Below are 1153433 nucleotides of genomic sequence, written 5' to 3' on the forward strand. Positions count from 1 at the left end.
TGAAATGAGATAAGTGTGTTTCTTCATTTTAAGATGATAGCAAATCACCCAGCAGGCATTTGGACAGATAGTACATTTTAATATGTAAAGGGAATACATCAAAAAATGAGAATCCTCATATTAATATCATGACACAAAAGTCATCTTATATTAACCAACACTAGAATGTTAGGATGTTTTTGAATTAGAAACTGCAAGGCTATCCACGAGTTAGTCATATTTCTTCAGAATGTATCATATTACACATGTTGAATATTGAATGGCCAAAAGATTACTATAGTGGATGGAAGCATCAACAAGTTGACAAACATATGTAAATCTGCTTTAAATTAAATATGATAAACACAAATCAAAAATATTTTGAATTTGATCTCAACAAACTGTTCTTGATACGAAGAGTTAAAACTGTATCAATTTAGAAATATAAAAACCTAAAGAATTTTTCCTAATTTTTTAATACAAGTATAATTACAATAACAAGATAATTCTGTTACTAGTTTTACCAAAATATTAATATTAAAATATTACTGTGTTAGTAAATGTATAAGCCCTGAATCTAGACATGTTCTATGGCACAAAGTTAGGTTCTTATTATATAAAATAGTGATGAAATGTATTGCTTTAAACGAACAGAAGATCTGGAGTTCCCATCATGGCTCAGAGGTAACGAACCCAATTAATTTCTATGAGGATACAGGGTTCAACCCCTGGCCTTGCTCAGCAGGTTAAGGATCTGGCATTGCGGTGAGCTGTGGTGGTATAAGCGGCTTAGATCTGGTGTTGCTGTGGAGTAAGCCAGCAGCTACAGCTCTGACTGGACTCCTAGCCTGGGAACCTCCATATGCTGTGGGTACAGCCCTGAAAAGACAAAAAAAAAAAAAAAAAACGAAACCTCAGAAAGTCCTCTTGCCATTTACTCTATTAAATCATAAGATTGGGAAAGTGGAACAAATCTTATAAATGCCTTTATTTGTGTATCCAATCTCCTGAAGGTAATCCTCAGAAATATTAAAAGTATATTAAAAATAAGTTTATTTGTTTTCGAAAGGATCCTTGAAATATATATGAGGTCAGGTTAATTTTCAATATTTGTCTTAAATTCTTTGTATCTTCTGTCATCACATTTATGAGATAATTTTCCATTTTCCCAAAGATCATAATCTGAGTCCACAAAATAGGAGTGAGAGTACAGGAAAACTTTATATTCTAATCTTTATACAGTGGGGATGAAGAGGTAGGGAATGAGGGATTGTAAGGGAAACAGTAGAGCAAATAGAATGATTAGTTTTGAATTACAATTTGGTACACCCCTTCTCTCAGTCCTATTTTTCAAATCATGTGTTATATGTGACAGTATAATTGCATTTCCTACTTAAAGTATTCCTTTCTGAAATTCATTACCTCTAAGGGATATTAATATCAACTTGAAATTAGTATTGAATTATGTACTTTTAATTTAATTAAGGCATCATTTAAAAATGCTAATGATTTGTGAGTTGAAAATGATTTCCTGGAAAAAAAGTTTTCATTTTTACTCCCAATTTTTATTAACTGGAGGTAAAATTTACTTGAATTGAATGTAAGCATATTGACCAGCTTCTCTTCATTTTTACTTATAGGGAATAAATAAGTCTTTTTCAACTTACCGTTTAGTCACTAATAATTCAAGAACAAGAGGATTAATGTACTTGTGTTGAGTTTGAAAATTAAAAATTGCAGCATGGGTAAGAATACATAGTACAATGAAATATTTGTAGCATATTTCCATTGGCATGTAAAATTAGCAGAGCAAAGAGAGTGATGCACAGATACCTGTTGGTAAAAATGGAACACTTTAGGTATTACAGCAATAATTTTAGAGGGACACTAAGGAAAATATGTCAACTATAACAATAACAAAATTCTGGGTATCAAAACTATGGAATGAGTATTATTAAAATTTTTACCCAAGAGTAAAAAAAGTCAAAGAACTGTAAAGTCACTGTAAAGAGCTAATTATCTAAGAAGACAGATAATTTAGTTAGAGTAAAGTTTGATTAAAATTGAAATTATAAAGTCAGTGATCTGACCAAGGCAGTGAGCAGATGAGAAAGGCTAACGTATAAAATATTGAATAGATGGTTCTCTCTTCTTCCAAACTCCTCAACCCTTTCTCTTGTTAATTTCTACTTATCCTACCAGAAATACATCATCATTTCTCACAAATTAAGCAAAAATATCCACTTCTATCTTTCCTGGTTCAGTCTCAAAACTTTTATTCATCATCCATATTTCTTCCATAGCGATATGTATACTTCAAGGAATTGTTCCATTTAATTTCTGTTTTCACATTTGTAGGGACAGAATTATTCATAGCATATCTTTAATATCCTTTTAATGTTCAGGGGATCAGTAGTAATGGCCATTCTTTCATTTTTTTATATTGGTATTTTTGTCTTCTCTCTACATTTCTGTGTTGGCTTCTAGTTTGGGTTCTACACCCAAATTCCAACATGTATGGTTTGGGAATGCTTCCCCACACCAACAAGCAACACTTGCGACACCAGCTGACTGTCCTACAATTCAGCTAAATTCTGTTACTATCTACTCAGAGATGGAACCAGATTCACACTTTCCTACAAGGATGCTTAAATCACAACCCCCAATCCCCGCTCCCCTCTACACACAGACACACAACTTTAAATGCCAGTTGCAAGCCAAGATTAACATTTTTCCCTCCAATACAATCATTCCACCTAGGATTGATGGATCAATCTTTTTTTTAGCTAATGATTTTTATTTTTTCCATTATACATGGTTTACAGTGTTCTGTCAATATTCTCCTGTAAAGAAAAGTGACCCAGTCACACATACATAGATACATTTTTTTCTACTTTATCATGTTCCATCATAAATAACTAGATATAGATCCCAGTGCTATACAGCAGGAACTCATTGCTTATCCATGCTAAAGGCAAAAGTTTGCATCTATTAACCCCAAATTTCTAGTCTACCCCACTCCCTCTCCCTCCTGGTAAAGTCTGTTGTCCATGTCCATGATTTTCTTTTCTGTTCAAAGGTTCATTGGTGCTTTATATTAGATTTCAGATATAAGTGATATTACATGGTATTTGTCTTTCTTTTTCTGATTTATTTCACTTAGTATGAGAGTTTCTAGTTCCACCCATGTTGCTGCAAATGGTATTTTTTTTTTTTTTTTATGGCTGAGTAGTATCCCATTGTGTATATATACCACCTCTTCCTAATCCAATCATCTGTTGATGGACATTTAAGTTGTTTTATTTAGGTTGTTATCTTAGCTATTGTGAATGGTGCTGCAATGAACATGTGGGAACATGCGTTTTTTCAAGGAACCTTTTGTCCATGTATACACCCAAGAGTGGGATTGCTGAGTCATATGGTTGTTCTATATTTAGTTATCTGAGGTACCTCCATACTGTTCTCCATAGTGGTTGTACCAATTTATATTCCTACCAACAGTGCAGGAGGGTTCCCTTTTCTCCACACCCTCTCTAGCAATTGTTATTTGTGGACATATTAATGATGGCCATTCTAACTGGTGTAAGGTGGTACCTCATAGTAGTTTTGATTTGCATTTCTCTAATAATCAGTGATGTTGAGCATTTTTTCATGTGCTTGTTGGCCATCTGTATATCTTCCTTGGAGAACAGTCTATTCAGGTCTTTTGCCCATTTTTACACTGGGTTGTTGGCTTTTTTGCTGTTGAATTGTATAAGTTGTTTGTATATTCTAGAGATTAAGCCCTTGTCATTTGCGTCACTGGAAACAATTTTCTCCCATTCTGTAAGTTTTTTTTTTTTATGGTTCCTTTGCTATGCAAAATCTTGTAAATTTGATTAATTCCCATTGGTTTATTTTTGCTTTTATTTCTGTTGCCTTGGGATACTAACCTGAGCGAACATTTGTAAGGTTAATGTCATAGAATGTTTTGCCTATGTTCTCTTCCAGGAGTTGGATGGTGTTTATTTTACATTTAAGGTTTTAAGCTATTTTGAGTTTATTTTTGTGCATGGTGTGAGGGTGTGTTCCAGTTTCATTGATTTATATGCAGCTGTCCAGGTTTCCCAGCACCTCTTGCTGAAAAAACTGTCTTTTTCCCATTTTATATTCTTGCCTCTTTGGCAAAGATTAATTGACAGTAGGTGTCTGAGTTTATTTCTGGGCTCTATATTCTGTTCCATTGGTTTGTACCTCTGTTTTAGTACCAGTACCACACTGTCTGGATGACTGTGGCTTTGTAATATTGCCTGAAGTCTGGGAGAGTTTTGCCTCCTGCTTGGTTTTTGTTCCATAGGATTGCTTTTGTGATTCCATATAAATTTTTGGGTTGTTTTTTCTAGTTCTGTGAAAAATGTCATGGGTAATTTGACAGGGATAGTATTGAATCTGTAGCTTGCTTGATTAATATTTTATAGTTCTCAGCATATAAGTCTTTCATCTTCTTTGTCATGTTTATTCCTTGGGATTTGATTTTTTGGGTGCAATTTTACAAGGAATTGCATTTTTGTATTCCTTTACTAATATTTCTAGGTAGTGTACAGAAGTGTGACTAATTTCTGAATATTAATCTTATATCCTGCTAATATGCTGAATTTGTTGATCAGTTCAAGTTGGTTTTGGGTTGAGTCCTTAGGGTTTTCTATATATAGTATCGTGTCATCTACATACAGTGACAATTTTACCTCTTCTCTTCCAGTTTGGGTACCATTTCTTCATCTGATTGCTGTGGACAGGACTTCCAATGCTATGTTGAATGAAAGTGGTGAGAGTGCTCATCCTTGTCTTATTCCAGATTTTAGTGGGAAGGTTTTCAGCTTGTCTCCATTGATTATTATACTTGCTGTGGATTGTTGTAAATGGCTTTTGTTATGTTCTGTTCCTTCTATATCCACTTTGATAAGGGTTTTTATCACAAATGAATGTTGGACTTTGTCAAATGCTTTTCCTGCATCTGTTGAGATGATCATGTAGTTTTTGACTTTTCTTTGGTTAATGTGGTGTATAACGTTGATTGGTTCGTGTATGTTGAACCAATCTTATGAACCTGGGGCGAATCCCACCTGGTCGTTGTGTATGATATTTTTTATATGTTGTTGGATTCAGTTGGCTAAAATTTTGATGAGAATTTTTACATCTATATTCATCAAAGATATTGGCCTATAGTTTTCTTTTTTGGTGGTATCTTTGTCAGGTTTTGATTTTAGGATGTTAGGATGATGGTGGCATCACAGAATGTCTGTGGCAGTATTCCTTCTTCAACTTTTTGAAAAAGTTTAAGCAGGAAGAGTATAAGTTCTTCTTTGTATGTTTGGTTGAATTTGCCTATGAAGATATATGGTCCTGGACTTCTATTTGTAGGGAGTGTTTTTATGACATATTCAATTTCATTACTAGTGATTGATCTGTTCAGTTGATCTATTTCTTTCTCATACTGTTTTGGCAGGCTGTAAGTCTCTGGAAGTTGTCCATTTCTTCTAGGTTGTCAGATTTGTTGGTATACAGTTGTTCATAGTATTCTCTTTTTTTTTTTTTTAATTTCTACAGTTTCATTGTGATTTCTCCTTTTTCATTTATGATTTTGTTTATTTGGTTTTTTCCTCTCCTTTTCTTGGCCAGACATTTGACAATTTTGTTTACCTTTTCAAAGAACCAGCTCTTGGTTTCATCATTTTTTTTCTATTTTTTGAATCTCTCTTTTATTGATTTCCTCTCTGATCTTTATGATTTCCTTCCTTCTGCTGACCTTAGATTTTGTTTGTTCTTCTTTTTCTAATTCATTTAGTTGGTGGGTTAAGTTGTCAATTTGAGATTTTTCTTTTTTTTGAGGAGGGCCTATATCACTGAATTTCCCTTTAAGCACTGCTTTTGTGACATCCCACAGATTTTGAGTGGTTGTGTCTTCATTATCATTTGTCTAGAGGTATTTTTTAATTTCCTTCTTGATTTCCTCATTGACCCATTGGTTTTTTAGCAGCATGTTGTTTAGTCTCCATGTAATCAGTTTTTTCTCATTTCTTTTCCTGTGGCTGATTTCTAGTTTCATGCCATTGTGGTCAAAGAAGATACTTGAAATAATTTCTATACTCCTAAATTTGTTAAGGTTAGCTTTGTGCCCCAATATGTGCTCAATCCTTGAGAATGTTCCATGTGCACTTGAGAAATATGTATATTCTGATTTTTTTGGATGTAATATCCTGAAAATGTAAATGAAGTCTAACTTTTCTTTTGTGTCATTAAGGATCTCTGTTGCCTTATTGATTTTCTGTCTAGAGGACCTGTCCATTGATGTGAGTGGGGTGTTAAAAATCTCCTGCTATTATTATTGTATTCTCATCAATTTCACCTTTTACAACTGTGAATATTTATTGTAGGTATCTGTGTGCTCCTATATTAGGGCCATATATATTGCTGTTTATAATATCCTCTTCTTGAATGGATCCTTTTACCATTAAACAGTGTCCTTTGCTGTCTTTTTTATGGCCTTAAATTTCAAGTCTATTTTGTCTGATATGAGTATTGCAACTCCTGCTTTCCTGTCCTGTCCATTGGAATGAAATAGCTTTTCCCATCCCCTCACTTTCAATCTGTACATGTCCTTTGCCCTAAGGTGAGTCCCTAGTCAACAGCAGATTGTAGATTTTTGCTTTTTTTAATCCAATCTGCCACTCTGTGTCTTTTGATTGGAGCATTCAGTCCAATGACATTCAAGGTGATTGTTTATAGATATGTATTTATTGCCATTTTAAACCTTGTTCTTCAGTTGATACTATGTTTCTCCTTTCTTCCTTTCTTCTTTTGGTTGGATGGTTTCCATTTATTTTATGCTTGAGTACTTTTCTTTTTAGTTTTATGAATGTAATGTTTGGTTTTGATTTGTGGTTGCCCTGTTTTTTAAATATTTTAACAACTTCATGTATCTGCTTGCTTTAGCTGATAGGCATATAGGCCCAAACACATAATTTAAAAAAAAAGAATCTATATTTTCTTACTTTCCTTTCCCACATTCTATGATTTTGAAGTCTTTTTTAAACATCTCCATGTTTTTACTTTTGCTGTCCCTTGTGTTTATCATTGCTTTTACAGTAGTTTTTTTGTCTGTTTGTTTTGTTTTGTTTTCTCTCTTTTAGATCTGTATACTTGCTTTTTTAAGTGATTGCTGTCCAGTTGTGGTTTCCTCCACCCTATTTCTTCTTACCTTTTTTTTATTTAGAGAAGCCCTTTCAGTATTTCTTTTAGAATGAGTTTAGTATTTCTGTACTCTTTTAGCTTTTGTTTGTTGGAGAAACCTTTTATTTCCCCTTCTATTTCAAATAATATTCTTGCTGGATAGAGTATTCTAGGTTACAAATTTTTTCCTTTAAGAATTTTGAATATATCTTGCCACTCTTTTCTGGCCTGTAGTGTTTCTGTAGAGAAATCAACTGATATCCTTATGGGGGTTCCCTTATAATGAAAGCTTTGTTTTTCTCTTGCTGCCTTTAGAATCCTCTCTAAATCTTTAACTTTTGCCATTTTTATTATAACATGCTTGGTGTGGGCCTATTGGGTTCAACATTTTTGGGGCTCTCTCTTCTTCCTGTATCTTGATATCAGTTTCCTTTAGATTTGGATGTTTTCAGCCATAATTTCTTCAAATATATTTTCAATCCTCTTTTCTTTTTCTTTTCCTTCTAGAATTCCTATTATGCATAGATTGGCCAGCTTTATATTATCCCATAGATCTCTTATCTTGTTTTTTTTTTTTATTTGGTTTTCTGTGTGCTGTCCTGATTGGGTGATTTCCATTATTCTATCTTCCAAGTCACTAAGTTTTTCCTCTGCACTATTCATTCTGCTCTTTAATGACTTTAGCTCAGTTTGTATCTCTGCAAATGTAATTTTCTGATTTTTCTATGTTCCTCCTTATGTTTCCTGGTTCCTTTCTAAAGGAATCTGCATAACTCTTCATATCCACTCTTAATTCCTTGATATTCAGCCTTAATTACTTCAGTATTTTCCCTTTTGAACATAGTGTCTATCAGAATGCAGAGGTCTGTTGCATTGTTTTCTGCTTCAGGTGAATTCTCCTATTCCTTTAACTGGGAGTGTTTTCTGAGCTTCTTTGTCTTGCTTATATTTTTCTTTTTCTATGAGTTTAGGGAAGCTAAAATGTAGTCTTGGAGGGCTACTTCTATGTAAGAGCACTCTTTTGTATTTTGTGGAGTGTTACTATTTATTTTTGGCATGTGAGTTTGGATATTTGCTATCTCTTTCTTTAGGGTGAGCAGGCTGTTATCTCCAGGGTATCATGTGTGTATCCAGAGAAAAGGAGGCAATGGGTAGGGCTAGTAGTCAGTGCCTGGTTGATGGGCTCTTAACAGCAGCAAGGGCCTGAAGGAAGATGGCATAGGCTACTCTTAGTTGCAGGGCCCTGGGAAGTAGTAATGAGCCTTAGGTAGATTTACAAGGTGCCCATGGCATTTGGGAGTGGCAACATGATGTGTGAGTTCCCAGGCTAGTGAGAGCAACAATAGTTAGTGTTTGATTGCATTGCCAACCTCTGAGGTGATTGGAGTCACAAGTGGTGCCTGTTCAGGGAGCCCTAGTGGTAGCAGGTGATGCCCACCACTGGAGTCAGTGATAACTGCAGCAGTTTGCCCCTGCCACCTGCAGACCACACATGAAGCACCATGTTCCATTTAGCCCACACAAGGGAAACTGTCCTGGGAAGTGACAGTGATCAAGCTTGGGTGTGCTGCTCAGAGCATTTGGCAGTGGTAGCAGCAGAGTGGGTGTGCTCCCAGCAGCAGAGTGGGTGTGCTCCCAGGTGGTGTTCAATCACAATGTGGCCTCTGTGGTGGTCTTGAGGTTTTTGGGGCTGTAAGTGGTGCCTGTTCACAGACCCCTAGTGGTGGTGGGCCATGCCCACTTCTAGAGTCAGAGATAACTGGCGTGGTTTGCCCCTGCCACCTCTAGACCATGCAAGAAGCACCCTGTCCCACTTAGCCCATACAGGAGGTGCTTCACCAGCTGTTCCTAGTTGCACGGTTTTGGAAGAGACAGTGGTAAAGTGTCTGAGTGCTGCCCAGAGCATTTGGCAGTGGCAGCAACAGGATGGGTGTGTTTCCATGGGATTGAGAGCAACAATGTGTGGTGCTCAGTTGCAGTGCGCTCTTTTTTTTTTTTTTTGCTGACCCCTGAGGTGACTTGGGCTGCAGGTGGCGCCCACTCACAGGCCCCCAGTTGTGGCAGGGCACACCTCCCTCTATCCTCCTAGATGGCCACAGTGATCCATCCCTACTGCCTGTATATCATGCAAGAAGCACCATGTAGCCTCCCACTGCCATTAGTCTGCACAAGAGGTGCCTAGTCTCCCGTAGCCTGAGCAATGGCTTCTTGCCACCCTTAGCCTGCATCAAAGGTGCTCCATCCTCTGAGACTATGTGCACTTGTATGCAGGAAATTCCTATTGTTGTCCGCCCCTCCTCCTCTTGCCCTCCCCAACAATGGTACCTTGTTTCTCCTGTGGGCCCAGACCTTCTTCCAGGTTCCCTCTGCTGTGGCATTCTACTCCCCCACCTGTGGCACACCACTCCTCAGCCTCTCAGGCTGTCCCCACACAGCAGAATCTAGGCCTCTCCCCAGGACTGACCTCCAGAGTCTGAGTCTCAGTACCCAGCTACCACCTTAGTGTCTCTGGCTATAGTGTCTGGGGCAGTGGTACAGATGGTCTGTGTGGCTCTCACTCAGCTTTGCCCTGCTCAGGTCAGCTGTTGTGCTTTTCTTGTAGACTTTGAGGTCCGTCCATCTCAGCTGATCTCCCCTTCAGTTAGGTGGCTTCCCAGGATATGGTTTTCTCTTTTTTTTTTTGTCTTTTTGCCATTTCTTGGGCTGCTCCTGTGGCATATGGAGGTTCACAGGCTAGGAGTCGAATCGTAGCTGTAGCCACCAGCCTACTCCAGAGCAACAGCAGTGTGGGATCCCAGCCTACACCATAGCTCATGGCCACGCTGGACCCTTAAGCCACTGAAAGGCCAGGGATCAAACCCGCAACCTCATGGTTCCTAGTTAGATTCATTAACCACTGAGCCATGCCAGGAACTCCTGGGTTTCTTTTCTTTTTTACAGCTCCCTCTCAGGAATGCTAGTCCAGTCCTTATTCCTTCTCTCTCTTTTTCTTTTGTTCTACTCAGTTACGTCAAGAGTTTCTTGCCCTTTTTGGAGGTTTAAGTTCTTCTGCCAGTGTTCAGTAGATGTTCTCTGTGAGTTGTTTTACATGTAGATGTGTTTTTGTTTGATGTGTTTGTAGAAGTTGAGTGCCATGTCTTACTCCTCCACCATCTTTATCCTTCCCCCATGATGGATCAATCTTAACTTCCAGTTTCAATACTTGGCCTTTATCTAGGAAGTTCTTTAGTATCATTTTTTAATTCAGTAAGAGTGGTTTCTAAAGGAGATGCAATGGTAACTATGTAAGGTACTTCTCCACAGTGTGCACTCACCATGGTAAAAATGGCAGAAATGACTCCAAGGGTATTGTTCAAGTGACCATATTCAGCAAGAAAATTCATCCAGTTGGATATGAGGGGAAGAAACGTCTTTTGCTGTCATGTCACCTTGTTTGTCAACTGGCTAAGGTTAGAGGATATCAGATGCTAGTGGCACAAATGAGTTTTGACCTGTGCTTCTGACAAACTGGATATAAGTTAGAGGTTCCCATGATCTCCTCTTCAGGCTTGATTCATTTGTTAGAGCTCAGAGAACTCAAGAACATTTTACTTATTGGATTACTAGCTTATTATAGAAAGGTATAACTAGGAACAGCCAGATGGAAGAGATGCATAGGGCAAGGTGTGGAGAGAGGGTACTGGAATCCCAAGCTCTCTACTAGTACCACTCTCCCCAAATCTCCTCATGTTCACACCACCCTGATGCTCTCCAAACCCATCCTTTTGGAGTTTCTTGGAGGCTTTGTTACACAGGCAGAATTGATTAATTCAGTGGCAGCTGGCAGTGCTTTTGGCCAGACTTCTAGCCCCTCCCTCCTCTCCCCTCCCCAGAAGTTAAGAGTGGGGCTGAAAGTTATAGCCTTCTACCCCTGTGGTTTGTTCTTCTGGCAGCCAAACCCCATCCTCAGTATTCAAAAGTACTCCATTAACATAACAAAAGAGAACTTTATCACCCTCAATACTTAGGAAATTCCAAGGGTTTGGGGAACTATGTGCCAGAAATAGGGATGAAGACCAAATATATATTTCTTACTCTTAATCACAATACCAGAGCCTAGCTAGAGATTTATCAATTTTATTGATTTTTCAAAAACTAATTTTTTTCCTTCACTGATTTTGGCTATCATTTCATGTTTTCAATCCCATACTTTGTGCAAAAATTTTATTCATTTTCTTCTGCTTTCTTTAGGTTTAATTTACTTTCCTTTCTCCAGTTTCTGCATTAGAAACTTAGGTTATTGATTTTAGATCTTCTTTTCTAATATATGCATTTATAAATGTCTCTAAGCACTACTTTCACTGTATCCCAGAAATTATAGTTAACTATATTTTTATTTTTATTTAGATCAAAGTATTTTAAAACCTATTTTGAGACTTTTCTTTTACATATGTGTTATATAAAGTGTGTTGCTTAATCTTCAAATATTTGGGGATTTTCAAATATCTTCCTGTGATAGGTTCCTGTGTTACTTTAATTGTGGCCTGAGAACACAACTTTTATGATTTCTATTTTTTTTAAATATGTGAAGGCATTTTTTATGATGCAAAATGTATTCTGTCCTGATGGATATTCTTTGTGAACGTGAGAATAATGTTTATTCTCCTGTTGTTAGCTGGAGTATCCTGTAACATCAGTTAGATCAAGTTGATTGACCTATGCAGATCAAATGTATTTTGTAGGAGACTCTATTATTGGAATTTGTCTGATATTTTTCTTATGATAAAACTAGACCTATAGGTCATTGGAAGGAAGACCACAGAAGAAAAGTGCTATTTTCATCACATCAAATCAAGGGTATATTCAATCAACATAAATTTGACAGCTAATATGCTTTTCCAATGGTCGAGATGGTTTTTGTGAGCTTTCTCTAATGTAATTTACTCTCCACTCCAGCACTTTCTATATCGTACTCTTTGGAGGGAAGTCACTATTTTTAGCCCATACATAAGGAGTCAGGGTTTTTGTCCTTCCTTGAGTGTAGAATATCTATACAAATTATTCAGCATTCTCTGAGTGGGAGATTTTTCTCTTGTTTTTTACTAACACAGTGATCGTTGGCCATCACAATTACTATTTAAATCATTGGTATCTATATTATAATTTCAGTTTGAAATACTACTTTATTTTGTTGTCAAATCGTCTCAGCTTTGGCTTTCAGCTTTCAAATTGTTTTCAGTTTTTAGCTGGCTTCTGTTATTCTTTGACATACTCCATTCCCATTCCTCGTCAAGGCAGGGTTTTTTACTAGATTTTTTTTTTTTCGAGTACTTCCTACAAGATGCTTCAGGCTCATCTTACGTATTTCCTGTCCCAGTCTTAGAATTATCCTTTGCTCCAAGGAGCCCTTCCTTTTCCTAGGGAATAGTTTTGGATACAAAAATCTTAGAGCTGCATGTGTTCATTGCTAAGAAAGTGATTTTCTTTGTAGGTCCTTTCAATGACAGAAAATAAAATATATATGTATTTATACTAAATCGTGGATATATTATATCTAGAAATATTTCTATATGTAACCATTTGTATTTACTTTAAAATAAACATATGTTCATACCGATATTTCCAACTCAAATCCATGGATCACTCCAGCTACCTTACCCTGGTTGGTAACACAGCTCAGCTGTGAGAAACCTGGCTTCTACCACCCACCAACCATCTGTATAATTGTTCGGTTCCAGTATATATGTATAGTTTATCATGTATGTTGTCCAGTAAACTTGTGAGAAATTGTTTTGATAACTAGATCGCAGTACTTATGTGTAGTACTTCTCTGTACCACCCCTTTCAGTGAAGTTATTTTATATATTTAAAATACTGTTAGATTGTTTTGTCAAGTGAGCATTACTTCCAGGTTTTCTCCCAGCCTCTTAAATGATTTTATGAAAATTTCATATATTAAGGTTTATTCTTTGTGCTATAAATTTCTATGGATTTTGACAAAAGCCACATGCCTTTCATTCACTATTATAGAAATATGTAGTGATGTTTTACTAACTTATCAATACTGTGTGCTTCACCTTTCACCCAGTTGTTGCTTACTGTTTAGTTTAAAAGGTCTTTGTATATTTCAACTACAAGTCAATTATCAGACATATTGCAAATATATTCTCCCAGTCTATAGTTTAGCCTTGATTCTCTTAACATTGATTTTTGCAAAACACATTTTAATTATAATAAAGTCTAATTTACCACAAATTTCTATCATGGATTGTGTTTTTGGCATTGCATTTGCAAACTCACTATCAAACTCAAGGTCACAAGATTTTCTTCTTTGTTATCTTCTAGGAGTTTACCACATTTGTGTTTCATATTTAGATCTATGATCTATTTAAATTTTTTTATAGTATTAGCATATGGTATTATATTTGTTTAATCTAATAAAATATTGGAACCTGTCTCTTTTAATCTGTTTTTTTCTTGCAATCAACTTTTATTATATTTTTATAAAAGTACCAATTTATAAGTTTAGGGAAAGAAAGATAAGACTTTCTTAGAGACAGTTTGAGAATTACTGTGTTCAACAGCTGTATGAGAACAGGATAAGATCCATGGTTGAAGGAAAAACCCAGAGATTGTGACCTGGGATCTTCCACAACTTTCTTAGGAAACTTCATGGAGTTGTAGACAATGGGAAACCTCTGTCTAGGGACAGGAAATTATGGTTATCTCAGCAAGGGCAAGAGTGAGTCATCCCTGTAGATGGGAATTGAGTCCTTATCTGAGCACATCTCTGGTACCAATACACATTTCTATAGCCAGAGATGACTGTTTCGTTAAAACAAAATGACAAAAGACTTTTGCTTATTTTTTGATATGGCTTCATTCCATTTTGAGTTTCAGGTGGCATGTAAAGTCAAAGACAATGAATTCCTAATCAGGAGATCAGTCAGAGAATAGACATGTAGTGAAACAATCATCTCCAGAAATGATGAGCTAAATTATCTGGATCAACCTCCACAAGGAAGAAAACTAAAAATGAGGGACAAAATAATTTAAAAAAATCTTAAAAGTATTGAAGAGCTGACCAAATAATAAAGAAATGCCAGGTCAAAAAAAAAAAAATTCCCAGTTTAAAATTTCAGGGATGTGGGAATCTGGAAAAGTAAGAGAAACAAAATATTTTTGCCAATCAGGGCAATTTTAACTTTGTTTTCATGTCTTCCTAATCTTTGGAATTGTTATCTTTTTTCCTCCTTTTTAGTGATTGTCAAAGATTTTGATTATATCTATGATACATTAATATCTTTTGATATGTATTTTAAAATTTAGATTATGTACATATATTTGAATTATATATGTGTGTATGTGTGTGTGTATATATATGTGTGTGTGTATGTATATGTGTGTGTGTATATATATATATATGTGTGTTTGTTTGAAGTGGTATGCTATTAACTGAAAATGCCTTTATTTTAGATCAAGTAATAATAAGAAAAATATTTTAGCCTAACTTTATCAGTTTCATCTCTGGTAATCTTCTTTTCTTTGTGCACATCCAGATTTCTGAATCATATTATTTTCCTTTGTTCAAAATACTTCGGAGTTCCTGTCATGGCGCAGTGGTTAACGAATCTGACTAGGAACCATGAGGTTGCGGGTTCCACCCCTGGCCTCGCTCAGTGGGTTAAGGATCCGGCATTACCATGAGCTGTGGTGTAGGTCTCAGACACTGCTCAGATCCCCCGTTGCTGTGGCTGTGATTTACGCCAGTGGCTACAGCTCTGATTAGACCCCTAGCCTGGGAACCTCCACATGCCACAGGAAACGGCCCTAGAAAAAACAAAAAGACAAAAAAAAAAAAAATACTTCAAAAAAATTTTAAGGCAGATTTGCTGGTGATAAATTCAGTTTTTGTTTGTTGGAAGAAATTTTTATCTCTCTCTCAAAGTATAATTTCACTGAATATAAAATTCTAGTTTGATAATTTTTTCTTTCAATATTAAATATTTTATGCTCTCTTTTTACTAACATAGTTAGGACAAGAATTCCACTGTGATTGTTATCCAATTATTACTATTATAGGTAAAATGTTTCTGTTTTGTCTTCTGACTACCATCTAGATTTTCTTTTTGTGTTTTGTTTACTGCAATTTAACTCTGATATTCCTAGATATAGATTTCTGGGTATTTATCCTGTTAAGTTTCCTCTAAGCTTATTGAAACTGGGGCTTGGGATCTGCAACTAATTTTAGAATATTCTCACTATTACTAATTCACATATTTCTTCTCTTCCATTTGCTTTTTCTTTTCCTTCTGACATTGCAATTATGCATATGTTTCACCTATTGAAATTTCCCACAGTTCTTTTTTTTTTTTTCTCTTTGCATATCAGTTCAGTAAGTTTCTATTTACTTATCTTGGAGCTCATTGATTCTTTCCTCCCTTATGTCTAGTCTACTAATATACCCATCAAATGATTCTTTTCTATTATAGTTTTTTTTTAAAAAAATGTGTAGTATAGCATTATCTTTTGATTATTTATTATTTATTATCTCTTATCTGACATTATTCATTATTTTGAATGCTTTCTACTTTTTCTATTAGAATATTAACATATTAACCATAGTTATTTAAAATTCTCTGTACAATAATTCTAAAATATCATTCATTTCTGAGTTGGTTCTGATGCTTAATTTGTCTCTTAAGACAATATTTTTTTCTTTTCCTTTAATATGCTTTGTGATTTTTGCTGTTGCTGTTGTTGTTGTTGAAACTCAGAAATGATGCATTGGGTGACAGAAACTGAGGTAAAAGGAATTTAGCATGAAGTTTAATATTAATCTTGTCAGAGTTGGGCTGCATTCAGTCTTTGCTATAACTGTAGGTATCAGTGGCTTCAATTTCCTCTAGCATCCCTCCTTTGTTTCCCTCTTTTTTTCCTTTTTGCAGCTCATTCATCTATAATCCCCTTATTGTATTGAATCATCAATGTTGTGGTGGTAATGTGCTAAGGGGTGGCAGCACTCTGTTATCTTCTGATTAAATTACAGTCTTTTTGTGGTCATATGTTCTGGGGCTGTAACATCTCAAGTAGCTCAAGGTTCCCCCGCCCCTGAAGGTGAGAAAGAAAGACCAGATAGTACTAGAGTTGGAAAATTTCCCTCATACCTAGAAGAAATACATTTTAACCTTGAATAATATGGGCTTGAATTGTGCTGTACCACTATATATGGGTTTTTTTCAATGAATATATTGGAAAATTATTTTGAGATTTATGACAATTTGTAAAACTCTTTGAACCATATAGCCTAGAAAAATGAAAAAATTAAGAAAAAGTCATGTTATGAATACATGAAGTATATATAGTTACTAGTTTACCATTTAATACCATAAAATATACCCAAATATTATAAAAAGTTAAATTTTTAAACAATTTGCACACTAACACCACACTTGGCACTATCTGCAGTTGACAGAAACATAAACAAATGTAAAGATGCAGTTTTAAATCATAACTGCCTAAGGATAACTGTAATTTATACTATTCTACTGTAATAATTTTGTAGTCATCTTCTTCTTTTGCTGCAAACTCAGATATTGCATGTATCCACTTAAAGTACCATGCAAAATTAATCTTTTCCACATGAGAAGTTCATCTCACCAGAAAATTGTATATAGTAGTAAAGAGTGCTCTCTCATGATTCCTGCATATTTTTCATTGCATTTAGTACAATAACTACTGTAAACTTTACAGAACACCAGGGGACCTATACAAAGTGCCACTAGTAGTGCTGGAGGTGCTCCCAAGAAGCAAAGTCATGAAGTCTTACACATATAAGAAAAAGTTGAATTGCTTGATATCTACCATTGACTGAGAGCTTCAGTTGCACTTACCCACGATTTCAAGATAAATGAATCTGGCATAAGGACCATGTAGCAAAGCAAAAGGAAATTCATGGAGCCATTACTACAGCTATGTCAGCAGGCATGAAAACCATGTATTATTTTTGTTTTGGAAAACCTTGTACTTTTAAAGAATTACCTTGTACTTTTTAAAAGTTACCTTTTTATCTGGGATTGCAAATACAACTTTTGTGTGGGTGCAGGATTGCTTTTAAGAAAGGCATAACTGTAGACTCTAATATGATTCAGGAAAACAGCAAATTCACTATATATAATGAGTTAAAAGAAATGTAAGGGGAAGGATAAAGCTGGACAATTTAATGCCAGCAAAGGATGGTTTGATAGTTTTAGAAAGAGGTTTGGTGTAAAAATGTCAGGATAACAGGAGAAGTAGCTTCTACTAACCAAGAGGCAGAAAACAAATTCCCAAATGCCATTAAAAAAAATCTTTAAGGAGAAAGAATATCTGCATGAACAACTTTTAGTGCAGACAAAAATTACCTATTCTGGAAAAAAATAGCACAAAGGATATATATTAGTAAGGAAGAGAAGCAAGCTCCAGGATTTAAGGCAGGAAGGGATAAGCTAAATCTACTCTTTTGTGCAAATGTAGTTGGGTTTATGATCAGGATTGCACTATCTATAAGACTTCTGACTCCTAAGCTTTAAAGGGAAAAAATAAAAACCAGCTGCCAGTCTTTTGGATGTTCAGCAAGAAGGCCTGGAAACAAGAAACACTTTTCCTGCATTCGTTCCACTGATGCTTTGTCCCTAAAGTCAGGAAATATCTTGCCGGTAGGGGACTGCCTTTAAAAATTCCTTTGATATTGGACCATGCCCCTGGCCACAAAGAACCCCATGAATGTACACTAAAGACATTGAAGTGATCTACTTGCCCCCAAATGCAACATCTATAATTCAGTCTCTGGATCAGGGGAGCATAAGGATCTTTAAGGCTCTTTAGGATACACCATGGAAAAGATTGTCAAGGCTGTGGAAGAGAACCCTGACAGAGGGAACACCATGAATGTCTGGAAGGATTATATCACTAAAATTGTCATCATTGTTTTATATAAAAAAATGAAAGCTGTCAAGACCAAAACATAAATTCCAGCTGAAGAAAACTGTCTAGATGTGGTGCATGACTTAACAGGATTTACAACAGAGTCAATCAAATGAATTATGAAAGAGTTTGGAGGTATGGCAAAAAAAAAAAAAAAAAAAAAAGTAGAAAAGGTAGGTGAGTGAAAGGCTTCGAGAAATGTATCCTAGAGAAATTCATAGCAAATCGATACCACACCAGTGGAATTAACAGAAGATAATTTTATGGATTGAGTGCTTCCAAACTAGTGTCAGATGTTACAGAAGAAGATGTAGAAATAGTGCCAGAAAACATACTGACATCAAACAATCTGGCAGAAGGATTCTAGTTGTTCAAGATTGCTTTTGATTTCTTTTACAACCTGAATCCTTCTGTAATAGTAACACTGAGAGTGAAGTAAATGGTAGAGGAAGGATTCATTTCTTAGATGAGATTGGGCACATTCAGGGTGGTATGACCATAGACAAAGAATTCATTTTTAGGGAACTTAAAATGCAAAAAAAAGATCAGACAGAAATTATGATGTTTCCATGAAGTTAGACTGAGTATTCCTGCCTCTCCTGCCTCCCCTTCCACCCCCTCTACATCTTCTACCTCTGACACCCCTGAAAGTAAGAGCAGTCAGCCCCTCTTCATTTTCCTCCTCCTCAGTCTATACAATGTGAACATGACAAGGATAAAGACTTTATGATAACCCACTTCTACTTGGTCACTAGTAAGTAATCATGATGCCATAGAGTTAATAAACTTCTGTGTTGTGTATCTTTGTGAGCATCTTCATGTGAAAATCTAATTACTATAACAAGAATAGTATGAGATGCTTTTGTGTCATCATCAGCACCTAAGTATTCATTGGGTAGAAAATTGTGTGCAAGGGTTGTATTGAAGTGGAGAGGCGATCAGTCACATGGTGAGTGATATTTAACATAAAATTAATAAGGCATCAGTTTTATTGTTATTTAATGACTTAAAAATTACATTTCTATACAGCCTGTCTATCTTGTTAGAGAAATTGTATATCAACATGTCATTATACGAAAGTGGTTTTCTTTTAAAGAATATAAAACAAATATTTCAATATTGTAGTTTGAATATGACTATAATACTGCAAGCCAAAAAATTTTATAACAATTCATTCATTTAGTGTATGGGCTAGGCTACCTTGAATCAATTGTATGGACTATACTAGGCTTCCAAAAGCCATCATAATGTTACTCAAAAAGGTTCATTTGCCCTGCTAATGCTAAATGCTGACACACTGAAGTTTGCAGCGGAGAAAGAGTTTAATAGTAAGATAGCCAAAAGGGGAGAATGAAGAACAAAGCTCAAATCACCTCCCCAAAGGTGAGGAACACAAGCTATTTATGGGATAAAGCAGAAAAGGCATGTTCAGAAAATGACAGTGTTAGCATGATGTTCTGAGGGTGGAGTTTTTGGCATTCTGACATCAAAAGGACAGCAGTCAGAAATTCATTCACGCTTAATTGGAGGATTGGTAGTCCCAATCAATCTTAACCAGCCAGAGCTTGAACTGGACACAGCTGACTTCAGGTTCCTAAAAAACAACTCAGGCAGACATTTTATTGTTTAGGCTACAAGGATGCCTAGAGGTTATTCATGTTTCATAAAAACAATTAAAAATGAGCTTGATCAGTGAAGGCATGTTACAGTTCATTATTTATTAAGCAAGTTACATTTTAATAGATCTGATGATTGCCCTCCATTTCAATAATTCTATTCCTTCGTTATCAGTGCATTGATTGTTATACCTGTGAATAAATATGAAGTTTTTACATTATCTTTTAATCTTTGGCATCTAGTGTTAGTCATACATATAGCATCTACAGTTTTTTTGCATAAGACAATGTTGATGTATCTGACAAATGATTCATCTTGCAGATGATGTGAACTTACTGTATCAATAAATACAGTGCAGGTCTATAAACGTATTTTCTTTTCTTATGATTTTCTTAATAACATTCTCTCTAGTGTACTTTATCATAAGAATTCAGCATAAAATACATATAACATATGAAATTGGTGTTAATTGACTGTTTATGTTATCGATAAGGCTTCCAGTCTATAGTAAGTTATTTAGTAGTTAAGTTTTGGGGGAGTCAAAAGTTTTATGTGAATTATCAACTATGTGGAGGTCAGCTTACAGCTTTGACAAAGTCCTTTATCCTAAAGAGTAGTCCTTTATCATGGAGAAAGCTTTTGCCTATTTCAAAACTATTCCTTTGCTTCCATTTTCCTTATAAGGGTGAGAGAATTTTTCTTGGCAGATCTCTGTGAAATTCTGGTGGAATTACTGAAGGTGAAACCTAAGTAAGTTTTCGAGCACATTAAGACTGTGGCACTTAGGAGTTTCTCAAATCTGCAATAGTATGAATTCAGATTCCAGAAATTCTCAAAATTACCATGTAAGTTTTTGGGCAGTTTATGGGCCCCAGTGGCTTTTGCTTCTGGTAAGGATATTTCAATGATATGTTTTGTTTTCTCCTGTCTCTCCAGTTTTTAGGGTGCCACTTTGCAATCTTGATTCTCTGATATGCACAAGAAAGTCATTGATTTTCAGTTTGCTGAGTTTAGTTTTGGTGTTTTAAAGATAAAAGTGAAGACTTCTCAGCTTTTTATATGCCAGAGTTGAAACTAGAATTGTAGTAAATATGTCTAAATACAAATTCCATGATTTTAATGCATCCATTTAAAATTATGCAATGACTCCCTATTATATCATATACATACAAAATTCCCTTATATAGAATATAAACCTCTTTGAGATTTGAGCCTTGTTTACCTCTTCAGCTAACGTTTTCACCCTTTACAGATCCTCAAACCCTAATCTAATATACAATTTGCAGTTTCTTGAATGGGCCATACTATCTTGTGCCTATATAACTGGAATATATACTGTTGGTTTTTCTTCCCATAATCTTTCCGTTTGTCTGCTTTTTATGCATCTTTCAACTCCAACATATTTCAGAGCCTCTAAATTTCCTTGACCTTTAGGGTTTTTTTCTATTATTTATTCCCAGAGTAATGTATGTGTATTTGTATTAGAGCATTTATTTTGCTATTGCAATTGATTAGTGATTTTTTTTTTTCTTTTCTCAGTGTCAAAATAAGAATCTTGAGGAGAGGCACTCAACTTTTAACCTCTCTACCAGAGCAGTGCCTGAATAACAACAAGTTTATTCAAGAATCTATTTTGAATGAGTCAAATGAAGAACTACATTTAATTTGGTTATGGAATTGGGGGGAATGAGTAAGTAAAGAACAGAGATTTTGGCTTTCATTCCTAAATCCAGAAAAATGTAAAGTACATAACTGGCCCTTTATCCAAAAATATACATTGACTTACATAAAAATATTCTTTGATTCTACTTGAGAAAGTATGTTTCAATTTGAAAAATGAATGAAAATTTCAGACTTCCATCTTGACACATCAAACTTAGTGAAGATATTTATATAATTTTTTTCATACCCTGGTTTTGCAGGACTTGCAAAATAGGTCTTTAAACTCAAAGAAACTTGTTTATACTTTTCTCATTACTTTTCCTAATTATCCTTTTATACGTTGATTTTAAAGTCATTTCAGAAAATAATTTCCTATGTACATATTTGTATTATTTATTATGGAAAGATTACTCATATCTTATCTATCAAAGTAGAACAAATGACTCTACACGGTCTCCTGTAATCCATGTTGTTTATTCCATGGTATTTAACTTGAAGTCCTTCAGGGAGTATAGTGAAAGCCCCAGCTTTTCCTAAATTGGGATTTTTGCATTTGAATTACTGAGTCAGCTGGAAATTGTGTTGAATCAAATTGAACACAATTACTTTCCATTGACTATGTATCAACATATACTCTTATAGGCCATTTATTCTCCCAAGGTCTGTAATAAATTATGTATGAAGAAAAGTCCCTCATACATTTATTCGAAATGTTTTGGATACGGGTCATGGAATAGTTTAGCTATTTTATTGGAATGATGGAAGCAATGACCTCACTGTCATTGCTGTAAAGAATGCCCATTTTTGGGAGGCTGCATGTACTGTCATTTCACAGATGGTTTAAGTTCACTTACAACCAGGAGTAATTTAAAAAATACATCTGTATAGTTGATATATTACTAGATTTTATATCTTATCACATAATTAGTAGATAGCAGTCTTTTATTTTTTATAAAATCACCACCAGTAAGGCAGTGTATTATGTCCACCACTATACCCACTTTTAATCCCAAACCCAATCTCCACTGGATACCTCATATATCTATTTGCACATTTCCTTCTTTGCTAAGCTTCAGATTTATCCTTCTTCCTTCTCTTTTCATATCTCTTCATAAAATGACAGCTGTTGGGTCAGGCACCCATTTTGCTACCTCAGGACTCAGGTCTTTTGATAGAGTATTTGCCAAAATGGGGAACCACACAAAAAGTTTTTTTTTTTTTTTTTTCATCAATACACTAATTATTTACAATTACATGTCCTTTTTTTCCACCTTCCCCTTAAAGACACTCTAAGGCAGTGCTTCAAAAGTTATTTTTTGGATTGCTAAACTAATTTACACACTTCATCTATAAGAGTGGTTCTCAACATTATGTAAACATTAAAATTAACTGGAGAGATTTAAAAATTAATTATATTTAAGTCCTACTTTATAAGTAGATTTTAATTAGTCTAAGTTATTCTCTAGGCATCCGGTTTTTAAAAACTAATCTGGTGTGCTATGGACAGAATATTTGTGTGCTCCCGCTCATTCATATGTTGAAATCCAATCCACAATGTGATGGTATTTGGAGATGGGAACATTTGGGAGGTACTTAGATCATGAGGCTAGAGCCCTCATGAATGGATTTTTGATCTTATAAAGAGATCCCGTTTAAAGTTCCCTCACCTTTTCTGCCATGTGAGGACACAGCAAGAAGACAGCCATCTATGAAACAGAAAATAGACCATCGCCAGACACTGAATCTGCCGATTCTTTGATCCTGGTCTTCTCAGCCTCCAAAAACATGGGAAATAAATTTCTGTTCTTTATAAGCCAATCTATGGTACACTGATAGAGCTTCACGAATGAATTAAGACAAGGCCATGCGAATGTACAGCTAAAGTTGAGAATCAGCTGATGTAAAATGTCAGAAAAAGTCATCCAAATTGGCCTTTTTTTAAAATTAATAATTAAAAAAATTAAATGTAAAAAATTCCTTAAAATAACATGCAAAAGAGTTACTTTTATTAAGTTTCATTTTATGAAAACTCCTGGACATGACAGAATAACTGTTATTATACTTAGTTTGCTGTGGTAAATAACCTTAAGATCTAAACAAAATACATGAAACAAGTGTTTTGGGGCATGACCAGTATATTTATCCTGGGTTTCTCTTCAGGTATTTTTTCAAACATACCGGAAGGAAAATAAAGCCCAAAAAGAGAATGATAATTTTGTTGAAGAATGTAAACAGAGTAGAGTTAGGAATTCCTAAAGCAACTAGAATTTGAGGAACAGGATTACGGAGAAGATGCACAAAGATTGCATTAAAATATTCTTTGGCTCCTTGGAAAATTCCTAAGCTGTACATATATAGGGCAAGAACAGCTTCTGGAAAGCTAAGAATGAAATGGAGATTTTCAAGATCACACAGTGTTGAGGAAACATTAGAGTTCTGACTTAGGCGGAGGTTTGGTAATTATTCTAGATTGTAGTGGATATCTCAGAAGTGTCAAACCCTTCAAGAAAGGATCACATGCTCCTTATGTAGAACTAAATTAGATCTACCTGAATTAGGTCTGAAACTGCCTCCATATGATGAAAGTGATATTGAGGAAATTACGTATTGCCAGAACAACATTCATACAAGAATATAACTAAATTTGAGACTCAAAAAAAGATCATGTAGGAGTTTCCATCGTGGCGCAGTGGTTAACGAATCCGCCTAGGAACCATGAGGTTGCGGGTTCGGTCCCTGCCCTTGCTCAGTGGATTTAGGATCCGGCGTTGCCGTGAGCTGTGGTGTAGGTTGCAGACGCGGCTTGGATCCCGTGTTGCTGTGGCTCTGGCATAGGCCAGTGGCTGCAGCTCCGATTCGACCCCTAGCCTGGGAACCTCCATATGCCGTGGGAGCAGCCCAAAGAAAAAGCAAAAAGACCAAAAAAAAAAAAAAAAAAAAAAAAAAATCATGTAGTTCCCGTTGTGGCTCAACTGTTAACGAGCCTGACTAGCATCCATGAGGTTGCAGGTTCGATACCTGGCCATTGACAGATAAATGAATCAAGAAGGTGTAGGGGAGTTCCCGTCGTGGCACAGCAAAAATGAATCTGACTAGGAACCATGAGGTTGTGGGTTCGATTCCTGGCCTCGCTCAGTGGGTTAAGGATCTGGCATTGCTATGAGCTATGGTGCAGACACGGCTTAGATCTGGTGTTGTTTTGGCTGTGGCATAGGCTGGCAGCTACAGCTCTGATTGGACTTGCCTGGGAACCTCCATATGCTGTAAGTGCAGCCCTAAAAAGACAAAAAAATTCTACTCAACCCTAAAAAAGGACAAAATAATGCCATTTTCAGCAACATGAATGCAACTAGAGATTCTCATACTAAGTGAAGTCAGAAAGAGAAAGACAAATACCACTTGATATCACTAAATATAAATCTAGTATCTAAAATATGGCACATACGATCCTATCCTCAAAAGAAACAGATCATAGCAATGAAGAGCATACTTGTGGTTGCTGGGGGGCAGAGAGGAGGAAGTGGGATGTATGGGGAGTTTGGGATTTGTAGATGCCAACTGCTACATTTAGAATGAATGAGCAATAGGGTACTACTGTACAGCACAGGGAACTATGTCCAATCTCTTGGGTTGGAGCATGATGGAAGATAGCATGAAAAAAAAAAAGGATGTGTATGTATATATATATATGACTGGGTCAATTTGCTGTATGACATAAATTGAAGAAATGTTTTAAATCAACTTTAATTTAATTTTAAAAAGATATTTTTAAACATAAAAATAAATATATATTTAGATATGTCATTATGCATGAAGACAATATATGCTTAAAACACAAATATACATATCCTTAAATAAGCCATACTTTGTTGATAGTTTTCCAATTGATTATATATATCTGTATATCTTTTATACATACACACACACATATACTTCTTCATGCTTTTCTATGTTTCCTGATTTCCTGACATCAACATTATTGCATTTATATGCAGAGCCGATAATGTTTTATTTTATGACTTACTAGAACAATTTTTCCCTTAAAATTTGTATAAGTCTAGTAGTAAGTATAATAGAATAACAATAATTGAGCATTACTACTTGGTAAGCTGAAGTGGAGATATTTTTAAGCCGGAAAAACCTAGCTATTTACAATCATCAGGTCACCCAAGTTAGTGCAAGACTACCATGTAGTATTAGTTCTAATCTGTCTACAGTCACCTAAATTGTCATTAGCTGTGTGTGCATGATTAGTATAAATTTCTCTCCAGCTTTATTATAGAATTCTGCTTCATTTACCTATAAATTTGCATAAAAGTTATGAGGAAAAATAGTTGAATTCTTTGAATAGTACGTTGAATAGTACTAATTAGTCACATACTATAATTCCATATTGCCTTATGAAATTATAAGGAAATAAACATATAATCAGGGGGAAAAAGGTAAATATTTAAGTACAGGGCAGGGACTCAAGATTGTTCCTATAGTGGTTCACCTGAAACAAATATTTACATAAATTTAGTTGAATTCTTTCCCTAAGTATTACATGCTGACTTTTGCTATCAATCTCTTTAAGCTGTGAAGCTTACCTTTATATTTGTGCTGTCAATAGGATGAGTACTGAATATACTACATTAAAACTAGCCAGAGCTTAGGTTATTTTAAAATAATGGTATGCCCAATAAGTGTAGGATATAAAGAAAACTACCTCAATAATTTATATTTAAAAAAATGAGAATAGTTATTATCAACATTCTCCACACACTCGAGTCTACATTGTTAAATTGGAGTGGGCTAACCACCTTTCCACTTGTGTCCCTCGCAAGCAGAATTTAAGAATCATGTATACTACTATTTCTTTCTTTTTTTTCTTTTTAGGGCCACACTAAACATGCATATGGATGTTCCCAGGCTAGTAGTCAAATCAAAGCTGTAGCTGCTGGCCTCCAGCACAACCACAGCAAAGCAGGATCTGAGTCATGTCTGAGACCTATACCACAGCTCAGAGCAACACTGGATCCTTAACCCATGGAGTGAGGCCAGGGATTGAATCTGTATCCTCTTGAATGCTAGTCAGATTCATTTCTACTGAGCTATGATGAGAACTCCCATGCATACTTTGTTTACCTCTATATTCACAATTGATTTCTTAGTGCATAGCATTGAGTAAAAGGTTCGATAAATATTTTTGAATGGATGAATGAGTCCAATATTCAAATTACTAGGCACTTTGGTTTCTGTCCACATTTCAAGAAATAAAGGATTATCTGAATCCCAGAGATGCAAGTTTTATGTCTTGAGCAGAACTAGGCCAAGAGATGGGAAATAGACCCAGAATATATCAATCTGCTGAAGAATGAAAGAGTTGCAGAAAGGAATGTGTTACATCTAGAAGCTTCAGGTCAATCATTGGAACACATTTTTTTATATTATTAAAAAATGATGAATAAAGAGCCAGAAATAAAGCTATTAGTTATAACCACAATGATCACTTTTGAAACTGATTGACAATAATATGGTATTTTCATTTGTTCCTATTTCTTACCCTTAGACTTTTAAGTTGATAGTAAGTTTGGCTTTAACCATATATACAGATTGGTATAGGAATATATTACATTTCTATTCAAAATATGTATAGTGAGTAGCATATTTGTAAACAATTTCCAAAATTCCAAATGACCAATGAAGTTATGTCAGATTCTGAACTTCTGAAAATTAAGTACAGATCATTTGAGCATATTTATATTTTTTTCTTTTCTTTCTCCCTTGCTTCCTTCCTCCCTCCCTCCCACCATTCGTCCCTTCCTTCCCTTCTTTTTTTACAGCTGCACCTGTGGCATACGGCAGTTCCCATGTGCTAGGGGTCAAATTGGAGCTTCAGGTCTTCAACTAAGGCCTATGCCACAGCCACAGAAACACAGGATCTGAGCCTCACCTCTGATCTATGTCGCATCTTATTTACAGCAATGCCAGATCCTTAACCTGCATCCTCATGGAGACATTGGGTCTTTAACCTGCTAAGCCACAGTGGGAACTCTGAGCATATTTCTATTTATAATATCAATACCAAGGATAAGTTTCAAAACTTAAAATGTCATGGACTTCCTTTAGAACCAGTTGATAATTTTCAATCATCTCATATTCAACTCCCCAAAACTTTCTAAATGAACTGCTTGTGAAACTTTTGTTTGGTAAAAATCTGAAAGTTATATAAGATGCATATTTATCTAATTATATTTTAACATATCTCCTGGTGATTTATTTGAAAGATGAAGTTTTGAAGATTAGTTATGATTCCAGATAAACTTAAAATTATATATGTGATGCCCCTATGATAGCTATTTTCTTCCTTCTTATTTTTGATAAACTTAAAACATAAAATGTTCCTATGTAGAGGCAGCTCATTAGTATGTAATCTGATAGTTGAATATACTTTCTTAATTTTTCAGTTACTTCATGAGGACTTGTTGGTAAACTGAATTCACTGAATATTTTTTGCAGGAATCATTCCTGGATAAATGTAACATCTTTTAGTCTTTCATCACACATAAGAATTGTAATTAAAATCTATACATCAGATTTTCAGTGTTAGTTTTGTCTGATCAGATTCTATCATAAGAAGTAGATGCAAGATAAGTATATACGTGAATTTTATATGTATAATTGTGTCTATATAGATAGATGGATAAATAGGTAGATAGAAAATTATATGGCCTTTCTAATTATGTACCCTTTGGTAAATTATATAATTTACCTTCTTAAATTATTTTAGCTTCTTAATCTATAGAAGCAGATGGAATGTTACCTAAGAGTTGAGTTATCATTCAGGATTAGAAGAAGTAATAAACAATGAATACAGTGCCTGGCACAGAAGTCCTTGGTAATTGTTGGCTATTTCTAAATATGACATACACAGATAATTAATTAATACTTACAATGATCTAGATTAAAAAATAAATGCTTTAATATAAACTATAAATTCAATCCTCAAATTTTTCAGCTTATCTGAAAATCTGCATGTACACTGTGATACAAATTGTACAAACAATATCTGAAATCATTTATTTTGCTGATTATCTTACTGTTTCCATAGAAAAGTATGTGATTATTATATCTATGTATAACAGGCTTCTCCTCTGCCCTGAAACTACATGGTTTAAATTTTATAATCTAAAAATACTTTTTTCAAAAAGAAATTTGGGCCTATTAATCAAATAAAATTTAAACCTGTAATACATTTAAAATAAACTTGTTCCACCATACCCTGCCTCCTCTTTCTTAGTTTTAGTTATGCATGTTAACTTAGTTTATTGCTTATAATGCCTAGTTACGGATCTTAACAAAACATTAAAGTATCTTCTTGTACCCTTCACTTGCTAGTTGTCTTTGGGTAGGTTGCTTAACATTTTTTGTCAAATGGTGAAATTGGATAAGAGAGATGGAATTCCTTCCAGTTTTAGAATTAATTTGTTCTGTTCCCTTCTCACTTTTCACCAGGTTACACTCAGTTTGTTTGTTTTTGCTTTATTATGCTGTTTCTTCATGAGAATATATCTGTCTCCTTAACCATTCAAATTGCTCTTCTCTGTATGTGCTCCATTATTTTTGCATCATTTGGCCTACTGAGGTGTTTGAGGTTGGCTGCAGAATTCATATGCTTGCTGATTTCTAGCAGAGTGAACTCCTAAATCAGATCAAAGACAACACAAAATATTTTGAAGAAAATTGTCACTATAAATTTTAGGTTTTCTCATTACTTAAATTATGACTTTATCATTTTCTATGTTTTGATTTTTTTTTTGTCTACCACTTAGATTTAAGGTCCATGAAATCTAAATAAAGATAAGATCTTCCCATCATTTCTATCTATATATACGTCCTCTCGAGATACTGATTCCACTTTTAAAATTCATCATTAGTAAAAAAATTTTCTTCTAGTACAAAGATATTTGCCCTTGCATTATGTTTGTTAATCATTGTTCAATTATATTTTACCATGAAAAATGAATCATATTCGGCTTGTTTAAAGTCAATTTAAAATTAATTACATGCAGTTTATTGGCTACATAGAATTAACTTGTGCAGGAAATATCCAAAGTTTTTGCATTCCCTTTTCAATAATTAAAAATAAAATCTATGTGAAAAAAAAGATGATTCAAAGGGATCAACTACTTATTAGAAAGAGGAAATAGATACATATGAATATATAACATTAAAGATTGAGATTAAATTCGGGCCTAAGGAAAGTAATGAAAGAGGGTGTTTTAAGTTTAAGGCCGCAGTCTAGGGTTAGTGATGTCTACGTGTTTTCCAGATGATATCACCAGGGCCCTTCACTGGATTTTGTAATCAGCGGGCTTGCCAATGTTCTAGAGAGATTTTGATTTAGGTATCTACTGTTTAAATATTTTTCAGAAAGCTTTAACTGCTACATATAAAAGAGTTAAATTAGAACATTTTCTCACATTATATACAAAACTAAACTCAAAGTATTTTAAATACCTAAATATAAGACCTGAAATCTTATATATCTCATTATGATATCTCATTATGGTTGTGATTTGCATTTCTCTAGCGATTAATGAAAAGACATCTGTATGTCTTCTTTGGAAAATGTCTATTCAGGTCCTCTGCACATTTTTTTAATCTGTTAATTTTAATATTGCTAGTTGTTATTTATTTAATATTGAGTTATATGAGCTATTTATATATTTTAGATATTAATCCCTTATTGGTCATATCATTTGCGAGTATTTTCTCCCATTCAGTATTTTGTCTTTTCATTTCGTCGAAAAAACCCACAAATAATCACTGATGGCAAGGATGTGGAGAAAAGGAAACCCTTTTAGATTATTTGTGGAAATTTAAATTGATGCAGCCCCTGGGAAAATAATATTGAGTTTTATCAAAAAATTAAAAATAGAGCTGCCATATGATCCAGCAATCCTGCCTCTGGGTATATATTGGAAAAAAAGAAAACCCTGAAAACAGTAATTTAAAAAAAAAGATACATGCCTCCAAATGTTCATAGAAACGTTATTTACAATAGCCAAGGTATGGAAGCCACCCAACTGACCATGGGTTGCTTTCCAAAGAATGAAATTCTGCCGCTTGCAATAATGAGGGCAGACCTAGAGTGTTTTATGCTCTGTGAAATAAGTCAGACAGAGAAGGACAAATATTGTATGTTATTACTTGCATGTGGAATCTAAAATATATGATAAATGAATGTACATAACAACAGAAACAGAATCACAGGAATAGAAAACAAACTAATGGTTACCAGTGGGGAGGGGAAAGGAAGTGGGGAAATATAGGGGTATGAGACTAAGAGATACAAACTTCTGTATAAAATAAATAAACAAGGATGTGTTGTACAGCACAGGGAAATATAGCCATTATTTTATAATTTTAAATGGAGTATAATCTATAAAAATATTAAACTACTATGCTATACACCTGAAAATACTATTGTAAATTAACTATACTTCATAAAAATATATATTATAGAGACAAGGCAAGAAAAATCAATCCTTCTGGACTTCATTGAAATTCTGTTTATAATTCTGTACAACATTTCCCTTAGAATATCTCTATGGACTCATAATGCTAACATTAAACCACAGAAAGTCTAAATTTAACAATACTATTCTTTATGGTTTACCCTCTCCCCTAAAAAAAATTCTGGTCCTAGAGATATTCCTGTACTGCTAGGTAACAAGATGAATGGCAAAAATATATCTTAAATATAACATGCTAACACTAAACCCCTAATACTCTGCCAACACATCCATATGTCCCCCCCCACCTATACTGTTACAGTCTTTTTCACTTCAGTAAATGAAAATTCTGTTTTCCAGATGCTCTGGCCAAAACCTAGGTGTCATCTTTATTCTTACATTTGTATCATATCCCCTCATTTGATCCTTTAGAAAATCTTGGGTCTACCTTCAAAATATAGCCTGTGTTCACAACTATCATTAATATTCCCACTTATAATCATTACCTATCTAATCTAATTACAGTAATCTATTCTAACTAGTCTCTAAACTTATAATTTTTACCTCTTATTTCCTCAGAGGATGGAGATATATATATATATATATATATATATATATATATACACACATAAATACATATATACATAAATTTGTTCTAGTATGTTTAACAACCCTACCTGGTAAATAGTATTATTAGGGTTATTCCAAGTTAGCATGTGATAAATTGAAACACAGAGAATTTAAAAGCAAATCAAGTAGTTTAAATGCAGAGTCTGAACTCTTAATCATTACTGTGTATAATTCTACAAAAAGATAAATAAATCAATTCAGTTGATTCAATACACTCTAATGTAGGAAGTGCTATATATATTTGGCAGAGTGTGATTGGATATTTAAGCTTTATGAGGCAGGTGGGAAGAATCGGGGGCCTAATTTTAGACCAGATTAATGATTTGGAAAATATAAGAATGTTAAATGAAGCGTTCTGGTTGCTGAACATTATATGATTTCTGATCATACTTAATTTAAATTGACTACTTGGATCATATAAAGCCATCAGTATATCAGATCTGTTAGGAACAGACAAAGAGAATTGATAGAAAATTTTGTCCACAAGTAGAAATTGCGAACTCTGAAGAGTATTAGGATATTAAAGGAGTTGAGGCAATGTAATCAAAAACTTATCACAGATTTTGAAAACTTATTGAAGAATTGTGTTGCGAATTTCTTGGCACAGACAAGGAGGATGAGGGCTGTAGGAAGGAGATACTGTGATGCGTGATAAGTAGCTAGAGCAGGCCAGACATAATCCATGTAGACAGCTGGTTTTGGTGTTAGTCAAGGTCAGACTGGAATCTGAGAAGGTGGTTCATGTCATGCCACAAAGGCCAGAGGTCAGATTTCAAGGTAGTCAAAGCGTGGTAGTCAAGCAAGGCACATAATTAAAGAGCTAACTAAGGAGTTCCCATTGTGGCACAGTGGAAACAAATCCAATTAGAAACCGTGAGGTTGTAGGTTCCATCCCTGGCCCTGCTCAGTGGGTTAGGATCTGGCGTTCCTGTGAGCTGTGGTGTAGGCCACAGACAAGGTTCAGATCTGGTGTTGCTGTGGCTGTGGTGTAGGCTGGCAGCCGTATCTCTGATTATACCCCTAGCCTGGGAACCTCCATATGTTGTGGGTGCAGCCCTAAAAAGCCAAAAAAAAAAAAAAAAGAGTTATCTAAAATAAAAGATCCTCTAAATTATTCAGAATCTTTATTCTACAAGAAATAAGGTGGTTTTTCCTCCCCCTTTAGGAAAATTTTACTAAGTAGCTGCTCAGAGGCCATGTGATTTTCTAGCAATAAAGAATTGTATGTAAAAAATATAAAAATTGTGATATAACCTTTGCATTAAAGGTTTCAGTTAACTGATATACACAGAATCCAAAATAATTAATCAAAATCAAACTTGATAGAAGGCAAAAATTTTAGACTTAGAAAAAACTACAAAATAAAAAAAATTAGTGAAATCAGGATAATCACAATTTTATAGGATAAATAGACATCTAATAAGGGTTGTTTTGGAAAAGAACTATCCAAAAAAAGGGATGAAATAGTACATCAGAGATAAAATGTAGTGTATATTTGGCAAGAGTTGAGAGACTACTGTCAAATTTTAAGCATGTGAGGCAAAAGTTTATTTCACAAGTTTTGTTTATATCTGTACAGAGTCCATTTGGAATCCAATTTGCTTTCAAAGTCACTGCAAACTCAGAACTCGTACTGGACTTAGAGGAGAAATATTTGTGATGACAACCTAATGGGTCCTAAGGAATCCACACCACTAGCCAAGAAGGGAGAACTTGGAACGCTTCAGTGCAGACCCAGAGTGCTTGTGTCCTATATAAATTCTAATATCAAGCAGCAGATAAAAGAGAATTGAGGCTTTGAGAGTGAAAATATAAAACTAGATATAACATATATGTTCCATTTCTGTAGAGTGAACTAATTATATTCTAAAGATATCTGCTTTTGAGATGCTTATTTGATTTTTGCCAGATATTGAAACAATGAGATTTCTTTCATCCGGTAAAAGCTTTAACTTTCCCACCCATGTTTGAACCCTGCCTGACCTTCAACGTCTTCAACTTCATTAGCTTCTGTTCTGGACTACTCAACTATATTCACTTGTCAGAAATCACCAATTTTTTATAATGCTATGGTGGTATCTTGGCCGTCAATAGTGCATTAGTTCCTTGAGTGGTCTTGGAACCATACTATTTCTTGCCAAAGACACACTGAAGATGGTTGATAGGGTCAGGTTTTGAACAAATGAGTCTGTTACAGAACTAGGGAAAAGCGAACTTTTGGTTTGCAAACCCTGGGAAAAGTTATTTGCTCTTCTTTTTCCAGCATTCTTTATTTTTTACACCTGTGCATGATTTTAAACTATTTGGTAATTGGAGTAGTTGTAAAAAGAAATACCATTAATTTTGTATATGCTATGTGATTGGCTAATTTACTTGTGTTTGCTCATGTCCTTGGAATTGGAAATTATTTCTTTTCTTTTCTTTTTTTTTTTTTTTTTTTTTTTTTTTGTATTTTTAGGGGCATGCCCATGGCATATGGAGGTTCCTAGTCTAGGGGTTGAATCAGAGCAGTAGCCACCAGCCTACACCAGAGTCATGGCCACGCAGGATCCAAGATGCATCTATGACCTACACCACAGCTCAGAGGGTAACACTGGATCCTTAACCCACTGAGCAAGGCCAGGGATCAAACCCACATCCTCATGGATACTAGTTGGGTTCGTTAACCACTGAGCCACCAAGAGAACTCTGGAAATTACTTCTAAGCCAGAATTTTTATTATTCAGAGTAATTCCAGAAGATTTCACAAAATTAATCTCAATATTTGCTCAGAGGAAAAAATACAGTTTGGTTGTTACCTCCCTTATGGACATTAATTTTGAACTTTTACAAATAAATAATGGTATCCCTCAGATATAAGAATAAATACATTTCTTTCCCTGAAATAATCATCTTACTGCTAAAATGAGTAAAGGATTTTGCTTCAAAACAAAATTAATAGGAATTAAGTAAATATATATGAAAATTCATCTTCTAATTAGGTCTCCGCCCCTCCTCTTTCAGTAACTTTTTTTAGAATAACTCACATATTGACCTATACATTGGTTTTATTGTTTTATTGATTCTGGCATTTGTACATTCCACTTGCAAACAGTGTAACATGCCTTATTACATCCTATTTTAAAGTGTTTTATTCATGCTATTTTAGGCTTTCCCCTTTATTTTCATGTTTCCTGCTCATTTTGAAAGGCCTTTATCTTTCATGCCAACTCAATGTGCAATACAGTTTCTGGACTTTGACTCAGATTTCTTAATCAGTGGTGTCAATAACTCAGCCATTCTTTCAACACTCTTACTTTCCTAAAATAAATGGAGAGAAGTTATTTTTAATCCATATTTTTCTACCTTTCATTGCATTGATGGTAGATTTTTCTCTACCCGAAAGTCTTGATTGAATGTGTGCTACAAGAAGAGTATAATTCACAGTCAGTATAAAAAACTATCTTTTGTTTTCTATTCCACCCTCTATTCTTCTCTTAAAACCCAACCTATTTCAAATTTCAAATACTTCCATATACCTTTTGCTAAACAGTGGTAAGAAATTTTTCATGCTTCAAATTCTTTTCAGGTCTCACTTAAAATTTCTTAGAAAGAATCAAGTTAAAATTCAAGAAGAAAGTGCCATTCAAAGATTGTAAGAAAACCATCCTGTCATTTTATTAAATATATGATGACATTCTAATCATTGGAGATTATAAAATATGTGCCATTTTACTGCAAAGTCAACTGCTATTCCTATATATTTAAACACAGATCTAGTATATATAATTGCCTAGGTAAATATGAATTCATATCCACATTCTATAGGAAATGGCTTATTTATTTGATAAGAAGACCAAAAACTATGACCCATAACAGTGAATAGCTCATATGGAAACTCAGACACATCCTTTAAAACATATGAATAGGGAAAAATTGCAAATCAATATAAAAATATGATATAACATTAGGTAAATAAATACCTACATATATATTTGTATAAATATACATATATTTGGAAAGATGAATGCTGAATCCTTTTGAGTAAACTTGAGATACAAAATAGAAATCAATCATAATTATCTTAGGGTGAAACACAGGTGTATCTGTGTTGCTTAAACCTATTGTCATAAACATGTTTCTTTTGAATTTAAAAAAAATAAAGATATGCTGTAAATGAACTATACTTCAATAAAAATGTTAGAAAGCACTCTTCATGATTATTTATTCATTTCACATTTATTATATTTGTCATGCTATTCTGGTTTTATTCTGTATTAACAAAGGGTCCTAAAGTTGCAGTGGCCTTCAAAACCAAAAGAATGTCATTTGTCTGCTCTACATTGCCCAGAATAATAGAATAGCTTGAAGCTGAAGAATACACAGTTTTCTAAGCAGAGAGAAAGAGAATAATAGCAAACTACATTTGGCTCTTAAAACTTCAGACAAAGAGTGACACACACACTTTTGTTCATATTTCATTAGTTAAAGCACGCTATTTTTCCACAGGAGTTAAAGCAGGATGAATAATTGTCCCTCTGGGGTAGGACCTGTGGGAATGGACTTGGACCTGGTCCCTTTTCATTCTATATAGTTTCCTCCTTCTCTCAAATTAAATCTCTGCTCCTCCAAAGCAGCAAACATATATTATGCAGTTTAGCTCCCACCAGTCTGATACTTGGTTTCTAATGAGTGAAAAACAAGATTTACTGATTGATTAGATGGGTTCAGAGAGATTGAATTGACATTGCATGTGTTATTTAATTTAGACATTGCATATGTTTACAATAGTATATATTTCCACACTATAAGTTTACCATAAATATCTACAAATTTCCATTTGCCTACAGTTCATTTGACCATTTAAGAAGTGTCTGTTTTAACACTATGATATTTTGATATTGGTTAAAATATTTACTTAATCCTAAATTATAACCATTGTTATATCAGAATATACCTTTAGTTCAGCTAAAGTCAGAATATGGTGGGAGCAGATCTATCACTCTTAATCCTGTTCTGAATATTGTGCAATGTGGGCAAATCAAGAGGTATATTCTTACCTTGAGTAAAGCATATGCAAATCATGGATAATTTCGATATTATTCCCTCATTTAACATATCTCCTTCATGGATAATTTTTATTCCTTTTAATATATTATACAACATGGTGAGTTTTGAAATGTAATGCTTCAGTGTTTCCAAGGGTCATTTTATAACCTATCCTAGTACTTATTAAGCAGTGAGGCATAAAAAAGCCTCCGAATTTTTCTATCATACAGCTGCCGTAATATTAAGGAGCACTGTAGGCATAATAAAAACAATTGCTAGGAAACTGGTTTTGTAGCTGAAAAAGTTTTAAATGAGTTTAACAAGTTAAGTTAGTCTGTGCTGATTGAGATTTCTATTTATTAACACCTTAAGTATTATTTTTAAAATTTTGCTATATGAAAACCTTTTATTGAAGTTTTGCATGATTGTTTTCTTTTATTTTCACTGTACAATAAAGTGATTGTCATAGCCAAGGAAATGTTAAAATGCCTAAAGACATGTTGACATGGAGGGACATTTAAAACTGATGGTAAATTGGTAACATATGATACAATGTACAGTTAAATAGGGAAAATTGTACTACTCCATGAAAAAGCATGCATGCAAAAGCACATCAAAACATATTATTATAAGAATGAAACAAACTTTACCAACACTTTTCTGAAAAGTGACCATTAGAATGGAAATTGTAGAGAAAAGTTAACATGCTATTTTACATGTATTGTCAAATGGTGGTAAGCTGGGAACACTGGTGGCTCATACTTAAGTTCATCTCTCACTCCATAAAACTATGCGTTTAACTGACGAGTGCAGAGGAAATATATGCTGCAGGTAAACTCCAGTACTAAGCTAATGTGAAGAGGAATAAAATGCTTAAATAAAATAAGTTCTGTCATTTTTAGTCCACAACTGTCTCTTGAGTACTTCATGTACTTTGACTTTGGCTTAAGTATGCAACAATGATCAGATAAGTGACCTGTCCTCAGGGAATGTACATTCTAGTGAGTTAACACTACATGGAAAAACCATCATTTCGTAAAGTTAGTGTTTGAAATAAAAAGTAAACCTTCCTAGTTTCCAAGTATAACACCAGATAATGGAATAATGGAAGGACATTTTTGTAATGGTGGTGGTTGTTATTCACAGATTGCAGAGATGGAGAATCAACTGGGCCAATCAGACTTTTTTAATACTTATTACATTGATGAGAGGAATATAAAAAGATACAGATACTTGGGAAAACAGCTTGGCACTTCCTTATTAAACTGAATATCAATTTAATATATCATCTAGCAAATCTACTCTTTGGTATCTACCTACCCTAGAGGAATGAAAACTTATATATCTAAACAAAGACTTTCAAAGGAATGTTCATAGTAATATTATTCATAATACCCTCAAATTGGAAACAATCCAAATGCCAATCATTTGGAGAATGAAACAATAAAATATGCAATATTCATACAATGATACACATATAACAATAAGAAGGAAGAAGTTACTGATAATTGTTACAACAAGGATGAACCTCAAGGCGTTATGTTAAGTGAAAGAAGTCAGGCACAAAAACTTCATATTACTAAAAAAAATTTAAAAAAGGGAGTTCCCATCATGGGCAGCAGAAACAAATCTGACTAGGAACTATGAGGTTGTGGGTTCGATCCCTGGCCTCGCTCAGTGGGTTAAGGATCTGGCGTTACCATTAGCTGTGGTGTAGTTCCCAGATGCTGCTCAGATCTGGTATTGCTGTGACTCTGGCGTAGGCTGGTAGCAACAGCTCCAATTAGACCCCTAGCCTGGGAACCTCCATGTGCTGTGGGTGCAGCCCTAAAAAGACAAAAGATGAAAGACAAAAAAAAAAAAAAAAAGACTTCATATTATATGATTGTATTTATTTGAAATGTCAAAAAAGCGTAAATCTATTAAAGAATCTATAAAGAAAAGTAGATTAAGGAGTACCAGTATTGAGAGTGGGAATGGACATTGATTGCAAAAGGTCATGAGGGATATTTTAGGGTGATAGAAAGATTTTAGACTGTATCATGAAGCTGTCATAACTCTTTACATTTACTAAAAAGTCATTGATTTTCCCACTTAAAATAGGTGAATTTTATGGTATAAAGATTATATTTTGCATCTTAATATGTTTTAAAAAAGCTGAAAAAATAAGTCTACTTTTTAACTATAGAATGTAATTAGCATACTATATTTTCAGGTGTTTTCAAGTATAAAAACAATCTTTTAACTGACTGTATCATTGATATAAAATACAAATAATACAGCAAGTAGCAAATGGAAAATTCTGATGGCCATGTTATTTGATGATAATTGTTTAAATATTTATCTGAACATTAAATACTATATATTGCATTTAATTTATAGGATTTAATACTGTTTTAAAAGAAATGGGAGCCAGGCACAGATTCATTACAGCACTTGATTTTCTCTACTTCCTAGCTCTGATATATGCTTAGCTATAAAAAGTTAATAATACTAAACAAGAATAAATGCCAAGAAGTACCAAATGCCAAGTTCATGCTTACAACACATTGACTTATATTATAGTTGAAGATAGGTTCCTGCCTTAATTTATGCAAAGGATGTTAAAATGATATCAGATTTGTTCTCATAATTTTGCACACCTGGAAAATATCATAAACTCTGAGTGTTCTTCAGAGTTCCCAAATTTAACTCGCTTCTATAGTTTGTATTCATACTGTAAAGTCCCAATTTTGTGGTCGTTCAGGGTAGTAATGACAATGCCTGCGATACTGATCATAAAGGATGCTTATTATTCAGTGCCTATTATGTGTTGAATGCTTTATATGGCGTTATTCACTTATCTCTCCAGACATCTTTTGGAGGTAGATGAGGAAATCAGGAAAATGAGGACCAAATAGTTTTAAGTATTTTGCACTTATCCCACAGTTAGGGAGTCTTAATTTAAGTATTCAAACCCAAGTGTATTTGACTCCAAAAATTAAATTTCTAGAAAACATATTTAATAACAGGAAACTTACTTTGACTTCCTGTCAAAATCAGTGTTACACTGAATTATTTAAGGTTTAAAATGATCAATTTCTCAGTTTTAGAAAAAAAACTAAAGTGGATGAGCACTAGAGTGTTTGTGTCTTATCTGTCTTATATCTAGCCTAAAAACCTAGCTGTGATTTTTGTCTTTGATTTTAAATACTTTTTAGTGATAGCTAGTTTAATTAAGTTGGTTTATATTTACTCACAGTCTCCCTGCCATAACACTTTGAAAATAAACACCAGTCTACAAAGTGTGTAAATGCTAAATTCTTGTGTTTTATGGCCTCTTCAAAGTACTCACTAAGTTTAGTTAAGATAGAGATCTTAAAACAGGATGCATAGCTGCTATACCATGTAATAGTTAACCAATGTACTTTTAACACTGTAATGTAATCTATAGCAAAAAACTGTCTATGTAATCAACCACTGTTGCCAATAAAGTTTGAGCAGTCCAACGCCCTGAAAAAAGGGACAAAGAGGCTGTCTCCGTAATTGTACATTCGCCAACGCTGTATCCCTCTCCGATCGGGAAAAAGCATACGCTCCCTGGCCGCCGGAGCAGGCCTCCGGCACTTCTTTAGTTCCTTTTGTGATTGAACTTTATCAAAATTTTAAAATACAGTATGTATTTTATTGCAACTTCCTTTTTAAATTGAACTGCTTCAATTTCATCCAAGTTGTTAGATATAACTCTATTTTTTAACCATTTAACATATTTCATTGTTATAAACCACAATTTATGTGCGCATTTTCCCATCATTGTATATTTGGGTTGTTTTCAGTTTTTGCTATTATAAAAATGCTGTTTAGAATATATTTTCTTGTTCACATATTCAGGAATATCTCTAACTTCCTAGAAGTTAGATACAAGTTGAAGGTATAACCTGTTCATTTCACAAGATAATATCAAATTTTTTCTATAGTGGTCGCATCTTATATTCTGCGTAAGAAAACTATTTGCTTGGTCTCTTTACAAAAGTTTCTAATCTTCACACTGACTTCTCTCTTCCTACTAATTTAGTTCATATAAAGTGTTTTTATTTATGATTTTAATCTGCATTATAATGAGTTTGAACTTATTTTTGCAGATTTATACTCTATTTCTTCTCTCTCCTGTTAAATAATCAATCATATTTTATCTGTTTTTCTTTTTGGGTATTTTCTTCATATTGATGTTTGAGTTATTTATAAATTCTAGATAACTATTATCTTAAAATATTTTCTTGTTTTTGACTTGAGGTTTTACTTTCCTTACCAATATTTTCTCACCAAAGAAGATTTTTAAATGAAATTGAATTTATCAATATTTCCTTCTATGATTTCCACTATTATGGACTGTTGAGAAAATTTCTCATTATTATAGAAATATATCTTAGAGTTTCCTCTTAAGAGTTTTAAGTTTAATCATATGATTTTGGTTCAAACCAGGATGCATTTTTGGCAACATTTTATTATGAAAATTTTTTAACAAGAATTTTTTTAAAATTCACATAAATACTATCATCATTGTTTTCTTTGCATTATCATTTATCTGTCCACTAAATATTTATTTATTCATCCATCAAACCATCTTATTTTTTAATACACTTAAATATATTTCAGGTGTCAGTACATTTTTCCTTAAATTACTTCAGACTTTTTCTTTTGAATTAAAATTGGCATACAATAAAATTAGTATATTAGGGATATATTAATATAGTAAATAATCTGATGAGGTTTGACAAATGCATATTCCCATATAATAAATACTTTTAAGATATGCAATGTTAACATCGGTCCCCAAAATTCCCTTTTATCTTCGCCTTGTCTATCTTCACTCCCAATACCCAGAAACAACCACCACTATGATTTTTTTCTACTATATATTAGTATTTTCTATTCTCTAAGTTGACATAAATGGAATCATACAATATGAAGTCTTTTATATCTAGCTTTTTTTCATTCAACACAGGACTAGTGAAGCTCATCATGTTGCATAAATCAATATTCCATTTTTTATTGTGAATAAAATTTCATTGTATGACTACATCACAGTTTGTTTATCCATTAACTTATTAATGTCTGTGGTGGGCTGATTCCAGTTTTTCAATATTGTGATTTGACCTCCTAAAAACATTCTTATATGAGTCTTTTTGCAGAAAACATTTTATTTCCTTTGAGTAGATATCCAGGTGTAGAATTTCTGTGCTTCAAAGTAGCTGAATTTTTAGTTTCATATGAGACACTTAAGGAGTTCTCATCATGACACAATAGAAATGAATGCAGCTAGGAACCATGAGGTTGCAGGTTCAATCCCTGGCCTCGCTCAGTGGATTGAGGATCCGGCATTGCTGTGAGCTGTGATGTAGGTCACAGCTGTGGCTCAGATGTGGCATTGCTTTGGCTATGGCATAGCCGGCAGCTGTAGCTCCAGTTGGATCCCTAACCTGGGAACTTCCTTATACCATGGGTGCGGCCCTAAAAAAAAAAAGCATATGAAACACTTAAATATTTCTCCATAGAGGTTGTATCATTTTATATCTGTCCCCCCATACCAATGTATGAGAGTTCTAGTTCAATTTGGGTCTTCACATTTTTTCAGTAATATTTTGATGGTTTTAATACGCAGGACTTTATTTCTGAATATTTTGGTTTTTGATACTATTATAAATGAAATTATTTCAACTTTTATTTTCCAATTTTTACTACTGGTGTATACAATTTCGATTGATGTTTGCATTCATCAACCCTCTTAACATATTTTGTAGTGTCTAAATATTTTATATAAGTAGAATCTTAAAAGTGGGATCTTGCAGTATTTGTCCTTCTATGACTGCCTTATTTCATGTAACATAATGTCCTTTAAGATCACCCATGTTGTCACAAATGGCAAGATTTCCACTTTGTTAAGGCTGAATAGTATCACATTGTGTTTATATACCACATTTCTTTATTTGTTCATCCTTTGATGGAAATTTAAGTTTTTTCCAGATCATAGTTATTGTGAATCATGTTGCAATGAACATGAAAGTAAAGGTATCTCTTTGAGGTCTTGGTTTTAACTCTTTCAATATATGTCCAGAAGTAGAATTTCTAGATCAAATGGCCATTTTATTTTTACTTTTTTGAGGACCCTTCATTCAGCTTTTCAGAGGTATTGCACCATTTTGCATCCCCACCAAGAATGTGAGGGTTCCAATTCTCTCTTTTTTTTTTTTATTACTCAAATTAATTTATCACATCTGTAGTTGTATAATGATAATTCACATGATTTCCATCCCATAACCCAAGCACATCCCCCCACCCCCAAGAATTGCAATTCTCAACATCCTAGCCAGCATTTTTTTTCTTCAATAATTAGTTACCCTACTAGGTGTGAGGTGATACCTCACAGTGGTTTTGATTTGCTGTTCCCCATTGATGAGTGATGTTGAGCATTTCTTCATGTAACCATTGGTCAAGTGTAGGTCTTCTTTGCAGAAATGTCTATTCAATTCTTTGTCCAATTTTAAATTGGGTTATTTGTTGAATTATTTTGTTACTTATTTATTTTGCTATTGAGTTATAGCATTTCCTTATATTGTTTGCATATTAACCCCTTATCAGATATATGGTATACAGATATTTTTTACCAAGGAGATGAAAACCTATGAACTAAACACTAAAAATCACTGATGAAAGAAATTTTAGAAAACACAAACAAGTGAAAAGTCATTCCATGTTTATGGATTAGAAGATTAATATTGTTAGATGTTCTTACTATCTAAAACAATCTATAGATTCAATGCAAATACTATCTAAACCCAAGGGATATATTGTACAGAAATGTAAAAAAAAACCTAAAATTTATATAGAGCAACAGAAGACTTCAACTAGCCAAAACAATCTTGAGAAATAATAACAAAGCTGGAGATATCATACTTCCTGATTTCAAAATACATTACAAAGCTATAATAAGAAAAACAGTATGACACTGGTATAAATATAGAAATATAGAACAATTGAACAGAATTGAGAACCCAGAAATCTATCCAACCTGTATGGTCAACTTATTTTTGAAAAAGGTGCTGAGAATACAAAATATGGAAAATACAGTCTCTTCAACAAATGGTATTGGGAAAACTGGATATCCACACACAAAAGAATGAAATCCAACCTATATCTACACATATAAAAATTGACTCAAAATGCATTAACAATTTAAACTTAAATCTAAATCTCTATATATTATATGTTTAGATATTCTGCCCATTTTTTGATAGGCTTGTTTGTTTTTTTGGTATGGAGCTGCAGAAGGTGTTTATAAATTTTGGAGATTAATCCCTTGTCAATTGATTCACTTGCAAAGACTTTCTCCCATTCTGTGGTTTGTCTTTTTGTGTTGTTTAGGGTTTCCTTTGCTGTGAAGAAACTTTTAAGTTTGATTAGATCCCATTTGTTTATTTTTCTTTTCATTGTCAATACTCTGAGAGGTGGATCTGAGAAGATGTTGCTGTCACTTATGTCAGAGAGTGTTTGGCCTATGTTTTCCTCTAGGAGTTTTATAGTGTCTGGCCTTATGTTTAGGTCTTTAATCCATTTGGAGTTTATTTTTGTGTATGGTGTTAGGAAGTGTTCTAATTTCATTCTTTTCCATGTGGCTGTCCAGTTTTCCCAGCACCACTTATTGAACACGCTGTCCTTTCTCCATTGTATAGTCTTGCCTCCTTTGTCATAGATGAGTTGGCTGTAGGTGCGTGGGTTGAATTCTGGGCATTCTATCCTGTTCCACTGATCAATATTTCTGTCTTTGTGCCAGTACCATGTAGTTTTGATGACTGTTGCTTTGTAGTATAGTCTTAAGTCCGGGAGCCTGATTCCTCCAGCTCCATTGTTCTTTTTCAGGATGTCTTTGGGTATTCTGGGTCTTTTGTGCTTCTAAACAAATTTTAAAATATTTTGTTCAAGTTCTGTGAAGAATGTCCTTGGTCATTTGATAGGGATTGCATTGACTCTGTTTATGGCCTTAGGTAGTATAGTCATTTTGAAAATATTAACTCTTCCAATCCAAGAGCATGGTATATCTTTCCATCTATTTGTGTCATCTTTGATTTCTTTCATCAGTGGCTTGTAGTTTTCAGAGTATAGGTCTGTTGTTTCTTTAGGTAGGTTTACTCCTAGGTATTTTATTCTTTTGGATGTGATGGTAAACGGGATTGCTTCCCTAATTTCCTTTTCTGCTTTTTCATTGTTAGTATATAGAAATGCTGTCGATTTCTGTGCATTAATTTTGTATCCTGCGACTTTGCCAAATTTGTGGATGAGCTCTAACAGTTTTCTGGTACAGTCTTTAGGATTCTCTAGGTATATTATCATGTCATCTGCAAATAGCGATAGTTTTACTTCTTCCTTTCCAATTTAGATTCCTTTTATTTCTTTTACTTCTCTGATTGTTGTGGCTAGGACCTCCAGAACTATGTTGAGGAGTAGTGGTGAGAGCGGACATCCTTGTCTTTCCCTGATCTCAGTGGGAATTCTTTCAGCTTTTCACCATTGAGAATGATATTCGCTGTGGGTTTGTCGTATATGGCCTTTATCAAAGAAGACATACAGATGGCCAAGAAACACATGAAAAGATGTTCAACATCGCTCATTATTAGAGAAATGCAAATCAAAACCACTCTGAGGTACCACCTTACACCAGCCAGAATGGCCATCATCCAAAAGTCTACAAACAATAAATGCTGGAGAGGGTGTGGACAAAAAGGAACCCTAGTACACTGTTGGTGGGATTGTCAATTGGTACAACCACTGTGGAAAGAAGTATGGAGATTCCTCAGAAAACTAAACATAGAACTACCATTTGATCCAGCAATCCCACTCCTGGGCATCGATCCAGAGAAAACCATGACTCACAAAGACACATGTACTCCAATGTTCACTGCAGCACTATTCACAATAGCCAAGACATGGAAACAACCTAAATGTCCATCAACAGAGGAGTGGATCCAGAAGAAGTGGTACATATACACAATGGAATATTACTCAGCCATCAAAAAGAATGAAATATCAGCATTTTTAGCAACATGGATGGACCTAGAAACTATCATGCTCAGTGAAGTCAGCCATACAACGAGACACCAACATCAAATGCTTTCACTGACATGTGGAATCTGAAAAAAGGACAGACTAAACTTCTTTGCAGAACAGATGCTGACTCACAGACATTGAAAAACTTATGGTCTCCGGAGGAGAAAGTTTTGGGGGGTGGGGGATGTGCCTGGGCTGTGGGATGGAAATCCTGTGAAATCAGATTGTTATGATCATTATACAACTACAGATGTGATAAATTCATTTGGGTAATAAAAAAATTGAAAAAAATAAATATTAATGAAGAAAACATTAGGAAAAACTTCATGACATTGATATTCACAACAATTTCATAGATATTATTCCAAAGTTACAGTCAATGAAAACATGAATAAACAACAAAGACTCCATTCAACTAACAAGGTTCTGCACAGCAAAAGAAACAACCAACAGAGAGAAAAACAATCTATGAAATAACAGTGTACCTCATTTTGCTAATTATAAAAGAAAAATAAACACACATAAGAAGAATTGGACCAGTACATATTGTTGCCATAAGTGAACTTTACCAGACATAAAGTGAAGAACCTTAAGGACTAAACCACGTCTTTCCTCTAAAGAGGTAAATTTCTCCTAAAAATCTATACTGGCCATATGGGATTACATAGATGTAAACGTATCAGCACAATAAAAAAATACCTTTTGAAAAATTTTCTAAAGGCCAAAATTTTCTTTAAAATTAACTTTAAATGCATTCCAGTATGCCTTTTCAAAACACTTCCACCATCACAGAAATTGAAAATCATTAAAATTCCTCTGTCTTTGGTCAGTTTTCTTTACCTTCATTGCTATTGTCTAAACATTTTGAAAACCCAATCAGATATGGAAAACCTAATGGCAGAGGTGACACAAAGTAAATTCCACATATCTGACTCTTGCCTTAAGAGAAGTAACTCAGAGGTGAAGACATGTTTGTATTTCTGCGGCTCTCCGTAAGTGGATCTTGCCACTCAGACTACAGGAAGAAAGAAAGAAGAGGGTGGACAAGGTAGGAGGAGACATGACAGGGACATAGGAAGGAGTCATGGGGAGCAGAAAAAAACAGAAGCAAGTAAGTAAGTCTTGTTAAGCAGACACTAGTCTTTGGAGTTAGATACTCATCAGAGAATAGCATAGGTAGGCCTCTGAGAGGGCAGAAAGTAATAGGTTAAGAGAAAAGGAAACTGGCTCTGAAAGGAAAACAGCTCCTGAGAGCCAAACTCAAGAAAAGACACAAAGGAGGTGGTAGGAATTTGGCTTTGGTCCCAGACCTGTAGCTATTCATCAGCTTCTGGCCTACTAGAGGATTATGGAAAATAGAGAAGCAGGCAGCAAACAGAGGGGAGTCATGTGAAAATTCCCCAGGTTAAATTAGATTAAAGTCATCACTTTAATCTAATTTGCTTGGTCAAGATGACACAAATGTAAACAGAAAAGAAAATAATTCATTATTTTGATGTTGATGAAGGAAGTCTATACATATGGACTAGTTTATCATCTACCTCAGCTTTATTGGTCAAATGCTATGTTACATATATTTCTAAGTTTCTTCATTAAAACATAATCTTATCCATATTTTTATTTAAGTAACATAAAAAAATTAGATTTAGGCCAATAAATTACCATTTGCCTCACCAAAACACAATTATTTATATAATGCATCTGCAACTAGCTAGAGAACAATGGCATAGTGCAGTAAAATTTGTTGAACACAAAAATTAAAAGCAACTGTAACTTATTCTATATAATCTCAAAAACCATATGTAGTTTTGAAAAGTATATAATAAAAAGTGTTTTACAAAATAATACTGTATGAAAAGAAATAATTTATAGGTTAAAGAATAGTAGAGATGGAAAATAAATTTAATAGATAAAAGAAATAGCAGCTTTTTTAAAAAGTAAAAGGCTGTGAAATATAGATAATAAAAAACAGTAGATCTGTGTTTCCTAATCTGTTTTTTTAGGTATAACTGACTTTAGAAAGTCCGAAGACTTTCATGATCACATGAGTGTAGTAACTTTTGAGTTTAAAGCAAGTTCATAATCTTTACTTGAGGATTTTTTTCAGAGGCTTTAATAAACAAAATAATGTATATGACTCCAAATAGACCCTATAGTACAGGAATGCCTCATCCTTATTTAGCTACATAATGCTACACATTCATTCATTCATTAAACAAAATGCCAATTAACATCTTTGTTAATAATTTTTCCTGGAATCGCAGGTTGAAATGGACTGCTGGGAAAAGTATGAATCATCACAGATAAAAAACACTAATCCGAAATCAAGTCATGTAGCCATGTATGATGACCCATTTCTTTCTTGAATAAAAATAAAAATTCAAATACATCAATACATTTGATCTAAAATAACTAGTATATGGTTTATTTCCTTCAATGATATTTAAATGTTGTTTTCTAAGATTCAACTGTTTATTTAAATAAATAGTTTAAATTATAATTTTTTATAATCAACGTGTTTGGGCAACATATAGTTCAAAAAGGCAGGTCCTAAAAAGAAAATAATCATCACAATAAAGAAACCAGGATGAACCTGACAGTTCTGTGCTTTCAGTTCCAGCTTCCTGAAAGGCTTATTGTGGACTTGCTGTCCATCATTTCTGCCTACAGCTGAACTGGCAGTGTTCCCCAGGCTGTCGTGGAACCCAGGTAAGCTGATCCAGGCTGAGGACCAGATGCGCCACATTGGACGGTCAACCTCCGTGGCCATTAGCCACCTTGAGGTGAGAGGCACTGCTTACTACCTTTGAGTTCTGATTCAAGCAAATAATTTTCTGTTTTCATTAAAAATTTCCAATCTTGAACTTGATTCATAGGTTATCCTTTATTCTCTACTGTAGCACAGGTCATCTTTGCTTAGAGTAAGAAGGTGTTGTGGTCTGGCCTTGAGATGCGTCGCACCCCTAACTAAGAGCTAGGATCTGCACTGGTGGGGCTCTGAAGTGGGATTAGAGAGACAGAGGGCTCCCATGATGACCAGCCACAGGTCAGTGGTGGGGAAGTATTCCAGGACTCACGGTTCTGTCTGCTTGGGTAGTAACCTCAGCTGAAGTAATTATTTCCTCATTGATGTTAGATGGGCTTTCTCAGAGAAATGTTCAGTTTTAACTCCACCCCTGAAAACTGTTCGGCTCTGCCAGTAGTAACTATCCCAACCTCTCTCCTGGACTGGAGTGTCCTATTGACTTGGAGATGTCTCTGACTCTTGTACTTCAGTAACTTTTGTGTTCTGTCACATAGATCATGGAAGCTATTAGACTTTTCTTCCACTACCTCTAAGGTATGTTGCTTTTGGAATGGATTAGCAAAGAGATCCTGCTGTGTAGCACTGAGAACTATGTCTAGTCACTTATGATGGAGCATGATAATGAGAGAAAAAAGAATGTATACATGTATGTATAACTGGGTCACCATGCTGTACAGTAGAAAAAAAAATGTGTTGGGGAAATAACAATGAAAAAAAATTTTAAAAAAACCAAAACTGAAAACAAAAAACAAAAAAACTTAGGTTCATTTCCTATTGCAGATTATGTTCTCCAAAAAGCAAGCACTGACAAAGGTACTTGCATGCAGGAAATCTATTGGTTAGTGTCTCAGAATCAACAACCAAGATCAGAGAGCTAATAGATTCTGCAACTAGTTTTTAGAATTATCTGACAGGAATATCTATGTTCTTTCTTTTCTAGTATGCCACATTTTTTTCAGCTAACTGCTTTTTGCATCAAACTGAGCACTTCCATGTTGTTATGAAATCTGCAATATGTGGCCTGCAAGGTGTCTTTTGAAGGGAAAGAGGCACTCCTTCATAATATTTACATATATCATAGAATCATATGATAGTAAAGCCTAAGACATTACAAGAAAATTAAAGACCAATTTCCTTCAGAAGTATAGGTCTCAAAAAAATCCTTTGCGAAATATTGGCAAGTAAAATCCAGCAAAATATATAAAGGAAAATATGTAAAACCACTGGAGTTTACCCCAAGAGATCAAGATTGTTTTAACATCAAAACTCAATCAATGTGCTTTTCTATTTATTTACTTATTTTTGCTCTTTGTGGCCGTATCCATGGCATATGAAATTTCTCAGGTTAAGGGTCAAATCAGGGATACAGCTGCTGGCCTAGGCCACAAGCACAGCAATGTGGGATCCAAGCTGCATCTGCAACCTACACTGTGGCTCATGGCAATGCTGAATCCCTGACTCACTGAACAAAGCCTGGGATCGAACCCACATCCTCATGGATACTAGTTGGATTGATTTTCCCTGTGCCACAATGGGAACTCCCAATGTACTTTTCACATTAACAAAATGAAGGAGAAAAACCAATTGATCATCTCAACAATTGAACAAAAATCATTTAAAATAATAAACAAAAATCATAGTAAAATTCAATATTTATTCATAAACAATTTCAGCAAAGGAGGAGTTGAATTTCCACAAGCTAAAAAAGCATATCTCTAAAAACCAACAAAAAGCAGCTAATATTTTATTTGATCATAGATTACTGAATACTTTCCCTTTATGCTTAAGGGGTGGGATGCCTAATGTTGTCAGTTCTATTAAATATTGCTGTGAGGTATATTAGCTAGTGGACTAAGGCAAGGATAAAAAGCACAGAAATTAAAATGGAAGAATTAAAACCACTTTTATCAGAGGATATGTTATTTTTTGCATTGAAAAGCTTTAACACATTTACAAAACTACTACTACATTTCACATAAGGGGCATTAGTAAGAATGTAGAATACAAAATTAATATACAGAAATAAATTTCATTTCTGTATAGTAGTAACAAATAACTAGAATATGCAATGAAAATTTATTTGCATAATCAAAAAGCATTATATAAATAGGAATAACTAAACATACAGAAAACCTTTATGGTAAAAACTATAAAATGCTATTGAGAGAAAACAAAGACCTACATAGAGAAGGAATAACCATGTTTATAGATCTAAATTTTTAATATTGTTGTTAGCTCTGCTCTATCGATCAATGAAATCAGGACATCTCTATTAAAATTTCAACAGTTTTTTTTTAAAATAGAGATTAAGTTGATTCTAAAGCTTATATGAAGGAGTTCCTGTTGTAGCTCAGCAGGTTAAGAACCTGGCATAGTGTCCATGAGGATCCAGGTTCGATCCCTGGCCTCACTCAGTGGGTTAGGGATCCAATGTTGCTGGAAGCTGGGTGTAGGTCACAGATGCAACTTGAATTCTGTGTTGCTGTGGTGGTGGCCAGCAGCTCCAGCTCTGATTCAACCCATAGCCTGTGAAGTTCCACATGCTGCAGGCACAGCCCTAAAAATAAATAAATAGATAAATAAAATAAAATAATAAAATTTACATGGAAATACAAGCATTGTGTAATATAGAATCAATCTTCAAAAAAAGAACAAAGCTGGAAAACCTTTACAAATTTATATGGAGACTTAAAGCAATGTTAATCAATATGGCAGGGAATTGGTATAATCATAAATAAGTGGATCAATAGAACTGAATGGGTAGGCATGTACTAAGTTCTGTGTTTATGGGATCAGGAAGGAACACATCTATTCCTCTTTCCTTCCAATCACTTTCTGGTGAATTTTTTTGACAAAATCTAATAAAGATACACCTAGTAAAAGAGGAGTGTATTTTATAGAACTAACGTAAATTTCGTGGGAAAAAAACCAGATACATTATCATTTTTACATATTACTGAATTTTGGCATGCTAATACTTCATCTTATTTTTATACCTACATTCATTGCATCTAAAAGATTGAAACGAATCTGTAATTTTCCTTATGATGTCTTCGTTGATTTTGTCAGTATCAAGTTTGTATTTACTTGAGAGATTTCCCCTGGAAAATTTCTATAAGTTTTGAATTATTTTGTATTTTAATATTCTGCTAAACTTGCCCTCCAAATCCACCTTATACTAAAGCTTTCTTTGGAGAAAACTTTTGATTATCTAACTTTTCAAATAATTATAGTGTTACTCATGTTTCCTATTTCTTACTGTCATTTTTATAAATAATATTTCTTCTAAATGTAAAAGTTGTAGCCTATATGTTTTTATAATATAGAGGAATGATATTTAAAATATTTTGAGTATGAAAACATAATGTAAATATATTTAAAATAAATGGCACAATGAATATTCAGTTTTACATTACCATAAATTAGTATATTAGCCCTAAAATTTAGTACTATAAAGCAACTTATATGGAACTGCTTATATAATTCATATAAGTTGTAGTATAAATTATTCCTTAAGTCTAGCTAATATATTCAATTTGTTGATTTTTTGGAAATTTTTGTGCAATCTTTTACATAATGTCACTTTTCCTAAATTATGCTCCCCATTAAACTGATATTCATTAGATTGTTTGCAACCTCCATACTGTTTTTCCTATCATTAATCAAGTAAGAGTAATTCAATAACAACAAAATCTCATAACAGAGCTATTGCATATCTCTATAATTGACTAATTTACGGCATTAGTTTTCTAGGGCAGCTGTAATAAAGTATTGTCAAAAGGTTGCCTTAAAACAACAGAAATGTATTGTCTCAGTTCCTGAAACTAGTATTCCAAAGTCATGGGGTCAGCATGGATATGCTCACTCAGAAACCTATAGGAAAATCCTTCTTTACTTTTCCTGGTTTCTGGTGGTTTGCTGCCAATCTTTGGCATTTCCTGGCTTGCAGCTGTTTTAGCTCTAATCTCTCTTTGTTGTAACGTGGTGTTCTCCTATCTTTGTATTTACACATAGTCATTTTATAAGAACACCAGTCACATTGGTGTCTGCTCTACTTAAGTATGACCTCATCTTAACTAACTACGTCTGCAACAACTCTGTTTTAGGATGTTAGCCTATCTTTTATAAGTGAGACACAAATTCATAACCAAATTCTTAATAGTTGCCAAAATAGGTTTCTTGGATGTGTTTTGTAGTTTTTAAAAATCTAATACTTCATCTAGTTGAGATGCACTATGCTATGGTTAAAATGTATTTCAACTGGCTTCTGGCCTCTGGCTTCCCTTCTGACAACTCAACTGCTGCTCTTTTGAAAGACAGTCTTTTTTCCCTTCCATATACTTTTAAAGATTTTTCTTTTTATCTTATCTTTTTGCAATTTCATTCTGTGCTTTTAGTGGTAGAATTTCTTTTTCTTGCCTGAGATTCAGTGGGGTTTCATGAACATGTGATTAGGTGTCTTTCCACAGATTCTCTTCTGTTCTTGCCTCTTTTCTGGAATTCCTATTAGGTATATGTCAAATCTCCAACTCTTTCTCTGTATTTTTCACTTCTCAAAATATTTCCCATTTCTTTGTCCCTTTGTGCTGCATTTTTGATTATTTTGATCAACCCTCCAGTTTCTTAATTCTCTCTTCAGCATTTTCTGGTCTTCATATATAAAATAGAGGTATTTAATTTTAATTTCAGTTCATAATTTCATACTTTTGCTACATTTTCATTTCTAGAAGTTAGATTAGATTCTCTTTAAAATCTGATTATTTTTTGAGTTCCTGTCATGGCTCAGGAGGAATGAATCTGACTAATATCCATGAGGACTGCATGTTTGATCCCTGGCCTCACCCAGTGGGTTAAGGATCTGACTTTGCTGTGAGCTGTGGTGTAGGTTGCAGATGCCGGGTCCAGCTCTGGCATTGCTGTGGCTGTGGCATAGGCTGGTGACAACTGCTCCAATTCGATCCCTAGCCTGGGAACATCCATATATTGTGGGCTAAAAGCCAAATAAAAAAAAAATCTGATTATTTTCACTACTTCCATCTTACTTTAAATTTTTATAAATGTGCATTTTATTTTTTTAATATGGTAGACATGGTTATGTTATAGTTATGATATTTATTTCCAAAAACACCTAAAAATTTTACTAAGCTATTTGTCATATCTCTTGTTTGGCCAGATTTCGCCCATAATTATTTTAAAAAACAATAATTTTTATTTTGAACTCATTTCCCTTGTAGCAGTATATGTTGAAAAGAATTTAGGTATACAAGAAAAAATTCCTTTAGCTTAGACATGGACTCCTTCAGGGCAGAGCAACAAGATCACCTCTCTATAAAAATTTAAATTTATGCTTAAGGTTTTAGAAAGCTTAGGTAAATGTAATTTAGTAGCAAATCCTTGCGAGGGGTGACAAGGGTCACTACTGCACACCATTTTCCTTCTGATTTTTTTAGCACCTAGGTAACTTTCCTGACAACCACTTGGGTTGTGGGTATATGGCATGTTTGCTGCCAGATCACTCTTAATCTGAATATGCAGCCTTTTGTGCTCCTTGCATAAGCATCTTTGGGTTGCCTATTTTAATATAGCCACATGGTTTTTAGGTTCTGAAAACGGTCTCAGGTTAAAGGAATTCAGTACTCTTCTTTCTTTCTTTCTTTTCTTTTCTCCTTCTTCTTCTTTTTTTTTTTTTTTTTTTTTTTTTTTAAGGGCCTTGTCTGTGGCACATGGAAGTTCCCAGGCTAGGGGTCAAATCAAAGCTTAGCTGCAGGCCTATGGCACAGCCACAGCAATGCCAGATTGAAGCTGCATCTGCAACCAACATTGCAGGTCGGGGCAACCCTGGATCCTTAACCCACTGAGTATGACCAGGGATTGAACCTACATTCTCATGGATACTAGTCAGGTTCTTAACCTGAGCCACAATGGGAATTCCCTCTCCTAAAATCCTAGTTTACCTCAGATATTGGCACAATTAATTTTTGCTGTCTTACCTATCCTTAGATGCTTTAAGAAGCTCTTAAGATATATGTCATTCTTTGTTTTTCCCTGTTTTCAGAAGGCTTAGTCAAATATTGTTCCAGTCTTATTACTAAATATAATTCTTATTTATTTATTTTTATTAGATAACTAATAAGTTCATCTGAAATAAAGAAGAAAATGCATATATACCAAGGCATAAAGTCATCTACATGAGACATATTTATTCATTTAGCTTTAACTTATCATTCAAAACACTAAACATAACAAGGTCATGGCTAGACCATATATTTTAATGAGTTATACTACTTTATAATAAACAATTTACATTAAACTACCGAAAAGTTGTAAGGAAGATTAATATAATTAATATATTAACTTGGCAACAGATCTGAAACAAAAGATACCCTGATTTTTATTTAGATATCTCTTAACTGTATACTTTAAAGAATACTTGATCCACGTTAATCATTTATTAAATTGTAGAGCATTATTATTGCCAGAGAATGAGAAAGATGTTTAAATGGAAAAGAACTGGGATGTGAAAGAGAGAAACAATGAACATAGTTACCTTTGAAATATTATCATCATAGACTTTAAACACACAATAAAAATAGAGTTGTAAATTTTTTTCTATGAATTTATTCAACCAATCATGCACCTGTTTCAACTTGCATTTTTTAGACATTCACAAGACATTTTTTGGTATATTTTTTAGGATATTTTTGCTCACTAATACTTCTCTGCTTTTTCTCTGTTAGCCTTATCTTTTTGGTGCTCCTGTTTTCTTTCCTAAAATACCATCAATGGCCATAAAAAAATAGCTATTATTACTTTTTATATTACATAAATGTAATAAGCATTTCATATCCATTATTTTATTTAAAATTGACAGGAGGTCTGAGGGTTTCTCTCATTAATCCATTGCAAGGTGAGGAAAATGAGTAAAACATGCCCAATGTCAGAGTTAATGAACTTAGATATCATTTGAGTACTATCTGACTTTAAAGACAGACAGTCTCCTTCCACAGTTAACAGATGTGTGGTATCATAAAATAGAATTAATGAGTAAAATAATTCTAAGAGTGCTGTTTCAATAAGTTCTCCACACACACATTCACACATTCACAAAAACCTGTTTTTGACTTCTGTCATCCCTTTGAAGCCAGGATTCAGTTTTAAGCTCATCATCTTTAGAGAGAGTGCAAGAGCCATAAAGTTAATTTAAAAAGAACTTCAATCTTTATTCCCATTTTCCAAAAGCATTGTTGGAACTCTTGTTATAACTCCAATAAGTACTTCTAATATGCCATTTTATTTTCGTCCAAATTCTCTTTGACCTGTCCAGAGTATGTCTCCCTTCTTACCCTTCATTATATAGATTTATGTAATTTCACTTGACATTTCCTTGTGAACCTCCTACCACCTCTATGGTCTTGACTTTCACTATTTGTTTTTGAATTATAAATTGTAATTCTTAGACTGTGAGAAAGGCACTCTCCTCTGGAAGATGAAAGAGGCTGGAAATACATGCACATTTATATATATATATGTGTGTGTGAGAGAGAGAGAGAAAGAAAGAGAGTGAGTATGAAACTGAATTTAGATGCCATAATGTCTAAAATGGAAAAAAAAAAAAACCTGTAGGGAAGCTGTATGAATAAATGGGATAACTTATTCCAAAATACACTTTTTTTCTCTGCAAAAAGATGACCGTAACAATGAAAGCCAATGGGACCTAATGCAACTGACAAGCTTTTGCACAGCAAAGGAAACCATAAAAAAAACAAAAAGACAATTTACAGAATGAGAGAAAATAGTTTCCAATGATACAACTGACAAGGGCTTAATCTTTAGAATATGCAAACAACTTATACAACAGCAGAAAAGCCAACAACCCAATGGAAAAATGGGCAAAAGACCTGAATAGACATTTTTCCAAGGAAGGTGTACAGATGGCCAACAAGCACATGAAAACATGCTCAACATCCCTGATTATTAGAGCAACGCAAATCAAAACTACCATGAGATACCACCTCACACCAGTCAGTATGGCCGTCATTAATAAGTCCTCAAAGAGCAAATGCTGGAGGGGTATGGAGAAAAGGGAACCCTCCTGAGCTGTTAGTTGGAATATAAGCTGGTACAACCACTATGGAGATCAGTATAGAGATACCTTAGAAATCTATATATAGAACTACCATATGACTCAGCAATCCAACTCTTGGGCATATATCCGGACAAAATTTTCCTTTAAAAAGACAGGTGCACCCGCATGTTCATTGCAGCTCTATTCACAATAGCCAAGACATAGAAACAACAGAAATGTCCATCGACAGATGATTTGATTAGGAAGATGTGGTATATAAAAACAATGGAATACTACTTAGCCATAGAAAAGAACAAATAATGCTATTTCCAGCAACATGAGTGGAACTAGAGACTCTCATCCTGAGTGAAGTTAAAAGAGAAAGACGAATACCATATGATATACCTTATATCTGGAATCTAATATATGGCACAAATGAACTTTCCACAGAAAAGAAAATCAGAGACTTGGAAAATAGACTTGTGTTTGGCAAGGGGGAGGGGTAGAGAGTGGGGTGGTTGGGGAGCTTGGGGTTAATAGATACAAACTATTGCCTTTGGAATGGATTAGCAATGATAGCCTACTGTGTAGCCCTGGGAACTACGTCTACTCACTTATGATGGAGCATGATAATGTGCAAAAATAGAATGTGTACATGTATATGTAACTGGGTCACCATGCTATACAGTAGAAAAAAAAATTGTATTGGGGAAATAACTTTTAAAAATAATAATAAAATGAAAAAAAAAAAACAATTAAAGCTATGTTCTTTGAGCCATTCTCTTATGCTTACAACCTAAAAGTAATTCTTCCTTCTATATTTAACTAAGCAGTTCCAAAGTATAGGTCATTCATGGAGATTAAAAATGTATATTTTGATTTTCCATTTATGTATAAAGAAATGTTGAACCATCTTAAAATACATTTTGAATATCATATCTAGATACATTTTAAAACACTTGAGGACTTAACTATCAATAGCCCCCAAATCTTCCAAATACTCATCTATTCTCTTGGATTAACATTCAATTTAGGAGGCTGCATTCATTTTCTGGCCACTTGGGTTTATTTTAGTATATTATTGCCTCAGTGCCTTACTTCTGTGAAACTGTTTCAAATAGAACCTTTTCTTTCCTAAATTTTCACAATAGTAACTCCAATAGGCTTTGTGGTGCCTAAATGGAAGAATCCTTTTGCAACTCAGGGCATATATAGAGGAAGAGTGTTCCAGGCAGAGGGAATAACAGGAATCAAAGTCCAAAGGCAGGAGTCTAGCTGACATGCCCTCATTTTGCCCCAGTAACACTACTCCTTACTTGAGTTTTCTACCCAGGCTCTTGTTTCAGGGTCTTCATCCCTGTTATTCCTTCATCCTTGAATGCAGGATATTTGCAAGACTCAAGTATGAAATTTTTCCATATCTTAGCTCAAATTTAACATCAGAGAGGCCTTCTTTCACCACATTATTTAAAATTGTATCTCTTCTCCCCAGCATGACCCATTTCTCTTCCCTCAGGGCAACTAAGGTATGGGGAAGCCATACTACCATCAAGGTAGGATTATTCTCCATACTTTATGTATGAACCCCTATTGTCAGCTATGTGGATAATAGCAACATGTATCTGACTAATAAGCTTCCAAAGATTATGGTATTTATGTTTCCAAAATAAAAGGAAAATTAAAATTAACATTTTTAGAAACTTTATTCTAATCTTAATGACTATGCCTTTATTCTACTAACACATTATGACCTAGGATAGTTAGAAGACATGACTAAAGACTAAAGACATATTGTAAAGATAGCAGCATATGCACCTTAACCTCCTTCTCAGAATGACAGTGGCAAGAATGGTGGGTAATATTTTGCCTTTGATATTACATTCATTAATTTCTTACAACGTATATCAAAATATGTTGGTTTCTTGTCAAACCAGAATTAAATTATTTCTGGTAATTTTCCAAATGTTAAAAAAATGACATTCTGTGTAGAATCTTGTCACAGTATTGATTAACATTTTTTAAGAGATTGAAAATTAAAAAGAAATACAATAGATTTTAATAGATAGTTCTTCATAAACTTAAACTGGGAAAGAAATTTGTCACACTAATAATAATCTTGTACAAACACAGTGCATTTATATAATTATGTAAAAGCACAAAGGAGAAAATAATGATTGCTGCAGTTGGAAAATAAGATGTCCATCCTCTAGGGAAGACTGTCCTGTTTAAAACTGTCACTTTGCAACCATTTTACGGTGTAGATTAATAACTGGCATGTAATAGTTGCAAAAGTACTATTTGTTGAATAAGCTAATAACTAGCAGTTTATTGGTGAGAAAAACAAAAATTTGAAAGGTCTGTGACTGTTAATGTCTATCAACTGGACTGTCATAAGAAGGGAATCTTAGGAGTTCTCTGTTTGACTCAGTGGTTAAGGAACCCAACTATCATCCATGAGGATGTGGGTTTGATCCCTGGCCCCGCTCAGTGGGTTAAGGATCTGGAGTTGCCATGAGCTGTGGTGTAGATTGCAAATGTGGCTTGGATCCTGCAAGTTGCTGTGGTTGTGGTAGGCCAGCATCTGTAGCTTCAACTTGACCCCTAGCCTGGGAACCTCCATATGCTGCAAGTGCAGCCTTAAAAAAAAAAAAAAAAAAAAAAAAAAAAAAAAAGCATCTTATTTCCTGCTGTCTCTTTAAGCAGTGGACACTCCTCTCTGAAGTATGGTGCAGGGCAGCATGGGATATTCATACCATCATTGGCATGACTTTGGGAAACAGAAGTGATTTTTATGAAGACCATCATGAGTTTCTGTCAATTACTATGCAGTAAATAATTTTTAAAAATATCAGCTAAGATGATATTCAATAATATATGTTAGGTTAAAATATATGGGTTTTTCCTAAAAATTAATTTTAAAGAATACATTGTAAATTGATATCATGTACATACTAGATTAATCATTATGTTCTACAAGTACTAGATCACTATGTCTATTGATCTGTGTGCAATGACAGGTTTTTCACAATAGGCTCCTGGGTCACCTCTTATCTTCGATGTCATCAATTAAGATATTTTAATAGGAGAAATTAGTTTAAATGTCCAGAATTTTTTGACCTGAGGATTGAATGGTGTAGTTTCACACATCAATCAATCAATATTTGCTCTCTGCCTGACTTCCAATGTACTGCCATCATGGACACAAGCAGTGTGCCACCCATCAAGATTGCCTGGGACACCAAGGTGCTAGACAGGACTGATTTGCAAAGACAGTGCACACAGGTGTTTGTAGAATTCATAGATGACAACAGCTGCTCCATCATCTGAAATGTGAGAGTCCCCATACATGACAGTGACATGCTCACCTTTGTGGAGTCAGAATAAGAGGCTCAGAGGCTGTGCTTAACCGGTGGCTGTATTGTTATTCCAGGAAAAGTCAAGGTGCCATAACCCACAAGACCACCATCAGGATAGCTCTGAGATCTCCTGACATCAGCTTCCAAGAATAAGATTCCCAAAAGATAGAAAAGTGCACATTTGCCCCAACCCTGATTCTTATCTGAAGTTCTGTTTTTCTCCTTTTAGATTATAAAACTCCCTGCAAATCTTCCCCAAAGGAGGGTGCAGCCTTTATGGCATTAGCCTGCTGTGACCTCCTTTGCCTGGCAAGGTAATAAAAACTATTTTTTTTTCCACTTCACCCCCACCCCCCAAAAAAACACAAAACCAGATATTTGAGACCTCGTGGAGACAGAGATATCACACTATGAGCTATCAGCTGAACAAGTAGTTCATTTCTTTTTCAAGTTTCTGCACATTGAGGGCCCATTCATTTAATGTTAGAAAAGGATCACAGAAGCCAAGGGAAGCCATAAAATATGTAGTAAAGATTATTCGAATAATCCTGAATTTGGTGATTTTTAAAACATTTTGTATGATTTCTCCTCTCCCTTATAAAGAGTCAATACCCAGAAATAACTCTTTTAATGTCTCTAAAATTAATAAAAACTGAGGCAGATACTTAAATAATTTTAAATCAATGTTTTCAACAAAACTGTATAAATATAAAATATTAATTTAATTGATATAACCATTTAAAGCTATATCATACATGAAGGTAAATTATCATTGGTTATCCATATTCTAATACATTTTTCTATTTCTCAAAATAATTTAAGTTGATTTTATTGAGATAATAAATATATATTGATAAAATGGGTGGCCCATCATACATAGTGACATAAAATTTAGACTCTTTACAAATGTGTTATTGCTCTAAATCTTCACAATGATATTTGAATGTCATTGCCATTTCATTAACATTGCACACTATTCTATACTTCAATTAGGAAACTGCAGCTCTTAATGAGATTTTTAGTAGTAACAATATGCACTATCATAAAATTTGTGAGCTCTCATGGTGAAATTAAGCTCCAATGCTTATATTGAGTTGTAAACTTCCTGTGACAGCTCACGTAAATGGGGATTGGTGCCCATGGCTGACTAAAGGCAAAATTTATCTGATGCATTTTCATGTGCTCTTTCTGGATTCTCTGTTCCAATTTTTGCACAATCCACTCTCACATTAGTACTTGAGCCACAGGACACTTGATGTCCAGGGATTTCTTTTCAGGTTTAGAAGGAGTGGAAATTTCTAAATAATTTAATCTATCCCCCTTTTTTGGGTGTAAAGAGACACTAAAGCCCAGGTGTTGCAGAAATAGGCAAGGAAATGGGCCTTTCTAATTGACATTGCTAGTGTATTTGTGCTGTTGCTTTTGTTTAAAATCAAAAGTAAGCCATTTTCCCATATTCTGGAAATTCATAAGCCAGAGCTCAAATGAATGAAAGTTAAAAATGATCAATCCAATGCCTTTTAATAGGGAGGGAAGTAAATGTTTACAAAACCACTATCAGCAGTGATTGTTGTGTGCCAGGAGAGAAATTGAATGATATGTGTTGGAAGAGATGTGTATGTTTGTGTATAAGTGAACTAAGGTGTCTCATGCTTTGTCAAACTTACCAGTAACTCTGTATTGCTCTGTAAATATTAAATTCATTGAATACCTCATATTATTTAATCTAACAATAACAATCAACAAAACTGATCACTCCCACAGTGAATTTCCAGGACATTACTAGATTTCTTCTCACCTGAATTGTTACCTCTACTTAATCTCTGTTGGTCCCTTCTCTTCCCCCTAATTCTGGATGTTGGAGTGCCCAGGGCTTAATCCAAGTGCATATATAGAGGAAGAGTGTTCCAGGCAGAGGGAATAACAGGAATCAAAGTCCAAAGGCAGGAGTCTAGCTGACATGCCCTCATTTTGCCCCAGTAACACTACTCCTTACTTGAGTTTTCTACCCAGGCTCTTGTTTCAGGGTCTTCATCCCTGTTATTCCTTCATCCTTGAATGCAGGATATTTGCAAGACTCAAGTATGAAATTTTTCCATATCTTAGCTCAAATTTAACATCAGAGAGGCCTTCTTTCACCACATTATTTAAAATTGTATCTCTTCTCCCCAGCATGACCCATTTCTCTTCCCTGGTTTAATTTTGCCAACACTACTCAGCACAATCCATTATACTGTATAATTTGTCTTATCTATTGTTTGTCTTCCAGTCTAAAGGGTTATCTCCACGAGTGCAGGGATTTTTGTCTGTTGTGTTTATTGTGCTATTTCCAGCACCTAGGAGAGGGCCTGGCAATCTCTTTGGGCTACTCTCTATTTTAATCTAGTGAATGGGATTACCAAAGCATTGAATAATTAGTCATTGAATGAAAGAATGGATGCTTATTTTAGAAACTCTAAATTCTCTACTAACATTTGTCCATCAAAATAAAACTCTCAGGTAAAAGGTCATGACTGTAAGATAGCAACATTAGAGGAAGCTAGGGAAGAGTAACCCAGAACACCATCTTTGCAACTCTTCTAAAAATCTAAAATTATTTACAAATAGAGGGTAAGGAAAAAGTAGAACCAGATTTTCATCAGTCCTGGTCCTTCCTCAAAGGGGCTTTGATCTCAATTGTATAATTTCTTCTAGCACATAAGCAGAATAAAAATAGCTACTCTTGGCTCAGTTCATTTTACTTAAATGAACTAGTAAGTAAATCAGGATCCTTATATCCTAAGACCTGGTGGAAACCAGGAAGCCTCTTCTGCAAGATATAAGGCATTCCTTGAGAGATATAAGGCCCTGGACTGCTTGTAAAGAAAGTCTCCCAAGTTCATTTCCAATACCATAGTGGCAAGAATAGAGAGCTGACAGACTCACTGAGATAGCTGGGTCAAATAAAGTGAGAGTGTGAAATTAAGATATCCGTATAGAGAAGGATAATTGAACAATCCCAGGATCCACAAAATTCCACAGCTATAAAAGGTAAAATTAATGATTATTGGCCTAAAAACATAAGGATAAAATATTTTAAAGTATTTAAAATATGTAGGATAGAAGAACATTCATTTCAACAGAAGTTACTATAGTTCATTTCTTAAAACCTGTTCTCTATTCTAGATCACTATGCCACTTATTCGTTCTTTACTAGAACATCAGATATGTAATGAAATATAATCCTATACTTTATTTATTAGTCTTTAAACTTTTAATAGATCATTATTTTTAAAAAAATTATTATTGAGAACATACTTAAAATACATAAAAACAGATTGAGTTGAAAAGTAAAACTTTACCCTTGTGTATATATATGTCCTATTAGTAGTGTTGTCTAAAGTGAGTGGAAATAGATGACTTTTAAAACATAAAAATCTTACTGTAGTAAAGACATCACTTCAATTTATTGGAACAAAAAATATTCACATATTATTTTGTTTAAAAATAAATTTTGAAAAATTAATTATCATACAATGTGATAAATATTTTCAAGTGGGCAAAAATAAAAGGTATCATGAAAAAAGCAAAAACAAGAGCAACCACTCCAGCCTTGAGGGTTTGCCAGAATATATGTTGTGGCCTGAAGAATAAGAAATAATTTGTATTTTTGTAGAGAAAAGCTATGCTTTCTTTGGGTAGTCAATGATCACTTCCACAAACGTATCCTTTTAACATCACTGCTTTGCGAAATTATTCTATTTCTTCCAAAGAATTGGAATTGGTATTGGATGATATATAGAGAGTGAGTAGCTATATTCTCCTTAATGAGCTGTACCCAGAGCTGCACCATCTCAGTCCAATCCCCTCTTCCTTCACTCTACTCAGTAAGATTCTGGAGCTGTTCTGGGGATAACTTTACATATTCAGGAAACTGGAAGTGATTAACTTTAGAACAGAGAGACTGAAGAGCCAGCTATCATAATACATGGCTTGATGGCTAAGACAGGACTGAAACAGAAAAGGGTCTATAATTCATATTAAGATTTTGAACATTTCTTGAGAGGCAAGAGTAAGGTTTTGAATGGTTCAAGCCAGGAAATGGCATGATCCTGTTTGTGTCCTACAAAGATACTCAGAATGTAGTAAAGTCATTTAAGAGATTGTGGCAATGAGTTATGTAGTTTGCTATGGGAGAACAAAGGGTTCATTTTGAGAACTGCAGATCAAGTGAAAGCATGGATATGAATAAAAAGGAGTACAATGGGCTATCCAGTTCCCTAAAAGACCCAAGAGCAGTCTCTAGACACATAGTCTGGTCTGGAATTCTATAAACATTAGTTATATGAAATTACATAAAACATTAATGATGATTAAATGAATACTATTTTCCCTTTCAAGAATTTTTAAGTTATTTTATATTTTTGCATATTTTATATTAATCCCCATACCTTAGATAATTCTGTTGGAGGTTTTGGAGATTTTTGATTTTTATTCTTTGATTTATTGTTTTAGTCGATGGACTGTCATTTCTCAAGGACTACATCAAATTCCAATCACAAGTCCTGGGGAATAGACTTAACTACCAATATGTTGTTTTAAATGATAGACATAGATATTTTCTTCATAAGCAATGAAGGCAGTTACAGGATTCTATAATTTAAAAATGAAAAGATAGTGCTAAATTAAAAATTTGCCATGATTTCCAAGAAAGAAACACGAATATCAAAATATTGCTTTAACTAATAGTTCCTCTTCTTTGATTATGAATAAATTAGAAGGAAATACACTAAATTTAATATTTTATTTTTAATTTAGCATTCCAGAAATTATTTAAAATGTATCTTTAAACACTTTTTTGCATGCCACTGGGAACTATATGCTATCATGAACTATAATAGTTTGTCTAGATAGATATTTTAGAAAAACCTTTCTTCATATGCAAAGTTGATCTCTTTGGTTTCATGGAAATCATTGTTCAAAGACAATTCCAGCATTCGTTTTTACATTTCTAAAATAACTCCTTTTCATGCACATAGATCAGCTATGGATAGACATAGAGAGATACAGTTAATGATGTGGAAATAAATTGTGATCTGTCAGAGTTTAGTCATATTCAAAGTGTTAGAGAAAATAACACTATTTACAGATACCCTAGTAGTTGAACAGAAGAGGATTATAACACAGAAAATTAGGTGTGCTTAGAGGACTACATAAGGGCTTAGAGAGCAAGGGTCAAAGAAATACATCCTGGTGGAGATGAGGAGGCTGCAGAAATTACACAAAGCTGGTTTTAATGAGCTCCTCTTTCCTCAGTGCTGAAGTGAGTGATTCACTCACATAAGGACATGGGAGTGTATGAGTCTTTTGTGTCTGCTGACTGCTGCTGGAGGAAGTTAATGGCTCCCCCTTCTCTTTAGTCTTCCAAATCTTATGTGAATGCTCTTCATTGACTCTAACCCAAATCCTGCTGACAAGATATTCTGGGAAGTACATTTTCAATGTTTCTCCCATGCAGTGTAGGAGATAAACATGCTGATTTGGAGTTCCCGTTGTAGTGCAGTGGAAATGAACCCAACTAATATCCATGAGGATATGGGTTCGATTCCTGACCTCACTCAGCAGATCAAGGATCTGGCATCGCCATGAGGTGTGGTATAGGTTGCATATGTGGCTCAAATCCTGTGCTGCTCTGGCTGTGGCATAGGCTGGCAGCTGTAGCACTGATTTGATCCCTAGCCTGGGTGGGAACTTCCACATGCCGTGAGAGTGGCCCTAAAAAGCAATAAATAAATAAACAAATAAAAGATGCTGATTTGACAAGTTCCAATATGGCACAAAGATGGCGGAAGATATAATATGTCTATCTATATAGATAGAGAAAAAGTTAAATTACCAAGGCTTATGTATTTGAAAGCGATTACATCCAAAAATGGAATTTATTTATTCAACCAAAGAACAAGGAATTTCTCAATTCATGGATATTTATTTTAAAAATACTAGGCATTAATATTAGGAAATCTGCCAAAATAATGGGCAATTAAAGAATTTAAAATAATATGAAAGAATAAAGTTGTGGAAAGATCCAAGATTTTGTTTTCTCTTTACTGTTGGCAAAAAAATTAATTAGGAGTTCCTCTTGTGGCTCAGTGGGTTAAGGACCTGATGTTGTCTCTGAGAGGATGCAGGTACAATCCCTGGCCTTGCTCATGGATTAAGGATCCAGCATTGCTATAAACTGTGGCATAGTTCATGGATGTGGCTTGGATCCTGTGTTGTTCTAGATGTGGTGTAGTCCTCAGCTACAGCTGCAATTGGACCCCTGGCCTGGAAATTTCCATATGCCACAGGTGCAGCCATAAAGAAAAAATGAAAAGATTAATCAATAGTCAATCTAGAAGAAATGAAAGATTTTTATTTGCACCAACCTGAGGATTAAACCCAGGATACAGGGTCTCAGAAAACTTTGAAAATTGTTCTGAAGAGGGAAGAGGGACAGATTAGTACATATATGATTTTGACAAAGGGGTGTATGTAATCAAACACCGATTTTTGTAGGTTAGCTGCTATTCACAAAGAAGAGATATCTTAATGATTTTAATGTTTTTCTAAGGATGGGAAGATTCATAAAACTAGACTTAAAAAATTTTCTCCTGAAAATATATATCTGAGGGCCACTTCTGCAAATTTTCCCAGAGCACAAAATGTCTCATCTTGTTCTTTGACCCAATTTTGTTTTTTTCTTTTTTTTTCTTTCCTTTTTTTTTTTTTAAACCACACAACTGTGGCAAGTGGAAGTTCCTGGGCCAAGGACCAAACCTGTGCCACAGCAGAGACAATACTGGATCCTTAACCCCCTGAGCCACCAAGGAACTCCTGCTCCAGTTTTCTTTTGGGGTGTATTATAGGTCAACAATTGCAGTGGCTAATGACTTGATGCTTACAGAACTGGATGCTGGGCAGCATTCTTTATTTTACAAGGCTGTCTCATTCACTTTTATTTTTGACCAAGGTTTGGGAGATATTTGTGGCCAATTTATTCCAAGGCTCTAGGAATGTTCATTCCCAGAACAAGGAGTTTGTTGCTAGGTCACCTAATGTGCTATTGCTGGACTAGGCCCTGCTAACAGTAGCCAGAATCTCTGAACCCCGTGTCTTACTAGTCTGTTATGGTCCAGGAAATGGTTTCCTTTTGTTGTTTCTTCTCATATAGAAATTACACTAGTACAATCATTCATCTTATAGAACTATATATTTGGTCATATATTTTATCTTGTCATTACTAAAGGGGGAGAATAAAATGACATATTCAGTTGGATAACAGAGGAGTTAGAGGCATCACCTCAGGGTGGGTCTGAAATGAGTAAGGCTGCATCAATCCCAACCAATACCCCTCTGGACAATGAGACTCCAAAGGCCTCCTTTAAGGAGTGTGTAGCTCGGAGGGATAATTCTAATATAAACACAGAAGACACCTTAACTGACCCAGCTTATGAGGCCATCTGAACGACATTCCCTCCTCAAGGAGGTGCTATACCCAGGCAGAAGTATCCATGTCAGCAGAAGCCATGGGAACCCCTCCTCCAGCTGAAGCTATGGTCCGAGGGGAGGACAGAGCTAGGGATGGAAAGAGGCTTCCTTCATAATCAGGAACCTCTTCTTTGTATGCTGAGTTACCTAAGCGGTCCATCCTTGGCCCAGCTAGCACTCATAGTGGTTTGAATTACCAACTGACTGCCCCTATGGTTTTGCCTCTGAGAGAAGTTCCTAATGGAAATCAGGGAACAATTAAAATTCATGTGCCTTTTTCAATGTCTGATATAAGTGTGGCAGAGAACAAGTTGGGAAGTTTTTCTGAGGATCCTGAATGCTTTACAAAGGGGATTACCTGACTAGTGAGATCTTTTGATTTTAGCTGGGGGGATTTACAGATCTTACTCTCCCACTGGTGCACCCCTGAGGAAAACCAGCATATAATTCTGGTGGTCAGAGCCCATGCAGACCAACTGGCAGCCTGGGTCTCTCTTTCTCTTGGAGCGAGGGAAGCACCCTCATCACCAAATGGTTCTAATAGAAAACAGAGAGGAACTGATTGAATCTGAAGGTGAGGTAGAGGTCTTAATGGGTTCTGGAGTGTGAAATTTCAAGGTTTCAGGCTTGGCCAAAATATCCAGTTGAGACTGCATTGGGTGGGAAATGATGCTGTTCCTGAGGCAGATACACAATGGAACTACCAGGCGAATTCTATTGATAGAGATAGATGGGATCATAGGATTAACTGTTTAATAGGGGGTATGAAGAAACTTACAGTAAAACCTGTAAATTATGACAGGGTGAGAGAGGTCCAACAGAGACAGGATGAAAATTCTGCAGTCTTCCAAGGGAGATTAGTGGAGGCTTTGGAAGTATACAAACATGGATCCCTCCTACCCCAAGAGACAGGCCCTTTTGGCTATTCATTTCATAGCTCAGTCTGCCCTAGACCTCAGGCACAAACTTCAGAAAGCCACTGCTGGTCCTCAGACTCCAAAGAATGATTTGCTCCAATTGACTTATTCGGTTTTCAACAATAGGAATGTGGCTGAAAAGGATGAATGCACTCAAAGAAATATGCGAAAAGCTATACTGGTGCAATGTTCTTGGTCTTAACCCAAAGGATTGGAAAACTTAGTAATCATAAGGAATATGTAATGGCGCTGTTACAGAAGAGGCAATGGCATGCTTTCCTGGAGCCCCTCTTGAAATATTAATGGCCAGCTGATTTTATATTCCTTTTTGTTTGTGACTGATTGTCCCATCCCTTTAATAGGAAGACATTTTTATTAACTAAGTTAGGGGTCACTCTGTTTCTCTTGGAGCAAGGGAACCACTTTCATCACCAAATGGTTCTAACAGAAAACAGAGAGGAACTGATTGAATCTGAAGGTGAGGTAGAAGCTTTAGTGGACTCTGGAGTTTGGAATCTCAAGGTTCCAGGCTTGGCCAAAAATATCTAGTTGAGACTTAGGCAGGAATATCCCTGCAAAAAGCAGTACCCTTAAAATCAGAGGCAGAGGAGAATACTGTTAACCCCCTAACTTATGGAGAGGGGGTTCCCCAAAGGTGAGGTGTAACCCATGGACCAGGAAACCATGGGAGTTGAGGGACCCAAAGGAGACAATGATGCACCTAGCTCTCAAGGTTTCCAAGAGCTCCCCAGTGAGCCTGGAGCCTCAGATCCCATGGGTCCCCATGGTTCCTCTGACCCTCTTGGCAAGAATGGTAAAGTTGGAAAGCTTGGTAGTCCTGGTGAAAATCAAGCTCCTGGTCAGATGAACCCCCATGGTGAGAGAGATCACACTGGACCCCCTGGCCCCACTGGTGCTCAAGGAAATGATGATACTACTGGTGCTGCTAGATCCCCTAGTCCCATGGGACCTAGTGGTCCTTCTGGCTTCCCTGGTTCCATTGGTGCTAAAGGTGAGGTTGATCCCTGAGGAGCCCTCTGGACTTCAGGCACCAGTGGGGTCCCCCTGGTCCCAGGGGCAACAGCAATTAACCTGGTGCTCCTGGCAGAAAAGAGAGCCTGGCCCCACTGGTATTCAAGGCTCCCCTGCCCTGCTGGAGAAGAAGACAAGTTAGGAACCCAAGGTGAAACCAGACCAGACCTTCTGGCCTGCTTGGACTCCCTGGTGAACATTGTGGAATGGGTGCTGCTGGAGAGCCTGACAAAGCTGGTGAGTGAGGTGTTCCCTGACCCCTTGGCACTGTTGGTCCTCCTGGAAAAGATGTAGAAGCTGGAGTTCAGGGACCCCCTAGACTTACTAGCCCCACTGTAGGCAAACTCAGTGAATAGGGTGTTACTGGAGACCTTGATATTCCTGTCCCCTCTGGAGAAAGAGGTGAGAGAGGTTGAACGGTCATCAACATCTCCTTTAAGCATAAAGGAGTAAAACATTGGAAAGTGGAATGATAGGGATGGAGTATGCACAAGTAGTTGTAGAAGTTCCAATAAAGGACTATAGTTAAAGAGGGAAACTTAGGGGATATTGGGAGATCACTGTGAGTTAATAACTGCTCAAGAACGCCATCAGCAGAAGCCAGACTTGCTTGACTAGTGGAAGTGTGAGAATAACCTCAGGTCATTGGGTGGGGGATGGTATTTGGCCTGCATTCAGATTCCGACCAAGGGCAAGAGTTTGAGGACCACCCTTCTGCTGATTTGAATACACAGCTTACTGGATACTAAGGAGGTGCTACTACTCCCAGAAAGGAAAAGGTCCAACCCCCACTCCCCTTGGACAATAAAACTGTAGCCCACTGGATCCTCAGGGCAGAGCTTCCATACCTTCCTGCTTGCATCTCTCACAAACATCCTATCTTAATAAATCTATTTCTTGCCTAAAATAAAGTAAAATAAAATAAAATAAAACATAAAACAACATTCAGGTAATGAAAATAACTATATCAGGTTGTACATGTAAAAATGATAACAATGTCTAGTGTTTTCCATTAGTTCCTTGCTATAATATCTTTTTGAGGTCTTTTCTCCTTGTTTCTTAATTCTAAACTGATTTCATCATGATTTAGGAAAATTAAAGTCATTTTGTTACTATAGTTTTAAAAACTATCCTTTCAAGGTACATTATATCTTATTGAGTTGAATTATACGCATTAATTTTTCTGCTTTTGTTCAAAATTTAGGTTCATCTCACAATTTTAAAGAATAACAATTTAAGACATGTAACATATAGCATTTTTTAATTGCTTGGATTGATGTGTTAGGTAAATTTCCTAGGAATGGACAACACAAACATTTTAATGTCTCAATACACATGGTATTATTTTACTTTATATTCTCTCTAGTGTTAGAATATGTTATCTGACATTATTTAATTGAATTTTATCTTTATCTTGTCATTAGTAAGGTAAATTATATTGATTTTATCATATATTAATATCATATACATATGATAAATATATATGAATACTATTATTCCCTCACCATAGCTCCACATAAACATTTCTTGGTTCCTACTGAATCTCAAGGTTCTCGTTCAAGAGATCTTGTCTAGGATCTCTTGTTCATTTTTTTGTCACACAGAGTGACTAAATCATAAATGTTCAGTAAATTTATATTAAAATTTATTTAAATTATATGACCATTGGAGTTCCCATCGTGGCGCAGTGGTTAACGAATCCGACTAGGAACCATGAGGTTGCGGGTTTGATCCCTGGCCTCACTCAGTGGGTTAAGGATCCGGCATTGCCCTAAGGTGTGGTGTAGGTCGCAGACGTGGCTCAGACCCCGCGTTGCTGTGGCTCTGGTGTAGGCCGGTGGCTACAGCTCCATTTAGACCCCTACCCTGGGAACCTCCATGTGCCACGGGAAGTGGCCCTAGAAAAGGCAAAAAAAAAGACAAAAAAAAAATTATATGACCATACAATATGGAAAGCTAAAAGAAAATTCAGATTATTATGACAGAAATATCTGTGAAAACTTTCCTAATCATTATGTATTTTTACATTATCTATTCTTCTAGCTTCTTAATGGTTAATTTTATAATATGTTTTCTTCCATTTTATTATATTAAAATTGAGAAAAATAACTACAAACCTCACCTTGAGGTACTCAAATGTGCAGAGATGAATAAGCATCTTGAAATGTTAAAAAAGAATATTCTAGATAGATTGAATTTGGATGCAATACGTTAAAGTACAGAAAGCTTGCATGTAGCTCCCCCAGAATCAGATTGAAGTGGCTCGAAGAAAACTCTAATGTGGTCCTAACCTTTAAGAGATTTGTTCAGGGTTATAATAAAAGTAAATAAACATAATTTGAATTGATATCTATGAGTATTAATGGATCTGCCAGTCAGATATGAAGGCTGAGGTTCAAAACATTACAACTTTCACCTTGCAAGTTAATCTATATGCCTTTTCTGTCTTCTGCTACAGCAATGCACTACATTTCAAACCGACTTCTCGATAACCTTATAAACATTAAACTTCTACCAAAGAAAAAACAAAGAAACTTTTTCTTAACTATAAAAAATGCAATATTTTTTCCTTCTGAGTTATTATCTATGACTTCTTTCTGTTAATTTTCAGAGATAATTTAAAATCTGTACACTCACTGCTTAAAAGTCTGATAACCTTAATGCATCTATTTTGTTAGTAAATCATCCTTCCCTCCAAAGCCTGTATTCATTTTATTCCATTTCAGTTTTTCTGACAGATAAAGAGAAGGTTAAACTTTAAGGTCATCACTTCCTCTGACTATATGGTCTTGAATGGTTTCTGCCTTTCATAGCCACATAGCAGACCTGGGGTGTGGGGGTCTCTTCTGTTTCTTTTAAGGAAATCTCAAGGATTGGGGCATTTCTGGGCTAACTATTGAAATCCAAGACAGTTGTTGAGCCTTTTTTTTTTTTTTTTCTTTTCATGGCCACACCTGTAGCATATAGAAGTTCCCAGGCTAGGGATCAAATTGGGACTGTAGCTGCTGGCCTAAACCACTGTCATGCCAACACGGGATCCCAGCCACTTCTGTGACCTAAGCATCTGTGACCTATGCCACAGCTTATGGCAAGGCCAGATCCTTAACCCACTGAGTGAGGCCAGGGATCGAACTTGCACCCTCACAGACACTATATCAGGGTCTTAACCCTCTGAATCATGATAGGAACTCCTGTTGTGCCATTTTTAAATGTTTAGATGAAGTCCAGGAATTATAGCAGGTGTAAATGAGAGCCCAGAAAACCCAGCAGGTAATTCCCAAGACTGAAGACACAGAAGGAAAAGAGTTGAAGAGTAGAAAAAATGGTTAGACAGAAAAACACCATAGAAAAAGTGAAGTCCGTATGGATGACAGTTATTTCAGGCACAAAGTCTGTGACTATACTTAGGTTACTATAGCCTCATTTGTTTTTTGGTTTTTTTGTTTGTTTGTTTGTTTTTGCTTTTTAGGTCTGCACCTGGGGCATATGGAAATTCCCAGGCTAAAGGTCGAATCAGAGCTACAGCTGCCAGCCTAAGCCATAGCCACAGCAATGTGGAATCCGAGCCACATCTGTGACCTACACCACAGATCACAGCAACACTAAATGCCTGACCCACTGAGCAAGGCCAGGGATCAAACTCACATCTTCACAGATACTAGTCAGAGTTGTTTCCGTTGCACCACAATGGGAACTCCTAGCTTCATACTTTTGTGTAGCTTGACTGCCATCACTAATCTGTATAATGTTAAGAAAGGGACAAAACACTTTTTTCTAAATATATAAAAAGGAAAACAGCATTTTAAATATTGTCCTTATATAGCATTTTAAGAAAAACATGTTTGTTCATCTAAATTAACCAGAAACACCTCCTGCAGCTCAATAACAAAAAACAAACAGCCCCATCAAAAAATGGGCAGAAAACTAAACAGATAGTTCTCCAAAGAAGACTTACAGATGGCCAAAAAACACCTGAAAATATATTCAACTTCACTAATTATTAGAGAAATGCAAAGCAAAACTACTATGAGGTACTATTTAATAATAGCTAGAATGTCCACTATCAAAATGTTTACAAACAATAAATGCTGGAGAGGATGTGGAGAAAAGAGAACCCTATTAAACTGTTGGTAGAAATGTAAATTGGTGCAACCACTATGGAAAACATTATGGAGATTCGTCAAAAAACTAAAAATAGAATTACCGTTTGATCCAGAAATCCCACTTCTAGGCATCTATCTAGAGAAAACCATGACTCAAAAGACACTTGTATTTCAGTGTTCATTGCAACACTCTATACAATAGCCAAGACATGGATGCAACCTAAACGTCCATCAACAGAGGAGTGGATAAAACAGAAGTGGTACATATACATAATGGAATATCACTCAGCCATAAAAAGGAATGAAATAATGGCACTTGAAGAGACATGGATGGACCTATAAATTATCATGCTAGACAGCAAAACACCAACGTCATGTGCTATCACTTATATGTGGAATCTGAAAAAAGGATACAGTGAACTCCTTTGCAGAAGAGATAGCCTCACAGACTTTGAAAAACTTACGGTTTCTAAAGGAAACAGGATCAGGGGGTGGAATGGGCTGGGGTTTTGGGATTGGAATGCTGTAAAACTGGGTTGTGATGATCGTTGTACAACTATAAAATTCATTGAGCTAAAAATATTAAAATTAAAAATAAGATGTAAAATAAATAAATAAATTCAACCAGAAGATATCCATAGAATAGTTAATACCTCTCCTTGCTTATTTTCTGGAATATGCTATTGGAATTTAATTTATTGACTATCAGGCTCCATCTCATCACCTTTATCTGAAAGCAATTTCTTCATTTCCAGACTTATCCTTATCTTGTCTACTGTGAACTTCCTCTTAAGCCACAGAGCTGTATTCTATTAATTTTTCAGAGAAGGTACAAAGTTTAGCTAGGTGGGGAAAAAGTTTTTTGACAACAAATTTATGTCAATAAGCACAGAGATCATAGGAAAATGAAAAATGAAGAAAAAAGAGGTATATAAGATCTGTAAAGAGCTAAATACCTGCTATTAATTTTCAAAAGTTAGGTTGATTTTCCTGGTAAGAAAATCAAAAAGAAAGTAAGAAATATCAAACTCTTTCTAATACTTTAAATCTAGTGTTCATTAAGTGTTTCTCTATTATGGTGAAATACTATAAAACCGCATGACCTCACATTTGTAACTTGGGCAAGTAACATGGGCAAAATTGCAACATATTTTAAAGGAGACATTTATAGTCTGGTATTTACACACTTCTGTATACTACTACCTGGGAATTGTCAGAGACTAAAAGAGAAAATTTTTCTAATATTTTTATATATTTTAGAATATATTTCCACTTTCCCTTGTTCTCCGTGAAAGAATAATTATCGAATTGGTCTCAATAACAATCTAAAGTAAGATTATTACTTATTATATTTCTATACTGTAACTGGAGCAAAAGGCTGCCCAGTGCCTACACAGGTTACATGAGTCATTACAAAAAAAATGCCTTCTCAAAATAAACTTCATTAATCAGTCAGGATTGGATCCTTATAAGGTGGAGGCTGATACTATTCTGTTTAGTAGATTATCAATTCAACAGATTCTTGAGAAATAATATTTACTGAAGTCTTAAAAGCAAATCAAACCAAGTCCTTTGCATATAGATAATTGAGAATTCTCTAAGTCTTTAAGTCTCAGACAAATCTAATATTGAGAATGTTTAGGTGGAATCATAATTATGAAATAATTTAAAACTTCTTTCAAAAGATGAGTATTCTTATTTTCAGATTATTCAGGAACTATGTGTTGGGAGATAATTCTCCAAGGGCCTTTCATATTTCTGCGCATCTTCCAAACAGAAGTATTAAGACTTTTTGTTCTACACTATCTTTTTTTTTTTTTTTTTTTTTTTTTTTTCACAGATGTTTGTATAGCACAGAGCATTGGAAGATAGAGCTAGTGCCTCCTCTGGGGTAAAGTTCAAGATTCTTTGCTCCCCAAGGTAATAAAGATAATATCTTCCTCTGAGGTGAAGTTGGAGCAGATTTGCTGGCAGGTCCTTTTAAAATACTGGGGCTTCCTAAGCTCAGGGTTCTTCAGCTATAGTGCAAACTCACTGTGTGTGCAGCACCTACCTGAGCCTGCCTCCATATAACCTTCATGAGATTTGGGGGCAGGGAGAAACAACATGAACATGGTGCTCAAACTGCTTGTTGTGCCATGAGTAGTAAAGTCCTTTATTTCAAACCCAGGAATTTTGTGACCCCTGCCAATATCCATGAAACCATGGCAGGCCAACTTGTAGCACGGAAGCATGGTACAATTTCAGGCCCTTCACAGTTATTGACAGTGGACAAAATTCAACTCTCTGAGTATGGATTTCTGACTCTAATATATTATACTTTTTGTGGCTTTTCTCCATGATATTTACTCACACATTTCCTATGTACATACCCATAAGTTTATGCTTTCAGTATAAGACTTCTATAGTAAACAGTCTTCTCAAGCAGGGGGCAGTTATTTCCAGCTGATCTGCCTTTACACAGCACCTATCTCAAGCCCACAGCTTTACCTGGTGCCTTGCATGCAGCTCATACTCAATCTGTAAATAAATAAATTCACCTAATATATCTCTTCACTTTAAGTTCTCATATTGTTTCTATCAACATACTGTGTCTATAATATGTATGTTTCTGTAAACATGCATATATATGCATTTCAGTGAGTTTCTAGAAATCATTTAAACATTAAATTTCTGTTCAATATTGTAAACAAATAATTTCTTAAATTATTTTTATTGATATATAAATGATCTATGACATATTAGTTGCAGGTGTACAACATAATGATTTGATATATGTACACATATTAAAAATATACAGAATGGTGACTATAGTTAATAATACTTTATTGTATATTTGAAAGTTGATAAGAGAACCTTTTAATTCTTGTTTGATGGCTTTTTTAAAAGCAGAATTACATTCAAGTTTACATTGAGAAATCTGCTTAGGAGAGACTAAAACATACAAATTGATTAAAATAAATATTGTCTTCATAAAATGTTTTATTTTAAAAACTCAGTTGTCTATTGCTACTTTAACATTTTATCATGACCGTTGTTGTTGTTATTATTTTGGTCCTACCTATGGCATGCAGAGGATGCCAGACTGGGGATCAAACCCACATCATGGCAGTGACCTGAATCATATCAGTGACCAAGCTGGAACCTTAACCCACTGAGCCACTAGAGAATTCCCTTAACATCTTTTTAAAATTTACACATTATTAACAATAAACATTAAAATTTTACTTCCAACTTCCCACTATTAATGATCTCTTTTATATTCCTACATTCCAACAAGAAATGAACTAGCTCTCTATACCTTTACTGTGGTAATTGCTGCAACCTGGAATGGAAACTCTCTTGTAGAGTGTGACTGCTAGCTTACCAAGTGACCCTCAAAACTGCTTACTCAGACCCTCAAAGGATTCTAAAATTTTATACAGATATCACAAATAGCAATATATAGTACCAACTATTACACATATTGTTTTCCCCCTTAGTAATATATATTGGATGTATTTATTGACTACATAATAATTTTGTGTATAAATATGTTACAATCTAGCTTGTACATACATAGCTATGTATGTACAAACATACATAGCTTTACATAACCAGCTTGATTATTTTGCCAGTTTTGATTTTTCTGTCTATTGCTTTAAAAACAATGCTATAAAGTTTTCTTTATTGTTATGAATATATATTTACGTATATATCCTTTTCTCTTTCTCCATGTGCACACACACACAAGCAAACATAAACTTGTTTTTTATACGACATTATTTCTTTTTGATAAAGCATACACTCTGATTTTAGACATGGGGCTTTAGAATATATATGCAAAAGCAAGACTTTACCATATATATCTAGGTAAAAAAATTTGTCAACCTTGAAATAAGTGATGAGTGTGCACTTTATTTTTGTTTTGTGTATGCTGCACTGAAGTTCACCCTAGTCTGAGTTTACTTCCCTGAACAACTATCTGCTCTTAATAGTATCATTCACATTACTAATAAAAGAGCTTACTATGCTTTTTCTTTTAATTAGAAAAGCAAAACTTTGGCATTGTGGTTCTCTGGAAATGTTCTTAATTAAAGTGCAATATGGTGCCAAAAGTAAACAAAATTAGCTATGCAGTACACCAAGTAATAATGTACATTTTATAGTATGTATGGCAAACTTCAGTTGCTTTAAAAATAAAAGGTAAAAAATTTAAATAAATGTCTCACATTTAAATTCTCATATCTTGTTTTAAACATGATGGCCATCATCTTTTCATGCTTTTCTTTAAATGCGATATATGCCATGACACATTCAACTCTACTTATGTAAATAATAATATCTAATTTATGGAGCTAGTATGAATATAATGAAAATAAATTTATTATAAAATATATCATTTAAAAACATTACTCATAATTAAAATACATTTCAAATTTACCAGAGGAGCTGTTTCGAGAAATACAATCTTGTTTTGTTTTCAGAGCATTTAAAAAATATCCAGAAGAAATGTAGATAAACTGATAAAATATAAACTATAGTAAGAGACTCTAATATAACATTTTTTTCTTACAGTTTTTATTAATATATAATTGACATACACCATTGCATAATTTTAAGATACATAGCATAATGATTCGACTTACATACACTATGAAATTATTGCCACAATCAGTTTAGTGAACATCCATCATCTCATACATATACAATATAAAAGGAAAAAAAAATATCTTTTTCCTTGCAGTAATTATATTTATCATTTGTACATTACATTCCTAATATTGTTGATCTTATAACTGGAAGTTTGTGGTTTTGTACCACTTTCATCCAATTCCCCTCCCCTGTGCCTACCTGGGGTAACCACAAATCTGATCTCTTTTTCCATGAGTTTGTTTTTGAAGTATAATTGACCTACACCAGTATGTTAGTTCCTGTTACACAACATAGTGATTTGATATTTCTATACATTATAAATTATCCCCATGATAAGTTCAGTTACCATCTGTCACCATACAAAGATATTATATTGTTATCGACTATATTCCCACACTGTACATTTCATCCCTGTGACTTATTTATTTTGTAACTGGAAGTGTGTACCTCTTAATCTTCCTCACCTATTTCTCTCATCTGCCACCCCACTCCCCGCTGGCAACCACCTGTTTGTTCTCTGTATCTATAAATAGAATTTTGTTATTTTTCTCCTTTTTTTTTTTTTTGGATTCCACATATAAGTTAAGTTGTATGGTATTTCTCTTTCTATCTGACTTACTGCACTTAACAAATACCCTATAGATTCATCCAAGTTACCAAAATTGGCAATATTTCATTATTTTTTATGGCTGAGTAATATTCTATTGTGTGCATATGTTATAGATGTATATATTCTTCACTGCATATATGTATGTGTACGTATATATTTATGTGTATGTGTGCATATATGTATTATATATGTATATGCATGTATATATAGTAAATATCTAAATATTAATACGTGGATATATATATATATATATATATATATGTATGTATCCTCTTTATCCACTCATGTATTGATGGACCACTTAGGCTGCTTTTGTATCTTGGCTATTAAAAATAATGCTGTAATGAATATATCTTTTTGAATTAGTGTTTTATTTTTTTTCATATAAATACTCAGAAATAGAATTGCTGGATTGTATTCTAGTTCTATTTTTAATTTTTTTTAAGGAAAATCCATACTGTTTTCCATAGTGGCTACACCAATTTACATTTCCACCAACAGTACATGAGACTTCCCTCTTTTCCGCATCCATACCAACACTTGCAGTTTGTTCTTTTTAATAATAGCCATTCTGACAGTGGTGAGGTGACATTTCACTGTGATTTTTATTTGCATTTCCCTGATGATTACTGATGTTGAGCATCTTTCCACGTGTCTATTGGCCATTTGTATGTTTCTTTGGAAAAATATGTATTCCAATTAGATTTTTTGGGGGGAGTTGTTTTATTCGTTATTATTATTATTATTATTACTTTGGATATGGAGTGGCTTTTCTTTATATATTTTTGGATATTAACCCCTTTTTAGATTTATCTTTTGCAATTATCTTCTCCCATTCAGTAGGCAGTCTTTTCTTTTATTGATACATTCCTTTTCTGTGCAAAAAACTTCTGATTTGATGTAATCCTATTTGTTTACTTTTACTTTGTTTCCTTGCCTGAGGAGATAAATCAAAAACATATTGCTAAGATCTATGTCAAAGACCATACTGTCTATATTCACTATGTTCACTTATAGGAATTTTATGCTTTCAGGTCTTCCATTTAATTCTTTAATTCATTTTGAGTTTACTTTTGTGTATGTTGTGAGAAGGTCATCCAGTTTGATTCTTTTTCATGCAGCTGTTCATTTTCCCAGCACCATATATCGAAGAGGCCATTTCTCCATTGTATATTCTTGCCTCCTTTGTCATAGGTTAATTGGCCATGCAAGTGCGAGTTCATTTCTGGGCTCTCTATTCTATCCCATTGATCTATTGTCTGGCAGATATTTTTAATATAGCATTTTAATAAAATAGAAAATAAAATAAATAAAATAAAAAAGAAGCAAATTGAGGATTTAAAATATGTATAGCAACTTTTATCCTTAAAAATTATTTTAAACATTCATAGGGACATTGTAATATCATATATTAGGGAAAAAAACTTGTCCAATATTAGAGGAAAATTTATAGATATTATAGAGTAACATGTTAGAGTAATAACTTCCTGGAAAACTAACAACTGGGAAACAATTCTCATTTTATTTTAAGAAGAAGTATCAGGTTACCATTTGATATTCCATTCTGTATTAATGGCCTATTAATATTTTGTAGAAAGATTAAATTCTCTGGGTAATTTTAGAGTTATTTTTTTCTCTATACTTCTTCATAGTTTCCAAATGACCTATAATACACTGCTTTGGTAATCAGATACAAGACAAAAATTCAATATTGAAAATAAACTGTATTTTTCTAATAAAATATCAGTTTCATAATTTGACATATGATTTAGAGTGTGTTTTATAAGAGTCATCTCCTTAGATTTTTTCATTGAAATTTTAATTATATAGAAATGGGACACAAAGAATTTAACAAAGTTTTACTTTTTTCATCTTGGTCAATGGTCTCTAAAACACAGAAAAATTCATTCAAGTAAGACATCACCTCCTTGCTCTGCTCCCCTTTTCTAGGCACAAACACACACACCCCACTGTGAATTTCACATTTGGGTCTGGTAATTTTGCTTTGAGCTCCCTATTCAAACTAAACATTTTTTCTTGTTCCATTGGTTGGTTTGAAAGAACCCTTAAAATGGATATTTCTAAACACTGTTTGACTTGCTTAAGGAGCTATTATTTTGAGAATGAGACTCCTATTGCTGCCAGTTTGAGTTTCTGTAAAGATCAAGAATGAGAGGTAAAATTGCAGCACTTAAATATTTTTGAAAAGAAAGTGTCAACTTTCTGACATTAGAGTGTAATCAATCCTTCTCATCTTTCCCTTCCCATGAATAAGTGGGGAAAAAGACCATTTCAAAGCTAACCATCATGTAATTTAAAAGCCCTTTGCAGATCAGATTTTTGTTTTTCATATATCTTGGACTTTGAAAAAGGAGTTGATATAAAATTGTTTGTTTTGGTAGATGGCCTGGATTTAGTCTCCATTAGTTTTTAGAACATCTTTACCAGAGATTTCCCCCCCCCGCCCCCGCCCATCTTTTTAGGGACACACCCATGGCATATGGAAGTTCCCAGGCTAGAGGTCTAATCTGAGCTATAGCTGCTGGTTTACACCACAGCCACAGAAAAGGGCAGATCCAAGTCACATCTGCAACCTACACGCAGCTCAGGGCAATGCCAGATCCTTAACGCACTGAGTGGGGCGAGATATTGAACCCATGTCTTCATGGATACTAATTGGGTTCCTTTCCATGAGCCACAATGGGAACTCCCTAAAGATTCTTGATTAGCTCTCTTTTTTTTCGTTTCAACACCCCAAAATAACCATTTCTGTCTTATATGACTATGTTAATGGTCTCCCAGAGAACCATACACTAGTACGTGAGTGATATGGTACTAAATAATCATAGTGAACAAAGGAAAATTTTTTTTTGCTATCATTAAAGCAGATATTTTTCTTAAGATAGTTGTCACAATAAAGTATTTTAAAAATGATATGTATATGCACTGTAATGAGTTATATCACAAATTAATGAAAACTTATTAATCTAGATATACTGTTCACTGACTCAGTAAACAAGTTGTCTAATTTGAAAAACAAATGCTAAGAGCAAGAAATATTTTAATATTCATCAAAATTCATCCTCACCATTGAGTTTCTAGAATGTTTAAGCATTATCATGCAAGTGGATCAAGGCAGTGGTGGGGGTGACTTTAATGAGATGGCTAATTTGTGCTTGATGGTAAAATATGTAGTAAAGACATTTTGAGAAATACTTTTGCATTTTTATAAGCACAGCATCTCCTGGAAAAAATATACAGATGTAATAGAGTCAAATGTGTAGCAGACAAAATTCAGGGAAATGGCAGGCTGCCGCAAAGTAATTTTGCACATTGTATCACCCACAGAGCAAACTTTGTTTAACATTTTGCATCTTCATTTTCTATATATATTCTTTGGGTGGTAAGAAAAAAATTACATCAAAAATGGGTGCTATATATACTTTTTAAAAAGCAAATTAGTAAAAAATGTGGAAAATGCTTTTAAAGTTTGGTTTACCTGTAGAAAATTTGTCAGGAAATATTGGCCAGAGTTTTATTTTTCTTCATGGGGAGAAAAAAAAAAAAAAATATTACAAAGAAAAAAACTTGGATAAAGTGAAAGATTTTGCTTTTCAATAATAGTCATAAATTGGGCATATTTAACAGATTTTTTTTTTTTTTTCAAAGCTGGGAAGTCTAAATCAACAGGAACACATCAAATACTTAATGAATGTTTTTAGTATGCATGTCAAGTTTACCTCAATTAAAATGAAATGTGAAAGTTAGATTGAGTGAATTCAATGTAAGTAGACTTAAAATACTTTTATTTACTACTTACTTTTACTATCATTGTTAAATTAGTAATATTAAAAAATTGTCATCTTTCATCTCTTAGGTTATTTCTGTTTCCTTACGGGGACTGATAAAGAGCTCCTACAAAGGAATGATAAATATTACAACAAATCGATAGGAAAAAATAAGCTAAAGTACATGCCTAGGAACTCACAATAAAATAGGAAAGGTCAAATAAAGGAAAATATTAAATGATAGAAATGAAAACTAGAACATAATGGGACATCACACTCAATTAAGTGGGATTTTAAAATGTTATTAAAAAGCAAACATGTCTTCCATAACTTTCCTTATCCAAAAACACATTATACTGTCCTTTACTATTTTTCATAGAGTTGTTTTCTTTCACCCCAATTATTTCTACATAATTTTAATTGATTAGGATTTTTACATTTAAAATTATTAATTACTAGTGAAAACTTAAAAGTAACAATTGATGACTATCTTGCACACTAAATTTGGATTGACAAATTTCTAAATACACTTTATAGTTTCTCAAAGTATAGATTCTTCCTTCCAGTAGATTTTTAATGTGGCACTAAGCATATTACTAATAAACGCAAATGTCTTTTGTTCCTCCGTAAAATGAAGCCCAAAGTGGTTAAAAATGTTGGTCAGTAATTAATGTTGCAGGATTTTATCTTATTTGGAAATGACCAAGATATTCAATAAATATGTATCATTTAATCTGTCTCAGTATAACTGAAACTGAGCTCCTCTGCCAAGTTTAACCTCTCTATCCAAAAACCTCTCTATCTCTTTCTTGTCTAACATATGTTAGACATGGTTGAAGAGGATCAAAGTAAAGGGGGGCTTGAAACCAAGCTCTGTTACCAAACCAAACTTTGGGTCCACTAGCCTCTCAATTAAGTCAATCTACTAACACCAGATGGTGGTGAAGGAAAGTGTGGTGTTTATTATAAGGTGCCAGATATTGAGTCCTAGGGGAGCTAATGCTCAAAAAGCCCAGACTCCCTTTTGGTTTCAGAAAAGGCTTTTTAAAGGTAAGGCGAAGGAGTGGGAGACCCAGGGAATGTGATCTGTTTGTACACAATTCTCTGATTGAATGATGATGAGATAACAAGGTGGTGCCACAGAGGTTAACTTAATCAATCCTTAGGCTCCAGTAGGTCTGGGGGCTATGTGCTCATTGTCATCAAGTAGTTAATATCTTCCATATGGTGACGGTTTTAGCATCTGTAAAACATCTCAGGGAATGTTGTATCAAGTACTTCGGAAAGGAGCTTCAGCAGATGTGGAGTAGGTGTCTTTCCCCTGAGGGCCTGTAGGGTCTTGCTGGGTTTCAGTAGGACTCAGTGGGCATCTCCTGAGTACAAAAACCTTTCCATGTCTCCTGTTTCTTGTTTGTAGGAAAAAGGCTTCAGTCTCTTAGACATTTCCTGAATTCTGAAGGCCTGATTCAAACAGATAGTAATCAGGGAAGTGAGGAAATGCAGAAACAAAGAGCGAGCAGTCAAACAATAGAGCAGCAATAAGCGGAGTCCTGGTTCCTCCTAAAGGAATATACATAACAATATATCTTTCAGTTCTTCTGCAGAACTAAGGTCCCTACCCAGGTGGAGGATGGTGACCATATGCTAAACCCCCCACACTGATCAGAACCTAAGAAAAGGTGAGGATGACCTTTTCAGATCCTCAGGACTACCACAAACCTTACCTCAATTTTATGTTGATTTCTCCTCTGCTCAAGACCCTTCATAAATAGCTAGTACCCTTAGCTTAAAACTTACCTGATTTTGCTGTTCAGAGAGACTTTGCTTTTGGAAAAACCCCCATCTTTTGGTTCAACACCCACCAAGAGGCAAACTCAGTTTTCAGGTAGCACAGGGAAGAACTTGTTATAGAACATAAGTCCATGTGCCCAAAGCACAGTGAGGCCAAAAACTGAAATGTCAGAGTTCGGAGCAGAGAACATTTATTGAAGGGCCATGCAAGGGGAACAGATAGCTCACTGTCTAAAATACCCCAAACTCCCCAATGGTTTGGGCCAGAACTTTTTATAGGCAAAATTTGACTTGAGGGCTCCAGGGTATATGACTTTCTTTAGATTTGTAGGTGGTAAGGTAAAAGGGCAGTGCTCCTGAACTCTTGTCCTCAACCTGAAGCTACTATCCTCCACTTGGGTGGGGCCTTTGTTTATGAAAAGCTGAAAGATATAGTTATGTATATTCCTTAAGGAGGAACCAGAACCTGTCCCAAGGCTGCATTTTCTTGATTGATCCTACCTTGTTTCTGCATTCACTCCTTCCCTTCCCTGATAAGCAGCTATTTGAATCTGCCCTTTGGAAATCAGAGAAGGTCAAAGAGGCTGAATGAAGCCTGTTTCCTACAAACAAAAAATGGGGGCCCAGGAAGGCCCCACATAATCCTGCTCTAGGTTTGAAAATGACTGGTTCTTAATGGAACAGATGGATCCAAATTGTGTTTCTGGCAGAAGTTAAGTTTACCTGTTTGGATGTCTTAAAATTTTGCTAGTATTTGTGGAAAAAAGATTTTTCCTTCACATAGTTACCAAATTGCCTTTCTCTCTCTTTTTTTCCACTACTGATAAGAATTCCCTCCCTGACTTTTTCTTTCCAAAGAGGTAACATTCAGTTTTTGGAGAAGACAGGGTAGACCATTTATATCTCAAAGTCACAAAGAAAGAATGCAAGTCTCTCCAAGAAGGACTTTCGTTTCCTAAACCAGAATTTTTATAATACTATGAGCACTTGGAGATGGATAGGGCAAGTTTGGGAAATGGTAAAAGGATATGTGGGCTTTTGCTGGTTTTATAAAGGCTCGGTTATGTAACAAGCTGACCTCAATTTATTTGTAGGACTATTGTTTTTAACTCATCAAAGAATTGGGTTGTAACCTGAATGCTATCAAGGGTCTGAGCTAACCATCCTGCTATATTATCTTTAGTTTGCTTGTTTATATTAGGGAGAAAAAAAGATATTCAACTAAGAAATCAAATATTCCTATTTTGAGCTGTTTGCCTTTGGAATTTTTTCTTTCCTTCTGAGTACATAGTTTCATTTAGCTGAGTTAAAAAAAAATTATCAGGCTCTGAATATCAGCTTCCATTTTTTGCTGATTCTGACCATAAGGTACTCATTAAAAACAAACGAACTTTCAAATACCTGTCAGAATTCAGCTAGGACAAGAGAGTAAATGTCCCTAGAAGAAGTGAATGACCTCTTGGGCACAAAATTTGCCCCCACAGAGGGAACCAAAGATAACACCTTCACAAAATCCAGGGCTACTATCAAAATTACTCAAAGGAAAAATAGACTTGGAAAATTTCTCTGATAGCTGGCAACAGTCAGTAGAACCTGATAAAGTTAATTTGTATATTAGGACCCATCAAATTGAGGCCACCCCAGAATCCCAGCACACATTACAACTCTAAACCTAAGCCAGCCTGCACTTATGAGAAACACCTGTCAAGGAATGCAAACATAATACCAGTTATAATGCTGTAACTCAGCTTTAGCTAGTTTACCTTACCTAGCTGACCTGAAAGAAAATCCCCAACCTCCTAGCCAATCATGTCCTGTTTCCCTGTTGCTCTCTTAATCTCAGTCTTGCCGCAAAGCCCTGTAGGAACAGGGTACCACTGCTTATGAGTCATGGCATCCACCCAAACCATGGGAGGTTTTCCTTAGAACAAAAGACATCAAACTCATTACTAAAGTGTTTCAGTTTCATCTTGACAGATCATCGCTACAGATGGACTGCAACAAATGTTTCTATCTGGCGGCATTTGGGGTTCCCCGACCTGACAGCTGAGCTGTCTGCATGTGAAGGAACCAACAACTGACATGCTGCAGACATACAGAAATCAAAGCCAAGGACACAAAAGGAGACAAACAAGAAGTCAGTGGCTATCCTTGGGAGAGAAAAGCAAAGAAAAGCAATAAGACATGATGGAAAATTTTTCCTTCCTTTCTTAATTGGACTCTATAGAACTATCCAGGATACCTGACTCTGGTAAGAGTTCTGCCCCTTCACCTACTTCTGCCTGTTTTCTCAGGACCCAAATCGTAGGCTCCAGAGTGAGTGAGGTTTAAAGCAGAGTGTGTAGGTCCAGGAGCTACCAGAATTTGTCAAGTTTTTCTACTAACTTTTAGTTTCATGTGGGCTTTTTAAGGGAATAAAAATCAGTTTACCAGAAAATCTCTTAGAGTGTCAGCAACACTATATGGTGGCCATACTTTGAGGTTAGTTATGAGGTTGTTTCAAGTTGGTGTGGAAGAATTTGCACAACATTCAAGGACATTTTTTCCCCCAGTGTTCCAGTTGACTACAAATGAGACACCCAATCCCAGGGCAGTGTTTTTATGTTGGCCCCCTAAGTAGGTTAATGGGTAAAGCCCATGTGTTTTAGGTTTCTGGCTTTGTTGTGATAAGGTCACTGACTTGGTAGACTTTTGTTTATGGTCTTGTAGACTTTTGAGAGTGAAAAGGCAATTCAGAAAGAGGATTAGTAGATTAGGAGGGCTAAGGTAAATGAGGACAGATGGGAGTAAGAGCAGTAACTTCAGTCTCACAGTCTTGTTTTGGGCACATCTTGTGTCTTCAATTTTTCAGTAGCCTTTTCCAATGACTCTTTCAATGAATCTATTTTTGAATCTTCAAGTTTTTTAGAGTCTACTGAATGACACTTAAAATAGGTATCCCATTCTCTTGTTTGATTTGGGAATTCTGGCTTCTCAAGGCACTTCTCAAATGAATAATCTTGTCTCCTCGGAGCAATGCCTGTATAGGCTATTGTAATTTGAGATTGTCCTAAGATTTTTACCATTTTTGTAGGTATCTATAGCTTCTGACACCACAGTTGTTAGACATAAAATAAGCAGGTGTGCTGGAAAGCAGTGTGCTCAAATTCTTTGAAACTTGAGGATTCCATTTGTATTGCTAAGCCTTGGGTACCTTGGAGATAAATTAATAATTAAAAGGGATGTGAAATTGGGTTGGGAATTTTTTGTTTTACTCTGTAACTCTTTGCAAAAAAATTTTCTTGAGGTTAGCTGGTCAGTCTAACCTGTTCTATTACCAACTTACCCTAGCACAAGAGTCAAGAGGTGGTGAGCTTGTAAGTGCTCCCGCTATGCCTACCAGTTTTGCAGCTTTGGCTCTTGAGATTCTCATTAGTAACAGAGCTATTCCTTTCCCAGGAAGATTTCTTTATTGTGGTGTATAGCCTGACAACTTCGAATAATTTGACTTGTGTTTATCTAGTTTTTGATGTGCTATTGGTCAAAATATTCCCAGTTTATTTCTCTGAGGCCCCCTGTGGGCTTACCTCTAGGTGATGTGAGTCACTTTAAGGCTGACGTCTGTTGCAAACTCCCAATATAACTCCTATATAACTCTCTGGAACTTTTCCAGGATCCCAGAACCTGGGATTTATAATAAACCCTGGAACATTTCCAAGGCCCCAGAATGTTTCTTATATCTGTATATGGTTATGTAATATATGGTGTGTGTGTGTGTGTGTGTATACATATATATGGGTAAAATTAATATCTGTAACTTATAATCAGACAGCAGCTGGATATATATATAGTTTTTATAATTAAGCTCTCCTTTTTGTAAATAAAAAAAGTACAAGTTTAATACAGCCAATCACTGGTTATGTTTTTAGAAAACATGAATAGATTAATTTATTAATGGCTTCAAGCTTTTACTTATTAGCTCCAGAAAATTCACTCAATTTTTGTCCCTATATAAAAAAAAACTGGAAGACTGTCATGCATTTGACTTCATATTATGAAACATCTAAAATACATATATATATAATAAATATATATATGTATAAATTATATATGTAAAGATATATCTTTTGGATCAGAGAGGGGCATTCAAGAGAGCAGAGCTCAAATTTGAGCATGACTTTCCTACTGCCTTTGATAACATCAGAACAACAGTGGACTCAAAAACTGCAATGCACACTTCAACTGTGCATTTCTTTGTACCACAGGTTTTTAGCTTCCAATCTCATTACTAGTTGCCAAAAACTGTTAAAATAATTAAATAAAACAATTTAGGTGATATAAGTTTTATTTAACACTTCATGAAACAGAGAGTCTCCATTTAGAAAACTACTGATAAAGTTCATCTTTTCCCAAAAAAGTAAACTAATAAATATAGGAAGATGATGTAATTAACAAGTCACTAATTTGCAGACACAAATGTGAAAATTGATTTAAGAAAGTATCCCTAAACCAATGCTAAACTACTCTGTGAATAGGTACTGAGAAGTAGATAGATCCTTATAGTCTGAAAGCATCAAGCCAGATAAACTAACTAGCATCCCCATTAACCAGGAAAAAAATAACATTATGTCTCCTGATACCTGATATAATGTTCAGAATTGTGTATATCACCTTGTAATATGTTTTAAATAGTTTACAAATAGTTTATTCTAAGTATGATCATAAGCTAACAAAAGGATAAATTTAGATGACAGAGAATTTTATGAAACAACAGCTTGGACTCCATAAAATGTTGAAGTTATAAAAGACAAGAAAGTCCAGAGGGAGAAAAAGACTAAAGATAAGTGCAAACAAATACAGTGTTTAATTCTTGGTAGAATTTTGTATTAAAATTAAATAAGATTGGCAGATAATTTTGTGAACTATCAGGTAATATAAATATGGGTTTTATTTTTAATTGGAGTATAGTTGATTTAAAATATTACTTTCAAGGATAAAACATAGGGATTCAGTGTTTTTATATATTGTACTCTATTTTAAATTACTATAAAACATTGGTTATATTCCCTGTGTTGTGCACTATATCTTTGTATCCCGCTTATTTTATAAATGATAGTTAGTACCTTGCTTACCCCTATCTTGCCCCTTCCCCTTCTCTCTCCCCCCACAACTCCTAGTTTGTAATCTATAGCTGTGAATCTGTTTCTGTTTTGTTATATCTAATCATTTGTTTTATTTTTCGGATTCCACATATAAGTGATAACATACAGTATTTGTCCTTCTCTGTCTAACTTTTTCACTAAACATAATATCCTACAGGTCCGTCTACATTGTCAAAAATGGCAAGGTTTCATTCTCTTATATGGCTGATTAATACTCTATTGTATGTGTATATACATATGAAAATAATATATACACATACATATACCACATCTTTATTCATCTGTTGATGACATTTAGGTTGTTTCCATATCTTGGCTATTTTAAGTAATGCTGCTGTAAACATTGGGGTGTATGTACCTTTTCAAAAATGTTTTTATTTTCTTTGGATATATACCTAGGAGTGGAATTGCTGTATCATATGATAATTCTATTTTTATTTTGGATTTTTTTTTTTTAGAATGCTTCATAATCTTTTCTATAGTGACAACACTAATTTACATTTCCACCAACAGTGCATTAAAGTTTTCTTTTTTCCACATCCTTGCTAACATTTGTTATTTGTAGACTTTTTTGATGATATCCATTTGACAGGTGTGTGTTGGTATCTTATCATGGATTTAAATTTCTCCAATGATTAGCAATGTTGAATATCTTTCTATGTGTCTATTGGACATTTGCATGTTTCTTTGTAAAAATGTCTATTCAGGTATTCTACTCATTTTTAATTTGGGATTTTTTTATTGATATTGGATTGTCTAAGCTGTGTATATTTATTTGTATATTAACCCCTTATTGGCCATATCATTTGCAAGTATATTCTCCTATTAAGTGTATTTTCTTTCATTTGCTGATGGTTTTCTTTGTTGTACAATAGCTTGTAAAGTTTAATTAGGTCCCATTTGTTTATATTTGCTTTTGTTTCCTTTTCTTATGTTTTCTTCTAAGGGTTTTATGGCTTCTGAGTTTATAGTGAGGTCTTCAATCCATTTTTTGTATATAGTGTGAGGCAATGACCTAATTTCATTCTTTTAATGTAGCACTCCAGTTTTGCCAGCATCACTTACTGAAAAGGCTGTCTTTCTCCCCTTATATATTGTTTCCTCCTTTGTCAAGGGAATATAATGGACCACAAGTGATAGGTTTATTTCTGGGCTCTCTATTTTTCTCTTGATGTATGTGTCTGTTTTTGTTCCTGTATCATACTGTTTTGATTTCTATAGCTTTGTGGCATAGTTTGAAGAAAGTCTGACACCTCTAACTTTGTTCTTTTTTCTCAAGATTTCTTTGGCAATTTGGAATCTTTTTTGGTACCATATAATTTTTTTTAGGATTATTTGTTCTAGTTCTGTGAAAAATGTCATGGGTAGTTGGGTAGAGCTTGCATGATATTTCATGAATGCTTTCAGTTGTCTGGACTTTTTAACAATATTAATTCTTCTCATCCATGAACACAGGATATCATTCTATTTCTTTGTATCATCTTCTATTTCCTTCATCAGTGTTTTATAGTTTGCAGAATATGGATCTTCCATCTCCTTGGTTGAGTTTATTTCTAGGCATTTTATTCTCTTTGATGGAATTGTAAATGGGATTATTTTATTGAATTCTCTTACTGATAGTTAATTATTAGTGAAAGGATAAGCAGTAGATTTTTCTGTGTATTAATCTTGTATGCTGCAGGTTTACTGAATCCATTTATTAGTTACAACAGTTTTTTTGGTGGAGATTTACGGTTTTCTGTATATGTATCATGTTGTCTATGGATAATGACATTTTTTTACTTTTTCCTTAGATGCTTTTTATTTCTTATTTGCTTTGGCTAGGACTTCCAATAATATGCTAAATAAAAGTGCCTAGAATGGATATCCTAATTCTGAGCAAGAGCTTTTAGCTTTTCATCCTTGAGTATGATGAAAGCTGTGGGTTTTTCATAAATAATCTGTATTATGTTGAGATATGTTCCCTCTATACCAACTTTAATGAGAGTTTTTATCATGAATGGATGTTAAGTTTTAAGCAAGAGCAGCTGGAGAGATTGCTTGGCTTAGGATAGGATGTGTGCCAGGTCAGTTGCAGGAAATCAGCTCGACTGACTATCAATTTCAATTTGCTTCCTCCACTTTTTTTAGGAGTAATCATGTAAGTGCATGGTTTTCATGAGTGGAGTCTGCATTTCTTATAGCCTCACTATCAGTTCTACTGTTTTTTTTTTTTTTAAATCAGATAATGGGATTTGTCCTCCCAGCTTTGACCCCCAGGCCTGGGGTGCCCAATATGTAGACTTAACTGCTCACTCACTGCCCTCCCCCCACATAATCACCTCCTCTTCTGCTGCCTCTCCTAGAAGCACAGCTCCTGACTTCAATGCTTTTCTTCCCTCCCTACATGAATCCATGTGGATCATTCTTATAGTCTTGGTTGTATAAAAGTCTTTCTTCCAGTCTCTCTTTTGCTTTCACTGAGAGAGTTGCTCCACATGTAGATGTACTTTTGATGTGTCTGTGGGGAGGTGTGAGCTCCATGTCCTCCTACTCTGCCTTCTTGATCTCCTCCTCTCTAGATTGAACTTTATATAACATTACAGTATCAAAGTTAAACTCTTTGTTGTGAAAATGGAATTGTGGTTACATAGGGGGTTGTCCTTGATCTTAGAAGTATCATGTCAGTAATTTACTTTTGAATATTAAGAAAAAGAGAAGACAAATGTGCCAAAAATTAACATTTGGTGAATCCTAGTAAGGGATAAGCATGTGTTGTAAAAATATGACTTTTACTACAACTTTTCTGTAGATGATATTTTTTAATGAAAAAAGTAGATCAAATATTAAACAAATAATTTATAGAATTTTATACATTCCAAAGAGTTATATCTTCACTGAACTTATATATTTGTTACCAAAGCCTTTTATGAGCACATTAATACAAGTGAAGACATTTATTGTAATTAAAAATTTCCCAAGATGTTTTGAGCCATATTTCACAAAATCATGAGATAAGAATAAATCCTTACAAATTTAATACCCCCTTTCCTCACAATGGCCTTTACAGTGTACCTTTCCCTTTTTCATCCTAATATGAAAAGGTTATGGCTTCATGCATAATTCCATTTAACTTTTAAGCTGGAATTAGGAGTATGGCCACTATTTTTCTAATGTTACTAAACCAAGTTATTCAATAATAAATTAATATTTTCATAGTAGTTTTGATAATATAAGGTTGAAATTAGATTTTAGCTGAGAATAGAGAACAACAGTTCCCAAACTCTATTTAGAATAAACACTACTTCTTGGAATAACAGAAAGAAGAAAATTACAAAAAGGTATTGCTGAAACTTTGAACCATGACACCTTCGAAAATGACATAATAGAATTGAAAGTATAAGAATAATGTTAATGTTCATATGTATAATAAGAAGGCATTACTTAAACTTTTTGAAGAAAGAAAGTAGAAGGTTTTCACCATGTGGTTTTGGAACTGAAAAGATGTTTCACACTATCCTTTTACTTACAATCCAGAGTAGATGAGACACTTTTACTTATAATTGAGAAATTACACTGTGAAAATCCCTGATAGGATTCTGCAGAAGTTTTACATGTTTATGATTTGGACTATTAACATGGTAAAAATATTATCATCGCTTCCTACATACTTGAAGCTACAACTTTTTTCTTTTCTCTTTGGAATGAAATAAGTTTTTAAAATTTTATCTCTTTCAAAAAGGTAAGTAGTGCATGTAATTTTTAGAAAGTACTCATTATATCAGAGAAATGTAATCAAAGTCAACAATTATATACTGATTGGCAAAAAAGGTTGGGTGCTAAAATGATGCTTACTTCTGATGGAATCTTTTGATCACAGCTGCATTTTGCTATATTAAGCTTTCAAATTGGATGGCCATAAATAATAATATCCTTATGGTATCACAACATTTGTGTTAATCTATTTAGACTATATGTAAGCTCATTTGGCACCTGCAAGAGCAGTGCTTTAAAAACTCTGGGTGACAGTCTAATAGCATCAACTTAGTGCCTGGTCTCTTCATTTTAATAAAATAGTAAAGGATAGGACAGCCAAGTATTTCTACACGCATCGCAAATAGTAGGCAAAAATATTGTTTAGCAAATGATGGAGTTCCCATCACGGTGCAGCAGAAACATATCTGATTAGGAACCATGAGGTTGTGGGTTCAATCCTGGCCTCACTCAGTGGGTTGAGGATCCAGCATTCCCCTGAGCTGTGTGTTGCTCTGCTTGGATCTAGCATTTCTGTGGCTGTGGCGTAGGCCAGCAGCTAATGCTCTGATTAAGCCACTAGCCTGGGAACCTCCTTATGCCACACAGGTATGGCCCTAAAAGGACAAAAGACATACATATATAGTTTAGCAAATGAGCATGTTTACTTACATGTACAGTGTTTCAGTATAAAATGGCTTGTTGTAATTTAAAAAGTTGAAAGCCATGACTTTTTCTTGTGTTTTCATAGGGTAAAATAGAGACTACCACCTTTAGGAATTGTTTAACATAATAGTAAATTCTTTTTTATGGCTGAGTAATATTCCATTATACATGTATACATACATACCACATCTTCTTTATCCTCTCCTCTGTCAGCTCTGTCCAGCAGACATTTAGGTTGCTTTCACATCTTTGCTATTGTAAACAGTGCAGCACTGAACATTGGGGTGCAAATATCTTTTTGAATTATGGTTTTCTCCAGATAGATGCCTAGGAGTGGGATTGCTGGATCATATGTTAACTCTATGTTTAGTTTTCTGAGGAACCTCCATACTGTCCCCCATAGTGGTTGTACCAATTTACATTCCTACAGTGTAGAAATGTTCCCTTTCTCCACACTTTCTCCAGTATTTATTTTTTGTAGATACTTTGATGATGGCCATTCTGACTGGTGTGAGATGATATCTCATTGTTGTTTTGATTTGCATTTCTCTAATAATTAGTGCTGCTGAGTATCTTTTCATGTGCTTTTTGTCCATCTGTCTTCCTTCTTTGGATAAATGCCTGTTTACATCTTCTGCCTACTTTTTGCTTGTTTTTTGTTTTGTTTTGTTCTTTTGATATAAAGCTCCATGAGGTATTCATATACTTTGGAGATTAATCCCTTGTTGGGTACCACATTTGAAAACTCTCTCCTATTCTGTGGTTTGTCTTTTTTTGGGGGGTCGGGGTTTGCTGTGCAAAAGATTTTAAGTTTAATTTGTTTATTTCTGATTTATTTTCATTATTCTAGGAGGTTGATTAAATAATATATTGCTGTGATTTATGTTAGAGTTTTTCCTATATTTTCCTCTGATAGTTTTACAGTATCTGGCCTTACATGTAGATCCTTAATCCATTTTGAATTCATTTTTATGTATGGTTTAGAGAATTTCTTCATTCTTTTATATGTAGCTGTCCAGTTTTCCCAGTACCACTTATTGAGGAGACTGTCTTTCTTCCACTGGATGTTCTTGCCTCCTCTGTCATACATTACTTGACCATAGGTACTTGGGTTTATTTCTGGGCTTTCTATCCTGTTTCACTGATCTGCATTTCTGTTTTTGTGCTAGTACCATACTGTTTTGATGATTGTAGGTTTGTAGTATAGATTTCCCTCTGGGAACAAGATTCTTCCTGTTCTGTGTTTTTTTTCAACTTTGCTTTAGCTATTCAGGATTATCTATAGTATTTTAAATTTGATTTTTTCAGACATTTTCAAAGTATATATAATGAAATTTATCATTATTTAAGTTGCCTCTGGGTTTGTCTATTTCTTATAGAGAACTTTACTGTGTTCATATTAAATATATTTTATCTTCCTTATCTACTAATACACTTACAATTCTTATTTTGTATCTATATTCTGAATTTTCTTAAGTTTCATACTGGTATAACACTATTAAATCATGGTAGTTTATGTAAAATTTAATAACTCATAAGGCTAGTCTCCATATACTACTATTTTTAATGTACTTCTACTTATTTGATTGTTCTTGATTTTATATTAATTTCAAAATAAAATGTTTTTAGAAGATTAACATAAAAGGTAGACAAAATTAAAACTTGACAGCTTAAAGAATGTTTGCAGGCTAAAAAGACTCAAGTAATATCCCAATAAAGCAGAAAAAAATAAAGATTTAAGTAATCAAGCTGATATCACACACACTGCACCTAATATATAATACTGTTTCTCCTCTAGCTAGGATTAACAGGTCTAGGAATCAAGGGGTGGAAATATGTGTGGCACCACACATTATCACCCCTAGTGACTCATAGCAACATTTTTACTTCTTCCTTCCATAACATTATGCTCCACTGGCCCAGTAATAAAAGGATGAATGCTTCCAACAGAAGATACAACAATGATCCCCTTGAACTGGAAGTTAAGATTGTCATTTGGTCACCTTGAACCCCTTATGCCACTGAATTAACAGGAAAAAAGGAAATTACTGTACTATCTAGGATGATTCGTTCTGACTACTAAGGGGAAATTAGAGTACTACTCCACAGTGGAGGTTAGGAAGAATGTATCTAGAATACAGGCGATATCTTCAAGGGTCTTTTTAGTATTACCATGCCCTGTGATAAAAATCAACAACAAAAAAACTACAACAGCCTATCCCAGTCAGGGCTAATAATGGCCCACATTCTCCAGGAATGAAGGTTAAGGTTATTCAATATTTAAAGAATCAAGCTCAGCTGAGATACTTGCTGAAGGCAAAGGCAATACAGAATGAGTGATGAAAAATCATAGTATATAAATATCAGCTCTGTCCAAATGATAAATTACAGAGCAAAGACTGTAATTGTCATGAGTATTTCCTTATTTTATTATGAATATATTTGAGTATCAAATATGTTTCTTTTCTTCCCTCTCTTATTCCCTTATAAGATGTATTAACTTTATATCACAGTAGTAAATATTGTTAATTTGACATCATAGCATTTTTTAAAATGGATTGTCTTTTTGTGGAAGTTTAAGATAATTCATCTAAGAGGATGAGTTATCTTCTTTTGGGAAAGGGGTTAATGCATTTTTGGCTGTACATAGAATAGTATCATGTTAGTGTCATGTTAGTGATGGATTGTGATAGTTAAATTTCTAACCTTGATTGAGCCATGGGGTGCACAGATATTTGGTCAAGCAACATTTTGGGTTTGTCTGTGAGGGTATTTCTTGATGAGATTAACATTTGAATTGGTAAACTGAGAAAGAAAGGATCACCCTCCCTAATGTGGCTGGTCATATAGTGAGTTGAGGGTCTTAATAGAACAAAAAGGCTAAGCCTCCTCTGAGTAAGGAGGCATTCACTCCTTCTGCCTGAACTGCCAAAAACGGGGACTTTACATTTGAACTGAAATGACAGCTCTTCCAGCCCTCAGACTCAAACGGATAAATCAGCTCTTTCTGATTGTGTCAGAGAATACAAACCTGCTGGCACACAGACTGGAACTATATCATTGACTTTCCTATTTTGGACATTCCAACTAATATGTTTTAGAAACCATATATGATTGTATGACCTGCCAATGATTATTTTTAAAATTTTATTTCCAAAGAAATATAACTGGTCTGAATTAAAACTATGAAACTCAATTTCCCCTTTTAGCCATAGCAGGGCTATTGGAGTTTTTCCCATGTATGATTAGTTCGGAAGTTAGCCAGGGATCTGGCCAGAGATTATACAAAGAATTTAAGAATCTCCTATCCTTTTCTTTCTGGAATTTTCTACCTTACATTAAGTGGCTGTAGTCATCCTACAATCTGTCTCATGGTTCCTCATGCCAGTAGGACTGCAGGGATTTTGTTAAATTTTATCCACATTGCATAGTGAATGCCTAAGGCATCTCTCAGAATGAGTTATAGAAAACTTTTTCCCATGTCATTCCTTTCTTCCATGTATCAACAACCTTGGAATATCTGCTTGCTTCTGGCCCTCTCTGATGCATTAAGGAAACTGTTTATGTTTTGCCTAGGGTTCACAATTGTTATCTGCAGCACTGTTGGTCCGACAGGAGATTATTTGGCTATGCCAGGCACAGAACTCTATAGGGAGTGACAATTTATAGGAAACTGGAGGTTGTTCAGAACATAGTGTAATATGATTAGAGCAATAAAACAAAGCTCATCATATTGTTTTTGTTCACAGTGTCTAAGTCCACATCTGAGAGAAATTTTTCTATTCTTTTGAACATATTTTAAAAATATACTACTACTTTTTACATTTCCCTAAATTAAAATTTGGTCTATATGATAGGAAGAATTTCAGAGCAGGACAAAGGTCTTTTATGAAACAGGCAAAAGCTGTCAAGGATTGCGGTATTAGTGGAAGGCATAATACATAGTACACAACTTTGAGCTTATCTTAAAAAGAGGTTTGCATTTTGCATTACTAATCAAAGGCAGTTAATTGTAAAATCCCTCTGTTCATTGTAAGTTCACTTTATTGATACCAGTTAAAAAAGAAAGAGATGTACACTATACACACTGTCTTTCTACAAGGGATGATATACTTTTAAAAATATATATATATAGTTGATTTACAATGTCGTGCCAATTCCTGCTGTACAGCAAAATGACCCAGTCATACAGACATACATATACATTCTTTTCCTCATATTATCTTCCATCATGTTCTATCCCAAGAGATTGGACATAGTTCCCTGTGCTATACAGTAGGACCTTATTGCTTATACATTCTGAATGTAACAGTTTACATCTACAAACCCCAAGCTCCTAGTCTATCCCACTCCCACCTCTCTTTGTAACCACAAGTTTGTGCTTTACTTTTAAGCCATATTATTCACTTTGCTTCATTTATGTTCTTGTCTCCCTGGGAACCAACAATCAAACAGTCAAAATCAAGTTATGATTTTTATAATGAATGACTATAGAAAAAATAGAATATGCTACAGTAATATTAAAATAACTTTATTAATGATACATATTGTATATGTACCAAGTGTACTCTATTATGATGTTTATTTTATGTGTATTATTTTTAACCATCCTAAAAATTTGAAAGTACAGTTGTATAAATTGGTCAACTTTTCAGACACATTCAAAACAAGCAAAAACGAAAAACTAACAGTCACAAGAATTAAGTAGCCTGCCAAAACCATGGAGCTAATAATTTTTGAAATTTTGTTCATACTGAGGCTATGGGATCCCAATGTCAATTTTCCATATTCCATTTCCAGTATATTTTTTTTTCTTTTGGTGGCACAAGATTGAAATAGGGGCAAGACCAAAAAAAAGATAAAAATTCAAAAATTTACTTTATAGTAAGTTGACAATTATTTTGTTCCTAAACTTCACATTTTAAATTGCTAATGTCAAATCAACAAAATCCATGTCTACGCAATCAATAATAACAGTTTTAATATTCAGTTGCCTTGAGAGTATATGCTCTTATACTTTTTGATTTTACACAGCATATACAGATCTACGGTTGACAACTTGAGGACTGACTTTAAAATGAAATTTTAAGGCTTAGCAGATTGAAAATATAATCTTTCAGTTCAGCAAGTTACTACTCATTGTTTTATGATAAAGTGGTATGGTATTGACTCTTTCTACAGTGGATTAAATTCAGCTTTTTCAATTTAATAATTCATCCCTAAAATTGAAGTTTTCTTCTTACTTTTGCTCTATGGTCATTTATATATTTCATAAGTTTTATAAAGAATTTTTAAAAATTTAAGCAAAAGAAAAAAAATCCTAAGCATACAGTCACATGAATTAGGCTCATTTAACACTGAATTGATTTTATCCATTCATGTTACTGAAAAAAAAGATACTATTAAAAAATTGATATGAAAGAAACTTAGAAATTAGGGGACCTGGGCAAATAAATGGAGCATCTTATTGAAAGTAAATAAACTATGATAAACTATTAAATTGCCTTGTAGATTTATTAATTTTTACTTATACTGATACCACAAAATCCAATGTGCAATGGTTATTTTATCATTAGTCCTCTGAATTACATTTTCAAAAAAGCATGTATTGATTCCCTATTACGTACATGGCAAAGAAGTAATGATGGAAGGGAGTAGTTGAAGGGTTTGAAAGAGGGTGAATTTGATCACCATAGGAAGAGATGAGACTCCAGGTAATTTACATATCGGTATGACATTTCTTCAAAATTGTATTATTTCAATATTATTCAAATAGAAATTAAGCCACTTTACTATTCTAAAAATAGTAGTATTTGGATAACTTTTGTAAGGAAATGATATAAAAGATGTCAGATTTTGAATGAAGATAAAACAGATTTTAATAGTTGAGCTTAAAATTGAATACTTAGAAAATGTATTCAGTATTTTATTGCAATCTTTACATTATAGCATCTTTATATTATAGCATCCCTTCATTATACAATCTTATTAATTATCCATAATTCTCACTTTATTAAACTTAACCAGTAAGAAAAAGTAAAGCAATTAAAAAATAAATAATTATGAATTATATATCATTAAGGTAAAATGAAAGCTAATTCCTAAGGTCAGATAAAGAAAACTAATACTATTACTATAATAACATTGTTTCATCTTAATAATTTCCAAAACATTATTATAGTTCTGCTACTTTTCTGTTGCTTCATTATTGATTGAAAACCAAACTAAATTCTGCATAATCAAACTCTTAATAGATTAAAAATATCTGTTCAATCAGAATACTTTATCAAACTTTATCATTATTTTTTTCTGTCCCAAAAAGTGTTTGGCTATTGTGAATAAATGCTTTGATAATATTTTAATTCTATATTTCATTTAATAAGCATTTTCATTATAGAATGAGATCTTTTTTATTTTTTTTTTATTTTTTTTTTTTTTGTCTTTTTGTTGTTGTTGTTGTTGCTATTTCTTGGGCCGCTCCCGCGGCATATGGAGGTTCCCAGGCTAGGGGTCCAATCGGAGCTGTAGCCACCGGCCTACGCCAGAGCCACAGCAACGCGGGATCCGAGCCGAGTCTGCAACCTACACCACAGCTCACGGCAACGCCGGATCGTTAACCCACTGAGCAAGGGCAGGGATCGAACCCGCAACCTCATGGTTCCTAGTCGGATTCGTTAACCACTGCGCCACGACGGGAACTCCAGATCTTTTTTAAAGAAAGCTCTAAATATACAGATCACATTTAATTCATTATAAGGAAGAATGATAGGAAAAAACAAGAGAAAACAATTTTCTTTTTATGATCTTATGTTCTGTGTAGAATGTAAGAAATAAATTGAATATAGAATATAGTGAGAAAACATGCAATAATTCTCCTTACAGGTTCAAGGAGGCTCTGGAAAAATATAGGAATTCATCAAGAAAGAAATATGTTATAAACACCACATACTGAAGCCTTTTTTCTTTCTGAATTATGCTAGTAATGAAAAAAATAAATGCTTTGTTTAAAAGAATATCTGGATAGTTGATTTGCAAAATAAATTTTTATATTTCAGTTGTCTCCAAGAAAATATGTTTGCATTACTGTGTATGTGCACACAAACACAAATTAGAGAAAGAGACTGAAAATAAAAACTGATAATCTGTCCATAAAGCAGTTTTTTAAGCTGAAAGAAAATCTGTGCTCAGGGACAAATTTCCTAATTAAGAGCTTTTATTAGGCTTCTTTTTCATGCTTTTGTTTACTGAATTTCAGGAGATCAGTCAGTTAAAGGAAAGTACTGTCAATTATTTATTATAAAGTTATTTTGCAACCAAGACTGAAATAGTGAAAGCAATATATGTTAGGACATCTTAATGTTTATTTGTGAGAAGGCAGTATTGAAATAGCCTAGAGAAAATAAATACTTTTTATTTCTGGGTTCTCTAGTAATGTCTTGCATGTAATTTAGGATCTCTATGCCTCCAGGTACTTCTAAAATCTTTTATTTTAGCTGTTGGCATAAGGAATAAAATGCCTCATAAACATTTTCTTGGATTCTTCTAAGAGACTACAAAATAGGAAACACTGAGTATTGCTTATCCTGGTCATTAAAGTGCATTCATAATGATAAAATAATTAAAAACATTAATAAAATTATTTTAAAAATAAATGCCTTCTTACTTGTGCCACAAGAGGAAGCCTCTGTATTACTTAGTAATGCAACTATTTAAGGACAATAAACTAGAGTCTCTACACCCTTGCCTTAGGAAATTTTTAAAAAGCTAACTAATTAGAGATAGTTCTGCAGTTTTCAATTTAAAGACATGATGCCCATGTTTACACAAACAACAAATAGTGGTTTTCTTTAAGTTAGGGAGACTATCCCTAGTTGATATGAATATGTTGCTGCATTCTTCAAAATCATTATCTTTGTGTAGGAAACTTTGTCGTCATAAATGTAACAGAAACATTAATTACATAGAGGATAAAAATGAAAATCACCATGAAACGACTCTTTCCTTTATATTTTATAGACATGGTCAAAAAGTTCTGTTACACTTCTCTGTGTTACTCTATCACCTCATTTTTCTAGAATATTGGCATAAATCATTTGGTAGCAAATAAATATTTTTCTATGAATTAGAACAATTTGGACTTCTTTTTGTCTCCTGAAATTCAAACTTTTTAAAATTATTACCTAAAACACTTAGAGAAAATTCAGTATGTTTCAAAGAAAAGCCATAGTGAAAACTTAAACAGTTTATAACAAAGTTTTTGAGCTAACAACTAAATTCAACATAGCTCGCTAACTTGGTTAAAAAAAATGACAATCTTGTAGGTCACTATTTACTCTAATGCCTGTGATCTGAAGAGCCTGCAGTTTCAATATAATACCTGAGTGAAAATGTAGTTGGTGATGGGCCACTGGAAAGTGAGGGATAGTGCCAGTATCTCTCTGTCTCTTTCCTTTGTAGGATTATATCAGCGGCTCTTGTCACCCCAAACACTGTCCTCTGGTCTTCAAGCCAATAAGATTGGGAAGTTTTATATTTTTACAGGTACATCTGTGGCATATGGAAGTCCCAGGTTAGGGGGCAAATGAGAGATGTAGCTGCTGGCCTACGCCATCATTACAGTAATACTGGGTTCAAGCTGCATCTGTGACCTACACCACAACTTGTGGCAATGCAGGATCCTTAACCCATTGAACAAGGCCAGGAATTGAACTTGCATCCTCACAGAGACTATGTGGTGTTCTTAATCCAGTTAGCCACAATGGTTATTTTTTAAGTTTCTTCTTTGATTTCTTCAGTGATCCATTGGTTGTTTCGCAGCATATTGTTTATTTAGTCTCCCCGTATTTCTGGCATTTTGCACTTTTTTTCTTATGGTTGATTTCTAGCCTCAACACCATATGTTGTGGTCAGAAAAAATGCTTGATATGATTTCAGTTTTCTTAAATTTACTGAGGCTGAATTTGTGGCCCAAGTTATGATCTATCTTGTAGAATGTTCCATGTGCACTTGAGAACAAAGTGCATTCTTTTGCTTTTGGATGGAATGTTCGATAAATATTGTCTATCTGGTCTAATGTGTCATTTAAGGCAGGCCTGTGTTGCTTTATTGATTTTCTGTCTGGATGATCTCTGTATTACTCTAAGTGTGCTATTAAAGTCCCACATAATTATTGTGTTATAGTTGATTTCTCCTTTAATGACTGTTAGCAGTTGTCTTATATATTGAGGTGCTCCTGTGTTGGGTGCATATATATTCACAATTTTTATATCTTCTTTTGGATCGATCCCTTGATCATTATATAGTGTCCTTCTTTGTCTCTTGAAAGTCTTTATTGTAACGTCTGTTTTGTCTGATATGAGTATTATAACTCCAGCTTTCATTTGATTTCCATTTGAATGAAATACCTTCTATCCTTCACTTTCAGATACTGAAAGTATCTACAAGTATCTCTTGTAGACAGAACATATATGCATTTTGTTTTTGTATCCATTCAGCCAGTCTATGTCTTTCAGTTGGAGCATTTAATCCATTCGCATTCAAGGTGAATTATTGATATGTGTGTATTTATTGCCATTTTCTTAATTGTTTTGGATTTGTTATTCTTGGACTTTTTTCTTCACTTCCTCTTTTTCTCTTCTCTTGGGATTTGATGACTATATTTAATATTGTATTTAGATTGCTTTTGCTTTTGTTTTTGCTTTTTAGGGCCGAACCTGTGGCTTATGGAAGTTCCCAGGCTAGGGGTCAAATGGAAGCTGCAGCTGCCAGCCTACACCATGCAATGTTGGATCAGAACCCTGTCTGTGACCTACACCACAGCTCACAGCTACACTGGATCCTTAACCCACTGAGCAAGGCTGGGAATTGAACCTGCATCCTCATGGATACTAGTCAGGCTCATTTCTGATGAGCCACAATAGGAACTAACTCCCTGCTTTTTCTTTTTTTTAATGTGTGTGTCAATTGTAATTTTTTGGATTTGCAGTTCCCATTAGATTTTGATATAGGAGTCTCTATATGTACAGATTTGTTTTTGGTTGCTGGTATCTTAATTTTAACTGTATCTTCAATATTTTGCCTTCGTATTAGCCTCTTCTCATGATTGCCACTTTTGATGTCATATATGTCTGTGGATGATTTCCTAGAGGTTATCATATTAAGTAAAATAAATCAGGTGGAGAATGAGGGATATCATATGAGATCTATGAGATCACTAATATGTGAAATCTAATAAAATGATTCAAAATAACTTATTCACAGAACAGAAACAGATTCAAAGATGTTGAAAGCAAACTTATGGTTACCGAAGGGGAAACATGTGGGGGTTAAATTAAGAGGTTGGGATTAACATATAGCCACTACTGATATAAAATAGATAGTGGTAACAGGGGCCTAAAGTATAGCACAGGGTGCTCTACTCAGTATCTCTAATAGTCTGTATGGGAAAAGAATATGAAAAAGACTATGAAAGAATATCTGATTCATTTTGCTGTACACCTGAAACTAATACAACATTGTAAGTCAACTATACTCCAGTAAAATTTATAAATAAAAAATTAATAACATTTCTCTGCATATTTCTCTTGAGGCATTTAGGGCAGAATAAGCCAAATGTGGTATAGGCAAACATGTAATCATCACTTGTGATAATTTTCCTGCTATACTTTCAGCTCTTGCTCCTAATTTCAGACACTGCTCATGCTGCTTGGGTTCAGCAGTACTGATAAGAAAATAATAGCAAACTTAGTATAGATACCTCTCCCTCCCCTGTGCTACCCTCAAGAGATATATTTTAGGACTCAGACCTACAACAGGGTGATGCTTTCTAAAAAGGAATGAATTTCTAGTGGATAAATGGTGCATGTAATTGAAAGATATTTGGGTGAGTGGGTCACACATCACCCTTGATTGATAACAAGTATTGATTGTTCATAATGCTAACCTCATGAAACTCTCATGGTTTCATTTACTGATTTTTAATATTTAAGGATAGCTTTGGAAATTACATAAAATGGAATATTTTAAAAGTTACACATGAACAGAAAGTGGCAAAACCTCAAATGAGACTATGCCTGTTTTATTTATATTCTTGTTAAAAATATATCTTGACAAAATTCATGAAAAATTATACAGAGACCTAATTAGTGTAGCAGAAGTGTGTGGTGTAGTTTTGTTAGAGTACAATGTCATAACCTTTTTGGGAATATTAGAAATCTCAGGAAAAGATAAAACATGGAATTAATATACATTCAAAAAAGTTGTATTTTGACTGCATCACTTAGACATGCTATTTTCCAAGTCTTATATCTTTCTCAGACTAAAGCCTTATGAGTTTTCCTGGAGGTATTAGTCCGTTTTACTCTCTGGAAAAGGTGTGACCAAATTTGCAGTTAATGAAGGTTGATGGCACCAAGTTCCTTGTTGCTATTATTTTAAGTGTTCACCTTTTTATTAGCATTGGTGAAATAGTGTTTAAAGTCTAAACTTAGATGTAGGTCATGGAAAGTTCTTAATAAAAATTAGTTTATAGAAAAACAAATTCATTCTTAACAACATGTTCTTTTTTCTTTTACCTTTTAGTTTTCCTTTTATTCTTTAATGCCAAGATGTTAGTATACTGTTACCCATTTAACTGACTTGGAGATCAGCCATCAAATAATTACCAAACTCCTCATTTTTATTTTTGTTAATTATTTAATTCTCATTTTCAGATAAAACATATAAACAACCTCAATGTATGAACTAGAAAAATATTCTAAATTTAATGTATAAATTCAAATTTTGATTATTTATTTACTAAAAAAAAGAATTAGGAGGCAGTTTTGGATTAGAACCAAATTTTTAATGGCAGTTTCATATGAGAGTAGCAGTACTGTCTGCCTCATTATCTAATTTATTGCTATATGGTTTTGTTGTTGCAAGGCAGAGGATCTTTATATGAATAAGTGCTAAATAAAATAAATAGAAGTTTTTAACTTTATTCATTATATCTGGTGAATACTCTTCTAATAAACTGATCTGAATTTCAAAGATGAATGCTATGAAATTTTTAAGGCTGAATTAGTAATACTATTTAATAATGGTTTTCATATCATAATGAATATTCAATTATTATAAAGATAATGCTTGATTTTAATAAATAGTTGAAGGGTTAAATATTCACAGAAAATATTTATAAATATCTCACAGTATTTTGAGAAGTTCAAAAATGTTATTAAAGGAGTTCCCTTGTGGCACAGTGGAAATAAATCCGACTAGCATCCATGAGAATGCAGATTCCATCTCTGACCTTTCTCAGTAGGTCATGGATCTGCCGTTGCCATGAGCTGTGGTGTAGGTCACAGATGCGGCTCAGATCCTGTGTTGCCGTGGCTGTGGTTCAGGCCGGCAAATGTAGCTCTGATTCGACCCCTAGCTTGGGAACTTCCATATGCCATGGATGAGGCCCTAAAAAAAGAAAAAATAGAAAAGTTATTAAAATAATCTTAGCTATATTTTATCAGAGATAAATTCAAAATTTCTAAATTTCAAGTTTTCAAATTATGGCTAAGTTTATTTTAATGCATCACTACCTTTTATCTACATTTTTAGAGAAGTAACAGAGTAACTTTGGGTTGCCAGATTCAGGTCTGAAATAATCATCAAAAACAATACCAAGTTTATACCAGTGTGACAGATTTAGAGGTCTACTTTACATCTGTGAAATCATCCTGATTTCAGCCAACAAACACTGATGTGAAAATGAAAATCCTGGAATTCACTACCCACATCTTTGTGAATTAGCTGATCAAGTCTAAAATTAAAAATGTCTCAATAAAATGACAATATATATGGTATTACTTATTCAACATTTTTAAAATGATTGTGGCATTTTTCATTAATATTTCTCAGTGATACCTATACTATTACAGTAGGAACTCTTGTGACAGTAGCTTTGATATGAACAGCAGATTCCATTATTGCCTTTCTGTAAATTGTTTCTCTTCTTTTAAATAAATATTTAATACAATTTTTAAAGCTTACTTTCCTTCCACAGTTATTACAAAATATTGACTATATTCCCTGTGTGGCATAATATATTCTGGAGCTATCTCTTATGCCATCACTACAGACCTACTCTGTGTACTAACAACCACAATACACCTGTAGCATTTGAGTACTTGAATGTGGCTAGTCTGAATTGAGGTATTCTGTAAGTGCTAAATGTACTATTTTTATAACTTGGTATAAAAAAGAGTAAACTCTCTTACTGTTAATTTTTGTAATAATCATATTCTAAAATAAAGTTTACATAATTTTAGTTAAAACATATTATTACATTTTATTTTATCTACTTATTTTTATAGGACTACAAGAGAATTTTGAAAACTTAGGCAAATGTTCTCAAAAAAGATGAAAAACAGTGGCAAATAATTTCCATTTCAATTATCTTCATGTATGAGGTATTTTAATTTTATATATTGATTGAATTGTTACATTATTGAACCCGTTGAAACTGTTCAAATCAGTTTATTATTACTGAAAATTTTTTTATCACAACTTTCCAGCTTAATCAGAGTTTCATATCTTTCTTTCTGATGTTAAGATATTTCTTTATCATTAGTTTTCAGAATTTTGCATGATTTTCTTTGGGTTTACCCTGTTTTGAATTTATTTAGTTCTTGAATTTATAGGTTTCGGTCTTTTGCCAAAATTAAGGAATTTATAGCCACTATTTCTTCTGGTACTTTATTAGCCCTGCCTCTCCCCCCTCTCTTCCTGGGTTCCAATGTGTAGAATAGTAGGTCTTTATTACACTCCTTGAGCATTCTTATTCAGTCTACTTTGTTGTTCAGATTAGGTTATTTCTATAGTTCTGTCATCATGACTGTGGATTTTTTTTACCCTGTTCTTTTCATTCTCCTATTGAGCCCAACATTTAGTTGTTGGTTTGTTTTGTTTTATATTTTTCAGTTGTAAAATTTCATTTTGATTTTTCTCTATATCTTATATTTCTTTGTTGGGACTTGCCAGGTTTTAATTTGTTTGAAGTGTTTGGCTGAGTACATTTATGATAGCTGCTTTAAAATCCTTGTCAGCTAATTCTATCATCTGGGTCTTTGTCAATGTTTATTGTCTTTTCTCATTGCAATGATATATCCCTAGTTTTTTGTATGATGATTGTTTATTGAGGGCTGGAAATTTGGGGTGTTATGTTAGGAGATTCGAGATGTTATTTACATCTTCTTTTTTCAGTAGGCCTCTTCTGATACTGCGTTGTCAATGGAAGGGTAGTCTTAGCTTATTACTGCCAAATTGTGTTAGAAGTCCTAGTTATTCACTAGACCTCTTACTGACATTGTGTAGGGGCACTTATTACTGTCTTGAGGCAATAAACAAACACCCCAGCTCCTCATTCTTTCTTGTGACTCCACCCTAGCAGGGATGGGGTCTTGTTACCACAGGTGGGACTAAATAGCTAGTCTTCCCACTAGGTCTTTTTGGAAGAGAGTGGAGGAGATTAATTTTTTTCTGTGGTGTTTGGCTGGACCATTATTGTCCTGACATTTCTGTCTTGCTAGACAGCCCCTTTTCTGGTCATTTGGTTAAGGAGAGCAAGTTTTTCTGGAAGCTTTTATTTTTATTTTTTATATAGACTTTATATGAGTAAAAAAGAGACAGTAAATTCAACTGAAAATTTAAATCCCTTATCAAAAACTAGGCTGCCATTAGAGGGGTATTTTCTCTTTTCTTTCACTTACAATCAATAGCTAGTTAAAAAATGATTTCCAAAACCCTATCTATTTCTTTGAAATGTTTCTATATCATCCTTTCTTTGTCACAGATGGTACTCAAGTTTACTGTTTTTTTCTATTCTTTTTGATTTTTGTTTGAAAAAAAAATTTGACTACGTCACCCGTTTGCCAATAATAGCAACAAGAATAAATCAACCACTTGCAGTTACAACCTTATTCTTATGTAACAATGCCCAATTTCTGGTTTTCCAAGCCCTTCTGTTTTCCTCTATTCTTAGTTTTCCCATAAAAGCCCTTCATTCAGTGGGACCCTCTACACAGCTCTAAAAATGTTTCAGTGTCCATACCCCCCATTTTCCTGGGAAAATTATCAGCAGGCTTTACATAATTAATAGGCATGAAATGTCTCTGACAGTAATAATCATTATGTAGTACCTGTTGTGAAAATTTGATATCTTACCATTTAGATTTTGCTGACTTGGTATAGTTCTGGGGTCTGCACACCTCTCAAATCTTTCTGCAAAAATCAGAAAGCAAATAAAGGCAACCATTGTAGTCATTGTAGGAACTATTCCACTCTACTGTTGTGGCATGAGAACAACCATAGAAAATATGTAAAATAATGAATGTCATTGTTTCCAATAAACCATTATTTGTGGACACTAAAGTTGGAGTTTTATATAATTATTGTGTTTTAAAAATCATACTTTTTCTTTTCTCAAATATTTAAATTGTAAAAAATCTTTAACTCATGGGTCACACAAATCAGACAATGGGCCAAATTTGGCAAACAGAGGAGTTTAAAACTGGTTTGGGCTGAGTCAATAGTATTAGAAGGAATATGTAAGGCTTTGTAAAAAAAAATGTTCTGGAATTTTTAATTTTTTATTATTAATAAGGAAATAAAATAAGACTCAAAAATTTCAGTTCATTAGCCTCTTGATTTCCAGTGAACTTTACACTTATTTTACCCCAAGTGTCCTCTTCAGTGGCTGCACTTTAAATCTGGTCATCATTGAAAACTATTCTGCTTCAGAAAAGAGAACTTTCCACATCATATTCTCTGATCATTATTAGCAGTCATATTTCATTCTCTTCTCTTACTTCATAGGGTATTTTGATCCCTTCACAGTTTAATTATCAGATCCATGTCTCTACTTGTTTTAGTAACATAAATCCCAGGCTCCATTATTTCAAATCCTTGCCCTTGCTGCATCAACCTTTTTCTAAAATTGTGTAGAAAATAAAATCCTAAGTCCTTACTGAGAGTTTCTTCCTTAATTTGTCCATCAGCTGGGATACTGAGGGTACTTGGAAATCATACATTGCAACCATAATAAAAATAAAAAACAGAGGAGTTCCTGTTGTGGCTCAGCAGAAACCTATCCAACTAGTATCCATGAGGTTTGTTCTTTGGCCTCTCTCAGTGGCTTAAGGATCTGACATTGCCATGAGCTATGGTGTAGGTTACAGATGTGATGCAGGCCCTCGTTGCTGTGTCTATGGTGTGGGCTGGCAGCTGCAGCTCCAATTTAACCCCTAGCCTGGGAACTTCCACATGCTGTGGGTGTGGCCCTAAAAAGACCAAAAAAAAAAAACTAACATAGGAATAAAACAACCATAATAGTAATTAAAAAAATAATGCCATATACAATAAAATAATGTATAATAAAAATAAAGAACAACCATGAAGATGAAAATCACTGCCAAACATGCTTTGTAACCACAAGTGGTCTGTCAATATGCCTAACCATCTTTATCAATTTAAAAATTAAGTACTCAGAGCTCCTGTCATGGTGCAGCGGAAACAAATCTGACTAGGAACCATGAGGTTGCAGGTTCGATCCCTGATCCCTGCAACCTGCAAGCGGGTTAAGGATCCAGCATTGCCATGAGCTGTGGCGAAGGTCGCAGATGCAGCTCAGATCTGGCATTGCTGTGGCTATGGCATAGGCCGGCAGCTACAGCTCCAATTAGACCCCTAGCCCAGAAACTTCCATATGCCGCAGGCGTGGCCCTCAAAAAGACAAAAAGACAAAAAAATTAAAAAAATAATAAAAATAAAAAAATAAAAATAGAAATTACATACTGAGCTCTTAAGGTAAGATGGATTCTTCTCCAAATACCAAGTGTATAGAAATAAGCACTTTATTATTAATGTTGTCACAAAATCAGAATGTTGTGCTATGGGAAACATAAGAAAATTAAACTTGATATAGAAAATTATACTAGTGGTAAGATCTTAACAACAAAAAAATGAATGTTATGTGGAGAGAAAGAGAATTCCAGGACAAAATAACCATCCTTTAAAGCAAGGAACAAAATTGCTATTGGGCAATGAGAAGAAAATCTATGCATTTGTAATCAACAGTTCTTGGGGGAAAAGTAAATTACTTGAGGATAGGAAAGAAGTTTTTAATGTGAGAGATTTCACAATCCTTTTAAGGACTGCATATCTTTCCTACGGATAACGGACTTCCATTAGAATATTTTAATTGTGGAGGTCATATGATTATGTCTCTACATTTGAAAGATAATTTTAAATTGGTATAGAGAGAATTGGAAGTGGCAAACCTGGAGGCAGTGAGACTTGTGGGAATATTATTGTTGTTAATCAGCTGAAAGGTAAAGATGTTCTGGGTTTTGGTGTAACCACTGGAGATGAATGACACCAGCATTGGGCTTGAGCCAACTAGGAAGGTTGTAATGTCATTTACTGAAGTGTGGAACTAGAAGAAGGGTGTGTTTGAAGGAAAAACAAAGAGTTTAGTTTGCCATTGAGGTACATTAGGAAAATTCAAGAGGAATTCCCAAGTAACCAGTTGTTTATTTGGATGTAGCATTTGGAGAGGGGGCCAGGCAGAGATATTTGAAACTTGTTGGGTATTCTTGGTAATTGAATTTAGGGATTGGAAGAGACTCCCCAACATCAATAAATTCAAGATTGTATGAGAGCAATGCCTGTAACCATACGTTCCAGGAGGACATCTAGTATGGTTCAGGTACTTACTATAATTAATGATTTTTCTAAGAGTAAATAGGAAGCAATGATGCATTGGCCATATAGGAATAAAAATAAAACAAACAAGAAGGTAGCTATGAGAAAGCCTCCAAAATAAGACCTTTTCTCTATACATTCTTTATAGTGAAGCCAAAATGATGATGCCAAAATCCACATTGCATTTTGCTCTTCTTCTACTTCCAACCTGTAATTTATTTCATTGGTCACTCTGAAATGTAAATGGCCCCTTGATTGTCTTCCTGCTCATCTCCCTCTGTGTCTGTTTCACTCATCTCCCATATTACTTGTGTAAGATTGACTCCAGCTTCCAGAATGGACCTGTCTTAAGAAGACACTACTTTTTCTTAACCAACAAGTACAACCTCACTTCTTTCTACCACGTGGTTGAACACAGGTTCTAATCAGCCCAGTTGGAATGATTCTCCATATTTATATTTAATGGGTCCTTTTTTTGTAGCTCCTATTAAAGGTGCATTGTGCCTATTGCATCTGTCTTTTAGCCCTCCAAATTATAATCTTTAGAATGATGCCAACTCACAGAAAAAATGAGAATCACCAGACATAAATCATCCTCCTCCTCTATATTTGACTGATGCTTACACTCAGCAGTATCTCTGTATTTTTCAGCTAATAGTTACTGAAGTGTGGAAATAATTCCATAGCATGACATTTAAGGCAGACCTCTCATCATCTCTCATGTTTTACATCTGAACTTTACCTCTCCCTTTCCAATTTCTACTTTTTTTGTATCACACAAAGCATTTTTTTTTAATCACCACTATCTCCTGAGACATAAGAAAAATTAAAGAGCTATTTGTCAAAACTTTTTTGGAAGAAGCATAAAAAAAAGATTATCTTTAAAAGTTATTTTTCTGGAGTTCCCGTCGTGGCGCAGTGGTTAACGAATCTGACTAGGAACCATGAGGTTGCGGGTTCGGTCCCTGCCCTTGCTCAGTGGATTAACGATCCGGCGTTGCCGTGAGCTGTGGTGTAGGTTGCAGATGCGGCTCGGATCCCGCGTTGCTGTGGCTCTGGCGTAGGCCAGTGGCTACAGCTCCGATTAGACCCCTAGCCTGGGAATCTCCATATGCCGCGGGAGCGGCCCAAGACCAAGAAATAGCAAAAAGACCAAAAAAAAAAAAAAAAAAAAAGTTATTTTTCTAAAATATCCCACATAATGACTATACATAAGAAAGGACTTCTTCCTTTGTTGAGGTCGGCAGAAAGAACGCAGTCAGTGCTTTTCTTTCAATTCTCTTGCTATAGATAGATATACTGATGAGAGAATATATGAATTCTTAAATTCACCTGTCAGTTTATAATTCACCTCCAAAAATGGGCTCTCTTACACACATGGCTTCTAGTTTCCTTACTTCAATGACAAGAAATATAGATTATGTGACATTTCTCACAAAACATAAATATACATTAATGATTGGTAGGAAATATAATGGTATTATTACACTGCTAATATCTATAATCAGTAGATCACTTCCTAGGTTCTTGATATAGTTGTCAGTTAAGAGATTGCATATTACTATCAAAAGCTCCTCATTTCTCTTTTTATAAAGATATAAAGAACCATTTAAGTTTTTAAAAATCACCTCACTTGGTTCAATTTATTGGGCCTTCATACTCCCATTTCTTTCTGAGATCTGTTCTGAGCCTGCATAGCCTGTTTTATGTGACCATCAGAACCTTTACTCTGAGCTAAAAATGAATGTCAAAGATTTAGCCTAAGGCTATCTTGAATCATTTTCAAAGGATAGTTATTATTTCCGAAGTTCTATTCCTATTTTTTCTAGTTCCCCTAAACATAACTTGCTGAACAGAAAAATGTCGGTATAAGACCAGCAACCCCTGTATCTATGTGCCATGTATTTACTCTCTGGAATATAGTAGATTGCTTATTTATAAGAACTCATTTTTTTCTTTCATTTTCAATGAGAGTTCTGAACTTTTTATTTGGCCACTTATGAAAAACCACTACACAAATCTTTGAATAAACAAAGTTGATATTTGAATAAGATGTGATGAATCTATGCGGTGATCTAAAAGTTCTTAAATGCATGAACATATGAATTCTAAGTTGAATCATTTAATTAGTACATAGGAAAGATCTAAAAGGAGAAGTTTAGGACAGAAAAAAGGAATAACCAATTCTATTTAACATATTTTGGAATAAGCCCATAGATTTTGGTCATAGGTGAAATCAAATAATAAACTAATAAAAACTCTAGTGTAAGTTTGTTAAATAATATTATCATTAGCTCCATCATCAACATCATTAGTATTAAAAGTACTTGAATGCTTGGTTGTGCAATAATTAAGACAATATGGCTAGGTAGTAAAGAGCATGGTACCTGGAACTAGAGTGTTTAGGTACGGATTCCAATTATTTATTTTACTACCCATGTGATCTTGGATAAGTTATAAAGCCTCCTGGGGTCTCGTTTTCTCCAGCAGAAAATAGGGAGTAATAAATAGTATCTATCAATTATATTTTCATGAGGAAAAAAGAATTAATATAAGTGAATTATATAGTACAGTTTGTGGCATATAACTGCACTCTATAAATATTTATTACTGTTATTGTCATTGTTATTTTATATTATTTTTAAGCTCAACTGAATCTTTAAACTTCATGTCTTACTATCTAGAAACTTCTAGAATCTGAGATACTGCCCTACTTAAAACTAACTTATTAGTCTGTTCTCATTTCATGTACTTTGACAAAAGATGTGAAATTCCTGTATTAGGTACAAATAATTTTTATTAATTAGGAAAAAGCAGATTCCAGAGTCTGATGTCCATTTACATTGGTCACCATGATCCCCGAGTCCCACTGGTAGGCAATACAAAAGGCCCCTGATAGATGTGCCTCAGTGGGTTGCATAATTATAGTGGTAAATGAATTTGAGGCTTCACTCATTTTATGGGGAGTAGAAGCAAGCCTCCTCTTTATCTAAGATAAATGTTACCTCATTTTTTAAGGTTACTTGCTGCAAACAACCATGAGAAATAGCCTGGGTAAACAGTGATCAGAGTCCTGAATTCTTGTCAGACTCAGCAATGACATATATAGATATTCAGGGGCTGTGGTGGATTTCCTCCCCAAAACTCACAGTATTTTTTCCATAATTAGCATCTTTGGGACTATGACATCCATTGAACACTTCTTCTACAGATAAAGATACAATGCTTATTTAAGATTTCCTTATGTCTGTATATTGAAATCCCAGTTAAATCTTAATGGGTTGATTTTCACTTTATTGTATCTCGTATTTACTCTTAATTTTTATCCCCATTACATTTTCTTTCTTTTAATTGTGACTTATCATGGAAGAGTGCATGGAAATTTTTATTATTCTTAGATTCCTTTTTTTTTTTTTAATTTTTGTTTGCTTTTTAGGGCTGCAATCATGGCATGTGGAATTTCCCAGGTTAGGGGTCGAATCATAGCTATAGCTGCTGGCCTATGCCACAGTCACCAGCAACACCAGATCTGAGCTGCATCTGTGACCTACATCACAGCTCATGGCAAAGCTGGATCCCCAACCCACTGAGTGAGGCCAGGGATTGAATCCGTATCCTCATGGTTACTAGTTGGATTCATTTCCGCTGTGCCACAATAAGAACACAATAAGAAACTTTGGTTATTTTAATTAGAGCTAAACAGGTTAATCTTAGCATAGGATATAAAATGTCCTTAGGTTTTATTCCTTTATTATGAATTCTAATGTTGTATTTATTGAATTTTGGGAGTGATTTGGACCATTCGTACATCTTTAGTTAGCATCTTAGGTCACCCTAGAAATGTGGATGACTGAAATGACTGCTTTCTTGAAATGCTTCTAACTACTCCTCTAAGCCTCTCCTATCTATCTTTAAAAATATAATTTGAAGTCTGTCTTTATCCATGAGGCTTTCCTTATAAGCTTTCTGAGGTACATGTGTTTCTTCTATACCTTACTTCCCAGCTTTATATTATATACAGCTATATTTTTGTTGTTTTCCTCGAACATAAGAAAACTATAAGAGAATATAACACAGGTTGCAATCTTATCCAGAAGTAATTTGTGTCTGTGTATAGAAGCGGTGTACTTACTAAAATGGAAGATAAAAGTAAAAACCAGTTCAAGTAACCAAAATGAATTAAACATCAAAATAAATCTGCCAAATTATTATTTGAGGCTCTACTTTTATTTTATTTTTCTATTTTGCAGTAGCTGGACAAAGATTTTTGTGAATAACACTAACATACTTTCAATTAACATTGAAACTTCTTTTTCTGGAAATGATTTCAATTGCTTGATAAAAAATGCCCATAGTCTTTTTACCCTGAGGAATAATTTCTAGAACCAACAGACACACTGTATGTTTTTCTTTCTTTAGTTATGATTACATGGCTATCTTGGACACTAAATCAAGAAATGTTCTTGGTTCTCACATTTTAACACATAAAAGTGTCACAATCTAGATGTCATAATATCTGATCATGGGTTGGAATAAATTCTCTCACCTTGCTATGAATATAATTCAAAGTAGTGTGGAAAATGGTGTTAATTACTTTGTAAATAAGGTTTAAAATCTTTGCTCTTGAAATTAACCATTGGTAACCAAATTGGCATTCTAAGATTTATTTTGATCTGTGATGATCTGATTCACTTGGCTAATTCTTTATTTAAATTACAAATGTAGATTAGCCATTGTGACGTGATCTGTTCTGCTTTTTGTCACAAGAATATACCCAGGTCTGTTAAATTACCCAAACCTTGAGTCCAACTATCTATATTATTTAAGGGTCTAATAAACTGACCACTCCTTCACACAGCTTTCCTTACTCATGAACTTCATTTATCTTTCTCTTGCCTAAAAATTTAGTACTTAATCATATGCTGGAAGTGTCTTGTGTCAAAGTAATTTTGTTTTTGTTTTTGTTTTTTAGGGCCATACCTGCAGCGTATGGAAGTTCCCGGGCCAGGAGTTCAATGAGAGCTACAGCTGCAGGCCTACGCCACAGTCTCAGCAACATGGGATTGAGCTGCATCTGCTATCTACACCACAGCTCATGGCAATGCTGGATCTTTAATTCACTGAGCAAGGCCAGAGATTGAACCCACATCCTCATGGATTCTAGTCAGTTTCGTTAACTGCTGAGCCACCAAGGAAACTCCCTTGTATGAAAGTAATTATGGTAGACTTTGCTTTTAGTAAAATTTTAGCCTAACTGGATGGACAGTGTTTCTTAGTTCATCTTCTTTCCCCACTTCAACAAATGTGGTAGTAAACATAGGTAGAATAATTGATATTTATCTTTATAGAGAAATTTGACTTGTGATTTTGAATAAGTAATTTTTAAAACTTTGTGTTTACTTTTGCTTTAAAAATCCAAGATATGGAAGTATTACAATCGAGATGGTCAAATTGGAGAGGAGAAAGAAAAATGTTGAATTTACACTCTGTGTTGGCAGAAACTGCACGTTGTTGATAAATTTAATGACTGGTAGGTGACGTGATTCTAATTGTATGATATTTTCTTAAAAATCATGATTTTGGAAAAAAATGCTAAGCAAAAACATTATTGGAATAATTGAAAATTGAGCACAAAATCCTTTGTGCTAACTGGCTGTTCTCTTTCCTTGACACTGCAAACTTGGGGGCCATGTATTGAGATGAGAACAGAAGATGGAAGATACTTAGATCCCAGAGTCACCAGATTGAGGAGAACCTGCCACATTTCCTCCTGCCAGCCCATATAAAATTAAGCATGGGTGCATAATAGATTCTTTTGTGTAAAGCTACTGCGCATTTAAGATTTGTATGTAATGCAACTAGTAATTACCCACCCACTTGGCAAGTCGTAGCAGTAATCTAAATACCTCTTGACTTTAGGTTTGTAAAAATAAATGTTCCATGATGATTCTCATAAAATAAAATCTCCCAATGTTTAAAATGGTTATATGAAAGAACATCAACATTCATCTTATTATTTTTACTAGTTAATGCTCTTTTATTGGATGATTATTTAAAAATTCAGAATTTATGAAAATTTTACTAAGATGGCTAACCTGAAGCTAAATTCCATTAACTGTAACTAAATATACTTTTATACTTTACCACCCATATCACTATTTATTAAACAAAATGTTTAATTGTAAAGAAAATTGAAGTTTCTGATGTTTCATAAATTCTTTTAAATACTTACTCTTATGAGTATAAGCTTTAAGAATACATCCTTTTTAGCATTTCTCCAGCCAAGACTAACCTAAAGGAATTAATAATGAGATTTAGCCAACAACTACACAGATTCTCTATATAGACACAGGTATCATATGTGTATATTATGGATTATATTATGCATTGCTATATAATACATATTATACATATATTAAATTATATGTTGGAGAATAATCCATTTTTTTCTTCCTGAAGTCACTTTTGCCAAGTCATCAGACCTCTTCCTAATTCCATATGACACTGGCATTGTTGATTATATTTTCCTTTCTTCCACAAGATAGTTGACAATCCTCTCTTGCTCTCTTTCTGTATAACACTCAACCCTTTCTTCAAAACCTAACTTAGGAGTTCCCATTGTGGCTCAGCAGGTTAAGAACATGACATAGTATCCATGAGGGTGCAGGTACAATCCCAGGCTTCACTCAGTGGGTTAAGGATCTGGCATCATCCCATGCCAAGGTATAGGTTGCAAAGACTGCTCTGATTCTACCCCTAGCCTGGGAACTTCCATATCCTAAGAGTTGACGATAGAAAGAAAGAAAGAAAAAACTAAAATACCAGCTCCTCTGTAAATACTTCTTGTTATCTCAGTCCTTGTTTATGGCTCTTTTCTTCACTCAGCATTAATTTAACAAATAGTCAATGGAACTCCAACCAAGCACCAGGTAGGATGGTGAAGATGTAGAAGTTTACCAAAAGTGCAGTGACATGGAGGGGTGTAGGAAATATATATAGATTACTGAATAAATATTTCAGATGGTGGTAAGCATTTTGAAGAAAGAGAAACCAGAGTAAGCTACAGAGCCTGCCAGGGTGGAGGGAACTACTTTTGTAGGATGAAGGCGAGGGAGGGCTAACTTCTAGTTGAATTTGATTGTGGAACTAAATGACATATTTGAGATTTATATATTTGAGAAAAAGAACTGCTGACAGAGATAAAGACCAAAGACTATGGTATGCATGGTGTGTTCAAGAGCATCAGAAAGGCTGTTCAATTTTTAATATTAATATTTATTAATGTTATCTTGGATTCACATGTATGGTTTCCAGGAGAAAGTGGGTTATTATTATTTATTATTTTGAGGAAATAATAACTCTGCAGTTTTCTTACATCCCAGTTTTTACCCTTGGAGTGAAACAATGAAAGCCAAATATCATCCTTCACATATGCCTCTAGATTTAAGTGAAGAATAGCAAATTTTTGGAGTTCACACTGTAAAACAGAGGGTTAAGGATCCAGCATTGCTGTGCTTGTGGCATAGATCATAGCTGTGGCTCAAATTTAATCCCTGGCATGGGTACTTCCATATGTCAGTGGTGCAGTAAAAAAAAAAAAAAAAAAAAAAAAAAAAAAAAAAAAAAAAAAAAAAAAAAAACAGAATACCAAATTAAAAATAATAAAAAGTCTGGATTATGGTAAAACAGGAGAAAGAAGATGTTCCTTCCATCCTTTTCTTGGGATTTTTATTTTTTATTTTTTCGAGAATTTCCTTGTAAATGTAATCTTTCGTCAAGAACATAGCTCCCTATTCTAAACCTTTGGCATATAAATTAATCTCTCCAGGAGAAGGATATCTTCATGGTCCTGGGTCTTACTTCTTGAAATTAAACAAAGACTTCAGAGAAGTAAATCTGTCTGTCATTCTTACTAGATGATCCATGGTCATTGAAAAAAATAACCTTACTAGACATATTTTACATACCATAGAATACAGTCATTTGAAAATAGCACTTCAGTAATTTTTGGTTATCTTTTTTTTAAGGGCTGCATTTGCAGGATATGGAGGTTCCCAGGCTAATTGGATGTAATTGGAGCTATAGCTGCTGGCCTACACCATAGTCACAGCAATGCCAGATCCAAGCTGCATCTGCAACCTACACAACAGCTCACGGCAATGCCGGATCCTTGACCCACTAAGCAAGGCCAGGGATTGAACCTGCAACTTATGGTTCCCAGATAGATTCGTTTCCACTGCACCACAATGGGAACTCCCACTTCACTAATTTCTATACAAGTTTACCAAGTTGATTAACCGTCAACATAAATCAGGTTTAGACCATTTTCATTGCCCTGAGAAGACCCTTTGTGAACATTTACTATTAATTTCCTCCCCCTATCTCCCTGTTTCAACCATTAATTTACTTTCTGTCTCTATAGATTCGCCTTTTCTGGCCTTCACAGAAATGGGGCCATGCAGTCTGTGGTCTTTTCTGTTTGGATTGCTTCACTGAGAAGAATGTTTTTGAAGTTCATCGGTGTCACAGCATGTATCTTCAGTTCATTCCTTTTTTTGCTAAAAATGTTCTATTGCTCTTTTGTCTATCTACTTACCAATTGATGAACATTTAAGATGTTTCTGGTTTGAGGCTGTTATGAATAATGAAAGTAAGAACATTTTGTGCAAGGTTTTTTGTGGATGTACCATTTCATTTCTTTTGGATAGATAATTAAAGATGACTTGCTAAGTTATAATGTAATCCAGTTTATTTAACTTTTAATAACTGTTAGGCTGTTTTCCAAAGTGGCTGCATCATGTTACATCTCTCTCAGCAATTTAAGAAGGTTCCTCTTACTCCACATCATCACCAGTCATCACCATTTCCATTTGTTATTTTCTGTCATTTTTTAGTATAGCCATTTTAGTGAGTATAAAATGGTAAATTAGAGCAGTTTTCATTTGCATTATCCCAATTTCTAATGATATTGAGATACTTTTCATGAGCTTATTAGCCATTAATACATCTTCTGTAGTTAAATCTTTATTCAAATATTTTGTCAGTTGTTTGTCTTCATCTTCTTAAGGTTTAAATACCTATTTTTTTTTTTGCATATTCTAAATACAGCCCTTTATCACTATTTTATGAATTTTCAGCTCTTAGGCTCATCTTCATTTTCTCCTGGTGCCTTTTGAAGAACAAATGTTTTGAATTTTGATGAGGTTCAATTTATTTTATTTTTCACAGACCATGCTTCTCATGTCCTATCTATGAATTTTTTGCCTAATCCAAAAATACATCTTCTTCGAAAGTGTTATTGCTTTAACTCTTAAACTTAAGTCTATGAACAATTTTGAGTTAATTTTTATGCATGCTGTGAGCTAAGGGTCTTTGATTTAGCTATGTGAGGTCTTGTGCCTTTCCACAAAAATTTTAGGATCAACTTGTCAATTTCTATACTTAAAAAATAGACTTCTGGAATTTTGATAAGGATTGCATTGATTCTATGAGGTAATTTTTTTTTTTTTTTTTTTTTTTTTTTTGTCTGTTTAGGGCTGCACCTGCAGCATAGGGTATTTCCCAGGCTGGGAATCTAATCAGAGTTGCAGCTGCTGTCCTACACCACAGCCAGAGCACTGTGGGATCTGAGCCATGTCTTTGACATCCACCACAGCTCACGGAAATGCCAGATCTTTTAACCCACTGAGTGAAGCCAGAGATCGAACCCAAATCCTCATGTGTCTTAATAGGGTTCATTATCACTGAGCCACAATGGGAACTCCCTCTATGAGGCAATTTTGGTGGAGTGGCCATCTTAACAATATTGAATCTTCAAATATATGAAAATGGAATGTCTCCCCATGTGTTTTAGATCTTTAGTTCTCTCACTAGTATTTTGTTATTTTCTGTGTGCCTCTTAATGATTCTTTAAACCTATTCTTAGGTATTTTATTCTTTTTGATTCTACTGTAAAAGGAATTGTATTCTTAATTTCCTTTATGAATCATTCACTTGTTACATGTAGAAAACAATTGATTTTTTTATATTGATCTTATTTCAGGCAATCTTACTGTAATTATTATTCTAATAATTGTTTTATGTAACTTTCTTAGGATCTTCTATTCTGGATCATATTGTCTGTAAGTAAAGACCATACTTACAGACAATATGATGACATTTTTTCTCTTGTGAGATTGCACTGGCTGTTCTTCATTACAGTGTTGAAAATAACGGCAAAAGCAAGCAACCTTGCCTTATTCTCAGTTTTAGAGGGAAGGCCTTCAGGCTTTCATCAGGGTAATATTGTCTCAAGGTTTTCCATAAATGTCTTTATGAGGGTGAAAAATTCCCATCCATTTGCAGTTTGTTAGTTTTTAAAGTCATCCCTGGATGTTGTATTTGGGCGCATGCTTTGTTTGTGTTCATCAAGATCATCATGTGATTTTTTTTCCTTGTCCCAATAAAATGGTTTATTATGTTAATTGATTTTTGAAAGTTAAGTTAACCTGGCATTCTTGGGATACATCTCAGGTTGTCATAGTTTATAACTCTCTTCATATGGTGTTAGATTCAATTTGCAACATTTTGTGGAGGATTTTCGTATTTGGATTCATGAGGTATATTGCTCTGTATTGTGTGTGTGTGTGTAATGTCTTTTTAAGGCTGACTTTGGTATTAGGGTGAACCTGGCTTCACAGAATGGGTATGAAATGTTTCTTTCCTTCTCTATTTTCTTAAAGAGTTTGTGAGACACTGGCCATCTTTACTTTTTAAATACTTAATGGATGTATGAGGCAGTATACTTGGGCCTGTACTTTACTTTCTTGGAAGATATTTAACTGAAAATTCAATTTCTTTCCTTTTTGTAGGTATATTATGATTGACTATATTGTATTTTTACTGCCAGGTTGGTCACTTAGTCCAGTTCCTAACGTCCAGGCAAATTTGCTCCAAGAGCCTTCCGAGTACAGGACATACTTATAGTCACACAGATATCACAGTAGCCATGTGGAAGTAGTAAAGGGAAACTGTTAAGAGGTGATTTCATAGGAGGTTAGCAATGAAACTGGAAGCCATTTTATGGACATTGGCTTTTACTCTCAATGGAATAGAAAAACATGGAAGGGTTCAAAACAGAGATACGATGTGATCAGATTTAGTCCATAAAGTTTTATATAGTTCACACATATATTTTAAAAATATATATTCATTTATCTCTTGCTAAAAATATAAACAATTGCTTTATTTAACATTGAATTTTTAAACAATGATTAGAATAAAACACTTAGATTGCCAAAAGTTTTACCAGGTCCCTTGCTTACTATCCATATTGCATTCCTCTGCTGTCCCTCCAGGTTCTTTTTCCTTCTTGAAGAAGTATACCTTCAGAAGTTTATCTTCTAAAATCTCTAAGTGATAAAACTGTCAGTCTTTATGATTAAGTCCTAAGCCTGGTTCAGGCTCTGTCTGCCCTCTAGATGAGCAAGAGAAGAGTAGGATTTCCACAAATGCTGTCCAGGAAATTCTTTCGATTTAACATTTAACCTTGCATTAGTGATTAATAAATAGAAGTTTGTCATTATTGCTCTTCAATGAATCAATGACACACTGCAATCCTCACTAAACTCTAGCCCTTTTAGTTACCATTTCCCTCCTATCTCTCAATTGCTTAAGATACTACACAAGCTAGGATATACCCTTCTACCACTGTCACATGCTGGTCTCCTAGCAGTGGAAGTTTTAACAATTGTACTGACTGTTTTGCTCAGGGCTATTCATCCTCCATGTTCTAAGTGTGTGAGCCTTTCATTGACAGCCAGCTGGTATGTGATCATTGTCCAAAATCCCACCTAAGAATCTGGTTTAAAGCTCCCTTCTCAGTGTCAGCTCTCTTAAATTTGGTTATGTGGTAATAGATTCTATATAAAAGAATTGTGTGCAGAGGTTTCACTTGTGGATACTTTTAGGTTATAGCCTGTAAAGAAGGCAAGATTACCAGAGAGGGAAGCAGGATGTTCAGTGCCTGATTTTTAACTGAAAATAAATCAAGTACAAATAATCAGGACAGCCACCTCCATAAAAAAGTCATGTTCCTTTGTTCAGTTTCTGGGCTTTGATCCTCTTTGGGTCTTAAGCATCCAGCCTACAACACTGATCATATTAGATTCAAAGGGATTACATTATCACCATCCACTAGAAATTGCTCTGTCCATAGAGAATTAGCTCACTCAAGTTTCTACCTCTTCCCAGGGCTGGCTGAAGGTTAATGAGTGACTGATTAAAGAATATAAAGACATATTCTTTGCTTCAATTTGGGGCCACTCACTCATCCCAGCTTCAACTCTCTACTTAATTGGGTGAAGCCTCAGTACAATTATGTTGCATGTCAGTCTTTTCTGCTGCCCACTCTTGCTTCTTCCATTTTTTTTTTTTTTTACAGATGCATCTACAAAGAGCATTTCACAATAATCTGTCTCCAATTCTCCATTTCAGAATCTGTACTGAGTGAACATGATCTAAAATAAGTGACATGCTACAAAAGTACCCAGGCAGAATCTCCCTGAACAACCTAAAGGCAAAAGACAGAACAACAGTCCTCATCTTCTAGTTCTGAAAAAACTCTAGCATTGAGTTTCTTTAGAACACTGTATGCCCTCACTCAGTTTACTAGTTGTGTTTACACTCATCTCTCTCTTTTCTACTTTAACATGCTTAATTTCCTTCTTGCCTCTTGGGCCACTCTTTATTTCTTTTTGTTGCTTTAGAACTTTAAAATCTCATTTTTAAATTAGTGTAAATTTCCAGTTACAAAATAAATGAATCATGAGAGTAAATTTTATAGTATGGGGTATGTAATCAAGAGTAATCTAATATCTTTGTATGGTGACAAATATTAACTAGACTGATTGTTGGGATATTTTGTAACGTATAGAAATATTGAATCATTCTATTGTGTACCAGAAATTAACAGTGTTGTAGATTAATTAAATTTCTTAATAAATATATAATAAACTCATAGAAAAAGAGATATGTGGTTTCCAGAGATAGGGGTGGTAGGAGGAGGAATTGGATGAAGAGGGTCAAACTTCCCATTATGAGATAAATAAGTCCTTAGGGATATAGTGTTTAACATGATTAATATAATTAACATTGCTGTTTTTTATTTATGAAGGTGGTTGAAAGAGTAAATCCTAGGTGTTCTCATGTTAAGGAGAAACTTTTTTTCCCCTTTCTTTCTTTTTCTTTCTTTTTTTTTTTTCTTCTTCTTTTTTCTTTTTTAGCTGTTATGTGGTACATACTACTTCTGGGCCAAGGATCAGATTTGAGCTGAAGTTGTGACTGTGTCACTGCTGCATCCACTGCACTGGGTTGGGGATTGAACCTTTGTTCAAAGTTCAATCTGCACTGCAGATATATCACTGATCTTATTGTGCCCCAGTGGGACCTCCTTTTTTCCTTTCTTATTTTTTGAATCTATGTGAGGTGATTAGTATTTACTCAACTTATTGTGGTCATCATTTTATGATGTATGTAAGTCAGATTCTTATGACTTAAACTACACCTTAAACTCACATAGGGCTGTATATTGATTATATCAACAGCAGTGGGAGGAAAACATAGACTGAAAAAAATAAATTTAGTGAATTGTCAGAAAATCAAGGAAAGACATTTTCAATTTTTCTATTATTTTTGTTGTAGCATTTTATACTCTGAGAGTAATTCAATTCAATGCTTTTGATCCTGAATATTAAGCAGAGCAATTATGGTTGTAATTGTGATCTGTGTCTAATAATTTTGTGATACTAAGTCTTCCTGAGAACTAGTTATCACGTAACATATGTTATGATGTGTACTTAGAAACTCTTGCAAAGATGATGTGAACATGGGCTGGAATACTGTTAAGAAACATTGACTATTTCTTCTTATGCCTCTCTTGACAATGATTCCACTTATTAATTATTTTAAATCCTTTGGTGGTGAGACAAAGGTTAATTAGAAAGGGATTAGAAAATATATTGTAATGTTGTCAAGGGAATAGCTTCTGGGAATATTCAAACCTCTGAGGTAGGCTTGAGGTTTTGCAGCAGGCTCACACAATTCTGCAGGCATATTGAGGTCAATAAAGTCTTTTAATTTTCTATGCTGAATTGATTTTGGTCTCCTGTAAGTTGTCTCAGAACCCAAAGGAGGTGGCAGGAAGGTGACAGTTATTAAGGTGTGTGGTAGCAGAGAGGATTGGAGGTGGGGGTTGGGGCAAGGAAAGGCCTTACAACCTGAACACACAGCCTTGGCTGCATTTAACAACTATGAACTACCCACAAGATGTCATGGGCAAATCAATTCAAAATAAGAGGAAAAAAATAAAAACCATGAATTCACAAAGCTGTTATTTTTTGAGTTTTGCAAATAAATATCCTTTTTTCTTTTCTAGGCCAAGGGTGATTTTTTTTGATGATGATGATAGTGGTGTTTTGTTTTTATAAAGAAAAAAATGCAGATAACCACAAATAGTTAAACAAGTTAAATCAATATAATTTTCTACATGCTTGGCAGAAATTCTCACTAACCTTAAGAAAGTTAACTATTTAAAAGGTTAATTTAAGGTCTTGTACTATTTTAGAAAGTCATCACAGTAAAGTGGGAAAGGTCAACTGAGAATCAGGTATCCTGTGTTTTAGTTTCTACTATGTCACTAACTAGCTGTGTGACCTTGGGCAAATCATTTAACCTCGAAGGTCTATGTTTTCTCATGTGTAAAATGAGGAGGTTGAAGTACGTGATCTCTGACAGTGTTCAACTAAATTTGCAACTAAATCAAAATATAGAGAACTTGGTTGAAATAACTCCTAGAGAACTGCAGTACAGAGAAACTAGTGCTAAAGAACAAATAGGGAGTTAGAATGGATACTTTACATTTATAGGTTCTCTTCCAACCTTGAAAGTTCATGACAGGCTGGCCCTAATGATTTCTCCATAGGAGAAGTTTCTGTAAAAATAAATGAAGCACTATTCATTTGCATGTTTTTAGTAGAGAATACAGCAATATTCTACAAATAGTTCTTATATGTACATCTCTCTGACAAAGAGTGTATTCCTCCCATGTTAGTCTTTTATTTACTTCTGATATCTCATTGATAAAGTATGTATTCTAGTAGAGTGAAAAAATGCCAATCTGTGGCTATCAATACTTGACAACAGGTAACCAAATAGCAATGTCTTTATCTACTAGAATCAAGAAGTGAAATTTCTACTGTTTAATCTACCTCTGAGGATATGTGTTGAAAATCCCCTTTGCTCTCACTGTTAATAAGCAGAGAAACTAAGAGAAAGCCAATGGAGATAATTCATTAGCTTTTCTACTCAAGTAAATGTCACTCAGAACGGTCAAAACATCCCCAGTGTGTGATTACAAATGATACCTGATTTTTCCAAGTTGCCACAGGAATGTCTATGTTTAGGATAATAAAGGGATATTATAAGAACAGTCTGAGATTTCAGGACTCTCATTTTGCTGCTTCATATAACGGCTTAATTCAGATGTATGTATCCTCTTGTTGTATGGTTACTAACAAAGTGTTTGCTTATAGAAAATGCCCTTTCCAGTTGAGTTACTTAACAGAGGCGCATATGTCTTGTCTTAATCAGCAGCATTACCACATCTGCTCTAAGTATATATTTTGGCTGTTCCACTCTGTGGAATGGTGTCTATTCTACACTTGCTTGATCCCTCATTTTTTCCTCTAAGAAATTCATCAGGAAGTTGAATTTCTTAAAAGATACTCTTCTTCATTATGATGTAAAATGAATTGTCCTCAATTCTGTCAGGGTTTTATGTTTTTCCCCAAAACTTAACTTTGCCAATTAAATGGCAAAGCAATTCAATCACAAAATGTTGCCCTTGAGCTAAACTTCAACCTAGTCATTAGAATAAAGACACAGAGAAATGAAGAGGAAAAATGATTAATATAATCTAAAGCTTTAGTGCAATGATTTGTAGAGGAGCAGAAAAAATAAAATAATAACATTCTCTTATGAAACACTTTTTGTTGTATGATGACATATTTAAATTAAATAAATATTAATAAAGTTTTTACAGGAAGACCCCAGTAGAAAAATATAAAAGGACATGAATGAATAGTACATAAAAAAGGAAATTTAAATAGTTAACAAATGTTTGTAGACATTTTGAAGCTCACTGATAAAGCAAGAAATAAAAATTAAGATGTTAATGAGCCACCACTCTTTAATGATCAAATCATCAAGAATTTTATAAGTGATAACACTCACTGTTGGCAATGGTAGAAGAAAATGAAAAATCACATATACTGTAGATTGGAGAATAAAGCACTGTCAGCTTTCTCTAACAGAGTTAAACAAACAACAAAAGATTTGAAATGGCTCCATGCACCAATTCTCCTCGAAATTAACCTAATGGATTACTATAGAAGGAAGCAAAGATTTAGTTTCAAGGATGTTTATTATAAATAAAATCAATGCAGGAAATAAGCTTTGTGTGCCAAAATGAGGATGACTGCTCTATTAATGCCCATTTTTATATCTTGTTTATTACATGTATTCATATTGCACACATGTATTCATGATTCATAAAAACTACTAAAACCATAGTGATGTGCTTATAAACATGGGAAGATACATATGATATAGTCAATGAAACAAGTATCAGATTTTACAAAATTCAGACTGATTTTTGTTTGTTTGTTTATATATTACAGGATCTGAAAGAGTACTTTCCCTAGAGTATGCAATATGTTTGTTGAATTATTGGGTAAATGTACTTTTTTGTAACTTTTAAATAGATTCTCAGCTGTTTATGTAGTGTGCTACTCATACAGTAGTACAGGTCATCCTATGAAAATTTATTTTGCTAGTTATGTTTTTGTTAACGTCTTGTAATTATGTCTGAAATCTGTATAAAAAGTGTTATTTTCAGTGACTTTAATCTATTTTACTAGTATATTCTCTCTAGTTTTATTCGTGGAATATCGTATGGTTTTATCTCCAAGTATTATTCTTCACACTTTGGAAAAATATGTTTAAGTTGAATATTATTGTAGAAATCAACATAGGATGAGTAAATTATTAAACTAAAAAGGAACCATTTTTTAATAGTGCTCTGGAATTTACCTTTAGCCATCATAAAATGAAGATTTAAATTTGAAGTAGCTCTAGAAATTGGCAAAAGGCCTCTTTATTTTAAGAAAATTAAGTACCTCCCCTCTCTCCTCATTAATAGTTTCTCTGCTTGGCTATCCTCAGAAAACCAAAACAACTGTAAGCGATAATTCCCCAGGCCAAGCGATCTCAATCTGGCATTCCCAGATCTCTGCAGTATAACTTGGTCACTAACTCCTACGGCTGTAATTAGCTGCTGCTCTTACTGTTTCATGCAGCTGTTTGTGTGTGTCTGTAAAGATACTATACAGGACCTTATTGATTTGGGGAGAACTGTATCTTCCTGAATCTTTAATGATGCTGCTCTCTCAGTTCCCTTGACAAAATGGGTTGGCGAGAGGGACAGAAATAAAATCTATCATGGGTAAATCAGTGAGCCATGCTTTCTCTCTTCTAGGAATACAGACTTTCAGTTTCCTTCAACTCAGTACAATATCAGCCTTCTGTGTAGCTGGTTGCTGTTGGCGCTAGATGAGGTTGGAGTGAGATCCAAGCCTGTGAAAGTAAGTCACTGTGTGTGGGCAGCTAAGGGAAAGAGCAAAAGAAAGCATGCACATTGAGCCCTCAAAGAAACTGTGCAGAACCGTAAAGTAATGCCAGGGAATAATCAGTTTATTTTGATTATTCCTTTGTCTTCCTTTGTCTGGTCTCATATGTCTTCTTTGGCCTGTGGTTTAGGCTTCTGGTCAGCCTGGTCACCTGGTCACCTAGTTGGTCTGCGTGATTCCTAGAGAACTGTCACCCCTTTGTGACTTGCCATTCTCCCTTGCAGCTTTTGTTTTGCTCATGGTTAGAGTTCTTTTTGATTAATTTCAAGCTATTGCATGTTGCTGGTGAGTGTCACAACAGAGTGGCATGTAGGTTTTCTGAAAACTTTGTTATCCAACATCTAATAGGATTTTTCATTAATTAATTCTTTGACAACTCCATCCCATTCATTATATTATTCATTCATCAAGTAATCCATCTGACATTCATAGTGTGCACCTATAACATACCAGGCACAAACTGCCCATTTACAAAGTCAAAGATTTATGTCAATTAGCATCTTAATTATCTTATGTTTCTTGTCCTTTACCATCTCACATTGTCACTTGTCAAAAATTTCCCCACTTCCTCCCTTTGTTGTCTCTTCCACTCCTTCTTTCTTGATGACCTGTGCTCTTTTGGCTTCTCTGGCCCCAGCTGGCTGTCCTACCTCCGTGATTGTTCTGCATCATTTGTTGGCTCCTTTACCCCCTTTCACATCATCAGTGTGGATATTCTACATGGTTGGGTCTTCACTTTCTTCCTTATTCCTTTTTTCTCTAGACTCCTTCCTTCAGGACATTATTCACTCTTACACATTAATTATTATTTTTATATGGATAACCACACAATTTTATCTCAAATCTCTACTTCTTTCCATATATTCTATTCCATATTTCCACTTGAAATTCCATTGGTATCTGAACTCTATTTATGTAAATGTGATCATCTATTTTTCTCCACCCTTACATGCCCAGTATACTGTTCTACACTTCAGCAACTCTTAAAATAATGAACCTCTGTTTTGAGGAATGACTCCCTACTCTAGGTAAATAACTGAAATGAGTATTGGGAAAGAGAAACTTAACACTGTTTTCTTCTCACCCTCAACTTCAGTACAATATTTATTCAAGAACTAAATCTTCAGTGTCCCATTTTGCATGTTATGCTTTAAGATCAAGGAGAAAATTCATCTACCCTCCTAAAATAGAACAGAACTTATTACCATTGATATTTATCTGTTTATAATCCTGAATTAAAACTGTAAATATACAGATTTTCTTGAAGATAAACTGTCTGAATAGATTCAAGTCAAAGTAAGCAGAATAATACCAAATATAAGAACAATTTGTTCCAGGAACTACTGAATACTTTATCAGTACTTTTTGAAGGGTGGAAGATACCAATGGACACAAAAGGTGATACCAAAGGAATGCTGATATTTAAACTTCATATCTCAACTCTTCCAAGTGCTGGTCCTCAATATTTCTCAAGTGTATGGATGGAGAAAAATTGTATTCAGAGGGATTTAACATCCTCTGTGGCTACTACCACATGTACTTTGGCAGAAACTCTGATGAAATCCCCAAATACACATTCATTAGGTCTGAAAAGAGTTTTGCATGACCAGGTAACATAGACTGTTTATGAAAGACTTACTGGGTACAGAGGCCAGTTTAGGTCTTCATAATTATGAAAGATTTTGTAGAAAGTGGAGGTACTCACAACGGCCGTGAACATTATACAAAGTGATGTAAAGTGGTAGTTCTGTTTTTCATGGAAGTCACATCCTTCCCCAGTTTTATTACTCTTGTGGGCTCTCCAGTTTCATGTACTCCAGTCTCTTTATTCAGCATCAATCTGAAGTCTATCCTAATTCAGTCTCAACTCATGTCTTAGGTACCTCTCACTCCAGGTGACAAACCATCTGTTTAAACCATGCGGCAGCTCACACACTGCGATGCTATTATGTTGATTTTTGTTGTTTTTGTGTTTTAGAGGTATTGGATAACTATATACTTTTCATTCATAATGAAAACATTACAACACCAGTGATGTTAGTACATGTTATCATCTCCATAATCACAGTTTCCTTCTGATTTTCTTAGTTCTAATTTCAGCTATAACACTGGGTACAAGAAAGTAATGGAGAAATAAATTTTAAATTCCAAGGGAAAATAATTTCAAACCTAAAATTCTACATTTGTCCTGTCATTAAAGTGAAAGCATAGGAAACCTGCTTGGGATTCATCACAATCTTTAGAGTGTTGCTCCTCTACTTGGTGTTTACCAATATGGAGCAACAATCGGTGTCATTTTCATACTTGAAAAATAGCAATTCTGAGCTCTCATTTGCTCCAGATAATAGGTAGTTAGTATTTTCCTGTTTTCTGCCCAATCTCTTAATAATTGATTCTTTCAGGGAACCCAATAGATATCTGGAGTCAGTTTCTGGTCTTCTATCCCATGAGCTAATGGAACAAATCTTATTTGTATCCACAGAAGGCAGAGAATCTTTTGCCATTGACCATATTGGTGATATAAAGGGATTGTCCATATGCAGCATTAGTAGAGGGAGTTGAATCACATTTTTCTATATCAGATTTGCTTGACAGTCTTCAGGGATGGAGTTAAAGACTAAGGAGGACAAGTCTTCAGGGATGGGGTTAAGGACTAAGTAGCAAACTTAGGCTCCAATTTAAGTTTCTTGCAGTAAGCCTCTGACATAGGTCATCCCCATGGTGAAATAATTCTTGCTTTCCAAATTATTCCTAACCAGGTCCCCAAAACCTGTTATACAATGGATATAACATTCTGTTATATTTACTCATGCTGACAACATTGTTGCGTCAGCTGTTGAATCAAGAGTCTCAAAATCAACCCTACTGGACAGCCCCACAGTTTGTATAGGTGTGACACCAACTCTGCTCTTTTTCCCAATGGATCCTGATACCTCTTGTCAGGAATCAGTTCTTTGAAGTGTGAGGGAGATGCTGTTCCTTCTTTGGCTTCATCACCTGAAATCCTCTGCACTAGGAATGGCTTGGAACTGCAGTATAGGGTGATCATGTTGGAACCTGTTCCCAGAGCCCCTTCTTTGGGAATTGGTGTTCATGATGTTAGGGGTAAGCAGGTACAGAACTGGCACCAGTTCTCCTCTGAGACCTTATTTCAGAGTCCAGTCCCGGCTCCATTTTCTACCACCTCACTGTAATTTATTTTTCAGGGGCCCAGTTGCCCTTTCAGTAATCTGCTTTTGGCTGGGTTCCCTTAGTCCCCTTCTGTGATTATGATTGCTTCCCAAATCTGTCCCTGTTCCTGGCTTTGCTGTAGAACCACACAGCTGGCATTAGAGCTTGCCACAGTAAGGTTCTCTCTTAATTTTAACTAACTAAATGTTTGATTTTCCTCTAAATGTTATCAGCATTCTTTGAATCCACATACAATTTGAGTTAGTACTAATAAGAACAAAAAGAAAGGACAATTTAAAGTTAAATTTTCATCTTTTCCTTTTAACTTCTTTACTGGGAAAGAGAATTGGCCAGAAGCTGGTAATATGGACTTCTTTGCAATTAACTCTTTCCATCATCTGGCATGCAGACTTTTTAATTCTAATAAAAGAAGTGGGAGGTCATTATTGACTATTCTGCCTTCTAAAGCTATCAGTCTTGTTTTTACATTCTTTACAAATTCACATAAAAAACAGAATTTTCATTGTAAAAGGAATCTTAGAAACCAGTTGGTAGAGTCAACTAGTTTAAAAGTGAGAAGAGGAAGTGCATGTCCAGTTATGGATTACTGAAAGTCATGTTAGCTTATGAAATTCAAACTTGAATATGTCTCTGCATTCTATGACAAAACATCTATACTTTTTCATTAACTTGGAAAATATTTAAGCGTATTTTAATAATTACACTTAACATATGTCGTATTTCATGTAGACTATTTCTGTTGTGGCCAAGAACCCTGCTGACTTTTAGGTCATAGTGTCATCTCATTTCAGTGGAAACCAGAAAAATTTTGCTATAATACTTGGCACTAAATTTTCCTTTTTAAGAGGAAGGCTATTATTTTCAAATCTGAATGGAACCACTCCACTAATAATGGAGTCACTATAGTGACTTTGCTGCTAATCAGAGACAAGTAAGCCATATAGTTAATATTAGAATCAAATGTTTATGTAACCACTATCTTACATATATATATACATATATATATATACATATATTTAAGATATATAAATACATATTTTTTAATTTTTTTAAAAAAGTGGAAACGTACTTATAAATGATTTTAGCATTTGGAGGGAAAACAGCATACAGTAGAATGGGTGTACAATAGGAGGCATCTAGATGTTAAGATTTAAACAGAATAAAAAGGCTTCTTTCCTGAATACAAATATCTCCTATTCTGATCAGCCATCTGTCATTAGTCACAACTTAAGCTACTGCCCTCAGAAAGCCCTTGTTAAATAAATCTTATTGCCTAGGGAGTATGCAATATGTTCTGTTATTCAATTCTTATTACCACCCAAAGTCACATTAGCAGCAAAATATCACCAAGAGATGGGGACACAAAAGTTCTATTTTATTGTTGAAATATAAAAGTTACAATACACTGTCAATGTGGGATAGCTACAAGTGAGAGAGACCAATTAGAACGGTGCCTTAAGGAGTCTAAACATGGAAATGGATTGTGGCTGAAGCTGACAAAAAGGACTCAAAATCCAACTGCTACACAGATGGGCCAACGGCAAAACCATTGAAAACAACCTGGCAGGGACTTGAAAATAGTCAGTTGAAAGGCACTATTTAACTTTCACAAAATTATACAAAACATTCTTGAAGAAAATGTGTGACAACAATCATTAAAACTTATTTTTAATGTCAGAGTGAAGTGTTCTCTTATCAGAATCTTGAGTTCCACAATGATTGTTAACAAAACACAAAAACAGATGTTTCACAGAGCTACTCTGCTTCTTAAGTACTAACAATTATGTGGTAGTCAGACTTAGCAGAATGTAAATCTCAGTCACATGTGGGCCTTTCAGGGGTGAGTGAACAGGATAAATGGCTGGTGAGATAAATTTACTTCAAGGAGCACCACCCTAAAATATTTGTATTCTAAAAACCCTCACAAAATTATCCCATTGTTTCTCAAAAATTAGAAGTAGTATGATTATCCAAGAAATTTGGGGAAAAAATGTCTATTAATATAAACATGTTTCAATATAGTGACTTCGCTGCTAATCAGAGATAAGTAAGCCATATAAATAATGTTGGAATCAAATGTTTATGTAATGATAAGATAAAAATTGTGGTTGGTCATTTATGGTCTAACAAACAATAATACTGAACTTCACATTTTTCTAACAAGCAAATACATCTTTGGGAGACTTTATTTCCTGAATGATTCAATGGGAGTGATATTTTTGTCCTTACCAATGAGGAAGATTTCTGGTATTCTGTATTAGGATGTCAGTGTATATGTAATGCATTAAAAATGCATTTAGAGGAGTTCCCGTCTTGGCGCAGTGGTTAATGAATCCGACTAGGAACCATGAGGTTTCAGGTTCGATCCCTGCCCTTGCTCAGTGGGTTGATGATCCAGCGTTGCCATGAGCTGTGGTGTAGGTCGCAGATGCGGCTCGGATCCTTCATTGCTCTGGCTCTGGCATAGGCTGGCAGCTACAGCTCTGATTGGACCCCTAGCCTGGAAACCTCCATATGCCACGGGAGCAGCCCAAGACATGGTAAAAAGACAAAAAAAAAAAAAAAAAAATGCATTTAGAGTCATAGAGATAAGAAAAGGGGTGGGAAATGGGTGGAAGTATGTCAAGTCTCTCTTGAGATCAGACATTATGCTTTTCCTTAGGTTTAGCTTAATTGAGCTCAGCTTGGACTAATGGCTCCAAAGGAGGGTGTGTATGTGCTTGGAGAGAGCAGAGACACTCAGAAGCAAGTTCACAACCTTGCAAGTCTGGTAATTATTCTCTCTTCTAATGAAGGTCAAAATATAGCTATTTACCAAGTAAAAAGTAAAAGCCCCTTTATTCTAGACCAATAAACAATTTCCCCACATGTCAGTTTCCTCTTTATTATTTCTTTACTGATGGCTCCAACTTCCCAAAAGAAAAGTTTACAAATCATAGAACTCAACTGAGTGATTTCCCCTTAGGATGGCACTTCTTCAGGTCTCTGAATCCTCTGAGAAGAGCAAACTAGCTTTGCTATTCTCCAAAGTAATTTATTTTTATATACTGTAAATTATTCATTTATTTTAATGTAGATTTATTTTCCTAAAATTTAAGACATCTGGAGCTGCAAATTCTCTTATTATTTTTTCACTGAAGAGATCAGTTATTTATTGAGATACTGCAATCTCTCATATTCTGCAGAGGGATTAGCAGAATTGTGCAGAGTGGTGTGTTGTGGCATTATCAAATCAAATTGATCTAAACCTAAGAATAGAGAAAGAATTTTATGTAGCATGCAATTTGGAGCCTACAGTCAAATAGCAGTCTCATCAGGATGGTCTTCCTGGAGCCATTGTGCTGATCAGCCACAATGGAAAATCCTATCTGAGCAGTATTCAAAGGATTAGCATATTCCAATATTAGCACATTCCAACTCTTCCTCAGTTCATTACCAGTTGAAGGGCACAGGCACTTTTCTATTTCCATTTATTTTTTGCCTCAACTCTCTTCAATCAAGTTAATACTGAAGTTTAAAGCTTTTACTGATAATTGCAATGAGAAATAAGGTTATACAAACTTACTAAGAAAATACCAAGTGCATTTGAAAAGAAAGTAAAATTATATTACATTAGTCAATTATTTGATTATTCATAATACTCATTTTTCTTTTTTTCAACTTCAAGGTCTTCTTGACCACCACATATAATCAGTTAAAAATGGAGCTCAAATTACAAGGTTACTTGAATTGTTAGATTTATTTATTTATTATATTCTATCACAAATATGTAGGAACAAATTCAATTTGTTTGTATTCCTTAATTTGAAGGATGTAAATGTAATTATGTTGATACAAATAAGAGTATATCATCTCATAATACAGTTTTCTGTATTTATAACATAATATTTTTGATTGGAAAGGTCAAGAGAATTTTTTTAAAAAGCAAAAGAACTACCACATCTTGACTGAAAATAATTGGAAAATATGTGCCATTACACAAGCCATGAGGTAAATGAAATGGTATATAACTCAATTAATTCATCCTGATGAGAAGTAATCATTGGACAGACGGCAGGAAGGAAAAAGGGTACAACTGAAGAAGAAAGGGAGAAAAGAAGACAGGAAGAAAAGAATAAAAGGAGGAAGGAAGCAAGAAAAAAACGAAGAAGATGGAACTAGAAAGGGAAATGTAACGAGGCATTAATATAATAATTGGAGTGGGGATAACTAGACCTCACAAGGAGTTGATCAAGATACTTACTGAGAAACTGAGAAGGAAAATATGCAGTTAATTATTTTAAATTATTAAAAATTTCAATTAATTATTAATTGACTATAATAATTTTAAATTTCTAGGGATCAACTTCCATGTCCTATTTTTCTTTAAATCTTTAGGGTCTGGTTCATGTGCACGATAAGTATTTGTTAGAATGAAAAAATTACAAAGTAGTATAAAATTGCTTTAGGAAATGTTTAATACCTAATGTATTTATGTGGAAAGGCCTTAACCCAATGGCTATGACTATCAGTAAACTGATTTTAGCTCAATTTAAAGAATAACTTTCATCCCAATCCAAAGGTAGAAGACTCTACCTTAAGAGTAATATTTCTCAGAATTCCCTTGTGGCTCAGCAGTAACAAACCCAGCTAGTATCCATGAGGATGTAGGTTCAGTTCCTGGCCTCCATCATTGGATTAAGAACCCTTGTTGCTGTGAGCTGTGGTGTAGGGGCTCTGATTCAACCCCTAGCCTGAGAACTTCCATATGACTGGACTATAGCCTTTGGGAAAAAAAAAAAGGAGTAATTTTTCTTATTATAAGTTGAGCAATAGATATGAATAATATACTGGGTTAGTAACAAATATCTAGGTTTATTCAAACTTTGAAATTAAAATTCTCTAATTGAAAGTTATGCAAAAAGAAGTAAAAAATAAATTTTACAAATAGTGTAGCAATACATATCTTTACTTTTAAATGAAACGTCGTACAATGTGGGTTTAAATAAATATTTCCCTAGAATCAGTATTTTTAATTAATGTTTACAAATTCAAATCACAATTTTAATATAACAATCATTTTTGATGATTCAAATGCATGTAATATATTTTATCTTTAAAAATCCCCAGAAATATATTTTAAGGAGAAATGATAAATATATGTAAGAATGTGTAAGTTCGGAGTTAGAAATATTAACAGCTGTATGGGTGAAATGAACTTTAAAAGTCATTAGTTTCTGCTGATTAGTTTCTATATTTCGGAGAGCACTAAATTCCTCAAGTAGAAATTCTTTCTTCATCATGCCAACATTGTATACAATATTACATTGTTCATACTTTGGGTTCTTGCATCATAAACAGTGAAAATAAGTTTTCTGATATCTAGTAGAAGAGAAAATTCCATTTGTCACCCAAGGCATCATATTTTCAGAAATATCTTTTTTCATTACTAGACTTCATAAAGGTCATCCTCAGGCTAAACTACAATTTTTGGACTTAATATCCTCTGCCATTATAGGTTTTGTAAAATTTCCATAATATGGATTCTCAGAGAATCTTGCAATACTTCTTGGGTCATATCTCTAACTAAAATTTAATGTAAGATAAATAATTTGTTCATTTGCACCCAATTCATTTTGTAACTGCAAATATTTGTAAAGTATAAGGATTCATTAGAAGTTAATCAATTTTCATTCTTGAGTCCAAGAGGTCAGATATTTTACACAGTTAAAGCCACTGTAGAAAACAAATGTGAAAACAAAATTCAAATACATTAGGCTCCATCTAAGAATTATTAAAAAGGCATAAACATGAGATGTGAAAAATCAAAAGCACAGACATACATAGTGACAAGTCATTGCCTCTAAAAATCAGTAAATATGCCTTTCACAATGTCTTGATTATTCCAATTTGATGTTCAAAAGTGCTTTGTACTCATGCCGTTGCCTTCAGTTTCTCATATTCAATGTTTCATAAAAGTTCAAAAAATTTACTTTTGGCAGCAAAATGATTGCAGCAAGGAGAGGCAGGACACCAAAGGCTTTTCTTTTCATGGGTAGACCACAATAATTGCTCCACTACTTCAAGAAAAGTACCTAAATGTTACAAAAGAAAGTTTAATTGTTCTGTTCCTAAATTCTCATTTCATCCCTGTTGCTTCCATTAGAAGAGGCTGTAATAGAAGCCTTTGTTATTAAACAAGTTTATCCAGAATTGTGCCCCTAAAAGCAAAGTAGGAATCTTTTTTATAGTTTATTTGAATAAGAGGGGGAAGAAAAGGCTTTAAAAGGATCAGACCTTTACCTCCCAAGGAAACCATAAAAACAACCTAGTAATACATTATTAGAACAAAGTAAGGCCATTGTTACTTTATAAATCAAATCCTTTTGAGCTATACTTTCTCGCCAAAATTTCTAGATGGGCTGCTTATTTAAACCATTCTTTTTTTATTTTTCTTACTATGGTTGATTTACAGTGTTCTGTCAATTTCTGCTGTACAGCAAAGTGATAGTTATACACATGCATGCATTCTTTTACTCACATAAACCATTCAAAATACCCACTTACAAAATGTATATTTTTGATATCTTGATATTCAGAACTATGCAAATATTCTAAAGGGAAACATACATTTTTAAAAATAGTCATTTAATAGTTCATATATATGATTTGCTTAAATAATACTTGTATTATTTAAACAAAATTAAATATACCCAGGTGTACATATTTAAAATTTAGTTTTTAACATGACATTATAAAGTAATAAAATAACAAATGCTGAAGAGGGTGTGGAGAAAAGGGAATCCTCCTGCACTGTTGTTGGGAATGTAAATTTGTACAACCACTATGGAAAACAATATGGAAATACCTTAGAAATCTATAAATAGAACTACCAATGACATAGCAATCCCACTCTTGGGCATGTATCTAGACAAAACTTTCCCTGAAAAAGACACATGCACCCACATGTTCATTGCATTGCAGCACTATTCACAATAGACAAGACATGGAAACAACCTAAATGTCCATTGGCAGATGATGGCATTAAGAAGATGTGGTATATATACATAATGGAATACTACACAGCCATAAAAAGAAACAAAATAGTGCCATTTGCAGCAACATGGATGGAACTAAAGACTCATACGGAGGGAAGTCATAAAGAGAGAGACAAATACCATATGATTTCACTTATATCTGGAATCTAATATACAGCACAAATGAACCTTTCCACAGAAAATAAAATCATGGACATGGAGAACAGACTTGGGGTTGACAAGAGAGAGGGGGAGGGAGAGGGAGGGACAGTGAATTTGGGGTTAATATATCCAAACCATTGCCTTTGGAATGGATAAGCAATGGGATCCTGCCATATAGCACTGGGAACAATGTCTGGTCACTTGTGATGGAGCATGATAATGTGAGAAAAAAGAATGTATACATGTATATGTGACTGTGCAGTAGAAAATTGACAGAACAGTGAAAATCAGCTATAATGGAAAAAATAAAATTCATTACTAAAAACAAAAAAAATAATGTAATAATATAAAACTATATATTTTATATTTAATAGGATATTTTTAAAATAACAAATTTTTTTACCCACTGTTAACATGTTAACACACTAAATTAGTACTAAAGCAGCGCTGTTCAAAACTGCAATGATGGGAAAGTCTTATATTTGCTTTTTCTAAAATGTAGCCACCAGCAACATGTGTTATTATTTGATGTATAGCTAATATGACTAAGGAAATGAGATTTATATCTTATTTAAGTTTAGTTACTCTACATTTAAATAACCACAATAGCTAGTGGCTATTATATTGGACAACAAAGCTCTAACATATTTTAAAGTAATTCCAGAACTACTACTTCTCTTTATTGTAAATCTTCCATTTTGATTTTCACTTGCCATTATAACAAGTTTCTTCACAATAATTATACACTGAGATATTTAGTGACTTTTTGTCTTGCTTCTTCAGTAAATGTTAACCCAAAGTATATCCATTTCTTTTAAAAGGAATTAACAGTTGTGCTTTCTGAGAGCCAAAAGAATCATAATTATTAGCTATGCAATTACAATGGCAGAATGTCTTAGGATTCCAGCAACGTTCCTCCTCTCCTTAGAATTCACCTTGTTTACATGATTTTTCATCATAAGAAATCAGTAAATCTTAGACTTGTCCCACTTATTATACTTTAATAGATTAAGAGCCCAAATAAGCAATGAAATTTCTGCCTTCACTTCATCTCCAGAGGCCTCATTTCAGAATTACCTCATTTACATAAAAGATGAAATTAAAATTTCTAAGTTTAAGTCCTAATTTCTAAAATTTATTACCTTTCTTCTGTTCTTTACTTGATCAAAACAAATCTCTGTTTCTCATGGAGGTGTCATTCATTTTCCTGTGTTTTTCTCACTCATCCTATTGTGTTTACTTGGAATTGAAATCTACTTATTTTACAATGTAAAAACCAGTACAACTGTTGTCTTCATCATAGATCCTTCCCAAATATCTCAACAAATGGTAAGAGCCTTTTTCTCAGGATTCTGAAGCTGTATATGTATAAATTATTTATTCCAAGTATAGCATTCTACCTTGTAGAATTATACCCTATATGCACATGCTGTTTCCTCCCCTAGAAAATAAATTTTTTAAGAATATTATCCAGAAACACATATCTTTTGTGTATTTCATCCCAGGTTAATATGAACTGAGTTAATCAAGGGTGTAAGACAGCATCCTCAAGCCAAGGATAAAAAGGTGACTGTAGGAGTTGCCATTGTGGCTCAGCATGTTAAGAACCTGACACAGTGTCTGTGGGATGTAGGATCCTGGGCCTCATTCAGTGTGTTAAGGATTCCTTGCTGCCACGCATTGTGGCATAGATCACAGATGCAGCTCTGATCTGGCATTTCAGTGGCTGTGTGTGACATAGGCCTCAGTTGCAACTCTGATTTAACCCCTAGCCTGGAAATTTCCATATGCCACAAATGTGGCCCTTAAAAAAAAAAAAAAAAAAAAAAAGAGAGAGAGAGAGAGAGAGAGAGAGGGGAGAAAATAAAATAGGAGTTAATATGTACTCATTACAAGTTTGTCCTCAAAAAGTTAACATAGATTTTTTTAATAGGATGGGCAGAGATAGACTCTGAGGCATTAACAAGCACATAGGAGATCCTGCAATTGCCATCAGTTCTTATTATCCATACAAAACTTGTAAAGTTTGTAAAGCATATTTTGGTTGTCTTTATAATCTCCATTTTCCCAAATATTATTTTTATATTTCCCATGATTTTGTAATTTCTCTCAACATCCTTTAGACATTAAAAAACCCTACATGCCATTTGATGATTTAACATTTCCCTTTCTTAATGTTCAGGAAAAGGATATTTATGAAAAACAGCTACCTATTTTGATAAATAACAGATTGTTCCCTTAATGTAATCATGTCAGGTATCATTTAAAATATTTAGTCTGCTCATTGTGGAAAGTTTTCACAGAAGGTATTGCTCATTATGGTAGAATTGGATGTAATTATAGTAAGTCGTTAGTTTTAGAAGCCTTTAAAGAGGTATTTGATGCCTTCACTTAATTTTTCATCTCAGACCATTTTTGACATCTGTGCATTTACTAATTTAAGGGAAGAAAGATTTGCCACATAATCAGCTTCTTGAGTTGTGGATTCTTTTAACATATAGGAAACACAAATCATCTATGGTAGATAGGACTGAACAACAGTGGAGGAAGTGTAGCTATTATGGGCTGAATTTTGCTCCCTTTCCATTTCAGATGTTGAAATCCTAGGACCTCTGAAGGTGATCCTATTTGGAGATAGGATCTTTAAAGAGGTAATTAGTGTTAAATAAAATAATTGCAATGGGCCTTAATCCAAAATGACTGGTGTCCTTATAAAAGGGAGATTAAGATACTGACATGGGAGAAGAGCATGTGAAGACACAGGGGCAAAGACCACCATCTCTAAATTTCTGTTAAGATGCATAGTCTGTGATACTTTGTTATAGAAGCCCTAGTAAGTTAATCTAGTAGGCTTTTGGAGCTAAATATTATAATGCAATTAGAATTATTCCTTTTGAAAAACACAGTTTACAATTCAAGTAAACTGTGCATATCTACACAAAACACGCAGTTGGAAAACCTAGGTTTGAGAAAAAATAAAATGAATGGCCATGTTGGAAATTAAGATAACTCTGGCTCAGGTCATCAGTGTTGGAAAGTGAGACACGTGGACAAGGGGAGATCTTGACAAGGCTCTCCCTTTGATGTGTGAATCTTGTCCCTTAATGATCATAAATTATAAGCATGGGGGGAAGTCCACCCCTTGTATTGGGTGGTCCACCAAACATCATTCCAACTTGAACATGGGTACTTTTAGTCCCATTTTCCCCCTTGTCTATGTAGTTCTTATGGGCTGAGTTCTGGACAAAGATATTTATCTATAGATGAAAGTTGTCTTTGACTTTCTAGAGTTCCACAATCTAGGTAGGACCTGGCAAGCATCAAATTTTATGACTATTGGGTTAGGAGTCTGGGTTAAGTTAATAGCTAATTTGGGTGGATAACCTGCCCATAATCCCAGGCCCTGATAATATCTTGGAATTAGAGGGTCCCATGATTCACCCTGACTACCAAATACTAATGATCCCCAAATAGTCACCCATATCAGGGATAATTTTAAGCCCTTTTTAAGACCAACCAGGTTTCAGTGGTCCCTAGAGAAGCCACCCATTTTTCTTTATCTATTATGGCCCCCCCTTTTTTCACCCGGGTGTGGTGAGTCCATCCTCGCTTGGCTGTTCGAATTGCAGTTTCAGTGGTCAGCAACATAAGGAAAGGTCCCTCCCAGGTTGGCTGAAGTTTGTCTTCTTTCCATGATTTGATTAACACATAGTCTCCAGGCTGATGTGAATGGCCTGGGAAATCAAGAGGTGGAACCTGGGCTAGTAATCCCTTCTGTCTAAGAAGATGAAGAGAAGTGGATAAACCAAATACATAACTCCTTAAAAATTGATCTTTGGTTTCAAAAGTAGGCAGGTCAGATGATCTACACAGGTAAGTAAGTCCATATAACATTTCATATGGAGATAGACTGACATCCTTTTGGGAAGCAGTTCTAATTCTGAGTAAAGCAATAGGGAGACATTTGGTCCAGGGTAGCCGAGTTTCTAGTATTAATCTAGTTAAGTGAGTTTTGAGAGTTTAGTTCATTCTTTCAATTTGACCAGAAGAGGGAGGATGCCACAGGGTATGGTATTCCCATTTAATATCTAATTCTTTGGAGAGTCCCTTCATTATCTGAGCTGTAAAATGAATTCCATTATCCAAATCTGGGAATAATTTGCTCTAATAGGGCCTTTGTCACATAATTTGCAGTGGCACCGGGTAATGGAGTGGCCTCCACCCAATGAGTTAGATGGTCTACTATGACTAAGAGATATTTAAGTCACTCTACTTTGGGCATTTCAATGTGATCAATTTGGATACTCTGGAAAGGCCTTAAACCAGGAGACCTTCCTCCAGTAGCTGTTTTTCATAAAGTCCTTTTATTGGTCTTTTTGCATGTTAAGTAACCTTCTATTACCTGTTTGGCTGTTGTGTAAATACTGGCACACCCATAGACCCTTAAGACTGTGTCATACATGGCTTGAGGCCCCCAGTGGCTTCCTTGGTATAGGTATGTCATACTTTCCCTAATAAGGGGTTTGGATAGCATTTCTCTCCTGTCGGGGAGGAACCATCTTCCCTGAGCATCAGATTGGGCCCCCAGCTGATGTAGCTGTTCCTTCTCTTTTTCTGAAAAGAAGGGAGAGATCATTATTTTGGGAAGGGAGGGAGTAAAGTGGAAGATAGGAACCTCCAACACTAATGCCACCTTCTTGGCTTCCTCATCTGCCAAGGAATTTCCTTGGGCTTCAAATGAGTCTCCCTTCTGGTGACCTGGCACATATATCACTGCTATTTCTTCTGGAAGTTGGAGATTATTAAGTACTTGTTTAATTAATTCTTCATGTATTAGTCCCTGTCCTTTACTGTCAATAAGTCCCTTCTCCATCAAAATTTTTTCAAAGGTATGGACCACTCCAAAGTCATATTTAGAGTTAGTATAGATTGTGTCCTCCTTTTTTAAAAAATATTTTACAGATTGGTTAAGGGCAAAGAGTTCACAAGTTTGAGCCGACCATTAATTTGGGAGTCTTCCTGACTCAATTATTGATTGAGTCTCTCCATCAATGACTGAGTAACCATTGTGTCATTTTCCCTGGATGACCTGAGACGATCCATCAATGAATAAATGCCTCTCTGAATGGAAGGGAGCCTACCAAAGATTGGGTCAAGTTTTGGTCTAATAGTCTATTAAATTTAAACAATGATGTTCAATGGGAGTTGAGGGCTCCCTTTGAGTGAGGAAAAAAGCAGGGTTTAAGTCCTCATCAGTCATTAAAGTTAATTCATCCCTTTCCAATAAGATTGTCTCATTTAAAATTTGGAAGTCAGTGAGCCATCTCCCTACCATTTGGTTTAGGATGGCTTGTTCCTGGTGTGGGGTACTCATGGTTAGCCTGCCTCCAAAGGTAACTTTCCTGCTCCCTTCAGTTAAGAGGGTGGTGGCAGCTACTGACTGTATGTACTCAGGCCATCCTCTGGTGACATGGTCAAGGAGGAGGGAAAGAAAGGCCACTAGCTGGCAACTTCTCCGATGTTCCTGTGTGAGAACCCCTAGAGCCTTTCCCGTCAATACTTAGAAATAAATGAAAAGGTTTTTCAGAGATGGTAGAGCCAGATCCCAGGGCATCCGTCAGTGCCTCCCTCAGATCCCTGAATTGTTTTATTTCCTCCTGGCTCCATAGTCAGAGATCAGGGCCTTCCTCCATAAGGTTAGAATACACATTTTTAGTTTTTAATGCATAAGAATTGACCCAAAGGTGACAATATCCAATCAGGCCCAGAAACTTTCTAAGTTTGTGTTTGGTAGTTGGTAGAGGCAGGCCTATGATCCCCTTTATTCTTTCTGGGCTGTTTTCTTTTACCCCCACTTATTAGATGTCCTAAATATTTTACCTCCTTTTCAACAATTTGTAACATCTTCTTGGAGACCCTCAGGCCTTTTTCCCCAAGAAAATTGAGAAGGGAAACTGTAACTGCTGTAAGTTTCTTTTGATCAGTGTTTGAGAGTAACAAGTCATCTACATACTGGAGTAAACAGGTCCCATGAGGGGGTGTAAAGTCTCCCAACACCTGTTCTAAAATTTTCCCAAAAAGATGTGGGGAGTCTGCAAACCCCTGGGGGAGGACTGTCCATCTATATTGTTGTCTTCTTCCAGTTACTGGGTCCTCCCATTTGAAGGCAAATAGGTCCCCACTGTTCAAGTCCAGGGGTCATGCCCAAAAGGCATCCTTTAAGTCAATTACACTGAACTATTGGTGGTCAAATAGAATTTTACTCAGGGGGGGTATAAGGGTTTGGGACACTGGATGTTTAGTCTTAACAATCTGGTTAACTGCCCGCAAATCCTGGACTAAGTGATAGGACCCATCCATCTTATACACAGGGAGAATAAGGGTGTTATAGGAATACATACAGGGTTCTAAGAGACCCTCTTGAAGTAGTCCTTCTATAATTGGTTTAAGTCCCATCCTTCCTTGTAGAGGGATAGGATATTTTTTTCTCCAGACTACTTCTCTAGGGATCTTTAACTGTATTTTAATTGGGGTCACTTTAAGTCCCCCATGATTTCCCTCTGATGCCCAAACTTGTGGTTGAATTTGTCCCTCCACTGTTGGGGTTAAAAGATTCAATTTTATTTGTAAAGATTTTTTTTGTTTTGTTTTGTTTTTTTTTTTTTTTTTGGTAACCTGTAAACCCAGTCCCAATTTGGCCATTAGGTCTCTTCTGCACAGATTTGTGCCAGCCTCTGGAACAAAAAATAAGCATGTTTTGGCACATCTATTTTGGGAATTTACTTTGGTTTGTTTTAAAATTTTTCTGAAAATCCCTCCCTTTTCACTCCTGATACTAGTATCTGTTCATGAGAAGGAGAAACCTCTTTGGGCAAATAACAAAGTGAGGAGTGAGACACCACTGAATCAATAAGAAAAATCATAGTTTCATGGTATGGCCCTACCTCTAAATTTATCAAGGGCTCTGGGTAGGGCGCCTATGGATTTTTAAGTTGGTCAATAACTATTAAGAGCCCCTGACCCCCCTAATCCTCATCCTCCTTGAATAACATGAGAGGAATTATTTACTCCTTTTTTCATTCAGGGCATTCCCTCTTGAAAAGTCCCAATTTGCCACACCTAAAGCACTTGTTTTCACCTTGCCATCAATTCCTCTTTCCCTTATGCCCTGTTTCTGGGTATCAGTGAGGCTGATCTTGTGACCCTCTCTTACTTTTGTCCTTAGGACCCCTTGGATCTGATCTGTCTTGTTTTTGTTGATATGAAAACATGACCTTAGTCCTTTGTTTTTGCTTTTCCTCATTCCTTCTCACATAAAACTTTTGTGTCTCTTTTAATAGATCCTCTAATGGTTTATTTTTCCAATCCTCTATCTGGCCAACTATTAGTTACAAAGTGAAATTTGAGCATGCTCTGTCCCAGAGGGTCAGTGGAATTTATTCCATCATATCTTCTCATCTGAATTCTGTCTTTCCAAAAATTTAGTTGGTCCCTCCTCTTTACTTTGCCATACTTTAAATGCCTTAGATATATTTTGAGTCTGAGGTATTATTAGATTTCTAATTCCCTGAATTATTAGATTTATCAAGTCCATTATATGCCCCTGGTGGACTGCATTGTTATTGTCCCATCTGGGGTCCTCATTTGGAAATTTTGTTTCTGCCCTGACTTCCCCCAGCTGGGGAGTGTGGGTTTGCTCTCATGAGGCCATGGCTTCCCTTTGAATCATCCCCCTTTCTTCCCCAGAGAACAGAATGCTCAAAATAGACATTAATTCAGACTATGTATAGACTTGTGGTTCAAGGAGTTGATCTAGTTGATCCGCTACCCCATATGGGTCTCCCAGCAATGGTTGCAATTCTCTCCTAAAATTTCAGACCTCAGTGCTGGTTAAAGGGGCACTTACATATTCTATTCCTCCCCCACCTAATGGAACCTCCCATACTGGGAAGAGCATTTGTGGCCCTTCTTGTCTATCCCCAGAGGTAGCAGCAGGTAAAGGAAAAGTTTGAATATCCTCCTGACATTGTTTTAACTCTCTCTTAAGTCTGGGATAAGGCCCTGCCATGTCCTCTGGTTTTGTTGAGGCAGTGGGCTTTGATCCCGTGGGCCACAGCAGTATGCCTGTGTCTGTGGCACCCCCCTCCTGTTCTGCTTCTGTGAACAGTGGCAGTGCACTTGCGCCTGCACGGTGGGCTCTAGGCCCCTCCCCTTCCTACTCTGGCTCTGCTAGTGTGGGCAGTGCACTTGCGCCTACATGATGGGCTCTGTGCCCCTCCCCCTCCTGTGTTAACTCCATGACCAGAGGAAGTGCCCTTGTGCCTGGGCAGTGGCCTCTGCACCCCTCCCCCTGTTATGCTCCCCTGGCAGTGACAGTGGTGGCAGCTGTGGCTGGAGGGGAGCCAGAGCCATTTTGGGGATTTTAAGGTGGCAGCAGTAAGCCAAGGGGGTCCCATGGAGGGAAGGAGGTCCCAGAATGCTCTTGGGTTTCCTCCTCTTTTCCCTTCTTATCCTGTGCTCTGAGGGGAAATGAGACCACCAGTCCCTGCCACCAACAGAGGGCATAATGTTTCCTTCTGAGATGCTGATGTCTTCTTCTGGACAATCTGAATAAGCAGCTGACAGACCCAATCCTTGTCCAACCCAAACTCTGGCCAGAAGATGGATGGGGCAAGAACAGGTGTCTGTGTCAAGATAAAACAGCAATGCTTAATCATTTTTCTGTTCTTTTTGTCCTTCATCCATGGATTGTCACCCCAATACTTTAACATTAATCCCAGAGTACTATCTAATGGAATTTGGTACCTCCCACAATTCAATCCTCCAAGTGGAGGTACAGGTTGGGAAGACTTACTTCCCATCTCCCAGAATCATGTTCTGATCCTCTGATTTCACCTTAAATCACCGGTCTCACCTGAGACCACTGGTCTCACCTGAGACCCTTTGAGGCTTATCAACCTTCTTCCCTAACCACCAAGGAGATACTTGATCGTCCCTATGATCTTTCTTACCTTGGTTTGTTAAAGGAAGTTGCCTTGTTGTCATGTGATTTCCCACATTGTCGAGAACTCTCCATGGGTTTTAAGTTCACAGGCACAGACTTCTCAATTCAGGGCCACCACAACAGGGCCATGGGACATGCCTCCCCTCCTCAAGAGTCCATAGTCCAGTGGACCCAGAATCCTGGATGAGCCCCCAAATCTGTTGGGAATTAAGGTAACTCTGGCTCTGGTCATCAGTGTCAGAAAGTGAGACATGGACAAGAGATCTCGACAAGGCTCTTTACTTCTGCAGAAGGGTATGGGTACTCCAAAAATTGGGTGTGCTGAACAAATGACCCTTCCCTATTTATCCCTAATGAAGGTGACTTACCTGTCTCCTTCCCATTGGTCAGGTCAGGGTGCACATTCTTCCTGGTTGGCTAATTGAAACAAATTGTTTCTGGGAGAAGAGGTAAAGAGGAAGCGGATCACAGCGGGTGTTTCAGCCAAAACTGGAGCAAAATGGAGTAACCAAGATTTCCTTTGCTAGAAAAGACATTATGTTATTTTCCACAGCCAGAAAAGGGAACATTTAGGCAAGCAGGTGTCTATACAGGAAATTTTCTAAATGGGAGTCAATGTTTTCCTTCAGCCTGACATTGTATCTGCTCTTCCATTTACTAGGCTTTGAAGAAGAAAAAAAATGCTAAGACTCACCAATAAAAGTCTTGGAGAAGTATCACTGTCCTTGTTGATACCAAGTGCACACGAAATCCAAACACTAATATTATTAAGGATCATTCAATCTCTTGGTTCATTCCTAATCTCCTATCATAAATCTGCATTCAGTAAACATTGAGCCTTTGCTGCTTGCACAACAGGCATTCAATGAAACACTATATAGATTGAATCATATACTAATAAGAAATTAATTTAATCGTAGACTTATTTTTTGTAATTCCTTAGGTACATGTTTTATACTGTCCAAATTTACTGGGATCTCATTTACTCTTTAGACTCAAAAAACACTAAAAATGGCACCAAGAAAATGAAAATTGCATTTCATCTCAAGGCTTTTGGAGACAATGATTAAAGGTTAAATTGACATAGAAATGCTTTGTAACCATAACATCTTTGTATCTATCATCTAAAGTGATATTGAGTGTTATTAATTTTTAATTACCAGGAAAATAGTCTCTAGTACTATATGAAATATATGACTTAACAGGAGATCTACCCTCTTAATTGCCAGGACTAGCCCAGAAGGTGAGGGCTGAAGAATGTGTGCTGTGGAACTTAAGAAAAATTTAACATAAAATAAGATAAGAGATGTTTATTTTAATTAAAGGTGGGAATGAAGGGACTCAGGGTCTCAGGGACCAAGAGCACTGCCTCAAGAAACCACATTGCATTTTCAGGCTCTTTAGGATTACATCAAGTGAGGAGGGGGTTGTAGGTACAGGATATAGTTCTTTTATTATTTTAAAATCACAGCTGGTAAATGGTTAAGCTTTTATTCTGACCTTTAGGCATTTAACAATCATTAGCTTTGAGGAAGCTTGGCATTAGCTATCTATGCATAGCATCCAGAGAATCATCATTGTGCTTCAGCAAATGGCATACCTATCTGTGGCAACCCTGTGTGCCTCGGTTTGCGCCTCATTCTCCTTGCTGATGCGTAGTCTGCTAAGGACTGCTCATAAACCCCCTGGGCCATGAGGTTCCTCTTTCTCTCATTTTAACAGGACATATCATGCTGTGCAAAGGGCATTCTAATCTGCACAAGTCTAGCATGCCTAGACCAATGCATTATGTCCTAATTCAGCTGACCACATGAATAACTTATGCCTTTTGGTCTTTGTTCTTAAGTTATTTACCAGCAAGTCAACTGCTTTGTTAGCAGGAATTTAGGGTAAAGTAAAGCAGGACAAAGTAGAGTTTTCAGCATAGAAAATAGAAGCAAAGAGGCTAAGAAAAATTGTAGAAACATGTCTCTTGACACGCTCTTAATGAATTTTAAGTGGCCAACAGAGTTGTAAACAATAGACACAATATGGTACAGCAGATTTCTAGAACTTACCCATCTTTCGTGACTAAAACTTTCTAGATATTGAATAGCAACTCCCCATTTCCCTTTCCCCCAGGCCTTGGAACCACTATCCTATTTCTTGTTCTGATGAGTCTAGTTTATATCTAATATAAGTGTAATCATGCAATATCTGCCCTTCTGTGACTGGTTTATTTCACTTAGCACAATGTCCTCAAGGTTCATCCGTATTGTTGCATATGGCAGGATCATCTTTACTTTATGCATTCATTCACTGATGGACATTGGACATTTATGTGGTTTCCATATCTTTGCTATTGTGATTTATTGAATTATCAAAAATCAGTACTGGTCCTTTGTAATAGTTTCATTCATTTTTGGGAGAGCAATATTTTTTGTTTTAAATAATAACATTTTAGTATATTTTCATGGCATAGTATACATTGCTTACTAGAAGCAGGCCACCTGTGTTCAGATCCTGACTCTGACAGAATTGGGCAGGATACTCAACACTTTCTGTGTTTCAAATGTCTACCTATAAATGTGGCTAATAAAATCATTCCTATCATAGGAGTGTTGTAAGTATTGTCATCAAAAAGCATTTAGAAAAGTGCTGTATATATTTACTATTATTACTTCACTGATATTATTATTAGTTCAGATTCAATTCCTATTTTCCTAGACTGAAAAATGTATCACGTAAAAAGTAAAGATATAAAACCTAAAGTCAAAATGTAGATTAATTTACCAATCTTACCAACAAATTTTGTGAAATACAAGTGCTGACAAGGGGTGTTACTGTAAACATTTTAGTAGAGATAATTTTTTGGAAAAAGTTATTTTTTATTTATTTATTACTCAAATGAATTTATCACATCTGTAGTTATATAATGATCATAACAATCCAATTTCACAGGATTTCTATCACGTAACCCAAGTACATCCCCCCACCCCCAAACTGTCTCCTTTGGAGACCTTAAGTTTTTCAATGTCTGTGAGTCAGCATCTGTTTGGCAAAGAAGTTCAGTCTGTCCTTTTTTCAGATTTCACATGTCAGTGAAAGCATTTGATGTTGGTGTCTCATTTTATGGCTGACATCACTCAGCATGATAGTTTCTAGGTCCATCCATGTTGCTAAAAATGCTGCTATTTCGTTTTAGTGGCTGAGTAATATTCCATTGTGTATATGTACCACATCTTCTGGATCCACTCCTCTGTCAATGGACATTTAGTTTATTTCTATGTCTTGGCTATTGCAAATAGTGCTGCAATGAACATCGGAGTACATGTGTCTTTGCGAGTCATGGTTTTCTCTGGATAGATGCCCAGGCGTGGGATTGCTGAATCAAGTGATAATTCTGTGTTTAGTTTTCTGAGGAATCTCCATTCCATTTTCCACAGTGGTTGCACCAATTGACAATCCCACCAACAGTGTACTAGGGTTCCTTTTTCTCCACACCCTCTCCAGCACTTATTGTTTGTAGACTTTTGGAGGATGGGCATTCTGGCTGGTGTAAGGTGGTACGTCAGAGTGGTTTTGATTTGCATCTCTGTAATAATGAGTGACGTTGAACATCTTTTCATGTGTTTCTTGGCCATCTGTATGTCTTCTTTGGAGAATTGTATGTTTAGATCTCTGCCAATTTTTTAATGGGGTTGTTTGTTTTTTTGGTATGGAGCTGTAGAAATTGTTTATAAATTTTGGAGATTAATCCCTTGTCAATCGATTCATTTGCAAAGATTTTCTCCCATTCTGTGGGTTGTCTTTTTGTGTTGTTTAGGGTTTCCTTTGCTGTGCAGAAACTTTGAAGTTTGATTAGGTCCCATTTGCTTATTTTTCTTTTTATTGTCAATACTCTGATAGGTGGATCTGAGAATATGTTTCTGTCGTTTTTGTCAGAGAGTGTTTGGCCTATGTTTTCCTCTAGGAGTTTGATAGTGTCTGGTCTTATATCTAGGTCTTGAATCCATTTGGAGTTTATTTTTGTGTATGGTGTTAGGGAGTGTTCTCATTTCATTCTTTTCCATGTGGCTGTCCAGTTTTCCCAGCACCACTTATTGAACAAGCTGTCCTTTCTCCATTGTATATTCTTGCCTCCTTTGTCATAGATTAGTTGGCTGTAGGTGCATGGGTTTAATTCTGGGCTTTCTATCCTGTTCCAATGATCAATATTTCTGTCTTTGTGCCAGTACCATGCAGTTTTGACGACTGTTGCTTTGTAGTATAGTCTTAAGTCCAGGAGCCTGATTCCTCCAGCTCCATTGTTCTTTTTCAGGATGTCTTTGGCTATTCTTTTCTTTTGTGCTTCCAAACAAATTTTAAAATATTTTGTTCAAGTTCTGTGAAGAATGTCCTTGGTCATTTGATAGGGATTGCATTGAATCTGTTTATTGCCTTAGGTAGTATAGTCATTTTGATAATATTAAGTCTTCCAATCCATGAGAATGGTATGTCTTTCCATCTATTTGTGTCTGGCTAAGGATTTATCAAATTTGTTGATCTTTTCAAAGAACCAGCTTTTCATTTCATGGATCTTTTCTGTGGTTTTCTTTGTTTCTATTTCATTGATTTCTGCTCCGATCTTTATGATTTCGTTCCTTCTACTCACTTTAGGTCTTGGCTGTTCTTCTCTCTCGAGCTGCTTTAGATGTAAATTTAGTATGTTTATTTGAGCTATTTCTCATTTCCTGAGGTGGGCTTGTATTGCCGAAAACTTTCCCCTTAGTACGGCTTTTGCTGCATCCCATAGGTTTTGGAGTGTCCTATCTTTGTTGTCATTTTTTCAGGGTATTTATTAATTTCATCTTTGATTTCCTCAGTGATCCATTGGTTGTTTAGTAAGATGTTTAGTCTCCATGTGTTTGTGTTTTTTGCAGATTTTTTCATTTTGTTGATTTCCAGTCATATAGCATTGTGCTAGAAAAAGATGCTTGATGTGATTTCAATTTTCTTAAAGTTAGTGAGGTTGGATATGCAGCCCAGGATGTGATCAATCTTAGAGAGTGTTTCATGTGCATTTGAGAAGAATGTGTATTCCGTTGCTTTTGGGTGGAAGGTCCATCTCGTCTAATGCTTCATTCAGGGCCTGTGTTTCCTTGTTGATTTTATGTCTGGATGATCTGTCCATTGCTGCAAGTGGGGTGTTAAAGTTTCCCACTATGATTGTGTTATTGTCTATTTGTCCTTTTAAGGTTGTTAGCAGTTGCCTTATATATTGTGGTGAACCTAGGTTAGTTGTGTAGATATTTAAAATTGTTACATCTTCTTTCGTATTGATCCTTTGCTCATTATGTAATGACCTTCTTTGTCCCTTAAAATATTCATCCTTTTAAAGTCTGTTTTGTCTGATGTGGATATTGCTACTCCAGCTTTCTTTTGATCCCCATTTGCATGGACTATTTTCTTTCATCCTCTCACTTTCAATTTGTATGTGTCCCTAGAAATGAAGTGGGCCTCTTGAAGACAGCATATATATGGGCCTTGTTTTTGTATCCATTCAGCCAGTCTATGTCTTTTGGTTGGGGTGTTTAGTCCATTCACATTTAAGGTAATTTTTGATATGTGTGTTCTTATTGCCATTTTATTAATTATGTTGGATTTGTTTTTGCTGCTCTTTTTTCTTCCCTTTTGCTCTTGTTCTCTCCTCTTGTGGTTTGATGACTCTCTTTAGCGTTGTGTTTGAGTTGATTTTTCTTTGTTGGTGTATCAATTGTAGTTTTTTGGTGTGCAGTTATTCTGAAGTTTTGACGTAAGAGTCTATATATATATATGAGATTTTTTTAAGTTGTTGGTCTCTTAATTGTAGGTTCATCTCCAGTGTCCTGCATTTGTACCCACCTCTTCTCGTGATTTCTGATTTTGGTGGTATAATTGTGCATGGATGGTTTTGTATCTTTACTGTATATATACCTTTACTGGTGAGCCTTGTCATTTGTGGTATTTTTGTTTCCTGTTGCTGTCTTTTGTTTTCTGCCTAGAGAGGTTCCTTTAGTATTAGTTGTAAGGCTGTTCTAGTGTTGCTGAATTCTCTCAGCTTTTGCTTGTCTGTGAAGGTTTTGATTTCTCCTTCAAATCTGAATGAGAACCTTGCTGGGTAAAATAATCTTGGTTGGAGGTTTTTTCCTTTCATCACGTGAAGTATATCATGCCACTCCCTTCTGTCCTGCAGAGTTTCTGCTGAAAAATCTGCTGATAACCTTATTGAGGTTCCCTTGTATGTTATTTGTTTCTTTTCCCTAGCTGCTTTCAAGATTTTCTCTTTGTCCTTAATTTCAGTCAGTTTGATTAACATGTGTCTTGGTGTATTCCTCCTTGGGTTAATTTTATATGGTACTCATTGAACTTCCTGGATTTGAGGGAGTGGTTCCTTTCCCATGTTAGGGAAGCTTTTGGCTATTATCTCTTGGAATATTTTTTCTGTCCCCTTCTCTCTTTCTTCTCCTTCTGCTACCCCTATAGTACAGATGTTGGTGTGTTTAACATTGTCCCAGAGTTTTCTGAGACTCTCTTCATTTGTTTTCAATCTTTTTTCTCTTTTCTGTTCTACATTTGTAATTTCCACTAATCTGTCCTCTTCCTCACTTATTCATTCTTCTTCCTCCTGTTGGCTGCTTCTAATGAATATTTATTTCAGTTATTGTATTTTGCATCTCTTCTTGTTTAAGTTTTATATCTCGTTTCTCTTTGCTCACTGTTTCCTGTAAGTCATACATCTTTGCATCCAGTTTTTTCCAATGTCTTGCATCATCTTCAGCATCAACAATCTAAAGTCTTTCCTGGAGGCTGAGAATCTCCTCCTCACTTAGTTGTTTTTCTGGGTTTTTTTCTTTCTCCCTCATCTGAGCTATAGTTCTCTGTCTTTTCATTTTTATAGGTTTTTGGTGTGGCGACCTTTTTACAGATAATAGAGTTGTAGCCTCTCTTACTTCTGGTGTCTGCTGCCCTTGTGGCTGAAGTTGGTACAGGGGCTTGCTGTAGGCTTCCTGATGGGAGGGGCTGATGCCTGCCCACTGGTAGGTGGGGCTGATTCCTATCCCTCTGGTGGTTGGGACTTTGTCTCTGGATGGGATTAGAGGCATCTGTGTGCCTGAAGGTTCTTTTGGTAGCCTGTTTAGTGAGGGGTGGTGCTGTGATCCCACCTGGGTTGTTGTTTGCCCTTGGGCTTCTCAGCACTGACTGGTGGGTAGGGCCAGTTTTTCCCAACATAGCCACCTCCAGAGAAAAGCACCCTGCTGAATATTCCCAAGCTTTTTCCTTTCAACGTCCTTCCCTCACAACATGCCACATTCACCTCTGTTTTCTCAGGATGTCCTCCAAGAACTTCAGTCAGGTTTGACCCAGATTCCTATGGAGACTTTGCTTTGCCCTGGGACCCAGTGCACATGAAAGTCTGTGTGTGCTTTTTGAGAATGGAGGTCTCCATTTTCTCCAGTCCTGTGGAGCTCCTGTGTCCAAGCCCCACTGGCCTTCAATGCCAGATGCTCCTAGGCTTCTTTCTCCCAGTGCCAGATCCCCACATGTGAGAGTTTGATGTGGGGTTCAGAATTCTCACTCCTGTTGGTGCGTCTGTGTGAACCAGTTAGTTTCCAGTCTGTGGAGCTTCCTACCTGGGAGGTATGGGGTTGTTTATAACATGAAATCACCCCTCCTACCTCTTGATGTGTCCTCCTCTTTTTCTTCTGGAGTAGGATATCATTTTTAAGGTTTCTGGTCCATTTGCATGAAGAATGCTCAGTCTTTGGCTGTGAATTTTGTTGTTTTTAGGAGAGAAGTTGAGCTCCAGTCCTTCTATTCCACCATCTTAATCCCATCCCTAGTAGAGATAATTAAAAGCATAGTTAAATTCAGATTGACCTGAGTTAAAGACTCATTCTACCTTTTTATTGTCCGTGTGACTTTCAACAAGTTAATAAATTTTCTGAACCTACACTTCCTTATTTATTAAAGATAAAATTATGAGGTACGTGTCATAGGATTGTTGGGGAATTAAATAACTTAATGTTTGTAATAATTTACTGTCATGTCTTGCCTGGAATGTAGTAAGTTCTTGGAGCATTGTAGTTTTCACTGTTGTTTTACTATTATCATTTTATGATTATCTATTATCAAAACACCACAAAACTTGACCAACGTAATGATTTTTTTTCTCTCTCTCCCTTCATGATTCTATGTGTTGACTGAGCTCATCAGGGTAATTCCCAGTTGGAGTCCCTCACGTAGCTCCAATCAGTTGGCAGCTGGGCTGGGATTACCTGATGGCTTTACCTTGATGGACATCTGAGATAATTTGTTCTAGATTCACACATGTTTTAGACTTCATCTACAGTATCAAGAACAACTTTTAGTAGCCAGGCATCTCTTTCTCCATTTGACCTTTCCTGTTGACATTTTGAACTTTTTGCAACATGGTAGTCTCAGGATAGGTGAACTTCTCAAACAAAGCCTAGCTTCCCATGGGATATGAAGCCTGAGGCCAAGATATAAGTGATAACAATATTTTAACCAGCTGTTGAACCAATTTAGCATCATCTAGACCATGTTCTTTTGATATAAATGAGGAATAGAATCATTCTCGATTCAAGGGGAGGACACTATACCAAAGTGTGAAAACTCAGAGGTGAGATTTAGGATGGCTAGGTAATCTTGGAGGTAGAGCTATATCATTATTATCTTTATGGTCACTATTATCATCATCCACATGGTTGTCATTATCATCATCTCTTCTCAATTTAACTATAGCTTGTTTCACTCTTTTTGAGGAAAACATAAGAGAAATTGTTAGTATTCCTAAACTATCAATTACCTGTAGCCAAAAAATTATACTTCTGAGACCTATTCTAAGGGAATAATCCAAAGGAATGAAAAATAACTTGTTTGTAGAGATAATTGTCTTTCAGATAAATAATGTTGAAAAAAAATGAGAATGGCCTGATAAAAAGAATTAAGTAAATTAAGATATTTGTTCAAGAAAAATGTTTACCAACAGTTAGAAATGATATTTAAAAGGTATTTTAAATAAAACCTGCTTTATTATCACACCAGACTCTCATCTGTGTGTGTATGCATAAATGTATACATATATACATTTGATCCTTATAAAGAAACAAACTAACTTATATGAGGAAACCTATATATCAATATTAGTAAATTAGTGGAATTTTCAAGCCCTAGTTCTATCTTATCTGAGGGCCAAATTATCTCCCCTTTCATATCTTACTAGACTGCCACTCAGAACTTTCTTCCTACACTATCCCCATCTCATTCTCATACTTTAGCTCTATAAAATTACTTACAGATATCTGGATGCACCTTATTGGCTCAATCTCAGTATCAGAGATCTCTGGTTCCCCCCCTCATGTCCTTTGGCCCAGTTCTAATTTCACCTGCATGTGCCATGGTCAGTTTTTTGAGAATTTATCTCACACTGCCAATATCTCAGGCATAAACGGCTTATCTATCCTAGACCCCAGGAACTTTTTCTAGTGCCATAGTACCATCTTAGGCTACAAGCAATCACAGCCAGAAAGTGAGGGAGGCTAAACTTCTCTGAAGCAACTCTCAATCACTAGGGTCACAGGGAGACAGTCTGTTCTTTCCTAAGTAAGTCCTGGAAGAATTGAACTACTATTTCTTATAGCAGTTATTTAATTTAATCACTGCATTCTAATATCATCACTCTCATTTTAGTACCTTGCTCCTGCAAGTCAGACCACTTTCTAAGTAATTTACCTCCTCAAAATCATTTATCTTCAGTCTCTTTCTTGAAGATCCCACTGTATGACTTGTTCCCATTCTTTTGGCCTCCTATTCCCTCTGCTGAGTTTGAAGAGTTGTCACTGCAATAAAGCCTTCTCTCTAACTTCCATAGAATGCTGATTTATCCTTAAGAACCCAGCCTCAAATATACTTTTCTAATGAGACTTTTCTTGATACCAACGAGGCTCTGTATTCTTCTCATTTGTGCCAGCACAAAAATACCTGTGTTTGGAGTTCCTATCATGGCTCAGTGGAAATGAATCTGACTAACATCCATAAGGATGCAGGTTTGATCCCTGGCCTCACTCAGTGGGTTAAGGATCCAGCATTGTCATGAGCTGTGGCGTAGGTCAAAGACATGGCTCAGATCTGGCATTGCTATGGCTTAGGTCAGCAGCTACAGCTCCAAATCAGCCCCTAGCATGGACACCTCCATATGCTTCCCATTAAAAGATTTATTACATGGTATTATAATTATGTCTCTACATATTTGAATATTTTAGAAGACCATGGATTTTTGAGGGCAATGACTTTTTTTTTGTACTCATGTTTGTGTTTTAGCATTTGGATAGTAATTAAATACTCAATAGCATCATCTGAATAGATGACTGAATTGATAACAAAAGAATGAAACCATCAAGAACTGTCTACTTCAATGACAGATTGATGAAGATGGCTAATAACCATATTACTTTAAACTCAATATCCCATGTCTTTAACTATAATGTCAATTATTCTCTCTATATGTCTTCTGATTTTTATGTGATATCATCAACTATAAAATTTCTTACATCTTATCAACATTATATGTTTTTAAAAGAAGTATACCTCTGTGTGGCAGATATACTCTAAAGTGACCCATAAATGAATATCATTCTTTCATAATCTCTTTTCCTTGAATGTTAGCAGAATCCATGAATTATTTTTAAGAATAACAACAAAAAAAGGCAAAGGTGATGTGATGCCATTCCTTTGATTAGGTTGATTATATAGCAAAGATGATTGGATGTAATGAACATGGCCGTATTACATTAGGTAGGACTACTTAGGAGTTAGAGAATAGCAAATAGATATTTTGTGAACTACATATGGAGAAAGCCTCATGGCAGGGAATTATGAATGACCTCTAGGATCTAAGGGTACTTCTCAACAAACAGCCAAGAAGAATTAGGGAATCTTGGACATAGAGCCACAAGGAAATATATTTTTCCAATAATCTGAATGAGCATGGAAATGAGTTCTTTCCCAGTGAAGCTACCAGATAAGAATATAATCCAGAGGACACTTTACAGCCTTATGAAAACCTGAGCAGAGGATCATACTAACTTCTCCAAGATGTTTGACTCATGGAAATTGTTATATGATAAAAAAAGTCATTAAGTAATTGTTATACCTCAATAGAATACTAATGAAGTAGAGTTTTAGAAATTAGAATGAAAACATTACATTAATAATCTATTATCTTTGCTGTATTTGTGATTCAAATATTGGCTTATCAAAGCATTATAGACAGAAGATCCCAAACTTAGTGAAGTTACAGCAATGGAGTTTTGTCAGGAAGAGATGCACTTAAATTCTACCTAGTAGAACAAATAATATCAAAATTTACAGTTTATGGTTCTATTTGACATAACAGTAGCATTTATTCTAGCTGTCTTATCCAAATTTCTTTATTAAATTGTATGTCTATACCTTTACTTCTATCTCTACTTCTTAGCTTACTTGCTTTCCATCTATCTATCTATGTATGACTTACCAATTGCTCATTGGACCATGGACCAGTTTTAATATTGTCTTGTTCCATCTTTAATTTAGAAAGTTAAATAGGTAAAACATTCTCATGTTGTATTTACATAGGAGTCATTTTATTGAACCTTTTAAAAATTAGAGATTAGTAGTTTTGTAGGTCATCCACTGAAATACACAAGTGACCTCACCTGATGAGCTCAAGTTAACTGCCTTTTTGGAGAAGTGTGTGTACTGAAGGTGTATTTTAAGCTTAAGCTCATCTTTTGGGGGTGGTACTTATGGAGCAAATCCTGAGTATAATTGTGCTCTAATTTTTGACTCTGGGAATCTCAAGATTTCTTTGTTTTTTAACTGGATTTTATGAATGTTTTGGTTTGTTTCTGACTCATGGAGATGGAAAAGTTACTTTCTACTGGTGAGAACTAAGGATGGACACTGAGTAATGTGGTCACCAAATGGTGACCTCTGACATATAAGGGAGATCAATCTTCTTTCATGTGAAATATGATGGGGAATCAAGTCTATGTTTGTTTTTCATTGTGTATTTATTCATCTATTTGTGAGTTCAAAGAATTAAGGATTTTGTGCCCGCTGGAAGGAGAGTAGTTGTTTGAGGTCATGACTAGGTTTATCTTTAATCTGTGGCTGAGGTTGCAGTTCTAAAGCCATAAACTCTTTCAACACCTCAGATTTAGCATTAAGGAAAGCCTTTACCATTTCTTTGATGAGTGTGAAGTATTTTGCAGTATCTGGAGTGTATTAATAGATTAGTCCTTTTATTTTCTGAGGCCTGCATGTGCAACAAATCAAATTGGAGCTACAGCTGCCAGCCTATACCACAGCCACAACAACACAGGATCTAAGCCACATCTGCAACCTACACTACAGCTCACAGAAAGGCTGGATCCCTCCCCAACCCACTGAGCAGGGTCAGGGATTGAACCCATGTCCTCATTGATACTAGTCAGGTCTGTTTCTGCTGCACCACAGTGGGAACTCCCAGATTAGTACATATGTTAAATTAAATGAGTGCTATTCATATTGATGTATAAAGAGTATTTCCACAATTCACAGAAATTAAAGAAACAGAATTTTTAATATAAAATGCTTGACTTAAAACAAAATCCTTCTTACCAAAACTGTTTCCTCAGAAACACTTAATGAATCCATATTAAGATAATTATGAAGTATCTTTGGACAAACTGGAATGGTTTAATAATTTTGGTCTAAGAAAGTAAAAAAGAAATAATATTATGTTTTTCTCAGCTTCGTAATTAAGTATAGCACAAGAATACATTTTATTTTTATAAGATTTAAGTTTGTTTTATTGTAAAGTATCTTCTTTAGTCTGAATTTCCTAAATGTTTTATATAAAGTTACTTATCAAATGAATTTACATTACTCATTTAATATTTAAGAATTTCAAAAGGTGAATTAGGGTTCAACAAATTTGAATGACAATTCTAAACATTTTTATAGCAATAATCATATTTGTTGTGCGTCATTATTTCTAAGATTTAAGTAAACTGAAATGTGATTAGATATTAAATAAATATATTAATACTATTTGGAAAGCTGTTTATTTTCTTAATAATAGTGAATACTAAATCACTGATTACTAAACATAGTTTAAAACTTACATATTTTGCTTATTTTTATGTGTTTCAAAAGGCTATTCCTTTAGCTCATATTATTAGTAAAGATGTTTGTTGCACCATTTAAAAAAAGATATAAAAGAAATATATGTGGCAGTAGAAAATTGTATTATATGTCTTTATGAATTTTGATAATCTGCTAATGTGCTTGAATATGATAGACATTTCTCAATAATGGGGATTTTATTTTAAATTGATATTATTTATTTTGGTTAAAAGGTATAATTGATACGAATAATTGCGTTTATCCTGAGGAAAATAGTGCTTGAGAAACATAAATATGTAAAGTAATATAATTCGTGTTTTTATAGTCAATATATAAAAAGAGTAGTCTTAAAGTCTCTAGTTATTCCATAATTTGAAAGAGAATAATTGAAAATGAAAATGTGCATGATTATGAAAATGTTTACAATGCATGTAGAAAGGGGATTTTTACTTGTTTTGATTTCTAATATCTGCAAATGCTAGATCTGTAAAGACACAAAGGGTGGCATAAATGTTTTTGCCAAAGTTGGCTCAGCTTGAGGTGTTTATTTTAAAAATGCTATGAAGCATTAACTGCCAAATATTAGTGCCAAACTGGAATTTGGTTTTCTCACTGTTAAATGATAAATGATCATCTTTTACCTTCTGTGCAATCTGCCTGGATAGCAGAGATTCATGGCCCACCAAAATGGTTTTATCTTCTTTGAGATGACTTTATCATGTCCTTCATTATTAAAAATAGAACAAAGTTTCCTCTCATGAGAAAGAGCTAAGCTTCCTTAAAATTGTATTGCCTAGGCACCCATATTTCTACCTTAATCTGGTGGCCAAAATGTCTTTTTATAAATCTTTTGATTTTGCTATTTCAAGATCAGGCTCTCCATTTATTAAAAAAATAAATAAAAATTACAAGGAAAATATTTACACCTAAAACTGTCATTCATGTTTCCAGAAGGGCCCTGGAAAATTACATAGATCTGTTCTTTCTCTTTGTAAAAAGAGAAACTAGATATAGGTTTATTTGTTATGAACTGTATTTGTTAATTAGCTCAATACATTTGAAAGACCTGAACAGAAATCTCAATCAGAAAGGATGCTTATATTCCCCATAATTAAGAGTGTAGAGCTCAAATTTATTGATAGGAATATTTCAGGGATTGTATACTCTATAAAAATACCTGGGATATTTGTCAATATCTTTGTATCCCATTGTTCGTACTGAATCTCATGGGAAGCATTGATCAAATTCTTATACTCTCCCTTGTACGACAATAAAGAATTTTACTCTTCTATGTTCTGATACTATTGGTGACTATAATAAATTGACTACAGTCGTCTAGGATCATTATCAAACAGGTTTTTGGTTCCCTCTGATGGTTGCCTGAAGGCTCTGCTGCAAGCTGCATCTGGAATTTGTGTATTAAACTGTAAAAATACAATCACCATGCCTCATGGAAAGAGCTGTGCAGATACTTTAAACTACTGATACTTCAAAAATAGACTGTTCGGTACAGGCTTCCAAGCTGGTGTAACTCAGGCCACTTTCAGATCATACTAGTTGATGAGTCACTATACCCAGATTTCTTTATAGTTTGGAAACACATATACTCCATGAAAGCACACTGTTGACCCACAACCCAGCAGAAAATAATTGATTACCCAAGACCAAGCAACAGATGAATGGAATTTTAACTGTGGTTCTTTGTGTGGAAAACTGTGGATAATATTCTAAAAATTCTATTTTTTTTTTTTGTATATGTGAAGAAGTCATCTCTAGCACTCAATTTAGTAGACTCTGTTTTTTCAATTGAAATGAAACATTTTTAATGATATCTGGTTTTCACTGACTTCCTTGCCCTTCTTGCTCTTACTCCAAATTCAGAAACAAATACCTTTTTTGAGCCTTTTTACATTTTAAAGAAATACAGTAATTTGCATCTATTCAATAAAAACCTGTCTTCTTATTCACCAGGATATAATTGAATAAATTGTGCAGCCAAGGGCATACCATAAGCACTGTATTTTAGAGTGAGTCTCATTTAATCAGGCACAGCAAACCCACTATTAGGAAACAAGGGTTGACCTTCTGTATGGAGCTGGTGCTTTCGGCCCATACTTATCAGAGTTTTTGTGAAATGCTTTGCCATGTGGCCTATAGGAATGTCATCATGTTGGCTCACACAGCCCTGATTGGATGCCTGGTTTGCTGAGTCTCATTTTCACACATGGCAAAAAGAAGTCATTTCCTGGGAAGTAAAAGATATTAGCATATATGGGGGACCTCAAGAAAAGGGGAAATTACCTAAATTGAGTACTGTGCATGAAATCTAGTAGAAAAAGTTTCTTGAGACTGGTTTTCTAGCTTTGGAATAGAAGAGAAAACAACAAAAGCTTTTCCAAACCCAATCTGAGGTTCAGTATCCAAATTTCCAGACAGAAATTAATTTTATGTCATTTGAACTTGCTCAATATGAATGGTTCTAGATTTACAGAGCAAACCCAGATATCATTAACCCAGTTAATGAGGATTCTTGAAACACCTATGTAAATAATCAGGCCAGATCAAAATATATAAATGTTTTTGTGAACAAGAATAATCTTTGGAGATTACTTATGATCATAAGGTGATAAAAAATAAAAAAAAAATCTTAAACATAAATATAAGGGACAAAAGTATCTTTTTCAATGTTCTATATTGAGAGACAATTCAGGGATTATCTTGGAGAATGGTTTAGTATGACAAAGTTTACTACTGATTTACAGTCCCAGACTTAGTAATGTTACATGCTAACTTAAAAAAATTTCCCTGGGAAAGATTCAGTGAATTGCCATCAGGTAGAACAGTTGATCCTAATGGTTATAGATTATGGCCTTGTTGGACTTGAACCAGTTTCATACCTAATAGAGCAATTATATTCTAAAAGTTCATTTATTTCTTAAATTGCCTATCTCACATTTTTTCTCATTATTTAATAAGTTAAATAAATTATAAGATGAGTCCATTTGTATGAGAGATATGTGTCTTAGTCTTCTTAAAATTATGGTTTTAATACAGTGATAATACTATACATATATGGAACTAAAAAAGTAGAAGACCAGCATTAAAGCATGCCCATATTAAGCCAACCTCCAACATAAGCTAAGAGTGAAATATGATTTTAGACATTTATCCAGCTGTATGTTTCTTCTGGATATATAACAAAGGTATTCAAGGAAAAGATAAATATATCTGGAAATATCCTATTAAAACCTTTTAGGGAGAATAATATTTGTGGGAATCAATTTTTCTAGTAGATGTTCTAGTTCATAATTTTAAGGATTGATGCATTTCTAAGTGATATATATTTAATTTAAATACTTCTTTATAGTTGAGAAGATTGTTTATTCTCTAGAATTTTATGTTTTTGGAGTTACTTGGGTAAGTATTTGAAGCTTGAAAACCAGCATGAAAATGTAAATTAATATGATTATTTTATCTTATTAAGTTTGGAACTTAAAGCTTTTCCCAAGTAACATGCTCTATTTTTCATTACCTTGCCAGTGTATTGGTGTTATAGTATTCAGCTATTATGAAAGTCTGTCATTACTTCCAAGTCTATCTTCACATATCCAGGGAAAAAAGTGTTCCAACAATCTCAAAAGACTTTTAAGAATGAAATGGAACTCATACTTTCCTTAGTCTTTGAGCCTTTCTAAGAATTGCTATAAAAAAATCATTTCCTATTTTATCAATTTCATCTTTCGTCCTTGTCCTTTTTAATCTTGCATTATAAATTTTAACTGTCTACAATGATATAGTTTCAAATGTCAGAGAAATATGCATATGAGGATAGTCATCTTCATTTTAATAATAAAGTATAAAAGTAATGTATTAATATTAACACTTGGCAAAGGCAAAAACATTATTATTTGTTCAAACATTCAATGCTAACTTTGTAATTCTATACTTGTTTAATAAGAAAATTAAAGAACATCTTTTAAGATCACAAGAACCCAATTTCTCATAATCTATTTAGCATAATCTTCGAGTTCATTTTCCATTCATAGAAATGAGTCCCCTGAATGTCAATAATTCTAGGATATTTCTTTTCTTCTCTTTGTGAGAAAACAGAATATTTATTTTTAACAGTTATTACAATATAATTATCAAGATTTCAAATTAAGTCTTTCATAAAATAAAAAATAAGTCAGAACTTGTCGATAATGTTAAAAATGGCATTCCCTGAGAAATATAAAACTATACCTATAAGAATACTCTACCACATTAATGTAATCTTATAATAGTGTTTTATTAGAATGAAAAGTGTTATTAGAAAAACTGTAGGATTTTTTTTTTTGGAAATTTTGGGGAAATTTTTTGAAATTTTTGCAAGTTTCCTCTAGCAAGGCTGTAGTTTTTACTGATGATAAGTAACTTCGTCATTACAAGCAGGCAACAATACTTCCTTTACATTTTACAAAGGAATTGACTTACTGAATGAGGGGTTATACTTAATTTCAAGGACAATTAAACAAGTTATTGTGAATATTTTTTTCATAACAACATAAAGAATCTCAGCACTGTATTTCAATAAAATGTAGTGTTTGAACCAATCTGTTGATAATCATAGAAGACAGAATACCTGCTGGCACCTGTGATTGCTCTAATTTAAGGGGTTGGCAACCTTTAACACTTATGCCAGATGGTGACACACTAGGACATTTGGACTGGCAACCAGCCTCTGGCAGTGGCTCAACCCTCTCTGTCTTTACTACTGTTTGGAGTTACATCTAGTATTCCTGGCCACAAGCATGGGCAAGATCAATACCAATCTTGGATCTCACAAAGTAATCATGGCCTCCAGGTCACTCTACTCATCTGTTCTAAACTCTATAGTAAGAAAATAAAAGAGAGGAAAAGATGGTATGGATTCTGAGACAGTTGGCTCTTAAGATATTAAGATATTATTCTGGGGAGTTCCTGTCGTGGCTCAGTGGTTAAAGAATCCAACTAGGAACCATGAAGTTGTGGGTTCTATCCCTGGCCTCTCTCAGTGGATTAAGGATCTGGCATTGCCATGAGCTGTGGTGTAGGTCACAGATGCAGCTCAGATCCCATTTTGCTGTGGCTCTGGCATAGGTTGGTGGCTACAGCTCCAATTAGACCCCTAGCCTGGGAACTTCCATATGCCGTGGTGTGGCCCTAGAAAAGACAAAAAAAAAAAAAAAAAAAATTATTCCGCTGGAGATTATTCTATGAGGAATAGAACACCAATGTTTTATTGATCAATATCCTCATCATGGCCTGCCTGCCTAGTGTGACAGCCACAATAATGGGACACTCACTGTGTTTTGAGGCTGATTTTTTTAATAGCCAAAGGCAAGATCATGTAAAGAATTCAAGTTGAGCCTTAGAATTACTGAGGTTCTTAGGTGTGCTTATGTATACAAAAACTTTTGCAAATATAAAATTTTTTAAACTTATTGTAAAAATTAAATAGAATAAAAAGAGAAGAATGACTTCTACATTATTTCAGGCTAATTTCTAATATTCCTTGCATTCATTAATCTATAAAAATAGACAAAACATACAATAGAATTAATGATTCATTATGTACCCTTTAATGTCTGGCACACTACATTCAATTCTTTCCATAACCACTTCTCCAAACTAGTCCATACCACCAGGGGTGGACTTTGGCTTTACCTTTATTGCAAAAACCTATTTGTTGTACCATTTCTCTTTATATTGTTAGACAATAAAAATTTCTCATAAATAAATTTGGAACAATGAGGGAAAAAATCATTTATTTCACATGGAGGGACTATACTTGAAACAAACAAACAAACAAACAAACAAAAAAACCAAAGCAAAACAGAGTCTCCAAAGCAGAAAGAACTAATGGAACCAATAGGTAACTTTGCTATTTCTTTAAAAATTTATTTTATTATTCAATGAATTTTATTACATTTATAGTTATACAATCATCATCACTACCCAATTTTATAGCTTTTCCTTCCCAGGGCATCCCTCCATCCCCCAACCTGTCTCATATGGAAACCATAAGTTTTTCAAAGTCTGTGAGTCAGTATATGTTCTGCAAAGAAATTCATTGTGTCCTTTTAAATTCCACGTGTAAGTGAGAGCATATGATGTTGGTGTCTCACTGTCTAACTTCTCTTAGCATGGTAATTTCTAGGTCTATCCATGTTCCTCCAAATGCAGTTATTTCATTCCTTTTTATGGCTGAATAATATTCCATTGCATATATGTACCACATCTTCTTTTTTCACTCCTCCGTCTATGGACATTTAGGTTATTTACATGTCTTTGCTATTGTATATAGTGCTGCAATGAACAGTGGAGTACATATATCTTTTTGAGTCATAATTTTCTTTGGATAGATGCCCAGGATTGGGATTGCTGGATCAAATAGTAAATATATTTTCAGTTTTATGAGGAATCTCCATACTCTTTTCCACAGTGGTTTCACCAATTTACATTCCTACCAACAGTGGAGTAGGGTTCCCTTTTCTCCACACCCTCCCCAGCATTTATTGCTTGTATACTTTTTGATGATGGCCATTTTGGCCTGTACCTCTTGTTATTTCAAGGCAGTCAGCAATTCTCAATAAACGCATTTTGGGTCAGTTTTTGATTTCCAAGGAAAAGATTCCATGTTGACTTGCAAAATTCAGAAGCATTCTTATTTTATTTTGGTCTCAGGCTTTAAAAACGCTTCTTGAAAACTCCTGGTTCCTTTTACTTATGAATCATTTTAGACTTCTTTGTAATTCAATAATGCTTTTTGGAAGATTCTGCCACTCTGATGTATGTTATCTTGAACTGTAGCCTTCTTAGAAATACAAACTTTTTTTCTTTTTTAGGAATATGAAATTCTTATCGGTTGAGAGACGATGTGTTCAAATGAGGACAGAACTAGACTAAAGGCAAAATGTCACATTTGTTTTCTTTTTCACTCTCTGATCCATTTTCTACCCAAAAGCTAGAATTATATTTATAGAATGTAAACAGGATCATTAGTCTCCTTAAAACATAGCAATACGTGTCTGTTTTTATGCACTGGACATGTATTCATCACATGTTTTGCAGGATATTATATAGAAGCTGGCCCTTTTACTTTTCCAACCTTAAGGTGAGAATGGAAACCATATAGACTAAAGGCATACAGCTTAAAAAGATTTAAAAAAATTGAAGACTGGCTCCATAAACATGATGTTATTATCCAGGGAGTTCTTGCCCAGAAAGAAAAATAACTTTTTGTTTCAAAAACTTCTAGAACTTCTAAAACTTTCTAAAAACAGGTTATTCTACTTGCCTTTGTTAGGGTAAAGGATTCCTCTATCAGAATGATAGTCACTTGGGTAGGTTTTCCATAGCTGTTTGTCCTTTGAGGTTTGTCTCAAACCCTCAACTCTGTTTTCATTAAACCTAAATTTTTATATAAAGAAATTTGTCCATGGTAATAAGCCCCTGTGTCGAAAATTCTGCCTTAAATCAGACCATAAAAATGTCAAAAATATCTTGTCCTTGGCATCTACCTACAGATAAGCTATCAAAGTCAGTGTCTCTCTTTATACAGTAATTGATCAACAAGGCTCAGCTTAATCAGTGGGTTATTTTGGTGATCTTTTTGGAGGTGGCTCTGTAATCTGCAGTCAGCATCCTTCTTCATTTCTGGCTTCTCTCGCTGGCTCTTCATTTGTCTGAATTATTCCCTTTCTTCAGAAGTCTATTTAAAAGTTCTTTCTTCAGAGGGGTTGTCCCTCCACTCCATCTACTAAGGACCTGCATTTTCCTTCTTTTTCTATATTATAGTCCTGTGTCCATTATCATTATAATTATTCATAATTCGAAGTGATGACTTGATTACCCCATTGTTCATTGCTTGTTATCTTCCACTAGAGGTAATCATGAGGAACTCAGGGAATACCAGGCTATTCTCAATAAATATATCCTGAATGAATGTGAGAATATGTAGGTAGGTAGATAGACAGGCAGATAAAACTGGTTGTAGACACTGAGGATACAAAATCAATTGAGATACAGTTCCAATTCAAAGACTACTTGAGGGATCAAATTAAAAAAACGCAGAATTTAATATCTGTTTAGTCTACGTACATAGGTACCTCAAAATACTGCAGACTAAAACAATAATTGCTGGCATATAAGGAAATAAATTTGACATATTGCCTTGAGGTAGGAAAAAATTATATAAGTGTATTGAATGAGAAAGCATGAATATTAACCAGAAAAAAATCAAATAACCCAGCATGCTAAAGGAGTCTGATTAAACTATTAATGATAAAAATAAAGGCTAGTATTTATTAGAGATTGAGTCCTAAATTGTAAAAGTTTTACTGTCAAGCACGATACCTGACCCAGCACAGTACCTGCCTAGGCACTCAGGGATGAGGTTCAAAAGATGGAAATACAGAAATTTCAAAGCTACAAGTCCTTAAACTATCTCTATCCCTTGAAGGATTTTTGGTCCTGTCCAAAATGTCCATAAGACATTTGGCCCTATATAAAAACATTTGCTGTAGACCAAAAATGCTCATGGCTATTTTGGCATGGACCAAACATTTTATGAACCTTTTGGATAGGACCATGTCTCAAGTCCCTTATGATGTGGACCAGTTGTCTTTTGGACCACTTGGACGGGGTCAAATGTCTGCTGACCAACTTCATCCTGTATTACAAAAGCAAAGTTTCCAATTAATGTTGATTGGTGAGATATGGGTGAGTTGGCACTGAGCTGTTATCAGCTAATATAACAAATTATTCTAAAATTTAGTGACAAATATTTATTAACTCAAACAATATCTGGAAGATAGGATTTAGAGAGTGATTCAACTGGGTGGTTCTGTCTTAGAGGGTCTCTCATGATGTTTGCCAGGACTACACGAAGGTTTGACTAGAACTGGAAAATCTACTTCCAATATATATTGTGAGTATGTATGCATGTAAATTTACACACACACACATATATATTTGCATATAAAATAAGCGAGTCAACTAGCATTTGCTTGATTGGCTGTTTGATAGAAATATCTTAGATGATATGAAGCTCCCATAAATCTTATCAATTGTAAAGATTTAGGAAGAGTTAGTTAAACCAGTAAATTTTCTGTGAAAATGTATGCTAATCTATCAGTTTGCTAGAGTAAAGTGGAAGGAAATATGCTACGGAAAGCCACAAGGGACAGTAGTTCTGGTACTGAGATATTTAGATCCTAAAAGAAATACTTTTGATAAAATGCAGGGGGCCCTGCTGTTAATGTCTTCCTATTCACGGTACTCACCAATTATGTGTGATCTCAATGCAAACTTGTCTGCCTGCTTGTTCTGTGGGAATGAATGAAGAAAAAATTATATTCTCTGGCCTATTACAGAGGATAAAGATAAAAAAAAATTCTAGAAAAAAGCGATAGTGGGGAAACAGAGACAATTAAATCAAATATGAATAGTCAGTAATGAAAGGACATGCACACAGAAGAAATCAGAGATCAAGAAGGCAGAAAGCAATAGTTCTTTTTCTGGAAAAGGCATTATCATATCATAAACAAATAACAACAACAAAAAAACTCTATTAAAGATATTAGTCCATAAAAGAAAAACTAACCATAGTTCTGAGTTTTGGGGAATAGTAAATGGTCATGACTAACATTCTGCTTAGGAAAAGATAGGATTTGAGAGCAAGATGGCACTGCAGCCCATTCTTCCAGGTGAATTTTATTGTTGCAAAGCTACTAAGTTTGGTTTCTGGAAAAATAGTTGATAATATTAGAAGGATGAGAGGATGAGCTTTTAAAATTTTTCTTTTCTCTCTTTCTTTCTTTCATCTTTCTTTCTTTCTTTTTTTTGTTTAATAATGGCTGCATCCATAGCATATGGAAGCTGAAGCTGTGACCTAAACCACAGTGTGGCAATCTCAGATTCTTTAACTCACTCTGCCAGGCTGAGGATCAAACCTGTGTCTCCATGCTGACCTGAGCCACTGCAATGAGATTCTTATTCCACTCTACCACAGCAGCAACTCCAAAGATGAGCTTTTTGTAAGAATTAACATACATGTTGTCGTCATTTGGAATATTATCTTGCCAGAAAACACATCAGTATGAGTTAGGAAGTGTTTCAAACTGAAATAAGGGCATTAAAAAAAAAAATCAAAAAAACCCATAAACTGCACAATATTTGAAAACATAGAAAAATTGAGAACACAATAAAAGAGAAGCTCAATAATTCTTAAAGAAAAAAAATCAAGAAGAGATAGTAATTATCTATATAGTAATAGAGGCTGATTAATAAAAATGGATCTTAAATTTTTTAAACAAGAATATAATTGTGAGTTCACAATTTGAGGAAAAATTATGAATATACGCCTGCTATTAAAAAATGTTTCAGAAAAAAATGTTTAAGAAAATATATTGCCTCTTATTTGAAAAGGCAGGTATTATATTTTGGATTAAATATGAATTTTTAACAACCCCCTCCTTTAAATATGCAGCACAATTACACATAAATAAAAGTGTTCATCAAGCTTTTTCTCATTACTAAGAATAGTGAAAATTCAGGATATATTTGAGCAGTTTGTTATTTCCCTACATGCTTTTTACAAATTTTGAATATTCAGATAATGACAGGGAAAGATGCTGTCTTCATCATTATCATGCATTTGTTATCTGACATAATTTCCTGACTTCTGCAGCTTTATTGCACTTAGTGGAGGCTCCTAGGAGACTCTTTGCTTTGTCTTATAGGAGCAATGCATCATTTTACCACAGAGGATAGAACAGAGAAGTTCATTAACATTAAAAAAGATCTTTTACCTCTCATGGCCACAGAGAATAGAAGAGTGTTTATAAAATAAAATGGATTTATGTTGATTTTCACGTAAAACCCTTTTCATTTTATGTCTTACTGTCATATTGTACCCAGGGAAGCATTTGTATAAAATAGAGTAGATTGAATTCATGTCAAGAACTGTGGATGGTACACACTTCTCAAAGCCAAAGACTAAAGGAAAAAAAAAATGTCATTGAGTATGTTTTTCATCAGAGATTAAATGGGTATTTTTCAATGTACTTAATCTCGGGAAAATCACTAGACAAATTTCTCTTTTGTTTTAGTGCTAGGATTTGCTGCCAGTTTCTAGATTAGACCAGTAAATTCTTATCTCTAGAATATAACAGTTTTAATATTTTAATCATTCTATATAACTGAGAAAGCAATTTAATTCAGAAATTACAGAAAGAATGCTTTCTGTTTTGATCTATGAATTTTCCCTTCTGTTTACATGTGCTGCTCTTTTTGTAATTGAACAAATATACTTCAATTCTATAGTCTTTTAATCTTGAGAATGGACTTTGGAAACGTAGCAAGCTGAAATAAAGTAAGGGGGAAGGGCTTCATTGTGTAGCCTCATGCATTATCACAGAACCTATTGGCAGAGAGATTAAAGTGGAGTTGAAATAGGATTTTGTAGGGTTTGGCTTCTGGTAAATGCTGAAAATTATAATTAGGTTTTTTTATGACTATTTGAAGAATACAATTGTATGTGATTGAACAATCACAATGCAAATACCTTAGTATACTAATAAAAGAAATGATCATATCTTCTTATTTGAATAAATGATATTATTTCTCCAGATTCATTAATGGAATTTGAGTGGTCTGTACAAATCACTCAGTATTAATGCACTCAGCTGCATGTCCAAGGGTCAGAGTAAAGTTATTTCCATTTTTTCCTTTTCCCTTTACTTTATTTCTCTGTTTCTCACTCTGTTTCTCTCTCTTCCTCTGTCTCCATCTGCCTTCATGATTTTCTATGATTTACAGCATAGTATATTTGAAAAATACATGATGATATATAAAAATTCAAAAAAATATGAAAAATGTGTATGTTTAAGAATGTCTCCCCATCCCAGACCCCAAATTTGGGCCTTGGCTTATCCTTTTCCCTCCCTTAGGAAGTAACTGTTGATAAATTCCTGCCACACAAAATTCTAAAACATTTATCTGAAAACACCAGTATACCTATGTATGTATTTATTGATAGCTTTTAGTATATGTGACTAGCTAAAAATTCTGTATTATGAATATATCACAGCTACCATTATATTGATGGACATTTAGAATATTTTTCAGTGTTATACTGTTATAGAAAATGATGAGAAGTTTGTGTGTGTTTGCATATGCATCTTGGCACTTATATAAAAATAACCACAGTTTTAAAAGCATTCTAGAATTTCTGATAAATGAGTATGTTTTCCATTATTTTTATTCTATAAATTTATATTTCTTCAAAAATATTTTTATTTCAATTTTTGAACTTTATTGAAGGGAATTTTGATATACTCTGAGTTTGGTAATTACCCTAATTTTGTTCCCCTGAATCATATGCCTGCCCTGATTCATTCATGGCAATGAATTAGTAAATGACAAAGTCATGTATAATGTTTATACCTCACTGCATTTATCAGTCAAGCATCTAAAAATAGATCTGATCTCTGACTCAGATGTTCTAACATTATATGGAAAATTGTAACAAGTAGAAATACCTATTTTGTTTTTACTACATATTGATAACTATTAACTTGGGGTGAATATCTGCCCGGAGCTTTTGCAAAGAACATGTTTATTGGTATGTAATAGGAACTCATTGAAGGCAACATAAGCCGACGTGAGGGATTTATTGTATAAACACAAGATTTTTACTCTGTTAAACTCAAAACTGTAGCTAGGGCTCAGACATGGCCTGATTCAGACTGGAATTTTACAAGTTCTTTTGTTCCACCTTTGTTCTTTGCTCATCTTGAATGTTGGCTTTGTTGATCTCCTTCCCTGTGAAACGTCTTTCTCTGTTTTCTAGACCACATAGTAGATATTACTTCTTACATCTTACAAGTTCACATATTACAGATGTAATTATAGAATAAATTTCTCTGTCTCAGAAGACATTTGGGGAAAGGTGTAATTGGTTCAGACTGGCAAGATGCTTATGGCTTCCTGGATTAGTAAATTGTGATTGGGTTTAGAGGGAGGTTCTATGATCTATAAACAGGGCATCCCTGAAATGAAGCCTGAGGGTTTGGGTAGAGTGGTATCTCACTCAAAAGGGCAATTCATTTTCAGCTAGGACATAATTCGATATATGTCAACTGTAATTATTTAATTTTCAATAACCATCTCAGATATGTGGAAATAAATATTGTACCTTTCTGATTAACATGTTCTTAACATATTTTTAAATTTCTACATTTTATGTCATTTTATTAACCAAATAGTTTTTACTGTATGACTATATCACATTATTAACCAGTTCTACATTTGGTATTTAGGGTACTTAAAATTTATATTCTTGTATGTAATGTTTTGTACAAAGTCACGATTATTTTCTTATGATATATGCGCAGAAGGGTAAAATTTTTCGAAGTGTACACGTATTTTACAAATTTATATATTATAAAGTATCTCCCCTCCAACAGAAATGTGAAAGTGTGTTTTCTCACCAATATTTAGTCAAGTATCTCCTCCTATTCCCTACTCATACACTGACAATATTATATGAAATCCCTTGGTCTTAATGTAATATATCTTTGGCAAATATGTTTCTGAATAAGGCATTTTCCTTACTATTTGGCCTAGAAAAAAATTGTTTTCTCAGAATCTAGAAAAGAGGTATTTTTTCTTGGTTTTATGTTTTATTCCTGCAGTTCAGTATGGAACTATTTGGATAAAATGTTTTCACATTCAAATAATTGGAATTTTCTCTTATAATATTTCCCAAGGTGATGAAATGATGAAAATATAGAAATAAACATTATTCCTGCTTTACTATCTAAGTGCTAGAGGCAAAATGACTTCTACAAGCTTTTTGAATTATTAAACCTCTTTGTTTAAATACACAAAAGCAATTAGTCATTTGTGTATCCCTTACTGGTCTCAGAGATAACTTTTGTAGCAAGGACAAAATCAGATTTATTTACTCTCCTCATCATTTGCATTGTTTTTTCTAGAGATATGCTCTTTCATACTATTGATTTAACAACTTGGTACATTTTATTGTGGAACTGGTTTAAAAAATAGTGGGACAAAAAAATACAACAATTGTAATTTAATATTGGTAGATTGATTCAGTGCTATGATGATATTATCCCTATTTTTAAAAATATTATTTCAAATTTATCAGTAAAAGTAGCAATATAATAATTCATTTATACCTGCAATATGTTTGAAAAATTCATTTAACATAAATGTTTACGAGAGATAATAAATTTCATCTGAATAAAATTATTAATATTTTAAAAATCTATATTATGATTACTCCTTAATAGCAAAAGTATACATAGTATGCTTAGTAATGATTATTACTACATTAAAATCACTATTTTAAGATTTAAAATCTAATGTCATAGAATTATGAATATTAAGATTCACTCTGTGTTAACAAACCCAACTAGGATCCATGAGGATGTGGGTTCAATCCCTGGCTGTGTTCAGTAGGCTGAGGAGCTCTGGTGTAGGTTGCAGACATGGCTCGGATCCCACATTCCTGTGTCTGTGGTGTAGGCCAGCAGCTGTAGTTACAATTTGGCCCCTAGCCTGGGAGATTCCATATGCCACAGGTGCGGCCCTAAAAAGCAAAAAAAAAAAAAAAAAAAAAAAAAGCAAAGATTTGCGGTGTGGTAGTAGATGTACTAGTACACAGCCACAGCAACATGAGATCCAAGCTGCATCTGCAATCTACATCACAGCTTCCAGAAAGGCCTGATCCTTACCCCACTGAGCAAGTCCAGGGAGACTAAACCCAGGTCCTCATGGACACTAGTCGGATTCGTTACTACTGAGTCACAAAGGGAACTTCCTGTGTAGTATTTTAAGTGCATTCCATGAAGCACTTGTTTTGTCATAGTCAGAATTTTGATTTTGTGTATATTTGAAAAAATGACTTTCATTTCTGAAGTATCTAAACACCAAACCTGGGGAGTTCCCATCATGGCGCAGCTGAAGCAAATCCGACTAGGAACCATGAGGTTGTGGGTTTGGTCCCTGGCCTTGCTCAGTGGGTTAAGGATCTAGCGTTGCTGTGAGCTGTGGTGTAGGTTGCAGACTTGGCTCAGATTCCGTGTTGCTGTGGCTCTGGTGTAGGCTGGCAGCTATAGTTCTGATTGGACCCCTAACCGGGGAACCTCCATATGCTGTGGGTGAGGCCCTAAAAAGCAAAATAAAAATAAATAAAATAACAATAAATAAAATAAAAAAAGATTAAAAATTATAAATGCCAAACCTCAGTGAACTCTTCTTTTAGAACATCTTGTGTCTGGCCTTGTTTTAGTGAAGTAGGTAGCTTATTAAATGAATTCAGAAAAAAATTCTAACTTTAGGGTTTGCTTGGGTTTGGCAAAAAAGCTGACTACTTGAGATTTCCTTTCCTTCTCCCCCCATTAAAAATATATAGCATGTTATTTGTCTTCCTTCTGTGTCTTCCTGAGTGTGTTTCACATTGGTGTATGTGTAGGTGTGCCTGGATGTGTGTGAAGGGGCACTAGCAGTGAAACTAGCCATGCTATAGGAAGAAATTTAGATTTCATCACTCATGCTTCTCTGGAAGACTACGATGTTAATATTTACTCCAGATTTTTGGTTGCTTTTCCAGGCTTCAAAATTAACTGATAATATGTTGGCTAATTTATATAATCTTCATGCATCATGTGATTCATCCCTAGTGAGACTAGTAAATCCATTATAAACAGGGCTGGGCTCACCTCCAGACAGTTATTATATCCCTTTGACAAACAGCAAGTAAGGGAAACTGGGGAGTAGGAGTAAATCAAAAGTTGTTTTACTGATGCATTTTATTTTTGTGCATGAACAAATCCGGAAATAGACATCAGGAAGAAGAGGACTTGACATACCACGGTTCGTTAATGATAATAATTTTGTGGTTCTGAATCATAGTGCCTGTCCTGTTTCACTCATGGCAAAAAAATTAGTAAATAAGGAAATAGTGTATAATGCTTTTACTTCACTGCACTATTAGGCAAGCATCTAAAATGAATCTGGTCCATCACTCAGATGTTATAAAATTGGATGGCAAGAAATTAATGTTTATTTGATCATCTATTATTTGTGAGTTAAAATGCTAAATAATAGGAAAGCCACCACCCTGACATCTTATAGAAGACATGCATACATTTTTATATAAAACATATTTAAAGAAATTATATCTCACTGTATAATTTCCTGATACTTTTTACAAGTACAACATTTTAATCAGAGAAACATCATTTTCCTATTTGATATACAGGCTGGTTTCAGTGTACCATGGGAGCAAATGAGAAAGAAAAGTCATTTTAAGATCCCTTTGGATAACCAACATAGACAGTGAAGGGAGTTAATCAAAAGTGCTCCTGGCCTTGAAATAAGTGAATCAAAAGTATTCCTAGCCCTGAAATAAGTAAAATTTTAAAGTAAAATTATGCTAATATCATATTCAAGCCTTCTATATCTGTATTTGTACATGATTTAATCATTTGAAAAGTGTGTATTCCAGCCAAATATTTATTTTAATCATATTCTTTTATTTAGGTTTTGTGTTTTATCAAAGAAAATTTTATCAAAGAAAATTTTCCCATGACAGTTTTTTTCCTTTGGGTTTTGAACTTCAAAACTTTATATTGTACAAATTGTAAGGCATCTTTTAATTGGAAAACTGTATTTATATTAATACATGTGTTTCACCTACTAATTTATTTTTTATAATTCTTCAGGTGATGCTGAAATCAATAATGCAGAGTCTGGGAGCAACCACTAATTTGTTTTCTGTTTTATAGATTAGTTTGATTTTTATACGTTTTTCTAATTTTGATACAGCATATTTTTATTTTCATTAAGTGCAACATATGATTTTTATACATTTTTTAAAGTGAAATTTTATAGTCTATACTGTTTAACACTTGGTTTCTTTTACTTAGAATAATTGTTTTGAAATTCCTTTATGTTGCATATATCAGTAGTTCATTGCTATATAGTAGTCCACACTCCAGGTTGTTTATCCATTTGCTTATTGATAGGAATTAGAATGTTTACAGTTTTGGAGCATTTCAGAGGAAGATTCTGTGAATACTCTTGTGTAAGCCTTTGTAAGGACATACACTTTCTTCCTCTTAAAAGAACATAATGGCTGAAATATAAAAATCTTCCATTCCCAATGCTCTATGAGGAAGTGTATAGATCCATTTTTCTTTCTGGCATCAGATTTCTTCTGCCTGACAATCTATTCTTAAATTTTTTAGAGTGAGGTTATGCTTTTAATTAATTCTTTTAGTTTTTGTATGTCTTAAAATATCTTTTGTGACTTAATTTTTAAAAGATGTTGCAAAGGGTTTTAATTTCACATTGCCAAGTTTTTCTTTTTCAGTACTTAAAAGATGTTGCTCTATTGTTTTCTCACTTCCATTGTCATGGCAAAAATCTTATCATCCCTGTCTTCGTCCTATATGGAATATGTCTTTTTATCTGGCTGCTTTTAAGATTTTCTCTTTATACTCATTTTGAAAAATTTAAATTTGGTGTGCCTTGATGTGGTTTTTATATGTTTTGTACACTGAGTGGGGTTTTGTTTCAGTCCATTGAAACCTAATTTCTGCCTTTCTGTACTAAATTTCTTCTCACCAATATCATCAATGTGATATTTCCTTTCATTTCTATGGCTACTGCAGAGTTATCACTTTTCCTATATCCTGCCCATGAAGTGGCTTGAAAAATGTAGCAGTTGTTTTCTTTGATATCCCATGCTCCTGATATATTTTTCTCTTTCTCTGGCTAATCATTACCCACAACCTCCTTTTGTGGATAATTTTTCCACCCTCTTCTCTCATTACACCTAGCTATGCTTTCCTTCTCATTCTTACATTCTTTCTGATCTCCATCATCTTCTCTTTTAGATACGTCTTCACTTAGATATGGATGACCATCTCAGATATCTCTGCTAAACACCAAATATTCATATTCAGTTGTTTCCTGTATGTTTCCGTTGGATGTTTTGCAACATCCTCCTCAACCTGTCCTCAAATTCTATCACTTCTTCCTCAAACTCTGCCAGTATCACACTGAGCACACTATCATCCTACTAATCGTATTATTTCTCCAATGTTTCCTGTTTCTGAATAAACATGTGTAATTACTTTTGCCCTTAATTATCCTTTCTGTGTTTTCCCACTGAACTACTTTATTTAATATACCTGCAAAACCCTGGCCTAACTCCCAGCTCCAGTTTCTGTTGGATGATAATATTGTATGTGGCCATTCATGGTTGGTGAGTAACCATGAATACCTTGTGTGTTACTTTGTAAATCTATTATTATTACATAAAATAAAAGTAATTTAATATACTATTTTCAGGAGTTCCCATTGTGGCTCAGCGTTAACGAGCCCAACTAGTATCCATGAAGATACACGTTCAATTCATGGCCTCTTTCAGTGGGTTAAGGATCCGTCATTGCAGTATAGGTCACAGACACAGCTTGGATCTGGTGTTGCTGTGGCCGTGGCTTAGGTCAGCAGCTGCAGCTCTGATTCAACCCCTAAACTGGGAACTTCCATATGCTGTGGGTGTGGCCCTATAAGGACCAAAAAACAAAAAACTGTTTTCAAAGTTATCATGTTTAGCATAGTGAAAGTTTATTACAAATTATAATCTCAGTGTTGGAAGGCATGATAAGATTTCAGTAATTAGTTCTGGATAGCATCATTACAAGCACACAGAATTACACATGGTTTAAAGTTTTTCAACAAACTAGCAAAATGTTGTATAATTCTTCAAAATTCCTATCATTTCCATCATTCAGCATTTTCTTGCCTTTTTCCTGGAGTTTGCTATTTTAAGTAAAAAGTTATTGTTCCTTTTAGTGTCATTACATCTACCCTAAAGTAAATGGCATTTCTTGACTTTCAAATGTGATTAATTTAATCATACTCAATAGAACATTTTATGACATTTATAGAATACTGAATTTTGCATAAATTTTATCTACATAATTATATTTATATTGCAACAAATAGGTTTGAATTAACGATTATTCCAAATTTAGTACTAGTGGATTCCAACATGTTTATATTGCTGTTCAAACGTGTGTCATATTTTTGATGGTCCATGAAAATTTTGTCTCTTCCAGTTAAACAACTGTCAGGAACAAGTTAGTCTTTATTATTTTTACTTAGTCATTTTTAAAAATAAATTCTCATATAATCTGTAATAATAGAATAATAGTTATAAGAAATGATGAATTTCTTCACTATATTTCTACCATTCAAACACCTAATTAGCCTTGAAAAAATGTATTTTAGCAATTTATTGACAGACTCTGTCAGCAATAGAAACAAGTTTTAATACCACTTTTCGGAAAGGAACTCAATGTGAACGTTAAAAACTCATTTATTTTCATTGATTTGGCTAGTGTATCTAAGACTTGAAAGAGGAGTTCCTGTGGCTCAGTGGTTAACAAATCCGACTAGGAACCATGAGATTGCAGGTTCGATCCCTGGCCTTCCTCAGTGGGTTAAGGATTCAGCATTGCTGTGAGCTGTGGTGTAGGTTGCAGATGTGGCTAGGATCTCGTTTTGCTGTGGCTCTGGCGTAGGCCGGTGTCTACAGCTCCGATTAGACCTCTAGCCTGGGAACCTCCATATGCCGTGGGAAGCAGTTCTAGAAAAGGCAAAAAGACAAAAAAAAAAAAAAAAAAAAAAAAAAAAAGACTTGAAAGAGTCTTCATGGCAAGAAAAAATTAAACTAAAACTAATATAAATGTCTTCAAATAACTTACAATCTAGAAGTCAAGTTGAATGAGAGAGGAAACAGACTGATGTCTATAACACATGATACATTGTTGTTAACTTGAACTCATAGATTTGATATAGCACAAGCAAATTTAAATTCACATAAAACAAAAAATCTTTAATAGGCCATCGATATAGTGTGGCTTAAACACTATACTCTGTGATAAGGGCTACATGGATAGTTAAAGATTCTGGGTGACAAAACAAAAACAAGAATGAATCATCTCCAGTTTATTCATCACAGAAGAAATCTATGAAATAACATTTAAGATAAATATTGGATTTTGTTAAATAAAGGCTTGGGAGTAGAGGTAATAATATATGATATAAACAGGGTTGGGAGCACAGGCAAGTACTATTTAAGAGAGACAGATATTACAAATAGATTTGAATCACAGAATAAATGGAAATAAAGCAAGAAGAACAATTTTGAGGGATACAGTGATGGACAACTCAAATGATATTTAAAATTTTTGGAAATTTAGATTATCAATCTTTGATTATGAATGTGGAGTAAACACAAAGTGGAGATTTTGAAGAATCTAACAGGATAACATTGCACTAAGTTAACTAACAAAGCATATGAGAGTAGAAAATAAGAGAATCTAAATGAAAGTATCATAACAGTATATACATCAGTTATATACTTGGCCCTCATGATTGGATGTCCACCAACAAAAAGTTTATTTGAGTGCCACTAAATCAAATTACAGGTACTGAATGAGTTTTCCTTGTTGATGTCTGAGCTAATCCTAGATACACCTCCTTTAGATATATATGAACATGACTGGTCTAATTTTTATTTGTTGAAAGGGTAAATGATATGTATAGTCCCATAAAATGAATTAATAACATATTTAGTCAAAATATGTCATATTGCAGAAAACAAAAAGTCCTTGCTAATTTTTTTCTCTGTAAAATATTTGTAAGTTTTTTTTTAATGATAAAGAGATAATAATTAGGCGAGCTAACTGAGATATATGCTGCCTAATTAGTCATCTCAAGCCTTCATCCTTGAGGAAGCTGAGCTCTGATTGCCTTGCCCTTGTCAGTTGTGGTGACAATACTGTCTCATTCATGTTAGTACACCTATGGAAGCAACAAAAGACCCCCCAGTGATTTCTCCTGGTTTCAAATTTTTACTTTTCTCTTCCCCGACTATGTAGTCACAACTCTACTTCTTCATAATAATGAGAATCCATTACTCTCACCACTACAGTAACTCCTTCCTTGCCCCTTTGGTCTCAAAGACTTATTCAGAACATTCAAACCTTCAGGTTTAGACTTGTGTTCTCTGAAGATAATGTTGCTCTGATAGGAACCAGGACTCCTCATCAATAGAGCTCAGTTTGTAGCGTACTAGAGCACAATTTCTACAAGCGAGTCACCAAGAGCAGTAAAGAAGCCAATCATAATTCTTATCCTTCGGTTCCCATGCCCATCCCCAGGGGAAGTCCCTAAGTTGATGCTTTATTTGAATGTCAGTCTTGGTCCATATATTTCTCAGTGTTTTGATATGTGGTAGAAAGAGTGGGTCATTTAGACCTGTGTCCATTATTGCACACACTTCATCATAAAACAGCTACTTTGTTCTGAGGCTGAATTATGTGAGATGCCATGTCAGTCTCTTAGTCACTATTAGATACTTTCTAAGCCTTTGAATGGTGGTGACTACAGAAACACTTGGAGTAGGGAAGGAAATTCATATTGGGAATGAGGTATTAGTTCCAACAAGGAAAATCACTTTCCTTGCCAGAGTGGAAGGGATCTATGTAAACAACCTTCCCCCCAATGGCTAATGGTTCTCATTGAAGACTCACTGCTGATGAAGCATTCAATACAGCAGTAGTTAAATCACCATTGATGAGAGGAAGCACATGCTGTTGGTTGCATATTTAGTCTTCATCTCTACAAACCTGACCACTTAATTCATGAGTTCACTTCACAAGCAGTGGTGTAGCTGGACAGAGAGACTGGCTAGCATCCACTGGGAATATTGTCAATCCACCATACTGTCAAGCATCCTTCTACATTGAATCATTCCTACCAGGCCATCTATAAGCTTTTACTCCAGAATTTCTTTTCTATGATCTTCTAGTTTCACTCCTTTGGGTCCTGACCAACCAGGAATTTGTACTACCTAGTAGTCCATGTATATATTTGTATCAGCCAACATCCCTGTGAATCAGGCCTGGGCTTCATTACCTCTGATGCAATGATCCCTCTTAACTAAATTATCCCATAATTTAAGTTAGGGAAGAGCAATCATTGCAGCAGAACTAATGGAGCTCTGAACCAATTGTTCATGTAATTTGGGGGCCCTCTGTAAGTGACTGGGTCTGATTCTGACAGTACGATTTTCATCATATGATGGATTATTGATGCTCTTGCACCAAACACTGATTTGGTGAATCTAATAATATGTATTTCATGATGAGCTGTCATACATGGTCACTTGATATCATTTGACGTCTAATGGTCAGGATTTCAGTCTCAATTAGTGCTCAATAGCATGCCATGAAGTGGTTTTCAAATAGTGACTAGAAACCAAAAGCCCTGGCCTTTTTCTAGAACCTAGAAAGTCTATGTTGTGACTATCCAACTGGGTTTTGCCAGAGACCCCACAAATATTCCTTATTAAACAGATATTTCTTGTAATATTGAATATGATCTCATACCACATCTCAGACCTAACTGCATTAAACCTTCCTCTATTGGAGTCTCACTCAAAATTGTGAAGTTTCCAATTCACCTGATAATTTGAAGGGAACAATATCCCCATGTGTAGTACATGCTTTTCAAAAACTCTACAGGCTCACATACTGCTATGTCTTTTAAAAGTCAGTAGTGCAAAACACAATTTGACCTTAATTTTAATGCAGATATTTTTGCATGAACTTCCTGTACATTTCAAATAAGAGCCTTTATTGTAGAAAGGATCAAGTGGAAGTCCCTGAAAATGCCCTTTGCAGCCATGATATTAAATCAGATGCTAGATAAATACTGCAAAAAATATTTTCCAAAGAGCTATCTTTGTCTCTACATTTTAAGGGATCATACCAGAATTATTAGTACCAGGTCTAGGCTTCTTGCTAGGAGATTGCATTCTTAACTCTTATGTAAATAATCTTATCATTGTTTAATATTAACCATAATTCCACTTATAGTATTATATCAGAAAGCATATAAGCTAAGATAGAAATAAGAAGAAAATTTGACAGAGGCAAAAACAAATAGTTATGCTGTAAATGTATTCATTAATCCATCACAATACTTTAGGTGATACAAAATATACAAATTGTGATTCAAGAAAATATATTTGTTTTAATTAATTAATTTTATGTATTTATTTATTTTAGGGCTCAGCTGCAGCTTATGGAAGTTCCCAGGCTAAGGGTCAAATCAGAGCTTTAGCCGCTGGCCTACACCACAGACACAGAAATGAGGTATCCAAGCCCTGTCTGCAACCTACACCACAGCAACACCAGATCCCTGACCAGTGAGGCCAGGGATCAAACTTGTGTCCTCATGGATACTAGTCAGATTCATTTCCACTCTGCCACATTGGGAACACCCTGTTTTAATTTATATAAAATATTAATCATGTAGGGGAATTTTAAAAGTAGAACATATAATTACATATACCATCTAATATAATATATAGAAAATTCATGTGTATAGAATAATGCCTCAAAAGACAAGCGTGAAAATGTGAACAGGGTTATTTTTAGGTATTTTAGGTTATAATTTCTACCATTGGCTTTTATCAATTCTGGTCATAAAATATTTCTAGAAAAATATTAAGATACTAGGATGAAAATTGCAAATTCTTACACATATGTAATGCATCAATGCTTTGAGGAGTCAACCTAAAATATTTTTGTTAAAAATATGTCATATGCAAAAATTGTGCCAAGAGTATCTTGAACCAATTTATCTTTAATAAGATGTATTAGTATATAATTAAATGCAATAGCTCTAAAAATATTTGAAAAATACCCAAAGATTTGTTTTCTTATTGTGATTGAAAAAAGGATTCAACATTTGATTTCAGTATAACTTGATATATATCCAGTTATCATTCATTTATTTTCTTTGGGCTTACTAAACTTAATCTGTTCTTTTTTTAATACTATTTGAGAGGAAATGTGAGCTATTATTAGATGACCTCAGGTAGCTTGCCTGAAGAAATACAACTCAACCACAAGAAAGTGGAGTATAGTTCTATTTATTAAAAAAAAATTAAATAAAAATTCAGTAGAGCATCAAGTTTATCAGTGATTGGATTAAATGCTCCAGAACTTTAAGATAATATTCTCATTATCTCTAGAAGGGTCCAGCATAGAGTGTCATTAGATTATCCACCCTGCAAAGAGACAATCCAGCTCCCAGCACTCTTCTAGTAATGGAGAGAAGCAATTATTCCCAAGTGTTAATGAGGGTTAGACTTTACTGCTTTCAATATGTTTGCAGAAGGAGTTTACTCTCTTGACTATTATCTCAGTTATATTAGGTATGTGACAGTAATTTGAAAAGACAAAGTGAATATCTTACTAAATTTAACACAGTGCTATAACTGTTAAATTGGCTTTATAAAGTGGCCAGATGGCAGGATTTTCTTGAAGTGGGAGGCAAGTGACTGAAATGATCAGAAAAGTGAATGGAAGTGAAATCACACATGATAAAAGGAGTCAGATTGGTTATGAAGATAACATGGTCATGTGTGCTATTATATGCCTTAAGATAGAGGTACTTTGCATGAAGGCCATCAGGAGATGAGTAAAAGTTTAGAAAGACAACTTAAAAGGGGCTAGACTCAACAGGCTTCAGTAAACTCAGATCAAGATGGAACAATGGTTTTTAGTAAGGTTGCTAAAGAAAATTTTCCCAGGTCACTCTGAATACTAAAAGGATTACAAATGATAAAAGAGAGGTAGGATCTTGAAGTGAGGGAAATAATCTCCATTTACCCAGGAAATGTCCCCTGAGAGTTAGGAATTGTCAAAGGTTGTTTATGCTTGGAAAATGCTAAAATTTGTTTATACAGAGCATGGGACTCTGAGATGATTTTCTCTCCCAAGGTAGTAGCTGAAAGCCAAGGCCAAAATTAGGACCTTGACAGTAATAAAGAAGCAGGGAAGAGATAAGAAATGTTAAACTGACAAAATTCATAATTTTACTCCAAAAAGGGTACAGAACTTTCTTTCTGTCCTGCTCTTGCCCTCTCTCTCTCTTTCACTTTCCTTTTCTGACAGAAATCCTTTTTGAAAAGAAGATAGACTGTCATGACTCAGGGAAATAGCTATTTTAGCCATCATGTCTATTCTTTCCCATCAGTTTACATTGCTTAGAGTTTAGATCAGGGTGGGCAAACTTTTCCTGTAAAGCATTAGATAGTAAATATTTTTAGATTTAACAGGACAATACTATTAGAACTACTCAACGCCTCATGTGTTAACATAAAAGCAGCCATGACAGTACCTAAATGAATGGGTGTGGCTGTCTTCCCAGATAACTCTCTTTACAGAAACAGGTTACAGGATTTAGCCCAGAAATCATATAGCAGTCCCTTAACTTAGAACATGGAGACTGTATCAGTTAGGCATGAACTAAACTGCTAGGATAAAGAGATCCCCCAATGCAGTAACTTATTTAAGAAACAACCACTTACCTTCAATATAAATTTCCAGAGTTAAGCAGTTTGAGGCTAATCCAGGGGCCATAACATCCTCAAATCTGAGCCAGTCACAGCTGCCTTTTCTCTCACATCTGGATTTGGCTCCTTCCAGTCCAGTGATTTATAAATTATTGATTTGGGCACCTTCCTGAAACGTGATAGTGGAGAAGAAAAAGGATATCTACCGAAACAGAGAAGCAAAGCATAATTTCAAAAATAAACAAAATCCCCCCAAATTTTTCCTTTTAGAAAAAAAGGTTTCAAATAATTTCCATTGGCTGATAACATATTGCGGAGACCTTTGAGGCTCTTATGCCGTGAACATAGGGTTAAGTTCCAGTATGGGGCCTGAGTGCTGCTCAGTGGGAGGAAATTTCTAGTTCATTGTCCTTTGTAATCTCTTTCCATCTGGATTAGTCTTCCTTTTCTATCCTTTCACAAATGAGTTGGACATCATACTGTATGACTTTGCTGTATTACACATTGCACTCTTCTGTGGACTTGGGGCCTGAAATTATTTTAGAAGTGGAATCAGTGAATTTTACATGCCACATTTCTGATATGATTGGCAATGTGATGCTTTTGAAAATTCATAAACTTTCCAGTCTGTTTGTTTTCAATTTATTCTTTATGAATGTAAACATAGCTCAAGATTTGTTTAGGAGTTCCTGCTATGACTCATCAAGTTAAGGACCTGACATAGTCTCTGTGAGGATTTGGGTTCAATCCTTGGTCTGGCCCAGTGGGTTAAGGATCCAGCATTGCCACAAGCTAGGACGTAGGTCACAGATGCAGCTTAGATCTGGTGTTGCTGTAGCTGTGTCATAGGCCAGCAGCTGCAGCTCCGATTCAACACCTAGCCTGAGAACTTCCATATGCTGCTGGTGTGGCCATAAAAAAATAAAAAAGACTTATTTGAACATAGGTTTTAAGCCAACATTTGCACCATCTCTGTCTTCAATGTTAACACTGCTAAGTACCCAGTTAAAGACAATGTTGTATGGTTACATGTGCCTAAGAACATCTGTGAACTAATATGTGCCAAATGGGAGAATTACTCTCAAAAGAACTGAGTGTGTTCTGCCATGGTTCTTTCTTCCTTTTGTGGGTTAGGAGATGAGAATTAGACCTGCCTCCATGGGTTCAGATATAAAGGCTCTGCTTAAAGATGATCAAGCCACGGCCCCCCACCACTGGGCTGGCATGTTTACTTCTCAATATTTATAAGAGAAAGCATTAAATGGCTCTTTGGTTTAAACCACTAAATTTTTAGGCCTATTTTTACAGCCACCTAGCCTCTGCCTTAACAACAGACATAAGTTAAGCAGTTTCCACTGTGCCACAAAGGGAATTCCTGCCTTCATAGTTTGCATTACTGTTTTAAGATTTCTCAGCCAGCCAGTTGGTTCATAATATGTTCATTTAATATAAATCCAACTGAAAACTGTACTAGCAATAACTCAGGACTAGAGATACAAAGAGTATAATGTCAAAAATAGAGACAAAAAAACTAGTTGCTCTAGTTGGTTATAATGTTTATAGCACCAGCAATATGTTTCTTTTCCAAGTGGCCTTTTTATACATAATATTCTGAATTTTAAACAAAATTCTTCTAAAAGCACTATAATGATTCTGGAATTCACACAAAATATGAGTAACTTACTCTCCACTTTATAACAATAGATAGACTTGTATCCATCTACCTCGAACATTTTCCAAAAGTTGGTTGGAGCCATGAACTATGTACATGGCACAACATGGAAGAAAGCTATACTTAGGTTGTATGCATGTGAATATGAATATTGATTTTGATTAAAATTCTATCTTATTGATGCTGACCATCCTAATATTTACAGCTAATGCTCTTGAGCATTTTCTACATGTTGCATACTATAGTAAACATTTAGAAGGTAATTTAGAAGGAAGTGAGACTAAGTTCAAACTGACATAGCTAGCAAAAGATAGAGCTGAGATTTAAACTTTTATACTGTGAGATGTGGAAAAAAATCCAGTTCACTCCATCAAGGTAGTGACAACCACAATTCATAGGAGAGTTTTCATCTTAAAACAATTTATCAAAATTAGTTATTTCTTCATTTGTATCTAATGATCAAAAATTTATTAATATAGTTGATCTAGTTTGAAGGATTTTTATCCTCACCAAATTGAGTTTTGGAGATTATCTGAGTACTCAATTTTAGTTAATAAAAAGTTCCTAGTAAGATTTTTCTATATTAAAGATAGTATCCTTTTTTTTCTGATTTTCCTCTTATGATCTTTAGATTTAAATGTTCTATGTGAGATCCTCTGTGAATGAAGGAAGCAGTCAATGGCGTCACTTCTCTGTATACTGAATCCTATTCCCCCACAGAGACTAGTGAGTTGCATTATGTCTTAGTCAAAGACTGTGCTTTAAGAACACCAAGCAATGAATGTGGTGGCAGCATGACCTGCAAGTACACAGGGGTTCAGACTGTGTAATAGTAGCATGAGAGAAACCAAATCCACTTCTGAAATTTATCAAGTAAAATCCAGGGTAAGTCAATGGGTGAGCTGATATTCCAAGGCAGGTTTCAGACCAAGTACATTGATCTAGTCGCCAGGAGAATTGGAAATGAAATTATATACCTAGAAAGAATTGGAAATGAAATTATATACCTAGAAAGCTGAAAGAAGCCATCACTTACCTCTGAATTTAAGACTTTTATAAAAGGAATTTTTACCATTTCTCAGTGAAAAATCTGTGTCTCATTCATATTCTTCTTTCTTTCTGGATTTTTAACTTAGGGAAAGAATTTTGGAGCAGTTTTGAGAAACTGGGGAATCAAAAATATACTCTGTGGCTTAAAGCTAATGTAGTGAGTTCTCTTCCAAATGTGCCCCCAGCTGAGTGCAAGGAATGGCTGGCTTTTTTCTTGAATTAACTGTTGAGGGTATACATTTGATTTTTTTTTTCTTTTCAAATAACTATCTTCAGCTCTATTCTGATGAATCTTCTTTTCACACTGGGAAGGTGTCAAGATGTCGTGGCTCTATGCAGAATTTCTGTCACCTTGTGTTAATAGATGAGCCTCATTTCAGTAGTTATATGGTTATTTTCATATAATGACTATCCTATAAATATTCAGTTATTTTCATTTTTAAAAGTTTATTCTTGACTCAGTTCAAAGTTTGATCTTTCCCCCTGGCTCTGGTCTGGCTTTAGGACACTTCCTGCCTCTATCTTTTCTATGCATGAGTTCCAATGTGAGGCAAAAGGAGCAGGAAGAGGGGTGGGGCTAGACCAAACCAAGGTCATTTCTCATGCCAGTAAAGGCTTCACTCTGATTTAGTCTGTTCTTATTGATCTTTTTTTTCTTTTTTTCTTTTTAGGGCTGCACTCACAGCATGCGGAGGTTCCCAGACTAGAGGTCAAATTGGAGCTGTAGCAACTGGCCCACACCACAGCCACAGCAATGCAGGATCCAAGCCGTGTCTGCCAACTACACCACAGCTCACGGCAACTTCAGATCCTTAACCCACTGAGTGAGGCCAGGGATCAAACCCGCACCCTCCTAGTTCCTAGTCAGATTTGTTTCCACTGCGCCACAACGGAAACTCCTGTTCTTATTGATCTTTAGTCCTCTGCTTATGTGGTGGTCTCCGTGTGGGTATGACCTTCGATTAGGCCACCGAGTTGGATATACCTTTACTTAGCTCAAAGCTGCCTTCAGCTCCTTCCCTCCTCCCCCTCTGCTAAGCCCACTACTCTTCGTTGTGAAGTCATAGATACAGGTGAAGATTATGTTTGCCCAACCTTGGGCCCCAGGTAGAAGGTGAATGACCCACTCTTTTCACCCCAGCCGTACAAAACCCACTTTCCCTTCTAGCACTCTGGCACAGTCTGCTTCAACAGTCTTTCCTTGTTCAGAATTCACTACACCAGAGGCAGAAAACTAATCTTTCATTCGAATATGTATTGTGTTTTTCTTCACAGTAGGGGAAAATAAATATGTATCAAAACCATAATGAAAACCTACTGGAATATTCCCAGGAACAATTTATACACCCTCTACTCTTTTCTGAATATCAGGGTGGATGGGTCAGTAGATTCTGAACAGTCATCAGGCTGGAGAAAAAGATGATGAGGTCACTTTTTTCAAATGCACGTAGTCTCTTGAAGTGATTTTGGGGACCTGGCTTTAAGCCTGTAGTCTCTAAGAGGTCATTTAACTTTCTCAGTCATATTCTTGTGTTAGCTTAAGTGTAGAGGCAAGGAGCTGAGTTATTAATCCTCTCAATTAATTTGAGGAAAATCCACTGATTTTACCTACTCATGGTGTTTTCACCTCAGACTGTGGAGTACTTAGTATTTTGTCCTCAGCTTTGGGCTATGGCATCAATTCTAGAACAACAGAAAAAAATCCCGTTTAATATTCCCAAAGAACTCATTAGCCACTTTGAGATCGAATCCTGATATGACTGACTCATTCCTGTAGCTGCTATAGATGGCCATGGGAAATAGATATTTATTCTCTCATATTAACATCATGAAAGTAAAATCCTCTTGTTCTACAGAGATTGCAGAGCTCATTTGGATTAGGAGGGAGTACAGACCTCTGCTTTTCAAATGTAACTAATGGAAGAGGAGGATAGCAGTACAATTTGCTTTAATGAGTACAAAAGGAAAGTGTCATTCTTTTGCAGCTGAGAGAGACTAAGTTCTTAAAATCAAGTTATCACATATCAATGCTGGAAGGGACTTCCGAGGTCATGTAAAGTCAAGTCTGATTTTATACTGGGGAAAATGAAGGTCCAGAGTGAAAGGAGAATGTGCTGAAGTTTCCTCTGTTATTTTCAAAAGATAAGCTCTCAAAACCAGATTGTCTGATGACAAATGATTTCTTCAGAAATTCTAAATTGTTTTTTCAAACAGTTGGAACACAGAAAGATAGGGCTTTGCCTGTTTCAATGGAATAACATACTCATAGTTACAATAAGAAAACTACTAATGCATTTGTTGGCATCAATATTGAATACCATGCAGTTAGAAGAATTCCTTTTAGTACCTCTGCCAGCCTATCATCTACCTGACCTTTGAGCCTTACCAATGGGGCCTCATCAAATCATTTGAAAGTATGAATACTATGTATTTCAGCTGGAAAAATATGAAAATTTCCCTTTCTGAGTATGCATGCTAAATACGACACATCCCCATTAATACCAATAGTCAGAGACATTAGAAGAATGGCCATGAGAGAAAACAGTTGCCTAATTGGAAATACTACCCAGAATCAGAAAACCTTCAAATGATATAGATCAGGGTAAAAGCGAACCTATGGTCTTTGTAAAATTAAGGCATATGTTAATTTGTCTTAAAATATGAAGTTGAAATCATCCTTTTAAACCCTTTGGCATAACTTATATTTACTTTCTCTTCTTATCCTTCATAGTGTTCCTGTAAGGAATAAACCTCACCCAGAATTAGTATCAATGTATATTTAAGGATTTGGAAATAATAATTGAGTCATATGCTCTCATGAAAAATGGCTAACTTTAAGGTGGCACCTTTTATACAGGTTGTAGTCTGCTTCAAATAATAAAAACTGTGTGCTAATGAGCTGACATTTCCATTGCCCTGAAGAGGTTCTGTAATTAGGCATCTAAAAACAGTCATGCACTTATGCAATTGTAGTTATTTTTAATTGGTTTATTCCTAATGAGGAAGCTTTTTGGATGAACATCTATATGTGCAGTCGGTGAAGAAAACATCTTAATAAAAATAATGTTCTCAAATATTTGCCTCTATTCCCAAATAAGTAAGAGAACTTTTTTTTCTTTCTGTCCTATTAACCAAAAGTAGTCTGCATCCTTGAACTGGCGCTTTAGTAAAATTACCTGAAAATGGAAATTTCTCAATCTTTTCCACATTGTGGATAAGATCACTGGGAGGTTTTTGTATGACTGAATCGTCTATAGAGAAAGGGCAGAAGTCCACACATATTTTGGGTAAAATAGGATAGGTTGTTTTGTCACCTCAGTTCAAGAATATTGTGCTTAACCATTATGTCCAAAATGGTGCAGTCAAGTACAATTTACATTTATACTCAAATTATAAAAATTTTCTAAATTTTTTAGATTCATGTGGCCTTATCAGCGACTTCAGGTTATTATTGAGAGTCCTTGAATTCATACTTCAATAACAAATTCAAATTCTTCTCACCAGCCCTCCTCTTCAAGCTATTAGATTTCTGATGCTTCCTCCAATGTCCCCAGTGAGAACGTTTGCTTGAATGTCAAGGGTGAAGTCTCCTAGTTACCCTAAGATTGTCACTGCCATGAATGACTGGGTGAGGGGTGGTAACTTTTGCCCAAATACAGAACAGGTCTTTTACCAATTTTGTCACTTTTACTATAATTTTACTTTTGCTACTACCTTTAGTTTCTTCATTTTATAACTCAGGTCTAGAAGGATCACTCCTGTGCAAAGTGTTCTGCATTAGGATTCTTTGTATAAATAGAATCAGTAGAGACTTATATATACCTATATCTATATTTCAAATGTATATATTGTGTGTGTGTGTATGTTTCCTATAAGTAATTGGCTCACTATCATGGAACTTGAAAAGTGCCAAGGTCTATAGTCCAAGTCCTGAAAACCAGGAGAGATGATGGTGTTAGTTACAGTCTGAGCCCACAAAAGGGAAAGACCGATGTCCCAGACTTAAGACCTTTAAACAGAGAGAATTCTCCCTTGCTCAGCCCTTTTTTTTTTTTTCAGGCTTTCTGTGCTTTGGCCACCCATACCAGGAAGGGCAGTCTGCATTATTCAGCTTATAAATTTAAATGTTAAAATTATCCAGAAAAATTCTCACAGACCCATCCAGAATAACCTTTAACCAAATTATCTGGGCACTGTATGGCACAGTCAAGTTGACACATAAAATCAACTAATATTCTTTCTTTGAGTTACTGGCCTGCTTCTTAGGTTAGCCACATCTTGGACCTCAACCTTCTACGCCTCTGTAATAATAAGAATTTTTTTTTTTCTAGGCCCAAAGAAATCTTCATGCTTTTATTAGGTGGAAACGTACTTTCTTTCCTTAAGAAGCTCTCATTAAAAGGACACAGCTCTGCTTATAACTGTGTGACCGCATCCTACAGAGGCACTTCAGTTCTAGAAGTATCCCCAAACTTAGTTTTATCTCTAAAAGACCCAAGGCTGCTTTTCTTTCTTTTTTTTTTTTTTTTTTTGTCTTTTTGCCTTTTTCTAGGGCCGCTTCCCACGGCATATGGAGGTTCCCAGGCTAGGGGTAGAATCGGAGATGTAGCCTCTGGCCTACACCAGAGCCACAGCAAAGCTGGGATCTGAGCTGCATCTGCAACCTACACCACAGCTCATGGCAAGCCGGATCCTTAACCCACTGAGCAAGGCCAGGGATCGAACCGGCGACCTCATGGGTCCTAGTCGGATTTGTTTCCACTGCGCCACAACAGGAACTCCAAGGCTGCTTTTTTAAGAAGAAAAAAGAACAACTGTAGCTAACAGTATAATGATGCCTTATCTTCTTGATGCAGCTTTGAAATGGCAGTCTTTACGTCTTAGAGATTACATACTCTTGGACACAGAATTTGGATACTAAAACAAGAACTTCCCCTAAATACATTTCATTTCTTTTTCATATTTTTTATGTTCCATTTACTTTTATCAAAGTAAAATTCACATAGCGTAAAATTAACTTTTTTTTTTGTCTTTTCTCCAGGTCTCATGTTTTGTCTCTCATAACCAATTTATTTATTTTAATTTTATTGGGGTATAGTTAATTTACAATGTTTTATTAGCTTTAGGTTTAAAGCAAGATGAATCAGTTATACATACATATATGTATATACATATATGTGTGTGCATATATATTTTTTCCATATAGGTTATTACAGAGCATTACGTAGACCTCTCTGTGCTAGTTATCTATCTCTCTTGTTAGTAATCTAGCCTAAATATAGTGGTGTTCATCTGCCAACCTCATTATTCCAATTTATCCCCCCAATTTCCCCTTTTGTAACCCTAAATTTGACCTTGAAATCTTTGAGTATGTTTCTGTTTTACAAACAAATTCTTTTGTATCATTTTTATTAGAGTCCACGTATAAGTGATACCATATGATATATTTCTCTACCTGGCTTACTTCACTTAATATAATAACCTCTAAGTCCATCCATATTGCTGCAAATGGCATTATTTGCTTCTATTTTATGGCTGAATAATTTTGCATCATTTATATATACTGCATCTTCTTAGCCATTGATCTGCCAATTTAGGTTATTTCTATGTCTTGGCTATTATAAATAATGCTGCTGTGAATGGGGTCTTAAGAGATTTTGATTAATCAATCAATGCCAATAAAATGGACAACCTAGAAGAAATGGATAAGTAGAGTTTCCTAAGGAATAAAGTCCTTCTCCCACTCCCACAGAATGTCCTTGGAGTGGAAACTCAGCCTTGGAAGAAGAGTAGGGGAAGTTCATTTCCCTCCTAAAAAAAATGATTTAGAGGTTCATGATATTCTCCTACTAAAATGTTTTCAGATGATGGCATCCATGTATATAACATTTTAATTTTGAGTTGCATGGTGTCCTGAAATACCAACACACATTTTAAAAAATAGAACAAAATAATTATGAACATGAAACATAATAGGTTTTTCCTTCCCCTGGTAATATCTCCTGTCTTTGCTAATCAAGTCCAGATGTAAATCTAGAATGTAGTCTTTATCTCTAAGCAGTCCATTTCTTAGATTAATTTTTAATATCTTTTTGCCTTCTCCCTGTGTTTCTGTTTTAAATTAAGGTATCCTCCCCTACATGGCTTTTCTTGCAGAATTTTCTTTTCATAATCACAGATATTCATGAAACCAATCTAATACTGATTAAACCACACTAAATTTGTTCAAAATCTTATTCTGAAAAATCATCATTTGCCAAACCACTTCATCAAGTGTTGGAAGAATGAACACAAGAAAAGGACCTAGCATGATGAACTATATCTAGTCACTTGTGATGGAGCATGGTGAAGGATAATGTGAGAAAAAGAAGGTATATATATATATGTGGGTGTGTGTGTGTGATTGGGTTACTTTGCTGTATAGTAAAAATTGACAGAATACTGTAAACCAACTATAATGGAAAAAATAAAAATCATTAAAAAAGTAAAATGTTTTGGAGTTCCTGTCATGGCTCAGTTGTTAACTAATCGGACTAAGAACCATGAGGTTGCGGGTTCAAGCCCTGGCCTCACTCAGTGGGTTAAGGATCCGGTGTTCCCGTAAGCTGTGGTGTAGGTAGAAGACATGGCTCGGATTCTGCGTTGCTGAGGCTGTGGCGTAGGCTGGCGGCTACAGCTCCGATTAGACCCCTAGCCTGGGAACCTCCATATGCTACGGGTGCAGCCCTGGAAAAAGACAAAAAGAAAAAAAAAATAGCATACATACATACATACATACATACATACATACATACATAAAATGTTTTAACAAGCAGCTCAGTGGTTAAATAACCCAACTAGTATCCAGGAAAACACAGGTTCGATCCCTGGCCTTGCTCAATGGGTTAAGGATCCAGCATTGCCACGAGCTGCGGTGTAGGTTGCAGATGTGGCTTGGATCTGGTGTTGCTGTGGCTTAGGCCAGCAGGTACTGCTCTAATTGGACTTCTAGCCTGGGAACCTCCACATGATGCAGGTGTGGTCCTAAAAAGACAAAAAAGAAAAAGAAAAAAGAAAAGAAAAGGAAAGGACCTGAAAATTAATTTACTTGAGGCGCTCCATTTTATAAACTGGGAAAATTTATAATATAGGGATGCTAAGAGATGTGCCCAAGCAACCCAGAAATTGGAGAACTACAAATTCAACCCCAAAAGTTCCTTTTTCCAGTGCCATAGTTTTCCCCATAAAATATCATATTTGAGTATCCAGATATTATGAAACTTCTCAAGGTTAAAGTGCTGTAGATAAGTAAGTGTGATGTGCAGATAGGATTACAAGAGATGAAATCAGTCCTTTCACTATTCTTTTAAATATATTAAAAGAATAAGCCCTTCCTTGTAAAATACAGAAATAATTTGATTTCAAATATTTCCTAAGCATATTTTTTTTTTTTTTTGCTTTTTAGGGCCACACTGATTGCATATTGAGGTTCCCAGGCTGGGGGTGAAATCGAAGCTACAGCTGCCGGCCTACACCACAGCCACAGCATCGAAGGATCTGAAGCCATGTCTGTGATCCACACCACAGCTCATTGTAATGCCGGATCTTTAACTCACTGAAGGAAGACGGGAATTGAATATGCAAACTTATCGTTCCTAGTTGGATCCATTTCCACTGTGCCATGTTGGGAACTCCTAAGATATTTTTAAATCATGATTTTCATCATCATGGCATGCACAACAAGAGAGTTAACTCAAAAAATTACTATACATATGATCATATAAATTCATTCTTACTTTTAAAATAATTGATAAATTGAAAAAAATAAATAAAATAATTATTCAATTTTATTTATTTATTTTATTTTTTTGATTGTTATTTCCCAAATACATTTTGTTTTCTACTGTGCAGCATGGTGACCCAGTTACACATACATGTATACATTCTTTATTTTCATATTATCATGCTCCATCATAAATGACTAGATAGAGTTCCCAATGCTGCCAACAGGATCTCATTGCTTATCCATTCTAAAGGCAATAGTCTGCATCTATTAACCCAGGCTCCCAATCGATCCCACTGCCTCTCCTTTCCCCTTGGCAACCACAAGTCTATTCTGCAAGTCCATGATTTTCTTTTCTTTGGAAAGTATGATTTGTGCTATACATTAGATTCCAGATATAAGTGATGTCATATGGTATTTGTCTTTCTTTTTCTGACATAGTTCACTCAGTATGAGAGTCTCTAGTTCCATCCATGGTGCTGCAAATGGCATGGTTTCGTTCCTTTTTATGGCTGAGTTGTATTCCATTGTGTATATATATACCACATTTTCCTAATCCAATCATTTGTAGATGGACATTTGGGTTGTTTCCATGTCTTGGCTATTGTGAATAGTGCTGCAATGAACATGAGGGTGCATGTGTCTTTTGCAAGAAAAGTTTTGTCTGGATATATGCCCAAGCATGTGATTGCTGTGTTATATGGTAGTTCTATGTATAGTTTTCCAAGGTACTTCCAAACTGTTCTCCATAGTGGTTGTACCAGCTTACATTCCCACCAAAAGTACAGAAGGGTTACCTTTTATCCACATTCTCTCCAGTATTTGTTATCTGTGGATTTATTAATGATGATAATTCTGACTGGTGTGAGGTGGTATCTTGTGGTAGTTTTGATTTTCATTTCCCTAATAATCGGGGATGTTGAGGATTTTTTCATGTGCTTGTTGGCCATCTGTATATCTTCCTTGGAGAAATATCTATTCAGGTCTTTTGCGCATTTTTCAATCAGGCTTTTTTGCTGTTGAGTTATATAAGTTTCTTGTATATTTTAGAGATTAGGCCTTTGTCAATTGCATCATTTGAAACTATTTTCTCCAATTGTGTATGTTGTCTTTTTATTTTCTTTTTGGTTTCCTTTGCTGTAAAAAATCTTGTCCATTTGATTAGGTCCCATTGGTTTATTTTTGCTTTTATTTCTTTTGCTTTGAGGGACTGACCTGAGAAAACATTTGTAAGGTTGATGTCACAGAATGTTTTGCCTATGGTCTCTTCCTGGAGTTTGATGGTGTCTTGTCTTATATTTAAGTCTTTCAGCCATTTTGAGTTTATTTTGGGGAATGGTATGAGGGTGTGTTCTAGTTTCATTGATTTGCATGCAGCTGTCCAGGTTTCCCAGCAATACTTTCTGAATAAACTGTCTTTTTCCATTGTATGTTCTTGCCTCCTTTGTCAAAGATTAATTGACTGTAAGTGTCCGGGTTTGTTTCTGGGTTTTCTCTTGTGTTCCATTGGTCTCTATGTTGGTTTTGGTACCAGAACCACACAGTCTTGATTACTGTGGCTTTGTAAATATTGCCTGATGTCAGGGAGAGTGATGCCTCCTGCTTGGTTTTTGTTCTTCAGAATGGCTTTGGCAATTATGGGTCTTTTGTGGTTCCGTGTACATTTTTGGATTGTTTTTTCTAGTTCTGTGAAAAATGTCATGGGTAATTTGATAGGGATTGCATTGACTCTGTAGATTGCTTTGGGTAGTATGGCCGTTTTTACAATATTAATTTTTCCAACCCAGGAGCATGGTATATCATTCCATTTCTTTGTATCCTCTTTAATTTCCTGATTAATGTTTTATAGTTCTCAGCATATAAGTCCTTTATCTCTTTGGTCAGGTATATTCCCAAGTATTTGATTTTTTGTGGTGCAATTTTAAAAGCTATTGTATTTTTATATTCCTTTTCTAATATTTCATTGTTAGTATACAGAAATGTGACTGTTTTTCAAATATTAATCTTATATCCTGCTACTTTGCTGAATTTGTTGATCAGTTCGAGTAGTTTTTGGGTTGTCTATATATAGTATCATGTCATCTGCAACAGTGACAGTTTTACCTCTTCTCTTCCTATTTGGATGCCTTTTATTTCTTTTGTTTGTCTGACTGCTGTGGCTAGGACTTCCAGTACTCTGTTGAATAACAGTAGTGAGAGTGGGCATCCTTGTCTTGTTCCAGATTTTAGTGAGAAGGCTTTCAGCTTTTCTCCACTGAGTATTATATTGGCTGTGGGTTTGTCAAAAATGGCTTTTATTATGTTAAGGTAAGTTGCCTCTATACCCAGGTTGGTAAGAGTTTTTTCATGAATGTATTTGGACTTTGTCAAATGTTTTTTCTGCATCTATTGAGATGATCATGTGGTTTTTGACTTTTCTTTTGTTAATGTGATGTATGACGTTGATTGATTTGCATATGTTGAACCATCCTTGTGTTCCTGGGATGTATCCCACCTGGTTGTGTTATACAATCTTTTTAATATATTTTTGGATTTGGTTGGCTAAAATTTTGTTGAGAATTTTTGCATCTATATTCATCAAATATATTAGCCTATAGTTGTCTTTTTTTGGTTGTATCTTTGTCTGGTTTTGGAATTAGGATGATGGTGGCAGTCATAGAATGTGTTTGGGAGTGTTCCTTCTTCTCTGACCTTTTGAAAAAGTTTGAGGATGGGTATAATTTCCTCTTTGTATGTTTGGTAGAATTCACCTGTGAAGCCATATGGTCCTAGACTTTTATTTGTATGGAGTTTTTTTATGACATATTCATTTCCTTTCTAGGGATTGGTCTGCTCAATTGATATATTTCTTCTTGATCCCATTTTGGCAGGCTGTCAGTCTCTAGAAAGTTGTCCATTTCTTCCAGGTCATCAAATTTGTTGGCATACAATTGTTCATAGTATTCTCTCATGGTTTTTTGTATTCCTGTAGTTACTTCTCCTTTTTCATTTCTGATTTTGTTTATTTGGGTTTTTTCTCTCCTCTTCTTGGTGGGCTAGCTAGATTTTTGTCAAGTTTGTTTACCTTTTGAAAGAACTAGCTCTTGGTTTTATTGATTTTTTTTTCTATTTTTTTCAATCTCTTTTATTGATTTCGTCCCTGATCTTTATGACTTCCTTCCTTCTGCTGACTTTAGGTTTTGTGTGTTCTTCTTTTTCTAATTCATTTAGGTGGTGGGTTAAGTTGTTGATTTGAGATTTTTCTTCTTTTTTCATGAAGGCCTGCTTTGCTATGAATTTCCCTCAGAGCACTGCTTGTGAAGCATCCCATAGATTTTGTGTGCTTGTGTCTTCATTATCATTTGTCTTGAGGTATTTTTTAATTTCCTTCTTTATTTCCTCATTGACCCATTGGTTTTTTAGTAGCATGTTGTTTAGTCTCCATGTAATCAGTTTTTTTCTCATTCCTTTTCCTGTGGTTGATTTCTAGTTTCATGCCATTGTGGTCATAGAAGATACTTGAAATAATTTCTATACTCTAAAATTTGTTGAGGTTAGCCTTGTGCCCCAGTATGTGATCCATTCTCGAGAATGTTCCATGTGTAATTGAGAAACATGTATATTCTGATTTTTTTGGATGTAATGTCCTGAACATGATTAAGTCTAAATTTTCTATTGTGTCCTTTAGGATCTCTGTTACCTTATTGATTTTCTATCTATAGGATCTCTCCATTGATGTGAGTGCAATGTTAAAATCTCCTACTATGATTGTATTCCCATCAATTTCTCCTTTTATGCCTGTTAGTATTTGTTGGATGTATCTGGGTGCTCCTATGTTAGGGGCAAATATATTGACAATTGTAATATCCTCTTCTTGAATGGATCCTTTAACCATTAAATAGTGTCCTTCTTTGTCTTTCTTTATGGCCTTTGTTTTATAGTCTATTTTGTCTGATATGAGTATGGCAACTCTTGCTTTCATGTCTTGTCCATTGGCGTGAAATATTTTCTCCCATCCACTCACTTTCAATCTATATGTGTCCTTTGCCCTAAGGTGAATTTCCTGTAGACAGCAGACTGAAGGTTTTTGCTTTTTAATCCAATCTGCCACTCTGTCTTTTGGTTGGAGCATTCAGTCCATTGATATTTAAGGTGATTATTTTATTTTATTTGTCTTTTTTATTCTTTTAGGACCTCACCCATGGCACAGGGAGATTCCCAGGCTAGGAGTACAATCAGAGCTGTTGCTGCCAGCCTAAGCCAGAGCCATGGCAATGCCAGATCTGAGCCATGTCTGCAATGTACACCACAGCTCACAGCAACACTGGATCCTTAACCCACTAAGCAATGCCAGGGATCAAACCCGAAACCTCATAGTTCCCAGTCAGATTCATTTCCACTGTGCCACGATGGGAACTCCAAGGTGATTATTGATAGATATGTATTTATTTTTGGTGTGGGAGTTTGAATATTTGCTGTTTCTTCACTGTGAACAGGGTGTCATTCCCAAGATGCTCTGCAATGAGTAGGGTAGCAGTCAGTGCCTGGTCTTTGGGCTCTCAACAACTGCAAGAACCTGTAGGAAGGTGGCACAGGCTACTCTTAGTTGCAGGGCCCTGAGAAGTGGTAATGATCTCTAGGCAGATCTTCAAGGTGACCAGAGAATTTGGTAGAAGGAGCAGCAGGGTGTGTGAGCTCCCGGGGGAGTGAGACCAAGAACAGCTTGTGTTTGATTGCAATGCCCTCCTCTGAAGTGATTGGAAATGCAGGTGGTGCCTATTCAGGGACCCCTAGTAGGAGTGGGCCAAGATCATCTCTAGAGTCAGTTCTGACTGTGGTGGTTTGTCCCTGCCACCTGTTGCATGAAGCAACCTGTCTCATTTAGTTCACATCAGAGGTGCTGTGCAGGCTGCTTCTAGTTGCAGGATCCTGGGAGGTGACAGAGATCGGGCATGTGGGTACTGCCGGGAATGTTTGGCAGTGGCAGCAGCAGGGCTAGTGTGCTCCCAGGGGTTCGAGTGCACCAATAGGTTGTGTGGTCACAGCTCCCTCCTCTGTGGTGCACTTGGGGTGAATGGGACTGCAAGTGGTGTCTGTTCACAGACCCCTATTGGTGGTGAGCCACTCCTACTTCTGGAGCCAGAGATAACAGTGGTAATTTGCTCCCACCTCCTGTAGACCATGCCAGAAGCATGTCGTCCTGCTTAGCCCCCACAGGAGGTGCTGCACAAACTACTCCTAGTTGCAGGTTCCTGGGAAGGGGTAGTGATCAAGGGTCTGGGCACTGCAGGGCATGTGTGCTCCCCGGGGAGCAAGAGCAACAACAGGTGGTATTCTGTTGCAATGTCCTTCTTTGTGGTGCCCTCTGAGGTGGTTGGGGCTGCAAGTGATTTTTGTTCAGGTAGACCCAGTGGTGGTGGGCCATGCCCACCTCTGGAATCAGGGATAACTGTGGCAGTTTGCCCCCAGCACCTGAAGACCACATAAAAAGCACCCTGTCCCACTTAGCCTGTGAAGGAGGTGCTGCACCAGCTGCTCCTAGTTGCAGGGTCTTGGAAAGGGACAGTGACCGAGTGTCTGGGTGCCGCCGAGCATTTGGTGGTGGCAGCTGCAGGGTGGGTGTGTTCCCAGGGGAGTGAGAGCAACAGCATATGGTGCTTGGTTGCAGTGCCCTCTATTTTTCTTTTTTGCCAACCCTGGGGTTGCAGGTGGAGCCCACTCACAGGCCCCCAGTGGTGGCAAGTCACACCTCCCTCTGGCCTCTGAGATGACTGCCTCAGTCTGTCCCTGCTGCCTGTAGACTGTGCAAGAGGCACCATGTCACACTTATCCCCCTGATGCCCTTAGCCCACACAAGAGGTGCTTGGCCACTGGTAGCCTGCATAAGAAGTGCCCAGTCTCCCCTAAACAAGCAAGAGGCTTCCCACCACTCCCTGTAGCCTGCCCCAGAGCCACCCTGCCCTCTGAGAATCCCCAGGCAAGCTCACACTCTAGTTCAGGGAGTTTCCTATGGCATCTCTCCTCCTCTTCTCCCCTCCCTAAAATGGTGCCTTGCCACTCCTGTGGGTCTGGGCCTTCTCATGGGTTCCCTTTGCTGTGTGTTCCCCTCCTCAGCCCATGGCATACTGCTCCCCCACCCGTGGTGCACTGCTCCTTGGCCCCTCGGGCTGTCCCCACACAGCCAGCCCCAATCCCCTCCCCAGGACTGACCTCCAGAGCCTGAGTCTCCGCACCCATCCCCTGCCCAAGTGTCTCAGGATGTGGTGTCCTAGTTGCTTGTTCAGATGATCTGTGCGACTCTCACTCTGCTTTGCTATTCTCAGTCCAGGGGTTGCACTTTTCTCAGCAACTTCGAGGTCCCGCCAACTGGGCTGATCTTTCAATCAGTTAGGTGGCTTCCCAGGATATGGGTTCCTTTTCTCCTTCACAGCTCCCTCTCTGGAATGCTAGTGTGGTCCTGATTCCTTTTTTTCTACCCAGCTTTTTTTTTTTTTTTTGTCTTTTTGCCTTTTCTAGGGCTGCTCCCATAGTATATGGATGTTCCTAGGCTAGGGGTCTAATCAGAGCTGTAGCCACTGGCCTACACCACAGCCACAGCAACACAGGATCCGAGCCACATCTGCGACCTACACCACAGCTCAAGGCAACACCAGATTCTTAACCCAATAAGTGAGGTCAGGGATCAAAACCGCAACTTCATGGTTCCCAGTTGGATTCGTTAACAACTGAGCCACGATGGGAACTCCTTGCTCTACCCAGCTTCGTCAACAGTTTCTTGCCCTTTTTGGAGGTTTAAGTTTTGCCAGCATTCAGTTGATGTTCTGTGAGAGTCATTTTACATGTAGATGTGTTTTTTTGATGTGTTTGTGGGAGAAGGTGAGCATGAACTCTTACTCTTCTGCCATCTTGCTCCCAGTTATTCAATTTTAAATGCTTAGATTTCTATTAAAAACTTCAATACTTCCCATACATATACAAACATATCAGTTTCATATGCTGTAATTCACTGTAAATTCATACATATAAAGAAAGGTGATGCATGTGCTCTAGGGAATAAAGAATAGGACCCTTGTTTACTTATAATAAACAAGGTGGCAAGTTGACAAGTGGAATTGCTTTCCATTCATAGACTCTCTCTGGAACAAAAGTGAATAAACAAAAGGCAAAAAATCTGTTGTGCTAAAGAGAATGAGAAGGTGTTGAAGTAATGGACTAAAATTTTCAACAAATCCGTAGTAAACAGTGAATTGGTAGGAATTAGTTAATAGGCAAAGTGAAGGAGAAATGACTCTAGGCTGATTATGGTAGAGAAAAACTACAGAGGAAGTTGGGACCAGTTTGCCAGATAGAATTCAAAGGATTTATTATGCACATATACTTACACAATCACATATAATCAAACACAGGTGCACACAAACACACACACCATGGTCTAAAGAATATCATTCATCTAAAACTGTAACCCAATTCATTTTTTCTATATTTTATATTTTCATTCTTTGTGCCTAGTCTCTTTTAGTTATTACTTTCAGATACTGAACTTCCTATTTTGATCCATCTTTCTGAAATCTAATAATATACAAGGATTCAAATATTTTATTCAGAAAAAAATCATGATTCATTTTCTGAATACTTGCATATCTGCAAATATTCTTTTGTTTGTTCACACATGAACTACCTGGTTGTTTCCTCACCAGTCCAAGCTTTCTAATACTGACAATTATTCCATTTTATTTCAGCATTTAATGTTATAAATCAGTCTTCAGTCAGTTTGACTTTCATTATTTTCTATTTTTTGAATTTTATTATATTCTGTGTAAGATTTTTTGTACCTTTTTATGTTCATTTTTATTTGCATGCTTGAAGGATTATTGGATTACTTCTTTGTTTTTGAAAGTTAAATATGTGTATAAGCACAGATCTCTTTTTATAAAATTTGCTTGTAACATCATATACTGGTTTCATATATATATATTTCACATATATACATATTTCACATATATATATTTTTCACATATATACATATTTCACACATATATATATTTCACATATATATTTCATATATATATATTTCACATATATATATATTTCACATCTATATATATTTCATATATATATGCTTGTATGCCCATCATGGCATTTTTGTCCTATCATGTCCTAAAATATTTCATTGATTTGATTATCTCTTCTAGAGACATTAAATATTCTAAGTTTTAAAATATACAGTATGCCTTCATATACTACCTTTTTTCTCTCTTTTCTGGGAACATTTATTTTTTAAGCTTTTTCTTTATTTTCTCTCTTTTCTGGGAGTATTTATCAATTTTGTCCTCTGCTTACCCATTTTTATTTTTTCCTATGTCAAGTATTTTATCACAAAAGTGGCTATATTAATCTTGATATTTTATACACGCATAACATGTTTCCACTTTTGGTAAAAACACTGCTTTCATTTATCATATTCAGAACCAAAGGTTATGGTTTTTCAGTGTCATTGTCTCTTAGACCACCTGGTATCACTACAAATGAAAGATCAAGGAAAGCTCGTTTTTTCAAAAAATTCTTTGAAAATTATCTGATGAAAAAGTGAAAATATTCTTATAAAAAAACCCATCATTTAAAATCCCTAATCAAGAGGTAAGAAGTTGGGTAGAGAAAAGAAAGAGGACACAGTAGATGAAAAAGTGGTAGATAGAAAGCTCCAGATCTCTGTGGCAACAGTCCCCAAGATAGTCAATTTCCATATACAGAATGAAAAGGGATATAGGTTATAGACTTTTTAATAGACCCAAAAGAGGGAAGGACCCCCTCCATTCCTTTTCTACCACACACCTCCCTTCCAGGTCATGGAACTTTATCATCTTTGGTTTAAAAGATTTAAGTTAGAGTTTAGGGTCTCTCCCAAATCTTGCAGTTTTCTTTCCTAGCATAAAAAATTCATCTAAATCATGATAAATTAGAAGATGTCTTAAGTACTTTTCTTGTGTTACCATCTTATATAGAATTTACTTGTTTTAAAAAATAAGAATAGACTTTTATTGGGGGGGGCAGTGTCACACAAAAACCGTGTCAGCAGTTCAAATTTAGGTGTCTCAAAACACTGTAGTGCAATTTACATGAGTACAGCAAAGTTTGAGTTAATATTTCTTTATATATGGTCTATTTATTATCATCATTGTGTGAATACAATGAGCAATCAGCTTCTGTGATGGTGAGCAGCTATGAGATGACTCATTTGTAAATATTGCAAGCAATTGTTAGAACACTGGCAAAGTCACATGGTCCTTCTTGCCAGTCAAATCTATAAATATCTCTGGCATTCTGGAGAATGAGTCTCTTGAATGTATCATTGTGGAATGTTGACAGAAAATCCAGATTGCTATGCAAACTGTACAGAATACAAATGAAGGAGAGCCTAGCTGGTTGTACTGGAAAGGACAGGAGCATGTAGTATAATGAATATCAATGAATCAAAAGACTGAAAACATAAAACACTTTGCACTAGTTTAGTGCTGATTCAAATTGTAGCAACACAAAATGCGGTGAGACAAGCATGTTTAATTAGAAAATTAATGTCATGAATTTGAGGCTGGAGGCAACAAACATATTACTTGAGAATTCTTGGATTCCATTGCTGATATGTGGGTGGTCTGGCAATACATATTCACATGGGCATCCAAATTTATATACTATTTACTACTGTCACTAATTATTTCCTACTTAATTTCTCTTAAAACATGTATTTGTCTGAAATAAGTCCTATTTCACTTGTAAAGATGTCCTACAAATATACTCATTTCAATATATGATTTATTTATACATAAAAATGCAGTAGTATAGCTGAGCATTTTTCACTATTTCTGGCTTACTCAGTGTTCAGGGGTTATACTTGGTAACTATTAGTCATGGTTTTCTAGAGAAGCAGAACCAATAGGCTATACATAGATTATATAAATATTTATTATGAGGGATTGGCCTACCTGATTATGGAGGATGTGAACCACCACCATATGCTGTCTGCAGGCTGGAGGCCTAGGAAAGATGATGATGTAGTTCAAGTCCAAACCAAAGATCTGAGAACTAGGGGGCTTATGGTATTAAGGCCCAGTCTGAGCCCAAAGAACTGACCAATGGAAGCACCATTGTCCAAGAGCAGGAGAAGGTAATGTCTCAGCCAAAACAGAGAAAACAAATTCACCCTTCCTCTCCCTTCTCTTGTATTCAGGTATCTCAAGGATTAGATGGCACCCACCCAGACTGGTGAGAGTGATCTTTACACAGTCTAGCAATTCAAATGCTAATCTCTTCCAAAAACACCCTCTTACACACACCCAGAAATAAGGTTTTAGCAGATCTCTGGGCATCCCTTGGCTCAGTCAACTTGACATATAAAATCAACATCACAAGAACTGAGTAGTTAAGAAAGTATGTCTTTTTGTTATTACTCACAGTGAAACACATTGTTTCTTCTTTTTTTAAAATTTTTTTTGGTTTTTGCTTTTTAAGTTTGCACCCATGGCATATGGAAGTTCCCAGGCTAGGGGTTGAATGGGAGCTATTGTTGCCGGCCTACACCACAGCCACAGCAATGCAGAATCTGAGCTGCATCTGTGACCTACGCCACAGATCATGGCAATGATGGATTCCTGACCTACTGAGCAAGGCCAGGGATCAAACCCTCATCCTCATGGATACTAGTCAGATTTGTCTCCGCTGTGCCACAGTGGGAACTCCACACATTGTTTCCTCTTTATCCTCATTTTAAAGTGTCTAATTCTCTTATCTGGCATTGCAGGTCAAAGGAGGAGGGAGAGGAAAAAAGAAGGAATGATAGTAGAAATAATATTGGTAATTCATTAATTAACCACTTATTGGAGGTCAGAGCATATGCTGGATCCTGTATATTGACTTCCTTCTTTAATCATCAAAAATCTTACTATTTTAGAAAACTTGGGTTAATTTTTAGAGATATTGATCAGCCCTGAATCCAGAGTTTTGTGTTTAGCCACTTTCATATCCTAATGGGTAAACACTCCATACTGAGAGAATCACTTGAACTGCATAATCAAATTTTTGTATTGTCTAATGTTAAATTAGTTTGTCCATTCATTTAACATATATTAAATTTAATCCATGCCAGACCTGTGCTAGAGCCAATGGATACAGTGAAGCAGATCACATGTTATTTATCTTCATGGAGTTTAAAGGCTTATATTTAATTTCAAATTATTCATTTATTTGTTTATCTTTCTTTGCCATATTTACTAGTTTTTTCAAGAAATAGAAATATATTATTGAACATTGTATCATGTTTAAAGTACTATGCCAGAGAAACAAAATATAAGGCAAAGTCCCTTTTGCTCAAGAAAAATTTTGAAATCCCGTGATTCAAATAGACAAACTGTCAATTATTTTTTCAAAAGCAATACATGCCATGGTGGAGGATGCAAGATTATTAGGAGTCCTTACAGAACTCAGAGAAGGTTGCTAAAAAAAAATAAATAAGAGAATTGAGGCTTAAATGGTGATTAAAAATTAGTCACACAAATCTGGGAGAAGTGAAAATTGATAGGATGTTTCAGGCAGAATAATATGTGCAGATATATAGAGACAGGGGAGAGACAGGTTATTAGAAAGATATGGCTTGAAGTAGGACTTGTGAGAGAAAAGGGTTCAAGTCGTAAAGAGGTTTTGTACTCAAATAAGGAATTTGTCCTTGGAATGACAGAGACAATTAATTTATATTGCTAAAGGGACAGATATGATCAGCTCTGCATCACTGAAGTGACTGAAGAGATTGGATTATATTCAAGGAATGAGGTTTGTGTTGGGGGCAGACTGGAGTTCTGGAGATAAGGAAGGGATCTGTTGCAATTGGACTAAGTGAAAGAGGACAAGGTTTGAAAGATACTTTAATTATTGTTTGTGTCATTTCACTAGTCCTAGAACAGACATGGATAAACCATCTGATGTGGAAATAAATCAAGCAAATGTTTAAACTACATCTGGAAATGCTGATTACATTTATCTAGTTGCATATATATATGTGTGTGCATAAAGCTGCCCTATTGTTGTTGGCTTTAAAAAACTAAATCATTAGACCAGCCATTCATTCTATTAGGACATCTTTAATGCAATAAATGGTATCTGCTGACTTCTTTGGGAATTTGGGGAAGACAAAACAAAACTCTTCAAAACAATATTCTAAAATATATGTTGGTACATTTAGAATAGCCGAAGTGTCGAGTTAAACTAGCAGGAAACGATTTGTAAACTAGTTTGAAATATGTTGAAATATCACATCTTATTTGAAAAGATTTATGGAAAATCTCATATTTACCATAGCTTGATGAAGTCATTCCACTATTCTGATGTATTTAACAATCTTATTTCTATGACTTTATACAAAAATAAGAAATTCTTATTAGGACCTAAGTGTTCTAACAAATATCAGATGTGTATGTGATCAAACCTCAACCTCATCCTTAATTGAGAATTCAATCTTTGGCAGCCCTATGGTAGAAAAATAAGCAGAACCTTTTCCTCATGGACTCACATGTGGAGCTGAAGTCAGAAAATAAAAGCAAAACAAAACAAAATCTCTCCGACAGGGACTAATGCTATTTGGAAAATCAAACGAGTTTAAATGTAGTGAGTAGACAGTTTTTGAGGAATTTGAGATAAAACATGCAGAAAGACTTCCTGGAGGAAATGTTATTGAAGCTAGGAAGTGAATGACAGAGGCAGTCATGCCTCCATCTGAAGAATATTCCAGATGAGAGGATGGCCATAGCCCTTTTGAAGAAAGAAAAGTGAACATGGCTGTAGCAGAGAAAGCAAGAGAGACCCCAAGTAGGAAAGTGTGAGGTGGGAGAGAGAGGAACATGTAGAGACTGGAGAGAGAACAAGACCATGTAAGACATGCTGGGCTGATTTTTTTTTTTTTTTTGTCTTTTTAGGGCTGTACCCACAGCATATGTCAGTTGCCAGGCTAGGGGGTTCAAACTGGAGCTGGAGCTGCCTGCCTACACCACCCACAGCAATGCTAGATCCAAGTGGTGTCTGAAACTATACCACAGCTCATGGCCACACCAGATCCTTAACCCACTGAGCAAGGCCAGGAATTGAACCTGCCTCCTCACAGGATATTAGCTAAATTCATTACCTCTGGGCCACAACAGGTACTCCCTTCTGGGCTGATTTTATTCTGATTGCAATGGAAAACCATTCGCATGGGATACATGATTCAATGTAGTTTGTATCTGTTTCTCTGGATCTGTGCCTGCCTTCAAATCTAACTGGTGGGATGTAGTGAACAAATCCCAGAAGAGCTAAATCACTCTCATGACCAAAGGGTATTTACCCTCATCTTTAGTTTAGGCAGCTCAGAGATTAGATGAATAGAAAATGAGTTCTGCCAAATTTATTTTGCTCCCAATAATTTCAAATTATATATAAATAATTTTAATATATATTTGAGTATATATGTGAGTGCATTGTGTTTGTGTATAAACATATATACATATACATTTTTACAAATTATGTTTAACATGGTGATTTTTATCCTTATTTAGTTTGTAAGTAAAACAACTCTCTAATTCATACACATTTTAATGGAGTTTCATCATAATCTCAGGAAAATACAGAAGATTTCCTTAGGTGGAAAAGGAAAGAAAATTCATTTTACTTCCCTTTCACATTCTCACTTGCTTGTCACCTGCCAAAGGACAATGTTGTTTTACTTTTTAAATCCAGAGGTGCTCAAATGAGAAGCAGGCCTCACAATCCCATCCAGGTTCTTTCCATCCCAAGGGTAGTTCTCAGTCCTACTTATGTTGCACCCTCCTACACATGCAATTTAAGACTTGACCCACATAACTGTGGGGCAGCAAACCCTTAGAAACCACAGATGGACACCAGAACACTTTTTTGTACTAGCAAAAGTGCAGCTGGTCACTTATGTTGCTCTTTATGACATCAACTACTCAGCCCTGACAGTTTTTGTCTTGCTACCCATGATTATAGTTCTCACTGACGTAGGAGCAGAAGCCTGGGGAAAGGAGTAGTCCATATCTGTTTTCTGTTTGCATTAGTGGTACTCATTTTCTTAGTTTTTCTAAGGTAAAAAAATTGTAGAGTGTATGCTAGCCGGAGTTTAATGGATCTCCCTGTCAAAAACAGGTTAGAAGTTCTTGATAACCTTCTGAGGGATAAAAGTTGAATTCTTCCACTTCATGCTCAATCAGAAAATGGCAATAGTCATCAAATTAAACATGTCCTAATTACTTTTCCTATTATAAGATGACAATTTAACATTTGTCCTTGTGACTTTAAGCTGAATGGTAATTAGTCCACTTTCTATAGTTTTTTTTTTTTTCTTTTTATAGGCTCACATGAAGCATATGAAAATTCCCAGGCGAGGGGTCAAATTGGAGCTACAGCTCCTGGCCTGCAGCACACCCACAGCAGTGCAGGATCTGAGCCACATCTGTGACCTATATCACAGCTCATGGCAACACTGGTTACTTAACCCACTGATTGAGGCCAGGAATCAAACCCACATCTTCATGGATACTAGTCGGGTTCCTTATTGCTAAGCCATAGTGGGGACGCCTATTTTCTATAGTCTTAATTAAGCAACTCAAAATATGCTAAAGAAACTGTTTTAAAGAGTTGTAGAAATATGTTTTGCCTATTATTTCCTCCATCTTTGCAAATAATAGAAAATTCATGTAGCTTATTATTATCATTGCTATTGTTAATCCGTTAAGGTATATATTTTTGTTTAATGATAATTTTAAATATGAAATCTTTTTATTTTATAAAATATATTTATTTGCTGTCTTGCTAATTAGTTTTAATGTGATGAATAGTTATTATACATATTGAGGTTTGTTAACAATTTTTTTTCCAGTTAAATGAACTATGTGGTTATTTCCTTTATTAGAATTTATGAGTAGATATTTGCCAAAACAGTAATAAGAAAAGGAAAGTGCAACACTCTTTTTCACTCCCTACTTAAAATCCTTAGTTTTAGAAGTGAATCTTAGGGGAGGCAATGAGTTTGAGGATGTGGCTCGTATGGTATTAGTCTAGGTCAAAAAAATCATAACTTACTCTTTCCTTTGAAAGAAGGTGATGGAATCTATGGAAGTAAAAGAGAATTTTGTTTTTGTATTGTGTATTTAATTGATTGACATAAGAACAATACAATTAAGGAGCACATGACAGTATAATTTTTATTTATTATATATTGCTTTTGTTCAAAAGTCTTTTTCAATTTAAAGAGATTGAGATTATTTTCACTTCTGTAGTAATATAATGAAAATAAAATGAACTAATCTAGAAATGTTGGATGAATGTGGCCTAGACCAAAAGAAAGCCATGATTATCAACTCTAGTGAGTGAGTGAGCTTGGTCAAGAATGACCAAGTGAGCTTGGATATAAGAGGCTCTAAAAAGTTACCAGAATGTTTCTGCGCCAGAGTTCTCATTATGGCTCAGCAGCAATGAATCAGACTTGGATCCATGAAATGCAGGTTCAGTCCCTGGCCTTGCTCAGTGGGTTAAGGATCCAGCATTGCCATGATAGGTTGCAGACGTGGCTTGGATCCCATGTTGCTCTGGCATAGGCTGGTGGCTACAGCTCAGATTGGACCCCTAGCCTGGGAACTTCCATATGCCATGGGTGCGGCCCTAAAAAGACAAAAAGAAAAAAATTGTTTCTGCATACATTCAATTGTAAGTGGTAGGATGAACTAAGAACATAATACCTCATCAGTAGAGGCAGCAGTGCCTTGGCAAGCACTGCGCTTTACACAGCTACTCTCAATTATCTGGATAGTGTAAACCTCCCCAAATGTCAATGAAATTATAATGAGAAAAATCCTCATATGAATGTAAGTTGAAGAGTTGAAAGCAGGGCAGCTTCATCTGAAAAAAAGATGTAGATGGGAGTTTGTGCAGCAAATGGAAGTTGGGATAATAAACAGGTTTAGGTTACAGGTGAAATTGGTAACTGATGGCACTTGGTTGTAATTTTGCTTTTTTGTTTGTTTGTATTATTGGATTAGTCATTCATAGTGCCAGTAAATGAATTATTCCAAAACTTTCCTTTACCCCCCTATTGTCAATATGTCCCTTTGAAGGATCTTAAAATGGAAAAAATAGATTGATGTGTGTGAGTGGGCTGGAAATTCTAGTAATTATAGTAGCTTGCTTCTTTTGTTTTTAAAGCAAAAACCTTCAGCTTTTATGTATTTTAAAATTTTTTGGAAGTATATTTGATTTACAACATTGTTTTAATTTCTGCTGTACAGCAAAGTGACTCAATTATACCCATACATACATTATTTTTTATATTCTTTTCCATAATGGTTTATCTCAGGATGCTGAATATAGTTCTCTGCGTTATAGAGAAGGACTTTGTCATTTATCCTCTGACCATAGTAAAAGGCAAGGAGTTACATTTAAAGTGCAAGCTACCTCTGAACAAAACCATAGCTTGCACTTCAAATGCAACTCGCTACCTCTTACTATGGTCAGAGAAGACTGGGCCCAACCAAAAGGAGTAGATTTAGGGATCAAATGGCTGGATCTCAGAGTTGTCATCATAAGAAATCAAAGTACATCCTGGCATTCATAATTAAAAACTGTTGAACAATGAAGAGCATTTACAAAATAAAAACTGAAATCTTCATGTATTGCAAGATTTTTCTGTTCATAGATTATTTGGAAATACCTGTTTTTAGATTTAAGAAAACAATGATACCTCACCATTAGTCTCTGAAAGGAAACTCACCATTAAGCCTTATACTCAAGGTGAGATATCTTACTGATGATCAAACACATTGTTTTAAATAGTCATGATGTATCTTGCTGCTGATGGGATATTAAAGGAAAAATCAAGAAAATGATTTGCCTAGGAAAGCACACATATCAGTAGAAATTATGGGGGAAATCCCATTTTGGTGCTCAGTATTAATTGGAACTACGAAAGCATTTTCTCTCTCAAATCATTTTTACTAGGAAGTAATAAATATATTCCTTACTTCACCCACAAGCTAAATTCTTGATGAGATTAATTTTCTTCATTACATTAAATCCTTTGTAAATGATCTGAAGTCACTGCTCTCTGACAGTAGTTCAGTAGTTTACGTCAGTGATCACAATCCAGTTCCTAGTATTAATGTGTCCATGTCATGAAAGATGTCAGGAAAATTGATATTAATGAGAGCCCTTGCTGGAAAACTCAGGACAGAGGCCAAGTAGAAACTTCTGTGGACAATGAACTCTGTCTTAACTTCCATGGGTTATGCTTTCCTATCACAATTGAAAGCACCAAAAGATTTCACTGTGAAGAAATGCATTTGGAAACCTAGAAGATTTAAATCTGTTGTACTGGAGGCTGTCATCTGTCATGGCGCATACTTCATTCAATATAGGCCTTAATCAGTATCCACTTGCTCAGACTGCTTAAAAGTCACAGACTGTAGGAATGAAGAATAATAAAGAACATTTTGAAACATGGTAGTTTGTGATATAAACATGCAACATCTTACATCCACCACTCAGACATGTGCAGTATGAAATTCCAAGGAGTGAATGGAAACTTGCCTCTCGTTACACAAATGTTAAGGAAATAAGTTACCAGGCACAGAAATATACATACTACACACACACACACACACACACACACACACACACACACACACACACCACAGCCACAGCAACGCCAGATCGGAGCCACACCTGTAACGTATACCACAGCTCACGGCAATGCCAGATCCTTAACCCACTGAGCGAGGTCAGGGATTGAACCCACAACCTCATGGTTCCTAGTCAGGTTTGTTTCTGCTGTGCCTCGATGGAAACTCCAAGAGTCCTCAAATTCTTATTTGCATAACACATTGTCATTAGGAAAAAATTAATATATATAACACAGGATTTCTTTGCTGTTTTCCAAATATAATTTAGGTTCATTCAGTAAAATCTACAGAACAATGTTCAAGTTGTTAGCAATGCTTTATTGTAATTGGATTGTCTAATAATGAAGCTATTTTAATGAAAGATCTATAAAATATTTTAAGGTTATCTATGTTTTAAGACATTTTGGAAATTCCTACATTATATTATTCCAAACTATGCCTTCTAAATTAAGCTCCAGGCTCTGCAATAATCTGGTATTCCATACAAATAATATACGTATGATTGATTTCAGTAACCTGGCTTTGGGGTTACTGTAATATATACTGACTTTTTTCTAATCTGATTTTAAAGTATTCTATTTGTTTAGGGTAAGAATTCATTATCCCAACTCCTCTTTTAAAAAGCATTTACCCTTAGGAATATCCATATAAGATCCTTAACATCAGTGCATTTAACAGTTTCCTTTCTTCCCAGACATTAATAGTTAAACTATGATAATAAGACAGGCCATAAAATGAAGAGAAACCATACCAAATGGAGAGAATAGATAGTATTCTCAATACTCTAGAGGTCCCCCAAGTAAAGATGGGACCTCTAAAATATTGAGAATACTATCTATTTCAAAAAAATTTTTTTTGTCCTTTTAGGGCCGCAGCCATGGCATATGGAGGTTCCCAGGCTAGGGATGGAAATGTAGCTTCTGAAGCTGCCAGCCTATGCCACAGCCACAGCAACATCAGATTTGAGCCACATCTGCCACCTACACCACAGCTCACAGCAACGCCAGATCCTTAACCCACTGAATGAGGCCAGGGATCAAACCAGCATCCTCATGATGCTAGTCAGATTCATTTCTGCCAAGATATGGTGTAAACTCCTGAAATAATTTTTTAAAATCTCTACCAACAAACAATACTGAATTCACCCACAACTTTTTTAGAGTCGTTGAAAAATGACTGAAATTTTCATTTTTGATTCTCCCAGTCTTTTTAATTCCTTGACTATTAGATGGAATATACACTTTCCCTAATCTTTACCTTCCAGTCTAAACATAACAAGAAAATATTCGGTATAAAAATATTCTAGCTTTTCAATATACAATAGAATTTGGTTATTATAAATCTTAATGAGTGATGCTGATGAATAAAAAAACACATTTCTGAAGTGATGAATTGCTTCCTAAGGACAAGTACAAATGATAAGTGTCTTTAAATTTGGAAGTAAGTAAGTCAGCTTTCTCTCTTTTATTTGGTGTACTCAATCTGTGTCAATGTGACTCTAGTTTCTACTTAAATAACATTTTAGGAAACAAGTCACATTAACTTGATGAGATTTCTTTTTACTTCATACTACTGTTTTTCAAAATTACGAATTGCCTGTCTTGACACTAAGGCATCCATGATGATTAACTTGGCTGTTGACTCAATTATTTCCTTCTAAAATTAGAAACTGCAAAGTGCTGTAATATTTAAATGACTAGCACTCCAGTAATACTGCAGATTAATCATTTCAAGCTAATGATGAAAAACAGTAAATGTTCCTCTACTCTCCATAGCTATTCTAAATAGTGTGTCAAACAGAGTAGGCTCTATCTATTGTCACTGCATTTAAACATGGGCTATGAAGGGAGCATGTATGAAACACTGTTCAGGGCTTTGATAGTCTTCACTTAATATCTGCTTGGAAATGGTTTTAGAAAATGCCTGTTTCTCAGTTAAGATATTTAGTAAGATATGTACTTTCAAGACTTGTTATCCCTGAGAAAAAGTTTTGTGCTTTGATTACTGTAGCCTTGTCATATTGTGTCATATTATCTGAAATCTGGGAGGGTCATGCCTCTTGTTTTCTTGTTTTTTTTTTTTTTTTTGGCTCAGGATTGCTTTTGCAATTCTGGGTCTCATGGACTTGAAGAACAGACTTGTGGTTGCAGAGGGAGGGTGGCAAGGAGTAGGATGGACTGGGAGTCTGAGGTTAGAAGATGCAAACTATTGCATTTGGAGGGGATAAGCAATGAGGTCCTACTGCATAGCACAGGGAACTATATTTAGTTACTTATGATGGAATGTGATGGAAGATAATGTTAGAAAAAGAATATATATGTATATATACGAATGACTGGTTCACTGCTATACAGCAGAATTTGATAGAATATTGTAAATCAACCATACTATAAAAAATAAAAATAATAATTTTTAAAGTTTTGTGCTTTGAAAAGTTGTATTTTCCTGGTGTTCTACAGCAGAGGGAAGATAATTTCTTAAATGTTTCCAGAAGGCATGTAATTATTGACAGAGAATAATGGGTGTAGAATAGAGTGAGGAGGCAATACATCTCACTGTATAAGCTGTCATTTAGGTATATACGAATTAATTTACTTTAATTAAAATTTGAAATTATTAATTCAGCCCCCAAATAATAATGATTGTTTGTGGAAATGATACAAAATAACCATGAACTACCTGGCTTGAACAATAAATTTCTCGATAGATTGTTATATTAGCAGCCTCTTAGGTCTTTTTTATTTAATAGGACTCATCTGAGCCATTTCTTGATATTAAGAAAGAAAAAGAAACAAGACGTTATTATTTATTCATCAACTACCTGCTTTTTCTCAATTCCAGTTCCGGATTACTTTTCCTCTCCCCACCATGTTTACACTTGAATACTCCAGGGCTTAGTCATCCTGGGTCTCCTCTCTTCTGTCTACACCCTATCCAAAGATGATCTCATTCCATCTCAGAGTTTTATATATCAAACAGCTCTCACTTTACAACCCCTATGTTCAATTTACAACTCAATATGACTTTTTTTTTTTTGCACTTTGTCCTTCAACTTTTAAGAGTTCTTTATATAGTAAAGCTGTTTATATAGTAAAGCTATTAGCCCTCTGTCTGTGGTATAGGCTCTGGAGATGATCTACTGCTAGTTTGTCAGTTGTCTTTTAACTTTGTTTATGATTAATTTTGCCATACATTTTAGAGTGTTATCAAATTTATCACTTTTATTGACCCTGGATATTGGGTCAGTGTTAGACAGTCTGTCCCTATTCCAAGGTTGAAGAGTAACTCACCCAGGTTTTTCTAAAACTTGTATAGCTTTATTTTTACTTTGAGATACCTAATTTATTTAGAGTTTTTCTCATATATGGTGTGAGATATAGGTCAATTGTATCTATATGGCTGCACAGTTTTCCAGCATTATTTATTAAAAAGTTGATCTCTATTCAGGTGGTTTAAGATATCTCCTTTATCATATGCTAAATATCTGTATGTTCTGAGATGCACATCTAGACTTTCTATTCCAAAGATGTGTTTGTGAGCCAATACCTCATGACTTTAATTTTAGAGGTAGTATAGTATGTTTTAATATAGGGCAGAATAGTCCCATTCAGATATTTCTTTTTCAAATACATTTGACTAGTTCTTCTTTTTCATAATGTTTAGTGTTACTTTACATTTTATTCAAGTTGAGAAATATGATTTTATTTTTCTCCTAGGTTTATTGAGTCATAACTGACATATAACATTGCGTAAGTTTAAGGGGATCTTTTGATATATACATATGTATCATGAAAAAATGATTGCAATACAGCTAGTTAACATACCTGTCACCTCACATAGTTGCATTTCTGGATGGGGAGCTGAGAAATTTTAAGATATATTCTCTCAGCAACTTTCAAGTATACAATACAATATCGTTAACTCTAGTTAGTATGATATACATTAGTTCACCAGAACTATTCATTTATAACTGGAAGTTTGTGCTCTTCAACTGCATTTATCCATTTCTCCACCCCTACACCTACTCTACTCCTGACGACCACCAATCTATTATATATCTATGAATTCCTTTTTTTTTTTAAGATTCCACATATTAGATAAAAGAGCAGGTTTTTCTTTATCTGACTTTTATCAATCAGTATAACACCTTCAAGTTTCATCCATGTTATTGCAAATGGCAAGATTTCCTTCTCATTTATGGCTGAATAACATTCCATTGTATACACATTCCATATCTTCTTTATTCATTTAAAGATGGACACTTAGGTTACTTTCATACTTTGCTATCATGAATTTTGCTGCAATGAACATAGGAGTGTACATATCTCTTTGATATTCTATTTTCATTTCTTTCATGTATTTACCCAGAAGTGGGATTGTGGGATCATACAGTAGTTTTATTTTTAATTTTTTGATAAAACTACATACTGTTTTCCACAGTAGCTGTACCAGTTTACATTCCCACTAAAAGTGTACCATTGGTTTCCTTCACCAATGTCTTCTAGTTTTCAGTGTACAGATCTTTCATCTCCTTGGTTAAATTAATTCCTAGGTATTATATTGTTTTAATGCTATTGTGAATGACCTTGTTCTCTTTATTTTTTCAGAATTTGTTGATAGTGTATAAAAATATAAATGATTTTTTAATTGTAGTATAGTTGATTTACAGTGTTGTTTTTCCTTATAGGTTATTACAGGCTACTGAGTATAATTCCCTGTGATTTACAGTAGGTTCTTGTTGGTTATTTATTTTATATATAGTAGTGTGTATGAAACATACCTGATTTTATGTGTCAATTTTGTCTTCTGCAATTTTACTGAATTCGTTTACTAGTTCTAAGAGTTTTTTGGTGGAGACTTTAAGGTTTTTTGTATACATAATCATGTTTTCTGCAAACAGATACGATTTTATTTCTTCCTTTACAATTTGATTTCTTTTTTTTTCTTTCATGATCACTCTGGTTATGATGTCAGTACTATGTTGAATAAGAGTGTTAAGAAGTGGCACCCTTGTCTTGTTCTCAGACTGAGAGGTAAAGCTTCCAGCCTTTAAAGTAGCATATTAGTTGTGGGTTGTTATATATTTAATACTTGCCTTTGTATTTTTGAGGTGTATTCCTTCTTCACTCAACTTTTTGGGGGTTTGTGTGTGTCTTTTTATGGTGGCACCCATGGCATAATGGGATTTCCCAGGCTAGGGGTTGAATCAGCTGCTGGCCTATACCACAGCCACAGCAATGCAGGATCTGAGCCACATCTGTGACATCCATATTCATGATGAATATTGACCTGTTGTTTTCTTTTCTGTAGTGTCCTTATCTGTTTTGATAAGAATAATGCTGGCCTCATAAAATTAGTTTAGGAGAATTCCCTCCTTTTTATTATTTTTGAAGAGTTTGAGAAAAATTAGCATTATTTCTTTTTTAAAAAATTAGTGGAATTTACCATTGAGCATCCTGTCCCACACTTTTCTTTGTTGGGAGGTTTTCATTACTTATTCTGTCTTCTTACTTATTATTAGTGTGTTCCAATTTTCTATTTCTTTGTAATTCAGTCTGGATAGGCTGTTCATTCCTAGGAACTTATCGGTTCATTCTAGGTTGTCCACTTTGTTGGCATATCATTATTTATGTTAGTCTCTTATGATCCTTCGTATTTCTTATGATCCTTTGTATTTCTTTTTGTATCAGTTGTAATGTCTCCTCTTTTATTTATAATTTTATTTATATGAGTTCATCCTTTCTTTTTCTTCTTGGTCAGTATAACTAGAAGTGTGCCAATTATGTTTTTCAAAAAACAATTTCTTAGTTTTGTTAATCTGTTTATTCTTCTACTCTCAATTTTATTTACTTCTCCTTTAATATTTTTTTCTTCCCTTCTAGTAACTTTAGTCTTAATTATTCGTATATACATATGTATGTATGTATTTTTAGTTTCTTGATGGGTAAAGTTAGTTTGTGTATTTGAGGTTTTCCTTTTTTTCAATCTTTCTAACTGTCAAACAGGACTGTGAGGCTGTGCTCTGAGGTGAGGCCAGGCTGCAGCTTTGCCTCTAAGTTGGGCAGTACTGCAGGGCTTCAGGATCAGGTGAGTAACTCCCTGTGTTCTACCGTTGGGTGAGATTACTGGCCAGACTTTTTGGTCAGGCAAGGCCTCCATGTGTATTCTGTAGTTGAGTGGGGCTGGAGACTGTGTTCTATGGCTGAGAAGTGCCACTGTTTCTAGTTCCTGATCAGTTTCAGCTACAGACTCTGCTACACAATTCAGTTGTATGGCTATGCTTTCTGCCTGGATGAGGCTGAAGGTTGAATTTCCCAATGAGAGCAAGCTCATAGGCTGGGCTCCAAGGCTTCCTGGTTCATTGACCAAGTTTTCTGGTTATATGGGGCCAGAGGCTATGCTCAAGGTTTGAGCAGATTTACTGGCATGGCTTCCTATCCAAGTGAAGCTGTAGAATTGACTCCAAAGCTGTCTGGGCTGCCTGACAAAGTTTCCTGGTTGGATGAATTTGGAGGCTGTGCTCAGCAGTTGGGGAATGTACTCTGACTTTGCTTGCCTGCCCAGGCAGGCCCTAGAATGTGCTTTTGATTGCCAGGTATTTGTGTTCAGGCTGGGATCACTTCTTGGTCACTGGTATAACCAAGAATGCAATTAGCCAAAATTTGAGAGATGGTTGTTATAAGTTTCACCTTCCTCTCCATCCCTTTCTGATTCCAAGTTGTCTAGGCTTGCAGATTCCCTTAGTGATCTCTATTAGGTAAGAACCAACTGGGCCTCCTGAGAAGCCTCCCTCAAGAGTAGGCAAGTTAGATATTCACCTTGGGCTTTTTTTTTCTTTTCTTTTCTTTTTTTTTTTTTTTTTTTTTTTTTTCTGCTACTGGAGAAAGCATAGATGCAGAGAGATCCTCTAGATTCAGGTCTGTTCTGGTCTGAGGGAGGGGTGATGCAGTCAAATTGAAACCACTCCTTTTACTCTTCTAATGTCATCCTTTTCTACGTCTGTGGTCCAGGTGGGTACTTCATCCACAACCTCCACTGCTGGGATTTTCACAGGTATGTTTTGTCTATGGACACTTCTTAGTTGGTCTTCTTGTGAGGGAGACTGAAATTGGGAATGATATATGTCCCCTTTTCTTGCCTATTCTTGCATGTTTATATTTCTGTATGAATTTTACTATTACCTTGATCCACTCACTGGGATAATTTGGCAGCATTTTAATCGGTATTGTATTAACTTTACATATTAGTACACAGCTAATTTTCATTTTTTAAATGTGTTGTTTTTATTCAATTCTATTTTTGCATCTTTCAGGTGTAGTCTAAAATTTTTCTGATAAACTGTCCCTGTTTCTTAATAAATTCTTAAATACTTAATTTTTTGTTGCTAGTGTAAATTGATTTTTTTTCTTACCATTATGTCCTCTGTTTATTATTTGTAAAAGAACAACCATTGATTTTTTTAAACATTAATTTTATATTTTGCTGTTTGATTGAATTATTTTATCATTTGACTTATTTTTATAATTGATTGCAGTTTTATGGTATCTATCATATCTTTATCTTGTTTCTGATCTTAGCAGTCATGCTTCCATTGTTTTTCCATTAAAGAAGATAGTGGAGGCTCTTAGTAAGACAAAATAACCAAATTTGCCTTGTTGCTCCCACTGAAAGAAACCATAAAGACTGGACAGAATGCAAGTTATTTGATGACACCCATATACAAATAACTGAATCTCAACCTAAACTCTATACCTTATACAAAAATATTAACTTGAAACACATCAGAAATCTGAAAGAATTATAAAACATTTAAAAGTAAACATAGGAGAAAATATTTGTAGTCTAGGGTTAATCAAAGAGTTCTTATCCATAGTACCAGAGCACGAACCATAAATATCTCTTACCTTTAGTCAATATAGCACAATCCAGGACTTTTGTTTTTGGCTGGTTGGTAGAAGCATGATGATGTTTCCTAGTTATATGGGTTTTCTTTACCCTATAGAACCCTGAAATTGTCTTACTTTTCTTTGTCTCTAAACAATCCTATTGCCAAAGGGTGTTTCTACCTTAATTTTGGCCTTTTTTCTCCCCCAGAAGATAGGAGATTTTTACAGTCACCCTTTAAATGTACCCTGTCCCTTTAGATATCATCTCCCCTTTTAAATCATACCTGCCACTTTAAATAGTGACACCCTCTTTAAACCATATCTATATAAAAAAAAATCTCTTTTCTATAGATTACGCCTTGATGTGCCCAGACACTTTTCCAGAAGTTTCAGATTTTGGATGCGTTTAGTATTTTTGGTGCTTATTGCAGGTCATCCTTAGGCTCCTCTGACTAGTCTCCGTCTATTCTTTCCCACAGTTTTTCTCATTCTGTCTTTGCCTGCCTCAAAGTCTTATGCCTGGGCAAGAGTAGTATAGTAACCTGAGATATTTTTCCCTGGAACTTGGTGTTTTATTTTTCCTCTTTTCATTTATAGTTATTTAGTTTCAGCATTATTTGTCTTCAAATGATGATATAGTTATAATTTTACATTACTTAATTTTCACTTTTGATTCTTTTAGGAATAAAAGAGAGATTATACCATTTTCTCTTGGTTTGGAGAGGAAAATTTTGGAAGTGGTAGCTATATTGCAATCATTGTCCTTAATTACCAAGGAATATTGCTGAAAATATAATTTTCTAAAATATTGCTAAGGATTTTTTTCATGTTTATTCATAGCAGAGATTGACTTCTAATTTTACTTTCTAATAATGTACTTATCAGATTATTATTATGGTATATTTGCTCTGGTTTCATAAAAAATGTTTTGACTCTAAAGCTGGCGAGGATAGGCACAACATGAGTTTGGAAATTTTGTTATACCAGTAAGTAAGAAAAGAATAAAATAATAATAATAAATAAAATAAATATATAAGGACATATCATAAGGATTCAGGAGGAAGTTTTGTGACACCTGCTGGCTAAATCTTGGACAATTTGATCAACAAAGTCAAAATCCATGTGTATAGAGCAAACATAATTATACAAACAGACAAATAAATAGACAAAAGGAGAAGCTGAAGGGCTTTTTCTCATAGTAGAATGTCAGTTGACAGCCTCTAAATGTGAAGAGATTATAGGAGGTGGAAAAATATCGTTTTATAACCATCATAGTGAAGATTTGTTCAGACAAGAATCATTAATGGTTGCTAAACCTAGGAGAATTTTTTAAAATGAAATACAGGATATTTATATGGTCTGAATGTATCTTCCCACAAATTCTTTATTAGTTTCAAGCAAGAAAATAGTAGCTATAAAGTGGAGAAACAGGAAAATACCTTGTCTGGGTGAAAATATTAATATCCACAATGAGAAGCAGATGGACTTTGTAAGCTTCCTGATGTGTATTCCTTGAGGGACCTGATATGGGACATGTGACAATCTGGAATTAAACTTGTGGATCTAATCATGATAAACCTTAGGCAAATTTGAAATGGGGATAATTCTCTTTACACAAAGAAAAGTTGATGACCCCAGGTCTGGAGCAGGAAATGCACAGCATGATTATGAAGTATCTTGTCATGACAGAGCACAAGAAAGCTATGCAAGAGCACTTGAATCTTGTCAGAAGTTTTCATGGGTCAAATGTAGCTCACATGAGTAAAGATAGAGTGATTTCTACAATTACATTTATATAAGGAAAATAACTCTAAGAGATTGAAGCTTGGTCAAGTATGTTTAGATCCAAGAGTTGTTGACAATTAAAAAGTAGCTGTTTATAACTTGAAGTTGTTAGTAAAACAATATATTATTTTTAAATAGCCAATTTGAGAGAAAAAAATCAAGTATGTATCTTTTCCTCCTAAAAATGCTACTAGTGTAAAACTTAATAGTAAATTTAAAGAAATATTTCTCCTTAAAGAAGTACTCCAATGAAAAAGAATACTAAAATTAGAATATTTCACAACTTCTGATAACAATGACTCCAAGAATTGGGTATCAAAGGCTGTTAACCAAAATATGAGACCAGCAGATATTATGTGCTTGCAAATGGCAGAACACACTTAAACCACTTATAAAACTGTCTCCCCAAGACATTTCTATATCTTACCAAGTCTTTAAGTCAAACAGAAGGCAGATAAGTGTTTGAAATTCATCATGGGATGCAAGCACCAAAATTTATACAATGAGAAAACACTATGGAACAAATAACCTTTTTTTTTTTTTTTTAACAAACTGAAAGAAGAGGAGAAACATGATGAAAGTAGAACATATAGATTTAAAGAAACTTAAGAGCCATATCACACATGGGCAATGTGTGGACTTTATTGGGTCATATTCAAAGTCCTTTTAAGCTTGATTTTATGACATTTAAAAGAGAAGTGAGGGGAGTTCCCATCATGGCGTAGTGGAAACAAATCTGAGTATGAACCATGAGGTTGTGGGTACAACCCTGGCCTTGCTAGTGGGTTAAGGGTCCAGCTCTGCTGTGAGCTGTGGTCTAGGCCAGGTGTTCGACCCCTAGCCCGGGAGCCTCCATATGCTGCAGGTGTGTCCCTAAAAAGCCAAAAAATTAAAAAATAAAAGAGAAGCGAAAATTTGAATATTAAATACGTATATGATGATATAGAGTTGAGTGACAAAATTTTTAGGTGTGATAATGATAGAGTGATTTTGCAAATAAAAAAAAAAAACTATTAAAGAAAACTTATACTGGAGATCTCATCGTGGCTCAGTGGTTAACGAATCCGACTAGGAACCATGAGGTTGAGGGTTCGAAACCTGGTCTTGCTCAGTGAGTTAAGGATCCGGCGTTGCTGTGAGCTGTGGTGTAGGTTGCAGACTCGGCTTGGATCCTGCGTTGCTGTGGCTCTGGTGTAGGCCGGCAGCTACAGTTCCAATTCGACCCCTGGCCTGGGAACCTCCATATGCTGCAGGAGCAGCCCAAGAAATGGCAAAAAAAAAAAAAAAAAAAAAAAAAAAAAAAAGAAAACTTGTACTTTTATAGATAATTACAGAATTCATTGAATAAATGATAAGATATGTGAGATTTGATTCAAAATACAATGGGGACTGCAGAAGTAAGAGAATGAACATATGAAGGAAGATAGGCAATGGGTTCTTATTTCCTGAAGCTTAGTTTTGTGTACATGGAAATTCTTTATGTACTTTGGCACATGTTTACAATATTTCATGATTAAAAAAACTCTTCACGGTCTTTATCAATAAACTGCTTTGATAGACTTAAAGAAATAGTATCTTATCATCCAGGTAAGCACCTAGCTCACAGTGGATCATCAATTAATATACATTAAATGAAAGATTAAATTCATATTAAAACCAGAGAAAAAGTAAAACAAAGTATCAGTGTTTAAATTTTCTTCCTGCGTCTCATTTCTTATCCAAATCTACAAATATGATTAAAAATGAGATTTTGTAATATGTCATGATTGTCTTGGGTTTGTTTAAATTGACATACTCAAAGAATTTAATATTAATTCTGTTTTACTTTAAGGTAGCTTATTCTTCAGTAATCACAATCCTTTCAGCACAATATATAATTATTAGCAAAGTCATGAGTCATATGTTCTTGTCTTTTCTAGTCTTCCACAAATATTTTTTTTTTTTTTTGCAGTGAAAGAACTTTGCAGAGAAAGGAAACCTATGAGGCCATGTTAAAGACAGTTATTCAAAGTTCTGAACTGCTTTCCTCTCCCTATAAAGTGCTTTAACTAAGATCCATTTTTTATCTCAAATGTTTCCCATCTCTCAAAGAATTGTTTCATACCAATAATAGCAGTCATGTTACAGTAAGGTATCCAGTTAGGTGTGGAGCATTTCAAGAAAGCTTAAAGAAAGTATTTTTAATTAAATGAAACCATAATTTCCCAGCAGTGAGTTATTTTATATCCCTCAAACTGAGAGATACACTCCAGCACAAAAGAATAGTGGTTAGAATTTCCAAGACTCAATTTGGAAAGATGTTACATCTGAATAGGGAAGGAGCAGTGTAATTACTGGAGGTTCCATAGACAGTTTCATTAATAATGAAGTTCCATAACATGTTCAGACAGCAACCTTAACAGCTCTTCCATTTGTTAGGAAACAATGTTCCTGCATTGTTTTGTATTTTGCGTTTAATTTTTGCTTTATTTTTTTAAAGTATCACTTTGGAAATCTGTGTTTGTTTTTTTGGCTTTTTGGTTTGTTTGTTTGTTTGCTTTTTTCCTTGACAAGGGTAAAAATATTTTACCCTTACTGGCACTTTAGTTCACTTCAAGTTCAATTTTATTCCCCAGTGTTACTGTTATTTGTAGTAGGTTGATTTAATTGCTCCATTATTTGCCCACGGAAGCAATCAAAAGGAGCAGTTTGAACCAGACCTTTTTTTTTTTTTTTTTTTTTTTTTAGTGTCAGTTTGTAGAAATTGCTTTAAGGTCTGCAAAAGTCTTTGTTTGTCTATTCAACAAGATTGGTAGGTCAGCCAGCCATGGTAGTTCGATCCAGCTGTGCCTGCATGTTTTAAGAAAGGATATATGCTTTAAGCCTCCTAATCAAGACAGTAAAAAAAAATCAGTTCATTTCCTAAAATTTGGATAAGGCTATTTCCCTTGGTGATGATGGAGTCTAATTTCTCAGTGCCCAATCTTTCTCCCCACCTTTTTACTGACTATAATAAAAATCCCTCAAAACAAAACACCAATGGATGAGCTTGCATTAATTCAACTACTTTCTCATAGCTTCAAACCATATATTTATGTGTTCCATTTTTTTTCTTCATTTGCTGGTACTCCACCCAACTGGGCAGCATATCTTAGAAGCTTAGAAAATTCAGCAGTCAAATACCAAAAAGAGGGAAATAAAGTTTCACGTGACATTTCAGATGTCAGATTTAGCCTGATTTATTTTGAAGGAAATAAAATAGGAAACTATTTTAAAAATATATTTATCACATTTTCCTTGGCCTATGAGTTTGATAACTGTTTTTCAGTATGTTATTTTTGAGCTTCAAAAACAAATGAATTTTGCCATTAATTATCCAGCAATGAAGGCTTCAATAAAATATGAAAAAAAATGTGATGAAATATTCAGCTTCTAAAATAACCATGAGGATTAGAAACAAATATGGGATAATGTTTTGTATAATGTATATTTATTTTTGTTCACAATTATTATTTTTTATTTTAATGATTTTTATTGTTTCCATCATAGCTGGTTTACAGTGTTCCATCAATTTTCTACTGCACAGCAAGGTGACCTAGTCACACATACATATATACATTCATTTTTCTCACATTGTCATGTTCCATCACAAGTGACCAGACATAGTTACCAATGCTACGCAACAGGATCCCATTGCTTATCCAATCCAAAGGCAATAGTTTGCTTATATTAACCCCAATTTCCCTATCCATCCCAGTCCCTCCCCCTCCCGCTTGGCAACCAAAGTCTGTTCTGCATGTCCATGATTTACTTTTCTGTGGAAAGGTTCATTTGTGTCATATATTAGGTTCCAGATATAAGTGATATGGTATTTGTCTTTCTCTTTCTGACATACTTCACTTAGTATGAAAGTATCTAATTCCATCCATATTGCTGCAAATAGCATTATTTTGTTCTTTTTTTATGGCTGAGTAGTATTCAATTGTGAATATATACAACTTCATCTTAATCCAATCAACTGTCGATGGACATTTAAGTCGTTTCCATATCTTGCCTATTGCGAATGGTGCTGCAATGAATGCAAGAGTGCATGTGTCTTTTTTTTTTTTCTTTGCCATTTCTTGGGCTGTTCCCATGGCATATGGAGGTTCCCAGGCTGGGGGTTGAATCAGAGCTGTAGCCACCGGCCTACACTAGAACCACAGCAACATGGGATCTGAGCCGCGTCTGCAACCTACACCACAGCTCATGGCAAAGCCGGATCCTTAACCCACTGAGCAAGGCCAGGAATCAAACCCACAACCTCATGGTTCCTAGTAGGATTCGTTAACCACTGAGCCATGGCAGGAACTCCTGCATGTGTCTTTTTTAAGGAAAGTTTTGTCTGGATATTTGCCCAAGCGTGGGGTTGCTGAGTCATATGGTAGTTCTATGTATAGTTTTCTAAGGTACCTCCATACTGTTCTCCATAGTAGTTGTAACAACTTACACTCCCACAAACAGTGCAGGAGGGTTCCCTTTTCTCCACACCCTCTCCAGCACTGGTTATTTGTGGACTTATTAATGATAGCCATTCTGACTGGTGTGAGGTGGTACCTCATAGTAGTGTTCATTTGCATTTATCTAATAATCAGTGATGTTGAGCATTTTTTCATGTGCTTATTGGCCATCTGTATATCTTCCTTGGAGTAATGTCTATTCATGTCTTTTGCCCATTTTTCAATTGGGTCATTGGCTTTTTTGCTGTTGAATTGTATAAGTTGTTTGTATATTTTAGAGATTAAGCCCTTGTCAGTTGCATCATTGGAAACTATTTTCTCCCATTCTGTAAGTTGTCTTTTTGGTTTTTTATGGTTTCCTTTGCTGTACAAAAGCTTGCCATTTTGATTAGGTCTCATTGGTTATTAATTTTTGCATTTATTTCTGTTGCTTTGGGTGACCTACATGAGAAAACATTTGTAGGGTTGATATCAGAGATTGCTTTGCCTACATTCTCTTCTAGGAGTTTGATATGGCATATGGAGGTGTCTTATCTTACATTTAAGTCTTTAAGCCATTTTGTGTTTATTTGTGTGCATGGTGTGCGAGTGCATTCTAGTTTCATTGATGTACATGTGGCAGTCCAGTTTTTCCAGCAACAATTGCTGAAAAGAGTGTCTTTTTTTTCCCATTTCATATTCTTGCTTACTTTGTCGAAGATTAATTGACCATAGGTGTCTGGGTTTATTTCTGGGTTCTCTATTCTGTTCCATTAGACTGTCTGTGTTTTGGTACTAGTACCACACTGTCTTGAATACTGTGGCTTTATAATATTGCCTAAATTCTGGGAGAGTTATGCCTCCTATTTGTTTTTGTTTCATAGGATTGCTGTGGCAATTCTGGGTCTTTTGTGGTTCCATATAAATTTTGGGGTAGTTTGTTGTAGATCTGTGAAATATGTCATGGGTAATTTGATAGGGATTGCATTGAATCTGTAGATCACTTTGGGTAGTATGGCCATTTTTACAATACTAATTTTTCCAACCCAGGAGCTTGGAATATCTTTCCATTTCTTTGTATTCTCTTTAATTTCCTTGATTAATGTTTTGTAGTTCTCAGCATCTAAGTCTTTCTCCTCTTTGGTCAGATTTATTTCCAGGTACTTGACTTTTTGGGGTGCAATTTAAAAAGGTATTTTTGTATACTTTTTCTAATATTTCATTGTTAGTATACAGAAATGTGACTGATTTCTGAATGTTAGTCTTGTATCCTGCTGATTTGCTGAGTTTGTGGATCAGTTCAAGTAGTTTTTGTATTGAGTCCTTTTGTTGTCTCTATATAGTATCATGTCGTCTGCATACAGTGACAGTTTTACCTCTTCTCTTCCTATTTGGATGCCTTTCATTTCTTTTGTTTGTCTGACTGCTGTGGCTAGGACTTCCAGTACTCTGTTGAATAACAGGGGTGAGAGTGGGCATCCTTGTCTTGTTCCAGATTTTAGTGAGAAGGCTTTCAGCTTTTCTCCACTGAGTATTATATTGGCTGTGGGTTTGTCAAAAATGGCTTTTATTATGTTAAGGTAAGTTGCCTCTATACCCAGGTTGGTAAGAGTTTTTTCATGAATGGATTTGGACTTTGTCAAATACTTTTTCTGCATCTGCTGAGATCATCATTTGGTTTTTACTTTGCTTTTGTTAATATGGGGCATGATGTTGATTGATTTGTGTATGTTGGACCTTCCTTGTGAACATGGGATGAATCAACTTGGTTGTGGTGTATGATCTTTTTGATATGTTTTTGGATTTGGTTGGCTAAAATTTGTTGAGAATTTTTTTGCATCTATATTCATCAAAGATATTGGCCTATAGTTTTCTTTTTTGGTGGTATCTTTTTCTGGTTTTGGTATTAGGGTGATGGTGGCATCATAGAATGTCTTTGGGAGTGTTCCTTCTTCTTCAACCTTTTGGAAATATTTAAGGAGGATGGGTATAATTTCCTCTTTGTATGTTTGGTAGAATTCATCTATGAAGCCATCTGGACTTTTATTTGTAGGGAGTGTTTTTTTATGACATCTTCAATTTCATTTCTAGTGATCGGTCTGTTCAGTTGATCTATTTCTTCTTGATTCCGTTTTGGCAGGTTGTAAGTCTCTAGAAAGTTGTCCATTTCTTCTAGGTTGTCAAATTTGCTAGCATACAATTATTCATAGTATTCTTTGGTGGTTTTATGTATTTATGCAATATCCATTGTGATTTCTCCTTTTTCATTTGTGATTTTGTTTAATTGGGTTTTTTTCTCCTCTTCTTAGTGAGTCTGGCTAGAGGTTTGTCAATTTTGTTTAATTTTTCAAAGAGGAGCTCTTGGTTTAATTGATTTTTTCTATTGTTTTTTTGAATCACTATTTTATTGATTTCCTCTCTGATCTTTATGACTTCCTTCCTTCTGCTGATGTTTAGGTTTTGTGTATTCTTTTTATAATTCATTCATTTGTCAATTTGAGGTTTTTCTTCTTTTTAGAGGAAGGCCTGAATTTTTATGAATTTCCCTCTAAGCACTGCTTTTGTGGCATACCATAGATTTGAGTTGTTCTGTCTTCATTATCATTTGGCTCGAGGAGGTATTTTTTAGTTTCTTTCTTGATTTCATCATTGGCCCATTGGATTTTTAGTATCATGTTGTTTAGTCTCCATATAGTTAGTTTTTTTTTTAATTTATTTTCCTGTGGTTGCTTTCAAAGTTTCAAGATACTTAAAATAGTTTCTACACTCTTAAATATGTTGAGGTTAGCTTTATACCTCAGTATGTGATCGATCCATGTACATTTGACAAGAATGTATATGTCTGATATTTTTAAATGTAATGTCCTGAAATATGTCAATTAAGTCTAACTTTTCTATTGCATCATTTAGGATCTCTGTTGCTTTACTGGTTTTCTTTGTAGAGGATCTGTCCATTGATTTGAGTGGGGTGTTAAAGTCTCCTACTATGATTGTCTTCCCATCAATTTCTCTTTTTATGTCTGTTAGTATTTGTTGTAGGTATCCGGGTACTCCTATCTTAGGGGCATGTATAATGGCAATTGTAATATCTTATTCTTGAATGGATCCTTTTACCATTAAATAGTATCCTCCTTTGTCTTTTTTAAGACCTTCATATTAATGTCTATTTTTTCTGATATGAGTTTTGCAACTCCTGCTTTCTTGTCTCTGACACTGGCATGAAATATCTTTTCCCATCCCTTCACTTTCAATCAATATGTGTCCTTTGCCCTAAGGTAAGTCTCTTGCAGACAGCAGATTGTAAATTTTTGTTTGTTTATCCAATCTTCCACTCTTTCTCTTTTGATTGAGCATTCAGTACATTGACGTTTAAGGTGATTATTGATAGATATGTATTTATTGCCTTTTTAAACCTTGTTTTCCAGTTGATTCTGTTTCTCCTTTGTTTCTTTCTTTTCTTTTCTTTTTTTTTTTTTTTGGTTGGAATATTTCCATTTATTTTATGCTTGAGTGCTTTTCTTTTTAGTTTTTGTGAATGTAATGTTTGGTTTTGATTTGTGGTTGCCCTATTTTTTAAGTATGTTAACCCTTTCCTGTATCTGCTTGATTTAGTCTGATAGTTATATAGGCTCAAACATTTTATTAAAAAAAAAAAAGAGTCTATGTTTTCTTACTTTCCTTGAAGTCATTTTTTTAACATCTTAATGTTTGTCCTTTTGCTCCTCCTTGTGTTTATCATCACTTTTACATTAGTTTTTTTTTTTTCCCTCTTTTAAATCTGTATGCTGGCTTATTTAAGTGATTGCTTTCCAATTGTGGTTTCCTCCATCCTATTTTTTCTTACTTCTTTTTTTTATCTAGAGGTACCCTTTCAGTATTTCTTTTAGAATGGGTTTAGTATTGCTGTATGCTTTCAGCTTTTGTTTGTTGGAGAAACTCTTTATTTTCCCCTCCTATTTTAAATGATATTCTTGCTGGATAGAGTATTATAGGCTTGACATTTTTTCCTTTCAGAACCTTAAATATATCTTGCCGCTGCCTTCTGGCTTATAGTATTTCCAAAGAGAAATCAGCTGATAGCCTTATGGGAGTTCCCTTATAATCACTGCTTTTTTTTTTTTTTTTTTTTTTTCCTCTTGCTACCTTTAGAATCCTCTCTTTATCTTAACTTTTGCTATTTTTATTATAATATGTCTTGGTGTGGGCTATTTGGGTTTAAGTTGTTTGGGGCCCTCTGTGCTTCCCGTGTCTTGATATCAGTTTTCTTTAGATTTGGAAGTTTTCAGACATTGTTTCTTCAAATATATTTTCAATCCCCTTTTCTTTTTCTTCTCTTTCTGGAATTCCTATTATGCATAGATTGGCCTGATTTATATTATCCCATATTATCTTATATGTTTTTTTAATTGGTTTCTGTCTGCTGTCCTGATTGGGTGATTTCAATTATTCTTTCAAGCAACTAATTTTTTCATATGCATTATTCATTGTGCTTTTTAGTGCCTTTAGCTGAGTTTGCATCTCTGCAAATGAATTTTCTATGTCCTTATATTTTCTAGGTCATTTCTAAAGGAATCTGCATTGCTATTCCTATCTGCTCTTAATTCATTGATATTCAGCCTTAAGTCTTTCAGCATTTTCATTATCTCCCTTTTGAACTCTTTGTCTATCAGACTGCAGAGGTCTGCTTTATTGTTTGCTGCTTCAGGTGAATTCTCCTGTTGCTTTAAGTGGGAATGGTTTCTGAGCTTCTTCATCTTACTTATGTTTTTGTTTTTCTGTGAGTTTAGGGAAGCCAAACTGTAGTCTTGTAAGGCTACTTCTATGCAAGAGAACCCCTTTGTATATTGTAGGGGTGTTACTATTTATTTTTGGTGTGAGAGTTTGAATATTTGCTGTCTATTTCTTCAGTGTGAGCAGGCTATCATCCCCAGGGTGCTGAGTGTGTTTCCAGGGAGAAGGAGGCAATGCATAGAGCTAGTAGTCAGTGCCTGGCTGCTTGGCTCTTAACAGCAGCAAGGACCTGCAGGAATGTGGCACAGGCTACTCCTAGTTGCAGGGCCTTATGAAGTGGTAATGGGCCTTAGGCAGATTTACAAGGTTCCCAGAGCATTTGACCATGGTAGCAGCAAGTTGTGTGAGTTTCCAAGTGTGTTAGAACAACAGCAGGTAATGTTTGATTGCAGTGTCCTCCTCTGAGGTGACTGGAGCTTCTAGTGGTGCCTGTTTAGGGATTCCTAGTGATAGCAGTGCATGCCCACCTCTGGAGTCAGTGATTACTGCAGTGGTTTCCCCCACCACCTGCAGACCACACAAGAAGCATCCGTCTTACTTAGCCCCCATAGGGGGTGATGCACTGGCTGATCCTTGTTGCAGGATCCTGGGAAGAGACAGAAATCAAGCATGTGGGCACTGTCTGTAGCATTCTGCAGTGGCAATAGCAGGGCTGGTGTTCACCCAGGGGTGCAAGAGCAACAACAGTTGGTGTTCAGTCACAGTGCCCACCTCTGTGGTGCTCTTGAGATGATTGGGGCTGCAAGGTGCTTGTTCATAGGCCCCTAGTGGTGGTGGGCCATGCCCACATTTGGAGTCAGAGACAATGCAGTGGTTTTCCCCCCACCACCTGTAGACCATGCAAGAAGCATCTCTTCCTGCTTAGCCCACACAGGAGGTGCTCCACCAGCTGCTCCTAGTAGTAGGTTCCTAGAAAGGGACAGTGATCAAGCGTGTGGGACTGCCCAGAGCATTTGGCAGTGGCAGAAGCAGAGCAGGTGTGCTCCCAGGGGAGTGAAAGTAACAAAAGCTGGTGTTCTGTTGCAATGTCTTCCTCTGTCGTGCTCTCTAAGGTGCTTGGGGCTGCAAGAGGTTCTTGTTAAGAGATTGCCAGTGGCAGTAGTCCACACCCACCTCTGGACTCAGAGATAGCTATGGTGGTTTGCCCTGCCACCTGCAGACCACTAAAGAAGCACCCCATCCCATTTAGCCCAAGCAGGAGGTGCTGTACCAGCTGCTCCTAGTTGTAGGGTTTTGGGAAGGGACAGTGATGAAGCACCTGGGTTCTGCCCAGAGTGTTTGGCAGTGGCAGCTGCAGGGTGGGTGTGTTCCCAGGGGAGTGAGAGCAACAATGTGTGGTCCTTTGTTGCAGTTCCCTCTTTCTTTCTTTTTTTTTTTTTTGGTGACCCCTGAGGTGACTGGGACCATAGGTGGAGCCCACTCACAGGCCCCTGGTGGTGGTAGGCCACACTTCCCTTTGGCCTCCAAGATGACTGCTGAAGTCTGTCTCTGCCACCTGTAGATCACAGAAGAGGCACCACATCACACTTAGCCCCCTGCTGTCCTTAGCCCACACAAGAGATGCCAGACCACCTGTAGCCTGCACAAGAAGTGCCCCACTCTCTGAGAGCCCATGGGTGTGTGAGCAGGGAGATTCCTATTGTGGTACACCCCTCCTCCTCTCGCCCTACCCAACAATGGCACCTTACTCCTCCTGCAGGCACAGACCATCTCCCCAGCATGGTGTTCCACTCCCCAGCCTGTAGCACACCACTCCCTGACTCATGGCAGCCCACTCCTTAGCCTCTCAGGCTGTCCCCACACAGCCAACCCTAGTCCTCTCCCCAGAACTGACTTCCAGAGCCTGTCTCAGTGTCCAGCCCCTGCCCTGCTGTGATGTCTGGGATAGTGGTACAGATGATCTGCGCAGCTCTCATTCTACTTTGCCCTCCTCAGTACAGCTGTTGTGCTTTTTGCACCAACTTTGAGGTCCCTCTATCTCAGCTGGTCACCCTGTCAGTTAGGCAGCTTCCCAGGATGTGGGTTCCTTTTCTGTTTCACAGCTCCCTCTCAAGAATGCTAGTCCAGTCCTGATTCCTTTTCTCTCTCTAACGCTCTCATTTTTCTTTTGTTCTACACGGTTATATCAAGAGTTTCTTGCCATTTTTGGATTGTAAGTTCTTCTGCCAGCATTTCTTAGATGTTCTGTGAGAGTTATTTTACATGTAGATGTGGTTTTTTTTTTAATTTTTTTGTGGGAGAAGGTGAGTGCAATGTCTTATTCCTTCGCCATCTTGATCCATCCCTCTACAATTATTTTTGTTTATGTATGCCTGTCTATCTATATAAATTTTTTCATAAAAATAATATTTAAGTGTAACAAATTTAAGTGTAGCTAGCTGAAATGTTAGTTCTTCAACTCTTTATCCCAGTATAGATTAGACTAGGAAATATGTTGGGGGAATATATAACTAGGGAAGTTGGGAGTATATATAACTTTATAATTCACTCAGATAATCTCAGATAGAGAGATGTAGGTATTTTATTTTATTTTTTTAAATGAATTTTATTTTTTCCATTATATTTTGTTTACAGTGTTCTTTCAGTTTTCTACTATACAGCAAATTAACCCAGTCACACATACATATATACATTCTTTTTGTCACATTGTGACTAGATATAGCTCACAGTGCTATATAGCAGGATTTCATTGGTTATCCCTTCCAAATGCAATAGTTTGCATCCATTAACCCCAGATTCCCAGCCTATCCCACTCCCTCCCCCTCCTTGGCAACCACAAGTCTGTTCTCCAAGTCCAAGAGTTTCTTTTCCATGGAAAGATTTATTTGTTCCATATATTAGATTCCAGATATAAGTGATATATGGTCTTTTTTTTTCTCTTACTGACTTCACTTAGTATGAGAGTCTCTAGTTCCACCCATGTTGCTGCAAATGGCATTATTTTGTTCTTTTTTATGGCTGAGTAGTATTCCATTGTATATATATACCACATCTTCTTAAACCATTCATCTGTTGATGGACATTTAGGTTGTTTCCATGTCTTGGCTATTGTGAATAGTGCTTCAATGAACATACGGGTGCATGCATCTTTTTCATAGAAAATTTTGTCTGGATATATGCCCAAGAGTGGGATTGCTGGGTCATATAGTAGTTCTATATTTAGTTTCTGAGGTAACTCCATACTGTTTTCCATAGTGGTTGTAACAATTTACATTCCTACCAACAGTGTAGGAGGGTATCCTTTTCTCCACACCCTCTCCAGCAGTTGTTATTTGTGGACTTATTAATGATGGCCATTCTGCCCGGTGTGGTACCTCATAGTAGTTTTGACTTTCATTTCTCCAATATTCAGTGATGTTGAGAGTATGCTTGTTTGCCATCTTTATATCTTCTTTGGAGAAATGTCTCTTCAGGTCTTCTTCCCATTTTTCAATTGAGGTGTTGGATTTTTGCCATTGAGTTACATGAGTTCTTTATATATTTTAGAGATTAAAGCCTTTGTCAGTTGCATTATTTTAAACTATTTTCTCCCATTCCATAGCTTGTCTTTTTTTATGAGAAGTAGGTATTTTAATGAGAATAAATATAAATTTAAGAATGCATATGAGTATATATTAATACAAGGCTGGAGCCAGCTATAGTTTGTAAACTTGGTAATCCTTTTGTGGGCAGTCCTAAGGCACATTTAACCTCATCTTACCCATTAGCACCTCACATACTGCTAATCAAAAGGGGAAATGGGGTATGTAGCTGATTAAAAAAAAAATCCATAGGAATCTGGGGGACAAGCTTGCAATTTGAAGTCTTTTCCTGGTTAAGCATATAGATTTCAGACAAGAGTAGCTGAGTTCAAAGTCCGGCTTCAACACATCACAGCAATTTTGATCTTTCTATGATTTGGTTTCTTCATATTCAAATAAATAGGAAACTACAAACTCAGTATCATAATGAGGGAAAAAAAGATGTGTCAGTACTTCTAAAGGAGTGAGAACAGTTTCTATCACAGAGGCAGGCCTTAAATTGACTATTAGCATTGTGCCAATCAATCACCTTCCCTTTGTTACCTTTCAGAAGCCTCTATTCTACTTTATTAAGTTTGATCTTTGTTTTTGCTAAGTTTCACATTCATAATAGGGCTGTTTTGATTAGTAAAAAACAACATGTTAGGAGCTTCCACTGTAGTGCAGTGGGTCATGGATCTGGTGTTGCCACAGCTGTAGCATAGGTAGCAGTTGCAGTTTGGATTCTATCCCTGGCTTGGAAACTTCCATATGCCATGGGTGTGGCCAAAATTTTTTTTAAAGTTAAAGCTTAAATATTACCCCTCCTCCCAAATATATGCTTAAGTATCAATTCTTGGCACCTGTGAATTTGACCTTATTTGTATGTAGGGCCTTTGCATATATGATTAAGCTATAAATTTAGATGAGGTTATACTAGAGTATGGAATGCCTTTCCTTACAAGAGGAGTGGAAGAAACACAGAGACAAACACAGAGAAATGAGAGTCATGTGATGAGGAAGACAGAGATTGAAGTGTTGCAGCTGCAAGTCAAGCAATAAAGGCTTGCAGTCAACTACCAGAATCTAGGTAGGAGAAAGAAAGGATTCTCTCCTACAGGGTTCAGAGGGGATATGGTCCTGCTATATAATTTTGGACCTTTATTACAAGAACTATAAGACAATAAGTTTCTATTGTTTTCAAACTATTCAGTTTGTGGTTCTTCATCACAGCAACTCTGGGAAACTAATAGACAAGGCATCATAGTCATATCTAAATAATCCAGCAAAGAGCATCACTTTTGTCAGCCTTTGGAATATGTGTCTTCTCCTTAAGATTTGTAGAAATGAGAGCTGTGTGTATTTAAAAGAAGTTCTACTATGACCTATCAGCATTTTACCTGAACCACCTGTAGGAGATTTTTAGTTTTTCCTACTTTGATTCTTATTTGGCTTTGTATCAACTTCCCCTTCTGTTTCTTGTGTCACAGTCAGAATTGTGACCTCTCCTTATAATCAAGTTTTTTGTTTTAACTTAGACACCTCAATTTAACTTTGAACCTGTCCTATCTAAGCTTTGGTAACCAACTTTATACCCCACCCCTTGCCCCCATTGTATGGCCTCTATTTAACCAGTGCCCTCTCTCCTGAAATTCCTCTATTCTCCATAGTGTATGACCCATATGCTTCCAAACACTTCCTGATGTATAATTCATCCCACATACAACTTCGATCTTTGTTTTTGCTGTCACTGGCATTTTAGAGTGATTGCTGCTCATTGTGGGAAGCATAAATTATAAAAAAGGTATTCACCTAAATTTTCTAGCTAATTAAGTTTCAAATGTTTGGTGGACTGATGTTTTTGTATGATTTTTAAAAATTTCATCTTATCGTACATGTAGAAAATATTAAACTTATTCAAGTATTCCCTACCTTATAATTTAAAAGCACTTTAAACTATACCTTTCATTCAATTTAATTAAAATTACCTCTACGCATAATTATGTATGTAGAAGCACCTCTACAAACAATTAGAATATTTGGATACAAGAGACTGTGTGTTCTTTTTTCCTTCTTTGTTCATTATTTTCAAGATTGGTACTATGTTCCTATGATGGCGCAGACACTGCACTAGATAATATAAATTTCTATCCTTAAAAATGCAGCCCACAGGGATTCTATATTCAGCAAACACTCAACAATTTCTCAGTTACTTTAATATCTCAATTAGTTAATATCTCAATATAATATCAGATTAATTAATTATAAAGAGGTTTCTCTGAAAGCTTTGGATTGAGAATAATGTCATTGATTAAATTGGAATTTTTAATAACAGTTTGATACCATATGATATCACTTATAACTGGAATCTAATATCCAGCACAAGTGAACATCTCAGAAAAGAAAATCCTGGACTTGGAGAAAAGACTTGTGGCTGCCTGATGGGAGGGGGAGGGAGTGGGAGGGATCGGGAGCTTGGGCTTATCAGACACAACTTAGAATAGATTTACAAGGAGATCCTGCTAAGTAGCATTGAGAACTTTGTCTAGATACTCATGTTGCAACAGAACAAAGGGTGGGGAAAAAAATGTAATTGTAATGTATACACGTAAGGATAATTTGATCCCCTTGCTGTACAGTGGGGAAAGAAAAAAAAAATAAAATAAAATTGCTTTCATAAAAAAAAAAAAGTTCTCTGTTTGTGGACTCTTGAAAATTTTCTCTACACGCATTTGAAAAAACATTAAATCCACAATTCAAAATCCAGTTTATACTTCTTTTTCTCTCTTATAATATCCTTAAATCATGTGTAAATATTACAAATAAAAACACAGTTATTCTAAAATTTGCTGATTGAATAGACATGACAGAAGATTAAGTTGTTCCGTGACATACTATACTGTATATTTCAAAGTATAGGCAACATTCGGTTACAAAAAGTGTAGAGCATGACTAAGTACAGGCAACGGAGTACAAAGGCTAAAGTAACATTAACAAAAAATGAACAGATCTAATATGGAGTCAGAGTTGTTCTTCTCTATTATAAAATGACTATTAACACTGATATATGAAATAAGCCAAATTTTAAAATAAGGTTCCCATTACATAATAAGTATATATTTTACACAGTATTAGGGAGCAAAGAATGAAGACAACCATAAAATAAATAATCATGAGTTCATTTTTCTGTATCTGAAAATATATTAAAATATGTTTTAGTAAATAATACTCTTTTTGGCATAAAATGGATTGTGGTTATTTCAATTGTTGGATAATTATCTCCCACATGAATGCCATTTTATTAATGAGCAGGGACTACCATGAAAACCCCACAATCCTATAAAGTTTTGCTGTGATTCAGAATCAAAGAACCTGGCAGATGAAATTTCCAGTTACTAATGGAAAACAACACCAATGGAAAATATGCATGTTCTGCAGACAGGATTTCATAGACATCATCATGTGTAATAAGCATTTTATGTAAACATTGTTCTCCATTTTATTCATATACTTTAAAAATTCAACAGGATCATATCTATGAATATTATTCTGAGGGAGTGTCTTTGTTACTATTAAAAGACAAATCTAAAATGGGGACAGGAGTTTCCTGGTGACCAAGTGGGTTAAGGATCTGGTATTGTCACTTTCATGGCACAAGTTTGATCCCTGGCTCAGGAATTTCTGCATGCTGCAGATGCAGCCAAAAAAAAAAAAAAAAGATAAATTTTAGACTAAGAAGTACATAAGAGTTAAAACCCAGAGTATTTGTGATTATTAAAAAAATTTGTATTATTAACATTTTACATATAAATGTGGAATGTAAATAAATACATAATATATTCACATTATATGTATTTTGTGTCATATATATTTATAAAGTCATTTTTTATCTCACTTATTTTGCTTTATTTCAGGAAAAAATTTATACCTGATTTATTTATTTTCCTTTTTAGAGCCATACCTGTGGCATATGGAGGTGCCCAGGCTAGGGATCGAATCAGAGCTGCAACTGCTGTTCTATACCACAGCCACAGCAGCATGAGATCCAAGCCATGTGTGTGACATACACCACAGATCATGGCAACACTGGATACTTAACCCACTGAATGAGGCCAGGGCTTAAACCCACATCTTCATGGATACTAGTCAGGTTCGTTACTACTGAGCCACAACAGAACTCTTATACCTGATATTTTTAAATGAACAAAACCAAATATCTATTTAAGACCATGTTGTACCTAGTTCCAGACCAGCCACAAAATACTAGCTCTAGAAGTCTTCTACTCTGTTAAGTCTACTTGTTATCATGTGAAAACTGAGCCTTTAATTCTAAGAGATGGCTGTCTGGTTTAAAATTAGAACTTTTTAACAAGTGCTAAAGTAGTTCAGTTTACTTTCTGTTTAAATATATTTCCAAATTGCCATTGACAAAATTTTTTTTGGAATTTTTTTCCCAATTTTTTTTTTTTTGGAGAACAAAATCAGTTTATTTGACCTATCAGGGCTCTCAACACATTAATGGCCTGAAGATTTTGAGTATGCATTATTCATCAGTAAACATCTACATTTTCATCATTAGAGTTAATGCCAAAAACTATTCTAAAGATATTCAGGTTAAACTTACGATAGTCTGGGAATTAAAAGGCATGCCGTGTTCTTGGTGTGAGGTAAATAAGTAATGACTTTACAGAAGTGTCAGCATGGAACTTGCCATGGCAGTAAATTAAAGGTGACATACAATAAGCCCTTTGCATGCAGAGTTTCCTTCTACCAATTAAAAGCTTACTTGTAAGTGGCACTAAATGCTAATTTTAAATGATTTTTTTAGGGTCTTGTACATTTTTATTGATGAATGTGTCAAAATGTTGTAAGTACTGAATAATTGTGCAAACTTCACTGCATTACAGATAAAAGCTAATAAAGAGAACTTATAAAGCAGAGAGATTAAATGTCAGCTTCACCTTAATGTCCCATCAGGAATGGATCTCTGATTTCAACATGTCTGATATCTAAATGTCCTGACCCCTACCACACTCTTTGCTCTAATTTACTTATTATGTTTGTGGCTTATAAATGTTTCAAATTAAAAAAATATATATGAGGAAAAAACCCGCATTTCCCCTGTTTGCCACTGAAGAATTTTATTGTTTTGTTGTTGTTGTAGTGTTTAGTGTTTTACTTTCTTGCTTTAGGTAAAAAGAACTGCAATTTTTTTTTTTTTTTTTGCATTCCACTGTCATTACCCAGGAATTTTTCACAGATGAAAATAAATGCAAAAATTTGTCATAATATGATAGATAGCTTTATTTTTATTTATTCAAATTTTAATTTAATTAATTTAAATATATATTTTATTGAGGTAACATTGGTTTATAATATCATACATTTCATGTGTACAACATTATATTTCTAATTCTGTATACCCTATGGTGTGCTTACCACCAAAATTTAGTTTCCATCTGTCACCATATAGTTTAATTCCTTTAACTATTTTGTATTCCCATCAACCCCTTTGATAACCAGAACTCTCTATATGTGTTTGTTTGTTTTTTGGTTTGGATGGTTCATTTATTTTGTGGGTATGTTTAATTCACCTATGAGTGAAATCATATAGGTTTTTTTTTTTTTTTGTCTATCTCCATTTGACTTAAATCACTTAGCATAAGAGCTACAAGGTCCATCCATGTTGCTGCAAAAAGATTTCATCTTTTTTTATGATATAATAGTATCCCATGGTATTTATACACACACCACATCTCTTATTCACTCATCTTTCATTGGGCAATTAGGTTGTTCACATATATTTGCTATTATACATATTGCTATGATGTCTACAGCAATACATATATCTTTTCAAATTACTCTTTTTGTGTTTTTTTTTTTGGAAAAATACACAGAAATAGGATAGCTGGATCATATGGTAGTTCTTAATTTTTTGAGGAGTCTCCATATTGTTTACAATAGTAGCTGCACTATTTTACATTCCCACCAACAGTGCACAAGTGTTCCTCATTCTGTACATCCTGGTCAACACTTGTTATTTCTTGTCTTTTTGATAATAGCAATTCTAACAGGTGTGAGATGATATTGCACTGTGGTTTTAATTTGCATTTCCCTGATACTTAGTGATATTGAACATTCTTTAATGTGCCTGTTGACCATCTGTATGTCTTTGGAAAAATTTCTATTCACTCCTCTACCCATTTTTTTTTATGGACATTGTTTTTTTTTTTAATGATTTTTATTTTTTCCATTATAGCTGGTTTATAGTGTTCTGTCAATTTTCTACTGTATAGCAAAATGACCCAGTCACAAATATATATATATATATATACATTATTTTTTTCACATTATCCTCCATCATGCTCCATGATAAGTGACTAAATATAGTTCCCAGTGCTATACAGCAGGAACTCATTGCTTATCCATTCCAAAGGCAATAGTTTGCATCTATTAACACCAGATTCCCAGTCCATCCCACCCCCATTTTTTAATTGGGTTGTTTTTCTTGTTGAGTTTTATGAGTCTTCATTTTATATATTAACCCCTCATCAGAGTTATAATTTGCCAATATCTTCTGCAATTTAATATGTTGTATTTTCATTTTATTGTTTATTTCCTTTGCTGTGCAAAAGTTTAAGGTAGTCCCATTTTTTAAATTTTATTTATTTATTTACTTTTATTTTTATTTATTTATTTATTCATTTATTTTTTGTCTTTTTGCTTTTTCTAGGGCTGCTTCCCGTGGCATATGGAGGTTCCCAGGCTAGGGGTCTAATCAGAGCTGTAGCCACTGGCCTATGCCAGAGCCACAGCAATGTGGCATACAAGCTGTGTCTACAAACTAAATCACAGCTCACAGCAATGCTGGATCCTTAACCCACTGAGCAAGGCCAGGGATCGAACCCACAACCTCATGGTTCCTAGTCAGATTTGTTAACCACTGAGCCATGATGGGAACTCCCCATTTTTTTAAATTTTTGCTTTTGTTTCCTTTGCCTGAGGAGAACCATTTAGAAAAATATTGCTAAGACTGGTATGAAAGACTGCATTGCCTATGTTTATTTCTATAAGTATTATGACTTCAGGTTTTACATTCATGTCTGTAGTCCATTTTGATTTGATTTTTATATATGCTGTGAAATAATCTTTTTGCATGTGGCTGTCCGTTTTCCCAACAGTATTTATTGAGGAGACTACCCTTTCTCCATTGTATGTTCTTTGCTCCTTTGTCATAAATTAATTTTTCATATATGTGTGGGTTTATTTCTGGGCTCTCAATTCTGTTCCATTGACTGGTCTCTGTTTTTCTGCAAGTACCATGCTGTTCTGATTACACGGCTTTATGATATAGTTTAAATCAGGAAGTGATATATAAAACAGAGAAAAAAAAGAAATGTTACCCCATAATGTAACATTAACTTTAGTACATTGCATATTAAGTATATTTATTTAATGTGTAATGTATATATGCTGATAATTCTCAAATTGAAATAGGAGCTGCCTTTTGAAACCTGTGCCCTGTTCAGCCTAAGTTAAGTTTACTTACTGATGAAAATCACTATTACTATGGTAATAATACCTCTGTTACCTCTGCTGCTATAGCTGCTGCCTATACTATTGTACTGAAATTTTCTAATCATATGTAGCTACTGATAATTAGAATGAACTATTTAGGAAAGTAAGCACTTGAGGTCTTCTTCCTACTGAGCCTATAAATCAAAAGAGCAGGACAATATATAATTTCAAAATAAATCAGTCAGCTGTCAGAAATATTTTATGTCAAAAGACATACTCAGTGATTTTTACATTTGCAGGTATTACCACAGTACTTTCCCCCAAATAGGAAGACTATCTTGAAGCTATTTTGATTTTCTACAAAAAGCCATTTTCTCTGTGATATGACAATTATTTCTTAACACTGGTGTATATAATTTAGATGATCATGCTTTAATAAGGTTTCTTTCCCTTTATACAACCCATTTTTGCTAATATCCTTGGCACAAAAGATTTTTAGAGTTTTCACCAAGCTCTCATCCATTAGTGATACATGATGAGATTTATGTGCGAAAATTCCATTAATATTAATGAGATTAGCTCTCATAAATCTGATGTTATTGCTGATAGATTCTAGAAACAGTAAAATTCTATACATTAATTAGAGAACAAATAGAATTACTATGTCAGGTATATAAATACATAAAGTTACAAAATTAATATGTAAGTAATGAGTCAAAGTCATGAACTTTCAAATAATTATAATAGGAATTTCAAAAAGCTACCATTTCATTCTGGCAAAGTGGCTTTTCTTTCAAGCCAACTGCTGTGAGCAATACATGTGAATAATACCCAATGATATGGCCTGGATGGATGTTGTATGGAGGCCTGGCTATCGCTAAAACATCTTGATTTGCATGTTATTGGTCTAAATGGAATGCAGAGGCCACTGTATCTAATCATGCCTCCTGTTTCATCTTCATGTGAAATCTTCCTTGGCTACTTGGCATCCTTAATTCTGAACTTACAAATATTATTTGATTATGGCTTTTTTTTACCCTCCATGCACAATTTAAATGATTTTCTGAGAAAAATGGATATGGAAATGGCCGCTATAACAGTTGTAATTCATTTATAATTTATTTATCATATTCTCAATAAACACTCTTTGAGCATTTATCATTTACTAGTAAATACCAGAGATCTGAATATAAAGAAATTTATCTCTGTTCTAAAAGAATCATAGTATACCAATGAACTAAACATGTAAATATAGAGTAGTGATTATGCACAAGGAATTGAAACACAAAGAGGAGTAACTCCTTGTACTTTGGGAGCAGACAATGTAAATGATCTGGAGAGGGTAGCAGTAGTTGAAACAGGAATCCTTGTATAATTCTGCATTTTAATTAGCTGGGTTTGGGAGCAGAGGAAGCAATAGGATTTCAATATCCAGATTTGGGATTAATCAGGTAAAAAACAAAAAGTTGATATTGTTCTTTTAAATATATCATACAACATTTTAATTATTAACTCTTCATATGGATAAGAGAAGTTGAACTGATTAAAAACAGCAAAGAGGGTCTCCCAGGGCCAGGTTAGGGAGACTAGAGGATGGATCTAGTGATCAGGTTGAGGTCACTGTTTCTTAGCCTTCTTACTGGCCTTTATACTGTTAGGATTATCGCATTGCAAATCCCCACTTCTTGTCTCTCATACTGTCTTTCCATTAGTCTTCTGTTAAATGAATCTCCAAGTATGACACCTCTGTCTAAAACCTCCTACTCACTCCTCACAACAAAACTCAAGTGACTTTCAAGGCCTACCAGATCTTTAAATTCCATACCCTGCCAATATTTTCAGGCTTTGTTACCCTCTGCTTCCAGCTCACCCCTTGCATTACATCAAATTGAATCACTTGCAGTTACCTGAACCTGCCATTCTTTTCATGCAGATGTCTGCAGAATAACTGCTTTCTCTAGCTCAGTTTCTGTTTTCCTTGGGAATGTTCATTCTACAGCTCAAAGGTCGCTGTATTAGTGTTCCATTGCTGATGTAAAACACTTGCCACAAACCCAGTGCCTTAAAAAACACAAATTTAGGGCTTTACGGTTGTGGCTCAGTGGGTTAGGGACCCAGTATTGACACAAGCTGCAGTATAGGTCACAGATGCAGCTCATATCTTGTGCTTCCGTGGCTGCAGTGTAAGCCTCAACTGCAGTGACGATGCAGCCCCTAGCCTAGGAACTTCCGTATGGAGTGGGTCCATAAAAACAAACAAACAAAACATGCAAATTTATTATCTTGAAGTTCTGGAGGTCAGAAGTCTGAGAGGTCTAATGGAGCTAAAAAGTTTTCAGCATGGAGTTCCCATTGTGGCTCAGTGGTTAACGAATCTGACTAGGGACCATGAGGTTGCGGGTTAGATTCCTGGCCTTGCTCAGTGGGTTAAGGATCCGGCATTGCCATGAGCTATGGTGTAGGTTGCAGACGCAGCTTGGATCCCACATTGCTGTGGCTCTGGCGTAGGCCGGCGGCTACAGCTCCAATTAGACCCCTAGCCTGGGAACCTCCATATGTCGTGGGAGCGGCCCTAAAAAAGGTAAAAAGACAAAAAGACAAAAAAAAAAAAAAAAAAAGTTTTCAGCAAGGCTGTATTCCATCTAGAGACTTTAGGAGACAATATGTCCCCTGTGTCTTTTCTGTTTTCTCAGGGCCACCCCTATTCCTTGGCACATGACCCCTTCTTCCATCTTCAAAGCAAACAGTATTGTATCTTCAAATTGAGCCAATTAGGATAATCCACATTAATCTTCCCATCATTAGATCTCTAACTTAATCACATCTGCAAGGTCCCTTTTGCCATGTAAGGTAACATAGTTATACATTTCCAGGATTAAGATACAGATATTGTGGGCTATTATTTTACCTATTACAATACCTTTTTCTGTATGGATTCATGTCATCCCCTTTCCCCCCACCAGGGTTAATTTTTCCCATTCCGCCTGTATTTGTCAGCCCAAGCTCCCATAACATAATACCATAGACTAAATGGCTTGAACAACAGCCATTTATTTTTCACAGTTCTGGATGCTGGAAGTTTTCATGATCAGATCCAAAGAGAACTCTCTTCCTGGTTTGCAGATGATCACCTACCTGCTGTGTCCTCACGTGGTGAAGAGGGATTGCTAGTGTCACTTCCTCTCCTTATAAGGGCACCAGTTCTGCTAGATCAGAGCTCTATCCTTAGGACTTTATTACTTTAATCATCACCTTAAAGTCTCCATTCAATAAGATACATGGGGGATAGGGCTCCCAGACACATGTGAATATTAATTGTTCCTATACCATAATTAACTGTTTTCAGAGTTCCCTTAGCTAGATTCTGAGATTGTTAAAGATAGGGAACCTGCCTTTTCAGTACTATAAGACTGGTACTTCAAAAACAACAAATGTTTGTTGAACCAAAGAACTTTGATTTGGGTAGAAAAATAATCTCAGCTATTCTTTGAGAAGAAAACGTTAACTTCATGTAAGATTAACAGTAAATAGGAGAAATTGCCAACATGGGCCATGGGGCAGGCTAGGGTCTGTGACAGCCATAGCAGTGTGAAGACCATCAGTTGTGCAAATTCTTAATTAAAATGTACCTATGACCATTGCCCAAAAGTATCTTTGCTATTTCTATAGATCTATTCCATTTGTCAAAACAACAAATGGCAAAATAATAGCAAACACTGTCATAAAAGAGCAAAAGAAAAAGTCTTGTGATACAAAATGAATAACTTCTTAACTCACCTTCCAGATTATGATAACTGTATTTATCTGAAATCTATTTGGAATTGCTATGTTTTCCCCTACAAATTCACTTTAGAATTTTGGAATGTATGATATTGGGATCTTGTTTTCTGTCATTTTAGGATGACCTTTCATTGCAGTCCTGTTTAAAAGCCTGTTAATTTCCTGAGTGTCATGGTCTTTCTTTTTCTTATTTTACTACAGCTTTTGTAGGGAGAACATCCTATACAGGCTTTTTGGGAAATGGTATATAAGACAAGCTTTTTGAATACTTTCAGGTCTGAAAATACAATAAACTCAGTCTCATAACTTGGTGGACAGATATTAAGTTTGAAATATTTTTTTTTTGCTTTCAATCTGAAGACATCTGTACATTTCCTTCCAGCTATTTTTGCTGATGCTAAGAAATCTGATGCCACTCCACTTCCTGATTTTTGTTTTCTTATATCCAAGCTTTAAGCATCTGTTCATTGTTCTTTCTGTTCTTCATTTTCAGTATCATGGGCCTGTGTGTGTGTGTGTGTGTGTGTGTGTGTGTGTATTGGGAGAATCTTTCAATTTGGAAACTCATGGCCTTTGGTCCTATAAAAATGTTTAAATGATTTCTTTGATAATAGGAAAATGCTATTTTTCATTTTCTCTCTTTTCATAAACTATATGGGATCTTTTAGACCAATCTTAATGGACTTATATTTTTCCTATTTTTAATCTTTGCTAATTTATTTCATTTTTGTGAAATTTTTATCAATTTTATTTTCAACATTTCTGTTTTTTTAAATAAAGACCCACTCTCACTACGCTTTTATTTCCAAGAGTTCTTCTTTGTTTTATGATTGTTTTATGGCCTTCTGTTCTTATTTTATGAACGCAATATCTTCTTTCATTCCTCTGGAATATTAAATTCCATCATGTCTAAATTTACTTCTTTTCTTGCAATTTCTGCCTCCGTTTTCTCAGAATCCACTTTTATGATTGTATATTTTGATTTCCTTCTGCAAGTTTAAGTACTTTTCTCAAATATCTGTCAGTATTTGGCACAAGCATATTAGAACCTCTGTGTGTCAGAGTGGCTTGAAAACAACAGACTTTACTGTAAGACCCTCAGATATAGGTATCACTACATTTTTTTTTTTCTGTTTGGTCTGTAAAATAAACTTCTCAGTCTCTTCCTTGAGCATATAAATCTAAATCTAGTCTACCCTCCTGAAGGGGTATAGTGAAAAAAAGGGTCAGGTAGGTTTTCACTTGAACCTCTGTTTTTAGTACATAGTTCCTTCCCTTCTTCTCAGTGTCCTTTGAAGCAGAACTTGGTTCAGAGTATCCAGTTATATCTCTGAAATTGGATGAAATGTATCTAGAAGTCCAACTTTTCTTCGTAAAAACTTAGCCAAAAGTTATTTTCAGCTTCTTATCTCCATTTCCTGATCAACTGGGGAGATTTTTAGCTTGGATCACCTTAAGTCTAATTGACTTCTTACTCAGTAGCTTTAAATTTTAATGATTCCCAGCATCCTAAGTCTGATATGAGTTTTCAATCTACTTTCTTCTTATTATTATTCAATGAACTTATCACATCTGTAATTGTATAATGATCATAACAATCTAATTTCACAGGATTTCCATCCCACAACCCAAACACATCAACACACCCCCCAAACTGTCTCCTCCAGAGACCAAAATTTTCCAATGTCTCTAAGTCAGCATTTGTTCTGCAAAGTTCAATCTGTCAATTTTTTAAGATTCCACATGTCAGTGAAAGCATTTGATATTGGTGTCTCATTGTATGGCTGACTTCACTTAGCATGATAGTTTCTAGGTCCATCTATATTGCTAAAAATGCTGGTATTTCATTCCTTTGAATGGCTGAGTAATATTCTATTGTGTATATATACCACTTCTTTTTGATCCACTCCTCTGTCGATGGACATTTAGGTTGTTTCCATGTCTTTGCTATTGCAAATAGTGCTGCAATGAACATTGGAGTACATGTGTCTTTGCAAGTCATGGTTTTCTTTGGATAGATGCCCAGGAGTGAGTGAGATTGCTGGATCAAATGGTAGTTCTATGTTTAGTTTTCTGAGGAATCTCCATACTGCTTTACACAGTGGTTGCACCAATTTACAATCCCACCAACAGTGTAATAGGGGTCCTTTTTCTCCACACCCTCTCCAGCACTTATGGTCTGTAGATATTTTTGATGATGGCCATTCTGGACAGTGTAAGGTGGTACCTCATTGTTTTGCATTTCTCTACTAATGAGTGATGTTGAACATCTTTTCATGTGTTTTTTGGCCATCTGTATGTATTCTTTGGAGAACTGTCTGTTTAGATCTTCTGCCCATTTTTTGATGGGGTGGTTTGTTTTTTTGGTATGGAGCTGCAGAAGGTGTTTATAAATTTTGGAGATGAATCCCTTATCAGTTGATTCATTTGCAAAAATTTTCTCCCATTCTGTGGGTTATCTTTTTGTTTTATTTAGGGTTTCCTTTGCTGTGTAGAAAATTTTAAGTTTGATTAGGTCCCATTTTTTTTACTTTCGTTTTTACTGTCATTAGTCTAAGGGGTGGATCTGAGAAGATGTTGCTGTCATTTATGTCAGAGAATGTTTGGCCTATGTTTTCCTCTAAGATTTTTATAGTGTCTGGTCTTATATCTAGGTCTTTAATCCATTTGGAGTTCATTTTTGTGTATGGTGTTAGGGAGTGTTCTAATTTCATTGTTTTCCATGTGGCTGTCCAGTTTTCCCAGTACCACTTATTGAACAAGCTGTCTTTTCTCCATTGTATATTCTTGCCTCCTTTGTCATAGATGAGTAGGCTGTAGGTACGTGGTTTTAATTCTGGGTTTTCTATCCTATTCCACTGGTCTATATTTCTGTCTTTGTGCCAGTACCATATGGTTTTGATGACTGTTGCCTTGTAGTATAGTCTGAAGTCTGGGAGCCTGATTCCTCGATCTCCTTTTTTTTTTTTTTTTTTTTTTTTTTTTCAGGATGTCTTTGGCTATTCTTTTCTTTTGTGCTTCCAAACAAATTTAAAAATATTTTGTTCAAGTTCTATGAAAAATGTCCTTGGTAATTTGATAGGAATTTAAAAATGTCCTTGGTAATTTGATAGGCATTGCATTGACTCTGTTTATTGCCTTAGGTAGTATAGTCATTTTGATAATATTAACTCTTCCAATCCAAGAGCATAGTATGTCTTTCCATCTATTTGTGTCATCTTTGATTTCTTTCATCAGTGGCTTATAGTTTTAGGAGTATGGGCCCTTTGTCTCTTTATGTAGGTTTACTCCTAGGTATTTTATTCTTTTGGATGTGATGGTAAATGGGATTGCTTCCCTAATTTCTCTTTCTGATCTTTCATTGTTAGCGCATAGCAATGCCATCGATTTCTGTGTATTAATTTTGTATCCTGTGACTTTGCCAAATTCCTGGATGAGCTCCAACAGTTTTCTGGTAGAGTCTTTAGGGTTCTCTAGGTATAGTATAATGTCATCTGCAAATGGTGATAGTTTTACTTCTTCCTTTCCAATTTGGATTCCTTTTATGTCTTTTACTTCTCTTATTGCTGTGGCTAGGACTTCCAAAACTGTGTTGAATAGTAGTAGTGAGAGTGGACATCCTTGTCTTGTTCCTGATCTCAGTGGGAATTATTTCAGCTTTTCACCATTGAGAATGATGTTCACTGTGGGTTTGTCATATATGGCCTTTATTATGTTGATGTAGGTTCCCACTATGCCCACTTTCTGAAGGGTTTTTATCATAAATGGGTGTTGGATTTTGTCAAAGGCTTTTTCCACATCTATTGAGAAGATCTTATGATTTTTTTTCTTCCATTTGTTAATGTGGTGTATCACACCGATGGATTTGCAGATACTGAAGAACACTTGCATCCCTGGGATAAATCCCACTTGATCATGAAGTACAATCCTTTTAATGTATTGTTGGATGCAGTTTGCTAGTATTTTGTTGAGGAATTTTGCATCTGTATTCATCAGTGAAATTGGCCTGTAGTTTTCTTTTTTTGTGGTATCTTTGTGTGGTTTTGGTATCAGGTTGATGGTGGGCTCATAGAATGAGTTTGGGAGTATCCCTTCCACTGCAATTTTTTGGAATAGTTTCAGAAGGAGAGGTGTTAGCTCTTCTCTAAATGCCTGATAGAATTCACCTGCAAAGCCATCTCGTCCTGGACTTTTGTTTGTTGGAAGTGTGTTAATCACAGTTTCAATTTCAGTTCTTGTGATTGGTCCATTCATCTATTCTATTCCATCTTGGTTTAATCTTGGAAGATTGTACTTTTCTAAGAATTTGTCCATTTCTTCTAGGTTTTCCGTTTTATTGGCATATAGTTGCATCTAGTAGTCTCTTATGATCCTTTGAATTTCTGTGATGTCCGTTGTTACTTCTCCTTCTTCATTTATAATTTTATTGATTTGAGTACTCTCTCTTTTTTGCTTGAGAAGTGTGACTAAGGGTTTATCAATTTTGTTGATCTTTTCAAAGATCCAGCTTTTCGTTGCATTGATCTTTTCTATGGTTTTCTTTGTTTCTATTTCATTGATTTCTGCTCTGATCTTTATGATTTCGTTCCTTCTGCTAACTTTAGTTCTTGTCTGTTCTTCTCTCTCGAGCTGCTATAGATGTAAAGTTAGCTTGTTTATTTGAGCTTTTTCTTGTATCCTGAGGTGGGCTTGTATTGCTATAAACGTTCCTCCTAGAACGGCAATTGCTCCATCCCATAGGTTTTGGAGTGTCCTATCTCTGTTGTCATTTGCTTCTAGGTATTTTTTAATTTCCTCTTTGATTTCCTCAGTGATCCATTGGTTGTTTAGTAGCATGTTGTTTAGTCTCCACGTGTTTGTGTTTTTTACAGTTTTTTTCTTGTTGTTGGTTTGCAGTTGTATAGTGTTGTGGTCAGAAAAGATGCTTCATATGATTTCAATTTTCTTAAAGTTACTCAGGTTGTATTTGTAGCCCAGGATGTGATCAATCTTAGAAAGTGTTCCATGTGCACTTGAGAACAATGTGTATTCTGTTGCTTTGGGATGGAATGTCCTATAAATATCTATTAAGTCCATCTGGTCTAACGCTTCATTCAGGGCCTGTGTTTCCTTGTTGATTTTCTGTCTGGATGATCTGTCCATTGCTGTAAGTGGGGTGTTCCCCACTATGATTGTGTTATTGTCTATCTGTCCTTTTAAGGTTGTTAGCAGTTGCCTTATATATTGTGGTGAACCTGTGTTGGGTATATAGATTTTTTTTTTTTGTCTTTTTGTCTTTTTGTTGTTGTTGTTGTTGTTGTTGTTGTTATTGTTGTTGTTGTTGTTATTGTTGCTATTTCTTGGGCCGCTCCCGCAGCATATGGAGGTTCCCAGGCTAGGAGTTGAATCGGAGCTGTAGCCACCGGCCTACGCCAGAGCCACAGCAACACGGGATCCGAGCCGCGTCTGCAACCTACATCACAGCTCACAGCAACGCCGGATCCTTAACCCACTGAGCAAGGGCAGGGACCGAACCCGCAACCTCATGGTTCCTAGTCGGATTCGTTAACCACTGCGCCACGACGGGAACTCCCTATAGATATTTAAAATTGTTATATCTTCTTCTTGGATTGATCCTTTGATCATTACGTAATGACCTTCTTTGTCCCTTAAAATATTCATCCTTTTAAAGTCTGTTTTGTCTGTTTTGTCCGATGTGAGTATTGCTACTCCAGCTTTCTTTTGATCCCTGTTTGCATGGACTATTTTCTTTCATCCTCTCACATTCAATTTGTATGTGTCCCTAGAAATGAAGTGGGTCTCTTGAAGACAGCATATATATGGGCCTTGTTTTTGTATCCATTCAGCCAGTCTATGTCTTTTGGTTGGGGTGTTTAGTCCATTCACATTTAAGGTAATTATTGATATGTGTGTTCTTATTGCCATTTCATTAATTGCTTTGGATTTGTTTTTGTTGCTCTTTTTTCTTCCCTTCTTCTCTTGTTCTCTCCTCTTGTGGTTTGATGACTCTCTTTAGCATTGTGTTTGAGTTGATTTTTCTTTGTTGATGTATCAATTGTAGTTTTTTGGTGTGCAGTTATTCTGAAGTTTTGACGTAAGAGTCTCCATATATATGAGATTGTTTTAAGTTGTTGGTCTCTTAATTGCGGGTTCATCTCCAGTGTCCTGCATTTGTACCCACCTCTTCTCGTGATTTCTGACTTTGGTGGTATAATTGTGCATGGATGGTTTTGTATCTTTACTGTATATATACCTTTACTGGTGAGCCTTGTCATTTGCGGAATTTTTGTTTCCTGTTGCTGTCTTTTCTTTTCTGCCTAGAGAAGTTCCTTTAGTATTAGTTGTAAGGCTGTTCTAGTGTTGCTGAATTCTCTCAGCTTTTGCTTATCTGTGAAGGTTTTGATTTCTTCTTCAAATCTGAATGAGAGCCTTGTTGGGTAAAATAATCTTGGTTGGAGGTTTTTTCTTTTCATCACGTGAAGTATATCATGCCACTCCCTTCTGTCCTGTAGAGTTTCTGCTGAAAAATCTGCTGATAACCTTATTGAGGTTCCCTTGTATGTTATTTGTTTCTTTTCCCTAGCTGCTTTCAAGATTTTCTCTTTGTCCTTAATTTCAGTCAGTTTGATTAACATGTGTCTTGGTGTATCCCTCCTTGGTTTTATTTTATATGGTACTCATTGCACTTCCTGGATTTGAGTGAGTGGTTCCTTTCCCATGTTAAGGAAGTTTTTTGCTATTATCTCTTGGAATATTTTTTCTGTCCCCTTCTCTCTCTCTTCTCCTTCTGGCACCCCTATAATACAGATGGTGTGTTTAACATTGTCCCAGAGTTTTCTGAGACTCTCTTCATTTGTTTTCAATCTTTTTTCTCTTTTCTGTTCTTCCACCTTGCTTATTCATTCTTCTTCCTCCTGTATTCTGCTGTTGGCTGCTTCTAATGAATATTTATTTCAGTTATTGTATTTTGAATCTCTTCTTGTTTAAGATTTATATCTTGTTTCTCTTTGCTCAGTGTTTCCTGTAAGTTATCCATTTTGCCTCCAGTTTTTTCCAATGTCTTGCACCATCTTCAGCAACAACAGTCTAAAGTCTTTTTCCTGGAAGCTAAGGATCTCCTCATAATTTAGCTGATTTTCTGGGTTTTTTTCTTTCTCCCTCATCTGAGTTATAGTTCTCTGTCTTTTCATTTTTATAGGTTTTTGGTGTGGCGACCTTTTTACACATAATAGGGTTGTAGCCTCTCTTACTTCTGGTGTCTGCTGCCCTTGTGGCTGAAGTTGGTACTGGGGCTTGCTGTAGGCTTCCTGATGGGAGGGGCTGATGCCTGCCCACTGGTAGGTTGAGCTGATTCTAATCCTTCTGGTGGTTGGAGCTTTGTCTCTGGATGAGATTAGAGGCATCTGTGTGCCTGAGGGTTCTTTAGGCAGCAGTTTTACTGAGGGGTGGGGCTGTGATCCCCCGTGGTTTGCTGTTTGCCCTGGGGCTTCTCAGTGCTGATGGGTGGGGCTAACTTTTCCCAAAATGGCCACCTCCAGAGAAAGAAATATTCACCCTGCTGGATATTCCTGAGAGCTTTGCTTCCAATGACCTTCCCTCACAACAAGCCACATTCACCTCTGTTTTCTCAGGATGTCCTCCAAGAACTTCAGTCAGGTTTGACCCAGACTTCTGTGGAGATTTTGCTTTGCCCTGGGACCCAGTGCATGTGAAATTCTGTGGGCACCTTTTAAGAATGGGGTCTCCATTTACCCAGTCCTGTGGAGCTCCTGTGTACAAGCCCCACTGGCCTTCAATGCCAGGTACTCCAGGGACTCTTTCTCCCAGTGCCAGATCGCCACACATGGGAGTTTGATGTGGGGCTCTGAACTCTCACTCCCGTAGGTGGGTCTCTGTGAACCAGTTAGTTTCCAGTCTATGGGGCTTCCCACCTGGGAGGTATGGGGTTGTTTATATCATGAAATCACCCCTCCTACCTCTTGATGTGTCCTCCTCTTTGTCTTTTGGAGTAGGATATCTTTTTTATGGTTTCTGGCCCATTTGGGTGAAGATTGCTCAGCCTTTAGTTGTGAATTTTGTTTTTTTTAGGAGAGAAGTTGAGCGCCAATCCTTCTATTCTGCCATCTTAATCCCATCTGTTCCATCTACTTTCAATTCTTCAAAAGTTTGTTGTCATGTCTAGTCTTCTTCATCTGCTGTTGGCCCTTCTCTCTCCATTTTTTGTCCTATTATAATTAGCCCCTTTTTGTGTTTACCCTTGTTTGATGTGTTTTCTGGGGAGTGAGATGAAAGCACATTACCATTGTGCATCTTTAACTATCATCCACTTGAATATTTAAACCATGTTCAAGTATTAGTTTGATAAAATAAATTGAAATAAAATTCTTCCTTAACTAATGACTTTAGTGTAGTGAGTAGTAAGTTATTCTGATAATAAATATTCCTTTGAAACTAAGAACTAACTTTCTAAAAAAATTTGTCTTTGGAATTCCCATATTCATTCTTCAAATCTTTTTTCCTCATAATATAAAAAAGTCTCAATCATCTTACTTGTATGGTAATTGACATTAAAGACACAAACCACCAAATTTAACCCTTGGTTTATACAATTAAAAAAATAACTTTCAAAAAAAATAAGTTTCTCCCTTAGGCCATAAATGAGTATATTTATTGCTTATTACAGGGTCCATCTCTTTGCCTCGTCTGCTGTTTATTAGCATTGTGTTCCTCTTTCACCCATCTCTCTGAAATCATATACAAGCATACACACCCACATACACACACACACACACACACACACACGATCCTATGCAGAAAAGCACCAACACATCTCTGCCACACACACACACACACACACACACACAAATATTCATTTTCAAACTTTCTAAAAGAACTCTTTTTTCTAAAACTCTCCTTTTTCAAAATACTTTTACAATTTTGCTTTCATTATTATGAATTCACTGGCCAGTGTAAGAAAAATAATGCTGTTACCAAATAACCATATTGTACTAACCCTTGGTGTGTTATCTGTTCTATTTTGATTGCAGCAACACCTTTTCATTAGGTTGAATGGTGACCCTTTAAAAGCTATATCCACATTCTAATCATTAGAACCTGTGAATGTTCCCTTGAGAGGAAGAGATCATGTTACATCATATACATGGCTCCTAAATTCAGTGACACTTGCCCTTATTATAGACAGGCAAAGGAAGATTTCAGGTAGAAGAGGATAAGATATGGACACATAGAAGAGAAGGCAGCTAGAAGACTAGGTGGTGATTGAAGTCATGTGGCTTTAAGGCATTGATGCCAAGGATTGCCAGAGGGCACAGAAGCCAGTAGAGGGACATAGAATAGATTTTCCATTATAGAAGGAACTGACTCTGTTTGTACCTTGATATCAGACTTCTGGCTTCTGGCTTTCAGAACTGTGAGAGAATAAAATTCTCTTATATCAAGCCACCCAGTTGTTATGATAGCCCTAGGAAATTGACTCTATCATTTTTCTGCTATTTGAGTAAACAAACTGAAATTTCCCAAACCCAAGTCCTATTCACCTGCTTGCCTGAACTCACAGCTCCCAGGACAGCAGATCCAAGGTGAAGTGGAATGGTCATTAGGATCACTCCCTGAAGCCCTCTCATTCATTGAAATGATGAGAAATTCATTTCTCAGAGGAAATCTGTTTTCCAGCTTTGTGTGAAAAAATAGATAATAATAGATAGGCAGAAACTGCTACCTATTGTCTCTGGAGACAGTATCACCAATTGAGGTTGTCACACAGGAGTACATTGTTGGATGTAACATTATTTTTTCATTAGTATTTTTGAGAGACTACTCTGTGCCAAATTTAAAGGCTGATGCAAATAAGTTAAAAATAGTTCTGATCTGACTTAACACTTTAGTAGAGAAAATCACGGTTAAAAACTATGACAAAATAAAACTTGTTAAAACTTTGAGGACAGTGTGAGTGTAAAGGGAGAACAAACTTCAGGGACATGGATGAAAAGTTTACAGTGTAAGTGTAGCAGATGCTTCATTTCATGCCAACATCCCTTCAGTGAGCTGCAGCTTACTTCTAGTTCCAGCATCTACATCTCTTGGACAGATTTGCTTTTTTCCCCTGAAGATGTTGAAAGGGCACAAAACCTTCCTTGGTAGCAAGCCAAGAAAATCATCATCAACCAGTGGTGGGGAGAAGTAGGTAAGATCCTAGGCCCCTTGCGTCTTGGGCGGGTTAATGCTGAGATGTGTGTTTTACTGTTTCCCCAATTTCCCATATGTTAAGCTCTAATCACCCCTTGATAGTAAACCAGCTTTCTTACAAGTTTTTCCTCTATTTCTCAAATGAACTCCTATACTGAAATCCTGTCACAGGTCAGCTTCTGGTGGATATTTGATTAAACAAGTGGCTTTAGGAAGCAAACTCTGTGCCTAGGACACTAAAATTGGAACACTTGTCAGACAAATGGAAAACCAAGCCCCTCTGAAGATAGTACTTAGAGGGATGCTACCCCATGGCATGCTAGAGAATCACATCAACAAGATGCTCATATGTGATGACCTAGGATGAGATGTATGTATACGGAGGAAGAAGCACTAGTTTATACAATGTCTCTTACATTTGGGAGACGTGATGGCAATGGAAATCCTAAGAATCTGAAGTTGGGTAGGTAAGGTACTGAAGGAGAGGAGGACCTCCTTAAGTCTGCCAGTTATTAATCCAAGGCATAGTATGAAGGCCAAAAGGTCTTTATTACAAATTTTAAGGAGATCTTTATTTCCTGCAGCTAGAGAACAGATTTGTTGAAAATCTGGCCCAGGAACTCACTGTAAAACTAGAATTACCAAGAAAATCAGGTTGAAAAACCTGAGATTATTCCCCCTACAAACATCCCAGTCAAGGAAGAAATGCCACACACTAGATGGATTAATGCTATAGTCAATATTTTAAAAGTTTTATAAACCTAAATTGATTATGAGAGAGAACAGTGGCTATGATAAATGTTTTTCACACAGCAGCCACAATTACATGATAGGTTTTATAAAAATAAGTTGTACAACATAACTTTTTGAGTACTCTATCATATTGAAGAGTGCCCTCCTGGCCAAAAAAAAAAAAAAAAAAAGATATGTCTAAATATGAATCCCTGGCAACTGTGAATGTAATTAATTTGCAGATGTAATTAAGGTACATATTTGGATGCCATTATACTGGGTTAGAGCGGATCTAAATCTGGTGAGAATAGCCTTATAAGTAACGGAAAAGGACACACAGAAATGCAGCAGGAAAGCCATGTGAACACAGACGCAGGGGTTGGAGTTAGGCTAGTACAAACAAAGGACCAGGAGCTGGAGTAGTTAAGGAAGGATTCTTTGCTGGAGTCTTCGGATGGAGTCTGACCCTACTAACACCTTGACTTTGGGCTTCTGGACTCTAGATATGAGAGTAGCTTTTAAATTTCTAGAATATAAGTGCTGCCTCTGACTTCACTAATCACAGTTGGCTCTTGTGATAGACCTAAAGAAACTGAAAATTATCAGTGCAACAGTGCCTTTGAAAGGCTTGAACAGGAATGTGCATGATACAAGGCAGGGTTGTGGCACATACCCTATGGCACAATTGAAGGAGAATTGTGTCTTTTATACATTTCTTGAAATAGAAGCCTCAACATTCATATACATTTTTAATTTACTTTTAGAACTTAACTGTAGTACCTCCATCACAAACTATTTATCAAAAGGTAAATTAACTCACCTTCCTTGAACCTTAGTTTCTTCATACCCAAAATGAGGGATTTTAAATTGGGGAAAAAATGTTTTTTCTAAAGTAATCTTATTATAATTTCCTGATAAATTTAAAATATAAAAATCAATGAACTTTACCATTAAATTACTTCTTGTATTAAACTGGTCAATAAAATACATATAGAGAGTTGATCTATTTTGTTTAATTACTGCCATCAGGATTCATTAGTTAGTCGCCTGCATTTTAATTGCCCACATTCAATCTATTTATCTCTTTTCATTTATGAGGTAGGACAATGATTCAAACACATGGATCTTGTTAGCACTGAAAAAATCAAGTGTTGATTTAACTCTTCCTACTAGGTGATGCAACTGGATTATGTTCAATACCATTGATTATGTGATCTATTTTACACATTCGCTAACTACGTTAATAACTGATCATTACTATGCAGCCTTAATGTTGAGATGAGAAACTTGCCTGTAGTAATTAAAGTTTTATTGAGGACCATTAAAATCTCATTGTTTTTTTTCTTATTATCAATGAAGTAAAACAAGTTTTTATTTGTATTTGAATACAAAAGCTGACATATGCTAAGTAAATTGAAGATATCTCAGTTGAGGACCCAGTTGCTGGAAAGTATACAAATTCACATAATACTGGGAGTATTTTTTGAAATTTGCTGTCAATTTCCTGTCCAAAAAAAAAAAAAAAAAGAAATAGACATGTATTTCTATCTCTCATAGAAAATGATAGAAAATAGACATATTTCTATCTTCAAATATTTACTCTTCCTTTTTTGCCTCTTTTACTTATAAAGAGCATTTTGTTTCTCTATTGTATATGTAATCAGAAAAGTTATTTAATTTGACTGTTTTAGATATTGGCTTATAAATATTCAATATATCAGAAAAAAAAATTAGTCATTAGCATCAGTCTTTTTTTGCTTCAAGTAAGAAGCATAGATTTTGTTGTCAATATAGTAGTCATTAGCCATATGTAACTATTGAAACTCAAAGTGTAGCTAGTCTAAATTGAGACAGGTTGTATGTGTAAAATAAATAGCAATTTTGAAAATTTAGTACATAAAAAAGGAATGAAAAATATCTCAATGATTTTATATTTTGTATTGAAGTGGTAACATTTAAAAATTTGACCTGAGGCTCAGAGAAGTTAGAATGATTTGCTTAAGTTTATACAACTGACAGTGCTTAACAGAGTTTTCCCTGAATATAAGTGACAAACAGTCTATAACAGCAGGGCAATATAACAGCTCAATGCATCTTCACAGCCTGCATGACATCCTGGAACAAAAAGGGGACATTAATGGGAAAACTAGTGAAGTCAAAATCAAGTCGGGAGGTTGGTTTTAAAAAATATATAATTTATTGAGACATAGTTAATTTACAAAGTTGTATTAGTTTCAGATAAATAGCAAAGTGATTCATCTTTGAATATATATATATATACTTTTCAGATTCTTTTTCATTATAGGTTATTACAAGATACTGAATATAGTTCCTTGTGCTAAACAGTAGGTCCTTGTTGTTTACCTAATTTATGTATAGTAATGTGTATATGTTAATCCCAAACTCCTAATTTATCTCCACCTAGACCAATCACCTGCTTTCCCCTCTGGTAACCATAAATTTCTTTTCTATATCTGTCAGTATATTTCTGTTTTGTAAATAAGTTCATTTGTATCATTTTTTTTGATTCCATATATACAATATCCAGTCTTCTTTTTCTGACTTCACTTAATATAATAATCTCTAGGCCCATCCATGTTGCTGCAAAAGGTATTATTTCATTCTTTTTTATGTCTGAGAAATATTTCACCATGTATATATACCACATCTTCTTTATCCATTCATCTGTCAATGCACACTTAGGGTGCTTACATGTCTTGGCTATAGTAAATTGTGCTGCCATGAACATCGAGGTATATGCATCTTTTTGAATTAGAGTTTTCTCTGGATATATGCTCAGGAGTGGGCATGATAACATTTTAACTATGTAAGTTTAAATAAAATATGGTGTTTAATTTATCTCATTCCTTTTTAGTTTTTAAATATGGATACAAAGACATATATTGAAATACATTCACATTTGTGGCTCATTTGATTTTTCTGCTGGACAGTGATAGTCAATTTAAAATAACTATTAAAGCTTCCATATGATTTGCAAGCTAGCTTACAAGGAAAAAAATGTAAGAGAGGAAGGATAACACTAAGTGCAGATTGTATTCAGGACTTTGTCTTATTCCTTTTACACATGATAAATGATGTCATTCTTTTTTTTTCCATTTTATTGTTAAGAATTCTACAGCTTAGATTGGTTAGTTAACTTGCCTGTTTTAAGGGCTAGTTAAAAGTAAAGTCAGAAGCCAAATCTTTTCTGTATTATCTTTACTACTTATGCATTATCTACTACTTGCAAGGTTCTTATATTTAACAAATTTAATTTCTAGTAGAAAATGTCAGATATTGCTATTGTCTTCAATATTTTCCCCCACTTATCATAGTAACAGAATTTCTAATTTTTGTTGGGCCCTGATTTCTCAACCCACTTGCAGTTATATATACCATATGAGTAAGGTGTGACCAATGGGATGCAAGCAGATGGAAATCTTCCTCAGGGAATTTACTTCAGAAAGATGACGTGTTATCTTTGCCCCTTCTTTTTTACCTCTTTATCCTTGAATATGTGATGTCTGGAGACAAAGCAATCATTTTGGACTATAAACCTTTAAGGATAAAACACACTCCTAGGAGAACAAGATAACCTGAGTTTCTGTAAGTGCCACACAGAAGAATTTGCATAAAAACAATTGGATTGTTTACTTCAATACATCTACATGTGAGAAAAATAAAAGTGGATATTGATTAAAAGGCATTGCCATACTTATTATTTATGATTTTTAAATAAGCCTTGCAATTATAACTGAAGAGCCTTTAAAATGAAATGAAAAATATTTCTTCAGGAGGATTCAAATTTTGGATAAACAGTAATTGAAAAATGTGAAAAATAATGATAGTTTGACAGCAAAAAATAGAGATATTTTAACCAAGGGCCTTATAAGGTTTTCTGGCCATAGCAAGAAGCAGAGGGAGTAAAAAAGGGGGATAAAAAACTTAATGAAATATAAATGAGAAGCAAAAGATACACCTGACATACGTACCCTATTTTTGTGCCTAAAACCCCTTAGTATCTCAGGGATACCTTTCATTCTTAACTAATGCCATTTAGTGTTCCGATCTCCTTCCCATACCATCTTGAGCTCAAAGATGTTATAAATGTGCCTTTATGTAGTAGCTATATACTATAAGCAGGAACAGGTTCACTACTTTTTCTATTAACCTAAATTCATCAGAATGATAACATAAGCAGAGAAAACATATAGATCAAGGAGACTAAAAACATACATGAGAGAAGACTCCTCATATAGACAATGGCTATACAAAGTATGGAGCTGGAAATGAATACAAAAACGCTCAACAGTAGAAAAAAATTGTATTGGGGAAATAACAATTAAAAAAAATTTTTTTTTTAAATGCCAGCAATAACTGATGCCTCCAAATGCAAAGTGGACCACTAGAACCAAATGGGAAAACTATTCATTTCATTTTGCTACTTGCTCAAGACTTGATTTTCATTTTTTCCCACTTTCAGGTCATCACTTTGCCCATGAAGTTTGCATTAAACTTTCAGCTGACAGGCAGGTGATAGTCTTCAAACCTGGGATTAGTTCAGTAATAGGAATCCTTACTGAAGGCTCTATCTGCATTTCTGGAGGAGAATGTTGGCCAGGAACTCCACTGGAGGGAATCTGTATATGTAGGTCCAGATTCTAGACTAAGGACTCTCTTCTAGTCCTTTTGCTCCATCCAGACCCTTCAGATCAGCCTTACTGAATTTATTAAGCAGTCCTGACCTCCTAAAATTCAAGCTGAGGAAAAACAGGAAAGCCTGGAAATTGATCACCAGAGATGGTATTGCCTATCTTGTCTTCCTTGAAATACAAAGCAGTGTTGAGATCAAATAGCCAGACTTTAAGGAAGTTTACCAGATCTATTAACTGAGTTAAATTTATAAGTTACTACCCTTCAGTGGCCTGCTGAAATTGTTTTCCATTTAATTTTTTTATTAATTATTCTAATTACATTGTTATTTAATTTTTATATGTTATGCCCTAAAATAAAATTTTCTCTCTAAAAAATTGGAAACTGAAAGCAAAAAATGCACATTTATTTGGATTATTTTTTTCTATATGAAATAAGGATTAACAAATTTAAGAAATGGGAATTTTGCTTCAAAAATGTAGAGATTCAAGCAAAGTGTAAATTCCTAACTTATAAAAACTGGGTTAAGGCTTTAAAACTAAAGAGCAAATCAAATAAATACAATAATTTAGATACTATCCTTGTTTTTCCTCAATTATCTTAATGTTTTAAAGCCATTGGGCCTACGCATAAGGTGCTACAGAAACAATCTGCTCTGCTTAAGGATTTAAAATAATTGTCAAATTTAGCATTCCTGGAATGTCGCTAAATTTCTCAGAAAATCTATAAATATTTCTCGGATGACTTGGAATATATGAAGTGACTCCAAGCTAATGAAAATTGAATGGGGGCTGGAGTTTTTCCCCAAAGCCTAATGTTTAGAATTTTAATCTACTGAATTCAGTCAGCCCTAATTAGAGGACTTCAGCACTATGCAGACATCTATCACCATGATATGACTCTGGGGAGGCATGTGTGTGTAATTAATCACTGTGAATACCTGCCGGTCTTTCTCTTCCCTTGTGAAGATTAGAAGGGAGAGAGATGAGTAGAGTCATCACATTGTGTAAACAGCTCCACATCCTACCAGGTCAATTATTTTACTTTCTTAGAAGAGCCTTGTTTGAAAAAGTTACTAATGTTCATTTTTTTCATTCTTTATGTACTTTCTTAGGCATTTTCTTCCAAAAATTAGAGGGCTATTTCACTAAGTAGGGGCAGGAGGCAGGAAGTTTACCAACTGTCTTATAAAAGAATGTTCTATTCTGTCTCAAAGGACAGAGTTCCTTCATGCGAATCCCCAGTGCTTATCCATGAAACACCTGTCTTTCTTGTGGAGATTTCCATCCAAGTACTATGAGAATCTGACCTTTCTTAACTCATGAGATAATGACAAGACTGCCAAACATGTGTTGTCTCATAATTGCTTTGACAGATCTGTGCCATAAGCTATGATTAAATACCAGGAGAAAGGTCATTAAAAGATAAAAGAAAGAAAATGGCTTATTTATGGAAATTACTGAATTTAGAATTCAGTAGCACCTATGATAAACTACAAATATAGTGAGGCAATAGGTGTTAATGAAATTTGAATGCTGAAGAACACTTTTCTGTTGGGCCATAAACATTTTCAGGACAATTGGCAGCTTGTCAAATGCTGGTATTTGTGCTCTGCAGGACAATAATGAGAAAAGGGGTTGTCTTGCAGTGTAAAATAGTAAAGAATAAAGGAGTCTTGTGTCTATAGTTTCCCAAGGGAATTTTATACTTTAAGTTACTCAGCTTGAATCTGAATGTCTCATCCAAAATATCAAATTCAAAAAATTTCTCATCAAGAAAATCAGAGTTGGTAGAAATAGCATACATCACTGGGTCCAAGGTTCAAAAACCATTGGAAGTATCAGAATGAACCACAAAGATGGTCAGAGTAAAGCAACTACCAGATTTCAAACAAAATTTGCTGTTGTCCAACTCTTCACTATAGATAAAGAAGCATATCTCAAGGATATAACATTTAACATGGGTGGGGTTCCTTTGAGCTGAAGACAAGTCAAGAGGTTCCTAGAGCTCTGAGAAAGCTTATATCTGAAAAAAGGAACAAAAAGACCTACAGTTAAAAAGCCCCAAAATGAATGAAGCAAGAGAAAATGCAAATCAGAAATTGTTCAAAGATAAAAGTGATGATAGCAGAAGAGTACTAGGAACTTGAGCTGTGTGTTAGAATATGGACTCAAATAAACAAAGACAGTTAAATGAGCCTTCCCCATGCAAAGAAAGGCAAGAACAAAATTTTATAAAAGGACTTAAAGTCAATTCATGATTAGTTAATCTACTTCTGCTTATTGAAGCTAAGGTAATTCCTGAATTCCTTTTTTAGAAGGAAGCATATCTATGTTACCAAGACCCTTGACATTGCATTTTCAACAATTGAGGATCCAAAGGAAAAGTCAAGAAAAAAATCCTAAAAACATTGCAAAAAAAAACAGTTAGAGCTCATCAATGAATTTGGCAAAGTTGCAGGATGCAAAATTAATACATAGAAAAAAAATCTATTCTATTTCTATACACCAACAATGAAAGATAAGAATGGTAAGTTAGAGAAACAATCCTATTTACCATTGCATCAAAAAGAATAAAATACCAGAGTTCCCACTGTGATGCAGTGGGTTAATGATCTGGCTTTTCTCTGTGGAGGTGCCAATTCTACCTCTGGCCCAGTGTGGTGGATTGAGGATCTGGCATTGCTGCAGCTGTGCCATGCTCTGGATTGGGTTTGATCTCTGCCCTTGAAACCTCCATATACTGTGGGTGTGGCCATAAAAAAAAAAAAAACCCAGGAATAAACTTACTTAAAGAGGCAAAAGACATGTGCTTTGAAAACTATAAGAAATTAATGAAAGACATCAAAAATGACATAAACAATTGGAAAGGAATACCAAGATCTTTAGATTGGAAGAATCAATATTATCAAAATGACTATAATACCCAAGGCAATCTACAGATTCAATGCAATCCCCATCAAATTACCAATGACATTCTTCACAGAACTAGAGTATTTTAAAATTTCTATGAAAACATAAAATACCCCAAATAACTAAATCAATATTGATAAAGAAAAATAGAACTGGAGGAATCAGGCTTCCTGAAAACTGACTATACTACAAATCTACAATAATAAAAACAGTGTAGTACTGGCACAAAAACAGAAACATGGATCATTGGAACAGATTAGAAAGACCTGACATAAACTCAAGAATTTATGGTCAACTAATCTATGACAAAGAAGGCAAGCATAGTGGAGAAAGACAGTCTCTTTAATAAGTGGTGCTGGGAAATCTGGACAGGTCCATGTAAAAGAATGAAAATTAAACATTTTATAACAATATACACAAAACAAACTCAAAATTTATTAAAGACTTAAGCATAAGTTTAGATTGTATAAAACTCCTAGAGGAAAACATAGGCAGAACACTCTTTAACATAAATCACAGCAGTGTCTTGTATGTTTCACCTCCTAGAATAATGACAGTAAAAACAAAAATAAATCAATGGGAACTAATTAAACTCAAAAGCTTTTGCACAGCAAAGAAAACCATAAAAAGAAAATGAAAAGACAACACACAGAATGGGAGAAAATCTTTGCAAAACAGTACAATCAACAAAGGCCTAATCTCCAAAATATACAAACAACAACAATAGCAACAACAACAACAACAACAACAACAACAAATCCAATTAAACATGGGCAGAAAACCTAAGTAGATATTTCACCAAAGAAGACATATAGATGGCCAGTAGGCACATAAAAAGATGTTCAACTTCACTAATTATTAGCAAAATGCAAATCAAAACTTCAGTGAGGTACCATCTCACACCAGTCAGAATAGCTATCATTAATAAGTCTACAAATAAAAAATGACAGAGAGGGTGTGGATAAAAGGGAACCCACCTACATTGTTTCTGTGAATATGAATTGGTAAAATCTCTATGGAAAACAGTATGGAGGTTCCTCAGAAAGTAAATATAGAACTAACAAATGAGAAATCCCACTCCTGGGCATATATCTGGACAAAACTATAACTCAAAAAGATAATGCACCTGTATGTTCATTATAGCACCATAAAACATAGCCAAGACATGGAAGAAACCTAAATATCCAGTAACTTATGATTGGATGAAGAAGATGTGGTACATATACACAATGGAATACTACTCAGCCACAAAAAATAAAATAATGCCAATGTGGATGCAAATAGAGATTCTCACACTAAGTGAAGTATGTCAAAAATAGAGACAAATACCATATGATATCACATATATGAATCTAAATTATGGCACAAATGAACCTCTCTGCAAAACAGAAACAGATTCAGAGACATGGAGAGCAACTTGTAGGTTGCCAAGCAGGAGGGGGGAGGAAGTTGGATGGACTGGGAGTTTGGGGTTAGTAGATGTAAACTATTACATTTAGAATGGTTAAACGACAAGGTCATACTCTATAGCACAGAGAACTAATTCAGTATCTTAGGATAGGCCATGATGGAAGACAAACATGATAAAAATAATGTATATTTATGTACAACTAGATCACTTTGCTGTACAGCAGAAATTGGCACAGCATTGTAAATCAATTATGTTTTAATTTTAAAAAAAGATGACATAGATATAAAGTCCATTGCATTACCTTCCTTAACTCATAACCTCAAAAACATTACTTTTCCCAAGTCACACTGCCAGTGAGCAATGAAATTAGAACTCTTAACCTTTAAAATTGCAGATTTACCTAAAAAAGAAGAAAATGCCAGCCATGCAATCTTAGCAAATTTTATTTTTCTTGGCTCCAACCCTTTTCAGGAAAGCAGATTTTGAGGAATACAAAGTCTGTCTCAGGCAAGAAAATATTTGGGATTAAATCAGCTAGAGAAGATAGCAATTGAAGAGTTCCCATCATGGCTTAGTGGTTAACTAATCCGACTAGGAACCATGAGGTTGGAGGTTCGATCCCTAGCCTTGCTCAGTGGGTTAAGGATCTGGCGTTGCCATGAGCTGTGGTATAGTTTGCAGATGCGGCTCAGATCCCGCGTTGCTGTGGTTCTGGTGTAGGCCGGTGGCGGCTATAACTCCGATTCGACCCCTAGCCTGGGAACCTCTATATGCCGTGGGAGCAGCCCAAGAAGCAAAAAGACAAAAAAAAAAAAAAAAGATCACAATTGATATCAGAAGTTTATTTTTTTTAAATATAATTAATATGAATTCAGGTATATGTTAAGTATCTAGAAGAAAGAGGGATGATGAAGTTTCCGTAAAACATTAAAATAAACACATGAGCTAATATTTTGTGATCTAACTTTTAAAGAAATTTCCCACTTGAATTTCTGGAAACGATTTAGAAAGGATTTATTCCAAAAATGTTTTTATACAAATATTGTAATATTATCAGTTTTTCCTTTGAAATAATAGGAGGATAGAATCAGCCTGTTTCTTTGTAGAAAAATAAAAATCAAATAGCAAGAATGGGAGCATTTTATGAAGTGAGGCAAACTAAAGAAAATGCCTGATTGCCTGCACCCTAAAAACAAAAGCATTGAAAAAGGGAATGATGAATTATCTTGATTTAAAGATTTTTCTTTTTGTAGAGTACTCATCTTTTAGTACTTATGTTTTAAAAGGATGTTTTAGTTCATCCTTTCACCCAACAGTGCTGATTCATCAGTTTGAAGAAATGAATAAATTCAATGCCAGGTATAATGTCACATTCTTTGTATGAGCTCAGTAAACATTAATCAAGAGAGCTGATGAGAATACAAAGCAGAAAAGGATTTGTGACATACAATAACAATAGTAGTAGACCTGATATTTAAAATATGGACCACATGGACCTGCCTTTCTTATTTTTGTGCAAGTTGATGCATTTGACAGGTGGATAATTCTATCTTGAATTTCCTTTGCACATTGCCCTCCAATTTCCTTTTTTAAAAAGTAAGAAACTAAAGTGCCGATAGTTCTGTCTAGTCAAAATGTCAAAGAAGTTCAACATCTTTCTAAATAATAAAAATGATATTGGTAACTCTCCAGTACTAAAGTTGCAAGTATTGGATCTGAAGATTTAATATGTTCACAGTTACACACTTTGGTAATTCAATAGAGAAATATTTAGGAAACTTACTATGAACCAGGCTATCAAAAAATGAATAGCACTTCTTTCAATTATTAAAATTATCATTTTTACTTAATTGGTAAGTTACATACCCATGAGGTAGTGGGAAATGGGAGAGAAGTGGGGGGTGTGTACAGTTCTTATGAAAAGAAAGATAGGAGAGGAAAATAGCATTCAGGCATCCTGTAGGTATTTCCCTATGCCTCATTTCACATAGTCTTTAACCTTAACATCACCCCACTGAGATAGGAATAATTACCTGTCTTCTCTTTATTTTTAATGTTATAAATTAAATAATTAAATTATATTTGATTCATATTTGTGGCAATTTCTGCTGTACAGAAAAGTGAATCAGTCATTCATATATATATATATATATACCTACCCATTCTTTTTTACATTGTTTTCCATAGTGGTCTGTCCTAGAAGATTGGATATAGTTCCCTGGGCTATAATGCTATAAAGTAGGACCTTGTTGTTCATCCAATTTTTTTTTTTTTTATTTTTGCTTTATAGGGCTGCACCCACGGCACATGGAGGTTCCCAGGCTAGGGACTGAATCAGAGCTACAGCTGCTGACCTACACCACAGCCACAGCAACTTGCAGGATCTGAGCTTCATCTGCTACCTATACCACAGCTAATGGCAATTCCAGATCCCTAACCTACTGAGTGAGGCCAGGGATTGAACCTGCAACCTCATGTTTACTAGTTGGATTTCTGCTGTGCCACAATGGAAACTCCCTGTTTATTCATTCTAAATGTAATATTTTTAATTTACTAACCCAAAATTCCCAGTCTATCCCACTCCCTTCCCCCTTCCCCTTAGCAACCACAAGTCTGTTCTCTATGTCTGTGAGTCTGTTTTGTAGAGAGATTCATTTGTGTCATATTTTAGATGCCACACATAAGTGATATCATACAGTATTTGTCTATATTTTATGTTTTTTCTTAAAAAATGAAAAATCCTTGACATAAAGTGGTATGTATGATGAAATTTTGTAGCTAGTGTATGAAGATTTATATTTTACTTCTGATAGAGTATATCAATATGACTATAGTGGTTATAATTTTAACCACATGGTCTCTGGATCTCGTTGGAACACTTCTGCTATCACATCCCTACTCAACAATTATCCTATTCCTAACTATAAAATAGATTAATGGCCAGGAACCTATAACAAGTTTCAACTAGTGGCCCACTTTGTTCAATGACATAGTTATTTCATATCCCATAGTTTACCATTGTTTATTGTGGGAAATATTTACAATTTCCAGAAACCAAGCATTCCAGTCAATGCATTATCACCTGAATTTTAATTTTCTCCTAATCTGTTCTCATCTTTGTCACCTTTGTGAGGGCCAAGATTAAAGCACTGTGCCCTTGGAAGCTCTAAATCAGTAATTAACAACCATAAATCTTCAGTCTTTTCCTAATGCTCACCTCTGGCCTTCCTGAAATTTAACTATCTGCTAAGCATACAGCTTTGCCTGCATCCCTCAGATCTAGGAGATAGATAGGATGTTCTCCACTTTTATAAGCTTTGTTTTAAGATATTCATTTTTCTACCATCACTTCTTATTTGTTCATGTATTTATTCTTCCATATTCTTTTCTTCTTTCATCAGCACCATCTTTCCTGGACTTCTATATCCACTCAGTTTGTATATACTGAGCCATCATGAAAATGACTGCATTGCAAACACAATTCCCTTTCCTACTCAACCTCCATCATTCTTGTATGCAAGATCTTCCATCTCTGCATATGCCACCAAACTGCTGGGTGGAGCTGGGGGAAATATCACAAGCATGGTGATCTGTTTCCCTGCTATTTCACAACTGCAAACACAAATACTGACACTGCTAAGTAAATCGACTACTTTTTGTTGATATATATTTCCCTTTACCTTCCAAGTTCTCACCACCTCCCTTTCTCATCACCTTTCACTCTCGGGTAATGATTTCACTTCATATTTCATTGAGAAAATAGAATCTAACATAACACTGAAAAATAACTAATTTTCTACTAATATATCTATAATCTAAGGCAAATGCATACCTTTCATTTGGCTTTTATCCTACTACTTTTATCAAAATCCCTTATTTTACCTTGGTTATGGATAATATTCATTTGATGTTGGTCAAAATTTTAGTTTATTCACTATTGGGCACTTTCTTCTAAATCATCAAATTATCCTGCTACACTGAATTATTATTAGCTGATCTGGTGTCTCCTACTAATGAATTATAACTCTACTGTACAACAACAAAAAAAAAAAACAAATTCATCCTTGATTACACAACCCCTTCAATGACAGGGTTTTTCTGTTCTTCTTTAGAAAAAAGTATTTGAAGCATCTTCTACAATTTGCATCTGATTTTCTCATCTTCTATTTACTTGTCAATTTGAGTTGGGTTTCTGTCTTTACAACTACTGAAACTATACTAACATAGATGATAAAAAAAAAAAGCAACACACTGCCAAACATCAATATTTCTTTAGTTTCATTTTACTTGAAATCTTATCAAACCCCCTCTTTCTGGGATGGTTCTTCTCTTGATTCCTCTCTCATCTCTCTCTTGGATTCTTTGATCACACATCCCTGACTGTCCTCTCCCCTCTTCCTCTCCCTTCTTCCTAGTCTTTCTCTTCAGGATATACCTACTTAAATGTGCCACACAGGTTAAGCTTGAATACTTTTGTTCTTTTCTACTATCCTCCACCCCACGGATTGCATCCAAAACCATAGCTATAAATAATATTTTTATGTGATGATTCCTCAGTTTATACGTTCCGATGGTTAGCCCAATGTTTTAATATATATCTTTAGTTGGTTATGTAATAGGCATCTTAAATTTAGCATGAACAGTATGCATTACACCTTATATCCCTTCCCAGGATTCCCTTTCTCACTAAATAACATTGCAGAGCCCACAACTTGTAAAATACCCTTTATTTTGCTCACTCATGTTTTCCTCATCCAACCCATCATCAAGTGCTTTCAGGAACAACTCAAATATTTCTAAATATACCAATTTCCCTGCCTTGATTTCTGGGCCCCATTCAATAAATTTTTCATGTGCATTTGCAAAGTGCTTATGTTAAAAAAGACTTGGCAATATTTAAAAAAATTACTTTGCATTTTTAAAAACATAAAATCCAGGAGTTCCCATTGTGGCTCAGCAGTCAAGAACACAATTAGTCTCCATGAGGATGCAGGTCCAATACTTGGCCTCACTCATTGGGTTGAAGATCTGACATTGCTACAAACTGTGGCATAGGTCACAGAGGCAACTCAGATCTACTGTTGCTATGGCTGTGAAATAGGCCAGCAGCTTCTGCTCCAATTTGACCCCTAGCCCAGGAACTTCCATATGCCATAGGTATGGCCATAAAAAAAAAGAAAGAAAAAAAAAACATAAAATCCAAACTTATTACTACAGACATTAGGCCTACTAGCTATCTCACTTGATTCTGAACTCTTCTCATTCACTGTCCTACATTCAGAAGACATTCTTTGTGTTCCTCTTCCTTGATTCAAGGCCCTAGTTCTTATCCTTTCCATTATTTGCCTGAACTGCTTTTGTCAAGGTCCTTGCAGTCCTGATTCCTTTGTGTTTCCTGTCTCTTAGCTCAGTTCTCATCTGTAGAGAAGCTCTTCACTTTCACATACTGCAAAATCCTTCTTCATTATTCCATCACCTTGTTGATGATGGAAATCATCTTGTTGATTCATTTTATTTCAAAATATATTGTAGTGTTATTTTTCTTTTCCATTTAAATTTGAATTCAGTCAGAATGAGAGTTTTGTTTCCTGACAAGATGAGACCTAAAACTCTCTTGCCTACCACAGTTTCTCATGTATAATAGGTGCTCAAAAATGATTTGTTAAGGAATGAGTCTGTGGATATGTCATTTTCCAGGATCATCAGTAAGGGAAATATAAATGCTAGAAAGGAGAGACTATAATACCTCAAATTCAAAAGCTTATTATAATTTTCATAAGAATATTGTATAAGTATGATAATGAAGATGTTGCTATTTTGAGCATATGAAGAAAGAAATTTAATAATGCAGCATGTGGGCAAGAAGAGTCTCAGAATTGAGACTTGGAAGGTCCAAAAGAAATATATTTTTTTACTTCAGAAATTCTAATTTTTAAAATTCTATTTCCTTACCACTTTGGGGAACAGCTCATGTTTCTTAAAATAGTAACTGGAGCCACATTTTGTACTCTAAATCTATTTTGATTTATTACATAGCACATGTGATGGTGCTGGGTATAGTTACATTAATGGACTTTCTGTTTTATTTTAGGATTTCCTATAGGTAAGTCTGTTTCAGAGATGCTACTACTATCCTTTTAACCCTACATTAATCAATCCCCCCTTTAACCCTTTTGCAGATTTACTCTTTCTTGGTGTCCAAAACCTTTAAACTCTTTCTCTTTTGAAAATAATAAATCATTCTAGAGAATGGGAGGAGGATTTTTTAAGATAGTGTTTGGTGAGTATGTCTCAGTCACCCTTTATTATCCCAAAGTTTAAGTGAAGGAATATTGTTTAATTCAGAATCCAAATTTATTATTAAGATGCCCAATTATTTTAAATAGTCTATTTTTGGATGACAATTCTTCGTGGATCTCTCATGTTTCTGCATATCTTGCTAATATGGCCCTAATGGCCCTTTTTTCCAGACTCTTTGCGAGGATGTCTGTATAATAAACAGTCTTGGGAAAGAGAGATACTGTCTTCCTCTGAGGCACTGAAATAGATTTAAGTGATCTATGCTCAGAGTTCCTCTTTTGTAGTGAAACATATTACTTGGGCAGTTATCATCAGACCCTCTTTCTATTACCATGTGAGAACTGGGTCTTGGCAGCTGATGCAAAGTGATGCCATTTTTTGCTGTTATCAACTTTCCTTTATCTCTAGGTATTGTGTGCCTTCTACTAGCATCTATATAGTGATGGCAAGCTAAATTTTTGTTCTTGAGTAGGTAAAATTTCAGATTCCTCATGGTACTTGATAGTCATTTGTATTCATCTATTAGTCTATGGACTAATCACTGTCTTTTGTTTCCTATGTGACAATATCTATTTATCTCTTTTTGCATAACATTTGTATCATGTTTTTGCATTGTAGAGACCAAATTCCATTAAAGTGAAATCCCATAGAGTATATAAATATCTACCATTTTCTACTGTCTTTCTGTCTTTTAAAAATTAACCTTGACATTTTGTTTCCTCTGCGCTATTCTTAGAAATACATAAAAATAAAGAGTTGTGTTTTAAATTATTTAGTAATTACTGTTTGGGGGATGTGATCCCACAAGAACATTAAAGTGTTGGCTCTGATAAAAATCACATTGAGGAAATTTGAGCATCTATTATACAAAATATTATAATTTGAGCATTGCTGTGCATTTAAATCTGGATAAACCTCAGAATGAGTTAGTTCAGTGAAAAGAATTCAGTCTCTGTTAAATAGCAACCAGACTTAGAAACACATAAAGTGGAATAAACTACAAACTAAATTGTCATGGGAGTTCCCATCATGGTCAGTGGTTAACGAATCTGACTAGGAATCATGAGATTGCGGGTTTGATCTCTGGCCTTGCTTAACCTCCCTTGGGTTAAGGGTTGGCATTGCCATGAGCTGTGGTGTAGTTCGCAGACATGGCTCAGATTCTGCATTGCTGTGGCTCTGGGCGTAGGCCGGCGGCTACAGCTCCGATTGGACCCCTAGCCTGGAAACCTCCATATGCTGCAGGAGAGGTCCTAGAAAAGGCAAAAGGACAACAAAACAAAACAAAACAAAACAAACAAAAAACTGCATTGTCATGACATAAACATTTCTTCAAATTTCATTAAATATGGCCGTTTATTTATTTATTTATTTTTTTGCTTTTTAGGGCCACACCTGTGGCATATGAAGTTTCCCAAGCTAGTGGTTGAGTCGGAGCTACAGCTGCCAGCCTACACCACAGCCACAGCAATGCCAGATTCGAGCTGCATCTGGAACCTACACCACAGCTCAGTGCAATGCTGGATCCTTAACCCACGGAGGCCAGGGATGGAACCTGCAACTTCATGGTTCCTAGTCGGATTCGTTAACCAGTGCACCATGACAGGAACTCCCATAAGGTATGGCCTTTTTACTAACAGCATTGACTGTAACACCTCTCTCTGGTTTGTTTGTTTGTATATTTATCTATTTATTCATTCATTTGGAGAGCTCTGCCTGAGTGAGATATATGAACTTGTGCTATTAGTCCTCTTTAGATAGAAAAATAGAGTCTAATTTGCCCATAAATGCCTATATATCCTTTACATATAATCTCCTATGTGGACTCACCAGATGTTTTGACATTCAAAGTTAATTGAATAAAAATATATTCCAGCAACTTACCATTTTAAATAATAAAAAATGAACTTATGTTAAGTGTGTACATTCAAACAAAATGTGTTCTGTCCTAAAATGTTGGTCTTTAGAGGAAATTAGATTAGAATAACAGGCGTGGCCATCCAAGAACTTCAAAATATATGATTGTCTTGATGGTTTACTGGGAAATTCACCTTCCATAAATTTTGGCCATATATGAGAGTAGACAACTAGATCATAAATTCTGGGTAAATGACCCCAATTCAAATCATAGTAATCTTAAGAGAATGATATGAGGGATGCCTAGTTTGAATTCAATAAATCAAAATTCAGTCAAGCATATTATCAAAATACCACAGAGTGAATAGCTTGTAAACAACAGAATTTTATTTCTCACAGTTCTGGAGGCTGGAGTGTGTGACATCAAGGTGCTAATAGGTGGTGAAGGCCCACTTCCTGGTTCATAGCCGGTGCCTTCTCTCTGATCTCTATAGGATCTACTTAAAAAAAATAGTTTTATTGGAGAATAGTTGACTTAAAATGTTGTATTACTTTCAGGTATACAGCAAAGTGAATCAGTCAGATATATAAATATGTCCATTTTTCACTATATAGGTTATTACAAACTATTGAGTAGATTTCCCTGTGCTATGCAGTAGGTGCTTATCAGTCAGTTTTTGTTTACAGTACTGTGTATATGTTATTCTCACCCTCCCAATTCTTCCTGCCCCCAGATGTTTTCACTTTATAAGAACACTAGTTCTTTTTGTTTGTTTGTTTTTACTTTTAAGGGCTTCATGTACAACATGTGGAAGTTCCCAGGCTAGGGGACAAATTGGAGGTGCAGCAGCTGGCCTATACCACAGCCACAGCAACGCGGAACCCAAGCCATGTCTGTGAGACATACACCCACAGTTCACGGCAAGGCCAGATCCTTAACCCACTGAGCGAGGCCAGAGATTGAACCCTCATCTTCATGGATACTATTTTGGCTCATTACCACTAAGATGCAATGGGAACTCCAAGAACACTAGTTCTTATAAAACTGGCTGGATGACTCCACCTTCATGACCTAATCACCTTTCAAAAGATCTACCTCCTAATACCATCATAATACACATTGGGATTTCAACATATGAATTTGGGGGGATATATTAAGACCATAGTGCAAGCCAAGCTTAGGAATTAAAGCCTCTTTGTTATTCATAACATGCAAAAATATTTACCAAATGCTTACTATGTCTCAGATATTGTGTATAAAATAATGATTAAAAGAAGTAAGAGCCCTGACTTTCTTGAATTGAATATTTGCAATTCAAGAGACATTGACTAGGAGTTTCCGTCATGGCACATCGGAAATTAATCCAACTACGAACCGTGAGGTTGCAGGTTCAATCCCTAGCCTCGTTCAGTGGGTTAAGGATCTGGCATTGCTGTAAGCTGTGGTGTAGGTCACAGATGCAGCTCAGATCTGGTATTGTTGTGGCTGTGGTATAGGCCAGCAGCAATAGCTCCAATTAGACCCCTAACCTGGGAACCTCCATATGCCGTGGGTTCGGCCCTAAAAAGACAAAAGACAAAAAATAAAAAGAGAGACATTGACTAAATAATGATTTAATTTCATCCAATTCAAAATTTTGCTAGATGCTATGAAGTCATTACTCTAGTGTTATAAACAAGAGGTAAGGAATACCTCCTGAGGATATACAGGACACGTGAGGTGAGATACAAGTAGAAGTAAGCCCAGCAGTGTCCCTCAGGTTGGTCATTGGAAAGGGGTTTTGTAAAACATAACATTTTGTAAAACATGTTCCTCTATGGGGCTTCACAAAGTGGGGGAGAGTATTTGTTGCTAGCCAAAAGAGACTCTTAATGTCTACCAGTTCCCTTGTTCTGCTTCTATGTTGGCCAAGCAAACTTTTCACAATGCAGTGTTTGATATAACTCACCTTCAGTGAGGGAGGATATGCATCATATTTCACATTATCATACATTTTGTAAAATATTTTGAGATTATAATTTGCCTTTACATGTTACTAGGCTATGGGAATGAAAAATACTAACTTGTGCCTTCATGATACATTTGCAATTTTATTGTAAATTAGCATTGGGGCTTTTTTCCGTCTGTTTGAGCTTAGTTAATATGTGACCAGCTCAGAGATATAAGTTTAGTGTGTGCCCCCCAAATTAGTCTGTGTATATATGTCATTACCAGCTTTCAGAAAATGGTGAATTCATTGAGAAAATAGTGAATTCATTGAGAAAATGCTGTGTTCTAGGGTACAGGGGCCATGTTGGGTGACCGGAAATCTCTAAGTTTACACACTTTTTTCTTTGTTAAATAAGCACTATTTTTTCCTTCAGAACTGATTTATACTTTTTTTTTGTCTTTTTTTTTTTTTTTTTTGTCTTTTCTAGGGCTGCACCCACAGCGTATGGAGGTTCCCAGAATAGGGGTCTAATCAGAGCTGTAGACACCGGCCTATGCCAGAGCCACAGCAATGTGGGATCCAAGCCACATCTGTGACCTACACCACAGTTCACGGCAATGCTAGATCCTTAACCCACTGAGTGAGACCAGAGATCAAACCTGAAACTTCATGGTTCCTAGTCTGATTCATTAACCATTGAGCCATGACAGGAACTCCCAGAACTGATTTATAAATAGGAAGGAAACATCTGTTTATTCATGCCTGTTCTATGACTGTGAGTAGGAAAATAACTGAATAGAAGTTATACTGGATAATAAAGGAAGTCAGTATTTGATAACCAATATTATTTGTTACTTGTAGGCCTTAGCCTATTAACTCTTGGGAGGCTATTTAGACTGAACTTTCCTTGCTATTGTAATAGTACATGCATGTGTGTGTGTATGTTTGTGTGTTTTCTTAATTAGTATACCTTTTACCACATAGACTATATATCCCATAATGTAAATTATATTGTTTCGTATTAACATATTTATCTTGCATAATTCATAGTGTTATACTCTTCTTTCAAACTGACATCTTTCAATGACAAAAGAAAGTTATTGATAATGGAAATTGGCTTCACCACAAAAATATCTAAAGATCTTTAGGTCATTAAAGGTGGAGAGTTTTTCTGACAAAGCTAAATGTGGTTAGTTGATATTCTTCCTTACTAGGATAAATGCTAGTAAGGTTATTAATTGGAAAATTAAATCATAATTATTTAGTATTGATATTCTCCATATAATGTGTAAAAATTACATGAGCTTAAATATTATTTCATATTAAATGCACAAACATTTTACCTTTAATATTCTATAAAAGACTTTAAATGTAACATGTTATAATGCACATTTTTAAGTGTTAACAGACATTACAGATATTAGGGAAAGACATAGAGGAATATGACCAAAAAATACTTAAGTATAGAAATACAAATTCCAATAAACTGTATGAAAAATGCTTCTCTTAAATTTTTACATTAAATAAACAGAATTAAAATTTCCAAAATTCTATATATATTTTTAAGGCACCTCTATACTGTTTTCCATGGTGGTTGTACAAATTTATATTCCCACCAGCAGTGCAGGAGGGTTCCCTTTTCTCCACACTCTCTCCAGCATTTGTTATTTGTGGACTTATCAATGATAGCTATTCCGACTGGTGTGAGGTGGTACCTCATTGTAGTGTTCCTTTGCATTTTTCTTATCATCAGTGATGTTGATCATTTTTTCACATGCTCGTTAGCCATCTGTATATCTTTGGAAAAATGTCTACTCAGGTCTTTTGCCCATTTTTCAATTGGGTTGTTGGCTTTTTTGCTGTTGAGTTGTGTAAGTTGTTTGTATATTTTAGAGATTAAGCCCTTGTCATTTGCATCATTGGAAACTATTTTCTCCCATTCTGTAAGTTATTTTTTATTTTATTTTTTTATGGTTTCCTTTGCTGTGCAAAAGCATGTCAATTTGATTAGGTCTCATTGGTCTATTTTTTCTTTTATTTCTGTTTCCTTGGGAGACTGACCTGAGAAAACATTTGTAAGGTTAATGTCAGAGATTGTTTTGCCTAGGTTCTCTTCCAGGAGTTTGATGGTGTCTTGTCTTATATTTAAGTCTTTCAACCATTTTGAGTTTATTTTTCTGCATGGTGTGAAGTGTGTTCCAGTTTCATTGATTTACATGCGACCGTACAGTTTTCCCAGAACCACTTACTGAAAAGACTGTCTTTTTCCCATTTTATATTCTTGCCTCCTTTGTTGAAGATTAATTGACAATAAATGTCTGGGTTTATTTCTGTCTGTTCTTTATGTCTGTTTTGGTACCAGTACCACACTGCCTTGATTACTGTGGCTTTGTAATATTGCCTGAGTCTGAGAGAGTTATGCCTCCTGCTTGGTTTTTATTCCATAGGATTGCTTTGGCAATTCTGGGACTTTTGTGGTTCCATGTAAATTTTTCAATTGTTTGTTCTAGTTCTGTGAAAAATACCATATGACCCAGCAATCCTACTCTTGGGCATATATCCAGACAAAATTTGCCTTAAAAAAGACACATGCACCTGTATGTTCACTGCAGCACTATTCACAATAGCCAAGACCTAGAAACAACCTAAATGTCCATTGACAGATGAATGGATTAAGAAGATATGGTGTATATATACATAAAAAAGAACAAAATAATGCCATTCACAGCAACATGGGTGGAACTAAAGACTCTCATACTAAGTGAAGTAAGTTAGAAAGAGAAAGAACATACCATATGATATCACTTTTATCTGGAAACTAATAATCTAATATATGGAATAAATGAACTTTTTCACAGAAAAGAAAATCATAGATGTGGAGAACAGACTTGTGGTTGTCAAGTGGGGAGAGCAAGGGAGTGGGATGGACTGGGAATCTGTGATTAATAGATGCAAACTATTGCCTTTGAAATTGATAAGCATTGAAATCCTCCTGTATAACACTGGGAACTATATCTAGTCACTTATGATGGAGCACGATAATGTGACAAAAAGAATGTATATGTGTATGTGTGACTGGGTCATCTTGCTGTACAGTAGAAAATTGACAGAACGCTGTAAACCAGCTATAATGGGGGAAAATCATTAAATTTAAGAAAAATCCAAAATTGATTATTTCCATCAAATTATGTTTTAGATTTGTGTGGCTGCATAGAAAAATTAGTGATCATCCTGATGAATAAAAACTAACATAATTTCCTCAAATTTCTATTTATAGTTTTTTGCCTACTTTTCCCTGAGTTCATGATTTCTATGTTCATACTTTCAATCCATTTGTTACATATTCTCTTGGATACATCTCATGCACCATAATGTGAAAAAGCTGAGATTCTGTCTGTTAGACAACTTGCACTGTGTTTGAAACTGTGTAAAAATTATCTCTGACAAGAAACCATTGTTGAAGTAGAAGCCTGTTTAATGTTTTTGTGGAGTAAAAGCAAATATAGAGTTTTTCCCCTTTGGGAGTTCCCATCGTGTCGCGCAGCGGAAATGAATCTGACTAGGAACCATGAGGTTACGAATTCCATCCCTGGCCTCACTCAGTGGGTTAAGCATACAGTGCTGCTGTGAGCTGTGGTGTAGCTCACAGATGCAGCTCAGATCTGGCGTTGCTGTGGCTGTGGTGTGGCAGGCAGCTACGGCTCCGATTTGACCCCTAGCCTGGGAACCTCCATATGCTACAGCGTAGCCCTAAAACAAAACAAAACAAAACAAAAACAAACAAACAAAAAAAAATTTCCCTTGAATTTAGATACTAACCTTAATAAAGACAAAAAATACACTTGGTCCCTTTTTTCAGTCATAGTTATTTTGGTTACAAATGGCAATACAACTCAATCTATCTCTAGCACAAAGAGATCTTAGTGACTCAAAGAATGGCACTGTCTTCAGCCATGGCTAGCTTTAGAAATTCACAGCCTCATGAGATCTCTTTATCTATCTCTCCCTTTCTCAGGTCTGTTTGACTTTTTTCTTGCATAGACATTGCTCAAGTAAAGCAACAAGTTGTCTCAGGCAACTACCAATTTTTTCTGTTCCTTGGAGGATGGCATGCCAGAGAGAAAAGTAAAAAGCATGTGATTTTCCAGATATCTCCAGTGAAATCCAAACAAATATTCTTATTAGCCCAGCTGGGGCCATACACTGACTTTTGGACTAATTACTTATACATGGAATGGAGAACTGTGCATGTGCCTACCATTGGGGTTTGGAAGGTATGTTCAATCCCACCAAAAAAACAGTCATTTTTATTGATCCAGATAACAGTAAAATAGATCTTTAAAGATGGGGATCCTGAGTAGACCATAAATAAATGTGTCTTGCTCTTCCTGAGCCTAAATCTATACATTAAACATTTTGAGGAAATATAGAAAATGCATATTTTAATCTTGTGTTAAAATATATATCTAAATAAAACTTGGAAGTTTCCTATGCATTTAGTCACTACCAGTAAGGTAAAACATATTTCTCAAAATATTTACTATATTTTAATAAAATAAATAAATGCATAATATTCTCATGCCAAGTAGTGCTGCATCCCAAGTAGATAGAAATAGCTATATGTATGAATAGTGGAATAATTATTCACTGGTGTTAAAGCAATCAACTTACATTATTTGAAGAAACAATCTTTTTGTTTCTTCTTTAGTCTTCTCTTATCCACCCTAGATTCTACATCCCTACTAATTTTTCTATTGAATGACAGATGCATGATGATGTAGCTGAGAATATGAACTTAAGATCAGAATGAATGGGGTTTATGAGTGTAAGACTGGCCATTCCTACTAGTTGTGTTTTCTTGGGAAAGTGTGTCAACTTCTCTGAGCAGCACTTTAGAGCAGATAGATTTGGAACACATGCACAATCCTTTTAACTCCATTCTTGCCAATAGTATTACTTCCTCTTCCCACCTAAAAAGCAACCCCTACCTCTGGTTTTTCTGTATATGAACTTATGAGCAATTACAAATAAAATCACATTGCTAAGCAGACAGGTACTTATATTTATGTGTAGACTACCATTTTTGTAAGTCCTCTAATACTTCCTGGAAATTCTTTATATTTTCCAAGGCTTCTTTCTAACCCAATCTCCAGTTGCTTCAAACCTTTATTTCTCTTCTCAAACCTTCCATGACATCTTCTTTCTTCCTTTCACATTCCAGTGACTTCATCTAGCCTCCTTAACCACAGGCTTTCAGGCACCCTTACTCTCTGGTTCCGTTTCTCCTATCCAGGCTCAGCTTTCCTCAACAACTTCAGATTCCATCTTCAACTGCTTCTTAGAACTACCCCACTATTGATTGTCCATCTTTTACTATATCTTACATTTTTTGTACTAACACCTTCTATATTATTTTCTTGTTGCTAATGTAACAAATTACCACAACTTGAGCCATTTGAAACAAGATAAATTTATTCTACAGTTCTCCAGGTTAGAAATTGGTCATTGAAAGCTAGTCATGCTGTTGGCAGGGCCTTTTTCCTCATGGAGACTTTAGGAAAGAATCTGTTTCCTTCCCTTTTCTAAATTATAGAGGCTACCTAGATCTTTCCACTTATGGACCCCAGAAAGAAACTATATGATTTCAATCTCTGTTCCCATCCTCACATTTTTTTCTCCGATTTTGACATTTCTGTCTTCCTCTTGGAAGAATCCTTATGATACATTGTGCCCACGCAGAATGTCCAGGAATATCTTTTCAATTGAAGATACTAAACTTAATCACATCTGCAAAGTCACTTTTACTAAATAAGGTAACATAGTCACAGTTTCAGGATTAGGGCATAAACATCTTTGGAGAAACATTATTCTGTTTACCACACTGTCATATCACCACTATTCAATGCTCATTCCTTTTCCTTTCTTATTTCTTAACACTACTTTGTGATCACATCCTTTCTGACCTCTTTAGAGCCAATCTTCTTGAATTGTTTGCAAAATTTTTTTTCCTCACACCCCTGCCCCCCACATACAAGCTCACATATATATTCTCGGGAGACAAATTCTATCAAAGTCATTTATGAATTTTTAATCACAAAATTCTTTTCAGTTTATAATTGACCTTTCAGCAATGTTTATAACATTGACAACACGTTGATTTTTTTTTTTTTTTTTTTTTTTTTTGGTTTTTAGGGCTGTACTTACGGCATATGGAGATTACCAGGCTAGGGGTCAAATTAGAGCTACAGCTGCCTGCCTACACCACAGCCACAGTAATGCAGGATTCGAGCCGTGTCTGCGACCTACACCACAGCTTACTGCAACACCAGATCCTTAACCCACTGACTGAGGCCAGGGATTGAACCTGTAACCTAATGGTTCCTAGTCAGATTCAGTTCTGCTGCGCCATGATGGGAGCTCCAGACAACACATTGATTTTTGAAAGCCATTTCTGTAGGCTTTCTACAACACCTCCTTTTCTGGTTTTCCAACAATGCCTCTTATTCTTTTTTTTTTTTTTTTTTTTTTTTGTCTTTTTGCCATTTCTGGGCCACTCCCAAGACATATGGAGGTTCCCAGACTAGGGGTCTAATCGGATCTGTAGCTGGCAGCCTACGCAGAGCCACAGCAACGCGGGATCTGAGCCCCGTCTGCGACCTACACCACAGCTAATGGCAACGCCGGACCCTTAACCCACTGAGCAAGGCCAGGGATCGAATCTGCAACCTCATGGTTCATAGTTGGATTCATTAACCACTGTGCCACAACGGGAACTCCATAATTTTGTTGTTTTTATGGGAGAAGTTGAGCTCTATTTCCTCTATCTGCCATCTTAATCCTGTCCTATTGTGGCTTCTTTTCTTTAAAAAATTTTGTATTTGCTTTGTTTCTCCAGATTTATTGAGTTAACCCACTAAGCAATGGCAGGGATTGAACCCACAACCTCATGGTTCCTAGTCGGATTCGTTAACCACTGCACCACGACGGGAACTCCAGCCTCTTATTCTTTTTGTTTGTTTGTTTGTTTACCTCCAGGATTATTTTCCTGCTTATTATTTATGTGTTAATTTTTTTCTGGGTTCTATTCTTAGCTTTATTCTCTACTTACTATAAACTGTTTCTCCAAGTTGTCTCAAAAGTTCCATTTCAAATTCTATTAAGAATACCAATGATTTTCTAGCTTCTATTTTTAGCTATAGATTTCTATTTCATAGCAGACAACCAATTACTGTAATTTTCAATTAGATGATGAAAGTACTTTATGCCTTAATCTTTTTCCATTTCTTGTATTCCTTATCCTCCAACAAAAGACTTGAAATTCATTCTTGAATTTGCCTTTCTATTTCAGCCATCAACTTGTCATAATTCTTATGTTCTTTCTTCTAAATACATACTGGAATTTTGTAATTCACTCCATTTTTTATGCCCATTACCATAGTTCATGCCAAGATTATCTATTATCTGAGTTATTTTTATAGCATTCAGACAAGTCTCCCTGCTTTAAATATGGCTTACCTTCCAAGCTATGCTCTATGGTGAAGGCAGAGGAATATTTCTAAAACTCAAGCAACCTTTTAGCCTTTTAATTTAAGAGGCTTGAAGTTTCCTCTTAATTTTAGATGGGCATGTGTCATGAACAGTTGCACAGAGTCACCTCTTAGAAGGGCCCCATACTTAGTTTAGTGCTTACTCTACCCTCTTGAAATTCTTTAATATTTTTGAATAAGAAGCCATATAGTCTTGTTTTGCACTGATCCCTACTAATTATGGAGCTAGTCCTGCTCTTAGATAAAATTTTTATATCTTGCTATATAGCTCATAAGACTTTCATAACTAGGTCCCTTTCGTCAGCTTGATCAACCCCTCATATTTTCCTTTCTGTCTGAAAACACACATAGGCAAACACATGCACATACATTCACAGACACACAAACAAACATACTCACATACAACCCAGATATTCATACTCCATCCCCAACTTTATTAAAATACTGTTCAATCTGTAGATCTCTGTTTCACAATTATGTTCCCTGCCTTGCCAAACTTCATTCCATCACTCATTGCAATCACAGGATATCTCTGCTGCTCTAACATAGCTCTCATCTCCCTCTGTGGTAAGTATTACTTGATTTTCCATATCTTTGGAGAATGTCAAGATCTGTACTACTGTTTACAACTTTATCCTTAGTGTATTATATAGTTCCCTATAGTATTATGAATATATAATTATGAATATCTATTACTTATTTGTGAATGGTTAACATAATAATTGCCTTTCTTTTTTTCACATTTTTTCAATAGAAATAAACATTCAAATGTTAAAACTGTACTTAATATGGACAGGAGCCAGAAAATAATATATAGGTATTATATTTCTACTGATAAAATTTGCAAATCTACCAAAATTCAGAGACACTAGCATCTTGCGTTTTACTTCTGCAGGTATTGCAAAAAAAAGGGAATATTTCTCAAGTCAGAGTACAAGTCTTTAAAATTATAGCATTCATAATTGACGACTTTCTTTTTGACTTCTAGTAAAATGGTCTTTTATAGTTATACAAATATAATTATTATTATGAAAAAGCAAGTCAATTGCTAGCTAAACCCTATGATGAAAACCAAAAGAAGTGGAAAATTGGAGGTTTATTTTGCTATGGTCAAATCAACCTTTATTTGTTACATGTGACAAAAGACAATAGTGGAAATAGTATTAGCATAGAAGACTAGGGTTAAGAGAAACACTGAGGTGCATTTTTTTTTTTTTTTTTTTTTTTGGTAAACGAAATAGCAGAATGGTACACTATGCTATAAAGACATTGAAAAATGAGCTTCTGCAGATGTCTGAAGAAGACCAGAGTAGGAGATAATTTTCCTCCATATAATTTTTGTCCAAATGCCTATTTTCATCAAGTTCTTTAGAAATATTGGATAGTAGGAGGGGCCTATACTGACTACAGCATTGTCCAATTATCTGGTCTTTATTATCATGATTCACTGAGTGATTATCATTATTCTCATGAGGCAAAATTTATTGAGTCTATTATGCTCAAGGTGCTAAGTTGAGCCAACTGCAGAGATAAATATCCTCATTTGATTAATTTAAAAAATTTTAAATTTTATTTTAAATGTTACTAAAAAGAGCTCAGGACTCTCTTCCTTGTTGATACAAAATAAAACAGGATTTTGCTTTCGAATACACCTCATTTATCCTTCAGAAAAGCAATTCTGCCATATGTCCATCTAGCTCCATGAACTAAGAGCATGTCCCATATACTTAAAGAAGTAAATGGTAAGTTGAAGGTAGAAAAAAACTTACAGATGCTATGATCTTTAGGAAATTTATGAAAAATAAAACATAAAATCAATTGCAAAGCAATGTAGTTGAAAGTTCAAGAAAATCATGTGATCACATGACCCAGGAAGAAAGGACCCAGGAAGAAAGGATCTGTATGCTGGGCACAGATATGGCACCAGCACAAAAGATAGATGTTTTCCCTAGCACTAGGGTATCACCTTATTTGGGTACAGCTGGAAGGACATTGCCAGTCAGATTCAGACAGTGTTCATTAGAGAAGCAGTGACAAGTGATAACAGAAACTCATTTTTCCCTTCCAAGAACTATCTGCTAAAGCAGAGTTGTTAGTCAGCCTTTGGGAATCTTTACCCATGTGCAGATGTTACTATTCTCTTGGTGCATAATCAGATCTGTCATTAACTCCTCCACAGTCTTCTATATTTGGGCAGGGAAGAGAGTGTTTTCCTCTTAGGGGGAATCTCTAAGTGTTTTGCCATGCCCTAGTCAAAAATAAAATGGAAATTATTTCTGGGATCTCATTTATGCTTTATATGATCTTGTGTGAAAGTTTAGATTCCTTCTCAATGTTACAATAAGCTTTTCAATTTGTCTGAATATTTCCCTGCTTTTAAAAATGGAATGCTAATTAAGCAGGCGATAGACCTTTCCTTACCCTGTGCTCACTTTTGCCGCTTATTTTTAATGGCATTTTACTCATGACTATAAGAACTCACTATTTGCTGAATGCTTCCCTTCAAAGTTTCAAAAAAAAAAAAAATAAGAAAGGGAAAGAAATCGTTTCAAAAGCCTACTAATTCTTCAAGCATGTTCTGGTTTTCCAAGTTAGAGATAGAATGATTGATTAACTTATGGTTGAATGTTGATTTCCTGTTCTTGAGAGCAAGGATAATGTGTTGTACTTATTAATAATAAATAACTTATAAATTGTTAGAATTCAATGGGCACTCATGATATACAGAATCCAAAAGATAAAAAACTAAGGCATACTGTGATAAGTGTGATGCAATTTTTATTCTCTCTCTCTCTTTTTTTTTTGTCTTTTTGCCATTTCTGGGCCGCTCCCACGGCATATGGAGGTTCCCAGGCTAGGGGCTTAATCCGAGCTGTAGCTGCCAGCCTACACCAGAGCCACAGAAACGCGGGATCCGAGCCCCGTCTGCGATCTACACCACAGCTCATGGCAACGCCAGATGGTTAACCCACTGAGTAAGGGCAGGGATCGAGCCCTCAACCTCATGGTTCCTAGTCGGATTCGTTAACCACTGCGCCACGACGGGGAACTCCAATTTTTATTCTCTTAATGATAATAGTGATGGTCACAGATTCTAGAAATTATCTCTGTTATACTTTGTGATTGAACTCCTAATACCCCCATTTGAGTTAGGTATATTCAATGACTTGCTTCAGTTTGTGAAATGTAGGCAGTGGCATTTCACCCTTTGAGTGGAAGCTTGAAGAACCAGTGCATAGTGTGTTGGCATTTACTTCCCCATTAATTGTCATAGTAATCTTGAAAGGATGAGAAGGGATGAGATAGGGCCTCTAACAAGTTTAAGGACCTGCAATTAATGAACCTCCTGCCAACACCCATAAAACATCTGGTAGGGATGAAAAATAAACACTGAATGTTTTTTACCATGAGATTTGGGGATTATTTGATACTGTAGTGAACCTAGCTATCTCAACTTAGATAAAATGAGATCAAAATTGAATGTAAAGAATGAATTGGAGTTAAATAATGGAAAGTATGAGTATTCTAAACAAAGGGGGATATGGAAAGTAAAGGAATAGACATATTTCAAAGTCCATCATTGGGGGATAAAACTCCAAATTAGTGACTCAGTTTTGATCAAATCAAAAGAGAAATCACCTCAAAAATACGGTGTCTTTTTGTTTGTTTGTTTGTTTGTTTGTTGTTTTTGTTTTGTTTTGTTTTTAGACCGCGTATTGAACACATTAGTAGAATCAGTGGAGTTGTTGAGGGAATATGGGACGGAGGAAATGTCAAGCATATGTTGGAAAGAATCAGATTCTACTTTTCCTAGAGGGTATATGGTCCATAGGAATCTCTGTATTACCCTTCCATACACTTTCCATTACCTGGTGGCAATTGCAATCTGTGAATACTCCTCAAATCCAGCTTTTGACCTCTTTGAGACTGTGCAGATTTTATATCTTGGTGCCTTTTCTGGTCTACATGTATTTTAAATAGTGGACAGGAAAATTAAGCTAGATAAAATTTACAGGTGTTTGGAACATTAGCAAAATTAAGGGTCTTCTTCCAATTGCAAAGCAGTGCAAGTAAGGAGTAAGGTTGAAACTCAAGGGGATAGAGGTTGCATCATATTATATTTATTTAATATTAATGTATACACTTTTGAAGTATATTTTATTAGTAAATATTGCATTTTCGAGCTGGTTTTACTTAAAATGTAAATGAAATAGTTATTGAAATTGCTGATGAATAAAGTGGAAAGATAACAGTACTCTGTTCCTGTTAGTCATTTGTTCAACCTAAGTCCTGGGTAACACAAGTAATTTAGCACTGGTAAGATTTTACAATAGTTAAGCATTAGATGACCTGCATCTAGATTGTGTAGAGATTCTTAGTGTGTGATCTGGGTTCTGGCTTTACACCATTACTGAGCATGAACAAGGGCTCTCTCTCAAATCCCTCATGCCCAAAGTTCTTTGCATAGCATCTGCTACAAGAGATTTTACTACTTCCGCTAGTCAGAATCAATTCAAAACTCTTCCCTTACTTGGCACTTCAGAAACAGTTTTTGTGCCTGGGCAGTTCAGCTCCTGTTACCTTCTGGGCAGCATATATGAAATTCCCATATCTGGAATACTTCTCATCATCTCCATATTATACGCATTTTTAGTAGTGCTTGGATTTGCTGTAGGCCTGAAAGGTTTGACACCACCGCCCAACTGTAATATGCCAGCACCCCTGCCGTACCTTAGCCTTTGGGCCCATTCTTCTTTCCATAACAGAATTTGCAGTAGATCTTTTCACCAGGAATTGCCACAGTCATGCTATCTGAATTTTTCCTGCCAATCATGTGCAGAAAAGCAGTGGTAGAATCTCCTCACAACACACTAAAGCTCTTCTGCGTGGTTCACGATGCTCCCACAAGCCCTCAGATCTTCATTTCAATTTGGAGGGATGACCACCCAACTCCTGGGGACCAAGGAGGCTGGGCGGAGGTAGCTCATGCGAGTCGGGAAGCCAGGAGGGTTTTTATAAGTTTGGATGTATGGATGCATATTTCATGCAAATTTAAGAATTTCTATCAAAACATTTGTGACAGAGCATTTGTATTTTTTTCTTAATAATCTTATCTTAATAATGAATTTATACATTTAAGTGCTAAATATTAGTCTCTAAAAAGGAGTGATAATTTCAAATTCACTAATGTTATTTGAAATTGTTCTTCATTAAACATATTATTTATTTCTTAATACTCTTCATGTTCAGTTATTTTTTCTTTAGATCCTCAAAAAATAACTCTATGCGGGAAAAAAGTAGCCCAAACAAAATGTGCAAGCTAATTTTTTACCAGCCCTCAAAATAACAGTGAAATTTCATTCACTCTCTGGTTGTTCTATAGTTAGTATGGAACTAAATGGACTATATAATCAGGCTTGTGATGCATAAATCTAAACTTGTCAGGCTTAGCTAGTTAGAAACTGCCTTTTGTGTTTGTGTGTTTTCATTAGTCATGAAATATATACAGAATTGCTTCCATGTCACTTTTAAGTAGCTGAAGAGTTCTATATATGGATATTCCCCTGGGGATACAAGAAATAGAAATCCCCCCCAAAATTAAGTACCAGATTGTCTAGAAGCATAAACACAAGAAGTAAAATTTTACCTTTAGCTATGTTAATACAAATCTGGTCACAGTCATAAATATATCATTTTTATTCTTCTGGATCTGAGATTGCTGTATCAAAAATGGAATTTGAGCCCATCTATCCTATGGATGTCATATGTATGTACCAGACAGCTCATCTTTTTTTATTTCTTTTTTTCTGATATTACAAAATATAACCAGTAACTAATTTTCTTAGAGAATATGGGAACTCTCTCCAACATGGAAATAGTTAGACTATCATTCCAGTGTAAACCAGGGCAATGTTTGACTGTACTGACCCTGGCAGGCTCCCTCATCAGAGTTATCAGATCAAACAAGCTGATTGAATTGATCAGTGAACTATTGACCAGTTCTATGAACAATCCTACCTGCCATGAAGTCAGTGAGTAGTTTTTCAGTCTTGATCAAATTGAAGAGCCATGTTAATATTGTATAGACAAAGTTCAGTTTTAATGGCCATATTTCCCATAAATAATGTAGTTGGATGTGTGGTGGTGTGTATTGTGTGTGTATGTGTGTGTGTAGGGAGAGTGAGATTTTGTCCTTAGTCATCACGTATTATATTGTACTAACTATTATGTTTATCCACTCAAAATGCAGAAGCTATAGATATCAATAAACATGATGTCAGACAAGAAAATGTAATTTTTTTTGGTCTTTTGTCCTTTTTTGGGCCGTACCCATGGCATATGGAGGTTCCCAGGCTAGGGGTCTAGTCAGAACTGTAGCCACCAGCCTATGCCACAGCCACAGCAACACCAGATCTGAGATGCGTCTGCAAACTATGCCACAGCTCACGGCAACTCCGGATTCTTAACCCACTGAGCGAGCACAGGGATTGAACCTGTGACCTCATGGTTCCTAGTTGGATTCATTTCCACTGCACCATGACGAGAACTCCAAGAAAATGTAATGTTTTAAGAGTTTCTGTTTAAAGTGGAAACCCACCAAAAGAATTTAAAACTGTCTTCATTAATACCTTAGCTTATATTCACTTTGATGATTTACATATCATTGAGGTATTATTTTTCATATCATTTATTTTACGTGTTTTCATGGACTCCACAGAACAATTGCAGATAGACCTGTTAGGATAATGAGATGTCCTATGTATACACACTGGACAGTATCTAAATGACAATGTGTTTAACTTGTCTAGGAGTTCATCTTGAAGAAGAAAGTTTATGGACATAATAATCAAAGTGTTAGATCCCAATACATAAAGATACATGTTTACTGCGTAGTTACATAGGCCAAGCACTATCCAGGTTTTATGCAAATTAATCTTGTTTAATCCACTGAATAGCACTATGAGATATGTGCTGTTACTGCCCATTATTTATTTGCACGTGAAGAAAGAAAGTCTTAGGAAGCTTAAGTCATTGCTTTTAACTGGCTAAGTTGTGTTCTTTTTTTCCCAATTTTATTGAGAAATAATTGACGTATTATTATACAATTTTAAGGTTTGATTTACATATGTTAGGAAATGATTACCGTAATAGATTTAGTTAAGTTTCATCTCATTTAGACCCAATAAAAGAAAAAAATTCTATTTGTGACGTCTAACTTGAGTTCTTAAACTGCTATAACAATTTCAGTTGAGTTCCCTGAATTGAAAAATTGTAGTAATGTAGTTACCAATGTGAAAATCCAACCAAGCCTTTATTCTCTTTATAACAATAACCACTCATAAAACTGAACACTGGACATCTCAATGTTGTCAACAGAGCATCTTTGATTTCAGTGCTCATAGGATGAATATGATGCCACAACCAAAGGTAGAAGGGGGGAACACTGTGGAGAGATACTGAATGAGAACCATGGCAATATTTCCTAGATTCATCACATGACTGCACTTGAGACATCAGGTAATAGAGTGTTTAAGGAATTAGAGCTAATAGGTCAGTTCATTTCTTTACATAAGGTGCTCTTATTCTTTTCAGATATAAATTAGCCCAATCATATGAAATATCACGCACTGTGTATAGAGTTGGGTAATGATTTCCACCAAATAATGAGTGTAGAGGGTACACTTCACTCTGAGTGCCTTCTGTTCCAGCTGTTTGTACTTATCTTAATTTTCCTAATTGGGTTACAATTAGGCTGTGAATGAGATGTTAACATAGGAATCGGAGCTTTTCAACAAAAGGGTTTACTTCTTATATTGTTCTGTGGTTCTTAACTTTCAGAAGCCTAGTTCTTGACAAAAGTTAATTAAAAAAAATCACGGAGTGTTTAAGACAAGTTTATGGCATACAAAGAATAACCTATTTACATCTCCACAGATCTCACCATTTTCCTGCAAGAGAAACACTGTTGGGGGCATTTTTTTTTTTTTTTCAATTTGTTCAGGGCCTGAGATATTTATTTAATAACTATTATGTCATATTTATTTCTAACATTATACTCAGGCCTAACCTCACTTATTAATAAGAGAGCTGTCATCTGGACCAAGTCTGAATTGGAATGATAAAAGTGAAGTCTAAATCCTTGCTATTGAAAATCTGATCAACAACGTCAACCTCACTTGGGAGCTTGTAGGAAATGCAGAATCTCAAACCCAGTTTGGTTTTAATCCTGTTGAAACAAAGTCTGCATTTTAACAAGATCCTCAAGTAATTTATATGCATATTAAAGTTTGAGAAACCCTGTTGGAGTCTGATTATAGCAACAAATCAAAGGCAATTCCAAATTTAAAAAAATATTTATCTCATCATGCATTCTGAGCATATATAAGGAAATCTCAACTAAGTAGTCTAGTGACAATTAGACTTAACTTTTTAATAACATTGCTACTTTAGATTAAAAAAAATAGGTTAAAAGACTTAAAATCCTAGTGTAGGAAAAGCACAGAACCAGAGTTGAATTGAAGAGTGTTGTGTTGGTTCTTTAGGCTGTTCTCTAAGGAATCTAAACAATCTAATTTTCTTGTCCTCTGTGGGTCATTGGGGCTGAAGTTTGAAGACTGATATAAGACTCTAGAATCAATGGGAAGTGTTTCATTAGATTCATAAATTTCTCCACTATGTTTTCTTAATTCATTTTGGTAATATTAGACCTCTTATTTATTATTTAACTTCATTTTACCTAATGAAATGTACTTCAAAGTTAAATATTTAATTAATAATGTATTTTCAAAACTTCTGTTCTAGATGAGCAGAGGAATTCTGCTTAAGTATATTTGTCATCTTTTGCCTGCCATTGATGTCAAAGTTGCTTAGCTGAGATTTTTATGGCTGCCCTATGAGAAGCAGTACACAGTTGTGAAGATTTTCATTCTGTCAGTGATCACTGTGTTGTCTTTCTTCAGCTCTTTCTTTGCTTTCCTGAGATTTGAAAATGTGATCCACAGGTTTTATCTTTAATCATTGTACTTTAATTATTGGACTACCCATTTCCTGGTTGAGGAGTGGTTTTATCATTTCTGTAACTGGTTTGATCACCAGGATTAGTGTACTATTTGGAACCAGTCATTGGAGGGACAGTTTTACCCAGGCTTAAATGATTATCTATGCTGCAATTTACCATGTACTTCATCTTGTCCACATTATATAAAATTAGCATTCAGAATGTCCATATGTCCCTGGACTCTCTTTTCTCTTCCTTCATCATCATCATCAAGTATTAGGCTCTCTAAAGAGCATAAGAAAGGGGGCTGGGTCTCCTTGTTGCTTCCATAATGCCTATAGAACTGACCTGTGGTGGTAGTCTGAGGTAGTTGAAGGGATTGCTATCTTTTGCATTCTTCTCACATTCCACCTATTGATTAAGGCAACAAACACCACTTTCATGTATCTCTAGCCAGGTATATCCTTCTTTATTCTACATGGTCTCTTCACTGGAAGAAATTTATATATTCTTGAACAGCTCAATCACTTTCCATGTACACACATAGGTGTTCATAGGACATTTCTCCCAGTGAATCTCCAGGGCTTTTGTTGCTGTTTACTGCCTGAGCACTGTTTTGGGGATGAGGTACTCCTTTGTGTATTTGCATCTTATTCAGTCATCAGGGAACATGGCAACCTTTGTAGTCTTTGCTTCTTGCTAGATCTATGCCCTTATGGATCACTTGTGTAGCAAGTGGAATCCCTAGCAATTCAAAACTTTCTTCTAGAGTATCCCCTCCTAAGTAGTTTTAACCTTTTCTCTTTGGGACTTCTCTTCATACTGTACCTAGATGGTGTGTTTCTACTCACGGATGGATCTTTTCCATGCTAAGAACCACATCCACATCCTTGCTGCTAACATCAGCCACCAATCTGGTCCTTGTACTATTTTATGTTACTTGCAACAATAAACCTTAAATAATAGGTACAAGAATGTCATCATTTTCTCTCTGATGCTTTACTTTCTTAAGAGAACTTTGGAAATTGGCAAAAAATTTCTGATTACATTTAAACCTAGGTGGTGAATTTATGGAGCTTATTCTGTTTACTTTTTTAAGATTTTAATTGTTTCATAATAATAAGTTTTAAAATATAATATTGCTCTTTTTCAAATAGTTGTAAAGAGTAAAAATAAAGAAATATGCAAAACTCCAATGAATAACTTTGTCAAGCTTTTATATAGCCATGCTATTGCTGACTTAGGCAAAGCAACAATGCCAGGAAAGTTTAAGCTCTGAGCCAAGGCAAGTTGTTCTGTGGCTACCTCTATATGAATTCTCTTCTCCCCTCAAAACACAAATCTTGGTCTCTCCTGACCATCTATTTTATTAATTGTGATCTTTCCAAAAATGCCTTTCCTGCTCAATAATGAATAATCCTCCAACTCAATCCTTTCTAATTATCTCCTCTACTTTACTTTCCTCTACAATAATTATAGGCATTTATACAATATAAATAGTTATACAGTAATATTATAATTTATATTTTTATTGATCCTCTCCTACCACTAGAATATAAACTCCCTGAATACACATTATATATTCAGTACCTATAACAGCACCTGCCACAGAGTGGGCACTAAATAAATATTGGTTGAATGGATAAATTAACATGAGAACTGATATCAGGAAATATGCTCTTCCCTCTTAAGATGTCTTGATGTGTGAGGGATGGGCCCTTGTCAGGGGAAGGGGTAGTCTCTTTTCCTGACATTTTTCACTTCTAATGCTCTGCAGCTATTTGACATCTGGATTCAGACATAGGAACTGTGGATGGCTGAAAAACATAGGATTATCTGTTAAGATGAACTACCAACAGGAATAGAAATTGAGAATTACCAGAGTGATCCAAAATAATCTAATCCTATATGTAGTAAACCCTGGGTCAGTGTAAGAGACCTTATTCTTAGGATTCTTTATTCCTCATAGCTAATTCACTGTGAGTTAGCAGAAAGAAATTGGGGTTCTTTCCTCAAGATCTATAATACCCGGGAGAAGATAGATAAATTTGATGTTCTTTACCTACCTCGGTGGTGAGAACTGATAACAGAAGGAAGGGAAACACGTGGTAACTGTGCAAAACATTTACAGAAGTAGTAAACAGGACTTCAGAGAGCCAGAGAAAGAAGAATAACGTTGTGACAAGTATCTGCTTTAGAATGCCACATTTCCGACTCCTTTTCATATTTTAACTGCGTCCCTTAAATAAAGATTTAAAGAAGCTGTCTTTACTGAATAAGTGATGAGAAAACTACCTCTCCTCAGTAATGAAGTTCTTTCAATTAAGAGTGATACTTCACGCCAGTTATTTTAACTTGTGGTAAAATTATAAGATGAGAAGCATGTCAGGCCAGACCATTTTCCACAGCAAATGTCAACAGCTACACCACTGCAGTACCATCATGTGGATGATGTATATGACTTAAAATAATAAGAAGGATATTTTAATTGAACTAACAAAACAAGTGTAGAGTAAAAGTAATTTACAAAAGTAAAAGACAACTTTTTATATTGCTGATTACTTTTTCTCAATCTTAGTGTAAAATATATATTTTCTTTTCAGTTTTTGCTCAGGGAATACTGTGGATGTTCGATGACCCAGAAGGCCTGCTGCAGTAAGTGCATTTCTTTGTCTGTGAGGTTGAGATCAAGAAAAAATAAGGCCTAGAAAGTTTAAAAACAACGAGCAAATGGCTTTATGTTGGAAGCACATAGTGTTATTTGAGTAAGGCAATGAAAAATGAAGAAGTGAAAAGCTATGGACAGGATCAGGAAAGACTTTTTCTACTTGGCTTGAACAATTGCTGCAGATATTATTTACTATTAGCACATGGTTCGATTAATACCATGCTTTTGCCTAGTTTTCTTTGTCTTTGGTAAGATTAAGAATCCAATTAGATCAACGAGTTCTAAATACACACAGCTGTCTATTTGCTAAGTACCTATATGGACACTATACTCTCTACACAGGCAAAGTTGTGTGTGATTATTAACTGAGATTTCTGCTACTGTTTTTGTCCCATTGAAAACTATCCATGTGTTTTTTGATAATTCATATTCTCTCATGAGTAAACCATTCTTGGAATGTATAAGCTTGTCTCCCATTTTGACATGAATGCACTTGGGTGGATTGCCAGAAGACAAAAACTTGTATTGGGCATTTACAATTTTGCATAAATGAGATTGTTCTTCTTCCCCATCCTCTCCCTCCTCTGTTCTTCACTCTAATCTCTCTTTAGGCTTATTCTTTCTTCTTTCTTTGTGTAGTGCTCCCAGAATAGAAAAAGCACTAAGGCCCTCAATCTTTTTGCAAGTATTTATCACTCTGGACAAAAGCACCTTGAATGCATAGGCTATTTGCTTTTAGCCAAATGAAAAATATGACATTTTTTTTTTCCCCTAAGAGATTGTGTGTTCCATTAGAAGATTTCGAGCTAGGTATCAATTGATGGCTTCCAACTCTGACTCTCTCAACAGTAAACTTGAGAGAGCTGATTATTGGTTCTGCCTCTGTTTTCTCTTCAATGAAATGAAGATACTCCAAGTCCTGTGTAAAATAGTTATCTTTCAGCTGCAGTGAGTCGGCTCTGTGCTTATCTGCAGGAATGCCTGAAGTCTGGTACTGACATTTGATAAGAACAAAGATGTGTTAGTTATTGATAAAGTGCAGTTTACAGTTTGAAACTCCACTACTGATGCCCAGTACCAAATTACCTACATTGTTTGGAAATGATTGATGGTTTATACTTGATTCAACCTATAGAGCCTGGCCTTAGCTATGTAACCAGTAGGATGTAAAAACAAATAAACAAACAAAAAATGAAAAAAGCTTTTTTTTTGAATGAGCAACCCTGAACAAGATGCCTTATACATGTGTTTATTGTTGGTTTATAAGCTAAAGACCAAGAACATCTGCAATTGAGAAACGTACATAGACCGCCCCTGGAACCGTTAAACCCTCTGTGATGGTATTTTCTCACTTTTTCCTGCTGTTCTGTGCTCTTTACTTTTATTAAAGCTTTTAGTTAGTACTTCCTATGGAGGCTTATGAGTCCTTTCAATTATCAGGCCCTTTGTAACAGGTATGTTTGAACTTTTTTCAGGTACAGTTGAGGTGTCAATTTAGATAATATATTATTTTTCATCTTCCTTGTACTAAGTCTGACTAGAGTAAACAAACGCATTTGCAAAAATGGAACACAGGGAATAGTGAGAAAGGATTTGTTCCTATCTCAAAAGCTTTTCAGCATGTAAGTCATTTTAGAGAAATGTCAGATTACAAAATATGCAGGTGTATAATTTCTCAAGGAATTTTGCGGGGAGGTCACTGGGAAGTGATGTTTGACATCTGTTTTGACTCAGCATAGTGGATTTTTTTGGCCGTGAGAATTTGGGTATCTTGATACTTACTTAGCATCATATTGTTACCTTTCCTAAAAATCTATAGATAAGCCCTTAGGAAATGAATTAGCCAGTAGCTGTTCCAAGTTTCTAGATGTCAATATCACATTTTAGACATAGTGAGTTGCAGAGTCTGTAAGTGTCTACTTGGCATTGCTTCACTAAAAATTTAACAATCAATTTAAGGAAAAATACCACTTAAAGCAAGCCTACTTCATGTATGATTATTTTATAATCATTGTCATTAAAGCATTTTAAAATAATGCTTTATTTTATATTTTATTCTTCATGGTGTCCAAAAGAAGTATTGTCTGATGTACCTACCACATTTTAATAAAAGCCATAATAATCCCTGAAGGAAGCATGTTAGCCTCTGAGAACCTCAAAACTATAGGATGAATATTAAAAGATGCTTTTTGTACTTATGATTACCCTGAATAAAAGGGAACATTATGACTTTCATGCCAATTGTAAAAAATAATTTATATACATATGCGTGTGTATGAAATATATTATCCTAATCGTATACACAAACACAAATTAGTTTTTAAATGCCATATTTTCAAACTGGACAACAAATCGAGAGATACTATGTGATACTTTAGACTCTTCTATATGTTTTTTACTACAATCATGAATTTCTTTTAAAAAACCTGTATTATATCCACATTAAAACTGAAATATTGGAGTTCCCGTTGTGGTGCAGTGGTTGACGAATCCGACGAGGAACCATGAGGTTGCGGGTTCGATCCCTGGCCTTGCTCAGTGGGTTAACCATCCGGCATTGCTGTGAGCTGTGGTGTAGGTCACAGATGAGGCTCGGATCCCCCATTGCTGTGGCTCTGGTGTAGGCTGGCAGCTACAGCTCCGATTAGACCCCTAGCCTGGGAACCCCCATATGCCGTGGGAGCAGCCCAAGAAATGGCAAAAAGACAAAAAAAAAAAAAAAAAAAAAAAAACTGAAATATCATTTCATTTAGGAGATAGGTGTCTCTAGCTCCCAGATTTCAGGACACATCTTTTTCAGGTTACACTGCCTTCTTATTCTGTCTCCAATTTTCTATTCCTAAAATTGCCAGAATAGAAATATTTGTCTTTTTTCTTTTGAAAGAAACTTTCCATATCCTATTTTCAGAGATTTATACTGCAGAATTTTCAAAGTGATATTCAGCTTGGCTTCCTTGATCTCTTCAACTCAAGGATATTTAAAGAGCATTGAACTTTCTTTCTTTGCCTTTAAAATCAACTTTACTAGTTGTACACCTACAAATGTAATAAAATTCATTAAGTAATGTTAAAAAATCAACTTTACTATGAAACCTATCCCAAAGAAATTCAGGAACAGAGACATTCATCTATGAAAACTCAGTTTCTGATAATAAACAGATTTTACCCCTTCTACAAATGAATATTTCAGTTGTATTTGACTAGATTTCTCAATCTAAAGAGAACAGAAAATATTATTTTTCTCATCTTCATTAGATCATTGTTTTTACTAGGCTTGCATGTTAAGTGTCAAGTGCATTCAGTGAGAACAATATTGACTTATATTCATTGTAAAGTGGTACTCTCTAATGAGAATATAAACAGATGTTTTGCCTTTAAAATCAATTAAGGAAACTGTAGCCAATATAATCTTTAGAAACTTGGAGTAAACTTAAAGACTGTGATGGGAAAGACCAGATATCAGACATTGTAACCTAAGGAACAAAGAATAAATGTATTGCTCTTATCTAATTAAAAAAGACCAGAGGAGTTCCCATCATGGCTCAGTGGTTAACAAACCTGACTAGTATCTACGAGGATGTGGGTTGGATCCATGACCTTGCTTAGTGAGTTGCAGTGAGTTGTAGATGTAGCCTGGATCCCTCATTGCTGTGTGTGGTGTAGGCCAGCAGCTACAACTCCAATTCAACCCTTAGCCTGGGAACCTCCATATGCCATGGTTGTGGCCCTAAAAAATAAAAAGAGACCCCCCCCAAAAAAAAGACAAAAATGAAAAAGAACAGAGAAAGGTAAGCTTTAAAATAGTCTATGAAATTTTATTTTGAAAAACAGCAGACCAATCTACTATTTTTCACTTCAACTGTAAATAGACAAACTAAAAGGGTTTATGTCACAGTACAAATATATGAGTTCTCTAATATCTTGAACATGAAATGTGATATACATTTTAATGGTTTATTCAGTTTATTGTCAAATTTTAGCTGATTGTGTATAGATTTGATGACTTTCAAAATCTTCCCAACTCCATGAGTTGCCGAGTCTTTCAAAGTATCACCTTTCACTGTTTGACATGATTGTAACTACAAAACATCCTTCCATCATATACAATAAAAAAAAAGCTTCAAAAAAACAAGATGAAGCTAGGATGTTTAATCTAATTTTGTTTTACAGAAATGGAGAAGAAAAAAACACTAAGATTTGCAGTGCTTGGGTTTCTTTTTTTCTCCATAAAACAGTAATTTCATTTTTAAAATAAAAACTGTCATTAGATAACTTTTTACATCTCAATGGTTTTGTGTAGCTTTGAGCAATGTACAATATGTTCTCCTTTCCTTGAGGTTGTCTGATATAAGTGAGTTTGTGGTGGCATAAATATATTAAGGGGAACAATGTTTTACTGTTAAAAAATCGCTAACATCAACACTTCCCTAAAAGGAGAGGATAAATAAAAGAGAAGTTTATCTCATGTGTTCATTGTCCTCTTTACAGAAAACACTGCATGGAAAAATAAAGTTTAATTTTCCCAATAGCACTATTTAAGAAAAATGTAACACAAGCATGGCAAATAATTGACAAATTTAAATTGTTCAGTAAATGCATACATATAGAAATATATAAAATCAATATATATTTGCAAAGAAAGGAAAATATCCTTGAGATAAGCTAGTTTCCTTTAAAATACCCACCACCAAGTGTTTTAGAAATAATCATTTCCCATATTTATTTCTGAAGAATTATTTCTGAATCTATTATAAATATTGTAAATTATTTCATGAATTTATACAAAATTCATATTGAAGATACTCATGTTAATAAGTCAGACCATGTATATGGCTGGTCATATAAAAGAAGAATGCTTGGGTTAGTCTGTACTTCACCTATGATAATGAGATTGTTACAAACTATCCCTTTAAAAATCTCCCTCAATAGATGTGTAAAAGCAAGGGAGGGCTAACGCTTTATATCAGTTCTTTCAGGTATAATGCTGAAACCAAAAGAATTACAATTATATAAGATATAATACAAAAACAAAACTGGATTTTATAGTGCCAGATCTAAAATAATAATAGCACAAATAGCAAATGTTAAATATAGTAAAAATAATAGGAAAGATATGTAGGGCTCACTCTGTGCCAAGTGCTGCTGATTGCAATATCAAAGGTATTTATTTAGTATAATTTTTCAGGTATAATTGTTATTTTGTCCACCTTAAATATGAGAACATAGAACCACAGATATTAAGCAGTTTGCTAAGGTTACCCACCTAAAATTTGACACAACTAGGGCTTAAAATGAAGTAGGTTATTTCTAGAGACTTTCAGGACAATTTTGCTATACTGTGTCTCTACAGAAATAACGTTTTGATTTTTTTGCAATTTCTTTGCCCTTATTAATGTATTTCTAGTCTTTGAACATTTTACTTCATTATATAAGTTTTCTGTAATTGGGCTGTAATAAATTACTACAAATTTAGCGGCTTAAAAAAATCTCAAATATATTATTGTACTTCTGGAACTTAGAAGTTTGAAATGGTCTCATTGGGCCAAAATCAAACTGGCAGGGCTTTGTTTCTGGAGGCGCTAGGAGAGAATTCACTTTCTTCTGTCTTTCAGCTTCTAGAGGCTGCCTGCATTTGGTCCTTGACTGTAGCTCCTTTTCATCCTCAAAACCAGCAATGGCCAGTTGGGTCTTTCTCATGATGTCATCTCTCAATTTCTAAGGTTTCTGTTCCACTCTTCCCCATTTGTGGGCCTTTGTGATTACATCTGTGTCCATCAGATAATCCAAGATAATCGCTTTAAGATCAGTTCATTAGCAACCCCATTTTCATCTATACAGATTTAGGGGATTAGAACATATGCATCTTTGGCAGACCATTTATTCTGCCTACCACACTCTATGCATTGATATTAGGTACATAAAATACCCAATATTTTATATTTGTATGTGCATGCATGTGTGCAAAATATCATCACAATATAATGGGAAGCTTAATTATCTACCTAACTGACTGCACCTTAGACATTTTCATTAGTCTAATATTTAGAAAATGTTACTTATATTAACATTGATCAGTTGGTTTTTGTTGGAAAATGTCATCTGGTCAGCAAACTGTAGCAAGGCTGTGTGAGGGCTGCAGTTGTCTCCCTGCAAAATGAGAGAAATGGTGGTTGGCATGAACCATCTACTTAGTATCTGCACATTGTAGTTTGCAGCCAGTAGAGGCTTACCCACTTTCTCAGGCTCTTGGGAACCACAATGGTAATAATTTTGTAAGCCTTTGTGAAAACTGATTACCTGTTGGTGACAAGTCTGTTATTATCCTGGGTGCTTGCTTGCATTTACTTTGCTTTTTTAAAAAACTTATGAAAAGCAGAGGCAAATTAAAAAAAAAAATCTGTGCTAAATTTTTTTAAACAAATGCATATGCTTATTTTGTCTCCAACATGTTAGATTTAAACATAAGAAGGAGAGCTCATTGTATTGGTATACTTTGCATTTAATATTTAAAAGTGGAAGAAACTATTCTATTTATGGAGTAACTTGAATCATGCTCAACTTTCTGCTTGATTTTTAACATGATTTATAATTCAGAATGAAGATAATTCAACAATTCTCAGCATAAAGAAAATATTTATTATCAAGCTAAAAATTTTTCTCTTCACTGTATAAACATATTCCTGAGCAGAATTTTCTTTGGGATTCAAGTCGTTTCTTGGAAATAATGGCCTAAAACTATAGGCCTGAAAGATTGAAAGATATAAGCAATGTCTACATGCAGACAAATACTGGACAGAAAAATAATCGCTATGAACACCTCTATGCATGACCCACACAATGATTGTATATTTCTAATGGAAAAGGACTAAAAGGAATTGTAAGAATGATTTAGTCTGAACCCATGTTTTGAGATTCATAAATGCAATAAGAGTGTTTTTTCAACTCTTTTTTTTTAAACTATTACCCCCTAAGGAACCTTTTTAGATGTGTTGTTCTGGATCACTCCTTTCCTTCTATTTTAATACCATTGATTTTCTATATGTCTGTTTATATATGATGGCCCTTTGTAGAACAGCAAACTATTATAATATCTAAGATGCCACCTCTCAAAGAAACAATTTTCATCCCTTGGCGATAAAATAATCTCCATTGAGACGGCATAATACACAATAGACAGTGACAGCAATGGAAGGAAGCATTTCTTCAAAACGCTTCACTTTATTGACGGGAAGCTGGGACAAAGAAAAGGAAATTTAATTGCCTAAAAGGATTCATAAAAATAGCTATTATGGATAAAATGAAAGTGTAAAGCATATAATTTGATCACTTTGCTCTTTTTAAATTTAATTTTATTGGAGATTATTTGACTTACAATGTCAAATATTATCAGTTTCAGGTGTATGGCAAAGTGAATCAGTCATACATAAAAATATATCCATTCTTTTTTTTTTTTGTCTTTTTAGGGCTTCACCTATGGCATATGGAGGTTCCCAGGCTAGGGGTAAAGTTGGAGCTGTAACCACTGACCTATACCACAGCCACAGAAATGCAGGATCTGAGCCTTGTCTCCAACCTACACCACGGCTCACGGCTTAACCCACTGAGTGAGGCCAGGGATCAAACCTGTGTCTTCATAGATGCTATTCAGATTTGTTTCTTCTGATCTACAATGGGTACTCCTCATTCTTTTTCCCATATGGGTTATTAAAAAATATTGAATAGATTTTCCTGTGCTATACAGTATGTTCTCATTAACCATCTATTTTATGTAGTAGTGTGTGTATGTTATTCTCACCCTCTCAACACCTCCCTCCCCACAGTGGTTTGACCTATGGTAAACAAAAGATTGGTTTCTAAATCTGTGAGTTTGTTCCCGTTTTATAAATAAGTTATTTTATGTCATTTTTATTAGATTCCACATATAAGTGATATCATATTGTATTTGCCTTTTTCTTTATGACTTACTTCACTCAGTATGATAATCTCTAGCTCCATCCATGTGCTGCAAATGGCATTATTTCTTTTATTTTTAATTTCTTAGTTTCTGTGTGTATGTATATATGTGTTTTTGTCATTTTATTTCTTTTTTTTTCATTATAGCTGGTTTAAAGTGTTCTGTCAATTTTCTACTGCACAGCATGGTGACCCAGTTACACATACAAGTATGCAATCTTTTTTCTCACATTATCATGCTCCGTCATAAGTGACTAGACATAGTTCCCAGTGCTACGCAGCAGGATCTCATTGCTTATCCACTCCAAAGGCAATAGTCTGCATCTATTAACCCCAAATTCCCAATCCATTCCTCTCCCTCCCCCTCCTCCTTGGCAACCACAAGCCATGGCATTATTTCATTCTTTTTTATTGCTGAATAATATCCCATTGTATATATGTACCACATCTTCTTTATCCATTCCTCTGTCAATGGACATTTAGGTTGCTTCCATGTCTTGGCTATTGTAAATAGTACTGTGATGCTGCAGAGGTACAGGTTTGATCCCTGGCCTGGTGTTGTAGGTTAAAGGATTCAGCATTGCTACAGCTATGGCAGAAATTGCAGCTGTGGCTTGGATTCAGTTTCTGGCCCAGGAACTTCCATATGCCACAGGTGCAGCCATTAAAAAAATCAATTTGCTTTTATATACATCTAATATTGACCAAAACAAGAGATGCCACTAGAAATAAAATAACCCATATTATGTACATGATAACTAAGCAATGATGTAACTGTCAGGCCATTCAAAGTATATAACATCTTAGTCTGATATATTGATGTAAACAGATGTAGCATTATTTGGAAATGCAAAAACTAAGTATTACTGGTACAATCATTTACAACAGGAAAAAAACCTTTGAGAGGAGCTCAGCAACAGAGACTTAAAAATTCCAATACAAGGCAAAGCTTGTTTAAAGGTCAATCACTGGTATACTCTTGCTATTTTCCCTGTGTTAGAGCTTGTTCAACAAAGTAAGAAGTTCACAACTGTCAGATACTGGCATTTCAAAGGGTAAAAGACATCTTTATGAAATAAGACAAAAATCTCTTCATGTATAATAATGTATTAAACATCACCTAGAAAAGAATATTAAAATTTCCATTCTCCCTATTTATGAAAAGTTTCTCCTTTCTTAGAATAATAGAAAAAAAGTAATAGCCACAATCAGAAAGTAAAATTTCCCCTTGAAGTTAGTCTTCATATATCTGATCTAAATGATTACAGAATATGTAGCAGAAGATTACTGTTAAGATCAGAGCAATAAACAACATATTATGATTAAATTCCAGCAGGTAGAAGGAGAAAAAAAATAAGCCACATTTTTTAGTCATAGGGAGAGTTTTTGGCAAGTAACTGCATATATTCCTAGTTGGGAACCCTAGAACATTAATTAAAATTAGCAGGATTCTCTTCATTCAATAAAGTATTATAAATTGCTTCACTCGACATGCTTTTATTACATTTCTAGAAGTATTAGGAATACCAGTTGTAAAGTAACACAAAGTGAAACTCCTAGGGAAAATGTAATGGTCACAGTAGGGGGTGAACATGTAACTAATATAACTCAAAGCAGGTATTTAAAATCTGAAGAAAAAAACAAGTAGTTATGTTCTTGTCTTGGCCCATGAGTGTAATCATCTTAACATTTTTTCCCCTTGAAACCACATGCTATTCAAGTCAGCTATCCAAACTGTGTCTCAAAGCCAGTAAACTTAAGGAAACTCCTCTTCAATTTCATTCATACAGGTTTGCTGGGACCTTGTCACTTTTTTATTAGCCCTACTCCTAAATAAATTTTGAGTTTTACCTGGTCCCTGACTTCTGGTTTATTGTGATTCTCCTCCTCCCTTCGCTGGCTGCATCCTTAAACCTACTAGATTTTGGCTTAATATTTTATTCCTATATATTATTTAGAGTATAATACCCAAACCTCAGATACAGTCACCATAGCTCCTAAATGGATATCATTGGCTGGTGCCCTAGGTGAGATTGCTCAACAAAAATCAGACAATTAATTTATTCCTTCATTTTTTCTTTTATTATCAGAACACTATTTATTTAATATTAAATAGAGAACTATTCTAAACTTGGAGACACAGTGGTCGATAGGAGTGCATACTTTTTTGTTCATGGATCTCACATTCTATTTTAGGGGACAGTTATGAAATAAATAATTGCATAATTATACAATGATTCCATTATAATTTTGATAAATACTACAAATAAGCTCATAGAGTATTCATGTCTATTTAAATAGAAGCTTGTCCTATGCTGGTAAGTCAGGGGAAATTACATTGAATAAATGATATTTAATCTGAGACTCAAAATCTATAGTTTACTTGCAAAAGAATAAAGAGAAAAACAAAACAGAATAAAAATCACAAAGGATGTGCAACAAGGAGTCTGTATCATTAGAAGATGTATGATAAAGCCAGTGTGGTAGAAAGGGGGAGGATAGAGGTGTATAAATATATTGCTGAGGTAGAACAATGCATGATTATATAGGACCATTTTAAGCATTTGTCTTTGAAGTCTGTGAGTCCAACTTATATTCTTTTATTTATATATAATGATTTTTATTTTTTTCCATTATAGCTGGTTTGAATTTTAACCCAAGAGCTTTGGGAAAACATGAATGACTATAAAGTTGAGAAATGACATGATCATATTCAGGCTTTATAACTATTTTTCAAGAAAGATTATGGATATTGAATCGGGATTATCAAATAAACTGCTAAAAGTCAGTTGGGTCAAAGGACACAATGGTGAAAAGAAAATCTAAGGAAGAGGATAAAATATTTGCAAATATATATCCATAAGGGGTTAATATCTAGAACTTCTATAATAACAACCAAAATGAAACAACCCTGTTGATATGTAATATCCAAAGGTAATGTACAAATGACCAACAAGAGTATGAAAATATGATTACCAGAATTCCCGTTGTAGCTCAGCGGTAATGAACTCGATTAGTATCTATGAGGACATGGGTTCAATCGCTGACCCTGCTCAGTGGGTTCAGGTGTTGCCATGAGTTGCAGTGTAGGTCAACAGTTGTAGCTCAGTTGTAGCTCTGGTGTTGCTGTGGTTTGGTGTAGGCCAGTAGCTGTGGCTCAAATTCGACTCCTAGCCGGGGAACTTCCACATGTTGCAGGTGTGGTCTGAAAAAGAAAAAAAAATAGAAAAAGATTTGAAAAGAGAAAAAAAAAGATTACCATCACTAATTATCAAATAATAAATATAAATCAATAGCACTATGAGATATCACCTCACACCAATTAGGATGGCTACAATTAAAAGAAAATGAAAATAACAAGTGCTAATAAAGATGTGGATAAATTGAAACACTTATACATTGTTAGTGGAAGTGTAAAATTGTCCAACTGCTATGGAACAACAATATAGAGGTTCCAGTGTGATCCAGCGATCCCACTGCTGGGTATATATACAAAATAATCTAAAGCAGGTCTTGAAGAAATATTTTATACCCATGTTCATAGCAGCACTATTCTTAATAACTAAGATGTAGAAGCAACACAAATTCCCATCAAGCAATGAATGAATAAATGAAATATAGGATATACATACAGTAGATTGTTCAGTTTTAGGAAGGAAGGAAATCCTATTATATGCTTCAACATGGATGAACCTTGGGGACATTAAGCTAAGTGGAATAGGCCAGTCACAAAAGACAAATTTGCTATGATTCTACTTATATGAGGTATTCAAAGTAGTCAAATTTGTAGAACCAGAAAGTAGAATGGTAACTACTAGGGGCTCAGGGGAAGGAGGGTTGGGGACATGTGGTTTAAAGGGTACGGAGTTTCAGATTTGCAAGATGAAAAAGTTCTGGAGATCTGTTTCATAACGATGTAAATATACTTAACACTACTGAACTGTACACTTACCAGTGATTAAGATGATAAATTTGGAGTTCCTGTTGTGGCTCATGTTAAGAAGGTGGCATAGTGTTCATGAGGATGTGGTTAGATCCCTGTCCTCCCTCAGTGGGTTAAGGATCCAGCCTTGGGGCAAGCTGCTGTGTGGGTCACAGATGTGGCTTGGATCAGGCATTGCTGTGGCTGTGGTGTAGGCTGGCAGGTACACCTCTGATTTGATCCCTGGAACGGGAACTTCCATGTGCCCAGGTGTGGCTGTAAAAAGAAAAAAAGAAAGAAAGAAAGAAATTGTATGTGTTCTTTAACCATTATTAAAAGTCATTTAGGAGCTTTTGCTACAGTTAAGAAAAAGGTGAATGGTAGTTTGGATTAGAATTAGAGCAGTGAAGATCAAGGGAAAAGGAGAAATGTAAGAGAGATTTAGAAAACAGAGGTAACAGCCATATTAGATTAAATATGTGGAGAAGGAAGAGGAAATAGCCAAATAATTATTGAGATATTTTGCATTATAAAACTTTATTTGTGCAATATAATTCCTGAGATACAAACAGTAAGGAAAGTCATGGATGAGATCATGAAGGGTGTGAGAGGCTGCACGTGGAGAAAGAAGAAAGTGAGATATAAAGAAAATCTTGGAGCTCTCACTGTGGTGCAACTGGAACTGCAGCACATCTGGAGTGCTGGGATGCAGGTTTGATCCCCAGCCCAGAAGAGTGGGTTAAAGGATCCCTCATTGTCACAGCTGCAGCATAGGTCACAGCTGCAGCATAGGTCACAGATGTAGCTTCGATATGATCCCTGGCCAGGGATTCCATATGCCTCAGCGCAGCCAAAAAAGAGAAAAAAAGAAAAAAAAAAATCTAAAACTTAACCTGAACATCTCTAGTGTTTATAGGTCAAGTCGAGGAAAATGAATTAACCAAAAAGGCCAAGAAGAGGAATTTTAATAGGTGTATTCTAATTCAATGAACCATTCAAACTCATATTTACCAACTCTTTGTTAATTACCTATTACTATTAACAAAAAGAGATTATCGTAAGGAAAGAATTCCACAAATAGTCTAATCTTATACTCTATAATGATCAAATAAGAGACTGCATGGTTTCAGTTAATTCTTTCTTTGCTTGATTTATGTAAAATATGATAATACATAGTTGAAGTTCTAAAATAAGCAACTTATTTTTAACTTTACAATCATATGCAAATCTCTACATATTTTTAATTTTTAAAAATTTGATGAAACAAAAACCCTTTTGCACACTTAAATTAGAAGCTTAAGCCATGTTGTATATAAAAAAATAACAAATTTATAGTGACACAAAATGAAATTTTGATGTCTAATCAAAAAGGGCTCATCTTCATTCTTTTTTCAACAAAGAGAAAAATTAGATATTTTATTTGTGCTTATTTTAGCATATTTAATATGCTTGGGTTTCAAATTTTTGCAGTTTATTTTGGGGCAAAAAAAGTAGTAATATGTAAAGGTTACTGGAGGAGGATAAATCTATAATACTTTTAAAAGATGGGTTAAGTCAATCAATTGTGCACATTCACCATAAATCAACATAGTGAGTAGACTGACCACTGGGTTTAGAACATTTTGCAACACAATAACAAATTAAGTGTCTGGGAATATTGGCCCTTATGTTCACAGTTCATGGACAACTTTCAAAACCTGATCATTTCTTACCATCTGAACACACTGAAACACTCAAGACAGCCCCTAAATTTTCAAAAGAATTATCAAATTATACATTTGTTGAATTAATGTCCAACTCTTTCTTGTAGGGAAATAGAATAGGATGTACTTAAATATATTTCCACTGTACTACTAATCATGTTAGAGATGATATATTTTTGAGCAGAGATATCTTATTAATAAAGACATTTAAGTCTATCCTTGAATTTCTGCCTTATGAAATATTGAGCAGTTTAGTCAGTGTAAATCACTTAAATCTTTATTATTTAGTGTTCCTCTGATAAGATGAACCTAATACCACTTTCTCTGAATTTCAGTTTACAATCACAAATTAGTATAAACCACACATTTATAAATCTATACTACAAGAAATTTGGGGTGTAGGACAAATGCCTACTTGACTAATTTTGTTCTTTAAGATTTCAGACACTACTTAAGTAAAATGCTTCTTAAGATTTGTTTCTGTCTCTATTTCATACTGAGGTTTATTTTGTTGTTGTTGGGAGATATAATTAAAATCAGGACCTATTTAAATTTACAATATAATTTAATTACAAAAACATTTAAGAAATACTTTTTTAGAAACTAATAAAAATAACCTTTCTTGTTCTAATCAACTTGCTATTTTGAAATGGAATTTTCAGTATGTTAGTCATTCAAATATTGATGCTTATTCTGACTCTTGTTTTTTGTAGACCTTTTTAACACTGGGGTAATTTACAGACATTGGAATTAACTTTTTTTCTAAAAAGATTCTATCAGGTATTTTGAGGAAATTACAAATATATTCAGAGCTAATGATGACATATTATTTCCATTTTATTCCAAAAAGTAAATCTTCCTTTGGGGATAATTGCAAATATATAAATAATGACCTTAATATTTTATAGACTATAAATGCAGCACTGTAGAATAGGAAATATAATTTGAAAATAAAGCTCAATTATAAGCATAAAGCAGAAGATTGTTAAAGCATTTTAAAAATAATCTACCTTTTATTTCAATGCAAAGTAGATCTTGCAGAAAATTGTTATGTAATTTAAGTGGATTCTGAGGGAAAATATTACCATGAGAAAATAATTTTTATTAAAAAGTTATAAGACCAAGAAAATAAAAATACATTGATGGAATCATATACATATAAATATATGCATGCATGTCAGATATATGTACACATGTATAATTACTGTAAAAATAGAACCAGTAATATTTTAACTATATGAATGTACAATAATTATATTGAAAGATGATAGAAAGTAAATACTCATGACATATGTTTTATAGGCTATAATGTTTAAAGTATTATTTTCAAATCCTTCTTTGAAAATTAAGCTTAAATGTGAAATACATATATATATATATATATAATATACACTTTTAATATATATTGTTAAGTTCAAATGTTATGTTAATATTCTAGAATTTCACACTATGACACAAAATGTTATATATAAGATCCTGAAATTTTCTATTTAAAAGACTTATTTTGTATAGAGTCTTGAAAAACTTTTGTTTGGAATTCTTATTCCTGTTAAACTGGGGCACCCTTCCTTTCTTGGAATAAGTCAATATTAATATTTAATTAAAGTCAGCACTTCAGTAAATGTACCATTGCCCTTGAAAAGATAAATCACTTACTCAAGAGAGGAAAACAGAAGGGAAACGAACCTAACCTTCTATTTAGAGAAATGCTGGAGTGAGCAGGTTGTGGCATACAACTCTATCTGCTGACCCCAGAAGGCACTGGTGGGGTTTTGACAAAGAAAAAAATCAAACCAAGTTGTCATATGTGTTCAATAAAGAAAGCAAGTAGAAGAAAAAATAAGGTATTTCAAGCTAGCCTAGATATTGAAAAGATTAATAAAAACTACTTAATTATTACTATATTGTTTCAAAACCTGTTTGCATGAAAATATTTTTCATCAATTTTTGTCCATATCACTAAAGAGATTAAGTTGTACCATTACTTTACATCATAAAGATCTATTGGACTATTTAAGTGAGTTTTTCTCCTGTGGTGGTTCCATATCAGAACTAAATTTTAGAGATGTTTATTTTATTCCAATGACAATAAAATAAACATTGTACTGAATTCATGATGAAATCTGTGATTAATGAATGAAAATGGAAACTTGGTCAAATATGAAGTCTTGTAGGAGGAGTCAGAGATTCTAAAATTTTACTGAATTCTGAAAACCCAGCGTGGACTATATGCTACTTAGTGATGAGTACTTACCTAAAGGTTAACAACTCCCATCACTTTCTACCACAAGGAATTGCAAATTGGGTCATATGACAATCATGTCTGATGGCTCATTACTTCTAGCCTCTACAACTCTTAGAGATCCTTTTGAAAGTTTTCCTGACTTCTACCTAGAGTACCTGTCTCTATTCCTACCTCTTAATAGACAGAAGTGCCCACTGATATTTTATATTTAACATCTCAAAGGGAAAAAGGGTAAATCATGGTGTTATATAAATTTCTTCCCCCTATTATTCCATTTCATTTTATTTCCTCTTTCCTCAAATGATTTCCAAATCTTGATAGCCTATTTAGTTATAAATGACAGATGATTCACTATTCCCATAAACAAAGCTGGAAATGAACATAGAAAGAAAAAGAGGGCAATTTATTTATCACTGACTTTTCTTCTGAGAATACAGGACTTCAATTTTATTAAAAAAAAGGAGTTCCCGTCGTGGCGCAGTGGTTAACGAATCCGACTAGGAACCATGAGGTTGCGGGTTCGGTCCCTGCCCTTGCTCAGTGGGTTAAGGATCTGGCGTTGCCGTGAGCTGTGGTGTAGGTTGCAGACGCGGCTCGGTCCCATGTTGCTGTGGCTCTGGCGTAGGCCGGTGGCTGCAGCTCCGATTCGACCCCTAGCCTGGGAACCTCCATATGCCGCGGGAGCAGCCCAAGAAGTAGCAGCAGCAACAACAACAACAACAACAACAAAAGACAAAAAAAAAAAAAAAAAAAAAAAAAGATAGGCTTCTGCTTTCCAGTCTGGAGCATAAGTAACTTAGAAATCAACTCTCCATTCTAACAAGTAAAAAACCTAAAAAGCTTGGAGTTCCCGCAGCAGAAATGAATCCAACTAGGAACCACGAGGTTGAAGGTTCAATCCCTGGCCTCGCTCAATGGGTTAAGGATCCGGCATTGCTATGAGCTGTGGTGTAGGTTGCAGATGCAGCTTGGATCTGGTGTTGCCGGCTGTGGCTGAGGCTGGCAGCTGTAGCTCCTATTAGACCCCTAGCCTGGGAACCTCCACATGCTGTCGGTGTGATCCTAAAAAGCAAAAAACAAACAAAAAAACTAACAAGCTTAAAAACCAGTGAAATCAGTGTATGTACTTAGTTACATAAGAGAAGTGAGGTCACAGAGCTAACTTCTGCCCCCCAAAAACAGACAGATGGGTAAATAGAATAGTAACTCACTGGAGCAGAAACCGATAAGCAGAAACATCCATGGGGAACCAGTACTGGGGTAGGAAAACCTAAGTTGTAACTGATAAATTCTTGGAGACTCAGTGTGGACAAATCTAAAAGTTAAAAACTCTAAGGGTGTCCAGTCATAGGGGGGTCCCAACACTTTTAACTTTTATTTCTAGGAATGCTACCAGGTTCCTCATAGTGAAATTCTAAGAAAATATCCTGGTGCTTCCCATGATGGGAAGAGGAGAAGAGCTATTTTGATATATGCCAGAGCATTCTGTTCTTAAGTCCTGCCTTCAAAACAAATGATTTTATTAGAATCTTACCTGTTAGGGCTTCATTAGAGCCTAATTGTTGTATTGGAATGGAAATACCTCCGGCCCCACTAACCATCCTGTATTACCAAAAGGGAAGGAAAAAGCACTGTGATGGTCACAGACCCACTAATCTTATGATTACAGCATGCTTGTCCTCTCCTCACACCTTACCACCACACCACTAAAGGTCTATTTACTAGAATTCATTTCACTCAGTACATCATGTTCAACTTTAACCAAAAAAAATTAAAGATATAATAAAAAGGAAAAAACACAGTCTAAAGACACCCAGCAAGCATCAGAACCAGATACAGATATGACAGGGGTGTTGGAATAATCAGACCAGGAATTTAAAACAACAGTAATTTACCTACTAAGGGCTCTTTTATGGAATAAGTAAACGACATGTAGGAGCATATGGGTAATGGATGGAAAATGCTAAGAAATAAATGCTAGAAATCAAAAACCCTATAATAGAAACGTAGACTGTTTTTGATGGGTGCAGTCATCAGTTTGATACAACTAAAGAAATAATCTCTGAGCTGGAGGGTTTGTCAATACAAGATTCTAAACCTGAAAAGCAAAGAGGAAAAAAAAAAAAGATTGAAAAGTAATGAAACAGAATACCAAAGAACTGTGGGACATCGTCAAAGGTGTAACATACACATAATGTGAGTTCCATAAGAAGAAAGAGGAAAGGAGTAGAAGCAATACTTGAAACAGTAAGAGATTTCCCCAAAATTAATGACAGATCTGAGAACTCAGAGAACAAAAAAGAGGACAAATGCCAAAAAAAAGCTCCCAACACCTGGGCATATCATATTCAAACTTCAGAAAATTAAAAAGACCAAAGATACCTTGAAAGAAACCAGAGAAAATGAAAAAAATTTCTTATATAGAAGCAAATATAATCATTAGATCTGACTCCTCAGAATATATGCAAGTAAGAAAAGATGAGTAAAATATTTAAAGTGTTGAGAGAAAAAAAAATTAACCTAGAATTCTGTACCTTGCAAAATTATCCTCCCCCAAATTAAGGTGAAATAAAGATCTTCACAGACACATTAAAAACTGAAGGAATTTTATAGCCATAGACTTGCCTTACGATAAACATATTTTTTAGTTCTTTAGAAAAAGGAAAATGATGTAGATCTGAAACGCAAAGCTATTGAAGGAAGCACATCAGAAAAGGAATAAGTGAAAGTAAAATAAAACTTTCATTTTTCTTATTCTTCGTTGTTGTAATACATCAGTTTATTTAAAATAATAATATTGTATACAAATGCTTATATAATCTGATGTATGAGTGAAATGAATAACAACAATGATACAAGGGACAAGTGGAAGGAATTAGTAATTTTTTTTAATTATAAGTGTCAGGAGAATGAGAAGCTGTGAGTAAATATTTGCAAAGGACAAATCTGGTCAAGAACTGTTATCTTAAATCTACGAAGAATTCTTAAAACAATATGAGAACAAATAACTTGATTAGAAAATAGGCAAAAGATCTGAAGACATGTCTCACTGGAGAATATATATATATTTATATAAATATATATAAAATGAAGTGATTGAAATGTTCCAAAACTGAGTTACTTTTAACTTAAAATTTTATCTTTAATTACTTTATGTATTTATTTATATTAAAGTGTAGTTGATTTAGTGTTGTGACAAATAAGTATATGTAAAGATGATCAATGTCTTACATTATTTGTGAATTGTAAATTGCAACAATCATGAGATACCAGCAAGCCTTTATTAGATTGGCTGAAATCCAAAGCACTGACAACGCCAAATGCTGGTATAGAGGTGAAGCAATAAGACTCTTATTTATTGCTGGTGGGAATGCAAAATAGTACAGTCACTTTTGAATATGGCTTGTTAGTTTCATACAAGACGTAACATATTCTTAACATACAACCCAGCTACCATGTTCTTTGGCATTTACCCAAGTAAATTTTCCCCAGATGGTTTTATGTCTACTCAAAGATCTGCATCTGGATATTTATAGCTGCTTCATTTATAATTGCCAAAACTTGAAAGGAAGCAAAACATCCTTCAGTAGGTGAATGGAGAAATAAATTGTGATACTAGAAATATTATTTAACACTAGAAAGAAATTCTATCACATGAAAGGTATAGGGGAAACTTAAATGCGTACTACTCACTAAAAGAAGCCAATCTGAAAAGGCTGCATGCTGTAGGATTACAACAATATGATATTCTAGATTAAGTAAAACTATGGAGACACCTATGCGTAATAAGATCAGTGATTGCCAAGAACTGAGGGATGAATAGAGCAGAGAGGATTTTTAGGGCAGCAAGCTATTCTGTATAATACTACAGTAGTAGATTCATGTCATATACTCATCAAAAACCATGTAACTTGAAGCATCAAGCATGAACCTTGATGTAAAGTATAGATTTTAGGTGATAATGATGAGTCAGTATATGTTCATCAATTGTAGCAAATGTACCTGATGAAAGGTTATTGATAATAAGAGGCTATACTTATCTGGGGACAGGAGAATATATGAGAAAAGTCTATACATTCTCAGTTTTGCTTTGAATCTATACAGTACTCTAAGAATAATCTATTTTGGGAGTTCCCGTTGTGGCTCAGTGGTTGACAAATCTGACTAGGAACCATGAGTTTGCGGGTTCAATTCCTGACCTTGCTCAATGGGTTAAGGATCTGGCGTTGCTGTGAGCTCTGGTGTAGGTCACAGATGTGGCTCAGATCTGGCGTTGCTGTGGCTGTGGCATGGGACGGCCAGCTCTGATTAGACCCCTAGCCTGGGAACCTCCATATGCTGTGGGAGTGGCCCTAGAAAAGGCAAAAAAGACAAAAAAAAATAATCTATTTTGATAAATAAATGTCACCATCTGAATCATTATTTGAGGCTTTTAAAAACTAGTTGAATGAGGTATAATTGACATGTAAAAACTGTACATATTTAATGAGTTGGGGCAAGTATATACCTGTGAAACCATCACCACCACTGAAGCCATTAGCATAGCCTCTCAGTTTTCTCCTGATCCCTTATTATAATTATAATTTTTTGTGGTAAGAACATGTAACATAAGATTTGCCCTTTTAGCAACTTCTAGAGTATAAAGTATTGTTAGCTACAGGTACTGTACTGTATCCTAGATCTTCCAAATTTATTTGTCTTACACAACTTATATTTTATACACTTTGGCCTTTATTCTCCATTTCTCCCTCCCTTTAGTACCTGGCAACACTGCTGAACTCTGTTTTACGAGTTTAATTTAGATTCCGTATATGAAATTGTTCAGTATTTGTATTCTGATATTTTTATTTGTTTGTTTTTTGTTTAAGTAGCTTAAGAATACTTAAGTGATTCATGCAAAGTTTGGATCTATATATTTCAATATTTCTATATATATATATAATATTCACTTAATTTCAGTTTTCTGGGACTCAACCTGCAGTATCTCTGTGGTGTACCTATATTTACAACTGTTTACAGAGTATTTACATTGTATCAGGTGTTGTAAGTAATCTAGAGATGATTTAAGGTATACAGGAGGATATGTGCAGTTTATATGCAAATAATACAGCATTTTATATAAGGGACTTGGGAATCTATGAATTTTGATATCCACAGGAGTCCTGAAACCAGTCTCCCACAGATACAGAGGGGTGACTGTATATAAATAAGATTATGCCTGTGTATAAAACCATATGTAAATATATATAAAATGAAGTGATTGAAATGTTCCAAAACTGAGTTACTTTTAACTTAAAATTTTACCTTTAATTGCTTTTATATGTATTTATTTATATTAAAGTGTAGTTGATTTAGTGTTGTGACAATTTCTGCTGTACAGCATAGTGACCCAGTCATTCATATATGCATAAGTATATTGTTATACTATTTTCCATCATGTTCTAACCTAGGAGATTGGTAATAGCTATAGTGCTGTGTAGTAGGAACTAATTGCTTATCCATTCTACATGTAATAGTTTGTATCTATCAACTCCGAACTTCCAGTCCCTCCCATTCCCTCCCCTTCCCCCTTAGCAACCATAGGTCTGTTCTCCATGTCCATGAGTTTGTTTCTTTTTTGTAGATAGGTTCATTTGTGCCATGTATGAGATTCCAGATATAAGTGATAGCATGTGGTATTTGTCTCTTTCTGACTTACTTCACTTAGTATGAGAGTCTCTAGTTCCATCCATGTTGCTGCAAATGACATTGTTTTGTTCTTTTTTATAACTGGGTAGTATTTCATTGTATGTATGACCATATCTTCTTACTCCACTCATCAGTTAATGGACATTTGGGTTGTTTCCTTGTCTCAGCTATTGTGAATAGTGCTGTAATGAACATAGGCATGCATGAATCCCTTTGAATTATATTTTTGTCTGGATATATGCCTAGGAGTGAGATTGCTGGATTGTATGGTAATTGTGTATTTAATTTTCTGAGGAATCTCCATGCCGTTTTCCATAGTGGTTGTACCAATTTTTATTCCCATCAACAATGAAGGAGGGTTTTCTTTTTTCCACACCCTCTCTAGCATTTTTTATTTGCTGTCTTGTTGATGATGTCCATTCTGACTGGTGTGACCCTTCTCTGCCACCATCACACCCTTCATCAACAGTAGAATTGGTGATGGTCTCACAGCTCTGTACATTTAGAAAAAGTAATTGAATTATATACTTAAACTTTATGATGCATGAGTTTTGCCTCAATCAACCTTTATCTTTTCTTAAAGTATCTGTTTTATTCAAGTTGACAAGAGTCTGTTTTATTTTTCTCTGATAGTTTGTTTCAGTAGGCTGACACTCTGGATTTAATCCAACATCCAAATTCCCCAGCAGGATGCTTTTCCCTGCCATCAGCAGGCCTTCCACATTCTCTATTCCAAAATTTGTATCTGATTTACATATGGGTATTGGTGAAAGGTCCCATGGACTGCAGGCTGTGCTCTGATCCTTTGCTGGTCTCTAGTTCAGTGTGGCACTTCTAGTCCTGTCCTGTGATGGTGCATGCCAAAAGGGGGCTTCAGCCCCCTGCAATATTTTGTCTTATACACAGACACTTGAAGCTGAAGTCTACATCCATGCCATGGTCTGTAACTATAAGATTTCTGCTTTCAGTGGCTTATTTTCATCAACCCAAGGCCAATTTTAATTCATTAGTTTACCTGACCACTAGCACCCAAGAAACATTGGCTACTTTCTCACTTTAGGATGTGTGGGGGTTTTGGTTGTTTGAGTCTGTGGTTAAATTCAGATCTAGGACATCTTCCTCAGGAACAGATAACCTTACACGAATGAGCACCTCGAGGCTAGAATGACACTGATTTATGGACACCTTGAAGATGCTTTTAATTACCCAGGATTTTCTCTGACCTGCCCTGTGGTGGGAAATTTTCCCACACTATTTCTCCTGTGTAGTATGTCCATACAGAGGGAGAAGTTAAGATGCCCACATATGACCATGGTGCACTGTTTTGAGAATCCACATCTGAAAACTGACTCTTTATTATGCTCAATCATAAGTGACTAGACATAGGTCCCAGTATTACACAGCAGGATCTCACTGCTTATCCATTCCAAAGGAAATAGTCTGCATCTATTAACCCCAAGTTCCAAATCTATCCCACTCCCCCTCCCTTGGCAGCCACAATCTATTCTCCAAGTCCATGATTTTCCTTTCTGTGGAAAGGTTCATTTGTGCCATATATTAGATTCCATATATAATTGATAAAATGACCATGAGCCACTCACTTTTTGGTGGTGCATTAACTCTGGGGTATTGTATATATTCCTTTTATTAGCTTTAAAGCCATTAATTAATATATATTGAAAGCCAGAAAGGTGTACTCAATTTGGCACAATGTAAAAAAAAAGAAAATTCTTTGTTTCTAAAAAAAATTGAATCTTGGCTTTCTTATTATGATAATCTTTATAACCAATTTTTAATTAAAGTATAATTGATTTAAAATGTGTTAATTTCTGTTGCACAGTGATTAAATTATATACATACTTTTTAAAATATTCTTTTCCATTATGGTTTATTATTGGATATTGAATATACTTCCCTGTGCTGTATAGTAGGACCTTGTTTATCCATGCCTTGTCTATTGTGAGTAGTGATGCAGTGAGCATGGGAGTGCATGTATCTTTTTGAATTACAATTTTGTCTGAACATATGCCCAGAATATTATTATTATTCATATTATTATTATGTTCTGATATATTTTGATAATGTTTTATAATATTCATTGTATTCTTATTATTCACAAATTGCTTATCTAATTTCTACTCTGGTGGCTGCCAGACATTTTTCTAGGCCCTAGAGATACATCACCAAACAAAACAAATAAAAACCCCTCACCTTAAAAGTTTACAATCTAGTCAGGTAAGCCAAACAAGAAATAAATTAGTAAAAAATAAGCCATATTATAGGGTGAAAAGTTATAGGTGTTATGGGAACCCCCGTACAAATAACATCAAGTAGAGTATCAGGAGTGCTGGAGGGATGCACTGCAATTCAAATAGTGTGTGTATGTCTCCCCATGAGTGTGAGACATTTGAACAAAGATTTGAAGGAGGGTGAGGGTGAGTGAGAGAGCCAGGTGAGTATCTGGAGGAAAGAATCAAATTAAGGGAATGGGAGTACTATAAATTCTGAGGCAGGAATGGTAAATTTAAGAAAACAAAAGGAGAGGTTTGTGGCTGGAGCCAAGTGATAATGGTGAAAGTAAAAGATGAGAAACTGGGAGTGGTGGGAGAGGTCTTATATTTTACTCATTTTTTCTCACACTGATTATGTGGGGAGCAACTCCAGAAACACATGAAGACTTTCTTGTCATGGGGAGTTTTGGTGGTATGATTAACTGGAGACAGCTTGATGTCTATACACGTAGAAGCCTCCTGGGCCTCCTGTGACCTTGATGAATAGAGGACCATCTAAAGCCTTATTTGGTCCTGTAGACTCAGAAAACTGAGAACATTAGCATAAGTATAACATATGTTCCAAGTAGTACCCTCAAATTAGTGTTCATTTCTGAGATTAATTTATAAAACCAAATATCAGTATATTAGACTCAGATGAAGCAGCTATGCTTGATGGATAGGGAACTTTCAGGCCAGACAGGTGCACCCAGAAAATAAACTTGTCTAACTTGTCTCACACACACACACACACACACACACACACACACACACACACACACCTGGTATTTCTGTCAGAAGTAAAATCATAATCAAATTTGTTGGTAAACAAATTCATAAAAAAGGAAAAATATATCAAAGGCTTAATGATATGAAACAGGGTTAAGCTTTACATCTTCATCATAGCAGCAGGGTGAAGTACTATCTATACTAGAGTCCATTACCTTAGATCCTGAAGGCTCTTCTAAGGCCATCCCTGCCAGCACAGTGAACGTTAAGGTATGATTCTCTCTTGCTGTTCTGCTATTTGTGGCTGTCCACAATCCAGTGCTGTAGTTACCTGGTATCATTATGTCTAAGGCGATCTTGCACAGATCCTTGCCTTTCCATTAATTAAATGTCTATTTTTTAAGATAAAATCTATGTGTTTAGGTTTAATATGCATGTATGAAAGTACACAAATCATAAATTTATAGCCCTTAGGTTTTCATGAAATAGACAAACTGGTGTAACCACTCTAGGTCAAGAGATTGAAGAGTTCCTTCTCCTTAGAAGTCTTCGTCATGCTCCCACTCTGTACTGCTTCAATATAATCCCCAAAGAAACAACTACCAATTTCTACTTCAGCGAATTAATTTTGTTGTTGGAGTCTATTTTGGCCCAAATTATTTTTGTGAGATTTATTTATGTGTGGGGGGCAGTATTTAGTTCCTAAAAATGCAGTTTTGTATGCCATCGTATAAATTTAGCAAAATGTATTTATTATTTTTCATTGTTGAAGGGCAGTTGGTTATTTTCATTTATTCAATATTATTAATAACTTTGTAATAAGCATTATTTCACCATTTTTGTTCACATACATATTTCTATTGAAGATATATATGTATATCTAGTGTTGGAATTGTTAGTCATAATGTATATGTATTATAAGCTTTAGTAAATATCATCAGTTATCTTCTTTTCTGCTCAGGGAACCACACCAGTATTTCCTGGCTATAGTATGAAAGTCAAAATTTCAATATTGCCCTCTACATTTATATGACCATGCGACATTTAAGTGATCTAATCATGAAAGGCAATTACAGAAATAAAGTCTCCCTTTCAACAATATGCACATAATTTTATTTTAATCTTCTTCCCTGAAAGTGTATAGCTTTGTCCTGTATCTAAACTGTTGAATCCTTGTCTTTATGTGTAAAAACTTACAGAATGGATTAGGAGCCAAATTCTAGTGACATACATACACACTGACACACAGATATACACATTTATATGCCATAAAATATATTCCTAGCCAGTCTAAAAATTTAGTTTCCCACCACCACTGCCACAGTAAAATGTTTATGGTGCACCGTCATGGGTCTGTGACTCAGAAGTAAGCTAAGAAATATGCAATATTCTCTTTCATTACTGAGTTCCAGTATCTATTATCACTTACCTTCAGATTGTAAAAACAAGTGACAAAATCAAAATAATTAAGAGATTACAAAAGAAAAGTCATTCAATATATGGGGACAATTTAATTTTATGCAAAACTTTCATAGAAAATAATCCCTTGTACTAGGTGTAGCATTCTGTTTTATGTGGAAAAGACTTTGAAAGCTAAAGTATGAGGAAAAAGCAAAACTGATTATGCAATATACCTTTTGGTCTTTATATTTTTGAACATTTAAAAACTTTCCTATAGGTGTTTTTAAAAGGAATATTATTTTATCTTCTCTTTGTAGTAAATAGAATGCAAATTATATATCTCTCTTCCATTTTCAAAATATAAAGACAACCATATCTTCATTTCAAATAATCTCTAAAAGTGTATGCGGTGACTATAGCAGGACCTCAAATTTGACTTCATAAGCATGATATATTTATTGTGTGTATGTAATTAATGTAAACCCATCAATTCAATAAAATTTAAAAATGGACAGAAATGATAACAAACATTTTTTTTTGATAGTAGTCCTCTTTTGCTCTGAATCATTTGGAAAATTTTCTTTTAACTTCCTCTTAAATTGATATAGGTTTTCATCTTTTTCATATTTACTGAAATTAAATTATCTTAGTTTGTTTTTGATATTTTGAAGAAACATCTCCTGTCAATTGTGTCTCCTGTCAGAAAGAACCAAACTGGAATATCTGAAGAAATGTGGTAACAAAAATGTTTAAAATAAATGTTCATTAAAACAAGCTGAACATAAGAAGTGAAAAGCACTTCAATAAATGAAAGCTCTAAATTTATATAATTGCATGAAATAATGGTTAAATGCAGAAGACTTTTTGAGCACCTGTGAGTGTTTCAGTAAACAAAGATTTGCAATCAAAATGCAGTATCATTCAGCCATATAATACTAGGTATTAACAAAAGGGGCACTGCTAGCATCTTGATAAAGTCCACTGTCACATAATTATTTGTTTTTATTTCTGATTCTTTCTGTGATTGGTTATTATACTAACAACATTTTCACCTTTAAGATTTCTACTCCAAGAGTTCCCCTTGTGGCTCAGCAGGTTAAGGACCAGACATTGTGTGAGGATGCAGGTTCAATCCCTTGCCTCACTCATTGTTTTAAGGATCCAGTGTTGCTGTGGCTGTGGCATAGGCCACAGCTTCAGCTCCAATTCAACCCCTCATCCAAGAACTTCCATAGGCTGCAGATGTGACCACAAAAAGAAAGAAAAAAAAAAGAGTAAAGATTTCTAATCCATAATTATCTTTTTTATGGAAGCTATTCTCATTTTAAATAAAAAAAAACATAAAATTATGCTCCAGTTGGGTTGGAAGAAACACTGTACTATAGTACACCCCTATTGAAGTTCATTTTCTTCTTTATACCAGGTCTTTATATTTTTATATTAGAAAATATATCTGGGAGTTCCCATAATTGCTCAGTGGTTAATGAATCTGACTAGGAACCATGAGGTTGCAGGTTTGATCCCTGGCCTTGCTCAGTGGGTTAAGGATCCAGCATTGCTGTGAGCTGTGGTATAGGTTGCAGACACGGCTTGGATCCCGCATTGCTGTGGATCTGACATAGGCAGGCAGCAACAGCTCCGATTAGACCCCTTGCCTGGGAACCTCCATATGCTGTGGGTGTGTCCCTAGAAAAGACAAAAAGACAAAAAAAAAAAAAAGAAAATATATCTGTGCATATTAATCATCATACATAGGCTGAACTTACTTAGCATTCCTAATGAAACAATTTACTATTAAGTAGAATTTAGAGGATGATGAACAAAGTCTTATTTTAAATATTTGAAAAAGCAGGTTAGATAATCAGTTCTCAATGAAGTCACTAATTCTCACAGTACTATTAAAGTACTTATTAAACTATTTTGATTACATTTTTATATACTTGCTTATTTAAATGATTTCTAATTACAAAATGATGGGAAAATCACTCTAGTCATATTTTTCCCTCTCCAGTGACCTGGTTGATTAAGTTCTCTCACCACCTAAGTACTATAATTAATATTAGCACATTTTTAATTCTAAAGGATCTTTGATCATTTTGTTCTCTTATTTTTATGATTTTTGTATATATACATATACATATAAATTTGTATAAAGGAAATTGTCATTAAAAGTTATTACCAATGGAAACTTAATTGTGTCTGTAGTTTAGCTTGATATATACTTGTGGGCCTAGATAAAACTATAGCTACCGAGAATACCTTCATAACTTGAAAAGCACAGGAAATAGGATGCATTTAGATCAAAATGTTTACTGAGAGTGGAAAATGTGGAAGGACATCTAACAGGTGCCTAGCTCTCTAAGCAAATAGAGCTAATGAGGCAACTTTTCCATTTTGCAGAGAATAAAAGGAAAGAGTAAAATGCATAGCATTGAATGAGGAATATATGATAAGCCATCTGGTTTGATGATGTAAATAGATGATAAGTTCCATATGCAGTTCTCAATATTGGTACAAATGGAGGAGTACTAAATGACTATTTTACCCACTTATACATCTTCCAGCAGCCACAACAAACTTACCTTGCTAATACGTGATTAATCTTGTTGAACAGAGTATCCACAAGGCAAATGACAAGGGAATCTGATAAATTGGACCATACTGTGAACAGAACAACTATTAGTCTGAATGCAACTAATGGGGTGAGTGTTTTGGAGTAAGTGACTGTGATACTGAAAAGGACAAAACTATGCAGGAAAGAGTATACCCAAGTGTTTAAAAGTATTTTGCTTTATTCAGAGAAGCAATGTGTCTTTCATTAAAATATTACATAAATAAATATGCATAAAAGTTTTCACAAAAAGTTTTCAGGGATAAATATCTAAAAGGGGAAATAGAATTGAAGAATTTGGAAGTCTATAAATATGTAATTTTGACTTGTCAATCACATATTGTATAATTTGTCACTTTAATTTAACAAATACATGTTTTATGAGGGGAAGTTTTTAAAAAATGCTTAAAGAAACCAGGATAGTTTTACAGAAAATGCTCTAATCAGTTCAGAATTTTACTTAATAAGTATAAAAATAGGGGAAAAGTTAAGGAACTCTAAGAAAATGTATAGATTTATAAGAAAAATCCTAAGAAGAGCTGAATTGCCCATTTTTTATATTTGAAGCAAAAAAATATATTGGAAAAGAGAGTGGTTAATTCTGTTTAACCTAATAAAAAAACAATCCTAGAGAAAAATATGGGAAAATGTGATTTCATAACAGCAGTTACCCAATTTGATGTACTCACCAGTGATAATTAAGAATATTTTTAAGCAATAAGGAAATACTTGAATTCATAACCATAATTACTGGCTGATGTTTCCAATATTTTCTTATCAAACTATAAAATGGTGGTTAATATTATTATAATATTTTTGTTACTTCTTATAAGTCAAAAAAATTCTTGAATACTTGGTATTGCTCTTTATTTTACATACAATTGCTTATTAGGTATGTGAACTGAGAATTATATATGGATAATAATGTCTTTATTTTCATCCACATATTCCTTCATTCAACAAATATTGAGCAACTAATATATCCAGACACTGGTATAGCACTTGTAAAGTTCAGAGAATAAACTAGAGTTATTGGCTTGTGGATATATTTGCAGTAGAGCCATCAGAATTCTCTGACAGATTGAATTCAGGTTGTGAGAGAAAAAAGAGTCAGTAATGACTCTAACATACTTTTTCCTGAGCAAAATTATCCTATGGATTCTTAAGAACAAATTTAGGGGTAAAAAAAAACAAACTGATTCGAGTGGGAACAATGTACTAAAAATCAAATTGAATGAGAATCCTAAAACGGAGTCATTCTCCAGAGGAGTTAATTAAAACTTTGGACAGTGTCAGATGATTTTCATAGGAACCAAAATAAGTAAATAAAAAAATGAAAATGAGGAATAAAAATTATATTTAAAAACTAATAAGTAAGAAGAATGTAAGAGTCAAAATAGAAGAATATTAAGCTAAGAGAGAAACTCATGAGTGGGAAAAGAAAAAATAAGTAAAATAATTCCTCTGATCAATGTAAAAAAGGAGTTAAAGTGTGGGCTTATATATATAGCAGTCCACATGCATTAATAATGTTGGATTGGAAGCAAAGAGTGTTCTACAATTGGGTGGTTCAGTTGTATTTAAAGCTAGAGGAATAGGATCAGTGAGAATGAGAGACAGAGGAGTTCCATTTAAAGGCGAGCCTTAGGAATGAAGTGTCATTGAAATAGAAGAAAGTGCAGAGAGAGGAAATGGACTTTATGACCCTATAATAGAAGACATGACCTAAGGCACAGTAATATCTGGAGGTAATATCCTGTGTGTACAATGAGGAGAATGGTATCAGTGAGGAAAATTATGTTGACTTCCTACTTCCTTCCAAGAAAAAAATATATATATATATTTATATATACTTAATGGCCACACCCATGGCATGTGAATATTCCCTAACCAGGGACTGAATCTGAGCCACAGCTGTGACCTATGCCACAGCTGCAGGAATGCCTGATCCTTTAACCTACTGTGCCTCTGCAGTGACCCAAGCCACTGAAGTCGAAATCTTAACCCACTGAACCTCAGCAAGTACTCCTTCCACGAATATTTTAAAGACCATTTATTTTCCCATTAATACAGAAGACTGAATTTGGAAAGATAGCAGATACGTGTGACAGAGCAATATTTTTGAAGTATTAGTTGATGTTTCATTCCTGAAATTCGCCCCCCCCCCAAACACACACACATCATTGCATTCAATTAAGCAGATTTGGAATCATTATCTTGGGGAAAGGGATACAGGTTAGGTGAAAAAAAAACCTCTAATTTCTTAACTTTTTGTTTCCAAAACACTAAAGCCCTTTAAAAATTTCAGAGCACCTCTGGCATACTGAAATGTTTTAGAGAGTGAGTTTTGAGGATTCGTCTTTTCTCTGTAGCAGTGTTTTTTACCTGGGAGCAATTTTGCACCCCCAAGTAACATCTGGATAAATTGGAGATATTTTTGAATGTAGCCACAAAGCAAGGATAGGGTGGAACTCGTGGCATCAAGTGGGTAGAGACAAGGGGTGCTGTTGAACATCCTGCAATGCACAAGACAGTCCTTCCATCCCTACTGAAGAGTTATTGAGCCTCCAAATGCCAAGAGTGCTGAGGTTGAGAAACTTTGCTCTAGGAAGGCTGGAAAATATTCTGCTCATTTCATAGGAAGACAAGAGAATATGGGTGAGTAAGGAGAATAGAGGCAGTAGCTGATTATGAAGGAAAGCATCATTTCCTTGGTGGAGCCCTGGATGTTTTGGGGACATCATGTCTCACATGGTGACACCTAAAGGAAAGGCAGGACCACAATAAAGAAGGCTATGCATTGTGTTCAGGAAAGTCTGGTCTGAGCTTGGCATAATGATGCTTCCATATGTTAGGGAAGTTACACGATGATTCTCTATCTCAGGGCACAGACAGGTAGAGAGAGGTAACTGGAATGAAAATACTAAGCAAAGGACAGAAAGGGGACACCTTGTGCAGAGTCTGATGAAGAACCAGAGACAGAGGGCAGGGAATTCCTTTGGGTTGGGATTTACAACAAAGCTGTGGCTTAAAGTGGATACAGAAAGCTAAGCCCTGGAAGAGAACAAACTCTTGTTAGTCTAAAGAGGGTGTTGTCCAGCACCAGAGGAAAATGTTTCCTAGGAAGCCAATTAAATTTAGGAAACCATTTTGCATAAGGAAAACTTTTCATAGAAATAAACTTAAAATAATACCATTTCAGATAATTATGGGACTTCACTGTGAATGCAAAACATTAAAATTTCTAAAGCTAGAGAGAAGGATCAAGACAGCAGAGGAGTAAGACATCACACTCACCTTCTCCCACAAACACATCAAAAAAACACATCTACATGTAAAACAGTTAGCACAGAACATCTACTGAATGCTGGCAGACGCACTTAAACCTCCAAAAAGGGCAATAAACTCTCCACATAATTGGATAGAACAAAAGAAAAAAAGAGAAAGAGAGAGAGAAAAGGAATCAGGACCAGATTGGCAATTCTAAGAGGGAGCTATGAAAGAGGAAAGGAACCCACACCCAGGGAAGCCACCTAGAGATCAGCCAAGAGAGAGGGACCTCAAAGTCACTGAGAAAAGCGCAGCAGCTTGACTGAAGAGGGCAAAGCAGCATGAGAGCCACACAGACCATCTGCATCACTATCCCAGACACCAAAGCCTGAGATGCTTGGGTGAGCACTAGGTGCAGAGACTAGGGGTCTAGAGTTCAGTTCCAAGGAGAGGACTAGGGTTGGTTGTGTGTAGGCAGCCTGAGGGGCTAGGGAACTGTATTCCATGGGCAGGGGAGCAGAACGCCACATCTGATGGAACCCGGGACAAAGTCTGGGCCCACAGGAGAAGCATGGTGCCATTGCTGGGAAGGGTGAGAGGAGGAGGGTTGGACCACCATAGGAATATTTTTTCCTGCACACACATGGAATCTCAGAAGAAAGGATGCCTCTAGTACAGGCTGTAGCTGGTGAGAGGCCACTTGCTTGGGCTACAGGACACTGGGCACCTCTTCTACAGGCTTTGTGTGGCAAGGCACCTCTTTTGTAGGTTAAGGGCAGCATGGCACTAAGCAAGATGCAGAGTCACCTAAGAGGCTGGCAAAAAAAGAGGGCAGAGCACCACCCATTGATGCTCTCACTCATCTGGGAACATACCTGCTCTGCTGCTGCCACTACCAAACACTCAGGGCAGCACCCACACATGCCTGATCACTGTCACTTCCCTACCCTCCAACTAGGAGCAGCCTGTGCAGCACCTCCTGCATGAGCTAAGTGGGTCAGTGTGCTTATTGTGTGGTCTACAGGTGTCAGCAGCAAATCACTGCAGTTAATTCTGACTCCAGAGTTGGGAGCGTCCCACCACCACTAGAGATCCATAAGCAGTCAACACTTGAGGCCCCAATCACCTCATAGGGCACCAGAGAGGAGGGCATTGTGACAGAACACCACCATTTGTTGCTCTTATACCCATGGGAAATTACACACCCTGCCACTACCACTGCCAACTACTCTAGGCACTGCCTAAATCTACCTGAGTTTCACTACCACTTCCCAGGGCCCTGCAATGAGGAGTAGCCTGTGTCAACTTCCTGCAGGTTCTTGCTACTGTCAAGAGGCCAGCAACCAGGCACTGACTACTACCCTGCCCATTGCCTCCTTCTCCCTGGATACACACTCAGCACCCTAGTAAGGGGATAACAGCTGTTCACACTGAAAAGAAACAGCAAACATCCAAACTCCCATGCCAAAAATAAACAGTTACCACCACATACAAAATGCAAAGGGACACTCTTGCATAGAAATAGCCCTGAAAGACTACGGTAGTTGGTTTCCCTAAACTCACAGAAAAAGAAAAATATAAGTGAAATGAAGAAGGTCAAGAACCAGTCCTAATTAAAAGAACAGGAGAATTCACCTGAAGCAGCAAAAAATGAAATAGACCTCTCCAGTCTAATGGACACTGAGTTCACAAAGGAGATAGTGAAAATACTGAAGGAATTTAGGGTGAATATGAAGGGATTAAGAGTGGATATAGGAGTTTCCATCATGGCACAGTGGAAATGAATCTGACTAGTAACCATGGGGTTGCAGGCTTGATCCCTGGCCTTGCTCAGTGGGTTAAGGATCTGGCATTGCTGTGAGCTATGGTGTAGGTCACAGATGTGGCTTGGATGTGGCGTTGCTGTGGCTCTGGCATAGGCCAGCAGCTGAAGCTCCAATTCAACTCCTAGCCTGGGAACCTCCATATGTCATGTGTGTGGCCCTAAAGAAGGACAAAAGACAAAAAAAAATAAAAAGAAAGTAAAAGAAGAGTGGCTATAAACAGGAATGGAACTAGAAAGTAAAGCCAGAAAATATAAGGAGGAGCAAAGAAAAATTAGGAGGTAGAAAATATGAGGAGCCAAGAAAAATTAGAAAATTCATTTGCAGAGATGCAAATTGAGTTAAAGGCACTAAAGAGCAGAACGAATAATGAAGAGGAATGAATTATTGACTGGGAAGATAGAAAAATGGAGATCACCCAATCAGAACAGCAGGCAGAAAACCAAATTAAAAACTATGAAAACAATATAAGAGATCTATGGGATATTATAAAGCAGGCCAATCTATGCATACCAGGGATTCCAGAAGGAAAAGGAAAAGAAAAGGGGATTGAAAATATATTTGAAGAAATTAAGGTTGAAAACTTTTCAAATCTAAAGGAAACAGATATCAAGATACAGGAAGCACAAAGGGTCCCAAACAAGTTGAACCCAAACAGGCCCACACCAAGACATAATAAAAATGGCAAAAGTTAAAGAGAGGATTCTAAAGGCAGCAAGACAAAAACAAAGCATTAATTATAAGGGAAACTACCCCCCCCACCATGAAGCTATCAGCTAATTTTTCTACAGAAACACTACAGGCCAGAAGAGAGTGGCAAGATATATTCAAATTTATAAAAGGGAAAAATTTTCAGCCTAAAATACTCTACTCAGCAAGAATATCATATAAAATAGAAGTAGAAACAAAAAATTTCTCCAACAAACAAAAAGAGTACAGTAATACTAAACCCATTCTAAAAGAAATATTGAAAGACCTTCATTAAATAAAAAAGAACTAAGAAGAAATAGGATGGAGGACCTCACAAGTGGAAAGCAGTCACTTAAATAAGCCAGTAGACAGATCTAAAAGGAAAAGGAAAAAAAACCCTATTGTAAAAGTGATGATAAATAGAAAGAAGAAAAAAAGACAGACATGAAGATTTTAAAAAAGGACTTCAAAATCATAAAATGTGGGGAAGGAAAGGAAGAAAAATCTAAACACTTTTTTTTTAAGAATGTGTTTGGGGGAGGACAAGATGGCGGAGGAGTAGGGGGACATGCTCGCCCTCTCCCACAAACACAACAAAAAAAGCACATCTACAGAATAAATGACTCGCACAGAACAGCAACCAATCGCTGGCAGAGGAACCTAAACTCCAATAACGGCAAGAAGTTCGTGACATTATTGGGCAGAACGGGAGAAAAGAGGAGAGTGAGAGAAGGTGAATCCAAGCGGGACGGGCGCTCCCGAAAGGGAACTGCGGAGGAGAAAGGGATCCCGCACCCTGGAAAGTCACCTACCGGGGGAAAGATCAAACGAACCGGAGGAATCCCCAGATGCAGAGAAGAGTGTAGCAGTAAGTCGGAGTACGGAAAAACCGATCAAGAACCCAATGGACCATCTGAACTACGGGCACAGTCACCAAAAATTGAGACGCCTGGGTGGGGGCTGGGCACCGAGACCTCGGCTCCAGAGATTAGTCCCCGGGCTAGGGGGGCGGGGCAGAGCGGAAACTGCTTGGGAGGTCTCTAAACCATTTGACGGGGCAGAGACTGCCTGGGAGACTAGAAAACAAAGCTGTCGCAGAGGAAGGGAACAATACTCTAGGGACGGGGAAGTGGAAAGCCGCCTCAGAGGGAACCTGGGAGAAGAGCCTGGTCTGCGCTCGTGCTGGGGAGGGGAGAAAAGAAGGGGTGGGTCCCCATAGAATACCCCCCACGCCACAGCAAGCTTACAGGCCCGCTAGCTAGCAGAAAGCTGTGCTTCTCAGTGCATTCCCTCCCCCCCACCCCCGCCACCACCTACGCGCTTGCCGAACCTGGGGCTGCCTGCCATCCAGGAGGGCTGGCCTCAACAATTGCCTGAAGCCTACCACCACAGGGGCTGTCCCTACACAGGCCTGCTTGCCCTTTGGAGGGGCTACACTTCCGCAGAGCAGCACCAAACACCACCAGCCCCCGAGAAAAGGCCTGCAGCCCAGAAAACTAGAACAAGCCTAGCCAGGCCGTGAATAGATCGGCCTAATTCTCCGACGGTTTTTCTGAGACGGGCTGCCCTGGAGAGGAGCCTCTTGGATCTCCAACGGCCCTGCTACCCGCCCAAGCCCCCAGGGGGTGCTGAGACCTAGTGGACCAGCTGCATAGCACTGCCAGCTCCAGGCAGGACCCCCTGAAGCCCAGAAAAGCTGCAACAAGCCTGGCCGAGTCGGGAAAAGATCTCAGACGGTTTTTCTGAGTTGGGCTGCCCTGGGGAGGAGACTCTTGGGTCTCCAAGGGCCCTGCTACCCGCCCAAGCTCCCAGGGGGTGCCCCACTCCCGTGAAATAACTGCTCAGCACCACCAGCCCCCTGGAAAAGCGTCTGCAGCCCAGAAAAGCTGCAACAAGCTCGGCCAGACTGTGAAAAGATCTGCCTACATTCTCAGGCTGTCCTTCTGAGTTGGGCTGCCCTAGGGAAGAGCCTCTTAGGTTCTCAGTGACCCAGATAGCTGCTCCAGCCCCCAGGGGGTGATGCACCCCCTGAAGAGCAGCTGCCCAACACCGCCAACTCCCTGCAAGAACCCCACAGCCTAAAAATACCAGAGCAAGCTCTGCATGACCAAGTGAAATCTGCTACCATCGTGGGGTGGACCTTCCAGTCCTGTCTGCCCTCAGGAAGTCCTCCTTTGCTTCAAAGTGACCCCGTCAGCCCCACCAACACTCCAGAAAAGCCACACTGCCTCAAAAAAGATCGACCAATAATGCCAGCCCTCAGGAAATATTCCACGGCAGTGACAAGGCAAACACTGCCCGATCACGGAGAGTACAACTCCCTCAGGAGAAAGAAAACAACAAGCAAGATGAAGAAGCTGAGAAACCACCCCCAGTCAAACCAACAGGAGAACTCACCTAAAACAGTCAACAATGGAACAGATCTCTACAGTCAGACAGACCTGGAGTTCAAAAGAGAAATACTGAAAATACTGAAGGAATTAAGAGAAGATATGAACAGTAATGCAGATACCCTCAGAAAGGAGCTAGAAAATATAAGGAGGAGCCAAGAAAAACTAGAACATTCATTTGCAGAGATGCAAACTGAACTAGGGGCAGTAAAAACCAGAATGAATAATGCAGAAGAATGAATCAGTGATATGGAAGATAGAATAATGGAAATCACTCAATCTGGTCAACAGACAGAAAACCGAATCAAAAAAACTGGAAAGCAATATAAGAGACCTATGGGATAATATAAAGCGGGCCAATCTACGCATAATAGGAATTCCAGAAGGAGTAGAAAAAGATAAGGGGATGGAAAATATATTTGAAGAAATTATCGATGGAAACTTCCCAAGTCTAAAGGATACTGGATTCAAGATACAAGAAGCACAGAGGGCCCCAAACAAACTGAACCCAAACAGACCCACACCAAGACACATCATAATAAAAATGGCAAAAGTAAGTGATAAAGAGAGGATCCTAAAGGCAGCAAGAGAAAAGCAGAATGTTACCTACAAGGGAACCCCCATAAGAATATCAGCTGATTTCTCTACAGAAACACTACAGGCCAGGAGGGAATGGCAAGAGATATTTAAAGTGCTAAAAGGAAAAAATATGCAACCTAGAATACTTTATCCAGCAAGAATATCATTTAAAATAGAAGGGGAAGTAAAAATTTTTCCCAACAAACAAAAACTTAAAGAACACAGCAACACAAAACCCAGGTTAAAGGAAATATTGAAAGGGCTTCTCTAAACCAAAAAGAAAGGAAGGAAAGGGAAGAAAAAAGAAAAGAAAAAAAAAAGAAGAAGAAGAAGAAGAGGAAGAACTAGGACTGAGGAAATCGCAATCAGAGAGCAGTCACTCAAATAAGCCAGCATACAGATTTAATCATGAACATGCTTCAAACAAAATAAAATTAAAAAGAAAAAAATAAAAGAGTCATCAAAAACATAAAATGTGGGCAAGGGATGTTAGGAGGTAAATAACCCTATTTGTTTGTATGTATGTCTCTCTTCTTAATTTTAATATAGTAATGAAGTGTTTGAACTTACAGGACCATCAGGCTAAAACACACAATTATGGGAAGGGGTTAGCATACTTAAAAAACAGGGCAACCACAAGCCAAAACCAAATATTGCATTGGAAAAAAATGAAAAAAAAAATACACTCAAGCAGATAATAACAGGAGACCATCCAACCAAAAAAAAAAAAAAAAAAAAAAAAAAAAAAAGGAAGAATGGAGAACCGTAGAATCAACTGGAACACGAGGTTCAAATGGCAATAAATAATCATCTATCAATTATCAGCTTAAATGTAAATGGACTGAATGCCCCAATCAAAAGACACAGGGTGGCTGAGTGGATAAAAAGGCAAAAACCTTCAATATGCTGCTTACAAGAAACTCACCTTAGGACAAAAGATACATATAGATTGAAAGTGAAAGGGTGGGGAAAAGTATTTCACGCCAATAGACATGACAGAAAAGCAGGAGTCGCAACGCTCATATCAGACAAAATAGACTTTAAAACAAAAGACATAAGGAAAGACAAAGAAGGGAGTTCCCGTCGTGGCGCAGTGGTTAACGAATCCGACTAGGAACCATGAGGTTGCAGGTTCGGTCCCTGCCCTTGCTCAGTGGGTTAAGGATCCGGCGTTGCCCTGAGCTGTGGTGTAGGTTGCAGACGCGGCTTGGATCCCGTGTTGCTGTGGCTCTGGTGTAGGCCGGTGGCTACAGCTCCGATTCAACCCCTAGCCTGGGAACCTCCATATGCCGCGGGAGCGGCCCAAGAAATAGCAAACAACAGCAACAACAAAAGACAAAAGACAAAAGACAAAAAAAAAAAAAAAAAGAAAGAAAGACAAAGAAGGACACTATTTAATGATTAAGGGATCCATCCAAGGAGAGGATGTTACTATCATCAACATATATGCCCCAAACATAGGAGCACCCAGATACATACAACAAATATTAACAGACATAAAGGGAGATATTGATGAGAATACAATCATAGTAGGAGACCTAAATACCCCCCTCACATCAATGGACAGATCCTCTAGACAGACAACCAATAAAGCAACAGAGATCCTAAAGGAAACAATAGAAAAGTTAGACTTCATTGATCTCTTCAGGACACTACATCCAAAAAAAGCAGAATACACATTCTTCTCAAATGCTCATGGAACATTCTCAAGAATCGACCACATATTGGGACACAAAGCGAATCTCAATAAATTTAGGAGCGTAGAAATTATCTCAATTATCTTCTCTGACCACAATGCCATGAAATTAGAAATCAACCATGGGAAAAGCAAAGAGAAAAAACCTACTCCATGGAGACTAAACAACATGCTACTCAAAAACCAATGGGTCAATGAGGAAATCAAGAAGGAAATTAAAAACTACCTTGAAACAAATGATAATGAAGACACAACCTCTCAAAATCTATGGGATGCTGCGAAAGCAGTGCTCAGAGGGAAATTTATAGCAATCCAGGCCTTTCTCAAAAAAGAAGAAAGATCCCAAATGGACAACTTAACCCTCCACCTAAATGAATTAGAAAAAGAAGAACAAAAAAGTCTTAAAGTCAGCAGAAGGAAGGAAATTATAAAGATCAAAGAAGAAATCAATAAAATAGAGATTCAAAAAACAATAGAGAAAATTAATAAAACCAAGAGCTGGTTCTTTGAAAAGGTGAACAAAATTGATAAACCCCTGGCCAGACTCACTAAAAAGAGGAGAGAAAGAACCCAAATAACCAAAATTATAAATGAAAAGGGAGAAATCACAACGGATACAGCAGAAATACAAAAAACCATAAGAGAATACTATGAACAACTATATGGCAACAAGTTTGACAATCTGGAAGAAATGGACAATTTTCTAGAATCTTACAGCCTGCCAAAACTGAATCAAGCAGAAACAGACCAACTGAACAGACCGATCACTAGAAATGAAATTGAAGAGGTCATAAAATTACTCCCTACAAATAAAAGTCCAGGACCAGATGGCTTCACAGGTGAATTTTATCAAACATATAAAGAGGAATTGGTGCCCATCCTCCTTAAACTCTTTCAAAAGGTTGAAGAAGAAGGAATACTCCCAAAGACATTCTATGAGGCCACCATCACCCTCATTCCAAAACCAGGCAGAGATTCCACCAAAAAAGAAAACTATCGCCCAATATCATTGATGAATATAGATGCAAAAATTCTCAACAAAATCTTAGCCAACCGAATCCAACAACATACCAAAAAAATTATACACCATGACCAGGTTGGGTTCATCCCAGGTTCACAAGGATGGTTCAACATACGCAAATCAATCAGCATCATACACCACATTAACAAAAAAAAAGTCAAAAATCATATGATCATCTCAATAGACGCAGAAAAAGCATTTGACAAAGTTCAACATCCATTCATGATCAAGACCCTCGCCAAAGTGGGTATAGAGGGAACATTCCTGAATATAATCAAAGCCATTTATGATAAACCCACAGCAAATATAATCCTCAATGGGGAAAAACTGAAAGCCTTCTCACTCAAATCTGGAACAAGACAGGGATGCCCACTCTCACCACTGCTCTTCAACGTAGTTTTGGAAGTCTTAGCCACAGCAATTAGACAAACAAAAGAAATAAAAAGCATCCATATATGAAGAGAAGAGATCAAACTGTCACTGTATGCAGATGACATGATTCTATACCTAGAAAACCCTAAGGACTCAACCCCAAAACTCCTTGAACTGATTAATAAATTCAGCAAAGTGGCAGGATATAAGATTAACATTCAGAAGTCAGTTGCATTTCTGTATACCAGCAATGAAACATTAGAAAAGGAATACAAAAATATGATACCTTTTAAAATTGTACCACACAAAATCAAATACCTCGGAATACACCTGACCAAAGAGGTAAAGGACCTATATGCCGAGAACTATAAAACCTTAATCAAAGAAATCAAAGAAGATGTAAAGAAATGGAAAGATATTCCATGTTCCTGGATTGGAAAAATCAATATTGTGAAAATGGCCATCCTACCCAAAGCAATCTACAGATTCAATGCAATCCCTATCAAATTACACCCATGACATTTTTCACAGAACTAGAACAAACAATCCAAACATTTAGATGGAACAACAAAAGACCCAGAATCGCCAAAGCAATCCTGAGAAACAAAAACCAAGCAGGAGGCATAACTCTCCCAGACTTCAAGAAATACTACAAAGCCACAGTCATCAAAACAGTGTGGTACTGGTATCAAAACAGACAGACAGACCAATGGAACAGAATAGAGAATCCGGAAATAAACCCTGACACCTATGGTCAATTAATCTTTGACAAGGGAGGCAAGAACAGAAAATGGGAAAAGGAAAGTCTATTCAGCAAGCATTGCTGGAAAACCTGGACAGCTGCATGCAAAGCAATGAAACTAGAACACACCCTCACACCATGCACCAAAATAAACTCAAAATGGCTGAAAGACTTAAATATACGACAGGACACCATCAAACTCCTAGAAGAAAACATAGGCAAAACACTCTCTGACGTCAACATCATGAATATTTTCTCAGGTCAGTCTCCCAAAGCAATAGAAATTAGAGCAAAAATAAACCCATGGGACCTCATCAAACTGAAAAGCTTTTGCACAGCAAAGGAAACCAAAAAGAAAACAAAAAGACAACTTTCAGAATGGGAGAAAATAGTTTCAAATGATGCAACCGACAAGGGCTTAATCTCTAGAATATACAAGCAACTTATACAACACAACAGCAAAAAAACCAATCAATCAATGGAAAAATGGGCAAAAGACCTGAATAGACATTTCTCCAAAGAAGATATACAGATGGCCAACAAACACATGAAAAAATGCTCAACATCGCTGATTATAAGAGCAATGCAAATCAAAACTACCATGAGATACCACCTCACACCAGTCAGAATGGCCATCATTAATAAATCCACAAATAACAAGTGCTGGAGGGGCTGTGGAGAAAAGGGAACCCTCCTGCACTGCTGGTGGGAATGTAAACTGGTAGAGCCACTATGGAGAACAGTTTGGAGATACCTTAGAAATCTATACATAGAACTTCCATATGACCCTGCAATCCCACTTTTGGGCATCTATCTGGACAAAGCTCTACTTAAAAGAGACACATGCACCCTCATGTTCATTGCAGCACTATTCACAATAGCCAGGACATGGAAACAACCCAAATGTCCATCGACAGATGATTGGATTCGGAAGAAGTGGTATATATACACAATGGAATACTACTCAGCCATAAAAAAGAATGACATCATGCCATTTGCAGCAACATGGATGGAACTAGAGAATCTCATCCTGAGTGAAATGAGCCAGAAAGACAAAGACAAATACCATATGATCTCACTTATAACTGGAATCTAATATCCAGCACAAATGAACATCTCCTCAGAAAAGAAAATCATGGACTTGGAGAAGAGACTTGTGGTTGCTTGATGGGAGGGGGAGAGAGTGGGAGGGATTGGGAGCTTGGGCTTATCAGACACAACCTAGAATAGATTTACAAGGAGATCCTGCTGAATAGCATTGAGAACTTTGTCTAGATACTCATGTTGCAACAGAAGAAAGGGTGGGGGGAAAAATGTAATTGTAATGTATACATGTAAGGATAACCTGACCCCCTTGCTGTACAGTGGGAAAATTAAATAAATAAATAAATAAATTAAAAAAAAAAAAAAAGAATGTGTTTGACCATATATGACTACCAGGCTAAGGCAAGCAGATATAATAAGGGGTTAACATACTTGAAAAATGGTGAAACCACAAATCAAAACCAAACCTTACCTTCACAAAAACTAAAAAGTACACAAGCATAAAATGAAAGAAGTCATCCAACCAAAAAAAGAAAGGAGCAAAGGAGAACATAGTATCAACCAGAAAATAAGGTTTAGGATGGCAATAAATTCATATTTATCAATAATTACCTTAAATGTCAATGGACTGAATGCTCTATTCTAAAGACACAAAGTGGCAGAATGCACAAAAAAGCAAGAGCCTACAATCTGCTGTCTACAAGAAATTCACCTTATGGCAAAGGATACATATAGATTGAAAGTGATGGGATGGGAAAACATACTTCATGCCAATGGAAGAGACAGGAAAGCAGGAGTTGCAATACTCATATCAGACAAAATAGACTTTAAAATGAAGGACATAAATACAAATGAGGACATTATTTAATGGTAAAAAGATTAATTCAAGAAGAGGATATTACAATTGTCAATATATATATGCCTCTAATATAGGAGCACCCAGATACATATGACAAATACTGAGTCATAAAAGCAGAAATTGATGGAGATACAATAATATTAGGAGAATTCAACATCACACTCACATCAGTGGACAGATCTTCTAGACAGAAAATCAATAAAGAAACAGAGATCCTAAAGGACTCAATAGAAAGATAAGAATTAATTGACATTTTCAGGACATTATATCCAAAAAAATCAAAACATGCATCTTTTTTTCAAGTGCACATGGAATCTTCTCAAGGGTTGACCACATATTGGGGCACAAAACTAAGCTCAGTAAACTTAGGAGTATAGAAATTATTTCAGGTATCTTCTCTGAGCACAATGGCACAAAACTAGAAATCAGCCACAGGAAAGGAAGTGAGAAAAATTTACATGGAGACTAAACAACATACTCTAAAAAACCAATTGGTCAATGAGGAAATGAAAAAGAAAATTAAAAATGCCTCAAGAAAAATGATAATTAAAATACAACCATTCAAAATCTATGGAATGCTACAAAAGCAGTGCTTAGAGGGAAGTTCATAGTGATACATGCCTTCCTCAGAAAATAAGAAAAATCTCAAATCAACAACTTACCTACCACCTAAATGAATTAGGAAAAGCTTAATAAACAAAACCTAAAGTCAGCTTAAGAAAAGAAATCATAAAGATCAGAGAGGAAATTAGTAAAATAGAGATTGAAAAAACAACAGAAACAAATCAATAAAACCAAAAGCTGGTTCTTTGATTGGGTAAACAAAATGGACAAACCTCTGGCCAGACTCACCAAGAGGAGAGAAAGAACTCAAATAAAATAAGAAATAAAAAAGGATAAATCTCAAGGGATACTGCAAAAATACAAAAAAAATATAAATAAATAGTAAGGGAATACTATGAACAATTATATACCAACAAATTTGACAACCTAGAAAAAATGGAGAATTTTCTAGAGACATACAGCCCACCAAAACTTAATCAAGAAGAATAGATCAATTGAACATACCAATCATTAGAAATGAAATTGAATATGTAATAAAAATACTTCCTACAAACAAAAGTCCAGGACCTGACATCTTCACGGGCAAATTCAATCAAACACAAAGAGGAACTTATACCCATCCTTAAAATTTTCCAAAAGGGTGAAGAAGAAATATTCCCAAAGATATTCTCTGAAGGCACCATCACCTTAATACCCAAACCAGAAAAAGATAATACGACAAAAAGAAAATTGTAGGCCAATATCTTTGATGAATATAGACAAAAATTTTTCAACAAAACTTTAGTGAACCAAATCCAACAACATATAAAAAAAGATCATACACCACGACCAAGTGGGATTCATCCCAAGTTCAGAAGGATGGTTCAACATATGCGAATCAATCAACATCATGCCCCATATTAACAAAAGAAAAGTAAAAACCAAATGATGATCTCAGCAGATGCAGAAAAAGTATTTGACAAAGTCCAAATCCATTCATGAAAAAACTCTTACCAACCTGGATATAGAGGCAACTTACCTTAACATAATAAAAGCCATTTTTGACAAACCCACAGCCAATATAATACTCAGTGGAGAAAAGCTGAAAGCCTTCCCACTAAAATCTGGAACAAGACAAGGATGGCCACTCTCACCACTGTTATTCAACATAGTATTGGAAGTCCTAGCCACAGCAGTTAGACAAACAAACAAACAAACAAAAAAGTATCCAAATTGGAAGAGAAGAGGTAAAATTGTCACTGTATGCATATGACATGATACTATATATATATATAAAACCCTAAGGACTCCACAGATAATCTACTTGAACTGATCAAGAAATTCAGCAAAGTAGCAGGATACAAGACTAACATGCAGAAACTGGTTGCATTTCTGTATACTAAAAATGAAATATTAGAAAAGGAATATAAAAACACAATACAATTTTTTTCTGTCTTTTTAGGGCTTCACTTGCAGCATATGGAGGTTCCCAAGCTAGGGGTTGAATCAGAGCTGTAGCTGACAGCCTTTGCTACAGCAACAGCAATGTCAGGTCCGAGCCTTGTCTGTGACCTACACCACAGCTCACAGCGATGCCTGATCCTTAACCCACTGAGTGAGGCCAGTGATCAAACCTGAGTCTTCATGATGGTAGTCAGATTCATTTCTGCTGAGCCACGATGGGAACTCCAAAATATAATACATTTTAAAATCATACCCCCCAAAATTAAATACCTAGGAATAAACCTGACCAAGGGGGTGAAAGACTTATATTCTGAGAACTATAAAACAGTCATCATGGAAATTAAAAAGCATTCAAAGAGTTGGAATGATATTCCATGCTCCTGCTTTGGAAAAAATAATATCATAAAAATGGCCATACTACCCAAAACAATCTACAGATTCAATGCAATCCCTATCAAATTACATATCACATTTTCACAGAACTATGACAAACAACCCCAAAATTTATATGGAACTATATAAGACCTAGAATTGCTAAAGCAATCATAAAGAAAAAATAATCAAGAGGCATAACTCTCCCAGACTTCAGGCAATCTTATAAAGCTACAGTAATCAAGGCAGTGTTGTACTGGTACCAAAACAAATACATAGACCAATGGAACAGAATAGAAAACAGAGAAATTAACCCAGACACCTACAGTCAATTAATCTTTGACAAAGGAGGCAAGAATATAAAAAGGGAAAAAGAGTCTTTTCAGCAAGTATTGCTGGGAAACCTGGACAACTTCATATAAATCAATGAAATTGGAACACACTCTCCCACCATGCACAAAATTAAACTCAAAATGGCTGAAAGACTTAAACATAAGACATGACACCATCAGACTCCTAGAAGAGAACATAGGCAAAACATTCTCTAACATCAACCTTACAAATGTTTTCTTTGGTCAATCTCCCAAAGCAACAGAAATAAAAGCAAAAATAAAGCAATGCTACCTAATCAAACTGATAAGCTTTTGCACAGCAAAGGAAACCATAAAAAAAGATAATTTATGGAATGGGAGAAAGTAGTTTTAAATGATACAAGGGCCTAATCTCTAAAATATATGAACAACTTATAGAACTCAATAGCAACAAAAACCAAAAACTCAATTGAAAAATGGTCAAAAGATCTGAATAGACATTATTCCAAAGAATACGTACAGATGGCCCACAAGTACATGAAAAAATTCTCAACATCACTAATTATTAGAGAAATGCAAATCAAAACTCCTATGAGGTACCACCTCACACTTTTCAGAATGGCCACCATTAACAAGTCAACAAGTAACAAATGTTGGAGAGGTTGTGGAGAAAAGGGAACCCTCCTAAACTGCTGGTTGGAATATATATTGGTATGACCACTATGGAAAACAGTATGGAAGTACCTTAGATAACTAAATATAGATCTACCATATGATTCAGTAATCCCACTCTTGAGCATATATCCAGACAACACTTTCATTGAAAAAGATACATGCACGCATATGTTCATTGCAGCACTTTTCATAATAGCCAAGACATGGAAACACCCTGATCAACAGATGAATGGATTAAAATGTGCTATATAGACATAATGGAATACTACTCAGCCATAAAAAAAGAGTAAAGGAATGACATTTGCAGCAACATGGATGAAACTGGTGACTCTCATACTAAGAGAAAGACAAATACCACATGATATCACATATCTGGACTCTAATATATAGCACAAATGAACCTTTCCACAAAAAAGAAACTCATGGAATTGGAGAACAGACTTGTGGTTGCCAACGGGGAGGGGAAGGGAGCAGTATGGACTGGGAGTTTGTGGTTAATAGATGCAAATTATGGCATTTGGAATGGGTAAGCAAGGAGATCCTGCTGTATAGCACAGGGAACTATATCTAATCACTTGTGATGGAACATGATAGAGGATAATGTAAGAAAAATTATATATATTTATGACTGGGTCATTTTGCTGTAAAGTAGAAATTGATAAAACACTATAAATTAACCCTAATAGAAAAAATAAAAACATAAAAAATTTTATAAAGCTAAATTTAAAAACATAAGATTAGAAAATAAATAAATTCTTCACTTTTCCCAAGTACATGGTTTTTAGTTCTAAGCTATGGATGTGGATTTTTGCTGTTGTTTTACTTTTTTTTTCAAACCTAGTCATTCTAACTCACATTGCTGGGATTGAAAACACTGAAGGAATGCCATTTTGCACACTTGTATTGGTTTTTTAACCATTCTGCCCTGAAAATTTATAGCAGAGCTTGGAGAGATGGCAGCAGACTATTAGAGATTTTTGGTCTGAATAACCAGACCTCTTTATATCATGGTTCTGTAAGAATATTAAGGTTTTAACTCTTTTAAAGGCTGTACTATTTCAACATTTTAAAAATACATCAAATTGGTCAAAAGTGAGAAATCATGGGTTTACAGTGTAGCAACAAAAATTACTAGGCACTAATTATGTGCCAGCCATTATAATACGGCTCCGAATGTGTGACTGCATTTACTTCACAAACTCAATGAGGAAGTTCATATTACTATTCCCATTTAAACATAAAGGAACTAATATATAAAGATGTGAAGTAATAAAAAAGATCACAAATTTAGGAGTGGAGAAATTATGGTTTAAATCTAAGGAGTATGGTTTTATTTTATTTTATTTTATATTTTATTTTATGTTTTTGCCATGCCCAAGGTATGTGAAAGTCCCCAGGCCAGGCATCGAACCTGCACCAAAGCAGTGACTCAAGCCACAGCAATGACAACTCCATATCCTTAACCGCTAGGCCACTAGGGAATTCCTAAGCAGTTTGGTTTTTGAGTGTGTGTCAGTGGCTTAGACTTACCCTTTGTTCCAGCTTCTGGAAGTTTCCCAGAATTTGCCAAATAGTGCATCTATATTACATCATTGACTATGACTTAATACTAGCTGCAAAGAGATTGGGAAATGAAATCTTTTTTTTTTTTTTTTTTTTTTTTTTGGAAAGCCTATAGCCAGCCTAATATCTAATGCTATGGAAGAGAAGAAATCAGATTTAGGAGATAGCTAGAAGTCTGCTGTGCCCTTAGCTAATTAGAATACATAGTTATCGTATCTCCTGTATATAGTATTTTCAAATTAAGTTGAATTTTCTCATCATAAAGTTCTCTATGTCTGTTTTTAAGAGATTCTGCCTCTATTGAAATTCCTGATGATAATTCTAATATAAGCCTACAGCCTACATTGGTAAAATTAACAACTAAAATACTGTGTAAAATGTGTGAATTAGTTTCTTTGTCACATGAAACCTAAAATATTTTTTGATTTTCAAAGAATGCAAAGGCTCTCTGTTGTTGCATCTCTTGGTTCAAACACAGGACTGATCGATACCAGATATCACAATCTTTACCATGAAGCTTCACGGTCTTCATTTCTGGTCACTGGTATTATGTGGGAAAGCCTTAAAGCTGCTTTTACAAACTTCCAAGTCTTTCCTATAATTTTTCAGAAGCTGAATTATTGTAGGTAGACAGCCAAGGTATAATACTGAAGACCGGGGACCTCTTTTCTAACAGATATGATATGTAATCCCTTTTTCTTTTCTCATTGCATTTTTTAAAAGAGCATTTAAATGAACATTAAATTAAAGAAATGCTTATGTTCTTGCCTGTTTGTAATTTTAGCAAGACTGAGTCAAGGGTTTAACTCTTTAGTTTAAAACTGACTGTGAACAATGTATCTCTTAAATTATGTTTGAAATCTGAAGATTAGGAAGCAGAGCCCTGGAGCTCTCTGGAGTTAGCATATTGATATTAACATCAGGAAGCAGGTGTCCAAGATCAAGAAATAGAAAATATTTGTCAGAGGCAGGTGCAAGATTCACTAAGTCAATGTGAAGGAGGAGAGGCTTGAGGTTCCACTGGAAAAGAACCAGACGAACACCTGGGCCAATGAAGACATGATGGGTTACCCTTAAGTCATAATTAATATTAACACAAACTATACACTAGTTAGCATAAATTATAATTTGACATTTTGTCTCAGTATGTTTATATTTAAACAACACATAACAATACAATTCTTTGTCCTTATCCTATATTGTTGTATTATAAATAATCAAATTTAATAACAAGTAAATGAATTTTTAAGAGAGAAATGTTAGATCAATATACCAATATAGCATTGTAATTTTTCCAGAAGTCCTGTTATGATTACTATTATAAATAGGCCTATAAGTACACTAGGATATAGAGTTTATTTTCTTGTAGCCGTTTCTGAAAATTGTACATCATCTTATTACTGTGTTTGCTTGTGAAATATTTACAATGTTATGCTCGTGGGAACATTGAATATTGTGTACTTTAACATGATTTGCAAGCAATCTCAGTATTGTTGATCCCTCATTTGCAAACATAATTTACATATTTATAAATTCACTGAACGTAATTTTGTATTTCCATTTTTAGAGATGATCATGGACAGTTAGAATAAACAGATTTTTTCCCCTCTCAATAACTTGGTTGTTGACATATTTGAAAATATGTCTTCCAATGCACTATTTTCTTCAGTATAGACTTTCAGCAAATTATCAACCGAAATTTTATATTTCAGTTCTGAGTACTATTTTAATTTTGTATTAAAAGATTGCATTTGGCTTTCTGTGTAACCCTGAGTAAATGTCTGTCTTAGATAACAGACTGGACTATGATCATGTGTGTTTACAGCTTGTCCTAGTGATTTTCTCAGAGTTTTCTGGAAAACCTATATCACTGCTCAACACAGATGTTATGAGAAAGTTGATACTTCTATAACTTTTATAAGTTTTCTATAAACTCATTTATTGTTCCTGTAAAAATAGTCCCATGTCTTTTCCTTTTCAACATCCTCCTCAAGCTTATTCAAGGTATTTTGTATTTAGCCTTCATTTTTATATATTTGTGTATCTATTTTAATATTAGTCTACTTTTACAACTGCACATATGTATTCTTTTGAATAATTTTAAAAGTGTAGACAAAAAGCATCCTTAAAAAAATCTTTAATTCAAACAACACTGAGGGTGCAAGCAGAATTTGAGTCTGCTCCAGGACTTCTCTCATATCTCTACAATGGCTTTGAGTAGCAGACAATTCCTTAGTAGCTTTCATGGTGTTCCTTTTTATTCTCTATTGCTATAATTGATGTTTTAGATAACTGTATTTCCCTTTACATCTCTGATAAGATTTAACCTCACTAATTTATAAATATGAAAAAAATGAAATTATTGTGAATATGTGCAAATTCTTAACATATTAGTAGAGTTGAACACTGAAAAATATGTAAAATGCCATAGATAAAATGGGTTGAGGAATTGCTTTATTTACCATTTTTTATGAGTTACCACATTAATGACCATTGATCACTAATGGAAAGGAATAAACATTCATTATAATATTTCAGCATAAAAGTTCCTGTCAGATTTTATTCTTCACTGTGCCTATGATGTATTAAGCATATGTTCTCTTAGATTCTGACTTAAGATCAGTAACAAGTGACCTTTCTATCCTAGGTTCATAAAATGGTTAGATGACCTTCATGTGAACTTCCTTAAGCAATTATACTTGCACCAACCTGATAATAACTCCATTTAGTGAGTTTATTCCCAATAAACTTTCCATTTATTCCCAATGCTTGAACTAAGTTAATTCCATAGAAGTTCTTCTTTCAAAATAGCTAAGAAAATGTACATATGGCAAACAAGCATATGAAAAGATTATCAACATCACATGTCATCAGGGAACTGCAAATTAAAGTAAGAGACACCACTAAATACTTATTAGATTGGCTAAAATCCAAAACACTGATGATACCAAATGCTGTTGAGAATACAGAACAATATTCAAGTTATTTGGTATTCATTCACTGCCTTGCAAATTCAAAATGGTACAGCCACTTTGGAAAATAGTGTGGCAGTTTCTACTGAATATACTCTTATGCTGTGGTTCAGTAATCATACTCTTTGGTATTTACTCAAAAGAGTTGAAAACATGCACACGGATTTTACAACAGCTTAATTCATATTTGCCAAAAACTTGAAAGCAAGCAAGTTGTCCTTAGATCAATTAATGGGTAAATAGGCTGTAGTACAACCATACAATTAAATGTTCAGCACTAAAAAGACATGAGCTGTTAAGCCATAGAAAGACATGGAGAAAACTTAAATGCATGTTACTAAGTAAAAGAAGCCAATCTGAAAATGCTGGACTTCATACTGTAGGATTCATGTGTGATATTCTGGAAAAGGAAAAATCAGAGACAGTAGCATGATCAGTGTTTTCCAAGAGTTTGAGCGAGAGAAAAATAAGTGATTGGAGCATAGAGGATTTTCAGGGCAGTGAAACTATTCTGTCTGATAGTATAATGATGGATACATATTATTCTTTTCTCCAAATAATGTCCAACACCAAGAGTGACTCCTAGTGTGAACTATGGATTTTTGTTAATTGTATTGATATTGGCTCATCAGTGGTAAAAAAGGCACCACACTACTGTAAGATACTAATAATCAAGGAAACTGTGTGTGTGTGTGTGTGTGTGTGTGTGTGTGTGTGTGTGTGTGTGTGTGTGTGTGTGTGTGGTGGCAGAGATGGGGTATGTAAGAACCTTTTGCCCTTTATATTCAATTTATATATATGCCCAACAGTTCTTGGCAAGGTGAAGTCTAATGCTTTTTTTCACAGTTATTGAATAAATATGTTTTGTAAAACCTGGTTATATCTTCAGTCTTTCCAAGGCATTTTAAAATTTTAATAATTCAAAGTTAATTTTGGTTAAATTAATGCTTTCACCTGTAACATCCACTTGGTAAATCTGACTGCTTGACAGTGCCCAGCTTTAGGTTTAATTTACAAACAGATTTTCTCCAAACTGCTGAATGCAAGGCCTGTGATCCTTTCATGCTAGCATGCAATCTCACCAGGGTTCAAAAAGAATATGAGAAGTTACACTATTTCTGTGATGCCAAGACAATAATGAGCAGTGTCCCAGGGTGCTGGTGCTTATTCACAGTGGCTCACAATAGCTAATTTGTTGCTTTTCTTTCTAGTTCAGTGATACCATGTTTTTGTTTTTGTTTTTCTTGAATTTCGTTGTGGTGGAGTATTTGTAACATGAACATCAGCAAAGGCTGTAAATTAATTCATTCTCTTTTTCTAAGAATTTAAAAAAATTTTCTATTATAGTTGATTTCATGTTCTCTCAGTTTCTACTGTACAGCAAAGTGTCCCAGCCATATATATATCTCGCATACCCTCCAATATGTTCCATCCCAAGTGACTGGATATAGTTCCCTGTGCTCACGGCCGGATCTCATTGCTCATCCAAAAGGTTTTTTTGGGTTTTTTTGCTTTTTTGTTTGTTTATTTTTTTGTGGGAAAATAGCTCATGGGATAGGGTAGAATAAGAAGATAACCAAAAAATTACCCCCAAATGATCATAGTTACAAGGAAGACTCAAGAACTTGTGTAAAACCAATCCAGGAATTACAAGATGACATCAGACTGGCACGCTAAATAGAAGTGTGATGGATGTGGGAAAAAATGAGAGGGCTGTTGCCCATAACTTTCTTTCCTGTGGATAAACCTTAATTCAAGTGGGTATATTCTTGAAAAGTAATGATAATAAGTTTCATTAAAATATTTCTTGTTTTAATTTTAACCAGAGAGATCCAATGAAGATTCTTTTAAAAATAGTGATGTTTCAAGCCATGTAAAGAGTGAAGTTATAGTTTATCTCTGTTTTGTACATAAAGGACAGAATACCAGGAGAGCAAAACATATGAATAGAAGAGGTAAACAGTTACAAGATGGGTTTTTTGATATTTCAATTATAAAATGAGATTTCAAATTCTATTTATTCATGAAATAGGTATTTGTTGAATATTATTACATGCTGTCTGGCACTGTGCAAAAGACCAATTAAATGCTAAATGATTGCAAAATATCAAAAAAGCATTATAACATATCATATCACAATTCCACTGCCAATGACATGTCATTTTTTTTTAAAGTAAGAATCTTGTTTGGGGGAGAGTCAATCCTTTTCCTGCATTTACCATAGTGACAGAATATTTTTCCATAAACAAGCTAGAAAAAATGTATATATGATAATTTGATAGCATCAATCTTTATACTTATTTCATTTCTGGTTCCAAAATATAAACTTTGATAAAAATGTTATAAGCAGTTAAAAATGCCTTTTTAGAGCCTTCCAACTCTAAATAAGGATATTTCTCTTCATTAGAATCAATAGTACCAAAGGATAAACACCTCTATAAGAATGTAATTTGTCTATTTTATGCTATCACATTTTAACAAGAGCAGTCAGAATGACTTTATAAAAAAAAAGTAACAGTGGGCACAAAACTCACTATTTAGTAGTGATTACTTTTAAAATACTCTAGAAGAATTTAAATGCACAAGTTATATTTTTAGGGAGAATAATATTCAAATCAAGCAATCATTCATACTGAGTAAAACAGGAAAATAAATATGACAAATCTGTTTAAAGAAAAAAGCTTTGGGAATAAGTTTTTATAAGTTGATTTTCATGGTGAAATTAAGGTAGAAATCACAGGGCAGAATAGTGAAACAACCTCAGTATGAAATTGAAACTATCATAGAAATTCCAGAAAAATCATTAAGAAAATATTTGATGTTGTATATAAAATTTAGCATATAACTAATATTCTTTATATACAAAGATAACTACCAATTCCTTAGGGGTAGTATTTGACCTTTCATTTTGTTATCATAATAATGGTCTCATTGATTCCTTCTTGGGGTCTTACAATTAACTCAGTTGGAAGTCAATAATTTACCAGGATTAGGGCTGTGGTCTGTGGAGCTAAGCATAGTTCATGCAACAAACTAAATGAACAATCAACAAATTAACAACCTAAATCTTCATTATCGTGTCACATTTATCATGTATTTGAATTTAACCTAAAGTTGTGCAAACTAGAATTACTATATTAATTATATCCATGGGCAATACCCAACATCATTTTATTCTTAATATCAGCTGTCTTTTTTTCAGTCTCAGGTACTCCAATATTATTACAAAATAGAATGTCAAACAGGGAAGCGGCAAATAGCAGATATATAAATTTGAACAGGTTTAAAGAAAGAGGACCGTGATCCCCATTATTTTTAATGTGTAGTACAGAAAATTCTAAAAATTCTAAGCCACTTTGGAAAAACAACTGGACTGTATAAAGCTGGATGCAAGAGCCCCTACAAGGTTTACTCTCTCATTGCTGCCCAACGGTTTGGTGCTTGAGTGAATCCACCTTTCAGCATAACTCTAATACAGATACAGTGTACATAAGGAACACTTGGGTTGTGGCCAGCTAGAAAATGTATGCCCAGGCTAACTAGAAAAATGTTAATAATTTGCAAAAGTAAATAATATCCCACAGTGTTCATTTTGATAGTGTTCTCTTACCAAATTTTGGTAACAAGATTTGATTGTCTTTATAAATCAAATTGGAAAACTTTTCTAAAATTCTGAAATATCTTGAATAAGATAGGGATATCTCTTACTGGAAGATTTGATTAATTTGTAAAATTATCTAGTCCTGATTCCTTCTGGGGGGTATTTTGAAACTTAAGTCACATTCTTTAAAGTCTACAGTTTGATTCTTGCATTTTCTTGAATCAATTTTGATAGTTTTTATATTTTAGAATATTTTATTTTAATTTATCTCAGAAGATTTAGTATAAAATGTCTCATAGTACCCCACTGTGATTTACTTATGTTCTGTTCCATGTGCAAATTGGTTCCTTTTTAAAATTTTAGTATTCCTAGTTTGCCTCATTTCCTTTTTCCTTGAAAAATCATACTTGAGATTTATCTATTTTATTAGTCTCTTCTATGACTTTTTTCAGTTCTAATTTCTTAACTTTAATGATGTCTGTAGAAGCTATGGTAATCTAGATTATGTCTATAAACTCCAAATCTTGAAGCATATACACAAAATATTTCTTGCTCAGGCGGCATGATCAGTGCTGATTTACAGGGTTTTTACTGATATGTTTTTAGAATCAGGGTAATGAAGACCTTATCTTGACATTCATTTCTACAGTCACTGACACAGTAGGAAGGTGATATGGTGTCCCAGATACTGGCACTTAAATTTATGCCAAATCATGACATATGAATTCTCTCAAAATTCATTGGCCAAAAAATATCAAATGGCAATATCTAAATTCTATAGGAAGGAAAGTAAAATCCTATCATGTGTCTAGAAAGAAATAAAAAACAGAAGTAAGAGTTGCACTCATGACCTTAGTTTGATATTTCTCAGCAATTTTTATTTTGAAATGTGCGTTATAAATTAAGTTATAGATAACCATTTTAGAAAATTTCCATAGGTGTTGATTTGTGGTGGCACTGTTGCTATTTAGTTCCAAGCATTACCATTATAATTTATTTTTTGAACTTGTTAAGAAGTACTTTGTTTAATTAATTACTTTCATCTTGTTTTAATTTTCAAACAAGTAGTAATTTCTTGTCTTTTTGTAATTGGTTTCTAATTTTATTGCATTTTGGCCGTAGAATATATTTCTTGAAATACTGATTTTCTTTGTAGGTATTTGCTTTGTAGCCTAGTACATGATCTGATTTTATAGATGTCCTACATGTACCAGGAAAAAGAAAACACATCTACTTTTGCAGTACAGAGTTCTTAGTATGTGTATTAATTGTATTGTTAGCACATATTATCCTTACTAATATTTGAATGTTATCATTCTACTTATAAAACTGAATTAAAATTGATAAATTTTGCATGCATCTATCAATTTTATATTTCTATGTCTTGTTAATATTTACTATAGAATAATAATTGTTATACTTTCTGAAGTTTTCATTTTAGCAATAAGGGATTTTTGCTTATTTTTGATTTTTGTCTTAAAATAATATGTCTCTGATGTTAATACCACTGTGCTTTTATTTCATGGATATTTTCTTAGCATGTTCTTTTCTATCTTTTTTCAATTTTCCATATTATCAACACAATTATTTAACTACACTGAATAAAAATATCCTACAAAAATATAAATTATCAAAAGGTGTATCTCTCTTGAAGAGCACATGGAAATATATTTTTAATCCAATTAAGAAGTATCTATTTATCTTCAGAGAAGTTTAATCTGTTTTACATATTTTGTGAATATTTATAAACATTAATGCATATTTAGTGTTTTAAATATTGATGTATATTTAATATCATTGATGATATTGTCTATTGCCATACTCTTTTTAAATCATTTATAGCATTTACTGAGTTTTCTTTCCCTTCATTTTTAAATATTTGCTTCTTTGGAAATTATATATTTTATGTCTATTATTTTAGAAATTTTAGGTACTCATTTGGCTTAACTATATCTAGAGTAAATCAGTCTTGACACACTTATTTTATAATTTTTAAAACTCTCAGAATTTACCAAATGTTAATAACTTCTTTGTAATCCTTCTTTGTATTTACCTAAGTATTCATAGATATCTATACTCATTCTTTTATATCCTTCCATCACACTCTTTCCTTCTTACTGAAGTGTGTTTTTTGGTAGAGGGTACTTTTATCTGGGTAAGGAATTGCTTCATATTTTATTTATTTATTTATTTATTTATTTATTTATTTATTTTTAGGGCTGCACCCACGGCACATGGAAGTTCCCAGGTGGATAGGGTTGAATCGGAGCTACAGCTGCCAGGCTACCCCACAGTTCACAGCAATGCCAGATCCCAACCCAATGAGCAAGGCCAGGGACCAAACCTACATCCTCAAGAATACTAGTCAGATTCATTCCTGCAGCACTACAATGGGAGCTCCCTGTTTCGTCTTTTTAAAAACTGTTTTTTTTTTTTCATTGTATTTGTATTTTGCAATAAATTTTGAATGATATCTTAGTTGAGTATACAGTTTTTCTTGGGTGAACAGATACATCCCTTTTTCTTCTGTGATATACTTTTTTGATAGGTATTAATTACTGTTGGTGAGATGTTTGTTTTCAGCCTATTTTTCTTAATTTTATGCTTTTTCCTATGAAACTTTTAAGATTTTCCTGTACACTTCATGATATATAGTTTCAGAATAGTGTGTCTGGGCCCAGATTTGTTTTTCTTTATTTCAGAAACTTTTCTCTTGCTTCTTTCTGAGGACTCAGGATTTTTTTGAAGGTCTGAAAGATGTACAACCTATTTTTTTCAAATACTATTTTCCTTCCTTTTTTCTCCATTCTGTAATGCCAAAGGATAATTTATATTCTTCTCATGTTATCCCCATTGTTTTTTTTTAAATTATTGAAGTATAGCTGACTTAACAGTGTTATGTTTAGTTTCAGGTGTACAGCAAAGTGAATCAATTATATACATATGGAGTGTGTGTGTGTGTGTGTATATATATATATATATATATATATATATATCCATTATTTTTTAAATTCTTTTCCCACATTGGTTATTACAGAATATTGAGTATATTTCCTGATACAGTAGGTTCTTGTTACTTCTCCATTTTATATGCAGGAGTATGTATGTGTTGATCTCAGCCTCCTAATTTATCCCTGTTCCCACATTTCCCCTTTGGCAGTCATTAGTTTGGTTTCTAAATCTTTGAGTCTGTTTTTGTTTTATAAGTTCTTTTGTATCTTTTTTATTATATTCCACAAACTAGTGATCTCATATGGAAATTTGCCTTTCTCTGTCTTACTTTACTCAGATAATGTCTAGGTCCAACCTTGTTGCTGCAGATGACAATTATTTCATTATTTTTTATGACTGTGTAATATTCCATTGTATATATGTACCACTTCCTCTTTATCCAATCCTCTGTTGATGGGCTTTTGTACATAGTGTTGCAGTGAATATCAGGTTGCATATATGTTTCCAAATTAAGATAATGTGAGAAAAAAGAATGTATACATGTATGTGTAACTGGGTCACCTTGCTATAGAGTAGAAAATTGACAGAACACTATAAACCAGCTATAATGGAAAAAAATAAAAATCACTGTAGAAAATGAAAAAAAAAAAGATTTTCTCTAGATACAAGTCCAGAAGTGGGATTGATGGTTCATATGGTAGTTCTATATTTAATTTTTTAAGTAACCTCTCTACTATTTTCCATGTTTGTTGCACCAATTTACATTCCTCCAAATAGTATAGGATGGTTCCCTTTTCTCCACATCTTCTAAAGAACTGATTATTTGTAGACTTTTTTATGATGGACATTCTAACTGGAAAGAGGTGATATCTCTTTGTAGATTTGATTTGCATGTCTCTAATAATTAGTGATGTTGAGCATCTTTTCATGTACTTATTGGCCATATATGTTCATCTTTGGAGAAATGTCCATTAAATCTTCTGACCATTTTTTAATTGGGTTGCTTTTTTTTTTTGCTGTAAAGCTGTATAAGATGTTTGTATATGGCTGGTCTGAGTTCAGTAGTACTTACAATTAATTAGGCCCTGTTTCTTCTGGCTATTTTGAGTATTTGCATTTTTTCCTTCCTCTTGTTTTCTTGATTGTTTGCTCAGATTTGTCAATAATATTATCAACTATCCCTTCCAATTTACCTAATATATTTTTTAAATATTTATTTATTTTTTGTGTGTGTTTTTAGGGTCACAGACATGGTATATGGAGCTTCCCAGGCTAGGAGTCAACTTGGTGCCATAACTGCTGGCGTACATCACAACCACAGCAATTGGGATCTGAGCCACATCTACAAACTACACCACAGCTCATGGCAATGCCAGATCCTTAACCCAGTGAGTGAGGTCAGGGATCAAACCTGCATCCTCATGGATACTAGTCAGTTTCAATTCCACTGAGCCATTGCAGGAACTCCAGTAATATGAGTTTGAAACAAACCCAAGGAAAAAAAATCTGTCCTCACAGAGTCTTAAATTTTAAACTGTGTATGTAAAATAGCTATTGCTATTTAATTATTATTTTTTTATTTATCTGTATTTTATTACTTTCTTTTCATCACATTTTTTTTTCTTATTGATTCCCCAGATTGGAAGGTGGAATGTAATCATTTTTCTGTTTCAGGGGGAACAGGATCCTCTTGCAGTATTCTAGTTTGTATAGGGAGCTTTATTCTACCTTTCTGTTGTGGTCTGATTCCCCTGGGGACACCACTAAAGATTCAGATCACTCTTGTAATTCTCAGACTTTAGTTATCTTTGACAATTTTGCCTCCTCTAGGGTTCTCTTTTCTTTTCCTGTTGAATATATATATATATATAGATATAGATATCATACACACACACACACACATATATATATATATATATATCTCCATATTCCAAATTTCTTTGTTTGATGGGAGATGCATCTGCTCTCAATATTAATTTAAAATTACCTTATTATTTAAAGTTCATGATATATGATACAAATACATATTTCCCTGTTTTTGTTATTATAATCACCATTGCTTCTGGAGTCCCTGTATTATATGAATATATTTATTTTTGTCTACACATGTAGAAAAAATGTATAGAATTGAAGATATAGGCCAGAAAGTTCAAAACAAAGTATTTTTGCTTGCAAGAAATGAGGACATCTGATTTGTATATTAAATCCTTGCTTTTATAGTTTGCCAGTAATATGTTTCTGCCTAAAATCTTTCTGCCTATCATTATGCCTAAAATCTTTAATAACCCTAGCTAAACTAGATTTTAGGGGGCCAAAATTATGCCAATAGTATCCATAATTTTATGCCACATTCTTTGATTTTATAGAGAAATGAGCAACATTTCCTGATGAGGAATCACTAATCAATCACTAAAGTCTTTCCCTTTGAATCTGGATTTAGCTTTTAATGCTTTTCAATATAGTACTCCTAGAAGGCACAACCAATCAATCAGCATTAGCATGTGAATTGAAACATATTAATCATCCTTGATCTAATATATCAGACTTAAGTTGGTAATAATTTCAGTTAAGTGATATCAGCTCTAAACTTAGACCATCAACCTTAATGCTAAACTGATGCAAGCAATTTTAGATAGGGGAATTATATTTTACAATACTCCAGCTATGCCCTATGCTCTTTTGCAGTCCTCTCATTTTGTCCTCACAACAAATCTGTGAAATCTTAAGTCATATTCATTAAGAGGAAATATATATGTATTTTTTCCTCAAATGTATATTTGTTTTCTCAAAGACAGAACAAAAATTAGCAAATCTAGAATTGAACCTAGGTTTTGGTCTCCAGAGCCAGTGCTTCTGAGATATTCATGCCAAAGCAAAGATAAATTGCTGAGAAATATCTATCATCACATTACTGTTTCCTACAGAGAGGCACTTTGAATAATTCTAAAAATCTATGGAATTTTATGAACAATTTGCAATTTGATGAATATATGCAGGATATCTGTAATGAAGAAGAAAAACAAAGATTTGGCAAAGTACTTCAAAATTTTATGTTGTTTTTAACTAACTTTTGCTTCATTTGGCATGTAAATTTTCTAATTGTATTTCTTGAAAAATATATTATGTACAGTCAGTAGATTTTAAGATTTGAATATGTGATAATAATATGACATATTCCAGTTCTCTTTTACATGATCTAAGATGAAGTATATACTTAATTTATAATTGGGCAATATTCATTTACCTGAGCATCTCATATATCTCTTCACAACTCCACTGCTAATATATTTTTATTGAAATATAGTTTGATTTACTGTATTTCAGGTGTATAGCAAAGTCACTCATTTACATATATATGTGTATATTACATACATATATATATTCTTTACAAATTCTCTTCAATTATAGGTTATTATAAGATATCATTTATATGTGAAATCTAAAATAATGATAAAAACTAACTTATTTACAAAACAGAAATAAATTCACAGACATGGAAAGCAAACTTAATGGTTACCAAAGGGGGCAAATAGAGGTGGTAAATTTGGAATTTAGGACTAACAGATACACACTCTATATACAGAATAGATGAACAACAAGAACTTCTTGTGTACACAGGGAAATATATTAAATACCTATAGCTAATATTATTTCAATTATATTTCCATTCCAAGTGTATTTCAGCAAAGCATAATGTCAAAATTCATGCTAGGATTTCTCTGTAAACCAAGATCATCGAACAGGAATCAGATTTACTTTCCTACTTGAAACATCTAAGTATCCATATTAAATATATGGAAAAAATGTTTTGAAGACATGGAGCATAAATCAACAAAGAAAGGGAATACTTAAAAACAGGCAAAAAATGATATGAGCCCAATAATTTCCCTATCATCTTGATTTGAGTGAGTTTCCAACTAATAGCATGGGGACAGGGAACTTAAGTGGACTCTGGTGCAATCCTTGAATTGAGGAGACATAGTTGAAAATCTAGGAGACCAAAGCAGCTGGAGCAGAGTGACATGCAGAGAGAAAGAGAACTCAGGAGACCTTCAGAGAATCCTCCTGATCATTTAATATGAATGAAGAAACTACCTGATGCTGGGGGAAAATTAAGAAATAATATACTCGAGGGAATAGTACTGGGAGACCATACAGGGCCATGAAGAGTATCTGTTTTCACTGCAAGATTAGAAAATATCATTATTCTCAGGGCATTGGGTGAAATAATCAGAAATATTTGCCTACACACTTGGGAGGAATCATCCTTTTTTTTTTTTTTTTTTTTTTTTTTTGTCTTTTCTAGGGCCACACTCATGGCATATGGAGGTTCCAAGGCTAGGGGTCTATCAGAGCTGTAGCCACCAGCCTATGCCAGAGCCACAGCAATGTGGGATCCAATCTGTGTCTGCAACCTACACTACAGCTCACAGCAATGCTGGATCCTTAACCCACTGAGCAAGGCCAGGGATCGAACTCACAACCTCATGGTTCCTAGATGGATTCCTTAACCACTGAGCTATGACGGGAATTCTGGGAGGAATCATCCTTAAACTAGATGCCTCTCTGCTTTTTCCAGATAAGTAGCAAAAGCAACTCTGAGAGTGTTAAAATATTTTTAAGAAATATCTCCTAAAGCAAACTGATTAAAAATTGTAGGAATATAAAAATAACCAGTACTCACCAAGGTAAAATGCAAAATATATGATATTCAATAAAATATTATCAACATACAAAGAAACAAAATGCATAAAGAGATTAAAATTCCACCAGTCAAAACCTATCAAAAATATAACCAATGTTAGAATTAGCAGAGAAAAGCAATAAATATTTTTATAGCTATATTTCATGCATTGAACAAGCTAGAGGGAAATGAGTATGATGGTACAGATAAGGAGACAAATTAAACTTTACAAAATAAAAAGTATAATTTGTGAGATGAAAAATTCACTTGATGATGTTAACGGCACATTAAAACACTGCAGAAGAAAACATTAGTGAATTTGAAGATATCTCAATAGAAATGACACAAATCAAAATCGAGGGAGGAAAGAATTTTTTTAAATTAGCAAATAATTTGTGAATTGTGTGATAACTTCAAGCTATACAAGTAATTTTAGTTCTCAGAGTTAAGAGAGAGTATAAAAGAGAAAAATATTTGAAGAAATCATGAAGAGTGATTTCTCATTTTTGATTAAAACTATAAACTCACACATCTAAAAAGCTCATCAAACCAACAATACAGAAAAAAAAAAAGAATACAACCTGAGAAAAAATAGATCAATTCCTTGAAGTCAGTGAGAAAAGAACATCTTAGAGCAGTCAGAAATATACAGTAAAAGACAAGATGCAATAAAGGCACAAGTATAAAAATGCCAGCAGATTTCTAATTGGAAACAATGCCACTAAGAACAACATGATAAAATACTGAAAGAAAATGTCAATCTAGAATCCTAGAGCCAGCAAAAATACCTTTCAAAAAAAGGAAATGAAATAAAGAATTTTGAAGACTTATGAAAGTCAAAAGATCTCATCTCCAAAAACACAAACTATGAAATAAAAGGAAAACTTTCAGACAGAAAGTGATTTCAAATGGAAATATGGGTCTTGAGGAGGAGGCAAGATGGTGGAAGAGTAAGAGGATGTGCTCACCCTCTCCCACAAACACATAAAAAAAAAAACTCATCTACATGTAAAATGACTTGCACAGAACATCACCTGAATGCTGGCAGAGAACTTAAACCTCCAAAAAGGGCAAGAAACTCTCGACATAACTGGGTAGAACAAAAGAAAAAAAAAATAGGGAGAGAGAAAAGGAATCAGGATAGGACTAGTACTCCCATGAGGGAGCTGTGAAGGAGAAAAGGAACCCACACCCTTGGAAGCCACCTAACCAACAGACAGATCAGCCCAGTCAGAGGGAACTCCAAGAAGCCAGGAAAAGCACAGCAGCAGATCCGAGAACCAAAAAGCAGAGGGAGAGATTGCATAGACCATCTGAACCACTGGCCCAGATACCACAGACTGAGACACTCAGGTGGAGGGTGGGTGCTGAGACTTAGTCTCTGGAGGTCAGGGAGCCCGGCTGCAGTTGGTGGTGTGGAGACAGCCTAAGGGACTAGGGAGTAGTGCACTGCTGGTGGGAAGGGCAGTATGCTAAGGGCTGGGGAGTGGAAAACCATGGCAGAGGGAAACTGAGAGAAGGTCCAGACCCAAAGGAGAGACAAGGTGCCATTGTTGGGAAGGGGAGAGGAGCAGGGGCGGGCCGCACCATAGAAAACTCCATGTGCCCCAGTGTGCATGCTTGCCAGCCAGATCACAGACAGCAGAGTGTTCCAGGGGTAACCCCCACCCCCATGGCTAGGAGCCCCACCAGCCCCACCATGTGCTCCCGGAGCCCGCACCCTGCCCATGTAGAGCCAGCTCCATGGGCCCTGCCACCCACTCCTGGCACCTGTGCCCTGCCCACATGGCGCCGGCCTCACCAGCCAGCCCCATGATACTCTCCCAGCGCCTGTGACCCACCTTTGTGGAGCCACCCCCAGCAGCCCCACAGCCCACTCCTGGCACCCATGCCCTGCCTGCAAAGAGCCGGCCCCACCAGCCCCACCATGAGTTCTGGGCACCCACATCCACCCGTGTGGAGCTGCTGGCCCTGGACTGTACCAAACTACAATTTGGCTTCCCCAAATTCAAAGAAAAGGAAACACAAGCGCAATGAACAAGCTCAGAAACCATTCCAAGTTAAAGCAACAGGAGAATTCACCTAAAGCAATCAACAGTGAAACAGACCTCTGCAGTCTGACCAACTTTGACTTCAAAAGGGAGATATTGAAAATACTGAAGGAATTAAGAGAGGATAGGAACAGTAATGCAAATTCCCTCAGAAATGAACTAGAAAATTCATTTGCAGAGATACAAACTGAGTTAAAGGCAATAAAGACCAGAATGAATAATGCAGAGGAATGAATTAGAGACGTGGAAGATAGAATAATGAAAATCACCCAATCAGGACAGCAGACCGAAAACCAAACAAAAAAAATGAAAGCAATATAAGAAACCTATGGGATAATATAAAGCAAGCCAATCTATGCATAATAGAAATTCCAGAAGGAGAAGAAAAGGAAAAGGGGATTGAAAATATATTTGAAGGAATTAAGGCTGAAAACTTTCCAAATATAAAGGATACTGATATCAAGATATAGGAAGCACAGAGGGCCCCAAACAAGTTGAACCCAAACAGGCCCACACCAAGACATATTATAATAAAAGTGGCAAAAGTTAAAGAAAGGATTGATTCTAAAGTCAGCAAAAGAAAAACAAAGCATTAATTAAAGGTAAACCCATAAAGCTATCATCTAATTTCTCTACAGAAACACTACAGGCCAGAAGGGAGTGGCAAGATATATTTAAAGTGCTGAAAGGAAAAAATCTGCAGCCTAGAATACGCTATCCAGCAAGAATATAATTTAAATTAGAAGAGGGAATAAATAATTTCACCAAAAAAAAAAAAAAAGCTGAAAGAGTACAGCAATACAAAACACATGCAAAAAGAAATACTGAAAGGGCCTCTCTAAATTAAAAAAATAAAAGGGAAGAACTAGGATAGAGGAAACCACAATTGGAAAGCTGTCACTTAAATAAGCCAGCATACAGATACAAACATGAAGATGTTAATATTAAAAGAAGATCAAAATCATACAATGTGGGCAAGGGTAGTAAGAAAAAATAGATTATTTTTTATTTTAATGATGCATTTGAGCCTATGTGACTATTAGGCTAAAGTAAGCAGATATAGGAAGGGGTTAACATACTTAAAAAACAGGGCAACCACAAATCAAAACCAAACATTATATTCACAAAAACTGACAAGCACTCAAGCATAAAATAAATGGAAACTATCCAAACAAAAAAAAAAAAAAAAAGGAAGAAAAGAGAATCATAGAGTCAACTGGAAAACAAGGTTTACAATGCCAATAAATAAACATCTATCAATAATTACCTTAAATATCAATGGACTGAATGCTCCAATGAAAACATGCAGAATGGAAGATTGGATAAAAAAGTAAATACCTTCAATCTGCTGTCTACAAGAAACTCACCTTAGAGCAAAGGACACTAATAGATTGAAAGTGAGGGGATGGAAAAAGATATTTCATGCCAATGGACAAGACAGGAAAGCAGGAGTTGCAATACTCATACCAGATAAAATAGACTTTAAAACAAAGGCCATAAAGAAAGAAAAATAGAAATGCTATTTAATGGTTAAAGGATCCGTTCAAGAAGAGGATATTACAATTGTCAATATATACACCCCTAATATAGGAGCACCCAGATACCTACAACAAATACTAACAGACATTAAAGGTGAAATTTATGGTAATACAATCATAGTAGGAGACTTTAACACCCCATTCACATCAATGGACAGATCCCCTAGACAGCAAATCAATAAAGCAACCAAGATCCTAAAGGAAACAATAGAAAATTTAGACTTATGGAAATTTTCAGGACATTACATTCAAAAAAATCAGAATACACATTCTTCTTAAATGCTCATGGAACATTCTCAAGAATTGATCACATACTGGGGCACAAAGCTAACCTCAAAAAATTTAAAAGTATAGAAATTATTTCAAGTATACTCTATTACCACAATTGCATGAATCTAGAAATCAACCACAGGGAAATAAATGAGAAAAAACCTACTACATGGAGAGTAAACAACACACTACTAAAAAACCAATGGGTCAATGAGTAAATCAAGAAGTAAATTAAAAAATATCTTGAGACAAATGATAATAAAGACACAACCAGTCAGAATCTGTGGGATGCCACAAAAGCAGTGCTCAGAAGGAAGTTCATAGCAATAGAGGCCTTCTTTTAAAAAGAGGAAAAATCTGAAATCGACAACTTAACCCATCACCTAAATGAATTAGTAAAAGAACACCACACAAAACCTAATGTCAGCAGAAAGAAGGAAATCATAAAGACCAAAGAGGAAATCAGTAAAATAGAGATTGGAAAACGATAAAAAAAAATCAATATACCAAGAGCTGGTTCTTTGAAAAGATAAACAAAATTGACAATCCTCTGGCTAGAGTCACCAAGAAGAGGAGAGATAAAAACCCAAATAAACAAATAAATGGGAGTTCCATTGTGGCTCAGTGGTTAATGAAGCTATTAGGAAACATGAGGTTGCTGGTTCGATCCCTGGCATCGCTCAGTGGCTTAAGGATCTGGGGTTGCCATGAGCTGAGGTGTAGGTTGTAGACAGGGCTCGGATCCTGCATTGCTGTGGCTCTGGCATAAGCTGGCAGCTGCAGCTGTGATAGACACCTAACCTGGGAACCTCCATATGGCATGGTGTGGCCCTAGAAAACACAAAAAGACTAAAAAACAAAACAAACAAACAAACAAACAAAAAACAAATAAGAAATGAAAAAGGAGGAGTCACAACAGACGCTACAGAAATACAAAACCATGAGAGAATACTATGAACAATTGTATGCTAACAAATTTGGCAACCTAGAAGAGATGGACAAATTTCTAGAGACTTATAGCCTGCCAAAAACTTCTTGAACTGATCAACAAATTCAGCAAAGTAGCAAGATACAAGATTAACATTCAGAAATCAGTCGCATTTCTGTATACTAACAATGAATTATTAGAAATGGAATACAAAAATGCAATACTCTTTAAAATTGCACCACACAAATCAAATACCTAGGAATATACCTGACCAAGGAGGTGAAAGACTTACATGCTCAGAACCATAAAGCAATAATCAAGGTAATTAAAGAAGATGTAAAGAAATGGAAAGCTATTCCATGATCCTGGGTTGGAAAAAATTAATATTATAAAAATGGCCATACTACCCAAAGCAATCTACAGATTCAATGCAATCCTTATCAAATTACCCAGGACATTTTTCACAGAACTAAAACAAACAATTCAAAAATTGTATTGAATCACAAAAGACCCAGAATTGCCAAAGCCATTCTGAAGAACAAAAACCAAGCAGGAGGCATCACTCTCCCTGACTTCAGGCAATACTACAAAGCTACAGTCATCAAGACAGTGTGGTACTGGTACCAAAACAGACAGACAGACAAGTGGAACAAAATAGAGAACCCAGAAATAAACCCAGACACTTATGGTCCATTAATCTTTGACAAAGGAGGCAAGAACATACAATGGGAAAAAGACAGTCTTTTCAGCAAGAAATGCTGGGAAACCTGGACAGCTGCATGCAAATCAATGAAACTAGAACACACCCTCACACCATTGCCAAAAATAAACTCAAAATGGCTGAAAGACTTAAATATAAGACAAGACACCATCAAACTCCAGGAAGAGACCACAGGCAAAACATTCTGTGACATCAACCTTACAAATGTTTTCTCAGGTTAGTCCCCCAAAGCAACAGAAATAAAAGCAAAAATAAACCAATGGGACCTAATCAAACTGAAAAGCTTTTGCACAGCAAAGGAAACCAAAAAGACAACATACAGAATGGGAGAAAATAGTTTCAAATGATGCACCTGACAGGGGCTTAACCTCTAGAATATACAATCAACTTAAATAACTCAACAGCAAAAAAGCCAACAATCCAATGGAAAATGGGCAAAAGTCCTGAATATACTTTTTTCCAAGGAAGATGTACAGATGGCCAACAACACATGAAATAATGCTCAACATCCCTGATTATTTGAGAAATGCAAATCAAAGCTATCAGGAGATACCACCTCATACCAGTCAGAGTGGCCATAACTAATAAGTTCACAAATAACAAATGCTGGTGGGGGTGTGGAGAAAAGGGAACCCTCCTGCCTTGTTGGTGGGAATGTAAGCTGGTACAACTACTATGGGGAATTATATGGAGGTACCTTAGAAAACTATACATAGAACTACCATATGACCCAGCATTCAAACTCTTGGGCATATATCCAGACAAAACTTGCCTTAAAAAATACACGTGTTGATGGACATTTGGGTTGTTTCCATGTCCTGGCTATTGTGAATAGCGCTGCAATGAACATGTGGTTGCATGTGTCTCTTTTAAGTAGAGTTTTGTCTGGATATGTGCCCAAGACTGTGATTGCTGGGTCATATGGAAGTTCTATATATAGATTTCTAAGGTATCTCCAAACTGTTCTCCATAGTGGCTGTACCAGTTTACATTCCCACCAACAGTGCAGGAGGGTTCCCTTTTCTCCACAACCCCTGCAGCACTTGTTATTTGTGGACTAATTAATGATGGCCATTCTGCCTGGTGTGAGGTGGTATCTCAAGGTAGTTTTGATTTGCATTTCTCTTATAATCAACAATGTTGAGCATTTTTTCATGTGTTTGTTGGCTATCTATATATCTTCCTTGGAGAAATATCTATTCAGGTGTTTTGCCCATTTTTTCCATTGGTTGATTGGCTTTTTTTGGTGTTGAGTTGTATAAGTTGCTTATATATTCTGGAGATTAAGCCCTTGTCCATTGCATCATTTGAAACTATTTTCTCCCATTCTGTAAGTTGTCTTTTTGTTTTCTTCTTGGTTTCCTTTGCTGTGCAAAAGCTTTTCAGTTTGATTAGGTCCCATTGGTTTATTTTTGCTCTTATTTCTATTGCTTTGGGAGATTGACCTGAGATTGGATTAGAAAGATGTGGTATATGTACACAATGGAATACTACTCAGCCATAAAAAAGAATGACATAATGCCATCTGCAGCAACATGGATGGAACTAGAGCCTCTCATACTGAGTGAAATGAGTCAGAAAGACAAAGACAAATACCATATGATATCACTTATAACTGGAATCTAATATCCAGCACAAATGAACATCTCCTCAGAAAAGAAAATCGTGGACTTGGAAAATAGACTTGTGGCTGCCTGATGGGAGAGGGAGGGAGTGGGAGGGATCAGGAGCTTGGGGTTAATGGATACAAGCTAGAATAGATTTACAAGGAGATCCTGCTGAGTAGCATTGAGAACTATGTCTAGATACTCCTATTGCAACAGAACAAAGGGTGGTAAAAAATGTATACATCTAAGAGTAACTTGATCCCCATGCTGTACAGTGGGGAAAAAAATACACACGCACCCACATGTTCATTGCAGCACTGTTCACAAGAGCCAAGACGTGGAAACAACCCAAATGTCCATAAACAGATGATTGTATTAGGATGATGTGATATATACACAATGGAATACTACTCAGCCATTAAAAGGTACAAAATAATGCCATTTGCAGCAACATGGATGGAACTAGAAACTCTCATACTGAGTAAAGTAAGTCATAAAGAGAGAGACAAATACCATATAATATCACTTATATCTGGAATCTAATATATAGCACAAATGTACCTTTCCACAGAAAAGATAATAATGGATTTGGAAAATAGACTTTTGGTTGCCTAGGGGGAGGGGGAAGGAGTGGGGTGGAATGGAAACTTGGGGTTAATAGATGCAAACTATTGCCTTTGGAATGGATTAGCAATGAGATCCTGCTAGATAGCCCTGGGAAATATATCTAGTCACTTATGACAGAGCATGATAATGGGAGAAAAATAATGTATACATGTATATGTAACTGGGTCACTATGCTGTACAGTGGAAATAAGAAACCGTATTGGTAAAATAACAATAAAAAAAGAAATATGGATCATACAGATCTTCAAAAATAAAAGAAGAGCACTGACAACATTAATTATATGATCAAATTTATTATTTTGCCTTATTTCTTAAGATAAATTGATTAAATAGATAACTGACATTTAAACAAACATGTTAGCAACAAAGTGTTGTTCTGATAATGTGTAGAAGTAAAATGTATATCAACAATTTGACCAATGCCATGAAGGGGAAAAATAGAAGGATACCATTGTAAGACTCCTACATTATAGTTGAAGTGGTATAGTATCTCACCAAGGTAGATATGATGTTAAAGGTATTACTGTAAGCCATAAGGCAAACACAAAAATTTTTTAAATCACACAAAACTTGTAACTAATACATTAGCAATGGTTATAAATATAGCATTAAAAACTTTCAAGAAAAAGAAGTAGAAAAATGGACCAAAGAATATATGGGACAAATAAAAAACAAATAGAAAAATAGTAGATTGAAACTCAATCATAATGTAAGCAGATTAAATACACCTGGTATAAACCCAATAATTATAAAGCAAATGTTTTACTGTATGCCACCTACAAATAAAAAAATATGTAAGTAAAAACAATATAAAAATAGGAATAAAAAGTAAAAGGATGGGAAATGGTACATCATGCATACAAAGTATGAGTTTCTATATATATAAGTACCACATAAAATAGATTTTGGGAAAAAAGAATTTCATCTCAGTTATATAAGTTCATTTCATAAAGTATTAGGGGTACATAACAATCTTAAGTATTAATGCAACTAAGAACAGAACTTAAAAAGATATGAATCAAAAACTGATAATACTGCAAAAAAATAAAATTAACATATCTATAGTCATTTAACATGATTTCATCCTCCCTTTTTCAAAAATTGCTAGAACAATTAGAGGGAAAATATGAGAATATAGAAAAACTTGAATAACCCTACCTGCTAATTTGCATTTATCTAACATTCCACCCAAAAACAGTGTTTTTTAAAGTACAAAAAATGAAACATTTACTAAAACAAACTATACTCTGCACCATAAATAATACCTTCAAAATTCAATAAGATTCAAACATAGAGAATGTTTTTTGATCAGAATGGAATTAAGTTAGGTAAGTCAGAAATAAGTACTTTGTCTTCATTGAATTAAGTTAGAAGTACCATGAAAGTATCTGGAAAATTCTCAAATATATCAAAACTAACATACTTCTAAATAATGAATGGGTCAAAGCAGAAATTGAAAAATATTAGAAAGTATATAATCTGAATGTAAACTTAAACACCATATCAAAATGTATAGTCTGCTGCTAAATATGTGCTTATGAGGAAACTTTGTAGCATTAAAAATCACTTATTAGGGGACAATATAAAAGCCTTAGAATGCATTTTTAAAAACTGAGGAAGAGGGGCCTTAAATACAAAATAAGGAGAGAGGACAAGATGGCGGAGGAGTAGGGGGACACGCTCGCCCTCTCCCACAAACACAACAAAAAAAGCACATCTACAGAAGAAATGACTCGCACAGAACAACAACCAATCGCTGGCAGAGGAACCTAATCTCCAATAACGGCAAGAAATTCGTGACATTATTGGGCAGAACGGGAGAAAAGAGGAGTGTGAGAGAAGGTGAATCCGAGCGGGACGGGCGCTCCCGAAAGGGAACTGCGGAGGGGAAAGGGATCCCGCACCCTGGAAAGTCACCTACCGGGCGAAAGATCAAACGAACCGGAGGAATCTCCAGATGCAGAGAAGAGTGTAGCAGTAAGTTGGAGTACGGAAAAACGATCAAGAACCCAACGGACCATCTGAACTACGGGCACAGTCACCAAAAATTGAGACGCCTGGGTGGGGGCTGGGCACCGAATCCTCGGCTCCAGAGGTTAGTCCCCGGGAAAGGGCCGGGGGACGCCTGGGTGGGGGCTGGGCACCGAGACCTCAGCTCTGAAGGTTGGTCCCCGAGAGGGGGCCGGGGACGCCTGGGTTGGGGCTGGGCACCGAGACCTCGCCTCCGAAGGTTAGTCCCCAAGAAAGGGCCGGGGGACGCCTGGGGGGGGGCTGGGCACCGAGACCTCGGCTCCAGAGATTAGTCCCCGGGCTAGGGGGGCGGGGAAGAGCGGAAACTGCTTGGGAGGTCTCTAAACCATTTGACGGGGCAGAGACTGCCTGGGAGACTAGAAAACAAAGCTGTCGCAGAGGAAGGGAGCAATACTCTAGGGGCGGGGAAGTGGAAAGCCGCCTCAGAGGGAACCTGGGAGAAGAGCCTGGTCTGCGCCAGTGCTGGGGAGGGGAGAGAAGAAGGGGTGGGTCCCCATAGAATACCCCCCACGCCACAACAAGCTTACAGGCCCGCTAGCTAGCAGAAAGCTGTGCTTCCCAGTGCATTCCCTCCCCCCACCCCCACCACCCCCTACGCTCTCGCCGAACCTGGGGCTGCCTGCCATCCAGGAGGGCTGGCCTCAACAATTGCCTGAAGCCTACCACCGCAGGGGCTCTCCCTGCACAGGCCTGCTTGCCCTTTGGAGGGGCTACACTTCCACAGAGCAGCACCAAACACCACCAGCCCCCTAAAAAAGGCCTGCAGCCCAGAAAAGCTAGAACAAGCCTAGCCAGGCCGTGAATAGATCGACCTAATTCTCTGACGGTTTTTCTGAGACGGGCTCCCCCGGGAAGGAGCCTCTTGAGTCTCCAAGGGCCTTGCTACACGCCCAAGACCCTAGGGGGTGCTAAGACCTAGTGGACCAGCTGCATAGGACTGCCAGCTCCAGGCAGGACCCCCTGCAGCCCAGAAAAGCTGCAACAAGCCTGGCCGAATCGGGAAAAGATCTCAGACGGTCTTTCGGAGTCGGGCTGTCCTGGGGAGGAGCCTCTTGAGTCTCCAAGGGCCCTGCTACCCGCCCAAGACCCCAAGGGGTGCTGAGACCTAGTGGACCAGCTGCATAGGACTGCCAGCTCCAGGCAGGACCCCCTGCAGCCCAGAAAAGCTGCAACAAGCCTGGCCGAATCGGGAAAAGATCTCAGACGGTCTTTCTGAGTCGGGCTGTCCTGGGGAGGAGCCTCTTGAGCCTCCAAGGGCCCTGCTACCCGCCCAAGACCCCAGGGGGTGCTGAGACCTAGTGGACCAGCTGCATAGGACTGCCAGCTCCAGGCAGGACCCCCTGCAGCCCAGAAAAGCTGCAACAAGCCTGGCCGAATCGGGAAAAGATCTCAGACGGTCTTTCTGAGTCGGGCTGTCCTGGGGAGGAGCCTCTTGAGCCTCCAAGGGCCCTGCTACCCGCCCAAGACCCCAGGGGGTGCTGAGACCTAGTGGACCAGCTGCATAGGACTGCCAGCTCCAGGCAGGACCCCCTGCAGCCCAGAAAAGCTGCAACAAGCCTGGCCGACTTGGGAAAAGATCTCAGACGGTCTTTCTGAGTCGGGCTGTCCTGGGGAGGAGCCTCTTGAGCCTCCAAGGGCCCTGCTACCCGCCCAAGACCCCAGGGGGTGCTGAGACCTAGTGGACCAGCTGCATAGGACTGCCAGCTCCAGGCAGGACCCCCTGCAGCCCAGAAAAGCTGCAACAAGCCTGGCCGACTTGGGAAAAGATCCCAGACGGTCTTTCTGAGTCGGGCTGTCCTGGGGAGGAGCCTCTTGAGTCTCCAAGGGCCCTGCTACCCGCCCAAGACCCCAGGGGGTGCTGAGACCTAGTGGACCAGCTGCATAGGACTGCCAGCTCCAGGCAGGACCCCCTGCAGCCCAGAAAAGCTGCAACAAGCCTGGCCGAATCGGGAAAAGATCTCAGACGGTCTTTCTGAGTCGGGCTGTCCTGGGGAGGAGCCTCTTGAGCCTCCAAGGGCCCTGCTACCCGCCCAAGACCCCAGGGGGTGCTGAGACCTAGTGGACCAGCTGCATAGGACTGCCAGCTCCAGGCAGGACCCCCTGCAGCCCAGAAAAGCTGCAACAAGCCTGGCCGACTTGGGAAAAGATCCCAGACGGTCTTTCTGAGTCGGGCTGTCCTGGGGAGGAGCCTCTTGAGTCTCCAAGGGCCCTGCTACCCGCCCAAGACCCCAGGGGGTGCTGAGACATAGTGGACCAGCTGCATAGGACTGCCAGCTCCAGGCAGGACCCCCCTGCAGCCCAGAAAAGCTGCAACAAGCCTGGCCGACTTGGGAAAAGATCTCAGACGGTCTTTCTGAGTCGGGCTGTTCTGGGGAGGAGCCTCTTGAGTCTCCAAAGGCCCTGCTACCCGCCCAAGACCCCAAGGGGTGCTGAGACCTAGTGGACCAGCTGCATAGGACTGCCAGCTCCAGGCAGGACCCCCTGCAGCCCAGAAAAGCTGCAACAAGCCTGGCGGAATCGGGAAAAGATCTCAGACGGTCTTTCTGAGTCGGGCTGCCCTGGGGAGGAACCTCTTGAGTCTCCAAGGGCCCTGCTACCCGCCCAAGACCCCAGGGGGTGCTGAGAACCAAGTGAAATCTGCTACCATCGTGGGGTGGACCTCCCAGTCCTGTCTGCCCTCAGGAAGTCCTCCTTTGCTTCAAAGAAACACTGTTAGTCCCATCAACACTCCAGAAAAGCCACACTGCCTCAAAAAAAGATTGACCAACAACGACAGCCCTCAGGAAATATTCCAGGGCAGTGACAAGGCAAACACTACCCGATAACAGAGAGTACAACTCCCTCAGGAGAAAGAAGACAACAAGCAAGATGAAGAAGCTGAGAAACCACCCCCAGTCAAACCAACAGGAGAACTCACCTAAAACAGTCAACAATGAAACTGATCTCTGCAGTCTGACAGACCTGGAGTTCAAAAGAGAAATAGTGAAAATACTGAAGGAATTAAGAGAAGATATGAACAGCAATGCAGATACCCTCAGAAAGGAGCTAGAAAATATAAGGAGGAGCCAAGAAAAACTAGAACATTCATTTGCAGAGATGCAAACTGAACTAGGGGCAGTAAAAACCAGAATGAATAATGCAGAAGAACGAATCAGTGATATGGAAGATAGAATAATGGAAATCACTCAATCTGGTCAACAGACAGAAAACCGAATCAAAAAACTGGAAAGCAATATAAGAGACCTATGGGATAATATAAAACGGGCCAATCTACGCATAATAGGAATTCCAGAAGGAGTAGAAAAAGATAAAGGAATGGAAAATATATTTGAAGAAATTATCGCTGGAAACTTCCCAAATCTAAAGGATACTGGATTCAAGATACAAGAAGCACAGAGGGCCCCAAACAAACTGAACCCAAACAGACCCACACCAAGACACATCATAATAAAAATGGCAAAAGTTAGTGATAAAGAGAGGATCCTAAAGGCAGCAAGAGAAAAACAGAATGTTACCTACAAGGGAACCCCCATAAGAATATCAGCTGATTTCTCTACAGAAACACTACAGGCCAGGAGGGAATGGCAAGAGATATTTAAAGTGCTCAAAGGAAAAAATATGCAACCTAGAATACTTTATCCAGCAAGAATATCATTTAAAATAGAAGGGGAAATAAAAATTTTTCCCAACAAACAAAAACTTAAAGAATACAGCAACACAAAACCCAGGTTAAAGGAAATATTGAAAGGGCTTCTCTAAACCAAAAAGAAAGGAAGGAAAGGGAAGAAAAAAGAAAAGAAAAAAAAAAAAAAAAGAAGAAGAAGAAGAAGAGGAAGAACTAGGACTGAGGAAGATACAATCAGAGAGCAGTCACTCAAATAAGCCAGCATACAGATTTAATCATGAACATGCTTCAAACAAAATAAAATTAAAAAGAAAAAAATAAAAGAGTCATCAAAACCATAAAATGTGGGCAAGGGATGTTAGGAGGTAAATAATCCTTTTTGTTTGTATGTATGTCTCTCTTCTTAATTTTAATATAGTAATGAAGTGTTTGAACTTACAGGACCATCAGGCTAAAACACACAATTATGGGAAGGGGTTAGCATACTTAAAAAACAGGGCAACCACAAGCCAAAACCAAATATTGCATTTGCAAAAAATGAAAAAAAAAAATACACTCAAGCAGATAATAACAGGAGACCATCCAACCAAAAAAAAAAAAAAAAGAAGAATGGAGAACCATAGAATCAACTGGAACACGAGGATCAAATGGCAATAAATAATCATCTATCAATTATCACCTTAAATGTCAATGGACTGAATGCCCCAATCAAAAGACACAGAATGGCTGAGTGGATAAAACGGCAAAAACCTTCAATATGCTGCCTACAAGAAACTCACCTTAGGACAAAAGATACATATAGATTGAAAGTGAAAGGCTGGGGAAAAGTATTTCATGCCAATAGACATGACAGAAAAGCAGGAGTTGCAACGCTCATATCAGACAAAATAGACTTTAAAACAAAAGACATAAAGAAAGACAAAGAAGGACACTATTTAATGATTAAGGGATCCATCCAAGGAGAGGATGTTACTATCATCAACATATATGCCCCAAACATAGGAGCACCCAGATACATACAACAAATATTAACAGACATAAAGGGAGATATTGATGAGAATACAATCATAGTAGGAGACCTAAATACCCCCCTCACATCAATGGACAGATCCTCTAGACAGAAAACCAATAAAGCAACAGAGATCCTAAAGGAAACAATAGAAAAGTTAGACTTAATTGATATCTTCAGGACACTACATCCAAAAAAATCAGAATACACATTCTTCTCAAATGCTCATGGAACATTCTCAAGAATCGACCACATATTGGGACATAAAGCGAATCTCAATAAATTTAGGAGCATAGAAATTATCTCAAGTATCTTCTCTGACCACAATGCCATGAAATTAGAAATCAACCATGGGAAAAGGAAAGAGAAAAAACCTACTCCATGGAGACTAAACAACATGCTACTAAAAAACCAATGGGTCAATGAGGAAATCAAGAAGGAAATTAAAAACTATCTTGAAACAAATGATAATGAAGACATAACCTCTCAAAATCTATGGGATGCTGCGAAAGCAGTGCTCAGAGGGAAATTTATAGCAATCCAGGCCTTTCTCAAAAAAGAAGAAAGATCCCAAATTGACAACTTAACCCTCCACCTAAATGAATTAGAAAAAGAAGAACAAAGAAGTCCTAAAGTCAGCAGAAGGAAGGAAATTGTAAAGATCAAAGAAGAAATCAATAAAATAGAGACTCAAAAAACAATAGAGAAAATTAATAAAACCAAGAGCTGGTTCTTTGAAAAGGTGAACAAAATTGATAAACCCCTGGCCAGACTCACTAAAAAGAGGAGAGAAAGAACCCAAATCACCAAAATTATAAATGAAAAAGGAGAAATCACAACGGATACAGCAGAAATACAAAAAACCATAAGAGAATACTATGAACAACTATATGGCAATAAGTTTGACAATCTGGAAGAAATGGACAATTTTCTAGAATCTTACAGCCTGCCAAAACTGAATCAAGCAGAAACAGACCAACTGAACAGACCAATCACTAGAAATGAAATTGAAGAGGTCATAAAATCACTCCCTACAAATAAAAGCCCAGGACCAGATGGCTTCACAGGTGAATTCTATCAAACATATAAAGAGGAATTGGTGCCCATCCTCCTTAAACTCTTTCAAAAGGTTGAAGAAGAAGGAATACTCCCAAAGACATTCTATGAGGCCACCATCACCCTCATTCCAAAACCAGGCAGAGATACCACCAAAAAAGAAAACTATCGCCCAATATCATTGATGAATATAGATGCAAAACTTCTCAACAAAATCTTAGCCAACCGAATCCAACAACATATCAAAAAAATTATACACCATGACCAGGTTGGGTTCATCCCAGGTTCACAAGGATGGTTCAACATACGCAAATCAATCAACATCATACACCACATTAACAAAAAAAAAGTCAAAAATCATATGATCATCTCAATAGATGCAGAAAAAGCATTTGACAAAGTTCAACATCCATTCATGATCAAGACCCTCGCCAAAGTGGGTATAGAGGGAACATTCCTGAATATAATCAAAGCCATTTATGATAAACCCACAGCAAATATAATCCTCAATGGGGAAAAACTGAAAGCCTTCTCACTCAAATCTGGAACAAGACAGGGATGCCCACTCTCACCACTGCTCTTCAACATCGTTTTGGAAGTCTTAGCCACAGCAATTAGACAAACAAAAGAAATCAAAGGCATCCATATAGGAAGAGAAGAGATCAAACTGTCACTGTATGCAGATGACATGATTCTATACCTAGAAAACCCTAAGGACTCAACCCCAAAACTCCTTGAACTGATTAATAAATTCAGCAAAGTGGCAGGATATAAGATTAACATTCAGAAGTCAGTTGCATTTCTGTATACCAGCAATGAAGCATTAGAAAAGGAATACAAAAATACGATACCTTTTAAAATTGTACCTCACAAAATCAAATACCTCGGAATACACCTAACCAAAGAGGTAAAGGACCTATATGCCGAGAACTATAAAACCTTAATCAAAGAAATCAAAGAAGATGTAAAAAAATGGAAAGATATTCCATGTTCCTGGATTGGAAAAATCAATATTGTGAAAATGGCCATCCTACCCAAAGCAATCTACAGATTCAATGCAATCCCTATCAAATTACCCATGACATTTTTCACAGAACTAGAACAAACAATCCAAACATTTATATGGAACAACAAAAGACCCAGAATCGCCAAAGCAATCCTGAGAAACAAAAACCAAGCAGGAGGCATAACTCTCCCAGACTTCAAGAAATACTACAAAGCCACAGTCATCAAAACAGTGTGGTACTGGTATCAAAACAGACAGACAGACCAATGGAACAGAATAGAGAATCTGGAAATTAACCCTGACACCTATGGTCAATTAATCTTTGACAAGGGAGGCAAGAACATCAAATGGGAAAAGGAAAGTCTATTCAGCAAGCATTGCTGGGAAACCTGGACAGCTGTATGCAAAGCAATGAAACTAGAACACACCCTCACACCATGCACAAAAATAAACTCCAAATGGCTGAAAGACTTAAATATACGACAAGACACCATCAAACTCCTAGAAGAAAACATAGGCAAAACACTCTCTGACATCAACATCATGAATATTTTCTCAGGTCAGTCTCCCAAAGCAATAGAAACTAGAGCAAAAATAAACCCATGGGACCTCATCAAACTGAAAAGCTTTTGCACAGCAAAGGAAACCCAAAAGAAAACAAAAAGACAACTTACAGAATGGGAGAAAATAGTTTCAAATGATGCAACTGACAAGGGCTTAATCTCTAGAATATACAAGCAACTTATACAACTCAACAACAAAAAAACCAATCAATCAATGGAAAAATGGGCAAAAGACCTGAATAGACATTTCTCCAAAGAAGATATACAGATGGCCAACAAACACATGAAAAAATGCTCAACATCGCTGATTATAAGAGCAATGCAAATCAAAACTACCATGAGATACCACCTCACACCAGTCAGAATGGCCATCATTAATAAATCCACAAATAACAAGTGCTGGAGGGGCTGTGGAGAAAAGGGAACCCTCCTGCACTGTTGGTGGGAATGTAAACTGGTACAGCCACTATGGAGAACAGTTTGGAGATACCTTAGAAATCTATACATAGAACTTCCATATGACCCTGCAATCCCACTCTTGGGCATCTATCCGGACAAAGCTCTACTTAAAAGAGACACATGCACCCGCATGTTCATTGCAGCACTATTCACAATAGCCAGGACATGGAAACAATCCAAATGTCCATCGACAGAGGATTGGATTCGGAAGATGTGGTATATATACACGATGGAATACTACTCAGCCATTAAAAAGGATGACATCATGCCATTTGCAGCAACATGGATGGAACTAGAGAATCTCATACTGAGTGAAATGAGCCAGAAAGACAAAGACAAATACCATATGACATCACTTATAACTGGAATCTAATATCCAGCACAAATGAACATCTCCTCAGAAAAGAAAATCAATCTTGGACTTGGAGAAGAGACTTGTGGTTGCCTGATGGGAGGGGGAGGGAGTGGGAGGGATCGGGAGCTTGGGCTTATCAGTCACAACGTAGAATAGATTTACAAGGAGATCCCGCTGAATAGCATTGAGAACTATGTCTAGATACTCATGTTGCAACAGAAGAAATGGTGGGGGGAAAAACTGTAATTGTAATGTATACATGTAAGGATAACCTGACCCCCTTGCTGTACAGTGGGAAAATAAAATAAAATTTAATAAAAAAAAAAAAAAAAAAAAAAAAAAAAAAAAAAAAAAAATAAATACAAAATAAAACAAAAAGGAAAGATTATAGGGGAAATCAATGGAATAGAAAATAGAAAAGTGAAAATGTAAAGAAAACCAAAGAAGTCAAAACATGTTTGAGATCAATGAAGTTAATTAACATTTAGAATGATGAGGAGCTACTTAGATTAAGTGGAAAATTTCTCTGGAAGACATAAAATATCAAAATTTACTCAAGAAAAAAAATGAATATTTCTGTATACATTAAAGAAATTGAATATGTACACCCCCACATATTTTTAAAACTTTCCACAATAAACACTTCACTAATGAATTTTTATCAAACATTCATTTAAAAGATAATCAAGACCATCCCATACAGACTTTACAGAAAAATCAAGAGGAAGTGATAATTTCTTACTCATTCTGAGACCAGCATTACTTCAATAATAAAATAAAACTTTAAGCTAATATCCTATAGAAACTGAGATGCAAAAGTTAAAAACAAAATTTTAATATATCAAATCCAACAACATATGAAAAAATATTAATACAACCTGGCCAAGTGAGTTTCTCATAGGAATAAAATGCTAATTTAACAACCAATAAATGCAACCACTACTTTCAAAAACTAAAAAACAACAACAACAACAAAAAAAAAAACATCATCTTGGTAGAAACAAAGTATTTGATAAAATCCAGCATCTATTCCTAATTAAAATCTTTCAGTAAAGTTGAAGAGAAGTAAACTTCCTCTACTTGATAAAGACATCTGTGAAAAACCCACAGGTAATATACTTAATAATGGAAACTAAGAGCTTTCCTCCTAATATCAGAAAGGCAAGCGTGTTTACTTTCATCAGTTTTATTTAACATTATGCCAGTGTTTTGGTTATGAACATATAATAAGTGATATTGCCTAAATAAAAATATTATGAACTGAAATACATGTTGATTTATCATTTATGCTTGCCTTTATTTTGTTACATATTTGAACATCATTAGATCACCCTCGGAATACCTAGACATGACCAACAGTAAATAAATTCAGTTATCTTTGACATTATAACAAACTTGCCAATACCTACAAAACATCATTACACGTATTTTCCCGTATGTGTCATTATGAAATTATAATATCAAGCTAGTAGGAAAGAAAATTTTTCTTGAAAGTTTTTTTTTCAGTTTGATTTGCAACTTTCAAATTTCATATACAGTGTGTAGGCCCCATTTTTATTCCCACAATAGTTCTTATAAAATCAAATGCAGAACTAAACTAAGTATGGCCTTATTTTAATGCAAAGGAGTTGCATATTAACCAGAAAATTCTCTTCCTTTACTATCCTCTCATGCAGTGATAGGAGAAAATTGTATGTGATGAATAGTAATCATATCTAACACTAAAATATACAAGAAGAAAGCAAACAAATCTCTGATATTGAAGGTATCACACATAATTCATAGTTCAATATTAGTAGATACACATTGAATATGTATTAGGTAAAAAGAAATGGCATAGCAAATATATAAAATAAAGGAGTGAAGAAGAAGGAGAAAGAGTTGGGGGAGGAAGAATAAGTAATTGAAAGAGGAAAAAGAGAAAGGAGCAGTTAAGGCAAAAGACAGATGAAGGATTTATGCTGATAGTATTTTTAAATTACAATATAAAATGAATAAAATTTACCACAAGTGCTTCATGCTATAGCAGACTTTAACAATAATATTAATATATTATAATAAGATGTCAAGGAGGGAATTATAAAACAAAATGATACATTAAGAGAAGTTGTAGAAATAAGGAAAGAACAAGAATCAATACACTAATACAATACCAGAAAGATGAGCAAATACATTTGAAATAGCATAAATATATGACACAAAGAAAAAGATCAGAAGCAGCAGAAAATAGTGAATCACAATTAGAGGCAAGATGTAGATATGGAGGTTAAATTGAAATAATCTTATTAGAGTCTTTACCAACAGTATATTATGTGTCGAGCATAACAAACAGTACAATGTAGTACTCAAGGAGCATTAGATCCAATGTTACAATAATTGGTTTTCTTGGAAGAATAAACCCATCAAAGAGGTGTATTGTTATTTGAGTGATTTTAATGTAACTCATTGCTTTTCATTTTAATACATTTTTGTATTTTAAAAAAGTCTTATTATGAATATTTGTTTTACAACCAGCCATTGCCATAAAAAATAAGAATTAGAAATTTCACTCAAATTATTATTATTATTGTTAGTACAACTGCATTTCCTTAAAATTGGATATATAAATTCATGTAAAAGTAAAGCAGTAAGACTCTCATCCATTCTTTCACTCAGGATTGCTTTTTGATATTCTCATATACACCAGTCAACTTTATGAACACTGGGGGTTAAAAAAAATATATAGTTACAATAGATAAGGACCTTGCTTTTGTGGAATTTATATTTATATTCTCAGACTAGGCAGTCTCTGAGCTATAGTTTCCAATGTTACAACTCTATACATGTGTGTGTTTAAGTAGGGAAGGGTGTGATTTCATCATCTCAAATATCAGTAGACATATGGTAAACATTTTCCCAAGAATAACTTCTCTAACCTTTTTTTTTTTTTTTTTTTTTTTTTTTTTTTTTTTTTTTTTTGTCTTTTTGCCATTTCTTGGGCCATTCCTGTGGCATATGGCGGTTTCCAGGCTAGGGGTCGAATTAGAGTTGTAGCCACCTTCTTACGCCAGAGCCACAGCAATGCAGGATCTGAGACGCATCTGCAACCTACACCACAGCTCACGGAAACGCCAGATCCTTAACCCACTGAGCACAACCTCATGGTTCCTAGTCAGATTTGTTAACCACTGAGCCATGATGGGAACTCCGTAACTTCTCTAACCTTTGTGTCCACTTTCTGATTGAGAGGAATTGACACTCACTCCATCATATTATGAGGTTAATCAAGGGAAATAAAGCTCTAGAGGAGGATTTATATGTTTAGCCCTGGGGAATTATTTTCCTAAACTCCTTATCAAGTTTGGATATCCCTAAGAATCATCTTAGATTGCAGAATCAAATTCAGTAGGTTAGAGAGGGGACAGGCAATCAGCATTTTTACAAGCATCCACGGTGATCCTGATGAACCATTAGTCCTTCTGGACAATAAGAAATTCCTTTCTAAAGGATTTTATTCCTGCACTTAAAAAAAAAAAATCCTTTTTAAACTAAAAATAAATAATACTGGGAATTCTGTCATGCCTCAGTGGAAACAAATCTGACTAGCATCCATGAGGATGCTGGCCTTGTTCGATCCCTAGTTCGATCCCTGGCCTTGCTCAGTGGGTTAAGGATTCAGTGTTGTCCTAAGCTGTGGTGTAGGTCACAGACACAGCTCCGATCCTTCATTTCTATGACTGTGGCATAGGCCAGCAGCTATATCTCCAGTTCGACCCCTAGCCTGGGAACCTCCATGTGCTGCGGGTGCGGTTCTAAAAGGACAAAATAAATAAGTAAATAAATCTATCTGGTTGGATGTTAGGATTGGAGAATATCAGTGAGCCCTTTGCTTACTTTCAATTATAGATTATTGGGAATTTTTTTATGAAACATCTAATGAAACTTATACTATCTTCCTTCTAGATAATTAAAATTGAGACTTAAGGTTTTGGAAATGCTGTTCTACTATTGACATGTTATATAATTCTATAAACTTGTTGAGAATTATGATTTGAAATATTTAATAACATCCTTGAATTTTATGAGTATGAAATATGGGATATGAATTATTTTTTATGAATTGAATATAGAACAAACCACTAAAAATATATAGAATCTGGTTCTTAATAGATTTTCCCATAAGGCTAGTAGAAGTGATATTTTGACCAAACAGATAAGAAGGTTTTCTAAACCTTCCTCCTATTCTATGTAACCAATATTCACATGAATTAGTAATTTGGAGCCATATTTGCATGAGCTAGGTCTAATTAAATGAATTTTTATTTAAAGCCATTTTTGCATAAACTAGGTCTAGTCCCCTCTATCTAGAAAGAATATATTCTGTACATTGGTTGCTTCACTACCAAAATCTACTATCTAACTATCTAATATATTGGACCATATAATATCATTCCTACTTCTTGCTCCAAAATGTTGAAGATCAGCTATTTTAAAATCAAGCTTGAGAGTTCCCTGGTGGCCTACTTGTCAAGGATTTAGCATTGTCACTACTGTGGCTCGAGTTTGATCCCTGGCCTGGCAACTTCAGTATGTCAAATTATAAAAAAACAAAACAAAACAAAACAAAAAATAACCTTATTAACAGGTATTTATAGATTATAGATTTATTATAGATTTATTAGTCACATCCCTCTTCTTTTAGCCTGAATTATGATCCTCTTGTATTAATTTTGCTGTGTATTATGAATTTTCTTAACATGTACTAAAAATTAATTATTCATGTAATTTACTGTTTTAATATCTTCCTCTCCTCTTACACTATAAACTTCTGATGAACTATGAATTCTTTTGTTTGTTGTAATTTCAGTGCTTAATGCAGAGCCTTATCTGGTGAAGGAAGGATAAAAACATGACAGTGATAAATTCCAAATTAAACATTCTGTTATCTACATACACATTTTTTGAATAGCCCAGATTAATCACTATTTAAAAACAGACAAAAAATACATTGAGGAAATACATTAATATAATAATGTAGTTGATTATAACACAGTGGGCTCTTAGATCTCACAAAGAGAACTTTCCTCTTGACTCAATCTCAGGCATATAGTTTTTCATTCAAAATTACTGGACATTTAACTTAAGGTCTTACATATCAAAAACCTACTGTGTTTTCCTCTCTGTTTTGGCTTCTAAAAAGATTTCAGCTGACAATGGGAAATGGTACACATTATTTTGTGTTATGGATACTGGCCTTATTCCCACCCTTATCTTATCTATCCTTTGCTAATTTTACTCAGTTTCTTTCCCTTCCCTCCTTCCTTCCTTCCTTCCTTCCTTCCTTCCTTCCTTCCTTCCTTCCTTCCTTCCTTCCTTTCTTTCTTTCTTTCTTTCTTTCTTTCTTTCTTTCTTTCTTTCTTTCTTTCTTTCAGCTGCACCTGCAGTATATGGAAGTTCCCAGGCTAGGGGTTAAATCCAAGCAGCAGCTCCGGGCCTACACCACAGCAGCACCAGATCTGGACCACATCTGTGACCTACACTCCATTTTACAGAAATAGTGGATCCTTAAACCACTGAGTGAGGCAAGAAATCAAACCCTCATGGATTCTAGTCAGGTTCTTAACCAACTGAGCCACAATGGGAACTCATGCTCTGGATTTCTGTACCCACCTATTTTAGTTTTTGTTATGTATATAGCCCTAAAACCCATTTATACAGTTAGTGTTAGAGAATTAGCCTTTCTATATCAGCACAGATATTTAATAAAATAATAGGAAAATTATCAAATAATTTTCAAATGATCATATAGATATCTATTTTTATTGGTTTGTAAATAATTAAGTGTTGGAAAAAGACAGATGATTAAGCATTAGCAAGAAAAATCATTCCAAATGTATAGAAGTTAGAGACAGATATTAATATTACCATGATGAGTTCAATGTCACATCTCCATTATTTTTAAATTGCCATTAAAAACTAAGCAGATATAGCCATTGAATAGAGAGAATTGAGTAGGATTTAGTGCTAGTTTAGGAGAAAATATTTTTTTAAATGTGCACAGTTGAAATATTTTTCATTTTTCCTTTTATTTTTGTTTCACATATTCCAAGATGTGGGCTAAAGTTTATGAATCTAGTCTACTTTTTTTTGTTCATTAAGAAGTATTTCCAAATAAAAATAATATTTTCACACTACTCTTTAATCTAAAAAGAGGTATTGACATAATGGGGAAGTCTAAATAACTTTGTGTGAATCAAGGAAGCTTAAGCCTCTGCCTGTCTTTCCAAAAACTAAATGTAGGTTATCAAGGTGCTAGTGTTAACAGTTGCAGCATAAATTGGCTACATGACACTTTTTTTTCTATAGCTGATAATGTGTATTTGTGGCATTATTAGTGGTTTCTTTTTAATGGGTGATTTGTCTTATACAATTCATCTAACAGTACTACCATTTAATACTCTTTAAAATCTTGAAATCAAGGTTAAAATGACATGCTCATTATGAATGCTTAAGCAGATACAAAATAATAGTTTTAAACTAAAATTATCTTTTCAAGGGTGTTCAAAATTCTTCAAATATAGTTTCTTATTAAAAACCTTCATATACAAAGTGATATTAAAAGCTCTGTAGCACACCAGGAAATCTATTGAATATTCTATAATAACCTATGTGAGAAGAAAGAATGGGTATATATATTAATTATTATATATATATATATAACATTCACTTTGCTGTACACATGAAATTAATATAATATTTTAGGTCAACTATACCCCAATTTTTTAATTGATACAGCAAAGCCCATGGAAATTCTTATTATTCATTAATTATTTTATACATTAAGTATTTGATAACCTAGTTGTTAAAGGGCTCTGTTCTAAGTCATGAGTATGTAGAAATTAACAAAGCAGATGAAAGATTTTCTGTTCTTACAAATCTAAATTTATAGATAATATAAACAGTAAACAAAATAGGTAAAATACATTGCTCTATTTATCAATAATTTTTAAGGAGAAAGTGAAAGTAGGGAAGTAGGATAAGACAGAATTTTGAGGGACTATACCTGTTAGAGATGAAAGGCCTCCTTGTCAAGTTGGCATCTGAGCAGAAACTGGAGTGAGAGAATCTTATGGTTCTCTGGGAGAAAAGCATCTCCCCAAAGGGAATAGCAAATGCACTTTTAGGAGTAGACCTGGTTTGTTCCAGTAATAGTTAAGAGGCTAATGTGATTTGGAGTAGAGTAAACAAAGATGATTGTTAATTAAGAGATGAGATTGGTTAGAATTGTGCCTGTCATATTCTTTGGCATGATCATTGGAGGCATGATCAATGGAGAGATTTTTTTTTTTTAGGTTATTTTTTAAGAGTCATTTAAGATCCACAGCAAAGTTGAAAAGGTATAGCTATTTCCCATATGTCCCTTAACCCTATACATGCTTAGCCTCTCTCATTATCAACATCTCCCACCAGTGTAGTACATTGACTACAAATGATTAATCTACATGCTTACATCATAATCACCCAAAGTCTATAGTTTACATTATGGTTCATTCTTGATGTATATTTTATGGGTTTGGACAGATATATAATGACATGAATCCATCATTTTGGTATTAGAGTATTTTCACTGTCCTAAAGATTCTTTGTGATACTTGGAGCTTTTATATGATCAAATTGGAACACTGCAGAAACATTGAATTGTTCAGACTCTCCCATCCCAGAACTAACAAAAAATACACAATTGCATTTGGACAAATTTTCTAATATATGAAATAGATAATCATGATGTTAGCATGAATCTTAGTATTTCTAAAAATGAAAACAATCTGAATAGATGTTACCAATATTTCTCACTGTTACTGACTATGTAACTTTTTCTTGACATGCTGAATGTTAGCCAATGAAAGTTTGGAGAACATGGGAGTTGAGGGAGCAGAGTACAAAAAAATACTAAAAACCCTCGGGGAGAATAATCTGTGGTTGAGTCTATGAGTTTACTATAAGGAATTGGCTAATAAAGGACATTTTTTTCATTAGAATGTTATCTATAATAACTATATTGCTATTCCATAGAATTGGAAATAACTCCTGCATTCACTGTAACTTTTGTAGAAACTATTATCTAACAAAATAGGCACCCATTCAAAAGGTTGTATAAACTTAGAATAGATTTACCAGGAGATTCTGCTGAGTAGCATTGAAAACTATGTCTAGATACTCATATTGCAACAGAACAAAGGGTGGGGAAAAAATGTATACATGTAAGAGTAACTTGATCCCCATGCTGTACAGCGGGAAAAATAAAGTAAAATAAAATAAAAGTTTGTATATGTGATTTATTTCAGCATTTACAAAATATATTTACTTACTTGATGATTTTCCAACATAAACTTTACTATTAAATCTTTGAAATAGTAATCAAATGAAAAATAATTATTAAACAGTTCCAACCAGGAACGTTTATCTTGCTATGATACACCACAAAGAAAACACACTAATTAAATTGTTACTTTTCTATCACTGGGAGAAATACATTTTCCTATGTATATCTTAGCTTCCAGAAACCATTATTACAAACAAAATACATGAAATGTCATTGGAAGGAAAATGTGTATTTTCTTCTTGAATTTTACTTAATACAGGTTTAAAAATAGATGTAGAGAGTGGAGGAAAGTTCATTTATTTTTAGCTAAGTAGTCTCCAAAATCTTACTAAATGCAGAGCATATATACTAATATAATCCATGGCAATCATTTCTTCTAGCAGGTCAGTTTGGAACATAGATTAAGATAAAGAAGCATTTGAAAATAATACTAAAAAAGTACAGAATATTGAACCTACAATGTTAAATTAGCTGAATGAAATAAGAACCTTATCACAAATATTTTGAGTTGAATGTGTAGTGCAGAATCAGGAAATCATAGGGATGCAGAATTGATTTATACAGCTACATTCAAAATAAATTTGTCAAATAATAAATTCAATATTAAATTATAAATTATTTTATTCATTTATCATCTTTCCTGAAGTGATTATTGCTCTAGTAGCCTAATCACTACTTACTTATAAGACCCTTGAGTAGTGAGTGGGTGTTTAAAAGCTTTCCTTGCAGGAATTTAACTTCTACAAGTTCCGTTCTGGTTCCAAATCTGTATTTGCAGCCTTTCCAGTATTGTTATTTTCACACATAAAGCATGTGTGCTTATGAATATCACACCATGATTGTCTGTATTCGTTATAGATATCGATGCTGGACAGATTATTTTGGAATTGTTATATATCTCTGCCCCCTGATTTTCACCTTATGCTGATTCCTCCTTCCCTTTGGGCATTTCCCTTTTCAATCCACTGTTTGGTTAAAATGCACTTTACTGTGTGAAAATTAATAATTCCTTTTGACATGTTTATACCAAAACACAAAAATGTGACTGAAATTATCAAGAGCAGGAAACTCCGAACTATTGTTTTTCTATATATATAGTTTCATGTCATCTGCATACAGTGACAGTTTACCTCTTCTCTTCCAATTTCAATACCTTTTATTTCTTTTGTTTGTCTGATTGCCATGACTAGGACTTTCAATACTATGTTGAATAAAAGTGGCTAGTGGGCATCCTTGTCTTGTTCCAGATTTTAGTGGGAAGGCTTTCAGCTTTTCTCCAATGCATATTATACTTGTTATAGGTTTATCATAAATAGCCTTTATTATGTTAAGGTAAGTTCCCTCTACACCCACTTTGGTAAGAGTTTTTGTCATGAATGGATGTTGAATGAATTTGTCAAATGCTTTTTCTGCATCTGTTGAGATGATCATGTGGTTTTTGACTTTTCTTTTGTTAATGTGTTCTATGACATTGATTGATTAGTGTATGTTGAACCATCCTTGTGAACCTGGGACGAATCCCACTTGGTCATGGTGTATGATCTTTTTTATATGTTGTTGAATTCAGTTAGCAACAATTGTGTTGAGAAGTTTTTTGTCTATCTTCATCAAAGATATTGGCCTATAATTTTCTTATTTGGTAGTATCTTTGTCAATTTGGTATTAGGTTGGTGGTGGCTTCATGAAATATATTTCAGAGTGTTCCTTCATCTTCAACTTTTTGGAAAACTTTAAGAAGGATGGGTATGATTTCTACTTTATATGTTTGGTAGAATTCACCTGTGAAGCCATCTGTTCCTGGGCTTTCTTGATAAGGAGTGTTTTTCTTACATATACAATATTTTTTCTACTGATGTGTCTGTTTAAATGATGTATTTCTTCTTGATTCAGTTTTTGTGGACTGTATGTCTCTAGAAAGTTGTGTATTTCATCTAAGTTGTCAAATTGGCAAATAATTGTTTATAGTATTCTCTTATGGTTTTCTGTATTTCTGTGGCCTCCAATGAGATTTCTCCCTTTTCATTTTTTGTTTATTTAGGTTCTTTCTCTTTTCTTCTTGATGAGTCTGGCCAGAGGCTTGTTAATTATGTTCACCCTCTCTAAGAACCAGCTCTTGGTTTTATTAATTTGTTTCTATTGTTTTTTGAATCTATATTTTATTGAGCCAAGATTTTCTGACTTTCCTTTCCCACCTTTTATGATTTTGATGTCCTTTTTTTACAACTTCATATTTATTACTTGTGTTTATTGCCACTTTTACAATTTTCTTTTCTTTTAGATCTGGATACTAGCTTATTTAAGTGATTACTTTCTAATTGTTATTTCCTCCATCATGTATGTTCTTACTCCTTCCCTATTAAGAAGAGATTTTTCAGAATTTCTTTTAGAATGGATTTAGTATTGCTGTACTATTTTAGTTTTTGTTTGTTGTAGAAATTCTTTATATCTTCTATTTTAAATGATATACTTGCAGAGTATAGTATTGTAAGCTGCAAATATTTCCCTTTTAGGACTTTGATATATCTTGCCACTCTCTTCTGGCCTGTAGTTTTTTTCTGTAGATAGCCTTATGGTGGTTTCCCTGTATTTAACTCCTTGTTTTTCTCTTGCTGCCTTTAGAATCCTCCCCTTATCTTTAACTTTTGCCATTTTTATTGTAATGTTCCTTGGTGTGGGTCTTTTGGGGTTCAATTTGGGGCCTTTTGTGTTTCCTATATCTTGATATCTGTTTCCTTTAGATTGGGAAAGTTTTCAGCCATAATTTCTTCAACTATATTTTCAATCCCCTTTTAATTTTCTTCTCCTTCTGGAGTCCATATTATGAATAGATTGGTCCACTTGATATTATCCCATATTATGGTGGTCTTGCTTTTTTTCATTTGGTTTTCTGTTGGCTGACTTTATTGGGTTATTTCAATTAATCTATCTTCTAAGTCATTTATTACTTCCTCTGCATTATTCTTTCTGCTGTTCAGTGCCTTTAATTCAGCTTGCATCTCTGAAAATATATTTTTTAACTTTTATTGTCTCCTCATTATATTTTATAATCCCTTTCTAAAGTTATCAGCATTACTGTTCATAGCTGCTTTAATTCCCTCATAGCCACTCTTAATTCCTTCAGAATTTTCACTGTCATCTTTTTGAATTTGATGTCTGTTAGACTGCAGAGATCTGTTTCATTATTAGCTTCCACAGGGGAATTCTTTTCTTTTAACTGAGAATGCTTTCTGAGTTTTTTCATTTTGCTCATATTTTTCTTATTCTGTTAATTTAGGAAAAAAAAAACTGCTATATTCTCGGAGGGCTATTTATATGTGAGAGTGCCTCTAGATAGTTTGTTAGGGCTGCCTTTTTTTTTTTTTTTTTTTTTTTTTTTTTTTTTTTTTGCATGAGGGGTCCTTTTGGTTTGGATGTTTGCTGTCTCTTTCCTCAGTGTGTGAAGACAGTCATCCCTTTGATAGGCATTTTGCTGGTGTACAGCCTGCTCATGCTTCCTGGGAGATAAGGCAATGGGAAGGCCTGTAGCCAGTGCCTGGCTTCTGGGGCCTTGACAGTGGCAAGGACCTGTGAGGAGGTGGCATAGACTGCTCCTGGTTGCTGGGCCCTGAGAAGTGGCAGTGACACTCAGGCAGGTGTAGGCAGCACCCAGAGCCTTTGGCAGTGGCAAAAGCAGGGCATGTGCATTCTTAGGGGAGTGAGAGCAACAATAAGTGGCACTCGGTTGCAATGCCTTACTCTATGGCATCCCCCAAAGTGTCTGGGGCAGCAGGTGGGGCCTGTTCATGCGCCCTTAGTGATGGTGGGCCACAGCCACCAATGGAGTCTGAGATGGCTGAGGTGGTTTGCCCTGGCCACCCATAGCCTGTGCATGAGGCGCCCCACCACCCAAGAGCACACACAGAGGGGCCCTGCCATCAGAGGGCCCACACGAGCATACAGAAAGGTATTCCTATGGTGGTCTTGCCCCTTGTCCTGTCACCCTCCACAACAATGGCACCTTGCTGCTCATAAAGGCCCAAACCTCCACCCTCACCACTTTGGCTATGGTGCTCTGTTCCCAGTTCATGGCACACTGCTCCCTAGCCCCCTAGCTATCTCCATACATCCAACCTAATCCTCTCCCTAGAACTGACTTCTGCAGGCTGAGTCTCAGTGATCAGCCCCCACCTGAGTGTCTCAGGCTCTGGTTTTGGGGGCAGTGGTAACAATGGTCTGTTTGTCTCTCTTTCTGCTTTATACTCCTCAGTCTGACTGGTGTGCTTTTCTCCAGTGCTTTGAACTTCCCTCTCCTTCTTGGCTGATCTCTGCACTGGTTAGGTGGTCTCCAAGGGTGCAGATTCTTTGGTCTTTCACAGCGCCCTTTCAGGAGTGCTGGTCCCATTTGGATTCCTTTTTTTTCTCTTCTTTCTCTATCTCATTTTTTTTTTTTCCTTTTTTTTCTATGCAATTTTGTGGAGGGTTTCTTGCCCTTTTTGGAGGTTTAATGTCTTCTTGCAGCATTCAGTAGATGTTCTGTCAGAATTGTTCTACATGTAGATGGTTTTTTTGTTTGTTTGTTTAGTGTGTTTTTTGGGAAGGTGAGAAACATGTCTTACTACTCCTCCATTTTGATCTCACCTGTATATTCAAATTATTTTTTTTTAATGGATAGATACCTAGGAGTGGGATTGTTGGATCGTGTGGTAATTCTATATTTTGGTTTTATAAAAAAATTTTTTTAGGGCTGTACCAATGGCATATGGAAGCCCCCAGGCTAGGGGTCAAATTGGAGCTGCAGCTGCTGGCCTACACCATAGCCACAGCAATGTGGAATCTGAGTCATGTCTGTGACCTACACCAGAGCTCATAGAAATTCGAGATCCTTAACCCACTGATTGAGGCCAGGGATTGAACCTTCATCCTCATGGATTCTAGTCAGATTCAACTGAGCCACAATGGGAACTCCAAATATATTTAATATTTTAAGGAACCTCTATACTGTCATCCATAGTGATTGCACAGATTTATATCCTCACCAATAGTGTAGGATGGTATCCCTTTCTCCACACCCTCTCCACCATTTATTTTTTGTGACATTCTGATGATTTATATTCTGACTGGTGTAAGGCTTCTTTGTAGTTTTGATTTGCATTTCTCTAACAATTAGTGACATTGAATACATTTTCATGTGCTTTTTTTGCCATCTGCATGTCTTCTTTGGAGAAATATCTATTTAGATCTTCTCACCATTTTTTAATTGGATTTTTTTTTTTTTTTGAGCTCCATGAGCTTTCTGTATATTTTGGAGATTAAGTCATTGTCAGTCACTTTATTTGCAAATAATTTCTACCACTCTATAGGTTGTATTTTTTTTATTTATGGTTTACTTTGCTCTGCAAAAGTTTTTAAGTTTTATTAAATCCCATTTGTTTATTTTTGTTTTTATTTAACTTAAGCTAGAAGGTGAATCCAAAAACGTACTGCTGTGGATTATATCAATGTGTCTTCTACCAATGTTTACCTCTAAGAGGTATTTTATACTATCTGGAGTTACACTGAGGTCTTCAATCCATTTTGAGTTTATTTTTACATACGGTTTTAGAGAATGTCATAATTTCATTCTTTGACATGTAGCATTCCAATTTTCCCACCACCTGTAATTGAAGAGACTATCTTTTTGCCATTGTATATTTTTAACTCTGTTGTGATAGATTAATTTACCATAGGTTCTTGGGCTTATTCCCAGGCTTTTATCTTGCTCTATTGATCCATATTTCTGTTTTGTGACAGTGCCATACTATTTTGATGATTGAGGCTTTGTAGTATAGTCTGAATTCAGGGATCCTAATTCCTTCAGAATCTGTTTTTCTTATTATTGCTTTGGCTATTCCATGTCTTTTGTGTTTCCATACAAATTTTAAACATATTTTTCCTAGTTCTGTGAATAGTGACATTGGTAGTGCAATAGGAATTGCACTGAATTTGCAATATTTTGACAATATTGATTCTTCCATTCCAAGAATATGGTGTATATTTCCATCTGTTTGTGTCACTTCAATTTCTTTATTCTATGTATTATAGTTTTCAGAGTATAGGAATTTGCCTCCTTATGTAGGTTTATTCCTAGGTTTTTTTTTTTTTTTTTTTTTGATGGATGATAAATGGGATTTTTTCCCCTTCATTTCTATTTCTCATCTTTCATTTTTAGAATATAGAAATGCAATAGATTTCTGTGTATTAATTTTTATCCTGCAATTTTACCAAATTCATTGATGAGTTCTAAGAGTTCTCTGGTAGCCTCTTTAGGATTTTCTTTGTATCATATTAGGTCATCCACAAACAGTGATAGTTTTATTTCCTCTTTTCCAATCTTGTTTCTTTTATTTCCTTTTATTCTCTGATTTACGCAGACAGAACTTCCAAAACTATGTTGAATAGAAGTGGTGAGAGTGGACATTCTTGTCTTATTCTTTATCTTGGCCAAAATTCTTTCAGGTTTTCACCATTGAGAATGCTATTAGTTGTGGGTTTTTCATATATGGCCTTTATTATATTGAGGTAAGTTCCCTCTATACCCACTTCCTGAATAGTTTTTATCATAAGTCATTGAATTTTGTCAAAAACTTTTTCTCCATCTAATGAGATTATCATATGGTTGTTATTCTTCTGCTTGTTTATGTGGTATATCACACTGATATATTTGAAGATATTGAAAAATCTTTACAACCTTCGGATAAATCCCACTTGATCAAGGTGTATAGTTCTTTTAATGCATCACTGGATTCATTTTGCTACTATTTTGTTGAGGATTTTTTCCCATGTTCCTCATTGACATTGTCCTATAATTTTCTCTCTCTCTCTCTCTGTCTCTCTTGCTCTCTCTGGGTGTGTGTGTGTGTGTGTGTGTGGGTGGGTGGGTGTGTGTGTGTGTGTGTGATAGCTTAGTCTGGTTTTCATGTCATTGTGATGCTTTGGGAAGAATTCCTTCCTCTGAAATTTATTGAAATAGTTTCAGGCAGATAGGTGTTAATGCTTCTATAAATGTTTAATAGAATTTACCTGTGGAGCCATCTTTTCCTGCATTTTTCTGTGTCGGAACTTTTTAAATCACAGTTTCAATTTCAGTACTTGGGATTGGTCTATTTATAGCTTCTATTTCTTCCTTGGTTATTTATTTATTTTTCTTTCTCATGAGCCTAGCTAAAGGTTTATCATATTTTATCTTTTCACAAAAAAAAGCTCTTGGTTTCACTGATCTTTTCTGAAGTTTTTAAATCTCTATTTCATTTATTTCCTCTCTGATGGTTATTATTTCCTTCCTTCTGCTGACTTTAGGCTTTTTTATTGTTGCTGTTCTTTTTCTAATTCCTTTAGGTGGAAGGTTAGTTTTTTTTTTTTTTTGAGAATTTTCTTGTTTCTTGAGGAAGGCCTCCATTGCCATAAACTCCTCTCTTAGAACTAGTTTTGATGAATTCCATAGATTTTGGGATGTTTTGTTTCCATTTTCAGTTGTCTTAAATTTTCTAATTTCCCCTATGATTTCTTCATTGCCCCAATGAGTCATGCTGTTTAGCCTCCATGTGTTCATGCTTATATTCATGTTGTGTGTTTAGTCTCTGTGTCTTTGTGTATAATTGTAGTCTCATACATTTGCGGTTGGAAAAAAAGTGCTTGGTAAAATTTGTATCCTCTTAAATTTATTAAGACTCATTTTGTGGCCTAACATGTGATCTTAGAGAATATTCCATGTTCACTTTAAAGAATATATATTCTGCAATTTTGGAATGACACTTTCAGATATTATATTCTGTAGCTATTTAAGAACCATGTTGTCATTTAAGAACCATGTTGCTATGTTCATTTTCTGTCTATATGATTTGTCTATTAACATAAGTGGGGTATTAAAGTCATGTATTATCAACAGTTTATCCCTTTATGTCTATTAGTATGCTTTATTTAGGTGTTCCTCTTTTGAGTGCATATACATCAATGAGTACAATATCCTCTTCTTTGGCTAGGGCACATAGAAAGATGGTTGCATGAAATCCAGCAGCTGCTAGAGCAGACCTTTCTCTGTCCTGCCTTGGTGGCTGGCCAGTGCATGCACACCTTATGAGTAGGCTCTGGGCTTCTCAAAGAACTTCTATTTTTCCCAGCCATCCCCCAAGCAGCCAAGAAGGTCTTGATCCTCCACATAGGATCCCAGGGCTTCAGTGCCCAATCTGGCTTGAATTGCCTACTCCCCAGGGCAGGTGTCACCTGTGTAATCTCCCTTTTCCTCTGAGGACCCCTTCAAAGGGCACAGGTTCTGAGCTAATCATTTTTCTTCCCTCCATCCTATTACATTTTTCTTTCTTACAGCTTTGGTCATACAAGTGTACTTCCAGTTTCCAGTTAGTTTTCTATGAAAATTGTTATACCTATCAATGTGTTTTTTATTTGTTTGTAGGAGGAGATAAGCTCCACATCTCTAACTCTGCAATCCCCATCCTATCTTCCCCTGATTTTGAATCACTATATTGTATACCTGAAGCTAGTATAACATTGTAAATCAATTGTACTTCAATAAAAATAATAAAAATTAAAAAATAAGGACAGCAAAAAAATACTGAAGACATAATGTTGGTTGGACACTCTTCTCAAGTGCATGGAACACAGTAATGAACAGAGCATTAAAGGTATCTGCACTATTTGAGTTTTTATATTTAAAGGGTGAAATAAAATAAACCATAACTATAATAGCACAGTAAATTATATAATATGCCAGAAGGAAAAATAGAACAGATGGAGTAGGAACTTGGAATATATGGGGTTTGATGTAGGAGGAAAAAAGAGTGAAACAGGTGTTAACAGCATCCCAGGTGTAAGAAGACAGTGGAATAATATCTCAAAGTTTATTAAAATTTAGAATTGTTCATCAGGGTAAAACTCCATATAAACATGAGGGTAAAATAAAATTTTACACTGAAATAGCTTTACTGAAAGATATCTTGAGAGATGTAGTTTAGCAAAAAGGGAAATTGTTATGGACTGAATTGTTTCCTCCTCCCCAAAATTCATATATTGAAGCCTTAATTCCAAAAGTGACTGTATTTGGAAATTAGGCCTTCAGGGAGATAATTAAGATTAAATGAGGTCCTAGGAAAGAAGCCCTAATCCAAGTGGACTTGTATTTTTATAAGAAGCACAGGCACAAGAGATTGTGTGCATACAAACAGGAAAGAGGTCATATGAAGACATAGAGAGAGAGAGAAGCCATTTACTAGCCAGGAAGAGAAGCCACACCAAAAATCAACTCTGAAGGCACATTTGTTTTGGACTTAAAGCCTCTAGAACTATGTGAAAGTAAATTATTGTTACTTAAGCCACTATCTGTTATATTTTGGCAGCCCTAGCAGACTAACAGGGAAATGACCCAGGAGGAAGTCCATATGGAAGATAATTATGAGTGAATACTCTTGTTAAATTTATTGTGATTATTAATATACAGTGATCAAACCATTAAAAATATATCAGCCAACAAAAAATGGCTAAAATAAAACAGATGGAAATCACCAATGGATGGTATGAATTTGGAGTAATTGAAATCCTTATACACGGCTGCAAGATTATTATTAGTACTATATTGGAAAACTGTCAGTATCCACTGAAGCTGAATATATGCATATGTTCAGATCCAGTAACTCATACCTATTTACAATTCCCAAAAACTAAGTGTATGTTTACCAAAGACAGAAAAAAATGCCTCTAGAAAATTTATTCATTACAGCTACAAAGTAGAAAAAAAAGAAACCCAATGTTCATTAAAATAGAATTGTTAAATATATTAAAATAATGGATCAGTGCATCAATGAGAGTGAGTTGTCAACAGCAACATGAAGTAAATTAGATGAATCTCACAAATATAGTTTTGAACCAAAGTGAGATAGAAAAGAACATATATGTTATTATAATATTCACATAAAAAACAAAAAACAGGTAAAACTAATATAAATCATTACAATTTGTGAAAGAGATGTAGACAGTTACAGTCACTGGGTAGGAACCTAAGATGTAGGTTTTGAGAGCTTCTCATGCTTAATTCTTTGATGAGAACTTGTTACACAAGGTACTGTGAAAACTCCTCAAGTTCTTATGATATATAAACCCTTCTGTATGTATATTATACCATGGTAAAATGTTCAAAAATACCAGTATAATCAAAAATAAAATGACTACATAGTCAGAGGATAAGATCAGATGAGAACAAGCACAGGTGCTTATCTTGTTAGAAATGAATGCATGAACATTAATAAACTGCAGACCTTAAAGTTAAAGGAAACATAAATATATGTCTTATGAACTATGGGTAAAAATACAGGAATAAAATAGAAAGTCCGTCTTTTAACATACTATAAGAATACTCTGTATATCTAAGGGAAACTGTAGTTACAAAAGAAAATCTTTTGTATATTGGCTTTGTATCCTCATATCTTATTAAATTTACATATTATACCTTACAGCTTAAATTTTTGATAGATTTTTGGACATTTTTACAGAGACAGATATATCAAATTCAAATAAACACAGCTGAACCATCCTTTTTGTTTTATTTTGTTTTACCTCATAAGCAGGGATCTGCAGAACAAGAAGATAAAATTAGTAAAAGTGTATATTTTTTGCTTGTCCCCACTCTGAGGGAGAAATCATTCAGTCATTAGCTGTATTTTTTATAAATATCCTGTATTAGTTGAGAAAAAATTTCTTTAATTCTTAATTTGCTGAAGGGGTTTTATTGTAAATGGGTATACTTATCTTTTATTCTATTACTGTATTGAATTGCATCGATTATTTTCAAATGACAAACTAAATTTGCATTTTTAGAATAAACCCCTTTTGGTCATGATGGATTAGTGCTTTTATGTATTACTAGATTTATACTATTTTGTTGAAGATATTTCCATCTATATTATGAGGTATATTTATTTATATTTTTCTTTGATAGTGTCTTTAAGATTTGTAGCATGTATAGATTACATGCTAGTTTCTAAAATTAAATAGCGAACTCTCACTTCGCATTTAATTTGTTAAAGTATAAAAATATCAGAATGGTATAATTCTGGCCTTAAATGTTTGAAAGAATTTACCAGTGAAATTACCTAGACCTTGAGTTTGCTTCATTAAACATATTCTTTTTGGTGTTTGAAGTAAGTTTGGTCAATTATTTTCAGGGTACATGACTACTTAATCTCAGTTATTATACTTCATGGAGTAAAGTTCTTCAAAGCATTCTATTTTCAGTCTTTAAAGTGTGTATCCCCTTTTTCATTTCTAGTGTTTGTGATTTTTCTCTTAATTTTCTTAGAATTCTGGACATACTATTATTTCCACAGAATGAATTTTTTGCTTTGTGAAAGTTGTCTATTGTTTGTTTTCTTACACTGATTTTTACACTAATCTTTACTGCATCCATTCTTGGGGTGAATTTGTTATTCCTTTTTTTAAGCATTTCAATATGAGAAGTGAGATCATTGATTTTAACCAGTTCTTTTAAAATAGTCTTTTAAACTTTGTTTTTCATTTAAACTCCATATTTTCTGTATACAACAAATGTTTTAAACTTTATTTATATTATCTTTCATACACTGTTGGGTATTTTATTTCCCCTATGGTTTTAATTTTGATATATGAGTTACTTAGTACTGTAGTTAATTTATAAATATTTAAGTGTTTTCTTTGTATTGCTTTATAATTCAGTTAGATTGCTCACAGAGAACTGAAAAGTTTGTGGGCAATTTACCCTAGCCAGGTGAATGTTCCATATATATTTGAGAGAATGTGCATTTTCAACCAGTGGTTTGAGTATAATATTGTCTAAATAGTACTGACATTAGATGGTAATATTGTTTAGATTTTTAATACACTTGGTGATATTTTGTCCATTTGCTCTATATGAGAGAAATTAAAATTGTTATGAAATAAGGTTCACATTTCTAAGTATGTTTTTAAATTGCCTATTTTTTCCTTCAGTTATGTAAGTTTCTGTTTTATGAATATTGAATCTCTGTTATTAGGAGCATACATATTAAGATTATATTTTTACAATAAATGACTCCACTTAACATTGTTCTTCCAATGCTTTTTTTAATTTTGATTTTAATTTTTTTTTATTTCTCCAATACGTTATTATTATTTTTTTTCAAATGTACAGCATGGTGACCCAGTTACAAATCCCTGTATAAATCTTTTTTTTCTCACATTATCATGCTTCATCATAAGTGACAAGAAATAGTGACCAGTGCTACACAGAAGGATTTCATTGCTAATCCATTCCAAAGGCAAGAATCTGCAACTATTAACTTCAAGCTTCCAATGCATCCCACACCCTCCCCCATCCCTCTGGCAACCAAAACTATATTCTCCAAGTGCATTATTTTCTTTTTGGTGGAAAGGTTAATTTGTGCTATATATTAGATTCCAGACATGTGATATCATATGGTATTTGTCTTTCTCTTTCTGACATACTTCCCTTAGTATGAGAGTCTCTAGTTCCAACCATGTTGCTGCAAATAGCATTATTTTGTTTCTTTTTATGGTTGAGTAGTATTTCATTGTGTATATATACCACATTGTCCTACTCCAATCATTTGTTGATGGAAATTTGGGTTGTTTCCAGGTCTTGGCTATTGTGAATAAAGCTGCAATGAACGTGCAGGGGTATGTGTTTTTTCCTAGGCAAGTTTTGTCTGGATATATGCCCAAGCATGGGATTGCTGGGTCATAAGGTAGTTCTATGTATAGTTTTCTAAAGTACCTCCATACTGTTCTCCATAGTGGTTGTAGCAGCTTACATTCCCACCAACAGGGCAGGAGGGTACCTTTACTCCATACCCACACCACCATTTGTTATTTATGGACTTATTAATGATGGCCATTCTGACTGGGATGAGGTGGTACCTCAAGGTAGTTTTGATTTTCATATCTCTAATAATTAGGGATGTTGAGCATTTTTTCATGTGTTTGTTGGCCATCTATATACCTTCCTTGGGGAAATGTCTATTCAGGTCTTTTGCCCATTTTTCCATTGGGTTGTTGGCATTTTTGCTGTTGAGTTATTTAAGTTGCTTGTATATTCCAGAGATTAAGCCCTTGTCAGGTGCATCATTTGAAACTATTTTCTCCCATTCTGTATATTGTCTTTTTGGTTTTTTGTTTGTTTGTTTGTTTCCTTTGCTGTGCAAAACTTATCAGTTTGATTAGGTCCTATTGGTTTATTTTTGCTTTTATTTCTGTTGCTTTGAGGGACTGACCTGAGAAAACATTTGTAAGGCTGATGTCACAGAATGTTTTGCCTATGGTCTCTTCCTGGAGTTTGATGGTGTCTTGTCTTATATTTAAGTCTTTTAGACATTTTGAGTTTATTTTTCTGCATGGTCTGAGGATGTGTTTTAGATTCATTGCTTTGCATGCAGCTGTCCAGGTTTCCCAGCATTTCTTGCTGAAAAGACTGTCTTTTTCCCATTTTTATGCTCTTGCCTCCTTTGTCAAAGATTAATGGGCCATAGGTGTCTGGGTTTATTTATGGGTCCTCTCTTGTGTTCCATTGGTCTGTCTGTCTGTTTTGGTATCAGTACCACACTGTCTTGATGACTATGGCTTTGTAGTATTGCCGGAAGTCTGGAAGAGTGATGCCTCCTGCTTGGTTTTTGTTCTTCAGAATGCTTTGGCAATTCTGGGTCTTTTGTGGTTCCATATAAATTTTTGGATTTTTTGTTCTAGTTCTGTGAAAAATGTCATGTGTAATTTGATAGGTATTGTATTGAATCAGTAGATTGCTTTGGGTAGTATGGTCATTTTTACAATATTAATTTTTCCAACCCAGGTGCATGGGATATCTTTCCATTTCTTTACATCTTCTTTAATTACCTTGATTATTGCTTTATGGTTCTGAGCACATAAGTCTTTCACCTCCTTGGTCAGGTGTATTCCTAGGTATTTTATTTGTGTAGTGCAATTTTATTTCATTTATTTTATTTTATTTTTTTATTAATTTTTTTTTATTTTCCCACTGTACAGCAAGGGGGTCAAGTTATCCTTACATGTATACATTACAATTACATTTTTCCCCCACCCTTTCTTCTGTTGCAACATGAGTATCTAGACAAAGTTCTCAATGCTACTCAGCAGGATCTCCTTGTAAATCTATTCTAAGTTGTGTCTGATAAGCCCAAGCTCCTGATCCCTCCCACTCTCTCCCCCTCCCATCAGGCAGCCACAAGTCTCTTCTCCAAGTCCATGATTTTCTTTTCTGAGGAGATGTTCATTTGTGCTGGATATTAGATTCCAGTGATAAGTGATATCATATGGTATTTGTCTTTGCCTTTCTGGCTCATTTCACTCAGTATGAGAGGCTCTAGTTCCATCCATGTTGCTGCAAATGGCATTATGTCATTCTTTTTTATGGCTGAGTAGTATTCCATTGTGTATATATACCACCTCTTCTGAATCCAATCCTCTGTTGATGGACATTTGGATTGTTTCCATGTCCTGGCTATTGTGAATAGTGCTGCGATGAACATGCGGGTGCACGTGTCTCTTTTAAGTAGAGTTTTGTCCGGATAGATCCCCAAGAGTGGGATTGCGGGGTCATATGGAAGTTCTATGTATAGATTTCTAAGGTATCTCCAAACTGTTCTCCATAGTGGCTGTACCAGTTTACATTCCCACCAACAGTGCAGGAGGGTTCCCTTTTCTTGTGTGGTGAAATTTTAAAGGGTATTGTATTTTTGTATTCCTTTTCTAATAATTCATTGTTAGTATACAGAAATGCAACTGGTTTCTGAATGTAAATTTTGTGTCCTGCTACTTTGCTGAATTTTTTGATCAGTTCAAGTAGTTTTTGGTTTGTCCTTTGGGTTTTCTATATACAGTATCATGTCATCTGCATACAGTGACAGTTTTACCTCTTCTCTTCCTATTTGGATGCCTTTTATTTATTTTGTTTGCTCTGGCTAGGACTTCCAGTAATATGTTCAACAGCAGTGCTGAGCATGGGCATCCTTGTCTTATTCCAGATTTTAGTGGGAAGTCTTTCAGCTTTTCTCCATTGAGTATTATATTTGCTGTGGGTTTGTTATCAGTGGCTTTTAATATGTTAAAATAAGTTCCCCCTATGCCCACTTTGGTAAGAGTTTTTATCATGAATGGATGTTGGGCTTTGTCAAATGCTTTTTCTGCATCTATTGAGATAATCATGTGATTTTTTCCTTTTCTTTTGTTAATGTGGTATATGACATTGAGTTGCGTATGTTGGACCATCCTTGTGTACCTAGGATGAATCCCACCTGGTCATGGTGTGTGCTCTTTTTTATACCTTGTTGGATTCAGTTGGATAAAATATTGTTGAGAATTTTGTGTCTATATTCATCAAAGCTATTGGCCTATAGTTTTCTTTTTTGGAGGTATCTTTGTCTGGTTTTGGAATTCGGGTGATGGTGGCATTATAAAATATCTTTGGGAGTGTTCCTTCTTCTTCAACCTTTTGAAAAAGTTTAAGGAGGATGGGTGTAATTTCCTTTTTGTTTGTTTGGTAGAATTCACCTGTGAAGCCATCTGGTCCTGGACTTTTATTTGTAGGGAGTGTTTTTATGACATATTCTATTTCATTTCTGGTGATCAGTCTATTCAGTTGGTCTATTTCTTCTTGATTCAGTTTTGGCAGTCTGTAAGTCTCTAGAAAGTTGTCCATTTCTTCTAGGTTGTCAAATTTGTTAGCATACAACTGTGCATAGTATTCTCTCAGGGTTTTTTGTATTTCTCTAGTATCCATTGTGACTTTTGCTTTTTCATTTCTGATCTTATTTGGGTTTTTTCTCTCCTCTTCTTGGGGAGTCTTGCCAGAGGCTTGTCTATTTTGTTTACCATTTCAAAGAACCAGCTCAATCAGGACAGCAAGCAGAATACCAAATGAAAAAATATGAAAGCAATATAAGAGACCTATGGGATAATATAAAGCAGGCCAATCTATGCATAATAGGAATTCCAAAAGAAGAAGAAAAAGAAATGAGGATTGAAAATATATTTGAAGAAATTATCACTGAAAACTTTCCAAATCTACAGAATACTGATATCAAGATACAAGAAACACAGAGGACCCCAAACATGTTGAAACCAAACAGGCCCACACCAAGATATATTATAGTAAAAATGTCAAAAAGTTAAAGATAAAGAGAGGATTCTAAAGTCAGCAAGAGAAAAGCAAAGCAGTAATTAAGGGGAAACCCATAAAGCTATCATCTGATTTCTCTACAGAAACACTACAGCCCAGAAGGGAGTGGCAAGATATATTTAAAGCGATGCAAGGAAAAACTTTGAAACCTAGAATATGCTATCCAGCAAGAATATCATTTAAATCAGGAGGGGGAATAAAGAATTTCTCAAAGATACAAAAGCTAAAAGAGTACAGCAATATGAAACCCATTCTAAAAGAAATACTGAAAAGGCTAATTTAAATAAATAAAAAAAGAAGTGTTAGGATGGAGGAAACCACAATTGGAAAGCAGTCACTTAAATAAGCCAGCATACAGATATAAACATGAATATATTTTTAAAAAGACATCAAAATCATACAATTTGGGGACAGAAAGTAAGAAAATATAGATTATTTTTATGTCAATAATGTGTTTGAGTCTATATGACTATTAGGCTAAAGTAAGCTGATATAGGAAGTGGTTAACATATTTAAAAAACAGGGCAACCACAAATCAAAACCGAACAGTACATTCATAAAAAATGAAAATAAAATACTCAAGGAAAAAATAAATGGAAACCATCCAACCAAAAAAAAAAAAAAAAAAAAAAAGAGAGAGAGAGAAACATAGTCAACTGGAAAACAAGGTTTAAAATGGCAACAAATACGTATCTATCAATAATCACCTTCAATGTCAATGGACTGTATGTCCCAATCAAAACACGCAGAGTGGCAGACTGGATAAAAATGCAAAAACCTTCAATTTTATGTCTATAAGAAACTCGCCTTAGGGCCAAGGACACATAGATTGAAAGTGTGGAGATGGGAAAAGATATTTCCTGCCAATGGACAAGGCAGGAAAGCAGGAGTTGCAATACTCACATCAGATAAATTAGACTTTAAAATGAAGGCGATAAAGAAAGAAAAAGAAGGACACTATTTAATGGTTAAAGGATCCATTTAAGAAGAGGTTTTTACAATCATTAATATATATGCTTCTAATTTAGGAGCACCCAAATACCTACAACAAATACTAACAGACATAAAAGGAGAAATTGATGGGAATACAATCATAGTAGGAGATTTTAACATTGCACTCATATCAATGGACAGATCCTCTAGACATAAAATCAATAAGGCACAGAGATTCTAAATCACACAATGAAAACCTTAGACTTAATTGACACTTTCAGGATTTTCAAAATAATCAGAATATATATTCTTCTCAAGTTCACATGGAACATTCTCAAAAATTGATCACATACTGGGGCACAGAGCTAACCTCAACAAATTTAAGAGTATAGAAATTATTTCAAGTATCTTCTATGACCACAATGGCATGAAACTAGAAATCAACCACAGGAAAAGAAATGAGAATAAAAGACTACATGGAGATGAAAAAACATGCTACTTAAAAAACAATGGGTCAATGAGGAAATCAAGAAGGAAATTAAAAAAATAGCTCGAGACAAATCATAAGGAAGACACAACCACTCAAAATCTATGGGATGCCACAAAAGCAGTGCTCAGAGGGAAATTCATAGCAATACAGGCCTTCCTCAAAAAAGAAGAAAAATCTCAAACTGACAAATTAAGCTTCTACCTAAATAAATTAGAAAAAGAAGAACAAACAAAATGTAAAATCAGCAGAAGGAAGGAAATCATAAATACCAAAGAGGAAATCAAAAAAATAGAGATTAATAAAACTATAGGAAAAAATCAGTAAAACCAAGAGCCTCTTCTTTTGAAATCTATTTTTTTCTGATAGTCATCTCAATCCTCTTGAGTGTATTCTCTATCTAGTATCTTACGCAATTTAAAAATGTTCAGCCTATTTGTGTCTTTATATTTTTTTTGTTATTTATACATATAAATATTTAGCATATAATTAGCTAACACATTTTTATCCAGTGTAACAACTTTGAATCCTAATTTATACTGGTTAGATATATTTATTGCATTATTTTTATTCTTAGAGGTAGCTCTATATTATAATAGACATCCACTGTTTTTACATTCAAGAGTGTACCATTTCACATTTTATATCTCTGACATTTCTCACTTTCTACTCTGCATTTCCAACTTTTCAATTCATATTTGACAATTCACACATCTCACATCCCACTCAATAAATATAATGTAATACTCTTACTACAGCATTATACCATTTTCTCCCTTATGCTCATTCTTTATGTTTATCTTTTTATTCTCTCTATAGTCAATTGCATTTTATAGTGTTATTTTTGGTTTAAAATTTCAAGCAAATTATGAGAAGTAAAATATTAATATAGCCTTTTATGTTTAAAACTTCTTTTAAAATGATTTCTTCTTAAAAATTATGGTTTCCATTTTGTAACAATTCCTTTAACCTGAAGAGTCTTGTTTTAGTATCATTGTAGAGTAGGCCCTCTGGTGGTAAGTTGCTTCAGCTTCTGATTAACTGAAAATGTCTCTATTTCAAAAACATTTTAAGTGATATTTTTGTTGGATATGGAGGTTTTATCTGTCAGAAAATTAGACGTGCCTTTTACTTTCTTCTGGTTTCATCGTTTCCAAATCAACAGTTATTTAAATTTTTCTTTCTATTATTTGTTCTCTGAATTATTTCAAGATTTCTTTAAAAACCTTTGGTTTTTGCTATTATTTATAACAGCTCTCTTCTTTTTTCTTTGTAATGGGTTTCTCGAATCTCTTAGTTGTTTTTCATTAAATATGGGAATATTTCAGCCATAACTTCTTAAAATGTTTTTCTACTCTAGTCTCATTCTCTTTTTCTCATAGATCTTAAAGTTTATGCATACTAGACAATTTGACACTGTTCTTCAGGCTAGGCTATGTTCATTTTTTTACAAGCTGTGTTCTCTCTGATTTTCAGATTGGAAAGTTTCTTTTTATTTGCTTTCAAGTTCATTATTTTTCTACCACTATCTGCAATTGAATGTGAAGGTTATCTTAGATTTAAAAAATTTTTGCTATTGTAGTTCTCAGTTCTAGAAATTCCAGTTTTTTAGTTTTCATTAATCTTTTTAAAGTCCTTATTTGTTCAGTCATTACACTCATATTTTCCTTTAATAACTGAAAATATTTTCTTAGTTTTTATCATGTTTATATTTCACACATTGTAATGCATGTGCCCTATGAAATCCAGTACCTGCACCATCTCATGATGGCACTGATTTTTTTACTGCATTTTCTCTTGACTATCCTTTATCGTATTGTGCAACTGCAAGGACTTTCTGACCGTGTCCGACTTTCTGTAATATGCTATATCCACAGTTCCTAGAAAAATATCTGATACTTAGCATCCATTTAATAAATATTTGTTTAATTGAACAAGTGGATAAGTATGCAGATACCTTTGAACATATGGATTTGTAGATCTTTCCATTCTGTGGTGGAATCCTGTTCCTGCTTAGTACCATAAAGTTATTAGAAGGGGAGACCTGTAGAAATCCAAGCAAGTGGTGTAATAATTTGTTAGATGAACAGGAGGAATTAATTCAGTTTATAGGCAAATGTCAGTCCACTCCATCTATTTTGCTTATAGTATGCTTGGATTCCTATCAACAGCTCAGAAAAAAAGTCAAAGGATCATCTCATGTTCCTCTTTTCCTGAATAAAACACTAGATTGTGTTTGATATTTGGATTGTGTGTGTGTGTATGTAATATATTAGCAGTACTAAATAGAACCCATAATTTTTATTTAATTTTAAGTTTAAAAGATTTATTAAATCATGTCTAAATATGATGGCCAGATAGTTCTTTGTGTTTTGTGCTTATTGCAGCTTGTTCTTTGTGTTTTTCTTCTTATCGTCCTAGAACATTATGTATCCTCCTAATAGCAACCACACACTACACTTTTCTTGTTCGTTCTTTATCAGAAGACTCCTTCCTCATTATATCTCATCTCCTCCTTTAAGAAGTACTGACATTTTTCTCATCTGTTTCTATGTAGCCCTACCACTTGTTTGAGAAAAGTCACGTAGCAAAAGTGAGCTTCTTTCATTTCAGAAGACATGATACACCATAATGTAGCTTGAACATCTATTTTAGAAAATAACTTATTATTATAAAAATAAACATATCTACTCATATTTTATTGTACATCCTGTCAGTGATTTTCAGAATGTCAATTACCTAATCTTTTGGAATTGTGCCTAAGGAAATATTCATTATGCACTGATGAGAATTAAGTAATATTTTCATCTTTTTGTCAAGTTAAAGAGTAAAAGTTACCCTTACTAATAAACTACTAGTAAGAATATTTGGCTAAATATTTATTTAAAGGAAGTTTGTTTAAGTGGCAAATAAAACAACCTGTCTACCAATCTTATTAATTATACAGTATGTATTAATGGGGAAACTATTGGATCAGTATACTGATAATTCGTTTGTGATTCTCATGTATGTGATAAATAAATTCTAAGCATAACAGATAGTAATGAGAATGATTCATTAGAAAATTGCTGGCTTAAATATATATGGCTTTTATTTTTAAATATATGTATGCATAATTTTGAATAATCATAAGTGAGTGAATTATTTTGAACTATTGTTGCTATGACTGAATATGCACTCAGAAGTGCTTAACCTATCCTCAGTCCATAAATCGTGCCATAAAATAGCCCTGTAAGGGAATCATCTGAGTACTCTCTGTTTTTCCTTTTTCTATCATACTCACCTATTTCTAGCCTTGGGTGGTTTTCTTGTCAAGAAATTCAGAATGGCTTTTTATTATGCTGTTCTAGTGCATACAAGTGTTATTCTACTTTTATGCTCTGTGCATTTCCTTTAGGATGTATGATGTAATTTGGTAGAGGAAATACTGGAAAATAATTTAATTTATTTGGAAACTACTTTTGAAAGGTGAGAGAAATAAATATGAATCTTCCATCTTTCTTCTACAGCATCATTATTATACCTTCTGGACATTAGAAAATATAGTAGCACATTTTTACAGCTCTAGTCATGTCAACACAGTTGTGTTTAGAAAGTATATTTCTATGTTTGAAAGCATGACCTTGTCTGTAAATCTCAGAATAAAGACTTGAGCAGCAGCCTTAACTCCTGATTTCAGCTCCTGACTATGGATATGGAGCTATTCTAGGATGCATAGGGATGCCCAAGGACAGTCTGATATGTTCTGAAGTTCTCTAACTCTATTCCCACTGCTTTCCAAACAGTTCATTATTCTGAATGTGTCTTTTTGGGCCTTGCTAATCCCTATCATTCCTAGAGAAAAGATATTGGATCCTATTCTCATTAACTCAAAAAAAGCTCCTTATTTGTAAGCTGAAGTGTATAAGTTTATAATTTCTCAGAATAAATTTAGTTAAACATTTATTATACTAGAAGTCTAATAATTATTCAGTTTCAGTCATGTGTTAGTTATGTAGGCTAGAGTTGATGAATATCACTTTAATGCATACCTACACACTCTCATATACACACTTAAATATACTCACTCAAGTTTACTATTTTTATCAAATCTAAGGGTAGTCAGTTTACAGAACATTTCCTGATGCTAATTCCTTAATATAAGAAGGTTCAGAAATAGCTAGAATATAAGAAGCTTATATTGATATTAAGTTTATATTACATTATAGTAAGAAATTTAATGATATATTTATGAAGGATAAATATTTCCATGAAAATCTCAAGCCCCACCCCACCTTGAATTCTTATTCATTTCACCCTCTAAAAATCCTTGAGATGTGACATGTGCCTGGTTTTACAGTTCAGTCATGAAAGTTTTCAAGCACCCTAAAACTTTTCTGAATGCTTGGGCTTTAACTCTCTCTGTATCCAAACAAGAGATGTTTCTGTAAACACTGGAACCCTTTTCCTCACATATTACACACTGCTGTTTGAAGAGGTTAGAAAAGACACTTAATAACCAAACTCTTCTTGGTCATTAATGTCACTAAGTCTCTCAGGGGCATATGCACAATGACCTGCTGACACTGCTTCCTCTGGAGGCTGTGGCTCATGCAGTCACTGAGGGTTGTTTATTCAAATCACGCTTGCCTGGCTCAAAAAAATGGCAAAGTAAGGAGTTCCTGTCGTGGTGCAGTGGTTGACGAATCCGACTAGGAACTATGAGGTTGCAGGTTCAATCCCTGGCCTTGCTCAGTGGGTTAATGATGTGGCGTTGCCGTGAGCTGTGGTGTAGGTCACAGACACGGCTCAGATCCAGCATTGCTGTGGCTCTGCTGTAGGCTGGTGGCCGCAGCTCCAATTAGACCCCTAGCCTGGGAACCTCCATATGCCACAGGAGCGGCCCTAGAAAAGGCAAAAAAAAAAAAAAAAAAAGACAAAGCAATGCAGATTTTGGGATTATATTTTTTTCTTTTCTGATTCTGAAAGTCAAAAAATCATCTATGTCCCCCTTTGGAGTGTTGCATCTGTGACTTCTCAAGGTCTAGTGCTGTCTACTTAGTCTTTGGATTTTAAAAGCCTCTTGTTTGACTTGACATTCTTTATTTTCCATAAACATCAATTTTTACTATAGAGTTTAATGGGAATTTGGAGATTACCCACCCATATTTGGGAACTAAGCCTCACAAATATCAATGGAAGCAATGGTTATCTTTAAGGGTAGAAATTAGAATTAGAATTTTTTACTTTATGATTCCCAGCCCAGGGCTTCTTATCATATATTTCTTTGTTATATAATAGGTGGACTCAATAATCCCTTGGCTGACTATAAAGTTATTTTTAATGTAACAATATGACAAGGCATTGTAACATGTTATGGTAGGTGGAATACTGATGAACATGATCTAATCCCTAACATTTGTGAATATATTCAGTTAGTTACACAGCAAGGGGAATTAGGGTTGCAGATAGAATTAGTGTGAGTGAGCAGATTTTAAGATAAGGAGATTATCCTGGATTATATAGGTAAAGCTGAGACCATCACAAGGGTCTTTTAAATGTGGAAGAGAGAGAAGCAGGATGTTAAAGCCAGAAATAAATTTAGAGATTCTTTGCTGCTGAATTCGAAGATGGAGGAAGGGCCCACAAACCAAGGCAACTGGGAGGCTTATGGAGGCTAGAAAAGACAAGAAAACAGATTATGCCATAGAGGGAAGCACAACCATGCTGACACCTATATTTTAGTCATTTTAGACTTCTGGCCTCTACAACTGTAGGATAATAAATGTGTTGTTTTAAGCTACAAAGTCTGGCACAATATAACAGCAATAGGAAATTAATATAATTCTTGGTGGAGGGTTTCATTTTCATGCTTACATACATCAGTTGCTCAGGAGAATAGTAGCAGTGTCATCCTTTTGTAGGTATAGCAGCCTAACTCTCGAGTCCATAGGTAACACCCACTGCCCTGATACTACCTCACTATCCTGGGTCAGAATTGCATCCAGGGCTTGACATGGACAAGAGTCCTTATGTAGTTAGTTGTATCTCTGCTGCAATGAAGAGGTGAAGATGGATATTTATAGTTATGATACACACGCATCTTAGTTATATTTTTCCTAATAATGAATATATATTCAAAATATAGTCCCGACTTGGAGGAACGTAAAGTTCTTCTGTAATCAAGTCCAATCCAGTAAGTACCATTAAGGCTTCATCGTTACATTTACTTTCTTTTTTTTTTCAGCAAGTCACATGATCTGGTGATCTATTCATGTACTTCCCTACATTTTTCACTTTCCAGAATCATAGATATAAGCATATTTGCAAAGACTTCAGAACTCTTGTTTTACTACTAAGATTACTTATTGTTTTAACACTAAGAACACCAAGAGATTATTCATTGTACCCATTTACCCTACAATTCCCAAGATGGAGAAAAGGAACATATTAGTACTCTAAAGATGAATAAAAATAACTTATGTTTATTACATAACTTATAGAATTTTCCTTATGAATACTACTATAATGCTTACTTGGAGAACTGGAGTCTGAACTTTCATGAAGCCATTAAATTAACTTTCTGACACAAATTAGATTCAGAGAAAGCATATGATCAAAAAAGATGAAAATAACAAACATGAATAAAATAGAAAATGTAATGTCAACATTTCTGTTTCACAGCAGAATTCTCTTGGAAATGGCCTTATAATTTCCTTTGAACTTGAAAATAAATCTTTAAATTAACAATGTAATATATATATACAAATTTAAGTTATGTAAGTCATGAAAGTGTAAACATTTTCAGTGATAGGTTAATATAGTCTACAGGATAGAATCATAAAAATGAATGCTTATTCTCATGATGGCTTTCCTATATGTATTTATTATACATTTTATATGGAATTTTTTATTAGCTCATAAATGGATTTAAAGAGCAAATGTGCAAATTTGCTTTTGTTTTATGTAATAATATTTTCTTCATGAAATCTGTATAAATTCCCATGTTGCATAATTTGCTTCGAAGCTAGTATTTTATAGGCATTTGCTTAGCCATATAAATTAACATACACATTCTTTATAACAAACACAAAATAATGAAAATATTAAAGAATGCTGAAAAAGTTAACTAAATGAAAATACCTCAGTATGATAGTATGTCTAATTTTATACTTACCTTGGGAAAGGAAATCCTCAATTACCACAAGTTATTTTAAGCAAATCTGTGGTACTCTGAATAATGAGTCTATTGATAACATCTGGTAATTAAGTACTTTCCCTATAAACACATCTTTTATTCGCATATATTTGTTAATATATCTAAAATAAAATTCTAAAATTCCATTAATTTGAATGAGTTAAAAATTAACCAGTTTTCTATATTTTACTCTGCTACACTTAGGATACTAAACTAACTATAAGTTGGGGTTTGTAATATTGTTTTCCAATTTCCTTTTACAATGTAGCAGATGTTTCCTTAGCTAATATTTTATATGTTGAGAAATCATATTATTTTTAAAAGATTTTTATCCCACTATAAGATACATTCTCACATTAAATTCAAAACTCTACATAACATTTTTGTATTAGAAATATAGTCAGTAATCCTAAATTGAAAGGACTTTGAAAATTTACCTAATCTATGAAGAAATAGATTCATAAAAATTGAATAGGTTGCTTGATAGCAGCAAAGTCAGTAACAGAAATCACCCAACTACGCTTATATTGTTAGTTCTATAAAATACTAATAGTCTACTTGAACTGAACAAATGATTGCTTAAAAGAATGATAATTTGAAATGTAGTTCTGGCAAAATCTACAACTGTATATATTTCCAGCAAGTCATTAAGATGAAGATGATCTGAACTCAGTTGTATTCCTGATAAAATGCAGATTAAAAAAACTCATAAGGATATATTTTGTGATTAACAGTTACTGTGAAAATATTCTGAATGATAGAATAAAAACTTATATATAACAAGATATGATCAAGGGTAACTTCGGTAGGATAGACAACTAACTTACAGGAACATTTAAAAATAATTAAGAATTAACTTAAAAATAAAAAAAAGTTTACCAAATCTGTACTTAGTGAATTTTAAGAGCTACAAAAGAATAAAAACTAAAAAATATCTATATTGTATAAAGTGCCCAGAACAGTAAAAATTATGGATTATTTCCTAAATCATTTATGAGGTTAGGATAACTCTTAAGCAATGATGAAATTTAAAATGTAAGTATGGATAAATTTCACTTATAAATATGTGGAAATTTGTAATTCTTAAGTATTATGGCTGTATTAAAGAGTAACTCATTATCAACCTCACCTTGTCCCAGAAATACAAGAATGGTTCAACATTAGAAAAATATTTATTCAATCTAGTGTGTTAGTTGGCTGAAGAAATTGAATAGAAATGGTAATCTTTCTTAAAAAGCATTAGATAAAATTAAACTCCTCAAATTAATAAAAGCTCTTAGCAAAGGTGAAATGAAAGGAATTATAAGTTTATTAGTAAAGCATATTTCTTGGAAACCTAAAACACCAATAATCCTTATTGGTGAAATATTAGAAACAGTACCATTTAAGATAACTTTGAAATAATTTCCTTCAATCCAATAAAAGGTCATGTAGTATTGGCAGTTCTATCCAATGAAATAAGGGGGAAAAAAGAGCTATAGATACCAAAAATGAGAGAAACAAAACGCTCAGACAATATCCATTTCAGAAAGTCAGTATATAAATTTCAAAAGTATTAGAATCAAAAAGATTTAGAAAGTTGGCTATACATGCCTTCAGAATTCATCAGGTTTCTTAACAATCTTTAATAAGCAAAAGAAGTAATGTCATTCACTGAAACAATTATACTGTAAATTATCTGGGAAGATAGATGATAGATAGATGGATGGATAGATAGATAGATAGATATGTATATACATACACAGAAAAAGAGAAAGAGAAATATATGCATGAAGAAAACCATAAAATTTTAAACACTTAAAATGTTATTACCTTTCAATTTATACTCTTAATCAAAGCCAAATTAAATTTTCTAAATACTTTGAGAAATGTAATGGTCATCAGGCACAGAAAATATTTAATACTACCACACAGTTTTGTAAAAAAGTTAATCAGATTTCAATATATACTATGGGAACATATATATAAAAACATCCTTATTATCAATAGAATATGGCATTCCAAAAGGAAAGAGAGATAGCAGCAAACAAATATTAGTTCAATCTATAAATTTCATAGTCATAATGTCTTTTCTAATCTCTGAATCTAAGTCTGTCTTCAGACCTGTATCCCAATGGCTAATCAGAGAAGCTATTTCAATGAAAGAGAAACCCTCAAACTGCACTGAAAGATCAGACCACAATTATATCTCTCAGGGATCTCTGGAAGTTGCTTCAGGTCATAGTGTACAGAGAAAGAATGATACCCAGACAATTCAGGGACTATGTGACCCTGGGTCTGAGTTGACCCCAAATACCTAATACCTCAAAGCCTAAATAGCCTCTCATGTCTTACCGTTTTTTAAGGTGAGGGGGCATGGGGAGTACTAAAAAATGGAGCCCTGGCCCAGATATGACTCACATTGGGTCCTCTAAGTCCACATATTGCCCCCATGTCATACCTTTATCTAGTCTTTGAATTGGACCTACTTGATGTTTGGTAAAACACTCACATTGGAGACTTCTCCATTGCTTTGGGGTAAGAATTACAGTGGGGAAAGCCAAACAGAGGCTCTGAAATTTTCCCAGTCAAAACAGTGTACCAAAAAATACCTCAATAAAATTTAGAGGTGAGTGTTACCCTCAATTGCAAAGGATGTAGTGTGGCAGTACCCATCATTTCCAATTTAATTCAGCAATCTGGCTTCTTCAAAAACTAGATGAGTCATTGAGTAGGAGTGTGGTGTACTACCACAAAGTTAACCAGGTAGTAACCTCAACTATAGCTGTTTTACCAGTTGAATCTTTGCCTAGCAGATAACATCCCCTATGTTACATTGTAGATGACTATTCATCTAGTAAATACCACCTTCATCTCTCATAGAAAGAAGAGTCAGAGCAAGGCAGTTTGTACTCATATGGGATAAACATTCTTTTGTCCTAAAGTTAACTCTTCTATCATATTTCCCAAATATGGACCAATTAGACATCACATTGGTCTACTCTACCAATGGCATTCTGTGAATCAGAACAGATGGGCAAGCGTTGACAAGTACACTAGAGTCCTTGGTAAGATCCACGTTTTCCAGATGACAGGAAATGTTTCCCATTGCCACTTATATTATTATAGGATTGTAGCACTACTAAAGTTTTTAGGAGTCCAGTGGTCTGGGGCATTCCGGAACATAACTTTCAAACCATAATACAAATTACATCTTGCACCTCCCAACACTAAGAAGGAAATGACACCCAAAAGGCCACTTTGAGTTCTGGAGGTGGCATATTCTACATTTAAGTTTACAAAGCTAAGTTTTTCAGTGAATGGGATGGAAGACTAATGATGTCCAGTGGGTCAGAGGAGTGAAGGACCCTTCAGGAGTTCTGGGCTGTGGTGCAATCTATCCTGCAGCTTGAGCTATGCAAATTAAGAACCTAGAGGTACTATAGTGGGAAGAGACATGGTATAGGGTTTATGACAAGCTCACCCAAGGTTCACCCAAGGTTACAACGTCCCTACCTGATGCAAAAATATATTGGTTTGGATTCTTTCTCTGCCCAATCCTGCTTCCATCACCCACTTACCAGATTTGTTTCTGACAATATGACCCAGTAACACATCTTCAAACAATCTGTTTCAGGATCTTTTTCCTATGAAAACAAGGAAACTCACATATAACAGAGTATAAATTGGTAGAATCTATTTTTGGAGGGCAATTTAATAGTATCAAAACATAAATGTATTCTTCCATGATCTGATAAAGACTTCTATGAATGTGACCTACAAAAATACTCATATATGTTCACAAAGATATGAAAAGAATATATTAAAAATTGCATCTGATACTTTAAAATAGAAATCCTTAGTGACTAGTGATAAGGGAAGATTTAAATAATGGTATAAGTGTTATGGAAAGCTAGTAACCATTACAAAATGGAGTTCAACTATATTTACTGGCATACACTTATAAAATGTTTTTTTATTGAAAAAGAAAATTTCAGGGCAATATATGTAAAATAAATTAATTTCTAAAGACTACAATTAGATATAGTCTTTCTTGACTATTCTGAGTCTTTTTTTGTCCCTTGATCAAATCTTAGTAATAGTACATATCTGGATTCCCAGATTTTCTTTGTGGGGAAATAGGGAATAACCTTAGGGATTAATAATTAATGTACAGAACAGCTCATACTTTGATTTAAAAATATTTCATTATCAAATCTTTCAAAAGTTTAATTTTAAGTGGGATGGTGTTTCCACAGTTAAAGGGGCTGGGCAACAATGGGTAAGAAATGATTGAGTCACCAGTTCTTTGGCCAGGAAAAAAAATTGCTTATTTGACTATGGATCAGGCTACCTGATTCTGAAAATATTTTGTTATATATGTAAGTTAAACATATTATCATATTTCTAATTCCAATGTGTTGATAATTTCAAACATATTATTTAAAAGTTCATTTTAAAATTTTTTTCTAAGTATTTTTTTAATTTTTTTTTAGTCTTAATTGTAATAATTGTTATTTCCCCAATACATTTTTTTCCTACTGTACAGCAGGGTGACCCAGTTACACATACCTGTATAAATTTTTTTCTCACATTATCAAGCTCCATCGGATGTGACTCGACATAGTTCCCAGTGCTGTACAACAGGATCTCATTGCTAATCCATTTCAAAGGCAATAGTCTGCATCTATTAACCCCAACCTCCCAATCCATCCCACTCCTTCCCCCTTGCCCTTGGCAACCAAAAGTCTCTTCTCCAAGTCCATGATACTCTTTTCCATGGAAAGATTCATTTGTGCCATATACATGGCACAAAAGTACATTTTTAAAAAGTCATTTTCAGAGAAGCATTGATGGGCTTTAGGTTACATTAATAATGCGATGATGAATCCAGTAATGATTATCCACTCTTGTATTTGAAATTTCATGATTATGGTTTATTGGATGGCATTAATGAGTAAATATTAATTACTTAAAAATTGCCTAAAACCAACTTCCGGGTCTTTAACAAGTCTTACATTTTCAAGTTATTTCAAGTGGATGGATTCATTGATTAAAATTTTGTCCATACTAGCTATAAACTTATATAATAGTATAATTGAAATATGGATGTTATGTCATTCTGTTTCATGTATTATTAAACATTATTTATAATTTCAAAATATTTAAATTATTTTTATCTTCAAAAAAACATACTCTTTCTTAAAAACTGCTTTGCTGCTTTATATTCAAAACTCATAATATGATTAAAATGATTTGATTGATAAATGAATGTAGTTTCTATTAAGGTCATCAAAGCAGTGAATCGATGTACGTTATTTATTTATTTTTTTAGGGCCACACCCATGGCATATGGACGTTCCCAGGTGAGGAGTTGAATCAGAGCTACAGTTACCAGCCTACAGAGCTCACAGCAACACTGGATCCCCAACCCACTGAGCAAGGCCAGGGATCAAATCCACAGCCTCATGGATCCTAGTTGGGTTTTTTAACCACTGAGACACGAAGGGAACTCCCTCAATGTATTTTCAAGTTACTATTTAAAAATGTTTATTTCTACGCAGTACTAGGACTTGATTAATATAAACTAGACCAGATTTAATTAAAATTATTCAATAATAACAAAATAATGCACTAAACATTTAAAATTACCAAAAAACTGAGATAAAGGAATGTCAAATAAACAAAACCCAATGGTTTAATGTAATAATGGATACATGTAAATTGCTACAGGAAGATTTCTGGTTAGGATTAAAATGGAATAAAGGTATGGGTGGCAGAAAATATGTTTTTTCCCAAAGTGTGATTAATATCCTTAAAGCTTCTTCTTTATTAAAGCACATAGGTACATAATTCTTAAGAAAGAGTAGTGGGTTAAAGATTGTCTACCCTTGTTTGCTCTCCCTCTTTTCTCATTTACACATCTATCCACTGCAGAGTAACATCTTCCCTATCACTCTCTTGAAAGTGTTCTCATGAAGAGAGAGCATCCTTATTAACTTCAACAGATTCTTCACTCTTGTTATCCTATCTGATCTCTCAGCAGCATTGAACTATGTTAGCATTTTGAAACACTCACTGAAATCCTTGACTTATACTCTACCAGTTTTCAATCTCTTTATTTTTATTTAGTATTTTAAGGAAATTTTATTTCCTTCTTTCTATTAAATATCAATATGTCTTATGGTTTCACCCCCTTTTCCATCTACTTTTATTTGCCCTGGGTCTAAAGAATCATCAAGTAAGTTTCAAGGGGAAATTTTAGTGCCCCAGGAGTTCATTCCTCCTTAAAGGAAAAACAACAGAAAAATATACTAAAAGAACAAAGATGCGAATGTGGGTGAAAAATGTGTATATGCTCCTTAACAATGCAACTATATGATGTACTTTAGCAAAAACAAATAAAAAGAGAAAGTTTTGGCAGAAAGGTTTTATGCTAGACAATTATGGTTGATTGCATTTTTTCAAGGTTACCATCCCCTTTCTACCCAACCATGCTTTCTTCTAAGAGGAGGGTGTTTTTCCATTGGCCATTGATTTGGCCCTGTGACTTCATTTGGCCATTGAGAAATGACCTGTCCTTATATATACATCATCCAAGCAGAAGTTGTACATGCACTTGCATTATTTGAATCTATGCTTTTACTATTATTTTTGACCATGTGAAAGTATGTACCTGATGGCACCTACTCCTTTATGCTGGATCCCAGATTGAGAAGATACAATTGGAATGAGCCTTGATAAGTACAGTGAGCCATGACAATTCAGCACAGCCACACCAAAAAATACCCCTCATGTGACATGAGAAAGAAAGAAATATTATTTAATTTAAAGAGGATATAGGGAGATATAAGAGGGAGGAAATAAAAGGGAAAGAGTGAGAAGAAGAGGGGAGGGGAGTGAAGGAGAGGGAGAGAGAGAGGGAAAGAGAGGGCTCTCTTATGTCTCTTTTTATAAGGGCAGTAATCTCATTCAAGAGGGCCCCACCGTCACATTCTGATTACCTCTCACAGACCCCCACCTCCCAATTCCTTCACAAGGGGGACTAGGATTCCAACATATGAATTTGGGGACGCAAACATTCAATCCACAACACTGAGATTTTGCAAATGTTTGCTACTACTGTGAAAACAGACATAAAATACTACAACAGTTAAACATGTAGTTACATGTGAATTATTGTGTTCAAGCATGATGCACATTTTAAAAAATATCATTCATGGAAATATATATATATATATATATATGTATCATTCAATTTTTTCTTGTATAAACCATAATAGATTTAAAACTCATGCATCAGGAGTTTCTGTTGTGGCTCAGCAGGTTAAGAACCTGACTAGTATCCATGGGGATATGGGTTTAATCTCTGACCTCCCTCGGTGGGTTAAGAATCTGCCATTGCCACAAGCTGTGGTGTAGGTTGTAGATGCAGTTCGAATCTGACGTTACTATGGCTATGGCATAGGCCAGAAGCTGCAGCTCCAATTCGACCCCTCACCTGGGAACTTCCATCTGCCATGGGTGTAGCCCTAAAAAGACAAAAAAAAATTCTCAGGTATTTACAAAGAGAAGGATGTGAGTTAATAATTGGCAAAAGTACTTAATTAAAAGTACTTAATTTTACCTAGTGTGTAGTAAAAACATATTATTGATATCCAAAACTAGAAAAGCACCAGTTAAAATATAAACTATGAAATATAAAATATATATTTATACTATAAAATATTTATAAGCAAGAAAAATAAGTCATTGGAAGATGTAAAAAAACTATGTATAGGTCATACGGCCAATCACAGAAACCAAAGTAACAGAAAGAATGAATAAAATATGTTGATGATAATCATAATGATAGTTTTAATAATATAAATAAAATAGGTCTTTTGCATGCATGTCATGAACTGAATATACATTAAGAACTTAATATGCTTTTTATCAATCTTTATAAGATTATATGTAGGCACTAGGATTGAGCCAATTTATGCTTTTGGTTTATAAGACATAAATCTAAAACAAAGTAGCAATGATTGTTTAAATAAGAAAAGTGTAAACAATTATATAAAATAGTAGAGGTAGCAGAATTAATACTTAAAAGCAATGCAAAAATTATAAAAACAGGAAAATATTTCATTCAAAATAAAATTTGCTTCATAATGAATGTTATTAATTTTGAATAAGTTAGTATAATATTGTGGTGTATGAAACTAAAAGAACAGAAAATATCAGGAGAAAATGATAGAAATGCATTACTAGTGGAAGACTATAAAGCAATGTATAACAAATAGAGAAAAAAATTAGCAGTAATTGTATATTTAGTATGATTAGTCTATATGCTGTAATTATACTGTGCAGAATATAAACTGATCTTAAAGTGCCCTGGAGAATCAAAGAAAAAAAAAAAGCAAAGAATAGATTTAAAAAATAAACTTGAAATGTATTATCATATAGACCAAATTCTTTCAACATAATTTTATACACTAGAAATGACAGTATTTAAACTTTAACCCCTTAGCATCCATAAAATACTAACGAGTTTAATAAGAAATAAAAATTCAATTATAGACCACTTTAAAATAGCAAATAGAATAAGACCTACATGCTTTAGATATATAATATTAATATAATAAAATATATGTATTACTGAATATGAGCATATATAGAGCGATAAATTCTGTAAGTAAAATTCAGTTGTACATAAAACAGTTTTATTTGTTGTGTGAAATACTTCCAATTAGAAATAAATGGTTGTAATTTCTTTATTCTGCAGTTTTGGCCTGGTGGAAACTTGGATGTACTGTCAAAAAAAGAGAATTCTAGCTGCTTAAGCAACAGAGATGCTTCAGGTTTACAAGCACATTTTTCCCTAGAATCTAACTTTTTTGAGATACAGACTAAATTGGCAAAGATGAAAAACATGCAACTGAGCCAATACATGGTACACAATAGGCATGGTTTTTTGGGGAATTATCTAAGTTTCTACCAAAAATTTTGAAGAATAAAAAAATCCTAGATGATATTTTGAATATTTCTTGGTAATGATGTGGGAAGCACCAAAAGGAAGGAGAAAGAAGTTAGGAGAGAGAATGGAGAGATCACTGACTAAATAAATAGCTCATGGAAATCACTGATAAGAAAAGATAGGAAGTAACTTTGGCAAACAATTCATATTAATAGCACTGTGTTTCATCTTTAATAAATAAATAGCCCCTTTACTCTCTACCTGTTTCTTCTCTCCATCTTCTCTTTTCTTGATATTTTTCTGCTCTTGGAATTTATTTTTTTTTATTTTGGGGCAGTTTTAATAATAAATAATGGAAGGAGAAAATATGGGAGTCACATTTTATTCACATTTTATCAAGGAAGTTACTTTCAGAGCCTCACAGGTAGTAATTGGAGGAGTCAGAATCCTTCTACATTACCCCCTTCCATTTTACTTTGTCTAAAATCATTGACTCCCAACTTGGAGGTTCCCCTTTGGCTGGCTGGGAGGGATGACTAAAAAATTCCATGTAATGATCATTATTTCTTGATCTGGATTTTAAGAAATTTGAAATGACAACACCTATGGTGTATTGCCCCAGTATGGATGTAGAAGAAATTCCCTGTGTCATGGTGGACATCATTTTTTTCTAGTGTATGGTTTATGCTTCTGGAAATAATTAGGCTACATAATTCTCTAGGCACTTAACACCACCTTATTTGTTCTATGAACCCAAGACTGCATTGGGAAGGATGGAAGGGAGCAAGCATCTTCCTGTCCCCAGATGTTTCCTTCAGCCTTTTTCATACTTCACCTCATATATTTCACCATACAAAGAGTATTTGAATCAACAAATAATTCATTTCTGGGTTACTTACCAACTTTGGGTATGCTTTCATTGTCATATTTTAAGGCATAATACACAGACGATAGATCATATGACTGTCAATAGTATAGAATTTGTTTCCTAGTAGGATTATATCTCCTACACCAGGGATGTATATTTAATATATTTAACAAATATAGGGGGAAAACACTAATCATTCAGAACAGATTACCAGAGGGAAGCCCCGGATATCTTTTGCTAGGGATTCCCCCCGGATTATGGTAAGGTCTTCAGTATCTCTGGGAAGGAGTCCCAGTGAGTGTGTAGTACAAGTGACCCTCAGGGACTGGAGGCAAGAGCTTTTTACCAACCAGTAGGAAATCATTTCAGTAGGTAACAGCTGATATAGGACATCAGCCCTGCCTTAGAACTATACATTCCCCATGATCATGTGTGCCTGATTTCTTCTAAAGATCATATATAAAGATAACATTTTGCAACCTTACATTAAAAAAAGACAGGGAAATTTTTTTTGAAAATAATTGAGTTGATAGCTTTAACTAGTTGGTACCAATCAATAACTTTGTGTGATTGCATATTGAAAATGTGCTTTCTCTGCCTCATCAAGTCAGTGCGCTAGCACATATAGGTGTCTAAAACAAATGGTTGACATGAAATTCAAAGAAATATGCATGAATAGAATGTCACACGTGGGGCTGTGTATGAAGACTCTAGTTTGTACTACTCTGAGAACATCAGAAATAATCCTTTAAGTTTATAAACCTTACCTGACATTCAACTTACTGCATAGTTGTGTCAAGATAAATTCTATTTTTATGTGTATGTATGTTTATCTACTTTACTGAAATTATTCAGAATTTTTTTTTTTTTTGTCTTTTGTCTTTTTATCTGTTGTTGTTGTTGATGTTGTTGTTGCTGTTGTTGCTATTTCTTGGGCCGCTCCCACGGCATATGGAGGTTCCCAGGCTAGGGGTCCAATCGGAGCTGTAGCCACCAGCCTACGCCAGAGCCACAGCAACGCGGGATCCCAGCCGCGTCTGCGACCTACACCACAGCTCACGGCAACGCCGGATCCTTAACCCACTGAGCAAGGGCAGGGACGGAACCCGCAACCTCATGGTTCCTAGTCGGATTCCGTTAACCACTGCGCCAAGACGGGAACTCCCCAGAATTTTCAATATATAGTCTGTGAGGAACTAAGATGTGTTTACTATTAAATAAGTAACAACATAAGTATTCTGCTTGAAGATAACTAAACTGCCTATAATTAAATTTAAATATATGTTATACAAAAAAATTAAGATAATCTTGGTTACTCTGCTCATCTTACATGGTTTCATTCTCTATATTGTGAATTAAACAACCATATAGTATTATCCTCAGGAGAATTAACTATGATAGTCCTGTGGCTGTCATGAAAATTAAAACATGGATACAAAACAGAACATTTCAAAAGAGATAAAACAAATACATAAAAAGTAAAAGAAACCAAAATCTGACTTAATTACTTAAAAGCAAACATATCATGGTCTAGGGAAGGTATAAAACTGTATAAGATCTTTAATTAAGACTTGATAGCGAAGTGTCAGGAAAATCTCCAGTTCCTCTTCAAAATAGCAAAGGATGAGTGTCAATAGGTATAAAACTACCATTTAAACCAAAATCTAATATTAACTTGTGTTTCTGAAAGTTTTTAAATTAGTATGATTGGGATGCTGCAGTGAAACAGTATACTGCTCATACAAGTTTTCCAATAACTTACTGCATCTTAAAAATGCTGAAAAGCTATTTCCTATAATTGTTTTTTAATTTATGCCCTTGGAAACTATGAAATTATTTATGAGGTGACTGCAATAGAATGGAATTATTTAATCAATCCTTTTTAACTGCTTTGGGTTGATCATATAGTTAAAAAGTAGTTCAGTGTAATTACTAATTAAATCAATGGTATTGTTTTTTTCTGTTTGTGGGTTCCCAAAGTATGAATACTTTTGAATGTTGTTAAAACCTTATAACCAACATTTTTCTGAGGAAGAGCAAGAAAATACACATTGGGTATTTAAGGGGGTTTCATTTAGTTTACTATTTTCAGATTCCTCCTGAGTGAATTCCAGGTTTGTTGTGTATCAGCAATACTGATCATATCAGTGGTATCAAATTATACTTGACATAACTAAATGTTGATACATTAACAAGTTTAGGACAGCAAATTTTAAATAGCCTTATGTTGAAAAAAATGCAAAGGATAGTGTATTCTATGACATGTTCTATGAATTACCATAAAAATTTTCAAGAAGATGTTTTTAGTAACTATATGATTAAAATTTCCTCAATAATCAAGATAATTAATTTAAACATTAATGATGGAAAGATTTTACTTTATTTTAGGACATTTTTATCATCTAAATAGAAACTGATATTTCTCAAGTAAATATATTTGGTTTTTAAAAAATGTATCATTTGGAAAGTTTTCTAAGGATGTAAATAAAGTGAACAAAATATTAATTCCTATAAACAAAATCCAATTCTATGTAAAATTTTTATTCATTCTATGAGATCTCTAAATTGGATAACTTTTTTCTCACTACTATACACCCAGAACTTAAAACATATCCTTAAACATGTGGTTGCCCCAAAATACTTCTTGAATGAATTAATACATAAAAAGACAATAAAATCTTACTAATATTCCTAATCTATGCACATATACCCTAAATATTTTGGAAGCATCTGAGAAAATATCATGACTCTCAAAATATTTGCATTTGCACTTCTTTTGTACATTGCATTTTATCAATCCTGATAAAAAAAAATCAAACAATGTCTCATAAAGTGTATGAACTATAAAGGAACGTAAATATTTCTTAAATATCACATAGAGATACATAATTTATTAGCACTTTCAGTTGGAATCTCCAAACATTGTTTCTATTTTTATGTCTCAAACATGTTTCTTCTTACATGCAAAATAAATGTTATTAAGTAATATGTTAAAAATTAGTTATACTGGAATGCCATATATGGCATAGTGAGTTGAGGATCTGGCATTGCCACAGCTGTGACATAGGTCTCAACTGTAGCTCAGATTTGGTTTTGATCCCTGGCCTGGGAACTTCTGTATGCCACACGTATGGCCAAAAAAACCCCAAAATAAACAAACAAAAAAACCATACCTGCCTAAATGGAAAATAAAATGGAATAGAAAGACATTAATGTCCATTTCTAATATTATTATAAATAGATGTCCAAAAGACTATTTCAAACCTAGAAATTTCTTCTAAATAATAGACACATTTTTTTTCCCCAAAAAGCCTAGTGTCAAAAACTGATAAGAAAAGGTTACTAAAATCTGAGTAGAAAAATTTGATAATCTGGAAACAAAAGTTGGTCCTTTGTAACTATAGGTTTGAATTCACATTTCTTGCCTTTGAATGTTCAAAGATAGGAAATTAGTTTATTACATACTTTAGTTGACAGGATTAAAAAAAAAAAAAAAACAAAGCTGATGGGGCAAAGCGAAAGGAAGCAACAGTAAATATTCTGAGAGATCAAATGTGAAAAGACATTGTCATTTGCCCCATTTATTATTAGTTTCATCATTTAAGTAAATGATGTGGCTCCATTTTTGATGTTTGATGACAACTTTTAAGCTTCAGTCCTTGCTCTTTCTCTCTGCCTCACATCTGGACAAACATAAAATAAAGCCTGGATGCTCCATCCTCTAGCACTGGCAAGCACAAGCCACAGGTAATATCCTTTACTCCAGCCCCATCTTTTAACCACCATGAGGAACCTGAAGCCAATAACATTTCCTTTGTCTCCCGAGCCATTTTCAGATCTGTTTAGAAACCACCCCATTCTTCCCAGAAAGGCTCATTATGTGAGTAATAAACCCTTTCAAAAATTTTTTGGGGTGTGTGTGTGTGTGTGTGTGTGTGTGTGTGCGTGCATTGATTTCAATATCAAAATCAAATTTTGTGTAAAGGTCCTTCCTGTTATTATGGATAAAAAGAAAACAAACTAAATATGTTTTTCATTAACCCAGCCTTTCTCTTGGGGGAACAAATGACTAATTCAGAACTTACTCTAGTGTTATTAATGTCAGTTTCACCAGTCTATATTTGTTACATCCATCTACCCCCTTGGAGAAAACTGAACATATTACATTTTTATTCTTTAAGAACTTCCCTCTTCTATATGATAATTTTAAGATGGCCAGAATTCATTCAGTAAATGCCACTGCAGATTTTTCCTCCTGTGCTCATAGTTAACAAATTTGAGACATGTGACTTACACTCATTCATATCAGCTAGACACTCTCTTATAATTCCTTATTCTGCAGGAGCTTTTCTCTTTTTATAGGCTTTTAACATGCCTTTATCATAAGTTGTGTAAACTTGAACAATTTTCTATCCTGTTGATCTTGAGTTTCTCCATCTATAAAATTGATATTTAGTTCATTCTTTATATGAATAGTGTAGTATTATTTTTCAAATTTTCTAAGACATACCGAAGTTAACACAGCATCAACAAAATCCAAATTCAACTTAACCCCTAATTAGTTCAAGTCAATCCCCTTAATAGACTGAGAAGAGATATGCCCATTATTAGGTACAAATTAAATTTAGCTTTATCTCTTCTCTTCTACACAATGTGCCTGGCATTCAAAAAAAAAAAATTGTTAGACATACAGAAAAGGCAACAAAAACAAAATAATTAGCAGGACCAAAGTTAGAGACTACTCAGATGTAGGAATCATTAAAGAAGTATTTAATAATGTCGGTGATCAATATGTTAAGGAATCCAGTGGAGAAGGGAAAAAAATATGTATGAACAGTTGAAAATTTCAGAAGAGAGAAACTATTAAAAAATAATCAAAAGGAAATGCTAAAAATGCAATATCAGAGACATGGATAGCTTTTTATTTTATTTTATTTTTTTTGAGATTTAGCAGTGGACTTGCTATAGTAAAGAGAAGAATCAATAAATTTGAGAATAGATAAGTAGATACTACCCAAAGTGAAACACAAAAGAGTAAGAAGAGTGAAAAAGAAAAAGTATCTTAAGAACTTTGAGACGTCATCACATGGTCAATATTTTGGGCTCCCAGAAGAAAAGAACACAGCAGAAGAAATACTTAACTAGGTAATAGCTGTGAGTTTGGTGAAAATAATTCAATAATAAAAGATTAGAAATACAGGAAACACAGAGAAATCTAAGCAGGATAAACACACATACACACACACTCCTAAATCCATCATATTCAAACTGCTGAAAAAAGAAATATAAAAATAAAATCGTTAGAGGAACAAAGCTAGAGTCAGAGTGCTATTGCTAACTATTCAGTGCTTCCTAAGCTTGTCCTAATGCAGGACACATGTACCTAGGTTTTAGGGTTGGGGATTTCTTAGTGTTCCTATTGTTCTTTTTGGTAACCAAATTTCTCCTTTTATCTCTGGTCCTTTTGGCTGGGAGAGTTTCCTGCCCTGCCCATAGAAAAAGAAGATCTCTGTTGCATTAGATTTGAAATCTGGGCTCAAGAGCTTTTCCAACCCCTCCCTCAGAAATCATGTTTTTTTATATTCTCTATTCTTCCCGCATCAACAATGAGGCACACCTTTACTTGTGCCTTGGGGGTGAGAGTATTTACTGTTCTCAATAGAGATTTAAGGCTTCAGGCACCGGAACCCAAGTAAATGGTAGAGCTTCATGCCTGCCTTAAGGGCTGCAGCTGTTTCCTCCTGCTGCGCTGACAAAGGGGAGTCTCTTTAGAATACTTCTTGTAATATTTTTGTCTCATAAGTGTCCAGTGGAGGACCATGGAAACAAGCCTGTGAATGCTTCAGACTCCTCTTGTGTCTACATTTCCCAGAAATTCTGTTCCATCCCAAGAGCCCATTGTTGCCTTTTAGCAACTTGTTAACATTGTAGTTGATTTCTTCTTGATCTTTTTTATGATTAGTCATTCAGTGGCAACTAACCTCTGGTCACTAGATGCCATTAACATGCCCCAGCTGTGATGATCAAAAATGCCTTTGCAAGTTGCCAGACATCCCTTAAGGAGAAAATCATGCCAGTTGAAGACCTTTGATCTGGATGAATAAGTATAAATCAGACATCATTTCTTCTCTCTACTTATACACGGCATATCTGCCCTGTAAGTAGACATTCAGCACTACAAACCTGAACTATTTTGAGAAAAGTAAAGAAAATGTCCTTAATACAAATCTACATTTAAAATGTCACTCTTAGTAAGTTATTCCTCAGGACTCCATAGCCATTCCTAGCTTCAGGGGATCCCTAAAGGTATTTTAAAAAACTCTGGTAATCACTGTCTGTTGTAACATATCCTATTTATACCATAATAGTATGTGGGAGCCAGGCCAGAAATAATTTATACAAAAATACTTTTATTCACTATTTTGACAAGTACAGTTAAGTGAGTAATATTTATCAGCCTCTTCATTGGGCATCATGAATATAGTTTTTGAAAGTGGAGGCAGGCACCTGCCTGCATTAAGTTTACCATTTAACCAAGGAGAGAAGTATGGGAAATACATTAAAAAGTAATTTCATGATGTTTGTAAGTAGAGTTGAATCATATGCATAGTACATTTAATTAGTTCAGGCACTTACATACTCTTGCATGCCAGGAGTAGGAAGTCCAAACTAAAGCTGAGGTGGGTATATGCAGCTGATCTTTCCTTAGTTTCAGTTTCCAAAGGCCTTTAGTAGCATTGCATTTTGTCTTGTAGAGTGCCACCCCAGAGCCTACGAATGCATATATTCAGTTACCTGGCTCCTAAATACAAGTCAGTTGCTTCATTTAATGAATATTAGGAGAAACAGTGCTGTTTAGAGTAGAGTTTCCATTGTGGCTCACTGGGTTAAGAACCCAACATATTGTCTGTGAGGATGCACGTTTGATCCCTGGCCTTGCTCAGTGGGTTAAGGGTCCAGCATTGCCATGAGCTCTGGTGTAGTTAGCAGATGTGGCTCAGATCCTATGTCGCTATGGCTGTAGTGCAGGAAGGCAGCTGCAGCTCTCATTCGACCCCAATCCTGGGAACTTCCATGTGCCTCAGATGTAGCCATTAAAAAAAAAGAAAAAAAGAAAAAGACAAAAAGAAAAAAAGCAGTAGTCTACTCCAATCTTGAAGGAATCTTGGTTCACTTAGATTTATTGAGACATGAAATACTCCCCTCTATTACCTTTCCAAGGGATTTCAAAGCATAAATTTCCTCTTAAAATCTGACTCTGTAAACTCCATGGAATGTGTATAATGATTTTATCCTTCATATGAAGAAAAGTATAGTGTTTCACAAAATAATGTGAGAGAATATAATCCAGTCAAGGAGCTTGTAACATGCTATAAGAGATGAAGAGTTCCTGACAAAAGGATACTTCGGTGGAAACTTGCTTCCAAAGTAGGACTAGGTCATACAGAATACGATGGGTTAGAGGCAGAGTAGGAAGCAGGGTATTGGGAGGACAGAGCAGCACCAGTGACATTTCTGAGAGTGAAAAGGGAGAGCCATGTGTATTGGAGAAGCAGAGAAAATATGCAGTTGTGTGGCAGATATATAGTAGGAAGAAGGGCAGTGACTGCAGATGGAAGTTAGGGTCGATTATGTTGGACTTTGAATATCTATTAATAATTTTGAATGTCATCTTAGTAGCAATTAGAAGCATTAAGAAATTTTATCAAGGCATTTCTGAGTTCAGATTTATATTTGCAATTAATATAAGTGAGAGATGAACTATTTAATTAATCAAGATTAAGTGACTTAGAGGAGATTGGCATAAGACATCAGGAGAAATTTTAAATTGACAGAGATAGTTTATGTTATGGGCTACATATTTGTGTCTCTCTCTTCCACCAAATTAATGTATTGAAATTATAACCACCAATTGGATGGTGTTTGGAAATGGGGGCTTTGGGAGGTCATTTGGTCAGTCGGGTGGAGCCTCATGATAGGATTAGTACCTTTGTAAGAAGAGACACAGAGACAGCTTGCTTCTTCTCTCCTTTCTTCCATGTAAGGATATAAGGAGAAAACCATGAAGAGAACTTCATCTGCAAACCAGGAAGAGAACTCTCACCAGACAAAAATTCACAGGTGCCTTGATCTTAGACTTACAACCTCCATAACTGGAAAAAGAAACAAAAACTTGTTGTTTAAGCCATGTCATATTCTATTATGGGGAACCTGAAAAAAAAAAATCAGTTATTGGAAAACAAGAACTCAGTTTGGGACATATAAAAATTGAGATGCCAATGTGACATTTAAATGAAAATGTCAAAAAACAACTGTATCTATAAATCAGGGGTTTAGAAGAGACAGCTGGCTGGCCTGGTGATAAAAAGTAGAAAATTGTCAAACTACAAAAATGTATTAAAGCTATGAAAGATATACCAAAAGACCAGAAGATGACATGTGACTAAGTCCTAAGGAACCCCAACGCCATTAGAGAAGGCATCTACCCCCTAATTTCTGCAAAGTGAATGTTTATATACACATTTGTGTCTCCCTGTTCCACCAAATTAATGTGTTAAAATCATAACCACTAATTGGATGGTTTTTGGAAAAGGGTCCTTTGGGAGGTCCCAAAGGGGGAAAAAAAATATATATATATATATATGTGTGTGTGTGTGTGTGTGTGTATATACACACACACACATTCTTTTTTATATATTATTTTCCATCTTGGTCCATGCCAGGAGATCGGATATAGTTCAATGTGCTGTATACAGTAGGACCTCATTGCTTATTCATTCTAAATGTAATAGTTTGCATCTACTAACCCCAAACTCCCCATCTATCCCACTCTCTCCCCCTTCCCCCTTGGCAACCATAAGTCTACTTCCATGTCTATGAGTATGTTTCTGTTTTGTAGATAGGTTCCTCTGTGTCACATTTTAGATTTTTATCAGTTTATATAAGTTTGAACTTTATGTATGTATGGCACATTCAAATTCCAACTAAATAAATACCTAGAATTCGCATCTCATAAATGCCATACAATGTATTGTAGCAGTTTATGAGTCATAATAAAACATCCTGAATTAGACTTTCTAATAGGGAAAGCAGGACCCTGCACTTTAAAGGGAAGAAGAGTTGTTGCAGGGCTGGTAAGAAATACTAATGCCAAATTTAAGATCCTACAGCATGAAGTGCAGGCAACCTAAAATTGAAGTACAATGCAATGTGTATATTACTTATGAGAGTGTCACATTCTCATTTTTAAATTTGATTTCTGAAAATAGGAAAAATTAAGGCAGTTTAATTTTCCATGGAAAACCATGTCTAAAAACCTAAATTCAAACTGTATATTTCCTATAGTCATCAGTATTTCTATATGCTTAGCTGTATTTCCACTAGTATTCCTTGCTCTCCAGGAATATCCAGGAAATGCATAATTTATTTTAAAATTCTATGAATTTAGCAAAGGTTTCACAGGCACTAGAAAAATGACGAATATAGTAAGGATATTACTGCCAAGTGATTTGGCCTTGTTTTCTATGAAAGCATATGCAAATGCAGACAAGGAAGAATATTTTAGGCCAAACCATCTCTGAACTAGAATCAGTTCCATTATTCTAAAGCTTATTGTGCAATTTATGGGTTATCTAGCTCTGTTCCATTTCTTTTTTCTAAATGATCTTTGGATTTTGCCAATTTTTCTACTTATAATTCTTCTAGAACATGATCCAGGGAATAAAAGAGAGAGAAATCTGGTTGAAAAATCGGCTATTTGTGGAAAGCTATCTTGCTTAGGATAAAAGGTTGGATGTATTTGGTAGAATTAAATTGAGAGATTATATGCGGATTTAAAGTACATATGCCTCTAATTATTTTAGAAAAGTGGGTTTAAATGAATTTTAGCTGTTTGCTGAGCTCCTTTTACATTTTAATCTTTCTTTAGCTTTGTTTTCCTAAATACAAATGTATAAGGAGCTTAAAATCAAAATAAATGTAATTATAGTTCCTGTGGGTAATACAAGAGATGAAGTCCTGAAGCTACAGTCCATTGAATAACCCCATACATAAATACAAACATACATAAATGCATATACATTCACAGACAAACTGATTCACCCATATGTAAATACACACTAATTCATACATGCATATACAATCATATTAACTGGAAACTGATAAGGATAGATTAGGCACAGGTAGTTGTAGAAGTCTTGATAAAAGACCATATTTAAAGAGGGAAACTCAGGGGACATTGGGAGATCACTGTCAGTTAATAAATTGCTCAAGAAAACCAGCAGCACAAGGCAGCCTTGCTTCATTAGTGGAGGCTTGAGAATTGCCTGAGGTCATTGGGTGGGGGATCAGATTAGGCCTGCATTCATATTCAGACCAAGGGTAAATTTGAGGACCACCCTTCTGAGAATTTGAATATATGCCTTGCCTGATACCAAGGAGGAGCTACTACTCCCAGAAAGGAAGAGGTGGTCTCTTCCAACCCCACTCCCCTTGGATGATAAAAACTGAAGCCCACCTGATCCTCAGGGCAGAGCTTCTGCATCTTGCACAGGCATCCTATCCTAATAAATCTATTTCTTGCCTATCACTTTGTCTCTCACTGAATTCCTTCTGCGTGGAGACATGAAGAACCTGACCTCAGTGAGTCAAGACACAGGGTGAGTGATTCTAATTTAAAACCGGTCTGGGTTTAGGCCAGGTTCGAGTCCCAGCATGTGAGCTCAAGTCCCAATCTGGGTTTAGGCTGGGTTTGAGTCCTGGCACATGGGTTCAAGTCCCAATTTGTGTTCTGGCTAGATTCAGGCCACTAATACTGTCAGTTTCAAAACTAGGTTTGTCTCTTTGTGGATGTCTAGCCAAAAGACACAACCAAATCAAATGTCAGAAGAAAGAAGGATTTATTACTTGCAGCAAGTAAAGAGAATACCAGTGATTTGTCCCAAAAGATTGTCTTCCCATCAGCAAAACTGGGGAAGTTTTAAGCTAAGGATACATGCATATTTCATGAAGGGGCTTAGCTGATCTACAGAGTCCAAGCTTTAGTTGATTGAAGTCAGGAGGGTCATAAAAGGTCAATATCATCACCCCTTATGTTCCAATTGATCTAACTGTTGACTACTTCAGGCTAATCTTTAGGACTGAAAAAGAGCTTGGAGTCTTTACAACTGATATATTATCTCTGGTATTATTTCTTCTGCTTAAAAACAGTACTTTGTTTCTGCATTTGTTTGTTCCCTTAAGATCATTAATTACTGAGACCTATTCAAGGGAAAACATTGGCCAGGCTTAGATTACAAATAGCTTAGGCCAAAAATGACTTCTTCACTCAAGAAATCCATGCCTATTTCTTTTTCTCCTGGGAGCCCTTACCCTATCTGCTTGCAACATTCATAAACATAATATAAACCTAGACATATATACATCGACACCCCAGCCCTTAAGAAAGCCCTTTGGCTATTTCTTCAGAACCCTAGGACTGGATTCAGTTGGAAAATTACTGCTATAAATCATGAGCATTATGTTATGAAACAAAAATTCTTTAATTTTTGAAGCATTGGAATAAATTACATGGTATGAAATATACAAAAGGAACGAGTGTCCTAATCACCTAATGTAATATGTAATGTTTAATGAAATGTTTATTTATAATCATTACACAAATAAATGGAAAGGGCAGTTACTGTTTATGCAAACAATTATTATTATTAGCATTTCCTTATATAATTTGATGGCACGTATTAGGGTAGATATCTACAAAAAAGTGAGAACTGGCCAAAGACAAATGTTCTACTGCTTTTCTGAAGAACCTGGGATCATTAACACATCCAATCTCAGATGTTTCTTCTTTATCAGTAGCAGATAGGTTTGAGCAGAAGGTCATGGATTGTTGCCAAAATCACTGCCCCTGTATGCCAACACCAAATAGAAACATGGAAACAGAGTTGGAGGAAAAAGAACAAGATTTAATTGCCAGGCAAAGAGGGAACAAAGCAGGCACATGCCTATAGGACTGTGCTCTCCTTGGAGGAAGTAGTGAGGAATCTTACAGTGTTTAAGGTCATGATCAGCTGGTGACATTTTCCTGATTTGTTGGTGGTGAGATAATTGTAAGTTATCGTCATTGACCTAGTTCTATCCCATCTGGGGTTTACTTATTCATGAACAGCATACAGTTAATTTCTTCCACCCAGTGGAGGCTTCAGAAACTGCAAAAACCTCCATGGACATGGCTTAGAATATTATCTATAGTCCTTGAGGAAGAAATAAAAGTCCGTGGAGTTCCCGCTGTAGCGTAGTGGTTAACAAATTCGACTAGAAACCATGAGGTTGTGGGTTCGATCCCTGGCCTTGCTCAGTGGGTTAAGGATCTGGCTTTGCCGTGACCTGTGGTGTAGGTCGCAGACGTGGCTCGGATCCTGCGTTGCTGTGGCTCTGGCATAGGCTGGCCGCTACAGCTCTGATTCAACCCCTAGCTTGGGAACCTCCATATGCGGCGGGAGCGGCCCAAGAAATGGCAAAAAGACAAAATAAATAAATAAATAATAAAATAAAATAAAAGTCCTTGACTTTGTTGAATGGTAAAACTATTATTATTTTGTCTCACTTTTTCCTTGTTCTCTGTATTTTCTCACTTCTCTGACTGAATTGATTATTTGACCAAAGTTTTTCTATAGACAAAAAGTCAGGCAGAGTATAGAGTGGGGGTCTACTCTGGGAAGACCTTCTAGGTTACAGGAGTAACATTCTTGCTCCTTCTTACTCCTAGGATCCAATAGTACACTTTGGTGGAAAAGCAGCATGACTTAAATTAAGCCTTGAGGAGTTCCCGTCGTGGCGCAGTGGTTAACGAATCCGACTAGGAACCATGAGGTTGCGGGTTCGGTCCCTGCCCTTGCTCAGTGGGTTAACGATCCGGCGTTGCCGTGAGCTGTGGTGTAGGTTGCAGACGCGGCTCGGATCCCGCGTTGCTGTGGCTCTGGCGTAGGCTGGTGGCTACAGCTCCGATTGGACCCCTAGCCTGGGAACCTCCATATGCCGCGGAGCGGCCCAAGAAATAGCAACAACAACAAAAGACAAAAAGACAAAAGACAAAAAAAAAAAAAAAAAAAAAAAAATTAAGCCTTGATACCTTTATGAAATTTCTCACCCCTTAGAGGGACAAAGTACTTTATTTAACTACTTTGAAGCAGATTTTCAAGCACTGACTTGAACTTGTACATAGCTGATACATTTTCTATGTCAGAATAATTTGGTTGCAGGTGGGAAAATACCCAAATGAAAGTAAATTTAAAAAATAAGGAGATGACAAATCTAGAGTGTGAGAGTTTTAATGTTTGTCATGAAGACAAGTGTTTAACTCTCCTTTTTTTAATGTTTCAATTCACTTCCACATTCAGCTCTGATTGTTGCTCAAATTGAAGGCTCTATGGTTGCACATCTGTAAAAAGGAATAAATCATTATGAAGGAAAGAATACAGGGTTCTAACACCAGTAGTAGGAGTCTAACACTATTCAAACTCTCCTCTTCTCATGACCTCTATACTCTGCTTTAAAGAGTAGGCACTGGAATCTTTCTGGATATAAATTTCTAGAATGAGCCTGATTTTTGTTACAGTCCCACCACAACACCAATTCCCCAGAGATGTTTTAATTTCTCTTTCTGTGATTTGGTAAGCTATTATAAATTTTCCAACCTCTTTGTAATTTCTGGAATGCTATTATCTCTTCTTTTCTCTGATCTCATATTGATCTATGCCCCTTATTTATTTCGTATACCTTTTTTTTTTTAATATGGAGTTTTGAGAAGGAGGAGTGGGAAAAATATGTAGCATCAATATGCTAGATTTACCTGAAAATAAGCATTATCTTATATTATATAGGCCAAATGACACAGAATTTTATATATATAATGCCTGTAACATTAAAAAAACAACAAATAAATGCTAATACTATTCTAACTTTCTTAGAATACACTGCTATCAACTTTAACAGTACAGCTTCTGACATTTGTTGAAAACAGGCAGTAATTTACGTTAGGCTACCAAGGTAAAATAAGTTATTGTTCATTAACTGGCAAAACTATAGGATAAGACAGACTGACAAAACAATTTCATCCTGATAAATTGCTGTGTGCATATTTGCAAGGCTGGCATATATAATCTTACTTCTTCAAGGTGCAAACAAGAGATAGCAGGAGACCATTAGATGTCATCCCAGAAAAAGGCCAACAAAGCATGTTCATGTTTCATTCTTTGAGGATCATTAATGTATAGTTCCTAGAATGTGGGCTCACTTCTAAGAAAAGTAAGACGCCTCTTTGCAGTAATTTTCAATAATAAAATAGTAGTTGTAGAAAAGAACAGGTCTCATTGTCTTTGTGCTCTTATTTAGGGAAAAAAAAAAACCTACTTCATAAAATTCATGTCTTTTCTCTGAATTATTACATGAAACAAGTGGTGATAATTTTGAGAATATATTTTTTCATTCATCACTGTTTTATTGGTTGACCCCTAGTCATAAAATGGATTCTTTAGATGTATATTTATCATTAATTGTGAAGCTCAGTTTTTTAGAATTTTTAGGTAAGTAACTCTTTCCGCTGTATTCAGAAAGTGGTGCTTATATGTGGTAAAACATTAAAAATTTTAAAATACAATAATACTGTAATTGTGGTTGAGTGTGTTAATGGAAATTGTAAGAATTAAAAGGATTCCCCCATATTTTAATACACTGTCTGTGACAGAGTAATATGGGAGCTTGAACTTTACAATTAATTGGAAAATGAATATAGAATCTACTGCAGATTAAAGGGAAACTTTACTAAAAATTGAATATATAAAGTGCCATTAATTGAGTTTCACTCTTTAAGATAGTTGATTATCTCTGAACATGTTATTGATGAACACATTTTAGATAAAAATGAAAATTTCCATATTATTTCTCAATTATTTGATGTAAAAAAAAAAAGAAACATCTGGATGGGTATGGAATACAGAACATTGAAGGTTATACCCGCTGAATTTCATATTAAGATTTATGTGCCATGTCTTCATTCTGTTGGTGGGCTGAACTCTATTCTGATATGCTGTCTATGGTTAATTCTTCAAATTCTATGCTCTACACAACCTATTTTCTTCTTCCACAATTTCCAAGTGTCCCCTGATTAGTCCCACTATAGTTGTGTAGCCATTCTTTGTTCTGTTAGCAGTCAGTGTCTGCTTCTGTGCTAAACACAGAAAGTTCAATTGTTTCAAAGTACAACAAATAATATGCTTTAAAATAATGATTAAAAATGTCCAACAGTGACTACCTAATTTAGACACTTTTCATATAAAGTGAATTTGCTTTTTTCAGAAGGCAGTATTACTTAATGTCTTGATACTTTCAAAATTTCAATTATAGATTAATAGTAAAAGAGATAATACAATATTAGAAGCAAGTTGTATGCATGTAATTTAGATAATTTTGATGGACTATAAATACTTACCTAATTCTAGCTATATTAATAATCCATTTTGTGACCCTAGAAAGTTATTTCATGAATCCAGATCTTGAATTACACCCTATAAAAACCACCAAAATTTTTAAAAGGAATTATATATAGCTTTATCTTTGCCTGATAAAATTCACAGAGAAAAAACAAGTTGTGATTTTATCAAGTTTATCAGATACCCTAATCAGATTTTCTTTACTTTGTTAGTTCTAGATGAAAGCTATTTGAAATTACAAATTTAACTAGCCATCCATAAAAAAGAATGAAATCATGTCATTTGCAGCATGGATGCAACTAGAGATCCTCATACTAGGTGAAGTCAGAAAGAAAAAGACAAATACCATATATAACTTATATGTGAAATCTAGAATATGGCACAAATGAACCTATCTACAAAACAGAAACATACTCACAGACATATAGAACAGATTTGTGGTTGCTAACGGGGAGAGGGTAGAAGGTGGGATGGACTGGAAGTTTGGGGTTGGTGGATACAAACCATTACATTTAAAATGGATAAGCAATCAGGTCCTACTCTACAGCAAAGGGAACTATATCCAGTTTCTTGGGTAGAACATGAAGGAAGACAATATAAGAAAGGGAATAACTGGGTGATTGGAAGAACAATGTAAACCAACTCTAATAATATTTTAAAAATATGAATTTGGAGTTCCCATTGTGACGCAGTGGTTAACGAATCCGACTAGGAACCAGGGTTCGGTCCCTGCCCTTGCTCAGTGGGTTAACGATCCGGCGTTGCTGTGAGCTGTGGTGTAGGCTGCAGACGCAGCTCGGATCCCGCGTTTCTGTGGCTCTGGCGTAGGCTGGTGGCTACAGCTCCGATTGGACCCCTAGCCTGGGAACCTCCATATGCCGCGGGAGCGGCCCAAGAAATAGCAAAAAGACAAAAAAAAAAAAAAAAAAAAAGAATTTACATCAATCCTGAGGAATATGCCTTATTTGTTGTTAAAAAAAAAAAAAACATGAATACACAAGGAAAATAAGAAAGGAATTCTAGAGATAACATAACTAAAGAGTATACTTTTACCATAACAAATCATTAGCTAAAATGGCTCAGACTCTTCACATTTATAAAATGTGATTTGCTTTCTCTTTAATTTCAAAGATTTTACCTTTAAATAGACAACAAATTTCATTCTTCAATGTATATTCATAATTAAATCCTTCCTTTAGTTTAAATATGTATATGACTATAACAAGGAGGTTTAGTGCTGAAAAATCATTTTGGGAGAGAACAAGATGAAATCTATTCATTACTAACCATTTATCAAAACTGTTTAGTTTATGTATAATCTTCCAAGAATAGATCAACTTTTCAGCATGACATAAATCTGTAGTAAAAATTATGATACTTTACTATGCTCACTGATTTTTAAAGGGAAAATAGTCCTTATAAATCAAGTGGCTAGTTTATAAAAAAAATTTTAGAGTAAACTGGTTTTTCAGATCTTGTTTTGCTACACAATTTTAAAATACAAATCCCTCTTAATCTCTGATTATTACATTTCACATGCTCCTTTTCCAAAATATATTTCTCAATCCTGTTGCTAGTGAGATTGAAGAGAACCAGATAGGCTATATTAATTTTATGATTATGAATCGACTTGCTGTTTTATTCAAAGCATTGTAATTGACTAAGAAATGGAGGTAGTGAGGAAATTAAACTTAACACAGCATTATCACTGGCCTCTAATTTCATGTAGAGGAAGAAATAAGGTTTTAAAAATATGTAATTACATTAAATTTGGTATAAAAACAAACATCGATGTGTTCCTTTTCATGCATAAAAATATTACTTTGATGGTAAAAAACTCAATTATTCACTTGTGAGTCTATACATTTACAGATAATATTTCTGGAAAAATAAACTCAAAACTGTTTACAATGTTTTCCAGTAAACTGGAGAAAGATTTACTTTTTATTGGGTTTTGCTTTTATTCTATTTGATTATATTTTTTTGGGGTATGCATTACATTTTAAATCCACTTTATTTAGGTATAATTTACTTATAGTAAAATACAGTCATAAAATTATGGATGGAGTTGAATTTTGACAAGTAACATACAATTTTGTAAATACAACTTTATTTCTTAATCAAGTGACTACCGATCTTATTTCTATCACTATAGATATTTTTGCCACATCTAGAACTTCATATTAATAGAAAACTATAATATACACTGTATTTTTCCTGACCTCACTCACTGTTTTTAGATTCATCCATTTTGTTACATGTTCAAATGTGTATTCTTTTTTAATGCTGAATTATATTCCATTTAATAAATATACCACAAGTGGCTCATCCATTCACTTACTGATGGATATTGTGGCGCTTATGAACAAATATACATGTTATTGTGCAGTCATATGCTTCTATTTTTCTTGGAGAAATACCTGGAAGTGTAATTGTATGGTAAATGTTATGACATTGGAAATTTAGTTTACAGAGTAACCATACCATTGTACATTTCCATCAGGAATGTATGAGAAGTTGATTCACTTTGCTGTACACCTGAAACTAACACATTATAAGTCACCTATATTCCAGAAAAAACTTAATTTAAAAAAAAAAGGGCAGAAGTGTATGAGATTTCCGCTTCCTCCATATCTTTACCAGTCCTTGGGATTGTCACTCTTTAATATTAGATTTCCGAATGGGTGTGTAGTAATATATGATATGGTGTTTTATTTTGCATTTCCCTGATGACTAAAGATCTTGAGCATATTTTTGCCCATTTTTGACTTCTAATTATTGTGTTATAAGGGTTTTTAATACATTTTGATAATGCATTAATACATATTTGATAGTGTAGATATATATATCACCATTTGGCTTGTTTTTTCATTTTTTCAGTGTTTCCTTTTGAAGAGGACTTTTTAAATTGAAGTCCACTTCGTTCCTTTTTCATGATGTGTGATTTATTTTTTGGTCCTAAGGAATTTGCTTACACCCAGTTCACAGTGACCATGATTTATTTGTACAACTATGTTTCCCTCTAGAATTTCATAGTTCTAGGTTTTTATTTAGGTTTATGACCCATTCTGAGTTATTTTTCATATTTTAATTCACAGGGGCTGGAGGTCATTTCTTTTTCTATAGCAATATCCAGTTATTCACAAAAACATGTTGAAAACAGTCTTCACAAATTGAATTACCTTGGAAGCTTTGTAAATAAATTGATCATTTACATGTGTGTCTATTTCTAGATTATACAGGTATATTGGTTTTTATGTCTAGGTTTATGCTGTTAAGGGGTACTATTTAATTATGTGTCATTATAACATGTCTCCAAATAAAATAGTATAAGGTCTCCAACTTAAGCTAGACTCTTACTATACACCATACACAAAAATTGCCTCAAAATGGATCATAAATTTTGATTTATAAACTAAAACTATAAAACTCTTGGAAGAGAATGGAGAAAGAAATCTTCATGATGTTAACAACAATAGATATTTTGTAAGAAGTTCCCATCGTGGCTCAGTGGAAACAAATCTGAATAGGATCCATGAGGATGCAGGTTCGATCCCTGGCTAAGTGGGTTAAGGATCTGGCATTGAGAAGAACTGTGGTGTAGGTTGCAGACATGGCTCAGATCCCACTTTGCAGTGGCTGGGGTGTAGGCCAGCAGCTACAGCTCTGATTCAACCCCTAGCCTGGGAAACTCCATATGCTGCAGGTTCAGCCCTAAAAAGACAAACAAATAAACAAAAAGATATTTTTAAAAATATTTAAAAAAGCTAAGTTGAACTACATCAAAATTGCAACCTTTTGTGTGTCAAAAGACACTGCATCAGTGAAATGCAATGAAACATACAGATTAGAAAAAAATATTTGCAAATAACATTTGTTAAAATGAAAACACAGAAGACATTCTGTGACTCAGTAGAACATAGGTTCTTCTGTCTCAGCACAGAAAGTATTCAGCAAGAAGCAGAGTGACAGGTAAGGAAATAGTTTCTTAGTATGGGATACTTGTGATTGATACAATCTGGCAGGCAAGAAAGTGCCTCACCAAGAACTTAGTGGGCTATAATTTTATAATCAAAGACAAGTCAGGAGGGGTAAAAGACCACTTTCTTCTTTGATCTTCAAGCTCCCATCCCTCTGCACACAGGGTGGGGAAGTTTTGAACAGTACATGGTCCAACTGGTACTGTAAAGGTGCTATGGAAATGAAAAAAAAAAAAAAAGATGGTGACATATATTAAAAATGGCAAATCATCTCTGGTTTCAGTATAATGTCCCCTTTTTCTTATATTTCTGTTCATAATACGTGAAGAAAAAGCCCCTTGTCAAGGATCTGTAACTTGCTGACTTGAATGGGCAGGATGTATGGTTTCATTCCACCATCGTTTTATGATTTGGGGACATGTCCTGTTCTTCTATTGCTTGGTTTTACTGCTAAACATGCCTACTTGGTTTTGTTGTTAACTGAGGAGCCTGCTTTCCTGAGTGATCTTTAACTAACTCTAGTCTCCCATACTTTTCTCTCTACTTAGGATCCCTCAGTGGGATTAACTATTTAATAGTGACTTGTACTTTTACTCTGTCCCTATCAAAAGGACTTGTATCTAGAATATAAAAAGAACCCTTATAATACAACAACAATAAATAAATAAATAATAAATAGGGCCACACAAATATAGTCAACAAATAGTTGACAAAAGAGCAAAGGCAACCCCATGGGGAAAAAAATGGTCCTAAAAAACTAGTCACTCATAACCAAAAAATGAGTTTAGAATGACATTATATCATTCATAAGGATGAATTCAGTGAATCATAGAACCAAATGTAAACTATAAAACTTATAGAAGGTAATATAGAGTAAAATAAGAAAATATAGGTATTGGGATTTGGCACTGAGTTTTTAGGTATGACAAAAAGTGTAATCCAGGAAAGAAAAAAATTAATAAGTAGGACTTCATTAAAATTGAAAACGTCTGCTGTTCAAAAGAAGAACCCAAAGATACACCATATACTGAAAAAAATGCAAAATACAAATCTGATAAAGGAATTATATCAAAAATACACAAAATTCCACAATAAGAAAATGAATAACCCAATTAAAACTTGGGCAAAAATTCCAAACAGACACTTCATTAAGAAGATATACAGATATATGGCAAATAAGCTTATGAAAAGATGTTAAATATTATGTGTTCCTAGAAAATTACAAATTAAAACTAATAACATCATTATTATATGTTGGAATGGATAAAATCTAAAATACTGATAACAGCAAATGCTGGCATGTATATAAAGCAACAGGAGCTCTCATCTATTGCTGGTGGGAATACAAAATAATACAACCTCTTTGGAAGACAGTTTGGCAGTTTATTACAAAGCTAAACATAGCCTATCCATTCAATCCAGAAATCATGCTCCTAAGTGTTTAACTAAATAAATTTAAAAATTAGGTCTACACAAAAATCTGTACATGAATATTTACATCAGCTATGTTCATAATTGCCAAAACATGGAGGAGACATTCACCTTCAATAGGTAAATACATAAACAGATATGGTATATCCACATACAAGGGAATATTATTCATCAATAAAAATAGATGAGCCATCAAGCCACAAAAGAACATGGGAAAACATTAAATATATATTGCTAAGTGAAATAAGCAAGTCTAAAAGGCTACATATGTATAATTCTAACTTATAAAAGCAATGAAAAGATGGTAATGGCCAGGAGTTTGGAGGTTGAAGAAGGATGTGAAATTGGGGCTCAGAGGATTTTAAGGTAGTGAAACTATTCTGCATGATACCATATCAGTATATAAATTACATTATGCATTTGAAAACACATATACCATACAATACAGAGTGAACCTAATGCAAATTATTCACTTTAGTTAATAATAATGTATCTGTTTTAACAAATGTACCCCACCAATGGAAAATATCAAAAATAGAGGAAACTGTGAATAGGTGGGAAAATGAATATATGGGAACTTCCTGCACTTTCTGTTTAATTTTTCTGTAAACCTAAATCCACTTTTAAAATCAACTATTATTTAGAAATATATATATATATAAAGACCTTTATTAAACAGGCAAAGCACTTGAAAAGATGTTTCTCCAAAGGAGATATTCAAATGCCCAAGATGCCCATGAAAATATGCTTGATGTTGTTATTAGGAACAAATAATTAGACCAGAGCAAGTGTGATACCTCCTCACTCAAATGAGGATGGCTCTAGTAAAGATAAAGATAGACAATAACAAGTGTTGGCAAGGGTGTATGGAAATTAGAGCTCTCATTCATTGCTGACAGTGATATAAGCACCATAGAATCCACATATGGCCCACCAATTCCATTTCTAAATATATAGCCAAGAAAAATCAAAACATATGTCCATGCAAGTAACTGTACATGAATGTTTATAGCTACATTATTCTTAATAGCCCAAAAGTGGAAACAATGCTAACATCCCTCAGCTGACAAATAGACATACACATTTTGCAGTACCAAGACAATGCAATATTATTCACTCATAGAAAGGAGTGAAGTATTAATCCATGCTACAACATGATGCTAACTGAATGAAGCCAGTCACTTTAGATCAAATATTGTATAATTTAATCTATATAAAACATCCAGAATAAGAAAATCTGTATCAACAGATACTAGTTGGTTTTTAACCCAGAAGTCACAATGGGAACACCTTGGCTGGCTTTTTGACTGACTAAATGACAGTAATTCTGTAAAGACACTGAGATTTAGAGATAGTCAGTCTCATAAGGAATTTCTAAATGAGAGTCATCAATTGCACCCATGAGAGTAAATGAGTACATTAAACCTCACTAAGTTAGCCTTAACATTAAATAAAAAGTATATACAATTAGTAAATATCAAAACAGAATTTATGACACTGACTATAAGAAAAAGGTAATTAATATTAAATGAAATTTGTCTATTATTCTGAGATTTTTAAGTGCAGAAAATCTAAAATTTCTGGCTATTTCATTCAATGCTAGTTTTTGTGGTTGTTATTTAAATTATTTCCCCTACATCACATAATTTGGACCTCTGTAAATGAAATTATATTATACAGAATTAAAATAGAATGTAAATTACTAAATGAGACTGTTATTCTCTGAAGTTTATGTACTTGCATAACTTTTCTTTAGGAAAAAAAAATTTCAAACTTGATTGTTTAATGCATTTGAAAGAGGTTCCATAATAAAATGGTGACAAGGCAAGATTCTTAGCTGCCCTCCTTTCACAGATGCACTGAATGTACAGCTATATACAAAGCAATTACTTATGAAAGAAAAGAAAAAAATATATTGGCTGAGTGACTCCTACACATCAGTAAATGAGAAAATACCCACATCTAAGTTGATAGGAAAGGCTGAAAATATTCTCAAAAATAATGACCTGCCCCTCCTGCCCCCAGTGATGCATCATACATTTGGAAGGGGCCTTCCAAGTCCCATCTGCTCTTTGAGGAATGAATGGTTTAGATCCCATGTTTAGTTCCCTCAGTATTTTTTGGCCATGCCAACAATTCCTGGACCAAGGATAAAACTACCACAGTAGTGACAGTGCTAGATCCTTAATGTGTTAGGGCACCAGGGAATTCTTTATTACGTGAACTTTTAATACTCCCAGTGAAGAGCCAACATCCACAAGACCCATTAAGACTATGCCAAACAAAGAAGCAGTTGATAAAGAGCACTCAAGCACAGAGGGAGCAGGCAAAATCTCCCATATCCCAGATTTTGCCTGAAAGGGTTCTATCTGAATACTTTAAAGGCCACTGCCTGTGTGTCAGGTTTCTAATTTAACACAGATGTAGGAGCTGACTACAGTCCTTTTCAGAGACCAGGAAATCTGTCAGACACTTCCCCCACTTTATCCACCTAGCCTCTCTAAGTAATGGTATCACCCTAGAAGGAGTTTCTACCCATCTCTGATGCCTCAGCTTTTGCCTCTGCTGGTCAAGGGATAGAGTCCCCCGATCCCTTGGGTAGGGTCAGTGGCCTTGCATTCACAAGTCCCACCAGACTGTAGCAAACAAAGAAGCATTCTTAATCTGTACAGGAACACCTCCCCTTTGTAGGTATACACAAGGAAGAAAAATTCATCCAGTCATGGGAGTTAGAAAAAGAAAGAGAGAGAGAAAAGAAGAGGAAAAGAATGAAGACAGCTTAAGGATCTTAGAAGATACCATCAAATGGACCAATATACACATTATAGGGTCTCAGAAGAGAAGAGTGAAAGAAAGGGGCAGAGAGCTTATTCAAAGAAATAATACTGAAAACATTTCCTTAACCTAACGAAAGAAGCAGTCATCAAGTTTCAGGAATCCTACAGAGTTCCAAATAATAGAAATCCATAGAAAACCACAATGAGAAACATTAAAATTAAGTGGTCAGAAGTTTAAGACAAGGAGAGAATCTTAAAAGCAGCAAGATAAACAAAACATGTTACAAAACTCTATAATAAGGCTATTAGACAATTTTTCAGCAGAAACCTTATAGGCTGGAAGGGAGTATAATGATATATTGTTATAACAAATAGCAAACAAACAGACAAACAAAAAACACCCTGCTGCTTAAATATTTTACCCAAGAAAATTATACTTCAGAATTGAGGAAGACGTAGAGTTTTCCTGACCAGCAAAAGCCTAAAGAGTTTATCACCACTAAACCAGCCTTACAAGAAATGTTAAAGGGAGTTTTTCAAGTTGAAATGAAAGGACACTAATTAGTAGCAGAAAAACATATGAAAGCATAAATTCAGAATACTCTTATAGTTGTAATGGTTGTCAGTAAGTCATAACTCTAGTAAATTGGCTAAAATAAAAACAGTATTAAACAATAACTGCAACTACAATAATTTGTTAATGAATACATACACAGTGAAAAGGTGCAAGGAGTGACCTTAAGACATAAAATGTGGGAACATGGGATTGGAGGAGCTTATGTATATGGTTGAAGTTATTATCAGCTTAAAATAGACTATTATAAATGTAAGATTCTCTATGTAAGTGTCATGGTAACCATAAAGCAAAACTTATTTGTGCATGTAAAAGCAAGAAAAGAAAAAGGAAAAAAAATAGAATTATAGGACAACCAGAAAAGAATTAACAAAATGGCAACAATAAGTCTATCCTATCAATAATTATTTTGAATGTAAATGGACTAAGTTATCCAATCAAAAGACAGAGATTCTGAATGGATAAAAACACAAGTTCCAACCATATGCTACTTGTGAGACACACTTCAACATTAAGAACACAGACTGAAAGCAAAGGGATGTAAAAAGACATTTCATGCAATTGGAAAGCAAAAAATAAGTCTAGAGTAGTTTATTTATAATATGCATTATTATATTTATAGCAGACTAAACAAACTTTAAGGAAAAGGCTGTAATGGGAGACATAAAGTTGTTAAATAATTTAAAAACCTATCAATATATTAAGAAGATAAAGCTTGGTAAATATTTATGCACCCAACATAGGATCATCTAAATATATAAAACAAATAGTAAAAGATCTGAAGAGAGAAATATTTAGCAACACACCAATGATAGGGGGATTCAGTATCCCAGATTCAAGATAGATTCTAGTTAAGATCAGCTAGTCAGAAAACATTGAAGTTAAACTACACATTAGATCATATAAACTTAGCAGACATTTATAGAACATTCCATCCAAGAGCAGCAGAATATATATTCTTAAGTGCATATGGAATATTCTCAAAGGTCTATATCATATATTAGGTAACAAAACAAGACCCAATAAATTTGCTAACTAACCTCTCTCTGCCTTATTTTTTTAACTGAAATAAAGATAATAATAGAGTATTTTTTGAAAATTATAAAAGTTAATACATAGAAATGATCAGAGTAATTCCTGACCTTAACTCAATAAATGCTATATAATATTTAAATTGTGACTAGTTTTATTACATATACATGGAAAAGTACAGAAAACCTGTAAATTAGTCTTCTATTGCTGTAATAACAAACTGCCACGTAAATATGGCTTAAACAGGACTTCCCTGGTGGCATGGTGGGTTAAGGATCTGGCATTGTCGCTGTTGTGACTTGGGTTGCTGCTGTGGTGCAAGTTGAATCCCTGGCCCAGGAACTTCCACATGCTGCAGGTGTGGACAAATATATGCATATGTGTCCAAAACAATATATGTATGGCTTAAACAACACAAATTTATAGTTTGTTGGTCAGAAGCCCAGCATGAGTTTCACTGACTTCAAAGCCTCAGCAGGGCTTTGTTTCTTTCTGGAGGCTCCAAGGAAAGGATACATTTCCTTGCTCATTTGGGTGGTTACAAGAACTCAGTTCCTTACAATGGTGATGGTAAGATCATGTTTCTTTACTGGCTGTCAGCTGTTATCTGTTGCTAGCTTCTAAAGGCCAGCTACATTCCTTGGCTGTAGCCCTCTTTCTTCACTTTAAAAGTTAGCAATGGTAAGCTCAGTCCCTCTCACTCTTCAGATCTCTCTTCCTTCTATGGTTGCATTTCTTTGTTCCACTCTTCCTTTGTCATCTACCGCTTCTAATTTTAGTATGCTTAGTTTGCCCACCCCCACCCCAATAATCCCGGCTAATCTCCACATCTCCAAGTTTTAATCTTAATCATATCTGAAATGTCTCTTTTGCTGGGTAAGGAGCCATATTCACAGGTTCTGACAATTAATAGGTAGATAACTCTACGAGACCATTATTCTATCTATGACTCCCTAAATTACATGTTTGTGGAAAAAGAGGCCCTGGACCAAAGAGAAAGTCTTTGGTTAGCAAGAGCACAGCAATTAAACTGGAAAGAGAGGGGGTCATAATGAACAAGGCTCTGCCTCAGATGATAAAAGCATTCCTTCTCTGAGTTCCCATTGTGTTGCAGTGGAAACGAATCCCGCGAGGAAACATGAGGTTGCAGGTTCAATCCCTGGCCTTGCTTAGTAGGTTAAGGATCCGGCATTGCCGTGAGCTGTAATGTGGGCCACAGATGCGGCTCGGATCTGGCCTTGCTGTGGCTCTGGCGTAGGCCAGCAGCTACAGCTCCGAATAGACCCCTAGCCTGGGAAACTCCATATGCTGCAGATGCGCCCCTAAAAGGACAAAAGACAAAAACAAACAAACAAACAAAAAGCATTCTTTCTCTGAGACCTATGAATGGGCATTTGGATAATTCAGATAGTTCTCAAAGGAAGTGTCCAAGGCCAACCATGACTTCACTGGAAACATACATTAGGGCTGGAGGTGGGTTACTTTAAATATAACCCTTGAACTATAACCTCCTTAATAGAAATAGTAAGATTTTGAGGGGAAATTTATGAAGGCATGTGTGTTTTAAGTTGTCCGTTACTCCACCCCCACTGGAATACCTAGCACAAACTCACTTAACATCAATTTCTTGACAATTGCTTAGAGACTTTTGAAAATTAAAATCAAAATTGGAAAATGCTGTACAATGGATAAAAATGGCAAATGAAAATTTCACCCTAAAGATTGACGAGTTTACCTAAAATTTGCAGAATGATTTCTAAACCTAAACTTGCATAATTATCAAATCCCCATTATTATAATAATATTGCAATGGGAAATTTTCTTCCCATTCCAAAGTGGATGTGAAAAAATGTTTTACATACCTGTTTCTTATTTGTGTAGATTTCAAATTCCAGACCAGTATAAAACTCTCATAGATAGAATTCCTAGTTTTAACTAAATCATATCTTGTTCTAAAATCCTCAAGTTCAATTTTGCTGCCAGTTACAAGCTAAATGTCTTATAATGTAAAACTTTTAAATGTTTACTACTCCAAGTTTAAGCCTCCAGGCATCTAGTGTTATAATGTCTGTAATTCATGCCAAATGTCAAAATAATTTTAACGAGAAACAGTAAGACATAGTGCCATTGTAACATGTCATCTGTAGAGTATCAAAAATATCTTCAACTTCAATGTTATAATTATATGGTCAACTGGTGACATGTTATAGTTCATACTTTAACTTGAAGAGGTCTCTATCATTAGTTTTTATTCACTGACCAAGAAAATAGCTCCATTTTATAGCTTAAAGTCAAAACGGATTTGTGTAAATTCTAAGCCTTTCTGTTCAAAGTCATTGAATAAGCCTTATTTTCATGATGAGTTCAGCATGAAAGCAGAAGCAAGAGTAATTTCATACTCTCAATGACTTTTTAAAAAATACTTAAGTAGGAATTGTTGCTTTTTAAAGTGCCCCTTACTTTTATATTAAAATTTGTTAAGCTCAAACATTAGTACTTAAGTTTTTTTGGTTTTCAAATATTATAAATTCTAATAGCTTAATTTAATTAAGCAAACACAACATTTAGTGAACATGTATTTTCCCCAAAGAAACTACTGATATTCAATCTTGATTTTTTGAGGGAAAAGATAATTCTGTATTCACACATTTTTTCCACTTAGCATCCTGTACCATATAATTAAAATATTTGAATTTGTTACCAAGTAAACTACCTGATTGAAACCTACCATAATCCAATGATAATGGAGATGTAAATTGAAAGAATGAACTAGTGAAAATTTGAAATGGCCCCTATGGAGATTTGAAAAGTCAATTAGGAATAGATAAAAGTGCTTAAAATTAGAGAATGGATTACAAAAGGCGGAACACCTATATTTGTAGCAGAGCCAATAAAGAAGTTCTTTTTTTTCCTCTCAAAGTGATACTTGATGCCACAATAACATGATAAAAGCAAGAGGATAGACAAAGGGATATTTATGAAGATGGGTAAAGAGTACTAGATGTTCTGTTAGAGTAAGAGGGTTTCTGGCTTGGAAAATTAGTATGCAGTAATGCTCTTTCTTAACATAGAAATTTCACAGCAAGATGAAAGTGTAAGATGAAGAAAATAATGAATTAAGGAATTCCTGTTGTGGCTCAGCAGTAACAAATTCAACTAGTATCCATGAAGATGTGGGTTTAATCCCTGACCCTGCTCAGTGTGTTAAGGATCTGGCATTGCTGTTATCTGTGGTGTAGGTCACAGATGTGGCTCGAATCTGGCATTGCTGTGGTGTGGACTGGCAGCTATAGCTCCAATTGTACCCCTAGCTTGGGAACTTCTATATGCTGCATGCCGCTTCCATGTGCCACAGGAGCCGCCTCCCTCCCCTGCAAAAAAAAAAAAAAGAATTAGTCTTTTATGTTCAGGTTATTTGAGAGATACCCATGTGGAGAGTCTATGAAATTCAGATAATCAAAATAAAAATAAAATTTATTCAATTTTGGCTTCTAGTTGAGTAAACTTAGCCTTGGCAAAGAACCTTGGTTTCTTTAGGCATCAAAGGCTTAATCCTACAAGGAAGAATAAAAGGAAATTGTTCTATAGTATACTTTTGACACATTCTCAAGAGAATGGTGTTGAAAATTCTATAATCACAGTCTGAAGCAGTTCCCCGAAGACTATTAAATACACAGAGTCTGACAAAGGATCCATAATGCTATGTTTCCTAACTCCCATAAAAATATGGTATATAGAACTATCTCCTTCAAATGTGACCAGCTGTGCAGATTATTAACATTTATTTTACATATTTTTTATTTTTCTAATGGTAATAATGCACGTACATGAAGAAGAGGTATGTCTTACTACTGGCCAACTCAACTATTCCTCATTGTTTTTTAACATTTGTATTCTATATCAATAGGTTGCCACCTATGCAATTATGCGGAGAAAAAGTTTATAGTATTAACAGAAATTATGCTAATATTTATTATAGTACTGATACACCAAACATATTCAAATTTTTTATATTTTAGGCTTTGGGGTTCATAATTTTACTTACATGGTTTAGAAAATAGCAAAACTATCTATAATGCCACTCTTTAATAGAATGATAAAAAGTTAGTGAAAATGTAGCTCTCCAGAAGTGACCACAATAAAAAATTCTTGTAATTGTTTCAGTCCTTGCAAACTTAAAAGAGTTGAGATTATTCTGCCCGAGAAAATAATCTAAAGTAGAATAATTAAGGTATAAGATAGTAAAAAGCAAATACAAGAAAGGTAAATATGTAAGACTACCAACTGCTTAAAGCAACAATGTTAACAAATCACTGTGGTGTTATATCTGGAAGTAAAATATATTTTTTAAAAATAGGGGAAACAGAGTCAGAAGAGTTAAATGTGTTTAAATCTTATTTCAATTTTGTTACATTGTAGTGGACCTAGTCTAATTTCAGGCATATGATAATAAGTTATGAATATATTTAAAGTGTTTTAAATTTATTTTTATTGAAATATAGTTGATTTATAATATTATATTTGTTTCAGGTGTACAACATAGTGATTCAGTATTTCTATAGATTATACTCCATTTAACATTATTACAAAACACTGGCTATATTTCCCTGGGCAGTACAATATATCCTTGTCATTTATTTATTTTATACATAGCAGTCTGTGTGTCTTAATCCCCTAACCTTATATTGCCCCCCCTTTCCTCTCCTCACTGGTAACCACCAGTTTGTTCTCTAAGTCTGTGAGTCTGTTTCTGTTTTGTTATATATATTTGTTTGTTTTATTTTTTAGATTCTATGCATAAGTGATAGCAATAGTATTTGTCATCCTCTGCCTGACTTATTTCGCTGAGCATAATACTTTCTAGATACATCCATGTTGTTGCAATTGGTAGAATTTTTTCTTTTTTAATCACTGAGTAATCCCTTATGTATAGGTATCTTGTGTGTGTTATATATCAATATATATATACCATATCTTCTTAAATCAGCCATCTATTGATGGGCGCTTGGGTTGTTTCCATGTTTTTGCTATTATAAACTGTGCTGCAGTGAACATTAGGGTGCACGCATGTTTTCAAATTAGAGTTTTTATCTTTCCTGTACATATACCCAGAGTGAAATTGTTGGATTATATGGTAGCACCATTTTTAGTTTTTTAAGGAACCTCCATATTGTCCTCCATAGTGACTGTACCAATTTACATGCCCAGAAACAGTATAAAAGGGTTCCCTTTTCTTCACACCCTTTCCATCATTTATTATTTATAGTCTTTTTGATTATGACCATTCTGATTGGTGTGAGGTGATGCTTCTTTCTAGTTTTGATTTGCTTTTCTCTAATATTTAGTGATGTTGAGTATGTTTTTATATGCTCACTGGCCATTTATGAGTCTTTGGAGAAATGTCTATTTCAGTCTTCTGCCCATTTTTTCACTGAGGTTTTTTTTGGCGGGGGGGCTCAACTGCAGCATATGGAAGTTTCCAGGCTATGGGTTGAATCGTAGCTGCCACTGCCAGCCACAGCCACAGCCATAGCAATGACAGATCCAAGACGCATCTGTGAGCTACACCACAGCTCATGACAATACTGGATTCTCGACCCACTGAACAAGGCCAGAGATCAAACCCTCATCCTCATGGCTACTAGTCAGGTTAATTTCTGCAGAGCCACAATGGGAACTCCTGATTGAGTTTTTTTAATTGAGTTATGTGAGCTGTTTATATATTTTGGGTATTAATCTTTTGTTGATTTTATCTTTAGCAAAATTTTTTTTCTCGTTCAATAAGTTGTCTTTTTATTTTAACAATATTTTCCTATGCTGTTCAAAAGGTTTTAAGTTAAAACACGTCCCATTTATTTCTTTTGCTTTTGTTTCTTTTGTCTTCAGAGACAGATGTGAAAAAATATTTCTATGATTTATGTCAGAGCATTCTACTTTTGTTATCTTCGAGGATTGCTTTGTGCACTATGGACATTTTAATAATATTAATTCTTCCAGTTCAAGAACATGGTATATCTTTCCATTTCTTTATATCATTTGCAAATTCCTTCATCAGCATTTTATAGTTTTCAGAGTATAGTTCTTTGACTTACTTCCTTGGTTAAGATTATTCCTAGGTATTTTTGGTGTCTTTGTAATATCTGAAGTAACAGTAAAAAAAAAAAAAAGTAAAGTCATAGCAAGTCAAGTAATAGAAAAGATATATAATAAAAATATACAACTAATATATTTTTTTAAAAAGCTAGGAAAGGATAAAGAAAAATGCAAATAAAAGTACTATAAATAGAACAAAAAGAAAGATTTTATTCTCCAAATATAGAATCAGATATACTATATAAGCATGCTATGCAAACAAAAACAAAGCTGGTTTTGTTGTATTTGTGTTATATTGTCTTGTTTATATTAACATAAAAATTAACATAGCACAGAAAACTTAAAAGTAACAGGAAAGATAAAGATTTCCTACTGATAGGTAATTTAATAGGGGTAAATAACATTAATAACTTACATAAAAACATAGCTATAAAATATATAACCATATGTGGCTCAATGGGTTAACAACCTTAGTGTCCATGAGAATGTGGATTTGATTCCTAGCCTCGCTCAGTGGCTTAAGGATCCAGCATTGCTGCAAGCTGTGGTATAGTTCAAAAATGCAGCTTGATGTTGCTGTGGCTGTGGCCTAAGACTGCAGTTGCAGCTCTTATTCAACTCCTGGCCTGGTAATTCCACATGCTGCAGGAGTGGCCAAAAAAAAAAAAAAAAAGAAAAGAAAAGAAAAAAAAGAAAAACATATGTATGTATAACATATATATACATACCAAAAAGTAAGAGAACTAAAATGAGAGATCAACAAATGCACAATGTGAGTTGGAGATTTTATAACACTTCTCTCAGCAATAGCAAAAGCAGAGAGTTATTGCACACTAAAACAACTTGATTAACCAGTTTGACCTAATTGGGATTTACAGAATGCTACATTCGACAAATGTAGAAAATGTATTTTTTTCAAGTGCACATGGAACATTTATCAAAATATTCTGGGCCATGAATCATATCTCAACATATTTCAAAGATTTAGAATAGGACAGTGTAAGTTCTGCGAATACCATAAAATTAAATTAGAGCTCAATAAGGAAAAAGTAAGTAGAAAATCTCCAAACTTGTGGAAATGAATCAGAGCTCTATGGATTGGAAAAAAAAATTAAGTCAGTCACAAGGGAAGTTAGAAAATATTTTGAACTCACTGGTAATGAAAATATAGCAGATCAAGATGTTGAGGATGCAGCAAAAACAATGCAAATTTGGAAACTCCATTCTATAGTACTAGAATCCTTTGACACACCTCAAGATAAGAATGTGAGTGGTGGCATGCTTTCAGACACCTTTGTAAGAGAAGCTTGGAAGCAAGCATCTTGAGAAAACATACTTCAGGTTCTCAATGCAGGCAAAATTATAGTACTTCCCTTTTGCTCCATGGTGAGGACCATTCCCTGGTACTTGGCTGAGTTTTCTAGGACCTCACCTTCTCCTTAGATTATTTATTTTGTCATATGAAATCAAACTCTGAAATTTATAACTTTGCCTATTAAGCATTTCACAACATCAAACCAAGTCACACATATCAACAAGTTAGAAATTAACACTAAATTTCAGTTGCCTGCAGTTGGAGGACTGAAATCAATATGATTTCAAACTGAGACAATGATATGTAAAGCTAACCTCCAATCATAGTGCTTGGATGGCTCTGTGAAGATTTTTCCACCCCAACTCTGAGCAGATGTAGGGTGTCCTACGGAATTAATCAGTACAGAACCAAATATACCAGCCATCTTAGCCAGGCTGCCTCTTGGGTTCTGCTGGCATTGGAAGAAAAGAGGTAGTTGGCATGATTAGCAAAATAATTCTGACCCATTTCTATAAATTTAGTCAAAAAGACTCACTGGTTTTTAAAGATGTAGGAAGATTAAGATACTTTAAGACAGAAATCAAGTAAGGAACAGAGAGAGAAATTTCCTATGTTCAACCAGGCATTATATACACCACAATTAGTAGCAGCATGTTAAATTATTCTTAATCACTAAAATTAACTTATATTATGCATTCTTTCCATTTTGTATCTTTCAGACTAGTTCAGCTTTAATTAGCATCAGTCGTTTTTTTCTCTTAATCATTTTCATGAAAATGAAAGTTATCTCTAAAAGAGTCCATTACATTGGGTTCTCTGAAATTCCCAATAATATTTCATTTATTTAGCAAGTATAAACTTGGCTGATAATCATTGATTTTAGTGGGTTTCCTGATACTGGTATTATTTTCTTCTTCATCCGAATTTACATTTCAATATTTCAGAAACTCAAGTGTTTCTTTACATGTCCACTTATGGAATGGATGTCCCCACATACTCATGCTAGATAAATTTCCTGTTTTTAAATGTGACATTATTTTCTGAATAGGAAATTCTAGGTCACCTCCTTATACACAAAGTGATTAAAGTAATGTTTTACAAAATGTGGTTCTAAATCCACTCATATCAGAGCTCTTGTTATAAATGCTACAACTTTAGGTTGTATAAGTTTGTATTTTTAATGAACTCCTCATTATAATTCTTATGTATACTTCAGTGCACAAGAATGCTGGAGATGGATATCTATAATTCAGCATTTTTAGTTTTATATAAATTGTTTCCAATTTTAAAACTAAATTCCAATTTAGTGTGCATAGTGTTTTTTTTTTTTTAAGTTAATCTATTTGTAAAGAATTTGAAATAGCATCCAACTTCTCTCCTAGAGTAGAGTGGATTTTAACAGGGCAGGTCAGCTGGAATTGGGAGAGGATTTAAAAGAATAAATGGAAAGAACTGCAGAATGGTTAGTATTCTCACTACTTTGAGAAAAAATAGCTTCTAGGGCATTATGAGAATTAAAGACTAAATCTGTTTTGCATGTAAACCATTCCTGGTTACTCGGAAAATAGGACCTTCACCTGATCAAAATGACATCATGACAAAAAGCACAGCTAAATGAAGTGAGAGTGAGAAGAGGAGACTCACTTATTCTGAGTTTTTGAGACTAAGCCAAAATGAGGGCATGAGGAAACAGCTAGATGATTTGGGACCCAGCACGCCCACCAGAGCGATAGCACAGTCCAGGACTCCCTGCCACACAGCCAGCCCACCAGGGGCCAGCAGTCTCCACATGAGCCAGGGCCTGGCAGTCAGGTCAGATCCTCACCATGAATACCAACATGCCCACAATGGTAATCCCTGCCACAACAGAAGGGCCCACATCACCTACATAGAAGGAACCCCTAGGGCACAGAGCTCTGGTAGCCAGAGGGAAGTGTGCTGCTAGACCCAATAGGATATTGCCTATGTAAGGACATTTGAACATCAGAAAACAGGAGAGGGGGGTGACACACGCTTTTGTTGTAGAATGGCAACAGGAAACACATCTCGACATGACCTGGAAAGAATGACATGCTTTAGTTGAGCACTGCTCCATGCTAATAGACCAGGAAGGGTTTTTAAGCTGACATCTGGAGAAAATGAGTGGAGATGATTCCAGCAGCTGTTTTTCTGTTAGGAGAGCAGGAGAGGGACCTCCTTCACAGGCTAGATGCGAGCTCTGGGCCCTCCAGGAAGGTCTAAGCTCCAGTTAAAAAAGAAAAAACTCCATGTGTGAGAGTCTGCACTGCACAGCACATCCACTGTTTAAAAAAAAAAATCAGAAAACATAACCAACTTACCCTAATACACAGAAATAAAAACAGAGAATTCAGTAAAATGAGGTGACAGAAGACTATGTTCAAAAGGAAGGAACAAGATAAAGCCCCAGAAGAAGAACTAAGAAAAGTAGAGATAAGCAATCTACTTGAACTCCTGACAAAGGGTTCAAGGTAATGATCATAAACTTGGTCTGGATGAAGACATGCTCAGCCACAAAAATGTTTAAGAATTTTAGAAAGATTGAAATTATATCAAGTATCTTTTCCAACCACAATGATAAAGAATTAGAAATCAACTACATAAAAAAAAAACCTAAAAAGAAAATACGGAGGCTAACTAATATGCTATTTGACAGGTCACTGAAGAAATCAAAAAGAGAAAATTTAAAAATACCTGGAGACAAATAAAGGTGGGAACACAACAATCTTCTCTGGAACACAGCAAAAGCAGTTCTAAGAGGCAAGTTTATAGCAACATAAGTCTGTCTTAGGAAACAAGAAAAATTTCAAATTAACACTTAACATTATACTTCAAGGAACTAGAAAATGAAAAAGCAAGACCCAAATTTCATAGACGGAAAGACATAATAAAGATCAGAGCAGATATAAATGAAATAGAGACTAGAAAAACAATGGAAAAGATTAATAAAATTAAGAGCTGATTCTTTGAAAAAATAAAGAAAACTGATAAACCTTTTAGAGAGACTTATCAAGAAAAACAAAAAGAAGGCCCAAATAAATAAAATCACAAATGGAGAAGAAGTTATAACTGACACCACAGAAGTATAAAGCTCTATAAGAGATTATTATAGACAATTAAATGCCAATTAGAAAGAATAGATAAATTGCTAGAAGTGCACAATATCCCAAGACTAAATCAAGAAGAAATAGAAAATATGAACAGAATGATTAACAGTAATGAAATTAAATCAGTAGTTAAAAAAAAAAAAACTCACAGGAAACCAAAATTTAGGATCAGACAACCTCATAGGCAAATAGGAGTTAGTGTATATTTATCTCATACTATTCCAAAAAACTGAAGAGGAAGGAATGCTTCTGAACTCATTGTATGACTTCAGCCTCACATTGATACAAAAACCAAAGACACCACAAAAAAGAGAAATAGATGCAAATATCATTGATATGCATAAAATGCTCAATAAAATATTAGCAAACTGAATTCAACAGGACATTGAAAAGATCACACTCTGATAAAGTAGGATTTATCTCAAGGATTCAGGTATGGTCCAATATCAGCCAATCAATCAATGTGATATACCACATTAACACACTGAAGAGTTTAAAAAACATAATCATCTCAATAAATGCAGAAAAACATTTTGAAAAAATTCAGCATCTATACTGGCAAAACATAAGGTTAGCAGCCCAGGTATCTTTGTTGCTTAAATCGTCCTCCTAAATTTTGTAACTTTTTTTTCTGTTACCTGCCTACTCAGTTATTTTATTTTTTTTCTTTTTTGGCCATGTTCCTGGGATGTGGAAAGTCCCGGCCAGTAACTGAACCCAAGCCACAGAAACAACCCAAGCCACTGGAGTGACAATGGTGGATCTTTAACTTGCTGTGCCACAAAGAACTCCCAATTAGCTCTTTTTAAATGCCAGCCTCTCTTCCTCTTCTACTATGTCTTGGGTGTCCTTGGGTGTGGGGGTCTCTCATTCAATTTTTCCACAAAATGAACTTCTATTATCTTAGAGGGAGTGAGAAAGGCAGACAAACACTTGGCTGCACTGGATTGGGAAGGAGCCTGGGGTTAAAGATTCTTGCAAACACTTTCAATTCATTCTCCTCATTTTTTTGCCATATCCCATCCCATCTCTACCATACCCTGTCTTCTAGTGTGAGAGATCTTCAAGCCACAACTGTCTTGCTTGCCTTTGACATTCCTTTCCAGCTAATATTCCCTTTCAAACTTCCAGATACTGTTGTCATCTCCTATCTGACATATTTTTGTTTATGCCATATTTGTTTCTTTACTCCCACTTTACCCAGATTTCAGAAAGAAGCAAAAATAAGTGTATATACATTTGCCATATTTAACACCAAATCTCATGAATTGATAGTATAATCCATTTATTGCTTTAATATATCACTTGTGTATAAAAGAAGGGTCCCCATTTTTTTGTTTGCTATTGATTTGGTTAATTTTATAGAAAATATTCTTATTGTTTTGATTCTGATAGAGTAAAGCAGGCACTCTCATACATTAATTGTGACCATGTAAATTGGTACAGACTTTTTGGAAAACAGTTTCACAGTATGTATTTCAAGCCATTAAAATGTTAACACTCCCGAGTTCAGTAAAATTCTACTACTTTAAAGTCTGTTTCTGGGAAACAATCTTAAATAAAAGAATGAGAAAATTATACACAAAGATCCTTCTTTGCACTTATTATGAGAGGATAATATAGGTGATAATCTCATACTATCAGTAGGAAAATGACTAAAAAAGAAAAGTCACAAAAACCCTATAAAATGGTTTACAGATATTAAATGTTGTTTACAAAGACTGTGTGAAAACAGTGAAGTTGGAACCTGAGCTGGAGTCCTATTCAAAATAGTTGTAGTTCCAGAGAAAGGTTTTTTCAAAGAGAGAACAAAATCTGGGAAATGTTTGTTGGGACTGTGTTTATACACTATTAGTATGTTAGAGTTGTAAAGCAGTTATTTGGTCTTGGACAAGACTTATTAAGTACTTAAAATATCTTCTAAGAATTAATTCTTAGAAAACTATAAGCTGTGTTTTACAAAACAATTCAATACTTGAAAAACACAAGGCAATTTGCTTCAAAAGTACTTGGGATGTATTGGAATCAACATAGTTTATTTTTATGGCAGTGCTAAATAGCTTCTGAATGTCTAGTTTGATAATGATGCATGAATATTCTTACTCCAGGGGACAGTGAAACTAATTACTTTAGAACATTGGAGTTTTGAATTTGTGCCAGGATTTCTTGAGAAGAGTGCAAACCACTTCATATGAATTAACCCCTTTCTGAAACAAGTATGAAGAAAACAGTTTCCCAAATTTGTAATTTGTTAAGTCACAGAGAATATTTGGCATATTGTCAAGAACTGTATTTCACAGAATCCAGCTTTACTATACACTAAGTCAAGTTCTTTGCTTGGCCTTCATTGTCATTTCCTTGAATTGAAAAAGATTCCTTAGGGGTGATCAACTGTAATGCAGAGGAGATTTACCACTCACTTCCTAGTAATGATATTAGAGTACTAAAAAAAAAAAAAAAGAAAGAAAGAAACTCTACAGTGAGCCTAAAGCAGATAAGAATATTATCAATTATGTTGAGTCAAGTTTATGATTGAAATTCAATGACTGAAGCCATTGTTACAACATTACTTTCAGTGAATCAGAAAGGCTTAATAGCTTATGTCAAAAAGGAATATCACTTTATTTCCTTTAGATCATCATATAAACACTGAGAAAGTAATTCACTTGAGATATCTTATGCTGATTGACTGGGAAAGGGTGTTTATTTAAAATATTTTAAAAAGAAATTCATTGTTCATGGTTACTACTGACTACCTCAATCACACTAATATGTATTTCATTATCTAAGAAGAAAATATGACCTATAAAGAGTATTGTGCCTTGAGTGATTCTCCAAAGTTGACAGAATTCCATTTTAATGACTACTATCATAGCATTTCAGATGATGCAATAACTATTTCCATTCCCCCCGAAAGACTCTATTCCTACTACTTTGTGCAAAAATAAAATATAATCTATGAAAAGAAAGCCCATAGGAGTTCCCATCATGGCACAGTGTAAACAAATCCGACTAGTATCCATTAGGATGCGGGTTCCATCACTGGCCTTGCTTAGTGGGTTAAAGATCCATCGTTGCCATGAGCTGTGGTGTAGGTCACAGGCACAGCTCAGGTCTGGTGTTGCTGTGGCTGTGGCCTAGGCCAGAAGATATAGCTCCGATTAAACACCTAGGCTGGGCATTCCATATGCAGCAAGTACAGCTTTAAAAAGCAAGCAAAAGAAAGAAAGAAGAAAGAAAAAAAAAAGAAAGCTAGATAAAGAATCTCTATGCTTGTAATCCCTATCTATAAATCAGTTTGAAAAAGCATCCTTTTGGTACAATGTTAAAGTGTATATATGCAATGACTTTTCATGAATGTATATTTAAGGTTAAATTATTAAAGTGCATAATGGTATTTTCTTGTATCAAGAGGTGTTGGTACCATGTCAGGTGGAGATGAAATAATTATTTCTTTGGCCTTTTATTTTATTTAATTTTAATTGTTATTTCCCGATATAATTTTTTCTCTATTGTACAACATGGTGACCCAGTTATACATAATTTTATACATTCTTTTTTCTCTTACTATCATGCTCCATCATAAGTCACTAGTCATAGTTCCCAGTGCTACACAGCAGGATCTCATTGCTAATCCATTCCAAAGGCAATAGTTTTCATCTATTAACCCCAGGCTCCCAATCCGCCCACTCTCTACCCCTCCCCATTGGCAACTACAAGTCTATTCTGCAAGTCCATGATTTTCTTTTCTGTGGAAAGGTTCATTTGGGGCATATATTAGATTCCAGATATAAGTGATATCATATGATATTTGTCTTTCTCTTTCTGACTTACTTCTCTCAGTATGAAAGTCTATTTCCATCCATGTTGCTGCAAATAGCATTAGTTTGTTCTTTTTTTTGGCTAAGTAGTATTCCACTGTGTATATATATATATACCACATTTCTGAATCCAATTGTCTGTCAATGGACATTTGGGTTGTTTCCATGTCTTGGCTATTGTGAATAGTGCTACAATGAACATGAGGGTGTGTGTGTCTTTTTCAAGGAAAGTTTTATCTGGATATAATCCCAAAAGTGGGATTGCTGGGTCATAGGGTAGTTCTATATATAGATCTCCAAGGTAATTCCAAACTGTTTTCCATAGTGGTTGTACCAGCTTACATTCCCACCAGCAGTGCAAGAGGGTTTCCTTTTCTCGACACCCCCTCCAGCACCTGTTATTTGTGGACTTGTTAATGATGGCCATTCTGACTGGTGTGAGGTGGTATCTCATGGTAGTCTGCATTTGTGTTTCTCTTATAATCAGGAATGTTGATCATTTTTTCATGTGCTTGTTGGCCATCTGTATATCTTCCTTGGAGAATGGTCTTTTCAGGCCTTTTGCCCATTTTTCCATTGGGTTGTTGGCATTTTTACTGTTGAGTGGTATAAGTTGCTTGTATATTTTAGAGATTGCATCATTTGAAAGTATATTCTCCCATTCTATATGTTGTCTTCTTGTTAGTTGCATCATTTGAAAGTATATTTTCCCATTCTGTATGTTGTCTTCTTGTTTTTTTCTTTTTTTTGGTGTTTTTATTTTGTTTGTTTCCTTTGCTGTGCAAAAGCTTGTCAGTTTCATTAGGTCCCATTTTTCCCATTTTAGGTTCTTGACTCCTTTGTCAAAGATTAATGGACCATAGGTGTCTGGGTTTATTTCTGGGTCCTCTCTTCTGTTCCATTGGTCTGTATGTCTTTTTTGGTATCAGTACCACACTGTCTTGATGACTGTGGCTTTGTAGTATTGCCTGAAGTCTGGGAGAGTGATGCCTCCTGCTTGGTTTTTGTTCTTCAGAATGGCTTTGGCAATTCTGGGTCTTTTGTGGTTCCATACAAATGTTTGGATTGTTTGTTCTAGTTCTGTGAAAAATGTCCTGGGTAATTTGATAGGGATTGCATTGACTCTATAGGTTGCTTTGGGTAGTATGGCCATTTTTACAATATTAATTTTTCCAACCCAGGAGCATGGAACATCTTTCCATTTCTTTACATCTTCTTTAATTTCCTTGATTAATGATTTCTAGTTCTCAGCATATAAATCCTTTACCTCCTTGGTCAAGTGTATTCCCAGGTATTTGATTTCTTGGGGTCCAGTTTATAAGGTATTGCATTTTTGTATTCCTTTTCTAATATTTCATTGTTAGTATACAGAAATATGACTGATTTCTGAAAGTTAATCTTATATCCTGCTACTTTGCTAAATTCGTTGATCAGTTCAAGTAGTTTTTGGGCTGAGTCCCTAGGGTTTTCTATATATAGTATCATGTCATCTGCATACAGATGCCTCTCTTACTATTTGGATGCCTTTTATTTCTTTTGTTTGTCTAATTGCTGTGGCTAGGACTTCCAGTAATATGTTTAATAACAGTGGTGAGAGTGGGCACCCTTGTCTTATTCCAGATTTTAGTGGGAAGTCTTTCAGCTTTTCTCCATTGAGCATTATATTTGCTGTGGGTTTATCATAAATGACTTTGATTATGTTAAGGTATGTTCCCTTAATACCCACTTTGGTAAGAGTTTTTATCATGAATGGATGTTGGACTTTGTCAGATGCTTTTTCTGCATCTATTGAGATGATCATGTTGTGTTTGACTTTTTTTTTGTTAATGTGGTCATGATGTTGATTGATTTGCATGTGTTGAACCATCCTTGTGCACCTGGGATGTATCCCACATGGTCATGATGTATGAACTTTTTTATATGTTGTTGTATTTGGTTGGCTAAAATTTTGTTGAGAATTTTTGCATCTCTATTCATCAAAGATATTGGGCTATAGTCTTCATTTTTGGTGGTGTCTTTGTCTGGTTTAGGAATTAGGGTGATGGTGCATCATAGAATGTCTTTGGGAGTGTTCCTTCTTATTCAACCTTTTGAAAAAGTTTAAGGGGAATGGGTATAAGTTCCTCTTTGTATGTTTGGTAGAATTTTCTTGTGAAGCCATCTGGTCCTGGGCTTTTATTTGCAGGGAGTGTTTTTATGACATATTCAATTTTATTTCTAGTGATCAGTCTGTTCAGTTGATCTATTTCTTCTTGATTCAGTTTTGGCAGGCTGTAAATCTCTAGAAAGTTGTCCATTTCTTCTAGGTTGCCAAATTTGTTAGCTTATAATTGTTCATAGTATTTTCTCATGGTTATTTTGTATTTCTGTAGTATCAGTTGTGACTTGGAGTTGAAATTAAAATTGAAGATTGAGACGAGTAAATTCCTTTCTTATAGTGATGTGTATTAGCAGCAATAATATATTCATCTTTCTTAGACACAGTCTTTTGGTGTTTGGGCAAGAAAAAAAGCACAGAAATGTGTAACCTTCAGTAACCTAAAGGATTACCAAAAGGGGGCATGTTCCTCAATGAAACATCAGATCCTTGTGATAAAATGGAAAAGGGAAATAAAATTGCATTGAGAGTAAGATTTAAGTCAGTAATTCTACTGTGCCACCAGCTGTCTAATTTCCATAAGAGCTTTTTTAACAGGAAAAATAAAAATGTTTGTACAATCATCAATATCACATTTTGAAAAATATGCTAAGTTTTATTGGAAATTTATTCAAATACATTTAGTCTTTCCCTTTAAGAGCATTAAATAATCAATTCTTCTTTAGAAGTTTTTTTTAGATTTTTTTCCTTAATATATTATTTCTCCCCAATAGATTGTTGCTCAAATTTCAGGATTCTTACAGTATTTTGTACTTAGTTAATTTTCAGCAAGCATCTCTATCATATAATATTTTGTGTTCATATCTATTTTTTTCTGCTAAGCAGGAGCTCTTTAATGTCTGAGACTACTTTACTTATCTCGGTATGTCAAGTTAAAATCATTGCCATATAGACAATTCTAACTAAATGCTCTAAAATAATGATTTTTAATCAGAATATATTAATTGACTCTTACTATGTGACAAGTGTAATGGTAGGCACTGGGGATTCTGTAATTGTTACAACTGCATTGTTTCCCTGGTTCTTGTCTATGTGTAGTAAATAATGGAAGCGGCATACCTGTTAGAAAGTGTAAGCAAGTTTATTAAAGTGAAAGTACACTCTCAGAGGGAGAATGGGCCACCCTGAGAGTAGGAACAGGCCCATATTTACAACTGGGTTTCCCTTTATATCCCCATACAGCAGAACAGGAGTGAAGACCTGATTTTTCCCATCCAAGCCTACTGTATGTTTGTGGAGTCTGAGTGTTGATTGGTCTCAAGTGTATGCCTCATCTGCATGGGGAATATTTGATCTTCTGGTTGGTCTCCAGCAGGATACCTCATCTACATGAGGTGTGTGTCACAGGAAAGTCCCCCAGAAAGTCCTTTGTGGTTGTACCTGTGCATACATATATTGCCCCTATAGAGTCAGGGTTAGGAGTGGGCCATGTACCTTTCCTAGTACGTAGTACAAAGGAGTAGGCCAGGTTGCTCAAGGTAGGGGAAGGGGCATTACACTGAAAAAGGTGGGGTGATGATAAGGGTCTTGTAATTCTTGTCTTGGCCAGAGGCTTTGAGTTCAATCTTCTCGAAGGGGACTAGAAGCCCAACATAGTAAACAAGGTAAAGCCCTTCAAAGAGCTTATACACTAGTGTAAGGTGATATACAATACACAAATATATTGTATATTTATATGTTATATATATTACATATAACCCATTTATATTATGTTAACATTTATATCAGCAGAATTTACTGTGTGTTCCAACCAAAACTTATGATAGGCAAAGAGGCCTCTGAAATCCCTCTTAGAGCAGTAACTTTAGAAAGCTCACAATTATAATTCTTTCTCCTGCCTCCTAGAGATGTAAATCTCCTACCACCCAGAACCATCTTCTCAAGAACATGAGAGCTAATCTCTTTGAAATGCAAACATTCAAGGAGATTACTCTCTCTTGTTCCTAGTCCTTTTGGAAGGGAAAAGGCCGAATTTTGGCAGGCACCTTGCTTTAACTTGCAATGTTGCATCCTGTCATAAAGATACAAGCCTTTTGTATCTCCCCTGGATGAACACTAATTAACAAACCCATAGGGTCAAGCCACATGGACCAACCTCTCTAAATACCTCAGTGCCTCTACTTTAGCACATCTCAGTCTTTACATTCTCCTACTTTGGTTCAGCAAATCCATCATTTCCTCATTGCAATAGTCCTTACTGAAGCACATCTAGCCTTAAAACTTTAGTATATCTGGAGAATCGTATCTTAGGCAGAGGGAAAAGCCCTGTGGACATGTGCTCAGTATTTTAGAAAAACATCAGGGGCGGGAAAGCTAAAGTAGAGTGAAGGAGTAGCAGAGCAGTGGGCATGGACTCAGAGTAGTATTGGGCTGTATGCCCGGGGTTAGAATTTTGGACTTTATTTAAGATAGAAAGCCATTGGAGGAATTTGAGCAGGAAATATTGTTATCTGATTTACAAGAATCATTCTGGCTGCAGAATGGACAACTTGCTGGTATCAATATAGTGACAAAAATGGAAGAAAGATCAACTAGGAGGTGATGGTGATACCCAGATGAGAAAGAACATGAATTGGACCAGGGTAGTTGTGGTGGTGGTGATGGTGTTGAGAAGTGGTCAGACTCTGTTTAGATTTTAGAGGAAAAGCTGGCAGACTTGCTATTGGATTGGATTTGGGATGTGAGAGGAAAAATGGAAGTCATTCTTACATGAACACCAAGTAATAGATTCAGCAGGAGAAATAATTACATGCATTCCACCGTTAAATTATTAGAAGCCCCCTTTTAAAAGTAGCATGACCTTAGCTTTTGCACAATATCCAATCTGTAATCTTTGACAAATAAATTATCTACTAAAACCTGTCAGAAAAAAATGAATAAAATTGAAGTTCTTATTCTCTGAATTTTTAGAATTGGGTTCAAAGCAAAGTTTATCCACTGTGTAGCAAGGTTTTCTGTAAGCTTGTTATGATTGTGCCTACCTGGTCAGAGGTGGATAGTGTTCCATGCCATCCATAATTTTCATAAATTTTTGATGAAAAAAAAATCAAGTATCTCATCTACCAAGACCATAACTGTGGTCCTCTTGGCCCCAGCTGGGCAGATTGCCGTTATCTTCTTAATAATCAAATGCATGAATACTTTTTGCACAAGTCGGACATTTTAGTTCTGCATTCGAGGTAGCTTGATGTGCATGCTTTTGGCCTATATGCAGAAAAGAGTCCATAGTAAATAAGGTGGTCTGCCCTACTGAATTTCGGAAGAAAATTATAACTACTAAAAACCACGAGAACATTGCTCCAACAACAAATAAGCAAAATGGACCTAACCTGGTGATTTTTTTTCTCACCTTCATTAGATATTACAGACAATATCTTGAATAATGAAGGTCTATACAATTCTAAAATAATAGGAAATACATCCAGGAGGCCACTTAAAAATGTTTTCGTAGCCAAGAATTTTCTAATTTTTGCATTGAATCTGAGAAACAAAGTTTAGTAAAAGGCTTAGAGAAAGATCTTGGGGTTCAACTAAAATCCCTATGTCTAAAATATAATCCCAGGAAGTTCCCACTGTGTCTCAGCAGGTTAAGAACCCAACTAGCATTCATAAGGATGCAGGTTTGATCCCTGGTCTCCCTCAGTGGATTAAGGATCTGGCATTGCCATGGGCTAGGATGTAGTTTGCAGATGTGGCTTGGACCTGGCAGTGCTGTGGCTCTGATATAGGCTGGCACCTGCAACTGCGATTCAACCCCTAGTCTGGGAACTTCCATATGCCTCCGGTGTGACTCTAAAAACCAAAAATAAATAAATAAGTAAATAAATATCAAAAAATTAAAAAAATGAAATATAATCTCAAATCAAACCATTTAAAAAGCAATCACCTGGGAACCTATTTTAGCTGTGTTTGGGATCTAGGATAACACTGTTCTTTCATTCATGCCCTGAACTTTGATTGAGATCCTACAGCATCCCATCCCTAATGTTCCACACTGGATAAATCAGCACATCCCCTGGAGTGCTCATAACCACTGCCCTAAATCCCAGTAGAAAGCCTATTCCCTCAGCCTTCTTAGAAAAAACTGACATTAGCTTAGTTACTTCCTTTATGGTGCCTACCTTTAGTGTCTGAAGTGAATGAAAACTCACATTTACATTGAATTCACACCCTGACCTCAGGTTAGTTTCATGAACTAACAAATTCTTCATTTACATCTTGTTGAAATGGATTGTGGAAGAGAGAATGTCTAAATCCTATTTGTACATTACTCTTTCAGAGTGTACTAACATTTAATTTATTTAGAATGATCTTTAAATATTCATATGTATTTCTCTCTAGCTGATTAATCCCTTCTGAGACATTCTCAGTTATCTACAAATGACTGAAGGGCCACTTAAGGACTATGGAAAGGTTTCCAATATTTTTTTTTAAGTTATTTTATAAGAATCTTATAGCCACACCAAATTATTAAAATAAGGATGTCATCTTTTTTCTTTAAAGGCTTAGATAGTGTTCAAAGATGGAACAGGGTATAGGTTAGACTATCATGATCTCTCCTGAGTATGAGCCCTCTCTGCAACATCAGGTTTTTAACTCTCTGATTCAGACATACTGCAGAAAGTTACTCATTCACTTCATATCATACTTCTTTTGGAAACCAACTGTGAGAATTAAGCTACTACTACTTGCCCTTATGTATATAACCAATTCAGAGTTATTTCATTGTTAACATTTTCCCTGGAATTATTGTTTCCAAAAAATGGGAAAGAGAGGGTCTAAACTGTAGTCTTATTTGTTATCATCCTTTGCTTTTGACACAGAAATTCCTCCTTCTGCCCACCCTCCTCCTCCTTTTATTATGATTTTTTTTTTTAACAATTCTAGGCTCCTGAGAATATAGCTTTATAAAGTTATACATAAAAAAACAAAATGAAAAGGAATAACACATTTGAGTCAAAATATATCTTTTATTCTTTTCTCCATCTTTCCGATAGAGAATATTAGTATTATCATTAAAATAATTATGACTGGAATTCCCATTGTTTCTCAACAAGTTAAGAACACAACTAGTATCCCCAAGGACATGGGTTTGATCCCTGGTCTTGTTCAGTGGGTTAAGTATCCCGTGTTGCCTCAAGCTGTGATGTAGGTCAGATGCAGCTGCGAACTGTCATTGCAGTGGCTGTGGTGTAGGCTGGTAGCTGCAGTTCCGATCAGACCCCTAGCCTAGGAAATTCTGTATGCATCAGGTGTGGCCATAAAAAAATTTAAAAATAAATTATTATGAACATGATTTTTCAGTTCTTTATGAGATCTTAGGCTTTTTGTGTTTGGTTTATAAATATTGAGAAAAAATTAAAGATAACTTTATTTCATATTCCTGTCAGAAAACTTAAAACAGATACATTATGTTACATTAATATAAAGTGTCACTTTTGTTAAATCACAATTACATATCAATCCTTTATGGCTAATAGTGATCCTATATAAGAAGCCTCAAGAAGCATATTATCATTTTACAGACGAAGAAACTTAAGCAAAGGACAATTATAAAAATTACTTTTCAAAGAAAATTTTCATTTTTCTGTTTTGTTCCATAGCCAGAGAAATCATATAACTCAGTGCAGAGAGTTTCAAATTACCTCAATCCTTGATTGTACTAGTATAAGCTACTTCTGCCTTAACTGCCAGAAAAAAAAAAAAAAGAAAATCCTGCATCCAAAAACAATAATGTCTAGACACTTAACTTACCTCTATATTTTTATTTATTAACAATCTACCTAATAGAAATCAGGCAAGAAGACATTAGCATACTAAAAAGGAGGAAAAGAGAGGAAATAGATAATAGAAACCAATAGGCTAACCAAATAAAGGTAACAGACAGATATAAAACAATGGTAATTAATTTTGTAATGAAATTATAGGAAAAAATGGAGAATTTTCAGAGAAGAAGCAGAATCTATGTAAAGAATAAAATGGATATTATCATACTGGAAAACATGCTAACTGAAAGTAAATGCTTAAGCTTAACAATAACATTAGATATACTGAAGATAGAAAATTGGAAATTAGACCAAAAGGAAATATCCATACTCAATAATAGGGAAGTGATTGAAAATAATAGAAGAGGTTCTATGAGACATTCACTGTGTGAAACAGTAGGTTTAACAGGTATAATTAGAGTCCAAAAGGGAAAAGAAGAGAGGAGTAATATTTGAAAAGATCATTGCTGAGAAATTTTCAAAAGTAATGAAAGATGTCAAGTTAGAACCTCAAGAAATGCTACAAATTCCAAGAAGGTTAAATACAAATAAAGTGATACCTGGAAAGACAATAATAAAACTGATGGAAATCAAAGACCAAGAGAAAATGTTCACAGCAATTAGATAAAAGTCTTTCAAAGAAGTCTGATAGCTAACATCAATACAAGTAATGAGAACTAGAAAATGATAAAATTATATCTACGAGCAGCAAAGATGAAGGACTGCAAACTGGAATTCTGTACAAAGCAAAAGTAATGTTCAAAAATGAGAATAAAATTAAGACTTTTCAGACAAACAAAAACTCAGATAATTCATCATCACCTGATTAACACCAAAATAAATATCACATAATTTTTTTAAAGGAGAGAAGATTATACCAAGTTGTAGCAGAGAGTTCAGGAAAGAATAAAAGTAATTATAGAAGCATCTAATAAAAGTAAATATTAGAAGAAGCCTATCTTTGAGAAAATATAAAATCAAATAGACTATATTTTTTAAAAGACTTGTGGGAATTATAATGAAAATGTATTACCCAAAGGATGGAAATGGAATAATTAGAGTTAGAATACTGTTAAGATCTTGCTTTGGCTGGGATGTGGGACTGTCAATGTCTCCTAGAATAGTGATAAAGAATCAACAATCTGATAGAGGAAAAAACTGGAATAATTCTTCAGTTATTGAAATTTGACTGATTCCACCTGGACTGGGATTCAACTGAAGAAAGTGAAAGGATAATAGAAGTGAGATAAATAAACATCAAATTTAAGATGGGATATATCAGTAACTATTTTAAAATTAATGCAATAAGTTATCCAAATTAAAGGAGAACACATTAAACAGGAAATAGACAAAATTGATTCCAACTATATGCATGCTTTTAAGAAGAACAACTTAAATATAAGTATACTAAAAGGTTAAAAGTAAAACAATGGAAAGGTGATACCATCAAATGTTAACTTAATAAACTGAAAAAAATCTATTTTAATAGAGGAAAATTGAAATTTAAAGAAACAAATATTCATAGGAATAGAGCTATTTCATAATTGTAAAAGAGTCAATCTATCAGGATAATATGACAGTTCTTATTTGTCATACCATATCAAGTACGTATCGAGTTGGTAGTTACCAAATAATAGTCTCACATTATATAAAGAAAAAATGGATAGAAAATCAAGGCCAAATAAAAAATTCACAATGAGAGTAAAAGATTTTCAGTATAAAATTTAATAAATCAGAGAAATTATAGTTGAGTGTAAAATGTTTGAACAGGATTTACAAATTAAACTAATGAGAGACATAGAACACTATAATCTCCAAATTACACAATTTTAACAGATTTTAATTTTCAGAGCAGATTTAGGTTCACAGCAAAATTAAGCAGAAGAAATAGAGATTCCCCATGCTCACCCTGCCCATATATGCACAACCTCCAGCATTTTCAAAATCCTCCCCCAAAGTGGTACATTTGTTACAAGTGATGAGTGTACAATGACTCACTATTATCACCCAAAGTCCATAGTTTACTTTGCAGTTCATTCTTAATTTTTTGTTGTTGTTTTCGGACTGCACCTGTGGCAATGGAAGTTCCCAGGCTGAGGGTCCAAAAGGATCTGCAGTTGCTGGCCTACAACTCAGCTATAGCAACATGGAATCTGTGCTGCATCCACAACCTACACCACAGTTCATGGCAATGTCAGATCCTTAACTCACTGAGTGAGGCCAGGTATCGAAACTGCATCCTCATGGATCCTAGTAGAGTTCTCTTCCACTGAGCCACAGTGATAAGTCCAAGGTTCACTCTCAATATTGCACATTCTATGGACTTGGGCTTGGAGAAATGTATAGTGATGCGTATCCACAACTATAGTATCAAAAAAGTAATTTCACTGCCCTAAAAATCCACGGTGCTCTACCTGTTCACTCCATCCTCCCCCAGTCCCCAGTAATCTGGTCTTTTTTTTTTTTTTTTTTTTTTTCCTGTTAGAGCTGCAGCTACCAGCCTACACCATAGCCACATCAATGATGGATCTGAGCTGCACCCATGACCTTTTTCACAGCTTGAGGTAACACTGGTTCCTTAACCCACTGAACAGGGCCAGGGGTTAAACCTGCATCCTCAGACACTATGTCAAGTTCTTAACTCACTGAGCTACAATGGGAATTCCCATTTCTTTCATACCTGGTCTTTTTAAATGTCTCTATAGCTATGCCTTTCTTAGTAAGAATCTTAAAATAACATAGCCTTTTCAGATTGGCTTTTTTTTCACTTATTACGCATTTGTTCCCTCATATAATTTCATGGCTTGATAGCTCAGTCATTTTTATTGCTGAAGAATACTCCATTTCCTTGATATACCATAGTTTATTCTATACAATGGACATCTTAGGTGCTTCCAAGATTTGGCAATTATGAATAAAGCTGCTGTAAATATTTATGTGCAGATTTCTCTGTGGTAATAATTCTCACCTCCTTTAGGTAAATTCCAAGGAACACTGTTCCTGGGATGTATGGTAGGATTATGTTTAGTTTTGAAAGATACCACCAAACTGTCTTCCAGAATGGCTGTACTATTTTGGATTTGCACCAGGAATGAATAACAAAATGTCATTTTAGAATTCTTCTGCTCTGTCACTGATACCATTTATATTACTTATTATCACTTTGTCATGATTACTAATTCTGTCCCTTGTATATTTCCTAAATATTTATTTAGCTGGTCTGTTTCTCATCTCCATGGTGTTAGTGTTGAACCCTCAATTCTGTCAATAGGACAGTTGTGTTAGCTTGCCTCTCTGTCCCTCTAAATTTCATTTTCTGTAGTGCCTCAGCATATAAAATACAATATGTAACTCTGACCTTCTCATTCATCCTATTGCTTTTAATCCAGTAATGATTATTTATATTTATGATAAAATGTAAATTTTATAGCATGATGTACTACTTCCTGTGTTTTCAGGCACCTCCCAGTCTTTGCCAAATGTCGCACACATCCATTTCCATTCATGATGTACTGCGTTCATACTGAACCACCTCGTTTTCTACTACTCTCTCTGCTGTGCCTCAGATCCACATTTTGTTGTGTATTGCTATTTCTGCTGGAAATGGATTCCCTTGTCTTTAACATCTAACTAACTTCTCCTCATCTTTTCTAATTTCAACATTATTTCCTCCTGAAACATTTGCACTGCCCCTACTCCTGCCCCACATGGTCTGGGTCACTCTTCCTGTGTTCCCATATCTCCCGTACAAACATTATTTTGAAGACTTAGCACCTTGCATTTTGATGTTTTGTGTTCTGTATAGCCTTGCTCTAGGCTTTATTACTTCCAAATCATGTTAGATGGTGGGTAATCTCTTTTCCAAGTAAATAATTTTATTTGGGGTTATAAAATCTACTCTATTATCAGTTCAACATTAAATGAGTTACATTATTTAGATCTGAAAATCTAGATTAAATATAAGTTCCACGCTGAGCTTCCTGGCTACTGAATTTTGAAGTGTTAGGACACATAACTGTCAGCTCCTCAAAGCCAGGAATGTTGCCATTACTGTTGAAATAGTAATTATTAGGTGATAATGATTATAAGTGCTCCTGAACAGATAATTGTCCAATGGGTGTTTATAAGAAATTGTTGATAGCAGTAGATTGTTCACTAGCCCACTCTCCTGTCTGGAAGTCTATAGGTGGCTGTGTCTGCATGTTCACCATCCTTAAGGTGGCAGCTGTAGCAGTGTTTGCTGGAGGGTATTCTCAGTCTAAGGCTTTTTTTTCCCTCCACCATTTTTACTATTGCTTTGACACCTTCCTCAGATTGATGGAAATTGGGCATATTCATTATATTGGAAAATTTTCTTAAATGTACAATTCTATACTGAATGGGACATACATCATTGAAAAACATTTAATTACTCTGCCTTCTTGGCTATCCTTCCATTTATGTTTCTCCTTAAATAACTACACATGTTCTATTTTTCAGGGCTGTTTTTCTATAAACTTGACAAACAGCTGTGAGTGTTCTTCTCTGTAATCTCTCATCTCTAGAACATGAAGTTAAAAGTTAATCACAAATCAGAGTGCCATAATTTTTCATGGTTACAGCAAAAAAGCAACATCACAAATACACATAAAACTCTTAACTCTGGCTTAGAAATGAATTATCTAAAATCCACTTTCTACTGAGAGGATAAATGTAATGATGTTTGTGTTTTCTAGGCCAGGGAATGACAAGATGCCCTGGGATACATGAATATTCTCAGTACAAAAACATTGGCTTCCAACTCAGAAAAAAAAAAAAAAAACTCAGAGATTTTAGGCCATTGTAGCAAGACAAAGGCATTAAAAATGCAAAAACATGGGGTTTTAGAAGTCTCAACTTTGGAGCTTGTAGCAAACTTGAAAATAAAAGAAATAATGCTTTCTATAGAATATATAACTCAAATCAAATTAGATATTTGAAGCTCTTTTATCTAAGTAAATATTTTAGATGAAGTTATAAAAATCTGCTTAAATATCAGGTTAACATTAAATGCATGACACTATTTATATTTGTAAAACCTGAGTTCATGTTAGGTTCTGTCACTGAACTTCCTGGCTGCTGAACTTTCTACAGATACACAATGTCTGTGAAACTTTATCACTTAATCTCCAAAATGGTGATGGCAAATAATACACATGTGACATATTTCAGGGTTGCTGTGAACATATGAAAAAAAAATTGCATTGAAGAGCTATGCATATTAAAATATTCTGAATATATTAGTATTATCCTCTTTTATTATCTTTTCCTCCTCAGATTCCTAAATTATATATTATATAAGTATTGTTTCTTATAACAGTGGTATTTAAATATTTTCCATTAATTTATTCAGATGATAAGGAAGTTTGTTTTTGTTTGGAGGATCTTAAATGGTAGAATAAGTTTGTAGAGTTCATAATTTAAAATTGCGTATGGTCACTTAAAAAATTAATTCATGGAGCCCCTGATCTTCATGAATTACTTTTTGGCCTAACTTCTGAATTATTGCTATTCAATTTATCCATCCTCTTTATTATTCATACAACAAATTTTTCTTAGAGCTCATGTCATTGGATTATATGAATTAAAAAAAATCCCTAAACACAAAGTGGTCATATTTTATTGGGAAGAAAGACAAGCAAATAACTCCTAAAGTGCAGTATGGCACACACTGGGATATATGGATGCAGGGGATACATACATACCTGGGAGAGGTAACTGCAGAATTAAGTTCTTAAAATTAAGTTGCAGAGGCCATTGGCTAAGAGAAGTGGTAAGGTAAGTGGTAGGGAGTGGTAGTAGTGAACAGTGTTCTCAAGGCAGGGAAGGGTATGTGCTGGCCAGTGGGATGATTGTGTGGCAGGAAAAAATAGTTGATTTTAACAAAAATCACTGTATTACTCAGTTCCAAGTTTCTTTTCTCTGTTACAGGAAGAGAGAAGAGTGCATTCAGGAGCTCTTAGAGTTTCCGTGTGGTAGGAGCACTAAATGAAACTCACAACATGGCTTGAGAGGGACAGGAAAGAAGCAGAGGACAGAGCATGGAGTACAGTATGTGCTGTGCTGAGTGTGAACTTTAGTTCCGAAGGCTATTAAAAGCCAGGGAGGAATTCTAAGCAGGATTAGGACTTAATTAGATTTGGATTTTATGAGTGTTAAAATCTAATGGTGATGTAGAATATGGATTGACCAAAGATGAAAGTGGAGACCAATGCAATCACCTGGAGAAGCCAAGAAAAATGTATAAAGTGAAAATTTGTCCATGGAGACAAATGTCTGAGGATCTCAGGGAGTAAGCATTGTCTTCTTTGTTAGGAACCATCAATATCTTTCCAGTTTTAATAAAATGAAAATCCCATGCCCTTAATGTCCCTGCACAACCTGGCTTCTATGTGACAATAATGTTGAAGAAATGAGCTTGCCTATATTTAAATCTCAGCTCGCTGCCTAGTACCTGTGAGACCTGGTATAAATTCCTTAACCTCCTTGTTACTCAGTTCCCTAATTCCCAAAGGTAACTATGAATGTAAAATGTGATCATTTGCTTAAGCTTCCAGCACAATAATCGGGCCATGAAAATCACTTAATAAATGCCAGCTAATAAATACATACCATGACACTCTCCACATTCACTCTACTTCAGCCTCACGGATCTTCTGAGAGATCACACAATGAATTCTCTGGTTTTGTTCTTTAGCTTGAAACTTTGTTTTCTAATGATCTGGTTCCTTTATATCCTTTAGCTCATGGCCTGAAGATCACCTTCTCAGAAACCTTCCTTGAACAATCTGTGTAAAATATAAACCCCACCATCAATTCCCTGTCATGGCAGCCTTACTAGAGTTTTTGTAACACTTAGCAGAAGCTCTAAATATTTAGTTTTTTATTTGCTTACTTGTTGATTGTATTATGTCTCTCCAGCTAGGCTTATAAATTCCATGAGAAATCCCTGTTCTCTTGCGTAACTTTCTATCCATTGATCCTAGCTCAGCATCTGGTGCACAGTAGGTTTGGATAAATGAATAATTAAATATAAACAAAGAAATTACAAGGTATAGCTTTGGAGAGTGACCCAATTTTGAAAGTATGGACGAATGGGAAGGGAAAAGTTATCAAGCATGATGAATATGACGGGAGGAGCAATTTGGGTGATGAAGAAAAATGAACATTTCAAATTGAGACACATTTGTGAACACAAATGACACAGTGCAGAAGATATTTGGATAGAGGGAGTGGTCTCCAAAGAGAGGTTTGATCAAGATAGAGTCAATAGATAGTAGTAGTTATAACCTTGGAAATAGATGCATTCATCTGGAAAGGGCTTACTCAGTAAACAGAGATAAGAGCTTAGAAGCTACTGCAGAAAGCATTGTTCTTCAGGGTTCAGATGGAGGAAGACTGAGAGGGAAGAAGGCTGGAAGGGGAACTTGAGAAAAACAACCAACAAAACAAGGCAAGAGCAAGTTGTACTAAGGAAGTCATGTGAGAATTTACTCAAACCCTTAAAGGTAGTGCAATAGTCCAGGGTTTTGGCTCTTTCTGTAAATGTCGGTGATTCAAGATATATTTAGGAAGCATCAGTACTTTTTTTCTGATGCTATTCTGTCCTCAATCTGGTAGCTTCTTCTGGGCTTTTGTCTATTGTGGTCCCTGGGCATTCCCCCTAGTCCTCTTCTATTAGTCGTTCCCTAGGTTTCATTAGGCAAAATTTTTCTCTTCCATTTTTTCTTCTTTTTGCTTTTTAGGGCCATACTCCTGGCATATGCAAGTTCCAAGGCTAGGGGTTGAAACAGAGCTACAGCTGCTGGCCTACACCAGAGCCACAGCAAATCAGGATCGGAGCCATATCTGTGATCATCTCATGGCAAAGCTGGATCATTTAACCCACTGAGCAGGGCCAGTGATTGAAACTGCATCCTCATGAATACTAGTTGGATTCATTAACCATTAAGCCAAAATGGGAACACCTTCTTTCCCATTTTTAACATCATGAAGATTTTGGTTATGTGGTCCAGAGACCTCACTTTTAACTCTAAAGTTTCCTTCACTCTGAATATAGGAGAGAGGTCTGTAGACCACATGGTTAAATGGGCCTGATGCCTTCATGGGGAGCCAAAGTTCCCCAAGTGGGTATGAATATTGGGTCTTGTTCTTGACATTCTTAGTCTATCAATAAGGAGAGGACATGGCACATACACATAGTGTAGGACTTATTTGAGGGTATGTTTTTGATGGACCTCTTTGATGGTATGCTGCATGAACTGGAGCACTTGAAAATAAGTAAACCACCATGGAAAGCTGGATTTCTGTTTTGTTGTTGTTGTTGTTGTTAGGGAAAAAATGTAAACATTTTTTTAGTTAGGAAACTTTGTCTGGAAACAAATGCAGTTGAAATGGATTAACAGGAAGGAAAGGAGGGATAATCTTTGGTAGATTATATGCTTGTTTTGCATAAAACCATTCTTAGAAATCTGTGAACAGAGAATCTGGAATTGGATTGATCGGGGTGGAATAGAAGATTATTATCAGTGAACACAAGATCCCACACTGCCACTCATCTTCCAAATGTGCTGGGGTTCTGCCTCACTTACATCAACAGGATTATTACATGATAACTCTATATCTTATGAGTGGTTTTTAAGCATCAAATATTCAAGAACTGTTACCTAACAATAGCCCAAAACACTATGTAAAGACTCAGCTGCTGATTCCAAATGAAATTTGTCATCATTCCTGGAATTCTGTTTAGATCTGCCTAATTCAATAACTGAAACAATTAGCTGGAGTACTATTCAAAGAACTGGCAGAAGTAAACTTAATTAAATAACTTTACACAATCAAGATTAACCCCTCACTCTCCTTGAACATTTGTGAGGAATAGCTTAATGCTAACAAAGTAAGTTTCAGAAAATAAATGTGGCATCAATAGGCCAAATTCAGAGGAAAATGGTTAGTGACTGGACAATTTGTACGTGCAGCTTTTATTTAAAAAAAAAGACAAGATCAAATAAAATGCCTTACACTTATCATTATAGGAAACCTGGAGACAATATTTGACTCAATAGGCAGGAAATTAAACACGAGACTCAAGAATTGTTAATGTGACTTTCATACTTGAACCCTGGCTCACTGAATTAAAGTCACCTCTTTGCTTCTCCTGGAATTCTAGCTTTTATGACATTTTTGCCATGCAACCCCTCTATCATTTAGTCATTCATCCTAATAGTCTACAGCAGCACAGAAGCCATATCACAAGGTACAGTCTTTCTGATTCTGTAAATGAGTTAAACCACTTCAAAAGCCACTCCCTTTGTTCCTTGATTTCTTTTTGAGCTCCTAGCAACCACCATTGTGTCAGATTCTAAATATAGGTGGATATCATTCATCTCTCTGAGTCTGAAAATTATACTCCATCAGTGCACAACTGAGATTAAACCTTGGGCTCTTCAGTCTGGGTAGAGCTAACGACTGCACACTTATTTCTTTATGCATGGAAGCCTTACTGAAGTAGGTGCACAGGAACAAAAAGGCAATGGCTGAGATGTATTACAAATAGTGGAGCTACTAAATCAGTTATCTGTTACTATCTGAACATCCTTCTTTCTCTTCATCTTAGTCATTTTGAAATACAGCAAATGCCATACTTAATTTCTCAAGAGCTCTCATGCAAATAATAATTTCTGGTTAGACTTGCTCATGCAACCCAGTAATTTAAGTCAGGTTGACATAATTCTCTTCAGAAAAAGTTAAGAAGGAGGCAGAAAGTCTACACAGGGTTTTCAAAAAGACTCCTCAGCACTTAAACCTATAGAAGAAGAATGCCAGCTTTTGATAGGCTTTACCTCCCTTGTCTGGATTTTCACAATCCCATCAGAAGGGAAAGATTAGCAGTCTGATACTGAGCTGAAGACCTAAAGGCACTGGTATTTAACAAGCCAATCAAAACATGAAATGCAGATGTTGTGTGGGGTGTGCCTCCATATGCTGGCTGGACTTCTGACAAAGTCTATGTCAATGGTGTTTGCTATTGTCTTAACTTCCTTTTCAACAGTTATAATCTGGAAATGGATCTGCAAGGCTATCACCTTCATCTTTTCACATCTGGATCAAATATGGTAATCTAAAATCTCTGACCTATAGGAATTTTTCCCATTTTTAAAGGTATTAAATGAATCTATTTTTAGCCCAGTAAAGGAAATTATTTCTAGCATTTCTACATTCAGAGGGATAGAAAACTCATAGGCCATTTCTTTGATCATCTTATTTGAGCAAGTAATCACAAAGGAAATTTTAAAAATAAATTTTCTGGGAACCTAACAATGTATCCTTAATCAGCTACTGTAACAACAAAACTCTTCCTTTGCACAGTTGCAAGTATGCATTTTGTTCTTGTTAGTTTCTCTTCATATTCATAATAGATAGCACATACTAAACAATCAGAATCAGTAAACATGTGCTAGGTCAAAGAATTATGAAATAAACACAGGTTGGTCACTAAGGCAACCAGCGATATATCATAAATGCAGTGGTAGCCCTGTTCTAATTTCTTCCTCTTAACTGACCCGGTCAATACTCTCTTTCTTCCACATTGGCATCTGGTCATGTAACTGGTTGGACCATTTTTGTTACATCTTTCTTTTTATTTATGATTTTTATTTTTTTCCATTATACCTGGTTTAGAATGTTCTGTCCATTTTCTACTGTACAGCATGGTGACCCAGTTACACATATATTTATACATTAATTTTTCTCACACTATTGTGCTCCAGCATAAGTGACCAGACATAGTTTCCAGTGCTACACAGCAGGATCTCACTGCCAATCCATTCCAAAGGCAAGAGTCTGCATCTATCAACCCCAAACACCCCTTTCATCCCACTCCCTCCCCGTACCCTTCCCCCTTGGCAACTACAAGTCTATTCTCCAAATCCAAGATTTTCTTTTCTAAGGCAAGATTCATGTGTGCTGTATATTAGATTCCAGATATAAGTGATATCATATAGTATTTGTGTTTCTCTTTCTGACTTACTTCACTCAGTATGAGAGCCTCTATTTCCATCCATGTTGCTGCAAATAGCATTAGTTTGTTCTTTTATATGGCTGAGTAGTATTCCATTGTACATATACCACGCCTTGCTAATCCAAATATCTGTTGATGGACATTTATTGTTTCCATGTCTTGGCTATTGTGAATAGTGCCACAATGAACATGCGGGTGCATGTGTATTTTTTAAGGAAAGTTTTGTCTGGATATATGTTCAAGAGTGAGATTCCTGGATTATATGGTAGTTCTATGTATAGTTTTCTAAGGTACCTCCATCCTATTCTCCATAGTGGTTGTACCAGCTTACATTCCCACCAAGAGTGCAGGAGGGTTCCCTTTTCTCCACACCCCTCCAGCATTTGTTATTTGTAGACTTATTAATGATGCCATTCTGCCTGGTGTGAGGTGATATCTTGCGGCAGTTTCAATTTGCATTTCTCTAATAATCAGGGATGTTGAGTATTTTTTCATGTGTTGTTGGCCATCTGTACATCTTCCTTGGAAAAAATGTCTATTCAGGTCTTTTGCCCATTTTTCCATTGGGTTGTTGGCTTTTTTGCAGTTGAATTGTATAAGTTGTTTGTATATTTTAGAGATTAAGCCCTTGTCAGTTGCATCATTTGAAACTATTTTCTCCCATTCTGTAAGATGTCTTATTGTTTTATTTTTGGTTTCCTTTGCTGTGCAAAACTTGTCAGTTTGATTAGGACCCATTGGTTTATTTTTGCTCTTATTTCTGCTGCTTTGGGAGACTGACCTGAGAAAACATTTGTAAGGTTGATGTCAGAATGTTTTGCCTATGTTCTCTTCCAGGAGTTTGATGGTGTCTTATCTTATGTTTAAGTCTTTAAGCCATTTTGAGTTTATTTTGGGGCATGGTGTGAGCGTGTGTTCTAGTTTCACTGATTTGCATGCAGCTGTCCAGGGTGCACAGCAATACATGCTGAAAAGACTGTCTTTTTTTTCCCATTTTATGTTCTTGCCACCTTTGTCAAAGATTAACTGATCAATCCTATCAAATTACCAATGAAATTTTTCACACAGCTAGAACAAACAGTCCAAATATTTATACGGAACCACAAAAGACCCAGAATTGTAAAAGAAATACTGAGGAACAAAAACCAAGCAGGAAGCATAATTCTCCCAGACTTCAAGCAATATTACAAAGCTACAGTCATCAAGATGGTGTGGTACTGGTACCAAAACAGACATACAGACCCATGGGACAGAATAGAGAACCCAGAAGTAAACCGAAACACTTATGTTACATATTTCTTAAGATTCATGTTCTCAATATAATGACCAAAATGATGATTGTTTTCATTTTTCCATATTCAGGAAACATTTACTGAGTTCATGTTATGGGTCTGCACTTTACTAAGGTCTAAGAATAAAGATAAATAATTCGTAGAAGTACTGTATAATCTGAATGGAAGCTATGTATTAAAGAAATACAGTAATTGCTGGATTTCCCGTCGTGGGTCAGTGGTTAAGGAATCTGACTAGGAACCATGAGATTGCAGGTTCAATCCCTGGCCTCACTCAGTGGGTTAAGGATCCGGCATTGCTGTGAGTTGTTGTATAGGCCGCAGATGCAGCTTGGATCCTGAGTTGCTGTGGCTGTGGCTGTGGCTGGTGGCTACAGCTCTGATTAGACCTCTAGCCTGGGAAACTCCATATGCCATGAGTGTGACCCTAGAAAATACAAAAGACAAAAAAAAAAAAAAAAAAAAAAAAAAAAGAAGGGAAAGAAACACAGTAATTGCAATAAGACTAGTAAAACTGGACTCTTGGCATTCTTGGGTTTATCATTCAGAATCTTAACTATTTGGAAGTATTTCCTTAGCTCATGAAATAGAACTCATCATTATTTTCGAGACCTTGACTAAGCTTTGTGAGCCTTGACTAAGTTAGTCAAGCATCAAGTGTAGCTGGCTCTATCTGATGTCTTCATCTCAGTAGAGCTTTGCTTGTTATGATGTGATCATGAGTCTTTCTGTGGGCAAGAACTATCTGGAACTATAATCTCTGAAAAGTAGGGACTGGATGGTAGCTTTATTTCAAGAGACTATATTACGTATCTCAGATGTCAGAGAAGCCTGGGCAAACATTATAGTGGGGACGATAGTCAATCTACCTGTCCAAAGTCAGTAGATCCTTTCCAGGTACTGTATCAGGGGGAGATACTTCAGGTTCTGGAAAACTAGCATATGCAGACATGGAAGCATGAAATCTCCCTACACATGACTTAGAAATAGCCAATTACAGCTGAAGCATAGGCCATATGTAGGAAGTGTTATTGGAGGATGGACATCATTTGGTAGATGTGAGGATTCCACTGCTGAAGTTTAGGTTTGGAAATTAGAGGATTAGATGTGATTTGTTTGTCTTATTTGTTTACCAAGTCATTCTCTCTCTCTCTCTCTCCTCCCCCACCCTTTCTTTTGGATTTTATTTTATTTTTTATTGACATAGAGTTGATTTACAATATTTTATTAGTTTCAGGTGAACATCAATGAGATTAAGTTTATATTTTATATTTCATATTATTTTTCACTATATATTATCACAAGATATTAAATATCTTGCGTTATATAATAAATCCTTACTGCTTAACTATTTTATATGTACTTGTTTGCATATGTTAATCCTATGCTTCTAATTTATCCTTCACCTTCACTTTTCCTTGTGGTAAACATACATTTGTTTACTATGTCTGTGACTCTGTTTTGTTTATAGATTCATTTGTGTTAGTTTTTTTTGATTCTACATGTAAATGATATTTTATAATATTTGTCATTCTCTGTCTGACTTATTTCACTTAGTATATTCTCTAGATCCATTTGTGTTGGTGCGAATGGAAATATTTTATTCTTTTTATGTCTAGGTAGATTTCTATTGTGTGTGTGTATGTGTGTGTGTGTGTGTATGTATACACGCCCTACATACATCTTCTTAATATCTGTCCATCCTTCCTATTTCCATACATATATCCAGAAAAGATGAAAACTAATTTGAAAATATAATGCACACCAGTGTTCATAACCCCACTAATTACAATAGCCAAGACATGGAATTAACATAAGTCTCCATCAACAAAAAATTGATTTAAGTAGATTTGCTTTTAAAAATTACTCCTTTAATCAAAAACTATGTGTAGGGAGGCTTTTTCTATTCTATTTTTAAGAAATTTCTTTGTTTTGGGTTTTCCTGGAAGTTGGCCCTAAAGCAAATATTTGAGTAAAGTCATTAAGTTTTTAGAAAAAAATTTATATATTTATCTTTTTAGGTGATCTCAGGATGAAAACTATAGGTACTATTACAGCAAAATAGATAAGGCAACATATGGTCCTCTCAATAGATGCAGAAAAAGCCTTTGACAAAATCCAACACCCATTTCGGATAAAAACCCTTCAGAAAGTAGGCATAGTGGGAACCTACCTCTTCGTAGTAAAGGCCATATGTGACAAACCCACAGCTAACATCATTCTCAGCTGTGAAAAGTTGAAAGGATTCCCGCTGAAATCAGGAACAAGACAAGGATGTCCTCTCTCGCCACTACTATTCAACATAGTTTTGGAAGTCCTAGCCATGGCAATCAGAGAAGTAAAAGAAATAAAAGGAATCCAAATTGGAAAGGAAGAAGTAAAACTATCACTATTTGCAGATGACATTATACTATACCTAGAGAATCCTAAAGACTCTAACAGAAAACTGTTAGAGCTCATCCAGGAATTTGGCAAAGTCACAGGATACAAAAATTAATACACAGAAATTGACTGCATTTCCATATACTAACAATAAAAGATCTGAAAGAGAAATTAGTGAAGAATTCCTATTTACCATCATATACAAAAGAATAAAACACGTAGGAGTAAACCTACCTAAAGAGACAAAAGGCCTGTACTCTGAAAACTATAAGACACTGATGAAAGAAATCAAAGCTGATACAAATAGATGGAAAGACATATAATTCTCTTGGCTTGGAAGAGTCAATATTATCAAAATGACTGTACTACCCAAGGCAATCTACAGATTCAATGCAATCCCTATCACATTACCAAGGACATTTTTCACAGAAATTGAACAAAATATTTTAAATTTGTTTGGAAGCAAAAAAGACCCAGAATAGCCAAAGACATTCTGAAAAAGAAAAATGGAGCTGGAGGAATCCAGCTCCCTGACTTCAGACTATACTACAAAGCAACAATCATCAAAACTGTATGGTTCTGGCACAGACAGAAAAATAGATCAGTGTCACAGGATAGAAAGCCCAGAACTAAACCCATGTACCTACAGTCAACTAATCTATGGCAAAGGAGGCAAGAATATACAATGGAGAAAAGATAGCCTGTTCAATAAGTGGTGCTGGGAAAACTGGACAGCCTAATGGAAAAGAATGAAATTAGAACATTCCCTAACACAATACACAAAAATATACTCAAAATGGATCAAAGACCTAGATCTAAAACCAGATACTATAAAACTCTTAGAGGAAAACATAGGCCAAACACTCTCTGACATAAACAACAGCAACATCTTCTCATATCCACCTCCTAGAGTAATGACAGTAAAAACAAAAATAAACAAATAGGACCTAATCACACTTAGAAGTTTCTGCACAGCAAAGGAAACCCTAAACAAAATGAAAAGACAGCCCACAGAATGGGAGAAAATCTTTGCAAATGAGTCCACTGACATGGGATTAATCTCCAAATTTTATAAATACCTCCTACTGCTCAATACCAAAATACAAACAACCCCATCAAAAAATGTGCAGAAGATCTAACAGACAATTCTCCAAAGAAGACATACAGACAGCCAAAAAACACGTGAAAAGATGTTCAACATCACTCATTATTAGAGAAATGCACATCAAAACCACTGTGAGGTACCACCTTACACCAGCCAAAAGCATCAAAAAGTGTACAAAAATAAGGGCTGGAGAGCGTGTGGAGAAAAAGGAACCCTATTACACTGTTGGCAGGAACATAAAATGGTGCAACCACTGTGGAAAACAGTGTGGAGTTTCCTCAGAAAACTAAAAATAGAATTACCATTTGATCCAGCAATCCCATGCCTGGGCATCTATCCAGAGAAAGCCATGACTTGCAAAGACACATGTACTCCAATGTTCATTGCATCACTATTTGCAATAGCCAAGACATGGAAACAACCTAAATGTCCATTGACAGAGGAGTGAATCAAGAAGTGGTACATACACATAATGGGATATTACTCAGCCATTAAAAGGAACAAAATACCAGCATTTTTGACAACATGGGTGGACCTAGAAATTATCACGCTAAATGACGTCAGTCAGACAAGGAGACGCCAACATCAAATGTTATCACTTACAAGTGGAATTTGAAAAAAGGACAAAATGAACGTCTTTGCAGAATAGAGACTGACTCACAGACTTTGAAAAACTTATGATTTCCAAAGGAGAGAGGTTGCGGGGTGGGGGGATGCTGGGGCTTTTGGATGGAATATAAAATTGTGTTGTGATGATCATTGTACAACTATAAATTTAATAAATTCATTGAGTAACATAAAAAAAAAGCAGATAAGGCAAGGCATCCAAGTGCCTGTCAATCTAGTTACCTCTTTAAATGCCTATAGACTAATCCCATTGGAGAACTCTGAGAATCAGTGTAATATGCAATTGGCCCTCCATATTCACAGGTTCTCTATGCATGGCTTCAACCTTGGATTGAAATATTTGAAAAAAAAAATCCAGAAAGTTCCAAAAAGCAAAACTTGAATTTGTCTCCCGGCAAATATTCACATAGCATTTACATTGTATTTACAACTATTTACATGTCATTTAAACTGTTTTGGGTATTATACATCATCTAGTGATGATTTAAGGTTTGTGAGAAGATGTACATAATTTTTTACATAAGTACTTATGTGCCATTTTACATAATGGACTTGAGCACCACAGATTTTGGTATCTGCAGGGGGTCTTAGAACCAACTCAACCTCCTGTACATACCAAGGGACGAGTGCATATATTTAAGAATTTCCAATAAGAGGATGCAAAAATCTGGCTTCCTGAGCCAATAGCAAAATATGCTCATTTGGCCAGAAAAACAAAACAAAACAAAACAAAACAGAGCAACTTCATTTGGGCACTGGCAGGTGGATGTCAGTGGGCAATAAAGGCAAAAAAAAGGATGAAGGCAGGGCACCAGTGTCATCTACTATAAGGAGGATTCTAAGGATTCACTGACAGGAAAATAAAATTCTGCTTATATTTTTACATCCATCACCACAACTAGAAAACTATTCTAAGATATATATAGGAGAGGATCATTAGCTTTGAATTTCATGCTTCTCTATGTACTCTTCTACATTGTTAAGCTCAGACTATATTCAAGGAATTTCACTTATTTGATCTGGTTCTCCTATAACCTCTGGACATATGTAAGGGTAATAGAATCATTGTCATGTTAAAGATGAAGAAACCAAGTCCAGAGGAATTAGAACACTTTGTCATATGGCTATAGCAAAAACTAGTTTTTCTGCTTTCTACTTTTTTTTTTCCATTTAACTTCAAATTTATGTATATAGCTTGTCCATGTCCTTCTCAATGTGATTCATTTAAGAATTAAGCATACTTCTATTGCAATTCAGGAACAATTTAAATATTTCTCACCTGCCAATTATGTTTCTATTAAGTAAGACAGTACTATGTAGGGAATCTGTGTGCTTTTCTGACTGGATGTAAAGAGTTGTGGGCCATAAACAGAGGACAGAGCACACAGGAAGACCAGAGTTGGGAAGGTTGGATCATACTGGGCGTGGTCGCTGCCTTGAGGAGTCATGTTATAAGAGGGGAGGTGAGTACAGTGGAAACCAGTGTTGTGTTTCAATTGGTACTCTATGTGCTGAAGGATTACTGAGTAGATCAGGGTAGTTTGGAACCAGACAATCAGAAATATCAAAGAGATGAGTTTAAATCATCAGTGGGTCAGAAACTTGGTAGGCAAACTAGATCAAAAAGACAATTACAAAAATGAGATTGTAATCAAAAGTCAGAAGAATGAGAAGTAAATTAAAATATATCAAAAATGTACAACAAAGTAGAAGGCCAGTCATTTAGGTACTTGGCAGGAATAGGGATTACATTTTAGGAAGGATGGAACTTGGACAAGTCATTGGCTGTAAAACAGAATTTAAGTTTCTAAAGTTTCATCACCTTTGGGAAACGTCTTAAAAATCTTCCTTCTCCAGAGGAACTAATTCCATAAACTACTGTATGGGAAAACTGTTCTATTAATGGTCTACATATTATTTATATATATATATACACGTGTGTGTGTGTGTGTGTGTGTGTGTGTGTGTGTGTGTGTGTTACTGAAAATAGGTCATATATAAAAGGTCATATAAAAAGGTATAGGTTTACAATAACAAGTGTCAGCTGCAAACATGCACTGCTCTTTTAATAAAGAGAGAATATATTGGCAATGTTTTTTAAAGCCATTATGAGCAAGGACATTCAGGGCAGACTTGAGCTCTAGCAGGTGGTTTTTATCTGTTGTTCTCACAGACAGTTGCAAAACTTGCTAGGTAAGCATTCTGAAGCAGGCTTTACTCACTTGGTCTATCCATTCTGAACACCGTGAAAGTATCGGCTGCCACATACTTTTGAGTCACTTCAGTTCTCATTAATTTTTTAATACAGGAAGGGAGGAATCTTTAACTTAGGACTTGAAAATGGTAACAAAATGATTACTCAAAAATTATTTCACCTGACTGTAAAATGAATTATTCATAGTTCATCTAAGTTAGTTTAAACATGAGTAAACAATGAATTTGAAAGAACATGTATTTTGCTTCCAAAGGTACCTGCAAGTCTGTCTATATCAGAGAATTGGTGAAACTCTTAGTTTGTGGCAAATGTTGTCTCTTTCTTGGTCTAGTTTGACTGTCAATATTTGTTTTATTTGGCCTGATTAGCGCTACACTAATTCTTTGCCTGTGCCCCATATATTCTGTGCCATCCATGTTAAAATATTCATGTTGTTTTGAATTTGAGTTTTTGAACAAATGGCAGAGAACAGTAAGGCCTTATATGAATATTGTTCGAAGATCAACATTAGATATGTTATCCATCTCTACGTCTGACTTTCCTTTTCTCTCTTTGCTTCATTCAGTTTGGTTTCCCTATTCCCATTCCCTCTTCTTAATTTGTACCCCCTCTGCTTCTGATACTGGTAGGAAGTGAGAAACCTAAGAGGCATACAGAAGAAAAGCTTCACCTACTGTATTTTTAAGCTACTAGTATTTTTTCTTCTGATTGTTTCACTTTCAGGATGACTTATGTCCCACGGTTTTAAAACCCTAAGTTTTTTAAAAAAGTGTATTCATTTTAAAAATAAAATGATAAATATAAAACATACATCTTCTTTAATGTGTATTGCAGAAATCTGTGTCTCTCTAAATTGCACAGCAGTATTGGAAAACAAAGTTAGCACTTCCTTTTTGGTACACAAATGGCATTCCCTGATTAAATACGATCTTGTACTTTCTTTCCATGGCTCATAAAGCATTGTAATTTCTGAGGAATCATTAAAAATCCTCCTGAGCTAACTCATGATTCTATTGTTTGCCCTAATTTGTGTCTGTTTCTGAAGTTTTCATGGGCTGAAACTGAGGTAGGAGACAGGGAGCTTATACTCTTTGTTTCCAGTTTCTTCAAGTTCCAAGAGATGCTTCACATTAAAACAAACAACAAAAAACAAACAAGAAAAAACTACCATATTATGGAAAAGTTCAAGCTGAGTTTATCTGAAACAAGCAAAGCAGATCATCTTCAGTTAGGCCATTTCTTGAGGAGTGAACTAAATTTACAGCTAAATGAAGGATTTTGTCTTCATCATGTAACAGCTTTCGGGTTGAGCCCTGATGGTATAGAGCTCCTGAAATTGACATGGGGTCACTGGACAGGATCAATGTTTTCAGAAGACATAGTCCTTGATTAAGAGTTTGTGGTGTAATGGTTCATTACCCTATTACTGGGAAAATCATATGCTATTTTTTAGTCAGAGCGCCTAATTTATGTGTTACCTATAAAATGAATGTGGATTGTTATAATTTAAATCCTGTTTCAAGTTATAATACTAAAGAGTAGATGTCTCTGGATTCTAATATACCTATATTTCTGTCCACAGCCTTGGAATTAGGCCTAATGAAGTTAAGTTAGTATACTTAGTAATTTCTAAGATTATATTTGTCTTCTAGATTTATCCTAGATCCACATCTCATTTTTCCTATTCCCAGGCCAAACTTAATACAATCCTTTCTGTTAGGTTTCCCTGTGATGGATATGACACAAAAATAAATGACCTGTTCCTTCCCCCTTCACTTTTCTTTCCTTTCCTGGCCTTGTTCATCTAAAGTCTGTTATCTCATTCTCTGTTATTAGTGGTGACAGAGTTAGAAGAAGAGAAAGGCAGGGGTTTGGCTACCGAAAAGCTCTCTTTCATGTGTCCAGAAACACATTTGAGCCTGACAATTCAAGTCAAGGTTCGGTAATGTTTTGACACTGAATAACAAATTAAAAAGAGTTTAAAGGATAAAAAAGGTCTAGGTGACGTTGCTGATATGAATAAGGAGATCTTTCAAGGAAACTGGATTTTCATTTGCAGCTAAAGGGACAAGTGATAATAAAGGCTAAAAAAAGCTTCAATGAAGAGTAGAGGTAGCTACTTGAAATAGTTGATCAAAAAACCATTAAATAGCTCTAATGCCATCCAGATGTTGCCACAAAAAAAAAAAAAAAAAGGTCTATGGAAGGAAAAGTTTTGCATCCTTCTATTTTATAAAAATGTATTTTTAATATTTTAGTATTTATCTTAAGATATTTTACCATTTTAATCCTTAAAATAACATTGGAATAAAAATGAGGTGAAAAGATTTATGAAGAACACCATAATATTGTATTTTATTAAATACTATCTGAACATTAATGTTCCATACTCAGTTTTCTAGTATTTTGTGGAGACTTTTTGCATCTATATTCATCAGGAATATCAGCTTTTCATTTCTGGTTTGTTTGTTTGTTTGTTTAGTGTTCTTATCTGGCTTGGTTATCCAAGTAATGCCTTGCTGAGTTGGGAGATTGCCGTTGGACTCAATGTCTGTGTGGACATGATGGTTGGGCTCTATTGTCAGATAGGGTCACTAGAGGGGATCTGTGGTCACCTTTCCCTGAGTGGGGTTGTGATTGTACTGGTACTGTTTGGAGGCCATGTTTGGCAGGACCATTCCTTGACTGGATGGTGCTACTTATTGGATTCTTTGCTGTGGGGCTAAAGACAGGCTTGGCAGTGCCATGGATCCTTAGGCTGTCCTCTGCTATCATGTAGAACCACAAGCTGTGTCTAAAAATGTGTATGACGATCTGTTAGGCTATTAACTGTGTGTGATATTTTGTTTGAGGTTTCTGGCTAGGCTTTCTCATTGGGCAGGGTCTCTAACTGTATCCCACAGTTAAGTCTTTGCATTTGGACAGGATTGCTGCCTGGGCATCCTATTGCATAGGGGCCACAAGCTCTGTTTTGCAAGTCAATGGGATCACTGGCCGGGCCCTCTTGCTGTGTGAGGTCACAGGCTGTGTTCAATAGTCAAGGTTGTAGTTTGGGCTCTACAACTGGTCAATAACATAGGACAAGCTCTGAGGCTGCCCAGTATCTTGACTCAGGCTCCCTGGTTATGTGGTGCCAATGGCTCTACTCAAGAGATGAGTATGGCTGCTGATTTGGCTTTCTGTCAGAGCGGGGCTGTAGGATGGGCTCATGACTACCTGGGTTCTCTGGCTAATCTCTTGGTCAGGTGGCACTAGAGGCTAAGCTCAGAATTTGAGTATTGCGAATTTTCTTCCCTGCCTTGGCAGGTTGTAGGATATGCTCCAGGGCTGCCAAGAATATGTGACCATGCTTCCCTGTGTAGTAGGACTGTGGATTATGCTCAGCCATTGGGCAGGGCTTTGAACTTACTGCCTGTCCTGGGCTGTAGAACATACTCAATGGCAAATGCAGCTTGTTCACTGGGAACCCAAGTCAGGCTGAACTGCTAACCAAAAGCCCTGGTCAGAATGGGCTTTCACCTGGCAGAGCAGCTAGCTGGGATATTTGTCCAGGCACTGGCCCTACCACAGGGAGAAACATGGTCTTCCACATGTGAGCACAGGCTACTATAAGGCCCATACCCTTTTGCATCTCCCTCTGATCCCCAGTGGTTGAGCCCTGAAGTTTCTTCAATGTTCCCTCACCTGAGTGTACCTGAGTGTGAGGTAAGAACTGAGTGTCCCTCCCAAGCAGTGTCCCAGAATATGAGGAAGCTGGATGTCCATCTTGGGTTCTCTTTTCCCACCAAAGAGGAGGCCCTCTTGCAGAGCCTGTGACCACTTTATGGAGGGGCCAATGCAGTCAAAGTGAAACTGCCCCTCTTACCTTTCTAAAACAGTTTTGATTTCTGTGATTTCAAAGTTTGCTTCAGCCTCACCTCCAGGTTCTGGAATTTTCACACTGATTCCTTATCTATGGATAATTGCTAATTGGTCTTCTTGTGAGGGGAACTGAAGTCAAGAACTACCTATGTTGCCTTCTTGATGAAGTCATATATTAAATATATTTTTATTAGGCTGATTACTAAATTATGCTACCCAATTTATATATCCTAGTCTCATAAATAATTTATAATAGATTAAATGTGATTTTCATGGTTATATCTAGGTTCAACACCTTTGTTATTATATCATTATACTATGGTCAAATCAGTTTCAACTTGAGTAATTGTAACCTGTGACACCTTTCCAGTAATTCAGCTTCATAGAGTTTTAAACTGCCTACACCTGAAAAGATCTCTTCAAAATGCAGCCAGTAGAACCTCAACCATAAATCATTCCCAGTGAGTACATGCATTCATAAATGTAAAGCCAATTAGACAAGGGCACATGGGAGTTCCCTTGACACAGCAGTTTAAGGATCCAGGCTATCACTGCAGTGGCTCAGGTCACTGCTGTGGCATGAGTTCAGTCCCTGATCTGGGAACTTCCACATTCTGTGAGTGTGGCCCAAAAAACCAAGGGCAGGTAAATAACTATATTTTTGGGGAAAGCACGAGGTAGGAAAAAATGTCAGATTCTAACTACTTCCATATTAGTTGCTCACAAAGTTTAAATGTTGAAGATATGCTTGCTGGTAGAATCTTAAAATCAGGAATTATGGGAAATCAATAAATTAATAAATCCATTGGGGGATCACCAGGTATCTTCTCTTGTCCCTGCACATCTTCTTTCTGCCCTTCCCTACCCTTCTATCCACAGAGGCTGACTGTTTGGACTCATCAAACATCCTGTATATCCTGTCTGACCAATCTTAAATGTGGAGCATTCAGAGGAGTTCAGAAGGAAAAAGGAGAGAGAAGTGAGGGTTCTTAATCCTTAGGCCTCTCTCTGCAGGGTCTACATTGGCTGGCTATTTTTCATAACGGAAGGTCTCAACTCCTACCAGCCTGTCTATGTAGGCCTCTTTTTCATACTGTCTCCAAGTCCTGGTTATACTCCCCCTCCTTTGACCTCTTCAAGGTAGTAATAGAAACTTATACTAGTCCTCACAGAAGGCAATATCTCTTAGATTTTCCTACACTTGCCCATGCTTTTCCAAAAACAGCTCTATTAAGATATAGCGGATATAAGATGAAATGCACATATTTAATGTGTACAATTTGATGAATTTTTGCATATGAGAACATCCATGATAGTATCACCACAATAAAGATGACGGACACATTCACACTTGTCAGTGTTCTCCCCCTTTTATTTTGTAAGTACACTTAACGTGAAATCTACTTTCTTAAACTTTGAAGTGCACAATACCATATTGTTAACTATAGGCACTATCTCTAGAAATGATTCACCTAGCATAACTAAAACTTTATACTCATTGAATAACAACCCTGCCTTCTCCCATCCCTCAGCCCCTGGAAACCACTATCATATTCTCTGCTTCTACGAGTTGGACTATTTAGATACTTCATATAAGTTGAATCACAAAATAATGATACTTCTGTGACTAGCTTGTTTCATTTGGCAAAGTCAGCTGAATTTCTATGCACTAACAATAAATCATCTGAAAAGGATACTAAGAAAGCAATCCTATTTACAATAGTGTGTAAAAGAATAAAATACTTAGGAGTAAATTCAGCTGAGGATGTAAAATATTTGTGAACTAAAAACTACAAAACATGGATGAAAGAAATTAAGGGAGACACAAGTAAATGGAAAGACATTCCATATTTATTTATTGGAATATTTAATATTGTTAAAACATCTACTACTCAAAACTCTCCATGGGTTCAGTGTTTTTCCCATAAAAATTCCAATGTCATTTTTAATAGAATTAGAAAGCACAATCCCAAAATTGATATGGAACCAGAAAAGACCCAAAATACCCAAAATGATCTTGAGAGAGAAGAGCAAAGCTACAGGCATCACACTTCATGATTTCAAAACACAATTTAAAGCTACACTAATTAAAAGAGCATGGGAAGTTCCCTGGTGGCTCAGTGGGTTAAGGACCTTATGTCATCGCTGCTGTGGCTCAGGTCACTGCTGTGGTACACATACGATTCCTGGCCCAGATCTTCATGCTACTGGACCAGCCAAAAACAAACAAATAAACCCAGCATGGTACTGGCAGACATTGGCCAATGGAATAGAACAGACAGCCTGTAAATAAACTTAAACTTGTATGGTTAACTGGTCTTTGACAAGGGTTCAAAGAACACACAGTGGGAAAGGGATGGTTTCCACCATAAATGGTATTGGGAACACTGGATATCCACATGCAAAAAAAATCAAATTTTCCCTCTACCTTACACCATACAAAAAATAAATTCAAAGTGGATTAAAGACTTAAATGTATGACTATAAACTATAACTAAAACTATAAAACTCCTAAAGAAAACATAGAGGAGAAAATTTATGACATAGGCTTGGCAATAATTTCTTTAATATACCAAAAGCACAGGCCACACAAGCAAAAAATAGACCTGTGAGACTACATCAAACTAAAATGTTTCTGCATAGCAAAGGGAACAATAGAATTAAAAGGAAACTTATGGGATGGGAGAAAAATCTTTCTAAACTATACATCTGATTTATAAGGAATTATTATAATTTAACTGCAAAAATAATAATAATTCAGTTAAAATGGGTGGAACACTTGAGCAGATTTTTCTCTAAAGAAAATGTACAAGTGGCCAACAGGTATACAAAAAGATGCTCAATACCCTTAATTATCATGGAAATCCATATCAAAACTGCAATGAAATATCTCCTCACACACATTAGGAAAGCTATTTTGAATATGCCATCTCTTTCCTGCCAAATCCTAAAGGATACAGAAGATACTGGGCCAAATGAGTAGAAGCACTCCCAATATTTCAGCTTAGTAGCCATTCAAAGTTAGGAAATGATTCAGCTTCCTAAACCTCACTTTTCTTTTGTGTTAATGAGGATAATCATTCCTATTTTGGCAGGCAAATAGTTGACCCTCAAAGATGTCTGCTTCTTAATCCCCACATCCTGAGAAACTTTATGTGCCCAGCCCAGGGTATATTAAAGTTTCAGTTGGGAGGAAAGAATCGATCAGCTGTACTTAAGGAGGGAGAGTGGCTTGAATTACCCAGGTGGACCCAATGTAATTACAAGCATACTTAAATGTGGAAGAAGCTGGCAGAAGTGTTAGTATCATAGTAACGCAATTCGGGAAAGATTTGAGTTGCTGTTTCCGGCTTTTAGGGTGGGGTAAAAAGCTGCAAGACAACAAAGGTGGGCGGCAAGGAAACAGATTCTCCTCAGCACCTCCAAAAGAAGCACTTTGAGACCCGTTTTTGACTTCTGACCTCCAGAAATGTAAGATAATGGATTTTTGCTGTTTTAAACTTTCATGTTGTCTTAGTGTTGTAATTTGTGGTGATGTCTTAGAGCAGTAATAGAAAACTACTGTTGTATGGGTTTAAAAATTGGATGAAATAATGTAAAACCCAGTGTTTCAAAACAGGAGCCCTGGAGTTAGACAGATCTGTGTTTTGACCTTTTCCTTTTAAAATAATAATTCTTAACTTGATAGAATTACTTAACATCTTTGTTTCTTCATCTACATGTAGGAAGGTAATACCTGGAAAAACAAATTTTGTCTGTATACTTTCTTTTCTTTCTTTTTTTTCTTTTTTTTTTTTTTTTTTGTCTTTTTGCTGTTTCTTTGGGCCGCTTCCGTGGCATATGGAGATTCCCAGTCTAGGGGTCGAATTGGAACTGTAGCCGCCAGCCTACGCCAGAGCCACAGCAACGCAGGATCCGAGCCGTGTCTGCAGCCTACACCACAGCTCACGGCAACGCCGGACCGTCAACCCATTGAGCAAGGGCAGGGACCGAACCAGCAACCTCATGGTTCCTAGTCGGATTCGTTAACCACTGCGCCACGACGGGAACTCCTATACTTTCTTTATGCTTGACAATTTTCCTAGTTATACAGAGTTATATACATTGTCTTGAGAATTAATAATGTAATTCATAAAGAAAATATCTTGATCATCAGAAAGGAAGGATTAAAGGAAGCAGAGAAGAGAATTCATGCCAAAAGAATAATATTGAAAAGTGAATCGAGTTACAGCCAAACATTGCCTCTACTTTTGAAGAGTTTAGAAGAGGACTGCCAGGAGGAGGTGGTGTATGGTAGGGGTGGGCAGCCATAAATGAAAGCGTAGCTGAAATGCTTCTCACCCATGCTGGCCAGCTGCAGACCCTTGCAGGGAAACTGCTATCTCTAGTAGATCTTCCTTCACCATTCTGTGTAGGTCTGTGGCTCAACAGAGCAGAAAAAATAAGTTGGCTGTTGTTCTGGATTCTGTGGCATAAAAGCCTCCCATTGAAAACTAACCACATGTGATTGTCTAGCAGACTGACCATTTTATTAACTGTGGTCTTTGAAGTTTCTTAAGTAGACTGCGTGGACAATCCTCCCTCCCACTGATTTCATTGGCTCAAAATAAAAACCTCTTTATCCCCAAGCAGAGTGAGGTGTATAACATCTGAAGAAACAGGTATGGAAGCTGATAGGAAAAGCCTGGCTCCTATCTTAGTATTGAACAACAATGAAAGAGCACAGCTTACACTTGATAACCCCTTTGCCATGTAAATGGAGAATTAATAATCCAAAAATTGAATGAGGTAATGCATGGCAAGTTCTTTTCTAAGGCCCAAGTAATAACAACCACCACCAACACAACAGACTTTCCTACAGTGCCTTGGCACTAACATGCCAAATTTATTCTTCCTTTTTCTTTTATAATAAAAAACCACAGTATAAAATCAACAATTTCCAAGAGTGGAGAGTAAAAGAATCTCCTTCCATTCTCTGCTCTCAGCCAGGTAGTTTTCCTTCCAGTAGTCACATACCTTCATAGATTCTTGTACAATATCGAGAGAGTCTACATATTTATAATTATTTACATTGTTTCCTTTCAAATGGCAGTACATTGGTTTTTACCCCTACCTTTTCCATTTAACTGTGTGTACTAGAGTGTTTTCCACATAAGTGAATATAGTCCTACTTAAGTAGAGTTATGAAAGTGATGTCAACTGTGAAGTATTTATAGTGTTAGTTTTCATGAAGTCACTAGTATTTATTTGGGAACCAAATGGGATTCTGAAAATGGTTTTTATTGCCAGTAGTGTTGACTAATATCCCAGATTAATGTTAATATTTATTTCAACATTTTTTTTTTGGTCTTTTTAGGGCTGCACCTGTAGCATATGGAAGTTCCCAGGCTAGGTATCAAATCAGAACTAAAGCTGCTAGCCTACACCACAGCCACAACCACAGCCACAGCCACGCCAGATCTGAGCCTCATCTGTGACCTATACCACAGCTCAAAGGAACACTACATCCTTAACCCGCTGAGCAAGGCCAGGAATTGAACCTGTGTCCTCATGGATACTAGTTGGGTTTGTTACCACTGAGCCAAAACGGGAATGCCAAGATTTATTTCACCTTTGAGCTGATGAAGATGTGCTCCCTAAGACAGTTTTTATATTTTTCTAGGAAATAATGCCTTGTGTGTTTTTCACCAGTTCTCTGTGCTGGCTGTTTTTAGACTCAGAAATAGCTGCTTCATTGTAGAATTGGCAACAAGTGAAGATAGACAAAGCCTGTTGGTTGTGCCCACTTGTGATAATTGCCATACTTCATATTATTTACCTAAGACTTCGTTCATGCAAATAGATTCTTTAATTGCCAAGCAGTGAATCTTTGGACTGGAGGACCCTTTTTAATTGATGACCATGAATGGATGGTCACTCTGGGACTGGGCTATAAGTGCATGTCTTCCGTAGTGAGCAGGATGAGCAGACATGGGGGAGGTCTAAACAGCTGCTTCAAGTGTGGACCCTCAGGGCCTGATTACAGAGGCTGGGTGGACTTGCCTGCTGCATGCAGCTCCAACTCCTGCCTGGCTTCCCTCGCTGAAGTTGCTGTCTTTTAGGCTGGCTTCCAAGTTTGACATCATTTATCTCCATGAACAGGTGCTCCCATAAAATGAACCCCATAAAAAGCAAATGCTGTGGCAAGGCTCAGTGATTTCCTACTTGATGCTTTTGTAGAGGGTATGTTTAGAAACCGGCAGTGTTTCTCTACAGTCTCAAGAAGCTGAATAGAGAAAATACAGAGGGCAACATTTTCCAGTGCAGAACAGCTAAAAAAAAATCTAGAGTTTGATTTAAAATCACTTTAAAAACATACCAATTCCTGCAAACTCCTTTAATATGATTTACCCTACATTTCATGGTGTCAGAATTTGTGTGAACATGTGGCCATTTGGTACAGTATTAGAACAAAAGAACAATGGGTGGAATGTATTTAAACGTGATTGGGGTGTGACAAAGAGGATGGAGGAAATGCTGAAGTATGGTTAAGCTGATGTTTTTCCAAATGGGAAGCAACATGTTTAATTTAAATATAATGTTTTTGGAGTTCACATTACTGCCAAAATACTGAGGTGACTGTTGAGGATGAAAATCACTGGGAAAAAGTTTGGAAAATTGAGGCATGTGTTTAAAAAGAAATGGTGGAATTTACCCAATGAATGTAAGACAGCGGAAATTTTTGTCTGACCATCAAGACCTCAGTTTGGCCCAATTCTCATTTGTTTTAAATGTAGAAGACTTTCTGGATTGAAAATTTTAGAAGGCTGAAGTCACGTTAAAACTTTAGGAATCTCTTAAAGATTTCTGAAGACTGAGTAACCTGTGTAGAGCAAAGGACCTATCCAATCTGAAAGACACTTATTCTTCAAAGCATTATTCTGTTTGTCTCATTACATCAACACTAGATCTCATCTAAGAAAAATGGACAATGCAATATTTTAGGGAAAAGGGAACTTAGAAAATCAGTATGATATTTTTGTATCATCACATTCTCACTTTCAGTTGTTACAAAATTAAAATACTGTCTCTTAGCAGAGGGAAAATAAAATGAAAAAGAATTGACAGATTCCTCACAAATAAATCCCCACAGTTTATTATTTAACATCTTTTTTAGATTAAATACAAGAAAAAGTATAAAAGGAAACTTGTAAATATTAGAAAAATTAATATCTCTATATTAGTAAATTGTCATTGTGTTAGTAAACTGGGTATCATAAATGTTTGCTTTGTTTTGAATTTTATATTTGAGTTTTCAATGCTTTAAAAGAAGTATAGCCTTAGCTCCTTGGTGCACTATGTGGTTGCATTCTACTTTGTATCTACTAAAGAAAACATTTTTTTTTAATGTATATAATTTGAATATGTAGATTTAACCACCCCCTCCCAAAATTTTTCAAAGGCAATTAAGATAAGTTAAATACCAAGGATCTTCTCTTGCTTAAATTTTGTAACTCCAGTTACTGTTAGACATCCCTTAAATTCATCTTTCCTCCTAAAGGAGTGTTAGCTAAATCTCTCTGAACAAAACGTATCCCTACTGAAAGTAAACAAAGTTTAAAGTCAGTGTACAGAAATTGGCACAACATTGTAAATCAATTATACTTTAATTTTAAAAAAATTGAAAAGTTGGTGTACACAACACGGTTACAAATTAGTTTACAATAGAAGAATTTTTGGTGAAAAACAAAATAGTCATTTTCACAGTGTTAAATGCTTGATGCTAATAGGTAAATACCCTTAGAACAAGGGTAAATAAATGGACACCCAGAAGCAGGTAGTCACAAAAATGGAGCTACTTCTTCAGGTGTCTGCTAATGATAGTATTTCTGCCTTACGAATCACAGGCTGTCTTGTCGAATCCATCTTAACTGGGACGGTGTACTTTATACTATAGGTTATTCCATTAATGAGATATAGTTATGGGTGGAGAGAGGGATGATGAACAAGGTGAGGTAGAGTTTAATGTCAGCTTTCTGGAAGGTGAAAATAGAATCTGCTTAAAGATTTATCCCAGAGAGCAGCCTGTTGCCATTTTCTCTGTGAATTCTTCCTGATATTATATATCCTCTTTTGATCAGGGGAAGAACTGACAAGTCAGGTATTTATTTTCCTGTCTCTGAGCAAGCTCAGTTAGTGGCCTCATATGGGTACAAACTAAAAGCAATTTAATATGTTTAGGTGACTTGTTATAAAGTTGATCGGGAGAAGCCATCACCAGGAAAGGAAAAGCCATATATTCAGTGAACATCTTTTCATCATAGTCACTATTTTTATGGACTAAAATAACAGTGAGATTGCTTTCCATTGGAGATCTGTCTCTGGTATATCATGATCTTAATGTCATCACAGAGCTGAAACTTGATAGTTTATGTCAATCGAACTTCGTTTGCTTCTTTTTCCAACTCTGTAGTACTTCCATGGGAACATAAAAATGATTAAAATTCTGTTTATTAATATGAACAAAAACAAAAAAAGTATCTTCAAAATTAAAATTCAGAGAGAAATTGAATCTCATACTATAGTATTCATTTATATTCAAAGAATGCTAATAATCTTCTATCTTTGTGCATGAGATCTAAAATTCAATCAGTAAATCACCTTAACAACAGAGTCCAAAAATGAAAGGCAAAATAGATTTTTTTCCAACATAACCACTTGCTGCTATTGATCAAAGCTTGATTTAGGTTTATATACCATTGACAAGCTGCAGATGGGATTTTATAGATTTATCAATGTAAATGTAATTTGCCAAATGTTTTGGTAATGTTTTCTGTTAGCTATCACTGTTGGTTGTAACATGAGCAAACACAGCAACTGTTCTTTATTCTGTTGTGATAATCATGCTTCAAAGAATGAGCAGCTTTAGGCAAGGAGGTGATTCACATCCTTGTTTATCTGCCAGACAAATGCAACTCATTTGCTAGAACCAAGTGTGTGGGTACTTCCTACTCTGTTGGTTACTTAACTCCAGCTTTAATGACCATCCATGTTTAATATTAAATATTTCAAGTTTAGGATTTTAACACATTTCAGGTATAAATGTGTCAGGGCTATAGTGATGCCCGAAAATGTTGCTTTTAAATTATTTTTGCAATGGACATAAAAAACTGTATTAAAAAAAAAAAAACCTGATAGTTCTTTTCTTTACCTCTTCTAAATTTAGGACAACAGTGTTGAGAAAGTTTGTGAGCCTCAGGGGCAAAACCAGAGTCATAGATAAATCTGGGGTGTTTGAAGCCATGACAAAAAAAAAAATCTGCCACATGCTAAGTTGTCCTATAACATATAGAGATGAGAAAGGGGCATCTTTCTCGTTCTATGTAATTAAATCATGTCAGTATTCCCCTGGAGGAAGCTATAGAAATATTTCCAGATGATGTATACAGCATGTTAAAAGTCAGGACCCACCATTTAAGAGCCTGTCCTCATATTTGATGCCTCACCTCTGAAGTTGTTGTTTTTCCCCCATCCACGGCTCTTATTATATCTTTGCTTAAAGGTCTGTACATAACCCTCTCCCTTCAGTACTGGTTGCTTGGGGAGGTAACTACTGATGTCTTTAGTTCTAAAGGCTCCCCAAAGTGAATTCCAAATACACACATAATACACACTTTAAGCCCTATGACCGCAGACATAATTCCCACATTGGATTAAAATCCATCCACTGTTTTCATATGATAGGTAAAACAATAGATTTATAGACGTGATTATCTTAAGTATTTGCGCTTTCTTTTAGGAAAGAGTTCAATAGATCCATAAATTCATATGGTATGTGAAACTTATTAACTAAAAAATTAGGCACAATCTGAAAGTTGAGCATTAAGTTTTATTTGGGGGAAAAAGAGGAATACTGCTCCAAGGAGGTGAGTGGGGGAGCTAGGATATATAGGATTATAGGATGTATATGTGAGTTTTACAACAAAGGGCAGGAGGAACAAAATATGTGTAGTAGGAAAAAAATATTACTGTTAATTAAAGAAAACTAGGTATCTGAAATTAAGGAATTTAGCATTTTTCTATTTATGGGAAGATGCAAGGGTCTGAGCTCAGAAATCATCCTTTTGATAAGTATCTTAGCTAGAGGGGGCCAGTATCCTGTGCTTTTCACCTCCTGGGGGCTCACAGTCAGAGTGGCTCCAGTCTGATGGCTGTTAGATGGCAGGTACTCTATTTCCTTCCTAAGTTCCCTTGGGCTCTCCAGCTCACAGGTGGCTGCAATCACTGATGACTATGACATCCTTTTTTTACCGATATGGCAGGCAATATTTTATTTCTCAACCTACATATACATTCTTTGATGGTATGTTGTGGAGGCCATTAAAGAGGAATTGGCTGAACATGAAGTCCTGAAAAAAAAAAAACTGTGTATTTCTTTCCATTTCACAATCAAGAGTAAGGGGATGAGAGTATCAATGAGGAAAATAGGGCTTAGTTTGTGTTTGGAAGAAACGGTTAATGAAGTCTAGGGCTGTCAAGAGCCACATAGATGGATCTAGTCATATGGATTGAATTATTGTTCATCTCAGATAACTGGAAGTCCCTGTTAGACTTGGAGTTTTAGGTGTGTGTCTTATATCTATTCTCGGGTGGCTGAACGTAAGAACGCTGAACCCCAGCCACTTGACATAGGTCCCTAGTACTTGTCCCTTTGGAGAAAGAGTCTGAAAGAAAGAGACTTAGAGTAGCAAGGCAAATCAAGTGTTAAGAGAGAGGAGAGAAAAGATATGTGTGGAGAAGGCACAGGTAGACTTCAGTGGGGAGGGTTCTGGGAAGAGAGACAGAGAGAGAGAGGAAGAGAGTGACTTGCTTTGGAGGTGATTTAAATCACTTGTATGGGGGCAGTCCTTTTGGATCCCTCTGGCCAATCATCTTGCTTTGTCTGGCCTTGAGACCACATTTGGCCTGACCCAGGGCTCTCCCCTGTGTGCATGCATCTTTTAGCCAAGTTGAATTCTAGCACAAGGGTCTATGGGAAACGGACAGGGCATGCTATTGCCTGGTGCTCCTCCCTTCTCTGACCCCTGAGGAATCATTCTGCGAATGTATAGTTCCAGGGGTTTCAAGAATGAAATATATGTGGTCTTTAGCTTTTATCAAAGCAGGGCGCAGCTCTTCCTTGCTCCTGCCATAATCTTTATCTTGAAGGATCTGTCCACAGGGAACAGATTCCAGCTGCTCAGCCTGGGACCCATCTATCTCCTGCCTCATATCTAGTCTCAAATATGATTTATGGTGGTACAATAGCCATATAAAGATTTGCTAAAAGAGTGGTGATGTCTTAAGTCACCATGGTTATTTTTATGTTAAATTTATCCTGGAAAAAATATGTAATGGAGGAATGTTCTTGCTAGATTTCTCACATTTCATACCTATAAAGTAGCAGATGAAAGAAACCGTAGCTTAAATTCACGATAGAATTAAATTTCACCTTTTTGCCTCTTAAATAGGAAATTATAAATAAAATTCACTCTGTATAAGCATACTTGTGCTTTACCTGAGTCTTAGGTCAGAATTATATTTGTTTTGGCCGAAAGCCTAAACACAAGCCTGTGTTTTAGAACAAAGAGAAAATCTATTTTGATATTTAGGATAACTTATAAAGTTCTGTGCATATTAGAGTGATAGTAAGCTTATGAATATGATAACATACAATACCTCAGTAAACATTTAATAAAATAAATTATTTAATTATCCAAAATGGCTATTTTGGAAGCAGCTAGGAAAGACATGTTTATTGATATGTAAAGTTTATAATTCTTGATTATTCTACAATTGTTATTAATAAATGCTAGCCAAAACATCCCCAGCACCCAAGGAAACATTAGATGGTTTTAATTAATATGGCAAATATGAAAAGTAAAATATGATAGTCTATGACTCTTGGGTTCTGTAAATGTAGGTTCATAGGGATGAATGCCATATGCCTTTGTCCTGAAGACAAATTACTGAAAACATGGATATGAGCTTGGAAAATGTAAAACTTGATAGGTTAGTAGTCAACTATGATCACTTAAAATTATTCGATATTGATGAGAACAGTTTCTTTTTTCACAATATAGCAAGAATTTTTAATTTGGGGCAGGATCATGATGATTAATACAATATTTGTTTATTTGGAATGAAATCAATAGGAAAACTTTATGGTTCCTACAAGCCCAGTTCACTAATTTCATATGGCACAATTTTGAAAATGATTTTTAAAATGTTAAGTGCATATGCATGTGATTTTTAATTCTTAAGACTATTACACCATGTAAAAGCAACTCTACTTGAGGGAGATTGTTATTCTGCCACAGCACAAGGGAAAGAGGAAAGTTTTACAGAATAAAATTACACAAGGTTTTCAGTGTATTCACTCATTAATTTGTTTCTCTCTTTCAATATTATGCACTGCTATATGCGTTTTGCTCTAGCATTCCATAGAGGGTTTGGGGTTGTTAAAACAGTTCCAGGGCAGGATCAATCAAGTGGCTACCTTTTGGGTAGCTACATATTTAAGTAAACTGAAACGCCATTCATATATTCCCATCCTATTGAGAATCTTAAAGTATGGCTTTCTTACGGTGTTTTCAAAATTCTTATAAAACACCAGGGACAGGTTTCAGGTTGCAAGAGCATGGCAAGGTATGTATCTTCCTTAAAGAACATGGATACTAGTCGGTGTGATAGTTCCCTTATAAAATCTCTTTACTAATTGATCTTATTTTAAAGGTAGATTTTATTTTCTGCTTTTGTTTAATGTGACTTTATTTAAAACTTATGAAGATGATGTAATGTTTATAAATTGGTTTCAAATTAAAAAACAGCAGAAATGAAAAAGCTAAACACATTCTCTTTGACTATTGATCATATTCTATAAAATGTCAGTTCAACCTGGGGTATTCTAACTTCTGAGAATTTATATAAATGATTTTTTGAAAATAAAAATCCCTCTCATGTCTCTTATCTAACATGTATAACATAATTTTCCAGTGAATTATTATTAATTTCTGAGGGGCACTCAAAAATAGACCTGGAAATAACAACTTAAGTCATGTTTACAACAATGCAACTCATTATAAAAAAAAAAAGAAACTGAGAATGCTGTTAAATATGCCTTAAGCATCTTCGTCATGAGCATAAGTAAAATATCTTCATACCTTTATTTGAATATAGTTTATAAAATGATGACAAATATGCAAAATATTTGGAAGAGTTGTGATTTTTGAATAGTTTTTGAGGAGTTGCCTTTAAAGCTCAATATTTAACATACATTTTTTTACTGATTATGTATTATCATCTGGGAAACTTATTTTTCCAGGGGGTAGAGGTAGAAGACCCTCCCCAGCATCCCCATTTTTGCAAGATCCCTCACTGGAGTGTGCACATCTTAATTTCCAGCATATGGCTTTATTCTTGGCTGTGTGGTCTCTACGAATACAAGCAGCATGCAAAAATATCATATGCCCAGGAACCAACTCTACCATATAGATGCACAGATTGTTCCTTTCTAAATAGGAGAAATGGTAACCATGAAGTGCAGTGATCTGCTTCCCTTGTTTGAGCACCTTGAATAATTTTATAATTTGAGAGAAGAGATTAGTCTTGGAGTAGAACTACAGATAGCACAGGGCTATACATGTAATCAGAGCCCAGCCATTCATCCTGCAGTTACATGGTTAGGGTCACTTAGAAGGGAAGATGTGGAACCATATTGTTTCATTTCCTCAAGGGTGAGCAGTGAAAAGCAAAACTGATATTGTCAACTGCTGTAGGGATGTAGGTTTCATCTATTCAAGAGGATTACTCAGAACTGAATCTAGAGTCCAAACACACATATGATCCATGAGCTAAATGTTGATGTTTCCAAAGTAAAGGTAAAAATACAATGAGTCCTATATTTGAACAGTTAAGAATTTAGCTTTAGGAAAACTGGAGGGTAGCCTCAAATAAGCAGAGTTCAAAAAGTAATGGAAAACAGATCTGGGATCATCTCAGACTCTGTATTATAATACAGCCAATGAACCAGAACCAGTTTAAGACTAAAAATTTCTAATTGTCCTTTATTTAAATCCACTTCATGAAGTTATGTATTGGGCTGCATATAATGAAGGATTGGTAAGCTGGTGGGGAACCAAAAGTATAGACTTTGTGTTAGACTACCTAATTCCTTACTTTGGCATATGCTTTTTTAAAAATTTATTATTATTATTATTATTTTAATAGTTATTTCCCCAATACAATTTTTTTCTACTGTACAGCATGGTGACTCACACATACATGTACACATTCTATTTTCACACATTACCATGCTCCATCATAAGTGATTAGAAATAGTTTCCAGTACAACACAGCAAAATCTCATTGCTAATCCATTCCAAAGGCAATAGTTTGTATCTATTAGCCCCAAGCTCACCAACCAACCCACACCCTCCCCATCCCCCTTGGCAACCACAAGTCTATTCTGCAAGTCCATGATTTTCTTTTCTGTGGGAAGATTCATTTGTGCTGTATATTAGATTCCAGATAGAGGTGATATAAAATGGTATTTGTCTTTCTCTTTCTGACTTACTTCCCTCAGTATGAGAATCTCTCGTTCCATCCATGTTGCTGCGAATAGCATTATGTCATTCTTTTGTATGGCTAAGTAGTATTCCATTGTGTATATATACCACATCTTCCTAGTACAATCTTCTGTTGATGGACATTTGGGTTGTTTCCATGTCTTGGCTGTTGTGAATAGAACTGCAATGAACATGTGGGTGCATGTGTCTTCTTTAAGGAAAATTTTGTCCAGATATATGCCCAGGAGTGGGAATTCTCAGTCATACGGTAGTTCTATATATAGATTTCTAAGGTACCTCCATACTGATCTCCATAGTGGTTGTACCAGTTTACATTCCCACCAACAGTGCAGGAAGGTTCCCTTTTCTCCACACCCCTCCAGCATTTGTTACTTGTGGACTTATTAATGATGGCCATTCTGACTGGTATGAGGTGGTATCGTGGTAGTTTTGATTTGTGTTTCTCTAATAATCAGTGATGTTGAGCATGTTTTCATTTGCTTTTTGGCCATCTGTATATCTTCCTTGGAAAAATGTCTATTCAGGTCTTTGGCCCATTTTTCCATTGGGTTATTAGCTTTTTTGCTGTTGATGCATAACTCTCCCAGACTTCAGGCAATATTACAAAGCCGCGGTCATCAAGACAGTATGGTACTGGTACCAAAACACACATATAGACCAATGGAACAGAATAGAGTACCCATAAATAATCCCAGACAGCCATGGTCAATTAATTAATCTTTGACAAAGGAAGCAAGAACATAAAATAAGAAAATGTCTTTTCAGCAAGTATTGCTTGGAAACCTGGACAGTTGCATGTAAATCAGTGAAACTAGAATACACCCTCACACTGCACAAAAATAAACTCAAAGTGGCTGAAAGACTTAAACAGAAGACAAGACACCATCAAACTCCTGGAAGAGAACATAGGCAAAACAATCCCTGACATCAACTTCATGAATATTTTCTTAGGTCAGTCTCCCAAAGCAACAGAAATAAGAGCAAAGATAAACCAATGGGACCTAATCAAACTGACAAGCTTTTGCACAGCAAAGGAACCAAAAAGAAAACAAAAAGACATCTTACAGAATGAGAGAAAATAGTTTCAAATGATGCAACTGACAAGGGCTTAATCTCTAGAATAGACAAGCAATTTATACAACTCAACGGCATATACTTTTTATTGTTTGGTAGAGAGGTACTCAGCTCCCATTGCCAGCTTCAAGAAAGCTTTGCCTTTAGAACCAATCCTAACTTTGGACAGTAAAAAATAAAGCAACCTAAGGCTTAGAATTAAGATATCCAAGCTCCAAGTCAGCCTTCTTCTGTATTTAAAGCTCTACTTCTGAGTGTTGATTTACTTAGAAGATCCCATTTTATATTGTCTCCAGCTTCTGGATAACTATGCTTTTCCCAGTGACAAACCATGTCTTGATTTTGGACCAATATCTTAGCCTCTTGAGGAACAACCCCTTGTCTGAGTTAGAGACCAAGAGTTGCCTCTAAACCCCCAGGCAGTGGTCAGAGAATTGTTGATAGAGCTTAATGATGCAGGCATTGCACTGACATACATGTATAAACATCACTTGGCATCACACTCCCTGTATGAGGAATGTCAATGATCATGCATTACCTTGGTTAGTCCTTGGATATTGAGTATGGTTTGTCAGTCTGGAGTTTCTCTTGGCATCTGTACCACCCTCAGAAACTGTTTTATTTCATGGCTTGTCCCACTGACTACATACCATTATGATGAAGCAGGGTATTTAATTATTTAATTCCTGTAACACATAACATTAATCTGCCAATATTTTATTTCCTCTTTGTTGAAACCTGAGCATGGCCCCCTTTGAAATAACTACAAAAGACCAGTATCTTTGTGGCCAAATAAATAATGGAATTTGTTAATTTCTATTCATAAAGTTTTCTCTTGTTTGATCAACAGATACTCTTTGGGGAACTAATTCTATTACAGATGACAGATGAAAAGGTGAATTTGGACACATTCTCTATTTTAAGCAATTTAAATTATTGTAGTAGATACTTAGAAATAGTTATGTTACCATACAATCCGTGTTTATAAAAATGGTAAATGAATAGGGGCAAAGGGGGTTACCAGTTGCTAGAGGGACTGGTATTAACAAATGTTAATTATTTTGCCATTGTTTCTCAGTGTTTCTTTTTTATTCAGGATAACAAATGAATTAAAGACTCCTTCCATGATATTACACATTTGTTTATACACTTATAACCTATTTCCTTGCCACATTTTAAAAGGCATTTCAAATTTTCTGAAATTACATATTAGGCTCTTGCTACACTTGTGATATACCAGTATTTTTCTCAGCTTTAAATATACCTTTATCAAATAGAATTTCCATGCGTTCTAGTCTTTTTGAGACTGTAGTCAACTCTGATGTCATCAGCTTTGTTATAATCAGTGAATGAAATATTTATAGAAAACAATATGATGAACTTTTGCTTATCTTAGTCACATTGCTCAATTTTGAACAATATTTCCATGACACAGTGGAAGAGATTAGCAGCATAGCACATTCTGAATCAAGTTGATATAGCAGTTTTCACCTAACCTTTTCAAAATTGCCTAATTTCTTTAAAAAGTTTTCTTGCACTTAGGAGATGAGCAACTGTGTGAAGTCATCTTGGGAGCAGACTGAAAACCCCATCCTAAGCAAGGCATCTGATGACCTGAGTTAATTGGATGCCTATCCTGAGAACTCTGTGTAGTGAGATGTGTTAATTGCATTGCCTTATCATAATATAATGATGCAATTAACTTGTATCACCACTATGGACTGTCTGTTAGCACACATTTTATTTCAAAGATCGTAATACCTACAAAGACCAGCACACATTCTGTCTAGCAAGGTTTGACATATAATTGTGCTGAAATGTACTTTTTAGTGGATATTAATCCTCTGGTGACCATGATCTTTGGGGAAGGGGGTTGTTCTCAGCATGAGGAGAAAAGGAAAGAAAATGACTCCTGAAGAATTTAACTCCTTTACATAGATTTTTCTTGCTCAGCAATTTTATGTCTAGTGATCCTGAGTTCAGCAAGCATTTTCTCTCCTCTTTTGGCATGCTTGCCTTCAAGCTCCTGCACAACTTTCCTTCTCTCCAAGTTGTTGGTATTGGGGTAATTAGGTAGAGGGCTTTAATTTTTTGGTGGAAACCATAGAGGAAAATTAACAATAATATTTTGTATTTCTATGGGTAGTACATTTACCATAATCCCAGGGTCTTGAATATCACATCTCTGAAAAAAAGCACAGATAGAAAACTGTACTTGTTCGTTCATGTGGAGAAAAAATATCTGCATATTCACTACAGCCTATAACATCTTCCATGATTATCACTGGAATTAGGAAGCAAGAAGATTAGGGGCCATAAGGATCATTACCCATAATGCTCTTTCCCTATTGTTTTGAAAAATTTGGTGCTCTTGGCACTGCTAAGGATAGTAATGGCATATGTGTAGTTAGCAGTTCCTCACTGCTCCAGATGTGGAGGAAAATTCTGCATGTATACATGCATACTCTTGTATCTTCATGGCTCTGAAAAAAGCAATTAGATTTAAGCAAGTGCATTATGCATTTTTCCCTCTCCTAGCAAAATCACTATGATTTAATATAATTATGTTCCTACCCACAAGTGAGCACCTCTTCCATCTGTTTTCCGCAATGATTGTGCATTCAGCAAATAGTCTTTGGGTGAGTAAAGGATCTCAAGAACTGCTCCACATATAAGCCTTTCCAGATGCCTGCACATATCCAGATATAGGGCACTTGCTATCTCCTCTCAACAGTCATAAATTCACACATCCTTACCTCTCAGGCAATTTAAATTCAACTTTTGGGAACCCATACTTCTATTAAAGTTATTTGGTTAACTTTTTTGGTTAAAAAAGAAGGTTAAATTTTGTTTTTCCTTGAGATTTCCTTGCTATTTTTCCCAATCTGATTGTCATCCATATTGTTCTGGGAAGGCATGTGTTAGATTAGTTCTTTCATCCCATCTTTCTCTGTTCTACATTTCATAATGTGGAACCCAGAAAAGTGTATTTTTTAAATGGATGATGGCAAGATAAAAAAAGACCTCCTTCAAGAATAGAAAAGTACGTTAAACATGGACTCTGAAAGCCATTATGTGATTTTTATCTGAACATCATATATAATTTAAATGAGAAATAATTTTTTTACACTCATACTTAGTCACAAGGGGTACATAATTTCATGTTGGGTTGTATTTGTTTTTGACCATGAGTAGATAAGACACAGCTATTCTTTAGTAATGATTGAGGAAGCATTTCATTACCAGTCAGAGAAATGGTGGATATAATTAATGAACAACTTAAATGGAGTACTGTTGGATTTTGGAATAAAATGAATTAATTATGGTAGATATTTAATATTTTTCCCAATAGAGCAGAGGTATCTTTGGTGCATGAAAATTCGCAAAAAAAGTTGTGCCTCCTGGGAGGATAAGAATTTTTCCTCTCAGGTGTAGGGGCTTTTGCCAGGTGTTTCCCTGGTTTTATGGGAGGCAGAGAAACAAGCCAAGGAGAGGTAGAGAAAATTATTCATGCTATTGATCTGTAAAATTTGGACACTGTTCATATTTATTAATGCCACATGCTAAATCTGCTTTTGCCTTTTTCAGTTATGGTTAATTGACAATATGAGGGTTTTGATTTCTTGGAATTTCTAACATTAAGATCAAGAGATTTGGTTAAAAAATATCAAGAGATTCAAGACAGATATCTACATAGTCTTTTATATAATTTACAATAAAATATTTTGTTATATATTATGGTATGTAATATGTTATATACATGAATATACTTAATATAATATTTGTATACATATGTACATGTTCTAAGTATATACATACATGTTTGTATGGGCTTATAGCTGAGGAATAGATTAAATGAATGTGAATGACATCATGAACTATGAAACATGTTTGACTAAATATATATATAAATGTATGTATTATATGTAATATATTTGCATAGTCTTAGAGGTGATGACTGGGTTGAATATATATCCCTTTTGCTGACATATAATCTTTGTGTAGTCTGCTTCCTAAATTTATAGCATCAATTGCATCATGTATGCTTAAAAAGCAACTTCCTCAGGTACATGCCCAATTCTCATAAAATATTATGTGAGGAAAGAGATGTTACATAGAAAACAAAGTTGGCTATTCCTATTAATGCCACTACCTTGATCAATACAAGTTACTAGGCCTAGCCTACTAAGTAAACAATATGTTTAATGTACGGGCTGTTTGTTTTTGATTAATTTTCATCATTGGCTCCTACTTTGATTTCGCTTTTCAATACACATTATCTTGCAGAGCATTGAACATCTTGTTCGTAGATTCCTAATCGCCTTTTTTTTCATTGAACCCTCGTACAAAATGTCAATCTCCCTTGAGTTGTCAGTAATGTACTATGATACCACAATCCTGTTTATTAAGGTTAAACTCACAGAGATTCTTTAAGATTATGATGCTGTTGGCTGCTAAACAAAAAGACAAAAAATAAATAGCATGAGATAATCTGAATTTCAGTGACTAATGCTCACTTGGCTCGGGAGATAATTGGTTATACATGCTCTTGGTACACAGATCTGTGTTTCTGTTTCCATTTTGGATGTTTAACAGCAAAGTTTGTTTACCCAAATGACTGTTTTTCAATATATTGACTGTGAAATTAAATAAAAAGCTGACAACCATGTTGCCATCCTTAACCTTTTCTTGGCCTAAGATGGAGTTCTCTTTTGCTATAGTATTTGACTCCTTTACATTTCTTTTGATACATTCAATTTCTTATCTCTCATATTCTAAAACCTTTCTTTTAAAATTTTTGTTTGGCTGTGATGTAGGTTGCAGATGCGGCTGGGATCCTGCGTTGCTGTGGCTCTGGTGTAGGCCGGCAGCTACAACTCCAAGTAGACCCCTAGCCTGGGAACCTCCATATGCTGCAGGAGCGGCCCTAGAAAAGGCAAAAGACAAAAAATAATAATAGTAATAAAATTCGCTGTTTGCCTCCTTGGAAAGACAGTATTCGCTTTAGTATATTTTTTCTTAAATTGTTTGAAAGATACTGGTAAAATAATTCTTCAAATTTTTCTTTGTTCCCTGGAACTCTGCCTTAATGAAGAAAAGTAGATATTCAAAATATATTTTTCACCTCATCTCTGGGTCCCTGAAGAAGATGGAGTGTTTGCTGAAGGATAATTGCCTAAATGTTCTATTGATTCCACTTGTGTAATACCTCTGATCTGTCCCTTCCTATCTATTTCCAGTATTTATTCTCCAAACTGCCTCACAAACTAAGATACCACCTTTCTAGACCCATTGCTCCTATTTCTATCTTACATTCTGATAAAGCATAATCAGAAACATATTTAAAGTGTTAGCAAATTAAAAATTTTTCAGAATAAAATCCAAACTCCTAAATCTCATTTAATATTCTTTATTATTTTGCACGTAGTTTCTTTTTTAAAAAATGAATTAGAATCACTTATGAATTATATCAGTTTAAAATCTGTACCAGTCCATGTGGATTCTTTGCATTTTCCTGCAGTGATTTAAGCAGCATCATTTGTATGGCATGGTCTCCTTAACATCTTCTTATTCTGAAATCCTCCTGTCTCTTCAAGTGCAACCTTAGCACAGGGGAAGCATTTTAACCATAACTTTCTTAACTGCATACAGCCTTCCCACTTGTATTATAATTATTTATGTACCTGAATTATTAAGCAGCAAGCCCTGTAGAAATAGAATCTGCACATGAATCATCTTTGTATATCCCTAGTATGGTGCTTGGCACTTAATGAGCCCTTAATAATTACGTGGTGAATAAAATGAATTTGTTAATTAGGTGATACGTGGTGTTCTGTAGTGATCTATACCTAGAGAGATCCTCATAGGTCAGAAACAAAGTACTTAGAAAGATCAGGCCTTCAGTATTTCCAGAAAGTTTACTTATAGGAAGAATTGTTAATAGGTATATTAGCTTTGTCCTCAAGGAAATCAATTTAGCTGAGGAGACTAGATAAATTGTAGTATGGAAATAAATAATAAAATATAATATAGTGGGGTTCAATAAGATATAGAATATAAATGCTACACACCAATGGAGGAGGAGGGACCTTCCTGAAGAGGGGTAGTCAGATAAGGCTGCAGAGTTGAAGGCTGAATCATGTAGATTTGATAGAATAGGCAGAGAAGAGGTGAGAATAATCTTTAGAATTGAGTTCTTGATTAGTAATGGCTTCAGTGAAGGAAAAAATAAGAGCCTAAAACAAAAAGCCATGATGTGTGGTAGCTTGAAAACTCTTTTTCCTAGATTTTTACATTTTATTCCAATAGTAGAAATTACTCAGGGTTGTTGCTGGCTTTGCATAAGGATCCAAACAATTTTGTATATTTTCCTCTGCTAAAACTGCTGTCAAGGATTCTATAAGTTCCATATAAAGAAATCTGTTCATTCCTTTGGGGAATAAAATAAAAATTCTAGAATTAGAATTTTGTGCCATTTCTATACTATGTACAAACAATAATTAAAGTAGGTATTGAACCATCTTTGTAGGAGAGTTAATAGAAACAACTACTCTTAGCAACAGTGGGCTGTTGCTTTTTCACCCAACAACCTCCAGGAATTATTCTACAAACTTGTTGCCTTTGTAACTGGTCCATACCTACATAAATTCAAACTTGTCCTATTTAAAACATCAGTGCTAGATAAGCTACAAATGGTGTTAATAACACAGCACATGAATAATTGATTGTATTTACTATACTTAACATTTTCAGCAAATTTCCATGATCCTTAAGGAGACTAGCATTAAATGTGCTTAAAGTGCTGAAGAAAATAGTCAAGTTTCTGTGAGTTGATTAATTGACACCCTAAGGACCTGACCTGTTCGCCTGCTGAGATGCTAACTATGCAAAGGTGAAAGTGTATAAGAGCAGAATTATACTTACCTGGAATTAGGCCAAGAAAGAGTTCACTCTACTATAATGGCACATTCAGTAGCTTACCAAAGGATCAAGGTTTAAAGAGTTTCTTTTAATTATTGATTTTTATCTGTTACACGCAGTTGTAGTTCCTCTGAAGATATAACAGCAAAATTATTGCATTGAGGAGTCATTGATAAGAGCCTTGGATTTCTCGTGTGTTTCTAAATTTTCATAGGATGCAGATATCCACAACTTCATTTACGCTTATATTTTTGCTTTCTATATAATTGCTTTCATTATTATTGTTGTAATTTTTAATTTAAAAGATCTCCCTCCTATTCCATTCCTACCTGTCCAGATACTATCAATCATCCAAGCCCCAGCGGAAATTCTACTCAACTATGAACACTTGAGTATTCCTCTTGGTTGGAAGTAATCTCTTCCCTCTCAGAAATTCTTCATACTTGATATTTCCCCTTAGGTTCTTGTGCTTTTACTTTATCCTTATCATTTAAGAGCATTCTTGAATATATTAGTTACATTTTCTTAAAAATTATAAACTCTCATGTAAAACTTGACTCTTGTTTTTGATGCATGTCCTATGATTATATAACATGTCAACATAAGAGGAAGCTGGGTGAACAGTATATAGGAACTTTCTGTTTTTGCAACTCTTCTCTGAGTTCCGTTTTTAAAAATCTTTTTAATAGAACATGATTAGTGATTGTACTTAACTTCAGCAGAATGTTTGAGGTCAGCCAAATAATGGTGTTACATAATAACAGGACTGCAAAAATGAACAAAACAAAAAGACAAATAATCTCACACGAGAGACTTTTGTCAGCTTTTTCCTAAGCACTCAGATAAAGGTGGAGTTGATACAAAGCTCTAGAACAACAGAAAACATAGAAGTCCCTCATTTCAACCTTCTTGTCAATCCACAACTTTCTTGAGATCATTTGCTGACCAGTAGTTCTTCCTGAAATACTTTTTCTTTTCCATACATAAGTTAGGCCACTAAAATCTTTTTTTTTTTTTTAATATGTGACAATAATGGCCCTTTAATTCTCAAGAAAGGGAGTTATTCCAAAATTCACATCCTAAAAGTTAACTAAGTCTGCAATTGCAAAAAGACAAAGTCTGTCTTTTTTTATATGTGTGTGTGTGTGTAGGGGTCTGATTGGAGCTGTAGCTGCCAGTCTACGCCAGAGCCACAGCCACACAGGATCCAAGCCGTGTCTTCAACCTACATCACAGCTCAAGGCAACACTGTATCCTTAACCCACTGAGTGAGGCTAGGGATCAAACCTGCAGCCGCATGGTTCCTAGTCAGAATTGTTTCTGCTGTGCCACAATGGGAACTCCTATAATTTTTTTTTTTTATCATAGCTGTTGTACAATGTTCAATTTTCTACTGTATAGCATGGTGACCCAGTTACATATACATGTATAGATTATTTTTTCTCACATTATTATGCTCCATCATAAGTGACTAGATACAGTTCCCAGTGCTACAGAAAAGGATCTCATTGCTTATCCATTCCAAAGGCAATATTCACAAACCAAGACGTGGAAAAAACCTAAATGTCCATTGATTAAGAAGATGTGGTATATCAATGTATAGATTTGTAAGGTACCTCCATACTGATCTCCATAGTGGTTGTATCAGCTTACATTCCCACCAACAGTGCAAGATGGTTCCTTTTTCTCCACACCCCCTTCAGAATTTGTTATTTGTGAACTTGTTAATCATGGCCATTCTGACTGGTGTGAGGTGGTATCTTGCGGCAGTTTCAATTTGCATTTCTCTAATAATCAGGGATGTTGAGTATTTTTTCATGTGCTTGTTGGCCATCTGTACATCTTCCTTGGAAAAAAATGTCTATTCAGGTCTTTTGCCCATTTTTCAATTGGGTTGTTGGCTTTTTGGATGTTGAGTTGTATAAATTGCTTATATATTCTAGAGATTAAGCCCTTGTCAGTTGCATCATTTGAAACTATTTTCTTCCATTCTATAAGTTGCCTTGTTGTTTTTTTAATTTTTTTGCTTTTTTTTTTTTTTTTTTTTTTTTGGTTTCCTTTGCTGTGCAAAAGCTTGTCAGTTTGATTAGATCCCATTGGTTTATTTTTGCTCTTATTTCTGTTGCTTTGGGAGACTGACCTAAGAAAATATTCATAAGGTTGGTGTCAGAGAAAGATTTGCCTCCAGGAGTTTGATGGTGTCTTATCTTATGTTTAAGTCTTTAAGCCATTTTGAGTTTATTTTAGTGCATGGTGTGAGGGTGTGTTCTAATTTCACTGATTTACATGCAGCTGTCCAGGTTTCCCAACAATATTTGTTGAAAAGACTGTCTTTTTCCCATTTTATGTTCTCGCCTCCTTTGTCAAAGATTAATTGACCATAGGTGTCTGGGTTTATTTCTGCATTCTCCATTCTGTTCCGTTGGTCTATATATGTATTTTGGTACCAGTACTACACTGTCTTGATGACTGTGGCTTTGTAATATTGCCTGAGGTCAGGGAGAGTGATGCCTCCTGCTTGGTTTTTGTTCCTCGGAATTGGCTTTGGCAATTCTGTGTCTTTTGTGGTTCCACATAAATGTTTGGATTGTTTGTTGTAGTTCTGTGAAAAATGTCCTGGGTAATTTGATAGGGATCGCATTGACTCTGTAGGTTGCTTTGGGTAGTATGGCCATTTTTACAATGTTAGTTTTTCCAACCCAGGAGCATGGAATATCGTTCTATTTCTTTACATCTTCTTTAATTTCCTTGATTATTGTTTTATGGTTCTAAGCATATAAGTCTTTCACCTCCTTGGTCAAGTGTATTCCCAGGTATTTGATTTTTTGGGGTACAATTTTAAAAGGTATTGTATTTTTGTATTCCTTTTCTAATATTTCATTATTAGTATACAGAAATGTGACTGCTTTCTGAATGGTAATCTTACATTCTACTACTTTGCTGAATTTGTTGATCAATTCAAGTAGTTTTTGGGTTGAGTCCTTGGGGTTTTCTATATAGTATCATGTCATCAGCATACAGTGACAGTTTTACCTCTTCTCTTCCTATTTGGATGCCTTTTATTTCTTATGTTTGTCTGATTGCTGTGGCTAGGACTTCAGTACTATGTTTAATAACAGTGATGAGAGTGGACATCCTTGTCTTGTTCCATCTTTTAGTGGAAAGGCTTTCAGCTTTTCTCCTTTGAGTATTAAATATTTGCTGTGAGTTTGTCATAAATGGCTTTGATTATGTTAAGGTATATTCCCTCAATACCCACTTTGGTAGCAGTTTTTATCATGAATGGATGTTGGATTTTGTCAGATGCTTTTTCTGCATCTATTGAGATGAACATATGGTCTTTGACTTTTCTTTTGTTAATGTGGTGCATGATGTTGATTGATTTGCATGTGTCGAACCATCCTTGTGCACCTGGGATAAATACCACCTGGTTGTGGTGTATGATCTTTTTTATATGTTGTTGAATTCGGATGGCGAAAATTTTGTTTAGAATTTTTGTGTCTCTATATTCATCAAAGATATTGGCCTATAGTTTTCTTTTTTGGTGGTGTCTTTGTCTGGTTTTGGAATTAGGGTGATGGTGGCATTATAAAATATCTTTGGGAGTGTTCCTTCTTCAACCTTTTGAAAAAATTTTAGGAGGATGGGTTTAATTTCCTTTTTATATATTTGATAGAATTCACCTGTGAAGCCGTCTGGTCCCAGACTTTTCTTTGTAGGGAGTGTTTTTATCACATTCAATTTCATTTCTGGTGATCGGTCTGTTCAGCTGATCTATTTCTTATTGATTCAGTTTTGCCTACTTGTATGTCTCTAGAAAGTGGTCCATTTCTTCCTGGTTGTCAAATTTGTTGGCATACAATTTTGCATAGTAGTCTCTCAGAATTTTTTTGTATTTCTTTAGTATCTGTTGTGACTTCTCCGTTTTCATTTCTGATTTTGTTTATTTGGGTTTTTTTTCTCCTCTTCCTGGTGAGTCTAGCCAGAGGTTTGTCAATTTTGTTTACCTTTTCAAAGAACCAGCTCTTGGTTTTATTGATTTCTTCAATTGTTTTTTTTTAATCTCTATTTTATTGATTTCCTCTTTAATCTTTATGATTTCCTTCCTTCTGCTGATTTTAGGTTTTGCTTGTTCTTCTTTTTCTAATTCATTTAGGTGGTGGGTTAAATTGTCAATTTGAGATTTTCTTCTTTTTTGAGGAAGGCCTGTATTGCTATAAATTTCCATCTGAGCATTGCTTTTTCGGCATCCCATAGATTTTGAGTGGATGTGTCCTCATTATCATTTGTCTCAAGGTATTTTTTAATTTCCTTCTTGATTTCCTCATTGATCCATTGGTTTTTTACCACCATATGACCCCACAATCCCACTCTTGGGCATCTATCCGGACAAAGCTCTACTTAAAAGAGACACTTGCACCCGCATGTTCATTGCAGCCCTATTCACAATAGCCATGACATGGAAACAATCCAAATGTCCATCAACAGAAGATTGGACTAGGAAGATGTGGTATATATACACAATGGAATACTACTCAGCCATAAAAAATGAAATAATGCCATTTGCACCAAAATGGATAGAACTAGAGACTCTCATACTGAGGGAAGTAAGTCAAAAAGAGAAAGACAAATACCATATGATATCACCTGTATCTGGGATCTAATATATGGCACAAATGAACCTTTCCACAGAAAAGAAAACCATGGACTTGCAGAATAGACTTGTGGTTGCCAAGGGGGATGGGGAGGGTGTGGGGTGGTTGGGGAGCTTGGGGTTAATAGTTACAAACTATTGCCTTTGGAATGGATTAGCAATGAGATCCTGCGGTGTAGCACTGTGAACCATGTCTAGTCACTTTTGCATGATAATGTGCAAAAATAGAATGTGTACATGTATGTGTAATTGGGTCACCATGCTGTATAGTAGGGGAAAAATGGTGTTGGGGAAATAACTATTTACAAAAAAAAGAAAAGAAGATGTGGTATATATGCACTAAAATCTTTGAGAGAAGGTAATTGTCTAACAATGAATTAAGGAGAGCAAAATGGAATTTTGTTTTAGCTTTGCTTTACTTTTCCTTGTAATGAATGATATTGAAAGCAAATTGAGAAATTTTAAAAGGGATTAATAAATTTAAAGAATCTAGAAAATAAAGACATTAACAAATCCCACGTATAGGAATGATAAAAAAAATCTGACATCTGCAGTTGATCTATTCATTAAAAGAAGACAATCTGTGTGTAGCCCATTTCTGTAACTCTTGCAGATTGGCTTTAACTTTTCATTCTCATAAAATTGGAGATGGGCTGTTTAGTTTATTGGTAATTGCTGCAGAAGCAGAATGGTCCTATGTTTGCCAGTCCACAAACCCCATAGATGTTTATCCACTCACAGCAGTGCCAGCCTGTGCATTATTTTAGCTAGCGACGTATCCTCAATGAAAAAACAGCAGCTGCTCACTCAGAATAAACTTGTTTCTGTTTATGCTGTCAGCAGAAAGCTGTTTTAAAAAATCATTAGATGCATCATGCTGTTGCAGTATGTTAAATTGTGAAGCTAAAGAAACATTCCTGAAAGATAAGCACTATGTTATTACCTCCATGCCTTCATCACAGAGTGTTTCTGTCTCCTTTCTGAATTATTCAAATACAGGTAACACTGGTGAGTTAGATGTTTAGACACAATGATGCCAAGATGATAGTCTGAAGCCTCTCCCATAGACAAAGGAAAATGTGTAGAAAATGCTACAGTAAGATCAGGGAACCTGATACTGATGCTGGCTCCGCCAACTGCAATCTATACAGCCTTGGATATGTCTTTTGATCAATGTGAGCTGTTATTGTTTGGCCACACCCTTGGCATATAGAATTTCCCAGGCCAGGGATCAAACCCATGACACAGCACTGACAATGCTGGATCCTTAGCTTGCTACACCACAAGGGAACTCCCTGAGCTTTCATTTTTGAATGTAGTCTGAAGGTCTCTTAAGAGCATCATAGTTTACTGTGGGAGTTATTATTTTATTTATTTATTTATTTATTTTGTCTTTTTGCCTTTTTGAGGGCTACTCCAGCAACATATGGAGGTTCCTAGGCTAGGGGTCTAATCGGAGCTGTAGCCGCCAGCCTACGCCACAGCAATGCAGGATCTGAGCTGTGTCTGTGACCTACACCACAGATGATGGCAATGCCGGATCCTTAACCCACTGAGTAAGGCCAGAGATCAAACCCGCAAACTCATGGTTCCTAGTCGGATTCATTAACCACTGTACCACGATGGAACTCTGGGAGTTGTTATTTTTAACATGTTCATCAATTGTTAGAGTATGCATGACTGATGAAAATTTATTCTGACCCTGGTCAAATTACATAAAGTGCTAGTTTACTAAAGCAGTCAATAAGGATACCTATATATTAAGAGTGACACATTTACTTTATTTGTGAACTTAAAATATCTAGCAGTAGATTTTGAATTTTTCCCCCAATTATCATCACTAAATAAAATATGGTGGTCCTTTAAGACAAATTACCTTAATGCTAGTATGGTATTCATTAGAAAATTGGATTGTGTTCATTAGAATGCTATATGGTATATAGCACAGGGAACTATATCTAGTCACTTGTAATGGAACATGATGGAGGAAAACATGAGAAAAATTATATATATATATGACTAGGTCGCTTTGCTGTACAGTAGAAATTGACAGAACACTTTAAATCAACTATAATAGAAAAAAATAAAAATTATTTTAAAAGAATGCTATGTGAAGAGAGCATCAAAAACCATTATTCAGGAGTTCCGCTGTGGAGCCACAGGTTAAAAACCTGACATAATGTCTATGAAGAAGCAGGTTCGATCCCCGGCCTCATTCAGTGGGTTAAGCATCCAGCATTGCCACAAGTGTGGCATAAGTCACACGTGTGGCTTAGATCCCATGTGACTGTGGCTGTGGTGTAGGCTGGCAGCTGCAGCTATCATTTGAACCCTAGTCTGGCAACTTAGTATGCCACAGGTACAGCCGTAAAAAGAAAAAAAATGTTCAAAGTGAGTAGAAAAGAAGGCTATGTGTCACTTGTCCTATCTTGGTAAAATGAAAATATGTATATACACATGTATACATAGACATATATACATACATAGAAACATCTATACATGAAGAAAGTTGTAGAGTAAGGTATTGCCAGATTATTTAAAAGTTGATTTACTCTGAAAGAGATAATTATAAGAGTGAGCTCCTTTTGCATATTTTATACTTTCATGATATTTGAAGGCTTATAGTTAATGTTACTTTTATAATAACAAATCACTGAAATTCATTAAAATATTATTGAAAATATGCTAATAAACTCTTGAGGTAAAATTTTAAGTGTACATTTTATGAATTTTGAGAAATGTGTGTTAGAATCATTGTGGTCAAACCTCCTACCCCTAACCCTTGGTTTTAGAAAAATACTGACTGACCTTATTTTTCAGTTAATTTACTTCTTTTGTATGTAAACAGAACCCTACAGTATCATCTACACTTGATCAATATTAGAAAACTCTTCTACAGTATTCTCTTCTTTAGATCAGTATATTGATTTTTAGATTGAAACATGTTGTAGTGTATTCACACAGTAGTCAACTCCTTGGCATTGCCAATGACCTTATACGAATATGCCACAATTTGACTTTTTATTTTACTCTTGATGGATATTTGCATTATTTTCAGATTTTTCCTATTATGCATAATGCTGTAAACATTCATGTACAAGTATTTTATAGCAAATGTGTTATTTCTCTTGGGCTTGTACCCAGCATTAACACTGCTGGATCGTAGGGTAGAAGTGTGTTTAACGTTCAAGAAACTGCTGAAAAGTTTTCCAGTATGCTATACCATTTAGGACCACTACCAGAAATATGTGAGAGTTTCAGTTGTTCCATGTACTTGTCAACATTTGATATCATCAGCTTTTGAAGTGTTAGCTATTCTTATGTGTACCCATTAGAGTCACTTATAGTTTTATTTTTATTTCCCTAGTGATGAAAGATGCTAGCCATCTTTTCACGAGCAATAAGCAATAAATGTCTTCTTTTGTGAATTGTCCATTCAAAAAACATGCCTATTTAAAATATGTTGGGTTGTCATTTTATTATTGAGTTCTAAGAGCTCTCACAAGTACATTAGCTGCATGTGTTGCAGACATTTTCTTCTAACCTGTAGCTCATGTTTTTCCTTTCCTAACAGTAAGTTGGAAAGTTGAATGTTTTGCCTTAGAACTCCAGTTTATCATCTTTTAAGGCCTTTTGGGTTCTGGAAATCTTTGTCAACCTGAAAGCTGTTAAGATTTTCTCTCTCATATCTTCTAGCAGAACTAACATTTTCCCTTTTGTGTTAGGTCTTTTTTAACTAATCAGAAAATACAAGATGTCATTTTTAGTGAAAACATTGTACTTTTAACATAAAAAATAGAGACTGTTACAAGCCATTTTCAAATTGATCTCTCAATAGTGTTTATAAAAGTTCTGATTTATAAAAAGATATCTGGGTCCATCTTAAGGAGGAAAGCTACATTTTAAATTATATCCTCAGCCTACCTGTGGAGGAGAGAACTTTTCTCCCTCCTTCATCTTATCTTTTCACATAACAACAGCCTTCAGTGTAAGAAGTTTCCTCCAGTGGACAGTGCTCAACACAAACCATCTAGTTAATGTTAATAGAAATATTTTCTGAATTCTTACCATGTGTCCCACAATTTTCTAGTTGCTAAAAATAATACATTACTGCTGGATGATTTTGTCCATACTGTAAAAGAGTGGGGTCAAACATAATAAAGACATAATTATAATACATGTTCTAAAGGAAAGGTCAGAAAGATAAAAACAGGATATTATTCGCATTCATAGGGCTTATAAACCAGAGGGGGAGGGGGATGGGGACCTCCGAGGATGGGCTTTAGCATCTAAATAGTAAATGCTACTAGATGTGCTATGTATTCTTAGGCAAATCATACTATTTGGAAAAATGATTTGCTTAGAATGTTCTCAGTTGTTTTTTTCTTCTTCAACTTTGGTTGGTAGAGAAGTCATTATGGATACACTAAATAAATCCACCTGAACCCCAGTGCTTCTAATAATATTTTTATGTTTGTGTTTTTCATAGAAAAATGGGTCTGTCGTAATCTCCCTACCAGCAGCAGAAAGCACAGCTTCTGTTTGAGTCTCCTGTTCCCCTTGAGGTTGCATTTATTCATCTCCTCTCCACTTTTACCTCAGCTTAAGTCTTGGGGTCCAGGTAAAGAATGCTGTTCAGGAGTTCCTGTTATGGCTCAGTGGCTAATGAATCCAATTAGGAACCATGAGGTTGTGGGTTTGATCCCTGGCCTTGGTCAATGGGTTAAGGATCCGGCATCGCTGTGAGCTGTGGTGTAGGTTGCAGATGCGGCTTGGATCCCACGTTGCTGTGGCTCTGGTATAGGCCACCTGCTACAGCTCCGATTCGACCTCTAGCCTGGGAACTTCCATATGCTGTGGGAAGTGGCCCAAGAAATGGAAAGAAGATGAAAAAAAAAAAAAGAATGCTGTTCATAGCTAGGGCTTTTTTTGTTTGTTTGTTTTTGTTTTGTTTTGTTTTTCTGCTTAGGGCCCCACCTGTAGCATATGAGCATATGGAAGTTCCCAGACTAGTGGCTGGATCGGAGCTACAGCTGCCAGCCTATACCACAGCTCATGGATCCACACAGGATCCAAGCCACATCTGTGACTTACACCACAACTCATGGGAACAATGGATCCTTAACCCACTGAGCAGGGCCAGGGATTGAACCCACATCTTCATGGATACTAGTCAGTCATTATTGCTGAACCACAATGGGGACTCCCTACAATTCTTATACAAGTTAGTCTATGAGTGGCCAGTGGGAGGAGAGGGACATAAAATGGTAGATGGAATGTAATTTAATTTCAAGACTCATCATAATGTACCTAAGTCTTTGGCAACAGTTCAAAATGTGGGTGCTTCCAGCCAAGTCAGAGGTGATTATTTGTTGGGCTCTCACTTGTGGTGTTACCCTAAGAAATGACTTTGAACTTTATCAAGAAGGAATTGAGAGCAATTGAAAGGTTTTAAGGATGGAAAAAAATTGTAATAGAATTTTCATTGTTTAATTTTCTCCAATATGAAAAAAAATGAGAAACTCTTCTCATGGAAACAAGGAGCAAGAGATGATACAGGAAAATCACTTTTATGAGGCTATGATAGTAATGCCCAGGAGATATGACAGTGATTTTGGGGCTAATTAGGATAGAGCAAATGATTATAATAGAAATCTACATTGTAACTAACATCAAAAGGAACTGGCAGTTGCAGTTGGCAGATAAAGGAAAGGGAGATGTCAGTCATGACACTGAGGACTCTTATTTTGACAATGCCTTAGTGAGAGGTCTCATTCATTGAGATGGAAACATTGATGTGATAGCAGAGTAATAGGTTTATGGTATATTGCATTTGACACATTAATAAGATGTTCAGGATGTTCTGTGCAGTGCAGTGGGTTAAGGATCTGGCATTACTGCAACTGTGTCATGGGTTCAATCCCCGGCTTGGGAACTTCCACATGTCATGGGCACAGCCAAAAAAAAAAAAAAAAAAATACTACTACTAATAGTAATAATTTAAAGAAAGGTTAGCGTTAAAAAAATAAGGTATTCAGGTGGAGATAGATGGTGGTCAGGGAGAGGCTTAATTCAATAAATAATTTTGCTGGTGTTCAATATAAAATTGAAATGCAGCATGGGTGGAGAAGATGAGGAAGAGAGAGTATTGAACGGGAAGAACAGATTGCTTAATCTGGTCTTGAAAGATGGCAGACTTCAGGGATTGGGAGAGGAAGAAGTTCTTACAAAGGTGAAATGAAAATGGCTCTGAAAATTCAGAGACAAAACAGTGGAATATTATGTCATGAAAGTAAGGGTTTTTCTACAAAGAGGGAATAGACACCTCTATCAAATACCTCTGATAATTGCAGTAAGATGAGTAAAAAATTATAACCATTAGATTTAGTAATATGAAGCAGCACTCTCACCAAAAATAATTTTGACAATTCAAGCTGAAGTAAATTGAGTAGTCAATAATAAGTAGGAAAAGGGATTCTTGGAAAAATAACATATAGGGCACAATTATAAATAGTTTTGTTTATAGTAAGGAAATGTTTCTTTGCCCTTAGATTTGCATACCTGGCACAGTGCATATTTTATACCCGAGAAAGTTCTTTTTTCTTAAACTTTCATAATTGAAATGGCAAGGTGTTAATCGATCCCCAAAAGAGTAGGACATGCAAAGTTGAGATGAAAATGTGGCATCTACTGTAGACCACAGTTCAGTACCTTACAACTTTTCTTCCATCAGTTGCTTATTGAGGCCATAAAATCATAATCTAAAGAAGTCATTTGATAAAACTTAACTGTAAGAATAGACTGCCATCCGATTTAGGGGAAAATGATACCATATCATGAAGAAAACCAGAACATTTTACCAAGACAGTACTACTTTAGAAGTTTTAGCCTGTGTGGATTTCTAAGTGGATAGTCTAACTGAAGATGATTAAGGAGACTCCTTCAACCATCAGAAAGTACATCTGATAGCACTGCACAATAGACTCTGTCATTGGACTAGATTACCGAACTGTGGACTATGAATGGGGGAGAGCAGAGGTGAAAACATCATCATTAATCAAGGTGCTCCGTAGGTGACTAGTTATTGGACACACAATTCATATGCTCCTTCATTCAGTTTCATAAGAGAAAATACATCTGTCACTTGATAGGCTAAATAGCATACTAAATAAGATAGATCATGCCCTACGTTGAGAACTAAATCCAACAAAACTACTTGTGAATTTATGGGTGATCAAATATATCATTTTAATAATAATGTACGTTGACTAGAAAAGTGCTATGTTTTCCTATTCTTTAAGTTATTTTACTCAGGAGAAAATAGGTTGGATAAGGTATTATGTAAGGAAGCTCTCTAAATGGAATATAATAGATATGAGGTGAATTGACCTTGATTACAGAATTGAGTCAATTCTAAATATTCCAATGACTTCAATTGAACAAGAGTCTCTTATTTATTGTTGTTCTCTTCTTTATGCCTTAAGTGAACAGATTGATTAATGGTATACTCTATAGCCTATAAATACGCCTGATGAGCCAGGCCTGTAAAAATTAATTTTATGATACTTCTACTTTAAAATATCATCTGGAAGGATTACCCCAATGGTTTGTCTTCAATGAGTTTCAGCCTTATTCTTTCGTCAGAAAGTACTAATTGAATTTAAAACTTTCTTTTGCACTTATTACTTATGGTAATTTCTATGCTTTGAGCACTTGCATATATGCCCAGGAATGTATTTTTTGTTGTCTATCAAGTGAAAATGGTAATGCATTTATGAAGTGCTCCAGTCAGAATATTTCCAAATATTAAATGCAGAATCTAGTCAGCAGTTCATCTTTGATGGATTGTGTTGTCAAGGCTTTCAATGAATTGGCAATTTTTGCTTGTAAGCAGTTTTCTAGGAGAAGAAAGTATGATTAAGACCTTAGGTATATAATCATCAAATTATGTTGTATTCACTACCTTGATTTAATTAGAATAAATCAACACAACATAAAAAATAGGTCTCAGGTTGGATTCTGTTCAACATAATTGAAAAATGTCATTTGAGTGATTTCAGGTTTTTATTTACCATTCCATAAATATCCGTAAATACTCCTAAAGAGAGTGGTGAACAATAATTGTCAAGATTTCTTCAAGGAATAAATTAAACCTTGTTTCATGACTATAGTTTTCTACTTAGCTAGTTATTGAATATTAAGTAGCTGAATATTAAGTAGCTGTTTCAAGCTAGACATTGTGCCATGTCCTGTTATTTTCTGCAATATAAACTTTCCTGGTTTTTCAACCTGACTCTTTGTTTCATTGTTTTTCACTTTGCCTTTTAGGAAGTCCTTTATCTTTGTCTTCCTTTCACGTTGATTTTCTTTAGAGATAGGTCTCTTTTTACTCACCCAGTACTCCAGAGGTGACTGTATCTACCCTAATTTTCTTTCTTTTTTTAAAAAATAAACTATATTGGAATATAGTTGACTTCTTTCTTTCTTTCTTTCTTTTTTTTTTTTTTTTTTTTTTTAGGGCCAAATCCATGACATATGGAGGTTCCCAGGCTAGGGGTCCAATTGGAGCTGCAGCTGATGGCTAAACCACAGCCACAGCAACGTGGGATCCAAGCTATGTCTGTGACCTACACCACAGCTCACAGAAATGCTGGATCCTTAACCCACTGAGTGAGACCAGGGATCGAACCCACATCCTCATGGATACTAGTCGGATTCGTTAACCACTGAGTCATGACAGGAACTCCAAGTTGACTTATTTTCTTTTTGGAGAAGAGGCAACATAACACAGTAGATAAGTCTTGAATTTTGGAGTAATGCGCAACTGGAAAATTAGGCTATAACTAGGAATTTGAACTTTATCTAATAGGCAACAGAAGCATGTTTAGCAGAGAAATAAAATGAGTGAAATGTTATGGTAAATGTTCAGGTAATGGCAAGAAAATTCCAATGCCTAATTACAAATGTCCTGTCCTGGACAAAAGTTTACTCTACTTTGAGAGTAAGTTCCAGAAGGAAATTAATTAAATAAAGATAGAGAAGTAATTTTAAATTTTAACTGAGCTAAACTAGAAAAGAGCTTTTCAGGACCTCACATTAAATCAATTTCTATGATGGAAGCTTTGGAATTCATCAGCTCCAACCTTGCTTATCTAGGAAAGGACTGATCCTGTTCTGAAAGCATAATATGCAGGTAGGGATGAGGTAGGATTCAGGGGAGGTTGAATAAACTTAGTGATGTGTAGTGATTGTCCTTGTAGCTATCTTATGAATGAATTACACATTGCCCTCCTCCCACTTTCTGTGTCTAAGAGCAGTTTTTTTTTTAATAATTTTTTTTAAATTTTCCCACTGTACAGCAAGGGGGTCAAGTTATCCTTACATGTATACATTACAATTACATTTTTCCCCCACCCTTTCTTCTGTTGCAACATGAGTAGCTAGACAAAGTTCTCAATGCTATTCAGCAGGATCTCCTTGTAAATCTATTCTAAGTTGTGTCTGATAAGCCCAAGCTCCCGATCCCTCCCACTCCCTCCCTCTCCCATCAGGCAGCCACAAGTCTCTTCTCCAAGTCCATAATTTTGTTTTCTGAGATGTTCATTTGTGCTGGATATTAGATTCCAGTGATAAGTGATATCATATGGTATTTGTCTTTGCCTTTCTGGCTCATTTCACTCAGTATGAGATTCTCTAGTTCCATCCATGTTGCTGCAAATGGCATTATGTCATTCTTTTTTATCGCTGAGTAGTATTCCATTGTGTATATATACCACCTCTTCCGAATTCAATCCTCTGTTGATGGACATTTGGGTTGTTTCCATGTCCTGGCTATTGTGAATAGTGCTGCAATGAACATGCGGGTGTACGTGTCTCTTTTAAGTAGAGTTTTGTCCGGATAGATGCCCAAGAGTGGGATTGCGGGTTCATATGGAAGTTCTATATATAGATTTCTAAGGTATCTCCAAACTGTTCTCCATAGTGGCTGTACCAGTTTACATTCCCACCAGCAGTGCAGGAGGGTTCCCTCTTCTCCACAGCCCCTCCAGCACTTGTTATTTGTGGACTTCTTAATGATGACCGTTCTGACTGGTGTGAGGTGATATCTCATGGTAGTTTTGATTTGCATTTCTCTTATAATCAGCGATGTTGAGCATTTTTTCATGTGTTTGCTGGCCATCTGTATATCTTCTTTGGAGAAATGTCTATTCATTTCTCATTTTGCCCATTTTTTCATGTGTTTGCTGGCCATCTGTATATCTTCTTTGGAGAAATGTCTATTCATTTCTCATTGCTTGATTGGTTTTTTCTCATTTTGCCCATTTTTCCATTGCTTGATTGGTTTTTTTTGCTGTTGGGTTGTATAAGTTGTTTATATATTCTAGAGATTAAGCCCTTGTCGGTTGCATCATTTGAAACTATTTTCTCCCATTCTGTAAGATGTCTTTTTGTTTTCTTTTTGGTTTCCTTTGCTGTGCAAAAGCTTTTCAGTTTGATGAGGTCCCATGGGTTTATTTTTGCTCTTATTTCTATTGCTTTGGGAGACTGACCTGAGAAAATATTCATGAGGTTGATGTCAGAGAGTGTTTTGCCTATGTTTTCTTCTAGGAGTTTGATGGTGTCCTGTTGTATATTTAAGTCTTTCAGCCATTTTGAGTTTATTTTTGTGCATGGTGTGAGGGTGTGTTCTAGTTTCATTGCTTTGCATGCAGCTGTCCAGGTTTCCCAGCAATGCTTGCTGAATAGACTTTCCTTTTCCCATTTTATGTTCTTGCCTCCCTTGTCAAAGATTAATTGACCATAGGTGTCAGGGTTTATTTCCGGATTCTCTATTCTGTTCCATTGGTCTGTCTGTCTGTTTTGGTACCAATACCACACTGTTTTGATGACTGTGGCTTTGTGTATTTCTTGAAGTCTGGGAGAGTTATGCCTCCTGCTTGGTTTTTGTTCCTCAGGATTGTTTTGGCAATTCTGGGTCTTTTGTTGTTCCATCTAAATGTTTGGATTGTTTGTTCTAGTTCTGTGAAAAATGTCATGGGTAATTTGATAGGGATTGCATTGAATCTGTAGATTGCTTTGGGTAGGATGGCCATTTTTACAATATTGATTTTCCCAATCCAGGAACATGGAATATCTTTCCATTTCTTTACATCTTCTTTGATTTCTTTGATTAAAGTTTTATAGTTCTTGGCATATAGGTCCTTTACCTCCTTGGTCAGGTGTACTCCGAGGTATTTGATTTTGTGAGGTGCAATTTTAAAAGGTATTATATTTTTGTATTCCTTAAGAGTAGTTTTTGATCAACAGGTAGGCTCATTTTATGAGATTTTCAAAATCATTGCATCAATTCATTTTAATAGCAGTAGATATTTATCCAGACAGCTGTTGCCACTGCTTTCTCACCTCATCCTCTTTTTATAACAGGAACTTGATCTTTGGGGAACTATTTCTTCTTTTTTTCAAATGGCCCTAGTGAAATTAATGATCAAGGTGCCAAGTTTCTTAATGGCCAGGAGGTAGACATGGGATATAAGTTCAGCCAATCAGACTGAAATTTGGATATTTAGTGAAATGATACAAGGAGAGGAAATTATTCCACTCATGAGGGCCTGAAAGTTTCGCCTTGTCCCTGCACCCTTATTGCCAAAACTGCAGGTTTCCTTTGAGCTCTATGAATTACTTCATTTATATAATTTTACAAAATTATCTAGGTTATAAATTACTAAGAATCATTTTCATTGATAGCAATCAAATATCACTAATTTATCATTGTCAGAAATGTGTTGGGGGAAATAACAATAAAAAATAAATTAAAAAAACTTTAAACAAAGTGAAAAAAACATCTATCTTGCTTTTATCAAGGCATCAAACAGTTTCTGTTTTCAAAGAGCATTTCTTTTGTAATAAGTACACGTGAATTTTCACATGAAGACTGGGTGGATCATTGACAAAGGCTCAAAGAGGTTTTGAGTTTGAAAAACAGTTTGATGAAGTAGTTATGAGAGAGCAGATTCTCCAGGTATGTTGTTGAAGGTAAAATCTTGGCTCCACTGTTAGGCTCCACCTATTTAGTGTATACTGTTTTAGAATTGAATTTTTAATTTTTTTAAGTAGTCTGTGATTTGCTTATAAAATTAAAGAACAGGGTATTAAAGATCAGGAAAATTATTTCTTTGTTTCTTCTATTTCTATCCCCCGATCTTTTATCCTTAGATTATAAGAAATGATGTTTCACTGAGAGAAGACTGAATTGAGAATAAACATATTTTTGGAGTTCATGGAAAAAAAAATATATATAAAACATTTGAATGTGACCTCTCAAAATCTTACTCTACAAGTTAAATGTACAGTAGGACACATTTTACTGTACAAATACTATAAAGATACTTTATCCATTTTAATTAAGTACTTGAGGTACAACACAGAATTAGCATGAATTTACTGTTCCTTCCTCATAATTTCAGTGATAGAATATTTGTTCTTAAATATAGTTCTTACCAACCTCAGCATAACATATTTTTTTCCTAATAAGAATTTTCACCTTTTCACACAAAAGAAGCACTTTATGGCTTCTCTTTTTGGCATATCTCATTTGTCAGTATCACCACTCTTGCACTTTGGAGCCATTACTAAGTAAAATAAGGATTACTGAAAGCAAGCACTGTGATGCTGTGACATTCATCTGATAGTGGAGACTCAGAACTAAAAGTGGGATTCTTTGGACAAAGGGATGATTTACATCCCCAGGTGGGATGGATTGGGATAGCACAAGATTTCATCAAGTTATTCAGAATAGTATAAAATTTAAAACATAAATTTTTTTGTTGCTGCATCTACAGCATACAGAAGTTCCTAGGCCAGAGATCAAATCCAACCTGCAGCTACAGTAATGTTGAGTCCCTTAATCCACTGCTCCAGGCTGGGGATAGAACCCACACCTCCATAGTGGTCAGAGCTGCTGCAGCCAAGTTCTTAACCCACTGCACCACAGTGGGAACTCCATAAAATATGTGGATTATTTACTTCTGGAATCTTCCATGTAATATTTTCTGAAACTGCAAGAATCAAAACTACAGAGACTATTAAGTTTAAAGTTTTAACCATTTAGTATCTTCTCAGACATGTAAACAGCTTCGACTTTGCCTTCAATTTTCCTTTTCTTGAGGATAAACACAGCAGTTTCATATATGTCATGGTTTCATGAATACTCAGTATATCCACTGTCTGTTCAGTTTAATCATAGTAGCTGACCTTAACATATGTGTATCAGGTAGTGTCCCAGTTGCTTATTTAATATTAAATCATTTAGTTCTCACAGCAACCCTATGAGAGAATAGCTAAGGGTTGTTTGTTTGTTTTTAATAGGTGAGGAAACTGAGGCAAAGACATAGAAGCCCTAAGTCACAGATACAACTGTGGCAATTCTGTGTCTGCAGTCTTATTCACTACATTATGATTTAACTCCTAGGTAGCCATACTACGTAATTAAATAAAAATGCAACCAAACTACTAATCAATTGGAGAGTGAAGGTGAGGAAAGGAAAATTTTTTTAAAAAACTAGTTTAAAAAAAGTTTCAGTTTTTGGTATGCTACATAAAGTAAGAATTTCATAGATCTTTCCCACACCCTGAACAATTCACAGGATCCTCTGCTACTGTTATGTAGCTTGACTGCAGTGCCTGCAGCTATTAATTAAATATAAAATCTACAAGTTGTATTTTGTAATTTGTCACATTTACACAAATTTCAATCCTCTAGAAAATGGTTAAAACTGCTTACATAGTACAGATTCCATTTCAGTCTGGCGTGTGTGTGTATGTGTGTCTGTCTGTCTGTCTGTGTGTGCACCATCTTTGAAAGGTAATGTTTCAAGAAGTGACATCTAATGTAAGTGTCCCCAGTGTTCATCATACCTGCAGGTTAATCTTTCTTTAATGCCTTAGGTACTCACAGGCAATGAGGCGGGATAAATATATCAATCCTAGCACATCTGAAGTAACAGGCCGGGGAAGTCTGTGCTCAGTGGTGCAAGGTGTCAGGAAAGAAGCTAAGCCGAACAGAATGTGTGCCCCTGAATTTGGGCAGCTGGCCAATGTTTAACAGCACCAGAGAAGTGCAATTTTATTTTAATCATCCATTCTTATGTCAAAGCCAAGAGCATTTCCACCAGGTTCTACTTCCCCATCAGTTACAATAATATGCACTCCAGAGGTCTCAATGCAGGGAGCTTGAATTTGCATATTAGTAGAGCAGCAAAATATATTTATTCCTTTCATCTCTGGAAGGTGGGTCAGAGAGATAATCATGGAAGCGAGGACTAGTTGTTTCTAAGCTTTTCAATTCTAAAACACCAGCCTAGGCAGATAACATTTGAATCATGTCAAAATACAGCAAAACAATGCAGTATTTTGGAGTCAGCAGCTTAGATGAGTAGACAAATTATAGAGGTATTTTTTAAGTTGACATTTGGATCCATCCTACACTCTGAAGATAGGAACCCATAGATTTGCCACATATTCAAATGAAAAAATTAACAATAGCAGCATATTAAGTAAAAACAGAACCCGAAACTACCAGATCTACTGTTTTGATGGGACTAATTGATCGAGGCTATTCACAACCCCTTGAGGTTTGTTTTTTATTTTTTATTTTTTTTCCAATGAATTGTCTGGATTAAATGTTATTTTTACTTTGTAAATACACAGCTATTATTAGGGATGACAAAAAACAACTCCATCTACAACATATAAAATCATCAAGGGAGGATTCAGGCTCAGTGGGTTAAGGATCTGGTATTATCACTGCAGGGGCTCAGGTTGCCGCTGTGGCACAGGTTGATCCCTGGCCAAGCAACTTCCATATGCTTTGGGCATGACCAAAAAAAAAAAAAAAAAAGCATCAAGGGAGTGAGGTCAATTAAAAATACATTAACATTTTCTCTTGATTCTATCACATCTTTTGCATATTTCCCTTTTTCCCCCACTTGGATACTCTATAATATGTCCCATACATAGTTCATATGTTTCATCTGAAGTCAGTTTGACCTTCCTGTTCCACATTTCTCCAGTTCTGATAGAACTTCATAAATCTTAGCCAACCAATGCCATTTCTCCTTTAATCTCTTCTGAAATTAATACCCTTTACTATACTTGAAGGGTATTAATCTCTTATTTTTAATAGTACTTCCACTTATCAAGATAAACATTCTTATAATTGTTACTCCAATTTACATGGCATCTAATTTATTTACATTTTTGTTTTAAAGTTTCTTGACTGGTGGCTACTGGAAATCAGGGCCTGTTAAAGCTGGTAGGAGCCATGATGTCAATAGTCAGGTCTTCTCTTTGTTTTCTACATATCCTCTACAGCATTCCAGAGAAGTGGTTATCCTGGTTTGCCTGGGTGCCTTCAAGTATGGAGCTTACTGCATCACAAAAGTAATCTAAGTTATAATAGTAACATTGTCCACTATACTGTACATATGTATGCCTATAAATAATTGGTCAGTTGGTCCTAATTTTCATCTGACACATAACATTTAAAACCTCTCCCATCTTGCGATTTTTCAGATAATTGAAAACACCTCCTAATTCTTTCCCTTCTCTAGGTTAGACATGATGAATTCCATATACGACGTGGTTTCATGAATATTCGCATAATCACTGTCCTGCTTACTCTTTTCTGAATATGTACCATTTTTTTCCATGTATGTCATAGACATAGAAATGTTCTACTTGGATCCCTCTTCCACCTGCTACCCAGGTGAGGAAAGTGAAATCTGAAAACATCTTCTAGCTATTAATTCCTTCAGGCTCAGAGTCAGCTATAGAGCAGAACCTCAACCATGACTTCCCAGAGCAGCTCACATTCTTGGGGTGTGAAGAAGGCACAGGTATAAAGCCCTGGCCATTGCTGTCCAAAAAGAGCTGACTGATGGACAGTACTTCCTCCATAACTTCCCAGTGGGTTGACCAAAGCTTTAGTTCACTTTTTCTTCTGCCCAGTACTTCTTCCACTCTTCGCCCTGCCTTTTCACGTATGTTGATCCTTAATAAGCATCTTATACTTCAAATTTGGCCTAATTGTCTGCTTCGAGAAAACCTAATATTAGACACTATTACTTTTTGCCCCCTTGCCCAAGATTAGTTTAGAATATATTTTGAACAGAGTGCAGGCCCTCAGTTTATTTATATTAAATGTGATTTTAATATTATCAAACTGCACAATATTGAATCTGTGAGGATTCTTTTGAATATAATTTTACACTCCTATGTATTTGCTTCATCCAGTTGGTCATTTTAACAATGATTATACCAGCATTTCTCAAATTTTTTTTAGGAAATGTTAACCAAATCATTTTTGTAGATTCACAAGCCTAGGTTAACACACATCAATTAATTAGTGTTTATTGGTTATGATTATCCCATTAAGAATCTGTTTCATTCTATTTTTATATAACAAGAACATTAAATAACTTATCTTCTATTTTTAAATTAGTCTAAAAAGCATATGTTGAAAGGTACACAAAACCTAAGTCCAAGGATTGATGTATAGGCAAACCTATGTATCTACTATGCCAACTGTGAAATAGAATATTATAGCATTTCAAAAGCCTTTAAACTATTAACTCTGCCCTCTTCTCTAAAGGTAGCTACTTCCCTAGCTTTTACATAATAGATTAATTTTTATTTTATTTTAGTAATTTCATATAAATTGAATGTTATAGTTGCTACTCCTTTTTGTGTCTAGCATCTTTCATGGAATATTTTTGAGATTAATAGATAATTATTGTGTATGTTAGAACAATATAGATTTTTATTTCAGTATACTATTCCATTTTATTAATATAGCTCAATTTTGTTCATCTATTATAGATGGACAATTTTTTTATTTTAAAAATATTTCTCTGAATATTTTTATATTTTGGGCATACATAGTTTGGGTTTCTGTAGCCATATACATAAGGGTGCAAATGGTGGGTCATGGGATATATTTCCATGTTTTGTCTTTTGACATATGCCACAAGTTTTCCAAGGAAGTTGTACTAATTTGCTCTTCTACACAATATATGAGAATTTCAGTTGTTCTTTGTCTTCCTCAGTGCTTGTTACTGTCATGTTTTTGTTTTAACCATTCTGATGGTGAGTCAGTAGTTACATATCATATGTTAATTTCATTTGCCCTTCCCTGACAAAGTAGAGCACATAGATACTGGGTATTATTATAACCGAGCACTTGGATTTTCTCTTATGTGTTCTTATAAATGTTTTTTATCATTTTTTAAACTAGAAAGTTTGTTTTCCCCTATTGATGGCCAGCAAATTTTACATAGTTTGAACACAAGTAATTTGTTATTTGTATGTATTAAATATATATTCTTGTACTCTGTGGCCTGATTTTAATTTCTTTTAATTGTTTACAATTACTCAGTGAATTATATTACATTTATAGTTGTATAATGATCATCACAACCCAATTTTATAGCATTTTGATTCCAAACCCTCATTGCATCCCCCACTCCTCACCCTGTCTTATTTGGAGAACATAACTTTTCATGAGTCAGTATCTGTTCTGCAAAGAAAAGTTCATTGTATCCTTTTTTTAGATTCCACATGTATGTGATAGCATTTGATGTTGGTGTCTCATTGACTGACTTCACTTAAGATGATGATTTCTAGGTCCATCCATATTGCTAAAAATGCCGGTATTTCATTCCTTTTAATGGAGTAATGTTCCATTGTGGATATGTACCACATCTTCTTGATCCACTCCTCTGTCAATGGACATTTAGGTTGTTTCCATGTCTTGGCTATTGAAAAGAGTGCTACAATGAACATCGGAGTACATGTGTCTTTTCAAGTCATGGTTTTTTCTCTGGATAGATGCCCAGGAGTGGGATTGCTGGATCAAATGGTAGTTCTATTTTTAGTTTTCTGAGGAATCTCCATTCTGTTTTCCATAGTGGTTGCACCAATTTACATTCCTACCAACAGTGTGATAGGGTTCCCTTTTCTCCACACTCTCTTGAGCATTTATTGTTGGTAGACTTTTTGATGATGGCTATTCTGGCCAGTGTAAGGTGGTACCTCATAGTGATTTTGATTTGCATTTCTCTAATAATGAGTGATGTTGAGCATCTTTTTCATGTGTTTTTTGGCCGTCCATATGTCTTTGGAGAATTCTCTTTTTAGATCTTCTGCCCATTTTTTGATTTTTTTTTTTTTTTTTTTTGGTATGAGCTGCAGAAGGTGTTTATAAATTTTGGAGATTAATTCCTTGTCTGTTGCTTCATTTGCAAATATTTTCTCTCATTCTGTGGGTTGTCTTTCTGTGGCTTGCTTTTTAACTTCGTTAATATTGTCTGAAAATAAAGAGACTTTAAAAATACTTAAGTAGTCCAACAACATTTTCCTTGATAAGAAACTTTAGCTTGCCCCTAAAATCTTAAAGATGTTTTCTTTTATTGTTTTCTAGAATTTTGTTTTAATTTTACCTCTCACATTTAGATATATGATTCTCCTGAAATTGACTTTAGTGTATGGTTTAAAGGGATTGATGTTTTTATTATTATACAGATAGGCAAACTATTAAAGGAGAGTTTGTTTCCTACTAATTGTCAGTGCCTACTTTTATTTTTAGTTTGCTGACTAATTTAATTTTCTTAATGGTAAATAGTTGCTGAATTTTATCAAATGCTTTGCTGTTTTAAGAAAGTATCATATAGTTTTTCTCCTTTATTTCTTTAGTGAGGTGAATTCATTTTTTATTTAATACCAAGTCTACTTTGCGTTACTGTAATTAATTCAAATTTGTTTATTTTATTTTATTTTATTTTTTTTTTGTCTTCTTGCCATTTCTTGGGCCGCTCCCGCGGCATATGGGAGGTTCCCAGGCTAGGGGTCTAATCGGAGCTGTAGCCGCCAGCCTACGCCAGAGCCACAGCAATGCGGGATCCGAGCTCCGGATCCTTAACCCACTGAGCAAGGGCAGGGACCGAACCCGCAACCTCATGGTTCCTAGTCAGATTCATTAACCACTGCACCACGACAGGAACTACCTGTTTATTTTATATTATACTTTTTATATATCACCAGATTTGATTGTTATTTTTTTTCATTCTGCATTGTGTCTAGATTCATGAGAAATTTTTATCTATAAGTATTTTTTTTCTTTGTGATGTTCTCGTCATTTGATACAAGGATTATATTGGTATCATAGTAAAATTGGGACATATTGCCACCTGCCTAGTCTCTGAAAGTGTTCATATAGAATTTTTTCTACCTTAAAATGTGAGTAAAAACTCAAAATTAAACTTATCTGTATTTGGATGTTTGGGGTTTTATTTTTTTGGTGAGAAATATTGTCTTTACAAGCTCAATTACTGTAGCATATAGAGAGCCACTGACATTTTTCTGTTTGTTTGTGTGACTGTTTCGGTAAGTTGTGTCTTTGAAAATTATTATGTCTGTAAGAACTGTAGTTGTCTTATGGCATATGGAGGTTCCCAGGCTAGGGGTTGAATCAGAGCTGTAGCCACTGGCCTACACCAGAGCCACAGCAACACAACATGGGATCTAAGCCGTGTCTGTGACCTACACCACAGCTCACGGAAACGCCAGATCCTTAACCCACTGAGCAAGGCCGGGGATAGAATCCGCAACCTCATGGTTCCTAGTCGGATTCGTTAACCACTGAGCCATGATGGGAACGCCCCCTTTTTCTTTCTTGATGTTGACAGTAAGTGTTTTCCTTTGTTTTTCCTTTTTCTTAAACTGTGTTGCTGTTTATCAATTTGATTAGCCTTTTTCAAAGAGCCAGCTTTTAACTTCACAGATTTTTCATTGTATTTTTTCTCCTGTTTTATTTATATTGCCCTTGTCTTTATCATTTTGTCCCCATATACTTTCTTTGGTTAAATTTACTGTTATTTTGGAATCCCCATTGTGGCTGAATTGTAACAAGCCTAACTAGTATCCATGACAACATGGTTTTGATCCAGGCTTCTTTCAGTGGATTAAATATCTGGCACTGCCATGAGCTATAGTGTAGACCTCAGACTCAGCTCAGATCCTATTGGTTGTGGCTGTGGTATAGGCTGGCAGCTGCAGCTCTGATTGGAACCCTAGCCTGGGTACCTCCATATGCTGCAGATGTGGCCCTAAAAAGAAAAAAAAATGACTGTTGTTTTTCTAGAAGTTAAAAAACCTGGCAGCTAGAATTTAGCTTCTTGATATGGAAGTTTATATTATTGCTTTCCAAACTATCCTTCTCTAATATGTTCATTTAAAGCTATATTTCCCTTTAAGATCTGGCATAGTTATATTTCACAGTTATGGCATGTTTTAATTTCTATTTCATGTAGTTCAAAATATATTTTATTTTAATTTTGATTTCTCCTTTGATGTATGGGTTTTTCAGAACTATGTTGCTGGTTGCTTTTGAAATTTTCTATTATTGATTTCTAGTTTAATCCTGTGGTCAGAGAATATTCTCTAAATGTTGAAAGTCTTTGAGATATATTGAGACATCTTTGTGTTTCAGTATATGGTTCATTTTGGTAAATGATTCATGTATACTTCAGAGAACTATATATAAATATATATATATATGAAATATATATTCTGCAGTTATTGGGTATAAAGCATGTAGACATGTACATCATCAATTTAAATATTTAACTATTTGTTACATACATATGTAACAAATTAGGTCACTATGGTGAATAGTGTTGATCAAATATTTTATATTCTCATTGATTTTAAGTCTGCTTATTGATTTTATGCCTATTGATTTATTTCAGTGTAGCACACTGAAGAGAGGTGTAGCACAGTTTCTATGGTTATTATTTTATTTCTCTTTTGGTTCTGTTAAATTTTAGCTTCAGATATTTTGAAGATGTTATTTGATTCATACAATCTTAGAATTATTATCTTCTTGATGATGTGACCCTTTATCCCTTATTTATCAGAAACATTTTGATTTCTATTACTACATCTTAAAACATACTTTTCCTGATTTTAATATAGCTTCAATAATATTTGTTAGTACCTGAATAATACGATTTTCTATTCTTTTACTTTCATCCATTTATGCTTTTTGATTAAAGTGTACCTCCTATAAAGGCACAACATTGAGTTCTATCATTTCATATAACCTGTAATCTATGTCTTTTTATGTAAATTTTATTAGAAGATAGTTGAGTTACAAAATTATGTGAGTTTCAGGTTACAGCAAAGTAAAGCAGTCATATATAAAAATATATCCATTAATTTTGCCCATATAAGTTATTACACATGATTGGGTAGATTTTCTTAGGCTATGTATTAGCTTCTTGTTAATCATCATTTTATACAGTAGTGTGTATATATTCCCACCCTCCCAATTCTTCCTTCTTCCCAGTGGTTTCAACTGTGGTAACCATAAGATAGGATAGGTGTTGAAATCTGTGAGTTTGTTTCTGTTTTTTAAATAAGTTCTTTTGTATCATTTTTATTAGTGTCAACATATAAGTGATATTATATGATCTTTGACTGACTTCACTCAGGATGATAATCCCTAGGTTCATCCACATTGCTGAAAATGGCATTATTGCATTATTTTTTTATGGCTGAATAATATTCCATTGTACATTTGTATCACATCTTCTTTACCCATTCTTCTGTCAGTGGACATTTGGGTTGCTTCCATGTCTTGGCTATCGTAAATAGTGTAGGCAACAAACATTGGTATATGTATCTTTTCAAATTAGAGTTTTCTCTGGATATGTGTCCAGGAGTGATATGATAGTTCTATATTTAGTTTTTTAAGGAACCTCCATACTGTCTTCCATAGTGGTCCCACCTATTTACATTCCTACCAAAAGTGTAGAAGAGTTCCCTTTTCACCCACACCCTCACCAGCATTTACTCTTTGTAGACTTTTTGTTGATGGTCATTCTGAATGTTGTAAAGTGATACCTTATAGTAGTTATGACCTTGATTTCTCTAATATCTAGTGATTTTGAGCTTCTTTTCATGTCTTCTTTAGCCTTCTGTCTCTCTTCTTTGGATAAAAATCTGTTTAGATCTTCTGCCCATTTTATGATTTGCGTTTTTGATTTAAAGCTCCATGAGCTGTTTATAAATTTTGAAGATTAGGCTCTTTTCAATTGCTTCATTTCTAAAGATTTCCTCCCTTTCTTTGAGTGTCTTTTCATTTTTTTGTCAGTTTGTTTTTATTTTCGTTTTATGTTTTCCTTTGCTGTACAAAAGCTTTTAAGTTGAATTGGGTCATATTGGTTTATTTTTGTTTTTATTTTCATTATTCTCAGAGGTGAATCAAAAAAGATATTGCTGAAATTTACATCAAAGAGTGTTCTGCCTATGTTTTCCTCTAGGAGTTTTATAGTATTTGGCCTTATTTTTAGGTCTTTAATACATTTTGAGTTTTTATGTATGGTGTTAGAGGATATTCTAATTTCGTTCTTTTACATGTAGCTGTCCAGTTTGCCCAGCACCACTTGTTAAAGAGACTGCCTTTCCTCCATTTTATGTTTATGCCTCTTTTGTTGTAGACTAGTTGACCATAGGTAGTTTGGTTTATTTATGGGCTTTCTATCCTGTTCCATTAATAGCTTTTTTTGTGACCATATCATACTGTTTAGATTACTCTAGATTTTTAATATAGTCTGAAGTCAGGGAACCTGATTCCTCCAGTTCCATTTTTCTTTTAAATATTGCTTTGGGTATTTGGGATCTTTTGCATTTCCATACAAATTTTAAAATATTTGGTTCAAGTTCTGTGAAAAATGTCACTGGTAACTTGATAGGAATTGCATAGAATTTGTAGATTACCTTGGATAATAAAGTCATTTTGACAATTCTGATTCTTCCACTCCAAGATCATGGTATACCTTTCCATCTCTTTGTGTTGTCTTTGATTTCTTTCATCAGTGTCTTAAAGTTTTCAGAATATAGGTCTTTTGTCTCTTTAGGTAGGTTTCCTCCTAGATATTTATTCTTTCTGATGCAATGATAATTGGCCTTGTTTCCCTAATTTCTCTTTCTGATTTTTCATTGTTATTATATAGAAATGTAATTCATTTCTCTGTGTTAATTTTGTATCCTGCAACATTACAAAATCCCTTAAATAGCTCTAGCAGTTTTCTGGTAGCATCTTTAGGATTTTCTATGTATAGTATCACGTCATCTGTGAACATTCCATCTCCTTCTCATTCCAACATTCCTTGTTTGTTTCTTTTTCTTCCTGTTTGTAGAATTCTAAGGTAGCAATAATTTGCATCTTTTCATAGATAGATATGCCATTTCTTTCTTGTTCATTTGTGTGTAATGGATATGTTATCTTTAACTATATGTAGTAACTATATGTATTTTTTTCTTTGATTTTTTTCCACTTGTGTTCTGATGTGTTTTCTTTCCTTTTATGTTCCTGCATTTGTTGAGTATTTTTAATATTTTGTTTATCTTTTAAAATCAGATTTTGAGAATCATTGACAATTATCTCTTAAACATTTCTTCTCAATTTTTTCTGGAGTTCCTCATGCCTCAGCATGAGAATCTTGTACTGACACTGATATCACTCTGATTAAGCTGTGGTGCAGGTTTAATCCATGGCCCAGAAATTTCCACATGACACAGACGTGGACCAAAAAATAAAAAGAAAAGAAAATGGGATGAGATCAATTTTTCTACTCCTGTCTTTCTGAATCTCAATTTATTAATAAATATTAACAAATTTTTATTTAAAATACAAATATTTATCTATTTTTTATTTTCCTTTTTTTAAAAAACCTGTGTTAGTAAATATTAATTTTATTTTCTCTTTGGTGTGTTGTTAAATCATCTAATGGATTTTTTAACATCATGTATTTTATTTTTGTAATTTTACAGCATATAATGTTCGTTTTATATATTCTAATTATCTGTTGAGATTCTCTATCTTTTAATTCATTTTGTCCATTTTCTTCAATATATTTTGATAGTGCTTTTTCAGGGTCCTGTACATTAGTCCTAGCATGTAGCTAATCCTTTTACTACCTATTTTTGCTTTTACTACCTATTTTGCTTTTACTACCTATTTTTCCTCTTAATTATTGTCACATTTAATGAATCATCTCCTGTCTCATATGATTTAATAGTATGCTACTATACAATGTACAAAGAAAGACGTCATTACCATTTATTCCTAGAAAATTTTCTTTTATGAAAATATTTTGAAAAATTTATTCCTGGAGTTCCCATTGTGGTGCATTGGAAATGAATCTGACTAGGAACCATAAAGTTGCAGGTTCTATCCCTGGCCTTGCTCAGTGGGTTAAGGATCTAGCGTTGCCATGAGCTGTGGTGTAGGTGGCAGACATGGCTTGGATCTGGTGGTGTTGTGGCTGTGGCGTAGGCCAGCAGCTGTAGCTCCGATTCAACCCCTAGCCTGGGAACCTCCATATGCTGCAGGTGCAGCCCTAAAAAAAGTGAAAAAAAGAAAGAAAAATTTATTCTTCAATCTAATTAGATGTTGAGTCAGGTTAGAACTGGGTTGCAAATTCAGTTTTTTTCAGTACACCTCTCTTTTTACAGGTCTTATAGGTAATATTAATTATGTTTTTATGTTAGTCTCTCCTTTTAATGGGACATGATTGCTTAAGCATTGTATGACTGTAGAATAGTACATTGCCTTTATGCTCTGAGGTATTACTTTTCCCGTCTTTAATTTAGTCTGGCCATTCTCTCTGCTTTGTTGAAAGTTTGGCCTATTGGATGTTTGATGTTTGGAGGTTAAATGCTTAGTGTCACATTTCATGGACATTTAAACTCTGGAAAATATGTCAAGAGAGAGACCTGCCAGGCACTTTTTGTAGGCTACCATGTCTCCTAGTATAGTTGCTCTGACTATGGCAAGCTTGATAATCAACTTGCCCAGGCTTAGCAAATGCTTTCAAGGAAGAAACTGGCTAGTGATTTCCATTTCCCCAGGAAGGGCTCTTCCCTCTATAGGATCACATTTTATTCAGTTATCTTGATTTATACAATTCTTATACCTTCAAATTTTATTTTAAATTCTCTTTTCTTTCCTAGTTGTTATAATGAAAGCAATGGCTTGTTCCTTCCTGCTGTAATTATAATTGCCATCAGTCACAGTAGTTCAAAAAATCACAACCATTCATTATAGACACCCACCTCAGTACAACTTTTAACTTGGGGAACAAAATGTAACATGTGATTTTGTTAGTAGACAGAATACAAAGGAATTATCCTACAATTTTGGAGGATATTTTTCTGAATATACATTTCTAAGTTAGTACTTTGTTTCAGAATTTTAAAGATTTTATTATGTTTTTTTCTGTCTACCATTGTGTGTACTAAGAAGCCAGGCGAGTGTGTCATTATTGCTCCTCTGAAAGTAATGTCTTTTTCCATTGACTGCATTTAAAGTATTGTCTTTAACTTTTGTTTTTCTATTTATGATGTATGGGATTGCTGAGTTTCTTGATTTTGCAAATAAATGTTTGCTTAGGGAGCCCCAAGACCCACTCCGATATTTGGTGCTTTGTTACAAGACCTCATGGGATTCAACATTGAGCTGTACTTAGGAGTAAGATTTATTATGGTGACACAGTAATTTATGAAGAGCTGAATTTCTTAGGGGAAAATGCACAGAAAATTAGTTATGTGGGTTTTCTCCAAAAAACCAAAATCCTGGAACCAATGTTCCCTGCATACATAGAGATGACTGTATTTGGTACAGGTGGATCTTTTACTCTATTTCTTTTACTCTTGTAATAGCCCTCTAAATTATGACCTCAAATCTGAAGTACATACTAGGGTCTCTCTTCATTTCAGATGTCCTTTCTTTGTCTCCTTAAACAGATTTCATTACCACAAGTTATGCTCAGCCTCTTCTCAGCTCAGCAATTATTTTGTGCTCAACTTCACAGTCTCACCTGCTGCTTTAAAATTGACAAGTGCTTTAAAAAGTTACACTATGTGGTTTTCCCCCCTATGGGCTTTATTTCCTCTCTAGATTTTGGCCCTCAGGTACTTGCTACTTTGTATCTTTCCAACACTTACACACACACACACACACACACACACACACACACACACACACACACACACACACACATTAATAATGACATATGTTAAGGTGATGGATTATGTCTGCTGAAAATATAAAAGTTTACTTGACTAATTTAAAAAGTGCTTTCCAGCATGATTAACTCAATTCTGATTGTATTCCTCTCTCTTATGTCTCCATTTTTCTCATTTCCCCTCACCTAGGATTGGGTTTTCCTCTTTGCTCCTGAAAACCAAAATCCACAAGATTCATCTAACATATCATTGTTCCCAGAACCCCAAGTCATTTTACTTGTATTGTAACTTTCTCCAAGTTTCTGTTAGAACTTATTATCTGGATCATGTATTTTGTTTCTAATCACACAACCCTCTTCTTGTAATTTCAATACATATGTGTGGGTGTGTGTGTATAATTATTTACAATTGGATTATGTTATTTATAGAAAAAGATCAATATTCCTTCCCTATTCCATTACTTCAATCCTGCTAATAACTTTTATCCTATGATTGTTTACTTCTTCTTTACTTTTGTTATGAAGTACTATTTTTTTCTTACTCAAATGAATTTATCACACCTGTAGTTGTATAATGATCATAATAACAATCTGATTTCACAGGATTTCCATCCCAAAGCCCAAGCACATCCCCCCACCCCCCAAACTGTCTCCTCTGGAGACCATAAGTTTTCAATGTCTGTGAGTCAGCATCTGTTCTGCAAAGAAGTTTAGTCTGTCCTTTTTTCAGATTCCACATGTCAGTGAAAGCATTTGATGTTGGTGTCTCATTGTATGGCTGACTTCACTTAGCATGAAAGTTTCTAGGTCCATCCATGTTGCTAAAAATGCTGTTATTTCATTCCTTTTAATGGCTGAGTAATATTCCATTGTGTATATGTACCACTTCTTCTTGATCCACTCCTCTGTCGATGGACATTTATGTTGTATCCATGTCTTGGCTATTGAAGAGTGCTGTAATGAATATTGGAGTACAGTTGTCTTTGCCAGTCATGGTGTTCTCTGGATAGATGCCCAGGAGTGGGATTGCTGGATCAAATGGTAGTTCTATTTGTAGTTTTCTGAGGAATCTCCATATGGCTTTCTACAGTGGTTGCACCAATTTACAATCCCACCAAAAGTGTACTAGGGTTCCTTTTTCTTGACACCCTCTCCAGCACTTATTGTTTGTAGACTTTTGGATGATGGCCATTCTGGCTGGTGTAAGGTGGTACCTCATCGTGGTTTTGATGTGCATTTCTCTAATAATGAGTGATGTTGAACATCTTTGCATGTGCTTTTTGGCCATCTGTATGTCTTCTTTGGAGAACTGTCTATTTAGATCTTCTGCGATTTATTGATGGGGTTGTTTGTCATTTTGGTACGAGCTGCAGAAGATGTTTATAAATTTTGGAGATTAATCCCTTGTCAGTTGACTCATTTGCAAAGATTTTATCCCATTCTGTTGGTTGTCTTTTTGTTTTGTTTAGGGTTTCCTTTGCTGTGCAGAAACTTTTAAGTTTAATTAAGTCCCATTTGTTTATTTTTGTTTATACTGTCATTACTCTAAGAGGCGGATCTGAGAAGAGGTTGCTGTCATTTATGTCAGAGAGTGTTTGCCCTATGTTTTCTCTAAGTATCTGGTCTTATATCTAGGGCTTTAATCCATTTTGAGTTTATTTGTGTGTATGGTGTTAGGGAGTGTTCTCATTTCATTCTTTTCCATGTGGCTGTCCAGTTTTGCCAGCACCACTTATTGAACAGGCTATCTTTTCTCCATTGTATATTCTTGCCTCCTTTGCCATAGATTAGTTGGATGTAGATGCGTGTGTTTAATTCTGGGCTTTCTATCCCATTGCACTGATCTACATTTCTGTCTTTGTGCCAGGACCATATGGTTTTGATGACTGTTGCTTTGTAATATAGTCTGAAGTCAGGGAGCCAGATTCCTCCAGATCCCTTGTTCTTTTTGAGGACGTCTTTGGCTATTCTGGGTCATTTGTGCTTCCAATCAGACTTTAAAATATTTTGTTCTTGAGTTCTGTGAAGAATGTCCTTGGTAATTTGATTGGGATTGCATTGAATCTGTAGATTGCCTTGGGTAGTACAGTCATTTTGATAATATTGACTCTTCCAAGCCAAGAGCATGGTATGTCTTTCCATCTGTTTGTGTCCTCTTTGATTTCTTTCATCAGTGTCTTATAGTTTTCAGAGTAAGGTCTTTTGTCTCTTTAGGTAGGTTTACTCCCAGGTATTTTATTCTTTGGGATGCAACAGTAAATGGGATGGCTTCCCTAATTTCTCTTTCAGATCTTTCATTGTTAGTATATGGAAATGCTATCAATTTCTGTGTATTAATTTTGTATCATGCGACTTTGCCAAATTCCTGAATGAGCTCTAACAGTTTTCTGCTAAAGTCTTTGGGATTCTCTAGGTATAGTATAATGTCATCTGCAAATAGTGATAGGATTACTTCTTCCTTTCCAATTTGGATTCATTTTATTTCTTTTACTTCTCTGATTGCCATGGCTAGGACTTCCAAAACTATGTTGAAGAGTAGTGGCGAGAGCGGACATCCTTGTCTTGTTCCTGATCTCAGCAGGAATCCTTTCAACTTTTCACAGCTGAGAATGATGTTAGCTGTGGGTTTGTCATATATGGCCTTTACTATGTTGAGGTAGGTTCCCTCTATGCCCACTTTCTGAAGGGTTTTTATCCGAAATGGGTGTTGGATTTTGTCAAAGGCTTTTTCTGTGACTATTGAGAGGCTCATATGGTTTTCATCTTCAGTTTGTTAATGTGGTGTATCACACTGATAGATTTGCAGATATTGAAGAACACTTGCATCCCTGGGATAAATCCCACTTGATCATGATGTACAATCCTTCTAACGTATTGTTGGATTCAGTTTGCTAGTATTTTGTTGAGGATTTTTGCATTGATGTTCGTCTGCGAAACTGGCCTGTAGTGGTTTTTTTGTTGTTGTTTTTGTTGTATCTTTGTCTAGTTTTGGTATCAGGGTGATGGTGGCCTCATAGAATGAGTTGGAGAGTATCCCTTCCTCCACGATGTTTTGAAATAGTTTCACAAGGATAGGTCTTAGCTCTTCTCTAAATGATTGACAGAATTTTTCTGTGAAGCCATCTGGTCCTGAACTTTTTGTTTGTTGGAAATTTGTTAATCACAGTTTCAATTTCAGTTCTTGTGATGGGTCCATTCATCTTTTCTATTTCATCATGGTTTAGTCTTGGAAGATTGTACTTTTCTAAGAATTTGTCCTTTTCTTCTAGGTTTTACGTTTTATTGACATATAGCTGCATATAGTAGTTTCTTATGATCCTTTGTATTTCTGTGATGTCCATTGTTACTTCTCCTTTTTCATTTCTAATTTTATTGATTTAAGTCCTCTCTCTTTTCTTGATAAGTCTGCCTAAGGGTTTATCCATTTCATTGATCTCTTCAAAGAACCAGCTTTTCGTTTCATTGATCTTTTCTATGGTTTTCTTCATTTCTATTTCATTGATTTCTGCTCTGAGCTTTATGATTTCTTTCCATCTACTAACTTTAGGTCTTGTCTGATCTTCTCTCTCTAGCTGTTTTAGCTGTAAAGTTAGCTTGTTTATTTGAGCTTCTTCTTGTTTCCTGAGGTGGGCTTATATTGCTATAAACTTTCCTCTTAGAACTGCTTTTGCTGCATCCCATAGTTTTGAAGTGTTGTACCTTAGTTGTCATTTGCTTCCAGGTATTTTTAAATTTCCTCTTTGATTTCGTCAGTGATCCATTGGTTGTTTAGTAGCACGTTACTTAGTCTCCACATGTTTGTTTTTTTTTTTGAAGTTTTTTTTTCTTGTTGATTTGCAGTCGTATAGAATTGTGGTTGGAAAAGATGCTTGATATGATTTCAATTTTCTTAAAGTTACTGAGGTTTAATTTGTAGCCCATGATGTGATCAGTCTTAGAGAGTGTTCCATGTGCACTTGAGAACAATGTGTATTCTGTTGTTTTTGGATGGAATGTCCTATAAATATCTATTAAGTCCTTCTGGTCTAATGCTTCATTTAGTGCCTGTGTTTCCTTATTGATTTTCTATCTGGATGATCTGTCCATTGCTGTAAATGGGGTGTTAAAGTCCCCCACTGTTATTGTGTTATTGTCAATTTGTCCTTTTAAGGTTGTTAGCAGTTGCCTTATGTATTGCGGTGAACCCAGATTGGGTGTGTAGATATTTAAAATTGTTATATCTTCCTCTTGATCATTATGTAGTGACCTTCTTTGTCTCTTAAAATAGTCTTCATTTTAAAGTCTATTTTTTTCTGATGTGAGTATGGCTATTCCAGCTTTCCTTTGATTCCAGTTGGCATGGAGTATTTTCTTCCATCTGCTCACTTTCAATTTGTATGTGTCCCTCGAAGTGAAGTGGGTCTCTTGAAGACTGCATATATGTGGGTCTTGATTTTGTATCCATTCAGCCAGTCTGTGTCTTTTGGTTGGGGCATTTAGTCCATTAACATTTAAGGTAATTATTGATATGTGTGTTCTAATTGCCATTTTATTAGCTGCTTTGGATTTGTTTTTGTTGCTCTTTTTTCTTCCCTTCTTCTTCTCTTGTTCTCTCCTCTTGTGGTTTGATGACTCTCTTTTGTGTTGTATTTGAGTTGATTTTTCTTATGTGTGTGCATATCAATTGTGGATTTTTGGTTTGCAGCTACTCAGAGGTTTTGATATAAGAGGCTATAGATATAGGTATATATGATTGTTTTAAGTTGTTGGTCTCTTAATTGCAAGTGAAACTAGTGTCCTGCATTTTCACCCTCGTTTCCTCATGATTTCTGATTTTGGTGGTATAATTGTGCAGGGATGATTTCGTGTCTTTACTGTATGTATACCTCTACTGGTGAGCCTTGTCATTTGTGGTATTTTTGTTTCTGGTTGTGGCCTTTTCTTTACTGTCTAGAGAAGTTCCTTTAGTATCTTTTGTAAACCTGCTTTAGTGTTGCTGCTGAATTCTCTTAGCTATTGCTTATCTGTGAAGTGTTTGATTTCTCCTTCAAATCTGAATGAGAGCCTTGCTGGGTAAAATAATCTTGGTTGGAGGTTTTTTCCTTTCGTCACGTTAAATATATCATGCCACTCCCTTCTGGCCTGCAGAGTTTCTGCTGAAAAATCTGCTGATAACCTTATCAGGGTTCCCTTGTATGTCATTTGTTTCTTTTCCCTAGCTGCTTCCAATATTTTGTGTTTGTCTTTAATCCTGGTCAGTTTGATTAACATGTGTCTTGAGGTGTTCCTCCTTGGGTTTATTTTATATGGTACTCGTTGCACTTCCTGGATTTGAGGGAGTGGTTCCTTTCCCATGTTAGGGAATTTTTCAGCTGTTATCTCTTCAAATATTTTTTCCATCCCCTTCTCTCTCTCTTCTCCTTCTACCACCCCTATAATATGGATGTTGGTGCATTTAACGTTGTCCCAGAGTTCTCTGAGACTCTCTTCATTTGTTTTCAATCTTTTTTCTCTTTTCTGTTCTGCATCCGTGATTTCCCCTAATCTGTCCTCCACCTCGCTTATTTGTTCTTCTGCCTCCTGTATTCTGCTGTTGGCTGCTTCTAATGAATTTTTTATTTCAGTTATTATATTTTGCATCTCTCCTTGTTTAAGTGGTGTATCTAGTATCACTTTGCTCAGTGTTTCCTGCAAATTATCCATCTTTGCCTGCAGTTTATTTCCAATGTCTTGCATCATCTTCAGCTTTAACCGTCTAAATTCTTTTTCCTAGAGGCTGAGAATTTTCTGATCACTTAGCTGTTTTTCTGTTTTTTTTTTTTTTTTCTTTCTCACTTAATCTGAGTTATAGTTCTCTGTCTTTTCATTTTTATAGGTTTTTGGCATGGCGACCTTTTACAGATAATAGAGTTGTAGCCTCTCTTACTTTTGGTGTCTGCCCCCCTTGTGGCTGAAGTTGGTACAGGGGCTTGCTGTAGGCTTCCTGACTGGAGGGACTGATGCCTGCCCATTGGTAGGTGAAGCTGATTCCTGTCCCTCTGGTGGGTGGGGTGTTGTCTCTGGATGAGATTAGGGGTGGCTGTGTGCCTGGGCATCTTTAGGCAGTGTTTGCTGATGGGTGGTGTGTGATCCCACCTGGATTGTTGTTTGCCCTGGGCTTCTCAGTGCTGATAGATGGGGCCAGATTTTCCCAAAATGGCCACCTCCAGAGAAAGGCACCCTGCTGAATATTCCCAAGAGCTTTGCGTCCAGTGTCCTTCCCCCACAACAAGCCACATTCACCCCTGTTTTCCCAGGAGGTCCTCCAAGTACTCCAGTCAGATTTGACCAAGAGTCCTATGGAAACTTTGTTTTGCCCTGGGTCCCAGTGCATGTGAAAGTCTGTGTGTGCCTTTTAAGAACCAGATCTTTTCCCCCAGTCCCTTGGAGCTCCTGCGCATGAGCCCCACTGGCCTTCAATGCCAGATGCTCTGGGGGCACTTTTCTCCCAGTGCCAGATCCCCACATGTGGGAGTTTGATGTGGGGCTCAGAACTCTCACTCCTGTAGGTGAGTCTCTGTGAAATAGTTACTTTCCAGTCCTTGGGGCTTACCAGCTGGGAGGTATGGGGTTGCTTATATCCTGTAATTGCCTCTCCTACCTCTTGATGTGGCCTCCTCTTTGTCTTCTGGAGTAGAATATCTTTTCCAAAGTTTCCGGTCCATTTGGTTGAAGATTGCTCAGCATTTGGTTGTGATTTTGTTGTTTTTAGGAGAGCAGTTTAACTCCAGTCCTTCTATGCTGCCCTAGCTTTTTTTTTTTTTTTTTTAATTTACCTTAGAGGATAATGGAAACTGGGCGTACAATTTCTTGATGGGTAGTTTTTTGACAATATTCTCTTTGCTTTCTTTAGTAATTTGTCCCTTTAAATTTTTCTTTTTTTCTTTTTTTTGGAGTAAGTTTGTTTCATTTTTACTTTTTCTTTTATAAATCATATCTTTTGTAAAGCATCCAATATTTCAAAAAAAAAATAAATAAATAATTTTTTCTTTCTAAAAACATCTTTTCTATCTGCACTTATACTCCATTATTTTTTTTTTTACTTTATTTTAGTTGGTTAGATTACCTAATTTATTTTTTATTTCAAAAACCAACTCCTGAGTTTATTGATTCTGCTATTCCTTTGCTAATTCAATCTTTCTAGTTCCCACCCTTCAATTTTATTTTAGTATTATTAAAAAAATTTAATTTGCACTTCAGTTCACTTATTTTCATTATCTTTTATTTATTCACATTACTTAGGCAATAAAATTTTCCTTTGTGTCTTACTTGACCTATATTGTAATTGCCCTGATCTATGGTTTTTCATTATTAATTTTAGATATTTTAAACTGATTTTTGACTTATTTAAGTTTAATGTATTTCTTATTTTTATTTATTTATTTTTGTCTTTTTCTAGGGCTGCATCCATGGCAAATGGAGTTTCCCAGGCTAGGAGTCTAATGAGAGCCAAAGCCACTGGCATACACCAGAGCCCCAGCTGTGCCAGATCCGAGCCATGTCTGCAACTTATACCACAGCTCAGGGCAATGCTGGAACCTTAACCCATTGTGCAAGGCCAGGGATTGAACACATAACCTCATGGTTCCTAGTCAGATTTGTTAATCATTGAGCCACAATGGGAACTCCAGTTTAATGTATTTTTATCTCAGTTTAAGTGCATAAAATTAGCTTCCTTCATTTATAGTAAGGATTTTTTTTTTTGTGGTGGTGGTTATTTTCTAATATTTTCTTTCCTTTTCTCTTTTTATTTTAATTTGTAAACATATTTCTTCTTCTTTTTATGGCTCAACTTCTAGTGTATGGGAGTTTCCTGGCTAGGGGTCTAATCTGAGCTTCAGCTTCCAGCCTACACCACAGACATAGCCACAGCTACAGCCACACCAGATCCAAGCAACATCTGCAACCTACACAGCAGGTTTCAGCAACACTGGATTCTTATCCCATTAGCAAGGCCAAGGATCAAACCTGTGTCCTCATGGACACTATCTCAGGTTCTTAATCTATTGAGCAATAACAGAATCTCTCACTTTTCAATATATTGTGACCACAGAGACATCAATATATATATAGATGTATATATACATTTATATTTTTTATGTTTTGGAATTATTAGTGTTCATGAACTAATTTAGGAATCAGCAAACTTTTTGTATAATAGGAAATACATTAAATGTTCTCAAGTTTGTGGTGTATACTGCCTCCCTCCTAACTATTCAGCTTTGCCATTGGCACACAAAGTCAGCCATAGACATGGAAGAATATGCACGTCTATGTGCTAATAAGACTTTTTTAAAAAATCAAGTAGCAGGCACATGGGCCAGAGTGTATGGTCCTGTACTAACATATGTCCTAATACACAGTCATTTTCTGAATATTCCATGAAAACTTGACAAATGCCATTTTCTGCAGTTAGGCACAAAATTCAGTATTTATATAAATTCAAATGTCTTTGAATCGTTAGTTGATTATGTGATTTTTCTTAGTATTTCCTTTGGTCTTTTACTACTTTTACATGTCCATTGTTTTATTAAATATGAATAAATTCTTTTAACCATTAATATTAAAAGATGAGGAAATAAGCATACTTCATTATCTCTCCCCTTCTTTTGAAATTTTTCTTTCAACTTTTGATACTTATTCATTATCAAGATGCAAAAGATGCATATTTATCTTTGAATTTTAATCTACACATTTTAATTATATTTCAATCCATCAGTTATATAAAAATCATGCTCATTTTTATGCCTATAGAGATAGGTTCTCCAATAATGCTTATGCCATGATATCTATACTATTTTTTGACCTTTTTTTTTTGTCTTTTTAGGCCCATATCTACAGCATATGGAGGTACCCAGGCTAGGGGTCAAATCAGAGCTGTAGCTACTCACCTATACCACAGCCACAGCAGCATGAGGTCTGAGCCATGTCTATGACTTACACTAGAGCTCATGGCAATGTTTGATTCTTAACCTGATGATCAAAGCCAGGGATTGATCCTGAATCCTCATGGATGCTAGGAAGATTCATTTCTGCTGAGCCATGAGAAGAACTCCTTATATAATTTTTTTTAACATGAGTTCTTGCATGTTCAAAACATTTTTGATTTATGCCTTTACCCTTGAACAAATTTCCAGTAGAATACACAATTTTTCTTCAGGACTATAAGTACTGTTCAAAAGCTTAGAGGATTATTTTAAAAAAGCTTATGCTTTATATATGCATAATTACCAAACATTTTGCTTGCTTAATAAAGATTCGTGCTTTAACTTTGAAATACGGAATTTTTAATAAGATATGTCACATTGTTAAATATTGAGTCAATTTTGCCTAGGACATATTGTGGCCTTTCAAAACATAGAATTGTTTATTACTTCTTCAATGTCTAACCAATTAATTTTAATATTTTTACTATTCTACTATTTTACATCTCTTCAAGGATACCAATGTGTATATCCAATCTACTTTGTCTTAAACATCCATGATTAAAAAAAAAAAATGGTGAATTCCCATTGTGGCATAGCAGAAACAAATCTATCTAGTATCTGTGAGGATGCAGGTTTTATCCCTGGCCTCTCATTTGGTTGGGGATCCAGCATTGCCATGAGCCGTTGTGAAGGTCACAGATGCATCTCTAATCTGGTATTGCTGTGGCTGTGGTGTAGTCCAGCAGCCGCAGTTCCAAATTGACCCCTGGCCTGGGAACTTCCATATGCCACCAGCGCAGCCCTAAAAAATAAACAACAAATAAACAAATAAATAAACATCTATGATTTTCTCATTAGCTAATTTCTTCTTTCTCAGGTCTTCCCATTTCAACTGGATTTGCTGCAACTGTCCTGCCCTGTCCACAGTCCTACTTTAGCCAGGCTAGGCTAACCACTCCACAACAAGTTCCCCTGCTCCAACTCTCACTTTTGCCCAATCTTCTTTTATTTCTGTTCTTCCCACTCCAATGAAAAAATATCCACGGTTGGCTATGGAACACTGGAAATATTGCTTATCTGCATAAAATCACAAATGACTTTGAATATTTAGTATTTTAATTAATAACTTCAAATTAATCACATATTAAATATTTTAGATACAGTAATATTAAATATCAAAATTAATTTCAGCTGCTCATTTTTACTTTTGAAATGGGGCTATTTTAAAATTTTAAATTACATATGTGGTTTGAATTTGTGGCTCATGATATATTTTATTGGACAACACTGCTCCATAGAGTAACAAACATAACTTTGTTAAAACACAAGATCATGTTACAACTCAATCTAAAACACTCAAATGACTTTTATACTGAAATCTAATCCAAACTCCTAACCATGACTTAGAAGATATTTCATTATGTGATCTTTGCCTATTTGTCTATTTCCACCTTAAGCCATGTACATCCCCACTCTTTATAACTCTTGTCATTCTATTCTTTATTCTGTTCTTTGAACATATAACATTCTTTGTTGCCTCAGGACTTGGCACATGTTTTCTTATTAAAACATACTTCCCCTCATGCTCAAGGGGCAGCTCATTCCTTCTTTTTAGTCTTAGCACAATGTCACTTTTCAGAAATGTACTATTTGACTGATCAACATGAAATAAGTAGCTTTTTGTGACTCTATATCATTCCCTTATCAACTCATAACAATCTTCAAATATTATATACAATATAACAATTCTAAAGTATTTTCAAATCCTGAAAATCTTTTTTTGCCCTACAGTTTGCCACTCATTAAATCAATGAATGGGAATGAGGGAAAGAGCTGATGCTATGAGAACAAGGGCTCATATCTCAAATTTCCACCTCAAAGATACTTTCTTTTTAAATTCATAATGAAAAACAGCCATTAAAGTAGCCAAAGGAAAAGATTTAATTTGTTTCACTCTTGAAACATATCAAGAGCCAGCCCTTGTGGATACAATAATATTAGAAGCCAAAAGGGTTCCATCTAACCTACATGGGAAAAAGAGGTAAATGTGTCTGGAGCAACTTATACTTCAGAATACATAGCATCTTAAGAGCCAAAACTGTGTTAATTGTATCAGCTAAAGAGAACCATCAAGCTTTGAAATTCCCCCAGAGAATCAAAGATAAGTTCAGCAGCCTCACTTACCAGAAATAAATTCATTGTATCTATGAATTAGAGCAGATCATCTCATCACAGCAGGACTAGTGATGAGGCAGTGGATATCAGCTTATCCAAGGCTCCCTCTTTGAGTTCTTGGAGGTCAAGAATTCTCATCCTCTACCCCAGTCACCTTCTCAGGAAGAAAGAGGAATACATTTGTAAATAATGCCTGTTTGCTTTTGAGGATAAGACACTCAACCCATTTGAACAAAAATTTCAGAGATAAATTTGCCAGTTTAAAATAGCTTCACTACAGCTCAAGAGGATGGATTCATGAGGACATTAAGTCATAGACAATAACATCCACATGCAGTGGATAAATGTGTTTGGCCCTACATTTTTATTCTCTCTAACAAAATCTAAGCTAAGCTGGCATGAACTATTCTTCATCAAAACCCAGCAGTCAGCATAGGGTCTGGTATGCAGTATGTGTTCAATAACATGACATTAGGGTCAGAAGAGAAGAGGTGTGATGACACAAAGCAGAGGTTTGAATGATGTTCTTTGAAAATGGAGGAAAGAGTCGGGAGAGCAGGAACGAAGATGCCTCTAGAAGCTAGGAAAAAACCAAGGGAACAGAGTTTTCCCTAGAGCCTTCAAGAAGAATTCAGCTCTGTCAAAAACTTGATTTTAGCATATCAGACCAATTTTTGACTTTTGACCTCTAAATATGTAAAGTAACAACTATGTGTTGTTTTGAACCAATAAGTTTGTCATCACAAACTTGTTACAGTAGCAAGAGAAACTAACAAAGATTCTTAGTGAATGAGTAAATTAATGCACATCTATTTTGGTGACTTCCAATAATCTAAAATACTTTCAGTAGCAAATATTAATATTTAAAGTTTTAAATCACCATACACAGTTAATAGTGTACAAACTCCAAAGTACATTTCATTTTACTAGTTTAAATAATGGGAGCACATTGAACTTACATAGCTTAGGCTCAGAAACTATATGGCTAATCATACTTTTTAGTATTTAAATTTGTATCAAGAATACACTCATATTGCTGGGATGGCTTTTATATACTCCAATAAATGGTTTTATAATTTTATAACAGTTGCCAATAGTATTTATCACACTAAAGCCTCTTTTATCTTTCAGGAAATGTTTAACTAGTCATAAGGAAGAATTTTCGTTAAGTTCCCATGCTCAATTACAAGTACACAATCTTGCCAAGAAGTGTATGATATACTTAATTCCAAAATAGCAAGATACATTTAGGAAGTTAGTATTCACTTAATAGTTTACAAAAAGATTCCTTTATGTGGAAAGCTCTGAAATAAGATTATTTCTTTGAAAGATCACTGGGTGCTTGTCAGAAAGTTTGGAGAAATAAAACTTTCAGAGTTAGAAATTAACGTTAATTTAGTTAGTGTTGTTGACTGAATAATAAACCCATGAAAATAAATATCTGTTAAATTTTGATACATGCCAATGATAAAGTATGAGTCCATTGAAAAACAAGTCATTTTAAGACATCCATTAAAGAACTTAGGCACCTTATAAAGAGACTACATAATTTAAATATTTCTAGTTGTACAACCGTGATCCTCAACACGCTGATTTCACTGTAAATAGCTTAAAACCTAATCATCCTACTAGAGGGTGCTGAAATGACTAACAAAATGATTTTTTTATCCAAATACAATTCATAGTACGTACTAATTACAAACATCATCTTTGCCCCAGACGTTTTATTTTCCTTATCCTTGGATTCCAATATTATTCTTGCTCTCTTACTCTCTCAATTTTGTTTTTAGTTTAACTTAAGAAGACTTTAAGATGACATAGATATCATACAAAATGTTCCTTGTAATTTTATCTGAAGTCAAATCTACCCTTATAGGACTGTGATGAGACAAATGTATTAGTGCAGAGTTCACAATTTCTTTATTAATATATCTCATAGGGCCAATAATTCCATAGTGTTCACATGTCAATTAACCCTAAGTGTTACCATGCAACAATCTGTTTAGCACCTACCCTATCTGGATTTGTGGCAGCTTTTATTCTTGAAAATAAATTGAAATAGTATGAAAGCAAGAACAGCAGAAAGATGGAGGAGGTAATTGAAAAAGGGAGGGAAACAATCAGGTTGCTCTCAACTGATTGACTGTTATTCTCAACCGATTTACTGTTTTTCTGAAATGTCCTTCAGCACGGCAGATTTATAAGAGTAGGGTATTTACTACTTCAATATTGGTACATATGTATGGTAATATTTTTCTAGTAAAATATTTTCTAATTTGCAATCTACATTTAAGAACATAGGGATGACAAATATTTTAAAAATCTGCCAACATTTGTGTAAGTGATTATAAAAGGCTATCAAATCTTTATTAACACCACTAAGCAATTACTAAGTATCCTGTTTTAGGCAGTCAATGAATAATTGTATATGTGCGTTTGTGTGTATTCTTTTGAAAAGAGACCTATCTGTTAATTAATGTAGTAATTCATTCAATATAGAGAGAAAAGACTCTGACTCTAGTTTTCATGATATGTTATAATCATTGAAAATAATTCCCCAGAAAATGTTATTTTAGGCCTATACTTACCTATACTTTACTTTCTGTATGTATGGTGATAGATTTAGAAATACTTTTATCTCCAATATTGGAAAAATTTTAAAATCATTATTAAATTCTAACATATTAGACATTTCAAACTGTTCAAATTATGAGACTATTTAGTTGAATGCATATATTTAAGTTGTCTACTTAAATGTTGAATATAGATATAAATTTGTTTATTTTGTGAAACAAAAATATGATAGAAAATGGAGTTCCAATTGTGGCTTAGCAGTTAGTTAATGGTTAACCCTATCCCACTGTTTGTGGGATTGTAAATTGGTGCAACCACTGTAGAAAACAGAATGGACATTCCTCAGAAAACTAAATGTAGAACTAGCATTTGATCCAGCAATCCCATGCCTGGGCATCTCTCTAGAGAAAACCAGGACTCGAAAAGACACCTGTACTCCAATGTTCATTGCAGCACTATTTGCAATAGTCAAGACACGGAAACAACCTAAATGCCCATTGAAAGAGGAGTGGATCAGAAGATGTGGTACATATCCACAATGGAATATTACTCAGCCATTACAAGGAATGAAATACTGGCATTTTTAGCAACATGGATGGACCTAGAAATTATCATGCTAAGTGAAGTCAGTCAGACAATGAGACACCAACATCAAATGTTATCACTGACATCTGGAGTCTGAAGAAAGGACACAATGAACTTCTTTGCAGGACAGATACTGACTCATGGGCTTTGAAAAACATATGGTTTCCAAAGGAGACTGTTTGGGTGGGTGGGGGGATGTGCTGGGGTTGTGGGATGGAAAGCCTATATAATTGGATTGTGATGATCATTGTATAACTATAAATTTAATAAATTCATTGAGCAATAAGAGTACAGCAATACTAAGCCCATTGAAAAATAAATCCTTAAAAGGCTTCTCAAAATTAAAAAAAAAAAAAAGTAGTAAGAATTAGGATGGTGGAGACCACAATTGGAATGCAAACACTTAAATATGCCAGCATACAGACCTAAATCTGAAGATGTTAAAAATAAAAAGCCATCAAAATTATACAATGTTGTGAAGGAAAGTAAGAAAATATAGATTCCTTTTTATTTTAATGATGTGTTTGAGCCTATATGACTATCAGGCTAAAGCAAGTAGATATACGAAGTGGTTAACATACTTAAAAAACAGGGCAACCACAAATCAAATCTGAACATTACATTCTCAAAAACAGAAATGTACTCAAGCAGAAAATAAATGGAAACCATCCAACCAAAAAAGAAAGAAAAGAAAAACATAAAATCACCTGAAAAACAAGGTTTACAATGACAATATATTCATATCTATCAATAATCACATTAAATGCCAATGGACTGAATGCTCCAATCAAAAGACACAGAGTGACAGATTGGATAAAAAAGCAAATACCTTCAATTTGCTGTCCACAAGAAATTTACCTTAGGGCAAAGGACACATTATAGATTGAAAGTGAGGGGATGGGAAAAGATATTTCATGCCAATGGACAAGACAGGAAAGCAGCAGTTTAAATACTCATATCATATAAAATAGACTTTAAAACAAAGGCCATTAAGAAAGACAAGGGCATTATTTAATGGTTAAAGGATACATTCAAGAAGAGGTTTTTACAATCATCAATATATATGCCCCTAATACAAGAGCACCTAGATACCTAAAACAAATACTAACAGACATAAAAGGAGAAATTGATGAGAATACAATAATAGTAGGAGACTTTAATACCCCACTCACATCAATGGAAAGATCCTCTAGATAGAAAATTAATAAAGCAACAGATATCCTAAATGATACAATAGAAAATTTAGACTTAATTGACATTTTCAGGACAATACAACCAAAAATACCAGAAAATACATTCTTAAGTGCACACGGAACATTCTCAAGAATTGATCACATACTGGGGCACAAAGCTAACCTCCACAATTTAATGGTATAGAAATTATTTCAAGTATCTTCTCTAACAACAATGGCATGTAATTAGAAATCAACCACAGGAAAAGAAATGAGAAAAAAACTTACTACATGGATACTAAACAACATCCTACTAAAAAATCCATGGGTCAATGAGGAAATGAAAAAGGAAATTTAAAAAAATACCTCTAAAAATTAAAAAAAATGAAGACATAACCACTCAAAATATATGGGATGCTGCAAAAGCAGTGCTCAGAAGGAAATTCATAGCAATACAGACCTTTCTCAGCAAAGAAGAAAAATCTCAAATTGACAACTTAACCCACCAGCTAAATGAATTAGAAAAAGAACAAACAAACCTAAAGTCAGCTTAAGGAAGGAAATCATAATGATCAGAGACAAAAATCAATAAAATAGAGATTCAAAAATGATAGAAAAAATCAATCAAACCAAGAGCTGCTTCTTTGAAAAGGTAAAATTAACAAACCTCTGGCTAGAGTCACCAAGAAGAGGAGATAAAAAACCTAAATAAACAAAATAAGAAATGAAAAAGAAGTCACAACAGACACTACAGAAATACAAAAAAACCATGAGAGAATTTTATGAACAATTGTATGCCAAAAAATTTGACAACCTAGAAGAAATGGACAACTTTCTAGACACTTACAACCTGCCAAAACAAAATCAAGAAGAAATAGAGTGACTGATCAGACTAATCACTAGTATTGATATTGAATATGTCATAAAAACATTCCCTACAAATAAAAGTCCAGGACCAGATGACTTCACCAGCAAATTCTACCAAACATACAAAGAAGAACTTACAGCCATCCTCCTTAAAATTTTCCAAAAGGTTGAATAAGAAGGAACACTCCCAAAGATAATGGGAGTGATTAGGGTGATAATGCCACCATCACCCTAATTCCAAACAAAGATACCACCAAACCAGACAAAGATACCACCAGAAAAGATGATATCTTTGATGAATACAGATGCAAATATTCTCAACAAAACTTTAGCTAACCAAATCCAACAACATAAAAAAAAATCATACACCATAATCAAGTAGGATTCAGCCCAGGTGCAAAAGGATGGTTGAACATATGCAAATCAATCAACATCATGCACTACATTAAAAAAAGAAAAGTCAAAACCACATGATCATCTCAATAGATGCAGAAAAAGCATTTTACAAAGTCCAACATCCCTTCCTGATCCAAATTCTTATCAAACTGGCTATAGAGGGAACATAACATAATCAAAGCCATTTATGACAAACCCACAGCAAATATAATACTCAATGGAGAAAAGCTGAAAGCCTGTCCACTAAAATCTGGAACAAGATAAGATGGAAAAAGATGTCCACTCTCACCATGGTTATTCAACACAGTACTGGAAGTCCTAGCCACAGCAATCAGACAAACAAAAGAAATAAAAGGCATCCAAATAGGAAGAGAAGAGGTAAAACTGTCATTGTATACAGATGATATAATACTATATATAGAAAATCCAAAGGACACAACCCCAAAACTACTTGAACTGATCAACAAATTCAGCAAAGTAGCAGGATATAAGGTTAACATTGAGAAAGCAGTCACGTTTCTGTTTACTAACAAATATTAGAAAAGTCATAAAAAATGCAATACCTTTTAAAATTGAAACCCAAAAATTAAATACCTGGGAATAAACCTGATCAAGGAGGTGAAGTACTTATATACTGAGAACTCTAAAACATTAGTCAAGGAAATTAAAGAGGATTTAAAGAAATGGAAAGATATTCCATGTTCCTGGGTTGGAATAAAACAGTATTGTAAAAATGACCATACTACCCAAAGCAATCTACAGATTCAATGCAGTCCCTATCAAATTACCCATGATATTTTTCACAGAACTAGAACAAACAATCCAAAAATTTATATGGAACCACAAAGACAAAGAATTGCCAAAGTAGTCCTGAGAAACAAAAACCAAGCAGGAGGCATAACTCTCCCAGACTTAAGACAATATTACAAAGTCACAGTCATCAAGACAATGTGGTACTGTTAACAAAGCAGATACATAGACCAATGGAACAGAGTAGAGAACACAGAAATAAACCCCGAACCTATGGTCCATTAATCTTTGACAAAGGTGGCAAGAAGATAAAATGGGAAAAAGACAGTCTTTTCAGCAAGGGGTGTTGGGAAGTCTGGATAACTGCAAACAAATCAATGAAACTGGAACACACCCTCATACCATGCACAAAAGTAAACTAAAAATGGCTTAAAGACTTAAATAGAAGACAAGACACTGTCAAACTCCTGGAAGAGACCATAGGCAAAACATTCTCTGAAATCCACCTTGCAAATGTTTTCTCAGGTCAGTCTCTCAAAGCAACAGAAATTAAAGCAAAAAAAAAAACAAAACAAAAAAACAAAAAAAACAAAAAACCAAAAACAATGGGGCCTAATCAAACTGAAAAGCTTTTGTACAGTAAAGGAAACCATAAAAAAACACAAAAAGACAATTTACAGAATGGGAGAAAATAGTATCAAATGATTCAACTGACAAGGTCTTAAACAACTCAAGAGCAAAAAAGCCAACAACCCAATGGAAAAATGGACAAAAGACCTGAATAGACATTTTTCCCAGGAAGATAAACAGATGGCCAATGAGCACATGAAAAAATGCTCAACATTCCTGATTAGTAGAGTAATGCAAATCAAAACTACCAGGAAATACCACCTCATACAAGTCAGAATGGCCATCATTAATAAGTCCACAAATAACAAATGCTAAGGGGGTGTGGAGGAAAGGGCACTGTCCTGCACTGTTGGTGGGAATGTAAGTTGGTGCAACCACTATGGAAAACTGTATGGAGGTACCTTAGAAAACTATACATAGATCTACCATATGATCCAGCAATCCCACTCTTGGGCATATATCCAGACAAAACTTTTTTTGAAAAAGACACATGCACCCATATTTTCATTGCAGCACTATTCATAATAGCCAAGCCTTGGAAACAACCCAAATGTCCATCAATAGATAAATGATTAAGAAGATGTGGTATATGTACACAGTAGAATACTCCTCAGCCATTAAAAAAACACAAAATAATGCCATTTGCAGCAACATGGATGGAACTAGAGATTCTCATACTGAGTGAAGTAAGTCAGAAAGAGAAAGACAAATACCATATGATATCACTTATATCTGGAATCTAATATACAGCACAAATGAACCTTTCCACAGTGAAAAAAAATCTTGGAGAATATGCTTGTGGTTGCTAAGGGCCAGGGGGAAGGAGTGGGATAGATTGGGAACTTGGGGTTAATATATGCAGACTATTGCCTTTGGAATGAATAAGAGATCCTGCTGTGTTGTACTGGGAACTATTTCTAGTCACTTATGATGGAGCATGATAATGTGAGAAAAAAGAATCTGTACATGTATGCGTAACTGGGTCACCACACCACCACACCATGCGTAGAAAATTGAAAGAACACTGTAAACCAGGTATAATGAAAGAAATAAAAATCACTATATAAAACAAACAATCAAAAAACCCACAAAAACCTCAGGGTACCTTCTAGTCTGATGCTTTTCCATATTTAGGACTCCCTTTTCCAGGCTTCAGTTAAATTAAATATCCTTAATTTTTTGCTCTAATGTTCACAGACTATGCAGAAAATATTTTCCCGAGAGTTAACCCAAATCATTGTGATTTTCAAACTTACTAAGGTTTAGTACTTGTTTACAGAAAAATTTTGAAATATAATTTCAATATAGTAAAATACCAAATCTTAAGTTTATAATTTGAGTTTTAATGAATTTATACACCCATGTAACACACAGCCCTATCAAAATTAACATCACTCTACAAATTTTCCTTGTGTCCAACTAAGACATACATCCTTTCCTAAAGAATCTAATCACTCCAGGCTAATATTTTCATAGATTCATCTTGAATGTTCTAGAATTTCATATAAATGGACTACTAGAGTATTCATGCTTTTATTTCTGGCTTCTTTTGCTGTGCTTAATGTTTTTGAGATTATCCATGTTGTTGCATGTATTGTATTGCTGAATAATAGCCACTGTATGACAATACCTCCATTGTTATGAATATATTTCAATTTCTTTACATTCCCATTTATGGGCATTCAGTTTGGTTGCAGTTACTAGATAATTTTTGCTCTCAATATAAGGGTATGTTTATCTTATTTTTAATATTTTTGCCTTTCTTGTGTGGCAAAGTGAAATACCATGTTTTCAATTTGCATTTCTCTGATACCTAATAATTACAAGACTTATGATATGCTTTATTGGTCATTCAAATATTATCTTTTGTGAAATATCCTTTATTTTTTAATTGCCTGGTTGTTTTTTTCTTATTGAGATGGAGGAGGTTTTACTGTAAGTTACTCAAGTATTTTCCATATATATGTGTTCTAAATGCCTTATTCCAGTCTTAGGCTTGCATATTTATTTTCTTAATGATGTGTTTTATTAAGCAGTAGTTTTTAATTTTGAAGATGTCTAATTTACATTTTTAAAATTATATGGCTAATGCTGTCTATGTCCTGTGTAAAAACTTCTGTCTAGATTATAAGGATGACCTCTAATTTTCTTCTTTTACATTTTACATTTTTGGCTTTGTGTGTCAAAGTCTTTTAACTTTTATGTATGTTGTGACATTTTGCCATTTATGTTTTAATGCCACTGTTAATATGTTTAGATTTATATCTATCACTTCACAAATTGTTTATTTGTCTCTTTTCGTTAATGTTCTGTTCTTTACACCTTTTTGACTTAATTATGTATCTTTTATTATATGTTTTAATTCCTCTGTTGTATCTTTACCTATAGTTATTTACATTATGTTTTATGATTTCTGCAGTTATTAAAGTATACTTAATTCATTATAGTTTACTTACAACACTTACAACTTCCATTATATTACTATGTGTAACATCTAAGAAACTTCAATAGGATTTATCTTCCATCTTTTGTGCTATTGTAGTCAACATCACATCTCCACAAATTACAAAATCTACAATAAATTTCAGTTCTTGATTTAAATTTATTTTAACACAATTACGAAAAATATTTTATGTTAGCTACCTTCATAACAATTCAGATTCTTCCATTCCTTCCTATAAACCCAAGTTTTATCCTATATTTCATTTTGAAGCATTTTTTTTTAGGCTGTAGGATTTTGGATATACTTGTTCTTTGAGCACAGGTTTCATTGTCTATTTCTTCTCATTAGTCCTACATTTATATCGTTATTTGCCTCTAGTTCCTTTCTCTAGAATGGATAGTAATCTTCTCTTCATTTTTAGTTTTCAGCAACTGTAGCTGCCTCATATCTTCACCAATACTTAAGTCTTTTAAATTTAACTTCTTTTATTTGAGGTATAAACTCGACTATATTTTTGTAGTTTTCATTTGCACTGCTCTGCTGGTCAGTGAAATTAAGAATATTTCCTATGCTTACTGACCATTTTAGTTATCTCATTTTTAAAGCATTCATATACTTTTTTGCCCATAATTTAAAATCAGGTGGACTCTCATTTTGTTATTGATTTGTGAGAGTTAATTTACGTATCCTACATAAAAGGCCTTTGTCAGATTACATAAATCGTGTATATATTTAGTCTTTGGCTTGCCCTTTTGCTCTTTTAAAGTTGTCTTTCAATATTTTGTTTCATTTTTGTTGTGTTTAATTCTCCATATAATTTAACCCCTGAAGATTATTACTGTCGTTTGATCAGTATTTACTCACATATTTATGTTTTGTTTTAATCTTCTTTCTTGTATTTCAATGCTTTCATCAGGAATCATCTTTTCATCTGCTCAAAGAACTTCTTTAGAAACTTCTTTCAGAGTGTATCTTCTGGTAATGAGTTTGCTCAGTTTTGTTTCTCTGTTTTTCTATTATTCTTTCATCTGCGTGTTATTATTATTATGATTATTTAATTCCAGTTTGGCTATGATCACATTATTTGTTCTGTTATTTAGCATTTATTAAACATGTTTATATGTAATATTATTTTGAAATGTAATGGATAAGAAATATAGTATCATTTTTCCCATTATGGCTCAGCAGGTTAAGTACTGGACATGGTGAGTTAAGGATCTGGCATTGCCCTCACCTGTGACATAGGTCGCAGATGCAGCTTGGATCCGCTGTGGCATAGGCTGGCAGCTGCAGCTGCAATTGAACCCCTAGCTTGGGAACTTCCATATGAAACAGGTGTGATCATAAAAATTTTTAAATATTATTTTATGTTCTAGAAAACAAAATTATACTGTTTCTTAAAATTATTATATTTTGCTATAATTTGTATTTGTTGCTGTTTGGTCATAAGCTTAAGTCAACAAAAATGACAATCTGAAAATAACGAATGTTCATTCACTATAGATATATAGTGTACCTTGAATAATAACATTCCAGAGTCCATGTTTCTGCTTTTGATTACATCAAAGTAAATTACTGCCTTTCTGTACTTAGAGTAAGGCAGAAAGTGTCAGAACCTGTTTCTAAAAGAAATTGAATGACTGAAGTAAATATCCTAGATTTCAAAGAGTTGAAGTAGCCTAGTTTAGTTAATGCTTCACATGGAAGCATATTGTAGAATTTTACCCTAATTTGCAAACCAAAGTATACACATTCTTTTTTTTATAGTGAGGGGAGGAGTTCATTTTAAAATGTCATTGTAATGACTTTTTAGAAAGAAATATTGAGATTGATTCATTAAATGGATTAATGGTACATAAAATCTATTGAATAACTGATTAAATATTGCCTCAGAGAATCTCTCAATTTCAGCTTAATAAGTTTTGGTGACTTCATATTTCAGATCAAATTTTGCTTTTTAAGTGAATTCATCACATAACTTTGAACTCATTAGATTTTTTACTATATGTCAGAACTTAGACAAAAATTGTCAAATGGTAAGTGAAACAGATTCCCAGCAATTCTTCAAGGTATGAAGAAACCACCAGGAAATAAAATTGCAGCTTGAGATTCACTCTAGTTTTTATCTCAAATCTGTGTGTACTCTGAACTAAGTTTGCTTAAAATAATTATTAAATCAAATTTAATACAAGAATGTGCCTGGTGAGTAGAAATTTTGGAAAAATAAATGCACTGTGAGAGCTATTTAGATTTCCTTTCTGCTCTATTCGAACAAAAGTGTATGGTAGCTGAAGACCTGAAATTATCTATCCTTACTAATGCTAAAGAAAGAAAGAAATGTGAAAGGGATGCGACTCTTTCAAGCAAGTCCATGGAGAAATTGTGTTAGTTTTTCAAGGTCACTGAAGTAAATAAGAAACAAATACAATCACCTCCCAATTATAAGGATTCTCTAGGGAAATAGATAAATGAAATTGAAATTTTCAATTCAGGTATTAGTTTCACCTGTTGATCACCAAGGCGATTGCCAACAGGAATTTGAGCTGACAATTGTTTTTCAGTCCCTTTAATGTTTTCTTACCTTTGGGTGGAAATTGTAGCAAGAGAACTGGAAGATCTAAATAACCACAACAAATTAGATAACTGAAAGAGAAAGCCTGCACTCTGCTTTTACCAGCTCAGTGATGTAGAAACAAGTACAAAGAAAGTAAGTAGTTTCCAACAGTCACATTGTTAATGGGAAATCCAGGACTACTATCCAGTTTCTTTAGGATTTCTAAAATAATACTTTCCTTCCTCTGGTATGTGTTTCTATTGGGGTTAGTAGTAAAGGCATGAATAAGTATAGGTTTCATTATGAGAACATGGAGTATATTCAAATAAAAGATTAACATGAACCAATACACATGTGTGTGTGCTTGTGTATCTTTTATATTTAAACGTGATCTCAAAGGAGTTTCACTGCACTTGAAGAGAAATTAGCAGTGACAACTCAAGAAAAGAATTGATAGATTATGTTGCAGAAGACTTGACAGAGGAGAAAAAGGCAATTGCTGGATGAAATCACTGCTCTGGTGAGGAGAAAGTGAAAACCATTAAACTCAGGCTCATCAGTAGTGGACAGATAACTGGTCACTAAGAAGAGAAAGAATAACACAAAAAGAAGGGAGAATAGAATTTTAAAATACCTAGTTTGAAAATACTAGGAATAGGTAATTTCAGTGTGTACTGATTTTAAGGAAATAATGAAATGATATCATCAAACTGAGAAAATTCTTTTTTCTAACAGAAGTATTTTAGTATGGCTTAGTTCCAGGATAATGAGGTCCATTTATCTAGATTTTGAGAACACATTAAAGGTTTTATTTTTTTTTTTTTTTTTTTTTTTTTTTTTTACTTTTTTGAGTTTAGATTATGTAGACTATCTTGGAGAGGTATGTAGGTATTTATCCTGCAAATTCAAACTTTTTCTCTTTGACTATCACTATTTAGGTTCTTTCATTGTTAGAAGATCCTATAATATATCTGAAAGATCAACACACCTAAACTCTGATTTTTAATAGTTTACACATTTCGTCTTAATAAAAATGTATTTTATTCTAGGTCATTTTATTAAATGATTAGTTGAAGCTTTTGGTTAAGAAATATCTAGGCCAACATTTTTATAAATATCACTATTTTACAACCTATTTTTATGAGCCTGGGCAATAACTTTTTTCTGTCATTATTGGTTATGTTAAAACTAGTTCATTGTTTTTCCATTATATTTATCATGTTATCCATATTATTTTAAAAATGTGCAGGAAAAGAATCATGCCTTAAATTAGAGACATATACTTTAGCTAAAAAAATCAGCAAAAATACATCAGGTGCTTATGAAAAACTGTTAATATAACTAATTATCAGTAACAGAATTAATACGGTAAGAAAATTTTTGCAAGAGTAGTTTAGTATTTTCATGACAGCAATTCTAAATAATTTTGCTTAGAGTTTTTTGAATTTAGTTATTATCACTTCATTGGGAAAATAAAAGTCAAAGAATATTATATAGCTAGAAAAAGTAAATTCTTAGGTATATATTTATATAAAATTCACAGATATATTTACAACTTCCAAAAAGCCAGATGGCTTGTATTTTCTATGGTCATTGAAATTATCAAGGGGAAAAAATAGAATCTTATACAAAGAACTTTTCAGTCTGTCAATATATTTTTTTTACATAATGATTTAATTTTGCCACATGAAAAGGGAAGATATAAAGAATGAGAATGATAAATAGAAGGAGTTGTGCTTAAAATTAGAGATATGCAAATGAATTTTAAGCCAAATTAATATTAATAAAATCTCTTTTATTAATTTTACCCAAAACCAAGTATTTCATTAAAAAACCTACATGTGAAAATGAGCCTGATATCAGATATTTTTCATCTGTAGCAAAAATTTATCTGCCAAGACAATAAAATGGAAGTATCAATATGGTTGTTTGAGGAATTAATCAAGAAATGCTTCAATCTGTGGATGAACCAAAGTAAGAATGCATTATCACTCCATTATAATTATAGTCTTTGTTGTCCCAAAATAATAATCTTCTAGGCAACCAAGTGTGGATTTGATGTGTTAGAGAAGTAAAATGCTGAAAACTTTCACCTAATCACTCAACAACTCTTTATTAAAAAGTACAATTTGCTAGGCATTGAAATAGATGTTAAAAAACAAAGAAAAATATGCCTAAGGTGTAGATGTTGTTCAGAATTTAGTTGTAATCCCTTGGGAATGATTATTGAGTATAACTATGCTGTAATTTAACAAGATATTAAAGAGTAACCCTAGGCACCAATATGTGGCTTGGATTTCAGTGTGTGTAAAAGTAATTAGGTATCAAAAAAAAGCCTGACTTTGGTTTTCCAACCAAACACTGGATCCTTCATGACTATTAACTTCCTAAGACTTTAAAACAGTTTTAAATAAAAATTGAGATCAGAACTCTGAAAATTATTTAAAATTTTATCTTGACAAAACATAGTTTTGTGGTTTTTTTAAAGATGAGATTATTGAGGGTATCACTGATATACAGTAAACCACATATTGGGGGAATTCCCTTGTGGCTCAGCAGGTTAAGGATCTAGTGTTATGCCTGCTGCAGCCTGAGTTGCTACTGTGGTGCAAGTTCATTCCCCAGTCTAGAAACTCCTACACTTTGCAGGTGTGACAATAGGGAAAAAAATCAATAAGTAAATGTACAGTTTTGTAAGTTTGGACATATGTTTGGACAATGAATATCTCTCTTTCTCTAAAAGATGCCAAGCGCCCCTTTGTAATTCTACCTCTTGTCTCTACACCCCTTTTCCCCAGGAAACTACTGATCAGCTTTTTCACTTTATATTTTTATTTTCTGGAATTTTATTTAAATGGAATCATTTTATGTAAGCATATTTGTCTAGTTTCTTTCACTCAAAATAATTAAAGATTTACTGTTGCGGGAGTTCCCATTGTGACTCAGCAGTAACAAACCAGACTAGTATCCATGGGGACATGGGTTCATCCCTGGGTTAAATATTTGGTTACTGTGAGCTTCAGTATAGGTTGCAGAGGTGGCTCCAATCTGGGGTTGCTGTGGCTGTGGCATAGGCCAGCAGCTGCAACTCTGATTCAACCCCTAGTCTGGGAATTTCCACATGCCCGGGTGCAGCCCTAAAAAGGGAAAAAAGCTGTTCAATGTAGTTTTTTCATCATTGCAGAGTATTAGTCTATTGTATGGATGGGCAACAGTTTGTTTATCCATTTTCCTAATAATGATAAACTTCCAGGTTATTTTAAGTTTTTGCAAAAAAGCTGCTATGAAAAATCATAAAGACTTCATGTAGATACAGGCTTTCCTCTTTATAGATAAATTCCTAGAAGTGAAAAACCTGAGTTGTGTGGTCGGTATATGCTTAAGTTTTTGTTAAGCTGTCAAACTACCTTCCAAAGTAGTGGTATTTATTTATTTATTTATTTATTTTTGCCTTTTAGGGCCACACCTGGGCAGATGGAAGTTCCCAGATTAGGGGTCAAATCAGAGCTGCAGCTACTGACCTATGCCATAGCCACAGCAATATGGGATCCAAGCCACATCTGTGACTTACCACAGCTCAGGTCAATGCCAGTTCCTTCACCCACTGAGCAAAGCCAGGGATTGAACCCACATCCTCATGGTTTCTAGTCAGATTCGTTACTGCTGAGCCAAATGGGAACTCTCACTAGTACAATTTTAAATTCCCACCAGCAGTGTACTGTAAGAATTAGTTCCACATCCAACCAACAGCTGGTATAGTCTTTTTCTTTGTAGCCATTCTAATAAACATGTAGTTATATCTCATCATGTTGTTAGTTTTCATTTCCACAATAAGTGATAATATTGATGGTATTTTCTTGTGCTTCCATCCATTTGTATTCTTTGAAATTTTATTCAAGTATTTTGCTCATTTTGAAAATTGAGGTTTTCTGTTTTCTTTTTGTTGACTTCTGAGAATTCGTATTATATTGCATATATGTAAGAGATAGCACTTCTCTTTCAAACAATTTGCAAATATTTCTTCCCAGTCTGTGCTTTTTCTTTTCATTACAGAAATAGCATCTCTTAAAGAGCCAGAATTATTTATTTTATTTTTATTTATTTTCTGCTGTATGGATTGGTCCTGATGCCATATATAAGAAATCACTGCCTAACCCAACCAAGACAATTTTCTTATGAAAGTTTTATAGATTTAGACTTTAAAATTACATTTCTAATTGATTTTGAGTCAATATTTGAGAATGGTGTGAGGTATGGATCAAGATTTATTTTTTGCATATGGATAAAAAATTGTCCAAGTACCATTTGTTGAAAAGGCTATTCTTATCCATTTAATTGTCCTGGAATCTTTACCAAAAATTAATTGACTGTATTTGTGTGGGTCTTTTCTGGACTTCGTATTTCACCCATTTTTCTATTTGTCTATATCTATGTCAGTATCATATGGTCTTGATCACTATAGATTTAAAATTTACATTTAAGACAGAAAATATGAATTCTCTAACTTTACCCTTTTATTTCAAATTGCCTTTACTATTCTAGGTTCTTTGCACTTACGTTTACATTTATAATTAACTTATCAGTTTCTACATAAAAAGCCTGATGGAATCTTGATTGGTATTTGGCTGAATTTATTATTAAGTTAGGAAGAATCAAAATCTTGATAAATATTGCATTTTCCAGTCTATTAACATTGTATATCCATCTAATTCATTAGATCTTGTTTAATTATTATATCTGCTCTGTATGTACAATATATGGGTTTTGCTCATATTTTGTCAGATTTTCCCCTAAGCACTTTATATTTTTGATGCTATTGTAAATAATATTCTTTTAAAATTCAGTTTAAATTGGTCATTGTTAGAAATATAGTTGATTTTTGTGTGTTGATCTTATATCTTGCAAACTTGGTACACTCGTTCATTAGTTCTGGTCACTTTTTTGGTGGATTCCATCAGATTTTCTCTTTAGATGAGTATGGCAAAGAAAATTTTATTTCTTCCTTTCCAATATGTATCTATTTTCTTCTTGCCTTACTGCTTTGACTAGTACCTCCTGCACAATGTCAATAGAACTAGATAAGAGTAGCCATTCTTCCTTTACTATTATTATTGAAGTGTACAGTCTTTAAATATGTTAGCTGTAGGTTTTCAATAGCTTAAATTTATCAGATTGAGAAAGTACCATTCTATTTTATCTTACTGAAACACTTATGTATTACTGAAATTATTCTTTCACTCTATTATGGAATATGATGAAGTTCACAGAAACAGTTTGCTGCTTACTTTAAGCTTTCTTAGGCAATTCTAGAACAATATCAATTTGGGTTTAATATTATTCCACTTCTGAGAGAAAACCCTTCTGAATAGTCTATATAATATTCCTAATTATGTAGTTTTTCTATTCTGCATATTGGAAATAGTAAATATTTTCACCCTTGTGTGAGCTTCTGGGACTGTGTACTATATTCTAGTGTTTCTTTTCCAAGCTACAGTAGTTTCCTTGTGTGCCTGTGCTCACGAGGCCTCTATTGAAAACTTAATGACTCTGCAAAGCTCTCTTTTCTCAGGGACTCTGCCCAGCCCACTTTAGCCTCCTTTGCATCCTCATGCTCTCAACTCATTCTCCTCAGTAGAGCAATTGCCATGGTCCTACTTTGGTTTCCTCTCCTTGGCCTCAGCCTGGAAACTGTCTCTAAATTTTAAGGTGGAAGAATGATAGTGCTCACCTTCTTTGTCTCTATCTCTCTGGGATTACTGATGTCCCAAATTTTGCAAACTGTTGTTTCATGTGTTTTTCCAGTTTTTAAAAATTGTTTCCATCAGGAAGAGAAATCTGGTCCCTGTTTTACATCTTTTCTGGAAACAGAAAAAGTGTAAAGTTTTAAATTGCATCTTGTAAATGCATAGTAGATTAATTGAAATTTATCAGGTGAGGGATATATTTTAGGATCATATATCAAAAAGGGTTGTCTATATGTTTACTTCAGATTTTTTTTGATTTAACTTTATACTCATGAGTCTTCCTTTCCTTCTTTCTTTCTTCCTTTCTTTCTTTCACTAGTATATGGTAATCAGGTGGGAAATGTTGCACGCACAACAGAGAGAGACTTTTTATAAGAAGGATCCGAAGAATCGAGTCAATATTAGAAAACAATGACTTTAATTAATCAAGAATTTTATCTAATTATTTTTTTCTACCTGTATTTCTCAGGAAACTGGTGATGAGTAAATTACAATTGTGCTAAAACTTGAAACCCCAGTAAACTTGTATATATTTGATTTATGGCTCCATCATCCACTGCCAGCCAGGATACTGCTGGCATTAATTTTAGCAGAAACAGCTGGTTTTGGAGCACAGGTGCAGTCTGTTCTTAGCTACATGATTTACCTGCAATGTATTAATTAAAGAATGATGACTTAACTCTTAAATATTGTCAAAAATATGTTAATGTTTTTTGAAAGAGAATAAATAAATTATAATTTTCATTGTGTTTAATGTCTTATTTTATCTCAAAATCCTCCTACTTTCAAGCACAACATTATTTGGTTTGGTGAAAGGAAAAGCAGAGTTGGGTAAAAAGACTTTAGTGGAAAACAGTCTTTTTTTCAAATAGAGGAGACTCAACATAGTAATTATTTAGATTTAGGAGTAAAATTTTCCATCTGCATTAAGTGCAAATAACTTTTAACTGATTCCTAAGAGAAAATATCAGCTTATATTTTCAAGCCAAGTCCTTGCTTTATTCCGTTGTGATTCAGAAAATCATACCATACATCTTAATGATGTATATCCTTATTTTCCATCATAATTTGCTTAAAAATGTGTAATATCCCAATAATAAAGTGAAATTGAATAGATTATATATTAATAAATATATCCAATCTCAAAATGATTAATAAGACTCATATAGAACTAAAATATGAGAAAATACAAATTTAAAAATGAATACCAGATAGGCGTTTTCATTCATTATATTCATGAAGACGTTAATGGTGAAGATCAGAAATGTTTGGCTGAAAATTTTAAGCAGCACAGTATAGTAGAAAGCACAAGACAATTGGAGCTCAGAAGACTGGGGTTCAATTTCCAGATTTATCAAATAGTTGTATAGTGATTATTTAACTTTTAAAATTACTATGATTTTAATCTTAAATCAGATTGATATTGCCTCTGATTTACAGGACTTTTTTGAGGAATAATGAGAGAATATATGTACAGTGCTTATTAAATATTAGTTACCTTCTTGCATTACAAAGTCAGAGTATATTAGTTACCTTCTTGCATTACAAAGTCAGAGTATAATTTAAAATACTTTTTTAACACCAAGACATTCATTTTTACAATGAGTTTTTCTTTTTTTTAAATTTGAAGTACAGTTGATTTACAATGTTGTGTTAGTTGCAGATGCACAGCAAAGGGATTGAGTTAAATATGTGTATCTATATCTAGCTATCTATCGATTCTTTTTCAAATTCCTTTGCACTATAGTTATCGCGAGATGTTGAGTATAGTTCCCTGTGCTGTATAGTAGATCTTTGTGTATCTATTTCATATATAGCAGTATATATATGTTAATCCCAAAGTCCTAATTTATCCTTCCCTCTTCTTTCCCCTTTGGTAACCATAAGTGTGTTTTCAATGTGTGTGAGTCTATTTCTGCTGCTTAAATAAGTTCATTTGTATCATTTTTTAGATTCTTCATATGTTATATCAAATTATATCTATTTCTCTCTGACTTATTTCACTTAGTATGATAGTCTCAAGGTCCATCCTTGTTGCCACAAATGGCATTAATTCATTCTTTTTATGGCTGAGTAATATCCCTGTTATTCTTGTGTGTGTGTGTACACCACAACTTTATCCACTCACAACTGATGGCCATTTAGGTTGCTTCTACATATTGGCTAATGCAAATAGTGCTGCTGTGAAATTTTGGGTTCCTGTGTCTTTTTTCTTTTTATAATTTATTTTTTTTCCCACTATACAGCAAGGGGATCAAGTTACCCTTACATGTATGCATTTTTCCCCCACCCTTTGTTCTGCTGCAATATGAGTATCTAGACATAGTTCTCAATGCTACTCAGCAGGATCTCCTTGTAAATCTATTCCAAGTTGTGTCTGATAAGCCCAAGTTGCCGATCCCTCCCACTCCCTCCCTTTCCCATAAGGCAGCCACAAGTCTATTTTCCAAGTCCATGATTTTCTTTTCTGTGGAGGCCTGTGTCTTTTTTAATTAGAGTTTTCACCTGATATATGACCAGGAGTGGAGTTGCTGGGTCATATGGTATTTTCTTATTAACTATTTAAGGAATCTCCATACTGTTCTCCACAGTGGCTGCACCTACTTGCATTCACACCAAGAGTCTAGGAGAGTTCCCCTTTCTCCACACCCTCTTTTGGCATTTATTATTTATAGACTTTTTGATAATGACCATTCTGACTGGTATGAGGTGGTACTTTATTGTAGTTTTGATTTGCATTTCTCTAATAAGTAGTGACATTGAACATCTTTTCATGTGTCTTTTGGCCATTTGTGTGTCTTCCATGCAGAAATCTCTACATCTTCTCTCTCTCTCTTTTTTTTTTCTTTTTTTTTTTTTTTTTTTTTGTCTTTTTAGGGACACACCCATGGCATGTGGAGGTTCCCAGGCTAGGGGTCAAATCAGAGCTGTGGCCGCCGGGCCTATGCCAGAGCCACAGCAACGCTGGATCCAAGCCGTTTCTGCAACTTACAACAGCTTACCATAAGGCCAGATCCTTAACCCACTGAGCAAAGTCAAGGATTAAACCCTTGTCCTCATGGATGCTAGTCAGGTTTGTTAACTGCTGAGCCACAAGGAGAACTCCAGGTCTTCTCATTTTTTTTATTGAGTTGTTTGCTTTTGTGATATCAAGCTGTATAAGCTGAGTATATTTTGGAAATTAATCCCTTATTGAGCTGTTTGTATATTTTGGAAATATTTGTAAATATTTTCTTCCACTCTGTAGGTTATTTTTTTTTGTTTTGCTTATGGCTTCCTTTGCTGTGCAAAAAAAATTTTAAGTTTAATTAGGTCCCATTTGTTTATTTTTGTTTTTATTTCCATTATTCTAGGGACAGATCAAAGAAGATACTGCTGTGATTTATATCAAGGTGATTTTTTGCCTAGGTTTTCCTCCAGGAGTTTTAGAGCATCTGGTCTTACATTTAGGTGTTCAATTTATTTTGTATTTATATTTGCATATGGTATTAGAGAATGTTATAATTTCATTCTTTCACATATAGCTGTCCAGTTTTCCCAGCATCACTTATTGAAGAGACTGTCTTTTCTTCATTGTATGTTTTTTTCTCCTTACAGTGTGTGGGTTTATTTCTGAGTTTTCTGTAATTTGGTAACAGGGTAATGCTCATCATTAAAATGTGTTTAGAAGTGTTTGGTTTTGTTCTGCTTGGAGCGGGGTGGGATTTGAGAAGAATAGGTTTTTAATTCTTCTTGAATATTTAGTAGAATTCACCAGTGAGGCCTTCTGATGCTGGGGTTTTGTTTATTGGGAGATCTTTGTTTACTGTTTAAATCTCCTTACTAGTAATTTGTCTATTCAGATTTTATATTTCCCTTCATGATTAATTCTACAAAGGTTGTATATTTCTAGGACTTTACCCACTTATTTTAGATTGTTCCACTTGTTGGCATATAATTATTAGTAGGAGTCTCTCCTGATATTTATTTATTTGCTATCAGTTGTAATTTCTCCTCTTTTACCTCTGATTTTATTCATGGAGTCATATCTCTTTTTTTCTTGGTTATTCTAGCTAAATTTTTGTCAATCATGTTTAAATTTTCAGACTAGTTCTTAGTTTTATTGGTCTTTTCTATTTTTTTAGTCATTATTTCATTGATTTCTGTTCTAAACTTAGTTATTCCCTTCCTTTTACTAATTTTGGGCTTTGTTCTTTTATTGTAAATCTTTTAGGTGTCACATTAGATTGTCTTTAGAGATTTTTCTTGTTTCTTGAGGTAAGCCTTGAATTTCTATGTACTTCCATCTTAGAACTACTTTTGCTGCATCACATAAATTTTGGTATGTCATATTTCTGTTTTCATTTGTTTCTAGCTATTTTTTTTATTTTCTCCTCTGATGATCAATTCATTGTGCATGTGGTTTAATTTCCATATTTTTATGAGTTTGTTCCCCATTTTTGTGAGTGATTTCTAGTTTCATAGCATTGTGGTTGGAGAAAATGCTTGATAGGATTTCAAACCTCCTGAATTTATTGAGACTTGTTTTATGACCTTACATGTCATCTTTTATGAAGAATATTTTATGTGCACTTGAGAAGAATGTATATTCTGCTGCTGCATTTGGGTGGGATTTCTACATAGGTCTGTTAAATCTATGAGTATAATGTATTGTTTAAGCCCATTATTTTCTTAATGATTTTCTGTCTGGATGACATATTCAGTGTTGTAAGAGGGGTGTTAACGTCCCCTAGTATAATTGCATTACTTTAACTTTTCTTTAAGTCTGTTAACATTTGCTTTATATATTTTGGTCCTCCTCTGCTAGGTTCATATATGTTTATAAATACTATATCTTCTTACTGGATTGATCCTTTATATAATACCTTTCTCTGTCTTTTAATATGGTTATTGTTTTAAGTCTGTTTTGTCAGATATGAATATAGCTATGCCAGCTTTTTTTTCATTAACACTTAAGTGAAATAACTTTTTCTATCCCTTTACTTTCAGTACTCATGTCTCCTGTCTTTTGAAGTGAATCTCTTGTAGGTAATATATAGATGGGTCTTAATTTTTGTCCACTCAGCTACTCTGTCTTTTGATTTGGCAATTTTTGCTGATTTAAAGTAAATATAATTGTTAATAGCTACATAATTATTAATACATATGTACTTATTGCCATTTTGATAATTATTTTCTCAATGTTTTTGTGGTTCCTCTCTGTTCCTTTCTTTTATTCCTCCCCTGTGTTTTGATGTTTCTATTTAATGTTACTTTTAGATTTTTTTCTCATTTTCTTTTGTGTATCTACTATAAGTTTTTTCCTTGCAGTTACTATGAGCTTCACATATAATATCCTATGTGAATATTAGCCTGTTCTAAGTTGGTAGCCAGTTAAATTTGAATATATTTTAGGCTTTATATATTCACTCCCTCCTACGCATAAATATGATGACATATTTTTGATGACATATTTTACATCTGTTTATTTCATGCATCCTTTAAGTAATTATTGTAACTTTAGTTCTACATTTGTCTTTTAATCTTTGTACTTGCTTTATAAGAAACTGATAAACTACCTTTATTATATATTTTCCAATGAAATTTTTACTTTGGTATGCTTTCTTATTATTAATTTGTGCCATTTCTTTTCAGCTTAGGAACATCACTTTAATATTTCTTGTAGGGGTGGCTCAGAAGTGATCAACCCCTCCAGCTTTTGCTTAAGTGGGAAACTCTTGATCCCTCCTTTAATTTTGAATGATAGCCTTGCTAGGTAGAAAATTCTTCGTGGAAAATTTGTTCTCTTTCATTTCTTTGAATCTCTCAGGACACTCCCTTCTGGACTGTAAAATTTCTGCTCAGAAATCTGCTGATAGCATCATGAGGTTTGCTTTGTATGTAACATTGCTGCTTTTAAGATTCTCTCTTTATATGTATCTTTTACCATTTTAATTATAATGTGTCTTGGTATGTGTCTTTTTGGACCTCTCCGGGATTTTTGGACATGAATGTCTATTTCCTTCCCCGGACTAAGGAAGTTTTCAGCCTCTATATATTCAAATAATTTTTTCTGGACCTTTTTCTGCTCCTTCTCCTGAAACTCACTGTAATGCAAATGTTATTCCACTAGACGTTGTCTCAAATATAACTAAAGGTATTTTCACATACTAAAATTTTTATTTTGCTACTCTGTTTGGGTTAATTTTATTGTGTTGTCTTCCAGCTCCTTGATTCATTCTTTGTCATCATCCAGTCTAATATTGAACCCCTGTAGTGTATTTTTTAGTTCAGTATAGCTTTGTTTGGGACTTTCTTATGTTTTTCTCTTTGTTTAAATTTTCATTGTGTTAATTCATCTCCTGTGTTCAATGAGCATCTTTATTATGGTTATTTTAAACTGTTTATTAAGTAGATTACTATCTCTCATTTGTTCTTTTTTCTGAGATTTTCTCTTGCTCTTTTGATTGGAACATATTTCTCTGTTTTTCCTAATTCTTTGTATTAGATTAATCAGCTAATACTTGCAATTTTGAAGGAGCGATTTTATTTAGGAGATGTTCTGTGGTGCTCTGAAGCACAATCCTACCTGGCCATCAGAGCCAGGCACTCAAAGGTTGTCTCCTTTGTGGGTTGTATGTGCCCTTCTGTTGTGGCAATGCCACAGCTACTTTAGAGTGCTCTTGGGCAAGGCAGATCCCTTGACCAATTTGGGGCTCAGCAGCAGCCACTGTGGGGTGCCAGTGGACAGGGCTATTTCTTGACCAGCTGTGAGGCTTGATCAAGGCTCAGATGTAGGTAGGGTTATCAGCAGGATGCACCCATTGTTGCTAACTGCTTAGATGGAGAATTCTAAAATGACACCACTAGTGATGGCATTACAGTAGCCTGAGATCACCAAAAAACAACTTCTGCCAGTATTTCAGTCCCTAAAGAGCATCCCAACTATGTCTTGCCTCTTTGGCAGAAGCCTCAAGATTTGTAAGTGGGTCCCCTTCACCTATGTTCCATGCACTTTTCAACCTGGTATTTTTGTGCTGGTTTTCAGGTTTAATAAGGCTGAGCACTGGCACTTCAAGAGCAGATTTTCTGTTTTTTGCACTCTGCAATTCTGTAGTTTCCTGGACATACTCCTTACTGGTTTTCAAAGACAGGATTTTGGGGGTGGCTTCTCTCATCTGTGCAGGATCTAGGGGTTTGGGTGCTTGTGTGGAGTTCAAGTCCCTCTTTCCTCAGGGAAAATATTCTTACCTTGGTTAATTACCCAATTGTGGATTGTCATGCTTAGAGTGTAGGCTTTTCTTGCTGAGACCATATCTCTGCCTCTTCTACCCGTCTCAGTACTCTACTTTTACTGTTTGTTGTGGATGCACTGCTCATTCAGCTTGCAATTCCCTTTCTGAGGGAATTATTCCAAATGTAGTTTTAGATTTGTTCTATCTGTGGGACAAGGTGAGTTAAAGATCTTCCTCCACCATCATCTTGATCCTTCTCAATAGTTGATTCTTAACTTCTGGCAGAAATGTTAATTGTTAAAGCCAATTTGAAAAGGAGTTGGTCAACTTTGATTTAAATAAGAAATATACATAAACTCTGACAAATATCTCTCAGGGAATCTATCCCATAAAATAAAATCTTACCATTTTTGTCCAAGGATAGTTATCATAGTATTGTTCTGAGAAAAAACAAATACCCATCAATAGGAGGCAGTTTGATTAAATTAGAGAACACACACACCATAAAATATTATACAATCTTTAAAGGAATATTTTATTAGTTGACTTGGAGGAATCTCATTATTTTAAAATATGTGCATATTACTCACATGTATGAAATTATATAAAGGTCATGAGTATGGAGAAATATAAAATGGCATGAAATTAAGTCCAATTTTTGGTTGACTGGATAAGGGGTAGTGTGGATTGTTGTGACATTAAGGGTATACCTGAGGTATATGTGAATGCCCTAGTAAAACTGATGAATAGAGTAGTTGGCAAATGATGGTATCCCTGTAAGAGAGATTTCTAAAGCCATCCTATTAAAAAAGTATTTAATGACTGCATATGCCAGACACTATTCTAGGTCCTGGAGAAACAGTGGTAAATAAGACATTTTACAGAGGAATTTTTTAGTACGGCACACCACAAGATTCTATTCTTTATCTTCAATTGGTCAACTTTTTTTTATTTTCTTTAGTGCCATGTCTCTAGCATATAGAAGCTTCCAGACTAGGAGTTCAATCAGAGCTGCAGCGTCCGGCCTATGCCACAGCTACGGTAACACCAGATCTGCCATATCTCAGACCTACACCACAGCTCACAGCAAAGCTGGATCCTTAACTCACTGAGTGGGGCTAGGGATAAAACCATGTCCTCATGGATACATGGGTACTCATTGGATCCATTACTACTGACCCACAATGGAAACTCCGTTAACATTTTTATTAAGGTATCATTGGGAGTATTCATGAGACAGAAAAGACGGGGATTATTTTATTGATAGAATAAGGGTTCATGAATATTTCAAGGAATTTTATAAACTTTCTATTAAGGAATAACTTTAACAGTATTAACAATAAGGTCACCTCAGTTTTTTTTGATTTTGTTGTTATGTGTGTGTTTAAGACTTAAAAAGAGTGAAAGAGTTATACCTTCCTAATAGTACAAATAAGTTATTTCAAAGTTTTAGGTCACTAGAATCTCAGTGAGACTTAGCAATATGGAATATTTTCAGAAGAATGAAAAAATTAATATTGCTCTAATATAAATTCAGTATGCAGTTAAGTATAGTATATATCTGAGGAAACTTGTTCTTATGTTAAATACTATAAGATGTTATAAGTAGACTAAATTCCAGCTGTGACAATTAACTTTACATGGAAAACTACATTATTAACAGAAATGAAAAAAAGGGGGTCCACAAAAATATACTCTAAGCAGTGAATAAAATCAAAAGGGACTCTATTAATGAATAGTTGTGATGTTTAATCTGAAGAAATATCTTTACTTATTTTTCAGATATGTGTGATGTGTGTTAATTTTATAAACCTCAATTGATAAAATTTTAAGGGATCATATTTGTATTTAACAAGATGATGAAAAATTATTCACCATAATTCAAATGTGGGATGCAATATCTAATAGGTTGTGCTTTTCATCATGAGGGGCATTACGTTTATGATAAATTATCAAGCATGCATTTCAAAAAGAAAATCATCAATATGTTGTGGGGTGAGAAGAATCATAGTGGGAAGAATCAGCTGATTTCAGAGAGCCCTTCCAGTTCTGCGAATCTCTGGCTAAAGGAGCTTCTTTTGATGAGTCTCACAGTATGTCAGGGCTAGTTTACTGAAAAGTCTTCTGCTGTGAAATGATTTGTAGATTTGGTTTAAGCCCAAAACAAACAAAACTTTTAATCAAAAAGCCAACAGTCTGTAAAGCAAATATGTATTTTTACATTCCATATTCAATCTACTTTTTTTCTTCTAATCTTTTATTATTTTTAGAAGGTTTAAACTTTGTTAATGAGTTTAAAAGAAATACAGAATTCCTAAACTCTATGCTTTTTATGTGATTTATATATAGGTATGAGAAAAGTAAATAGAACTTACTCTCCATTACAGCAGACATACTTTTTTGAATAATATTTATTGCATATAGTCTAAGTAATAAGTATGTATGCCTCAACACATGCATGTGTATATATGGTAGCATTAATGTGGTACTTATATTATTTATTGGAATACTTATGTACCTGCCTACTGATTTCAACTCACAGTAAGTTACAATCCTTCTTATTAGTTAATACACTACCTAACTGCTTTGTTGAATTAAAAAATCTAATGATTCTCTTGTAAATCAGTTTTTCACTTAGTGTGTAGTCATTTAATTTACAATTTTTACTTAATAGAATTTTCGTTTTCTATTCAAAGCTGCTTTATAAAGTAACATGTTTAAACTTCAGTTTCTGAAATTGCATATGATTTTTCAAATACTTCAGTGAATTTATTTTTCTAATAGTTGACGAATAGAATGTTACACATGGAGATGAGTTGGTATGTATAAAAGTTATTTATAAGCTGCAAGTAGTGTAGGAAATTGATATGTGCAAGACATATAATCTTTTATAATTGCATCTATAAGAAAGAGAAATAAAATGTTAGCAGGGAACAAATTCTAGTATTTCCTTCAAAGTCATGACTTATATAGGAATATCCACAACCACGCTATTATTCATCATTGCACAAAATGTATGAAAGCATTTAGACATACAGGAAAAAATGAGCTAGACATACTAGAATGGAAGAGACAATGTTATGATTACCTTTGGGTGATAGAAATGTCTTGAAGTAGAAAACTATTAAATACTAGAATAAAAGGTAAATAAGTTTAATCAAGTTGCTGGATACTGTTGAGCAATGTCATTCAATTAGGAAAATGAGTCAAACTGAAAGTAGCAATCAGGCCTTTATTCATGTAGAGGGCAGCAGTGCACACAAGAGGCATAAAGAGGCACTGGCTCCCCAGTGTTCCATTCTCCTCCACAAAATTGTACTGAGTAAGACTCAGGAAGATACAGCTCAGCTAGGGCAAGTTGTCCCACTGCCAAGGACCCCCTAACAAAATCCCCTGCTTATTATGGACTCGCAGACCGAAGGAGAAGGGAGAGGAAAGGGCTAAAGGTGAAAATGTACTGAGTCCAAGTGGAGAAAAATGCCTCAGCTGAGGCCTCCAATAAGGAACACTTTGGGTGGGGGCAGCTGTGAAGTGCCTCAGTCAAGAACCCAGTAAGAAGGACCTTGACTGGCAGTCCCTGGATTAGATGTGCAGCTCTGTGAATGAGCATGGTTGGACCAGAGGGTCGGGGGCTCAGTCCTTGACTGGATTTCCTCCAGAGAACTGGAATGTCCTGGCTGTGTACCAAGTCTGGTTTGGGGAGGGTGGTGATTCCCTCAAGAAACATACCAGGTAGGAATTTGTAATTGCTTATGACCAGGATCCTTAGATGAAAGTTAAACCATATACATATAAAGCAAATGTGTGTGTGTTTATAACAAATATGTGTATATATATATATATATATATATATATACACACACATACATATGAGTATAATCTTTATATCTCTGTACTAGAAGAAACTAATGTGTCACAAAAGGTTACTTCATGCTTAATAACTGAAAATAAACCTAACCAGAAGTGTGCAATATCTAAATAAAGAAAAGTATTTAGTTTGTGGAAGAACATAAAATGAGGCCTGAATATTTGGGAAAACATAATATTCCTGGATGGGAAGACACCTAACACTATAAAACTACTAATTTCCCTAAACTTAATTCATAATATAACAGTAGTTCCAGTCAAAATCTCAGTGGCTGCTTTTGGAGCATGATGAGTTAATTCAGAATTCCTCTGAAAGGAATTAGCTTTCCTTAGTAAAAGATTCCCAAAATTCCCAAATTTGCTTTCCTTAGTAAAAGAAAGTGTTTAACACTTTAATCCAGCTTTGATACTTTTGAAGTTGGTTTCATTCTCTATAAGGAAGTCATTAGGGAGAGTTCAAGGGCCAAGATACCTTGACAGAAAAATTAAGAGATTGTATGATTATGACAAGGAGCAGAGAAAGAAATGAGGAATTAGTCCCAAAGATACATATAGGAGAATGTGAAATAATCATTCGGGTGGTTGTAACTTTTCTCAAACTACATGTCTTTAGAAAAACGTATTTTTAGAGAAGAAACTTTTATTTAGTTATGTTCAATTTTTATTCTGTCAAGGTACTACATAATATAAAAGATATATTATTTTAGTATTTAATTCATATTGTCATTAGGATTTATTTAAAATACACTGAAAAATAGGTGAATGTTAAAATGCATTCATGAACTCAATGTTAGGAAGTATCAATATTCTTTCTTTTGCAATACACATTTTAAACTAATAACACTTTTATTTATTACACAAGCATATATGCATGTGTACTGTAGAAAGAAAATACATAGAAATTAAAATAAGAAAATGAAAATATCGCAATTATATTATTCAAAGATGATTGCCATTCTGAAAACCTGTTTCTGGACATTTACTTCTCCTTTGCTATGTGTATGCATGTGTATATGGGTGTGTGTTTGTGTATATATACACATGTATAGATATAAAATTTATTTTCCTTCTTTCTTCATTTTTACAAAAATGTGACCATATACATATGCTCTATTGTAAGCTGATTTTTTGAAAATAATGATTTCCATTTCTTCTTGAACATAAATTTTGTCTTAATAATTTAACAGTTTATTTAAACCAGTATCCAATAACAAACACATACTGAATCTTACTATCATGCCTTTCAAGTCTTTTCTAATCTGGCACTCTAGTAAAGCCCCCTTTTTATTTACATTAAAAATAATTAATTAAAAGTTGATAATTATGCATTAATTATATAGATTTTTTTTCATGTGTTTTTTTAATGTGTTTTTTAATATAGTTGATTTATGGTGTTTCTTCAGTTTCTGTTGTACAGCAAAGTGACCCAATCACACACATTTCCCTGTGCTGTCCAGTTAAGGCCCCACTTCCCAATCATTCCAAATATAACAGTTTGCATCCAAAAAACCCGAATTGCCCATCCATCCTACTCCTCCCCCCTCACCAATATAGATTTAATAATATATTGTAAATAGTATTATAAATATAAAAATAATATTAAATAGTATTATTTTAATTAATTTAACTTTTTATGGCCACACCCATAGTACATGGAAGTTCTCAGACCACGGATCAAACCTGTGCCACAGTATGAGCCAAGCCACTGCAGTGACAACACCGGATCCTTAACCCACTGTGCTTCTGGAGAACTCCTAGCTTTTAAAATATATATAAAATTAATGCACCCATATGAAGGCAAAAGCACAGTGAAGAGAAACGAAGAATCAAGGGAGTGCAGTTAGTGGGCTGCTAATTAAGATATGGTGATCATGGGATTCCTTTCTAAGAAGATAGCCCTTGAGCAAACACTTTAATTACATTAATGCCACAGAGTTTGAACTTAAATATTTGAGGTTTTACAGTTACAGGTTATTCATATTCTGATTTTTTCCAACCCTATGTTTCAGAGGATTTAAAATTAAGACATTTAGTCTAATCTTTTAATACCAATAACTAATGTTATAAGACACTATTTCTAAAAACAGATAATAACACATATAAGAAAGGATAAATATTAGACTCTGAGGACTAACTTATAGGAACCAGGATTAGATTTTCTTTGATTTACTCTATAAGAGCTCATTTCATTACTTTAAACAAGGTATTTATATAATTTTATGATTAAAGAATTAAAAGATACTATATAAGGATTTTTTCTATTGTAAGAACATCAATATGTAAATTTAAGAGTATTTAAAAATACAAAAAGTTAAAGGTAGTTCTTAAATTGTAGTTAAATTGTAGTTCTTTTCCATTTTCCTTGTGTAATACCTCATTATTTTAGGGGAGCCAAGAAACCAAATGCTCTTTTGCTTTATATAGCAGCATATTCATAGAGCTAGCCTGACTCCTTGGAGTTAAAATGAACTGATAGTTTCATTCCCAATATCTGATTGCCTTTAGCATCTTGTTCCGAAGAAATTGGAACAACTGGAATAAGATAAATTTTTTTCTAAGAAGCCTTGCAAGATCTTTCTTGGTCCTAATCATTTTGGCATCTATTTTCATCAGAAAAAGAAATGGAAGTCAGCTACCAGCCACTAGCATTAGAGACAGAGTTAACATTTCCTGCAGGCTATAGAGTCCTGTTTCCATAGAAATAAAGTTTGGTTTGTTGAAAATAGGAAACAGATTTTAAAACCAGTGTGTTGTTCTACTGGTGAAAAACTGTGTAGATGTGTTCTCTTGTTTGTAAGACAGAGGTGGTTGAATAATTCTATCTGATGAGCTTCCCAGTGTGATCTGAAAATGTATGAGGAAGAATTAAAGCTTGCACAAATTTTGAGTGGAGAAGCACGGAGATAATAATCTATTAACAATGACATAAGAGGACCATAATATTTCCTTAGTGGCCAGAAACATCAAAGCTTTCTGTTTATTGTATTTTGAAAGCTTTAATATATTTAGTCTGAAATTCATGATTTAGTCACTCACGAGATCACAGAAAGCTAACATTTTAAGCTTAAATTTAATAATTAGAAATGAGTAGAAATAGTTTTATCACCTCTAAGATTAAAGTCAGATATTAAATGTATATAGTCATTTTATTGCTGATCTTAATGTATGTTGAAATCAGAGAATGCAATTGCATATAATTGCTATCAAGTTTAGATTTGAAGATTTAACATAGTCTTCTCTTTTATATGTACCTATATCTTGAAATGGAAGATGTAAATCATACATACCAGATTTTCAGATGACTAGCATCAGAGTGAGAGCAATAGAGTTGGGTCTTTGATTATGTACCTCTGTTTTAAACTATTTCTCTGATATATAAATTTTAGGTTTATCCAGTGTTCTTCTTTGCTTCATTTCACAAGACTGGGAGAATTACTGATTGGATGCTTTCAAGAAAATTTTACAAAGAAAAAGCATTTCTATAGGAATACAGGGTTTGTCTTGCACTAGTTTCTCTTTAAAAAAGTAGCCCAATTACTGCACTATATTTATTTTATTTTTTTATTTTTTTTTGGGGGGGGGAGCTTAAACAACAGCCATTTGTTTTCTCACAGTCCTATATAATAATAACTTTACTCAAGGAGTTCCCGTCGTGGCGCAGTGGTTAACGAATCCGACTAGGAACCATGAGGTTGTGGGTTCAGTCCCTGCCCTTGCTCAGTGGGTTGACGATCCGGCGTTGCCCTGAGCTGTGGTGTAGGTTGCAGACGTGGCTCGGATCCTGCGTTGCTGTGGCTCTGGCATAGGCCAGTGGCTACAGCTCCGATTGGACCCCTAACCTGGGAACCTCCATATGCCGTGGGAGCGTCGGCCCAAAGAAATAGCAAAAAGACAAAAAAAATTAAAAAAAAAAAAAAAAAACTTTACTCAAGCATCTGGGACCCAAGATGGAAATTCTTGTGCTCTTTAGAATACACATAGTCTACTAGATATGCAGCATTGGTCCACTATGAGAGTGTTGAATCCATATTCTAACACCTTATAAAAATTAATAAACATAAGCTCAATTAAATGGAATTGGGAGACCAGAAGGAAAAAGCTTTATGGTCCACAACATAGCAGAGCCAAATATGAAGGCATTAAGACTTCTTTACTCGTAGGTTTTTCAGCTAATGACGAACCATGGGCTCTTCATTCATTAACTTAACTCTCCAATTTTTTCTCCTCTATAAAAGCATCCTCGTTTTCTTTCCTTGAGGGGAATTGCATATGATTTGTAATGGTTTCAGGCCTCAAACTGTACTGCACTGCACTATATTTATTGACAGCCTATATTCGTTATACCCTGAAAACACAGCAGTCATTCAGTAAATGACATTTTCTTTTATGTGAGACCAAGGAAAGTGGGTCAAAATAATGCAGTCAAATTAATGTAAAATTATAAATGTTAGCCAGTTGAGTTTTCTATCCACCGTTAGAACCATTCTGAACTTCATTTAAAGGAATTATGACTCCTATTATATGTTTGCTTAATACAAACAAAAACTTATTCTCCCAAATGTTAGGTCTCAGAAATTATTAGCAATTATTATTTCTCAAGAGGATATTTTAAGTAGTAGAGGGCAGCTAATGTTAACAGAGGAAAAATACATAGACATAGAGTGTCAACAAACTTGTTTTCATATACAGCTTTGTTAGATTTCTCAGTTTCTCTTACAATTATTTTTTTTAGTTTTATTGAGGTATAGTTGATTTACAAGGTTGTGATAGCTTCTGCTGTACAACAAAGTGCTTATACATGTACACATATCTAGTCTCTTTTCAGATTCTTTTCTCACATAGATTAACACAATATTGGGCGGAGTTCTCTGTGCTGTACAGTAAGTCTCCATTGGGCAATCATTCCATGTACTCCAGTGTGTATATGCCAGTCCCAAATCCCCAGTCCATATCTCTCCTGTTCCCCATCTGTACCCTTGGTAACTACGTTTTCAAAGTCTGTGTGTCTGTTTCTTTTCTGCAAATAAGTTTGTTTATATCCTTTTTTTTAAGATTCCACATATAAGTGATATCATAAGATATTATTCTTTCACTATCTTCACTTTGCATGATAATTTCCAGGGCCATCCATGTTGCTACAAATTTCATTTTTTTTAATGTCTGAGTAATATTCTATTGTGTATATATACCACATCTTCTGTATCCATTCCCCTGCTAATGGAGTTTTAGGTTGTTCCAATGTCTTGGCTATTGTATACAGTGCTGCAATGAACATTGGGGTACATGTATCTTTTCGAGTCATGTTTTTTTTCCAGATAGCTGCCTAGGAGTTGGATTGCTGGATCATACAGTAGTTCTATTTTTAGTTTTTTGAGGAACCTTCATATTGTTTTCCATAGTGGCTGTACCAATTTACAATCCAACGAACGGTGCGTGAAGTTTCCCTTTCCTTCACACCCTCTCCAGTATTTACTGTTTGTTGACATTTTGATGATAGCCATTCTGGCTGGTATAAGGTGGTGCCTCATAGTAGTTTTGATTTGTATTTCTCCAATAACTAGTAATTTTGAACATCTTTTCATTTGTCTTTTGGCCATCTTTATGTCTTCTTTGGAGAAATGTCTCTTTTGATCTTTTGCCTATTTTTTGATGGGGTTATTTAGCGGGTTTTTTTTTTTTTTTTGATATTGAGCTACAGGGGGTGTTTCCGTATTTTGGAGATTAATCCTTTGTCAGTTGCTTCATTTGCAAATATTTTCTACCATTCTGTGGGTTGTTTTTTTTTTGTTGTTGTGTTTATGGTTTCCTTTGCTGTGCAAAAAAACACTTGTTTAAATCCTTTTCATTTCTTTTTATTTTCATTATTCTAGGAGGTGACTCTGAGAAGATATTGCTGTGGTTTACCTCAGAGAGTGTTCAGCCTAGGTTTTCTTCCAAGAGTTTTGTAGTATCTGGTCTTAAATTTAGGTCTTTATTCCATTTTGAGTTGATTTTTGTGTATGGTGTTAGAGAGTATTTTAATGTAATTCTTTTACATGTCCAGTTTTCCTAGCACCGCTGATGGAAGAGACTCTCTTTCCTCCATTGTTTATTCTTGCCTCCTTTGTCATAGATTACTTGTCCATAGATGTGTGAATTTATTTCTGGGCTTTCTATCCTGTTCCTTTGGTCTACATTTCAAGTGTCAACAAACTTGATGTTTAGGATTTCTTTAGCTATTCTACTAGTAGGAATTTGATGATATTATGACATGCCATTATGTTTCCCAGTGCTAATCTAATTCAAAATTAGTAGACTTTGAGGAAGGCTCAAGTACATATTGTAAGCCTCTAGGATTTAGAAGTTATAGATAATGTATATCTCTTATTATTGGTCCTCACTCCAGACCTACCAAATTAAAAGCTGTAGGGCTGGCCACAGTTGATTTTTATGCATTCTTAAGTTTGAATTAGCACTAGTATATGTACAATTTTAGGAGTGATTATTTATATGATAGTATTGATTTGGAATTTAGTCAGATATAAATGCAAGATCTTTGAGGAGGGGTTACTGCAAAAACATTGTGCTACTTTTTAAACATAAAACTGTATTATATTTAGCCAAGTGGCCAGTTAAAAGTTGAGACCATGAAGTATAGAGACATAATTTCTAAACACATAGGGATTCAGAAAACCTAGTAGGCACAGCCATTTTCTGAAAAAAAAAAAAAAAAAAGAAGAAAAAAGAAAAAAAAAGAAAATTACCATTTGTAGTTGAGCAAAACAACGAGAAAAGGGATTCAAAAAAGAGAAGGATAGAGCATCTAAGAATGACTCAGATCAGCAATAAGATCATATCCTATGATGACAGACATGCTACAGGCTAGAATAAAATTAGTCCGGATTGTATAAGGAAATCAGAAGATATCTGTAAGTATGTCCTAAAGAAGAAAATTAATTTAAAAAACTGCATTATATTAGCATGGAGAGGCTATACAAAGAGGGATAAAGAAGTTACTTTTATTACATTGTAAGTGAAAATGAATAAGCTTCGAATTTAAAAACCAGAAAAAAATGTGTTATGTGGCATTATCAGTGGCCTGGAACTTTTTCCCTTAATCAGTAAGTTAAAATAATAAAGAATAATTATTGTATATTGCCTTTCCTACCATTTCCTCTTTGTATTTTTAGTAATGGTCTCTTTGAGTGGTATATACTTAATGACATAAAATAACATCTATTTTAGGTGTCCAATCACAGTACTTAGTGCCATAAGAGGTAATATGAAATAACAATGTTTTGAATTATTGAGTGATTTTATAGAGAAAACTAGGCAGTATTGTTATAGGATATCATGCAAATGCTGTACTAGTAATAACATGGATAAAGATGATACTAATCAGGACTCAGCCAGAGCAGTGGTAGGACCTATACACACACATGAGTGTCAGTATATGCATATATTATATACATATTATAATAATATCTTAAGGAACTGGATAAGTAAGCCAGAAGTCCATGGGCGGGCGGGCAGACAGAAAGGGAAGACCACAGGAGCATGAGCTGAAATTTGGAGTCTCTTTACTGCATGTTAGTAAGAGACTCATATATACGTATTATGAAGTAACAAGAGCAGTATCATTGCATCATCTTTGTCACATTAATTAGAAAAGAAGTATGGATGTGAGACAGTTTTTTTGAAAGCGAAGCACTCAGTTTAATATAAAGTCATTTAAATTTTTTCTTTTTACTCTACAAAGAGATTTCCTTATTTTGGAATTACTGGACTATATCTATGCAGTTTAAAGCCGATAAAGAGATGGTTAAATGATGAAAACTGCCAGGACAATTACTGATACTGGAAAATAAGCACCATAAAAATGTAGAAATCTAATTTGGCTATTGGAACAGGTCCTTAGCAGCTATTCACTCCTAATCAGCCTCAAGTTGTAATGAATAGAATAATAAGCATCATTAGAATAATTCACTATTCATCAAGAATAATAAACCACTTAGAATAACAAGGCTAAAATAATAAGCCAATGCTTAAATTATGGGGAAAGACTGGGGGGAAGAATAGGAGATTCTCAGAGGAATTGAGATTATTGCTGCTGTGAGTTACTGAACTCCCCTAATACACTGAATTCAGTATTGACCTGTTCCACTCCCTACCCCTGTGTTCTGCTCAGTAGCACTCAGTGTGGTTTGTAGACCACCTATATCAGACTCACCTGGAGTGTTTGTTAAGGCAGAGAAAGAGAGATGGGGGGTAGGAGTGAATGATATATTTCCAAAGATCCACTAACTGGGATGATTCTTATTTATAAATCTATATACTGTTCTACCTCAAAGACATTTGCTTCTGCTATCCTTTCCACCTAGAATAGGCTTGTTTTCTAAATTGATCTGTTAAAAATCTACCCATCCTAAAGGTTCAGATTAATGGCTGTTTCCTTCTTTACCCTTATTGAATCCAATTTCCCACCCACTCACCCACCCTGGCCAAAGTGTAAGTAGACTCTTAGCAACAAGAGAAATTAAAAATTACTTCAGTTCCTTGTTTTCACATGATGAATATAGAAGAGAAAATCTTAAGACGCTCACTTAAAAGAAAATCTTCCTTTCCAAACAAGAAACATGAAAATTGCTTTTAACAAAGGAACTAAATAGACTTATGGATGAGAGTGATTAAATTACTATTACAAAGATAAAGTAGAAAGTAAAGTAGATTTGTTTTTTGCTTTTGTTTTGTTTTGTTTTAGGGCCACACCCACAGCCTATGGAGGTTCCCAGGCTAGGGGTTGAATTGGAGCTACAGCTGCTGGCCTACTCCACAGCCACAGCAATGCTAGATCCAAGCCCCATCTGCAACTTACACCACAGCTCACAGCAATGCTGGATCCTTAACCCACTGAGTGAGGCCAGGGATGGAACCTACTACCTCATGGTTCCTAGTCTAATTTGTTTCTGCTGTGCCATGACAGGAACTCTGAGTAAAATAGATTTTTAAAAAGTGGATAGAATAAAAATAAATAAATCAGAGAAAGATAAATACCGAAACCTTTTTTTTTCTTACATGCAGACTATAAAACAAACAAACAAGCTAAGTATAATGAATTTAGGTGACAGATTGGTGGTTGCCAGTGAAGGACGGTGAGGGGCAAGAGAAACTCTTTTTGGTTTTGTTTCAGTTTCAAAATATAGAATTTTAAAAAATAGATATGACTTTCAATAAGGGCTATACAGATATAAAATATAAGTATTTTTAGTTACCTTTATTACTGTGCTAAAAATGAAAGTGAGCAATAGAAGTTGTTGGAAAAGGAGGACAGAATTTTAGGTCCTTTTCCAACCCTGATCTTCTGTGGATCAATATTTTTCAGTTTTAGGACTGGCTTCGTCTTCAGCAACTGTGCTAGTCAGTAGACTGTGATCCTCTTCTTAAGTTTAATATATAATGTATATGTTTATGATGCCTGAATGAGAAGTTGCATACATTAATGAAGTGATTTCAGCAAAGTATTTTGAATAATGTGTTCTGAATGTGTACAAAAATGAAATATTAGTACAACTAGCCTGCTCCTCCTCCCCAAATATTTGAGTTTCTTTAAGCCTACCACTGTAGTGAAAATACCAATATTGATTCAGTGAAGAATTCTTACCTCTTTTTATTGTTTGTATTCCTGCAAAGATAAGTGATTTAGAATTCACATAAGTATTTATATAATATTTGAGAACTCTGTATTTTATAATACATGATAAGTGGTATTTTCCTTTAAAGGAATCACATGGATAATTGTATCCGATGAAAAGCCTGACCCTCAGAGAAGCAGTAAGCTCTTGCAATATATTTCACATGGCTCCATATGTAAAGAAGTATATTTTCCATATTGTCCTTCAGCTGCAACTTTGATAGGAAAATCAGACAGTTTATTTTGATGGTCTGAGTGAATTCATCAGTACTAATTTCTGCACAGTATAACTACATTAAAAAAAAGGTTAGCAAAGGGAGAGATTTTAGTAATTTTTAATGAGATAGTTCCCATGCCTAAAACTGTTTCAAATACTAGTCTTACTGCAAATTCTTATCCATTTCTTTCCTCTGTCCTTGGTGAACTCATGCATGAAAGTGTCAGGCAAAAAAAAAAAAAAAAAAAAAAGTTTTTCCTGTAATGTTGTAGTGAATGTGTGGATTCCATAAAGATGTAAAAAACCCATGGTAAAAAAAATGAACTTTTTTTTCTGTAAGCAATGCAATTTAGATATCAACTAACAATGTTGTTACAGAGGTTAACATGGTAAACCTAATAAAGAGAAATGTATGTTATAGAAAAAGATTTAGCTTTAATTTTATTCTCAACAAAAGTATGTTTTATTTTTTAGGACTGAAGCCTTGAGTAATATTCCTGTGAAGTTGTGCCCAAAGCTAACGTAACAAACGAGTCAGCCCCCAGCTTCTTATTGACTGAATCCATTTTTAGCTAAACAGGTCATCAGGCTGAAAAACTGCCCACTGGTTACTTTATCAATACTGCCCCCAAATTCCTAAAAAGTGCCCTTAATCATTATCAGCTTGCATGGAAAATTCATAAGAAGATGATTCTGAAAAGTAGAACACCCAAAATATTTGGATATAGCTCCAAACAGAGATACACCAAATAGCTGCTCACTCTTCTTTCATTTCCTTCCTTCTTTTTTCCCTTCCCTAACCCTCTCCATCCCTCACACACACATTTTCTTTCAGAATACTGTATGCTATTATGTTGTCCATGAGGAAGAAATTTTCCTCTACAATTATAGCTTCTGGCTTATTTAAGAATTAAATTGACATGAGACAGATTAATACTAGAAAAACCAAACAAAAGTTTAAGAACATGTATATATGGGAGAGGTCCTGGAAAACTGAGTAGCTTACCAAAATGGTTGAAACCTTTACCTTAAATATCATCTAGCTAAAAACAAAAGGGAATGTTAGAAGTAGCAGATTGGGACTTCAAAGGAGAAGAAGGTGATTGACATGGAGATGGAAAAGCAAAGATTTGGTAAAGAAATGTTGGGAGTTCCTGTCGTGGCGCAGTGGTCAACGAATCCGACTGGGAACCATGAGGTTGCGGGTTTGATCCCTGCCCTTGGTCAGTGGGTTAACGATCCGGCTTTGCCGTGAGCTGTGGTGTAGGTTGCAGACTCGGCTCGGATCTGCGTTGCTGTGGCTCTGGCGTAGGCCGGTGGCTACAGCTCTGATTAGACCCCTAGCCTGGGAACATCCATATGCCACGAGAGCGGCCCAAGAAATGGCAAGAAAAAAAAAAGAAATGTTTACTGGGTTATGCAAAGACCATGGGACACAGGGAGGGATTTTAACAGACTTTGCTATGTTCCTTCCTGTTTGCCACACCTGGTTCATATATCTGTCTATGCCAATAGATCCATTCTGGAACAGGTCCTCTATCTGCATTCTTTAGGCAGTTGGGGAAGGCCAAAGTTCTTCCTGAGTCTTTAGGGCTGGATTGTCTTTAGCTCAAAATAATCTGAATGCCAAAGAGACATTCTGGGTGGCAAATTTTGCTCCTCTGAGATATAATCTAAATGCAGTCAGAAAGAAAGAGTCTTGGGAATAGCAGGAGCTTAAGAGCCAGTGACTATGAAACAGTCCCTTTTGGATTATCTGCTAGGCTCAGCTTCTTTGAGAACTATTATGTCCATTTAAAGATAAAGCTCTATGGGAGAAATAAGCTAAATCTGTCTGGGGTAAGTTCACTGGAAAAGGAATCTGAGCTAGATCCAGAGAGATGAGTAGGAATCTGATAAAAAGGAGAAGGTAGGTAATCTCACATAGAAGAAACATATTTACAAATGCAAGGAAGAATAGAAAAATTTTATATAAAATTCAGTGTGGTTAGATTCCTCAATGTGTGGTGCTGAGTGGCAGGAGGTGAGATGGCATCTAATAAGGACGAGCTTTTGCAGGATTAACAAAGAATTGCAGGAATTCCCAGCATGGCTCAGTGGTAATGAGGCAGAATAATAACTCAGGTAGTCAGTGTAGGAACATGGGTTTTGATGCATTCTTTGATAATATGGTTATTGATTAACATTTGCAGTTTAAGGTCTCCAGGGAGTAACATCCCCACAGGCCTTGTTTATTATAGGGAGTGTACCTACACACAGATGGACAGTAATCCCTAATCCCCTGTGACTCAGTTTACAGGAAGAGAAGAACAAAGAAACCATAAATCTTATGGGACATTTCCACCCCTAAAGCCCTTATTGGACGAGGACTGATATAGGTAACTGAGCAAGGCCAATAGGAGAAAAACCACATCTTTATGGACCCCACGTTGGTACCCCTTCATCTTTAAGAGATAAAAACCCCAATAAGACAATAGAGAGCAGGGAATCTTTCACCCCTTCCCAGCAGCCCTGGGAGTTTCTTTCCTTTAACAAGACTTTGATTGCTTGCTGCCTGTGTGTTTGCGGAGTTCATTCTTCCACTGAGTGAACAAGAATCTGGATTCCAGTACCATCTTTCAGCATCAGTAATGAACCCGACTAGTATCCATGAGGACATGGGTTCAGTCCCTGGCCTTGATCAGTGGGTAAAGGATCTGGCACTGATGTGAGCTCTAGAGTTCACAGGCATATCTCAGATCTGGCATTGGTATGGCTGTGGCATAGGCCAGCAGCTACAGCTCATACTGGACCCCTAGCCTGGAAACTTCCATATGCCGTGGGTGCGGCCCTTAAAAAAAAAAAAATTGTGGTTCAGGTCTGCAATAATGGTGAGCCATATGCAAGTCCCTGCACAGGAGGGAAAGAGAATTATTTTATATAAGGGAAAAGGAAGTTGGGAGGACTATAGTAAACAGAGAGCCCATGACTCTTCATTGGCTGAATTGTGGTCTGGGAAGAAGAGGTCTTGCTGTTGGGCTCTGCTGTGGCTGCAGGGCATGAGCACTCCCCCTGCTGGCATTTTTACTATTTAATTCTCCAAGAGCAGTGTGAACAGGCTTTCCTGAGTTGTATTTCAGATAAACGGGACAAGTGAGGTAGGCATTTTGTGTGGCCTTGTTAATGTTTCCCTACCAGTAATGATTCATAAAAGATACTATCTTGTCAGTAGACCAGTCGTTTCATGTTTCATATATGTACGGTGGTAAGGAGTGGGAATTTCAGAGTCTCCAGGAGGACAGTGTTGTCATTTGCTCTGAACCAGAGCTTTCTCTTTTTATTCAAACAACCATTGTTGAATTTCCAATCTTGGTTTTCCTTTTCTGGGGTCAAAGTTGGGCTTCTTCAGCAAACCTTTTGTGCGATGACAGATATTTGGCTGCTTTTGGCTCCCTTAAGGGCAGCATTCTTTGTGGAAATGTCAGCAAGGCGATTCTCTTTAGTTTTCAGAGTCAAGTTTAGAATGCCGCAGAATCTTAATGATACCTAAAAGCGGCAGGTTTTTACCAGGGATTAGATCTAATCATTTCTGAACCTAGGAGCCATTTCTATTTTATTTTCACTGGAAGTAAGGAGCCATGTTGCTTCCATAGCATTCCAAAACTATGAGCTCCTCTGAAAGCATATCTACTGTAAGTATAAATATTGACAGTTTTGTTCCTGTGTACAAACTGTGTACAAGCATATAATTTAACCTTTTGGGCTGAAGTGCTGCCTCAACAACATCAAATGGAGTTGCAGTAACATATTCAGCACAATATTTGCCATTGTCACATTTTGAATAAGAACGATCAATGAACCATGAGAAGTCAATGTTACTCAAAGAATTTCTTGTAAACCATCATGTGCAGTCAAGAGCTGATCTGTCAGTGTTAAGCAGTTTGTGACAGAGGAGAGAAGAGTAGTAGAATTAAGGTTATTACATGTAAAAGAGTTATGTGAGGAGCAGTTAACAAAAGGACTTCAGGGGAGGGAAGACAGCTAAATGAGAAATGTTGAGTATGATGAGAATTCAGGAGGGCTTCTATTGAATGAGATAGAAAAACAGAAGGGATCGCACAACAGTTTTCTCAGCGGCATTAACCAAAAGGGTAGTGGTCAGAACTGTTCTAAGGTAAAGGGGATATCTCCATGCCACAGGATCAAGTTGCTAGATATCCTATGGGTCAATGGTAGCCCTCATGTTTTGGGGTGAGTATCCAGAAGGCAGCCCTTTCCTTTTTTTATACAAAAAGGAAAAAGGGAATTTAATAATTGGGATGCCCAAGGGCAAGTGGATTCCTCAGATTCTCCTTTAAGGCCTTAAAAAGTATGTTGTCTTGTTCTTTCCATGAAATTGGGTTGGTATTGTTATTATTTAGTAAAACATACAGAGCTTTGGCCGTAAGATATATCTGAAGATATTTGGAATCCAGTTCTAGCCGTAACTGATTAGCTCAAGATAACCTCACAGCTGGCACTTAGTTTTGGGTTTTGGGAAACTTAGGACACCAGGAAATCTACCTGGGTCTAGATGCAGCCCTTCATTCCTGGTATCAGATGCCCTAAATATTGTACCTGGGTTTGGGCAAACTGAAATTTTTCTTTGGCAACTTGATATTTCTTGAAGGCTAAAAGCTTTAGCAAGTGGATGCTGTCTTCCTGTGAGGAAGCTTGAGAAAGAGAACAAAAAAGGAAATCATCCACATATTACAACAAACTAGAAGCCTTAGGAAATTTTATATCCTCAGATCAGCCTTCACAACTTGTTAGAAATAAGTAGGACTTTCAATAAAACCCTGAGGCATTATTGTCCAGGTGAATTGTTTTACTTTCCAAGTGAAGGCAAAAAAGGTATTGAATAGCTTCACCAACTGGAATACTAAAGAATGCCCAGGAGTTCCCATCATGGCTCAGCAGAAACAAATCTGACTAGTGTCCATGAGAACGCAGGTACAATCCCTGGCTTTGCTTAGTGGGTTATGGATCCAGCGTTGCCATGAGCTGTAGTGTAGGCTGCAGAAGCGGCTCAGATCTGGTATGGCTGTGGCTGTGGCATAAGCTGGTGGCTACAGCTCTGATTTGACCCCTAGACTGGGAACCTCCATATGCCGTGGGTTCAGCCGTCAAAAAATAAACAACAACAACAAAAAAAATGCATGGCATAAATCAGTTTTAATAAAGAATTTAATTCTAATGGGAATGGATATTACTATTGAGTGAGGGTTAGGAACAACAGAATGTTAAGTAATAGTAATAATGACAAATGAGTAATAAAAACATAATATCAGAGATCCTGCATAAACCTCCACCCTAATCCCTTAGGTTTTCTTAGGAGTAAAATTAGAGATTTAGAAACTAGTATAAGAGATAATGAGGACTTGAGCCCTGTAATCTTATTATGGGCTTTATGCCTTGAGGACTTTTTTATTGATAGAGTACTGATTAATTTTGGAAAGGAGTTATGAGATATCTACTTGAATCTTGATGAAAGGTGTTTTGTGAATTTTACCAATATCTGTTAGAGATGCTGCCCAAAAAGGAGGGTGGTAACTGACTCAATAGGGACAGATGATCAGTGTTTTCAGAATCAGTTCTAGCATCATCAGAGATTTAGCAAATAAAAGATTTCAAAATCTCATATAATTAACCCTTTTGGTTATTTTGATGATTACTATCAAATTCTAGAATCATTTCCCCCTTTTGGGAGAAAGACATTCTGGCTTGCTACTTCTCTACAAAGTCTTGGGCTAATAAACAGATGAAGGCAGGGGAGGTAGGAGAAAAGGACATATACCTCTCAAAGGGCTTAAGTAAAAGGGAATAAGTTCAGAGACAGGAACCTTTTGAGGTTCATTACAGAACTGTTGTTCTCTTAATATGAACTGTTGTAGAACTCTAAGGCAGGAGATGCTTTATAGCACTGGGATCAAGCACTCAGAGTGTGGCATGGGTAATGATTATGACTGGCTAGGAATGATTCATCCTCAATCTGGAGAAATGTTTCTCCAAGCCAGTTAAAAGAGAAAATTGGGGAGAGCCCCTGTAGTTCTTCAGCACCCATCTTTGATAATTGGGAGGGTATTGTAAAAGATGGTTAGGGAGCTAAAGTGTCTAAAGCATGGACATTTATGACTACCCCCTTTCAAATGCCCTGGCTTTTTGCAGTAGTAGTAGAAACTAGGAGAGTTTTGGTTTCTTTACTGGAGTTGAATATTAAGAATTTTGGTGGTCTTTCTTACAGATGAGTCATCTAGAGTGCAAGAAAGCTAGTAAACCAAATAGACTAAATCTGGAGAAGCCATAGCTTCCCATTCCATTCTTCTTCTTCTTCTTTTTTTTTTTTTTTTTTTTTTTTTTGTCTTTTTGTCTTTTAGGGCCACACCCATAGCACACAGAGGTTCCCAGGCTAGGGGTCCAATTAGAACTGTAGCCACTGGTCTATGCCACAGCCACAGCAACACGGGATCCAAGCCATGTCTACAACCTACACCACTGCTCATGGCAAGGCTGAATCCTTAACCCACTGAGTGAGTCCAGGGATCGAACCCTGAATCCTCATGGATGCTAGCTGGGTTTCCTAACCACTGAGCCATGACGGGAACTCCCCATTCTGGTTCTTTTCTCAGTTCAGCCCATTAATAAACATAGAGTTAAAAGCTACCCAAGTGGAACTGACATATAAAGGAAGACCAGAATTTTCTTTAAAAATAGTCTGAGGTCAGATGTAATTGTTATGAACAGATTCATCAGACTTTTGTGTGAACCTGAATTATTTTGTGTGAACCTGAATTAAACAGGTTTGGAAAAGCTCTAGGAATTGTGAAATGTAGTTGCCTAGTGATTTATCAAGCCCGATCGTATGACAAAATTAGCAGGCTGGTCTCCCAGTTGTAATTCTAGAGATCTTTCAGGATTTTCCTCATTAGTGGTTTCTATCAAATGCTGGGCCTGGCCTTCCCTAATAAGCATATGAACTCTTACAAGTCAGGGAAACCAGGTTGATCTGTGAGTATCTTTGGTTACTTTGGGAAAAACGTTGACAATGACTCACAGTTAGCTTTAGTTAGGGAATATAAGAAATTAAAGATATAGCCTCTGGAACCTTAGACATCTTAATTTTAAAGGGATAGGTTCTGATAAGTTCAGAAGAAAAGGGAAGGTCACCCGACAACTGTGCAGGGGAACTGCAGGTGTAGAGAAGAAGTAATTGGTATAGAAAGGAAGAAGGAGGAAGATGGTGCCAGAGGCAGGACTGGAGCATGAGGAACCAAGGGAGAGGAACAAGATGGCATGAGAGGAGTTGTGTGAAACAAAGGAGCCAAGGAGGAGGAACATAAGGCCATGGAAGCCACTTCATTATTTTTTTTTTTTTTGATTTTTTTAAGGCTGCCCTCGGGACACATGGAGGTTCCCAGGCTAGGGGTCAGATTGGAGCTACAGCTGCCAGCCTACACCATGGCCACAAAAACATGGAATGAAAGCCATGTCTGTGACCTATACCACAACTCATGGCAATGCTGGATCCTTAACCCACTGACCAAGGCCAGGGATCAAACCTGCAACCTCATGGTATCTAGTCAGATTAATTTCTGCTGCACCACGACGGGAACTCCACTTCATCTTTTTTTTTTTTAATTGTTTATCCCAGTTAATCTTAAAATATTATTTTGCAGGGAGGCAATTTTATTTTTTTATTTTTTTATAATCTTATTTTTTAATTATGTCCCCAATACAATGTACAGCATGGTGACCCAGTTACACATAAATGAACACATTCTATTTTCTCACATTATAATGCTCCATCAAAGTGACTAGACAGAGTTCCTAGGGCTACACAGCAGGATCTCATTGCTAATCCATTCCAAAAGCAATAGTTTGCATCTATTAACCCCAAGCTCCCAAACCACCCCACTCCCTTCCCCTCCCCATTGGCAACCACAAGTCTATTCTCCAAGTCCATGGTTTTCTTTTCCGTGGAAAGGTTCATTTGTGCTCTATATTAGATTCCAGATATAAGTGATAGCATATGATATTTGTCTTTTTCTTTCTGACTTACTTTATTCAGTATGAGAGTCTCTAGTTCCATCCATGTTGCTGCAAATGGCATTATTTCATTCTTATGGCTGAGTAGTATTCCATTGTGTATAAATACACATAATCCAAATCCAATCATCTGTTGATGGACATTTGTGTTGTTTCCATATCTTGACTATTGTGAATAGAGCTTCAATGAACATGCAGGTGCATGTGTCTTTTTCAAAAAAAGTTTTGTCTGGATATACGCCCAAGAGTGGGATTGCTGGGTCATAGGGTAATTCTATGTATAGATTTCTAAGGTACCTCCATACTGTTCTCCAGAGTGGTTGCACCAGCTTACATTAGGGAGGCAATTTTAAATGACTGATGATGTTTGCAAACCTCAAAATACTAATAAAGATAGGTATCCCATTCACTTTTGGAAATTTGAGGGCTAGGATGGTCAAATTCATGTTAAGATAAATAAGTTTGAGGATTTCAGAAATTCCATAATGGTCATTGATATTCCAAATTTCCTTTGGTCAGGTCAGTCCATTTTAGTTACAAATTCACATGAGGAAAGACCATGGATTTTGAACATAAGATCAACCAGAGTTCCTGTGGTTGGGGGGCAGGGGTGAGGAGACCTTCAAAATATTTAGACAAATGGGGTATTGTTTCTCAAAGGTTTTTCTCTAGAGTAAAATAATTATTTTCAAATAGTCTAAACAGCTTACTGCTAAGATACTTTAAATTGATTAGATAGCTCAAGAAACTTGCAATTTGAATGGCTCAAATAGCTTAAATAGAAATACTATTTACCAATCCCACTCCTAGGCATCTATTCAGAGAAAACCATGACTCGAAGAGACACCCGTACTCCAATGTTCATTGCAGCACCATTTTCAGTAGCCAAGACATGGAAACAACCTAAATGTACATCGAGAGAGGAGTGGATCAAGAAAATGTGGTACATATACATGATGGAATATTACTCAGCCATTAAAAGGAACAAAATACCAGCATTTTTAGCAACATGGATGGACCTAGAAATTATCATGCTAAGTGAAGTCAGTCAGACAATGAGACACCAACATCAAATGCTATCACTGACATGTGGAATCTGAAAAAAGGACACAATAAACTTTTTTGCAGAACAAATACTGACTCACAGACTTTGAAAAACCTATGGTTTCCAAAGGAGAGATGTGGGGAGATTATGGGGGTTTGGGGTAGAAATGCTATATCATTGTACAACTATAAATGTAATAAATTCATTGAGGAATATATTTTAAAAAAAGCACCTGTAGGTTTAATACTAGCCAGTTCTAAGGGAGCATCTTGGTCCCAGAGGAACCAGACTGACAGCTTTTCAGCCCATTTTCCATAGAGCAGTCCTTTTTTCAAAGGAATGGGCCCAAGCTGAGCCAACAAGTTCAAGAAAAATAGCCCTGTTCCCAAAGTAATGGGACAAAGGCTGCACTAGTTCAGTTGGATATAGACTGATTTAAAACCAGAACAAAATGCCAAATGAGTACCTGCATACAGAACATGGCCTTAACCAGAAAGGACAAAACCTTAGAATAAATCCTAAGTAAAGCCTGGGGAGCTTTAAAATGCAAAAAGGGTATAGGCTCAAACCCAGGATAAAGACATACCTTCAAATTTCAGGGTCAGCAAGAAAAGCAGTGACAATGGACCCAGTGTTGGTAAAGCCCCTATTTATTTACCAGCCCCTGAGTCATAGGGGCTCTTCTCTGGAACCCTGTACAGGCCACTAAAATGCTGACCTAAAAATAGACTGCCAGTTAATTCTCTGGCAAAAATGGCTATATTCAGGATTAACATCCAACTGCCATTCAGGAAGTATAACCATGACAAGTCATGTGTAAGTACCCGCCACAGCAAGGGAAGGAGAAAGGTTTTATAGAGGGGGAAGGAAATTGGGAGGGCCATAATAAATGAAGCGTCTATGGCTTTTCATTGGCTGAGTTGCTGCCAAGAGAGAATAACACCTTTTTTTTTCCCCTCTTGGGCTCAGTTGTAATTCCAGGGCATAAGAGCTCCCCCTTCTGTCTCTGGACTCTGAGGTTTCAGTTTATTCTTTTTTTACAAAATAAATGCCAGGCTTCTGTCTCCTACAGCCTCAAATATCTTGCAGATGCTTCTGTTTTTGCTGAGTCCCTTAGGAACCCTCTCCATAATAATTTTCAAATAGTCTAAAGAGCTTACCGCTAAGATAGTTGAAATAGGTTGGATAGCTCAAGCAACATTTTGCATTGTCACTCTCTCAGTATATAATCTAGATAGAGAATTGAGAGGTCATTTGTCTTAGGTTCTTCCCTCCCCCACCACCCCGCCACTATCCTGTTTTCCAAGATCTGCTTTGGCATCTAGACCATTTCTATAAATGACTTTCAGTGCAGATCTCCAGATAAGTCCTCTCCTTTGGGCTGAAGAACTGTACATAGCAGAAGCAGGACATTATATACTTGACACTGTATTTGGAACAGTTTTCATCTGTCTTTTTTTTTTTTCTTTTGTTTAAAGCTGCTAACAACAAAAATCTCAGAAAGACAAGTAGAAAATATTTATTTTCCTTGCCACTGGAGAAAAGCAGATCCTGTTCTGTGTCATAACACTATTATCAAGTCATATATTGAGATTATTCAATTCTAATATCAGTGCATTAATCCACATGCTCTGGTCGGTGCAGCAATGTGTAGAAAATGTGTACCCATATTTTGTTTTCTGATAATTTTTCCTTCACAAATATTAATTAAAAGAAAATATTTTATATACTTTGACACTAGAAATAATTTCTCTGTCCTTTACAATATAACAGGAAAATTTTAAGAGTTTGTTTTCTTATCATTTACTTTGCTTGATAAGATCTTGGCCAAGAAACAACTATGTTAACATCTGTGTTTATGTGAAAGTGTAAGCATTTAAATTTTTTTTCAGAAAGTTAAAATCTTACTTTTTTTCATTTTAGCTATAAATGCATAAAATATGAATTATGAATATTCTGGATGCTCTCGTTTAACAAAAAAAGGATTAAGAATTTTTTCTCCTTTAAATCAGAAGTTTCTTTCAGTCATGAAGAAGAAGGAAATCTTGCTTTTAGTAACGACATGGATGAGGGCATTATGCCAAGAGAAATAAGTCAGAGAGGGAAAGACAAAAATGTATGATCTCACTTATATGTGTAATCTAAGAAAAAAATACAAAACAAAACCAGAGTTAGAGATACAGAGAACAGACTGGTTGTTGCCAGAGGTAACGGGGGAGGAGGGACTACATGAGTGAAATATTTGAAATCGTATATCTATTAAGGATTAATACCCAAAATATATAGAGAACTCAATAGAAAAAAAAACCTGATTAACAGGCAGAGGAAGTAAATAGACACTTTTATGAAGAAGACATACAAATGGCTAACAGGTACATGAAAAGGTGTTCAAAGCATTAATCAAGAGAATGCAAATCAAAGCCACAATGAGATATATCAATTTATGCCTCTTAGACGGGCTATTATGGAAAAGACAGGAAATAGTAAGTGTTGACAAGGATATGGAGAAATTAAAATGTTTGTGTCCTGTTGGTGGGAATGTAAACTGGTGCAGCCACTACAGAAAACTATGAAGATTCCTTAAAAAATTAAAAATAGAATTACCATGTGAAATAGCAATCCCAATTTTGGGTATTTATCTGAAGGTAAAGAAAACAATAAACAGATGTATGCAACCCAGGTTCATTGCAATGCTATTTATAATAGGCAAGATAGGAAAAAACCTAAGTGTCCATCAAGAGAGGAATGGATAAAATACATAACTGTGTGTACCATAAAACACACACACAACTTAATATTATTACACCGTAAAAATGAAAATCTTATCATTTGAGACAACATGGAAGGACCCTGAGGACATCACGCTAAGTGAAATAAGTCAGCCAGGGAAAGACAAACATCATAGGATCTCATTTGTATGAGGAATCTAAAAAAGATACTGAAAAACTGACATCTTAGATACAGAGAACAAAATGGTGTTTTCCAGAGTGGAAGGAGGTTGAGGGAGTGAGAAAAATGGGGAATGCTGTGAAAAAATACAAACTGCCAGTTGTAAAATAAATGAGTTATGGGGATATAATGTATGGTATGGAAACTATAAATAATAATGCTATATCATAGTCTTGAAATTTACTAAGAGAATCTTAAAATTTCTCATCACAAGAAAAAAATGGTAACTCTATGAGGTGATTGATGTTAACTAGACTTATTGTGATTATTTTATAATATGTATGTTATGAAATCATCGTATTGTATACCTGAACTAATATAGTGTTACATGTCAGTTATATCTCAATTTAAAAAGATAAGTGTCTAACTGTCCAGCTGACATTTCTACTTGGATGTCTTAATCATAGCTTGGATGTAACATGTTCCAAAAGTTAATCCATCATCTTCTCCACAGGTATGTCCTTCTCCAAACATTTAAAAATAATTTGCTTTTATTCTTGAAATTAAGATCAAAACTCTTCACATGGCCTATAAGGTTCCATATTACTCCTCAAGCCTTATCTTGACCTGGTTACAAATTTGTTTAAATTTTTCTAGCAGTATTAGTATATTTTCTTTGTTCAAGCTCATCATGTTTCCTATAGCTTCAGGAATTAGCTTTGCAAAGGCTACTCCACTAGTCTCCTTTTCCCTGCCTTTTATCCATTGGCATAGTCAACTTGTCCTAATCTTTCAGATAACTGCTCCAATTTTTCTCATTATTCTCTAAAACTTCTATTTGATATCAAATACTTCCACATTTTCTTTCATAGAAGTTATCAGTTTTAGTTACATATTTGATAATTTTTTTTCTCTCCTTCTGAAATATAATCTCCAAAAATGCTGTATAATCTACAAAATGCTATATAGCACAGGGAACTATATCTAGTCGCTTGGAACATTATAGAGGGTAATGTGAGAAAAAGAACATATATATGTATGTATGACTGGGTCACTGCTGTACAGTAGAAATTGACAGAACACTGTAAATCAATAATGTAAAAATAAATCATAAAATAAATAATATTAAAAAAAATAGTTGATCTGTCAATGTTCAGCATACCTTTAGAGTGTATTTTTAATTTAATTTAATTTTTTTTTAGGCCACACCTGCAGCACATGGAGTTTCCCAGGCTAGGGGTCAAATTGGAGCTGTAGCCGCTGGCCTACAGCACAGTCACAGCAACGCTGTGCATCTGAGCCATGTCTGCCACCTACACCACAGCTCACCGCAATGCCGGATTGCCAATCCACTGAGTGAGGCTAGGGCTAAAACCCGCAACCTCATGGTTCCCAGTTGGATTTGTTAACCATTGAGCCACGACAGGAACTCCTAGAGTGTATTTTTTTTAAATGTGGACCTAGTACTTAGTGAGGGGGAAAGAACATGTTTTCAGTCTTCACAGCTGCATGCAAAGCAATGAAACTAGAACATACCCTCACACCTTGCAGAAAAATAAACTCCAAATGGCTGAAAGACTTAAATATACGACAGGACACCATCAAACTCCTAGAAGAAAACATAGGCAAAACACTCTCTGACATCAACATCATGAATATTTTCTCAGGGCAGTCTCCCAAAGCAATAGAAATTAGAGCAAAAATAAACCCATGGGACCTCATCAAACTGAAAACTTTTGCACAGCAAAGGAAACCCAAAAGAAAACAAAAAGACAACTTTCAGAATGGGAAAAAATAGTTTCAAATGATGCAACTGACAAGGGCTTAATCTCTAGAATATATAAGCAACTTATACAACCCAACAGCAAAAAAGCCAATCAATCAATGGAAAAATGGGCAAAAGACCTGAATAGACATTTCTCCAAAGAAGATATACAGATGGCCAACAAACACATGAAAAAATGCTCAACATCACTGATTATAAGAGCAATGCAAATCAAAACTACCGTGAGATACCACCTCACACCAGTCAGAATGGCCATCATTAATACATCCACAAATAACAAGTGCTGGAGGGGGTGTGGAGAAAAGGGAACCCTCCTGCACTGCTGGTGGGAATGTAAACTGGTACAGCCACTATGGAGAACAGTTTGGGGATACCTTAGAAATCTATACATAGAACTTCCATATGACCCTGCAATCCCACTCTTGGGCATCTATCCGGACAAAGCTCTACTTAAAAGAGACACATGCACCCGCATGTTCATTGCAGCACTATTCACAATAGCCAGGACATGGAAACAATCCAAATGTCCATCAACAGATGATTGGATTCGGAAGAGGTGGTATATATACACAATGGAATACTACTCAGCCATAAAAAAGGATGACATAATGCCATTTGCAGCAACATGGATGGAACTAGAGAATCTCATCCTGAGTGAAATGAGCCAGAAAGACAAAGACAAATACCATATGATATCACTTATAACTGGAATCTAATATCCAGCACAAATGAACATCTCCTCAGAAAAGAAAATCATGGACTTGGAGAAGAGACTTGTGGTTGCCTGATGGGAGGGGGAGGGACTGGGAGGGATCGGGAGCTTGGGTTTATCAGACACAACCTAGAATAGATTTACAAGGAGATCCTGCTGAATAGCATTGAGAACTTTGTCTAGATACTCATGTTGCAACAGAAGAAAGGGTGGGGGAAAAAACTGTAATTGTAATGTATACATGTAAGGATAACCTGACTCCCTTGCTGTACAGTGGGAAAATAAAAAAAAAAAAAAGTTTTCAGTCTTCAGGTACAGAACACCACAAAGAATTGAATGTTAGCTACATTTAGCTAATAAGGTGACTTTGCAGGGCATTATATGTGAGAAGTACAGAATGGGTACAGACGTGGGAAAAAATAGAATAGGGTATAGAATGAGAGGAGAATGAGATCAAGATATATCAAAAAAGCAACATACTTTCATGATTGATAAAATTACTAGAACAACAATTTACCTTGCAAGTTAGTTTGCTTTACCTTATGTAATGAAATAGTTCAGCAGGTTACACCTAGAGCTTTCTTTTCTCTCTGAACTTGATTGTTTTTGTTGTTGTTGTTGTTCATACATGATTTTTAAGTAGATGAAAGAGTATCTGGACAAATAGAAACAGATTGAAAATTTTGGAATGTGAATTAATTAAATAATACCTGTAAGACATTTTGAGATATTATTTTGATTTTTACTTAGTCTTTAGAATTCTCTCATATAATTGAACCACTAATGCAATGGCTATAGCATTCTTCACCTACAGAGAAAAAGGACTGGTGATTGGACCAGTATACTGCACCAGAGTTTGTTTATTTGGCAATAATGAAAAGAGTAGGCATAAGATTGTTGTTATACTAGACAGTGATTAAAGAGACCACTGGTACCCATAAAAAAAGAAAACAAGCATGTTTTTACTTCCTATAGGTAAAAACCAATAACAGGTGATTCACTGCTAACAGATCTCTTTCCCTAAGCCTTGCTAGATACTCAGTAATTCACAACTGTATATTTTGAGTAACAGGCAACAAGACTAAAACAGCAAGTGTTTCATTTGTTTTCCAGCCTGAGTCAAAACTAAGCAGCTCCATGCTGGCACAGCTTTTTGAAGAAACTTATAATGTATATTGCTTTCCAAGGAGTTTGGAACTCTCTCTGGATTACTGGGGTCTTGACATATAAAGAGAAAAACCTCATCATGTAAGCTGGAGAGTCAAACCTCCATTTTATAAATCAAATAAACACTGAGTGTTTTTCTTGGGAAATAGATGAAATGCTTGACATTTCCAGAATATGGCATGATTTTATTTCAAGAGCTCTATCATGTTTTCTGGAATAGTCCACATACTCCTTTCCTTGCAGGCAATTTTATAGGCTGTATGTGTGAATATGTGTGTGTAATATTTATAAATAAAGAGACAAACAATGTACAGTGTATATGTGCAGGCATGTGGATGAATGGATGAATAGAGAATAGGCAGGCTCACACAGGTTTGGGGTTTGACCCCATGTGGTGATGATGGCTGTTAACACTCTCTATTGTTTCTTCAGTATCTGTGCCTGTGTTGGACCTCAGATTCCCAGTGCCATTTGAGCACCTGTATATATTGTAGCAGGCATTTGGGGAGATAAGGCTCAGTGAAATCGTGAAATACATCTCTCAAACACAGTAGATACAGATTTTCTAATTCAAATTTGAGCTTTTTCATTTCCATCTATGTGATCTCAGGCAAATACATAACTTTCTTTCCCTCTGTTTTCATCAGCCTTCAGGTTAAATAAATATATACCTGGGAGAGAGAGAGAGCGACTATTGTGTGACTCTGTAAAGGACTTTGTTGGTAGTTGACAGCAAATATTTTCTGTAGAATACACATTCCAACATTTTCAAGGGGATGAATATCTCAAAAGTGCCAGAAGCTGTATATTTTTAAAGGTACAGTTGGGATTCTAAATCCAAATAGAGAGTAATTGAAGTGTTTTATTCTAAAAAATCTCGAGATAGCATTTTCTGAACACCTCTCATCACAGTGCCCAGGCTCCTTTCACCCAAGTCTAAAGCGATCACAAGGAGGAAGCAATTACCCCATGTCCTCTGAGGCCAAGGGCTGACATCTTTCATCTCTGAGAATGTACTTTTTAATATCATGTCTACTTACTGCTGCCCTTTCCTCCAAATAGGACTTGAAATTAGCCTCTGTTCAAGTCGATGGAGCCTTAGTGAAGCTGTAAAACTTTCTTTACTGTCCCATGCTCCTATTCTTAAATTCTTTTCTCTTTTGGTCTTTGTCTATATCCTTATGCACACCTCACAGATAGCCAGCTTGCCATACACAGTTGTAGCAGTGTATGCTCTGCTCAGAGACCTGCCCATGAGAGTAGCTGAAGAGGGAAACCCAACTTGCCCTCTTCTGACCAAGCAATGTTACCAGAAGTGTGGACATATTTTTCTGAATTCTGCAATTGGATAGAAACAGGTCATGATAGAATCTAAATATCTTTTTACATTATGATGGGAGAAAATGACTAGCAAATACGTTTGGAAAATGAAAATTAAAAAGAAATCCTAAAACCCTAAAGAGGGCTAATTTGTGTGTATGTGTGCATCATATACTTTTCCATTCCATAGACTAACAGATTTCAATTTCCATTATTCCATTGTACTTTTCATAAAAATCCGAGCGAGGGCTAGGGAAAGACTTGAACTTACAGGATCATTTGAGCTAAAACTCAGTCTCTTGGGGCCTCTGCAAAATGTGTTTGGATACAAGCAATGCTTTTGCAGAGCTCCCTGTCAGACTTATATATATGCTATAATGAAAGTAAAATATTTAAATCTTTAGCAGTATGGTAAACTCTCTTCTTGAATTAACTGGTAGAAATCCCATAATGATAGTTCACGCATCCATAAAAAGATCAGAATTAGTTTTGGGCCATTTGATGTTCCAAAATGTGGCTTTTGGCTTGCAGATAAAATCCTTTTAATTCAAGCCTTGAAACCTTTTGCATAGAATCAAAGACTAATATCTGAAATTTCTAATCTTTGGGTGCATTTTTAGATTTTGGAAGCAGCAGTGGAAATCATTTCAAGACTAATAGCTCTAGAAAATGGGATTCATCATTTTTCCCTCACTCCTTGGTTTACAAGACACTTTCCTCCAGTTGCAAGTAGAAAAGGGAATTTTAACCATAACACATTGAAAATCAGACTCAAGTGCTGAGATTCTTGACAATTTAATGACGATTCTTCATGCATTGTTTCCTTCACGGTTCTGATGCAGTGATTTCAGAAAGAATGGGTTATGCTGATGAAGAAAATATACTGGCCAACTTCCAGGAGTCCTTTTATTGTTTATTTACACTTTTTTTTTTGTCTTTTCCAGGGCCACACCCGTGGCATCTGAAGGTTCCCAGGCTAGGGGTCTAATTGGCACTGTAGCTGCCAGCCTACACCACAGCCACAGCAACGTGGGATCTGAGCTGAGTCTGTGACCTACACCACAGCTCACAGCAAACGCCAGATCCTTAACCCACTGAGTGAGGCCAGGGATTGAACCCACAACCTCATGGTTCCTAGTCAGATTCGTTAACCACTGAGCCACGACGGGAACTCCTTATTTTTTATTTAATAATCATTGATTAATCTGTAATCTATTCAAAATGGAAACTGGCCTCTTGGCTCTGAGACGTTTCTTTCTTATACTTGGTGATATTGGTATGGCAGAAATGATTTTTGACATTGTTTACTGCCGCTTAATGTGGCATTGTAAGACCTAAAAGATATCAAAAACTAAGGCATTTTTTATAGCACAATGCTAGACATTTCATATTTGGGTAATACACACTTATCCACATACCTTCAGAAATTAATACAACTACATAGATAATGCAACAAAATATTTCCTTTTAAAGAAAACTTGTCTTTGAAAGATGAGAGAGGAAAACATTTCATTAGTCCTCTGCATCTTCTCCTTGTTGTGCAAAACCTTGTATCCTTTTTACATTTGAACTAGTAATCACAGATTGTACTGCCAGTTGAGCACCCATACTCATTTTGTGAATGCAAACAGGGATATTTTCACTTTTCTTGGCATATTCTTAAAAAACTGAAAATTTTAGAAAGTCTAGAAAAAGCTTTGATTTTCTTCCACGTATACTCCAGAGGAAGATAATAGATACTTTTGAAGAAACATTCATGTGTGCTATTTTATAAAGTATACACATTAAGTTTTATCTTTCTGTAAGAATAATACTGCTTCCCTCCAGTCAGAATTTTATATTTTTGAAGAAAACTCAAAAAGCATTTGAAGTTGTCAAGCAGTTGGGATTGGCTTTTTCCCAAAATTATTTCATGAGAGGAATAAATGCTTTATATTTTTAAAGGAAAACATTTTAATACCACTATTTATATTAATTTAAAAACATTGTAATATTAATAGAAACTATGAACCAAATGACAGCATTCAATTATGAACAGTGGATTGTTTAGTAACAGCTGTTGAGCAGCCCATTTATCCCCAGAAATCTGTTCTGATCATCTAAAAAATATCTTGAGTTGTGATCAAATGTGGAATAGATGATAAAGATATATGGTACAGAAGAAAATGGAAATAAAGCCATAAGAGCAGCCAAGGTCTATAGCACTATATAAAGTATATCGAACCTTTTTTACTGCTATCAATTATATACAGAGCTCTCTTATTAAAAGATTTTATGTAAAATTTCCTCTCCTTTCTGTAAATTGTAAAACATCCATGAGTCTATCTAAAGTTTTCAAACATTTTGACAGATATTTTCTAATAGTTATTAGAGGAGTAAATTTCAAACAAAGCTTCTGATAAGTAATTCAACTCTACAAAGAACACTGCCTCATAAACCCTGATCATGCCCTGACACAGAGAAATGGAGCATGTGACTTGTGACCTTTCTTTCAAACAGAATTGGAACCATCACATACATTGTGGCATTAGTATATATTACAATATGGAAATGACACTTTTCCCCTCTCCATCTTGCAGTTATGGTGACAATCAGGATGAGAAAATCTTTGTGCTAGTGCCCTAAAAACTAGAAAGTACTATACTCTTATTTAGTGTGATTATTTTGTTCTGATTATTTCTTTATATCATGGGTTGTATTTATGATGTATAAAATCCCTTCAAGTTGATATTAAAAATAATGAAGACTCATTATATTAGTTATTTCTTCCACTTAACACTCTCCTTTTGTGTGACTGTTTCTTTTCTTAATTTCCTTGGAAACTAGTTTATGAATTATTTGCATTAAGGTATAAAAAGTAGTGTTGCTAGGGTTTGACCCAGAATGTGATTGACATCTGTTACCTAGAGTATCAGGGCAGCTGTCTGTGGATGAAACAAACACATGGCTGAGGTTGGTTTCAGCGAAAAATGACCTAGGAACTTGAGGGCTATAAATGGTACACAGACTGTAAAGCCACCTTTAATTTCTTCAGAATACCTACCTGATGATTTAAATAAATGGGAATGCTTACTGCTTAAAGAGAACTTTTGCTGGTTCAGGATTTCTTGAGTTTTCTATCTCTGAAAGAGCAAATTTCTCTGACAAAATATCACATACAAACTGAGGTTTGCTTCTTTGCCTTGCTGCGGATTCTCAGGATAATTGATCAAATGCACGCTTGAGCCTATGTTCTTCAACTCAAATACAAAGAATAGTTAACTAAATATTGACAACTAAGTACTTAAACATGGGGCTATTTTCAGATATTAAGGAGGGCAGTAAATATGATTTTAAGAAATCTTTAAAAAATTAAATTAAAGCCTTTAAAAGAGGATTTATTTTTACCAGAGAAATCTATAGGCTGCACAAGCTGCACTCCTCCTTGCAGAAAGAAAATGTGTTTTAAATCCTCTTCCTGCTGGTTAAGTGGAGATTGTTAAACCTGCAGGAATTGTATGAGCCAGTGGTAAGGAGTTTGTAGTTGGAAATTTGCTATAAAAGCAGTAATTGCACTACAGAATCTGGCAAACTACCAATCAGGGAGTGTCTTTATTTTCTCTTTCTCTCTTCCTTTCTCTTTCTTTCCTTGGTTCTTTCTTTGGTTCTTTCTTTCATTCATTTGTCCTTCCTTCCTTCTTTCTTTTCTTCCTTTCTCCTTCCCCAGACCCCATCCCCTCTCTCTGTCTTTCTGTTGTGGAAAGAGAGTGTTGCTTCATTTCCTTTTCTTTGTTTCAAGAACATTGGTCTTTAAACACTTACCAGCATAATACATATGAAGTTACAGTTGCAAAACGAATGAGCCACGATTATAGTGTAGGGAATACAGTCAGTAACTATGTAATATCCTTGCGTGGTGACATATCATAACTAGGCTTATTGTGGTAATCATTTTGAAATATATAGAAATACAAATTCATTATCTTGTGTAATAGGAACTAATATAGTGTTATAGGTTAATTAACTTCAAAAACACACAGCTCACAGAAAAGAAAAGATTTATAGTTACCAGAGGCAGGGGGTGAGGAGAGGGGGAATTGAATGAAAACAGTAAAAAGGTACAAACTTACCCAGTACTGTATGTCAATTATATCTCAATAAAACCGGAAGAAAAAAGGGGGTAACTATACATATCACAATTATTTATACAAAAAATAAGGGCATAAACTTTTTGTTCTGATTCTATGTCCATGTAATAGCTAAAAGTCCACTTTCTTCAAAGATCCAAGAAACTTTGTGTGTATATGTGTGCGTGTGTATTTTGTTCTTCCAAACATGTAATTTTGATGTAATGGCTTAATATGGTTGCTTGGACTCCATACTTAATGTCTTCATTCTACTCGGTATGTAAGAGGATGAGGAAGAAAGTGAAAGTCCCCTCTTTTAGAAAGAATTCTCACAAATTTCTCTGCATGTATCTCATTGATAAGAACTGAAATATCTGATCACACTTACAAGGATGTCAGAGGAGATCCTGTAGTGGCTCAGTGGTAATGAACCCACCTAGTATCCATGAGGATGCAGGTTTGATCCCTGGCTTCACTCAGTCGGTTAAGGATACAGCGTTGCCATGAGCTGTGGTATAGGTCGCAGATATGACTGAGATCTGGTGTGGCATAGGCTGTGATTTAGGCTGGCAGCTGCAGCTTTGATTCAACCCCTAGTCTGGGAACTTCCATATGCCATAAGTGCAGCCCTAAAAACAAGCAGAAAACAAAGAAAGGACGTCAGAGAAGTGTAGTATTTTAGTTTTTGGCAATGTATAAAGTGATTAAAAAGTTTTCTGCTATGAAAAAAGAAGGGAATGAATATATGATAGTTTTAATGGTCTGGCTATATGTAGTAACCCTGCCACAGACCTCAGGGAACTTGTTACCTGAGGAAATAGAAATTTTACAGCACTTGGCACATGGACATTAGTCATGGAGTATCCTACACTAAAAGGAATACTGAAGAAAGGAGTGTTTTCTACTAGTTCCTGAGGAAACACAGTTGTTCTGGACAGTTAACCAGAGCCTGAACCAGTGGCAGTATAAAAAGTAGGGTCCTGGGAAGTGTGAGAACAAGTGGCACAATAAAGGCCATATTTCAGTTCAGTTCCTGGGCTTCAGCAGGAGTAACAGTCTCTGGTGTCCAGGAGGCATTAAGTGTGATAATGAATCAAGAAGGGTAATCAAAAAATCATAAATACAGTTAGAGAAGGCAGTGGACAAGAGCCCTGTTCCTGAGTAACCCATCCTGAAAAGAGCACTTGAGAACTCCTGGCTAAGAGCAACAGGTCTAGTCCTGCTTCATTTATAAATAGGCAGTACAGGCAGGTGGGAATCACAGGCAGCTGTCTGGTGGCTTCACACACTGAGGGGAGGGATGTTAGGGGATGAATGGACCTCTCCTCATCGGCGGGTAAATGTGAGTTTACTTGTACTTGCATTAGACATATTAACTGCACTAGACCAGAAACTCTAAACTCTTGACTATACTTGAGAACATCAAAGGAATATGTTTTGTTTTCCTACCCTCTCTGAATTTCTCTTATTTTTTATCCTTATCATAAATGGAAAATACTATCAATTGAAATTGAGAGGTGACTCCATGGAATATCAGTGGAAATATAAGAATCCAGATTGTATCATTTATCTTCTCATTTAACAAGACGTTTATCAAATACTATGACCATCAGAAAACGGATTTGATATAGTTCCCTTTTTCCTCAAATAGAAAATTCTATGCAAAAATCAAGTGCCCGATCTGAATTAAAATCAGTCTTCTATATATTGCTGTACTGAAGTTGAAACAGAGTAAAACATACCATTATATTTTCAATAGAATAAGTATGGCTTACTGGTTCACTGTGAGGGAAGGCAGCCCTAATTTTGAATCCCAGCTTTCACATTCACTGGCAGTGTGATTAAGAAAAGTTGGCTTGCAAATCTTCTTGTTTCTGTGTCTTTAAAATAAGAATTATATTAGTAGTACTTTGGTAATTTTGTTATCTGGATTCATTCATTTGTCTATTCAGAAATATTTATTGAGATCCTACTATATTTAAGACATTCTTTAGGTGTTAAAGACACTCCCAAACACACAGGAGAACATCAAACACCTGCCCTTGTGGAGCATACTATCTAGGTGGAGATTATCTGAGATAATATATTGTGAGCACTTAGCATATTTCCTAGAATATGGTAAACATTCTCTAAGAAGGGTAGCTGCCATTATTTCTGTCATTTGTGGAATAACTAGATGATTGAGAAAGTCACTTTAATCAGGGTCCTATAGTAGTCATAACATGGTGTTTTGGAGCCACTGCTACTCTCCAGCTAACTCCAGCCATAATCCTCCTAAATAAAACTATGAGGAGTTCCTGCTGTGGTGCAGGGGGTTAAGGATCCAGCATTGTCTCTGCGACATTACGGGTTCCAGCATTGCCGGTAGGTTGCAGTTGTGGCTTGGATTTGATCCATGGCCCGAGAACTTCCAATATGTTATGGGTGTGGCTGAAAAAGAAGAAAAAAAATATGGTGAGATACACTGAATTTAATTTACTCAAAATTAATTATTATTTCTTTCCTCTTTTTTATTTTTGGTAGAAATAGAAATATCTGGTAGGATGATATATTTTAACTTTTCATCTGGGTGTTCTATGGAAAGATTGAATGCCATGTACTTTTCTCCCATGAGAATTGCTTTGTTCTAAGTACTTAAAGCTCAAATATCCTACTTTTTTATGATTTTGATTGAGGAGAGATCTTTAATTCATGTTTCTAGTAGCAAAGCTTATTACATTTATTGTTATCAGAATTAGATTATACTTTGTCAAAAAAGTTTTTTTATGTTAACTTAATGACCTACACATAGATTATATTAAAATTATACTGTATCACCTTATGTACTTTAGTTTCTTTGTTTAATGATTAAAATAGATATTGCCAATATGTATGTAATTTGTCTTTTGATATTTAGAAAGTAGTATTTATTCACCATGGATATGATTCCTATTTTATTTTACATATTAAAAATTATAAATCTAGTTTGTAACACATAATCTAGTTTAAGTGCCACAAATGTTGGTAAATTTCTTGGGAGAAAACAAAAATAGACACAAGTAATATTGTATGTGTTTTATTACCTGTCATTTAGAATAATGGTTCATCAGAAAATGATTGATAATATTTTTGAAGTATTATAATCACACAAAAGAAACCATGCTGTATATCTCTCTTCTTGTATGTAGAAAAATAGACATGAAGCAAATTTTATTGCTTAATATATCTGTGAAAATTTTCATAATTATGATAGCTCTGCTTTAAAAGGAACATAGGGGTAAAATATTTTATATTAAAATTTCCAAAATGGGAAGTTCCCTTTGTGGCTCAGTGATTAACATACCCAGCTAGGGTCCACGAGGATGCAGGTTGGATCCCTGGCCTCACTCAATGGGTTAAAGATCTGGCATTGCTGTGAGCTGTGGTGTGGGTCACAGATCCGGCTTGGATCCTGCATTGCCGTGGCTGTGATGTAGCCTGGCTGCTGTAGCTCTGATTCGATCCCTAGCCTGGGAACTTCCGTATGCTGCAGGTGCAGCCCTTTAAAAAAAAAAAAAAGGCAAAATTTCTAAAATGTTTCTTTAGAAAACTTGAAGTGAACCTGCCTTTTTCCTCTTTATGTTGTAAGTTGGGTCTGAGTGGTCTGTAACTTAGTCACCAATGGCTCGCTTAGAGCCATTAATGCTAGGAAGAGCCACCATAGTTAGGAAAGTTGTGGGTTAACACCTTTTATTTTAGACATTAAAGTACAGAATTATTTGAAAATATCTCACTGAGCACAACATGAATACTATTTAATTGCATACCACATAAAGCATAGGTTCAGTCTCATTTAACCATCATTCTTAACTACAAAACTTTTCATAATTTATTAGCTATTAAATACACAATTTAATATTAAATGTGTCACATTTTGGTGATTCTCATAGCACTTTAAACTTTTTAATTATTATTATATTTGTTTTGGTGATCTGTCATCAGTGATCTTTGATGTTACTATTGTAATTGTTTTGGTGTACCACAAAGCACAACTCATATAAGATGACAAACTTATAAATGTTGTGTGTGTTCTGGCTCTTCTACCAATTGCCCATTCTGTTCCCTCAGGTCTCCCTATTCACTGAGACACAACAATATTGAAATTAGGCCAATTAGTAACCCTACAATGGGGGTTTAAATGAAAGGAAGAGTTGCAATTCTTTCACTTTAAATGAGAAGCTAGAAATGATTAAGCTCAGTAAGGAAGGTATGTTGAAAGCTGAGACAGACCCAAAACTAAGCCTTTTGTACCAAATAGTTAGCCAAGTTGTGAATATAAAGGAAATTAAAAGTTCTATTCCAGTGAACATGGGAACAATAAGAAAGCCTTATTGCTGATAAGGAGGAAGTTTTAATGATCTGGATAGATCAAACAAATCACAATATTCTCTTAAACTGAAGTCTATTCCAGAAAAAGGCCCTAACTCTCCTCAATTTATGATGGCTGAGATGAGGAAGCTGCAGAAGAAAAGTAGGAAACTAGCTAGCAGCAATTGGTTCATGTTGTTTAGGGAAAGAAGCTGTCTCTGTAACATAAAAGTGCAAGGTGAAGCAGCAAGTGCTGATGTAGAAGCTGCAATTAATTGCACAGAAAATCTAGTTAAGATCATTAATGAGAGTGGCTACACTAAACATCTTTTCAGTGAGGACAAGACAGCATTATATTGGAAGAAGCTATCATCTGGGACTTTCATAGTTCAGAGAAGTCAACACCTCATCTCAAAGTTTCAAAGGATACACTGACTCTCTCATTAGGAATTAATACAACTAGTGACCTTAAGTTTAAGCCAGTGGTTATTTACCCTTCCAAAAATTCTAGAGCCTTTAAGAATTATGCTAAATCTACTCTTCTTGTATTCTATAAAAGGAACAACAAAGCCTGGATTACAGCACATCTTTACAACATGATTTACTGAATATTTTAAGCCCATTATCCAGAACTACTGCTCAGAAAAAAAAAAAGATTCCTTTCAAAGTATTACTAATCACTGACAATTCATTTGATCAATGGAAAGCTATGATGGAGATAAACAATGATATTAATGTGGTTTTCATGCCTACTAACACAATATTCTTCTGCCTGTGGATCAAGGAGTAATTCTGAATTTCAAATCCTATTATTTAAGAAATACATTTTGTAAGGCTATAGCTGCCATAGACAGTAATTCCTCTAATGGATCTAGGCAATGTAAATTGAAATCTTCTGGAAAAGTTTTACCATTCTAGATGTATTGAGAACATTTGCGATTCACAGCAATAGGTCAGATGATCAACAGGAATTTGGAAGAAGTTGACTGTAGCCCTCATGGATGACCTAAAGGAGTCAAGACTTTGGTGAAGGTAACTACATGTGGTGGAAATAGCATGAGAACTAGAACTGGAAGTGAAGTCTGAGGATGTGACTGAATTTCTTCAATCTTCTGATAAAAATTTAACAGATAATGAGTCACTTCTTATGAATGAGCAAAGAAATTGGCTTCTTAAGATGAAATCTACTCCTGGTAAAGATACTTTCAGGATTGCTGAAATGACAACAAATGATTTAGAATATTTCATAAACTTAGTTGCTACAAGAGCAGCAGAATTTGAGACGATCGAGTACAATATTTAAAGAAATTCTATTCTGGGTAAAATGCTATCAAAAGGCATTGCAAGCTATGGAAGAAGGAAAGGAAGAGCCAATTGATTGGTAAATTTCATTGTTCTTATTTTAAGAAATTGCCACAGCTGCCTCAACCCTGAGCAACCACCACCCTGATCAGCCAGCAGCCAATATTGATGCAAGACCCTCCCATAGCAGAAAGGTTTGACTTGTTTAAGCTCAGATGGTTAGCATTTTATAGCAATAAAGTATTTTTTAATGAAGGTACATATACCATTTTTTAGACAAAATGCTACTGCACACTTAAGAGACTGAGATATAGTGTAAATATAACCTTTATATGCACTGAGAAACCAAAAAATTTCTGTGAACTTGCTTTATTGTGATATTTGCTTTATTCTCATGTTTGGAACTAAACATGCAATATCTCCAAGGTTTGCCTGTAGTGCTTTGGAAAATCTTTTATTTGCACCCAAGCAGCAGTTGCTCTTTTCCCTTTAGATGATTTCAAATTAACACCTGGATGGGATTCTTTTATTACAAAAGTAGAAACAAAGGAACTAAACAGAAAAAAAAATTAAGTATAATATTTATAGTGCTTATTGATGCATTGAACTATTTTGGTAGATGTAAAACTGATTATGATGTTTTCAATTACGTGAGGCCTTTGTTTAATCACCAATCTTCCCTTACTAAGGAACTGGAAAAATCACTAGAGACATCAGCAAATGAAAAGATAATCAGAGACCTAGGCTAGGTACCAAATAGCTCTTCTTTTTTCTTACAGTTTTCTAGGTTTCACATTTGTCCTTTTTCTGTTTAATCATCTTATTTTCTAGGGAATTAAATTTCTAAACTAAAACAGATTCCCTCAGAGACTAGTTGCATTTACTTAAAGAACTTGATATTAAAAATATTTTCTGAATATACTCCTCTAAAGTTGTGTATCTATTACTTTCATCCTTTCATGTCTTTGTAAGCATACTTTTAATGCCTGTGATGTTTATTCTAACTGCTTTTAGCCACGATGATATTAATGACCCACAGATAACCCCAATTCCAAAGGTCAGATTTGAATTTGAATTGTTTTTTACAATAGTTTCAATCTACTTGTCTTTTTAAAATATAACAATAAAAAGAAAATTAAATATTAAAGGAAGATCAATTATATCTAAGCCAAAGCTCATTTTATTGTGCAAGTGAGAATAAAAGTCCAAAATGTAATAAGAACATTAATAATAGTTGAGGATACATGTTTTATCATAAATACAGGTCAAGAAGTAGCTGGCTTGCTATAAGAAATATTTAATCTAGGAGTTCCCATTGTGACTCAGTCCATTGAGAACCCGACTAGGATCCATGAGGATGCGGGTTCAATCCCTGGCCTCAATCAGTGGGTCAAGGATATGGCATTGCCACAAGCTGCAGCATAGGTCACAGATGCAGTTCAGATCTGGCATGCTGCAGTTGTATCTGTGGTGTAGGCTGGCAGCTGCAGCTCCGGATCCACCCTAGCCTGGGAGCTTACATATGCTACAGAAGCCACCCTTAAAAAAAGAAAAAAAAGAAAGAAATATTTAGTCTATATCAGATAAATAAACACTAGAATGGTAGACACAGTTATGGTTAACTTACTTGATAGTATCCAGTGGTGGGCTGGAGCAGATTTCCTGTGAGATTGCAATAGCCTATTATACACATTTCTTTCCAATTCCACATTCAGTGACCTTATATTAGTTGCATGAAATCAGCCATGGTGGGAATATTTGCACCTCAGAAATCAGCAAATACCTCAAATCAGAGCTTTCTCTCCCCTGGAGAGGTGCTTATTAAATTTACTAGCATACCACTGGCAATACCCTGAGAAGTGAAGATTGGAATGTATAACTTTTTAAGGCACAATTTAAAGCAAGCTCTTTGTGCCTGGTGAGATTCCAGAAAGCCTACTTATGCTCCTTTTCTGTGTTTAAAAACTGTGGATGATGACACTCCTGAGTCCTGCTTCCAACTTGCCATCACTTTAACATTTCTGTCTTTTCTTATCTGATGCCAAGATGCCCTGGATACCAGAAGTATTAAGTCCAAGGAACTAGTATCCATTCAGATGTACAAGAATCAAAATTCTTAGAAGCCCATTTCTTCCAGTAATTGCCTCAAATCTTCTTAGGTAGTTGGTTGGGTGAGAATCTTAAGGAAATTAAAACTGCTAAAGCATTCCACCAAAATCAAGAGTTCCTGGACGCCTGTGGATGCTGTATCTTAATACCAACAATTATGTTAGGAGGTCTACAAGAAAAGAGTAACCTCAGCAGTGGGTGAACACTGTGTAGTAAAAGGTTAATTTAATAGAAGTAGGTTGCTCAAATCCTATACATTTGAAAGAAAACATTGTACCTTAACCAGGTTGAAACCCTTGGAATGTCCTTCCTGGTGAGAATATCTGTATATAATGGGGCCATGAGCCATGCCAGAGAGTTTATATTAACAACATGATTTGTGATGGGGGCCTTGGGCAATGCTGTATCAGTTTGATCTCTGGAGTGGTTAGAGATTGAGTAACTCAGATAAATCATACTGGGCTCCATGCCCTATGTGCCTAACCACCCTCTCTCCATACCTGCCCCATGAAGGATCTCTGTATACCACAGCTTGGGTTGAGCTACCCTTGTTGACAGTACTTCATTTGTGTTATCACATGTCATTGCTGGGAAAATTAGAACTGTCTGTATGATTCCACTGGGAGAGGATAACTGGAAGCTTATGGTTTGTCTCTCCTGGACTGTGCCCTATTTACCTTTTTCTTTTGCTGATTTTAATCTCTATCCTTTCACTATCATAAATAGCAACTGTGCATTTCTGAGTTGTGTAGGTGCATCTAGTGAATCATTGAGTCTAAGAGTGGTCTTGGGAAATCTTGACACAAGTGATGTTCAGGAGAAAATAATGACCTGGAAGTCAGGAGTCCTTAAGTTTTTGCCTCCCTCTGTCAAGAAAATAACTCTGTGACCTGAGGTCATCCTTTCCTTTTGCTAAATTCCAGTTATCCATATAAATTTAACCAATGTGACTTCTAAGTTCAAATACATATCTGATATTCTGATTCTAAATATGCAATTTATGTATTATGTTTCTGCCTAGGACCTCAAAGACAGTAACACACTCAAGGTCTGGATCTTTGAAAGTGAAAAAGCATGTAAAAATACTTTAGTGCTAATAGTAAATCTGGGTTTATCCTTTTTTGGGGGGAGGAAGGGGCTGTGGTCTTGCTCAGATCATCTGTTCTTCAAAGGTGGTACTACTTAAGAAATCAACAAAACTAACGAAATAGCCCCTTGTATGTATAACAATGTGTTGGGCGCTGTGAAAAATTGATTTTTTACATGAAATTATAGCCTTCATTGTTGTTATTGGGAACCATAAATTTAAAAATACTATGTTATTTTTCTCAAATAAGAAGACTATACATTTTTCAAGAGATTGGGAAATGTCTTCTAGCAAAAGTTCAAAAATCTCAAAAACACATTTATTAACATGTGAATTTAAACCAGGCAAAGCTAACTCTATCAATTTCTCTTATGATAACATCATACATTTAAAAAGCTAGGATTTCTTGGAGCTTCAGTGGTTTAACTATATTTTTGAGTAATGAAACAGATAGCAAACTATTTCTGGCTAATGTCTTTGTATTTTTCAGTTAAATTAATAATTTGATTTGACTTAATTCTGGTGATAATATTAATCAGAATTAGCAACTTGAATTTTAAGCCAAGGAGAATAGAATTATTGGAAGTTTTTGTATAGTCAAACTATCATTTGGGCTTTAAATATACTCTTCCCCATCTTTTGGGGAATTATGGTAGGTCTCAAGGAAGATACCCAAGTGCCCTTCCCATTTATAAAATAGATAAAGAAATAAGGAAATATCTCTTTGCTTTACAGATATCAGAAGAAGAAACAAGGGATTATCCTATATTCTTTTATTTTAGAAAGAATACAGCATGATCTATACCCTCTTAACAAATATTTAAGTGTACAATATATTATTATAGACCAAAGGTACAGTGTTTCATAGCAGTTCTCTAGAGCTTGTACCTCTTGCTGGACTGAAACTTCATGCATCTTAATTAGCAGCTCTCAATTCCCCACCCATTGGCAACCACCATTGATTCTCTTTGATTCTATGAATTTCACTCTTTTAGATATCTCGTATAAGTGGAATCATGCAGTATTTGTATTTCTGTGATTGGCTTATTTCTCTTTGCCTAATGTCTTCAAGTTTCACCAATACAGTTGAATTTTATAGAATTTCCTTTTTTCTAAAGGCACAGGGGCACTAACTCCCTGTGCAGTAGGAAAGTTAACTTTATAGCTAGCCCTCCACATCAGCAGTGTGGTTCCCACAGCTAAGTATTCAACCAATCACCAATCGTATAGTACAGCAGTAGGTGTCTATTGAAAAAAAATCTTGTATAAGTGGATTTGTGCAGTTCAGACCTGGTAAACTGTATATAAGGCAGTTATCCATTCATCCCTCATTATCCATTCATCCATTAATGGACATTTAGGTTGTTTCCACGTGTTGACTATTGTAAATTGTGCTTCAGTGAACATGGGAGCATAAATACCTCTTCGAGATCCTAGTTTCAATTACTTTGGGTTAATTAGAAGTGGGGTTGCTGGATCACATGGTAGTTCTATTTTTTTCATTCCTTGAGAAACCTCTATACTGTTTTGCATAGTGACCATATCATTTTGCATTCCAACCAAGAGTGGACAAGTGTTCCAACTTCTGCATATCCTTGAATATTTGTTGTCTTCTGGGATTTTTTCTTATTGAAACTCAATTTACATACATCACTGTATAAGCTTAAGGTGAACATTATAATGAGTTGACTTACATATATTGTGAAATAATAATTGTAATAGTTTAGTTAACATTCATTCATATAGATAAAAAAAGGAAAAAAGTATCCTTGTGATGAGAACTGTTAGGATTTACTCTTAACAGTCACATACATCATCAAAGAGTGTTAACTACAGTCATTGTGTTAACTACAGTCATTGTGTTGTACATTATATACCTAGTACTTAATGTGTCTTAAAACTGGAACTTTGTACCATTTGACTACCTACCTTCAATTCCCTCACTCTCATCCCCATCCTCTGTAACCACAAATCTAATCTCTTTTTCTATGAGGTTTTTTTTTTAAGATTTCACATATAACTGAGGTTATATTTATTTTTCTGTCTGACTTATTTCACTTAGCATAATGTCCACCAAGTCCAAGTCCATCCATATTCTCACAAATAGCAAGATTTCTGTCTTTTTTTCTTTTTTTTTCTTTTTTTGGGGGGGCATCTTTTTTAGGGATACCCCATGGCATATGGAAGTTGCCAGGCTAAGGATCCAATCTGAGCTATAGCTGCTGTCCTACAGCACACCCACAGCAATGTGGGATCTGAGCTGCATCTGTGACCTACACCACAGCTCACAGCAATGCTGGATCCTTAGTGAGGGCAGGGATCAAACTCACATCCTCATGGATACTAGTTGGGTTCATTACCAATGAGCCACAATGGGAACCCCAAGATTTCCCCCTTTTTAAGGCTAAATAATAGTCTGATGTCTCTGTGTGTGTGTATATATATATATACTTTTTTTCTTTATTCATTCATCTATCAATGGGCACAGGTTACTTCCATATCTTGGCTGTTGTAAATAATGCTTTAATGAACATAGAGGTGCATATATCTTTTTTAGTTTAGTGTTTTCATTTTCTTCATCTATATACCCAGGAGTGGCAAAGTTGAATCATATGCTTGTTCTACTTTTAGTTTTTTGAGGATTCTCAATACTGTTTTCCATAGTGGCTATACAGTTTATAATCTTGCAAACAATGCAAAAGTTTTCCTTTTTCCACTTCCTTGCCAGCACTTGTTATCTTTTATCTTTTTGATTATGGCCATTGTAACAGATATGAAGTGATAGCTCGTTTGGTTTTGATTTGCATTTCCTAGTAGTGTTGCATATATTTCATGTACCTATTGGTTATTTGTATATATTTTTTAGGGAAAAATGTCTATTCAGGTTCTTTGCCCATTTTTAATCAGTTTTTGTTTTGTTTTGTTTGCTTTTGTTTGTTTTGCTTTTTGGCTATTAAGTTGTCTTGATTTTTTCGTATATTCAAGAAGAATTGGCATTAATTCCTCTTTAAATTTTTTTGTAAAATTCACCAGTGAAGCCATCTGGTTCTGGCCCTTTTTTTTTGGATGGGAGATTTTAAATTACTAGTTCAATCTCATTTGGTCTACTCAGATGTTCTATTTATTCCTGATTTAGTCTTGGTAGTTTATATGTTTATAAGAAATTTTCCATTTTCTAGGTTGTCTAGTTCATTGGTGTTTAGTTGTTTAGAGTATCCTCTTAGGATCCTTTGTATTTCTGTGGTATCATTTTTCTCCTTTTTCATTATTTTGTTCATTTCAGATCATCCTCTTTTTTCCCTTGGTTAGTCTAGTTAATGATTTGTCAATTTTGTTTATCTTTTTAAAGAACAGCCTCTTGGTGTGACTAACCTTTTCTATTTCCCTGGTCTCTATTTCATTTATTTCTGCTCTAATTATTATTTCCTTCCTTTTGCTAACTTTGGTCTCATTTGTTCCTCTTTTTTCTTTTGTTTTTTGATGATCACCATACTGACAGGTAAGAGGTGATAGCTTATTGTGGTTGTGATGGGCATTTCCCTGATGATTAGTGACATTGAACATTTTTATATAAATAGGTTAGCCATTTTCAAGTTTTCTTTGCAGAAAATTTGTTTATGTCCTCAGTCTATTTTCAAGTTGGGTTATGGGTTTTTTTTAACTATTAAATTATAGGAATTCCATATATATATATGGAATATATATATATGTAAGTATATATATACTTTTGATATTGATATTAATCTCTCATCATATATACAATTTGCAAAGTTTCTCTGATTCTGTAGGCTGCCTTTTCACTTTGTTGATCATTTCTTTTTCTGTGCAGAAGCTCTTTAGTTTGATGTAAGCCCACTTGTTTATTTTTATTTTCATTTCCTGTGCTTCGGACATCATATACATCAAAATCTTTGAAAAGGCCTATATCATGAAACTTTTTTCTATGTTTTATTCTTGGAAGGTTTACAGTTCTAGGTATTATGTTTTAAGTCTGAATCTATTTTTATTTAATATTGGTGTATGGTGCTAAATAAGGGTCCAGTTTATTTCTTCTTCTTCTTCTTTTTTTTTTTTTAATGTGGTTATTTGGTTTTTCCAGCACAATTTGCTGAAGATTGTCCTTTCCATGTTACGTGTCCTTGTGAAAGATCAATTGGTTTTGTATGCATGGGATGCATGGGTCTATTACTGGGTATTCTATTCTGTTCTGTTGGTCTGTAAATTTGTTTTTATGCCATTACCATACTGATTTGCTTATTATAAATTCTTCTTAAAATTTTGATGTATTTCCTCCATTCTGCTAATTTGGTGTTTAGTTCTTTTTCTTTAATTTCTGAGGTGTAACATTAAGTTGTTGATTTGAAATCTTTCTTCTTTTTTATTTTTTTTTCTTTATTTTATTTTATTTTTTTCCCCACTGTACAGCAAGGGGATCAAGTTATCCTTACATGTATACATTACAATTACATTTTTTCCCCACTCTTTGTTCTGTTGCAACATGAATATCTAGACAAAGTTCTCAATGCTATTCAGCAGGATCTCCTTGTAAATCTATTCTAAGTTGTGTCTGATAAGCCCAAGCTCCCGATCCCTCCTACTCCCTCCCTCTCCCATCAGGCAGCCACAAGTCTTTTCTCCAAGTCCATGATTTTCTTTTCGGAGGAGATGTTCATTTGTGCTGGATATTAGATTCCAGTTATAAGTGATATCATATGGTATATATACACAATGGAATACTACTCAGCCATAAAAAAGAATGACATAATGCTATTTGCAGCAACATGGATGGAACTAGAGAATCTCATCCTGAGTGAAATGAGCCAGAAAGACAAAGACAAAATCTTTCTTTATTTTAGATGTTTATATTATGGACTTTATTCTTAGTACTGCTTTCTTTGCACACCATGTTTTAGTATATATATTTTGTTTTTGTTTTTGTGCATGTCAAGGTATTTTCTAACTTTTTTTTTTTTTTTGCTTTTTTAGGGCCACACCTGTGGCATAAGGAAGTTCCCAGGCTAGGGGTCAAATCAGAGCTACAGCTGCTGACTTATGCCACAGCCACAGCAACATGGGATCTGAGCCATGTCTACAAACTACACCAGAGCTCAAGGCAATGCCAGATCCCTAATTTTCATGGATACTATTCTGGGTGGTTACCACTGAGCCACAACAGGAACTTCCCTAAGTGTTTTTTTGCTTGTTTGTATTTTTGTTTTGTTTTTTTTTTTATTTCTTCTTTGTCTCAGTGGTTGTTTGAGTGTATTGTTTAATTTCCATACATTTGTGAGTTTTCTGTTTTCACTTCGATTTCTAAGTTTCATTCCATTGCAGTCAGAAAAAACAACTGATATTATTTCAATCACATTAAATATTTTGTGATCTAACTTGTGATTTATTCTAGAGAAAGAATTTTGTGTGCTCAAGTAGAACTGCATATTCTGTTGCTGTTAGGTGGAATGTTCTATATATATCTTATAGGTTACCTTGGCCTGTAGTGTTACTCAAGTTCTTTTTTCCTTTACTGATAATCAGTTTGGATGTACTTTCCATGATTGTTATATCTTTCTGGAAAATTGACTCCTTTATTATTGTCAGGTTCGTCTGCTCTGCTGTAGCTATCTCCCTTGGTCCTTGCCTACACATAACACGGATTTGGAGGTGTAAGCTGAGAATCATGGTAGTTGCATGGGAATAGAGCCAGTGGGCAGGCAGGCAGTCTGGAAGAACATTTTTCCAGCCAAGAAGTGCTACAGCAGTGCCAGGATAGATCCAGCAGTCTTGCTGTGCAGGGATGGAGGCAGGCAGTTTCTCCAGGTGGGAGCAATCAACTCAGCACTAGAGCAGTTCAGGGTCAGAGGGAATTTCCCCTTGAATGGACACCTCAGTGTAACAGCTCTGCCCTGGGCTCTTTTGATGAGCTGCTCAGGTCCGTCACCCCAACCCCTGTCACCCAGAGCAAAAAACGCTCCTATCAGTTGCCTCGGAGGTCAAAATCAAGAGTCAGGTAGCAGTGTACAGCAAGTTTTATTTACATCCTCAGAGAGAGTGGGCCACCCTAGGTAGAGACTGGCCCTGGCTGCAACTGTGTCTCTCTTTATATTCCTATATCACAGACCTGTTTGGGGATCCCTATTCTCTTGCCCCAAGCCCACTAATTTCCTGTCCCAACCCCCCTGCACCATTTGTTGTTTTGATCTCCGTATAGGAAGGCAGATTTTGATCCCCCGATCACATTTGGACAAGGATGCTTTTGTACATGGAAAAAAGGTTATAGGGAGGTGCTCTGAAGAGCATTTCTCTGATACCTGTATGTGTCTTTTTTGTTTGATCGTAGGCCCCATATTTTGGTAATTGATAAATGGCCTGTTTTTTTTCTCTTGTTCCCTAGATCTGATTTTTTAAATTTATTTTTATTGCTATTTCCCCCAACACACTTTTTTTCCCACTGTACAGCATGGAGACCCAGTTACACATACATGTATACATGATTTTTTTCTCCCATTGTCATGTTGCATTGTAAGTATCTAGACACAGTGCCACACAGCAGGATTTCATTGTAAATCTATTCCATGAGCAATAGTTTGCCTCCATTGACCCCAAGCTCCCGATCCCTCCCCCTCTCCCCAGGCAACCACAAGCCTATTCTCCAAGTCTGTGATTTTCTTTTCTGTGGAAAGGTTCATTTGTGCTGTATATTAGACACCACATATGAGTGATATCATATGGTATTTGTCTTTTTCTTTCTGACTTACTTCACTCAGTATGAGAGTTTCATCCATGTTGCTGCAAATGGCATTATTTCATTATTTTTTTATGGCTGAGTAGTATTCCATTCTGTATATATGCCACATCTTCCTAATCCAGTTGTCTGTCGATGGACATTTGGGTTGTTTCCAGATCTTGGCTATTGTGAATAAAGCTGCAATGAACATGTGGGTGCATGTGTATTTTTCAAGGAAAGTTTTGTCCAGATATATGCCCAAGAGTGGGATTGCTGGGTCACATGGTACTTTTCTGCATAGATTTCTAACGTACCTCCATACTGTTCTCCATAGTGGCTGTACAGCTTACATTCCCACCAGCAGTGCAGGAGGGTTCCCTTTTCTCCACACCCACTCCAGCATTTGTTACTTGTGGATTAATTAATGATGGCCATTTTGACTGGTATGAGGTGGTATCTCATGGTAGTTTTGATTTGCATTTCTCTAATAATCAGTGATGTTGAGCATTTTTTTCATGTGCTCATTGGCCATCTGTATATCTGCCTTGGAGAAATGTCTATTCAAGTCTTTTGCCCATTTTTCCATTGGGTTGTTGGCTTTTTTGCTGTTGAGTTGTACAAGTTGCTTGTATATTCTAGAGATTAAGCCCTTGTCAGTGCATCATTTGAAACTATTTTCTCCCATTCTGTATGTTGTATTTTTGTTTTCTTTTTGGTTTCCTTTGCTGTGCAAAAGCTTGTCCATTTGATTAGGTCCCATTGGTTTATTTTTGCTTTTTTTGTGTGTTGCTTTGGGAGACTGACCTGCCAAAATATTCATAAGGTTGATGTCAGAGGATATTTGCCTATGTTCTCTTCCAGGAGTTTGATGGTATCTTGTCTTATATTAAGGTCTTTCAGCCATTCTGAGTTTCTTTTTGTGCATGGTGTCAGGGTGTGTTCTAGTTTCATTGCTTTGCATGCAGCTGTCCAGGTTTCCCAGCAATACCTGCGGAAAAGACTGTCTTTTTCCCATTGTATGTTCTTGCCTCCTTTGTCAAAGATTAATTGACCATAAGTGTCAGGGTTTATTTCTGGGTTCTATGTTCTGTTCCATTGGGCTGTATGTCTGTTCTGGTACCAGTACCACACTGTCTTGATGACTGTGGCTTTGTAATATTGCTTGAAGTCTGTAAGAGTTATTCATCCTGCTTGGTTTTTGTTGCAAAGGATTGCTTTGGCAATTCTGGGTCTTTGGTTGTTCCATCTAAATTTTTGGATTATTTGTTGTAGTTCTGTGAAAAATGTCATGGGTAATTTGATAGGGATTGCATTGATTCTGTAGGTTGCTTTGGGTAGTATGGTCATTTTTACAATATTAATTTTTCCAACCCAGGAACATGGAATAACTTTCCATTTCTTTATATCTTCTTTAATTTCCTTGATTAATGTTTTATAGCTCTTGGCATATTAATCCTTTACCTCCTTGGTGTGGTGTATTCCAGGTTTTTTGTGGTGCAAGTTTAAAAGGTATTGTATTTCTGTATTCCTTTTCTAATATTTCTTTGCTAGTATACAGAAATGTGACCGATTTCTGAATGTTAATGTTATATCCTGCTACTTTGCTGAATTTGTTGATCAGTTCAAGTAGTTTTCCGGTTGAGTCCTTAGGGTTTTCTATGTATAGTATCATGTCATCTGCATACAGTGACAGTTTTACCTCTTCTCTTCCTATTTGGATGCTTTTTATTTCTTTTGTTTGTCTGATTGCTGTGGCTAGGAATTCCAGTACTATTTTGAACAGCAGTGGTGAGAGTGGACATCCCTGTCTTGTTCCAGATTTTAGTGGGAAGGCTTTTAATTTTTCTCCATTGAGTATTATATTTGCTGTGGGTTTGTCATAAGTGGCTTTGATTATGTTAAGTTATGTTCCCTCTATACCCACTTTGGTGAGAGTTTTTATCATGAATGGATGTTGGGCTTTGTCAAATGCTTTTTTGGCATCTATTGAGATGATCATGTGGTTTTTGACTTTTCTTTTGTTAATGTGGTGTATGTCATTGATTGATTTGCCTATGTTGAACCATCCTTGTGAACCTGGGATGAATCCCACCTGGTCATGTTGTATGATCTTTTTGATATGTTGTTGGATTTGATTGGCTAAAATTTTGTTGAGAATTTTTGCATCTATACTCATCAGTTTTTCAAAAGGTTGAAGAAGAAGGAACACTCCCAAAGACATTCTATGATGCCACCATCACCCTAATTCCAAAACTAGACAAAGATACCACCAAAAAAAAAAAAAAAACTATTGGCCAATATATTTGATGAATATAGATTCAAAAATATCTGTTTTAAAGCACCCGGGCCTGAGTCCATATCCTATCCTACCTAACATTATTATAAATGTCCTTTTTCCTCTTGTTTCAGTTTTGCATTCTAATTCTAAACTCTATTTTGTATTATGTAAATATAGCCACTAGTGTGCTCTTTGCATTACCATTTTCATGGAATGTATTTTTTCCATCTCCTCACTTTCGGCCTGTGTGTGTTCTTAAATCTAAATTAAGTTTCTTACAGATTTTTGTTTGTTCTCTTCAGTCCATTCAGCCATTCTGTGTGTTTATTGACCATCGTCATATAGGGGAAAATTCTTATCAATCATTCTAGCCTGTGATACTGAGGGCCTCTACCAACTTTTCCCATCACCATGAAGAAGTAGGCAACTGTTATACTGTCCACTCATTGTGTGCTAACCTGGGGAAGATGATCAGTGGCATCTGCCAACCCAAGCTACTGACTCTCCCCTGAGTATCTAGGATTTGCCAGGCCTGTCAGGTCTCTAAGATTGGTAACTCAGAGGTTAGATCTCTGAAGATCCCCCTGAGAAATGTTGAGGTCACTGAATATGTGAGCCAATACCTCCCTCCTCTAGGTGAGGCTGGGAGCTTTGGGTTCTCGTCTTGATTACATGGCACTGTGCCAGGAGAAAGGTCGTTGGAAAGAAAATGTTCTGAATCTACCAGCTCCAGTGAGCTTAGTTTTGGATTATCCAAGGGTATAAAGCTTTTCACTTGTTTTCTGATTTCTCAGGAAAGGAATTTGTTGCTGAAGTGTTGCAAAATCAATGTGATTATGGGAGGAAGGAGGTTCTAGTATTTCCTACTCTATTATCTTGCTAACATAAATTCCCACAATACTTTCAAAATATGGTAAAATTTTGTTAAAATTTCACTGAAGGACAGAAATCCTAAAAGTTTAAATTAAAAGTGCTTATTACCAGAGTTTAGCTATAATTATCTAGAAAAATTAATTACTTAGAAGATGAAATAGGAGAAGGGAATTTGTTATGGTGGGGATTTAACTGATTTAGAGTGAACAACTTTACAAAGTTACTTAAAGTTAAGCAATAATCTAAGAGATAAAGGAAAGAGCAATAAACAAAGCAAAACAAGATACAATAGGATATTGTCTACCAAGTTTGAGCATTGGCTCTTGGGCTTTTCTATATAAGTAGAACCACTTGTATGAAGGGTGACATTACCTTCATTTTCTCTCTGCAAGGGAAAGAAAAACAAAAACACTTTTCTCTGTGTCTCTGTAGAAAAATACCTCAACAAAACCTTATGTAATGACCTAACGTCATTTCACCTACCCTATTTCACACAAGTCTTGGGTCCTTTATACACAAAGAACAAAAAAGAAAAATGTTTGGAAGCTCAAGATAGTAAGTTCTTTCTGAGGAAAGAAAATTAAATATTTCCGCAATTATTATTGTGACTCTAATGAGTCCTCATTACACTGTATGAGGAAATAGGTGGGAGATGTACAAACCAAAAAAAAAAAAAAAAAAAAGAGGAAGAAAGAAAAAAGAAAAAGGTTGTCAGGGCTTTGTGAAGGTCATTGGAACAGGCCACTAGTCTGCTTATGTTGTTGTTTCTAGAACTGAGAAGTCATCAAGGAATTTAGAAGGAGAACACTCAGAAAATACACTGCATCACTATCCTAATTCTCAGTCAGATTTCAAGTGGTTTTCTTTCCTTCATCACTATAGTCAATATGTTTTCTAATATTAAATCAGGTTCATGGACAAAGTTGTGGTTGCTGGCCCAGAGGCCAGATGGCTTGCTGTCCACTTTGTCATAGTTTCTTCTATGTCACATACATTTGGCTCATAGAAGCCACTCAACAAAGAACGGCAGCACCACTCTCCTTCAAATAATTTTTCTACCTGAATTGAATCATTTGAAAATAGCTTATCACTGATATTAATTCATCATCACAAGGATTCACTTCATATTACAATAATGGAAACACATACTTACATCCCTTTATCATCTGTTATTTTGATTTTGTAACAATTAGTTTCTAATCTCTACCCCAGTTTGTAAAATACTCAATCTCTTTATGTATTTACAATCCATCCATGCCTCAGAACAAAAGAATAATCTAGTAATTATTATTCCCAATGCCATTGGACTGGTTATGAGATACATAATCTCTCAATAAGTATTAGGGAAAGCCCAGGAAAAATACACTTTTACCACCTTGGTCATATTTAAAAAGACCAGATAGTTACAAGCATTTACACACATGCACAGTTACATGTGCATATATATGTAAGGATAGGAAATTATGAAAGAATACAAGGGCAAGGAAGTCAATTAAATTTTAAACAAATAAATTTTATTTTTTGTTTTATCTTTTTTTATTTTGCCTTTTTGTCTTTTTAGGGCTGCACCCACAGCATATGGAAGTTCCCAGGCTAGGGGTCTAATCAGAGCTACAGCTGCCGGCCTATACCACAGCCACAGTGACGCCAGATCCGAGCCGGGTGTGTGACCTACACTACAGCTCAAAGCAATGCCAGATCCTTAACCCACTGATTGAGGCCAGGGATTGCACCTGCAACCCCATGGTTCCTAGTCAGATGCGTTTCCACTGTGGCATGACGGGAAATCCAACAAATAAATTTTAAAAACACAACTTAAAAGGGGCCTAAGAAATTCACTATGAAACATTAAAATTTTTAATGATGGTAGTTTTAGAAGAAGCTTAGTGAATTAGAACTTTTTTGTTTGTAAGAAAAAGATATCTAACTTGACTCACATCATCAAATCATGGGAAGGGTAGACATGAATATTGCTGGCCTCATGTTCTTCTACCTTGACCAAAGAGGAACTTCTTTCCCAGTTCAGTTTAGAAAAACCCTTGACTGACTTAGATTAGAATCCCATCCAGAAGTGCTTCTTAAACTTTAATGTGTATAACAACCACCTGGGAATTTTGCTAAAGCGAAAATTCTGATTATAAAGAATAAATATACCTGGAGTAGAGTTTAAGATTTTACATTTCTAATAAGCTCTCAAATGAGGCTGAAGCTGCTAATCCTCAGAATTTCAAAAAAAAAAAAAAACTGATGCTAATTTCCTGCTGCCAGATATTCTGATTTAATTGGAATGAAGTGAGGTCTCAATATTGGGATTATAAATTCCCCCAGGGCAACATTTGAGAAGCACTGCTTTAGAGTTAAGACATTTCAAAATTTCCTGATCAGAAGACTCATTAAAATACCCATTTTTACTAATAAAATCTAGTATTTACCAGTTTAAATACCAGACCCCATCCCAGACTCACTAGATCTGAGTCTCCTAGAGAAAGGCCTGGAAAGCAATATCTTTAATAGGTGATTTCTTAGCAACAGGAAAGTTTGGTAAACACTTCCCTAGAGCAATCGTAAAGGCCAGGATATGATGTATATTACTGGCCCCATGGGTTATGAATCCACTTTAAGACCAATCACTCTCTACTAGAGAAAAAGCATCATGTAACATACCCCTTTAGATCTCCTTTGAAGAAGGTTGATGAAGAGGAAAATTGGTTCTTCAAAGGGATAGAAGAGTGTGAATCATCACTATGGGAATTATTGTGAGTGAGAGAGCCTGCCTCTTAATTTGTACCTATTAAAGTTATCACCCAAAGCAGAATTTTTAATGGCTAAATCACATACTCAGTTGTATAAGCAGATATTATCTGTGCTATTTTTTGTTTTTTAAATATCTATGTAATGACATCTCAAAATTTGTATTATAATATTTGGATTTCTTTTGGCCCATAAATTATCTATAGGAGGATTTCCAATCAAGTTACTTTTCAAGACTCTAGTGATGTTTATAAGTAACATATAAATGTTTCTTAACAAATACCCTGGGAGAATTTTAGTTAGAATAATAAAAGTATGCTAGCCTGCTGAAACTAAAAGTTACTTTTTGTGTTTATGTTGATTCACACACAGTGCAAGGCACTGTTCTAAGGTTCAAAATGTCTCCATATTACCAAGAGAAATGCACTTGTCCCAGAGGTATTGAAGACATCGTGTGGATTGTATAACCTCCATAATTTCCCCTTTCAAATGACATTGACTCTTTAAAAGGTGCGGAAGTGCGAAACCCAGTTTGAAGGAAACAGTAGTTTTGCAAAAAATCAGTACATTGTACAACTATAAATGTAATCAAATTCATTGAGTAATTTAAAAAAAACAGTGCTTTTTAATGATTACCTTTTCTCACACAGTAGACAGAATAAGAAGGACATTTTTATAGTATAAATCATGATTTGGATAAAACTGATTTGTTTAGATACAGCAAGACCAATAGAAATGGTTGCAATTTGGTTGTGCAGCCATTTTTTATAGCATTCCTCAGTGCTTGTGGTACTGGGAAAACAAAACAATAAGGAAACATAAAAATAAAAATGATCTCCACTCCTACCCTTGGTATTTTATTTTGGTTCCCTTCATCTGAGTATATATAAATTCTCTTGAGGAAATTTAGGAGTAACCTTGTGAAGGGTTTACCTGCCCTGTTCACAGCTATGCACTAATGCTTAAACAGAGGATGGCATATAGGAAGAGTTCAATAAATATTTCTTAAGTAAACGAATGTGCTTATTCAGTTTCTTAACCTGAACTGGAGTAATCCTGTGGAAAAGGGGGTGTCAAGTTCTTTTCTTATACCTCCTTTTATCCATCCATCTTATTTACTATTTTCCTTAATTATCTTAACCTCTCTTAATTCTAGGGGTTGGACTTAGTGTTTAAAATAATTCTCTATGCCTTAAATTCACCTCTCCCTTCCTGACCAACAAATGCAAGATTTGAATTGGAAACATTTTTTTCTCCTGTTCTTCTACATGTACTAAACAGCCTTACTTCTTAATCCTATTTTTGCCTTCTGCTCCAAGATATTTGGTAGAGAAAGAATCTCAGTACTGGATACAGATTTCTTTGTGACTTGGTACAGTCATCCTACCATTAGGAGATTTCTTGCAGAATTTGTTACTCGAGGAATAAAATACAAAATTTGACATGAGCAAATATAATACATAGTCCCTAATTTCTGAAAGCATTTATAACTTCTAGACAGTTTGTCATCAGTAAAATCTTAAAAGAAATGTCTCTGTATGTTTAGTCCATAGATTTAATTTATAATAGTATCCTACATTACTGACACTGTGCTAATTTTTACACAGAACCTACAGAAGTTTTCTAAAAACTTGAAAAAAATTTGAAGGAAATCTTCAATAGTAAATAGCTTAAATGGTAGAGGACACCATAATGCTGTAACCCTGCAATGTAACAGGAGTCCTCTTTGGCACTTTGCATGTATTCTAACTCATAGCATAGCTGTAAAATAGATGTCTCCAATATAAGCAAGAGGACTCATTCTAGCTAATTCGAATGAAAGAAGACTTCATTAAATCAAAGATTCAGGTCTGGGATAATTGAAAATATATACCATGAGCTGAGTCCAAAGCTTATGGGCATGTAGCTCACTCTGGGCCGTGCATAGCAACTGGACCTCTGCCAGTGCTGTCTCTGGAAACTAAACATCTCTTACTATCTTCACCAGCCAGGGAAACTCCTTCCTCAAGTAATTCAAAATCCAGGTTTCATATCTTGTTGGCAAAGTCTTGGTTACACGCCTTCATTCCATCTGCAAGGGAAGCTGGGTAAGTCAGATTTGTCTCTCAGAAAGGTGAGACATGAGATATGGAGAAGTCCCAAAGCTAGAAGGCATTTTTAAAAGAAACTATGTAGGCAGAAAAGTTCGCTAGAGTAAATATTAGAACCACACATGTTACAGAAGACTAAAACTCACTTAATTTCTCAAAATTCCATAGCAAAGCTTAACTTCAAACTTGGTTCTTTGTGGCTCCAAATCTGTCTCTGTGCTTTGCAGCAATGTCTTCTGTACATGGCACTGCTATATTTCTCTAGTTAAAGCATTTTTTCACATTATTTTTGAGATAAAATTGGCATAGCATATTGTTTTAGATATACAACATGACTTCATATATATATAATATATTGTGAAACTATCACACAGTAATTAATAGACATCACTACACCTAGCTACATTTTTTTCTTCTAGTGAGAATTTATAACATCTATCTTCTTAGCCACTTTAAAATATACAAAACAGTATTGTTAACTAGAGTCACCATACTGTACATTACATCCACAGGACTTATTTATGACTGTAAATTTGTACATTTTGATCATTTTACCCATTTCACCTCTTCCCTATCCCCTTCTTCTAAAAACCACCAATCATTCTCTGTATCTACAGGCTAAGTTGCTTTTTTTTGTCCTTGCTTTGAGGTTTTTGTTTGTTTGTTTGTTTGTTTTTTGTCTTTTTAGGGCCACACCTCTGGCATATGGAAGTTCCCAGGATAGGGGTCGAATTGGAGCTATAACTGCTGGCCTATGCCACAGCCACAGCAACATGGGATCCGAGCCATTTCTGTGACCTACACCACAGCTCATAGCAACATTGGATCCTTAACCCACTGAGTGAGGCCAGGGATTGAACCCATGGATACTAGTCAGGTTCATAACCCACTGAGCCACTGAGCAACAATAGGAATGCCAATCCTCAGACTTATTTTGAATCTGACTGTTTATCTCTTTTTTTTTTTTTTTTTTTTTTTTTTTTGCTATTGAGTTATGGAAGTGCTTTATCTGTTTTAGATATTAACCCTTTATTAGATTTATGATTTGCAAATATGTTCTCTAACTACATTGACTTTTTTATTTGGTTGATGGCTTCCTCTGATTAGTAGAAGCTTTTTACTTTGATGTTTCACACTGGTTTATTTTTGCTTTTTTTGGCCTTTGAGTTTGGTGTCAAATCCAAAAAATCTTTGCCGAGACCAATGCCAAGGTGCATACTGCCTGTCTTCTAGTATTTTTATGATTTCAGGTTTCCAAGTTTTAGTGTAAAACAGATCCTTGAGAAGGATCTGTATTCTTTTGCTTTTTGATGGAATATTCTGCAAAAGTTCTTCAAGTCTTTATGGTTTGATGTGTCATTTAATTTTTATGTTTGCTTATTCATTTTCTGCTTGATAACTTATTAATCAACAAAAGTAGGGTATTGAAGTCCCCTACTATTATTACATTGCTGATGTCTTTATACCTGTCAGTAATTGCTTTATATATTAGGTGTTCTTATGTTGGGTACATAAATATTTACAAGTCTTATATCCGTTTTGTGGAATGACCTCTTTATTACTACACAATAACATTCTTTTTCTCTTAATACACTCCTTAAAAATTTTGTCTGATATAAGTATAGCTTTCCCAGTGTTTTTTTTTTTTTTGGTTTTAATTTGCATGGAATGTCTTTTTTCTATCTTGTATTTTTCAGTATCTATGTATTCTTAAAGTTGAGGTTAGTCCTTTGTAATCAGCATATAGTTGGGTCTTGTTTTTCTTGTGTGATTTGTTAAATCTATTCAGCCACTGAATGTGATCACAGTAGTTTTTTAAATATAGTTGATTTACAGTGTTGTATTAGTTGCAGGTATACAGCAAAGCGGTTAAGATATGTATAAATATATGTACACAAATACATATACTATATATATATAATTTTTAAAAAATTCTTCCATTGTAGGTTATTATAAGATATTGTAGTTTCTAGTGCTATACAGTATGTTGTTGGTTATCGATTTTATATATAGTAGTGTCTATCTGTTAATTCCAAATTCCTAGTTTATCCCTTCCCTCCCCTTCCCCCTTTGGTAACCATAAGTTTGTTTTCTATGTCTGTGATTCTATTTATGCCTAGTAAATAAGTTCATTTGTATCATTTTTAGACTGCACAGATAGGTGATATTGTATTGTCTTTGTCTGACTTACTTTGCTTAGTATGATAATCTCTAGGTCCATCCATATTTTTGCAAATGGCATTATTTTTTGTGGCTGAGTAACATTCCATTTTATATACATATATGTATATATAACATGCACATATATGTATGTACACATGAAAGGAGATGGGTGTCTTGTGTCCCTCAAAATCCCAAACTCTGAATAAAATTACATACATGTGTGCATATTCATATATGTATGTAAGTGTGTATACATACCACATCTTCTTTATCTGTTCATGTGTCAATAGACATTTAGGTTGCTTCCACATCTTGGCCATTATAAATACTTCTTCTGTGAACACCAGGTGGCATGTATCTTTTTGAATTAAAGTTTACATCTTTTCTTTGATATATGCCCAGGAGTGGGATTTCAGGATCATATAGTAACTCTATTTTTAGTTTTTTAAGGAGCCTCCGCACTGTTCTCCATAGTGTTTTCACCAATTTACATTCCCACAAGTATAGGAGGGTTTTTTCCACAGCCTCACCAGCATTTATTATTGTGGTAACTAATTTTTAGCATAAGCATACTGTTAACAGTTATAATATTTCAAAAAATTTGTGAGACTTGAATCCATTTTAGGAAATGTAAAGGGATGTAAAGATAAAAATTTTGGAGTTCCCTATGTGCCACAGTGGAAACGAATCCTACTAGTATCCATGAGGGTACGGGTTTGATCCATGGCCTTGCTTAGGAGGTAAAGGATCTGGCATTGCTGTGAGCTGTGGTGTAGGTCACATATGCAGCTTGGATCCCACATTGCTGTGGCTGTGGTATAGGCCAGCAGCTATAGCTCCAATTCATCCTCTAGCCTGGGAACTTTCATATGCGGCAGGTGCAGCCCTAAAAAGAAAAAAAGATAAAAGCATATGTATTTTCAAAGAACATAGAAAGCAAATAACTGTTACTTTGATGTGTGCATTAGAGTTTTCCAGGGAAACAGAATGCATGTGTGTGTGTGTATGATGGAGGGTTGATTTTATACAGTTTATGCTTATGAGATTATGGAGGTGGCAAATACAAAATCGCAGACTGGGCCAGCAATCTTGTTCATAAAGAGAGTTAAGTACTGAGGCCCTTATGTTTTCTTTTTTTTTTTCCTTTGTTTCATAATAATTTTAGGTGGGAAGAATCTACCTTCTCATAAGTATTACGTAATGGAAAATTAGAGCCCTAGTTACTTAATGGAGTATAAACAGAGCAAGTAATTATATGCATGATTTTTGCCTTTAATCAAAATCTGTCAAATATTCAAAACATGGAAGAGTCAATTTATGTCTATGATTATGCGTAGATGCAATGGCTAGGTCTACACATAGAATAAAATTATAAAATTTTAGAGTGCAGTTAGACTCAAATACTCCATCAAAATACATAATGTTGTATTCTATTCATGTAATTATGATATTGAGGTAAATTTATAATATCGGCATATGGATAAAAGTCCTTCATTGAAGCGAGAAACTGAAAATGTCAGAAAGCCAGTATTATCATATTAATTTCAATGAGTATGTCTTATGCTTTATATTTACACTATATCTCCTTTTCTTTCCTTTCCACTTTCTTTTTAAACAAGTTATAAATAAATGAAACTTTTTCTTCCAAATCATGGAATGCAGATCATAGTTTCAAGGTTTTGCTATACAAGTCAGGTAAGTTAAGAAAGGCATGCATTTTTTAGTGATATGGAACAGATAAATATGGTTAGAACCAAGGTGTTTTTCAGACTGTGCATAGCTAGCCTGCCAAGTAATAGCTTTCCAATGACATACTAGATAAATCCTTAGAAAGAAAAACAGAACAAGGCAACAGTAATTCTACACTCTGTACAAATTGTACCTTACTGTCTAAGCCTAAGGATAGGACAGCCATATTTTTAGGTTTTTCATGAATGCTAGTCTGTATTTTTCTGCAATAGAGTAACTTTGATCTTTGAGCAGAAGATAATTAAAACAGAAAATAATATGTCGTATGTTGGAAATATTCTCTCTACTTAAACTTCACACTTACGTAGAAGAATCTGCCATTGGAGTTAGGCAGCTAGAATATGCTACTTTTCGTCTTTGCTTTTTGACTATTGACCTTGTCTATTTGGTTTGCATCCCTGTAGCTACTTTTACTCCACTACTTGAATTATACAATCAAAAAGACTCGCCTGTGTGTTTCTTAAATGGATTATCACAATTGCATTTTGAATTCTAGTTATGAAATTTAATTAGCATGTAAGCATTATTATATGAAATGTGCTTGTAAAAATTTAGTTAATAAAAGCTAGTTGAAATAAACACATGATATAGGTAATTGTCTAACTCAGAACAGGTGGTTATAACAAATTCCTGTAGACTGGATGACTTAACAGAAATTTATTTTTCAACTTTTTCCCTGAAGTTCTCAGGATTGCTATAGGCTGCAAAGTCCAAGACTGAAGCTCTAGCAGATCTGGTATTTAGGGAGTATATACTCTTCCTTGTTTGCAGACAACCATCTTTTTCCTGTATATAAGAACTGGGAGGAGAAAGGGGCAGGAAAGGGATAGAGATTGACATAGACATAGGGCATTAGTGCTTTGGTCACTTCATCCCCTTATAAAGACACTAATCCCATTCATGAGGGTTCTAGCCTCATGACCTAATTACCTCTCAGATGCCCCACCTCCTGATACAATCATATTGGAGGTTAAGATTTGAACATATGAAATATGGGGGACATAAACATTAACTCCATAGCAGAAAATGATACTAATGGGTGGCTGACTCTAATTATAACTGAATGCAAATGCTAGTTAATCCCTGTAGGGATTCTTCCCACAGTTTGCATAGTAAATACATTTTTTTATATTTAAAAAGAATAAAACAAAATTAATATACAACAATTTATATTATATATGTTTTATATAAATATTATATATATATATTATAAATTAATATACATTAGAGCTTAGGTTAAATTGAAATATTTAGGGAGTTCCCCTTGTGGCTCGGTGGGTTAAGACCCAGCTAGTATCCATGAGAATGTAGGTTCAATCCCTGGCCTCACGCAGCAGGTTAAGGATCTGGCATTGGTGTGAGCTGTGATGTAGGTTGCAGATTTGGCTCAGATCCCATGTGGCTGTGTCTGTGGCTGTGGCATAGGTCAGCAGCTGCAGCTCCAATTTGCCCCCTTTCGTGGGAACTTCCATATGCCACAGTGCGGCCCTGAAAAATAATTAAAATATTTATATTATGTACCTATTACATTTTTATGATTATATGCTTTGCCAGATTTTAAATGGATTGACCAACAGAATTTCTGTTGTCTCCTCATATTCTCATTTCATGACTAAAAATGTGTATAAATTTTGCCCTTGTGTAAAGATACTTATTGAAGATACTGGAAATGTATGTTTAAGTTGATATGTTCTTGTCATTTTTACTTCTCTAAACTAAAAACCTCTCATAAGGATAATTTTTAAGTCCCTCATTAAACATGTATTAGATTGACCAAAAATTATTATTATTTGACCATGGAAGTATATTCTGGCCTTATAAATAACTAAGCATTATATTTCACTTTTCATCATTTCAAATGATGATAACAACAACAACTTAGTGGTGCTGAAGTCTTAGAAATTTAATTATCTTTGTCCCTCGGAATATGAGGCCTATTCTGAGTCCTGTAAGAGGCAACATCTTTTTAATTTTGACTCTTAAGAACTTTTTATCTTTGTTATATTTTTAAATGACTTTATATTGTGGAGGATTATTTACTCTAAATCACTCTTCTGCTGATAATTTTTTAGGACACTGGTGTTTTTATGATTGGCTTCTTCAAGGATTTTTGTGCATTTTCTGTATATAAAACACACAAATAAATATGGGTTCTGGTTCTAGAGAAGTAGCTTTTAGAAAACAGTAAACAAAGAAACCTTTCATTTTCAGTAATTTACATCAACAGTAGTTCTATTGGAGATGGTGCTTTTTTCTCCTTGCAGTTATATACTGACTAGCTGGAGGTTCAGTAATCTTTAGAAGAAAGAGCTAATTCTAAGAAACATACCGAATTAATTTATCTAGTGAAAGTTTACTGAGTATTCGCTCTGGATTATTTTCTGTGGAGACACTGGAAATACAATGGAAAGAAAACTGAGTTGTTACCTTTTTTGAAATGAATATAGTCCAATGGAAGACTTAGACATGAACTAGTACTTGCAGTGTCTGATCAGTAGATGAAGTAAATGGTTTCCACTGAGGAGGGTGTGCTGCTTAGACTGAGATCAGGAAAGATTTCCTAAGAAATTAGAAGGAGAAGGAATTTACAGTTAGTGGGGCAAGATGTCATTCAAGGACTGGGGGAGACAATATGCAAATGATGTTCTGAAAGTGGACCCTTATGAGACACACACACACAATAGGATAAGTTACCTGAAGAAAACTTTCATCTTTTCTGATTCCAATAACAAATTATTTTATAGGAAAAAAAAAAGCAGGAGAGGAAGAAACTTGTTCATTTTCATAAACTTTCATTTATAGGATCAGATATCCATTTGTAGAAGCCTTGTAAATTTTGATTTAGTTCAAATTCTCCATTAACTTGATTTAGTAAACTTTTTTCTTTCATTTGACAGACTTTGTTACTTTGACTTGCCTAGTTGTTAAATAGCATTTCAACTCCCACACTCAGCAATCTAAAGTTGTTACTCTTAACAGCGTGTCATATAGTTCAATCTATGGCAAACTAAAAGCTAAATCTATTTTATCTATTCGTCCAAGAATCTACTATCAAAATGAGGTGGAAAAATTCCATCTTCCTTCTCGTTCATTATCTCCCACTAGTACCCTCATCTGCCAACGCTGCTTTTGGTTTTCACATGATGTTTCTGCTACTGACTCTGTAGTTTGCCTAGTCTACTACTTAGTTATGACTATGCTCTGTTAGCTTTTCCCATCATTCGGGAAGGAAGGAATGATTCCAGCTCATTTTGTTGTTGCTGCTACTTGCACACTGCTTGGAACATGTTGGATATTTAAGGAATACACTCATATTTTTCCTAGGAATGTCAATGAGAAACCTTCCTTTTTCTTCTTATTTCCTTTTGGGAGGGTTTTTTAAAGGAGGCTCCAAAAGGCATGGAAAAGTTTTTGTTTTAGTCTCTGTTTTATACCTACTCCTTAGAAAAGTGTCTAGCATGTAATAGTCATTAGATAAATATTAATTGGATTAACTATTTTATTTAATATTCATATTTTCTAAAGCATTATATATGAATTCAGCAGTCTTAGATATTGATGATAGGGCAATAAAGTTGTATCCAAAAAATTTAAGGCAAAAGCTAAAATGACATTAAATTTACTCCCAAATACTTTCCTGTTATTTAGCAAAATCAGGTGCAGTTATAACTTTTCAAAGTTAATATACATACCTTATTTAGTCAATGTTACTAGTGAGCAATTAAAATATACCCTAATAAATAACATTTCAATTTCAAGGTCAGAATGCTATGTGATTCTTAAGTGACTACATTTACTGATGATGTTGGCTGTGGTCCAAATGCAAAATATCATGGTTATTAAATATATTGGTTGGCATTTAATCTGTTAATTATTGTTTAAATAAAAAGTCCTTGACATTTTAAGAGTTATTTTCAATCATTGCTGTTACAGTGTGCTATACCTCTTTTCCTTGCAAAAAATAAATAAATAAATAAATAAGCCTCTGGCAAAAGAAATTGAATAAATAGTAACATTTAAATATACTTTCTATTGAATCAGTCGATATGATAAAAAGGCAGCCCAAGAATCCCTATGGAATGAGAATCACTCATTATTATTTTAGGTAGGTGGCTATGCATGCTTGGAGGTATAACACACTCAAGGTGACCACTACAATGTATAAGATAGTGATTGATTAGTAGGGATTTCTAGACTGCTTAGTTCAAGCTCTCATCCTCAAACCAGTGAAGCAGGAATAATTTCTTGTAGAAATCATACTCTGATGTCTCAATTTTCTTCTTAGTGTTATAGCTGATATCAAATATATTCTCCAGCCAAAACTTAGACAAAAGATTTCATAATTAAAAAGAATAAATTTCTAGCTTTAGAAGTTCAACATGTGTCAGTAAAAATGCTTTTAGGTGATATCAATTAATGGCAAATATAAAGAACTTTTTAATATTTTGATTGAAGTAAAAAATACTAGAAAATATGACAACTGGAACAATATGAATACTGAGTAAATTTTGATTATATTGACATTATTGGAGTTCCCATTGTGATGTAGGGGAAACAAATCCAACTAGGAACATGGGGTTGTGGATTTGATCCCTGGCCTTGGTCAGTGGGTTGAGGATCCAGCACTGCAGTGGGCTGTGATGTAAGTCACAAACGTGGCTCGGATCTGGCATTGCTGTGGCCATGGTGTAGGCAGGCACCTGTAGCTCTGATTGGACCCCTAACCTGAAAACCTCCATATGCTGCAGTTGTTGCCCTAAAAAGCAAAAAAAAAAAAAAAAAATTGATTATAAGTGTGATAATAACACTGCTGCTATGTTTTTAAAATGGTCCATTTGGCATTTCACATTGACACATTTACAAATAAAATCATTCAATATTTGGGATTGGCTTCACAATGGTAAAATTTAAAAAAAGTAGGAGAAGTAGGTGCAATATGAATGAAATAAGATTACTGTTGAGGCAATAATTGTTAAAAGTATGTTGATGGGTCCGTGAGGTTTGTGATAAAAGATAAAAGCATTCTTCTTTTGTAAATGTTTTTATCCTCTATAATAATAATGTTAAAACAAAAAGTAGAAGCAGAATTCTCTGCTGTATAAAAATGAAGTCTAGTAAGGAGAAATGTATGTCCTTCACTGCAAAAGTAAAGAGAAATTACATCAGGCTATATATACCAAGCTTTTTCTTCTCAACTTATGTTGCGTATACAAACAGAACTACCATTTTGAGTCAGCTTTGCATATTTACTCTTTAATTTTTTCTGCTCTGTGATATTTTTAGTTCATTGAAGAAAGCTACTTTTTTAAAAGTTTTTTTTGTTTCCTCTACAGTATGTAAATGCAACAACTATACACTTGGTGTTGAAAATATGCCATTTAATTAATAATTTTAACTATGAATGTAAGATGAAAATTTCTATCTGCAGTAACCATAATATTCAAATTAAAATACAAGAAAATGTCAGTGGATGGATATATACATCAGATGAAACTAAGGAAGGTTTTTATTTTAGCAAACTACTCAAAGCCAGAAAGTGGTAAACACAACAGAACAGAAATCTTAAAAAGAAATATAGTTGGTCAAAAGTGTAAGCAGAATAAGAGAAAATTAAGTGCAGAGCCTCTAGAGATTATGAGAAAATACAACTTAAATGTGAAAGGGATACTAATTTCTACCATGTGCCAGGCAGTATTATAAAAAGTAGGTTTAAAGCAATAAATAAAATTCCCATCTTCATAGAATATTTTTGTACCAGCTTTATCAAGATATAATTGACAAAGTTGTAAGATATTTAAAGAAAGTGATGATCTGATATATGTACATATTGTAAAAGAAGTTTCCCCATCATGTTGACATATTCATCACCTCACATAGATTCCGCCCTCCCAACTTGGTGAGAACATGTAAGTTCCACCTTCTTAGCAAATTTAAGTGCTACAATACAATGTTATTAACTACAGCCACCGTGTTATACAATAGATCCTCATACCTTATTCAACCTATAACTGAAAATTTGTACCTCTTTACCAACTTCTCCCTATTTTCACTACCCCTTGGCTCCTTTTCTACTTCCAACTTCTATAAATTTGACTTTTTAAAAATATTGTACATATTAGTGATATACACAGTATTTGTCTTTCTCTAATTCATTGCACTTAGCATGTTGTGCTCTAGGTTTATCAATTTCACTGCAGATGAGGGGATTTACTTCTCCTTTGAATAATATTATATTCAAATAGTATTTGGAATAATATTCCTGTGTTTGTGTGTTTATGCATGTGTAGTGTATCACAGTTTCTTGATCCCTTCATACATTAATGGACATTTAGGTTGTTTTCATACATTGGCTACCATAAATAATGCTGCAGGAACATGGGAGTACAAATATATCTTTGAGATAATGGTTTTGTTTCCTTTGCTATATACTCAGAAATGGGCTTGCTGGCTCATATGGTAGTTCTATTTTTAATGTGTTGAGAAATCTATATTCTGTTTTCCATAATGGCTACTCCAGATTACATTTCAACTAACTGTACACTAGGGTTCTCTTCTCTATATATCCTTGCTAGCATTTCTCTTGTCTTTTTGATAAGAGCTGTCTTGATTGGTGTAAGGTGATAGCTTATTGTGCTTTTGATTTGCATTTCCCTGATGATTAGCAATGTTGAGCAATTTTAATGTACTTATTGGCCATTTCAGTGTATTCTTTGGAAAAATGTTTATTCAGATCTTAGCCCATTTTTCAAGTTATTTTGTTTATTTACTATTAAGTTTTTTGAGTTCCTTATATATTTTAGATATTAACACTTTATCAGATATGCAGTTTAAAAATATTTTATCTCATTCCATAGATTGCCTTCTCACTTTGTTAATAATTTTCCTTGCCAAGCAAAAGGTTTTTAGTTTGATGGTATCATATTTCTTTATGTTTGCTTTTGTTACCAAATTTAAAAAAATGATTGCCAAAAATGAATGACAAGGAGCTTATTGCCTGTTTCCTTCTAGGAGTGTTATAATTTCAGGTCTTACACCCAAGTCTTTAATGCATTTTGAGTTGACTTTTGTCTATGGTATAAGATAAGGGTCAAATTCCATTCTTTTGCATGTGGCTGTCCAGTTTTCCCAACACTACTTATTGAAGAAACTATCCTTTCCCCATTGTATATTCTTAACTCCTTTGTCAAAAATCAACAGACCATATATGTGTGGGTAATTTATGGATGCTCACTTCTGTCCCATTGATCTATGTGTTTGTTTTTATGCAAAAATGACATTGTTTTTTAAATTATTTATTTCTTTTTTCTTTTTAGGGCCACACCCATGGCATATGGAAGTTCCCAGGCTAGGGGTCTAATTGGAGCTATAGCCCCTGACCTACACCACAGCCACAGCAACATCAGATCCAGCTGTATCTGCAATCTAGACTGCAGCTCATGGCAATACCGAATCCTTAAACCACTGAGAGAGGCCCGGGATCAAACCCAGATCCTCATGGATACTAGTCAGGTTTGTTAACCATGAAGCCACAATGGGAACTACCCAAAAACGCATTGTTTTAATCACTGCAGCTTTGTGATTTAGTTTGAAACCAGGAATTGTGATATCTCCAGTTAGTTCTTACTCGAAATTTACCTGTCAAACATCACATAATTACTATGTGTAGGAGTGGGAAGCAATATGGTATCCTTGTTACCAATGACTTTCTCATTTCCTCCTGTAGGTTCTTTTTCACTGAAGGTAGCTTATTTGCCCATCTGCTTTCTTCTGGTGAGCCTTGGGTGAGGGAGGAAGAGGTGCAAAGCTGAAAAAGTAGATCCAACCACAGATGGCCACACAAATCTAAGATGGTTTTTGTTTGTTTTTAATCTTTTTATGGCCACACCTGCAGCATACAGAAGTTCCTAGGCTATGAGTCAAACTGGAGCTACAGCTGCCGGCCTATACCACAGCCACAGCAATGCCAGATCCAAGCTGTGTCTGTGACCTACGCAACAGCTCATGGCAATGCCGGATCCTTAACCTACTGAGTGAGACCAGGGATCAAACCCAAATCCTCATGGATACCAGTCGGGCTCATTTCCACTGAGCCATGATGGTGTTTTTCAATAGTGGTGGTTCTTCTTGGTACTTCATTACTGGTGGGAACATCAGTACTCAATTATGAAGCCATGGATCATTCACTGAACTTTTCTGTTAGCTTATCTGTAAGAAGAGTGATCTTTCCAGCTTCTGATTCTTGGAGTCTATACACAGTCTTCTTCATCAGGCCTATTCAGGTAATTTCAACATGTGCTTGGTCTGTCTCTTACCTCTCAGATTTTGCAAAGCACACATGATCTTTCTCTTCATAAAATGGTAATAATGATTAATCCATCAAATTACTGATTAACCTACATAACAAACTGAATTTCCTTCTGAAGACAGACCTCCGGGTGGAGATCATATGCTAGTATATGAAAAGTGGGTCGAAAGTAGTTCTTTGTGGAAATAGTTCATACTTTCTCCTCACTTGGCTGATTTAGTTAGATATAGCATGGTGTGAAATCAATGAACTATATCATATGACCTCTTTGCTTCTCTCTGAAATACAGCAGGCTATCTGTATCTTTGTATTACCTAAGTCAATTGGCTAATTTATTGGGAAGGGAAATGGTGATGAAGAAAGAGGAGGTATAGGACAAAAAGGAGAAAGAAAAGGAGGAAGGAAGAGAGATTTTTGAGCCCATATAAAACTTGGAGTCCTCTGTGAAGTTTTAAAAATCTTGATGCCCTGGGACTACTCCAGATCAATTATATTAGAATTTCTTAGGGTGGAACTCAGGAAGCTGTGCAGTCAAGTTTGAGAACAAATAACATAGAGTAGATAACCCACTCCTTAAGTTTCCAAATTTCAGTAAGTTCTAAGTAGTGTATCAGGATCAACTAAAATACCAGGATTGCTATTTGTTCTCTTACCACCACTTAGTGTCTGTATGAACTCAGTCAATTCACTCTCCAAGCCTGGAAGCTTGAGACAGTACCATGTTTCCCTTGGGAGGCTTTGAGTATTAAATGGGTTAATGTACAATGAATATATAGCACTTTATCCAGAATTGAAGAGTTTTGTAACCTGGGAAAACTGAGGAAATGTTCACCCAAATAAATATTTTTGTATGCTGTAGATCAAATGGTAAATCCAGGTTAATAAATAGTATTGTTAAAAATGATTTTTCCAGGCTTTTGAAATCAGATGGTCCTAGATTTAAGCTGAACTACCCATTTTCTAGCTTTGTGTTCTTGGAGAATTATTTAATCTTTCTGAGTTTTAGTTATCACATCTATAAATTGGAGATAATATGTCTATTGGAATTGTTATAATAAAATAAGAGCATAACATAGTGTATGACATATAAGAAGAGCTCAGGACATGTTAGATATGATTATTTCATAATTGTTATTTTTGGTATACTTTTAGAATTTCTTTGGCTACTGCAATTATTGTTACAGTACTGAAAGAAGATGTGGCAAAAGTAAGGGTCTAAAAAATAGAAGACAGTACACAAGTTGACCTTTTATCTATATTTTTTGACACTCAACATTTTTATTTTCCTATAATTTTAGTAAGCAAAAACTGTTTAAAATACACAATAAACTGTTTAGACCAAAATAAATATCTAGCACCATTGTAGTAGTGGGAATACACATAATTTAAGAGGTTATCTATCCCATAGTAACAGTAGGAAAATAAACTTGGAATAGAGAATTTGTAGAACTGACACAGAAAGACAGGAAATAAATGTTCCTAGTAGATATAGATATGCATAGTTGCTTTTAATTTTTCATTATTTACTGAGACGTTTCTTTTTCTGATAGTTTACAAGAATCTACAGCTTCTTCTCTTCCATTATATCTCGATATAATTGTTTTTAACATCAAATTAAAATTATGGAAGCTAATTATAAAATTAGAGAAGCTCTTAATAGCATAAGGAACAGTTAATTTCTCCTTGTATATATATTTTTGTTGTTTATTAAGAGTAACTTAAAAATTTTTTGCCTTTAGAAATAATAGATTTGCTGAATTTGGCAAATATTCATTGCATAATGCATTCTACATTTGCAAATCAAATATGATAACATCTCAGTCATTTTCAGAAACTTAATTGCATCTTGATTTGTCACAAAATTGAGAAAATGTTCCCTATTATCGTTCTAGAAGGTAAGAGTTACATCACTCTGCAAAGTTCCTAAATTATTAACTGATGAGGTGAATAAATTTGTTAATAGGTCAGGCTTGAGGTCTCAGTCGTGGTGACTAGTGGACTAAGACTCTGAAAAAGGTTCCAAGGCCCCAGATTTTCTGAATAAAACCAATCCAAGGCTTGTGAGTTTCATGCTCAGCAATTTTTTCCTGTAACCCCTCTATTTACTCTTGTTTTGTTCATTATTTTACCTTTTTTTATTTTGACATATTGAAGAGGTGAAACAACAGTACAAAGAATTCCTAATAATCATTATCCAAATCCCCCAAATGTTTACACTGTCACAATTGCTTTTCCTTCTTTCTCTTCCCTCTCTTTTCCTTTCTCTTTTTAAAGAGTGACCACACAGAGATGAATAGTAAAATAACTGAAATGAAAATTATTATGGAAGGAATAAATAGTAGACTAAATGATTGAGAAGTAAGGATCAGTGAGCTGGAATGCAGAGTAGTGGAATTTTACTGCCACTGAACAGAAAAAAAAAATAAGAAAAAAGAACTAAAAGATATGAGGACAGTTTAAAAGACCTCTGGAACAACATCAAGCACACCAATGTTCACATTATAGGGATCTCAGAAGAGAAGAGACAGAGAAAAGGCCTGAGAAAATATTTGAAAAAATAGTAGATGAAAACCTCTATAACCTGGAAAAGGCAATAGTCATACAAGTCCAGAAAATGCAGAGACCCGTATAGTATTAACCCAAAGAGGAACACACCAAGACACACTGTAATCAAAATGACAAATGTGAGAATCTAAAAGCAACAAATAACATACAAGGGAACTCTCTTAAGACCATCAGCTGATTTTTCATCAGAAATTCTGCAGGACAGAAAGGAGCAGCAGGATATATTTAAAGTGATGAAAGAGGAAAACCTACAACCAAGAACACTCTACCCAACAAGGCTCTCATACAGATTTAATGGAGAAATCAAAAGCTTTACAGATAAGCAAAAGCTAAAGTAATTCAGCATCACCAAACCAGCCTTAAAACATATTTTAAAGTAAGTTCTCTAGGCGAAAAAGAAAAGAGCACAGATAGGAACAAAGTTATGGAATGAAAAAGCTCACTGGTAAAGGCAAACTTACAGTAATGGTAAGAAATTATCCACACAAAGCTAGTAGGGAGGTGAAAAAACAAAAGTAGTAAAGTTATCTGTATCTGCAATAGCTGTTAAGAGATACATAAAATTATTATATGTAAAATAAAATATCAAAAACACTGATCATAAGAAAAGGAGAGTACAAATGCAGGGAAATTAAAATGCATTTGATGAGTTCCCACTGTGGCACAGTGGAATCAGTGGCATCTTGTGAGTGCTGGGACAGGTTCAGTCCCAGGCCCAGCACAGTGGGTTAAACATCCAGCATTTCTGAAGCTGTGGCTTAGGTAGAAAATATGGCTGAGATCTGATCCTGGGCCCAAGAACTCCATATGCCATTGGGTGGCCAAAAACAAAACAGAACAAAACAAAAAAATTTTAAACTAAGATATCAGCAATGCATGTGTATAACAATAATCACGTATGTGTATAGACTGCTATATAAAAAATTCAAGGTAACTGCAAACCCAGTCTATAATAGATATAAACACAAAAGAGAAAAAGGAATTAAAATATAACATTAAATAGTCATTAAAATACAAAAAAGGGGAAAAAAAACACAAAAACAAATCCAAAGCAATTAATGAAATGGAAAAAAGAACATATATATCAATAATTACCTCAAATGTAAATGGATTAAATGCTCCAACCTAAGACAAGAGATTGCCTGAATGAATATAAAAACAAGATTCATATATTTGCTACCTACAAAAGACTCACTTAAGATTCAGGGACACATATACAGACTGAAAGTGAGAGGATAGAAAAAGTTACTCCACATAAATGGAAATCAAAACAAAGCCAGAGTAGCCACAAAGCCACTTATATGAGATAAAATAGACTTTAAAATAAAAACATTTAAGAGAGACAAAGAAGGACACTACCTAATGATCAAAGGATCAATCTAAGGAGATATAACAATCATAAATACATATGTACCCAATGTAGGAACACCTCAATATATAAGGCAAATATTAACAGACATAAAAGGAGAAGTCAAATACTAAGACAATAATAGTAGAGGACTTTTTAACACCCCACTTGCATCAATGGACAGATCATCCAGACTGATAATCAATAAGGAAATACAGGCCTTAAATAACACGTTAGACCAAATGGATTTAATTGCTATTTATAGAGCATTCCAGTCAAAAGCAGCAGAATATACAGTTTTCAAGTGCACACAGAACGTTCTCCAGGACAGATCACTAGGCCACAAAATAAGCCTTGGTGAATTTGAGAAAATTGAAATCATATAAGCATCTTTTCCAACTACCACACTTTTATATATACCTGTCTTGAATCTCGGAAAAACAAATCTTCTCTTTTTGTTTTTAAACAATGCAAATTGCTTATAAAACAGGGCAGACAGGAAAAAGTGCAATCTCACCTCTACAAAATGAAATTAAATAGAGAATATTTTTATAGTGGATTTTATACCCACACAGATCACCAAATGTCATCTCTTTGGGTGTTTAATTTAAATTTTCATTGTCATTGTTTTTAAGCCTCTTTATGTAGAAAATGATAACCTTGCAAATCCTATAATAAAAGATAGATTACTAAAATCTAAGTAAGAAAATTCAGCAACTATTCATTTTCAAGTACAGTCAATTATGTGTTATCTAAACATTTAATGCCATAAATTTGACTGAGAATCAAGTAATTTTGAATTTGCATTTTATGATCAACAAATACTTATTGAATATCTAACCTAGTGTTAAGACATTTTAGCATAATGATTTGTATACTTACTGTACACAGACTTGTTTTGTGTAAGCATTATTTTAGAAACATACAAACTCTCCTTAAAGAGATACTTGATCTTGTCCCAGATAAGCAGAAGATACAGATTTCTGATTTATGCCCTCCCAAGTGAAAATTTGATGAGAAGATTTCCATGGAGTTATAGTTTTGTTGTGTAAAACATTGATATGGGAAGTTACAAGTTAGAAGAAAATATAAACTAAATAGAAGTAGTTAATTTTGCTTTTCATTGGAGTACAAATGGAACACTATTAACACTATTAGCCATTTTGTCAACTCATCATCTATTACTTTTAGTCATTTGCACCTCTGGAGTTCCTTTAGCAGTATGCCATAGTTTTCTAGGATTAAACAATCATCAGTCTAGTTTCTTTCATGACTTATTTTGCCACCTTCATACAATATCAGCTGGTGACAAGAGAAAAATAAAAATCATTGTTTCAAACTTCCCACCCCATAGGCCCTATAATCAGTACATAAACAGGGCAATATTAGGCATTCATTAGGAAACACATCTTCAGTTCTTTTTGGAAAGTATTTTCATTTAGTCTATTCTTTGAACAAATGGAAATTTTTTAAAAAGTCACAGAAATTAATTTAGTATTTGATGTTAGCCATTTTCTGAAACTCATATATTTATTTACTATATATAACATATATAAAATCCTGGTAAATATATAAATAGAAAATATAAATATATTTATAACATATAAATATGTTAAATATAAATGTATTTATAGTAGGCATATATACCATATGTATGTTTATATATCATATATTATATAATTATAGAATATTTTTCATAAAGATATTTGCAAATACTTGTAGAAAAGTTACAAATTTTCTCAAATAGACAACAAAATTATAATTGTCCGATTCTCCATTTCTTCTAAACTATTGTATGAGTCTTCAACTTTTAGGATGGAGTTGGAAACAGAGGTGATAGAAATAGAATCTAAACTGGTAATCTCAATTGGGTTTCTTCAGCAGAAGTGCTCAATCTTTTTGAGTTCTGGGCCAATTCCTTTCAGTTTCCCAATACTTACTTGAGTATTTGGAATAGAGTTTTATTTCATAGAGTCTCATTGCTTGAGAGAGTATACTCTTGAATCCATTTACTGCTTTCTGGGATTTTCTCTCATCTCTATTTTGAATTAATAGTTGGATTGGTGGCTGCTATGATGTAAGTGGTTCCACCTTAGTGCTAGGAATGTCTGTACCAATGGTGAAATGCTGCTGGTCTCATCTAAGTGCTGGAATGCAACTGGTTCTGCTTGAGAGTTAGGTACAGCTGGATTAGTGTTCATTGCTGAAGTTCTATGTCTCTAGGCTTTCCTACAATACCAAGGTTTCTTCTCCACCTCCACCTAGGCCAATAGCCCTGTCAGGTAATCTAGGCCTCTATAGAGGGATACCTGGAGACCTATGTCTTGCTTACCTATGAGGCAGAAGCCCCAAGGGCAAATGGTGATTCTAGCTCCCTTGGATAAGTGTTGGCTATCATTGCATGTCATACTGGCAACTGCCCTATGGATAAGGCATCTCCTAAACTGCAGCATGCCATTGATAAGATTTTCTCACTCCCCATCCCCATACCAATTCAGAAAATCTGGATTTCTGAAGTGAGTGTCCTCCACCAACTAGAGATTCAGGTCCTAGAGAGACTGGTAACTTACCCATTTGATCGCTGTCCTTTTTTCTCTCAGGTTTATTTTCTTCCTAAAAGCTACTAGAAACTGAAGACCGGGTTTTAGATTTTTAACATCCTCAGTCTTATTTCCTTCTTTTATCTAGTGAAACAAATTTAATTTTCATGAACAAAGAATATCCTTTCCTCACTTTGAAGAATTCAAATTATAGTTTCTTCTAATCTTGATTCATGAGATATTAGAAGAAAGCTAAGAGAAATTAGGAAAGCCTGTATTTTTTTACAAATTCTGAGTTTCAAGATGAGTTTCCTACTGCAAAATTCTGCCTTAAATAACAAAACTGGATATTTATTCTCTTTATTTTTGCACTTTCCCATGATAACCATATTCTCTACATCAACCGTTAACATCTAGCCAGTCCCAAGACAGATAAAAGTTCTAGGGGAAAGAAAGAAAAGTTTAATTATGTAAATTCCAAAGGAGAAAAGCTACTTTGCTGTAGTTTAAAAAATTACCACTATTACAAGTGGATGAGACCAACATTAATTTTTCAGAATTATAATAATCATGTATCACAACTTCTTAGAGAAGCCACTTGTAAAATCCAGAAATGAGATTTTACAGAAGTATCATGGCACCATTAGTCAATAATAGTCAGAATAAATATTCAAAGTCTTTGTCCTAATTAAAGACAATAAGAAGCTTTCAACTAACTACTCTGGAATTCACCTATGCAATGAAAGTTTCCAGGAAGAGTTTAATTTCATTTCCTCTGATCATGACTATTAACTAGTTCCACTGAAGTCAAGTGTATCACCATACCCCAGCCATAATAAATGCTCAAAAACATTTATCAAATGAAAAATTCAGGAGGATTAAGATGGCAGAATAGAAGGACTAGAGCTCAACTTCTCTCCTAAAAACAACAAAATTCACAACTAAAGGCTGAGCAATCTCCACCCAAATGGACCAGAAACCTTAAAAAAGATACGCTACTCCAGAAGAAAAAGAGGAGGACACATCAAGAGGTAGGAGGGGAGATTTTACGATATAAACAACCCCATACCTCCTGGGTGGGAAGCTCCACAGACTGAAAACTAACTGGTTCACAGAGACTCACCTACAGGAGTGAGAATTCGGAGCCGCACATCAAACCCTCAGGTGCGCTAGCACTGGGAGAAAGAGCCCCTGGATCATCTGGCATAGAAGGCCAGTGGGGCTTGTGCTCAGGAGTTCCATGGGACTGGGGGAAATGGAGACCCCATTCTTAAAAGGCGCACATGGAATTTCATGTGCACTGGGTCCCAGGGCAGAGTGAGGTCTCCATAGGAATCTGGGTCAAACCTGACTGCAGTTCTTGGAGGACATCCTGGGAAAACAGGGGTGAATGTGGCTTGTTGTGAGGGACGCAAATTGAAAGCAAAGCTCTCGGGAATATTCAGCAGCTGCCTTTCTCTGGAGGTGGCCATTTTGGGAAAATCTGGCCCCTCCCATCAGTCAGCAACAGGCAAGTGCCACTCAAAGAAACACTGATACATTGATTGTTTTCAATGAACTGATTATTTTATTTATTACGGATGATAATTCTTCACAAAACGAACTTGATCACATTTATTATAATTTATAATTAATGATATTTTGTAGGTAATTCTCAATAATCTTTCATCTAGGTTGGTCAAAAATAGTTTTAATTTAAAATTGCTGTTGTTCCTAATTTTTGTTTTCTTATATGGGGATCTGTTTTGAAGATTCCACAGGTGATAAATTACAGATATATCTGCTCCCAAATGATGGTTTTGCATTGGAAATAGATTTCTGTCCCTGAAGGTAATTCTTGGAATAGATATAGGAAACTGTCACTGGAAGATCTTTGCTAAAGCTATCTCTCATAGATTATGATGCATAAAAACAACAAAGAACTGATCCTAGGAATTATTAGCATATTTACCATGGTTCAGATGTCATCAGCTTCTTCAAAAAATATGAATAAGAAGGCCTTAACCAATGGGACCTAATCAAACTGAAAAACTTTTGCACAGCAAAGGAAACCAAAAAGAAAACAAAAAGACAACTTATAGAATGGGAGAAAATAGTTTCAAATGAAGCAATGGACAAGGGCTTAATCTCTAGAATATACAAGCAACTTATATAACTCAATAGCAAAAAAGCCAATCAACCAATGGAAAAATGGGCAAAAGACCTGAATAGACAGTTCTCCAAGGAAGATATATAGATGGCCAACAAACACATGAAAAAATGCTCAACATCCCTGATTATTAGAGAAATGCAAATCAAAACTACCATGAGATACCACCTCACACCAGGCAGAATGGCCATCATTAATAAGTCCACAAATAACAAGTGCTGGAGGGATTGTGGAGAAAAGGGAACCCTCTTGCACTGTTGGTGGGAATGTAAGCTGGTACAGCCGCTATGGAGAAAGTATGGAGGTACCTTGGAAATCTATAGAGAACTACAAAATGATCCAGCAATCCCACTCTTGGGCATATATCCAAACAAAACTTTCCTTAAAAAAGGCATGCACCATCATGTTCATTGCAGCACCATACACAACAGCCAAGACATGGAAAACAACCCAAATGTCACACACACACACACACACACACACACACACACACACACACACACACACAATGGAATACTACTCAGCCATAAAAAAGGATGACATCATGCCATTTGCAGCAACATGGATGGAACTAGAGACTCTCATACTGAGTGAAATAAGTCAGAAAGAGAAAGAAAAATACCATATGGTATCACTTATAACTGTAATCTAATATACAGCACAAATGAACTTTTCAACAGAAAAGAAAATCATGGTCTTGGAGAATAGACTTGTGGCGGCCCTTGGGGGAGAGGGAGGGAGTGGGAGGTGTCAGGAGCTGGGGTTAATGGATGCAAACTATTGCTCTTGGAATGGATTTACAATGAGATCCTGCTGTGTGGCACTGAGAACTAAGTCTAGATATTTATATTGCAACATGATAATGGGAGGAAAAATTATGTATACATGTGTATGTTACTTGGTCCCCATGCTGTACAATGGAAAAAAATAAATTTTAAAAAAGGATTAATAAAAATATAAATTTATCTTTTTATTATGTTGCTACAATAAAAGTATACAGAAGAAAAAAAAAAAAAAAAAGGCCTTAACAGAAATCTCTATGGAATTGCAACCTGTTTTAACATGGTTGGTTTTGGTGGTCTTTTCAAAATAGTTTAAGGCACTTCCACTTCAACGTAATTCAGTCTTAAACTCCATGCCAGTTATATTTCTATAACAAAGTTTCAGACAGAAGGAATGTTGTATTTATTCAACTTAATGTAAAGAATTTCCAGCGTACTTAAGCAAACATTAATATTGAGAGGTTTGTGAAGATTATTAAGGGCCTCTTAGAATCAAATATCAGAGAATGACAAATAGGCTGTTTAGTTTTCTTACCATTCAACCTGTCACCCTTTAGTCAACACAACTAGCGATGTTGAATTTTCTAAGAAAGGTGTATCTATTCAAACTTAACTGAAAACTTAAATACACAAATAAGAATATGTTATAGATGGTTATATTTTGCAACATCTTGGTGTTTTTCCTCCTAAAATGTTAAGTATTTCCTGGATTATGTGGACCAAGAAAGATAGATATCTGAACTTTAATTAATATTACGGATTTTGGAGTTCCCGTTGTGGCGCAGTGGTTAACGAATCCAACTAGGAACCATGAGGTGCGGGTTCGATCCCTGCCCTTGCTCAGTGGGTTAAGAATCCAGCGTTGCTGTGAGCTGTGGTGAAGGTTGCAGACGCAGCTTGGATCCTGCATTGCTGTGGCTCTGGCGTAGGCCGGTGGCTCCAGCTCCGATACAACCCCTAGCCTGGGAACTTCCATATGCCGCTGGAGTGGCCCAAGAAATAGCAAAAAGACAAAGAAAAAAAAATATTACGGATTTTATACGCTGTTGCTGGGAATATAAATTGGTGCAGCCGCTATGGAAAACAGTATGGAGTTTCCTTAAAAAACTAAAAGAGTTGTCATATGATCAAGCAATTCCACTCCTGGGCATATATCCAGACAAAACTATAATTTGAAAATATAAATACACCTCTATGTTCATAGCGTCACTATTTACAATAGCCAAAACAAGGAAACAATCCAAGTGTCTATCAACAGATGAATGGATAAAGATGTGGTACATAAATAATTGAATACTGTTCAGCCATAGAAAAGGAAATAATGCCATTTACAGCAACATCGATGAAGCTAAAGGTTATTACACTAAGCAAAGTAAATCAGAAATATAAAGACAAATACCATAGGATATCACTAATAAGTGGATTCTAAACTATGATACAGATGAATTTATATACACACAGATTCATAGACAAAGAACAGACTTGTGGGAGAGGAGGTAGGGGAGGGATAGGGTAATAGTTTGGAATTAACAGATACAAAATATATATAGAATGGATAAACAACAAGATTCTACTGTATAGCAAAGGGAACTATATTCAGTATCCCATTATAAATCATAATGGAGAAGAACATGAAAAAGAGTTATATATATATAACTCTCTCTCTCTCTATATATATATATATAGAGAGAGAGAGAGATTGATTCATGAAAAAGAGTGATATATATATTCATACATATATATGTATGTACAACTGAATCACTTTATAGCAGAAGTTAACACAATGTAAATCAACTATACCCAAATAAAATTTTTTAAAAGATTAAGAATTTTAGATTATAAGAGTTCCTGTTGTAGCTCAGCAGTAATAAATCTGACTAGTATCCATGAGGATGCAGGTTTGATCCCTGACCTTGCTCGGTGGGTTAAGGATCCAGCACTGCTATGAGCTGTCTTGCCACTGTGGCTTGCAAGTTGCAGATGTGGCTTGGATCCCCCATTGCTGTGGCTGTGATGTAGGTTGGCAGCTATAGCTCTGATTTGACTGTTAGCCTGGGAGCTTTCAGATGCCATGGGTACAGCCCTAAAAATACCAAAAAAAATTTTTTTTAGTTTATAAAAGTACAAAAAGTTTCAGAGGGCAAATAAGCTAGTATGGTACTGTTATTTTCAGCTATGGGGAGAAATATTTCTTTGAATCACTTCAAATTAACAGAATGAATTTTCATTTACACCATTTTAAGGATCAGAAAAACCATAATAATATAGTGGTTAAAAACATAACTAATGACTTTGTCTCTTAGATTTTTTTAAAAAAAGGGGGGCTGGTTTTATCTCTAGGTATTTGTAATATCACACAGATAAAAAGTGGCTGACCTAGATATGGACCTAGGATTTCTGACTCAAAAGATTGGTGAACTATCCCACTCATCTACCTGTCATCCTTGGTTCCATTGTTTCCTTCTCCACTGAAAGAAATAAATGCAAATTTATACAATTTTGTCAGGTCTTTCCTGATAATAATATTGATATATTTTATGTAACTGAACATGCTACATAGATTTTAATCATTATTTGTACATATGAATAATCCTTTCTAGCAAACAATAATAGTTTATGTAAACCCTGTCTCTGTTCCCTCTTTATATCCCCAATACCTGGTGTGTATACCTTACATGTGTAAAACACAAACATATGTGCTGAATAGATTAGTTACTGATTATCTTGACATTTTCTCTAGATACACTGTAATGGACCCATGGTTATTTTCTAAGACAAGGTACTTTTGCATATTTCCTTAGTATAAACTTGAACAGTTGGCTGTGTATTAAGCCTATACACTGGTAAAGCTTATTGACTTTCATGAAAAGATATCAGTGTTCTTCTCTGTTCAGTTACATATCCAATACCCTTACTTGGAAATATGGCATAACTGCACTTTATAGTCTTATCATAAAATATAGCCTTGATCTGTCTGATGACCATTTTTTCTAAAATCTTGATTCAATAACTGATGTCTATGACAGACCCAGCCGGTTGCCAACAAATTCCATTCTTTCCTTCTCTTGTAAAAGAATTCCATTTTTCTTTGGAGCAGCAGCATGCTTTGTTTAAAATGTCTACCTTCTCAGACACCTTTGCTTCCATCAGTAGCCAATGACTTAGTTTGAATGAATGAAAATGTAAGAAGAATTGTAAGAAGATACAATTATAAGACACTTTTTGGAAATCTTTTCTCAAAAGGCCCAATTAAGGTTTTTTCTTCCTTTACTCCTTTGTGTTTCTTTTCTTTTTGCTTGAATCCGATGCTTGAAGGCATGGGAAAACTTTTTTGTCAAGGAGGTAAAAGCCACATGCTTAAGATTGCAAAGCAAGAAGATAGAATGGCTGCAGTCCTTGATGACACTGAGGAACTGCCCTTTCTTCTCTCCTAACATGTTTTGTTACAAGCGTTATATCCCTTGCTTAAACCCATGATATTAGGTTTTTCACACTTTCAGCTGAATATAACTCTAACTCATACAGCATTTATGAAAGATCACCTAAAGCCATGTTTAAGATGATTTGTGGTCCAGAGAACTCCTTTAAATAAAATCCTGATATCTACAAGTTAACAAGAACCTTACATGGCTGAAGAGACATGAATTTTATTAGATCTTCCCTTAGATCCAGCCAGATAATCAGAAAGCTATTTAGATACATAACATTGTTTTCTTGACTTTTAGAATTGCATTTACTGATTTATTTTGTATTTAGCTTGTATTTCAGGTCAATATAAGAATCACTCAATTGAAACTTGATACCATGTTTATTATAGGGATATTAGTAACATCCTTCATTGGCTGCTTTCTCTGCTTTCAATTCTAACAGTGGTTTATGCCTATTCTTATGAACTGTGTGATTTTTACTCCTTGACACAGTAATGTTCTTTCTTTTTTTTGTTTTTGCCTATAAATAATACCAGAGTTCCTGTTGTGGCAGAGTGGAAACGAATCTGACTAGTGTCCATGAGGATGCGGATTCGATCCATGGCCTCGCTCAGTGGCTTAAGGATTCAACGTTGCCTTGAGCTGTGGTGTAGGTTTCAGACACAGCTCAGATCCCACCAGTGGCTGTGGCATATGCTAGCAGCTGTAGCTTCAATCTAACCCCTAGCCTGGGAATCTCCACATGCCGCAAGTGTGGCCCCAAAAATCAAAACAAAGAAAGGAAGGAAGAAAGAAAGGAAGGAAAGAGAAAGAAAGAAAGAAGGAAAGAATACCAATCTGTTACTTACTTCTAGCAACTATGGACCCTAGGAACTGATAAGGTATTTTTTGGTATATTAATCTTACGTATGACTTTATACTATTATCTAATTTTATCTGTGGTTATATTCTCTTATATTTTATAAAGGCCTATTGTTATATAGTTTTATATACAGGTTCATTTGTACAATAAGTTTGGTTTTTTAGAACAAAGCATCCTCCCTACCATAGGCCATCATTAATAAGTGAGCAGAAAGCTGGTCTCTGGATAGCAAAATTATTCTCTTGTACTAGCCACACAAATTGCATACATAATGTCATTCTTTCCCTTTCTGGTTTCTCAGTCTTTTCCATGAATCAGATTTCTACTGATAAAAAGTAAGGGTTTGTTATTTTCACCTTTCCTATTCTACTTAAAATGGCTTTAAATTCCCTTCTCTGAGTTATCAATTACACAAAGTGACATTATTATTTGGAATATTAAAGTTATATTCAGACAAGCTTTTATTGATCCAAGAGACTCCTGCCATGTACCTGAATGTCTAAATTATTTTGTCTAACTAGTTATTAAGTAAACCAGTAAGTCAGGCAATAGCACTGAAGTACATATTTTCCAATAATTAGCTAAACTAATAGTGCTTGATTTTGAGTACCTCCTTCCCCATGTTAAAGACCTTAACAGTAGCCCAGAAAAGTATGCATTACACTCGTATTCAGTATCCTAATAATTTACTATGCACCTTAGGGAATCCAAATCAACATTTCCTTTTACCTTAAAGCCAGTTTTCTGAATTGCCTAGACAACAGTCTCCAGGAGGTTTAGGCATACTTCCGTGACTGAGCTAAAAATAACTAAGCCATCAATATATGTTACTGCAAATGATAGGCCACAAATGATCCATGAGTTACTTAAAAGTACCAATAGTATTCTTAACACCCTTGAATTAACTCAACAAACTTCTTCAGACTATACCAGTTTGTAGTGTAAAAGATGAAATAAGCTTTATGAAAAAAATAATGGTCATCTACTTTTTATCTTCAACACGCAAATATTATAATAAAAGATACTTCATTATTAAAATGCTTCAGTCATTACACTAATTTGACATTTTAAAGATAAATATAAAAATATTATATGAATTTATTTTCAAGCAACACTAACATCCAGAAATAAATCTACTAGCTTTTAACATTTTTAAAAGCAGTCTTTCAATATAAAATAATATATATGAACAATTATGAATAGGTGTGTGGTGAAATTCACTCCATTCCTTTTCTGCTAAGTAAATATTTTTATAATATTATATGTTTGTAACTCATTACTGGCTTCTAGAATACTTAATTATTGAAAAATGACATAAAATATCAGGTAACATAAATATCTACAGAAAATATCCCAGGAAAATGGTTGTGGCAAATCTTTTTTAAATTTATTTATTTATTTTTTTAGGGCCACACTTGTGGCATATGGAAGTTACCAGGCTGGGGGCTGAATCAGAGCTGCAGCTGTCAGCCCACGCCACAGCCCCAGCTGTGGCAAATCCTAATAGTTGTGAGATTTAAAAGATTTATTGTTGATTTCACCTCACTATAGACTAGTTAGGCCTTGTTAATAGCACATTAGGTTCTCTAACTTAAGTCCTGTAAGTTAATTTATTTTTGTCCTCCAGTTATTTTATTAATTCCAGTACCCTTTTCATAAGTTAATTTATATATATTATATCTCCCAAACTTTATCAGCTTGTCTATTCTCAGGACAGGGACAATATTAGTTTCAGAAGCAGTGTTTGTTTTGCCTTAACCTATTCAGCATATCTGAGCTCAGAGGTGAAGGGGGAAAACCAAAGGATAATTAATAAAAGTCACTCCCAAACCACAGAAGTGGTTCTCTTGGATCAGTTGTCGAGTTCACCATTTGGTAAGTAGGGTGCCATCTTGCTGTGGGGCTGCTCTTCTCTTATTCTACACCATGGCAACCACGTGTTTGTTTTCTCTGTCTCTCATGACTTCTCTATCTCCTTAACACTCTGAACTTGCCTAGTTTATTCCGGCTGAATCTCATTCAAATCCAGTTTGTGATCATTTAAGGCAAGGGATCTTGTACAGAAAGATTTTGCTGATACATTTTTCCATAAAGTGGGACAACTTTAGGGAGGTTTATTTACACTATAGAGCAAACTTGCCATCTGCTGCCTTTACTTTCGAAGTCCTTTTGTTTTATACAATAAGAAAATTAATTTAGTTTATTCTCTCACGTTTTTCCATAATACAAAGTAAAGAAAATATTGATTTTGAAAATTCAAAGACAAGTCACTTTTGTTCCCAGCATTATGGAAGCTTGTGCCATTTTCCTTTTTTCTCTTCCCTCTGATTTGGAACTATTTAGACATCCAAATAGTTCCTTTGCATATTATAACAGGACACCCAGGATTTTCTACCCAGCTATGCTTCCAAAACCAGATAGATGAGCCCTCAGTCGGGGTGATGGATCCTTGGAGTCAGTCTGCCCCTATCATCACCCACTTCTACTAGGAAAAGGGGAACTGGGAGAGAAGAAAACTGAATAGGTATCCACAGCTGAGAGACAACTGGTGGAAGTCCACCCTGCCTGGCAGGGGAATCTGGCATGCCACTCAAGAGGAACAAAGACAAGTTTTATGGCAGAAGACACAGAGAAAATAGTCAAGTCAGCACTGCTCCCCAGGTGACATCAAAGGCTACCTCTTTGGCAGAGAAGGTAGAAAGGAAAAGTGTTGTGTGACCACCCGACTGTCCGAGTTGTTCTGGATGCAGGTGGAGGAACCCATTTCTCTCTACCAGGAGGGCCCTCAGTGGCTGGTGGGAAGGAAAGGAAACAGAAGGAGTCAGACAAGACTTTCAAAGGGCACTGAAGGAAAGCATCTCTCCTTTGATATTTCAGCAAGAGGTCTACCCATGGACCTCTGGGAGTATTCCACTAAAGAATCCCCCTGCCAGATACACATATAATCCACAAAGCCTCATGTACTAAGCCCATACCCCCCCATCCCTGCTGCCAGCTCCTGTATGCTCAGAGAGTACAATCCTGAGAACCAGCTCTAGCTCAGGTAGAAGAAACCACAAACTTGTTCTGTAGTGCCATTTCTGGGATACAAAAGAAAAGATTCTAATTACCAGACTGTTGAATAAGAAACAAATTAAACATAGGATCTTAACTAAGAAAATAGTCTGCTACTTACTTGAGAAAGCAGAAACACATAAAATCAAACACTGTGAAAAATAAGGGAAATATGGTAACAAAAAGAGAAAACAATTCCCTAGCAACCAAACTCACAGGCACGGAATATTGTGATCTGGTTTAAAAAATTCAAAATAGCTGCTATGAAGAATTCAGTGAACTATAAGAAAGCTCTTGAATAACATTAATGAACAGGAGTTCTTTTTATTTATTTATTTTTTTTTGTCTTTTTTGTTGTTGTTGTTGTTATTGTTGTTGTTGTTGTTGTTGTTGCTATTTCTTGGGCCGCTCCCGCGGCATATGGAGGTTCCCAGGCTAGGGGTCGAATCAGAGCTGTAGCCCCCGGCCTACGCCAGAGCCACAGTAACACGTGATCCGAGCCGCGTCTGCAACCTACACCACAGCTCACGGCATTGCCGGATCGTTAACCCACTGAGCGAGGGCAGGGACCGAACCCGCGACCTCATGGTTCCTAGTCGGATTCGTTAACCACTGCGCCACGACAGGAACTCCTGAACAGGAGTTCTTTACTAAAGAGATTAAAATTATGAAAAAGATCCAAATAGATATTCTGGAGCTTAAGAATTCAATAAATGAAGAATACACTGGGAGTATAGGTAACCAGATAAAGGAAAGAATGATGACTTGGAGAACAGAAATATAGAAATAATTCAGTTATAAAAAGTGAACTTTATTTTTTTTAAACAAAGCCAACAAATGCTGTAAGAGCTATTGTATTTGACCAGAAAGACAAATATAAGAACAATTGCCATGCCAGAAAAAAGAAAAGAGGAGGAAAGGAGCAGATAGTTATTTAAATAAATAATATCTGAGAACTCCCAAAACCATGGAAAGGAATTGAACATACATGTCCATAAAGCTAATAGAACACTCTCTTATCTCACTGCAAAAAGACCTTCTCCAAGACATGTTATAATGAAAAAAATTGCAAAAAATCTATGATAAAGAATATTAGAAACAGCCAGGTAAAAAAAGTCTTCTCATCTACAAAGGAATTCCCACTAGACTAGCATCGGATTTCCCAGCAGAAACTCTAGTCCAAAAGAGAATGAAATTATATGTGTAAAGTGTTGAAAGGTAAAAACTGCCAGCCAAGAATATTGTACCCAGAAAAGTTATCCTTCAGATATGAGGGAGAAAAATAAGCAAAAGTTTAGGGAATTCACTACCACTAGACTTTCCTTGTAAGAAATGCTGAAAGTAGTTCTTCAATTTGAACTGAAAAGATGCTAATCGAAGACATAAAAACATGAATGTACACAACACTGGTAAAGGTGAAAAATAAACACTCAGAGTGGGGTATTAATTCATTTATTCCAATATAAAGCTTAAGAAAAAGAGCATTAAAAATAACCACAGCTGTTATAACTTTTTAAATGAATTTACAATATAAAAATAATTATGACATTAAAAATATAGAAGGGGAAGAGGAAGAGAGTGCAAGCTTTATTGAGGAATGAAAATAAGTTTCTACCAGCATAAAATGAACTTTTGTCTATGAGATGTTTTACATAAGCTTCGATTGCCACAAGGCAAAAGTCTAGAGTAGATTCACAAATGAAAAAAAGAGGGGACTGAATATAGGACCATATAAAAATAGCAAGTTACAAAAGTTGTCATAAATAGAAGGAAAAAAAAAAGAATGGAGATACAAAAAAAGAAGAAGATAAATATATGATGGCACTAATTCCTTACATATCAATAACCACTCTAAATATAAATGGATTGAGTTCACTAATTATAAGACAGAGTGGCATGCAGCACTTTCACCAAAGACAAAGTGAACTGGGAGTCAGTGCAATCCATCCAGGAGAGCATCTTCACCTTGTACCTGGATGTATTCTTGCCACCAGTCTCCAAAGACTTGTACCACAAACATGCCCAGCCAAATGATGCACTGGAGCATCAGCAATCTCAGCAACACCAACCACTGGTTCTTCAGGAAGATGCAGTTCATTTTGGCAGAAGTTGGTGCCTATGAGCTTATTTACCAGCATGCTTCAATGGACAGCTCCCCCATGTATTTTCCTTGTGGACCACATCATGGCTTGTTGCACATGTAGGGTCCTACTGAAATACTCTGTAGGGATGGAGACCAGTAAGGCTATCTGTGCATTAGATAGACAATCTATTAGATTATCTATCTGCCTCATTTTAACTCACTGATACCTCTTGGAAAAGAGCTTATACCTTTGTCTGGCACCTGATTTTTGAAATAGCAACCTCTAAGTCATCTTGCTCTCGTGGCCAGTGGGACTTAAACCCATGGTACTATAATCAATGAAGAAGTTCTTAGCCAACTACCACTCCCAAGGCACACCAAGAAATAACAGAATGAGGTGCCTAGTCTTTCTGTTAAAGAGTCCTACTAGCTCATCTTCATAGCTGTGGCCTGAGGGGCAGGCTTCTAATTAAACACACATCTTAGGGCCACCTGTAATCTTCTGCAGAGAACTCAGAGGGGGTGCTACCATTTTTACTTTCCCACCACTTAATTCCAGGGTACCAGTATCACCTGAATGGGGTGTGTCTGTTACCCCAATTCTGGTTGTCCAGGGATGCCAGTTGATCACCAGTTTTTGATGGCCAGGGGGAGTCAGCCTTGTGGTCCCACAGGACTGTATGCATGTGTATACTTTAAAAGTTGCTGCCTGAGGTTCTGGCTTCCAATCAGCCTGAATCTAGGTGCTGACTGAGATCCTTTCCTTTGGGACACTGATAAGTCTTGGCACATGTTCAACTACTAGAAACCACTAAAAATACAATAGACTGCTTGTATAAGCATAACGGTTTGAGAGACAACCAAGAGCTAGGGCAAAGATCAATGAAATGATTCATCTCTTACACAAGTCTATCTCATCAAGAATGGAAGAGGAGTTCCCATTGTGGCTCAGTAGAAATGAACCTGACTAGTATCCACAAGGATATGGGATCAAACTCTGGCCTTGTTAAATGGGTTAAGGATCCAGCATTGCCATGAGCTGTGGTGTAGGTTGCAGACACAGCTCAGTTCCTGCACTGCTGATACTGCAGGACAGCAGATGCAGTTTTGATTCAGTCCCTAGCCTGGGAACTTCCATATGCCACAGGTGCAGCCCTTTAAAAAAAAAAAAAGAACCATATTGCACTGTTGGTGGGATTATAAATTGGTGAAACCACTGTGGAAAACAGGATGGAGATGCCTCCGAAAACTAAAAATAGAACTACCATTTGATCCAGCAATCCCACTCCTGGGCATCTATCCAGAGAAAACCATGACTCGCAAAGACACAGGTACTCCAATGTTTGTTGCAACACTATTTTCAATAGCCAAGACTTGGAAACAACTTAAATGTCCATCAACAGAGGATTGGATCAAGAAGATGTGGTACATATACACAATGGAACATTACTCAGCCATTAAAAGAAATGAAATACTGGCATTTTTAGCAAAATGGATGGACCTAGAAATTATCATGCTAAGTGAAGTCAGCCATACAATGAGACATCAACATCAAATGCTTTCACTGACATGTGGAATCTGAAAAAAGGACAAAATGAACTTCTTTGCAGAACAGATACTGACTCACAGACTTTGAAAAACTTATGGTTTCCAAAGGAGGGGTGGGGGATGCACTAGGATTGTGGGCTGGAAATCCTATAAAATTGTATTGTGATCATTGTACAACTTTTTTTTTTCCTCTTTTGTCATTTTTTTAGGGCTGCACCCACGGCATATGGAGGTTCCCAGGCTAGGGGTCTAATCAGAGCTATAGCTGCTGGCCTGCGCCAGAGTCACAGCAACACCAGATCTGAGCCGCGGCTGAGACCTACACCACAGTTCACAGCAAGGCCAGGGATCGAACTTGCAACCTCATGGTTCCTAGTCAGATTAAGTTCCACTGTACCATGACAGGAACTCCCACATTTTTTTTTTAAATGTAATACATAGAAACCAACATAGAGAGTCAGGGAAACCAAAATAGAGAGTATCAGAGAAAAATGTTCCAAACAAAAGAACAAGATAAAACTTTAAATCTTAATGAAGTGGAGATAAGTGACTTACCTGATGAAGAATTCAATACATATTAAAAATATGCAAAGGATCATAAAAGATTACTATGAATAAATATACACCAATAATTTTCACAATTTAGAAGAAATAGATACATTTCTAGAAAAATATAACCTACCAAGACTAAATTATGAAGAAACAGAAATGTGAACAGACCTATCACTAGTTAAAAGATTGAATTGGTAATCAAAAACTTGCCACCAAACAAATGTCCGAAACCAGATGACTTCTCAGAGGAATTTCATTAAACGCTTAAAGAAGAATGAATACCAATCCTTCCAGAAAGTCACCAGAAGTTTGAAGAGGAGGGAATACTTTCAAACTCATTTTATGATGCTATCATTACCCTGATAACAAAATTAGACAAGGACCAAAAGAAAAGAAAATTACAACCAATATCCCTAATGAAAATAGATGAAAAAATACCTAGGAAATTGTATCAAACAAAATTTAAGAGTATATTAAAAGGATCATAACTGCAGTCAAATGGCATTTATTCTAGGAATGTAAGAACTGTTCAGTACTTGCAAACCAACCAGTAGGATACACCATGTTAACAAAAAGAATAATAAAAATCATGATAGTCCAATAGATGCAGGGAAATTATATGACAAAATAGACAGGTCATACTTGCAAAACATTGTAAGTATGATAAATGCCACTCAGGTGACCAATGAATGGTAAATTTTATTATACATATTTTACCACAGAAAAAGCCTATAAATAAACTCTTGCAAATATAGTCAATTAATTTATTACAAAGGAGCCAAGAATATATAATGGGGATAGAAGTCTGTTCAATAACTGGTGTTGGGGGAAAATGGACAGCCACATGCAAGAAAATGAAACTAGACCCCCTATCTTATGCCATACACAGAGTAACTCAAAATGGATCAAAGATTTCAATATAAGACCTGTAACCATAAAACTCGTAGAAGAAAACATAGATTGTAAGCCTGTGACACTGGTTTTGATGATGATTATTTTGGATCTGACACCAAAAGCAAAAGCAACAAAATAAAAAATAAACAAGTGGGACTACTTCAAACTAAAAAGCTCTTCAGAGCAAAGGAAACCCATCTACAAAATAAAAAGGCAACCTACAAAATTGGAGAAATCATTTGTAAATATACATCTGATAAGCTGATAAGGGGTTGATATCAAAATATGTGAAGAATTCAACTCAACAGCAAAATAAATAAACAATCCAAGTAAAATTGGGCAGAGAATCTCAATAGACGTTTTTCCAAAGAAAACATACAGATAGCCAATAGGTATATGAAAATGCACTCAGTATCACTAATCATCAGAGATATGTAAATCAAAACCACAAATATCATTTCACACCTGTTTAGAATGACTATATTCAAAGACAAGAAGAAACAAGTGTTGGCGAACATATAAAGAAAACCCTTTGCACTGTTGGTGGGAATATAAACTGTGCAGCAATATGAATAACAGTATGGATGTTTCTCAAAAAAAATAAGAATAGAATTACCATACGATCCAGCAATTCCACTTGTGGGTGTTTTAATCTGAATAAAACAAAAATCACTAACTTGTAAAGATACCTGTGCCCCCCCCATATTTAATACTGCAACATTGTTTACAATAGCCAGGATTGGAAGCAACCTACTTGTCCATTGATGGATGAATGGTTAAGTAATGTGATACACATATTCAATGGAACACTATTCAGTCACAAATAAGATGGAATTCTTGCCATGTGTGATAATGTGCATGAACCTTGAGGGATTATGCTAAGTAAAAGAGAAAGACAAATACTCTATGATCTCACTTACACATGGAATTTAAAAAAAATGCTTGTAGATATAGAGAACAAATAAGTGGCTGCCAGAAGGGGAGAGGCAGGGTAGGCAAAATGGGTGAAGGATGTCCAAAGATACACATTTCCAGTTATAAAATAAGTAAGTCACGGGGGTGTAATGTACAGCATGGTGACTATAATAATATTGTGTTGTATATTTGAAAGTTGCTAAAATAGTAGATCTTAAAAGTTCTCATAACAAGAAAAAATATGGCAACCTTGTGTGGTGATGGATATTAACTAGACTTACTGTGGTGGTCATTCCATAATATATACAAATGTGAAATTATTATTTTTGTATATCTAAAACTAATATATTGTTATATCTAAATAAAAAAATCCCACTGGAATTTTTGGAGTAACTTTCCCAATTGACTTGAATATTTATCTGAAATAATGCAACATGCCTTGACACACAAAAAGTAAATAATAAAGGAAGAATTTCTAGAATATTAAATGTCACAAACTAGATAATATTAACTATACTTCCACTAAAGAAAAGTAGAAACCTACACACACACACTTGATTTAAAGCAACTTTCAAAGTAAGTTATATCTGCAAATCCAAATTTAGAAAGAAACTCAGGGAGAAAAGCCTGGCCCATGGAACAGCTATTTCTGTAGGGACTATTGCAGAGTCTGGGAAAGGTCACTTAGGCTGAGAAGCTGTACCTTCATGATAATGTTATGTCAGTGTTATACCTCATGACAAGTGTCATGTTACTTACTAGGGAAATAAAAGTTGCAGTTCAGACTTGCTAACAAGGTGAGTCCTAATAAATCCTTCACGCTCTGGAGATTTCATCCAAAGAGTGAGTGTACAGGGAACAGTCTCATCCTCAAGGGGATCAAAGTTAAGGTTCAAATACTATTAAGTCCTTATAATTGTTAACAAGTAATCCCAAATTGCTAGTGTCCTGTGTTCTGCCAGAAGCATATGTGAATCCTCTCTGAATTACCATAATATTACCCTAGGCATCATATTATTTAAAAAAAAATCATAAGCTGGCTATATGACCCAATAAAAAGCCAGCAGGATAATGAGGAAATAAATGAACATTGACATAACAAGAGGAAAATATACACAATATAAATAGATGCACAGCAGAACTGGATAATAGAATTATCTAATGCAGCCTTTAAAATAACTCTCAAATATGTTAAAGAATGTAAAATACAAAATCTAGAACCTTAATATAAAAGCAGAAAATATAAATGAATAGAAAAATTAAAATAATAAATTTAAGATCTCTTAAGCTGCGTTTAACAGCATATTAGGCAATGCTAATCAGTGAATTGGTGACCAGAATATAGATCAGAAGAAAATATACAGAAAGAAATATAGTGTTTTTAAAAGAATGGAAATTTTAAAAACTAATGTAAGAAAGGTGACAGGGTGACAGGACTAATTTATATGTAATTACTGCCCCAGGAAAAAGGAGAAAAAGAATAATTTGACTTTGCCATTCATTGTGGTAATTTTTTCCATCTATCTTCTAATGATTAATAATCCTTCCTACCAACCCACCTGCCATCTGTGAGCTCATTTCTGCAATGTTACCTGCCGTGAGTCCTTACATGAAGGGTGGAGACCCTCCACCAAATCTTTTAGAGATGCTAACATCCTTCTTACTATGGGTTCTTTTTTGTCTTAGCATATAATGTATCATCTGAGATGGTCACTAAATAATTATTTGATGGAGTTTTCTGCCCTTACACTGTATATTAACTCTAGGATTCCTACTTATCTGAGCCTTTTAGTCCCTTCTTTCACTACCTGATGTGGCAATTCTATTCCATTTAATAGAATAGAATTATTGATTACTTTTTCCATGCTTCTAGCAGTCATCTTAGTAGCATATTTGTAAAATCTCCTAAGGACCTTGTCAAGGTGTTAAATCCTGTATCCCATGAGAGTGCTCCCAAATGGTTAATCTCTCTCTTATGCAATCTTGTGTCTTAGCCCCTTGATGAAGAATCTTCAGATTCTAATCCTATGCTTAATCTTTCAGCTCCTGCCAGAACACATAAACTATCTTGCTGTATACTCTTTTGACCATAGGCCCTTTCCTCTTTTATCAGATGCAGGTGTCCCCAACGGAGTTATGATTTAATCTTAAGCACTTCCCTAGTAGCCAAGAGGGGAAGTACAGGCAGATCCAGAGTAGACATAGCTCTGAACTGTCTGCTCATAAAGAAGGCACAGAAGCTTCAGGGTAAATCAAGAATTCATGATGTGGGGGGTTCCTATTCCTTCCTCATCAGGTTCCCAATATTGACATAGAAGACTTGTCTTGGCTGTGAATTTATTCTTCAGATATTGGCTATTTTTACAATTAGCTTATAGGCCTGGTCCTCAACTTTATCTTCTCTCCAATCTGCAGGAAATTAGAGCTCTCCTTATGCAAGCAAGGAGTCCACTTTGCCTTCTCAGCTTTTAATTGACTAATTACTCCCTGCTTCATAGAAAAATATTTCCAAATATCAACTGAGTTTAACAATTACCTCCCAATTCATCATCCTTATTGTCAAATTTTTCTCTGTGTTTCTCAGAGGTCTGATCTATGTTGTCAGTGAAAGCATTCCATTCTACCGAATAGATTGCAGTTCAATACCTGTGAAAATTTAACAATATGCAGAGCTAACATGTAAAAGTATCTGGTCTTTACCTACCTCTTACCAAGAATGGCAGTCCTCACTGTTAGCTGGGTGGCAAATGATCCAGCTCCAAAATTCCATCCCCATGGCTACTTTCCTGGGCCATTCCTGGCAGAAACTGCTACAATTTGGGTTCTCTGGAAGCAGATGCTCAGCAGGAGATGACCATGTTGCAGATTTGTTGAGGCGTGCTCCTGGGATCAGCAGCTACAGAAGAAAGAGGTAAAACAGGTCAGACAGACAAGTTTAGATCTAATACCATCCCTGCAGACGTCTTAGTCTACCCTGAGAAGAGTTCTGAGGATGAAATAACCCTTTGAATGTTATCCAAATTGATATAAGGAAGCCAGGCTTTTATATGCCTACATGGATTAGTTATTGGGTATAGGAAACTCCAGGAATGTCTCTGAAGGGTGTTGTCAGCTAAAGGCTGTCTACTGTAGCCCTCTCAGCAGATGTGGTGCTAAATCCTCATTTCTGAGGAGAATTTGAGTGGCGTTACAGCATCCATGGAAGATTTTAACAATGAAAGATTTTAACACATAGACTGATGAAACAAGCAAAACACAAAATCAGGAGGGTATAAATGGTAGGAAAAGCATGATTAATACTACTGGCTTTTTGTTGTTGTGTTTTTAGGGCTGCACTGGCAGCATATAGAAGTTCTGAAGCTGAGATCTTATCAGAGCTGCAGCTGCTGCCCCACAGCACAGCCACAGAAATGCAGGATCTGTGACCTACAGCACAGCTCATGGCAACTTCAGATACTTAAACCTCTGAGCAAGCCAGGGAACAAACTTCCATCCTCATGGATATTATTCAGGTTCATTACTACTGAGTCACAATGGGAACTCCACGACTGGCTTTTTAAAATTGAAGTATAGGAGCTCCTGTCATGGCTCAGTGGTTAATGAACCCAACTAGTATCCATGAGGACCCATGGGTTCAATCCCTAGACTCGCTCAGTGGGTTAAGGATCCAGCTTTGCCGCGAGCTGTAGTGTAGGACACAGATGCTTCTCGGATTCTGCTTTGCCTGGAAACCTCCATATGCCATGGGCGTGGCCCTAAAAATAAACAAAAAAAAATTTTAATAAAATTGAAGTATAGTTGATTTACAAAGTCACATTAGTTTCAGGTGTACAGCAAAAGTGATTCAGATATATATACTTTTTCAGATTATTTTCCATTGTAGGCTGTACAAGATATTGAGTATAGTTCCCTCTGCTATGCAGTAGGCCCCTGTTGCCTATCTATTTTATATGTAGTAACAACACAATTGACTTTTAATTGCCATCATTACATCACTGCCCTTAACAACTGCAAAAGATTTTTTTAAGTGCTTTTAGAATATTTACCCAAATTGATTTTACTGTATCATTTAAATACTGGCAAATAATGAAACACATTTTTACAAAGTTCAAAGGACTGAAATGATAGCACATACTCTTTTACCACAGTGGAATAAGCTAGAAATTAAAAACAAAACTATAACCACACACACACACAAAAAAAAATCCCCTTGTTAGACAATTAAGCATGTACATCTAAATGACTAAGGTTCAAAGAGTAGGTTAGCTAAAAAGTAGAAGTTAATCATATTTTGAACTGACTATAGTGAAAATGACATACCCCAACCAGTAAGATGCAGCTAAAACCATTCGTGTTGGGAAATGTTCAGTCTTAAATGTAAATATTCGAAAAGAAGTCTGATAAAACACCCATCTCAAGATGTGGGGAAAAGAAGCGCAAATTAAACTCACTTTTAGAGGTCATAACATTGTGGTTATATTAAAAATAGCTTTTGCCTTTTAGAGATATATACTGAAATATTTGCAAGTCAAATAACATGATTCCTTGGATTTGCTTTAAAATAATTCTAAGTGGATGGGGAGAGTAGTTTTGATAGGCATGTGTATAGGTAGATATATACAATCCAACATGGTTCATCTAGGTGATGGGTATATGAGTCTATTATACTGTTCTGTAGACTATGTTTAAAATTTTTCATAATGTAAAAGTTTAAAAATAGTAAAAAATCAATTCTTAAATTCCAGTAAGAACAAAAAAATACATGAATAGAAAAGTTGGAAGAGGGCATGAATGTGTGGTTGAATTATAAGGCAGAGTAATGGGCTATAAAGATCAGACTTAAGGTGAAATATTTTTAAATAGGTCAGGTGATAAATTAAAAGCATTTTGTCAGAAAATAGCCATAACTTAATTTTACCAGGATGAACAGGGACTTTAATAAGTAGTTTATGGTCCACTGCCTTTTTGCTTTGAATATACATGCTCATGGCCCCTAAAAGTGATAATGTCAGTGCTTTTTATGGAAATGACATTCTGAAGCTGATCAGAATGCGTTTTCTTGTGAGCATGTGGCCAGGAGCCATATGGCCTATTTGACTCAGGTGCATGCAGATTTGAAACAAGGCATAAGGCATTATCTAAATTCTTTTAATATTGTACTGGAAATCCTAACCAGAACAATAGATGGAAACTACCTGAGAATGTTTGAGGGAAGAACTAAATATATCACTATTCATAAATGACATGTTTGTGTTCATAGGAAATCAAAAATATCTACTAATTACTACTATTTAGCAAGCTCCATTGACACAAAATTGTCATACAAAAATCAATTGTATTTTAATATTAAAAAACCTGAAAATTAGAAAATTAAATATAAAATTCATTCATATCTTTTGTGATATATCAAAAAAAATCAGTATCCAGGAAAAATCTAATAAAAGACTTGTAAGTCTTCTTTACAGAAACTAGGAAATACTGAAAGGAATAAAAGGCCAAAATAAATGGAAGAAATAGAATTCAAGTATATGAAGATTCCATGCCATAAAATGGAAAACTCCCCATTGTTGAATTGTTCTGCAGATTCAATATAATACAATCCCACTCTAAATCTCAGCAAGTATTTGGGGTGGGGGGAAGGGTTAGGACGGGGGAGGGTCTGATAAGCTGTGCCAAAAATATCAAAAAGACAAAAGAGTCTTGAGGAAGAATAACATAGGGGATGTATACTAGATATAAAGACTTATGTTAGCACTGTGGTAATTGAGACAGAATTCTACTAATGCAAAGGTAAGCAAATAGCCATTGGAAGCTATGGAAATTTCAGAAACAGACCATACATGTATGAACATTTAGCTTATGATGGAAATGGTATTGCTATTATATTTCAATAAGTATTAATGTGGGAAAAACCTTGTATCCTTCCTGTACCCCCCATGCATGCATGTGCATGCATGTGCTTGCATGCGCACACACACAAAGTCATTTCCAGGTAGAATGCAAACGGAAATATGAAACAAGAAAGCTGCTGGAAAATACAATAGAAGATGTTCATTAGCTTGTTGTAGTAGGCTGAATTAATGGTTTCCTAATCTCTAAATGCTTTAAGTGTCATCTTGCTTGAAAAAAGTAACTTTTCAGGTGTGATTAAGAATCTTTAGAATGGGGAAATTTATGAGGATTATCTGAAATGCAATCACATGTATCCTTATAAAAGGAAGGCAGAGAGAGATTTACCCACACAGAAGAGGTGAAGGAAATGTGAAGAGGCAGAGAATGGAATTCAATAGCCACAGACCAAAGATTGTCAGCAGCTGCCAAAAGCATAAAAGGGATTTTTCACAATGCCTTCAGAGGATCATGACCCTACCAACACCTTGACTTAAGCCAAGTGATACTAATTTTGGACTCCTGGTTCTAAAACTCTGAGAGAATCAGCTGTTCTTTTAAGCCACTAAATTGTTGGCAATTTGTTAACAACAGTCAGGGGAAACAAATACACATAGAGATTACCAAAAACTGTTCATGAAAAAGGTACCAATCATAAAGGACAAATTGTCGAATTAGACTTTATTAAAATTAAGAACGCCTGTTCATCAAAAAACATCAGGAAAATGAAAAGGAAGGCTAGGAATAAAAGCAGCTATTTATAACACGTGAAGCTGACAAAGGATTTGTGTTCAGGAAAAAAATACATAAATCAGTAAGATATAAAAGCAGGCAATGTAATAGAAAATGGACAAAAAGACCTGGAGAGGCACTCCATAAAATAGCATATTTAAGTAGTTGATGAATAAAAAGTTAGAAATGCCACTAATCATCAGGAAATGCAAAGTAAACCATAATGGTATATACTATTACAGCCCCCCCAGAATGACTATGATCAAAATGATTGACAATATCAGGTATTGGGATGGTTGTGAATAATGGGAAAGTTGCAACCAGGATATAATTTGAGCAACTACTTTGGCTAGGTGTTTGGCAGTGCTTACTGAAGCCAAACATATATACATCTTATGACCGCCAAATCCCATCCCATCCTTGGATATGTACGCAAAAACAGTGCGGGGTATGTGTGTTTGTGTGTGACAAAGACAAGCACAAAATGATCTATAGTAGTAATGCTTGTAATAACCCTAACATTAAATATGACATATATACATTGGTAGTAAAATTGATAAATTATGGCATACTAACAAAATAAATAAAAGGAAACTATATACTGTACAGAATTGAAAATAAATGAAATACTGTCATACCTAAAGAAATGGGTGAATTTCACAGACACAATGTTGAATAAAAGAAGCCAAATATGGAATGATTAACTGTTGATTACACCATTTAAATATAGTTCAAAATCAGGCAAAACTAAAATATGATATTAGAATTTAGAAAGTGGTTACCTTTGGGAAATGTCTCTCCTGAAGGAGGAAAATGTGAAGGTGGCTAATGTTGTACAAATGATAGTTTGTTTCTTAACCTGGGTAGTAATTTCATGAGTTAGATCATTTAGTGACAAAGCATTAAGCTTTAATAATTTGTACATATTTCTGTATTATATTTTTAAAATTCTATATAAAATTTTTGTCTTGGTCCTTTTAATCCACTTTAGTTTTCCATATATCAAGCCCCACAAATGATCCTGTTATAATTTCTAACAAAATTACTTTGAATATATAAATTATGAGAAAATGTAAATTTTTAATAATATTGCTTTCCCCATACACAAGGATTGGGTATGTTTTTATTTTGCATTTCTTTAGTACTTCAGAGATTTTATATATATAAATTATATATTTGTCATAAATATGCATTATGTGTGTATGTGTGTGTGTGTATATATATATATAAAGTATATATAGACACTCTTTTTTTTCCTATATATATCTTACACTTTGTATATAGCTCTAATTTCTAAATGCATTTGAGGGTTAGCTGCTACTGTGAAAAGCATTTTTAACTGGCTGTTGGTGCATAGAAAATTGTTCTTTGTATTACTTTTTATGTTGATACTATTAAATTTTGTCACATCAGCAATCATTTCATCAGCAAACAGTGATGTTTTATTTTTCCTTAAGTTTATCTTTTTAAAAATTATTTTATTGAAACATTTGAGTGAAATATTATATAGACACCATTACAGCTGGAATCCTTGTTTATTCTTTTATTGAATATTTTTATTAAAGTATAGTTGATTGAATACAATTTCTGTTGTATACCAAAGTGACCCAGTTATACATGGTTCCTTGTGCTTATTGACCATTGTCCATCCTGGCTTATTGACTTTAAATGGAATGTTTCTAATATATATGCCTTAATTATTATTTCTTTGAGGACGTGTAGCAATTAAAATATATTTTTCAACTATTAAACAAGTCTTGCATTTGGGAGTTAAATTCTCCTTGATTCTAATGTATTTTATCTATGTGTTGCTTTGTATATTTTGCTAATCGTTTTTAGGATTTCATATGTTCATAAACACTGACCTGTAATTTTTCTTTTTTCTTGCTGTACTTGTCTGGTTTTGTGGTAGCTTTTCAGAATGATTTGGAAGACCTATTGCTCTCTAGTCTATAGAGTAGTATACTAGATTGCTACCATCTTTTCTTTAAGATTATGTGAAATGCCCTTGTAAATTCTTCTATATTCAGGACTTTGAGAGATGGGGGCAGAAGACAGAACACTAATTGAATATCTTTAACAGTTATAATAGATCTCTTCAGATTTTTCTTTCTTTAGGCCGTTTTGATACTTCATGTGTTTTTCAGAAAATTATCTTATTTCATCTAATTTTTTAACTTTGACATGAAGTTCATTTTGTTAATATTTTGAACATGTATAATACGTATTCTATTTTTATAACTAATACTGCCTTTTACATCATATTCTTTTTTGAGCTCAATTAAAGTATAATTGATATACAAAAAATTGCACAGATTTAACATTGTAATGAGATTGGACATATGCTCATCACAACAATCAAGATGCTAAACATATCCATCATATCCAAAAATGTCCTTGTGCAATTGTGTGTGTGTTAAGAACACTTCACATGAGGTCTCTGTTCTTAAATTTTAAAGTGCATAATATTGTACTATTAATGATAGGCACTATGTTATAGAGCATATCTCTATAATTTATTCATCTTGCATAACTGAAATATATCCAAATAAACAATAACTCCCCATAATCCCTCCACCTTATTCCTCAAAAACAATCATTCTTCTCTTTGCTTCTAAGAGTTCAGTGATTTTAGATAACTTGTGTAAGTGAAATCACATAATATTTGTCCTTCTGTGACTGGTTTATTTCACCTAGCATAATATCCAGGTTCATCCATATTGTTAACAATGTAGGATTCCCCTCTGTTTTTTGGCTGAATAATATACTACTGTTTATGCACCCCACATTTTCTTTATCCATTCATATGTTGACGTAAATGTGGATTGTTTCCACATCTTGGCTGTTGTAAATAATGTTGCAGTGCACATGAGGGTGAAGATACCTTTTTGAAATAGTGATTATTCTTTTTAATTATTCTTACTAGAGGGTAGTTTATTAATCTTTGCAAATCATAAGCTCTAGTTTTAGCTTATCTTTGTTACTCTTTGTGAAAAAAAATTTAATTTTTAAGTTCCGTACAATTAAATCTAGAGTGATCTAAAATTAGATGGTCAATTTAGGCATATACAATGGGAGACATATCTGGCTAGGTTACCAACATGCGTCATTTTATAATGGAATTCACTCCATTTTATATGGAATATCGATCACATTAATTTTTAATTAATATAAAGAAAGGTTTTGTAGGAATGTTTCTACAAGCATGACTAGATGGATAATTGTTTTTTTCCAATTAAGGCATATTTTTATAAGTACCAAAACTGCTTCTTAGGAATCATTTTGCTCTTTCCTCTTCATTGTCTATCATATAATTAAAAAATCAGCCTTATGTGTTGAGTTGAAATGAATTGAACACAAACTAAGAAATGTTAAAGATTCCATCATTTCCCTTAATTTCAGTTGTATCCTTCTTATCTTCACTGACTTATTCCAGAAATAGCTAGGTATTCAGAACTATTCTGGAGCACAACAAAACAATGGTATATAGCATGGAAGATCATGACTCACAGAGCTAGCTTGTATTCTTCTGTGAAAGAATAGACAAGTAAAGAAAAAGTCAATGTTAAAATGCAATCTGTAAGGTTTAAAAAAAAACACTGTGATATAGTTAAGTGTAACTAAACAGGTACAAGGAGGGGAGGCACACTGCATAAAATGAAATGATCAATAAAGCTCTCCTTAAAAAAATATTTGTGAGACCAAAATTATGAAAATGAACCAGCCCCCCAAATTATTGTGAATCCATCGAAGGAAAAGGGTATAACAAATGCAAAGACCACAAGGCCAGAAAAAAGTTTGGCATGTTTGAGGAAGAGAAAGAAAGCCCTTTTAGCTAGAACCTAGAGAAAGAATAGGCGTCTAGGATAAGATGGAGTAGGTAAGAGTTAGATCATGTAATATCTTGCAGATCAAGGTAAGAGTTTGGTTTTGATCATAAGTACAATAATAAGACATTACAGAGTCTTTGTTTTTTATTTTTTGTTTATGTCTTATTTGAGAGAGCCATGATCTGATTGGAATTTTTAAAAGATTAACTTTTGTTGCAGCCTACAAAGAATGGCTTATAAACAGCAAGAGCAGGAATAGAAATACTGGTTAGTGCAGTTTCAATATGACATATATTTGGACCAGTGCAATGACAATGGGGATGGAAAGAAATGAACCAATTAAAGACACAAATTAGACATAGAATAATCATGATCTATTGATGAATTAAACATGTAGAATGGGCATGAAGGAAAGGGAGAAATAAAGGAAAATCCAAGGTTTGTGGCTTGAGAAGATGAGCACTGGTATAACATTATGGTATATTACAACACAGTTGTCAAGATGCCAAATCTTTCCCACTAATTATATTGCAAAGATATTTTACTGGCACTGCAAAGACAGTAAAATACAATGTAAGGAGAAATTAATTATGAGTCAGAGGATTTTGGTAGCTTACTTGCTGTACAAGGCTTTGAAACAAAAAAAAAATGATGAAAAAAGTAACCACCAAATGATTGGGCAAATTAAATAACACAGGCAAAAGAAATGCATAATAAATACTATGTGCTAGCACAATACCTAGGACATAGAATATATTCAGTATGTATTGATCAAATCTGAATGTAGATATACTTTGATCACCTTTATGACTAATGGAAGATATCCTGGTAATGTTGTATTAATTTTTTACATTTTAAAAAATCTCAGACATAGAGGCTGAGAAACACCCTATTCTAAAAAGTCATACATTTATTATTTCTTCAAGAAGTTGACTTCTTCAGTTATTAATCTTGTCAAGTTTAATACCAAGTTTATTTAGCTTAATTTAAAAGGTTAATTTGTAGATGTTAGTGTGTTTTCTAAAATATGTCACACACTAAACTATCAAAATAGGAAGGCCTTGAATAATTTGATATTAGGTTGTTGGGGGTAAACTCATCCTTTATTATAATTTGTGCAACTCAATTAAATTTCTCTAAAATGAGATTTTCATAATGGTAGCAGAGGAGCAGAATTGGAATAGATGATCTTTTAAGCCATATTTATGTCAGGCCTCTAGAATAGGAGGAAATACACTGCATCCCTTGCTGATAACAGTTAATCAGATGAAGAACATAAAAGTTCTTTTTCAATTCTGAAGTATTAATTTCTTCTGTAAAAGTTTATTGAGTATATTCTATTCCCCTAAACAAGCACCTGTATTATTAGAGCTACCAATTTAGTTGCAGGAAAATAAGCAGTAGTCGAATGAATGAACTGATCAATAAAAAAAATACAAGACAGTTATTAAGGGCCAATAAGAAATAAACCAGAAGATGCAGGCAACAGAAAGTAACTTAGGCTGAGTGGGTTACTTTAGACAATGCAGGCCCTCTGAAGGAAGTATCATTTCAACTGGAAGCTGGAAAAAGAAAGTGATCCAGTCTTATAACCCAATGAAAGTAGAATTCCAGAGATAAAAGCAAATGTAAATGTCCAAGCTAGAAATAAGCTTATATTGTTGGAGGAAAATAAGACAGCTAAAGTTGACAAAAAAGAGGAAACAGGATAGAGCATGGTATGAGAAGGGTTATGAGAGGCAGGGGCCAGATCATTTATGACCTCATAGGCTATGGAACATAACTTGATTTTCTTTTAGCATAATGGAAAACAAATTATTTTAAGTAAAACTACAGATTTCAAAATAATCAAGATTAGAGACAAATGGATCATGTAAAAGGCTAGTAATCGTGAAGGTATTAATCACAGAAAAGGTGAAAAGCGGTAAGGTTTGAGAAATATATTGAAATATTTGGTGGGAAATATTGTTTTCTTTTAGCTGTCAGAAAATAGATTTTTTTCTTTCTTTTCAACAAAATATAATTAAAATGGGAATACTCCCAATTGAGGAGAAAAGACAGTCAATTAAAAAACGATCTATCTTATTAAGTTGAAAGTTAATTTCAGATTTCATTACATGCAGCTGCATTAAAACACCCTTCGGTATTTGTATCTATTTTCATGATATATACAGAGACATTCCATTTCATCAAGGATGACACGTTGTTTTGGTAAGAAGAGGGAGTATTCTTAGGAAATAAAATGTTACCACTAAAATTGTAAAATATAATAATCCCTATCAGCAAGTAATGGCCTGTAACCAAAATGGGGATATAAAAGAATCAAACCTTGTAATGAAATATTCCTTAGGGAGAATATTAGGAAAATGTACATAGAGCTTATTAAAGGCAACAGTTAATTGGGTAGTTACTGTTGCACATAAACTTGTATTTCTTTTAAAAACTGCTAGAGAAATAGTTTTCCTGTATTTGATAGACTTTTAGTCAATAAAAGCAAATAAAATCAAATGGTTTATGCATAGTAAATATGCTGTGCCTTGAACTGTGTACAACACCGAATGTGAAAACAAAGTTTTCGCTAATGTTAATTATGTATTATATTGAGTCTTGGAAATGGAGAATGCTTCAAATATGTTTAACCCAGAATATTTCATACATATTTCAAAACATACATGTAATATTTCTCCCTATCATTAACATAAACCCCCTTTATAGAATGAAATTTTCAGGAAACCGAGGGAGGGAGTGTGAGGGATCAGGAGCTTGGGGTTAACGGATGCAAACTATTGCTCTTAGAATGGATCTACAATGAAATCCTGCTGTGTAGCACTGAGAACTATGTCTAGATACTTACACTGCAGCACAATGGGAGGAAAAAATATGTATACATGTATGTGTAACTTGGTCCCCATGCTGTACAGTGGAAAAAAATAAATATAAAACTAATTTTAAAAATAATTTTTAAAATATAAAAATAATAATTTTTAAATTTCTCACAGATATAAGGATACTGATTATACACGTAAATACTAATACCCTTTGTCCTGTCAGGAAGGACCGTGTCTTTTACAAAACAAGATTAGAGAGTGAAAATAGATATACTAGGCAGAACCACATGAAATTCCCAAGATTTGATCCCTTTTTGTTTATAAAAATATTTTTATATGATTCAACTTAATATATGACAGCAAGACAGTAGCAAATATACTAACTAGTCACATGTTTGAGATATCTACAAGAAGTCAATTACCCAGTTGTGGGTAAGAAGTAGAATCTAAATTTTGTAAATAACTCAAGCTTGTAAAAGATGAAAGTTACATATGCATCTAACTTTTAACTTGGTTAACTCATTTTTCGGAAGCCATGTGGAATAAAGAAAATTGTGTGTGTGCGGGGGAGGGAATATATATATATGCTTTTTAGGCTGCACCCGTGGCATATGGAAGTTCCCAGACTAGGGGTCTAATCAGAGATACAGCTGCCAGCCTACACCACAGCCACAGCAACAAGGGATTCGAGCCACATCTGCCACCTACACCACAGCCCACAGCAACACCAGAGCCCCAGCCAACTGAACAAGGCCAGGGATCCAACCCACATCCTCATGGATACCAGTAGGATTCATTTCTGCTGTGCCACAATGGGAACTCCCAGAAAATTTTATATCTAGATGAAGAATGAACATTCAATTTTGTTCTATTATTTAAGAAATAACAGTCTATAGCTACTTAAAACTTTGTGTCTATTTTAAAGGGCATTTTTTTGTTTTCACCTCACCACATCCTTAGAACTTTCCAAGATCCATGTGCCACCTCAGAAGCTTCACATTAAATGTCAGCTCATCTATTGTCCACCATGTTGGTTTTTTAATACAAGCCTGATGTTATCTAATTAGTGAGAATATTAACTTATGGGGAATGAAATTGGGTGAAAGCTCAGTTCTTTATTTCAAAGCTGCTGCCTCGTAAGTCCTCAGTCTCAAGGAACTTGTTAAGGAAGACACCATCCTATTGCTGAATCGCATCTTCTAACCTTTTCCAGTGCCCCATCCATGATCTTGGGAAATTAGAAAAAGCTGTGCTACAGTGAGACCAGCAATTGTGGTTCAACAAGAATCAGTAAAATGTCAGCAGCTTCAGTTTGATTTTTCTCCTTTCAGACTTGCATATATTAAGCACAAACGTCTCCACAGATTCAGTGCTTAAGGCTAAGCAGAAAAAAAGAGAGTTTTGGGGACATATTTAACAGGGGTACCTCCACACATTTCCTATATGTATGTACTTCAGCAGTGTAGGGGCAGGTCTCCTTTTCTTATCACTGACAGGTAGAAAACCTTTGACCCCAAATGTATAAGAAACATGCCAATTCACAAATGGCAGAGTTGGTTTTTGTTCACTAAAATTAAATCAGAAAGAAACTGAGAGTATAATTCAGTGACTAAGGTATGCTGGGCCTTTCCAGAGGTAGATAATGTTTTTCTGTTTATAAAATGCTTTTATATGTGATTTTATTTAATCGTTAGTAAGTAACATCTAAGGTATATAAAATCCCACTTTACTGTTGAGGAAAAGAAGTCTAAATGGATCAGATTTGGCCAAGTTGACATAGCAAGGAGCAGAAATAAAACTAAAATTCTTATTATATGACTCACAAACCTCTTTCTTTTATATTATGGAATAGTTTTAATAGGACAAACTAAATATATCATGGGATACACAAAGAGAGCCTCACTAAAGCTTAAACATTATTGCTGCCCTTTATTCCCTCACTTTGAGAGACCTGACCGCAATCAATTCCTATCATTATGTAATCTTTTATTGCTCACAGTCATGGTCAATGACAAATCAGTGACATCCCTGAACTCATGATCTCAGTCTAGTTACCCTTAGTTGCGTTTAAGTCCTAAGAGAGAATCCTGGAGAGGACCCGTAGTGAAACAAAATAAAATCCACCAACCAACCCACTATCAAAACTAGAAATAAAGCAAAAATAAGCAAAAAAAAAAAAAGATAAAAGCAAAACAAACCAAAAAATACACACGAAAACTAACCAAAAGAAAACAAAACAAAAAAACCAACTGCTCAAGAAATCCAGTTTATACATAGCTAGTCTAATCTCTATTAAAAAAAAAATCTGCTTTATTTTGTGCCCCATGCTCTTCCAATGAATGGAGTACTGACTTGGGGAAGAAAAAAAAAAAAAAGATAACACTAATTTTAATGTTTTCTTACGTTGTTCTCTCCTACCACTATAAAAGTGCATAATTCTTTAGTTTTAAAGGTTCCTATAAATTTCAGTGATAATTTAAGGGACATATATGAGTTTAAAATATAAAATTCCTGTTGAGAATATAAAATCCCTGAGTATTTTATATTTTCACATACTCTTGCATTGCCTTCTTGTATATGATACTTACAAAACTAAGCTCTGGAAACGTAATGTTCCAATGATTTCTTTATGTCTTTATCAATATCTACTATTCTGTCTAAGCATGTTTAAAGGAAACTGTTATCAATGATGTCTTAGCTAATTTTGCTAAATGCTTTTTGTTTTTTTATAGCAACATTGTGGTACCATTAGATTTCAAATTATTTAGGGGTAGGAAAAAAAAGCAGATGTGAATTACAATCAAACAAATTGTTGTTAGAGTGTGTGTGTGTGTATTTAACACTACTACAAATAAAGATATTAGTCCATGCTTGGGATAAATACTAGAAAGATATTGGTCAGCTTTAATGTGTAGGGTCAATTACCCTTGTCTTCCTAATTATGAAGACATTTGTAGACAATTTCAAGAATGTTAAAACTTTAGGGCTCAGAAAAAAATGTAGTGCTATAGTGATAAGAGTTGATACTCCTGAAGCAATATACCATTTAGCCTTCATTGGGAAGACAAGAATATTGTTGTTCAGTGGAGTGGAGGGAACTTGAATTAGCTCAGTCAATTAAGTCATGATTAATTTATGTTAGATCCTGCTCTCCTGAGTCTATAAAAGCCAAGACTTTAGTTAACCAGCAGTATTTAGTTTAATAAAAGTAAAGTCTTTAAAAATGAATTCTAGAGAGAGAAAAAAAGCTACTACTTACACAATCAATAGACAGCAACAGTCCCATTTTAATTTGTGTCAATGGAAGTTAAAATAAATTTAGAAACTAATAAGATCAGGGTCGCTTCCTTCAAATGGATGACCACATTTCCCAGATAGTTATTAGCATTAGCATGGCTTATGCAGCAGCTCTGCCTTGTCCCATGACAAATCATAAATATGCACAAGAGCAAAGTCTTTCTTTGCAGCAATCGCTGCCACTAGCGATAAGTTCATGTTCTCTCTGGGTCTAACAAGAAACATTCAATTACTAGTACCTTTGGCCAAAAAGGATTTTGCAGAGGCTGTGAGTAGATTTGGATTACTCTAATTATCCATCTGAACATAATACATGAACCTAATGAGCCTTTGTGTATTTAGGGTATATTGAGGGAACATGCAGTTGTAGACCTAGCTGGGTTCCTAAACCACAGAGAAAATAATATAGAGGTTCATTCAGTCTGTTCAAGTGAAAAATCAGAAATGAATCTTAAGAAAAATGCCTCAACTCCATTCACACAGTGGCTCAGGCGGTCTAAATATCACGCAAAACATTTCAATGAAGACAGGACTAACACTTAGGATAGATCTTCCTTTGAAAGAAACCAGTCAGAGCAGAATGTGACTTTAGGAATATCTTCCTGGCCAATGAAGAGACGTTACATGGCTGATTTGACTCACCTCATTTTTCTGAAACATCTGATTTAACTATACCTATATAATTTGAGATCTAGAAAAGTCATGAATAATATCATCATATAGGATTGACTTTGAGAAAGAAATAGCTGTGTGTTGTGCAATGAATGAATTCTACAAGTTCAAATATTATGCTCCTAAGAATACCAGGTGTTGATTTTGCTAGACCAAATAAAGTGACTGAGAACACAGGATCTGGAATCAAGCTGCCTGGGTTTCAGTTCCCATCCCATCATCTATTAATGTGCAATCTTGAACAATTTATTTGACTCCAGTTTTCTTCATATGTATAGTAGGGATAATAAAATAATAGTCTCTACTAGAAAGGCTATCATCAGGATGAAACAAAATATGTGTATAATACCTGCAGCATTTTGCCTAACATGTAGTCAAATCTCAGGGAATATTGGCTCTAATTATCATTTTTAGCTTTAATGTCACTTATCACTTTGCTTGAAGGGTATGGGAGGTGGTGTCTTGGGGGCACATTATCAGTTTCTAGGCTAAAACACACAGTTCTATGGCTCTAGGCCCTTTGTCTTACGGTCAAAAAGAAGAAAGAGCAGAATAGGCTACATTAGGGCCATCTGTTTACCTAACTAAGAAGCTTCTGGGCTCTGCTCCTCTTCCCTCTTCTGAGGCATAGTCCAGGGCAAACAGAAGCAGCTTATGTAAAAAAAAAAAAAAAAAAAAAGGAAAGAAAAAAAAAGGGTTAAAAGGATTTAAATATTTTCTTATATATCTCCTGAATTAAAATTTAGTTACTTTTTATCATCATTTGTGAAATATATTCACATGCTGTTGTTACATTTACTTAAAAACTATAGTGTTTTATAAAATGTCTGAAATTATAGCAATTGATTTTCTTTTCATTATTTATACTTTTGATTTTTAAACATATGCTTACAAGGGAAAGGATCCTGGTTTAGTTTATTTTTGTGTTTGTTTTATATATACTGAATATCATTTATGTGTTACTAAGAATCCTCGCTAAGGGCATCAGTGTCAGATATGAAGTAGCTATTCACAAAAATGACAGTGAGAAAGACACACACCATGATTGTAACTACCTAAGTGCTCGCATTATCCTACATGAACCATGCGCTTCAAGGAAGAAGTGATCAAGCATAACTGCCATCCTTCTCACAGGCAATGTGGCATAAAGTAGGAAGACTCACATTATTGTTACATGCCATGTTTCACTGACAGCATGAGAGTTGGGGAGGGGGGATTTGTTTGTTTGTTTTCCTTGGCCAAAGTCCATTGGTCAGTAATGACAGAGTAGCTCAAATGTGTCATTTTTCAGGAGTGACAATCATAGTTTCTACTGGTCTCAAAAATCAACAACAGCTTGTTCACATTGATGAAAACATTAACTTGACAATGGAAAGAAGGATGTTTTTGACCACAGTGGTGCTTGTATTAGGGCATTGAAAACAAAGCAGAGGAGAAGGGTATGAAAAAAATGTTCTATTTTTTTTGGCAGTGGATGAGAAGATGGACTCATGTCTCCAAAAAGGAAAATGAAAAAGTGAACTGCTTATGAGGTCTGACAAAGGATAGATCACTAGAAATAACTTTAAAGAATTGGTTAGAAAAAAAAATAGAGAAACATGGAAACTTTATAAGTCTATACAAAATTCAGGTCATTTTTAAGGACTGGGGAAAGTTGTCAAAACAATAAACTTATCAGGTGCCTAGTTGTTACCCAAATCCTTTAAATATTAGCAAGTTTATTTTCTTGTAAAAGAATCCCTATCCATTGTAAGCAACTTGGAAAATATAGACAAACAGAGGCTCATTTAAGAAGACCATTATCTGACTAACTACTTTTGCATAAATCCATTTTATACAGAGCAACTGTTATGATCTTTCTAAACTGTTCATCTGCTCAGAACCCTGGCACACATCGAAGTCTAAATTACTTTCCACACTGGCTCCAGTCTGTCTCTCTTTCTTCCTAATTTCCCAATACTCTTCTGCTAGCTCATTCTGCTCCAGCCCAGAACTGCACTGAGATTTCTCAAACATTCCAACCACATTTCTACCACGGGACATTTCCAGCTATTCCTTTGTTAGAATGTTGTTCACCCAGATACTCAAGAGTCTGCTGTGGAATTCATTCAGGTCTCTGCTCAAACATCAACCCTCAAAGAGGGCCTCCCTAATGACTCTTCCCATGACCTTTTCTCCTTAATCCTGCCATTTCCTAACCTCATCAACACACCATTGCATAACTTCACATCACATTTATCTCTATGTTGTGTGTTTCACTAATATGTAAACTTCCTGAGGATGTTTTGTTCATCATTGCATCCCCAGTACTGATCAAATTCTTGACCTATGTCATGATCTCAATAAGTATTTGTTGAAAAATGTTAACATAGTGATTATAAAAAGAAAAAAATAATATTTTGCCATGCTTATTTGGGCCATTCTTCTAAATGCTTTATTTGTGTAAACTTATTTAATCCTCTCAACAACCAGATGAGAAAGGTATTATTTTTTTCCCAATCTTATGAATCAGGAATGAAAAACAGGAATACTGAAATACTTGCCCAAGACAGAGTTAGTAAATAAAGGAACCAGAATGTTAACATAAGCAGGCTGGCCTCACAGACAAAATCTGTTACTATTCCACCATCTCCATTCTTTCTCACTCTCTATCATACACACATACACTCACATGCACAAATATGCATACACAGAAACACCTAACGTAGTGTTTCGGGTGTACTTTTCCACATTATAATATATCCCCTGGTAACATCATTTTATACCTGCACCATATTTCCTTCTATGAGTTTGCCAAAGGGATTTTAAATCATTCTCATATGATGAACATTTTCAGATGTTTTTCTTTTACTAATGATATAATCCATGTAATTTTATGTAAATCAAATTAACAGATAAAAAAGATGCATTTTCCTATGTTTTTTAAATTTATATTACCAAATTGTTCTCCACAAAATATTAGCATAATATTGATTTCTTCATACCCTAATGAACATGAGTATATATATTAAATTGTATTCACTTTGATAAAAATTTTTATTTAATGCTTTCTTGCTTTTAGAGGAATTAAACATTATCAATTTACTTCTTCATTTTGGACTTCTCTTTTTTATTGAGTAAAACTTTTAAATTTCATCTCAGAGAATTTTTTTCTGGCTGCACCAGTGGCTTATGGAAGTTCCTGGGCCAGGGACTCAATCTGAGCAGCAGCTGCAACCTATACCCCAGATGCGGCAACACCAGATCCTTAACCCAATGTGCCACAGCAGGAACTCATCTTACAGAATTCTAACACTTGTGTATTAAGTTTAGTAATACTTGGTCATATGTTTTGAAGTATTTTTCTAGTTTATAATTGCCTTAAAATTTTTCTTATACTACCTTATGTGAAGAAGAAATATCAGTTATATAATTGTGTGTCTGTGTGCCTTCTATCCTGTGGTTTCCAACTAGTTATATATGTTATTAAACAAATGCCTTAATGCTTATCATATTCAAACTACTTTCAAGTCCTTGGTTTTATTTACATGATTTTATGCTAGAACTGAAACCAGCAAGCTCTGTGTTTTGACAAATGTTTATCTTTGATACCAAGTGAGTCAATGAGCACACCTGGTATTTCCCCTGAGATGAAGAGCTAGCTAAAAGGAAGCAAATAAAAAGAAGCTAGCATTTTGGTCTGCATTTTTACCTACTGACTGGGCCTCCCATCTGTTTGGGATTAACAAATGGAAATGACATATGTAATGGCATGTGCATAAAAAGGGAAAGTTTCCAATGTAACTGTATAAATTTATGTTTTAGCATTACCTGTCTGGCTACTAAGTAATTTATTTCAAAACTGCACCAGGTCAAATAGAAGGTATTTCCTTTTTCACAGTGGGATGGTGAGTGAATTACAGTTAACTCTTTACCAAGTCCTATGCTAGGTAATGATATATATTTACATTTATATACATATATATACAAACATGTATATCAAACATATATCACATATATGCATACACATTATATAGCTATATACATACATATCACATTTTACATTTATATACACGTATTATATATTTATGTCAATTACAAATATATCACAGATAGATCAACAGATCAATCACAAAGTTATTCTTTCTCATCTAATTCCCAAGAGGTTTTCCATATAACCTGTCCCACCTCTGACAGATATTCTGATCAGAGAAATGCACAAACATATTTTAGTGCGTATCACCAGTATCCAATAGTAAATAAGAGAAATAACTTAGGAATATAAATACAATTGAGTATTTTAAATACTAAACTCTGAACAACTTTGAGAGATGTAGGGCTCTTGGCCTCACGATGATATAAAGAATTCAGCAAGTTATGAATCAATGCAGCCCTGACTGTCATGGGTCACTGAAATAGTCTGGAAAAAGACATGGAATCAGATGACAGAAGGAAAGGATGCCTAGACCAGAACAAGAACAGTATCTTTAAGAGACTCTATGGAAAATATGTAATTATACTACACTGGGGATAGCATTTTTAAAATAACCTTTTGGTGAAATATAAGGAATTTTTTCCAAAGAGTACTTTAACTCTTCTCAATAAATGCTATTTTATTAAATCTTATGATAAAAGAACCCCTTTAGGTGCTGAAACTACTAAGCCCAGTTGGCACTAGACTAAATCATACTGCTTGCAGATTAGCTAGTATAGCTGAGTTCTAACCCTGTTAGAATGTCACTATTACTGTAGCCCAAGTCACCATCATTTCTGACCTGGCATACTGTAGTTGCCTCTTAGTGAGCTTCCTTAAATCCACACTTAGTGGCCCCCACCATCACCATACACACTCTGCTATTCATACAACTGCCAAAATTTAAGTGGGGCTTCCATCTATCAACAAGTGTGAAATTACTTCTTATGCTAATACCTTTACAATGAATGATTTAGCTACCCTCAGAAGAAAGAACTCATTATTTTCAACGCATGGTAGAGAAACAAATGCCATCCCTTCTTTTTGTGTTTCCAGGAACATAGGACACAAAATCCAGGCACACAAAATACACTCTCTGCTTCTGTGAGCAAAGCACCTTTCCCTGCTCTCAGCAATCAAAACATATCAAAATATAGTTCAGAACCTAATCACTTCTCACCACAGGTACCACACTGATCCAAACACCAGCTTCTCTTCCTTGGACCACTATAACCATTTCCTAACTGGTTTTGTTTTTTCACCTTTGCTCCACTGTGTTTTTCACACTGCATTTAGAGTGGTATGTTTAAAACACAAATCTGATCATTTCACTCTCCTGCTTTAGTCACGGCAAGTATATTTAGAATAAAATCAGTTTTCCTCTTTCTTACTTCCTCATGCCCTGGTTCCATGCTCTGATCCCTGATTTTAATCTTACCACTCTTTTCTTGTTCTGGTCTAGCCTTCCTGTCCTCTTTGTAACTCACCAATAAGCCAGGAACATTCTCAACTCACACCCTTTGCCTTCTCATCACTGTGACTCAAAGGCTCTTCCTCAGCTCTTACCACCACTCCCCACCACCACACACAAAAACGTTCGCACAATTCAGTACATTCAGGCTCTGCTCTACCATCACCCTCAAAGAGGAGGGTCCACACCACTGTTCACGCCCATCACCCATTATTCTAGGTCTTCTTGTGATGTTTTATCTTTCTAGTCTTTTAGATGTGTGTGTTCATTTGCATATTATCTGTCTTCCTCACTAGAATGTAAACTTCATAATGTCAAGGATATTGTTGCTCTAGTTCACCAGTATATCCATGGTGTCTAGAATGGTGCTCAGCACACAGCACCACTAGTACTTTCTAAGTATTTCAAATAAATTAATCTGTTAGCTAGCATTCAAAACTGTAACCTAACATGTCCTTGCTTTACAATGGACCTATAACTGATTAAAACATATGGCAACAGATGTGCCAACATTATCAAAGTGGATCTTTAAAAACAAATATATATACAAAAAACATACACTAATATTTCACTTAAATAAACTTGCTGGAAAAAAGGGAGGCACTAAACTAAAATTTTAAACAGATAACACCATTTGTTAATCCACTATTCCCATTCCACGTATAATATTTTCTGTCGATAAAAAACATTCACGTATTTTGTAGATTACTATTATGTCCATTTTATCACAAATAGGCATTTAGGCTACTTACTCTCAATATGCCATCGCCTAAATTATATTTGGAATTCTATTTTTTTCTGTTTTTACTTTGTATCCCCTTTATTTACTGTATAGCACACCACTGATTAATGATAAATGTATATCTTGGGTATATGTGTGGAAACCTCTACATCTACACTAGCTTATGGTACAGGTTTGATTTTGAAGACTCTCCTTTCTCTAGACCAACTCTATAACAAAGGAAATTTTTTAAAATACACAAAATAAAAAAAAAAGATTTCATTAGTACAAATAACTCTTGGTTGTTAAAAAAGAATGTCTAAAATTCCATTTAAACTCTCAATATTTATTGAGAATAAATATAAATTTACTCTCTTCAGTTATGCTTTTAGGTTCTTAAGAATGCTCAAGGATTTAAAAAATACAATTAAAAGTGCTTAAATTCATTTGAGGTTGGTCCTCCTCCACACTTATATGTATTTATTGTCATTTTTACTATCCAGTAAGGGAAAGTCACCAGTTTCAAAGATCATAACACTTCCAATTGATCACATATTTTCCACAATTCATAATTGCTGAATGTTCCAGATGTATATACATAAAACAGGTTTATTTAAGTTATCAGGACAACATTATTTTTAATTCAAATTAAATATTTTCTGAGGATTATTTATTGTGGGTTATATCTCTGAGATTTACTTGAATTTGCTTTTTCTGTGAATTTCCAGCATACACCATATATGGCTAAAGACCAAAGATAGGGTGGCCACTCTCCTTTCTCCCAAGCTTAAGCCTTTATTATAACACAGAATCAATCTAAATTAGATTTAAAAGTTTATGCCCAAGGGAAGTATTTGCTATTAACTAGCAATGTATACAATTAAACTTAAAGCATGGTCATAGTGTTTTAATCAGGAAAGTTAAGAGTCATTTCTGTCCCGTGGGGTAATAAATGAAAGCAAAAGCAATTGAACATGCTTTCTGATGTGCAAAGTGATAGATGGGCTCCCTTTAGTCACCAAATTGAAAGGGCCACATGCTTAGTTAATCAACACTGCAGAGTCATACTGGGGGAGAGGTGATAAATTTAACAGATGTTATACTCACAGGGGTCAAGGTAAAATAGACTTGATCTACCACCTCGGTAATTAAAGGGATGTCTTTAAATGCTGATTATCAAATGCCTGGCTATAAAAGAGAATGGATTTTTTATTCTCAGTCATTCACTGTAAGTGGATTTAGTAATACTATCAACCACAATGGTCGAAGCTGGCCACTGACTAATATGTACCGACTAATATGTTGACAGTTGCGGAGAAAACCAGATCCTGGGAGACCAGTTAATGCACTTCCTTTCCAGAATTTTCAGGGCTGATTAGAACAAATCCACATCCAGAGAAAACCATTAAAACTACACTCAGGTGATAAATTGCTGTTCCTGTAGGGTTTTCTCCTTCAAGAATAACTCATGTATTCTCTGCCTAGAAACACTGTAGTTCTTGCACACACTCTTAAGTGCAAAAGAACAAAAGGAATCCTCAGCTCAAATTTAGTCACATTCCATTTCATGTATGTATACCACAACCTCCTGTGCTTGTAAATGTGCTCAAATGGGCAAGTGATATTTCTGAAACTAAAATTTGATGCCTGTTCTCTGATGATAGTGTGTTTTATGTTCGAAATTCCAGTTTCTGGTTAAACTTTTTAAAGTACAGAGGTTGAGTTAAATAGAATGTGGATGGTTCCTATTAATAAAGAGAATAGGGCTTCCTTAGAGGTCTTTATATTCAAAATTATTTTTTCAGTTTCCATCATTCCAGTCTATTACTATTGAGACTATAGTTGTGATGTTGCTATTTGGTTGGTTGGTTGTAGTTTAGCCATAAAAGAATGGTGTCATCGAAGATGACCCTTTCCCTTTCTTTCATAACTCTTTAGGACTAGAGAATAAAGCCCTCACTCCCTTCCTCTCTCTTCTATATCCTCAGTATTGGCTGGAAAAATGCTTTCAGAAGTAAGCCTCAGGAAAGAAAGATGCATCTCCTTTCACATCCAGTGCCATGTCCTGGGCATTCTTTCCACTTCTTTTTTTTTTTTTTTTTTTTTTTTTTTGTCTTTTTGCCATTTCTTGGGCCACTCCTGCAGCATATGGAGGTTCCCGGGCTAGGGGTCGAATCGGAGCTGTAGCTGCCAGCCTACGCCAGAGCCACAGCAACGCAGGATCCGAGGCGCGTCTGCGACCTACACCACAGCTCATGGCAACGCTGGAACCTTGACCCACTGAGCAAGGGCAGGGATCGAACCTGCAACCTCATGGTTCCTAGTCGGATTCGTTAACCACTGCGCCACGACGGGAACTCCTCTTTCCACTTCTAAAGCTGCCCTTGATCAACTACCATTTGGGTTGAATTTCTAGTCCAACAGTGACTGGAATTGAAAATTAGAGCTCCACTTTACTCATAACAATATTCACAAAGTAAATTATAATTATCCCTCCAGCAAATCAGTTGGAAGATATTTGTCTTACCTGGCCTTTTTTCTGTCACTATCTCACATGAGTCAGTCCAATCCCTCTGAGCCTATTTACTCAATTGTAAAACAAAAATTAAAATCATACCCATTCTATCCCCTCTTACATGTTCTTCTTACTTTTATGGTTAATAATAAATTATTGAATGCCTCATGTCAAAAAATATAAAGTGTATAAAGTATTAAAAAAAACTTCTCTTCACCCCCAACACTCTCTCTCAAAAACCCAGCTCCTCTGGGTTATCATCATCTATTAACTGCCATCTAGTCTTAAAAGAAGGAAACCATGATTGATTTATAACTGAATCATAGACAACGGAAAATAATGCAGTATAGGAAATCTTAGAGTGATATTCCAGAATGGAGAAAATGGAAAGAAATATATGTGGTATTATCTAAGGGCACCATTCTATACCTTGGTCTTTGCTTTTTTAAATTTAGTTTTATGTTTTGTGGTGTACAGTATTTTTATTTCAGTATCCCAATATCTGATGGAGCTGCATGAAGTTTCATTGAACAAAAGTATCATTTTTTTTAAACTCTGTTGATGGACATCATGGTAGCTTTAAATTTTATTAGCTATTATTAAAGAACTCCCATAAAGATATTAATATATACTTTCACTCAACCAGCCTAAGAACAAGGCAGTGAGGACCCCTATTCTAAGGTATACTTTAGAGGGCTCCTCTGGCCCTGCTCTAAGCATGGCTCTGTCAAGAATATAAGAAAACCTCAGAACCAAGGGGATATTCCCACACAGAACCTATATTCTCTATTCTGGATTACAATGTGAGTACCTGGGACTAGAGAATTTCCTGTCCAAACAAACCTGGACCTGCTTCCAGGGACTAGAAGGGTCTCTTTCCTGAGTCTATTTTTCTCAGGGTAGACTGCACGTGACACTGAGGTTTCACAAAGCGGCCAAGTGCAAGTGAGAAGGTGGATGTGTGTGTATGGATGGAGTTTGATGCCATACATGAGTTTCTGGGCCCCTTCTGGTGAATGATTACATGGGGCTCGGACATGAAAAAGGCAGATTGAAAGCTGGCAACTAATATCCCATTATTCCATAAATTTAAGGCTCATCTGCTTTCACTATCAGGATCTAACAGTTTTTGTTTCCTGAACCCTTATCATTTAGTTGTGTTTTTTTTTTTTAATTTTTGCCAGTTTGACAGTTTCTAAATATATTTTATTGTATTTAAATTTGAATTTATTTAGTTCACATTTTCACATACTGATTGGCTACTTCAGTTTTTTCCAATATACTGCCTATTTGATTCTTTGCCCAGTTAAAAAATCAAAATAAAATTAATAGTTTCTAGTTCAAGACAGCAACAAAGAGGAATCCTGAATTAATCTTCTCACATAGACACACCAAATCTACAACTCTATATGAAAATATCCTCCTGAAAAGGAAAATGAAAAAGAAAAAGAAAACTAGATGAGTGATTCCTACATGTCAGGCAAGCAAGAAAATAGCCACATGAAACTGGGTAGAAGAGGCTGAGAAACAATCTCACCATAAACCCCACTCCTAGCACAATGACAACATTGGAAGGAAACTCACAAACCCAAGCTTTTTCCTGAGGACCAGAGTATTTGAACCCTGCACTTGGCACCTCAACTCTTAAGACTTGCACCTAAGAGATGAGATCCTAAAGCATATAGCTTTAAAAAGCCAATGAGACTTGCATAAATTAGTTCCACAAACCATAGCAAACTGAGATACAGTTCTCAAAGGGAACTATAAGTTCTCTGGCATGCAAACTCACCTACCGCATTGCCAGCTGATGCTAAACACCCAGAATTTCTGTAAAAAAAAAAAAGCTTATTTGATTATCTGAAACATAAAGTCTGAGGGACAAACATCTAATTTAACACACATCTAGGGGTCTACTGAAATACTCTCCAAAGATGAATAGTGAGCACCACCTTTATTTTCTCCCTCTGTCTCACTCCAGCTCATATTAATCTCCTGGAGAGAAGCTTGCACTCTTGTCTGGTGTTCCAATATATGTGGCTGCCACCCAGGCCCCACTTCTAGTACTCCTGGCTCTGGTGGTCAGCAGGGCTTACACTTATTTTTCCCATAGGACTATAACAAACAGAAACAATGTTCTTAACAGGTTATCAACCCCAGGGAACATCAATGAGGCAATATTAAGGATCCAAGTGTTCTGTGAAAAAAAGCCTGGTAGTTTAACTTCTCAGCTTCAGTCTGAGGGGCAGCTTCAGATTACACAAATACCTAAGGGTCAACTGAAATCCTCCCTAGAGACCTTGGAGGCAGTACCTTCATCCTCACCCTCTGTCATGCACTAGTGCGTTAGTATATCCTGAAGGGAAGCTTATACATGTTCACTTCCCACAGTTTTTGTAGCTGCTGCCCCAGGTATGACCCGTGATTGACTAGCTCTGGTGGCCAGTGGAGCTAGAACTCCTGGGTATCATAGGACTGGTAAAAAAAAAAAAAAATTAAGGTATGAAGTAATGGAATGATATGCCATGATCATGGATTGGAAGAATTGATATTGTTAAAATGTCCATTCAACCCAAAGCCATCTACAGACACAATGCAATTTGTATCAAAATTCTAATTTACTTCACAGAAATGGAACAAAGAATCCTAACATTTGTATTGTATTAAACTACGTAATTCCTAATTAGCAAAAACAATCTTGAGAAAGAATATAACAAAACTAGAAGCATCACATTTCCTAATTTCAAACAATTACAAAGCTGTAGTAACCCAAACACTATGGTACTGACATAAATAAAGACACACATAGGTCAATTAAACAGAATAGAGGGCCCAGAAATAAACACATACATATAGGGTCAATTAATTCAATAAAGGAGCTAAAAATAGAAAATGGGGAAAGGACAGTCTCTTCAATAAATGGTGTTGGGAAAACAAGACAGCAACCTGCAAAATAATGAAACTAGACAATTTTATACCATACACAAAAATTTACTCAGAATGGATTAAAGAATGGAATGTAAGACCTGAAGCCATAAAATTCCTAGAAGAAAAGATAAGCTCTTTGACTTTGTAGGATGTTTCTTTGCTTATTTTTTTGATACCAAAAACAAAGGCTACAATAGCAAAACTAAACACATGAGACTTTAACAAACTGAAAACTTCTACATAGCAAAGGAAATTATCAGTAAAATGGAAAAGGTAGCCTGAATGGGAGAATATGCTTACAAATTATATAGCTGATAAGGAGTTAATTTCAAAAATGCATAAAGAACTACAACAACACAATAGTAAAACAAGCAAAACAACAACAAAAACAATTAAAATTGACAGAGGATCTGGATAGGTATTTTTCCAAAAAAGACATACAAATAGCTTCCAGGTACAAGAAAATGTGTTCAACATCACTAAGCATCAGGGAAATGAAAATCAAAACTGCAATGAGATATCACTCCATACCCGTTAGAATGGCTAGACTCAGAAAGATAAATAAATGCTGGAAGGATGTGGAGAAAAGGGAACCCTTGTACACTGGGAAAATGAATTGGTACATTTACTTTGAGAAACAGAATGGAATTTCATCAAAAAAATTAAAATAGAGCTATCATGTAATCGAGCAAATCCACTTCTGAGTATTCATCCAAATAAAATGAAAACACTGACCTAAAAACATATTTACACCCACATATTAACTGCAGCATTGTTTACAATAGCCAAAATATGAAACAGCCTAAGTGTCCATCAATGGATGAATGGATAAAGTTGTGGTACATATATAAAATAAGTCAGACTGAAAAAAAAATAAATATCATATAGTTTCACTTATTGTTTTTTTTGTCTTTTGTCTTTTTAGGCCTGTACCCATGGCATATGGAGATTCCCAGGCTAGGGGTCTAATTAGAGCTATAGACCACAGCTGTACACCTGCACCACAGCTCATGGCAACACTAGATCCTTAACCTAATGAGTGAGGCCAGGGATCAAACCTGCAACCTCATGGTTCCTAGTCAGATTCATTTCCACTGCGCCATGACAAGAACTCCTAGTTTCACTTACATATGGAATCTAAAACAAAACAAAGCAAAACACCATATTCATAGATATGGAGGAGAGATTGGTGGTTGCTGGGGAGGGGAAGCGGGGGAATGAAACAGATGAAGGTACACAATATTTATTAAATAAGTCATGGAAATATAATTTACAGCATGGTGACTATAGTTACTAATATTGTTTGTATAATGAATGTTGCTCAGAGAGTAAATCTTATAAATTCTCATCTCAAGAAAAAAATATTTTTATCTATGTGTGGTTATGGATGTTAACCAAACTTATTTTGGCGATCATTTTACCATATACACAGAACCTGAATTATTATGTTGTACTTCCCAAACTAATATGTCAATTGTATCTCAATAAAAGGTCAGAATAATAGTTATTAAACTGTTCGCCTATATAATGTATTTCTCCTATCAGTTTATTCATTTTGTTATTATTATAGGTGTTTGATTATTGTGTGTAGGACACAACTGATTTTTCATTATTTTTTATTAAGTCCCACAGCCTTTTACTTCTTAACTGGCATGTTTATTTTAACATACTATGCTTTATATTCAGATTTTAATTATTCATTTGTTTTGTTGTTACCTATCTCTTGCTATATTGCCTTTGTCTTTTTTACCACCTCCTAGTAAATGTGGTAATTTACAATCCATTCCTTACTTTCAACTGGTTTACCTTCATAATTTTAAATCATATACTTAAAACTCAGTTTTCTAGGTTATAAAGTTTAGAAAATAACTATCATTTCCACACTATGAAAGGTAAGGTAAATACTTCCATTTTAACAACCTTTCCCTAGTTTGTTTTATTACTTTTATATTTTGACCTTTACAAGTTTATATTCTTATTTCTAAACATAACATGCCTGTAATTTTTACCTTTACTTTTACATTTATATGAATTCAAAATGCACAGGTAGGTTTTCAGGCTATTGCTTCCTCATTGCCTTGGATTGTTTTGTTTTAAATTTTAACTTTTCAGTTGTGTGATAGATGATGAAATTGGTCCCAGTACTTTTCAACTTCTCCTATAAGAGATTAATTTATGTCTTTATCCCTCTCGACATGCTTTACCCAGTGGAATGCTGCAGAGTGATGACATGTGGATTCTGACCCAAGATCTCAGGAGGCCTTGCAATTTCTGCTTTAGAAACCCCTGCCATCTCCACCTGCAAAAATTCCTGTAGATGATGAGAGACATGTGACCCTGTTACCCTCATTGGCACAGCCAAAACTAACCATGAGACATTCGAATGAGGCCACCTGGATCACCCATCTGCCAGGAGACATGTAGCTAAGAGCAGATGCCTGAGAGCCCAAAGACATTGATCAAGTTGCCCAGATAAGGAAAACTGCTCGATCTACACACATAATCATGAGCTAAATAAGAGCTCTGGTTTTAAGTGACTACATTTTGGGGTGATTTGTTTCCTAGCAAAAGCTAACTGATACAGGTTGGTTGACAGAATTCATAACTAAGATTTTTTTCCCTCTACATTATCTCATGGGCATCATACTCTGAGTCCTTTTTTAAGAACAGACTGTTGCCTGTATAAATGGATAAAAAGTTAGCTACTTATTAAATTTTGGAATCATACCTTTTTAAACTCAGAATTCTGCAAACATGATCTACAATCTTTTGATACTGCATACTGCTATGAAGGATTTGAGTAGGGCTAATTTTTCCTCTTGAAGTTAACTGCCTTTTCAGACGGATGACTATACTACTCTTTATTTAATCTTGAACATTTGCCTTTATGCCATACTACACCTCAGGACTGATAGTTCTACTTTTTTTTAGAATGTGGCATTCCAAATTTAGATTTGAAAGTTCAGTTCTTCTTTCTTATATAGAAAGTGTTATTGACTTTTGTATTTATTTCAAGCTCAAATTCACAGACATCAACTAAGCAAAGTTGCATCTTCACTCTCTCATCTTTATGGCTGTTTTCATTGCTTTGTCCACATTGTCTCCTCAAACATGTTTTTGCATCTACATTATCTAGCAGTGAGAACACAGAGTTGAAAAGATTTTGCACATATATAATTTAATTTGATATAGCCTATACTCCTAATAAAGAGATGTAGCTGTGGCATGATGTCTGTGCCTCAGTTTCCTCATCTATAGAACATAGATAAGAATAATGTAACTAATAGGATTTTTCTGAATACTGAGTGAGACTCATAAAAGTAAGACCCTCAGAAGAGTTCCTAGTATGTAGTAAATAAATATTAGCATTAAGCAATTAAGTATTTATTAGCATTCTAAATTATTATGGGATCTTTTTTCATCATACATTCTACTTACTGCTTCCAATGTGGTTTTAATTTTTGTAATGGCTTTACTCTTATCTTCAGTTTTGTTCCATAGCTCAGCCATCATTTTTACAATTTTTTTTCTATTTTTCTGTTCTGCTGTTTCAACTTCTCTACTATTTTGTCCTAGTTTTTTTTTTCTTTGAGTCCATGTCTTTTATTTCCCCTTACTATTTATTTATTTATTTATTTATCTATCTATCTATCTATCTATCTATCTATCTATCTATCTATCTATACACATGGCATATGGAAATTCCCAAGTCAGGGATTGAATCCAAGCCACAGCTGTGACACAGCTGTGGCTGTGGCAATGCTGGATCCTTAATCCACCATGCCAGGCCAGGGATCTGCACCAGGGATCTCAGCATTTACCCAAGCAGCTGCAGAAAAAAATGCCACATCCTTAACAGTGGAAACTCCTCCATGTACTTTTTAGGATCAAATTCTACTTTTCTAATATAAATTAAAACCATCCCACATGTGCCATCACAACCACCATTTTGGTGACTTGCTTACACTGAAAAGAGAAATCCCAAAACACAAGGTGAGACAGGAATCAAGTGATTTAAGATTTTTCTGTTGCTGAGAACCTACAAATCTAGTTTCTGTTTCCCCTCTCTGCCCTCTCCTATATAATCTCTACTGTACTGTTTTGGTGTTAGAACTCCAGGCTGCATAAAGTAATGTCTTGTTTGAGTCCAAATGCTGCTGGTACCTCACATCCCTGCACTTGATTTTAGCCATAGCTCTAGTGGACAGTTCTGGGTGGGCACAGTCTCACTTCAGGCCTCCAGTATCTAATCTGCAGCAAGAATTGTGCATCCTTCTGCTGTAGTCTCAATTGCTACTCAGATACTTCAGAAGCCTAGTTATTTCTCACAGGTACTATTTGGAAGCACAGGGCAGGCGGGGACCCTTGAAACAGCCTTTAACCAACAGGGACAGGTCCCTCAAGATAAATGTTTTGCCTCTTCCTTCAAATGAAAAATTCCCAGAGGCACTCGGTAAACTTCTCAGAGGTCCCAGTGGAATCTAAGGCTCATTACTCACCATAACAACTTTGATAACACTCTGGCATTCAGGCTTTCCCTGTCTTTTTCTCTCCCTCCCTGATCTCTAACTCCTGTTTCAGGAATCACTGTCTAAATAATCTTTGCACCAAAATCCTTATCTCAGGCTCTGCTCTGAAATAACCCAAACTAAGACATATACAATCTCTCTTTAAGCACTTTTCCTACATTTCTTTGCAATATGGAACTTAACCCAAACTAATATCCCCAAAATTTCTAGTAGCCTATTCCTGTCCCAAGTTCTTATGATTTACACTAATGTATTGCTCCTTTACCAATTCAAGATCAAATACATTCAAATATTTAAATAAATATGCATCCTGATTGATATTGAGAGTTATAGATGACCTTGGCTCAAGCAAACAGGGGGGTTTCTTCTTTTTAAAATTGTCATGTTTTTCATTCAAAAAGGATGATTTCTGTTGAGCAGATTTAGATAAATACTAAATCCCTAAAGATAAGAAATTATTTTATTATCATAGAGCTTCCAAAAATATTATGTGATTTTTCTGAAAAATAAAGAGGTTGGGAGTCAACACTAAATTCTTTTTGAAATTTATAATTCTGTGCTTGGTGCTAAAGCCATAGTTCCATGATATTGAATAGAAAATTCAAAAAGCATCCTTCATCTGGAAAGCTTAGAAACTTTGAGTAATTAAAGCAGAAGTAGATGGTCTAAATATTAGATAACCAATGGTGAAGGGAATTTACCTTTTGTTTCTCATACCTGAACTGTATAATCAGGGAGAAGGGTTGTATGAATAGCAACATCTACAAATAGGGAAAGAACACATTTTAATAATTAGTTCAAACTTTATTTCCATTTAATTTAAACTAGAATTATAAACAAATACAGCCAGCTAAAATTTATCTACTTTCCTTCCCTTTGAAAATGCATTTATTATTAATATTTGCATACTTTGTAAAAAGTATGATAGGAAGAAATATTATAAAAATTTTGCAATATGCTAATTGTAGATAGTGACTTAGAAGAGCAAAGGATTCTCAATTAACATTCTATTTTGAGTATTAGCATCACATGTTGTTGAAAATATTTAATCTCCTGGCCATAAAAATATCCTAAATTTTAAAAAAAATTATAATTGGCTTACCTACTAATACTGGAATTTCCTTATATAACACGTAAATGTACACACTAAAATTCTAAATGACTTACTGAGTTAACACTGTCCATAAAATCTAATTACTAAAAACTGGGTTTGAAACAGCATGTCTTAAAGTAACTCATTTGTTCAGTAGTGGTATTTTTAGAATGCCTTCTGTCTTCCATGCTATGCTAGGCAGCAGGAAGGAGATGGGACCCTTGGCTGCACAGAGCTGACAGTCAAGAGATTACCAACATGTAAACAGGCAACCTTAATACAGAATGAGTAATGTCATGATCAGAGAAAAACAGAAAGCTATGGGAACACCCAGGACTGCCTAAACCAGATGTATAGGATAGGAATGATTTTTCAAAAGAAATCCTTATCTAACTGCCTAATACTTGAAATAAAAAACTTTGTTATTACAAAGCTGATTCCCCAAAAGAGATCAAAAGAAACTACTTACCTGAAAAATTCCATGAAAGTTAGCATGATTTTGCATTTTCATGTCTTTAAATAGGCAGATAGAAAGAGAATGCTTTCAATATAAATCTGTCTTTGAACAGATTTTTTCCTGAAACTAATTTATTGACTATGATTAATTCTACATAAACATCCTAAAAGAACAAAGTTTTAAGACTTGAAATTATTTAGGAGAAAATAACCCAAACACCTTCATTAAATGCACTTTGATAAAGGCCAAAGACTATTGTTAATTCTAATTAAAGTTCTTTATAATGTTCCAAAGGATAAAGAACAGAGAAGATAATGACCTAAAAGAGAGTCTGATTACCTCAAGGTATAATTCTGTTTCTTTAGAAGACAAATGTTATATGAAGGTAAATCAATACCAGATAGAAGAGTTTCAGCCCATTTAACTGTACTAATATTTAATATTTATTGAGCATTAGCAATACAAGGGAACAGTTTAAAATTTCAAGTTAGTCATGGTCACTTGCAAAAGACAGTTATTTCATTTCTAAATGCATTTGAGTCCCAGCCATAATTCTTGCAATATTATGCATTATATGTTATAGATCTAAATGGTAATTGTTATAGAACAGTTAAATTCTTCACAGCTGACTTTAGACAAAATCAATGTTAAGTGTTCACAGCCATAAACAACAAGCATAGTGATAGATAAAACTATTAGTATAAAATTGTTTAAATATATAAAAGTCAACGTAATCTATTAAAAAATAGCAGCAAGTTTGAAGAATAAAAAACATGTAAAATCAATTTCATTTCTATAGAATACTAACAAGCAATTAGAAATGGAAATTTTATAAAATATTATTTGCAAATAAAAAGGTGTAATAATCTGACAAAATATGACAAGGCCTAAACACTACAAAATAGTGATAAGAGATTAGAAAGAATAAATAAATGGATAGATATACTATGTTTATGAATCAGATGATAAGGTGTTAAGATGTTGATTCTCTCAAATCTATCTATAGATTTAATACAATCTCGATCCATATTCTCTTAGGCTTTTTGGTAGAAATTGAGAAATTGATTCTAAAATCTTCATGGAAATGCAACGGATATGGAATAGCCAAAACAACTTGGAAAAGAACAATGTTGGAGAACTAGCACCACCAGATTTCAAGATTTCTTATAAACTAGAGTCATCAAGACAGTATGGTACCAAAAAAAAAAAAAAGAAAATATCAATGAAAAGATAAACAAATCAATAAACCTTTAGTCAGACTCATCAAGAAAAAGAGAGGTCCCATATCAATACAATTACAAATGAAAAAGGAGAAGTTACAACTGACATCACAGAATACAAAGGATTATAAGATACTACTATAAGCAACTATATGTCAATAAAATGGACAACCCAGAAGAAATGGATAAATTTTTAGAAAGGTACAACCTTCCAAGACTGAATGAGGAAGAAAGAGAACAGATGAATAAACAAATCACAAGTATTGAAACTGAAAATGTGATTTCAAAACTTCCAATAAACAAAAGTCAAGGCCCAGTTGGCTTCATAGATGAATTCTATCAACCATACAGAGAAGAGTTAACACCTATTATTATGAAACTCTTCCAAAAAACAACAGATGAAAGAATACTCCGAAGCTTCTTCTAAGAGGCCACCATTATCCTGATACCAAATCCAATACAAAGACAGCACAAAAAAAAATTATAGACCAATATCATAGATGAACATCCTCAATAAAATATTATCAAACTGAATACAACAATACGTTAAAAGCATCATACAGGTGTTCCTGTCATGGCTCAGTGGTTAATGAACCTGAGTAGTATCCATGAGCAGGCGAGTTCAAACCCTGGCCCCACTCAGTGGGTAAAGGATCCAGCATTGCTATGAGCTGTGGTGTAGGTCGCAGATACAGCTCAGATCCTGTGTCACTATGGCTGTGGTGTATGCCAGCAGCTACAGCTCCAATTTGACCCCTAGCCTGGGAACTTCTGCCTGTGCAGCCCTAAGAAAAAAAAAGCATCATACATTATGATCAAGTGGAATTTATCTCAGAGATGCAAGGATTCTTCAGCATCTGCAAGTCAATCAATGTGATACACCATGTCAAAAATTTGAAGAATAAAAACCACATTGTCAACTCAATAGATGCAGAAAAAGCTTCTGACAAAACTAAAGGCCATATTTGATCAAAATTATCCAGAAAGTGAGCAAAGAAGGAACCTATCTCAATGTAATATAGTCTATTTATGACAAACCCAAAGCTAAAAATTCTCCATGGTGAAAAACTGAAAGCATATCCACTAAGAGCCGGAACAAGACAAGGATGTCCACTCTCACTACTATTATTCAACATAGTTTTGGAAGTACTACCCATGGCAATCAGAGAACAATAAATAAATAAAAGGAGAAAAGAAAAAAAAAACCTGTCACTGTTGGCAGATGACATGATACTAAACATAGAAAATCCTAAAGATGCTACCAAAAAATTGCTTGGTATCATCAATGAATTTGGCAAAGTTGTATACAAAAATAATACACAAAATATCTTACATTCCTATACACTAACAATGAATGATCAGAAAGATAAATCAAGGAAACAATCCCATTTTCCATCACATCAAAGAGAATAAAATACACAGAAATATGCCTACCTAAAGAGAAAAAAATATCTGTACTCTGAAAACTATAAGACACTGACGATGGAACTTAAAGATGACTGAAACAGATGAAAAGATATACCATGTTCTTGGATTGGAAAAATAAATATTGTCAAAATGACTGTACTACCCAAGGCAATCTACAGATTCAACAAAATCCCTACCAAATTACCAATGGCATTTTTCACAGAACTAGAACAAAAAATACTTAAATGTATACGGAAACACAAAATCCTGAATAACCAAAACAAATTTTCTCTCTCTTTTTTTTCCTCTTTTTTAGGGCTGCACTGTAGCATACAGAGGTTCCCAGACTAGGGGTCAAATTGGAGCTACAGCCGCCAGCCTATGCCACAGTCTCAGCAGTGCAGGATCTGAGCCACATCTGTGACCTACAGCACACCTCATGATAATGCTGGATCCTTCACCCACTGACCAGGGCCAGGGATCAAACCTGCAACCTCATGGTTACTAGTCTGATTTTTTTCCACAGAAACGCAATGAGAACTCCTTGAATAGCCAGAGAAATCTTGAGGAAGAAAATGGAACTGAAAAAATCAGGCTCCCGGCTTCAGACTATACTATAAAGCTTCAGTCATCAAAATATGGTACTAGCACAAAAACAGAAATAAAAATCAGGGGACAGGATAGAAAACCCAGAAATAAACCCACACACCTATGGTCAACTAATCCATGCCAAAGGAGGCAAAAACATACAGTGGAGGAAAGACAGTCTCTTCAATAAGTGGTGCTTGGAAAACTGGACAGCTTCATGTAAAATAATAAAATTAGAAAATTCTCTTATACCATGCACAAAAATAAATTCAAAATAGATTCAGGACATAAACATAAGATCAGGTACTATAAAACTCTTAGAGGAAAACATAGGCAGAACACTCTTTGACAGAAACTGCAGCATTAATTTTTTGGACTCACTTTCTAGAGTAATGAAAATTAAAAAATAAATAAACAAATGGGACCTAATTAAACTTAAATTTTTTTGCATAGCAATGGAAACCATAAAAAAAAGACAATCCACAGAATGGAAGAAAAATCCTGCAAACAAAGCAACTAACATGGGATTCATCTCCAAAATAAACAAAAATATAATACAACTTTATATCAAAAAACAACCCAATCAAAAATGGGCAAAAGACATAAAAAGACATTTCTTCAAAGAAGAGAGACATATGGCCAAAAACGTACATGAAAAGATGATCAACATTGCTAATTATTAGAGAAAATCAAACAAAAACTACAGTGAGGTATCACCTCATGCCAGTCAGAATGGCCATTATTTAAAAGTATATAAACAATAAATCCTGGAGAGGGTATGGAGGGAAGGAACCCTCCTACATTGTTGGTGGGAATGTAAATTGGTACAACCACTATGGAGAATAGAATGGAGTTGTTTTTTTTTTTTTAATCTAAATATAGAACTATTATATGATCCAGCAACTCCACTTTGGGGCATATGTCAAGAAAAAAACATAATTTGAAAAGATACATGCTTCCCAATATTCACTGCAGCACTATTTACAAAAGTCATCATCAGAGGATGATGTGCATCAACAGAGGATTGGGTAAGAAGATGAAGTGTGTATATAAATATATTACATAATACATATTTTATATGTATTATGTATGTGTATATACATATATATACACACAATGAAATATTAGTCATAAAAAGCATGAAATAATGCCATTTGCAGCAACGTGGATGGACCTAGAAATTATTACACTAAGTGAGGAAAGCCAGACAGAGAAAGACAAATATCATAGGCTATCACCTACCTGTGGAATCCAATGAAAAATGACATAGAAGAACTTATTCACAGAACAGATACAGACTCAAAGATTTCAAAACTAAACTTACAGCTATCAAAGGGGAAACATTAGGAGGAGGGATAAACGGGGATATTGGGAGTGGCATTTACACACTGCTATATACAAAATTATAAGTAACAAAAGACCTATTGCATGGCACAGGGAAATCTACCCAATACTCTATGATGATCTATATGGGAAAAGAATCTTAAAAGAATGGATATAAGTATATGTATAACTGATTCATTTTGTTGTACACCTGAAACTAACACAACATTGTAAGTCAACTATATACCAATAAAACTTTAAAAAAGGGAGTTCCCGTTGTGGCTCAGTGGTTAACGAATCTAACTAGGAACCATGAGGTCGCGGGTTTGATCCCTGGCCTTGCTCAGAGGGTTAAGGATCTGGCATTGCTGTGGCTGTGGTGTAGGCTGGCAGCTACAGCTCCAATTAGACCCCTAGCCTGGGAACCGTGATACGCCATGGTGCAGCCCTAGAAAAGACAGAAAAAAAAAAAAAAAAAAAAACACAAAAAAGAAGCCAGTATGGTAATATTGTAAAGATAGAAAAATAACTCAATGGAACAGAATGGAAACTCCAGAAATATATGAAAAACTAATTTCCAACAACATTGCAAAGACAATTCAGTAGGGAAAAAACAATCTTTTCAATAACCATACAAAAAATCAAGTTCTAATCTGATACAAAAATTAACTTAATTGATCATGAACAAAAGCATTAAAAGAAAGTATAGGAGAAAAATCTTTGTGTCCTTGGGATCAGCAAATGTTTCTTAAACACAGCACCAAAAAAATGCAACCCATAAAAGAAAAAAACTGATACATTGGACTTTATAAAAATTAAAATGTGTTCTCTATGAAACATTCTGTTAAGAAAAGGAAAAGACAAACCATCATTGTGAGAAAACATTTGCAAATCATTTCTCTGATAAAGGAAAATGCACCTACATGTCTAATGCCTTGAAAATTGTATGCTTTAAACATGCGCAATCTATTATGTGTCAGTTATACCTCAATAAACCTGTTTTGAACATTTACTGAAATATTTCTACTTCATTAGGTAAAGTGTATTCTATAATGTCACCGTCTTCTTTTCTGGTATGGATTGTTCCCATTATTTCCCAGAATAAAATATAAAAAGCAGCTTGCCAAATTCATTCTAAGCAGTTTTCAGGCAGTTTTCTGGAATCTGAGAAACTTTTGCAAACAGGAATGAAAATACGTGCTGCCATTTCATGAGTCTCTTCAGAGGAGCACTTATCCTCAAATGAACATTAACCTTGGAAAGTACAGTAATCAGACCCAGTTAGCAACCAAATTCCAGAACAGGAATTTAACTGTTTTTCAACTCATTTTTCTTGTCTCAATGTTACTTACTATGTCCTTAGGTAGAAATGATTTCCACCTATTCAGCCTTACTCTTAGCAACTTTAAAGATGATCTTTTCCTAGACTATCTGGGCAATGAATAGAGATTGGGTCAGCAAGGATATCATACAATATAAATAAAGACTGTATAGATCTAATGCATCACCTTGTCTCAACTTTTGTACAAGCAAAGATGAAACAACATAACCATATACTGAAAATTCCCGTTTAGCCAAACGTGAGGAATAGTAATGTGTCCACTGAATACCAGGGGATAACAGAGAAAATATAATTCCATGTAAATCATGGCCACATTTGTAAACATAATAAAACCAAGCAACATACCAAGCAATTAAATTGGGAGTCAAACCAGGTAAGAATTGGCTTTAAGTTTACAAGGAAAGAGAGAATTATTGAAAGGAAAACTTTCAATGTGAGTAGAAGGTATAGTGACCATTTTACAAGATAGGCATGATTGAATCATTCCATATGCCCAATATGGCACTTAAATTCTGAATGTGTTTACCCAGAATGACTTGCAATATATGTGTAACACCAGTGCATCTAGAAATGAAGGTCAAGAAAGGATCGAGAAAGGGAAGTTTGATAAGTGCGGTTATCCAAATTTAGCTAAACTTTCATTCAAAATAAAAACCCATAGAATCCACACCTTAGACATGAGAATTAGAAAAAAAATACAAGACTCATATTATTCTTTTACCTTTTTAAAGCATATAAGTTTTTACTTCCATGCAATTTTAGGTTCCCATAGGACCAACCTTTATTAAATACATCAAGACACTCTCTAATCTATTTAAAGTGTCAAGGCATTTTCAGCACTGGGCCAGAGGGTTAATGTCATCACAAGAAAAGCTCTAATAACTCAAGTACAATTTTTATGTGATACACTCAAAGAAATTATTATAATGAATGGGACATCACTGTAAGTACTGGGGGCATTTTCAAGTGAAAAATGGTTTAACATGAAAACATAATTAAATTCCAGACAAAATGAGTCAAAAATAATTTAGCAGCATTCTTAATATACAGTTAGCTGATTTGCTCATTCCATTTAATTTATCACAGTCCACATGGTAAAAACAAATAAGTCAAATGCAATGGCAGCTTTATAATAAGTAAAGATATTCTGATCATCCTTAGCTTATACCATCTTTTCCGTGGAGAAAATCACCCCAAGACATTTAAATCATCCTATTTATTGCTTAAGACAAAGGCAAGGTACTTTGTATGAAAAAGGCATTGAACTGAAAAGCCCAGTCATAGATTTAACCACAGACAAGTCAGAGCTTTCTAAATCTGTTTTTCTTTACATAAAATGGAGATCAGGTAAAAATATAAAATCTAAAACTCTACATTCATGTGTTGCTCAGGAAATATGAACCAAGCAGAAAAATGGAATGAGGGAAAAATAAGTCTGTTAACTATTATATGACAGGCATTATAGAATTCAAAACCTCAAAATTATAAGTAATAATTCCTATATTTTTCTATACACTATTTCAAGCTCCTCTGTTTTCAATTACCCAATAAAAATATACAATTGCATGTGATACTAAAATACTGGTAACAAAAGGACTTTGAATATTTCTAAATCAAAATACGATTCTTCAGGGCGTTCCCATTGTGGTGCAGCAGCAAAGAATCCGACTAGTATCTGTGAGGATATAGGATCAATCCCTGGCCTTGCTCAGTGAGTCAGACAACCAGCATTTCTATGAGCTGTGGTATAGGTTGCAGATGCAGCTAGGATCCCATGCTGCTGTGGCTGTGGCATAGGCCAGCAGCTCTAGCTCTGATTTGACCCCTGGTCTGGGAACTTGCATGTACCATGGTGCAGCCCTAAAAAGCAACATGTATGTATGAGTCTTCAAAGTTCTGTATGTCCATATGAAGTATCTCACTGCCTAATAAAGTCCATATGCCCTTTGTTCAAGCCTTTCATGCATTTTTAACAACTCCTCTTTTAGTTGTGTTTCTGTTTCTCCAGCAGTCCCTGTCTTAAATTTTCAGGAACACTTGCTCACTCTTCCTTAAATAAATCACAGTTTTTCATGATATTTTCTCCTTTCTACTTGTGAAGTTCTTACATCTTTAGTCAGCTGTAATGCCACCTCTGCTGTGAAGATTTCCCTAGTTGTTTCCTGCACCTGTAAAGATAGTTTTTCCCTCTCTGTTTGTGGTGTAGTGAAAAGAACAGAGAATCCAGAGTCTAGCATGAATCCAAAATTCCCAGCTTCCACTACTGATCATCTGATCCTAAGAAACTAACTTACCAAATCCCTCTAATCTTGGTTTTCTCATCTTTTTTTCTTTTTTAACAGCCACACTGGCAACATATGTAAGTTCCTGGGCTAGGGATGGAATCTAAACTGCGGTTGTGACCTATACTACAGCTGAAGCAACACTGGATTTTTTAACCCACTGTGCATAGCAGGGGATCAAAACTGTACCTTTGCACTAACCCAAGCCAATGCAGTCGAATTCTTAACCCACTGTTCCATGGCAGGAACTCCATTTTTCTCATATTTAAAGTACTTTGGCTCAGCAATTGCTTTATTATATAATATGAGAGCCAGATACCATAATATATATAAACCACATAGATCAGAACCTAGCACATAATAGGTTTTTAATGAATGATGGCTATCATTATTAGTGTTCCACACTATTCTATATAAGAGTGCACTGTCAAGGGAATTCTTACTGTGGCACAGTGGGTTAAGGATCCAGTGTTGTCTTTATGGCAGAAAGGGTTCAATCCCTAGCCTGGCACAATGTGTTAAAGATCCAGTGTTGATGTCACTGTGGTGTAGGTTGCAGCTGTGGCTTCGATTCTATCCCTGGTCCAGGAACTTACATATGCCACAAGTTTGGCCCCCCCAAAAGTGCACTGTCATTATTTCATTTATGTCTATCCTCACACTAGACCATCAGAGGAAGGTGCCATATTTAATCATTGGATTCTTTACAACTAGCATAATGCTGGCAGAGAGTGGCTGCTAACTAAAGAATGGACAGATGGAAAGATGGATGAATATAAGTCATAAAGCATAATACCTTATTTTAGAGTTTAAGAAACCAAGGTCCAGGAGTTCCCCTTGCGGTGCAGTGGAAATGAATCTGACTAGGAACCATGAGGTTGCCTCACTCAGTGGGATGAGGATCCGGCATTGCCATGAGCTACATGAGCACAGACACGGCTTGGATTTAGCATTGCTGTGGCTGCGGTGTAGGCTGGCAGCTGTAGCTCTGATTGGACCCCTAGCCTGAGAACCTCCATATGCTGCAGGTGAAGCCCTAAAAAGACAAAAGACAAAAAAAGGAACCAAAGTCCAGCCTATTTAAGTGACTTGCTGTAAACCACACTTCTAGTTAGTCAAAGAAAGAATGTGATAGAACACAAGTAGAGAGTATTTAGTTATTGGAACCTGTCTAGTTTGTAACTGCATCTCCTCCTCCAAGTGCTTTTTGGATGAGGTTTAAAATTAGGTAGGTCTACTTTCTTCCAATATCTGTTAAGTCATGTGACCCAGGCTAAACAATCAGAGCAGCACCCCACTTCCCCTATGGGCCACTGTGATTAGTTCAGTGGTAGAATTGTAGCTCAAGCAAGGTGAGAGTTCTTTATAAAGCCACTACTATCATGCGCTTGGGTTGTGGGATGGAAATCCTGTGAAACTGGATTGTGATGATCATAATATAACTACAGATGAGATAAATTCATTGAATAATAAAAAATAATAATAATAAAAAGCCACTGCTATCCTTGGATTGATGTTGCTCTGAGATCAAAGCTTACCTAAATGATAGAATGGGAAATGAAAGGGAAAGAGAATAAATGTTAACATCTTCAGAAACTGTCTCAGGCTGCAGCTGAAGCTCCCTTTGTACTTCTACTATTTGTTTTACCAGTACAAGTTGTGCTTCTTGTATTTGCAATGGTAAAAATCCTAATACAATTTGTTTCCTAATTTCTAGTCCCATGTACTTCCTGTACACCTTCATGTTTGCTAAGTAACTACCAAATAATGTAAAATATCAAAAAAGACAGGTAGCAGTCCACTAAGCCAAGTGTTTCATTTCTAATGGCAAACCTGATGTGTTTAATCTTGTGTATCCACCAATTAATAGAGTATCCCAAATTTGAACAAAACGAAATCACTAAAGCTTGCTATTCACAAGTATCATCCCTTACCATTTATAGAAATCATATTTTTAATTGGAAAAGTATATTATTTGCCCCCAGTCAGTTTTATTTTGTGTACAGTGCTTACACAAAAGCATTTAACCCTGAGCTATCACTAAGTCTGTAATATTTTAAAACAACATTATCTGTTTCACACAGAGCTATCAACACAATCTACACCGTATTACTTACCTTTATGGAAAATTTCATTACTATAAAACAAGTTTTCAAATTAAAAGTATAAAATGAGTATTTCATCAGTGGGATCCATTAAACTAGTTCATTAAAGACACCTTTTAAGAAGTCAAAACCTAAATCATTCTCTCACTGACCAATGTCTTTAACCTAGATGACAGATGAATTTTATATCTTTAACCTAAATATAGTTTAAAATCCTGCTGATTTATAGTGCAGGCTGGAATTTAATAAATGTCCTTTATAAAGATGGGGAAGTTAGTTTTACACAATGTGTCACTAATGGCTGAAATTTAAAACAAACTTCCAGTAAGTCACCCTAATAGTCCAGTATTTTTTGTTCTACAAATCCTGAGTTATTTTGTTAAACCATCATCTGGACATAGGATTTCTCTACAAAGTGGGAAAAAGTCTTGGAGCTTTATTGGGGAAAAATGAAATTGTCCTCTGTGCTCTCACAATCCCAGAAAGAGTATCCCAGACTCACCAAGATAATCTTCTTTACTTAAAGTCAACTAATTTGGGACCTTAAGTATATCTTCAAAATTTGTTCACAGCAGTACCTAGATTAGTGACTGATTGAATAGCTGGGAAACATATGAAATCTAGGGGGCAGGAACCCTGGATCTATCTTAGAATTCTACTTACCACACAGGGGGGAGAATAGAATGGGCCTAGGAAATCTGGAATTGACTTAGAAACCCCTAATTGAGTGTGTTACTGTTGCACTATGATAAAGTTCCTAGTCATTTCTAGTGGAATATAGCTCAGGATAGAAATGAGTCAATATTGGAAAATTTCTTTAAAAATGGTTCTACATGGAGTTACCGTCGTGGAGCAGTGGTTAACGAATCTGACTAGGAACCTTGAGGTTGCAGGTTTGATCCCTGGCCTTGCTCAGTGGGTTAAGGATCTGGCATTGCTGTGGCTGTGGTGTAGGTTGCAGACGCGGCTCGGATCCTGCGTTGCTGTGGCTCTGGCGTAGGCCAGTGGCTACAGCTCCGATTCGACCCCTAGCCTGGGAACCTCCATATGCCACGGGAGCGGCCCAAGAAATGGCAAAAAGACAAAAAAAAAAAAAAATGGTTCTATATGACATACACTGGAGTCTGTCACCCATGTTATCTGTACCCACTCATGTTATACCTTGTTTTATTTGCTTCACTCTATTGCACTTCACAGATAACGTGTTTTTTACAAATTGAAGGTTTGTGGCAATCCTGCACTGAGCAAGTTTATCAGCCCCATTTTTCCAATAGTATTTGTTCGCTGTGTGTCTCTGTGTCACATTTTGGTACTTCTCACAATATTTCAGACTTTTTCATTATTGTTACATTTGTTATGGTGATCTGTGATCAGTGATCTTTGATGTTACTGTGCTAACATATTGGAGGCTCAGAACACAGTCAACGGTTTTTAACAACTAAGTATTTTTTATTAAGGTATGAAGATTTTTTTAAGATATTCTACTGCACGCTTAATAGGCTACATATAGTGTAAATGTAACTTTTATATGCTCTGGGAAATAAAAAGTCCATGTGACTCACTTTACTAAGGTGGTCTGGAACCAAATCCACATTGTCTCCTAGGTATGCCTATTAACAATTAAGCTCATATGTAAATCTGGTATCATCACATGGAATTGAGGTCCAAGTCCCTTGAAAACTGTATGTTCAGCCCCATGATACCAGAGTGAACACAGGTACGTGATATTATCATACTTGCCCACAAGTCTCCCAGCCTTTTCTACCTTCAGCTAATTGTATTCGAACACTTGCTAGCATTATTTACATCCTACAATATCTTTCAGCCAAATCTGGAGCTATCCAATTTCATCTGTTTTCTTTAGGTCATGCCTAAGACTGTTGAGTAGCAGGCTGGAACACCAGGAAATGTCCTGTGTACATAAATCAGTGTCGGGGGCGGGGGGCGCTAGGATATTAGTTTTTCTCCCTGACCAACTTTTTTACCACCTGGGTGATGGAACCCAGGTGAGACTCAAGTCTCAGGGTCAGAAGTAAACCTAGGGAAAATTCAAAGAAGCAGCAGGGTTTTTAACATTCTTCAAAAGCTAAGGACGGATAGGAGAAACTAGAAGATGCTTTGAAGAGTACTCTTGAATTCCACTTCCTGTAAGAGTACTCTGATCCTTACAGACCAAAAGAGTTTCACTGTGAAATTGCTGCTTGAAAGAACTCTCCATTTTTGACAGGCAGCTGAGAGCCAGAATTTCCTGAGAATTACAATTCCCACCTGTGAAAGTAAAACCAAAAAATGTTGACACCTCTACACTGAGATGACTTCCCTCAGAACCACAAACACACAATTAATTTATACTAGAGTGGGTTTTTAAATGTTAAAATTGTAAATCACATATATAATTTGTCTGGTATAGGACTGTTGCTTTTACCTTACAAAACAGAGAGTAAATCAGATTTTCGGTGATGCCTTGACCCAGCTAGAGTTTTGTCCAACTATTACTTGTAGTTATTCTTCCCCTATCCTTGATGCCAAGAGCTCTCTCCATGAACCAATTTTTTTTTAAAGTATCCTTTAGAATAAGGGGAACTGAATAAATTGAAGAAAGACACTCTTGGAGCAGCATAAGGAGACCAAGCAGCCTCTATATTTATTCAATTCACTCTTTGTCTTTAAAGAAGACTGAGCTATTTATTTTTGTCCCATGGGCAAACTCAGAATATAATGGACACAATGTCAGAAAGAATGAAGAAAAATGATTATATTCCCCAGCAGAATAAATACATCTTTTACAATAATAAAGTTACCAGAGTCACACTAAGCCCCAAGTGATCAGCTGCTGGGAGACACAGAACTGAACTGAGAATATTGTTACAGAAAACTTGGGTAAATGAGGATTTATATTTATAATGAAGCAGCATCAGTAAAGATTGATAACCTTTAAGGAGCAGAGGCTCTGGCTCTCCCATCCCTGGATGTTTTCTCAATTTTCCTAACAGTTTTCGTATCTTTGGACCACATTCCACTCTTGGGATCTCAGAGACTCCTTACTGAGTGTGCATGGTTTGCACTCTAATACCAGGAGACAAATCACCTCTTCATGTGCATATGGAGGGCCATTTGGGAACTGCTACTTCAACGTCTGCCAGAAAAGGGAGTTTTATTGGAGAATGCTGCCTCCCATTTCACAAAGCAGGCAGAGCTAGTTTTTTAAAAAATAATTATTTGATATCATTCACTTAACAGTAGATGAATTTGACTGTCCTGAGTAATAGTCATCAGATCTTCCTCATTGCCTCAAAATTCATCTTACTGTATACAGCTCCAGGTCACTGTTTATCCTTTCTCCACAAAATTCTTTACAGTCTTCCTATTATAGCCTGGATTCTACTTTCATGATGCTTTTCTCCAAAAACCTGAGTCCAAATGATTCCCCTTTTCTCAAGCCTTTTAACAGTTTTTATCTGCACTAATCAGATTGATTTGTCCCTGCTCCCCCACCACCAAGGCCTGGAGCTCTCTCCTGATAAAGCCTTGTGATAAGTTGACTAATGGCCACTCAAAGATACCAAATTTCAATCCTTGGAACTTGCAAATAGCACTTTCTTTGGATAAAGGGTCTTTGCAAATGTAACAAAGTTAAGGATTTTGAAATAAGGAGATTGCTTTGGATTTTCCAGGAGGGCTCTAAATGCCATCACAAGTGTCCTTATAAAAGAGAAGCAAAGGGGGAGAGATAACACATACACACAGACAAGAAGTCAGTGTGAAGACAGAGGCAGAGATTGCAGTGATACAGCTACAAACCAAGAAATGCCCATAGCTGCAAGACAGTGGGAGAGGCAAGGAATCAATTCTCCCCTAGAGTCTTTAGAGGAAACGCAGCCCAACTCGCCATGATTTTACATTTCTGGCCTCCAGAACTATAGAGAATATATTTCTGTGCCTAGACCACTAGTATGGGGTGACTTATTAAATCAGACACAAAAACGAACATGGTCCACAAAATAAATTTGTTGATTGACCCACTGCTTCTCACAGAGGCAATATAATGCAGCAAGGAGCTAACCTATCTTGATCAGACACATGGACCTTTATAGCTCCATATATACACCTGACTGGACAGGTTAAAATTTGATATCCCCCAATTCTAAGAAAAATGTAATCCTCTCTTTTCAAGGTTATTCAGGTGTTATTATTCACAGGTAAAAGAGTGGTTTGGATCATGAATTTTTGAAATAGGACCCATGGGTTCCAATCTCAGGCCCTGACACTTGCTAGATTTTTAGGTTAGGCAATTCATTTAACCTCTTTAAGCTTTCATTTTCTCATTTATAAAAATGTGTTACCTTCATGGGATTGCTGAGTTAGGATATTAATTTATGTAAAGCACAGTGGCTGGCACATTGTAAATGCTTAGTAGCTATTTTTATCATTGGGTCTCCTAGAGTTTATTTGTTCAACAAATAGTTCACAAAAGTCTCTTAAAAAATCAAGGTACACCAGAGCAAGCTCTGCCTGGCCGAGTGAAATCTGCTTCCATCGTGGTGCGGACCTCCTAGTCCTGCCTGCCCTCAGGAAGTCCTCCTTTGCTTCAGAGAGACCCTGTCAACTCCGCCCACCCTCTGGAAAAGCCACACTGCCTCAAAAAAGACTGACCAACAATGCCAGCCCACAGGAAACATTCCACAACAGTGCCAAGGCAAACACTGTCCGATAACGGAGAGTACAACTCCCTCAGGAGAAAGAAAACAATAAGAAAGATGAAGAAGCTGAGAAACCACCCCCAGTCAAACCAACAGGAGAACTCACCTAAAACAGTCAACAATGAAACAGATCTCTGCAGTCAGACAGACCTGGAGTTCAAAAGAGAAATAGTGAAAATACTGAAGGAATTAAGAGAAGATATGAACAGTAATACAGACACCCTCAGAAAGGAACTAGAAAATATAAGGAGGAGCCAAGAAAAACTAGAACATTCAATTGCAGAGATACAAACTGAACTAAGGGCAGTAAAAACCAGAATGGATAATGCAGAAGAATGAATCAGTGATGTGGAAGATAGAATAATGGAAATCACCCAATCAGGTCAGCAGACAGAAAACCAAATCAAAAAACAGGGAAACAATATAAGAGACCTATGGGATAATATAAAGCGGGCCAATCTACGCATAATAGGAATTCCAGAAGGAGTAGAAAAAGATAAGGGGATGGAAAATATATTTGAAGAAATTATCACTGGAAACTTCCCAAATTTAAAGGATACTGAGTTCAAGATACAGGAAGCACAGAGGGCCCCAAACAAGTTGAACCCAAATAGACCCACACCAAGACACATTAATAAAAATGGCAAAAGTTAATGATAAAGAGAAGATCCTAAAGGCAGCAAGAGAAAAGCAGAATGTTACTACAAGGAAACTCCCATAAGATTATCAGCTGATTTCTCTACAGAAATACTACAGGCCAGGAGGGACTGGTAAGAGATATTTAAAGTGTTAAAAGGAAAAAAATACGCAACCTAGAATACTCTATCCAGCAAGAATATCATTTAAAATAGGAGAAATAAATTTTTTTTCCATCAAACAAAAGCTAAAAGAATACACCAATACAAAACCCAGGCTAAAAGAAATACTGAAAGGGCTTCTCTAAACCAAAAAGAAAGGAAGGAAAGAAAGGCAGGAAAAAGGAAAAAAAAAAAAAGGAAGAGGAAGAACTAGGACTGAGGAAACCAAAATCAGAGAGCAGTCACTCAAATAAGCCAGCATACACATTTAATAATGAATAAGTTTCAAACAAAATAAAATTAAAAAGAAAAAATAAGAGTCATCAAAATCATAAAATGTGGGCAAGGGAAGTAAGGAAATGAATAGACCCTTTTTGTTTGTTTGTATGTTTCTCTTCTTAATTTTAATATAGTAATGAAGTGTTTGAACCTACAGGACCATCAGGCTAAAACACACAATTATAGGAAGGGATTAGCATACTTAAAAAAGAGGGCAACCACAAGCCAAAACCAAACATTGCATTCTCAGAAAATGAAAAAACAAAACAAAACAAAACAAACAAACAAACAAAAAATGCTCAAGCAGATAATAACCGGAGACCATCCAACCAAAAGAAACAAAAGAAAGGAAGAATGGAGAACCATAGAATCAACTGGAACACGACGTTTAAAATGGCAATAAATAATCATCTATCAATTATCACCTTAAATATCAATGGACTGAATGCCCCAATCAAAAGACACAGAGTGACTGAGTGGATAAAAAGGCAAAAACCTTCAATATTCTGCCTACAAGAAACTCACCTTAGGACAAAGGATACATATAGATTGAAAGAGAAGGGGTGGGAAAAAACATTTCACGCCAATAGACATGACAGGAAAGCAGGAGTTGCAACACTCATATCAGACAAAATAGACTTTAAAACAAAAGACATAAAGAAAGACAAAGAAGGACACTACTTAATGATTAAGGGATCCATCCAAGGAGAGGATGTTACTATCGTCAACATATATGCCCCAAATACAGGACCACCCAGATACATACAACAAATATTAACAGACATAAAGGGAGAAATTGATGGGAATACAACCATAGTAGGAGACTTTTAACACCCACTCACACCAATGGACAGATCCTCTAGACAGAAAACCAATAAAGCAACAGAGATCCTAAAGGAAACAATAGAAAAGTTAGACTTCATTGATCTCTTCAGGACACTACATCCAAAAAAATCAGAATACACATTCTTCTCAAGTGCACATGGAACATTCTCAAGAACTGATAACATATTGGGACACAAAGCTAACCTCAACAAATTTAGGAGCATAGAAATTATCTCAAGTATCTTCTCTGACAACAATGCCATGAAACTAGAAATCAACCATGGGAAAAGAAATGAGAAAAAACCTACTCCATGGAGACTAAACAACATGCTACTAAAAAACCAATGGGTCAATGAGGAAATCAAGAAGGAAATTAAAAACTACCTTGAAACAAATGATAATGAAGACACAACCTCTCAAAATCTATGGGAAGCTGCAAAAGCAGTGCTCAGAGGAAAATTTAGAGTGATACAGGCTTTTCTCAAAAAAGAAGAAAGATCCCAAATTGACAACCTAACACTCCACCTAAACAAATTAGAAAAAGAAGAACAAAAAAGACCTAAAATCAGCAGAAGGGAGGAAATTATAAGGATCAAAGAGGAAATCAATAAAATAGAGATTCAAAAAACAATAGAGAAAATTAATAAAACTAAGAGCTGGTTCTTTGGAAAGGTAAACAAAATTGACAAACCCCTTGCTAGACTCACTAAGAAGAGGAGAGAAAGAACTCAAATAAACAAAATTATAAATGAAAAAGGAGAAATCGCAATGGATACTGCAGAAATACAAAAAAAAATAAGAGAATACTATGAACAACTATATACCAACAAATTTGACAATCTGGAAGAAATGGACAATTTTCTAGAATCTTACAGACCAACTAGAAATGAAATTGAAGATGTCATAAAAACACTCCCTACAAATAAAAGTCCAGGACCAGATGGCTTCACAGGTGAATTCTATCAAACATATAAAGAAGATCTAGTGCCCATGCTCCTTAAACTCTATCAAAAGGTTGAAGAAGAAGGAAGACTCCCAAAGACATTCTATGAGGCCACCATCACCCTCATTCCAAAACCAGGCAGAGATAACACCAAAAAAGAAAACTATCGCCCAATATCATTGATGAATATAGATGCAAAAATTCTCAACAAAATCTTAGCCAACTGAATCCACCAACACATCAAAAAAATCATACACCATGACCAGGTAGGGTTCATTCCAGGTTCACAAGGATGGTTCAACATATGCAAATCAATCAATATCATACACCACATTAACAAAACAAAAGTCAAAAGTCATATGATCATCTCAATAGATGCAGAAAAGCATTTAACAAAGTCCGACATCCATTTATGATCAAAACTCTTGCCAAAGTGGGTATAGATGGAACATTCATGAACATGATCAGAGCCATTTATGGCAAACCCACAGCAAATATAATACTTAATGGAGAAAAACTGAAAGCCTTCTCACTCATATCTGGAACAAGACAGGGATGCCCACTCTCACCACTGCTATTCAAAATAATTTTGGAAGTCCTAGCCACAGCAATTCGACAAAAAAAAGAAATAAAAGGCATCCATATAGGAAGAGAAGACATAAAACTGTCACTGTATGCAGACGAATGACACTATACATAGAAAACCCTAAGGACTCAAAAACTATTTGAACTGATTAATAAATTCAGCAAAGTAGCAGGATACAAGATTAACATTCAGAAATCAGTCACATTTCTGTATACCAGCAATGAAATATTAGAAAAGGGATATAAAAATACAATACCTTTTAAAATTGCACACCAAAAAATCAAATACCTGGCAATACACCTGACCAAGGAAGTAAAGGACTTATATGCCAAGAACTATAAAACTTTAATCAAGGAAATTAAAGAAGATGTGAAGAAATGGAAAGATATTCCATGTTCCTGGATTGGGAAAATCAATATTGTAAAAATGGCCATACCACCCAAAGCAATCTACAGAGTCAATGCAATCCCTATCAAATTACCCAGGACATTTTTCACAGAACTGCAACAAACAATCCAAAAATTTAGATGGAACCACAAAAGACCCAGAATTGCCAAAGAAATCCTGTGCAACAAAAACCAAGCAGGGGCCATAACTTTCCCAGACTTCAAGGAATATTACAAAGCCAGAGTCATCAAAACAGTGTGGTACTGGTACCAAAACAGACAGACAGGCCAATGGAACAGAATAGAGAACCCAGAAATAAACCCTGACACCTATAGTCAATTAATCTTTGGCAAAGGAGGCAATAACATAAAATGGGAAAAAGAAAGTCTATTCATCAAGCATTGCTGGGAAACCTGGACAGCTGCATGCAAAGCAATGAAATTAGAACACACCCTCACACCATGCACAAAAATAAACACAAAATAGCTGAAAGACTTAAATATAAGACAAGACACTATCAAACTCCTAGATGAGAACATAGGCAAAACACTCTCTGACATCAACATCATGAATATTTTCTCAGGTCAGTCTCCCAAAGCAATAGGAATTAGAGCAAAAATAAACCCATGGGACCTCATCAAACTGAAAAGCTTTTTTGCACAGCAAAGGAAACCCAAAAGAAAACAAAAAGGCAAGTTACAGAATGGGAGAAAATAGTTTCAAACGATGTAACAGACAAGGGCTTAATCTCTAGAATATACAATCAGCACATAAAACTCAACAGCAAAAAAGCCAATCAACAAATAGAAAAATGGGCAAAAGACCTGAATAGACTGTTCTCCAAGGAAGATATACAGATGGCCAGTAAACACATGAAAAAATGCGCAACATCGCTGATTATAAGAGAAATGCAAATCAAAACTACCATGAGATACCACCTCACACCAGTCAGAATGGCCATCATTCATAAGTCCACAAATAACAAGTGCTGGAGGGGCTGTGGAGAAAAGGGAACCCTCCTGCACTGTTGGTGGGAATGTAAGCTGGTACAGCCACTATGGAGAATAGTTTGGAGATAACCTTAGAAATCTATACATAGAACTTCCATATGACCCTGCAATCCCACTCTTGGGCATATATCCAGATAAAACTCTACTTAAAAGAGACACATGCACCCATGTGTTCATTGCAGCACTATTCACAATAGCCAAGACATGGAAACAACCCAAATGTCCATCGACAGATGATTGGATTCGGAAGAGGTGGTATATATACACAATGGAATACTACTCAGCCATAAAAAAGAATGACATAATGTCATTTGCAGCAACATGGATGGAACTAGAGACTCTCATACTAAGTGAAATGAGTCAGAAAGAGAAAGACAAATACCATATGAATCTGATATCCAGCACAAATGAATATCTCCACTCCACAGAAAAGAAAATCATGCACTTGGAGAATAGACTTGTGGCTGCCTGACAGGAGAGGGAGGGAGTGGGAGGGATCGCAAGCTTGGTGTTACTGGATACAAATTGGAATGGATTTACAATGATATCCTGCTGAGTAGCATTGAGAACTATGTCTAGATACTTATATTGCAACAGAAAAAAGGGTGGGAAAAAATGTATACATGTAAGAGCAACTTGATCCCCATGCTGTACAGCGAGAAAAAAAATAAAAAAAATCGAGGTACTCTACAAAGGGCTGAGATTAAAAATCTAAAGAAACAGACCTCTACAAAAAAATAAAAATAAAACTATCATGTGATTCAGCGATTCCATTTCTGGGAATATATCCAAAGGAAATGAAAACACTAATTTGAAAAGATTTCTGCATCCCCATGTTCACAGCATTGCTGTTTACAATAACTGAGACATGGAAATAACCTAAGTGTTTAAAAACAAATGGGTGGATAAAGAAATATACATATACACAATGGAATATTATTCAGCCATAAAAATGAGGAAATCCTATAATGTATGACAACATGGATGGACCCTGACGGCATTATGCTAGGTGAAATAAGTTAGAGAGAAAGACAATACTGTGTGGTCTTACTTATACATGGAAACTTAAAACTAACACAAAAAATCAAATTCATGGAAAAAGATATCAGATTTGTGGTTACCAGAGATAGAAGAGTGGGGGCCACAGGGAGGGAGAATTGGAAGAAGGTGGTCCAAAGTTACTAGCTTCTGGTTATAAGATTAAAAAGTACTAGAGATGTAATGTACAGCATGATGGCTACAGTTGCACTGCTGTATGATATATAGGTGAGTTAGGACCATAAATCCTAAGAGTTCTCATCACAAGTAAATTTTCTTTTCTTTTCTTTCTTTTCTCCTTTCTTTCTTTATTTTTAAGGTCTTCTGCCAGTGCTCTGTAGATGTGCTGTGCAAACTGCTCTACATGTAGATTTTTTTTTATGTGTTTGTGGGAGAAGGTGAGTGCCACATCTTACTCCTCTGCCATCTTGATCCCACAGCCTTCCAATATTCACTTTTAAATTTAGCTGTACTTTTTCATGCTGCTAATTATCACCTTCTATGTTTATTAGGGTAATCCTAGCTGCCATAATAAATAAACCCCAGCATTTTAGTAGCTTAATATATAAGAACTTATTCCTAACTTACACTTACATTCCAAAGGTAGTTCCAGGTAGTGAGGTTCTGCTCTACTCAATCATATTGAAACTAATGATGACAGAAGCTCTGCATCTAACTGTATACCTTCAACTAGATGTCTGCATAGGATAAAATGGGAAAAATATGGAGAATCATGCCTGAGAGTAGGACCCATTTCTGCTCACAGTCTAGTCCCATGCAGGGGAAGCTGGAATTTGCACTATAGTCATGTACTAGCCATCAACAGACACACAGGCCTCTCTCCTCACTTAAGATATCAATTACATATGACACCAGGTTCCCCATGTTTATATCATAAATCCACTCATCAGCCATACTTACATTACTACCTAATATTCAAAAACACATACAGAAGAAAAATAAAACAGAAGTCTTAAATATGCTAGTTATCTTACCTGTTTTTATAACATATAATTTTATTCTCCAAAAGCAATCCAAAGTGTAATTACAAACGTTTGCCAATTGGCTCTCCAAAATGGCCATGTCAGCAAACTAAATATCCATCAACAGAGAAACGGATAAAGAAGATATGCCACATACATACAATGAAATAATATTCAGCCATAAAAAAAAGAAAGAACACCATTCACAGCAACATGGATGCAATGTGATAGAGATTATCATACTAAGTGATGTAAGTCAGAAAGAGAAAAACAAATATATGATATCATTTACATGTGAAATTTAAAACATGACACAAGTGAATCTATCTATGAAATAGAAATAGACTCACAGAGAACAGACTTGTGGTTATTGAGAAAGAGGATTAGCTGAGGGATGGAGCAGGAGTTTGGAGTTAGCAGACATAAGTTATTGGAGGAGATAAACAACGAGGTCTTACTGTATAAAATAGAGAACTATATTCAATGTCCTAAGATAAACCATAATGGAAAAGAATGGAGTTTCTGTCATGGCTCAGAGGTTAATAAACCCAGCTAGCATCCATGAGGATGTGGGTTCAATCCCTGGCCTCTCTCAGTGGGTTAAGGATCCAGCATTGCCATGAGCTGCGGTGTAGGTCACAGACGCAGCTCAGATCACATGTTGCTGTGGCATTGGCCAACGGCTACAGCTCCAATTGGACCCCTAGCCTGGGAACCTCCGTATGATGCAGGTGAGGGCCTAAAAAGACAAAAAGACCAAAAAAAAAAAAAAAAAGGAAAAGAATACACACACACACATATGCATACATGTAGTATTATATATATATATAGTGTATAATAAGAAATGCCATGTCACTTAGATACTATTCACTTCCTCTGATTAGTTGTGAATGCCTCCTCATTGCACTATTCACTCCACGAAATATGACCAGGATAACAAGTCTTAACTCATCCCTACAATAATGTTGAACAGTTATCCATTTGTCATTGATTTATGTGATCTTAATATGCCTTCCTGATACTCCATTTAATCAATTCTAAAGGTTTTTCATCCAAAAAAAAACAAAAACAAAAACTAAAGGAAGAGAAGATAGAGAAGATAGGCAATCTACCTGGAAAAGAATTCAAAGTAATGACAGTAAGGATGATACAAGATCCCAGAAATAGAACTGAGAAACAGATTAAGAAGCTACAAGAAATGTTTAACAAAGACCTAGAAGATTTAAAGAACAAGAAAATAAAGATGAATAACACAATACCTAAAATGAAAAATATACTAGAAGGAATTAATAGAAGGATGTCTGAGGCAGAAGAATTAATAAATGAGATGGAATGCAGAGTGGTAGAGACTACTGCCACAGAAAAAAATAAAAAAATAATAATTAAAAGAATTTTGTGAAGCCTAAGAGCCCTCTGCAAAAACATTAATCACAACAAAATTTACATCATTTTCGTCCCAGAAGGAGAAGAGAGAGAGAGAAAGAGCCACAGGAAATAACTGAAGCGATTATAGCCAAAAAACCTTCCCTGGTGTGGGAAAGGAAGCACTCACTCAAGGTAAAGAAGCAGAGAATACCATTTAGGATAAACCCAAGGGAGAAAATGCCAAGACACATACTGATTGAGCAGACAAAAATTAAATTAAATACAAAGAAAAATATTAGAAGCAACAAGGAATAAGCAATAAATAACATTGAAGGGAACCCCTGTAAGTATCTCTGCTGATTTTTCAGCAGAAAATCTGCAAGCCAGAAGGGAGTGGCAAAATATATTTAAGGTGATGAAGGGGAGGAATCTAGAACCAAGAATACTCTACCCAGCAAGAATCTCATTCATGTTTGATGGAGAGATCAAAAGCTTTTCAGACAAGCAAGAGCTAAGAGCACCACAAAACTAGATTTACAACAAGTACTGAAGGACCTTCTCTAGGTGGGAAAGAACACAACTAGAAATAAGAAAATTGCAAATGGAAAAGCTCACTGGTAAAAGCAAACATAAAATAAAGGTAGAAAATCACCTATTTATGAATATTATATCAGAATTATCAAGTATGAGAAGAGGGGAAAAAAATGTAGAACACTGAGAATGCATCTGAAATTAAGATACAAGCAATGAAAAACAATTCTAACTATATATAGATTGCTATATCAAAGTCTAATGGAAAGAGCAAACCAAAAAACTACAATAGACACAGAGATAAAAAAGAAAAAATAAACCAAATACAACACAAATGATAGGCAGCAAATCACAGGAGAAGAGAAGAGAAGAGGAAGGGATGAAAAAAGACCAAAAATAATGAATTCAAAACAATTACAAAAATGCCAATATGTACATACATATCCGTAATTATATTGAATGGAAATGGACCAAGTCTATGTATTGGATTATGTCTTCACTAAAAGACATAGACTGGCTGAATAGATATGAAAGTAGGACCCATACTGTTGGTCTTGTTTACAAGAGACTCACTTCAGTTCTAGGAACACACAGACTGAAGGTAAGGAAATGGAAGAAGGCGTTACATGAAAATGGAAATTGAAAGAAATTTGGAGTAGTGATACTCATACCAGACAAAATAAACTTTAAAATAAAGAAGTTTGCAAGCAAAAAATAAGGACACTATAATGATTAAAGGACCAACCCAAGAAGATATAATAATTGTAAATATATATATATATACACCCAATATAGGAGCACCTCGATATATAAGGTAACTGCTAAAAGCAATAAAAGGAGAAATAGACAATAACATAACAATAGTTGGAGATTTTAACAACCCACTTACATCAATGGACAGATCATACAGACAGAAAACCAACAAGGAAACACAGGCCTTAAATGATACCCTATACCAAATAAACTTTTCCTTCTCAAAGCAGCAGAAAATATATTCCTCTCAAGTGTACATGGAACATTCTCCAGAATAGATCACATCTTGGGCCACAGAAAAAGCTTTGTTAAATTTTTAAAAATTGAAATTATATCAAGGAAGCATCTTTTCCAACTACAACACTGTAAGACTAGTAAGGAACAACCAGGAAAAAAAATGGTAAAAAACGCAAAAACTCCAGGAAGCTAAACAATATGCCACTAAACAACCAATGGATTACTGAAGAAATCAAAGAGGAAATCAAAAAATACTTACAGACAAATGACAACAAAGATATGATCCAAAACCTATGCAACAGAGCAAAGGCAGTTCTGAGAGGGAAGTTTAGAGCAATACAATCTTATCTCAGGGAATAAGAAAAAAACTCAAATAAACAACCTAACCTTATGCCTGAAACATCTAGAGAAGGAAGAACAAAGTCCAAGGTTAGTAGAAGGAAGTAAATTATAAACATCAGAGCATAAATAAATGAAATAGGACAAAGAAAACAATAGAGAAGATCAAAGAAACCAAAATTTGACTCTTCAAAAGAATCAAAAAAATTGATAAACTTTTAGCCAGACTCATCAAGAAAAAAAGGGAGAGGGCTCAAAACAATAAAATTAGAAATGAAAAAGAAGTTAACATTTGACACCACAGAAATACAAAGAATCTTAAGAGATTTCTACAAGCAACTATATGCCAATTCTTAGAAAGATACAACCTTCCAAGACTGAAATACAAAGGAATAGAAGAGATGAATAAACCAATCACAAGTACTGAAATTGAAACTTTGACTTAAGTCTTCCAAAAAACAAAGGTCCAGAAGAGATGGCCTCACAGCTGAGTTCTATCAAACATTCAGAGAAGAATAAACAGCTATTCTTCTGAAACTCTTCCAAAAAACTGCAGAGGAAGGAACACTCCCAAGCTCATTCCCTGAAGCTACCATCACCTTGATACAAAACCAGACAAAGATACCACAAAAAAAGAAAATTATACCTATTGAACAAAGAAGCAAAAATCCTCAACAAAATTTTAGCAAACCAAGTTCAAAAATATAAAAAGATCATAAAACATGATCAAGCAGGATTTGTCTCAGGAATGCAAGGATTATTCAATTTCTGCAAATCAATCAATATGATATACCACATGAACAAACTGAAGAAGTAAAAACCCTATGAACACCGCAATAGATGCAGAAAAATGCTTTTGACAAAACTCAACACCCATTTCTGATAAAAACTCTCCAGAAAGTAGTCATAACAAAATCTACCACAATATAATAAAACATACATGACAAACTCATGCTATCACTCTCAACAGTGAAAAGTTGAAAGAATTTCAGCTAAGATCAACAGCAAGACCAGGATGTCCATTCTCATGGCTGTTAATCCAACATAGTGTTGGAAAAGTCCTAGCTAATAGTCCTAGCTATTTTCTTTTCAATCATAAAAGAAAGAAAAAAGAAATCTGAATTGGAAAATAAGAAGTAAAACTATCACTGTTCATAGATTATATGATATTATAAATAGAAAATTCTAAAGATGCTACAAGAAAACTGTTAGAGCTCATCAGTGAATTTGGGAGAGTTACAAAAGTAATATACAGAAATCTATTGTAATTCTATGTACTAACAATGAAATATCAGAAAGAGAAATTAGAGAAACCATCCCACTTACCATGGCATCAAAAAGAATAAAATACTAAGAATAAACCTACCTAAAGACACAAAAGACTTTTACTCTGAAAACTCTAAGACCATGCTGAAAGAAATCAAATATGACACAAACAGATGGAAAGATATACCATGTTCTTAGATTAGAAGATCACTACTGTCAAAATGACTATACTACCCAAGGCAATCTATAGATTCCGTGCAATCCTTATAAAGTTACCAATGAGGGAGTTCCTGTTGTGGCTCAGTGGTGATGACCCTGACTAGTATCCATGAGGACATGAGTTTGATACCTGGCCTGGCTCAGTGGGTTAAGGATCCAGTGTTGCTCAGAGCTGTGGTGTACATCGCAGACACAGCTCAGATCCTATGTTGCTACAGCTGCACTGTGGGCCAGCAGCTCCAGCTCCAATTCAACTCCTAGCCTGGGAACTTCCGTATGCTGTGGATGCAGCTCTAAAAAGACATAAGTAAATAAGTAAATAAATAAATAAATAAATAGGGGTTTCCATTGTGGCACAGCAGAAATGAATCCGACTAAGAGCCATGAGAATGTGAGTTCAGTCCCTGGCCTCATTCAGTGGGTTAAAGATCTGGTGTTGCTGTCAGCTGTGGTGTAGGTTGCAGACATGGCTCAGAACCTGCATTGCTATGGCTGTGGTGTAGGCCAGCAGCTATAGCTTTGATTCAGCCCCTAGCCTGGGAACCTCCATATGCCATGGGTATGGCCCTAAAAAAAAAAAAAAAGTAACAACAATAAGTAAATAAAGTTACCAACGACATTCCTAACAAAACAAGAAGAAAATATTTTAAAATTTGTATGGAAACAAAAAAAGATGCCAAACAGCCAAAGAATACTGAAAAAGAAAGTCAGAGCTGGAGGGATCAGGCTTCCTGACTTCAAACATTCTACAAAGATATAGTCACACACCTACAGTCAACTAATGTATGACAAAGGAGGCAAGAATATACAATGGTGAAAAGGCAGCCTCTTCAAAAAGTGGTGCTGGGAAAACTGGACAGCTATGTGTAAAAAAATAAAATTAGGGGAGTTCCCATCATGGCGCAGTGGTTAATGAATCCAACTAGGAACCATGAGGTTGCGGGTTCAATCTCTGCCCTTGCTCAGTGGGTTAATGTTCCGGCATTGCCATGAGCTGTGGTGTAGGTTGCAGATGCGGCTCGGATCCCGCGTTGCTGTGGCTCTGGCGTAGGCTGGCAGCTACAGCTCCGATTAGACCCCTAGCCTGGGAACCTCCATATGCTGCAGGAGTGGCCCAAGAAATGGCAAAAAGACATAAATAAATAAATAAATAAAATAAAAAATAAAATTAGAACATTCTTTTATACAATGCACAAAAATAAACTCTAGGTTAAAGATCTAAAAATGGAATATCAGATACTATAAATCTCTTAAAGGAAAATATAGGCAGAACACTCTGACACAACTGCAGCAATAACTTTTTGGACTCACAAAAATAAACTCAAAATGTACTAAACACATAGTGCTCTTTGACATATATTGCATCAACATCTTGTTTGACCCACCTCCTAGAATAATGAAAATAAAAACAAAAATAAACCAATGAGATGAAATTAAACTTAAAAACATTTGCACAGCAAAGGAAACCATTAAAAAAAATGAACAGACAACCCACGGAATGGTAGAAAATCTTTGCAAATGAAGCAGGGGATTAATCCCTGAAGTATACAAACATTGCATGGAGCTTCATTTCAAACTAACAAAAAAAAATCAAAAAATGGGCAGAAGATCTAAATAGATGTTTCTCCGGGAAGTTAGAAAGATGACCAAAAAGCACATGAAAAGATGCTTGACACTGCTAATTAATAGAGAAATGCAAGTCAAAAAAATGAAGAATCACCTCACAAAAGTCAGAATGGCCATCATCTAAAAGTGTACAAACAATAAATGCTGGCGAAGGTGTAGAGAAAAGGGAACCCTCCCAAACTGCTGGTGGGGAATGTAAGTTGATACAACCAATATGAAAGACAGTATGGAGGTTTCTTAAAAAATAAAGAAAGAACTACCATATGATTCAACAATCCCACTCCTAGATATCCATACAGAGAAATCCATATTTAGAAAATATATATGCACCCCAATGTTCATTATAGCACTATTTACAATAGCCAAGACATGGAAGCATTCTAAATGTGCATTGACACAGAAATGGATAAAGTGGTACATATATACAATAGAATATTATTCAACCATAAAAATGAATTAAATAATTCCATTTGCATCAACATGGTTGGACCTAGAAACTGTTATACTGAATGAAGTAAGAGAAAGACCAACATTATATATATTATATGCAGAATATAATAAAAAAGGATACAAAAGAACTTATTTATGAAACTGAAAGAAACTCACAGATTTCAAAACCAATATGATTGTTACCATAGGTGAAACTGTTAGGGGGAGGGAAGAATTGGAGGTTGGGACAAACATATATACATGACTGTATAAAATAGATGGTTAACAAAAACCTACTGCATAACAGGAAAATGTACTCAGTAGTTTATAATAACCAATATAGGAAAAAAGAATGGATATATTTATATGTATAAATGACTCACTGTGTTGTTTACCTGAAACTAATACAACATTGTAAGTCTACTATACTCCAATAAGATTGAATTTAAAAAATTAAATAAAAAATAAAAGGTTTCTCATCAGGAGATCCCATTGTGGCTTAGAGGGTTAGGAACTCAACATAGTGTACCTGAGGATGTAGCTTTGATGCCTCACCTCACTCAGTGGGTTAAAGATGTGATGTTGTTAGAAGCAGCAGTGTGGGTAACAGATATGGCTCAGATCTGACGTTGCCATAACTGTAATGTAATTCAACCCCCAATTCAGCATTTCTATATGCCCAAGGTGTGGCTGAAATAAATGAATAAACAAACAAGCAAACAAACAAACTTCTACATCAAAATAATGATAAATTTAATAAAACAATTTTCTAGAAGATATTCACTTTAAAAAAAAAAGTGCACTATTTTACCTGGGGGAAGGGAACTTATTCAGGAAAGAAGTAAAATTTGAAATGAACATTCCAAGATCAACAAATTTCTTCATGATTCATTTCATTCCATTGTCCCAGAATGAAAAAAAAAAAACCTGAAATTAGCAACTTGTATCATTCAATTCAGTGACCCAGTGCTGAAGAGGATCATAATTCTGTAGCAGCTCAGCTATGGGTGAGGATTATGCTGAGCACTAGGTTACAAAGTTCAATTAAAGCACCCAAAGAAGGATTCAGAAGACAATTAGAATGCACCACAAATCATCAGCAGTACCTTGGGTTTTATGAAATATTTTTTACTGCCTGATCTTTGATAAGGAGCTATTTTTATGTCACTCTAGATTCCATTTAATTGCAGTTTTTGTTGTATAATTTACTGCATCCTTGACTTCTTAACATTTCTAATTTAACCCTGCTTTTGAGAACATACTTTCATTAGCTGTGAATGCCCATTCTTTTTCCCTGTGTAGTCCCATTTGTTCTACATAGGGGAAATTCATTTTGATGTCCAGAGTTCCAGGGGTCCTCACTAAGTCAACTTCAACTTGCATCTGTCTCACTTCTAAACCTAGATTTGTTTGTGGGACAGTGCAAATATCTTGCATTAAGGAGAAACTCATGGACTTGGAGAACAGACTTGTGGTTGCCACAGTGGGGGGTGGGGGATGGAATGGACTGAGAGTCTGGGGTTAATAGATGCAAATTATTGGATTTGGAGTGGATAAGCAATGAGAGCCTGCTGTATAGCACAGGGAACTGTATCTAGTCACTTAGGATGGAACATGATGGAGGATAATGTGAGAAAACACACATATATATGTATGGTGTGACTGGGTTACTTTGCTGTACAGTAGAAATTGACAGAACAATGTAAACCAACTATAATGGAAAAACTAGTAATCATTTTCTCCATTTTTATTTATTTGTTATTTTATTTTTTTAATTATTTTCCCAATACAATCTTTTTTTTATTTAATTCATTTTTATTGTTGAATAATATTCTATTGTATATATGTACCACTTTATCCATTTCTGTGTCAATGCACATTTAGAATGCTTCCATGTCTTGGCTATTGTAAATAGTGCTATAATGAACATTGGGGTGCATATATATTTTCTAAATATGGATTTCTCTGTATGGATATCTAGGAGTGGGATTGTTGAATCATATGGTAGTTCTTTCTTTATTTTTTAAGAAACCTCCATACTGTCTTTCATATTGGTTGTATCAACTTACATTCCCCACCAGCAGTTTGGGAGGGTTCCCTTTTCTCTACACCTTCGCCAGCATTTATTGTTTGTACACTTTTAGATGATGGCCATTCTGACTTTTGTGAGGTGATTCTTCATTTTTTTGACTTGCATTTCTCTATTAATTAGCAGTGTCAAGCATCTTTTCATGTGCTTTTGGTCATCTTTCTAACTTCCTGGAGAAACATCAATTTAGATCTTCTGCCCATTTTTTGATTTTTTTTTTTGTTAGTTTGAAATGAAGCTCCACGCAATGTTTGTATACTTCAGTGATTAATCCCCTGCTTCATTTGCAAAGATTTTATTGTGACCCAGTAACACATACATGTACACATTCTATTTTGTCACATTATCAAGCTCCATCATAAGTGACTAGACATAGTTCCCAGTGCTATACAGTAGGATCTCATTGATAATCCATTTCAAAGGCAATGGTTTTCATCCATTAACCCCAAGCTCCAAATCCACCCCTCTCTCACCCCTCCCCCTTGGCAACCACAAGTCTGTTTTCCAAGTCCATGATTTTCTTTTCTGTGGAAAGTTTCATTTGTGCCCTATATTAGATTCAAGATATCAGTGATATCTATGTTATTTGTCTTTCTCTGACTTACTTCAATCAGTATGAGAGTCTCTAGTTCCATCCATGTTGCTGCAAATGGCATTATTTCATTCTTTTTTATGGCTGAGTAGTATTCCATTGTGTCTATATACTACATCTTCCTAATCCAATCATCTGTTGATGGACATTTGGGTTGTTTCCAGCTCTTGGATATTGTGAATAGAACTGCAATGGACATAAGGGTGCATGTGTCTTTTTCAAGGCAAGTTTTCTCAGGATATATGACCAAGAGGGGAATTGCTGGGTCATAAGGTAGTTCTATGTATAGATTTCTAAGGTAACTCCATACTGTTCTCCACAATGACTGTACCAGCTTACATTCCCACCAATAGTGCAGGAGGGTTCCCCTTTCTCCACACCCCCTCCAGCATTTGTTATTTGTAGACTTATTAATGATGGCCATTCTGACTGGTGTGAGGTGGTATCTCTTGGTAGTTTTGATTTGCATTTCTATAATAATCAGGGATGTTGACCTAGAAACTATCATGCTAAGTGAAGTCAGCCATACAATGAGACACCAACATCAAATGCTTTCACTGACATGTGGAATCTGAAAAAAAAGGACAGACGGAACTTCTCTGCAGAACAGAAGCTGACTCACAGACATTGAAAAACTTATAGTCTTCAGAGGAGACAGTTTGGAGGGTGGGGGGATGTGCTTGGGCTGTGGGATGGAAATCCTGTGAAATCAGATTGTTATGATCATTATACAACTACAGATGTGATAAATTCATTTGAGTAATAAAAAAATGGAAAAGAAAAAAAAAGATTAATTGACCATAGGTGTCTGGGTTTATTTCTGCATTCTCCATTCTGTTCCGTTGGTCTATATGTCTGTTTTGGTACCAGTACCACACTGTTTTGATGACTCTGGCTTTGTAATATTGCTTGAAGTCTGTAAGAGTTATGCCTCCTGCTTGGTTTTTGTTGCATAGGATTGCTTTGGCAATTCTGGGTCTTTTGTGGTTCCATCTAAATGTTTGGATTGTTTGTTCTAGTTCTGTGAAAAATGTCCTGGGTAATTTGATAGGAATTGCATTGACTCTGTAGGTTGCTTTGGGTAGTATGGCCATTTTTACAATATTAATTTTTCCAACCCAGGAGCATAGAATATCTTTCCATTTCTTCACATCTTCTTTAATTTCCTTGATTAAAGTTTTATAGTTCTTGGCATATAAATCCTTTACCTCTTTGGTCAGGTGTATTGCCAGGTATTTGATTTTTTGGTGTGCAATTTTAAAAGGTATTGTATTTTTGTATTCCTTTTCTAATATTTCATTATTACCTCTTTGGTCAGGTGTATTGCCAGGTATTTGATTTTTTGGTGTGCAATTTTAAAAGGTATTGTATTTTTGTATTCCTTTTCTAATATTTCATTATTACTATACAGAAATGCAACTGATTTCTGAATGTTAATGTTATATCCTGCTACTTTTCTGCATTTGTTGATCAGTTCAAGTAGTTTTTGTTCCTTAGAGTTTTCTATGCACAGTATCATGTCATCTACATACGGTGACAGTTTTCCCTCTTCTTTTCCTATTTGGATGCCTTTTACTTCTTTTGTCTGATTGCTGTGGCTAGGAATTCCAGTACTGTGTTGAATAGCAGTGGTGAGATGGGCATCCTTGTCTTGCTCCAGATTTTAGTGGGAAGGCTTTCAGCTTTTCTCCATTGAGCATTGCATTTGCTGTGGGTGTGTCATAAATGGATTTAATTATGTTAAGGTATGTTCCCTCTATACCCACTTTGGTAAGATTTTTTTATCATGAAAGGATGTTGGTCTTTGTCAAATGCTTTTTATGCATCTATTGAGATGATCATGTGGTTTTTGACTTTTCTTTTGTTAATGTGGTGTATGACATTGATTGATTTGCATATGTTGAACCATCCTTGTGCACCTGGGATGAATCCCACCTGGTCATGGTGCACGATCTTTTTGTTGTTGGATCTGGTTAGCTAAAATTTTGTTGAGAATTTTTGTATCTTTATTCATCAAAAATATTGGCCGATAGTTTTCATTTTTGGTGGTGTCTTTGGTTTTGCAATTAGGGTGATGGTGGCATCATAAGATATCTTTGTGAGTGTTCCTTCTTCTTCAACATTTTGGAAAAGTTTAAGGAGGATGGGTCTAAGTTCCTCTTTGAGTGTTTGGTGGAATCCACCTGTAAAACTATCTGGTACGGGACTTTTATTAGTAGGGAGTGTTTTTATGACATATTCAGTTTCATTTCTAGTGATCAGTCTGTTCAGTTGATCTATTTCTTTTTTTTTTTTTTTTGTCTTTTGCTGTTGTTGCTATTTCTTGGGCCGCTCCCGAGGCATATGGAGGTTCCCAGGCTAGGGGTTGAATCAGAGCTGTAGCCACCAGCCTACGCCAGAGCCACAGCAATGAGGCATCCGAGCCGCGTCTGCAACCTACACCACAGCTCACGGCAACGCCGGATCGTTAACCCACTGAGCAAGGGCAGGGACCAAACCCGCAACCTCATGGTTCCTAGTCGGATTCGTTAACCACTGCGCCACGACGGGAACTCCTGATCTATTTCTTCTTGATTCAGTTTTGGCAGGCTGTAATTCTCTAGAAAGTTGGCCATTTCTTCCAGGTTGTCAAATTCGTTCGCATGTAATTGTTTATTGTATTCTCGTATAGTTTTTTGTATTTCTGTAGTATCTGCTGTGATTTCTCCTTTTTCATTTCTTATTTTGTTTATCTGTGTTTTTCCTCTCCTCTTCTTGGTGAGTCCAGCCAGTGGTTTGTCAATTTTGTTTACCTTTTCAAAGAACCAGCTCTTTGTTTGATTGATTTTGTCTATTGTTTTTTGAATCTCTATTTTATTGATTTCCTCTTTCATCTTTATGATTACCTTCTTTCTGCTGACTTTAGGTTTTTCTTGTTCTTCTTTTTCTTTTCCTTTTTTTTTTGTCTCTTTGCCTTTTCTAGGGCTGCTCCCACAGCATATGGATGTTCCCAGGCAGGGGTCTAATCGGAGCTACAGCTGCTGGCCTACACCGAAGCCACAGCAACACAGGATCCAAGCCATGTCCATGACCCACACCACAGCTCACAGCAATGCTGGATCCTTAATCCACTGAGCAAGGCCAGGGATCGAACCTGCAACCCCATGGTCCCTAGTCAGATTCGTTAACCACTGAGCCATGACGGGAACTCCCTGTTCTTCTTTTAATTCATTTTGGAGGTGGGTTAAGTTGTCAATTTGAGATTTTTCTTCTTTTTTGAGGAAGGCCTGTATTGCTATGAACTTCCCTCTGAGCACTGCTTTTGTGGTGTCCCATAAAAAGACACTCATAAACTTCTCAAATAAGTCCTCATCTTTGAAAACCTGCTATTACTCTAGTTTAAAATACTCTTGGTCTCACTTCATTCAGTATAGCTCCCTTTTGTGTGAAAGAGAGTATAAGCCACGTTTATCCTGAACACCATCTATAAAGTTAAGTATTAAAAGTGCTGGAAAAAACTCATGATAGCAGCTTAATCTTAAGTGTTTCATGGCATGAATTAAAGCTGCAATGTCACTTCTAGAACCAGAAGAAGTTAAATTTTAGCTGAATATCATGCAAGTAAAAATTAGTATCTGGTATTAAATAGGTAATATCATAAGAATATTTTAAGATTTTTTAATAACCTGAATGAGATTAGGATAATATAACCCAGCCCACATGGAGAAATGAAAACACACAAGTAAAATGCATTTACTTCCCAATATGAGAATTAACTCTAAATTAGGCCATAGACCTCTCAGCCTTATATTTATCATCAATAGTCAGCAGGGGGTTAAAATGCCAGTTTTATCTCTTTTGCATATCCTGGCCTTTAAGGAAAACGCAGCCCATGTTAGAAATTTCAGCATAAAGGATAAATGAAAAAGTTTTCATTCCTTTAAAGAACATCATGACACTCTTCACAAAGCAGAACATATATGCCATTACAGAAAGGACTCATACTAGAATAAAGTTATAGGAAATCAACTTTTTAATTTTTTTGTGTTGAAATAATTTAAGACTTACAGAAAAGTTAACACCACTTCTGTTGTTGAAATAATTTGAGAAATGGAAAAGTTGTAAAAATAGAGCAAAGAATTCTCACACACATGCCAGAGTCCCCAAATGTTAATATTTGAGCATTTGAGCACTGAATATTCCTTCTATGTTTTCCTACCAACTCTGCCTATCTCTCTCTTATACATATATGTTTATATATGTATGTTTATATATATATATATATATATATATACACACACACATACTATTTATGTTTTTTCTAAACCATTAGAGACCAAGTTGACCCAATGTGTGTCACACTTAAAGGATGCAGTGTGTATTTCCAAAAAATAAGGACATTTTCTTACATAATCACAGTTACAGTTATCAATGAGAAAATGAACTACAATCTAATCTAGAGACTGTATTCAAATTTTTCCAATATACTACCTGGGTCCTTTATAGAAAATGAAACAGAGTTAATTTTTTCTGGTCCAGGGTCTAATTTAGGATCAAATGTTACATTGAGTTTCTTGTTTCTTTAGGTGAAATCTAGATGGTTCCTAGGTTTCTTTATGTCTTTCAAGACCTTGACATTTTTAAAGAGCTCTTATGTGTAATATACCTTTGTTTGGATTTGTGTGATATTTCCTTTTGACTTACGTAATCTATGTCTTTGGAGAAGGATAATCAAGTGTGTATGTATGCTTTTCAGTGCATTATATCAAGAGATACAGGAATATATTTGTCTTATTACTTACTGGTGATGTTCACTTCAAATATTAATGGTTAAAATAGTTATCATTTTTCTCCACTTTAAAATTTTTCATTTTCCCTTTTTAATTAAAGTATTTTGTGGGAGATATTATGAGTCTATGTAAGCATCTGTGTCCTATCACACTTTCACCTACTAGTTTTAGCACCCATTAATGATTTTTACTAAAACAGTCATTACTGGCAATTGCCAAATGGTGATTTTTCTTATTCCTTCATTCCTCTATCTTTTGCTGTGTGAAAAAGTAAAACTGTGATTAAAGAAACAGGGCCAAATATCAGTATAACACAAAAGCCAGCATACAACAGCCTTCACTGGTCAATGTGGGATAATTTAACAACAGTCAGTGATTAGAGCCCACTGGAAAAAGAATCTATGAGTCCAGATGATATAGATAGGAAGATAATAGATAGCTGAATAGAGAAATGAAAGGAAAAAACTTCCTTAGAGTAGAAGACAATGAACATTTCCAGACAAAAATGAATATTAAAAATCTTGACTAGGAGTTCCTGTTGTGGCACAATGGGATTTTCATAAATATTTTTATTTAGCTGGAATTCTTGTCATAGCACAACGGAAACAAATCCAACTAGGAACCATGTGAAGTTGCAGGTTTGATCCCTGGCCTTGCTCAGTGGGTTAATGATCCAGTGTTTCCATGATCTGTGGTGTAGGTCACAGATGTGGCTCAGATCTGGCATTGCTGTGGCTGGGGTGTAGGCCAGAGGCTATAGCTCTGATTAGACCCCTACCCCAGGAACCTTCATATGCCACAGGTGCAGCCCCATAAAAGACAAAAAAAAAATTTACTTAGTGATACTGGTAATACTAAATGCTAATAAGAGAGTGGAGGAAATGAGGACTCATATATAGTATCGATTTGAATCTTCATTCGTAAAATCTCTCTGCACAGCAGTGTCACAGTATCACAGCAGTATCACAACATTTAAATGAATAAAACTCTCTGATCTAGCAGTCTAACTTCAAATAACATAAAACAATTGAATAAGTATAAATGTGTATAAGCGTTTTTATTTGAGCATTGTTAATGACAGAAAAAAATTAGCAAATCTGAATATCTGCCACTAAAACTAGAATGTTCAGCAACTGAAAGGGTAATGATTTATCTCTACTGGTTTGGAAAGATTTGTCTAACATACTGCTAAGCGAATAAATTTTACAATATCTAAGTTTACTTATTCCACTGTAAGTATGCATATACATATATGCCTAAATTCATATATTCCTAAATACACACATACGCTATACTGATCTGATGATTTGCAAAATAGTAATAAAAGGAACTACTTCACAGAGCTGTTAAAAGGATCAATAAATATTTCAATCTGACCATAGTGTCTGACACATGTGTACTCAGTAAAAATTAACTATGTTTTAACAATATAATTATTATTAAAAAAAATTTGTATTGTGGTTATAATTTTTCAAACTATAACATAGTATAGGTTATAATATTGTAATGTATCTCCTTCTTCTGTTAAGCAAGAACTCCCTATTAGCCATCTTACACAAAACATAAAATTGACCTTTGTTTAAAACCTTTGATTAACAGATTGAGGAATAGATATCAAATTTTCATCTTTGCTTTGAAAAAACATCCTCAGTACTGAGCATTTGTCCTTTCTAAGGAATAAACAGGACGGATATCAAGTGAAACAGAACAGAGACACAGAAAATAGGGATAAGAAAGTTTGCTTAATGAACCCCCTGATCATCTGGTCCAACAACTATTAATATTTAATATTCACATATATCTAAGTTTCCACAAAGGACTACTTATGGATGATCTCATTAATAACACATGCCCTTAAAAGCTGCATCAAAATATACTAATTATATGTACTAATTATACTATTATCTTTTTCTATTTATTTGACTTATTTTAACATTCTCATGATTGCCACAAATTAACTGTGATCATATAAGCCAAATTCTTTAGACACAGCACAAATCAAAGAATGTGTTTGATTCATTCCAAAATTTAATTAGAAAAGTATATCTTCTGACAATTCTATTAGTGAGTGTTGAATGTTTTTCTTAACAAATGTCCCCAGACAAGAAATAATTATCATAAAATGTGAGAAAGATACACTAAGGTACACAGCACTGAGATAATTTATCAGCTAATATGGTATTTCACTGTTTGATATCATGAAAATTTTAATCATCATGAAAAATTAATTTGCACCTTTGATTTCTTTGTGCTTTCCTTTAACCCAGTTCAGCAGTTGAGTTACCTTTTATCATAATAATCATAGCTCTGATTTATTCCTGTTTTTTAAACAGACAAAATAATCATGAAGTTATCTGCCATTAAGTGATCTGGAGAACACAGAGTAGTTCAAAGTCTTCTTAGTACTTAAAGACAAATTAATTGTGCTTACAACTGTGGTCAAAGTAATTTGCAGACACTTGGCTTAGTACTCAGAAGAGGGACATTCTAAGAAGTAGTAGCAGCTGTTCAAACTTTCTAATTATTCATTCTAATTGTGTAACCATGCTTTCAGTTTAATAACACATATGAATTATAACCTTATTCTATAGCCAAACCATAAAAATCAAGAACCAATAAATCTGTTAATCACAGTTTTACTCAGGACGTGGGCCAGATATCTATTAAAGTGATTCCCTGGATTGGCCTATAGTTTCAGTGATATATTTCATTTTCATGAAATCTTCTGACATGAACTATTGAATAACATTTCTTTTGCACCCCCCCTCTACCTCCTTACTGAGATGCTTAATTTCTTAAATTAAAATCATTTGACAACTAAGATACCAAAATGTGATGACCTAGTAAAAGAATATTAAAATTTGGGGATAATATTTTAGAGTAAAAGACCATAGAAAAGTTGTGGATAGTAGCTTATAGTAAAGAGAATACTGTGGATAAGATGAGAATTGAAAATGTTTGATGGTGGTGAGTCAGATAGATATGGTAGAGTAGGAGTATACAGAGCTCACCTCTCCCAATGAACACATCAAAAATACAACTACATGTGGGACAATTTTCACTGAAAATTAACTGGGTATTAGCAGAAAGACTCTTGTACAATCAAGGCTGTAAGAAAATCCCACATGTAATAGGGAAGGTAGGGAATAAAAGTGATCAGGCCAGGACCTGTGTCCCTGGGAAGGGACACAGAAGAGGAAGGAGATGACATGGGCAGAGATCCTACTGGGGGAGTGGGCAGTTTGAGCCAGAGGGTGGGTGCTCAGCCCTAAGGTAGAACACTTGGGAAGACAAGTGCCTTAGCTGGATAGAAAACTAGTAAGACTAAGAGGAAGGCTGCAAGAAACCCAGACTTTGCTTATGAAGAGCATGCACACACTTGATTACTCCTGAAACAAGGCAGAGAAAGCAGATTGAAATGGCACAGGACTTTGCCTGGTTTCCCTCAAACGCCCTGATATGCACCCCAGTCAAAGCCAAGTACCTGCTCCAGTCCCACTCGCTTTGCAACACAGCCCCACAATAGGGCAAGAGCTGCAGCAGCCAAAAGGAGTGCTCAGTTATAAGGGACAGAGTTAGCACAGGCCCAGGATGCCATCTGAAATGTTGGGAGCAGCCTTTACTCATGCTTACAGGGGCAGCACCTCAAAAGCTGTACAGAACTCTGACTGGTGCTGGGAATGCCACAGCTGCACCCTGATCCACACTTAATGCCCATGACAGCACCTCTTGCCCCAGCACTACTCCTCTCTAGACCATGTGTGGCGGGCAGAGCAGAGAAGAGAGTTAACACACAATTAGAGGGAACAGAACCAGCTCAGACCTTCTCAGGTTTTTGATCCAGCAACTTAGGACCTTATTTTGCCCCCTAAAAGGTAGTGTTAGACCTTGAGCATAAGAGAAGCAATGGCTCACATCTGGCTCTGCTTCTAGCCCCCCATATCCAGCACCACCTCCTACCAAGGTAAAAGCTGCCAGAACACCCTTGGCTCTGATGCACTCATGCTCACATCAGATCCAGCTCTCCGACCAAAGCCACTGGGCACACACAGACTGTATAGAAAGTTCCACAGAAAGACACTACTTCATGACCATAAGAGCTAACTGTTTTACCAAATTACATAGAGACAAATAAAGTTAAGCCAAATGAGAAAACAGAGGAATCTGTTTCAACTGAAAGAACAAGAGAAAACCCCTGCAAAAAACAAACAAACAAACAACAAACAAGGAGTTCCCTGTTGGCTCAGTGGGTTAAGGATATGACATTGTCATTGCTGTGGCTCATGTTGCTGCTGAGGTGAAGGTTCCTATCTGTAGCCTGGGTACTTCCACATGCTACAGGTGTAGCAGAAGAAAGAAAGAGAGAGAAAAAGAAAGAAAGAAAGAAAGAAAGAAAGACAGAAAGACAGACAGACAGAAAGACAGACAGATAGAAAGAAGGAAGGAAGGAAAGAAAGAAGAAAAGAAGGAGGAATGAAGAAAAAGAGGAATGAATGAAAGGAAAAAAGGAGGAAAAAGGAAAAAAGAAAAAACTTAATGAAATAGAAAGATGATTTATCAGAAAAATAATTCAAAGCATTAATGATAAGAATGTTAACTTAATTAGGGGAAAGAATAGATGAATGTAGTGAGAATTTTTTTTTTAAAGAAAATACAAAAAGGGACGACTGAGAACTGAGGAATACAGTAACTAAAATGAAAAATACTAGAAGGAATGAACAACAGACTAGGTGATACAGAAGAATGCATAACTGTTAAGCAAAAGCTAGAGACAAAGGAGTACAAAATTATCACTAAAAAAAAAAAATCACCATACCACAAGGAAAGAAACTAAAATAACATAGAACTATGAAAATAATCATAAAACAAATGGTGGTAAATAGACATCTAGCAATAATCACTACAAATGTCAATGGACAAAATGCTCTAATCAAAAGATACAAGGTGTCTGATTGGATAAAAAATAAAACCCATTATATATAATGCTTATAAGGAACTTACTTCATAGTTAAAGATAGACACTGAAAGTGAGGGGATGAAAAAAAGATACTTCATGCAAATATAAATGACAAGAAAGCTGGGGTAGCTATACGCATATAAGACAAAATAGACCATAAAACAAAGTCTATAACAAAAGACAAAGGGCATTATATCACAATAAAGGGATCAATACAAGAAGAAGATGTAATACTCATTACGATATACATACCAAATATAGGAGCACCTAAATATATAAAGCAGATATTAAAAGACGTAAAGGTAGAAATTGACAAAAATATAATAGTAGGGGACTTTAACACCCCACTTACATCAATGGACAAATCATCCAGACAAAATAACCAATAAGGAAAGAGTGGTCTTAAAGGAAACATTAGACTAGTTGAAATTAATAGCTAGCTATAAGACACTCCATCCAAAAATAGCAGAATACACTTTCTTTTCAAGTACATATGGAACATTCACCAGGATAGAAAACATGCTAGGCCAGAGATCAACTCTGAACAAATTTCCTAGGACAAAAATTAAATCAAACTTTTTTGAGCACAGTGGCATGAAATTAATAATCAAATATATGAAGAAAAATGGGAAAAACACAAACACATGGAAACTAAACAACTTGCTATTAAAAATCCAAAAGACCAATGAAGAAACCAAAGAGGAAATTAGAAAATATTCTTGAGACAAATAAAAATGAAAACCCAACTTTCCACAACCTATGGGATGCAGCAAAAGCAGTTCTAAGAGGGAAGTTTACAGCAATAAAAGCCTTCCTCAAGAAACAGGAAAGTATCAAATAAACAACGTAACCTATCACCTGAAGGAATTAGAAAAAGAAGAACAACAAAGCCCAAAGTCAACAGAAGGAAGGAAATAATAAGCACCCAAGAAGAAATAAATTACATAGTGATTAAAAAAATATATAAAAGATCAATGAAACCAAGAGCTACATTTTTTAAAGGTATATTAAATTGATAAACAGCCAGGCTCATCAATAAGAGAGAGTAACCAAATAAACAGAATAAGAAATAAAAGAGGAAAAATAACAACTGATTTAACAGAGATACAAAAAGACAAACAAATACCAAAAGCAAATACCTCAGAAGCTGTATAGAACTCTGATTGGTGCTGGGATTGTCACAGCTGCACCCTGATCCACACCAAATACACATGACAGCACATTTTGCCCCATGCTAACAAATTGGACAACATAGAAGATATGGAAAAATTCCTAGAAATATTCAACCTTCCAAAACTTAATCAGGAAGAAATAGTCTAAAGAAACTAATCATTACTATTAAAAAAATAATAGTAATTTGTAATTTTTTTCCACCAGACGAAAGTTCAGGACCAGATGGCTTCAGAGGGGAATTCCACCAAACACAATATACAGCACAAATGAACATTTCCACAGAAAAGAAAATCATGGACTTGGAGAATAGACTTGTGGCCACCCGGGGGGAGAGGGAGGAAATGGGAGGGATCGGGAGCTTGGGGTTACTGGACACAACTTGGAATGGATTTACAATGAGATCCTGCTGAGTAGCATTGAGAACTATGTCTAGATACTTATATTGTAACAGAACAAAGGGTGGGAAAAAAATGTATACATGTAAGTATAACTTGGCCCCCATGCTGTACAGCAGAAAAATAAATAAATAAATGAAAAAAAGAAGAGTTAATCCCTGTTCTTCTAAAACTATTCCGAAAAAAAATTGAAAGAAAATTCCCAGATTTATTCTAGAAGTCCAGCATTACCCTGATACCAAATTACAGGCCATATCTGCTAAATATACATGCCAAAACCCTCAACAGAACACTAGCAAACCATAATTCAGCAATATATAAAACAGATCATATACCATGATCAAGTGAGGTTTATTCCAGTGATGTAAGAATGGTTCAATATCCACACATCAGTCAAAGTGATACACCACATTAACAAAATGAAGGATAAAAGTTATATGATCTTCTAGCTGAAATCTTATCCCCTAAAATCAGGAATAAGAAAAAGATGCCCACTCTCATCATTTTTATTTAACATTGTATTGCACGTCCTAACCATAGCAATCAGACAAGAAATAAGACGCATCTATATTGAGAAGGAAGAAGCAAAGCTGTCACTATTTGCATGACATCATCCTAAATATATAGAAAACTGTAACATTTCTACCAAAAATCTATTAGAAAAAATAAATGATTTCAGCAAAGTTTCAGGATACAAGATCGATATGCATAAATCTGTTGCTTTTCTACACACTAATAATAAACTGTCGGAAAGAAAGAAAATAATCCCATTTTAATCACATCAAAAAGAAAATACCTAGAAGTAAACAACTAAGGAAGTAAAAGACCCATATTCTGAAAACTATAAAAGTGTGACAAAGGAAGATGATACAAAGAAATAGAAAGATATCCATGCCCTTGGATTATAAGAATACTGTTAAAATATCTATACTACCCAAATTGATCTACAGATTTAATGCAATCCCTATCAAAATACCCATGACATTTTTCACAGAACTGGAACAACCAATCCTAAAATTTACATGGAACCACAAAAGATCCCAAACTGCCAAAGTAATCCTAAAAAAAAAAAAAAAAAAAAAAAAAAGAACAAAGCTAGAAGTGTCATACTCCCTGACTTCGAACCATCCTACAGATCCTTAATAATCAAAACAGAATGGTACTGGAACAAAAACTGACACATAGTTCAATGAAACAGAATAGAGAGCCAAGAAATAAACCCATAAACCCTATAGTCAATTAATCTATAACAAAAGAGACAGGAATAAACAATGGAGAAAACACAGTCTCTTCAATAAGCCATGCTGGTAAAACCAGATAGCCACATGTAAAACAATGAAATGAGAACATTTCCTCACACCACATATAACAATGAAAAATGAATTAAAGACCTAAATTTAATTCCTGAAACCATGAAATTCTTAGAAGAGAACATAGAATACTCTTTGACATAAACTATTGCAATATTTTTGAAGCTGTCTCCTAAGGCAAAAGAAACAAAAGCAAAATTAAACAAATAGGTCCTAATTAAACTTAAATGTTTTTACACAGCAAAGGACATAATTTAAAAAATGTAAAAACAAACTACGGAATGAGAGAAAATATTTCAAATGATAAGAGAAAAAGATGTATATTTTAAATATATAGACAGCTCATACAGCTCAATATTAAAAAAAAATAATAATCCATCTAAAAAAATAGGCACAGAGTTCCCTTGTGGTGCAGTGGGTTAAGGATCTAGTATTGTTACTGCAGCAGCTCGAGTTGCAGCTGTGATTCAGGTTCGATCCCTGGCCTGGGAACTTAGGCATGCCACAGGCGCAGGCAAAATATTAAAATAAAAATAAATTAAAAATGAGCGTAAGACCAATATCATTGTTTTTTTAATGGCTGAGTAATACTGTTGTAGGGGATGGACTTAGAAGGCAATATGCTTAGTGAAATAAGACAAAGTCAAATACTATATGTTATCCCTTGTTTGCATAATCTAAAAAAATGAATATATATAAGAAAACAGAAACAGACTTATAGATATAGAGAGCAAGATAGTGGTTACCAGTGGATAGTGGGGCAATATAAGGATATGGGATTAAAAGATAAAATCTACTATGCATAAAATAGATAAGCAACAAGGATATATTGTACAGACCAGCAAAATAGAGGCATTGTTTTGTAATAATGTTAAATGGAGTATATAATCTATCAAAATATTGAATCACTATGTTCCATATCTGAAACTAATGTAACAAGTCAACTATACTTTAATTTAAAAAAAATAGAGAGAGTTTAAAAAACCCTTAGTGTTGGCAAGCCTCAAGACCACAGGCTATGGTTACCTCTCAGCTGCAAACTTGGAATGGAGGGCAGATCTAGACTATTCTAGTGATCCCAGCCACCCATGCCTGACCACATATTCTGGTGGAAAAGCCATTCTGAATCTGGTGTGCCCTCACAGATCACGTGACCTGATATTTGTCCAAAAGTTGTCAAGGTAATCTTTGGGAGGGTATACAAATAAAAGCAGATGAATTTAATTCAACAAATATTTCCTAAATGACTATATGCTAAGTCAATTTTTAAAACTGTGGAAATTATTATCACGGTTTGCATCCCCAAGAAGTAGGCTGTTTGGCACATACCAAAAATATATATACATGCGTGACAGAGGGCAAAGGCAGTAAATTCTCTAAGATGTGCACAAAATAGGATGGGATGCCAGAGGGAAATAAAAATGATTCTGTTGAGGACGTCAATACTGGAGTCCTTATGACTCTAAGTTCAGTACAGTGTAAAAGAGTACGGGCCTCCAAAGGCATGGCCTAGTGAGTTCTACATAAGTGACAGTTTTGAGGTCCATACAAAGTTAAGTGGAGACATAAATCTCATTCTCTATCCTGTGCAGATTGTGCTTCATGCCTTGCTGAATATTTTCATGAGAAAATTACGAATTTATGAATCAACAGCCCTATTTGAAGACTTAACAGAGGCTTAATTTAATTGTCTTCACTTAGTAATGCTAAATAAGTAATAGCTATGTAATCATTTCATTACTTTCTACTTTATTCACAGAAATATGTACCACTCAAAAGAATGCAGGTATTTTATAATTATAGAGTGAAAGATATGTTTGGGGTTATTAGTTTAAGCCTCTTAATATACAAAGAGAGAAGGTTTCTCAAAGAGTATAAGTGACTTTCTCAGTGTCACAAGTAGCTAAAATGGGCAGGACTGGTAATAAACTTTTTTTTCTATCTATATACTACAGCTTTTGTGTTTTGCTGATCATTCCTTTTTTGTTTGTTTGGTCTTTTTAGGTCTGCACCCATGCATATGGAAGCATATGGAAGCTTCCAGGCTAGGGGTCGAATTGTGGGTGCTACAGCTGCCACTGACCTACACCACAGCCACAGCCACACCAGATCAGACCTGTGTCTGGGACCTATACCACAGCTTGCAGCAATGCCAGATCCTTAACCCACTGAGCAAGGCCAGGGTTCAAATCCACATCCTCATGGAGACTAGTCGGGTTTGTTTCCGCTGAGCCACAACTGGAACTCCTTGCTGATCATTATTTCTTAAAATTCAATACCCATTTTGCCTCAAAGCAAGACCAGTAACTACTTAAGAATTAATCTTATGCACTTTAACATTTTGGGTTGAGAACATTTTAAATATTTTAGTTTGGAGTTCTTTTAAAGGTTTGTGGTTCTTGCTAAAAGGACTTTATGGCACAGGAACATTCTGTATAATTTAGCTTCCAAAGACTTAAGGATATAAGCAGTGATTGTTCACTCCTTTTCAATCCCAAAGTAGAAAATTTACAGGGGACTGTGGGTCTATTACATAACTGACCACCCGGTATGAATTTCATCATCTTCAACAATCCAGGGAACACAGAGTAAATAACTCTGTCTATAAATTGCTCCACTCAAAAAGCCATTCGTCATGAGAACAATCTCAGAAATTAGGAGCATTTGTAAAAGCTTTCAAGGCAAAATTGTCAAGAGAAAAGAATTGTTATACTTCTCCAAATAATTGATAAGTATATAGTTAATATAAAACAAGTAAAGAACCATCTGTGGTGCTTTATGATAGTGCAGTGAGGGAAAAAATAATATGACAGACTTTTCCCAAGATTTCCTTTCAGCAATATTTTTTAACAATAATAAGCAAAAGCCTGCATGATGTATATTGAGGGATGGAAGAGCAGGAAAAGACTTTTATAGGGTGGCAGCCTCATTCCTTAGAAAATATGAAGAATTTAAATGCGCAGAAACACAAACTGAATATCTCAGTCAAGAAGAAACAGCAGAAGCAAAGGCCTGTAAGTCTTGCCTGAATTAAAGTATTTTTTATTGTCACCCTTTTGAATTTAATCACATATTTCTTTTTAAACCAAGTGCCTAAAATACAACCTATATATCCCAGTAGGTTGATTAATATTTTATACTGGAGTTTAATCTTTATGTCTTTTGTCACATAACAATGCCCTGGTGCCAGATGTATAATACATATTACATCAAGAACAACATTATCTCATATTTGCACATAAACTTTCTGACCATCTACTGGGCATATTACCCAATAAAAAAAAAATCCCTACATTAAGAAGCAACAAACCTTATTATTAGGAAGAAAGAAAACAATATTGGTAGAAAGCCTAATCTGCTGGACAAAATTATAATTATATTTTGAGATAACCCTTAACCCAAGAATTTCATATTATACAATATAGTATAATATGCTGGAAGATTGGAAAGGAGACCTCACATTTAAAGCATTTGATAAAATATGAGGATTCAAAAATCACATTCTAAATCTGTTTCTAAAGTATGTTCTGATCAACCTCTTAAAAAATAAAACTGGGATAACATTTCATATCGTTATGTTGTATTCAACTGAACTGTACATGATTTACGTCCACAATATAGGAAGGAATCATCTCCAGGGAGACTTTGAGAGTATCTACAATCTAGAGTGGGGAGGGAATATGATCTTAGGGGAGGGGCATTGAGAAGGGCGAAAACCTCCAAAAAAATAAATTGGGGAAAAAAAAGCCAGAATTATTTACAGTTCTCTGCAACACCACGATAAACACTACTTTGTGTTTCTAAGTAATATCACCAGAGATTCTACAACCCAGAATAAGCAGAATTAGAAAAGCCACAGACCAAATTTCATAACATTTCTCATTATTAAATATACACTAAATTCACTAGGAAATCCCTTCGCTTGAATATAACACACCACCATTTAAAACCTGAAGACCCCAACATGCAAAAGGGAATTCCAATTTACATTTTATTTTTATTTTAAGGACATATTTGCACACTGCAGGCCAAGTCTCAACAATTATCCACACTAGGGTTTAGACAACTAGATATATGATAAAGAATTATTTTCAAAATGCTGAATAAATCAAAATATGTAGAAAATTTCAGTCATTATTTACCTATTAGAGAATAATGAACATAAGTCATTTCTAAACTAATTCCTACATAGTCATTAAGAGATTTGACAATTTAGGAGTTCCCTTCATGGCTCAGTGGTTAATGAACCCAACTAGGATCCATGAGGATGTGAGTTCAATCTCTGGCCTTCCTCAGTGGGTTAAAGATCTGGTGTTGCCTTGAACTGTGGTACAGGTCACAGAGGCAGCTCAGATTCCTTGTTGCTGTGTCTGTGGAGTATCCTGGCAGCAGTAGCTTCAATTCAACCCCTAACTTGGGAACTTCCATATGTTCCAATTCAACCTCTAGCTTTGGAACTTCCATAGATTGTGGCCCAAAAAAAGAGAGAGAAGAGAGAGAGAGAGATTTGACTATTTAGTAGTTAATTTACATTTAATAAAAATCTACTTAATTAGCTCTGTGAATAATGTGCTATCGTTTTTATTTTATGGGGAGAATATTGACAGTGTGAATTACTACCAAAAAAGTGCTTATTGTCTACACAACTTTTAATAGCCACATATCCATCTTTTATAACGTAACACTAAGAGAAGTAGAATAATTCAAAGAAGCAAAATGAGGCATTGAAAAAATAATAAAAATAATGTTTTCATTATTTTTCTACAAAATCATTTTAAATTAGCAACTCATATTTGTCTTAATTCATAAAACCTAGACACTGAAGTATAACTCATAATTCCATAAAAATAAACAAAAACATTCTGAAAATGTAAAAGTATTTTTAAGTAATGTACCTTAATTCGTGTGATAATTATAGTTGGCCCTTGAATGATGTTTTAACTGAGCTGTTCCACTTATATGCAGATTTTTTTCAATAAATACTTTCAAAAAGTTTGGAAAATTTTCAACAATTTTAAAAAAATTTCAGTGAAGCATGGAGGCTAGAAATAAGGAAAAAAATTAAGAAAATTTTCAGTAATTCAAGAATGCATATAATATATGTGTTAATTGTTTGTGTTATCCATAAGGCTTCATATCAACAGTAGGCTATTACAAGTTAAGTTTGGGGGAAGTCAAAAGTTATATGGGGATTTTCAACTGAGCTAGCAGTCCGCAGCCCTGGCCCCGATGTGGTTAAAGGGTCAACTATACTTTTCCCTGCAACAAAAATGCATTCAAATTCACTTGTCTTATAGATTTGAACTAAAATATCTGGAATTCCTATTGTGGCTCAGCAGGTTAAGAACCTGACAAGTATCCCTGAGGATGCCCATTCGATCCCTGGCCTGGTTCAGTGGGTTAAGGATCTGGCATTGCCACAAATTGGCCTGTAACTCACAGACACGGCTTGGATCTGGCATTGCTGTGGCTTGGCACAAGCCAGCAGCTACAGCTCTGATAAGACCCCCCTAGCCTGGGAAATTCCATATGCCACAGGTGCAGCCCTAAAAAGAAATTAAAAAAAATCTCTAATAGGTATATCAAATCAGTCCTGTTACATGATGCCAATTAGATTATTTTTAGATCTTGGGCCACTCCTGCGGCACATGGAGGTTCCCAGGCTAGCGGTCGAATCAGAGCTGTAGCCACCGGAGCCTACACCAGAGCCACAGCAACGCAGGATCCGAGCCGCCTCTGCAACCCACACTACAGCTCACGGCCATCTCCATAACCTCATGGTTCCTAGTCGGATTCGCTAACCACTAAGCCATGACAGAAACTCCAAGATTTAACCATTCTTTACATCACTTACAAGTCACCAATGTTATTTCTTTGCTAAAAATTTTTTAATTGAAATTAAATAATTAATTATGGAATCTCTTTAGGGTACTAATTATGTGTCTTTTATTTAGCAGCATCTTCCCTACCCCTCACATAGTGCCTGGCATGTAGACAGCATTTAGTAATTATTTGCTAAATTAATTAATTCATTTAAAAGTTGGATCATGATAAGAAAGTACATAATAAGCAATGAAAGTGACTCTGTACAGCAGGAAAAAAAACAGAATCTAGGCAATCGAAAACAGATTTCCCTATACTAGCTGAACAAACATATAGTATGCTAAGTATTAAGGACATTCAAAAAGGAGTATTTATAGTCAGTAATAATGACTTTGTACTCCCTATGCGAATATTTATGTTACTTTGGTTTCTGTATCAAAGCAAAATTTGCTTGGCATTGTAATGATATTTTAAATGATATTGAATAAACATTAAATGACGGTATTGACTGCAGCTAATTTAGAACTACTTGTGATAACACAATGATGTGATGATCAACACATTCCAGAATACATACTTTGGAGAATATCCCAAACTCTTGCTCCAAAGGAAGAGTTTAATGCCTTTTTCTATAACATATATTGCCATGATTCTGGAAAATGAAACTTTTAAAAACCATAATTTATTGAAAAGTTTCCTGTTATTTACACAACGGACCACACACCTAGGCAAATACACACGTCTGTCATTAGCCATCCTATAGCTACTGCAGATACCTCAACAATAGAGTTATTAAAATAGCTACAGTGTTGCTACAGTGACCAAATGAGGCGTAAAATGTTCCTCTTTATAATGCATATCTGTACACATCTTAATACAAGAGAATTAGATCTGAAACATAGCATCTGCAAGACTTCTATTAAATCTCTCGGTCCAACTCTCCTTATTTTAAGAAAAACTATCTTCAGGATGGGAATAACATACACACACTACTGTATAAAATAAACAAGAACCTATTGCATAGCACAGAAAAATCTACTCTATGGTTTGTAATAACATGTGTCAAGAAAAAATGTGTATATATAATATACATATTCTGATTTATGTGTAATGTTCCTTGGATTTTTTAATCATATATATATATATATATATGAGATTCACTTTGCTGTACACCTAAAACTAATACAATTTATAAGTAAACTATACTCCAGTAAAATTTAAAAAAGAAAAATGTCTTCACATATTTATTAAATACAGGATTTAATTTAATGCTACATGGACAGCATTGTACCAGTGGCAATGGAGAGTTCAATACACTGATTCCTGCCTCTAAAAATCTTAAATTCTAACTAGAGAAAAAAGATTTATGTACATAAAAGGGTCATATTGTCAAATGTACAGAAATAACCACATGAATAAAAATATCACAATGATTTAATTTTTTTTACCATGAAACATGTTTTTCTTGCCTTTTCTCATTTAACTCTCATAAAAATATAGTAAGGCAGATTCTTTTATTGTTTTCTGCACTTTACAGATGAGAAAAACCTAAGTTTCAGGAAACTAAATATATTGGCCAAGGTCACATCCCTGGAAGAGACAAAATTCAATCACAGTTCTGTTTTGAAAGATTGTGCTGGAAAACATTATACCACCTAAGACTTTGTGGATTGAAGCAGGGCAGCAGGAGGATCCTACCGAGAGAGTCACGGCATAATTTGGATAGGTATGGATGACATATTAATAAAAGACCTTGAATTTCTCTGGTTAATCAGATTGACTAACACAGGAAATGGAGGACTACCATACAAGTCCTAGAGAAGAAATATAATATAAAAATGTGTTTAAAATATCTTCCGGAACCCTATTAAGCTAAAGGTTAAGTCTGAAAGGTTGAAAGAGATTTATGGAAATCAAAAGACATGAAGAGAATTGAGTGAATTACACTAGAGTAACCATAGTGGAAACGGACCGAAAAAAAGATTTAAAAAAAATCCAAAGAACATTAGACATAAATCAGAAGGTTCTGCTGTCTGGTTAAATGTGGACACTTTATTTACTGTGAATTCCAGGAAGGCAAATAGTAACAACAACAACAAAAACAATAATATATAGAGTTTTCATGCAGAGAAAGCATTATGCCAATTGGATCAACTCCAAAGGGCAGAATTATCTACTTAGTCAGTAGGCAAGAAGACAATTGTATCTTCTAGAAACCACTAGCAAAAAGAATGTCAGAGAAGCTTTCAAACAGAAAATTGGGAATTTAATAGGCATAGAACTACAATTTTGCAAGATGAAAAAAAACTTCTTGCAAACTTTTTTGAAACTGGTTCTACAATAACGTGAACACACATCACTACTCAACTGTGCAATGGTTAACATATTAAATTATTTTATATATTAATCAAAATTTTAAAATAGAAAGAAAAATAATTTTAAATGTAATGTACTACCCTGTAAGGTAGAAGGTAGTGGTTGCCCATTTTTGTAAGTACTCTGGTAGGGAATGTGATATAGCCTATGTTAGGGAGAGAAGCACTGCATTAAGCAGAAGGTTGAATCAGAGACCATGAAAGATTATTTCCAAATATAAGAGTTTAGGATTTAATTACTATTTCTTCTGGACTGTTTAGCACATTCTCACAGTAATAAATGATGAAAGGATATAGAGAAACAATTTCTCCAAAAAGGAAGTAACTTCATCTAATAAAAATAACAAATTCCTATTACATCAGTTTCCTGAGGATGCCATAACAAAGCACCACAAACCAAGTGGCTTAAAGAATAGAAATTTATGATCTCACAGTTCTGAAAACCCCAAGTCTGAAATCAAGGTGACAGTAGGGCCATGGCCCCTCTGACACCCACAGGGAGTTCTTCCTTGACTCTTCCCAGCTTCTGGTGGTTTGCTGGAAGTTTTTGGCATTCCTTGGTTGGTAGCTGAATAATTCCAATCTCTACTTGTGTCATCACAAGGTGTTCCCCTCATAACTCTGTGTCTTCATGTGATCTTTTTTATAATAACAGTAGTCATACCGGATTGGAGGCCCACGCAAATCCAATATGATCTCATCTTAACTAATTACCTTCTCCATGATCCGATTTCCAAATAAGGTCACATTCTAAGGTATTGGGGGTTATGACTTCAAAACATATTTGGGGTGGGATTGGGGGCTGAAGTTTAACGCACTTACAGGATCTTGAGCATTCTCTTGATACCACTTTCTATGGAAAGTTGAGTTGTAATGAGTTTCTCAAAAATAACCCATTCCAGCAATAAAGAGTTCAGATCATACCATACAGCTGCCCCAAGATATGATCAAGAATTTCAAAGAGGAGTTCCGGTTGTGGCTCAATGGAAACAAACCCAACTATTATCCATGAGGATATGGGTTTGATCCCTGGCCCTGCTCAGTGGGTTAAAGATCCAGCATTGCCATGAGCTGCAGTATAGGTCAAAGACATGGCTCAGACCTGGAATTTCTGTGACTGTGGTGTAAGCCATCAGCTGCAGCTCTGATTCAACCTCTAGTCTAGGAACTTCCATATGACACAGGTGCAACCCTGCAAAAAAAAAAGAAAAGAATTTCAAAGGAAAAAACACAGCAGGACACAGCAGGATAGTCTAACAGCTACTGTGTAAGTGAACCAACATGAGGTCATCACAAAAAAGAAAAAAGGAAGTTTGAAGAAAGGCTATCTGTGAGCCATTGATTAACATTTTCAAGCAACTGTGGAAAAGGTGATAAACAAATCCAGGTGATATTCATCTATAAATATAAAAGAAATTCTTTAGTAATAACTCAGAATAAACTATAACAAGGTTACAAATTGCTGCTACCAGAATGTAGCAAATGACAAATGCCAGGTGTACACAGCATGGAGGTAACAGGTGGTTCTATATTGTCTTTTCAGCCTCTTTCACACACAGAAATACTATTGTCACCATTAGCTGGTTGTCTAGAAAAGAATAAAAATTCACTCAGAAAAGTATTTCCTCAGATATTTCTACAATGTGCTAATCTTAAAAGATTTTTATTTCCACATACCCTTAACCAATCATGGGCATTCACTCAACATGGCAGAAGCTGATAGCCCAGTTTCCCAAATTAAGATTCATGCTGCATTTAAGTTTTATGTCAGCATTTGATCCAAATAAAATTAGTATGACAGAAAAAAAAATTATCACGGTGGAGTGGAATAGAAGGACCCAAGGTAGCATCTCAAGAAGAGTAAAGGGATGCTTGTCATAACAGCCCAGTAGCCTGACCTGGCACAGAGGGCTGAGACTTTTGATCCTCTTCATATGCATGTCAGAAATGAGGGACAGTAGCAGGCCAGTCAGTGTCTCATCCTGCTTATGTTAAGTGCAGAACCAAAGGCAGTGTCCTAGATTTGTCAGCTGGTAAATCACCCCTTATGAGAAATACTCTATTCTTCTCTGCATACTGTGAACAACAAATATTATTTGTATTTCCCAACCAGGAGTCTGGATATATCCCCTCCTCACCCCCAACAAGGTATATATTCACCAAACACAAGAGTATTCCAGGAATAAATGAACAATACTATATAATCATAATGACTTGCAAAAATTTGTCTAGGACATGTTCCCATTTAAAATATTTTTAAATTTAAAAAAGGAAATTTCTACTTAAAGTACAAATAGCAATGGACTTCTAAGCACACCTAAAAGACAAATGTGTCCTCACATAATTTATCCATTATATCAGATTTCAAACTAAGTCTACAAAACTGTTTCTTTTAGTTATTTTGGCTTAGTGTTACTTGTTAGGAAATGACTTAAGTGAAAATGATAAAAAAATAGTCCCCTACACAATTAGATGCAGCACAAGATCACATACAAATGACAATTACTGACCAGTAATTAAAATAATTCCCCAGAGGAAATACTCAAATAAAAATTAAGGAATATAATTTGTTTTCAGCATGTTGTATTGAAGTATAATTGACATGCTGACAAAAATTAACACGTATTTAAAGTGTACCAACTGGTAGTTAGTTCCCATTGTGGTTCAGTGAGTTAAGAATCCAACATAGAGTCGGTGAGGATGCAGGTTCAATCCCAGTCTCAGTCATTGTGTTAAGGATGTGGTTGGTATTGCTACAGGCTGTAGTGTAGGTTGCAGATATGGCTTGGATGTGGTGTTGCTGTGGCTTTCACCTAGGCCTCAGCTGCAGTTCCTATTCGACCTGGAATTTGTTCATTATCCCAGGAACTTCTTTATGCTGCAGGTCCAGCCATAAAAAGAAAAAAAAATAAAATATACCATATGAAAACTTTTGATATATACCTGTAAAACCATCATCATATTCAATATAATGAACATATCCTTCACCTCCAAAAGTTTTCTGGTGCTCCTTCATTACCCTTCCCCAATTTCTGCCTTCTCCCTTCCCCAGGAAAACAGATTAGTTTGCATTTTCTAGAATTTCATATAAATGAAACCACAGTATTTTTTTTTATTTTGGTTTCTTTCAGTATAATTATTTTGAAGGTTATCTATTTTTTGCAATGTTCGTACGAACATATACATGTATTCACTTGTACATGGTGAAGAGTTAATTTTTATAGCTGAGTAGTATTGAATGGTATTGATATATCAAAAATTTCTTCATCCATTCCCACTGTTGATGGATATCTGATTTTTTTTTTCCAGTTTGGGCTATTACAAATAAAGCTACTGTAAATATTTGTGTACAAGTATTTGTAAACAGTGTTTTCTATTCTTTTGTGTAAAATCTAGAATAATTGAATTGAATTCGATGTAGAAAGATATACAGTTAACCCTTGACCAGAGGGTTAGTGGTGCTAAACCTCTGAGCAAGTGAAAATATCTGCATATAACTTTACAGTCACCCTCTAGTATCCTCAGTTCCACAATTGCAGATTCAACAAACTGTGGATCATTTAATACTGTAGTATGTATTTATTGAAAAAATCTGCAAATAAGTGGACCTGCGAAGTTCAAACACTTGTTGACAAGGGTCAACTATATTTTTAAACTTTTAAGATTGTCAAACTGTTCCCCAAGTTGGTTGTACCATTTAACATTACTACTAACTATGTTTGACAGTTCCTCTACATATTTACCAACACTTGGTAGGATCAATCTTTTTAATTTCAGCCATTCTACTAAGTGTTTAATGGTATCTCTCTTTGGATTAGTTTGCATTTACCTTGTTTAATCTTTGCCCATTTTTATTGAGTTTTTGTTTATTTCTCAGTTTTGAGCATTCTTTATACATTCTGCATACAAATCCTTTATTAGATATACGAATATATGCAAACATTTGTTGTCAGTCTGTGCTTGCTTTTTCACACAGTTCAAAGAACAGAAGTTTTAAATTTTTATGAAGTGCAACATACCAGTTTGTTCTTTTATGATTCATGATTTTGGTATTATATTTAAGAAATGTTTGCCTAGTCCAACGTAACAAAAGTTTATTCTTAAGGTTTCTTTTAGAAGATTCATAATTTTAGGCTTATATTTAACTTTATGACTTTTTTTGCATTCAGATTTACAATTTCCCAGAACCATTTGTGGAAAATACTAACATAGATCTACCAAATTACCATCACCTATTTGTCAAAAATCAATTATTTGTGAGCTGTTTTTTAAATACAACTTTGATTATTTCCATTTAGATTTTCTCTTTTTTCTTTTTTTTTTTTTTGGGTGAGCTTTCATAGTTTGTAACTTTTGTGAACATGTAAGTTATCAAATTATTTGGAAAGAATTGATCATATTTTCTCACTATTCTTTTCAATCTATAGAATCTGTATTGATATTATTCCTTTATTGGTAATGTTTGTCTTCTCTTTTTTCCAATCAGTCTGGCTAGAAATTTATCAATTTTATAGATCTTCTCAAAGAAAGAGTATTTTATTGATTTTTCTTTATTGTGCTTCTGTTTTCTATTTGTTGCTGCTCAGTTATTATTTCATTTCTTCTGCTTTCTTGGGTTTCATTGGTTCTTCTTCCACTAGTTTCTTGAATGAGATCACTGAATTAGGACCTTTCTTCAATTCATGTGTATGTGTGTGTGTGTGTGTGTGAGACTGGGTCACTTTGCTGTACATTAGAAATTGACAGAAGAGTGTAAACCAACAATAACGGAAAAAATAAAAATCACTTAAAAAAATCTCTCCCTAATTCTTGCTTACTCACACATTTGTGTTTCTATAAAGCTCAAAATACTTTACCTTTTGATTTATATTTGGCTAATGGGTTCTTTAGAAGTATGTTATATAGTTTCCAAACAGTTGAGAATTTCCCGGTGACTATTATTGATTTATGTTTTTTTTTTTAGGGCTACAGCCATGGCATATGGAAGTTCCCAGGCAAGTGGTCAGTTTGGAGTTACAGCTGCCAGCCTCTACCACAGCCACAGCAATGCCAGATCTAAGCTGTGTCTGCAACCTACATCACAGTTCAGGGCAATGCCAGATCCTTTACCCACTGAGCAGGGCCAGGGATGAAACCCATGTCCTCACAGGTGCTAGTCGGGTTCATTACCACTGAGCCACAATGGGAACTCTGATTTATAATTTAATTTCATTACAATCAAAGAACATACTTTGTATGGTTTGAATATTTTTAAATTTATTGACTTGTATTTTGTATATAAATTTAGTAAAGTTTCACATCACTTGGAAAAGAATGTGTATTCTGCTAGTGTAAGGGGGAGGTGTTCTGAAAATGCCAAATTTGTTTATAAGTGTTGTTCAATTAATTCCAAATTCTTACTGACATTTCTCTAATTGTTCTAACACTTATTGAAGTGTTTTGAAATACCAGGCCATAATTGAAGATCTATCTCATCTTTTACTTTTTATCAATTTTTGCTTCTCTGAAACTCTTACTTGAAACTCATTACATTCATGGTTCATGATCACTGAGGATTATATATGCTTTTGGGTAAATGATTCCTTTGTTATTATGGAAATGTCTCCTTTATTTCTGGTAATACTCTTAACTCTGAAATATAGCTTTTATGATAACCATATAGATACATATTTTTGATTAATATCAATATAGTACATATTTTTCTTTTTTTGGATGGATGTTAACATTTTAATGTTCTTCCTTTGAGACTTTCCTATACATATATAATCACATTTTCTTACAAAATGAGGCTCAATTTATGTACTTGTCTTTTCATTTAACAGGTTTAAAATTTTAAATATACAGACATAGTTTACTTTCCTGTTTTATTTACTAACATTGTTTGATATATCCTTTCACTTTTAACCTATTTGTGTTTTTCTTTTAACCTATTTGGATAACCAGCTGAGTCTTTGAAATGTTTTATACTGGAGAGATTTTGTTTTAATGTTACTTCTGAAAATAAAATCTAATCTAAAATTTACAAGACAGTATTTTACACATCTACTTTTAATACAAATTCATATGCAAATAACAATTATTGATGTCTAATCAAAGTCAATACTCAGAATAAGAATTCACATCAAAATAAGGGAATATAATTCCCATGAAGTTATTTTAAACCAGATCTAATAACCTAAACGTATTGATATTTAAAAAAGTATTTGGTAAGTTAGATCCATAAGTCTTATTTAAGAAGAAAGTAAATGGGTAGTCTACTATTCATGTAAAAAATAAGATGGTTGAATATACATGTCGTAAGGTTGGACAAGGAGTAGTATTATATTAATATCATAGTTTGATAGCATGCTATTTTTTCATCCTTGTATTACATATATATTCAAAAATTTTAAACTTATCAATCATAAGAATATATTACTGCTGTAGTAGTAGTTTGAATCAGTATCATTTTTCTGGAACCTAATTTATGCATATGTTTGATAGAGAATTTCATTTCCAGTGTCATATCTAAGGAAGTGACAATGGATATACACAAATGTTGACAAATTTTATTCTTCAAAACAGTATTTTCAATGACAAATAGATTAGAAATAGATTAAATTTTCAAAATAATCAAAGAAATTATGCTATAGCCATAAAGTGGAATATCATGCAGCTGATAAGCTAATAAATATTTAATGTCACAGGAAACTATTTTGAACATACCACTAATTGAATGTAAATTGTATTAAAAACAGCTTACATAATGATTTTATTTTAATAAATACATGTTTTAATGAAAATTTGGAAATTTGTATGAAAACAAAAGAATAGGTGTATTACCATGTTAAAAGTGGTTGTCTTAATATTTCAATGTCTTAAATGTCTTTGTGTGTATAAATAATATAGACGTCTTTACACAAAATTTTGTACAATGAATTATGTATTTTATAAACAGATAAAATTATCATTTTTAATTTTATTGTATTTATCATATTTTATTATCTCAACTTATAAAAAAACTAAGACTTTCATTTTTATTGATCCAGCACTTATTGGTAAATGACTTGATGTGCATCATGAGTTATGGCGTGTGAGGTATGGTGATGGCCCCTGTCTTAGAGGTACATAGAAATCTATCCTGACAGATTGCAATCAGGAAAAACAAACCTACATTATAATCAAAGTTAAAATAGTAAAAACTGAAATTAAATTTCCTTTGTGATTAATTCACACAAGACTGCATCCAGCTTCTTTGGAAACAACAATGATAGTTCACCCATTATCTGCTAATTTAAAAAGCAAATCTTATACTTCAAATAATGCCCTTTAGAATTTTTAATCTCTTATGAGTTTCTTGCCAAGTGGTACATTAAACATGATTATTTCAATAGCCCTATCATCACCCTAGTTTTCCCATATATAGTGCATTGAAATATTATAGCCTGTATGATCTTAAAGTCTGAAAAGCTAACATGTAAACAGCTGTATGCATATATATGTACATACAGAGTGTATGTTATGCATATATATAAATATACACACTTTGTATGTATGTACATATATATTTATGTGCATATATGCATATATATTGTGTATATATGTGTATATACATATGTATTTATGTGTGTATATGTGTATACACACATATATGGAGAGAGAGACAAGAAGGAGTAAACTGTATAAACTGTTGCCAGCTATTGCTGGAATTACAAATATGAGTAAGAAAATGACTAAATCTCCAGTGAATTTTGAGTCTTGAGAGAATGATAAAGTTTTACATAATACAAATTAGAAGTTACATTATGCAAGCTATGGTACACAGCAATAGGTTATGAGTCCCTGAACTTGAGATTCAGAAGCAGATAGAGGGCTACAGGTATTCCTAGAAGCAATGAAGATTTCTGACTTTGTAGATCTAGAAACATTTCATAGTTGAAGTGTCATTTGAGCTGCAATTGTAATGAACATTTACTCTCTGTAAAATTGGAAGAAACCCTACATCACAAGGGAAAATTAAATAACACAAATACATTTTCTCCTAAGGGAGACATACAGGGCCCGCAGCCCTATGCCTGCCTCCCATCCTCACAAATAACAAAAATTCTCTGCACACAACATTTAAATTCTGACAAACATTCTCCCTTAACCAAATTTTGGTTAACTCCTCTGATGTCTCTTCTTAATTTTTTGTTGTTATTTCCCCAACACAATTTATTTTCTCCACTGTACAGCATGGAGACCCAGTTACACATACATGTATACATACTTTTTTCTCCCATTGTCATGCTCCATTGTAAGTATCTAGACATAGTTCTCAGTGATACACAGCAGGATCTCAATGTTAATACATTCCAAAAGCAATAGTTTGCATCCATTGACCCCAAGCTCCCAATCCATCCCACTCCCTCCCCCTCCCCCCACACAACCACAAGTCTATTCTCCAAGTCTGTGATTTTCTTTTCTGTGGAAGATTCATTTATGTCCTATGTTAGATTCCAGATATCAGTGATATCATACAGTATTTTCTTTCTCTTTCTGACTTACTTCACTCAGTATGAGAGTCACTAGTTCCATCCATGTTACTGCAAATGGCATTATTTCATTATTTTTTATGGCTGAGTAGTATTTCATTGTATATATACACCACATTTTCCTAATCCAATCATCTGTCGATGGACATTGGGGTTGTTTCCATGTCTTGGCTTGTATTGTGAATAGAGCTGCAATGAACATACGGGTGCAAGTGTATTTTTTGAGGAAAGTTTTGTCTGGATATATGCCCAAGAGTGGGATTGCTGGATCATGTGGTACTTCCATTTATAGATTTCTAAGGTACCTCCATACTGTTTTCCATAATGGCAAAGAACCTATATGCCAAGAACTATAAAACATTAATCAAGGAAATTAAAGAAGATATGAAGAAATGGAAAGATATTCCATGCTCCTGGATTGGAAAAATTAATATTGTAAAAATGGCCATACCACCCAAAGCAACCTACAGAGTCAATGCAATCCCTATCAAATTACCCAGGACATTTTTCACAGAACTAGAACAAACCAAAAATTTAGATGGAACCACAAGGCAATCCTGAGAAACAAAAACCAAGCAGGAAGCATCACTCTCCCAGACTTCAAGCAATATTACAAAGCCACAGTCATCAAGACATTGTGGTATTGGTACCAAAACAGACATATAGACCAATGGTACAGAATAGAGAATCCAGAAATAAACCCAGACACCTATGGTCAATTAAACTTTGACAAAGTAGTCAAGAACATAAAATGGGGAAAAGACAGTCTTTTCAGTAAGTATTGCTGGGAAACCCAGACAGCTGCTTGCAAATCAATGAAACTAGAATACACCATCACACCATGCACGAAAATAAACTCAAAGTGGCTGAAAGACTTAAATATAAGACAAAGACACCATCAAAATCCTGGAAGAGAACAGGCAAAACATAGGCTGTAAGTCTCTAGAAAGTGGTCCATTTCTTCCAGGTTGTTAAATTTTTTTGCAAACAATTGTTCATAGTATTCTCTCATGGTTTTTTGTATTTCTGTAGTATCCGTTATGACTTCTCCTTTTTCATTTCTGATTTTGTTTATTTGGGTTTTTTCTCTCCTCTTCTTGGTGAGTTTAGCCAAAGGTTTGTCAATTTTGTTTACCTTTTCAAAGAACCAGCTCTTGGTTTTACTGATTTCTTCAATTTTTTTTAATCTCTATTTTATTGATTTCCTCTTTGATCTTTATGATTTCCTTCTGCTGACTTTAGCTTTTTCTTGTTCTTCTTTTTATAATTCATTTAGTTGTTGGGTTGTCAACTGTTTGCTCTAGTTCTGTGAAAAATTCTGTGGGTAATTTGATAGGGATTGCATTGAATCTGTAGATTGCTTTGGGTAGTATGGCCATTTTTACAATATTAGTTTTTCCAATCCAGGAGCATGGAATATCTTTCCATTTCTTTACCTCTTCTTTAATTTCTTTGATTATTTTTTTATAGTTCTCAGCATATAAGTCTTTTACCTCTGTTATCAGGTGTATTCCCAGTTATTTGATTTTTGGGGTGCAATTTTAAAAGGTATTGTATTTTTGTATTCCTTTTCTAATATTTCATTGTTAGTATACAGAAATGCAACTGATTTCTGATTGTTAATCTTACATCCTGTTAACTTGCTGAATTTGTTAATCAGTTCAAGTAGTTTTGTGGTTGAGTCCTTAGGGTTTTCTCTATATAGCATCATGTCATCTGCATACAGGGACTTTTACATCTTCTCCCCCTATTTGGATGCCTTTGAGGCAATTCAGAATCCAATCTTTACAGATACACCTTACTTTATCCAGTATATATATATTTTTAAGTATAATTCAATTTTATATAAATCATGTCTATTTTTAATTTATTAGGAAAACCTTTCAGTAACTCAGTAGGTATTTATTTAAAAACTCATTTCTAATAACTGTGAAGGTTCTGAGTTCACCATACTCACTAACTAACAAGTCATCCTACCAGTTTTTTCATGGATGTGGGCAGAATGCACCAGACTCCAGGGTCAGAAACAACAGACTACTATTCTCCATGGGACAGAAAATAGCTTGACTATAAGCATTTGCAGCAGCTCCACTTTACCCCAAGTCCAAAGGAGGTGATATGGTTGAACTCAGATGAATGCCCACATACAGAAAGTTGCATTACAAGAGAGACACCCTGAATTTTTAGAGTTCCTGATCTTTTACAGTGTGCAGCAGGAATACCTAACCACTTCCTCTGGAGGGAGGTTATCTCTGTTTTTCAAGGCCAATCACTATTCAGACAGCCTTGAAAGAAAATCTAAAGATCCATTTTATTGGGGAAATAAAAATAAATAAACAAAAATAAAGATCCATTAGTGCCTTACAAAATGTTTAGAAATGTGACACACCCTTGAAGAATGACCACCCAGTACTATCTTGAGCCTAGAGTCATAAGAACCCTGATAAATATGTAAGAATAAAATAATTTATTAAAATGTGAATTATCATATACAATGTTTGCAGAGCATGAGATGCATTTATATGTTAACAGTAAATCCAGGAGTTCCCGTCATGGCACAGTAGTTAATGAATCAGACTAGGAGCCATGAGGTTGCAAGTTCAATCCCTGACATTGCTCAGTGGGTTAAGGATCCAGCATTGCCGTGAGCTGTGGTGTAGGCTGCAGATGCAGCTCAGATCCCACATTGCTGTGGCTCTGGCGTAGGCTGGCGGCTACAGCTCTGATTCGACCCCTAGCCTGGGAACCCTTATATGCTGCGGGAGTGGCCCAAGAAATGGCAAAAAGACCAAAAAAAAAAAAAAAAAAAAAAAAACAGTAAATCCATTATTTAAACAATGCATGTCAGATAGTCCTTTCTGCTGTAATTTCTTGATAGTTGGGTGGTGAGATGAAAAGAAACAAGAGAAAATAGATTTCATTTCTTTGGTCAGTTTCCATTTTTCTCTTTAGCCTAGGTAATTGCAAGCTTTTCTAGAACCTTCCCTCTGTTCTCTTACTACTTAAATGGGAAAAAGAAAGAATTACCAGGTGGCAATTTTGATGTCAGGCATTATAATAGGTGATCTTTCTTCTCTTCTTAACCTCTCTCCAGCACCAAACCCCATATTGAACATCTAAACCCAATGTTAGTTATGCAGAACCTTAGATTTAGCAAAGCCAAAATATCATCCCTCCATCCCACAACACAAAAACCTCAGATTCAGGCAGATTTGAATTTTATTGATTAGGCATTTGGGAAACAACCAAAGTTTAGCCAAGCCAAATGTTTCAAACATTCTCACAAATTGGATCCAAAAAGAAAAGATCAAAGTAATTTATTGTCTCTTTCTCACCCTGTGTGTGTGTCTGTCTGTCCCTCCCCATTCCCTTTATATTATGATAAATACATCAATGGGAGCTTTGAAAAATCCATTTATTTTCATTTTCTTGAGATAAAGATAAAAACAACCCCTTGAAATACACCTTAAAATTTAAATATTAAATCTTAATAAATGTAGAAAAGCAGACTAATGAATTGACAAGAAATAAGCTTTAGAGATAGAGGCAGGGTCTAATATGTTAAAGGCTATGGCAAACTTTTGCACTCTATTTCTTCCTGACCATTTTTCAAGTCAAGTGTAAAATATATTTTTCAATAACTGAATTTAGATAAATCTAACAATGCAGAAATAATTACTTGAAAGGGAGATTGGTTATATAAACTCTCTAGTTGATTTTTTTTTATTAAATTGGACAACTTCCTTTTGTGGTTTTAGAATTATTTAGAAATATTCACATCTCTCATGACATTTTCTAAACATTCAAAATATCATGTTCTTTTCTTCAAATGTATGTTTTTTTCTTTTCTCTGCCTTTAGTAAATGTAAAGGGATTATTTATATGCAACACATATGATAATTTGAATATTTTCTTTTGACATTGCTCTCTGAGAATAAGGAGGTCAGATATCAAGTTTATAAGACTTTTCACAGCTGCATTTGCTCCCCATGCTAAATCAAAAATAAAATCCTATATTCTCCACCCAGGCAACATCAATGATGTTTTTTAAAAAATGTTAACTATATAATTTCTGTATTAACACTAAGGTTACAGGAAAAGGTACAGATCACAGTGTCTTTGCCAGGAAGCCTCAGGAGAATGGGGCACAGACAAGGTTTGTACAGTTTTTCTTGGATAGATAAACTTTTCCATGTCTGGAAACATGCCATGGGGCTGAAGTATTTAACAGGAAGCCAGCACCATCCCCAAGGTAGAAACACAACTTTGAAGTGGGATGAACAATGAAGGGAGTTGTAAGAAGTGCCTAATTAAGAGAAATTATAGTGAATCCACTATGAATCAGTTTGAGAATCCTGGAACTCTCTGAGTGTTTGGAGAGGTCTTAGGGCATAATGTATAAAAGCCCATGCTCTGAAGTCAGACAGCTATGGGCTTGACTTTCATCTTGTTCTGCCACTTATGGTGGGAGTTGGAAACTTAATTTTTCCTAGGCTGTTTTTTTCCTAACCAAAATGGACATGGTAATGCCTTCTACATAGTGCTACGGAAAGGATTAAAATAATACAAAAAGCATCCATTACAGCATTTCACAAATGTTAGCTATTATAATAATGATGATGACAATGATGAGACAATGGTGTTTTCTGGCTAGCTTGGGGCCCAGGCAACCAAAGGCCTTGTCTATAGAACACTGAAATACGAAGCCTGGTGTTTGGTTTTTGTATGTCATAAATATGACATAGGAAATCTATTGGCTATTTAATTACTTTTTTTTCACTGAACTTAGTCAAAATAGACTCTATCTGAAAATGCACCCCAGAATTCTTAATTTTTTGGGGTACCAGTCACCTGAAACTAAGGTTCATGGGGTCATTAATAACAACTCAGACTTCCAGGAATTTACTCTAAGGAATTACTTAGAGATATTTACAAATAATTCTGTTTAAGAATATTCACACGGAGTTCCCTTCATGGTTCAGTGGTTAACGAACCTGACTGATATCCATGAGGACTTGGGTTTGATCCCTGGCCTTGCTCAGTGGGTTAGGGATCTGGTGTTGCCGTGAGCTGTGGTGTAGGTTGCAGACATAGCTCGGGTCTCAAGTAGCTGTGGCTGTGGCATAGGCTGGCAGCTACAGCTCCGATTGGACCCCTAGCTTGGGACCCTCCATGTGCCACAGCGTGGCCCTAAAAAGACAAAAAAAAAAAGAAGAAGAAGAAGAAGAAGAAGAAGAAGAAGAAGAAGAAGAAGAAGAATGTTCACACCAATAGTTTTTTAATGTTTTCAAGACAATGTAAGTATATAAAATATGGGATTGTTTACTAAATTATGGAATACACAAATCAATGGACACATTGAAATTATTAAGCCTCATATTCTTGAAAAATAACATTCATGTTCAGAATATAAGTTTTTTAATTAGAAATCAACTTATATGACTTAGCCATATTTATTTACTCGTTTTTATTCACACATACCTATATAGATATATGTTGTATATTTTATATATAACATGCATACACATATATGGATATACATCAAGAACTTAGTGCTTGCTTTTTTATCTACGGCTATTGTGAATAGTGATTTTGTTTTCTTCTTTATATTTCCCAAATTTCTAAAATAAGAAAGACTTAACTTTATTATAAAAAGTAATAATGCTCATGAGTTAACTGTTGCCCCACTGTATTAGTTTGTATATACAATGTAACATGTCTTGGGACACCAAGAAAAATATTTTATGAGTAGACCTTCCTAGACTGAAAATGTTTGATATGCTTAACTTGCCCTTTAGGATGAATCAGGGCTACACTGGATTGTAGATAAACTAATGTATTTATTTAAAAGTTAAATCACCTTACTTCCAAAGCTATAAATTCCATCAACCAACAACTTGCCTGGTGAGGCTCATCATGATACATCCATAACTCTCTTCTAGCCATCAAGCAAAGAAGTTGCAAGATTCTCTTATCTAATATCAGTGGGGAAAAGGAAGACTAAAACCAGTCTTGTTCTCTTTCTGTAGGGGAGTCATTATAGACTTACTAATTGAAGGATGATAATAACAAAAATAAACTAACAAGTGTTTTCATTTATTGAGTACTTCCAGAGCACATAACACTGTTTTACGTTGCTCTGTTTTGTTTTCATATATTATCTCTTTGCACCTCAACTACATGGGGTAGACATTTACTATCATTACCACTCAACAGAGAAGAACACTAAGGCTCAGAAAGGTTAGCATATTGTAGTTGACACAGCTAATAAACAACAGCATGGGACTGGGGGGCCCTGTCTTTCTAATACTAAAAGCCTATTTTCCACACTCAGTATTATTTCCCTAACCATTCATTTATTTCCAAGTTATCCAATGATTTCTGGTCCACTAAACCTTCATATATCTATTACTTCCATGTAATAATCTAGATGACTAATCAAGAATTTTGGAAAAGATTATCTTTCTTCCCCACTGTATTAATTTGCTAAGGCTGCCACAGCAAAGTACCACAAACTTAATAGTTTAAAGGAGAAAAATTCATTGTCTCACTGTTTTCAGAACTACAAGTCTGAGATCAAGTGTCAGCAGAGCCGCAATCTCTCTGAAAGTGCTAGGGAAGAATTTGTTCCAGACCAACTAAGATAGGTCTTTAATTTGTGGCAGCATAACTCAGTCTTCACATGCTATTCTCCCTAAGTGTGTCCTTTATTATACAGACTCCAGTAATGTTGGGTAGGGGTCCACTCTGCTTCAGTATGACTTCACCTTAACTGGAGTTAACCCTTGAACAATATGGGTTTGAACAGCACAGATCCACTTATACACAGATTTTTTTTTCCAGTGGTAAATAACAGTTCTGCATGATCCACAATTGGCTGAATCCACAGATGCGGAACCATAAATCTGAAGGAGCTGGGGATACAGAAGAACCGTGATACAGAGGGCCAACTATAAGTCATATGCAGATGTTCTACTGTACAGAGGGACAGAGCCTCTAACCCCCACATTGTTCAAGGGTCAATTCTGCTTACATCTAAAACAACCCTATTCCTAAATAAGGTCACATTCTGAGGTCCTGGGAGTTAGGGTTTCAGAATACAAATTTTGAAAGAACATAATTCCACTCAAAACACTCACCATACTATATCCCATTTCCGCTCTGAATTTTTTAAGGATTGTACATCTAAGATCAGTTTCAGTAAACTGCCAAAGAGACATATGCCCACACACAAAAATTAAGAACCCTTTAAATAATGTGACAACAACAATGAAAGTTTGAAATTAATGTCTCCATGGTTCTCAAAACTTAGCCTAAGATTTACCTCGGAAGCTGTACTTAACTCTAGTAAGTACTGTTCCACACCTTTTGGGGCCTATGAAGCCTTCTTGATGATATTGTCAATACTATTTTCCTATCTCAAGGCAAAACTTTGGTATTACCCTAAATCACTTAAATGTGTTCATATAACATTTTCCATGTTTTGCTTCATAGGTTCGTCTGTGATTTGACCTGTGCTCTTCAGATGATTTGTTCCAATTCAAAGAAAAATTTGTACTCATCAGCCTATTAATAGAAATATTTACATTTAACTTCTTAACATTAAAAGAAAAGTGGTTAAGTGCTCAAACTTTGAGGCCAGTCTACCTGGGCCCAAACTCCAGTTCTATTACTTACTAGCTATGTTAACCTATTATAAACATAAATTGTATAATCTCTCTAGATTTTCCTTCTTTGTAAAATAAGTACAATATGGGTTTCTGTGAGAATTGTATGAGTTAATTCATGAAACACATTAAGACAGCATCTCATAGGACATAATAGATTTTATAACAGTTGCAATTCTTCATCATTAAAGAACACATTTGTAGTGAAAATATTCTTAGCATATGGAAGCAATCCTAAATACCTGAATTAATTCTCTCCATCAACGTGATCTAAAATATTAACCCAGTTTTTAAGAGTACAATTGACATATGCTTTACAAAGAAATTCAGACAAAAACTTTAAAATCCAATTCTTTAAAAAAAAATGTTTATATGAAGAAACTTAGCAATGCCAGTGCAAGTCAGCTGTTGGGTGTATATGCCAATATATATGCTTTGGTGGTGACACCCATTTTCCATACAAGAGTAGACCTTTTCTAATAATTACAAATGTATTTCTGTATTGAAAACCACTTGCATTACTTGAGGACAAAAGTATCTGGAACTTATGAGGAACTTATTAAGGCCTTTTATTTTTAAGAAGTTAATTATTATAAATTCCTCAATATCAAGTATTCATAAAACAATGCAATCATACTGCTAAGGGAACGTGGTATGCTCTTTCCCAGAGGTTTAAAGACAAGTAAGATATTGTCAGGGGCTGTTGAACTTCAGACTCAAAGTACACAGACTTGACATATCCTAGAAGCTTCCATAATTGAACAACCCAGAATTTCAGATTATAGCTCGTTTATTTTTGTTCTGATCTGGCCAATTCAACAAATTCAACGAATAAATTAAGCATGTACTTATTTAGGGCTTGTCTTACACTAAGCCCTGGGCTACCCACTCAGTACACAACAAGCTTCTCCTGTGGAATGTCCAGTCTAATGAGGCCTCCAGTAAAGTCAAAAGAGAATGAAAATGTTGGATTGTTATGATCATTATACAACTACAGATATGATAAATTCATTTGAGTAATAAAAAAAATTTAAAAAAAGAAAATGTGCTGGGCTGAGCACCATGACCACACTGAGCACCAAGTGCTGTGGAAGCACCCAAGGTAGAATACCCAACCCAGGTATTAATCCAGAAGCTGCCTTCTACTCCCAGGGCAACTAAGAGTCAATAAATGGAAGGAAGGGGCAGCAGGAGAGGTGTGGGATGAGAGAATATTCCAGCAAGACATGTTTGAGGGCCCAAGTCTGGAGATAAGAGAGTATGGTTTTTTCAAGTATGACTAGGGAATTAAGATTGAGAAAACAAGTAGAAAGAGACTAGCTTGGGGAGACAAGCCAGGGTGGCTTCCTGGTGGTTTTGTAATCCAGATCATATATTTTGAACTTTACTTAAGGGTAAATATGAAGAATGTCGATGAATTGTTCTTTCTGTAGCTCTAGTCTTACCATATAGCACTTTCAAAAAGGACATTTTATCCCTTTCTCAGCTTCCTTACTTTAAAATACTGGGGAGATACAGGGGAGAATGGGAAAAGCTGCTGAGCATCTTCATCCACTGGAAAAGGGTTAGGAAATAGGGAGGCCATATAACTGATAAGTCACCAATAGTTATGCAAGAACAACAAGTGCCAACAAGGATGTATGGTCACCCTAACCACACTGCATTCAAACCTCTTCAGAAGCTTTGTAAATCCTCTCTCTCTAACCTTTTGTCCAGCCCACCAGTTCCTTAATCCTATTTAAAGGGAAAAAAATCAAATCCAGACTGTTTTAATAATCAGCAAGAATGTGTCCATTTGTAAGGCTAAAGTCTTATCATTCTTCTTCATAATTAATCCTGTTCTCTGTCCCTCCTGTTGCTGGCTCATTTATAATGTGTATCTCATTGTAATTCCTCAGAATTTACAACTGTACTTAGGTTCAGGTGGTCTTTGCTTTGCTGTTATTGTACCTCAGAATTTTCCCTACCAAAATGGGTATTGGTTTCAATGTATCATTTCTTTAATGTATAGAGATCACCTTTTAGTATTCCCATCTTCCAGCTGTTAGTCACAGAATTACCAGCCATCAGGTCATAAAACATAAGAACTATGCCTCCGGAGGTAGAATAAGGCACATCTGTATGAGTACTTCCCAGATGAAGGAAATGAATTATGTTATTTTTATTGCTGTTTTTCTCAATTATGTAACATATATAGGTCTTGTTAACACCCCATTATGCAAGAGAAAAATAAGGAATTGGACATTGGGAGGACATTCAGACCAAAACCGATTCAAAACACTGTATTAAGTTATCAAAAGTTTCTAAAAACAGACAGTGATTAATTTATGAATTAAAATGTTACCTTGACCTTGAGGACAGAAGCTAGGTCAGCAGAAAGGAGATTTGCTGTTGCAAAAATATGAATCTTCAGAGTACAAACTGTAAAAATCACTTTGGGGGGAAAATGTCATTCCTAATATTATTTTTATTTCCAAATACAGAAATATTATTTAAATCATAAATTTAAAAATAGCTGACATAATTATATTTATTCATCTTCAAATAGATTCCTTTTAATGATTTTTGCTTCCTGCTCAATTATAGGACTGTGGTTATTAATTGCATTTCCCTTAAATTTGTTTTAAGATTGACATATAAGAAATGTCCTTTATCTGGGTTTTAGAACATACATAAATATCTAGTCATGTATAATTAATTTGGGTTTCTATATCAAATGTTCTTTCCTACATTTGAAGCCACTGCTATGAGTCCCTCCACCTCCTTGGAAACTGCAATGCCTTCTACTTCCCTCTGCCTCAGCCATCTGTGTCTATGCCCACAGTCTAAAACTTGGCATCTCTTGACAATGAAATAATAAATGCTAACATTTTTCTAAGCTTAATAGGTTTTTGTTCCAGCTCTCTCATCTAGTTCATATTTTACTCAATATTCAACCTCTTAGAGAATTCTGATTGATTTATCACCTGACAACAGTTTTTCCTCTTTCTATGTGTGCATGTGGCACACACGTACACATGTGTACACACATAAGGGGTGCATCTCCCTCATAATTTTCTAGTGATTTCAGTAGGCAAAGTAAAAAGAGCAATTCTGTTACTATAAGCAATGTCCATCACTCATCTACCCCAGCTTACAGAGCTGTAGGCTGAAGTCTGCACTGCAATCACAACATGGCTGTCACCTCAAGCCTTGGAGTCCTTGATGGACAGTCACTAGCCCTGAGCCCCATCGCTGTCTTAAATCCAATGTGAGACTGAGCTGCCCCAAGTTAGGCTGCCAACATTATTCCGACAGCCTAAACTCACATTATCCCCAAAAACAAAACTAGCACAGGAGTGAATTATTCAACTGAGCTGCCTCTGAGAATCGTGGCCCAGCCACAGACCTCCTGAATGATGTCCATGGCACAAATCTGGGGTTTTCTGGTCAACCCTATGTATATCATGGAGCATAAGGGAAAGGGACCTGAAAGTCTAGGATTCAGTCCAGGTAGTACTCCCAGTCCCAACCAGCCCCAGGCACAAGAGAGTTCTTTGGAATGCCTTCCTTGGAATTTTCTAAGTGCAACAAGGCATAGGGCTCATAGCCAGTCAAAAGGCACTGAGTTCAAAAGGGGAACATTCTAAAAGGGAGGGACCAGAAAGCAAGGATTCCCAAGTGTCCAAAGCAAAAGTTATCACATTCCTTCTGTCTTTGCCTCAGAAGCCCTGCAGCATTACTTCTGTCTCATTTTACTGGAAACAAGAGTATCATTTTGGCTAGACAAGAATGGAGGAGGAGAACTAGATTCTACCACTTGATGGTGGAGGTCAAGTTTACATTGGGGAAGAGCAAGTAGGATGACGTTATTGTTGTGGTCATTTTTGGAAAATACAACCACCTTAATGTTTTACTAGAGTTGCGCACCCACTTTTTTATATTCTTCACCAGACAAATAATTGAATGACTTATTACCAGCAACTGTACTCCTCATATTCCCAGAGCCTGTTGATAGAAGCAGCTAATATGAGAAAATGAAAACAAATGTCTGAAAACTTGGAAGGGGGAGCAATAAATTCTATGGATTGATATACAACTAATCACATAAGTCTTTAATGACCTAAAAGTCCATAGCAGAATTGTTTTTTACTCTTTCAAGTGAGAAGTCAACTTCAGTGGAGAAATGTCAAATTCACTGAATCACTATTCAACCCTTTGCCATGAAGATTTTGCATAATATGTAAAACTCTTGTATGCTTAGTTCAACACAACACAATAAGGAAAATACAGAAGACAAATCTCTAAGAAGAGCTATTTGTGCGCCAAGGATGGTGTTACTTCCCAAAGCCTGTGGAAGGGATGTGAAGACATTCTGAGAGTAAGGGTTCGGGCTGCTTTAATTACAAAGATGAAATTAATACCTTTAATCTGTTTATCTATTCACATTCCAGTCACCTTCAGCTTAAAATGACTGCAAGTTTTCACCCTCAGAAAAAGCGCCTTACTTTATGAGTCTGCCGTTTTTGTGCTAATCTTCAGATGCTGAAAATCATTTTAAATCCATTCCTGTCATTTTGGATTTGCATAAGTGTCTTGCAAGAAAAGTCTAAAGAGGCAAAAGCTGATTTAGTGTGAATGAACATGCCATAAAACATTTCAAACCCTGCATCATTCATGTAAATCTTTCATGATTTAAAATTTTTCAACTTGCCAATAACAAGTATTCCAGTGTCAGGCTAGATGCAATAGCTAAGGATGAGAAAGCAATTTCATTAAAATTCTCCCTCCTGAGACACTTTGAGTTTTGGAGAGGTTAGAAAAGAAAAGAATTTTTACTTTGGCCTGGAACTTTCAATCTTGGTCACATGTTTACGTGAGATACTAGTTGAAGAGGGAGGAAAATTCTACAAGGCTTCCTTTAGATATCAAGGGCAAATATATTATTCACCAGGGGATGTTTTGGTATTCAAATTCTGTCCATATCCAAATCAGTTTGTTAAAAAAAAAGTTTTAGTCAAGTAATTGAAGATTTCCTTACATATCTGGAATTTCCTAAATCAGCCTTATTGTTTTTCATAATGAGCACTTTTGTACACTATCAGAGAGTAGTTTTCAATTATGAAATAGAGATTTGACAAATCTAACTGGTTTACAACTATATTGTACAAAATTCTGTGCTCCTAAGTTCCAATTTTTATCAAACACAAGTCATATACTTATGAATTAATCTAATTCAGACCATATCAAAATCTTTACTTCACTTTGTGCCCTAAAAAGCAACTGTTAGAATTTCAATTGCATTTTTCAAAATCCCAAGTTTGCTGTGGCTTAAAGAGATACTATATGACTTTCCCACTAAACTTACCCAACCCATTTATTGTTTCAACTTGTTAAAAAAGAGAAATCCCATGAAAGGAGATAACTAAAAAAATACTCATGGAAATGTCACGGATACTAAGAAGCAAATAATTCTTGAAATATGTATGTAAATAATATTCTTCAAGTTCTACTGAAAAGTACAAACTAGTATCACTGAGGGTGAAAAGGAAGAATTTCATTGTTAATGCTTGTGACTTAAAATATCATTATAATTTTGCTCTCAGAGTTCTTATTGATGAAAGATGTTCAGTTGTATTTAGTGAGGAGACTGTTAGCTAATGCATATATATACACCTGTCAACAGAAAAAGTGGTTGGCACTTGAGAGGATAAGTCTAATAAGGCCCATTTTCACTTCTGACAATGCATACAGCTGCCTTCTACATAGTTTGTATCAAGGATTGTAAGAAGCAAAGTGTTCAAAGCAGCCCTTTTGCCTGAGAGCCACAGGGACTGACATTAGATGTACTGGTTTGGATGAATCATTCTTTTAAAATATGCTTTGCTATATAAACGCCACAAACATACACTACATAGATGCTATATGGAGTAAGGACTCATTTTGTATATTTGGAACAATGATTATCTTCACCCTACTCACTGCCCCACCATGCGTTATTTCTGCAGAGAGACCTTGAGTGTTATTATTGAAAGTAATGAAACCACACAGAGCTAATGTGAGCATCTATAACACTTAGCAGTATGTCCAATCCCTTTAATTCATCTCTTGTTGATTCTCCCACAGAACTGAATTCTCCATGGCACTTGCCTCAAATCTCTTCCAGATAATGGCAGTGATCATACAACCTTGTCAATATATTAAAAGACACTGAATTGTACACTCTTTAAAATGGTTAACTTTATAGTATGTGAATTATGCCTTATTTTTTTTAAGAGGAAGGGCTCTAAGATATGGATGAAGAGCCATCAACAAATAGGTCAGTGATTACTGGGAAAGTTAAAAATATTTCAGTACATATTTCACAATATTGCCCTAGGCGTCTCTAATATAGTAGGCCTGGCAGGTGCCCCAGGTTTGCATTTTTGCAGATACCAGAGGTCACTCCTGATGTAGGGGATCTGCAAGACATCCTTGGAAAATAATAATATTTTTGTGGAAGTGAAAAAAAAAAATACTCAAGCATGAGATTTGGAGGGGAAAGAGGGAAGAACCAAGGATGAAATTCTATCAGGCACCACTCCCAGGTTTAAACTAATCTGTGATTACAGGTTCATTCATGCTTGTGGATTAATAGGATTTCATCATCATTGAAACAGAGTCTATTGTGAGAGGCTATTTTAATTCAAAATAAGTGATATTGATGAGAAATCTTGGACATCAGCTTAGATTAATGGGGAAGATAGATGTTGGCAGACAGACTTTTATTTTTTCCCTCAGTGACTTCCTAATTTCCTATGTGTAGGGCCAGCATTACTCTCATATATTAGCATTTGACATCTCAAAGACACAATCTGACAATCTGAGTTCTTCAAAATCTTGACTCTACAATCTTCACCAAGTAACTGAGAAAATCATCATATGCTTATTTACCAGAATTCGCTGTGATCTTCAGTCCCTAAAGAAAGAATAATTGTACAAATGAAGGCATGGAAGGTTTGAAGCCAGTAACAAGACTTTCACTGAAGACAGGTATGACTAAGTGGGGTTACTTGAATTATATGTTATGTAAATTTGTCTGAAGAGACATTTAAGCAGGTAATGTGATTACTTTCTTCATGCTTTTCTGCCATGCAGGTGAATTTTAATTTATTCTCTTAATGAGATTACAAAAACAATAAAGAACAATACATATTCCTGCTAATACTGTTAGGGCCATTAAGTTATTAATTACATATCTAGAGTATATTTAAATTGTTACTGGCTTGCTCAAAGATATAATTCTGCCTAAAATATCTAATGGTACTTAATATAAAACTGGAGCATAATTTGTAATCACCCTTAATAGACTACCTTTATAAAACATAGTCCATCATGGTCATTTACTCTTTGTTTTAATTATGAAAGAAAAAAAAGTAGGAACCTATTTTAGGAAGAGGACAAAGCTTATACCTTCTGAAAACCACTGGAACCTAACACTGATCCAGAAAAATCAATACATCACTATAAAACTTTGTTAATCATAAGTTAGTTTTGTTCACTATTCTTTGAAACTGTATGTAATAACTTATTGAAATTTCTTAGGAATGGAAATCGCTAATATTGTTATTGACTTAAACTACTTGCTGTTAAGTGCCTCCCAAATATTAATCCCACAGTTTGGAACCACATAACCAGAGCTCCTTCCTTGGTTCTGCTTAGCTGGACTGTAGCACTGAGTCCTGTCAATTATCACCTTCTCAGAACAAAGCTAAATCTACAAAATCACTAATATCATCATTGTGAGCTTGGATTTGAGTTCTTGGCAATCATGGTAATACAAACTCCTGGAATGAATTTGGTACTTGATACTTTTCAGAGTCATCCATTCAACAATTAATGAATAAGGGGACACTAAGAGGTCAGCACTGTACTTGACATTCCAGATACCAAGACAAATAAGGCATAAGCCCTCTCCTCAAGGACATGGTCCAATAAAAATTACTGATATTTTAGCACCAAGTTGAAGTGTTGTGAATGGAGATTTTATACACACACACACACATATGTATATGAAGAAATAAGAAAACAACAAAAGAAAGAGTAGTTATTTCTACTTGGATGTGGAAATAATGGCACCCAAAAAGTTACACCAGAAAAAAATGTTAATATTAAAAATATAAGCAATCCTTTGTTTGATGAACAAAGGAGATATATTAGTCAGGATCCCAAAATGAAACAGATGGTGTATTCCAACAAAGCTACTGTGTGGAGGGTTTATTTACAAAGATCATTTATTTCTAAATAACTAAATTTCTGTACTGAAATAAACACTTGACAACTTTGAAGAGCAAATAATACTTGTATACTTCATAAGAATGACTGCTATCATTTAAGCATGTACCCTGAGTCAAGTGTATCACTTATAACATCCCTGTAAAAATAAGTATTCATTCATTCATGCATGCATACATTCCTTCATTTATTCAATAAATATTCAATGATTCCCTACAATTTGTCAGGCATTGTTTTAGCACTGGAGATACAACTGGAAAGAAAGTAGTCAAAGTCCCACCTTTCACCCAAATTTTGTGGGAGGAGGCAGAAAATAAATGAGAAAATTTTGCTTAGTAATGAGTGTTATAAAGAAAAAAATAGACTTATATTAATCAAAAGGGCTGGAGAAAGGTGTGGAAGAGGTGGGGTGGTCTATTTTAGAAAATATCTGTCTTATGAGGAAACATTTAAGATCAGATATGAGTGACCAGAAAAAGCCCAGCTTGCAGAACCAGGAAAGGAGGGTTTGGGACAGAGGGAGGGTCAAAAGCAAACTCCGGAGAGACAAGATGGCAGAAGAGTAGGGGGACACGCTTGCCCTCTCCCACAAACACAACAACAACAAAAAAAAACACATCTATAGGATAAACGACTCACACAGAACAGCAACCAATCGCTGGCAGAAGAACCTAAACTTCAGTAAGGGCAAGAAGTTCGTGACATTACTAGGTAAAACAAGAGAAAAGAGGAGAGTGAGAGAAGGTGAATCCGAGCTGGACAGGCACTCCCGAAAGGGAACTACGGAGGAGAAAGGGATCCCGCACCCTGGAAAGTCACCTACTCGAGGGAAAGATCAACCGAACCAGAGGAATCTCCAGATGCAGAGAAGAGTGTAGCAGTAAGTCAGAGTTCTGAAAAGTAGAGCAAGAACGGAATGGATCATCTGAACTACGGGCACAGTCACCAAAAATTGAGACGCCTGGGTGGGGGCTGGGCAGCGAGACCTTGGCTCTGGAGGTTAGTCCCTGGAAAGGGCTGGGGGGCGGGGGTGGAGCGGAGACTGCTTGGGAGGTCTAGAAACCAGTCTGTCAAGTTTGACTGGGCAGAGACTACCTGGGAGACTAGAAAAAAGAGCGTTGCAGGGGGAGGGAGTAATACACTAAGGGCGGGGAAGTGGAAAACCACATCAGAGGGAACCTGGGAGAAGAGCCGGGTTTGTGCCAGTGTTGGAGAGGGAAGAGAAGAAGGGGTGGGTCCCCATAGAATACTCCCCATGCACCTGCTAGCTATCAGAAAGCTGTGCTTCCCAGTGCAACCCCCCTCCTCCCCCCCACCACCCCTTAGGCACACGCCAGACCTGGGGCTGCCTGCCATCCAGGAGGGCTGGCCTCAACAATTGCCAGAAACCTGTCACCTCAGGGGCTGTCCCTACCCTGGCCTGCTTGCCCTTTGGAGGGGCTACACCCCCACGGAGCAGCACCAAACATTGCCAGCCCCCAGGAAAAGGTCTGTAGCCCAGAAAAACTAGGACAATCTTGGCTCGGCTGTGAAAAGATTTGCCTAATTCTCAGAAAGTCCTTCCCAGTAGAGCTGCACTGGGGAAGAGCCTCTTGGATTTTTAGTGGCCCAGCTAGCCACTCCAGCCCTTGGGGGGTGCCACACTCCCGTGGAACAGCTGCACAGGACTTCCAGCTCCCTGCAGGAGCCCCTGCAGCCCAGAAAAGCTACAACAAACTTGGCCAGACCGTGAAAAGATCTGCCTACATTCTCAGACAGTCCTTCTGAGTTGGGCTGCCGTGGGGAAGAGCCTCTTGGATTCTCAGTGACCCAGATAGCTGCTCCAGCCCTTGGGTGGTGCTGCACTCCCGCAGAACAGCTGCCCAGTACCCCCAGCCCCCTGCAAGACTCCTACAGCCCAAAAACACCAGAGCAAGCTCTGCATAACCAAGTGAAATCTGTTCCCATCGTGGTGTGAACCTCCCAGTCCTGTCTGCCCTCAGGAAGTCCTCCTTTGCTTCAAAGTGACCCCGTCAGCCCTACCAACACTCCAGAAAAGCCTCACTGCCTCAAAAAAGACTGACCAACAACAACAGCCCTCAGGAAATATTCCAAGGCAGTGACAAGGCAAACACTGCCCAGCCACAGAGAGTACAACTCCACTAGGAAAAAGAAAACAACAAGCAAGATGAAGAAGCTGAGAAACCACCCCCAGTCAAACCAACAGGAGAACTCACCTAAAACAGTCAACAATGAAACAGATCTCTGCAGTCAGACAGACCTGGAGTTCAAAAGAGAAATAGTGAAAATACTGAAGGAATTAAGAGAAGATATGAACAGTAATACAGACACCCTCAGAAAGGAACTAGAAAATATAAGGAGGAGCCAAGAAAAACTAGAACATTCAATTGCAGAGATGCAAACTGAAATAGGGGCAGTAAAAACCAGAATGGATAATGCAGAAGAATGAATCAGTGATGTGGAAGATAGAATAATGGAAATCACCCAATCAGGTCAGCAGACAGAAAACCAAATCAAAAAACAGGGAAACAATATAAGAGACCTATGGGATAATATAAAGCAGGCCAATCTACGCATAATAGGAATTCCAGAAGGAGTAGAAAAAGATAAGGGGATGGAAAATATATTTGAAGAAATTATCACTGGAAACTTCCCAAATCTAAAGGATACTGAGTTCAAGATACAGGAAGCACAGAGGGCTCCAAACAAGTTGAACCCAAATAGACCCACACCAAGACACATTAATAAAAATGGCAAAAGTTAATGATAAAGAGAAGATCCTAAAGGCAGCAAGAGAAAAGCAGAATGTTACTACAAGGAAACTCCCATAAGATTATCAGCTGATTTCTCTACAGAAAAACTACAGGCCAGGAGGGACTGGTAAGAGATATTTAAAGTGTTAAAAGGAAAAAAATACGCAACCTAGAATACTCTATCCAGCAAGAATATCATTTAAAATAGGAGAAATAAATTTTTTTTCCATCAAACAAAAGCTAAAAGAATACACCAATACAAAACCCAGGCTAAAAGAAATACTGAAAGGGCTTCTCTAAACCAAAAAGAAAGGAAGGAAAGAAAGGCAGGAAAAAGGAAAAAAAAAAAAAGGAAGAGGAAGAACTAGGACTGAGGAAACCAAAATCAGAGAGCAGTCACTCAAATAAGCCAGCATACACATTTAATCATGAATAAGTTTCAAAAAAATTAAATTAAAAAGAAAAAATAAGAGTCATCAAAATCATAAAATGTGAGCAAGGGAAGTAAGGAAATGAATAGACCCTTTTTGTTTGTTTGTATGTTTCTCTTCTTAATTTTAATATAGTAATGAAGTGTTTGAACCTACAGGACCATCAGGCTAAAACAAACAATTATAGGAAGGGATTAGCATACTTAAAAAAGAGGGCAACCACAAGCCAAAACCAAACATTGCATTCTCAGAAAATGAAAAAACAAAACAAAACAAAACAAACAAACAAACAAAAAATGCTCAAGCAGATAATAACCGGAGACCATCCAACCAAAAAAAACAAAAGAAAGGAAGAATGGAGAACCATAGAATCAACTGGAACACGACGTTCAAAATGGCAATAAATAATCATCTATCAATTATCACCTTAAATATCAATGGACTGAATGCCCCAATCAAAAGACACAGAGTGACTGAGTGGATAAAAAGGCAAAAACCTTCAATATTCTGCCTACAAGAAACTCACCTTAGGACAAAGGATACATATAGATTGAAAGAGAAGGGGTGGGAAAAAACATTTCACGCCAATAGACATGACAGGAAAGCAGGAGTTGCAACACTCATATCAGACAAAATAGACTTTAAAACAAAAGACATAAAGAAAGACAAAGAAGGACACTACTTAATGATTAAGGGATCCATCCAAGGAGAGGATGTTACTATCGTCAACATATATGCCCCAAATACAGGACCACCCAGATACATACAACAAATATTAACAGACATAAAGGGAGAAATTGATGGGAATACAACCACAGTAGGAGACTTTTAACACCCACTCACACCAATGGACAGATCCTCTAGACAGAAAACCAATAAAGCAACAGAGATCCTAAAGGAAACAATAGAAAAGTTAGACTTCATTGATATCTTCAGGAAACTACATCCAAAAAAATCAGAATACACATTCTTATCAAGTGCACATGGAACATTCTCAAGAACTGATCACATATTGGGACACAAAGCTAACCTCAACAAATTTAGGAACATAGAAATTATTTCAAGTATCTTCTCTGAAAACAATGCCATGAAACTAGAAATCAACCATGGGAAAAGAAATGAGAAAAAACCTACTCCATGGAGACTAAACAACATGCTACTAAAAAACCAATGGGTCAATGAGGAAATCAAGAAGGAAATTTAAAAATACCTTGAGGCAAACGATAATGAAGGCACAACCTCTCAAAATCTATGGGATGCTGCAAAAGTAGTGCTCAGAGGGAAATTTAGAGTGATACAGGCTTTTCTCAAAAAAGAAGATCCCAAATTGACAGCTTAACCCTCCAACTAAACGAATTAGTAAAAGAAGAACAAAAAAGACCTAAAATCAGCAGAAGGGAGGAAATTATAAGGATCAAAGAGGAAATCAATAAAATAGAGATTCAAAACACAATAGAGAAAATTAATAAAACTAAGAGCTGGTTCTTTGAAAAGGTAAACAAAATTGACAAATCCCTGGCTAGACTCACTAAGAAGAGGAAAGAAAGAACTCAAATAAACAAAATTATAAATGAAAAAGGAGAAATCACAACAGATACAGCAGAAATACAAAATACCATAAGAGAATACATTGAACAATTATATGCCAACAAATTTGACAATCTGGAAGAAATGGACAATTTTCTAGAATCTTACAGCCTACCAAAACTGAATCAAGAAGAAACAGACCAACTGAACAGATCGATCACTAGAAATGAAATTGAAGATGTCATAAAAACACTCCCTACAAATATAAGTCCAGGACCAGACGGCTTCACAGGCGAATTCTATCAAACATATAAAGAGGAATTTGTGCCCATCCTCCTTAAACTCTTTCAAAAGGTTGAAGGAGAAGGAATACTCCCAAATACATTCTATGATGCCACCATCACCCTAATTCCAAAACCAGAAAAAGATACCACCAAAAAAGAAAACTATCGCCCAATATCATTGATGAATATAGATGCAAAAATTCTCAACAAAACCTTAGCTAACCGAATCCAACAACATATCAAAAAAAAATCATATACCATGACCAGGTAGGGTTCATTCCAGGTTCACAAGGATGGTTCAACATATGCAAATCAATCAACGTCATACACCACATTAACAAAAGAAAACTCATATGATCATCTCAATAGAGGCAGAAAAAGCATTTGACACAGTCCAACATCCATTTATGATCAAGACCCTTGCCAAAGTGAGTATAGAGGGAAAATTTCTGAACATGATCAAAGCCATTTATGAGAAACCCACAGCAAATATAATACTCAATGTGGAAAAACTGAAAGCCTTCTCACAAAATTGCACACCAAAAAATCAAATAACTGGCAATACACCTGACCAAGGAGGTACAGGACGTATATGCCAAGAACTATAAAACTTTAATCAAAGAAATTAAAGAAGATCTAAAGAAATGAAAAGATATTCCATGTTCATGGATTGGAAAAATCAATATTGTAAAAATGGCCATACAACCCAAAGCAACCTACAGAGTCAATGCAATCCCTATCAAATTACCCAGGACATTTTTCACAGAACTAGAACAAACAATCTAAACATTTAGATGGAACCACAAAAGACCCAGAATCGCCAAAGCAATCCTGAGAAACAAAAACCAAGCAGGAGGCATAACTCTCCCAGACTTCAAGAAATACTACAAAGCCACAGTCATCAAGACATTGTGGTACTGGTACCAAAACAGACATATAGACCAATGGAACAGAATAGAGAACCCAGAAATAAACCCAGACACCTATGGTCAATTAAACTTTGACAAAGTAGTCAAGAACATAAAATGGGAAAAAGAAAGTCTATTCAGCAAGCATTGCTAGGAACCTGGACAGCTGCACGCAAAGCAATGAAACTAGAACACACCCTCACAACACACACAAAAATAAACTCAAAGTGGCTGAAAGACTTAAATATACGACAGGACACCATCAAACTCCTAGAAGAAAACATAGGCAAAACATTCTCTGACATCAACATCATGAATATTTTCTCAGGTCAGTCTCCCAAAGCAGTAGAAATTAGAGCAAAAATAAACCCATGGGACCTCATCAAAACTGAAAAGCTTTTGCACAGCAAAGGAAACCAAAAAGAAAACAAAAAGACAACTTTCAGAATGGGAGAAAATAGTTTCAAATGATGCAATGGACAAGGGCTTAATCTCTAGAATATACAAGCAACTTATACAACCCAACAGCAAAAAAGCCAATCAAGCAATGGAAAAATGGGCAAAAGACCTGAATAGACATTTCTCCAAAGAAGATATACAGATGGCCAGCAAACACATGAAAAAAATGCTCAACATCCCTGATTATTAGAGAAATGCAAATCAAAACTACCATGAGATACCACCTCACACCAGTCAGAATGGCCATCATTCATAAATCCACAAATAACAAGTGCTGGAGGGGCTGTGGAGAAAAGGGAACCCTCCTGCACTGCTGGTGGGAATGTCAACTGGTACAGCCACTATGGAGAACAGTTTGGGGATACCTTAGAAATCTATACATAGAACTTCCATATGACCCCGCAATCCCACTCTTGGGCTTCTATCCGGACAAAACTCTACTTAGAAGAGACACATGCACCCACATGTTCATTGCAGCCCTATTCACAATAGCCAGGACATGGAAACAACCCAAATGTCCATCGACAGATGATTCGATTCGGAAGAGGTGGTATGTATACACAATGGAATACTACTCAGCCATAAAAAAGAATGACATAATGCCATTTTTAGCAACATGGATGGAACTAGAGACTCTCACACTGAGTGAAAAAGAGTCAGAAAAACAAAGATAAATACCATATGATATCACTTATAACTGAAATCTAATATCCAGTGCAAATGAACATCTCCACAGAAAAGAAAATCATGGACTTGGAGAAGAGACTTGTGGTTGCCTGATGGGAGGGGGAGGGAGTGGGAAGGATCGGGACACAATTTAGAATAGATTTACAAGAGATCTGCTGAGTAGCACTGAGAACTATGTCTAGATACTCATGTTGCAACAGAACAAAGTGTGGGGAAAAAATGTATACATGTAAGGATAACTTGATCCCCTTGCTGTACAGTGGGAAAAGAAGAGAAGAGAAGAGAAGAGAAGAGAAGAGAAGAGAAGAGAAGAGAAGAGAAGAGAAGAGAAAAGAAAAGAAAAGAAAAGAAAAGAAAAGAAAAGAAAAGAAAAGAAAAGAAAAGAAAAGAAAAAGAAAAAAGCAAACTCTGCAGAATGAACTTGGCATGTTCAAGAAATAGTCAGGAGGCTTCACCGAGGGTCACAGAGTAAGCAAGGAATCCTGGGGGTTAGGGGGTGCCATCAGATAAGGTGTGAAAAACTCGCAAAGCCAGGTCACCTTGGGCCTTGTGAGGTACAGTTTTATTTGCTTTAGGGTACAATAAGGTTGTCACTCTCTCAAGTTCACACAGGTCCACATTCAAACCCTGCCTGTCTGATTCACCCTATTTCACTAGATTAAGAGAAAAAGATTGTTATTTTATTGACTATCACCTTCACAAAATTAGGTTAGGAAGGGTAGGCTGAAAATTCTTTTAAGAAAGTGGTAACAGCGAAAAGACCTGAATATACCAGTTATGTTTGTATTATTAAGAGATTATTAAGAGATGACTGGAACTATGTAACGGTTGTACTTAATTCTTGATAATTAAATTCTGCAAATGGAAACACTATTACACTATTTTTATGAACCAGTTATAGATAATGCCCAAGGAAGTTCAAGTCATATTCCAAAATAAGTAATTTTTTCAAATAGGAAATATGATCACCCAACTCACAACAGAGCTCAATTAAATTTTCTGTGATTCAAGTTAAAAGATATGTTAAACCCTAAGTTATCACTCCTGTTAGGAGAATTTCTTCTGGTTAACCCACTGGAATCTCAAGTCCCTAAAATGTACTCATCTGCTTGCTGCATTTCAACAGTATCTGAATAAGGTGATTACTTGGAGAAAAACTGATTGCTGTATTTTTAAGGTAAGAAACATGGGGGGATGGATCGCAACAGGATGGGTATGGAATGAAAAGATGTGAAAGGTAGGAAATTAGAGTGTATAAAGCAATTGAAACTCATCTGAGTAAAAGCAAAAGCAGTTTTAGTGCAGTGTGAAACATTAAGTCAGAACTGAATGTCACTGGTTACTATAGGAACTTAGGTAATAGAAAATGAAAACAGCTGGATTTATGACTCCCATAAATGTGTTAAACAGCTGCCTACTCACTGCCAATGGAGACTATCAAGTGTGGTAAATGGTGAGACATTTACATACAAGAGTGTAGGAAGGAAAATGAATAAGCTGATAAATCTTTAAATTTTAAAGTATAAATTAAATATATTTAAATTAGTTCCAGTCATTTCTTAATAATCTACTGGTTTATCTTGAGAGAGGAAAATCACAAAGCATATATATATTTTTTTAATTGTCACATTGAGTGGAATTTGGTCTTCCACAAAGCAAAGCTATAAAGTTCCCTATCAGCTATTCTAACAACTGTCTCAAATAACCACAGGAATTCAAAAGTGATGGTTGTATATGATATTAACAGTAAATTAGAAAAGCAGAAGTATTTATTCTAAACCACCATAAACTACACAGATTAATGCAACCCAATAACAAATTAAGGAGTGTTTTTCTCAAGTTTGTTATTTTCTGATTTCCTCCTTTCTATCCCCAGGATCATTGCTGAATTCAGGATCTCCTTTGCTGACAGGAGCAACTGCAATAACCACCTAAGCTACTTTTTCAAGCATTCTCCTCCAGTCCATTTTCCACACTGTTTTGTGAGCCTTCTTTCTAAAACATCATTTCCTGCTGAAACCCAGGATTCCTCAAACCTGTAGGAAACGAGTCAGACTGATTACTCAGGTATACATGGGGTTAGGTCACCTGGATGGAACAATTTTTAGTTATATCCTTTAAGACTAGGGTGACCTAGTGAGAATGCTGAGCATATTGGAAAACTTTTTTTGTTTGTTTGTTTTTTAGGGCAGCATTTACAGCATATGGAAGTTCCCAGGCTAGGGGTCAAATTGGAGCTACAGATGCCAACCTATGCCACAGCAACGTGGGATCTGACCATGTCCACAACCTACACTACAACCTACACCACAGCTCACAGCTACCCCAGGTCCTTAACACACTGAGCTGGACCAGGGATTGAACCTGCATCATCACAGCTATGGGTCATATTTGTTTCCACTGTACCACAAAGGGAACTCCCTATCAGGATACTTTTTTTTGTCTTTTGTCTTTTTAGGGCCACACCCACAGCATATATAGGTTCCCAGGCTAGGGGTCCAATTGGAGCTAGAGCTGCTGGTCTACACCACAGCTCAAGGCAAAGCCAGATCCTCAACCCACTGAACAAGGCCAGGGATCAAACCTGCAACCTCATGGTTCCTAGTCGGATTTGTTTCCACTGTGCAACAATGGGAATTCCTCAGCATACTTTTGATTGTAAAAGAGCTATGAATAATTAACCCTAGCACAGCAAGCATAAACAAATTAAAAATGGGAAAATCATGAAATGCAATTACCTTACTTAAGAGCCAAGAGAGAAGACTCTCACAGTCCCTTTACTTTCCTGAGATTAATCAGTTGCTCCCTTCTCTGTGCTCCCTGAGCACTTGGAATGTTTCTCCACTTAGCAATTTCACATAGGATTGTGGGTATCCTAATATTTATTTCCCCTGCTATGTTCGTATGTCCAAAAAGTCAAAGATGCATCTTTGTATCCTGAGTACCAAGCACAAGCCACATACTTAAAAGGTGTCTAATATGTCTCACGGTGGTGAATTAATATTGAAGCAGATGATTATGAGACTTCAGTGGAAAAAATAAATGCTCCAAAAAATGGTATTAAAACCAGATATAGATTTGATCACCCAGGTCAATCTATAAAATTATGTTGCATAGGAACTCTATATGAGTATTTATCCCAAAGGAAAGGGATATACAGATGATCCACATTGCCTACCCAAAAATAGTACATAGGAGTCCCCGCTGTGATACACTGGGTAAGGACTCAGCCCTGCCAAAGCTCTGGCAGAGGTTGTAGCTGCAGCTGGGATTTGATCCCTGGACTGGAACTTTCAAATATATATATTTGATTTGTGCATTTGATCAATGCATTTGATCTGTGTATTTATTCTTTGAGATGAAAAAATAACCTTGCATTCTTTCTTTAAATGGCATGTACAAAGATAAAAGATAAATGCAAAAATTTTTAATCCTGGTTTTAAAATGCTTTGCAACATGTTAAATAACATGTTAAACAATATGTTGCAGTTACAAAAGCCTCTCTTTTCCAGTCACAATGCTAGCACTTCTTCTCAAATTCTCACTAAGGTATGATTCTGCAATTAATCTGCTCAGCTGATTAAAATAATTCCCATTTTTTCCTCCTACAAATGTTCTACATCTGCATGATGTTTCCCACACAGGAGCAGCATAGCTAATTCTGTGTAGTCATCACAGCAGACACAAATGAACCAAAGATGTAACTCAAATGAAAACATCCAACACTGTAAACGGCAATAATGGAAAAAATAAAAATCATTAAAAAAAAAAAAGAAAACATCCATGACCCCAAATGTGCATCATTAGGGATCCTCATGAAAAAATGCTCAGAATTTAGGTATATTTTCTTATTTTATAGAACCAAATATTTGATTTTTACAATATGTGATTTAGAATGATATAAAATGCTTTTTTTTTTTTTTTGTCTTTTTGCTATTTCTTGGGCCGCTTCTGCGGCATATGGAGATTCCCAGGCTAGGGGTCTAATCGGAGCTGTAGCCACCAGCCTACGCCAGAGCCACAGCAATGCGGGATCCGAGCCGCGTCTGCAACCTACACCACAGCTCACGGCAACGCCGGATCCTTAACCCACTGAGCAAGGGCAGGGAACGAACCCACAACCTCATGGTTCCTAGTCGGATTCGTTAACCACTGCGCCACGACGGAAACTCCTAAAATGCTTTAAAATAAGAATATGAGAATATATATACATGGGCAAGACTATGTTATTTGTTTCAGGAACTTAACAGTCTTCATGAGACAAATAATCCCTCTTAGCTGAAATGTAAGGAGAGGGGCCTCCTCCAAATCCTACAAGTCTTCACCCTAAGGAGATCTCTAATCACATTTTAAAAGTCTCAGGAGAGCTCTGCTAGCCCCAAGATGCAGTCAGATGTAAACTGCAACCTTCAGTCTGTTATTCATAAACAAATCTTATCAAACATACTTGAAGCCAACTATTTCTAATCCATTTTTACTCCCACCTTTCTTTACTGCTTTGCACTTTCCCTCTCCTATATTGTCCTATCATCCATTTGATAAAATTTCATTACTATATATATGTACTTATTTCATATAATTAGAAAAGATTTTAAAAGCAAAAAGAATAGTATCTGGTCTTATATCTAGGTCTTAATCCATGTTGAGTTTATTCTTGTGTATGGTGTTAGGGAGTGTGCTCATTTCATTCTTTTCCATGTGCCTGTCCAGTTTTCCCAGCACCATTTATTGAACAGGCTGTCCTTTCTCCATTGTATATTCTTGCCTCCTTTGTCATAGATTAGTTGGCTGTAGGTGCATGGGTTTCATTCTGGGCTTTCTATCCTGTTCCACCGATCTACATTTCTGTCTTTGTGCCAGTACCATATGGTTTTGATGACTGTGGCTTTATAATATCGTCTGAAGTCAGGGAGCCTGATTCTTCCAGATCCATTTTTCTTTTTCAGGATGTCTTTGGCTATTCTGGGTCTTTTGTGCTTCCAAACAAATATCAAAATATTTTGAGTTCTGTGAAAAATGTCCTTGGTAATTTGATAGGAATTTCTTTGAATCTACAGGTTGCCTTGGGTAGTATAGTCATTTTGATATTATTGACTCTTCTAATCCAAGAGCATAGTATGTCTTCCCATCTATTTGTATCATCTTTGATTTCTTTCATCAGTGTCTTATAGTTTTCAGAACACAGGTCTTTTGTCTCCTTAGGTAGGTTTACTCCTAGGTATTTTATTATTTTGGATGCAATGGTAAATGGGATTGCTTCCCTAATTTCTCTTTCTGATCTTTCATTGTTAGTATATAGAAATGCCATCAATTTCTTTGTATTAATTTTGTATCCTGCGACTTTGCCAAATTCCTGGATGAGCTCTAACAGTTTTCTGGTAGAGTCTCTAGGGTTCTTTAGGTATAGTATCATGTCATCTGCAAATAGTGATAGTTTTACTTCTGCCTTTACAATTTGGATTCCTTTTATTTCTTTTACTTCTCTGATTGCCTTGGCTAGGACTACCAAATCTATGTTGAATAGTAGTGGTGAGACCGGACATCCTTGTCTTGTTCCTGATCTCAGGGGGAATTTTTTCAACTTTTTACAATTGAGAATGATGTTCGCTGTGTGTTTGTCATATATGGCCTTTAGAGTGTTGAAGTAGGTTCCCTCTATGCCCACTTTCTGAAGGGTTTTTATCGGAAATGGGTGTTGGATTTTGTCAAAGGATTTTTTTTTTTTCCTGCATATACTGAGAGGATCATATGGTTTTTATTCTTCAGTTTGTTAATGTGGTGTATCACATTGATTGATTTGCAGATATTGAAGGACACTTGCATCCATGGGATAAATCCCACTTGATCATGATGTACAATCCTTTTAATGTATTATTGGATGTGGTTTGCTAGTATTTTGTTGAAGATTTTTGCATCTATGTTCATCAGTGAAATTGGCCTGTAGTTTTCATTTTTTGTGGTATCTTTGTCTGGTTTTGGTATCAGGGTGATTGTGGCCTCATAGAATTAGTTTGGGAGTGTCCCTTCCTCTGGTATTTTTTGGAATAGTTTCATAAGGATAGGTGTTAAACACCTAGATATAAGACCAGATACTATAAAACTCTTAGAGGAAAACGTAGATCAAACACTCTCCAACATAAATGACAGCAACATCTTCTTAGATCCACCTCCTAGAGTAACAGTAAAAACAAAAATAAACAAATGGGACTCAAAAGTTTCTGCACAGCAAAGAAAACCCTGAACAAAACAAAAATACAACCCACAAAATGGGATAAAATCTTTACAAATGAATTGAATGACAAGGGGTTAATCTCCAAACTTTATAAACACCTCCTACTGCTCAATACCAAAAAAAAACAAACAAACAAACAAACAAAAAACAAAACAAAACAAAAAAAAACAAACAACAACAACCCCATCAAAAAATGGGAAGAAGATCTAAACAGACAATTCTCCAAAGAAGACATACAGGTGGCCAAAAAACACATGAAAAGATGTTCAACATCACTCATTATTAGAGAAATGCAAATCAAAATCACTATGAGGTACCACCTTACACCAGCCAAAATGGCCATCATCAAAAAGTCAACAAACAATAAGTGCTGGAGAGTATGTAGAGAAAAAGGAACCTTATTACACTGTTGGTGGAAATGTAATTTGGTGCAACCACTGTGGAAAACTCAGAAAACCACTGTGGATTCCTCAGAAAACTACAAATAGAACTACCATTTGATCTAGCAATCCCACTCCTGGGCATCTATCCAGAGAAAACCATGACTCGCAAAGATACATGTACTCTGATGCTCACTGCAGCAATATTTAAATAGCCAAGACATGGAAACAACCTAAATGTCCATTGACAGAGGAGTGGATCAAGAATATGTGGTATATATACACAATAGAATATTACTTAGCCATTAAAAGGAATGAAATACCAGCATTTTTAGCAACATGGATGGACCTAGAAGTTGTCATGCCAAGTGAAGTCAGTCATACAATGAGATACCAACATCAAATGCCATCACTGACATCTGGAGTCGGAAGAAAAGGCACAGTGAACTTCTTTGCAGAACAGATACTGACTCATAGACTTTGAAAAACTTATGGTCTCCAAATGAGACAGTTTTGGGGGTGGGGGATACGCTAGGGGTGGGGGGATGGAAATCCTATAAAATTGGATTGTGATGATCATTGTACAACTATAAATGTAAAAATTCAATGAGTAATAAAAGACACACACAACAAAAAAATAAAAGCAAAAAGAGTAAAAGTCATTCATGAGAAAACTGTCAACTGAAAATAAAAAAAAATTTAAAAAGAACAACCTAAAAGTTGAGAGGTTTTAATTGGTGGGCAAAGCTGAGGACTTAAGTCCAAGACATGGCATCTCAGATAATTCTGAGAAAATGCTCCAAAGAGTCGGGGGAGGGGGATGCCAGGTTATACAGGAGTTTTTGCAACAATAAAAGATTACTTTTAGTGAAAGAAAAACAGATATCATAAGGAATTTAGTGCCTTTCTATGTATGAGAAGATGTGAGAGTGGGGGTTAACTGAAATCATTTCTTTGATATGCATATCACCATCTGGGACCAGTATACTGTATTTTTTCATCCTGAGTTTTCTCAGGCTGTACCATCAGGAGGGCTACATCATCCTTTGTTTACTGATCAGGCAGGCAATATTTTTCATTCCCAATACCACTATCCATAGACTGAGTATATGGGATATTCATTCGCTGCTTCATTTGGAATCACATCCTCTAGAAACTTCCCCTGCCCACAACCCCAGGTCATGGGGAAGAATCAGAAGCTTTGCTTTACCCCATGGCCCCATGCCCTTACTCACAGCATATTAGACTAGAAATCCAATTTCTGACTACCCAAAAGTCAATTTCATTCTCTTCACACTTTGTCTCACAAATTTGAGTTAAAGAGTTCCCATTGTGGCAGAGTGGAAACAAATCTGACTAGTGTCCATGAAGATGTGGGTTTGGTGCCTGGCCTCAGCTCAGTAGGTTAAGGGTCTGGTGTTGCCATGAGGTATGGTGTAGGTTGCAGTCTTGGCTCGGATCCCAAGTTGCTGTGGCTGTGGCGTAGGCCGGCAGCTGTAGCTCTGATTCGACCCCAGCCTAGGAAGCTGCATATGCTGCAGGTGCGGCCCTAAAAAAAGAAAATAATGAGTTAAGATGCAGGGAGACTGATAATGATAATGGTAGTTACCACTGATATTTATGCATTGTATAAGCAGATTTAAAGGAGTGGAGGAGACATAAAAAAAGCACAGAAGCCAGAAACCAGAAATAAGGAGGTCCCTTTATCACTCAACAGGTTAAGAACATGAAATAGTGTCCATGAGAATGTGGTTTGATCCCTGGCCTCACTTGGTAGGTTAATAATATGGCATTGCTGCAAGCTGTGGTGTAGGTCAGAGCTTGTAGGTTTTTTGGGCTATAGCTTAGGCCATCAGCTGCAGCTCTGTTTTGACCCCTAGCCTGGGAACCTCCATATGTCTCAGGTGTGGCCCTAAAAAGAAAAAGAAAAGAAATGAAGATAGAAAAGAAGGGGAAAAAAAGGAAAGAAGAAACCTGAAACAAAAGAGATCAGACAGTCCTTGAGAGGCAGAAACATTGGTACATCAATGTCTAGTGGCTCCTTGGTGCTGGATCCCAGAAAGTATGACATAATTCAGTCCTTGCATTTGTAAAACGTGGTTATATCTTTACAATAATTGCCAGTCACCACTATTCTCTGTCCTTGTTATTGTTATATCTGTTATATGTAGAGTTTTATATATATATATGTATGCACAATACATAATTTTTTTGCTGCACCCTCAGCATATGGAAGTTCCCAGGCTAATCAGAGTTACAGCTGCCAGCCTACACCACAGCCACAGAAACTTGGAATCCAAGCCCTGTCTGTGATCTACATGTCAGCTCGAGGCAACACTTAATCCCTGATCCATTGAACAACGCCAGAGATCAAACCCCCGTTCTCACAGATACTAGTCAGGTATTTTTCTGCTTGGCCACAATGGGAACTCCCAATACATACATTTCCTTTTATAAAATGGTGCCATATTATTTTGTTTTGACCACATTTTCCACTGAATACATCCTGAGCATTTCTGTGTCATTAAGTATTCCTATATTTTCATGACTGCATCATTTTCTATCATGCAATGTTACTATGGTTCATATAACCAACACCTTGCTGGAAGACATTTAGATCATAACACTGTTGAAAGTCTATGCCTTTTCCCTTGTCTTTCCAGAATCCATTTTCTTTTATAAATAAGTCCCCTTTATGAACTCAGCCTTTACAAGGATGAGTCTCCGCTGCTGTGCTTAACTCTCCAGGGAAAGCTTTAGACATTTCAGGGAAAGCTGATGGCAGAGTCTCCCACTGTCTCTTCCAGACCATTACTCCTACATTCTTGTGAAGGCAAAAGAACAAAGTGACAAGAGACCAAGTTTTGGAGCCAGATTGCATAAGTGGGTTCAAATCCCAACTCCACCATTTATATAACTTTAAACAAGTTCTAGAACTTCTCTAGGACTTGGTTTCTTCATCTGAAAAGTGGAAATAATGTGCCTAATTCACAGGGCTGTGAAAGATCAAATGAGTTAAAAGATATCAAGCACTTAGAGCACTGCCTGGCACACCCTAATGTTATCTATTAATATTGTTAGAAAGTTTATTCCACTCTGAGATTTATCTGTCTGTTATACACAGCCTTATCCTCCATATCAATTGAGTTCCAAAGTTTCCTTTTCCAGCCTATATTTACTATAGTCCTAGGAAATTTAACTTCCATGAAGCCTCATTTATAATTAAATTTAAACCAAATTTGTCCAGAGAAAACCATGACTTGAAAAGATACATGTACTCTAATGTTCATTGCAGTACTATACACAATAGCCAAGATATGGAAACAACCTAAATGTCCATCAACAGAGGAGTGGATAAAGAAGTGGTACATATACACAATAGAATATTACTCAGCCATTAAAAGGAAAGAAATAACAGCATTTGCAGACCTAGAAATTATCATGCTAAGTGAAGTCAGTCAGACAGTAAGACACCAACATCAAATGCTATCACTTACATGTGGAATCTAAAGAAAGGACACAATGAACTTTTTTGTAGAGCAGATACTGACTCGCAGTGAAAAACTTATGGTTTCCAGATGAGACAGGTTGGGGAATGAGGGATAAACTGGGGGTTTGGGATGAAAATGCTATAAAATTGGGTTGTGATCATCGCTGTACAACTATAAATGTAATAAAATTCAAGTAATTGAAATAAATAAATGCAAATATTGACTAGCCCCCCCCCCCACACACACACAAAAAGAGAATGGGTCTATTTCTGACCCTTGAAGAAGAGAGTAAACAAAGAAGGATTTTAAAGAAAATGCCTTCACCCACACATTTACGTATTTATTCATTCATTAGTGGTAGGTACTGTGAAATCAGGGGGAATAAAACATAGGCTCTGTCCTCAAAATCTTATGGTCTGGCCTTCTAAGGAGACTGGGTAGTGTCATCCTGTATACTTACATATGACTTGTTCTATATATGGATTCTGCTCAATGATACTTCAAATGGTACAGTAAAACAACAATATATGTACCACCATAAAGCCTTTGAATTACGAAGACTTCGAAAAATAAATAAACCAAATTTAACTTCCAACAATCTAATTTTCCACCTTGTATTTATTATAATCCTAGGAAAATTTAACATCTGTAAAAGTGCCAACAACCTCATCTTTACAATTTATGGCTGCTTTTATCCAGTGATTCTCACCTGAGTTCATCTTAGTCACTTCCTCATAAGGCCACACCAAAGGATCTTCACCAAAAAACACTCCACCTAAGAAAGCATCTATTTGTTCAAGGACATGTCTTCTCTCCGGGCAGGCAAAATTCTTATTTAATCAAGGGCACCACACAGGATCCTCTCATCCTGGAGCCCTCCTTGTTTACACCCATAGCCATTCTCCCTTCTTTTATCCTATTCTCTGAATATTAAATAGTTCTCTTCCTGCTCAAGGGCAAATTCCCTAATTCTTGTCCCTTCTCCCCCTCCTTCAGGATTTTGCTCCTTTTGTCAACATCCGACTCCTTTATATACTTCTTTTCTTCCTTCTGCACTCTTTCACCTCACTTGAAAACAAACTCAAGCCTTTGTCAGAAAAACAAGTAAACCACACCAAACCAAACCTCCTTGAGCATTTCATTCATCTCTAGATACAGCCCAGGTCTACTCAACTTTCTCAAAAAAGAAATCTGCACATTATGTTTCCATTTCCTTTATTGACTACTTCAATATTGCATTCACCCAACAAAATTAATCACGTGCTCCCTAAGTGCCAGGTAGTTAACCTATCCCTAATCACCTAGGCATTCTTAATTGTCAAACCCATTAACATTTTTAGACTTTTTCTGAACTTTCTCAACTGTTTTTGACAGTGTTGATTGATTCATCAATCTCCACTCCACAGTGTCTCTATAAACATTCTGTTTTCTTGGTTTTCTTCCTATCTCTTCTTAAAAGAAATTCGAAGTATCTGGAGTTAAATAGGCAAGGAAAATTTTATTCAAAATTACTGCAATAGGGGAGAGACACTGAACTCAACTACACTGAAACGAAAGTCAGGAGGGTGTTTAATACTGGGGTAAGCTAATGGAAGAGTACTGGTGGTCTTTAGCAGGGAAGAGATAGGCATCTGCATTTGCAGTTGGTGCTAATGGAATTTATGCTCCTATCTTCCCACAAAGATTGGGAGATGGAAGTATTAGCACTACCTTTCTTGATGATCATGAACACACCTTGAGATACTGTGGGTTTGATTCCTGACCACTACAATAAAGCAAATACCACAATAAAGCCAGACACATAAAGTTCGTGTTTTCCAAGTACATATAAAGGTTATGTTTCCACTGTACTGTAGTCTACTGAGTGTGCAATAGCATTACATCTAAAAAAAGTCCAATGTACAAACTTTCATTTAAAAGTATTTTATTGATTAAAAAAAAATGCTAACCATTACCTGAAGACACATTGTTGGCAGAAACTTTTCATTTAAAACAAACAAAACAACATCCAGGAAGCTCAATAAAGCTAAGGTCATTGAAAAGAGGAGATTTGCCTGGACATTTCAAAAGGATGGCTCCTAGGTACTTGAGAAAGACATTACTAGGATGTAAAACTGGCAAGAGGCTGGGAGAAGATTTACATCTCAAAAGGACAAAGGAAAATTTTTCAGCTGTATAAGTATTGTAAATGGAAGAAAAGGAAGATTCAGAGCTTAGAATCAGGAAGAAAAGTTAATCTAAAATTTAGTCCAGCTAGGGGGAATGTCCAGGCTTTATTGGTCACTTTATTTTTCCCTCTTCCCTTGCTCTTCTGTAACATCTTCAACTCAGGGGTACTTGATAACTCTTCTTCCACCCACTGTTCATTTTACTCAACACCTCCACCTGGGAAACCTTGACCACTTCATGATATCACCTACCACCTGCTATTATCCTCAACAACTCTTCTCATTCGTTTAGCACCTCCAAATCATAAATTTTCTCTCTTGAATGCTTCTCAAATCCATCCCCTCCTGTTAAACCCTGCTCTAGTCTTTTGCCTCAGTCATTATAGCTTCTTAAATCAGTGTCTTTCTATGAGGCTCCCTCCACACAGCTGTCAAATATCTAACTAAGATCAATCTAATATGTGACTCCGGGGCTTAAAGGTCTTCAGATGCCCCAGAGAGTTCAGAGATAAAGGGCAGGCTCTCTACCAGCAAGAGCACACCAGCCTTCATAACCAGGTACATTTCTATGGTTTCCTCTCTGGAAAGTCTGCCCTGTGTACACTACATGGTCTCTCATCTCCAATCCTTGGCTCATGTTTTTTATTCTATTTCATTCCCATTCCATAAATAAACCAAATCCAAGCTGTCCAGTATGATCAGCTTAATTGTCACTTTTCCCATAAGTCCCTGATTGCTTTTAATTGAGTATGTTGCCCTCTATACTTCTCCATAGGTAATACTCTGCACTTATCCATAAGAATGTGTGTTTGTGAATTTCCCAGTAACCATGAACTCCTCATGAGGATTTCATCATTTCCATGTTTACATCCCCAGCAAAAAACACAATGCCTAGTACATAGTAGATGTTTAATAATTATTTGTTGAAATGTGAAATGAATAAATATTTGAACAGGTAAATTTGTAAGTGGAAAGATGAGTGACTTAGACATTTATGCTCACAACCAGATCATAAAGAAAGTAAATAATTCCACAGAGATAAAAACATTTATTAACAAGCAGGCATAAAATGATCTTAAAACCTGTACTATAATCCCTGCTCTCTGGCTTTTTAAGTACTTTAACCACTCACTATACAAAAATTTATCTTGGATGGAGGGGGTGTGTATGAACATATTCTAGAGGCAGAATGCAGTTAACCTGACAGTGAGCCTCAGGCAAGCAGAAGCCCCCAAAGTCACGAAAACACCAGAGACCATGTTCCCAGTAAGCCTCCAGTGCCATGCCAAAAGATGAAGGGCCAAAAGCTCACTATAGGAGTTTCCTGGTGGTTCAGTGGATTAAGCATCTGGCATTGTCACTGCAGTAGCTGGCGTCACTTTTGTGGTGTGGGTTAAATTCCAGGCCCTGGGTATGGCCAAAATAAAGCGCATTGCAATTTTATATCCTATTCAGCTAAGGTGAGAAATGCTTCTAAAATCTATTATTTTAAACCACTACTTTCACCTCCATAATTTATTTATATCAACCATTATGCTAATTAACAAGATATTAATTCTGTCAATGAAAACCCATTGCTAATGTGCTAATTAGCTAATCTTTGGTGCTAGGAATAAAGCACTGGTAATAGTGCCTCTGGAATGTGGCCTTGCTAATTAAATGCTGGTTGACCACCCCTGGAGTGTGAATACTGGATTAGGGCAACTGACTGCCCCTCTGGTGGAGATTAAAGCTAACTAATGCACATTTACATCACACTGTTTACTGAAGTATTATGAAGTAGACAAAGACATCATAACAGCAAACATAAATATGAATATAAACTCTGACTAGGAATAAAAGAACTCTCAAAGTCTGGCAGAGCTCTTCCACAGAATAAGAAAATTGTGGCCCTAGATTTATTTTCTAAGTGATTCTGCATGCACTTTATAAATGTGGTTTCTACAATCAATATTTAAGGAGAGAGAAAAGGAAATATATTTGATGTACCTATCCAAATGTTGAGCACTGCACCTCAGAGGAAAACTTTCCTCATGTCTTTATTATGTCATCAGCCTAGGACCTGAGATTTATAGATAAATTTCTCCAAAGTGTTCTTTATTAACAAGAGAGAAAATAAATAAGAATTTTCAGCATTCTAAGATACAGTGCTTTCTTCCTTAATATCATCATATTAATCTTTACCTCTACAGTGGTGATGAAACCCATGTGGTGTTACTGTTGTTTAGTCTTGAATAAGACATATTATCAAAGTTAATCCAAGGGCGATACAATGTATAATGTATCTGAAACCTGATGTTTGAATACAGTTCTCAAGCGTGTAGGATAAAGATATGCTTTTCTTTTGGAAGTCAAAACATCATAGATCAACACATGGTGCAGTTTATAGGAATTCATTTTGATATATTTCCTTCCATTTATCTTAGATATGAATAGTAGTAAATTTCATACCTCAAATATGGTTGTCTGTGCCATGTGCTTTAAACACTATAGGTGACAAGTAAAGACTCCTGAATGTTAAATACTAAATCTTTGCTCAATGCTTACACAAAAATGATAAAAGTGGGCTTAAGAACAAGGCACAGTGTTGACATACTGAGGCAGTTGTGATTCTCTATGTCAATGTAACAGTGAGCAGTACACATATACATATATCCGTATTTAATAGGTTGTAACCAAATTCTTTTTTCATAATAGGTGTTCTGTGTTGTAAATTAATTACTTCGTCTTAATTTTGAATAACTTAAATAGAGTTTGGTCAAAAACATTGAGTCCTATTTCCATGTTACCTAAGGGCTTCTTTACTGCATGGAATTCATTTGATCTGGAACAAAATTTTTATAACATTCTTCAAGTTCATCAAGCTGGAAAGTGGAGTTTTTCTATTTTGTGCTATCATTTGTGGGAATGACCATCCAGGGTCTCTGTTCAATAGCAAAAGTGCAGCTAATTTATTCAGAGGAAAACTATAAGGAGAGAATTTATTTTAGGCAAGGTTTCTCCCAAGAAAACACAGGGAAAATCTTAGATTTGTTCTACCAATTCTAGAACTCCTGCTCTGAGCACTGCCTCTTCTGTGATACTACTCCAGTGCCACATTCTACAGTTTTTCATGGACACTTAAGGACTCCCACAAGTGGAACCTTTCCTGGTCACCTATTCCCAGATCAGAACTATGTCCAAACCTGCGCATATCTCAACCCTTTAGAATGCACAGCCCTGGAGTTCCTGCTGTGGCATCTCTGCAGTGCCAAGGATGTGGATTTGATCCCTGGCCCGTCCCAGTGGGTTAAAGGATCCAATGGTGCTGCAGTTGAAGCGTAGGTTGCAACTGAGGCTCAGAGCTGATCCCTGGCCAGGAACTCCATATGCCATGGGGCATCCAAAAAAAGAAAGAAAAAAAAGAAAGAAATTCACTGCCTTTATCACATTTCCTCTGGTCTGACATGTCTATTGGAAAAGCAAATGAAATAATTTACACAATGAAATTTGCTCTAATCTGAGTATTTGAGCCCTCTCAACATTGATTTTGAAATCCTTTCCCCCAAAGTTGGTGGTATTAGGAGGCGGGGCTTGGAGAGGTGATCGGGTTCAGGGCAAACCCCCCATGAATGGCACAAATGCTCTCTTATAGAACACAGCTGTCTACCCCATTCCACCATGTGAGACCCAGTGAAAAGAGTTATTTAGGACATGAGTCATCACCAAACATTAAATCTGCCAGTACCATGATCTTGGACTTCCCAGCCTCCAGAAGTGTGAGAAATAAATTTGTTGATTATAAGCCACCCAGTATATGAAATTTTATTACAGCAGCCTGAACAGACTAAGATATTATTAATATAAGATAATGGCTTAATAGGGAATCCCCTAAGAAACATATTTGAATATTAGTACATTCATTAGTCAACAAATATTCATTGAGTGTCGCCAATAATGTAAACACTGTTCTATTTTATGCTGTTAGGGATACATCAGTGAGAAATATCTGGGAAGAAATCAGACAACCATTCCAGTCCTGACGAAATTACATTCTAGCAAGAGATAGACAGAAGTACATTCATAAATTAAAAGACATTTTGTTCTATAGAAAAAAAAGTACGACAATAAAACAGGGTAAGAAGATGAGCAGTGCAGGGAGGGGGAAACGAATGCAATCATTAAGAAGGTGATATGTGTTCAGAGACCTACAGGAGATGACAAACAAGCCACTCAGTTCTGAGGAAAGTACCTTCCTGGCAGAGAAGAGCCACTGTGAAGGCCTTAAGGCAGGAGCATGTCTACTATATCTGAGAAAGAGTGAAATGACAGTATATCTGAGCAGAGTGAGCTGGGAGGAAAGTAATAGGAGAGGAGACAAAAAGAAAAGAGGGATGAGGGTGCAGAAGGGAAAAACCAGATGATCTAGCGCTTTTTAATAAAAGCCTGTGAACTTAAGCTTCACGGTCAAATGTGCTGTAGGAATTCTAGTCACTACTGCACATTTATTTCTGTCAATTATTCAGTAGTTTTTGAGTGCCCAATAAGTGTTAAGCATTCTCTGAAGTGCTGAGGATTCAAAAATGGAAAGAATGCCTTTGGAGAGTTGAGAATTAGCAGGAATACAAAGCAGGCAATTACAGCATAAAGTGAAAAGTTCTATAATGGGGATATTTATAAGACACACTCAGAACATATGGGAAATGGCTCGATATGAAGCACAGCAGATAAGACGGGAAATGGACAGTCAGGAAGGAGGAGGATGCCCTGGAGCTGAAATGAGCTGAGCAGAAATGTAGGTGTCTGTCATACATGGGAAGGGCATTAAGCAAAAGAAATAGATAAGAAAAGTCAGAAAGTAATAATTAAAAAAAAAAAGCATACCATTTTCTGGGTGTTATAAATAGCTCAGTAACTTCACAGCCAGAGAACATACTGACTTGCAAGCATCAGAGTAGAATGAGCTGTGTATCCCATCACGGTGCCCATCCTCCTGCGTAAATTGGTTGAAGGTCTTTAATAGGAAAAATGGCAGAATGAGCCACCCACAAACTTTTCTATTCTAGTTAAAGACCACAAGTCTACAGGGTCACGTATGAGGTTTTTGCAATTACAAAGGCATCTCTACCAAAGAAGGAAACTGCACAAGACACATCTGAGCCTCCCCTGCATCTACAATCACAGACTGTGGTAATTCATCAGGGGCAGAAGCAGCAGCAGCCCCACTTTCATTGTCATCCTCCTCCTCAAGCTGCTATTACTCACATCATCTTTAATTCCCACAATTGTCCTAGGTAAGTATTATATGCTTCCACTTTATGTAATATTAGTGGAAAAATGCTTTTAAAATTACTGAAATGGCTTGCTTTGTTGTTTTTGGCAATCGTCAATGTGATCTCAGGAGAAGATATTTAGTTTGAGTACAGTAATGGGATGTTTTTAGTACTCATCAGAGGTAGGATCAGAGGCTTGTCCAGGATGGGAGCTGTTAGGATGAAGAGCCCCTGGCAGTGTCAGTGGGGTGGAGCCTCAGGAGAAGGACACCAGCAAGGGAGTCCTCATGACCACATAACCAGAGGCCTCAAAGCACTGAGGTGTCTAATATCCCATTTTAGGCAGTTTCCTTAAAATTACAGCAGTTTCCTTAACTGCTCTCCAAATACAGTTTCCTTAAAATTATTATGCCCCAAAAAAGAAAAGAGAAGCATCCATTTATAAGGAAAGACTGTGAGGAGAGAATGAAGTTGACAAGAGAAGGTAAAACAGCAATTAGGATTTCAAGAGTACAGCAGAGTAAAGAATTTCTTGAATGTATCTCCCCTCTTCTTCTCTACTGCCACCATCTTGGCCCAAGCAATGGTCGTCCTCAGCCTAAACCACTGAAAACACTGCCCAAATACTTTTTTTTTTTTTTTAGGGTTTCACCTGTGGCATTATGACGTTTCTCAGGCTAGGGGTCAAATCAGAGCTGCAGTCACCCTACACCACAGCCATATCAATGCAGAATCTGAACCACATCGGCAACCTACACCACAGCTCACAGCAACACCAGATCCTTAACCCACTGAGCAAAGCCAGAGATCGAATCCGCATCCTCTTGGATACCAGTTGGGTTCATTACTGCTGAGCCACAATGGGAACTCCCCAAATACTTGGATATTCATTCCTTCTCTAGCTTCAATCTTCATTCCACTCAGTCATCTTACAATGTTGACCATCTCCTCTCTTCGATCATCTACAAGAAGCCATTCTGACTGAAATCCAAACCCTCCCAATGACTCCACTGCCTGCCCTGTCCATCTTCCCAATCACATCTCACACCTCTCTTAAGAGGCTCTAGCCTCTAGCCTGGTCTTTGAACAGAAGACTGAGGGGTTTGGCACTGATGTTCTTTCTCCTTGGAGGGCAAATCCCATTATTCCACTTGGTACCTACTCATTCTTCAGGTATCAGCTAAAGTTCTTTCAGGACAGCTCTCCCTGACTCCACCCCTTACCCACATCATTACCTCTATCTAAATGTCCACTGACAGATGAACAGATAAAGAAGATGTGGTATATTTATACAATAGAGTGTTCCTCAGCCATAAAAAGAATGAAATAATGCCATTTGCAGCAACATGGATAGACCTGGAGATCCTCATACTTAATGAAGTCAGACAAAGACAAATATCACATGATATTGATTACATGTGGAATTTAAAAATAAAATGATACAAATGAACTTGTTCACAAAACAGAAATAGACCCACAGACTAGAAACAAATTTGTGCTTACCAAAGAGGAAAGGGGGAGAGGGGTAAATTAGGAGTTTAGGATGAACAAATCCACACTACAATATAAAAAAAAAATAACCAACAAGGACCTATTGTATAGCACAGGGAAATCTATTCAGTATTTTGTAATAACCTATAAGGGAAAAAATTTTGAAAAAGAATACATACATATATATATTCATATTCATATATATATACTTTGATGTACACCTGAAACTAACATAATACTGTAAATCAACTATACTGCAATTTAACTGATTACTTTTTTAAAATTATCACAATTTTTAATATTTTTGGCTGCTACTTTGTTTGCTGTTCCCCTAACATACTAGATGTAAACTCTCTGAGGGCACTCATTATCCCTCTTTGCAACTGTAGTTCAAGAGTTTAGTGGACAGTCTGGTAAACAGGGAATGTGACACAGTCACAAAATTATGCACATTTCTCTTCAGTGTAGAAAAATCCAAAAATTTTGTCTTTTAGTTTTGCTGTAATCTTATTTTCCTCCCCATTCTAAACTAAAGCATAAATAAAAACAAAACAAAGCAAAAACAAATAAATCTATTAAACATCCAATCTGATAAACTCAAAATGATGTGATAATCAAACACCCCCCTTTAGGCAATGCTCAGACATTTTTAGGCAAAACTGCTTAGTTTCACATCCCTTTCCCCATTTCCAGGTCATTTTGAAGATGGCTTCAGGATATAGCCGGTGGGGATAGGCATGGTTCATAAGTGACTTAGAGGTAAAAGGGATATGAACGTGTACCCTATCTCTGTGGGGGCCTTGAGTGATGGCTTCTGTCTCATGACTGCTGCTTGCCCTGCTGGTCCTCAGAGCTGCTGCTCCTCATATCAGAAATTGGTAGATCTCATACCTAAATCCTCTGGGCTTGGTCAGAATCCTGTAATGCTTCCTGGCTTTTCTCATGTCTGGGTGCCTCCAATGGTCCCTCTGAACCTCTGTCACACAAATGCACACTACATATTAGTCTGCATTTTCCTCCCTACAAACCCCTAGCAAATAGCCTGTCACTCAGCCCAGCATCCAAACCACACATGACCCTAAAGGCTGAGAGAGAATAATTTAGGAAACCCTCTTCCTCTCAAAAATGTTTGAATTTCAGCCAATTACCATGGTGAAAAATCCTGTTTGACTATCAGAATGTGGCAATTAACCATTTTATTCTCTTTTCATTCCTGTTGTCCTCATTTTAATCAGTGGGGGGGCAGATAAATGTTCCTGCTAGAATTCATTGTTGGTGTACACACAAAAAAGGAAAAAAACCTTTAAAATGTTTTTGTATGAGCTCTCACTCAATAAATAGTTCTTGTATGAAAGAAATGTGTGGGTTTTTTAAGGGACACAAGGTGAAATATAGAAAATGGCAACAAACAACCTACCAGACTTAATTATCCACTCAGTTTGTAATATGATTTTGCCAAAAATAAGTGTCTGGTAGGGTCTTTCATTGCTTTACTACATTTGTATTGTGCAGAAATAAAAGTAGGATCTATAAATATAATTTTAACAAGAAAAATTAGTACTATAGGAGCTCATGGTTGAAGTTTATGGTTAGAAGTTGGTGTTTACAAGCCTAGACTTTAGGCTTAAAACAAGAAGACCTTTATTTTGCTCTTCTCTCTCTCCTACAAAGGGATTAATCTTCAATAGATAAAGTAAAAAAAAAATCACTGAAAGGTATTGAAAACCTACATAATTTGAATAAAAATAATTTTTCAGGGCTTAGAAAAACTCTATCATAAGATATGGAAAGATATCACAGTTGTAATTTTGAATACGCTGCACATAATTTTTGAGAAATTTTGACTGATGGGATAAGTTCTAGGAGGGCTTTAAGAATAAGGTTGTTTTAGAACTGCTTTTCAAATGACAGAAGGAAAATAGTCTTCTAAGAAAAATAAGCAAAATCACAGAGCTGGGAAAATACATAGTAAAGTTGAACTGTAGTCTTGGTAGATGTAAGAAGGCATTAAAGGAACACTTAGAAACATCTGACATCAAGTCCCAGGATTTCAGCCTAAGTAATTCAGTGGGTTTTTTATTCATTCCTTAATCCTACGTATACACACAAAACATATCCTCCTCATTGTTACTTATTATGTAAAAGAAATACTGTCTACCATAAATACACCTTTTGAGATTCCATGCCTATGTGTATAGTCAGCTCTGATTACTTCAGTCATTTCAACTATGTATATAATTTTTAAATCAATTATTCTCAAGAAGAAAGTTGAAGTTAAGGGAATGAGAGCCAAGTGGGTATCAAGGAAGGGTCCCAGAAGAGATACCACTAATTTTAGTGAGGTAGACAAACTTTGACAGAAAAGCAGGAAAAAATAAATAAATAAAACCAAAAAACAAAAAACATTTCCAAGGACAGAAAACAGTGAGACAACTAAAAAGCAAAAGGGCCAAGAGACAGGGCAGATTTGTTAGGCTAATAAAGAGAAGTATGAAGGTAGATTAGAGAAGAGCTATATTTTATATTACCCACTTCCACTTATTACAAAGTGCCCAAGGACAGAAAGCTTGACTTACTACCTACAAAAAATGAATTATTACTTCCAAAGATTTGATAGATTTCCATGCCATGGCCAGTCACGCCAGTGACTCTTTCCTTCCTTTATGTGACTCATGATGCTTTCTGTGTTCTTTCCAAGGTATAAAATCAGAATGCGGCTGTTGGACAATATATCTTTTCCACTGCTTTCCAAATTCTACAATCATAACTGGAATAGATTCCTCCATAGTTTATATCCTCTTTTACAAAAATAGTAGAAATTCACACCCAATGATCACCTTTTTCCCCTTCAAAAGGTAGAAGTGATGGTTCTTATGTATGAAAGAATACTAAGATGAAAGCTTAGAATTTATACAGAAAAATCTCAGCTTTAGTTTTGCTTTATAGAAACTGTTCACAATATCCTTTAGAAAAAAAATATTATGGATTAATCCTATGCTGCTTGAACCCATCAGAAATCACACTGGGCATACTCCATGCACAGAACAGTATTTAATAAATGATTAATGGACAAAAGTAGGCTCTTTAGAATAAGTACATGAGGACTAAACACTACGTTGGTTAGTGTTTTCAATAGGGAACGATGGTTAAGAGGTTGTTTGTAGTCTACAATGAAGGATAAGCATATAATAAAGATTATCTGCTTCATAATGTTTATAACAAAATTTAAAGCAATCTTTAGCTTCTGATTCCAATTATAATTCTATATAAGGTACAGCATTTAGAACTACAAAAGTAGACAATATGTGCAGAAGTCTCTAATTCCTAAAAAATAAAGGGGGAAAGCCCTGTGACTGTAACAGTCAACTGCCTGGGGTTAGTATCTAGGCTACAACACAAGGAAGGGAATCCAACTAGAGTTTAGGATTCCTACCAGTTTTAGGAAAGAAAATTTGGAGTTTATGGAAGCCAGGACAGCTTGAATTTGCCTTCTATGTTGCTGGAGAGAAGGGAAGTACCCAGAGTGAGCTCTGGAGAATCTGTGGCTAACTACTGATATGCTCATGTATGAAAGAAAACTACCCAGGACCAGGGAAATAACCATAGAAAAGTTACAGGCAGAGTTGACACAGGGCTAGAAATTAATCATATTTTTTTTTCAGACAGAGTGTAACCTTGTAATACAAAGAGTTTTAGATAAAGTTATAAGAAAGATATCTTCTTAGAAGTGGGGCTAAATTAGCCTTAGAGTAAAAGCTGCTCCGAACCCACCCTAACAAAGTTAAAATTAAAGTTCCAAGTAATCCAACTAATCTCGAATAGCATAGCTTTATGATAGATCAAAAAACACAATTTAAAAGAACACAACAGAAAAGAGCAACCAAGAACATCTAATTTACAATAACCATCGTCCAGTGAAAACATTACTAGGATTATTTGGATAAAAAGGAATATATGAGTCACTATTAAAAGAAATATTAATCAATAGAACCAGAAACAGAAATAATAGAGGTGGCAAAATTACCATTAAAGTGCATTTAAAGGCTATTATAAATATTTCTGATAATTTAAGAAGGTAGAGAAAAACCTGAACATGATGAGAGAAATGGATGACATAAAAAATGCACCTTAAATTCTAGAGATAAAATAACAATCTCATCTAGGAAATGACACAGGAATAAAACCTTCAAGGAAAAAATAGATGAGGGAACTTGAAGACAGCAACATTAATTACTCAAAAGAGGAAAAATACAGAAGAAAAAGTGAATAGAGCAAAATAATTTGTGGATAATATCAAATAATGTAACAAACTTCTAATTAGAGTCCCAGAAGTAAAGAAATGAACAGAAAAAAAATATCTGAAGAAAGTGTCTGATAAAAACCTCTGCATATGATTTCAGCAAACTTGAAAAGAATTTTTAAAAATCACACAAGACCACATCATAATAAAATTGTTGAATGCCAGAGGTAAAAAAAAAATCTTAAAAGCAGCCTGAGAAAGAGATAAGATTATGAAAGATTATGGGATGCTGCCAAATGTTTAACAACATCCTCTCCGGTAAAAAACAAACAAACAAACAAAAAACCCAAACAAACAACAACAACAACAAAAATGACTTGTAGTATTCACTGATTCTGTGGCATAAATACTCCCACTTGGCCTATTTCAATCTATCATTCTGCTGTCCCTGAATGCTGAGTTTTGAGCTAAGGATTACAATCAGCTCTCACCAATAGTATAAACTGGCTTCAGCATGCCACTGTGTACACAAGAACAAGCATGGAAATGGTAGCAGACTTCTTTTTAGAAACCATCCAAGCAGGAGGACAAAAGCACCATTAAAAGTTATACAAAAAAAAGTCAACTTGTGATTTTTTTTTTATCAAGAAAATTATCTTTAAAAAATAAACACAAAGTTCACAGAGTCTTTGAGCACAAGACGCCCATTCTCCCTGTTTGGCCCTGCAATAAAGATTTCTCTGTTCAATAAAACAAAACAAAACCCAGCAGAATAAAGCCTCTTACTTAAACAAAAGCTTAACTTGAATAAAAAATAACTGACTGCCAGCATACTTACACTATAATAAATACAAAAATAAGTTCTAGGGCAGAAGAAAAATGATCTCAGATGGAAATCTGAAGAGTGACAGAAGTGGTGAACACATCAGTATGCATTAAAGGCACACATCTCTCATTTAAACAATTTTAAAGGATAATTGACTATTCAAAGCAGAAATAATATCATCAATGCACGCCAACAATAGCACTAAGGACGGGAAAAGAAATGGAGCTCAAGGTTTTAAGGTTCTTACATTCTGGGTGAAGTGGCATATTATTATTTGAATAGACTGTAATAAGTTAAAGATGTAGATTATAAAATGTAGAAAATAAAATAGATGTTAAAGTAAAAGTAGAAATTAATAGAATATTAATGCAAAAAGTCATGAAAAAGAACAAAAAGTACAGACAAATGGAAAAACTAATATGAAGATAGTAAATTAAACCCACACTTATAGAAACTGTACTTAATTTTAATGACCTACAATCCAATTCAAAGGTAGATTGAAGGACTGGTTGAAGAAACAAGACAGCAGGACCAAGATGGCAGAGGAGTAAGACATGGCACTCACCTTCTCCCACAGACACATTTAAAAAATCTACATGTAGAATGATTCACACAGAACATCTACAGAATGCTGGCAAAAGGCTTTAAAGCTCTAAAAAGAGCAAGAAACCTTCCACATAACTTGGGAGAACAAAAGGAAAAAGAGAGAGAGAAGAGAAAAAAAGTATTCAGGATGGGACCATCACTCCCATGAAAGAGCAAAGGAATCCACATCCTGGGTGGCCACCTAACAGACAGGGAGATCAGCCTCTGTGGAGGGACCTCAAAACCTCAGAGAAGAGTGCAACAGCCAGACTGAGGAGGTCAAAGCAGAGAGACAGCAACACAACCATTGGTACTTCTGTCCCTGGACACCACAGCCTGAGACACTGTGGTGGGGGCTGGGCACTGAGACTCAGGCTCTAGAGGTCAGTTCCAGGGAGAGGACAAGCGTTGGCTGTGTGGAGACAGTATGATGGCCTAGGGAGCAAATGCTCCATGGGCTGGGGAGCAGAGCACCACAGCAGAGGGAACCCAGGAGGAAGCCTGGGCTTGCAGGAGAAGCAAGGCACCATTGTTGGGCAGGGCAGGAGGAGGAGGGGTGGTACCACCATAGGAATATCTTTCTCTGTGCACATGTGGTCTCTCAAACTGTGGAGCACCTCTTGTGTGGGCTACAGGTGGTAGGGTGCCTCTTGTGTGGGTGAGAAGGAATGGGGAAAAACACTGCAACTCAGACTCCAAAGGTGTGTGTGGCCTGCCATCACTAGGGGTCCATGAACAAACACCACCTTCTGCCCAGTCACCTCAGGGACTGGCGAAGAGGGCACTGCAACTAAGTGCCACCTGTTGTGCCTCTCACTCCCCTGGGAATGCATACACTCTGCTGCCACTGCCAAATGCTCTGGACACCATCTAAACCTGCTTGAGGGTCACTGCCCCTTCTGAGAGCCATACAAGCAGGAGCAGCCTGCACCACCTCACCATCGGTCCTAACTACTGTCAAGGGCTACTACCCATGCCCATTGCCTCCATCTCCCTGGAGGCATGCACAGGCCATACACCAACATGGTGATAACAGCATGCACACACTAAGGAAAGACACAGCAAGCATCCAAACGAAAAGCAGTCGTCATGCCAAAAAAGTAAAATATTAAGCCTTGGCAAAATACCCTGGGGCACTTTCACACATAAATAGCCCTCTAAGACTACAGTAGTTGTTTTCCCTAAACTCAAAGAATAACAAAAATATAAGCAAAATGAAGAATCTCAGGAACCATTCCAAGTTAAAAGAACTGAAGTCCCCTAAGGAGCAAACAATGAAACAAACCTCTGCAGTCTAACAGACACAAGTTCAAAAAATGAAATAGTGAAGGTACTGAAGGAATTAAGAGTTAATATGAAGGAATTAAGAGTTGATATGGACAGTAATGAAGATTACTTTAGAGAAAATCTAGAAAATATAAAGAGGATCCAAGAAAAATTAGAAAATTCATTTGCAGAGATGCAAGCTGAGTTAAAGGAACTGAAGAGCAGAATAAATAAGTGACTTGAAAAAAATAAGTGACTTGGAAGATAGAATAATGGAAATAGTCCAGGAGGAGAGGACAAGATGGTGGAGGAGTAGGGGGACATGCTCGCCCTCTCCCACAAACACAACAAAAAAAGCACATCTACAGAATAAATGACTCACACAGAACAGCAACCAGTCGCTGGCAGAGGAACCTAAACTCCCATAATGGCAAGAAGTTCGTGACATTATTGGGCATAACGGGAGAAAAGAGGAGAGTGAGAGAAGGTGAATCCGAGCAGGACGGGTGCTCCTGAAAGGGAACTGCGGAGGAGAAAGGGATCCCGCACCCTGGAAAGTCACCTACATGGGGGAAAGATCAAACGAACCAGAGGAATCTCCAGATGCAGAGAAGAGTGTAGCAGTAAGTTGGAGTACAGAAAAGCCAATCAAGAACCCAACGGAACATCTGAACTACAGGCACAGTCACCAAAAATTGAGACGCCTGGGAGGGGGGCTGGGCACCGAGACCTCAGCCCCAGAAGTTAGTCCCCAGGAAAGGGCCGGGGGACGCCTGGGTGGGGGCTGGGCACCGAGACCTCAGCTCCAGAGGTTAGTCCCCGGGCTTGGGGGGCAGGGTGGAGCAGAAACTGCTTGGGAGGTCTAGAAACCATTTGACTGCCTGGGAGACTAGAAAACAAAGATGTCGCAGAGGAAGGGAACAATACTCTAGGGGTGGGGAAGTGGAAAGCCGCATCAGAGGGAACCTGGGAGAAGAGCCTGGTCTGCGCCTGTGCTGGGGAGGGGAGAGAAGAAGGGGTGGGTCCCCATAGAATACCCCCCACGCCACAGCAAGCTTACAGGCCCGCTAGCTAGCAGAAAGCTGTGCTTCCCAGTGCATCCCATCCCCCCACCCCCACCACCCCCTACGCTCTCCCTGAACCTGGGGCTGCCTGCCATCCAGGAGGGCTGGCCTCAACAATTGCCTGAAGCCTACCACCACAGGGGCTCTCCCTGCACAGGCCTGCTTGCCCTTTGGAGGGGCTACACTTCCGCAGAGTAGCACCAAACACCACCAGCCCCCTAGAAAAGGCCTGCAGCCCAGAAAAGCTAGAATAAGCCTAGCCAGGCTGTGAATAGATCGGCCTAATTCTCGGATGGTTTTTCTGAGTTGGACTGCCCCAGGGAGGAGTCTCTTGGATTTCCAGTGGCCCTGCTACCCGCCCAAGCTCCCAGGGGGTGCCCCACACCCGTGGAATAGCTGCTCAGCACCACCAGCCCCCTGGAAGAGACCCTGCAGCGCAGAAAAGCTGCAACAAGCTTGGCCAGTCTGTGAAAAGATCCGCCTACATTCTCAGGCCGTCCTTCTGAGTTGGGCTGCCCTAGGGAAGAGTCTCTTAGGTTCTCAGTGACCCAGATAGCTGCTCCAGCCCCCAGGGGGTGCTGCACTCCTGAGGAACAGCTGCCCAACACCGCCAATGCCCTGCAAGAGTCCTACAGCCCAAACACCAGAGCAAGCTCTGCATAACCAAGTGAAATCTGCTACCATCGTGGGGTGGACCTCCCAGTCCTGTCTGCCCTCAGGAAGTCCTCCTTTGCTTCAAAGAAACACTGTTAGCCCCATCAACACTCCAGAAAAGCCTCACTGCCTCAAAAAAGACTTACCAACAATAACAGCCCTCAGGAAACATTCCAAGGCAGTGACAAGGCAAACACTGCCCAGCCACAGAGAGTACAACTCCACTAGGAAAAAGAAAACAATAAGCAAGATGAAGAAGCTGAGAAACCACCCCCAGTCAAACCAACAGGAGAACTCACCTAAAACAGTCAACAATGAAACAGATCTCTGCAGTCAGACAGACCTGGAGTTCAAAAGAGAAATACTGAAAATACTGAAGGAATTAAGAGAAGATATGAACAGTAATGCAGATACCCTCAGAAAGGAACTAGAACATATAAGGAGGAGCCAAGAAAAACTGGAACATTCATTTGCAGAGATGCAAACTGAACTAGGGGCAGTAAAAACCAGAATGAATAATGCAGAAGAACGAATCAGTGATATGGAAGATAGAATAATGGAAATCACTCAATCCGGTCAACAGACAGAAAACCGAATCAAAAAACTGGAAAGCAATATAAGAGACCTATGGGATAATATATAAGAGACCTATGGGATAATATAAAGTGGGCAAATCTACACATAATAGGAATTCCAGAAGGAGTAGAAAAAGATAAGGGGATGGAAAATATATTTGAAGAAATTATCGATGGAAACTTCCCAAATCTAAAGGATACTGGGTTCAAGATACAAGAAGCAGAGAGCGGCCCAAACAAACTGAACCCAAACAGACCCACACCAAGACACATCAAAATAAAAATGGCAAAAGTTAATGATAAAGAGAGGACCCTAAAGGCAGCAAGAGAAAAGCAGAATGTTACCTACAAGGGAACTCCCATAAGGTTATCAGCTGATTTCTCTACAGAAACACTACAGGCCAGGAGGGAATGGCAAGAGATATTTAAAGTGCTAAAAGGAAAAAATATGCAACCTAGAATACTCTATCCAGCAAGAATATCATTTAAAATAGAAGGGGAAATAAAAATTTCTTCCAACAAACAAAAACTTAAAGAATACAGCAACACAAAACCCAGGTTAAAGGAAATATTGAAAGGGCTTCTCTAAACCAAAAAGAAAGGAAGGAAAGGGAAGAAAAAAGAAAAGAAAAAAAAAAAGAAGAAGAGGAAGAAGTAGGACTGAGGAAACCGCAATCAGAGAGCAGTCACTCAAATAAGCCAGCATACAGATTTAATCATGAACATGCTTCAAACAAAATAAAATTAAAAAGAAAAAAATAAAAGAGTCATCAAAAACATAAAATGTGGGCAAGGGATGTTAGGAGGTAAACAAACCTTTTTGTTTGTTTGTTTGTATGTTTCTCTTCCTAATTTTAATATAGTAATGAAGTGTTTGAACTTACAGGACCATCAGGCTAAAACACACAATTATAGGAAGGGGTTAGCACACTTAAAAAACAGGGCAACCACAAGCCAAAAGCAAATATTGCATTCGCAAAAAATGAAAAAAAAAATCACACTCAAGCAGATAATAACAGGAGACCATCCAACCAAAAAAAAAAAAAAAAAAAAAAAAGAAGAATGGAGAACCATAGAATCAACTGGAACACGAGGTTCAAATGGCAATAAATAATCATCTATCAATTATCACCTTAAATGTCAATGGACTGAATGCCCCAATCAAAAGACACAGAGTGGCTGAGTGGATAAAAAGGCAAAAACCTTCAATATGCTGCCTACAAGAAACTCACCTTAGGACAAAAGATACATATAGATTGAAAGTGAAAGGGTGGGGAAAAGTATTTCACGCCAATAGACAAGACAGAAAAGCAGGAGTCGCAACACTCATATCAGACAAAATAGACTTTAAAACAAAAGACATAAAGAAAGACAAAGAAGGACACTACTTAATGATTAAGGGATCCATCCAAGGAGAGGATGTTACTATCGTCAACATATTTGCCCCAAACATAGGAGCACCGAGTTACATACAACAAATATTAACAGACATAAAGGGAGATATTGATGAGAATACAATCATAGTAGGAGACCTTAATACCCCCCTCACATCAATGGACAGATCCTCTAGACAGAAAACCAATAAAGCAACAGAGATCCTAAAGGAAACAATAGAAAAGTTAGACTTCATTGATATCTTCAGGACACTACATCCAAAAAAAGCAGAATACACATTCTTATCAAATGCTCATGGAACATTTTCAAGAATCAACCACATATTGGGACACAAAGCGAATCTCAATAAATTTAGGAGCATAGAAATTATCTCAAGTATCTTCTCTGACCACAATGCCATGAAATTAGAAACAAACCATGGGAAAAGGAAAGAGAAAAAACCTACTCCATGGAGACTAAACAACATGCTACTAAAATACCAATGGGTCAATGAGGAAATCAAGAAGGAAATTAAAAACTACCTTGAAACAAATGATAATGAAGACACAACCTCTCAAAATCTATGGGATGCTGCGAAAGCAGTCCTCAGAGGGAAATTTATAGCAATACAGGCCTTTCTCAAAAAAGAAGAAAGATCCCAAATTGACAACTTAACCCTCCACCTAAATGAATTAGAAAAAGAAAAACAAAAAAGTCCTAAAGTCAGCAGAAGGAAGGAAATTATAAAGATCAAACAAGAAATCAATAAAATAGAGACTCAAAAAACAATAGAGAAAATTAATAAAACCAAGAGCTGGTTCTTTGAAAAGGTGAACAAAATTGACAAACCCCTGGCCAGACTCACTAAAAAGAGGAGAGAAAGAACCCAAATCACCAAAATTATAAATGAAAAAGGAGAAATCACAACAGATACAGCAGAAATACAAAAAACCATAAGAAAATACTATGAACAACTATATGGCAACAAGTTTGACAATCTGGAAGAAATGGACAATTTTCTAGAATCTTACAGCCTGCCAAAACTGAATCAAGTAGAAACAGACCAACTGAACAGACCCATCACTAGAAATGAAATTGAAGAGGTCATAAAATCACTCCCTACAAATAAAAGTCCAGGACCAGATGGCTTCACAGGTGAATTTTATCAAACATATAAAGAGGAACTGGTGCCCATCCTCCTTAAACTCTTTCAAAAGGTTGAAGAAGAAGGAAGACTCCCAAAGACATTCTATGAGGCCACCATCACCCTCATTCCAAAACCAGGCAGAGATACCACCAAAAAAGAAAATTATCACCCAATATCATTGATGAATATAGATGCAAAAATTCTCAACAAAATCTTAGCCAACTGAATCCAACAACATATCAAAAAAATTATACACCATGACCAGGTTGGGTTCATCCCAGGTTCACAAGGATGGTTCAACATACGCAAATCAATCAGCATCATACACCACATTAACAAAAAAAAAGTCAAAAATCATATGATCATCTCAATAGACGCAGAAAAAGCATTTGACAAAGTTCAACATACATTCATGATCAAGACCCTCGCCAAAGTGGGTATAGAGGGAACATTCCTGAATATAATCAAAGCCATTTATGATAAACCCACAGCAAATATAATCCTCAATGGGGAAAAACTGAAAGCCTTCTCACTCAAATCTGGAACAAGACAGGGATGCCCACTCTCACCACTGCTCTTCAACATCGTTTTGGAAGTCCTAGCCACAGCAATTCGACAAACAAAAGAAATCAAAGTCATCCATATAGGAAGAGAAGACATCAAACTGTCATTGTATGCAGATGACATGATTCTATACCTAGAAAACCCTAAGGACTCAACCCCAAAACTCCTTGAACTGATTCATAAATTCAGCAAAGTGGCAGGATATAAGATTAACATTCAGAAGTCAGTTGCATTTCTGTATACCAGCAATGAAACATTAGAAAAGGAATACAAATATATAATACCTTTTAAAATTGTACCTCACAAAATCAAATACCTCAGAATAAACCTGACCAAGGAGGTAAAGGACCTATATGCCGAGAACTATAAAACTTTAATCAAAGAAATCAAAGAAGATGTAAAGAAATGGAAAGATATTCCATGTTCCTGGATTGGGAAAATCAACATTGTAAAAATGGCCATACTACCCAAAGCAATCTACAGATTCAATGCAATCCCTATCAAATTACCCAGGACATTTTTCACAGAACTAGAACAAACAATCCAAACATTTATATGGAACCACAAGAGACCCAGAATCGCCAAAGCAATCCTGAGAAACAAAAACCAAGCAGGAGGCATAACTCTCCCAGACTTCAAGAAATACTACAAAGCCACAGTCATCAAAACAGTGTGGTACTGGTACCAAAACAGACAGACAGACCAATGGCACAGAATAGAGAACCCGGAAATAAACCCTGACACCTATGGTCAATTAATCTTTGACAAGGGAGGCAAGAACATAAAATGGGAAAAAGAAAGTCTATTCAGCAAGCATTGCTGGGAAACCTGGACAGCTGCATGCAAAGCAATGAAACTAGAACACACCCTCACACCACGCACAAAAATAAACTCAAAATGGCTGAAAGACTTAAATATACGACAGGACACCATCAAACTCCTAGAAGAGAACATAGGCAAAACACTCTCGGACATCAACATCATGAATATTTTCTCAGGTCAGTCTCCCAAAGCAATAGAAATTAGAGCAAAAATAAACACATGGGACCTCATCAAAACTGAAAAGCTTTTGCACAGCAAAGGAAACCAAAAAGAAAACAAACAAAAAAAAACTTTCAGAATGGGAGAAAATAGTTTCAAATGATGCAACTGACAAGGGCTTAATCTCTAGAATATATAAGCAACTTATACAACTCAACAGCAAAAAAACCAATCAATCAATGGAAAAATGGGCAAAAGACCTGAAGAGACATTTCTCCAAAGAAGATATACAGATGGCCAACAAACACATGAAAAAATGCTCAACATCCCTGAGTATTAGAGAAATGCAAATCAAAACTACCATGAGATACCACCTCACACCAGTCAGAATGGCCATCATTCATAAATCCACAAATAACAAGTGCTGGAGGGACTGTGGAGAAAAGGGAACCCTCCTGCACTGCTGGTGGGAATGTCAACTGGTACAGCCACTATGGAGAACAGTTTGGGGATACCTTAGAAATCTATACATAGAACTTCCATATGACCCTGCAATCCCACTCTTGGGCATCTATCCGGACAAAGCTCTACTTAAAAGAGACACTTGCACCCGCATGTTCATTGCAGCACTATTCACAATAGACAGGACATGGAAATAACCCAAATGTCCATCAGACAGATGATTGGATTCGGAAGAAGTGGTATTTATACACAATGGAATACTACTCAGCCATAAAAAAGGATGACATAATGCCATTTGTAGCAACATGGATGGAACTAGAGAATCTCATACTGAGTGAAATGAGCCAGAAAGACAAAGACAAATACCATACTATATCACTTATAACTGGAATCTAATATCCAGCACAAATGAACATCTCCTCAGAAAAGAAAATCATGAACTTGGAGAAGAGACTTGTGGTTGCCTGATGGGAGGGGGAGGGAGTGGGAGGGATTGGGAGCTTGGGCTTATCAGACACAACCTAGAATAGATTTACAAGGAGATCCTGCTGAATAGCATTGAGAACTATGTCTAGATACTCATGTTGCAACAGAAGAAAGGGTGGGGGAAAAATTGTAATTGCAATGTATACATGTAAGGATAACCTGACCCCCTTGCTGTACAGTGGGAAAATAAAAAAAAAAAAAGATTGAAAAAAAAAAAGAATTGTGGCTGCCTGATGGGAGAGGGAAGGAGTGGGAGGGATCAGGAGCTTAGGGTTATCAGACACAACTTAGAATATATTTACAAGGAGATCCTGCTGAGTAGCATTAAGAACTATGTCTAGATACTCATATTGCAACAGAACAAAGGGTGGGGGGAAAAAATGTATACATGTTTGGATAACTTGATCCCCTTGCTGTACAGTGCGAAAAAATAAATTATAAAATAAAATAAAATAAAGTAAATAAATTAAAAATGTAATTTAAAAATTAAAAAAATTAAAAAATTAAAATGGAAGGAGAGGATTTGCCATCGTGGCGCAGTGGTTAATGAATCTGACAGGGAACCATGAGGTTACGGGTTCAATCCTTGGCCTTGCTCAATGGCTTAATAAGGATCTGGCATTGCCATGAGCTGTGGTGTGGGTCACAGATGTGGCTCGGATCCTGCATTGCTGTGGCTCTTGTGTAGGCTGGTGGCTACAGCTCCAATTAGACCCCTAGCCTGGGAACCTCCATTTGCCACAGGAGTGGTTCAAGAAAAGGCAAAAAGACATAAATAAATAAATAAATAAACAAACAAACAAATACATAAAAAATGGAAGGAGAAATGATTTTCTCCAACAAACAAAAACTAAAAGAATACAACAATATTAAACCAATTCTAAAAGAAATACTGAAAGGTCTCTTCTAAATAGGAAAGAAGTAAGAAGACATAGGATGGAGGAAATCACAATTGGAAAGTATTCACTTAAATAAGCCAGTATACAGAACTAAAAGGGAAAAAAAGGAACTTATTGTAACACAATGATAAACACAAGGAACAGTAAAAGGATAAATATGAAATGAAAAGAGGATATCAAAACCATAAAATGTGGGGAAGGAAAGTAAGAAAATTTAGACTTTTTTTTTAAAAAAAAAGAGTGTGTTTGAGCCTATAATGATTATCAGGCTAAAGCAAGCAGATACAGAAGGGGTTAACATACTTGAAAAACAAGGCAACCAGAAATTAAAACCAAACAAATACATTCACAAAAACTAAAAAGAGGACACAAGCATAAAATAAAAGGAAATAATTCCAACCAAAAAAAAAAAAAAAAGAAAAAAGAAAGGAACAAAGCAGACACTTAGAATCAACTATAAAACAAGGTTTAAAATGGTAGTAAGTACATATTTATCAATAATTATCTCAAATGTCAATCAAAAGATAGAGTGGCAGCTTGGATTAAAAAACAAGAGCCTACAATATGCTACTACAAGAGACTCACCTTAGGGCAAAGAACACATATAAATTGAAAGTGAGGGGATGGGAAAAGATATTTCATGCAAATAGAAAAGATGGAAAAGCAGGAAATGCAGTATAATATCAGACAAAATAGACTTTAAAACAAAGACCTAAAGAAAGAGAAGGACAATATTTAGTGATAAAAGGATCCATTCAAGAAGTGGATATTCCGGAGTTCCCGTCGTGGCGCAGTGGTTAACGAACCCGACTAGGAACCATGAGGTTGCAGGTTCGATCCCTGCCTTTGCTCAGTGGGTTGACGATCCAGCGTTGCCGTGAGCTGTGGTGTAGGTTGCAGACACGGCTCGGATCCTGCGTTGCTGTGGCTCTGGCGTAGGCCAGTGGCTACAGCTCCTATTCAACCCCTAGCCTGGGAACCTCCACATGCCGCGGAAGCAGCCCAAAGAAATAGCAAAAAAAAAAAAAAAAAAAAGTAAAAAATAAAAAAAAAAAGAATTGGATATTCCACTCATCAATATACGTGCCCCTAATATAGGAGCACCAAAATACAACAAATAGTAATGGACATAAAAGGAGATATTGATGGGATTATAATAATAGTAAGAGACTTTAAAAACCCCAATCACATCAATGGACAGATCCTCTAAACCAAAAATCAGTAAGGCAACAGATATCCTAAATGACACAATAAAACAGACTTAATTGATACTTTCAAGACATGATATCCAAAAATTCACAATATACATTCTTTTCAAGTGCACATGGAACATTTTCAAGGGTTGACCACATACTGGGACATAAAACTAATCTCAACAAATTTAAGATTATAGAAATTATTTCAAGCATCTTCTCTGACCACAATGGAATGAAACTAGAAATCAACCACAGGAAAAGAAATGAGAAAAAAGTTACTACATTACTACATGGGGACTAAACAACATATTACTAAAAAAAAAAAATGGGTAAATGAGGAAATCAAAAGGGAAATTAAAAAATATCTTGATATGAATGATGAAAACGATTCACAATCTGTGGGATGCCGCAAAAGCAGTATGAAGAGCAAAGTCCGTAGTGAAATAGGTCTTCCTCAGAAAAGAAGAAAAATCTCATATCAACAAACTAACCTACCACCTAAAAGAATTAGAAAAAGAAGAACAAACAAAACTTAAAGTCAGCAGAAGGAAGGAAATCAATCATAAAAATCATAGAAGAAATCAATAAAATAGAGATTCAAAAAACAATAGAAAAAATCAATAAAACCAAGAGCTGGTTCTTTGAAAGGGTAAACAAAATTGAAAAACCTCTGCCCAGACTCACTAAGAAGAAGATAGAATTCAAATAAACAAAGTAAGAAATGAAATAGGAGAAATCTCAACAGATAACTACAGAAATACCAAAATTCAACATAATATTGGAAGTCCTAGCCACAGCAATTAGACGAACAAAAGAAATAAAAGATATCCAAATTGGAAGAGAAGAGGTAAAATTGTCCCTATATGTAGATGACATGACACTATATATATAGACAACCCTAAGGACTCCACACAAAAATTTTTTGATCTGATCAACAAATTCAGCAAAGTATCAGGATACAAGATTAACGTTAAGAAATTGGTTGCATTTCTGTGTATTAACAATAAAATATTGGAAATGGAATATTAAAAAAAATAAATTTTAAAATCACACCCCTGAAAATTAAATACCTAGGAATAAACCTGACCAAGGAGGTGAAAGACTTATATGCTGAGAACTATAAAATATTAATCAAGGAAATTAAAGAGAATTCAAAGAAATGGAAAGATATTCCATGAATTTGACTGGAAGAATTAATATTGTAAAAATGGCCATACTACCAAAGCAATCTACAGATTCAATGCAATCCATATCAAATTATCCATGACATTTTTCACAGAACTAGAAAAACAACCCCAAATTTTTTTGGAACCATAAAAGACCCAAAATTACTGAAGCAGTCCTAAGGGAAAAAAAAAAAAAAAAAAAAAAAAGAAAAAGAAGCAAAGTCTATAACTCTCTCAGACTTCAGACAGTATTACAAAGCTACAGCAATCAAGACTGTGGTACTGGTGCTAAAACAGACATACAGATCAATGGAACATAAGAGAGAACCCAAAAATAAACCCAGACACCTTCAGTCAATTGATCTTCAACAAAGGAGGCAAGAATATGAAATGAGAAAAAGACAGTCTCTTCAGCAAATGGTTCTGGAAAGCTGGGCAACGGCATGTAAATCAATGAAACTAGAACACACCCTTATACCATGCTCAAAAATAAACTCTAAATGGCTTAAAGACTTAAACATAAGACAAGACACTGTCAAATTCCTAGAAGAGAACATGGGCAAAACATTTTGACATCAATCATACAAGTGTTTTCTTAGGTCACTCTCCCAAGGCAGTAGAAATAAAAACAAAAATAAACCAATGGGACCTAATCACATTTACAAGCTTTTGTACAGCAAAGGAAATTATTAAAAAAAAAAAAGGCAACCTATGGAAGGGGAGAAAATAGTTACAAACAATGCAACTGACAAGGGCTGAATATCCAAAATATGCAAACCACCCATACAACTCAACAGCAACAAAACAAAAAACCTAATTGAAAAATGGGCAGAATACCTAAATAGACATTTCTCCAAAGAAGATATATGTATGGCCAACAGGTACATGAAAAAATGCTCAACATCACTAATTATTAGAGAAATGCAAATCAAAACTATAATGAGGTACCATTGTACCTCATACCAGTCAGTATGGCTAGAATTTCTAAGTCTACGAGTGAAAAATGTTGGAGAGGGTGTGGAGAAAAGAGAACCTTCCCTTACTGTTTGTGAGAATGTAAATTGGTACAATCACTATGGAAAACAGTATGGAGGTAATCTCAGAATACTAAATACAGAACTATTATATGTTCCAGAAATCCCATTTCTGGGCATATATCTGGATATATCTTTCATTTGAAAAGATACATACACCCCTATGTTCATTACAGCACTATTCACAATGGTCAGATGGAAAAAACCTAAATGTCCATTGACAGATGAATGCATTCAGATGTGGTCCATATGTACAATGGAATATTACTCAGCCATAAATAATAACAAAACAATGCCATTTGCAGCAACATGGATGGAACTAGAGACTCTCATAATAAGTGAAGCTAAGTCAGAAAGAGAAAGACAAATACTATATCACTTTTATCTAGAATCTAATATATAACACAAATGAACCTATCTATAGAAAAGAAAAAAACTCATGGACATAGAGAACAGACTTGTGGTTATCAGGCAGCAGGTGGAGGGAATGGGAAGGACTGGGATTTTTGGATTAGTAGATGCAAACTATTGCATTTTGAATGGATAAGCAATGAGATCCTGCTGTATAGTACAGGGAGCTATTTCCAATCACTTTTGATGGAACATGATGGAGGATAATATAAGTATGTGGGGTGTGTGTGTGTGTGTGTGTGTGTGTGTGTGTGTGTGTGTGTGTGACGATCACATTGCTATCCAGAAGAAATGTACAGAACATTGTAAATCAACTATAGTAAAAATTAATAAAAAAGCAAGAACATAATGTATGATTTCAAAAAGAAACTAATTTTAAATATGAAGACAGATAAGTTAAAAATGAAAGGATAGAAAATACTTTTCATGTAAAAGTAATTTTTAAAAAAATAACTTTTGTGGCTATATTAATATCAGATGAATTAAATTTTAGGACATCAAAAAATCAGTATATGGGACTTTAAACAAAATTTAGAATATTTGTTCCTCAAAAGATACTCTTCAGGCACCTAAAAAAAAAAAATAAGCAATGCCTGTAAGAAAGTTTTTCTAAAATAAGTATTAGATAAATGATTTGTAACTGGAACATAAATTAAAAACCAACTGTCTTTTTAAACAAAAAAAACTAATAGAAGATTTTGATAGACACTTCATCACAGAAGATAAACAAATGATCAAAAGCTACAGAAAAAGAAACTCAACTATAATCATTAGAGAAATGCAAATTAAATCCTCAGTGAAACATCATTAAACACCCAGCAAACACGACTTTAAAATGTAAAAGACTGACAGTAATCAACTCTTGATATAAGTCTTGAAGCATTGTAATGTTCACACATTTCTGGTGAGAATGCAAAGTGGTACAGCAACTGTGGAAAGCAATTTGGCAACATTCACTTATGTAAACCCAAACACCCCATTCCTATGTATTTGCCCAAGAGAAATTTAAAAATTTTTCCACATAAGACTTGTTCCTGAACATAAAAGGAAGTTTTATTCATCTCAGGCAAAATACTGGAGACAATCACAAGGTCTACTGTTTAATTACTGGATAACAAATTTTGTTACATGGATATGACAATAAAAAGGAACATGTTACTGATATATGCAACAATGTAGATGAATTTTAAAGCACTACACTAAGAAGCCAGAGACAAATGACTGTCTTCCTTCTTATTCCCTTAATTAATTTTTTTAAAGACAAAACTATAGGTACAGAAAGCAAGTCAAAGGTTGCACAGGCAGGGAGTAGGGTTAGCACTGATTACAAAGGTACACAGAGGAAACTATGGGGAGACAGAATAAGTCATTTTGCTGCTTAAACAACTGCAAACTTCTGTTAAAATTCACTGAAATGTTTTATTTTTATTATATTGACACTTCCATAGAGCTGACTATAAAACAAAACAAAAAAAACCCACTGTAGTTCAATTCTCATCCATGAACCACACTCAGTAAAAACGTTGACTCCCTTATACCCATAAACAAGATGTAAATATAAATTGAGGTTTGAAATTAATGACAGCTTTGGAAATGAAAATCTTATTTTCCAAGTGAGAAAACTAAGGCTGGGCAAGGTCAATTAACTTTTCTTACATCAACGATAACCACACACCCTCTTTTTCCCAGACAGTCATGATTTATTCCTGCTGTCCTGGTGACATAACTATTAATGGCACCCATTTTCACTTCCAAAAATGTCAGTTTGTATGATGAATTTTTGGTCATTCTACCTGTATATTATTCAGCAAATTAGTAACACAGAAAAGTCTAAAACTCACAGTTCTTTTATCCCAACCAGGGCTTCCCACTAAATCACACTGTCATCAGTCTGATGAGGAAAGGGAATATTACCATGTGTAGATTACTTTGTCAGGTAGACTTAATAAATAAACAGATTCTCCCTTAAGACATATTTATTCTCATACATGCTCACTCCCACTGATGTTGTACACACATGATGCTCACACGTACAAACTTACATAGAGGGATTCATAGTTGGAACCTCACCATTTTCCATAACTCAATGGGTATCAACATACACTGTGTCCCAAGGAAGAACGTATCTCTCTGAGCACCTCATCTGCCTCTAAGGAATAGGCCTTGCCTATTCACTTTGGTTCTCTGTGTCTCAATTCATCCTTTAGTAAAGTTAGGTTACCTCTAGTAAGTGGATAAAACTAAAATTCTGTAACCCTGAATTTGAGAACCAGCTTAACCTGTGCGATGAGTTGAGTTGTATTCTCCCAAAACATCTGAAATCCTAACCTCCAATATTTCAGAATGTGACTTGATGTAATTAGGTAAGATGACATCATATTAACCCAATATGACTGGTGTCCTCATAAAAAGAGGAGACAGAGACAGGACACACAGGGAGAAGACAGCCATGGGAGGGAGGCAGAAGGTGGAGTGATGCACCTAAAGTTAGGGGATGCTAAGGACTACCAGTGAACACCAGAAGCTGGAAGGGGTAAAGAAAGATTCTCCCCTACAGGTTTCAGAGGGAGTCTGGCCCTGCCACCTCCTTGATTTTGGACTTATAGACTCCGGAACTGTAAGATAATAAATGTCTCTTATTCTCATCTGCCCAGATTGTGCTGATCTGTTGCAGTAGCCCTAAGAAATGAATACGGTTAAGTGACCCACTTAGTGAATACTCAAATATAAGGATTGAAAAATTTTACTAAAATTGATACCTTTACTGGCTAATTCTAGCTCGCTGAATCTTAGAATGTTTTATCAACCTCTTATCTCACACCTCTCCTGACCAAATGAAAACCACTATCTAAAGGAAGCATTCTTCTAAAAGAACCTCAAGGAGAGTTCCCTGCTGGCCTAGTGGTTAAAGAAATCTGACATTGTGACAGCTGAGGGGTGGGTGTCACTGATGTGGTACGGGTTTGATCCCTGGATCAGGAATTTCCACATGATGCAGGTACAGCTAAAACAAAGAGAAAAGTTCCTGAAATCCTTCTAGTATATAAGAGGAAATTAAAAAAAAAAACGAGGATTGCTATAAATTTTCGTCTATGTTATCAGCCTTAGAATGCTTAAAAACATCTTAAGATGTTTCCAAATACTTTGTGTTGTATGGTCCTAATTTTTCTAGGATTTTTTTTTATTGTGATAAAATATCCATAATATAAAATGTACCATTTTAGCCGTTTTTAAGTGTTCAGTTCAGAGGCATTAAGTATATCCACAACATTATACAATCAATTTCCAGATATTTTTCATTATCCCAAACATAAATTTTGTATCCATTAAATAATAACACCCTGTTCCTCCTCTCCCAGTACAATCCCATTTTTGTAAGAAAAGTCTGAGAGCATATATATCAACCAACTTAAAAGATTGATCTTATTTGACCAATATTCACAAAATACTTGTTCAGCACCTATTTTGTGCCTCTCAGAAAAAATGGGTAATGGGATTATAGGTCTTTAGAAATCATTTTGAACATCATAGAATATGTATAGCCCTTAGAAATAACTCCTGGCACCAAAATAAGCAAAATAGTGGTGTTATTACTATCATTCATTTCGCTAACCTTTATTTTCCACTTTTTTCCCCAGAGTGAATTGTTATTTTTATAATCAAAATAAAGCTTGCAATGAAATTTTTAATAACAGAAGGTCCATAAAGTCTCTACAAAATAAGTAAGTAATTCCTATCCATATCATAAAATATTTAAAAAGTGAAAAACAAAAATATATGAAGAGAGAGAACCATACATATCAGCAAACCGGTTAATGAAACTGACCTGAAAGACAACAATAAATGAGGATCTGCCACAGGAGTGGAGCATAGACCCAACTGGCCAGGAACATTTTGACACGCTGGGTGCCCTGTTCACAACCTTCAAGTCTATTTCCGAACAGTCAGGATCCCAGGTTCTCTCTCGGGTCTCTCTGTCATGCTTCTGCATCATCCATGGCCCTGATTTCTTTTAGCTGTGACTCATGTCATTTCAATCCTGGGACCAAGGCTGATTTGTTCATCTATTAATAAAGGAATATAATGGCACAAATCCTGATTACAAAATTCTAAAAATTCAGGATCTCCTCTGTACACAGACCAGCAGGGTTTAGTTCTGCCAGGAACATAGGCCTGTATCTCTTTTCCTTTTGTTCTCCAAGCATTTTCTGTCTCAATACCTCCATAGTACCATGTACATTACTCTTACTTACTGCTTCTCTGAATGTGAGGGTCTGACAGTCAGTGGTACAGAGCTTATATCCTCAATAGATTCCTCACTCCATACATGTAAAATGACTCCAACTCTTTGAAATGTAGCTCTTTACACTCACAGGTGTTGAATAGAGGCATTTGTATCATCTATGCTAGTTAAATTATATAGTCTCAGCTTTATTGCTAAATTTCAAGACTATTCAGAAAGTCACTAAATTATGTGTTCTACTTACCGGAGGAAAAAAAGATGTCCTCAGGGTCTGATGCTTTAACACTTGGGAGCCTAATGTCTTATTCAGTCCTTTTTAGTGACTAATCCAGGCCACATTTGCATTAATAGTTTTAACCCCAGCTACAGGTTTAATTTGTTTTATATGATATTTAGGCCTTTGGGAGCTTATAAAATGAATTTCATTAAACAGAAAAATTATATAATGTACTCTTTTATGATTAATTAACTCTGTATAAAGATGGTAATTATAATTAAACTCATAATTTGACTCGTGTGTCATTATCATAATAATTGATCAAGTCATTTTATCCCATAAGCATTCAAAAACTGCAATGCATGTGAAACAGAAACAATCCTAAATCATGCCAAAATTGTAATTTTTACATGAATTTCAGAACTTATACACTCTTTTATTTCAGTCCTCTCAGCTAATGGCCACTTCCCTGACTCCCACCAAATACTTTTTGTCACTCAAAGATGATAATACTTCTACCTGTAAAACTCACAAGTCAGAATGACTAGACGTATATGATGGTTTTGTTTTTAAAATGTAGGATTTTCTACTTCCCTCAGGTTACCCAGGTGTGTGCATGGTCTTGGGCCACAATATGAAATAAATGGGCAGCGTTAATCAGAACCCCTATGAAACATACTCTCAGAAGCATGACCTGGGCAACCTGGTGACAGAATTGGTACTAGATAGTAGAGAATATTCCCAGGTCAAAATGAAAAGGAAAGCTTGGGATTCTGGCTCCTCACAGCAGCGTGGAAAGCCCATACAAACACTCACTGGGAGTGATCATTAACCTCAATGAACTGCTACTGCCTAGGCTTTCAAAGGCTTTATCCTAAAACATCATTGGTCTTCACAGTGCCTCCCAGTACATAGAGGAGTGCAAAGTAACAGCTATGGGGAAATGTTGCCGGCAAAACAAACAGCAGCATCATTATGACTATTTTTAGCTTGTGTGCTGGAATCAGCCCATGGTTGCTGGCTGGGCTCAGCATTCCACAGTGCCTGGGAGCAGGATCATTTCAGGAACAAATCAGAATCCTTCAGGAAAATCCTGACCCAGCACCAAATTCTAAAATCACTCTATTCCAGAAAAATGTCTTAAGCAAACAGTGCCAAGACACAGCATGGATTTTGCAGTACAGCAGGTTTCCCTGGGCGAAAACATCCTCCTTGGGGAGCAGAATGAATACACAATGACATTTTGGCCTTTTTTAAAAAATTTTCTAATCGTAATTATATTTCAAAACTAAGCCCAAGCATTGTCTCCTGTAAGAAGCCTTTCACGCTCACCTGCACCAAGCGTTTATCCCGCTGTGCAGCAAACTGTGATTGTAAATGCTTTGCAAGTAAGACACCATCTTTCACTCACCTCTGTAGTCTTAACACCTAGCACAGTATCTGACAGGAGGACCTAAAAAATGTGCTTATTGAATGAATAAACGGATATCCTTTCCAGCTCTGATATTCAATAAGCCTGAGATAACCTAGTCAGATCCCCAGCACAGCCTTCACAAATGAGGCCAAGGGCAGCTAACTCCAGGTAGTGGTAGAAAGGCTTTGGGAAGGGGAGAGAGAGAGATTTGGCTCTAGAGCACAGGCCTGGGGTGAGCACCAATTATAAAAGGAAAGGACAAAAGAAAGTTACACTTACTAATTTTGCCTTGGCTAACCCAGGGCTTAGTATAGTAAATAAAATGTGATCAAGCTTGGACTGTGTGGAATAGACAAGCTGAATGACCTGACATCAGTCAACATGTCTAAAGTAACTCATACACACTCCAAGAAGCAGCAGCGCATCAAATTTTAAAGATATATTTTTGAAATACCTAAATTTACAGGTCTCCTCAGGCATACATTTTTTGGTTTTTGTATATTTGTTTTGTTTTGTTTTGTTTTTGCTTTTTAGCACCGCACCTGCAGCGTATAACTAGGGGTCAAATTGGAGCTGAAGCTGCTTGTCTACAGCACAGAAACAGCAATTCAGCATCTGTGGCCTACACCACAGTTCACAGCAATGCTAGATCCTTAACCCACTGAGACCAAGGACTGAACCCACATCCTTATGGATACAAGTAAGGTTTGTTACTGCTGAGCCACAATGGTAACTCCAGGCATATGGTTCTTCAGGGTACTAAATGGGACATTAGTGTCCCACCTTAAAAATATTTGGGAAATTCACAGTTTTCTTAAATTTTTTTATCTTCTAGTATAATTATGCCTGAATATTACATATTTAAATATATATTACTTTACAACTTAATTTCTTTTAATATTTCCCTTAAATTATAATTTAGTTTCTATTTTTAAAATAAGTGTACAGAGAATTTTTATCAGTAATTTTACTTAATCAAAGTAAAAGATTACATTAATATTTGCTATTAAAAATTCAGTCTCTACCCTATATTCTGTGATAATCTATATAGGAAAAGAATCTGAAAAAGAATGGATGTGTATATATATATATACATATATATGTATATATATATGTATAACTGAATCACTGTTTTAACAGCAGAAATTATTACAACATTGCAAATCAACTATACTTCAACAAAACTTTTAAAAAAATAAAAAATAAAAACAACAGCATTCTCTGCTGCCAAATAGCTTGAAAAAAAAAGTTCTGTCTCACCTTCAGGCATCCCAAAGAATAGTAAATGAGGAATGGATGGATGAACACTTGACTTATCTTCCAGTCTTCGCTGGAGCATACCTTGCACATACAAGGAATCCCTGCCCCAGGAAATTCCACCTAGAAACCTGAGACAAGGATGTTTTGCTTCAACACTGGAAGCAGATGCTGATGCCTGTCATGTTGTCAGATCTGCTACCTCTGGTTTACAGAATGGTTTATTCCACTGTGGAAATCAAGAGAAGTTCAGAGGACACACTTAAAACTGTCCTTGAAAGAAGAATAAAAAAATAAAAACTGGGAGTTCCCATTGTGGTTCAGCAGTAGCAAATCCAACTAGTATCCATGAGAATGAGGGTTCAATCCCTGGCCCTTCTCAGTGGTATAATTTTTGCCATTGCCATGAGCCATGGTGTAGGTTGCAGATGTGGCTCGGATCCAGGAATGCTGTGGCTGTGCAGCTGTGATTTGACTCCTAACCTGGAAACTTCCATATGCCTCGGCTGTGGCCCTAAAAAGTAAATAATAAATAAATAAATAAATAAAAACATGTGACAAATAGAATCAATCATAAGCCTTTGTCTGTAATCACACCATTATCACTGGTCCACACCAAAGGATCTCAAGTCCCTTAACCAAGATGAGTTATAGCAGAACAGAATCTTCTTCTGGGGTAATATTATTAAGTCACTGTACAGGGCCAAAGTCACAGAAATCTAATTACCCTACAAGTTTTCTTACATCAAGCATAAAGTACAGTGTACATGATTTTGATCAATAACCCTGAATAGTAATTATAATGCATATGAAAGTTTAAGAATCATGTAGCTAGAAGAACAGAAGGAATAAAAAATCACCCATGCAGACTTCTGATTATTTGTAATTTACTGCTGCTATGAGAAGTCTCAAATGCTTGATAGCCAATGGGAGATAGGCAGAGAATTTTAAAATAGTCTTACTTGGAGTTCCCGTCATGGCGCAGTGGTTAACGAATCCGACTAGGAACCTTGAGGTTGCGGGTTCGGTCCCTGCCCTTGCTCAGTGGGTTGACGATCCGGCATTGCCGTGAGCTGTGGTGTAGGTTGCAGACGCGGCTCGGATCCTGCGTTGCTGTGGCTCTGGCGTAGGCCTGTGGCTACAGCTCCGATTCGACCCCTAGCCTGGGAACCTCCATATGCCACGGGAGCGGCCCAAGAAATAGCAAAAAAAGACAAAATAAATAAATAAATAAAAATAAAATAGTCTTACTTTCCTATAAGATTTATTCAATTTTTCTTTTTCCTTTAGAGATTCTTAGGTTTTTTAACTTTGTAAATTTAATTTCAGAATCATTTTAGATTTACAGAAACACTGCAAAAATTGTACAGTGAGTTCTCATGTACCTCACATCCAATTTCTACAACTGTTAACACCTTATGTTAGTATGGAACATTTGTTACAACTCATGGACCAATACTGATATATTGTTATTTACTCAAGTTTGTAATTTATCCAAGTTTCCTTATTTTTTACAGAATGCCCTTTTTATGTTCTAGGAGCTCATGGAGGATTTCACATTACATTTACCTATCATGTCTCCTTATGCTGCTCTTGGCTCTAACAGTTTCTCAGATTTTCCTTAAAGTTTCAAGGATCACTGATCACGAGTTTAGTAGAATGTCCCTCATTGAGATTTGTCTGATGTTTTCCTCAAGATCAACTGGAGTGGAGTTCTCATTGTAGCACAGAGGAAATGAATCTGACTAGGAAACATGTTGCAGGTTCAAGCCCTGGCCTTGCTCAGTAGGTTAAGGATCCAGCGTTGCTGTGAGCTGTGGTGAAGGTCACAGACCTGGCTTGGATCCTGCGTTGCTGTGGCTGTTGCTGTGGCATAGGCCGGTGGCTACAGCTCCAATTAGACCCCTAGCCTGGGAACCTCCATATGCCACAGGTGCGGCCCTAAAAAAAAAGGAAAAAAGATAAAAAAATAAATAAATAAACTGGAGTTATGGAGTTGGGGGGGCAGGGGGATAAAAAATGCCATTCTCATCCCACCATTATCAAGAGTACCTACAACCAAGGTGATTTATGACTGTTGATGTTACCTAGCCCAGTGAGTGGAGGGCATGTGAGGTTTCTCCACTGCAAGGCTGTTCTTACCCCGCAACCCCACCCCCTCCCCCGACATATGACAGGTACTGTTTGGAAGAAAGTCACCATACTTAAGGAATACTGCTGAATAAGCATGAGCCTCCTCTTTGAGGAGAGACTGTCTACATAAATCATTTAGAATTCTTCTGCACAGATTTCCCTATTTTCTCAATTTATTCAATCATTTATTCCCACCACTATAAACTCATGGATAGGAATACCATACTCTGAGTTATAATCTAATACCACTTTATCATGCTGCTCCAATTGTTCCAGATTTGCCCAGCAGGAGCACTTTCAGTCGGCTTCTCCCATCAATATGAGGTTTTTTGTTTTGTTTTCTTTTAGTATCTTTTCACCTTCTAGTACTGTAATACTACAAGATAGTCCAGGCTCATCTGATTCAATATTTTAGGGATCATTTTTGCTTTCCCCCCTTGCTTGTCTGTAACCTCTCACTCCAAAAGTACAAAACCCTGTCCCCAACATCTGGGGTTGTTCTATTTCAATATACATGCATAGTGGTTTAGAATTTTTTACCCATACCTCAGTGGGAAACAACTTTATTAATTAGAACATAGTGCTTATATGTGCTTCCCTTTGCCATTAGTCTTAGAATCTCTACTTTTCCAAAGTTATTTACATCAGCAGCTTTTCCTCTCACCTCCATCTATGACACTTTATACTTTTTTTTTTTTTTTTTTTTTTTTTTTGGCTGTGTCCATATGTGAAAGGTCCTAGGCCAGGGACTGAACCTGTGCCACAGCAGTGATGATGCTGGATCCTTAATCTGCTGAATCACCAAGGAATTCCGTATTTTTACACTTTTAATGCAGCTAGATTTTTTTCATCACACTCTGCATCCCATCCTGGGATCCCTCAACCTCTTAAATAACTTTTAAAAATTTATATACAATAAAGCTCACTCATTATACCGAAAAGTTATATGGGTCTTGAGATCCAAGATGTCATGTATCCATCATTACAATATCATGTAAAGTAGTTTCATCTCTTTAAAAATTGCCCTATTCTTCAACAAATTAATCCTGCTCCAATTCCCATTCTTGGCAACCACTAATCTGTCTACTGACTCCAATGTTTTTCTTTTTCCAGAATGTCATATAATGGAATCACACAGCAAAAGCCTTTTTCAGACTGACTTCTTTCACCAAGCAATATACAGTAAAGATCCATCTATGTTTGTGCATAGCTTGGTATTTCTTTCCTGTTGTCACTGAATACTCTTTCACAATATCAATGTATCACAGTTTACCTAAATATGAAAAACACACAGGTTGCTTGTGGGTTTGCTGATTAAGAATAAAGCTGCTACAAAGATTCACATCTAAGTTTTTATGTGGATGTAAGTCTTCAGATCAACTAAGTAAATACCTAGGAGCACAACTGCTGGATTATGTGCACAAGACTCTGCTTGACTTTGTAAGAAATCACCAAGCTTTTTTCCAAAATGGTTATTTTGTTTTGTATTCCTACCAACAATGAACATGAGTTCCTGTTGCTCTGCATCTTTGCCAGCAATTGGTATTGTCAGCTTTTTGGACTCTAATACTCTAATATATGTATAGCAGTATCTCACTTTTTTTTAACACACAAATAACATTGAACATCTTCTCCCTTTTGTATTTGCCATTGTATACCTTCTTTGATGATGTGTCTGTTCAGATCTTTTGCCAACTTTAATTGGGATTTTTGTTTTCTTATTGTTGAATTTTAGGAGTTTTGTATATTCTAAATATAAATCTTTTATCAGATATGTAGTTTGTAAAGATTTTCTCCTAGTTGGTAACTTATCTTTTTATTCTCTTCACAGTCTGTTTCACAGAGCAAAAGTTTTGATTTTAATAATGTCTAATCTATTGACTTTTTCTTTCATGGAACTAACTTTTAGCTAACTCATTTCCAAACCCAAAAAATCCCACATATTTTTTCGCTTATATCTTCTTCTAGAAGCTTTATGGTTTTGCATGTGATATTGATATCTATGACCCATTGTGAGTAAATTTTGTGTAGCTAGGTTGTGAGGGGCTTGGGGGCTTGTTTGGTTTTTGCATATAACCAGTTGCCACACAGCCAATGCTGTTTAGCCAGGAGCATTAGAATGGGAGAGGGGAGTGCTGAGGAGAATAGCGGTAGAAGTAAGAAAACAAAGCTATATCTGAATTAAAGGAATAAATTATGTGACCCTACCTTGTCTCTCTTTTCACAGCCTCTCCAGTATAGTATGGCAAACCAGCTTCAGAAGGACGATTTTGCTGTTTCAGAGTCCTTCGCCTCTGAGAAAAATGCCTGCCTGAACTACTTCATGGAGCTCTTTTAGAGGACAAAAGAGATTATGAAAAATAAAGGCACTTTGGCAAATCCAAAGGCCAGCACAAATGCAGTTTAGCAAGCACTTATTCATAATGAACAATCTTCCTTTAAGTTCCCTCCCTACACTGTGCCTGGGAGGAAAAATCATGGCCTTACTTATTAGAGAACTCCTTATCATATAAACTTTCAATCTGGAGAGCATTTCCATGTCAAACTGGGGCCTGATGTGCTCTTTCTCTGCAGAGCAACTCTGGAAGATTAAGATCCCCAAACCTACTCTCTTCCTTTCCCTCCTCTCCTTTCCTTTTCTTCAAAAGGCTGAGTGAAGCTGTACGGAAATGATACATTTTGTTACAAGATGAAAGTGTTAATATGCTTCAGTTTAAGAGTTTATTTGAGTCAGTCAGTTTGAAAAGGGCAGCACCAAATCTGAAGTAGCTGGGAGAGCATGCCACCAACAAGACTTCTAGGGAAGACTTTTATAGAGAAAAGCAGAAGCAAAGCAAGGAAATCTTTGAATGGCAAGTTCCTGGGCTAGGGGTAGAATCTAGCTGGTGGTCTATGCCGCAGACACAGCCATGACAGATCTGAGCCACAGTTTGCACCAATACCGGACCCCTAACCCACTGAACAAGTCCAGGCGTCAAACACACATCCTCACGGACACTATGTTGGGTTTTTAACCCACTGAGCCGTAGCAGGAACTCCCATTTTGATTTCTTAATCTTTCAGGTTTAGGTTTCAGTTTGCTTCCCCACACTGCCAAGGTTTTGGAACCACTTCAGTCTAATAGTCTCATAGTTTAATTAATTTAACAATTAAACAATTGATTTAAACCATTAAAACATCTATATAGCAAAGAGCCCAGCCACCTGTGCTTGAGAGTGAACAAGATCCTATTTTGAGCCCTCTTCAATACACATTGTTCTATATGGAAGAAGACAAAATCATCCTTTGGCTCCACCTCCAACGTTGTAATTTGAATGTTCACCAAAAGCCTCAGTCATGGAAGCTACCTACCAAGTAGACCTCAGTCCTACAGCATTCAAAGCATCTGCCAAGACATGCATCAGGGGTCTGGTGGCAGGAAGCAGCATTAGTCCTGGAGTTGGGCAGTGGTAAACCAATCACTAAAATTCTTTAGCCTTTGTCCTCTTTTTGAGTTTCCCTGAGCCCCAAATTTCCTGAAATTATAAAGGAGAAAGTTGATTTCCTGGCCCATTTGTGCCCTCAAGAGACTGCCAAATCATTCTAGCTTTGAAATGAATTCCTTAACACCTACAAAACATGAAGTTTTTCCATGCCTTCTCTAATTGACATGGAGAAGACAATACTTCAAATTGAAGATTTCAAATGCAAGATCTGAGTAACAACTCAGTCCTCTCCTTCCTTCAGGAAATTTCAAGTTTTTAAGTATAAAATACTCCCAGTGAGCAAAAAAAAGAGACACTTTTGAAGGGGGAGGGGAATGTGAGTAGTGAAATAATCAATGACGATATTTCCATTAGCCTGAAATCCCATTAGATATTTGTAATTAATTGTGAATATATTTTGAACACAAAAGATTTAACAAGAATGCTATATTCACATTACATTCTAACTCTGTTGATCTGGGTCTTTCTATCTCTGGAAACAACTTATGTAATGAATACCTAATCTTTGCTATGCAAAATGAGGAACTAAATGAAACTCACATTTAAATGTAACTGAAAATGTGTCAAATGAGTTGTAAGTGAATAAAATACGTCAGAATGATTATTTTCTAAAGGCGACAGACACTTTAGCTGGATTTCCAGGTATGTGGAGAAGCTATTAAAATTCTAGCAAGGTCTATCAGGTTCAGAGAATGACACTGGAAATTTATTACAGGTGCCAAATTCAGTCGTATTCTGAAGCGTGTTAATGTTTTCCACTGCAGGCTCCTATAAAATTCATTTCAAGATCTTTGTGGGGAAAAAAATGTGTTTATCAAAATCACAGAGCCTCCAAAGTGGAACAAGAAGAGTGGGGGGGTGTGTATGTGTGTAAACTGCTGTATTTTCAAACAAATTAAACTGAAAAAAAAAAATCTAAAATATCTTTCTATGTTACTTGCTTTCCAAAAGGTCATGTATCCAATGAATTCAGCAAACCTTCAACAAACTACTCTAGCATTGGTTTTTCTTATGTGTATATAAGTTATGACCAGGGACTTATCTACTCCCAAAGTAACCAAACTTCCAAAAAATCTTCATCTTAATTAACTGTATTCCAGATATCCCCTAAACATGCAAACCCTCATTGTATAATTAATGCTAAACAGAAAAGAATTATGAGTGAAAGGAATTTTCTTGCAGCTTCTTTCTCTAATTTCTTCCAATCTTTCTCACTTTCCTTAGTTTGTTGGCTGGTTTATTTGGTTGATTAGGTAGTTGGATGGTTGTTTGCTTGCTATGGCAAGTTAGGGCATTTATTTCCCACTTATTTTAAAGTTCTATTTTAAATTGTATTTCAAGTCAGTAACCTTAACCATAGTTAGCATGATTTAAGAAATATTCCTCACAGTAGCATGCTTGTCTCCTTAGATATAGGGAACCAATTCTGCACTAATTCAGCAGAAATATGCTGTGAAGAAGGCATTGAAATTTCATTCATTTTGTCAAATACCTTCATCATGATAGGTAGGGTGAACACTGGTGGGAAAAGTCCACTGTGCAGGTATGGTTGTGAAAAACAAGGGATCCAAGTATGCAGCATACTCTGAGGTTATAGTATACTACTAATATCCTGCAACTAGTGAAAATCCCTCTGTCAAGTGGCTGGTTTGTCAAAATTATGCTGCAACAATTCATTGAGTTGATGAGTTATGTGACAAAATATAATGGACATAAAGAAGGATGTATCCTCTGTGGTTAGATCACAGAACAGTGAAAAGGTCCATCTAAAATATTAAAATGGAAGAGAGAGGGAGGGAGGGACAGAGGGAGGAAGAGAGTGGGAAGAAGGGAAAGGAGGGAGGAGAGGGAGAAACAAAGAAGAAAATTGTAATTCAAGTCTTCACTCAGTCCCAATCTTGCATGCAAGCTCCTTCAGCCATTTTCCAAATTCCACATATATAGATAAACTGCCAGGAAAACCACAGCTACAGAGAACCAGCTGCTTTGAATCCATGTCAGGAGTAGAGGCAGAAGGACCATTTCTGAGTGGCACCATTATGCTCCTGGCTCATTAGGCCCCTGGTTTGAAACCTTGGGAAAATATGTGAATTCATGTTCTTTTCATGGGCATCAGAGGTTTCTTCATTGCTGCTAGTGACTGAAATTGCTAATTGCACTAAAATAAAATGGGAGATAAAGTACCTATATATCCTTAAATTTACAGCACAGGGAACTATATCTAATCTCTTGGGATAGACCATGATAGAAGATGGTATGAGAGAAAAAATGTATATAGATAGATAGATACATAGATAGATAGCCAGGACACTATGCTGTACAGCAGAAATTGGCACAACATTGTAAATCAACTATACTTTAAGAAAAGTAGAAATCAGATAAGAAACAATAAAGGATACTCAAATGTATGTATTTATCAGCTGATGAAAAGGAATGTAACTGAAAACAAATATACCACCTGGAAAGCACACAATGTACCCCCTAAAAAGCAGGAGAATCTAGAATAGGGAAAAGTGAACAATTCTCTCAAACTCTTGGAGGTTTTCTTCCTACTTTGTTGGGTAATTTACAGTGTGAAAGGTAGTGATAACTAATGATGGTTTGCTGGTAACAACCACATGAATGAGCTTGAATCTGAATGGCTGAAGGCCCCCTGTTTTCTGCTACATCCTGCTTCTGTCCCAGGCCTGTGACCTATGTCAGGAACACATAAACATGTACTTGGATCATTTACCCCAGGAGTTCTTTCATATAGGCCCATAATTGTACTGCTTTGTGTTGCCCTCTCCTTTTCAGCCTCTCTCACATACTTCTTAGTGTGCTACCTACAAATTTAAGTTTCTCCAAAGAAAGAAACCCATCCACCAAGGAGGAGTGTACCTGCTGTTTGAAACTAAGAGTGTATTGCTGATAGACAACAAAAAGAAAACTGAACTCCTCAACTCTTATTTGCTTTGTGCTCACTGTCAAGGGAAAAGATATTTAGACTAAAATGAGTAGGACAAACATTGGTTACCTGGGAAATGAAGCTCAAAATAAGAGAAGAACTTGCAAGGGAACATCTATTGGCTGTAAATAAGTTCAAGTCTCTTGACCTGAGAATTATATTTCAGGTTACTGAGCAAACTTTCATTTGACAGTGACAGACTGCTATAGGTAATCTTTAGAGAACTTTGGGAAAAGTGAAAGCTGTAAGAACACTGAAGACAGTGAATGTGATTCTAATTTTCCAAAGGGGAAAGGTATATGTAGTATACACTTAAATTCCAGGCAGGACCCAATTGTGAAAGAAAAGTGTGTGAGCACCACTAGCTCAGAGGTTGGTAATCTTTCGTGAAAGATAAAAGACCCTTTTGGAAATCTGATTCAAGCTATGGATGCATTTGCCCCCCACCCCCTGAGATTTGTGCGGGATAACTGAAATGCGGGGTGGATATCTATCATCCCAAAATACGTACATGGCACACAAACAAAATTTTGTAAACTATTTCAAGAAGTTTATAAATCCCTTTAATTTCATTCATATATTGACTAATGATCCCATTAAAAAAGATCATTTCCTTAAATCATTTCTTCTTTAGCTAGGTTTCTAAACTAGTATATCTATAAAAACAGCCAAGAAGATATCTATTTTATATACACACACACATAGACATACACATATATATATATTTCAACAAGATTTTTATTTACTTTTTAGGGCCACACCTGCGTCATATGGAAGTTCCTACGCTAGAGGTCAAATCAGAGCTTCAGCTTCTGGCCTATACCACAGCTACAGCAATACAAGATCCAAACTGTGTCTGTGACCTGCACCACAGATCATGGCAATGACAGATAGTTAACCCACTGAGCAAGGCCAGGGATTGAACCTGTATCCTCATAGTGACTGGTTGATTTCACTACTACTGAGCCACAGTGAGAACTCCCTATTTTGATAAGTTCATTATATTCCTGTGGACAAGATGACAAAAAGTGAGATGACTGTAAGTTGTTATTCCTTTAATAAATATTTACTAAGCAATTGTTATATGTAATTTATTAGAGGCACTGGGGATAAAGTGAGACACAAAATAGAGAAGATCTCAATACTTAAGGACCTGGTAGCCTAGTGGAGAATTCAGATGACAAACAAAATAATTCGAGAGAGTGATAAATAGTACAATATCTGGACAAAACTTTCCTTGAAAAAGACACATGCACCCATATGTTCATTGCAGCACTATTTGCAACAGCCACAACATGGAAACAACCTATATGTCCATCAAAAGATGAATGGATTAAGAAGATGGTGTATATATACACAATGGAATACTACTCAAACATAAAAAGAACAAAATAATGCCATTTGCAGCAACATGGCTGGAACTAGAGACTCTCATACTAAGTAATTCAGAAAAAGAAAATACCATACAATATCACTTATATCTGGGACCTTCTTTTTCCACAGAAAAGAAACTCATGGGCTTGAAGAACAGACTTGTGGTTGCCAAAGGGGAGGGGGAGGAAGTGGGATGGACTGGGAATTTGGGGTTAATAAATGCAAACTACTGCCTTTGGAATGGGTGAGCAATGAGATCCTGCTGTATAGCTCTGGGAACTACAACTAGTCACTTATGATGGAGCATGATAATGCGAGAAAAAGAAGGTATGTATGTATGTGTGACTGGGTCACTTTGCTGTACAGTAGAAAATTGAGAGAATACTTTAAACCAACTATAATGGAAAAAAATAAAAGTCATTTAAAGGAAAAAAAAGAAATTAAGCAAAGCGATGAGGTAAATGGTAAGGTATGTGGGGATAGGTGGCATTTTAGATAGTCTAGTAGTCCCCTTAATGAGGTGATATTTGATCTGCAACTTAAAGGCTGGGAATAGACAGTTATGTGAAGAACAGGAAAAAGAGCATCCCAGAGAGAAAGTAAAGAAGCTGTGCAGACCTGAAATGGAAAAACGTGGTTTATTCAAGAAAGAGAAAGGGACAGAAAAGTAAAGATGGGCAAAGGCTAAGTCATATGGGGGCTCAAGACATGGGAAGAGATTTGTATTTCATTCCAAGTGTAAAGGAAAGGTGTTAGTGGATTTCAAGCAGGACAGTGACATAATCTGACACCATGGTTGCAGTATGGCAAAGAGATACTGCTGGCAGGGAAGTGGTATGATCGCAAACTAAGACAATGGTTCTGGAGACCTAGGGAAGGAAATCTGTCTACAACACGTCTGAATGATCTGTTGATAAGCTGGATATGAGGAAGGAAAAAGAGGTAATTAATTATGATTTCTAAGTGGTTATCTTGAGCAGCTAGGTAAAAAGATAAACCTAGAATATTGCATAAATAAATGTTTCCACAGAAAAGAAACTCATGGATTTGGAGAATAGACTTGTGGTTGCCAAGGGGGAGGGGGAGGGGGTGGGATGGACTGGGAGTCTGGGGTTAATAGATGCAAACTATTACATTTGGAATGGATAAGCAATGAGATCCTGCTGTATAGCAGTGGGAACTATATCTAGTCAGTTATAATGAAGCATGATAATATGAGAAAAAGATTGTATATATATATATATATATATATATATATATATATATGTATGTGTGACTGGGTCACTTTGCTGTACAGTAGAAAATAGAATACTGTAAACCAACTAAAATGGAAAAAAAATAAAATCATTTTTAAAAAGATAAACCTATTTACAGAGACAAAAATAGACTGGGGAAGGAAAAAGTTTGATAGTGTGTGTGTGGAGATGGGACAAATCTAGAGTTAAATGACTTTATTTTTAAATGGTTCTTCTTAGGGATTAGTACTACCCTATTGGAAAGTTTCTAGTGATGTAGTACATGGAAATACCTTTGACCTTGCCTTGTCCAATTTTTTCCTTAATAGGATGATTTAAGTAGAGAAGGAATGCTTATTAAATCTATAAGTGAAAGGAATTTAAATTGGTATTTAGATTGGATGTATGTACCAAATATAGCAAAACTAAGGGTAGAAGTGTACATTCCTTCTCTTGAGTCCAAAACCTATATATTTAGGTATAGTTTGGAAAATACAGTTGGTAGAAGCATGTAAAAAAAGATACTGGGTTAGGGTCAACTATAAATTCAAAGACCTGAGATACTGCATGTAAAGTGCCTAGATATTGCCTGGCATATTAGGGGCAGTGAATCAATGATATTTTTATTGTCATTATTATTGTCATTTTATCATTGTTTTCAAAATTTCAAGTAAATGCATAATGTGTCTGTCAAATAAACCAGTGCAGTTGTAAGATGAATTAACAGAAATTCAGTATCTATATTACAGGAAGGAATAATTCCAATTTACTATATGCTAATGAACCTATACATAGGTGATTATGTTTAATTATGTAACGATCATAGATGTTCATTACATTTTTGGAAGTCAACCAAGATATTAAAGTGACTTAACACCTCATGCCATCATGTGAAGAATGTTGAGGAAAAGAGAATATTTAGCCAAGAATGAAGAACCAAAGGGAATATATGAAGAACCTCCACAGAAGAAAGTGTATTTTATTCCACATCCCCAGAAGACAAAAATAAAAAAATTTAAAAAAGAATATAAGTAATGAGACAAATTTTTACTTACTAAAAAGCTTTCTAGTATTTGGGACTTCTGCAACGAAAGAATGGACTCCCCTGTAGGTGGATAATTCTATAACACCAGGAATATTTGGGAATCATCTGGTGCTCCCTTGGCAAAAGCATTACAGAGAATCAAGAAATGGAAAGATAGTTATGTTATGAATGGGCAGATCCTTTATATCCCAGTGGTTCACTCTCACTTTAACATGTACAAGTATAATATTATATAGTCCCAGTGTGATTTTTTTAAGTTTTTGAGAGTAAATAACAAATCAGAAAGTATCAGTGGCCTATTTTTGCTGCTGTTGTTGCTGTTTTATTTTTTATTTATTTATTTTTCTTTAGTTTGAGAATGTCAAGGACAGTGGACATGCATGCAGTCTCAGTATACACAATATATTTGCCAAAATGGTGTTTGGAATATCTTGCCCTATGATAGGAGCCAGCACATATGAAACTTGGCAAGAAGGCTGGACATGCCCTCAGATTCCCATGAAGAAAGTAGCCAGTCAGTGATTTGGTCCTGCTAATACACACAGCATAGACTCTATTCTCACATTTCTAGTTAATTAAATAGTCACTGCTAAGATATAGAATTTCATTTGAATCATGCAAAAACATTCAGAAATCAAGGTCCTCTCTGAACTCTTTATTGAAACAAAGAATGTACTTTGCTAGATGGCTTTGAAGGCATAAACCTAACCTTATTAAACTTGGTTTATGATTCAAAAAACATTTATAAACTGTCCATCTCTTAGCAAAAAGCAGAACTCAGCAGTTTTGTGAATTCCCTCTAAGTTCTAGGCTTGAACATCCAAAAACATAATGCCTCCACTGGGTGTTTCAAAGTTACCAACTTTGACATATCCAAAATCACATCTTGGGAGTTCCAAGCGTGGTACAGCAGAAATGAAACCGACTAGGAACCTTGAGGTTTCAGGTTCAATCCCTGGCCTCACTCAGTGGATTAAGGATCCGGCATTGCCATGAACTGTAGTGTAGGTTACAGACACAGCTCAGATCCTGCATTGCTGTGGCTGTAGTGTAGGACAACAGCTCCGATGGACCCCTAGCCTGGGAACCTCCATATGTGGCAGGTGTGACCCTAAAAAGCAAAAACAAACAAACAAAAAAAAAACAGCTCTTCATTTACACCACTAAAGCTTTCCTTCCTCCAGTATCCCCACATTTTAAAATTGCACCTCTAGGAGTTCCCATTATAGTTCAGTGGATTATGAACTTGGCTAGTATCCATGAGGATACGGGTTTGATCCCTGGCCTTGCTCAGGTCGGTTAAGGATCTCATGTTGCGGTAGCTGTGGTGAATCCCTCATCTACAGCTCTGATTTGGTTCCTAGCCTGGGAAATTCCCTGCCACAGGTATGGCCCTAAAAAGCAAAAAAAGAAAAAAAAAAAGAAAAAAAAGAAGAATTAAAATTTAAACAAATAAAATTGCACTTCAAACCACCAAACTGCTTGAACCCAAATCCCAGAAGCCATCCTTGAGATTGTTTTTTCCCCTCTTCCTCTCCTCTGTAAGACTGGTTGATTCCTCTTCCTTCACAATATACATGGAACCATTTCCCTTATTGCAGTCTCCTCGGCCATTTTCCTGGTCAAAGTCGCCATCATATTTTTCCTGATCTGTTGTGGCAGCTACCTCCCAGCATTCACGCTGCCGCCTTAACTCATTCCTATTCTTTCTTTCCGAAATATGCCAGAGATAATGACTGGAAATGTAAACCATACTTTGTCACCTTCCTGGCTAAATTCCTTCAATGATTCCTCACAATTACTTAAAATACTAACTTCTTCCCATGCCCTCAAGGATTCAGATGGTGCAATGGCTACCTGTATTTCCATTTTTTTATCTCCTGTTTCTCACTCCTTCTATTACTCTCCAGTATTCTTTCAGGTCTTCAAAAATGCCAAGCTCTTCCCCATCCTCAATCCTTCAGATATTCTTTCTTCTGCCTAAAATGTTCTTTTCCCAGGTTTCCTCTTGGCTATCTCCTTCACAACCCTCAGGTTTCATCTAAAATTATCCCTTTGGGGAGAGTCTTGCCTAACAATACTTTCTAAAGCAGATTCCTTGTCTCCACCTTTCCCAGCCTGTCTCATGACCTCTAGCTAAACGCTTTACTGATTTCCTTTCTAGCATTCACCATAATTTGTAATTTACTTACATGCATGAGTTATTCCTTTTCCCCGTACTATAAGCTTCAAAGGGCCAGGGACATCTCAGTTTTGTTCATTACACATTGGGCAGGGATGTATAGCGTAAATGTTGAGGGTACAGGCTATGGACTGCTTGCTTTCTAACCATGGTTTGCTAATTTATAACTTTCTGGCCTTGACTTATCTGACTTCAATGACGTCTTATGTGAAATAAGAAGAAAACAGTATGCATCATAAAAGTTTTTTAGGAGGATCAAATAACAGATTCAAATTGCTTAGCTTATATTAAACACACAATAAACGTCAGCTATATCATTTCAGCACCTAGCATGTAGTAACTGCTGGCTAAGTATTAAAAGAATGATGGCCTCAAGCAATGGCTTTTGTAAAAGATGTTAACATTAACTGGGGACATCTATCAGATTAAGAAATGATCCTTACCAAGAAGAGATTCATAACCTCCAACAACTTGTCAGTGCTGTTCTCTTTTCACTCATTCTGGGTTGACATCCCAAATGGCTTTTCTAAATATTCATTACTTTCTTCAAGTCCTCAGAGGATCTTCCCACAGTTTTCACTTTATAATACTTCACAACAATAAAAAACATTTTTGTATCACCATGAACAACTAATTTTTCTCTCCTTCACCTCTAAATTTTACATTTCCTTTAATTTCCTTCTCTCCTAGCAACTCAGTGAATGACTCTTTCTTGTTTCCAGGGCCAACCCTTTTTCTCTTACTTCTAGATTTTATACTCTCCTAACCCTTCTAGATATAATTCTACTTTTTCTGCCTTCCCAATCAACCACCACCTCTCTGTTAAGTCCTTGCTCTCAGTCTACAAGTACGCCAATGTCTTCACCCAGTACTATACATTATATTGTTCTCTCTGTATATACAGTGGCCTTTCTCATATTTCTCTATCAAAAACTCTAATTATCTTTCAAAGTCTGGTGCAAATGTCTCTTCCTTTGTTTAGCCTGCTCTATTATTTTTCTCCCTAGGCAAAATCAATCACTTTTTCCTCTGTCTCAAATAGCACTTCCTTTATATTTCCAATAAATTTAAGTTCTTTTTTTTTTTATTTTATTTTCCCACTGTACAGCAAGGGGGTCAGGTTATCCTTACATGTATACATTACAATTACAGTTTTTCCCCCACTATTTCTTCTGTTGCAACATGAGCATCTAGACATAGTTCTCTTTTTTGAATGATGTAGATAGATGGGTGGATATAAAGGTAGATGGGAAAGTATTCCCTCCACTAGCTTTTGCAGTCTCTTAAGGGCAATGCATATGTCATTCATTTTTTTAACATTTAAGAATTTAGCACTTACAGTGTTGTTTTTAGATCTCACTATGTTTTGGTAACTGTGCTAAGCATTTTAACTTTAATCCCAAGAATATTAAAAGGAGAACTGCATTATCCCTATTCACAGAGGAAGAAATTGAACCCAAGCGAGGTCAGTTCACTTGCCTAATATACAAGCTATCATTCTTAACCATCATATTGTATTTTCTCCCAGAAATGTTGGGAAGTATAGAGAGGAAAGGAGAAGTAGTGAGGTAGAATAAGTAAAATGAAACTATAATGTAAATACAATCTTCAAACACCTGCTACTAGTAGTTGTGCTTCTTTATTATCTCTTTCTAGCCTCCAAAACATTTTTTTCAATGATAGCCAAAAGCTAAAATTACTAAGATGAGAGCAACAGGTAAAATTGTATTCTGTTGCTTATTCAACTATTAGACTTTTCTTAGTTTACTTTATAACTTTCCTGGACAATTCATACTAGATTATTTATTTTTGGAGGAAAGAGCAGAGAAAATCCAAGTCACATTCTTAGGTTTAGAAATGTTGATAGGAACTTCATGGAGGGGACTACAACCACTAATAAATCTAAAGAAACTTGGGAGTTCCAATCATGGCTCAGTGGTTAATGAACTTGACTAGCATCCATGAGGACGTGGGTTCGATCCCTGGCCTCGCTCAGTGGGTTAAGGATCTGGTGTTGCCATGAGCTGTGGTGCAGGTTGCAGATGCAGCTCAGGTCCCATGTTGCTGTGGCTCTGGAGTAGGCCAGTGGCTACAGCTCCAATTCGATCCCTAGCCTGGGAAACTCCATATGCCACAGGACAAAAGACAAAATAAATAAATAAATAAATAAATAAATAAAATAAACAAACTGCAATAAACAGAATAAAACTTTCTTTTATTATATTAAGGTTTTCAGAATTTAGGGATGCTTCACTCTTGCTCTCTCTAAATGAGCAGCAAGTGAGATTAGAAAGACAGGGAGAAAGAAGGGAGCCAGAATATCTAAATTTAAAAGACCATAAAGGTAGATCTTTGTGATCTTTAATTAGAAAAATAAATAAAAGCAGTTAATTGGGTGAAGAGAGAGGCCTGAGGGAAGTAACTTATGCAACTTTTCTTATCTATGTATCTTTTTTTTTTGGCTTCACCTACAGCATGTGGAAGTTACCAAGCCAGGAACTAAATCCAAGCCACAGCTGCAACCTACACCACAGCTCCTTTAACCCACTGTACTGGGCTGGGGAATCTAACCTGCACTTCCACAGAGATTCAAGCTGCTGCAGTCAGATTCTTAACCCACTATGCCACAGTGGAAACTCTCTAAGTAGCAATATTTTAATTTTCTGTCCTCAGTAGCATTGAGACTAAAACTATCAGACTTACACAATTCATTTGAAAATAAGAAAGCACATGGCTTATAACAGGTAAAAGATTGGTAATAGCCCAAATGTACACCCACAGAAAATGTTTAAATAAATTGTAGAATAACCATATAATGGAGTATAATGCAAATGATAAAAAGAACACTGGCAAGGTCTAATATATATTATTTACAGAAAAAAGCAAGCTGCACAAAATGCAGACAGTGCCAAATTCAGTTTTTTTTTAATTTAAATATGGTTAATTTACAATGCTCTGTCAGTTTCAAGTGTACAGCAAAGTGGTTCAGTTTCACACACACACACATGAATATGTTACACATATATATGTTACACACACATATATATGTACGATAATAACCTAAAATGGAAAATAATTTAAAATATATGTATTCTTTTCATGTTCTTTCCCATTATAGGCTATTATAAGATAATGAGTATTATTCCCTAGGCTATAAGTAGGTCCTTGGATTTTACCTATTTTATATGTAACAGTGTATATGTGTTAATATCAAACTCCTATTTTTTTTTTTTTTTGTCTTTTTGCCATTTCTTGGGCTGCCTGCGTGGCATATGGGAGGTTCCCAGGCTAGGGGTCTAATTGGAGCTGTAGCTGCCAGCCTATGCCAGAGCCACAGCAATGCAGGATCCGAGCCACTCTGCGACCTACACCACAGCTCACGGCCAAACTCCTAATTTAGATCCCTCCCCTCTGCTATCCCCTTTGGTAATTATAAGTTACCTTATATATTATAAATTTCTATATCTGTGAGTCTATTTCTATTTTGTAAATAAGTTCATTTTTAGACTCCATATGTCTTTGTATGACTTACTTCACCCAGTATGATAATCTCTAGGTCCATCCATCTTTATGCAAATGGAATTATTTCATTCTTTTCATGATTGAGTAGTAATATTCACTGTATTTATGAACTGCATCTTCTTTATCCATTACTCTGTTGATGGACATTTAGGTTGCTTCCATGTCTTGGCTATTGTAAATAGTGCTGCTTTGAACATTGGAGTGCATGTATCTTTTCAAATTAGAGTTTTCTCTGGGATATATGCCCAAGAGTAGGACTGTAGAAAAAGCTTTTGATAAAAGTCAACATCAATTTATGATAAAAAAAAGAAAATTCTTCAGAAAGTGGACATAAAGGGAACACACCTCAACATAATAAAGGCATATCTGACAAACCTAAAGCTAAGATCTTAAGAGTAAAAACATGAAAACATGTAATCTAAGATCCAAATTCAGCTTTTTGTAAACAAATTGGGCTGAATGTTATACATTGCATATATACATATATTGCTAGATAAATGATACAAAATTGCTTAATATTATTATCTCTGATCATTTATACAAGGTGTATACTAGGATGGAATAAGGTAATGAAGCAAGAAGTAAAGAACCTGACTTTCTACATAAAAGCATTCTGTATTTGAATTTTCAGCAATAAACATATATTAATAGTATATACATATATGTGTGTATACAGATTTATTCCAAAATATAGTTATTACTCAGTAGACAATTGCTAATTAATCATAAACTTTTTAGAATTAAATGAATGACTAAATTATACAAGAAAAGTTCAGATTATATAGTTCAGTCTCCCTTTTTAAATGAGAAAACAATCTTAAAGGAGTAAAGTGACTCACCCAAAGACTCACAGATATTTACCATCAGATCCAGAAGGAATTAATGAAGATAAAGGAAGTCCCTCAAATAAATTACCAATGAATAACTAGAAAATCTGTGAAAGAACTAAAAAGATAGGAGCTCATATATTTGTTACCCCAAAGAAACCATTTCTGGGTGTGAGCTCTTCAGGACTTAAGGGCAGGAGTCAGAGAACCTCAAGGGCTGCAGCTACTTAAGAAAGGAAAATGAAGCATCTGGTTCCAATAAGAAAGTCAAAAAAGCAATTCATTGCCAGCGCTATTTATGGCTTTCCTACAGTGTACCGGCCTGAACACACCAACATCGGGAGGAGCAAGGAGAGTAAACAAAGGATGCACAAGGTCACAGGAAGCCTCCAGTCATAACACAAACACCCCCAACCAAATCCCAAATAAATACAGATAACAGCAAACCACCAAAAATAATCTGAGCACATCTTGAAAAAATAAAAATCAAATGATTTCAAGTGAATGATGAACTAATCCTATAGTGTGTAAACCATTCCATGAATGCTATTAAAGACCACCTGTACATTATTCCTCTTAGTTGAAATAAACTTAGTGTATTGAATAAAAGGATCCTCCTACAATTTTGGCCGCTACTCAGTATCAAATCAGGGAAGCCTTGCTGGCCATTTGTTCTGACTAATGATTTGGCAGTGGACTATTTGAGGTGAATCTATACTATATGTGCAGCTTCCTTCAAGACAAGAATCTGTCTTTTGCCATTTTTGACAAGATTTGATTTTTAGGTTTAAAAGCTGTACATCTAAACCATATAAAAATTACAATAAAATTATAAAAATATCCAAGAAAATCTTCATATACCTGTAACTGATGAGGTCTGAATAAGCTCTGTAGATTGTATCAAAGCCCTATAGTTGTGCAAGATGTTAACATATGGAGAAACTGAGGGAAGGATGCTTGGCTCTTCCCTATGTTTTTTTTGTCTTTTTGGTTTTTTATTTTATTATTTTTTAATCTCCTATGAATTCTAATTATTTCCAAATAAATATAAAGAGTTAAAAAAATCTTTAAGTCATACTTCTAACAGAAATTAAAAATGGGGGTTAAGTTATAAATTGAGTGGTCAACCACTTGGTTTAAGCACTATGAATTGCGTTACCTCCAAGGGTTAATTTCCATACACTGCAAATCATACTAAGTTCCTTGCAGAGGGTTCTCCATTTTATAAGCTTTCAAACAGCATTCCAAGAGCTAAGAAAAACTGCACTGTTGGCAGCTATAACACACCTGGACTGTACTTTATCTTGTTAATAGGATTTCAGTGCAGATTTGCCTATGTTCCTATTTCACTGCCACACTCATTTTCTTTCATTTGTTCTTCATAAAGTGTTTTCATCATCAGAAAGTGATTTTATAACTGGTACTGAATAGTTCCTCAAATCATATTTTCTTGAGCACTTTTTTTTATTTTTCTGGTAAAATATTAATTTTCTTTTGTATCGCAATCAATCTAATTTACTCCAATGTTAGACTAGAAAAATTTAATCTATTTGTCTCTACATAGTGTCTTTAAATTTCCAGGTAGTTTTTCCTCATGAAATCAGTATTTACTCTTTTTATTGGATAGAGGCACTTTATAGTAACATTTGTGAACCATGCTGGAGCATGATTACTAACCTAAATAATTTAAATACTATCCCCCATCCTGAAGATAGTGGGACTCTGAGAACACTCATGTTTTTAGGTAGCCAATCAACATGGAAAAGAATACAAGCACAGATGACAGACTGATAGACTGTGTCACCCCAAAATGCATATCTGACATCCTAACTCTCCAAGTGATGGCATTTGGAGGTGGGGCCTTTGGAAAGTGACTAGGTCATGAGGGTAGAGCCCTCATAACTGAATATAGTACCTTACAAAAAAGACTACAAAGAGCTCTTTATACCTTCTGCCATGTGAAAACCTGGCAAAAAGACAGCCTTCTATCAATGGGGCAGTAAGGCCTTATTAGTCACTGACTCTACAGAGCTTTGGTCTTAGAAGGCCCAGCTTCCCGAACCATGAAAAAGAAATATCTATATTTATAAGCCACCTACTCTACAGTTACTGGTTATAGTAACTCAAATGATTAAAATAACAATAAAAGTAGGAAAGTTACAATGGCAACAGAATCTTTATGCTTGAGGCCAGAAGGATAATGTTTTAAATGTGGAAAGGCAGAACACACTTAAAGATATATTTTCTAATGAATGGCAAGAGGTATATTTGACGTTCTATAAGTTTTGATGTACAGCTGACTGTGGCAATGTCACTGCTTTCCCTAGAACCTCCAAGCCTAAATCAAGCCCCCTTACTGATGTTTGGGTATGATCTACTTATATAGACTCATCTTGCTGTGTATTTGTCACATAGCTGGATGATTGACCAAGCCGTTGGGCATGCCTTAATGATATGCAAGATTAATTTGAAGGTTTTACTTCATCATTAAAACTTTTAATTATTTTTATGGGGAAATTATGACTTACAGAAAACTGTCATCCTTGCTCTCACATCAAGCAAGTATCATGAATGGAAGCAACACTGCTAAAAAGGGAGGTGATAAAGGGGGAACCAGAGGTGCTGCTGTGTGTGTTTTTAGCTTGAGGCAAATGGCTGTACCAGCTGTTTCTCCCTCTCTCCTGAGATTAGAGAGAAAAATAGATGGCTGTCTTTGTAATTGCCATGCATTTAAATCTGTTTGCAAGGGATTTATTTATATCCTACAGTCAATACATTTAGTAAACTGAGCAAAACCCTGCTTGCAGTGACAACTTCTTACACTGCATTAAGCAGCTTTGTTTCCATCACCAGTCAATAGAGGGATGACAGGCAACTCCTCTGTGATTTCTGGACTATTTGCCTTTACCAATTAATTGACTTTGGAAGAAGCTCTTCCCTTCTTTGAATTTTGTTGCTGTATATAGAAAGTAACAAGAAGCTGTTACAGCTCAGAGAAACAGTAGAGTCTTCTGACCCAAACCTTACATGACCATGATACCCTCAGCATAAATATCTGTTCCACCTTGACAAACAGCAGAAGAATGACCTTCCAAGGATCTTACAGAAGCATTCACTCCTGATGAAATAACTCTCCTTAAGGAAAATTAAAGACACAACTCCAAAGTGGTCAGAAAAAAAATCAGGCCTAATGAGCCAAAGAAGTTCAAGACCAGTGTCTTTCTCTTGGTCGATGTCCAAATGTCACTTTTAGAGTCAGAAATATCACTTTTCCACTTAATAAGAAGGAAGAAAGCTACCTGCAACAAAACTAAAAATAGACGAATGGGATTACCTCAAACTTAAAAACTGCTCAGCAAAAAAAAAAAAAAAAATCAACAGAGTGAAAAGCAACCTATGTAATGGGAAAAAATATTTGCAAACTATGTATCTGATAAGGGATTAATACTCAGAATATATAAAGAACCCTTACAACTCAGCAACAAATTAAATTTAATTGGTTTAAATAACTCAATTAAAGAGTGGACAAATCTGAGTTCTTGTCATGGCTCAGTAGTTAACAAACCCAACTAGCATCCAAGAGGATGCAGGTTTGATCCCTGGCCTTGCTCAGTGGGTCAAGGATCTGGTGTTGCTGTGAGCTGTGGTGTATGTCACAGACATGGCTCGGATCCTTCATTGCTATGGCTATGATGTAGGCCGGCTGCTACAGTTCTGATTAGACCCCTAGCCTGGGAACTTTTATATGCTGCAGGTGTGGCCCTAAAAAGACAAAAAAAAGAAAGAAGAAGAATGGGCAAAGGACCTGAATAGACATTTCTCCAAAGACATACAAATGGCCAACAGGTACATGAAAGATGCTTAATGTCACTAATGATTGGGGAAATGCAAATCAAAACTGTAGTGCATATTACTTCATATCCATTAGGATGTCACAATCAAAAAGGAGAAAATAAGGGTCGGTGAGGATGTGGAGAAATTGGAAACTGCACACTGATGTAAGAATGCAAAATGGTGTAACCACTATGAAAAGCAGGATGAAGATTCCTCAAAAAAAAAATTAAAAGCAGAATTGCTACTTGATCTAGCAATCCCCCTTCTTAGTATCCATGCAAAAGAACTGAAAACAGAATCCCCAAAATATGTTTACACATTTATGGTCACTGAAGCATTATCCACAAAAGCCAACAAGCAGAAGCAACTTTTTTTTTTCTTTGTCTTTTTAGGGCCGTGCCCGTGGCATATGGAGGTTCCCAGGTTAGGGATCCAATCGGAGCTGTAGCTGCTGGCATATGCCACAGTATCTTGGGATCCGAGCCATGTCTGAGGCCTATACCACAGCTCATGGCAACACCGGATCCTTAACCCACTGAGCCAAGCCAGGGATCGAACCTGCAACCTCATAGTTCCTAGTCAGACTCATTAACCACTGAGTTAGGACAGGAACTCCAGCAGAAGCAATTTAAGTGCCAAATGACAGATGTGTGAGTAAACAAAATGTGTGTATACACACAATAGAATATTACTAAGCTTTAAAAAAGAAGGAAATTTTGTCATAACCGACATCAAGGATGAATTTTGAGCTAAATGAAATAAGCAAGTCACAAAAAAAGACAAATACTGCATAACTCATCTTACATGACATATCTAAAGTAGCCAAACTCTTAGAAATAGAAAGGGGAATGGTGGTTACCAAGTGCTAGAGGGAAGTTAGGGGAGTTGCTATTCAATGGTAGAGAGTTTCTGTTTTACAAGATGAAAAAGTTCTACAGATTTGTCACACAAAAATGTACAATACAGTTAGCACTAATTTATACTTAAAAATTAAGATGGTGTTTTTGTTATATGTGTTTTGCCTCAATAAAAAATGGAGAAAGCAACTCACTGCACTATATTTAAAACAGAGAATTCTTACTGATAAAGGCAGCAGTGGAGCTGAAAGAACATGCAGATTATTTTTTGCACGTAGAAGTAGAAAAGGGAGTAAGACAGGCTACATCCATCATGCATAGCGTTGGAGACTCCAAATTCCAGAATCAGAGACCCAAACCCAGAAGGGCAACAGGCAATTTAAAATAGGGGGAGGGGCGAGGCAGACAAATAATCCTTGGGTGAAACAATTTAAATCAAGCAAAATTTGATTTGGCTTTTGTAGTCAGCAGGTTTCCTTTTAGTGTAACAGAAAACAAATATTTAGTCTTATACTAAGGCAGAGTTCAACAGTTCACCCCATTGATAAAAATCAGAAGAGTAAATGAAATACTTTTGCATCCTAAAATTTAACAATACCTATCACTTCCTTCTTGAAATTCATCCCTATCTTCTGAACAAAACTCTTCTCCTTTAACAGCTTGCCTCCCAAGAGGTACTAGAATTCCCTCGCTTCCTCCCTCCTCTCCTGGGGACCTCATGCACTATCACAGTTTAGGTTATAACTTAAAAATGCAGACACCACTCAAATCTATACCTGTGGCACTGAAGGTGATACTCTCCTGAGTCACCACATCTGTATGCTGGAGTTCCCATTTGTGCACTAAGATAAGGGTCAGGCATTGCCATGGCGTAAATTGTAGCTGTGGCTTGGATTTGATCTCTGGCATGGAAACTTATGGATGCTGCCATTAAAAAGAAAAAAAAAAAAAAACAAAAAACAGCTATATGCTTGACATCTACTATATGCTGACCCCCAAAATTTTAATTCCACCAGTAGGAAATAAATGCATTTTCTACACTCTTCAGTAACTACTTCTTTCCTCAATTTCCTTGGCCTGTTAGTGACAACATCTAAGTATTTTTGCATAAAATCTTGGAATCATATCCTCTCCTCATATGCAGCAAGTTTTCAAGCTTTATTAGCTTCTTCCTCTGCAATTTGTTTTACAAGTATCACCTTTCTTTTTCTCTCACCAATCCAATTCAAGGCTTATCATTCCTGTCTCCCTTTACCTAAACTCTTTAGAATTCTATGCAATTTATAAATTCAACCATTCTGGAGTTCCCGTCGTGGCCCAGTGGTTAACAAATCCGACTAGGAACCATGAGGTTGTGGGTTTGGTCCCTGCCCTTGCTCAGTGGGTTAAGGATCCGGCGTTGCCATGAGCTGTGGTGTAGGTTGCAGACGCGGCTCGGATCCCGCGTTGCTGTGGCTCTGGTAGTCAGCAGGTTTCCTTTTAGTGTAACAGAAAACAAATATTTGTTATAGGCCGGTGGTTCAGCTCCTATTAGACCCCTAGCCTGGGAACCTCCATATGCCACGGGAGCAGCCCAGGAAATAGCAAAAAGACAAAAAATAAATAAATAAATAAATTCAACCATTCTAATCCCAGTGATACCTGTCTGCATATTTATAGAATTTCACCAGACATTTTTAACTTCTTTAATTTGTTCCCTTTCATCCTAAAATAATTTTTCCACTGAATTTTGCAGTTTCAGTCAGGAGAATCCATGTCTTCTCTTCTATAGAGAAGAACCTAGCAGATTCTTGGCTATGGAAGCTATTAAATTTTCTGTGATATTGAATTCCATTCAGAAAACCTTCTTGAAAAAGAAAATGTCAGTTACTATACCAATTAAGTTTTTCTTCAAAGCAGGCCTCAACACGTAGACATCGTTAGAATACACTGGTAAGAATAAAAAACACTATCTCATAAATAATTAATTTATAGGAAACAGATGAGGTCATTTCAAACTTTGTTCAACTCTTAATCTCCCTCATTCTCTTAATATAGTGGGTGATTTGCCCCACATAGCCCTTTAGTTTTATTCTATTCACCAAAAGTGCAACATCAGCATATACACAGACACATGTGCACTAGATAATGAAGTGGCAAGAAAATTAGTTACTCTAGTTTTAGAGAAGAGTAGCAGATTCATTCTACCTGAAGAGGAATACAGACTTATTTAAGGGCTCAAATTATTCAACCTGAAATCCCATAGCCAGTGAGTGATGGGTAGAGGAAACACACATCATGGGGCTGAGGACCGTTTATTTTTCAATTTGAAATAGTGTTTGTACAGTTATTTTCATCTAGAATATCAAATAAACATTATTGCCAAATGTAAATTTTATTGAGCTAGGTAAATATATGCATGATTTATTATAGAGTTCCCTGGTGGCTCAGTGGGTTAAGGATCCAGCACTGTCACAGTTGTGGATCTGATTACTGCTATGGTACAGGTTCAGGTTTTATCCCTGGCCCAGAAATGTATGTGTGATGTGGGAGTGGCCAAAAATAGATAGAGATAGATAGAGATATGATTTATCAATACAAACAAGACACATTTATAAGGTTATATGAATATGACTTTACATCCAGTATTTATCTTTTCAGTCTTAATACTTAGGAAGTTTGGTATAAAGTAGGTAGTCAATAAGAGCTTGATGAACTAAATGTGCTCATTCTTTTCTCTGTTATTCTCTTGATGAGCTGAAAGTTTCACCTGCAACTCTATATTAATCTAGGTAAACATTTTATTAGTATGAGTGTCAATACACATATCAGTTGAAGAAATAAGAATTGGAACAAAGAGATTCCAAAGCAAGTGGACTTTGCCCAGGTGAAAATTTCTATACAGATCTAAAGAGTTTATGTGAATCCCGTATATTCTTATAGCATTAATGAGGATAGAAATTAGGGCCACCACCATCACATACTGTTTTTATGAATCATGCAATAGAAATTATAGTGAGTTCATAGGGAGAGGTTGGGAGGAATAAAGACTACACCCTACCACAGAGAAGATAGGAAACATTGCAAATAAATAGTTGAAATACTTTCAGTCTCTCAACCTTTCTCCCACCACAATGCCTGCTGTGGCCTTGCTACTAACATATGGTCTATGATCATTAGCATCACTGTGACCTGCAAACATCCTAGAAATGCAGAACCTCAGGACTTACCTAGGACCTAAGGAATCACAATCTCCATTTTAAAAGGATTCAAAAGCAATTCATACAATAAAGTCACTTTACTCCAGATTTTATAAGGTATCACAATGCATCAGTGATGTATAATGGGTAAGATCTAGGATTAGGCCACTCTTGGTGAAAAATCCAAACAGGACAATGCTACCTTAACACACCATGATTAGCAAAATAACAGGGTACCTGATTCCTATTTTGATTTACATTCAACTCCATTATTAACAGAGCAAAAAGCTGGAAAACTCAGTGCTATTTTAGGTGTCTGCTTATCCACAAAACAATTCCTCAGGGAAGATGTCAAACTCAACTCACGGTAACACATGGTTTCCATGTTAGTGCTCCAAATGTGTGAAAGAGCATGTGTGAGTCAGCAAAGCAATGTTATCACTTACTCATAAACCTTAAAAACTTACATCAGGAAAATACCACTGGCAATAGTCAAAGGAGGAGCTCATCAAAGTCTAAGAGGCACCACTGCCTGATGCATGGATCGGGGAAGAAAATCAAAATAGCTCAGGAAATTAATTTTATTCTTTCAAGAAAATGGAAAATAAAAATATGTCCATTCAGGATTAGTTTTTCAAAGCTAATTAACCTCCAACCCGTGGAAGACATGAGCAGCAATCAAGCCTCTTCAGCTCATTTACTTAGACACTCCCCTCAACAGATGATGTAGAACTTTAATGCCAAACTTTGCTACATCCTCAGCTCTGCTGGAACACGTGGAGTAGAGAGAATCATAGAGATACTGGATCTGGCCCTATATGCCAGATCAGAGCACAACTGGGGAAAGGAACCCTTATAAGGCACCCTACAGCCCAACCTAAACCAAAGCCTCATGGGAAAAGGACATTCTGGTCAGCAGTGGCTGAGTCACTATGGGTACAGAATGCGAGGCCTGTGCTAGACCAAACAGGGAGGAAATTTGTTGGTGTTTTAAACCATATGCTTCGCCAAATCATGAAATAGGGCTTCTCAGACTCAGTGCCTTTCTCAACCTGGTCTTCACTTTGCTTGTGATGCCCTGTCATGGTCACAGAGGATCTGCAGTTATTCATTATGGATTATGTGTACACATTTCAGCAAGGCAGTATCCATCTCTGTCCTCCCTATCAGACATCACAAGGTTAATGTGGAAAATGCTATCTGAGTGTTAATCATGTATGAAAGCTGCTGCTGAGCAGAAGAGGATTGAGAGGACTAAGGGTAAGTAAGAAAATGCATCCCCTTGCTATAATATGCACGTGTAGTGGAAAAGATAGACTGAGATGCATATCCTTGCAACTCCAGATGAAAATGGGTGACAACATGCCTCCTTTCTAGGACACAATCAGTATTCTCAGTGCTTGCATCACATACATTATGGTGCTTCAGGCTCACTTAACCACTTGCAGCCTGAACACTTTGGTTCTCTAAAAACATCTACGGGGATCTTGTAATAACCTGTAATGGAAAAGAAAATGAGAAAGAATGGATATATGTATGTATTCCTGAATCACTCTGCTGTATAGCAGAAACTAAAATAACATTGTAAATCAACTATACTTCAATTTAGAAAAACAAAAAATAAACAAAAATGTCTACAAGGGCAGTGTACTTTGGGCTTTTCCACAGGAAAGGAGGGATGGGTTTCTATAAAAATGCCATCACTATATTACACATGAAAGATTTGTTTGGTGGTATTTTAGAGGCACTGTGAGGAGATAAGATTCTATAAAAGTGAATCCTTATGTCTCTTTCAAGTGCCAAAACCTTCTTTTTTTCATTTTAGCCATTTATTTTTTAATTAATAATGAATTTTATTGAACAGTACATTGTAAGAAAAAAAAAAGCAAATATCGAGTCCATAATACAAAATGTTTAAAGAAATCCAGAAAAAAGCAGAGTTGAGTTTTACTTTATTTCCCATACACCTTCTCTTCCATTTATTGATTTTTTTAATTTTTAATTAAAATATAGTTGATTTACAATGTTCCTTCAATTCTAACTGTTTTCATTAAAAATTTTTTCATATCTTTTAGGATACATACTTGGATATGCAAAAATTATAATGTTCTTCTCAACAATTAAATCGACATTATGCCCTATGAGTCACTTTTTTCCCTCCCTTTACCAGAGGTAACTCAGTCTTTCCAGTTTGAAATTCAGTTTCATATGAGTAACTACAGTCTTTCCAGGAAGCTCCTCTACCATTTTTCCCTTCCTTCTCTCTGAGTATTTCTTGGGCTCAGGTCAAAGAGGAAGATGAAGGAGACAGGTGCCTGCCAGCCTTTTCCTGAGTCATCCTTATCTCTCTGGCCTCCACCTGTGGCACCCAGGTCCACATACGTGGCCTCCTGACACCATGAAGTGCACCGGGTGGGCAGCCTCATCTTAATTGCTTCAGGGGAACTGAGAGACAGTGGACCATGAGTGAGCTTTTTTTTCCTTGATGGATTCTCACACTACATTAGAGAACTCAGAAAGAATATGCCCTGAGAAATCCACTGACACCCAGCTACTTTATCATCCTGTTGTCATATCATACTGGACACTTGACTTCCATAAGCATCCCAGAGTTCCTACACAGTGCCCTAAGGCCAAAGACACTGCTCACAGACCACCTACATGTATAAGAGATTTTACATACTACCATCTCCCCCAAGATGCCCCAAAGCAGGCAGGGGCACTGGGTGCTTCACAGGAACCTGAGCAGTATCTAAGCTCAAGCCAATTTTCCTATCCTCTCTGGCCAGAAAAATGACATGTACCTCATCAGACAACCTTGCCCTCCTAGGAGTTGTAGTTCAAATTCTATGCACTGAATCTTCCAATATTTAGGCCTTACTATTAAAAGGCAAGTTGTGGGAATTAATGAAATATATTTTTCTGACCTGAGTTCCTGGCTCTTCCAGTTGAAAGCTACAGCTTTTAAGACTTTAATCTTTGCTATAGGGAGTTCCTATCATGGCTCAGTGGTTAATGAATCTGGCTAGGAACCATGAGGTTGTGGGTTCGATCCCTGGCCTCACTCAGTGGGTTAAAGATTCGGCATTGCTGTGATCTGTGGTGTAGGTCACAGATGCGGCTGGGATCCCATGTTGCTGTGGCTCTGGCATAGGCCAGTGGCTACAGTTCCAAGTAGACCCATAGCTTGGGAAGTTCCATATGCCATGGGAGCAGCCCTAGAAAAGGCAAAAAAAAAAAAAAAACCTCTGCTATAGATATATAAAAGTATGCACAAGAGCTCAAAAGCCAAGAATGCACCTCTCTTTGCTGTACCATCTCTACCCTGCACATCAGAGCAACATAGATAACTTTGATGCTGTTTCAATGACAAGAAGAAGGGGAGAGGGAGAAGAAATTGGAAAATATAGTTTCATATCAAAGTATTAAACTGTTACAAAGACCTCTTTACTCTTAAACAGGGGATGCCAAACATCATTGTGCATTTTCTGGATAATGTAGGATCCCTATTGGCCAGGGTGATAATTTCCTTCTGTATCTGCCTTTTAGTTTCACTGTCTCTTCCTCTCCTGCCAGTCTGTGAACCATCTACATTGAAAGCCTCCAATAGTTTCTTGTCTGCCTCTTTCCCAGTTTGTAATTTCCTGTCTGCTCTGAGCTAGGAAGCCAGATAACCAAGATTGTTAAAAATTTTGTGTTAAAGGGAAGCCAATAAGGCCCTGCCCCTAGGTGAAGTGCATGCCTTTTTAACTGCTATGGCAGCCTTCAAGGCTGGTGTCTTCCTTCTAAGTTTAGGCGGAGTTCTCAAGGGTGGAGGTTGTCAGAAATTCCATTTCTGAATAAGCGGGTCATTACTATAATTTAAAGCATAGTATGTATTATTCTCCTTCATAAAAATGACATAATACAAGCTTTGTAATTTATACCATGAACATCATGTTTGAACTTAAAATGAGAATCAAATCCCAGCAGGTTATTTTCAGACATTGCTCCAAAAGTCAAGAACACCATCAGGAAGAAATGGGTTTTCTCTGTCTGTTTTCATGGGCTAAAGTGTATTTCCATTTCCCTTTCCCATGAGAACAATGACTTCAGTTATTCAGAGTTCAGGCTTTTGACCCAGCTGCCACTGAGGAGGTTTCAACCTAACATCTTAAGTTGTGAAAGATCAGTCTACAAACAGGACTGTAAAACCAAATCATTTTCCTCATACTTGCTTGAAAATAGCTCAGACTAGAAGCAAAGTCAAAGATAACACACATGGTAAGGCATTTGGGTTAATCCTCAGGAAATTCTTTATCATATAAATAAATAGATTAGGTAGCAATTACCTTCACCCAGCCTTCTGACTCTTTGAGAGGAACAACTTCCTAACTGAAAAGCTGAGATCATTGGCTCTGGAGGTGCTCAGTTTTTCTCAAGGATCAGTAGTAAAAATGCTTCTGGTGAATAGGCACCAAGAGCAACCATACAAGAGGAATTCCATCACCCTCACGAAAACCCTGGAATATATAAGTTGGAGTTTCTGTCACTGAAGATCTTTAGTGTCAGCTCACTTAGGGCTGGAATCTTCTGTCTGGTTAGGTTTTGTGTTTCTCTTTTTTTCCACCTCTCCCAGGGTAATAGAAGAAATGTGGTACACTAACAAGTGAAACATCCAAATGTACTCCCATTTTACAATAAATGCCTAATTAGCTCTAATCTTTCTACCCTCCTGGATAACACAGTATCTACATTTTGCTACATCCTCCCAGCAGCAGCTTCATTGTTGATCTCCTGTATTTCTTGATATAATAGGATTTTAATATCTTGCTTTTGCTGGTGTCACTTTTTTTAGGGCCACATCCACAGCATATGGCAGTTCCCAGGCTAGGGGTTGAATTAGAGATGCAGCTGCCAGCCTACAGCATGGCCACAAATATAGGATCCAATCTGCATCTGTGACCTACACCACAGCTCATGGCAATGCTGGATGCTTAACCCACTGATCGAGGTCAAGGATCAAACCCACATCCTCATGGATACTAGTCAGATTCGTTTCTGCTATGCCACAACAGGAACTCCGTTTTTTTGTTTGTTTGGGGGGGGGGTGCAAAAACAAACAAACAAACAAACAAACAAACCAAAAAAAACACAAACAAAACAAAAAAACTCACAGGCTTTATGGTCTAGTGAGGGATAAGGTCAAATTCTGTTACAATGTGTTCTGATGAGAGCACCTACACCTTTACATGAAGGCAAAGTAGTATACATGCATGCAGGGTAGTATAAATAGGCTTAGATGTGTGGATGGCAGCATTCACACACATGCCTGGTTGGCTCCTGAGGTGAAGGGAAGCTGCAAGAAGTGGTGTGGGAACAAAGACAGCTCCTTCCCTGCGCCACCATGTTCCAGCTGGAAACTCAGAGACAGAACGTCTGAGAATTCTAAACTTGAATCAGGCTTATCAAGTTATGATGAACATGCATATGTCAGCCACCAACACAATATGTGGGCCAACATCTGTATTCTTGCACCAAGTTCTTCAAACTTTATGGATGGAGCTGGTGACAATACCATGAGAAATCGACACTCTGTGGCCTGACCCAGCTCAGGAAGTAAAGAGACGGGTTCTTAGAGCCTCTGGTGAGAATGTGTAAGAAGGAGCAAGAGCCTCAATGTGGGAGGGGTCTGGGGTCCATGGAGTGGAGAATAGGAATGGGAGAACATGACCAAAACTGAATTTAGCATAGGAAAGACAGAGCCAAGGGCCCATGAGGTCATCATTAAAGTGCTAACAGCTCCAGTCAACTGACTTTGGTGCCACCCGGTCAGTGTCAGAAGAGGCAGGAGGAGAGACAACAAGCATTTAGGCAAGAGGACTATGTCTCAAGTATAAAAAATACTCCACTTTCTTGGAGAAACTAGAACTGAGACTGGGATTCCATAATGTTTACACATGGCATGTGTGCTAGAGACCATTACTTGCTACTATAGTTTTGTTGCCAGGCAGGGCTAGACTGGAGAAACAGGGGAGTTAAAACTCACAAAGGCCTCCATTCTATTTCTTCTACTCAAAAGTTCTTATTCTTTGAAACACATTTTTGATAAATATGCAAATATCATTCTGTTTGCTCTCAGATATGTTCCCAGTATTTCTCATACTAATTCCATTCTCAGGCTCTCTTGTCACTCGGCCTAGATTGGAAAGTGAAAGGAAGGGGAAAAAATTCTCTTCCTTTTTTCCACCTTAGAATCATTGCCTGGAATGGCCATATCTCCATAACTTCAAATTCTGCAGTAACAACTCTGGCTTGCCTTAGTTTTAGCTCCTTCCAAATAACTCACTGCCTTTCCATCCTTGCAGGTATTAGCAGCTTCCTGCTGTTACTAACCTCTGAGTTATTCCACTATTCCCTATTAAGTCTAGAACAATCACCTGGGTATCAAAAAAGTCCAGGAATGGATAAAGAAGATGTGGTACAGATATATGATGGATTATTATTCAGTCATAAAAAGAATGAAATAATCCTAGTTGCATCAACATGGATGGACAAAGAAATCACCATACTGAGTGAAGTCAAAGACAAATATCACTTATATGTAGAATCTAATAAAAATGATAGAAAGTAACTTACAAAACAGAAACAGATTCACAGATTTCAAAAGCAATCTTGTGGTGACCATAGGTGAAAGTGTGGAGGGGGACAGAGAAATTGAAAGGATGGGAGTAACACATACAAACTGTTGTATAAAATAGATGATCAATAAGAACCTACCATATAGCTCAGGGAAATCTACTCAAGAGTTTGTAATAACCTAAATGGGAAAGTAACACTACAGTTATATAGTTTGAAGCCATTCAAAATCTAGTCACTGAATCTGTTTCAGTTCAGTTTTTACATGCAAAGTGATTGCAAACTTTTAAATATAGTGGAGTGTCCATTGTGGCACAGCATGTTAAGGACATGACATTATCTCTGTGAGGATGCAGATTCAATCCCTGGCCTTGCTCAATGGGTTAATGATCTGGTGTTGCCACAAGCTACAGCATAGGTGGCAGATGTGTCTCAGATCCATTGTTGCTGTGGTGTGACATAGGCTGCAGCTGCAGCTCTAATTTGACCCCTAGCCTGGGAAATTCCTTATGCCACAGGTGTAGCCATTTAAAAAAAAAAAAAAAAAAACAAGAAGAAAAACCTTTAAAGAAAGTTTCTTTCAACAGTCCTCTCTTCCTATCCTTCATTCCACTGTCTATAAATGAAGCTTTCCCTCTTCTATGCTTGGCAGATTCTCCTTGTTTATTACCAAGGCAGACTTTTCACTTTTGGGCTATACCTCAGTATTTCCTAGATTCTTGATAGTTTATGGATTAGCTTCCTTTTCTTTATCTCTCCCTTCTTCTCCCTACCCTTCCCACTCAATTTAATATGAGATTCTACCTAATAACTTGGCAAAATAATCAACGGCATATCAAATTTGGAGTGACCCCTCACATCCCATGTAGCCGTGATCATCTCAGCAACACATCACAGGGAAGAGTCAGAAAAGAGCATTAATAGTCCCCAGTGGGAGCTCACAATGCCTAAGGAAGAGACAGGGGTTCAAATCTCAGCATCTCACATACAAGCTGTGTAATGCTAGGCAAATTATTTCAACCTCTGTACCTCAGTCTTGTCAACTGCAAAATGCAGATAATTATAGTACTTAGCTTACATGGTTGTTGAAAGAATTAAAGGCATTCATTCCATTCCTATAAACTTTTTTTTTTTTTTTTTGGTCTTTTTAGGGCCATACCCAGAGCATATGGAAGTTCTCGGGCTAGGGGTTGAATTGGAGCTGCAGCTGTCTGCCTACACCATAGACATAGCAACATAGGTTCGGAGCTGGTCTGTGACTTACACCACAGCTCAAGGCAACACCAGATCCTTAACTCACTGAGCAAAGCCAGGGATGGAACCCACATCCTCACAAATTTTTAGCAGGGTTTGTTACCACTCAGCCACAAAAGGAACTCCAATTCTTATAGATTTTTAAGAATAGTACACAGTTCCACAGGAAGCATTCAATAAATACACGGTATTCAGAATGAGGAGGGTGGTCCTCTCAGACTCATAAATCCTCTTAACAATCTTGAAATTCTTGGTACCTAAAACAAAGCTACATTCACTCTATGGAGAAGCTTCACAGAAACGTGAACAAGTGCTCTGAAAAACATATGGTTACCAAAGGGGACAGGTTGGGATTAGGGGAGGAAGAAGGGGTCGACTGGGGGGTTTGGGATGGAAATGTTCTAAAATCAGGTTGTGATAATAGTTGTACAACTATAATAAAATTCATTGAATTATAAAAAAAGAAATGTAAGCAAATGACTACAGGTATTTTACATAAATACATTATACAACAGAACTTATAAAAAGCAATGTAGATTTCAGAAAAGCCATGATACTGTGCTTACATGTGAAGATGTAATTAAAATACTGCCACTTTGGAAAGTTATCATCATCTTATCTTTTATGGTTATTGATTTTTTTGGGGGGTTGAGTAGGAGAATTGTCCTTAAGACAGGTATCAGGAGATCCCTTGTTAAATGCCCAAAATTTATAGAAATCATATTATTATAAAGTAGCATGGATAGTGTCAGATACACTTGCTTCCTTAAGAAGCTGTTTAATATACTTCAATAACCTTTTTAATGATTAAGATGAAAATTGGTACTTTAGTGTAAGTTTGAGTGTCAGGACATTTAGACAATTTAGAGCTGGCATATCATTCTGCTAAAGGTTAAATTCCACCAAACATAAAAAAATTATAATCACAGCCTCATAAACTTTAATGTCCAAAATCAAGCATTTTCAACTCCTAAAATTTTGAATTTTGCCTCTTGACACAGGGCATTCAGACTTGAGCTTTTCCTAAAACACATTTTCTGATGAAGAAAGGCATTTGAAAAGTAGTTTAGACCCAAATGAAATGTATCCTTGTGCACAGTCACCTCCTGTGATAGCAAAATCTCACTTAGAAGTTTGAAAAGTTTGCTTTAGATAAGAATCCCAAACTTAACCACTTTCAAAGTGGTAAATGTCTCTTGCATTTAAAAAGTGAGCCAGAACCACAGAGCACAGAGCACAGACACTCTTGAAAGGATTCCAGCCATTTTTTGTTAAACATTTTCTGTTACAACCATTTTGTGTTTCTGATTATTATTTATAGTAATTACTTACAGATACTTGTTGTGTCTTTGAGATTACCAGAAGGGAGTCATTATCAAAAATGTTATTTATTTTCTTATTCTCATATAATTCTGAAAGGTTATGCTCCATTTACAGTTATTACAAAATATTGGCTACATTTCTCATGTTGTAAAATACATCCTTGTAGTCTGTCTCACACCTAATAGTTTTTACCTTCCACTCTCACCCCTATGCTTCCCCTTCCACCTTTCATCTCCCCATCGTAACCACTAATTTGTTCTCTATATCTGTGCGTCTGCTTCTTTTTTGTTATATTCACTAGTCTGTTGTATTTTTTTAGATTCCTCATATAAGTGATTTCATAGAGTATGTAGGTTTCCCTGAAAACTAAAAATAGAACTAGCGTAAGACACAGAAATTCCATTCCTGGTTCATATACAAAATAAAAACCCTAATTCAAAAGATGTATGCATCCCAATGTTCATAGCAGCATTATTTACATGGTGTATGTGTATACACACAATGGAATATTGTTCAGCCCCAATAAAGAATGAAATTTTTCAATTTGCAAAAACGTGGATGGACTTGAAGGGCATAATATTAAGTGAAATAAGTCAGACAGAGAAAGATAACAATAAAATAGCATTTAAAAATTTGTTATTTTTATTGAAAGATACTGTGATATAAGGTTTTAGAAACTGAGAGTCCTGGCTTCAAAACATGGGCCACTGCTTAGCAACTGTAACGTTGTGAATAAATTACCTACTATGTCTGAGCCTCGACTTCCTCAGCTGCCAAAGGAATGCAATGTCAGGAGAATCACATGGAATAGGCTATGGAAATCTTCCAGGAGACTGTCTGACTCATGCAGGGCACTTACAAGATATGATTTCCTTTCTATATCCCTTCAGAAAAACAAACTCTGAAATGGGCAGATTTGCGACTGGGTAATATGTGTCATCCACATACACTAACAAGAAAACATTATTCAGTCTTAACAGCACTGATCTGTGGCTTTAATTCTATTTCCCCTCACAGACATTCTTTTCTCTCCCCATATGGTGGCAATCCAAGAAAAACATTCCTGTATAATGATGAGTCATTGAATAAAACATCATCTACTATAATCCTCTTCTGACAGGATCAAACTATAAATGAATCTACTTGGAATAGCCCCAGATACAAGTATCTACCAAAGCTGGTAACATCCTGGTTTTTTCTGGGTCCAAGGAAGAGGGCAATATGGAAAACAACACACTAAATAGAAAGGGTTGCAAGGAAGAGCGATTTGAAACTTCTAATCATCACATTTCAAGAATCACAAGAAGTCTTCATCGCTCTACTATTTTCCTCATGGTTTAATTCTTGTCCAGACTGATCCAGACTGATTTGGGTGTTTGCCAAACTCTCTATCAATTTACATGTAATTCTGAGTCCCTCTAAACCTCCTTGCCCCCAGCCTCAGGGCAACCTCCCTGTATTTCCATGCAATTTGGAATCTGTCTCACTTGTCTAACAGAAGACCTTTGAGCTTTCCAGAAAAACTTATCAAGGTTGGAGTTGAACCAAAAATTAACCCAGTCTTAGTCATTAAGAGCTCAAGAAGCTCCTTAAAGAGATACTCAGATGTTTCAATACTTCTCCCTTAGTTTTGAGAGGCTTCTTCACAGTTAGATAACGACTTATCAACAGAAGCATGTTTTTGATAACTACATTCACACAGACTGGGCATCTAACCATTAGGCTAATTTTCCCAATAAAGTTACTTTAAAGTGCTATATGAACATAAAAGTAACTATGACAAACTCCAGGGGTAGGGATGGGAAACAAGAAGCTTCTCAGATGACATTTCAAAGAATCACTGAAAAACAGAAGTATGGCCACCAAGTTCAACATGTTAAAGGAATTCTTAGAAGGTATATTCCAAACAAAGAAAACAACTTGGGGAAAAGCATGAAGATAGGTAGGGAAAAAAAGTGTACAGAGGAAAAGTACACAGATATCCTATTTAGATAGTGTCATGGATACCGATTTTTTATAAAAACTACTTGTCCCTGTGTATTTGCTATTAAAAGACGGGAAAACTATATACATTATTATACATCTCCATGTGGATGCTGTATATATTTTTCACATTCTGTCCCAGTGAGAGCTACCCATTTACACTTTCAGTGAGGGTGAGCACTCCATCATGCAACAACTCTCAGGCAATGAGCTCTCTACTGAATCATACTGGATTGAGTGTGTCTGCAAAATAAATTGTTCACTTTCTGAGGCCTCTCTCTTTCAACAATTAATATCATGTCCTGACAAACAGCTTTGCCCCATCATGACTGTCAAGAGATCGTATTGCTAGATCTCTAGCTAAAAAATAAAGGAAGAAGTGGCACAAATATTGAAATGCCAGAGACTGAAGGCAGGAAGGAAATGGTCAAGGAAATGAGATAAAAATCATGAAAGGTAGAGTAAACATCACTGGAGCTCAACAACAAAGAACCCTAAAAATGTCAAGTGAAAGAAATGATGGAGCTATGCCATGGAGGTAAGGGATGTGAATTAAGTGTGAGAATGAAGAGCAGCTGCCAGGGTGATGCCAGAAAGGAATTCTGGCTCTGATTTATTTAGCACAAAATTTGACTCTAAACCAGGTATGCTTACTGTGACTGGAGCACAGAATATGCTGGAAGACATGTCAGGAAGGGGGTTAAGAAGGTAAGTTAAGGGCTGATCATAAAAATTCTCATGTTAGGGACCTAAAGAGCTTGAACTTATTCCTGAGGATATGTAATACAAAATATTAAATGGTTATAACCAATGAAATAGCAGGAAAAGAGATTTGTGCTTCAGAAATAAAATTGGAGATGGAAAACCACCACTTTTTAGTACCACAGAGTGACTTTATCAGGGAAATAACACAGGAGATTTACACTGCCATGGAACAATAGATATCTTTAAAGATACATGGACCCCTATGTTCCTCGCAGTGATAGTCACAATAGCCAAGAGATGGAAACAACCTAAATGTCCATTGACAGATGAACAGATTAAGAAGATATGGTACCTATATACAACGGAATATACTCAACCATAAAAAAGACTACTGCCATTTGCAACAACATGGATGGAACTAGAGAATCTCAAACTAAGTGAAGTAAGCCAGAAAGAAAAAGATAAATACCATATGACATCACTTATTTGTGGAATCTAAAATATGGAACAGATGATCCTACCTAAAAAAAAAAAAAAAAAAAAAAAAAGCATGGCTAAGGAAAGAAGACTTGAGGTTCTGGGTGGGGAAGTAGGAAGTGGGATGGATGGACATACTGTATAGTACAGGGAAATGTGTGATTGAGTCACTTTGCTGTATAACAGAACTTGAAGAAACATTGTAAATCAACTCTACTTTAATAATAATAAACAATGAAATTATTAAGCACAGACCCCAAACTCTCAACCCAGATCCAGGGGAAATGTAACAGCAGGTAAAAGAAAGCTCCCTGGTCTGGTTTCAGCTGCCACCTTACCCAACCACTCTTAATACCTCTTCTTACCCATATCTATCTTCCATTTTCTTCTATCAGATTCTATCTCTACTCTGAAAATAGGGTTGGTAATAAAGATTCCATACCTCTGAGGAGAGGATGGAACAGGAAACACTTAAAATGTCAGGTCACAGGTAAAGGTTACTCAGCAGGGACATATCTTACTCCAGTATACCCCACCTAGCTTGACAGAGGAATTGAAAAGATTGTCTATGCCTGTTAGACAATCTCACTGGAGAGAAAAGGCCCTTTTATTTCTTTTAACCAAAGGATCACAAGAAACTGAAGGTCAGGCCTTTCAATAGAAGATGAAGGTTTACTTCATCCTGAGTTTCAGATACGCAAGATCATAGCACCACAACAGGAACATGAAAATCCCAGAACAAAGCAAGCCTTCATATATTCTACGGGGAATTTTCCAAGCATAATTGTTAGTTTCATAGTCCTCAGGCTTTCAGATGCTCACTCATATATTCATGGGGGCATTTTTCTTTGAAAATGCAACCCCTAGTCCTTTTTTACTTAAGGACAAGAGTGTTTAACACATTAATGTAGCCAACAGTGGCATTCAGGAATATCCATCAGTGATATGGATAAAATTGGTTGAACTTTCTGCAGTAATAGAGATCAGCCATCATGATTATGGTGCCGCGCTGTAAAGATGACACAACTTATGAGATTTTGCTACAGCGGATGCCCTCAAAAAGGACTCCATGTCATTCATTTTCAACATCCTTGCGGGAAGAGTGACTTCAGTGGTCCTCTGAATGTGACTGCTATACTAATGAGAGCAGCGAAAGTGCCCATTCAGAATGGCCAGTGGATTTATCAAGTTTATCCATTTCTAAGTCTTTAGGAGCCATTGTTATCGGCCTGAGTAATGGCTTTAGTATCTGTAACAGTCCTTTACATGAATAACCACTTCAGAGAACAAGGAAAAGTTGGTGGTGGCAGGAATCAAAGATTACATTTCGATGTAGGAAGTATCCATAATCTTCAAATCACTTCTCTAAATAATAAATCAGGAGAACTGCAACTTTTGTGTGCTATAAGAACCAAGGGAAGATATCAAATAGGACTTATGACTGAAAAATGAGATAATCTTCTAAGGAATGTTTAAGAATAAATAATCACAGAGTTCCTGCTGTGGCACAGTAGGCTAAGGATCTGGCGTTTCTCTTTGGAGGTGCAGATTTGATCTCCAGCCTAGCCCAGTGGGTCAAGGATCCAGCTGTGGTTGTGGTGTAGGTTGCAGCTGTGGCTCAGATTTGATCCCCAGCCCAGGGAATTTCCATATGCTGCGGGTGTAGCCAAAAAGAAAAAAGAAAAAAAAAAGGATAAATAATCTCAATAAATATTTTGCTTTTCATTACTTTAATGACTCACTAGCAATCACAAGGATAAAAATGATTAGAACAGTGGAGAAAAACTTTAAAAAATGAAAATGCCCACATAGACATTTGCAGCCTAAAGTAGATTTTAAAAACTTTAGAACATAAAAAGCATAAATAAATTGAATATGGGATGGCATCATTTATTTAGAGTAAACTATAGTATATTTCATATTAAAGAGTTCCATTTGTCATGTGAGCCTTTATTATGAGTCTGTAAATAAAAATGTCAGCTACCACATGGAAATTAATTAACCTCGTAGATGGCATTTGTCTTATAACAGAGTGCTCTAAGCTACATAAAAACATAATGGTTTCTGTATAGATGCTGATTTGCAACTGACACTAAATTACTTTTTAAACGTGTCCCATGAAGGAAGATACCCAAAAGGCTTGTGAAAAAAGTTTCATTATAGATTGGTTTGTTTTATAGCTCCAGTGAATTCAGAATTAGCCAAGATGGCTGGTCACAAGCAAAGCATCAATAGCGATGAGAGCTGCAGATCAGAAAGTGCCCCTACAGTAAGAAAACCACTGGGCCATCATGTTCACAAGAAGAAATGAATGGCAAGGCCTCCTCAAACTAATCGTATCAGTTGGCTCCTGAATTATTGTGTTTTCAATTGCATGAGACATTGAACCAGCTGAATCTTGAAATCCAAAGGATGCTCTTTGTGAGAATCATCCACTCCCAAGAGAAAAACAATTCCACACACCATCAGGAATTGTATTCTTAGCACAAATGCATAACTCGCTTCTTGGTAAGTATTTTATTCTACTACAGGCAAGATATGTCATTCACTTTCCTAGACACTCTAATAATTATGACGGGATTGTCTATTTTAAATGTCAAATTTTCAGTCTTTTGCTGCTTTCAAATACTTCATGTTAAAAATTAAACTTCTATTTTTTTTTTTTTTAGTCTGCCTTATATGATACAACATTTGCTAGGTTTAGAGACTACTTACTGGCACTACATGAAAGAATAAGTTTATATCTCACTCCTTTGATGTTATATTAGCTTAGATTTGGTACAATTTTACACAAGCATTTAGAAACTAAAGGCTGGTTTTATAGTTAAAATAACCCCTGGCAAGTAAGGCAAACATTAAGCCCTATGCAGAGCACTGAATATCATAAACCATTTCAAGAGTAGATAAATAATATGCTTCCTCTGCTAGAGTGCCTCAAATCTGATGCCGTTATCCAAGGTTATCTACATGTAACTTAAAGGAATGGGTGAAAATAATGAAATTCAGAAAAATCACTTATTATTTTTTAATCAACCCGATGTGTTTACCAGATAATTTATAAACTGTATCTTACAGTGCTCATTTTTCAACCTCTTTTTCAATACTTGAAAGGCATCTAATTTATATTTCTGCCTTTTATGTATGGCATAGATAAAAGTAAGGGAAATCTATCTTTATAAAAGAAATTTTAAACATTAATGATTTCTATTTCTGCACAGAGCCATGATGAAATAATTAGTACCAAACTTACACTCCTAACAACTAGCAATTAGACCAGAACTACCTTCTCTACATAGAAAACCAGGTCAGACAAAGAATGGAGGATTATGGTCCCTGAGAATATAAAAACAAACAAGATGAGCCTTATAATCATTATGGATTTTTTTTCCTAGATGCAATGAGCATTTACATATGTTTGTGGATTTTCTATTATATTTTATTGTCTGCCTTTCTACTCAGACACTAGTATCAGGCTATTGTTAATGACTATAGACCTAATATATGCTTTAATAAATAAAGCATCTAGTATACACATACATACAACACATTTCTAGCTGTTCTTGCTTATTTACTTTTCATATGAACTTTGGAATCCATTTTTTCCTGACATAAAAATATCCTGTTACCATTTGCATTAAAATACTATTAAATATATAAATTAATTCATCCAGGGGAAATTGATAACTTGTTTTCTCCAAACTCGCTATGAGTTTTCATTTCTTGGAGTCTTCTCTGAGTCTTAGGGTTGAGGAGTGGGAAGAGTAGTCTACCAAAGAACCATGAAGGAAATATTTACAGGGCACCTACTGTGTGCCAGGCACTGTGAAACGTGCTGATCCATATATGACTCCACTTAATGTTAAATTGCTGTCCAGGAAAAGTTATTAGCATGAAGAGCTGAGGTTCTTAAAATGTGTAATGATAAATATAGAAAGATTGTTAAATGTCCTGAGCTGCTGCAAAGCATCCCGATGCTAGAGTCCTTATAACAATGTACTTGGAAAAGCTGTTGTGAGTTCAACGGAAAGTAGAGAAAATCTGTAAAGAGACAGATAAAAGTAAGATTAAGTTGAAATCATGCACTCAGAACTCTGCTGACTTTGTAATGAAGCCAGTACCTGGAAGTTACAGTGTAGGGAATTAATAACGTTTCCAAGAACAAGAAGTTAGGCTTTGGCATCAGCAAAGTTACTTATAGCCTGAAGCCAATGCAGAAAGAAGTCCAGGGACTCAACTGGCCTTTACCCTCAGTGAAATATTTAGTCATAAAAATTTCACTTGCCCACGAAGAGAACTACAAGGAAACCTGATTATTTCTGCTACTCTTCTTGAGGAGGGTGTGCATGAATGGATATTGCTTAAGAATGATATTCCTGGGTGGTTTTTATAGGTATCATTCATTGGATTAATTCACACTTTGGGGAGAGATTTTTATTATTAATGTTGCTGAATTTTTTTCAAATGTGTTTGTTGCATCTATTTTGATAATATGAATTATTTCTTTTAATCTATTATTGATTTGTTAATTATCCTTGCATTCTTAGGATAAACCCAACCTGGTGATTATGGACTGTTATTCAACATTCTGCTGAAATTAAATTTCTAAACATTTAATTTAGGAATTTTGCATTTAGATAAGTAAAGTTTTGCTCATCAATTGCTTTTTTATCCTATCCTGGACTACACTATTATCATGGGGGAAAAAATCACAAAAAAATCACTCTCACATGATTTTTTAAGATATGAAATCTACTAAAGTTACCAATTTATTAATTTACAAAAAAATTCCCAAAATTCTGTAAAGAATGAAGTTAGATGACCTAGGTTGGCTATTATCTTCCATGAGAATTAATTACTTAGTATGATAATTTCTAGATCATCCATCTTGTTGCAAATGGCATTATTTCGTTCTTTTTTATGGCTGAGTGATATGCCATTGCATATATGTGTTACGTCTTCTTTATCCATTCATCCAATAATGGACATTTAGGTTGTTTCCATGTCTTGGCTATTGCAAATAGTGCTGCTATGAACATAGGGGTGCATTTATCTTTTTAAATTTTAGTTTTGTCTGGATATATGCCAAAGAGTGGGATTACTAGATCTTATGTTTACCTTTTTTTTTTTTACTCTTGATCAAGCATGCCAATAATTAAACTATTTTATTATTATTTTCAGAATACCAGCTCTAATTTTGTCGACCTTCTCCACTGTTTCTTTTCTTTCTATTGTAATAGTTTCTGCTGTTATATTTATTAGGGCTTTTCTTCTACCACTTCATTTCCAGAGTTAAATGCTTACCTGACTAATTCTTAACCTTTCTTCTTCCTAAGAATAATACACTATACATTTCCATTAGACTCTATTTTTGCTACATTCCTCAAATTTGATTTTTAGTATTTTTATTATCTGATATCAACTTTTATCAAATATGTTCTAATATTTATTAAATATAAATGTCACCCTGTGAGGTATTTAGGACATGTTAATTTCCAGACATTTGGGGTTTTTAAGTTACTTCTTTTACAGTTATTAGATGCATTGTCATCAAAGTATATGACTTAGTGATACCAACCTTTTGGTGTTTTTGAGACTTGGTTTATGGCATCAAACAATTTTTACAAACATTTTTGGCATGAGTTTTGTTAACTGTGATATACAAATCCTTTATAACCTAACCAAATATTTGGTTTGCTTCATCTACTTATTAATCAAAGTAGATTAAACTCTCCATAATTGTAGACTTTTTAGACTTCACATATTTTCATCAATTTTTCTTTACATACATATTTTGAGATTACAATACTAGGAGCATAAGACATCATTTTCTATCTTCCTAAGAATTGTTCTTTGTATCATTATATCCCAACCCTCTTTATCCTTAAAGTGTATTTTTGGTGAAATAAATATAGGCTTATCAATCTTCTGGTTAATATTTACCCAGTATGATTTTCTCAGGCTTTAACTTTCCCCTTTTCTACGCTTTATGTTTTAGGACCCTCTGAAGAACTTGGAATAGTTTTATTTCCTGCAAAACTGACAAGACAATCTGTCTTTTAACTGTGAGCTTAGTCCCTTTGGATATATATAGATAGAGAGAGTCTTTTTTATATTTTTTGTTTTATATTTATGTATATAGTTTTATTATATATATTTATATATATAATTTTTTCATCTTTTTTTTAAGGGTTGCACCCACAGCATATGGAAGTTCCCAAGGCTAGGGGTCAAATCAAAGCTACAGCTGTCAGCCTACACCACAGCCGCATAATTCCTGCCCTGTCCCTCTTCTGCTCCAAAGCCTCCAGTTGTTTCTCATCCAAACACCCAATATAAAAATCTCTTCATCACCCGCCCCCTTTTCCTCATAACTTCACTTCCCACTACCCTTCTAGCTGATGCTGATGCAGCTCTGACTCATCACACATGCCAGGAAAGCTCCTTTACTGGCATGCTCCCTTCTACTCCTTCCGCCTCCCACCTTCAGACTGATGCTCAAGCATCACCCTCTCAGTGAAGCCCACTCTAAGCCTCTCTTTGACACTGCAACCTTTCCAACCTAGCATGTTTTATTTCTGCTTTTTTTTTTAAATTCTCCTTAACATGTATAATCACCTGAAGTACTATGGGATTTTTAACTCTGATAGTTGTCTGTCTCTCCCCTCTAGAATGAAATTGCCGTGAGGGTTGTGACTTTTGCTGTTTTTCTCACTGCTATATTTCTTGCACTTAAAATATTTGCCTCACCATAAATACTTTTTTAATGAATGAATTAATAGCCTTTTGTAGGCCTTACTTACTACTGTTCCTTGGTATTCTATTTCCATCATTATTTATAACCAAGTGAATACTTACTACTACCATTGTTTTTTACAACCTTATATTTTGATTTACCATATGTTTCATAATTTGCTTGCCTAGCATTTTATTTTCCTTCTCATACTTCCTTCCTGGGTATGACTTTTTTTCCCACCTATAGTATAACCTTTGGTTGTTTTTGTAAAGTCTACTGGTAAGAAACTCTCAGGATTTGTCTGAATATGGTTACTTTGCCTGCAATCTTAAATCATAATTTACCTAGGTTATAAAATTTCTGATTACAATGGGAAGGAAAAGTATGTATACATGTATGTGTAACGTGGTCCCCATGCTGTACAGTGGAAAATAAATAAATAAATAAAAATAAAATAAAATTTCAGATTAATAACCTTATAGATCATCCTAATTTTTAATGGTTTCTAATATTGCTGTTGATAAATTAGATGACATATATCACTCTCTTTGTAGTAATCAGCCTTTACTCTCTGGTGATTTTACAATTAAAATCATCTCTTTGTCTTCAATTTCATTTTAATATTCCAAATGTGAATTCAGCTTAATTTATCTCGTGTTGGGATTCATTGTAATTACTGAACCTTAGAAGTTGTGTCTATGAAAATCCTCAAAGTTTCTGGAATATTCTCAATTATTTTCTATTTCAATAAATCCCTCCCCATTTCTCCAATTTTCTCCATCTATGGATATTTATGTTCAATTAATATTCAGTGATCCTTGTTTCTTAGCCATATTTTCTCTTTATCTCTCAGGCTGTATTCTTGAAAACTCCTCCAAATATTCCCCAGAAGTCATGAAATCCCTCTTAAGCTATCTCTAAGTTTATCTTTAAGCCTTTCTACTGAACATTTTTTTTTAATTTCTAGCAACCAATCATGTCATTTTTTAAAACTTTGCCTGTTAATATTTTTTCTTTTCTGTATACATCTAATTTTTTCATTATTTTGATAATTTTAAATGTTTATATTTTGATTTATGACTGATATTTGTAAATCTTTAGGGGTCATGCCTATATTTGTTATGTCTGCTGAGTCATTCCTGATTTTTTTTTCCCTAGTAATTTTGGTAGTTTGGGATCATTAGTTTATACTGAGCAGGGCTTTATCTGTCTGTTTCCATAGAAACAATAGGCATCTATTCTCCTGGTTATGCCAAAGAAAATCTGTATTAATTTTCTGAGGTTACACATTTGGTACATAGGAAAGGAACTCCTCACTACAAACTCTTCAGAAACAGGTGTTTATTTCCATATGTTCTACCTACTGTCAAAAACCAAGTTTGACCAACATGTTTTGTCATATTTCCTAACCAATTGCATTTTTCCCCCATTGGATGATGTTATGAGGGTACAGGTCTATGAAGGTATTGGCTTTTCATAAGAAACCCAGTTCCAACTTCCCCTTTTCATCCAAAGCCCTGTCTCCTCTCACCACACAAGTCTTAAAATTCTGGGCTCCTCATTAACTGCTGTTTCAGGCCCATGGTTAATGAATCAGTTTCCTTCCTAACTTTTAAGAGCTGGCAATGTTCTTTATTTTTTGATTCCTAGGTCCAGAATTTTAAAGATATCTTTCTATTTTATATACTTATAAATATTTTGTAGTGGGAGTAACTTCAGGTTTTCTACTACCATATTCCTGATAGCCAAAGTTCTTTTTTACGGTCTCAAACATGGAGTGAATTTCACGGACTTTACATCAAAGACATTTGATTTGAACAAGGATTAGGAATCAGTGCCAAGGTTCCTACAGCACATGGGAGATAATAATGAGAAAAAGCCCTGACACACTTCAGTATCATGTGCTTCAGTGTGAAGGAACCTTGAAGAAATGCCCAGAAAAGAAGCAATTTATTTATAAACCTCAGCAAGAATTCTACACATCCCATACCTGCAGTCCTTATGCAGAAGGCACAGTTTTTAAGAAGCATTTTCTTGAATCTCTAATTCATTGTATCAATATATCAAGCTTCTCTCAAGTATTTGCCCCTTATCCTTTTCTTTGAGAGTCTTAAATTTTAAGCATTCATAAGGGAAATTAGTAAGAGTTGGAGGCATAATTACACATGGTCCTAGTGACATTGTTCTGAAGCTATGTCAATTTCTAAACATATATATTTACTATTAATTAAAATACATGCTAATAATACTTTTACTCTAAGACTGAATATATCCAATTATAGTTTGTAAACATCTCAGTTATAAATTCTATCCTTTATACGAGTGTTTTCATTTTGCAGGGTATATTTTCCCTGTAAATTGTGAAAATAGGTTGCAACTGTTCATTAACTGGGACACTTATTTATATACTCTGGCATAACTTGGAATGTTAATTAAAGCAGTGCATGTTTCAAACATACATTTCCTTTCCAATAATTACTGAATTGGTTGGGAGAAGAGTGCATATCTGTATGGTATAATGAAATTTATATACGCTATTCTTTTTTCAGTGATATAACATGATTTCACAGACATGGGGCATTATGCCTAGTAAAGGGATATAAAGAGGTTCATAATACCAATTTCAAAATTTGCAAAAGCTCTGAAAACTGACAACCTTGTTTGGTAATTCATTTGGCAACAAAACCCAACCTGAATTCTTTTAGTGATAAAATGTAATCTCAACTGATACAAGCTCATTTTACCCACTTAATGTGACTATTTACACATTTTACTATTGAGTAGAACACATTACCTCAAACCATGATGAGGTGTTACATCATACACATACATGCAAAGTTGGCATGATATTATGTGTCTAAAATCCGAAAAGATTCACAGTTGATTTAATATTTTCAAGTAATGGGTTGTGGACCACTATTAAGCAAGTATAAAAAACTATCAGTAATACTTTTTAAAAAGCTAAAATATGTGTGATTTGGGGAACCATAAAAATTGGCTCAAGAGAACTGTCATGAATCACTATACTTCCTTGTACAGAGCTTAGCAAAAAGATGAATATACATGGTAATACATTATGAAAATGTAAGGCAAATTAGTTGTAATGCTGTAGTGAATACTATTTTTAAGCATATTTGGAATTAAAATGTAAATTAAGTAATCAATATGGCATTTATAGCCACTAAAGGATGGTTGAAAAACTAGGAGAGTAAGCTCCTTAGAGCTATATAAATGTTTTGGGGTTTTCACATTTTAACTCAGTATTTCTCAGTGGCAACGTTATTGATATTTGAATTCAGAGCAGTCTTTGTTGTGGGATGCTGCCGTGTGTCTGTAGGATGTTCAGCAGTACCCTGACCTCCACCCACTAGGTGCCAGTTGCACACATTTTGCCCAAGTTCTAACAGTCAAAATGTCTCCTGACATTGCCGGATGTCCCCTAGGTGGCAACTCAGCTGACACATAGTCTTAACCCAACTTTCATATAAAACTTTATAGTTTAGAAAAGTAGTTTTGCTAGGTAACCATTGACTCAACCTGCCCACTTCAGCCGGCAGGATAATAACTGCTTGCGCATGAGATGCCTCACAACAGGAGGTCATATAAGGAACATAGAACTAACAAGCCTTCACCAACCTAAAAATCTGAGAGGGGCTAAAACAAGGGAGGAAGTCCCAGCCCATAATATGTCCTGCCAATCTCCCAGAAACCCTTGCACTGGAGAACTTTATTGAGGATGAGTGGCCAGGGACAACCCAAAGAGCTAACTCCACTTCTGTAAAACATGAGACTGTGAGCTAAATCTGGCTTCCCTCACCCTATTATTCTCTGTCTGGGTGGCCCTTCCCAGTAAAGGCATTTGCTTTGTCAGCATGTTTGTCTCTTCCATTTATGAGCATTAGACAGGAGCCTAATCCCAGGTCCTGAAAGAAGTCCCTCTTCCAACATCAGTTTTGCATATATGTTCATTTTAAAATGTCACAAAAAACTCTATGAGGTAGGTATTATGCTACCCAAATCACTGATGAGGAAACTAAGGCACCGGAAGATTAAAAAACTTGCCCAAACCACACAGCTACTGAGTTATCAGCTGGGACTCACCTATCAGCTCAACAGCCCCTCAACCATGTTCTTCCTTTGGCATCATCTTTAAGAGGGTACTGGGTCAATGAAACATCATGCAGACCATCTCTGATTTTTTTTTAAGTAGAACGATGCATTTTAGAACATGCATTAAATCATTTAAGCAGATGACTACTTATGAAAGCCACTTGTCTCTAGGCCTAAGCCATAAGCTGATCATAGGCATACCAAAGAGAACCAGGTTTTCTCATACTTATAACTCTTGCTAAGCAATGACTCTTGTGGGTAAGAAAAACCAGCAACATAAGCTGGTTTTAATAACCTTGTGCCATAGAAATCACTTTGCAGCATCTTACCAATAATCCCCAACTATAAAATTGCTTAAAATAATTCCAAACTTATATCTTAAAATGGAATATTACAATGAAGTGTAATAAGAGTGATCCAAGAAAATTAGCATTCAACCCAGAAAATTAGTTCCCAATGGCTCCAGCTGTTTAAAATTCTGTTTAGAGAACAGGTAGGATCACATTGCCTTAAATACATAATAGGAATGCATTTCAATTGCATGCTTATCTCCAAGGCTTTAAATCTTCATGAAGTTTATTTGACACTGAGCCTGATAAGGAGCAGCACAACTACTGAAGCGGGTGCACAGTCAGTCTGAGCTCTTTTCCAAATCACTATCGACAATTCCAATGAAACCTGAAGGAGTTGCCACACTACTGATGCAATTTCATTTCCACATGTCACATTTATGTCAAATTGTTTACTCCCAAGAGATTTTGTAATTCACAGTTCAGAAGCATAATTTTCTTTTCCATCAAACTAAAATGATTAAGCAGTATTTTGTATGACAGCTGTATTCTACATTGTTATTCTTATAACTGATGCATAAGCACACACACCCAGCATTCTGTAATAGTCACCAAAATTATAGTGTTTTATTTAAAAGTCAAAAGGTCAGTTGACTAGACCCTTTGTCTGCCGCTTCTGAATCTTCAACTGAACAATAACTCTTGTCACTTATTTAAAATTCCAATAAACATAATGTCAATATAAAAGTACAAGTCCGAGTTCCTGTCATGGCTCAGCAGAAACAAATCTAATTAGCACCCGTGTGGATGCAGGTTCAAGCCCTGGATTTGCTCAGTGGGTTAAGGATCCTTCATTGCCATGAACTGTGGTGTAGGTCATAGATCCGGCTCAGATCTGGCATTGCTCTGTCTGTGGCATAGGCCAAGCTGCTACAGCTCCAATTCAACCCCTAGCCTGAGAACTTCCATATGCTGCAGGTGTGGCCCTAAAAAGACCAAAAAAAAAAAAAAAAAAAGTACAACTTAAATGTTTTGCTAGTACCTTGAAATCTAACAGTTCTTGAATTTCTGTTTTATTTTTTATTAAGACATTATAAGACGTTATTTTTCAGAGCACTTTCAGGCTTATAGCAAAATTAAGAGGAAGGTCGAGAGATCTCCCATATAACCCTGCCCCTATACATGTACATATGAGCTCTGACCTTGTGACTTTTAAATAAAACCCTCTAATTTTGGTGACTATTACATTTGTTACATGTAATGAGCCTACACTGACACATCATAATCTTCCAAATCCGGAGTTTATGTTCACTCTTGGTGTTGTACATTCCATGGCTTTGGAGAAATGAATAACGGCATGCATCCAGGATTACAGTATCATACAGAGTATTTTCACTGCCCTAAAAATCCTCTGTGCTTGACCTGCTAGAAACCATGATTTTTTTTTTCTTTGAAACCATTGATCTTTTAACTGTGCCCAGAGTTTTGCTTTTTCCAGAATGTCATATAGTTGGAATCATACCACATGTAGATGTTACAGCTTGAATTTCACTTAATATGCATTTTATATTTCTTCCTTTTTACCACTCAATAGCTCATTCCTTTTTAGTGCTAAAAGTTATTTCATTGTCTGGAAGTACTGCAGTTTATTTATCCTTTTACCTACTAAAAGACATCTTGGTTGCTTCCACATTTGGGAAATTATAAATAAAGCTGCAATAAACATCTGTGTGCAGGTTTTTCTGTGGACATAATTTTTCAACTCCTTTGGATAAAAACCAGGGAACACAATTGCTAGGTCATAGAGTAATAGCATATTTAGTTTTGTAAGAAACAGTCTTCCGAAGCAGCTGTACCATTTTACATCCCCAACAGCAATATATTAGAAAGTTCCAGTTGCTTCACATTGTCACCAGATTTTGTTGTCAGTGTTCCAGATTTTGGCCATTCTAATAGGTATGTAGTGGTATTTCATTGGTATTTTAATTTGTGGCCTCCTGCTGGCACATGATGGGGAACATCTTCCTATCCTTATTTGCCATCTAAGTCTTTTTTTTGTTTTTTGTTTTTTTTTATTTTTTTATTTGTATTTATTTATTTGTTTATTTTTGTCTTTTTAGTGCTGTACCTGTGGCACATGGAAGTTCCCAGGCTAGGAGTCAAATCAGAGCTATAGCTGCCGACCTATACCACAGCCACAGCAATGTGGGATCCGAGCCATGTCTGTGACCAACACCACAGCTTATGGCAACGCCGGATCCTTAACCCACTGAGCAAGGCCAGGGATCAAACCTTAGTCTTCATGGATACTAGTCAGTTTCATTAACAGATGAGCCACGTGAATTTCTGTCTAAGTTCTTTAGTGAAATGTCTGTGAAGGTCTTTAGCCCATTTTTGTATTGATGTCTTACTCTTGAGTTTTAATTCTTTGTATATTTTGGGCAGCAGTGCTTTACCAGATGTGTCTTTTGAGAAGCCCTAAGAAAAGTTGGCTCTTTGAACATTCCATTCAACTCTTTTCCTTTACACTGGGAAACTGGGAGCTGGGGTTTTTCATCCACTTGCTCTTGCCAAACCAGAGGGAGAGGGCTTATGACAAATGCCGGCCCAAATCCCCACCTCTATTCTCACCTATCCCCAGGCAATCATATTATATGAGGTCCCATCAGCACTCCGGGACAGGCAAGTCAGAAGGCAATCCTTCAGCCAGCTCCCTGAAGAGTTGTAACAGGAGATGCCTGGATAAACTCTTTCCTTCCCCAGGGGAAAGTAGGTAGAAGTGTCTTCTGTCCACTCCCTCCTGAGCTGGGGCAGAGGTACCATGTCATAAATCAGCCCACATGGCCTTCTCCATTCTCCCCAGGCAGCTAGCCTTTGCCATACCCTTCAGATCTCCCAGACTGTCCTCAACGGAGAACCCTCAGAAAAGTTGGGATGCTGGATCTGTCAACCAATTCTTTCCCTGAGAAAAGCTGGGAGCTGACACCTGAAATTCTCAGTTTCTGATAATACCATCAACATTGCCTCTGTTTTCAAGATAACCAAAGACACATGGCTCCACAGCAAAATGGAACATCACAATACATTCTTCACCCATCATTTTAGCAAATAGAACTATTTCATCAGTTTCAGTGGCATAGCATACGTGGAACTGCTAAGAGCTCAGGAAGGAAAATAGAAAAATCTATCAAGTCTACTGTTTCAAATAAATGTTTTCCAAAAGCCAATAAAATCATCTTAAATATGCCAGTTCTCCAATTCCAAAATCTACTGTCCTTTTTAATAAGTTTATGTAAGTTTAATTTTTTTTTCTAATTTCCCATCACTGCATGCAGCTTAATTTTTGAAAAATCATTTTTGGTAATAAACCTTATTGAGGATCTAATGTACCTCTCCTCCTCATTCCATTCCTAAGAATCACGTTTCCGTGCACTCTGCTCCGCAGCATGCTCTGTTGAGTCCATCAGTCTGTTACTACAAACACTCACAGAGACTTCCGGTTACCAGGACCTGCACTAACTTCTGAGCTCATCTGGCTCCTGTCCTACCCCCAGCAAAAGAAACAGAACTCTCAATTCAGCTGCCAACCAGGGTCTACATCGTGCTCAGCCTCTGGATCAAATTAGCTTATTTCACTTCAAAGTTCTTTCACTTCTATGGTTATTTTTCTGCTACAGTGAAAAATGTTTTCAAAAGGATGTTATCCAACTTCAGTTCCTAAATGAAAAGATTTCCTAGCTGATTTTAATTCATTGTGAACTGATAATATTCAACAATACAAACTAAGTATGAGAGTGCTTCTCTCCTCATTTATCAGGATTTTCCTCACTTATGTGAGAATGCACCTGGAATACCTTCAGAAATATATTCTTATAGGCACACACAAAAAAAATAAAATTTCCATTATATTTACATAATAACCAGGCCTATACTTCTAACCAAGAATATTGTCAATATTCACTGGTGTTTTTTACTATATATGTGTTTTCTGCAATATCTATACCCAAAAACTTACATGAAAACACATGTGCTAAATTTGAATAATTTTATGTCAACAGGGAGTATTAACAATATAGAAATTCTTAAACACTTTTACATTACTTAGAAAAGATGAGAAATGTGATACGGTTGGTACAAGAAACAAAATCCAACAGTTCTTTAGGACACCGGCTTCCCTCAGAGTAACTCATTAAGTAATTTATTCACTGAACCTGGACTAGTAGACAGCAGTCCACTTATCCACTGCTTCACTTACTGTGCTTTCAGTTACCCTCTCAACCACTGTCCAAAAACATTTAATGGAAAATTCCAGAAATACACAATTCATACACTTTAAATTGTGCTCCATTCTGAATAGCATGATGAAACCTCATGCCATCCTGCCCCATCCCTCCTGGAATGTGAATTGTCCCTCTATGTCCAGCAGATTCTGCCCACTGGTCAATGAGTAGCCATGCAGCTTCTCAGATAACCATCGAGTTTTCACTGGGTTTGTGTTCAAGTAAATCCGTATTTTACTTAATAATGATCCCAGAATGCAAGTGCCGTATTGCTGGGAACTTGGATGTCAAAGAGAAACAGTAAAACACTTGCTTTAAGTGAAAAGGAGAAAGTTCTTAACTTAATAATAAAGAAAAAAAAGTCATATGCTGAGGTTGCTAAAATTCACAGTAAGAACAAATATTCTATCCATGAAACTGTGAAAAGGAAAAAGAAATCATGCTAGTTTTGCCATTGCACCTCATACTGCAAAAGCTATGGCCACAGGGTATAAGTGCTTAGTTAAAATGGAAAGGCATTACATTTGTACAATAAGCTATTCTGAGAGAGAGAAGCCACATTCCAATAAATTTTATTACATTATATTATTAAAACTGTTCTATTTTATTATTAGTTACTATTGTTGATCTCTTACTGTGTCTATAAACTATTTTGAGTATGTATGTATAGGAAAAAACACAGTCTCCACAGGGTTGGGTGCTATCTGCAGTTTCAGGCAACCACTGGGGATCTTGGAATGTATACCGCATGGATAAAGTGTGTGTGGGTAGGTGGGGGGTTACTGTACAAAGAATGTTTTTAAACAAAGAACATACCAAGGTAAGCAAAGGTTCCTATATGCCTACATCCCCAAAGGGGGTAGGATATAAAGATCTGTAAGCTTTAGATCCTTGAACCTGGGTTCAGAGCACTGGTTTATCACAGCATCTCATGACCTTTGGCTAATCACTAAATGATCCCAAGTCTCAGTTTCCAAACTATAAAATGGGAGTAATAATGTCTACCTTCACTGCAGACATGAGAAATGAGTTAAATTTATGTAACAATCAGGGCACATTGTACACCTGTAGCTCTTTTCAACTACAAAAACAATTTCCCAAGTTGTACCCTGAAGACAGTAAATTACTTCACCTGTGTTTACTTATTACTTGACAATTGTTATTTCCTTTGAATAAATTAATCAGATCAAGTGTACCAATTTATAGGTTCTACTCCAATCAACAATTATTTAACATATTTAAATTAAAATGCCAACATCCTAACAACAAATGATTTTTTTAAAAAAACACTGAATTATTCGAGTACTTAGCAACCCCTTTTTAAGCTTGCTATTCAAGTTCTTTTCCTCCCCATCCTCTGAGAAGGGCTCTATCTTGCCAAAAGAGGTCTTTGGACTTTCACAGTACAAAAAAAAAAAAAAAAAAATGAAGAAAGGTAAAAGCATCAGAAACAATCTAACGCAAGCTGGGGAAAATATACTGGAGAAGAAAAGTGTGTAATCAAGTTAAAAAATGTGAGGGAAGTGGACTGGGGAGAAAATGGTGAATTAGTAAGTAATGCTGTAATTATGGAGATCCTAGTGTCAAGTTCAAGAAAACTCACAAGTTGGTATTAATTTTGGAATTAAAACTGTTATTTCAATCATAAAATGGTGCATATATATGATTAAATGCCACCATAAGTGTTATGAGTCAGAAGGCGTCGTGGAGGACATGGAGGGGGTGAGGAAGAATACAAAAGACTTCCCCAAGGGAGGAGTAAGAGGGTAAACTAAGTATGAAATCAAACTTTTTTTTTTTTTTGCCACACCCATGGCATGTGGAAGTTCTGGGGCCAGGGATTGATCGAGGCCATGGCAGTGACTCAAGCCACAGCAGTGGCTGGATCCTTAACCCACTCTGAACCTGGGAACTCCAGAAAAGAAAAACATTTTTTATTCACAACAGTAGCAACATGTATATGAGGCTTACACTGCACCAGGCTCAGCTCTGAGCAGTTCTCATGTACACACTGACTCTTAAGCTTCCCAACCACCCTCTGAAGTAGGGGAAATTATTTTCCACATTTTACAAAGGAAGAAACTGAGTCACAAGGTGGTCAAGTAACTGGTACAAGAACACGAGCCCATAAATCAACAGCCCTGAAAGCAGATCCAGACAGTCTGTCTCCTTAGTTTTGTTTAGTGTTTCGTATCCGAAGGTGAACAAATTAAAGTCTCCTAAGCAATCTACACCTAACGTACTTTAATTCTTTTCAATACCTTAAACTGGATTTACACCTTTAATATATCTGATTTGTGACTACTTCACCTACCTGAAAAGGGATTTCTTAGGTGCTTAATCCTTTATTAAATCTAATAAATTAAACACTATGTGTACACCTAGCTGTTACATTGCCTTAAACATCACAAATATTTTAAATTACAAACATAACAATAATTTTTAAGTGAACACAGAGGTATTTGCATTGTGAGTTTTCTTTTTTTGTGTGTGTGCTCCATTTACTTTTTGTTATTTTTCTAGGATTGTACAATCCAATAGGAGGGGATTGGGGGAGGTACAAACTACCGTGTTAGGAAGGCTAAGATTTTTAGGCCAAGAAATTCAGTCAAATTGCAGTATTACTCAGTGGTTAAATATTTAAGAGTAGACAAAGTTTGAAAGGGATAGCAGCTCCCAACACAGTTCTACCCAAGTCCTTCTATACAGTTGCTATATTATTAGGGCTCCCAGGTCTGTGTTTATCGGAGAAGATGGGTTTAATCCCCCACGTCCCCTAAACTGAATAGTTACATCCATACACAAATTTTTTTTAACCTCTTTTTGATTGGTACTAATTTGTGTAGGCAGAACACCAACCACACACACACACAATGTTTCTTCTGATTTCCTTCATGTTTACCTTCTTTTCATACTCTTCCCCCCCCCCCCCCCCCCCCCCCCCCCCGCCAAGGATTTCAGCCACAGCCCTAAAGCCAATTACAAAGACATCCTTGCTGAACTTTTCACTTTTCATTCCATTATAAATAGGGTGGGCCTTGGGTGTTTCTAGGTGTATTATGATCAAAGGATGTGAAGTGTGCCCCCAGCTCATAGTCACCCTTCCCTAGGTGGACCCCAGGGAAGATAGGTTTACATAATAATGGGAAGTAAATGGAGGTGAAGTCCTACTTTATTAATTAGCTCTGAAAACACTCAACCACCTCTGACTTAAAGACTTAGAAGCAAGAGGTGGGAAAATGTGTAAACCATGCCCACATTTGCCACACTTCTACCCTCTTGAAAGCCCCTTTTCTAGCAATTGATCTGAACCAGTGAACTGAACTATAATAACAATTCAGATCACTGTTCCTCATTTTATGGGAGAACCAGAGAGAAATGAAGAGGATCACAAAGAAAGACCTTGAACTATTTGCTCTGGAGGACTCTACTGTGTTAGGAATGCCTGGTTGTATTCTTAAAGTTCAAGACTTCAAAGAATAAATGACCATCATGATCTCTTGTTCAGAAACATTTAAGTATACTTTGTCATTCATGAAAGGCACCAACACATTTTAGAGACAAACAGACTTGCATTTGAATCCCTCTTTGGACTAGTTCCTATCTTTCTCGACTTGGGCAACAGGCTAAAATTTTCTGAGCCTCAAGTCCACTCATGTGAAAAATGAGCTTAGTTCTAGCTACCCCGCAAAGCTATGATGATGATAATATGAGATCACAGATTTAAAATGCCAGACATATAACACTTACGGATATTGGTTCCCTCGTTTGGAAACTACCTCATCTGTTCAACTGAAATAAATTGCTCTCCTTTACCGTGTTAAAAAATCTGAAGAATACAACTCACTGTAGTTTGGCTTATTCAAGTTTATAATATAAAACAATATACAGCCTGCCTGTGAAGAGTGATTGTGTTGCTATTACTTGCTTCTTTGAATTTCAAAGTTATATCCATTACCCAGGACTGGTTCATTACTCTAATTTTAAATTAAATAAAGAAAGGCCATTTAGGTTCAAAGAGAAATGATATAAGCCATTCTTATCATAACTGGAGGTATACTTAATGTTGGCTATGGTATGTCCTAGTAGCTGAGTACTCTAGATTTTTGCCAAATGTGATCCCATATTGTCTAATCACAACTCAATGAATGGAATAATTTAATAATGTCCTTCTGTAGCTACATGACTTACTTGCAGAGAGCATTTTCCTTAGGTTCTTTTCTCTTCCTATTTTTATCAAAATTAAAGTTTTTAGTCTCATGAGAAAACAAAATATATCAATCATTTTTATGCTACAAGGGTTTTTAAAAAATGAAATGATATTAGCTCCAAAGAGGGCTTATTTATGACAGAATCATTGGAAGTAGGGCATAAATTGCTCATAATTTTACATTACAGCCCCATTTCAATTTACTTCCATGTCTTACCATAAGAAAACACAATTACCATTGAGCAGGACAGATTTTCCACTGCTTAAGCCACATTTGCCGCAAGCAAACATTTTCATGCCTTCACTTCTTGGCTGGATACCTTCAGAAAGGAACAAAACTGATAATGTCACCCTTGTCTTTTAAACCAAAAGCCAATAGCTACAGGAGAGCAAAAACATCAACAAGATAAATAGAAAAATGTTCTGTTTTACTTGGGGGACTCTTAAACTCCTATTTCCTCTCTCCCAAAATCAATCTCCCATGTAGATTTAATAATTATTCTTAAACACAAATGTCCATAAACAGAATGGTCAGTCCATATTTCTGGGTGCCTTACTTTTGCTGTTAGAAAGGTTGAGTATGGGTACAGCTCATTCTACTTGGAAAGAAAGAAAAGAGAAAGCACACAATTAGCTACAGAAAAACCAGGTTGCCATAGCAACATGGCAAGGATAAAATGATCTTTCAAACTTTTTCTGCACTGTGTGTCAAAGGAAAGTTTGAGCTCTTTCATCCATCTTCCTGGGATGGAAAAGGGACATAGTTTTCATCCAAATGGAGCACCTGCTTCTTTATTATCCTCTCCAAGTGACTTGTAGCTGCTTAAATGAAGGTTCATAGACTAGAGTAAGGACTAAAAAGAATGGAATGTTCTGGGTACCATGGGTATCAACCTCACCTTTAAAACAGCCTATCATGACCCAGACTTGACCAGAATGACCTTTCTATCCCCACAGGCCACAATATCCTGCTGTGATGAAGCACAATTTTAAACTAGTTGCAGAAAAAAACTCCAATGCTTTATGAACTTTTCCAGAGCAGAACATATAAAGCCAAAAAATGTTTTGTAAAAAAACTAGCATAACCATGATATTAAACATAAAAACATAGTTCAAGAAAAGAAAAAAATACTAGTTCTATCTCACTTATTGACTATATATCTAATATACTAGCTATAATGCTGGAAAAATCAATCTTACCATGTTAAAAAGTAACACACCAATCAGGAAAATCAATACTTGCTTAATACTGTGAATGTATGAGTGGAGATCACAACTATGACACAAATTAGAAATTATTAGAAATTATGATCTATAGTCAATAACTATTCAAACTTTAAAACAATGGCCATCTCAATAGGTCCTGGGAAATTATTTGAAAAGTTTGGTACCGTATCTAAATACAAAGGTAATTCTTTGAAACCAGGAAGAGTTACTCCATGAACACAAGACTAAAGAGAACCTAGCTGCAGTTTCACAGCTATTGCTTAAGTCCAAATCTGAAAAAAAAAAAAAAAGACTAAAATGCCCACACATTCTAAAGAGGGGTGCCATGATTCTCCTCCCTCCCCGTGGGCCCTCTACAACTCAAGTCAAAAGAGGATGGGGAGGACTTCTAAAAATGTGACTAGTTATCAGAGTCTGCTTCTGTGGTCTAAAGTGAAGCCCAAAAACTGAATTTTTAATAACATTCTACCACCCAAGTGTGGGAAATATTATCCTATGGAAAGAAAAAGATAATGATGGGTTACAGAATTTTATCAGTTATTTCTGAGCAATAAATAAGGAAAGGCAAACTGGAGGATATAGCAAGAATAGTCCAGGGAGCTCCCATTGTGTCTCAGCAGTTATGAACCCAACTAGTATCCATGAGGATGTAGGTTCATTCCCTAGCCTCACTCAGTGGGTTAAGGATCTTGCATGGCTGCAAGCTGCAGTGAAGGTCCCAGATGCCGCTTGGATCTGGTGCAGATGTGGCCGTGACATAGGCCAGCAGCTGCAGCTCAGATCCAGCTCCTAGCCCAGGAACTTCCATGTGCAGCAGGTGCAGCCATAGAAAGAAAAAAAAATATTCCAGATAGAATACCCAATCTTGAATGCTTAGATCAGAGCCCAGAAGATTCTCCAAACCCAGTGCCTCACAGTAATGGGCAAAAGCATGTAATTTTCAATCACTCATTCTGCCACCACATTAATAGATCACACTGTGGACAGCCCATTAACATTAGAATAGCACTTGGCAATAAAAATCATGGACACCCTCTCAAATCAAGGTCAGCTTATAATAGAAATCTATAACCTATAACCAAACAAAATTTAAAATAAATTCTTGGTCAGTTCTCAGCATAATCATGGACTTAGAGAATAGACTTGTGGTTGCCAAGGGGAAGGGGGAGGGAGTGGGATGTGTTGAGAGCTTAGTGTTAATAGATTCAGACTATTGCCTTTGGAATGGATTAGCAATGAGATCCTGCTGTGTAGCACTGGGAAGTATGTCTAGTCACTTATGATGGGCATGATAATGTGAGAAAATAGAATGTGTACATGTATGTATAACTGGGTCACCATGCTGTACCGTAGAAAAAAAATAATGCATTGGGAAAATAAAAAAAGCTACAATTAATAGAACACTGCAAACCAACTATAATGGAATTTAATGATTTTTATTTTTTCATCAAAAATAAATAAATTTTGATCCATTCAATCCATCCTTGAGCCTCTTTCAGGTCGCACATCCAGAGATGATTAAATAGCAGGAAGAGATTGAAGGACATTTGCACTTACAAAGTTACAAAGCATGGGCCCACTCCTGGCAGAAATCCATGATTTGCTTTTTTAATTCAAAAAGAGTTCAGCCTTGAAAAAACATCTAAAATTTCAACCAGCAGAACAAAAACAAACTACTACATTTTCCATTTGCCCACGACTTTTCCACATTTTCATCCAAAAAATAATATCAGCCTTCCAAGATATAGCCGTCATAGCTTTCTAATCAGGATGCCCTCAGGCAGGCTGCTCTCATATGACCTACATTTCTCAAAAGCTGTTGACCTTGAATTGCATAATACAAATTGAAAATGAAAGTGGGGGACAAATTAAGAACCTGCTTTCTCATCTTACTTTTGTCATTCACCTTCCAGGGGAGGAGGAGACTAGTAGAAAATAATAAAATCATCTTTATCATTACTCTTCCTATGAAAGATATATAATGGGGAAAAGTGCTATTTTGAACCACAATTTCTGGTAGTTCTTTCCAAAGGGAGTTTTTGATTTTGGCTTTTTTGTGGGTTTTTGTTTGCTTTTTTTTTAATTTTTTTTATTTTTTAATTTAATTTTTATTTTATATTGGAGTATAGTTGATTTACAATGTTGTAATAGTTTCAAGTGTACAGCAAAATGATTCAGTTATACATATATCCATTCTTTTTCAGAATCTTTTCCCATATAGATTACTACAGAATATTGAATAGAGTTCCCTGTGCTATACAGTAGGTCCTTGCTGATTATCTATTTTATATATAGTAGTGCTTTTTAACGACCACACCTGCAGCATATGGAGGTTCCTGGGTCAGGGATTGAATTAGAGCTACAGCAGCAATCCACACCTCAGCTGCAGCAATGCCAAATACTTTAACCCACTGCACTGGGCCAGGAATCGAACCCTCACCGCCACAGTGACCTGAGCCACTGCGTTGAGATTCTTACCCCCACTGCACCACAGCAGGCATTCCACAAAGGGAGCCTTTGTTCTAAACATCCTAATGAATTTTGATTAGGAGCTGAGAAAAAACTACATTGCTTTACAAAAAGAGTTTAGAGTTTGGATTCCCGTGATGTCCAGGGACAAAAGGAGTTGGAGAGAAGAGCTGGAAAGGGGAAAGAGAGAAGCAGTCAAGATGGTGAGTGGCCAGAAACTATGAGAGGTGAGACCACTGAGGAAAACTCTCAGGTTACAAAGGATTAAAAAAGAAAGATTTCAGAGTTCCCATCGTGGCTCAGTGGTTAACAAATACAACTAGGAACCATGAGGTTGCAGGTTCAATCCCTGGCCTTGCTCAGTGGGTTAAGGGTCCAGCATTGCCGTGAGCTGTGGTATAGGTTGCAGGCGCGGCACGGATCCTGCATTGCTGTGGCGCTGGTGTAGGCTGGCGGCTACAGCTCCGATTCGACCCCTAGCCTGGGAACCTCCCTATGCCATGGGAGCAGCCCAAGAAAATGGCAAAAAGACAAAAAAAATTTAAAAAGAAAAAGATGGATTTCATAATGTGGAATGGTCTTGCTGCACGATACATCTGACATCCTCCTGCAGATCATCAGCATAGTCTGCCACATACCTGCCCCATGAGAAAAGCTTTCATGGGAATTGAGCGAAGGTTCAAGGTTCATATCTGGGATTCCACATAGCAGCATAAAGGCAGCAAGTAAAGAAGGATGACTCCAGTTCTGAATTAAATGAATTCTGAGGAAATAGTTTGGAGTCAGACATGAACAAAGTAGAAATCCCCCAAGAGTTCTTTGGAAAAACACATTGTGTGAAATGGGAAACTCCATGAAATCTTACATAGATCTTCATAGAAAGAAGACCCATGCGAACATCTTGTTTCCAAGAACTACCATATAATTATTACAAATACAGAAAAAAAAATACTAAAAATCTCTTACACCCAGAATAAGGCCACATCCAAAGAAACAACTATTTACATGTGGTTATCTACCCTTTAAGTGGTTTTTTCTCTCTTCTCTATATCTCTATACATACACACAAACACAAAGAAAAATTTTATTTAAATAGATTCAATTTTGTGATCATAATTTTTAAATCCCTAGCCCCCATATCAGCCTTTTCCCAGTTTCTCTCCAAATGCCGTAGAATTTCGCAAAAGATTAAAAATTCAGTGCGATGTCAGAAACAGAAACTAATATTGTCATGCCACACTCTGGAAAAATGTATAGTAATTTGGAGACTTTTGGAAGAGGATTTAGATAAAATATATTTGGGTTTCAACAGATGATATAATCTGACATTTGGGTTTCAACAGATGATATAATCTGAGATTGTGTCACAAATCGGGAGTTACATGGAAGGGATGCAAAGATTCTATCTTCCCCTACTAGCTGCCCTCAGAACTTAGAATGAAGAAGCCAACACTCTGTAACCCTTTGACTCTACAATTCATTTTAAAGTCTTCCCCCCTCTTTTATTAACCAAAAAAATGTAATATATTTAAAGGGTACAATGTGATGAGTTGACATGCATATACTGTGAAAGGATTCCCACTACCACCTCACATAGTTTTGTTTTATAAGAATGCTTGAGATCTACTCTTAGCAAATTTGAACTACATAAGACAGTGTTAGCAACTATAATGACTGTGCTGTACATCAGGTCCTCAGAAATTTTTCATCTTATCAGTGAAAACTTAGACCCTTTTACCAACCTCTCCCCACTTCTTCTACCTCCTAGCCTGTGGCAACCACCATCTACATTCTGTTTCTAGGAATTCAGTTTTTTCTAAGATTCCATATATAAGTGATACCATGGAGTATTTGTCTTTCTCAGGTTTACATAATGACCTATATAATTATGTTTATCCATAATGTGTATCTATGTTATTTTCAAATGACAGGATTTCTTTCTTTCTTTCTTTCTTTTTTAGGGCCTATGCAAGTTCCCAGGCTAGGGGTTCTATTGGAGCTACAGCTGCTGGCCTATACCACAGCTACAGCAATGTGGCATCTGAGCCACGTCTGCGACCTATACCACAACTCACAGCCAGGCTGGACCTTGACCCACGAAGCGAGGCCAGGGATCAAACCTGTATCCTCATGCATGCTAGTCAGGTTCATTTCTGCTGTGCCGCAATGGGAACTCCCCAGGTTTTCTTTCTTTATCTCAGCTGAATTCACTGCATATATTCCAGTGGGTGGGTGTGTTTGTGTGTCTCTCATCTTTATCCATTTATCCATGGATAGACACTTAGGTTGTTTCCAAATCCTGGCTATTGTGAATAATGCTACAATGAATTCAATAAGAGTACAGATTTCCTTTGAATATATATCTAGAAGTGAGACTTCTGGATCAGATGGTAGTTCTATTTTTAATTTCTTGAAGAACCTCCACACAGTTTTCCCTAGTGGTCACACCAGTTTACATTTCCATCAACAGTGTACAAGGGATCCCTTTTTTCCACATTTTCACCAGCATTTGCTAACTCTTGTCTTTTTGATAATAGACATAACAGGTATGAGGCGATATCTCATTGCAGTTTGATTTGCATTTCTTTGATTAGTGATGTTGAGTACATTTCCATGTACCTAATGGCCATTTATATGTCTTTTTTTGGAAAAAATGTCTATTCAGATCCTTAGCCCATTTTTAAAAATTGGTGGTTGCTACTGAGTTGTAGTATTTACATATTTTGCTATTAACTCTTTATAACATATGTGGTTTGCAAATACATTCTTTCATTCTATATGTTACCTTTTCATTTTGATGGTTTCTTGTACTGTGCACTTTTTTGTTGTTGTTTCAGTCCCTCCTGTTTATTGTTAATTTTGCTGCGTTTACTTTTAGTGTCAAATCCGAAGTATCACTGTCAAAACCAATGTCACGGAGCTTAATATCCTATTTTTCTCTTAAGAGTTTTATAGCTTCAGATGTAAGGATAGTAAATCATTCATCATATTACCAAAAATCTAAGAGCAAGAACTTTCCTCTAAGGAAAGAAGTGAGAAGTATTCTGAGATGGTAAAGATGAGAAAACATTTTCTGAAGTATGTGTTACTCTAAATACTAGACAAAGGGGAAATACATACTAAAGTCTCCCGACTCTTCAAGTGGAAGGTAATGCCTATTATTTGAAAAGTTATCTAGCCTGCTACTGAATTTTAAATAGCCTATGTATCAAAGTACTTTGGAAAACAATGTAGTTTATGAAGAGGTCCTTATCTTGCCCTTTTGGAGAGGAACAAAAGAAACCTGGTTTATGTAGAAAAATTTTTTAAAAAAAAAGGATTTTTACTAAATGTGTATCAGGCATCATCGATGGGATTGTCTAGGAAATTAGAAAGGAGTCTTTCTTCTGACTTTAAGAATTTTATTACTTAAATGGATGTGCCAGAAGTATGCAAACATTAACTTAGAAGTAATAAACATACCATCTGTAAAAATTAATAGAAAAAGTAAATGGAAATCAAAGGAGCATATTAAAGTTTAATGACAATCGAAATCAGGTAACTGAATGACAAAAAACAATACTGAACCGAGCCTTTTATCACTTGGTATTCCTGTTTCCTTCGGAGAAACAAGTAACACAAGACTGTATTAATGTTGAGTCAAATCTAGAGTGTCACGCCGTTCAATTCATCCCTTCTTTCTTCCTCTTGTCTTCTCTTATGCAATTCAAAAACAGTTACAAAAATGAGACACAGGAGCTCCCATCATGGCTCAGTGATTAGTGAACCCAACTAGCATCCATGAGGACGCAGTTTTGATCCCTGGCCTCGCTCAGTGGGTTAAGGATCAGGCTCCAATTGGAACCCTAGCCTGGGAACCTCCATGTGCCATGGGTGTGGCCCTAAAAAGACAAAAAGACCAAAAAAAAAGAAAAAAAAACCCAAACAAACAAACAAAAAAAAAGAGAAACAAAAATTAGCACCAACATCAATATGGAGAATCTGAAGCTCAACACATTTTTTTTTTTTTTTTTTTGTCTTTTTGCTTTTTCTTTGGGCCTCTCCCGTGGCATATGGAGGTTCCCAGGCTAGGGGTCAATCGGAGCTGTAGCCACCGGCCTACGCCAGAGCCACAGCAACGCGGGATCCGAGCCTCCTCTGCAACCTACACCACAGCTCACGGCAACGCCTGATCGTTAACCCACTGAGCAAGGGCAGGGACCGAACCTGCAACCTCATGGTTCCTAGTCGGATTCATTAACCACTGCGCCACGACAGGAACTCCTCAACACATTTTTAGTACCCAACTTCTGCTTTGTGAAATATCTTAATACAAATTATACTCCAAGAACATGAGCTCAACTTCAAGTCCTTCAGCTATATTTTCACTGTAGGCTTTGTATCAGGTTTGGGGGTTGGAGTTTTTTCTTAAAAAAAGACATTTTCTCGAGAAGCAAAAGATGTGTATTATGCAGCTTTCAAATAAGAATGAGCTGATATCACAATTTCTGTTTTTAACATGTTCACAGCATTTTCTTTTCATATCACTCTTAAGTTATTTTGTTAATTACATGCGCTTTGTCATTATGATTACAAAATCATAATTATATCTAAGTGATTTGACAGTGGCACATCCCCAATATGAGAGTGGGAATTCTGAGCTTGTTTTCTGAACTATTATGAACACAGATTGATTAGATAAGAAAAATTGCAGTCAATTTTCACTATGCTATCCAATGTGCCACTCAAGGATTTAACAAATGCTTAGAAATGTGCTTAGATCATAATCTAAACACCAATTTCTTTGTGAAATTTCATTATATCAAAAAATACATGCCTGTGTATAGAATACTTATGTTTATAAGCATGCAGGGTTTTGAAGCTATAATTAAAATCTCTTTCATCACATATTTAACACACAATCTGTGTTCATGTAAAGTTAAGGTCTTGCAAAAAATACTGGTTTATTCACTAAAGAAAAGAACTATGCCAGTTAATTTGTGAAATTAGACTATTTTTGCCTGTACCTTTGTATTCACCAAAGCCAAAAAACAGATAAAATATATTTCTACTTATTAAAGCTTTATTTGTATATTCAGCTTTCATGATAGTATCAAAAAATTTATGTTATATACCGGTATAGCCCTATTTTTTTTTTTTTTTTTTTTTTGTCCATACCCATGACATGTGGAAGTTCCCGGGCCAGAGAATGAACCCACACCACAGCAGCACCAGAGTCACTGCAGTGACAGTGCTGGATCCTTAACCTACTGAGCAGCAAGAGAACTACAGGTGTAGCCTTTTGTAAGAAAAATAATATACAAATATTTACAAAAAAATGAAATGTGGCAACTAGCATTTTAAAGATGCTCTTTGCTTTTCTAACAAATTGGACTATGCTATTAAGTTAGAAAAGTAGATAAGACTAGCAAAGCACAATGGGATCTCTTGGTGTTTTTTGATAAAAGAATTTCTCAGGTCAGTCTTTAAGTGAAATAACACTTTGTCCAATCGAAAGCTCTCACAAATGTCTGATATTTCAAAGATGTGGAAGGTAAGTTGGTTGAATGAATGAATGGTGACCACGACAACTCACATTGCCATCCCCCTCCCTACTCTCCTTCCTGAATTCAGCCCAAGATTTCTAGGAGCATATTTAGGAAACTTCTACTAAAATTTGAAATCAGTGTTAAGGTGAAGGCGTTACACAGCCTTTAAGTAACACATTCAACTAAAAAGAGGAGCACAGTTCTGGTGCTACCAATCCAACAAGAGTCTCAGAAATTAAACACGTGGAGCCATTTCTTTTTTGTCTGGATGGGTAAAGTCCTATTTCCAGACTATGCAGTAATATTTTACATTATCTCCAGTAAATCTCTGAATGTTGATGGAGAGCAACTAAGAAATGATCTGTCACTCCTCCCTTGACAGCATGGAAAAAAATTAATAGCAGCTCACCAGTTTATTTATTGGAGTAGTTTAGGTTTGGTTTGGTTTTGTATTTAATGTCACCCTTGGAAAAAACTGAAGCAATACATTTTCATCAGCCTTAAGAGTAACTAGGTTGGTTTCACACACAAAATGAAACTGCTTCACTGCTGACACTGCTATAAAGTCAGTAGAAAAACAGAACACATTGTTGCTGTCCATATTGGGATATACAATAAAAGAACCCTAAATCCAATCTAAAGCTGCACCAATATCAGTAAATTTATGGAGTCAAATAAAGTTACTCTAATGGGTAAAAAAAAAAAAAAAAAAAAAAATCAGTCAAGTGACTTGCTTTCTGAGTAGACCATATGTTTGTACAGTGGTCCAGGAAGTAGGATTCCTTCTTCCAGCCACCTGCCTGGGAGAGTTATGAGAAGCTAGCAGTGACAGGACTCAACTAACTTTCAGATTTCATAGGACGTAGCTATAATCTCATAATTGTAGAAAAAACAGTAAGTTGTCTTTTATTCAACAGATACATGCTGCAACTTAATACAGCTTAATATGATAATGACTTAATACAATGACTTACTACATCATCATCGTTCTAGACATAAGGACCAAACGGTGAACCAGAAAGAAATCCCTTCCCTGGAAGAGCTATATTCTGTCTGGTATGAGAGGACAGCAGACATTGTAAAAAGTAAATTCTACAATTCAGAGAAGGTGTTAAAAGCTATGGGAATGGAAAACAAGACAGAGTAGGAAATGAAGGTGCAGGAGATGTGGTAGGGTTTGTGATTTTAAATTGGTAGTTTGCATTGGGAAGGTGGCATTGATCAAAGACTTAGAAGGGGATTGGATAGTGAACCAGGTGGATATCTGGGGGAAGAGCATTCCAGGCAGAATGAACAGCCAATGCAAAAACCCTAACTAAGTACCTCATTTGTCTGTTCATCGAGAAAAAAGGAGGCTCTTACAGCACAAGAGTGACAAGAAAACAGTAGGAAATAAGGTCTGAGGCCTGGCTTTATATGAGATGGTCTCTCAGCCAGCTTCTTACTCCACATATGGCCAATCTTGGTCCATGATTGCCTTCCCTGACCCTGAGAACCACTCAAGTATGGAAGCTCCAAGTGTCCCAGCACACACTCAGGAGATGCAGAAGTTTTAAGTTTCCTTTATCTCAAGAATGCATTTTCTCACTTCTTTACTGCCCATATAGTAGTCTTTCTAGGATAACAAAAGTATATAAAAGTTGTTGGTTTTTTCTTTGCTTGATTGCTTGTTTGTTGTTAAAGCATTTCTTCTAGTAATTTCCATGTTTTGTAGCTGGATAGTTTGGAAATTCAGATCTGCCACCCTGCCAGAAATCCCAAGCTAAAGCATTTGAAATCATTAGATTTATAGCTTAAAAGTCATCAAATTATTGGCACTTGCAAATGGTTTTACCTAGTAGACGTATTTTCATTATTTTCCGTACCTTAGTAACAAGACTAAGGCAAAGACTGCTGGTTGCCTATGCAGTGGACAATTCCTCCATCTTTTCTGGTAACAGAACTCTTTTACTCAACATGATACTGAGCCCAGCTAATGGCATCTATTCCAGCCTCCCTTGCAAGTAGGTGTCATCTTTGTCTAAGATCTGACCAAAGACATATAATCAGAAGTATTATGTACAACTTTCAGGAAGATTCCTTTTTGGTTTTTGTTTGTTTGTTTGTTTTTGTCTTTTGTCCTTTTAGGGCTGCACCCACAACATATGGAGGTTCCCAGGCCAGTGGTCTAATCAGAACTACAGCTTTCCAGCCTCTACCACAGCCACAGCAATGCCAGATCAGAGCCAAATCTGCGACCTTCACCACAGCTCACATCAATATCAGATCCTTAACCCATTAAGCAAGGCTAGGGATTGAACCCTCAACCTTATGCTTCCTAGTCGGATTCGTTTCTGCTGTGCCACGACGGGAACTCCCTCAGGAAGGTTTCTTATAGAGGAATTTACTTGGCTAGAAAGTCCTTAGTATTTTTTTTCCTCTTCCCTCTCTTTTTTCCTTACTGCTTCCTGAAATGTAATGTGATGGCAGGAGCTCCAACAGCTATATTAAACCATGAGCTATTACTAAGGTTGGGAACTAGAGGCAAGAATGATATAGAAAAAATGGAGGTGGACCATGGTGAAATCATCCCACTGCCACACCATCTTCCTTAGAGTAAAAGAGTCCCCAGAATTTCAGCTGGTCGTATGACCATACACCTGGAGACTGTGCTCTAATTTTTCTTGCAGTGAAGTATGATGGTATGACTAAATTTAAATCAATAAGATATGAATGGAAGTTGTTAGACATTATTTCCAGTCATTTCTTTAACTGCTTCTGCCAGCACTTCCTCTCTCCTCCTTTCCACAAGCTGCGAAATGCCAAAGAGGCCACCACTGAAGCTTCACATTAGGATGGCATGACCATCCTCCGACCCTGAATCACTTAGCTCTGAGCTATTATGGGAAACCAAAATAAACTACTTATTTCTAGTCTTCTTGTTATAACATCTCAGCCTATCATTAACTAATACACATTTCATCTAGCTTTGGGGAGTCCTATTATAAAATAACATTTGACATTCCAAGAAAAGCAATAGGGAAATGCATCTATTGGAAGAATATCAACATTCTGAATTCTCATAGCTCCTTTAAGCACTAGAAGTTGTAATCTTCCTCAAAAGCACACCTGCTCACTCATTTTTCATTCATAAGAAAATAAAATTTGCCATTTTAAGATGAATTTACATTTAAAACAAAATATATAGGCATTATGTTTAATGCCTGGCTGACAAAAGAATATAACTGCTTAAAATGAATAAACTTTGCTAACAGATCAGAGTACAAGAATTTCATTATGAGGTATACATATTGCAGCTATTCTTCACTTTCCCAAATAGCATGGTATGCCACATAGAATTGTTATTCTGGATGTGGGAGATCATAATGATATAATTTTACTCTCAACAAAACACACCAAAATATGATAAACATGTTAAGCAGTGGTATATTTAAAGAATAAAAGTTACTTTTCTCCAGTTTACATAGTAAAAATTAAAGTTATCATCAGCTTCTTGCAGACATCATCCTAAATTCCTGGAAATAAAAGATTATGCTAAAAATCTCTCTGTAACTTAATATTGCTTGCTTTTTTGTTTGTTTTTTGTCTTTTTAGGGCTGCACCTGCAGCATATGAGGGTTCCCAGGCTAGGGGTCAAATCAGAGATACAGCCGCTGGCCTACACCACAGCCACAGCAACACAGGATCCTTAACCCACCAAGCAATGCCAGGGATCAAACCTGCATCTTCATGGATGCTAGTCAGTTCGTTTCCACTGAGCCATGATGGGAACTCCCAATATTGCTCATTTTCAAGAAAAATACCAGAAAACATTTTAACAAATTAAGTTTTCTTATTCACGGCACACACATCTACTGTCTTAAAATCAGTAAATACGCTATACTCTTCTTTGAATAGCTTACATAAAACCAAGAAATCTAGCAATAATAAAAACACATTTGATGCTGTGTGTGTGTGTGTGTGTGTGTGTGTGTGTGTGTGTGTGTGTGTGTGTGTGTGTGTGTGGACCCTGTCACAAGGCAAAGAGGCTGATGAGGTTTGAGGGTTTAAACTTAAGACAAACCAAATATATACAGGAACATTACTGAGAAAACATGATAAGTTTATTTTTTACAAAAATGTCAATAGATTAAATTTGAAGTCACTATGCCCTTAATATAACAGTTGTCATAAACAAGGAGGCATGAGTTATCAGCTGTTCACATAAGCAGCTTTAGAGAATCATGGAAAAAGATGATTAAACGGATATAATTTATAATCCAGGCTCTCTGTAATCCTAGAGCTCCCGCCCAGTCTCTGGCTGGGTCTCATTACCAACCTTCACCACACACTGGTTAACAGTGCACTGTTTTTGGTGTTGATCTGTTATTCCTCAAATGCACATTACACAATAATGCAATATGCTGCATACATACAACTTATTGGACTTTCAATCCATAAAACTTTCACTATAAGAATGGATTTTTTAAAAAGTACTCAATTTCCTACTTAATTCTGTAAATACTTATGAAACTACAAAAACTTTTTTATATTGAGTTTTCTTTCCTAACTACTACATGATATAACAAACCAAGATTTACAAATAAATCCATGGAAAAACCAGCATCCTATCACTACATTTATAGGCAAAACACTCTCTGACATCAACATCATGAATATTTTCTCAGGTCAGTCTCCCAAAGCAATAGAAATTAGAGCAAAAATAAACCCATGGGACCTCATCAAAACTGAAAAGCTTTTGCACAGCAAAGGAAACCAAAAAGAAAACAAAAAGACAACTTTCAGAATGGGAGAAAATAGTTTCAAATGATGCAACCAACAAGGGCTTAAGCTCTAGAGTATATAAGCAACTTATACAACCCAACAGCAAAAAAGCCAATCAATCAATGGAAAAATGGGCAAAAGACCTGAATAGACTGTTCTCCAAAGAAGATATACAGATGGCCAGCAAACACATGAAAAAATGCTCAACATCGCTGATTATAAGAGAAATGCAAATCAAAACTACCATGAGATACCACCTCACACCAGTCAGAATGGCCATCATTCATAAGTCCACAAATAACAGGTGCTGGAGGGGCTGTGGAGAAAAGGGAACCCTCCTGCACTGTTGGTGGGAATGTCAACTGGTACAGCCACTATGGAGAACAGTTTGGGGATACCTTAGAAATCTATACATAGAACTTCCATATGACCCCGCAATCCCACTCTTGGGCATCTATCTGGACAAAACTCTACTTAAAAGAGACACGTGTACCCGCATGTTCATTGCAGCACTATTCACAATAGCCAAGACATGGAAACAACCCAAATGTCCATTGACAGATGATTGGATTCGGAGGATTCGGAAGAGGTGGTATATATACACAATGGAATACTACTCAGCCATAAAAAAGAATGACATAATGCCATTTGCAGCAACATGGATGGAACTAGAGAATCTCATACTGAGTGAAATGAGCCAGAAAGACAAAGACAAATACCATATGATATCACTTATAACTGGAATCTAATATCCAGCACAAATGAACATCTCCTTAGAAAAGAAAATCATGGACTTGGAGAAGAGACTTGTGGTTGCCTGATGGGAGGGGGAGGGAGTGGGAGGGATTGGGAGCTTGGGCTTATCAGACACAACTTAGAATAGATTTACAAGGAGATCCTGCTGAGTAGCATTGAGAACTTTGTCTAGATACTCATGTTGCAACAGAAAAAAGGGTGGGGGAAAAAATGTAATTGTTATGTATACATGTAAGGATAACGGATCCCCTTGCTGTACAGTGGGAAAAGAAAAAAACAGAAATAGCCTTTCTCTTCTCCGGATAACTTCTTAAATCAGGTTACAAATGATGACTGTTTATAGGAAAGGCATCTCTTCCAGGATACAGTATATTATTTTAATTTCCTAAGGGTGAATTTTTCCACTTCATGAAATAAGTTTACTTATGTATGTGAATGGTGTATAAATAGGAGAAACTACCCTAGTCCAAATATGAATTCCTATTCCTTGAAACAATTATCTTAGAGTATAAGAACAGAGACTACTAGTTTTAAAGGCAGGCTACCTGCAGATGAGTCTCAACTACTCATCAGCTAGTTAGATATGGTTGGGCAAGTTTCTTAATCTCCCTAAGTTTTATTTTTCTCCTCTTGTTATTTCTACACCTAAAAATGAAAGTCTATTGTTATATTTAACTGAAAGGAGTTATGTACCCATCTGCAGTGAACTAAATGTGCCCTTCAAAATTCATACGTTGGAACCCTAGTTCCCATGTTGATGGAATCAGGAGGTGGGGCTTTTCAGAGGTTATTAGGTCATGAAGGTAGAGAACTCCTGAATGGGATTAGTGTCTTAAAAAGCAGAGGCCAGACCATCATTAGTAAGTCTGAAAATAACAAATGCTGGAAAGGGTGTGGAGAAAAGGGAACCCTCCTCACTGTTGGTAGAAATGTAAACTGGTGCAGCCACTATGGAAAATAGTATGGAGGTTCCTCGAAAACTAAATATAGAACTATCATGTGAACCAGCAATCCCACTCCTGGGCACATTATCTGGACAACACTCTAATTCAAAAGGATAAAAGTGGAGTTCACATTGTGGCTCAGGGGAAATGAACCTGACTAGGATCCATGAGGACAAGAGCTCGAACCCTGGCCTCATTCAGTGGGTTAAGGATACAGCATTGCCATGAGCTGTGGTGTAGGTCGCAGATATGACTCAGATCTGGTGTCACAGCTCAGATCTGTCTGTGGTGTAAGCCAGCAACTGCAGTTCAATTCAACACTTTCCTGGGAATTTCCATGTGCCGAAGGTGTGGCCCTAAAAAGAAACAAAAAAATAAGAATTAAAAAAAAAAAAAAGACACATGTACCCTAGTGTTCATAGCAGTACTATTCACAATAGCCAAGACATGGAAACAACCTAAATATCCATTGACAGATGAACAAGATATGGACTAATATGTGGTACATAAAAACAATGGAATACTACTCAGCCATAAAAAGCATGAAATAATGCCACTTACAGCAACATGGGTGCAATTAGAGACTCTCATAATAAGTGACGTCACAAAGAGAAAGACAAATACCATATGACATCACTTATGTGTGGAATCAAAAATATGGCACAAATGAACCTATCTACAAAACAGAAACAGACTCATAGAAATAGAGAACAGATTTGTTATTGCCAAAGTGGGTATTGGGGTGGGAGTGGGATGGACTGGGAGTTTGGGGTTAATAGATGCAAAAAGGAGTTCCCACCATGGCTCAGTGGTTAACGAATCTGGCTAGGAACCATGAGGTTTCGGGTTCCATCCCTGGCCTTGCTCAGTGGGTTAAGGATCCAGCATTGCCATGAGCTGTGGTGTAGGTCACAGACGTGGCTCAGATCCCACGTTGCTGTGGCTGTAGTGTAGGCTGGCAGCTACAGCTCCAATTAGACCCCTAGCCTGGGAACCTCCATATGCCACGGGAGTGGCCCTAGAAAATGCAAAAAGACAAAAAGACAAAAAAAAAAAAAAAAAAAAAAGATGCAAACTATTACATTTAGAATGGATAAGCAATGAGGTCCTACTGTACAGCACAGGGAACTATATCTAGTCTCTTGGGATAGCATATGATGGAAGTATAAGAAAAAGAATATATATATATTATATATATATATATATATATAATATATATATATATATATATATGACTGAGTCACTTTGCTATACAGCAGAAACTGGCACAACTCTCTAAGTCAACTTAATGAAAATTTTATAAATTAAAAAAAAAAGCATAGACCAGAGAGTTAGCTGGGTTTCTAATCTCCACATTGTAAGTATACAATGAGAAGACAGCAGTCTCCAAGACAGAAAGCAGGCCCTCGCCAGACACTGATCTGCTGGCCCCTTCATCTTAGATTTCTCAGCCTCCAGAACTGTGAAAAATAAATGCTTACTGCTTAAGCAACACAGGCTATAGTAATTTGTGATAGCAGACCAAACAGACTGACAACATCCAATTTTAAAGCATCCAATTTGTCCTCAAGTTTCTATGCAGTAGGAAAACATGCATATAAGTGTATGTCTTTCCTTTGGGACCATCTTAAGCATTAACCTGTCTCAGTGCTATGCAGGAAGCCAAGTAAACCCCCTTCCTGTGCTAGTTCATTTCCACACTTTGTCCTTTCCAAGGGCCTTGGCATTTGGAATAGTCTCTGTCCCCACCATACCCTTTCATTCCTTAGTATTCAACTCTAGAATCACACTAAAGTGCTATCTTCAGAGTGATGTCATTGACTTCCATCAATGTGCAAACCTTCTCCCCATACATCCAGGACCATGTCTCTCCCCTCTTTTCTTATGTCCATGATCTCCCCCTCATATTCAAATTGGAAAATCTGGAGTCATTTTCAATTTTTCCTTCTCCCTCAACCCAGCACCCTCCCTTACCTACTCCAATCTAGTCCACTACCAAAGTATTTAATATGAGCACTGCATTTCCCACCACCTCTCAGGCAAATTATACTGAAGTATTTTAAGTGGCTATTCTTCCTTTCTTGAAATAATGCAATATTTTCTAATTTTTCTAGCTTTCAATATATGTCCCATTTCTTGTATATCTTTACCATTGTATAAGAATATTTGATGCTCGAGTTCCCCTTGTGGCTCGGTGGGTTAAGAACTCAACATAGTGTCTATGAGGATGCGGGTTTGAGCCCCGGCCTTGCTCAATGGGTTAAGAACAAGACATTGCTTCAAGCTGTGGCACTGGTTACTGATACAGCTTAGATCCAGTGTTGCTACTGTTGTGGTGTAGGCCTCAGCTGCAGCTCTGATTTGACCCCTGGCCTGTAAACTTCCATATGCTTCAGGGAGCATCCTTTAAAGGAAAAAAAAGTAATTTTTTTAAAAAAGAATATTTGATACTAAGTGTATACATCCACAGTCTCAAGTATAGGACTGGCTTTAGATTCTTATAATTTGTATTTTCATCCTATCACTAAGACGATGCTTCAAGAAAATGATCAAAATTATACATTTAATAACAGTAACTTCTGATGCTTAATCCTTCTTGTATACAAGAGATGTTATAGGTCAATTCTCAAATATCCATTCGTAAGGAAGGAGTCTTCCCCCAGAGCACATTACAACATGCCCTTTCTTACTAACTCCGTAGTAGTACTACATGCACAACTGCTACAGTCATTTTCCATTGGGATTTTGATTTCAAAAAGAGAAAGGAGTCCCAATATACCTAATGCTTTAGAATCCAAGGCACTTAATAGAGAAGAATATTTCTGTTTATATAGGGACTGAGGCTGTTAACACAAGGTGCGTGTAAAATAATTAAAAAGTACCTAAAGATCCACTTCCTGTTTAAAAGACACTAAGAACTATTTAAAAATCTAGACTTCATTCCACATGAAGATTTTTTTTTTGTTTTTTTTTGGTGAAACGTTTGCTTTAGAGAAGTGTTTCATTCTCAAACAGATGCAGAAATGGAGACGTTAGTATTTCAGAAATGATGTGAAGGGTTGTGGTGGTGGTTTACCCCAAGTTGATCATTTTAGAGCTGTCTCCTGAAAAAAGTCCATCTGCTGTCCCAATAGTATCATTTATAGCATCCAAACACATTTGAATTCAGCAGCTTTCCTGAACCCAAGACGGCATTCATTGCATATCTTTTCCAAAGTTAATGTCTTTTTATTTGCATGAAAATACAATTCCATAACAGCTTCCAATCAGAGGCACAGGAGGAGAGAGAGTTGTAGCTGTCTAAAGAACTTCATATCTGAATAAAGCCTGGGGATGGAGCTTCACATTCATTGTTGACCTTTTGCATTTTATTACTCAACTGTACACACTGCAAAAGACTACGCAAGCTTAGAAAAATCATCTCTCACAAAGATGCAGAAGCTTATCTTGAGGACAGATCCTGTAATGTGTTGTTTAACAAAATGCCACCAGACTTTAATTCCAAGTCAAGGAGACACCCCTCCACAGATTCCAATGACAGAAAGGGTTTCAAAATGTGACCTTTTAAATCTCTGCCCTTTGTAATTACTAGAATTGCCCTCTTAGGTAACATCATAAAGTTGGCAGCCATAACACTTTGATCTTTCCATTGTTCCTGAGCTGGAAGATGCAAAGGTTTAAACTGATGGGTTTCCGGATGAGCCATCCGTTCTTAGGCCTCAGAGCAGAAATTGTTTAGATTTCCTGAACTTGACAGGGCGTAAAGGGCATTAAAGTTATTTATTCAGGAGCAGTCCTTAACTGATAGGGTATTTGGGTTTGCCTAAGATAGTCTCTGTTTATACCTATCGTCCTGGTATAATTATGAACAGTGTCCCATTAAAAGGGCCCTTGGGACTATAAATTACATGGTAATTCTATTAACTGAAGGTGATGTGTATGCCAAACCTATTTTAGGTTTCAGGGAATGGACAAAGGTCTCCTGGGCAAAGGAATGAAATCCTTTTCTTATCTAAAATCATAGAAGCAACAGTCCACCACATAGGAGTATTCTCCCACATATACTGTAAGGTAGTCCCTATTGTGTCAGGCCTTAGCAGGAAGGACAACCTCTGAGCACTAGTCCAGAAAAGCTGGCAGGCTAATGGGGGTTAAGAAGACAACAGAGTTGGAGGCAGACTCAGATGACCAGACTGAGACTACATAGGATCTGAGTACTCAGAGATCTAAGGGTTTGTTTGTTAATACCCTAGGGATGATGGGTTAGTATTTAAGAAAAGAATTACACTGAAATTATGCCTATATATCATTTCATATAGTGTATATGTGTCCTTCAATAAAGTATTAGCTGATGAGCACATAATCTGGCTTGCCTATGCTGTTTAATCAGTTCACCCAAAGATCCTCCTTGCTGCTTGTTTTCCCACTAAAGATATTAAGCTCCTAAATCCTTAAATACAAATCCATGTTTAAGCTCAAATCAGTAAAAAAATCTTGCCAGATGCCACACCACAGGCCAAGTCTGTAGGCCTCTAAAGGCAAAAATGACAATGAAATCCGAGGGCATGAGAAGTCCAGAATAATGGGAATAGGAGCTGTCCTCTTGGGGGGGCCAGAATTAGGATTTTACCCCCTCAAGCTTGAAATTAGGAGCTGCTGCCCAATGTAGCAGTAAATGTATGGGATATGTAATCCAAAAATTTGGACTTGGGTCATACCTTCTAACTAAATAATCTTACTTCAATTCCTTACCTCCCTGAGCATCACTTTCTCATATAGAAAGTGCAGAGAATAATCACACTGATTTCACACGGTGATTTTTAGGATCAAATAAGTTAAAGTAAAATCATAAGGTTGAAGATGCTGGCAATAAACTTAGGATGGCTAGTACACCCTCATTTTCTTCATCCCATTTCTAAGAATTCTTTCAAAGTGCTCAGACTTCAACTAACAAACATATTCCTTTCCTCCCTGGCTTATTTATTTTTTTATCATTACTGGCATATGGGCAAAAAGAAAAGTGGGCATGTCAGTACACACAAATTTTTTTTATCACATCCAATCCTTTTTGGTTGAATCCAGTTAACTCTGCTCTGGGGTTTATTAATAATATAATTAATGACACTTGTCTAAACACTTCACTTCTTAGCTATTTATTTTACTGCCATGAAGAAAGGATGATAGTTTATTTTTATCTCCTTCCTAAGAACAAAGATTTTTCAAATAATCAAGCCAAGCTAGCACAGTTCTGCAGTCTAAGGAAATCTCATGTTTTTCCTTAGAAGAAGTGTGTAATTAGTGACTGCTTTTTAAAGTTACCAGGAGAGAGTGCACTGATTCATACTTTTCATGATTATCTGGCTAACATTTCATTTAAAATGACATCTCTATTTGCAAATAAATAGTCCTACGGTCCTTTAATGCTCTAGTTTAGAAACTTTTTTTTTATTCAACACTTGAAAGTATTCACAGTTGAGAATGTGAATTTTTAATGAAAAATTAGAAATTAGAATTGGAATTAGCTCAATATGTGAGAAAGGGAAAATAATTCCAAGCCACTGATCTTCAGAAGGCAAAAACAAAACTCCATTTCACAAGCTTCCTTCCTACATTGTTATCTAACCAGCCATTAATAACCACTGCCTACTTTTTTACAGTGGTTGACAATCTGTGCTCAGCTGCTATGACACCAATCTCTCAGAATTAGCTCTTGATTATTTTCCTGAAGTGCTCAAACTTTTCATACACATTGTGTGGTTCATCCTCAGCATTTCTGTAGGAAATTGATGACAGACGACAATGCTAACATTTCACAAGTTTTAAAAAATCATTAGGATAGTGACACAATTAACATAATCACTATTGATTACATCCTAACCAGCCCGTGGGGAATTCCCCATGTTGCATTATGCCTCAGTAGCCACTAAAATGACACATTATCCTGAGTTTAAAGTTTATAGTTATCAATAAGAGTTATTCAGAAATGTCTGAAAAGTGATGTTAAGCTACTAAGACATAACTGACCATAAGGAGATTTTGAGATACATTTAAAACACCAAAAGAAACTTAGGTTCTATGTACTTTGGATTTATTCATTTGTGTATCAGTCACTCATTTATTCCACAAATGTTTATTAAACACCAACTCTGTGCCAAGCATCATTTTAGATTATTTGTTTATATAAGTTAACAAAATTCCTACCTTCAAGGAGCTCATGTTCTACTAGATAGAGACTGACATAAATAAATACATGGTACCTTGGAAGTTTATAAGTACAGCAAAAATAAAAATAAAGAGGGTCACGATTGTGGGGTGGTAAGAAGGAGGAACATCTGTCTATTTTATCACATATTGCTCACCAGAAAACAGCTAATGCTTAAAAAATCACTTATTCAGAAGCATTTGCTTCTCTTACATACCTATGATATTTTATCATAAAAAATTATTCATTTTTCCTGGCATCCCTTAAATATATTCACAGTTGGAATTAATAAAATATGTAACTAAAACAGAAGCGGAGAAACATATGTCATTTTAAATCTGATGTTATCTATTTAGTTCCAAAGGTGATGTCATGGCAGTTATATCAATAAAATTGTGTTCTAACACTGTACACTAAAAACAATATCTTTAATTCCACCAGGAAAGGCAGCTGCTGCCTGAGAACAGCTGTCAATCTAGTGTAGAACCAATTTATTTCAGTTGATGTCATAACTATGATAGATCCAATAACATAGCTGTACAATCATGTTTATTTTGTAGGGCACTGTTGATTCCACTATAGAATTTCATTTTTTTATGTGTCTCTAATGACTCTATTGCTACCAAAAACTGGGTATTATATCAAGAAGATGTCAGCCACTAATGCAATAATCAAAGCAACATGCGTATTTTCAACCTCTCTACAAAACTGCATTTGTTTTTCATTCAGAACTCAATTCAAGAAGTATCCACTAAATGCTCCCAAATGCCAGGATTCTTCCAAAGTACTATAAGGAATATGATATTGAACAACTCATGTGCCCCATTCCCCAGGAGCCACCCCTTAGAAAGGTTTGCAAAGTGCATAAATAGCTATAAAGTGAAGAGATGTCAGTAATTAGATACGCATACTAGATATTCTGATTTGGGAACAATATTCTGATTTGGCCACTGTTACTTAGCACTCTCTTGCCCTTGGAGATTATGTCATGCCTACGTCTTGTACCCCTATTTTTATTTGCTATTTTCTCCCATTTTAAATCACACTTGCAAAATTGAAATTCCCAAAGTAAATCAGAACTTCAGAGGAGGTATGCTCATATTCAGGGCAGGCAGGCAAGGCACATCTCTGAAAAGACATCCCTGACAGCACCAAAGAGTAAAGAACAAAAGAGGCTATAAGAAGGAATCTGTGGTCTGGCAAGAGCCAGGGCATCTATCAAAGCAGAGGCTCTTAACCTTTACTGTCGAGGACCTCTTGTCAGAATAACGCTTTCAAATGCATGAGATAAAATAACTAGCATTACAAAGAAAACCAGTGAAATAGAAATATCACATTTTTTACTGTCATTGAGTAATACATGTGCCTCTTTATTAGCACATTAAATTACAAGAGGTAGCAGTGTATCTAATAACACCTATAATTTCAAAGTAGTGTTGAGTGTAAATGGTATTTTGAAATATCTGCAACAACATGATATAAAAACGCCTGTGATTTCTATTAATGACAAAGTCACAGGTGCTACTAATAGAGTGTCTGTTGCCTTCATATATAATTGAAGGACATACTAAATTTCATGGGTTATATTTTACTGTTCATAAAATACAGTGTTCACCTTCCTACCTTCTGTCACTGGCCCACAGGACCTAATTCCTATCAACGCTTAGTGCCATTCAGCAATTTAATTTCCTAAGACCTCACAAAAGCAATACCTTATCAACCCCACACATTTTGCACAGAAGCATAAAATTCATTATGCCCTTCAAACTTCTCTGTCATTGGTACTGCTGGGCTTGTGATAATGTGAGCTTGGATAAATAGTTCTATTTACTCAGTCTCGGGTCTGAAAAACGCACCACCATTAACTGTCATTTTCAACACCAACAAAAGTCCTATAACACTAAACATTATTGCAGCCTGCCAGGAGCACACAAAATACAGGACAGAATACCCAGACAACTCTATTAAGACATACAATCAAGCTTAGATGGTTTACAGTCAAGACATTATCAAGGAATCAACTGGGGAACAACTGACAGAAAGGAGAAAAACGAGTTGAGGAAACTCCCTGTTTTTCTAGGAGGAGGCTGTCAAAGCTGGTGCTAAAAGAAAAAGAGTCATGAAAACTGTCAACAAAGGTAGAACATCTGTTCGGATGCAGGCAGATGGCCTGGCTCCATTAGAGCCCAAACACAACCAAAGCATGCCATTTGATTCATGTGTTGGTGTGGAATCATGTGCCATTCAATTTCGGGAACAGTTTCATCTATGACACCTACAATAAATATTTATCAAATGACAAAGCAGAGTTATGCCCTCATTGAAAAGAGAAAAACCAAACATATAATGCACATTTGAAACATCCTCCATCCACTTGGGAATGTTAGCATCATGCAGACCACGTGAACACAGCAACTTCAATGCCAACTGATTTGCTGCTGTGCAGGAAATAGTGCCCTTGAGAGCAAATAAATAGCATGTATCATCTCTTTAAGCAACTAGAAGAAAGAGAAATTTCCACAAACTGAGAAAAGAAGTGGGAGAAAAGAGTAGGAAAGGAGAGAAGGAAAGCTGGACCCAAAATACTTAGGGCAGGTGCCCTCAAGGAGTGAGCAATGCATGGCTGCATGATGTACCAAAAGGCATGGCATCCTTGGCCAGGTGGTCCCAGATGCCAAAAAGCTCCCTGTACCCTGTGTGTTGCTAACAAAAAGCTATCAAACTTCAAAACCCCATTGTGGGCTTGGAAAATGTGAACATCATTTCCCCCCATTTCTTACAAAATGTAAGACTCCCAGATTCTGGTCCTACCTCATAAGGGAGGAAACTGACTGAATTTTGATAAGAACATAAATACATCAAATATTTCCTGTTCATCCAATTCTGAAAAATATTTCTGCTAGGATTATTTTTTGAAATTTATTAGACTGATTTCTGCCTTCTCAAAATGTTTGAACAATTTAGTAGGTCATTTCAATGAAAATAAATGTCAGACGCAACATGAAACGTGACAAGACTTGCATGCTAGAAGAGACTCTGTAATTTTTGAATAAACTTCAAATAACACTCTCAAGTTTGTTACCTCATGATTTTTGATAAAAATATAAACAAAGTTCTTCTGGCTCTAAAATTAGATAGTAGCATCTCTTTAATTTCAAATCTGCATGTTTCCTGTGGTTCTTCGTATCCATTCTCAAGAATCTTAGAGCTGAAATAATTCCCTTCTGAGCTCAACTTACCCCAAAAAATGTGAATTTATTGTCTATCTCAAGATTTCTGAGTTGAAATTAATTTTTAATGTATGTGCAATTATGTGAACCATTAAAATTGCAGAGCTAATATAAACAAAGTAAAACAAAAAGAATGATGAAGTTATGAGCTCATTAACCCTGACAGGGTCCAATGAACTCTGCCTTATCTCCTTAGACAATCTCCCTGTTCATGCTGATTACTTAATATACTGTGAAAGGAGACAGACATGAGCCAGAACGTCCATCTACAGCCATCTTTGAATCAGTACCAGTATTCTGATCCAAACAACACCAGGAAAATAGCTATCTTCAAGAAGAACCCAAGAAAATCAGAGAACAAGAAACTGGCACAACCCAGAAATACTCTGTTTATAAATCCATGCAACCAGTCAAAAGCAGGCAAACTTCTAAAACATAAATATGTGATATCATGAGCTAGGAAAGAAACTTGAGCAAATGGAAAGTGAGAGATAATGGTTTTGTTTCAGAACAGCAAAATCACCACAGAAAAGTGAATTAGAAATAAATATCAGGAGTGTTTCTTTTTTGTGGCAGATCCTATTATATTTTTTAAAATATAATTAGTCCTCTCTGTGTGATAGCATTATATACTGCTACCCCTTGGATGTCAGCCTTAAATCTGTGTCTTATTTGGCCAATGAAATGGAAGCAATGAGATGGACCCCTTCCCAAAAGAGGGTTCACATATGTTCTCATGTATCTGTCATGAGATGAGCATCCCAGATAGTGTCTGTTTCTTCAGTCTGTATCCCACAGTGAGTCACAGTGACACAGGATAAATGGATAATGGCAAGAAATACAAACTATTTTTTCTAAACTTTTTTTTAAGCCATCAAGATTTGAGGGTAGTTTGTTACTTCAGCGTACCTTAGCCTTATCTGATTATTACAGGACAGATAGGATTCCATAAGCCAAAAGCAGAACCAGTGAGCATAATTCAGTAAATACAACTGTATGGTGACTACTCATTACCACTATCCCTGAATCCTAGTATAAGCATACCTCTTTGAACCAAGAGCTAACTTCAAGGAGAGGGCCCCAGATCAGTATTATAGGAAACTGCCCCAAATGGATGGTTTCTGCATTGTTTACCCTTTCCAGAGCACAAAACTATAACTTTTTATTTAATGAGATTATACAACTTGAGGAAATTGATCACCTCTTACTTCGATTCTCCTGAAGGTAGTGTTTATAAACAATAAGAGTTTCTGTGTCCTGTGTTCTCAAGATAAGGGGAAGGTGACAAGGGGAAATTGTGGAGAGAAGAGAGGTAGCATGAATCATGATCCACAAACCCAGGCACACGAAAAGTATAACTTTATTTTCTGAAGCAATTTAATTTAACTCTATTGAACTTGTATTTTTTGAGCTTGTCTAACATTGGGTCAAGCCACAGTTTTGGAATCTGATATGCGGAGGGGGTGAGGGGTCCTGGATCATTTCATCAGTCTGCACATATTGTCACTGAGGTATTTACCAAAATAACCCTTAAAGCTCCTTGCCATGTGACTAGCAGATGCTCCTGGGGCAGAACTGGGTTAATCCTTCATAAGGCTGAATCTTTGCCCATCTGGCCCTTACAGGAATTTTAGCTCAAGAATCTTGCTGCCTCCCGACTTTACTGCCTGGGAAATATCTTTCTGTTTTCATCACACTCAATTTCTCTTCAACGGGAATATCTAGGGAGTTTCCATTATGGTTCAGCTGGTTAAGAAACCGATGAGTATCCATGAGGATGTAGGTTCGATCCCTGGCCTCACTCAGTGAGTAAGGCTCTGGCATTGCTGTGGCTGTGGTGTAGGCCAATAGCTGTAGCTCTGATTCGACCCCTAGCCTGGGAACTTCCATATGCCACAGGTATGGCTGTAAAAAGCCAAAAAAAAAAAAAAAAAAGAAGAAAAAAAGGAATCTCTAGTATAAAGGGATATCCAGCTACCTTTGTGTTTACGAACAGAACCTTTTTTTGTATAGCCAGGCAATTTCTACCTTCTCTTGGCTTAAGTTTTTCAAAACAAGTGCCAGAAAGAATCATAGCCAATTTCTGCTTTCAACCTGCCACACTCCTATTCTGAGACACTAGGAAGGTGGCAGACAACTTGATTCAATGGGGAGAAAAGCAAAGAGAGAAAGACTGGAAGGTAAATTTTTAAAGTAATCCTCTGTTCCTCCTCCCTCAAAATTGCAAAACTGCAGTTGGCAGATTTTCTAGAGATGGACCCTAAGATTCTGCAGCCTAATAATCAGAGCCTGCGAATGTGATGAGGTGCCTCTTCTGTGGTTGTGTTATATGACATGGCACAGTTTACTTTTGTGAATGAAAAATATTGCCTGCCATATCAGAAAATGAAGGATGTGGCAGACATCAACCCATCACAGTACAGCCTCCCAGACAGTGAGCCCTGAGGGATCTCAGGATGAAGACAAAGAGGTTGCGGCTGACAAGCCCTCAGCCAAGCAGTCACCCCCAACTGTGCACCTCAGGGGATTCAGTGTGGACTAAATCTGGATACTAGCTCCAAATAGCTGACGTGCATATCAAAGGAATGATTTTAGTGAGCCCAGACACTTGCATCTCCTCATACATAGAAAATCCATAAAATTCCTTAAGATAAATGGTTTTCTTTAATTATCAGTAATCTTTTGATAGTCCAACTATCTAGCTTTTATTGCAAAAACTCCTATATAGCCTGGCTCCCCGGGCTTGCCTCTTCCCAGCAGTCTCTCAGTTATCTGAGATGCAGTGTCCCAGGGTTGAAGTCCTCAGAATGTCTGCTGAATAAAACCTAATTCTCAATTTTTAGATTATGCATTTTTTTCCAGTCAACACCTTTAAAAATGGTGGTCATTCAAGTGGTTCTGATCTAATTACTTCAGCCCTTAAAAACAAAGAGATGTCTCTTGTTGGCAGCAAAAAGGGAGGTAGAAAAGGGAATCAGAAGATATTTAAAGTATAAGAAGGACTTGAACAGTTGCTTCCTTAAAGTGGAGGGACCTTAAGGAGATGAAGATGCGCCCCTGACTGAGTGCCAACAGATAAATGGACTATAGACCAACAACCACAAGCAAATGGGTGCTGTCAACAACTAGAGTGAACTTGAAAATAGATTCTTCCCTAGAAGCTTTAGATAGCAAGCAAGCCCAGCTCAGCCCCTACCTTAACTTTGACCTAATAAGCAGAAAGCCAAGTGAGCCCACCTAAATTTTCTGACCCATAGAAATCTGAACAAATTTGTATTGTTTTCATCAGCTGAGGTAATTTGTTACACAGCAATAGAAAACTAATACAACCGTGTTCCCAGTACCCAACTTCACTCCTACAAAATAAGGATCACAAATTCCCTAAGCACTAGTAACAATTCTTCAAGGACCATTTCTCACTTATTCAGATTGTTTAACTGACTAATAATGGCTGCCTCCCTTATCCTTCTCAGAGCATTAAACTGGTGTTTAGTAAATCTAGCAATTTTGATTTTTCCTTATTAAACTCTCCATATGTGCTCACATTAATTATATATCCTTGCTTGGGCTGGGAAATAAAAAGGGGGGGATTTCCTGTTGCGGCTCAGCAGAGAAGAATCTGACTGGCATCCATGAGGACACAGGTTCGATCCCTGGCCTCGATCAGTGAGTTAAGGACCCAGCGTTGCCATCAGCTGTGGTGTAGGTAGCAGATGAGGCTTGGACCTGGTGGCTACAGCTCTGATTTGAACCCTAGCCTGGGAACCTCCATATGCCACAGGTGCATCCCTAAAAAGAAAAAAAAAAAAAGCATTAAGTCAACCATATATAATTACCCATCTCCAATGTCTTTTTCTTGCCCCCCTCTTTTATTTTTTTCAACAGCCACGCCTGTGGCATATGGAAGTTCCCAGGCTAGGGGTACAATTGGAGTTGCAGCTGCTGGCCTACACCGCAATCACAGCAACACAAGATCCAAGATGCATTGTGACCTATGCTGCAGCTTGTGACAACGCTAGATCCTTAACCCACATCTTCTTGGGCATGATGTTGGGTTCTTAACCTGATGAGCCACAGCGGGAACTCTGAAATTACTAATCTCACCCAGAACAATCCTCCATCTAAGAATGTGGTTCCCCTTAATAGCTAATAGAGTTTAAAATTAACTTTTACCAATGGGTACCTGGTCTATGCAAGATGCACTATGGTCTAAATTGCACCTGATTTTGATAATTCAAGTTTAAAAATTAGTTATTTCCCTAACAATTTAATCCTACAAATCAAAAGGTTATATATTTCAAGTCTGAATGCAAGTAAGTTCATCTCATCTCACTTTATGTGTTCATTTCCATTGTTTTTAATTAAATGGACCTAAAAAGATAAACTTTTTTTAACTTCAAAACACTTGAAAAAGTAAAATCTTATTATACCTGTTTCTGATATTTAGCCAACAAAAGTAGAAAGGTCAAAATACTTCCATCTTAAGTTACCGTTACACACTTAGAGTTCTTAAGTACCCCATCAGACAGGGTCTTCAACTTTCATTTCCTAAAGATGGTAAGCATTTGGAAGGAAGTACCTTGTTCAAGGAAGTTTGAAAAGCTCCAAAACTTGTATTCTATAACTCAGGAAAGTATCAAAGCCCTAATGTGCTATAAAAGTGCTTTTTGATTCTTGAAATGTTGCTTCTAGTAATTCTGAGTCCCTCCTGTCAGTTTGTCAGCAGTAAAAGCATCACTAGTTTGTGTTCACTGAAGTTTTGATCTTTAAAAAATGTCTTCAAGACACAAAGCTCAGGCAGCACTCCATTACATCACTTAAAGATTTCACACCTGGGCACTAGCTAACATCCTATGAAGGCAGCTGTAACTATTCCCGCTGGATGGCTGGAAATTGATTGGTTAATACATAATAAGGCAAACCCTTTTTCCCTTACCAGATTATCAAAGTCTAAAGAAATAAAAAACATTGCCCTTTCCCCCTTTTCTACAAAAGTGTTCGTGGCCAAAATTTATAGGCCCATCAATACTCTTTGGGGAACTGCAATTCCTGGGAAGTGGGAGTAGGGGAAAAGGGGTAGGGCCGGAAAGGAGGGAGAACAAGTAATGGAGAGAGTATTACCAAGTTAGTCCCGGCTTTCAACCCAATGCAGCTGAGTGTTCAACCTCAGAAGAGGTCTCCATGAAGTAAGTGTGAACTACTGTTTCTCCTGAGTCTGCAGGGATGTGGAAAGGACAAGGATTTATCTGCAGATTTGTTTGCCCCATGCAACATCAAGTTCCCAACACTAGCCAGTCTGGCACAGCTTAGGGCAGATCCAAAAACGTCAATGGCGGCAACTTTAGGGCTTATGGGAGGTCCACAATTCTGTAGATGCAAGTCAGGGGAATGTGCAAAATCAGTGTCCACCCCTCCAACTTCCCACCAGCAGCTCCTTGGGCTCAGCTTACTGAGTCACTGCACATGAGGGTTCATCAGATCCATGGCATATGGTGCCTCAGCAGCAATAGAGAAGGCTCAGGGAAAGAGGCAAGAAGCTCTCAGCATGATGCTTGAGGAAACGTGATGCCAGTCATGGCCACAAGTAATGTGAGAACAGCTGCCCCAATATGAAGCAACAGCAGCATTTGACGTCCTCCCATCTAATGAATATTGAAACCCACCCTCAAGGTCTATAAGGATGCAGTTTGTTGCTAGAGGTCATAGCTAAGCAAACGCAGGGATCTGCTTAAACTGGTCTAACGCAGTCTGCCCCTGGAAGCATTCAGAGTCTTTCATGCTCTTCTGAGAGAAAAATGACCTCATTTCTCACCTCATGAGGGAGCCACTCCTTCCAAGTGGTGGCTAACTTCAGTCACTGAAAAAGTCTCAAAGAGGGATAGGAAAAGAAGTTCTAGTCTCTACCATTAGCACTGGTCATCATGCTCTGAATCTTATGGCTTCTCCACTACTCATTCTAGGGTCCCCTTGCTTTCAGCCAACACTTTAGCTGGTCTGGGTTGTTTATCTTGTGAGAAAATCCAGATATCTACCACCAATGGGCCTGAGCCTTCAGTTCCCTTGTCCCTGTCAGATCATAATTGTTGCAACTGTCCATTTACAGTCACTACTAGGCATGAAAGCACCAAATTACATAGCCATGATTACAAATATTTTACTTCCTGTTTGAGTTCCTATCGTGGCTCAGTGGTTAAAGAATCTGACTAGGAATCATGACTTTGCGGGTTCAATCCCTGGCCTTGCTCAGTGGGTTAAGGATCTGGTGTTGCCGTGAGCTATGGTGTAGTTTGCAGACGTGGCTCAGATCCCGCGTTGCTGTGGCTCTGGCATAGGCTGGCAGCTACAGCTCCAATTAGATCCCTACCCTAGGAACCTCCATATGCCACAGGAGAGGCCCTAGAAAAGGCAAAAAGACAAGAAAAAAAAATTTACTTCCTGTCTATTAGGTATCAGGAGGAATACACATACACACACACACACACACACAGAAGTGAGCAGTGGAAAGCCACTGAGAAGACAAATTTATAATTTATCATTTTAGCTAAAGCCCACCATCATCACTAACAACAACACAACAGAAACAACAATATTTCATTGCTAAAATTAAGAATCCCTAACAGGGGGATGGACTGGGGGTTTGGGATGGAAATGCTAAAAAATTGGGTTGTGATGATCGTTTTACAACCATAAATGTAATAAAATTCATTGAGTTAAAAAAAAAAAAGAAGCCGTAAGATATCCAACAGAGAAACTCCATGGAATACAAAAACCAAACACATACATACAACTGCTTAACTATATGCAAATCTGTTATAATATGTAGTACATACTATTTATAGAAGGAAAGATATTATTTTGGATATTCACATTTTATAATAGTATAATTATTAGATCTATATACACTAGAGCATTACTGCGATAATATCTATTGAATCTTTATTGTGGAATTAGTATGCAAGTAAAAAATGTCGAACTGCTATTCCATGTTTCTTCATAAAAATATCTTTTAGGTTTAATACAAGATATGTCTTCTATTAAAACAAATTCTAGGGATTCCTGTTTGGTGCAGAGGAAAAGAATCTGACTAGGAACCATGAGGATGTGGGTTCGATCCCTGGCCTTGGTCAGTAGATTAAAGATCTGGTATTTCCCTGAGCTTTGGTGTAGGTTGCAGAGGTGGCTCAGATCCTGCTTTGCTGTGGCTGTGGTGTAGGCTGGTGGCTACAGCTTCGATTCAGCCCCTAGCCTGGGAACCTCCATATGCCATGGGTGCACCTCTAAAAAGAAAATCATAATAATAATAATTAATTATTAAAAACAAATTCCATAGTAAGGTGACAATTCATTTTAGCACACATGAACACAAGAAATAATGATTAGAGTTATGTAGAAATCCAGAGTATTTCCACTTCCACATAAACCATTAAATACAGTGAGATTGTACTTTGGGTTTTTTTGTTTGTTTGCATTGCAACAGTAGTAGAATAAAACTACAGCCTCACTAATAAATTTCTGAAACACACAAAAGCTCCCTTGGAAATATTTAAACTGGATTTGATGCTCTGACTGGTATAGAATGTGTAAAAGTAAAGAATGCACAGAGGGTAGAGGAGAAATAAAACCATGTTTCAGCAAACTAAGATAAATTGTCCAGAAATAGTTAAGAATCGTTATACTAGTAGCCAGAGCCCTTCATTAGAATTCTAATCCAAAACCAACAGGTCTGTTTTTCTTCTTTAACAGAGATGTAGATGCTTGAATCTTTTATTCCAACAAATTTCCACCCAACAATTCAGTGTTTTATGTGGAACAATTTTCCAATCCACTGTGTTGTTGTTTTGTTTCCTTGTTTTACTGTTTTATTTATCTACTGCGAGTTTACTCAAAACATCTCAGAAATCCAAAATCATTTAAGAAAAGTAATCTCAAAGGTAACCATTACCAAACACAACATGCTGCAGCTTCTCCCAGATGCACAAATTTTATTTGTGATGAGAGTACATGATAGGCCATTAGAGAAGAAGAAAAAATAACTGGAACAGCTAAAACAATTATACAGTGTAATGGTTTCATCATCATCATTTCACTGGCTCACATCTGCGACTATTTTGAATCTGCTGCTAATTAAATAGGGACATCATAGGAAATAAAACATCTGGACCAAAATCATGGTTGAGGTACTCATCACAAACATTATCTATCCCTCAGACTTTCTTTTCTCTCAACAACTCTTCATCAAGGGATAATTTTCCTCCTTTAAAAAAAAAATGAAATTCGGAAACAAGGAGTTTGTTCCCATAAATATCTAGTTTCTATCTCCTCCTATAATGGGATATAATAATAAAAACAAATGTTTCAAATTAGTTCTGTTAAAATATCTTTCCTAGGATAATTTAGAAAATAAATTTCATTTCACATCAACCTCTGAGGACAAATATCTGAACTTTTTTTCTTATTTGTAATTCCTTTAGTCATAATCACTGTAATTTTTATGAAGGTTCTTCTCAGGTCATTTCTTTGGCAGCCTAGTGACACAAATATCTTAGAGTATCCTTAGGAGTTTTCAAATCATCTTTACCTAGCATCAACTTTATAAAATGTTGCTCAAGTCTATATTAATGTTGAAGACACACACACACACACACACACACACACACACACACACACCAAACTATACAATGTCCAAAAAAAGCAAAAAACACAACAGTTCCTTATTTTGTACTGAGTGGACTCAGGAATGGCGAAGAGCTTAAGACATGTCATGGTGGGGAGGGGTGCTATAGGATTCCTACCTCGCAAGCCAATCATTTAATACAATTAAGTATTGTCAAAATTCTCAAAAAAAAAAAAAGTCTATTTATTTCCCTCCCTCCTCCATTCATACAAAGGGCTATCTGTAACCTCTGCAGTCAGCTACCCTCAATCAGACTTTTCAAGGTATGGGTTTCATCTGTGTTATTTCAGCTAACTATCAGATTTTATCGACTCACCCAAAAAAACATAGAATGCCAAAATCTTGGCATTGCTCTGGGACATACCACAAGTCTGTCCTACATGATACACAACCAAAGAACAATGTGGAGTTTTGTTGTTGTGTCTTCCTACTTGAAACAGAAAGAGTTCATGGGTAAATGCAATAAAGTACCTAAACTTATGAAGTTTACACTCTACCTCAGAAGAGGACTGACTCATAAATAAAACATTAAGCTGCAACATGATCCAATGAAAAAGGGAATTATTTGTGTGTGTTATTTTTCAGAGATTTATGATTAACAACAAATCTCAATAATAACTACACCCTCATTTATATTGTTTATCACCACTAAATAAATATTTAGAAGCAACGAGCAAACAATGTGTTTGTAACCCTTTAAGAAGTTACCATTGGTTTCTACCTATGGTGTTAAAATTTTGTTTTGTTTTGTTTTCCCTGGAAATATAAAAGCTAAATGCTCATTTGAGTATATTGTCTAGACCAGACAAAATCAAATTTTCAAGATGAGAGCAGGTAAGGCAACAGTGTACAAGCAGACGAATATATAACTTAATATTTTACAGGGGAAGTATAATAATTTCAACAGAACTTGAGACTTTTCTGAGGCTAAATAATATCTACTTCAGTTTCTATCGAATTTGTTTATGCATAATTTTGACAACACAATAAAAACTACTAAGAAATATTGAGGCATGAAAACATGACCCCAAATAAGAGGGAAAGAGAGTCAATAGAGGCATACCTAGAGAAAACCAAGATATTGAAATTAGAAGACAATATTTAAGATAAGCATTATGAATGTGTTAAATATTCTAATGTGGATAACAGGTGTGAACAAATGAGGAATTTCAGGAGGAAAATGGGAAGTGTAAGGATGACCAAATAGAAGTTCTAGAACTGAAGAGTAAGATGTTAGAAAAAAAATCAATCATTAGATAAATTTAAGAGCAGAAGAGTCTATGTATTCAAATGCAGGTTAATAGAAAGCATTCTAATAGTGCAAAGGTAAAGAAAAGGAGAAAACTGAACAAAATTGTTTTTTTGCCTTTATGTCTTTTCTAGCCCCCCATCCGCAGCACACGGAGATTCGCAAGCTAGGGGTCTAATCGGAGCTGAGCTGATGGACTACGCCAGAGCCACAGCAACATGGGATCCGAGCCGCATCTGCGACCTACACTACAGCTGATCGCAATGCCGAATCCTTAACCCACTGAGGAAGGCCGGGGATTGAACCAGCAACCTCATGGTTCCTAGTTGCATTCATTAACCACTGAGCCACGACAGGAACTCCTAAACAAACTGCTAATATCGGTAGGACAATACTATATCATATAATATACATGTAACTGGAGTCACAAAATGAGAACCAAAGAAGAAGCTCTTTTTTTTTTCTGCCGTTTCTTGGGCCGCTCCCGTGGCATATGGAGGTTCAGGCTAGGGGTCTAATAGGAGCTGTAGCCACCAGCCTAAGCCAGAGCCACAGCAACGCGGGATCCGAGCTGCATCTGCAACCTACACCACAGCTCACGGCAACGCCAGATCATTAACCCACTGAGCAAGGGCAGGGATCGAACCCACAACCTCATGGTTCCTAGTCAGATTCGTTAACCACTGAGCCACAACGGGAACTCCAAGAAGAAGCTCTTTCATAAATAGAGGAAGAAACAATTTCCAATTCATTTTAATAAAGCCAGCATTACTCTACCAAACTTGAAAAAGATATTACAAGAAACTCACAGAGCAATAGTCCTATGATCAAAGGTGTGAAAGTCCTTTAGAAATTTTAGCAAATGATACCCAACAATGTGTAAAAGAAATTAAAAAATGGATAATAAGCAGAAAAAAATTTAAATCATGTGATCATCTTAATAGAGGCATAAAAATTTGACAAAATTTAGTACCTGTTTGAAAACTTAAAAAAAATAAACACTGAGCAAAATAGGAACTGAAGCTTCCTTAACCCAATAAAGATAATTATAGGCATTATAGCATTATCTATAATAACATTATAAGCAATTCTGAAAGACTAAATGATTTTTCCCTTAAGATAAGGAACAAGGAAAGTGTCTATTCAACACTGTACTAGATGTTCTAGCCAGTAAATGAGGCAGGAAAATGAAGAAGTATGATATAGAATAGGGAAAAATATTAAAAAAAATTATTCATAGATGACATGATTTTATACTTAGAAAATTCTAAGCTCTTTTTTAAAGCTTCTATAATAATGAATTTAACATGTTTTTGAAAGTCACTTTTATTTCTAGATATTAGCAATAAACAATAGAAAACTACATTTTTAAAACAATACAATTTACAATATTATGAGAAAATATCAAATATCTATGAAAAAAATCTAAGAGATATGAAAGACTTCTAGGAAAAAACTAATTTGAAATAGATCATAAACATAAATGCCATAAGTTTTCTAGAAGAAAACTAAGAGTATTTTTGTGACCTTGGTGAAAATAAAGATATCATAGGCAGGAAAATATATTTTTGTGATCTTGGTGAAGATAAAGATATCACAGGCAGAATAACATAAAAAAACCGCTAATCATAAAACTAAAATTTTAATAATCAGACTTCATAAAAACTATAAAATTCTGCTTATTGAAAAACTATTAACAAAATAAACACACTACAGAGGAGAGAAAACTGTATATATAAATATATAACACAATAATATCCAAAATATATTTTTAAAACTCTATGAGTCAAAAATTTTAAACAAGACCAACAACCTGATGAAAATGGGTAAAACATTTAAACAAACCTTTCAGAAAAGATGATAAAGGAATGGCCAATAAATATAAAAAGGCATTCAGCAACATTAATCACCAAGAAAAGGCAATTTAAGGGCACAATGAGACACCATATTCACTTGCTAGAACTGTCAAACTAGTAGGCAACACTAAATGCTGGCAAGGATATAAAAGGAAAAGATGGGAGTGTAAAATAGCACAACCGCTTTGGAAATACATATGACTCAGCAATATCAATTCTAGATGTTTACTCAAAAAAATGTTTAAAGTAAGCCCACCAAATAAACAAAAAGCTTGTGAAAGAGTGCTAATGAAAGACTTATTCATAATGGCTCCATACTAGGAAAAAAATCATTTTATCCACAGTAGCACTGATTAACTAATTGTGATATAGTCATGCAATGGACAACTACTCATCAATGAAAAGGAATGAACCATTAGGAAATGCAACGACATGAATGAATCTTAAAACATTATTAGACAAAATAAGCTGGATCCAAATGAGCACATATTAAATTGTTTCATTCTCTGGGCATTAAAATAAGACACTATTTTTTCCAGGGATGAAGAATTGACTAGAAACTGTTACAAAGAACTTTATAGGATGATTAATTGTTCTACATCTTGATTTGAATGGATGTTATAGGTAGAGAAAATTGTTAAAATACATCAAACTATATCCTTAAGATCTGTGAATTTTGTCTCTGTAAGAGTGAAAAAGATGAGACATGCATAAAAAAACAGTGTTAAAAAAAAGACCAATGCAATGTGCCAGGAACTGCAAAAATCATCATGCAAGTTTTAACAAATGGCTACCATATGCAAAACACTCATGAGAGATAAAAAGTAGAACAGTTGCTAAGATTTAAAAATTTAAATTATAATGGAGGTTGACAATTAGCACTGGGCTATATTTATATACCCATAAAAGAGCATCTTCAATTAAAAATATCACTGGTTGAGCACCAGTTGTCTGATTTCATTAAGCAGAATCAGTCAAGAGAAGGCCAAAGTCAAGCAAGCAATTAGTTAAGTACCTCGTGAGAAGAAGGAGCCAGTCCAGAAAAGAGACCTTGAGCTTGGGTGTTGGGTGAAGGATCCAGATGAGGAAGATTTCTCCCCAGTGCGTGGGAGAGAAATCAGAGGTCTCTCTAGGATGAGATAGGGAAGTGCCAAGAGAGGAGAGGACCACTTATCAAAAAGCTACCACCTCACTGTAAGCTGGTGTCTGATTTGTCAGAGCCAATGTGTGAACCTGATTCCACTCAACTTCCAGAAGGGTGAGACCCCCCCAGCTGCATCTGATCACTCCTTAACTGCATAGACCTGCCATTTGCAATTTCCAGGCCTGTATGGTCCTTGCCTCTGTTTTCCTCCTTATTTCTTGTCTCCAATGGGCTGTTTTTCTCAGTGTTCTTCTGACTCTGAACCCCTGTTACAACTTTCTGGATGCTTCTGGAGTTCTCTGGCCTGGTCTATGGCCTAAATCTCAGTGGGCTTCCCTACAAGGTCGGGGGTAGGGGGAGTGTTTTCCACACAGGTGTTGAGGTTCTACTGATCCTGACCACACCTCTGCCTCCCAAACCTGGGAGAAGTTAGTCTGCATGTGTCTGCCCTCAGCTGCCCTTAATAGTCTAGCCTCCCTTCTATATTTTCCATACATTCAACACCTACCCTGGGAACCTCCATATGTCACAGATGCAGCCCTAAAGGAAAAAAAAAAAAAAAAAGAAAACACTCAAGTGTGCAAGAGTGAAAACTCTAATTTAAAATAATGTAATGGAATTTCCAAGAAGAAGACAGTTCATTTAGATCAATATGGGGGTCCCACACCCTCCTCCATGTTTATATCAAGCTTCCCAGAGTTGCTCAGGGTATTCAGACTCTGAGGATGACCCAGGTGGTTCTTGAGTCAGGCTGGATCTTAACGAGGGTGTATCATGGAGGCGTCCATTTCAGGTCTCACCCATTTTTCTCTGGATCTTCACTTCATCCTGCCTAAGAGGAATGTTTCCCCTCCTGTGGCTTCCTCAACTAGATGTGAGCTGGCTACAGGGCATGCAAGCACTCGGCTGCTTCCCAGCCCGGCTGGAGCACAGGCCTCTGGGGGAGGCTGTCTTATAGTGCCAAGAAGACATTCTCTACCAGGGACCTTGTCCTGCCCAGAAACCTACCCCGGAAGAAGCGCACAGGACACTTCTGCCCTCTGACCCACAAACCCGTTAGCACTCCTCATCTCCTGTTATGCCCTTTTCCTTGAGGCAGACAGAGAGGAGGAAGAAGTTGAAGGAGAAAAATCTGAACAGTTTCCAATTCTTACTATCACAGTGGGCCAGACTTCAAAACATACGCTAACACAGAAATTGTCTCCTTTACAAAACTGTATTGCATAAGAAAGATTTAGGGAAACTCTGATAGCCAGAGTAAAATTTTATGTCCATCAATTGGCTTTTAATTATATACTCAAGAACCACTTAAAAACAGCATGTGTGGGTCCAACATTTGGAAGTAACAAATGTGAAAAATAGGAACTCCTTAAGGACAGCACTGTGGAAAAGAAAACAAGAGGAAAATAGAGAGAAGCAGGGACCCTCAGAATCTCAGAGGGGAGTGGGGGATTCCCCTCTCCCCAGGAAGGACATGTTGGCTAAAATCATGCACAGAGGATTGGCACTCAAACATGGTTTCCTTCTGGATCACTGAGCCTCAGGGGCTTGTATGGATTTCCTCCTCTCCACTTTCATAGCCTTGGGTAGAATCCAAGTAAAAAGCCACAGGGATTAAACATATCAGAAAATTATTTGCTCAATGATACGATGTTTTTTTGGAAACACAGTGTGAAAAGTGATTTGTAGTTTCACCATAATATTTCTGGTGATTTTCACTTAACTAAAAATCATGCAGGAATGGAGTTCCTGTCATGGTTCAGTGGTAACAAACCCAACTAATATCCATGAGGATACAGGTTCTATCCCCAGCCGCACTCAATGGGTTAAGGATCAGGCATTGCCATGAACTGTGGTGTGGGTTGCGATCAGGCTCTGATCTGGCGTTGCTGTGGCTGTGGTGTAGGCTGGCAGCTGCAGCTCTGATTGGACCCCTAGCCTGGGAATTTCCATATGCCACAAATACAGCCCTAAAAAAGCAGAAAAAAAATAATAAAATGAAGGGGAGTTAAATATAGTAACACATATATCATACTTCTCAGAGTTTTAAGACATGAATATACACACAAAATACCTAGTACAAAGTTTCAGTGACATGCTCATAGCTGAAGGCAAGAAACAGGTAGAGCTTACCACACACATGACTGTCATAAACCAGGTTCTCTGACAACTGCCCCCATACACAGCCTAACCCTGATAAAAGACCACCGAAGGCTTAGAGCTTCTTGCTTGCCACTGGTTAAATAATTACTTCTCTGTGTTCATTGAACAGTTAAAAGTTTGATCCAATTATTGCACAATTTCTGCTCTCATTCAGGAAATTTACAACTCCCATATAATCTGACTAAGAGAAGGTCTTTAATTCTTTTCCAGCAGACCATTTTCTGATGAAAAACTTCAGAATCTCTAGTTAAATACTCAGGAATTATCTTCAGAGAAAGACTCTGTAATGTATCCAGTTCCATTTCTGTGGCTACAGACCAGCTCATTGTGGGTAGAGTTCCTTGGGGCTCAGTTAAAAGGCTTTTTTTTTTACTTTCTATACAAATGCTCAAGGCCTACATTTGCACACAGTTAATTTGCATTTTTATGGGGATGAACCCGTTTTGTATGCCAGGGAGATGTCTGTGGATTTTGCACAGGATACTTTTTTTAAAATGCATTTAACATAATGAAGGGTAGATTGCTAGATATTAAAGTATAGAGGTTAGTACAAAATATTTGAGAATGCATTTCATCTAGACATATTAAACTGAGAAATATTTTACCTTTCTCCTTGAAAACTGAAATCTATGCAATTCAGGCAGAGTATATATTTATCTATGTGAGTGTGTGTGCGCACGACCCAGGTACTTGATTAGTTCTTTTACAAAAGAGAAGCTGTTTGTAAAATTCAATAAAAAATAATGAAGTCATTTCAAGTATGGAGAAAGAAACACTAAAGTTGCCAGAATTCTACAACTGATGTAGAATCCCCTTAGTGAAAGATATTTGAAATTAACCAGAAGACATCACAAGCAGGATAACACAAAGGAAATTGGCATGGATTCTTTCTCAGAAGGAATGGAGAAAAAGAACTGGAAACTATGACCATGGCTGCCATGAGAGAGCTAGAATTTTTTTTAGTAGCACTACAGTATTAATTATAAGAAATAATTCATTCATTTACTAAATATATGTTGAGTCCCCATCCATACAAAGCACTGTTGAGTCACTCTAAGGACTCAAGGATGAATAAGACATAGTCCCTATTCTAAGCTTATGAAAAATGGAAAATAACCAAGAAGAATTGCCAGTACTTTTCTGAGCATGTATTTCTTGTTTTTTAGCTCTACTTTCCCATGTGAGAAAGTCTCAGAGTAGCAGTGCCTTAGTATTCAAAATGGGGTCTGTGGACCATCAGCATCATCTGGACTTTTGTTAGAGATTCAGCCCCAGGCCCCACCCCAGACCTACTGAATCAAAGTATACACATTGGCAGGATCCCCAGGTGTTTTGCTTGCATATTAAAGTCTGAGAAGCACTGATCTAGTGCTGTCTGCCAACATTTTTAATTCTGCCAAAGCTCTATTTCAAAGCAATTAATTTCCAAATTATAAATGATATGCAAAAAAAAAAAAGAAAAAAAAAAACACTTTGGTTATGCTCTTCCTTTCTCAAAATCTTCAGTAGTCTCCCAGCACTCTCATGTTGGCCCTTGTGGCACTCCACAGTCTGACCTCTACTTGTCTTTGCTTCTGACAGATCATACACACACACACCCCCCTCAGGAATCTAGCATCACAGTCCCCAGATGCTCCATGCATTCATTTTTACCTGGCATCTTTGTTCATTAGCTCACCTTTGCCTCACACAATGCTTCTCAATGCTTTTCGCTGCCCATTAGAAACCTCGGGGAATGATTTAAAAAGCCTGAAACTCTGGCTTCACCCCAAGCCAAGTTAATCAAAATTGCTAGCCGTGCAGCCCACAGCCCACACATTATTTTTATAGCTCCCATGAGTGATTCCAAAATGCAACCAAGATTGTGAACCACTGGCCTATAAAATCTTCCCTCCCCTTCATTCATGCTCTGAAATCCTACCCATTCTTCAACCCAGGAATCAAATTCACATGGGCAGCCCCTGATCATTCCACCCTGTTGGGATTTCTGCCTTGCAACTCACTGACACCTTTCTGTCAGTGCTTTCTGTTCGTAAATTATAACATAGCAAATACTACACAGGTGCTTACACATAGTAGATGCTCCATTTTTTTGTTTTGTTTGTTTGTTTGTTTTTTGAAATAACCTATCATTCAAGCTAAACTTACCACTGAAAACTGGAGAAAGACTGGGATCAATATGTGACTCTCATCTCCCATGAATGATAAACTTGTGAATGGAGCAGGACCCTGTGGGGCTCCTGGGCACAAAAGCTTTTCTGTGTCCCCTGTTTCTTGTTTATAGGAAGTAGGCTTCCTTCACCCTCCATGGCCTTCCCTGAGTTTCAAAGGGCAGGTTCAAATAGTTGCTTATCAGGGAAAGGAGGGGATGCAGAATCAAGAAGCAGTCAAGAAATAATAATGGAGCCTTGGGCCAGGGTCCTCGTTCCCCTTCAAGGGATATACATAATAATATCTTTGAGCTTTTGTGCAGAGCTAAAACCCCCAGCAAATGGAAGATGTTCATTACTTAATGAAGCCTTCTTCATTCCAGAGAGAAGGTCATGGTTCAATAACCTGGAGAAAAGAAGAAGCACATTGCAAAGCCACTTGAGGCCAGAGGATCTCTAATCAGCAGCCTTGCCCCCTCTTGACTATAAAACTCCTCACAAATGGTTAGGACACACAGTTTTGAGGGCATTAGCCACCTGTGACCCCTTTTGCCTGGCAAAGCAATAAAGCTATTCTTTTATACTTCACCAAAACTCTGTCTCCAACATTCAATTTGGTCTCAGTGTACAGAGGCCGAATTTTGGCTAAACTTGCAGGGTACAGCAGAGCACAGCAGTGGGTAGGACACTAAAAGAACACATAGGAATGTGACAATTGAAGAGGGATAAGGAAGAAAGAGGGGATGGGAGGCAGGAGGCTCCTTCCAGATTCAGATCACACTTCTACCAGTTCAGCTGATGGTGGTGTCACCACACAACCTAGCTGCCAAGGTCAAGAAGATCCGTGTCTTCACTCTTACTTCCTTATTTGTCTCCCTTCACTACATCAGATAAAGGAGGAGAGGGAATTTTGTCTGTTGTATCCACTGATGTAACTCCCCATTGTATAGAGGAGTATGTAGCACAGAAAAGGTGAGAAGGTTAATTTTTTGTGTCAGTTTGGCTGGGCCATGGGTGCCCCTATATTTGCTGAAACATTGTTCTGATTGTGTCTTTGAGAGTTATTTCTGGATAATATTAACATTTGAATGAGCAGGCTGAGTAAAGCCCAGTGACCTCCTCAATAAATGTGAGTGGCCTGAATGGAAGAAAACGGCTGATTAAGGAACAACTTGCTCTGTATGCCTGACTCCAAGCTAAGCACTGGCCTCCTCCTGCCTTCAGACTCTGACTTGAACTAGAACTCCTACCACTAGTTCTCCTGGTTCTCAGGCCTTCTGACTCAAATTGGACCTACACCATTGGCTCTCCTGAGTCCCCAGCATGATGACTGCAGATCTTGGGACTTGGCAGCCTCCATAATCATGTGAGCCAATTCCTTTAATAAATCTATGTATGCGTAATATATATATATTATATATACACATATACATATATATACAGTAAAATATGCATGTGTGTGTGTGTATATGTGTGTGTGTATATATATATACACATACATACACACATCCTCTTGGCTATGTTCCTTTGGAAAATCCTAAAACAGATTTTGGTCCTTAGAGTGGATCCAGAAGACAAGAATGTTAGAGCTGAGTTTTCAGAGTTGGTCGTGTTTTTGGAATTGATTTGCTGATCCGATTAGATGGAAAGATGCTAATGACTTCATTTCCAGTACTAAAGAAAGCACTGATCGTCCATGGTGTCAGCTGTTGATAGAGACACAAAAAATATCTTCATTGGATACTTTTAATCAACCACTTCAAAGAAGCTAGGTGACTCTACATATTACACTTTTGGACATTTGGGAAAATTAACCAATAGGACACTGATTGGCTGTTCCTAGTGTCACTGGACAAAATAGTGAAAGAAAAAAGTGAGCTCAGGGATTCTAATTTTCAGCTCAAGGTCTGCAATGACTTCAGAGCTTCGTGGTATGCCCTAAAGGAGGGCCTTATCTCCTGTAGCCACAGGCTGAAATTGCTGCGAATCAAATGCAGAACCTCATCCTGCAAGGGGACAAATTGCAGGGCAAGCTGACATCCCAGCCTCACAAAGTGGCTCCTATTAGAGTGAGGGCATTGATTGAGAAAGAATAGGATCCTATACATTTGGATGGAAACTGATGGAAAGGCCCTGGTGAAGCTAGGGACCCTGAACCCCTAAATTCCGAGGAATCTTCTTTATTGGCAGAAGACACTTCTTCACCCCACACCCAGTAGTAGTGGCTCTTGCATTCCCAATGTTATCAGTCTTTCCACACCAATCTGAGAGAATTAACCCTGCACTGACCGAGGAAAACTGTAATAGCATCTTCTGAGGCAGTTGCCACAGACAACAATCATGACTCTCTTTGGGACCCACCCTCACCATGATCTTTGCTTCTAGATCTATAACTCGACCCAAGTCCCAGCAAGTTCCTAAAAGTAAAGTAAAACATGTGACCCATGAGAAGATGAGTTACACTCCGAGAAAACTATTTGAGCTTTCTAATTAATACAGAAAGAGATCCAGGGAACATGTATGTGGATGGATATTGATGTTGTAAGATAATGGTGGAAGGAATATAAAACTGGATCAAGATGAATTTATTGAAATGGCACATGAAGCAGAGGTTCTGCATTTGGTATTCCAGTTTGAAGAGTGAGGAAAGGCTCTAACATTTTGTTTGGTTGGTTGGTTGGTTGGCTTAAACATGGATCAAAGGGTGGCCCACAATGAGCAAATCAGAAATGCTAGATATGTTCTGGTTTAATGTAGAGGAAGAGATTCAAAGGCTTAGAGCAAGTTTGTCATTTAAGATGTACTCAGCCCACCTAGAGGGTCCAGAGACATACCTTTCACCACTACAAAGAGAAACATATTTGTGATTGGAGCCATGGCACCCTTGAAAATTTCTATGATGACTTTCCACTGCATACCATACCCTCCAATGGGAAATACAGAAACTAAATACATAAACATAAATGCAATGAGGGTAAGGAGATCCTGGGATGGAAGGGGTCAAGTGGCAGCATCTCAAACACCAAAGGCAAAGTGGACATGGTTACTGTAATGAACAGCAGGGTCAAAGCAGCAATCAGAATAGTGTGACTTCAGCAGACCTGTGGCAATGGCTGGTTGGTCATGTTGTTCCTAGAACTGCAAAAGATAGGAAGCCTACTAAATTTTTACTTGATCTGCATAAACAGAAAAATACTAGGCCAAGTGAACACGTGTTTTACCTGAATCACAAAAACAGAGAGTCACTGTCCCTCAATCAATTCCCAACCTTGAGCCAGTTCAAATACCAAGAACCCCTTGAACAAAACGGAGGCTGGTAACCTGCTATGCAACTATTGATTTAACAAATGCTTTTTTCTCTGTACCTGTTAGTAAAGACCACCAGAAGCTATTTGCTCTCAGCTACCAAGGCCTATAATACACCTTCACTGTCCTACATAACTGGTATATCAACTCTCCAGCCCTATATCATAATTTAGCTTGCAGGCTCTTGATTGCTTTTTCCTTACACATGGTATCACACTGGTTCATTACAATGATGATATTATGCTGATTTGACCTCATGAGCAAGAAGTAGCAACTACTCCAGACTTATTGGTAAGACGTATGTGTGCCAGAGTATAGGAATTAAATCCAACAAAAGTTCAAGGGCCTACAACCTCAGTGAAATTTCTAGAGGCACAGTAATGAGCATGTTGCAATATCCCTTTTGGGATGAAGGGTAAGTTACTGCATCCAGTACTGCCTACAACCAAGAAAGAAGCCCAATGCCTAATGGACCTCTTTGGATTTTGGAGGCATCACATTCCTCATTTGGATAGGTTAATCTGGCCCATTTACCAGTCACCCAAAAATCTGCTGGTTTCCAGTGAGACCTGGAAAAAGAGAAGGCTCTACAACAGGTCCAGGATGCCATGCCAGCTCATCGGCCACGTGGACCATATGATCCAGCAGATGCAACGGTGCCTGCAGTGGCGGTGGCTGACAGGGATGCTGTTTGGAGCCTTTGTCAGGACCCTGTAGTTATCACAGAGCATCCCATTTGTATTCTGGAGCAAAGCTCTGACTGCCATCCTCTGCAAATAACTATTCTCCTTTTGAGAAACAGCTCTTAGTCTGCTACTGGGTGTCAGTAGAAACCGAACACTTAACCAAGTTACCATGCAACCTAAGCATCATGAACTTAGTGTTATCTGTCCCACCAAACCATAAAGTTGGGCACTCTATTTTCAAACAAAATGATATATATGATATTGGACTTGAGCATGCCCTGAAGGTACAAAGAAGTAGCCCAAATGCCCGTGATCCCCATTCCTGTTAGACCACCTTCTCTCCCCCTGCTGCACCTATGACCTTCATGTAATCCATGTCATGTCAACCATTAGTTGACAGAGGAAGATAAGTTTAGGGCCTGGTTTATAGGTGGTCCTGCCCCATATGATGCCACCACCCTAAAGTGGACAGCTGCAGCACTATTGCACTTTTCTTGGACAACCATGAAGAACAATGGTAAAGGGAAATCCTCCTAATGGGCAGAACTTCAAGCAGTGTACCTGGTTGTTTATTTGCTTGGAAAGAGAAATGGCTAGATGTACAAATATATTCCAAGTGATGGGCTGTGACCAATAGTTTGGCTGGATGGGCAGGGACTTGGAAGGAAGATGATTAGAAAATTGGTGAGAAGAAAATGTGGGGAAGAGGTATGTGAAAACCTCTCTGAGTAGGCAAAAACATGAAGATATATGTGTCCTGTGTAAATGCTCACTAAAGGGTGACCTCAGAAGAGGATTTCAATAAACAAGTGGATAGGATGACCCATTCTGTAAATAATAACATCAGCCGCTTTCCCCAGCCACACTTGTCATTGCCCAACGAGCTCATGAACAAAGTGTCTCTTGTGACTGGAATGGAGGTTATGCTGCATGGCCTTTCCTCTCACCAAGGCCAACCTGACTATGGCCACCTCCTACTGTACAATCTTCTAGCAGTGGAAACCAAAACTGAGTCTCCAACATGGCACCATTCCATAAGGTGATCAGCCAACCTAATGGCAGGTTAATTACTTTGGATCACTTCCATCATGGAAGATTCTCATTCTAGGTATCCTGTATGCAATTCTTCTGCCAAAACTACAATCTGTGGACTTACAGAATGCCTTATCCAGTATCCTGGCATAGTCAGCTCTCCTCTGTATCTGCCGGTTCTGCATCTACAAATTCAATCAACCATAGGTTGAACTGGATGGCAGTTGGTTAAATCCATGAGTGTGGAATCCATGGATACAGACAACTGTACTGTATCATTTTATATAAGGGACTTGAACATCCCCAGATTTGGTATACATGGGGGGGTCCTGGAATTAATTTCCTGGAGATACCAAGGGACAATTATATTCCACACATTACTTTTGAACAAGGCACTCACCTTACAGCAGAAGAAGAGAAGCAGGGGTCCCGTGCTCATGGAATTCATTGATCTTACCATGGTCCCTCTATTCTGAGGTAGCTGGCTTGATAGGACACCAGGAATGGCCTTTCAAAAACTCAGTTTTAGCCCTACCTGGACAGAAATATCTTATAGAGCTGGGGAAGGTTCTCCGTAAAGCTGTATATTCTGTGAATCAGCATCCGATCAATACATGATACTGTTTTTCAGAGCCAGGATGCATTGGTCCAGGAACCAAGTGCTGAGAAATGGAAATGACACCACTCACTATTACCTCTAGTGACCCCCTAGCAAATTTTTACTTTCTGTTCCTGTGATCTTATGCTCTGTTGACATAGAGATTTTAATTTAAAAGGGAAGTATGCATCCACAAAGATGCACAACAATGATTCCATTAACTTTGGAAGTTAAGACTGCCACCTGGCTATTTTGGACTCCTCACACATCTGAAATCAAAGGCAAAGGAGGGAATTACTGTGCTGGCTGGGGTGATTGACCCCTACTACCATGAGAAAAGTGAACTGCTACTTACAATGGAGGTAAGGAAGAATGTGTCTGGAAGACAAGATATCCCATAGGGCTTCTCTTAGCATTACCTTGTCAATTAAAGTCAATGGGAAACTACAACAACCCCATCCAGGCAGCACTACTCAGGGGCCAGATCTAGAATGAAGTTTTCCATCACTCCACCATGTAAAGAATAACAACCAGCTGGGCTGCCTGCTGAAGGAAAAGGGAACACAGACTAGGTAGAAGGAGATAATAATCAATACCAGCTATGACCATATGACCAGTTATAGAAATAAGGACTATAACTTTTATGAGTACTTTCTTCTTATTTTGTTATAATTAGGTTTCTCTGTGTGTGTATACACACCCAAATTTATTTTTAAATAAGGCAAAGATCTTTATCCCTTTTAGTCTATTATTATGTAACACTGATGCATTGACTTTTTATCATAGTACTTAAGTATTACTAATTTCACATTGCATTATTTAATTTATGAGATGTCAAGACGATTGATAAACATCACTCCAGAACTTTACTCCCTCCTCTGGGGCAGGGGTTAGTGTGTCTTTGGTTGTCTACGGGATGGTTATACCACATTAGGCAGAATTATGACCTAGTTAATTGTCTTTATTTGTAAATGAAGTCTGATTTAAGGAGATGCACATGAGTGTCAAGTTGACAAGGGGTGGACTTTTGGTGGTTAATTTTATGTATCAACTTGATAGGGTCACAGATATCCAGATATTTGATTAGACATGATTCTAGGTACATCTTGCGAAGGTATTTCTAGATGAGATTAACACGTGAATCTGAGGATGTGAATAAAGATCCTCCCACCACCCCACCCAGTGTGAGTGGCCCTCATGCAAATTTTGAACACCTGAATAAAACAAAAAGAATAAGGGTGACTGGCTGTTTCTGCCTGTCTTCAGGCTGGGCATTTGTCTTCTCCTGCCTTTGAATTTGGACTGAAGGAGTAGGAGAGCTGATGGTATATGTTACAAACCAAGTTCCAATGTTCTGCTTGCCAGATGCACATCTTGAAACTTCTTAGCTTCTATAATCACATCAGCCAATTCTTTGTAATAAATCTCTTGATACATAAACATGTATCCTGTTCTGTTTCTCTGGGAAATACTGACTAATACAGAAGGTGTTCAGTAAAAATGTGTTGTGTGAATGAATAACTCCGCACTGTTACTGGCTTAGTTCAAGAGTTCAAGCTTCCATTTTTCTCTCACATGAATGATTTTATGTTTTTTCTTGGCTTACATGAACATACACACACACAAAAACACGCAATTTATGATCTGAAGAAATGATCTATCTTTTTTTTTTTTCAGGGCCACACCCACAGCATATGGAAATTCCTAGGCTAGGGGTCTAATCGGAGCTGTAGCTGCCAGCCTATGCCAGAGCCACAGCAACACCAGATCTGAGCCATGTCTGCGACCTACACCACAGCTATGGCAACACCGGATCCTTAACCTACTGAGCAAGGCCAGGAATCAAACCCACCACCTCATGGTTCCTAGTCGGATTCGTTAACTACTGAGCCACGATGGGAACTTCCTAAAATTCTTTTTAAAAGCATTTAATTTAAACCTGGCCATTGTTAGGATACATCAGAAACCAAACCATGAAGACACACATCAAAAAATCTAAACTACTATTTTTCAGCAACAAGAAGGAATTGACACCATATGGCTAATATACCAGTATTTATGGAGCACTTATTTGTGGCAGGCAAACTTTACTAGTATATTACTTTGCTAGAGCTGCCATAACTATGTACCATAGATTACATGGCTTAAACTATAGAAATTTATTGTATCATAGTTCTTGAGGCTAGAAGTCCAATATCAAGATATTGGCAGAGGTGGTTCCTTTTGAGGTCTGTGAGGGAAAGATCTCGTCTAGGCTTTTCTCCTTGGTTTGTAGATAACCATCTTCTTCTCCTATCTGCTTTTTTTAATTTTTTTAATTAAAATATAGCTGATTTACAGCGTTCCGTCAATTTCTACTGTATAGCAAAGTGACCACTCATAGATATACATACATTCTTTTTCTCATACTATCTTCTATCATGTTCTATGACAAGTGATTGGATATAGTTCCCTGTGCTGTACAGTAGGACCTCACTGCTGATCCATTCTAAATGTAACAGTTTGCATCTACAAACCCTCAACACCCTGTCCATCCCACTCCCTTCCCTCCCCCTTGGCAACCACAGGTCTGTTCCCTTATCTTCACAAGTCTATTTTTCCTGTCTCTCTTGACATAGTCTTTCCTCTGTGCATGTCTCATGTCTGAATTTCCCCTTTTTATATGGATACAAGTCATACTGAATTAGAGCCCACTCTGATGGCTTCATTTTAGCTTCATTATCTCTGTAAACACTCTGTCTTTAAACAAGGTCACATTCTGGGGTACTAGGGTGGAGGTTAGAACTTTAACATATAAATCGGGGGGGCCACAATTCAATCCATAATGTATGCAGTATCTAATTTTATCCTCACAATAACCCTCTAAGGCAGATGCTTTCATTATCTTCATTTCACAGAGAAGGTAAGTTGATGAGGTCAAGTAATTTCTGCAAGGACACACATGTACTGGTGGAACAGACTCATTTTATCTTATCTATGAATTAAATATAACTTAAGGTGGCAGAACTATTTATAAAGTATATATACTAATTTTGAATATTTGGAAACCATACCTAAAATATCAATTTTATTTATACCTTGGAGGCAAATGGTAGTATACCCAGGAAGGATAAGACTAGAGTTGGTAGTTTCCTTGGTATACATTGAGTCCAATTCTTTCATTGCATAAATGTGGAAACTGAAGCCCAGATATATAAACTTACTTACCTAAGGTTATATAGTATGGTCATGGCAAAACTTAACCAGAATGCAGGTTTCCCAGCCTAGCGTATTTTCTACACTGTTCTTCTGACTCATAAAGCACAAAGCTTAAAAAATCTTTGCTGAACTGAGAATGCAGACACTCAGTGGCTTGTGTAAACTATGCTTCTAATGAATACATAACATACTGATTAATTATACCATTGTTTCTGCAGCAAATATTTTTGAGAATCTACAATCTACAAAAGAGAAAGTACATGTCATGGTTAAAAGCATGGGCCTTGGGACCATCCCATCCAGATCCTGCTTCTGCCACTTACTAAAGGACCTTGGGAAATGGACCACACTTCCTGTCATTCTGACTTCTCTTCTGTACAATGGAGGGCATGACAGTTCTTGGGGCACTGGGTAATAAAGAGAATTAAATGAGTTAATACATGAAAAGGACTTAGTAAGGTGGCTGGCATATAGTAACCAACAGCAAATGTTAGTTCTTATATCTTATTCTGTGCCAAAGATTGTGCTAGGCACTGGAGATACAGATGTTAAAAGCAAATAAAGGGGCAGACAAATCTGTACATAGACATTGCGCTAGAAATTGAAAAACATAATGTCATAGGCCTATATAGGATGCTATGACAGCCCTTAAGTACCCTCAATAAACTCTAGTATGTCATATCACATGCTGGATTAATTTGGTGAGGCATTAGAAAAGTATTCTGTTTAAAATTCTGCATTTTTCAATTAATTCTTCTGGGCTGGTCAGAGAAGGATTCCCAAAGGATTTATCCCTTAAGCTTCATCTACAGGTAGATAAAGAAAACAGAGGAGCATTCCAGGTAGAGGAGAAAGGGAGCCATCCTCCGGGACAGGCAAGCACTTCACTAGGGCAGGATTTTAAGGACTTCTGTGGGTGGGAGGTAGGGGAAGAGTAGTAGAAGATAGGGGTCGGGAAGCAAACAGATGTGGTTAATGGATAGTTGTGCTCGGATGTTGGGGATTTAGCTGACAAAAAAATGGACCAAAAAAAAAAAAAAAAAAAAAGGAGTTCCCGTTGTGGCACAGTGGTTAACCAATCTGACTAGGAACCATGAGGTTGCAGGTTCAGTCCCTGCCCTTGCTCAGTGGGTTAATGATCTGGCGTTGCCGTGAGCTGTGGTGTAGGTTGCAGACGCAGCTCAGATCCTGCTTTGCTGTAGCTCTGGCATAGGCTGGTAGCTACAGCTCCGATTAGACCCCTAGCCTGGGAACCTCCATATGTCACGGGAGCGGCCCAAGAAATAGCAAAAAAAGACAAAAAAAAAAAAAAAAAAATGGAGAGCCTACATAAGATCTTTAAACAGGAAAATAAAGTGATCATATTATGGTGTAACATCCACTAGCCTCCTTTTCCTCTTTCCATTGTCCTCACTACCGTACTCCCAGTAAAATAACCCAGTTAGGCAAGACAGTTTAGATATTAGATTTTGAAGAGATTTGTCATTTCTAGTTCCAAAATTTCCTTTACTCTGCAACAAATCTCTATAGATCTCAATAGAGAGAAACTTCTGATTCATTTGGAGATAATGCAAGTGGAATGGTTAATGGTACATTCTGTGACAATCTGTTACCAGGACAGCTTAATGTAGTAAAGAAAACCCGTTTTAATATCAGACACCCAAATTGAAAATTCCTGTCTTCATTACAAAGCATGGCCTGAGAGATATACAGCACTGTTACAGATCATCTGCCACAGCTCTACTCGGGTGCTTTCAAAAATGAAATGGTACCAACAAAGCCTGCACAAAACAGGAATACATTACAGGATGTCACCTAATTAATAAAATACTGTTTGATGACAGGATCTGCAAAGCCAGGATCAACTTTTTGAGGTATGAGAAGTCAAGGATTAGGGTTGCCTTAAAACTTAAGCAAATTCTCTCATTGTTTGCCTAATGGCCCACCTATTAGTGTTTGTGTAACTACATATCTTTGGAAGGAGGACTTATCTGAATATGAGATGTGTCCCTGCTGGGTGAAAAAAAAATGCCAACTGCAATTACCGCTATAGTAAACTGGCAGTTTGATTCTTTGAGGGTTTCTTTTTAAAAAAAATCTTTTTAGTACATATTCTGAAACAGTGATTTAGTAGCAATTTCTCTGACTCATTTCAGTATCACTTGAATAACACTGAAATTACCTATTTTTCTCCATGTAACTTCACTTATATATGTAGGTACTTAATTCTCACAGTTAAAAGTACATTTAAACTGAGACCAGCATTGCTTTCTAAATTGCTTCCCTAATTAATATTTTTTGGATGATGATAAGTACATTCAATACACAAAAGCACACTTGGTATATTGAACTTGGTGGAATATTCGAATAGGCAACACCACCCATATACCTAAGTCAAAAACCAGTAAGAAGATGAAATGAGCAGTCCCAGGCAAAACTTTAGAGAAAACTGAGTTAAATTTTAATATAATGGCAAAGACAGGGACTGACAGATTTCCAAATCTATAAACATAATCCCAGCATAAGGCCTATGATGGTGCAGGTGCTCAGAAAATGTGGCCCAAGTTGTTGACAATACAATGACTACAGGACTCAACCACAGGTGCTCAGAAAATGTGGCCCAAGTTGTTGACAATACAATGACTACAGGGCTCAACCAATCATTTATGTTTTGCAGTGTGTGTGTGTGTGTACATATATATATATATATGTATATGTATATATATATGTGTGTGTATGTATTTTATATATATATGTATTATATATATGTATTTTATATATGTATGCATTATATATATGTATTTTTATATATGTATTATATATATATGTATTTTATATATATATATGTATTTTATGGCAGTACCTGTGGCATATGAAAGTTCCTGGGCCAGGGATCAAATCCAAGCCATTACTGCAATTTACATCACAACTGCGGCAATACCAGATCATTAACCCTCTGTGCTGGACCGAGGATCAAACCCATGCCACAGCAGTGACCCCAGTTGCTGCAGAGACAATGCCAGATTCTTCACCTACTGCTCCTCAGCAATAACTCCCAGATATATTTATTTCCCCAAATTCTTTTCCATTATAGGTTGTCACAAGATTTTGAATAAAGTTCCCTGTGCTATACAGGAAATCCTAGTAATTTTGGAAAATTTTTTTAAAACAGGTATCACTTACCCTCTTCTCCATGGAGCTTCTGGTAAATGTACTGGATTCATCACCCTTCATGATAAAAACTCACAGTTTCAGGGGAGTTCCCATCATGGTTCAGCGGTAAAGAACCCAACTAGTATCCATGAGGATGTGAGTTCCATCTCTGGCCTCACTTAATGGGTTAAGAATCCAGCATTGCTGTGAGCTGTGGTGTAGATGGCAGACATGGCTGAGATCCTGCGTTGCTGTGGTCGTGGCATAGGCTGAGAACTGCAGCTCTAATTTGACCCCTAGCCTGGGAATCTCCATATGCTGTGGGTGTGACTCTAGGGGGAAAAAAAAAAAAAAAAGACAATAAAAAAATAACTTATAATTTCAGGCCAGAATCTCCAAATCTGCTATATTTTATGTGTCTCCCATTGATACTTTTTCCTCTTTCTGTATTACATTACCCTAAATGGCAGGGGCCACATTTTTATATACATCTTTTTTTATTCACCCCCATAGTGGCTAATACCATAACTTAAACATCATATGCAAGGAAATGCTGGGCAAATGCAATAAAACAAATTGCTCAAACAATCTAAGTCATCCCTTCCTCATCCCACAATTCCAGCTCATCATTTTATACAAGAGGAGATGAGGCTTTGAGAAAGTAACTTAATTGTTCAGGGCGACATAGCCAATTACTGCTAAAGTTTCCAAACTATGCTGCCTTCCTTGTACTGCTGTTTCTCAAAGAGAAAACTGAACAAGAAATACACTGAGAGAGAAAAGCTTATTGATACTGAAAGTTGTAAGTAATGTACTACAAGGGAAAAGTCAAGCCATTACAAATGTAGCAACATTGTAATTTGCTCAAGGCATAGAAATAGACAATCTGCTATAGCCCCAAATGCCGGTCCCCAGTTTCAATTTCTTACAGAATTAACATTTTCTGGCTGCCTATTATACGCCAGGCCCTGTGGTACAAAATAAGCGCTTTACATAGATTATTTCATTTACTTTTCAAGGCAATGCTCCAAAAAAGGATATCATTATCCACATTTTTCTGGTGAAAAAAATAAAGGCTCTAAATGGTAGGTGACTATTTTGAGATGGTGAAGCTACGATGTGGGAGATCTTGGGGTCAAACCCAGGTGTGCCAACTCCGAAGACCATTCTCTTTCCATTATACATTTTCCCTTTGTGCCAATAACAATTAAGGAGAAATTTTCCAAGGTCATTTGGAATTTGCTGCTGAATATGAAACTTTCATCACTGAAATGATATACTGTACTCTTCACAAGAGTGCACCACCGGAAAAGGGAAGCCAGGAACGCCATTCCCCAAATCCCCTTCCTTACCTAATTCTGGGCTCCAGCTACCAGTATGGAACCCCTGTATGAGAGCTGGAAGGGGGGAGGGGAGGAAGCCATGATTACCTGGAGGCAGCTCCAGGCAGATGTATATGGACATCCAGACAGTTTCCAGGGTGTGGAAGATGGCTGAGGCAGTGGGCATGGGTCCCTGGAGACTAGTTACCTAGTTCTGAAGGTTGAGATGGTGGCAGGAGCTGTCTAGAATCCTTGTGATTCCCAGAAGCTTCCAGCAGACACCTGGAATGCCAAACATCACTACATCATTGTCAGTGGCTTTCTGCAACTTTGTCTCTCCACTCTTTCCAACTTCCATAAGCCTGCAATTCCCTGGATAAAAGCCTCCATACTTGCAATGCATGAATGGTTTCCGTTTTCCTGGCTGATAAAAATACTCAGGTCAATTTAAAATTCTCAGAGTTCCATCGTGGCTCAGTAGTAACTAGGTTACTAGGTTCAATCCCTGGCCTCACTCAGTGGGTTAAGGATCCAGCATTGCCATGAGCTGCGGTTAAGTTGCAGAGAAGGCTTGGATCCCTCATTGCTGTGGTGTAGCCTGGAAGCTACAGCTCCAAATTGACCCCTAGCATGGCACTTCCATATGCAGTGGGTGTGGCCCTAAAAGGAAAATAAACAATATAAAATAAATAAAATTCTAAGTCAAAATCAAATAAAAGATAGCAAATATACAGTCTGTTTATCAAAACACTGACATTTTCCCTTTGTCTTACTCACGATAAAGCATCAAAAATTTTGTATGTAAGACTTTTCTCTCCCTGTAGAAATTCCACCTGATCTCTGTGGATCCTAATATGAGTTGGCAACTGAGGCTGTGGATTCTTTTGACTTTAGTTTTCTTCAAATTAAGGCAATCAGTTTTGATATCTCAGGGCATTATTTTTCCCATGAAAGAAGGTCTGTACGACAAGAGTTTGTCAAAATGTCTACTATTATTACCATTTTATAATTTCCTCTGGCTGGTGACATAAAAACAACAGTGCCACGGAATAATGGATTTTAAAAAAATACATATTTTTTATATGTATCTATATATTTTAATTGCAAGAGTGATCCCCAGGGAAGACATCTGTTATGCCAATAAAAAAACATTTTAAATGAACACAATCTGGCTGTTTTAATTCCAAAATTAAAGGTGCCAAATTTGTAATTTGCTGGTGAACTGCCTCTGAATTCTTAATTATTCCTATTTTCTTCCAAGGCCACTAGATGGTGGCTCTGCTATGGAAACCCTCATAGTCATGGAAACTTTCTCCATCTCTATTACAGCATTATTGGAGCATACACTGTGAAGGAAAAAAATCTATTTCTAACAGAAATAAAGACATAGTAAAAAAAAAAAATGCTGAAGAAAAGCTAGAGAGAACAAGTTATTTGGAAACTTCTATTGCTTTCACTGACATATGCCTTCAGGATCCTAAGCTAATTTATATATCACCTCCCCATTCATTGCATACCAAATCCTTCTGCATGTACAATACTAAAAATTCACATGGAGTGGTTTTCCCAGTAAAGTGCGAAGTGGCTCTCTGTCATAGGTGGTGTTTTATGTTTTACTACATGCTGAAATTGAAGGAGATAAAATTAAAAGTCTATTGTGACTTTTAGGGTTTAACTGATTAATGGTATCATTAAGCAAGACAGAAAGCAAAGGAGGAGAAGCTGGGGAGAGAAAAACCCTGAGCTAAATATTTGATCTGGTGTGTCAAAGAGGCCAGTGGGACTTATTCAGGGATTCACAGGAATGATGCCAGAGAGAGATAAGCAAAAGCCAAAACATGAAGGAATTATGAACCACATTATGGAGTTTAAATCTGGTAGTTTAAATGATGGATACCAGGGAGGTTCTTAAGGAGAGTAACCTGATCAGACTTGAATTTTAGAATGTTCAACTAGTTTTTTAGAATGTCTTTTAGAATGTTCAACTACTAAGCAAAATATAATGAAGAGAAAGAAGAGAGACTTTGCAACATACTTCACTGTGTTTTCAAAGCCTTATTCATTGAAGCATTTTCTTTTGTACAGCCCTTACCTCTTTAGCTTATGTAGGACTCTGGTCTCAGAGCTCTTTTCTTACAGATGACTTTCACTGCTTCTAAGAGTCTGTACAATTGAGGTTGAGGGAATTAATATGAAAAATAGCTAAGGTAGTAGAGGAAGAGTAGAAGATGATGTAAGGCCTACTTCTGTAATGTACACTCACTCTGTATCTCTCAAGGACCTACAGGAAACAGAGAACTCATTCAGAAGGGTTAAGTGAAGGGATTTCAAATGAAGAGAAATTTACAGAGGCATGGGCATGGCTAAGGGAAGCAGCAAGAGAAGGGTGAAGCAAAAAGAGGCAAGCAACAGCAAGAAGAGATAAAATGTGTCATTGCAACCCACTGAAAACTGGAACAATGGAAGAGGGGTCACCTTGCCAAAGCTATAGCCACAAAGGAGGACGCCACTACCAATATTGCTGCCAGGCAGGGAGACAGTGAGGACCATAAATGCCCTGAATGCTTTGCTCATACCCTCTGATCTCTAACCAGTGCCTCTGACTGGCCAGACAGTAAGGTGATACAGGCCATGGAGGTCAGCCTTCTTGAGTGCAGAGAGGGAACAAGTGGAGAAGAGAGCTAGACTAAGTGGAAATCCATCAACACAAGTGCACGTACTATAGGTATATGGGGGAATGATGGCAGTATGACACAGAAGTCATGTTATAGATGCGTTTTCCCAGCACATTTACATTTTAAACCATCTAGCATTAGAGGCCAAATATACAGAAAATATAGAATGCTCAAACCCATAGGTGCAAGAGAATTTATTCAGTAAGAATTATCTGACATCAGTACTCTACATAACACCAATACTTAAGCGATGGGCACAAGGAAAGGAATTCATCGTGGAGACCTGGGGGGAATAGAGATCAAAGGATCCAAAGCCAAAGAGAGAGGTTTTAAAGGTAGAATATGCAGTAGTTGGAAAGCCTCAGGCATCTGAAGCTTTAACTTTCTTAGTTTCAGTTGTTCGAGCAATCCCAAGTTTCATGACAAGTTACAACCTAAAACCTTAGTGAGGGCACCAACATGAGTTCTCAGCTAATATAAGGAGCACATAGCTTAGCCACCTCTCTGAGCAGATCCATTTACTTCTACCCTACTGTCAAGGATGCACTAACTCTCATTAAGAATCTGTATCAGGGAGTTTCTACTGTGGCTTAGCAGAAACGAACCCAACTAGTATCCAAGAAGATATGGGTTCGATCCCTGGCCTCACTCTGTGGGTCAAGGATCAGGCATTTCTGTGAGCTGTGGTGTAGGATGCAAACACAGCTAGGATTCCGAGTACTGTGGCTGTGGCATAGACCAGCAGCTGCAGCTCTGATTCAACCCCTAGCTTGGAAACTTCCATATGCTGCACCTGCATCCCCCCCAAAAAAAGAAGAATCTGAACCAGCAATATTCTCTAGCTGCAATCTATTGCAAGTTACAATGACATTATAAGGCTAGAGTGATATCCAAGAGCATAGGGTACATAAGGTTCTTGGGACATATTTCACCCAAGTGTCAAGGGTTTACTATACCACAGGGCTAACAAGAACAATAACTATTAAAACTATCCACCGTATTTGGCCATTAGAAATCCCTGGAGACTTTGATAGAGAAATTTCCTGAAGTACTGGAAAGAAGGCCAATGGGAGGTAAATTGGGGAGATGAGCAGAAGCCAGACTAGAGATGGTTATGAAGTGAATGGGAGGTGACAAAATCAGACAGAGGATGCAATGTATCCTATCAAACAGTTCAGATATGAAGAGGAGTAACTTGGCTATCATTTCTGGGTACAGAGGGTTTCATCAGTATGATTAATGAGGAAAGAAAATGCAAAGCATCTTACTAGAGATCTCTCTGTCTCTAATAAATCCTGGAGACTCAATAAGCAGAGAATTGGAAAACTGAGAAGTGATGTGGAATAAAATGTATGAGGGGCCAGTGATGCCTGCACTTATACATTGTCTTCGGGTGACTTTGAACTCTGACTGGTCTTGTTAGGGAGAGCATCACCAGAGGTGAGCACAGCACTGTTACAATAGGTTCTTTGTCCTTGTGCTAAATGTGAGGGAGGAAAGTGGGATGAACTTAAGTAGAGCCCAGATCATTCCATGAAGCAGATGGGCCCATGGCAGAGATGGAGCTGAAGCCCAAGTGGGCTTCGTTTGTTTGTCTTTATGATCCATTCACCTTGGCTGAGAGTAGCCGGAAGTCTTAGTGTAGCTGGAGTCCTCCAAGCATACTCGTTTTCTCTATTTAACTGTAATAGGTGTGAACCTGAGCAGGACCCTGGTTGGGGGGGCGGGATTCCCAGAAGAGTCCCCTCCCCCATAACCTCTGCTGTGGCCCTGCTTTGAAGTACCGAGATAATAGGTATCTCATGCATATTTCCTGAATTTTCCAGCTAAAACCCACCACTGAATGGAGGAAATTAACCATTTGATGACCATGAGCATGAAGCCCCTAGAGCTACTGGAGCCTAACGATTGCCAATATTAACCCCTCACCATCAACTAGCTGATCACATACCCTGTGACCCCCCTCTCCCTCACCTGGCCTTTCAAAATGCTTTACTAAAAACCTTCTGGAAGTTTGGGAGTTTGGCGGTTTGGGGTCATGAGCCACCAATTCTCCTTTCATGGCCCTTTCTCTGCTCCAAACTTTGACATTTAGGTATTGTTTGACCTCACTCTGTATCAGGCACATGAACTTGCCTTCAGTAATAGTTGAAGTAGTTGGAGTAGTAGGAAAAACAGCAAACTAGAAAATAGGAACTCTGGGTCTTAGTCTTAGTTTTTCACTAACTGGTGGCATGGCCTTAGATAATATTTTTTTCTTGAGTATCCACTGAAAGTCAGGTACTGTATGAAGCTCTGGGTGTGAGACAATGAGGGAGAGAGTCATAGTGAAACTTCTGAGAGAGACAAACAAGTAAACAATCATAATAGTGTCTTCACAACTAAGTGGTTAATGTGGCATATCCTTGCAAATTAGGGGCCCGCTATCTATAGCATCAGGGGAGGCTCCATGGAGGAGGTGATGATTAATCTGAGAAGCTAAAGTCAAGTCAAATCTAGGCAGTCCCTTTGCCTCTCTGAACCATGCTTTCTGTAAGAATAAAGGGTCCCTCCTTTCCCTTTTGGCTGTGATAGTGTATGATCCAATTTTTTCTTTGATAGAATAGAGCTGGGGAAAAAAAAAAAAAACCTTGAAAGGCTGTTCATAAAAAAAGATAAATGCTGTGCTTAAATTGCAAGGAAAAAATGAGAGTGGTCAAAAAAACAAGAGAGAGACAGAGAAAGCAAGTGAGGGCACATTTTCTAGGGCACGAAGGATTTCTGTTTATTTTTTAACATAATACACCAAAAAATAAATACAATTATCCCAATTTCTGCCCACAGTTTTCAGCATTGTGCAGCCTTTATTTAATGATACATCAAAACACGTTCTCTGCCAATCCCTCTGTTGCTAAGGAACAGGCAGTCAAGAGCTTAAGCTCAGAGATTCCAAAGCCTTCATTAAAAGGCTTTGTGTGCACTGCTATCAGTAAAATGCTAATTTTGTAAGCCTGATTGATACACTCCTGTTAGTAAGTTCCAGGAATGAGAACCCGGATCCCACTAATTTGGCTAGTTCCCCCTTTATCGGGCTCAGTGTGGCTTATGTCAAAATAAATAAATAAAAGGCTGTCATCCAGTGACTAGGAGCATTTTATTCTGAAAAGCTGGTTCTTCTACAACACAGTCCATGTCTTGTCAAACCAGGATAGGAAAATGATTGACCTGCTGCCTATATTCATTTAGAGTTTTCATCCACGAAAGTCAAACTAGTTCTAACTACATAATTGCCCCACATCCTCTTCAGTCACCACCTGGTTTCATCAACCTTGACTTGTGTATGAAGAGAAGGTGGGAGGAAATACCTTCTTAGTTGGCATGTGCACGTGTGGCAGGTGCCCCTCCATAGTGTGAGGAACCCCAACAGCCTCTGGGAGACTCCCACAGCTGTGCGATTATTAAAAAGCTAAGCTCTCAATCCACTCTGCTCCCTGACTCACATTCATAGACATCAGCTCCTGTCTCTACCACTTATGACTCTCCTTGACTTGACCTTGGATCAAGGCTGCTTCTCCACATTTTTGGTCACTGCAGAAATACAGTATCTCAGGAGTTCCCATCGTGGCTCAGCAGTAATGAACCTAATATTCATGAGGATGAAGGTTCAATTCCTGGCCTCGCTCAGTGGGTTAAGGATTCAGTGTTGCCATGAGCTGCAGTGTAGGTGGCAGACACGGCTCAGATCTGACATTGCTGTGGCTGTGGTGTAGACCAGCAGCTACAGCTCTAAATCCACCCCTAGCCTGGAAACTTCCATATGCTGTGGGTACAGCCCTAAAAAAGACAAAAGAAAAAAAAATTAAAAAAGAAATAGAGTATCTTGCTGCCACCATGAGTCACCTCTCCTCATCAACATCTCTTCCATTGTGCTCCCACTGCTGCAACCTGGCCCTGTCCTGGCCATGCTGACTCTCTGTGCTGGTCCTGAGCTGGGTACTGGGAGAAAGCTTCCTCTTCCCCAGAGGGTTCCTTACGTCTTTCCCATTTCCTAGAGATCACAGTCTGCTTCTCCTCTCTTTCACTTTCAAGCATATGGGGAAATGAGACTGTTCCTTCTCTCACTGGAAGAAACAGTTCCTCTTTCCTCTGTGCTCAGAAACCCAGCATTTCTCTTCTCCCTTTGAGTAGAAACAATTGTTTATGTTCCCAGGCAGCCTCAGGCTTGATTCTCATGGAGTCCTTTATGGCAGTGGCTGTGAGCATGCTTCTCATCAAACTCTACCCCTAGGGAACATAGCTGGCCTAGAGCCCCAGGTGCTACACTTTAAAACCCACTACTGTGTGGTGGCCACACTTCCTGGGCTGCTGCACCCTGTGGGTGACTAGAGGCAACCAGTACTAAGGCAGACCTGTTCCTGAGAAAGACACAAAATTTCTTTTCTTTTTTTTTTTTTTTTTTTTTTTTTTTTTTGCTTTTTGGGGGCCTCACCTGCAGCATATTGAAGTTCCTTGGCTAGGGGTCAAACTGGAGATGTGGCTGCCAGCCTACACCATAGCAACACAGGATCCTAGCTGCATCTGACACCTATACCACAGCTCAGGGCAATGCCAGATCCTTAACCCACTGAGCGAGGCCAGGGATCGAACCCGCATCCTCATGGATACTATCTGGGTTCATAACCTGCTGAGCCCACAACAGGAATGCTGACACACAGGACTTCCCTTAACAGGCAACCTTGTTCCAGAATTCCCCAAAGGCCTTGCCAAGCAGAACTGGACCATGCAACTGTCTGCAATGCTGCCACCCAACTTTCCTTCCCTCTGTCCATCATACTCTGTCAGCCTCTCGACTCTCCCAGTTCCCTCCCCACTTTCTCTCACAGGTGGTTCCTCTCTTATAACCCTGTCACTCTGCATCTTATCTTGGAGTCTGCTTCTCAGGGGACTTGAGCCAACACACTCCTTCACCAGCTTTTCTTCTCTCAGGCTGCAACTTCCCTTGGGACCTTTGCTGTGTCTGCTCAGTGCCATTTTCACCTGTGAATTATTTAGCAAAACTCTGCCTTGTGACACTTGAGGGGCTGTTAACTGCAGACTCAGAGCTGGAACACCACCAGAATGCTCGGCTGTCCCAGGAAGTACTCACTTCTCCAAAGATACACTCTAAGCGGTACAAAGCATGATGGTCCCTGTGAATACGGCCAGCCAGGGCCCAAACAACTGTTAGGAGTTGGTCCCGAGTGCTGTGGATCTGAGGAGACTATTCCAGTCGGAAACCATTCCAGAAGGATATACCCTGTGCCCCCCACCCCTAAACCCCCAATCCTCTTCAGCCACAAAATGCTAGGTTTCCTCTAAAGCTCATCCTTTTAAAGAGACCCTAAAGTGGATTGGAGAGGGCTCCAAGAGACCACAGATCGAACAAACTCGCTGAGTTCTGCCTCAGAGGTACTGAAGCCCTGAATACCTTCCCATCAATCCAGCTTTGAATGACACTTTTAAGCTCAACACATTTCAGGAAGAAACTAGGCTTCCAGGCATGTTACTGCCTGACTGTGAACCAAACCTGCTTGTAGTGTTGAAAATAGGGAAAGTGGAGAACACGGGAGATACAAGAGTGGCTACAGCCATTTCTTCTATCAATATTGAGACTCCACACAATGTCTGTGTCTGTGTGTGTCTGTGATATGGCAAGATATCTCAGAGCCAAAAGATTTGTAATGTGAAGGTCCACACCTCTAAGCAGGAAACTATTTCATTACCAGTAGAGGGAAGATGCAGAGCTACTACATTACTTCTGGAGGCCTCAGAAATTAGGATTCTCTACTCTGGTACAGCTCATCAGTTCTGTAACAGGGTCATGTAAAGGGACCCAGAAAGACTATAAAAAATGGACAGGCGGAAATTATTTCCCCTCCTCTCACAGATGAAGAAAGCAAGTAGTAGTGGGGAAATTCATGCAAAACAAATTGCAATAGCCAGAGTAGATGTATCGAAGATGTCTGGGAGAGGAGTTCCTATGTGGCTCTGTCTGCTAAGGACCAAACGTAATCTTATGAGGATTCAAGTTCAATCGTTGGCCTTGCTCAGTGGGTTAAGTATCGGGCATTTCCACAAGCTGAGGCATAGGTTGCAGGTGGGGCTCAGACTTGGTGTTGCCATGGTTGTGGTATAGGTCACAGCTGCAGCTCTGTTTAGCCCCTAGCCCAGGAGCTTCCATCTGTCTCACGTGTGGCTGTAAAAAGAAAAAAAAAAAAAAAAAGACGTCTTGGAGAGAATGAACAAGGCTCCACGCCTGGAAGAAAATGGAGCTGTGAGATGATGCCATTAATAGCAAGAAGACATACCTTTGACTCTGACAGGTTCTCTCTCCATTCAAGAATGAATGCACAGAGCAGCAGGACTGCAGTGCAGAAACAATGCCCTTGTTTGAAGAGCCAAGGCCAAATACCTCCATGGAGAAGAGAAGTTTCACCCTTTGGACAGGAGCTGAGCAGATATGGCCTTGATGCCTGCACTGCATCAGAACTTTAGTGTAAATCTGATGACCTCATCTCCCTGAAGCCTGTGATTAATTCCGTTTATAAAATACAGCTCATCAGATCCAAGTTAATCCCTTCCATACCAAGCAGGTGGTACATAGCGATGGGTGACTCTGTCAAAGGGTATGAAACTAAATCAGGCTGCTATTCTTCATAAGGGATTAGTACACTGAGCTTTTGCCTTTAAGAGGAGAGATTTAAGGACTCAGATTAAAGAACTTGTAATACTCTTCTGTTGATAACCTTATACTCTAATTTTTTTAACTTCAAAAACGTAAAAATTCATAATATTTTACAATTCATTCAAAAATTGTAAAATATCATTGATTCATGTTTGTATTTATTGTCATTACACACTTCCCAACATTATCACCAATAACACATACATGCACAGACTCTCACATACACACACCCTGTTTGCAGATTCTATGCTGTTCCAACACCTCTGCCAAAAGGTGAATATCACCACTAAGCTTCTGGCAGCATCTAGCTTAAGAGGATGGCTTCTGGAGGCAAATGCCTTGGTTTAAATTCCAGTTCTTTCCTATACCAGCCATGAGATCTTGGGCAAATTATTTAACCTCCCTGTATCTCAGTTTCCTCATCTTTAAAATGGAGTGAAAACAGAATCTGACTCACAAGGGTAGAGTGAAAAATCAAATGGGTTGTTTATAAAATACTTACAACAGTGCCTGGAACTTGGTAAGTCAATGCATGTCACCTTTAGCCTGATCCCGTGGCAAGCGCAAGACTATGGCTCATACCCTAGAGTGTTCCAGCTTGAGGCAAGTGAGCTGGTCTTCTCTAACCCTATGTCAGCTAGTTAAAAATGTAGGCACCCTGACTACCACCAAACAACCACATTCCATAGGAAAAGTGCTGGGAGTTCCCACAGTGGCTCAGCATAAATGAATCTGACTAGTAACCATGAGGTTGCAGGTTTGATTTCTGGCCTTGCCCAGTGGGTTAAGCATCCAGGGTTGACGTGAGCTGTGGTGTAATTCGTAGATGCAGCTTGGATCTTTCATGGCTGTGGCTGTGGTATAGGCCAGCAGCTGTAGCTCCAATTTGATGACCCCCGCTAGCCTGGGAACTTCCTTATGCCACAGGTGCAGCCATAAAAAGCAAAAAGAAAAAAAAAAAAAAAAAAAAAAAAAGACGGTGCCATTCAGGTTAGAGCAAAGATGTCCTATTTTCCATCCATTTAGGAGAAAGAAGAACCAAATTCAAACATTTTCTGCCCTTCAGCACAGTCTCACCAGTTCCCCTAATTTCCTTTCACAGTTAGGTCTCAGTATGGTAAATATTAGGTCTCTGTAGCATTAGGCCTCTGCGACATTAATACTCTTCAACTAAATGATTCTCATGAATACCTTGTGACCAAATGCTGACTTGAGGACTCTAATTTCCCAGGGTGTAAATGAAGTCATATTAACAGAAATAGCATGAATTTCACTGGCTTAGGGTTCTGCTTGTCCTCCACACCCCCATGGACTCCAGAAAACTGCAGGGAGGGGCTCAGTCTCAAGTGTTCACAGTAAATCTTGCCCCTTTAGATACAGGATCTCCATTGCGAGCTTCCTCCAGACTCCCCCAGTGCTCTGCTCAGGTTCTGGGTTATACTTCAATATGGGCTTCTCAACCTGGGCTTTTGCTAAAGCACTGAAGTTTTAAAAGCATCTCTTCAAGGATTAAAATAGTTATTTTAGTTGGTTCATAGTAGTCATACCCCAAAATGATTCAGATACAGGTTAGACAGGAATCCATACTAACAACAACCTCTCTTCCACAATGGCAAAGATTTTCATATTGGGTCCCTAAGTTAGGTTTTTTCCAGAGTTACCTCAGTTTTCATGCTAATGGCTGACCACCTGAGTCCAGTCATGAATCTATAAACTAAGTCCACCCTAAGCCAGAAAGTTGACGATCCCCACATGGGGCCATAAATACAATTAGGTTTATGTTTCCCCTTAAGGAAAATCAGAGTGAATTATTGTATTAGGGCTTTACAGAGGGGGAAACAAATTGGGGGGGAGGGAGATGGATTGATTAAGAGGAACTGGTTCTTACAAATGTGGACGCTGCGAAATCCCATTATCTCCCATCTGCAAGCTCAAGACTCAGAAAAGCCAGGGGTATAATTCAAACCAAGTTCAACAGCATGGGAACCAGGGGCACAGATGGTACCAACCTCAGGCTGAGGTCATGAAAAGATGAGACAAGATGCTCTAGCTCAAGCAATGAACAGAAAAAAAGGAGGGAGAGAGGAAAAGCCCTCCTTTCTCTGCTTTTTGATCTTTTCAGGCCCAAGTGGACTGAATTATGTTCACCCACATTGAGGAGTGGAAATCTACTGAGTCTGCTGATTCAAAAGCTAATTTCATCTGGAAACACCCTCACACACACACTCAGAAATAATGTTTCATCTGAGCAACTGTCTCAAGTCAAACTGATACATAAAATTAACCATCACAATATGACACTCTGAAGAGTTAACCAAAGAATATAGCATTTTGTAGGAATCCTTGTTCAAGTTTTTTGGCTCACAAAGCCTTTCTTATTGCTTATTGTGACACTATTTCATCCTCTTCACTAGAAAGAAAGCGGAACTGCCCTTTAGACAACATTCAACAATTTTTCTCTCTGTTTTCATTTTTTTTTCCTGCCTAATAAATGAGATACAAAGCAAGTTCAAAGGCAGAAAGATGCCAGGAGAGATTTCTTTTTTTTTTCACCAATGAGGAGCTTTTCAGGTATAACAGCCTGGAGCCTCTCTTACTACCACCAACAGATGGGACACAATATCCACCAAAGAGCCATTATGGTCTTTGGTTGTTATTTTTCCTACAGTTCAGCTTGAACACATTCAGAAAAATAATACACATTTCCAGGGCAGGTTTGCATTATAATCTTGGAGAGTAATCCAGACTGTTTTCTTCCCTTGTCTATTTCCCACTGCACTGAAAACTGAACCTCTCTCTAGTTCTCTCTGGATTTCACCAGGCAACTTGGCAAAACACAGTGATGTTGCAAATGGTTTATAAAAACGTCAATGGTCTCACGTGGGAGTCAGCACATCTACCATTAGAACTAGATTGTATTGACTCTGTTGGCAGTAATACGGGAACATGTATGCAGCTATCACTAAAAGGCTTTTCATATTGTGACAATCAGATCCCCTGGTGCTCAGACATTGCATTCATTTTCTAACCCATTCATCATGTGAATTAAATGAGGGGATAATGGGATCTGTTCCTCATGGTTACCTGTCATTTAGTGAGGACATCACATTCAGTGTTTGCTTTTTTTTTTTTTTTTTTTTTTTTTTGGATAGAAAAAAAGAGGTAAATAAGAGGCTTATCTGTCCTAACATCTGAATGTTTTAGCAATTCATGAACCATAATGTCACTCAGAAACCACACCACAAAGGACCAGCCCTTGAGAAAAGGGGAAGATGCATCTAGCACACACCACCTGGCTATTCCAATCAGGTATACCTCCATAATCCTCCTCATTTTATCACTTTCTGGATAAAACTCTTAGCTAAATTGAAATGTTCTTAACTAAATTAGAGTAGAGCAACATGTCAACCCTTTGACCCTGTAAATTGACTTTCAAGAATTTATTCTAAAAAAAAAAAAAATCAGAGATGCATAAAAAACAAATATTCAAGAATAGCCATTGCTGTGATATTTAAAATAGGGAAATATTGGAAAAAAATCTAAATTTCCAGCAAGTGTAGATTACTCAAATAAATTATAACACCAATCATAAATAATGTTTGTGAAGAATGTTTAAATACATGAAGACATGCTCAAATATATCAAGTGAAAACTCAGATTAGAAAATATGTATACTGTACTGTTGATTATTTAAGAAAAAAGTATTAGTAAGTATTCTCTCTAGGCAGTGAAATTATCAACAATGCTGTTTTTTTTTTCTTTTTCCCATATTCTGTACCTTTCAATATTTCAGCAATAAACATACATAAAGAAAACTAAAACAAATGACATTTTTAAGAATTCAAGAGAGACAGAATAGCCTTCTGACCTACAATTATGTTAATTTTCTTTTGCCATACAAGAAAGTAACCAAGCAATTCTAGACTGGAAGAAATTATCGAAGTTTGAGAAGTAAATAGAATCCCAAACCACAAAACCACTTAAGGAAAAATGGAAAGAGAGGTTAAAGAAAGTTACCTACTGAAACATAACCTACTTATATTTTTCCTTCAGTTAGCCTACACTGCCTCCCCATCCCCTCTCTCCCAGCAATATAGACTCTTCTCATCTAGTTTGCCTAAATGAAAGGTTCATTTGATCATCATATAGTTGGTAAAGATCACTAGGTCCCTATTATTGCTCCAGACAATGGAAAGAGAGGGCCAACCTGCTTTGGAGGCATTTAAATTTCTTTTAAATTTGCCACCATCCCTTCAGTATGCCTATTCCTCATTTACAGGTTAGAAAATGGAGGTTCAGGGAGATCGTACTGCTTGCTATAGCTAGTCAGAAAGGCCGTACTCAACCCAGGTCCTCTGATTGCCCATGAACAAGTCTCCTCTGACAGTACTAGAGGTTTTTAAGCATTTTCAAACAGTGGAGCCAATTTTTCAAGGGAAATTATATTTGCTCTATTTCACCAATCCTGATGAATATTTTTTTCACATTTTAACTTTTCTTAAAAGAGAAATGAAGTGTCTTACAATTGCCCTTGGCCGGGAAGCAGTGGAGATGAAATCTTTTTGCCTGCAGATGCAGCCAGTCTTGCACTGGTATTAGTGGCATGCAAGAAAATCCCAGAGAAGTAGTGGAGCATTCTTTCAGGAAATTCTAACTTAATGATTACCCTAGATAGCAGAGAGGATGATACTGTCTGAAAAACAAACAATGGAGATTCAGACTTCTTATAAAAAGAAGGTTTAGCAACATCCTAACCAATTAATATTGCTTATTAAGACTGAAACAGCTCCTTCATCAAATATAAAATTTAAAAGTCCTAGTGATAAGAAAACATTATGCGATGATCATTTCAGCAGGTATTTTTCTCTTTCTCACAGATATAATGAAGATGGTGCCTCCAGAAATTCATGGTGTCTTAGATTAAAGGCAATGTGGTATAATCCCCACACTTTGGTCTTGATCAAGGAGGTGGAATTCTAAGCCCCACCTCCTCCACCTTGAATTTCAACCATGACATTTCTGCAATGGGGTTGCCATCTCTCCTCCTCCTCCACAAGCTGAGATTATCAGCATCAAGACCTCATTGCAAACTCCATCTTTGGAACCATGTTTTGGCAATCCCTGAAACTCATCTAAGGGGTCTAATGTGAAGCTTGCACCTTCAAATTCCATTTCGAACTAGTCTAGATGAGATGGAGTGAGGGAGGATGTGCAAACATTAAGGTTTAGGTTTTAGAATCAGAATCCTTTGGTTTCAAATCTAAGCCACCATGAATGGCAATGTGAACTTGGATGGGAAATTTCAAATTTCTGTGCCTCTATTTCCCCATTCATAAATAATAATAGTACTTACCATATAGGGATCTGAATATTAAAAGAGAAAATTGATGGTAAATGCCAAATACATCATAAGCCTTCAACAAATGCTCCCTGTTTATAAGGGGGAGGGGATAAGTGCCAAATTGGAGCTTTACTTCTGAGGCTTTGCCTCTGATCCTCTAACAAAATATGACCTCTCATCTGTGCTCATTATTGACAAATATTTTTTAGCACTTTTTTGTGGGCAGAACCCTCTAGGAATTTATCATCTTTTAGAGAAATAAGATGCAGACAGAGACAGCAGGAAAATAACTAACGCAGGACCATCATTATAAGAGGTGTGGCAAACAATGCTTTAAATTTCTAGGAGAGAGTATCAAGGATAGGCAGGAAGGCTTCATAGAGGAAGGAGTATTTGGAAAATGAGACTAGATGCTAGTCTGAAAAGGAAATGAGGAGTCACTGGAGTTTTATGAACATAAGAGACCTATTCAAGATTGTGTTTTAGCAAACATTCTTTATAGGTCAATAGGAATATAGATCAGCTTCTCTTCGGAGGAGGGCAAGAGGGAGAGAAGCCATTTTCCTGAGCACTTGTCAAGTGTACTTAGTAATAGGTCAGCTCAGAAGGGAAGCAGTATCTTCAACCAAGAAGATTAAAAGACCATTAAACGAGGAGGTGAGGTGAGAGGAAACGGTTATCCAGAATAAGACTAATGAACTCAGATTGCAGCACAAATAGAGATTTAGGTTAGAGTTACTGGTGGAAAGTTGAGAGATGAATAGATTAGATTAATCTAGGCTAGAGGAAAATTTGCTAAATTTAAAATACTCTGACTATTTCAGTTAGGTCAATGACTCTATAGCAAGCATGGGAGTAATTAATTTGTGACTTCAGGCTAAAAGGAGAAATTGAAAAGCTAAATTAAATAAAATGCACCAATATTAGTGAGATTCAAAAGAGGCACCATGGCCATTTGACTCCATGGTTACCAAAGACCCTGAACAACAAAATTGCGTAAGAAAGGATTGCATTTGTCACAGAGAGGGAGAGAAATGGTTCCAGGAAGCTGCCTTGATTTTTATTACCACTATCATAAAACTGTTAAAGGATTATTAATATTGATGTTGGCTGAGGGATTTTACATTCACCATTTCATGCAAGTGGCTTAAAATCAGCCTTCTGTGAAGCCCACCAAGCTGTTTATGTAAACCTAAACGCATGGCAGGAGTTCAACTTGTAATTGTGATTTCAGATGTAGTTTGTATTAGTCATTTTCCCAATGTCTAATCACAACTATTCATGGGAAACAATAAAAGACAGGCAAGTGTTTTCAGCCAACAGTTTCCTGAGATTATCTACTTGGGCATTCAGTTTCACAAATCAAATAGGTTATTACAGACATGCACACAAGGGTTTTATTGAGCCCATTAAACAACTAAAATTATACAGCTGAGGGTTCTTAAAACATGTTTGTTTAAACACTTTGTTGGAGATAGAAAAATTAGGTCAGACACAGATGGACTTACTTGGGTTTACTTTTAAACCTTCTGAAAATCATCACCGACTCCCTGGCTACCTCATACTCCTCGGTATTTCTACCTCAGGACACAGCTGTTGTCATTTTCCTCCTGCTAATGTTTCTACATTTGGGGTCAGCATTTCTCCCAACAGGAGCACAAGCGAAATTGCATTTCTGGTGAAAGTGACTAAATAGCTAACTAGAAAGATTTCATTTGGGCAGTTCCTATCTGAACAGGAAGTTGGCTACCTACACTAAGGCAGAACAGCCATGGAAGACAGAGAGATACCCCCAGCCCTGTCCTTCAGGGGAGGGGTTAAAGGGGAGATGAATTCCAGTTCATGGCAAAAATTCCAAGAGCCCAGAAAACAGATGTGAGGTATAACGCTGCACGTTTATCCACAGTGAAGTTCTGCCAATTCGGAGGGTGAATTCAGAGGCAGACAGAGCCCTGAAGATGACCGGCCTCCACTAGAAAGAGAGGACTTGGAGTTCCCATTGTGGCTCAGTAGTACCTACTAAGGCTCCACTGTTATATATGGATAGACAAGTAGTTGAGGGTGGGTATGTGGTAAAAGGAAAGTAGGTGAGAGGAAAAGAGAGAGAAGGAATAGACAGACAGATATACATATATGTGTGTGTGTATATATATATATAATTGAAATAATAATGAACTGATATTATTTTAGCAGCTGAGAATAACTTAGTGAAATCTTTCCTTTAACAAGCCAGTCTCCAACTGTGAATGCTATTTGAGGAATTATAATCCCTGTGCTGGTCATCTTTGTAAAATAGCCAATCCTTCCTCCACCAGTTCCTAAGTATTGCGTCAAAGAAAAAAAAAAAAAATGAGCTCTCAAAACCCAACCTCTGAATTCAAATCTTAGCTATTATAGCCACTTATTCATTTTTTCACTTCTAGTTCTTCAGTTTCCTTAAATGTAAACTTGTAATACTAATAATATTATAATAGTAATAGTACCTGCTCCCAGAATTGTAAAAAGTTTAATTAGTAAGTACTTCAGCCAGATTACTTAAATTACATGACAGACTAAAGAAGCCACTCAATAATATTGATGATGTGGTAGAAAGCTAACAAAAGTAACTACTACCTTTCCATTCTTTCTAAGTTTAGACACAGTCCTAAAAAGCCTTTAAATGCATTAGTTCATTGAATCTTCACAGAAGTCTTATGATATAGGTACTATTATTTTTCCCATTATTAAAGAGAATGAATTGAGACTTTAAAAGACAGTGAGAATTGTTCACAGTTAGACAAAAGCAGAACTGGGAGTCAAAGAGAATTATTTTTACCTGAAACAGAGATTTAAACACTTTGCCTGTGCACGAGTCTGATTCCCAAGGAAATATAGATGAGACAATCTCCTGAAATTTTTCCTTATATTCATCTTCTTGGTTACCCTTATCTTTAAAGTTAAGTCATGTTTCTCTACTCTGTGCCAAACATTAACCATTTTCTGTGCATTAAAAACCTTTCTTCTGGAGTTCCCATTGTGGCTCAGTGGTTAACGAATCTGACTAGAAACCGTGAGGTTGCAGGTTTGATCCCTGGCCTTGCTCAGTGGATTAAGGATCCGGTGTTGCCATGAGCTATGGTGTAGATTGCAGACGTGGCTCGGGTCCCGCGTTGCTGTGGCTGTAGTGTAGGCCGGCGGCTACAACTCCAATTAGACCCCTAGCCCAGGAAACTCCATATGCCACAGGAGCAGCCCTAGAAATGGCAAAAAGGCCAAAAAAATAATAATAATAATTAAAATTTTAAAAATGAAAATAAATAAAAACCTTCCTTCTAACTGTATGAATTAATAAGAGGTGGTAACACCAGCAATCGGTCACAGTCAGGTATTTTTTCAATGCTAAAAATATTTTTAATGTTTGAGATTAACAGAATGTCAGTTCACTTTTTATTGAAAATAACAATTCAGTTACCCCTATTGATTTTAAAGGAACTTAAGACCAGTTTTATTTAATTTTGTTGTAGAATGTAATTAGATTTCAAATAGGCATAATGATGAGACAAGGGGTTATTAAAAATGAGGTATCACCTGTAACTGGAGTTAGATACAAGTTATCTTTTACATAATTATTTTTCATTATTTAAGCTCTTCAGAAGCAGTCTATCATCCTCCCTCCCAAACAGGCCAATTACGATTCTAAGATATTGGGGATAATTTAAAAAACTAAAACTCAAGAAAATTTTCAGGGACCACTGTTTTGCAAAATTGAGCTTTTTGCCTCAGGTCTTTCTTTGTAACCACATCCTCTACTACTATTTATGGCGTATTTATTAAGTGCCATGCACTCGTATATATAATTTCCCTTATTAAACCAAACAGATCTATTTGACCAATGTTACAGACTGAGAAACTGAGGCTTAAAAATCTAAGTAAAATGCCCAAGGCCACCAGCAAGTCTATGTTTCCCCAGAGGCTGAACAATTCTATAGTGGTCTCAACTATAGTATTCATCCACCCACCTAAAAACCATCCAGACATGTAAAAAGAGAATATCTATCTGCATATTCAAATAAATTTTATAAAATATTAGAAAAATGCCAAGAGTTTGCATCATTTTCTAGGTGAGCAGATACAAGTAACTTTTAGATTCAAAAACCAGCATTCTAGATGCAAAAAAAAAAAAAAAAAAAGTCAATAGCAGAGTCAGAAGTGCCAAGATTCACATTTTGACACACCTCCTCTGTTCCAAATACATGGCAATGATTAATAAAATATCATGATTTTAAAATAGCCAAGCTCAAAAACAGTATAAATATCTCAACAGAAATTGAATCTCTACGGAGCAAAGCAGTGAGCATGAAGCAAAGCCCAGGGCTCACTAGCTCCCAATCCAGAGGTAGGCTTTAGTGACTAGGAATTAAACTACTGTAAGAAATGGAAATTGTACTACCAGGCAAAATAGTATCTGAAGCAGAAATTATTACTAGCAGCACAGATATTATGACAAATCAATAGGAAAAATTCACTGGCATATTGTTAGGTTCACCTTGGAAAGCTGCTGCAGACATGGGTATGGCCCAGCACAAGATCTACACCCTTTCCTGGAATGTGGAGCATAGATTAACCACCTACAAGGACTAACTGCCCTCTGTCACCAGACTTGACCACCTACCTCTCCCTTGGCTTTTCCTTCCTCCTTCATTGTCATTCCTGCCACAAGTTCCCGCCAAGAACTCCAGCCACAGATTCCCACCACACAGTCAGAGCTGGCACCATCTTGAGTTCAGCCCGTGCCCCTCAGATGCCTTAATAAATCTCTTTTGCTTTACCAACGAGGCCTCGTGCGTTCCTCCCTCAGCAAACCTAACAAATATAACAATCATAAATGTACATGTACTTAACAGCCCAACCTCAAAATGTGCAAAGAAAAATGACAGAATTATATGTAGAAATTGAAAGAGCCACAATAAAATGGAAGGGGGAGGTTTAACAGATCTTTATCAGAAAACAGTGGATCAAAGAGCATAGAAACTATAAGTCTAAAAAATTGACCACAAATTAACAGGTTTTATCTAATAGATATAACATCTTACAGAGAATAAAAAGAAATTATACATCATTTTAACATATGGGAAATCCAGAATATTTATAAAAATTGACCATGTAGTAAACGATAACAGCAGAGTCAACAAGATTTCAATCAGTAGTGTGCTTAGTTTCTGACAATGTCTAATTTAGTATTAGAAAGTGAAAATAAGATAATAAAAGTATATGTTTATAAACCTCAAAAAGCATAAATATAAACTGTACTAAAGAGGATATAGCAATAAAATTATGAAACATTTATAAGTGAATAATAATGAAAGTACTATGTATAAGTAACAGTATATAGTTAGAGGAAATTATCTAGCTCCTTAAAAGCATTTATACATAATGGAAAGGGTAGAGAAATAAGCTAAGTTTTAAATTTAAGCAGCTATGAAGAGAATAACATACTAAACCCAAAACAAACCCCAAATTTAAAAAAAAATGAAAGAAAATTTGAGATTAACAGAAATTAATGAGACAGCAAAGACAAGAACAGAAAAAAAATGAAAGAAAATTTGAGATTAACAGAAATTAATGAGACAGCAAAGACAAGAACAGAGAAAAACAAATCAATGATACTTCGAAAAAAGATTCTGACAAAAACAGATTTAAAAAGAGAGGGAGGGAGGAAGGTAGAAAATGAGAGTGAAAAAAACATAAGTAAAAATATTGGGAATGAAAAGAGGAACTTACTTAAAAATACAGTTTGGATTTGAAAATCCCCAGTGAAATCTATGAATGAATTTATGCCAATAAGTTTTTTGGAACTCATACATGTACATGTGTATGAGTTTATATGTTTATATACAAATGATTGTCGTTTGACACAATTCTTGATGAGACATGAAATAGATCTTTTTCTTAAAAATTTACTCAAGAGAATATTTCAAGAGAAATTAGAAATCCAAAATCTATCACTATTAAGGAATTTGAATGGGCAATTGAAAGATTTTTAATTATAAGTTTTCTAGACCTTAAAGAAGCAACAATTTATTATGTAAACTTTTTCAGATAAGAGAATAAGAAAGAAAACTAAATCAGCATGTTTCATGAAAGTAGCATAGACTACCCAAATCAGAGTAGGCATATACAAGAAAGAAAGGTTTAGTCCACTCTTACTTATAATTATAGAAAAAAAATCCTAAATAAATATTAGTAAATCAAATTTAGTGTGTTCTTTGGCTAAAACTCTATTTGCTTGTGACAGATCATCTCAGGAATTCAAGGATGATTCAGCATCACCAAAACTATTCATCTTATTCCCAAGAGTCATAGATTAGCAGAAAAAAACGTAAATGTCAGTGGATACAGAAAGCCATTTACTAATATTCATTTTCTACTCATGCAAATATTCTTAGCAAACAAGGAACAGAGGGAAACTTCATTACCCTGATCCTACTAGAGTATTTAACAAATTTATAGCAACATTATGTTTAATAATGAATATTTTAATCATATTCTCATCAATATCTCAGAACAAGAGATTATTTATCACCTCTTGTCAGTAAAAAATGAGAAACTCAAGTTAGAAAATAAGAAACAACATGGACTCTATTTGAGGAGAGTTTTATTACCATAGAAATTCAAGAGAAACTATGAGCATAGTATAGAAGTGTTAACACAGACTACCAAGGTTTCGAATACAAGATCAACTCATCAAAACCATTAACATCCCCATTCGCCAGTGATAAATAGAAAATATAATGGAAAAACACACCCTCTTCACCGTAGCCACAAAAGACATAAAGCATTTATAATGAATTTAACAAGATGGAAAATACCATTATAAGAAAAATAGGAAATAATATTTAAGGACACAAAAGAAGATGAAATGGAAAGAACATAACCTCCATAAAGATACGGATTTTTATCTGGTTTTGTCACTGCTGTATCCTCAAAACCTAGTACATTGTTATCCACCTTGCACATTAGATATTCAGTAAACATTTGTGTAATGAATGAGTGCACAAATAAATAGCACCCTATTTAACAGGAAAAAAATGAAAATGATTTAAATACCCTTCAACAGAAGAATGGATAAATACAATACAGTCCAATAACACAATTTCAGAAATATATTGTTGAGGTTACAGGGGAAAAAGAATTTATACAGAGTATGGTGTCAATTACAAAGCTTGAAGCCAGGCAAAATGGTATTTATTTCCCTTCTGGCTAATTATGTACACAGCAATAGAATAAAATTATGCATAGGTAGTATAAACCTAAAATTCAAGAGAATCTTAACTCTGGGATAGGAAAAGAATGAGATGAGAAAACTAAATGGGATTTCATCTTATCATTTTTGGCTTAAATATTCATCCATATGACTTGTTATATTTAAAGTATTTAACAATAGGAAATATGTTCCCTGTATGTCTAAAAACTCTCTTCATGTGCTCCTTCTTGTCAGTGTTTCTGAAAGTATTAGCCAAGTGGAGTACTTGTGTGAAAAGATTTTTCAGATAGGAGCTGTAGGATAAAATTCAGTCTATGACTTCACTCAATACAGACCCTGCATCGACTGTACTTCAGCAGGTTGAGTATAAAAACCACATCAAATGTGCTAAGGATTTCAAATTTTGCTTACAGTATGACATTATCAATCTCCAGTGATTCCTTGACCAACTATCCTAGATGTTCAGTTTCATAATCAATTCTTCTTATCCCATCAGCCACAGCCAGCTTCACTAATTTAACATAAAATTTCCAGACATCCTCACCATACGCCCTGCTGAGGGGTTGATGTGTTTTCCGCATGCAGCTTTTCAAATAAATAATAATTTTTTTAAAAATACACCAATTTTTATCTCTGAAGCTTGTAAACTCAAAATGTTTTCCTATTTTTTTTTACTGAAATACAGCTGACATGCAATTTAATATTAGTAGTTTCAGATGTTCAACATAGTGATTCAACATTTATATATATTATAAATTGATCATCACGATGCCTAGTAACCATTTGTCACCAAAATAATCACAATACTGTCGACTATACTCCATCTGCTGTATATTACATCCGCATGATTTATTTATTTTAACCTGGAAAATACTTCTTCATTCCCTTCACCTATTTTGCCCAACCCTTCAGCCCCCTTCCTTCTGGCAACCACTCATTTGTTCTCTGTATCTGAGTCTGTTTCTATTTTATGTTTGTTGGTTTGGTTTGGTTTTTTTAGATTCCACATCTAAGAGATATCATATAGTATTTGTCCTTCTCTGACTTATTTCACTGAGCATAATACCCTCTAGGACCGTCTATATTTTCACAAATGGCAAAATTTCATTCTTTTATGTCTGAGTACCATGATCCACTGACACACCACATCTTCCACCCGCATTCATCTATCAGTACACACTTAGGTTGCTTCCATTTCTTGGTTATTGTAAATAAGATTGAAATGAACACTGAAGCACATATACCTTTCTGAAATAATGCTTTTATTTTCTCTGGGTAAATACCCATAATTAAAATTGATGGATTGTATGGTAGTTCTAGTTTTAATTTTTGGAGAAAACTGCATGCTGTTTTCCAGTAGTGGCTGCATCAATGTATAATCCTACCAGCAGTGTACAAGGGTTCCCTTCTCTCCACATCTTCACCAACACATGCTACTTGTTGTCTTTTTGATAACATACCTATTTTGACAGGTATGAAGTGATATCTCATTATGGTTTTGATTCACATTTCCCTGATGATTAGGGATGCTGAGCATCTTTTCATGTGCCTGTTAGCCATCTGCATGTCTTGGAAAACTGTCTATTTAGGTCTTTTTTCTTTTTTTTTTTTTTTGGCCACACCTCCTACAAATGGAAGTTCCCAGGCTAGTGGTCTAATTGGAGCTGCAGTTGTCAGTCTCAGCCACAGCAATGTGGGATCCAAGCCACTCTCACACCCTACATCACAGCTTGCAGCAATGCTGGATCCTTAACCCAATGAGCGAGGCCAGGGATTGAACCCGCATCCTCGTGGATACTAGTCAGATTCTTAATCCACTGAGCCACAATGGGAACTCCTTTAATGTAGTTATTAAAAATCCATCAAGTTGATGTCTTGAATTACTTTGTATTTTCTACAAAAATCATTGGGAAATGTCAAAGTTTTTTCTTATTCTGGATAAAACAGAATTGCTGGGTTTTAGGATCTTTATTAGCTTTTTTGATATTAAATTCCATGTAAAAATGAATAGTGTTTTTCTTAAAGAGTAAAAACAATTTGGAACTCCTGTTGTGGTTCAGCAGGTTACGAACCCAAATCCCTGCCCTCCCTCAATGGGTTAAGAATCCAGCATTGCTGCAAGCTGAGGTGTATGTCACAGATGCAGTTCAGATCTGACATTGCTGTGGCTGTGGTGTAGGTACAGTTCCAATTTGACCCCCTAGCCTGGGAATTTCCACATGCCACGGGTGCAGCCCTAAAAAAATAAAAAATTAAAAAAATAATAAAAAATTTTAAAAAAAAATTAAAACAACTTATTTTGAACTAACCTCTTTATGTTATAAAGGAAGGTCACATTCCCTCTTTATAGGACCTCTTTCACTCCACCTCTTTAAGAAAGGTGCACCTTGAGGGAACAAATGAATTAATTCAATATTTATTAGGAGGCAAATCCCTAAATCAACAATCATTTAATAGGCTCAAGTATTATTTTAAATGAAAGCTTGCCTGTGTAGAAGAAACTGTCATTCCAAATCAGTGACCCTCATCCCCACCCACCACCATCCTGCATTTAATTCACCTTTGCAATTTCAGCAATAAGGGCCTGGCTGATTAATGAACAGTTCCTTACCTCAAGGGTCCTCGCCTGAATGAATGAGGAATAACTGTGGATTCATTTATTTTTAAATGCCTAAATGAAATTAGTGCTTGCAAATTTGTTTTTGAAAATTGACAGTGGTGTAAAGAAAAATCCACCCTACCTTACCCTCTAAAAGTTAATTAGTAGCCTCCCTGGCCCACCATTGGATCTAAAGTAAGAAACCTTGTGCATGGCATTTATATTGTAACATAAAGGTAGGAAGGCCACATCTAAATGGAAAATGCCCTAACAACAGTGACCCACACCAATAGATGTCCTATTGCCCATATCAAATCCCAACACAAAGTTGACAGGGAGCTCATATATCTGGCTTGTTCTGCACTTCAGCTAGATGCAGAGATCACAGCTGCTATTATGCACTTGGAGATATGCATCTTAAAAATTAAAAAGAAAAATGGTGCCCCATATAATACTGCCATAGAAAAACGATTGACACATCTTCACCCATCCTTCTTGAGAGAAAACTTAAAAGAAATACTTTACTTTTAGGTTCTGGTCATCCACAGGCAACACAGTAAGTATACTGTTATCATTTATAACTTTTTAAATGAATTGAATTATGGTAGAAATTACTCCACCTATACACCATTGCCTTAATCTCATCCCTGCCCCCATCCAAAAATATTATACACTGGTAGGAATTACTTTGTATTTTCTACAAAAATCATTGGGAAATGTCAAAGTTTTTTCTTATTCTGGATAAAACAGAATTGCTGGGTTTTAGGATCTTTATTAGCTTTTTTGATATTAAATTCCATGTAAAAATGAATAGTGTTTTTCTTAAAAAGTAAAAACAATTTGGAAGGAGGGATTTTGAGATGAGTTAAGCATGCTTCTGAGGTGTTGCTAGAAGCCAACTACCAAGGGCAGGAGATCCCAATAGTGTTTATTACACATACATCTGCATTTCAGTTGAATGATTCTTGAACATTTACAGTTTATCAGGTATTTCCCAGCCCTGGAGATAGTGGGATGACTAAAATGCTGACACTAGCCTCAGAGATGTCTAATTCAAGGATGTCTGCTAAGTAGACAGTCAATTGCAATACAAATAATAAAAACCAAAAGGAGGATGCTAAGAGAAACAAGTTTCTTCCAGCCCCAGGAATGGACTCTAATTCTAGCTGAGGCAATCAAAGCAAGCTTTCCAGAAGGATTCACACTATAGTAAGTCATTAGGAATAAATAAGAATTTGTAGCATACAGAGGGGATGGAAAAGGCATGCCAAGCAAAGCAGAGAAGCAAAAACACATAGACTAACATGGAGCATCCAGGCATATGGGTAGGGAGAGAGTGGGACTTTATCCTAAAGGCAATGGGCTCCTTGGAAACATTTTAAACAAGCAAGTGAACTGATGATACACATGCTTCAGGAAGATCACTCTGGCAGCAGTGTGGAAAATGCATCAGAGGAGGGCCATGGGAGAAGCAGGAAGAGAATTATGTGGCTGGCAATCTATAAAATGTATCAGATGTCCATCACATCAGGAAACATGTCAGTCTAATTTTGCATTAAGTTGTACTTGGATGACAAGAGGGAAATATTTCATATGTCACTGGAATATCATTGTAACTCCATTCTCGTGAAAATAATAGTAAAATAATAAAGAAATAATAACTCACCACTCTTTAGTGCCTTTGATTCTCATAAGCATCCTGCATGGTAGAGTTTATCCCTCATTTTACAGTTAAGCCAACGAGTGCTTGCTTTGGCAGCACACATACCAAAAGTGGAGTGATACAGAGACTATTAGCATGCCCCCTGTGCAAGGATGGCATGCAAATTCATGATGGGTATATTTTTTATACCCACTAATGTATAAAATAGATAATTAACAAGAAGAGGGAAATCTACTCAATAGTTTGTAATAACCTATATGGGAAAAAAGAATAGATATATGTACATGTATAACTGATTTACTTTGCTGTAGACCTGAAATGAATATAACATTGAGAGTGAAACATACTCCAATAAAATTTTTTAAAAATAATTTTTTAAAACAAGAGTTAAGCCAACAAAATTGTGAAAACTAAGTAAACTACCTCAAGTCTCATATCTACTAAATCACAGTATGACAATCCAAACCCAGGTTGCCTGGCTCCAAACCAACACTTGTTCCATTACACTAATTCTCTCCAATCTTCCATCTCAGAGGGTTTATCACAAAACCATTCAATTTTGGTCTCTTGAAAAATATTCCAATAATATTACTATAGAATGTTCTCAGTGGCTTCATTATTTTAATCTTCCATGTACTAAACTTTAAAACATTACTCTGAGAAAATATACTACAAAGAAACTGGCCACCATGGTGCTGATCCAAGCTAGATGGGGTTATGCTCAAAGGTAATACAACTTCTCAGAAAGAAATACTAACATTAAACTATGCTAAAAGTATCTTTGGCTCTCACTAAATGATACAAGTAGAAAGCCTAGTTTAAAATAGTCATGGATTTAAGAGAGGAGAGGCAAGCACCTCATTGGCATCACCTTTGCTTAAATCGCCTAATTAGTCATGAAAATGCAATCTATGTGCAATGCATGAGTTAACGTTGCTATCACAACCTTCACTTTTCCATTATCTGACTTATATGAGTTTAAATTTGCAGTCTTAAAGGTTGCACCACTCTAGTATTTTTGCATTTAATTAAACATAGCAATAGAGGAAAATCACACTTTTCAAAAAAAGTGTTCATCATCTTAAATCTAGCAATTAAAAAAGATGAGTCATCACTATTCTCAAAGGAAAGTTTTCAACTTACCATACTACTGTACTATACTTATTTTATATAGCCAATATGAGATCTGTCAGAAATAGGTGGATACACCATCTATAAAAGACAATTACTGTACTTGTTTTCAAACTTTATCCTATATATTATTCTGCAGAGTGTGAAATCAGATACACTTGCTGGAACTTATCAATTAAGGCTTTAATAGATATAACTTTATTTTTCACTGTTATTACAACGTGTCAAAGTAAGCTCTCTCTTCAAAATCCCAAGAATACAATATTCTCTACAAGTCTAGCTAGATATTTTTAAATCCTGTGAAGTACCCCCAGACACCAATATCAAAACCCGAAAAAACAAAAGAATTTTTCTTCCTAAAACTGAGTGGGTAAAGGAATCCTTAGAGTATGTTGAGAAAACTAAAAATTATATATACTATAATGCTATCTTATGGAAGCATTTAATATGATGTTTGCTTCTTGGTGCTTATTAAGCATCCACTTAATTGGAATGCAGACATCGAAGCCTTAATTTTAAAGGAGTCTACATGCAGATACAAGTTTAAATTTCTAAATAGAGAACATTTTGTTATTCAGTCAACATATGTTCATAAAGTATCTTCTAAAACCAGGTACTATACTAGGCCCCATCTTCTTTTTTTTTTTTTTTTTTTTTGTCTTTTTTTGTGTGTGTGTGTGTGCCTTTTTTTCTAGAGCCGCTCCTGCAGTATATGGAGGTTCCCAGGCTAGGGGTCTAATAGGAGCTGTAGCCGCCTGCCTATGCCAGAGCCACAGCAACGTGGGATCCAAGCTGCATCTGCAAGCTACACCACAGCTCATGGCAATACCAGATCCTTAACCCACTGAGCAAGGCCAGGAATCAAACCCGCAACCTCATGGTTCCTAGTTGGATTCATTAACCACTGACCCACAATAGGAACTCCGGCCCCATATTCTAAGGAAGATAACTTTAGGGCCCATGAATGATAAATTGTTACATTTCGCTTGCATCTTCATTTTTTTTCCCTTTTAGGGCTGCACTCATGGCATATGGAAGTTCCAGGCGAGGGATGGAATTGGAGCTGCAGCTGCAGGCCTACACCACCACCGCAGCAACACCAGATCCAAGTCACATTTGTCACTCACATAGCTTGAGATGATGCCAGATCCTTAACCCACTGAGCAAGGCCAGGGATTGAACATCGTCATGGATCCTCACGGATACTAGTCAAGTTCACAGCCCACTGAACCACAATGGGAACTCCATATCTGCATTTTTATTTAATTAACTGCCTTATCCCCACAAGAGCCTAGTCTTGATAATTCATTTTATAATTACATATTGGCCCTTGAAATTTCTGCCTTGCTTCTCTCATAAAGCTATTGAATTTACAGAGAAATGAGGTAGGCATGGTCCCTACAGGAGGTCAGTTGGCAACTTGGAACTCTTGGAGTGACGTTGTTTAGCTGTGGTTACCGTATCCCAGCATCTGCTCTCTTTCAGGAAGGCTCACAGAGGTTAGCAGTCTCACAGAGGATGACTGACTCTTAACAGTCAGATGAGAGACTGATAAATAAATCAGCATGCCAATTAATTACATTAGAAAGAGAATTATAATAAGTCTTCAAAGTCTACTTGAAATCCCTTGACCAATACATTCTGTCCCAGCAGGCGAACCTCCTTGAGAAACTAAATTAAAAAACCAAATTATAATGAGAAGCTGGCTTAATAAACATGAAATCTGGTCAAAGAGAGGAGAGTATCAAGGAAGGTGTGGACTTGAAAAAGAAAGGGTACTGAGAAAGAAAATCAGAGAGGGAGAAGAAAAATCAGAAAGGTAGAAAGAGAGCCAGGGTACAGGGTTATCCCTGAGGACTTGGGTAGAAAAAAAAAAAAAAAAAAAGGTTTTCAATAAGATAGATATCAGCATTGGTAAACACTGTGAAAGGTAAAGTATAAACAAATAACCCCTCACCCCCAAAAAAGTGTCTTTTGGGTTGTCTTTTATAAAGTAGTTTGTAGTAGATTCAATGGGACACAGCAATTCAATGGCACAGGGCAGGTGGAACCAGATTATAATGGGCTGTGGAGAATGGTCCTAAAAATGACAAGAAAGCATTTATGGGACATCCTTTGAAAACCCTGGGAGTGGAGAGGAATAATGGTAAATGGACGAACAGGATCTATGAGGCTTTCTCTAGATGAACCGCTCAGCAACATCTATAGTTTGAAGTATATTATATAACAGAGAACAATGAAACAAAAACCAGCATTGATGAAAGCAAGACCACAAATGGAGGCACATTAATTAGTCTTAGATATCAGAAGAGGTATGTCCTCTAGTTAAAAGGAAACTAGGCGGTAGAAGAGAGATAAATTGGTATGGATAGAGATAAAATTCAACAAAGGGTACCCTGTCTTGACAAGCACAATTTTTCTTCTGTACAGTAAAGAAAATTGGTCTCCTGAGAGGAAAGGGCAATAGTGGCATGGTAGGTTTTGAAGAAGATGGTCAATGTTTGGGGAAAAAAAAGTGATCTGAAGAAACAGAAGAGGAGATATTTAAGGGCAATACTGAGGTTGCAAGAGACAGTGAAGACCATCAGTTTGGTCTCAGTTCCCTCAATTCTGATTCCACCTAGCATCTCTCAGCACTTAAGATTTAGAAGTAGAGAAGGTAGAAGGACAATCCAAAGCAGGGTTAACAGAATGGATGTGGTACAGAGGGAAACACAGGGAAATTCTGATATTGAGATTTAAGAAATTAGTTGGAGTGATAAAGCACAAGCTTGCAAGTAATATTTGGAAGAAATAAAGCCATGAGTGGACAGTGCACTAAGGAAAAAAATGAGGGATGGATAATCTAGAGAGCTTGATAAAAACTATCAGTCTGTGTTTCCTGGAAACAGAGCCTCAGACAAAAGCTTGCTGGTGGACAGTTTATTTAAGAAACTCCAAAGAACCAGAATGAGGATCAGGAAGGGTTAAACAGGGAGGAAAGGGAAGTCAATCAAAGATATGTTTATCAGGTTAGTCACTGATAACTGGTAATTGATCCCTTTAGATCCTCTGAGAACTATGAAACATGTTCATAATCACTCACCCAGGAAACAAAATAATAAAGTATTTTCCATGCACTTTTAGACATCATTGGTCTTCGGTGATTCCATGGACATCAACTCCATCACATTTCCGATTTGCAGGTGCATGAGTGCCAAACAGTTTCCTGAAGGATCCCATACTACAGCATCAGAGAAGCCTTAGGGAAGGAAGTGAGGGGTATGCAAAGCAGATGTGATGACATGTTGGGAGGTCATTCCTTCAGAAATTTGGCCAAATTTTAACCAAAATTTTACTATAGTAGTGACCAGAGAGGTGAATCTAAATGCATGTAAATTGCCATAAAACCTAAGATCAAGTACAAAGTGAGAAAGTGAGAGAGCTTGAAGAATAAAAGGCTAGTGACTCCAGACTTGTATATCAACATTTAATCTTGAAATTGTAATTATTCCAGAGATTGATAAACATGTGGATGTAGCCTTGAGAGAACATTCCTGGACCTAAGGTAATGTGGGAATTCTGAGAAGATGTAGATAGGTTATACAAGGATAACAAATAACCCCCAAATCTCTATGACGATAAAGGTTTATTTCTTTTTTTAAAATATTTTTATTATTATTTCCCCAGTATAATTTTTTTCTATTGTACAGCATGGTCACCCAGTTACACATACATGTATACATTCTTTTTTCTCACATTACGCAAATCAATCAACATCATACATCACATTAACAAAAGAAAAGTCAAAAACCACATGATCATCTCAATAGATGCAGAGAAAGAATCTGACGAAGTCCAGCATCCATTCATGGTTTATTTCTTATTCAGACTGCACGTCCACCCCAGATCAGAAAAAGCTCTGCTTTATGACATGGTAGCCCACTCTACCCAAGCAACCTCCAACTGGAATATTACCAACATTTATGACAGGGGGGAAAAGACAATATGGTAAATCATGACTTGACTGTCAAAGCTTCTCCTCTGAAATGACACTCATCAATTCATTTCACAATTTCCTGGCCAAATCAAGCTGTATGTCTGTGCTTCAGCTTCACAGAGCAAATATGTATAATTCTTCTACAGAGAGGATCACCAGCAGGAGGGGCACCAAATATGAGTAAACAGTAACATAACCTCCCACTGAGGCCATGTTGCCACATGACTTATGTGAACACTTGCTGATGGTAGGGCTGAGGTCAAAAAGAAGAATAACGTTATTTTCGACAAGAGTGCCTGTTAAGAACCTGACCTAGTGCCCATGAGGATGCAAGTTTGATCCCTGGCCTCACTTAGTGGGTTAAGGATCTGGTGTTGCCAAAAGCTTCAGCATAGGTCGCAGATGCAGCTCAGATCTGGCATTGCTATGGCTGTGGTACCAGCCAGCAACTGCAGCTCTGATTCATCTCGCAGTCTGGAAAATTCCATATGTAGCACATGAGGCTCTAAAAAAATAAAAACTTAAAAAAAAAAAAAACGAAAGTAACAACAATAAGGAGCTCTATCTAGGTGATCCAGCCAAAGAAGAAAGCAGCCATGGAGCTCTTAAAGAATGTCCTGGAACCCACGTAAGAAGGATCATGATGACAAAGAGCACAGGCTTGAGGGGTTTGCTGTGGAGGCACTGTCCTTAGGGGAGAGTTAGTAAAGTAAGGTAAAAATGAGGTTCTGTGAAGTGAGTGAGGATGCAATAAGAGTTTTCTACAAGCTTGGTTTTTGGATATTTTCTTTTCTTAGAACTCAATCTTTCTCTGGATTCACTTTCACTATTTCAACTACCTCCTTTATCCAGATAGCTCTCAAATCTTTACCTTACACACAGACACCTTTCTTAACACCAGACCCATATATTCAGCTTCACCTGCATGTTACCAAAATGCAAGATGAATAAAACTAAATTCACCACCTACTCCTCAATCTCCTCCTTCTATAGTCCCTTAGAAAATGGTGCCATCAACCAAGGCCATTAGCAAACCCAGAAATCTATTTATAGGGAAGACAACACTTGTGTTTCATATTTCTTAAACACCATTTCAGACAAGAGTTAATATATCTGGCAAAGTACATGGACACCAAGATAATTTATGATATATCTTACCTTGTATAATAAACAGGAAGTTGAGAGCTGGCCAGCAGAAGGACGACATAAACCACCACAATAAAAAGAAGAAAAAAATTAAGTGCTTCCTTTGTGTGTCCCAGGTCTAAATCAGTTCATAGAGAGCCCTGATTGATGGGAGACTGGATCCCCTGAGAAAGAATCCTTCAATGCTACTAAAAATATGTTCTATAAATATCATCCTGACTCTTTTCCAAAGGGACATAGTGCCATTTACAGCATAATTATGCACTGGGGAATGGGAAATAACCACTTCTCAAGACAGGCACATATGGGGTCTGAGAAATACCTGGAGACCACAAATGCTATCATGATCCTCTGTTTACAGATGAGAGCTTATGGAAACCAATTGATTGATGAGGTTTCATTCCAAGTATATCTGATAGTTTGTCCAAGTTTGGACCCAGCTATTATTATTTCCTATGCCTATGTTTTATAATGTAACAGCCTATAGAATAAGGCATTATGGTAGAAAAAGCCTAGGAGAAAAATCCCTAGAACAATGCCCACTCAATAATATTATCCCTGGGAGTTCCCTGGAGGCTCAGTGGATTAAGGATCCAATATTGTCACTGCAGTGCCTCAGGTCACTGCTATGGTGCAGGTTCAGTTCTTGGCCCAGGAACATCTTCTTGCTGCAGCTGTGGCCAAAAACAGAAAAACAGTATTATCACGACCAGGGAACCTATTATAAGGCTAAGAAGACATGAAAGAGAACAGAAGATGGAGAAGCCACTGATCTTATCATGAATTCCAACACCCAGAAGTAGCTAGTCAAATAGAACAGGAAGGTGGGGGTGGCCTGTTAAAGGCACAAGCAAGGTATCATCTTAGAGATTATGCCCTTCAGACTGGTTTGTTTTCATCCAAGATTCAATGGCTGATATGTGGGGCTATATACCCAAGGTCTAGAATCCACATCTATAACTCAAGGGGTAAAAGCAGAATTGGTGACTCAATATCTCTCAATGACCTACTTGAAGGATATGAGCTCACTACTACTCCTGCAACTTTATTCACTAACTGGCTAGAGGTCCTGGTCCTAATGTGTGTGTGTTCATGCATGTGCATAGTGGAGGGCATGTGTGGGAAGGTGGAACATAGGGCATTTCTGCCAAGGTCCACATCTATACTAACCATCCTATCTCTTGTCACTTTGGCCTCCTTATTCTGGAGAATTAGGAAGAAAATAAAGGAGTGGTGGTTCTGGCAAAGATTATTGGCCCTGACTACCAAGATGAGCTTCTGTGTCTGCTAAACAATGGGGCAGAGAGCAGAGCATCTGGAACTCAGGGTATCTCGAGTGCTTCCATATCCACTGACTAGAGTAACAAGTTAATTGCAACAACCATAGCCAAATAAGGATAAAGCAACCAAGGAGTCAGGCTCCTTGGGGAAGAAGCCTGGATCATGGTGCCGGGCAAGCAATTCAGGTCAGCCAATTCAGATCTTACTCTGATAAAGCATAAGAGAAATCAAGAACACAGAGTGGATGAATTTTCAAACATGTATTGAACAAGGCTGCACACATTGGGACAATAGCTTGTTTTACTTTGCTTCTTTCCTCAAAGAAGGTAGCTAGCTGCCACCATGAAGGAAACTCTATCACTTGTGCCTGCTCCCCCACCCCCCAGGGAAGGAGTGAAGACATCATATTGCCACAGGGTTAGTCGTCAGATTAGACATCTAACCGTAGGTTAGATATTGCGATGGGGGGAAGAGAGAGATAATGAAAGGATGTGAGTAGCCCAAGGGGTGAAACGTATCAGGTTTCTCACATGTACCATTTCAGACACTCTTGTTCTCCTCTGTCCCTTGATCCAGTTGCCGCCCCAGTGAGCCAACTCCACATAGGCTCTGGCTGACTGCACGCTGGTACACCCTGACAGCACATCACCTCAGGCTTGAACTCGGGGCCTTTTGAAACTCTCTTCCCTGTGATACTTACTCAGGACCATGCCAGACAAGAGCTAGAGGATCAGTGATTCCTGTTTGAACTCAGGACTCAGAATTAGAGGCAAAATGTATGATCAAGTGATTTATGGAACCAATGTTCTCCGGAGGAAGGGAACAGGACAAGAAGGTCAGGGCAGGAGAAGCAGCCAAGCGAATATTTGACCTCAGTAGGAGACTAGCTTCAGCCTGAACCCATAGGGCACTCTGGAACATGAACTGAGGCAATGGGCCAGTCCTTTGAACCTCCTGTCAGTCAGCCAGGGGCTGTGGACTCTGGGGAAATAACTTCATGTTTTAATGACTTTCTGGCAACATTCCAGAGCAGAGAGCAGTGACAGCCAACACAGTAGGGAATGGGTGAACAGGCCCAGTAGACAGGACCTGGGTCACAGGCTCCCAGGAGAATGGAAAAATCCCCCCTCCCTGGGAATGCAACCATTCAAAGCTGGACAGCAAGAGACAATAGTCTATAGGGAAACAACTGCCTGCAAGTATTGACCATCTATAAAGATTAACTGCACCCTGTACATCAGTCCCTATTGCTGCACTTACCTGGTCATGAGACTCAGACTCCAACCATCCTCTCACATTGGGTAATTTTCCCCTTCCCCTATAATTTTCCCTGTCATGATCACTTGGTCATGGGATTCAACCACCACCCCTTCCCCAAATTGTGTAACCTTCCTTTCATTGCCCTTGCCACAAGTTCCCATCATAGACCCTCACCACAGATTCCCACCACAACCCTTTATAAGACTAACTTATCCTTACAGTTGAGTCTGATGCCATCTTAAGCTCAGCCCATCCATTTCAGATGCCTTAATAAATCTCTCTTGCTCTACTGACTTGACCTCATATGTTCTTCTTTTGGTGAACCTAACACTGATGAGGCACTAACGGTGTCCTTTCTGTCCTCCGATGGAGAGTCCCAACAAGCTGTTGAAGCTGTTCTCTATAAACAGCCTCCAGCATCAAGCAATCATTTGTATTTGGTAGCAGCCAGCTCCACGTCACATCCTTGTCTTGGATCTTCTTCTTCCCTGGCCTCAGTTCCCTTGTCCTTTACTTCTAATTCCTGGAATTGTAATCTCTAGTCACAGCCAAATCCCCTGCCTCAGCCTCACTTTCTGAGGAACTTAAACTACGATGAAAGGAAGAACCAAGGGATAAGATATGGGGCCTGAGAGGATACTTACTGGCTCAAGAAGGTGCTGCAGGTTAGCAGGGGTGTTGGAAAGAAGGGGGATAAAAGACCTGATGTGAGTGAGAACCTATACAGATTCAGGTCTTCTGTATAGGTATGACACAGAAAGCCCAACGGAGGTGGCAGGATTGCCCTACATGTACACTGTATTTTGCCGAGAAGTCAATCTCCAGAGCCCCATACCTAACTCAAGGCAAGAAAAACTCATCTAGCCCAAGATTCTGGAAAGTAGAAATCTCAAAATACAAAACATTTTAAGATTTACCTTACAACCAAAATTTGTGACTAAATCACTTCCTTATTCTATAATTTAAAGTCAAATATGCCTCTATATTGACAGGTGACTAGAAAAGGATGACTTTGTGGCCTGAATGCTTTCTTTTAAAAGGATTCACAAAACTTCCATGGCATGAGAAGGAGACCTCAAGTTACCTGAGGAAGGTATGTGTTTAAATCACCGTTCTTATGGAGTGTGAACTCCTATATGTTTACCGAAGGGGCCTTCAAAATATTCCTAGTTGTTGAAGTGTGAACAGCTCTCATGGAGTACAGAGAAATAAATTTGTCTTAAAACCTCATTTGAATTGCTTCTCTCTCAGAAAGTTACAGAGGTTATTATGCCTAGGTAATTGATTTACTTCACATCTATGACACATTCAATAAACACCCCATTATCAAAAGCCTCCTTAATCCTATTCAATGTGAAGCACAAGAATTCACTTACCAGCATAGGAATTAAGATTATTGTGCCTAGCAGTACGATTATCATTAATTATAACAGTTAACATTTTTGATTTTTCCAGGTCCAGAATGCTTCTCAAATGTTAGATCACCAAATAAAACAATACCGTATCGTCGACTTGTGAAAAATTACCTAGACTGTCACCAAAGGATAAAGAACGATCAGCCCCAAAGCCATGAAATAAAGATATCAAAAACTGAAAATTGAAATGCTCTGTCATTTCCAGTAAGCAACCATTAGTTTATGCTCTGTGAGTATTCATATAAACAACATATGAACACATGCTTGGACACATTAGTCACAAGTATTTAGCTGTATAAATATCAGATTTTATATGTAACGAGTGTCATTTTAGTGAATTTGAAAGTTGTTTTTTTTTTTAGCATGACAGAAGCTATGCAAGATACACAAAGAAATAAAAACTAACAGAAAATGTTCAAAATATGAGTCTTTTGCAAAGCTTATAACTTAGTAAAATGTTAAACACACCATCTACTAAATGACTGTGGGTAAATATTTTAAAATCTTAATTCCTTACCTATCCAGAGTTCAAGGCATCTACCCATCTCAGGTATCCGCCTATTGTCCCAAAATGCCTAGGAAAAGGGCTGCTTTGTGAACAGGATATACATTTTCTCACAGTTATAAAAAGGATAGTGAACAGGCTTGTTCACTGACGAATAGACCTAGAACAAGCTATTCAACAGGGTTTTACTATGAAGTTGCCTGTCAAATTGGTGACCAAGTTTTAGGTTTTCTTAGCACACACTAGTAAAACCTCAGTATACAGAACATCAGTAGAAATTCTGCATATTTTTGAGACTCCTAATACCTCTTTTCAAATTTCAGCTCAGCATTCAGTGACAACTTTTCACTATTCATTCATTCAGCCTGAGTCATTGAGAGTCCGCTCTGTGCTAACACAGGCTAGGGTAGGGTTCATTAGGGTGAATGAAATGCAGTATAATATATTATGTCGCTCAGGAGTATAAGAATATAAAGATCCATAAAGAAGGCCACCATGTTTTATATCCCCCATTGAAATTAAAAGAATGTTTGGCTCATATTAGCTGCTCAAAACTCACTGAGTTCTTTTCTTCTTAATCCTGATGGTGATTGCTGACATATGAACAACTGACTTTTATACTCTAAAATGCATCATTTATACTAATGAACTTATTTACAAAACAGAAATACACCCACAGACATAGGAAACAAACTTATAGTTACTAAAGGGGAAAGGGGAGGGGGGAGGGAAAATACATTGAGTTTGAAATTAGCATATACACACTATTATATATAAAATAGATAACCAACAAGGACCTACTATATAGCACAGGGAACTCAGGGAATATAATCTAATTAAACCTTTAACACAGGGAATATAATCTAATTAAACCTTTAACCCACTTAGGACAATGGTCAAATTTTGTATATTCTTCTGAATTTTCAATAGTTTGGGGTGCTTAATACCATTTGCATAAGAATAGAATATCAAAATAATTGTTTATGAACAATGAAGTTTTATGATTGTCTAAAAAAATCATTTGCTTTACAAAAAAGGGAATGTGAAATACCATATAATTCACAAGCCTTTGCTTTATTCAGAAGCTAATGGGCTCTTCTGTTTTGAGAGTCTTGAACTTTTATTCATTCTGCAATGGACAGAGGAAAGGAAGGCCAATGGTAAAATTGTTTCTCATGGACTAGACTAACATGAGGAAGCCTGCTATGGCTAATGACTCATTTATCAGAAATAGTCATTATAAAGGAGAAAGGTTTGATTTCAGGGCTCTGGCTTCAAGGAAGCAGTTAGCAGAAGATCTTTGAGCATTTCTATTTCCAGTTGGACAGCACAAAATATTCAGGGGTCAGGTTCTTTTAGCCATATCTTTCAGTCACATCTGTGTTGGGGGTGGGGGCTCTAAGACCATGCTCAGGCTTGATGCTTTGCTAGAAGGATTCCTAGGACTCAGAAATGCTCAGAAATAAACTACTCATGGTTTATTTATCCTAGGACCAGAAATAAACTACTCATGGTTGTAGTTTAATATAGAGAAAAGGATGTGGATCAAAATCAACAAGGGTCCAAAAGGCAAAATCCAAGAGAAACCAGACATAAACTTGCTGGTGTTCCCTCCGAGTGGATTTGTACAGAGATGTCCTGAATTCTCCCACAAATTCTGTATGAAAACATGTGTGAATTGTTGCCAACCAGGAAGCTCCCCTGGAGCTTTATTGTCCAGGGTTTTTATCTGAGGTCCACCATGTAGGTATGGAACATCTTCTTGACTGACCTTAGCTATTCAGTATCTAGCTCCTTTCCCAGCACCCAGGGGTCAAACTCATATGAGATGTCCCAGGACCTTAGGCATATAAAACCAGGCATTCAGCACAAGTTGCATGGTTAGCCTAAGCTATCGGATCAAACCAACAGAGGGTGGTCAAAGGACTCATGAATACAACAACAGTCTGGGAAGGCAGCATGTTCCTAGGAATCAGAGGTATCTTCCAGGAGCTGCTCAGAGGCCAGTATTTCAGAAGTCAGTTCTTTCTTTGGAATGTGCAGAGTTTGAACAACCAGGGCCTGATGAATTAACCCATGTCAATGAAAAATTAATCATCTAAGGGACAGATCTAAAAAAGAACTAAAAATTTTTATTCAGGAAAAAATTGAGGGTTATAACCCAGGAAGAGCATCTCAGCTCTGAGATGCTCTTCCACCCATTAGAAATCAAGGAACAGTTACAGAAGATTTTTGAGACTGAGGAATGTACGTCAAATGACGTATTACTGGCAGTTTACATAATTAAATCTAAGTATCATCTTGGTGGGCCATGTAACCCCTTTCAAGATCAAGAAGGAATGTTATCTTTTAACTAGTTGTCTTGTCAATGCTGAGAAAATGTTGCTATTTATGGTTGAGTAGTTATTCCTGCTGATGGGGAAAGTTTGGTAATGCATAATGTAGATATGGAAGGCACAGTGTGGGGGAGAGGAAGCTAAGGCGCAGAGAAGAATTTTTATGTTTAAATTTTTCTAGGTTTGGCATAAAATATGAATTTGATTTCACACTCTACAATTTCTAACCCCAAATTCCTGAGAGGCTAGTGTCACAGACTAATCACAGAGCTAAACACAACAGAATATAGGTTAAACACTTGTACTTGCCCCCTTGGCTCAATTTTTTTTCTTTCTTTTTTTTTTACTCAATCCTAAACTATCTTCCTTCAAATCAAGGCAGGCTTTCTTCCTAGTTCTGTCCTGGTTCTCTGAAATAATGTTGGCTTTAGTTTAGTCATGACCCAGAAGAAGACAGAGATAACATTTATGTCTGTTTTACATTATTCAGATATTGTATGGGTATCTTAAATGATGGAAAAACTTGCCCTCTGCCTGAGAAAGGTGCAGGATACCTCTGAAAGAATAATGTGATTGTTGAGCACCTACTTAGAGACGGTTTCTCAATGTCTCAGTGTCTTCTTTTCTTTTTCTGAAATAACATTTTTGGCTGCTCCCAATGTAGCAACGTATAACGAGAGTTTTCACTTACTGTGCATAAAGAGAATTGCCATTTTGCCAAACCGTTATCCTAAATGCAGCAACTTAACGAGTTATAATTGAAATGAGTTGGAAGTATAAAGACATCTCAGTCTCCAAGTAGGGGTAATGTAGAGTGGGGTGCATGTGCTGGGTTTGTGTGACAGACATTGTTGACTGGAACTAGCAGAGTTGCTATTAACTCATTGGCAAAATACATGTTTCTTAAGCCAAATACCTTGGTAACGGTTCCAGCTATGACAGCTTCTGAAAAACAAAATGCAAACAAAAACTAACAAGGAAAATGTGTCTGTTTTACAGTAATGGAAATCATGCTTTTTGGACGTACACATGTGTGTGTGTGTGTGTGTGTGTGTGTGTGTGTGTGTGTGTGTGTGTGTGTGTGTGTGTGTGTATTGGGGGTGAAGGGGGAGAGTGCTTCACCACATACACCCTGATTAAAATCACCTTGACGCTCACTTTTGGGAAGCAGAAGGTGACTGTCAAAGGGAAGCAATGGTCTGGCTGACAGGGAGACTGGACTGTCAGATTAAAACCTGGCTTCACTTCTCAGGAGAAAGGTCTTTTAACAATTCCCAGTTGTATGGAAAGAGTATTGCGAATTTTTGAGGACAGTTTTAGCTTTTAATATCTTCTTATAACTTTTATAATCAGTACTTAAGTTATGCAAATCTAAAGAATTGATTAAATAATGCCCTCGCCTATCTCTCCTCTCCAAAAAGAAATTGATATTATGGTGATGTTTTGTGTGTGTGTATGCTTTGTGAATGTTTGTATGTGTGTATTAGTAATTTTATTGTTATTATTATTACTATTTTTGCTCAACATAATGTTTTTAAACTTCAACTGATTAATTAGGTTTTACTGTGTAGACTATATGACAATTTATTTCATATGAGTGGGTGGCCATTTGGGTTGTTTTCAACATTTTGCTATTTCAGACAGTACCACAATGATTTCTTGTTCATGGCCCTTGAAGTTCATGTGCAAGAGTTTCCCTGGGTACATTCCCAGGAGCAGAATTACTGCAGCACAGAGTATGTGCATCCTTCTTCCTTCATCGTTGAGAAAATACTTGGTAGCTAAGTTATTATTAATATGTGTGTACTTTTTAGGACTGTACTTGTGGCATATGGAAGTTCCCAGGCTAGGGGTCAAATCAGAGCTGTAGCTGCTGGCCTACCGCACAGCCACAGCAATGCAGGATCTGAGCTGCCTCTGCCACCTACACCATAGTCCATGGCAATGCTGGATCCTTAACCTACTGAGGGAGGCTAGGGATGGAACTCGCATCCCCATGGATACTAGTCGGGTTCCTTACCTCTGAGCCACAATGGGAACTCACAGTGGGTGCTGTTTTCAGATCTGAGGGTTGGTCCTCAGGGCAGGTTTCTGGGGGCTGAGACAACAAAATTTCATTGTGTTGTTTCCAGGGCTGAGAAGGCATCACTGTACATGCAGAAGCAGTCTATGTGTCCTAGAGAGTTCAGAGGCTTTAGGGGGACTGCATTTAAATGGGGGGCTATATTTAAATAGAAACTCAAGGCCTTGAGTATAGGATGTAATTGATTCTAAGGCAATTTCTGACCCTAGAAACCATATACACAAGTCATATCTTGAAGCTTTGAAATCCTTAAGGGGGTCTCCTCTTGCACGACCCTCTTGGGTATTGCCATGGACTCACTTTACCATATCTAGCGGCATGTGGAAGTTCCCAGGTTAAGGGTCGATTCAGAGCTACAGCTGCCAGCCTACACCACAGCCACTGCAATGCGGGATCTGAGCCATGTCTGTGACCTACACCACAACTCATAGCAACACCGGATTCCCAACTCACTTATCGAGGCCAGAGATTGAACCCACATCCTCAAGGATACTAGTTGGATTCATTTCTATTGCACCGCAAAGGGAACTCCTTTGGTAGCATTTTTGATTTAGCTCAAAGGTAACCACTTTGTTTCACTTTTTGAGATGTTTGGATGACTTTGGGAAACTATTCCTGTTAGGCACCCTGAGGTTCCTAAGATTAAAGCCTACTCTCTCAGTTTCCATATAATCAATTAGAGGTCCAGGCCAATGGAGCTCCCACCATTGTCAGCACATGGCTTCCAAGATCACAGTGCCCTTTCCCGTTTTGATTAGAAGGAAGGGGAGGGACTAGAAGTTCAAGGTCATATAATTCCTCTTAAGTATGAGATAGAAATTACACACATCAGTTCTGGTCAAATCCCTTTAGTGAGAGCTTGGGTACATGGCCTCTCTTTGTTGCAAGGGAAGCTGAAAAATGCAGTCATGACCTGTAGCCCAGCCACAATACTATCACTAAGGAAGAGGAAGGCAAGGATTTTAATGGAGACCAAGCAGACTGACACAGACAAGTTCATATAATTCCTTGAATCTTCCAAGGAGAACCAGGTATTATATCAGAAACTCCCTTTGTTTTCTTGACTTTTGAGAAAGTTTGAAGCTAAATTTAGTGGTTCTTAGAGTAACTCGTTTTCAGTTTCCAGTAAGTTTATTCATTACTCTGAACTGGTTTTTGATCTCCCTTTTTCCTTTTAATGGGTCTTGTCTATCATACATTTTAATATTTTAAGCCATCTCTAATTCTTTTGGGAGATAGGTGGAATATAAATGATAAATGGAATAACAGTAAAGTAAGGCTCCTGCCCAAAGAGTGGGTAATGTAAGATTAAAAATGGAGCTGTGATTGGTCAATTCAAATTGTCGTTCTGCAAGAAGTGTGGGGAGAAGTTCCTTTGGGGGATATTGCAGCACTTATATTCATAAGGGGGACAAAAAGTAGTGGCAAAGGTCCAGGCAGTGCAACATCTAAGGAATAGGCTGACCCTGTGTCTTAGAGGCAAAGTTGCCTAATTAACATATAGGTATGTTGTCCCATGATCCATAAGAATCACTCTGGGTTTTTTTTTTTGTTTGTTTGTTTGTTTTTTTTTGGTGTGTGTGTATACTACTAAATGATGCATTTTATTTTATTTAATATATTTACTTCTATTGAAGTATAGCTGATTTACAATGCTGTGTTAGTAGTTTCAGGTGTATAGCTGAATCACCTTGCTGTACACCTAAAACTAACACTTTATAAATATATATGTATAAAATATATTCTTCCTCATGTTAGTCTAGTCCATGAGAAACAATTTTACCATTGGCCTTCCTTTCCTCTGTCCATTGCAGAATGAATAAAAGTTCAAGACTCTCAAAACAGAAGAGCCCATTAGCTTCTGAATAAAGCAAAGGCTTGTGAATTATATGGTATTTCACATTCCCTTTTTTGTAAAGCAAATGATTTTTTTAGACAATCATAAAACTTCATTGTTCATAAACAATTATTTTGATATTCTATTCTTATGCAAATGGTATTAAGCACCCCAAACTATTGAAAATTCAGAAGAATATACAAAATTTGACCATTGTCCTAAGTGGGTTAAAGGTTTAATTAGATTATATTAAAAAGAAGAAATAAGGAAAGTGAAGAAAGAAATTCCTAAATAACCAGAAAATGAACTATTCTGCTTCTTGAATTGAAGTTTGGCACCTGCCATTTGCCTCTACATGGATTAAATCATGAGTCACTGCAGCTGCTGACCTGAAGCACCCCTTCAGCAGAGCTCAGGGTGGAGATCAGGAGTGAGGCACTCTGCGCTCTGGGAAAACTGTAAGAATGGGTCTTCAGATAGTTAGATATTTTTAGGAGAAGATTTTATGTGCCCAAGTCTTGCATCTCCTCATATCTAGAAAAATACTAAAATCCTTCATGATTATGTCTGCTCCTCATTACTAGTAGTAATCCTCATGAAAACATACTTAAAAGTCTTCCAACCGTTGATAGCCAACAGGGACCTGATGGCACAGGAAACCCTACCCAATATTCTGTGATCATCTAAATGGCAAAATAATCTGAAAAAGAATGATTATGTGTACATGTGTACAAATGATTGTGTAGTAACCTTCATGAGACCAGCAGCAAACTTTGTAAAATGCATGAAGCCATGATGCACCTCCCCCTTCACCTTTATCATATATATCTTGATATTTCCCCTTTCCTCTTTGGGGTGGTATTTCAAAAGATGTCATGGTCATCTAAGAGTGCAGTGACTCCCAAGGGTGGATCAGTGAGCCCTGAAGAAACTCAGGAAGGAAGCAAAGAATGTTGGCCCAAATAGCTGAAGTGTATGTCAAAGGAAGGATTTCAGTGGGCCCAGACATTTCCATCTTCCCATAGAAATGTGCTGAAATCCTTGAGATATCTGGTTTTCTATAATCTTTTGTTCCTACTACCTGCCCTTTGTTGAAAAAAGCTCCCACATATCCTAGCTCCCCCTCATCTCCTTGAAGTGGTTTTCCCAGGGCTATCTAAGATGCTGTCTCCCATGCTAAAGTCCTAATTTTTCCCCAAATAAAACTTAACTCTCAACTTTTAGGTTGTGCATTTAAGTCAACAACCCAAACTGGCTCTATGTCTACAAAAATTCCACTTTGAAATTGCAAATTTCCTTTAGCATTATATTAAATCCCCCTACTCTGTCCACCAGTTTCTGACTTTCCCCTCTTTGATAGTCACAAAACTTCTTCAGATGGTTTTTGTCTAACATATAATTTAAAATTCCCTAAAGTACCCAGATCAGGAACCACTCTTGTCTTCCAGTCAGTATAAAGTATGAAAATGCCATTTGACCTGGCAGATCCCATACAACATGTTACCTTAGGCTGAGCAACACAAGTTACCAGAGAAGGCTGTAGAGGACCAGGGAACTCAGACTTTCTAACCCCAGCCCAGCTCATTCAATTCCCCTTGGCTTAATGCTAGCCAGAATTAAGACACTTGTTTCACATTAAAGACAGAAAACATTGCTTTCCAACTAAAAAAGTATGTTTGAGTATCTTTTAATTTTCATGTGTAAAGGATACATCAAATGAACAACAAATATCTCAAAACTTAAGTTCTCTACCAAACTATAAAAATATTAGGAAATCCATTATAAACCTTGAAATGCTGAATAGCATTAAAAGTCCATCCACCCTATCCTTACATAAAAGCAACAACCAAACTCTGTGCTTGAGAAGACTGCCTGTTTTATATCCTCAATAGGAACAAGCTGCTAAAACAAACTATAGACCCATTACCACTTAATAAACTTAAATTTAAAAAGCACTAAACTTAATGCTGGAAAATGATACAGTTTCTGAAAAATCACAGCTATACAGTCCCATCAGCTAATTTGCCCACAATCACTTCAAACAAGACTTGCCCTGAATAAAAACTAAAAAGCCAGAGGGCAGAGAAATACCCCCAAGTTCTTATATGTCAGTAAAGAAGCAAGTTTAGGTTTAAGAAATATGAGAAAAGCAGCCATCAACTGAGAACTGCTTGATTGGAATGGAAATATTGAGGTCTATTAAAGAGTTATGGTTGCAGAAGTTTAATGTTACTGGAGCTTTTTGGAAACCCCAGAACAGATCAACATTCAAATAAGAACTGAGGTGGACAAGAAGTACAAAAAGTGTTTTTAATCTGCTCACTCAGATCATTGGCTAGATAGCTGACATCGTGTCCTCGAGGCAGAATAGCTTGGACTGTCCATATGTTTGCATAATGACTTCCCCTTTTCCTTTTGTTCTTTCTCTCTACTCACTGCTTTAGAATATTTCTGCTATTTTCAGAAATCCTCTAATGGGAATTTAGCCCCCAAGGGATAAAATTTTGGTAATCTGAGACATTGAAAACATTGTGTAGTTACTGGTAGTGTTAGAAATCCTTGGAACAATATGAGAAAAAAAAGTTTCTATATCAGATAAAATTCTCCTTTTGCCTATTGCCAGGATTGTGGGAATACAGTAATTGGACAGATATCACAGCATATAAAATAATATCAGAGCTTAGAAAAGTGTGGTAGTCTCAGAAAATGGAGTTTTAAATCATGTTCCTGGATTAAAAATCTCAGTATTTTGTCCACTCAAACCTAAGTTTTCTATAGATCAAGTCTCACAAGGAATTTTGAAGTGATATTAATGTCATGGCAGCATTAAATGTCTCTTGTTTTTGCCCTCTATCTCAATAACAAAACTTCAGCATCCATTCTCAACAAAAGTGCCTCTATGGGAGTTGTGAGATCCAGCACCATATGCCAAGGTACCTGGGAGAGTTTTGGCCACCTGTACATTGAGTAAAAAGCAGACAGACTTCAGTACCACCCATGGTTCCCACAGCATCCTGTGAACCAATTCCAGCCCCTCTTGACTGTAATCCAAGAATACCTGGAAGACACTGATTTAGTCACTCACCCACAGACAAGAGAGCCTTTGTAAACATCCAGGGTTCTAAAGAAATTCCAGTATTCCACTGGAGAAAAAAAACTTTTGTGTGTGTGTGTGTTTGTACACACAAATGTTTGTGTGAGTTTTAATGTACTAGAATGTGTAAAAGAAAGAGCATGACTTTGCTCACATAACCCCTCCCCCAAGGAAGATCAGCTTAGGGCTAAGCAAGAACTTCTCAACCTGTGATTTTTCCCACAGAGAAAAGAGAAAAGAGTGAGCACCCAGTTTCCCCAGCTATACAGTATATACAAAGAGACTTACTTCTCTCTTCAGCATCCATAGTACTAAATCAGAATTTCCATAAGTAGGGAAAGAAGGATATTGGGAAAGAGGCAGATAAAATTGAAGAGAGCATAAAAGGGATGCAGTCCTGCTATCTGCATTATACACCCCATCAGCCATGAGCCAATGGGAAAGCATTAACCAGAAGATTCCCCTAAGTAGCACAGAGGCATTCCCAGCACCCTGTGTGCTTCATCCACACACACCCTCCCCCTCTGTGGCTGGATCCCTCATCAGAGCCCTGAGAGTGACTATGAAGGCCAGCTTTGGTAGACAGCTGTAGGCACAGAAAGCAAACCACAGAAAAAAAAAAAAAAAAAAAAAACCACAAACTTGAGCTGTAGCACCACCTTCAGGAAAACAAAATAGAGGTCATCAGTAGTTAGGCTGGTGCATGTAGGATTAAGACATACAAACTTAAGAATTCAGCCATAAAAGGCAGCAAGAAGCATGGAGAAGATGTTTCTATACAAAGTCTGAGAAGTCTTAGACATTCTAGCAGGACTAAGGAAAGGTATTTCTCCCCTGAAGGAAGTGAGTGGAGATTAAGGAGATAATTGATACTTCAAATGCAAAGACAGAAGTGCAAAACTCTAAGGAGCATGAAAAATCAGGGAAACAACATCATTTAAGGATCACAATAATATTCTAAAGTCTGAACCCCAAAACACAGAGACCTATGATTCACCTAATAAAGAATTCAAAATAGCTGTTTTAAGGAAACACAATGAGTAAAAGAAAAAATAGGAGTTTCCATTGTGGGTCAGCAGTAATAAACCCAACTAGTATCCACAAGGATGTGGGTTCAATCCCTGACCTTGCTCAGTAGGTTAAGGATCCAGTGTTGCCATGAGCTGTGGTGTAGGTTGAAGGTCTGGCTCAGATCCTACATTGCTATGGCTGTGGCATAGGCTGGCAGATTCAGCTATGATTTGACTCACAGAGCCTGGGAACTTTCATATGCCACAAGTGCAGCCCCAAAAAAAAGAAAGAAAAGAAAACAAAGAGACAAAAGAACAAAATAGAAACTCTGGAGCTGAAGAACTCAATAAATGAAATGAAAATGCAATGAACAGCATCAACATAAGAATAACCAAACTGAAGAAAGAATAAGTGAATTAGAAGACAGGAACTTTGAAATTACCCAGTTAAAGGAGAACTAAAAATAAAAGGGAGGAGGGGGAGAGAAAGGAAAAAAAAAGAATGAAGAAAGCCTACTTGATCTGTAGGACATCATTGAAAATATCAGTGCATAAGTTATTGGAGTGCCAGAAGGAGAAGAAAGAGAAAAATAGCTAAGAAAGATTATTTAAAGAAATAATGACTGGGAATTTTCCAAACTTGGGGAAAGACCTGTACATCCAAGTTTTTGAAGTTAATAGATAACCACATAATTTCAATCCAAAACAATCTTCTCCAGACTCATTTTAAAGAAACTGGCAAAGATCAACAAGAGAATTCTAAAAGCAGCAAAATAAAAAAGAGGGCAACCTACAAATGAATTCCTATTTGGCTATCCATTTCTCAGCAGAAACCTTATATGTTAGGGGAGGAAAATGCTATAATTAAAGTGCTGAAAGAAGAAAAACACAAAAACTGCCAGTCAAAAATACTCTATCCAGCAAAGTCATCCTTCAGAAAGGAAGAAAAATACTTTCCTAGACAAACAAAAGGTGGGAGAATTCATCACCACTAGACTTGGCTTATAAGAAATGCTAAAGAATTCTTCCAGTTGAAATGAAAGGATGCTAATTAGTAACATGAAACAATATGAAAATATACAATAAACTCATAAAGATAAATATATAATTGACTTCAGAATACCCTAATATGATGTGTTAAGTGATATGTTAGACACTTAACAATAGTATAAAGCTTAAAGGACAAAAGTATTAAAAATAACTTTAGCTAGTATAATTTATTAACAAAAACTATAAAAAGAAGTAAACTGTGACATTAAAATTATAAAAAAGGACAGAGTAAGAGGGTAGAGTCTTGTTATCAAAAATATTGTTCTATCTATTAACTGTTTTATGTAAGCCTCATAGTAACCACAAAGCAAAAACAAGTATTAGATCCACAAAAGATAAAGAGAAGGAAATAAGATCATACTGCTATAGAAAACCACAAGGGAAGGTAGCAAGAGAGGATGAAACAGAGAAGGACCTCAAAATAGCTAGAACACAATTACTAAGATGGAATTAATAAGTTCTTATCTACCAATAATTACTCTATCTTAAATTGACTGAATTCTCTATCAAAAGGTATAGAGTAGCTGAATAGCTTGAAAAACAAGACCCAACGAAATGCTGCCTACCTCATTTCAGCTTTAAGGTCACACACAAGCTCTAGTGAAGGAAGGGAAAAAGATATTCCATGCAAGTGGAAACCAAAAGAGAGCAGAGGTAGCTATAGTTATATTAGGAATAAAAAATAGATATTATGCCAAAAATGATAATTAGAGACAAAAGTCATATTATAAAGAGGTCAAGCCATCAAAAAGATATAATCATAAATATATTCACAACAAATATTAGGGCATCTAAATATATTAAACAAATACTAATACATCTGAAGGGAGAAGTAGAAAAAAAAAATACCAGTAGGAGACTTCTATACTCTACTTTCAACAATGATTAATTCATCCAGAAAATCAACAAGGAAACATTGGACTTGAACCACACCTTGTACCAAATGGACTTAACAGATATATATATATATATATATATATATATATATAGCATTCCATCCAACACACATTCTTCTCGAGAACACAAAGAAATATTCTCCAAGATATATCATATGATAACCTCAAAAGCAAGTCTTAGCAAACTTAAGAAGACTGAAATTATATCAAGTATCTTTTCCAAACAACAGCAATACAAAACAAAAAATCATAACAGGAGGAAAGTTATACAGTTTACAAATATGAGGAAGCCAAACAACACATTCCTAAACAATGCAAGAGTCAAAGAAGAAATTAAAAGGGAAATAAAAAGTATCTTAAAACAAATGAAAATGGAAATACAACATACCAACAGCTATTGGATACCACAAAATGAGTTCTAAGAAGGAAGTTATAGCAATAAATGTCTATGTTAACAAAGAAAGATCTTAATGTAACTTTACATCTCAAAGAACTAGAAAAGGAGCAAACTAAACCCAAAGTTAGCAGATGTAATGAAATAAAAGATACTAGAAAAAAAACCAAAATATCAATAAAACTAAAAAAAAAAAGAAAAGATAAAATTTACAAAACTTTAGCTAGATTACCTAAGAAAAAAATGGATGACACAAAATTTTAAGAATCAGAAATGAAAGTACAAACATTAAAAGAGATATCACCAAAAAATGCCTAGATCATAAGACACTACTTGACCAATTACATGACAAATTGTATAATCCAGAAGAAAATGAATAAATTCCTAAAACATATAACTTATCAAGACTGAATCATGAATAGAAAATCAGAACAGATCATTAATCAAACAATCTCCCAACAAAGTCCAGGATAAAATGATTTCTCTGGCATTTTTTTTAAATTAACACCAATTCTTCTCAAACTCTTGCAAAAAAATCAAAGATGAGAAAACACTTCTGAACTCATTTTTTTAGACCAGTATTACCCTGATATCAAAGCCTAATGAAGACACTACAAGAAAAGAAAATTTGGACAATTATATCAATACAGGTGCAAAAATTCTCAACAAGATGTCAGAAAAATGAATTCAATAGCACATTAAAAGAATCCGTATACCATGATCAAGTGGTCTTTATCCCTGAGATGCAAATATGATTCAACATACACAAATGGAGAAATATGGTATACCACATTGATAGAGCAAAAAATAAAATTCATATAATCATTTTGATAGATTGAGAACAAGCATTAGACAACATACAACATTCTTTCATGATAAAAATCCTCAACAAATCAGGTGTAAAAGGAACATACTTTAACTTACTGAAGGCCATATATGACGAGCCCACAGCTTACGTTACATGTAATGGTGATAGATTGAAAGATTTTTGTCTAAGAAGAGGAATAAGATCATAGCGTTTACATAGGAAATGGCAGTTAAGAAGATGGCACGTGAAAGTTTGGAGGATTTTGAGAAGTGTGTCCATGCCTAGGCTAAGACTGGCAGTAGTGAGCAGGATAGAGTTTGGGAGGACCACATTCCTGGCAGAGGTTAGGGCATGAACGCAGACTGGGGACAGAAAAGGGACCCAATTTAGGTCTGGGAAATAGCAAACAAGTAGAATTGGTTTCAGCTAAGATTTCCTCCCAGAATAGTGGGAGAGAAAGTGAGAAGAATAAAGTGGGGCTTGATTGTGGAAGGCTCTGAATGCCAGCAGTAGGCTTTTCTCTAACCATTAGTTCCCAGCTCTGTCAGCATATTTGATTTATCTGAGAAGCTTCTTAAAAACTCCCACACCCAGGTCCCACCCAGACCATCAACATCAGAATTCCCAGGGATGAGACCAGGTGATCCCGATTCCCAGCAGTTCTAGGCAGTGGTTATGAAAACATCAAATATTAAATCCAGGTATTTCCACTGTGGCACAGTGGGTTAAGGATCTGGCATTGTCACAGCTGTGGTATAGATCGTGCAGATCACCACTATGGCTCAGATTTAATCCCTGGCCCATGAACTTTCATACGCTATGCAGGTGAGGAAAAGTCAGTCAATCAATCAATCAATCTAACCCTTGCAATGTGAGACAAAGAGAAAGTTGTCTCTTTCTCTGATCTTCTGGAACAGCCACAGTGATCCATGTCATCATCATCTCTCAGTTCTGGGCTTGAATCTTGCAGTAGAGGCTCTGTCTCTGGTAGCATAGCCCTCGCAAGTGGCCATTCTACCACTAACAAGATGCCACCCCTGATAGCAAAATCTCACTGGCTCTTGGGGCAATTTCATTCCAGTGTTGTCCCCTTACTTAGGACTGTGTTCTGTATCCGCCCTGTTTGCAATTACAGCCCTACTCCCAATGATCCTTATCCATCTCCTTAATTTTTTACAGCACATATCTAGCTTAATGAATAGTCTGCTTATATTGTTTACTGCCTGTTTCCTCCTATTTGAATGTAAGCTCCACGATGAGAGGTGGTGGGGATTTTCACTATTTTGTTCACTGCCCTGTCCCTAGTGTCTACAAGAATGCCTGGCCTACTCCAAGTCCTCTGTATTTGTTAAGTGAATGAATGACCATTTATTTGATCATTCCCACTGATGTCCACCAGTGCAAACTACCTCTGTTTATTCCCCTATGTTAGACTCTACTTCTGAATACTTTCCTTCTTTGCATTTTAATATCAGGCCAGGTAGGCTGGACTGTGAGCTGCTGGCAAAACTTTCATTATTAAACCACTAGGGTGACAGTTTCTCTAAACAGCCAGCAGATAGCAACTCCCTCTTGTCAAAGCATGCCGAGGAGATTACTGGAGAATTATTCCTTTTTTTTCTACCATTTCTTCTACTCAGCTGTTACAAGTTCAACTGCATTAATTTACTCATGATCCCTGCACATGGTCAAGTTGACTTGTAGTGCTTTGTCCACACTGCTAAGTTCCAAGGCCCGTAGACGCCTACAATTGAGACATTAATTCTCTTAAATCTATGACATGGGCTCTTTCTCATTTTACAGCTTTATTATACTGGATCTTCTGAGATTTCCACCAGTTCCATTTTTAAAATGCTTGAAAATCATCTGATCTCCTCCCTCACAGTTCACCACTGCAAGAGTCGTGTGTGAGCGTCTCTTGCAAAGTGTATTGTTAGAATAAAAGGTATGCTCAGGTAAACAAGCTACGTAAGACAAATAGAAAGCAATTCCCAGTCCTGTAGGTGTTGATAGTCCAGTTTATCACCCTGACTCTTTACTCCAGGGAGCCAATTCAATGTCCTCTTATCTACCCTGGCACATCCCAGTGACCCAACTTCTAGAAAAGTCAACAGGAGATACACTTTTGAAAAACACACTTTTGAAAAACACACTTTCAAAAGACAGGGAAGTCTCACAACACTTTTCAAAACACAGTGGAAGGGAACAACACTGAGTAGACAATATCAACCTGCCATCCCTCTTAAAATTCTGAAGATATGCCTAACACAGGGTCAGAGATAAAAGCAAGAAGTGGTAATTCAAACAATTCCAAATTTTTGAAAGTAAAAGAACCCTTAGGGGAGATACATGTGTGCATTGTGAGGAGTAATGGTCAAACACATAAGGAAGAGAAGGATATTAGGTCGTTAGATTTCTCTGTGACTAATAGAGAAATAGTTACTCTGCATTAGCCCTAAGCACCATCAAACAATTGTATTATTTCAACAACTTTTCCTGACTTTCTACACTCATGACAGAAAGAAAAGAAATGCTTCTACGAAATTCCTTCCATGAGAAGCATAAACTATGCTTGACCCAGTTTTCCTAGCAGAGCTGGGGCATTTCACAAGCAGCAGTTGAAAGGCTCAGAGTTACACAGCCTTGACCACAGTGTTGATCAAAGAGTGGCCCTCTGGTAAAATTGGACCAAACACAGAACTCTAAACTGAACCATCCCTCAGTTCAATATCCCTGGGGTGAAATTTTGCCTGAAGCCCTTACTTTGGCCACTCTTGAAGTTCAGAATGAGTCTTAGGCTGCCAAATACAATCTGATAATTCAGGGGGAAATAATGAAAAGTTGAATGAATGGAAGTCTTGTTTCCCAGTCTTCCAAAAGACAATGCGGTGTGCTGTCATCTTCACATGGAGCAAGAAGAGACTGGCCAGCGAGCTCAATGCTTTACCTGTTTTCAAAACACAGCTCTTTTCATCATATTAGAATCCATCTCCACCAGGGCTTCCTCTTCACTGAGTTATCAGTGCTTTCAATGTGGCACAAATATACCACTATCTCCCCAGAGTATAGCAAAACAGGCTCCCTGAGCACCTTTCCATTGCTCTCAAAGCCAGGCTATCTGTTCCCTGTCAGAGGTCCATGGCACTACTTTTTGTATTTGTTTGAATGGGATTATGAAACTTTTAGAGAACAAGGAACACAATGATGAAGTTTAAAGAGGTAACATATTACATTGACAGTAAATGAAAATTTAACTCCAACTACAAGCAGTAGTATTTACTGAACCATAGGCACAGGCTTTCTATAATCATGTTCAGAGTTATTAATACCAGGTTGCCACTGCTGTACTTTTAAAATTATCACTGAAATGTAATTTCACTGCTCAAGATGATGTAATTGCTGAGAAGCCATGTGGTTGGTAATTACACAATGCAGTGTATGGAATTGAGCTAATACCCTGATATCTATGTATTATTTGATTTTATTTCTTTCTTCTAATTAATTCCACTGCCCAGTGTTCATTTTATGGTTTAGGTAAAATAAAATATGGTACCCATATTTCCTGCTTAGCCCTGGAGAGGGGAGGAGTATGAGAATGGGGGTGGAGAGGATATAACCAATTCCAGATTATTCTGTGTTATAGGCGTGCAGTGCTGACATATTACCCTATTTGTCATTTCTCCTGTTCAACTACCAGCAAGCCATCAGTGCCACATGCAACAGCCAGTTAACATACATTTAGTAGATTATGCATACATGCATATATGTATGTATGTATCTGTAATATACATAGTGTAAAAGCAGAGTGGCTGTTACCATCATATTTGACAGATCCTAAATAGACTCTCATTATAATCCATATAAAGCACAGCTAGAAAGGAAACTTTAAAACATTTAGAAAAATACCTGCCATGGGCAACTATTCATTTATCTGCTATTACTTTTAAAAACTTGACTTCATATGCAAATTAAGGCACACATCTGTGTAACAAAAGGATTAGAGCTGTAAGACTTGAATAAAGATCCAGATTTCCTGTGGTACTGGCTCCTACTGCTTTCTCAGGGGTAATTTAGATGTATATCTTTGTCTCTCAGTCACGTATGTGTTCCATCAGAGTGGTCCAGAGGGTATAAAGGCCGGGCTTGGAGCCAGTCTGCCTGGATCTGTATCCTGGTATGGCCACTTACTATCTGTGTGATTTGGTGAACATCGTTTAACCTCTATCATCTTTCCCCCGTATGTAGAAAGATGATTATAAGTGGTATCTTTCTTATGGCATTGTTGTAAGTATTAAAGGAATTAATATATGCAGAGTGCTAAGAATAGTGCCTGGCACACAAAAAAAGCATTATTGAAGTGTTAGCTATTATTGACTGTAAATAGAAATTGTCTCTGGTTAATGTGGGTAGAAAAGGAATATATTGAAAGGAAATCAGGTAGCTTGCAGAACTGACAGGAAAAGCTGGAGAAAGCGCAGAAAATGGGCAGGAACAAAAGCATCAGTGCATTGGGATCCCAGACTGTGCAGAACATCACTGCCACCAGCTCTGCCCACATCACTGCTGGCACTGCACGTGGCCCCCATGACCCCTGGATACCTGATGCTGCTGTAAATAAGTCCTGACGCATTCTTCTTCCTTCCATCACTCATTCCAGAGTCAAAGCCCCAGGCAGGGCATTCTGTTAATCAAGCTTAGGTCACATAGCCATATCCAGCAGACCACAAGCATGGAGAAGGAACGTCTCTTCCCTTCACTTACTCAGGTGGGAGATGCAGGTGTCTCCCACCAAGATTCAACAATATGGGGAAATTCTCAAAAAATAGGAAGAGAGGTTGGATGTTAGGTGGATACGTTAATTAATTAATTAATTAATTAAACAGAAGTCTACTACTGTGCTAAATTGCCTGGCAGAGAACTTGCTGGAGTTTCCTGACCCATCGAGGAAGAGAAAGAATGACAGATCCAGAAACCAGAGATCGACCCCTGTCACAAATGTTAGCATAGAAAGCAAAGAAGAGAGAAAAAGAGAAGGAGACTAGAAGCTGACCATTAAGTAGGGACTATCATTTTAGCAGACAAAATAATTCCTCCTAGACAGCAGTGGAAATATGGAGCGCAGTGCTCTTCCAGAGTCAGAGACAAGGAGCCTAGTCTAGACCACTGATTCTCAAAGATGCTGGTCTTAGGAATCCTTTACAACTCAAAGATTGTTGACAACTTCAAAGATCGTTGTTTATGTGGGTTTTCATGGGGGTGTTGATGTGCCTATCACTGGATACTTGCCCTATTGAAAGTTAACAAAGAAATCTCAAGAATTATATGAATTCATTTTAAAATAATTAAAACCCATTATATCTCAACATAAATGACCCATTTTTTTATAGAAAACTCTATTTTCCTCCAAAGAATATTTTCCTTTTTTGGGGTTTTGTTTTGTTTTGTTTTTCAGGGCCATACCCACAGCAGCTGCTGGCCTACACCACAGCTACAGCAACAAAGGATCCAAGCCATGTCTACAACCTACACCACAGCTCAGAGCAACACTGGATCCTTAACCCACTGAGCAAGACCGGGGGTTGAGCCCTCATCTTCATGGATCCTAGTCAGGTTCGTTAATCGCTAGGCCACGAAGGGTACTCTGTATTTTCCTCCAAAGAATGTAATGAGAAGAATGGAACTGCTTTATATTTTTGTGAGTCTGGTTATGAGAAGTTTCATGTCTGCCTCTATATTCAATCTCTTGTGCTATCTCCAATCCTGTAGCCTCTGGAAAAACCCCAATTGTGAGAGCGTGAGTGAAATTGGTATAAACATGTTAGTAGGATTATGAAAACTGTTTTGATCTTGCAGAACCTTGAAAGCACCATGTGGACCCAGGTAGAGTAGACAAAGGATAGTAATAAAATGAGCTAAAAAGATAACACAGGCTTCACAAGTAGCTACAAAAGGTGATATGTGATGATAAGTCTAACAGTACACTCTTACTTCCCATTTATATGGCACTTCATTCTTCCCAAGAGCATTTTTACATACACATTATACTTAAGACTCACCAGGGGCTTGTGAGGAAGTATTTGCATTTTGTAAACAAGGACCCTGAAGTTCAGAGAAATTAGCTTCTGACCAGGATCACATAGTTCCTAAGTAGAAGAGCTGGATGCCACATTTCCACCACTACTTCATATTGAAAAGTACTTCCACTTTGCCATCATCAGCATGTCATCAAGAAAGTAGGGAAACAGTGATGTAGCTTTCTCCATTTTGTAGACTGGATTCCAAAACCCAGAGTTTAGAAAGTGACCTGCCCTTGATCGATAAGGAAGAGCAGAATTGGGTCCAAATCCAAGACATGCCAGTTCTAAACTGGGCTTTGGTAGCTAATCAAGCATATGTCAGAGTTCAAAACAGGAGTTCCCGTTGTGGCGCAGTGGTTAACGAATCCGATAGGAACCATGAGGTTGCGGGTTCCGTCCCTGCCCTTGCTCAGTGAGTTAACGATCCGGCGTTGCCGTGAGCTGTGGTGTAGGTTGCAGACGCGGCTCGGATCCCGCGTTGCTGTGGCTCTGGCGTAGGCCGGTGGCTACAGCTCCGATTCAACCCCTAGCCTGGGAACCTCCATATGCCGCGGGAGCGGCCCAAGAAATAGCAACAACAACAACAACAAAAAAAGACAAAAAAGAAAAAAAAAAAAAAAGAGTTCAAAACAACACAAAACAAACTCTTTGGAACTTTTTTCTAAAAAAGAGCTGTTTCTAAATCCATTTAGTAGATAAAGACCTGCTTCGTAGATATTTGCAGTGGATTCATTTGTCCTTTGCCTTTTTTTTATTTTTTTGTCTTTTCAGGGCCACACCTATGGCATATGGAAATTCCCAGTCTAGGGGTTGAATCAGAGCTGCAGCTGCAAGCCTAAATCACAGCCACAGCAATGTGGGATCCAAGCCGCATCTGTGAATTACACCACAGCTCATGGAAACACCAGATGCTTAACCCACTGAGCAAGGCCAGGGATGGAACCTGAGTCCTCGTGGACACTTGTTGGGTTTGCTACCACTGAGCCATGATGGAACCTCCCTGTCTTTTGCCTCTTAATCTTATTCACATATTAAGATTGTTTTAGGGCCTATAATACTTGACCTAAAAATAAGCAATGATTAGAAATTTCCAGCTTCTAGATTTTTTATTTGTTCATTTTTTAATATAACAATTGTAGTTGCCATTTACTGACTACTAGGGCTTGCTTTGCCTTGATTATTGTCATTCTAACAATGATAATATAAGATAGGAGGTAGTCCATTCTATAAATAAGCATGAAGAAATACTCATTGAAATTATCAGTGAGAAAAGCAGAAGGAAGGTAGAAAGTTTGATAAGATACTCACTTTTATTGTCTGATTCCCAGATACTGAATAAAATACAATGCCTTTGGTTACAAGTGGCAGACAGAGACACAGAAATGAGGCGGGGAGAAAGAGGGAAGTATGTAGGGAGGGAAGAAAGAAAGGACAGAAAGAGGAAGGGAGGAAATAAAGGAGGGAAGAAGGAGGGATGGAAGGAGGGAGGAAGGAAGGATAATGATTGGGTTGGTTTAAATAATGACATTTTATTATCTCATATATTAAGATATACCAAGGTGGGCATCTCCAGGACAGGCTAATTCAGAAATTAAATGATGTCTGAGAGATTCAGTTTCCTTTCCTCCTTCCACTTTGCCATCATCAGCATGTCAACTGTCCTCATGGCCTCAAGTTGGCTGCCAGAGCTCCAGACATCATATGCAGATACAACTTCAAAAAGGAAAAGAGGAACTATCTCTTCTTATACCTCTTTGTAACAGCAAAATAAGTTTTCCCAAAAGCCTACACGCAGACTTCAACTCACATCTCACTATGTCTCCTAAACATGAGAAGAATGTAGTCCCAAAATGAGCTGAGGCAGCCAACATTTACTTCTTTAACTAGGGATAAATCAGCTTTCACTGAGACCAATTTGAAGGGGTCTTACAGAAAAGAAGAGAGAAGTGAATAAGAGTAGTTGCTATATTTTAGGGGTTTTCCACCTAAGAATTTATTACTTTTTTTTTTTTTCAAGAAAATACAATGCTGACATCAACTGCCCCATGGAAACAGAGAGATCTGGAGACTAGCATTCAAGCCATGCTTTTTGAATGTGGTATTAGTAAATGTAGGTGACAGGTTTTGATATAATGGAGCTAAGTAATTGCTAATTTACTAAATGTAACATGTTAATTTTTTCAGTATCTTCCATATAAAAGTTGTCACTAAACAACACTCCAGAGCCCCATTAGAATCACTGAATGCAAGCAAATTCAATTAGTGCTTGCTTTCCAGACAGTGTGTGCTATTCATATTAGGTCTGTAGATGTGGTAAGGCAAGCATTAAGGAGTGCCCAAAAGCAATTTGGAGAACAAATGACAGGGAATGGGGCAACTAAGAATAGGGAGAAAAAATGAGATGAATTGTTATGAAAGAAAAACCATCAACATATAGTTATGAGCAGCATCATATGAGCCAGGCCCTCAGTGGGCAATAAACCATTCTCAGATCCTTAAGTAGCTGAATAATTATTGCCTTGGCTATAAAATATCACCAGACTAAACATCTTTCAGTAAAAGCTTCCTTGTTCCTAGGGTCAATGAAATTAGTATCTTTGAATGAAACTAATTATATTTTTAAGCAAAAAAAAACTAAAACAAAAACAGAGTTTCCATTGTGGCTCAGTGGTAGCAAACGTGACAAGGATCCATGAGGACTTGGGTTCAATTCCTGGCCTGCTCAGTAGGTTAAGGACCCAGCTGTGGCATAGGCCAGCAGCTGCAGCTCTGATTTGACCCCATATGCTGACCTTTCTTATGCCATGTTGCAAAAAGAGAGAGAGAGAGAAAGAAAGAAAAAGAAAGAAAGAAAGAAAGAAAGAAAGAAAGAAAGAAAGAAAGAAAGAAAGAAAGAAAGAAAGAAAGAAAGAAAGAGAGAATTAGTACACTAACCAAACCTAAAATAAGAGGACTTCGAATGGTAGAGATGCCAAACCAGGATAGTTATGCAGTTCTACACCAGACTTCACCAGCAATACACAGTTTTGTACCCCACGTTTCCTCTTCCTCAAAAGGTTATTGACCCAGGGTGGTGGGTTAATCTGTTCTACGCATCTTGTGTGGCTCTTTCTTCCTTCTCAGAGACACTACCACTCTTTCCAGCTAATGGGTAAGCATTTCATGCTATGAAACAAAATTTATTAAACTGTGTCCAAATGGCCTGATAGAATTTATGCACCACCAAAGTGAACCAATTTATTCCTCATTCAGACAAACCATTTTCATTGTCCCTACATCCATTAATATAGCATCCTTCACCGACACTTGCTCCAAGCTGTCTCAACTCCTTATAAGATTTTATGGTGAGAAAGAATTCTAAGAGTACCAAATATGTCATCTTATAAATTTTTTGCTGTCCTTTCTAGTCTGGATAGATAGGTAGATGGATGGATGGATGGATAGAAAATAGATAGATAGATAGATAGATAGATAGATAGATAGATAGATAGATAGAACCATTAACAATATATTTATTACAAGCGTAGCAAAATGACACATTATTGGCATTTATTCTATATGTCCCTTTTATTCAAAATGCTTTTATAAGTTATAAATGAAGCTGGATTTTAGGCTCAAAAAAGATTGGGAGTAGAGATAGAAAAATATACGAATATCTTGTCTCCAGCTCTCCAAGTAAAATAGCAGACGTGTGAGTTGACATGTCCTTTAAGTCAGAAGGACAAATACAGAGCCAAGGACAACAGTGGAAGGGATGGGAATAATAATCCATAGAAAACAAAATTTTAATAACCTATATATTTTTAAATCTATGCAATGCCTTAATATGAGAAAAGAAGACTAAAGTAAAATTCACAACAAATCAATACATCTGCTTAATTGATCTATCACAGAAATTTACTTTGTTCATTAAGTAAAGAGGGAAGTTAATTCTGTTAACATAACTATATCACCACGGCTCACCCAAGAGGTGATGAAAACAGAGAAATTTAAGGGCTTTGTAATAAAGGAGTACTGTTTCAAACAATATCAGCTCGAATTCATCATTATGTACAGGTTCCAGAGTAAATGGGAGGTAGAAATTTAGCTTACAAAACAGACAGTAGGAAAACACCATAAAAGATCAGATTATAGTGTCTTAAACAATAAAGACTAAAGTAAGATCCTTTCTCCAAGTCCAATTTCTACAGAGATGCTGTAACAATGAAAAACAGTGGCAGCTCAGGAATTTCCTTATTGGAGTAGGAACATAGGAGGAACTGTCTTGTTGGGAGAGAACAAGGTTAGAGATGTATCTTAAACTGTGTGTGTGCAGACATTATGTAAGAATTAAGATGCATCAATTATTCATTAGAAAGAATGTTAAGTGCAGAGGAATTTGAAAGCTTAGACCACCTCATGGCCATACCATGATAAGGAAAAACATAATTCACTTCTGAAACCCAGGTTTGAGGAGTTTAATAGGATGAGGAATCAGTGCATAAGTAACCTTTCATCAACTGCACAGTGCTAATAATCCCAACACTTAAGTACCACTTTCCATCACTGCACTTCCCCCCTCATCCTTGAGGACAGAGCCACGCCTTGATCACATGGCCCTCATCAAGCTTGACACCCCAAGCTCAGATATGTGAATGAATCAGTATTTCCAATTTTCTAATTTTTCATGTGAGTTCATTATAACCTAACTTGCCCTCAAAGCCATAAATGGCTCCTCTCCAATTACTTCATCAAACAGAAATTTACCAAAAAAGGGAAACCTCTCTTAGCCCTTTCCTAAAATTCTATTTTCATAAAATTTGCATGTAAATACAAAGTATTAAATAATACAACTGTCATAAAACATGTTTATAAAAAGAAAAAATAAATGATGAATATTAAAATTTTACCTTATTAATTTTCAATCCACCCCTCAAAAGATTTATCACTTAGCAATAAAAACTTTAATTTTTGTTTTTAGGAGCCCATACGACCAAGTTCTAAAAATAGTCCTAATAACCACAACAATAATAACAAAATCTCAGGCTTAGCCTCAAATAAATCAAACGATGGGATTGTGGACAAAACCTCTCTCATGAAAGTAATGCAGTCATTTTTCAGACTAACAAGTCAAAGAAATACTGGTGGAATAAAAGAAAAAATACTAATGGAGTTTAGAAAAAAAAAAAAAAACTTTTTGTTTGCTGGAATGGCAACCCTGCTTCCGGGGAAAATGTGGGCTTTAGAAGCATTAGATTGGCAATAGATCACATTTTAAAACAGATCATTTTTTATAAAAGTATAGCTGATTGACAATGTTGTGCCAATTTCTACTGTAGATTAGAGTTACCCAGTCATATATATACATACAGTCTTTTTCTTGTATTATCTTCCATCATGATCTCTCTCAAGAGACTGGATGTAGTTCCCTGTGCTGTAGACCTCATTGCTTATCCATTCTAAATGCAATAGTTTCTGTCTACTAATCCCAAACTCACAGTCCATCCCATGTCCTTCCCTTTCCCCCTTGGCAACCACAAGTCTGTTCTCTATGTCTGTGAGTCTGTTTCTTAAAACAGATCATTTTTTGAAGTGACAAACACTCCTGTTGAATTACATACTAGGCATTGTTTGAAACACATTTTGTCCTCCAAACAGCCTCATAGCATCAGCAGTATCACTATTCCCATTTTGCAGGCAAGGAACTAGGGCCCAGAGATTCTTCATTTGCCAATGATTGCAGAGCCAAGATCCAAGCCCCAAAGCAGTCTGGAGTCAAAGCTTCTACTCAACCTTACCTTGCCTCTCAAAGAATCAATAATAAAATCAAATAACTAGCCTTTATCAAGCACTTTCTTTGTGTCAGGTACTGCATTATGCATCTCACTTGCATTACCTCATTTCATCTCTAAAACAACATCGTGAGGTAGGAACTGCCAGAACTTCCACAGTGCCATACCCCTGTTCTGCCTTGTGTCATGCCGGTACAATAGAGTAGCCCAACAGACTGTACTTGTTAGCACTGCTGTCCCTAGTTTTGTTCATCCATCTTCCAGCGTGAAGCAAAGAAATGATCCTGAGCAAACCAACTGACATCAGAAATAAACTGACTTTATGGAATAATGTTTTCTCAATGTATCGGAACACACTCAGACCAGACAAGCATCTCCCCAGCCTCCCTCCGTGGAAGTCACCTCAGCAATGAGGCTGACTCTTTCCTTTCTGCTGCCATCAAATCAGCGGAGCTGTTTGGTCAGGGCTGTTTTCTGCTGCTGTTCAGAAAGATGAAATCTCTCTGCTGTGGTTCAATGTATTGAACTCTAACTGTGGCATCAATACCTCACACACTTCCCCATCTCCATCTTTTGTGTTAAAAATCAGGGAGGGATTCTGAGAAACCACTGTGGTGGAGGCAAATGATGAGTAAGATGAAAGATTCTCTGCTTGGTTCACCGAGAAAATTCCATCTTTACTGTTTAGCCTCGTGCCACTGCAACCCCTGCAGAGCTACAAATATATCTAGAAGGGCAGATCTCAGGAATACAGATTTCTGTCCCACACTTGAAACAAGCTGAAAGGGCAGGCTTTGCCCAATCAGGGTGATCACATAGCAGTGAACATGGAAGGTAATCCTGCTTCCTGTGCGTGTGGCTGACAGTTTCCTATGTGATGCTGAAGAGACAGCTGAGCCTCTCCTGATACAAAGGGAACTGGCGAGAGCACTAGATGAGCCATGTTCAAATCTGCAGGCTGACAGAAGGAAGTGCCTGATTCAAATCTATGACAGACTTTTGACCTAAGAATGAATCCTGAATAATTTTTAACTGTTTGTGGAATCTAAAAATTAAAAGTAATGCGATCTGTGACATTTGGAACAGATGGGCAACAGGGTCCTACTGTATAGCACAGGGAACCATGAATGACTGGGTTACTTTGCTATGTAAGAGAAATTGAAGAAACATTGTAAACCAACTATAATTTAAAAAATAAAAAGTAGGAGTATCCTTTGTGGCTCAGCAGCAATGAACCTGACTAGTCACCATGAGGACATGGGTTCAATATCTGACCCTGCTCCATAGGTTAAGGATCCAGCATTGCTGTGAGCTGTGGTGTAGGGCACAGATACAGCTCAGATCCCATTTGGCTGTGGCTCTGGTATAGGCCAGCAGCTGCAGCTCTAATTCGACCCCTAGCCTGGGAACCCACATATGCCATGGGCATGGCCCTAAAAAGACAAAAAATAAAAATAAAAAATAAATAAAATTAATGAATTTAACAAAACAGAAAAGGATTCACAGATACAGAGAACAAACTAGCATACCCGAAGGGAGAGGGAAGGGAAGAGGGGCAAGATGGGGGTGAGGATTTAAGAGAGACAAACTACCATGTGTAAAATAAATAAGCTACAAAGAGATGTTGTACAGCACAAGGGAATGGAGCCAATATTTAATAATAACTTTAAATGGAGTATAATCTATAAAAAAAATCTAAACCATTCTGCTGTACAGTTGAAACTAATAATATTGTAAATCAACTGTACCTCAATTTAAAAAATTGAATAGCACAATTGCTAAATGAGCTGAAGCTGATTTTAGAATTATTTCATATTTAAGTACAAAAGCCAATTAGCGGCAAGAAAAGAAATACTGAACTGGAGTTCCCATCAAGGCTCAGTGGGTTAAGAACCTGACTAGTATCCATGAGGATGTGGGTTTGATCCCTGGCCTCGCTCATTAGGTTAAGGATCTGGCATAGCTGTGGCTGTGGCATAGGCTGGCAGCTGCAGCTCTGATTTGACCCCTGTCTGGGACCTTCCATATGCCACAGGTGTGGTCCTAAAAAGACCAAAAAAAAAAAAAAAAAAATACTGAACAGCAAAAGGAAACCAGATTGAGATTAGCATGGAGAATGGAGAGCTGGCTCACCTTAATTGCTTTCCTCTACTGAAAAAAAAAAAAAGTAATTTTCAAATGTAATGAACATAGAAGCATCTAGACAGTTCTCAAATGCAAATATTCAAGCCCCAGCCCTGATAACTCTGATTTCATCAGCTAGGCAACCTCCCCCAGGTAACTCTTTTTTTCCCCCAAGGTTTATTGAGACATGGTGACATATAACATTGTATAAATTTAAATTATACAATGTGATGTTTTGATATACATATATATTGCAAACTGATAATCAAAATAAAGTCAATTAACAATTCATTACCTCACGCAGTGACCTTTTGTTTGTGTGACTGTGTGTGTGTGTTGGGAATGTTTAAGGTTTCTTAGCAACTTTCAAGCCTGCAGTACAATACCGTTGAGTTACAGTCATCACACTGTATATTACATCCCTTAATCATCTGTAACTGCAAGTTTGCACTCTCCTGATGAAGTTACTTCCAGGACTGGTGCTGAGATGTACTATTAAGCACCTCTGGAGCACTGATTTTAAAAACCTAAAAAGAGTCACTGGCACTGGTTAAGGAGGAAATTTGAATTACCCGCTCCCCTGGGCCTTTCTACCTGGAATTTATCCTAAAAGCTAGAGGGGAGCCCATTGAAGCTCCCTCCAGGAACTCAACTATGCCATTCTGCTTTCTGACCTTTCCCTCTAAACTGTTTTCAGTTTTAATATGTCATCTAGCATCATCTGCACCTAAAAAATAAGACAGATTCAGAGAGAGATTAATAGAATTTTCTTAAGTCTCCATAAAAGTGATGTAATAACAGCAGCTTCTTTTTTTTTGTTTTGTTTTGTTTTGTTTTCATGGCTATACCCACAGCATTTCCAGACCAGGGATTGAATCTGAGCTGTAGGCTGTTTGCTGCATCATAGCTGCAGCAATGTTGGATCCTTTAACCCACAGGCCTTGCTCAGTGGGTTAAGGATCCAGCGTTGCTGTGAGCTGTGATGTAGATTGAAGATGTGGCTTGGATCATGTGTGACTGTGAGTGAGGCATAGTCCAGCAGCTGTGACTCTGATTCAACCCCTAACCTGGGAACATCCATGTGCTGCAGGTGCAAAAAAATAAAAAATAAAATTTGTAGTTACCAAAGGGGAAAGAGGGGGAATAAATTAGGAGTCTTAGAATAGCTTATACATTTAATATCTATAAAAATATAAACAAGGACCTACTGTATAACACAGGGAATTATATTCAATGTTGTGTAAAAAATCTCTAATAGAAAATAATCTGAAAAAGAATATATACATACACATACATGTGTGTATATGTATGTATATATATAAAACACATCACTTTGCTATACACCTGAAACTAACACATTGTAAATCAACTACATTTCAATTTTTAAAAAAAGATACTTGGAGGTGTGATTTAGGAAATTTTAACACTAGCCAAGGGTGTGCACCCCCCAAAAAAAACAAAACAAGAAAATTAAATTGATCTCTCAGGTTTTCTCAGAGAATTAGAAGAAAAATATATTAAAGCCCATAAAACAGTCCTCAGCACAGGTTAGCTATACTAATTTTCTGTGATACAAGTAATTCTAACAGCTGTGCCTAGGCTATTTTAATAAAACTTTACAAATCACTCACTGGCACTGCCACAAACGAAGGTGTTGGGTAAATATAATTAAAAACAAAATCTGCTGCCAACCTAGAAAAACCTCTCAGCAAAGGTAAATGAGAAAGGAAACAGTTTTATTACTGAATAAGCATTAAACCAGAATGTGAAGTACATCAGAATCCACTAAGATATCACAAAGACAGAAAGAAATCTCACCCTGTTTATGTAGCCAAGCAGATACAACCCATCACACATGTATTCTCAAAAGAAATAACTAGTCCTCAGGTAAGAGGACTTGACAGCACCATTTGTCACACATATTTCATCTTAGATTCACCTGGTAATGGAGGTGACCGTCTGTGTTGCCTGGATGGCTTTATCCAAGGGAAAAATAATTTTCTCTTCTCTTTATGATTCAAGGTGGTTTTTGAGGCAGGTACCCTCTGAAGTGAGCCTCTATCCTCTCATAGAAACTGGGAAATTAGGGGCACCAGCTTCCTTGATGATTATATTTCCAAGAATTTTTTCCCAAGTCCTTGAGAAAGACATTCTTTTGGGTCCACCAAGAAACTGATAAGACACTTATTTATCTGTAAAAAAGGTTTACATGCATTTCAGGGACAGAGAAGGAGCTTGAAATTACAAGTTTCTAAAATAAATCTTCTAGGAAAAGGGAAAAGAAGAGTCTCTTTATTTTCAACAGATAGAATTAAGCCTCTTATTTTTCATTTGTATTTGCGTTTAAGAAGGCAGCTATCAGGAGGAATTTAAAAATCTCTCTGGTATCCTTCCTGGACATGTCAATTATTTCCTAATGAGGAAACCCACACAAACATAAACAAAGGCAATACGGAAATTAGAAACTTCCAAAGAACAGCTGAGTGGTAGAGGGGATATACAACATGTATTTTTTATTAAGTTAGAAGAGAGAACTATTAACTCTGAAAATGAAAATATTAGGCTGGCAAGACATTTAAGAGCCAGTGTTCTATCAAGGGCTATATAAAAGTCAGGCATGACTTCATAATCATCACAGGCTCACAGAGAACTTTTTGAAGGAAATTAATACCCGTGTGCCTGGCAGACTGAGTGAGTAGATTATGTGGCTTTAAAATTAAGGCCTGAGGGACGGTTATCGCCCTTGTCCTTGGTGGGTACTACATGGCTGTGACCTTATGGGTGTTGTCGCTCTCCTAAGAAATGGCTTCATCACAGAAAACAGTCATGCCTGTAAACATATGCTCAGAGGGCAGTCTGGGGCCCTTCAAGAGAAAAATGCCTTGTAAATGTGAGATATTGCCACCATTAGGAGTAAGTCCTAACCCTGGATGACCTCATAAACTTAATAGTGGGAGTTAAACCATCATCATTTCCAAGTATTCTAGCCAATGTATATTCTCATCATCGCTCAGAAAGTACGAACTGTCATCACCAAGACTTCTGCCCATGATGCCAAACCAGGTGTGTCAGATCATAAAATATGGGACACTGTAAGCCTAAAAGATACCCATCAACTCATCCCCTTTTAGAAAAAATAAATCAAAACAATTTTATAATTCCACTTAAAATAGGCAAAGAAAAAGTACTAACATACTGATGTAACAGTAACTTTTTTAAATGACTCGATTTTTATTAATGTCAAGTATAATAAAGTGACATTCACCTTCTCTTAACAATTAAACTTCATTTTCTTATTATTTTTATTTCAAAAAACAAACATCGGAAAATTAGCCAAAACACCATGCCCAAAACCATATTCTCCCTACAGTAAGGATGTGATATATTATAAAATAATCTTTCTACATTTTTAAGGCTCATCCTGATAGAGATCAGCAAGCTCCCAGTTAAGAAAAGGCAAAAACTACAACAGGTAACCTAATAAAAGTATGCATTAGGCAGAACTGGCAAGCTGCTCAGTGATCTACAAAGTCACAGTTCTGTACCAAGTGTATCACCCTATTGCCTTCCTCAGCTTCCAAGGTCAATTCCCACCCAAAGTTATGGTGTTTAGCATTTTTTCCATAGGTTCTTGGCCATTCAGATATGACAGGTTTTACTGAACAAGTGCATACTTTTGTTCTTTCTGCCTGAAACAATGGCAAGATTCAAAAGTTCCCCTTGTGGCTCAGAGGTTAATGAACCCAAGTAGGATCCATAAGGATGCAAATTTGATCCCTGGCTTCACTGAGTGGGTTAAGGATCCAGCATTGCTGTGAGTTGTGGTGTAGGTCACAGACGTACCCTGGATCTCATGTTGCCATGGCTGTGGCATAGGCTGGGCAGCTGTAGTTCCAATTCAACCCCTAGCCTGGGAATTTCCATATGCCATGAGTGCAGCCCTAAAAAGAAAAAGAAAAAAAAAAAAGCAAGATTCAAGCAGGGCTAGATGGACATGGATCTCATAAGGAGAATGTCTGCTCATAGGGGTGCATGGTTCTACTTCTGGTACAGATGTGAGCTCTCCCATGAGCTCCTCTTTCTGACCCTTACCAGTTTCAGGTCATCTACATCTCAAGTCCTGATCTGCACATCTCTACTCATTGTTTATAGACATCTGTACCTCCCACTCCATATTTCCATTCCAGACAAGCTGACCTAAGCCATTTTGAAAGGAGACCAATGTAGCCAAAAGGATCATCAGCTTCATCTTATCCCAAGGCCTCCATGTGAGTGTTTTGTTTTTTTTGTTTTCTTTAAAGTGGACAAAAACAGTATTTCCTGGGTAGGCAAAAATTTTCTAGTCAATAAAATTGCATTTAAGTTATGTACTGGTGTCTACATATAGACTAGAAAATGACAGCCAGACCAACTCCAAATCAAAATTCCACTTCTCATAATCCCAAATCCCCATGAAGCAGTGAGGCATTTTTTTTCTTCTTCCTTTTTTCTTTCTTTTTTTTTTTTCTTTTTTTTTTTCTTTTTTTTTTTTTCCGACCACACACATGGCATGTGTAAATTTCCAGGCCAGAGATTACCGAGCCACTGCAATGACACCAGATCTTTAACCCACGGAGCCACCCAGGAATTCCAGCAATGTAGCATTCTGATTAAGAGGATGCATTTGGGAACCTGATAGGTGTAGGTCTGAAACCTACTCTCACAAAGCATCACCTCTATGACCATAAGCGAAATACCATCTCCCAGCCTTAGTTCATTCATTTGGTAGAATGGAAATAATGATTCATATCTACCTCGAAGGGATGGGACATTTCAAGGAAGGCACTGAGCACAGGGCCTTAAAGAATATTAAGTGCTCTATAAATGTTAACTGCTACTATTAATATTACCATCAAGAGGTTCCATCAAGGCCAAGTAAGACAGATAACCTCTTGCGTAAAATTTAACTTATAAATCTTAAAAGCCAAAAGGCCAATGGCATGTCTGACCACCATAGAACCATGCACATAAACTCATGATCTTGCCACTGAGCTAGAATCTCATTACCTTCAACTGGCAGAAGCAATGAACCACCCCAGTTTCTCAACATAACCTCACTATTCTTTGTGAAAACCCAGTGTCAGACCTGACTAGACTTCCCTGAGCAAAAGACCTTTCACACGTGCATTTCTCCAGAATGTAGCCATCAGGCAGACCCAGATATTTACAATCCCACTATACCAGGACTTGCTTTCCCCAGTGTGATCACATGGTCTATATAGAGTCCTCTTCTGGGTTATTCATGGACCTCAGGTGACCTCAAATGCTCCACAACGGGTTACCTCCTTGCCTATAAAGACCACCGTAAAACCTTGCTTCAGGGTTTAAGCCTCATTGTTAGTCTCTTAACAACAAATACCCAACCACTGGGAAGGATTTAGGTACAGAGCAAACACCCTGCTCAGCACACCAGTCAATCAAAAGGTAATTAAAATACATTACCTTGGTGACATAGGAAGATCCTAGGAGCCAGGAAAACCCTACAACCAACTTCACCTCAAATATCTTCTCAAAAACATGACAGATACAACAGAAAGTAACCCAACATCATGAACCAGCTATGTGTCAATTAAAAAAAAAAAAAAAAAGAGCAGAATGACAGAAACTAAACCACATCGTCCAAGTGATGGCCACCATCAAAATGCCTGCAGAAGGGGAAAGGAGGAGTTCCCTTAGTGGCGCAGTGGTTAACGAATCCGATAGGAACCATGAGGTTGCGGGTTCCGTCCCTGCCCTTGCTCAGTGGGTTAATGATCCGGCGTTGCTGTGAGCTGTGGTGTAGGTTGCAGACGCAGCTCGGATCCCCCGCTGCTATGGCTCTGGCGTAGGCTGGTGGCTACAGCTCTGACTCGACCCCTAGCCAAAAAAAAAAAAAAAGAAGGGGGAAGGAGATTGCAAGGGGGGGTTTCCCAACAGACTTCAACATGGCCCATACAGCCATTAGGAAACCTTTTCTCACCAGCCTCATTGTTGTTAGTCCCTGTCATGCATCCAATGGTCTAGCCTTGCTGAATCAATAAGGTTCTCTCTCACACCTTAATACTATTGTCCCTATGACTGAACATTTCCCTAATAAAATTCACCAAACCTTTCTTTTAGAATTCAGCTGGACCCTCCTCCTACATGTTACCTATATCACAGCACTGAACATACTGTACTGTGATTGCAGGTTTGTGTGTTAGTCTTGACCACTGCAATTTAAGCTGTTGAGGGAGGGACCTTAGAACTCAAAACAGGTACACAGTAGGCTTTCAAATTTATCTATTGTATTTTAATTAGCTACTAGTGGCTTATAAGAAAACTATTAGCATTTTATTATTCCCTATCTTATTTCTACTTTACCAAAATTCCTTAAAAACCAAAAGTTTCAATGGTTCTGAATTTTTTCAAATTTTTTTTTACTTTTCTTAAAATTGATTTATTGTTGATTTACAATGATCTGAGGGTTTTTTTAAACCAAAAATTCATATCATCTGGATATGATGCAACTTTATTATTTTCACATATTGGTATCTCCTAATTCAATTTCATAATTCATTGCATTGTCCATAAATTTAAGAATATAGTTCAAATAATAAGGGTGATTTCAGAGTCCTGCTTTATTTCTGATTTTAATTCTTAGCTGGCTGTTAGTCTTAAATATTTGATTTAGTTAAAAGACAAAAATTTCCAAAGTCAAAAACCAAAACCAATTTCATTAGAACAATATTACAAAACTAAAATAAACAGATAGGCAACATAAGCCAAACAAAGGGGAACAAAGAATGCAAAGGGATAATATTAATATCAGACAAAGTGGACAATGAAGCAATCCATTTGTACATCTTTCTTGGTCATGGAATATATATACAGCTCCAGTTTTTTAGCAGCAACCATTAGACAAGAGATTTGGGAATTTGGGATTAACTGCTTCTAAGAAAAATTCCATTGAGAACTGTTTAGAAAGAAAAAGGAAAGATTGCGTTTCGAATTATGAAATAAACTACAAATTTTAAACTGAGTTTGTACTGCCCAGGATTGGATTTTAAAATCTAGTCTTTATGTGACATTTTAAATGGTTTGTTTTCCTAAAGGATATGTTACCCCGAAAAAAAGACAAAAATTCTTAGCTGGTTTATATATTTATCTAGGAATTAAAGATGATGGGATTGAAGCTGCCTTCGAAGTCACAAGTTTCTTAAAGTGAAGGATTTTATGGAAGCACTGTTCTGTTTCCTCCAAGTAGGTATTTGAAAGCCATGCCTGTGTTTTATCCTTCTTTTCATGACAAGGCAGGGCACAGAGGGAAACTTGAGCTGTATTACCAACCTCCTCCTCTTCTCTTGCCTTAACCTCACATGTCCCATGCCCAAGAGTGGGCAAGGAGGTAGAAGAAAAAAAACCATCTGGATATATTTACAACTGTTATTTATTCTTTTTTAATTTTATTTTATTGGAGCATGGTTGACTTGCAATGTCATTATTAGTTTCAGGTGCACAGAAAAGTGACTCAGTCATACATATAAATTTATCCATGCTTTTTTCCCATATAGGTTACTATAAACTATTGAGTAGATTTTCCTGTGCTATACAGTAAGTTCTCCTTAATCATCTATTTTACAAAGTAGTATGTATGTTATTCCCACCCTTCTAATTCTTCCCTACCCCCAAAGTTTTCACCTATTGTAACCATAAGATTGGTTTTGACATCTTTGTTTGTTTTATAAATAAATTATTGTGTATGATTTTTATTAAATTCCCCATATAAGTGATACCATATGATATTTGTCTTTGTCTTACTTCACTCAAATGATAATCTCTAGGTTTAACCATGTTGCTGCAAATGGCATTATTTCACTCTTTTTTATGGCTGAGTAATATTCTACTGTATCTATGTACCACATCTTCTTTATCCACTTCTCTGCTGATGGACATTTAGGTTGCTTCAATGTCTTGGCTATTGTAAATAGTGCAATGAACATCAAGGGTGCATGTATCTTCTCAAATTATGGTTTTCTCCAGATATATGGTCAGGAGTAGAACAGTGTGGTGGTTCTTAAAAAACTAAATATACAACCGTTATTTATTCTATTTCAATGTTCAACACCAATCCTATCAAAATCTGGATTCCTCACTTCTGAGTCTTGATTTTGATTCACCTCTTAGTTATTATTAGAGATATTCACCTCTTAGCAATATATCTTCAAGTAACTTTATTAGGAAGGTGAGTAAATTTACATATATTTAGAATATTCAAATACCCAAAAGTACATAAGATGAAATATTAAAAATAAGCATAGAAGGGGAAAAGTAATGAAACAGATTAAATTAGAGCTGGAAATGTGACTTTTAAATACATTGTAATACACTTTTTCTCTGTATTAATTAAAATTCAGCTGGTGTGCCAGAGATAAAATAATAATGAATTTAAAAGACAGAAAATTTTTTCTCTGCCACATAAAATTTTGAGCAGGTAAGGTGGGTCTGCTCTACACAGTCTTCAGAGGTCCAAGCCACTTTGTCTACCTTGTGGTTTTGTGGTCCCTAAGATAAGGTCACTCTCACTTGGTTCAAGAATATGGACTCCCAGGAAGTTCCCATCGTGGCTCAGCAGTAACGAACCTGACTAGCATCCATGAAGATACGAGTTTGATCCCTGGCCTCTCCCAGTGGGTTAAGGATCTGGTATTGCCATGACCTATGGTGTAGGTCACAGAAGTGGCTCAGATCCCCCGTTGCTCTGGCTGGGTGTAGGCTGGTGGCTGCATCTCTGATTTGATCCCTAGTCTGGGAACTTCCATATGCTGTGGGTGGAGCCCTAAAAACTTAAAAAAAAAAAAAAATATGTCTGCATTCCCACTGCTCACATCAATTCCACTCTACCTCCCTGCCAGTATACATTCGCATGGCCATGCCTAGTTACAAGGAAGATTGGGAGACACAATCTTTACCTGGGCAGTCATGTAATCAGTTAAAAGATCTATCATCGTATAAGAAAAGGAGAAGAACAGACATTACGCAAATTAACAATTTTCACCTCGTCTTAGCGAGCTTCAGATATTTGACATCATTCTCACAATCAACATAAAAAGCCACTTATAGTTGCATAATTCATGGTGAGTATAAGATAGAAAATAGATGATTTTTTTAGGAGAGTTATAAGTTTTTTCCCAGGAAGACCAAACTAGAACTTATCTAAAGTAATACAAATAGATTCTGAAACTTTGCACATAAAAGAAAGTCTCCTTGCTTCCCTTCTGCGTCAGCTCCAGCTTGGAGACACATAATTCTCAAGCCACGTTTTTTCACCAAAATACCCTTTAAATATCATCACTTGATATTTGATGTTCTGAAAATAAGCCTGATGCCAAATTCACTTTTATTTCTTTGGGTTATGTGTTTAGATACATGAAGAAATTTATTTTTTACTAGAATAAATGTAAATATAGATTCCTTTTCTTTAATTACACATAAATTATGGTGAGACTTCATTCCCAAATTTAGATCTTATAATTCACAAAAGTTTCTTCTGTTATTTCCTTGATTATTTATTCTACATTAATTTTTCTGTCTTATTATTCCAGAATACTCATCATGTCCATAGCATATAACCAAAACAGCTTGAATTTCCATACCTCTTTTCTTATTTTTGTTCATCTCTTTATTCTTTCACATTGCATTATGATGGTATTCCTCTAGTTTGTGTCCTTTACCATGGTCTAAAATTTTCACTTAATGGAAAGATTTCTGTTACTTAATGCAAGATAATTTATAATTATAATGGTGTCCCTTTTGAATTCCAACTTTTAGCATTAAAAAGAACTAGCTCTGGAGTGCCCCTCATGGTGCAGCAGAAACGAATCCCAACTAGGAACCATGAGGTTGCGTGTTTGATCCTTGGCCTCGCTCAGTGGATTAGGGATCCAGCATTGCCTTGAGCTGTGGTGTAGGTTGTAGACGTTGCTCGGATCCCACGTTGCTATGGCTATGGCATAGGCCAGGAGCTGTAGCTCCAATTAGACCGCTAGACTGGGAACCTCCATATGCCTCAGGTATGGCCCTAAAAAAGCAAAAAAAAAAAAACCTAGCTTTATTTACTTTATGTACTACTACTTGGCCTAAATTCTACTTTGTCTCTTTTGTCTTCATTTCTATGATCATTTTGTTTTTCCTTCAACATCTTTCCTAGGACAAGGGAGAGGTTCTCATTCCTTTTACAGATTGAAAGTGCTTCCAAAGGTGTATATTAATTGCTAATTTTTTCACTCCTATATCTTTAGAGATATCAACCAACCCACCAGCCAAATAGTACATATTGGGCATCTACTTTGTCTCAAGGACTATGCTACACGTGTGTCATTTAGTAGAAGATGAGAAAGACATGGTCCAGGGGTCCACAGAGTTTATAGTCTAGGAGCAAGCAGGGTCAAGCAGAGTGAATCACACCAAAGAGAAAGCACAGGGTGTTTGTTATGGAGTTCATATTGCAAGGGACTTGATCTAGACTAGATGTCAGGGAGTTCCCATGGTGGCGCAGTGGTTAACGAATCTGACTGGGAACAATGAGGTTGCAGGTTCGATCCCTGCCCTTGCTCAGTGGGTTAACAATCTGGCGCCGTGAGCTGTGGTGCAAGTCACAGACATGGCTCGGATCTGGCATTGCTGTGGCTGTGGTGTAAGCCAGCGGCTATAGCTGCGATTCGACCCCTAGCCTGGGAACCTCCATGTGCCACAGGAGTGGCCCAAGAAATGGCAAAAAGACAAAAAATAAAAAAATAAAAATAAAAAACAGACTAGATGTCAGGGAAACACCTCCTTCAAGAGGTGGCTCTTGGGCTGAGACTTGAAAACTGAATAGGAGTAAGAGTGAGGGAGTCAGCCTAGGACTTGGGATAGAGGTTGGGAAGGAAGGGGAAGAAAGGTGATCTGATTAAGGAGATTCAGCTACAGAAGCTGGTCATGAGAGAAGAGAGTATAACCTCCTCAAAGTACTCTCCCAGATGGCTAGAGCTTGAAGTGTGCAGCTCAAGCCCAACAAAGTACACCTGAAATGCAAGCTGTTCCTCCAAGTGTGTGATGAGGAAAGAAAGCAGCAGTAGAATGTGAGAATTAACTAATGGCTCTTAAGCCTTCCAACCCTGAAATTTCATAACATGGTCTTATCTTAATTAAGTCATCCAGTACCAATGGAGGAAGGCTGAATCGGGACCAAACATTTGGGGCCACAGGTATAATCAGTACCTTACCAGAGAGAAGGATATCACAACATTTACCTAGGAAATTCTGTGGCCAACAACCTTTCAATCCAAATTTAATCTGTAAATGCTCAATAAATACTATTTGATTGATGGTCTCTAAATATACAGAAGTGAAAAGGCTATCAATTAAATATACCTATGGGTTAAATTGTAATTTATCTTTCAGACTTGTCTATGGTCTTTACTATTAACATGAAAGTTGGCTAGAACCATAATATATGCACATCTTAACAAAGGATTCAGAGACACCATAGTCTTTCAACAGCCACAATAGCTTATCATCGGCTGGTCACAAGGATCATTGAAGGGGAGAAAATAAAGATGGTCAAATGTCAGTCCTTCCTTTCCAAGTAGGAACAGAGGGAATAACAGTGTTAAAATCAAATCATTACAAGTACAATCAAAGACACTGCAGACAGAACCCACAACCTGCATATCGGACTAATCCTCCCTGTGTCTGTGACTTACTGTGGGATGTTTGTGACCCCACTTAACATGAAGGGACTTCCATTCCCCAATCTCTACCACAGGGTTAATCATTTTAACCTAATTCTCAGAGATAGGAGGCGGATTAACTAATGACAATAAACTGATTAAAAACACAAATCACGAGCCTGTTTTAGCACACGCTATCATTTCTCATAGCACAATAAGTGAATTTCTTCTCTAGCATTGTTCCAATGTTTCAGCTAATCATTTATAAGAATGAAAAATACTTTGCGACCTTCCCTTTCAATGACTGAAGATACACTCTGGACAGAGCCTTTTTTTTTTTTAAATAAAAACTTAACTTTTTTAGGTATAAAAAATGACTTTGATCCTATCTCAGCCCAGTAATTCAATGGATGGCAACTCAGCCAAGAAGATTTAAGAGCACTGTCCCCAACTTACAAGATTCTACTGAAAAATACTCATTTAGCAGTTTGAGAGTTACCTTGACCTAGAATTTATGCCAGAAACAACAAGGGCATAAAGATAAAACAGCTTTAGTCCACTAATCAAAATAAGCTGGTCCTAGACAAATTTACTGAGTAAATACAAGGCCAGCCAATTCAATTGTCTACCCAAACTTCACAGTTACTAGAGCATAAATACCATACACCCCAAAATGTTCTGAAAACAATTAAACTTATTGTTTCTCTAGAAACTGAAATTATAGGAAAACACCGAAGTTCATTGGGAAGCACTCATCATAACAGTTACTAAACAATCAACCTACATTTGTACTTTGTGGAAATATTAACATTCCTGTCACCTCCAGAATGCTGAAACTCTGGTGCAAAGAGCAAGTTTAGCAAACACTAAGGAAATCTAAATCTGCACAATACATAACAGTTTTAAACCCTGGCTGACTACAATTTATTAATACCCACAGACATATTACGTCTGTTGAAGTCAAACAACCTGGGAAAAAAAATGCATTTTCTATAATCTGGCCACCCAGTTTCCCTTCAATTCTCAAAAGATTACAACTTCCACTTTATGACAGGACATTTTTTTCCACCAGAGGGCTAAAGATAAATCACACTGTGTATAATAAGGGTGGGATTCCAGGTCAGGAGGGTCATAAATTCCCCCATCCAGTAGGGTCATGAACCCTCACTATCCATGACATAAGTAGGATGTAGAGCAAGGTCTCCACCAGCTATGTGGCTGCAAAACTGCACAAAGTAGGTCAGAAAGCTCCCCCAGTAGCAGCTTTTTGAACAGAATTTCCAAGGACACAAAATAATGTTACTTTCTGCTGCCCTTCCTTCTCATTCACAAAGAGAAGAACTTTCCCATTATATTAACGTGGTATTTCCTTCTGAAATTATTCCTATTTTGGTGAATTTTTTCCAGAGAGAATTTGGATGAAGGAAATAGAAAAAAAATCAAAAATGTTCCAAGGGTGTTCCCACTGTGGCTTGGCAGGTTAAGAATTCCACTAGTATCCACATAGATGTGGGTTCGATCCCTGGCCTCACTCAGTGGGTTAAGGATCTGGTGTTGCTGTGAACTATGGTGAAGATTACAGATGCAACTTGGATCTTGCATTTCTGTGGCTGTAGTATAGGCTGTCAGCTGCAGCTCCAATTCGACCCCTAGCCCAGGAACTTCCTCATGCCTCAGTGTGGCCCTAAAAAAATAAAATAAAGGAGTTTCCATCATGGCGCAGTGGCTAACGAATCCGACTAGGAACCATGAGGTTGTGAGTTCCATCCCTGCCCTTGCTCAGTGGGTTAAGGATCTGGCATTGCCGTGAGCTGTGGTTTAGGTCGCAGATGCGGCTCAGATCCCACACTGCTGTGGCTCTGGTGTAGGCCGCTGGCTACAGCTCCAATTCGACCCGTACTCTGGGAACCTCCATATGCCGCAGAAGTGGCCCTAGAAAAGGCAAAAAGACAAAAAATTTAAAAAATAAAATAAAAATTTAAAAAACATATAAAAATGTAGAAGTACTAGATGATTTTCAAGTTGCTAGCCAAGGTGTCACATGCATCATTTTTAAAGTTTTTCATCCTTAAAAACATATTAAAATATAGTTTTAAAATTATAATGGAATAGGTTACCTTACCATAATGTTGGATTGCTCTAACTACTTAAGGATGATCATTGTTTCTAAAATAACTAGAGTTATATTGAGAGAAATTTTGAAATAGAGTAGCAGTAATCATGAAATAAAATTACATTCTTGCTATCCAGGCTAGATATCCAAGAATAATGAAACTCTGCAAAGAAAAGAAAAGGTTTAGATTGGTTTGAACAACTCATAAAATTTAAGGAAGTAAAATGTCTTCTTAATAAAAATGGAGCAACTCTTCCACTGGCACTCAAACAATATCAGACAGTCTACAATCCTATCTTCTACATACACTTCAGAGAGAAATTTTTACATTTACTGGGTGAATTTAAATAATATGAATGGATACAGGTAGTCAAAGCAGAAAGTAGATCAGAAAAATGCCCAGGTCCAATATTAAAAAATGAAATTAACATAATATTAAACTGCCTCTGTACTTCAGACTTTCTGTTCTATCCTCAGAATACCTAACAAGTATTCCCTCCAAGGTCCCTGCTACAATATTTATCAGAAAAGTGTATCCATATAAAGAATCTTTTAATTTTCCTAGGGGAATGTTTAACTGTAGTTTTTCACTGCATAAGGTAAGTGTGAAAGTGTATTAGCAAATATGACGGAAATGCTAATTAGAACATTAAGGCAATTTTTTCAATACAAAATGAACACAAAAATAAACTTTACTGGAGGTGGAACATTGAATGTTCTTAAATCAGACTTTATAAATTGGGAGAGAAACATGAAATATGTATTATTTCTTTATTTCTAACAACACTTAGGGCATTATTAATTTGGCTAGAAATCTAAATCTACTGATCACCAATGAAAAAAGAGAATAAATCATTGGAAATACTAAACAACATAGTAGTTTATAATTTCTATTTTCAATTTTTAATATGTAATAGTAAGAGATGCTATATGACAATCAGAATCTGAGTCTCCCTCTATCCTGGCCAAAGTAATTGATTAAATTTCCAAGTTCAAAAGTCACTGTGGTGGAAACTGACAAGACCTGCCCCTCCTGCCTTCTCCCGACATACAGCCACAGTGGAGTTTAAAAATTAGACTTTCAAAAGAAAGCAGAAATGCTTTGTTCTTTATACATTAGGACAAAAAAATAAATTCTGCCAGAGAAAGGATTAGCATAAATTTTAAAATCCTGTTGCCAAAAAGTTTATTATAGATGTTACTTCTTTCATTATTGCAACTGAAGGAATTCCTAAAAGAGACTTTATTCTTAACCCCAAGACTAAAGCCGTGGGTTCAATGTGATTGTAGGAGGTATAATTTTTATGCCAAAATATAATTAAAAGTTTCAATAAGTCGTTGTTTAAAGATAGAGTAAATACAATCATCTATTTCAGCCAATTAAAATCAAAAAGGAAACATCTTCTCTTGTTTCCCTCCTTTGAACAAGTTCATACCCTACTGAGGCACAAAATTCTTCAATGGAACCCACTGAATTCTTTTTTTTTAATATCAGTGTGTAGGTCAATCATATTCCAATAAAAATTTTTTAAATCGATGTACTGTTTTTAAAGTACTAATGTTAGTTAGCATTCTGTTCTCCTTTGGCACATATTGATGAAATAAGTTCCTAATCATTGAGAACTTTTTTTTATTGTTATTTCCCCCAACACAATTGTTTTTTCCATTGTACAGCATGGGGACCCAGTTACACATCCCATTGTCATGCTCCATTAAATATCTAGACATTGTCCTCAGTGCTACACAACAGGATCTCATTGTTAATCCATTCCAAAAGCAATAGTTGGCATCCATTAACCCCAACCTCCCAATCCATCCCCCGCCCCAGAGAACCACAAGTCTATTCTCCAAGTCCATGAATTTATTTTCTGTGGAAAGTTTCATTTGTGCTATATATTAGATTCCAGATATAAGTGATATTATATGATATTTGTCTTTCTCTTTCTGACTTATTTCACTCAGTATGAGAGTCCCTAGTTCCATCCATGTTGCTGCAAATGGCATTATTTTGTTCTTTTTTTATGGCTGAGTAGTATTCCATTGTGTATATATACCACCTCTTCCGAATCCAATCATCTGTGATGGACATTTGGGTTGTTTCCATATCCTGGCTATTGTGAATAGTGCTGCAATGAACATGTGGGTGCATGTGTCTTTTTCAAGGAAAGTTTTCTCAGGATATATGCCCAAGAGTGGGATTGCTGGGTCATATGGTAGTTACATGTATAGTTTTCTAAGGTACCTCCATACTGTTCTCCGTAGTGGTTGTACCACCTTACATTCCCACCAACAGTGCAGGAGGGTTCCCTTTTCTCCACACCCCCTCCAGCACTTGTTATTTGTGGACTTATTAATGATGGCCATTCTGACTGGTGTGAGGTGGTATCTCATGGTAGTTTTGATTTGTGCCGGGGCCAGCTCAGCAGGATGGGGCTGAAGAACGGGTGCTGTGGAACTTAAGGAAAAATAGTTAACATAAAACAAGACACAGAGACATTTATCTTAAGTAAAGGTGGGAGCCAGGGACTCAAGGTCTCAAGGACCAAGAGCGCGGGACTCAAGGTCTCAGGGACCAAGAGCACCGGGGAACTCCAGATCTCAGGGACCAAGAGCCCTGCCTCAAGAAACCACACTGCTTTTATTGTGAGATCAAGTGAGGAGTGGCTATGGGTGGATGATACAGGGTTTGTTTACTATTATATAAGTTCTCTTACTATTTAGAAAGCCACTTAGGTGGTAAAGGGTTAAGCTCTTACTCTGACCTCTAGGCACATAACAGTTCTTAAGCTTAAGTCATTTATGCCTTTAGGTCTTTGCTCTTAAGCTTAAGTCATTTACCATCACTGTGACTGTTTTTCCAAGAAGGAAGATGGGATAAAGTAAGACAAGAAGATGGGATAAAGTAAAGAAGGACAAGATGGAGTTTTCAAGGAAACATGTCTTGCAACAGATTTGCATTTCTCTTATAATCGGGGATGCTGAGCATTTGTTCAAGTGCTTGTTGTCCATCTGTAGGTCTTCTGTGGACAAATGTCTATTCAGGTCCTTTCTCAACTGGGTTGTTGGCTTTTTTGCTGTTGAGTTGTAAAGTTGCTTGTATATTCTAGAGCTTAAGCCCTTGTCGGTTGCATCATTTGATACTATTTTCTCCCATTCTGTAAGTTGTCTACTTGGTTTCCTTTGCTGTGCAAAAACTTTCCAGTTTGATTAGGTCCCAGTGGTTTATTTTTGCTCTTATTTCTATTGCTTTGGCAGACTGACCTGAGAAAATATTTGTAAGGTTGATGTCAGAGAATGTTTTGCCTATGTTCTCTTCTAGGAGTTTGATGGTGTCTTGTCTTCTATTTAAGTCTTTCAGCCATTTTATTTTTGTGCATGGTGTGAGGGTGTGTTCTAGTTTCATTGATTTGCAGGCAGCTGTCCAGGTTTCCCAGCAATGCTTGCTGAATAGACTTTTTCCCATTTTATGTTCTTGCCTCCTTTGTGAAAGATTAACTGACCATAAGTGTCTGGGTTTATTTCTGGATTCTCTATTCTGTTCCATTGGTCTGTCTGTCTGTTTTGGTACCAGTACCACACTGTTTTGATGACTGTGGCTTTGTAGTATTTCTTGAAGTCTGGGAGAGTTATGCCTCCTGCTTGGTTTTTGTTTCTCAGGATTGATTTGGCAATTCTGGGTCTTTTGTGGTTCCATATAAATTTTTGGAGTGTTTGTTCTAGTTCTGTGAAAAACAACATGAGCAATTTGATAGGGATTGCACTGAATATGTAGATTGCTTTTGGGAGCATCGCCATTTTTACAATATTAATTTTTCCAACCCAGGAGCATGGGATAACTTTCCATTTCTTTACATCTTCTTTAATTTCCTTGATTAATGTTTTATAGTTCTCAGCATATAGGGCCTTTGCTTCCTTGGTCAGGTATATTCCCAGGTGTTTGATTTTTTGGAGTGCAAGTTTAAAAGGTATTGTATTTTGTATTCCTTTTCTAACATTTCATTGTTAGTATACAGAAATGTGACTGATTTCTGAATGTTAATATTGTATCCTGCTACTTTGCTGAATTTTTTGATCAGTTCAAGCAGTTTTTGGGTTGAGTCCTTAGGGTTTTCTATATACAGTATCATGTCATCTGCATACAGTGACAGTTTTATCTCTTCTCTTCCTATTTGGATGCCTTTTATTTCTTTTGTTTGTCTGATTGCTGTAGCTAGGCCTTCCAATACTATGTTGAATAGCAGTGGTGAGAGTGGACATCCCTGTCTTGTTCAAGATTTTAGTGGGAAGTCCTTCAGTTTTTCTCCATTGAGTATTATATTTGCTGTGGGTTTGTCATAGATGGCTTTGATTATGTTAAAGAATGTTCCCTCTATATCCACTTTGGTGAAAGTTTTTATCATAAATGAATGTTGGACTTAGTCAAATGCTTCTTCTGTATTTATTGAGATGATCATGTGGTTTTTTACTTTTCTTTTGTTAATGCGGTATATGACATTGATTGATTTGTGTATGTTGAACCTAGGATGAATCCCACCTGGTCATGGTGTATGATCTTTTTGATATGTTGTTGGATGTGGTTGGATAAAATTTTGTTGAGAATTTTTGCTTCATATTCATCAAAGATATTGACCAGTAGTTTTATTTTTTGGTGGTATCTTTGTCTGGTTTTGGAATTAGGGTGATGGTGGCCTCATAGAATGTCTTTGGGAGTATTCCTTCTTCTTCAACCTTTGAAAAAGTTTAAGGAGGATGGGCATCAGTTCCTCTTTGTATGTTTGGTAGAATTCGCCTGTGAAGCCATCTGGTCCTGGACTTTTATTTGTAGGGAATGTTTTTATGACATATTCAATTTCATTTCTAGTGATCAGTCTATTCAGTTGATCTATTTCTTCTTGATTCAGTTTTGGCAGGCTGTAAGACTCTAAAAAGTTTTCCATTTCCTCTAGATTGTCAAATTTGTTGGCATAAGAGTATAGAAATTATTTCAAGTATCTTCTCTGACCACAGTGGCATGAAACTAGAAATCAACCACAGGAAAAGAAATGAGAAAAAAACTTAGTACGTGGAGAGTAAACAACATGCTACTAAAAAACCAATGGGTCAATGAGGAAATCAAGAAGGAAATTAAAAAATACCTCGACACAAATGATAATGAAGACACAACCACTCAAAATCTATGGGATGCCACAAAAGCAGTGCTCAGAGGAAAGTTCATAGCAATACAGTCCTTCCTCAAAAAAGAAGAAAGATCTCAAATTGACAACTCAACACCTAAATGAATTAGAAAAAGAAGAACAAAAAAAAACCTGAAGTCGGCAGAAAGAAGGAAATCATAATGATCAGAGAGGAAATCAATAAAATAGAGATTCAAAAAACAATAGAAAAAAATCAATAAAACCAAGAGCTATTTCTTTGAAAAGGTAAACAAAATTGACAAACCTCTGGCTAGACTCACTCAGAAGAGGAGAGAAAGAACACAAATAAACAAAATAAGAAATGAAAAAGAGAAATCACAATGGATACTGCCGAAAACACACACAAAAAAACATACTATGAACAATTATATGTCACTGAGAACTTTTATCATTTAAATCATTACATTGCCAGTTGCTACAAATACAGTCATTTATCTACTCCATGACAGGGAATGTAGTAGAGATAGCTCATTGTCACTGTTTCACTCGCAATAATTTGGCCAATTCCTTTCTCCCACATTTATGCCATCATCCACCTATCAGAACCACTTAAAATGATGACAGGGGAGGCCAGTCCTTCATACTCCTATACTTATAAATATATTCATAAAGCAGAGATCCATTAATAATAACAACTACCATTTCTTGAACACTGTGATGGTAAGTGAACTGACTTTCTCTGCTCCTCTGGGCCATAAAAGGTTGACCTCTATGGACAGCTTCACCCAGGCTTGGAGTCCTTCGTTTCAAGTTCAGTTTGGCCCATGGGAGCCAAGGCAGGAAGAGGTAGAGGATTTCTTTTCTTTTATTTTTTAAGTTTTATTGAAGTATAGCTAGTTTACAAGGTTGTGATTATTTCTGCTGTAAAACAAAATGACCCAATCATACATATACACATAGCCCTTCTCTCTCAGATTCTTTTCCCACATAGATTATTACAGATTACTGAGTAGAGTTATCTGTGCCATACAGCAGGTCCCTGTTGGCCAATCACTCCATATACCTGAGTGTAATAGGAAATTGCTTCTCGCCTTCCTCCCTGCTTCAGTGCAAGACTCTGGCACTGGCTGCCCTCTCTCAGGGCCACAACCCCCCGCCCAGTCCAAACTCTCACCAGGTTCTGATAAGGACGTCCTGCTGTGGTGAGTTTCTGGCTGCTTTCATCATTTCTCCTTGGCTCCCTTTTCTTTGCTGATTTCTCTCCAATGTGGTCTCTATTTTTTTTTTTTTCCTTTTTCCACCACACTCGCTGCATATGGCAGTTCCCCAGCCAGGAATTAAATCCAAGCTGGAGCTTTGACCTACACCACAGCTGTAGCAACACCAGATCCTTAACCCACTGTGCCACAGCAGAATTGTGACATGGTCTCTTTATTAATATCTACTCATCTGAACCATTTGGAGGAGATAGAATTCTAAAATGGTTCCCAAAATTCTTCCTGCAGCCTCATATGCACACCTTATATAATCTCTCTCCTCTTAAGTGTGGATGAGTCTGGCCTCATCGGATGAGTCCTTTAAAAAGAGGGTCTGAGGTCAGAGACAAAGAAGTCAGAGAGATTCAAAGCTGCAGCAGATATACCTCTGAAGACCCTGAGGGAGCAAACTGTCCTATTATGGAAAAAGCCATATGCCAGAATGGCAGTCACCCTTGAGAAGCTGAGAGTCTCCCAGCTGACAACCAGCAACAAAACAGAACATCAGTCCTACAATAACAACTGGAAGAAGCTTGGAGGAAGATCTCAAGCTCCAGATAAGATCATAACCCTGACCAACACCTTAATTTCAGCTTTGTGAGACCCTGAGCAACAGAGCCAGCTAACTCATACCCAACAGATACCGTGAGATAATAAGTGGCTGGTTTACAATTACTGAACAAATGTGTCACACCAGCTTATGCAGAAATACTAAAGTTCTGCATTTAATAGTTAGAGAGTAACTTCCTGGACTGAAAATATACCCTTTGTCTCTTTCGTACCCTTTCTCATTTCAGAAAGGATTTAAATAACTAACCAAGATTTCCCTTGTATTCTGTAGCTGAAACTTTTTAAAAGATGGACACTTCTTAAAGTTTGTCTGCATTAGTGAGTTTGTATTGTCTTGAAAACTGATTTCTTAACTTCGTTGGAGTGAATTATGACTCTAAATATTAAAAACCTTTATCTTCCTTAGGCATCTCACTAACTCACAAGTTGTACAGTTCTGGTTCAATATCCTTTTTCTTTCCTCCTATTCCTGTCACTGTTTCAAAATTAGGTGAATGGCTGGCTAACTCCTTTCATAAATCAAATAACGTTCTTCCTGTGATTTCAATGGACTAAGTCAAGCTTCAGGAACTAGCTCAGATACTTAGAGTCACACTGTTCTGGGGACACCAAGGAATAAAAGACTCTATGAAAAAGGTCTATATAAGTCACATCCCTACTCAGCATAATCACCAGTTCTGCTACAGTTGCAAAACAATGGCATGTTAGAATTCTAAATCAGTCCTTCAATTATCAGAACTGTCACTTTTCTCTTTGATTTTTTTTTCTGCTCCAGCAAAATCCCTAGTCCTACTGTTATTGCTTCAAAGTTCCAAAAATCTTACCCTCTGAATTTTTCCAGAGAATAGAAAATTCTTGTGAAACAATGCCTACTGGTTGACACAGAGATGAGGAGAGGCCTCTCTCTACAGAATATTCAACTTCTTTCTCTATCTTTTGTTTTTCTCCATGAAAATTTAAATATCCTCAAGTTGCTATTATTAAAAAAAAATTTTGCCTTTACAGTCCTATAGACCTTTATCTCATATTCATTTCTCAGCCAAATTTCTGGAGTTATCTGTATTTACTTTATCCGTTTCTTTTTTTATTTTTATTTGTTTGTTTTTGGTGTGCCCATGGCACACGGAAGTTCCTGGGCCTGGGATTGAACCCACGCCATGGCAGAGACAATGCTGTATCCTTGAGCCACCAGGGAACTCATTATTATCCATTTACTTTGGACCCATTAATTTCGGTTCCTGCCTCCAGTGTTTATTGAAACAATACTTGGGGTTACTACCGATCTCCACAATGTTAAATCCAAAGGATGTTTCTCACTCTTCACTTTATTTGCTTTTTTTTTTTTTTTTTTTTGGTGTTTTTAGGGCCACACTCAAGGCATATGGAAGTTCCCAGACTAGGGGTCAAATCAGAGCTACAGCCACCGGCCTACACCACAGCCACAGCAACATAGATCCAAGCCATGTCTGCAACCCACACACAGTTCAGGGCAACCGAATCCTTAACCCACTGACCAAGGCCAGAGATCTAACCCGCACCCTCATGGATACTAGATGGGTTCCTTACCACTGAGACACAACAGAACTCCAGAAAAATTCTTCTTGAAAGCTATATTCCTTTGGCCTCTGAATCACCCTCCCTGATTTTTTCTCTACCCCTATAGCTAAGACCTAGCTAGAGGTCTTTGTTCGTCATTATCTGCAGGCTCCTTCTGGTCTACCGGCCACCAAATGTTCTCAAAGAGAAGTCAAGTCTTAGGGCTGAGCCTTCAGAATCATCTTTAGACTCTCCCTATTCAAGTCTGATTGATTTTGCCTCTTGAATGGTTTTCAAATCCATCTACTTCTCCCCTCTCTGTTATCACCTCTCATTCAGTCATAATTATCTTTTCCTTACTACTGCAACCTCCTAAGGGGTCTCTTCATGTGCCCCTGAATCTCCTCTCATGTGTTCTCCTTCCTGAGGCCAGAGGGTGGTTTTAAATACACAATCTGACCATGTCATCCTATTCCCTTTCAGCAAGGCTTTTCATGGCTTAAGATCATTTTTAGGATAAAGACAAGGCCTTTAAATGATTCCCATGTTCTTTAAATACCTGCATATTCTGCCTGCTAACCTCTGTTAGGCTGCACTGTTCTCTATCCTTCATCTTTGCATTCCTGGACTTACTGAACAGTCAGTATTCCTCCATGGTCTTAGCAACAGTTGTGTCCCCTGTTTAAAAATTCTCACCTCTCAATTTATTCAATAATAATCACTCCTTCAGGGAAGCCTTCTCTGACCTCTCAATGAGGGTCATTTTATTTAGTTGTGTCCCTTGTAATTAAATGATTATTGATTATATTAATTAGTGGGATCTTTTGATTATTTAAAGTCTGCCTTCTTACTAAACTGTAAGCTCCTTAAAAAAAAGGAGCTGTGTCTATTTTGTTTCTAGTTGCAGGATTTACTCAGTCTAGTGACTGAAAGCTGCTCTAAGAGAAAGGTGTTCAACAATTCCTGAATAAATGAAAGAACAATATTAAATCCATGCATCAGAAGTTGGCAGGGCTTGACCCTGCCTCTCTGCCCCTCTCCTTTTAACAAAATCATAAGAAATGATATGAAGAGATCCGTAAAAATAAGGAGCTGCTACCTTAGTTAGTCCAAAAAGGTGTTTTTTATAGAAATGTACCAAATGTTTGAGACAGCTTATTAAAAAAACAAAATGGTGGGTCAAGATGTCCACATCTAACCCATAATGCCTCCAGGTCTGAGTGAACTAACCACTACTATATATATATATATATATATAAATAAAATGGATAACCAACAAGGACCTAGGAGCATAGGAAACTCTACTCAACATTCTGTAATAACCTATTTTGGGAAAAGAATCTGAAAAAGAATGGATATATATATATATATCACTTTTCTGTACCCCTGAAACACAAACATTGCAAAGCAACTATACTCCAACAATCTGTTTTTTTGTCTTTTTGTCTTTTTAGGGCCACACCTGTGGCATATGTAGGTTCCCAGGCTAGGGGTCCAATCAGAGCTATAGCCGCCAGCCAACGCCAGAGCCGCAGTAATGCCATATCCGGGCCTTGTCAGTGACCTACACCACAGCTCACGGCAATGCCAGATCTTTAACCCACTGAGCAAGGCGAGAGATCAAACCCTCAACCTTTTGATTCCTAGTCGGATTCATTTCTGCTGCACCACGACAGGAACTCCCTCCAACAATTTTTTTAACAAATAAAAAATTAAATAAAAAATAAGTGCACTAACCAGAAATTTTGCACCTAGTTCAAGTCAGCTGGCTTTTGACTTGGGTGTGTCATTTGGACCCTGTTTTGGCCCTCCATCAGCCAAGCCTCTCCCCACAGAATGAAGAGGGCTTCGGGTCAAGGGGATGAGACCACCTGGAGCTGTGCTTCCCCTTCTAGATAGCAGCCAGCTTCCCAAACATCCCTGAGCTGGAACATACCTATGCTTCTTCCTGGGTTCATTCTCCTGAGGGCAGACAGCACCTCAGATGACATATCCGCAGGTCCTACACAGAGCTTATGGGGTGATTGTTTTAGGGTAGAGTGGAGGTGGCAGACAGAGCCTGGATTTGCATACTGAGGTGTCCACAGCCATATACTAGAGGTCCTCTCAGGACAGCACTGGGCCAGGGTGGGAAGATAGTGGGGTTAGGTAGCTGGCTGGGAGCTCCATTTGTATTAAATAAGTGAAAGAGAAAATAGAATTAAAGCTATGCAAATATTGGGGCAGGCCCACAAATTGGGTATCTATCCATAAAATAAAATTGACTTTAGTCTCTTCCCATCTGTTCCAATTATTAAGCCAGAGCATTCTTTCTTCATGCCCTCTCTCGTGCTCTCTCCTTCAATAATTGACAATGGATTTTTTTTTATTTTTTTTTATTTTTTTGGCCTATAGGCCTGAATACAGTCTTGTCCTAAAAGACCTCTACCATCGAGTGTTAACCTGTACAGTCTACATTTGCTGGAAACTGTCTCTTCCAAACAAGTCCATTCACACACACACACACACAATTTAAATTCCCAGCTCTATGCTTTCACCTCTGCTACTCTCTCCCCAAGTATGTCTGCCCCACCTCAGCGTATCCAAAACCATGCTTACATTTCAGAGCCTTGCTGGCAATCTATTTCAGCAAGCCTCTGTGATTTCCCAAAGCACAAAATGAATGTTCTTGTCTATGAACTTCCATAGTCACAGGTCATATGGAGTTCCCATTATGGCACAGCAGAAATGAATCTGACTAGGAACCATGAGGTTGTGGGTTGGATCCCTGGTCTCGCTCAGTGGGTTAAAGACCCAGTGTTGCTGTTAGCTGTGGTGTAGGTCACAGATTGGGCTCAGATCTGGCATTGGTATGGCTCTGGAGTAGGTTGGCAGCAACAGCTCCAATTAGACCCCTAGCCTAGGAACTTCCATATGGTTCAGGTGCGGCCCTAAAAAGACAAAAAAAAAAAAAAAAAAGTGTCATAATCTTTCACTTATGGGTCACATAATCAGAAATCCAGCTGTATAAGTCCTGTTAACTTTTAAAACAATGGCAAAGAATTTATTATCTAATCAGAAATATGGATCAAAAAGTAGTCACCGAGAGAATCAACTTTATTTAGGGAGAAGTGCCCATCTAGGCTTGGAATTCATCATTGTATTTTACCAAGTGAGTGAGAACCCTGGGCTTCATAACTGAACTGTGTTTAAAACAATGGGACATTTCCAATCTGGATATATCTCAATTCCAACTCCAGATCCTCCTTACCAGGGATCCTTCTTGATTTCTCTTTTTAATAGTTTCACAAAAGAGAATGTACTTCCTCAGAGCTTCAGAGAGTTTCTTCCAGGTAAAGAAGGTGTGGTACACATATACAATGGAATATTACTCAGTCATAAAAAGAATGAAATATTGCCATTTGCAGCAACATAGATGGACCTAGAGGTGATCATACTAAGTGAAGTAAGCCAGATAGAAAAAGACAAATATCATATGATATTGCTTAAATCTGAAATTGAAGACAAGGATACAAATGAACTTACTTACAAAACAGAAACAGACTCATAAAGAAAAAAATTTATGGTTACCAAGGGGGAAAGGCAGGGAGAGGGATCAATAAGAAGTTTGGGATTAACACATACACTCTACTATATATAAAGTAGATAAACAGCAAGGACCTATTGTATAGCACTGGAAACTCTACTCAATATTCTATAATAACCTATATGAGAAAAGAATGTGAAAAAGGATGAATATATTTTTTACATTTTTAAAATATATATTTATATAAATATATATATAACTGAATCACTTGGCTATACACCTAAAACTAACAACATTGTAAAGCAACTACACTCCAATTTAAAATAAAAGTCAAATTAAATTGAAAAAAAAAAAATGGTCCAAGAATTTGCCTCTTAGCAAGGACTGGGGGAGAGTTCTGAAACTAACATTCTCACTTCCAAAACTATAAGGATACCTCTGGATGTGCAGTTTGCTTTCAATTCACTCAGCTCTTTTTGAAAATCCCCTTCCTCCTCCACATGCTTAAAACTTTACTACACTATTTATCTAATAAGAGCTCAGTAAATTCCCCTTGCCTAGTCAATTGAGGTGTTTATGAAATTACAGTATTTCAATGACCCCATTAATTGCAATCATCTACCAAGATGTGGGCAGCTGAAATACTTAATAGACTTGCAAACAAAGGCAAACCATGAAAACATCTTTGGATTCTTTTCTTCTTTAAAAAAAAACAGCACTAATAGATCTAGATGCTTTTTTAATAAATGTTTTCCAACATGTTATTTGCTATTATTTTTCAGTGATAAATATACCTAAGTCATGTAATGACAAGTGCACCTAACACTTTACTGTATAGCATCTAGTAAGGAAATCCAGTAACTCACAAAACTACCAGAGGGAAAGAAAACACAATTAATTCCATTACATCATAGAAGAAAATCTTTTTTTTTTTTTGGTTCACCCATCACTATATATGCACATCATCACTTTCTGAACTTGCACTTTTATGTTTTTGATCGGCTGAGTCACAGTCAAAAAAAAGAATCAGAAGTAAAGGAATTATCCCCTAAAGAAATTAGGACAAAAATTATCTTATTTTCCTTTTATTATGAAATAGGCAAATTTAAAAACTGAGAAGCTGTTCATTTTTATACCTTATTTTTGATAAAAAGCTGCCTGTATTCTTTACTAAAATTCACCTACCTATTCACCAACAGGTAAAGAAAATTGACTTAATCTTGCTCTTTTTCTACTCTGACAAGATGGTTTCCTACATTATTTGAAAAAGCCACAATAAGCTTCAGTGCTTTAATGTTTTAAAATAACACACACACATCCTGTTCTCTAATCCAAACAGCTAGAAATTGTGAGCTGGTGAAATCTTGCTGTTTTCAAATGAAAAAAGACACTCTACTATAGAGATAGAGATGGATGGATGGATGGATGGATGGATGGATGGATGGATGGATAGATGGATAGATAGATAGATAGATAGATAGATAGATATAGATAGACAGACAGACAGACAGACAGACCGACTGACCAACCAGGCAGATGTTAGGTCTTTTTCTGTAGATGATATGTTTTAAATATCTTATCAGTTCCTCAGCAATGAAAATTTTCTTTTCTCAGACAAGTTTCTCTTCAGATTATTTTCTTTCTTCCAAGTCTTCTAGTTGAGTTGAGACAATGAAGAGGATGAGAACACAGACCCTGGGGTCAGGCCTGATTAAATATTTTCAAGTGCATGAAGGTTATGAGAAAAGCCTCATATCTATAAGAATTAAAATAGCAAGGTTTACATCACTTTAAGACAGTTTCACTGTCTAGATTTCAGACTAGGGAGAAATCATTCTATATTTCAATACACAAGTGTGAATTTGATATAAAACATGTATTGTCCTTTTGAACAATTCAGCTCTTTCACTGCCTTAAAATTTGTATAATACTGTCCCTTTGCATCAACCATGGGTAAATCTTATTTAAAAAAAAAAAAAAACCTCTGCACAAATAAGTGTTCATCAAAAACACTAGAATAATGTTACAAGTGAATATAAAAACTGTAGATTACAAATGTTCCAGAATATGAAAGCAAGGCCAGAAATGTTCTGTTCTCTGAAGTGAGAATTTAAAAAGCCTCCCTAAAAAGAATGTTTATTTAAATTAGATTAAAGTAGTTCTCATTTAATAAGGCAGTCAGAGTTGACATTCGGCCAGCAACTAACATAGAGCTTATTAAACAAATCAATAAAGGATTATCTACTCAGAATTTACCTTGACAATATGGGATAAAGCTAGACCTATAAAATATAGAGCAGGTGTCGGCAAAGAGAGAAGACTCTGAAGTAAGAATTTGTCAGTTTCCACAGACACCCAGGAAAAGAGGATACTCTTTTTTTCTTTTTATTTATTTATTTATTTTTGTCTTTTTAGGGCCACACCCATGGCATATGAAAGTTCCCAGGCTAGGGATTGAATCGGAGCTGCCAGACTACGCCACTTTCAGTGTAGTGTTATGTCAGCTGCTGCCCTGTGCCACAGCCACAGTAATGCGGGATCGGAGTTGCATCTGTGAGCTACACCACAGCTCATGGCAACACTGGATCCTTAACCCACTGCTCAAGGCCAGGGATCAAACCTGCATCCTCATGGATACTAATGGAGTTTGTTACTGCTGAGCCATAATGGGAACTCCCAAGGTTACTCTTTTAATAGGCATAAACATCCCTGGTACACAGAGGAGCAACCCATCCTCCTGGCCTAGATCAATGTAGCTGTGCCTTCAGATTATCTGATTCTTTTGGTTTAGAATTGTTTGTTCATTCAACAGCTCTCTGTTAAGTGCTAAGTTTGCGGCAGGCCACGGAGTATATGACGAAGGTACCTGGAGTAAGATGCTCAAGGAAAGTCCAGTCTAGATAGAGAAGGAGATCAGCGTGCAGATAATTACATAGCACTTTGATAACTCTTTGTTCCCTCAGTCACTTGATGTATTTTGTCTCTCCTGAGGGCCTAGCAACATGATATTAGTTCTTGAGTGAGACGTAATTTCTACCACAAATTAATAAAGCAGTATTCTGATTAATTAGTAAGTCCCTTGTGAATGTATTAGCACAAGTCAGCCTCCCTGTAGGCAAATCTACCCAATTTAATTTCTCCATCTGCAAAGTGGAGGTCCAGGCCCCAAACTCATGAAGACTACATCCCATGAGGCTATGCCTGAAGCAGCCACATGATATCTTCTTGACAACTCTTAGATGCAAGAAAAACCATTTATCAGCAATACATAGCCATCACATGACAAGATTTCTATTACACAGTAACACTTGCATTATAAATGCATGTGGACCTCCAGCTTATTCTTTACCAGTAATTCTCCAATTTTAGTGACTATAGGAATTACCTCTGGTGATTATTTTAAATGCAGAACCCTGGCCCCACCTTAGATTTAGATCCAATTTCTTTTTTTCAAACACTCCAGATGATTTTTTTTTTTTTTAAGGGCCAAACCCATGACATATGGAAGTTCCCAGGCTAGTGATCTAACAGGAGCTGCAACTACCAGCCACAGCCACAGCCATGTGAGATCCGAGACACATCTGCAACCTCTAACAGCTCACAGCAACACCAAATCTAAACCCACTAAGCAAAGTCAGGGGTCAAACTTGCGTCCTCATGGATTCTGGTAGGGTTCATTACCACTGAGCCCAACAGAAACTCCATCTAACATTCCAGATGATTCCGATGTGACTTTAAGAAACATTCTTCATTTTAACACTAAAAATGGTGTCCATAAATTTAAGGCACATGCATTGGAATCTAATATACGGCACGAAGGAAACTTTCCACAGAAAAGAAAATCATGGACTTGGAGAATAGACTTGTGGTTGCCAAGGGGGAAGGGGAGGGAGTGGGAGGGACTAGGAGCTTGTGGTAAATAAATGCAGAAAGTTGCCTTCGGGATGGATTAGCAATGGGATCCTGCTGTGTAGCACTGGGAACTCTGTCTAGTCAATTATGATTGAACATGTAATGTGAGAAAAAAGAATGTACACATGTATATGTAACTGGGTCATCATGCTGTACAGTAGAAAAAAATATATATATATATACAAGATCAAAAAAAGGTATGAGATGAGCTTCATAATCTTATTTTTAATAGCAATTAAGACTCACTGCTATTACACTTTTCAGATTCAACTTAGACATTGCAGGACAGGGCTTGGTTAGCCCCAAGCATTTGCCCCAGCATTCTCTGCCCCTGTCCACCACCTTCTCTGCCACTCTGCCTCTTAACTTTTAACTCTTTTGAGAAGCCTCTCCTAAATAATCTTGCCCATCTCTGGCCCTTGGTGTAGTTATGTAAATTATTCCTCATAACAAATGGTGTCATAAATGTTGTTTTTTATTGTTTTACTCTTATAAGTGGCCTGGATGTTCCGGATGGAAATTTAACACACAACATTCTTTGATGCCTTTTAAATCCAAGTGAAGGGCACAAGCAGAAGCAGAACCACTCTCCTTCTGATCTGCTTCCCCACAAACTCGTCATCAGTGTTCCTCCTCCTAAACTAATTCAATCCTGTTCCCCTCAGTTATGGGTTTGGTCCAGACATGAGCAAGTTTAACACCACAAAATGGATGAAATGTGACCAGAGGAAGGAGTGGAACATGAAACGCTACCAGGGCTGGAAACTGCAGCTGCAGTACATGGTATGCGCAGTAGAAATAATGGGAACCCTCAGGGTTTCTGGGCAGAACATGGGAATGTAGTAAAATATTAAGGATGAACTTTGTTGCCTCAGAAGTGGTTGAAGACAGAGCTGATGACAGAGACATTAAATACTCTACCTTTTAGAGAAATCTGCTGAAAACTGAGGGCCAGACCCCCTTTCATGGCTACTAAGAACTCGACATAACTGTCCTGAAGCCTCTCCCTTGAAATCGCTCCCATTCCCAAACCTTCTCTCCCCGACCCATCCTAAGAGGTGACCCACTAAAAATTGGAGGGGAGGTGGAGAACAGTAGGTGTCTGCATCGTGAGGAAGGGCTCCAGCTTTCAAACAACCCACGTGGTAGCTGGCTTTCCTATTGCCCTCTGTATGCTGCATGGCTAAGCGGAGGGCATTTCCAGGTATTGTACAAAGATGCCGCCCGAGAGCCAATAGTTCAAAGTCAGCAGTTTCCATCTTTGCCAGCATAGCATGGCAATGACTGAGTGTTAATTCCCACAGCCTGAAATATATCTTTCTTTTACACAGTTTTTTTTTTTTTTCTTTTTCAGCCACATCCAAGGCATATGAAAGTTCCCAGGGCCAGGGATCAAATCCAAGCTGCAGCTGCAACCTAAGCCACAGCTATGAAAATGCCAGATCCTTTTTTTTAAGGACCGCACCTGCAGCATATGGAAGTTCCCAGGCTAGAGGTCAAATTGGAGCTGCAGCTGCCAGCCTACACCACAGCCACAGCAGTGCGGGATCTGAACAGAATCCACTACCTACACTGCAGCTTGTGGCAGCGCCAGATACTTAACCCACTGAGTGAAACCAAGGATTGAACCCGCATCCTCATAGATACTAGTCAGGTTCTTAATCCATTGACTCCAGACAGAACTCCAGCAACGTCAGATCTAACCCACCATGCCACAGCAGGAAATCCTACACCGATTTTTTTAAATGCGACTTTGAGTCAAATACTGAAAGTTATTTTTGCTTTTCATTGACTCATGCTTTTAAAACCCATCTTTGTAGGGGGTTCATCCTGAGAATCAAAATACCCTACTTGCTTAGTAAATTAATTAAAGGTCTGCTGCCACCAATGTAAACACTCTACTGAGAAGCAAAGCCACCCCAGGGCCCTCCTCTTCCCAGAAGTGCCAGCAAAGAGATTCTTGAGGCTGATTCAATGTTAACCCTCAAGTGAACTGGAGAAAAAATCTGATACTTTTACTATTTCCCAGAAGTAATTCAAGGGAGGGTTAAAAATGAAGCCTCGTGTTTCTGCTTTTGAGACACTGGGTAGAGAAAAAGAATCCCAGATTTAGTAGCCCAATGGCTATGAATGAGCCAAAGGATTCGATGATCCATTTTATATTAGCCATTAAATAAAAATGATGCTCTTAAGCTTCCAGACACACATTCTGTCAATGTCATCTATACCTGCTAAGATGAGGGCAAGTCTCAATTTATTTCCAGAGCTGCTTTGGTGAATGATGCAACATGTGATGTGATGTTCACTGACATATCAATTCACCATGGGTTGTGATTGTCACAGAAACGTAAAACTTCAAACAATAGAAAATAGAGATGGATCTTCGCCATTAAAAAAAGAGGGTGATCATTCATTTGAGCGTGTCTTGCCATCTTAGTATCTAACTCGGTACTTGGACATGCCTAAACTACATCCCATTTCCATCCAGACCACAATCTGGACTACGTTAAAGCAGATACTTCACCTTACAGCAGCTATAACATAAGGGCCAAACACATCGAACTTTGAATAAACTAGACTGGGTTTATGGCTTTGTTTTATCACTTACCAGCTGGGGAGCCTCAAGCCCATAGTTTAAAAACTCTCAGAGCCTCAGATTCCTCACTTAAGGAATTCATGCTTTAACTCTTCGGATCGTTAGGGAATTTTAAGCTAGAAAACATTCGTGGCAACACCTGGCACAGATGTTCCTGAGCACAGAAGCCCAGTAATTAATCTGCCCCCATATCTATGCAAAGGGTCTCTAAGTTATTTTCCTTGATGCTGGTTCTTTTTCCTTTTCTCCTACCTGTTGTAGCTGTGACAAAGTTTCCAAGAACAAATGAAGTGACCCTCGTCAAGCAATAAAGAAACAAATCCTGGAGCAGCTATTTCCTGTCTGACAGGTGGTATGCATATGCTTCACTGACTTTACTGTTTAGCCATGAAACCTTCATCATAAGTGTCATTTGGCTTTAACTTTGCAATAAGGTAATTATAGTGCTGGGCTTATTAAAAACAGATTCCATCACAGGAGACGTTGACGGATGGTGGCTGAAGTTCTAGTTTGACAGGCAAGTGGGATGAGCAAGTGCATGGCACAGCTAAAGACATTATATTGCAAATGCTGTTTATTTTCTGTCAACTATAAACTATGCAGTAAATAACACATTATAAAAGAGATCCAGAAATAACATTAAGCTAAAATGGAACCATCAATTATTCTCTCTTCTTTAGCTCTCAGAAGATTTTCTCCCCCTCTTCACTATTGGAACTTTCTTCTTTACTTGTTAATTGCTTTTTTCCACGACTCCCCTGTTCTACTCCAGTGCCTATAAATCACTGTAAAAAAGATAAAATGTTACTATTATGGAACGTGTGTAAAAATGGTATTTAAATAAATTTGCTTTTGCCATTGAGCCAACTTTCTCTAACCTTTAAGGGAGAGTTTAGAGCTTCTACTGAAAATGCAGTAAACTCTTTGGAGCAGAGTGCATATATTTTTAGCACACACTGTTTTAGGCACTGGGCAGAATCCAGAATTGAAGCGGTCACTTCACAGTGAGCTTTGAGATGTAAATTTAAAAAATACTATGAGAGGAAGTTCAAGGTTTTACTGTAAAGAGCAACTTTGAAATACATTCACCTATGGTACTGAATCACAAAGGATTTTGGATTAGCCAACTGGATGATAATAAATGGAGGAAATGGAAAGAGAGAAAGAAGAGAGAATGTGAAAATTTATGCATAACCTAACTGGGTTCCCCACTGGCAGCCATGTCCATGTCCACATTCAAGCCCTAGGAAACTGTTCCAGTTTCCCTGTGTGAGGGTGCATCTAGATCAATAAATGATTGCTGAAAATCTTTCCTATGTATGGCATCATGCTAAATACCACTTATGTAAGTTAATCATTCATTCAAACATTTTAAGCACCTAATACATGTTACATACTGGGATCCAACTGAGCAAGAAAGAAATGGCCCTTATTCTTAAAGGCCATTACATTTTATTTCTATATCTGCTCTTATGATATTCAGTTTTAACTGTAAAACCTCTTTTTTTTCCTCCAGGATAATGCCCAGTGAATATGCCTAATAACAATAATATGCTCATCCAGAGTGTTGTCATTATAGAACCTCTTTATGATATACTTTTGATGAGCATATTATTGTTATAGATTAAACAAAGTGGGAATAGGAATCTTTAGTTATCCCAGTTAAACACACCCACATATGTGGGTCAAAGCAGAGGATTGAATGGTATGAAACTGAAGAAAATTCTATAATGGGCTAATGTACATATCTTGATTTCCATCAATGGGTTATAAAATTGCTATTTATTTAGTCAACAACAGTACATATAATAGTAATCTCCAAATACAAGAAGACGTAAAATAAAACCCACTGAAAACAGTCCTGTATTTCAGGTTCTGTACAATTTCAGGTTCTCATTTGAAACATTACATAGCTGCAAACATTACACTGTAGTGCAAGTGGCAATGGGCACTTTGAATAGTGGCCAAAGTTACTCGTAATTAAAGCTAAGAGAGTTACTGGTCCCTCATTGAGTTTTTCAGCCATATACAGATAATTCATCCTATGTTTAAAATCATAATAAACAAATTCTAATAATTTCATTAGAAAATGTTAAATGCCTTGCATCCCTGCAGATAGGTGGAGATCTCCCAAAATATGTTAAACGCCATAATTGGGAATCGCTACCTGGTTATCAGAGTCATGTGACCTACAAAGCTTTGGGAAATATTCATTGAAAAGAGCATGTGTCCTTAGAGCTTCCTGGCTCACACAAAGTACCATGGAAACAACTGGAAAGTATCTGAAACCACTACCCATTACAACAAGTCAGTAAGAATAAGACACAAGAACAGACAAGTTGATGTACCTAGATAACAGGATTAAATCTCTTCAACAAAGGACCTCAATAAACCCCCACCACACCAAGCCAGCAGACTCCCACCACCATTTCTTTAATTCTCTGAGCACTAAAATTCTCTATAATCATCAACTAAAATTTTGATAACTTCATTTCAATATTTTCCTATAAGGAAAGTGAGCATTATTAAAAAGCAGATGTTTCTGTTCTTAAAAGGCAGGCATTTAAGAAACAAGCATCAATCACTGTGTCCTCTTCAGTCTCGAGGGTTTTTTAAAGCCCTCACTTCTGCAGAATGTATACATTTGCTGCTTGTCGCTTTTGCCACTTTTTCAGCAGCATATTTTCACATCTGTTTCTCTTACATCTTAGAATATAAATGTATTTTTGACTTATATTGCTGATGTGGGAAGAACACATGGACCATCAAAATCATAAAGGCTCAGATAATGTTATCACTGTGTGGTATTTACTCATGATGCTTTGGTTTCCTCACCTTTAAAATGAGGATGGTGTTGGTATCCTCTGCTTTAGCATGTTATAAAGAGTGAATGAGATCATCCATGTCAAGGCTTGACACCAGGCCTAATAGTGTTTACTAAAATTACTACTATAGGTGCTATTGATAAACTGATAAAATCTTTACCCAGAGTATAACTGATATGTATATGTGTGCCATATGCATATCAATTATATGGAGAGACAGACAGAGACAATCAGAGACAGAGAGAATTTGTGTAGAATGGGTAGGAATGGGGGCTGAAAGATAGTGAATTTTAAAAATAACCAGAGACTTCTAGACCTAAAATGATTTCTGAATCTCTAAACAATAACTGTATACTCCAAGTCTCCCATGTATAGAATTCCACCCATGTACCCCAGTGCTCCCCCAGCAGCCTCTTATGGTGCCATTGACCAGTCTAGTTTATCTTTCAAGATCTTGGTTCCTCCACTGTCCAGGCATATTTCCATGACAGCACTTTCCACATGATGCCAAAATGATTTCTTCCCACAGAAATCTCCCCTACCCAGCTGTCACCTCCTGAGGACCAACCCCCATCCATCTCTGAGTCACGCAGTCCTAACATTGTTCCTTGCTCCAAATTTGAAAGAGGAGGTAGGGAAAGAGAAAAGAGCACAGGAAAGGGGAAAAGAGAAAGTTTGAAGGAATATAGAGAAAAGAGGCAGAATGTGCACCATCCAACCTCCATTAAATATATCTAGGTTCTATTCTCAGGTGGTTTTCTTGATTTCAAAAACCTCCCCTGGAATTCTTTGATTCCACCCTAGTCTAAATTTTCATTCTTAGAGACAATGAATGCTGCTGGCTCAACAAGCAAGACCCACAAAGCCACAAGAAAATTGGTGAGAAAAAAAGGCCTGCATTTAAATATTTATATATTATCCCTCTGCTGATGATAGGATTTTAAGAAACTGTAAATCCTATGCATTTTAAGAAACTCTGGTGATCTTTTTTCACGAATTCCTCTCTTTACCTTAACCCAGGTTACTTCATTCTTTGTTCCTTACCTTAATCCAGGTTACTTCATTCATTCAACAAAGATTGACCGAGCACCTACTTTATGCCAGGCATTCTTCAGAGGACCTGAGCTTGCCTTTATGAAGCTTACATTCCCAAGGGCAGAGATAGACCAAAAACATCAGTAAGTAAATTATGATGTGATAAGATGGGGCCAGGAGTGGGGCACAGGGAGGAGACAGAAGGGATGGAGGAATCAGAGTACTTGGTTTAATTTTATTGTATTTTATTGATTTATTAGGGCTGCACCCATGGCATATGGAAGGTCCCAGGCTATGGGTTTAATCAGTATTACAGCTGCCGGCCTACACCACAGCTACAGCAACACAGGATCCAAGCCGTGTCTGTGACCTACACCATAGCTCACAGCCGGATCCTTAACCCACTGAGCAAGGCCAGGGATTGAACCCATGTCCTTGTAGATACTAGTCAGGTTTGTTACCAGTGAGCCACAATGGGAAGTCCTGGTTTAATTTTAAATAGGCTGATCAGGTTAAGTGACTACAAGGGAGACATTTGAACAGAATGTACAGGCAGTTGTCAGGGAGTATTTTACACAGAGGGAAAAGCTGCTCCAAACAAGGCCAGTGCCCTTGAAAGGCAGTGAGGCAATGAGTGTGGATGGAGAACAGTTGCAGACCAGGGAGGGGGTGGAGTAGATAAGGTCAGGGAGGTCATGGAACAAAGGTGTGGCAGGTCACATGGCCTTACAGACTAGGATTTTCCTGAGTCACGTGGCAGCCCATTGGTGAGCTTGACTTGACCTTGTCTTTTTCAATAAACAGCTTTCCAAAGTGGCTACCCTACCCTTTACTGGAAACTTATGCTTTTGCAGTTACCCTGCCAGCCCATGTTTTTTGTTTTTGTTTTTGTTTTTGTTCTCTAATATAGCTTTAACTATCAAGGGCGAAGTCAGTTTGCTATCAGTTGTACTTCCCTTAGATCTGGGCCCTGGTCCAGAGTCCCATTTTTCAGAGATCCAGCCCTGTTCTAGCCCTTTCCTGGCTGCATCTCTGCCCCTGGGCAAGGAATCCAAGAGGTCAAAGGGCTTCCTCACTCAGATCTGACACCCTCCTTTTAGACCACATGCCCATGCCTGGTAATCTTCTATCCAAATGGGAGATTCTCATCCCCAGGGCCTGCGCAGCCCTCTTCTCTCCTGGTTCACCTTCCCTAGGCCATCTTCCCTAATCTTACCCCCATGTGCAAACCAACAGGTCAAGGATGGCCAGGGTCAGCTGCTTGCAGGGGGATAGAACTTGGTCTTCAAGGCTGGGGCAAGGGGACCATGTGCATTGACTGGAAGCCCCTGAGGTGTAGATAGAGCCAGAGGTAGTAGACTGGGCCATTCACACTCCAGCCCCAGACCTTCAAGTGTGTGGTGGGTAGATTAAGTGTCAAAATCTTTCTAATAATCAACCAGAATATTCAAACCGGAGTTCCTATCGTGGCTTAGCAGGTTAAGAACCTGACTAGTATCCATAAGAATACCCTGGCCTCACTCTGTGGGTTAAGGATCCGGCGTTGCCATAGGCTGTGGCGTAGTTTGCAGACATGGCTCAGATCCCGTGTTGCTGTGGCTGTGGCATTGGCTGGCAGCTGCAGCTCCAATTGGACCCCTAGCCTGGGAACCTCCATATGCTGCACCTGCAGCCATAAAAGGAAAAAAAAGAACAGAATACTCAAACTATTCTGCCACAAGTCAGGGTGAACACGCTCCTCTCCACCTGGTTCTAACTGCAACAAGAAGCTGTTTCCCCTGCAATTCTGCTTTCCCTGTCCCTCGGGTGATTCACTTTACCGAAATGGATTTCCAGATCAGGCAAAAATATGAATTCCCACTCTTACCCGAGAGCATGTCTCCCTGGTCCCCGGTTCTCATGCTGCCAGCATTCTATGAGATAAGAGCCACCGCATCACCCCTGAGGCACTCTCTTAAGCCACAGGTCATCAGACACACCAAGGAAATTGATTATTCTACTCACTTCAGCTGGGAGGCAATAACTGTCCATCAAAATGGCCATTGCCAGCAGCAATCAATTTTAAAAGGGACTAAGAATTTAGGAACAATTTGAACTTGAATATAACATATTTTCAACAGTTAAATAGCAGCTTTCTCCATAAGAGTACCTTTTTTTTTTTTTTAAGTGCTTTCAAATCTATTATCTCCTTTTATTATCCTAACATTTCTGGGAAGCAGGTAAAGTAGTTGAAGGAACAGCATCCCAAAGAGGATTTGACCATGACCACTTTCCAAAGGGTGTTCCTACACAGTCTAAATCTTAGTCGGTACCTGACTTTCACTGTACCATGCAAATCCTTCTGAATCCCTCCATCCCCAAACATCCTCAATTTATTTGGCCATTTCTACAACTCATGTGCTGTCTCTTTCTTTCTGCATCTGCCACATCAGGGTTACCTAGGTTAGAATGAAATAAATTTAAGAGACAATGTGTTTTCCAGGGAAACTCTGGGTCTCTTCATTCGCTCAACTCATATTTTCTGAGTGCATGTTCTGTTCCAGGCACACTGTCTAGAGAACTCAAAATAGTCGACATGACTGCTCTCCCAGAGCTAAATTCTACAAGAGGAGAACAACCATAAACTAGAACACACTTAAATGAGAAGGAGGGCTCTGCACCCACTGTTCTCTTGCATGCCAGCCCAACAGCACCCTCCTGTAAGAATCTGTGACTTTGCACCCAAGGTGTTCTCAGCTGTGCCCGGCCCTCCTGCAGAACCAGCTCAAAGAGCTGAAATTTAATAGCCTCAGCAACAGTCCTGGACCAAGAACAGATTTTCAAGTTGGTGAGTAAATAGCCCAATTTCCTCCCTTTCAGGGGGGATAGCTTTGAAGCACGCTCTCCTACACTCTCTCTCAGCTTTCCCAATGCCATGAACCCGAGGTGCCCATGGCCAGTACCCTGCATCAGCTTCTGTCACTTCCCATCCTTACCTCCACAATCCCTCACATGTACCTCCCAGAACTGCCTCCCAAAAAAATGACTTACACTCAAAGCCATGTCCAGGGTCACTTCGGATAGTGATCAATGTGACAAGAAAATGTATGTAAAAGAGACTGAGGGAAGAAGGGACAGTGTTACATTGGGTGTTTAGGGAAGACTAAGCAGTCGGAGGTGGGGGTGCTGAGTTGAGGTGATAGCTTATTTGAGACTGGAATGGGGTTGCAACAGAACATAGGGAAGATCTTGGGGCTGGATGGAGCTCAGAAGGCTTGAAGGACATTCCAAGCCAGAGCAGATGAGCGCAGAGAAGGGAGAAGGAGCTGGACCCAGAGCCCTTTGGAAGGATGGGAAGGATTTTTCTGGATTTCAACTCCACACATGGGAAACTGCCTGAGAGCTGAGCCACAGAGATGATCCAATCCACATGTTTTGTTGTTTTTTGTTGTTTTGGGTTTTGTTTTTGTTTTATAGCCACACCTGCAGCACATGGAAGTTCCCAGGATAGGGGTCGAAACAGAGCTATAGCTGCCGGCCTACACCACAGCCACAGCAACACCTGATCCTTAACCCCGTGATCAAAGAACAGCGATCAAACCCACATCTTCACAGAGACAACACTGGGTCCTTAACCCACTGAGCCATAATAGGAATTCCTCAATCCACGTGTTTTAAAAGTCATTCTGGCTGCTGTTAGATCTTCATGGCTACACTGCAGCACCTATAACCAGCCCCCTGAGATGGCCAAGTTAGAGAGCATATGAAGTGCAAATGAATTTCAGGAAAAAAATAAAATAAAAAGACAGTGATTCAAGAATGTTCCTCTGGCTAACTGAGAAATTCCTAAATCTCTAATCCCAAACCCTCCACATCAACAATGCCTTCATCCGGCCCTTTGTGAAGAAAGTCATGGGAAGAACTGACATGTCATTACTCCCAAGGAAGCCTCAAGGAGCCATGAGCTCAAGACTTCTGCATCCTGGACATCACAGTTTAGAGAATTCTATCACTTTCCAGATAAGCATTTTGAATTAAAAAGAAGAGATGTCTTCTGCTAATAAGAGAAAAATGGAGGTTGATATATCTGACCATCTGGCCCTTGATTTCAAAACATCCCTGCTTTTAAGTGCTCCCTGCTATTAATGGTGCTGTCCTAATGCATAAGCCTCCTGATAGGAGCTGCTTGGCCATTTTGCTATTTAATGTGGATGCTGCAAAAGCAAAGGTTAGAATCTTGCACCTTTTAGGGCAAAAAGATGAGGCTAGTTAGGCTGATGCTTGACAAGCGGTCAGAATAAATTAGCTTCCCCTCTCTGAAATGTTCCTTTGTCAGCTTCAGGGGAGTCACTCACTACTTGAGCTCAGCTAATGCTGCCGAGAGGTGAATATCAGATGAGATGCAGAGTTTACTTCAAAATCCCTGCTTAGAGCTGAAAGCATCCTGATGCCTGTCCATTGAGTGCCTGTGAGCTCTCACCCTGCCCTCAAAGGGGGGTGCCCCTTCTCCACTGCTAATGACCATTTCCAGGAGTTATTTTATATGGGAATACGGTAGAAAAAATATTAATCTACAACTTCTGTATTATTAACATGTGTGGGTATAGTCAAAACAATATATAAGATTCATTCAATCCATCAGTCATGCAACAAATTTTATGGGGGGCCTATACTGTACCAGGCATTCTCCTAGGTCCTGAAAAGCAACAGCAAACAAAACAGACAAAAATCCTTCACCCTTTGGAATTTACGTTCTAGTGACTAAAAACAGACTGATCAACAAGCCAGACATATGTATGTTTATGCCAGAGGCAATAAATGCTAAGGAGAAAAATAAACCTAAGATGAGAAACAGGGAAAGCCATGTGAGTGGGGTAGCCATTTTAAATAGAGGATCAGGGAAGCTTCACTGATGACATGACATTTGAGCAGAAAGCTGAAGGGCAAAAAAGAGAGCCATTCCTAAATCTAGGAGGGACATTCTAGGCTAAAATAACGTCAAGTGCAAAGACCCTGCGGTGAGAGTAGACGTGGGGTGTATACAGAATTGCATGGAAGAAAATGTGGCTTGTATTGAATGAGCAGGAGGAAAAAAAAGTAGGAAATGAGAACAAAGAAGTGTTAAGAGAAGGCTGGGGCAGATCACGTAGGACCCAGCAAGCTGGCTGTAAAGAACTATTCATCAAGTGTCTGCTGTAAGCCAGGTACTAAGGACATGGTAGCAAACAAGACAGCTAAGGTCCTTGGTAGACAGAGTTTACTTCTTGTGGACACACACAGAGTCCACTTCCCTTCCTCACCCTTTCCTAATTCTCCAGCAACTTTATAATCATTCCTCAGTCAGTAAAGGAAGCAAAACCAGATTCTATGAGAAACACAATGGTTCGTCCCCCCCATTTGCCCCAAGCTTAGCTGACCCAGAATCTCATAGCTCATGGGGAACCAATGAAACGCTTGCAATCAGCTGCATTTTGCCAGTAATGACAGCAAAACACATTTTAATATCAAGAATTTCTATTTGTGTTTAAATAAGAAACCATCAGCAAGATTAAAACAAACTTTAGTTTGGGATTAACAGATACAAACTACTGTATATAAAATAAACAAGGAACTACTGTATAGCACAGGGGACTGTAGTCAATATCTTGTTATAACCTATAATGGAAAAGAATCTGAAAAGGAAGAGATAGGCATTCCCATTGTGGCTTAGAAGGTTAAGAACCCAACATGGTGTCTGTGAGGATGCAAGTTCAATCTCTGGCCTTTCTCAGTGGGTTAAGGATCCGGCATTGCCACAAGCTGTGGCATAGTTCTCAAATATAGCTCAGATCTGGTGTTGCTGTGGCTATGGCATAAGCTGGCAACTGCAGCTCCAATTTGACTCCTAGCTTGATATCTTCCATATGCTGCAGATATAACCATAAAAAGAAAAGAAAAAAAAAAGAATAGATAGGGATAGATAGATAGAGATTGATAAATGTGTGTGTGTATAACTGAATCACTTTGCGGTACACTTTAACACAATATTGTAAATTGACCATACTTCAATTTTTAAAAGTAAAAAAAGTTATGAAAAATTTTAAAAATTCTTCAAATATAAAAATAACTTTTCTCTGGAGTAACATTTTAAAAAGTAAATCTGATACAGATGATTTCCAACAGCTCCCAGGACTGCTGGTCATCATCTTATTTAAAATTCTTATTAATTCATTCCAAATTTCGACTTGGAAGCAAGCCATTACTCTCTGCTCTGGCTTATTCCTTGGTTTAGGTTGATACTTCAAAGCCCCAATGTTTCTACTTTGTTCCTCTCAGGAGCAAATTCACCTGCCATCCTCTGATGTTCTGGAGACAATTAGCACTGCAGGCACTGGGCCACCCACCACCTACCACTCTCCACCCAAATGTGCCACCTTAAGGAGGACAGCAGCAGATACCTGTGTCTGTGTCACTAGCTCTCCAGAGTGTTTGTGATTCTCTGGTACTGCGTGAATCCAGCCATCCTGGACCCCAGAGCACTATGAGCTCTTTACTACCAGAGCTGGACCACACCCAACTATGGAGAAATTTCATGGCTCTCATCCACCCTACCCCTATACCCACATAGTTAATAGGGCACTGTTGCCTCCTGCTAGGCACCAACCAATAGCTTGTGGCAGTCTTTGTTTTATTCCCTTTGGGGATCTTTCCTCCATAAGTACCCTGAGTCATGCCCTGCCTCTTCATCCTCTTCCCTTACTGACTCGTGGACAAAAGCTACTAACTTCCTGTTGGGCAGCGGAGGTAGACAAGAGCCAAACCAAAGTGAAGCCAAACAATTCTTCACCACTCCCCAAACCCAGAAAAGCTCTCCCACCCAGCCCATCTGGTTTCAAGCTGGGACTCAGTGGCTTAATCTGAACACAATGATAGAGGTTAATTAATTAACTCCCTCTGCCCTGGTTGCCCCTAGCAACTGGCATTGGCTCACAACTAAATCCCAACCAGAATTATTTCTTAGAGAGTTGTTAACTTATACTAGGAGAGAAATCTGATCAGAATTTAGAGCAGAAAATCAACTAGAATAAGAAAAACCTTTCTCATTGATTAAAACCTCTAAATCCCCTTCTTCTAACGTGGTTATGTCCTAATTACTCAGTCACAGTAAGAAAGCCCCGATTACATGTATTGAGCTAAACAAACATCCATTGGCCCTTAAACCAATCAAAAGCAGCTCCTTGCAAAGCCCTGGAACACCAGGATGAACACCAGTGTGAACTCAAGAAAGGGATCTGGCATGAGAATGACAAAGGCTTCATAATTCCCGCTGGCCAGGTTCAGCCACCAGCAGCGGTTAACTAATACACACCCCAACCAGCCAGCCTCCATTCTCTCCATTATGGAAATCACTGTGCTGCTGCGGAAATTGTTTGTGCCTTTTCCAGCCCATTAATTTCTCTGTATTTAAGAGGAACAGCCTTTCCATCTCTCAGATTAGATTGTGTTCATTAAACCCTCATCTCACTCCCCAACCTGCCAAATTTTCATCAGTAGAGATCTGGGATTCAGGCACCACAACCCATTAAGCACAACATCTTGGAATTGATCATTTTGTTTTACAAAACCCTCTCAAGATAATCTAGCTCCCAGATAGGAGCCAAGTAAAAGATTAAATACAAATAGATATTTTTCTAAAGCATTTTGAATATCTTATTATTGGTTTAACACTTTACAGACAGACACTTTGTTTTGCAGAATACACTTAATTGTATGTAACATGCAAAGGCTGGAGAGTCCAGGTTCTTGTTTGTTTTTAACTACTCAATGTAACCATTTGTTAACGTTCTTTATTTTTCAATTTTTTAAAAAAATTTAATGAGGGAGGGAAATACACATGACCGTTTGGGAGCATGTTGTTTAGTACGAATTGAAGGAGAAGATTTTGATGATCAGATTGCATTACGCCAGAAAGGAGGAGTTTAGTGGAAAAAGCCTGAACCCCTGGAGGAAAATAGTAGAGCTGCCCAGTCCACATGGTTTCCTTGGATAGAAGCAACCTCCATGATCAAAGGAGCCTGGTCATGGAGCGGGTATTCAGTAGATCCAGGGGATGGCTGGGCAACATCAAGCCTTAAGGGGCAGCCCTCAGACTTCTTCCTTAGAAGCAAAAGGGCATCGTCCTACCACATAGGCTGAACATGCCCGCAGATGCCAGAAGTGGGAGAGTCCTCTTTACTGAAAGGGGAGTGAGAAAGACCTGAAAATGGAGTTCTGACCCCAGAGCTGGAAAGACAGCCAGCCCAGAGGGAGGAAGCTGGGAGCAGTCATGAACCTAGGTACCTCGATCCCAATAAAGAAGAGTTTAACTAGGGGAAGCGGCAGCGTTAGCAGTTTTGCAAATCATCTCCCAGCCTCAAGAAACTAAAGCACGCCTATCCTCTGAGGAAAGAGGGGTTTAAATATTTGGGACTGACATTCAAAGGCAGAGGTTAATCCATGTCAGGAAGGTACATTTTCAGATACCATTTCTCACATTTCCTGATCGGGCTGTTCCTCATTGTGATTAAAACTGGGATCACAATAAAAATGTTTTATTTAGTGGATAATTGTACGTACCGGTATCTACCATTTCCAAATGTCTCCTTTTATTACCCTTGTTCGAGAAAGTCTTAATACTCAAGTGATTTACTGATCACTTAAAATGCCAGCCTCGCCATTAGGCGGTACATTCACTATACGTTGCTTAATTTTATAGTACATTATTTCTTTATAAACAGACGCATTACTGTAGCACATTAATTAAAACTTTTCCTCCTTATGTGCCACATTTCGAGAACAAGAGTGTAACCAAGTATTGGCCTGATGGCTGTGCCTGTGATTCCATTTCTTGGCTCACAAAGGAAGAGCACCCCCAGGAAATGGATGCTACTGGGACTCCAGGATTAGGCCACAGACAGCGCTGATTTGTGAAAGATGTGCTTAATGAATAATGCATGGAAGATGTGCTTCAACAACCCAATTTGCTGAACTATTTAGCATCAATAACCCAGCTATAATAGAAACAGAAGGCCTTTTAGAGTCGGGTTATGAGAAGAGTTTTAATAAAAATGGTATCATTCCAATCATGGGCATCCCATTTGCATTTAGTAGAACCTGATGTTTAAATGGAGAAACTAAGAAAACTTTTGCAGCCCCTTTTTGGTAAAGCCTCACTCAGAAACATACTGGCAAATTGGAGGTGGGCAAGTATACACCCCTGGGAAAGTATTTCAGGAAACACCAAGCAAGGTCTCTTCCTACAAATCACACAAGATTAAAAAGGCCAAACTCTGATTTTAGAAAAGCTGTCTAGTTAAAAAATATTTTTAATGAGGAACACAAATCCACAAGCAAATTTCCTGTTTGCTTAGAGGCTGGGTGACAAGTGTTACCTCAGAATCTCCTATGGAATAATATCTCTTCTATCATTCATGAAAAAGGCCCGAGCAGTGTCAAGGAATAAATCTTCAATGAATCATTGGCCAAACATGTTTGAATTAGCTCTTTTCTATTTCCCTGTGGACCCTCATTCTCCAAAATCAAGAACAAAGTCCCATGCCTAATACCTGAGAGACCATGAAAATGCTATGTGCAAGCTAACCAGTTATCAATATTTAAATGAAAATTTATAACCAAGCACCCTCCCATTAATAAGCATAAGCTAAGATAAGATACACCCATGTCAGATTTCCCAGGACTAAGAATATATGTAAAGAACATAACTAAATTTGACAAGAATAGGATTTTACTGTGGCATCAGCAGCATTTACTGAGTGAACAAAGATGAGTTCAACATTCAGTATTAAAGCTATATAAGGACTTAGGAGAAATTTCCTAGAGCAAAAGACTGGACTGAAGCCCATCCTCCATACAGAATGGCCCAAGCCAGCTTCCAGGAGCAATATATTCAAATTCCCTCTGAGCCTGCTGGATCCCTGGAAGCCTTGAAATTCGGTAATATCTCTGTAGCTAAGCAGGAGTCTGGCTGAGGGACCCCAACTTCTAAGAAAAACCTCGTCATGGTTCAAGATCTTCTACCATTTATAAAGTGTCTCAGAGGAACCATAAAACCAAACATGAGAGGAAAGTTTTGCTCCCCTTGGGTGACTTAACTACTGTTTGGATGCGAGCACTTAGGGACTTAAAGAAAGTCATTGTAAATGCAGGATGTTGGGCTTCTGCTGCAAAAGAAATGGTGACTGTGGAGTAGCTTCTACAAGCCAGGCATTATACTGTGTGATTCCTACACTGTCGGTCATTATTAGGAAAGGTAAGTATTGGAATTGACAAAATAAAATGAGGGTAAAGTGAATGGAAGAACCGAAGTGTATGTTTTTGCTTGGCAGCTTTGGGAAAAAGAAATAAATGGAAGCAAAGTAAGGCAGAGAAGAGTCCTATTGGGACTCCATGCTTATCTCTTAGAGAAGGTGTTGGATGAGCTGGTTGACAGGTTCTGCTACATCCTGGCATAGAATTTCATTCCTGAGCAATGTGAAGTCCTATATCCTGGGTTACTTTGGAAGAGGATAGCGAACAGTCCACAGTCAGGTTTTTCATTAGCAACCCTGCAAGTAGGCTTATAAACATGCCCAAAACTTCTAAGCCAAGCATCCAAACTGTCCTGCCTTCAGAGATGGGGGCAGGATTCCATCTGTAGGAATTCATACATCTTTTATTTTGATGAGTCTTTCACTATACTGGAGAGGAAACCAAGGTTTAAATGTAAATTGTCCATGTCGTAGACAGCCTTGGAAATTAGGTCTGGTTGTCCCCAAAGCCCTGAAATATCACCTCTCAGATCTGAATAGAGGCTGAACACTCAGAGCAGAGATTCAACGGTATCTGAATACTGTGCCTGAGTCAAAGATTCTCATCTGTGCTGTGAATTAATTTCAAATTCCATCTTAAAGGAGGAAAAAATATTGCAAGTATTCCTTAAATTCAACATGGCCAAGAACAACTCACAACTTTTCACTCCCAACAACTCCTTTTCTCAGTGGGGAGTACTAACACCCACCTATTTCTACCAGCCACGTATGTAGAAGTCATTCTGGAACTTTCCATGACACCTGCCCCCAAGACACACAGAGTTACATATCATAGGCACCCTATCATCAAATCCTGACAATTTTACCCTCTAAGTATCTGTGGAAGCAATGTACTTCTCTCCATGTCTACTGCTGTAATGCAGGCACCATCACCTCCCTCAGACAATCTCAGCAGCTCCTCACCTCCTCCCCCTACATCAACAAGAGCCTCACCCAACTGCTTCCACTCTGTCTACTGCAGCCAGGGTATTCTTTTAGGCATGTAAAACTGATGACATCCCAGCACCATGGCCCCTTCTCTGATTCTCAAAACACACTAGTTAATAAGACAGAGACAAAAACCATAGCCTGGCCTCATGTGGACTGACTCTGCCTACTTATCTCTCTCCAGACCTGCATCAAATTATCCTCCTTCTATTTGTGGGTTCCAACTACTTACAGTCTTCATCAACAGTTCTCCAAACATTCCATGCTTCTTCACTTCATAAGACCTTTACAGGCACAAGGAATCTACCCCAAGTGTTCCTTCCCAAGCCCAACCAACTAGCAACTCCTATCCATCCTTCAGTTCTCAGCTCCAATGGTACATCCTGATGGAAACCTCCCCCAAGGTCCAAAAACCAAGGCTCTGTTGGTAGATATTCAGCATCTTGTACCTTCCCTTCATGGTGCTTATCCAGTTTTATAATTATACATGAACTTATGGGATTATCTGATTCTCTCACTTTTATTCAGCTGCACGCTCTATGAGGGCAGCAGCGGTATCTTGATTTTCTCCTCTGAATCCCTAACACCAAATACAATTTTGGACCCCTAGTGGTGATAAGTAATTACTTGCAGATGACAGAAGGAATGAATAAAGAAAGGGCAGGCAGCAGGAAGGAAAGAAGGTGTTGCCAACTCATTTGATTGATTGACTTGGGGACCAGAGTAGATTCAGCCAGCCCAGTGCTTGCTAAGAGCAGGTGAAGAGCTGGTTATGAGGAGGGCTGCCAACAAGTCCACTCTACCTTCCCCAGGAACCCACTTGCCTGGCCACTTTTGAGGCAGCCCTATGTTAGCCAGAATCTCCCTGACTGGATTTCTTCTAGCCTTTGTCCTACTTTTACTTGAAGCAAAATCAGAGTAGGTGGGATCTAAGAAAACATTCCTGCCTTGCAATTGGCCTAAAACTGATCACAATTATGTCTGTTCAAATGCTGTTACTACAAAGTACTTGGTCATGTTAGGGTTGTGTTGCTTTTTCCCATTCATCTGTTCAGCATTAACTTTTTCTGCATTTGTCCATCACCTCATTATTATCCAGTGTCTCATGCCTGACTTAGATTTTCTCCCTGCAGTATGACCTTGCCTCTTCCCTGATTTCCCAGGGAGTCTGCCTCGAGCCAGCCTCGTCTGACTTCACCTCCAACTGCCCTAGAGTTGCTCCCAAGCTCACACCTCTTCCACTGTGATGTTGGCACCCCACCCCCAGCTCCCAGCAGGGATTTTAGAAATGCCGACTGGACTCGCTTACTAGGCACAACAAGCCTCTGAGCTGCCACATTTGCACCATGTCAATCCTGCCTCTGTGCTCAAAGAATTCCTACAGCGAGTTAGTTCCAGTTCGAAGCTGACATCCTGTGTTTACCACTGACAGAAAGGTGTCCAAGTCAGTCTCTAGCATTAGCTGCCTCTGGGCGCTCTTCTCCTGCTAGTTTAGAGGACTATTTGAAAAGCTACTACCACTGGCTTCCCTGACCACCCATGTGCCTATGCAGCTCCACATTTTAGATTCTCAAAAAGAAAGCCATTCCACTGGCAGGGAGAAAATCTTTCTAGGAAACAAAGAGCAAGAGGCTGTAGTAATGCTGGAAGTACCTGTGGCCCTTCACTTATCTACTGATTGAAGAATAAATGAGGGCTTAAAAGAGACGAATGTATGCTGGAGACTCTAGTTGATCCACCCTATAAAGTGAAAACACAACATCTTTATGTCAAGCAGAGACAGAGCACTGACCCCATAAGATTATAGGACCAGATTCCTACACCTACAAATACAATTTGCAGGTAGATTACTAGTAATTCAGAGACTCCCTTCAAAGGGAGCATCTGTTCCAGGAGCATCAGTTTGAATAGACAGAAAAGGGAGCCACAGATTCAACAGCTAAAAAGGTAATGTTTCTCGTATAACAAAGGCTTGAGTATGTTCATCAGAATGAACACTGGGTGGGAGAACTCTCAGGTGTGATTTGGGTGGGGCCTTGATCAGTTCTGGAAGTGAAGCTACCAGAAGAACATAAGCAAAGATGTGGTCTGTGGTCTGGAACTTACTCCGTGTGACTTACAGAGGCAGGACAGCCCAACAGGGCAGAGGCTACAAAAGGACAGCTATGGTTCAATATAAGCAGGACCTAATAAAGCAGCCTAACGATAGTGTTGGCTCCCCCTAGCGGCCATCAGGGAATGTCCAGTAACAGACAGCAGAGAGCTAAAAGGAAGCAAAAACCTAGATTTAAGTGAAGAAGGAAAAAAGAAGCCTTGAGGAAGCTCCTGGGGTAGCGAGCAGCCTGAGACTGAGAGAGCCATTTCACTGAGGTTTTCAGAGGCCAGAGTTGGGCCAGGACCTACAGAAATATGGGTCCTCAAGGGAATTTGTGTTATCTTGGAGGTACTTTGAAGGAAGAGAGAAAAGCAAATACACAAGTGAGGAGAAAACAAGTAAAAGGACTCTTTTCACATTGTGACTTATGTCCCATATGTGACAAGCAAGGCCCTGGATATTTCAAGTTTAAACTGGATAATTTTTGCCAGAGTATCACAGAAGGTATTCCAACTTGGGTTAAGTAGTGGGGTTTTACCAGTTTTAGGTTGGAACTGTTAAACCTCCAAATTATATGTTATATTTTGTGCACACATGCCCATGTGCTTTTTTCTGAAGAGAGAGTTGACCGCTTCTATCAGATTGTAAAAGGTTATTTATACACTACAGTTTTATATAAACTTAAAGCATCAAGTGTTATATGCATAGTTAATATCAAATAGTTGAATGTTGGAAATATTCACTTTTTTACTTGGTATTCAGTAAAAAAATTCAAGGTTAAAAGTTGTAACTAGGATTAATCTTTGCTCTTGAAAGTAAGTAATAAACACTCCTCTTACTGAATGATTGTACTTCAGATGGTATTCAGGTTTTGGAGTTTTATTGAGTCCTGGGAATGAAAATACAACATAATGCCTACATTAAGTCCAGTCCCAGAGTTTCCTGGTGGCTCATCAGGTTAAAGAACCAGCATTGTCACTGCTATGGCACAGGTTAGATCCCCGGCCCGGGAAATTCCACATGCTGTGGGAGCGGCCAAAAAAAGAGTCCAGTCCAAGTAGGGATCCACATGCAAATAAAACTGGAGGAAGTAAAACATGTGAAGCAGACATTGCTCTTTGCCTCCCCCAAACTCCTTCTCCCCTGATGGCAACTGCCTCACTTTCTGTTTGAGGATTCATTTCTCCCACTCTCAAATACTGTGATCTGGACAGGCCCCCTCTGTGGTTCTGGGCATGAAGTGCCTTCACTCTGAGTCAGACTTTCCCCCGCAGCACACAGTGACCAGTGTAGGGGAGGCAGGTGACATAATCCAGCCTAGTCCTGGTGGGACTCTCAGGAACACTCAGAAAAGGACCCTTCCTTTATCACCCTGGATCTACATCTAAGTCAATGACAGACACTTAATAACTATGTGAACTCCCCAAATAAAGCCAACCCTGGGTAAAAGGAACTCAGCTCTGGACAACATAGTTTGAGCCATGAATCAAGGCACACATGACATTATCACATCTCACTCCTATGGGCCAATAAACTCAGTCTTTTAAACAAGCCAAGACAGTTTTGGGGTTGGATTTTCTGTCACTTCCAACCAAAACATTTCTGACTGACATAGAAGGTAAAAATGCAAAATGATAGTTTGACAGTTACCATTTGGATTCCCCATAAGACAAATCTCTATCCATGCATATGGCTTTCCCTACACACACCAAAATATGAGTCCTTTAACACTTTCTCCTCACTTGTATCTTTGCTTCTCTCCCCTCTTCTAAAGTACCTCCAAGATAACACAAATTCCCTTGAGGACACGTAGTTCCATTTAAAACATGCTCTGAAATGCAATTAGCTCTTGAAATCATTTCACAGAAACCTTAACAAGGCAAAGCGGCAAAAGGAATGTAAAATGTAATGTGGCCACAATTTTTGAACAGGGGTATTACAGCATAATGAGGAAAGAGTACTTCCTCCAGTTTTATTTATCCCAAGAAACAAAAATTGGTATGAAAAGTAACATCACCTTTTTCACAGAAATAAATTAATTTTTGCATAAGGGAAAAAATGGGCTTTATACCCTAAGAACTAATCCTCTGTTTATAATTTATGAAATTATAATTCCAAGGCCAATTAGCAAGTAACCAAAACCAAACCAGGATCTCAGATGCCTTAAAGGTTATTTAGAGCAGAGGCAGAAATGAAGTCAGATAAAGGAATAACTCTTCCTGGTATGGTCAACGTACTTTATGGATACAAAATAAGCTATTTAACACAGTCCTTAATCCACACACAATGTCATGGTGCTAAACCAGACACACCTAACTTGAAATTAGATGATTAATAAATCAAAAAAATAAAACTATTTGCTTAATAGTGAAATTTTTTATTATAAACAATCAAAATAGAGCAAAAAAAGCAGCTCAGAACTGATAAAGTAAAGAATTCTACATACTGCAAAAATCAAAGTAGAAGAGAGATTATTTGATAAAGTAGCTGTAAACATCACAAAAGGTTGCAAACATCTTTCCAAGATGTATTCAGCCTAAAAATAATAGTTCACAAGAAATTAAATATTTGTAAATCTCTAAATTTCTAAAAATTTGCCTCAGCTGGAATATTTTCCTAGACTGACTTAAATACTGTCATTCTAGAAGCAGATAAAAATATATCTGTTGATCAGGATCTCACTGCTTATTCATTCCAAAAGCAATAGTTTGCATCTATTAACCCCAAATTCCTAGTACATCCCACTCCCTCCCCATCCCCCTTGGAAACTATACAAGTCTACTCCCCAAGTCCAAGATTTTCTTTTCTGTAAAAATGTTCATTTGTGCCATATATTAGATTCCAGATATAAGCAATATCATATGGTATTTGTCTTTCTCTTTCTGACTTACTTCACTTAGTATGAGAGTCTCTAGTTCCATCCATGTTGCTGCAAATGGCATTATTTTGTTCTTTTTATGGCTGAGTAGTATTCCATTGCGTATATATACATCTTCCTAATCCATTCATCTGTCGATGGACATTTAGACTGTATAATATTGGGAACTATATCTAATCACTTATGATGGAGCATGATAATGTGAGAAAAAGAATGTACATATGTATGTGTGACTGTGTCACCTTGCTGTACAGTAGAAAACTGATAGAACACTATAAACCAGCTATGATGGAAAAAATAAAAACCATTTTAAAAAATATATGTCTGTTGAATGGGTCCTTGGGTTTTCTCAAGTTTTTCTAGAGACATTTGTTCAGATGAAATAAAGAATTGAGTCATCCACACAAATTCAATTCAAACATGGCACAGTTTTCTCTATTTCTCCATTCTAAAGGTTTTCTTTAGCACTATGGTTAATTGCAGAACTTTTGCTTCATAAAATCATTTCATCACCTCTTAAAAAAAAAAAAAAAAAAAAAAACGCTAGCTTAGAGGAATACCGGCCAGGCCCAACAGTTCAAAGCCCCAACATTTGGCAGATAGTGGTATTAGATACGTCTACATCCTTGCTTTCCCCATTTGCTATGAATTCTGAAGCGTTCAAATTGAATTAAAAGTTACTCCATTTCAAAAATTTTTTTATGAGTGCTTTTAGGATAATGGGACAGCTTTCTCACATAAAGTCAACATGTACAGAAGCTTCTCAGAGTACCTGTAAATCTGCTTCCATAGTGATAGATAGGCTGCCTTGGTCTCTTTGGCCAACTTTGCCTGATTCAAAGTCTAGTACCCTCAGAGTTAACTAATGTCAAAATACGATGGTGGAAAGTAATCGTTTCAAGTCTTTAAAAGATACTTAATTGTCTTTAGACTAAGTACAAAAGCTAACATATTAGACAAAAAACATAAGCATCTCTTTACACGTCTCATAAATTTACAGTCCATCAAAAGATATATGTAAATCTAAACACTTCAGATTTGATACAGCAATGGAAATGCATTATCAGGAAAAGGAAAAGCAAAAGTATTCCCAAAATCCTGTAAACACTTCAAGTACAAAGATATGCTCTTTTAAAAATTTTTATACATAAGTTTTCAAGCCTAAAATAAAATGGAAATATATCAAAGAGTCAATCTGAAGACTAAAACACAGTTCAAATAAAATTATTTTTAAATGCTGGTATTCCTTAAGTAGTTTGTTCTGTGAAATAAAACTCACAAATTATCTTTTCTTGAAAATAGTAATGGCTAATTATAGCTACCAATCCACACAGATGGAGCTTGAATAATTAATGAGCTTAAGGGTTGGTAATAAGATAGCCCTAAGAGGCAGCTTAGCACTGTAAAATGCCATAAAAATAGGAGACAAGGAGAAATGAAAACCAGTTCTCTCAAAAAAGAGGAATAAAGCATTTTCTATAATTGCATTTCAAATATTCATAAAGTAAGAAAACCAGAGATTCCTGGTAAAAGTAAAAGCCAAAAACCAAAATTTCTATTAATGCATATTATTAATAGAGTTAATTGTTAAAGCAATAACTATTCTATAATCAGAACAGCAGATAAAAGTTTCTCTTTAAATTGGTATAGTCATCTACTCACTAAATATGTACATTGGAGGACTATTTTTAAAGCATCATATAAGGGTAAGTAAGCAGCAAGTGAACTAAAATATTAGGACTAGCTCTGAGCAACAATTTCTTAATGCCCAAATTCCCGCCTGGAACATCCTTTTAGAAACCAGCACTCCCCCCAAAAAATCGACCATTAATAGCACAGAAAGGGATGTGTATACACCAAACAGAGCCAAGAGTAAATAGTAAAACAAGACAACTTGGAACCACTTGGGGTGGGGGGGACAGCTGTCTTTACACCACTGCCCCAACTTCCAGAAAATTCTCATTTGTATAGATTTATCAGCAGTTCTCATTCATCAACTCAGCAATGCAGAAGAAGTCAAAGTCATCATCCAGGTTTGACATCTACTCTGTTCCCAAGTGTTCAAGCAGAGTGTGCCTCCCTGGTTCTCTTAGTTAAAATGTTTTAAGTGAGAAAATTGGTTAACTATGATAAGAAACTTTGAGAAGGTAAATCATAAAGGTACTAGCAAAAAAGAACCAAACTTTGATACTATTGCTTTCCCATTCTGAAATCAGTCTTTTAGAAGAGTCTTGTATGAGAGCCTTAGACCAGTAAGTTGTTACCCTCCTAGGCCTATCCTTAACCCACCCACTCTATGACTGTTAAAATAGGGATGTGCCTTTCTTTTCATTTGCGTGTTTGTTTTTTTTAACTTCTCTAATTATTGCAGGTCTTCAAGTTTCTTTGTCTGTGGAACTGAAAATCTCAGGGATGCTTGAAAGCAAAAGCAATCATTGTCTGCCCCTACAGGAGAAATTATATTTAAAATCAGTTCGCATTTAACTAATGCTTACCATGTGTCACACATTGTGTTAATAGGAAACATAATACATGAGAACACAGAAAACTCACATCAGAGCTAATTCTAAGACTTTATTGTAGCCAAGGTTGCAAACTAAACACTGATGAACAAACATCTTTTCCAGATGAGATGGGAGTTCTCATCTTCCCTTGCCTCCTTCCTTTCTAGTCTCAGAGGCTGTATCAGAAGTGAAAGTTAGACAAAAGAAGGGCAGCAAAGCTACAAGATTCTGCAGAACACCACCTGTCATCTCTCTCTGGAAAAATCTTGTCTTGAACTTTATCCACTGGTGATAAATATTGTATTGGAGAAGACCAAGCTAGCCTGAGGCAAAACTCCCAAGGTAATGGGTTTCTTTTCAGAGCCCTACACACTCCTTTCAGCCTGTCATTTTATCCACAGTAGGCACTGGCTTCATCCCAGCACAGCACAATGTCAGGCCCAGAAGAGGTGTCAATAAATATTTGTAACATGAACATATTGATTAATAGGTAGTTTATATTCCTGGATTTCTTAGCCACCATCAACCAAGTTCCACAACACCAATGAAACATGGCCCTTATCACATCTAAACACAGAACATCCAGAAAGTCAGCTTAGATTCCATTAAAATGCTCACAATCAGGGGGGAGGTGGGAAGAGAGGGATGCACTCAAATTTCAATATTCCAGGGTAGATACATCAATCAACAACTTTTTACCTGGCAGCTTTGATAAATACAATGAATCTCCAGGGTTAAATTTTCAGATATTATCAAAAGCTGAGGCCAGGGGCATCCATCAGATTACACAACACCTTTCCCTCATCAACGAGACCTCACCTGGGGCCAAACATTGAGACCTCCACTGGGAAAAGGGAAGAGGGAAATATCTATTTTCTGTTATACTCCACATCAGTACCAAGCAAATCTAAAATAGATTGTGTCCTTTTTTTAATTTTTAAATTTTTTTGCCACACCCACAGTACATGGATGTTGGGGGGGGGCAGGGATCAAACCCACATCACCGTAGTGACGATGCAAGATCCTTAGCCCACCAAGCCACCAGAGAACTCCCCAAAATCATTTTAAAATACATCACAAGGCCCTCTCAAGTACAGCAAAATAGTCTCTTCTTCTTGTTATTAATACATAGGCTATTTATACAGAAGCACAACAGTACACTGGTTAGCAACACAGACTTGAAGGCTTACTAGTCATGGCTGTCAACAAGTTGCTTAACTGCTCTGTGGCTCTGTTTTCTCATCTCTTAGGAGACAGTAAAACACCTTCCTGCTAGAGTTGTCATGAAGAGGAATATTATACTGCACAACATGAACATTTAGTAAATGACAACCTTTTTAATTGAAATGCAAGAAAACTGGACAGTAATCAGTCAAACTACTGGCCACTTTTGGTTTTTGCAACATAATTGCAAACAATGGAATGAAAATAAGCATTGGACTTTCAAACAAGTAAGCAGAGACTTGATAATTAGACTCTGATTAAAACAACTGAGGAATTCACATTTTAGCAGTGCTCAAACATTTTAAGTTAGTGTGATGAGTGATTGAAAATATAAATTCAGGAGTTCCCATTTGTGGTGCAGCGGAAAGGAATCCAACTAGGAACAATGAGTTTTCGAGTTTGATCCCTGGCCTCGCTCAGTGGGCTAAGGATCTGGCATTGTCCTGAGCTGTGGTGTAGGTTACAGATGCGGCTCGGACCTGACATTGCCATGGCTGTGGCACAGGCTGGCAGCTATAGCTCCAATTAGACCCCTAGCCTGGGAACTACAATGAGCCACAGGTGTGGCCCTAAAAAGCAAAAGCAAAAGCAAAAGCAAAAGCAAGCAAAGGAAAGGAAAGGAAAGGAAAGGAAAGGAAAGGAAAGGAAAGGAAAGGAAAGGAAAGGAAAGGAAAGGAAAGGAAAGGAAAGGAAGATAGGAAGAAAGGAGAAAGAAAGAAAGAAAGAAAGAAAGAAAGAAAGAAAGAAAGAAAGAAAGAAAGAAAGAAAAGAATATCAGCTATCAACCAACAAACAGCATTTTAATAGGCAATGATCTTCCCAGCACCCCTAAAATATACTACAGAGTAAATCAACCTCTCAACTCAAAGATGATAATTAGCTAGAAAAGATATTAAAATAGTAAAAATACTTCCCTACCAATTAGTAAATAGACTCTGCCTCACACATGTCCCCAGTCACTGCTCTACCCACCCAGAGACCACCCCCCCCACTGTCCAGCATCAAAAAGCTCAGACCTAACACAAGCTCAACCAGGAACCGCCAGGACCCAACTCCAGAGCTGCAGCCAGTGTGCATACCACCCCACACCACTTGTTATAGGTTGAATTGAGATCCCCCCAAAATGATATGCTGAAGCCCTCACCCCAAGGACCTCAAAGTGTGGTCTAATTTGAAAAAAGGGTCTTTCCAGAAATAAACAGGTTACAATGAGGTCATAATGGCAGCCCCTAATCCAATAAGACTGGTGTCTTCATAAAAAAGAGGAAATTTGGACATTGAAACAGATACACAGGGAGAACGCATGTGAAGATGAAAGCAGAGATGGATATGATGCATCTACAGGTCAAGGAATTCCAAAGACTGCCAAGAAATTCCCAGAATATAGGAGGGAGGCACAGCCCTCAGAAGGAACCAACACCACTGAAACCTTGATCAGACTTTGAGCCTCCAGAATTTTGAGACAATAAGTTCATGTTGTTTAAGCCACTGAGTCTGTGGTATTTGGTTATGACAGCCATACTAAACTAATACACCACTTCTAATTATACCTTTCCATGAGATGGTATCTACCTCTTGACTTTTCATAAAACGTAAGCACAGTTCCTCAAATCTTGAGAAGATAAAAGCAAATTATTCTGCAGTTGTCTGAGTACCTTCCTATAACTCAACCAGAAGTCCAGAGTGTCTAGGAACTAGAAGGGATTTAAGAATCAATGGTTTAAAAAATGCTGGATAACCATGGCATATCAAAGCTTGGGACAGTTTACAGTTTTCATGTTCCTCAACTGAAGCCAGGCATTACTAACAAGGATTACTTGCAGTCCCAACTGCTCTTTAACCATGATTGACAGTATTTGTGGTACCTAAAAGAGCAAGTCTCCTGGGAAACCCAGAGACCTGGATAAGGTTAATATAGAGAGTCCTATAGAATTGTAAGGAAAAAAAAAAAAAAAAACAAGAATGTCTTCTGAAACTCGAGTAGCCTACACATTCTTCATCTTAAAACCTCATGATGTTAATAAAGAACACATGTAGTAGAGATATCAGGATATCATGAACTGATCTACTATGCCAGTACTTGAATTTCCTCTCATTTTATAGGCAAAGAAAAGAGGCCCAGAGATGTATCGACCTTCAAGGATGGGACTGAAACTAGATGCTCATCAGATCTTCCATCAAACCCCTCAATTATTATTAAATACTAATCATATGCTAAGGATACAAAGAGCAGTGAGGCAGGGTAAGGAGTAGGGATATGAACTCCCCAAGAGTTAAAGTAGAGTTAGTATGGTAACTAGCAATAGGTAAGTCAAAAGCACACAAAGCAAAGGAGATGCCCTTTGAGCTGGACTTTTGAAAATAAGTCAGTGTTATGCAGATGGCCAACAATATCGCCAATTATTAGAGAAATGCAAATCAAAACCACAATGAGGTATCACTTCATACCAGTTAGAATGACCATCAACAAAAAGTCTGCAAATAATAAATACTGGAGAGAGGGTTGAGAAAAAGGAGCCCTCCTACACTGTTGGTGGGAATGTAAGCTGGTGCAACCACTATGGAGAACAGTATGGGGGTTCCTTAAAAAACTAAAATTAGAACTACCATACTATCCAGCAATCCCACTCCCAGGCATATATTCAGACAAAACTATAGTTCAGAAAAAATACATGCACTATTCACAATAGCTAAACATGGAATCAACCTAAGTGTCCATTGACAGATGAACTGAGCAGGAGATGTGGTGTAGAAAAGAAACTCACGGACTTGCAGAACAGACTCGTGGTTGCCAAGGGGAAGGGGAAGGGGGAAGGAGTGGGATGGACTGGGAGTCTAGGGTTAAGAGATGCAAACTATTGCATTTGAAGTGGATAAGCAATAAGATCCTGCTATACCAATCCTGAGAAACAAAAACCAAGCAGGAGGCATCACTCTCCCAGACTTCAAGAAATACTACAAAGCCACAGTCATCAAAACAGTGTGGTACTGGTACCAAAACAGACAGACAGACCAATGGAACAGAATAGAGAATCCGGAAATAAACCCTGACACCTATGGTCAATTAATCTTTGACAAGGGAGGCAAGAACATCAAATGGGAAAAAGAAAGTCTATTCAGCAAGCATTGCTGGGAAACCTGGACAGCTGCATGCAAAGCAATGAAACTAGAACACACCTTCACACCACGAGCAAAAATAAACTCAAAATAGCTGAAAGACTTAAATATATGACAGGACACCATCAAACTCCTAGAAGAAAACATAGGCAAAACACTCTCTGACATCAACATCATGAATATTTTCTCAGGTCAGTCTCCCAAAGCAATAGAAATTAGAGCAAAAATAAACCCATGGGACCTCATCAAACTGAAAAGCTTTTGCACAGCAAAGGAAACCCAAAAGAAAACAAAAAGACAACTTACAGAATGGAAGAAAATACTATCAAATGATGCAACTGACAAGGGCTTAAGCTCTAGAGTATACAAGCAACTTATACAACCCAACAGCATAAAAGCCAATCAAGCAATGGAAAAGTGGGCAAAAGACCTGAATAGACTGTTCTCCGAAGAAGATATACAGATGGCCAGGAAACACGTGAAAAAATGCTCAACATCCCTGATTATTAGAGAAATGCAAATCAAAACTACCATGAGATACCACCTCACACCAGTCAGAATGGCCATCATTAAGAAGTCCACAAATAACAAGTGCTGGAGGGGGTGTGGAGAAAAGGGAACCCTCCTGCACTGTTGGTGGGAATGTAAACTGGTACAGCCACTATGGAGAACAGTTTGGAGATACCTTAGAAATCTATACATAGAACTTCCATATGACCCTGCAATCCCACTCTTGGGCATCTATCCAGACAAAACTCTACTTAAAAGAGACACATGCACCCGGCATGTTCATTGCAGCACTATTCACAATAGCCAGGACATGGAAACAACCCAAATGTCCATCAACAGATGATTGGATTCAGAAGAGGCGGTATATATACACAATGGAATACTACTCAGCCATAAAAAAGAATGACATCATGCCATTTGCAGCAACATGGATGGAACTAGAGAATCTCATACTGAGTGAAATGAGCCAGAAAGACAATGACAAATACCATATGATATCACTTATAACTGGAATCTAATATCCAGCACAAATGAACATCTCCTCAGAAAAGAAAATCATGGACTTGGAGAAAAGACTTTGGCTGCCTGATGGGAGGGGGAGGGAGTGGGAGGGATCGGGAGCTTGGGCTTATCAGACACAATTTAGAATAGATTTACAAGGAGATCCTGCTGAGTGGCATTGAGAACTTTGTCTAGATACTCATGTTGCAACAGAAGAAAGGGTGGGGGAAAAAATGTAATTGTAATGTATACATGTAAGGATAACTGGATCCCCTTGCTGTACAGTGGAAAAATTTTAAAAAATAAAAAAAATAAAAAAAAAAGATCCTGCTATACAGCACAGGGAACTGTATCTACTCACTTGTGATGGAACATGATGGAGGATAATGTCAGAAAAAGAATATATATATGCCTAGGTCAATTTGCTGTACAGTAGAAATTGACAGAACATGGTAAATCAACTATATGGCCAAAATCATAAAATAAATAAGATGTGATATATATATATATATATGCAATGAAATATTACTCAACCATAAAAAGGGTGAAATAATGCCATTTGCAGTAACATGGACCTAGAGATTATCACATTAAGTGAAGTGAGTCAGAGAAGAACAAATATCATATAATATCTCTTATATGTGGAATCTTAAAAAATGATACAAATGAACTTATTTACAAAGCAGAAACAGACTCACAGACATAAAAAACAAACTTCTGCTTACTAAAGAGGGGAGGAGAAAGATAAATTAGTTTGGGATTAACCGATATACACTGCTATATATAAAATAAACAATGAGGATATATATACATGAAAATGAAGCACTTTGCTATACACCTGAAACTAACACAACATTGTAAATCAATTATACTTCAATTTATACGAAAAGAAGAAAAGGGAGTTCCTGTCGTGGTAATGAACCCAACTAGATTGGTTTTGTTTGGGGTTGTTTTTTTATTTTGTATTTTTAGAGCCAAAAGTTCCCAGGCTAGGGGTCAAATCGGAGCTGTAGCTGCTGGCCTACACCACAGCCACAGCAATGCAAGATCCAAGCCATGTCTGCCACCTACACCATAGCTCATGGCAACTCCAGATCCTTAACCCCCTGAGCAAGGCCAGGGATTGAAACTGCATCCTCATGGGTGCTATTCAGATTTGTTTCCACTGAGCCACAACAGGAGCTCCCCATGAACCCAACTAGTATCCATGATGGCTCAGATCCCATGTTGCTGTGGTGGTGTCATAAGCTGGCAGGTATAGTTCTGATTCAACCCCTAGCCTAGGAACTTCCATATGCTGCAAGTGCGGCCCGAAAAAGAAAAAAAGAAAACGAGTCAGTATTTACCAAGCCAATGCAGAGGCCAGGAAGGTATATCAAGAAAGGCTTTTCTAATTGGAACAGTAGAAGAAAAATGACAAAGCACAGAGTGGGAGGTCCCCAGTGGGAAATGTGTGGAGGAGGACAGGCTGGGCTTGGATGTCCGAATTTTGGGGCTTTATTTTACAGGCAATGTAGAACTGAAGGGTTTATATGGGATATGGTCACTTGCTTCAGAAAAACTGCTTAGTGATAATGTTCAAAATAAACTAGAGCTTGAGATAAGCTGAACACAGGGAGACATTTAATAGTTACTTAAGACTTCAGGAAATATAAGAGTAGAAAATGATGAGTCATTTCCAAAGGGGACCTAGCAAATCATGGTGGCCAACTGAACAAAGGGGAAGGAAAGTGAGGCCAAAGATGATCCTAAAGTTCTCCAGTCAGGAAAAAAAGAAAAAAAAAAAAAAAAAGACACAGTGGTGATGTTATCAACTAAAAAAATAAATCCTGGGAAAGGTGGCCGTTCAAGGAACTTTTGGACTGCCTTTCAAAGCTTTTTTTCTAACACTAACAGGATCATAAAGTTTGTGGAATTGGCATAAAACTTTGTGATAAAAACTCTATCCATCAATTTAAGGTAAAGAAAAGATACTTTGGTGTGTTTTCTTTTTAATATTATAAAGTTTGTCTTTTTTTTTTTTTTTTTTTTTTTTTTTTGCCACGGCATGCAGCAGTTTGATGTGGGATCTCAGTTCACAGACCAGCGATTGAACCCACAGTGGTTAAAGTGCTGAATCCTAACCACAAGACCACCAGGGAATTCCCCAAGAAAAGACATTTTTATTTAAGTTTTCAGCGTTGACAATACATGCATATCAAATATTGCCCCAGGAGAAATCTCTATTTAACCTAATTGTAACAGGGATAATTATTTTAACTTTGAAAAACAATTCTCTAATGGAGAAACATCAAATAATTCTCTTGTAAGTAACATTTTAAAAAGTGTCAATAAATCAAAGACAAATAATTGATTTTAGTGATTGGAGATTTGTACATTAACACAAAGCAGTACAATGTAACTCCAAACTAGATGTATGCTTCGGTGTGGATAGCTATTCATTCAGTTAATGGAGAACCCAAGAGGAGATTCAGATAGCTAAAGGTTGAGCCCCATTTTCAAAGAACCTCCACTCTTATTTATCATGAGTTTGAACAAAATTCAGAACATGCATGGGTGAACAAAATTCAGAACATGCATGGGTCAATGTCCAATAGCACTTGTAAAAGTATATCAAGAGCTTTGTAAAACCCATCATCAATATAGCCTTGGAAGTTACTCACAGAAGTGGCCTCAAGTCTTCTCATTTTATACACTATCCTTAAGCCACCTCTCCCATTCCCATGTAATTCTTGTCTGATGGTTCCAAATACAGTCCTCTCTCCTGGGCTCCAGATTTTTCACCTGGGTACCATGCCTCTCAGCTCAAACTCAACACAACTAAAACTGAAATCAAGTCTTTTGTCTCCCCAAATAAGCTGGCACTTCCTTCTGTATTGTCTATCCTGACTAATGGCCATCTACCTAGCCTTCCTAAGTCTGGAGCTTTAGAGTCATCCAGAATGACTCATGTAAGTACCTCAGTCAGTGCCCACAACCATTTTCTAAGTCTTCTCTCTCCCCTTCCAACCACACAGCTACCTGCCATGTTTTAGGATCCCATGGTTCTTGCATAGAAAATTGCAATATCCTTTATCACCTTACCTCAAATATCTACATTTCCAATAAAGTGATCCTGCTGGAGTATAAATCTCAAAAGCACCACTGTATTCTTTGAATAAGTATGTGTCAATAGCTTCTCCTCCTCTTCAGGATGAATTCAATTCAATTAATGTGGTAAACAAAATAATGACCCTCTAAAGATGTCCTAATCCTAATTGCAGAACTTGGGATGCAGCCTTGAGCCATGGAATGCAGGCATATCTCAGAAGCTGAAAAAGGTCAGGTGTGAATTCTCCCCTGCCTTCAGAAGGAACACAGTCCTTCCAAAATCTTCATTTCAGTCTCTTAAGACCCACTGTGGACATCTGACTGTTGGTTAATAAATTTGTGTTGCTTCAAGCCACTAATTCTGTGGTAATTTGTTACAAAATAATAGGAAATGAACACTCCTTTGTATGGCATGGGAAACCATTCACAAACTGGGCCCTACCCACAGTTGGTACCAGGCCGCTCCATACACACTCAGCAGAGCTAAAATTGAAGTATAATCTTTTTTCATCTCAAATCTTCTGGTACATCTTTCCTTATTTTCTATCTCAGTTAATGGAATCACTATCTGTGGATATATCTTCCAAAGTTCCTATCTTCAGCCAAATCAAGTATTTATTATTTCATGCTTCTATGCATCTGTCCATGGAGGTTTTTTTACCTTCTCCACTGGTCATTTCATGAGTCCACTAAAGGTGCATCTGCTTTGAGAAAGATTCCTGGTCATTTAGATAGACTCACATGGCCCCATGCTCCCTGTCCTTCTACTTTCCTACCCTGAACTTAGCTTTGTACCCGTCACAATCTACCATGTTGGCTGCTTTGTCAGAACCTTCCACTAGAAGACCATCAGCTACTTGAAAATACTGTTAATTTACCCCTGCATCCACAGTGCCTAACACGGTGTCTAATTTGTAAAGGCAAATTGAATACTACAATTTTGATGGTGAGAGTAAAAATAGAACAGTATACCAAAGGTAAGGCAAGGTTAGAAGAAGGGGATTCTAGAATGATGAAAAAAATCTTAATTTATTGTCAATAAATGGCAAAGGAGCCACTGGAGACAGAGGGATTAAATGTGCAAATGAATAAAGGGAGAGAAATTTATTTTACTAGCCTGAAAACAGTCCAACTAAATGAGCTCATTGACAAAAAATGAAGGGACTATCTTTGAAAAGGAGGAAAGATTTTTTTTTCTCCAAGAAGAAAATGCATAAAATTAATACATAGATATTAATTTGTTAAAAGATTAATGTACAGATGGAAAAAGGAAAAATGTATCCTTTTACAAGGTTAGAGACTTAATTTTTTTCTCTTTTTTTTTTTTGGCTGTGCCTGCAGCATTTGAAAGTTCCAAGACCAGGAATCCTACCCGAGCCATCATGCAGTGACAATGCCAGATCCTTAACCTGCTGAGCCACACAGGAACCCTCTATTTTAAGACATTATGTTTATGTAGTTCTCCCATGTTATCTTTCTCCAAAATTTCTCAGGATAATTTTAACAATAGCTACTAGCTCTTGGGAATTTTTTTAGGGCATCAGATTTTTTCCAAGTCAGGAAAGGGTCTGAATAGTCCCAGGTACTTCTTTCCACAAAAGAAAAATACCAAGTTTTTTTTTTCCTTTTTTTTGAACGAATTCATGTTCTGCTAACAGAGCCCATAACAAATCCCTGTTAGGCCAGTCAAAACCAGAGTCTCTGCATCTTGATCTCTAGGCCATAGTGCCTCAGCTACTTTCCCTTACATGTATTTTTCACAAAGCAAAATCCACCCAAGTTTACTAGAAAATGCCATCCCTACTGAAGTTAGTGGTGTTGAGATAACAAGCAATATGCTGCAGAAATGAAAGAATATTGAGAAACTTTTACAGAGATACCACCTCAAAGAACACCAGTGGGAGGGTGCACCCCTGACCCTGACCCTGCACTCGCCACCCCACTTGTAGAGTCAACCCTCAGAGACTGACAGATTTTGAGGGCAAGATGGCCTTATAGAAAAACATGCTCCTCGGAGTTCCCTTAGTGACACAGTGGTTAACGAATCCGACTAGGAACCATGAGGTTGCGGGTTCGATCCCTGCCCTTGCTCAGTGGGTTACCTATCCGGCGTTGCCGTGAGCTGTGGTGTAGTTCGCAGACGCAGCTCGGATCCTGTTGCTGTGGCTCTGGCGTAGGCTGGCAGCTACAGCTCCAATTGGACCCCTAGCCTGGGAACCTCCATATGCTGCAGGAGCGGCCCAAGAAATGGCAAAAAGACAAAAAAAAAAAAAAAAAAAAAAAAAAGAAAAAGAAAAACATGCTCCAAGCAGGCAACACAGCTCACCTGGCAAGAAACACACTCTGAAAGCTCACACAGACATGTTCCTTGTGTCTGTATTTCAAAGATAGCTATTCTTCTCCCTCACAACCAACCTAGTGGAATCTGCTGCTCAATCAGCAGCTTTAGGTTCACTTGTTTAGTTTTTCCCTGTTGCTTTCTCCAAAAGTAGTTATCAAGGTTTGCTTTTTTCTCAAAAAGATCAGATTCTTATTTAAAAAAAAAAAATTTAGCGGTCAGGCTTCAGGTAAAGGACTAGGAAATTGAGACTCTTCATCAGTTTTTATCTCCCATCAGGCATGGGTACAAGCAAGTTATTCCATCCCTTCAAGCACGAACTTGTTACTACCTCGAGGTTTTTCCCAGTTTCCAGTGCCCTATGCAAGTGGTTGCCACCATACTAGGCATGCCCATCTGTAAGCCTCACCCCACTTCAGGTAGGTTTAATGCCCTTTCTGTGGCTTTAAGAGATTTTTTTCACCTAATTCAACAACCAACCAGGTGAACAAAGACCAATTACATCCCATTCATTATCGCATTCATTTATTCAATATATTTTCAGGAAGGAAGGTACCAGAGACTGAATGTTTGTATCCCCTTAAAATTCATATGCTGGAACCTAATCCCCAATGTGATGATATTTGAAGGTGAGCCCTTTAAGAGGTGATTAGGTCATAAGGGTGGAGCTCTCATGAATGGGATTAGTGCCTTTATAAAAGAGTCCTCAGAGGACCCCTTCCACCATGTGAGGAGATGGCAAAAAGATGAATCTATGAACCAGGAAGCAGGTCCTCACCACATATAAAATATGCCAGCATCTTGATCTTGGACTTCTCAGCCTTCAAAATTGTTAGAAACAAATTTCTATTGTTTACAAGTCACTCAATCTGTCATATTTTTCTTGCAGTCACCAAGGTGAATAAAACAGAAGCAAAAGGTACATGGGAGCCAACACCACTGCTTATACTAGGGTCCCAGTGATCACTTCCAATCAATAAAGATCATATTCTGAGTAGCTACTGTGTTCACAGAATCACAGGGTTGCATTGGACTTATAAAACATGTTACCTACTCCCACCAAGTTTACGCAGCAGTCAGAAAATCAAAAAACAGAAACATGAAAGAACAAGAGAAAAAGCTAAGCAAAGAGAAAAAGCTAAGTGAATAGCTTCTTTCAAGGTAGATGAGAGTTAACACAACAGGAAGGGGAACTTCAACGTGGACCAAGTCAGATAAGAGGTAGGGGGTCCAGAAGACCTATCACTTGAGCTGACTGTACTATCTGGTGTGGTGAAGTGTTAGATTGAATTACAGGGGAAGGATACACATGAGCCAGTGCAGAGACGAGAATCTGCAGAGCATTTTGAAATCTACCTATATATTCCCCACATTAATCAAAGAATTTGCAAAAAAACTACTTCCCTTAAACTAAAAAATAACGAAAACATCTGGGGTTGGGGGTGGATAAGATATGTGAAAAACAAATCATGGAACACTTGGAAAGGAAATGTTATTTTCCCTTTTGAGGAGAGGAAGTTTAACATTACCAGCTCCCATTTCATTCCATTATTGAAAAAAACAGGTGCTTTGGATTTTCCACCTACTATCCTTCTACAAACAATCATAAGAGAACATTCTCCTCAACATGAAAAAGTGCTTTTACTGGTTTGACAATTATATTTTGTGTGGAAAAGGCAATACAAATAAGACACCCTGGTTTCCATTAGTTTGGGCCAATAAGAGACACCAGAGCCAATCAAAGGCACAGAACTCCATGCCTCTGATTATAGAAGGCTCATTTTCATGCTCTTCTAAGGCTTATCATTTCTATGACTATTACACAACCTTTATAATTTACAGAATACAAGTATCCCTGTCAAATTCTAGTGGCTATCAAACTAATGGCAAAATCACAGTTTATTTTCATTAATGTGAGTTAGATTTATACTCCCAATATTTTGAAATAGTTTGGAAAAAGCAAATCAAGCATCACCATCACAACAAAGAAAAAGGGCAAACAGGATTCATAAAATTAAAAAAATGAAGCCCCATTACCAGTTGAAAAAATGTCCAGCTTGACATCACAGCACTTTATTAGCCCAGTGAGGATCAAAGAGGGAGATAGACAATTGAAGAGAGAAAGTCAATGGTTCTAACATTTTGTCAAAACAGAAACTATCTTTCTTTTTAGAGATTATTTTTCTCCACTTTCAGGTCATTTTGGTAACCTTTTATGAATCTCCTAAATTGATCTTTACTAAACAGGAAATAGTGCATGAATACTTCTCCAGGAAGATATTATGTAAGAGCCAAAACACACTGCATTTTGACGATGATTCGTTGGAAAAGAAAATTTATCTTATTCCAGGGCTAGATTCAAAATACTGAAAACCAATTTGTACCACTGCAGCAAAGAAAGCTTGGAATTTTTTTCTTCCTTTGTTGAATAGCGCAAGAGCTTGGCAAGACTTGCTAAGTCTTTAAGATAAAAGAATTACACCACTTAGCTGAAAGTGCTTTGTATATAGAAGTCGCTCAAAACAATATTTAATAAAATAACTCATTTTTAACTGCGAAAATTTTAAATTAAAAAGCTAATTAATCAGGTCACCCAGTCTATGCAATGAGGACAGCTTTTTTTTTAGATGGAATTATTCTCTTCCATCAGCTCCCTCACCATCCTGCCCTAATTGCAACCAGGTCTGGCAGCAATCATCTTCCACTCAGGAAACAGGAGCAGTGCCTTATTATACAATTCCTTGTTATTGCATTTCCTCTATAAACAAACAGAAAATTTCAAAAAATAGTAGCACTGGGTCTAGATTCTTTGTCACATTTTTCTGCTTGGCAGAAACCTATAAAGAGCAGATGGAGAAATAGCAGAAGTTAAAAACAAAAACAATACACATAATCGTTTCTAGTCATTTCATAAAATTGGAACAATTCTGCATGCAAATATTTAATCTGTCTTGGTAGACACAATGAATACTCAATAGAAAGAATCAAGAAAATGACAGCCCTGACAAAGAAAAAAAACCATGTAGCATCTGATACCAAACATGCCAGATTTTGAACATCTGAAAATTTCTGGACTCCCCAAATACATTTTTGGAAAATGAAACACATTGATTGTTCTTACAAACACTTAAACTTATATTCCTCCTTGACAAACCTAAAAGATGAAAGTGTGGCTCTTACAGTTCTGAGAATTTCCCAGTTAGCCTAAAAAAAAATATATGCTAAATTTTCATTTTTTTTCCAGTGAGGTACTACTATACTGAGACCATCCCACAAAATTAAATCTTCCCGAAGATTATGAAAAATAATAATTACTTCTTATAATGTTTACCAAGGCTCAAGTCCCCAAATTTAGAAGGTATTATTTAAGAAAACTTCTTAATCAAGAACCAAGCTCATCATCATTATAATATCATTATTGTTTAAATGAAGCAAAGATATTTCCAACAGCAGCAGTAACAACAACCAAAAAAAAAGCAACTAATAGGAAGAATGCAAAATTTCCAAATAATGTAATATTTGGGAAAGACATATGTTACTTAACAGAACTAACCACGGTAATAAAACAAATATCAAAAAAGTTAACACAGCTGTTTATTTCAATAAAACTTGTGGAGTTCTTACTGACTGAATGTACTATTGCTTTGATGACAGATTCAATATACACTGCATGGTTTAAGAGTCAAAAACCTATGGTACTGGAAAACTTCAGACTATTCCATAATAGGTAAATCTTCAACTTACTTTTTAACAGATTTTTTAAAAAACTGAAATTTGGAATTTATATGCACACACACACACGCACATACACAATCACAAACACATATTTATTCATACATTGTTAAGAACTGTGACACTCTGAGGTTTTAACCTATTTTCAGGCTAACTAGTCTTCCACTGATTCATGGCCAATGAAAGAAGATCAGAGACTTCTACATCAGAGACAAAGGACATAATTAGAGCACAGCAAGCATGAGCTTCACATTTTCACTGGTTCTCCCTGCTCCCCAAGTCCCACGGGGTAATGTTGAGCATCTCACATAGGTGTTGTACACACAGTGGGGTTTCATCACAGTGAAAGAATACCAAGCTAAAGGAAACCCAATCTTTTATAATAGGCATCAAGCAAATTTGCCCTACCTTTGCTCCAGAAGCAAGTTTTGCCTCTATTATGCTGGTCAGTAAATAAATTTGTCCCTGCTCCAAAAGAAGACATCAATATCTCTATATTCCAGGGCTGTTCCCTATACAATCATCCTTGAAAGTATTGTCTGCAAGAAAAGATATCCATGATTTTGCTTGCAAGAATGCAGAAATACAAGAGACCCTATGTATGTCTCCCAATACATAGATATTATTTTTTTCTACAAATAGTTTATAAGTCCCATTTTGCCAGCCTGGAGACCCTCCTATCTCTCTAATTATTCTATTTTAATATGACTCCAAGGCCCTACTTCTCTATTGTGGGAGTATATTTGGTCAGGCTCTGCCTTCTTTAATAATTCTGAGAAATCTAGGGGTTTCACCTAGCCAGTGCAAAAGCCAATTATTATTCTCACATCCTTCCTTGATCTGGAACTCAGATTCACCCAGTTAGTGCAGGATACTTTCATGCTCCCCTAGATTCTAGGTGTTCTAGATTACTTTGTGTATTAGTTTTCTCTTGATATCATAACAAATTATCTCAAATTAAGCAATTAAACCAATATCCACTTATTACCTTATAGTTTCAGTAGCTCACAATTCTGGGCACAGAATAACCCAACCTGACTCTCTTATTAGGGTTTCACAGGACCACAAGAAAGGGATTGGCAGGGCTCCATGCTTTTCTGGATGCTCTGGAAAAGAACACGCTCAAGTACACTCAGGATGTTGGCAAAATTCAGCTCCTTCTCATACTTTCCATATGGCCATTCCATCTTCAAGCCAGCAATTATATGCCAAGTCCTTCTCACACATAGAATCACTTTGACATCCTCCTCTCCTCTGTTCTCTGCTATTAAGGGCTCATGTAATCGTACTGGACCCACCAAGACAATCCAGAATAATCTTCCTCTTTCGAAGGCCAGTGGATTAGTAAATTTAACTACCTCTGCAAAGTCTCTTTTGCCATGTAAGGTAACTCACTAATAGTCCTGGGGATTGGGACATAGAATCTTCTTGGAGGCCATAAATCTTTCTATTACTCTCTGCTACACAAAGTGTGGTCTTGAGTCCAATAGCATTAACATCACCCAGGAACTTGTGATAAATGCAAAATCTCAGGATTCACCTCACATCCAGTGAATTAAAACCTACACTTTAACAAGGTCCTCAGAAAATTCACATACAAAATGAAGACTGGCCTTCAGTGTGCAGTGACATCCAGAGGAGCACTGGATGTCTAAAGGTATAGAACATTCTGTCAGATGCTGTTCCTACCACTCAGAAAATTAGAGACAGCCAAAATGTGGGTAGTCAGAAACTGTTACCTCCCTTTTTCCCTGCTAATTACAATTGCTCTAGAATATTCACTTGACAAAACCTAGAGAGATGAAGATTTGCAACTGGAGCTGAGATTCTTATCCTAGTCATTACTACCTGCTGCTGATGATCGAAACTCTGTCAAGGTAGCAAGTTTCCTCAGATTTCAGAAAGAGGCCATTGCTTTCTTGCACTTTATAAATTTTCATTGAAAGTATGTACTGCCAGTTTTCTCAGGGTATGCTCACAGTAAGATGGATTGGTAAGAAAAAAATCTTCACATTCTTTGTTTCATGTTATTGCTCCTCCTTAACCCCCAAGAATCTAGTGGAGATCTCAAGTTGCTAGTCCAGAACAGCCTTTACATTATAATGAGTTTTTCCTTAAGAGCTGATAACTTCTTATGGCTAAGGTTAGTTGGGGCTACTTCCATAGTTCAAAGATATTTTTTAACAATTTTCAATCTAAAAAGGAATATCCTCAGTCCTTATGCAATTTTGCCAAACTGAATCTGAATCCCACAAATTCATGACTCTTTCACTTCATGTAATTTCATATCACTCTCTATTAATGGGAACAAAAACTAAATTGGAGTTTAGCGTCAAGGCTCCATTTCACTTTCCATTTGAATAAAAATGGCTTTGTTAATTAATAAAATTATAATGTTCCTCATTCCTTAGCATAAAGTTAGCTAGAAGTTGCATTTAAATTAAGGAGTGATGGAAAATAAATTAAGAAGTATGTCCTCATCATGGCAAAATAAGAGTGTTCTACTGTCTTGCCCCCAAAGAACACAAATTTAGACAACCACCCATGGACAAGAGAGCCTATGTTTAAGTCCAGGAGTTGAATGGAGAAGTTCTAGCACACCAATGGAGATAACAAAAATCTAAGATTGGAAGTACTGAAGAGCATAAGAGGAACAGTTTCACCTGACCTGTATCACCCCTACTACTAAATATGGCAAAGAGAGACTTTCTTGGCCATATTTCTCCCATGGGAGAAAGTGAGACTGCCTGAGTGAGCACCCAGCTTTCCCAGTTTGCAAAACATTGTCAGAGAGACTAACTTCTTTCTCACCCCATCCAGAACCCTGAGTTGTGAACAACAGGACTAGTGGACAGAAAGTAGCTGGGAGAACAGCAGCCAGGAATGGAATGTCTTAAAAGTAGGTGGATCCAAAGATGGGATTAAGATGGCAGAATAGAAGGACTGGAGCTCAACATCTCTCCTAAAAAACAACAAAATTCACAACTAAAGACTGAGCACTCTTCACCCAAATGGACCAGAAACCTTAAAAAAGATACACTACTCCAGAAGAAAAAGAGGAGGCCACATCAAGAGGTAGGAGAGATGATTTCGCGATATAAACAACTCCATACCTCCTGGGTGGGAAGCTCCACAGAATAGAAACTAACTGGTTCACAGAGACTCACCTACAGGAGTGAGAATTCTGAGCCACAATTCAAAGTCTCACTGTGTGAGGATCTGGCACAGGGAGAAAGAGCCCCAGAGCATCTGGCATTGAAGGCCAGTGGGGCTTGTGCACAGGAGCTCCACAGGACTGGGTGAAATGGAGACCCCATTCTTAAAGGGCACACACAGACTTTCGCATGCCCTGAGTCCCAGGGCAAAGCAACGTCTCCAAGGGAATCTGGGTCAAACCTGACTTCAGGTATTGGAGGACATACTGGGAAAACAGGGGTGAACATGGCTTGTTGTGAAGGAAGGACATTGAAAGCAAAGCTCTCGGGAATATTCAGCAGCAGTGCCTTTCTCTGGAGGTGGCCATTTTGGGAAAATATGGCCCCACCAGTCAGCCAGCTGCTGAGAAGCCCCAGGGCAAAGAACAACCAAAGTGGGATCATAGCCCCGCCCCTCAGTAAACAGGCTACCTAAAGAACCCCCAGGCACACAGCTGCCTCTAATCCCATCCAGAGACTAAGCCCCACCCGTCAGAGGGATTAGAATATGCTTCATGTACCAGGGGGCAGGCATCAGCCCCTCTAATCAGGAAGCCTACAGCAATCCCCCATACTGACTTCAGCCACAGGGGGGGGAAGACACCAGAAGAAAGAGAGGCTACAACTCTATTATCTGTAAAAAGGTCACCACACCAAAAACCTATAAAAATGAAAAGACAGAGAACTATAACTCAGATGAGGGAGAAAGGAAAAACCCCAGAAAAACAGCTAAGTGATCAGGAGATTCTCAGCCTCTAGGAAAAAGATTTTAGACTGTTGATGCTGAAGATGATGCAAGACATTGGAAATAAACTGGAGGCAAAGATGGATAACTTACAGGAAACACTGAGCTAAGAGATACAAGATATAAAACTTAAACAAGAAGAGATATAAAATACAATAACTGAAATAAAAAATTCACTAGAAGCAGCTAACAGCAGAATACAGGAGGCAGAAGAATGAATAAGCGAGGTGGAGGACAGATTAGTGGAAATTACGGATGCAGAACAGAAAAGAGAAAAAAAGATTGAAAACAAATGCAGAGAGTCTCAGAGAACTCTGGGACAACATTAAACGCACCAACATCCATATTATAGGGGTGTCAGAAGGAGAAGAGAGAGGGAAGGAGACAGAAAAAATATCCCAAGAGATAATAGATGAAAACTTCCCTAGCATGGGGAAGGAATCACTCACTGAAATCCAGGAAGCACAACGAGTACCATATAAAATAAACCCAAGGAGGAACACCCTGAGACACATACTAATCAAACTGACCAAAATTAAAGACAAAGAGAAAATCTTGAAAGCAGCTAGGGAAAAGAAATAAATAACATACAAGGGAACCCCAATAAGGATATCAGCAGATTTTTCAGCAGAAACTCTGCAGGCCAGAAGGGAGTGGAATGATATACTTAAGGTGATGAAATGAAAAAACCTCCAACCAAGATTACTTTACCCAGCAAGGCTCTCGTTCAGATTTGAAGGAGAAATCAAAACCTTCACAGATAAGCAAACCTGAGAGAATTCAGCACCACTAAACCAGCCTTACATCAAATACTAAAGGAACTTCTCTAGGCAGAAAAGAATAAGAGAAGAAGGAAAGAAAAAAGAGCAACAAAAACAAATCCAAAGCAACTAATAAAATTGCAATAAGAACATGTATATCAATAATTACCTTAAATGTGAATGGACTAAACGCCCCAACCAAAAGACATAGACTGGCTGAATGGATACAAAAACAAGACCCGTATATATGCTGTCTTCAAGGGACCCACTTCACTTCTAGGGACACATACAAACTGAACCTGAGAGGATGGAAGAAAATATTTCATGCAAACGGGGATCAAAAGAAAGCTGGAGTAGCAATACTCATATCAGACAAAATAGACCTTAAAATGAAGAATATTTTAAGAGACAAGGAAGGTCATTATGTAATGATCAAAGGCTCAATCCAAGAAGATAATATAAAAATTATAAATATCTACGCACCAAACACAGGTTCACCACAATATATAAGGCAACTGCTAACAACCTTAAAAGGAGAAATTGACAATAACACAATCATAGTGGGGGACTTTAACACCCCACTTACACCAAAGGACAGATCGTCCAGAGAGAAAATCAATAAGGAAACACAAGCCCTGAATGAAGCATTAAACCAGATGGACTTAATAGATATTTATAGACATTTCATCCAAAAGAAACAGAATACACATTCTTCTCAAGTGCACATGGAACATTCTCTAAGATTGATCACATCCTGGGCTACAAATCCAACCTTGGTAACTTTAAGAAAATTGAAATCATATCAAGCATCTTTTCCAACTACAATGCTATATGACTGGAAATCAACAACAAGGAAAAAACTGCAAAAAAAAAACAAACACGTGGAGACTAAACAACAAGCTACTATACAACCAATGGATCACTGAAGAAATCAAAGAAGAAATTAAAAAATACCTGGCAGCAAGTGACAATGAAGATACGACACTCCAAAACATATGGGATGCAGCAAAAGCTGATCTAAGAGGAGAGTTTATGGCATAACAAGCCTAACTCAGGAAACAAGAAAAAGCTCAAATAAACAAGCTAACTTTACATCTAAAGTAGCTTGAGAGAGACGAACAGATAAGACCTAAAGTTAGTACAAGGAAAGAAATCATAAAGATCAGAGCAGAAATCAATGAAATAGAAACAAAAAAAACCATAGAAAAGATCAATGAAATGAAAAGCTGGAGCTTTGAAAAGATCAACAAAATTGATAAACTCCTAGACAGACTTAACAAGCAAAAAAGAGAGAGGACTCAAATCAATAAATTAGAAATTAAAAAGGAGAAGTAACAACGGACATCACAGAAATACAAAGGATCATAAGAGACTACTAGATGCCAATAAAATGGAAAACCTAGAAGAAATGGACAAATTCTTAGAAAAGTACAATCTTCCAAGACTAAACCAAGATGAAATAGAAAAGATGAATGGACCCATCACAAGAATTGAAATTGAAACTGTGATTAAAAACTTCCAACAAACAAAAGTCCAGGACCAGATGGCTTCACAGGAAAATTCTATCAAACACTTAGAGAAGAGCTAACACCAATCCTTCTGAAACTATTTCAAAAAATTGCAGAAGAAGGGATACTCCCAAACTCATTCTATGAGGCCACCATCACCCTGGTACCAAAACCAGACAAAGATACCACAAAAAATGAAAACTACAGGCCAATTTCACTGATGAACATTGAGGCAAAAATCCTCAACAAAATACTAGCAACATCTAATAATACATTACAAGGATTGTACATCATGGTCAAGTGGGATTTATCCCAGGGATGCAAGGGTTCTTCAATATCCGCAAATCCATCAGTGTGATACACCACATTAACAAACTGAAGAATAAAAACCATATTATCTTCTCTATAGACACAGGAAAAGCCTTTGACAAAATCCAACACCCATTTTTGATGAAACCCCTTCATAAAGTGGGCATAGAGGGAACCTACCTCAGCATGATAAAGGCCATATACGACAAACCCACAGCAAACATCATTCTCAATGGTTAAAAGCTGAAGGAATTCCCTCTGAGATCAGGAACAAGAGAAGGATGTCTGCCCTCACCACTATTCTTCAACATAGTTCTGAAAGTCCTAGCCACAGCAATCAGAGAAGCAAAAGAAATAAAAGGAATCCAGATTGGAAAGGAAGAAGTAAAACTATCACTATTTGCAGATGACATGATACTATACCTAGAGAACCCTAAAGACTTGACCAGAAAACTGTTAGAGCTCATCCACGAATTTGGCAAAGTCACAGGATACAAAATCAGTACACAGAAATCGACGGCATTTCTATATACTAACAATGAAAGAGCAGAAAAGGAAATTAGGGAAGCAATCCCATTTACCATCATATCCAAACGAATAAAATACCTAGGAGTAAACCTACCTAAAGAGACAAAAGACCTGTACTCTGAAAACTATAAGACACTGATGAAAGAAATCAAAGAGGACACAAATAGATGGAAAGATATACCATGCTCATGGATTGGAAGAGTTAATATTATCAAAATGACTATACTACCCAAGGCAATCTTCAATGATTCAATGCAATCCCTATCAAATTACCAAGGACATTTTTCACAGAACTCAAACAAAATATTTTAAAGTTTGTTTGGAAGCACAAAAGAACAGAATAGTCAAATACATCCTGAAAAAGAAAAATGGAGCTGTAGGAATCAGGCTCCCGGACTTCAGACTATATTACAAAGCAACAGTCATCAAAACCACATGGTACTGGGACAAAGACAGAAGTATATATCAGTGGAACAGGATAGAAAGCCAGAATTAAACCCACGCACCTACAGCCAACTCATCTATGACAAAGGAGGCAAGAATATACAATGGAGAAAAGACAGCCCCTTCAATAAGTGGTGCTGAGAAAACTGGACAGCCACATGGAAAAGAATGAAATTAGAACACTCCCTAACACCATACACAAAAAGAAACTCAAAATGGATTAAAGACCTACATATAAGGCCAGACACTATCAAACTCCTAGAGGAAAACATAGGCCAAACACTCTCTGACATAAACGACTGCAACATCTTCTCAGATCCACCTATCAGAGTATTGACAGCAAAAACAAAAATAAACAAATGGGACCTAATTAAACTTCAATGTTTCTGCACAGCAAAGGAAATCCTAAACAACACAAAAAGATAACCCACAGAATGAGAGAAAATCTTTGCAAGTGAATTGACTGACAAGGGATTAATCTCCAAAATTTATAAACACCTTCTGCAACTCCATACCAAAAAAACAAACAAGCCTATCAAAAAATGGGCAGAAGATATAAACAGACAGTTCTCCAAAGAAGACATCCAGATGGCCAAGAAACACATGAAAAGATGTTCAACATCAATCATTATTAGAGAAATGCAAATCAAAACCACTCTGAGGTACCATCTTACACCAGCCAGAATGGCCCATCATCAAAAAATCTACAAACAAGAAGCGCTGAAGAGGGTATGGAGAAAAAGGAACCCTATGACACTGTTGGTGGGACTGTAAATTGGTGCAACCACTGTGGAAAGCAGTATGGAGATGCCTCAGAAAACTACAAATAGAACTACCATTTGATCTAGCAATCCCACTCCTGGGCATCTCTCCAGAGAACACCATGACTCGCAAAGACACATGTACTCCAATGTTCATTGCAGCACAATTTTCAACAGCCAAGACATGGAAACAACCTAAATGTCCATAGACAGAGGAGTGGGTCCAGAAGATGTGGTACATATACACAATGGAATATCACTCAGCCATTAAAAAGAACGAAATACCAGCATTTTTTGCAACATGGATGGACCTAGAAATTATCATGCTAAGTGAAGTCAGCCGTACAATGAGACACCAACAACAAATGCTTTCACTGACATGTGGAATCTGAAAAAAGGACAGACTGAACTTCTTTGCAGAACAGATGCTGACTCACAGACATTGAAAAACTTACGGTCTCCAGAGGAGACAGTTTGTGGGGTGGGGGGATGTGCTTGGGCTTTGGGATGGAAATCCTGTGAAATCAGATTGTTATGATCATTATACAACTACAGATGTGATAAATTCATTTGAGTAATAAAAAAGAAAAATAAATAAATAAATAAATAATCTCATTCTTGAGAAATAACAAAAAAAAAAAAAAGTAGGTGGATCCTACTAAATGTTTCACAGACACCATCAGGAAGCTTACCCACAAATCACTGAGGATACCTTACCTGCAAATTCTCCCATCTAGCTCATGAGCAGCCCCCAATACCCCAAGCACCAAACCCACACAACCCCTACTCCTGTTACCAGAGATCTGTGCACTCTTCCAAGAATGGGAAAAGTAAGGTTTGTCAGATAGCTAGTTAGCATGCACAGAAAGCAGCAACCCTGAAGACAGGGAAGAAAACACACAAACTGGAACATATAGTATCACCCAAGAGAAAGCAAAAGGGAGGCTGTCAGCATCTGGCCTAGCTTTTCAAGATCAAGAGATGGTATACAAGCTTAATAATTCTGCCACAAAATGGAACAACAACAAAAAAATGACCAGCAGATGTATTCATAGAAAAAGTCTGGAGTTCCTGTTGTGGCTCAGTGGTTAATGAACCCGAATAGCATCCATGAGGATGTGGGTTCGATCCCTGGTCTCACTCAGTGGGTTAAGGATTTGGTGTTGCCATAAGCTGTGGTGTAGGTTGCAGACATGGCTCATATCATGCATTGCTGTGGCTGTGGCATAGGCTGGTAGCTACACCTTTGTTTGGACCCCTAGCCTGGGGACCTCCATATGCTGTGGGTGCAGCCCTAAGACAAAAAGAAAAAAAAAGAAAAAGTCTGAGAAAGCTTCAGAACCCCTAAGAGGGCTAATAGAACATAACTTCCCTCTTGAAGCCAGTCATTAAAGACTGGAGGAGATTACTACTTCATCAAATGTTAAAGCAGCAAAACAAGACTCAAACAACATGAAAAATCAAGAAAACATTACCGCTAAAGAAACATTATAATTTTCAAGTAGCCTCAATTTTCCCAGTAAAGATTGCAATAGTTGATTTAAGGAAGCTTAAAGTGCTAGAAGGAAACATAGAAAGACAATTCCAAAAAATATCAAGAAAACAAATGACACAAACAAATTGAAAATTTAATGGAGAGATAAAAAGCATAAAAAGAACTAAATAGAAATTCTAAAGCTAAAGAATACAGTGAATTAAATGAAAAATACAATAGCGAGTATTAGTATCTCAACCTAGATCAAGCAGAAGAAAGTACCTTTTAAGTAGAAAACAGATCCTTTGAAATTATTCATTCATAGGAGAATAAGGATTAAAGACTCACTGGATTAGGAAGATGTGGTATATATATACAATGGACTACTACTAATCCATAAAAAAGAACAAAATAATGCCATTTGCAGCAACATGGATGGAACTAGAGACTCTCATACTGAGTGAAGTAAATCAGAAAGAGAAAGACAAATACCATATGATATCACTTATATCTGCTATCTAATACACAGCACAAATGAACCTTTCCACACAAAAGAAAATCATGGACTTGGAGAATAGATTTGTGGTTGCCTTGGGGGAGGGAGGGAGTGGGATGGATTGGGAGTTTGAGGTTAATGGATGCCAACTATTGCTTTTGGAATGGATTAACAATGAGATCCTGCTGTGTAGCACTAAGAACTACATCTAGTTACTTATGACAGAGCATGATAATGGGAGAAAAAAGTATGTATACATGTATGTGTAACTGGGTCCCCATGCTGTACAGTGGAAAAAAATTGTTTTGGGGAAACAACAATAAAGAAAAAACTCTCTTTCCACCTCCACTGCCAAGAAGAAAAACAAATAATCAAAATGAGTGAAGAAATAATGTGCGAACTATGGAATACCATTAAAAAAGATAATCTATATGTTATTGAGGTCCTAGAGAGAGAAGTGAGGGAGAAGGGGCAGAAAGCTTATTTTAAAATAATGTCTAAGAAATTCCCAACTCTGAAGAGAGATTCTAAGTTCAGAAGCCAATGGGTCAAATTTTCAAATAAAACAAGTATCTCCACAACACACTATAATAAAATTAAAAGCAAAGAGAGAACTTTAAAGGCAGCAAGAGAAAAAAAATTCCCCACATACAAGAGAACCATAATAAGCTTATCAGTGAATTTCTCAGTAGAAAGTTTCAGGCCAGGAGAGAGTAGGATGATATATTTAAAGTGCTGAAAGGGAGTTCCCGTCGTGGCGCAGTGGTTAGCGAATCCGACTAGGAACCATGAGGTCGCGGGTTCGGTCCCTGCCCTTGCTCAGTGGGTTGACGATCTGGCGTTGCCGTGAGCTGTGGTGTAGGTCACAGACGTGGCTCGGATCCCGCGTTGCTGTGGCTCTGGCGTAGGCCGGTGGCTACAGCTCCGATTCAACCCCTAGCCTGGGAACCTCCATATGCCGCGGGAGCGGCCCAAGAAATAGCAACAACAACAACAACAGACAAAAAAAAAAAAGACAAAAGACAAAAAAAAAAAAAAAAATAAATAAAGTGCTGAAAGAAAGAAAGAAACCTGCCTACAAAGAGTATTTCACCCAGCAAAGCTGTCCTTCAGAAATTAAAGACAGATAAAGACTTTCCCAAACAAACAAAAGCTGAGGGAGTTCATCACCATTTTATATGCCTTATAAGAAATGATAAAAAGGATTTCTTCTAGTTGAAAGAACACAAATTAGTAACATGAAAATATAAAACACAATGGTAAAAATATAGAGTCAAATTAAGATTACTAATGTGTTATGGTGGTGTGTTAACCACTTGACCCTAGAATATAGGTTAAAAGACAAAAGTATTTTTAAAAACTATACTATATAATAATGCTAGTCAATGCAAAATTTTAAAAGGTAAAGCATGACATCAAACGTAAGTCTGAGAGAAGTCAAGGATAGAGTTTTCATATGCAATTGATGTTAACATGTCATCAGTGCAATACAGACTGCTATTATCTAAAGATGTTTTAGATATAACCACATATCAAACACCTACAGTATATACACAAAAGGCCAAGAGAAGGGGATCAAAGCATACAGCTATAAAATATTATCAATTCATGAAGGAAGATAATAAGAGAGGAAGAAAGGAAGAAGGTATCTACAGCCAGAAAACAACTGTTAAGATGTCATTAGAACATCCTGACCTATAAATAATTACTTTAAATGTATTTGGATTAAATTCTCTAATCAAAAGGCTTAGAATGAATGGATGAATAAAAAACCAAGAGCTACCTATATGCTGCCTATAAAAGGCTCACCTCAGCTTTAAAGACACTCACTCCAGGTTTGAGGGGATGGGAAAAGATATTTTGTGTAAATAGAACTAAAAGAGAATGGGGATAGCTGTACTTTTATCAGACAAAATACGCTTTAAATCATAAACTGTAACAAGAGACAAAGAATATCATTATTTTATGATAAAGAGATTAATTTATCAAGAGGATATAACAATTGTAAATACATATTCTCTCAACCCTGGAGCATCTAAATAGATTAAGCAAATAATAACTGGTTTGAAGGGAGAAATAGACAACAATATAATAATGGTAGGAACTTTAATATCTTACTTCCAACAATGGATAAATCATCCAGTCAGAAAATCAATTAAGAAACTGTGGACATGAAAAACACTACAGGCCAAGTGAAACTACCAGATATGTACAGCACATTTTATCCAACAGCAGCAAATAAACATTTTCCTCTATCACACCTTCTCCAGAATAGACTATATGTTAGATAAAAAATATGTCTTAGCAAATTTAAGAAGATAGAAATCTTCAATTTCAGACCACAATGGTATCAAACTAGAAATCAATAACAAGAAGAAAACTGGAAAACTCACAAGAAAGTGAAAATTAAACACAATCCTGAAAAACCTTCATTTTCCAAAAGAAATTAAAAGGGTAACAGAAAATATCAAACAAAAGTGAAAACACAAGAGACTAAAACTCATGGGGTACCATAAAAACAGTTCTAAGAGGGAAGTTTAGAGTGATAAACACCTCAATTAAGAAAAAATATTTCAAATAAACAATTTAACTTCACACCTCAATTATTAGTAAAAGAATAAGCAAAGCCCAAAATTAGCAGAAGGAAGGAAATAACAAAGACCATAACAGAAATAAATAAAATAGAGACCAGAAAAACAATAGAAAAGATCAATAAAACTAAGAGTTGAGTTTTTAAAAAAGAAAAAAACAAACTTTTATCAAGAGTAAGAAAAAAAGAGGAGTAAGTAAATAAAATCACTAATGAAAGTTGAGACATTACAACTGATAACCACAGAAATACCAAAAAAAAAATTTATTTACAAGTACTATGGGGCTTTGCCCTGGTGGTGCAGCAGGTTAAGGATCCAGTGTTGTCACCGCAGTGTCTCAGGGTGCTTCCATGAAGTGGGTTCAGCCCCTGGCCCAGGAACTTCCACATGCTATGGGCACAGCCAAAAAATAAAATCTGTTTTAAATGTTTAGAGTACTATAAAAAATTATGTCAACAAATTCAATACCCTAGGGGAAGAAAAAAAGGGGTTGTGTTCCTAGAAACATACAACCTACCAAGACTGAATCATGAATAAACAGAAATTAATAGACCAATAATGAATAAGGAGTTTGAATCAGTAATCAAAAACCTGCCAACAAAGGAAATTCCAGGACCAGATTGTTTCGCTTATGAATTCTACCAAATATTTAAGGAATAAATAATGTCAGTTCTTCTAGAACTCTTCCAAAAAAAGAAAGAAAGAAAACCTCATTTTAATGTTAACCTCATTTTAAGAGGGTAGCATTACCCTGATACTAAAGCCAGTCAAGGACACTATAAGAAATGGAAAAAAAAAAAGAAAAAAAAAAAAAAAGCAGACTCATAGAAAACAAACTAGTGGTTCCCAGTGGAGGCAATGGGGCAATGTATGGATGGGACAGTGAAAGTACAAAGTATTGGATGTAAGATAGCCTCAAAGAAGTATTGTACAACACAGGGAATGTAGTCAATATTTTGTAATAACTGTAAATTAAAGGAAAGCTTTTAAAATTGTATAAAAAACTAAAAATTACAAATTAGGAGTTCCCATCATTGCGCAGTGGTTAACAAACCCGACTAGTGGACATGGGTTCAACCCCTGGCCTCACTCAGTGTGTTAAGAATCCGGTGTTGCCATGAGCTGTGGTGTAGGTCGCAGACACAGCTCAGATCACACATAGGCCAGCAGCTACTGCTCCAATTCAACCCCCAGCCTGGGAAGCTCCATATGTCATGGATGTGGCCCTAAAAAAAGCCAAAAAAATTTTACAAATTAAAAAAAAAGACACTTTAGGAAGAATGCTTACTCTAAGGCTTACTGCTCTAATTTTTAAAAAGAAGAAAGAAAAAATGAAAACTACAGGAACATATCCCTGATGAATATAAATGGAAAAATTCTGACTGACTTCACTCAGTATAAGAGTGAAGGGGTTAATAGATGCAGACTATTGCCTTTGGAATGGATAAGTAATGAGATCCTGCTGTGTAGCACTGGGAATTATGTCTGGTCATTTATGATGGAGCATGATAATGTGAGAAAAAAGAATATATACATGTATGTGTAACTGGGTCACCATGCTGTACAGTAGAAAATTGACAGAACGCTGTAAACAGCTATAATGGAAAAAAGCAAAAATCATTATTAAAAAATAAAAGAACTAATGTCACTCTTCAAAAAAATAAAATTATCCTATTAATAAAAGCATCAATAAAACAGTAAAATACTTAGGAATAAATGGAACCAAGGACCTGAAAGATCTATACACTGAAAACTGTAAGACAGTAATGCAAGAAATCAAAGAGGACACAAATAATAGAAAGATATCCCATGCTGTGGATCAGAGAATTAAAACTGTTAAAATGTCCATACCAAAACAATTTATAGATTCAGTAAAATCCCTATCAAAATCTTTTTTTTTTTTTTTTTTTGTCTTTTTAGGGCCGCACTAGCAGCATATGGATGTTCCCAGGCTAGGGATCAAATCAAAGCTGTAGCCACCAGCCTATGCTACAGCCATAGTATGCCAGATCTGAGCCACATCTGTGACCTACACCACAGCTCAGAGCAATGCCAGATCCTTAATCCACTGAGCGAGGCTAGGGATTGGACCTGTGTCCTCATGGATGCTAGTCAGATTCATTTCCACTGAGCCATGATGAGAACTCTGCTCTCAAAATTCTACTGACATATTTCACAGAAATTGAAAAAAAAATTCTAAAATTCATATGGAACACTGAAGACCCTGAATGGGCACAAAAATCTTGAGAAATAACAGAACCAGAGGCATTACACTCCTGAGTTCAGACTGTATTATGAAGCTATAGTAATCAAAACAGTATAATACTAGCATAAAAATAGACACACAGACAAATGGGATAAAAACAAGAGTTCAGAAATAAGATCATAGGTAGACAGTCAACAAGTATTTGACAAAGGAGTTGAGAACGTTTAAAAGTAAGGATAGTCTCTTCAACAAAGGCTGTTGGGCAAACTGGATAATCACATGCAAAAGAATGAAACTGGACTTCTATCTTATACCACATATAAAAATTAACTCAATGGATTGAAGACATAAACCTAAGACCTGAAATCTTAAAACCCCTGCAAGATAACTTATCAAAAATCTCCTTGGCTTTGGTCTTGGCAATGATTTTTTGGATATAAAAAGCATAAGCAACAAAAGCAAAAATAAACAGGTAGGACTACATTGAACTAAAAAATTTCTGCACGGCACAGGAAACCATCAACAGAGTGAAAAGTCAACCAATGGAATAGGAGAAAATGTTTGCAAAGCACATATCAGATTATGGGTTAATTTCCAAAATATATAAGAAACTCATATAACTCAACAACAGAAAATAATTTGATTTAAAAGTAAGCAGAGAAACTGAATAGTCATTTTTCTAAAGAGGCATACAAATGACCAATGGGGACATGAGAATTAAAATCAGAGTTATCAGTTCACATTTGCTAGAATGGCTATCATCCAAAAAGCAAGAAATAACAAGTGCAAGAGAGGGTGTGGAGAAAAGGGAAATTTGTGCACTGTTGGTGGGGATATACATTGGTATAGCTACGAGGGAAACAGTATGGAGTTTCCCAAAAAAAATTTTAAATAGAACTACCATATGATCCAGCAATCTCACTTCTGGGCTATATCCAAAGGAAATTAAGTCACTATCTTAAAGAAATATCTGCATGCCCATGTTCATTGTAGCATTATTCACAATAATTAAGACATGGAAGCATCCTAAGTGCCCATTAACAGATGAATGGATAAAGAAAATATTATAGATATAGTTACTGAGCCTATTTTTAAAAATCAAAAAAAAGGTAATCCCACCATCTTCAACAACATAGATGGACCTTGAGGGCATTATGCTGAGGGAATAAGCCAGACAGAGAAAGACAAATACTGTATGATCACTTATACATGGAATCTAAAAAGGCAAACTCATATAGAATACGGAATGGTGGTTGTCAGTGGGTTTGCTGTGCAGGAGGTGAAGAGATGTTAGTCAAAGTTACAAGTTTTGTAACTTTTTCCAGTTATAAGATGAATAAATTTGGTTATCTAACTTATAGCATGGTAACTACAGTTACCATGATGTGTAACTACCAGTATATGGTATGATATACTTGAAAGTTGCTAAGAGAGTAGATCTAAAATGTTCTCACCCCTTCCCCAAAATGGTAATTATCTGAGTTCATGATGTGTTAACTAATTTTATCATGGTAATCATTTTGCAATATATACATGGAGAAAATCATCACGTTGTACATCTTGAACTTAGTATTAAATGTCAATTATACCTCAATAAATTGGGGGGGACTTAGCTAATACAAATGATATCATTAATTTAATTATACCTAAATTTTATAGAGTATTTCTAAAGTGGTCCTCATGTTGGCTGTGTAAGGTAAATAAGGTAAATATATCACTATCCCCATTATACAGATCAAAAAATTTAAACATACAATAATTAGGTGATTTTTTTTTTAGCTAAGGCAACAAATTAGTAGAAGGAGTACCTGAACAAAGGACTTAAAACTCCCAAATATCACATCATATAAGTTATGGTCAATTCTTTGGTAAAGAAAATTACCTAGTCAATAAATTCAGATTTTTTTAATCACAATTTTCCTAAAGCAGACATTTTCCAAATTTCAAGCAATCATACAGAGGGAGGGATATATTTTGGGAGAAGAAAATATATTTAAGAAAAAAATATGGAAGACACCGTTCCATACATCCTGAATGCTATGAAAATGCATGTTTCTCTGCATAATATAAAATATTTTCCAGAGTACATATATCTTTAAAATGTTTTGTGGTTTAAAATATGTTTCGGTTGAGGAAAAACTATCAGTCTTCATCCATTTCTACTATAATACATATAAAGTTATATTGGTATTCACATGATCTGTTGAGAGTATTTTTACTTCAAAATCAGTAAAATACAATTAACCTTTTAGTGATAAGTGGTTGCTATAGACAAATAAAGCAAATTTTGAATCTTTGGAGAGAAGATGCTGATTTTGGACATCCATTCAGGTAAATGTAATCTATTAGCTGTTAAAGAACATTAGATGCTTTGAGGATAAACACTAAAAATATACTTCAAAATGTCTTTCGAACAGTTCAAATTGCATAGCACCAGATTTCTTAGCTTCGCTTAGCCAATTACTCTTTGGAATTAATGGAAAGCAAATACTTCCAATGATCTGCTACAATGGGGCAACTGATAATCAGTCATAAATATCATGAGTTTTCTACAAATGAAGCATAGCCATTGAAAAGCATTCCACAGGTTGTCATCTGGGCAGCCACCTCTCATCCACACCTTGCTTCTTTTCTGGGAGAACAGAAATGTTATCCTGGCCCTTTCCACCCTGGCAATGCTGCTGCAATCGGCAGCCAACATTTTTACTCCCAATTTAATTTCGTATCTCCAAATTTAAGATAAAAGTCACCAAAATAATAATTATGCCATGTTATTTGTAAATCAGTCTGTGCATTTCATGTAAAAATTATTTTCACAGTCATGATGGGCCATATTTCCAGGAAAGTGAGAAAATCAAAGTTACCCATCTCACTAATTACTTATTTTCATCTTGACTATTCCCAGAGAGAGGGTCTCTAGACTCCTCAGCTAAATACTAGTGACAATAGTTACCATTCGTTGACCAGATAAAAGGTGACATGCAAAGTATCAGGCACCAAATTGAACATTTTACTTTACCATTTCAAACTTATAATATTTGCAAGAACAAATATTCCCCATATTGCCAATGAGAAAACTGAGGATTAAAAATCTAAGGCCACTGATAAAGTAAATGATACACCAGAATTCCAACCAGAACTATAGGCTTTCAAAGTCTTGCTATCCAATTGGTTTCCCTACATTTACTTCATGAAATAAATATTCAATCTCTTAAGTAATAAAGGCCTCATATTACTGTGCCCTTGGAATTTTTCAATCTCCTAGAATTCCAAGTTACTTATTTGCCAGTTACATTATCTTTCTTCACTTGCTATGCCAAACATTGTGCCTAGACATGAGGTTTATCTATTTATTCAACAATGTTTATTCTACGTCTACTGTGGACCATTGCTGTTTGATCAGCAATATGCCAAATCACTGATTCCATCCAGATGCAGGTGACGTTTCCATAAATAAAACTAAATAGGATTTTGCAATTGCAATTTTAGAAAGGGAAAAAAGTCATCTAAACATACATTAAATTTATTCCAGAGTCTATTTGTTGCAACCAAGCTTTCCAAACACACAAATCTCCCTTCTTGATACTTATGGAGTTAAACTTTTCTGGTAGTTTTCCAGTTTTATTTATAGCTCCTCCCTCCCTATCCACAAAATATTCCTAAGGTGTTGTCTTAATTCTATTCCTCCAATACTTTCCCTTCCCATTGTTAGTAAAATAAATTCCAGAGAAGAGTCTGAATATAAAGGTAGAGTTCTAACTTATATTACTGATTCCTCATAACTACAGAGTTGATGATCTTGTAGACTTTGGACTGTATTTGTCAAAATCCATTTCCTAGGAATAACAACTCTTTATCAAATGTCACCAAAAGTTACATCACTTGTCCTATGCCATGCAGCTCTTGACCTACAGAGGTATGAATGGGAACAGTGATGGAAAAGTAAGTTGGCATCAAGTAGAGAAGACATTTAATGGTTAGATAAGGGGGTTGGACTAATGTTTTTCCTACAAGAACATCATTTTTAAAAGGAGGCCATGGTGCAGTGCAAAAAAATCCACTAGGAACCATGAGGTTATGAGATCAATCCCTGGCTTTGCTCAGTGGGTTAAGGATCCAGCATTGCCATGAACTGTGGTGTAGGTCACAGACATGGCTCGGAACTGGCATTGTTGTGGTGGCTTAGGCTGGCAGCTGTAGCTCCAACTGGACCCCTACCCTGGGAACCTCCATATGCTGTGGGTGCGGCCATAAAAAGCAAAATTAAAAAATGAAAAATAAATAAAAAGAGGGTAAGGAATTCCCATTGTGGCTCAGTGAGTTAAGAAACCAACCAGCATGCGTGAGGATGCAGGTTCCATCCCCAGCCTCACTCAGTGAGTTTAGGATCCAGCATTGCTGTAAGATGTGGTATAGGTCACAGATGTAGTTTGGATCTGGCATTGCTGTGGCTGTGGTGCAGGCCAGTAGCTGCAGCTCCAATTTGACCCCCAGCCTGGAAACTTCCATATGCACAGGTGTGGCCCTAAAAAGAATAAAGGAATAAACAAATGAATGAATGAATGAATGAATGAATGAAGGGGAATTCTGGTAGCTAATCCATAGCAAGGATAGCTCAGGATAAAGGACAGAGACCACTGAGGATGATACAGCAATCACCTCCATGATCATTGACAATGGTTGAACTAACATAGTAGGAACAACAATTCAAAGGAATGAATTAACAAATAATTAATAATCAACAAACTTCCACTCTTTCATCCATTCAACACATTTTTATTAAGAATGACTACACACCAGGCATTGTGCTTTCTAGCTGGAGCTACTACATTGAGTAAGGCAAGGTAGTATCCCTGATGTCAGAAAATTGACATTTCACTAAGGAGCTAAGTAAGTATACAAACAAAGAAATCAAAAATTTACAACTGTGAAGAAAACACACAAGAAAGAACACCAGGGAGGATGACAAGATGGCCATGGCAGTGGATAGGTTGTGGAGAGATAGACAAAGCATGGTGTCAAAAATTCCACTGAATACTCGAGTCTGGATTGACCCTACAAATGAAAGAATCATTAACAGAAATCAAGGTAAACTGAACTGATGGCAGGCACAACAGAGAGGGCTTTAACCTTGGGTGTGTTAAGAGCAGATACTTAATTGACAAAATAATCCATAATTAGAAATGTTGACCTGAGTTTATAGAAAAGCCAAGACTTTGGGTACAAATCTGGGAACTGTGGATGAAAATCTGGCTGTCAAACAACTAGTTAAAGATATTAGATTTCTTCATCAAGCAGGTTAAGTAGAGAGCCCACAAACAATAGGGCATTAAAGAATGTGCATTCTTGTGAGATAAAAGGAAAGACAGCTAGTGGAAAAGATAAAGATGCCCCAGAAGGAGGAGGTAACTGAGAAAGTTCTGTTACGTATTACAAGAAAGCATATCAAAAATAACAATAGTAAATTTTCACAAAGAATTCAAGAGCAATGAGATAAAATATTTTGGATTTATGCTAGAACAACATTGGGAACTAGTAAGACAGCATTTTCAGGAAAATCATGGGTGGGCTCAGTTCATAGATAGGAATCAGGGTAATCTACCCTCAATTTCCTGGAACATTCCCAATTTTTTGTCTCATCATACACCATGTGTTTTGATTTTCCATTTCAAACAATGAAAACATTATGGTAAAGAGTAAGAAACAAGTTCCCATTGTGGCTCAGCAGAAATGAATCTGACTAGCATCCATGAGGATGCAGGTTTGATCCCTGGCCTTGCTCAGTGGGTTAAGGATCTGGAATTACCACGAGCTGTGGTCTAGATCGCAAATGCAGCTTGGACCTGTTGTCGCTATGGCTGTGATGTAGGCTGGCAGCTGTAGGTCCAATTCGACCCCTAGCCTGGGAACCTCCATATGCCAAGGGTGCAGCCCTAAAAAGACCAAAAAAAAAGAGTTATAAACAATACAGTTAAAGCTTTCAAGATGCTTGTCAAGGAAAGGAAAGTGAGCAGGAAGTGTTTGTAATTGGAAGGAGAATCAAGAGAAGGTGTTTTCGGAGTGGGCAATCCTCCACACATTTGTCAGCAGTAGGAAAGTAAGTAACTAGTGAAGCAGGAAAGTTAAGATTTGACGAACGAAAGGGCAATTATTGACAGAACTAAGTTTTAGAGGAAGGCAGAAGTTGAGATCAATAGCACAAATGGATGGGAAAGGTAACTTACTTTCTTTTAAATGGTGTTAAGTCAAGAAAAGATATGTATGTGAAGCCATGGATGTGTTAATGAACTGGATGAAGGGAATCCTTTCACAATGTAAATGTATATCAAATCATCATGGGGTACACTTTCAACATCTTACAATTTTATTTGTCAATTATACCACAATAAATCTGGCAAGGTGGGAGAAGAGATAAAGATGGAGACATTTTCAAGAATAAAGAAAGTAGAGGCTGGGGTAAGGTTGCTAGAATATAAGCTCCATGAAAGAATATAAATGCCATTAACTCAAATATAAACTCTAGGAGATCAGGATTATTTGATCATTCTGTTTGACTGGCTTTCAATAAATATCAGCAGAATAAATTCTCTGTTCTCAGTCCTACCAGATAAAGGAGGAAGCATCTTGATCTCATAAAGCTAAGGACTTGGCCAGAGCTTAAAGAGAGGGATTTGGAAATGTTCTGTAGTATGTGACACTGGGTCAAAATGAGATGGATTAAAAAAAGTATCTGTGCACTCATGGCGGCCCTACTTAGGTTCCCATGACCATCTGCTCTCCACATCCTCCAACTCTTTATTCAAAAAGCCACTTTCTCAGTAAGATCTTCTCTGGACATTCCACCTAAGACTACAACTTCTCCACTCACATCCACCTCTTAAAGCTCTGTGCTTTATCCTTCTCCTTACTATTCATCCTCTCTGTTGTACTGTACCCTTTATTATCTCATTTATTACCCATCTCCCACCACCAGGATGTAAGTGAGGGCAGAGACATTTTTATTGAAATGTAGTTGATTTACAATGTTGTGTTAGTTTCAGGTGTATACAAAGTGATTCATTTATACATACATATATTTTTTTCAGATTCTTTTCCTTTAAAAGTTATTACAAAATATTCAGTATAGTTCTCTGTGCTATATAGTAGGTCCTTGTTGGTTATTTTATATATAATACCTTTTGGAATCTATAAGTTTCTTTTCCATCTCTGTGGTTGTACTCCTTTTCTTTTCTTTTCTTTTTGTCTTTTGTCTTTTGAGGGTTGCACCCTCAGCATATGGAGGTTCCCAGGGTAGGGGTCTAATCGGAGCTACAGCCGCAGGCCTATGCCACAGCAACAGCAACGCCAGATCTGAGCCGCACCTGTGACCTACACCACAGCTCACAGCAACTCTGGATCCTTAACCCATTGGGTGAGGCCAGGGATCAAGCCTGTAACCTCATGGTTCCTATTCGGATTCATTTCCGCTGAGCCACGACAGTTGTATTTCTGTTTTGTATAAGTTTGTATCATTATTGATTCCATATATAGGCTATATAATATGATTTTTGTCTTTGTTTGATTTACCTCAGTATGATAACCTCTAGTTGCATGCATGTTGCTGCAAATGGCATTATTTCATTCTTTTTATGACTGAGTAATATTCCAGTGTGTATACACGTACCATATCTTCTTTATTCATTCCTCTGTCAGTGGGCATTTGAGTTGGTTCCATGCCTTGGCTACTGTGAATAGTGCTGCAACAAACATTGGGGTGCATATGCCTTTTTGAATTATGGCTTTCTCTGGGTATATGGAGGGCAGGGATCTTTGCCTGTTTCTTTACCACTCACTCTTCAGTGTCTAACAGAAAGCACATTGAATGAACAACTGCCTGTAGAAAGGAGAGTTCTCAAAGCTAAATAACTTTCTTCAGTAGCACTGAGTTATACATGATGGAAATGCTCCAAAGTGAATAGTGACAGAAATTCCAAAGAAAGAGAGATTTAAAAATGCTAATAACTAGTAGAAAGAGGGATCCTTAGGGTTAGTGGGTGAAACAATGAAGCACAGGTTAATGACCACCATGCCAATTATAGCTACAAATACCAGCTCCCTCCTAAGGTGGCCACTAGGCAGGGGGTGGAGAAATTGGGGGTGTCTAGTTACATGATCCATGTAAAAAACACTGGTGCCCAGCACATAGCTTAGTGATAAGTTGTTAGCTGGTGCTGTTTTTTACACTTTTCACATTGCTCTGGTCCAGAGACACCGGGAGCTAAACCAGCTTCATCACTCATGAGTCCATATCACACTGCTGGCTGGTCAGACACATGAGCCTACAGATGAAAAGACAATCCTCATCTCTTTACTCATAAGGAAATCTCAAGCATTGAATACACTTCTATCTGGAAAATTAGGGTTGTCAAGATGTAATTAAATCACCGATCTAAGCTTTGTGCAGCTAAACCCAGATGGTACACACACACTATTTCTGAGTCATTCATATTTACCCAAAATTTTGAAATTATACAACTAAACCTAAATTGGGTTCACACACTAAAACACATGACTGACACGCATCAAGAGTGACAGAAGGAACACTACTGGCTCTGCTGACATGTTCAGGTAACAGCCAGCTCATATCTCAAGACTTCGTTCAGCCAACTCAGCCTTTCTTTATGTTTGTATGATTGAATTATGGGCTATAATTTAAACCATGCTCTTTTGCCCCTGTAGATTACTTTACGGGTGGCAGGAGTAGGTGGGGAGAATAGAATCATTTTTCCAAATCGAAAGTCATGTTAAGAACCAAGCTAACAACCCATCTCCATGTGCATTGGCTTCTAATACAGTACATGTGTCATCACTGTCCATTGAGTTGCCTGAGAGAATGAATGGGAGAGGTGCTACAGATGGGATTGCTAAGCATCAGCAAAGCTAAGTCGCTTGCCCAAGGTCACACAGCTTATAAACAGTGAGACCCAGGTCACTCCCATCGCAAAGCTAACATCACTACCCAGGTTTAAGATAGATGATGTCACCAGTGTTTTCCATTTCTGAATGTCGAGAAAGAGATCAGAGCATAACAAGCACTCAAAAAGGGACTACACACTTTTCCCTCAAAAAATCTGAGAAATCCTTTTCTAAACCCTTAACAAGACCTAGTGGCATTTGATACTCTGCAGTCACTTCTTGAAATAGGTCATATTTGTTAGTTGAAAGAAAACAGATTTCTGCAGTAAATTATCTGGCCAGGAGTTAATTAAATGTCCTTCAGGTAAGGCCCATATTTTCAGCAAATTTTCAAGGAAAAAATACCAATTGATTGTAAAGAAGTTTAAATCTGCTTTTGTACATGTTTTCAAGTTGCATGTATGTGATGTGAGTTTAAAAAGCTATAAAATGCTTGTTAGTAGTTCTCTCTCTCTCTCTCTCTCTCTCTCTCTCTCTCTCACACACACACACACACACACACACAAAGGAAAATAAAACAGAGCCATGTTTCTTCATTCCTCAGATATGACAAGTCTTCATCTACACATTGGAACCAAACAGAAACAAGGAAGGACATCTTGATGTAGAAACTGCCCTCTGTCCTATCTGAGAACTTTATTGTAACAATGTAAAACTTGTCACCATCATTTATTAACCATTGATAATTTGCACGATAGTAGGCATTGCAGAACATTAAAATAATGTAAAAATATGGACTTCTCAAAAAAGAGACCAAACAGAAATAAATAAATAAAAATATGTAGGAGTAGATTGTACATTTCCAACCATGCATTTTCTTCTTTAATCTCCCAGGTAACAGTTGTACGAACTATTTCTGGGTGCCAGCTTCCTCCCTAGTGCAGTTACCTGTTGCTGCAGAACAAATTACCCTAAACCTAGTGGCTTAAAACAATGAACATTAATGATCTCAGTTTCAAGGATCAGAAATTTGGCAGTACCTTAGCTAGGTTGTTCCAACTCAAGGTCTCTCAAAAAGTTGCAAACAAGATGCTGGCAGGGCCTGCAGGCAGCTGACGGCTTGCCCTGGAGCTAGAGGACCAGCTTCTGAGCTCACTCACGTGGATACTGGCAGGAGCCTTTGCTTTCTGTTGGCTATTACCCAGAAAAACAGTTTGTGCCACCTGGGCCCCTCTGCAGGGCTGCTTGTGAATCCTCAGGACATGGCAGGTGGCTTCTCCCAGCTAGAGTAAACAGAAAGTGAGTGTACCAGACGGAGAGAGAACCAAGGAAAAGCCACCCTGTCTTTTATGGCCCAGATTCAGAAGTAACAGTCATTAGTTTCTGCCACAGTCCATGCAAGAGGAGTCAGTGAGTATAGACTTCACTCTAGGGAAGGAGAATTGGGCTCCAGTTTTGAAGGGAGGAGTATCAAATCATTTGAGGGCATCATTTTAAACCACCACACCCACTAACTCTCACATTTTACGCCCCTTCCCCAGATCTTTCTCAGAACTTTGCAAATATATTGGACTCCCAGGATCAGCATTAACCATAATCACATATAAATACACTTATTATTTACTATGCGTATGATACCATTCTGCACATATAAATAAATGAAGCCACAAAAGTCCCTGCCCTTACATACCTAGTAGAAGAAAATGAAGAGTAAACAGAAGAATATATAATACAGTGGTGATAAAAGCCATGTTAAAAAATAATAATAAATAAAATGGGCCAAGGAGTTAGTAAATAGCCAAAATAGTTCTCAAATACATCCACGTTATCATACATTAAGTGGATATGCTGATTCTTGGCCTTGAAAATTCAAGTGACCTCACCCTGCAAAAACCATTATCTTTGTCCTTGACCACCTGCTTTTTCCTTTTTCCTGACATTCATGCAGGACCCAGCAGCAAGATTTGCTTCTCTGTCCTTTCTCCCAGCTTTGCCAGGACTCCACTGTACATGCCAAGTCTTAAAAAAGAGCCAGAAAATCTCTCTCAGCTCCTCCTCAAAGAGCCATTTCTTCTTTCTTTTGCTGCTGGCTCTCTTCTATGAAAACCTGGCATGCAATGCCTCCCCTTCTGGAAAACCGCAGGCTGTTCTGGAACCAGTGTCTGCTCTCCACCTGCGGAACATCAATAACCAGGACCTCTACCACCAGGAGCAGGGAAACAATTCTGTTGGCAGCAGCCATCTTGGCTCTCATTGTCTCACTATCAGTTTATCTATCTTCTCTTTTTAAGTGGTTTTTTTTTTTTTTTGCCACGCCCACTGCTGGAGGCCAGCTCCGGCACCAGGAGTGCACGCCCGGAAGGAGATGGACAGCCTGGGCAAAATGCAAGGAAGAGAGCCTCTTTGCCCCTTCTTTCAGGGCGCTGGACTGCTCCAATTTTATTGGCGTAAGTGGTTGATTATATAGACAGTTTTTCACTACAGATTACATCATAGTGTTAAAAGTACGCTGGTTAACTATTAGGCTTTGTTTTTTGATCACATGGTACAGTAGCAATACGTCATGTTTTAAAATCTTTAGTCTGACTAAATTTAGTGAGTACAATTCAAGGACAAACAGCACAGCATATCATGTGGGAAAGAGGAGACCCAGCACAAACCATCTCATGGCCAGGCAATTCCCACAAGCTGAAGAAGTTACAGACACAAAAAATCTTGTCTTCAGACTAGTGTCTATCTTCAAAGTGTCCTTGGCAGAGAGACAGTGTGAGAAAATACAAATCAACTTAGCTAGCTACTGCTAAAAGTTTCTAAAGTCGAGGACAAAACTCACAGCTGGGTTTCTTTTGATCATGAATAATATGTGTCTAACTTTTATAAACTTCATTATAATCCTAACTCTAAAGTTTACTGTATAACTGGTTAGTAGATAAACACTATGTTTTTAATTAAGTTGGATTTTAACAGGGGAAAGTCCTTTAGAATGAAATTCTTATTATATTATTATTGTAATTTGCTTAAATCACAAATCTCCACAGGGAAATAAGAATAATAAGCAAATAATCACAAAAGACTGAGGAAAACTGAAGAGCAAGTAAAACAACAGGAAAGACTAGATCACCTGAGAAACAATCCATGTTCTCCAGCACAAACATGGAAATTGTTTTCCCAGGAAAGCCCCAATTCTTCCCCATCAACATTAACATGAGAGCCGTGTAACCAGGCAAGTCTCAGCCTGTCCTTGGTTTTTCACCGTTCAGGCAGGCTTTTATCCTGACCAGAAGCCCACCTTTGGCTTGTACCGTTCAGGTGAGCTCCCTTCCTTGGTTAGGAACCTGCCTTTGGGTTTTTCTGCCATCAGGCAAGGTCCCTTCCTCGAGTCCCTGCATCTCCTTGGCTCTCCGCAGCCCATGACATACAGAAATTCCCAGGCCAGGGAATGAATCCCTGCCATAGCAGCTACCCAAGCCACACCTGATCCTTAAGTATATCCTAATCTTAAAAACTAGGAGTTCCTGTCATGGCGCAGTGGAAACGAATCTGACCAGGAGCCATGAGGTTGTGGGTTCGATCCCTGGCCTCATTCAGTGGGTTAAGGATCCGGAGTTACCATGAGCTTTAGTGTAGGTCGCAGATGCGGCTTGGATCTGGCGTTGCTGTGGCTCTGGTGTCGACCAGCAGCAACAGCTCCGATTAGACCCCTAGCCAGGGAACCTCCATATGCCGCGGGTGCAGCCCTAAAAAAGAAAAAAAAACTTTTGTACTAGTTATAAAGCCTATTTTGCTTCAAATAACGCAGTATCCAGTAGACAATGGAAGTAAAACCATAAATATATGCTGAGACCATGCTTTAGTTTAAGCCCTGACTAGAGGGAATGTAGTAAGGAATCACCACAGGGGGTGCCCAAACACCTCTACCCACCACTGTCACATGCTTTTATAAAGTCACCTAACCGCCCCCACACACATGCATGCATGCACTTAGGAAAATTCAAGGATGGCATCCAGCACCCATCTTTCAGCAGTATACCTTAGCTCTGGCTGACTCTAACAGTAACAAATTACTATAGACCAAGAGCCTAAAAACAACAAAAATGTATCTCTCCTTGTCCTAGGCTGGAATTAAAATTGGGGTGCCAGGATAGTGGGGTTCTGATGAGAGCTCTCTTCCTGGTTTGCAGACAACTGCCTTCCGGCTGTGTCCTCAAATTAGGCCTAAAGACAGAGACAGGAAGCAAGGTTTCTAAGGTTTCTTCTTATAAAGACACTAATACCTAACAAACAAAAAAAGACACTAATGCCATGATGGGGCTCCACACTTAGGACCTAATTACCTCCCAAAGGCCCCCCTCTCCAAATACCATCACACTGTCAGTTTCAAAACAGGAATTTGGGTGAAGGGGGAGAACAGGATACAAACATTTAATCCAAAGCAGGTACCAAAATAGCACTGGAATAAAGTGAAAATATTATATTATCTCAATTTTCCACATATAATTCCTTACATAATTAATGAAAAGGAAATTGGCCTCACTCCTGCTAAAATAGTGACCTTAAGTGAAATGTTTTTAATAACTTTAATTAAAAAAAATTTTTTAAAAACCTTCTCACCAGTACCAACTGACTTCTATTGAGTATTTCTGCAGCAAATCTACAAGATAATCAGTATAGTGACAATCCTCAGCAGCCCTAATTTTGGCCAGCTGATAGTGACCTTGGATCAACATTCTCAATCACCTGAAACTCTTGAGGATATACTAAATGGCAAAGTGCAGTTTCCTGGAACCACAGCTCTCATTTTACTATCCAAATTTTCTTGGTTTTAATTGTCTTACTTTAAAATTACAAGAGAAATCTGGGAACAAAAGATAATTTTAAAAATATGAAAAAAAAATGTCTAATGCAAACTCCAGAAAAAAAAAAACACCACTTCTAAACATTTTCAATGTTTCCAATTTTCAATTTTGAAAGTCATTCATGTGATTTTTCTCTCTTTTTGAGTATGAGATCATCACACTAACTGGCATTTAACTTGGGGGGTCAGTGGAGAGAGTGGCAAAGAGAAGGATTTTTTCACTGAAAAGATGTAGAAAGAGTGAAATAATTTTTCTAGCTTCTAATATGCAAAACAAGATTATGCAACAAGAAATAACCTTGAACATCAGGCATTCATTTTGAGTGACTATTATCTCCCAGGGGAGCAGGTATTTTCTCAGTTTTGTTTACTGCAGCATCTCCTACGAACAGAGCCCAGTGGTAGAGACTCAACAAATAGCAGACATTTAACAAATTTTTAGTGGATGAATGAACAAATGAATGAGGGAGTATGTAAATTTTTTATCTCCTTCTTTAACTTATCAGCAAACAAGCCTGGGATCGCCAAACTCAAAGAATTCTCCCATAGAGTAAAAACACAACTTTCTGTAATAATGAGGACATGTAACTCGATGTTATATCAAAGAAAGAAGATGATGCTGGGAGAGAGGGGGCAGGAAGGTTTCACCATGACCTCCCCAAGAAGATTACGGAAAAAGAAGTGAAAACAGGGAACAAGACAATCGAAAGTATATGCTCTGATGTCTATGCATTAAACAAGTAGAAATAACACTAAAAGCAGAAGAAAACCGACCCCATTTTCTGTTTCAGACTTCTGGAAGATGGCCATGGTGTGGCTCTCACAACAACCTGGGGAGCTGCCATGTGAATGTCAGCAAGGTTCAGTCAAAGAAAGGTGCTAAAATTTAGCATTTCTGAGCAGCTTTTACCTGGTTCCTCTGTGGTACAGATGAGACCAGAAGTAGCTGAAGAATGGCCAAGGAGCCTGGCAGGCGGGGCACCGTGGAGAAGGCTAAGTGCAGTAGAAGCAAGAGCTGCAGAGCTGAAGGTCAAGTCCCCACTGAAACAGAGTCAGAACTGACTTTAGAGGCATGAAACTGCTGGTGGGGAAGTCAATCCTCCCAGGTGTATTAGTTTTCTAAGGCCATGTAACTAATTACCATGAATTTAACAGCTTAAAACCATACACCTGTTTTATCTCCCAGTTTCTATGGTCAGGAGTCCAGGCATGAGATCTGCTCAGGATCTCATAGGTTAGAATCAAGGTGTTGGCAGGCTGCATTCTCATTTGAGGGCTGAACGAATCAGCTTCCAACTTCACTCAAGCTGCCGGCAGAATTCATCCCGCTGTGGCCATAAAATAGGGACCCCTGAATTTTTACTGGCTGTTAGCTTGGGGTCACCTTCAGATCTCGAGACCACCCACAGTTTCCTGCCATGTGGGCATCCCACTATTTGATAGTCATGTCATCAAATTCAGAGAAAAGTCTCTCCTGCATGGGTCCTTCCAGCAGGACCAGTCGCTCTTTTAAGGGTTTTATGTGACTAAATCAGCTCCCCCTATCCCACCCCCAGAATAACCATCCTTTTGATTTACTCACAATCAGATGCTTTGGAGCCTTGACTGTATCTGTGAAATCCCTTCACCTTTGCTACATAAGTTAGCCACAGGTATGACACTACATAACCCTTGGCACATTCTATTGGTTAGAGGCAATTCACAGTCTCATTTCAAATCAAAGGAAGGATTACAGAAAGACACAAACACTGAAATTAGTGGGGTAACCCTAGAGTCTGCTTTCCACACTAGGGGAACTAGGGTAGGACTCCCTCTAACCAGCAGAAAGGAAAAAGTAAAATGTGAGTCATGCCAGAAAGATGGCAACTAGGATGATGGTGGCAGTCACCATCCTGGAGACCTCAGAAGCCAAGGACAGCCCCCCTTCCCCCACCAAGTGGTCATGCCTCACTTCATCTCACCAAATATCCAGAAATAACATCACAAGGAGACAAGATGGGAGAAAGGGATTCAGAATCTGAGATAGTAACCATTTTTATCTCTAGAAATTGAGCTTTACCTAAACTGTTTAAATCTTCAAGACAAAGTAAAATCAGAGTTAATTTTTTTTTTCTTTTTGTCTTTTTAGGGCCTCAGCCATGACATATGTATGTTCCCAGGCTAGGGGTCAAACCGAAGCTGTAGCTGCCAGCCTACAGCAACAACAGCAGATCTGAGCCACGTCTTCGAGCTACACCACAGCTCACGGCAACGCCAGATCCTTAACCCACTGAGCGAGGTCAGGGATCAACCCTGCATCTTCATGGATGCCAGTCAGATTGTTTCCACTGAGCCACGATGGGAACTCCAGAGTTAATTCATTTCTTAACTGCTAAGGACCAGATTAATTAGAAACAAAAGAAAATACACATGGGAGTTCCCATTGTGACTCAGCTGTAAGGAACCTGACTAGTAACCATGAGAATTCAGGTTCAGTCCCTGGCCTAAGTCAGTGGGTTAAGGATCCAGCATTGCCATGAGCTGACATGTAGATCACAGATGTGGCTAGGATCCCTAGTTGCTGTGGCTGTGGTGTAGGCTGGCAGCTGCAGCTCCAACTGACCCCTAGCCTGGGAACTTCCATATGCCAGTTGTGTGGCCCTAAAAAGCAAAATAAATAAATAAATAAATAAATAAATAACTGGCACATATTTTTTGTCCAGCCATCCCAGAGAAATGTGTTAAAAAAAAAAATCCTTTTGACTTGCTGCCCCTATTTTTATGAAGATTTCATAACTAAACTCATGTAAGATTTCTCTGTCCTTGGTGATATACGTAACGCTACCCACTTATAAAGGATGAAACAACATAAAATAAGACCATTTTATGTGCTTCAGTGGTGAGGGCCTAACCTATGGAGTGCAGAAGTTCCCAGGCCAGTGATCAAACCCACGCCACAGCGGTGACCTGAGCCACAGCAGTAACTATGCAGGAACCTTAACCCACTGAACTACCAGAAAGTCTGAGACCATTTTAAATAAATTTAAATATTGTATAATGTTCAGTACAAATAATCCATTTGCTTTGAACATATAGAACAAAGTATATAATTTTTGCTAAGAGAAAGCTTTTGCTACCATAAAGTCAGTTTTTGTTAGCAAAAAGTCGGTTTTTCCTTGTCCTCATTAAATACATATTGAATAAATGAAGAATGCTACTTAAATTGTAAAAATGTAAGCCAATCCAGAATTTCTGTCTCAAGCTAGACTTTCACCACTGCATGTGGATGCAACTTACAAGAGAAGGCTCTGTCCTTTGTTAGAACTTAGAATACATTTACCACATTAACTACCATTCTAACCATTGATTGTATGCTAGACACTATGTTTAGCAGATTGGATAATTTCAGCAAATCATTAAAACACTCTTGGAAGTATGCAACTGTGCCCATTTTGCAGATGAGGGAACTGAGGCATTGAAAGTTTAAGTAATTTGTCCAAGGACACACAGAGTCAGGGATCCTGTAGGAATTTAAGCTCAGATCCACATGGTTCCAAAGGCCATGCTTGGAATCCTTGTACTCTACCTATCGGACTGGTCTGCAAAAGCCTATTTGACCCAGAATGTAGCTGAACACAAGAGTCATACCCACAGCTTTCAGAACTGGTACAATGGCAAAATAGATTCACATGCAGAAACCTTCTCTCTTCCTTTTGTAGCCTTACAGAGCCATTCTCATTTCACCATAGCTTCCTACCTCCAGGAAAGCAAGATCCTGCCTCCAGCTCCAAGTGCTAGTTGTTGCTCTCACAAGCTGTGGCAGAACCAGTGACAGATATTTTCAGGACTCAAAGTGAGTGAGCCTGGGAGTTCACAGCCTGCTACCACATTAAAGCCCCAGGTCACTCTTCAGTCTGTGATGGTTCCCTGTCACCCTTCTACTTTTCCTCCTCAGGCACCTGGGATTGGCCTATCTTCTTCCTTTCCACTGCCAGTGCTTGTTTCTTCCAATCAAGATTTTTCTCTTCTCTAACCTCTACAAAACCAAAGGTGGCCTCCAGTCTTCTGAATTTTAACCAGATCAGAAGAAAAAACAAATCATAAGTTCTCCATTCATCCTAACCCTTCCAATAAGATGTGGAAGCTCACATTTGCATGTAATTTTCAGTGACCAGCCTGAGAGATTCAGGTGAAAAGGAGGTGAATATAACTAGTTGCTATGACAACAGCAAGATAGAAAATGGCATAGTAATTCATAGGACAAGCTTTTTAAATTACACAAATTTGAATTATTACAAAAAATAACTCAAAACTACATATATATGCATATATATATATATATATATATATATATATACACACACATGACTGGCTAATTGAAAGAATGAAGCATATCACACAAATAAACCACCTTGACTTAATCAGATAATTAAAGATCTAGAAACAATTTTAATTCTCAAGAGACTATGAGAAAAAAGGGAGAATTACTTGCAGTTCTGGAGCCTCTGTAAAGTTATGTGTCAATTAGACTTATCCAGCCACATCGATGGTAAAAATTTCCATGTTGTTTTAAATTGCACCCAAAAAAATCAAAGACTTGGGAATAAACCTGACCAAGAAGGTGAAAGACTTATATGCTGAGAACTATAAAGCATTAATCAAGGGAATCAAAGAGGATACAAAGAAATGGAAAGATATTCCATGCTCCTGGGTTGGAAAAAATAATATTGTAAAAATGACCATATTACCCAAAGCAATCTACAGATTCAATGCAATCCCTATCAAATTACTCATGACGTTTTTCACAGAACTAGAATAAACAATCCAAAAATTTGTATGGAACCATAAAAACCCAGAATTGCCAAAGCAATCCTATGCAACAAAAACCAAGTAGGAGGCATACTCTCCCTGACTTCAGGCAATATTACAAAGCTACAGTCATCAAGACAGTGTAGTACTGGTACCAAAACAGACAGACAGACCAATGGAACAGAATAGAGAACCCAGAAATAAACCCAGACACCTACAGGTCAATTAATCTTTGACAAAGGAGGCAAGAACATAAAATGGGGAAAAGACAGTCTTTTCAGCAAAGGTGCTGGGAAAACTGGACAGACACATGTAAATCAATGAAACTGGAATACATCCTCACACCATGCACAAAAGTAAACTCAAAATAGCTTAAAGACTTAAATGTAAGACAAGACACCATCAAATTTCTGGAAGAGAACATGGACAAAACATTCTCTAATATCAACCTTACAAATGTTTTTTTCAGGTCAATATCCCAAGGCAACAGAAATAAAAGTAAAGATAAACAAATGGGACCTAATCAAACTGACAAGCTTTTGCATAGCAAAGGAAATCATAAAAAAAAAAACAGAGATGACTTACAGAATGGGAGAAAATAGTTTCAAATGATGCAACCGACAAGGGTTTAATCTCTAAAATATGCAAACAATTTATACAACCCAACAGCAAAAAAGCCAATCAAGCAATGGAAAAGTGGGCAAAAGACCTGAATAGACATTTCTCCAAAGATATACAGATGGCCAGCAAACACATGAAAAAATGCTCAACATCGCTGATTATAAGAGAAATGCAAATCGAAACTACCATGAGATACCACCTCACACCAGTCAGAATGGCCATCATTCATAAGTCCACAAATAACAAGTGCTGGGGGGGTGTGGAGAAAAGGGAACCCTCCTGCACTGTCGGTGGGAATATAAATTGGTACAACCATTATGAAGAACAGTATGGAGGTACCTTAGAAAACTATACATAGAATTACCGTATGACCCAGCAAACCCACTCTTGAGCATATATCCTGAGAAAACTTTCCTTAAAAAAGACATATGCACCCGCATATTCATTGCAGCAGTAATCACAAGAGCCAAGACACAGAAACAACCTAAACGTCCATCGACAGATGATTGGATTAAGAAGATGTGGTGTATATATACACAATGGAATACTACTCAGCCATAAAAAGAACAAAATAATGCCATTTGCAACAACATAGACAGAACTAGAGATTCTCATACCAAGTGAAGTAAGTCAGAAAGAGAAAGACAAATACCATATGATATCACTTATATCTGGAATCTAATATATGGCACAAATGAATCTTTCCACGGAAAAGAAAATCATGGACATGGAGAACAGACTTGTGGTTGCGGGGAGGGGGGGAAGGAGGGGGATGGCCTGGAAATTCGGGATTAATAGATGAAAACTATTGCCTTGGAATGGATAAGCAATGAGATCCTGCTGTATAGTACTGGGAACTATGGTCACTTTAATGGAGCATGATAATATGAGAAAAAAGACTGTATACATGTATGTATGACTGAGTCACCTTGCTGTGCAGTAGAAAATTGACAGAACACTGTAAACCAGCTATAATGGAAAAAATAAAAATAATTATAAAAAAAATTTCCACGTTGACCACAGGTTTAAGAATTAAGTCACAATGAAATTACAAGACAAACATCATGAAACAGAAGTATTTTCCTTCACCATTTAACACTGTTGACTATTGCCTCACTCTTAGAATGTCCTCTCCTTTGATTTCCTAACACTGTACTCATTTGCAGCCTTCCTTGCTCTCAAACATTTCCTCTCTCCTTCTGGTTTCCCCAAGGTTTTATAGATGGTCCTTATCCATTTGATGCCTATTCACCTGCCCCCCAATCATTGCCTCTTATCTGATCACTTCCAAATTTATACCTATATTCCCAAACCCTCTCCAGAGAGGCAGATTTCCCCCTCTGACTGCATGAAGAAATCTCCACTTGCACATCTGAACAGTATCTCAAAATTGGCACTCCTTTATTCAAGTTTAATGATGGTTTCTCCCATTCCTGGTTTCCCTGATGAGGTTAATGGCACCGGCACTATCCAGAAATTTGGGCAAAAATCTTTTTAGTCATTGTCTTTTCCTTCTCTCTCATATCAGGCATTAAGCCATATTCATTCTACCTGTGTAGTAGCTCTTGAGTCTATCTGCTCCAATAAAATCAATATAGGCACCATCAAATCTAGAATTATCCATTACCTTCATCTAAACAATAACAATGGAATCCCACCTTCTCTCCCTGCTTTAAGGCTTTTCTTCAGTGTTGTCTATGTAATCCTGAACAAAAGAATTACCCTTCCTTCACATTTAGAAGGAGCCTTTACTGAAACATCATACACAACTCATATTCAGGGCCTTATTCCAGGAAACACAGCCTACCCTATGGTTCAAGATGTAAATGACATAGAGGCAATTTCCATCAATCTGCATACCTCATTTCTTTCACTTGCCTAACTGCCCTGGCTTGAACCTCCAGTACAATGCGGAATAGAAGTGGTATTCAGACATCCTTGAATTGTCCCCTATCTGAGGGGGAAAGCTTTTAGTGTTTCCCCATTGACTATGATGTCTTCTGTCAGTTTTTCATAGATTTCCTTTAGGAGAATAAGGAAGTTCTTAGTTTGTTGAGTGTTTTCATCATAAAAGGCTGTTGAATTTTTTTCAATGCATTTTCTATACTACTGAGATAATATGGTGGTTTTTGTCCTATATTCTACTAACATATGGCATCAGTTGATTTTCTTCTTTATATTTTATTAAAGTATAATTGGTATACAAAAACCAGCACATATTTAATGGCTACAATTTGTTGGACATATACATATACCAGATCAAGGTAATAAGCATCCATCACCTCCAAAAGTTTTCTTGTCCCTCTTTGTTGGTTGTTTGTGGGGGAGTAGCTTGTTTTGGTTGAGGGGGGTGTTGTCACTGTTTTTTGAAGAACACTTCCATGACAAATGAAAATCCTAACAAAATTTTAAGTGCATAATACCATATTGTTAAATATAGGCACTGTGCTATATAGCAGATCTCTGGAACTTATTCATCTTGTATAATGAAAACGTTATACCCATTGAACAACTTACCATTTTCCTCTCCCTGCATGCCTTAGAAACAACTATTCTCTTTTATGCTTCTATAAATTTGATTATTTTAGATACCTCATATAAGTTTATATATTTGCAGTATTTGTCCTTCTGTGACTAGTTTATTTCACTTAGCACAATGTATTCCAGGTCCATCCATGTTGTTGGAAATGGTGACATTTCCTTCTTTTTTAGGACTGAAAATAGTCCATTGCATTTGTATTCTACATTTTCTTTATTGACTCATCTTTCCATGGCCATTGGTTGTTTCCATATCTTAGCTCTTGTGAATAGTTATACAATAAACATAGAATATCTTCAAGATCCTATTATCAATTCTTTTGAAGATATAGCCCAGAAATGGGATTGCTGGGTCATATGGTAGTTTTATTTTTAGTTTTTGGAGGAACTCCCATCTTCAGAAGAGCTGTACCATTTTACATTCCCACCAATAGGGTAGAAGAGTTCCATTTCTCAGCAACTTCACTAACACTTTTTATCCTTTGTGGGATTTTTTCTTTTTATAACAATAGCCATCCTAAAAGATGTTCCGTAATATCTCATAGTTTTGTTTTGCATTTCCTTGATGGTTAGTGATGTTGAGACATGTTTCATGTGCATGTCAGTGACATATATGTCTTCTTTGGAGAAATGTCTATTCAAGTCCTCTATTTTTTAATTAGGTTTCTGAGGGTGTGGGGTATTTTGGGGGGGGGGGGCTTATTTTTGATATTGAGTTGCAGGATTTCCTTATATGTTTTGGAAATTAACTCATTAAATATATTGTTTGAAAATATTTGCCTCTAGTTCTGTAGGTTGTTTTTTCACTATATTGACTGCTTCTTCTGAATAAATTTCCCATGTTGAATAGCTTTGCAATCCAGGGGTAAATCCTACTTGATCACGGTATATTATCTTTTTTATGTGATTGGATTTGGTCTGCTAGTATTGTGTTAAAGATTTTTACATCTATATTCATAAGCAATATTTATCTGTAGCTCTCTTCCCTCATGAAGGCTTTGTCTGATTTTGGTATTTGGGTAATGCTGGCCTAATGGAATGAGTTGGCAAGTGATCCTCTTCGATATTTTTGGAAGAGATTGTAAAGAATTAGTATTTATTCTTCTTTAAAATTCACAGAATTCACCAGTGAAGCCTTCTGGGTCATACTGAGACCTGTTTTATGGCTTAACATATGGTTTATCTGGAAATATTCCTTGTGCACTTGAGAAGAATTTGTATTCTGCTATTTAGGGGTGGAGGATTCTGTATATGCCATTTAGGTCTAGTTGGCTTATATACAGTGTTGTGGAAATCTTCCTTGGGGACAGTTTCTACTGACAGCTATGGGCCATAGTTTCCTGTTTCGTGTGTCTTATAATACTAGGTTGAAAACTGGACGGTTCAAATAATATAATCTGGCAGCTCTAAAAATAAGATTTATATACATAACACACACACACAGAAACACACACAGAGAAACATACACACACACACACACACACACACACACACACACACTGGGTATTTTGTTTTTGCTACTGCTATCTTTTTGTTTTGTGACTTTCCTGGACTATAAATTCTGTAATGTCTTTATTATCTGTCATGGGATGCCACTGAAGTTTCTGCTTGTTTAGCTGAGTGCTCAGTTTATGGTTGAAGGGAAATTTCCTTGAATGCCTTGAACAAATAAACCTCCCAACCTTTGCTGACAGGCTGTGTGTCTGTGTGTTGGGGTATGACTTCAACATGCTGGCAGTACAGAAAGCCTTTACTTCCCAAAGAGGCTCTGGAGGTGAGAAATTAGAATGTTCCCAGGTCTTTCCTGGGCACTGCACAGCCCCGCACTTCCACAGGGTCTTCTATAACCCCAGGAATGTGTTAGAGCTTTCCCAAGCAGCCCCCTGTTCACCTCATTCCCTGCATTTTACTATCAAGTTTTTTGGCCAGCCTCTTGTTTATCCAACTGGCATTATTGTCTCATGCAGCTGGGCTTTAAATAATCGCTGCCGATTTTTTGTTTGAGTTTGACCAACATGGCTTTTTCCACTAAGTGAGCTTTAAGTTAAGTCAAATAGAGACAACCCCTGTGAAGTGGTCCTTTCCAGGGACCTGCCAGACAGGTCATATACTAAAAATTCCCTGGGGATGAGGTTTTGGGGACTTCCAAATCTTCTTCTTCTGTGACCATAGGCTGCTGGTTTCCCTAACTACTATGTTTGCAAGGCTGCTGGGTTTCAGGGTACTATAGAGCTGGAAAAACGGGGTACAAACTGTATGATTCCATTTATATGACATTCCAGAAAGGGAAAAACTATACAATGCAAGTTAACGTTACCACGAATATTGCTGTTCTTACAGAGAGTCAGTCATTTTTATTAAATAAATAACACTCAGATTGTTGTTAAGTCTTTGGTTAATTTGCAGAGTTCTTAAAAAAACAATTTTCGCACTTGTTGCCAAGTTTCTGTTGATTTTGTGGAAGAGAAGATTTTCAGAGTTGTTACTACTCCATTCCCAAAGTGCTTGTCTCTTATAGCCTTCTCAAAAAGTTGTGTTTGTCAGTTCCCATTGTGGCTCAGCAGAAACAAACCCAACTAGGATCCATGAGGATGAAGCTTCAATCCCTGGCCTCACTCAGTAAGTTAAGGATCCGGTGTTGCCATGAACTGTTGTGTAGGTCACAGGTGAGGCTCAGATCCCGAGTTGCTGTAGCTGTGGCATAGGCTGGCAACTGCAGTTCCAATTTGACCCCTAGCCTGGGAAATTCCATATGCTGCAGGTGTGGTCCTAAGAAGAAAAAAAAATAATAAGTGGTGTTTGAAAGAACTTGTATCTACCTCAAATCTATAAATAACTCTCAAGACTTATTTTTAAAATCCAATTTTTAAAAATTGGGGAAATTTTTTTTTTGGCCACCAGCTGTGGCATGTGATATTTCCCAGGTCAGGGATCAAACTCACAACAGAGAGCAACCTGAGCCATACCAGTGACAACACCAGATCCTTAACCCACTGCACCACAGGGGAACTCCAAAATAGGGGGATTTTTTTTTTTTTTTGTCTTTTTAGGGCCACACCCATGGCATATGGATGTTCCAAGGCTAGGGGTTGAATTGGAGCTATAGCCACTAGCCTACACCACAGCTACAGCAAAGCCAGATCCAAGCTGCATTTATGACCTACACCACAGCACACAGCAACACTGGATCCTTAACCCCCTGAGCGAGGCCAGGGATCAAACCTGAATCCTCATGGATGCTAGTCAGATTCATTTCTGCTGAGCCACATTGGAAACTCCCTAAATAGGGGGAAATTTTGAACATATACTTCATCAAGGAAGATATACGAAGGACAGAAAAAGTACATGAAAAGATGCTCAACATCTTCAGTCATTAGGGAAATGCATACTTAAACCACAGTGAAATACCACTCCACACTTACTAGGATATCTAAAATTGAAAAAGAAAAGAAGAAAAAAAAAACTGACATTACCAAGTGCTGGTAGGACACAGAAGAACTGGAACTCTCATACCTTGCTTGTGGTTTTGCAGAATGGTAAATCTACTGTGGAAAGGTTTGGTAGTTTCTAAAAAGTTAAAAATACTCTTATCATACAATCCAGCCATCCTTCTCCTAAGTTTTTACCCAAAAGAAATAAAAACGTATGCCCATATAAATACCTGTATGTTACATGTTTTTAACAGCTTTATTTATAATTGCTGAAAACTGGAAACAACCCAATATTCATCAAGTAGTGAGTAAAATAAAAATGAATAAACTGCTGATATATGCAGCGATATGTTTAAATACGAGATATATCATGATATATAAAATAAGCCAGGCTCAAAATGCTACACACTGTATGATTCCATTTATGTGACATTCCAGAAAGGCCAAAATGATACAATAAGAAAATATATTAGTGGTTGCCAGGGGCTGGGTTTGGGAGAATGTAATGACTACAATGATGCACAAGGGAACATTTCAGAATGAGGGAAAGGTTAAATAAAGAGCTTACCTGGCTATGTACATTCATCAATATTTGTGAAACCATATGCCTAAAAGAGTAAATTTTACTCTGTGTAAAATATATTTTGACAAATTGACCTAACAAAAAAAAAAAAAAAAAAAAAAAAAAAAAAAAAAAAAAAACTCCTTCTTGCTCTAAACATCATTTTTCTTGGTTTAATTAGTTCAGTCTAATGAAAGTTCAATCTAAGACTACCTTCTACCCTTGGCCAGCTTCTAACCATTATTTGTACAGCAAACTATCCAGTTAAAATATCCTTCATGAAGCATCTAATAATGTCATTACAACATGAATTGTCTTCCCACAAAATATGTAAAAGAATTTGATAGGAGAGAGGAAAAAGTAGTTTGATAACATAGCTACAAAGAGATTCAATGAAGCCTTTTTGTAATAACAAAAAGATAAAAACAACATAAATGCTGACCAATAGCTGATTGCCAACTGGTAAGATAAAACAATATCGTATGATTTAGCTATTAAAATAATTATATAATTGTAGATAAACATTTATTAATATGAAAATATATCTGTAGTATTTTGTTAAGGTAAAAACAAATGATTAAATAGTATCCTAGTATGATTTTGTTTTGGAAATGCCTAGGAAAACATCCACCAATATGTAAATGCTGGCTAGCTCTTGGTGGGTTATTAGAGATACTGCAGGATAACCCCACTGCTTGCCTCAAGACCTGCCAGTCTGAGTTGGAAGTTATCTGGGTAATTGACCCCATTTTTCAGCTCTCAGTTCAGGAAAGCTGGAAACCCAGGCTGTGAGGGCCTAGGGAATCTGAAGTTAATAAATGGGCATTGTGTTCAAGCTTAAATGTGCTTTACTGAACTGTACACAGGAGACCTTTTGTATCTTTTTGAATATCAGCATGGATGAGATGCACCTGGCTCAGCTGAGGATTCCCAGTTCACATCCAAACTGCACATGCAGAACTACTCCAGCCTCAGGTGTAGAATCTGGGCATGTGGGGAAGCAACGAGTTTACAGAACTTTTGATATAACCCTTGGTCACTCAGACTTCTCACCCACAGCAGTGGACCTACTGAAAAGGTCCCTTTTAGGTCACCTATAAACTTACACACTATCCTCTGTCATTGGAGAATGTTACTGTCACCTCCATCTGTAACTTCTAGATAATTAAATTTGTTTGATTTATCCAAAGGCAATTTGTGTCTGGTAAATCTGAACCTATTACAATTGACATTTGCTCATTCAGTTAATTTCCATTTGTTAAAAAAAAAAAAACAGAAAAGAAATCCTATTTAGTAAGTCTGAAATACCATTCATAATAAGTAAAATGAAAAAGACATTCTGTTAGTTTTGAGATAGAATGTCCTTCTTCAATTAAAATGGACACTTCGCTTTGAACTATAGATCCTGAGTTCTTTCAAAGATATGCCTCAGGCTTATTGCCTATCTGGTATAATTTATTATATTTTTCTATTATAGAGTTTAAGTGATAGAAAATTCAGTTAACAAAAGAAAAAACTTCCACTGCATAAAATAATCTCTAGAAAAAAATATTTGCCAAAGTAATACTCTCTCTGAGCCATCCTAAAAGCAAAGTATGACTTAAAAAGTGGATGTAGAAGACTGGTTATAAAATAAACAACCAAAAAGCTATTGAAAGGACAACAATAAATCAGCTGAGAAAGGGGAGAAATCTGAGTTGTACAAAACTACTTACATCCATACTCTGAGCCTTCACAGTAAAATGGAAATTATCCTCTTTTTTAGTGTCTGCTTTTTACACTAAGTATTGGGAGGAAGACTGAAAACACACAAATAACTACATAAAAACACATGCACCAAAACAAACATACAAAACCAAATTACAGATGCCTACCCAATTACATTCCTTAGTGGAAGTGAAGGGTAATCAACTCTAATCAAATAATTAGGAACATAGGACGTAAAACATGCCAAATTTGTCTTGATCTCAGATCCAGCACCTTTCAAAGTGCAGACATGATTACTGCCTCATTTACATACTGTGAGTTGTATTCCAATTCAAGCTCTGAAAAACTGGAGAATGACGGCACTGAAGTTGGAGTGCAGGCAGTGTTTAACAAAGGCAACATAGATACCAGATCCTTCCACATAGACTAAGACTTGAAAAGATGCTTTGTCTCAAACAACCAAAAGAGTACTTGTGAGCTTTTATTTGCCTAGCATTCATTACACATAATGGCTATACATATTTAGCCATGGCTATCATACATCTCAGATTTTCAAAACAGGTCTGATTTTAAGTGTTCCACTATTACATACCAAGTCCTACTTTTTAGACTGAAAAAATTCAGTCTTCCTAATGACAGCATGAAAGAAAGGGCTGTGATTGGCAAGGAAGCCTCTTGGGAAATCCAGGCACAGCTGAACAGTATAAGCTGATAGAGAAATAAAATGTAAGTGATCCAGTGCCTAGAAGCTCAGAGGAGCAATAATTATCCTAACCTCATTGTAGTCAAGGCTTTTATGAAGCCTAGGTGTAATTTTCTCTAATAGAAATATGAGTTGCATATATAAGTATCTTAATAACTCTTCATAGGTGTTAGAAGATTGAAAAGCATGTTTGTACTATTAATGCTAAAGAAATAATCAAGAGTAGCCACTTTCAAACTTTTTAATCACATATCCACCCCCTAGGGAAAGATTTTTGATTACTCAGTATGTGTGTATTTATTTGTTTATATAAATATGCACATGTACTACTGTTCATCCCTACTATTATTTGGCTTAGTTTGAATAACATAACAATTGAGATTAGGAGTTCACTTTTTTTTTTCTGTTTAGGGGCCGCATCCATAGCACATGGAAGTTCCCAGGCTAGCGGTCCAATAGGAACTACAGCTGCCAGCCTATACCACAGTCAAAACAAAGTATGGGATCCAAGCAAGTCCGCGACCTATGCCACAGCCACAGCAATGCGGGATCCAAGCTGCATCTGCGACCTACACCACAGCTCAGGGCAACACTGGATCCCCAACGTGCTGAGCAAGGCCAGGGATTGAACCCACATCCTCATGGATACTAGTCAGATTCATTTTCATTGCCACACAACGGAAACTCCAGAAGTTTAATTTTAAAACTCCTCTTGATGGTTTCAAACTGTGATTGTTTTGTGATATGATGGATAAAGATTTAAAACTAGGACTAGGAGTGTTGTGTTGGTGATTCCCTGTGGTTCCTGGCATTTCTATTTTATCTTCATCCATAATTCTTCACTTAGAATCTTTTTAAACTACTTACCCATTTTGTGAGGGTTTTTATTTACATCTAGATGACCATCCATAGATCTACTTAACCAGGTGAAAGTGAACTGCAAAATATTACAGCACACTGAGAGTGAACACAAGAGTTAGGCTGCTGAACTCTCTCATAGCATCTGTTTGTAACATATGACAAGGGACAGAGACACTAAGAAAAGGAACTGGCGCCAATCTGCATATTAAATATCAGTAAAGCTTAGTTTCTTTCTCACATATATAATATACATGATAAATTTAAATGAATTTTCTAATAATATATGAACCCTAATCACGCCTCTCCTACAATGTACACAAGAGTGACTTTCAACACGAAAATGGAAATAACCAACATACTAATAATTAATGTTAATATTGAATTGCATATAAGGGGGATGGTGTAAGTATTATAAGGAAAGAGCCAGCCACTAGACTATCTCAAACCAAACAACTAAACAAAAACACTCAAGTACCTAAGAACCAACCTCTAAACGAGTTCAGTCCAATAGACCCATCATCCTAGTATCTGATCACTACCATTCTATAGAAAATAGTAGGAGTTCCCATTGTGGCTCAGCAGTAATGAACCGAACTAGTACCCATGAGGATGTGGGTTCAATCCCTGGCCTTTCTCTGTGCGTTAAGGATCCAGTGTTGCCATGAGCTGTGGTGTAGGTCACAAATGGGGCTCAGATCCTGCAATCCTGTGGCTATGGCATAGGTCAGCAGCTGCAGCTTTGATTTGACCCCTAGCCTGGGAACCTCTATATGCCACAGGTATAGCCCTACAAAAAAAAAAAAAAAAAAAAAAAAGGAAGAAGAAAGAAAGAAAAGAAAAAGAAAACAGTAATGACCCTCCATGATGTTGTCCTCAGTAACATTTGAATATTTCCTACCTACTATATTACTTTCTATCCTTCCCATTGGTACCATCGTTTTCCTAAACAATGAGTATTTAGAAAATCCACTTCTCAACTAAGAGAATCTCAGCCTAGTACACTGTGGGTCATTCACCAAGCTTACTCTAATAGACTCTCCATCCAAGCTCCCCATCAACTTACCCACTCTGTCCCTTGTCATCCGGTTTCATAAAAGAACCCTGTCCAAAGTAATTACCTATTACCATTTAAATTTAGATCCATCAACCTCCTCTGAATTTTCCCATTTTCCTCAGTCCCTCATACTTTTCAGTCCACAAGACATTTCAGACAGGCTATCTTCTTGCTTAAACAAATTCAAGAAGACAAAGAAAGCCACTCAACCTTAACTTTACATCCTTTTTCAGTGCCCTAAGGGCACCGCCACATGCCATGGGTCTCAGAAATGATCGTTTATCCCACATCACTGTCTGTACACATCATGCAATCTGAATAACTGCCAGTAACTGCTGCTGCTAACTCTGAAACAGCTGAACCTGCACCACAGTCGCCGCTGTTTCTTTTTCTTCCAGCTTTATTGATGTATGATTGACAAATGAAGGTTGTGTATATTTAAAGAACGCAGTGGGATGGTTTGCTGTACATATAGATTGTGAAATGATTATTCACAGTCAATTAATTAACATATCCATCACCTTACCTAGTTAGTGCTTTCTTGTGTGTAGTGAGAACACTTAAGTTCTGCTCTCTTAGATTTTAAACAGAATATTGTATTGTTAACTATTGTCACCATGCTGTACATGGGATTTCCCAGAACTCATTCATCTTATAACTGGAAATGGGACCAACATCTCTCCACTGCCCACACACCCTAACCTCTGGCAATCACAGCTCTACTTTCCACTTCTATGAGCTCAGCAACTTTAGAATCCACATTTAAGTGAGACAATACAGTATTTGTCTTTCTGTGTCTGGCTTATTTCACCTAGCATAATGTCCTCTAGGCTTATTTCTCTTGTTGCCAGTGGCAGGGGTTCCTTCTTTATATGATTGAATAATATTCCATTATACATGTATACCACATCCTTATCCACTCATCCATCCATGTTCACTTAGGGTGTTGCCATATTTTGGCTACTGTGAATAATGCTGTGATGAACAGGAGAGTACACATACTTCTTCGAGGTACTGATTTCATTTCCTTTGGAGACACACCCAGAAGTGGAATTGCTGGATCATAGGGCAGTGGTATTTTAAATTTTTTGAAAAACCTCCATATCGTTTTTCCATAATGGCTGCACCAATTTACCTTCTTGCATGTGATATGAATGCATGTGCTCCTTGACTGTTGCCATCACTGCCATACTTCAGTCAAGGTTTCTAGAACATTCCAGAGGCACTCTCACTCTCAAAAATTTATAGCTAAATAGAGCAAAACTATCAAAAGGCTATTTGGCTTCTAAGGAGTTTTGCTTTTTTTTTTCCAAATTTAACTTTAAATATATGAAAATAAGAAGCATAAACCAAATGTCACCATATACTACATAGAAAAAAATGCTGGGTATGGCTATTTTTTACAGGAAAGAAAGAAGTTGATGTTTAAATCCCACATAATATGGGGCATGACATAATTAAACAATGATTTGGGGGTGATGCTGTTTGGAGAGGGCTTTCTGGGGTTTTAGTAAATGTGTCAGAGTAGTGTGTAAAGTAAAGCAAATCTATTTCTGGCCCAGACTCCAGGAAGGAAATGACTCTTCTCAACAATGAAGATTTTCAATTGTCCTTCTCAATCTCTCAGCACAGAAAACTCTTATTTTGCACAAAGAGAACAAAGACCTCAGAGAGGATACAGTCACAGTGTACTGAAACTGAGTCATTTTCCTTAACAAATAAAGCAGTTAATTTTTTCTGTAGCCTATTTGAGGGAAGTAAACCCTTCTGTAGCAATCAATCGATTAATAAGTGATTCATTAGTGTTTAAGGAAAGCCCAAGGCAGAGTGACAAGAGGTGGATAACCAGGGCAGATACCCCAGGATGCAGCATTGGGGCATAAAGAAAAGTATCTGAAAACACAATAGAAGCTATATTTTTAACTGTATGGTTTTGGATTATTACCTCTTCTTTGAAGAAGGAGATGGAAATTGGTTTCAAAAATTCTATCTAACCTTACATTGTGTTACATATAAATGTATATTCTTTGCAAAACAGTATGAGGTTCCTAAGAAACTAAACATAGAACTACCAAATGATCCAGCAATCCCACTCCTGGGTGTATATCTGGACAACAGTTTCACTGAAAAAAGTACATGCATCCCTATGTTCATTGCAGCACTACTCACAATAGCCAAGACATGGAAACAACCTAAATATCCATCAATGGGTGAATGGATTAGGAAGATGTTGTTCACAAATGAAGCTTTCCACAGAGGAGAAAATTATGGACTTGGAGAATAGACTTGTGGTTGCCAAGGGAGAGGGGGAGGGAGTGGTTGGGGCACATGGGGTTAATAGATACAAACTACTGCCTTTGGAATGGATTAGCAATGAAATCCAGCTGTGTAGCACTGGGAATTATGTCTAGTCACTTATGATGGGGCATAATGTGCGAAACTACAATGCATACATGTATGTGTAACTGGGTTACCATGCTGTACAGTAGGGAAAAAATAATATTGGGGAAATAACTATTAAAAAATAATAAGAGTAAAAAAATTTTTTAAAAGAAGATGTGGTTCATATACACAATGGAATACTATTCAGCCATAAAAAAGAATGAAATAATGCCATTTGCAGTAACATGGATAAAACTAGAGACTCTCATACTAAGTGAAGTAAATCAGAAAGAGAAAGATAAGTACCATATGATATTGCTTATCTTTGGAATCTAAAATATGGCACAAATGAACCTTTCTACAGAATAGGAACAGACTCAAAGACACAGAGAATAGACCTGTGGTTGCCAAGGGGGAGACGGAGGGAGGAGATGGCTGGGAGTTCTGAGTTAGTACTTGCAAACTATTACATTTAGAACTATTACATTTAGAATGAATAAGCACTGAGGTCCTTCCATATTGCACAGGGAATTATATCCAATCACTTGTGATAGAACATGATAGAAGATAATATGAGAAATATATATATGACATATATATATGTTACCTTGCTATGTAGCAGATAATGGCACAACTACACTTTAATAAAAAAGAAATAAAAATGTATATAGTAGACTGTTTATAGATAACATGAATTCAATCTCTAAAAATATTTTTTATGTAATTTAAAGAACCCTTCCACATATGATGATCCACAGAGTTGTATAGTGGATAGGGCTTGTTCACTCACTATTGTCTGTCAGGGCCAGGCAAACCCAATTAAGGAGAATGTTTAATGGGCAATGTCTTAGGCAGACTGAATTTTGTCTACGTATTCTACAACTTAAACTTAGAAAAATAGCTTTCAGCAAATAAACTTTAAGTGTAACTTAAAAAAACAATGCAGGAGTTCCTGTTGTGGCCCAGTGGTAATGAACCTGACTGGTATCCATGAGGATGTGGGTTCAATCCCTGGCCTTGCTCAGTGGGTTAAGGATTTTGAACTATGCTGTAGGTCACATATGCATCTTGATCTGGTATTGCTGTGGCTGTGACATAGGCTTCAGCTGCAGCTCCAATTTGACCCCTAGGCTGGGAAATTCCATACACAGCAGGTGCAGCCTTAAAAAGAAAAAAAAAATGCAGCACTACTCCACACTAAGAAAAGTCTTTTGACATTGATTCAATGTGTTGATGATATACAACAGAACTATTATGCTCATACTCCTGTTCTAGGAAAGATCTGAAGGCTAATGAAAAATGTATCTTTAAATAGCAACCCTCATGAAGTTGTAGGGGGGGAAAATTGCCTCAGATGCTATAAATTATCTATTGCTCGTCTTGATCTCAGTCAAATTTATCGTGTTTGCTTCAGTTGAGATAAAGACATCTTTTTGAAATTCTGGACCAGAGTCATTTTCTTTCAGAAGAAATAAAATCAAGAAATAAACTAGACGTTGAGTCTCCGAGAGATACTGCAGGTCGTTATTCATCTATACCAAGAGAATCCCATCAGGAAAGTGGACCAGTCTCACCTGTGGGGTCACCAAGACGATGAGTCCAAGATTTTTGGAACCAGAAGTACAATCTCTTCTCTGAGGCTTTACTCAGGCAGCATTCGCCTCCCTCTGCCCTCAGCTACAGAAACATTAGAATGTTCTTTTTTATTTTTATTTTTTCCTTTATTTGGCCATACCCACAGCATGCAGAAGTTCCCGGGCTAGGGACTGAACCAGAGTCAGAGCAGTGACCTGAGCCGCCGCAGATCAATGGCAGATCCTTAACCTGATGCCCCACAAGGGAACAACACTAGAATATTCTTCACTCTCCCTGCCCAGGCTGCAACAGAAAGCTTTAGGAAATAAAAACACTCTCCTTTTAATAGCGAAGATGGTATCGATGTGATTTGATAATTTAGTGATTTAATAACCCAATGATTTCGTGTCTAAATTAAATTTATTGTCTATGGCCAGTCATAAAATTGGACTTTATATGAAAGAGATTTTCAGTCTACGCTAGTTGGCACTGTATACTAAACACTATACCAAAGTGTACACAAGAGAGTATTTGCTGTAATGTGTTATGTTAAAGTAAAACACATGAGTACCTATAACTAGAAATTACTCCCAAAGAAAACTAAATTAATAAGACTTTTACTTTGATAGAGAAGCAATTTGAAAGATATTATGTCATATCCCTACTGTCTTCTGAAAGTAACTTTCAAGACTGTATGAATCAGGACTATCTTGATTGCAGGAGGAAAAAAAAAAGTCAAACCAGGTTAAATAGACCAGCCCATGAAATCTAAGGAGATCATCTGACCAAAGAGCAGAATATTGAGCATATGCAGAGCTAGAGCCAACCACAATAGCTTGCCCACAACCTGGACAAAAAGTGTGCTCTTGGGCACTCTCTCACGCACGCTCTCTCTCTCCCTCTCCCCCTTCCTCCCTCTCTGTCTCTCTCTCTCTTACCTGTCTCTCTCTGTCTCATCTCTCTGTCTCCTCTTTCTCTCTCTCCCTCTCTCTTCTCTCTCGCTCCCCCTCTCCCTCCCTCCCTTTATCTCTCTCTCTCAATCTCTCTTTTCTCTCTCTTCTTCTCTCCCTTTTTCTCTTCCTCCCTCCATCTATCTCTTTCTCTCTCTTTTAGTAACTGCCACACATTGCTTACTAAAACCTCCAAATAGGAAGTTCTAGGCATCTTTCAAACTTTACCTCTTGCGATCCCCTGTGACTTTAACACCAGGGAGAGGACACCTCACCAGCCCTCACTTTGTAAATGTAAAAGTCTCAGAAAGAAATGAACACCCAAACTGAGGGCCGGCTGGAGGCCAACTCCATCCAGGGATCTTGAAAGCACAGCACATCTACCGCTGGATTCTACCCTGAAGGAAAAAAAGGAGTTCCCAGCAAAAGAGAGAGTGACCCAGAGTCCATAAAAACACAGTCTGATTCTTTTGCATAGTAAAGATCAAAAGAGCTTTTGAGGGGAAAGTTCAGATTATTTTTCTCAAACTCCTGATAGTTCTTAATTGCTTTTAATTTTCATTTTCTCAGGCCTGACACCAAATCTTTGATATCTCTTTGTCCTTTGTTTTATGAGTTTAATCAAATGAATGATTGACATTTTTTAAAATCAAGTTTATTCTGTTTTTACCTACTTGAAATCACAACTCCTGCTTGGTTTGGGGTATTAGGGGCAAAAAATTCCTTTTTCAAAGTGAGAAAAAGGATCAAAAAAATTACTTCCAAAACTGCATGTTTTATTCTTTGTAAATAAAACATCAGAGAGAGAAAAGCACAATTAAAATAGAGGCAGGGGGTGGTGGGGGTGGGAGAAATAGGTGAATAGTTTTTGTTCTGTCTTGCTTTAGTTTAAATAAACTGAATTTTAAAATAAAACACTTGATAAATAAGTCATACTTCTACATGGAACGTTGTAAGGCAAAATGGTTCAACAGATGCTCTAAAATTCACAGTCAACTAGCCCACAAATCAGTGAGCTCATGTGCTAGCTCCAGTTGTTTTCTCTCTATTGCTTTCTCTCTCACTCGCTCTTCTGAGACAGACTAAATAAATACACACCCAAGGAAAAATTCTGCAACTAAAAATCCTTGAGATACTCTCTACTGCACTAATATTAATACTTGGCAAGAACACTAGGATAGATAAAATCTCTCCTCATCCACTTCTTAAATCTACCTGTACTGATTTTCAATACCTTGACTTTTAATCATTCGTTACCTACATTTCCACATTTTTTTTTGCAGAATCAATTCTCTATTGCTAATGATACCTAAAGAGTAGAGTAGACTTTCTCCCCAAACTTACTTAACCCTGCAGAGAACTTCAAAGAGAACACATACTACACTTCAAAGCTTTAAAATGTATGTATACATGTGTATGTGTAGTTCTTAGACCATCGTGTCTTTGAAGTCCTTTAGAAGTTCATAGCAAACCATAAATATTTACTTCTATGGGAGGAAATTCTTTTCTCTGTGGTCATACTTCTCTCCTTAAGAACCAGATGCTATTTGCCTACCAACACCTCAACCCACAAAGACCTGCTCCAAGACTTCCCCTCTAACCAGGCCTGCAGAGCACAAGGACCTCACTGAGTCTGCACAGGTCCTCCTGACCTGAGGTGTCTAAATACCCAAGTGGCATTTATCTTCTTGCTATCCCCAGTGACAAGTGGAATGTATGATAAGGGGCTTGAAAGACCTTTCTTCAGGTGGCTCTTCACACTGCAACATTCTAGATAATGCACCAGTGAGTCTGAGACAGAACCAGATTGGGCAATAAACCTGAAGTTTACCCTGTGGCTTCCCTGGGCTCTGCTCTGGTGACATGGACAGTAAAAACCTCAGGGGAACAGCCTGCTCAGCTAGAATAGCCATGAAGTTAAACACAACCCAACAATTTCTCATACACATATTTCACAGAGAGTAAGAGGACATGTAAAGGAGGTTCTTCTATATCATCTGAGGTTCGGAACAGTCCGTTCTGATGGACCCATGCTGGTAACACTTACAGAAAGGAGACAATGCTGATATTGATCAACCAAAGACTGAAAAAGCAGCACTTCTCATATAATAGGCTCGCTAATATGGAACAAGGACCACTTTTTCTGATCATGGTCAGAATTAAAATGCAAACATTCATGATGAGCCTTAATCAGACATTGCTGGACACAAATACAAAGCCACTTGAAACCCAGATAATTTCACTCCTCAGTCCCTGGTTTCTCTTGGGTTATGCCTTCCATCCCAGGCAAGGCCTGTCTAGGATTATATACAATGTCCAGAAAGACACTGTAAGGAATCTGAGTGTAAATTTTTGAAGACAAAGCCAAAGCATTTCTATTCTATTTTGTGAATGGCGCATAGTATCCATCATGTGATGGTTAACTCTATGCGTCACCTTGAGTGGGCTAAGGGGCACCCAGATAGATGACAACACATTATATCTGAGTGTGTCAATGGGGTGTTTCTAGAAGAAAGTAGAATCTGAATAGGTAAAGGGAGCAAAAAAGATTGCCTTCACCAATATGGGTGGGCATCGTCCAAACTGCTGAAGGCTTGGATAGAACAAAAAGGCAGAGAAAGAGAGAATCCCCTTCCTTTGCCTGAGATGAGACATTCATCCTCTGCCCTAAGACATCAGCATTCCTAGTTCTTGGGCCTTCAAACTCAGACTGGATTATATTCCCAATTTTCCTGGTTTCCAGCTTGTAGACAGCAGATTATAGTCTCCATAATCACACAAGCCAACTCCTATAATAAATTTCCTCATTTATATCTATATCTCTAGATCTGGATATGCACTGGTTCTGCTTCTCTGGAGAACCCTGACTAATACACATTCAAATATATTAAACAATGCTGAGGTAACAAATAACTGGAAAATTATGTTTCTTCTCTGCAATTTTCAAATTAAGTCACTAGACTGTTTCATTAAGAAAAAACATAATGGTAAATGTTCGAAATAGATCATTAGCACAAAGGCAGGGAAGGCAAAAGCAATAGGATGTGGGAGTTGCCTGGTGGCTCAGTGGGTTAAGGACCTGGTGTTGTTCCTGATGTGGCTTATGTTACTGCTATGGAGCAGGTTTGATCCTTGGCCCAGGAACTTCCACATTCCACGAGTGCAGTCAAAAAAAAAAAGAAAATAAGAGAAAAGAAAACAATAGTATGTATTTAACACATTTTAAAGCATCCCATCTGAGAGTCTTCACATTTTTAAGGGAAAGTAGAGAAAAATCAAGCAGATACTTTCAAATAACTCTTTTGAAAAATCTAAGCAATGGTGTGAAGGGGCGCAGGAGGGAGTATTCATTTTCAGATGCCAAAACCATTCCTATATGGTTTAGCCAGACTTGAAGAAAGAAACGTTTCAAGGACAAACACCACTTCTTATTTCTCACTCACATACCAATTACATCATTTTTAGACTTATGAGTATAGAGATCCCTTGACAAGTGGGCACTATCACTGCACCAAGGGCAAATTTTCCCTATAGTCATTATTAAGAGGATTGCCAATTACAGATTGTTCTCAAGCACCCTTGTGACCGCAGAGAAATTAGCAACAGAGTGGGGAGGTGCAAGGCAGAGGGAGATTGATGACCCCATGAGCCTGGTAACCGAGCCTACTAGAAAGGGAAAGAATGAGGTTGCAGAGGGAACAATGTACAAAGTTTTCGAATGGAGGCTTTTTAACACTTTTAGCATAAGAAAACTTAAAAGCCTTGATGTTCAGTTTCAGTTCAAAGTGCTACTGTTACAGCCCTGCCCAACCCAAATTCAAGCCACACATGTAATTTAAATTTTCTAGAAGCCCCATATAAAAAGGTTAAAAAAAGATGAAATTAACTTTAATATTACATTTCATTTAACACAATATGTCCAACACATTATCATGTAAATATGTAGTAAATAGAAAAAATCTTTAGGGGGCATTCTGCACTTTTTTTCCGTCTTTTTCTTTTTTTTTTTTTTTTTCCTTATGGCCATACCTGAAGCATATAGATGTTCCTACGCTAGGGGTCAAATCAGAACTATAGCTGCCAGCCTACGCCACAGCCACACAATGCCGGATCCTAGCCTCATCTGCAACCTACGCCCACAGCCTGTGGCAAGGCTGGACCCTTAACCCACTGAGTGAGACCAGGGATTGAACTCGCATCCTCAGGGACACTATGTCAGGTTCTTAACCCACTGAGCCACAAAGGGAAATCCCATTTTTCTCTGTCTTTGAAAACTAGTGTGTACATTACACTTAGAACACATCTGATTTTGGGCTAATCATATTTCAAATGCTCAACAGCCACATGTAGCTAGTGGTTACTGTATTAGACACTATAGCTCTGTAGGCACCCCAAGAACATTCATTCATTCATTCATTCAATTAATATAGGACAAGTGCCTACTCTGTGCTGAACACTGCAAGCATTCAGAATTAATACATCTCTGCTGAAATACAGCATGGAGCTTATCATCTTAGCAGGAACACAGATTTTAAGCAAATAATTATCTCAATGTTTATGATAGAATATAATAAGAAAAATGTACAAAGTGTTGCGAGAGTATATAATGAGAAGTTCCCATGGTGGCACAATAGTAACAAACCCTGCTAGTATCCACAAGGATGAGGGTTCATTCCCTGGCCTTGTTCAGTGGGTTAAGGATCCAGCGTTGCCATGAGCTGTGGTGCAGGTTGCAAACACAGCCAGATCTAGTGTTGCTTTGGCTGTGGCCAGCAGTTTCAGCTCTGATTCAACCCCTAGCCTGAGAATTTCCATATGCTGTGGGTGTGGTCCTTAAAAGATTAAAAAAAAGAAAAAAAAGTATATAATGATGTGGGCCTATCAGCTGGAAAGGAGTAATCAAGGAAATATTTGGGGAGGTTTTGTTGTTGTTGTTGTTGTTGTTATTGTTGTTGTTTGTCTTTTTGCCTTTTAGGGCTGCACCTGCGGCATATGGAGTTTCTCAGACTAGGGGTCGAATAGGAACTGCAGCTGCCAGCCTACACCTCAGCCACAGCAACTCAGGATCTGAGCCACATCTGCAACCTACACCACAGCTCACGGCAACACCTGGATCCTTAACCCACTGAGCAAGGCCAGGGATTGAACCCCTGTCCTCATGGATGCTAGTCAGGTTCGCTAACCATTGAGCCATGACAGGGCCTCCAAAGGAAATGTTTGTGAAGAAAGTGACATCTACCCTGAGATTGGAAGAATAAGTAGAAGTTGATCAAGTTTGGAGGCTGGGAGAAGGGTGAAAACAGAGAGAAAAGTGGTCTAGGCAGCCCTTGAGGACCAGATGAGGACAAGGAACTGAATGAAAGCCCATAAGCTGAGAGTATAAAGCCTAAGGGAGAGCAGGGGGAAAAAAAAAAAAAGATGAGGTCAAAGAGGTAGGAGAAATCAAGCCCATCCAGAATGTGGGCTTTTATCATCAGAACAAATGGCAGCTTGTGTTAGAGGGAGGTATGAATGATCATATTGCATATTAAGAAGATACATCTGGATGCTGAATGGGAAACATGCTTAAGCTTACACAGAGTGATTGTTTGAAGATCAAGTAGGGGACTATGCAGCAGCTCAGGGAAAAGACAATGGTTCAAAATTGGCTGGTGTAGAGAGATGCCAGAAATAGCTAGGATCTAGATTCAGTAGGATATGATGCCAATGACTACACTGAATGTGAGAAGTAAGGGAGAGGAATACCAGCTATGGTTTCTGACATAAGCAACTGGGTAAATGGTATAGCCATTTGATGAGCTAGAGGTACAATGGAAGAGCAACTTGGAAGTGGAAGCATTTGAAGTCCATGTTGAACATGTTCATGTTGAGATGACTTTAATACATCCAAGATGGAATATCATTTAGATCTGGACCTGAAGAGAGATTGGAGCTAAAAGGTTAACTTTAGGGGTCACTGGCAAAAAGATCTCAAGCCTCAAAACAAATGAAATCACCTCAGGTTCAAATGCCCAGTGTAGAGAACAGAGGGCTTAGCCCTGAAAACCGTGATCACGTCAAGACCGAATAGTTCAGAAGCATCCCAAGATATCTCTGGCTGAAATACATCCAGAGAAGTCAGAGGACAAAGATACAGAACAATGACAGAATAGGAAGCCAAGAAAAGCATTTTCTCTAGGAAGGAAGGAATGGTGAATGTTTAAAAAGCATATTAAAAAGTAAAATAAGAAGTAAGAATTGTCCACTTAACACACCAGGCACCTTTATAGTGGCAGCTCCAATGGAGTGGTTGGAGGCAACTAGATTAGGGGTGGAGACGGAATGTTTGAAAAACTCTGATGATATGGCTACAAAAGGAAAATGAGAGTAACCTCACCTCCATTCTCTATTCTCTGTTATCCTGCTTCTGTCAATGACCCACCGTAAAATCAGCGATGACACACAAACAGGTACAGATACACACAGAGGGTCTGTCTGTAGTTAAAGCCAAGCAAACGTAATACCCACAGTGGGGAAGGTGACTAAATATTACAAGGTGATTGTTTGTCATCAAAAGATGATTGTTTTCAAGGAACCCCAAGGTGTAAAAAAATCGGTACTGTGGTAAGATTTTCTGAAAACATCCTCCTGTTGCTGAGGAACTTCCAGGCTACACAAGCGCACACAGATAAGTCTAGTTCTGGCCTGTGGTGATCATCATTATTCCCTATTTTCCTACACTCAGAATCACTGGGGAGAAAAATGTCCCTGGGTGGGCCAGTGAGACAAAAATGATGTGAGAGAGGGGTGGCATAAAACTGAATCTTGGGAGTTCCCGTTGTGGCTCAGTAGGTTAAGAACCCAACTAATATCTGTGAGGATACAGGTTTGATCCCTGGCCTCACCTGGCAGGTTAAGAAACTGGCGTTGCTAGGAGCTGTGGTGTAGTTCAATGACTCAGCTCAGATCCCACATTGCTGTAGCTGTGGTATAGGCTGGAAGCTGCAGCTCTGATTCGACCCCTAGCCTGGGAATTTCCATATGCTGCGGGTATAGCCCTAAAATGGAAAAAAAAAAAAAAAAAAACTGAAACACCAGTTTTGGGAACCAAAGGACAATCTGTCAACTCATTTCTAAGATCCTTAGCAGATTGTGGTCAGAAAAGACAGTTTTCACAAATTTCGAAACCTCAAAAGACAGTTCGGTAGAAAAAGAAAGTGGATCTCAGATCTGCCTGGATTTGAACACTAGTGTCCTTACCTACTGCTGCATGTTCTCAAGTAAATCTCTTCCAGAGGGTACGCCTCAGTTTCTTCATCCAAAAATAGGGTCTATTATCTCCCTTACAGTTTTGTGGTGGAAATTAAAAGCAATAATTCTTGGGATAGAAAGTGCTCAGTCCACTGTCTGGCATTTAACATTTATAGTTAATCAGTGTTCATTTTCTCCCACAAGAGGCTTCTGATCCTTCAGTCTCCTTGGTCAAAATATCATTCAATAGCATGAACAGGAGGTGTGCGCTAGCACTGAATACTTCAGCAAAAAGAATCAACTTGAGAGTTAGAAGACCAAGCAAGTTAATATCTCACCGTATTCTGAAGCAGTTATAGAAATCCTAAAATCATACCAGTGATTCTTATCTGACAGATGGGTAAATAAAATAGACACCCCTTGATACCCTCTCTCATTTCAGACTTTCCAAAAAAGAATGAGGTTACAGTAACCTCTAGTTTAGTCCCCATCCCACATGAGGAGATTTTGTCACCAATGACCTCAACACAGAAAACCAATGGGATTTTCCCACTTCCACATGCCCAATTTCAGAGTCACAGTGAAATGACTTTTTTATGGATTTAACATTATAGGAAATATGTTTTAAAATTTCCTTTTCATTTCATGATTTGGAAAGAAGTGGGCCTGTATTCTGCTTCCTTATCCATAATCCCAGATTTTGAACTACAGATCATTCCTCTAAATCTCAAGGTCATCTGGGATGCTCTGAAATCAACCTCTCCCATCTTTACAGCAGGCATGTCCTAAGGCCATGCTCATCTGCCCTGTTCTCTCAGCACAACCAGTGACAGTCAGTCACTGGGCTTTCTAAGATTTCGAAACCCTTCCCTTCACCCCTCCCCCTGTCCAGAAATCATTCCAAAATACTCTGAGTAAAAAGGACATATCTTCAGAGGTAATTTTTTTTTTTTTTAGTAACATGGAGTTCTGCAACCAGGATTTTCACCTTGGCTTTATTTTTTTTTTCCCACTGTACAGCAAGGGGATCAAGTTATCCTTACATGTATACATTACAATTGCATTTTTCCCCAACCCTTTATTCTGTTGCAAAATGAGTATCTAGACAAAGTTCTCAATGCCACTCAGCAGGATCTCCTTGTAAATCTATTCTAAGTTGTGTCTGATAAGCCCAAGCTCCCCATCCCTCCCACTCCCTCCCCCTTCCATCAGGCAGCCACAAGTCTTTTCTCCAAGTCCATGATTTTCTTTTCTGAGGAGATGTTCATTTGTGCTGGATATTAGATTCCAGTTATAAGTGATATCATATGGTATTTGTCTTTGTCTTTCTGGCTCATTTCACTCAGGATGAGATTCTCTAGTTCCATCCATGTTGCTGAAAATGGCATTATGTCATTCTTTTTTATGGCTGAGTAGTATTCCATTGTGAATATATACCACTTCTTCTGAATCCAATCATCTGTCGATGGACATTTGGGTTGTTTCCATGTCCTGGCTATTGTGAATAGTGCTGCAATGAACACGCGGGTGCATGTGTCTCTTTTAAGTAGAGTTTTGTCCGGATAGATGCCCAAGAGTGGGATTGTGGGGTCATATGGAAGTTCTATGTATAGATTTCTAAGGTATCTCCAAACTGTTCTCCATAGTGGCTGTACCAGTTGACATTCCCACCAACAGTGCAGGAGGGTTCCCTTTTCTCCACACCCCCTCTGGCACTTGTTACTTGTGGACTTATGAATGATGGCCATTCTGACTGGTGTGAGGTGGTATCTCATGGTATTTTTGATTTGCATTTCTCTTATAATCAGCGATGTTGAGCATTTTTTCATGTGTTTCCTGGCCATCTGTATATCTTCTTTGGAGAACAGTCTATTCAGGTCTTTTGCCCACTTTTCCATTGCTTGATTGGCTTTTTTGCTGTTGGGTTGTGTATGTTGCTTGTATACTCTAGAGCTTAAGCCCTTGTCGGTTGCATCATTTGATAGTATTTTCTCCCATTCTGAAAGTTGTCTTTTTGTTTTCTTTTGGGTTTCCTTTGCTGTGCAAAAGCTTTTCAGTTTGATGAGGTCCCATGGGTTTATTTTTGCTCTAATTTCTATTGCTTTGGGAGACTGACCTGAGAAAATATTCATGAGGTTGATGTCAGAGAGTGTTTTGCCTCTGTTCTCTTCTAGGAGTTTGATGGTGTCCTGTCGTATATTTAAGTCTTTCAGCCATTTTGAGTTTATTTTTGTGCATGGTGTGAGGGTGTGTTCTCATCTCATTGCTTTGCATGCAGCTGTCCAGGTTTCCCAGCAATGCTTGCTGAATAGACTTTCTTTTTCCCATTTTATGTTCTTGCCTCCCTTGTCAAAGATTAATTGACCATAGGTGTCAGGGTTTATTTCCGGATTCTCTATTCTGTTCCATTGGTCTGTCTGTCTGTTTTGATACCAATACCACACTCTTTTGATGACTGTGGCTTTGTAATATTTCTTGAAGTCTGGGAGAGTTATGCTTCTTGCTTGGTTTTTGTTTCTCAGGATTGCTTTGGCAATTCTGGGTCTTTTGTGGTTCCATATAAATGTTTGGATTGTTTGTTCTAGTTCTGTGAAAAATGTCCTGGGTAGTTTGATAGGGATTGCATTGAATCTATAGATTGCTTTGGGTAGTATGGCCATTTTTACAATATTGATTTTTCCAATCCCGGAACATGGAATATCTTTCCATTTCGTTACATCTTCGTTGATTTCCTTGATTAAAGTTTTATAGTTCTCGGCATATAGGTCCTTTACCTCCTTGGTCAGGTATATTCCGAGGTATTTGATTTTGTGAGGTACAATTTTAAAAGGTATCGTATTTTTGTATTCCTTTTCTAATCTTTCATTGCTGGTATACAGAAATGCAACTGGCTTCTGAATGTTAACCTTCTATCCTGCTACTTTGCTGAATTTATTAATCAGTTCAAGGAGTTTTGGGGTTGAGTCCTTAGGGTTTTCTATGTATAGTATCATATCATCTGCATACAGTGACAGTTTGATCTCTTCTCCTCCTATATGGATGCCTTTTATTTCTTTTGTTTGGCTAATTGCTGTGGCTAAGACTTCCAAAACAATGTTGAAGAGCAGTGGTGAGAGTGGGCATCCCTGTCTTGTTCCAGATTTGAGTGAGAAGGCTTTCAGTTTTTCCCCACTGAGTATTATATTTGCTGTGGGTTTATCATAAATGGCTTTGATTATATTCAGGAATGTTCCCTCTATACCCACTTTGGCGAGGGTCTTGATCATGAATGGATGTTGGACTTTGTCAAATGCTTTTTCTGCATCTATTGAGATGATCATATGATTTTTGACTTTTCTTTTGTTAATGTGGTGTATGATGCTGATTGATTTGCATATGTTGAAACATCCTTGTGAACCTGGAATGAACCCAACCTGGTCATGGTGTATAATTTTTTTGATATGTTGTTGGATTCGGTTGGCTAAGATTTTGTTGAGAATTTTCGCATCTATATTCATCAATGATATTGGGCGATAGTTTTCTTTTTTGGTGGTATCTCTGTCTGGTTTTGGAATGAGGGTGATGGTGGCATCATAGAATGTATTTGGGAGTATTCCTTTTTCTTCAACCTTTTGAAAGAGTTTAAGGAGGATGGGCACCAGTTCTTCTTTATATGTTTGATAGAATTCGCCTGTGAAGCCATCTGGTCCTGGACTTTTATTTATAGGGAGTGTTTTTATGACCTCTTCAATTTCATTTCTAGTGATTGGTCTGTTCAGTTGGTCTGTTTCTACTTGATTCAGTTTTGGCAGGCTGTAAGATTCTAGAAAATTGTCCATTTCTTCCAGATTGTCAAACTTGTTGCCATGTACTTGTTCATAGTATTCTCTTATGGGTTTTTGTATTTCTGCTGTATCCGTTGTGATTTCTCCTTTTTCATTTATAATTTTGGTTATTTGGGTTCTTTCTCTCCTCTTTTTAGTGAGTCTAGCCAGGGGTTTGTCAATTTTGTTCACCTTTTCAAAGAACCAGCTCTTGGTTTTATTAATTTTCTCTATTGTTTTTTGAGTCTCTATTTTATTGATTTCTTCTTTGATCTTTATAATTTCCTTCCTTCTGCTGACTTTAGGTCTTTTTTGTTCTTCTTTTTCTAGTTCATTTAGTTGGAGGGTTAAGTTGTCAATTTGGGATCTTTCTTCTTTTTTAAGAAAGGCCTGTATTGCTATAAATTTCCCTCTGAGCACTGCTTTCGCAGCATCCCATAGATTTTGAGAGGTTGTGTCTTCATTATCATTTGTTTCAAGGTAGTTTTTAATTTCCTTCTTGATTTCCTCATTGACCCATTGGTTTTTTAGTAGCATGTTGTTTAGTCTCCATGGAGTAGGTTTTTTCTCTTTCCTTTTCCCATGGTTGATTTCTAATTTTATGGCGTTGTGGTCAGAGAAGATACTTGAGATAATTTCTATGCTCCTAAATTTGTTGAGGTTAGCTTTGTGTCCCAATATGTGGTCGATTCTTGAGAATGTTCCATGAGCATGTGAGAAGAATGTGTATTCTGATTTTTTTGGATGTAGTGTCCTGAAGAGATCAATGAAGTCTAACTTTTCTATTGTTTCCTTTAGGATCTCTGTTGCTTTATTGGTTTTCTGTCTAGAGAATCTGTCCATTGGTGTGAGTGGGGTGTTAAAATTCTCCTACTATGGTTGTATTCCCATCAATTTCTCCCTTTATGTCTGTTAATATTTGTTGTATGTATCTGGGTGCTCCTGTATTTGGGGCATATATGTTGATGATAGTAACATCCTCTCCTTGGATGGATCCCTTAATCATTAAATAGTGTCCTTCTTTGTCTTTCTTTATGTCTTTTGTTTTAAAGTCTATTTTGTCTGATATGAGTGATGCAACTCCTGCTTTCCTGTCATGTCTATTGGCGTGAAATATTTTTCCCACCCTTTCACTTTCAATCTATATGTAGCCTTTGTCCTGAGGTGAGTTTCTTGTAGGCAGCATATTGAAGGTTTTTGCCTTTTTATCCACTCAGCCACTCTGTCTTTTGATTGGGGCATTCAGTCCATTGACATTTAAGGTGATAATTGATAGATGATTATTAATTGCCATTTTGAACCTCATGCTCCAGTTGATTCTATGGTTCTCCAGTCTTCTTTCTTTTTTTTTTTTTTTTTTTTTTTTTTGGTTGGATGGTCTCCTGTTATTATCTGCTTGAGTGTTTTGAGTGTTGTTTTTTTTTTTTCTTTCATTTTTTGAGAATGCCATATTTAGTTTTGGCTTGTGGTTGCCCTGTTTTTTAAGTATGCTATCCTCTTCATAATTGTGTGTTTTAGCCTGATGGTCCTGTAGGTTCAAACACTTCATTACTGTATTAAAATTAAGAAGAGAAACATACAAACAAACAAACAAAAAGGGTTATTTATTTCCTAACATCCCTTGCCCATATTTTATGATTTTTATGACTCTTTTTTTTTTTTTTTTTTTTTTTTTTATTTTCCCACTGTACAGCAAGGGGGTCAGGTTATCCTTACATGTATACATTACAATTACAGTTTTTCCCCCACCCTTTCTTCTGTTGCAACATGAGTATCTAGACATAGTTCTCAATGCTATTCAGCAGGATCTCCTTGTAAATCTATTCTAGGTTGTGTCTGATAAGCCCAAGCTCCCAATCCCTCCCACTCCCTCCCCCTCCCATCAGGCAACCACAAGTCTCTTCTCCAAGTCCATGATTTTCTTTTCTGAGGAGATGTTCATTTGTGCTGGATATTAGATTCCAGTTATAAGTGATATCATATGGTATTTGTCTTTGTCTTTCTGGCTCATTTCACTCAGTATGAGATTCTCTAGTTCCATCCATGTTGCTGCAAATGGCATGATGTCATCCTTTTTTATGGCTGAGTAGTATTCCATCGTGTATATATACCACATCTTCCGAATCCAATCCTCTGTCGATGGACATTTGGATTGTTTCCATGTCCTGGCTATTGTGAATAGTGCTGCAATGAACATGCGGGTGCATGTGTCTCTTTTAAGTAGAGCTTTGTCCGGATAGATGCCCAGGAGTGGGATTGCAGGGTCATATGGAAGTTCTATGTATAGATTTCTAAGGTATCTCCAAACTGTTCTCCATAGTGGCTGTACCAGTTGACATTCCCACCAACAGTGCAGGAGGGTTCCCTTTTCTCCACAGCCCCTCCAGCACTTGTTATTTGTGGATTTATTACTCTTTTTTATTTTTTTCTTTTTAATTTTATTTTGTTTGAAGCATATTCATGATTAAATCTGTATGCTGGCTTATTTGAGTGACTGCTCTCTGATTGCAGTTTCCTCAGTCCTAGTTCTTCCTCTTCTTCTTCTTCTTTTTTTTTCTTTTCTTGTTTCTTCCCTTTCCTTCCTTTCTTTTTGGTTTAGAGAAGACCTTTCAGTATTTCTTTTAGCCTGGGTTTTGTGCTGCTGTATTCTTTTAGTTTTTGTTTGTTGGAAAAAATTTTTATTTCCCCTTCTATTTTAAATGATATTCTTGCTGGATAGAGTATTCTAGGTTGCATATTTTTTCCTTTGAGCACTTTAAATATCTCTTGCCATTCCCTCCTGCCCTGTAGTGTTTCTGTAGAGAAATCAGCTGATAATCTTATGGGGGTTCCCTTGTAGGTAACATTCTGCTTTTCTCTTGCTGCCTTTAGGATCTTCTCTTTACACTAACTTTTGCCATTTTTATTATGATGTGTCTTGGTGTGGGTCTGTTTGGGTTCAGTTTGTTTGGGGCCCTCTGTGCTTCCTGTATCTTGAACTCAGTATCCTTTAGATTTGGGAAGTTTCCATCAATAATTTCTTCAAATATATTTTCCATTCCCTTATCTTTTTCTACTCCTTCTGGAATTCCTATTATGCATAGATTGGCCCGCTTTATATTATCCCATAGGTCTCTTATATTGCTTTCCTGTTTTTTTATTTGGTTTTCTGTCTGCTGACCTGATTGGGTGATTTCCATTATTCTATCTTCCACATCACTGATTCATTCTTCTGCATTATTCATTCTTGTTTTTACTGCCCCTAGTTCAGTTTGCATCTCTGCAAATGAATGTTCTAGTTTTTCTTGGCTCCTCCTTATATTTTCTAGTTCCTTTCTGAGGTATCTGCATTACTGTTCATATTTTCTCTTAATTCCTTCAGTATTTTCACTATTTCTCTTTTGAACTCCAGGTCTGTCAGACTGCAGAGATCTGTTTCATTGTTGACTGCTTTAGGTGAGTTCTCCTGTTGGTTTGACTGGGGGTGGTTTCTCAGCTTTTTCATCTTACTTGTTGTTTTCTTTTTCCTGAGGTAGTTGTACTCTCCATGACTGGGCAGTGTTTGCCTTGTCACTGCCATGGAATATTTCCTGAGGCCTGGCATTGTTGGTCAATCTTTTTTGAGGCAGTGTGGCTTTTCTGGAGTGTTGATGGGGTAACAGGGTCTCTTTGAAGCAAAGGTGGGCAAACAGGACTGGGAGGTCCACACCACGATGGCAGCAGATTCCACTCGGTCAGGCAGAGTTTGCTCTGGTGTTTTTAGGCTGTGGGGTTCTTGCAGGGGGTTTGTGGTGTTGGGCAGCTGTTCCTCAGGAGTGCAGCACCCCCTGAGGGCTGGAGCAGCTATCTGGGTCACTGAGAACCCAGGAGGCTCTTCCCTAGGGCAGCCCAACTCAGAAGGACGGCCTGAGAATGTAGGCATATCTTTTCACAGTCTGGCCAAGCTTGTTGTAGTTTTTCCGGGCTGCAGGGGGTCCTGCAGAGAGCTGGCAGTCCTTTGGAGCTGTTCCACAAGAGTGTGGCTCCCCCCGAGGGCTGTAGCAGATACCTGAGCCACTGAAAACCCAAGAGGCTCTTCCCCAGGGCAGCCTGACTCAGAAAAACCATCTGGGAATTAGGCAGATCTTTTCACGGCCCGGCCAGGCTTGTTGTAGCTTTTCTGGGCTGCAGGGGGTCCTGCCTGGAGCTGGCAGTGCTATGCAGCTGATCCATGAGAGCTCAGCACTCCCTGAGGGCTTGGGCAGCTAGCTGGGCCACCACCAACCCAAGAGGCTCTTCACCAGGGCAGGCCGACTTGAAAAGACTGTCCGAGAATTAGGCAGATCTTTTCACGGCCTGGCTAGGCTTATTCTAGCTTTTCTGGGCTGTAGGCCTTTTCTCAGGGGCTGGTGGTGTTTGGTGCTGCTCTGCAGGGGTGTAGCCCCTCCAAAGGGCAAGCAGGCCTGTGCAGGGACAGCCCCTGCGGTGGTAGGCTTCAGGCAATTGTTGAGGCCAGCCCTCCTGGATGGCAGGCAGCCCCAGATCCAGCGAGTGGGTAGGGGGTGGTGGGGGTGGGGGGAGGGGATTCACTGGGAAGCACAGCTTTCTGCTAGCTAGTGGTCTGGTAAGCTTGCTGTGGCGTGGGGAGTATTCTATGGGGACCCACCCCTTCTTCTCTCCCCTCCCCAGCACGGGCGCAGACCAAGCTCTTCTCCCAGGTTCCCTCTGATGTGGCTTTCCACTTCACCGCCCTTAGAGTATTGCTCCTTTCCTCTGCAACAGCTTTGTTTTCTAGTCTCCCAGGCAGTCTCTGTCCCGTCAAACTTGACAGACTGGTTTCTAGACCTCCCAAACAGTCTCCACTCCACCCCGCCCCCCCGGCCCTTTCCCCGAGGACTAACCTCCGGAGCTGAGGTCTCAGTGCCCAGCCCCCACCTAGGCATCTCAATTTTTGGTGACTGTGCCCGTAGTTCAGATGGTCTGTTAGGTTCTCAATCTGCTTCTCAGAACACCAACTTACTGCTACACTCTTCTCTGCATCTGGAGATTCCTCTGGTTCATTTGAGCTTTCCCCCGAGCAGGTGGCCTCCAGGATTCAGGATCCCTTTCTCCTCTGCAGTTTGCTTTTGGGAGCACCCATCCTGCACAGATTCACCTTCTCTCACTCTCCTCTTTTCTCTTGTTTTACCTAGTAATGTCATGAACTTCTTGCCGTTATTGGAGTTTAGGTTCTTCTGCCAGTGATTGGTTGCTGTTCTGTGCAAGTCATTTATCCTGTAGATGTGTTTTTTTTTGATGTGTTTGTGGGAGAACACAAGCGTGTCCCCCTACTCTTCCGCCATCTTGTCTCCTCCCTCTCTGGCTTTATTTTTTTTTTATTTCCCCAATACATTATTTTTTTTCTACTATACAGCATGTAACCCAGTTACACATACACGTGTACATTCTTCTTATGTTATCATGTTCCATCATAAGTGACTAGACAGTTCCCAGTGCTACACAGCAGGGTCAAATATTTAATCAGACCTAGTGTACCTTGTTAGAGTAAATTACTTAGTACTTTACTATTCTTTACAAACTCCTTTCGCCTATCGTCACAAACAAGCCAGGCTCAGTACATAAAGTAAGTGAAGATGTGGCCTTTTAAAGGGTCATTTTTGTCATGATCCACACCAGCTGGAAACCAGGATGATGACTACAGAATTAAGAACCAATTCTTACATGTTGAAGTCAAGATTTCCTGCTGTCTGCCCATCCCATTTTATCTTCCACATCTCCCTCATGAAACATTACAGTGTTATTTAAGAGTTACTAGCCCGTTTCCCAAACATGTCCCTCACTGTGTCTCATCTTGCTCCTCACCGATGCTGTCCCCTTTGTCTGGATTGGCCTACCCATCCTTCAAGGCCAATTAAAATGCCACCTCCTCTATGAAATTTCCAGATAAATACAGACTTCTCTTTCCACTTAATGGCCACAGCACTCAAACCATACCCACACCCCCATGGTGATTTGATTTGCACAAACCCCCCATAAAGGTTTTTATAGCCACACCTGTGATATATAGACATTCCCAGGCTAGGGGTCAAATCAGAGCTGCAACTGAGGCCTATGCCACAGCTTGTGGCAATGCTGGATCCTTAACCCACTGAGGGAAGACAGGGATCAAACCAGTAGCCTCACAGAGAAAACATCGGGTCCTTAACTTTCTGAGCCACAATGAGGACTCTGCACAAACCAAATTTAACTCTGCTTATGTGGAAATATAATTTATTTGTCCTACTTTTGTAAGTTTCTTGATAGCAAAAATCATATGTAAATATTATAGTATTTTTTATAAATAATAAGTGCTGGAGTTTCTGTAGTGCCTCAGCAGTAAAGAATCCAACTAGTGTCTGTGAGGATACGGGTTCCATCCCTGACCTCACTCAGAGGGTGAAGGTTGACGCAAGGTATGTTGCCACAAGGTATGTTGTAGGTTGCAGATGTGGCGCGGATCCAGCACTCCCATGGCTGTGGCATAGGCCAGTAGCTGCATCTCCAATTTGACCCCTTGCCCAGGAATTTCCCTATGCCATAAAAAGAAAAAAAAATTAAATTTAAAAAAAAAAGTAGATGAGTCTCTCACAGACATCCATCCTCCTTGAAGACTACATATCCTAATAATAATCTGCAATTGGAATGAAAATTTGTTTTTCAGCTTATAGGCT

General features: G+C 36.2%; 3 long non-coding RNA genes, 1 other non-coding gene and 1 pseudogene across 17 annotated transcripts; 4 read left to right on the top strand and 1 right to left on the bottom strand.

Annotated features, from left to right (window-relative positions):
- Positions 1-59716: 59716 nt before the first annotated feature.
- Positions 59717-59971, top strand: LOC106510713 (small ribosomal subunit protein eS28 pseudogene; annotated as a pseudogene).
- A 26401-nt stretch (positions 59972-86372) lies between these two features.
- Positions 86373-796365, top strand: LOC146406913 (uncharacterized). Of its 13 annotated transcripts, none has more exons than XR_014841481.1 (6): positions 86373-86513; positions 129107-129212; positions 298338-298389; positions 471389-471467; positions 494781-494894; positions 692851-694872. It is a non-coding gene; the product is annotated as an uncharacterized LOC146406913 (long non-coding RNA). The 13 variants fall into 13 exon arrangements; XR_014841488.1 differs by lacking the exons at positions 129107-129212; positions 471389-471467; positions 692851-694872 and adding exons at positions 119957-120066; positions 577811-577854; positions 578587-582486; XR_014841484.1 differs by lacking the exons at positions 494781-494894; positions 692851-694872 and adding exons at positions 550617-550754; positions 554585-556961.
- On the top strand, positions 305844-309176 carry LOC146406914 (uncharacterized). The gene is made up of 2 exons (XR_014841509.1): positions 305844-306006; positions 306894-309176. It is a non-coding gene; the product is annotated as an uncharacterized LOC146406914 (long non-coding RNA).
- On the bottom strand, positions 605128-891259 carry LOC110262098 (uncharacterized). Of its 2 annotated transcripts, XR_014841499.1 has the most exons (5): positions 891166-891251; positions 834358-834595; positions 676836-677027; positions 645534-645666; positions 642484-643905 (listed from the first exon to the last, which is right to left on the bottom strand). It is a non-coding gene; the product is annotated as an uncharacterized LOC110262098 (long non-coding RNA). The 2 variants fall into 2 exon arrangements; XR_014841505.1 differs by lacking the exons at positions 642484-643905; positions 834358-834595 and adding an exon at positions 605128-609716 and having other exon boundaries at positions 891166-891259.
- An 86961-nt stretch (positions 891260-978220) lies between these two features.
- LOC146406915 (U6 spliceosomal RNA) lies at positions 978221-978327 on the top strand. Its single transcript, XR_014832502.1, has one exon. It is a non-coding gene; the product is annotated as a U6 spliceosomal RNA (small nuclear RNA).
- Positions 978328-1153433: the final 175106 nt, after the last annotated feature.

Source organism: Sus scrofa, chromosome 1 (assembly GCF_054392235.1).
Source record: "Sus scrofa isolate SSC_HxYL_T2T_F1_AM1 chromosome 1, Sscrofa_HxYL_maternal_Yorkshire_Landrace_v2.0, whole genome shotgun sequence".
In the NCBI taxonomy this organism is placed as follows: domain Eukaryota; kingdom Metazoa; phylum Chordata; class Mammalia; order Artiodactyla; family Suidae; genus Sus; species Sus scrofa.